The sequence below is a fragment of the Rhodnius prolixus genome, unplaced genomic scaffold (assembly GCF_049639745.1).
Source record: "Rhodnius prolixus isolate KJV_2025 unplaced genomic scaffold, Rpr scaffold_15, whole genome shotgun sequence".
NCBI classification, from domain to species: Eukaryota; Metazoa; Arthropoda; class Insecta; order Hemiptera; family Reduviidae; genus Rhodnius; species Rhodnius prolixus.
The window spans coordinates 632,231-1,742,664 of NW_027411605.1; the positions used below are offsets into that span (position 1 = coordinate 632,231).

At 35.2% G+C, this 1,110,434-nt stretch overlaps 13 protein-coding genes, 8 long non-coding RNA genes and 1 other non-coding gene across 39 annotated transcripts; 13 read left to right on the plus strand and 9 right to left on the minus strand.

Moving 5' to 3' along the window:
• Positions 1–10,550: 10,550 nt before the first annotated feature.
• LOC141454890 (uncharacterized) lies at positions 10,551–14,765 on the plus strand. Of its 3 annotated transcripts, none has more exons than XR_012459020.1 (4): positions 10,551–10,678; positions 11,928–12,490; positions 12,727–12,846; positions 13,298–13,471. It is a non-coding gene; the product is annotated as an uncharacterized lncRNA (long non-coding RNA). The 3 variants fall into 3 exon arrangements; XR_012459022.1 differs by lacking the exon at positions 10,551–10,678 and adding an exon at positions 14,193–14,765 and having other exon boundaries at positions 11,974–12,490; positions 13,298–13,420; XR_012459021.1 differs by lacking the exon at positions 10,551–10,678 and having other exon boundaries at positions 11,974–12,113.
• Positions 13,268–24,210, minus strand: LOC141454888 (uncharacterized). The gene is made up of 11 exons (XR_012459018.1): positions 23,891–24,210; positions 23,025–23,141; positions 22,375–22,667; positions 21,170–21,321; positions 20,403–20,603; positions 19,450–19,614; positions 18,557–18,673; positions 16,111–18,203; positions 15,610–15,752; positions 14,759–15,056; positions 13,268–13,404 (listed from the first exon to the last, which is right to left on the minus strand). It is a non-coding gene; the product is annotated as an uncharacterized lncRNA (long non-coding RNA).
• Positions 24,211–24,897: 687 nt separating this feature from the next.
• Positions 24,898–26,250, minus strand: LOC141454992 (uncharacterized). Its single transcript, XR_012459083.1, has 3 exons — positions 26,108–26,250; positions 25,607–25,726; positions 24,898–25,040 (listed from the first exon to the last, which is right to left on the minus strand). It is a non-coding gene; the product is annotated as an uncharacterized lncRNA (long non-coding RNA).
• Positions 26,251–27,820: 1,570 nt separating this feature from the next.
• Positions 27,821–32,960, minus strand: LOC141454925 (uncharacterized). 2 transcript variants are annotated; one of them, XR_012459044.1, is made up of 6 exons: positions 31,704–32,960; positions 31,361–31,561; positions 30,407–30,571; positions 29,367–29,659; positions 28,866–28,985; positions 27,830–28,299 (listed from the first exon to the last, which is right to left on the minus strand). It is a non-coding gene; the product is annotated as an uncharacterized lncRNA (long non-coding RNA). The 2 variants fall into 2 exon arrangements; XR_012459043.1 differs by lacking the exons at positions 31,361–31,561; positions 31,704–32,960 and having other exon boundaries at positions 27,821–28,299; positions 30,407–30,708.
• A 40,650-nt stretch (positions 32,961–73,610) lies between these two features.
• On the plus strand, positions 73,611–74,770 carry LOC141454938 (uncharacterized). The gene has a single exon (XM_074129648.1). It carries the CDS (start codon positions 73,853–73,855, stop codon positions 74,573–74,575), a length of 723 nt encoding a protein of 240 aa, XP_073985749.1. The 5' UTR covers positions 73,611–73,852; the 3' UTR covers positions 74,576–74,770.
• A 32,602-nt stretch (positions 74,771–107,372) lies between these two features.
• LOC141454939 (uncharacterized) lies at positions 107,373–138,529 on the plus strand. The gene is made up of 5 exons (XM_074129649.1): positions 107,373–107,437; positions 130,879–131,024; positions 136,479–136,655; positions 136,734–136,821; positions 138,275–138,529. Exons 2-5 carry the CDS (start codon positions 130,880–130,882, stop codon positions 138,369–138,371), a joined length of 507 nt encoding a protein of 168 aa, XP_073985750.1. The 5' UTR covers positions 107,373–107,437; position 130,879; the 3' UTR covers positions 138,372–138,529.
• Positions 138,530–149,328: 10,799 nt separating this feature from the next.
• LOC141454940 (uncharacterized) lies at positions 149,329–450,247 on the plus strand. 6 transcript variants are annotated; one of them, XR_012459057.1, is made up of 10 exons: positions 149,329–149,446; positions 149,568–149,670; positions 190,784–190,816; positions 207,583–207,606; positions 290,244–290,276; positions 332,650–332,743; positions 359,010–359,088; positions 367,026–367,082; positions 441,332–441,438; positions 447,658–450,247. It is a non-coding gene; the product is annotated as an uncharacterized lncRNA (long non-coding RNA). The 6 variants fall into 6 exon arrangements; XR_012459054.1 differs by lacking the exon at positions 332,650–332,743; XR_012459058.1 differs by lacking the exons at positions 149,329–149,446; positions 149,568–149,670; positions 190,784–190,816; positions 207,583–207,606 and adding an exon at positions 224,430–224,479.
• On the minus strand, positions 169,739–224,423 carry LOC141454936 (uncharacterized). The gene is made up of 4 exons (XM_074129643.1): positions 224,004–224,423; positions 188,460–188,531; positions 187,915–188,360; positions 169,739–174,350 (listed from the first exon to the last, which is right to left on the minus strand). The coding sequence occupies exons 3-4, from the start codon at positions 188,316–188,318 to the stop codon at positions 172,550–172,552; spliced, it is 2,205 nt and encodes a 734-aa protein (XP_073985744.1). The 5' UTR covers positions 188,319–188,360; positions 188,460–188,531; positions 224,004–224,423; the 3' UTR covers positions 169,739–172,549.
• LOC141454937 (uncharacterized) lies at positions 297,677–849,892 on the minus strand. Of its 6 annotated transcripts, none has more exons than XR_012459052.1 (9): positions 849,828–849,892; positions 848,560–848,673; positions 848,359–848,474; positions 848,159–848,264; positions 742,166–742,204; positions 583,328–583,362; positions 502,908–502,967; positions 299,645–304,721; positions 297,677–299,510 (listed from the first exon to the last, which is right to left on the minus strand). XR_012459052.1 is itself a non-coding variant. In XM_074129644.1 (8 exons), exon 8 carries the CDS (start codon positions 304,695–304,697, stop codon positions 302,919–302,921), a length of 1,779 nt encoding a protein of 592 aa, XP_073985745.1. In that variant the 5' UTR covers positions 304,698–304,721; positions 502,908–502,967; positions 583,328–583,362; positions 742,166–742,204; positions 848,159–848,264; positions 848,359–848,474; positions 848,560–848,673; positions 849,828–849,892; the 3' UTR covers positions 297,677–302,918. The 6 variants fall into 6 exon arrangements, 4 of the variants coding, with proteins under 4 accessions (XP_073985745.1, XP_073985746.1, XP_073985747.1 ...); XR_012459051.1 differs by having other exon boundaries at positions 299,615–304,721; XM_074129644.1 differs by having other exon boundaries at positions 297,677–304,721.
• LOC141454942 (uncharacterized) lies at positions 847,132–857,561 on the plus strand. The gene is made up of 7 exons (XR_012459059.1): positions 847,132–847,267; positions 849,004–849,165; positions 849,842–849,909; positions 850,129–851,853; positions 853,438–853,686; positions 856,577–856,788; positions 856,869–857,561. It is a non-coding gene; the product is annotated as an uncharacterized lncRNA (long non-coding RNA).
• A 33,522-nt stretch (positions 857,562–891,083) lies between these two features.
• LOC141455006 (uncharacterized) lies at positions 891,084–893,663 on the minus strand. Its single transcript, XM_074129802.1, has 2 exons — positions 892,435–893,663; positions 891,084–891,263 (listed from the first exon to the last, which is right to left on the minus strand). Exons 1-2 carry the CDS (start codon positions 893,503–893,505, stop codon positions 891,216–891,218), a joined length of 1,119 nt encoding a protein of 372 aa, XP_073985903.1. The 5' UTR covers positions 893,506–893,663; the 3' UTR covers positions 891,084–891,215.
• A 38,200-nt stretch (positions 893,664–931,863) lies between these two features.
• On the plus strand, positions 931,864–932,970 carry LOC141454956 (uncharacterized). Its single transcript, XM_074129679.1, has one exon. It carries the CDS (start codon positions 932,128–932,130, stop codon positions 932,968–932,970), a length of 843 nt encoding a protein of 280 aa, XP_073985780.1. The 5' UTR covers positions 931,864–932,127.
• Positions 932,971–941,777: 8,807 nt separating this feature from the next.
• LOC141455015 (uncharacterized) lies at positions 941,778–951,801 on the plus strand. 3 transcript variants are annotated; one of them, XR_012459088.1, is made up of 7 exons: positions 941,778–942,017; positions 947,273–947,442; positions 948,201–948,312; positions 948,671–948,954; positions 949,347–949,466; positions 950,028–950,398; positions 951,755–951,801. It is a non-coding gene; the product is annotated as an uncharacterized lncRNA (long non-coding RNA). The 3 variants fall into 3 exon arrangements; XR_012459089.1 differs by lacking the exon at positions 941,778–942,017 and having other exon boundaries at positions 947,300–947,442; positions 948,201–948,316; XR_012459090.1 differs by lacking the exon at positions 941,778–942,017 and having other exon boundaries at positions 947,300–947,442; positions 949,324–949,466.
• LOC141455008 (BOS complex subunit NOMO3) lies at positions 951,169–971,911 on the minus strand. Of its 2 annotated transcripts, XM_074129804.1 has the most exons (21): positions 971,655–971,911; positions 970,382–970,481; positions 969,481–969,609; positions 969,224–969,399; positions 968,435–968,600; positions 968,094–968,348; positions 967,711–967,879; positions 966,831–967,092; positions 966,437–966,612; positions 966,169–966,350; positions 965,303–965,577; positions 965,023–965,228; positions 963,935–964,079; positions 963,483–963,606; positions 963,206–963,399; positions 962,259–962,427; positions 961,519–961,602; positions 961,068–961,409; positions 954,632–954,687; positions 952,306–952,425; positions 951,169–951,861 (listed from the first exon to the last, which is right to left on the minus strand). In XM_074129804.1, the coding sequence occupies exons 1-20, from the start codon at positions 971,795–971,797 to the stop codon at positions 952,353–952,355; spliced, it is 3,426 nt and encodes a 1,141-aa protein (XP_073985905.1). In that variant the 5' UTR covers positions 971,798–971,911; the 3' UTR covers positions 951,169–951,861; positions 952,306–952,352. The 2 variants fall into 2 exon arrangements, with proteins under 2 accessions (XP_073985905.1, XP_073985904.1); XM_074129803.1 differs by lacking the exons at positions 951,169–951,861; positions 952,306–952,425; positions 954,632–954,687 and adding an exon at positions 955,591–960,051.
• Positions 971,912–972,194: 283 nt separating this feature from the next.
• On the plus strand, positions 972,195–979,312 carry Snx17 (sorting nexin 17). The gene is made up of 10 exons (XM_074129805.1): positions 972,195–972,509; positions 972,611–972,806; positions 972,895–973,070; positions 973,318–973,408; positions 973,491–973,575; positions 973,657–973,819; positions 976,456–976,662; positions 976,766–976,960; positions 977,598–977,705; positions 977,794–979,312. The coding sequence occupies exons 1-10, from the start codon at positions 972,450–972,452 to the stop codon at positions 977,947–977,949; spliced, it is 1,437 nt and encodes a 478-aa protein (XP_073985906.1). The 5' UTR covers positions 972,195–972,449; the 3' UTR covers positions 977,950–979,312.
• Positions 979,313–981,051: 1,739 nt separating this feature from the next.
• LOC141455013 (cytochrome b-c1 complex subunit 7-like) lies at positions 981,052–986,864 on the minus strand. Its single transcript, XM_074129809.1, has 5 exons — positions 986,724–986,864; positions 986,440–986,586; positions 986,302–986,349; positions 985,972–986,138; positions 981,052–981,311 (listed from the first exon to the last, which is right to left on the minus strand). Exons 2-5 carry the CDS (start codon positions 986,480–986,482, stop codon positions 981,231–981,233), a joined length of 339 nt encoding a protein of 112 aa, XP_073985910.1. The 5' UTR covers positions 986,483–986,586; positions 986,724–986,864; the 3' UTR covers positions 981,052–981,230.
• Positions 986,865–987,299: 435 nt separating this feature from the next.
• On the plus strand, positions 987,300–987,681 carry LOC141455014 (uncharacterized). The gene has a single exon (XM_074129811.1). It carries the CDS (start codon positions 987,300–987,302, stop codon positions 987,438–987,440), a length of 141 nt encoding a protein of 46 aa, XP_073985912.1. The 3' UTR covers positions 987,441–987,681.
• On the plus strand, positions 987,611–989,945 carry Lipt1 (Lipoyltransferase 1). 2 transcript variants are annotated; one of them, XM_074129808.1, is made up of 5 exons: positions 987,611–988,150; positions 988,797–988,904; positions 988,990–989,206; positions 989,284–989,388; positions 989,544–989,945. In XM_074129808.1, the coding sequence occupies exons 1-5, from the start codon at positions 987,611–987,613 to the stop codon at positions 989,546–989,548; spliced, it is 975 nt and encodes a 324-aa protein (XP_073985909.1). In that variant the 3' UTR covers positions 989,549–989,945. The 2 variants fall into 2 exon arrangements, with proteins under 2 accessions (XP_073985909.1, XP_073985908.1); XM_074129807.1 differs by having other exon boundaries at positions 989,284–989,945.
• A 2,897-nt stretch (positions 989,946–992,842) lies between these two features.
• Positions 992,843–996,952, plus strand: LOC141455011 (lipoyl amidotransferase LIPT1, mitochondrial-like). The gene is made up of 5 exons (XM_074129806.1): positions 992,843–992,925; positions 993,192–994,164; positions 994,817–994,921; positions 994,994–995,210; positions 995,319–996,952. Exons 2-5 carry the CDS (start codon positions 993,619–993,621, stop codon positions 995,657–995,659), a joined length of 1,209 nt encoding a protein of 402 aa, XP_073985907.1. The 5' UTR covers positions 992,843–992,925; positions 993,192–993,618; the 3' UTR covers positions 995,660–996,952.
• Positions 996,953–1,002,798: 5,846 nt separating this feature from the next.
• On the plus strand, positions 1,002,799–1,058,764 carry LOC141454857 (uncharacterized). Its single transcript, XR_012458990.1, has 3 exons — positions 1,002,799–1,003,361; positions 1,057,742–1,057,924; positions 1,058,061–1,058,764. It is a non-coding gene; the product is annotated as an uncharacterized lncRNA (long non-coding RNA).
• On the minus strand, positions 1,046,230–1,047,225 carry LOC141454918 (soluble NSF attachment protein 29-like). The gene has a single exon (XM_074129620.1). The coding sequence runs from the start codon at positions 1,047,034–1,047,036 to the stop codon at positions 1,046,320–1,046,322; it is 717 nt and encodes a 238-aa protein (XP_073985721.1). The 5' UTR covers positions 1,047,037–1,047,225; the 3' UTR covers positions 1,046,230–1,046,319.
• Positions 1,058,765–1,083,045: 24,281 nt separating the features above from the next.
• LOC141455043 (U4 spliceosomal RNA) lies at positions 1,083,046–1,083,180 on the plus strand. Its single transcript, XR_012459114.1, has one exon. It is a non-coding gene; the product is annotated as a U4 spliceosomal RNA (small nuclear RNA).
• The last annotated feature ends 27,254 nt before the right edge of the window (positions 1,083,181–1,110,434 follow it).

The following is a 1,110,434-nucleotide window of genomic DNA, read 5'->3' on the forward strand; positions in this document are numbered from 1 at the left end:
AAGAATTATCAGATCAATTCAATCTTTGACATCGAAAATTTTTTTTATAAAAGATCAGCTTAAAACACTTAAATAATCCAGATAGAAATCAATCAACAAAGTAAATCCATTCTCCTTAATTTAGTGACAAAATTCCAGACATTGAAGAATCTTTGGATTACTCTAAATTAAATATAATCCACTCTAGTTCTGTAATTTAAGAAAAAGATCATGATCCCCCTATAAAAATTACATTAAATAAATGAAAATAAATTTATTATCCAGGAACTTATTGTCCCCTTAGAATAAAAACATGTACAATGGAGGCCCTATTGGTTTGGCTTGTATTTCAGATATTTATATACAAAAAAATAGGTAAGTATTTACTGTGATATGTCCACGTTATTTAGGAGAAAGGAAACGAATGTTTGACGACATATACAGGTATTTAGATGCACCATTTCGCTACGAAGACATAATATTCTCCACCAACATTTATGTGCTTAAATCTGTAGCAGAGCTAGCTAAGAAATATGAATGTATTTAAAAGTTATAGCCGATTAGAATGAATGGAAGAAAATGATTAGAGAAGGATTACGGTGATTTTAATTTCGGTTAAGCTATAAGGATGGCAGGAATATAGAGTACTGATCCATCCATTAGTTGTAAGTTTGTATGTAAATAGTTGTATATAGTAGAGGGATGAATGTGTGAAGCGAATATATTTATAAGTAAGAATGGAGAGTGAGTGATATTCTAGTGATAAGCACCTAGACGATGCTGGCTGTATGGCGAAAGCCAATGCCAAAAAAAGGCAAAAAAAAAAAAGTATTTACTGAATTAAATGCATTTATTTTGGAGGAAGCCTGAGTAGAAAGGAGGATTAATTGAACAGAAGGGATTTAAAGATGGTAAGGGTAGGAGCATGGAGGCCGGATGATGTTAAGAAGTTCCAGAGAGAGGTAGCGCAAATTAGGAAGGATTTGACAAAAGTATACGGTGTGAGGGAATATAGAGATCGGAGGGGCCAGATCTAGTATTACGAGAATGGATTGAGGATTTGGAACTTGAAGAGTTGGAAAATCTAAGAAGTTCTTTGAGATTGGATGACTTGGGAAAGGAATGAAGTACGGCGTGAGGGAATATAGAGATCAGAGAAACAATATCTAGTATTATGGGAATGGATCGAGGATTTGGAACTTGAAGAGTTGGAGAATATAAGGATGGTCTTTGTGAATCCATAACGACCAGTTTTTTCTAAAGTTTACCCAAAAAATTATCAATGTTTCATTCTGGGTGCCATCCTTGTTAAAAAGGGCTTAAGCATTCAATTTCCCATTGTGTGAAAATTTGGTAGATAGACGTAAACTTTGTTTGGAAATACATACATAGTACATAATTTACATAAATGAAGAAGTTCCAATGTTACGAACATTACAACCTTCTTAATTGTTTAAAGACCTGTTTAGGGCTAGAAGATTATTTATGGGGGAAAAAGGAGAGAAAAACCTGCAGCTAGAGGGGGAAAAAGTTAGAGAAGGGGATGTAACGTGTGGCTTTAGGGGTTAGAAGGGTTTTAGGTGGGTATTTCGCTGCAGAGTGGGCGAGGATGACGATCTACAGTGGAAAGGAGTTTCAGCAGATGGTTTTTAGATAAGGGGATAATGAAAAGCTATCTCCAGGAATGGAAATGTTATGCAATCGCCGATAGAAAGTAAAAGTAAATGGGAATAAACCAGTTTGCGCTGTTTAATAAATAAATAAAAAAAAACACTTTCAAGTATTATCTATTCCATAGTTAATAGAATAAAGATAATTTATAAATTAAAGGGAGAGATAAAGGAAGAGAGGTATAAATAAAGGAGCGCCGAGAAAGGAGAAGTTATAGGCCGGCGAGGGACACTCAGTCTGCTCCAGCGAGTCCGCAGTAGTTAACACCCTGACCTTTAACAAGTTCTACTGACCTTGATGCAGGACTTCGACCTATACCTCATTTCTTTTGCTTTTTTTTTATTTTACACCCGCTCGTTTGTACGGACAGTATTCACCTTTTCTTTTTGGTGTACATTTTTTTATTTATTTATTTATTGTTACGACATTTCTATGAATTTCTTCATCATTATTTAGCCAGAGCAGCGTTTTAACTCTATTAGATCGTTAAAAGTTAGAATTAAAAAAGGATTCCAAGGAAGAGCAGTTATGGTATCAATTACGCTTTGCATAGGTTGTTCAGCTACAGCCTGCCACTCCCTGTTAAGAGGAGGTATGGCAATCATGACAATTTTTTTTTTTTTTTTGTAAATGAGTATTTAAACGGTAGTTCATGATTAGTAAAAGTTTTCAACTAACGCCGCGGTAGCCGAGCGGTTAAGAGGCTAGACCCGCAAAGCTAATATGTATTGCTGGTTTAGTGGGTTCGATTCCCCGGTCTTAGGCCTTCGATTTTATTTAATGTTTAATATGAGAACATTGTTGTAAAGTATGTTTGCTAGTCGCCTCCGTCCACGGCACATATTCTGCTAGTTGAATGTAAAGCATAGGCATTACTTTACTTACATGATTTGTGGTCCACGAAATTCTAAGAAAGTGGAAAAAGTAAGCCTAAAATGGTTCTTATTTAAGGGGAGATAAAGGGTGAATGAAAAGGTTTCTGATAGCCTTCCAGAGGATCCATTTTAAGGAAATCAAATCGAAAATTTAATATCTCCGCGAGACATTGAACCACACCTTCGGTCCTACAATTAATTTCTTTACGGATCTGGTGTTATTCAATAATGACCTTAAATCTCTTGGTCCTCCCTTACGTCCTCCCGATATTTTTGAACATAGGGTTGGAACGTAAGAAAAAGAAAGTTATTTTGTTTGTAATGTGTCTTAATTTCTTAAGTTGTTATGCATTTGGTGAGTTGAATAAAGTTACGTTGATACAGCTGGCTTGATTTAATGCAGCATTTAAAAATATATTTGTATTAAATACCGTCCAATCGATTAAATATCTGACTTTTTCAACCCTAAAGAGTATTCTACTGCAATTCAATTCAATACTATTCCTTTTGTCGTTTCCAAAACGTTATACTAAAATATTATAATGTTCTTCTAATGTGTCTGCTACATTAACACACCGTCAACATATATTTTTATTACCTTTAATGGGATCGAATATATTCGAACAAGTCTTTGGAAATATTTCTAGGGCTATACGCAACTCAAAAGAAAGGATGAGATTAAAAACAATATAATTAATTTGAAAATATTTCTGCCCCTCCCAACACGGAAAAAATTATTAAACAATGTTAATTATTATTTAAAAAGTTTTTCTTAGATCATCTAAATTGTTTAAAAAAAAAAATAGTTATAATAATATTAACCTTATTGATTACATGGATTTTCGATTTTTTTTAATAATTGTCAGTACATGGGTATTTCACTTATTGCTAGATTTGCTGTGTACATATAATTGTGGCAGATTGTAAACAGAAGTTACTTGGTAACCTAAAGAAAACCTCGTGTTTTGTACTGGTTATCAGTTTTGGAATTAGCCTTTAGTCAAGCTGGGTGTACTTTTCGTTTGTGCCAGTGGCGAAGTAGTTTTGTTCACTTATTTCTAGAATTATTGAAACTCAAACCTTTTTCTCGTAACAATGAACGGAATAATGTAAAACAAATCATGCTTTAATTAGGTTATGGAAGCAAGTTGATGTAACCAATTTCGTTTTTTTTTTAAATTACAATATGTTATTAATGCAATGAGTTCAACTTTAGATAGGGGTGTACTATAAGTGATTCGTGTTGTATTTGGAACAAAATCCAGTGGTTTGAAACATAAACATGAAGTCCACACAGGCTTTGGGATAGAACTGACATCTAAGCAAAGATTTAGTAATTCCTAAAGTAAGTATAAAATCTTCTTCAATCTAACAGCAACCTCCTCTAAAACAAGTTATTTACAACGTAATCGCATCCCAACAAGTTACCATCCAGAGATGAGCACACTCTGATCAATTTGCTCTTGAATTGGAGATCACAATGTATAAAAATTGGCACTTTATTAGCCAACAATCGCTTTGTATTTCTCTTAACTTCTGCAAAAAACTTGTCAGTCGTTCTGATTGCTCTTTCCTTACCTGATACCACTAGCCGGTAACACAGCGAAGTGGCATTTTGTAAATTCAAATCATAATCAGAGAAATTAGATTCTTTCTTTTTTTTAGTTTATAATGAAAATTCGATTCAAAGTTTCGTGCTGTTATTTTGATTTTTGTTCATTACTTTTTACAGGTAATGTTAGATTTCATTATAAAAAGTATTATACCTATTCATTTATTTGTTTAATTTGTATTAAATTTAATATGCATAAGCATCATTACGGTAAAGACTAGTTTTCTATTTTATTTGATTGATTACCCTTTCTCACAGCTTGTAAATATCTTGGAGGGTTATCAGTGGATAACTGCTCCACTCTTGTGCTCATCTTCTACCCTTATCATATTTACTAGATGCAAGTTTATGCAGTTGTCAATTTTTTATTAGATAATTTTTTTAAAAAAACTTGATTAACTAGGAAAAGGAGGTGTTTGTAAAGGTTCAAAATATGTTATAAAAATATTTCATAAATACGATTTATTCTTTTCTTATCTTTCGAAAATCTATTGTTTTCTCAAAAATTAAGAAAGAAATATTTACTATTTCCAGTTGTGGGTTTCATTTTTTGCAAATACTTTACGTAAAAGGTAATAATCTAACAAATATCATTGTAATCTGTAACCTGTATCAAGTTTCATTGTTTTTGGTAAATGATTTATTAATGTTAAAAACTATATAGTTAGCACGCGGGATCAATCTCTAGGAAGGATCAATAATTCAAATATTTATCAAAAATCAAAGAAATTAACGTTTATTATAGATTTATATACATAAAAATTACCCTCTAATCATTTCAAAAGCTATAAATAAATTGAATTGAAATTGAAAACGTGGCATCGTCCAAGAAAAGCGAACAGCATTTCATCTATTGTCTCATTTTCACTTAGAGTATAATTTTTCTGACAGCTACTAAATATTCCCTCAAACTTCTAATTTGCACTCAGTTTGTCAGCAGAATGATAATGTCATCACCAGGGTCGGATTCCCCTATAGGCTAACTAAGCTTCAGCCTAGGGCCTCAAGATCAAGAGGGGCCTACATTCAAATTGTTAGCTAAATGAAAATTACACCATTCTAAAACCAGTACCAATGACAACATGTTTCATTTAACATATTGATATATATCACAGTAGGAATGTATTTTATTATCTCTCATGTAATTTATTGTACAAACCTAAATGGAGGGTGGTGAAAGGGCCTCCATAAGTGGAATAGCCATCTAAATCCGGCCCTGGTCATCACACCTCAGAGTTCTTGATAGAAACCTATTCATTCCTATAGTTAGCCTTCCACAATCATTGGCATCCTACAGCTTAGATGTCTAAAATTAAGGCGATTCTCCTTATTCACACCCAGCTAAGTAGAGAATCCCAATAAATGCTTTCACTTCCACCAAATCAGTGAACTAGGCAACCCTCTATCTCTCGTGTAATTACTTTTTCTTTTAGTGTATATGTGTAAAAACATCGTTCAATATGACATCGTCAATTAAGCAAATCCAGGAATTGTAAATTCCTTTTAAATTTTTGGCCTTTCTCTTGACTTCTGGTAGATGTAGTAAAATGTTTAGAGATGTTCTTTTTTCTGGTTGCAGGTAGAGGTGTTTTTGCCCGTAATAACATATGTGAAGCCTGGACTTTAGATACGAGAAGAGTGAGGAGTATATTGAGAATAACAGTTAGAGCAATGGAGAGGATGTGCATAACTAAGAGGCATTGGAAAAGGAACATTTGGGTAAGAAGAATAACAGGAATGACGGACATAATAGAAAGAGAGAGAGGCCAGAAATCAGTGGAAATGGGCGGCACACATTATGAGTGAAGAGATGGGCGAAGATGTTGATAGAGTGGACTCCTAGGCTGTGGAAAAGAGGAAGAGGACGTCCATCTACGGTCTGGGATCAGGAAATGAAAAAGATTTGCGACCTTACCTAGGTTAGGTAGAGACAGAACGGAGTGGAAACGAGTGACGAATGTGTTTTGTTAAGTATGAGCAAATCATTTCCATAGATTACATTCAAATTAGAAGCCTTATTATTTGATTCTTTTAGTTTTCATTGTATGTACTGTTTGTTTATTGTTCTTGAGGCGCACAAAACTCTTGAGTAGCAACTCAATAAAACCTCAGTTAAGGCTGATTTTGTGTAAATAAATAAAATAATAATTTAAAAAAGATTAATGTTAAATTTTGGATGAAGAACAAGTATGTATAATTTTCTTTTACACAAATACAGGTTTATTTATCATAGAGTTTGTGTATCTTCTGTCCTGTCTTCTTATGAACTCTAACTGGCTACTATTTCCGTTATCAGTGCTTAACATCTTCGTTTTCACCTATATTATACAGGGCACATTTATAAATATATAATTCTGAAAGGCTGAAAGTTTAAGGAATCCCAACGAAAATTTGGATGATGGCAGTTCCAAGGTGAATATCTCTACTTCCAAAGTTTCTTTTAAAAGATACATCCCTCTAGATAAGCCTAGGACAGGGGTCGGCAACCCGCGGCTCGCGAGCCGCATGCGGCTCTTTTATCCGAATTGTGTGGCTCTTCAGCCTGTCCAAAATATACTGTATATTTCAATTTTATTGAAACGAATGAAAATTCCGTTTATTAAGGGTATTTTTTCAAAAATAATTTTAAATGCGATAGGTTCGAAATTGAATACAATTATACAATATCAAAATATTGTAAGACTGCCGCCTTTTCATTCCTTAAGTTATTATTTATTTATTTTGTAATAAGTGAAAATAAATATATAAAACATTTAAATGTTATTGAATATCATAAAGTAATAATTTGCGAATACAAACGATCTACAGAATTTTTTCTTGCGGCTCTTGGTAAGATTTATTAAAATTATTTAACGAAAAATGGCTCTCTACTTGAAATAGGTTGCCGACCCCAGGCCTAGGACTATCCAGTCTTCTAGGAAATCCACGCAAGAGCGGTATCCCAGCTATTAGGTATAACAACTGCCTTGTGCCAATCACAAACCATCCTTCGCATCTCTACAGAAGATACAACTCTTTCCAACACCTTGTAACAACCTAGTTTTCTAGAATTGTCTAATTTTTTAAATTCTTTTACAATCATTTTTATGGTAATAAAGGGCTGCAGCAGAGTCGTAAGATATTTTGCCTTTCCCATTCTGTTAATGGCGAATAAAACTGAAGGAATATTGGAGCTGGTGCGTAGAATTAGTTACAAACCATAATGAATGTAACCGACTTTGAAATAAGCTGTCTAATGAACGATAGAAGAAAGGTATCCTCCACTTCTGAGGTACCTTGTGTGTACTCGAAGACTGCCAGGAGGTAGAAGTGAACAGTGACTCAGTGAGAAATGGAAAAGCTAGAAAGAAATACTAGAGCGTGACTAGTAAAAAAGATGGAAGCCATAGTTTTTTAATAAATTACTACTTTAGATAAATTTGTGGCGAAGTTGAAGATTGAAGCCTTGGAAGAAAAGACATTCGATTGGAAATGCAACGATCAGTGGTTTAGCTACGGAGCCTAAAAATCTTACCCTAAACTCTGCAAGAATGGTGCATCTTCCAAGTAAGTGTAAAACATCTTCGTTTTCATCCATATTACATAGAGCACATGTAAAAATATAATTCCATCTTCATGGCTATAAGTTTAAATTTAAACAGGTTCTGAAGATAGTTCTTAGTTTATTTAGATTATTTTCATCGTTAGTGTAATATTTACCAGAAATATGATCAAGTTGGGCTTTCCCCACTTTAAAACTTAGAGCAATGAGATTCAATTAATAAGCCTAACAACACAGATTGTTTTTAATTTTATCTTTTTAGGAGAGCAACATTATTTTTTAAAACAGGTAAATCAATATTATTTTCAGCTACATATTTCGTACACGGTTTAGCCCAATATTTTTGCTTATAGTTTCATTGTAATAACTCGAGTGTTCCTATTTGGCTGTAGAGTCTTAATAATAAAGGAAACATGTAAAGAGAAGAATGTTAAGAAATAATTCGGGCATTACCCATTTACGTAGTAAACGACATGATTTTAAACCTGTGATTTATGCTTTAAAACTAATAATTTCTTAAGTTATTTGTTTTCTTACTTCACATAAACTTTTCTTTTCTTTTTTCGGAAGCAACTGTAAGAAAGAGAGTTTGGTTTTGAAAATCTTTTTTTCTAATGTTGATTAGTATATACTCAAGATGGAGTGATTGCATTTATTGCCATGTATCGTTTTGTTTCTTACTTTTTCAATAGAGTGACCTCTAAAGCCGGGGAGCCACAATAGATCCATAGCGGTGGCGTAGGCCTTGAGACCGCCTAACTTAATCTAATCTAATCTACTTTTTCAATATTTATTTTAAATTGTGTCAACATCTGAATTCTCAATGCATTACCGGCCTCAGAACAGTATTCTCTCGTTACAGATAGTGCTGTCTAGCACCAGGTAGTTATTGGTTTTATATTTCTTTATGATACTTTATTATTATTTTTAACATTTCGTTACCGAGGATAAAGGGCAGTTAAATGTTTAATTTTTACCATTTCTAATAGATAATAATTAGTAATAAACAAAAAAGCTTTTGCTAAAAAGAACATGCCTGCGCTATCTAGCGGCATTTTTTGGAAACAGTCGCCAGACAGCAGGTGAATGTACCTTTTCACAGAAATTTAAATTGAGAATTAGCTTTTGTTTGGCACCAATAATATAAAAAAGATCTTAAAAATAAAATAATTAATAATAATAATAGCATTTTGAGAGAATGTTGTCTCTAATAAATAATTCTTACCAATTTGAAAACAATATCCAAAAAGTTAGGCACAGATTAAAAATATGCTCATTTTTGTTCAACTGATCAAGACATTATTCTTAGATCATATTTATAAAGTATATTTGATTTAAATTATTTACAACAATAGTTTTATAGAATTGTTGAGAAACTGCTTTGTTTCTATTTTGTTTATAAATCATTTGAGAATTTTTCACAGATCAATCTACAATATTTCAAATTTGTTTAAGGGGAAAATAGCCATACAAGAACTGAATATGTGCAGTAGATAAATACATCCAAATATCGGAAACATGAAAATCAACATATCTTCGTGTTCCGAGGGCAGCTTATTCTTAAGTCAAGATAATAAGGACAAGTACTCAAAATATTCTTTAAACATCGTTTTAGATCTGTAGGTATAATTGGGGGGGGGGGTAAATAATTAGATTAGCTTACCCTAAATATCAAACATCTACCTCTATATTTTCACACCTCAAATTTACTCAATATCAAGTAAAGGCAAACAGAATTTGGGTTTACAACTCTTACTCAACATCTACAGATAAAATATAAACACAAAGTCGTAGTAATTTATTCTTTTATTTCTTTTAAATAATAGTTAAAATAGAAATAGATAAATTTCTATGACATTCTACTCCTAGCAGAATTCGAACTGAGGTTCTCTCCACTTTCAAAGCCACGTTCATAATCACTAGACCAACACCCTCCCAATAACACTGAACGATTTGTTTTTAATTTTCTTTCTTTGTACGTTCAAATCGTTTTCTTCCAACCATATTTGCCAACTCTAAGACACAGTCCAAAATAGTTGGCCACAGATTGAAACTTTGCTCAATTTTGTTCTAATCATGTTCGGTTTGATCAGGTAACGTAAACCATATGGTTTACGTTTACGTTATACATATATATATATATATGTATAATATACATAAACTGTTTGAGAGATTTTATGAAATACTATAGTAAATTTGCATTTTGTTGCAGGAACAAGTGTTTAACTTGGAATGAATGCAGATAAATTTGGGGGTATCATGTCAACGTGCATATTCATATATCTTCGGTGTTTCTCAGCATGACATTCTAGCAACGATAAGTACACTAGCACCCGTAACATTCATATTAAACATCACTTTAGACCTGTTGATGGGTACAACTTATAAGGCTTAGCGAATCACAGTTAAACTTTAGCCTACTTTCTCAGTATACCCACTTCAGTTTATTTTCAGGCAACAACGGGTTTATTAAATATCTTCAAGTAAAAATGCAGACAGAAATCCAGAGGAATTCGTCTAGGTTGACTATAAGAGTCAACTCCTTGCTTTATGTCTACATCTTCTCGTAAATTATTTTACTTTACGCATTATTTGTTGAATGATTAGTAACACTTATTATTAAAATTTTATTTAAAGATAATTATATCTCAGTTGCATGTGAAACAAATGTAGTCTGTTTTTTCTGATTAATTTGCTCGTCCCCCCACCCGTATAAAATTCAACTTCAACTTAAGAATTATAAAATATTACATATACACTTATAAACTTACACAAGCCTTAAAAAATTACTAGGTTATCTTTAAATTTAATTCATAATTTTTACAAAATCTTTTACGATTCATTAAGCATTGTATGCCATGGTAACATACCATGTAACCTCCCTAACTGAGTCAGCAAGTGTATTCAGTTGTGTGAGTTGTGAAACGCAGACATTGGAGAAGTTTAAATCTTTTTATCGTTCATTCGTAAAAAAGTAGTTTGATGAAGCCTTATATAATTGTAAGTATTATAAATATTTCTATTTTTATTTACTTCATTGTTAGATAGACAAAGTTAATACGTACTATAGTGATTTCTTAAGAATATTGCTTTCTGGTTTTACTAAAAGTGTAAAAGTAATGTCTTATTTTAATTTTAAACAACTTGCATAGATTATTCTAAAAAATCTTGTTTATGCCAATAACCTTAATGCAAAATAAAATTACTTTTTAAAAAAAGTTAACGCCACTCAAACAACCTAGATGTAGATAATCTTTGATAGTTGCTGGTAGTATTCTTATAAGGCCTGTAAAAATAGTGTTAAAAAGGCAGTAATAGCCTTATCACACGTTTCATTAGGGCTCTTCTATTTTGTTGAGAAATGCTACATTAGAATAAGTCGTGGCCTTATTCTGCAGCCGACTTTTTGTATTTTTAGTAAGAAATGATATTCTATATGAATACCTCTTAGCATATTAGCCCATTGAACTTGTACTTTGATGATTTAAGACAGCATTTTCTAATTTGTTGTATTTTCTACATCATTGCTAGTTTATTGTTAAATTTATATCTCTTTAAACTCAGATAGATGGTTCTAATCTATTCTATTCTATGAAATCTACCTACCAATTGGCCTGTGGAAATATTCTTCTGGTAATCTTATCTATTATTTAATACGTTCAAATTACATCATGAAGTTAAATTTGTTTTATGATGATTAACTTTCTTTTTGTATCGAAATAAGTAGTGTTGCCTTTTTTCGTAGTAGAATGGTTATAATAAAGTGTATTTTATTGATTTAAACTTTATATTTTTCGCATCTATGGTCTGCGTACTGCTGGCTGCTGAATGTACTGTTGAATTTCGCAGTAATACTTCTGCAACAATATCTCTTATATTGTGATAAGAGTTGTAATAATGGTAGAGCCATTGCTTGAACTGTCATTTTATTATAATTTTTTTTATTGCTTGCAGTTGATTGTTAATCAGTGCAACGTCCTGTTAAAGCATTCTCATTTAGTTTACTTCTTAAACTTCTATTTTTCATTTAAAAATTAGCTGCAAAGTGGTATTAACTTGGTAGGAAGTATTAAAATAAAAATAAGCAATTTTGTAAATGCGTAGGTCTTTATTTATTCTTATAAATTACATTTATATACAATATTTTTACATAAAACATTACTTTTAGGCAAAATGTGGACAACAGTTTAGAACATTCGTTTAGATAACAACAAAAAATGCATGACAAATATTTAACTTTATAATACAGTTTGACAGATACCTTGCCAGCTTACAGACCAGCTTTCATCTTTTGGCCCCTTCTTGACATCCAACAGCGCATATAAATTAAGTCTGCTCATAAGTCAAGGTGATTCAAATCCGTAATACATTTTGGTCAATAGATAAACAAAGAAATCTACCTTTCTAGATCGCTACTTGGTGAACTGTTCTTCAGGTACTATTACCTTGTATTTATTGCATCTAATAGAAAATAAACCTTTTCCATTATGAATTATCTTTCCCTTTGAATTTGAACTTAGTATAATTCTTGGTAATATTCTTTCAAATTATATAAAGCGCCCCTCATGAAAATTCAATTCTAAAAATTACCTAGTAACAAAAATGCACAATATTTAAATACATACTAGGTTTCATCAATTTAATTTCACTGTTTTTCAAAAAATATTTTACAGCTCATTAACACGCATGTGATATTTTGTAACCAGTGTGTAACCTCCCTCACTCAGTCAGCAAGTGTACTATGTTCGGAAATATAGTTCACGTTTCATCAAACGTGCATGTTAATTCTGTATCATTTCCAATTACATAAAGGTATATTTAGTCCAGCTGATGATTTTTTAAATTCATTTTCATTGAATAAACAGGTTTAAGTTCTTAAATAAATTATTTTAATCTATATTTATATCAATGTTTTAATACAATTACAATCACAATTATTTAATTTTTATGAATAATACTTTACCAGTTGTTATAGTTGTTTTTCTCTAACATCTAATTCAAGATAAAACTTAGTAATTTTAATTACATTAAATAATGTTGATTTTGAGGTTAAACACCGCTGATACTAGAGTACAGGCTGCAAAACTGTTTATCAATGGAAGCCAAGTGAAAAAGACGTAAAACATCTATCCATAATACATTTTGTCAGGAATCAATGAATAAAACAAGTAAGTAGATATTATATGTAATATGCATGTTCATTTGTAGCTAATGCATGCAAACTGCTCGAGAGCAACGACTAAATTAGCCGTTAGTAAAATTTGTTAGTGTTCATTATTGGCCTTAGTCGTGATTAGCTTATAATTTTTTAATTAATTTTCATAGAAATAATTCCATAATAATAATGTTCGTAGATTATGTGTGTTATTTTATTTTTCCAATCAAATTAATTTTATTCTAAAGGAATAAGTGTGTTTTATGGAAATTTATTTCATTACATTGAATGAAAAGATTTAGGTTTTTTAAAAAAAAGTCAATTCTTTAGGTTAATTACAGTCTTTATTTTATTTATATAATGTACATCAACTTGTTACAGATGTTTTTCTCTAGCTGTTTAATGCTAGGTAAAACTCACTAAACATTTTAATTGTTTAAATTACAATAAATAATGCTTTTCAGAATCAATGCTGGTGATACCCAGAGTACTGGCTGCAAGACTGTTCATCAATGGAAGCCCAAGTGAAAAAGACGTGAAACATCAATCTCAACATACATTGGTTAGGAATCTATAAAAAAAAAAAAGTAAGTGGTTATTGTACGTAATATGCATGTTTTTATCAAAATTAAAAAATTGCATGCTAAAAAAAAAGTGTAATTTGGTTGCTAAAAAAGTCTTAAAAATTATTTAATTTATTTTTCTGTTTAATGCATTATTTAATATGAAAAAGTAAAAATAAAACTTAAAAAATTAATAATATTTTATTAATATTTCAAATTGATAAAGAAAATGCGAAAAAATAAAAAAGATAACCTAACAGGAAGGTTACAGGGTCTAGAGAGTGGTAGAAGTAAAAAAGAAAACCTTGAGGGAAGGTTAAGAATGGCCGGCAGAGTCGTGAGAGTGTGCAAGAGCAACTGATCAGCTGGGCGATCTGGTGGGCACTGGCGATCAGGTGAGTTGACTGCCGCCATCTTGCTGTGGGAGGCTATATAACTAAGTTCGTTGGAAGGGCGGGGCAGGGTGGGGAGAACCGTTGAAGCGACAACATCTCCCGACCCATCATGATTCTTTGGGAGAGAGGTGATGAATGTTAGACTAGACTAGATAAGATATGTTTGGAGTGGCGAGCGATATACCCCCCTTCATCACTCAAGTCGTACTGAATGAAAATGGCTCTTGCACCTGTATTTATAGTGTTACCAGGCGGCCATTTTTAAAACAGCTGTTCTATATAAAGTCCAGTAAGTGCTGCTACCTAGTGGCTACTTCTGGAACTATTCTCTCAACTGCCTGATAAGTGGCGCCCTCTGACGGATGTTTTTAGAACTAATTTTTATTTTTTTCCTTAATAAGATTTGTTTGCGAGCGACAGAGCGACCTCCCCCCCTGCAACACTCAAGTCGTACTGACGAAAATTTCCTCTGTTGCCGTATATATAGAGGAAGGTTACAGCACTGTTACCTACTTTCTAACAAACAGCTGATAGGTGGCGCCCTCTGACGGATTTTTTTGGAACTAATATCTTTTTTTCACTTTTAACCTTTTTTAGCACTTCTTTTTGCATTTTATTAATTGAAATATATATTTTTTTCTTATAATTATATATGTAAAAGAATAGAGATGCAAATAAATATTTTTTTTTAAAAAAAAATCAAAGGTTTTTTTCATTCTCCTACTAGATAATTTTTTTCTTTATATAAAAGAAAACAATTCAAATAAACTTTAAGATTGCAACATAAACATGCATATTACGTATTATAAACTAAAAAATAATAATAACTTTTTGTTGGCTTTCATTCAGTTTTACAAAAATTAAAACGTTATTTATTCTGACTCAAAGCAAAAGATAATTTATCAAGAAAATACGATTAGTTTATGTTGCAATACTTAGAACGTATAAAATAAATAGATAAGACTACCTGAAAAACAATCCCACACAGGCAGAGAGGTAAGTAGAGATTTCCTTCACTTCTTCACTCTCCAGAATAGGTTTAATGAGAATCTCCTAATATTTTCGGTTGCTGCATGTGAAACTGGGTCCATAGAGATAATCATTTCCAGATGAAAGCTGAGCATTACTAGGCTGCTACTTGGTGAGGTAGGGTGTGGAGAATAGTTGCTTTCCGACCGCGAAAGCAACATCTCTCTAACCAATGACTTTCTGGGAGAGAGGTGATGAATGTACTCGTATATATAGGGAGACTACATCACTGCTATCTGGTGGCAAATATTTACGTTTCCTTTTGTATTTCATCAATTTATATATACATTTCTTTAATAGTAAATTATAAAAACTATGTCTATGTAAATTATAGGACGTAAATAAATATACATATTTTAACTTAAAGGTTTTTGTTAATGGAAAAACCTAATCCTCTAAATAATAATCATTAAGACAAGAAAGAAAAATCTCGAGTGAAAGTGGTATTAATTACTCTATTGTCGAATCTTTCACAATTTAACAGTCATTTAATGAAAACATAAATAAAATAGTTACTAATTGGTTAGGTCACTTTGTTGAACAAAAAGGTTAATTTAACTTACTGAATAAGTAAGTCATGAAGACGCAAAATAGAGATGAAACAGACACTTTTATAACAAGATACGTTCAAATGTATTGAAATAGTTTATTTTCAAAGATTTAATAAATAACATATTTGCAGTTATTTACGACGAATATAACAATGAATTCTAATAATATAAACACACTACTAAGGTTTTAGTAAGGGTATTTACTACCCAACAATATAACAATGGAATGTTCACTCACCTAGAAATATAGGCCATCATTTTGTTTGATGTTTGTTGTAAATGTAGACCTTCCTAATGTAGAAGACGTCAGTGGTAACATGGAATTGAAGATTGAACCCCAGAACGGATTTTCCGCAAGCGAAAATTAACCAATCTAAATTGCTTGAAAAAGTAGAAAAGAATACATATTTGAAATACAACAGTGAATAGATATCATGGTCACAAGCGATTTGAAAAGATAGATATAATATAAATATAAAAACTGACATGCCCACACCATCTAGCGGCAGAATTAGAAACTATATAACTATTTATAGTTCACAATTATTCCGCTAGAGAGTGATCTAGGTATTTTCATTTTTAGCATTTTAACTAAGAATATGCTCTTGTCATAGATAAAAGTTTTTTCTGTTAAAAAGAATTTAACTTATATTATCACGTTTGTTGGCAATCATAGAAAGGAGTAGACCTTTAGTAATAATAAGTCTTAAGAACTAATGAGAAATAAATATTTTCTTACTTAATTCTCCAAAAGCCTGTCACCTCCGTCATTTCTATTCGAGGTAAGTAGAGATTTCCTTGACTTCTTCATTCTCCAGAATAGGTTTAAAGAATATCACCTAATATTTTCGGTTTGCTGGATGTGAAGAAGGGTCCATGGATTGCCAGATGAAAGCTGAGCATTACTAGGCTGCTACTTGGTGGAGTAGGGTGAGGAGAATAGTTGCTTTCCGACCGTCGAAGCGACATCTATCTAACCATTACACTACATTACTCCTTTGATCCTAACAATTTTTTTTTCCATCATATTACTCCTGAAGATCTCCTAACCTCAGTTCTGAAATCCCGTACAAATGACTATGGCCCTGACAACATTCCTGTTAAATTAATTAAAGCCTGCCTCCCAGCGATATTGCCAGTCCTTTACCATATTTATAATTTCTCCCTTCAGAATTCTATTTTCCCATCCTGCTGGAAAACAGCCCTAGTCCGTCCTCTAAATAAAATCTCAAATCCCACCTCTCCTATTGATTTTCGTCCCATCTCTATTTTATCAAATTTCTCCAAACCCTTTGAACGTTTAGTGCAATCCCAGCTTTCTAATTACCTCGAACAAAACAATCTCCTTAATCCACTCCAATCTGGCTTTCGTCCTTCTTATTCCACTCATTCTGCACTCTTGAAAATTACCCATGACTTGCAGACGGCTATTGACGACCAAAAACTTACCATCCTTATACTCCTAGACTTCTCCAAAGCCTTTGATACCGTTGACCATCATATCCTGCTATCTAAACTACAATCCCTCTCTTTTTCCAATAGCACCCTCCGTTGGTTCCAATCCTTCCTGTCTAATCGTTCCCAATTCGTTGTCACTCCCGATAGTAATCCTTCTTCACTTCTTCCTTTGTCACGCGGTGTACCTCAAGGTTCTTCCCTATCTCCCACCCTCTTCTCAATTTACATCAATGACCTTCCTCTTTCCATCTCTCATTCCCAGTATCACCTCTATGCTGATGATTTTCAGATTTACATATCCTTTTCCCCGTCGGATTTGTTTGAAGCTGTATTTAAACTTCAAGAAGACCTCAATAACATCTCAGCATGGGCCACGAACAATAAGCTTACCCTGAATGTAGAAAAGACCAAAGCTATAGTTATTGGCTCCAACCCACTCCTTAAATCATTGGCTCCTCTTCCTAATCTTTTCCTTTACAATACCCCAATAAAATATTGTTCCTCTGTGAAAAACCTTGGTATCACTTTCGATCAAAACCTATCCTGGAAAAACCATGTTTCCCAAATCTCTCGCCGTTCCATCCATATCCTTAAGCAGTTTAATAGTTCCCGTCACCTTTTTCCAATTAAGACCCGGCAACTCCTAGTTTCCTCTCTTATATTCCCCCATTTCGACTATGGTTGTTTAGTGTATGGCGGTCTATCTGGTGATATTGAAGCTAAGCTTAAGCGCCTCATGAACTGCTTCATAAGATTTATTTTCAGCATTTCCAGAGACTCTCGCATTTCGCACTGCTACGATGAGTTGAAGTGGCTTTTTCCTGTCTATCGCCGCCAATATTTTTTGGCTTCTTTCCTTTTTCAAGTCATCCAGTCTCAAAGGCCTTCCTATATTTTTCAACTCCTTAAGTTTAAATCCTCCATCCATTCCCGTAACACTAGATCTCGCTCATCTGATCTTTATATTCCCTCTCACCGTACCTCATCCTTTGACAAGTCCTTCCTCATACGTGCTACCTCTCTATGGAACTCCTTGCCTTCATCTGTCCGCCATGCTCCTACCCTATCCATCTTTAAATCCCGTCTATTCAGTTATCTCCTTTCTATTCAGCTTCCTCCGAAATTCTAATTGTTTTAATTCATTTCCTTAATTTCTGCTGTTTTATTATTTTATTTTTACTTTCATTTTCACTTTTGTAAATATTTATTTATTTATTTAATTTCTGTATAATCACAGGCCAAACTATTAAGGCCTCTATTTGTACCTGTATTTATTCTTAGGGGACAATTGTCCCAGAATAATAAATTTCTTTTCTATTCTATTCTATTCTATTCTACATCATGATTTTATGGGAGAGTATTGGCTTTTTCTATCTGAAAATCGTTATTCTTCAATGAAATAAAGCGTTCATAAGAGTTAATCTTGAATTGAAAAGAGTTCAATTCATTGATACTACAAATTTAAAGTGAACCATTTTTAAATATGCATTTTTATATAGTTTTAGAGCGCAAAATACTAAGAGTGTAACAAAAATAAGTATGAAATAGATTTTTTTTTAAAACTAAACGTTTTTCTTTATTCTCCTGCTAAGTAATACTTCTTTCATTAAGTCAAAAGATCATGTAATAAACAATGTTTGTGATAGAAACATGCAGATTACAAATACCTAAACAATACAGTTCAGTTTTTTAGAAATTTATTCAAAACAAAAGTTGCTTGTAGATACTCACTCATCGAAGATGATCTCTTCACTGGATCGAAGTTTCTCAACGTCTTCTTAATTTTAAGTTCTCCATTTGATCAGGTTTGATGAACAGAAAATACTCCCTAGTATTGGCTCAATCTAAAAATTATCATTATTCAATGAAATGAAGTGTTTATAAGAGTTAATCTTGAATTACAAGTGTTCAATACTACGCATTAAACCTCAACCGTTTTTAAATTAAAGATACAGTTCTAACTCAAAGGAATGAAAGAAGTATTATATTTTCGAAAAATTCACAATTATTTATCATTAATTAAACTCTAATATCATTTTTCAATTATTTTTATGAAAATAGATAAAAAAATATTTAGTTTTATTTGATGATTTAAGATACAGACTTGAAATGTAAATGAAATCAATACTTAAATGTTTTAAACAGGTCAGTCTTTTAGAACGAGCTAAATTATATGTATAATCTTATAACTAATAATAATTTTTAAAAACCTAAACCTGGTTAATTAATGAAAATGAAATACTTCCAAAAAACACACACATGATTTATGATTAAGATTGATTTGATTGAAAAATCCATCACGTTTATCATCTTTTAATAAAATTTCTAGTTCTATAATCTACTGTTTTTTTGGTTTCATCTAAATGAAAGAAAAAATGTTAAGCACGACTAATATAGTTCAATTTCAATGCACAAATATTCATAATTCACATGCACTTTGACGTTTAATTTTATCAATCAAATTAATAACTACTTTCAACAAAAATTAAAACTATAAACATTATTTATTCAGTTTAAAAGGGAAAGATTAATTGTCAGAAAAGGTTTTAGTTCATAAGTACTAGGAATACTAGAAAGTTTAGGTAATACTTAGAATGTATGAAATAATAGATAAGATTACCTGAAAAACCAATGCCAAAAAAAGCAGAGAGGTATGTAGATGTTCTTGATATTTTCATTCCCCAGAATAGACTTGATGAGAATCATATATTATTATCGGCGGGCTGTTGGATGTAAAGAAGGGTCCATAGATGTGTAATCACTTACAGTTGAAAGCTGTGCATTACTAAACACCATCATGTCAAAGTGTTAAAAAGCACTAAATACATAGAAAGCTCCTGACCGTGGTTTCTCTCACGTATTGCAGCAGGATATTAACAAAATATAATCACACTTATAGTTCTTTAAGACACTTTCAAATAAAAACTATAGTTTAAACCTATTAAACGGACTAGTCTTTTAGAATGTACTCGTAGCATTGTAAAACATGGTGACAGTAAATTACTGTATTCGAACTTCAATTACTCCTAAGTGCAACATTACTTTTTATGAAACTTGTTCTGGTCAAGTTACACTGATTGCCATTAATTTAAATCATTGGTTTATTTAGTTTGTTACTACCAAAATAAACTAAATTTCACTTAATTTTCATGAAAAAAGTACGATTTTGTTAAATTAATTTTATTTACAAAAGCTATAGAAATACGAATAACATCTCTAACTATTGATAAGATATTATTCATAAAAAATAAATAAATGTGACTGAAATCAATCTAAAGCACAGATATGTAAATTAAAATAATTTTTGAAATTCTATATACGTACATATATTTCGAAAAGATACACATATCAAATATCATTAAGATTAATTTGAATAAAAAAATCATCACTTTTATAATCTTCTAATATCTAATATCGTCTAATTTTTTCATGAAAATGAATTAAAAAACAATGCGTAGATGGACTACAAATAGTTCAATTTAATTGAAAAATATTCAGAATTCACATGCACGTTTGACGTTCAATTTTTCCATGAAAATTAAAACCTACTTTCAACAAAAATTAACACTTTACCTGAACAACAGTTCCGCAAACTGAAGTAGATTTCCTTGACGTCTTTATAATACAGAATAGAGTTGATAAGATGTAAAGAAAGACAGAGGTAATCATTCTCAGATGAAAGTTGAGCATTTCTAGGCTGCAATTTCGCAAAATATTGGATACAGATAGAAAGCTCCTGACTGCAGTTTCTACCACTAAGCTCATTCCAGCAAGCTATTAAACAACAATATAATCAAACTTATAGTTCTTACTTTGTAGTACTTTAAACTAAATGTACTGTAATACTTTGAGTAATAAGACAAGATATTTTGATGAATATATATTGGTTAGTGTGTTCGACAAATACGTTTCCACACAACACTTGCTTAGTAATGAAGGGAGGTTACATACCGGTTACAAGATATCACCTGTTAATGTATTTAAAATGTTAATGAGCTGTAAAATATTTTTTGGAAAATATTGAAATAAAATTAATGCAAACTGATAAACACAAATAAAATAGTTACTAATTGGTTAGGTCACTTTGTTGGAAAAAAAAGTTAATTTTCCTTACTGAATAAGTAAGTCATGAAGACGCAAAATAGAGATGAAACTGACACTTTTATAACAAGATACGTTCAAATGTATAGAAATAGTTTATTTTCAAAGATTTAATAAATAACATATTTGCAGTTATTTACGACGAATATAACAATGAATTCTAATAATATAAACACACTACTAAGGTTTTAGTAAGGGTATTTACAAACCAACAATATAACAATGGAATGTTCACTCACCTAGAAATATAGGCCATCATTTTGTTTGATGTTTGTTGTAAATGTAGACCTTCGTAATGTAGAAGACGTCAGTGGTAACATGGAATTGAAGATTGAACCCCAGAACGGATTTTCCGCAAGCGAAAATTAACCAATCTAAATTGCTTGAAAAACTAGAAAAGAATACATATTTGAAATACAACAGTGAATAGATATCATGGTCACAAGCGATTTGAGAAGATAGATATAATGAAAATATAGAAATTGACATGCCCACACCATCTAGCGGCAGAATTAGAAACTATATAACTATTTACAGTTCACAATTATTCCGCTAGATAGTGATCAAGGTACCACGCTTTTCATTCTAAGCGAAAGCTCTTGTCAGAGAAAAACGTTTGATGTTTGTTGAAATTGTAGACCTTCGTAATGTAGAAGATGTTAGTGGTAACATGGAATTGAAGATTGAACCGCAGTATGGATTTTTTACTAGCTAAAATTAACCAATCTAAATTGCTTGAAAAACTAGAAAAGAATACATATTTGAAATACAACAGTGAATAGATACCATGGTCACAAGCGATTTGAAAAGATAGATATAATATAAATATAGAAATTGACATGCCCACACCATCTAGCGGCAGAATTAGAAACTATATAACTATTTACAGTTCACAATTATTCCGCTAGATAGTGATCAAGGTACCACGCTTTTCATTCTAAGCGAAAGCTCTTGTCAGAGAAAAACGTTTGATGTTTGTTGAAATTGTAGACCATCGTAATGTAGAAGATGTTAGTGGTAACATGGAATTGAAGATTCAACCGCAGTATGGATTTTTTACTAGCTAAAATTAACCAATCTAAATTGTTTGAAAAACTAGAAAAGAATACATATTTGAAATACAACAGTGAATAGATATCATGGTCACAAGCGATTTGAAAAGATAGATATAATGAAAATATAGAAATTGACATGCCCACACCATCTAGCGGCAGAATTAGAAACTATATAATTATTTATAGTTCACAATTATTCCGCTAGAAAGTGATCTAGGTATTTTCATTTTTAACATTTTAACTAAGAATATGCTCTTGTCATAGATAAAAGTTTTTTCTGTTAACAAGAATTTAACTTCTATTATCACGTTTGTTGGCGATCATAGAAAGGAGTAGAGCTTTAGTAATAATAAGTCTTAAGAACTAATGAGAAATAAATATTTTCTTACTTAATTCTCCAAAAGCCTGTCACCTCCGTCATTTCTATTCGAGGTAAGTAGAGATTTCCTTGACTTCTTCATTCTCCAGAATAGGTTTAATGAGAATCTCCTAACATTTTCGGTTGCTGGATGAGAAGTAGGGTCCATAGAGATAATCATTTCCAGATGAAAGCTGAGCATTACTAGGCTGCAACTTGGTGGAGTAGGGTGAGGAGAATAATTGCTTTCCGACCGCCGAAGCGACATCCCCCTAACCATTACACTACATCATGATTTTTTGGGAGAGTATTGGCTTTTTCTATCTGAAAATCGTTATTATTCAATGAAATAAGCGTTCATAAGAGTTAATCTTGAATTGAAAAGAGTTAAATTCATTGACACTACATATATTTAAAGTGAACCATTTTTAAATATGCATATTATATATTTTTAGAGCGTAAAATAGTAAGACTGTGTAACAAAAATAAATATGAAATAGATTTTTTTTTATTAAACTAAACGTTTTTCTTTATTCTCCTGCTAAGTAATACTTCTTTCATTAAGTCAAAAGATCATGTAATAAACAATGTTTGTGATAGAAACATGCAGATTACAAATACCTAAACAATACAGTTTAGTTTATTAGAAATTTATTCAAAACAAAAGTTGCTTGTAGATACTCACTCATCGAAGATGATCTCTTCACTGTATCGAAGTTTCTCAACGTCTTCTTAATTTTAAGTTCTCTATTTAATCAGGTTTGATGAACAGAAAATACTCCCTAGTATTGGCTCAATCTGAAAATTATCATTATTCAATGAAATGAAGTGTTTATAAGAGTTAATCTTGAATTACAAGTGTTCAATACTACGCAATAAACTTCAACCGTTTTTAAAGATACAGTTCTAACTCAAAGGAATGAAAGGAGTATTAGATATTTGCGAAAAATTCACAGTGATTTATCATTAATTAAACTCTAATATCATTTTTCAATTATTTTTATGAAAATAGATAAAAAAATATTTAGTTTTATTTGATGATTTAAGATACAGACTTGAAAAGAAAATTTAAATAAATGCTTAAATGTTTTAAACAGGTCATTCTTTTAGAATCTTATAACTAATAATAATTTTTAAAAACCTAAACCTGGTAATTTAATGAAAATGAAATACTTCCAAAAAACACATGATTTATGATTAAGATTGATTTGATTGAAAAATCCATCACGGTTATCATCTTTTAATAAAATTTCTAGTTCTATAATCTACTGTTTTTTTGGTTTCATCTAAATGAAAGAAAAAATGTTAAGCACGACTAATATAGTTCAATTTCAATGGACAAATATTCATAATTCACATGCAGTTTGACGTTTAATTTTATCAATCAAATTAATAACTACTTTCAACAAAAATTAAAACCATAAACATTATTTATTCGGTTTAAAATGGAAACACTAGTTGTCAGAAAAGGTTTTAGTTCATAAGTACTAGGAATACTAGAAAGTTTAGGTAATACTTAGAATGTATGAAATAATAGATAAGATTACCTGAAAAACCAATGCCAAAAAAAGCAGATAGGTAAGTAGATGTTCTTGATATTTTCATTCTCCAGAATAGACTTGATGAGAATCATCTAATATTATCGGCGGGCTGTTGGATGTAAAGAAGGGTCCATAGATGTGTAATCACTTACAGTTTAAAGCTGAGCATTACTAGACACCATCATGTCAAAGTGTTAAAAAGCACTAAATAGAAAGCTCCTGACCGTGGTTTCTCTCACGTATTGCAGCAGGATATTAAGAAAATATAATCACACTTATAGTTCTTTAAGACACTTTCAAATAAAAACTATAGTTTAAACCTTTTAAACGGACTAGTCTTTTAGAATGTACTCGTAGCATTGTAAAACATGGTGACAGTAAATTACTCTATTTGAACTTAAATTACTCCTAAGTGCAACATTACTTTTTATGAAACTTGTTCTGGTCAAGTTACACTAATTGCCATTAATTTAAATCATTGGTTTATTTAGTTTGTTACTACCAAAATAAACTAAATTTCACTTACTTTTCATAAAAAAAGTACGATTTTGTTAAATTAATTTTATTTACAAAAGCTATAGAAATACGAATAACATCTCTAACTATTGATAAAATATTATTCATAAAAAATAAATAAATGTGACTGAAATCAAACTAAAGCACTGATATGTAAATTAAAATAATTTTTTAAATTCTATATATGTACATATATTTCGAAAAGATACACATATCAAATATCATTAAGATTAATTTGAATAAAAAAATCATCACTTTTATAATCTTCTAATATCTAATATCGTCTAATTTTTTCATGAAAATGAATTAAAAAACAATGCGTTGATGGACTACAAATAGTTCAATTTAAATGAAAAATATTCAGAATTCACATGCACGTTTGACGTTCAATTTTTCCATGAAAATTAAAACCTACTTTCAACAAAAATTAACACTTTACCTGAACAACAGTTCCGCAAACTGAAGTAGATTTCCTTGACGTCTTTATAATACAGAATAGAGTTGATAAGATGTAAAGAAAGACCGAGGTAATCATTTCCAGATGAAAGCTGAGCATTACTAGGCTGCAATTTCGCAAAATATTGGATACAGATAGAAAGCTCCTGACTGCAGTTTCTACCACTAAGCTCATTTCAGCAAGCTATTAAACAACAATATAATCAAACTTATAGTTCTTACTTTGTAGTACTTTAAAGTAAATGTACTTTAATACTTTGAGTAATAAGACAAGATATTTTGATGAATATATATTGGTTAGTGTGTTCGACAAATACGTTTCCACACAACACTTGCTTACTGATGAAGGGAGGTTACATACTGGTTACAAGATATCACCAGTTAATGTATTTAAAATGTTAATGAGCTGTAAAATATTTTTTGGAAAATATTGAAATAAAATTAATGCAAACTGATAAACACAAATAAAATAGTTACTAATTGGTTAGGTCACTTTGTTGGAAAAAAAAGTTAATTTTCCTTACTGAATAAGTAAGTCATGAAGACGCAAAATAGAGATGAAACTGACACTTTTATAACAAGATACGTTCAAATGTATAGAAATAGTTTATTTTCAAAGATTTAATAAATAACATATTTGCAGTTATTTACGACGAATATAACAATGAATTCTAATAATATAAACACACTACTAAGGTTTTAGTAAGGGTATTTACAAACCAACAATATAACAATGGAATGTTCACTCACCTAGAAATATAGGCCATCATTTTGTTTGATGTTTGTTGTAAATGTAGACCTTCGTAATGTAGAAGACGTCAGTGGTAACATGGGATCGAAGATTGAACCGCAGTATGGATTTTTCACTAGCTAAAATTAACCAATCTAAATTACTTGAAAAAGTAGAAAAGAATACATATTTGAAATACAACAGTGAATAGATATCATGGTCACAAGCGATTTGAGAAGATAGATATAATGAAAATATAGAAATTGACATGCCCACACCATCTAGCGGCAGAATTAGAAACTATATAACTATTTACAGTTCACAATTATTCCGCTAGATAGTGATCTAGGTATTTTCATTTTTAGTATTTTAACTAAGAATATGCTCTTGTCATAGATAAATGTTTTTTCTGTTAAAAAGAATTTAACTTCTATTATCACGTTTGTTGGCAATCATAGAAAGGAGTAGAGCTTCAGTAATAATAAGTCTTAAGAACTAATGAGAAATAAATATTTTCTTACTTAATTCTCCAAAAGCCTGTCACCTCCGTCATTTCTATTCGAGGTAAGTAGAGATTTCCTTGACTTCTTCATTCTCCAGAATAGGTTTAATGAGAATCTCCTAACATTTTCGGTTGCTGGATGAGAAGTAGGGTCCATAGAGATAATCATTTCCAGATGAAAGCTGAGCATTACTAGGCTGCTGCTTGGTGGAGTAGGGTGAGGATAATAGTTGCTTTCCGACCGCCGAAGCGACATCCCCCTAACCATTACACTACATCATGATTTTTTGGGAGAGTATTGGCTTTTTCTATCTGAAAATCGTTATTATTCAATGAAATGAAGTGTTTATAAGAGTTAATCTTGAATTACAAGTGTTCAATACTACGCAATAAACTTCAACCGTTTTTAAAGATACAGTTCTAACTCAAAGGAATGAAAGGAGTATTAGATATTTGCGAAAAATTCACAGTGATTTATCATTAATTAAACTCTAATATCATTTTTCAATTATTTTTATGAAAATAGATAAAAAAATATTTAGTTTTATTTGATGATTTAAGATACAGACTTGAAAAGAAAATTTAAATAAATGCTTAAATGTTTTAAACAGGTCATTCTTTTAGAATCTTATAACTAATAATAATTTTTAAAAACCTAAACCTGGTAATTTAATGAAAATGAAATACTTCCAAAAAACACATGATTTATGATTAAGATTGATTTGATTGAAAAATCCATCACGGTTATCATCTTTTAATAAAATTTCTAGTTCTATAATCTACTGTTTTTTTGGTTTCATCTAAATGAAAGAAAAAATGTTAAGCACGACTAATATAGTTCAATTTCAATGGACAAATATTCATAATTCACATGCAGTTTGACGTTTAATTTTATCAATCAAATTAATAACTACTTTCAACAAAAATTAAAACCATAAACATTATTTATTCGGTTTAAAATGGAAACACTAGTTGTCAGAAAAGGTTTTAGTTCATAAGTACTAGGAATACTAGAAAGTTTAGGTAATACTTAGAATGTATGAAATAATAGATAAGATTACCTGAAAAACCAATGCCAAAAAAAGCAGATAGGTAAGTAGATGTTCTTGATATTTTCATTCTCCAGAATAGACTTGATGAGAATCATCTAATATTATCGGCGGGCTGTTGGATGTAAAGAAGGGTCCATAGATGTGTAATCACTTACAGTTTAAAGCTGAGCATTACTAGACACCATCATGTCAAAGTGTTAAAAAGCACTAAATAGAAAGCTCCTGACCGTGGTTTCTCTCACGTATTGCAGCAGGATATTAAGAAAATATAATCACACTTATAGTTCTTTAAGACACTTTCAAATAAAAACTATAGTTTAAACCTTTTAAACGGACTAGTCTTTTAGAATGTACTCGTAGCATTGTAAAACATGGTGACAGTAAATTACTCTATTTGAACTTAAATTACTCCTAAGTGCAACATTACTTTTTATGAAACTTGTTCTGGTCAAGTTACACTAATTGCCATTAATTTAAATCATTGGTTTATTTAGTTTGTTACTACCAAAATAAACTAAATTTCACTTACTTTTCATAAAAAAAGTACGATTTTGTTAAATTAATTTTATTTACAAAAGCTATAGAAATACGAATAACATCTCTAACTATTGATAAAATATTATTCATAAAAAATAAATAAATGTGACTGAAATCAAACTAAAGCACTGATATGTAAATTAAAATAATTTTTTAAATTCTATATATGTACATATATTTCGAAAAGATACACATATCAAATATCATTAAGATTAATTTGAATAAAAAAATCATCACTTTTATAATCTTCTAATATCTAATATCGTCTAATTTTTTCATGAAAATGAATTAAAAAACAATGCGTTGATGGACTACAAATAGTTCAATTTAAATGAAAAATATTCAGAATTCACATGCACGTTTGACGTTCAATTTTTCCATGAAAATTAAAACCTACTTTCAACAAAAATTAACACTTTACCTGAACAACAGTTCCGCAAACTGAAGTAGATTTCCTTGACGTCTTTATAATACAGAATAGAGTTGATAAGATGTAAAGAAAGACCGAGGTAATCATTTCCAGATGAAAGCTGAGCATTACTAGGCTGCAATTTCGCAAAATATTGGATACAGATAGAAAGCTCCTGACTGCAGTTTCTACCACTAAGCTCATTTCAGCAAGCTATTAAACAACAATATAATCAAACTTATAGTTCTTACTTTGTAGTACTTTAAAGTAAATGTACTTTAATACTTTGAGTAATAAGACAAGATATTTTGATGAATATATATTGGTTAGTGTGTTCGACAAATACGTTTCCACACAACACTTGCTTACTGATGAAGGGAGGTTACATACTGGTTACAAGATATCACCAGTTAATGTATTTAAAATGTTAATGAGCTGTAAAATATTTTTTGGAAAATATTGAAATAAAATTAATGCAAACTGATAAACACAAATAAAATAGTTACTAATTGGTTAGGTCACTTTGTTGGAAAAAAAAGTTAATTTTCCTTACTGAATAAGTAAGTCATGAAGACGCAAAATAGAGATGAAACTGACACTTTTATAACAAGATACGTTCAAATGTATAGAAATAGTTTATTTTCAAAGATTTAATAAATAACATATTTGCAGTTATTTACGACGAATATAACAATGAATTCTAATAATATAAACACACTACTAAGGTTTTAGTAAGGGTATTTACAAACCAACAATATAACAATGGAATGTTCACTCACCTAGAAATATAGGCCATCATTTTGTTTGATGTTTGTTGTAAATGTAGACCTTCGTAATGTAGAAGACGTCAGTGGTAACATGGGATCGAAGATTGAACCGCAGTATGGATTTTTCACTAGCTAAAATTAACCAATCTAAATTACTTGAAAAAGTAGAAAAGAATACATATTTGAAATACAACAGTGAATAGATATCATGGTCACAAGCGATTTGAGAAGATAGATATAATGAAAATATAGAAATTGACATGCCCACACCATCTAGCGGCAGAATTAGAAACTATATAACTATTTACAGTTCACAATTATTCCGCTAGATAGTGATCTAGGTATTTTCATTTTTAGTATTTTAACTAAGAATATGCTCTTGTCATAGATAAATGTTTTTTCTGTTAAAAAGAATTTAACTTCTATTATCACGTTTGTTGGCAATCATAGAAAGGAGTAGAGCTTCAGTAATAATAAGTCTTAAGAACTAATGAGAAATAAATATTTTCTTACTTAATTCTCCAAAAGCCTGTCACCTCCGTCATTTCTATTCGAGGTAAGTAGAGATTTCCTTGACTTCTTCATTCTCCAGAATAGGTTTAATGAGAATCTCCTAACATTTTCGGTTGCTGGATGAGAAGTAGGGTCCATAGAGATAATCATTTCCAGATGAAAGCTGAGCATTACTAGGCTGCTGCTTGGTGGAGTAGGGTGAGGATAATAGTTGCTTTCCGACCGCCGAAGCGACATCCCCCTAACCATTACACTACATCATGATTTTTTGGGAGAGTATTGGCTTTTTCTATCTGAAAATCGTTATTATTCAATGAAATGAAGTGTTTATAAGAGTTAATCTTGAATTACAAGTGTTCAATACTACGCAATAAACCTCAACCGTTTTTAAAGATACAGTTCTAACTCAAAGGAATGAAAGGAGTATTATATTTTCGAAAAATTCACAGTGATTTATCATTAATTAAACTCTAATATCATTTTTCAATTATTTTTATGAAAATAGATAAAAAAATATTTAGTTTTATTTGATGATTTAAGATACAGACTTGAAAAGAAAATTTAAATAAATGCTTAAATGTTTTAAACAGGTCATTCTTTTAGAATCTTATAACTAATAATAATTTTTGAAAAACCTAAACCTGGTTATTTAATGAAAATGAAATACTTCCAAAAAACACATGATTTATGATTAAGATTGATTTGATTGAAAAATCCATCACGTTTATCATCTTTTAATAAAATTTCTAGTTCTATAATCTACTGTTATTTTGGTTTCATCTAAATGAAAGAAAAAATGTTAAGCACGACTAATATAGTTCAATTTCAATGGACAAATATTCATAATTCACATGCACTTTGACGTTTAATTTTATCAATCAAATTAATAACTACTTTCAACAAAAATAAAACCATAAACATTATTTATTCGGTTTAAAAGGGAAACACTAGTTGTCAGAAAAGGTTTTAGTTCATAAGTACTAGGAATACTAGAAAGTTTAGGTAATACTTAGAATGTATGAAATAATAGATAAGATTACCTGAAATACCAATGCCAAAAAAAGCAGAGAGGTATGTAGATGTTCTTGATATTTTCATTCTCCAGAATAGACTTGATGAGAATCATCTAATATTATCGGCGGGCTGCTGGATGTAAAGAAGGGTCCATAGATGTGTAATCACTTACAGTTGAAAGCTGAGCATTACTAGACACCATCATGTCAAAGTGTTAAAAAGCACTAAATACATAGAAAGCTCCTGACCGTGGTTTCTCTCACGTATTGCAGCAGGATATTAACAAAATATAATCACACTTATAGTTCTTTAAGACATTTTCAAATAAAAACTATAGTTTAAACCTTTTAAACGGACTAGTCTTATAGAATGTACTCGTAGCATTGTAAAACATGGTGACAGTAAATTTCTGTATTTGAACTTCAATTACTCCTAAGTGCAACATTACTTTTTATGAAACTTGTTCTGGTCAAGTTACACTAATTGCCATTAATTTAAATCATTGGTTTATTTAGTTTGTTACTACCAAAATAAACTAAATTTCACTTAATTTTCATGAAAAAAGTACGATTTTGTTAAATTAATTTTATTTACAAAAGCTATAGAAATACGAATAACATCTCTAACTATTGATAAAATATTATTCATAAAAAATAAATAAATGTGACTGAAATCAATCTAAAGCATTGATATGTAATTTAAAATAATTTTTTAAATTCTATATATGTACATATATTTCGAAAAGATACACATATCAAATATCATTAAGATTAATTTGAATAAAAAAAATCATCACTTTTATAATCTTCTAATATCTAATATCGTCTAATTTTTTCATGAAAATGAATTAAAAAACAATGCGTAGATGGACTACAAATAGTTCAATTTAAATGAAAAATATTCAGAATTCACATGCACGTTTGACGTTCAATTTTTCCATGAAAATTAAAACTTACTTTCAACAAAAATTAACACTTTACCTGAACAACAGTTCCGCAAACTGAAGTAGATTTCCTTGACGTCTTTATAATACAGAATAGAGTTGATAAGATGTAAAGAAAGACAGAGGTAATTATTTCCAGATAAAAGCTGAGCATTACTAGGCTGCAATTTCGCAAAATATTGGATACAGATAGAAAGCTCCTGACCGCAGTTTCTACCACTAAGCTCATTCCAGCAAGCTATTAAACAACAATATAATCAAACTTATAGTTCTTACTTTGTAGTAGATAGATAGATAGATAAAGTCCTTTATTTAAATATGTACATAAATTTCAAAATTAACAGTTCAACTTATTCAATAATTATCAATAAAGGACATACGCTTTAAACAGTACTTTAAACTAAATGTACTGTAATACTTTGAGTAATAAGACAAGATATTTTGATGAAAATATATATTGGTTAGTGTGTTCGACAAATACGTTTCCACACTACACTTGCTTACTGATGAAGGGAGGTTACATACTGGTTACAACATATCACCTGTTAATGAATTTAAAATGTTAATGAGTTATAAAATATTTTTTGGAAAATATTGAAATAAAATTAATGCAATCTGATATGAATTTAAGCCTTGTGAATTTTTGTTGTATAGATAATGTTTTAAAATTTTATTTTCATGAGGGGCGTATTGTATTTTATGTAAGCAGATAACACTGAATTGTAAGTTTAATTGCACTAGGAATTGTTTTAATAAATTACAAGAAATTATTATAAATATTAATAAACAAGTAACATTATTGGTAAATCTTAAGAATAGCTCCCCGGAGTTGTGGCCTAATTCGAAGTTATTCTGATTCACTGTTACTATAGAACCCGCCATATTCAAATATAAATATAAAACTATTTCTTTATTTTATATTTACACTTAAATCTAGCGGGTTATATGGTAACAGCGAATCAGAATCACTTCGACTTATTTATTTAAGATTGATATTTCTATTTAAACACCCCCTGATTTATTTATTTCTTAATGGGGGGCTTGGCCCCCCATAACCCCCTCGTAACCTACCTAATCACCCTCAATTTTTTAATTTGTGTCACAAGATTCATTACAATAATTACACAGAACAACACAAAAGAAACTTACCTTATTCTGTGGAGTCCTTTTCCTGAGGAGGGTATACTTGTCGAACTCCCTCCAGAAAATCGAACAAAATTCTATAACATTCATTACTCCATCCTCACTCACACTACAATCATGCTTTAATTTTTAAAAAAACTGCAAATTTAAAACGCTCATACTCATAAAGTTACAAAAAAAAAGCCACCTCAAGTCACAAACAGGGCACTCGCGGGAACTATTAATACATTAAACAGGAAGCAGTTACTATGCAGTAAGTGTACTGCGCTTGCCCGCGAAACATAAGAGTTACGAAATTCGCACAATCCGAAACAGTTCATTGGCGGGAAGTAGTTTAAAATCTCACCGGTAGGTGCGCTGTACTTCCCACCCCCTAAAAATAAACAGGCCACACCTCCGGGGAGCTATTCTTTAGATTAATAATGTATTAAATAACTAATGTGTAAACATTATAATATGAAATCTTTTAAAAATAAAGATTACTATTCACGATTTTTATTTTTTAGAAAAGATGTTACAATTAACGTTTATCTATTTCTACACACTTAATGCCTAAATCAAAGGAAATATAAGAAAATGTGAGCTATTTTGGGCAGAAAACGTTTTTCTTCCAGGGTTGGAGAATCACGATACAAGCCAGGAATAGATTTTGGAAATGTGGTAGAAAATACTTCTCTACTGATTCAATGCGAAGAATAAGTAGGGGAAATATTAGGGTTGAAAATCATTTTTTTCCAGGCCTAGAATAAAGATTGAGGCCAGCAATGATTTTATAAATAAGATCGGTCTTTTTTTTAACCATTCAATGCGAAAAACAAGGGAAATAAAAGAAAATATGAGAGAAATAGCACAAGAATAAGGTGCTTTCCGTTAGAACAACTATGCAGGTCAGAAGAACATGTTGGAAATAAGGTGGTTCTTTTTCTATTCACTCAATGGGAAAAACAAATAAAATAAAGGGAAATGTGCGCAGATAAATTGTGTTTTCCAGAAAGAACTTTAACTTTAAGTATTTGGATGCAACCCTTACTTCAAAAAACGAGGTAAAGGAGGACATAACCAGAATGGACCAAGGTAGAGCACCTCGCATCGCCTATGAAGGGCATCCCGGAGGCAGAAGGCCTAGAGGGATGGTTGAACAAGGTGGAGGAGGACCTCTCCAAGTTAAATGCGGGAGGATGGAGAAGGAAAGCGAGTGATAGAACGGCTTGGAGTGAATTGTTGAAGGAGGCCAAGGCCCTACAAGGGCTGTAGAGCCATGGAGTAAGTAAGTAAGAAAGATGTGCAATGATACTGGCCAGCCCAAGATGTTAGGAATAAGGTGGATATATTTTTATTCATTCAATGCCAAAAATTGAAGGAAATTCAAGGAAATCTGAGCTAAGGGGGTTTCCCAATAAGAAGAACAATCATGCAGGCTAGTACTAGTTGTTACATTTGTGATGGAAATGGTGCCAAAAGGAAATGTGAACTAGTTAGGCCAGATAAATGATGTTTTCCGGTAAGAAGAACCAATGTATAGGGCCATGCTAGATATTAGAAATGATTTAGATAATTTTTTACACGCTCAATGCGACAAACGATGAAGATACAAAGGAAATTGGCGCTAGTTTGGCGGGAGTTTCCGGTAAGGAGAGGAAACTGTATAGGCCAGTATTACAACTATTACAAAAACTGCGATTGACATTATTCATTTAAAACATTAAGGGAAAAAGTGAAAAATTAGAAACTAGCATCTGATTGGAGCTGAAAAGGAGGGTTGTTCGGTAACGATAACAGCTGTTTTGATCTAAATTCAATTTTGCTAATGGGGTGGGACCTCTACTTTCTTTCTTTAATTATGAAAATTAAAGAAAATTATATTTGTTAATTTGTTTGACCAAAATATAGGTGTTTAAAACCAAAGGTTAAAACCAGAAAAAAAGTTTAAAGCTAGCTTTAACTACTACAACCAAAGAAGGCACTTTTCATTTCACACATTCCGGAAATTGTAAGGAATGGAGGAATTATCAGGAAGTATAAAGAGATAAAGACAACCTTTATGAAGACCAGTAGTATATTTTAGAACAGTTGAAGACCTAGTTCAGTTCACCAATTACGACTAGTAAATATTAGGGACTATCAGCTAGTTTTAACAGGGAATAGTGTGCTTTGTGGCAGAAACAACACCTATTTAGACCAGCACTAAATACTACAACATGGGTTGTCCTTTCTCGTTTCGTTCATTGCGAAAAATGAAGAAATAATTAAAAACTATCAGCTAGCTTGGACAGGAAATTAGTATTATCGTATCCAAAGGTTACAAAGATACCTTAGAAAAATTGAAAAGATTTAGGAACTGGCTCTGTTAGCCTGCTCAGAGGAGCAGTTACCCGGGGGGCACCACGTGGAGGTAGAGCTCAGAATTTGGCCCCCCAAAATAATACCATTCTTGCCTATATAAAACCGCATTCCAGCCAGTTTTGACCCCCTTATAAAGCAGGCTTATTAGCAAATGTCAATATTATATTGGCATCCATCGCCTACGAAGGCAAAGGGGTGAAAACCAGTGATTTTGGAATACGGTTAGCCGCGAAAAAAATTTGGCACGAATGGCGGAAAATAGATTATTCGCGTTTTGGGGGAAACAAAAGAAAATAGAACAACAAAAACCAACAATACAACCAACAACAACAACTGAAAATCGAAAAACGAGAGGAATGAAACAACAAAACCACTGAAACAAAACCAATCAACAAAAATAAAATACAATATAAAAACCTGAAAATACATAGTAAAAATACATAATTTATATAAATACATAATATATAAATAATATAAATAAGAACAAATATTTGAAATAATCATGTAGAGAAAGAAAGCATGCTTAGTAACTTAAGAAGTGACTGACCATTGCTGCTCTACTTGTACTTGAAGTTCCGAAGAAGGATATTAGTAGTGGCCATATAAATGAATAATTATGATTCTATTTATTTATAAAATGACTAGTGTCATTTTGTCATGCACTAAATATATATCATGCACTAAAGAGTGGCTGGCTGGTTGATGTGCAGCTGAAAACCCTAACTAAAAAGCAAACTATAAACTTTAATTATGACATTACTTTAATTATCCAACTAATATATTGTATTGGTCCACCTGAAAACCCTAACTAAAAAGCAAATTCTAAACTTTAATTTTGAAATTACTTTAACTAACTAATATGTTGTTCCTTTCCTTCCTCCAGGAATCCCTATCATGCCCTAATAAATGGAACCATAATTTTAAATAAATCCGAAGTATTTATCGTTGACGGATGGTTCGCAAATAAAATTTGGCCAAATATAAAAATGAATAAATTTGGATAAGGAAATTTTAGAGTGTCACTCGCTGTAGGCGAGCCTAGAGCGAGTGACACGCTACTAATCGTGCCCGAACGTCATCGATATAACCACTATAATTCCTTAGCCTACCTGGTCTGCTGTAGGTTGGGATATGTAACAATATCTTGCAGTTACATATCCATCGATGTTGCTTCTTCTTCTTCTGCACCGCATCAGAGTAACGCAAAAAATGATAGCGCATTACGTTGCGGAATTTAGAAAAATATAAATAAATAAATATAAAAGAAATGAATATAAAAGAAGTTGAAAGCAATCTCCGATAAAAACACTCCCGGAATTTTAACACTCCCGGAACTTTAACACTCCCGAGCTGAAACAGAGAAAACAAAAAAAAAACAGCCTCCCTTTGGAGATGGCAAGTGGTTTTTGTTACGTCTGCATGTGTTTATTGCTTCTGTTTTAAAGAGTGCATGGTATTTTGAGCTGGGGTAACCGTGGGGTCGCTACTCCCCAGGTAGCTGCATGCATCAGCTACCCCTTGCGGCGTTTATTGGCAATGTAGAAAAACACAAGATACAAACAATGAAATTCCTAACAAGTTAAATATCAATGAAATAATAATAGAATATTTTTGTTTTTTTTAATCTGGAAGGTAATTAAAATTACTAATGTAATATTTTGTTTATAACACCTTCTAAATTATACATTTACTTTTAATTGCAAATCTAGGATACCGGCCGAACAATAATGGGTTTAACTGCTAGATATTTAATCTTAGTTAGAAATGCGAAAAAGTTTGAAAGTCTAAAAGCCGGTTGATATCAAAACATCAAGTCCTTAAAAAATGAAATAAAATAGTAGTAACTGTTTCAGGAAATCTGTTACAAAAAGTGTAAAAGAATTGGATAGAATTCAGCTTCGTCTAGAGTTAAGATCAAAAGAAGAAAAGAGGCATCAATTCAAAAATAAATAGAGGTCCCATTTTTGCACTACTCCAAACAAAACAAAACTCTGAACGATTATTACTATCCAATCTAATCCAGTTCCTTTATCCAATCAAATCCAGTGCATATATCCCGTGAAATCCAGTTCATATATCCCATCTAATCCAGCTTCTCTGTACCATCTAATCAAGTACATCTATCTCCTCTAATCCAATACGTTGATCCCATCGAGTTCATCTATCCCATCTAACCCAGTTCATATATCCCATTTAATCCTTCATCTATTCTACAAATCCGGTACATCTATCCTATCTAACCCAATGCTTCTATCCCATCTATCCCCCCTAATCCAATACATCTATCCCATCTAATCCAGTTTATCTATACCTAAATAATCTCTAATCCTCGTATACTTCAAAATAAAATTTACCAGTCGCGACAAATGATTACTCCAAATTACTTGCATCTAGAATGTAATATTTAGCCTATTAGGATGCAAATCTTCGGCCTTAAATGTGTGCACTAATCAAGCTTTCTTTGTAAAAGGCAAGCATGATTAGGTTAAGCACAATTAGGCCTTGCTTTTCAAAAATAATGAAGGTAAAATTAAATGAACTCAAATTCCAAACTAGAATGCATTTTCGTAAATTATGTCAGAAAACCAAAAATAGTAAAAATAGTAATAGTATATTTAGTTATAGCATATTTATAGTTATAGTATATTTCCGAAACAGTTTGTCTGTGTTAGAGAGTTTTCTGTTTGAATGTGTGAAAATTAATAACGACTGAATTTGTAGGACAATTTTTGCATAAATATTGGACCTGATCTTTTGTTTCATATTTAAACCAGAAATTTTGATCGCTGTCAGACTGAAACTTGTATTTATTCTTTTAAATAAAAAACTTTATAGAATTCTCCTAATATGCCGTCTTATTAAGCTGGGTCTAAATGAGCAAGAACTAACGCGATTAATTCAGTTCGGAACGGAAGATCGCAGAACGTCGTATAACGGTAGCATGCTACCTAGAAGAATTGCGAAACCAATAAAGCGGCTAGATACGTGAAAATCGACCGGTCCCTCTTCACGAGCGACGCGCTTTTCTCAGACGAGCTAAAAGCCGACGCGATTCAAATTCGTCGTTGTTTTAAAAGTATCGCCACGCGCATCAAATCACAAAGTACGCGCCGTATCTCGTCGAACGATAGACCCAGCTTTAAGTTTACAGAGATTTCTCAATTTCATTATCTTTGACTTTGATCTCAGAAAATAAGATTCTCAGAGTCTTATTAGAACTTACAGAACGGTTAAATCAGATCATATGTGAAGTTTTAAGACATAGTTTTTCTAATAGTTATTATTACTGTTCTTGCTTAGTGATTTCTATCCCAACTTTGTGAAAACTTTGGATGTATTATTGCGTAGTCTTAAGATCATTCAAAATTATAGATTTATCGGAAGTGAAATTGCGTGCCCAAAAGGTTATTTTAAATCACAAATTTTGTGTTTGGATATTCTATTTTTAAATGTTGTTACATCTTACCAAAGTATACTGTGAACGATTATAGAACCTTTTATTCAACAATCCTGATCATCTCAATCGTACTGCTTTGATTTCATGTTACTAAGGTCAAATATAATACATATTCCTTATTTCTAAACTCCAAACATCAACACAATCTGTCTTTTAGCTAACAATATCTATAATTCACTTTCTTGTTTTTAACAAAACATCTTGAGCACCTCGTATCTGAGATGACTCAGGGCTGGCTGCAGTCCAACTTCTGCAGTTACCTCGATACAGGTCTTTTGTTTTGTTAGTAGATGAAGAAAGTGATATTAGATTTTTATAGCGTAGACTATAATTTGTGATGCTTGCTGTTTAAGTTAAGTTAAAGAAATTTCTCATTAAGTAACATGAAATAAAGAAGTCCAATCGTGTGAGGAAGTTGACATTCTTTATCCTGATTGTTCTTAAATATACAAAGGTCACAAATAATATCTATTTAAAATCAAAAAATTTAGTCACGAAATTTGACTTAAAAATAAATAAATAAACCTTCTGTGAAAGCCACAACTTACTTTCCCTAAAATCACTACCTTAATGAACTCAAAACTAAGATATACGTAACAAAGCAATGGTGAACAATAACCAAACAGAAACACTTACAAAACAAGACAAAGACAATCATCTCAGCAAAATGTTTTAATAGACTATTTCCCATTTAAATAATACGAAACATAAATCCACACATTTACAGATATATAATCTCTCGTTGCTTGCACATTCCTTTATCAAAAACCCGAGATACACCATTATTAATTTTGCTCGAGTAAAGATTAAGCAAAAATCTTTACCTCAAACACAGTTCTTCTCTTTAAAATATAATTTTAATTTAGTATTTATAGTTTTTACCCAATTTAAATGAACTCTTTTTTTTTCAGTTTCATTTTATTATAATTTATTTATGTTGTTGAGTCATTTACTTTAATATAATTTTGTAATTCATCTATTTTATCTCAAAACATTTTTACAGTTATATTATCTTAATTTCTCGCAGCATATTTTTCTTTCATGCTAAATATATTAATTTATTGAAGTAAATTAAATATCTACTTGACATAAATATAAGATTATCTAATTTTAATCTACTGCAAAGCCAGAAGAACTGATAATCTGAAGTTAGAAGCTATAGCTGTGTAGTTCATAGCAATAATCTCAAGTAATAAACTTTAATGTTAAAAAAAGTTATTTATAAGTTTACAAAGTTGACAAAAATTATTTTAATTTCAAAATAAATTATTCAAAATATTTATTGTTGCCTCAGAATTCGCAGTACCGCCGAATAAAGTACTAAATAATGTACGAAGTAATTTATTGGAATTAGTGAACTTAATCAAAGGCAATCTAAATTAACCAAGTATAGGATAGAAATCGAATAACGATAGTAATACTGCAGTGTATCAGCTGGAAACTATGCAATATTTTACAATCAGTCTTGTTTGAATATTTCTGGCAACCTAAACTATGGAAACCAAATTCTAATCATTTGGACAATTGGAATTGAAAGTGCCGCTTTTTATTCCAGAAATACCATTTTGTATCAATAAAACTAGTGAATACAAAGCTGTTTGTTACGTTTAGAAGCAAACTAACTGCAAAGCTCTAAATGTGAAATGTTGAAAGACGAAATTATTCATCTCACTTCACAGGACTGGTTTCAAAATTGTTGGACCTCTGATAGGGCCTCTAGGTCATAGAAATGGGTTTACGAATTGAGAAACTCGATTATACACTTTAAATACCGTAGAAATAGAAACAACTAAACTAAGATCAGTAATAAATTAAATCTTTAACTCTGGATGAAAAACAAAGAGATAAACCCCCACAAATAATCTGATTTACCGTTCTGTTAATTCATTTAAGTCTATGAACTAACTACGATTATAAGTATAATGAAATTAAGATTTCTTCCTCCAACTTAAGATGACAAATAGAAATTCTGTAATGTTTATTATTTACAAATGAAGTTTCAGTCTGTAAACGATTTTAAAGTTTGGTTTATTGCTGAAAAAGATCACATACTAAATATGCAATAAGGCCTACTCTATATCTTAGAAAATTTAACACATAAAAACAGAACATCTCATGCAAAACAAGACCAGCTGATGTAGACAGCAGTAACGGAACTCTGTCAAGTTGAACCGATTGTTTTTTATAATAAATTTTTAGTTTGTAAGAACATAAGTGCAAGGTTTGAAATTTGAGTCAGTATATGTTCAACTTTTTTTTTATTCCTGTGTAGCCATTAAGTTATTTATTATGTAAGTTTGTTAAAAGTTCTGTTCAGAGGAAATAATATTGTTCAGATCAGAGAATGAAGGTTGCATTCCTAATTGGTCAAATATAAATTTAAAACTTACCCCACTTTTGGAATAATCCTTTAAAATTTACCAATTTGCCACACGTACTAAAGAAAACTTCACTTGAAACTTGTTGATTCGGGGGTCCAAAAATGGCATTGAAATTGATTGAAGAAGTTGCCTTAAGAAAAAATGGATCTTCTACGGACGTTGTTAATGACAGAGGCATGTTGTAGTACAACCATTTGGATCCTGCTTTCTTGATCACTTCAAAATTGGTAAGTAAGATTATGGCCTCGAAATTAATCCTCCCTAATTGAAGAAATATGCTTGATGATGGTTGGATCGTGCACTGATGTTATTATTGAACTGAGAAAGGTTGTAGTACAGTCAATTGAGTCTTGCTTTCTTGAATTCTTCAAAAGTGGTAAGAAAGAATACTGCTAAAAAATGAATGTTCTCTGAGAGAGGAAATAACCTTTAGAAAAGATGAATCTTGACGGGATGACCTTAATTTGTTGAGTGGGATTGGGATAAACAATAGAATAAAATAGCAAGAAAAAAGGGTCTATCAGAAATCTAATACAAAAAGTGTCGAACAATTTGAAAGAATTCAGTCCCGATAAGAGCTGAGCTCAGAAGAAGACAAATATATCAACTTGAAATGGAATAAAACTAGCTTTCTTGTACTACGTCGAACAAACGATAGTCTAACGATTATTACCCATCTAATCCAGTACATCTATCCCATCTAATTCAAAACACCTATCCCATCAATCCAGTATAACTATCCCCGTCTTATCCAGTTCATCTACTCCATCTTTCCAATTCATCTATCCCATCAATCCAGTATAACTATCCCCGTCTTATCCAATCCATCTACTCCATCTTTCCAATTCATCTATCCCATCAGTTCGTCTAACCCATCAACTCCTGTTCATCTATCCCATCAATCCAGTATAACTATCCCCGTCTTATCCAATCCATCTATCCCATCAACTCCAGTTCATCTATCCCATCAATCCAGTATAACTATCCCCGTCTTATCCAATTCATCTATCCCATCAACTCCAGTTCATCTATCCCATCAATCCAGTATAACTATCCCCGTCTTATCCAATCCATCTACTCCATCTTTCCAATTCATCTATCCCATCAGTTCGTCTAACCCATCAACTCCAGTTCATCTATCCCATCAATCCAGTATAACTATCCCCGTCTTATCCAATTCATCTATCCCATCAACTCCAGTTCATCTATCCCATCAATCCAGTATAACTATCCCCGTCTTATCCAATCCATCTACTCCATCTTTCCAATTCATCTATCCCATCAGTTCGTCTAACCCATCAACTCCAGTTCATCTATCCCATCAATCCAGTATAACTATCCCCGTCTTATCCAATTCATCTATCCCATCAACTCCAGTTCATCTGGCCCATCAATCCAGTATAACTATCCCCGTCCAATCCAATTCATCTACTCCATCTTTCCAATTCATCTATCCCACCTTATCCAAGTCAGCTATCCCATCCTGTCCAATTCATCTATCCTTTCTTCATCAGTTCGTCTAACCCATCAACTCCAGTTCATCTATCCCATCAATCCAGTATAACTATCCCCGTCCAATCCAAATCATCTACCCCATCTTTCCAATTCATCTATCCCACCTTATCCAAGTCAGCTATCTCATCTTGTCCAATTCATCTATCCCATCAGTTCGTCTAACCCATCAACTCCAGTTCATCTAGCCCATCAATCCAGTATAACTATCCCCGTCTTATCCAATCCATCTACTCCATTTTTCCAATTCATCTATCCCATCAGTTCGTCTAACCCATCAACTCCAGTTCATCTAGCCCATCAATCCAGTATAACTATCCCCGTCTTATCCAATTCATCTATCCCATCAACTCCAGTTCATCTGGCCCATCAATCCAGTATAACTATCCCCGTCCAATCCAATTCATCTACTCCATCTTTCCAATTCATCTATCCCACCTTATCCAAGTCAGCTATCCCATCCTGTCCAATTCATCTATCCTTTCTTCATCAGTTCGTCTAACCCATCAACTCCAGTTCATCTATCCCATCAATCCAGTATAACTATCCCCGTCCAATCCAAATCATCTACCCCATCTTTCCAATTCATCTATCCCACCTTATCCAAGTCAGCTATCTCATCTTGTCCAATTCATCTATCCCATCAGTTCGTCTAACCCATCAACTCCAGTTCATCTAGCCCATCAATCCAGTATAACTATCCCCGTCTTATCCAATCCATCTACTCCATTTTTCCAATTCATCTATCCCATCAGTTCGTCTAACCCATCAACTCCAGTTCATCTAGCCCATCAATCCAGTATAACTATCCCCGTCTTATCCAATTCATCTATCCCATCAACTCCAGTTCATCTAGCCCATCAATCCAGTATAACTATCCCCATCTTATCCAATTCATCTACTCCATCTTTCCAATTCATCTATCCCATCTTATCCAAGTCAGCTATCCAATCTTGTCCAATTCATCTATCCCATCAGTTCGTCTAACCCATCAACTCCAGTTCATCTAGCCCATCAATCCAGTATAACTATCTCCGTCTCATCCAATTCATTTATCTCTTGTACTCTTGTTCAGCCATCTTATCCTGTTCATTTATCCCATCCTAATCCAATTCATCTAATCCACCTTATCCAATTTATCCGTCTCAAGTAATCCTGTTCATCAAGCCCACTGACCCAACATCTAACCATTAGATACTACAATAGAGGATTCACCATTTAAATAAGATACAATTATCCTTAACTACTTGCAGTTAGATGTAATTTTTAGCCTTCTAGGATGCAAATCTTTAGCCTTGAAAGTATACATTAACAAAGCTCCTTTGCACAAGACAAAGCATGAACTTTAACAACTGATTCTTGCTGCATAAAAATAATAGGGACAGAACTCAATGAACTCAAATTCCAAACCAAATATTCTTAACTAACAAAACATACTCCAATGCAACAGGTAGTCCGTGAATTACTGTTCGAATGTCTAAAATTGTCTACTGACTGAAAATGTAGGGCAATTTTTACATAAATACTAGTGGTGATCTTGTTGTTTATACCAAAATTTATGATTGCTCTCAGACAGAAACATGTATCTAGTTCTCTTAAATAAAAACTTTACAGAAGTTTTCCTATATGTCTCTTTGTTAGGCCAGGTCTATAAGAACATGAACTAACGCGATCAATTCAGTACGGAACGGAAGATCGCAGAACGGCGTATAACGGTAGCATGCTACCCTAGAAGGATTACGAAACCGATACAGCGACTAATACCGTGTAAATCGACCGGCCCCTCTTCACGAGCGACGCGCTTTTCTCCGACGAGCTAAAAGCCGACGCGATTTAAATTCGTCGTTGTTTTAAAAGTATCGCCGCGCGCAACAAATCTCAAAGTACGGCGCGTCTCGCGTATCTCGTCGAACGATAGACCCAGCTTTTTAAGTTTACAGAGAGATTTCTCAATTTCATTATCTTTAAATTCAGTCTCAGAAAACAAGATTCTCAAAGTCTTATGAGAACTTTTAGAACGGTTAAATCAGATCATATGTGAAGCTTAAAGTCTTTATTTTTCTTAAGTTATTACTGTTCATGATTTAGTGATGTCCAACCCTCCTTTAAGAGAAACCTAGCTGAATAAAACGTTTCTCAAGTCAAAATATTTTCATAGTAACACAGCTTTAGAACATGATTGAAAGCACAACTTCATCTCTTACCGATTTTCCCATTTAGAGCTTTAAAAAAATTATCTATTCATCATTTCTCACAACCTAAAGTGAAAAACAGCTCGTGAGTAAATGTAAATCTGTTTCTAGAGAAAACTGAATTGATTTCCCGGAAAGAAAATCCTTTTGGACAAATTTACTTATTTTCTACCAATTTCAGGACTATAATTAACAGTTCAAAGATAAAAATACTGAACAAATGATAGATTAGTTTTCCCTAAATCAAAATATTTGTACCAACTTTCATAACTTTGCAAACTATATTAGTGCAGACTTCTAATAGCCTTTGAAAGACTATACGAAGACTAACAATTCTTGCAGACTGACATTAAGGCTACAATGAAGTGATCTTGTATAGTTGAGTAAATTCTGCTGAAAGTGACTTATTTAGTTTTTGTTAAGTATTTACTATTTTGGTAAAATGTTTACCATTGTTCTGTTGTACAATCTTGAGTTCATCCGAATTGTAGATTTATCTCGGAAGTGAAATTGCGTGCCCAAAAAGTTATTTTAAATCTCAAATTTTGTGTTTGAATATTCTAATTTTTAAATGTTATTACATCTTACCAACGTATACTGTGAATAATAATCAGAACATTTTTTCAACAATCATTCTCAGCTCATTGGGACTGCTTTGATTTCATGTTACTAAAGACCAAAGTAATACACCTTTCTTTCTTCAAACTCCTAACAAACATGATCATAATCTGTCTTTTAGCTAACAATATACATAATCCTCTTTCTTATTGTTTAACAAAACATCTTGTCACCTCGTATCTGAGATGACTCAGGGCTGGCTGCAGTCCAGCTTCTGCAGTTACCTCGATACAGGTCTTTTGTTTTGTTAGCAGATGAAAAAAGTGATATTAGATTTTTATAGCGTAGACTATGATTGTGATGCTTGTTGTTTTGGTTAAGTTGAAGAAATTTACCAGGTAACATGAAATAAAAAAAGTCCCAATTGAGTGAGTAAGTTAAGATTGTATGTCCTGATTGTTCTTCTAAAATATACAGCGGTTACATATAGTGTGCATTTTTTAAAAAAAGTATATATTCACAAAATTTGAAGTTAAAATAAATTAACCTTTTGTGAAAACCACAATTTTACTTTTCCGAAGTAATGAACTCAAAACTACAGAGGTTGTGCAGAACAATGGTGAACAATAACCAAACAGAAACACAAGACAAAACAAAGACACTTGAACGTCTCAGCTGATTTTTTCTTCAACAATTTCACATTTAAATAATACAAAACATACATCCAAACATATAAATTAATATAATCTCTTGTTACTTGCACATTCCTTTTTCAAATACCCAAAATATCCTTTTTAGTTCTGCTCTTGTAAAGATTAAACCAATACCTTTACCTCAAACACAGTTCTCCTCTCTAAAATGTAATCTGTTATTTAAATATTGTACTTACAGTTTTTACTTAAGAAAATAAACTACTTTATTCTACTAAAATTTATTTTTGTTGTTGCGGCCTTCAGTTTACTGCTTATAGTTTAATGTAATTTTGTAATTTAACTACATTATTTTATCTATTAGTATTTTTATATATTATCTTAATTTCTTGCACCATATTTTCCTCTCATGCTAAATATATTAATTTATTGAATTTAAACAAAATATCTACTTTACTTAAATATATGATCACTTAAATTTTTTCTAATGCCAAGTCAAAAGAATTGACAATCTGTATTTAGAAGTCTATAGCTGAACAGTGCACTGCAATTATTATTATGTAGAAACTAGCAATAATTCAATCAAATCTTCTAAAAACAGATGTTAAATTACCCGCGAGCAGTTTCTTACGTTTAGAAGTGATTAGAGTAAAGCTCTAAATGTGCAATGTTGAGAGATGAAATTGGTCATCTGACAGTGTGTAGAAGTGGGTTTCTGAATTGAAAAAACTCACTATATAAACTTTAGTTTCTCCCAAACACCGCGCTGTTGGAAACGATTAAACCAAGAACAGTAATAAATTTAAACCTTGTCTCCTTAAAAAACGAAGAATTAAACTTCACATATTTATACGGTTTACCGTTCTGTCAGTTCACGTAAATCTATGAACCTTTCTACGATTAAAAATATAATGAAATTAAGATTTCTTCCTGCAACTTAAGATGACAAATAGAAATTCTGTAATGTTTATTATTTACAACTGAAGTTTAAGTCTGTAAACAATTTTAAAATGTGGTATACTGCTGAAAAAGATCACATACTATTTATGCAATAAGGCTTACTCAGAACTTAGAACTTTAAACAAATTCAAGAAGAACATCCAATGGAAAACAAGACCAGCTGAATTAGGCATAGAAATGGAATATACGTACTAGTTGACTCCTTGTTATTCCTATATAGTCATTTTGTCATTTAAGTAAGTTCGTTAAATATTTAGTCTTTTTTGCAGAGAAAACAATATTACACAAATCCCAGGGTGAAGGTTGTCTTCCTTTCTACAAACACGAAGCTTACTACGATGTTTCAGAATACCCGATTAAAAATTAACAATTTGCCACTACCACACGTAGAACAAGGAAACTTGACTTGGAACTTGTTGGAGGGTTCAATATATTGAATTGAAATTGATTGAAGAACAGACTTGAAAATGATTGGATCTGGTAAGACTGTTGAATGAGTTGAAGCTGTAGGGATCGATCATTTGAATCTGGCTTTCTTGATCTCTTCAATATTTGCATCTAAGTTGAAATGAATCGTCTCCGATTGAAGAAGTAGGCTTGAAAATAGTTGGATCTTGTACGGATGTTGTTTAGGAGCTGAGGCAAATAGTGGCATTCTTGATCTCCTCAATATTTGCGTCGAAGTTGAAATGAATCCTCTCTGATTGAAGAAGTAGGCTTGAGAAAAGTTGGATCTGGTACGGATGTTGTTTATGAGTTAAGGCTGTAGGAGAAGGATCATTTGAATCTGGCTTTCTTAATCTCTTCAATATTTGCATCTAAGTTGAAATGAATCGTTTAGATTGAAGAAGTAGGCTTGAAAATAGTTGGAACTTGTACGGATGTTGTCTAGGAGCTGAGGCAAATTGTGGCTTTCTTGATCTCCTCAATATTTGCGTCGAAGTTGAAATGAATCGTCTCAGATTGAAGAAGTAGGCTTGAAAATAGTTGGAACTTGTACGGATGTTGTTTAGGAGCTGAGGCAAATTGTGGCTTTCTTGATCTCCTCAATATTTGCGTCGAAGTTGAAATGAACCGTCTCAGATTGAAGAAGTAGGCTTGAAAATAGTTGGATCTTGTACGGATGCTGTTTAGGAGCTGAGGCAAGTTGTGGAGCAGTTTGAATCTTGCTTCCTTGATCTCCTCAATATTTGCGTCGAAGTTGGAATGAATCCTCTTTGATTGAAGAAGTAGGCTTGAGAAAAGTTGGATCTTGTACGACTGTTGTATGAGTTGAGGCAGTAGGAGAACGGTCATTTGAATCTTGCTTTCTTGATCTCTTCAATATTTGCATCGAAGTTGAAATGAATCGTTTAGATTGAAGAAGTAGGCTTGAAATAGTTGGATCTTGTACGGATGTTGTTTAGGAGCTGAGGTAAATTGTGGCTTTCTTGATCTCCTCAATATTTGCGTCGAAGTTGAAATGAACCGTCTCAGATTGAAGAAGTAGGCTTGAAAATAGTTGGATCTTGTACGGATGCTGTTTAGGAGCTGAGGCAAGTTGTGGAGCAGTTTGAATCTTGCTTCCTTGATCTCCTCAATATTTGCGTCGAAGTTGGAATGAATCCTCTTTGATTGAAGAAGTAGGCTTGTGAAAAGTTGGATCTTGTACGACTGTTGTATGAGTTGAGGCAGTAGGAGAACGGTCATTTGAATCTTGCTTTCTTGATCTCTTCAATATTTGCATCGAAGTTGAAATGAATCGTTTCAGATTGAAAAAGTAGGCTTGAAAATAGTAGGATCTTGTACGGATGTTGTTTATGAGTTGAGGCAAGTTCTTTCTTGATCGCTTCAAAGTTTGAATCGAAGATTGCCGAGTAGAAATGAATTATTTTTGATTGATGAAGTAGTCTTGAAAATAGTTGGATGATAGAGGCAAGTTGTAGAGCAGTCATTTGGATCTTGCTTTCTTGATCTCTTCGTAATTGGTAATGAAGATTATCGCGTCGAAATTAATCTTCACTGATTGAAGATGTAGACTTGAGAATGTTGGATGTGGTACGGATGACCTTAATTTGTTGAGTGTGGTAGAGGATAATTTTTGCGGCATGATATTTGATTAAAACAAGGCTTTGCAAAAAAGAAGTATAAGAATTCTTTGGAAACGATGGGAATTACTGTCATACTACTTCTTGATGAAGCGTTATGGACGAACTAACTGGAGTTTATGAAGAAGCAGGAAAACCACAGTTGCCTTACAATGTATGCCTTGTTTTGGATTTTTACAGCTGGAAACGCACTAAAATCCTTGGATCGCAATAAATAACTAATCTACACCTTCCCAAAGATTAAAGAGAAACACTAGTTTAAAATATTAATTTATCGCAACTTTACATTGGCATGATTTATTATTATCGAAGTTTTTAGACCAATATTCGAACGATGAAAAACAACAAAAATATGGGACCAACAAACAACAAAATGCTGTGAAGAAGTATTAGAAGTTCATCCCCAAACTAAGCTGATCAGTACATAAAATGAATCATTGAACGTGGACTCAGTTCTTCTGAATACAAAGGTCCTGTGTTTGCTTTCAAAAATTGTGGATAACATCTTGCTAAGGTAAGGTTTCATTGAAAATGACATCCCATCGGATAAGGAACTTGCAAAGAAATTTTTTCTACCACTGAAAATATTTTGTCAGAAACCAACTTTGCAATAATTTTAAAAAAAAAGTCGCATTATCACAAAGAAGCTGTTATAATCGTGAAAACTAATTTTATCAAGAATCGCCAAAAACACTAAATTATTCAGTGATCTCCGTCCAATACACGTGACATGCTGCCAGAAGACACCACTTACATTCTTTTAACTTGGCACTTAATACTATTTCGTATAATCCTAACACACCACGGAAAATACCACCACGTTAATCAGTGAGTTTTATAACAGCCACGCGAAAAAAGAAAGAGTTACAACTAAAAATCAAATTAAATCTAAAATGAATTCATATTGGAATGCAGTGTTGTTTTGTGTAATGTTGTTACACTGTGTGATTGTTGATTTGGTGTCAGTGTATGGGTGTTGTTTGTGTAAAAAAAAACTAGAGCCTGGGAACCTGAAAACCCTAACTAAAAAACAAATTCTAAACTTTAATTTTGTAATGAGTTTAATTATCTAACTAATATGTTGTATAGGTCCACCTGAAAACCCTAACTAAAAAACAAATTCTAAACTTTAATTTTGTAATGAGTTTAATTATCTAACTAATATGTTGTATAGGTCCACCTGAAAACCCTAACTAAAAAACAAATTCTAAACTTTAATTTTGTAATGAGTTTAATTATCTAACTAATATGTTGTATAGGTCCACCTGAAAACCCTAACTAAAAAACAAATTCTAAACTTTAATTTTGTAATGAGTTTAATTATCTAACTAATATGTTGTATAGGTCCACCTGAAAACCCTAACTAAAAAACAAATTCTAAACTTTAATTTTGTAATGAGTTTAATTATCTAACTAATATGTTGTATTTATCCACCTGAAAACCCTAACTAAAAAGTAACTTCTAAACTTCAATTTTGAAATGACTTTAAAAAATCTAACTATCTAATAATATTTTCTGCTGTAAATAGAAAAATAATCATGCAAAGAAAGCGAAGATGCTTAGTAACATGCAGAATTGACTCACCCCTCTGCTCTACTTGGACTTGAAGTTCCGAAGAAGGATATTAGTAGTGGCCATATAAATGAATAATTATGATTCTATTTATTTATAAAATGAAACTAGTGTCATTTTGTCATGCACTAAATATATATCATGCACTAAAGAGTGGCTGGTTCAGTGTAGCTGAAAACCCTAACTGAAAAGCAAAATCTAAACTTTAATTTTGAAATTACTTTAACTATCTAATATGTTGTATTGTCCACCTGAAAACCTTAACTAAAAAGCAAATTCTAAACTTTAATTTTGAAATCACTTTAACTATCTAATATGTTGTGTCATCTTTCTTCTTGAAGTTCCTAACATGCCCTAATAAATGGAATCATAATTATGGATAAACTCGAAGTATTTATCGTTGACGGAAAAGATGGTTCGCAAATAAAATTTGGCCAAGTATACAAAAATTAATTTTGATAAAGAGAGTTTAGAGTGGCACTCGCTGCAGGCGAGCCTAGAGCGAGCGACACGCTACTAATCGCGCCCGAACGTCATCGATATAACCACTATAATTCCCCAGTCTACCTTTTATTGCTGTAGGTTGGGATATGTAACAATATCTTGCAGTTACATATCCATCGATGTAGTCCTTTGCGTCTTCGTCTTGGTGGAGGGGGAAGAGCAGTAGTCCTCGTCAATCGTCAATTGGCACTGGACACTAGTTAAAAATATATCGCACACAAATACTTCGCAGGCTTTACTTTAGCGGAATTCGGAAAAAACCGAAGCAATTAGTTTTAAATACGCACAGGTTAAAATGTCAATGATAATAGTTAATAAAAGGTAAAAAAAAGTTCCGAAGCAATCACTCCCGGGGATTTTAACACGAACTCGGTTCCTGTAACAATAGGGAAGAAAGATAAGTATACATATAACTAAAATCAACACATTTTTTTGAACTAAATTTTGACCAAAATATTCCAAAAATTAAACTCATTCTAGTTCGTAAATTCATAAAATACTTTTCAAACAATTTATAGGCATTTGAATTAATTTGTTCCTTCAGCTAAAAGGATCAATATGCCCATAATTAATTCAGAAAAGTTTAATTCAAACCTCATCAAAACTTTCATACTAGTTGACATAAAACTATATTTATATTCCAGTCATTTAGTAAAAGAATTTAAAACTTATCTGTACAGCTTAATTTTTCACCAAAGTCAAGAAAATTGGACTTAGTCTGAATTCATTTTCACTAATTGTAGTGGTGTAAATCAATAAAAAATCAACATTATTTAAATTAATTAATGCTAAAAATTTAGAAAAAGTACTTTTCAGTTAATGCCTAGCACAAATTCATTACCGAAATTAAATACCTAATAGTTCACCTACTATTTACTTAAAATTCTTTAAAAAAAGTTGTATTACAAATTTACTCAACCTTATTGAAGTAAATCAACTTTCACCAAGCATTCAATTGAAAGTGAGTTCAGACATGTCAGTACTGGCCTATTCTATTTCTTCTTAATATCTTTAAATTAAATTATGAAAACCATAAATATTTATGTATTCTTATTTCTTTCTAATACTCGAGTAATAAATATAAAAAGTTGATTGAATACTAATTTAAATTAGAAAAATGTACTTACTGCGAAGAAGTGATGTTACCTCCACCAGAACACGAGTTGAACTGATCACATGACCGAAAAGGTTATAATGGCCGTCACAAATGCGAAATAGTTACATATGGTACCTTTTTTTTTTTTATTGAAAATAATTTAATAAATGTATATTTTTATTAAACAAAAATTCTAGGATAATGTTTACTCAAAAATCAGTTTTCTAGGGTTGAATTATTTTTTAAATAATATTAATATACAGGGTGACCAAGAGTTATATGCTCCACCCACTTTTTTTTAAACGGCGGGAAATTTCGAAAAAATAAAAATCACGTATTTAATCATTTCTAGTCTAGTTTATTTTCAGTGATTGACCCATTTTTTTAAACCTCTGTATCTCGAGATACAGCATCCAAATTCGTTATTTCAAATGGAAAGTTATATTTTTTTTTTTGTAATTTACCTATATAGATTTATTTATAAAGATTTCATAATATTTGAGCTCCTAAAAACAAAAAACAAAATTTTGAAATCGATTGGGTTTTTCAAAAGTTATAGTAATTTAAAATATGAAAAACAAATTTCAGTTTATTGTCAAAATTACGTTATTTTTTTTAAAGAATCTGTTCAAAGTGACCTACCACTTTCTAATAGCCGACCTAATATGTACAATGTACGCCTGAATTTGAAATAGAATGTTAGAGACAGAAAATAAGGAAATTCAAGCTAAACTACTGGAGATTTCCTATTTTCATTTCATTTTTGAACTTCTATATCCAAAACAAGCCGACCTAATGTGTACAATGTACGCCTGGCTTTGAAATAGAATGTTAGAGACGGAAAATAAGGAAATTCAAGCTAAACTACTGGAGATTTCCTATTTTCATTTCATTTTTGAACTTCTATATCCAAAACAAGCCGACCTAATGTGTACGATGTACGCCTGGCTTTGAAATAGAATGTTAGAGACGGAAAATAAGGAAATTCAAGCTAAACTATTGGAGATTTCTTATTTTAGTTTTATTTCTGAACCTCTACATCCAAAACAAGCCGACCTAATGAGTACAATGTATGCCTGTCTTTAAAATACAATGTTAGAAGCAGGTAAATAGGAAATTCAAGCCAAACTATTGCAGATTTCCTATTTTCATTTTATTTCTGTACCTCTACATCCAAAACAAGCCGACCTAATGTGTACAATATAACCCTGGCTTTGAAATAGAATGTTAGAGAAAGAAAATAAGGAAATTCAAGCTAAACTACTGGAGATTTCCTATTTTCATTTTATTTCTGAACGTCTACATCCCAAACAAGCCGACCTGATGTGTACAATGTATACCTTCCTTTGAAATAGAATGTTAGAGACAGATAAAGGGGAAATTCCAGGAAGAAGTACAGAGAGTTTATATTTTACCTTATTTCCAGAACCTCTACATAAAAACCACTCGTCTTTACGTGTACAGTCTATGCCTGCATTTGAAATAGAATGTTGGTAATAGAAATCAAGGACTTTCCAGTGAATGTAATTTAGTTTTTTCGATATTTCTCTTATTTTTGATGCTCAAGACCCATAAATAGCTGTCCTAGTGTGTGCAATGTACGCCTGGCTTTGAAATATATTAATATCGTAGTTAGAATGATAGATAAACTACTTTTATTGAATCTATAAATAATTTAGAAATAATATAAGGGTGCTGATATTTATTTTCTTCGGGGTTATTCAGTTGCCCTTTTGAACACAAGTACATCTTGAGCATTATGTGTCGGTCTTGAACAACCCAGGACACCGATGAAATCAACATCTCCTTTCTTTTCTTTACTACTATTTGTAACTCATCTGAGCTTTTCATTTTTGTATGAGCAATTTCTTCTCTTAAACTCCAGAAATTCTATTATTTTTTTTTTTTAAGTCATGCAATATTTACTTTTACATCAGAATGTAGACGATCCTGTTTTATCACTGTCTCCGTTTCTTCTATTTTAATGGCTTAATCTTTATTTAAACATTTGTGTTGAGCATAATTCGAATAAGACTATAATACAAATATATATGGTTATTATTAAGATTAGTTTACATGTAGCTCACTAGATAGCACTTGATTGCCCTTTCCAGTAACTCTTTTTTTACCAAAAGACATACAATGTTCATTATTAGTTCTTAAATAAGCCACTAGATAGCATAGAATTGTCTATTCACCTTGTAGTCTTTGTCACTTATTAATAATCTTATTTATGTTTCTAAAACATAAGCTTTTAGAGGGTAATAAATATGTAGAATATAGTATATAATAAATATTTATCTACTTCCTTTTTAAGCTACTAAAACGTTCGACTACCTAAATTCAAGTTGACATTTACATTTTTAGATCATATTTCAACATTACTTCTGTTTTATATATTTTCTATCTAGAAATTTGTGATATTGTTAGTTTATTTCATAAATGAAAGTTACTAAAGAAAGATCGTATTTCTAAATAGAAAGGCTAAAAGCAGAGCACAAAATGTACTTTTGAATTACATTAAAAAAAATATATAAATATAATTTCATACTTATTTCTATGCAGCTAGGCGCTACCCTTTTAATTGATAAAATACAATAATACAATGTTAGAAACCAAAAAATTAAAAAATTCCAGCAAAACTACTGGAGATTTCCTATTTTCATTTTATTTCTGAACCTATACATCCCAAACAAGCCGGCCTAATATGTACAAAGCAACCTTGGCTTTGAAATAGAATGTTAGTAACAAGTAGAAAGCAAATTCAAGCCAAACTTTTGAAGATTTCCCATTTTCATTTTATTTCTGAACCTATACATCTCAAACAAGCCGACCTAATATGTACAAAGCAATCTTGGCTTCGAAATAGAACGTTAGTAACAGAAAATAAGGAAATCCAAGCTAAACTATGGAAGAATTCCAATTTCAGTTTTATTTCTGAACCTATACATCCCAAACAAGCCGACCTAATATGTACAAAGCAATCTTGGCTTTGAAATAGAACGTTGGTAACAGAAAATAAGGAAATCCAAGCTAAACTATTGAAGATTTCCAATTTTAGTTTTATTTCTGAACCTATACATCCCAAACAAGACGACCTAATATGTACAAAGCAATCTTGGCTTCGAAATAGAACGTTAGTAACAGAAAATAAGGAAATCCAAGCTAAACTATGGAAGAATTCCAATTTCAGTTTTATTTCTGAACCTATACATCCCAAACAAGCCGACCTAATATGTACAAAGCAATCTTGGCTTCGAAATAGAACGTTAGTAACAGAAAATAAGGAAATCCAAGCTAAACTATGGAAGAATTCCAATTTCAGTTTTATTTCTGAACCTATACATCCCAAACAAGCCGACCTAATATGTACAAAGCAATCTTGGCTTTGAAATAGAACGTTGGTAACAGAAAATAAGGAAATCCAAGCTAAACTATTGAAGATTTCCAATTTTAGTTTTATTTCTGAACCTATACATCCCAAACAAGACGACCTAATATGTATAAAGCAACCCTGGCTTTGAAATAGAACGTTAGTAACAGAAAATAAGGAAATCCAAGTTAAACTATTGAAGATTTCCAATTTAACTTTTATTTAAGAAACTCTACATCCTAAAAAAGCCGACCTAATATGTACAAAGCAACCCTGGCTTTGAAATAGAACGTTAGTAACAGAAAATAAGGAAATCAAAGCTAAACTATTGAAGATCTCCAATTTTAGTTTTATTTCTGAACCTATACATCCCAAACAAGCCGACCTAATAAGTATAAAGCAACCCTGGCTTTGAAATAGAACGTTAGTAACAGAAAATAAGGAAATCCAAGTTAAACTATTGAAGATTTCCAATTTTACTTTTATTTAAGAACCTATACATCCCAAACAAGCCGACCTAATAAGTATAAAGCAACCCTGGCTTTGAAATAGAACGTTAGTAACAGAAAATAAGGAAATCAAAGCTAAACTATTGAAGATCTCCAATTTTAGTTTTATTTCTGAACCTATACATCCCAAACAAGCCGACCTAATAAGTATAAAGCAACCCTGGCTTTGAAATAGAACGTTAGTAACAGAAAATAAGGAAATCCAAGTTAAACTATTGAAGATTTCCAATTTTACTTTTATTTAAGAACCTATACATCCCAAACAAGCCGACCTAATAAGTATAAAGCAACCCTGGCTTTGAAATAGAACGTTAGTAACAGAAAATAAGGAAATCAAAGCTAAACTATTGAAGATCTCCAATTTTAGTTTTATTTCTGAACCTATACATCCCAAACAAGCCGACCTAATAAGTATAAAGCAACCCTGGCTTTGAAATAGAACGTTAGTAACAGAAAATAAGGAAATCCAAGTTAAACTATTGAAGATTTCCAATTTTACTTTTATTTAAGAACCTATACATCCTAAAAAAGCCGACCTAATATGTACAAAGCAATCGTGGCTTTGAAATAGAACGTTAGTAACAGAAAATAAGGAAATCCAAGTTAAACTATTGAAGATTTCCAATTTTACTTTTATTTCTGAACCTCTACATCCAAAACAAGCCGACCTAATGAGTACAATGTATGCCTGTCTTTAAAATAGAACGTTAGTAACAGGTAGAAAGGAAATTCAAGCCAAACTTTTGAAGATTTCCTATTTTCATTTTATTTCTGAAACTCAACATCCAAAACAAGCCGACCTAATATGTACAATGTACGCCTGGCTTTTAAATAGAATGTTAATAACTAAAAATAAGGAAATCCAAGCTAAACTATGGAAGATTTCCTATTTTCATTTTATTTCTGAACCTCTACATCCTAAACCACCCGACCTAATATGTATATTGCAATCATGGCTTTGAAATAGAATGGTAGTAACAGAAAATAGGGAAATTTATGCTAAACTATTGATAATTTTCAAATTGGCTGATGAAGATTGGCTTGAAGTTCCTTATTTCCTGTTACTAACATTCTATTTCAAAGCCAGGCGTACATTGTACACATTAGGTCGGCTTGTTTTGGATGTAGAGTTTCAGAAATAAAATGAAAATAGGAAATCTCCAGTAGTTTAGCTTGAATTTCCTTATTTTCTGCCTCTAACATTCTATTTCAAAGCCAGGCGTACATTGTACACATTAGGTCGGCTTGTTTTGGATGTAGAGTTTCAGAAATAAAATGAAAATAGGAAATCTCCAGTAGTTTAGCTTGAACTTCCTTATTTTCTGCCTCTAACATTCTATTTCAAAGCCAGGCGTACATTGTACACATTAGGTCGGCTTGTTTTGGAAGTAGAGTTTCAGAAATAAAATGAAAATAGGAAATCTCCAGTAGTTTAGCTTGAATTTCCTTATTTTCTGCCTCTAACATTCTATTTCAAAGCCAGGCGTACATTGTACACATTAGGTCGGCTTGTTTTGGATGTAGAGTTTCAGAAATAAAATGAAAATAGGAAATCTCCAGTAGTTTAGCTTGAATTTCCTTATTTTTTGTTACTAACATTCTATTTCAAAGCCAGGCGTACATTGTACACATTAGGTCGGCTTGTTTTTGATGTAGAGTTTCAGAAATAAAATGAAAATAGGAAATCTCCAGTAGTTTAGCTTGAACTTCCTTTTTTTCTGCCTCTAACATTCTATTTCAAAGCCAGGCGTACATTGTACACATTAGGTCGGCTTGTTTTGGATGTAGAGTTTCAGAAATAAAATGAAAATAGGAAATCTCCAGTAGTTTAGCTTGAATTTCCTTATTTTCTGCCTCTAACATTCTATTTCAAAGCCAGGCGTACATTGTACACATTAGGTCGGCTTGTTTTGGATGTAGAGTTTCAGAAATAAAATGAAAATAGGAAATCTCCAGTAGTTTAGCTTGAATTTCCTTATTTTTTGTTACTAACATTCTATTTCAAAGCCAGGCGTACATTGTACATATTAGGTCGGCTTGTTTTGGATGTAGAGTTTCAGAAATAAAATGAAAATAGGAAATCTCCTGTAGTTTAGCTTGAATTTCCTTATTTTTTGTTACTAACATTCTATTTCAAAGCCAGGCGTACATTGTACACATTAGGTCGGCTTGTTTTGGATGTAGAGTTTCAGAAATAAAATGAAAATAGGAAATCTCCAGTAGTTTAGCTTGAATTTCCTTATTTTTTGTTACTAACATTCTATTTCAAAGCCAGGCGTACATTGTACATATTAGGTCGGCTTGTTTTGGATGTAGAGTTTCAGAAAATATGGAAAAATGGGAAATCTCCAGTAGTTTAGCTTGAATTTCCTTATTTTTTGTTACTAACATTCTATTTCAAAGCCAGGCGTACATTGTACACATTAGGTCGGCTTGTTTTGGATGTAGAGTTTCAGAAATAAAATGAAAATAGGAAATCTCCAGTAGTTTAGCTTGAATTTCCTTATTTTTTGTTACTAACATTCTATTTCAAAGCCAGGCGTACATTGTACATATTAGGTCGGCTTGTTTTGGATGTAGAGTTTCAGAAATAAAATGAAAATAGGAAATCTCCTGTAGTTTAGCTTGAATTTCCTTATTTTTTGTTACTAACATTCTATTTCAAAGCCAGGCGTACATTGTACACGTTAGATTGGCTTGTTTTGGATGTAAAGTTTCAGAAAATATGGAAAAATGGGAAATCTCCAGTAGTTTAGCTTGAATTTCCTTATTTTTTGTTACTAACATTCTATTTCAAAGCCAGGCGTACATTGTACACATTAGGTCGGCTTGTTTTGGATGTAGAGTTTCAGAAATAAAATGAAAATGGGAAATCTCCTGTAGTTTAGCTTGAATTTCCTTATTTCCTGTTACTAATAATGTCTTTCAAAGCCAGGCGTACATTGTACATATTAGGTCGGCTTGTTTTGGATGTAGAGTTTCAGAAATAAAATGAAAATAGGAAATCTCTAGTAGTTTAGCTTGAATTTCCTTATTTTCTGTCTCTATCATTCTATTTCAAAGCCAGGCGTACATTGTACACATTAGGTCGGCTTGTTTTAAATGTAGAGTTTCAGAAATAAAATGAAAATAGGAAATCTCCAGTAGTTTAGCTTGAATTTCCTTATTTTTTGTTACTAACATTCTATTTCAAAGCCAGGCGCACACTGTACACATTAGGTCGGCTTGTTTTGGATGTAGAGTTTCAGAAATAAAATGAAAATAGGAAATCTCCAGTAGTTTAGCTTGAATTTCCTTATATTCTGCCTCTAACATTCTATTTCAAAGCCAGGCGTACATTGTACACATTAGGTCGGCTTGTTTTGGATGTAGAGTTTCAGAAATAAAATGAAAATAGGAAATCTCCAGTAGTTTAGCTTGAATTTCCTTATTTTTTGTTACTAACATTCTATTTCAAAGCCAGGCGTACATTGTACATATTAGGTCGGCTTGTTTTGGATGTAGAGTTTCAGAAATAAAATGAAAATACGAAATCTCCAGTAGTTTAGCTTGAATTTCCTTATTTTCTGCCTCTAACATTCTATTTCAAAGCCAGGCGTACATTGTACACATTAGGTCGGCTTGTTTTGGATGTAGAGTTTCAGAAATAAAATGAAAATAGGAAATCTCCAGTAGTTTAGCTTGAATTTCCTTTTTTTTTGTTACTAACATTCTATTTCAAAGCCAGGCGTACATTGTACATATTAGGTCGGCTTGTTTTGGATGTAGAGTTTCAGAAATAAAATGAAAATAGGAAATCTCCAGTAGTTTAGCTTGAATTTCCTTATTTTTTGTTACTAACATTCTATTTCAAAGCCAGGCGTACATTGTACATATTAGGTCGGCTTGTTTTCGATGTAGAGTTTCAGAAATAAAATGAAAATAGGAAATCTCCAGTAGTTTAGCTTGAATTCCCTTATTTTCTGTCTCTATCATTCTATTTCAAAGCCAGGCGTACATTGTACACATTAGGTCGGCTTGTTTTGGATGTAGAGTTTCGGAAATAAAATGAAATGGGAAATCTCCAGTAGTTTAGCTTGAATTTCCTTATTTTCTGCCTCTAACATTCTATTTCAAAGCCAGGAGTACATTGTACATATTAGGTCGGCTTGTTTTCGATGTAGAGTTTCAGAAATAAAATGAAAATAGGAAATCTCCAGTAGTTTAGCTTGAATTCCCTTATTTTCTGTCTCTATCATTCTATTTCAAAGCCAGGCGTACATTGTACACATTAGGTCGGCTTATTTTGGATGTAGAGTTTCGGAAATAAAATGAAATAGGAAATCTCCAGTAGTTTAGCTTGAATTTCCTTATTTTCTGCCTCTAACATTCTATTTCAAAGCCAGGAGTACATTGTACACATTAGGTCGGCTTGTTTTGGATGTAGAGTTTCGGAAATAAAATGAAAATAGGAAATCTCCTGTAGTTTAGCTTGAATTTCCTTATTTTTTGTTACTAACATTCTATTTCAAAGCCAGACGTACATTGTACACGTTAGATTGGCTTGTTTTGGATGTAAAGTTTCAGAAAATATGGAAAAATGGGAAATCTCCAGTAGTTTAGCTTGAATTTCCTTATTTTTTGTTACTAACATTCTATTTCAAAGCCAGGCGTACATTGTACACATTAGGTCGGCTTGTTTTGGATGTAGAGTTTCAGAAATAAAATGAAAATAGGAAATCTCCTGTAGTTTAGCTTGAATTTCCTTATTTTTTGTTACTAACATTCTATTTCAAAGCCAGACGTACATTGTACACGTTAGATTGGCTTGTTTTGGATGTAAAGTTTCAGAAAATATGGAAAAATGGGAAATCTCCAGTAGTTTAGCTTGAATTTCCTTATTTTTTGTTACTAACATTCTATTTCAAAGCCAGGCGTACATTGTACACATTAGGTCGGCTTGTTTTGGATGTAGAGTTTCAGAAATAAAATGAAAATAGGAAATCTCCAGTAGTTTAGCTTGAATTTCCTTATTTTTTGTTACTAACATTCTATTTCAAAGCCAGGCGTACATTGTACATATTAGGTCGGCTTGTTTTGGATGTAGAGTTTCAGAAATAAAATGAAAATAGGAAATCTCCTGTAGTTTAGCTTGAATTTCCTTATTTTTTGTTACTAACATTCTATTTCAAAGCCAGGCGTACATTGTACACGTTAGATTGGCTTGTTTTGGATGTAAAGTTTCAGAAAATATGGAAAAATGGGAAATCTCCAGTAGTTTAGCTTGAATTTCCTTATTTTTTGTTACTAACATTCTATTTCAAAGCCAGGCGTACATTGTACACATTAGGTCGGCTTGTTTTGGATGTAGAGTTTCAGAAATAAAATGAAAATGGGAAATCTCCTGTAGTTTAGCTTGAATTTCCTTATTTCCTGTTACTAATAATGTCTTTCAAAGCCAGGCGTACATTGTACACGTTAGATTGGCTTGTTTTGGATGTAAAGTTTCAGAAAATATGGAAAAATGGGAAATCTCCAGTAGTTTAGCTTGAATTTTTTTATTTTTTGTTACTAACATTCTATTTCAAAGCCAGGCGTACATTGTACACATTAGGTCGGCTTGTTTTGGATGTAGAGTTTCAGAAATAAAATGAAAATAGGAAATCTCCAGTAGTTTAGCTTCAATTTCCTTATTTTTTGTTACTAACATTCTATTTCAAAGCCAGGCGTACATTGTACACGTTAGATTGGCTTGTTTTGGATGTAAAGTTTCAGAAAATATGGAAAAATGGGAAATCTCCAGTAGTTTAGCTTGAATTTCCTTATTTTTTGTTACTAACATTCTATTTCAAAGCCAGGCGTACATTGTACACATTAGGTCGGCTTGTTTTGGATGTAGAGTTTCAGAAATAAAATGAAAATAGGAAATCTCCTGTAGTTTAGCTTGAATTTCCTTATTTTTTGTTACTAACATTCTATTTCAAAGCCAGACGTACATTGTACACGTTAGATTGGCTTGTTTTGGATGTAAAGTTTCAGAAAATATGGAAAAATGGGAAATCTCCAGTAGTTTAGCTTGAATTTCCTTATTTTTTGTTACTAACATTCTATTTCAAAGCCAGGCGTACATTGTACACATTAGGTCGGCTTGTTTTGGATGTAGAGTTTCAGAAATAAAATGAAAATAGGAAATCTCCAGTAGTTTAGCTTGAATTTCCTTATTTTTTGTTACTAACATTCTATTTCAAAGCCAGGCGTACATTGTACATATTAGGTCGGCTTGTTTTGGATGTAGAGTTTCAGAAATAAAATGAAAATAGGAAATCTCCTGTAGTTTAGCTTGAATTTCCTTATTTTTTGTTACTAACATTCTATTTCAAAGCCAGGCGTACATTGTACACGTTAGATTGGCTTGTTTTGGATGTAAAGTTTCAGAAAATATGGAAAAATGGGAAATCTCCAGTAGTTTAGCTTGAATTTCCTTATTTTTTGTTACTAACATTCTATTTCAAAGCCAGGCGTACATTGTACACATTAGGTCGGCTTGTTTTGGATGTAGAGTTTCAGAAATAAAATGAAAATGGGAAATCTCCTGTAGTTTAGCTTGAATTTCCTTATTTCCTGTTACTAATAATGTCTTTCAAAGCCAGGCGTACATTGTACACGTTAGATTGGCTTGTTTTGGATGTAAAGTTTCAGAAAATATGGAAAAATGGGAAATCTCCAGTAGTTTAGCTTGAATTTTTTTATTTTTTGTTACTAACATTCTATTTCAAAGCCAGGCGTACATTGTACACATTAGGTCGGCTTGTTTTGGATGTAGAGTTTCAGAAATAAAATGAAAATAGGAAATCTCCAGTAGTTTAGCTTCAATTTCCTTATTTTTTGTTACTAACATTCTATTTCAAAGCCAGGCGTACATTGTACATATTAGGTCGGCTTGTTTTGGATGTAGAGTTTCAGAAATAAAATGAAAATAGGAAATCTCTAGTAGTTTAGCTTGAATTTCCTTATTTTCTGTCTCTATCATTCTATTTCAAAGCCAGGCGTACATTGTACACATTAGGTCGGCTTGTTTTAAATGTAGAGTTTCAGAAATAAAATGAAAATAGGAAATCTCCAGTAGTTTAGCTTGAATTTCCTTATTTTTTGTTACTAACATTCTATTTCAAAGCCAGGCGCACACTGTACACATTAGGTCGGCTTGTTTTGGATGTAGAGTTTCAGAAATAAAATGAAAATAGGAAATCTCCAGTAGTTTAGCTTGAATTTCCTTATATTCTGCCTCTAACATTCTATTTCAAAGCCAGGCGTACATTGTACACATTAGGTCGGCTTGTTTTGGATGTAGAGTTTCAGAAATAAAATGAAAATAGGAAATCTCCAGTAGTTTAGCTTGAATTTCCTTATTTTTTGTTACTAACATTCTATTTCAAAGCCAGGCGTACATTGTACATATTAGGTCGGCTTGTTTTGGATGTAGAGTTTCAGAAATAAAATGAAAATACGAAATCTCCAGTAGTTTAGCTTGAATTTCCTTATTTTCTGCCTCTAACATTCTATTTCAAAGCCAGGCGTACATTGTACACATTAGGTCGGCTTGTTTTGGATGTAGAGTTTCAGAAATAAAATGAAAATAGGAAATCTCCAGTAGTTTAGCTTGAATTTCCTTTTTTTTTGTTACTAACATTCTATTTCAAAGCCAGGCGTACATTGTACATATTAGGTCGGCTTGTTTTGGATGTAGAGTTTCAGAAATAAAATGAAAATAGGAAATCTCCAGTAGTTTAGCTTGAATTTCCTTATTTTTTGTTACTAACATTCTATTTCAAAGCCAGGCGTACATTGTACATATTAGGTCGGCTTGTTTTCGATGTAGAGTTTCAGAAATAAAATGAAAATAGGAAATCTCCAGTAGTTTAGCTTGAATTCCCTTATTTTCTGTCTCTATCATTCTATTTCAAAGCCAGGCGTACATTGTACACATTAGGTCGGCTTGTTTTGGATGTAGAGTTTCGGAAATAAAATGAAATGGGAAATCTCCAGTAGTTTAGCTTGAATTTCCTTATTTTCTGCCTCTAACATTCTATTTCAAAGCCAGGAGTACATTGTACACATTAGGTCGGCTTGTTTTGGATGTAGAGTTTCAGAAATAAAATGAAAATAGGAAATCTCCTGTAGTTTAGCTTGAATTTCCTTATTTTTTGTTACTAACATTCTATTTCAAAGCCAGACGTACATTGTACACGTTAGATTGGCTTGTTTTGGATGTAAAGTTTCAGAAAATATGGAAAAATGGGAAATCTCCAGTAGTTTAGCTTGAATTTCCTTATTTTTTGTTACTAACATTCTATTTCAAAGCCAGGCGTACATTGTACACATTAGGTCGGCTTGTTTTGGATGTAGAGTTTCAGAAATAAAATGAAAATAGGAAATCTCCAGTAGTTTAGCTTGAATTTCCTTATTTTTTGTTACTAACATTCTATTTCAAAGCCAGGCGTACATTGTACATATTAGGTCGGCTTGTTTTGGATGTAGAGTTTCAGAAATAAAATGAAAATAGGAAATCTCCTGTAGTTTAGCTTGAATTTCCTTATTTTTTGTTACTAACATTCTATTTCAAAGCCAGGCGTACATTGTACACGTTAGATTGGCTTGTTTTGGATGTAAAGTTTCAGAAAATATGGAAAAATGGGAAATCTCCAGTAGTTTAGCTTGAATTTCCTTATTTTTTGTTACTAACATTCTATTTCAAAGCCAGGCGTACATTGTACACATTAGGTCGGCTTGTTTTGGATGTAGAGTTTCAGAAATAAAATGAAAATGGGAAATCTCCTGTAGTTTAGCTTGAATTTCCTTATTTCCTGTTACTAATAATGTCTTTCAAAGCCAGGCGTACATTGTACACGTTAGATTGGCTTGTTTTGGATGTAAAGTTTCAGAAAATATGGAAAAATGGGAAATCTCCAGTAGTTTAGCTTGAATTTTTTTATTTTTTGTTACTAACATTCTATTTCAAAGCCAGGCGTACATTGTACACATTAGGTCGGCTTGTTTTGGATGTAGAGTTTCAGAAATAAAATGAAAATAGGAAATCTCCAGTAGTTTAGCTTCAATTTCCTTATTTTTTGTTACTAACATTCTATTTCAAAGCCAGGCGTACATTGTACACGTTAGATTGGCTTGTTTTGGATGTAAAGTTTCAGAAAATATGGAAAAATGGGAAATCTCCAGTAGTTTAGCTTGAATTTCCTTATTTTTTGTTACTAACATTCTATTTCAAAGCCAGGCGTACATTGTACACATTAGGTCGGCTTGTTTTGGATGTAGAGTTTCAGAAATAAAATGAAAATAGGAAATCTCCTGTAGTTTAGCTTGAATTTCCTTATTTTTTGTTACTAACATTCTATTTCAAAGCCAGACGTACATTGTACACGTTAGATTGGCTTGTTTTGGATGTAAAGTTTCAGAAAATATGGAAAAATGGGAAATCTCCAGTAGTTTAGCTTGAATTTCCTTATTTTTTGTTACTAACATTCTATTTCAAAGCCAGGCGTACATTGTACACATTAGGTCGGCTTGTTTTGGATGTAGAGTTTCAGAAATAAAATGAAAATAGGAAATCTCCAGTAGTTTAGCTTGAATTTCCTTATTTTTTGTTACTAACATTCTATTTCAAAGCCAGGCGTACATTGTACATATTAGGTCGGCTTGTTTTGGATGTAGAGTTTCAGAAATAAAATGAAAATAGGAAATCTCCTGTAGTTTAGCTTGAATTTCCTTATTTTTTGTTACTAACATTCTATTTCAAAGCCAGGCGTACATTGTACACGTTAGATTGGCTTGTTTTGGATGTAAAGTTTCAGAAAATATGGAAAAATGGGAAATCTCCAGTAGTTTAGCTTGAATTTCCTTATTTTTTGTTACTAACATTCTATTTCAAAGCCAGGCGTACATTGTACACATTAGGTCGGCTTGTTTTGGATGTAGAGTTTCAGAAATAAAATGAAAATGGGAAATCTCCTGTAGTTTAGCTTGAATTTCCTTATTTCCTGTTACTAATAATGTCTTTCAAAGCCAGGCGTACATTGTACACGTTAGATTGGCTTGTTTTGGATGTAAAGTTTCAGAAAATATGGAAAAATGGGAAATCTCCAGTAGTTTAGCTTGAATTTTTTTATTTTTTGTTACTAACATTCTATTTCAAAGCCAGGCGTACATTGTACACATTAGGTCGGCTTGTTTTGGATGTAGAGTTTCAGAAATAAAATGAAAATAGGAAATCTCCAGTAGTTTAGCTTCAATTTCCTTATTTTTTGTTACTAACATTCTATTTCAAAGCCAGGCGTACATTGTACATATTAGGTCGGCTTGTTTTGGATGTAGAGTTTCAGAAATAAAATGAAAATAGGAAATCTCTAGTAGTTTAGCTTGAATTTCCTTATTTTCTGTCTCTATCATTCTATTTCAAAGCCAGGCGTACATTGTACACATTAGGTCGGCTTGTTTTAAATGTAGAGTTTCAGAAATAAAATGAAAATAGGAAATCTCCAGTAGTTTAGCTTGAATTTCCTTATTTTTTGTTACTAACATTCTATTTCAAAGCCAGGCGCACACTGTACACATTAGGTCGGCTTGTTTTGGATGTAGAGTTTCAGAAATAAAATGAAAATAGGAAATCTCCAGTAGTTTAGCTTGAATTTCCTTATATTCTGCCTCTAACATTCTATTTCAAAGCCAGGCGTACATTGTACACATTAGGTCGGCTTGTTTTGGATGTAGAGTTTCAGAAATAAAATGAAAATAGGAAATCTCCAGTAGTTTAGCTTGAATTTCCTTATTTTTTGTTACTAACATTCTATTTCAAAGCCAGGCGTACATTGTACATATTAGGTCGGCTTGTTTTGGATGTAGAGTTTCAGAAATAAAATGAAAATACGAAATCTCCAGTAGTTTAGCTTGAATTTCCTTATTTTCTGCCTCTAACATTCTATTTCAAAGCCAGGCGTACATTGTACACATTAGGTCGGCTTGTTTTGGATGTAGAGTTTCAGAAATAAAATGAAAATAGGAAATCTCCAGTAGTTTAGCTTGAATTTCCTTTTTTTTTGTTACTAACATTCTATTTCAAAGCCAGGCGTACATTGTACATATTAGGTCGGCTTGTTTTGGATGTAGAGTTTCAGAAATAAAATGAAAATAGGAAATCTCCAGTAGTTTAGCTTGAATTTCCTTATTTTTTGTTACTAACATTCTATTTCAAAGCCAGGCGTACATTGTACATATTAGGTCGGCTTGTTTTCGATGTAGAGTTTCAGAAATAAAATGAAAATAGGAAATCTCCAGTAGTTTAGCTTGAATTCCCTTATTTTCTGTCTCTATCATTCTATTTCAAAGCCAGGCGTACATTGTACACATTAGGTCGGCTTGTTTTGGATGTAGAGTTTCGGAAATAAAATGAAATGGGAAATCTCCAGTAGTTTAGCTTGAATTTCCTTATTTTCTGCCTCTAACATTCTATTTCAAAGCCAGGAGTACATTGTACATATTAGGTCGGCTTGTTTTCGATGTAGAGTTTCAGAAATAAAATGAAAATAGGAAATCTCCAGTAGTTTAGCTTGAATTCCCTTATTTTCTGTCTCTATCATTCTATTTCAAAGCCAGGCGTACATTGTACACATTAGGTCGGCTTATTTTGGATGTAGAGTTTCGGAAATAAAATGAAATAGGAAATCTCCAGTAGTTTAGCTTGAATTTCCTTATTTTCTGCCTCTAACATTCTATTTCAAAGCCAGGAGTACATTGTACACATTAGGTCGGCTTGTTTTGGATGTAGAGTTTCGGAAATAAAATGAAATGGGAAATCTCCAGTAGTTTAGCTTGAATTTCCTTATTTTCTGCCTCTAACATTCTATTTCAAAGCCAGGCGTACATTGTACACATTAGGTCGGCTTGTTTTGGATGTAGAGTTTCAGAAATAAAATGAAAATGGGAAATCTCCTGTAGTTTAGCTTGAATTTCCTTATTTCCTGCCTCTAACATTCTATTTCAAAGCCAGGAGTACATTGTACACATTAGGTCGGCTTGTTTTGGATGTAGAGTTTCGGAAATAAAATGAAATGGGAAATCTCCAGTAGTTTAGCTTGAATTTCCTTATTTTCTGCCTCTAACATTCTATTTCAAAGCCAGGAGTACATTGTACACATTAGGTCGGCTTGTTTTGGATGTAGAGTTTCAGAAATAAAATGAAATAGGAAATCTCCAGTAGTTTAGCTTGAATTTCCTTATTTTCTGCCTCTAACATTCTATTTCAAAGCCAGGCGTACATTGTACACATTAGGTCGGCTTGTTTTGGATGTAGAGTTTCAGAAATAAAATGAAAATGGGAAATCTCCTGTAGTTTAGCTTGAATTTCCTTATTTCCTGTTACTAATATTGTCTTTCAAAGCCAGACGTACATTGTACACGTTAGATTGGCTTGTTTTGGATGTAAAGTTTCAGAAAATATGGAAAAATGGGAAATCTCCAGTAGTTTAGCTTGAATTTCCTTATTTTTTGTTACTAACATTCTATTTCAAAGCCAGGCGTACATTGTACATATTAGGTCGGCTTGTTTTCGATGTAGAGTTTCAGAAATAAAATGAAAATGGGAAATCTCCAGTAGTTTAGCTTGAATTTCCTTATTTTTTGTTACTAACATTCTATTTCAAAGCCAGGCGTACATTGTACATATTAGGTCGGCTTGTTTTCGATGTAGAGTTTCAGAAATAAAATGAAAATAGGAAATCTCCAGTAGTTTAGCTTGAATTCCCTTATTTTCTGTCTCTATCATTCTATTTCAAAGCCAGGCGTACATTGTACACATTAGGTCGGCTTGTTTTGGATGTAGAGTTTCGGAAATAAAATGAAATGGGAAATCTCCAGTAGTTTAGCTTGAATTTCCTTATTTTCTGCCTCTAACATTCTATTTCAAAGCCAGGAGTACATTGTACATATTAGGTCGGCTTGTTTTCGATGTAGAGTTTCAGAAATAAAATGAAAATAGGAAATCTCCAGTAGTTTAGCTTGAATTCCCTTATTTTCTGTCTCTATCATTCTATTTCAAAGCCAGGCGTACATTGTACACATTAGGTCGGCTTATTTTGGATGTAGAGTTTCGGAAATAAAATGAAATAGGAAATCTCCAGTAGTTTAGCTTGAATTTCCTTATTTTCTGCCTCTAACATTCTATTTCAAAGCCAGGAGTACATTGTACACATTAGGTCGGCTTGTTTTGGATGTAGAGTTTCGGAAATAAAATGAAATGGGAAATCTCCAGTAGTTTAGCTTGAATTTCCTTATTTTCTGCCTCTAACATTCTATTTCAAAGCCAGGCGTACATTGTACACATTATGTCGGCTTGTTTTGGATGTAGAGTTTCAGAAATAAAATGAAAATGGGAAATCTCCTGTAGTTTAGCTTGAATTTCCTTATTTCCTGCCTCTAACATTCTATTTCAAAGCCAGGAGTACATTGTACACATTAGGTCGGCTTGTTTTGGATGTAGAGTTTCGGAAATAAAATGAAATGGGAAATCTCCAGTAGTTTAGCTTGAATTTCCTTATTTTCTGCCTCTAACATTCTATTTCAAAGCCAGGCGTACATTGTACACATTAGGTCGGCTTGTTTTGGATGTAGAGTTTCAGAAATAAAATGAAAATGGGAAATCTCCTGTAGTTTAGCTTGAATTTCCTTATTTCCTGTTACTAATATTGTCTTTCAAAGCCAGACGTACATTGTACACGTTAGATTGGCTTGTTTTGGATGTAAAGTTTCAGAAAATATGGAAAAATGGGAAATCTCCAGTAGTTTAGCTTGAATTTCCTTATTTTCTGCCTCTAACATTCTATTTCAAAGCCAGGAGTACATTGTACACATTAGGTCGGCTTGTTTTGGATGTAGAGTTTCAGAAATAAAATGAAATAGGAAATCTCCAGTAGTTTAGCTTGAATTTCCTTATTTTCTGCCTCTAACATTCTATTTCAAAGCCAGGCGTACATTGTACACATTAGGTCGGCTTGTTTTGGATGTAGAGTTTCAGAAATAAAATGAAAATGGGAAATCTCCTGTAGTTTAGCTTGAATTTCCTTATTTCCTGTTACTAATATTGTCTTTCAAAGCCAGACGTACATTGTACACGTTAGATTGGCTTGTTTTGGATGTAAAGTTTCAGAAAATATGGAAAAATGGGAAATCTCCAGTAGTTTAGCTTGAATTTCCTTATTTTTTGTTACTAACATTCTATTTCAAAGCCAGGCGTACATTGTACATATTAGGTCGGCTTGTTTTCGATGTAGAGTTTCAGAAATAAAATGAAAATGGGAAATCTCCAGTAGTTTAGCTTGAATTTCCTTATTTTTTGTTACTAACATTCTATTTCAAAGCCAGGCGTACATTGTACATATTAGGTCGGCTTGTTTTCGATGTAGAGTTTCAGAAATAAAATGAAAATGGGAAATCTCCTGTAGTTTAGCTTGAATTTCCTTATTTCCTGTAACTAATTTTGTCTTTCAAAGCCAGACGTACATTGTACACGTTAGATTGGCTTGTTTTGGATGTAAAGTTTCAGAAAATATGGAAAAATGGGAAATCTCCAGTAGTTTAGCTTGAATTTCCTTATTTCCTGTTTCTAATATTCTATTTCAATGCCGGACGTACGATGTACACATTAGGTCGGCATGTTTTGGATGTTTAGGATAGGTACTCTCCATCAGATTAGCTTGAAATTCATTATTTTCTGTCCCTAACATTTTACTATAACTATATCAGGTGTACCCAGTACTAATAGGAGATCGGCTAGATTTTGTTGTTGGTTTTCAGAAAATAAGGAAAACTTTGTGTAGTTTTACTTGAAATTCCTGTAGTTCATGTTATAACATGTTACATATTGTAACGAAGTTGACCTGGGCGGAGAAGAAAGGCCTGGATTGTTCTAGAGGTTGAACGACCAAAGTCAGTAACAGGCCGCCACTGCATAAACAATAGGGGCGGTATCTACTTGTGGCAGAAAAGAAAGGCCTAGATTGTTCTAGGGGTTAAGCGACTAAAGCCGGTAACAGGCCACCACTGTGTAGACAAAAGGGCCGGTCTTTATTGAACTAGAAAGGAAAGGGCTAGATTGTTCAAGGAGTTAGTGACCTGTGTAAAAGCCAGCTAAGAGAAAGGCCTCAGTTGGGGTGGTGGCATATGTGTTTCCCAGCCAGTGATTGACAGGTGAGAGTGAGACAGACGGAGTTGGAGAGAGACGGAGAATGGGAGGAGGCGGCTCACAGCTGAGGTGGTGGCAGTATGTTTTCTCCAGCCAATGAACGTCAGGAGGGCGTGGAAACTTATGCTCAGAGAGTTGGTGGAGGGCAGTCCCAGTTGGAGGGAGGCACGCAGTTAAAAGGAGGCAGACACAGCTGGAGAAGTCAGTTTTCAAGTCAGTGTTAATCGAGTTTCAAGCAAGTTTTTAGAGTTCTTAACGAGTTATTAGAGTTTAGAGTTATTAGCCAAGTTTATGAGTTAGTTTTGAGAGAGTCAGTGTTACGGAGTGCTTCAAAGTTAGCTAGTCAGGCGGTTAGTCAGTTAGTGAGTAGAGCTTTGTTTGTGTAGCAGAGACTAGTGCAATTCGGTGCAGTGCGGACCAGTGGTCAGTCGGGGAACAGTTTTGTGGCGTTACGTAGTGAGTAACAGAAAACTGTTGTGACTGTTGTAAATGGTAACTGTAATGAATAGCGTTAGTTGCTAGTAAATGTTAATGTGAGTAAAGGTAATGTGTTAATAAATCAGGTTATTACTTACAACTTTAGCGAGTTTTATTATTTATCAAACCCACATATTATTAAAATAACTAGTGGCAGGCACTAGTTGTGTAAGTAAAGTTTTTTTTTGGGGAAAAACCTTTACAATATCAATGGTAGAAGTTCATTATAGACATTAGGATGGCAGTTCAGAAAGAAGAGAATTTTAATTAGTTGAGCTTTCTTAATTAACGGAAATTACTTGATTTTCGCTTCTTAAATTCTCTGTTTTAATGCCAGGTACACATTAAGTCGGCTAGTTAGTAATAAACTAATAAAAAAGATTACCATAATGCTATTGTACGTGACTACGTTGTTGCTGCAATAGAACCTTAAGATTAAGATCTGACGCGGTTTGATTTGGCGTTTACTCGGCTAATCCACGGTTTGAGATGTGTCGGCCAATCTGCGTCTTGTCAGATAAGCTAATTGAACTCCAGCTGCTACTTTTTAAAGAGTTTAACCTTCTTTTGTACTGGAAGTTTTGATATGTGATGCACTGATATTTATTAATTACCATTGATTCCTTCATTCTTCTACGTGATATGACCAATCAAATTGTTTGTATTCTCAATGGATGCAAAGTGGGGATGTTTTGTATGATTTAAAGCTATTATCCAACCACCTCGTCTTGGGTGATGCAGGTACTCAGATAAGGAAATAGAATAAAAACCGTGTGCCCAGTAAAGGTAGTTCTAATATTCTAGAATAGAAACTAGTGGTAGAAATGGTAAAAAATAAATAAATAAATATAAAATAAAGCAAAAAAATAAATACTAGGAAAGTTTTACATAAAATAATCAAAACATATCTTTATTTTATTGTAGTACAGTGTGCGTATGCATTAATGCATTTATTTAATTACATCTGTTTAACCATAAATAGATTCAGAGAGAGTTGACCAAAAATAAAAATATATTCAAAAAGAAAACCAATGGTTTCACATAGAAATCAAATTAGAAAATGATAACAGTAAAATAAACCTTTAAAAAATAATAAAAATTGAAAATAATACTAACTTATTAAATCAATATTAATACAATAATATTAGAGTGCCACGGTAGCCGAGCGGTTAAGAGGCGAGACCAGTAAAGCTTAGATGTATTGTTGGTTAGTGGGTTCGATCCCCGGTCTCTAGACCTTGCATTTTATTTCATGGTTAATAAAAGAAATTTACAGTAAAGTATGTTTGCTAGTCGTCTCTCGTCCACAACACCTAATTGGTAGTTGGACGTTAAGCCCCGCCTGAAAAAATAGGCAATTACTATCAATCAGGACATGGAAAATACGAAGGCCCCAGCAATATTGATATTTGGTTGCCTTAGATTTGGCTTAGAGCTTTCTAAGAGTCTTGGGCAGAGCCTAAAATAAAACTTAAATTTAATGTAATTCACAATAAGCTGGAGTAAATAAGATTTCTAGTGCTAAATTTAAATAAATGATTTCTCCATCTTCCCAAAACCTCAGTTCTCTTCAATAAGATTGTTACATTTGAGGTACAGATCGGTGCAATCTTCTAAGTTTTCCCGTCCTATTTCCACTTTCCACACGCTGTCCCTGTAAAAGAAAAATCAAAAGAACACATTAAATGTTAAATAACAAAGTTTCAAAAATGTAAGTTGCAGATAATGCAAACATGTAAATTAGTTGTAACATTCAAAAATCGAGTAAAGTACATCATTGAAAAATTTGTGTAAAGTGGGTATAGCTTCCAAAAATGGTCAAAATCGTCTTAAGCGAAATACTTAATTTATACTTGCTGTGATTTTTTACTTGGAGGGGGTTCACACCAATCACTAAAAATCCTTTTTTTTATAAGTCAGTATACCTCAAAACGGATCTTTTTGGTAAAATAAAGGATCAAATCCAAAACTTTCACGATTCTTTTCTTTTTAGCAGAGCAAGAAAGAGTAAAAATGGGACAATTGCAATAATTACTTTCACAAAGGGAAGGTACAGATAATAACATTTAAAGTTGACTAATTTTCAAAGAAATTAGAAGCATTTTTATGCTTATCATAAGAATACTAAAATTTAATTTAATATTCCCTAGTGGAACTAAATAAGCGTAGAAATAAATAAACTAAGATTACATAATGAACTTGAAGGCCGAATCCAACAGTGGACTTTGTGCAGCTTCTTTATCCAATAGACAGACTAGTGCTGTTTTACAAGTCTCTGTGTCCACTTCCATTAATGTGAATATCGTCTTCACAATATCTAATCTGTGGAAAAGTTAAAATTAAGTATTAGTTTGTTGATTAAAAATTAGATTGATGACGTTAACAGTGGTGGGAAATAGATTCGACTGAGTGAGTGAGCAAGTGCCAAGTGGCTCGCTCTACCAGTAACGGAATAGCGCGCGTTTAGGAAGGTTACGGTATAACCAAGATGATGTGCTCCAAGTGTTGTTTATTATATGTTGTTTTAATGTTATCCACAATCGGTTTAACATCATGCAGATCGCCACAAGAATTCCAACTACTAACAAATCATATTTACACAGAAGAGATGTATAATCGTAGTTCATTAGCCGATCTAATCACTGACATTGCTTTGAAAGAGATCAGTAAATATTTAGTCGAACAGAATGATACAAAACTTGTGCTACCAGATATCGAAGAATCCTTAACTGGTGTGGAATTGAAGGCTAACAACGGCTGGTTTACCAATCCAGCTACCATAGTTCGTCGTGGTGAAAGTCATATCGATCATAAAGGATCCACGATGACCGTCTCCTTTGATGTGGGCTTCTCTTTAATGGACATTTATTACAAACGATATACGGCAACATTTCTAGGCTTTATCCAAGAGTCTGGCAGTATTGAGATTAATGTGGGCAAAAATTCACTATTTCTAGAGGTGATTATCAGGTATTTACCACATTGTACGGTTAGTTTGAACAAAGTAATGATGAAAGATTTCAGCGATGTGACTGTAAATTTGACTGGGTTAAGTGTAATGGATAGTTTAGCTGATCAGATTGTTGCTTGGGTTTTAGAATCTTATAGTGAATCATTTTCAGCGCTTATTGAATCTGTAGTACAACGAAAATTAGAAGAGGAAATGTCTAAAACCAGTTTCTGCAAGTACAAAAGAGTCAAACATTCCTAAACTCCATCTTTATTACATTCTAATATAAAAAAAAGTGTGATCTCCGTTTTCTCTAATTCTTGTCTTTTTGTATAGCTTTTTAAAGAACCCAATTCGACCACCGAAAAAGACAATGTAATTAGTATAACCAATGTAAATTTTTGATATTAAATACAACATTGTGTGATAAAATAAAATTATTTTTTAAATACTAAATGGCCTCTATTTTAAACAAATTCTTTTCCTTAAATGAAAACGTCGATTACCAATTAACACTATGATTTTCACGTTAATTACTGTAGTCGAAAATCTCTTTTTTAAGAGAATGCTTCCAGAGAGATTCTTGCAAAGAATGGTTACGAGAAATCCATGACCAAGTATAATTTCTTTAAATCTTATTTTCCTTTCACGGAATTTAAAAAATGTCGCCTAAATTCTAATACAAATTAAACATTTTCTAAAATTATTCCCGTAAATATATTTTAATCGCGCGGGACTCGAGGCAGTAGACCTCTTGCCCATCTAGGGTTTAGGAGCTGATTGTTCCGTCAATTTTAATGTAATGGTTCCTGTTGATGTGCTGGGATGACAAAACGCCCGGCGGGAGGAGTTGTTAGGCCCCAGATTCCCTGAAGGGATCAATCAACGTAAACAGAACACAACCTACACACGCACAAATTCTGTCCCATTTTAAATTATAATGATCCTATGTAGAATAATGTTAAAAAAATAAAAAATAGAAATAGATACAAAAGGTTAAAAGTTCACAATAAGAAGATAAATTCACAGCTGATAGACGTCAATGCAGTTATCAATTCAATGTAAACAAATCTGTGATTACATGAAATGATATCCTGTAGATTATAACTCACATGAAAATCATGTATGTTAGAGATATATTTCATTGTTACCAACACTATGCAGTTCGTAAAACCATGAACTGCGTTTAAAGAAATATAGTATTTCCGGTTGAAAGGAGAAAATGGTAAGAAATATGCACGATTACAGTATCCTCTTACTAGAGTAAGAGAAAGTGACAAATAAAGAAGATAATAGGGGAAATGTTTACAAAGTGATTTACCGTATAATATTCTCTTTATCAGCAAAATGATAAACAATAGATATGGGGAAAGTACGTTTTGTTCTCTGTTATCTATTGCAAATGAAATCATTTATGATGATTCATAATAATTTATGTACAATCAGGCAAAAAAAATTATCTTATTGTACAGTCCACATAATAAATACTTCACCAATAATAAGTTCCATTTATGGGTCGATATTTACTCACAATTTACTTATTTTTTTTTTCCAAGGTCGTGGAGTAAAGTGCTTTTTAAAACATTGAAATGTAACCTCTACATGGGCACGAAGTGAAAGTGTGATAGGGACATGTGCTGATAGTGACTAAAGTTTGCCTGTGGGTACCCATAGGGACACCAAAAAGTGGCCACTCTGTTTAAAAAATAAAATTGACGAAAACTTAGGGTATCTACAAAGATTTTAATGGCTGTATAATTAAATCGTTTGGTAAAGAAAGAAAAAGTCTAAAAATAAATGAATATGTAAATATACTTAAGTAACTATTTACCGAGACAATGATTACCTTGGCTGTACAATAGCTCTGTAATAGTTGGCATTATATGGTGGGGGAAATGTATGGTTGTAGTAATATGGTAACCTGGTCGAACCGAACACTAGACCCAATCCGAACAGTTTGATCAGTAGACCTCCAGTGATCAGCGTTGCCAGTACCACCACAATGGCCGTGATCTTGATCAACACCAGACCTAGGAATCCACCCAGAGCCACTGTAACAGAATGTTGTACAGATGTTCTTATTGCTGGCAAAATCTCATTGATTATTATTCACTCTCGCTGCTTGTGAAAAAAATAAATAATTTAATTGTATATAGGCATTTTTTGTTCAATCGAAAAATATTTAAATTTTTATATAACCTATTTAGGTCCACCTAATATAACTCCTCAGTTAAGTTCAGTCTTGGTACAGCATGGTATCGCTCAAAAATAAATAAAATATACAGTGGTCAAAAAAAGTGTTCATGCGTACACTAAGTTTTCTTACTTTATCTACTGAACTTTTGTTTCTGGGATGACTATTTCTTCAGCACTGAAATCGAAGATGGTAACAATGAATTTAATGCTCTCATTTTCTTTTATAAACATAAAGAATTGATTAAAAAGCAGAAAAATAATTTATTGTCTGCAAAATAAGTATTCATACACTCAGTCTGAATGTTATAATTAACGCAAAACTAAGGACCTAATATTTTGTAAGCAATCCCTTTGCATGTATTATTGCTTGAAGCCTCCTTGGCATAGATTCCTGATTGTCTGTGGCGTAACAAGGGTCCCTGAAGTTGACGCGAGACTTTCTGAGAGTTGGTGTGCTCATCGGAAAAGCGCATACATCTTTCAACAGGATAACGATCCCAAAAATACTAAGGAATGGCTGCTTTATACAACTTGTCACCCCCTACACAGTCTCCGTATATAAAACCTATTGAAAATTTATGGTCTTATTTGGAGAGGAAAATTCGGAAAAATTGAAATATTCTTCCAGAAAAGAGCTCATAACCAATTTAAAGAAATCATGGACAGAAATCACATCTCAAGAGACACTAAACCTGGTGGAATCTACGCCAAGGAGGCTTCAGGCAATAACAAATGCAAAGGGATTGCTTACAAAAATTAGGTCTTTAGTTTTGCGTTAATTATAACATTCAGACTGAGTGTATGAATACTTATTTTACATACAATTATTTTTCTGCTTTTTAATCAATTCTTTATGTTTATAAAAGAAAATGAGAGCATTAAATTCATTGTTACTATCTTCGATTTCAGTGCTGAAGAAATAGTCATCCTAGAAACAAAATATCAGTAGATAAAGTAAGAAAACTTAGTGTAGAATACTTTTTTTGACCACTGTATATATTTTTTTTTTTTTAATTTTGTTTTGCTTAGGCTTTGGGCTTTATTAAAATACATTATATTGTATTAATACCTAATACAATCACATGTGAAACTGCATTCTAAATTTGAAGAAAACCAAGTGACTAAAAGTCCTACTTTACAAAATAAATTATTCATCACTTGAAGTATCTCACAAACGGCTCCTACAACTAAAGCTTGTACATTATGTAGTTCTTTTAAGTTGAAAATGTTTAACAAGAAAAATTCTATTTAAAAAATCACTTTTGGGACAAGGAGTATGTTTGGATACCCCAATCTAAATGTATGGACTTATCAAGCATCAATAATTCTCTGATAGATTAAAGGTACCCACAATTTTAAATTGGAACAAACAGACTGAAGAATTTAAATTTCAACAAATTAATGTACAAATTAATAAAAGACAATACTCTCTGATGTAAGACACCATCAGAAGGGTTGTATCAAGAACAATAAAACGAGATATAGAAAAACAAATAAATGAATAGAAATAAAAAGAGTTCTTGCACTAATAGAAATACACTATAAAAGCAGTATAAATGCACTACAGTATTGAATACACTCTATGAAAACAGTATAAAATTAAAAATTAAGTGATATCTGTAGAACCAAGCTAATTTACAATACTGAATTAATAAAAAAAAATTAGCACCATTTAAGTACTTAATTAAATTTGAAAGGCTGGTTTGTTTCAACAAAATTTAATTTAATTTCTATGGATTACATTAATTCAAAACGACTACTTGAATTTTAATTTCTGAAAAATTTTAAAAGAAATGAAATAACAGTGAATGGGATGGAAGTTCATCCCAATCGCCAATTACTATCATTAACATATTATTATCATTATATTGTAGTTTAAAATTTTTTTGTATTTATTTTTAAACAACTTTATTTTCTCTGAATGAAAATTAAAATAACATTAAAAATGTACAATACACTGGACTGCATTAAATAGAAATTATTCAATATAGTTCATGTTAACGCTAACAGATGGCATCGCTATGTTGATTTTCAGTGAAGTAGTCATGATGTTCAACACTTTAAAAAAAAATTGCTGAAGGAAATTAATTGTTAGAATATTGAGGAATGCATGTGTGTGTGTTACATCTGTATCAATTTAATAATAAAATTGTAATTAATAGTAAATATTGATTAATATTAATAAATTATTAGTTTTAACAAAGAAAATGAATTACATGTTTTAGTTATTAGATTACTGTTCATTATTTTTGGTGACTGAATCATAGTTTCAATAGGATGCCAGTTTCAGTCATGATGAACTTTATTCAGCCGAGTTTTCGACCCCTAGGTCATCTTCAGGGCTAATTTACAATATACCACTTTACATCATTAGAGGGTTGGTGTGTCTTCCTGTCTTTTCTTGAATCCATGAAGAACAGACAAGACAGGAAGACACACCAACCTTCTAATGATGTAAAACATATTTTTCTGCAACCATGTAGGAATGTTCTCATTGCTCAAATCAGCTGTGTAATGCCCAACTTTACCTCACTAGTGGGGAAAATTCCCGTTAGTGTCACTTTCCTCACTAGTGAGAGAAAAAACTTTATTGTGCTTCCTTGATATAAGAAGTTTAGTTATTAAATATTTTCTGTAAAACTTTAATAAGCTTATTTAACGTAACTAAATAATTAAAAAACGAATATTAAAAAATAAAATAAAAATTGAAAGGAATATATAAATAAAAATAATATTTTAATAAATAATTAGATATTTTTAATTATAACAGTTAAAAAGGTTATAGTGTTACCTTATAGAAATTTAAAATGGATTCTAGTGATTCCTGTTTAGTTTTTTTTTAGTTAATAACCCTAATGGTTGCAGAAAAAATATAATATTTAACTCGAGTGTAAAGTATTTTCCTCACACTCGGCAATTTGCACTTGCACTCACCTCGCTTCGCTCGCTCGTGCGTGCAAACCCTGCCTCGTGCGAGGAAAAGTACTACTTTCCACACTTGTTAAATAAATAATTATTTATGTTTCTTTTTTCCTCTAAAACTTGGCGAAAATATTTTTACTGATCATGAATTATTACTTTTCTTTGAAACATTTTATCGCGGAAAATACGATTGAAGTTATTTTTGGAAAATGGAAGTGAATGAATTCCTTATTAAGTGTAAATTCTGTGAAATCTACGATCTCCTATCTGTTGTCTAATCGAGGTTTTGACGAAAGCCGTCCTCAGGTAGGGATTATTAAGGTAGGATTTCTTTTAAGGTGGCATGAATATTAATGTTGTTAACAATTTAATGCAACTCAAATTTTCGTAATTTTGATGAAAATATGTAAGATTTACTGTGAGAGAAAATCGATTGTTTTTTCCCCAATATTCCAAAACTTTGTAGAACTTTATTTTTACCCTCTGCAAACCTGAAATTCTGTAATCTGACCGTTACATAAGCAAGAAGAGACTTGGGAAATGGACAGAAATAATTCAGTGAGGTTGCCGAAAGGATTCAGTGAAATAAAGTTGAAAAAAAGAAACTGAATTATGTAACATCCTAAGTTTGGTGACGTGTAGAAGTTGTTTTTCCTGTTCTTTGAATGAAATTCCACAAGATCTCACTTTAGAAACTAAATACGATACATTAAAACCTTGTGAGGTGTTAGTTACCCGCCAGTTATATACCCAAGAGAGGTGTTATTAAGTCTTCAAAAGTAGATGTGTCTAAAAGACATGACACTGAAGATAATGCTATTATGGTGTTAAGTGAATTAGGTTTAAAAAGAAAGTTAAGTTGGTATAATTGATGAAGATCTCCCATCATCTCCACCAAGTACACGACACAAAGAGGGACATAACGTCTGTATAGAGTATGACTCAAGTTGCAACTTTTTACCCCGACAGTTCCCCCAGGGTGTAGTGAATGCCTGGAGATGCTGGCACACTCAGAATTCTTCTCACTTTTGCTGCTAAGTTTTGGCTGAGAAGTTGTCTTAGCTGTGGTTCCAACAAAATTTTAACACGTACACCACCACTTCGCCAAGAAGTCTTGCCAACCTAATCCCTCACACATAATAAATATTAATACTTCCGTTTTGTTTTAACCCACAAAAATCTTAACAGAGAATGCGCTGCCTTTAACGCCATTTTCTCATATGGCAATTTATTGTATATAATAAAACTTTCTTCAGACTTGGAACTTATACTCGTATTTTTATTTTAAGTGCGCTAAAGAAAATGATCTCTGTATTATGGAGTGTGTAAACCGTTCTTAAACTAAAAAAAAAACTAAACTGTGACTGTGTCATGGACACGGCCGTGTGTTGTACGTGAATACGCTACTGGCTCTTCAGGGAAAGTATTTATTAAGCAGCGGTAAGTGTTTTTCTTTTGTTAGCTTCAATGAGCGCAGAAACCATCATAGACGATCACACACATCACACATTTATGTCCGAATGGATTGTTGACAAACGTCGTAGTGAAAACGGCACTAGCTGCTGCCCAATGTGTCTTCATAATCGACGATCGAACACAACCTATACAGTCCGTTGTCGAATGTAGAAGCGATTTCATCATCCACTTGCATAATTTCAACCGCCCCAGCTGCAGATGTACTGGACACTGTCGTTGATCCGCTCGGCCGTATTCATTCTTTTACGTTCCCGGCACAGCTTGACTCGGTCATATGGTGTTTTATTATTAACATTCGATTGTTCTTGAGAAGCCCTTTCCAACCGTATACGATCTCTGTATTTGGTTTTGGCTTTTCGACGCGTTTTGACCGACATTATATATTGTTTTTATTCTAACACCTTATTATATTCACTGTCACTATTTTACACTAATGTTTTATATGCAATCGATAGATTGTGTGACGACAGCTGACGATTAAAACTTAAACGATCATCGTACTTTCTCCGAGTCAAAAGTTATACTCATTGCAAATCTCGATACGCAGCAAAATGATCTCAAAATGGCGGCGCTTCCCCCTCCACCGCGCGCGATGCGTCACAGTCCTCGCTTATCGTAATGAATTCTTTGATCCTTTAGCTATCCAGTGGTCTAATTTAATTTTGGATGTAGACGATAGATTCAAAACTATAATGCCAAATACTGTATCCCCCGATTTTATTATCAATAGGTTTTTTGGATTGCCTCCATATGATAGCAAACTTAAAGACGTATCAGACTAGAGGATATGGATCACTTAGTAAATTATGTTTACCCACGTTTCATTGCGGCTTCTACGAAAACTTAATTACAATTTTTTAATCTACCTAATTCTAGGTCAAGCTTAGATGTAGAGTAAAGTTGTACTATATCAAGAAGGCTAGATACTTTAGTTTAGTTGAGAAACACGTTGGAAGATAGTGAAGATAGGACAGAGTAGGGGGGGTTGATAGCCTGAGTGGAGAACAGAGTCACGGACTGGCAGTTAATCAACCACCTTAGGATATTAGATACTGACATTGTTAGCGGCCGGATGGTTAGTTGGACGTGTAAAAGGTTCTATTTAGGAATTGCAGGACCTGGAATTCTCTCAGGACTTGGTATAATCCTTACCTTTTTTTGTGGGGGGGAGGTCATCCCCTCAGCCCCTCAAAAACAAAAAAAAAACTTGGGGAAAAAAAGGAATGATTAATTCCAATATGAACATCTTAAAAAGAAGCTTCTATAATATTTCGTAACAAAAGAAAAGAAAAACTAAGTTGAGGGTTGAACTATAATCATTTTAGAACTACCTATACCTGGCTTTTAAGTAACGGTGAATCAAGGTAGTTAAGCAAAAAAAAAAGAAAAAGTTACTAAGCACAGAAGACTGTGAAGCTGTGCCGGTTGACTGATGACAGTTAACTTCTAATTCTGAACTTAACGAGGCAGCAAATCCTAAACAAACTATAAAAGCTTCCCTTAGACAACCTCCAGGGTGATTTATCATCCACTTACGGGAGTTATGAAAGGCAAAATTCTCCTGAGAAAAGGGGCTAATTGATGTGGGAGAAAATGAAAATAAAAGAAAACATCAAAGGAGTTTGAAAAAACTAACGCTGCTTTTTCTTACTGCAGTTCCCAAGATTTTATGCCAAGCTGTAGGATATTTTTATTTTCTTCATAGAAATAATCGCCCTAAAATAAGAGTATTTGTAATAAAAATGCAGTTTAGTATACAGTTAGTACTTTTTATTGCGCTTGAGTAAGCTTTATCAAGAGGTAATGCAACTACGGGTGCAGTTTTTTAAGTACTTGCTCCAAAGCCAGGCTCATGGACTGGAACTCGAGAGAGAACTTATATCAAGCAGTCGTTATACCATCTATTCTATACGGAGCCCAGATTTGGTGGGGACTTGCTCATATAGAGGCTTTAGAAAAAAGGTCACCTAAACTATTATAAAAGCCTTCTGCGACTGCACACAAATACCTCGAACTATACGATACCTATACTATACTCGTATTGTTCGTCTCGAGACCGGCTCAGTCCACATTAGTTGGTACGTGCTAAAATATAGTTTACTTTGGTACCTCAAATTACTCAATACTAGTAGGGATAGATACCCTAGAGCAGGGGTCGGCAACCCACTCTTTTATCCAAATTTTGTGGCTCTTCAGCCTGTACAAAATGAATTGTATATTTCAATTTTATTGAAACAAATGAAAATTTCATTTATTAAAGTAAAGATATTTTTTCCAAAATAATTTTAAATGTGATAAGTTTGAAATTGAATAGAATTATATTAAAATACAGTACGTAATTATATACGACTGCCGCCTTTTCATCCTAGCACTGGTTTAATTATTATTTATTCGTTTATTTACTTTGCAATATGTGAAAATGAATATATGTAAAACATTTAAATGATATTGAATATCACAAATAATACTTTGTGTATGCAAATATCTACAGTGACTTTTACACTATCATCCTTGCGGCTCTTGTTTAAGATTTACTAAAATTATTTAAGGAGAAATGGCTCTCTACTTAAAATAGGTTGCCGACCCCTGCCTAGATAAAATGTCCTGTAAGCAGGGAATGTGTGGTCCCGAAAGTCTGCTAAGTACAATTGGGTTGTACGATTGAAGGCTTTATTAGATCAGTTTGATGAGTCTAGCCTGTTAGGAATATCTGAAGTTGTTTCAGCAATGATTTGGATAGATTACATTGCTCCACTTGTAGTATTCTTTACCCTCAGTTATACAACAATAGCTCGATCCCACAACAATATCTCCTTACTCAATTACCCCCATACCATACACACGTTTATTTGCTTAACTTAGGACTATTAATAAATGTAAGTTTTCATTAAAATTCAAAAATAACACGTACAGAATAGATTTAAACAGTAACTGCCTTTTATGTGGCAATGTTCTAAAAGAGGATTTGTACCATATACAGGGTGTCCCAAGCTATATGGATAACGACTTTTTCTCGGAAACTAAGATAGCTAGAAAAAAACTAAAAAATACGTGTTCCCTTAGTTTTTTGTTAGAAATCCAAATTTAATTTGTAAATTTTTTCTGTGCTTCCAGAAGCGAAATCATCAGGCATGTAAAGAGATATCCCGATAGGCAATTTGATGGGCGTGTTATATCGACACCTATGGACTATTTCCTTTGGGGATACCTGAAAAACAAGGTGATTATTCATAACTTTTTTCTTTCTTTCCTTATTTCTGCTTATCTATGCATCTCTAATGGTGGAGGCCATTTCGAGCATGATCTGTAATATTAATGAGGAGTAAAATTTATAATAAAATAGTACTTTTCTTCTTATTCAATCAAAATACCGTTAAAATATTATTATTTTGACGTTTATTATAAGAATCATGTTTTCATTCATAACTTCTAAAATATCGCTCACAGAAAAAAAACGTTCAAGTAAATTTTTCTTAAAAGAAAATAGAGGAATCTATTTCTGAAATAAAATCCACACCTTCCCATTTGAAAAAATGAAGTTGGTGCCTTTATCTCGCTTCTGGAAGCACCCAAAAAAATTTACTAATTAAATTTGGATTCCTAACAAAAAACTAAGGGAACACGTATTTTTTAGTTTTTTTCTAGCTATCTTAGTTTCCGAGAAAAAGTCGTTATCCATATAGCTTGGGACACCCTGTATTCATGGTTTGTCCTGCGTATTTTGGCATCCGAGAATAGTATAAGAACAGGGCTTCTTTCAGTTTACCTTTTGTGTTAACTCAGTGCGGTAGAGCTACAATGAAAACTGTATTCTGTGATCTGTGCGAATGTTTCACTTTAAGAGAGGAGTTAATAAGTTAAAAAATGTATTTATGTTTTGCATTTTATTTCTTTTTTAATTATTTCGGCTTTATCTATCTTTTTACTTATTTTCAAAAACTTAAAAATACTAAGAACTATTCCTTTGAGCTTATTTCAATGACACAATTCAAAGTGTTTCTCTCAGTTATTTGTGCTTATGCTTGGATATATTTGTATTAATTTATGCTGTACCCAACTGTATTTGAGACAGGACGTGAGTCCTATAAATCAAATAAATAAATTATTATTATTATTATTATAGTACTTTTTAGTAGAAAATATTTTTATTTGAAACTAACTGACCATTCTGTAATTTCCAGAAACGCTTAAATTTTGAAATTTTATGCAGCAAATCATCTGGCATATTTCTGAGTACTCATTTAATACTATCTTCTTCTTCTGTTTTATATGTAACATGCCGATTGATTTAGACGGGCGGGACGGGACCTATACCCCACGGCACCGCAGCCACAAGAGGCTTATTGTGCCTTCCCTCTAAATCTAGTAGGTGAAACCTCCACTTCTAAGAAGGTTGAGGGCTTTCCCTCCAGTTCCTTCTGCGCTATAATCAATCTCCTTTGGTCTCAAAGTCCCAAAAATGTCGTAGCGCAGTCTCTCGATTGCAACGCAATCGAATAACAGGTGAGAGGCCGTTTCCTCCTCTTCCTGGCACAATCTGCACAATAGTTCCGAGCTAATAAGCCGTAATTTGTGCAGGTGCATTTCTGAACCTACCGTGCCCTGTGAATAGGCCCGTAATCAGAGTGATCTGATTCCTGCCCAAGCCCAAAGTCTTTTTGGTTCTATGTTTGCACAGCAAGGGCCATAACACTCTTGCTGTGTTTGACCCCAGGAAGCATCACCCAGTTCTTTTCGTGTTCTCTCCAGATCCAATCTCTGAGAGCCTCACGAACTGCACCCGTGGTGATCCCCAGGACAGGCTCTGGGCCAATGAAAGGAGTATTGGCTCCATTCCTGGCCAGTAGATCAGCTGTCTCATTCCCCTTAATCCCCACATGACCCGGCACCCATTCTAACCGAACTTTATTGTGCCGAGCCAGTAGTTCTAGGGCCTATTACTATCTTATTCTTTACGATTTTCCAATTGACGTCCAAAAATACTTCACTTAACACGGCAGATAAACTGTCTAGAAACATGAGTAATATTGTTTCAAAAACTCGTATAAGTTTGATTTGATCAGTTTGATTTAACATTTAATATTCACATCGCTTAACTGCATGTAAAATGTAAATATTACGTTGTTTGTTCAATGATTCAATTCAATTTCAATTAAATTGTTCAAATATTTAAACAATTTAATTTGTTTTTAAATTTGTGAGTGACACGATTTGTTTTCTGAACGATTTACTGGTTCGAAAAGTATTATTATTTTTTTTATTATTATGAAAAGTCTATTAACCCGTAATAGAACCTCCTGCAACAGTTGATACAAGACTAGAGGAAAATTGTGTCTAAGAATCCCTCTTGAATGAATTACTTGGAAAATGTTACTAATGTAAGAACTTTTTCTGAAGAACACCACTTTTTCTTTTTGTATATCTAACTTTAATGACCCTGTTTCTTGCAGTAAGAAATTTACAGTTAGGTACGAACCTTGTTTTTTATTTTATAAGACGTAGATAAATGTTCGTGTTGTTAGACGGGGATACCAAGTGCGACGTAGTGATAGTCTACGAAGGATTCTTGTTTTACGTAGTAAATATAAACAAGTTATACGCCATATTCGACAAAAATTATTCACCAATCTTAAAATGCAATTCACACGAATAATTACTCACAAGTATGATGATAATGGTAACCATAAAGGTAACCTGCTCTGGGTGCAGATTGTTGTAATTCTTGTAGTTCACTGCTGCCATCCACAGAGGACACTAATAGTATTATAATTTGCCATAGCTGAAGTAATGTTACTTGCTGGCAAAACATTACTTACTGAGTTCACAACTAACTTGTAACACAGTTTCATATAGTTTACATATTTATTTTTTTCCGCAAATAATCAAGGTGGGAAATAATTTAGATTGGAACTAGGGGAAGGACCTAGTTCTGTCAAACTTTGTGAAATTTGTCTTGAACTGTTTGTTGCTTAACAGCCCATATCGGTTACGTACGTCCGGTTTCTGTTTTAGTATACGTTTTGCCGTACAGAGAAACGTAAAAACTGGCTTAACAATTTGAATGGACAGACATACAATTGGAAAAGCTGAATGTCATTTAACCAAAAACATATACGCTGGTTTCTACCACAACTAGTAACCATGGTTGTTTCACCGTGACGCCATAAAACATGTGTCTGTTCGTATATAAAAAGTGTGTTTAGATTTAACAACTCAAATGGAACTGACAAGAAAGAGTTTTAATTTTCATTCTGCCTTTCCGTTTTTTTACATTTACATAAACATAATTTTCTGTTTGTTTGTATTTTCACAAGAAAATTTCACCATTTAATTTTTACCAGATACAATATGGCCGCTGGTACTCATTTAAAACTTTTGATTATAGGTTAGAGCAGGGGTTGGCAACCCGCGGCTCTTTTATCCAAATTGTATGGCTCTTCAGCCTGTATAAAATCCTCGCAGTACGCTCACTACAGTCCCACCTTCACTCAATAGAACCTTGGTTAGAAAACTGGCGTATAAAAATTAACCCAACTAAGTCTAAATACATAGTCTTCACACTCAAACGTCAAACTTCGCCACCTGTCTTCTAACATCATACACCTATCCCACCAGCCGACCTTGTGCGGTACCTTGGAATGTACCTAGACAAGAGACTTACCTGGAATCCCCATACCTTGACTTAAACGTACCGAACTAAACAAACGATACAAACCTCTAGCCAGACTACTTGACAAACGCTCAAAACTCTCACTACAGAACAAACGAAGACTCTATACAGCTCTTCTCTCTCCAATATGGACTTACGGACTCGCAACTTTACGGAACAGCTAAAAAATCAAACATCAATAGACTGCAAACACTCCAATCCCAAAATACTCCGCCGCATACTCGTAGTAGTCGCTCCATTCTATGTTAGCAACCTCACAATCTATACAGATCTCTCAAAATTCCACTCATCTCCGAACTTGCCAAAATTCGATATAAAAATTTTCACCAAAAACTCTCATTTCATCCCCCAACCCTTTAGCTGCAAACTTGTCTTCAACTACGGCTACCCTCCGTCGTAGTTCCAATCCTCGAAGACGGCTGAGGCGCCGTTGGCCCCGTGACCAACTGGGTGACTATTGGCGGCCATCACTGGGTGACCGTCATTCACGTCTGCCACGCTATTTATTTATACATTCATCCCATTTACTTATTGTGCCCTGCAGGTACAGGTGGAAATTTCATTAAAAGGATAAATAAGTAAATAAATTGATAGGTTAGTAATTTGAATAGAATTATATTAAAATAAAGTGCATAATTATATAAGACTGCCGGCATTTTCATTCAAACACAGGTTTATTTATTATTTATTTGTTTATTTACTTTGCAATATGTGAAAATGAATATATAAAACGTTTAAATATTATTGAATATCATAAAATAATAATTTGTGAATACATATGATCTTCAGAGTTGTTTACACTATCATCCTTGCGGCTCTTGGTAAGATTTATTAAAATTATTTAAGGAGAAATGGCTCTACTTAAAATAGGTTGCCGACCCCTGGTTTAGTACAACAGGTTAGCGGAACAAGAGTAACCATAATTGGTAACCTGCTACATCGCACCATTTTGGAGGGAAGCATTATTGTAAGCAGGTTTGTGGAAACTTCTAAATGGTGGAAATCAAAGAGGGAAATCTTCCTAGAAAAATCACAGGACAAATTCCACTTTCTTTTAATTATAATATTCGCTAATAATGCATTTTCCATTAATGGTATTATTAATTTGTGTTACGTTTCTTACAAAGAGGAAGAAAAAGCCTTTAAAGGAGGAGGGAGGGAAATAACTTGTTTGGTGGAATGGAGGATTTCCTTTCTGGCTGAGTCTCTATTGGAAGCTGGAAAGACGGTTAGAGGATCCAGGATTAGCAGGAAGTCCACAGTCTGTGATAGGGGTAAGCCATCCTCTGAGGTCGTTCTTACAAAAAGAAGAAGAAGAAGGAAAAAAGGGCAAACCAAAAGGGCTACTAGACTTACATAAAGAGGAGGTACACCCTTATACAGTCGAACCCTTTGAACAGTCTTTATGCCCTACTGCCTGCCGTTCCCAATCCTTCTAAATTCTCTTCATCTTTATAACAAACCAGAGAAATAAACCCCGATGTGGTCTCTCCACTAATTGGAACATAGGCTATTACTATTTTCCTCTCCAAAACTCTTCTTCCCCTACCCATGAACTCTTGGAGCTCATTCTACTGCCCGAGGTTCTCCTAATCCTCATCCTTACCAACCCTTTCTTCCCTCTTTGACCATTACACAATTTCTTCAAAGTTGTCCAACAGAAATTGAAATTTATTGATTATTTTCTAAAGTATCTGTGCAGCAACCGGATAACACTATTTTGACAATTGAGGGAAAAATATTTTAAGCGATCTCTCGTAAACAGCTCCTCAAGGATTTCATTAATACTTACTTTTTGAACAAAATCAACACAATGATAATCTACATTTTTCTGGAAAGCGAATTTTCTTTAAAATTTTTTTCAAATTGTGACTTTTTTTGAAGAAAATTTTACAGATGGCAAGACACATTTACACAGAAAAATAATACGTGTCCGCCAGGCACGTCTCTTTCCTGCGCAGCCGCCCTCCAGATACGGAATCCAAGCATTGCCACACAATTCTGCCATCGCGTTCTTGGTCTGTCTAGCTTCCTGGGACCTTGTTCGCTGCACTCCATAATTTTATTTTGGGTATTTCTTCATCGCCCCAACTTGTCACGTGCCCTGCCCATCGCAGATATTCCGAGTATTATAATTTTAACGATATCCGGTTCCTTGAACAAAGCATATACCTCCCGATTTTTCCTGATTCTCCAACTCTGTCCATCACGTAGTGGGCCATAAATTCTACGGAGAACCTTCCGCTCGAATACCGCCAAGAACCGCTCATCTACATGGTCCATGCTTCGGAGCCGTATATAAGCACTGGCCGGATCAACGTACTTGTACATTTGAATTTTCGTGCTGCGGGAGATAAGCTTGCTTTTGATGTACTTTACTAGGCCAAAATAGCACCTATTTGCGGCCATAATTCTTCTTTTAATTTCTAGGCCCTCTTTATTCTCACCACTAACTAGAGGAAAAAGTACCAAAGAAAACTTACGAGACCTAAATTTTCATAAATCAGTACTCTAAATTTAAAAACGGAAAAATCTTTTTTTTTTTGAGAAAATTGATTTAGCGAAATGGTAGTTCCGGTTTGACTGATATTGACCAAAAACCTCTTTACTTGGCATCCTCTATCGGCATCTAAGCGAAATACCAAACCAGTACTTCTTGCGACTTATCTTACTGGTGAGTTACGATGGACTGACGCACACACCTAGAGAGAGAGAGAGGGAAACCATTTTGAAAAATACCACTTTTCCTCTCTCTCAGTAAACCTCAAAACGGATATTTACGATGATTTACGAATGAAAACGATTACAATATGCCGTCTCTTACAAATGGTGGGTAGCGTTAGAAAAAGTTAAAAATCACTGAAGTTTCCGATTTTATTATAGTTCTATCTTCGAGTATTAGACCCGAGAATTTTATCTTTGAGATAAAACCTAGCAAACCGGAAATGCTACTCTATTTATTCGCTTTTTCACTTTATTATTAGATTTTCTTAAAAGCAGCCCTACAATTTTCAAATTCGATTAAGGACACTTCAGGTTTTGGTTTTGTTTTAAATAATATAAACAACTGAGTTGAAATTATTTAAAAGTTTTTAGTTAAATCCATATTGTTTAGAATTAACTTTGCAAAGAGCTAAACCATTAACAAAAACATCGTTAAAAAACGACATTCTCCTTTTAAACACAGTTTTAGACCAAAACAAAAGTCAAAGAACAAACAAAAGTCTGAAATAATAATTTTTAATTAAAGGAAAATAGAAAACTTGTGGGAAAACAAAAACATTAAAATGCCCCCCGCAATATTCATCGTCCGATTTCCATCTACAATTAGATTATTACTGTCAGTTTTCTTAGAGAAATTGCTAACACAGAAATATATATACATAACTTTTAATCTCGGCTCTTTTTTGGGCTCCCTCGAAAAGCTAGCAAGAATTTCCATACTTAATTGTGCCATTAAGTTTTTGTTTATATTTTCCATGGTTTTTCTTTTGATTTAGAAAGTTAAAATACTTTCCCAGTTTTAATGGTTACTACTTAGAACTGGATAAATAGGGAGGGGAAATGGAAAATGATTCCCTTCTGGAGACAGGGGATTTTTTAAAAAAAGTAAGTTTAGGAAAATTGTAAAAATATCCTAGATTTTCTTTTAAGGGAAAATTCTGGCGTAAACAATGTACGGCTTTCTCCAATTAAACAAAAAGAAGACTTCATAATTTTAAATGTTTTGTTGGGCTTCGAACTTTTGTAAACATATTTACTTCTTACTAACAGTATAATGTTGGTAAAATTTATAAGTAAAAAAGTAAAAATAATTGGCCATCTATCCCTACTGTTTGATGGTCATCTGTCCCGAATGCTAGAGAGAGATGGCCAACATGATAAACATAACTCAACGCGTACTTTTTGACAGTTTTAGAAGTTATGATTCATTAATGTGTACTGCACTTTCCTAATATGTAAAAAACAACACTAAGATTTCGACACATACGAGGTGTGTTCAAAAAGTAACGGGAATTTTCGTTTTTTGAAAAAAATATTTATTTATTCATCTACATTAATATTGTCGCCTTCAAAGTAGTCCCCTTCGCATACAATACACTTGTGCCAGCGCTTTTTCCAATCCTCGAAACACTTCTGAAACTCGATCTTTGTGATAGCTTTCAGCTCTTTCAGCGATTCGCTTTTAATGTCATCTATGCTTGTAAAACGACGGCCTTTTAATGTTCTCTTTATGTTTGGAAATAGAAAAAAGTCACATGGAGCCATGTCTGGCGAATATGGAGGCTGGGGCATCGTTAAAGTTTTGTTTTTGGCCAAAAATTCACGAACAAGCAATGAAGTGTGAGCAGGTGCATTATCGTGGTGCAAAATCCATGAATTGTTTTGCCACAAATCCGGGCGTTTTTTTCGGATTGCTTCACGCAAACGGCGTTGAACTTGTAGGTAGTACTCCTTATTGATTGTTTGACCTTGTGGCAAGAATTCATGATGCACTATGCCATTAAAATCGAAGAACACAGTGAGCATAACCTTCACATTCGACCGCACTTGTCGAGCCTTTTTCGGTCTTGGCGATCCAGAATGCCTCCACTGGGACGATTAAAACTTAGTTTCGACATCATATCCGTAAACCCATGTTTCGTCACCTGTTATAACACGTTTCAGTAGATCCGCATCGTTGTCGACTTCATTGAGTGACTCTTGAGCAACTTCCATTCTCCGCTGTTTTTGTTCGAAATTCAACAATTTTGGAACAAATTTTACTGCCACACGTTTCATACCCAAAACATCAGAAAAAATTTCATGGCATGAGCCAATTGATATGGCAACATCATCAGCGACTTCTCTGATTGTGATTCGGCGATCGTTCATAACCATTTCTTTCACTTTTTTCACGTTTTCATCGGTTGTTGATGTGCTTGGACGTTCGTCATCTTCAACGTTTTCGCGGCCATCTTGGAAACGCTTATACCACCCGTAAATCCTTGTTTTACTCATAGCTGACTCACCATATGCCTTTATTAACATTTCACGCACTTTATTACACTTTATTTCATTTTTTACGCAAAATTTAATAAAAATTCTTTGATCCATTTTTTTTAACAAACAAAAATCTCCAAGCTCGAAAAACACGTCTAACCTTAACGGCTGCCACTTAAGAAGTAAACAATGAATATTACTGAAAATTTTATCGTACTTCAGGGGCATGCGTACCAACATAATAAAAAAAAAAATTTTACAATCAGACTCTCCAAACCCGCGAAATTTAAAAATTCCCGTTACTTTTTGAACACACCTCGTACATTCGCTGCAGCACGCAATATGCATCTATCATAAAATTTTTTGTTGAGGCGATAATGTTTTTATTCTCTGAGTTAATTAATAACGCTTTGACGCTGACCAAAATGAACTCACTGTTGTCAGATATGAACGTTCATCACTTGAGAGGTCAGCGCCGTCGGACGACATTTCGGTTAAATTTCGGCTGTTGGCCATCTCCCGCGATTGGCCATCTCACCCGACTTTACCCTATACTTAAAATGACGCTTTAGAGCAGGGGGTGGCGGCCCCTAGGTAATTTCCTGTGTGTCCCACGATGTACTGAAATAAAATGAAAATAGAAAATGTTTTTTCGAAGAAAATAGCGCTTACGGGAGATCGAGGCAAAATATCGTACACACCAAGCACTTGTTAAACGTTTAACTACTGAGGCTTCTATAAACGCGCTGACTACTTCCGGTGACGTTTGGAAGCAATGTATCTCTGCCACTCTCAGTGGAATTCCAGAATCATTTGGTTCTTAAAAGACAAAGTAAGAATTATCAAAATATACTCTTATTTAGGTAGAAATATCCAAAATAATATTTGCTGTACAAATTTTGTGATATTTTTAGAGTATGTCTTTGTGTGAGCAACTATTTCCCGTCTATGAAATTAAATAAAACGGCAAACAGATGAAAGATTGACTGAATAAACATCTATCTGCCTTAATGAAGATTGTCTGTTCTCAGTCTCTGTTAATCCAGATATTGGGAAACTAGGGAAAAATTTGTAAATACGAGACATGTCCAGAAAGTAAGTGTACTGAGGCTCTCACGGGCGGAGGGATTTTTTTTTTCGACATTTTGATTCCTTCCCTCCGCAACGAGACCGATTCGAGGTCAGTACGTTGAGAACTGTCGACGCGACAATAGGTTTCCGTGAAAAATGTCAATCCAATCTCCCGGCAAGTGCGAAATACGCAAGAGTTTTTGCGACGTATGTTGTGGGCCCGCGTGAATCTTGCCTGTGGCACCAGGTTTGACACGCTTGCTTTAGAGGAATGCTTAACTCCAGCATCCTTTAACCTCTTAAAGGATTTCCCATTGTGCTCTGATTATAAGCCATCTAATTCAATGATTTTTTTTGGGGGGGGGGCTACCTCATGGAGCTTTCTAATTTGCATATGTCTAGTTCTTAGAAAGAGTAAACTTTAAGACAGTAATCTCTTTCCAGAATCCTGTCTAAGCAAACGGATAGAACTCAACCATGCGAGATAAACATCGTTGGAACGGTTTTAGAGTAAAATCTGTCAACTGTGACTTTACGTCATACAGCAAGACAAACTGACAGACAGCGAGACGGAAAGAGAGGAAAAGGGGAAGAGAGAGAGAGAGAGAGAGAGAAGACACATATGCATTTTTTTTTCATTAAATGCACCCCAAAGACGCGTAATATTTTAAGCTAACAGCAAACATAAATTTTATCAAAGAAACTTATAACAGATTACTAAGCCGTTTAAACTAACGCTTAAACTTATGGTAAAGTGGGAACTTAAACGAACATTGCACATAAAAAAAAAACTATCCTACAATTGCATAATAATATATGCATTCACTAATGGTGCAATCTGTTGTCTAGGATAGACGGGAAAATAGATAACAAAACACTGTTCCAGATGAATAAATCCCGGCAGTTAATGCTTTTTATGATGCTGGAATTGATGCTGGGACCATCCATCAACCGTTGATGATGGCTGTTTTAGCAAAAAAGAAATATTTTATGAACATCAATTTTTTTGTTAACAAAATTTTATATTCTGTTAGATAAATCTAGAGCCGTTGGAGCCATCTTAAGCTCTGGTTTCCTTTAAAATAAAAGTGATGGGCTGTAAAATGAAGAATTCCCCTCCACCCCAAACAACATCCAATCAGAATACTTGATTTGAACTACTTACATTCTGTTTTTAGGTTAGTGAAGTATATGACCGGAACTATGTGTATTTGAGGGGCTGTGAGTTCAAAAAAAAAAAAGAAGTTGTTTTCAAAAATCGACTTTTCTGAGATACCTATCTCAGAAAATTGAAAGATCACAGGAAATTGCAACGTAATATTTGCATTAGACCCTGACAGGAGACCCCTGGCGGCAAATTAGCGATTCACAACCGGAAGTGCCAATAATTTAATTTGAATTTTCCACCTTTTTTTTTAAAGATTTTCTCAATAAACAGTGCAAACGATTTCCTTTTTCACTTTCCATTCTCGTTGCCCTAGTGTGGGGCTACAAGTTTTTTTGTGTGATAAGCTTTTCCAGGGCGATCCCATTTAAGGGACTCTTGCAGGAGGGGTATGTTGACTTTTCTTCCCTCTAAAGCACGGGGCCACCAAACTTTTTTTGATCATGGACCCCCCCCTATATAATTTTTCGAAATCTCCCAAACGACCCCCGTCATAAAAGTAATTTTCAGTTAATTAAAAATAAAACTATCTATTATGTACTGTGTTTGTATACTTATTTTATGATTTTAAACATTTTGTTAAAGTAATTTTACATTGTGTAACAAATAGTTTTATGAAAAATATCTTAATGTTGAAATTTAAATACATTTAATATTTATTAAATAATAAGTAAAGCAAAGTACAGTATTGCTTCTTAATTAATGAGGTGGGTGTGCCTGGTGTTTCTTTGCGAGGTTCCGCTATATTGGGTTTGAAATTGTTTTTCCTTCGACCATCCTGGCTCAGATCGACCCCCTACTTTTGTTAAATAGACCCCTGGGAGGGGGGGTCTATTTTAGACCACTTTGGCGACCTCATGACGGAATGGAGCATGCTGGATATTTATCATTTCTAATCCTGTTATCAATATTCCCTTTTCTCATCGTTTTAATAGCTTTAGCGTCAACATTTGCAAATTTCTTAGACCAATATAACATCGGCTGGGCATTTATAATTGATCACATGCCACAGGACATTTTATCATCCTTAATGCCGCGTATTAGGGAGATAATATCTGGTCCACCACAGAGTTTATTAACTTTGGCAATTGAGAACCAATCATGCCACGTACCTTTGCTGCTTATATTGTAAAGTTGTGTATAGTACTCACTTTGCGTAGCTTCGAAAAATGCGCTTAGATATAACAAAGGCGATGATAATAACTTTCTTTCGATAAGGAGTAATGTTATGAGAGTCAAAATCCAAATAACTTGTGTCTTGAACTGAAAAAACCAACTGGTTTCCTTTATTCTCAGCGCTACGATTCAGCTACTTTTAAATGCAAATAGCCTAAACTGTAAACGTTAAGAACTTTACTGAGCGGAAAAAAAGGCTCTGCTCTAAAGTATCATTTCAATATATCGTACGACTCAACTTTGTATTTTTATAATATAAAAGGATGGTTAAATGTTTTAATTAAATTTTCACTTTCGTAGAAAATCCTACAATTACCGGAAATAGTACCGGAAGTACCGCTATAATCAATGGATTTTTCTACTTTTTGAGATATTTTGATTTTTTGTATTGAGTTAAAATGTACCTATAAGTTACAACAAGTAGACAATTTTGGCAAAGGAAAAGTCTTGTGAGTTTGCCCACCCCCCAAAAAAATGATAACCCATGAATCTCAAAACATATATCTCCGTCGGAAAACTCAATTTTCCTATACCTCTCTGCTGGACTGATCATAAAGAAAAGTATAAAGTCAAATAAAATATGATGATACAGTTTGGCGAAAGAGAATTCATCTATCATTCGTCATAAGGTTATATAACGGAAAACTCGTCCTCCCGCCTCCTCCTCCTCCGCGGCCCCTTTCTAACTGACTAGCACCGCCTCCAAAGTGGCGGCAAGACAGACAAGATGACAGATGAGTTGAATATTACAAGTTTTACAAGAGGAGATGTTTCCGGTGCCTTATTTTCGTCACAAGTAGCTGCAAAAGTTACTGCCCCCCCAAACTTACAACATCTTCCCCCCCCCCTACTTTTAACAAACTTTCTCAAGACAACTACTGTCCTATGCTTACGTCATTGAAAAATCCACTTCACCTATTTTCTTTACTGGGAAATCTTTTTCTTTTTTGTTTTAAATTATTTTAATTTTTAAAGAAATTTTCTCATTCATCTATGGAAATTTCCCTAAATGAAAACTGCTTTCCAAAACCGAGAATCCGGTTTAGATGACCTCTTTAAAAGACCCCCTCATACAGTTTCAGAAAGCAGCGCCATCTCTGAGTACATCCAAGAATTTTTCACATTGTAAAAAGAAATAAACGTTTTACACTAAACCAGCGTTTCCCAACCTGTGGTAGGCGAGTTGCTGGTTGGTGGTGCACGAAAAATAATCAATAATGGCGGACATAAAAAAAAATTAAAGCATAAAAATATCATTGTAACTTTTTTTTCCTTATAATACATAAAAATTATTGTAATTAATATGTATTGTACAGTAAAGTTGTTAATATGTACAGTAATAAGGTTGGTCTGTCTCAAGATAAATGAGAAAATATAATAGCACATTTATCAAGAATTAAAATTGTCTTTCATGGAGTATTTTCCCAGAACCCGAAAACACAAATGATAAAATTGGAATTCAAACCTCCTTCTATAAAGAAAATTTAGGAAAAGCTACATCATTATCAATTAAAGATTAAGAAAATTTAATAGAATTATCACGTGACAGAACTTAAATGATAACTACGTAAAAAATCTGCTTAAAGAGACTGGATTGTAATGAGTAAGCTCTATCCAAGCAACATTAAATTTAATTGGTACTTACAGGTAGTTGAATGCTTAAAAGAAACTAATTTAGAAGATTTTGGGCACAAATATAATAACTCTAAAGAAGAACTTTGTAAATTAATTAATAATTTGGAAGAGAAAAATATGTAGGCAATTTTTAAATATTTAAAAAAAGTGTTAAAACTAAGATCTTTAGGCTTTGTAGACTACTTGGACAACGCTCTAAATTGCCCTTAGAACTCAAACGTTTTATATACAGTACTATTCTCAAACCTATGTGGACTTACAGACTAGAGCTGTGGGGTTCAGCCAAACCTACAAACATACGGACTGTACAAACATTTCAGTCAAAACTCCTCCGACAGATAGCTGACGCTCCTTTCTACGGTGACTAACCTCACTCTACACACCGACCTCAACATTCCCTTCATAGACCAACTCGCCAAGACTAAATATAAAAAAATTCCATACTACTCTCTCTACTAGCTCTAATCCTCTTGTACAGTCTCTCGCCTCCTCTGACATCCCTAATACTCCTCGCCGACTGAATCGCCAGTGGCCCTGCGACTTTCTTACAGTCTGAAGAACTAAATCTCTCCTCTCTCCCACTCACATTCTCCTCTTACATTCCGCTATCTCATATAGAGAGTGGTACCGCTGGGTAGGTTCTCTCCTCCTGCTCTTCCCGCTCCAGTTCATCTCTTTCACCTCCTATTTACTTATTGTACATATTTATACAGATTGTAAATTAAAAAATAAATTTAAAAAAAAAAAAAGAAGATCTTTCACTTTACAAAGTTTATAAAGTGAACATGAACTTGAACTCCTTTGTAACAGATTCATTGTATCTCTATACAAATAAAGATAATAAAATAATACACTCAGAATAACAAATTTCAAGAAATACAATCATTTTTACGAAGTGGTACAATTTAGCATGATGCACTACCAAGTGGTACGCAAGTAAAAAAAAAGGTTGAGAAACGCTGCTCTAAACAGTAATAAAGAAATTGGTTGGTTTTACAATGAGATGTGCGGTAATCTAGTTTTGTAAATGAGAAGTATAAATTTCCTAGGACTTGTTTGGTAAAAGGGCGGCTTTTTTTTTGTATTCAAACAGAAAGGTTCAAATAACAAATAGGGCATATAGAGATTACCCATCATTTTGTGTAGTAACCCACAGCGGTATCCTCCCTTTATTTATTTTCTTTAAACCACAAACAGGTTATCTTGCTCTTTCCTACTATCCAGAGTAAAAGACTTTTAGGTTTATAAATGATGTAGGTAAAGGTGGGAGGGTTAAGTAGGGAACTGCCAAAGGCGAGCGCATGTGTGAGAATGCATGTTCAAGGGTATTGGAAAAAGCAAACAGTGTAATGAGCTACACTGAAGCAAAAAAAAAAAAAAAAAGCTGTGACCGATAAGGTGGTTGGTTGTAAGGGGTAGTCAGAAAACGTATGTGTATGGATAGTTGAAAAAAGGGGCGCCAGGATGTGAAGTAAAAGAAGACGAAGTACCCTAGAGTTGATGAGGGAAACCGTGGGTTTAGTTGTGAAGCTAGCCCCCCTACACGAAGAGATAGAAAGGAATGACCATGTGGGTACTTAGCCCAATTGGTCCACATGCATACAGATTCCCAGAATCTGAATTCCCTGAAAGTCTTCTACATCTTCTACGGCCAATTCCTCTTCTTCTTCTTTTTTTTTTGTTACATCCAGATCATCGATCTATTCTTCCTTCTTCCTCTAGATCAGCCAAAGTAATGATTACTACAATCAGTATTCTTGGTGAACAGGAATTTATTACAGAACTTTACGGCTAAAACCCCTTTTGGTGAAGGATAAATGCAATAAAAGGGAAATGTTATTCTACTACTTTTGTTATTCCACGGGTTATATTTTTGCTGAATTTTGTCTTGCAGATTTCTATGTGTTTTTATATGCGACTGTAATAGGCGATTTAATAGGACCAGCGCCATATTTTGTTGTTGACTCTTTTCTTTTTTTTTAAGGCGCCCAGAGCAGTGCCAGACTCAGTACAGTGTTCTCTGGTTGCAGACAACCACTGTCCATCACAGTGGACAGTGAGCTGTAAGAAGCTCCTAGAAAGTAAAAAATGAATCTATGGGGCCAACAGCTGGATTCAAACCAGCCATCTGCGCGCGTTGAACTTACCACCCAGCAAATTCTAGATTTACAATTCTAAAATATTTCAAATTGCATGAATAAAGTAAAAGTAAAGTAAAGTAATTGCCTTTTTTTTTAAGGCGGGGCTTAACGTCCAACTACCAAATTAGGTGTCGTAGACGGAGGCGACTAGCAAACATACCTTTACTGCAAATTTCTTATATTAACCATTAAATAAAATCCAAGGCATAAGACCGGGAATTGAACCCACTAAACCAGCAATACATCTTAGCATTGCGGGTCTTGTCTCTTAACCGCCTAACATACTTTACTGCAAATTTCTTATATTAACCATTAAATAAAATCCAAGGCATAAGACCGGGAATTGAACCCACTAAACCAGCAATACATCTTAGCATTGCGGGTCTTGTCTCTTAACCGCCTAACATACTTTACTGTAAATTTCTTATATTAACCATTAAATAAAATCCAAGGCATAAGACCGGGAATTGAACCCACTAAACCAACAATACATCTTAGCTTTGCGGGTCTAGCCTATAACCGCCAAACATACATTACTATTAAATTTCTCATATTAACCATTGGGAATATAGACTAGTACCACAATACATCTTAGCTTTGCGGGTCCTGCCTATAACCGCCTAACATACTTTACTGTAAAATTCCTTTTATTAACCGTTACATAAAATCCAAGGCCTAAGATCGGGGAATCGAACCCACTAAACCAACAATACATCTTAGCTTTGCGGGTCTAGTCTATAACCGCCTAACATACTTTACTGCAAATTTCTCATATTAACCATTGGGAATATAGACTAGTACCGCAATACATCTTAGCTTTGCGGGTCTAGCCTATAAACGCCTAACATACTTTACTGTAAAATTCCTTTTATTAACCATTAAACAAAAAGTCCAAGGCATAAGACCGGGAATTGAACCCACTAAACCAACAATACATCTTAGCTTTGCGGGTCTAGCCTATAACCGCCAAACATACATTACTATTAAATTTCTCATATTAACCATTGGGAATATAGACTAGTACCACAATACATCTTAGCTTTGCGGGTCCTGCCTATAACCGCCTAACATACTTTACTGTAAAATTCCTTTTATTAACCGTTACATAAAATCCAAGGCCTAAGATCGGGGAATCGAACCCACTAAACCAACAATACATCTTAGCTTTGCGGGTCTAGTCTATAACCGCCTAACATACTTTACTGCAAATTTCTCATATTAACCATTGGGAATATAGACTAGTACCACAATACATCTTAGCTTTGCGGGTCTAGCCTATAAACGCCTAACATACTTTACTGTAAAATTCCTTTTATTAACCATTAAACAAAAAGTCCAAGGCCTAAGATCGGGGAATCGAACCCACTAAACCAACAATACATCTTAGCTTCACAGGTCTCACCAGTATCATTGAATTTATCCTAGTATTTGTTACAAAAATGTTTTATTGTCCGATAATGTTTCATAAAATAACACACATAAAACACCAAAGCAATCTCCCTCACTCAGTTAGAACATAAAATTCTCTGATTAATCAAATCCCCTGATGATGACTGCAAATAAAAAATAAACATACGCGCTACAACGGATAATATCAGTGATAAAGAGTTTCATTTAAGAGAATCCACGTAGTAATACAAGGCTCCTCTTTGGTTAGGTTTCGTTCCTTATTTCTAATCGTATTTTTAAATAGCTGAGAATGATATGGGAGAAAGAAAAATAGCCGATGAAGGCCAACATGGCGCACAGTGGAACATACCAGCGGCAGGTGATTGCGACCTGTTGTATAGCAGGCGAGATTCCAAGGTGAACTCACGAGCATAGGGCCGGGAATTTTGGGACAAACGGGTTACAAAAAAAAAACACATATCTACCATGTGGATTCCGTTAGAGCACACACCCACATCACCTGCTCTACCTTTATCGTCTTCTGTAACCCCCATCTAACGTTTCTCTATTTTTTTTTCTATCTTCGTCTTCTTCATCTTATCATACACTTTTTTTTTTTACGCCTCTCCTGGAGAAAGAACTACGATCATGGAAACTTTTTATGAAAAGCTATCTGGGACACGTTTTTTTTTTCTGGAGTTCTCTGATTATTGAAAAGTAGTTTTTACAAATTTAAACTATCTTGTTTGTTTGTCTATGTGTAAAATCGGTTCCATAACTCAAAAACGATAAGTTGAGAAAATTTTGTGAATTTCGGTGCCTTTTTTGGGGACTTGATTACAAAGTTTTTTGGACAAAACCAGCAAAACGGAAGTGACATTTTGGATATACTCAGAAATGTCGCAAACCATTATTCTATAAATATTTTTTATAGATTATTATTAAGGAACGGATTTTTATGTATTTAAAAATGCCAAATATTTAATTAAAATATGCATTTATTTTCGTCAATTATGTGGAAAATATGTGATTTTCTTAAAATAATTTCTGGAATATTTAAGTAAAATGGACATTTTCTTTATGAAAATGAATTTTTTTTGGGGGGGGCAAGTTATAATTATTTATACAAGAAAAGAACATTTTTACAATTTATAAAAAGATGTGTTAAATTTTCAATTTTGAAAACTTCACTCTTCGAAATTGTTTGCAACCAAATGAAAGTTCAAATGTTGGAACGTAAAGTGACGACGATCTGGGCGTAAGATGGACTTGTAACGACTAAAAGATCGTTCAACATCTACAGATGTTATAGGTGCCTTGCTGAAAGAAGTTATCTCGTTGGTTGTAAAGGGTACACGATGTTCTGAGGTGACTTCTGTTCCACTGATAATATCAGAAATCTGGCAGATGGTCTCCCACCCTTTGTTCTTGCTCAGTACTTCTACCAGTTTTGATCTGATCAGATCTCCCTTACTCCCAGGTATTCCTTCCACCTTTTCGATGACTGTTTTAACGTTGGACACGTTTTCTGTCAGTCGAACATTTTGGGACTCAAGTTGGGTAATGGCTTGTGCAAGAAATACGCAATTGTCAGAAATGAATGCAAGGTCGTTCCTTAAATTAGGTTTCTCGAATAAAGACTTGGCTGTATTTATCGCTACTGCTTCGTCTTCGAGATGTGAAAGGACATTCTTGATTTTATTGTAGTTTTCATAATAATACTGAGCTGTTTACTGTTAATACTGTAATGCTGAGCAACCAGTTGTTTGTTTGAGGCCGATGTTCGTGGCATTTCACCCAAAAAAGAATACACTAAGTGACCGAACGAAATGAATTGGACACTTCAACGAACGAGCTGAAAGAACAGACAACGTCAGACAACTTCAAAGAACTAACAAGTGCCCGTCACTGTTTAGCAGCATTCTGTGTAAATTACAATAACCATTGCACCCACTGTGATTCACAGCCCTACAGTCTGTGGTTCACAGTTCCTGTCAACCACCTCCCAATTATGAAAATATGCCCAAAATGAAAAATATGAAAAAATATGTACATATTTTGATTAAATATGTAGAAATATTTATTTATTTTAATCAAATATGTATAAATATGCGATAACATCCAAATATGCGGAAATATGTTAAATAAAAGTAGACTCAAACGGCTTAAAAAGTGTCAGTATGAATACTTCTAGTTGAAAAACGTCTGTGAATTGCCTAGAAAAAAATATGTAAATACATATGAATCCGTTCCCTAATTATTATACACATAGTACGAGACCTGCAAAGCTAATATGCATTGGGTTCGATTCCCGGTCTTGGCCTCGGATTTTATTTAATGGTTAAATGAGAAATAGTAAAGTACGTTTGCTAGTCGCCTCCGTCCTCGACACCTAATTGGTAGTTGGACGTTAAGCCCCGCCTGAAAAAATAGGCGATTACTTACTTACTCATAGTGTTTAAGTGGTGTACAATGTTTACTAGAGACTTTTTTTTATCCACGAAAATAGTTTCAAAAAACACCTAATTAATAAATTAGAATCCACTAACAATGTTTATACACACTAGTACAGGTTAAACTATGGTTATTTTGTAGTTTTTAAAACCAGTAAGGTTATGAAAGTAAACTGTAATTTTTCCTCCTTCTTTTTAGAATTAATTTTCTTTTTTATTTTCCCCTCCCCCTCGATTAGATTTTCCACCAAAGTGTAAGTTAACTAGAGTTTGCCAGTTGTCGTGCGCCAAGTACTTAGGCCTTTATTTTCCACTATAGCCCGATCGGCAGCCAGTCACAATAGTGTGTGGGCAACTTTACGGGCAATTATTATATCGCGTAGCGTGATCTAAACAACTCTTAAATCTTTTTTATTCGCCATGATAATCGTGTTACATGATGAGAAAAAGGAAAAAAAGAAAAATCTATTTAGAGCAGCCGTATGCTAGGTTTTTTTGTACGTGCCTTATTCTCTTTTTCTTCTTGAAAGGAAAATAATAATAGGAAAATAAAATTTGTTGTGAAAATTTATTGGACCTTTTTATTTTTAGAGAAAAACCTACTTCTCCCCGGAAGTGCTCTTAACTGAATTTTCCCGGAGAAAATTTTCCAAATAGAAGTTGTTGACCATCATGAGCACAATGTATGTACCCAGTTTAAAGAAAATCGGTTTAAGGAAAACCCATTTTTCGAGAAATTGATACTTCCGGAAGAGAGAGAGAGAGATTTTGAGCCCGCTATATTTTTCGTCAAAATTTTTAAGTTTCTAAAAAAGAAAAGTACGTAAACTGCGGTAGAAGTCTTTTGAGTGATTTCACCAGACCGGAAATTGAATAGTCACGTCAAATTCTTAACCTCTCTTACTTTTATCGTTAATTACTTTTGATACTTCTTTAATTTTTTTTTTTCTTTCTTTTTTCGTAATTTGGCAGACAGAAATCGTAGAGGCAGAAAAACAGTCTCTGTATTAAAAGGTCACAAAAGTAAATTAAATTAATGAGAAGATACTAATTAGCTATCAGATGGTGAAACGGAAAGAGGAAGAGAAGCAGCGGTAGGGGGGAAAGGAAGCGAGAAAAAGCAGACGTAGCAATATTTTGATTGGCTTGTTTTATAATAGATATCCTGAACCGTTTTTCCATTTTCATTGCTGACGTCTTCTATTTGATGGAGGCTGCTTCTTTGATGTTTACCTTAAAACCACTCCCCCCCCTTACAGGAACATCTTCATTGAATTTCAATGTGAATTAATTTTCAAATTAATAATTTTCAAATATTCCTTTTTCTTATCATTAATGGGGAACTTATTGCTTTCGGGTAGATATTTGATCTTGATTTATTAAACCGGAAATGACCAATTGAGATCTTCGAGTACGTAAAAGTCATTAGTACATATTGTGTGTGTGTAGTCGAGGTCCAATTCTATGATTTGCCTGTACAAAATGTCTCCAGAGAGCATGTCCTATGTGGAGGTGCTATGTGGACTTGACTTGCAGCCAGAAATGAAGGTAATCTTCATTCATGTACATCTCTTCATCTTGCTGAAAGATAAGGCACAGGAAGTGAAGTAACCCTTTCTTTTCTTAGCACTATCCTATAGCCCACTGCACGGAGGAAGAATGGATAGATGGCAAAGCGGTGACAGTGTCAACTAGCCTATCCTGACTAGAGCTGGCTTGGAGCACACAGTAGTGGAGGATTACCACCCTTTTCTTGCAGCGGGGAAGAGTGTGTTTATGCTTTAGAGCAGGGGGTCGCCAAAACGTTTTTTTTAATCATGGACCCCCCCTATATAATTTTTCGAAATCTCCATCGACCCCCCCCATAAAAGTAATTTTCAGTTAATTAAAAATAAAACTATCTGTTAGGTAAATGATATGTCCACGTTATGTGGTAGAAAGGAAACGAATATTTGACGACATATACAGGTATTTAGATGCACCATTTCGCTAAGAAGACATAATATTCTCCACCAACATCTCTATGTGCTTAAGTCTATAGCAGAGCTAGCAATGAAATATGAATGTATTTAAAAGTTATAGAATAAATGGTAGAAAATGATTAGAGAAGGATTACGGTGATATTAATTTCGGTTAAGCTATAAGGATGGCAGGAATATAGAGTACTGATCCATCCATTAGTTGTAAGTTTGTATGTAAATAGTTGTACATAGTAGAGGGATGAATGTGTGAAGCGAATGTATTTATAAGTAAGAATGGAGAGTGAGAGATATTCTAGTGATAAGCACCTAGACGATGCTGGCTGTATGGCGAAAGACAATGGCAACAAAAGAAAACAAAAAAATCTATTAGTACTGTGTTTGTACATTTATTTTATGATTTTAAACATTTATTAAAGTAATTTTACATTGTGTAACAAATAGTTTTATGAAAGATATCTTATTGTTGAAATTTAAATACCTAAATATTTATTAAATAATAAGTAAAGTAACGTCAGTATTGCTTCTTAATTAATGAGATGGGTGTGCCTGGTGTTTCTTTGCAAGGTTCCGCTATATTGGGTTCGAAATTGTTTTTCCCTTCGACCTCCTGGCTCAGATCGACCCCCCTACTTTTGTAAAATAGACCCCTGGGGGGGGGGTCTATTATAGACCACTTTGGCGACCTCTGCTCTAAAGTAGCATTTCAATATATCGTACTACACCTCTTTTGTATTTTTATGTCATAGGTTAAAAGGATGGTCAAATGTTTTAATTAAATTTTCACTTTCGTAGAAAATCCTAAAATTACCGTAAATCCGAAGTACCGCCTTACTCAATGGATTTTTCCACTTTTTGAGATATTTTGATTTTAATAATATTTATTGTGTTAAAATGTACCTATAAGTTCCAAAACAAGTTGACAATTTTGGCAAAGGAAAAGTCGGGTCTATATAGACCACTTTGGCGACCTCTGTTTTAGAGGGTAGTTATCCAAATCTACCAGCTCCCTGTAGCGTGGGATTGCTACAGAGCCTGGATGGATAAAATTATTGTAACAAAAAAGTCAACTACGAGATTTCTTACTGATACCCCACCCAGCTAATTTTTTTTTTAAATTCCAATAATTGCAGATGAAAATTGAATGCATTTTATTGTAGATTTCTGTTTTGTAAATTGTAGCAAATGCACAAAATAGAAATTGCTTTAAAATAAACTGTTTCATTGCAGAATGGAGATAGATAAAGGTCCCTGTACTAGACAGGGCTTTCATGTATCTTTGTGTGGGTGAATGTGTGGGCAAGGTCCGCCAGCCCAGGTAGATGTGTGTCAGACTGCGCCCTCCACACAGTGAATGTTTATCTGCGGTATGTCTAGCCGCCAGGAATGCAGGACAACCCCCCCCCCAAACCAGGTTCGGCCCTGCCATAGCCCACTCTCAACATAACCCTATTTCACCCCTCCGTGTTACACACCCTCCTTTTTAATAGCCCAGACTAGGCTAGATTCTAAGATTCCTGACACACCACGCCTCTGCAATAACTACAACCTAAGTAATTCACCCAAAACTAAAGGGTAAACTATTTTATCCCTCCCTTTTGCAGTAGTCCGGAGAATTTCAAGGCCCTTTTTTTGGCCCTTTTTTTTAAAGCAAAAAAAAAACTATGCCTTGATAGGTTTAGATAAATCTAATGGATGAGAAGAGTGGGGTAAAACTACCCAGGTAGTTGCCCATCCCTCTCTACCCAATGAAGGCCCTTTTTGATATAAAAAGGGATGGTATTAACCCTTAAAAGGTTTAGTCTATTTCAGATTCTATTCACTTTAGGACCAAGGTACTCGTAGTAAATTTTCCCCAAATAGCCAGGTCAGTTTTTACATTTTTTTAAAATATTTTTTTATTATTTATTCTTACCAAAATTATAGCTGATTTATGACCAGTTTCGCATTTCCTTCCATCATCAGAGATTAATTAATCAGAGTGAAGAGAAATTCCATTTTTAACTATATTCCCGTCTCACACTACTGATGAATTCAAATGAGCATGCGTACTACGACAGGTAAATACAGCAATTTTTACATTTTTGTCGCGGGCCTAACAATATTATTAAAATTAATGATACGTTTTGATTTTCGATTGTTCTTAATCGATGATTTTAGGGAATATTGAAGGTGCCGGTCCATAAATTCATGCGCAAATTTTGTTTCTTCATACCAACGTTTCGGTAAATATATTACCTTCTTCAGGGTATGTACAATAAAGGTTATATTACGCTAATATAGATACAAAAACTGAGTAAAATAAAAAATAGAAAGGAGTATGAAGAAGGTAATATATATTTACCGAAACGTTGGTATTAAGAAACAAAAGTTTATGAATTTATGGACCGGCACCTCCAATATTCCCCCCAAAATCATTATTAAAATTAGTCGAAGTAAAATAAATAAATAAATGATACGATCTATCGACAACAAAATTACTTCAAGTCCCTTGAACGATGAGAGAGAGAGGAAAATATCGTTTCTGGCAGAAAGATTTTTTTTGAAATTGACCAACCAAAAATCTAACCTTACGGAAAAGTCATTTTTCAGTTTAAATTCACACCTAAATTTAGGTGTAACAATTTTATGTTGGCCAAATTTTCTGGGTAGGGGGGAGTTTTAGTTCACTGATGATGCGACTACGCAGCATCCTTTTTAGTATAAAGTCCAAGTTTCAAGTAAATTGATTTATATAATTGTACTAAGAAAATTCCAAGGGAATGTCCACGCTAGATATACAGGGTGATCCATTTAAAACGCACCATTCGCTAATAACTTTTTAGGAAAGCGGAATTTCGAAAAAAACCCACGAAGTAAACTATATGTTTTTTTTTTTTAGTTACGGCCAAAAACCCGATTGGGGTTTTATAATGACCACTGGTTTTGACAATGATTATAAAAACTACATAACACACTGGAAAATGACGTTGAACCCGTTTCGATATCCCTAATATTTGTAGAGTTATTTAAGATCAAAGTTACAATTTTATCTATTCGTGAACGGTTTTCAATATTAATTTTCCACCAGAAATACACCGTTTTGGGGAGGTCCTCTGGCTGCAAAAAAATGTTATTTGTGACGTAAAGAACAAAAATAATAATAATTGTAGATTTTAAAACATGTAATGTAATGGTTGTGGGTGAATCAGGATAAATTGGTTTTATCATCAAATAAAAGCAATCATCACATCATTTTAATGCACCCCGTATGCAAGACTTCTTGACCTATGATTACGGGTAAGAATATCTTGCCAGGGTGTTGGTTTAGTGGTCAAGAGCGTGGTTTTGTGAGTGGGAGATCCCCAGTTCGAATCCCGCGTATGCAGTCATTCTTATTACTTAAAAAAATCATAATACTTTTTTTAATATAGTCATACCCGGGATTCGAACTGGGAATCTCCTACTTACAAAACCCACGCTCTTGACCACTAGACCAACAGTTTGCTAAGATATTCTTATCGTAATCATAGGTCAAGAAGTCTTGCATACTGGGTGCATTAAAGTGATGTGATGATTGCTTTTATTTGATGATAAAACAAATTCATCCTGATTCACCCACAACCTTTATACATTACACTACATGTTTTAAAATATTCTATTATTATTATTTTTTTACTTTGCGTCACCAATAAAATTTTTTGCAGTCAAAGGCCTCCCAAAACGTGTATTTTTGGTGAAAAATTAATATCGAAAACCATTCCCGAATAGAAAAAATTGATCTTAAATATCTCAACTAATATTAGGGATATCGAAACGGGGTTAACGTCATTTTTCACAGTGTCTTATGTAGTTTTCATAATCATTGTCAAAACCAGTGGTCCTTATGAAACCTCAATCAGGTTTTTAGCCGTAACTCCGCCAAAAATGAAGCTACAGCATCGGGGGTTGAAAATTTTAAAACTAGACCAAGAGAAACATATAGTTTACTTCGTGGGTTTTTTCGAAATTCCGCTGTCCTAAAAAGTTATTAGCGATTGGTGCGTTTTAAATGAATCATCCTGTATATACTTTTTGTTTTTGTTTTTCAAGTGATGAATGGGTCTTAATTGAGCAGTGACGAAAGTCCTCTTTCTTGAGATGTGCAATGGACACATCAGCGCGAAGATCATGGTACCGGAAGGGGCTAGGAGAAACCAAATGTTCCGCAATCTCCGAGTATAAAGTTATTTTTCTGGAAAGTTGATAACGATCAGAATCGTCTTAACATTGTTCGTTGAAATAATAAGTATTCACGATTAACGATTTGGAAAAACATGAATTATCGTAATCATAAATTGAAAATTTACTGTCTAGATTAAAAGAGTTAAAGCAATAAACCTTTAATACAATATATATCTACATGTAAGAAAGGGGAGTTTTTCCATTTTCCAGGGGCAACTACTTTTACTCCTTTAATTCAGTAAAATGGGTTTTCCTTCATGTTGATCGGGGGGACGGCAAGGAGGAAGAAGTGCAGCAGCGACATAAAGGAGAATGTATCATGCTGAACATTACCTAACATTAACCACAGAATTTATTACCATGGAAACCATTAAACGGGATGGCGCTTAAAATGGCTAGCAAAGGTGAAGAAGGGAGATGAGGGATGAGGGAACAGGAGACACTTTTAGCTTGGAGGAGATTGGAGGCGGCAGAGGCGGAGGTGGTGGACAGCGAGGGAAATTGGCGGGTGTTAAAATACGATAGGTCTGTTGGGCGAGGGGTGGAGGAAAGCCGCTACTAAATTACTAATGCACAAAAATATGGCGCCTATTTGGGAATCGTACGTATATACGTAGTAGAGGAGTTTAAGAGTGAGTATAGTCCAGTCTGTTTGCGTGCATGACACATGGACGACCTGAAATATGACTGGAGGGTGGGTTTAAAGTGGCTGCTGTTGGGGATATTCCAGTGTGGAGCATCCTGAGGGAGGAGGTCTGCAAGAGATGACACCCATTTATCGTCATCCGTCACTTAGTAACCCAGCTTCCGATAGGCCTGTACATTTGATAAAAGAAACGGAGTTATTTATTTCCGGTTAAATAACATTACATTGCCCCATCCCCCAACCTCCAAATCCAATTTTCTAAAATGAAAAGTCTCCTCATTAATTTTTTAATCGGGGGCTCTAATTGCTTGAAACAGGAAATAACGCGTCGAATTTCCATAATTAGTGTGGTTTCCCCGGAAATAGTAACTTTCTTCTTCTTCTTAACTGGCGCTACAACTCATGCAGAGTCTTGGCCTCCTCAAGACATGCCCGCCAGGCGTCTCTTTGATGCGCAGCCGCCCTCCAGTTTCGGAATCCTAACATACATGCAGCATCCTTTGCCAAACTATACTCCCAGCGCAGCTTTGGCCTGCCTACCCTCCTGGATCGCTTTGCGTGTTTCCTTCCAGCACTTTCTTAGGAATCTCATCTTCACTCATCCTAGTTATGTGTCCTGGCCCATCGCAGCAGTCTACCAAGCTTTATCACTTTTACCATATCAGGATCCGTGAAGAGAGTGTACAATTCCTGATTTTTCCTATTTCTCCAATTTAGGACCATAGATTCTGCGGAGTACCTTCTGTTCAAAAAGCTAAAGGGCCAGTTCATCTGCCTTGGTCAACGCCCACGCTTCGGAACCATAACTCGGCACTGGTCGGATGAGGGTTTTGTAGAGAAGGGCTTTTGTGTTCCGAGAGATGAATCTACTTATTTACATGCCTTACTAGGCCAAAGTAACATTTCTTAGCGGCCATGATCCTCTTTTTTATATCTGAACCAACTTGGTTCTCACTGTTTACCAGGGACCCAAGATAAGTAAACTCATCGACCTTCTCAAATTTATAATGTGCGATGCTCAAGTGCTGCACTTGAGGGCGGTGGAGCCACATCCCGTGCGCATATACTTGGTCTTCGCTTCATTAATTACCAGTCCTAGTCAGCTGGCTGCTGCTTCTAGGGACAGAAACGCTTCCTTCATGGCATTCATTGATCTTGCCATAATGTCAACGTCATTAGCGTATGCAAGAATCTGGACCGTCTTATTTATTAAAGTGCCACTGGTACTGTATACCAGAGTCCCTCACTGCTTTCTCCAGAGCCAAGTTAAATAGGAGGCATGCTAAGGCGTCTCCTTGCCGCAGCCCTTTATTTGGTGTAAACTCTTTTGATAGTGAAATAGTAACTTTGAATATGGAAAATTTTGATAACGTAAACTGCTTTTTCGTAAAAACAAAAAAGAAACAAATTTTTGCCGCCTCGCTCCACCTCTAGAAGCTCACATATGCAGAAAAGTTAATATACTACAGAAGTTACCAAGCAAACTAACCTTAGTTATAGACTGTTAGGAACTTGGTAACTAGCTCACTAGGTGCTGGTTACTGATTGTACGAGAGTATGCCAGTTACTGTGCGCTACTAGCCTTGCTAAGTAATTTAGTTAAGTCAGTGTTATTAGTTAGTATAACTGGGAGCTAGGCGGGCAAGACTCCCACGCCATTGCTACTACCTCTTCAATCTTGTTACCTAATTCTGAATTCTGTGGCAATTTGTAAGTCTGCCACCGTTATTTGCAAAGGCAATATACTCATCTCTGGCACGGTATCCTCCCTTCTCCGCCGTCTCCGCCACCGCCAACAACCCCTCAGAATCCTCGCTTAGCTGCTGGCTGCTTTATAGCACATTTCATCCATCTAACTGGCAAAAGATACCCAACTAGTGAAGCGCACGAAATTAAATTATAAATTTCAATTGTTTCCCATTGAAGTGATAAATAATGTTTCTACTTCCTTTTACTCCCAATTGTTTGAGATATTATTTTAATTGGGCCAGTTTTTGGATTTTGAGTAACAAAAGGGGAAAAAAAGGTATTGTATTGTATACTGTTGTAGTCAAAGCTGCAGGCATATTGTGAGGGCTTCGTATAATCCACAATATATAGTTCAGATTCCTTTAGATTAGAACTAAAGAATTGAAGGAATCACCAGGAGATTCCGGAAAAGTATGAAGGCTTCCCGAATGTTTAATTTCTATTCAAACGTATTATTTATTTTATTTCCTTTGAACATATTACGGGGTGAAAATAAATAAGACTAAAGCCGGAACTAAGGAATTACAGATACTAGTACGAAATAGAACACAGGAAATTCCGTTTTTCTTTTTCTTGGCAAGATACCAAATGTTTTCCGCTTTTTCTTGGGCTTAATGGCTTATTTCACAGTGCTGGAATTTGTCTTCGATTTTGGACATTTTTTTTTTGCCATAACTAAGTCAGAAAAAAAAAAATCTTTATTTTTTTGGGGGGCGTTCAGATTGTAAATCGTTTTTTTTACCAATAAGGTCCCAGATCCAACAGTGAACAACGTCATGTTGTTAGGTTACCTTTTTTTTTAACCAAAATCACGCCCCCACACATAAAAAAATTTCAGTTTTGGAACCCCCAAGGCTAAAAAGAACAGAACTAAACAGACGCTATCGACTACTTAAAAGACTTTTAGACGAAAGATCAAAACACTTTTTGGACAAGAAAAGACTAATTTATACTACTATTTTGAACCCATCTGGGCGTAGGGAATATTTTGTTTTGGGGTTTTGTAAGGTGCGCAACAACAAAGGTCCTTTGCACCTAAACTATACTGTAGAATAGACACTTTACTACACAGCCTAACCTACACCTAGTCAATCTGATCGATACAAACCTAACACGTAGGGAATAGAGCTATGGGGTTCAACCAAACGCTCCAGTCTCCAAAGGATTCAATCTCTACAATCTGAAATACTTCGAACTATAAGTAAACGCTCCATTTTATGTCTCCCAACCTGGACTATACACACTGGACCTTAACATTCCTGAAAACACGACACAGAAAACTCCACTTCAGCCTGCAATCTCATATAAATCCTCTACCTCAAAATCTTTCTTCAAGAACTCTTCCTGATAACCCGGACAAGACGCCTTAAGAGACAGTGTGGCCTCGTGACCTCCTCTCCTAGTGAAGAGAGCGACTAATAGCCTAATGTTTTGGAGTGTTACCACTGGGTAACTTCTCTACACGTATACTTCTGTTATTTATTGTTACTCTGTTATCATTATCACTGTTACCTATAACAGCCAACGCACTGATTGTAGCAAAAATAAATGCCAAAAAAAATTAAGTTTTTATAAAAAAATCTACTCCAGCCTTCTCACCCATACTGGTATCCGCAATAACATCTACAAATCTTCCCTGGGAAATTTTAGGCGTCGCCTGTACCAAGAAGTGTGGTCTAAAGGGACCTTCTCTTTCAAATAATGCAAATTTCTAGGCCCTCAAAAAGGGGGACACATGTTTTGTTTGTATCTGTGTTTATCCAAGTTATTCGTTGCATGAAGTAAGATTAATATTCTAATAGGGCGGCCCTTAAGGCCTACGCCACCGCGGACCCAATGGATCTATTATCATAACCACAGTTTTCTCTGTTTGCGAACATTTAAAAAAAAGAGAAGAAAAGTTGAAGGAAAAGTGGCAGAGTGAAAATTAGAAGGTTTGAACTTGGAAGAAAACTTTTTTTCCCAACACTAAGTTTCCCTTTTTTTTTACCCAGCTTCTTGCCTCCCACGCATTATAGGGTGTTTCTCCCTATTTCATATCCACACTGCCAGCACTGTTGGGGGTGAAGTAATTGAACTGCTTGTTTGTCATATATATCGATATATCGACTTTAGATTTGTGGTAATAAAAGTTTTCCCCCACCTAATCGCGTAATATTAGTGGCACTTATACTGTTCGCGTTACTTTAGAACTCTCTCTCAGAATCACAGCAAGTTTAAAGTCTGGAGCACTTTAAGCTCTTTACCAAACTCTTCCTTTTTTTGTTCACTTCTTGCTTTCATCTCTCTCGCTCTCTAACTACAAGGAAAAAAAAGGGAAGTCATCTTCGTCTATCCCTCCATCAAATAAAAAAGTTTTATAAACACTGCGCTATTATCCTTACAACCGGATACTCTCATTGTAAAGGTTTAAGCTGGTTTTATGCCCACCCTATCCTTTTCTATTACCCATTCCCCTATCCAGGAACAGTGTTATCCTTTAGGTCTGTTCCAGATTTCTCCTTTCACCTTCTGAAGTGAAAAAAAAAATCCTTTTCTTCATCCACAAAGTATGCAACTACTTTGTGGGGTTAAAGAGAAGAGAAAATAAGTTAACCTGAATTAGCTGGAGTTAAGTAAAACGGGACACCGGTTACTTAACTGAAACAAGATAGCCCCTCCAGTGCTGAAACTCTTTATTGGGAGGGTGGCCGCGCTAAATCATTCTATCCTTCTCTCTCTCTATATCGCTCTTTTCTCAAATTTAAATTAAAATTAAATTCTCCTTAGCTAGAAGTGCATAAATTACTTCTTCAAGAATCTTAAGAGTCCCAACCTTCACAACACGAACAATAATGAACAATCATTCATTAAGTACAGAGATACTAGCTGAATGCAACTAGTGATTTGAGAGTTTAGCGTACTCTCAAATCAGTTCAGCTCACAATGGCTGAAAGACGGGAGAGAGTCAGAAGGATCTGTGTTGCTAAAAAAGGGGCCCTCTGGAGTAGATAAATGGATTAAACCAGGACGGCCTCAAGGCCTACGCCACTGCGACCCCTTTGGATCTATTGTGGCTCCCCTCACTCTAAAGCTCACCCTCCAGACCTGTCTTTTTGATCAGACTCTCAATTCTGGAAAGCGATTCCCTGGGTAAAGCTCTCAAGGCCTTGGTTTTTTCCTCCCCCGAGAAGTAACATCCTTAGCCACACGATCCCCTTTTGTTGTTTTAAAGCTGTTTTAATGGCACCCTACAACCCCCAGGACTATAATATAACAGTGGAGGCGGGATCTCTCTTTTGGCCTCAGCCTGACAGATGTTTTGTTAATTGTATCACCCGCACCTCCATATTCTAATCGATATTTCAATCGAATTTATGCAGATCATTTGACAAAAAATAACTGTAGATAGATAGATAGATTAAACTAGGGCGGCCTCAAGGCGACCCCTTTGGATCTATTGCGGCTCCTCCAACTCTAAAGCTCCCCTTCCAGACCCGTCCTTTTAATCAGACTCCTAATTCTGGAGAACGGCTCCCTGGGTAAAGCTCTCAGGGCCTTGGTTTTTCCTCCCCCGAGAAGTGACATCCTTAGCCACACGAGCCCCTCTCACTGACACAACACATTGCAGTGCCGTTTTCTCCTTCTCTTCCTGACAGAACCTACAAAGGCTATCATCTGCCAGGCCCCGTGCGATGCATGTGTTCCCTGAGCCTGCAGTGGCCCAGTTAATAGGCCTACAATCATCCTTATAGCCCCACGCGGCCTTGACGGATTAATTCTGCAGTCAGCCTTCCTGGAGTAACTAGTATAGCAGGTGCTGAAGAATTATTATATGGTCTTCCTGGGCGGCCCCAAAAGAATAGTTATTCCTAATTTATTACTTCTGGTGTCCACAGAATTTTTCCTGGAGAGCCTGGGTGGTTAACAGGATCTTCCGAACTTCTTAAATTGGGATATCATCTTCAGAATTGTCTAGTGAGGAAATTGCGATAGTTACCAGGAAGTGTCCATGTCAGATTGCCCAAGATCTTTCCTCCAAGAGAGTAAAGGTTTAGTTAATTCGAGGAGGGGGGAATTACCCTTCAATGTATCTTGACGAGCGTTAGTCGGACCAGGTTTGGATTAGGAGGAAAAGGATAAGGAGGCTAGCTAAGTTAGTGGTGTGCTACTCTAGAATTTGAATGGATAGCAAAGTATATCGATGAAAGGTTCTTTTAATGACCATCCAATCACTCTAGGAGAAGTACGGAACATTTCTATAAATCTAGCCCACTAAACATTTAATAAAGACTAAAATTATAGACCATTAATCAAAGCTATGAATATGTTCTACATTTACTGTGAAGTAGATGGAATGGATAAGGAGAAAACAGTACTCCATGTGGATGATTGGTGATTAGCCAAGGTGTTGATAGTAACATGGAATATTATGTATAATACACATATATACACCTGGTATATGGCATAATCATGTACTATGATTATATAAACCTCCATCACTTGACTAATGAGTCAAATGGAGTGATCTGGCCTCTGTTTGACCCAATGGGATTGCAACAATCAGCACTTGTACTATCACATATCCGTTATACATACGCACCGTTCTACATGCATTATGCACGCTTATATCCTTATAACCATTTGTGCATAATGCATGTAGTTTATAATAAGCGTTAATTTATGTTAGTTAGTGAGAAATTGTTAAATGCACACCTTAATTTTTAGTTGTTCTAATAGTTTCTCTTTAAAAAGATAAACAGAAAACTGGTTATTAAGACCAAGCCAAACTTACGGTTCCAACTTTTCACCGGAAATACCCATTTTGAGTCTCCTGTGCCCCCCCCCCAAAAAGTGATTTTTACATAAAATTGTCTTTGTGTGATGTATTTTATGTCTGAGTTTGAGAAAAAAATATCTTAAAATTAAAAAAAAAAAAAGAAAAAAAATCGCCGGAAGCTGAAACTAAAATGGGGTGGGGGTCCCATCAGCAATCCTGCAAATTAGCAATCAGAACCCTAAAACCGGAAATACCGGTTTTACTAAATCGATTTTTTATCTATCCCTTATCCTTATCCTTATCTATCCCATCTACATCTCAGAAAAATGTAGAACATACTCATAGCTTTCATTAATGATCTATAATTTTTTGGTCTTTGTTAAATTTTTAGTGGGCTAGATTTATAGAAATGTACCCTTACTTTTTCTTGAGCGATTGGATGGTCATTAAAAGAACCTTTCATCGATATACTTCGCTATTAGGCGCCACGGTAGCCGAGCGGTTTAGAGGTGAGACCCGCAAAGCTGAGATGTATTGTTGGTTTAGTAGGTTCGATTCTTTAGGCCTTGGATTTTATTTAATGGTTAATAAAAGAAATTTATAGTAAAGTATGTTAGGCGGTTATAGGCTAGACCCGCAAAGCTGAGATGTATTGTTGGTTTAGTGGGTTCGATTCCACGGTCTTAGGCATTGGATTTTATTTAATGGTTAATATGAGAAATTTATAGTAAAGTACGTTAGGCGGTTATAGACTAGACCCGCAAAGCTGAGATGTATTGTTGGTTTAGTGGGTTCGATTCCACGGTCTTAGGCATTGGATTTTATTTAATGGTTAATATGAGAAATTTATAGTACAGAATGTTAGGCGGTTAATAGAGTAGACCCGCAAATCTAAGATGTATTGTTGGTTTAGTGGGTTCGATTCCCGGTCTTGGGCCTTGGATTTTATTTAATGGTTAATAAAAGAAATTTATAGTAAAGTATGTTAGTCGGTTATAGGCTAGACCCGCAAAGCTATAGATGTATTGCGGTACTAGTCTATATTCCCAATGGTTAATATGAGGAATTTATAGTAAAGTATGTTAGGCGTTTATAGGCTAGACCCGCAAAGCTAAGATGTATTGTTGGTTAGTGGGTTCGATTCCCGGTCTTGGGCCTTGGATTTTATTTAATGGTTAATAAAAGAAATTTATAGTAAAGTATGTTAGTCGGTTATAGGCTAGACCCGCAAAGCTATAGATGTATTGCGGTACTAGTCTATATTCCCAATGGTTAATATGAGGAATTTATAGTAAAGTATGTTAGGCGGTTATAGGCTAGACCCGCAAAGCTATAGATGTATTGCGGTACTAGTCTATATTCCCAATGGTTAATAAAAGAAATTTACAGTAAAGTGTGTTTGCTAGTCGCCTCCGCCCACGACACCTAATTGGTAGTTAAACGTTAAGCCCCGCCTGAAAAAATAGGCAATTACTTTACTTTTTACTTTGCTATCCATTCATATCCTAGATCGGCACACCACTAACTTAGCTAGCCTCCTTAGAGGATTTCCTCCTCAAAGACGGAATATTAAAAGGAAATGTGCTGCTGAAATTCTTGGTTTCAAGGAAAATACCGCAGCCAAAAGTAGCAATTACTGAATAGATTATTCATTTTTTAAAAATTTGGGGACAATTCCTTTTAGAGAATTTAATGTTTAAGTTAAAATGTTCCTTTACGTTAACAACTAGAGCATTGTTGTGAGCAAAAAAAAATCATGTTATTGTTCAGAATCAATACTTTTTTCCATCGTTGTGAGAAGAATCGTTTAGCCACAATCATCAACCAAACATTTTTTTTGCCTCCGCTCCCGGACTAAAGTTAGAATAACAAGTAAGTCCCAAAAACTGGCCAAAAGAAAAGAGTTTAGAACTTCTGAAGATAGATTGAAAGTAAGAATTAGAAAACAAAGCAAAAGAAATAGAAGCTGTCTAATGATCTGCTAGCGCTGCGGCAATTTTGAAATAGACAAATCGTCCTAGATAACATATATATATATACCGCCACTATATATTTCTTTTGTTGCGAATGATCCAAAAAAGAAAATGGCAATTCATCTTCTTTAATTGTGTAATGGATCTCTCTCTCTCTCTGTAGCCCCAGTTCTATAGGGAAATCTGCCAACAATCCACAGACTATTAATTTGAAAGCTTTAACAGAGAAAAGCGTGGCGACGGCGGCGGGGGAAAATTTTTTTTTGGGTGCAACTACTCACACTCACAAGAATGATGGGAATGTAAATTTAAATTTTTTCTTTGTTTGCAATTTTATTTCCCCCCCCAAAAAAATTGGGAGGAACCCCAAACAATTGGGGACTGTAACGATTTTATAAAGATTTTTGGTGTGCTAGCTTTGGTGAGATACGTATCTCCCATTAAGAAAAGAATCAAACAGTTATCTAGTTTTTAAAGAAAATTGCAAATGTAATTTTCCTGGATAATAACCAAAAAAATTCTCAACAAAGTACAGATTTCGCTTTAAGTGCTAATAAAGGGTGCCTCAATAAGGTTTTAGTCAAAATCGATCTAACGGAAGTAACTCTTTACTATGTGCTTAGTCAGTTTTTGTTGTAATTTTCACGAAAAGCATTGTAAAGATTTTCTTTGTACCAATTGCTGCTATATACAGGGTGAACCAGTAAGTATTGTCCATAGGCCTACTGTGTGTAGTACATCTAAAGTGGAGTTCAATGACGTATTGGCCAACTTCATATTTTCCACTGTTCTTAGGTGACGTCACTTTAAATTTTTTTTTCCAAAATCATTACTTTTTTCCAATAAAAATGTTATTACTCGGAAAGTTTTAGTCCGAATTCGATTTTGTTTTTTTTTTCTTTAAGTGCAATTTGTAACCTTTGACCTCCTTATTTTAAGACAGAATAATTTAAAAATTGACTTTTCAAGAGTTTTCAATGAATTAAACAACTTGATAATCTAACACTGATGTGGGCTCGAGAACACGTTTTCTTGTAAAACAAACGTAATTTCACATACGAAGATAAAAGGAATCCTGGAAAACGATATACCGTTTGAAAGCCCATTAAACAAGGAAACTTTTATAAAATGTGCCCAGCACCTAGGTCTGATAATGATCACGTAAGAGCCTAATGAGTTTTCTTAAAAATTTCGATTACTTTTATTTTTCCAGCATTCGGAGGAAGATTGAGGCTGTTTGGAGAATAACTTATGCTTCAAAATGGTGTCAATTTTTAGGAAATTTATCTGTCTTTCTAACCGTATCATCAGAATCGAATTCGGACTAAAACTTTCTGAGTAATAACATTTTTATTGAAAAAAAGTAATGATTTTAGGCAAAAAATTTAAAGTGACGTCACTCAAGAACAGTGTAAAATATGAAGTTGGCCAATACGTCATTGAACTCTAGATGTACTACACACAGTAGGCCTATGAACAATACTTACAGGTTCACCCTTCTATAGATCTACAATTTTAATCTGAAACCATTTTTCCCTGGAAATTTCGATTCTGGAGAAACTTCTGGGAGCGAGAGATGGGGGTAGCTTTTCACATAAATTTCCTATTTATTACTCCAGGCTTATTGCCTAGAAATTGTAAACTCTAATGAGAATAAGATTCAAATGTGTAAATAAATTTCTAAATTTAAAGCATATCGATCAACCGGAAATGATAATGAATAAATATTTCTGGATTTTTTTTTTTCTTCAAAAACAACTACAGTACAACCTCGATTAACCGGGATTCGTGATTAACCGGGATCATGTTGATCTCGTCATAAGAACACCTGGATCGGCGCCGAAACAAAAGTTAATTTTCGGTGGTGACAGGAAAATTTTTTGTCTTCCGATGTAACATAATTGTAGGCGTGGCAGGAACTCTCTTATACCTGATTTTCTTGAAGGGTAATTATGTATGTATGTACAATAAAAACCCAAAATATGGTGCAATTAGTACTGAATTTCTTGGGATTTACCACAAAAGATCTTACAAAAGACCATGGGATTTACGTGTCGTAAATGGTAGATTTTCAACTTCACGGTTATATGAAATATTTTTAGTGGATAATTACCGGCATTATTTTAATCTTCCCAGAGAGCAGCCTCAATCGCAAGCTAGTCTTCAGTGATAATCAGCTCCGTCCTACAAAAATAACATCTTTCGTTTGCCCCCTTTCGGTCGAATTTTTATTTCACTTACGCAATGGTTTTCCGTTAAGAAAACTTGGTGCTAAACGTACAAATGTACTATGTAATACTGTGTAATCGGTTTAACCAGGATTCCGAGTTTTCCGGGGTCGGGTATAGCCGGAGATCAGCCCGGTTAATCGAGGTGGTATTTGTACAGTGAAAAATCCATTCAGTGCAGCAGCTCGTCCTAGTGGATGGACTTAGGCCTAAACGTTATTTCAAGGCACTCTGGTGGCCTTTTTTTGAAAAAACAAAAAACCAGGAAACATCAGCCATTTTTGAAATTCAAATAGTTTTTAGAAACGTGCTAACGTCTATTTCCGGTTGAAAACCAAAGTAATACGAAATAAAGCAACAAAATTGCAGGATATCCTCTTGAAACGGAAGTGAAATTAAATTAAGAACAAAAAGAAAGAAAGAAGTGGAACAATTCTTGTGACTAACAACTTTAGGCTAGAACAATATTTCTTCATTTAATAACAAAGTACTAATAATATGTGTAATTACATTTAATTACATGGCTCTTGTTAAGTATATATATCATATGGGTGCAGCGGGGAAGGGTGGGGGTTATTTCCTAATGTGCAATAAAGCCTTTAGCAATTAAGGGAACGTTCTTAAGTAATTAAAGTGAGAAACCACCCCCGACCCGCACCTCCCACCATAGATAGTATTGTGCGAATTTGTGGGCTTGTAGAGGTACAGAAGGTTGTAGGAGGTAGGGGTTGAGCGCGCGTGCGAGAGCACAAAGAGATGTTTGAAAGGAATCCAACAGATAGATGTGCTAAGCTCGGAGGCGGTAGAAAGAAGAACTCCAATGATGGGGGTCTGGCGGAGAGAGAGAGACAGAGAAGTCAGAAAGGAACCAACCTCGTACAACTTCTACCTGTCGAGGTTCTCTTAGTTTTCCCTACCTCTTGAATACAGCGCTGGAAGAGGGAGGAAGAGAGAGGAAACAGGAAACCGTGGGATCGCTAACCGACACAGGTACTGCTGGATGAGTACATTTAATCGTGGTGAAAATGGAAAACGGTCCTCTACTTTTCTAGTAAAAGAGTAGGGACAGGATAACCAAGGACCTTGGAGGTGGCGGTGATGAACTGGAGGCGGCCCGAAACTGCCGCCTTTGTGCCGCACACTGAGTGAAGTAAAAAAATCCAGCTTTTCTTGATCTAGTAAATGGAATTTAATCAATATTTTAATCGCAAAACTCAAGCTCACCAATGAATAGAGTTTTCCGAACAAAATGTTTCTTGGTGGAAAAATCTGGTTTTGAATACAGACCCGATTTTCTCAAATTTTTGATTCTCTAGATTCAAACTCAAAATATTCTTCTAAAACCAAAAATTTGAATATTGAATTTCTTTCCGCCCTACAATGATCAAATACTAATTTTTCTCCTATAAGAATTAGAAAAATGAAAAGTTATTAATCTAAGCGTATTTAGTACAACAATAGTTCAGGAAAATCATAGGAGTTATTTTGGAAAATAGTCCAAGAAAAGTGCCAAGTGATAGACTACCAAGATCTTGGTTCTCTAAGCTTCTTCAATTGGATAAATCAAAAGAAAATATTGTATTGTACAATTGGGACTCTCATTCGATAAAAGTATTATTATAGAGCAGGGGTCGGCCAAATTTTTTTGATCATGGACCCCCCCTATATAATTTTTCGAAATCTCCATCGACCCCCCTTAAAAGTAATTTTCAATTAATCAAAAATAAAACTATCTATTAGGTACTGTGTTTGTACATTTATTTTATGATTTTAAACATTTTGTTAAAGTAATTTTACATTGTGTAGCAATAGTTTTATGAAATATATATATATATATTAACCTTTTATTGTAATCTACTACTGCAACAGTTGTTGCAACAAGCAAATATGGTGAAAGAGAAAAGAAATAGAAGAAAATCATGAGTGGAGAAGGCAACCAGTGGTGTCAATCCAGTAACGTGCTTTGCTCTCACGATAAGTGAAGATCACGAGGCCATCTTCTCTTTAATCTCCTTAGAGGATTACCTAGTAATGTGGAGGAAGATAGGTGTTCTATGAGAGGGTTAAGATGAGCTGCTGTAGAGGAATGAAATTTGAAGAAACGAGTGTTAGGAAGATCTGTAATGAAAGGGATTTTGAAGGATCATTATGGATGGTGAGGTTAGAAATATAGAACGGAGCGTTAAGAAGTTTTCGTAGTATTTTTGACTGTAATGCCTGGAGGCGTAGTGAGTTGGAACGCTTAGTCGAGCCCCAAACTTCGATGCCGTATGACCAAATAGGTTGCAGTAACAGAAGATATAAGAGTCTTTTGTTATGTAGGTTAAGTTTTGAACGTTTGTCAAGTAGTCTAAATAATAAGTAAAGTAACTACAGTACTGCTTCTTAATTAATGAAATGGGTGTGCCTGGTGTTCCTTTGCAAGGTCCGCTAAATTGGGTTCGAAATGGCTTTTTCCTTCGACCCACCCTGGCTCAGATTGACCCCCTACTTTTCTTAAATAGACCCCTGGGTGTCTGTATATACCACTTTTTGCGACCTCTGTTATAGAGTATTAATATTGATTAAGTATCACGATTTAGACTATGATTGATTTTTGGAGGATGCCAGCCAAGTAGATAGATTTAAAAATCAATTTTTTTGATTGATTTTTCTAAACTAGTGGTTCGCAACGTTTATTTTTACGCCCCGCACCTCTAAAGAAATTTCCATCGAACCTCACACTCCCTGAAATTTATATTTTGCTCAAGGATAAAATATAACAAAAAGAAAATCAAGCATATGGAGTATATAACAAAGAAAGTATACTTACAAAAAAATTATAATAATGTCACAAAACAGTAGGATGAAAAAATAAATGTCAGTTTCAGTCATGATATATTTTTTTATTATGCCAAGCTTTCGACCAAGGGACACTCAGTCCATGAACAGACAAGACAGAAGACACACGAACCCTGTAATGTTGTAAAATATTACTTTGTAAACTAGCCCTGAAGGTGGACCTAGTCCCTAGGTCGAAAGCTTGGCACAATAAATGAATATCAATGACTGAAACTGGCAGTTATCTTTTCATCCTATTGTAAACTATGAATCAGTCACCAAAAAATAATGAACAGTAGTCACAAAAAAGGTTCAACAGTGTGAAGCTGCAATTTCTTTAATATTTTAGAATCACAATTATGTGGCAGTCGGTAGATTAAAATTAACATTCAACTCAAGAATAAATTCCAAGTCCAAAAATGTGGATTACAGATAACGAACCAAAGACATCTGATTTTGGGAAAAGTAAACAGAAACTATATCGCAGGTTATTCTACTTAACAAGTAGTATGTGATCTGCTCACATCCCAAGATGTGAAATATACTCATAAAACGATTTCTAACTAGTTCAATGGATATCTTATTCATCAGAAATAAAAATATGAAAAATATTATTTGAATAATAATAATATCCTATTATTTACCTGGACTTTTCTTGCAACCCCCTGGAATATCGTCTCGCGCATTCCCCAGGTTGGGGAAACCCCTGATTTAAAAGATAACAACCAAAAATAATTCATCTATACTAAGTTACTTTCTACAAACTTCTGTTCCTCATGATTTTTACTGATCATGTGGATGAACTTTATATTACAAGGCAAGAAGTTCAGTTTATTTCTAAGGCACGAAAGTGGCTAAAAGTTGAGCGACTCCAAAAAAAAGCAATTTCGATTTCGGCACTGGTCTAATCGCCCTCGTTCTATATTCCTAGCCTCCGAATTGCAGCGGCATAGAACATTCTAATTAGATTAACTAATTTAAAGGCTTCAAGTTGAGCATATATCGTATCACTTTATGAACTCCGTTGGACATAGATTCATCTCTGGAATTGAAATAAACGAATTACGAGTTTGATGCTGCTTGTGGTTGCAAGTCATGATTAATTTTCCATTTATTTAGGCGAAATAATAGATTAAGGCTTTGAAAACCGTTCAGAACAATCTTCCTACGCCCTAAGGGGCCCCTAGACCCTAGATAAATGGATACTTGTACAGGTATTTTCTATAGTCTATTGGTCTCACAGACCTTTATTGGACCGGAATATTATAGTTGGTGGCTTTTTAGTGGGTATGAGCGTGGCAGACCGCTAATTGATTGGCTAGGGACAAAAACCAATTGATATAACCTTCTCAGTCCTGCGCAGAGGAAACAGGGGCAGAGGGAGTTTTTTGGGAGACCACAGGCACCCACTATATTGGGGGTACCTACTTTATGTCCTAACCTCTTCAACGACCGTAAATCTATTTCCAATGCTTTCGGCTGCGCTTTGAAAGTAATTCACAGACTCTGCAGACAAAACACACAAATGCTCATTCAATTATCTCCTTCCAAACTCGAATCCACTTCCTATTCACAAAACATTTTCAACTTCCTCTTTGCCTCTTTCTGAACCCCTTCCGTCGCCCAAGTTGAATACTCCCCCAACTCTTTACCGAAAGCCGGTAAACTGTTGAAAGAGCATCTCTCTCCCAATCTCTCTTCCATTCTCTCTGCTTCATTTATTTATCCATTCTCTCACTTCCTTCCGCTATCAAAATCTGCCCTCTTATTCCAGCAACACGGCGCCCCCAATTTACCATTCGCTCACATTAAGTAAATCCTGGATCTTTTTACCGATAATTTGGTCCAATGCCAATAAGGAAAACTTTTAAATACCAATAAATTTTCAAAGTGATTTACGTCCCCAATCGTTATTACTAGAATTGGGTGCTCTTTTGGTGGGAGGGGGTGGTGGAGGGGGCAGCCCTCCTCTCTTTATCCTAATAATTGTCCAAAATGGTTGTTAAGAAGAGTGCACAGTTCTGAACTTTATTTTTTTATTCATGTCCAATCATGCAGAACTCACAAGAGGGGTGCATGTTTTTTAACGTAGTACTGCAAACTGTAATCATGTGCATGTGTATATGATCTAACCAGGATAGCTCAAAAACCCTTAAAGTTCCTGAAGCTCACTATCAAGTTAATGTATTTTGTTACTGTTTGTCCGACCATCACAAGGTTTTGGCCATAATAGCTCAACTGGAAATGCAACCTTAATACGTATTCGTAAATGAGGCGCCATGGTAGCCGAGCGGTTAAGAGGTGAGACCTGCGAAGCTAATATGTATTGTGGTACTGGGTTCGATTCCCGGTCTAGACACCTTGGATTTTTTTTTCAATGGTTAATAAAAATAAATTTACATTAAAGTATGTTTGCTAGTCGCCTCCGTCCACCATACCTAAGTATTGAAATATTTTTCAAGTTTTTCTCAAACATTTCAGTGAGATCAGAACTAAATGTTTAAAAGGCAATTTGTCACCTTTGACCACCTTATTTTAAGACAGCCTACTTTAAAATTGACTACTGGCCCATCTAAAAGAGTTTTCAATGAATTAAACAACTTGATAATCTAACACTGTTGAGTGCTCGTGAACACGTTTTCTTGCAAAACAAACGTAATTTCTCATACGAAGATAAAAGGAATCCTGGAAAATGATATACCGTTCGAAAGCCCATTAAACAAGGAGACTTTTAAAAAAGTGCCCAGCACCTAGGTCTGATAATGATCACGTAAGGGCCTAATGAATTTTTTCTTAAACATTTTCGATTACTTTTATTTTTCCAGCATTCGGAGGAAGATTGAGGCTGTTTGGAGAATACCATATGCTTCAAAATGGTGTCGATTTTTAGAAAATTTATCTGTATTTCTAACCGTGTCAACAGAAACGAATTCGGACTAAAACTTTCTGAGAAATAACATTTTTATTGGAAAAAAAGTAATGATTTTAGAAAAAAAAAGTTAGAGTGACGTCACTCGAAAGTATGAAGTTAGCCAATACGTCTTTGAAGTTCGCTTCAGATGTTCTATCGTACACACAGTAGGCCTATGGACAATACTTACTGGTTCACCCTGTATACAGGGTGACCAGAGTTATATGCTCCACCCACTTTTTTTTTTTAACGGCGGGAAATTTCGAAAAAATAAAAAACACGTATTTAATCATTTTTAGTCTAGTTTATTTTCAGTGATTGACCCATTTTTTTTAAACCCCTGTATCTCGAGATACAGCATCCAACTTTTGTTTTTCAAATGGAACGTTATATTTCTTGTTGCATATTTTAATAGTTTTTGAGCTCCTGAAAAAAACAAAAAATTTGAAATCGGTTAGGTTTTTCAAAAGTTATGGTAATTTAAAATATGGAAAAAAAAAATCAGTTTATTGTCAAAATTAAGTTATTTTTCTTAAAGAATCTGTTGAAACTGGGCACAATCAACGGATAGGCAAGCCAAAACTCTGGACTCCCACGCTTTGCTTGTAGCAGCACTTATGGTGGCGAAGTCAAGATCTAGGCAGGCTAGAAGTATTCGACGTTCAGGTTGTTTTTTCTACAAACGTTTGGTGTAGAGTTATAGGAAATCAACTAATCGGCCCATACTTCTACAGAGAGAACTTAACTGGTGCAAGGTATCTAACTTTTTTTTAAAAGACACACTGCCAGTTCTGCTTGAAGATGTTCATCTACAACGTCGGCTAAATATGTATTTTGAACAAAATCGTTGCCCGGCACATAATGCGAGAGAGGTTCGAGGTTACCTGGACAGAAATTTCCATGAAAAGTGCTTAGGGACTCATTGTCCCATCCAATGGCCACCTCCATCTCTGGACTTAACCCCAATGGACTATTTTTTGTGGGATGTCTAAAAAAAAAAAAAATGTACAGTAACCTTAATCACGTGGCTTCAGTCGAAGATCTGAAACGTGGAATAACTCTAGCCTGCCTAGATCTTGACTTCGCCACCATAAGTGCTGCTACAAGCAAAGCGTGGGAGTCCAGAGTTTTGGCTTGCCTATCCGTTGATTGTGCCCAGTTTCAACAGATTCTTTAAGAAAAATAACGTAATTTTGACAGTAAACTGAAATTTGATTTCCATATTTTAAATTACCATAACTTTTGAAAAACCTAACCGATTTCAAAACTTTTTTGTTTTGTTTTTTTTAGGAGCTCAAATACTATAAAAATATGCAAAAAAAAAATATAACGTTCCATTTGAAAAACAAAAGTTGGATGCTGTATCTCGAGATACAAGATGGGTCAATCACTGAAAATAAACTAGACTAAAAATGATTGAATACGTGTTTTTTATTTTTTCGAAATTTCCCGCCGTTAAAAAAAAAAGTGGGTGGAGCATATAACTCTGGTCACCCTGTATATCGCGCTAAAATGGCACCCGCCAACGATGAGATTTGACTGGAGGTTGGACTTTAAACCCTGACTGAAAAGCGAGGAGGTGAATATAATATATTGAAACGTCACAATAAAGGAAAAAAATGACTCCAGCCATTCCTGAAAGTGTCATTTAAATTTATCGAAAAGTCTATGCATACACCAAAACAAGTGCCTTGACCAATGATTACTAAAAATTATTGGTACCAATAATTTTGACCGATTCCTCGCAAATTTTCCATCCTAAGTTTAACAATTTGCGGTCACGAAAACTATATATTCATTGGTACCAATTTTCGAAAAAATAATGAAAATAGTGGAGGAAAATAACATGCAATTTAAAGGGGGGCGGACTTCCGGTTGAGAGATTTTTCTATCAAAGTCCCTCTAGCGGGGGAAAACTAAAAAATCAAAATATAAATTTTTTAACTTCCTGGGGTGGTATTTTTAAGGTTTTTAATATATAGTATATATAGTTGTTTACAAACATACATACCAAAGACCATTTACCCCCCCCCCCCCAAAAAAAAACACTTTTTGCCTCAAGGGATTTTAAACGAATATTCACGATGAGAAAACACGATGTAAAAAATTGGGCAAAATCCAAAAATAATGTTTGGAGGTTAAAATAATAAAAAAATAATAAATAATAAATAAAATAAAATAAAAAATCAGAATATAAGAAAATTAAAAATTTAATGAACTTTTTGTAATGATTGGGGGGGGGGTTGAAAAGAAATGAGGAGAAGGAGGAGAAGAAGAAGAAGGAAGGAAGAGAAGGATGGATGATAAATCCAAAAAACAACACTTTTAGGGCAAAAATCTAAAGTAAAGGATCAGGAACACAGAATACAATAGGAGCTCTTCAACCTCTAAACATTTAGCATGTTTCTTGTAAATAAATTTTCTTCTTTAGGGATTTTCCGAATTTTTACAAATGAAAATTCATTCATCCTATTTTCCTTCCACTTCTAGCTCGTAAAAAAAAAAAAAATCAATTTGATTTTTGTTCCGCCCACCCCCCCTGCCCAAAAAGTTTAAAACTTTTTTTGCCCCAATTTTGAATTAAAGTACCTCTTTAGGGAGAGGTTAGGCGGAAGTAAGTACCCCTTTTATTGTGGTATTTTAATAGAATGGTAAATTTTAAAATTGCCGATAGGTTGAGCTGGCGGAAGTGCCAGTTTATACTTTAAAGACGTTTGATGTTTTTAGCATTTTTATTTTTTATTTTTATGATTTAAGGCGCCCGGAGCTTTTTTCAGTGCACTGCCGGCCTCCGGACAGTGTTCTCTCGTTAAGAAGCTCCTAGGAAGAGAAAATCTAAGGGTCAGCAGCTGGATTCGAACCCGGGACCTCCGCGTGGGAGAGCATTTTTATTTTTTTCGAAATAAGTTTGAACGATTTTCTTGAAACTTTTTGTCGTACAAAGGGGCCCTCCTTTAAGTGTAGGGCTTTTAATACTTATTCTGTAACGGCCAAACAAAGGGATTTCATTTGAAGGTGAACAAACCGGAAGTTAAGGGCTGTGCGTCTGTTTGTTAGAAACTTTTAGGGCGCATTCTATTTTTTTTTTTTTCTTCTAATTTTATTGAGGAAATATTGTTAGACCCACCCGGATGTCCAAAAAATATAGAGTCTATTTTTCTTTTCTTTTTTTTTTTCTGTGACCACGCAGCTTCACTAACTTCGTTAAAAAATCTCATACGAAATCAATTAACAAGAATAATGGCGTTTTGTCTCTGCTACTGCTTTATAGCTTTGGACAGATTTTGTGGCAGCACTCACACATTTACAACAGCAGACAAGAGAAAATCTATTTCCCTTGCAAATCTGTAGTTGATGATCGCTGGGGCCCCCACCCGGGTAGAGTAGAACTACATGTGTATTGGGGGGGATATATGTGTGTGGGTTTTGTGAACCTGTGGGACACTAACCTATCCTGTCCACCATGGGTCTATCCTGTGATGATGATGATGATGGTATGGGTTCCATGTGGGCCATGGCCATCTAAAGCAGTATATGTCGCCAGCATGCATACCACGTTTTCATCTACACTCTCTACTTGTCTCTAAACCCATTTAATAAACTATACGTGCACAATTCCCAACTAAACACACCAATCTGGGAGACCGGTTGATAAACCAGTAATGAGAAAACTTTGTTATTTCGTTTCCGGTTGAATCCCGCAAATTTAATTACTTCCGGTTTATGGCTTCCCTCTGTGTAAGCCTAGCTAGGTGTGAAATACGTTATTGTTGGATATTAACATCCTTCTGTTTCTATTGGTTCTTAATTAAATATTTTTTTTTTAATTTAAGACGCGTTTAAAGATTTCGTCTTGCACTAATGATGGTTGAAAGTCCAAAACCGGAAATGGATACAATAAGCATGCGTGCTACAGACGGATAAAAAAACAAAACAAAGATATCCAGCACTACCAACCTAACCACACATTTTCATTTAATTTTTACATTTAATAATTTTTTTTTTTTTTAATTTTCCAGAATGAACACCAGATGGTTGTATCTGTTAGTGATTGCTATCGCTGTGGGCGCATGCGCTGCTAAATCAGAAGACACCCACCAAGAAGATACGGAGGAGTCTGACAATGTGGATAGAAATACATTGGCTCAAACAACTTCGCAATCAAGTTAGCAATTTAAATTAATTGCATATATATATATATTTGTTTTTTCAAATAATTTGCAACCAGAAGTATTTAAAAAAATTTTGAAATTGAACCACACGATTTGCAAGTTGCAACTTGAAACTATTTTAAAAAAAATTTATTTAGTTATTTACAATCTGGATAAATGGTTGCGTGAAAGGCAGGAAGAGAGAAACTACCCAGCGGTAGCACTCTCTATAGGAGAAGGATGATGTTTAGTTCTTCAGACTGCGAGGAAGTCGCGGAGCCAATGGCGATTCAGTCGGCGCGTATTGTTAGGGATGTCAGAGGAATCGAGAGACAGTACAAGAGGATTAGAGCTAGTCGAGAGAGCATTATGGAATTTTTGGTATTTAGTCTTGGCGAGTTGATCTATGAAGGGAATGTTGAGATAGTTGTGAAGAGTGAGGTTAGTCCACGTAGAAAGGAGCGTCAGCTATCTGTCGGCAGTAGTTTTGATTGAAATTTTTGTACTGTCCGTATGTTTGTAGGTTTTGCTGAACCCTGCTCTAGTCCGTAAGTCCACATAGATTTGAGGATAGTATTGTATAGTATTCGTTTGAGTTCTATGGGTAATTTGGAGCGTCGTCCCAAGTAGTCTGTAAAGCAGTTTCGCACGTTTCGTCATTGCTTGTCTTTTAAGTCTAGTATGTGGGTTCCAACTTGAAGTCGAATTTGAAACTTAGAATTAGATTTAAGAACATTATTTACTTCAATACAACACATATTTACTGCATGTTGTAGCTGTAGCTGAAGTTAATGTTGTTCTATGAAAAGAATATTTAACTCGCTTTTAGTTTATTATATTAAATTAATTTATTCCCAGGATTAAGAGATTTAGGGAAAACGGAAAAAGCTTTCGGTAACGTAGCACATCCGGTGTACTGATATTCTTTCAACTCGAAACTTTGGTTAGGCATTTTTTAGTCAAAGGTGTTAGAAATCGAAACCGAAATGGACCAAATAGGTGTACTTACAGTAGAGTCCAGCTTGTTTACATCATTCCTTCCAAGTGATATTTGAACTTCAGGCAGACAAAAGTTGGACCAAAACCTTATTGGTAGATAGTATGCGTGGCAATCGAGTGATTGCGCTACGATATCTTTGGAACTTTGAGGCCAAAGGAGATTGTAGCGAAGAAGGTAGGGAAAGTCCTCAACCTTTTTAGAAGGGGAGGTTTCATCTACTAGATCCAGAAGGGGGAAGGCACAATAAGCCTCTTGTGGCTGTGGTGCCGTGGGGTGTAGGTCCTGCCCCGCTATTTTAATCCTTATTCCTTAGATAGTATACGGAATCTGTAGACTAAACTTTCTTTAGGTTATTGTTTTTTTTTTTAATATTCTCTAATCTCTAACTCCCAAACGAAAAACGGAAACACAAGCACCTAAATGCGTTTTACTCTCTCCAGTAAGAGATTGGAAAAAAAAGTGTCTTTAAAAGAGGAGAAAGAGAAGAAAAGCTGACAAGTATTACAATAAAAAAAAAAGGAAACTTTCAACTAGGTGATTACAAGAACCAAGCTATTCTTCCAGGATGCTGGAAAAAACCTCAAGGGATAAAACATTTGGATATGGCTTTAGAAGACTCTATATGGTCCTCTCCTCTTTTTTTAAAGGATGGTTTAATCATGAGCGGAAACTGGGAGTAATCTGGACCGCGCGTGGCTTCTTCACAGATGAAAGCGTTGCCGTCCACCTCCACACTGCCTCCAGCCAAATACAAATAAGTATTCCGCCGCGCCCCCAAGACCCACTAAAGTACCTCTAAATACTCCCGTATTTGTTGGGTTATTGCACTCATCATCCCAATTCCCACTTTTCTCTCTCGTCTCCCTTTTTTTAGTACTTTATGTTCACTCAGACACCCGCTGCTGGTTAGTACTATCTTTGGTATGGTTTTTAATGTGGCTTTGCCATGTGGAGGAGGAACCCAGTATGGCTGAGACTTATCTTCCTTATTCCCTGTTCATCCTCTACCTCCTTCACCACTAACCAGCTCTTTGGAAAACTGTTTTGCTTTGATCCATGCATTAATGATACCCCCGCCAGTGAAATGGGATGTTCCTTTAATCAAGCCCAGTATATGATAATTACTCTTTCTCGCAATTATACTAATCTTGGAACTTTATATACAAAAAACTCATTAAATACTGACGCCACGTAGATTAGATTTAGACTTACGATGCTATTTTTTACTAAACTTCATTAAGTCCTCTATTAGAAGATTTTCAACATTACAAAGAATAACTGTTTTTTTTTTAGTTCACTTTGACATATCTTGGAACACTTCTAAATTTAAATTACTCTGAGCAAAGACTCACTAAATATAATGGATACACCCAGGAAATTATGGGTTGGTTAGCTGAGATTAATAAAATCTCCTGGGACATACATACGAATGAATTTCCTGTTAGTACAGGGTGGGGCAAAAGGTATGAACCGGTTTTAAAGGGATGTAAAACAAAAACAATTCAACTTACAGAAATGGAACCAGATGTCTTCAGCAGTGACAAGGCCCACTTCCACCTGTGTAGAGCTGTTAATAATCAGAATTTTCGCTATTGGGCTAATGAAAAACCCAAGGGAAATTCACCAGAGGCCACTTCACTCCCCCAAAAGTGACTGTATGGTGTGCAGTATCCCAATTTGGGATTATTGGTCCTTACTTTTTCGAGGATAATGGGCGAACCGTCACTGTCACCGCTGAGCGCTATGTGACAATGTTGGAAGAATGTTTTTTGAACCTGAGCTGGAAGAATTGAGTGAAGCAACTAATCTGGGAGCCATCTGGTTCCAACAGATAGCTGACGCTGCTTTCTACGGTGACTAACCTCACCCTTCACAACGATCTCAACATTTCCTTCATAGACCAACTCGCTAAGACTAAATACCAAAAATTCCATACTGCTCTCTCTACTAGCTCTAATCCTCTTGTACTGTCTCTCGCCTCCTCTGAGATCCCTAATATTATTCGCCGACTGAATCGCCAGTGGCTCCGCGACTTCCTTGTAATCTGAAGACCTAAATTATTACTCTCCTCTCTCCTCCTCGTATCTCCTCCTCACACTCTCCTCCTCACATTCTCCTCTCTCATACAGAGAGTGCTACCGCTGGGTAGTTTCTCTCCTCCTGCTCTCCTCCCGCACCAGTTCACCATATTCAGTCTTCATATTTACTTATTGTATACTGTATATAGATTGTAAATAACAAAATAAATTAAAAAAAAAAATAACTTAAAAGTAAATATTTGTTTGTATTATTGTAACATATGTTTGCTAATCTACGACACCTAATTTGGTAATTGGATATTAAAGCCAGCCAGTAATAAACGTCTTTACATTGTACTGAAATCAATATTTAGGAAGATAGATTTTATTCTATAACGTGCAGTAGGAGATTTTGAAAAACAAAAAATTAGGAGAGCAGCAATATTTCTTTTGAACTATCAACTATCAAAAAGAAAAAATAATCTGTAATATTAGAACTTAATCTGTAAATTAGTAGGAGTTGCGCTGTAATTGGCTATTACAGTTAAGTAATTAATGAACGGACTTACCCTGAGGTATAGAGATGTCAAGGCCAGTAGAACAATACGATTCTCAGGTGTAGACATGTGTAAAGGTTATGTCGACACAGTTGGTAATGCCAATTAGCAGTAGACAACTCCACCTAGAGGACAGTAGAAAGTTTGTTACACAAACAAGTATATTCCACCCAGCTGGGTCACAGGCCGTCAAGGCAACTACACAGTTAATTGTGTTCTCTCGTCAGAGAATTATCAAGAAACTGGAGATAACAATATAAAGTTACACAATAAACTTGTTATCTATAAACTGACAATAATACACTGAATAAAGTTATTTATTTTTGTATTTAAGTTATGTATTAAGTATGTATTAACAGGATCAACAAAAGGTCCTCTCTCCCCACTTTGCGTAGATTGCAATGAGGAGGAGGAGGATTTCAAACATGTAATAATGATATGTCCACGTTATGTGGTAGAAAGGAAACGAATGTTTGACGACATATACAGGTATTTAGATGCACCATTTCGCTACGAAGACATAATATTCTCCACCAACATCTATGTGCTTAAATCTGTAGCAGAGCTAGCAATGAAATATGAATGTATTTAAAAGTTATAGCTGGTTAGATTGATTGGAAGAAAATGATTAGAGAAGGATTACGGTGATTTTAATTTCGGTTAAGCTATAAGGATGGCAGGAATATAGAGTACTGATCCATCCATTAGCTGTAAGTTTGTATTTAAATAGTTGTTTATAGTAGAGGGATGAATGTGTGAAGCGAATGTATTTATAAGTAAGAATGGAGAGTGAGTGATATACTAGTGATGAGCACCTAGGCGATGCTGGCTGTATGGCGGAAGCCAATGCCCCCCAAAAATATATTAAGTTATTTAATTAATTATTTGGAATTATTTTAATGTGAATTTTTGGTATTTGTCTAAATTTTGTTTTCATCGGTAAAACTTCGGATGATCTTTTTGTCGAGGAGAAAAACGTTTGATCAAATTTTTGGACCCATTGATCTCCTCAAAAGTTGTAAAAAAATTCTTTATCTAAAAGCTAACATCGCTGAACATAGGATGAAAAAAATAATTGCCATTTCAGTCGTCATAAATTTATTATGCCGAGCTTTCGACCTAGGGACTAGGGCATCTTCAGGGCTGTAGAACATATTTACAGATTGTTAACAATGATTCTATTAAAATGAATATGTATAAATATAACGAAATTTACAAAAAAATTAGAAATGATATACATATCTAAGACAGAAAACAGTTTAAATTTTCAAAACAGCCACGAACAATTAAAACAACACATACGCAAACCTACTGCAAAATACTTGACAATTGGCAAACACTGACTTCCATACAACCTAACACATATCACACACAGACCGATCACACTCAGTCCATGAACAGACAAGACAGAAGACACACCAACTCCAGTAATGTAGAAATATTACTTTCTAATCTAGGTAAATAATTTTTGTAAATTTCGTTATATTATACATATTCATTTTAATAGAATCATTGCTAACAATCTGTAAATATGTTCCACAGCCCTGAAGATGACCTAGTCACCCTAGGTCGAAAGTTCGGCAGAATAAATGTATCACGACTGAAATGGCAATTATTTTTTCATCCTATTGAAACTATGAATCAGTCACCAAAAAGAATGAACAACAATCGCTGAACAACTTCCCAGTAAAGGAGAGTAACAATGTGGTAAGAGATAAAACATGGTAATGTCCCACTCTAGACCTTCTTTATATTGCCAAGTAACAGAAAAGTTAAAAGAGGCGATTTTTTTTGTTTTTATTTCGGACCCCCAAATAAGAAATTAAATTTTTGAATAAAATAATCCTATAAATAAACACATCATTGTGAAGAGGTGATGGTTTGCTAACTCAGGAGTGAACGTAGGTGACATATCACTTCCTGGAGGACTGGTACAACTGTTGGCCAATGGAGGCGCTGTAGCCGCTGGGATACTACTTGTAGCAGCTGTTGCATTGATGGTTATGCCAGCATTTGGACTGAGAATGTGCTCAATTTTTGGCGGATGTGACGTACCAACAACATATCAAGGTGATTGACTGACTTTTTGTTTCATCCTGGTTGCTATTATTAGTTTTATTCAACTTCGTTCCAACTTATGATTTCCAGCTTATTCAGCTTCTCCAAACAGTGTTTACAATGATTACCCAGGATATTCTCAAGGAGGCACCTACAATAATCCTGTTTATCAAAGGAGGTAAGCTTTCATTTTATTACTAGTGGATGCTTGTCCTGAAGGAGTCTCCTTCATTAGAATAGTTCAGATTCCTCAGAACGTGATTATTGCACTAAGAGTACGCAGTCTGAATATCACAGCACGCCTCTGGACCGAAGTATGGGTAGCCAATGGTACCTATAATATCCTTAAAAGTGATTGCAATGATTATTGATAGACGTTGGGAAAAAGGAAACGTGTAAATTATTGATTGCTTAAGGTACTGTAACAGAGAGGATCGTACGTTATTTCAAGATCTTCCACGCAATCCAATACTGTATTATGAGTATTTTAATATGAATTGTGGTTCTGGGTTCGATTACCGGTATTGGCCTTGGATTTTATTTAATGGTTAAATGAGAAATAGTAAAGTACGTTTGCTAGTCGCCTCCGTCCACGACACCTAGTAAATGGTAGTTGGACGTTAAGCCCCGCCTGAAAAAATAGGCGATTACTTTACTTTAAACTGTATTATGAGTATTTCGAAACGAACTAGTCACGGATTCCCGCAAAGTCATTGATTGAAGCGGGTATCTCAAAGAAACCCAAATTTTCTCGTCGAACTTACTATCATATCTTACCAACACTTGCTTCGAGCACAGTACTTTTTTTTAAAATTTTCATTTCACAAAAAACTATAGAATCTAAGAAACAGACCAAAAAAAAAACAGTGGGAAAGCACGGGGAAACTAGACCTTCTGTGCTATTTCCTCTCACTAGTGCCAGGTGTGACTGTGCTGTGATGAAACAGGTACTCACATCCGAGAAGAAGTCGGCAGGATGATAACTACCTGGACCCAACTCACCTCTCCACCCTTGGATATAAAATATTCTGAAAACCGTTCACACAATAGGATTTGAAATACGTAGGTTACATGCCCCTCAGCATGTGGATGTATCCCGCCCATGCCTCGCCTTCAACCCTTATCGGATGTTCCAAGTTTGGTTCCACCAGATCAAGCTCACTAAGAAACTACCAGGAAATAAGGGCAGCCGTTCAGAAGAGCTGTTCAGGCTCACTGGCATAGCGTAGCAAAGCTTTACCAGTTCCCAAAAGTAACACCAAATAAGGAGGGTACAAACCAAACTGCTCACCTCTCTAAGGTACCAACATAAAGAGAGGTAGACCGGCAGGGGTGACCGACCACTTCCTTGGAAAGCTTGATTTCCCCCAAGAGATATCCTCCGATACTGGATATACTGCTTTCTTCAAGAAAGCGCCCAGTGATACTGAAGATTCAAAAATCTAACCCTCTTCAAACCTATCATGTAGGCTTTTACCATTGCAGATCCTAGCAACGAGGATTCACCGCTTTTCATCATTTTTCTCTGCAAATCATTATTTAATCTTCACAGCCACTCTGCCCTACCGGGGAGACTTTTCTCCAACTATTTTACGTAGCAATAATTTAACCCTTTTTTTCTTTGTTTACAGATCAATAGAATACATTGGACCAATATTAAAAGCATTAGGAAATGCTTACGAGAAATACAACCGTGTAGCAACACAATCTACGATTAAGAAAGCTTAATGCAACATCTGTTTTTTTGCAGCTGAAATAGGGAGGGATAATAGACTGACAAAAAAACAGCTGATATAAATATCAGTTAATTAATTAAATTACAGATCCAAATACTATATTATAATTATGTATATTTATAAATAAATTACAAGAACAAAAAAGTGGTATTTGTTCTCTTTTTTCCCCCCTCTCCAATTTAGACAATTGAACAAAACAGTGTGTTCCAAGCGGTTGTCCAGTATTACGATAGAAATTCACCAGCAAAAGCGATGTGACACGAAACGGCCTAATACGGCAAGACCGGCAACTAATGTGAAGTAGTTATTGATACAGGAGAGTTTTCAAAAAATTCTTTGAAGTTAGAAAGATTTTCCTAAGTTATGGTAAAAGAAATGTGCTCCCGAGCAGAATCTACTGTGCTGTAAAAGATCTACTGAGTTAGACCTGTATACAACATTTAAAACGCACCAATCGCTGATAACTTTTTAGGAAAGCGAAATTCCGAAAAAAACCCACGAAGTAAACTATATGGTTTTTTTTTTGTCTAGTTTTCAAATTTTCCATCCCCGATGCTGTATCTTGAGATACGGCCAAAAACCTGATCGGGTTTTCATAAGGACCACTGGTTTTGACAATGATTATGAAAACTATATAAAAAAACTGTGAAAAATGACGTTGACCGCGTTTCGTATCCCTAATATTGGTGGAAATATTTAAGATCAAAGTTACAATTTTATCTATTCGTGAACGGTTTTCGATATTAATTTTCCACCAGAAATACACGTTTTGGGAGGTCCTCTGGCTGCAAAAAATGTTATTTGTGACGCAAAGTAAAATAATAATAATAATTGAAATGTAATGGTTGTGGGTGAATCAGGATAAATTTGTTTTATCATTAAATAAAAGCAATCATCACATCACTTTAATGTACCCCGTAAGCAAGACTTCTTGACCTGTGAGTACGGTAAGAATATCTTGCCAAGGAGGGGCGGGTTCCATTTAAGGGAGGATCTTAAATATCTCGACTAATATCAGGGATATCGAAACGGGGTGAACGTCATTTTTCACAGTTTTTTATGTAGTACTCATAATCATTGTCAAAACCAGTGGTCCTTATGAAAACCCGATCAGGTTTTTGGCCGTAACTCCGCCAAAAATGAAGATACAGCATTGGGGGTGGGAAATTTTAAAACTAGACCCAAAAAAACATATAGTTTACTTCATGGGTTTTTTCGAAATTCCGTTTTCCTAAAAGGTTATTAGCGGTTGGTGCGTTTTAAATGGATCACCCTGTATAACTATGGAAAATCAAAACGACTTTAAAAAATAATAAAAATTAAATAATAAAGTTCACATTTTTAATTAATTTGCATAAAATGTACTTTTTAAAATAATCATTCAGCCGGCAAAATAAAACGCTGATATTGAAAGGTTTATTTTTTTATACAACTGTAAAAATAAATCCTCATATGATACAATAATATGATAAAAAAAATTTCATAAATATAATAAAGCATCTATTAGATGTTTTTAAAACATTTATGACGGCAATCATTATGAATTAATGTAACATAATACATGATAAATAACGGTGAGTTATTTTTGATTGGGTGCCCTAAAGGTGATGATGATGTCGTTTGAGAAGGGGTACAGGCCGTGGCAGATGATCGAAAGCTTGATGTAGATAAAAAATCTGGCCGTAAAATCATCAGTTATAAAGTAGGGCCTAGCTTAAGCTTAGTAAGCATTTCGCCCTTCAACCTTTTTTTCTACCAATCAAATTTCCTTCATGAAGTTGCCTGAACTTGCCCAATCCATCGGAAGGTTAACCATCTTAAGGTTGGCTGATACCAAAGTCATACTTATTGCAGTTAAAGCAGAGGTTCCCAAACTTATTTCATGAGAAGCAATCACTTTTCTAGCTAAATTTCTTAACTTTACCACATCTTAAAAATCACAGTCGCAATCGTTACTTTAATTTAAAATTATAGCCTACCATATGAGCCTTATCATATGTTTCTGAGTTCAAACTGACATTCAGGGCCGGATTTTCCTATAGGCAAACTAGGCTTCAGCCTAGGGCCTCAAGATCAAGATGGGCCTACATTCAAATTGTTAGCAACATTAAAATTACGCTATTTTAAAAACAGTACCAATAACAACATGTTTCATTTAACATATTGATATATATCAGAGTAGTGATGTATTTTATTATCTCTCATGTAATTTACAAACTTAAAAATGGGAGGTGAAAGGGCCTCATAAGTGGAATAGCCTAGCGCCTCTTTTCGTCTAAATCCGGCCCTGCTTACATTTTAAGTGAAAGCAAAAAAAGCCAACTTAATAAATAATATTTAGAAAAAACTTTTATTCAAATTAAAACCAACATATCTATTTAAATTTTAAAACTAATCTAATGTAAAGGACGAATCTGATGATTTCTAACAAGTTTGGTTAATATCAGGCTCAAAAATTTACTCAAAAACTGCGTTCGATAAGCTGCAAACGATTTCTCTCTCTAGTTAGTAGCGTTGCCACGGCACTGAATCCAGGTTCACGCGAATACGGCTATGGGAATGCTATGAAAAATCGTCCACAATCCAGAATAAAATTGCGGGATCACCTTTTATCAGCCAAAACGGAAATAATTCACAAAAACTGATAGCTTCACATTTTTTAGAATTTATTTTTAAAGTAGACTTATAAGGGGGGGGGTCAAATCTCGACTAAATATTTTCAAGTAATTAAGCAGTGAAGTAATCAAGGGACACAAGTACAAAATCAATTTTGGGTTCACAATTTTTTTGTTTATTTATTAATTTCCAAGAGCAGGATGAAATCCTTTAGTAGGGAGCTGTCCTTACAATTATAATTTTAAAAAACGAAGCAAGCAGAGTAATTTGAAAGCATATGAATATAAACGAAATGAACATTAACCATGTACTATGGCAATCAAAGTTAACCACAAATAAACCAGATTGTGTATAGAAAGTAAAGAACTAGGTAATATAATGAAAATATGAACGCTCTCATTTTGAAAGTCTCAGTGACGACTTTATAAATTGGAATTTATATCATTAATATATGTGATGCTGCACAACAACTCCAAAATAAATGGCTCCAAAGCGTTAAAATTCAACTAAAAAAAAAGAATATTTGGAGCAAGACTATAGCAACCTAAACACACCATTACTAAAATCAAATCAATAAGAAGTGGAGTAATATGCATTTCATTCAACTGCATAAAAGAAAAAATGCTAAGACTATGGTTATACACTGTTATTATTTAATTTATTCAAATCCAATGAAATTTTAATTAGAATAAACTTTAACCAATCAAAGCCTAAAGGGACCATATGGTCACAGTTGAATTTTGCCACATTTAATAGAATGCTGTTCATTCTAGATAATCAATTTAAATTTTCTCTTTACTATTGAATACGCTAGTGTATGCTATTCGTGATAAGGGACGGAAAATCATAATAACTAGTGTTTTCAGTTAGTTACGCCTTTTTTGAAAAAAACCTGTTTCAATCAGCTTGGACACTAGTTTATTGTTAGCAATTTTTTAGTTTATCAAATATGTCACAATTTTTGTTTTTTGTATGAAACACAATAACCAATAGTTGTTATAAATTATGTACCAATAACAAAGTTCAAGACTTAAAATTATACTTACGAAGGTCGTTTGAAAAGTCCGTGCAAAGTCAGAGAGATATCACCACTGGCGCGTATCGAGGTTATGTTTAGTTAGTAGCATCTCTTGGAAGAACACACACCAAGTTTCAGCCAGATCGGTCTATTTCTTTGTGTTTGGCATTGTCTTTGCGCTTGACCAAAAACGAAATCGTGTGAAGTGTTGCAAGGACGGTTTGCAGCTGTTCCAGAAGAATCCGCAGGACTTTAAGCGTCGTTTCGTCACTGTGGATGAAACATGGATACATCACTACACTCCTGAGACCAAAGAACAATCTAAACAATGGGTTACCAAGGGGGAATCTGCGCCAAAAAAAGGCGAAGACCGTTCCTTCGGCTGGAAAGATTATGGCGATTGTCTTTTGGGATTCGTAAGGAATAATCCTCATCGACTATCTGGAAAAGGGTAAAACTATTACAGGTGCATATTATTCATCGTTATTGGTCCGTTTGAAAACCGAGCTGCAAGAAAAACGCCCACGATTGGCCCACAAAAAAGTCCTTTTCCATTACGACAACGCACCAGCTCACACCTCAGCAGTTGTGGTCGCAAAATTAATGGAAATAGGGTTCCAACTCGTTTCACATCCCCCCTATTCTCCAGACTTGGCTCCCTCGGACTACTATTTGTTTCCCAATATGAAGAAATGGCTGGCGGGAAAAAGATTTTATTCAAACGAGGAGGTGATTGCAGAAACGAATGGCTATTTTTCAGACTTGGATAAATCCTATTATTCGGAAGGGATCAACAAACTAGAGCAGCGTTGGACGAAGTGTATAAGCCTAAAAGGAGACTATGTTGAAAAATAAAAAAGGTTTACCCCAAAAAATTAAGTTTTTATTTTTGCACGGACTTTTCAAACGACCCTCGTATAAAATCACATTCAAAAGCTGTGTTACCATTTGATCACATCAGGTCATTGGTGTATTATTTCATTTCCCCCCCCCCCCCAATAATGCACATTTCAAAGTCAAAGATGGGCTGATATTCGAGGAGGCCCTAAACTTACTACAATAACAACGAATCCGTTGATGAATTTGTTGGAGAGCCGGAATTTTTTTATTGTGTTGAGTTACCTAACAAATCATAAAACGGCTTCAAAAAAAAACAGGCCATCCTTCAATATACACATTAGATGAAGATCTGAGATATGATCTGATGTTCTGGGACACTTTGTGATTCTGGTGCCAAACAATAATAAAAGAAGAAGATGTATAATTGAAGGATGTTCATCTGTGGGTAGATGCACATTGCAGTAAAAAACGATCTAGGTTGGTGAATACCTTGTTTTGAAACACTCCATTCGAAACAATTAGGTGTAATTTTTATGTTAAACATTCTTTTAAAATAAGGAAAGTTTTTTTCAGTATTTATAAGCAAGTAAATAAGGCAGTTTTGTTGAAAAAAGATGGCGTTGTGTACTAGTACCGTATTGACCTGATGTGACCATACCATATGGTCACAGGGCATTAACACAGAGATCGGCGAATAAAAACTAAATTAATTTATGTTTTCTATATTATTAGTGACCTATTTGATAGATAAAATAATAACGTTTTGGAAAATTAAAAAAAAAACTCCGGCTTTGAAGGGTTAAAATGAAGAAAACACTTTCCGTTTCTTGCTTTCACTAAATGAAGTAAACGCAACATATTTTTGTCTTCGTGGCTTGGGGGAAACTGATGGCTGCTAAGACACGATAAGCATTCTAAGAACTTTAAACAATGATATTAGCAATATTTAAAAAAAATAATTTGTTTAAAATGTGAAAAAAAAAGAACTTATATGTTAGTAATTTGTCAAAGGAGAAAGGTTTAATAATTTTATTGGTAATGTCGCTTTGAGTTATTTTTGTCTCCCTTTGTCTCTCTTACTTCACTCTTTCGCCGACCCTCCAAGCCCATTTGGGTCCAGTGTAAAATTAGGGACAACGGAAAAGGGAGTAAAATATTTAATTATTATCTTTGTAGGAGAAAACTGGGTACAGCCAGTGAGCGATAAAGGTAGAGTGGGGCAAATGAAAAGCATCAATTATATGAGGATAATAGTTATGAAACTGGAGATATAGAAGGTGTTGTTAGCTTTGAAGAGGATCCTTGGCCCAGCCGGCGGGTATAGAGCGCAGCATCCCTCACATCTCCCAGCCGGTTTGTCTGTCTCTCTCTCTCTCTCTCTCAACTGAACACTGAGTCCACAGTTTACTCCCTGGCTGGCTCTAAAACAGCTTCTGCTTTACTTCGTAGTCTTCCGCCAGCTTCAAGCTTCCCATTCTAACCGAACTGTCTATCTCATTACCATAGTCAGTCCTGGTTTCCTTACAGCCTCCAATTTGCTTTGCGTTGATTATGCACAGAGTAAGAGCGCGGAACCTCTTGCTCTCTTCCTTTACCTCTCTGAATATACATTAGTCAATTTAATGTTTCTACAAATCAATAATGAGTAACTCAATTCCATCAACATCGGTGCTGACACCGTTGCACATCAGCATGCAATACCCCCGACTTCATCTTGCTGCATACGCTATACTGCAAAGTATACAGCATAAATATTAGCAGAGCAGAATTGGAAATTGGGATCATGGCAATCCAATAAACCTAGTTCAACAATCCCTAAGTAAATTGAGTAATCTACCTTCTTTGTATCATCGTCAAAATCATTGCCGATAAAAAGAACACTTTAAAAAAAAAGACACACCAACATTATTTGATTTTATTCTCCATGATATCCCTCAAGCTAGATCACAAACTCTGTCACTCTTCTTCGCAGATAGATACTTCAGTGTTGTCTCACCATGGAAACGCAATCGAAGCCCGAAATATATATACCTACTTCAAAATTATCTCAACAACCTCATTGAATACTTGTGAAAAATTACTAACAACTAATTAGTCGAAGCAGTAAGGTATCTATAATATCTATTTAGATAGTAGATTAACCTGGAGCTTCCATTTAAGTAAGAAGTGAAATAAGTTTACTTAAATTTTACCAATTGATTAGAACAAAGGATAGATTGTTCTATAATACTGAATAAAAATATTCTAGGGCGTGATTCTGATTTACATATGGGTGTAACATGGAGAAAGCCTCAGAAAAATTAGGATTCCAGAAAACTAGCAACTGAATAATCTGATAACATTGATCAAGCAGTTAAAAAAAACCTTGTGTTTTTCAGTAGAATTAAATAAAAAATCAAATAACAACAGTTCATAACAGAGTCTTGTCCCAGTAATGGGGCAAGGATCGATTGAATGGAATAGCTATTAAAAATATAAATTGATTCGTTAAAATCAAAGATTTTCTTTTGTCTTGTTCTGATCAGAGAAACTGTCGAAGATCGACCTTATAGAATGGCATTAGAATCGATTGAATGTATACTCCTGTCATCATTCCTAACCTAAAGTAAATAAATCTACGAAAATTTGCTTTTCATAAGAAAAAGCTGAACGATACTAGCATAAACAATAGTTGTTTAAGTTTCAGTTACTACTCTACTGGGTAACCGGAATAAACGGACCATAAAGAAACTGCAGAGTGAATAAACCGAACAAAGAACAGTGAAAACGTTCAAGTACAAAGCTCATAAACTTTTACATTTTTTCCTTTTGCCCCAACCAGATATCTTCTGATAAGCCAGATATTGGTATAAAATTGATTACAAGTTTCCTTCTCATCTTTGTGTGAATACCACATGCACGAATTGTGTGTATGAACATTAAGCTAACTTATTTCCAGCTAAGGATGTGTACAATGAAGATTGCACAAAATTATCCTGAAAGATAACTCGAATTTAAAATTAGAATTAAGAATTATTTAGAGGATGCTGCAGAAGTAAGTTCTAGGTCAACAAATTGTCATGGTTGAAAAATGTGATTGCAGCAAGTGCAAAGGTATCCAAAGAAAAGTGGTTATAATGTACTCTATTTTTACAAAAATAAATAACTCAAAGTTGATAGTATTTATAAGTTTCAGGAATTAAGTCAAGTTTAAGAATCAAAGATTATAAATTTACTATTGCTTTTATGGTAGATACTTCTTTTCATTAACTACGATATTTTATATAGTTTGACCTAATAACGAGTCTCCTTTGACTCGCATCTAAACGTAGCAGCGAAAGCTTGGCATACAAATAAATAAAACACTAAAATTGGGCAGTCATTTCTCTTCACTCAAATTAATATTTCCCTGACATTAAATCCAGGAGAAATTAAAAAAGGAAGTTACATTGTTATTCACAGGAAAAAAATTTAATTATAGAAGTATACGTTGTTAACTTCCTATATACGAGTTTGACACAATTGCATTCTCATTTCAATTTAAGATATAATGCATTTATAACATAACAGTTTTGCTGAATAAAGGCTTGAATAACAATGAAGGTTCTTTTAAATTCTATAAAATTTCTATTCATGGTCCACAATTGTAGCTACAAAACTAATTCTGGAAATAATTTTTAAAAAGATTTCTATTCTAAAAGAACTTCAAGCATTTAAGACCATTACCTAAATCGACTGTTTTCTTTTACTGAAAAATTACTTACTGTCTTTCAAGTCACAAAGTATGTTCTATTCATCAATAGTAATATTAGAAAAAAAAAAAAAAAACAACAATCTACACTTAAAGACTTGCAAAGTTCAATGAATTGTTCCAAATAATTCCTGTACATTTGTAGGGATAAAAAGGCAAAAAAGAAGTAGTTCAAGGACTAGTATGAAACATCAAGCCTTTTTCCAATTCTAATTTAGATCAATCAATAAACTTTATAAGCTAACAATTGACTGTACAGCAATTATATTTTACTCAGAAATATCTGAACAAAAGAAACTTCAAAACCTTATTTGGCACAGCTTTAAGAATGCTATATGTTTTATATATCATCAAATTTAAATAACAAAATGTAAATTCAAGAAATGAAAAAATAAAATTACAATTTAAGAACTTATCTGAACCAATCAATCAGAAGAAAACCTAACAATATTCATTTTACAACACAATTACTCTCATTTTAAATGAATTCATTAAAAACATTTGTAAAAAAATCAATTCAACATGATTCATGGCATCTTAAATTATATGAAAATAATTAGAATAACATATCAATAATGAGACTTGATTGATAGATCTTCAACAAAATCTTATATTGATGATCAAATGCATGCAAATTGAAATATGAATATAATATGAAGTTCTACATACCATTAATGATAAGTAATACGTAAAATTAAGTACACCAGTACACACTTAAAGAACTACGGAAACTATTTTGAACATTTTAAATTCACAGTTACTAGATATTTTTCCACAATAAAATTATTACTATTCAGAATTTTTAATCACTTATTGAGTAGCATAACAGAATTCAATGGTTGAGATGAAACAATATGGCTGCCGCAAAATGAGCCCCATCAGAAACCCAAGTAACAATGAACTAATAATAATCATTTTAGTTGTATTAAACAAAAAAATGAATTAAAAAAAAAAGTGATTTATAATAAAATACATTTTTATTGTACCCCTAAGATTTTTTTTAAAATAGTGGTCATTACTAAAAAAAAAAAAAGATATGATTTTGTATTTTCTTAAAGACGGAATTACATGGGCTAATTATTATAAAAATAAATTTCAATTTAACATCAATTAATTTTAAATTCTAATCAAAATTTTTAAACATATTCAGACTTTCTTCTAAGTTCCTTGGAGTGACGTCATAAATGCCCATAGTTCAGTTCGAGGGGCCATGTAGAAAATTGGAATCACGTAAGTTCATTTTATTTTTTTAATTATCAAGTGTTAAATTTAAGAGATCTGAAACAAAATACATTACAATTAATTAAGTGAATCAAAATCTTTAAAAAGATATAAATTTTGTTATATTCATTGAAAGATTTCTATGAAAAAACTTCATTTAAAATTACGATGTTAGATTTTTCAAATTCAAAATGGCCAGAAAGCTCTTTGGCTGAATTTCTGACATAGTTTCTACTAATAATCAGGCAATTCTAACTTTAAATTGTATGGTATTCTACTATTATTATTATTATTCATTGATTGCTTCGTTTTTAATGTATTTTGTAAAGATACAGGATATTAATTCGATATACTTCGATTGCACAACATATGGAACATTAACTTATTCGAGTTTGATGACGTAGAATCCTTTAACTATTCATAGCTTAGGCTATGATTTGATAATAGAAAATTCGCAATGAAAAATGTTAATAAAAAGTTGAACAATTTACTAATTTATTAACATTGATTTGTGTTCATAACTCTATTTAACAAAAAAAGTGAATTCAATATTACCCAACATTCTTCAGAAACTTAGAAGTAGGTGGTTTTGTTAGAATAGTCTGCTTTTATGACTTGCCATCTTTCTATTAATTATAAAGGAATGGAAAGATTGCTACATCTTGAACTATTCTAAAGCCGATTCTACTTCTCTTCTCTTCTTAAGCTGATTTTTTTAAGCAAAATTACCTCATTGTTTTCTAATTCTTAAGCTTAAAATATTAAGAAGAGATTAATCTCAGCTTGTTTTTTTTAATACTTCAACTTTTTCTAATTTTTGGACTTATTCAAGACACTTTCAGCTAATATTTAAGAAATTTCCCTTTTGTCACCCATTTTAGTAAAAGCAACTTTATCCGAACTCATTTTTAGAGGAAAAAAAGTCTTAAAAAAAACTTAAGTTTGATTTCATTTACACTCATTTTAGTAAAGGTATTTAGAAATTAAAGCACTTTTCTGATTTTATCTAAAGTTACTTAATAGATAAACCCTCCACAATATTTTATTATCTAACAGAGGCAATTTTGTTCACAATAGAAAGTAACGCCTCCGTATGCTAATATTTATTGGTAATTAATTAATGAAAATGGTAAATACGGTCTATTTACCAAAAATCAGATTTTGTAGTTATAATTTTCAGTCCTTCTTAAGCGCAGACAGCTTTTAAGACCAATCTCTGAGACTGCTTTAAAGCTTAATTACTTACACCTCTAAAAACTCACAAACCACGATCCTTAAATACATCTTTACTCGAACTAACAATCTTTCCCCACATTCCAAAAAACCTTGATGGACTCCTTCCCTGATAGGAATCCGACAATGGACAGAATTACAAAAACTAGCATGCTAAGACGACCATGAGCATAAAAAAAATCATGCATACCCTCAAGTTAAACTGAAAATATGGTCATCAATACACTACATAATACCTTTTACTTGGTATTTCTATTCAATACAAATAAACTAATACATTGTATTCTTATTTCAGGTCCGGGGTTTTGGCAAGTGCATTGTGTTATTGTGCAGTGTTCTTTAGTGCTAGTTTAGTTTTTAGCATTAGTGTTTTCTAATGTTTAAATGAAGAATGCATTTGTGAAATAAGGTATGTACAATTTGCATTTTTCTTCTTAAGAAATTAATTTCTTTGATGCAAATTTTGTCATAGAAATTTACAAATTAATAATTATTAACCTATTTAATAAGAAATGTATTTTTTATTGCAGGTGTATAACAGTGAAGTGAGTGATGTGGTAAGTGCAGTGTTCCTTTTCTATTTGTGCAAGTGTAATAAACGAACGGATGCAAGCTGCAGTCTTGAAGAATAAGGTAAAGAATGCATGCATTTTATTTAAATAAATTAATACCTTAATACCAATACTGAATAATCCTTAAAATTGTCTTGCACTGCCCTTTATTTTACTTGATTTCTTTATTTAAAACTTTCTTTTATTTGTTAACTATACGGAGATTCATCTAATGCACTTTTCGAGGGAGCAGTATGTTGTTTTGTAAAAGATGAAATACATTTTCCACTTTTCGTTGATGTCTTAAATCGAGCTGTTCCATATTCTTGATCTCACTATTTTTGAAGAGTCCACAGTTCTATTTGTCGAGAGAACGAGTAGTTTTTAGCTTTTAAAGTCATCTTCAACTAGTTTTTTTAATTTTGCTTTTGGTTATAGTGTGAATTAAATCTTCAGTATCATTTATGATGCAATTTAAACAACATTAGTGAAGGAGACATTTCTTTATGAGATAACCTGACTTTGCTCTAGATTGACTGACATTTCTTTGGAAACATATGACCATTTTTAAATGAAATGCACATTTTTTCTGCTCAAATTAGGTGGCAATCGACTGGCCTAATTCTTCAGTTTCACTTAGCCAAGTAACGCGAACAATTCTGTTAGCCCCAAAACAACGTGCAAGTTAAGCGAGTATAACTACTAAACTAATTGAGTTTACCGTACTCATAGACCAACACTAATCCTCACTTGTATACATTCGCACTTAACGACAGGCTTTTCTGGACTTAAATAGATTTTGGAAGGTAATAGAGTACTGATTGTACACTATGTGGAGATCTGGACAATATGGCGGACAGTAGCACCCTTCCCATCCGTCACTTGCCTTCAACGTAACGATAACAGTGTTGTATTGTTTCTATTATCCGATTACTTACTCATCGATAAATCACACGCTGTGCTTTTTACAATGCTTTTTTTTTCATTTATTATTAGTAAAAATAAGTTACACGATTTAGATCGTTTCTCAAAAATGGTTCCTAGGATTTTCTTTAATATTTCGAATACTTTGCTTTCACTGAGAGATCTACATTTATTTGCGAAATTACCTCAGAAAATAGTCTTTTGGAAGGGGGGGTAAGCTTTTTTCTGTAGCGCCATTTGATTGTGAAGTATGAAACTGTCGTTTGGAAACCATAATAGGAATTTAAAATCTTGAATTCTATGAAATTCCTCAGCAGGAAATTCATCTAATAATGTTTAGAGAAAGTCGTGTTCACACAAAAATTTTGTTTCCAATTCTAGTGCGGATGTTGGTGTATTGGCTATGAAGCATGGATTTGTATCTTCCCAGTTCGAATCCCGGGTGTGTCATTTTTTATTTGTTAGAAAAAATGTTGATAGTAAAGTTTGTTCTTCTGCCCTCAGGGCAGATTGGTTATCTCAATTCAGCACAATTCTTCAGCCCATTGTTACCAATGGGTAAGAAGGATAAGTTATTTATCTCAGATGAATTTTCCAGCCTCCCAGAGAACCGATTCCGAATAATTAAACAATTCAAAAGGAACAATGAAGCTAAAATAATGATTTACAAAATATTTATTGAGTCACAGTTTAGAAATGGTGTTATAGAGAAAAGCTAGGGTTATTCTCGTTTCTACTGGCTGCCTATTGTTGACGCACTTGTTTGGGCATTCAAAGCCTTAATGGTGCATAATAAGGCAAATATATGCATGACTCCCCCCCAACCTAATAGGAAACTTAACAATAAGTATATTCCAATTAGTCTACCTGGAAAGGCTATAGCCTTGAATAGATTTCTGAAACAAGTTACTTGTTACTAGGGTAATGTTAACAAAGTTTATCGTGTGTTGAACATATTGAAGTCGGTTTGCTTCCAATATATATAAAGCACAGCTTAAAATTAATTAAATTTTGCCACAATTGAATTTTAAATTTTTCTCCTATGTTGTTGCATAAAAAATTTTTAAAAAAAATCAGTCTCATTACTTAATTTACAGACCTCGTATTTGTTAAGCTTAAAATTTGTGGGCATGAACGTACGTACTTTAAAACATTGTAGAATTCTTTAAGCAAGAGAGAACAAGGTCAAACGAACCGGAAACACAATATAGCGGACTTCATAACTCATGTGCGACTGTAGAGGTAGTGAGTTAGACGCAGTGCTAGATTGTGTGTATGTACGGGTGTGGGTGTGTGAGAATACCGGAAACAAGACTTGCCTGTGGATGGAGACTAAGGCACCGAAGACGGTGCACAGTCGCCTAGGCGGTCTGGCACCCTGGTTCTCAGTACCCTGCAGCTCTTCTCCCAGACTGTGTGACTATCCCTATCTGTACCATTGCTGTATCCCACTTGGCACAGAACTCAGATCTGCAATGCCTATCATCTCTCATGGTCACTGTGGAAATCACTCCCTCTCGCTCTTTCCCTTCTTCGTACGCCTCTCAATTTCCATGCTGTTCTTCGTAGTGTTGTAGCCGCCCCCTTACTTGGACACGCTAGGCGTCTTCTTTTTATTTATTTTATATTTTGTTCTTATCTCCTGGAAACTGATATCTGTTATGTTTGTGTAAATGTGCGTAGAACTAAATCTGGTGTGATTCAGTCATTCGACTTTCCCTTACTTTATTTTAAGTACAGTATTCGCCAGGTTTCAGCCGATATTCATAGTTTTTAAAAACATAAATATTTCTTACGCTAATAAAGAGGAAGTATTGCAATCTTGTTAACCATTTTTTTTTAGCGCATCGTCTGTGCGCTTGTCCTCAAACCTGAAGAGGAACTTTACTTATGCCAATTCTAACACTGCTTCCTATAACTCTCTTAACTCTTTGAGGCGCACGATTTTACAGAAAATAAAAGCCCTAGTTGCACAGAATTTCTTTTATTATAAAAAAAATGGAAATAAACATCCATTTCCATTATCTTACATATGTAATCATCCCTCTCAAATAATCATCACTCTCGAAATACAGAAAAAAAGAAAAGAAAAAATTAATACCATTTCAATAGTCCTTTTTTAGTGCGGGCCACTGGTATTGTATAATACCACTGTGCAACTAATGCTTTATATGGTGTTCATCCAAACACAACTTTTTACCAAAACAAAGCGGAACTTTGCAGACAGTACAGCACTGTCCTTCAGCGCACTGTTCCTTGAAATGTTTAAGTTCCATGTTTTTGACCCAATTGTTTATAAACAATATATGAATTAACAACAGCTGCATCCAAATAATAGAACAGTATGCGGTGCCACCATTTTTTACTATCGGTCAAGTTTATAATAAATATAAAAATTATTCAACTTATTTTCGCATTTACCATTGGTGCATAGCACTGCCAACTGAATGAAAAACTTTAAATAACATATTAAGCTGTACGAGGGTCGTTTGAAAAGTCCGTGCAAAGTCAGAGAGATAGCACCACTGGCGCGTATCGAGGTTATGTTTAGTTAGTAGCATCTCTTGGAAGAACACACACCAAGTTTCAGCCAGATCGGTCTATTTCTTTGTGTTTGGCATTCGTTTGAATCGAGGAAGTCGAGTGATTTTCAAAAAATGGACGAAAAAGAATTTCGTGTGTTGATTAAACACTACTTTATGAAAGGCAAAACGCCTCAGGAGACTAAAGAGAAGCTTGATAAACATTATGGTGACTCTGCACCTTCGATTAGAACAGTTTATAAGTGGTTTCAAAATTTTCACAGTGGCCATATGGGCAAAAGTGACGCTGAACGTTCTGCACCGCCCTGTTGAGGTTACTACTCCAGAAATCATTGATAAAATCCATGATATGGTGATGGATGACAGAAGAGTGAAGGTGCGTGAGATTGCTAGTGCTGTGGGCATCTCGAATGAACGGGTACATAATATTTTGCATCAACATTTGGACATGACAAAGCTATCCGCAAGATGGGTGCCGCGATTGCTCACGCTTGACCAAAAACGAAATCGTGTGAAGTGTTGCAAGGACGGTTTGCAGTTGTTCCAGAAGAATCCGCAGGACTTTAAGCGTCGTTTCGTCACTGTGGATGAAACATGGATACATCACTACACTCCTGAGACCAAAGAACAATCTAAACAATGGGTTACCAAGGGGGGAATCTGCGCCAAAAAAGGCGAAGACCGTTCCTTCGGCCGGGAAGATTATGGCGACTGTCTTTTGGGATTCGCAAGGAATAATCCTCATCGACTATCTGGAAAAGGGTAAAACTATTACAGGTGCATATTATTCATCGTTATTGGACCGTTTGAAAACCGAGCTGCAAGAAAAACGCCCACGATTGGCCCACAAAAAAGTCCTTTTCCATCACGACAACGCACCAGCTCACACCTCAGCAGTTGTGGTCGCAAAATTAATGGAAATAGGGTTCCAACTCATTTCACATCCCCCCTATTCTCCAGACTTGGCTCCCTCGGACTACTATTTGTTCCCCAATATGAAGAAATGGCTGGCGGGAAAAAGATTTTATTTAAACGAGGAGGTGATTGCAGAAACGAATGGCTATTTTTCAGACTTGGACAAATCCTATTATTCGGAAGGGATCAACAAACTAGAGCAGCGTTGGACGAAGTGTATAAGCCTAAAAGGAGACTTTGTTGAAAAATAAAAAAGGTTTACCCCAAAAAATTAAGTAGTTTTTATTTTTGCACGGACTTTTCAAACGACCCTCGTATGTATGAATAACTTCAACTTTTCGAGGTGGGTTAAAATATATCCCACCATGCAGCAAAGAATTAAAGGATTAATAAAAATAAACTGTACATCAATAGCCTCAATCTATTATTAAATAATCAGTAATTTAACGCCAAAAATGCAAATGGAAGACTAATTAGCAATTATCGATACAATCGGAGTCACAAACGAACAATTATTTACAAAAAAAAATGTTTGAAATATTTTCTATGGTAATTCTCTAGTATCTTTGGTACACTAGCCAGCTGTTTATCGCCTCTCCATAGAGAACTTTCAAGCTAGCTGAACAATTTCATGGCCCTGTAAATACACAATAACCCTTAAAATTTACCAGAAAACAGATTATATTGGAGTGGAACAATCGATTTAGAGTTCAAAATAAACCTCACTAAATAATTGGCTAGCGACAAAACATTTGGGTACATACAAAATCTATCTACTTATAGAGGAGTCCTGTATTGAGAATAATTAGCATTCTAAATCGTAGCAAATAAATATATCTCTGGATTTATTTTCATGAGGAGGGAAAAAGTTTTTCCTCAATTTCTTTCATAGATATAAATAAACTGCTTCTAGTATTCTTATTTTTATTTTTAAATACTGTTTCTAAATTTACTTCTTTTTTGATTTGATTCTGTCAAAGAATTAGGACCAAAAAAACAATCAGTCTCCAATATACAGGGTGACCATGGTTACAGGCTCCACCCACTTTTTTTTTAAACGGCGGGAAATTTCGAAAAAATAAAAAACACGTATTTAATCATTTTTAGTCTAGTTTACTTTTAGTGATTGACCCATTTTTTTAAACCCCTGTATCTCGAGATACAGCATCCAACTTTTGTTTTTCAAATGGAACGTTATATTTTTTTTTTACATATTTTTATAGTATTTGAGCTCCTAAAAACAACAACAAAAAAAAATTTTTGAAATCGGTTAGGTTTTTCAAAAGTTATGGTAATTTAAAATATGAAAAACAAATTTCAGTTTACTGTCAAAATTACGTTATTTTTTTGAAAGAAAACTGGGCACAATCAACGGATAGGCAAGGCAAAACTCTGGACTCCCACGCTTTGCTTGTAGCAGCACCTATGGTGGCGAAGTCAAGATCTAGGCAGGCTAGAAGTATTCCACGTTTCAGATCATCGACTGAAGCCACGGGATTAAGGATACTGTACACTTTATTTTTTTTAGATATTCCCACAAAAATTAGTCCATTGGGGTCAAGTCCGGGGATCAAGGTGGGCCATTGGATCGGACAATGAGTTCCTATGCTCTTTTCACGGAAATTTCTGTCCAGGTAACGTCGAACAATTCTCGCATTATGTGCCGGGCAACCATCTTGTTGAAAATACATATCTAGCCGACGTTGTAGAGGAACATATTCAAGCAGAACTGGCTAAATGTCTCTTTAAAAAAAGTTGGATACCTTGCACCAGTTAAGTTCTCTCTGTAGAAGTATGGGCCGATTAGTTGATTTCCTATAACTCCACACCAAACGTTTGTAGAAAAAACAACCTGAACGTCGAATAACTCTAGCCTGCCTAGATCTTGACTTCGCCACCATAAGTGCTGCTTCAAGCAAAGCGTGGGAGTCCAGCGTTTTGGCTTGCCTATCCGTTGATTGTGCCCAGTTTCAACAGATTCTTTAAGAAAAATAACGTAATTTTGACAGTAAACTGAAATTTGATTTCCATATTTTAAATTACCATAACTTTTGAAAAACCTAACCGATTTCAAATTTTTTTTTTTAGGAGCTCAAATACTATAAAAATATGCAACAAGAAATATAACGTTCCATTTGAAAAACAAAAGTTAGATGCTGTATCTCGAGATACAAGGGTTTAAAAAAATGGGTCAATCACTGAAAATAAACTAGACTAGAAATGATTAAATACGTGTTTTTTATTTTTTCGAAATTTCCCGCAGTTTAAAAAAAAAAGTGGGTGGAGCATATAACTCTGGTCACCCTGTATTTCATTTCTTACTGTTAATTATGGAAAAGAGGACGTTTCAAATGATAGCTTTCTTCAGACCTTGTTAGTCGCAACATAATTTATAATAACATATCTTGTCAAAAAAATTATTCATTAATAGAAAATTTAATTCGTCTCAAAGTTGAGAAAATTATTTCTTATCTAAATTTGAATTCTTAAAATCTTTTCTTTGAATAGATCACGAGGTAGATGTATAGTATTGTACGAGGGTCGTTTGAAAAGTCCGTGCAAAAATAAAAACTACTTAATTTTTGGGGGTAAACCTTTTTTATTTTTCAACATAGTCTCCTTTTAGGCTTATACACTTCGTCCAACGCTGCTCTAGTTTGTTGATCCCTTCCGAATAATAGGATTTGTCCAAGTCTCAAGAATAGCCATTCGTTTCTGCAATCACCTCCTCGTTTGAATAAAATCTTTTTCCCGCCAGCCATTTCTTCATATTGGGGAACAAATAGTAGTCCGAGGGAGCCAAGTCTGGAGAATAGGGGGGATGTGAAACGAGTTGGAATCCTATTTCCATTAATTTTGCGACCACAACTGCTGAGGTGTGAGCTGGTGCGTTGTCGTGATGGAAAAGGACTTTTTTGTGGGCCAATCGTGGGCGTTTTTCTTGCAGCTCGGTTTTCAAACGGTCCAATAACGATGAATAATATGCACCTGTAATAGTTTTACCCTTTTCCAGATAGTCGATGAGGATTATTCCTTGCGAATCCCAAAAGACAGTCGCCATAATCTTCCCGGCCGAAGGAACGGTCTTCGCCTTTTTTGGCGCAGATTCCCCCCTTGGTAACCCATTGTTTAGATTGTTCTTTGGTCTCAGGAGTGTAGTGATGTATCCATGTTTCATCCACAGTGACGAAACGACGCTTAAAGTCCTGCGGATTCTTCTGGAACAACTGCAAACCGTCCTTGCAACACTTCACACGATTTCGTTTTTGGTCAAGCGTGAGCAATCGCGGCACCCATCTTGCGGATAGCTTTGTCATGTCCAAATGTTGATGCAAAATATTATGTACCCGTTCATTCGAGATGCCCACAGCACTAGCAATCTCACGCACCTTCACTCTTCTGTCATCCATCACCATATCATGGATTTTATCAATGATTTCTGGAGTAGTAACCTCAACAGGGCGGTGCAGAACGTTCAGCGTCACTTGTGCCCATATGGCCACTCCGAAAATTTTGAAACCACTTATAAACTGTTCTAATCGAAGGTGCAGAGTCACCATAATGTTTATCAAGCTTCTCTTTAGTCTCCTGAGGCGTTTTGCCTTTCATAAAGTAGTGTTTAATCAACACACGAAATTCTTTTTCGTCCATTTTTTGAAAATCACTCGACTTCCTCGATTCAAACGAATGCCAAACACAAAGAAATAGACCGATCTGGCTGAAACTTGGTGTGTGTTCTTCCAAGAGATGCTACTAACTAAACATAACCTCGATACGCGCCAGTGGTGCTATCTCTCTGACTTTGCACGGACTTTTCAAACGACCCTCGTAACTATAGATTACATTTATTTAACAATCTCCAAATTCATACTCAATTTAAGTGATAGATTGATAGATAAATTTCTGTATTTGATGTAAATTTACATATTACAGGGGTTCTGAAGTGAACAATAATTTTAAATTAACACTACTATATTGTAAATATTAACATTAAATATAATAAAATAAATTAAACTAAATTAAACATTTTTGTGTTAACAAAAAAATAATAACGGTTCTTTAAGTCCCTAAAATATCTAAATAATACATTCAAATCTGTCGCAAGTATGAATACTCTACAACAAAACCTACCTTGCAGAAACCAGTGTTCCTAACTTCGCCATCACAGTTGGCCGCAGTGGTGAAGTTAGGAACCCGAGCACAATTTATTAATATCACCAAATACCTATCAAAAATTAAATTATTGATAACACTACCGTAAAGTACATAAAATATACTTTAAAAATACAAATCACACTATTAAAATATATTGCAGATTGCACAAAATAAAACGGATACTTTCCGAGGCAATAGTTATAACACAAACCACGTTCCACAACAATATGGCTAATTGTCTCCTTAAAAGCTATGCTAGCGTCACTCTCGATTGTTATATACAGAGTTTTGAGGTAGCAGACACCCAGTACCTGCTGTCATCTTCCGGACAAATCTTTTATCTTGTTTAAAAATGCAGGTGGCGAACTTAGGGCAATATCTTAATAATCATACTGATGTAAATTAAACATTTTAGCTACAATAAATTCTATTTCTTTATTCATTTCTAACAAATGATTTTAGTTTTAAAGATTCTATAACATAATGGTAGATCTTATTTAGGCGATCATATGTATATAGGACCACCTTACAATTACATTTAACCATGTTTACCACTCACTAGACTTATATAGGACCACCTTACACTCACATTTAACTATGTTTACCACTCACTAGACTTATATACGGTCTTCCGGAAAGTTCTGTCCGTTTTTGGAATAAAACAAAATAGTTTTAAAGATTCTATAACATAATAGTAGTTCTTATTTAGGCGATCATATGTATATAGGACCACTTTTAGAATATTTATTAATTGGGGCTCTTTTTGAAGACGCTCTTCCAGGTAATGTCTTCTCAGCGGAGAATACCGCGGACAGACAAAGAGAAAGTGCACCCAGGGTTTCACTTCTATTTAGATTGCACATTGTGCAGATTGAGTTGGTGCCCATGTGTTGTAATATCCATTTCTAGACCTGATTCTCAGTGTCTTATCACTAGATACTCGAATCTGGCTGACCACCCCTGGGTTTGTCTAAAGCGCAATTAATAATAACTATATTCCTCATTAAGACCCAATAAACTGATATCTCTATACAAGCGACTATAGCTAGAATGCTATATTTAACTGAATATTACACTAATTTAAAATAAATGTAATCTATAGATTGCTATAGACCTCTACCTCGTTATTTATTCACATTTATTAATTACTGATTTTAACAATTACAATTAAATGAGACATAGTTTTGGCCATAGCTTTGAGGTGAAAACCACTTTTCTAATTAATGGATAATTTGCCAAATTTTGACAAGATATTTATGTATAATTAAATTGTGATATAAATGGTCTGAAGAGGATTGGCCATCAGCCCAGACTTTACCTTTCTTGCATCAATTTACAATATATTTGAGACTGCGACTGGTTTTTTTTTTGTCTATTTCTTACAGTTATTTATTTTTTAAAAAATATTTGCTCCTAAAATTTATCAAATAGCAATTTTAGGAGCAGCAGAGCAATTTGTTCTAGAATACAATTAAATCCTCCAATAACTACTAATTATTATCCCTTTCCCCCCTACAGCTCAACTCTAACTAGCCAATAGATCTAGCCCTAGCCGTGACAACATAATCAATATACTCGTTCGAGCACTTATTTATTTGTTCATCCTCTGACAACATGTCAGAACAGTTCGCTGTGCTGATTTCTCAGTAATTTTGAGCAGAATTTCAAATTCCAAAATTAATATAGCAATTGATATATATATTGTATTAACATATTACAGGTCGCGAGATGATTGATGGACTAATTTCAATATTATGATATTAATTAATTAGATATAATTGATCAATAATAGTTTTAATACAATAAGTTACAATTGATTTAGTGAACATATTACTAAGTGGTACATACTATTAATAGTTTAAAATAAAATGAATAAATAAATAGTTACCCTTGAATTTGGGGAAAAACCCAAAATTATTTCATAATTTATTTAATTTTGAAACTTATTTCAATTTCTATAAATAATTCGGAATCTACCCAAACATGCAAACGTCATTAAACACAAAATGGAAAACATACATGAATTTACCGAAGTTACGCAAGGTCCAAAAACTCTTCCTTTCGTAGTCTACAACTAATCGTAACTTAAAATGCAACAACGATGACTTACAGTGGTAAAGGACCGATGAAACATAAAAAAATCTTGGCTTAGAAACTCGGCGCTGAGACTAACCTGTCTCGGATGCAGACACCTCTTTCCTTTAATCCAGTGAAATCTCATTAATATAGATAGACCAGTGACGGCGAATCTATGATCCGCGGGTCAGACACTGACCCATAATTGCTAGACAACCGTTTGTTTTGTTTACGCGGGTTGATTTAGATTTTCTAATTATGTGGATAATTTATATTCTATCTGTATTTTTTTCAATCACGCATTGACACAAAAGCAAATTTAAATGCTATCTATAACCTTTAGTTTGATCATTACAGTTCTAAAATGCAAATGACGACAAATGCTTTTTTAGTACCTATTTGAAATAAAGCAAAAGTGTTTATAAAATATCAAATAAAATGTATAATTTTACTCATATTTTGTTTAAAAAATTGACAACCCAAAGCAAATAACCATATTTAGATTTTTCTTCAGATAAAACACACTTTTGTAAGGTTTTGTTCAGTTATGTTTGTAAAAAGAGACTTCTATAGCCACTTGTTTCGTCCCGTTTTACCCGTTAAGCCAACTGAATTTTAAAGATGTTTAGTTTTGAAAATATTCAGTTTAAAATATTTAAACTTAACTCTTGTTGAAATGGGCATTAGTGACCCCAAGAGATAGTACTAACAAAAAAAAAATGAGCAAAATTTGACCCACGTCTCAAAAAGGTTCGCCATTCCTGATATAGATCCTTTAGTGCACAATTTAACTTTGACCTTTACTGACGAGTCCTTGTTCCGTATCGCTGAGAGTTAGTAAGAGTGCAAATTGTCCAAAATTAAGTACTGTAAATCGCTTTGGGAGCATCATAGTTCAGTGGCACCTTGCATGTATATGAAAAAATCAAATTTGACACGATTGCATAACTTCTTAATGGAATTACGTGGAAATAGATTGTGTTACCGTGTCTGTATAAATTTAGATAAGAAATGAATGTCTGCATTCAATATTATAGAGAATGGGTGATAACAACGTGGTAGAAGTTGGTCCGTTAGAAAATGCAACGAATTGTAACCTTCTCGTTCACAACGGCATCACAGTTCCCTAATTAGCACCAACATTACCGCACCCTAGCCGCTTGTAAGAGTACTTTGGAGCCTACTGTAGCATACTCTACTGTACAATACTACAAACTAACAAGGGGCTGCCCTAAGGTATCCTTGTTAAAAACAATAGGGGCTTATGTATATATAATATTTACATGCTCTCTCTTTACAATAAACTTGACAAACTCCTTGTCTTTTCTTTACAATTATAAAAGTTTATTGTTTAAAATTAGGTTAAAAAAAAAACTCTAGACATTATCATACTGTAATTCTCTTGGTTCTAACTTGTGATTTATTATTCAACCGTCCGCATTTAACCGTCTAATTTAAAAACTGCTCCGTTAGAACAGTTCTGCATAAAAATCCATTTACAACATTTTTTTTCTATTTTCCTATAAGAGAGAAAATTCCCAAATTTTCTTTAAAACTAAGGGCATATCCTCGTTTATAAGTGTTTATTATTTTTTTTGTTTTGCTACAAAGTGGATTTAAATTGATTTCGATAAAAACTATACCCATAAAAATGGGCCAAGATAGTATTTTCAGTAATTGTTTTTCTAAACACGTTAATCGATTTTTTTTTTTATGAATGAGGTGTCATTTGATTCGAAATTTTGTGGGGATACGCCTTAATGGATGTTTAGGCGCTTTACATGGAAGAGGAGTTAGCCCCCCTTATATGTGATCCCCATACACCAAGTTTGAAGTTTTTTTTTGTTTTCTTTTTTTGGCATTGGCTTTCGCCATACAGCCAGCATCGTCTAGGTACTAATCACTAGAATATCACTCACTCTCCATTCTAACTTATAAATACATTCGCTTCACTCCTTCATCCCTCTACTATATACAACTATTTGCATACAAACTTACAACTAATGGATGGATCAGTACTCTATATTCCTGCCATCCTTATAGCTTAACCGAAATTAAACTCACGTAATCCTTCTCTGATCATTTCCTTCCATTCATTCTATAACTTTTAAATTAACTTTTAAATTTCATTGCTAGCTGTGCTATAGATTTAAGCATATAGATGTTGGTGGAGAATTCTATGGCTTCTTAGCGAAATGGTGCATCTAAATACCTGTATAAGTCCTCAAAACATTCGTTTCCTTTCTACCACATAAAGTGGACATATCATTATTATATGTTTGAAATCCTCCTCCTCATTGCAATCTACGCAAAGAGGAGAGAGGACCTTTTGTTGATCCTGTGTAGATACGATCCGCACACCGCGTGGTTCGCTCTCAGCCTGTTTATTGTCGTAACAACCCATTTATTAGTTCCCTTAAACCATGGTTGTCTAGGTAACTGATCTGCCATAGTTTTATAGAATCTTCCTTTATTACCATTAAGTTTAAAGTTAATCGTTGTCAACATTTTCAAAAAAAATTAAAGTGAAAAAATATTTTCAGTATTAAAGTACTAACTTCCGATTATAAAATATTCTTTACACTTGAAATTGTAAGCAACACATTTTAACCTTTGTTAAACTTTTAACCAAAGATAGGACCGTATAATTTTATAAAATAAGACTCCCTTTAGAGAGACTCTATTCAACCCTTCCCTCAGAAGTACCCTTAACGGTATTTCCGGTTGACTGATGTTGACCAAAACCTTATTGCAGTATCCTGTGGTGATACGTAAGCGGAAATTCAAATGGATGCCCACTTTTTGGCAACCAAAACGGATATTTCCGGAGCGAACGTAAAGACGAAAATCTGCGAGTTTACAATATCCTTGCTAATAGATTATGAAAAATTAATAAGGACTTTTATTATGTCTTTAAATCGATTTTAGATTAAAATAATTTATTATAAATAAATACATTTTAAAATTAAAATAATAAATTTTGAAATAGATTATAGAAAACAAAAGAAATAAAGTTGTGAGACCTAATTTGAAATTAATGACTCCTCACTCTGAGATGGATTTAAATATTTAATGAGTGATGAATGAATGATATGGATCTACGTCCATGGGTTGACGGGAGGGGGTGTGTTGGAGGCGGCAGAGGAGATTGAAGAGAGGAAAACTCTTCAAATGAAGTTGTGTTTCTGTTATAATAGTATATAGTTGGCAAGTGAAAAGCGGCAGCAACAGCAGCGGGAAACTCCAGGGTTTTGTGGAAAACCATTTTCAATTCAAAGGGAAGTCTGTCTGTGGGTCTGTGGGTGTTAGAGAGAGAGGGAGGATAGAAGTAGAAGAGCCCCAGAGAAATTCGAACTTCTCCAGGATAGATGATCTTGCTAATACCTGAGGTCCCCCAGCATCGCATTGTATAATAAACGGCAACAATATGATGTTTGTCTACCACCCTCCGTACACCGGTTGTTGCCACTTTCCACTACCCATCCGGAACTACGTCATTATTACGGTGCCAACCCAATCATACCCTACCAACTACTTCCCCAATAACTTGCTTGGTTCCAATTTTGCCTCATCCTTTATAATTAAACTACAGCGTTTCCCCCCAACCTAATCTAATTAGTTGTTGATTTATTCAGGTAATGCTACTTGCATTGGGCTTACTTGATGATTAGGAGACGGATGCTGTTGTTGTTGTTATTGTTGTCAGCTAATTACTTTGTAGTAAATACTGCCCATCAATCTTCTTTTAATTTCTCTTAGCGCTCTTGAGAAGAAATTATGCCCATGCTAGGCAAGTGGTTAGAGAGAGACGAGGCCCGCAAAGCTAAGATGTACTGTCGTACTGGGTTCACTAGGCCTTGGATTTTATTTGATGGTCAATAAGAACTTTGTTTCCCACGATATATCCTGAGGTAGTTAGAAACCACCTGATTCTTGATTACTTTACTTCTTATTTGCTTTATCTTTTTCTCCCAATGGATTAGATCATCCTGTTCCTAATGGTAATTACTCAATAACTTCCCAAAAGTGTGGTCCAATCTGACGTTAGTAGATCTTAGAACTATTCTGTTCCTTGAAATGGCTTTACTCTCGGAAAAACCAATGGCGAAGAAGCCCATTCAAGGCCGAGAGATGGCTTGTTTTTCTTCTTCTTCTTCTAGTTAGTCTAGTTGTCCTTTGTGATTTTTTGATAGCGTTTAATTGAGCATGTTGTATTACTGTTAAATCCTGTTATCCTAATACTGTATCCTGTTATCCTAATACTATATCCTGTTATCCTAATACTATATCCTGTGTGAGGCTTCTTTTTTTTTAACCTCTCAGCTTTTGATACCAATTTATAAGATAAAGATTTGAAACTGAAGGGTGGCTTATTTTAGCCTACTAGATAAAAATTAATTTAATGCGCAACATCTAAGGTCATGGACGCCATTTTAGGTTTATATACCTACCTAATATCGATGGTCTGATTTTCAAGAAATTTTCATTTTATGGAAAAGCTAATTTTCAATATCCTGTCTTTTCCAAATAACTAATGGAATTAAAAGCTTTTCTTTTCGGTTTTCTCACATTCTTATGTTGTCTTGTTAGTATAGAGAATTATTTCTGGTAGTAAGTAGTAAGGTAGAGAAAGGAAAATTTCCCAAGATTGGAAAAGTGAGAAAAAATCCCTTTTATTTATTGGGATTGGTGTTTGGGATTTAGTTTCTCATGTTCGCACCAGTCAGTTGAACAAGCCAAGTGACGGCGACACTGTCCCAATGCCCCTCTCGCTCACTCACTCTGTGTGTGTGTGTGTGTGTGTGTGTGTGTGTCTGTGTGTTTGTTTGTGTGTGTGTGCAGATCCTTATTCTAAAGTTCCTGTTTTTCTAGCATCCCATTCTTTTAACAATTTCATTTTCACCACTGAATTTATTTATTTATTGACGCGAATACGTCTTTAAATTTGCTATCATATGGAGGCAATCCAAAAAAAAAAAACCTAATGATAACAAAATCGGGGGATACAGTTTGGCATTATAGTTTCGAATCTATCGTCTACATCCAAAATTAAGTTAGACCATTGGATAACTAAAGGATCAAAGAAATCATTACGATAAGCGAGGACTGGGACGGTGGAGGGGGAAGCACCGCCTTTATGAGATCACTTTGCTGCGTATCAAGATTTGCAACTTGACTCGGAGAAGCTACGATGTTCCTTTAAGTCTTAAAAGTCAGCTGTCGTCTCAATCTATCGATTGTGTATAAAACATTAGTGTAAAATAGTGATAGTGAATATAAGGTATAGTATAAAAAAAATATCAGAAATATATAATATCGGCCTATACGCGTCGAAAAGCCAAAACCAAATACAGAGATCGTATACGGTTGGAAAGGGCTTCTCAATAACAATCGAATGGTAATAATAAAACACCATATGACCGAGTCAAGCTGTGTCGTAAAACGTAAAAGAATGAATGCGGCCGAGCGGATCAACGACGGTGTCCAGTACATCTGCAGCTGGGGCTGTTGAAATTATGCAAGTGGATGATGAAATCACTTCTTACATCGACAACGGACTGTATAGGCATAGATTGTGTTCGATCGTCGATTTGTTTCCTTGATTTCATCCTAAATACATAAATAAAAATATTTTGTATGAAAAATATAACCCGTTACGTAAACGTATTCACGTACAACACACGGCCGGGTCCATGACACAGCCATAGTTTTGTTTATTGTTTTTTTTAAAATTGTCATTAAAAATTAGTGTTGCATCATTATTAAGGTCAAAGAGGGAAGGGTCGTGTTCCACAAGGCTCCGCAGCTATTGAGGCTGTAGCTTCTCTTATTGCAATATTTGTAAATAAGAAAAAGTTTGAAAAAAAATCTTAATATAAATTTGGGGTAGATTAAGGAAGTAAGAGATTTGAGGCATTCACAGATTTACTTGACTTATTCAAGGCATCTAAAACCATGCATTTCCGCTTATTACGCGGAAGTATCTACTTGGAGAATGAGAGGCAATGAGAGAAGGTGCTTAGAGAAGGGGTGTGGAAGAGGCAAGAGAGAGAGATCTTATAACGAGAATTGTTTTTAATAAATAATCTCAATGATTACATTCAATCTACGACAGGGAAACGGGAATCGAGGAAGAAATAAATAATTAGTAAATTACCTCTAGACAACAGCAGTGGGAGTGTTTGGAATCAGAGGGGGCGGCGGGTATCTGAACTAAATTTGTGGCAGCATATCTTCTAAGTTAACGACTTGAAAAGCCGCCTTACTTTGTGTTAACATTATCATGAAATGAAACAGCCCAGCAGCAACCATCGTAGATAGGCCGTATTAATATGAATTATATAGTTTTAGGGTTAGTGGAGAGGGATAAATGAAAATGTCGGACCGGGAGATGGGATGAGCGGTGGGATGGATTGTGAGAGCGATGGGATAGATATGGAGAGAGAGTTGCAAGTTAAGGTTTTGAAATGGGTAGATTCCTTCAAGGATAACTGAATCCCAGAGAGAGAGAGAGAGTGGAAAAGAGAGGGCACGGGAGAAGCTTGCGTTCAGGGACGCCAAAGATGAAGCAAGGTAGAGGAATAGATATAATATTTCAAGCATTGCTCCAGAGTAATTGAGCAACCTACTCCTCCTACAGCCCTTTACCTCCCAACTCCAACGCTTTCACTTAAACCCAGTGCCAGTTTTCTTGGTGTATACTTGAGATTAAATATTAAAACCCTTTAGAGGAAGGTCCTGGGACGAAGCTGGAAACTAGCAACTTCGCTTGAATGTCTCGTCGTTTATGTGTTTGAACGGATCATAAACATCATCAGCCAGTGATGCTGGGATCCCTTTACATGGTATTTAGACCCATACTCTGCTGCCAAAACGTAAACACATAATTCAGAAACCTCTTATTCAGGATGCTATTGTCTTTTAGGGAGCTCCTGAATTTCCTACTCTACCATAAAGGTGCCCTTTATGTGCTCAAATATACAATATAACTCCTATGTACTATTTGCAAGTCAAATAAGCCTACAGGTGTTTGGGTAAGATTTGATGCTTATTCTTGTCGAGAGATCTGTATGCTGGACCATTTATCACTTCTCCTCCATAATTCTCCCCTCCAAATAAAGTCTATAGATCAGGGGCCGCCAAACTTTTTTGGTCATCGCGACCACTAAAAATCTGCTAATTCCTTTATCGACTTCTTCTATATAAAAAAAATGTTAAAAAAACTAATGTGTTCCTTCATTAATTCTTATATTTTGACAAAATCATATTTTTACACAAAATCAATGAAAAGGATTTACTCAATGGCGCTTAGACATGATTAGCAATGTTTGGTTTCGAAATTTGGTTAGTCGCCTCAGAGTTTCACATTTAAAGAGACAGGATTCAACCATATAAGAGCTTGGGATTGCAATTAAAAGGAGAGGCAAAATATCGTATTACAAAGTTTGGGATATTTTTGCGTAATATTTGTAGCATTGGTATTCATCGAAACCCCTCCTCCTAGATCGGATAGACTCTTAATTATAGTATATCGACCATTTTTGATGATCCCTTTCAATGTACGTATTACAAACGTATACAGGGTGATCCATTTAAAACGCACCAATCGCAAATAAGGAAAGCAGAATTTCGAAAAAAACCCATGAAGTAAACTATATGTTTTTTTTTGTCTAGTTTACAAATTTTCCACCCCCGATGCTGTATCTTTATTTTTGGCGGAGTTACGGCCAAAAACCCGTTTGGGGTTTCATAAGGACCACTGGTTTTGACAATGATTATGAAAACTACATAAAACACTGACGTTAACCCCGTTTCGATATCTCTAATATTAGTCGAGATATTTAAGATCAAAGTTACAATTTTATCAATTCGTGAACGGTTTTCGATATTAATTTTCCACCAGAAATACACGTTTTGGGAGGTCCTGCAAAAAAAAATGTTATTAGCGACGCAAAGAACACAAATAATAATAATTGAAGATTTTAAAATGTAATGAAATGGTTGTGTGTGAATCAGGATAAATTAGTTTTATCATCAAATAAAAGCAATCATCACACCATTTTAATGTACTCCATATGCAAGACTTCTTGAACTGTAATTACGGTAAGAGTTTTTTTCGAAATTCCGCTTTCCTAAAAAGTTATATGCGATTGGTGCGTTTTTAATGGATCACCCTGTATTTTGATGAAACAAACGTTCACTAACATGATACTCCTGGTTGAGGAATTCTTCAAACGCGTAATTTGGTTAATTGTAAGAAATGCTAAGACCGTACATTATACTATATTATGCACAACAACTTCTTTTTTTCGGTCCAAATAAAATTGGTAAAATTACATCAAAATAAATCTGGATCTAGTTAAAAAATCCATAATTTATAATATTCTATTCATTGTAATTATAGAAACTATGGTATAAATTTCAACCACTTGAAATTCTCAATGTTACATTAACTTTTAGACAATTATAAATTTATTACAGCTAATTTTAATAATGAACAATTCCCAACTACAATAATTAAAGTTTGTAATTAATTAAAATTTTAATTAATTTACAAATGATGATCTTCTAATTAATTTCTTCTATTAATTAATGAAGTTGCACATTTATTATTTTTGGTTTAGTAATTTTCATTTTTAACTTAACTGAAACATTATTAGTTCAACTCTCGTAATTACATTTAAAAAAATAAATAAATGAAATAAAATAATAAGTTTCCATTTAAATATAAAAATCTACTCAGGCTAGAAGATTCTATTGTATTTAATAAATTAATTACTTGAACATGATTAATTGAGTTAATCGGTATGAATTAAAAAAAAAAAGATGTGCGCAGACCTGTGTGACCTATTCTAACTTACGATCACACCTCGTGTTAAGTACAGAAGTAAAGTAATAGGTGTCACGGACGGAGGCGACTAAAAAACATACTTAACTATAATAAATTCTCTCATATAAATCGTTGGGAATATAGACTAGTATCGCAATACATCTTAGCATTGCGGGTCTAGCCTATAACCGACTAACATACTTTACTATAAATTCCTCATATAAACCATTGGGAATATAGACTAGTACCGCAATACATCTTAGCTTTGCGGGTCTAGCCTATAACCGCCCAACATACTTTACTATAAATTTCTCATATTAACCATTGGGAATATAGACTAGTACCGCAATACATCTTAGCTTTGCGGGTCTAGCCTATAACCGCCTAACATACTTTACAATTAATTTCTCATATTAACCATTGGGAATGTAGACTAGTACCGCTACACATCTTAGCTTTGCGGATCTATTCTATAACCGCCTAACATACTTTAATGTATATTTCTCATATTAACCATTGGAAATATAGACTAGTACTGCTACACATCTTAGCTTTGCGGATCTATTCTATAACCGCCTAACATACTTTAATGTATATTTCTCATATTAACCATTGGAAATATAGACTAGTACCGCTACACATCTTAGCTTTGCGGGTCTAGCCTATAACCGCTCGACTTTGTCCCCCCTTTCTACCCCGAAAATAAGACCAAAATTAATGAAAACAAGCGTGCTGATTCGGATTATTTTAAACTTAATACAGAATTTTAAGCTTAAAGAAGAATCCTTACCTTTTCACCCCATGGTTTCTTCAACTCCAAAGGCGTATCTCTCTTTACTTAAATGTACCTCGTTTTCTTTTTCTCTTTTTTTATGACGATAAAGACGATTTACTTCATGTCGAGGCTTCACATCATAAAGCAAAGATGCTTAACATAACGAGCATAAGTAACAAGAATAAATCATCAACTTTATTGCCTAATAACAATAGTATTAATAATAAAAAAACCATCAACTTAAGTTATCTGCATTATTTTCCACTTGAATTTTGATCACTAATAATTTTTCGTCATAAAAAATAAGAAGTTTGATGAAAATAATATTCAAAACAACATTTATTTAAAAAATGGCAATAAAAGATAAACATTAAAATTGTTAGTGAATGTAATAAAAATATAAATAAAATAAAATCAAAACATAGAACAGTAAAAAAATAAATAATAATAAAAAATGAGGTGATAAAATGATCTTTATTGAGTGTTACTGATTATGATGGCGGAGGCGAATGGTCACTGTATATCGTCATACGTATTTCCTTTATTCTGCCGCTCGTAATACATTTTATAATATTATATAATACATGCAAGCTAGCGGAATTTTGTGAAAAATAAAAAACTGGGTGGGGTGCTGGCTCTATGGTGGGGAAAATTGTAGGGGAAAGAAGTAGCGATACACACACACGTATGTTACCAAAAAAATAAAAAAACATCCGGTGACTAGACGAAACATCCGGAGGCAGTGCCGAAACGTATAAAACGAGAAGATGGTGGAAAGAGAGAGAGAGAGAGAAGCATGATGGTGATGTCATCGTATGACGATACTTCCCACTTTAACTTCATCCTGCGGGAAAGGGAGACTGAGTTCCTTCCCCCCAGGCAAACCCTTCAGGATGGATTTTCTTAAAGAAAAACGCCCAAAACTCCTAGGATACCGTTCGGCACTCACAAAAGTAGTTGAGTGCCAATGTAACGGACCTTGTACAACGCACTTACTGTTGGACGATATCTCACACCGGAACTTGATTCACGCTTTTCATACAGAAGACTTGTTTATATTTTCCTTGCAATCCTACTGAGTTTTCCTCTGTGCACTTCTCCTTCTCCCCCCTTCACCAAGGTGGAAAATTTCCAGCAATTTCTCTCCTTTTCCTTCTCCACCCATATCTACTATATTACACTTCTCTTTTATGGCCTTACATTCGTAGTTTTCTTTCCTCGCGAATTATATCTTTTCATTTTCTTTTATTTATCTTCTTTGCTATTTTCTCTCTCTCTCTCTCACTGTGACCATAAATTTATGCGCCTGCTATTACTATGCAGTTCTCGGATGCCGCCAGGGATGTGCGTTTTAATGTTTTTGTGGTTGTGGTTATTAAAGTTAAGTATGTGTGTGGGGGGGGGAAAACATAAATTTTGTTTAAATTTTTATAGTTTGGCATTAAAAAAAAATTTAAATTTACATAATTCAGCTTTAAAAGAAAAGTTAAATTTAAACATTTGCTTTTTCTTGCATCTTTGATGTGGCCCCCTTTCTTTAAATAATTAATTAAGTCACGTAGCAAAGCACGAGCGGTATTAGTTTTATAAAATTTTTAAGTTTAAAATGAATAATAGAGAGGAATTTAGGATTAAAAAGTTCAGTACTTCATAAATAAAGCTAAGTTTAATGTTAGGAAGCTGAAGTTCATTGGCGCCCTGAGCTTTTTTTTCTTTAAAGTGCTCTTTCGCGACAGACAAAACTGTCTATCACCGGACATTAGGCTGTAAGAAGCTCCTAGGAGCAGCCTTAAATTATTACTGCAGATTTTCTTTGCAATGATTTGCTGTAAGAATAAGTTTTCCTGCAGATTTTAAGATTATTCTCTGCTGATTGATTCGATAATGGTAATCGATTAATTGGAATGGACACACGAATACGGCGCTACCCTAAAACCGACATTTTTTTAACTCTTTGGGGCTAGGTGGGTTAAAAACTGTGCTTAGCTTTTGCTGCTTGGTGGGATATATTTTAACCCACCTCGAAAAGTTGAAGTTATTCATACATACAGCTTAATATGTTATTTAAAGTAGTTCATTCAGTTGGCAGTGCTATGCACCAATGGTAAATGCGAAAATAAGTTGAATAATTTTTATATTTATTATAAACTTGACCGATAGTAAAAAATGGTGGCACCGCATACTGTTGCTATTATTTGGATACAGCTGTTGTTAATTCATATATTGTTTATAAAACATTGGGTCAAAACATGGAACTTAAACATTTCAAGGAACATTGCGCTGAAGGACTGTACTGTCTGCAAAGTTCCGCTTTGTTTTGGTAAAAAGTTGTGTTTGAGTGAACATCATATAAAGCATTAGTTGCATAGTGGTATTATACAATACCAATGTCCCACACTAAAAAAGGACTATTGAAATGGTATTAATTTTTTCTTTTCTTTTTGTCGTATTTCGAGAGTGATGATTATTTGAGAGGGATGATTACATATGTAAGATAATGGAAATGAATGTTTATTTCCATTTCTTTATAATAAAAGAAACTCTGTGCAACTAGGGCTTTTATTTTCTGTAAAATCGTGTGCCTCAAAGAGTTAAATCCAAAATACACAGTCAATTTGCGCACTTTTTTTCCAGACTAGCACCAATTTGTTGATCTATGGGGGGGGGGGGGGGGGGGGTGTCTTCCGGTGTGACCTTTTGTTGAACAGCTAATGGTTTAACGCTCCAAAAAAAGAACGAACGCTTAATAAGACGTTTTTTGCAATTGTTTTACCGTACTTTTCACTAACATTGTTGCCACAGTGATTAACATCAAAGATAAAATTAGCGCACTACTCCAAGCCCAAGTTGGGGTACTTCCTAAGGTTTTCTGTTGGGTTAACGCTTCCGCTGTGGCTTTCGCACCGATAAATTTAGCCGGCAAGAGCCTCCGACTAGAATCACAATTCGATTCGCTTACATAACTTGACCAAGTACGATTCAGCTGTTTTGTGTAATGTTTCTGTTTGTGCGCTTTTACTGGCGTTTTCTTCGTATCATATTCACAAGACAGTGTACTGGACTGCTTCATCCTCTTTCTAGTTGAACCCACCAGAAATGATGGGTCACGTTTTACTGTGTAAGCCCATTCCCACATGTCGGCAATATTGCACCCGCATTGCCATGGGTTATCGTCCAATTTTAGCCATTTCAAATTTACATTCTTTTGAAACATAAACGGTGCAATCCATTTCAGGTGATTCTTACTCATATCCAGTTTCTCCAGTAATGGTAGGTTTTCCAGAAAATGCAGGGAATTTTCATCTTCTGAGGATAATTGATTTCCATGGAGATTTAGATAGGTTATGTTGCCGAATGATTGCAAAGCGTTTGGCGGAATGTGCGTAACATTACTGCCGCTCAGATCTAGAGTTTTCAAATGGTTTAGTTGTAGTGGTAAAAATAACCCTTTTTTTGGTATTATCAAAGGATTTCCCGCCAAGTATAACTCTTCCAAGACAGAATACGTAAATTTCTCCTGAAATACACTTTCCTTCAAACCGGTCAGGCCACAATGTTCCAGTTTTAAGATCTTTAAAGAAATTAAATTTTGAAAAAGGCCTGTTTCTAATCTCTTTAAAGGATTTCCAGATAGGACTAGCGTTTTTAATGATGCCATTTTTGAGAATGTAGCTCTTGGGATGTACTCTAAATTATTAGAGCTCATATCTAAATATTCCAGATTTTCTAAAGGAATCAAGTGATCTATGAAACCATCATTTAGTAGGTTCATGGATAAGTCCAGCTCTTGTAGGTTCGTAAGTCTGTTGAATAGGTTCTGTGGTAGTCGAGTTAATAAACAATTTTTTAGTGATAGTTGCCGCAGATTTGTTAACGGTGTTAAGGCGGCTGTTAAGGCTTCCGCTGAGATTGTATTTCCTGTAAGATTTAGTTTTCTTAGATTTGTAACGTTTGTAAAACTGTTTGCGGAAATACCATTAATGTTACACATAGAAAGATCTAATAAATCAAGATTTTTTAGATTATTCCCAAATAATTTGGCTAAATCTACATAGCCGAGCTCGTTCTCAGCCAGAACAAGGCTTTTTAAACGCAAATTCTTGTCAAAAAGTCCATCAGGTAGTAGGCGGCTTGAAATTCTCGAACCTCTAACTACAAGTGTTTCTAATCTCGTTAGCGGCGTTAAAATTGCTGTCCAATCCAGTGGTCCTTTCAAATAATTATCAGATATTTCCAAAGTTTTCAAATCTTCCAATGAATTAAAAATATCGCTTGAAATAGTACTCAATTTACATCGATTCAATTTTAAGGTTTGCAAAAAAGTGATTCGCTGGAAAATGCCTGGTTTAATTTCTTCAATTGGATTACCAGATAAATCGATACTGTTCAAGGCTGGAATTTCTGTAAAAAAATATGGATTCAAGTAACTGATTTGACAATCACTTATGTCCAGATGTAGTAAGGATTTTGAGATCAAAAATGGTCCTTCAGTCTTTTCCAGTTGATTGTTTCGAAGTGTGACAGTGATTAGGCCAGGACTTTCACTGGAATCAGAAAAATGAGACAAAAAAAACAATTAGTAACAATTTCAAATTAAGGGATATAATTGGGGTTATAAAATTTCATGTTTTTTAAAACAATTTAAAATTTTCCCAAGGTTAGTTTAGGCTCAGGGTTCCGCTTTTCACGGGAAGGAAAATCCTTGCCTTCATTTTCTTTTAGACGTGAATACGTCTTTAAATTTGCTATCATATGGAGGCAATCCAAAAAACCTAATGATAACAAAATCGGGGGATACAGATTGGCATTATAGTTTCGAATCTATCGTCTACATCCAAAATTAAATTAGACCACTGGATAGCTAAAGGATCAAAGAATTCATTACGATAAGCGAGGACTGAGACGGTGGAGGGGGAAGCACCGCCATTTTGAGATCATTTTGCTGAGTATCGAGATTTGCAATTAGTATAACTTTTGACTCGGAGTAGCTACGATGTTCGTTTAAGTTTTAATCGTCAGCTGTCGTCACAATCTATCGATTGTATACAAAACATTAGTGTAAAATAGTGACAGTGAATATAATAAGGTGTTAGGATAAAAAAATATTATCAAAAATATATAATGTCGGCCCATACTTGTCGAAAAGCCAAAACCAAATACTAAGAGATCGTATACGGTTGGAAAGGGCTTCTCAAGAACAATCGTATGGTAATAATAAAACACCATATGACCGAGTCAAGCTGTGCCGTAAAACGTAAAAGAATGAATGCGGCCGAGCGGATCAACGACGGTGTCAATACATTTGCAGCTGGGGCGGTTGAAATTATGCAAGTGTATGATGAAATCGCTTCTACATCGACAACGGACTGTATAGGCATAGATTGTGTTCGATCGTCGATTATGATGACACATTGTTTCATCCTAAATACATAAATAAAAATATTTTATATAAAAAAATATAACCCGTTACGTATACGTATTCACATACAACACACGGCCGTGTCCATGACACAGACAGTTTTTTTTTTTTTCTTAAGAGTCTCTCCTCCAGGCTCCTAGTTTTGGAACCTTATCCACGGTTTTGCGATCTGTATCATTTTCTTTTTCCTGCTCCCGGACAGTATTCTCCCTCATTACCCAACATCGAACTGTAAGGTGCTCCTACCTGGAGAAGATGTTAACTACACATCTAATCTCTTCCTTAATTTATTGTCTAACGTTAGTGTCCCAGTAATACCGAATTTAAAGGGAATTTCCACACCAGGACTTTTGAGGGAATCATGGTAAGGGGCTGAGATGCCAGAATTCACATGAGCTTTTCCCAATAGATGACCGCGTCACCTTTTCTTCTAAAATAGAACACCTATTACTCTTTTCATACATTCCTATCTAATCTAAAAAACAAACTAAATCCAACTTATCTAACCCATATGCAGAAATTTCCCTTTCTTTCCACCATTTAATGGAAAAGCTAAAAGGAAACGGGTCCGTTTGGTAAAATGTGAAAGACAAGCTATTCCAACTCCAGTAGTTTTCCCGAATTGGGTGCCTGGAACTGGGATGGTGGACCTAGATAAGATAACTAGTTTTCTATTACTGCCACTGCTTCAGACTATTCCTCTAAAAAGGTGACAATCTATAGAATGTAGATAATTGAAAAGGTGGAACAAGTTTTACCTCTTTTCTGGACAAAATCTATTTTAGAAGTATTTTCTGTTCAAGTTTAAATAGTTTTTCCCAAATTTTCGATTTATCTAATTAGAATAAAAAATTCAAACAGTAATTATTTTTGTAAATCAATCAATCAGGAAAAATTCCGAGCTAAATCAATAATTTTCTTTTTGAGATTAGTTAACCTTAAAGATTTTATCTGCAATGACTAATTCTGTTTCAAATATCTTGATGAATACGGTTAAGGGGATAACTATTCTCAAATGTCCTGTGCACCCTAATAACCAGGATATTCCAAAGCATCCCTAATTTTAGAACACAGATGGGATACATCCCTCCAACACCTGGCTACCTCCACTCATTCTTCCTAGAAAAAAACTGTGGCTGTGTCATGGACCCGGCCGTGTGTTGTACGTGAATACGTTTACGCGTAACGGGTTATATTTTTATATAAAATATTTTTATTCATGTATTTAGGATGAAATCAAGGAAACAAATCGACGATCGAACACAATCATGCCTACACAGTCCGTTGTCGATGTAGAAGCGATTTCATCATCCACTTGCCGCCCCAGCTGCAGATGTACTGACACCGTCGTTGATCCGCTCGGCCGCATTCATTCTTTTACGTTTACGGGCACAGCTTGACTCGGTCATATGGTGTTTTATTATTACCATTCGATTGTTCTTGAGAAGCCCTTTCCAACCGTATACGATCTCTGTATTTGGTTTTGGCTTTTCGACGCGTATTGGCAGACATTATATATTTTTGATAATATTTTTTTTATTCTAACACCTTATTATATTCACTGTCACTATTTTACACTAATGTTTTATGTACAATCGATAGATTGTGTGACGAAAGCTGACGATTAAAACTTAAACGAACATCGTAGCTTCTCCGAGTCAAAAGTTATACTAATTGCAAATCTCGATATGCAGCAAAATGATCTCAAAATGGCGGCGCTTCCCCCTCCACCGTCACAGTCCTCGTTTATCGTAATGAATTCTTTGATCCTTTAGCCATCCAGTGGTCTAATTTAATTTTGGATGTAGACGATAGATTCGAAACTATAATGCCAAACTGTATCCCCTGATTTTGTTATCATTAGGTTTTTTTTGGATTGCCTCCTTATGATAGCAAATTTAAAGACGTATTCACGTCAAAAAGCCCCCCGAAAATTTGGGAGCCTGTAGCCCACTGATGCCTAAACATCCTTACCCTCCCTTGGAGAGCTTATATCATCTCTTCCCGGAAAGCAAGCCCTTTCTGGGAATAAATCTCAAAAGACCTATTAAGTCTAGTTATTGAGCAATGCCTACCTACACGTGAGAAAGCCTTGAGTTAAATTCTTTTTCACAAAGCTTTCTAAATGAGAAATGTTAACACCTAAAGGGATTGAGAGGTAAAATTTGTTTGCTTTTGCGAGTTTGCTTTGCTCTCTGATCTCAGCGAGAGCTCTATTACTGATGAAGCTAATTAGTATTCATAATTGTTAACTCCACATTCCGTAATTGGTTTATTAAATCATGTTATATATGTATATATACAAGAAAATTTAATAATTTAATGAAAGAAAAGAGAATTTTCTTTCTTTCCATTTTTCCTTGAAGAGAGAAAACGAGATTTAAAAAAAATGAAAAACTAGTGCTCCTTTTTATTGATAGAGCCACCTAGAAGAAATATAACCTTCCTAACAGTGGACTGTAGGGTGGAAAAACCTCAGCAGTTTTCCTTTACAACTTTCCCTCTTTCCCTCTTCCTTTAGGGTGGTATCAATTAAGAGAGTTTGAACGTTGCTCAATATCTCATTAGGATTTTACATCCGCCAACTTCCGTTATTATAAACCTTCTCCGCCTCCAAGTAATGGTTCTTACCACCACCAGGTCGGTCGTCTTCCGACACTCATCACCCAAGCTTTTCCAGACTCTACCTAATATTTCCTTAACCCCTAGATCAGCTTATCTTCTTTTTCACTATTTCTTTTTATTTTTTTAAATATTCTTTTAACATTCCGACAAACTAACATTTATCCGATAAAGAATTAAATATTACTCAAAGAAGAAAAAGAAAGAATCATTAGTTTAGTACTTTTTCTTTAAATTTTCTTCTCCTTTTCCTTTTGGAAAATCTAGAACAAATAAAAAAAAGGGAAAAAACACATTTAATATCTTTTCATTGATCTTTTTTTTTTTTGGAAATTGTTTTCCTTTTAAAAGTTCTGTCCTTAATTAATTAACTTAATTAAAAACACATTATTACTTAATTTTGACCTTGCTTTTATAAAAGTTGTAAATGCCCTTTTTTAAGCAGATTTAGGCACGCGCACAACACTGTGAGAGTGTCATCACACGCCATTTTTAAGAAAACACCTTTTTTCTATTGAATTAATCTGTTAAAAGTGGTCAAGAGCGTGGCTTTGTAAGTGGGGAGGTCCCCAGTTCGAATTGCGCCTATAACTACTTTATTTTTTATTTGTTAGAAAAAAAAAAACTGTTTACAGTAAAGTTTGAGCTTCCGCCCTGAGCCCGTCCACGGCACCTGATTGGTAGTTGGACGTTAAGCCCCGCCCTGAAAAAAAATAGGCAATTACTTCACTTTACTTCTATTAATCTCAAAAATGCGTATTTCCGGTAAAAAGTCTGTTGCGGAAGATACGGCAACAAGGATTCATAGAAATCTGCCTACAATTGATTAGTGCAGAGTGCAATTAAAATTTGACCTCTTGACCGGTTAACGGGAGTTTTGCTTTAATTTGCCCTGTTACCACTTCACCCCCCCTAGGAGGTACATAGTTTAAAGAGGACAGTCGTTATATTTATTCAGGTCAAGTGGTACAAACTGTTCTGTGGCTGTATAGTAGAGAGGTGGTAGGCTAGCTAGCTGCAAGATTGCCATCCACCCATGTAAATCTATTCGCCACCCCCAACGAGAGAAGTAATAGATGGCTTTCTGTATGTAGAGCGAATCATTCTCCTAATTCAATCTTTAGAAACCTCTCGTCTCCCCCAAGTTATGCTTAGAGATTTCTATAAATATCTTCTGGTAGTTTATCCTAAATTGCCACTGTAAACTTTGTGGTTATCACCAGAAAACTATTAACTGTGCTCAATTAGAGTGCGGTCAGATTGTATAACCGGAAATCTAGCCCTAATTTTCCCTAGCTTATTAAAAGTGAGGAAAAAATGAATGGCGAAATGAATTTACATCTTTCTCTCAAAAAAGGTGTGGACCAAAAATTAGGTTTTCCTCTCAGTGTCGCAACCTCATCTACAACGCGATGAAGAGGTTTGACATAAAGTAGGCTAACTGTCTCCTCCTCAATGTGGTACACGTTCGGCTCCAGAACAGTGGAAGGGGTGGGAGCGGGAGTGTACGGGGTAAAGCCGAAATGTGGGTTTTCGGTTTGCCTAGGAAAACTAGCTACAGTTTTTCAGACTGAGTTCTGTGCTGCTGAGATTGTTGGACGAGGAATAACTAATTCTAAGGTCGTGTTTTTTCTCGGACAGCCAGGCGGCTGTGCGAGCTGTCGGTTCACACCAGGTCAATGAAGCTGGGCGGCACTTCGTTGAGGTGTGTCCAGTTTATTCTAAAACTAGATTTCTCGTCTTTGGGAAGGTTAAATGTTTTCCTACCGGAGATAGTGGTATCTAGTAATCTTTACCAGAACTTTCTAGGTTTATTCAGTGCATAGAGGCGATTAAGTCGCCATGCTTCCTAGTGTCCTGTACCTGACACTACTTTATCAGTTTATTGTATTGGCATCAGGCAACCTTTAGCCGGATTTGTTGTGTTAAAGCCCCGGTATCTCTCATGAGATGAGGGGTGGGCGGGGAACAATGGGCATTTTGGATTGCCTGCGTTACTTCCCCTTTTTGGTGGAACCGCCCTTTTAATAAGGCTGGTAAAGGGACTGTCTGGGTGTCCTGAAGGAAATTCGTGACCAAAATAAGGTCTTTCTAGTGTGGGTGCCTGGTCATTCAGGACATAAGGGAAACAAAGCGGCACATTTATTGGCCAGGGAAGGCTCTGCGGGACTGCTTCGTTGGCCCGCAGCCCTATTTTGGGGTCTCCAAGTGCCTTAAGATAGCAACCATTGAACTATTGGTGCAGAGGAGGTCTCAGCAGTAGTGGTGGCTGGCCCTCCACTGGGCAGAGATAGGCGAAAGAGTTCATTACGGGCTACTCGCCAAAGCTGACTGCAGATTTAATCAGTTAAGGCCGTGTGGTTTTTAGGATAATTGTAGATGCCTATTAACAGGCCACTTGCAGGCTCAGGAATCCTACATGCATCTCATGGGCTTGGAAGATGATAGCTTTTTGTAGGTTCTGTCAGGAAGAGGAGGAAACGGCACTGCAGCGTGTTGTGTCAGTGTGAGGGACTTGTCTGGTTAAGGATGTTACCCCCCTCGGGGGAAGGAAAAACCAAGGCCCTGAGAGCTTTTCCCAGGAGCCGCTCTCCAGAATTCAGAGTCTGAATTTAAAGGACGGGTCTGGAGGGTGAGCTTTAGAGTTGTGGGAGCCCACAATAGATCCAAAGGGGTCGCAGTGGCGTAGGCCTTAAGGCCGCCCTATTAGAATCTTAATCTTAGTCTGTCTCCTCTATCCGGCACAAATTTTTTTGGGGTCTTGCCATCCTTCTTTTCCCCATTTGGTTCCTCTTCTTCTAAAGTTACCCCCCCCCCAAGTGGTCTTTTTTTCAAATGATTGTACTACTTTTTTTTTATCGTTTACGCTACAATCAGCGTTTTAGCGCTTTAAATAAGGTTGATAAAAGTGAACAGCTGATACAAACGTGTGAAGTTACCTCTTCAAAATAGTGAACTATTAGTACAATCTCTTCACCACTAGAGAGGAAATCACTGTGGCATTTCTCATGAGTTAGAGCTTTGAGAGAAATAGTGAGCAAAAGTCGTGTGAGTGTGCGCACTAGAGTTTATTTTTATTTTTTTAAATTTTTAATAATTTGTAGTTAGAGTGTGTTGGTTTAGAAGTTAATTGTAAGCTAATTACTGTAATCATTTTATGCGGGCTTATATATATGTATATAATATGAAAGGTAATGAAAATCTGCGCATATATATAATTGAGCAGCAGCCGTAACGTGTGGTAACATTCTGCCACAACACCATTTACTAATCTTGGAACCCATTGTCTGTGTACGGGGCCTCTGTGTTAGTAAGTTGGTGCGTTGGTTATATATATATAGAGAGAGAGAGGGTTTGAGAAGAGCACGCGCGCTGTAGAGAGAGAGAGAGAGCCTTGCGGAAGAGGAAGAGGAAGATATGGAAGGCTGTTGTATTGCTTCTGGAGACAAAGCATAGGGCTAGGAGGATACGATTTAATTTGGCGTATCGTTTTGGCGAGCCTTGTCTCAGCAGATGGCGCGCCACTAATACACGCGCGCGCGCACACACGTACTGTGAACACACAAGCAAGTCTGCTGCTGCTGCTGTTCCGGGTTGCCGCTTCTATAGTTCTCCAAAACCCTGGCCTTGGCTTGGAAGCCAAGAGGTTCTGCTGGTCGACCTCACCAATTCTACGCACACACATGTACCAGGTAATATACGGGGAAAGGTTAATTAAAGAGGAGCACTACAGGTTATTCTACCGCATTATATATATATATATCGAACCATGGTCCCTCCCCCTTTTTCCGCTTATTCCAAAAACCATCCCACCGGAACTGTGAGGAAGCCTTTCCCCCCTCTCCTCTTCTTACCTACCTGTTCCAACAGCTTTAACCTGCTCTTCACCCCCGCTACTTCAGCCACTTCTTCTACTTCATACTTCTTCTTCTTGGTTCGAAAGTGTCGAGCGGTCCCATGTACGCTTGCTTAACTCCAGGATTCATATCAACAAAAATATATATACGCACCTAGAGCGCCAGATGAGGTTTTATATGGTGTGGATAACGGTTTTTTTTCAACTTAACACCACCGGATGAAGGTTCCTTTTTGCTCACATATTTTCTGCCCAGCTTTAGCAGTATGATCACATTCAATTCTGATTCTTATTTTCTTAGTTTGCCAAGTAACCAACAACACATAATCATATCTGTTGTAAAAAAGCAAGAAACGTGCTTGCATTTCCCATTTCCAAATTCATTTGGTTTAGTTCGAAACCACTGACTGATTCATCCTGCTACCAAAGGTCAAATTTTGTTGCTTATCTTAAAATGGAATATACAAGTGCGCGTATCTGTTGGAGGCTGATATTCCCAACGTAACGATAGGGAATTACCACCTAGTTAGCCAATAGAAAAATCCGGCCCTGTTTGCGGTTATAGCCTACAACCGTTCGGCTATTATGGCGACTAACAAACATACTTTACTATTATTTTTCTTTAAAAAAATCATGAAATAAAATCCAAGGTCTAGGCCGGTAATCGACGTACCTCAATGCATCTTAGTTTTGCGGGCATTGCTTCAAACCATTCGCTATTGTTGCACCTCCTATTAATTGCATTATTTATATTCAAAGATACAAATCAAGGAACATATTTTTTTTTTTAAATCATTTCTGCCTTATTTTAAAACTGGTTTTATTTTTTACTTGTAGTTCTTTCAGAACTTTTAATCCCTCATTTATACAAAATTATCACCCCATGTTTGCGCGCGCATGTATGGGGAAGTGACTATAATAAGTAGTATGGTTGGTGGGAGGAGTACACTGGGAATATGGGTAGATTTTATATTAGGCCTTCCTCTCTTGTATGCCTACTTATGAGGTCCTCCCTAGGAGGAGCTTTTATAAAATGTGGTACCGACTTTAAAGAGTGCCTGGAAAAGGGGTACGCCAAGTCTGAGAATGAAATGCGGAATACCGGCTAAGGTCCTAGTGTAGAGTTTTCCTGGTTATGGTCGGTCTGTGTGTATGTGTGTGAAAACCCCCCTACTCTTGGAAAAAGTTGCTTTTCTACACCCAGTCAAGAGCATTCCCAGCTAGCCGGGTCTTTCCCAACAACAACACATCACAACCTTTACTCTACTTTACTACTCTTCCAGCTAGCTACACTATGCGAATGTTATTATATAAACGATCTCTCACCATCTCACACTGTATAGAAAACAGTCACCAACAGGGTTAACCCTAAAGCTAACCCAACTCAAATCCAATCCAGCGCAAAACCCATGACCCTAGACCGAATGAACACTCCCTTCCACCACCACAATAAAAGCCCCCGGAGGCAGCTAGGTTTTACTCTAGGCTAACATACGTCACTAACATGCACATGTTCTCCTACCGCACCCTTCGTCTTCTTCTTCTTCTTCTTCTCCATATTCTGGCTTACCTAATGTCATGCTGTAATTAGCTATCCCATCCCCCTCCATTAACATATACCACATTACACACACAAAGACATTAATTCACAACTCTGTTCACAACTCCACTCCAAGCGTCGCCTCTTCTAAACATTTAACACGCTCTCAGACACAACTAAATGTTTAGTTTTCTCTCAAAAAATTTCCCATGAAATGGTTTTCTCTTTAATAAAATGAAAAAAGAAAAAAAAACCTGAGAAAATAAATTAAATACATATTGTTTCCATCATCACAAAAAACATCTATTTTGAACAATCTCACGACTTACTGCAATCCCGGAAGCTCTAACCAGTACATTCCCTAAACAGGAAGTCTATCACCGCTTCAGTCCCCCGGAAAATTCCACACAACTGATTCGCTTACAGAATATTTTTTCAAATTTCAAGAGAAACCAACGTTACGAAGTCAAAGTTTATAGTATTTACTCTCAGACGGAAAATCCTACCTCCTATCATCTTGAACCAAACTCCTGCACCAACTGTGGACAAAGTACGCTATCTTGGACTGTACCTAGTAGCAAACGGTTAACATGGAATCGTCCCCATACTAGACTGAAAAGACAAGAAACTAACCAAAGCTACAAAACTTCTCGCCAGACTACTTGACAAACGTTCTAAACTCAACTCTTATACCTGTTGTTATTGCGACCTATTTGGTCATACTGCATCTAAGTATGGGGATCGACTAAGTGTTCCAACTCACTAAGCCTCCAGACATTACAGTCCAAAAATACTTCGCAAAACTTCGAAAACGCTCCGTTCTATGTATCAAACCTCACCCATCCATAATGACCTCAAAATTCCTTTCATTACAGATCTTGCTAACACTCGTTTCTTCAAATTTCATTCCACTCTACAGCAGCTCATCCTAACCCTCTCATACGAACATCTCTATCTTCCTCCACATTACCAGAGTAATCCTCTAAGGAGATTGAAGAGAAGATGGCCTCGTGATCTTCTCTTATCGTGAGAGCAAAGCACGTTACTGGAGTGGCACCACTGGGTGCCTTCTCCACTCATGATTTTCTTCTATTTCTTTTTTCTTTTACCAAATTTGCTTGTTGCATCAACTGTTGCAGTGGTAAATTGCAATAAAATAAATTACTTTTTAGGACGGAAAACATGATGTCGATCTATTCACGACTGACGGAAATTAATATTGAAAATTGCGATACGTTTTTTTTAACACTTCCAGTTATTAGAATAAAGGGAAAATAAAAAAAAAAATTGAGAAAAGAAATGGTTTTCCTTTAAACATTTATTCTAAATGTTATGATTATATTTGGTAATAAAATATGGAGTAAATATCTTTAGAAATAGTGGACTGGCAATCATTTTCTGGTAATGCAGGGTGAAGGAAGTTTAGGTTTTCTATGGTTAGTAGGAGGGGGCCATTTTGATTTCACTTTGTTGCAACGATTCTTGTTGGGGGCGATATTCCTCCAGTGCGTCTGTCTGTGTATATCGTGAAAGACATCAGATTTATAGTCGATATTTCCTTAACAGCTCTTAGCGTTATGAAGTGTTCTTCAACACTTAAGACTATCTCCCCATTGTGCTCTATCAAACAGTTCTACATAATCTATAATCTACAATTTATAGCTCATAGATATTGAAGTTGTAGTACACAAATTCTCAGTTAGCATATATCTATAAAATACTAGATTTTAATAATATTTTGTGAAAGGCCATAGAAGATAAATAGACAAAGGGGAGGCTAATAAATGTTTTATAAAAGCTAGGAAAATGTTCACGAGGAAAACCGTTTGCAAATGTATTCTTTAAGTTTTCAATTAGACTGTGACCACTCACACGACTTTTCCTAGCTTTTACTTCTTCTTCTTCACTGCACTAAAATGCATCCCTTGAGGATGCATTCTACACCAAACCCCACCCGGAATGGGGAAAACTAATTTTTCCAGAATAATGATTTAAGGGAATCACTATATGTAGTACTTCCATTTTAGGAATTTTCTCAAAACTATTTGTTTAAGCCACTTTAACATGTGGAAAAAAAGAAATGATGAGCTCATACAATTCACTGAAAATAGATATTTAAAAAGAAATTTATTCGTGATCTCTACCGGAAGTTCCCCTTAGTTAATTTTACGCGAGAAAAAATTTAAAATGAAATCTATAGTTTTATAATGTTGCATTTATATCATTGCGCAAGTTTTGCATGAAATCGTAGGATACGTTTAGGATCAAAGCTTAACGTTCTGGAAAATTCTGTTCGTTTAAACTGATACTTCCGGTTTTGAAGAAAACCTTATTGTGGCGTATTCTGTTGACAGCTAAGCTAAATAACAAATTTGAAGTGATTTGCGATTTTTTTTTTAGTTATCGTTGGTTTAAAGCGCACATGCGCAGACCAACTTGTAAAAAGCACGATTTCGTACTCACAGGAACTTCAAAACAAAATTTACAACTTCACTTCCTCTTGGTATAGTAGTGTGAGAAGAAAGTAAAAAAAATGGATTCTCTATTTTTTTTTTTGAGAACTGAATCAGTTATTTTGGGATTGAGTTTTGTGTGATTTGGTGAATTCCCGAGAATTTGGTCCTGTGATCCTTTGTAAATGTCACTTTGTGATAATTGGCCGGGAGGTTGAGTACGAGAAAGTGGACCCACCACTCTTTCTGTCATCCGGCTTCCTCCAATATTGGGCTGGCTGCTCAGAATTTAACCCAGTAGACCCTCAGTGTTTGTATGTTACCCGGTGGTTATATGGTTGGCATAGATATTCCACCCACGAAAGGTGTTGCGCATGCTCAGGTATACGTTCATCAGAACTAACACTAAGTACACCAATTACTTGTCACAATGAATCCTCTACACGTAGTTCTCTCGCTAGCCCCACTGTTCTCCATACTTCCGTTACAATAGCAATTTCATTCCAATATTAAACGGTCTCACTCTAACCCATCCCCAATATTACCGCTCTTCCTCTCCCGCCCACTTTATATTTCTTCCGCCAAAAATTAAACAGCTGTTTCATTAAATTTTGAAAAATACAGTTTCAAATATTTTCCTGTGGGATTCAACGAAACGCTCCAATCTTCAACGAATTCAATCTCTTCACAGTCTAAAATTCTCCGCACTATCGTTAAACGGTTCCATTTTACGTTTCAAATCTAACCATCCACACAACAGACCTGGAAATTCCGTTTGTAGGTCCAGGTTGCAAGAACTCGCTACAAAAAGTTTTCATCAGAACTTGCACTCATTCTACAATCCTCTTGTCCGCCATTTATCATCTCCTTCACCTTCCAGATCATCTTCCTAGACGATTGAAACGTCAGTTAGGCCTCGCGATTTTCTCTCTCTTCTGAAGAGAGTAGCTAATCCTGGAGTCGACTTAGGGCGTGTTACTCCTTTTCAGGTGTGTATTAAACCGAGGACTGAATGGAGGGTGAACTGGACGGACCAGTCCCGGAAGGGAGGCATTTGGTTTACCGATGGCTCCAAGATGGACTGTGTGACTGGGCCTGGAGTGTATCGGGTTAAACCCGAGGTACTCATTGAGAGATCTCTTGGGAGATACGCCACTATTGAAATTTGTTCTGAGGAAAACCTGCGGATGGAACCTAGAAATAGGGAGATTCGTATCTTTTCGGACAGCCAGGCTGCACTGAAGGCTCTTGTATCCTTCAGAATGACCTCTTCCCTGGTTTGGGAATGCAGGAAGGCCCTAGAACTACTGGCGCGGCGCAACCAATTTCGGGTGGAATGGGTGCCGGGTCTTGTGGGGATTGAAGGGAATGAGATAGCTGATCATCTCATCAGGCCAGGAATGGAGCTAACACTCTTTTCATCGGTCCGGAGCCTGTCCTGGGGATCACCAGGGGTTCGGTTCGTGCGGCTCTCTGGATCTGTAGGGAGCACGAAAAGAACTGGGTGATGTGTCCTGGGGTCCTTATATATTTTTCAAGTACATAAGTATAACTAACCGCTTTCACGTCACAGTTGCTTATTTGGATACAGGCGCCTGATCCCGCCAAGTTGTCGTGTAGTATTGTGGTATTGGTTCCATTCTTCTTGCATTAAAACTGCCCGGTAGGGATTCAAATTGGCGAGGAATCGTTCCAAATAAAAAAACAACGTTTCGACAAATATATAGCCTTCTTCAGGGCATGGCTATGAGGGTTAGTTTCTGAGTTACTGAAAACAGTTTTCTGATAAGTCACAGAACTCTCTTCGGACAAAAGGGACAAACGTACAAACCTGTTGCTCTTTCTCCATGAAACAAAATAATCACTGTCACGAGTCTATCTTACGTCTCCTACATTGGAGCTAAGGGGGTGGAATTTTCTTCAAAGTGGGAATTTTTAGCAACACATTCAACACTCCTTTGTAATATGCAGGACCTAGTAATCAAATATTCCTTTAGAGGAAGTCCTGCAGACCCTCCTCTGCCTGTATTGTCCTTAATCCAATTATTCTGGGAATATGTTTCAAATAAAAGTTGGGGACCACCATCAGTACAATGTGATGCTGTCCCCGCAGTGTTTCGAGCTCGGGGGAGTGAGTACCTCTTTATTTCCGGTGGAAAAATTGAGATCAAATCTGCCATGAAATAAAAGGAAGTAAAATAGATTAACTAATACTTACACTAAAGCATCTGGTTCAATGTAGACAATTTGATTATTTGATAAATCCAAATCCAATAGATAATCAAGTCCATAGAAAGATGTCCTAGTTATAGTAGTCAGCTGATTATTGGCCAATAATAAACTTCTCAACTTTATACCTTCCGGAAAGGCTATCGTTTCCGTTATATTGTTTTCATTCAAATTCAATTTGTAAACATTTGGCGATAGTCCTTGTTCATATGAAGGCACGTTGGTTAAGGCTCTGTTTGAACAATCTGTCGCCCAATTGATACGATGGTAATAGCAGTAGCATGGTTCTGGACATGGTTGTTCAGGTAAGTGAGCCTGACAGTGCCATATTGTGCCAACTAGCAGGATCAATGCCATAGAGTGTTGCCAATAACATGGCAATATTGACGCCATTGTGTTGTACGAGCAACTAGCGGTTCTTCACCAATTCATTATCTGAAACAATTACATTTTTATTCTCTTTTTTTTTGTTTTATTGATAATAAACTTAATTTAATAAAGAAAAGAGATAATACAACTTTTTCTTTCTCTTACCGCCATTAAGAGGGAGCATTGCGATTGTGCCGTAATCAATTTCGCTTCTGACATCCGGAATTCGATCCAGATCTGTAAACAGAAAGGGCTTTTTATTGAACATCTTATCCAATTTTATCGAAAATGACCCCAATCAATTTGTTTAATTTTTACTAATCAGTAACAAGAACTATTTACGCAATACGTCCTTTAAGATCACTGATGCTGTAGGCTAGCACCCACTCCAGTCCAAGGTAGCTAAGAAATCATGAGAACCGAGAGGTTTCTAGAGAGCGTGTAACATCGCTAGTGTCAAAACCTTTCTTGAATAATGACATTGCAGTTAGTTAGTTAGTCACTGGAGCTCCTTCAAAGTCCTGCTGAGTTGACAGCTCCTAACAAGAAGTCCAGAGAAATCCAGAGCGTAACTCAACTCCACTCTCTCTCACCCTCTCTCTTCAGTTCCTACTGTAGAAAACTGTCCGCCTAACTCGCAGAACCCCAAAGCAGAGCATCTTCATCGTCTACCTCACTTCCACGCCAACACGTCACACAATTTTCCTCTGCCCAGATCGTTGTGATTGTCAAGGACATTCCCTAAACTATGATAGGATAACCCTGGAATTCAGCACTTTATTGGCAATCTATCTATCAGACAGGTTGTGAATCTTCTCATTCTCTGACAGTTCTTCCCCCTCACAATAAATCTAGCCCCAGTACCCTTAGGAGGTTCTCAATGTATCCGTATTATAATGTTCCAGCAGCATTTTTCTTTTATCAGAGTGGTTTACAAGTATCATTCAGCGCTCCATCCTCCCTGTTTGTCCTCACGGATCATTTTGTCTTTGGGGGTGTTCCAAATATTTTATATAAATTTTTTGAGGAAAAACTTTGAATATCCTATTAATGTGCTCAATAAAAACAATTTATATGGTCACATAATTTTGGGACAAGAAAAAGCAATTAGGGATTCTGGAAAATCTTCAACTTTGAGTTCCATCATTTATTTAATATTGTTCACGGTTTTTGGTGACCGATTCCTTCTGAATCCAGAAGGAAGAAAGGATAATGCCAACCTCAGTATTCTTGGCATTGCCAAGCTTTGGACCTCTAGTCCCTAGTCCAGGGATGACGAACCTTTTTGAGACGTAGGTCAAATTTTGTTAATTTTTTTTTTTAGCACTAGCTCTTGGGTCACTAATGCCCATTTCAACAAGAGTTAAGTTTAAAAATTTTAAACTGAATATTTTCAAAACTAAACATCTTTATAATTCAGTTGGCTTAACGGGTAAAACGGGACGAAACAAGTGGCTATGGAAGTCTCTTTTTGCAAACATAACTGAACAAAACCTTACAAAAGTGTGTTTTATTTGAAGAAAAATCTAAATATGGTTATTTGCTTTGGGTTGTCGATTTTTTTTAACAAACAAAATATGAGTAAAATTATACATTTTATTTGATATTTTGTAAACACTTTTGCTTTATTTCTAATGCTACAAAAGCATTTGTCGGTCATTTGCGCTTTTAGAACTGTAATGATCAATCTAAAGGTTATAGATAGCATTTAAATTTGCTTTTGTGTCAATGCGTGATTGGAAAAAACTACAGATAGAATATAAATTATCCACAACAATTAGAAAATCTAAATCATCCCGCGTAAACAAACAAATGGTTGCCTGGCAATTGTGGGTCATAGGTTCGCTATCACAGTCGAAGAGATTGACATTATTCTTCCTTACTTCCTTTTATTTATTAAGATCCTAGTGTTTACTTATTTCTATCAACTAATAACTTTTCCCTCCACTTTACTGTTATTGCCCTTTTTCCTTTTTATCCGACCCCAGTCCCTCCTCCTCCTCCTCCTATCTATCACACCGCTTTTCCTCCTCAACACCACCTATTCTCGATCATACAGGACTACCATTTTTCCATTTTCCGCCCTTGACTCTTAAAGGAGGTAATATGTGGTTACCCTCGTTGAATTGCTCATGTTGGGGGGAAAAAAACACCTTTGCTTTCATCTAAAACTTTATAGATTCCGGAGTGAACTCCTTCACTGCCACCATCCAGGTTCCGTTTTGTACAATTTCTGCAATGTTCGAGTGTCCGAAACTACATTCCTTACTTAACGTTAACATTATACAATACGGGGATAGGTTAGGACCCTCCAATGAGATAGTGTTCATAATTTCTGTTAGTAAACTAATACTACGATTTGATTAGATTTGAAAAATTACTCTGCTACAAACAGTAATACTATTATGTCGTACAAAGTTTGCTTTATTAATAATTTGCAATATTAATATACTTCTTACAAATACAATAATTTTTCTTTTCTGTTTCAGTAAATTGCTGTGGGCGCCCCTCATGTAAGCAAGGTAGGTTTCTTTATCCACTTCTTTAAAATAAATTTTATGATACATTTTTTAGAACCGCTTACAGTTTTTCTCGCCAATGTACAAAAGTTTTACAAGAGGCTAGCTAAATATTTTTTATTACTGTTCATTATTCTTGGTGACTGGATTCACCATTGTTAGAATGGGTACATTGTTGCAATTGGATGGAAAAAATTACTGCCAATTTTAGTCATATATTCAATTTTTTTTTAAGTTATTATTTTGTATGAATCCGTTTATTTATTAAGATCCTAGTGTTTACTTATTTCTATCAACTAATAACTTTTCAAAAAAAAAGCTGATAAAAGTCGTGTGAGTGTTCAAAGCAGATTTCCATTAAAAGAAAAAACTTGATGAAAAGCTCTAAGCTTATTCAAGTGGAAAATAGGTTAGGGTTACCTATTTTTTAATCAAGTTTTTTCTTTGTTTTTCCCGAAGGAAAGGTATTAGCTGTTTTAATTTTTAATTAAAACAGAAAAATACCAAGTTTGCGATGATTGGAGCGTTCAAAGGATGTATTGGGCCTGCCCTATTTCCCTTCGTCCCCACACAGTAGTCTATCTACTTCCGTCAGCGCTGTTGCTCCTTGATTGTTATTAAAAGTTAACACGTTGGAAATGAGAAGTTTCTCTTTTCTTTTCTTTTTTCTCAAGGCGTTCTTTTTTTTCCTTCTACTTTTTATTTTCTCACACTTAAACCGATAAAATGGGACAGTTTTCTTTTTTCTTTTTAATTAACTGCTTGAGCTTTTCTCAAATTTTTTCCTTTTTTTCATTAAAGTACTTAGTAGGGAAACCATTCGTGTTTGAATAAAGGCTTGTCTTTTATAGCTTTTCTTTGCCTTTTTTCTTTTTGTATCCATGTTGTAGTAATCAAAGTATAAAAGGAAATTTATATACATTAAAGAAAACTTCGCAAATATTGTAGGGAAAACAGTGGCTTCACAAATGATAAAGATACACTTAGGGTGAGATATATAGAGAGTTCTTGCAGCCTATTAAAGACATAAAAGTTAATTTTTCCCATCAAGATAAGAATGATGTATTTGGTGGAAATTTTAGTTATTCAACAAAAAGAAAAACTATAAAAAGAAAATTCGTAGAGAAACACTTGACCAATTTTTCCCTGTTTTTATTTCTACTTAAATGAGAATGCAAATGCATGTTGCTGGCTGTTGAACCTTTCCCTTATATGGTGCATGTTTCCTGACTTTTCTGACAAACATAGCCTATGCCCGTCTTCATGAAGCACACACATTTCAATATGGTACATAATACATGATTGAAGGATTAGGGATGGGATATGGAGAAAGACAATGGAAGGAAGTGCATTTGTTAGTGCACAGGATTAGGGGTAGGATATGGAGAAAGACAAGGGAAGAAAGTGCATTAGTTAGTGTACTGTATGCTCACGTACAATTTAAATCGTAGAATCCTCTGGACAACAAAAGACTGATTTATACTTCCATTTTGATGGACGTATGGAATAGAGGTGTGGGGTTTAACCAAACCCTCTAATCTCCAAAGGATTCAATCGCTACAATCTAAAATACTTCGAACTATTAGTAAACGCTCCATTTTATGTCTCCAACCTGGACAATACACACTGGACCTTAACATTCCTTTTGTCACACAAGTCGCTGAAAACACGATACAGAAAACTCCACTTCAGCCTGTAATCTCATATAAATCCTCTAGCTAAAAAATCTTTCTTTTAGAACTCTTCCTGATAACCCGGGGATAAGACTTCTTAAAAGACAGTGGCTTCATGATCTCCTCTCCAGTGAAGAGAGTGGACTAACCATCCAATATTTGGGAGTGTTACCACTGGGTAACTTCCTCCACTCGTTACCTTATCATTTGTTACTCGGTTATCACTGTTACTTGTACCGCTAACGCGCTGATTGTAGCATAAAATAGACACACACAAAAAATCGTAGAATCATATTTTTTCACTGACGTATTTCCTATCTTCAGAAGTGCCGTTAATCTAATTTTATCTGGGAAACATATATCTAAAAAAAAATTGTTGACCTAAAATGAGTTCTATGAGAGTAATCGTGAAATGGAAATCAGAGCCAGGGAGGGGATTAAGATTCTGGATTCCCATACGAACATTCCGGGTTCGAATCCAGCTGCTGAACCTTTAAATTTTCTCTTTCAGCTCACGAGTCCGGTGATAGAAAGTGTTCGACTGTAACCGAAATGAAACACTGGCCAGCAGCAGAGCACTGAAAAATAATCTCCGGGAGCCAATGATTTTAGTTGATTGCGCGCCTTATATTAAAAAATAATAATAAAAAGTTGTTAAATTAAATTGAACGATGCCTGTTATTAAGTGATTGCAGAAAATAAGATTGTTTTTTTTTGTTTAGATATCACAGAATCCTTAATAATATTGTAGAACTATCGGTATAGATCCAGGTACCGAGTGATAGGAAAATTGCTTGCGGGAAAATGGGCAAGGTGTTCCCTAAGGGCATGTTAGGGAGGACTATATCCTGTTTTAGGTTTAGATAATGAAGTAATTTAACTATAAAAGGTGGGGGGGGAAGATTGTGGTTTTGGAGCAACGAATTAGATTTCTCAGATTGAACTCGGCCGTTTTATCGCCTTTGTCTCCTCCCTTCATGGTCAGGGTTTTGCTTACATTCTGCTTCTATGGTCACCATTTTCGTGACCCTTGTTTTTGTTCACATTTGTAGACAGTGCTTTCCTCTTTATTGTTCTCTCCATTATCCATAGGGAAGAATATGCAGCCCTTTGTGAACTTTTACTAGGAACTCCCCGTTTTTTGGAAAAGTTAATTAAGTAATGTTGAAAAGGGTGCATTTTCTGTGAATGCAAGGCAAGCAGTGTATGCCTTTGAATTCTTTTTCTTATAATCATTTATTACTTTTAGACAAAATTTAGCTAGCATTGATCTTCCTGAAAGAATTCAATTCATAACGTTCAAAAGTTGAAAGTATTACCAGATCCTTGTAACTACTGTTCATTATGCCGAGCTTTCGACCTAGGGACTAGGTCATCTTCAGGGCTGTGGAACATATTTACAGTGTGATACCAATTAATTTTATTACAATGAATATACAATGAATAGAAATGATATACATATCTAAGACAGAAAACAGTCTAACAGAACTCGACAAATACAATAATCACTACAAAAAAACACCAATAACTCAAAAAGACAATTTTTTTCGAATCTAAAAGACTGGACTGAAAAAGACAAACAATCAAATCTTATATACAAAATTGAATGCAGACTGTCACAAAAAATATATAGGCGAAACATCACAGTACTTAAAAAAAAAGAAGACTGTACCAACACTCGTACGACACAAAACTGAAAAAGAACACCAACAGCACTTTCCTTACATAGCACAGAAAATCATCACACTTTCGATTTCCCCAAACACAAAGATACTTAAATCAGGAACCAACACACCAAAAAAAGGGAAGTGCTAGAAATGATATACATAACTAAGACAGAAAACAGTCTAAATTTCAAAACTGACACCAACAATTTAAATAACATATACGGCCAACTTACTACAAAAATACTTGTGACAATTGGCAACACTGACTTCCTTACAACCAAACACAATCACACACAGACCGATCACATTCAGTCAATGAATAGACAATACAGAAGACACACCAACCCTCTAATGATGTAAAAACAGTATATTGTAAATTAGGTAAATATTTTTGTAAATTTTCGTTACATTACACATATTCATTGTAATATAATTAATTGGTAATATAATTATGGTTAACACACTATAAATATGTACCACAGCCCTGAAGATGGCCTAGTCCCTAGGGGTCGAAAGCTCGGCATAATAAAGTTTTATAATGACTGAAACTGGCATTAATTTGTTCATCCTATTACCAGATCCTTTCGATTAAAAGTAGGCCAATGAATAGAACCACAGTGTACACAGTGTAGTGTTGAATTTAAAAAATGGTTAGACGTCATCTACTGACCGGAAGGTAATGGCGCAGGGAAATGGTATGCAATTTCATAACCAGTTTCGAGTCTGAAGATCTAAAGATCCTAGTACTTCCTAGTATCATCCAGGAGCCAAAAGCTCTTCAGGTTAGTTCTGGAAAGAAAAGAAAAGGGGAGCCGCTAATCATAGTTTTTCCCCGTACATTCATCCCCAGATAGAAATCCTACACATTTGGGGAGCACCAGATTGGGATTAATAATCCCACAAAAATATAACACCTCTTCATTGAGGGAGAGGCTAAATTTTCTTTCAGTCCCCCCCCCCTCCCTATCGCACAAGATTAGGCTACAAGAAGTCCTGCGTAGAAGAACTCTCAGGAATATCTTGCTCCTTTCCCTTATTTCCAAACATCTTCCCTTTGCACACCCTTTAAAACAAGATGCAATGTGAGATTGAGATTTACCGTCATACCGACTCTTTTAGCCTGTATCCTTGTACAGTTGCTCATGTTCTCGAGGGAGTCCCATGTGAAGAGATCGGATTTTGTCTATCATCTAGTACGAATTTACATAAATTTTGTAACTTCTCAACTTTAAAAATATATTGTTTAATTATCAATAATGAGAAAAATATTAGGAAACCTTTTTTAGTCAAAGCTTTTACATTTATTTTTTCATAAATATTTTAACCAATTACCATTGTTGACTTTTTTTTAAGTGAAATTCATTTTTCTTTAATAACATTTTATTTTCAGTTTAATTAATCCAGAGGAAAAGTGATTATGTATACTGAAATACTATATTACTTGGGAAAGTAATGTAATACTTGTGCGTAGAGCTTTTAAAGCTTTTCACAAAATAATGGATTTAATTTTCAGTCTTGAATTATCTTTTAAATGTATTCCCTTTCATTTTGCTATAAAATTACATTTTAGCAATGAAAACAAAAGTTTGAGAAAGTACCGGTTCTTTATTTACAGATCATTTTTCCGTCTAAAGGGGAAAATATATAGAGATAGTGAAAAATTTAGGAAATTAACTTTTTTAATATTGGAGATATATGCTTCTAAGATTTTCTGGTAATGAAAATAATGTGTCTAACGAATGACCGTATTTATGTATGTTTGTCTGTACGATGGAATTTTAATCTAAGTAAACTTATTGAGAAAATTATTTAGAGACTTCATATTTATGATTAAACTAGCGAAGATTCGATCAACTCTGATTTTACGCCAACGTTTCATCAAAATTTATTGTCTTTCTCAGGGGGGGTTATTATATGAGTAACGAATGGTGTAGACCAGCGTTTCCCAACATTTTTTGGCTCGCTTACCACTTCATAGATTGGTAGTACATCATGCTAAATTGTACCACTTCGTAAAAATGATTATATTTCGTGAAATTTGTTATTCCGAGTGTGTTATTTTATTATTATTATCTTTATTTTGTATAGAGATACAATGTATTTGTTACAAAGGAGTTCAAGTTCATGTTCACTTTATAAACTTTGTAAAGTGTAAGATCTTAGTTTTAAAACTTTTATTAAATTAAATTTAATGTTGCTTGGATAGAGCTTACTCATTACAATCCAGTCTCTTTAAGCAGATCTTTGCATAGTTATCATTTAAGTTCTGTCACATGATAATTCTATTAAATTTTCTTTATTTTTTACTGATAATGATGTAGCTTTTCCTAAATTTTCTTTATCGATGGGGGTTTGAAATCCATTTATCATTTGTGTTTTCGGGTTTTGGGAAAATACTCCATGAAAGACAATTTTAATCCTTGATAAATGTGCTATTATATTTTCTCGTATATCTTGAGACAGACCAACCTTATTACTGTACATATTAACAACTTTACTGTATAATATTATTAATTAAAATAATTTTTATGAATTATAGGAAAAAAACGTTTCTATGATATTTTTATGATTTAATTTTTTATGTCCGCCATTATTGATTATTTTTCGCGTACCACCAACCAGCAACTCATCGGTTGGGAAACGCTGTTGTAGGCTATTATCAGAACAATATGTTGAAGAAAATCATTGGTCCATTTTCAAGAAAATCTAAAGCAAAATAAAAAAGGAAAACTTAGAAGAGTGGTACTTTTTTTAAATTAATGATTTAAGGCGCGTCAACATCTTTCGCCCGGGGAGCTTTTTTTCAGTGCACTGCCGGCCTCCGGACAGTATTCTCTCGATACAGACAACACTGTCCATCACCGGACATTGAGCTGAAAGAAGCTCCTAGGAAGAGAAAATCTAGGGATCATCAGCAGCTGGATTCGAACTCGAGACCTCCGCGTGGTGTCCAGTACGCTAACCACATAGCTAATCCCTTCCCTGAGAGTGGTACTTCCGGTAGATTTTGAATACCAAATTACAGTGATAAGGGACTTTTCATTTCTGATAAAGCAAGATGAGCCTTTTTCAAATAACTCTTAAATCACCTAAATTTCTTATTGCAAAGTTCAAATTCATTAAATAATCTGTTCAATCATAATTTGAAAGATTTTTTTTTTTAAAGAATAAAGCTTTAAGCTATAGCATTCACCTATTTGGTTAATTAACAGAGTTCAGAGGTCAATAAAGTTAATAAGCTTTTGGAAAAGCGACTAGTACTTATTAAGTTAAGAGATCACGTGATTTCATTAGATCTGTGATTTGATTTTTTTTTAATTGAACACGTGATTCAATTTGTGCGGGAGAACAGTTTCGTCTGGCTGGCAGGGAGCGAGAGAGAGGAGAGAGGGGTTCAACCTGTAGGCCGCATTTATGGCGCGGTTAACCGAACAGCTGTTTGACACACTAACACATACACACACATATTGAATACTATTCCGAATTCGACCACAAAAACCTCTTATTTAGACTGGAATGAGCAGAACGTAATCATATTGTAACTTTTATAATTAGCAACTAATGAGTAAAACTGTGTAATGTCTATTAACGTGGTATTGTGTCATTAATTTGGAGCAATTAGTGGTGTGAACATTCACATTCACATTCACGGTGCGGATCTAGCTGGTCTAGTGGTCAAGAGCTTGGCTTTGTGTGTGGGAGGTTGCTAGTTCGAATCCCGCGTATGACTACTTTTTATTTGTTAGAAACAAAAAATTGTTTATAGTAAAGTATGAGCTTCTACTGCCCTGTCCAGGACACCTAATTGGTAGTTGGACGTTGAGCCCTGCCTGAAGAAATAGGCGATTACTTTAATTCACTGCCTGACAGTGAGCTTTAAGAAGCTCCTTGGTGCAGAAAATCTAAGATCCTAGCAACTGGATTCGGACCTCCAAAATATCCTGGTGGGAATCCATAAGACGCTAATCCCTCCCCTTAAGTTATGAATAGAATATTCTATGAATAACTAAATTATAATATTTTGGAATTATTCCAAATGAACCATGTAGTTTCTAATATGTGTGTGACGTCATGGAGGATTTAGTTATGTACCCATGTTTGTTTGTGGTGTTACGATATTGGATTCTGTTTGTTGATTGGTTGTAATTGGATCGCTTATTGGTTAATGAGAATTAACAACAAACACGTACACAAATGTTTGTTTTCAGTTCCAGACGTCTGTGGTATCTCATTCCGGGGGATATAACATTGCTAGGTATAACGTCATATCTTGATAATATATAGAAGCTCTGTTGTATGTATGTGTTTGTAAAGCTGCGTTCAAAATACAAAGTAGATTGTTGTTTCGTTAGAATGCGAAACACACATACATACAAACGATGTTATGAAACAACTTCTCATCTCTTCTACCACCCACGCAATCCTATATCCACTTAAAATTAATTATCACACCTGAAGGCGAATCACGCAGCACTGTACCCACCAATAAACTTGCCTCTCAATCTCTTGAACTTTAGTGCGCATGTCTTCAACAGAGCCTAGAGCTGTATAGTAAGGATCCTGAACTAAGCTTAGAAGGTTTTAGGGATGTAAGGATGTAATTAGAAAGGGGTATTACGGGGGTGTGGGGGTCAGAGCGGAAACGCTAGCTGTCTATCTTGTCTACTAGGAGCGCTTCTGAGTTTGATATATGATTAAATAGTTAATATAGAAATAGGTTTTTATGCACTCACACCCAGATAGCCACAAACTGACGCCTGTTATATACTGGAATGAAACCCACAGGAGTCTGCGCCATAGAACCCACTAGAATATCACTTTAGTAAAACCCAGATCATCTACAACAAGATCACGTACACTCATCTACGCTCTTATGTTCTCCACGCACTTAATGCATTGCATGAATATTCGTACATACATGCGTACACGCTTAAGTTCAAACTAATTAAATGTCCATAATTAGGTAGGCATTGTTATTGGGATATTTTTTGTTGAATCAGCTGATTTGGGCAAAGAGTATCCACTTTCTCTTGTAATAATCGTCATTTCTCTTACTACTGTAAGTATTTGCAGCGTAAATGCTAAGTTTTCAAAAGAATTATTGAGATTATCTCAAAATTTAGAATTTGGGGTTTCTTAAAGAAAAATAATGATCTGGGTACTCGTTTATGTGAGGGAAGTTGTTGGTGTAATGACATTTGAAGCCATGGTAAGTGGGAGATCCCAAGTTCGAATTCTGCGTGTAGCTATTTTTTTTTATTTATTAGGGAAAAAAATTCTTTTTACTAAAAATATTGCCAAGGCAGTAAAGCTAATATTTTTCTTAATATCGGGAAATAAGTCTTTTTCCGAAAGAATTTTTCTAAGAAAATTCAAATGTTAAGAGCTTTAGATGTTCTCAAGCATACTAAAAATTAATTTTACATCTGTTACAAACAAGAAGGTTTAATAATTATTTGGTAATTTTGGGAGAGTTACGTTTAATTACCAAAAACATTGGAAACCTCCTGCCACATATTTAAGTGATCAATATCTTTCATGTAAAGGATCAAACTTATTCCTTAATTTATCAAATAATGCACTTTACTCAACTTGTGAAGCATGTACTGTGCCTTCCTTGCAAGCCAGGTTAGCCAGGAGGTTATCAACTGCTCTCTGTATCTGAGGAGGCACCTTTGAAGGCACAGTACAAGTTGAGTAAAGTGCATTATGCGAACCCTCATTTTTGGTTGCACGTCAGCCGCGTATGCGGGCAGGAATCTAAAATCAAGTCACATATTCTGAAACTAGAGGTGACGGGCAACAAATTTTTCCTCTACCATTTTTTTGCTCAGATTAACCGTTCAAGCGAGAAATGCATTTGAGCCGTCTTAAAATGAACACTCTGTATATACAAAAACATTTAAAAGACTAAGTTCTTATCTACAGTACTGTCCTGAAACCTTTATGATTATACTGCATAGAAGTTAAGGGCTCTACCACAGACTACGAACACTCCAATCAAAAACGCTTCGCAGAATCACTAAGGCTCAATTTTTAGACCATCCACAAGGATCTCAATATTCCTTTTGTAAGCTCTCTTATTACATCCTAGTATCAAACAAATTTCATAACTCTCTCCCCCCTACAATCCATTAATCCAGGAACTCTCCGCTCAGTTCAATCCTGGGAATCCCAATAGAAGACTTGAGTCCACCGTTGGCTAATAGTTCTACCTGATGGGGGAAAAAAGGTGGTCCATAAATTTTTGAAAATAAGTAAAATATCTCTCTCATCTCCAGGTCAAATCTAAACGTTATTCTTCTACTAATTACACTCATCTCCATCAACTCTACTCGTAAATACCTTCATCTCGGCAACTATCTGTAGGATGCATATTTCTCTTTTCACACTGCTTGTAAATATCTCAGAGGGTGTCCACTGGACATGATGCACTTATCTTTTACTCTCATCATCTTTACTAGATCCAGTTTTAGCAGTCGTAATTTTTTTAATAAATTCATTTTAAAAGATTTTTAGAAAAGTATAATGAAAAACAAAATAAACTAAAATAGGGAGATAATAGCAGAGACAAAAGAGAAAGTATCAAAACATAAACAACTCACAAAAGAGGTGTTTACGACAAGATACCAGTAAATAAGATAAAATCTAAAAGGGAAAACTGTTGGGAAAATCAATATTTGGAAAAAACAATATGTTACGCTTAGTTAATTTTCCAGAACAGAAAACCTTTTGAGCAATTATGGAAATCCTTCGTTCATCCAATCAGAATGGTCTCAAAACAACCCTATTTTTTATTTATTTATTAAGATAAATATTTTCTTTTTATTGATTGAGGATTAAATATTGTATTATTTAGCTTTCCCGTAACAAAGAGACAGAATTTTTTTTTTTTTTTGGTAAAGCCAGGGAGTAGATGCTATAAATCTATTGGCTCGCCTTGCGGGCATCTTAAGCTATTTCCTTTTACTCTATGTTATAAAGAAGGATATGCCCTTTATTTTAGAGAAAATTTGGAAATTTTAACTTTTATAGAAAAAGAGGAAAAAATTGTCAAATTTGGGTGTTTTTTGACGTCTCGCTTTTTGACGATCAACCCTTATACAATTGTCCTGCGGCACAGTTTTAATTCCAGTAAGAGAAGCTCTAATAATCTTACAGTTTATCGATTGTTAGTTTATCCCGGAAATATCTGTATTAAAGTCCCCTAGGACTTTAACCAACGTAGAGATCTCCACAAAGAACGCTATTTCCTGTGGTTACCTATCAAAGCATAAAAACTAGCCTAGTATTTCCGAGTTAACTAGATCATAGATATATCTTTTTCTAGTAAAACTTCACTGTTCGTCCACTTGCTCCATGACTTAAGTCGACCTCTCGTAGTTCACTCCTTTTCCTTCCTTCTTAAAAAAAAAAGTAAAGGAATCCTGTACGGGAAATTGGATCAACGTATTTGCTAGGAAAATTAGATCATGTACTGATAAAACTATTTACTCTTATTCGTTGATTTTGTTTTTTGTTCACTATCCTTTGACTTTACCCAGGCCCTGATCTAGTTTCCTTCTCTTTTCATAACCTCTGCAAAGTGAATTTATCCTACTACATTTTTAATTTTACTCAACTACATTTTATTTTATTTTTTTACTTCTGTAATTCAAGAAAGAAATAGAAATCCTTCCTTAAAATATAGAATTAACAGACAGCTAGTTTCGAACTGGCATTACCGTGGAGGTCTCGTTTTCAATAAACGAATTAATCATTAAATGTCGCCCAAGAGAATACTAGCTAAAACCTTACCAAACGTACAATGCGACTGCACTTCCTAAACGACGCGATAGGTTCGAGTTAAGAGGCTTAAAGGCAAGCCTCAAAAAGCTAAGATGCCGGATCTAGATTCCCAGTGGCCTTGGATTTTACTTAACGCCTAATAAGGGAAATTTATAAAGTAAAGCACGTTTGCTAGTTACCTCCTTATACGACACAGAATTTAGTAGTTTGACAAATAGCCCGCCTCATGCAAACTTTAACATCATTTAACTCCTCTACTTTCTTACCAAAAACATTGAAATTTCTCTCAATTATAGGGTTTGATATTCTCTAAAACATGACCAAAATTTCATTGATTTCTCTGCGTTTATAGCCGAGATATTGAGGTTTAAATTTGGGGTAATGTAAACTCATGCAAACTTCAACATCGTTTAAACTCCTCTACTATCTTGCCTAAAACATTGGAATTTCTCTCAATAATAGGGTTTGATATTCTTTACAAATCACCAAAATTTCATTGATTTCTCTGCGTTTATTACCGAGATATTGAGGTTTGAAATTTGGGGTAATGTAAACTCATGCAAACTTCAACATCGTTTAAACTCCTCTACTATCTTGCCTAAAACATTGAAATTTCTCTCAATAATAGGGTTTGATATTCTTTACAAATCACCAAAATTTCATTGATTTCTCTGCGTTTATTACCGAGATATTGAGGTTTGAAATTTGGGGTAATGTAAACTCATGCAAACTTCAACATCGTTTAAACTCCTCTACTATCTTGCCTAAAACATTGGAATTTCTCTCAATAATAGGGTTTGATATTCTTTACAAATCACCAAAATTTCATTGATTTCTCTGCGTTTATTACCGAGATATTGAGGTTTGAAATTTGGGGTAATGTAAACTCATGCAAATTTCAACATCATTTAACTCCTCTACTATCTTACCAAAAACATTGAAATTTCTCTCAATTATAGGGTTTGATATTCTTTACAAATCACCAAAATTTCATTGATTTCTCTGCGTTTATTACCGAGATATTGAGGTTTGAAATTTGGGGTAATGTAAACTCATGCAAACTTCAACATCGTTTAAACTCCTCTACTATCTTGCCTAAAACATTGAAATTTCTCTCAATAATAGGGTTTGATATTGTCTACAATTTTTTTTTTAAAATAACAATGTACCTACATTACTTCATCTTATTTCTCCATTTTATAGATTTGGTTTTTGTTTTTTTGGAGTTAATCGAGTTTTGCCGTGAACGGTTGTATATGTAGCTGTAATTGGCTAACGTGTTATGTAATGGAAGCGCTGCATGTGGTGAACTATTTAACTAGCCACAGCTGTTTAATTTTGACATCATTAAAAAAAAAATCTGGTACCTAATGTTTAAATTAAATAAACGTAATCTGTAATTTGATAAAAGTAATTTAATTAAACAAGAGCAATTGAAAACTGATGCTGCTCTTGCCAATTGGATCGATTTCAACTAATTAATGATTATTATTATAAAATGGTGTTTTTGCTCCAATTTTTTAATCAGTTTTATCAATCTAAAGGTGGTAATTAGTAATCAAAGATCAATGCTCTTTATTGGGGAAGTTGTGGCTGTTTTATTTCCTCTCCCTCTTTGTTTGTCTTTTCGTTTGTCCTCATCTACTTCTTGTTCTTCTTCAAAGAAATTAATTTCAGAAGGAGAGAGAGTGAGAGAATCTATAGGGATAAAGAGATAAGGAAAATGCTGTACAAATCGATTGGCTAACTGTTACAGCTGGCAAAAGTCATTACATTGAATCGTTTGTGTCTGTTGTCCAGCCCTTTTTTAATTCGTCCAATATTACATTCCACTTAGAATTGTATTGTCTTCATTCTACTACCAAACGTTTTTTTGGATTAAGTAAGTAAAAGTAAAGTAATCGCCTATTTTTTCAGGCGGGGCTTAACGTCCAAGTACCAATTAGGTGTCGTGGACGGAGGCCACTAGCAAACATACTTTACTGTAACTTTCTTTTATTAACCATTGGGAATATAGACTAGTACCGCAATACATCTTAGCTTTGCGGGTCTAGTCTATAACCGCCTAACATACTTTACTGTAACTTTCTTTTATTAACCATTGGGAATATAGACTAGTACCGCAATACATCTTAGCTTTGCGGGTCTAGTCTATAACCGCCTAACATACTTTACTGTAACTTTCTTTTATTAACCATTGGGAATATAGACTAGTACCGCAATACATCTTAGCTTTGCGGGTCTAGTCTATAACCGCCTAACATACTTTACTGTAACTTTCTTTTATTAACCATTGGGAATATAGACTAGTACCGCAATACATCTTAGCTTTGCGGGTCTAGCCTATAACCGCCTAACATACTTTACTGTAACTTTCTTTTATTAACCATTGGGAATATAGACTAGTACCGCAATACATCTTAGCTTTGCGGGTCTAGTCTATAACCGTCTAACATACTTTACTATAAAGTTCTCATATTAACCATTGGGAATATAGACTAGTACCGCAATACATCTTAGCTTTGCGGGTCTAGTCTATAACCGCCTAACATACTTTACTGTAACTTTCTTTTATTAACCATTGGGAATATAGACTAGTACCGCAATACATCTTAGCTTTGCGGGTCTAGTCTATAACCGCCTAACATACTTTACTGTAACTTTCTTTTATTAACCATTGGGAATATAGACTAGTACCGCAATACATCTTAGCTTTGCGGGTCTAGCCTATAACCGCCTAACATACTTTACTGTAACTTTCTTTTATTAACCATTGGGAATATAGACTAGTACCGCAATACATCTTAGCTTTGCGGGTCTAGTCTATAACCGCCTAACATACTTTACTAATAAATTTCTTATATTAACCATTAAATAAAATCCAAGGCCTAAGACCGGGAATCGAACCCACTAACCAACAATACATATTCGTTTTTTGGATTAAATAAACTGAATTTATACGTAACATATGATTTTCTTTTGCAGAAAACAATGATTATTTTTAATTGATCACCAGAGGAGTTATTACATCAATTCGAAAAACTGATATGTAAAGTAATGCCTGTTTTGACAGGCTCGCTTTACGTCCAACTGCCAAATTCGTGGACGGACGTGATTAAGCTAAAAATATTTTACTATAAATTCCTATTTTTAGCCATTAAATACAATTTGACAATATAATTCAGTAAAAGGAAGTAAAAACTTCTTTTGGTTAGTCCAGTTTGTCCAAAAGGTTATAGAAACCGGGAATTCAAATTTAAACTATTGCGATTTTTTCCATTTTTAAGTTATGCTATAGACAAAAAAAAAAAAAAGGAAGAAGTTTTCCGTATTCAGGGGATCTCAAAAATCGTATTTCCGGTTAGAAAAATTCGCAATTAGTCTGAGTACTTCCTTTTTATGAGTTGTAAAGGAAAGTCCTTATTATTACATCGATTTTGTTTTGATGAGTTGAATATTTAAACTAAAAATTAAATAAAAGACAATATTCGAATTTATTCAACAAATATAAAGTGCAACAAAAAGTTCACCCACAAATTTGCATTTACCTGCATAAATGCACTAAAACTAGTTTACAAGAGAAATGCTGCTTTAAAATACGACATACTATGCACATACATCGAGGTGGGTCTCCTATAGCATATTTTATGGTCCATTAGCCACTATGGGCCCAATATCACATCTGGGCCGGCTGACCAAAAGAGCCTTCCCCCCACCCCCGTGAAGAGAATGCACTAGGTAATCTAGTAAACCGTTAACTGCAACTGACTAACCAATCACTGGGCATGTTTATGCCATTTTAGAATTTAGTAGCGGGAGGCCTATCTACCTTGCTGTCCCAGTAACCGTATATTGTTGCAGATTTTGATTTCACCAGTTACCACTATTTTAGAGAGATGGTTTTGGACATCCGGGTCACCAGTTTAACACTACTTTATTGGCCTTTATTAGTCGGCCAGCTAGCAATAAATATTTACTCAGAACTCATTGGCGCATATTTTACTCTGAATTGGAAACTAAATTAGTAAAAAGTAAAGTAATTGCCAAATTTTTTCAGGCGGGCTTTACGTCCAACTATCACAAATTAGATGTAGTGGACGGAGGCAACTAGCAAATATACTTCACTGTAAATACCATTAAATAAAATCTAAGGTTTAGAGACCAGGAATCGAACCCACTCTACCAACAATACAGCTTAGCGTTGCGGGTCTAGCCTATATTCGCCTAACATACTTACTTTACTATAAATTTCTTTTATTAACCATTGGGAATATAGACTAGTACCGCAATACTTCTTAGCTTTGCGGGTCTAGCCTATAACCGCCTAACATACTTTACTATAAATTTCTCATATTAATCATTGGGAATATAGACTAGTGCCGCAATACATCTTAGCTTTGCGGGTCTAGCCTATAACCGACTAACATACTTTACTGTAAATTTCTCATATTAATCATTGGGAATATAGACTAGTGCCGCAATACATCTTAGCTTTGCGGGTCTAGCCTATAACCGCCTAACATACTTTACTATAAATTTCTCATATTAATCATTGGGAATATAGACTAGTGCCGCAATACATCTTAGCTTTGCGGGTCTAGCCTATAACCGCCTAACATACTTTACTATAAATTTCTCATATTAATCATTGGGAATATAGACTAGTGCCGCAATACATCTTAGCTTTGCGGGTCTAGCCTATAACCGACTAACATACTTTACTGTAAATTTCTCATATTAATCATTGGGAATATAGACTAGTGCCGCAATACATCTTAGCTTTGCGGGTCTAGCCTATAACCGCCTAACATACTTTACTATAAATTTCTCATATTAATCATTGGGAATATAGACTAGTGCCGCAATACATCTTAGCTTTGCGGGTCTAGCCTATAACCGCCTAACATACTTTACTATAAATTTCTCATATTAATCATTGGGAATATAGACTAGTGCCGCAATACATCTTAGCTTTGCGGGTCTAGCCTATAACCGACTAACATACTTTACTGTAAATTTCCCGTATTAACCATTGAGAATATAAACTAGTACCGCAATACATCTTAGCTTTGCGGGTCTAGTCTATAACCGTCTAACATACTTTACTGTAAATTTCCCGTATTAACCATTGAGAATATAAACTAGTACCGCAATACATCTTAGCTTTGCGGGTCTAGTCTATAACCGTCTAACATACTTTACTGTAAATTTCTCATATTAAACATTGGGAATATAGACTAGTACCGCAACACATCTTAGCTTTGCGGGTCTAGCTTACAACCGCTCGGCTACCGTGGCGCCTAGTATGTTAAACATACTTTACTGTAACTTTCTTTTATTAACCATTAAATAAAATCCAATACCTAGACCGGGGGAATCGAACCCAGGTCCACAATACATATTAGCTTTACAGAGGTCTCGCCTCTAACCGCTCGGCTAACGTGGCGCCTACCAAATTAGTATTAAATAGTGGCTTCCTGAGAATTAGAGGGCTTTAATTCTCTTAGAAGGATCCATTGTCATTTTGCTTATTTAACTGTGTCTTGGAGGACTTGCAATAATTATTATTTCAAGGCGCCCCTTTCAAAATAAATAAATAAAATTAAAATAAAATAATAATAAATAAATATTTCTGTTTCAGGTCACAAGAGCGTCTGCAATGAAGGTAACTGATACTTTTAAATATTTTAACACTATCTTTCTTATCCATGCTGAAAACTGTATGTACATCATATTAAATTGAATCTAAATTAAAGCCTATGGCTTGACCCAAGATTCCTTGTTAAACTCCAGAACATCGCACATCCTACATATTTTCTAATTCACCAGTCCTTCTGGATCGTTCTGGACACTTTTTTTTACCACTCTCTTCAGCTTCCCAGTTCGTGCAGGCGTTTCCCGAAGGGAAGGAGTGTCCTTGGACCTGTACTCTGCTATCTCTAGCAATACACATACTTTTAATTTGCGCCCATGATGCAGCATCCTTTTCCCCTCTCTTAGAGACCCAGTTCTTGCGTGTAAACGCTCCCTTTTAGTTGTTGGCTTGTAGATGAGGTTGATGTTGAATGAGTTCAGCCACGTAAGGAAGATTTAAGTAGCTATTAATTGATGGGGTACTAGAGGAATTAGTGATTTGATGAGGGAGGATGAAGGACTGAATAGAATAAAAGATTAAATTACTTACCAAGAGATCAACTGGCTTGCATTACCACTACCTTAGGAACGAAGCTTAACCAGTTAAGCGCGTTTGACGTGTATACACGTTAAAACTAAATCTCTATTACGGCGCGTTCGACGGGTATACTCGTTGTGAAAAATATAAAATTGCCATTAACTATAAAAACTCGAAATTTTAATAAAATACAATAAGAATATTATTTGGTGGAATGTTTCCTTTTCTTAGATTTAATCTTACTGCTGAGTATTTTATACTGAGGGAGGTGGAGGAAGTTAGCCAAATGATAAGTGGTTGGTACATGTTTGGTCTCCGAATTAGAGATTGGGGAATTACCTCACACAAATAGAAGCTCTCAACCCTTGTGCAATGCCATTTTTTTACCTTAGATAGAGGTTCAGACCTCACAGTACGAGCATGATTTCATTTTGTACAGAATTCAAAGCTCTTTTCTTGCGTCACTGGTTATCTAGAGCAATGCTTACGTAAAGCGATGCAAGATTTTGAAAGAGCACAAAATGCTCTGTAATCTCAAGCCCCCCCAGAGATTGCAGAAAAAGTCGCTTGCAGTGACTATTACGACGTTGTAAACTTTTGGTTCTTTTGTCCTGCGTTCGTTGTCTGATTTTAATTCCGCCCACTGTGGGGGGGGGGAATTTTTAAAAACTAAATTCCACGCTTAAGTGGTTAAATTACAATAACTAGCTAGGATAAACTAAATATAAACTATTTCTAAAAGAAGTGACTGTACAGATGAGAAAATGACTACGGAATCGATGACATCGACGACGAAAAAAAAAGTCAATGGTTTAAAAAATGAAATAAATTGTTTACATTTCTACAAAAATTTAATAATTGTTGAAAGAAATAGAAGCATTTTCTTTATGAGGAGATTAAATTTAAGAAGAGTCTTTCTTTTTCTTTTTTTCCGTTTTACTGTCGCACAGCCATGGCTCCAATAAATATGGCGTTAAAGAGATAGTGGCTACTGCAGTACTCCAACTCCACACTGTGCCAGGGAGATATCTTGCACACCATTAGCCTTAATTGGGAGCCAACCCAGCTGCTTCAAACTGGGTCATCACATATAACTGTAATAAACGATCAACTACTCCATGTTTAAACTAATCTAATAATTTGTTCCGTTACTATCCGATCGAAATCAACTAAGAACAAACACTAACTACTACCACTATCTAAAAACAACACTACTTTAAACATTAGCTATAAATTTTGCAACTTTCTAAATAATTTTTTTTTAATTTAAATTGAAAGTTTAATAGTTTTAAGTTTTAATTTTTCTTACCGGAAATGACGTTTTGTGGTATCTTGAACGCACCCACACAGACAGACACAAAAATGTGATTTCAAGAAATCTTTAGCTGTTCATTATTTTTGGTGACTTACACAGCACAGAAAATCATCACACTTTCGATTTCCCAAACACAAAGATACTTAAATCAGAAACCAACACACTAAAAAAAGGATAGTGCTAGAAATGATATACTCGTATTATACATATGTAAGACAGAAAATAGTTTAAATTTCAAAACAGACACGAACAATTTAAACAACATACGAGGTGTGTTCAAAAAGTAACGGGAATTTTTAAATTTCGCGGGTTTGGAGAGTCTGAATGTAAAATTTTTTTTTTATTATGTTGGTACACATGCCCCTGAAGTACGATAAAATTTTCAGTAATATTCATTGTTTACTTCTTAAGTGGCAGCCGTTAAGGTTAGACGTGTTTTTCGAGCTTGGCGATTTTTGTTTGTTAAAAAAAATGGATCAAAGAATTTGTATTAAATTTTGCGTAAAAAATGAAATAAAGTGTAATAAAGTGTGTGAAATGTTAATAAAGGCATATGGTGAGTCTGCTATGAGTAAAACAAGGATTTACGAGTAGTATAAGCGTTTCCAAGATGGCCGCGAAAACGTTGAAGATGACGAACGACCTGGACGTCCAAGCACATCAACAACCGATGAAAACGTGAAAAAAGTGAAAGAAATGGTTATGAACGATCGCCGAATCACAGTCAGAGAAGTCGCTGATGATGTTGCCATATCAATTGGCTCATGCCATGAAATTTTTTCGGATGTTTTGGGTATGAAACGTGTGGCAGCAAAATTTGTTCCAAAATTGTTGAATTTCGAACAAAAACAGCGGAGAATGGAAGTTGCTCAAGAGTCACTCAATGAAGTCGACAACGATGCGGATCTACTGAAACGTGTTATAACAGGTGACGAAACATGGGTTCACGGATATGATGTCGAAACTAAGGCTCAATCGTCCCAGTAGAGGCATTCTGGATCGCCAAGACCGAAAAAGGCTGGACAAGTGCGGTCGAATGTGAAGGTTATGCTCACTGTGTTCTTCGATTTTAATGGCATAGTGCATCATGAATTCTTGCCACAAGGTCAAACAATCAATAAGGAGTACTACCTACAAGTTCAACGCCGTTTGCATGAAGCAATCCGAAAAAAACGCCCGGATTTGTGGCAAAACAATTCATGGATTTTGCACCACGATAATGCACCTGCTCACACTTCATTGCTTGTTCGTGAATTTTTGGCCAAAAACAAAACTAACGATGCCCCAGCCTCCATATTCGCCAGACATGGCTCCATGTGACTTTTTTCTATTTCCAAACATAAAGAGAACATTAAAAGGCCGTCGTTTTACAAGCATAGATGACATTAAAAGCGAATCGCTGAAAGCTATCACAAAGATCGAGTTTCAGAAGTGTTTCGAGGATTGGAAAAAGCGCTGGCACAAGTGTATTGTATGCGAAGGGGACTACTTTGAAGGCGACAATATTAATGTAGATGAATAAATAAATATTTTTTTCAAAAAACGAAAATTCCCGTTACTTTTTGAACACACCTCGTATACGCAAACTTACTACAAAATACTTGACAATTGGCAACACTGACTTCCACTCAACCTACAACACATATCACACACAGACCGATCACACTCAGTCCAGGGTCATTCCACGTCAAATCAACACGGGGTCTGAACCTCACCATCTCGGATTTTCTTGAAATTTGGCACATGTCTACTATTGGTATAGACTTGGAAAAATATGAAATTTTACTGTGATATGTCTACTGGTTTATGAGTTACAGGGCTGTAAAGTTGCCAAAAATGGGCTGAAAAACAGGGAACCCCGTGTTTTTGAATTACTGTAGAAGCTTTCCTAATTGAGCTACAGACTTGAGATTGGTGTCATTTTATAGCAGATATAATGCCCTTTCCTGTGATATGCGACACCATATGGGTTAGGATAAATAAAGTTTGTTAAATTTAAATTTAAAATTTAAATTTTAAATTTTTTAAAAAGTACATATTTTAAAATTTTAAAATTAATTCCATGAATAGCTAGTAGTGTTACGAATCACTGGGCAAAATATTAATTTGGGACGACAATGGCTTCATTGTTAAAAAAATTTAAGACTAAAGCTCCAATCCGATTAATTCAACTCTGAATTCATGTTAATACAATAATGCTAATAATAATTCCACTAATAAGTGCAAAGTAAAACATACTGTTAAGTAATAGGATCTCTTTATTATTTTAAGCTTGAAAAGGCTTCATTTGTTTGACATGCATCACTTTCTAGTAGGACATATTTAAGTTCTTCCAGTCAGAGTCACAGGATCAATTTTTATCAAAACATCCACTGCTGAGACCCAAATAATATCGGCATTTCTTGGATGCGATATAATTTAGAGGGTCCAGCTGGATGAAGAAAAGTTACTTTTTTTACTTCATCAAGTTCTTCATTTTTCTCTAAAACATATCCAACCCACCAGTTTCTTTATAGACTACACTGATATAACCTGATTTGTCGGCTAATTTTAGTTTATCAGGGAATTTTGAAACTTCCATTTCGCAAGCTTCTGAGTTCATAGAAAAGTTTTTAACCAATATTTTGGATTTACTTCAGGGAATGAAAGCATGGTATTGCTGTGTTCCTTTACTAGCCAATGCTTGAGCAAACCGATTTTTTAAAAAACACTCAGATTCAACAGTCTTCCTGGGTTGAATATGCAAAGTCTATGTTGGTGATGTTTTCTACTGCCTACTCAAAAAGTTGTAGTGAAGTTTGGATTTGATTTTCATAGGGTCGTTGCAAACTGGCACGAGCTGCCAGTCTCGTTACCGAACCCCATACGCCATCACAAGGCCCTTTGCCGACTTAAACCAACTTAAAGAGGCTGTTATCTCAGTCAAAGAAGACTGTTCTTGAACAAAGATATTGAATTGAATTATTTTTGTATAATTTGATTAACTGCATAATTTCATTAAAATAATATAATTAATATGATTAATTACTGTAATCATAATTATTAATTCTAAAAATGATTTCAAAATCAATATTTTAAATCCTTATAATTATTAATTATGATTCATTGATTCATTATTACTATTTTCAATTTATTTATTACTTTAATTTTATTAAAATATATTTTCCATGAAAAGGAGCTTTAGTCTTAAATTTTTTTAACAATGAAGCCATTGTCGTCCCAAATTAATATTTTTCCCAGTGATTCATAACACTACTAGCTATTCATGGAATTAATTTTAAAATTTTAAAATATGTACTTTTTAAAAAATTTAAAATTTAAATTTTAAATATAAATTTAACAAACTTTATTTGTCCTAACGCATATGGTGTCGCATATCACAGGAAAGGGCATTATATCTGCTATAAAATGACACCAATCCCAAGTCTGTGGCTCAATTAGGAAAGCTTCTACAGTAATTCAAAAACACAGGGTTCCCTGTTTTTCAGCCCATTTTTGGCAACTTTACAGCCCTGTAACTCATAAACCAGTTGACATATCACAGTAAAATTTCATATTTTTCCAAGTCTATACCAATAGTACACATATGCCAAATTTCAAGAAAATCCGAGATGGTGAGGTCAAAAATGGTCTTTTTTTGTGTTGATTTGACATGGAATGACCCTCCATGAACAGACAAGACAGAAGACACACCAACCCTGTAATGTAGTAAAATATTACTTTGTAAACTAGCCCTGAAGATGACCTAGTCCCTAGGTGGAAAGCTCGGCATAATAAATGTATCACGACTGAAAACTGGCATTTATTTTTCACCCTATTGAAGAAATCATTATATAATAAATTTGCGTGCCTGCAATTGGTATTACGACGACGCTAGATGCCAGGAAAATTAGCAAAATTAGTAGCATTAGTGATTTGATTAGGAAGGCTGAAGGGCTGAATAGAATAAAAGACAAAATTACTGACCAAGAGATCAACTAGCTTAGGAACGAGCTTAACCCAGTTAAGTGCGTTTGACGTGTATACCCGTCAAAACCAAATCTCTATTTCAGTGCGTTCGACTTTTATACTCTAGCGTGATTTTCGGTTCTGGATTTTTAAAAAGGCCAACGATATTATCCGGTACTGCAGACGCTAACCACATTTATAATGAAATGATTGGTTTAGAATGAAGCCCATTCTGCTCTTTCTCTCTCTCTCTCTAAAAGCTATTAATTCGAATTTCCTTGGAATACTCAAATAAAAATTAAAAGAGCACCAGCAATGACTACACTAACTTATAAGAAAAAACCGGTGAAGCCATTATCGGGAAAATCTCATAAAAAAACAAAAAAAAAAGTGGAAAATTGTCTTAGTAAAATGTTATTTCCGGTATAGGGCTTTTGATTGCTAAATTACATTCGATACCTCTGATTGTGAATTAATCGATATAAAAACTTTCAGCACCCTGTGAATTTCCTTCATTTAAAGATATTTCATTCAAACGCCCCAGGGTCATTTCCTGAAAATTTCCTTTTTCAGACTCAGAGGGGTGTTCATAACCTGAGTATAATCGCAATATATGCCTAATATAGTAGTATAAAGTAATAAAATACCTACCAAAACAAAAAAAATGCGTTAATAAGGAATTTAGGAAATATATTACGTCATCTATATTCTGGAAAATTCATATTCACTTTAAAGAAAAATGAAATGGGTCACCCCCCACCTTCCCGCACGGGTAGAGCGTTATAAAGACGCTGGTAGCTTTGAAACAATGGCTAGAGGTTTCCTTGGAAATGAAGGCGTTGAAAGAGGTGTAGTTCAGCAAAATGTATATACTAGAACTTAGTATATGGGTATAAGCAGGGCAGTATCTTCTGCTGCTTCTGCATGCTCATATTTGGTCTTCATAAGCGTATATACTTTCTTTTTCTACAGCGGAAACATGACAGCCTACCGTCAACCGTCGTAACCCCTGGAAGGTTGTGTGCGCTCGTATTTGCATACTCTGTCTAAGGATATAATATGCAAGAGAAGATGAGATCATATTCCCCCTCTTCATTGCCTTTAAGATCCCTCTCCCTTCTGCGTCAGCGCTGCAATGAATGTTCCGGCTTTACATACACATGAAAGTTCACTATATGTTCATTCACGTGCAAGCTGTTTATCTGTTGGAGTTCTTAAACAACTATTTTAATTAATGAGGCACTAGTTTTGTGTGTGGACGCGCGCGAAATGGGTGCGGGGGTTGTCCTAGTCATGAGGGAATTGAGAATAGGAAGTTAAATTGAGGGTGAAGTTGAGTGAAGGGCCACTAGAATTCCCACTAAAGAGGGCTAGCAAAAAGCCTAGAGACTGGAAAAGATGTCCTCTTGGTTTAACACAACTATTTCTGGAATCTCTTAATGTCATTTTGCGCCTCCTGCTGGATCTGTGGAGCCACAGAGAGAGTGAGAGTGTGTAAGAAGAAGCAAAGGAAGAGAGGAGAATAGGAAAATAGGAAGGCTCTATCCAAAATAGGAAAACTCCAGCGGCTAGTTATTTCTTAAGATCATGTTTTAGACACTGGAAATTCATTAAAGTGAAAATAGTTTGGCCTAGAGTTTGATTAATTTGCATAGTTTTTTTCCCCCCATAAACTTAACTAGTTTCTAGGAGTAACTATTGCGAAAAGGATTCTTGTAAAATGAAACAGGAAACATTCGTTTTGTGTATGTGAGTCTGTCAAAATTTCAACTTAGGCTGGAAGATGTGTATATTTTTCTCAATTTATTACATTCGTAACAATTTTCTGGTTCCGGAAGGTCCCGGGTTCGAATCCAGCTGCTGACCCTTAGATTTTCTCTTCCTAGGAGCTTCTTACAGCTCACTGTCCGGTGATGGAGAGTGTTGTTTGTAACGAGAGAACACTGTCCGGAGGCCGGCAGTGTATTGAAAAAAGCTCCGGGCGCCAATAACCTTAGATGTTGACGCGCCTTGAATAAAAAAATAATAATAATGACTAGTACCGCAATATATCTTAGCTTTGCGGGTCTAGACTATAAGCGCCTAACATACTTTACTGTAAATTTCTCATATTAACCATTAAATAAAATCCAAGGCCTAAGCCTAATACCGGGGAATCGAACCCACTATACCAGCAATACGTCTTCGCTTTGCGGGTCTAGTCTATATCCGCCTAACATACTTTGATATAAATTTCTCATATTAACCATCGGGAATATAGACTAGTACCGCAATACATCTATAGCTTTGCGGGTCTAGTCTATATCCGCCTAACATACTTTGATATAAATTTCTCATATTAACCATTGGGAATATAGACTAGTACCGCAATACATCTATAGCTTTGCGGGTCTAGCCTATAACCTCCTATCCTAACATACTTTACTGTAAAGTTCTCATATTAAACATTGGGAATATAGACTAGTACCACAATACATCTTAGCTTTGCGGGTCTAGTCTATATCCGCCTAACATACTTTGATATAAATTTCTCATATTAACCATTGGGAATATAGACTAGTACCGCAATACATCTATAGCTTTGCGGGTCTAGCCTATAACCTCCTATCCTAACATACTTTACTGTAAAGTTCTCATATTAACCATTGGGAATTTAGACTAGTACCACAATACATCTTAGCTTTGCGGGTCTAGTCTATATCCGCCTAACATACTTTGATATAAATTTCTCATATTAACCATTGGGAATATAGACTAGTACCGCAATACATCTATAGCTTTGCGGGTCTAGCCTATAACCTCCTATCCTAACATTCTTTACTGTAAAGTTCTCATATTAACCATTGGGAATATAGACTAGTACCACAATACATCTTAGCTTTGCGGGTCTAGTCTATATCCGCCTAACATACTTTGATATAAATTTCTCATATTAACCATTGGGAATATAGACTAGTACCGCAATACATCTATAGCTTTGCGGGTCTAGCCTATAACCTCCTATCCTAACATCCTTTACTGTAAAGTTCTCATATTAACCATTGGGAATATAGACTAGTACCACAATACATCATAGCTTTGCGGGTCTAGTCTATATCCGCCTAACATACTTTGATATAAATTTCTCATATTAACCATTGGGAATATAGACTAGTACCGCAATACATCTATAGCTTTGCGGGTCTAGCCTATAACCTCCTATCCTAACATACTTTACTGTAAAGTTCTCATATTAACCATTGGGAATATAGACTAGTACCACAATACATCTTAGCTTTGCGGGTCTAGTCTATATCCGCCTAACATACTTTGATATAAATTTCTCATATTAACCATTGAGAATATAGACTAGTACCGCAATACATCTATAGCTTTGCGGGTCTAGCCTATAACCTCCTATCCTAACATCCTTTACTGTAAAGTTCTCATATTAACCATTGGGAATATAGACTAGTACCACAATACATCTTAGCTTTGCGGGTCTAGTCTATATCCGCCTAACATACTTTGATATAAATTTCTCATATTAACCATTGGGAATATAGACTAGTACCGCAATACATCTATAGCTTTGCGGGTCTAGCCTATAACCTCCTATCCTAACATCCTTTACTGTAAAGTTCTCATATTAACCATTGGGAATATAGACTAGTACCACAATACATCATAGCTTTGCGGGTCTAGTCTATATCCGCCTAACATACTTTGATATAAATTTCTCATATTAACCGTTGGGAATATAGACTAGTACCGCAATACATCTGTAGCTTTGCGGGTCTAGCCTATAACCTCCTATCCTAACATACTTTACTGTAAAGTTCTCATATTAACCATTGGGAATATCGACTAGTACCGCAATACATCTTAGCTTTGCGGGTCTAGTCTATATCCGCCTAACATACTTTGATATAAATTTCTCATATTAACCATTGGGAATATAGACTAGTACCGCAATACATCTATAGCTTTGCGGGTCTAGCCTATAACCTCCTATCCTAACATACTTTACTGTAAAGTTCTCATATTAACCATTGGGAATATAGACTAGTACCACAATACATCTTAGCTTTGCGGGTCTAGTCTATATCCGCCTAACATACTTTGATATAAATTTCTCATATTAACCATTGGGAATATAGACTAGTACCGCAATACATCTATAGCTTTGCGGGTCTAGCCTATAACCTCCTATCCTAACATACTTTACTGTAAAGTTCTCATATTAACCATTGGGAATATAGACTAGTACCACAATACATCTTAGCTTTGCGGGTCTAGTCTATATCCGCCTAACATACTTTGATATAAATTTCTCATATTAACCATTGGGAATATAGACTAGTACCGCAATACATCTGTAGCTTTGCGGGTCTAGCCTATAACCTCCTATCCTAACATCCTTTACTGTAAAGTTCTCATATTAACCATTGGGAATATAGACTAGTACCACAATACATCTTAGCTTTGCGGGTCTAGTCTATATCCGCCTAACATACTTTGATATAAATTTCTCATATTAACCATTGGGAATATAGACTAGTACCGCAATACATCTATAGCTTTGCGGGTCTAGCCTATAACCTCCTATCCTAACATCCTTTACTGTAAAGTTCTCATATTAACCATTGGGAATATAGACTAGTACCACAATACATCATAGCTTTGCGGGTCTAGTCTTTATCCGCCTAACATACTTTGATATAAATTTCTCATATTAACCATTGGGAATATAGACTAGTACCGCAATACATCTGTAGCTTTGCGGGTCTAGCCTATAACCTCCTATCCTAACATACTTTACTGTAAAGTTCTCATATTAACCATTGGGAATATAGACTAGTACCACAATACATCTTAGCTTTGCGGGTCTAGTCTATATCCGCCTAACATACTTTGATATAAATTTCTCATATTAACCATTGGGAATATAGACTAGTACTGCAATACATCTTAGCTTTACAGGTCTAGTCTTTAACCACTCGGCTACCGTGGCACCTTAAAGCTGACCTAACCACATTTTTTTGAAGAAAATCGTTCAAACCAGTTGCTGACAAAAACGTAAATAACCTAAATAGTACTTCTCAGTGATCACCATTAGTTTTTTAGTTTCCCCAAATTTTCCGACAGGCTGCTAAAAACCTTTTTCTGACCATTTTATCGCCTTCTCAATTTTTTTTCCAAATTTCCCAACTGGAAAATAGCGAGCGACAATAATCAATTTCATTTTTTAATTTTTGAATATTTAATGTGGACAATCGGTAGCCAATAAAATTGCTTTATTGTAATACATAATATATAACTGGAAATTGAAATAAACAAATTAAATGTAAAAATAATTATTTGTTGGTTTAATATTTCATCTTAGTGAGCTGTATTTAGCCAATACCAACAATTAGTTGGATTTTTTTATTCGTTGTTTTAATATTTAAATTGAATCATTCTTTCATAATACAGGTTCTGGAATTATTGCTCTGTTTATTATGCTCTCTGTTTTTACATATGTTTCGCCCACAACTAATTCACATTACATGTTTGTTTAATGGCAGTCGTCGGTGAGTTTTTTTCCTGTTTAAACAATTCAATTATTTCCATTCAACGTTTAATTAAAAATAAAACATTTATCGAGATATAAAAAAAAAGTGAAGCTTTTTGATTATTTACATTTTTATGCTATTGGTGACGTCAGATGCAAACAATTTTTACTTCCTTTTATAATCGTTTCAAATTTTTCGTAATGGATTTTTTTTTACCGGAAATATAATTTTTGAGGAATCCACAATGACCGGAAAAGCACAGATCTTTCTAGTAAAAGTAAAATAAGCATGATGCATGATTGCAATTCCACCTCTTACTATAGTAAGTATCAGATATGCGGACGAGTAAGTCATGATAGCCGATAGCGCTAAAAGGTTTACAGCGGATGATTGATTAACTGAACAACATTAGCAACAAATATGGACTTAAATAGATAAATAGCAAGCCAAGACCAAAGTCCATGATAGTTAGCAGGCTGCAAGTACCTTATACAAACACCCCTAAATTGCGTCTCACCGTTACAAGTATTTAGGTAGTTGGCTGTACGAAGAATGGAAATGACGACAGAGAAATTAGGTGGAGAACAGAAATGGCTAGCAATTACTTTTTTCAAATTTAAGAAAATATTAACTAGCAAAGACATACGTTTAAATATCTAAGATTGTGATACGCTAAGCGTGGAAACGTGGACGCTAAAAGCATCATCCATAAATATGTTAGAAATCTTCAAAATGTGGACAGCACCGAAGAAAGGACCGACACAGTAGATTAGATTAGGGCGGCCTCAAGGCCTACGTCATAGCAGCCCCTTTGGATCTATAGTGGCCCCCCCAACTTTAGAGCTCACCCTCCAGACTCGTCCGTTTAATCAGACTCTTAATTCTGGCCCAACAGAGTAACAAACAGAGGCAATCTTAAGATGAATTTGAAAAAAACAGAAATGTTACTTAGCATAAAGAAAAGAAAATCCGCTTATTTTGGAAACTTTAATGAGAAATCCAAAATACCAACTGCTGCAACTAATAGTCGAGGGGCTAGATTGAGGGAAAAAAGCGTATGTCTTGGGCTAAGAGACCTTAAGAGAATGGACCAGGTTTAAGAAGTATCGGAGACCTGGAACATACAGCGGTAGACCCTAAAATATATGGAAATGTGATCGCCAACATCCCATAGTGTGGATATGGAGATGAAGAAGAAGACTATATAGCAAGAGAAAGTAGTAATGTGATCGCCAACATCCCATAGTGTGGATATGGAGATGAAGAAGAAGACTATATAGCAAGAGAAAGTGGAAATGTGATCGCCAACATCCAATAGTGTGGATATAGAGATGAAGAAGAAGACTATATAGCAAGAGAAAGTGGAAATGTGATCGCCAACATCCAATAGTGTGGATATAGAGATGAAGAAGAAGACTATATAGCAAGAGAAAGTGGAAATGTGATATTTAAATTTTATAATTACAATTTCTTTTTTCCTGTTAACTTTTTCATGGAAAACTTATGTCCTAGATGACTCTGTAAGGTTTTATTGTTTTTCTTTGTATTGTACGTAGAAAAAAGCGGCTGTATGAGAAATAGCGGCGGGAAAGAAACAAAAAAAAAAATACTAGATGTTGCAAACTATTTTTCATTTTTTAAGTTTTTCTTTATGAAGGAAAATATGGGGCTTTTGCTGGGGAAAGTCAAAGAAAAAACATGGTGAGCAGTTTTTTTTTTCTTCTGCAAACTTGCTAGAGCATAGTTATAGTACTTCACTTTAGTAAATTAAGTAGAGCTTGCAGGCGTCTTTTGCTCTTAGGAGGTGTAGTGCAGCGTTTTTCCATTTTTCTCGCTTTCTTTTTGCTTAAAAGATGAACGAACGGGGAGAAAAAAAAAAAAACTATGCTCAATTATTTAGTCTGGACTGGACATAAAGAGGAGGGCGTAGCAATGCTTTGAAGTGGGCTGGAGGCGGCGATGAAGGAATAAAACTCTTAGCCGTAAAAAAAGAAAACCCTCTTTTGCCAATGTAGGTGGGGGCAGGCGGAGCGCTCCCGCCCCCGCAGTTTGGCGGCCAATTCCATTAGTTACAGGAAATAGCAACATTGTCCATACTGGTGCCTACGTCTGTTTTCATGACGGAGATACTGGCGACCGTGAGATTCTCTTACTCCATTCCTCTCTCTCTCTCTCTCTCTCTGTTGCAGCCTCTCTCCCCCGATTATCACACTAACCACACTACACTATCAGAGAATAAAATAAATTTACACTCTGTACATCCACAAAAACTATCTCCCTAAGCAATTCTCATCTCTCTCTCTCTCTCTCTTTCAGCTAACTTGAAATACGAGCGACTAAAATGGCGGACGAGTAGTTTTCTCATAAGAAAGTTTATACTTACAATCTTCTCTTTCTCTCTCATTAATTTCATTCACACATTCTCTTTTAAAAGGAGCTTTCTCTTGACTGCGGAAAAACCGGAAGGATAACACTTTACTTTCCAGTAGATAAGGGAAAGTTTAATGTGACATCCATTTGCTCGTTATAGTGGAAATGGCGACATTTCTCTCAAAAATACAAAAGAAAAAATACATTTCATACTTTTCTCCAGCAAGAGAGAGAGAAAAAAAAACAATTTTATCATGGACAAATTATTTAATGTTATGGAAGAAGGATAAATCTGCCCTGGATTTACTTCACTTCCGCTTATGGGTGCTTACGTAAATAAATTTTCTTCGAAATTAGAATTAAATAAATAAATAAGCTTGTAAACACGTTCACTGCATACAATAAACTAGTAATACAATGCAATGGGCAAAAATGTTTATTCAGAATGAAAATTAAATAACAAAAAAAATCTAACAATAAATAAAAGCAAACATAATTATTAAAATTAAATGAGATCCGGTAACTTCACACAGAAACCTTCAAACTCATCTCTTTTCTCTTGAGGAATGGTTCAAGAAAATGGAAAATCAAGTTAAATGAAATAAAAATCTCAAAATATTACCGAGCTTTCGACCTAGGAACTAGGTCATCTTCAGGGCTAGTTTAGTAAGTAATACTTTTACATTTCAGGGTTGGTGTGTCTTCTGTCTTGTCTGTTCATGGACAAATGTAAAAGTATTACTTACTAAACTAGCCCTGAAGATGACCTAGTCACCCTAGGTCGAACGCCCGGCAGAATAAATTTTACTCGACTGAAATGGCATTTATTTTTTCATCCCATTGAAATTATGGATCAGTTACCAAAAACAATGAACAACAATCAAAATATTACTTTTATTCTCCGCCGCATCACTCTTCCTCCGGATTTTCTATGAATTCAATTCCTGTTGTCCTCCTGCCAATGTTGTCCCGTTATCTTGGGCTGTATTTAGACAAAAGACTAGACTTGGAACCCCCGCACACACACGACTTAAACGAACTGAAGTTAACAGGCGTTATCGACTACTTAAAAGACTATATCAGTCCAACGTTCAAAACTTTCACTTAATAACAAACGATCGTTTAAACTGTGGGGTTTAACGAAACGCTCCAATCTTCAACGAATTCAATCTCTCCAGTTTAAAATTCTCCTCACTATCGTTAAACGGCTCCATTTTATGTTTCAAATCTAACTATCCACTGCAGACCTGGAAATTTGTAGGTCCAGTTTGCCTCGAACTCGCTACAAAAAGTTTTCATCAGAACTTGCACTCTCATTCCAATCCTCTTGTCCGCCATTTATCATCTCATCACCATCCAGATCATCCTCCCAGACGACTAAAACGTCAGTGGCCTCGCGATTTTCTCTCTCTTCTGAAGAGAGTAGCTAATCCTAGAGACGACTTAGAGAGTGTTATCACTGCGGTAACTTCTCCCCTCAATTAGTGAGTTTGTAGTGGAGTCAAGTTATTGTCATTGTTACTTATAGCGTGTCTAGCGCTGGTGTAATTTTATAAATAAATTAAAAAAAATTAAATGATATGCAAACTCTCATAGAATCATCTCTTTCCGGAATAAGTTTCGAACGAAAATAACGAAAAGGGCTAAAAAAAAAAAAAACCCGCTTTATATTTAGTAAAATTTGGCACTTCCGCTCGACTTATCTCCCTAAAATTTTAGAAACTGAATCATGTCAAAATATAGGTAGGATAAAAATATCGAATCCAGCAACTCCGGGCGCTGATGGCCTCAGATGTTGAAGCGCCTTAAATGGAAAACAAAAAGATTGATTGACTGGAGAAAAACAGCTGTAGATCGAAAAGAAACTTACGATAAAAGCTTGAAAGATAGAAGAATGGCTAAAGAAATCCTAGACTGTGAAGCTGAAGAATGAAGAAGAAGGGGCAGACCGAAGGAAAAGTGGATAGATAGGGTCCGAGAAAGCCTCCCCGGTTTACGGACTGAGAGAAGAGGATATCCTGGAGAGACCTAGTTGGAAGGTGTAACTAAAAGAAAAGTATTTGGTTGAGGTAAACCTTAACAGTATTGAGGAACTCCCGGAAAAAAAATAAAATCATTCGGTTGACGGAAGCGTTACGTCACACAACCTCAACGGAACAAAACTAATCAACATAATCACAGAAGATTCGTAAAAACAACCTGAACAGAAGCACATCTGTGATTGGTATTCTTCTAAGCCGGAAGAATTTCGGTTTTATCTTAAACCTGCTAGGAAATAAAAGTAATAGGCCTATATTTAGAAACATCCATTTTGTGGTCAATAAATTAAAGAAATTATTTGTCCCAATTTTCGGGAAAAATATTAGCAAAACTGGAAATAATCGATCCAATAAAATGGCTACATTTTTCCAAAAACTATTTCCCGGGTGGAAATATAATGGAAAATTTTCACTTTTCAGCGATTTTTCTCATTCATGAGTAAACAATTTAATTAAACAATCGCAACCCACATTTGTAAAACATCACTTTTTTTCGGACAAATCACACAAGTGATTTCACCGCTGAAGGGAAAATACAAAATCAATAATGTGCACGATCAAGTAGTATCTTATCTTTTTGAGCGTGAAATAATAATAATAAAAAATACAAACAAATTAACAAGTATTTTGAGTAAATTGCAGTATTGCATTAAAATAAAAAGATATTATGCAATTCCAACTCACCTTGGGTGGGAGGACAGAAAAAATAACACAGAACTTGATTATTCCATTGCGGTCAATTGAAATGTACGATGAACAATACAGTATTTTTAACGCACACCTTTAGTAGAATAGTGTTGCACTCACAAATGCACTTTTAATTAAATTTTCAGTAAATAAAAATCCTACAAACGCACTGACGTAAAAGTGCGTAAAACAAAATCAGCCACAGCTGATTGACAACAACACAAAGAGCGGCACGCACTAGATCCAGTAGTTTTTAGATTAAATGGAGCTCCAAGCTCTAGCTCTGTTGCTAAAGCAAAAAATAATGGCACACTGTTTTATAATAATAATCTTTTTAGATGTAAGGCGAATAGAGGTGGGGAGAAATCTCCTCTCTATTCTAAAGAGCAGTCAAAATAATGATCAAATGAACGGGAATGAGCCACTCAGTCAGTGTGAATGGTGATGATGTTTAGAGGAAGGTCCCACTCAAGGTTGGTACAAACAGACCAACGTACAAATCATGCACTCATTACGCTTTCATGCAATAACAAAATGTTGCATTACTATATCTTGTTTCTATATTAATCTAGTATTTTTTCCCCAAATGAATAGAACCTTTCGAGAATTTATTATTTAATTATTTATTTTTAATACAGTAATACTTAACGGAAATAACCATTTGAAGTTACGCGAGAATAGAAAAGTATTTTTCTAAGAAATGGTCTGTGTGTCTCTAGATCTATGCATCTATCTGCCCGTATCTACCGTAATTCAAAATCATAGTCTATTTAAAATTTTGATATTTTGGTTAAATGCTAAACAGTGGACGCTGCAGTTTCAGTTTAATGTACAGCTTAAAAATTCCTAGTTTTCAAAAAATATTTATGAGCTTGAATGTTCGGTCGAACCAATTTTTTTGGTACTTCAAATTATTTATATCTTTTGATGATATTTGTTTGATTTTTTTATAAAGAAGATAATAAATATTCTAGTAAGAATTCATTTTATCAATAGGCAAGGTCATTATAATATTTTTCTACATCGTCTGATCACGTGATCTTTTCTAATCTCTAGCTCTAGGTCTATTGTTGCATTGTTCATAGAATTTAGCCATGTGGGTTTTTTTTTTTTTAATGTTATCTATTTTGATTGGATAATTTTTCATGGTAGAAGTATGTATCTCCATTAAAAGTTATACTCTAGGTCAGTAAATGTACGCATTAAATCAAGTTTAAATAATAATCTTTGAAGACGTTCAAAGAAAGAGAAAAAGCAGTTCAGTTAAGTGTGGTACAGTTTTCTCTCTTGGAATTCAGCATTTCAGCAGATTGTACATTCTACTGAATTGCATATTCAAAGCCAAACAACCACCTTCTCTTCCAAAAGTGCCATTCTGTCTTAAAACGGAAGTTGCACAATACGAGGGTCGTTTGAAAAGTCCGTGCAAAAATAAAAACTACTTAATTTTTTGGGGTAAACCTTTTTTATTTTTCAACATAGTCTCCTTTTAGGCTTATACACTTCGTCCAACGCTGCTCTAGTTTGTTGATCCCTTCCGAATAATAGGATTTGTCCAAGTCTGAAAAATAGCCATTCGTTTCTGCAATCACCTCCTCGTTTGAATAAAATCTTTTTCCCGCCAGCCATTTCTTCATATTGGGGAACAAATAGTAGTCCGAGGGAGCCAAGTCTGGAGAATAGGGGGGATGTGAAACGAGTTGGAACCCTATTTCCATTGATTTTGCGACCACAACTGCTGAGGTGTGAACTGGTGCGTTGTCGTGATGGAAAAGGACTTTTTTGTGGGCCAATCGTGGGCGTTTTTCTTGCAGCTCGGTTTTCAAACGGTCCAATAACGATAAATAATATGCACCTGTAATAGTTTTACCCTTTTCCAGATAGTCGATGAGGATTATTCCTTGCGAATCCCAAAAGACAGTCGCCATAATCTTTCCGGCCGAAGGAACGGTCTTCGCTTTTTTTGGCGCAGATTCCCCCTTGGTAACCCATTGTTTAGATTGTTCTTTGGTCTCAGGAATGTAGTGATGTATCCATGTTTCATCCACAGTGACGAAACGACGCTTAAAGTCCTGCGGATTCTTCTGGAACAGCTGCAAACCGTCCTTGCAACACTTCACACGATTTCGTTTTTGGTCAAGCGTGAGCAATCGCGGCACCCATCTTGCGGATAGCTTTGTCATGTCCAAATGTTGATGCAAAATATTATGTACCCGTTCATTCGAGATGCCCACAGCACTAGCAATCTCACGCACCTTCACTCTTCTGTCATCCATCACCATATCATGGATTTTATCAATGATTTCTGGAGTAGTAACCTCAACATGGCGTCCAGAACGTTCAGCGTCACTTGTGCCCATATGGCCACTCCGAAAATTTTGAAACCACTTATAAACTGTTCTAATCGAAGGTGCAGAGTCACCATAATGTTTATCAAGCTTCTCTTTAGTCTCCTGAGGCGTTTTGCCTTTCATAAAGTAGTGTTTAATCAACACACGAAATTCTTTTTCGTCCATTTTTTGAAAATCACTCGACTTCCTCGATTCAAACGAATGCCAAACACAAAGAAATAGACCGATCTGGCTGAAACTTGGTGTGTGTTCTTCCAAGAGATGCTACTAACTAAACATAACCTCGATACGCGCCAGTGGTGCTATCTCTCTCACTTTGCACGGACTTTTCAAACGACCCTCGTAAGTACGTACATACCGAGGCATGTCCAGAAAGTAGGTGTACTGAATTTTTGCAGGTTATTCGACCAAAAACAATATCTGGTTACATTAGTAGATATGTAAGCTATTTTTCGACATAACCATTCCTCTCAATGCAGTGGTGGTGAACCGGGGTATTAATTTTTTGATGCTTTCCTCGAAGTAGTTTCCCGCCGACCCCTTTGCCCACTTCTCCACCTCCTCGTCGGTTGAAATCCTTTTTCCACCACATGTGCAGCTTCAGGGAGGTAAAGAGATATTAGTAATCTGAAGGTGCTAGGTCAGGGGGAATGCGCGGAGGGATGGTTCAGGACAGCCCCATTTAAACCTGTGCGAGCAGTTCCTCCAGTGGCATTGGCCGTGTTTGGTCTGGCATTGTCGTGCAGCAGTGCAGACTCCCTGTGTCAGCATCTGAATCTCTTCTCTTGTACTGAATCACCCTCCGCAATTTTTTTTTTTTTTTTTTTTTTTTTTTAGGGTATCACAATGTCTTGCAGAGTTGATGGTCTCCCCCTTGAGGCGTATATTCAATTAAAAATTATGCCTGGGACAGTCCTAAAACACGGATGCCATGATTTTCTTGGTTGAAATTGTGGTTTTGAACTTTTTGAAGCGAATATCTTACTTTAAAGAAAATCTTTGTAACGATTTTTGATTTTTTTTAAAATTTATTTTAGAAAAATAGTAACTTCCAGTTTGTCCACTGCTGGATGGGGGTGGGGGTAAAATCGTAGTTTAAAGTTTCAGCTTCCTGGGATTTTTCGTAAATTTAAATAATTTTCTGAAACTCACAGCCTCACAGAACATCATGCTAGTAATCAATTCTTGAGTAGGCTTACTCTCATCAATTGTTCCCTTTTCATTCATGTTTGACCTGATGCCCCCCCTACAGTTACGGATTCCTCCCGCCACGCCCCCCTCCTTAAAGCATCTGGCATCCACTTTTCCTGACGAATATAATTGTCTTTAAAAATAAAAATTTTCAAAAACAAAATTTGGGAATGATCCCACAATTCAATAAGAGAAATAGCAGCATCTTTTGGGATAGCAGACTTGCATGACGATGATGCTAGCCGTTAATCATGAACTACCCTAAATAGCATGGAAAGCTGAAGGCGGGATGTCCCTAAGGCAGACCAACTTCTTACCAAACATAGGTCCTATTTTAAGAACGCTGCTTAAATGTAGATCCCCTAGCCCAAAAAATAAATAAATAAATAAAAGTGATAGTTACAATTTAGGTTTAGGTTATCTTTATTGCTATAACCCTTCTTTTTTTTTGTTTTTATTAGTAAAAATTCCTTCCTCCAATAACATTTAATGACTTAACAGCGATTAGAGAAAGTCACTTGAGTCAAAGACACCAGAATACTTGATTTGAGTAAATGGCCTTGGATTGTTATGGTTAAATATTTTGATAGAACCCAGCTGATCAGAAATAAGGACAAGGTTAAACTCGGTTGACTAATAAACAGCTGATATTATTAGGTTTTATTTTTTATTAAAATGATTATTTATTTTATTTTTTTTTATTTATTTATTTTTTTTTTAATCTTTTATTGTAATTTACCACGGCAACAGTTGTTGCAGCAAGCAAATATGGTAAAAGAAAAAAGAAATAACGGGAAATCATGATTGGAGGAGGCACCCAGTGGTGCCACTCCAGTAACGTGCTTTGCTCTCACGATAAGAGAAGATCACGAGGCCATCTTCTCTTCAATCTCCTTAGAGGATTACTCTGGTAAAGTGGAGGAAGATAGAGATGTTCTATGAGAGGGTTAGGATGAGCTGCTGTAGAGTGGAATGAAATTTGAGAAAACGAGTGTTAGCAAGATCTGTAATGAAAGGGATTTTGAGATCATTATGGATGGGTAAGGTTAGACACATAGAACGGAGCGTTTTCGAAGTTTTCGAAGTATTTTTGGACTGTAATGCCTGGAGGCGTAGTGAGTTGGAACGCTTAGTCGATCCCCATACTTCGATGCCGTTTGACCAAATAGATTGCAGTAACGTCAGGCATAAGAGTATTTTGTTGTGTAGCTTAAGTTTCGATCGTTTGTCAAGTAATCTGGCAAGAAGTTTGTAGCGTTGGTTAGTTAGTTGTCTTTTCCAGTCTAGTATGGGGATGATTCCATGTCAACCGTTTTGTCTAGGTACAGTCCAAGGAAGCGTACTTTGTCCACAGTTGGTACAGGAGTTTGGTTCAAGATGATAGGAGGTAGGATTTTCCGTCTGAGAGTAAATACTATAAACTTTGACTTCGTAACGTTGGTTTTGATTCTCCATTTGAAAAGCCAGTCCTGTAAGTGGTTTATGTGTGTTTGTAGAGTTCGTGTAGCGATGAGAGGATCGGAATGAGGAGATAAGGAGATAAGGAGGAGGAGATAAGATTATTTGCATAAAATTAAGTTGGTATCTTTTTTATTGGACGAGCGTTGCTTAGTGATTGGCGATTAGTGATAATAATTTTTGTTTTCTCCTTGCTTTTTCCTAGAGCGGAAAACTGCTTTTCCCTTTCTCTTTCTCTATTCCATAGTAAGGGCGCCACGGTAGCCGAGCGGTTAGAGGCGAGACCTGCGAAGCTAATATGTATTGTGGTAATGGGTTCAATTCCCCGGTCTTAGGGCCTTGGATTTTATTTATTGGTTAATGCAAGAAATTTACAGTAAAATATGTAACGCTAGTCGCCTCCGTCCACGACACCTAATTGGTAGTTGGATGTTAAGCTCTGCCTGAAAAAAAAAAATAGACGATTACTTTACTTATTTTTTACTTTAGTAAGAGAAAAGGTATTTTTAATCACGCTGATTTTAGATTCTGAAATTTCACCAGAAATATCCCCCCATTAAGGTCCCCTGTGGCCCGGGTAAAAAAAGCGGTTTTCACATAGTTTGTGTGTCAGTATATCTAACTTATTGCAAAAAAGAAGTCCGCAAGACATTTAAAATTCAAGTACTACCCAAAATTTCCGTTTGACGAAGCAAACATACGGTTACCTGTACAAACATTACTTTGCACTTTAACTATACCTTCACTCGTATTTATTATATTATATATACGGGTTTTCCCTGAAGATTTTTATCTAAAGTTAGTAGCAAAAGAAAAAAAAGTTTAACATTTTGGTTATCTGGTATTTCAGACAGCCATCAAAGCGAACAAAATCATGATATCGCAGTCGGACATAGAGCCGAAGCAGATTTTGATTATAAAAATAAATAAAACTAAGTAAATACGAGCGATTTTAAATAGATGGATGACATCCAATATTTAGACAACTCTATTTTATGTTCAGGACCAAAATAAATATTTAAATATAACATTTTTTTAATCAAGTTAGTTGTTGACCATCAAAATTGTATTGTGTTGGAATTGCACTGAACAACCAATCTTCTTATTATGGGTCCATCTTCACGACTTAAGGATGAATGTCTTCTATCCTGATTGTTTTAGGAAGTTGTTCAGAAATTATTCACAATAAATAGGAACATCAAACTTTCGATTTTTCCAAACACACAAAGATACTCAAAATCAGAAACCAACACACCAAAAAAAGGGAAAGTGCTAGAAAATGATATCAAAGACAGAAAACAGTATAAATTTCAAAAACTGACACGTACAATTTGAACACATACTCGTATACGCCAACTTACTGCAAAATACGATAGTTGACAATTGGCAACACTGACTTCCTCACAATCAAACACAAATCACACACAGAACCGATCACACTCAGACCCCCAAGACAGAAGACACACCAACCCTTTAATGATGTTAAGTGTATTACATTAGGTAAATTAGGTAAATAATTTTTGTAAATTACGTTACATTATACGTATTCATTGTAATATTGTTAACACACTGTAAAATATGTTCCATAGCCCTGAAGATGACCCTAGTCCCTAAGTCGATTGCTCGGCATAATAAAGTTTATCATGACTGAAACTGGCAGCTATTTTTTCATTCTATTATAAATAGGAAACTATAAAAATGGACTAGAACGAATTTTATTGGGAAAAAACGGGAAACTGTCGATCAGGGACTTCTTATCATCAGTTGTTCAACTAAATTCAACAAGTGTAATGCGAAATGGAAACATAAGTGAAGTCGAAATCTCTATGTCAAACTGATTAACGCTAATCATGCCTGGCTACGTAAGATAAAATCGAAAGATAATCCATCACTGCGGATCTAACCAAATTTTTCCAACCATTTCCATAAATCACCATCAACCCAAACAAATCCTCTTATTGGTGGGCAGCTAAACTCTGTTCACATCCTGCACTTTAAGCTGAAGCGCCAGTGGCCTCGAGATCTCCCCTATTGACAGCCGTCAAACTGAAGGAGATGGTCATCTTTGGATGGCTACTCCTTCATGTTGTACCAGAGATATCATCAAATTTACTAATATTATACAAGTTTAAACTTCAAAATAAAATATAAAAACCAAAAATTCCATTACGTCACCGCCTGATTACCTCCATTTTTATTCTCTAATAAAACTTATTAAATAAATATTTTGATAATAAAATGAATATAAATGCCTAATAGATGGTATAAACCATTTAAATGTAAGTATAATATAAAAACACACAAAATTGTTACCATTTATCATTCAATATGATATAAAATCACATCATAAATATTGTACGATTAGTTATATTAGGGTTGTAATATTGTAACATCACAATATTAGGCCTTCTACCTGTAAGTAATTTAAAAAAGAAAGAATAAGATATTCCTTGATAATCTCCATATTGCGTGACTTACCATGCTTTTATAGGCTTAAGCCTCAATTCAAAGATATTTTAACAATTCATAGACATATTAAGGGGCAGTGGAAATATAAAATCCGAAAGCTACGGCTTCATTATTTATATTTTATTGTAACTTTCTTTTATTTTATTCTTAACGTTGACTACGTAATTAAAAGCGTCACGATAGCCGAGCGGTTAGAGGCAAGGCCCGCAAAGCTAAGATGTATTGTTGGTTAGTAGGTTCGATTCCCCTGGTCCTAGGTGTTGGATTTTATTTAATGTTAATATGAGAAATTTACAGTAAAGTATGTTAGTCAGATATAGGCTAGACCCGCAAAGCTAAGATGTATTGTTGGTTTAGTGGGTTCGATTCCTGGTCTCTAGGCCTTAGATTTTATTTAATGGTTAATATGAGAAATTTACAGTAAAGTGTGTTAGTCAGATATAGGCTAGACCCGCAAAGCTAAGATGTATTGTTGGTTTAGTGGGTTCGATTCCTGGTCTGTAGGCCTTGGATTTTATTTAATGGTTAATATGAGAAATTAATAGTAGTGTGTTTGTCAGATATAGGCTAGACCCGCAAAGCTAAGTTGTATTGTAGGTTAGTGGGTTCGATTCCCCTGGTCTAGGTCTTGGATTTTATTTAATGGTCAATAAAAGAAATTTATAGTAAAGTATGTTTGCTAGTCCACGACCTAATTTGATTAGTAGTATATAAAGCCTGTCTGAACTAATAGCAGTTCTTATTTGGTAATTCTTGGCCGATTCCAGGAACTACAAACCTAAGTTCTCACTCAGAACATTAAAAAATCACACAATAGATTCCTTTAATGTTAATAGCTGTTTCGCTACTGCCCCAGTGCAGACTGGTTTAGCAAGAGAAGTCAACGGCCTCATATATCCGGTTTGCAATCATTACGTTGCAGAATAAGATGTTGGCCTACTTCCGGCGCTAATGTTTAGCTAGTAAACACAACCTGCTCTTGCCCAACAGCTAACCACTTGGCGGCATTTCAACTTCTCCGATCGTCCTCCTCTCTTTCGAACAGAATGGATGAACTAAATAGTTGATTTATTAAAGGAATTAACATTTTAATTATTAAAAAAAAACGAAAAACTTACGGAAATATTGTAAATTAAAAAGAAATTCATGTTTTAACGACCAGATTTGTACGACTAGTGTAAATTATAATGATCATGGCTGACCTGTAAACTTCCGTTGCAATGCTAGAAATATTTTTTTCTTTTTCTTTTTTTCGGTTGGTAGTAGTCATTAAAAATGAACACCAGTTTCGGGTATTTAAGGGAGAAACGCCCACAAATATAATTCACAAATACTGTGCAATTCATTACAAATGTACAAGCAATGTTGTTCTTGCCAAGTAATTTTGGATTGAAGCCAATATTCCAAAATATTTCTCAATTACTGGATTAAATAATATATTTACTATTATGGCGACAATTACAATAAAGGTTATTAAAATTGTAATTGATTTACTTTTTTTTTATTATTATTATTACTACAAATAAAAAAGTAAAGTAAAGTAATCGCCTATTTTTTTCAGGCGAGGCTTAACGTCCAACTACCAATTAGGTGTCGTGGACAGAGGCGACTAGCAAACATACTTTACTGTAAATTTCTCTTTATTAACCATTAAATAAAATCCAAGGCCTAAAGACCGGGAATCGAACCCAGTACCACAATACGTATTAGCTTCGCAGGTCTCGCCTCTAACCGCTCGGCTACCGTGGCGCCTTATTACTACAAATATTTATTATGAATTACGCTTTTACGATTTATAGTCATTAGTTTTTACCATTAACTGCCGTATTGTTTGTTAATTCGAGAGAATATTTCTGATGGTTGGCCCTTTGTGGAACTAAGAGTCGGATCACAGAATGCTGTTCTTTAAAAGTACTTTCTTCAAGCGGACACGCCATCTTAACTAAGACCTTAAAGGTTATGTTTTACGTAAAAAACCTTTCGAACAGCTGACTGAAACTCTTCACAAGGTTGCCAACCAACACTTATGCATTGAGCGTCGTCTTCACAAAATATGTTTGTCTGTATAATTATTGAATTGACCCCCATATTAATGTGTACCTTCCCCTATCCCCTTATAAGAGAAGGTATATCGATGGTGCAGAGTTTCGATTCACATGTTCTCGCCGGAAGTGCGATATTTGAGCTGCTTTGAGTTCGAAAAAGTGTTTTTTTTTTTTTTTTAAATTGGTGTATTGTATGTGCACAAACATTATTATAACTCGAAAAGCGGAAATTCGCAGTTTGGCAGTTTCGAATGAAACGATTGAATCGATTGTATTTCCAGTTGAAATTATAATTTAAACAAAAAAGTCGTGTGAGGTGTACCAGACTTTATCTAGTTCTATAGACCGCCTGGTGAGGGAGCGCGAGAGAAAGAGAGAGAGGGGGCGAGAGAGAGAAACACTGCCACATAAATAATAGCCGAATCCTAAGGTTAAATGAGAGAAGATGAGACCAGTTGGAACAGGCTAAAGGAGAAAACATGTACACACAGGCACGAGCGTCATGATGTAGCTTACACCTTACACATCACATACACACACACACACACACATAGACCTCGGTTCAGGTTGGTCAGAGTTGTTCCTGTGTAAATCCAACAGGATCTCACCAATATATCTTTCAGATAAAGCTCCTGGTTCACCTCCGGCGTAAAGCTCTCTCTGAAGTCTCCTGTTTCCTTTAATCTGGATTAGTGTTCCATTGGACAGCTATATATATATATATATACATCCATTCACCACATACACACGCACCAATAACTTTTATTAATAACAAAAGCGAGATTAATTTTCAAATCGATCAATGAATCAAAATCACTTCTTTTTTTAACATCATCATCGAGCTGAAATCTCCTACCGATCTATCATCCCGTTTAGTGCGCGGGAAGTAGGAGTATATTCCATAGAGGGAAACTATGTTATCACCATTTATAAAGATATTTATTACTCTATTTGTCTGCATTATCTCCATTGAAACTGCTGACAAATTGCAATCAAAAGAAAGAGAAAACGATATGGATTGTGTGAGAAAGAGAAAGAGAGAGAGAGAAATTGTTGGTACCAAAACTCAAAACCGTCGTAGAACTCAATAAAGAGAATTTCTAAGATTAACCAGTTACTTCCAAACTAACTTCCGAATATACGAAATTGAATTTTCAAAATCAATACGCGTTTGGGGAGGGTCTGATTTGCAGGAAACGGGGTTCAAATTGTTGCAATTTTTCAAAAAAGTTTCTCCTCATAAATTTTCTACGCGAAATGGTGTTTGAAAAAGAATTTAATTACACGGTAATAGTGTAAACTGTAATTACGCTAAAATGAAATCACAGTTTAAAAAGCTTACCTTCATTCGTTCTCAGCTTCACGAAGTTTTCTTTGATTACGAAAATCTGCAGCAACCACTCACAAGACATTCTTAAGCTACTTAGAACTCACAAGTTCTAAGTCACCAAATCGTCTTCGAACTCTTTTTTAAGTTTTGACTCAGTCATATCCTCACCCCCCTCGTTTAGAAGTAATTTTAATAGAATTTCCGGTAAAAAATGATTCGAGTAAAAGTTGTTTTTGTAATCACTACAGGAGGATTAAATAAAAATCGAAAGATCGAAAACTTGAAGTAGAATATTCGGTAAAGTGGTAAAATTTCGGTCAGCCCATTTTCAGTCTAATTTATAAATTCTGTCCTAAATTTTATTCTTATTAAGGTTATACAGGTGATAAGTCAGTACAATATACACTTTATACAGCACATTAGAGGCAAACATGTACCAACCACTTATCATTTGGCTGGCTCCCACCTCCGTATAAAATACTTGGCAGTTCTATTGGGTAAGATAAAGGAAACATCCCACCAAATAATATTCTTATTGTAATTTTATTAAAATTTAGTGTTTTTATAGTTAATGGCAAAATTTTATATTTTTCACAACGAGTATACACACGTCGAACGCACCGCAATAGAGATTTGGTTTTTGAGAGAAATTTTGGTACACGTCAAACACGCTTAACTGGTTAAAATCCAGAAGAAAAACCCTCAAAAGGCTTTCACAGGGAATCTTACAAGGAAAGAAAAGTCTCATACGAATTTTCCTTAAAAAATTGTTTAAATAACTATTATAGATCCCTAATTATCGTAGCGTGGACCAAAATTTTGTAAAAAGCCATTTTAGAGATTATCTCAAATATATTGGCAAAATTCCTTTTTTAAAAAGTGGTACTTCCGGTGGAGGGATTTTGATACCCATATTACATTTGGGTTTCCTGTTGGGACCCAATCGAAATCGAAGAATATTTACAGCTTTCCAAGATTACCCCCACTCCTGTACAAACTGTAAAAACTTTCAGACTTAAGGCTTCTCACAACCGGGTATTTCCGGTGGAAAATGGATAATAAAACTCGAACACGATCGAAGTACTCTCATTAAGTAACAGTTAGAGAATGTAAAACTGTAATTAGATAATGAAGGAACGGAAGAAGTTTAAAAGGAAATATTCCTGGAGAATATTTGAGAACTTCTTGGTATAGAGAAACTGAAGGGCACCTTTTATGGAATACACGACACTGGGACACAGTCCATTCCTTCAGGCTGTGATAAGAAATACTTAGGACTTGGTGTGAGTTCATAGCTGATGAAACTCCTGCGCAGACCTATAGCCTGCCGGTCAGGACACCCGCCGCCTCCTACATATCCAGTTACCTAGTTATCTAAACTCTCTTAGTAACTTAATTAAACCACCCTGTTGTGAATGGGTCAGATGGGTTGAGCTACTCGACTATGGTCCTTAGCTCTAGATCATCTAAATGATCTGGATTCCCTTGTAAGTTTGAAGTTTCATTAAGTAATTCGAGTAAATATTATTAATAAAAGCTCATTTAATTAATAATCAAAATTATAACTAGACGTTTTACTCGTACATTCATTAAAATAGGTTAACGCGTTTAGGCGTTACGTCGTTAACGAGTACAAACAGGAAGGAAAGAAATTAGTTCACTGTCCGGTGATGCTGGAACACGGTACCTTGTTAAATGTTGATCCCATTTATTGACAGAAGGTAATTAATCTTAGTAAATGAATAATAAAATTGTTCCCTCCAGTAATCTAATAATGGTGTCCATAAATTTAGTAGTTTAAATTCAAACTGTAAATCATATTCATTTGAGTAAAATATTTATTTATATCTAGATTTATAATTAAAGTTTATTTAAATAAATAAGTTTATTATCTCTTAATCCTTTAATAAGTATAAATTCATCAGATCAGAGAGTAGATTACATCGTGAGATGTATTATATATTTAATCTGTCAGTTAGAAGGGATTAATATATTCTCACTTAGTAAATCCCGAGTAATTGATGCATAATGTTAGCTTAATATATTTACTTGAGATCTTTTTAAATTGAAAGTAGTTTTTTTTTACAAATTGGTTGCCGGCGTGAAAGAGGTTTTAACAACCATAACTCGATAAAACGGAAACCCTACAATCAAAAGAAACTTACAGTAACTTACTTTATAGGAAATATCAGCTAACCTAGTCTGTAAATTAAGTAATAAGACAGATTTTTTTAAATTTTTTTATTCAAAAAGAATTACAATTCTATATTGTCACCTTCAAAATAACTTCCTTCTTAAGCCACACAGCGCTGGAGACGTTTCTTCCACTCCTCATAGCAGTGCTTGAACTCCGATACTGGAATAGCCTTCAGCTGGTCGGTTACAGCCGTTTGAATGTTTTCCGACTGTCCACAAAATGAGTTCCCTTAAGGTGATTTTTCAACTTCGGGAAGAGATAAAAGTCACGTGGACTCAAGTCAGGCGAATAAGGAGGCTGAGGAGCCACAGGAATGTTTTTACTGGCCAAAAACTCGTTTATTGAAATTGAAAAAAAGCAAGGATGGCGAAGTCGAAGATCAAATGCATGCTAATTTATTTTTTTCGATATCCACGGAATCGTTCACAAAGAGTTTCTACCTCCAAGGTCAAACGGGTCAATCAACACTTTTACCGAGAGGTTCTTGAAAAACTTCCAAAAAGGGTCATTGGTGTGAGACCAAACATCAAGAACAAGTGGGTGTTACGTACATCACTCGATAATGCTCCTTGTCATACAGCAATTTCAATAAACGAGTTTTTGGCCCTGTAAAAACATTTCTGTGGCTCCTCAGCATCCTTATTCGCCTGACTTGAGTCCTTGTCACTTTTTTCTCTTCCCGAAGTTGAAAAATCACCTCAAGGGAACTAATTTTGGGACAGTCGAAAACATTCAAAAGGCTGCAACCGACCAGCTGAAGGCTATTCCAGTATCGTAGTTCGAGCACTGCTGTGAGGAGTGGAAGAAACGTCCCCAGCGCTGCGTGGCTTCAGAAGGAAGTTATTTTGAAGGTGACAATATAGAATTGTAATTCTTTTGGAATAAAATTTTTTTAAAAAATCAGTCTCATTACTTAATTTACAGTAGTATGTTTATTTATTTATTGAAATTTACAATTGCAACAATTGTTGCGTCAAGTAGATGTGGTACGTAATAAAAACAATGTCAGGATTGTTTGATTGGAGAAGATACCCAGTGGTGACTTCACTCCATAAACGTGAACTGTTCTCATAATTAGAATAGATAACTGAGACCGTCTTCTCTTCTCAATATCCTTGGAGAATTACGGTAAAAGATAGGTGTCTCTTTTAAAGGAGCTGCATGTAGAGGAATTAGTAAACCCCCCCCCCCAAAAAACGGAGCATCAAGAATCTTTTCCAAGCTAGTTTTGACTGCTATGAGTGAACACGTAAAGTGTTTGGAATGTTTAGTCCGATCCTGGTACCATTCGATGCCAGGAACTGTAGGTATAAGAATCTTTTAGGGAGCGTGATTAGTTTAATGGGATTCCAACGAGGAGATACCAGGTTCGGCATCCAGCTACTATCCTTTAGATTTTTCTCTTCCTGTGGTGGGAGGGGGAGTTTCTTACATAGCTTAATGCCCGATGATTGGCAGAAAGAATACTGTCCACTGAGGCCGGCAGAGCACTGGCAAAAAAGCTCTGGGCGCCAATGAGATGTTGACGCGCACTTAGTTTTCGGTTATTTTGGGTTGAATTTTAATCGTTTGTCCAGTAGTCTGGCGAGAAGTTTTATAGCGTTGGTTAGTTTCTTGTCTTTTCCATGTCAACTGTTTGTCAGAGGTTACGGTCCAAGATAGCATACTTTGCCCACTGTTGGTTTAGATAGATTAAACTAGGGCGGCCTCAAGGCCTACGCCAATGCGACCCCTTTAGATCTATTGTGGCTCCCCTCACTCTAAAGCTCACCTGTCCAGACCTGTCCTTTTAATCAGACTCCTAATTCTGGAGAGCGACTCCCTGGGTAAAGCTCTCAGGGCCTTGGTTTTTTTCCTCCCCCGAGGAGTAAAATCCTTAGCCAGACAAACCCTCCGCACTGACACAACACGTGCAGTGCCGTTTCCTCCTCTTCCTGACCAGAACCTACAGAGGCTATCATCTGCCAGACTCATGCGATGCATGTGTTTCCTGAGCCTGCAGTGGCTGGTATAGGAGTTTGGTTGATGAAGATTCTGAGGTAGGAAGTTGTAAGTGCTACTATATATATTGATTTGGAAACGTCAGTTTTGATTCGCCATTTGATAAGCCAGACCTGTAAGTAATTTATTTGAAGAGCCCTTGTAGACGATAAGAGGATTGAAATGAGGAACTAGGGGTACAGGAAAATCCGTAAAGCCTATTTTTTTTAACGATGTAAAATCACAAAGATGTCAATTTTCTCTTCTTTTTTTGTTAAAGAAAAGCCCTAATTTTAAAGTTTTTCCTTTGAAAAATTTCTCATATGTTAACTCTGTTTACTTTTTCTCTATTTATTGTTAACTCTATTTATTGTTTCTCTATTTATTGTTAACTGTATTTATTGTTTTAGGTAAGTGGAGTCCTTTGTTACTTCCAAAAATGTTACAACAATTACAGGTATGTTGACTTAATACAGTTACAATCTAGAACAGACTGTTGTCAGTGTTTTATCTAATATAATTCGAGATTGAAATAAGAGAGTGGTACTATTTCCAAAATAATTACCACTCTAAGAACCTGAGGAGAAACCTCGAAGTATGAAATCAATGAAGTATGAAGTACTTTGAGCTTTGAATGTAAAACAGAAAGCATTTGTGAAGTTTTTTAATTTTGAGGTCCTCGAAGTTCGAGCGGAAATGGTTTTCACAAATTCGTCTGTTTGTGCATATTTCGGTCTGTCTGTCTGTTAATGTTCGAGATAAAAAAAAAACCGCCCTTAACCTCATAAAGTAATTGAAGCTAAGCCCTTCGTTATTGCTTTAGGTCATTTTGTGTGTGTGTGTGTGTGTGTGTGTGTGTGTGTGTGTGTGTGTGTGTGTGTGATACCACGCCTTAAGCAGTTATAGTTTCCAAATAGACGTTTAAAAACACTATAGTCTTACTAGAAATAGCTGCAATGTAAGCTTAAATTGCACGTATGCTTTTTATTTGCATTTTAACTGCTGCTTATCCAGACTGAAAATACTCAAGTCAAGGCAATAATAGTAAATATCTTTAAAGACATTGTCCGAGAGGGGCTTTAATTTGATGCTGTACAAGTGAGTGATATGTAGGGTGTGATCCCCATTTATGAGCCCACATGTGGGAATTTGATACGACTTTAATAATATAACACAGGATAGGGAAATTGGTTGCAGGATTCCCCATATTAATATTGAAGCTAAGAAACTCCACCAACAAGCTGCTGATGACGCCATTGGTCATCCCTTTGGTCTATAATATTCAGACCATTTAGCCAGGGAGGGGGGCCAACAGCGTCTTTCCTCCTCAACTCCTTGTTCGGTTTTGGACTTATTTTCCTATGACTTTTCCAAACGAATTATCTGCCCCCCCAAAAAATAAGCTTTTTCTGTGAGTTATCTATTTAATAATAGCTCAAGGAACTGGAAGTATAATGTTATTACAAATAAGTTGGGGCGGGCGTTGGTTTAGTGGTCAAGAGCGTGGCTTTCTAAGTGGGAGATCCCCCCAGTTCGAATACCGTGTATGTCTACTTTTTATTTTGTTAGAAAAAAATTTGTTCATAGTAAAGTATGAACTTCCGCCACCCCCCCGTCCGCGACACCTAATTGGTAGTTGGACGTTAAGCCCCGCTCTGAAAAAATAGGCGATTACTTTTACATACGAGGTGTGGCTATTAAATAACGAGACTATTGCTGTAAAACATTTTATTTTAAATTTATACATATTTAGTTATTATCACCTTCAATATGCACCCCTCTCCTATGCCTTCAACGCTCCACAGCGAATTTACCATTGTTCGAAACAGTGATGGAAGTCTTTTTCTGTGAGCTCCTGCAAGACGCGTGCCGCTTTTTCTTTTACAGCTTCAACGGACTGAAATCGTGTTCCTTTTAATGCAGACTTTGACTTTGGGGAACAGATCTAAAGTCACATGGAGCTAGGTCAGGCGAATAAGGCGGATCGCCAAAAACTGGGATGTTGTAGTTGGCTAGAAACGACGTCTTGACAGACAATGCAGTGTGAGCCGGCGCCGGTTGTCTTGACGGAGAACCCCGTGACTTGTTCTTCCACAAATCGGGTCGTTTTTTTTCCTTACTCTTTCACGGAGTTGAGCAAGCACCTCACGGCAGTAACGTTGATTAATTATAATCGATATTTTCATCCGTGTTGGATGTGGATGGGCGATCCAAGCGGGGTCATCATCTCCGACGTCTTCTCGGCCATCTTGGGAACGCTTGAACCACTCAAAAACTCGCGCACATGATTAATATTCATCGCCATAAACTTCTTTTAATAAAAGATAAGTTTCAGTAGCGGTTTTACCCAGTTTTGATGTGAAATTTCACGACAATTCGTTGCTCTACTACATGTGTTTAGTATCGTGTTTTCGGCAAAACGAAACTAACACCTCTAGTACACAAACGACGGTTTCGGTCAGACAGATTTCTCTGACAAACACGTGAGACGCTGCAATCTGAAACAGAAGGCTTTACGCTGTGCACAGCTGTCGGTCGTTAGGATTTGGCGCATGCATAGTTCTTCTGTAGCAGCATCAGTCTTGTTATTTAATAGCCACACCTCGTATAAGTTTGAAAATAAGAATTCCATAAAACTGTGAAATTGAAATTAGAGCTGTAATTTCTATTTTAATTGATTAGAAACTTGATAGTTTCGAACCATCACAGGTTGGTTAATCAGTTTGCTGTAGAGATTTTGATTTCACTCAAGTATCCGTCTCGCGATAAACTAGCAGACTCAGATCTCTATGATAGACTCAATCATATTATCCAGCACTGCAGACGTAATCACATTTTCAAAAATGACGTAAGTTAGAACTGTAATTATTGTAGCAAGTGTAAGTCGTGCGGGTATTTGTTTACATTAGATTTTTTTTCAATTATAACTTTAAAATTCTAAAGAGAAAAGAGAGAGAGTTTAGAACTCTGTATCCTTTAAATTCTACATCTGAAAAGCTTTGATTTAATCACAGAACGTATAAACATGGCTCTAATAGAAAGTAGCCAAGCCCATTTTGAAAACAGTAAACCACTTTTAATCAGTAATTAAACTAGTTTCAATTAAAATTAAATTCAATTATGAAAATACAAAAGTAATGTTTAGAGAAGAAGTTCTGTTGAGAAAGAGCGGAAGTGGATGGCCGAAGAGAGGGAGAAGAGGAAGTGAACAGTTTCTAGTTGGGGAGCTTCAGCTGTCGTCTGGGTTATAAAACTTTCTTTACACTTTGTCCGTTAAGTGGGTGGAAGTTTCTTTTAAAGGTTGCTTTGGCTGTGTATTTGTTTTTCACTTCCTGGATGTTCCAGAGTTTCTGTATAGTGTGTGTGGGGAGGGGGTTTAGTATCTAGTTGGCTGTGGCAGAGGAACAGTGAAATAGACGATTTAGTTTTGTGTGGAAATAGCTGTACAGTTTCGAAGTGTGTGTGTGTGAGACAGGAAGAAGTGATTGTCCTTTCACTCCTTTCCGAGTCCCCTATCTAGGCCAGCCCAAGCTGGCTCTATAGAACTAGGATGGAAAATTGTAACTGACGGAACAGCCAGTTCCAGACCCATTAAGGGGAACTGTGTCCAGTAGACGATATCCCCACTGCTAGACACGCACTATGTATCCCGTAGCAGTGTGTAGTGCTAAAACAGAAATACTTCGCCATCCGGAATAACCAAGAATCTGATTAGAACACTTGCTAGAACCTTTTCCATTATAGTAAAGTAAGAAGTAAAGTAATCGCCTATTCTTTCAGGCGGGGCTTAATGTCCAACTACCAATTAGGTGTCGTGAACTGACAAACATACTTCACTATAAATTCTCTCATATTAACCATTGGGAATATAGACTAGTACCGCAATACATCTTAGCTTTGCGGGTCTAATATCTTTACCGTTCGGCTACCGTGGCGCCTACTTTTGCACTATTACAAAAATCACTTTTCCGAACTCAAAGGTCCGCAGGCTTTTCTTCTGGATGAAAACTTAAAATGGAATAGTATGTGTTGGATTGCAATGTTCCTCTGACGTCACCTAAATAATGACGAAGTATCTTTTTAATTCCGTCTAGTAAGTTTTTGAATCAGCATTTCCCTTAAACATCCTCTTCTAAGGTTGAACTGAACTAAGATTTCCCACCTGAATCCTTCTTCCCTATTCCAGGGTTTCTCTTCTACCTTCGAAATCCCCGTCCTCCTACGTGATGCTACCACCTGTTAGAAGAGCGTCAGAAGGCCATCAGATCAGATAAATCGTCGGCATGTACTTGCCATCTTGCGAATGACTTTTCCCCTCCTTGGGGCGTAAGGTCCCGTCCCATCTATTATCTTATCTTATCTTTCCCCTCCTTTATCCCCAAAAAAATCTTTTCTTATTAATTGTTATTGACAAAGTCTCAGAATCATTAATGTCCTATGGTTTTTTTTTTGCAGTAATTCTTGGATAGGATCTATTTCCGGTCACCAGGCTCGTCCTCACGTTATTAACCCCAATCATAACCCCTTTTAAACATGATTAAGCTAAACATTTTTAAAACTATTAATAAGAATTTTTTTAAACAATATTTAATACTTTTTCTTGGTGCGTAATAATTTTTAGTTTTTCTTTTTTTTCCGTCATATAATGAGAAAACAGTTAGAAAGCAAAGACTGGATGGAAAAAGATTTCTCTGTCTCCCTTTCTCCAGCAGAGCGCGCGTGATAGTTGACGGATTACATGCCCTCTGGTAGCGAGAAATTGTAACATTGCAAGATAGAAACAGAAAAAGGAATGACTTTGGAAGTGATGGTAACATTAAAAAAAAAAAAAGGAAAGAGATAGTGAACAAGAGCATGTTGTGTGTGCATGTATCTGTGTGTCTGTGAAGGGTATTTCCTTCCCAGTAAACGTTGGCTCGAAGAATGACAGCATAGCAGAGAGACTGGATAGCCAACATCCTGCCTTGGCAGTATGAGAAAGCTACGAATTAGACTTGGAAGAGTAACTACCAGTCCACAACGAAGGGTGATGGATTGTGGTAAAGGAAAAACAAGACAACCATGGTGAGCTAGCCCTCACAAAATGCACAGGAACACTGCCGGAGGGTTGGCAGAACTGTACGTCGGAAAAAGAGAAAAAAAGCAATGACTGGCACTGGTTCCCGTGTAGGCATGAAAGGAAAAAGAAAAAGTTTTTCATTTACTTGACATTTATACTAAACATCAAAGTAAATATCTACAGAAATAACATTTATTTACATAGAAATTATTTTTGTACATAAAAAAAATATATATAAATATAATCAGATAAAAGAAACTGGTGAAAAACCTCGTATTTGGTTCTAAACGGGAATTTTCACTCAAAGAAAATTTGTTTCATATTTAAACATTTAAGAAAGTCATATTTCATACTGTTACATTCCGTTTCCAACAACTTAAACAGTATAAAGTCGATTTATTTAAATGTTATTAGTAAAATATGTGCTTCCGCCTCCGCGTAAAACACATAATTGAAATTAAGTTCCGCCTGAAAAATACGTGATTACTTTTTACTTTAATAAATAGTACTTACAATTTTTTTTTATTTTTTAAAAACACCTTTTACCATCATCAGCACATATTTTTGTGCACCGTATTTCCGGACGATTTGTTATGGGTCAGATTCCACGATAGACTTAAACCCTAGACATCTTCGTTTACCGCTGCATAAGTTATCAATGAAATCGAACATTTCTGGAACGAACGTTGCGTAATGCTTCCTCTTCATAGTAGTTCTTCATATTACTTCATAGTACAGAGTGGGGCAAAAGGTATGAACCGGTTTTAAAGGGATGTAAAACAAAAACAATTCAACTTACAGAAATTATGTTTATATTGTTTAATTCAGTACAGAATCTAGTTTTTTTACATTAAGTTTCGAAAGATGATATCATGTAGGTGGCGGCCGTCAGCCGCGATGCACTCTTGTTGGCGAATTCTGAAGTTTTCAACCGCTCTTCTGCACATTTCGATGGATATTGCCGTAACTTCCTCTCTGATTCTGTTCTTAAGTTCTTCCTGGGTATGTGGACGATGTTTAAAAACTTTTTCCTTTATGTACCCCCAAAGGAAAAAAAAACACAAATGCTCAAATCTGGGTAATACCCATCGAAATGTGCAGAAGAGCGGTTGAAAACTTCAGAATTCGCCTTCAAGAGTGCATCGCGGCTGACGGCCGCCACCTACGTGATATCATCTTTCAAACCTAATGTAAAAAACTAGATTCTGTACTGAATTAAACAATATAAACATAATTTCTGTAAGTTGAATTGTTTTTGTTTTACATCCCTTTAAAACCGGTTCATACCTTTTGCCCCACTCTGTAGTTCTTCATATTACTTCATAGAAGTTCTTCATATTACTTCATAGTAGTTCTTCATATACCTTCATAGTAGTTCTTCATATTACTTCATAGTAGTTCTTCATATTACTTCATAGTAGTTCTTCATATTACTTCATAGTAGTTCTTCATATACCTTCATAGTAGTTCTTCATATTACTTCATAGTAGTTCTTCATATTACTTCATAGTAGTTCTTCACATACCTTCATAGTAGTTCTTCATATTACTTCATAGAAGTTCTTCATATTACTTCATAGTAGTTCTTCATATTACTTCATAGTAGTTCTTCATATACCTTCATAGTAGTTCTAAAGTAGTAGGGATATAATAAAATTTGAGTAAAAAAAAAAAAATGGAACACCCATTAAATTTAATTCATAAAATAAAAACTGCCTTAAGATAGCCTAAGGCCCACCCCAGCCACCATCACACGGTAGTAAATATTCCATTCAGAAAAACATTTTCAAAAGTAAACATGTCCAAACCTGCAAAATATTTTTTCCAACAAAACGTTTGAAATCTTTTAAAGATAAATAAATTATGTACGGAAGTAGACAAATACATAACTGATAATTAAATAGAAAACGCAAATTTTCCTAATTAAAAAAAAATTAAAATAGAATAAATTTTCAAAAAGAAAATAAATACGTAATTACTTGGTTTAATATTTAATCGATTTTTATGTATTTATGTACGTATTTATGTCCTTTCTACCTCATACCTTAATTTCATTTAATTTCCAAATTCATTATTATAAATTATGTACATATTCTAATTGCTTGGAGTACATAATAACTTTCACATTACCATATATTAATAAATTTCCCAGTGACAACTAATTTTGTGTGATGGAAACTTCGCATCGTCACTTCCCTATGTAATTATATACATATGTATTAGAATATTAGTTTGTATATAATACGAGACATAGAATAGACATAGAATTCGTACATAGAATAATTTTACATAAATGTGAATAGATAGATATGTGTTGTATATCGTATATAGCTTAGTTTTGCTTTTTTCAATTATAATATGTATTTAGTCAGAACTGTGGATATATCTTACTTATAATTATTAATCTTATTGTCATTCGGGGTGTGTTCGAAACCTCACAGTACTTACAACCGGAAGGCCATTCTCTAGATGTCTGAACTAGGTCCAGAATCTTCCCCACTAGTTTTCGTTGCGAAATGATCTCTTCCGGCCACAATGGGCCAATTATCCTTGTATAGCACCTGAACGGGTGACAACTTCCCTTCAAAGCGGATGATAAAAAAAAAAAACGTTCCGTCCATTTGGCGAAGTCTGCACAGAGGTTCTTCAGATTAAATAGCCTGTGTGCCCTGTAAGAAGGTAGTCTCTGAATTGGCTCCTATCTGGTTTTTCTCAGTTCTGATTGTACAAAGATTGGTTTCAGATTTCGGGGCATTATTTATTTCTGAAATATCCTTATTATCTGCATGTCAGCCTTTTGTCATTCCTACCCATTCACGGGCTACCTTAAAGCGCTGGGAAAGCCATCTCACCCAAGGGGATAATCTAGTTTTACTAATACTTGGAATATTTTTACGTAAATATAATATATAATTATCTGAACTATATGTTTTTTTGTGCAAGTAGTATATAACTTAGAATAGTTTTTGTTAATTTTACAAGAGTACATAAAATGTGCATTTGCACAAAATGTAGATACATTATTAATTAATTTAGATAATTTAGGGATTTTCTGTTTGGTTAACCAGTTAAGCGTAGAATTTAATTTTTTAAAAACCCCCTACAGTGTGCGGAATTAAAATCAGACAATGACATCGTATACACGTCGAACACAGGGCAAAACAACCAAAAGTTTACAACGTCAGTAATAGTCACTGCAAGCACTTTGAGATTACCAGAGCATTCTGTACTCATTTAAAAAAAATCTTACACCGCTTCACGTATGCATTGCTCTAGTTAACTAGAGACACAAGTTGCTTTTACAAGGAAGAAAAGAGCTTTGAATTCTCGTGCAAAATGAAATCATGCTCGTACAGTGAGGACTGAATCTCTATCTAAGGTAAAAAAACGGGCATTGCACAAGGGTTGAGAGCTTCTATTTGTTTGCGTAATTCCCCAATCTCTAATGCGGAGACTAAACATGTACCAACCACTTATCATTTGGCTGGCTCCCTCCACCTCCCTCCGTATATAATACTTGGCAGTTCTAATGGGTAAGATAAAGGGAAACATCCCACCAAATAATATTCTTATTGTATTTTATTAAAATTTCGAGTTTTTATAGTTAATGGCAATTTTATATTGTATACCCGTCGAACGCATCGTATTAGAGATTTGGTTTGACGTTTATACAAACACGCTTAACTGGTTAAAACCAGAAGAAAAACCCTCAAAGGGCTTTCACAGGGAAACTTACCCACCTCTCTCCCCCCTCCACAAGAAACGTCTCATACGAATTTCCCGTGAAAAATTGTTTAAATAATTATTATAGATCCCTAATTATCGTAGTGTAGACCAAAATTTTGTAAAAATCATTTCAGAGATTATTTAAAAAATTGTGGCAAAATTCTTTTTTTAAAGTGGTACTTCCGGTGGAGGGATTTCGATACCCTGTTTCATTCGGGTTTCCTGTTGGGACCCAATCGAAATCGAAGACTATTTACAGCTTTCCAAGATTACCCCCCACTCCTGTACAAACTGTAGAAACTTTCAAACTTAATTATATATTTTCACAACGAGTGTACAAGTCGAACGCCCTTAACAGGTTAATTTTTCCAAAACAAGTTCCCCCAGGATTTGGGTCAAATCACTTGGGAAAAATCCCATGGGGAAACTCTCATCTTCCTGCCTCTCTTTTATGTTCAGTACAATGGAATCCAATCTTTCCAGTCTTTCTGGAAATTAATCCAGATAAAATGGTTCCCTTAACTGAATTAACCTTCAACCTCAGTAACCTCAGTTTTCTGTTGACTATTTTGTAGCAATGGATATGTTTTTTTTGGAGTTTGCGTCTAAGGTGGTTAGGTTTGCAGTGATGGATAGTATCATTGATTTTACGCGTGTTTATCGTAATTTTGACCGGATTCGGATTTTGTTGCCGATAAGTCAACTTCACTTACGATTTACGTTTCACACTATACATGCTGACTGAGTGAAGGAGTGTTTCCTGCTTAACTTCGCATATAAAGTACAACTCCAACTTTACGAAATTCGTAAACAGCTGTTTTCGAGAACAAAAACAAAAATACAAAATCTATTTATTAAAGTGGCTCTTTCACTAACTTCCGGCTATCTAATGACGTACTAACTTCCGGCTATCTGATGACGTACTAACTTCCGGCTATCTGATGACGTACTAACTTTAAGTCTCTTTTATGTTATAAAAACCTCGGTGGATTTTATTTTCTATTGTTTAAATTAAAAGCCCCCCCCTTCAGGGGATACTAACTAGGTGCAGCAGAAAAGTTTTTCTCTTTGAGAAAAAAGAAAAAGTTCTATAAAGTTGAAAAATCAATTTTATTATTAACTTTACTTTAAAGTTCAAAAAAAAAAACTTTATAATTTGCCAGCTGTAATTCAATTATTAAAACAAAGTATCTGTTAAAGTCACATATGAATATAATTATTAAACTCTCTGCAGTTTCCATTTTAATTTACGCTAATTTTTGCAATATGTAAATTCTTACTCAAAAGTCATTATCCTAGCGTATTTAAGACCACTTAAAACTGAAATGGGGTGTTTTTTAGGTACGAATTTGTTAATACAGAAAATTACTTTTAATTACTTTTATTAAGTTTTGTAATAAAGTTTTATTAACTTTTATTTCATTATAACTTCCTAACTACATAACTTAATATAATAACATCAATGACAATTAAGTAGTAATTTTTCCACATATGTTCACTTCCGGAAAAGTTCCAGGAAAACTCCCCACCCATTTTCTAAATGTAATTTTCTCATCCATTTTATTAACATCTTAACTTCTCTTTAGATATAGCGTGTGATATATAGAAGTTCTTGCATATTACATTACTTTAAAATACTTTTGAAAATCATTATCGTCTTAAAATTGGGTCAATTCTTTCTTGTGTTATAATGAATCAGTCACCAAATACAGTACCGAATCTTTCTTTAAATAGCTAAATGACGAATTCATGTGAACGTCATTTCCGGAACACCATTCCTTGTAAAGGAAATTCCTTTAACCAGTTAAGCGAGTTTCAGTAATAATACACGTCAAACCAAATCTCTATTGCGGTGCGTTCGACGTGTATATACCTACTCGTTGTGAAAAATATAAAATTGCCATTAACTATAAAAACTCGAAATTTTGATAAAATATAATAAGGATATTATTTGGTGGGATGTTTTCTTTATCTTACCCAATAGAACTGCCAAGTATTTTATGCGGAGAGGGTTGGTGGAAGTCAGCCAAATGATAGGCGGTTGGTACATGTTTGGTCTCCTCATTAGAAATTGGGAATTTCCTTACACAAATAGAAGCTCTTAACCCTTGTGCAATGCCCGTTTTTAACTTTTAGATAGAGGATCAGACCTCAGTACGAGCTTGATTTCATTTTGCACAGAATTCAAAGCTCTTGTGCGTCCTTAGTTAACTAGGAGCAATGCATACGTGAAGCGGTGCAAGATTTTTTTGAATGAGCACAGAATGCTCTGTAATCTCAAGACCCAGAGGGATTGCAGAAAAAGTCGCTTGCAGTGACTATTATGACGTTGTAAATTTTCGGTTGTTTTGCCCTGCGTTCGACATGTATACAAGTCATTTGTCTGATTTTAATTCCGCACACTGTGGGAGGGTTTTTTAGAAACTAAATTCCGCGCTTAACTGGTTTTAATGCTAAGTAAAGTTAGGCTTAGCCATTCACTCAATGTCCATGTTTCTTGTTATTCTATTAAATAAAAGCTAAGGCCAAGACGGGGAATCAAACTTACAGTAACTGAATCTTAGCTTCGGGGGGGGGCACGCGCTATTTTCCATCGCTATTTCTGGGTCCAGCGTCCATAGAGACTTGTTCCAGGTACTGGTAGTACCCAGTACTCAGGTTGTGGTACTGGGTTCAATTCCCGGTCTTAGGCCTTGGATTTTATTTAATGGTTAATAAAAGAAATTTACAGCAAAGTATATCAGGCGGTTACAGGCTAGACCCGCAAAGCTAAGATGTATTGTTGGTTTAGTAGGTTCCATTTCCCTGTTATAGGTCTTGGATTTTATTTAATGGTTAATATGAGAAATTTATATCAAAGTATGTTAGGCGGTTATAGGCTAGACCCGCAAAGCTTAGATGTAGTATTGTTGGTTTAGAGGGTTCGGTTCTCCCGGTCTAGGCCTTGGATTTTATTTAATGGTTAATCAAAGGAATTTACAGTATTTTTGCTAGTCGCCTCAGTCCACGACACCTAATTTGGTAGTTCGTTAAGCCCCGCCTGAAAAAATAGGCGATTACATTAGTTTACTTTACCTTTGGGTTTCGATCCTTTTATTTATTTTTAGTACTGGGCTTATTGGGCAGGCTGTGATCTCAATACCTCCTTCGACAGTTTCTTTTTAATTTAGTGAACTTGTAAAAACATTGAAATCAACTAAATTTTTAGGAAAAGTTCTGTAATTTAAAAAAAATTTAATGTTGCAATGGTTAAAAGCCACGCCAGTTCTTTACTCCAAACTTTGTTCTTTACTTTATTTGAAGTATCAGCTAAAATTGTCATGTGAAAAGTGTCATAATATTTAGCAACTTCAACATAAAATAACTCTTGCAACTTTTTTGTCTTAAACTTTACCCAGAACTTATAATAATTCTTCTTCTAATAAAAGATTGAAAAATTAAAGATATTAAAAATTTATCAAGTTTTATTCTTGGGAGATGATGGAGAAAATAATTTGCGGTTGTTGCGGTACTTCATACTTAGGATGGGTGAGAAGGAGACAAAAGAAAAACTTTGCACATACTTTACTTTAAGTTCTCTATTTAAAGAAAAAAAAAAACGAAGTTTTAAAACATTTAAGTTTTCCTTGTTTTTCGTCTGTCTTAAGAGGATTTAAAAGTTTCCCGTAGACTCTTTGTACGGGAAATTTTTCTCACTTCATTAAATAATATTAATATAAATGTGAGATGCAGAATTTGAGATAGCGCAATGATTTCTAACTTTTATACTTCCGTCAAACAGAGCGCTCTGATCTAAGGACCATTTCACTCTGCTCATCTTGATAGTCATGTAACAAATAGAAATCGCTTATCAGCAAATATAAATAGAAATATATAAATGTATCAAATACAATGAGCGATTTCTAAAAAGTCCATGCGAATCAGATTCAACGTATTGTAACGAAGTGACCTTGGCGCCGACTCTTGGAAGGGGATGGTTCGTGGAGCGGCCACCTGGGAGGTGATAACAAAAAAGTCGGAAGTCTAGACTTGACCGGGGCCAGACAAAGAAAGGCCTAGATTGTATCAGTAAGTTTCTGGCGAACTCTAGAACGTTTCACTACAGTATAAAAAACCAAGTGAGCGGCCCCAGTCAGGGAGTTTTTCGGAGTTATTCGGATAGTGAGTTTGTTAGCCACTTCGCGGTTAGAGGTTGGTCAGTTAGTGAGTTGAGTTAGCAGTAAGCGGGTTAGTCGGTTAGTGAGTTGAGTAAGCAGTTGACTTGAGTTGAGTTTGCTAGTGCAGTCGAGTCTAGTGCAATTCACTGCAGTGCGGACCAGTAGTCAGTCGTTGAACAGTTTTTGTTGTGTATTTATGTTACAGTAAGTGTGTAACAGTAAACTGTTGTGACTGTTGGGAATAGTAAATGTTATAGTTGCTAGTAAATGTTAATAATGTTAGTAATGTTACTGTGCTGTGTAATAAATCAGGTTTATTATAAGTTTAGCGAGTTTTATTATTTACGAACCTATTTATTAACTAGTGGCAGTCACTAGTTGTAGTTAAAGTTTTTTAAACTTTAAACTTTAACAGTATATTCATGGAGTCGTCATCATGGATAGGGAACGACGTCATAATTATTTCTTGCCCTAACTTAATGAGAATTAAGGTTATTAAGGTTATTTTAGGGAATCGTTAAGAGATGAGGTATGGAGAGGTTTCGGAAGCGGAATAAGAGCATAGGAGAGGAACTAATTTGTAATAAGATTATGTATATAAGGCTATAATAGTTGCATGACCTAGGCTAAAACAAGGTTATAAAGAGGAAGTGGTAGGCTGTAGGATTCTATGGGAAGGGAATGATAGCGCTTGTTGGATTAACGGCTTGGCGCGGTGGCTAGGGTTTTGGGCATCTAGATACGCTTATATATCATGCTGGGTCCTAACCTAGCCTACAGCTCCTGCCCCCCACCTCTAACTGTATTATACACCTCTCAGATACTCAGTATAGCGTAGATGGACTATGTTAATAGCGCGTAGAAGTCTTACTACTCCTCCACTAACCTAACCACACTTCAAGACCATAGTCCTCCTCAAAACACCACAACCAATACATTGTAGACCTCCTTTTGACAGTAGATCTTCTGCGGAAGCTGTATTTATGCTTAAGGGAAGGTTTATCCGTCCCACTTTGGTTGTGTTTATGTGTGCATGAGTTATGACAGTTTACAGAAAATCCACCAAAACTAGAATGGATAGTCTAATTTCTAGGGGGCGGGTGTTGGTCTCTAGTGGCCTAGAGCGTGGCTTTGTAAGTGGGTTGATCCCCAGTTCGAAACTTTTTGACTACTTTTTATTTGATAGAAAACGTTGTTCATAGTAAAGTATGTGCTTCCGCCTCCGTCCACGACACCTAATTGGTAATTGGACGTTAAGTTACGCCTGAAAAAGTAGCCAATTACTTTATTTTCTCTAATTTATAAAAAAAAGTGGGACAAGTTGCCCTTTCAGCTTCAACGGACTGAAATCGTGTTTCTTTTAATGCAGACTTTGACTTTGGGGAACAGATCTAAAGTCATATGGGAGTCAGTTCAGGCGAATAAGGCGGATGGCCTAAAACTGGGATGTTGTACTTGGCTAGAAACGTCTTGACAGACAATGCAGTGTGGCGCCGGCGCGTTGTCTTGATGGAGAACCCGTGACTTGTTCTTCCACAAATCGGGTAGTTTTTTTTTCCTTACTCTTCCACGGAGTTGAGCTAGCAACTCACCGGTAGTAATGTTGATTAATTATAATCGATATTTTAATCCGTGTTGGATGTGGATGGGCGATCCAAGCGGGGTCATCATCTCCGACGTCTTCTCAGCCATCTTGGAAACGCTTGAACCACTCAAAAACTCGCGCACGTGATTAATATTCATCACCTTAAACTTCTTTTAATAAAAGATAAGTTTCAGTAGCGATTTTATCAAGTTTTGATGTGAAATTTCACGACAATTCGTTGCTCTACTACAACACTTAACATGTTTTCGGCAAAACGAAACTAACAGCTCTTACACAAACAACGGTTCCGGTCAGACAGATTTCTCTGACAAACACGTGAGACGCTGCAATCGGTAGAGAAGGCTTTACGGCTGCACAGCTGTCGGTCGTTAGGATTTGGCGCATGCATAGTTCTTCTGTAGCAGCATCAGTCAATGTTATTTAATAGCCGGAAGTGTGATTTCGTCATTTGGAGGGGGGGAATTTCTTGAAAATGTTTTTCTTGAAAATAGGCATTACTTTACGTTACTGCTGACATAATTATAATTTATTTCTATTTCTATCGTTTAATTTATTATTTATTATCTTACACTTATTAACAAAATTATAATTTTTTCTATGTAAATTATTAAATTTAGCTTAGGTATACATTTTAATTAGTTTGTACAATGTAAAAGTATATTTTTGTATTCATGTAATTAAATAGAAGATTATTAAAAAAGCAAAAATAGATACATATAAATAAATTAAATAATAAACGGATAAAAATATGCTGGAGCGGAGGTTAATTATTTAAAATGTATATTTTAATAATAATAAATAAAAATACAAAAAGGGATATTTCAATTAATTTGCGCTGACCACAATCAGTGGCTAGGTTATTATCAGTGAGGAGCCGCGCCATAATTCCTTAATGACTTCATCAATCAACTCACTTATCTCTGGATCTAAATGTCACTCCCTCCCTCTCACTCACTCACTTCACTCTCTCTCTCTCTCTACCATCGTTGGGACAATATAATTAATATCTTTTTTTATCTCTTATCAAAAAAAAAAAAATCCATCGTATTATACGAGAAACTGCTGGAACATTTAGGGAGAAAATTCTCTGCGCTCTAATTGAGGCTATATGATGTTCTCAATAAATTAATAGCTCACAATTATATTATAAATGATCATTTCTTGTTATTGATACCTGTAAAGCAAATAGTTTACTGGATTAGTAACGAGTAATACTTTTAACTTGCAAAGTGTTACCAGCTTACAGAAAACACCAATAAATGTGGAATAAAACATATCCTCTTTATCCGCGATGAGTATAACCAAGTCGGGCCAAATAGTTGAAAAAGAAGGTTACATTAAAGTAACAATAGTATTCGGCTACTTTTATGAATGACAAATCAATCCAAGATTAGTTAAATGTAGCATCAAGTGAGATTTACTGTAATGTGTATGCATAAGTCTGAAACAATTACAATTCAACAGAGCAATATAGCCAAGGCGTAGGATCTTTCTAGTCCTGGAATGTCCAATTACTTCACTAACGTGGAGATGTGTAGTAGACAGATTGACAAAAAAGAAGACTAATGCATATAAATAAATTGGTTCACATGTGATGCGTTAAATATGAATGTAAAGTAGACCTGTATAAGTCTAGTGAGTAGCAAACATGGTTAAATGTGAGTGTAAGGTGGACCAACATAAGTCAAGTAAGTCGCCAACATATGAGTGTAAGATAGTCCTATATAAGTCTAGTGAGTCGTCAAAATGGTTAAATCTGAGTGTAAGATAGTCTATGTAAGTGTTGTGAATTGCCAACATGGTTAAGTGTGAATGTAAGTTAGTCCTATATAGGTCTAGTGTGGCGTAGACATGGGTAAATGTGAGAGTAAGGAGGTCCTATATAAGTCTTGTGAGTTGCCAAAATGGTTAAATATAAGTGTGAGGTGAACCTATATAGGTCTAGTGAGTAGTAAACATGGTTAAATTTCAGTGTAAGATAGTCCTATGTAAGTGTTGTGAATTGCCAACATGGTTAAGTGTGAATGTAAGTTAGTCCTATATAGGTCTAGTGTGGCGTAGACATGGGTAAATGTGAGAGTAAGGAGGTCCTATATAAGTCTTGTGAGTTGCCAAAATGGTTAAATATAAGTGTGAGGTGAACCTATATAGGTCTAGTGAGTAGTAAACATGATTAAATTTCAGTGTAAGATAGTCCTATGTAAGTGTCGTGAGTCGCCAACATGGTTAAGTGTGAATGTAAGATAGTCCTATATAGGTCTAGTGTGGCTTAGACATGGGTAAATGTGAGAGTAAGGAGGTCCTATATAAGTCTTGTGAGTTACCAAAATGGTTAAATGTGAGTGTAAGATAGTCCTATACAATGTCTTGTGAGTCGCCAACATGGTTAAATGTGAATGTAAGATAGTCCTATTTAGGTCAAGTGAGTCGTCAGCATGGTTAAATGTGTGTGACAGTCCTATACAAGTCTTGTGAATCGCAACATGGTTAGATGTGAATGTAAGATAGTCCTATTTAGGTTTAGTGAGTCAAAATGGTTAAATGTGAGTGTAGGATAGTCCTATTTAGGTCTAGTGAGTTATCAACATGGTTAAATGTGAGTGTAAGACAGTCCTATACAAGTCTTGTGAATCGCCAACATGGTTAAATGTGTATGTAAGATAGTCCTATTTAGGTCTAGTGAGTCGTCAGCATGGTTAAATGTGAGTGTAGGATAGTCCTATTTAGGTTTATTGAGTCGTCAACATAGTTAAATGTAAGTGTAAGACAGTACTATACAAGTCTAGTGAGTCATCAAAATGGTTAAATGTTAAATGTGAGTGTAAGATAGTGTGACACTCTAGATCTAGAGAGTCGTCGACATGGTTAAATGTAAATGTAAGATAGTCCTATAAAGGTCTAGTGAGTGGCCAAAATGGTTAAATATGAGTGTAAGTTAATCCAATATAAATCTAGTGAATCGTCAACATGGTTAAATGTGAATGTAGAAACTGCATTTAAGTTTACAGAAATTGCCGCTAGAGTTCTCCACCGGATGGAGTGTAAAGTAAGCTTACAGCCTATTTAATGGCGGCTTACCAGGCTACATTATGCCCATTTCTCTTAGGTCTATTTCACGATGAAACAATACAAATTCTCAACTTTTTTGTTTCTATAAACGATAATAGGGTAAAACATGAGGTATCGTGCCAAAAGAAACATTATTTATAATAATTTTAATGAGAAATTTTTTTTATTGTTTTAATCGATAGTTTATGAAATACCTATGGGAGAAATGTTGAGAAAAAATGTTTAAATTAATTATTTCATTGAAAATAAAGCACTAGCCAATCACAATGCAGTACGGTGGCTGACTGTGGGCGGGTCATGCCCACCTCTAGCATCATCACTCCCACCAATAGTGTAGCCACGCCCCGTCCAATGGAAACCAGCTATGGGCTGGTCACAGCATACTAACAATGGTGCTGCAATACCTTTCGCTTATTTTTCTTAATCTTTTACTATTTTCTCATATTTTATTAACTTTTTTTTCTTATTTTAGTAATAATATTAATCTTACATAGATATTGAGAAATAATACTAACAAATTATACGTAAAAAAATCAACTCAATTTTCAAGTAATTTTTTATTAAGTTAAGATAGTTTTTGAATAGTTTTCGCCAATATTCGACAGTTTCACTTTACTTTCTCATGAAAAGAATCTCGTATGGTCACTCACACGACTTTTTCTTACCATAATTTACGAATTGAATTCAATTTTATTGTAACTTAGAATTGCAAAATAAAAAGAAAAAAGAGATCAAATTAATAATAATGCTGATAGAATGCGACACATTCCCTCTGAACCAAACTATTAATTGAGAAATAATCACAAGACAAACTGACATTTAAGGCTTAAGTACGCCATTAGATCAGCTTCAAATGAATCCGTTTGGTAAATTATAGTAAATTACAGTAAACGTGTTAAAGTCTTTCTTTAAAATTGCACTTCCGGGGCATTGATTTGCTTTCTTCTTGGAAGTTTGGTTAGAAAATTAATAATCAAATACTTAGAGCTGGTAAAACCTTAAAAAATCTAAAATAGAAGTTTAGAAAATCTTATTTAACCCATTCTAAATAAATAATGTTGTTTGGAAAAAACGGTTGATACAAATGTAGTATTCCTACATGAATGTTAAACTTTGGTAAACAAAGTTTAAAAAAAATAAATCGATTTTCGAAATAATCGTTTACTTACTGCAGAATTATTCCATAATGTGATCGGCTGATTCTCTTCACATTTTGAACATCAGTTAACTTTTAGTAGGTAGTGATTGCCTATTTTTTCAGGCGGGCTTTACGTCGAACTACCAATTAGGTGTCATGGACGAACAGTTAATTTTTAAATCGTTTCAATATTTCATAGATGTTATGACCGTATTGGTTTAATGAATCCATATGCTTGTGAAATCCAAGTCTGGGGAAAATTAATCGAAAAGTTTTGGTTGGAGATACATAGAAAGGTGGCCTCGCCAAAACGTGGTCCGAACCATTGTTGAAAGTCATATTAAGTGATTAAATCAATTTGATTATGGATTGAAATTAAATTAATTCGGTAATTAAAAGTAATGTTCAATTAAAGTCTTATATTTAATCATTTTTTTTTTGTTTAAATCTATAAATTGAAATTTGCGACTGCAACGGTTGTTGCAACAAGCAAATGTGGTGTAATATAATGTCGTGAATGAAGATTGGAGAAGGCACCCAGTGGCGACACTCCATTAACGTGAATAGATGCACTATACTGCTCTTATGAGGAGAGTAGATCGCGGGGCCAGCTTCCCTTCAATCTCCTTGGAGGATTGCCTGGTAATGTGGAAGAAGATAAGTGTTCAATTAAAGGATTAGGTTGAGCTGCTGTAAAGGAATGAAATGTTAAGAAACGAGTTTTAGTAAGGTCGTTAATGAAAGGGATTTTGAGATCATTATGGATGGTGAGATGGTGAGTATTTTTAATTGTAAAGTCTGGATGCGTAAAGAATTGGAACGCTTAGTCGATCCCCATACTTCCGATGCCGTATGACCAAATAGGTCGCAATAACAACAGGTATAAGAGTCTTTTGTTTTGTAGGTTAAGTTTACGATCGTTTGTCAAGTAGTCTGGCGAGAAGTTTTGTAGCATTGGTTAGTTTCTTGTCTTTTCAGTCTAGTATTCCATGTCAACCGTTTGGTCTAGGTACAGTCCAAGGTAGCGTACTTTGTCCACAGTTGGTGCAGGAGTTTGGTTCAAGATGATGGGAGCATTACCAATTAAATTTAAAATTTAATTAACTAAGTAAACAGTCTGTCATATGATTAAAAGTACGATTGATTTTGACGATTAAATTCTGATTAAAAAAAAAAATTAATTGATTTTATTATTAAATTTTATTTTTAATTATCAGTGACCATCTCTGGAAAAAAATGCACTAGAACGAGAATCCGAACCCACTAAACCAACAACACATCTTAGCTTTGCGGGTCTAGCCTATAACCGCCTAACATATTTTACTGTAAATTTCTTTCATATTAACCATTGAGAATATAGACTAGTACCACAATACATCTTAGCTTTGCGGGTCTAGCCTAAAACCGCCTAACATATTTTACTGTAAATTTCTCATATTAACCATTGGGAATATAGACTAGTACCGCAATACATCTTAGCTTTGCGGGTCTAGCCTATAACCGCTCGGCTATTGTAACGCCTTGTATACAGTAGTTTTCCTTTACAATGAACAAAATTGGCCTAAATATAAACACTTAAATTCCCTAATTATAGACCTTAAAAGTAAAGCCAAACGATTCCTTCCACCCCAAACAAATAGAACTAAAATTCTAGACCTCACCTAGACGAGGAATTGTCTATTGTAAATTTTTTTTTTTTTTTTAAATTCGTTTTAACTTAAACCACCACCAATTAAACCGTCAGAGAATTTTTCTCCAGTTTTCTTCTTTTTTTTTTTGGAAAATTATAAACGAAGAAAAACTGCAAATTAATTCCATGACTGGAAATTCTTTGAACTGGTTTTCATAACTTTAATTACTAACTGACTGGATAAAGTTATCGTTTTACTTTTTCCTCCGTTTTTCCATGTATATATTTTTCATTTTGCATGTTATTATTTTCCATTTCTTTTATCTATACTGGTTTAGCCAATTTCCTTTTTTTTTCCTATTTCAATTTTCAATGGGAAACTCGTGCATGTAGAAACTCATGTAGGGGAAAAACTCATACGCTTTTTTTTCGTAAATTAAATACATTTTTTTTTTTAGACTTTTCACTCTCGTATTTTCATTTTTCTCTTTTTTAATTCAATTTTTTTTTGTTTTTTTTTTTAGAAAAATTAACTTTTTTATTCATTCTTGGTTATCATCTATTATATATTTTTTAAAAAGATTTATCAACTCCATCTCTCTCGATAGATCGTGCAGATCAATTCAATTTTGAGATTTCAAAGAAAATATACGTTTTATAGTTTCCTATGACCCCCAAAAAGTTTTCTTTTTTTGTGCTTAAACCAAGATTTTTTTGTTAAATAATAGCAATCGCTACTTCCCTTGAATTAAAGCAGTATTGCCCGGGTGTCTTCCTTGACATATCTCAGGCATTCGACAGGGTATGGCACACGGGACTACTTTATAAACTCAAATGCCCACTCTCTTCTACCTTTTACCTCATTCTTGTCTTATCTCTCCGACCGTTTCTTCCAAGCCAAAAACAAGGTTCTTCTTCTTCTCATATCCTTCCAATACTCGCTGGAGTTCCTCAAGGAAGCATTCTAGCCCCCTTACTTTATATTCTCCATACTGCCGACTTACCAACTCACCCGACTACAATTACTTTCACATTCGCCGACTACACTGCAATTCTTTCTCTTCATCTAGATCCTGTAATAGTAAGCCGTACACTCCAATCACACCTAAATCTTCTCGAGCCTTGGCTGCAAAAGTGGGAGAATCAAAGTGAATGAATTGAAATCTAAATACATAGTATTCACTCTAAACAAGAAAACTCTCCCTCCTCTCTCTTTCCACAATACTTCTATACCAATTACTAACCAAGTACGATATCTCGGACTACATCTTGACAAACGACTAACTTGGAAACCCCACACGAGACTCAAACGAACTGACCTCAATCTGAGGTATAAAATGTTGAAAAGACTACTCGACAAAAGTTCAAAACTGATACTGACGAACAAACGAGCACTATATTCGCCTTCCTATATTTTTCAACTCCTTAAGTTTAAATCCTCCATCCATTCCCGTAATACTAGATCTCGCTCATCCGATCTCTAAATTCCCTCTCACCGTACCTCATCCTTTGACTAGTCCTTCCTAATACGTGGAACTCCTTGCCTTCATCTGTCCGCCATGCTCCTACCCTATCCATCTTTAAATCCCGTCTATTCAGTTATCTCCTTTCTATTCAGCTTCCTCCGAAATTCTAATTGTTTTAATTTATTTCCTTAATTTCTGCTGTTATTTTTATTTTCACTTTTTGTAAATACTTATTTATTTATTTATTTTCTGTTTAATCACAGGCCAAACTGTTAAGGCCTCTATTTGATCCTGTATTTATTCTTAGGGGCTAATTGTCCCAGAATAATAAATTTCTATTTCTATTTCTATTTCTATATACCGCTCTACTTGCTCCAATATGGACGTGCGGAATACGGAAGCGCTAAAAAATCGTACATCAACCGACTTCAGACCTTACAATCAAAAATTCTAAGAACAATAGTTAACGCTCCCTTTTACGTCTCCAATCATACTATACAATCTGATCTAAATATTCCTCTCGTTTCTGGAAATAGCCCCAATCTCGGATTGCCCAAAAACTCCACTCAAATCTAGACACAGTCATTAAAACCCTCTGATCCACAACATGTCTACCAAGAACACTTCCTTCAAATCCACATCGCAGACTAAAGCGGAGGTGGCCACGCGATCATCTCAACATATAACGCCCGATCTTCTAGGATGGTTGCTGCGTAAGCTTGCCAATCTGGCGAACTAACGGCTGCTTCCATCACTGGATGGTCGTCGTTCACTCCACTCACGCCTCTTAGCGCACATGCATATGCGCGTATATGGTTGGATATACATATACTCGTATGTGCGTGCATGTATATTTGCGCTATCCTTATCATTCATCTCTTTTGCTTATTGTACTGCAAACAGTTGCAAAATAGATAAACAAATAAATAAAAAAAAAATAATAGCAGTCAATAATAATTCTTTGAACACATGTAAAACAAGAAAAACAAAATGGAAATTTTCTCAAGGAAAATTAAAAGAATTGATTTTTTCATTCTAACTTATCTGCAAATGGGAAACTTTCTCCTCCTCCCACCCTAAAAAAAACCCCGAAAATGTAATCTTTATGTATAATATAAGATTTCGCTGACGCATAATATAGTAACTAATTTAATGCCGGTTCATAAATTACCACAAAAAAAGGTAAACATTATTTTTCTTCTACAAAAAAACAAAGTGAGTCAAGTTGTGTATAATATATAATATATATTTTGCCACGGCCTGTATTATTATACAAATTAATACATTAATCATCTGTTATCTCGCGATCAGAAATGGTCTCTTTTCTTGACAGTTTTAAAAAGTTTTCCTTTTATAACACGAAACTGTAAGGCTAACCAAGTTCGCTAGTGTAAATTCATTTGATCATTACGTCAAGGATACATTACTAAGGAAGTTAATAAGTGCAAACTCCTGGCTGTTTGACAATAAGCTACGTATTTTGCAATGGTCATTACTGTTAGTAAAGGGCCATTGTAGCTGTGCGCGGAAGCTAGCTTACCATTATACAGGGTGAACCAGTAAGTATTGTCCATAGGCCTACTCTGTGTAGTACATCTAAAGTGGAGTTCAATGACGTATTGGCCAACTTCATATTTCCCTCTGTTCTTGAGTGACGTCACTTTAAATTTTTTTTTCCTACAATCATTACTTTTTTGCAATAAAAATGTTATTACTCAGAAAGGTTAGAAAGACAGATAAATTTTCTAAAAATTGATACCATTTTGAAGCATAAGTTATTCTCCAAACAGCTCTTCTGGAAACCTCCTGGGTACTGGAAAAATAAAAGTAATCGAAAATTTTTAAGAAAAAAACTCATTAGGCCCTAATGTGATCATTATCAGACCTAGGTGCTGGCATTTTTCTAAAAGTGCCTTGTTTAAAAAGTTTCCTCGCCTAATGCGCTTTCAAACGGTATATCATTTTCCAGGATTCCTTTTTATCTTCGTATGAGAAATTACGTTTGTTTTGGCAAGAAAACGCAACAGTGTTAGTTTATCAAGTTGTTTCATTCAATGAAAACTCTTTTTAGATGGGCCAGTAGTCAATTTTAAAAGTAGATTGTCTTAAAATAAGGAAGTCAAACGTTAAAAATTGCCCTTTAAACATTTACTTCTGATCTCACAGAAATATTTGAGAAAATATTAGGAAATATTTTAAAGAAGTACTTAAACAAAAATTCATACAGTTTGTATTTATACCAAACTACAATTTTACACATAACTGGACTGTTGAAAAAGATAAGAATGTGAATAAGCCTTAACAACCCTTCGAACCCACTAAAAGATAATCCTTATCTTCCTTATAATCCTTATCCTTAAAAAAACGTCACTCAGAACAGTGGAAAATATGAAGTTAGCCAATACGTCATTGAACTCCACTTTAGATGTACTCGTATTACACTCAGTAGGCCTATGGACATTACTTACTGGTTCATCCTGTATAGCCTCCAATATTATTAATTAAGTTATGACCGGTGAATTAAAAACTTTACAAGAAGTGAGGCATCTAGTTTCATGATCGTTTTGATCTGTATGGCCATGGTATAGATAATTCTGATATTTGGAGGAGTTCGTTGGGACAAAATTTTTACTGGTGCAACAAAAATTTAAAGATTTACTAGCTACAGCTACAGCCACTTCAAATAAAATAACCACGCTACTTTACTTGCTTGCATATGAATACTATTATTAAATATTGCATATTTAATATGAAATTGCCTTATTTAATATAGTTTTGTTTAATATTTTATCAAAGCTGTGGCAGTTGAAGATAATGCAATAGTAGTGAAGAGATGAAATTAGTTGCTGAAATTAGGTGCTGAAATTAGGTGTGTAGTAGTGCGAATTTTCCGGAGGCTTTTTTTTCTTTTTCTTGAAAAACCATTTCAGCTGGGTTCTTTTAATTTAGTAGATTAAGTTCTCAAACTTAGGACAGTTTTATAAGGGTTGATCGTCAAAAACTACACCAGAAAAGGCGTAACGTTGAAAAACACCCAACTTTGACAATTTTTTTTCCCCATTTTCTATAAAAGATAAAATTCCAAATTTCCTTTAAAATTTAGTGGAAACTCTCCTTTGTAACTGTAATTTTGTTGCAACAACATAGATCTTATACATTTCGAGGGAAAAAGTTGCTGAAAATGAGCAAATACAGCATTTTCAAAAATTGGTCTTGTTCTTGTTACCTTTTTTTGTAAACCAACGTAGCGCCTAAACGCGTGAACCGATTTTCATGAACTTAACAAAAACTTACAGTTTAAAATGTTAAGTATAAGGGTTGATTAAACGCCAAAAGGTACACAAATCAGCAAGTACCCAACATTTCGTTAATACTTCATTAATATTTAAGTAATTCTACTGCATTAATTTTCATTAATAAGTTATTTTTTAGAATTTATTAGATATCACAGACCCTTATGCTGGCCATTTTCGTCTACAAAATATATGTTCAAGTAGCACTGTAGATTGACTGTAATATCTAATTATTTATAATAATCAAACTATTAATTACAGGTTAAAAAGAAAAACGTTATAAAAAATAAAATAAAAGTATGAGGCTAAAAAATTCAAAACCTTGTTTAAAAAAATGCTTACACCAACTTACATCAATGATTTTGTTTATTTTATTTATTTATTTTTATTTCTTAAATAAAAATCGTCGGTTTAAGTTCATTCTTCGATTAAAGTAATTGTTATTGTATGAAGTAGTCAAACGTTTATAATAATAGGTAATAATTATCTGGCTTTATCGCAAATAACATAGTTTTCTTCAATTACATTCTCCATCTAGGTGTTCTTCCCACAATGTTGTATATATGTAATATAAAGTAAATAAGATATGCATATATTTAGGACAGCTAATTATTCCAGTATTTTACTATAAGTAAAATTAGGGGTACTAAATTAAATTACAATAGAGAAATGAATAATTATTGTTTAATAATCTACTTGTTATTAACTGTGTGTTAATTGTGCTCACGAATATTTCGGTAAGACGAATTCAAGACAGTAGCCTACTCTAACTTTATCTTTACTTTAACATGCGTACGTATATATGATTTATCATAATTATAACAAAAAAAATAATATAAATGAAGTGGCCAGCATAAGGGTCTGTGATATCTAATAAATTCTAAAAAATAACTTATTAATGAAAATTAATGCAGTAGAATTACTTAAATATTAATGAAGTATTAACGAAATGTTGGGTACTTGCTGATTTGTGTACCTTTTGGCGTTTAATCAACCCTTATACTTAACATTTTAAACTGTAAGTTTTTGTTAAGGAGATTTTTGTACCTTTTGGATAGATTTTCCTTTTTGTCTATTTTACAAAGTTACATATCTGCTTTACAGATTTTTTTAAAATTTGGAATAAGCAATTCTATAATTATAACCTGATAAGGTGTTAAGTCGGAACCGTAACTACCACTGGAGAGATCTTTTTAAAGAATGATTATAGTTGCGGTCCCCCAAACCATCCCCAATAACAATGTTTTTGAAAAAGCGTTTTGAATAACATAGGAAGGTATTTGTACGTAAATAGCAAAATTAAACTGCGATTTCAGTACTTCCTTTTAAGAGGAGTAAGAAAAATAAACTACGATTGCAGTACTTCTCCCTAAAAGGCAAAGAGGCAAAGATTTTTTAATTGAACGACAATTCATTGATTTAAATCGGTTCAATCATTGATAATTTAAACGATTGCAGTACTTCCTCTTAGTAGGTGCAAGAGCATCAGCAACGTAGAGGAGCTTTAACCACTTATTCGAGCTGAATTTTATCAAAATCGTACTAAGCGTTATAGAAATATTGGTAATAATAGTTTTAGAAAGGGCCTTATTTGGGTGGGGCGAACTCCCCTCCTTATGAGGCACGGCGTCGAGACTTTTAAAGTGCAAATCTGTACAAAATTTCGATTCGAATGACACTTCGGTCGGTTCACGTGTCGATAATTTGAAACGATTGCTATACTTCCCCTTAACAAGTGTAAGAGCTGATCGCCGCTTTAATGTTACGTAGGGGAGCCCTAACCCTATCATCCTACCAAATTTTATCAAAATCGGGCCAAGGTTTACAGAGTAATTAGTAATAATAATTTTGGAGGGGGCCTTGCATAAAGGGGGCTAACTCCTCTCCCATTCCATGTATAGGATCGAGACCCCCAAAAGGCACATCTACATAAAATTCCGAATCGAATGACACCTCATTCATGAAAATCGGTTCACGCGTTTAGGCGCTACGTTGTTTACAAAAAAGGTAACAAGAACAAGAAGAACAAGAAGAACAAGAAGAACAAGAACAAGAACATTTTTTGAAAAAGCCGTTTTTGCTCATTTTCGGCAACTTTTTTCTCGAAACCTATTAGATCTGGGTGGTTGCAAAAAAATTACAGTTATAAAGGAGGGTTTGGAGTAAGATTTAAAGAAAATTTGGGAATTTTATCTTTTATAGAAAAAGAGAAAAAAATTGTCAAAGTTGGGTGTTTTTCAACGTTACGCTTTTTCGTGCAGTTTTTGACGATCAACCCTTATACAACTGTCCTACCGGACAGTTTTAAAGAGAAAAAAATTGTCAAAGTTGGGTGTTTTTCAACGTTACGCTTTTTCGTGCAGTTTTTGATGGTCAACCCTTATACAACTGTCCTACCGGACAGTTTTAATGAGGTGTCATTCGATTCGAAATTTTATGTAGATGTGCCTTTTGGGGGTCTCAACGATGTACATTGAATGGGAGAGGAGTCAGCCCCCTTTATGTAAGGCTCCCTCCAAAATTATTAATTATTAAATAACTCTGTAAAGCTCAGCCCGATTTGGATAAAATTTGGCAGGTTGTTAAGGGTTAGGGCTCCGCTACATAACATTAAAGCGACGTTCTGCTCTTACACCTATGGTGTAAGTATGGCAATCGATTCAAATTTTTGACACGTGAACTGATTTTCATGAATGGAAGTATCATTCGAATCGAAATTTTTGTGCCTCTTAAAGACGGGAGAGTTCATGAGAATCTGTGTGTGTGTGTGTGTGTGTGTGGGGAGGGGATATCCGTTGAAATGGATGAGTTATCAGTTATATTTCCGGTAAATCACTGGACAGGAAGTAAGAACCTCTTCAGTTTAAATTACGAAGAAAAGCTGAAGAACTACAGTTACGAATAAAAAAGGAAATCGGGCAGAATATTTACATTTTAGGGTTTTCAGCATTTCTATGAATCTAATTACTGAATTTCCAAGCAATATAGTTCAGGGTCCCGAACAAAAATCGGGAAGTAGAAGCATTTAGGTGTGAATGGTTCTTGCTCGAATTACCATTGGTTTAAACCTAAAAGACTAGTTAGCAATTTTCCTTTCAGTTCTTTGGACCAAACCCATGCATAATGTATTATCATAATTGAATTCGCTGGAAAAACAAATGTAGAAACGGCAATTATAATGGCTATAAAATTTTGAACATTAATTTCCCTATATTTTACGTATAAATTAACCAGAGTTTAAGGCTAATCTTACAGTATAATTAAAATACGTCATAATTGCGTCCAATTAAAATAGCCCAGCAAAAAAAACAAACTGTTGATTGGTTTTATTATTCTGCAGATAATGAATTTATTCCCCCCACCAGATTATGATTTTAAATTAAGGCTGAATGAAAATTATGTGTTTTTATTTATTCTGAATTTGTAATTAAAAATAAAAAGTCCAAAATTACGTTTTTTTTTTGTTTTTTTTAAATTTATTTCGTTATTTACAATCTGTATAATATAATATACAATAAGTAAATAGGGAGAATGAAGGATAAATGGATGCGTGAAAGGCAGGAGGAAAGAAACTGCCCAGGGGTAGCACTTTCTACAGGATATGGTGTTTAGGGCTTCAGACTGCAAGGGCGTCGCGGGGCCACTGGCGATTCAGTTGGCGTGTATTGTTAGGGATGTCAGAGGAGGCGAGAGACTGTACTAGAGGATTGGAGCTAGTAGAGAGAGCAGTATAGTACTGGCGATTCAGTAGGCGAGAAGGATTGTTAGGGATGTCAGAGGAGGCGAGAGACAGTACGAGAGGATTAGAGCAAGTAGAGAGAGCAGTATAGTACTGGCGATTCAGTAGGCGAGAAGGATTGTTAGGGATGTCAGAGAAGGCGAGAGACAGTACGAGAGGATTAGAGCAAGTAGAGAGAGCAGTATAGTACTGGCGATTCAGTAGGCGAGAAGGATTGTTAGGGATGTCAGAGGAGGCGAGAGACAGTACTAGAGGATTAGAGCAAGTAGAGAGAGCAGAATAGTACTGGCGATTCAGTTGGCGAGTATTGTCAGAGGAGGCGAGAGACTGTACTAGAGGATTGGAGCTAGTAGAGAGAGCAGTATAGTACTGGCGATTCAGTAGGCGAGTAGGATTGTTAGGGATGTCAGAGAAGGCTGAGAGACAGTACGAGAGGATTAGAGCTAGTAGAGAGAGCAGTATAGTACTGGCGATTCAGTAGGCGAGAAGGATTGTTAGGGATGTCAGAGGAGGCGAGAGACAGTACGAGAGGATTAGAGCAAGTAGAGAGAGCAGTATAGTACTGGCGATTCATTCGGCGAGGAGGATAGTTAGGAATGTCAGAGGAGGCTGAGAGACAGTACGAGAGGATTAGAGCAAGTAGAGAGAGAAGTATAGTACTGGTGATTCAGTCGGCGAGTAGGATTGTTAGGGATGTCAGAGAAGGCGAGAGACTGTACTAGAGGATTAGAGCAAGTAGAGAGAGCAGTATAGTACTGGCGATTCAGTAGGCGAGAAGGATTGTTAGGGATGTCAGACGAGGCGAGAGACAGTACAAGAGGATTGGAGCTAGTAGAGAGAGCAGTATGGAATTTCTGATATTTGGTCTTGGCGAGTTGGTCTATGAAGGGAATGTTAAGGTCGTTGTGAAGGGTAAGGTTAGTCACCGTAGAAAGGAGCGTCAGTTATCTGTCGGCAGTAGTTTTGACTGAAATGTCCTGTACAGTCCGTATATTTGTAGGTTTCGCTGAACCTCACAGCTCTAGTCCGTAGGTCCACATAGATATTTAAATCGCTTACTAGTTTACCTTTTCTTTGTCTTTCTCTACGTTTTGAACACTGGTTTGTTGGATGTTAAAAACTCTCCTCTTAATGGACATACTTTGCTGCATTGGGGTAAACGAAGTATACAGCATGCGAGTTAGATGGGATAAACTTATGGGGAATTTCAAAAACACTAATTACAATTGCGTTCCTAAGTTTTTGCCCATAAATTCCACACCCTTATTCCGTTTTTTTTTAAAATTCTTTTTTTTTCTAATCATTTATTCAGTTACAATCAACGCATTGCGTTATAAGCAACAGGGGTAACAATAAGCAACATATCACACCATCAGAGTGGAGAAGTTACCTCAGCGGTAACACTCCAAAAACATTCTACATTCTACTGACTCTCTTCATCATCAGAGAGGAGATCGCTGAGGCCACACTGCCTTTTAAGACTGTCCTAGAAATGTTGTCTGGAAATGTTCTGGAAGATAGATAGATGTACAAGTGGATTGAGATGTGATTGCAGGTAAAGATGGAATTTCCTGTAACTAGTTTTCAGCAACTTGTGTTGCACGAAAGGAATGTTCAAAGTCTGTGTGAATGGTTTGATTGGTGACACGTGGAAAGGAGCGAAGAATTTTAGACTGCAAGGACACTGGATCCTTTGCAGATTTCAGCGTTTGGTTGAACCCCAATAGTTCGATGCCATAAGCCCCAGACTGGCTTTAATATGCTTACATATATATGTAAGTCTTTTGTTGTCCAGAGTGAGTTTTGATCTGTTGTCGAGTAGTCTTTTCAGTTGTCGGAAGCGTCTGTTGAGTTCTGTTCTCTTAAGTCAGAGTATGAGGATTCCATGTAAGTCTTCTGGGTGAAGGTAAAGCCCAAGGTAGCGGTCTACGGTGTCTACTGGTAAAGGAATTAAATTGTAAAAGACAGGAGGAAGAGTGATGCGTCGAAGAGTGAAATTAATGTTTTCAGATTTTGTTTCGTTCAGTTTGATAGCCCATTTTTTTAAAAAAATTAATAACAGTTAATTAAATTTTAAAAAAGTAAAAATAAAAATACGGTTTTTGGACATCGAAATGTTTCCAGTGATACCCAAAATGGAAACCCTTAACGGTCGCAGAAACTTCTTTTTTTCCCCTTCCTAGGAATAAGATCTAGTTAAAAAAGAAATCATTGCATCTCTTGCTCTCTCTCAGGGACTCTTAAGGGAGAGGTATTGTGCGTTGAGACTTGCGTGTGATCGTTTTTTTTCTTGTGACGCGGCTCCAGGATGATGGTGAAGTCAACATGAGGCTATGTTACAATAATCTCTAAACGAGAGGATAATCTTTAGCTTGGGGTACACCGCTCGGTGTGGTTGTGTCCCTGCTGTATACAAATATTTGGCTCAGCAGATTGGTTGAGACTTCCAATAACACGTTCTTTCCTTGGCATCCCCTTCTCCCCTCCATCAAGCACATATCTGATGCTGTACTATGCTTCAAGTTGCTGCTAGAAGGCAAAACGACGCCTCTTTAACCTCGCCAGAGTGGCAGCACTTCTAACTCTTCCTCACCACGTTGACTGACAAGTCGCCCTAGGGCACATGTCTGTTCACCAAGGTGTACAAACACGTACAATATCATACTGTACACGTGTACACAAACGAAAACTCAATACTAGATACTCTACCACTTTTCCGCTGCTGGAAAAACTCTTTCTATCTAAGCCTCACTTCTTCGCTTCAATTTCCTCTTGTAAGTAAGGAAAGTGTAGCATCTTTTGGAAAGCTTGATGGGAAAAATAGATGTTCTTTACTTACTATGTAGCATCTTTACTTTCCCTTGTTAATGTAAGCGATATAACTAGATGGTTTCATGAGGGACCGGACTTAGGATGGTACTGGGTCCTGGTCCAGACTGACGCACGTCTTTCTCTAGTATTGACAATATTTTGTGGATCTGCTGCATCCAAATAGGTGGTGGTATTAAGCGTAGATTCACAAAAAATGGAACATTAAAAGAAAACCCAGCAAAAAAAACAAAAAAATATTCCGGAAATTCACCATCAAAACAACAAAACCTTTTGAGTAAATCAGAAATCTTCTAATTGAATATTTCCAGGAAACAAGATTTCCGGTTACGTCACATAACCAAGCCTAGACCCAGAATTTCAGTAACCCACTTAATCCTCGTTAATAGGTATTATATAAACATAGTGAAAGGGTTATTACACTAAAAAGCACTTTACAGGGCAAGCCCTTACTTACTCTGCAGAGCTGCCCTTATTGATTTTTACTTTTTTAATGTTTCAATCGAATATTGTTTACCTTCGTGCGTACAAATGGGCATTTAGTTTGTTTGAAAACAATCGTTGCGAGATATTTCCCAAGAAAATCCCAAAAATTTGAAAAATCCAATTTATTCAGTTTCCTCCACTGAACTAGACCTAAGTTTTCCGACTTAACGTTAACAAGCCCTTTTGTCTCCTTCACATTTTTTCTTTCCATTCTTAGCCACACCATTCTAGCCTTCAGATTCACCCCCCTTCTGGCTTATTTCTTCTTCTGCGAAATTCTCCCTGAACTTTTTTGTTTATTCACAAGATCACAAGATCACGATCTTATCCTTAAAAAAAAAAATGGAGCAATAATATTTGGGGAATCACACTCCTCACGCGTACAATCCTTTGTATGGAGGTCACCATTTCATTTGAAGATTCCAATTTTTCTATGCATGAGTCACCAAGAATGATTTAAGTATATAGTTTAATAAATTCATAGGAAATTAAACAATACCCAAAGCCGGTACCCAATATCACTCTGTAACCTTCAATATCTCGTAAAATATTATGTCTAGACAATAGCTATTTATACCAAATGTACAGGGAACTTTTTTCTACAATTTGGTAAAGAAATCATTGAATTCTAATGAAAACGAAAAGAGATATAAACATTTGAAATTTGAACGAATTCGAAAAAGATTTGAAAACGTCCAAAATTTAATCTTGAATATCTCAAAAACTCTGATCACTAAAACATTGCCATTGGTGCTACTTATACAGCTAACTTTTCTCTACATTTCGGTAAAGAAACCATAGAAATCTGATGAATACAAAAAGAGATATAAACGTTTGAAATTTGACCGATTCTGAAAAATTCCAAAATTTAACATTTCATATCTCGTAAACTATTTTGTCTATAAAACAGCAATTTATACCACATGTACAGCTATCATATCTCTACAATTTGGTAAAGAAATAATTCAATTCTGATGGATACTAAAAGAGATATAAACGTTTGAAATTTGAACGATTCTGAAAACCTCCAAAATTTAACCTTAATTATCTCGTAAACTATTATGTCTATAAAACAGCAATTTATACCACATGTACAGCTATCATATCTCTACAATTTGGTAAAGAAATCATTGAATTCTGATGAATACGAAAAGAGATATAAACGTTTGAAATATGATCGAATTCGAAACAGATTTGAAAACGTCCAAAATTTAACCTTGAATATCTCACAAACTCTGATCACTAAAACATTGCCATTGGTGCTACTTATACAGCTAACTTTTCTCTACATTTCGGTAAAGAAACCATAGAAATCTGATGAATACAAAAAGAGATTATAAAAGTTTGAAATTTGAACGATTCTGAAAACCTCCAAAATTTAACCTTTAATATCTCGTAAACTATTTTGTCTATAAAACAGTGATTTATACCACATGTACAGCTCTCTTATCTCTACAATTCGGTAAAGAAATCATTGAATTCTGATGAATACGAAAAGAGATATAAACGTTTGAAATTTAAACGATTCTGAAAACCTCCAAAATTTAACCTTAATTATCTCGTAAACTATTATGTCTATAAAACAGCAATTTATACCACATGTACAGCTATCTTATCTCTACAATTCGGTAAAGAAATCATTGAATTCTGATGAATACGAAAAGAGATATAAACGTTTGAAATATAAACGAATTCGAAACAGATTTGAAAACGTCTAAAATTTAATCTTGAATATTTCACAAACTCTGACCACTAAAACATTGACATCGGTGCTACTTATACAGCTAACTTTTCTCTACATTTCGGTAAAGAAACCATAGAAATCTGATGAATACGAAAAGAGATATAAACGTTTGAAATTTGAACGATTCTGAAAAATTCCAAGATTTAACATATCTCGTAAACTATTTTTTTTATAAAACAGCAATTTATACCACATGTACAGCTATCTTACCTCTACAATTTGGTAAAGAAATCATTGAATTCTGATGAATACGAAAAGAGATATAAACGTTTGAAATTTGAACGATTCTGAAAAATTCCAAGATTTAACATATCTCGTAAACTATTATGTCTATAAAACAGCAATTTATACCACATGTACAGCTACCATATCTCTACAATTTGGTACAGAAATCATTGAATTCTGATGAATACGAACAGAGATATAAACGTTTGAAATATAAACGAATTCGAAACAGATTTGAAAACGTCTAAAATTTAATCTTGAATATCTCGTAAACTATTTTGTCTATAAAACAGTGATTTATACCACATGTACAGCTCTCTTATCTCTACAATTCGGTAAAAAAATCATTGAATTCTGATGAATACGAAAAGAGATATAAACGTTTGAAATTTAAACGATTCTGAAAACCTCCAAAATTTAACCTTAATTATCTCGTAAACTATTATGTCTATAAAACAGCAATTTATACAACATGTACAGCTACCATATCTCTACAATTTGGTAAAGAAATCATTGAATTCTGATGAATACGAAAAGAGATATAAACGTTTGAAATATGATCGAATTCGAAACAGATTTGAAAACGTCCAAAATTTAACCTTGAATATCTCACAAACTCTGATCACTAAAACATTGCCATTGGTGCTACTTATACAGCTAACTTTTCTCTACATTTCGGTAAAGAAACCATAGAAATCTGATGAATACAAAAAGAGATTATAAAAGTTTGAAATTTGAACGATTCTGAAAACCTCCAAAATTTAACCTTTAATATCTCGTAAACTATTTTGTCTATAAAACAGTGATTTATACCACATGTACAGCTCTCTTATCTCTACAATTCGGTAAAGAAATCATTGAATTCTGATGAATACGAAAAGAGATATAAACGTTTGAAATATGATCGAATTCGAAACAGATTTGAAAACGTCCAAAATTTAACCTTGAATATCTCACAAACTCTGATCACTAAAACATTGCCATTGGTGCTACTTATACAGCTAACTTTTCTCTACATTTCGGTAAAGAAACCATAGAAATCTGATGAATACAAAAAGAGATTATAAAAGTTTAAAATTTGAACGATTCTGAAAACCTCCAAAATTTAACCTTTAATATCTCGTAAACTATTTTGTCTATAAAACAGTGATTTATACCACATGTACAGCTCTCTTATCTCTACAATTCGGTAAAGAAATCATTGAATTCTGATGAATACGAAAAGAGATATAAACGTTTGAAATTTAAACGATTCTGAAAACCTCCAAAATTTAACCTTTAATATCTCGTAAACTATTATGTCTATAAAACAGCAATTTATACCACATGTACAGCTATCTTATCTCTACAATTTGGTAAAGAAATCATTGAATTCTGATGAATACGAAAAGAGATATAAACGTTTGAAATATAAACGAATTCGAAACAGATTTGAAAACGTCTAAAATTTAATCTTGAATATTTCACAAACTCTGATCACTAAAACATTGACATCGGTGCTACTTATACAGCTAACTTTTCTCTACATTTCGGTAAAGAAACCATAGAAATCTGATGAATACGAAAAGAGATATAAACGTTTGAAATTTGAACGATTCTGAAAAATTCCAAGATTTAACATATCTCGTAAACTATTTTTTTTATAAAACAGCAATTTATACCACATGTACAGCTATCTTACCTCTACAATTTGGTAAAGAAATCATTGAATTCTGATGAATACGAAAAGAGATATGAATGTTTGAAATTGGAACGATTTTGAAAACCAATATTTAATAATACTTAACAAGACGGAACCATACACTATACAGTACTGGTGAACTGGTACTGTATAAAATTACTGTTTCGAAGTACGAAGTTTCTGCTTTCGGCGATATTTCTGTTTTTAAATAATTTATTCAGTCATATGAACACCGTGTGCTTCCGGTGAAAACTTGTTAGAGGCGGTAAAAGCTAAGGAGTGTTGTGGGTTCGATTCCCGGTGTTAGATTGGATTTTTTTTTTTAAATGGTAATTTTGTAAACTTAATATTTGAATTATTGTCTACTAGTCGGCTACGCCCAGAACAACTAATTTGGTTGTTGGACGTAAAGATCGTCTGCAAAAAGAAGCATCTTTTTTTTTTTTTTAACTTCCGCCCACGGGGAAAATAATAAATAAATCCATTTACCTGTTGTTGTAAGCGTAGTAAGAGCAATTGGCAACTCAAGAGAATTTTTATAAATGAGATATAAAAATTTTGTTGCATCATTCTACGCGATTGCTGGTAGGGAAGTGATGGAAGGAGTGAGTGGTGGAGGAATAGTTTGGCGTCTCCCGGGGCATTGCTTATCCGACAGGACAACCAATAAACGGTGGTAAAGAGAATTGTGAGATAAGAAAAACGCAAGTCACGTTCGCGTAACACGGAAGAATAGGATCTGGGTTTTTGGTGAGCGGGAGAGGGATAAAGGAGGAAGAAGAAGAAGAGGAAGGTTTTTCCCTGAGGGAGATGGCCAGAATGGCTGGTTATGAAGGAGTGTAAAACCCAGTTCCAATTTACCTCGTGTTTTCCTTTGCAACTTCATCCAACAACGATATAATCATCTCTGTAGGTCCAAAGGTCCTCTCCATATTTCTCTCTTCGACTTCCTCTTCTAGCGCCTTGTTCTAGCCTCTCGTTCCACTAGGATACTTCTCTAAAAACCCACACCTCGTCTAAGGTAACTCTTAAGAGTAAGGTTAATTTAATCCAAGTTATATCTGTTCATTGTCTTTTGTTTCATTTATTTATTTTTTCCTTTTTCCACTTTCACTTGAGAAGGGCTAAACATATTGCTTAGTTGGCTAAAAGAAAAGTGGATATTGAAAAGCAGGGAGTGTCGTTACAAGAAAAAAGAAAACCATTTTGTCCGTCTATCTACTGAGAAAGAATCAAAGTGAAAAATATAAAGGGAACAATCTCTCCACAGAATTTTTACTTAAAGGATAGTTATTAGGAACACTAGTTGGGTTTCTGGATCATAAGGACTAACAGCGACAACCGTTCCAGGAGCAGGCCAATAAAGACGATTTGTGGAGTTGCCCAATAGCTGATTTTAGAGATAATCCTTAAAGAAGAGGTGGGCAAAGGGAGTAGTCCTGGCAAAGATGGGTGAGAGAAGCGAACGAGAAATCCTGCTTCCCTCTCTTTCCAGGACTCAATCCAAGGCTCATGGGATGGTGCGAAAGGATAGGTGGCCCAGAACTGACAGAGTGCCTCCAGAGATACCGGGATAGCACCGCGGATTAAATTAGTCTTTCCCAGTTAATGCTTAGGAGCTATATACAGGGTATGTGCTCGTAAATTTCGGTAGGTGAAAGAGGGAAGAAGTGTCTTAGACCTTTTTTAGGAAGTGGTCATCTCAATATGGTGGTCCTTCTTTTTGAAAGTACTGCAGAGTGGTCACTAGGTATGTCATTCTTGAGTATTTATGGGGCCGTGTACTAGCTCCAGGGAGTGTTTATTCCGTTGGCTATCTTCCCGAATCTAGGATTTTATCTAGCGTGTACTCTTCTTTTTTTAAAAAAAACCCTATCTGCACCAACTTGCTGCTGACGATCTTCAAAATATGATGGAAACAATTTTAATGAGCTGTCAGAGAAATCCAGAACTGTAAGCCAGTTTTCCCTAAGTCAAAAGCCAACGCGGACTTCATCAGGAACCTTCATCAATGCAGTGTGCCCTCTGAAAACTTGGAAATAACCGGATTGGAAAGGATCGTTTAAGGCATTTCTGGAAAGCTGAAATAAAGAGATTAAACGGGTGGAAATTCACTTTTTAAAAATCTCTTTATAATGTGTTGAGAGTGCTACAAAATTTGAATTCCCTGGTAATTCGCAATATATCCGCTTAACCAGAAGCTCTAGAAGTAAAAGGTGCGTTTGTCTGGCCGAAGGCCTTGAGATGTGTAGGATATTAACTTGATGAAATGTTACTACGCAGTAAACTTGACGTGGAGAAATTAAGCTCTCGGAGAGAGTGCTAAAAACTTCGCCCTCGCTATGTGAATAGCAGCGCGTTTGTTATACGTTCTTGTTGTTGTTAACAAATGAATCCTTAAGACTCCAGCTGATAAGAGACGCTGTGCTGAGTGGGTACTAGTTATTGTTCAAGATGTTGTTTTTGTTTTTGTTGTTGTTGTTAAATTAGAGAGGGTTGGAAGTAGTAAGGAGAAGTAAGAGAGGTTTGTTTTAAAAGGAAGTGCTATGGAAAACTGGAAATAGTGGAAAAACACACGTACGCTTTCTTAAAAAGGCCAACAGGAGCATGGGCGGAGATTGTGTACATGTGTTTGATGGAGAACAGCGAGCAGGTAATACGTCATGGTGGATTTCCTGTACAAATTTTCCTCATCAGGAGTCCTTTACACCAATCTTGCTTCTGGGTTTTCCGTTATTTTTTCTTTTGTTACTTGCACCCTTTTTCTTTTACAATATAACACACGGAAAATATGTACATAATTTTCCTTTTGTTTTATTTATTTCCACCTTCTCCGTCTAAAAAAATAAATAAATATAGACTGTGGTGAAAACCTAAACAATGTCCCCTCAAGAATCTATGGACTTCTCAATCTTTACACTGACTGTAGTCAACTGGCTGCCAAATTACCTTCATATAGTCCAAGCGTGTGTAACCTCCTCCGCTCAGTCACTAGGTAAAGCGAGAGGGAAACATAAGTGAAGACGAATTGATAATGGATGAAAGGTTTAAATCAGTTCGAGATACAATAAACGACGTAGGCGCCACGGTAGCCGAGCGGTTAGAGGCTAGACCCACAAAGCTAAGATGTACTGCGGTACTAGGCTATATTCCCAATGGTTAATAAATATAAGAACTTTATAGAAAAGTATGTTAGGCGGTTATAGGCTAGACCCGCAAAGCTAAGATGTATTTTGGTATTAGTCTATATTCCCAATGGTTAATATGAGAAATTTATGGTAAAGTATGTCAGGCGGTTATGGGCTAGACCCGCAAAGCTAAGATGTATTTTGGTATTAGTCTGTATTCCCAATGGTTAATATGAGAAATTTATAGTAAAGTATGTCAGGCGGTTATAGGCTAGACCCGCAAAGCTAAGATGTATTGTTGGTTTAGTAGGTTCGATTCCCCCCGGTCTAGGCCTTGGATTTTATTTAATGTTTAATATGAGAAATTTATAGTAAAGTAAGTTAGGCGGATATAGGCTAGACCCGCAAAGCTAAGATGTATTGTTGGTTTAGTGGGTTCGATCCCCTGGTCTAGGCCTTGGATTTTATTTAATGTTTAATATGAGAAATTTATAGTAAAGTAAGTTAGGCGGTTATAGGCTAGACCCGCAATGCTAAGATGTATTGTTGGTTTAATGGGTACGATTCCCCTGGTCTAGACCTTGGATTTTATTTAATGGCTAATAAAAGAAATTTACAGTAAAGGTATGTTTGCTAGTCGCCTCCGTCCATGACACCTAATTTGGTAGTTGGACGTTAAGCCCCGCCTGAAAAAATAGGCGATTACTTTACTTTTTTACTTTTAAACTACGAAGAAAACCCAGTTTTAATAATCTCCAGGGAAACCCTAGACTAAATTTTCTTTATGCATCAATTTTCAACCATTAAAAATTTTTAAAAATAAGTCAGTAAATTAAGGGAAATTATCTTTTGATTTTATGCCTTGTAGCGCGGGTGTTTATTGCATCCTTGACCGGTTTCAGGATTTTAGCCATCATCAGAGATTGGTTTAGAGATTTCAACTTCAATTCTTGTTTCTGTCTCGCAAATATTTACAAACAATATTATCACAGAGCATTTTGTAACAAGATTTTCAAGAGACAATTTCTGATAGGAACGGAAATAAAATTTTAACTATTTCAAACCATTAAGCAAGTATTCTGCGCGCCAAAAAAAAATTCTTTTCTCTTTTCCCCCGCTCTGCAAAAATTATTTGTCACTCAAAAAACTACTCACCGAATACGACCTTTACCCCCTACCTAGTCGTGCTTATCTTTGAAAAAGTAGATAAGACACTTTTGGTAGTGTTTAAGAAGCATGAGGTAGCTTCTTTTGTAGATAGCGAGTGTTGTGGGGGTGAAACTACAGCCAGCAGTGTATACGGGGCAGGACCAGGAGATCAGGTTGTAAAAGTGTTACACAAACAAACTGGGAAGGAGGTTCAACTAAGATAACTCCTTCCCGGGGTTATTATCCCATTCCTGTAATCTTTTTTTTTTTCTTTTTTTTATTATTATTATTTAAGGATAAAATTCTGCCTCAGCAAGTACTCACCCTTCCCATTCTAATATCTCTGGGTAGTTATGTCTGTTTGTGGAGATTATTATTTTGTCCACGAACTAACAACTTGGGGAATGAACGGGAAAAATACAAAAGGGAAAAAACAAGTTCTCCTTGGATACTGAATGTATATAAAAATAACTTGTACTCTTTTTTGCTCTCTGCTCTTTTTTTACATTCTTTTCTCTGGGTTCATTACAATTCTGTCGAGCGGAAATTCCCTGGAATGTTTACAACCATATCTGGGCGTACAATAAGATCCAGATCGCCGCTACAGATATCACAAACTTTTTTTTATTTACTGAATACCGGAAATAAAGGAGTATAAAACAACAACAAATAAAACAGTGTGGCCACCCTTACAGAACTTCCTCTTATCACAAGACAGGGAAATTATTATTTTTTATTTAAGGCGCTTCAACACCCCAAGTAATTGATGCTCCCAGCTGTTTTTCGGTGCACTGCTGGTCTTATAGTTAAAGATTTAAAGTAAAAATTATAGTAGAGATAATAATTGAAAACCAAAGTGATAGATTTGGTTTCCACACGTTTTGCCAAATGGAATTCCTTTAGCAGCTGCCCAGTAAAAGGCTAACAACAGCTATCTTGAAAAAATCGCACTTCCGTTGTACTGATATTCCTTCTACTGAATATTTCGGGATGGGAAATTATACAGGGTGCGGCAGCATAACTTCCTTTTTCAAAACTTAATAAAACCCATTGTATGAATCAGAACATTTTTATTTGTTTATTTATAATGCATGCCTAAAGTTTTATTTTACATAGTTTTGAAGATAAAATCAGGTAGGTGACGTCCCCCATTCTCCTCCATAGACTGAGTAAACCGATTTCTGGCGTTTGTCATGACTCTTGGACAGCATAGCAGGCGTTATGTTGGCAATTTCTCCCTGGGTGTTGGTCTTTAAATCTTGTAGGGTTCTTGGACGGTTCACATAAACACGGGATTTCAAAAAACTCCATAGAAAAAAAATCACAAGGGGCCAAATCGGGAGAGCGGGCCGGCCACTCCCTCAAAACAGCCAAATCGATGCTCTTGAAATGTGTGCCGTTGCACCGTCTTGTTGGAACCAAATGTCCCCTAAGTCCACCTCATCTAGCCGTGGGGGGGAAAAAAAATTCCTGTAACATGTTTACATACCGGTCCGAATTCACTGTCACTGCGACTTCATTTTCCTCAAAGAACCAGGGGACCAATAATTCCAGCTGAGGAAATTGCACACCACACTGTGACTTTAGGTGAATGCAAAGGCCTTTGATTTTAATTCAACATCCAGGAAGAAATTGCCAACATAACTGCTGCTATGCTGGCCAAGAGTCATGACAAACGCCAGAAATCGGTTTACTCAGTCTATGGAGGAGAATGGGGGACGTCACCTACCTGATTTTATCTTCAAAACTACGTAAAACAAAACTTTAGGCATGCATTATAAATAAACAAATAAAAATGTTCTGATTCATACAATGGGTTTGATTAAGTTTTGAAAAAGGAAGTTATGCTGTCGCACCCTGCATAATTTCCCATCCAGAAATATTCAGTAGAAGGAATATCAGTACAACGGAAGTGCGTTTTTTTCAAGATAGCTGTTGTTAGCCTTTTACTGGGCAGCTGCTAAAGGAATTCCATTTGGCAAAACGTGTGGAAACCAAATCTATCACTTTGGTTTTCAATTATTATCTCTACTATAATTTTTACTTTAAATTCAATCTTTCAAAAAAAAAAATAATTGAATTACTTAAATTTTACTCTAAGACCAGCAGTGCGCCGGAAAACAGCTGGGAGCATCAATTACTTGGGGTGTTGAAGCGCCTTAAATAAAAAATAATAATTTCCCTGTCTTGTGATAAGAGGAAGTTCTGTAAGGGTGGCCACACTGTTTTATTTGTTGTTGTTTTATACTCCTTTATTTCCGGTAATCAGTAAATAAAAAAAAAAAAGTCCGTGATATCTGTAGCGGCGATCTGGATCTTATTGTACGCCCAGATATGGTTGTAAACATTCCAGGGATTATACAGGCACCCTGTATAATCGAATATTAATTAGTGCTAGAATCGTACAATATCTTTAGAAAATAAACTTTTTTTTGCTTGGCGTTCTGGATTTCCCCGGTTCAAATCCAGCTGCTAGAGAGAGCTTTCTTATAAGCTCTCTGTCCGGACAGATGGACACTGAGCCTCCAGATGTTGATGCGTCAGAAAAAGAAAAAGTCAAGAATTCTAGCAAGAAGAAGTAATGTGCACGTTCATCCCGGTTTTTCCTTGGAAAATATACATATGTAGTTGATACAGAGGATGGGCAACTCCTAGAGGATAAAAGTAGTGTATGTTAAAAAAAGGGAATGTAATAAAGAACACAATGGGCGAAAAAAGATAGACTAAGGAACAAACAGGAAAAGGGAGCCACTGAAGGGAGAAGAAGCGCCAGTAATTTGGTTTGCTTTGTGCTGATGGGATGGACTGAGGAAAAAAAAAAAGGGAATGTATATTTTATATGTGAAAGGGCTAGAAAGGGATAAATCAATACGTGGCATGATTCTACTATTTGTTGTATTCAGCGGAGAGGGGGCTCAGACTGAATTCTGGCCCGTAGAACAATGTTTGGAAGCTGCCAGCCTTCTTGATAGATGTTCGCTTGCTGTTCCAGAATTCTACGGTTATGCTAATAAGAAATATTTCCACAAAGAATAATGGAATCAAGATATCTTTTAATTTAAGCAATGTTTTATTCCAGCCAATGTCCTGTTACGCAATTTCCCTTCGTTTGATGGGACAATGATACTAATCTTGGAGCATCCGTCTTTATACATATATTTCTTTGAACAGAAATAGATTCTTCCTGGGGAGGAAAATATAATCTCCTGATAAATCTGGAGATTCTCCCTTTAATCCAAACAAATGAAAAACTGACATTTATAGAGCTCTGCGTCTGATCTAATCTGTTCCTGGGCCCCCTCAGTACACCCATCAAATAAGGCGCCAAGGTAGCCGAGCCGGTCTAGGCCTAGGATTCTATCTAATGGTTAATATTAGGAATTTATAGTAAAAGTATACAGCCAGCTCCGTCCACGACGCCTGAATTTGGTTGTTGGACGTTTGGCTCGCCTGAATAAATATAAGCATTACGAATTAATATTGGTTTTAGTGACCGTAAAAATATTATATAAAGGATTCAAAATTGGCAAGGAATCGGTCCAAATAAAAAACAACAACTCGTCTTTTTGCCAACGTTTCGTCAAATATATTGCCTTCTAGGCACCAAGGTAGTCGAGCGGTTAAAGCTAATATATTAGACCTGTAAAGCTAATATGTATTGTGGTACTGCGTTCGATTCCCGGTCTTTGGCCTTGCATTTTATTCAATGGTTAATAATAATAGAAATTTGCAGTAAAGTATGTTTGCTAGTCGCCTCCGTCCACACGACACCTAATTGGTAGTTGGACGTTAAGCCCCGCCTGAAAAAAAAATAGGCAATTACTTTACTTTTTTTTATATTGCCTTGTCCAGGGCGTGGCTATGCGGGTTAGTTGAGTTACAGAAAACAGTTTTCTGAAGAAGGCAATATATTTGTTGAAACGTTAGTAAAAAGATGAATTGTTTTTATTTCGACCGATTGCTCGCTAATTTGAATCCTTATTTATAAGCATTGCTTCATTGTTTTACCCATGATATTAAGATATCTGGGATATATCAGAATCTGGGACGGTTAAAAATAAATATGTATCCCAAGCTGCCCGATTTTCTGTCTCTAAATGATAGCATCGCAATCTAATTAGTCAACATCTGAGATCTTTGTAATGAGGAGATTTTTATAGTGCACTTCCGGCTTAAAAAGAGAAAATCTATGGGCCTATAGCAGAAATTTTGAACCTGGGATCCCCCGCGTGGGAATCCAATACTGTGCTAATTTTCTCCTTGCGTGTGATATGTGTGGTTTTAAAATTTTTTTTATAATCTTAGAGAAACGTTGTCGTCTATTTTTTGCGTCTATTTATTAACATCCAACTACCAATTAGGTATAGTGAATAGAGACGGAAGCACTTATCAACATTTTTTTTCCAACAAATTAAAAGTAACTACAAACTGGATTCGAACTTGGGAACTTCCGCTTACAAAACCTCTTTTCGTAACCACTGCACCAATACTCGCAACCTTAATCTGAGAAAAAAATCAAACATTTTTAAAAAACTCAAATCAACTTCCTGCAACGAACAAAATAAATGAATAATTCACAACAATGGCAACGAACGTCGGTGTTCTTAATAACTTTCGAGTACAAAATAAATTAAAAGTTTTTAATCGAAGATGGTGTTGGCTATTTCAAAATTGTGATTGTTGGATTGGAATCGCTGCGTCAAAATGGTGATTAGGTACTAAAAATTGATAAAATAAAAATAGACCCTAAAGGAAATGCCTAGCGAGGATATATGCAATAGCAAAGGGCAATAAATTTGTATGAAAATTCAATGGAAAGCATTATATAGCAACTTCTAGTCACTCATCATCTATTCGTCAATATCTAGGTTAATTTGAATAATATTGAATAATTTTGGAATAAATTTCGTTTGTATACATTGAGGCTCATGAATCAATATTGAAGGTATATTTCAAATTTAATTATTGCGTCACTAGCACAATCTCACCTCCGCTCCCCACCACACACGCACACACAACTTACTGGATCAATCAACACCAAATGAAGTCAATATTTCAAGACCGACTACCCATCATTACGTCATGATTTCAGCTATCATAGAAAAAAATACCAGTCAGTGGAAAAATGAAGAAAAATTTGCAGTCATTGCCTGACGGACAGGTTTTTTGTGTTTTTCTTTGCAAGACCCCCCCCCCCCTCCATATATGCGTACAGAATTAAGAGGAAAATTTTCTCTAATTTCAGTTTTTGAAGAAAAAAAATGTGGAAAATGGAAAATCTGGTTACAAATATTTGAGTCTTAGTTTTTTTTAGCCTTTTTATTGGCATTGTCTTCCGTCATACAGCCAGCATCCCTATCAACACAGGTGCTATCAACACTAGAATATCACTCACTCTCCATTCTTACTTATAAATACATTCGCTTCACACATTCATCCCTCTACTATATTCAACTATTTACATACAGACTTACAACTAATGGATGGATCAGTACTCTATATTCCTGCCATCCTTATAGCTTGACCGAAATTAAAATCACCGTAATCCTTCTCTAATCATTTTCTTCCATTCATTCTAATCGGCTATAACTTTTAAATACATTCATACTTCTTAGCTAGCTCTGCTACAGATTTTTAAGCACATATATGTTGGTGAAGAATATTATGTCTTCGAAGCGAATTGGCGCATCTAAATACCTGTATAAGTCGTCAAACATTCGTTTCCTTTCTACTACATAATGTGGACATATCCATTATTATATTGTCCTGAAATCCTCCTCCTCATTGCAATCTACGCAAAGAGGAGAAAGGACCTTTTGTTGATCCTGTGAAGATACAATCCGCATACCGCATGGTTCGCTCTCAACCTGCTTATTGTCGTAACAACCCATCTATTAGTGACAGTTCCCTTAAACCATGGTTGTCTAGGTAACTGATCTACACATAGTTTTATAGAATCTTCCTTCGATACCATTAACTGTAATCTGTCTGCCATTTTTTGTAGTGCTGCTTTTGCAATTATACACTTGATATCGGTGTGTGGTGATTTATAATTAGCCATTTCCCCCACTATTGGTGGCTTCCTTTGCAAGTTTAGTGTAAATATTATTTAGTCCCTACCTATCATTGTTAACAATATAGTAAGCAGTGGTGCATCTAAATACCTGTATATGTCGTCAAATGTTCGTTTCCTTTTTTTGCTGCTAACAAGCCTTAACTGTACACAAAAATAATCTTAAAACAGCAATGTTAAGAAAATGCCCCTCGACGCCAGAATAACTACTGACTTGAAAACCAAAATAATTCTTTTCAGATATATTTTTAAATTATTATTTTATAATTTATTAGTCAACTGACAAGTTTTTACAGGAAATACTAAATCGCAAATATACATTGGAAATGGCTTTAGTCTGCGTTGAGGATTAGAAGGAAGTGTTGTGGTAGACATGTTGTGGATCAGAGGGTTGTAGTGATCGTGTAGATTTGAATGGAGTTTTGTGTATCGAGTTTGGGCTATTTTCAGAAACGAGAGGAATATTGAGATCAGAGTGTATAGTATGATTGGAGACGTAGAAGGGAGGGTTAACTATGGTTCTTAGAATTTTTGATTGTAAGGTCTGAAGTCGGTTGATGTTCGATTTTTTGGCACTTCCGTAAAGTTGTATTCCGTACGTCCATATTGGGGCAAGTAGAGCGGTATATAGTGATCGTTTGTTTGTCAGGGTCAGTTTTGATCGTTTGTCGAGTAGTCTTTTCAACATTTTATACCTCAGATTGAGGTCAGTTCGTTTGAGTCTCGTGTGAGGGTTCCATTTTAGTCGTTTGTCAAAGTTTATTAATTAAAAAAATAAATTGAAATTATAAGTTTTAGGGAATTTTAGGGAATAATTATCATTTTATTTTTTAAATTGTATTCATTCCATGTAGAACATAGAAGTTTATTTACGTTAAGCCAACTCATTGCAGAAAGTTGTAAACTTATAAACAATAAAGTTATTTATTTATTTATAGTTGTAATTTTCTGTTATCATTTTTATTTTTCTGAGATTTGTGAGGTACCTAAAGAGTAAATGTCTTTGTTGCTCTTAAGGGATCTCGTTCTCAGAGCATAATAAACGTTTCTAAAGTTTTTTTTTCTCGTTTTGTGAGTATGTAAGGGGTGTATCCATACAACACTATTCACATACAAACAGACATACATATTTTAGTGTTATTTTTTTTTTTTTTTATGGATCCACAGTAACTCAATAAACTAATGCAGAAACTTCTAATTTGAAATCGCCATTATTGGGTAAAATCGGTGAACCAACTGTGTTTTTTTTAATTTAACTCTTTTTTTTCTCTTTTTTTAAAAAGCTTTTATTGGAATTCACACGAGGGCCATCTTCTCTTCAATCTCCATGGAGGATTACCTGGTAATGTGGAGGAAGATAGGTGTTACAATGAGAGGGTTAGGATGAGCTGCTATAGAGTGGAATGAAATTTGAGAAAACGAGTGCTAGCAAGATCTGTAATGAAAGGGATTTTGAGGTCATTATGGATGGATGAGGTTAGACACATAGAACGGAGCGTGAAGAAGTTTTGCGAATTATTTTTTGACTGTAAAGTCTGGATGCGTAATGAGTTGTGGAACGCTTAGTCGATCCCCATACTTCGATGCCGTATGACCAAATAGGTCGCAGTAACAACAGGTATAAGAGTCTTTTGTTTTGTAGGTTGAGTTTAGATCGTTTGTCAAGTAGTCTGGCGAGAAGTTTTGTAGCGTTGGTTAGTTTCTTGTCTTTTCAGTCTAGTATGGGGATGATTCCATGTCAACCGTTTGCTACTAGGTGCAGTCCAAGGTAACGTACTTTGTCCCCAGTTGGTGCAGGAGTTTGGTTCAAGATGACAGGAGGTAGGATTTTCCGTCTGAGAGTAAATACTATAAATTTTGATTTCGTAACGTTAGTTTTGATTCTCCATTTGAAAAGCCAGTCCTGTAAATGGTTGATGTGCGTTTGTAGAGCTCGTCTAGCGAGCGTTAAGAGGATCGGAATGAGGAGATAAGGAGATAAAGATAAGGTGATAAGGAGGAGGAGATAAGATTTTAAATTCGTAAACTTGACCCAATTTCAATTTCAGAGAGAGAGAGAGACAGTAAAATGATAAGTGCGATATTGGCTGCAACACTGTGGCTGAATTGTTTAAATTTATGTGAAGAAAGGCTTCCTTAAAAACAGCAAACTGAAACGTGAAATTCCGGAAATCGTTAAATGCCATCCTGTTTATACTGTAAATATTTTAGCAGTTTATTTAAAACTCGCCTAATTAAAGTGCATAGTTTAAGAACTTTATTAAAATAAAAAAGAGAAAAAAGAAAACACCTAAATTTCATTTTAGCTAAACGTATGCTCGGCCATTTTTTAGTTAATTAACAGTTTTCCTTCCTTAAAATCCCCGTCCATTAAGAATGAACAGTTTTCTTACAAATTTTTCCATACTCAGGATCGCCTGAGTTAGGAAAAACCAGCCCCTAGCAATCTACCCAAGGATATGTTTCTCTTTTTTCCCCTGCAAAAATCAATGAGCGTCAAGTTGCGATGTGGAGGAGGAGGATTTCAGGACAATATAATAATGATATGTCCACGTTATTTAGTAGAAAGGAAACGAATGTTTGACGACTTATACAGGTATTTAGATGCACCATTTCGCTACGAAGACATTATATTCTCCACCAACATCTATGTGCTTAAATCTATAGCAGAGCTAGCAATGAAATATGAATGTATTTAAAAGTTATAGCCGATTAGAATGAATGCAAGAAAATGATTAGAGAAGGATTACGGTGATTTTAATTTCGGTTAAGCTATAAGGATGGCAGGAATATAGGAGTACTGATCCATCCATTAGTTGTAAGTTTGTATGTAAATAGTTGTATATAGTAGAGGGATGAATGTGTGAAGCGAATGTATTTATAAGTAAGAATGGAGAGTGAGTGATTTTCTATTGATAAGCACCTAGACCAGGAGTCGGCAACCTACGGCTCGCGAGCCACATGCGGCTCTTTGGATGTGAAGCTGCGGCTCTTTAGTTCCATACACAAATATTATTTATTTTATATAAAAAAAAAACATTTAAAAATCGTCCTGAATCGATTAACGAGGATTAGGCACCGATTCTATCTCTCAGCCACTTGTACTCGCTTATCACCGCACCCCTCCACTGTGACACGCGTCGTTACTGTAGTCAGTCCGTCGGAAGCTCTCAATTGGCGCCGTCGTCGGATGTTTCTATGTACGTTTTAATTCGCTTTCGACGCAATACAATTTGGCGTCTTCGCCAGTGTTTTGGCTGTGACGTATAGTTTGTTGTTTCAAGTAAAAGAGTTAGAAGCGACTTATCTTCTCAAAGTTATGTATGTACATACACATACGAGTATATAGGACTGGCGCCATTTTCATTCAAACACAGGTTTAGTTATTATTTATTTGTTTATTTACTTTGCAATATGTGAAAATAAATATATAAAACGTTTAAATGGTATTGAATATCATAAAATAATAATTTGTGAGTACAAATGGTCTACAGAGTTGTTTACATTATCATCCTTGCGGCTCTTGGTAAGATTTATTAAAATTATTTTAGGAGAAACGGCTCTCTTCCTAAAATAGGTTGCCGACCCCTGACCTAGACGATGCTGGCTGTATGGCGAAAGCCAATGCCAAGAAAAAAAAAATAGTACCATAATTTCAAGTTTTAAGAAAATGTAAATTACGTAAATTTTGGTAAGAGCAAGGCGTAGTTTAAATCGGAAATGATTTGGTTTTGCGCGTTTATTTAATTCCGGTATTGGAATGTTACCAAAAAGAAATATATATATTTTATCGCAATGGAACTATTATCACGTATTGGGCTGTAAATTGGGAGTAACATTTGGTGAATTTCCATGTGTTCCATAAATCAACTGGAGTGTTCCTTAAATAAGGACTGGGAAAAGTCCTCCTTGGGTAATTGGATTCCCAGAATGAAGATGCTTGTTATCCGAATAGTACAGGGGTGGAATGCTGGTTGTAAGAAGAAGGGGAATGTCCAGTTTTATTGTAATTGGTTTCTAGTGTTAATCCCATGTAGGGAAGATATTAAGGCAGAGCCTGGAGTAGGGCGGGAGAAAAGAGGACCCAGTTTTCACACGGGTTTGATGGGGACGCGCTCGCCTTGGAAAACCGGCCATCCACCTAAACTAGACTATAAATCTAAGTGAGAACGACCCAAAACTGGGAGGGAGTCTCTCATCCGGACTACTGCCGATTACAGCAGATATTGAAGGCAGTGAATGGAGATGGAAGCTGCTGGCTGTGTGTGTGTTAAGCACCTGGACACCCATCAATGGTTATCAGCAAAACCTGGGTTTGGTAGAAAAGGGGGGAGTGATTGCAGGAGTGTTTGTTGCCAGGGCGCGGGGAGGCTGCAAAAATGCAATCGTCTGCGTCAGCCAAGGGATCTTTTGTTCGGGTTAGCTTGCCCTCCAGGAGTGCAACTCCTGAGGAGCCGGGACCCTCCACTTTACTGTAATTGCCCTTTTTCCTTTTTATCCAGCCCCTAGTTTAGGGAAAGGTACCTCGCTCCTTTCTATCACACCGCTTTTCCTCCTCAACACAACCTATTCTCGATCATACAGGACTACCATTTTTCCATTTTCCGCCCTTGACTCTTAAAGGAGGTAATATGTGGTTACCCTCGTTGAATTGCTCATGTTGGGGGAAAAAAAAACACCTTTGCTTTCATCTAAAACTTTATAGATTCCGGAGTGAACTTCACTTCCACCATCCAGGTTCCGTTTTGTACAATTTCTGCAATGTTCGAGTGTCCGAAACTACATTTCTTACTTAACGTTAACATTATACAATACGGGGATAGGTTAGGACCCTCCAATGAGATAGTGTTCATAATTTCTGTCATCGCAATAATAGTATTGTTAGTAAACTAATACTACGATTTGATTAGATTTGAAAAATTACTCTGCTACAAACATTAGTACAAAGTTTGCTTTATTAATAATTTGCAATATTAATATACTTCTTACAAATACAATAATTTTTCTTTTCTGTTTCAGTAAATTGCTGTGGGCGCCCCTCATGTAAGCAAGGTAGGTTTCTTTATCCACTTCTTTAAAATAAATTTTATGATACATTTTTTAGAACCGCTTACAGTTTTTCTCGCCAATGTACAAAAGTTTTACAAGAGGCTAGCTAAATATTTTTTATTACTGTTCATTATTCTTGGTGACTGGATTTACCATTGTTAGAATGGGTACATTGTTGCAATTGGATGAAAATAATTACTGCCAATTTTAGTTATATTTTCAATTTTTTTTAAATTATTATTTTAGATCTGAATATATATATTTCGTGACCGTAAATTGTTAAACTAAGGATTGAAGACTGGCGAGGAATCGGTCAAATTAAAACAACTCGTCTTTTTGCCAACGTTTCGACAAATATATTGTCCTCTTCCAGGGCCTGGATATTACAAATACAAAACAATTTACAGAGTCAGTAACATAGAAAATCAGTAAAAATCAGTAATACAAAAATAAACAGTAAAATTAAATAAATTCTTTGTAATTATTGAAAACTTACGTGGCTATGCGGGCTGGTTGAGTTACAGAAACTAAGAGCCAGAACTGGAGAACAGGTTCAATGTTCAATATTGACATTGTAATTACTCTATTGTATCTGTCCCATTGTAATTACCAAAAATTCCCGTGTTAGTCCCGTTATATCTGTATATATGTACGAGAATGTGTGTGTATATATATTCTCCAGACTTGGCTCCCTCGGACTACTATTTGTTCCCCAATATGAACTGGCGGAAAAAAGATTTTATTCAAACGAGGAGGTGATTGCAGAAACGAATGGCTATTTTTCAGACTTGGACAAATCCTATTATTCGGAAGAGATCAACAAACTAGAGCAGCGTTGGACGAAGTGTATAAGCCTAAAAGGAGACTATGTTGAAAAATAAAAAAGGTTTACCCCAAAAAATTAAGTAGTTTTTATTTTTGCACGGACTTTTCAAACGACCCTCGTATATACCTGCTTCTCCATTTCTGGCCCTTAGTTTCTGTAACTCAACCAACCCGCATAGCCACGTAAGTTTCAATAATTATAAAGAATTTATTGTATTTTACTGTTTATTTTTGTATTACTGATTTTCTATGTTACTGACTCTGTAAATGTTTTGTATTTGTAATATCCAGGCCCTGAAGAAGACAATAGATTTGTCGAAACGTTGGCAAAAAGACGAGTTGTTATTTTTATTTGACCGATTCCTCGCCAATCTTGAATCCATAGTTTATTATTTTATATTATTATTATTATTATTATTATTATTATGGACACATTCAGTCCATGAGCAGACAAGACACAAGACACACCAATCCTTTAATGATGTAAAAATATTACATTTGTAAATTACGTTACATTTTAAATATTCACTTTAATAGAATTATTGTTAACACACTGTAAAATATGTTCTTCAGCCCTGAAGATGACCTAGTCACCCTAGGTCGAGAAAGTACGGCATAATAATAATATATAAAGACTGAAATTGACAGTAATTTTTCATCCCGTAATAAATATTTTTAACAGCACATATTTACTCTTCTTTAATACAGCTTCATCTGATTTTCAATATCCAGATTTTTTGTTTTTAATTAAAATATCCGTTTTGTGAGGTAATTAAGATTCCAAAACAGCGGGTTTTCTTTTCGACAGTATACTGATAGCTCCTTCTTTCGAAAGATAATCAAGATTTTTTTATTATCCAGAATCTGTAAGTAAGGTTAGATTATCGGGGTGGGACCTGTGCCCCAAGGCACCGCAGCCACAAGAGGCTTATTCTGCCCTTCCCCTTTGAAACCTTCCCTACTAAAGAGGTTGAGGACTTTCCTTACTAGTTCTTTTTGCGCTACTATCTCCTTTTGTCTCAAAGATCCATTAGGTTTCGTAGCGCAATCACTCGATTACAACGCAATCGAACAACAACAAGTAAGAGGCCGTTTCCTCCTCATCCTGACACAATCTGCATAAAGGTTCCGAGCTAATAAGCCCCCCCCCCACACACACCTTGCCCTACAGATGACTATGCCCTAAGTTTACTGTGTAAATGTACGTATATTGAGGTGTTAAACAGTATTATGTTGCTCATGTTCATGTTGTTAGGCTGGGGCGCCAAGTACCCTGAAGAAATCCCTACGGGGATTTATAAGTAAAGTAATTGCCTATTTTTTTTTCAGGCGGGGTTAACGTCCAACTACCAATAAGGTGTCGTGGACGGAGGCGGAAGCTCATACTTTACTGTAAAACAATTTTTTTTCTAACAAATAAAAAATATGTAGTCATAGACGGGATTCGAACTGGGGATCTCCCAAATTACAAAGCCACGCTCTTGAACAACTAGACCAACACCGAGCCCCTCCAGAATTTGTAAATTAATTAAGAGATAAGATGTTAATAAGCCAGGGCCAGACTTATCAGAGTATTTCTTCCATGCAACAACCTTCGTCTGTAATAGGTCTGCTACCAAAGCTAAATTGTAATCTTACAATTTTGTTGAAACAATTCATCAGTTTTATTTAGTGAAACTGAGGTTTTTAACGTACAGCGGAAGTGCTGGTAGATCGGTTGAGTGAGAGAGAGAGAACGTGGTTAACGAAGACCTATTCAGTCCGTCAAGAACAGATACTATCTGCTATCTGCGGAGAGAGGACGTAGTTCTATCCTCCTCCTATACAAGGCCAGCTCATTCTAATCAATCACCTGGTTAGTTAAAGTTCACTTTGCCAACTTATACACCGGAAATTTACCGGGGGGGGGGGACTATCTCCACTTTTTGGCGAATAAATTGAAGTCCTATCTAAGAGGCTTTTGGATGCTCTGATAATAACTTAAGCTTGGATAGAAATGATATACATATCTAAGACGGAAAAAAGTTTAAATTTCAAAACATACACCAACAATTTAAACAACATATACGCAACAAACTTACTACAAAATACTTGACAATTGGCAACACTGACTTCCACACAACCTAACACATATCACACATAGACCGTTCACACTCAGTCCATTAGCAAGACAAGACAGAAGACACACCAACCCTTTAATGATGTAAAATATTACTTTGTAAACTAGGTACATAATTTTTTGTAAATTTCGTTACATTATACATATTCATTTTAATAGAATTATTGTTAACACACTGTAAAATATGTACCACAGCCCCGAAGATGACCTAGTCCCTAGGGGGTCGAAAGCTTGACAGAATAAATGTATCACGACTGAAAACTGGCATTTATTTTTTTCATCCTATTTAAGCTTGGAAATTGAATCACAAAATGACTATTTACAAGACACTGTTAAGACCGATATGGACATACGGAGCTGAAGTGTGGGGGGCTCAACCAAACCCCTGTTAACTTCAAACGCCTGCCTGCAGACACTACAGTCTAAAATTCTACGGTAAATCCTGATTGCTCCATACTACATTACCTAACCTTACCATACACACTGGACCTTCACATCCTCTTTGTCTCTGATCTAATAAAGTCTCGCTGTCGCCAATTTCACAGCCTCCTAAGCTCTCCATTCTAATTCCTCTTGTGCAACAACTCTCCTCTCCACACCTTCCAGACAATCCTCCCTCGTCGCTTGAAGCGGAAGTGGCCTAGGGACCTATTGATGTGAATAATGGTTGATTACTCTTATCATGACGTTCATGTGAATTTAACCTTTACAATCAAATTTACTTGATGCAACATTTGTTGCAGTTGTAAATATGGCTAAAAAAAGTGAAAAGCTTGGAAAAAAAAGAACATGCTTGCACCATATATTAATTTTCCATTAAGCATTTTTAAGCACAGGAAAATTAAGAACAAACAACGAATTGCGCTATCAAAGTCCGTATTCTTCTCGAGTACTTTTAGTACACATTTAAAAGATTCAGAAAGAAACATAGAGAGCAGCGTTTGATCTAAGAGTCTTTTTGCGTTAAAGAACAATAGGTGAGCGAGTGTTCTACACTCTGTAGAAGACACGAGCTTACTGGCAGAGCTTTACTAGGCTAAACATCTCTTTATAGAAGGGAAAATAAAGCCAAAAAACTTGAAACTACAAAAGTTCGCACTTTTTGTGCTTATCCTCCCTATACTTTGGGTCTTCCTGCATGGACCGGATCAATAGCTCTTCTTAGCTTTAGTTTTGAGTCTAGTATTAAACGAAGTAATCTTTAGTGAACGTTTACACGATTTACAGTTCCCAGTGATTCTTAAGTTTCAACATTAGTTTATCAAAAGTTTAGCATAGAAATCGTTGTGAAGCCTTCACCAAAAAATCTCCCCCCCTTGCAAAAAAAAAAAAATGATTCTGCAATATGTCACTTCCGGTTAATCGATTTTGACTAAAACAAATTTGTCGTATATTTCTGTGGGTGGTAAAATATCAATTTAAAATTTTTTGAGATATTTCAATTTTGTGTTATGATGAATACGCACGATGAAGACGACTGTTTTTCATACTCCCCAAACTTTTTACACAGGGGGCCACCAGTTCACTGTCCCTCAGACCGTTGGAGGGCCGGACTATAAAACAAACTATTTCAAAGTAAAAAAAAAACAAAAAACAAAACGGGAACAAATAGAATATTTAAAATAAAGAACTAGTAAATTTAAATCAACAAACTGCCTCAGTATTTCGGTGGGAATTATGGACCTGCTTTTGGCTAATGAGATGGCCAATGTCCGGTTTAGTTATAGTGCTTAGCCTTTCTTCCTACTTCTGGCTGTTATTTTACACTGTTTTCGGAGCCGTGACGCGTGCTTCCCGCGCGTCATCGGAAGTAGTACTGTATATGAGCGACGCATATAGTGCTCCTCCTCTCACTGACCACCAATGAAAGAGATAACCCCTTCCGGAAGTGAGGTCTCGAGGGCCGGATAAATATCCTCCTCAGGGGGCCGCATGTGGGGGGACCTCTGCTCTAAAGCTGATAATATTTCACGATTTTCTAAACACGAAAATGAAGACACTCCTCTTCCATTAAGAAAGAGAAAAAGGCGTAAAATTTACCATCCGGTCTATTTAGATCGGAAGAGTTAACTTTGCCCGAGCAAAGCAGAAGGCTTCGAACACGAGCCCCAGCTAGTACAGGGCGTGCCCCCACCCACCCACCCACCCACCAACCAGTAATTAGTAATTAAATTAATGTGCGAGGCTGTAGTGGAAAACTTTTCACATAAAGTCAGGGAGTTTTGTTCACTGTCTCTGTCACCTATCTCTCTCTGTCTCTCTCGCATACACACGCGCGCGCACCTAGGGGTGGGGCTCGTTGGCAAGATGACTCTCCTTTCCAATTTATTTAATTAAATTAGGTAATATCCAACAAAAAAGGAAATTAACTAAAACAAAATTGGCGGAAGTATTAGATAATGCAAAGGAAAACTGATACGAATTTTCCTTAAAATAAATATGGAAAAGTGATCAATATTTCTTCAAACCTCTAGCTCTCTGGTACGAGCATCAAATGGATTGTTAAAATGCCGAGTTTCAGGAAAAATGTTCTGCGAAATCCTCTCCCCTTGACATCCAAAATTCATTAAGGTTTTTTCTCCATTTTCCTGGAATTACTGGTTGATGGGGAGGCACGCCCTATACTAGCTGGGGCTCGTGTTCGAAGCCTTCTGCTTAGCTCGGGCACAGTAAACTCTTCCGATCTAAATAGACCGGATGGTAAATTTTACGTCTTTTTCTCTCTCTTAATGGAGGAGGAGTGTCTTCATTTTCGTGTTTAGAAAATTTTCGAGAAAAAAACAAAAATTCATTTGAGGGAATCTTAGGAAAAGGGAGGGAGTAGATTTTCCCCCATGAAATGTCATTTCATCGAATCGCTGGGTTATAAATTTAAAGAAAAATTCACTTGACAGGAAATGTGACTCTCTTAAGCCTATCGCTTTTGTTTGAAAATACTTACCGTGAAAATTAATTTTCATGAAAATCAAGGGTTTATACTCTGGGTGGGGGGAGGTTAAGCTTCCCTCTAAAAAACCAACTCTAAGATCCAACAAAACTTTCTGTGGATTGTAGAGCAAGAAAGGGAGAGGCTATTTTCCTTGCCGGAAGGTTTCACCTCTGCAAACAGGAAGTCGAACAGAAAATCTTCGATTCCCCCCCCGTCACTAAAAATAGTAGTTTTGGGGGCGCCAAAAAAAAAAAAAGCTTTCGTAACAAAACACAAAAAATTGTTAACCCTTTTTTATATGCTCAATGAGTTTGGAAGCTAAAAGTTTCTCAACTGTCTCCAGAATATTGGTAATTTTTCCAGCTGGTTCCATGTGTTTTATTGTTTTTTTGGTTTAGTACCATATGGTACAAAAGTGTCATAGAATTTGTGCCACTTTCTACCACTCATTCACAATTTATCAACAGTTAATTGGATTTATGTTTATGTCTGGAACATTATTGTGTAAGCTAAACAACACGGTTAATGTCTGAAAGTTTGGTACAACCTGCCACAATTGCAGTCAGTTCATTGGAGTCCAGATAAGACTTCTTATCTCAAAATGTGGGGGAAAAAAAAAACAAGATACTTTTAGTGCTCTGACCATTTTACTTGGTTGCTATTAATTTTCAAATTACTAACCGCGTGAATTCTAAAAGAAAATACAAAATTTTGGCTTCTATTTTTTTTGATGTTAATATCTAGTATCCAATTTGTCAAATCATTCAGTTAGTTTGTCTAATGATGTCTGCTTGTTATCTATTGCAGTCTATTTGCTTGTTTAAACATGTTCAAACATGTTTGTATTGTTATCTATTGAATCGTAAAGTCTATATATAAGGTTGGAAATACATTGCTGTTGGATCTGTCGTTTAATGTGTAGGTGGGGATCATGAGAAAGATAACAGTTGAACAGCTGAGGAACTCATAACCTCAGTTGCTCTCCTAGCTTGTAGAAATGAAGTTAAAGCTCGAAGATAAAGCTCAATAGAATCCAGCTTACCTAAAAAAGTCCCTCCATTCCATGATAGGTCAACCTTTTTTTTGATCCTGTGAAGATACAATCCGCATACCGCATGGTTCGCTCTCAGCCTGCTTATTGTCGTAAACAACCCATTTATTAGTGACAGTTCCCTTAAACCATGGTTGTCTAGGTAACTGATCTACACATAGTTTTAATAGAATCCTCCCTTTATTACCATTAACTGTAATCTGTCTGGCCAATTACTGTTGGTGGCTTCTTTTGCAAGTTTAGTGTAAATATTGTTTAGTGCCTCGATATCATTGTTAACAATATATTGTAAGCAGTGGCCTTTCTAATTGTGTTGAATCGTATTTTTCATTTTCCATCTACCACGTTAAGTTCTGTGCGCAGTCGTATGACTTACCACTAAAATTCTTTCCAGAACTTACGTAATTTTATCGTCACTCTGTCTCCTGGGAAAAAAAATGCTAAATAAAGGGGACCACAAATAAATTTAGTACAACCAATTTAAGAATTATTTTTATTTCTTATTCAAAATTAGGTGGTTTAAAATTACAATTTGGTTTTTCCATTCTTCTTCTCTTTCTTTTGTTTTTTTTTTAAATTTTCTTCCATTCCTTAATTATTTATTGAAAGAAGGGAATTCATAAAATAGTTTTTTTGATTTTATTGTTCATTATTCAATTTATTATATTTTGCAATGGGAAAAAAAATAAAATGATTATTGAATATAAATTGGGTTAAAGAAATTAAAATATAATATATATATATTTCATATGCACACTATACACAATATATACATACTTAATAGATAGGTAAATAAATTTATTTATTTATTTATTCAATATATCATATTTATTTATAAAAAATGTAATTTTTTTCTTTAAATATATATATTTATATGTAATTAATATGTGGTATAAACAATACACATGTTAAAAAATGGCAATTTTTTCGAGTTTCTTTTGTTTTTCCAAAAAATAGCACAAACAGAATTGATTACAAAAAGAAGAACATCAATGGTTCTGGAAAATGCTGGAAAGGTGTTGTTTTTTTCCCCCCCCAGTGAGTTCGTGTCTTGCATAAGATGGATTTTCTTTTTCTTTTTTTTTTTTTTTAATTTTCCTATTTGATTTCTCGAACCGGAAGTTCGAGAAAGGAAAAAGATACTACGGAAACGCACAAAACTCTGGAAACTCTTTTTTTTTGTTCTTCTTCTTTATATAAGTATATATATTTATAAATGTAATATGTAATAAAAATTTTGTTACAAAATATATGAATTTTTATATTTTATATACTTATATAAATCTTTATAATAATTATATTTATACGATTTAGATTATTTTATTGGCAATGGATGTAAAAAATAATAGCAATAATAGCCAATAATTTAATTTTTTTAAAAACCAATATTTAAGTATTAATGACAATTAATTTTTATAGCGTCGAATTATGCACGCTACAGTTCATATATTATTAAAGATTTCCCTCGTTATCAATTTTTCTTTTCACTATTTGACTAATATTTGGTTGGAAGAATTTGCCCCTGGCTTTAAAATTCAGTATACTAGACTGCGCACAGTACTGGTGTAATCCAGGTTATGCAGCCTTCAACGCCGTGCCCTGTTACTATTGGTTTTGTACGTTTCGCTATTTTGTCGTTGATTTTAATCCATCCTATGGTATGCGCATGTTTAAACTTATTCCAGAAAGGTTTCGAACTATCATACATCATCAGTGGTTAGTGTACAGGGTGTCCCAAGCTATATGGATAACGACTTTTTCTGGGAAACTAAGATAGCTAGAAAAAAAACTAAAAAATACGTGTTCCCTTAGTTTTTTGTTGGAAATCCAAATTTACTTTGCAAATTTTTATCGGTGCTTCCAGAAGCTAGATAAAGGCACCAACTTCATTTTTTCAAATGGGGAGGTGCGGTTTTTATTTCAGCAATAGATTCTTCTATTTTTTTTAAAGAAAAATTTACTTGAACGGTTTTTTTCTGTGAGCGATATTTTACAAGTTATGAATGAAAACATGATTCTTATAATAAACGTCAAAATGATAATATTTTAACGGTTTTTTGATTAAAAAAGAAGAAAAGTACTATTTTATTATAAATTTTACTCCTCATTAATATTACAGATCATGCTCGAAATGGCCTCCACCATTGGAGTTGCATAGACATGCTCTTTCCTGCCAATTGTCCCTTACTGCCAAAGAAATAGATTCGGCTTTAACCGAGTTATAAGCATTCCCTGCTTTACTACAGCTACGGATGCAATTCCGACTCATGAATTTTGGAAGAGTTGTGTTTAATTACCAAAAACATTGGAAACCTCCTGCCACATATTTGATAAATTAAGGAATAAGATTGATCCTTTACATGAAAGATATTGATCACTTAAATATGTGGCAGGAGGTTTCCAATTTTTTTGGCAACTCTCCCAAAATTACCAAATAATTATTAAACCTTCTTGTTTGTAACAGATGTAAAATTCATTTTTAGCCATTTTGTGGATGTTTGAGAACATCTAAAGCTCGTAACATTTGATTTTTCTTAAAAAAATCACTCGGAAAACTACATATTTCCCGATATTAAGAAAAATACTAGCTTTACTGCCTTGGCCATATTTTCAGTAGAAAGGGGATGAAAAAATACATAAAAATGACCTATCGCGTGCTCTTCTTTCTCTTTGATAACAAGTTAAAAAAATTGAAATATGATTAAAAATACCAGATTTTTGAAATGGCCTAGCACCTTTAATTTTGAAGATATCGAATTGCGGTTTCCGGTTTCTTTCATTACTTTTTATACTCTTTAAAACTGTGTATATGAAAATGGGGGTCAACTGCAAACCCTCACTTTTGGTCGCGCGTCAACCGCGTATGCGGGCTGGAATCTAAAATCAAGTCACATATTCTGAAACTATAGGTGACGGGCAACAAATTTTTCCTCTACCATTTTTTGCTCAGATTAACTGTTTAAGCATGAAATGCATTTGAGCCGTCTTAAAATGAACACCCTGTATATGTGTATATACAGGGTGTTCAGCATAAGACTACGGTAACTTCGGGAGGCGATTCTGGGCATCATTTGCAACAAAAAATTCCATATAAACTATGGCTCGATTCGGCTCCGTTTTATAGATATTTTTAATTTTATGTTTTTTCAAGGTGTTACTACTTTTTAGCAAAAAGTTGTCTATATTTCTCAAACTATTAAAGCTACAGCTATTTTAATAAGCTCATTAGAAAGAAGGTTAAATTTCCTTTTAAATAAGCTAATTTGTGTTCCAAAATAATAATATTAAGTATTTTACTTTGTGGCCCAAACATAAGAAATAGCAAGTTTCTAATTTTTTCCAAAAACATTGACTTCATTTTTCTCAAAAACGTTTTATATGAAAAAACCGTGCCCTATTCAGGAAAAACATCTACATAGGATCACCTTTCGAAAGGTATACAATAATTGGGGTTATGTTAAAAATTGATGCAGAAATCTGTGATTAATTGCAAAAAAGTAGGCCTCAAAACAGTGTCGGCATTATGAAAGGAACTTACTTATCGCTCTAATCTCCAAGTTAAAAACTGATATGTTTTATCCTAATACGGCTTATAAAAACAAATAAATACAAGAAGAAGAAAAGATAGTTTGAAGTCTACATTTTCATTAGATATTTAGTTGTCATTTTGCTATCATTATGCCAGCGTATTCGAATATTGAATATCACGATATGTTATACATCTACGGTTTCGTAGATGGGAATAGTGGAGAACCTAGGCGGGAGTATTCTAGATGTTTTCCTGATAGGGTGTTCCGAACGCTAAGACGATCGTGGAGGTGTACTGGCGGTTCGGTGAAGTATTCCATCCACTATTATTTAATTTGGGGATCAGAGCGAGTAATATGTTTTTGGCTTATTCATTAGCTCTTCAACCTGTTAATTCCAAAAGTTTATTAAGTAGTTCAAAATGCTGATTTATTCACATTATTTGGCATATTTCTTTAATTAACTAAAGAATAACACACAGATCTAAACTCGTTAAACGAAAATCCTTCCTTTCGAAATTGGTACCTAACACTCATTCAACATCATATTCGTTTTTCTTCTTTTTATTTTATTATTTTTAATGTAAATTTTATATTTTTGAATATAGTTCTTAAATAAATTAATTATTAAATTACACGTTTGCAAAAAATCGTACTGGATTTGATGATTCTGATCAGTTATATTCTTATGGTAGGTGAATTCCTTTCATAATGCCGACGCTGTTTTGAGGCCTACTTTTTTGCAATTAATCACAGATTTCTGCATCAATTTCTAACATAACCCCAATGCATTGTATACCTTTCGAAAGGTGATCGTATGTAGATGTTTTTCCAGAATAGTGCACGGTTTTTTCATATAAAATGTTTTTGAGAAAAATGAAGTCAAAGTTTTTGGAAAAAAATTAGAAATTTGCTATTTCTTATGTTTGGGCTACAAAGTAAAATACTTAATATTATTATTTTGGAACACAAATTAGCTTATTTAAATGGAAATTTAACCTTCTTTCTAATGAGCTTATTAAAATAGCTGTAGCTTTAATAGTTTGAGAAATATAGACAACTTTTTGCTAAAAAGTAGTAACACCTTGGAAAAAACATAAAATTAAAAATATCTATAAAACGGGGCCGAATCGAGCCATAGTTTATATGGAATTTTTTGTTGCAAATGATGCTCAGAATCGCCTCCCGAAGTTACCGTAGTCTTATGCTGAACACCCTATATATATATATATATTCAGTTTCGCACTAGAAAGCATATTGCGTGTCGGAAACATCCAAACTCTGTAATTGAACTCATCTCTTCAACTGCAGCATGCATAAATCAGCAATAAACTCTTTACAAAACAACCTTTAGTTGTTTTTACTCTGTTTTAATTAATCAAAACATACTTTTAGTCTATTCTTCCTAGTTTCGGTGACAGAAAATATTTACAATAAAAAAAAAAATTAAAGATACAAAATCCCTAATGGAAACAAAAAAGTACTTCTATATACTAATGGGTTAAAGTTTCTTAAATTTAATTTTTTAATATAAGTGAGGCCGTAAAAATTTACAATATTTTTGCTTATTTAACTGAAAACAAAACATTAAATTTAACTTAATGAAAATAAAATAATTGAATTCAAATTTTTAAAAATGCAAAATTAAAAATTTGAATATTGCACTATATATGCCTAATTAATAAATTTAAATTTTTATATAATTCTATAAAGTTTCTTAGTATTTATTATTTTAAGTATGCACAATGAATTTTAATAATAACAGACAGATCATTAAACCATTACCTCAGTCTTCTCAAAAAATATATTATTTTTTTATTTATAATTTTAAATCGATCTTTTTTTATTACATCGATTTTTTGTATTTATTATATTTATATATATATATATTCTTTAAATACTTGTAAATATTTTAGATTATTAGAAAATTATGAGGTTTTGTTTTTCTTTCTTACAAAAAATTTTCTTTAAATAAATTAAGCTCTTTAAAAATGTACTTTAATGAAGGGTTAAAAGTAATTCAACAAAAAATAAAATAAAATAAAGATGGTAGAATTGGTTTAATAATAAAAATTTGCTCAATCTAGCTCATGTATCTAATCGATTAGCAACATCGATTATGAAAATTAAAAATGGCTTGCTTTAATAACAGCTGTTTAAGCGCCATCGTTGGGGATTAATTGTTTTGCATTTTTTAGACATAGACTATGTGCGGTTTGTTTGGCGGCGCGGAATCAACTGTATACTCGTTTTCCCGATTTTCACCACCATTCAACCACGGTTCCACCAATTTCATATCCGTTTCCGACTTCATGTAGCTAGTGAGTATCGCTTCACGATAATGCTTGTCCGGCATGAGCATCAAAATGGGCGGTGGACCCGAGGTGGCATGCAGTCCGGCCGCTAATCGCCTTGTATCGACCACCTCGTTAGCCTGTTTATCCTTGCGTTTACACCAACACTGTTTGCGACTTTCACTGCCGAACAGTATCAACGCCACGCACGTGGCGCCGAACAATGCCAAGACAAGTGCCGTGATTATGGCCACCGTCAGCCAAGTAGTCTCACAGCGTACGGTTGATTCATCAATATTTGTGACTAATTGGTTTTTCAAACTCTCCGGCGATGCGCACATCAGATTTCTAACGGTTATGCGTAGATGTGGTTTGGTCTCGTCATTGCCGAGTGAATTCGTGTCGTTGGACGGCGGCAGTGTGGACGGTTCCACGCCCAGCTTGGTCTCCAGTTGGGCGAGTGTCCACAGCCAATGCAGTGAACAGTTACAGTGTAACGGATTGCCGGACAGATCTAGAAATCTAAGACGATCTAATGGGAAATGTGATACATCTAAAGTTACTAAAGAATTTCCCCTTAAAGATACATAACTTAAATGTGGATTTCCATGGAAAATCCTGGTCGGTATTCTGGTTATCTCTGGATTGTCCTCTATATATACACTTTCTAACCGTATATTATCAACGAACGCCCTGGAATCTACCCAGTTCATGCGTGGCATTTTTGATAATCTTAAGGTTTTCAGTTGGAATAAACTTTGAAAAGCGACCGGCTTGACAACCGTGAATGTGTTACCACTCAAATCGAGTTCACTGATCAGATTCAATTTCGATAATTGTTGTGTAGGTATGAAAGTAAGATTATTGTTCGATAAATCCAACCTGATCAGATTGTGCAAAGTATTAAAGGCAGATTTTTCAATATCTTTGATAACATTATAACCAAGCGTTAGCACTTTGAGCGAATGTAGACACGGCGCCGGAAACGATTTATCTTCGATAATTTCAATTAAATTATCACTCAAGGTTAATGTCTCTAGCACACACGGCGGTGGTAAGTGTCTGAGTAAGGCGCTTGGTATATCGATTATTTGATTACCATGTAGATTTAGGACTTTTAACGAGGATATCGTTTTGAATATTGTTGGGTCTTCAAATGATGTTATATTATTATGCGATAGATCGATTATCTGTAGGTCTGTGGTATCTTTAAATGAATTATGTTCAATTAATTCGATATTATTATGACTTAAATCTAATATGCGTAATGATTTCAATCCTTTAAATACATCTTTGCCTAATACATTTATAGTATTATAGCTGACATTTAAAAATTCCAAATTTGATTGTAATTCAAATTTTTTTGAACCTAATGATTGAATTTTATTTATTGAAAAATCTAAATGCCTTAAATTAGTATATAAAGTTAGTTCGTATTCAACTTTAACAATTTTATTATTCGATAAATCGATAAATTCAACGGCCGGATTTAACTGAATGGGCACAATCTCCAATCCTTTGCGTACACAAGTGCTGACTAGTGTTTCATCGCTGCAGGTGCACATCGAAGGACACATGGCAGCAATGGAGGCTGTAGATCGGCTGCTCATCAGCAATAGCGGCCACAATAACAGCAACAGCCATAACAGGGTGGTGTGTAGCCACTGTCCATCACCCATCCCAGACCGTCGCGAACATCAGACCTGTACCAACAAAAAAAAAAAAAAATCCCTTTTATTTTTAATCAATAATATTTTAACAAAATTCATCATGCATTACAAGTGAAAATTCAATAAAACAGTGCTACCACTTCTAAATTGCTAAGAAATATTATTTTATTTGTGGGGTCAATTCAATAATTAAACAGACAAACATTGTTAGTGAAGGCAAACGCTTAATGCGGGGAAATTTAACTTTTCTAAGTGTCAGTTGGCAACCTTGTGAAGAGTGTCAGTCAGCAGTTCGATTAATATTTACGTAAATATAACCTTTAAGGTCTTAGTAACGATGGCGCGTCAGATTTTTTGTTTTACTTCGGGAAAATGTAAAACCATTAGAAATCATTCATGAAAATCGGTTCGCGCGTTTAGGCGCTACGTTGTTTACAAAAAAAGGTAACAAGAAGAAGAAGAACAACAACAACAAGAAGAAGAACAAGAACAAGAACATTTTCTGAAAATGCCGTTTTTCCTCATTTTCAGCAACGTATTTCTCGAAATCTATTAGATCTAGGTTGTTGGAAGAAAATTAAAGTTAAAAAAGGAGGATTTGCCCTAAATTTTAAAGAAAATTTGGGAATTTTAGCTTTTATAGAAAAAGAGGAAAAAATTGTCAAAGTTGGGTGTTTTTCAACGTTACGCTTTTTTGTGCACTTTTTGACGATCAACCCTTATACAACTGTCCTATCGGACAGTTTTAATGTGCTCTCGGATGGACAAACAAAATGGCAGCAGTTGGATGAAATGGTTTTTTACGCGTCAATGGAATGGTTAGCGACGGAAACTGCACCGGGAGTGGCCCAAGTCCTATTTATTTATTTATTTATTCCGGGAGGAGCTAGGCTTTTCTCAATAGCCTGTACTACTCGGCGCTGATGAGAAAATATCCAGGATAGCCGAGGAAAGGCGCACTTCTTCTTCAAGAAAAAGCTCGACCTCATACGGCACAATTGTTGCTGAAAACTATTGGCAAAGTACAGTGATGGCGAAACTATGACCCGCGGGTCAGACACTGACCCGCGCAAGCTTTTTTACTGACCCACACAATTGCTAGGCAACCATTTGTTTGTTTATGCGGGTTGATTTAGATTTTCTAATTGTTGTGGATAATTTATATTCTATCTGTATTTTTTTCAATCACTCATTGACACAAAAGCAATTTAAATGCTATCTATAACCTTTAGTTTGATCATTACAGTTCTAAAACGCAAATGACGACAAATAATGCTTTTATAGTATTTGAAATAAAGCAAAAGTTTTTACAAGATATCAAATAAAATGAATAATTTTACTCATATTTTGTTTATTAAAAAAAAAGTCGACAACCCAAAGCAAATAACCATATTTAGATTTTTCTTCAGATAAAACACACTTTTGTTCAGGTTTTGTTCAGTTATGTTTGTAAAAAAGAGACTTCCATAGCACTTGTTTCGTCCCGTTTTACCCCGTTAAGCCAACTGAATTTTAAAGATGTTTAGTTTTGAAAATATTCAGTTTAAAATTTTTAAACTTAACTCTTGTGCAAAATTGGCAATAGTGACCTAACAGCTAGTACTAAAAAAAAGAAAAATGAACAAAATTTGACCCACGTCTCAAAAAGGTTCGCCATCCCTGGGCAAAGTGGGTTTGGGATCTCCTTTCTCATTCCCCGTACAGCCCCTCCATTCTTAGTTGGTAGAAATTAAATGATATTTTTACAAAATATTGTCATTTATAGTTTGTCAGAAAATTTGAAAGTATTTTTTAAACAAATATGTAAAATCATCTTCTTGGGATGATTCTAACTTTTTAATTGTAAAATAAAAGAATAAAAATAAAAATGGGAGAGAAACACACAAAACTAAGACACATAAAACATAATAATAATTTCCTAAATACTCATAAGGGTTTGAATAAACACAAATTAACCTAAATATAGTTTATTCACATAATTCATAAGACATAACATTCATAAGGCATAACTTCCATAAAAAAGTGACCAAACTCAACTCAACTCAACTAAGGAATGTCTCCAACTACCTGCTACCCTCTAGCTACCCTTAACGGTCAGCCCTTCTCTTACACCCTCAACAGGGTTGCCAAATATCCAACATTCCAATACAAATTTACTACAACTCGGCCAATCCTGACCCGTGATCGCCCTCGATCACACGAGTGATAAATTACAATTTAATAAAAAGTTTCAACTAATCCTACGAATAAACATAACTGAACATAAAACAAGCTAATACATAAACAGAATTAATCTAAATAAATCATAATTAAAACAACCTAAAACTATCATAACAATATTACAAAAATGATTAATAAAACAATAGAAAACAATATCATAAACTAACAAATATAACTCCCCTTCTTTCTTTCCTAATATTAGATTGTACACAATACATTTACCGCAGTTAGCTATATAATCTTTAATTTTGCCTTGTAATTTTGGGAACACATAAGACCTTAAAATTAATTCGGCACCTTTATTAACACCTAAATGGCCAACATAATCATGACACTTACTAACAATTTGGCTCTCTATTTTTTCGGGAACTACAAATAAAATTTTCCCCTTTTTCTTTCTATACACCAACCCATTACATAATTCAAATCTTTTATGCACTTTATTCTCTAAATATTCACTAATTTCACAATTTCTCTTATCACTGTCCTGAGATTCCCTAATCACTTGAGGCTCTACAGCGGGTTTACGAGGTTTCTCGGTCTGTACATATTCATTAATAATCTTAGGGACAGATTTTACGTAATTAACATTAAGCTCTGGGTTTACAATCGGAAAAGGTTTTTGTTCTACTGCACTGTGGTCAATTAATATTACCTCAGAACCATCATTAAGTGCTACCTCACGTAATATATCGCTTTCACTCACACGATCTTCCATTATCAAAGATATTGCTGAACCGGGCAAGGCTTCTACTTCTCCACTAGTAGTAGCGCCTTCTATGACAATGTCGGCTGTGGATGGAGGTACAGCGGAATTCTCAACTACCAGCGAAACTAAAGATGGTGTGCTCTGCTTCTGACGTTGGCAATCCCTTTGAAGGTGTCCCCTTTTGCCGCACTCAAAACAGCTTCCCTTCTCACGTCTGGGTTTCGGACAGTCAGCCACTAAATGCCCCTCTTCATAACAATTAAAACATTTCCTGGTTTCTACTTTCAAATCCGAATCAGTTTTAATTAATCGTAAAGGCTTTTCCTTAACCCTGCCTTCGTAATCACACTTGGGACGCACTCGTTCATAAATCATTAATTTCCTCTTCAACTCTTTCAAATCTTGGGCCTCATAAAGATGTAACTTGTTTGGAAGCGGATCAGGAATGCCATCAATAATATATTGAATCAGCGATTCTACGTCTATGTCGCCTCTAGCAGCTAATTCCTTCATGATTAGTACATATTGATGAAGAGACTCACCTTTCTGCATGGTGCGCTTGCTTAACGCTCTATGAAGCTCAGCACTGTTTGTTTTCCTAGAAAATTCCTCCACAAGTGCTTCCTTCAATGCGCTGTAGCTGGTTAAACCTCGTTCACCACTAACAAAAAGTTTTGCCAGTCCCTTCAAAGACTTCTTTGCAAAGACCAATTTTTCCAGCTCTTGCCACCTCATCACTTGTGCCAATTCTTCAAAATCAGTTAACCACAAGTTAATGGTGTAGTTATCTTCGCCGGTAAATGGCCTCAGACTTTCCTCAATGTCCTTAGAAGAAAACTGAAAAGGTCGACTTTCCTGGCCCTGCCTTGAACTTGAAGAATTTTCACTTCCTTCTTCAAATTGTTCATCTTCTTCTTCGTCTGTTGCTTCAAATAATAAGCTAATATCATTTAGGAACTTACACAACTCAGACGCCACATCCTGTCTACAGCTTGACTGAATACCTAATAGGTTTGCAACACTTTTCAATTCCCACAACGAAAATGTGTCATTCAATTCTTCCACTTTATTACATAAGTCCACATCATTTAATTTGAAGCCTTCAAATTCCCTTAATTTTTTTCTACTTAGACGCCCTTCATTCAGTCCAAAAATAACTTCATAAAATCTTTTAGCTTCCTTTACCGGTGCACACAAAATTGCGGATTCAATCCTCTTAATGTTGCCCAGTTTCATTTTTTCACGCAAATTGACTATTCTTTAACTGTTCTTTCACAATTATTCACCGCACTTTACCAGTTCTTTACCTATTCTTAACCAGTTCTTGACCTCACACTTTAACAGTTCTTGACCCCACATTAACTGTTCTTTACCCCACACCTGAAGTTGTAAAATAAAAGAATAAAAATAAAAATGGGAGAGAAACACACAAAACTAAGACACATAAAACATAATAATAATTTCCTAAATACTCATAAGGGTTTGAATAAACACAAATTAACCTAAATATAGTTTATTCACATAATTCATAAGACATAACATTCATAAGGCATAACTTCCATAAAAAAGTGACCAAACTCAACTCAACTCAACTAAGGAATGTCTCCAACTACCTGCTACCCTCTAGCTACCCTTAACGGTCAGACCTTCTCTTACACCCTCAACAGGGTTGCCAAATATCCAACATTCCAATACAAATTTACTACATAATTAAAATTAACATTTTAAATTAGAGAAACTTCCTTCTGCATTATTTTTTTTAAATTAAATTGGGCGACCATAGAAACAGTTTAAATTAATAGGAACCACCAAACAGGAAAAGGGAAATAATAAAATCCTCGTCTAATAAGAAAAACATAAGAAACGGAAGTAACACCATTAGTTATGGTATAAAGAACAATAATAAGGAATTACAAAGTCCTGGGTTGACTGGTTGTTGTTCCTCGACCTCTTCGCCCCCGCACGATCTGGCACCCTACAAAGAATTAGGGAATGCTGGCATAAAAAGGGGAGTAGTTTAAAGAGTTGATGAATAATTGCAATGAGTTAATTTGATGGAGGTACCTAAGGGTGTTCTATAAAAGTCTGTAGGTATATTTGTTCAAGGAAATAACATTATGGTATTCTCCTTTTTCTTTCTGCCCAACTCCCACTATACTGTTTAATGTTTAAGTAACATTACAGCAATCATCATGCCTTTAAACAATCATCATTTTAGATTTTAATTAATTAGCTATGGATGGATGATTATTTGAATGATGAACTTTTGCGTTATTTTTCTGCCCTTTTTTTTTTTTAGCAATGTTCATATTTTATCCTGTTGAAACATGCATGTTTATCGTATCCCTAACCGTTTTCGGGGCTTTAATCCATCGTCAGGGGTAGATCAAATAGTTTGGTGTAGAGATTTCGGCTTCAATCATGATTCCGACTTACTGAATCTTTAAACTCTCCTAAGTGAGCAAGTTAGTCAAAGTCAGAAAGCGAATATAAGTTCATCATTCAAAAGAATCAATCATACTCGTAAATCACAGTTAATCAATTGAAATCTAGGATGATAGTCACAAAAGCATGATGATTACGTTTCGTTACTATTACGTTAATACAAAAAAAAAAAAATACAATGTCAAGCCAGAGATAGCGTAGCGGCGAGCCATAGGGTACATACTGGTCGGCCATATTATCTGCACTGTTCAACTCGATAGACAGACAGACAGACACATGTCTACTTGCAAGAAGTATCAAATTGTGCCTCTGATGGTGACAGAAACAATTTTTTTTTTTGGCATTTCCTTTAAAACGGCTTGTATACAGACAGACAGACAGACATATAACTTCATTTAGAACAGTTTTCCACGAAATTAATACTTTTGAGTCCGGAAAATTAGTTTTTTCTTTTAGAAAATGGTCCGAACGTGTATGTGCGTGTGTAAACAAAAAAAAATATATTCAAAAACTAAAAAGCCACAGGAAGTTGATACGTATTAAGAAGGAACTCTATCTCTAAAATTCCTGACCGGAAATAGCATTTTACTTTGCGGATTTTTTTTTTAATTTTAAAGTTTTTCCAAAAATGGTAAAAACTATTTTCTGGCAGAGAAAAACATTTTCTCTCGGAAAATTGGATCAAAGATACTTCCGGAGTTGGTTATATATATTGAGTACTAAGAGGTATAACTCAAAACGTTTAAAGTTTGAAAAAGAATAAAATGACATTTTTTATCATTCTGCGTAGAATTGAATTTTATATACAATATATATATAAACTGCGTATATATATATATATATATATATATATAATATACAGTATTTTAGTATGAGAATTACACTATATTTACGGCGTAAACTACGAGTAGATAGATAGAAAGACGAAATTTGCATAAGCAAACAAATTGGTATTGCGTCTAAAGTAGGCTAGTGTATGTAGCCCGTACTATCTTATAGTCTAGATCCGCACAGTGTATATAGATCATGGTTTCCTTTTGGGGAGAGGGGGTAGGAAGGGGAGCAATAAAATTGTCGCTAGATTTAATAGAATTTATGTAGGTTATTTGACTCATTTTGAAATAGTCTTTTATCTGATCCCTTCCTTCCCCCTACTTCCGTACTATTATATTTTCTTCTCCTATCCTTAAAAAAGAGAAGTGGCTGAAAGGTCATGGTGTGGGCAATAGAAGGATATACACAAATATTGCGATGTTTATACAAAAACTGATGTAGAAGGAGGAGGATCAAGGAGAGGGATATCGTATATATTTATGAAGGTGGTATGTGCGAGAAGTCGGGAGATATTGGGACAGCTAATAGAATAGAGGAGACAGTGGAAGCTCTGCAAAATGGACATCCTCGATTGGGAGCTGAAGTCAAGAAAAAAAATAAGAAAAAAAAAACTGGTTCTATATACACCCATTCTGGCGCAAAGAAAAGAAGTGGTGGCGAGAAGTAAAAGATGATAAGTAAACAGACAGTGGGTGGGTGGAAATATCCCAAGAACCGAGAGAGAGATCAGGACCTAGGAGAAGTTAGATTTCCATTTTCAACCCCTCTAAGCTTTACTTCTATTATACTCTTCTCCTTTTGGCTGGAAGGGAGAGAATCTCGTGTGAAATATTGAAACTATCTGTAACGAAAGGGCAAAGAATCCCTGGAGCGTCTTCAGTAATCTGAGTCTTATTTTGGGATTATTTATACATCTGGATTTGTTCGCTTGGTCTTTTGGTATTGTTTCCTTCAGAAGAGAGGCTTTACAGTTGATCATAATAAATAAGGCTTGGCTTTTGATGAGCACTCTGGGATTAGAGAGAATTCATCGCAGCGAAATATTAAGTCCATTACTTTTCTCTCCCCACCTCCCTAATTTAGGCTTTCTCCTACTAGGTAAGGAAAGTATTGTGATCATGTCGAATTTCCGCATTTCAAGACTTCACCGGAAAAAGTGTTTGTTTGTGTGTGTGTTTTCTTTTAAAATGAAGTGTGTGTGTGTGAAAAAAATGGTCTCGAACACAAGAAGCCACAGGAAGTTGAACCTGATTGCAAAATCTGAAATTCCAACACCGGAACTACCAATTTTTACTGCGCGTATTTTTTCGACATTTTTTGATATTTTCTCAAAAATGGCTCCAACAACTTTTTCCTTTAACTATGTGTACACATTTTACTCAAGGTGATCTTCAACTTTTATTTGAAAGATTTCCCCCTGCAGGAAAATCCGATTAATGGTATTTTTTGTGTGCTTTTTTTTAAAGGTGCTCACCATCTAAGGTCCTTCGCACCTGATAATGTTGCTGAATGACACTACACTAGCTCATTCTAAACTAACCCAATCATTCTACTAAAGAAACACTCATGCGTAGAAATACATTCATCCAAATAAATACAATCACACACATTAAATCTAGCTAAAATACATTTTCTCGCTTTTCTAAACGCAATTTGTGGTGGAATACTTGATATTCCTCGCTTCACATTAATAACCTAATCTAAAATAGAAACTTATTTACATACTTACATAATTATTTACAGAACATTCACACTTATGTCGGGAAGTTGTCTTCTTGTCTCGCAGGAAGTCTTGTCTGCACTTTCTCGGGAGCCACCGCTTTCTAGGACGGGTGGGTCTGTTGGTCGGGATTGGCACCCTGGCACGCGCGTGAATGGGTTGCATGAATGTAAATAGGTTTAGGATTGTAATTGAGTGAGAGGAATATAGAGTACTCCACTCAATGTATATATCTATTAGGAGGAATGTAAATATTAGGGATGTATGTATTTATTGGGGTGAATGTACTTATTAGGATGATTGTATGAGTGTATATATAAATTTTATGTAAATAGGTGATTTTAAAATTTAGGTTAGATCTCTATGGGGTGCGAGGAATATCGAGTACTCCACCCCAACATTAGTTAGTTAGGTTAGAAGGAAATACGAGTTAGGTCAACCACTAGGTTAGTTTCGATTAGATTGACTAGGTGTAGATTAGCCGGTGTAGTAAAGTGTCTATTCTCCAGTCTAGGTGCAAAGGACCCTTGATGTTGCGCACCTTACAAAAGCAAAAAAAAACTTACGTCGGGGAGCCAATCCCGACACAGACCCACTCTCCAGAATACAGTGGCTCCTGAAATAAGCGGAGAAGACTCTCTCCGAAGACCGGAAGTCTGCTTCCCTCTGCACCCACTTCATTCACATCACAATCACACATCCTGTCTGCTACCTTATCACCAAACAAATCATAACTATTCACAAAGACGGCTCAGAGACAAGACCAGCAGTAGTGTCATATTAGATTATATAAATTTAAATCTTTAAGGTCGCATTGCAAAGCTTTCCTTTTGTGGTATTAAGAGGGAATTGTAAGGGTCTTCTTCTTGAGGACAATTTGAATATAATGTACAGTGTACGGTTTTTGGTCCTACATTTTGTAAAGAAAGGGTAAATTTGTTGTTACTCAAAAATCCCAGTTTGATGAAAATCCCACAGGCGGAAGTACCACTGAATGAAATTACTTCCTTCTTGGAGATTTTCCTTTGGAAATAGCTTTTTTCCATTTCCTTTAAACATTCCATTCTCGTTACTTGTGTTGGTCTACAATATTTTTTTGGGGAGGGGATAAATTTTCCAAGAACAAAGCAAAAGGGCGGGGGGTGCCTATACTTCTCTCTAAAGAACCATTTCAGTATAATGTACGACCCTACGTGTTTTGGAGTATAAAGGGTGGGTAAAAGTTTTGATTCTGAGATCAGAGAAAGTTCCAATATTCTACCGGAAAATTAGCAATACTCGTAGGATTTTTAAAGTTTCTTAGATTTAGATCTCATAAATCTATTTTTAGCATTTTTAGGCTCACAAAGTCTTTGTGAGCGTTCACCCCAGATTTTTATAATTGGATCCTGCTAAAGACAAATATTGCATAATTTTTCATTCCTGAGGGAAAGCTGGGATTGAGTAAGGGCTTGATTACCTTCTTTTTTGGAGGGGATGGGGAGGTTTGGTTCCAGGCCCCCCCGCCCGGCTAGGCTTATTCGTGTACTTAATAAAAGTTGAAGCATAGCTGCTGCTGCTGCAGATGGATGCTGTGTGCTCCAGGATCTTGTTGAAGAGTTCCATGATACCAGCTCTCTCTGCGGCGGCAACAGCATTCATTCCGTTAATTATGGACAAAGTTCTACTTGCTGTGCAAATATTGACTAAATATAAAGGAAACAGAAGTGTATCCTTGCTACTCTTTCCGCTGAAGCCAGCAGTGGATACGCCAAACTAACACAGCCGCAGCATCCCCCCCCCCATGTCAGCCACTAAGAACAAGTAAACCAGCCATCCGTGAAAAGTAAAGAATAAAAGAAAAATATGAAAGAAAAGCTTAAAATAAAAATACACATTAACAAAACAAAAAGTAAAATATGGAGAAAGGGAGCAAAAAAACGATTCTCGGGAGAAAATTAAAAATAAATTTAAAGTTGAAGAGATTATAAAGAGGCTGGTCCCGATATTAATTCCAAAAACCCGTTCTAAAGTTGAATTACAGTCTGCAGACTTATGGGTAGGTACCCTGTATTCAAAGCTTTTGGTACCAGAACAAAAAAAAGCGATGTGATACCCAACTGCTTCCACTTTTTTAAAGTTTACGAAATTAAATTGCCTTAAAAATTTGTTTTAAAAGGGGGAGGGGTTGGTGTCGTGGTTACGAAGCGTGGCTTTATAAGTGGGAGATCGCCAGTTCGAATCGCGCGTGTAGCTTACTTGCTATTGGTTACCAAAAATATTAATAGTTAAGTGTGTTCTTCTGTACCCATCCAAGACAGCTAATTGGTAGTTGGATGACTTAAAGCTCCGCCACAAAAAAAAAAAAAAAAAAATAGGCGTGCAAGCTTCATACTTCCAGTTACTGGACGATAAGTACGAAATTATTCTGCCCTCAGACTTAGATCAAAGATTATGTCCCAGTGGATAAGAGACTGGGAATCATTTCCTCTAACAAAACAAATTGAGGATATATAAGGGTCAACACCAATGGAGTGGTTAACTTTATGTCCGAAACACTTGCCGTGTGGAGGTTGTGTTAGCCAGGTTAAGGATTGATTGAACACGCTATTAACCCACGGTTCACATCTTCAGAAGAGAAGAACCACCTATTTGCTCTCTGGGTGTAACAACGTCCCTTTAACTGTACGCCATATCCTGGTTGAATGTTCCAAGTATTCCAGAGCTGGGCAAAAGTGAATATTTATCAGGATGTATGTATTTATTAGGATGAGTGTACGAGTGGGTATATAAATTTTATGTAAATAGGTCATTTTAAAAGTTAGGCTAGATCTCTATGGGGTGCGAGGAATATCGAGTACTCCACCCCAACATTAGTTAGTTAGGTTAGAAGGAAATACCAGTTAGGGCAACCAATAGGTTAGTTTCGATTAGATTAGATGTTAAAGTAAAACAAGCAAAATACATAGTAAAGTATCTATTCTCCAATACAGTTCAGGTGCAAATAGGGTTGCCAACTGCCCTTTTTTGGAAAGGGCAGTCCTTTTTTCAGATATTGTTCACACAAATCTAATTTATTTTATTGTATTTTTGATTTAAGTTCTGATTTCTGAGACTTCTTCATTTGGCGTGTTGTTTTTCTGTTCTAACTGAACTGAATAGGTCAACAGGTTATTGATGTATCGATGAACTTTTCATGAATAATTATGTAAGATATAAATGTACCCAGGCCAGATTACAGACAGGGAGAGAGGGGACTTTTCCCCGAGGCCGGAGCCTCTGCATGTACACCTAAAAAAAAGAAAAGGAAAACGAATGATATATATTCCTGGGCCCAAAATCCTGTCGACGGCCTTGAATATCCCTAATTTTTTTTAGAATGTCCTTTTTTGGAACTTTATAGAGTTGGCAACCCTAGGTGCAAAGGACCTTCGATGTTGCGCACCTTTCAAAACAGAAAAAAAAACCACTTTCTGACACGTGATTTCCTTCAAACTCGAATTTATTAGCTACTTATTTGATTCTCATTAATATTAGGTTGGTCGTAATATTGTACCATTTAGTGACTTGGAACGTTAGAGAGTCTCACAAGTAAGGAGAGTGTCTCCTACTGGCCAAGAGTATAAAGGTGGCTTTCCCCCCACTAACAGCTGACTTCCACTTTGTTGTTTCCGCTTCTCTACGTCTACTTCCTTTTTCTTAGACATTTGATCAGGGGTCCCCAAACTACGGCACGCGGGTCACATGCGGCCCCCTGAGGACATTTATCCGGCCCTCGCCGCACTTCCGGAAGGGGCATCTATTTCATTGGTGGTCAGTAAGAGGAGCACTAATGTGGCGGTAGTACTACTCATGTACAGTACTACTTCCGATGACGCGCGGGAAGCACGCGTCACGGCTCCAAAAACAGTGTAAAATAACAGCCAGAAGTAGGAAGAAAGGCTAAGCACTATAACTAAACCGGACATTGACCATCTCATTAGCCAAAAGCAGGTCCATAATTCCCACAGAAATACTGGGCAGTTTGTTGATTTAAATTTACTTGTTCTTTATTTGAAATATTGTATTTGTTCCCGTTTTGTTTTTCTTTTACTTTAAAATAGTTTGTTTTATAGTACGGCCCTCCAACGGTCTGAGGGACAGTGAACTGGTGGCCCCCTGTGTAAAAAGTTTGGGGACCCCTGCTTTACATCTTCTCGCTGTTCAAGTTTTTCACGTGTTACGTTGTTATTTCTAGTTTTTAGATGTAAGGAAACTTTTATTTGATCTTTCATATCAGCAATTATAAATCTCATTTACAATTATTGTGAGTGGTAATGAAAAACAAAGAATAATCGAGTTGTTTTTAAGTAATTATGTTAATAATGAATTTTAATTTATTCAGGAAAATAGGGGAGGAAATTTAGTTTAAGAAAGAGGAGGGGTGGGAAATTGAGTTTAAGATTGTATGAATATGTTTATATGGAAAAGATGGAATATTACAAAGTTTAGGGATATGCTTACTAATAATGTAACCCAAAAGGGTTTTACCTAATTAGGAAGTTTGGTGGGAGAGAGAGGGGTTATATTGACTAGAAGCTGGCAGCTTCCCTGAGCCCCTCTATCTGGAGACTTTCTCCCCTCCCACAGCGTCACAGTTTTAGTAGAATAACCTAGTGTGTGAGTGAAGATGTTTTCAGAAGCTGCTGCAATGTGGTAAATCGCTTTCACAGCTTCTGTATCCGTATCTTGTGCATATATGTATATTGTAAAACAAATTTTTGTGAAAAAAAAGGGCATAAACATAAAATTCAGACAAAACAGCTTCAGGGTTAAGTTGTCCTTATGTATGTTAGTTCGTGATGCCAAGCGTATGATTTGATGAAATTTCATTAAGTTCTTTATTCTTAAACCAAAAACCTCTTGATACACTTACTTGTACCCAGCACTTAATTCACGTACCTACTTACTAATAACAAAAACCACTCTTCTTTCTACGTAATAATAACCAAGAGAACTTTGTGAAGAGTCTTCATGAAAACAAAGTTCAAGGTTTTCAAATGAAACTTAAGGGAAGTGGAGCATCTTTTGTTTTGATTTGGTTATTTAATCTGTGTGTTTACAGTATATTAAGGCTCTTATTAACTTTATAAGTCCTTCCAGCTATATCGTATCTTTTGTTCTAAGTAGTTGTGGTTAATAAAGTGGTTAATGTCTATATTATATAGATATAAAAAAAGTTATGAGTATTTATTACAACTCTTAAATGGTTGATTAAATGAATTTCAGAGGGAAAAGCTCCCGTAGGAAAATCAAAGGAACTTAAAGCGTTTAAGATTACTTTTCATTTTCTTTGTCTAGCACAGCCTAAGTCTATGTGAGTATATTTATTGGTAGGTTATTTATTCAGTTCGGTAATTTATATATTTCCATATTAATTCTCAAAATTTCTAATAATTATTCATCACTTTTTCATTCTAAAGAAGCTCCCGCAGTAATAAATAGAATATACGAGGTGTGGCTATTTAATAACGAGACTGATGCTGCTACAGAAGAACTATGCATGCTCCAAATCCTAACGACCGACAGCTGTGCAGAAGCGTAAAGCCTTCTCTTTCGATTGCAGCGTTTCACGTGTTTTGTAGAGAAATCTGTCTGACCGGAACCCTTCGTTTGTGTAAGAGGTGTTAGTTTCGTTTTGCCGAAAACATCGATACTAACACATGTAGTAGAGCTACGAATTGTTGTGAAATTTCACATGAAACTTGGTAAAAGCGGCTACTGAAACTTATCTTTTATTAAAAGAAGTTTATGGCGATGAATTATTAATCACGTGCGGCGAGTTTTTTGAGTGGTTCAAGCGTTTCCAAGATGGCCGAGAAGACGTCGGAGATGATGACCCCGCCCGGGTCGCCCTTCAACGTCCAAAACGGGTGAAAATATCGATTATAATTAATCAACATTACTACCGTGAGGTACTGGCCTAACTCCGTGAAAGAGTAAGGAAAAAAAAAAACGACCCGATTTGTGGAAGAACAAGTCACGGGGTTCTCCGTGACAAGACAACGCGCCAGTTCACACTGCGTTGTCTGTCGCGAGACGACGTTTCTAGCCAAGTACAACATCCCAGTTTTAGGCCATCCGCCTTATTCGCCTGACCTGGCCCCATGTGACTGTTCCCCAAAGTGAAATCTGCATTAAGAGGAACACGATTTCAGTCCAGTTGAAGCTGTGTAAGAAAAAGCGGCACGCGTCATGCAGGAGCTGACAGAAAAAGACTACCAGCACTGTTTCGTACAATGGTAAATTCGCATGGAGCGTTGTAGGGATATGGGGGGGTGGTGTATATTGAAGGTGATAATAACTAAATATGTATAAATTTAAAATAAAATGTACAGCAATAGTCTCGATATTTAATAGTAGAAATACACCTCGTAGACAGGCAGAATATAGAAATGGGAATTTCCTTTTTACGAGTATTGTACCAATTAAGTTAGGCTATACAAGAAATTTCAAGGAGTATAATCCCTAAGGAAAATTAAAGGAAACCAGCAAGCATATAAAACTAATTTGTAGCATAGAAAGGGCTTTTGGGCTGATGACTTAATTTTAAAGGGCACCAAATTGGTAATGGGGAAAGGGGTTAAATACCTGCTTTCAACAGACTCGCTCAATTTAATGGCCCCCCGACACTCCTTTTCCACACACACAGAGAGAGAGAGAGAGAAATAGCTAAGAGCTCTATTTATGCTAAAGAGGTCCAAAGCCCAATGATGACAGAGGTAAACCTTGTAAAGTAGATATCTTTGAACCGAGGGGAAAACTCGTCATTGAAAGTTGGAAAAGTAAAAACAAAAAAGGCTTTTTATTCAGTTCGGTAATTTATATATTTCCATATTAATTCTCAAAATTTCTAATAATTATTCATCACTTTTTCATTCTAAAGAAGCTCCCGCAGTAATAAATAGAATATACGAGGTGTGGCTATTTAATAACGAGACTGATGCTGCTACAGAAGAACTATGCATGCTCCAAATCCTAACGACCGACAGCTGTGCAGAAGCGTAAAGCCTTCTCTTTCGATTGCAGCGTCTCACGTGTTTTGTAGAGAAATCTGTCTGACCGGAACCCTTCGTTTGTGTAAGAGGTGTTAGTTTCGTTTTGCCGAAAACATCGATACTAACACATGTAGTAGAGCTACGAATTGTTGTGAAATTTCACATGAAACTTGGTAAAAGCGGCTACTGAAACTTATCTTTTATTAAAAGAAGTTTATGGCGATGAATTATTAATCACGTGCGGCGAGTTTTTTGAGTGGTTCAAGCGTTTCCAAGATGGCCGAGAAGACGTCGGAGATGATGACCCCGCCCGGGTCGCCCTTCAACGTCCAAAACGGGTGAAAATATCGATTATAATTAATCAACATTACTACCGTGAGGTACTGGCCTAACTCCGTGAAAGAGTAAGGAAAAAAAAAAACGACCCGATTTGTGGAAGAACAAGTCACGGGGTTCTCCGTGACAAGACAACGCGCCAGTTCACACTGCGTTGTCTGTCGCGAGACGACGTTTCTAGCCAAGTACAACATCCCAGTTTTAGGCCATCCGCCTTATTCGCCTGACCTGGCCCCATGTGACTGTTCCCCAAAGTGAAATCTGCATTAAGAGGAACACGATTTCAGTCCAGTTGAAGCTGTGTAAGAAAAAGCGGCACGCGTCATGCAGGAGCTGACAGAAAAAGACTACCAGCACTGTTTCGTACAATGGTAAATTCGCATGGAGCGTTGTAGGGATATGGGGGGGTGGTGTATATTGAAGGTGATAATAACTAAATATGTATAAATTTAAAATAAAATGTACAGCAATAGTCTCGATATTTAATAGTAGAAATACACCTCGTAGACAGGCAGAATATAGAAATGGGAATTTCCTTTTTACGAGTATTGTACCAATTAAGTTAGGCTATACAAGAAATTTCAAGGAGTATAATCCCTAAGGAAAATTAAAGGAAACCAGCAAGCATATAAAACTAATTTGTAGCATAGAAAGGGCTTTTGGGCTGATGACTTAATTTTAAAGGGCACCAAATTGGTAATGGGGAAAGGGGTTAAATACCTGCTTTCAACAGACTCGCTCAATTTAATGGCCCCCCGACACTCCTTTTCCACACACAGAGAGAGAATGAGAGAGAGAAATAGCTAAGAGCTCTATTTATGCTAAAGAGGTCCAAAGCCCAATGATGACAGAGGTAAACCTTGTAAAGTAGATATCTTTGAACCGAGGGGAAAACTCGTCATTGAAAGTTGGAAAAGTAAAAACAAAAAAGGCTTTTTATTCAGTTCGGTAATTTATATATTTCCATATTAATTCTCAAAATTTCTAATAATTATTCATCACTTTTTCATTCTAAAGAAGCTCCCGCAGTAATAAATAGAATATACGAGGTGTGGCTATTTAATAACGAGACTGATGCTGCTACAGAAGAACTATGCATGCTCCAAATCCTAACGACCGACAGCTGTGCAGAAGCGTAAAGCCTTCTCTTTCGATTGCAGCGTCTCACGTGTTTTGTAGAGAAATCTGTCTGACCGGAACCCTTCGTTTGTGTAAGAGGTGTTAGTTTCGTTTTGCCGAAAACATCGATACTAACACATGTAGTAGAGCTACGAATTGTTGTGAAATTTCACATGAAACTTGGTAAAAGCGGCTACTGAAACTTATCTTTTATTAAAAGAAGTTTATGGCGATGAATTATTAATCACGTGCGGCGAGTTTTTTGAGTGGTTCAAGCGTTTCCAAGATGGCCGAGAAGACGTCGGAGATGATGACCCCGCCCGGGTCGCCCTTCAACGTCCAAAACGGGTGAAAATATCGATTATAATTAATCAACATTACTACCGTGAGGTACTGGCCTAACTCCGTGAAAGAGTAAGGAAAAAAAAAAAACGACCCGATTTGTGGAAGAACAAGTCATGGGGTTCTCCGTGACAAGACAACGCGCCAGTTCACACTGCGTTGTCTGTCGCGAGACGACGTTTCTAGCCAAGTACAACATCCCAGTTTTAGGCCATCCGCCTTATTCGCCTGACCTGGCTCCATGTGACTGTTCCCCAAAGTGAAATCTGCATTAAGAGGAACACGATTTCAGTCCAGTTGTAGCTGTGTAAGAAAAAGCGGCACGCGTCATGCAGGAGCTGACAGAAAAAGACTACCAGCACTGTTTCGAACAATGGTAAATTCGCTGTGGAGCGTTGTTAGGGATAGGGGTGTGGTGTATATTGAAGGTGATAATAACTAAATATGTATAAATTTAAAATAAAATGTACAGCAATAGTCTCGATATTTAATAGTAGAAATACACCTCGTAGACAGACAGAATATAGAAATGGGAATTTCCTTTTTACGAGTATTGTACCAATTAAGTTAGGCTATACAAGAAATTTCAAGGAGTATAATCCCTAAGGAAAATTAAAGGAAACCAGCAAGCATATAAAACTAATTTGTAGCATAGAAAGGGCTTTTGGGCTGATGACTTAATTTTAAAGGGCACCAAATTTGTAATGGGGAAAGGGGTTAAATACCTGCTTTCAACAGACTCGCTCAATTTAATGGCCCCCCGACACTCCTTTTCCACACACAGAGAGAGAGAGAGAGAGAGAGAGAAATAGCTAAGAGCTCTATTTATGCTAAAGAGGTCCAAAGCCCAATGATGACAGAGGTAAACCTTGTAAAGTAGATATCTTTGAACCGAGGGGAAAACTCGTCATTGAAAGTTGGAAAAGTAAAAACAAAAAAGGTGTTTTAGTTTTTCCTGTAAGTAGCGGGGTGGGAAAAAAGGGATGACTTTTCCTAAACAATTTGATTTTCTCGTATTTTAAGAAAAACACTCCGATTGAGCTTTAGTCCTCAGTTTCCGCTTGTCTTCGTTTGTGTGCAGGAAGTCTGAGAAGAATCAATAACAGAAAAAGGGAAATACTCTAATCTGATTATGTTAATACTAATTAATATTCACTACTTCATCCTCTAGACATTTTGGTTTCTCGCCGGCTCTCAGAAGGTGGTGGTCCTTCTGTGTAAGGGACAGCAGTTTATTTACTTACTTTCACGGCAAAAAGATTTACTTTCTTTTTAAAAGAAACAACCGTTAACTTTCAAATGTAAAAGCCACACTTTAATATAGTTACCACTCTTGAGAAAAGTCTGCTATTTAGACTCACAAGATTTACTCGTACTGCTATTTCTATGTAAACTTATATGTTTGTAATCACTTTACAAACTTTAGATAAAATCGTAGCAGCCATTTGCGAGAAAAATACCTCAAAATACTGTTTGTTTTTCCTCCCTGTAAAGGAGCCATTTTCAGTCAGCTGTGAACGGTATTGGCACTTTAGAAGTACCTCAACCACCCGCTCAAGGGAAGTGCCCTTAACCAGTTAAGCGTGGAATTTAATTTTTTTTAAAAAACCCCCCACAGTATGCGCGGAATTAAAATCAGACAATGACGTGTATACTCGTCGAAAGCAGGGCAAACCAAAAGTTTACAACATCGCTGCAAGCGACTTTTTCTGCAATCTCTCTCAGGCTTACAGATTACAGAGCATTCAAAATCTTGCACCGCTTCACGTATGCATTGCTCTAGTTAACTAGGGACGCAAGAGCTTTTTTACAAGGTAGAAAAGAGCTTTGAATTCTGTGCAAAATGAAATCATACTCGTACTGAGGTCTGAATCATTATCTAAAAGGTAAAAACGGGCATTGCACACAAGGGTTGAGAGCTTCTATTTGTGTGCGTAATTCCCCAATCTCTAGACTAAACATGTACCAACCACTTATCGTTTGGCTGACTCCCTCCACCCCCTCCGTATAAAATACTTGGCAGTTCTATTGGTAAGATGAAAGGAAACATCCCACCAAATAATATTCTTATTGTATTTTATTAAAATATCGAGTTTTTATCATTAATGGCAATTTTATATTTTTCTCGACATGTATACACGTCGAACGCACCGTAATAGAGATTTGGTTTGACGTGTATGGTATGTATACACGTCGAACTCACTTAACAGGTGTTAAACTATGTTGAAGAAAAAATTCTAAAAGTGAAAAATCCATTGATTAAAGCATTTTCGGTTCACCAAGAATCATGTAGAGGCGTCTTTTGTTGGCACCTATGTGAAGAATTAAAGTTCAATTTTTTTGCGCTTTTTCGAATTTGAGTTAAGATGGAACTTAAAACCACTTTTTTTTTCCGAAACTGATAGGTTCCCAAAACAGACATTTTCGGACTAAACATCAAAATAGATAAATCTTAACAATTAGGTTACCTTCCTTTTCTGTTAGTAGTGTGAATGAGAGCGTAAAAATTTGCTATAATTATTAGTCAGTATAAGTCCTGCAGTGCACTTGTTCTTAGGCCGGAAGCACGACAAAGAAAATGACAGAAACTGGCAACAAAATTTCTCTTCCGTTTTGATGAAAAAATGTTCGCAGCCAGAAAAAGATGAGCAGTAAAATTCAGAGAATTCCCATAATCTGTATTGGGATTTAAAGAAATGTATTTGGTATGTATCCCAACTTACTGCCAATGGGAGTTAACAAGCTATAGAGGATGACGTAGTGGCTCACTCACAGCACTGAGTAACTTGAAACGAAATTAAGTTAGACTTTTTTCTTCAGAATGTTTTTCTTATATTTTTTGTGGAAGCCTAATTTCTTTTCCTTTCTTTTTAATTTGCTCTTTTTGTTTTTCTTTTAAGTTTTCCAACTTTTATCTTTCATTGTCTTATAATTTTATTATGTCCTTGCGGTTCCTTTTGCCCCTTGTTCCTTCAATCTGGTGTGTTCATATTCTTTTTCTTTTTTAAAAAAAGCTTTTACATCACTAGGTTTAAATTTAGTCTTTTATTACATTATAGCCTTTGATTAAAATCTTCTTTCAACTTATTACAAACTTCTATTTTACTTCTAATTATTAACAGAGGCAAGCTAACGGCTACTTAATTTCGAATTTGGTACAACCCAGTACACAACCAACTTATACCAAAAACTTTTATTTGTATTGTATAAAGGAAAGAATATAACAAATCACACATTATGCAGTTCTATTATTTTAATGCTATTACAAATTTTTGTTAATTAATCTATGAAATAATTAATGTTCGTTTCATAATTAAGGGACAATCCGCGGGATTCAATGAAGGGTTTTGTTCAAAGGAGATCTTAGGTGCGTTCCCACTAAGCGTTCACAACGATCACTCTCACGACCGCGCTTTTTGCCCGTACCACTTGCTTGTGAACGTTACAATTGAAAACTCAAAAACTAAGTCAAAAGCTTGAAGAGGTTGTTTTTTTTAATTTTAACCCCGTTTATATGCAGTTATAATAAACTTTATTAATTATTGGTAAAGTTTACTTATATATACCTATAATTCAATTTTTTTTATTACATTTTAGTGGAGTATTTATAAAATTTACGTTTAAATAAAATTAAAATGTCTTTTGTGGCAACAGTAGGATATTTATTAATGCAACGTAATAATGCTTTAGAAAGTTCTTCATCTAGTTCCGATGAAAAGTGGAATGCAATTTTACAAAATCGCAATGGTGAAAAGCGAAAACTTAGGCCACGTATTATTAGCTATCAAAGTGTAATTGGTCGTTATTCAGTGATTTATTAAGTAAAGGGAGAAGTAATTTTTCTTTTTAGACTTTCGAGAAACACATACAATTATTTACATGAGATAATACTTTCATTTACCTGATATAATTTCTTCGGTCGCCAACTTTGCTTTTAAAAATTGCGCCAAATTTCTGAACGCCCACTTCGACCCAGCTCTTAAGGTGGGGGGCGTTGTGAGCTTCGCGTGAGCGAAAATAATGACGTCATTAGTGACGTTTTCGCCACGACCACTACGACCGCGGTCGTCAAGTGGAACGGCTGAAGATACATTTTGATCGTTGTGAGCGCTTAGTGGAACGCACCTCTTGTCGGTAATATTTCAGTAAGTTCACCAGTCGTAAAAGAGCATAACCTGTTGACAGCCACCGTAGGGTAGCCCACAAGAATGATGAGTTTTGATTTGCCACCTTCCAAATATTTCATTTTTGTTTCAAATTTTTAATCTTAGGGTTTGCTAGAATACTTTTTTTCTTCAGCGCACTGCTGGAGATCTTTTTTTTTTATTCCATCTTGGTTATATCTAATTTTAACCTAACTGAGTTAGTTCTTCAAATATATAATCTTTACTGGATTCAGATTGTTGTTTGCTCTTACTGAAAAGTCGAACTTTAAAGGAAGGTGAATATAAGAAACAAAGCAGATATAAAAATTTTCTTCCGTTCGGAAAAATATTTTCTTTTGTACTGCTAAATGAAATTTCTTTTACTAAAATGTAAACCTATTTATTGTGAAAACAAAAAAGAGACTACAAATGTAATATTTATCTTCCAAATCATCTCTCCATGTGTTTTGTTCAACAGATAGATATTTTAAGCAACCGGAAATAGTATTGGAAGAAATAAAGAAAGATATTAGGTTTTGTTTTATATTTTATGCAGAATATAGGAAGAAAATGTAGCAGTAGTCGGGAAATTCAAGGAAAAGTATATGTGTAAAGATGTTTGTGAACATGGTATTCACTTGGATATACAGTAGGGGGAAATTGAGTGAGTAAGGAAGGAATGCACAGAGGCCTATGTTCTAACTGGAGTGGGGAGAAGTAGAACGGGAGATAGGGGGATAAAACTATGAGGATGCAGGAGGAGGAGGAGGAGAGTAAGATCTTGGGCGCTTTCACTGATATGTGACAGGGCCACGCTACTTTTTTCGGAAGATACCAGCTTCATCTCGCATGTTCTACCATGTGAGCGGATGTCAGCTCTGTCTTCAATATACTTCCTTCTCTATTTTCTCTCTTGTACTACTTGCTTTTGAATAAGTCAGCGTGCAGAATAAAGCTAGCTACACAGCGATATATGCAGCAGCAAGTCCGCCGGCAATATCTTGGGCGCTCTAATGTATACTTCTCTAGGCGTTTTACTTTGCTACGTGTACCTGTTTTAAGAGATGATTTCCGTCTTTCTCTAGGTTCCCTTCTTTTTCAGATATCTTATTGGTAATATTTTTTTTTTCTGTTGATGAAAACCAAGTTTATACATATAATTTCACCGGAATTTCTTTTGGGATGATTTAAAGACGGAATAGAACTAATCTAAGATAAGATTAAGATTCTAATGGGGTGGCCTTGAAAGGCCTACGCCACTGGGACCCCTTTAGATCTATTGTGGTTCCCCTCACTCTAGAGCTCACTCTCCCAGACCCGTCCTTATGATCAGACTCCTAGTTCTGGAGAGCGACTCCTGGGTAAAGCTCTCAGGGTCTTGGTTTTTTCTCCTCCTAGAAGTAACATCCTTAGCCCCAGACAAGCCCCTCACACTGACATAACACATTGCAGTGGCGTTTTCTCCTCTTCCTGGCAAACCTACAAAGGCTACCATCTGCCAGGCCCAAATAAAAAGTAAGAGATTCTAAAAAGGCGGCCAATAGGACCTACGTCACTGCGACCTCTTTGGATCTATTATGGGCTCCCCCCGCACTCTAGAGCTCACTATTCCAGACCCGTCCGTTTAATCAGACTCTTAATTCTGGAGAGCGATTCCCTGGGTAAAGCTCTCAGGGCCTTGGTTTTTCCTCCCCCCGAGAAGTAACATCCTTAGCCAGACAAGTCCCTCACACTGACACAACACATTGAAGTGCCGTTTCCTCCTCTTCCTCCTGACAGAACCTGCAGAGGCTATAATCTGCCAGGCCCATGCGATTCATCTGTTTTCTGAGCCTGCAGTGGCTAGAACTAATCTAATTTGCGGCTTAATCCGTGATGATGTTGATGATGATGATGATGATGATATCCTTTTACCGAAGAACGTAGATGAAAAAAGTGTGGAGACAATATCCAACATAGTGAGGCAATATCGGCAAACATTAACTTTCCAGAATGTAGGATATTAAAGAGTATCCTTTATTAGAAAAGACAGAGAACCAATCTGATCTGAACGGTAAATGATGATTTTCCGAGGGGAAGGAGGCACAATATCTGAGCCGCTATCATTCACACAATACCGATCTCCGACTGTACAGCCGCACAACTGATTGGAACTTACTTTTTCGATGGTATAAGTTGGTGGTACCAGGGGAAGGAAACAGAAGAGGCCAGTGTAAGTGAGAACGCGCAGTATTTTCTTAATGAGCAGAGAAACTAGCCCAGCACCAACTTTTTCTCTTCCGCTTTCTCAGATTCAGTATATCTCTCCACACTCTGTTTCTCTTTCCAATAGATTCTCTTCAAAAGAGTTTCTCTTACTTGTGTACAGATTCTAGCTTTGTCTGTCAGTGAGTATCTCGCTGTAAACAGACCCAAAAGTAAGAAGAACTCATTTCTAACAACTCTCACAAAAGTATTTACGAGTTCACAATCATCTTGGAACTCCATCTTCCGCTATTCTCTCTCTCACTCTCCACTAACTTCCCCGTCCATGTAGTCCACACCTCGGCCTTGGTTTGGTTCTTGAAATTTTGCAACATTCCAATCAACTAACCAATCAGTTTAGAAAAAAAAGAATCTGGTTCAGTTACTCTCATGACTTCCTCTTACTATGAATCCTATAGTTTCTCATTTCACATTCGTTCAACAAACATATTAGAGGGAATCTCCCCCCCCCTTCCATCATTAGAATTTTTCAAGGTGCCACGGTAGCCGAGCGGTAAAAGCCGAAACCTGTAAAGCTAATAAGTATTGTGGCACTAGGTTCGATTCCCGGTCTTAGGCCTTGAATTTTATTTAATGGTTAATAAAAGAAATTTATAGTACAGAATGTTAGGCGGTTATAGAATAGACCCGCAAAGCTAAGATGTATTGCGGTAATAGTCTATATTCCCAATGGTTAATATGAGAAATTTATAGTAAAGTATGTTAGACGGTTATAGGCTAGACCTGCAAAGCTAAGATGTATTGCGGTAATAGTCTATATTCCCAATGGTTAATATGAGAAATTTACAATAAAGTACGTTTGCTAGTCGTCTCCGTCCACGACACCTAATTGATAGTTGGATTGCAATACCTCCTCTTTTAAAAAAGTTAGAGATAGGGAAATTAATTTTACAGTTGTAATATTCATACAAAGTTTAGAAAAAATTAGGGATCTAAAAAAGTGAGAAAAATCCATTCAATGATATTAACTTCCTGTTTAGAAATCCTAGTTTTTCTCGAATTCTATCCCTGAGTAAGTAAGTAAAGTAATTAGCAATTGCCTATTTTTTCAGGCGGGCTTTACATCCTACTACCAATTAGGTGTCATGGACGGAGGCGACTAGCTAACATACTTTACTGTAAATATCTTTTATTACCCATTAAATAAAATCCAAGGCCTAAGACCGAGAATCGAACCCACTAAACCAACAATACATCTTAACATTGCGGGTATAGCCTATAACCGCCTAACATACATTTCTCATATTAACCATTTGGAATATAGACTAGTACCGCAATACACCTTAGCTTTGCGGGTCTAGCCTCTAACTGCCTAACATACTTTACTACAAAGTTCTCATATTAACCATTGGGAATATAGACTAGTACCGCAATACATCTTAGCTTTGCGGGTCTAGCCTATAACCGCCTAACATACTTTACTATAAATTTCTCATATTAACCATTGGGAATATAGACTAGTACCGCAATACACCTTAGCTTTGCGGGTCTAGCCTATAACCGCCTAACATACTTTACTATAAATTCCTCATATTAACCATTGGGAATATAGACTAGTACCGCAATACATCTTAGCTTTGCGGGTCTAGCCTATAACCGCCTAACATACTTTACTATAAATTCCTCATATTAACCATTGGGAATATAGACTAGTACCGCAATACATCTTAGCTTTGCGGGTCTAGCCTATAACCGCCTAACATACTTTACTATAAATTCCTCATATTAACCATTGGGAATATAGACTAGTACCGCAATACATCTTAGATTTGCGGGTCTAGCCTATAACCGCCTAACATACTTTACTATAAATTTCTCATATTAACCATTGGGAATATAGACTAGTACCGCAATACATCTTAGCTTTGCGGGTCTAGCCTATAACCGCCTAACATACTTTACTATAAATTTCTCATATTAAATATTGGGAATATAGACTAGTACCGCAATACATCTTATCTTTGCAGGTCTCGCCCATAACCGCCTAACATACTTTACTATAAATTCCTCATATTAACCATTGGGAATATAGACTAGTACCGCAATACATCTCAGCTTTGCGGGTCTAGCCTATAACCGCCTAACATACTTTACTATAAATTCCTCATATTAACCATTGGGAATATAGACTAGTACCGCAATACATCTTAGCTTTGCGGGTCTAGCCTATAACCGCCTAACATACTTTACTATAAATTTCTCATATTAACCATTGGGAATATAGACTAGTACCGCAATACATCTTAGCTTTGCGGGTCTAGCCTATAACCGCCTAACATACTTTACTATAAATTTCTCATATTAACCATTGGGAATATAGACTAGTACCGCAATACATCTTAGCTTTGCGGATCTAGCCTATAACCGCCTAACATACTTTACTATAAATTCCTCATATTAACCATTGGGAATATAGACTAGTACCGCAATACATCTTAGCTTTGCGGGTCTAGCCTATAACCGCCTAATATACTTTACTATAAATTTCTCATATTAACCATTGGGAAAATAGACTAGTACCGCAATACATCTTAGCTTTGCGGGTCTAGCCTATAACCGCTCGGCTACCGTGGCGCCTTATTCCTGAATAAATTTCCTTAAATGTTTCAGCCTTTTATGCGAGTAGTGACTCCATTAAATTATTAGCTGAAATGAATGAGAGTATCGCATTGAAATATTAAAAAAAAAAAAAAAAAAAAACTTCAGAAAACTGAGGCACTTTCGGGTAATTTAAATTTTCCAAAAATTCAGCATTTTAATAATTCAATTAATTCTCATTGATACTATAACAGCGGTGATAGATTTTTTTTGTTAAGATAAATTTAAAACCAGAATTTGAATTAGAAAACTTTGTAGTCAGCATAAAAGTATTCATATATATTCATATTCATATATATATATATATATATATATATATATATATATATATATTAAAAGGAAAGAGCTAATTTTGGTGTGTTTAAAGCTAACGAGCCGAGATTAGGCAACAGAAGTTCCTTGTTGAATTGTGGCTGAAATTTCACAAATATATGAAACGCGAGAGGATAGGTGGTTGGGGGGTTTAGAAGGAAGGTAGGTAAAGAGATTAAATAAAGTGCTTTGCTTTCACTGACAGACCGACACTGGGCTGAACAGACATATGGATAGACAGACATCCGTTTTGTGTGTGGGCGTGTGTGTGTGTGTGTGTGTGTGAGAGAGAGAGAGTGTGAGAGAGAGATGTGACGTAAGAAGTTGGAGTGGTATTTTTGTTTGCCAAATGTTAAATTACAAGATTGTTTGTGGAAGAATGATGGGAGGCGAGTAGTCCAATTTGCCAATGTAAACACCCTGGTTTTACTCCTTAATGTAGTTGTTGTAATGCTATTGAGCGAGCTCTACAGCCAGTGAGGAAGGGGCAGACCCTTTGTGTATTCTCTCTTTCTCCTACTTCTTTTCTCGCCACTTCTCATGAGAAATTCCAACTTTCTCCTTCACTCACCGATTTCTCCTTTCGCCTTTTTTATTTTATTTTATTTGTTTTTTTCAACTCCCTTAACAAAACTGACTTAAAGCTGATTTAACTTCATTGTTGTCTCATTCTTATTAAACATAATTACGCTGTAGAGTAGGTTACCGTTCCACTACAGCAGGTTACTTTGAGGCTGTATCTCTCTCTCTGTCTCTGTCCAATATAAACATAATGCAGTTAAACGTCAGTCGTTTGGAAGGAGATGATGGAGTTAAGTAATGCCGTGGTGGTTTTTTCCTTTTTAGCTTGGATGGTTCCAATGTCTGGGATTAGATCAACGGAAGATCTGTATCTTTTGATCATTGGCAATTACAGAATAATTTCTCTATTAAAATGAAATACCACAGCAAACTATATTCACGATTTGTAGTGGGTTAAGAAGGGTCGATTAGTAAGTGGGAGATCGCAAGTTCGTATCTAGTGTGTAGCTCTTTTTTCTTTTTTTAAAGACGCGTCAACATCTAAGATCATCGGGCGCTCAGAGCTTCTTCAAATGAACTGTTCCGATCTTCAGAAATAGTGTTACAACAAACAAGCGGACAGTGAGCTGTAAGAAACTTCTAGAAAGAACAAAAAATTCTAAGGGCCAGAGCAGCTGGCATTTTTTATGTATTAGGTAAAATTTTTATTAGTAAAGTATGTGTTTCCGGCACTGTCCATGTCACCTAATTAGTACTCTAATATGTATTGTGGCACTGGGGTCTTAGGCCTTGGATTTTTTTTAATGGTTAATAAAAGAAATTTACAGTAATATTACAGAATTTCATTAATACAGTAGACGGTTATAGGCTATACCCGCAAAGCTAAGATGTATTGCGGTACTAGTCTATATTCCCAATGGTTAATAAAAGAAATTTACAGTAAAGTATGTTAGGCGGCTATAGGCTAGACCCGCAAAGCTAAGATGTATTGCGGTACTAGTCTATATTCCCAATGGTTAATATGAGAAATTTATAGTAGAGTGTGTTAGGCAGTTATAGACTAGACCCGCAATGATAAGATGTATTGTGGGTTTAGTGGGTTCGATTCCCGGTCTATAGGCCTTGAATTTTATTTAATGGTTAACAAAAGAAATTTACAGTAACGTATGTTTACTATTCGCCTCCGTCTACGACACCTAACCTGGTAGTTGGACGTAAAGCCCACCTGAAAAAATAGGCAATTACTAATACTAGGACGTCCTGCCTAAGAAAAAAAGGATGAGATTACCACTTTCAAACCATATTTGGATCTTACGGATTCGTATCCGTATATCGTCATTACCAGATGATTTCATCTAACATAGTCTGTTTGTTGCAGAACGGCTGAAATATCTGAAATTATCCAGCATCCAGCAGATCTAGCCATGGATTCAAAGCGATAAACTTGTTACCCTCAACTCAAGAATTAAAAAGTATGCAACAATGATTTTATTGATTTTTGATTGATGAAAACTCGTATTTAGCATCTGTAAAGAGAATCTTGGTTGGTCCCAATTTACCCTACATGATTTTATGTATGCCCTTTAGGGGAATAATCTTGCCCAAAATACTATGTCAAAAAATCTATTTCCCTGGAAGAATATTTTCAAATAGGGTCGATTCAAAGCGTTTTGTTCGCAACTTTCTGTTGTTTCTACACAATAAAATTGTTCTAACATTTCGCACACTTTCATAGCAGTTAAGTGGGTAAAACTAGAATACATTTTTACAAACTTTCTAATTTTAAAATTTAAATTTCCAAGTAAAAGAACAACAGCAACAAACGAACAAAAAAATTGTCAGAACAATATTGTTTGTTCGGTTTGTCTAGGCTTATTTTTTTTTTTTTTGTCTGTCTATGCAATGTATAAACTGCATTAAGCTGATTCCAGTACCACAGAGTAGGCCTTACGCTAACGAACCACTAACAAGACCAGAGACTACCATGTAGTAACGAACAAACAGACGGGAAAAACAAAATTAAACCAATCCTAGCATTTATATTTACTAATAAACTAGTTGTACAAATAGTGTGTACCAATCTAGAATGTTGGCCAATCGTATGCTTTGTTTTTTTTAATAAAACAAAAAAGGAAATCCGTTGTGACTAGTCACGCTCGCATGACTTTCACTTGACTAAAGTTTAAATTTTTTTGATTGAAACTTACCAATTTGTTATCAAGAAAACTGTGAACTAAACTTCCGAGCAGTCAATCTTCTTCAAGATATTATCAGGTCCGCAGTGTTCGATAATATCTTTGATTTTATATTATGTCGGTAGCAAGCTTGTTTATTGCATCTCGGATTGGTTTCGAACTTTCGAGCCCATCATCCGGAAAAAGATGAATTTATTTGGTGTAGAGATTTTGACTAGTGATCAATCTCTGATGATGACTGAAAGCTTGAAACCGTGTTCAGAAATAAAATAATCGGGCGTACTAAGGCGGATAAGATTTTTTTTTTTATTATTATTATTATTTATCCTTTTAATGAAATTTACACCTGTACCCACAATAGGGTACAATAGGTAAATGCGATAAATGTATAAATAATTAACATGTCAGACGTGAATGACGGTCATCCAGTGATGGCCGCCATTAGTCACCCAGTTGGTCACGGGGCCAACGGCGCCTCAGCCGTCTTCGAGGATTGGAGGGTAGTCGTAGTTGAAGACAAGTTTGCAGCTAAAGGGTTGGGATGAAATGAGAGATTTTGATGAAAATTTTTATATCGAATTTTGGCAAGTTCGGAGATGAGTGGAATTTGGAGATCTGTATGTAATGTGTGTGGTTGCTAACATAGAATGGAGCGTCTACTATGCGGCGGAGTATTTTGGATTGGAGTGTTTGCACAGTCTATTGATTTTTTAGCTGTTCCGTAAAGTTCGAGTCCGTAAGTCCATATTGGTGTGAGAAGAGCTGTATAGAGTCGTCGTTTGTTCTGTAGTGAAAGTTTTGAGCGCTTGTCGAGTAGTCTGGCTAGAAGTTTGTATCGTTTGTTTAGTTCGGTATACTTTTAAGTCTCGTATGGGGGTTCCAGGTAAGTCTCTTGTCTACGTACATTCCAAGGATAAGATTTAGATTTAGAAACAAGACGGTGCCTCTACAAGTCACGGCACCGCAGCCAAAAGTGGCTTATTGCGCCTTCCCCTTTTTGGATCTCGTATAAGAACCCTCCCCAACGAAAGGGGTTGAGCACTTTTCCTACCAGTTCCTTCTGCGCTACAATCTCCTTTGGCCTCAAAGTTCCAAAGGTTTCTTAGCGCAACCGCTCGATTGCAACTCAAACCAAACAACAGGTGAGAGGCTGTCTTCTCCTGTTCCTGACACAATCTGCTCAACGGTTCCAAGCTAATCAGCTCCGACCTTGTGCAGATACTTCCTGAACCTACCAGGTCCCGTGAATAGAGACAGAGAGTAATCTGATTTCTGCCAAAGCCCAAAGGCTCTTTGAGCTCTTTGCTTACATCAGCCAAGGTATTATAGTCTTTCTGTGTTTAACCCCAGGACACATCCACCCAGTTCTTCTCATGCTCGCTCTAGATCTAATCTCTGAGAACCGCACAAACCGAGCTCTTGGTGATCCCCAGGACAGGCTCCGGGCCGATGAAAAGGAGTGTTAGGATCAATTCCTATAAAAATCAAAGACTCATTTAAAATCAATATCGGAATTATCATTTTTTTTATGAATAGGGTTTTCTATTTTGTTTTAAATGGTTTTCACAAAAATTAGTTCGACTATTTTTCTTGAAATTTTGTTAACTTTAATAGTTAACAGATTTACCTATCAGGTGAAAATTTAATTTAGAAAGTGAATGTACATCAGACATTGATTATTTTTTTAAAAAAATAAATCTTTTGATCCAGAGATCGCGTGGAGTTGGTAAACTGGGAAAGAATAGACAGAATCATGGGAATGGTGATAAAAGAAATATCAGTAATCCAGTCGCACCGCCTCCGGGGGTGGTTTTTTTCTTTTTTTAAGCCGATCATTGTTAGCGTTGAAACTGAGTCCATTGACTCGGAACTAATGAATATTGATGAATGCAATCAATGATAGCAGCAGAGGCCCCAGACTAGCCAGTGAGTTTAGGAGGCTGTGGTATAGATTTGTGAGAGTACATGCAATCTCTGTTCCTTGGATTCAAAAATTAATATAATCAGCTGGGATAAGAGAACATTGATCGTTCCTCTAGGGAACTTACATTTATTACATTTCATTGGTTATTTCCTGTTTTGAAATAAGTATTTCCGAGGGTTCCCAGATTTCGGGGGGGAAAACCCCTTCAATGAGGGTGCTTTTCTCTTAATCAGGTGTTTAATTAAAGCAATCGCCCCTTTTTTATCTCTTTCTCTCGTCGATCTGGATTAAAACTATCACAGCCTTCTTGACACTGGCAAAAACTACGGGGTTTTAGATAATAACAAACTTACCAGCAGGTCCCAAGATAAGTTTAACCTGGAAGTAAAGGGATATGGGCCTTAAAATGGAGAGGAGTTGATAGTGCGAGATTGAGGTAGGGATATACCAGAGAGGGAAAAAAAACTGAACTAAAAGGAGTCGCCCTGCGTTTTCCCCTACACGCGGTATCTATATAAGGCAGAAAATAGTAAAGTCCGTTTGGATGTAACTTGTAACTGGAAGGTACTTTAAGTAAGATAAACTACCGACGACACTCTACGGGGGGTCTTTACCCCTCTTGGCTGCCTCCCTTTGCTCGCCCTTCTTAGCAATGTATCACTTCGCAACAAGCTACTCCAGCCTCCTTTTCCTCATCTTCCACACCTTTATCTTCATATATATATACACATTGTTTTCGGTAGCATCGACTACCGAGATCATTAGTACCCCAAATCATTTTCATATATAATTAAATTTTATAAAATGCTTAAATAAGATCTCCCATATTGTGTTGTGCCTATAATAGTTCTCTTTGTGTGTGATTTTTGTTTTTTGTTCTTCCCTTTTTTTGGCATTGGCTTCCGCCATACAGCCAGCATCATCATCTAGGTGCTTACTAACCTTATTCGAACACATACTCTCAATAAATTACATCCAGACCCTAATAACTGAAACTAGAAGCTATGTACAGCTACACAAGCACGACATTTACAGTATCTATACACATGGGTAGGCCATTATCACTAGAATATCACTCACACTCCATTCTTACTTACAAATACATTCGCTTCGCACATTCATCCCTATACTATATACAACTATTTACATACAAACTTGCAACTAATGGATGGATCAGTACTCTATATTTCTGCCATCCTTAACCTAAATTAAAATCACTCTAATCATTTTCTTCCATTCATTCTAATCGGCTATAACTTTTAAAAACACACATATTTCAGTGCTAGCTCTGCTACAGATTTAAGCACATAGATGTTGGTGAAGAATATTATGTCTTCGTAGCGAAATGGTGCATCTAAATACTTGTATAAGTCGACAAACATTCGTTTCCTTTCTACTGCATAACGTGGACATATTATTATTATATGGTCCTGAAATCCTCCTCTTCATCGCAATCCATGCAAAGAGGATAGGATCCCTTAATGATCCTGTGAAGATACAAACCGCACACAGCGTAGTTCCCTCTTAGCCTGCTTATTGTCGTAACAATTCTATTTATTAGTGACAGTTCCCTTAAACCATGGTTGTTGTCTAGGTAAAACTGATCTACACATAGTTTTATAGAATCCTCTCCCTTTATTACCATTAACTGTAATCTGTCTGCCATTGTGTGTGATCAATTAATAGTTAACCACAAATTTAGTTAATTGTTTCGTCGTCGCATTCTTTTTATATTGAAATCTCTGAAGATGCTACTTTAAAGAAGTCTTTAAAGTTTATGAGACAATTCCTTGTACCAGGGTGTAGTCAGAATTGTTTCCATTTTTTAGAATACTACCAATACGTCTATGAAAAATATAATTCTTTTATGTTATATTAAAAAAAAGGTATTTTCACAAATGAAAATTGCTATAAAAGAAAACATGTTACCGAGATTTCACATCACATTTGCTACTTTCTTGTTTTTCTTTTTCCACATCGACAGAATATTTCTGAATATTTTACGCGAATCTAATTTTCCTCTTCAAATAACAAGGAAAAATTGGATTATTTTTTCCCATCTTGGACTAGCTAGTGCACATTTATATTTCATACATATAACGAGACAATTCTTAAAGAAAATATATACTAAATAAAAACCTGTAAACTCACTTCATATTTACTGACGAGTATATAATTGAAGGTTGCGTATAAGCTAAGAGATTGGATAAAATAAGCACAAGTTTATATGTCAATCCTGCTTAGATATGTGATTGACTTTAATACAGCCGGGGTGACATTCTATCAAGAATTTAGTTGAGTAGGGTGAGCGAATATAAGGGATAGAGCCCAGGATAAAAGGGGAGGGGATGTGAATATCTTTCCGTAAGAGAGAGATAGAAGTAGTCGAAGATTGTCGAAAAGTCAGTTTCCACCAAATACGTGCCCAGGAGTCACCACTTTTCCCCCCTCGTAAGGTCACTCACACTCACACTATAGATTGAATTTTTAGTTCAAAACTACTACCACAAGTTTAGGAATCTTATTATCTCTTTCCAAGCAAAAGGAATTGATAGTAGTCAGTGGGAGGTAATAGTGTAAGGGTTTTTTTTTTGGTGAGTCAGTTCGTCTCAAGATGAGAAAGAGAAGAATATAAGAGGAATGACGTTAACAGCGAAGGGAATGAGTTAGGGTTAAAGTTAAGCCGGGTAGAAAATTGAAGACAGAGCCACAAGTTAGGCATGTGGGGTTATGTATGGTGGGGATGATGGTATATTGTGGTTAGAAGGATTTACGTAATGCTAAGATGGGACGAAAAGGAGAATCAGAGTTTGGGAAAGGCTTGGAGAAAAGATTGGGGGAAAAAGAAACGAGATAAGTGGAAGTTAGGAGAAAGAGCAGTGAAGGTAGAGGACGCACTTAAAGGGAAAAAAGATTCGCGAAGATCTACCATATTAAAGTAGAAAATACTTTGATAAAAAAGGAATGGACGAAGTATTTACTGATAAAATGATCTGTTCAAATAACATCAAGGTATATTTTTAAAAAAACAAAATTGTTATGGACGAATTTGTTTAACCTTACATAACAGTATTTAACCCTTACGGGGGAAAGTAGATTAGCCACTTCTTCAGGGTACTTGGCGTACCTGCGGGAATCCTGGCCTAACAACATGAACATGAGCAACATACGAGGGTCGTTTGAAAAGTCCGTGCAAAGTCAGAGAGATAGCACCACTGGCGTGTATCGAGGTTATGTTTAGTTAGTAGCATCACTTGGAAGAACACACACCAAGTTTCAGCCAGATCGATCTATTTCTTTGTGTTTGGCATTCGTTTGAATCGAGGAAGTCGAGTGATTTTCAAAAAATGGACGAAAAAGAATTTCGTGTGTTGATTAAACACTACTTTATGAAAGGCAAAACGCCTCAGGAGACTAAAGAGAAGCTTGATAAACATTATGGTGACTCTGCAGTTTATAAGCAGAACAGTTTATAAGTTGTTTCAAAATTTTCGGAGCGGCCATATGGGCACAAGTGACGCTGAACGTTCTGTACGCCCTGTTGAGGTTACTACTCCAGAAATCATTGATAAAATCCATGATATGGTGATGGATGACAGAAGAGTGAAGGTGCGTGAGATTGCTAGTGCTGTGGGCATCTCGAATGAACGGGTACATAATATTTTGCATCAACATTTGGACATGACAAAGCTATCCGCAAGATGGGTGCCGCGATTGCTCACGCTTGACCAAAAACGAAATCGTGTGAAGTGTTGCAAGGACGGTTTGCAGCTGTTCCAGAAGAATCCGCAGGATTTTAAGCGTCGTTTCGTCACTGTGGATGAAACATGGATACATCACTACACTCCTGAGGCCAAAGAACAATCTAAACAATGGGTTACCAAGGGAGAATCTGCGCCAAAAAAAGGCGAAGACCGTTCCTTCGGCCGGAAAGATTATGGCGACTGTCTTTTGGGATTCGCTTTGGAATAATCCTCATCGACTATCTGGAAAAGGGTAAAACTATTACATGTGCATATTATTCATCGTTATTAGACCGTTTGAAAACCGAGCTGCAAGTCCTTTTCCATCACGACAACGCACCAACTCACACCTCAGCAGTTGTGGACGCAAAATTAATGGAAATAGGGTTCCAACTCGTTTCACATCCCCCCTATTCTCCAGACTTGGCTTCCTCGGACTACTATTTGTTTCCCAATATGAAGAAATGGCTGGCGGGAAAAAGATTTTATTCAAACGAGGAGGTGATTGCAGAAACGAATGACTATTTTTCAGACTTGGACAAATCCTATTATTCGGAAGGGATCAACAAACTAGAGCAGCGTTGGACGAAGTGTATAAGCCTAAAAGGAGACTACGTTAAAAAATAAAAGAGGTTTACCCCCAAAAATTAAGTAGTTTTTATTTTTGCACGGACTTTTCAAACGACCCTCGTATAGTTACACCCTAATATAGAGCATAGTCATCTGTACAAGGTGGGGGCTTATTAGCAAGGGAACCGTTGTGCAGATTGTGTCAGGATGAGGAGGAAACGGCCACTCACTGCCAATCGAGTGGTTGTGCTATGAAACCTTTGGCTGTTTGAGACCAAAGGAGGATAGTAGGACAAAAAGAACTAGTAGGGAAAGTCCTCAACCTCCTTAGTAGCGGGAGGTTTCGTCTGCTAGATCCAAAAAGGGAAAGGCACAATAAGCCTCTTTTGGCTGCGGTGCCATGGGGCATGGGTCCCACTCCGACAATCTAGTAAAGTAATTGCCTATTTTTCCACGCGGGCTTTAGTCAAACTACCAATTAGGAGGCGACTAGCAAACATACTTTACTGTAAATTTTTTTTATTAATCATTAAATAAAATCCAAGGCCTAAGACCGGGAATCGAACCCAGTACCACAATACATACTAAGTCTCGCCTCACTCCGACAATCTAATCTAATCTAATAGTATTTAAGTAGTAGGATTATACTTTACACTCAAAGAGCATATCATACATACAGAGTGCAGAGAATCGTATTATTGAACCTTTTTATTTTGTTTTCTACAACTTTCAAGTCTTCTTAACAGATCTATATCAATAAACAGTTGGTACTTTACATACCTATTTATATTTTTTGAATTTAAAATTTTTGTGTCAAATGTTAATATCTGCCCCACTGGTGGAGGTACCTAGAAAGAACACTACGATTAAACAGAACAAGGTCATACAAGTTCCATCATTTCAAGTATTGCGATGATGTGATTCAGGAATTAAGATTTCACCGAACTATAAGTTCTTAATTGAAAATCCTAGACCTAGCGTGGAATATAGTCTATCTAGACAGCAATGCACCTTAGCTTTGCTAGTTTAGAACTTTGGAAATGGTCTTGTGAGTTGTACACACCCTAGTCTGGATGATCTAGGATAGTCTACAATTGATCCGTCTTCAGCCTTACCTAAATGGACAATTGGAGAATTCGAGGAAGGTGGCTGTTCTTGCTCAAAGACAGGAAGTCACTCACCAATTGTCCTTATAGGGTAACTTAAAAATTAACAAATTAATCGATCTAACAGAACATCAAGTAAGACAAACATGATATATGGCTAAAGATAGTCCTGGTTGTTCTTCAAGGTAAAACGATCATTATCCCGAGTTGTCGGTCCAGATATGCGTACAGGTTTATATGATAATCTGTTTGATTATATTCACAAACAGGATGGTGCAAACATCGCTGATTTGCACACTACGTATATCATTGCAACTACTATAACTATGCAGAACAACCTGTATAGACATCGATCCTTATACAACTACATCATCACGAGAATAGTGTTATATTGTCTGGACCAAACCTCTGTAGTAGGCAGTCTCAACTCTGTATGCATAATACACAGACACCCAAATATACATATATATAATAACGCTTTACAAACCTTTACCTACTACCAACTAACACAATAACATAATGCACTAATAGTGGATAAAGTTATTTGAATACGTGAGAGAAACAGACAAGAGATTGGCGGAAATACCTGTACACACGGCTGTAAACATTATTCCCATTGGTTTAATTAATTGCAGGTCGAGATCTGTCTAATACAGGCCTTCACATATACGAATAACAGCACACAGCCTCCTTCCTCTGAAGTATCGTCCTCGTCCAGCTAGTACCATTAATTTGGACTATTATTATATATCAATTACCATATCCACATATTCTAACCCACCGCATATATAATATCCTCTTGTGTGTATGCAATATAGTTATGCAATTTATGCAACTCTCAAACACACTTCCGGTCAAGATGTCCATTAATTTCTACTTGTTTTTAGATGCAGTTTATTTCATAGTTTTCAGTAATGTACTATGTCTAAAAGTATTTATTTGATCTTGAACGTAACTCCCTAACTTAGGCCTATCGTCTACCTTAAATTTTCATCTCCGGAAATATTAAGTTTTCAATGGTGTTCTGGAGAAGCTGTGACGACACATTTTCGTCCAATTGTTATTATAATGAACATTTATAATTGTTCATAATATTTAAATAAAGGGAAACTTTAAGTAGCGGAGAGGGGGCACCTTTGAACAGTTTTCAATTTCTCGCCAAATATTTAAAACATTGGTAATTTTCTCCATTTGTTGTTGGTAGACCTGTTGTATAATTGACAGAGTTTCCCTTCGTTTTCATTGTTTGGTAAAGTCAGAATTGAGGAATGTTATATATTTTGTAAGGTGGAAGTAAAAATTTTTGTTGCAGCTTTGGAAGTGTATTGTGAAGATTGTAGTGGGGACAAGGTGTAAGTATTGTTAGTCCCCATATTAACATTTGGAATTCGTATTTTTAAATCTAGTATTTACAAAAAGTCTATTTGCTTGCAAAAAAGTTTTAGATGTTATAATAGGATGAAAAATTAATGCCAGTTTCAGTCATGATAAACTTTATTATGCTGGGCTTTCGACCTAGGGACTAGATCATCTTCAGGGCTAATTTACAATGTAATATTTTATCATCATTAGAGGGTTGGTGTGTCTGCAGTCTTGTCTGTTCATGGACTGAGTGTACAGAACAGACAAGACAGAAGACCCAGCCAACCCTTTAATGATATAAAATAGTATATTGTAAGTTAGCCCTGAAGATGACCTAGTCACCCTAGGTCGAAAGCTCGGCATAATGAAGTTTATAATGACTGAAACTGGCATTAATTGTTTCATTCTATTGAAACTATGATTCAGTCACCAAAAATAATGAACAGTTGGATATTATATTTTCTTTTATGGATGAAGAGGGGGCACACATTTCTACATCACCAGTTAAAATGTGCCGCCCTACCGACCTCTGCAAGTTTGTGACTTTTTTTTTTGTTTAATCGCAGAGAAGGGGAAAGTGGGTCCGAACCTACCATTAAGAAGCACAACAAACAGAATATTTTGTTCAAACTTCCCTAAACCAATCACCACTTCGGGTACAACATCCCGAACTGAGTCATTCTCAGAACCTTTGAACTAGATTTCAGTGGTTTAAAAGAGAAAGTAATGTAGTAGTGGCAGAGAAATAACTGATAGAAGGTAGATTCAGAGTAAAGTAATATCATTTCTTTCTATTTTATATTGTGTTCAAAGGTGACCCCCACCAATGGGGCAGATATTAATATTTGACACAAAAATTTTAAATTAAAAAAATATAGATATGTATGTAAAGTACCAACTGCTTATTGATATAGATCTGTTGAGAAGACTTGAAAGTTGTAGAAAACAAAATAAAAAGGTTCAATAATACGATTCTGTGCGCACTCTGTAAACAGAAAATGTAAATTCTGTTCAAATGTCAAAAAGTCTAACGAGTATTGTGCACTAGTTTTTACAAACACCAAATCACTGCCAACTAAATGATAAATAAAATATTGCAAACAAAGATAATACACAGCACACCTTTAGCCGGAAATTAGATCACTCACCTAAAAATTAGAAGAAAATTATTTAATGATTTGAATACTTTTCATGTTTAAACTTGTATGGTTTGGGAAGTGAAATACTCAAAATTCTCAGCTGTTAAATCAAAAAATTGTAAGTATACTATCAAATGAAACTAAAATCTCTGTATTATAGTTAGTATAATGGTGAGAATGGTATGACGCGGTAACAGGGTAGATGGCGGAAGCACTAAGAGACGTTTGATTTATAGTGGAGTATCAGCGGTGTTTGGCATGATGGAGAGTGGCTAGTTCTAGGTAGGCTATTGGCTCACGTGGTGGTTTAACATAACGATAGTACGAACCTCCGCCGCTGCCCGTCTACACCGGGAAATTTCAACATCCTTTTCTTGCAACAAAGTACGCGCACACAAAACAGCCCAATTTATTTGCGTTTTGTTAGCCAGGAAATTCTATATTTCTCAGTTTTCCCAACTTGGAGAGAGGATGTCCGGTGGTTAGTTTTAGGAGTTCGTATAGCCGGAAAACTCCGGGAGGATTGCCACTACAACACTCAACCCCTTTTACTCCTAGTTTTAGAACATGACTGATTCTCCTATTTATTTTCTCATGTTCTATTTCCCCTCTTGAAAAACTACTTTTCTGTGTCACCAACTGCCTTGCTCACAGCATCTCCCACCCTTCAGCGTCTACTCTTCTCTCCTTTTCCTAACAACTACTAGCCCCTACACAAACCACTCATTTCTATTTTATTGTCATAATTGGTTTAATGGTCCAAAACAACTAGTAAGTTAGTCACTCTTATGAATATAACCATTGTTTTTTATAACTTTGACGTTCCCTTTGTTCTGGTTCACATCCGCTTTATTCTGTTCCTATTTGTTTTTCGGCCGCCGAGTATTGCCGCACTTCCTGTCATTCTTCAAACTTTGTACTTTCTAATTTATTTGACCGATTCCTCGCAAATCTTCCATCCTAAGTTTAACAATTTACGGTCACGAAACCAATATACGAGAAGGGTAAATCAAATATAAACGGTAATTTTGCTATTATTCTTAGAGTGCAGGTCCTACCTAGATAATGTTGTGTGGAGTAGATGTTTGGTTTATGAGGAGTGGGAGAACCGGTCTAGTTAGCGTTCAACGTCGCCATTGACGTCAGTATAGCCATGACCGAGCAAGAGGTCCCTTCGTCTGTTGCGCAGCGGATTATCAAAAAGTTTTTAATCAATGAAGGCGTTAAACCGTCGGAAATTTTAACTCGCTCGCGGGCACACTTTGGGGACAGTACACTGTCTCAGAATCGTGTGTTTGCGTGGGCGAGAGAATTTACGGGCGGACGAGAACGGGTTGAAAACGAAAGTCACGATCGACGCCCAAGGACAAGCCTTACAGATGACAATATTCGTGCCGTTCGAGAGCTTATTGAACGTGATCGCCGGTTAACCGTGGAAGAAATTTCATCAGAAGTGCGTTTCAGCTATGGAAGTGTTCAATCCATAATCACTGATCGACTCGGATTCAGAAAAATTGGTGCTCGATGGGTTTCGAGGTTGTTGACTGAAAACCAAAAACAGGTCAGGTCGTCCACGCAAATACACGATTCTGACACATTCTGACAGTGTACTGTCCTCAAACTGTGCCCGCAAACGAGTTAAAATTTCCGACGGTTTAACGCCTTCATTGATTAAAAACTTTATGATAATCCGCTGCGCAACAGACGAAGGGACCTCTTGCTCGGTCATGGCTGTACTGACGTCAATGGCGACGTTGAACGCTAACTAGACCGGTTCCCCCACTCCTCATAAACCAAACATCTACTCCACACAACATTATCTAGGTAGGACCTGCACTCTAAGAAGAATAGCAAAATTACCGTTTATATTTTATTTACCGTAGTATTCGTACTTTCTAATGTTCTGCAGATAAGAGGATAAGGGAATACTCTCTGGGAATTGGGAACTGTAGACAAAGCGGGGGGCAGCCGACATTTAGGAATTGACCACCACTCTCTGATGATCGTACCAGATATTTCCAATACCACCTCACATGTTCTGGGAATGGCTTTCCAGAATTGAGGGAATCAAGCAGGTTCTACTCTGAGTCAGAGATACTTACCTTAACACCTGAAGAAGACACATCCGTTTCTAGAAACTGAAGGTTCCTGGACAAGGAGTATACCCTGACACCTAGAAACTACTCTGCAGAGAATCCCCTGAAAGCGCCGCGGAACCCCAGGAAAAAATCAAAAATTTCTACACTGCCAGATCTCTTAATCAGATTAAAATATTCATAGATAAACTTCTCTACTTAATAACCCTTTATTGGCAATTCTCTCCACTTCAAGATGATTGATTTTAATGAGATGGAAATATACAGAGGAAGCGGAAGAAGAAAAAAAGAAAGAAGAGAAATAGCTGGTGCTTGGAGTGTTTGAGAAAATAACGCTGTGATTGCAGAATACCCGCAGCACAAGTGGGTGCTTAGCATGAACTTAGGTCGACTTTGTGTGTTAGTGGGAAGGGAGAATTGGTAAGGTTCTGTACTTAGTGGATCCAACCTTACTTGGGCTGTACTTCAGTGAGCCTTACCTCATTATCAAAGGTTAGGTTGTTACTAAAGCCAATCTCTACAGTCTCTGTTCTACCATTCTCACTCCTTTAGCGGAATACCTTGTCCTAGACCATTCCAAGATTTGATTCTATCTCCTAACACTCGGCCGCTACTGTTAGTAGAACAAATGGCAGATATAGTTCTAGATATTGCCATCGAATACATATAGTAAGGCTGAATTCTCTCTCTCTTTGTACAGTACGAAACTATCGGCTAGAGAACTATTATAGTGACACTATAATCACACCATGTTTCTACAACTATCTCTTTCTCTCTATCTACTTTACTAGCTCCTGTGTTTGCACAATCTATATAACCTTAACACTATCTTAACACTTCTATAACCTCCACTGGAATCTATAGTCTTGTAATGTGCCGCCATCTAGTATATACTACATACTAATGTCCTGTTTATAACAAACAACGTCGCTGAAACACATCCAAAATTGCTGCTACGTGCATCTTGTCTCTATGCTTAATACTAAAAACGTTTATCATTCACATATATCTCTTAGCTTAGACTAGATTAGAACGTGATGGGGAGTTGTGTGTTTGCTTCCAGGTATACTGCAGCTTGAAGACAATTGCTGTGCCGTCTCCTTAAAAAGTCTAGTGGTAGAATCTTCTTCTCTTCTTTTACAAGTTCCAGGATTTCCTGATGGTCGTTTTTTACCTGTCGTCTTCTCAAGTCTCCAAATACCAAAAAGGTCTCATGAAGAGAGAAGTGAGAGAAAAAATATTAATATTAAGTCATTTCCTGCTTACTCATTGCTAGATTAAGTCGGCATAGGCAGTCGAAACTTTTTTGGAAGAAAAATTTGTCTCCAAGGAATAGAATGTTGGACATCCAAATCGTATGCTCTTCTGCTGGAAAGCGTCAAATTTTGCTTCCGAACTGAGTCAAAGTTACAGGAATCACTGAACCATTGACCAAGAGCTCCTCTTCAAAATGGAGTTCTCAGATTTTTCCCAGTTGGTAGTGAACTACAGCATAGTTTCTTCTTGTGAAGAGTTCTAACATCAGAACATGTGCTCAATGTAATTCGATTTGCTCGCATTCAACACAAATTCGTGCTTACAGCGTATTTCCGTTTTGTGAGTTATGCTATCAACAGAAAGACATTCAGACTGACGCACAAAACGAATTTCTAAATTTTTTTTTTTAATTTATTTTGTTATTTACAATCTATATACAGTATACAATAAGTAAATATGAAGACTATGATGAACTGGTGCGGGAGGAGAGCAGGAGGAGAGAAACTCCCAGCGGTAGCACTCTCTATAGAAGAGAGGAGAATGTGTGGAGAGAGGAGAGTAATTGCGTTTAGCTCTTCAGACAGTAAGGAAGTCGCGGAGCCACTGGCGATTCAGTCGGCGAGGAGTATTAGGGATGTCAGAAGAAGTTAGAGACAATACAAGAGGATTAGAGCTGGTCGAGAGAGTAGTGTGGAATTTTTGGTATTTAGTCTTAGAGAGTTGGTCTATGAAGGGAATGTTGAGGTCGTTGTGAGGAGTGAGGTTAGTCACCGTAGAAAGGAGCGTCAGCTATCTGTCGGCAGTAGTTTTGACTGAAATGTTTGTACTGTCCGTATGTTTGTTGATTTGACTGAACCCCACAGCTCTAGTCCTTAAGTCCCACATAGATTTGAGGATAGTGTTGTATGTTAAACGTTTGAGTTTTAAGGGCAATTTGGAGCGTCGTCCAAGTAATCTGTAAAGAAGTTTCGAACGTTTTGTCATTGCGAGGGTGGGTTCCACGTGAGTCGTATTGTCTATGTAAAGCCCAAGGTCTGTACAAGGAAGAGGATTGCTGTTGAAGAGGGCAGGTGGACAGGAGCCCCGTCGGAGAGTAAACGTGGCATGCTATGGCATTTCAGTGAGTTCATTTTAATCCGCCACTTCTTGGCCCAGGATTCTAAAATCTATTTTTTTTTTCGGGAGGGGATCTCCAAAAAAAAATAGGCATTTCCACAGGAAATCCGCTTGAAAGCAATACTTCCACGTGGAGCTACAATACTGGCGTTACTTTCTAGGAGAAAATAATAATTCTAAGTTGTAAGAAAAGTTCTTCAACTACAGCAATAATAACTGCAGAAAGTCTTATGAGAATGTTCTAGTATTTTTCTTTTTCTTTTTTGTAGATCTTTTACTTAATTAACTTGAAACAAGTGGCTTGCAATATTAATTTTGATGTTTACTAAAAATGAAGCAACTTTTTTTGTGTTTCCACTTCTTAACTTCTCTGAAAAATATAATAAAATTTGTCTCCACTTTTTCACGACCTGGTTTAAAGGGGAAGAAAAGATAACTATGTTTTGCTCCAAGTTAACTAAGTTATTGTTATGTCTGCCAGATAAAAAGTGAAAAAAAAACAAAAAACAAAAAACGAGAGAATTTAAAAGCAACGAACACGTTGGTTTAACACGTTTAGATTCATTAACAATAATATTAATAACCAGTGCTTTGTTGGTGGTTTTCGCGAAGCTTCTTCTTTTATTGTAACTACGTTAACTTGTCATTAACTAGCCATAGTTGGGGCGCTTAGTTCGTAATCAAGAGAAATCTGGTATAAAAAAACCCAAACGACAGATCTCTTAGCGCAGTTTTCTAGCTTCTAACTCGCACATTTCCTTTGAATATCGATCATAATGGCACAATAATCAACACCTTACAATAGTTTGTAAAACCGTATATAATACTGTGAGATACGAGTATAACCCACATCGGGAAAGCCGCCCGCCAATTAAATTTTTCCCCAAGAGCTAAAACGATTTTTTCTAGAAAAAAAAGAAAAAAAAAAAAGGCAATTACTTTACTTATTTCTTTTACATAACACAAACTAAAATACTTAAAAAATACCTAATGAGTTAAATTATTTTGAAATTAAAATAAATGACGTATTTGAGGGAAGGGATTAGCTATGCGGTTAGCGTACCCACGCGGAGGTCCCGGGTTTGAATCCAGCTGCTGTGACCCTTAGATTTTCTCTTCCCTAGGAGCTTCTTACAGCTCAATGTTTCCGGTGATGGAAGGTGCACTGAAAAAAAAGCTCCGGGCGCCAAATAACCTTAGATGTTGACGCGCCTTAAATCATTAAAAAAAAAAATGACGTATTTGTTATGGCTCCGAAAATTACTAACCAGTCCGAGGTTTTGGTTTATTGATTGTAAGTAATGTTTACGTAAACTAGGAAATAGTGGTAGAAATGCAAAATAGAACCAATAATAGTGGTCCAACATTTTTCTTTATTTCCGCATCAACCAATCCAAATAATTTATCTAAAATATTATTTGAGAAATAGATCACATGTTTATTTTCTATGATTTAATTTAGGGAAGTTAATTTTAGATATTGATCAAAATTTGTCGTTGAATCATATTCTATCAATATAATTCTTATATTTCAATCAATAAACCGTAATTTAAAATAAAATATTGTGAAACAGACAAAATACAACCATCAGAATGTCAACCACGGACAGCGACGATTCCTCGGTAAGTGAAGAACAATACAAAAGTGAAACAACAATTAAACGAAGAAAGAACAAGACGAATAATGGCCGAAGAAAGATTTCTCGCGTAGACTGTGAACCATTAAACCAACCAGAAGAATGTCCCATGTGTGTAGCTGAAATTAACTCAGCAATATTGGCCAGTATACTGGAAGTACAATCCGATTTGGCGGCTAACAGTACTACTACAATTTGATTGGTGCTTTCCTTGTGTAATAAAATAAGTTCATTTTTTTTAATTTTCTGGCTTATTTGTAATCATTATTTTGTAGATAAACTTTGCAGTTTTACAGAAAACATGCAATTCCGTTTTCAAAGTAATGGAAGTTATCTAGTTTGGTTGAATCATTTTCTGGTTGTTATTTTGCCTTAAATCTCGCAAGAGCATTTGCGATTTCTGTGATTCCCTCCACTTTGAGAGAACGGACCAGAAGCTGTATGAATAGATGTCAAATCACTTCTACCACTTTTAATTAAAATATTTCCCCTTCCATCATTTTTGGGAGATTGCCATTCACTTCTGCTATATTCTAGCCCCCAAACCTATTCCAGTCATGCCATCGAGAGGTTGTCCTAGTCGATAGTGCTGCGATATCGATTCTAGCCTCAAGTTATCCCTTCCAAATTCACTCTCAGCACTAATCTCGTCCTTTCCCTAGCCTAACGCTAATAAACCCTTTCATAACCTTAACTAAAAGCCTAAATAAACCCTTACTAACTCCACAACTAATACTCTTTACGTACAATGCTAGCTGGTAGAACGCCGGAAGACCTCCTTCTAATCCTATTACGTGGCTTCAATAAATTATCTATTCACATAACTCACAAGCCAATAAATAAAATTCACTATGCCACTCCATACTTTTTTCAATCAAGGTATTTGCTTTACATATTTATTAATTTTAATGATATTTTTTTTATTTAATTTAGTCCCAAAAAAAATTGCAAAGATATAAATCTACGATAACTAATTAATGTATTTTATTACGAAAACAATTACAGTCATAAAGGAGGATTTGCCCTATAATTTAAAGAAAATTTGGGAATTTTATCTTTAATAGGAAAAGAGAAAAAAATTGTCAAAGTCGGGTGTTTTTCAACGTTACGCTTTTTCGTGCAGTTTTTGACGATCAACCCTTACACAACTGTCCTACCGGACAGCTTTAATAACTTTATTTGCAACAGGATGAAAAAATAATTGCCATTTCAGTCGTGATACATTTATTCTGCCGAGCTTTCGACCCGTAGGGACTAGGGATCATCTTCAGGGCTAGTTTAAAAAAGTAATATTTTACATTACAGGGTTGGTGTGTCTTCTGTCTTGTCTGTTCATGGACTGAAGTTGACCTAGTCCCTAGGGGTCGAAAGCTCGGCAGAATAAATGTATCACGACTGAAATGGCAATTACTTTTTCATCATATTGAAACTATGAATCAGTCACCAAAAAGAATGAACAACAATTTATTTGCAACATCTTTTTATTGCATGAGAGTTCGTTTTACGAGGGTCGTTTGAAAAGTTTTATTTGAAAAAATAAAAACTACTTAATTTTTTGGGGTAAACCTTTTTTATTTTTCAACATAGTCTCCTTTTAGGCTTATACACTTCGTCCAACGCTGCTCTAGTTTGTTGATCCCTTCCGAATAATAGGATTTGTCCAAGTCTGAAAAATAGCCATTCGTTTCTGCAATCACCTCCTCGTTTGAATAAAATCTTTTTCCCGCCAGCCATTTCTTCATATTGGGGAACAAATAGTAGTCCGAGGGAGCCAAGTCTGGAGAATAGGGGGGATGTGAAACGAGTTGGAACCCTATTTCCATTAATTTTGCGACCACAACTGCTGAGGTGTGAGCTGGTGCGTTGTCGTGATGGAAAAGGACTTTTTTGTGGACCAATCGTGGGCGTTTTTCTTGCAGCTCGGTTTTCAAACGGTCCAATAACGATGAATAATATGCACCTGTAATAGTTTTACCCTTTTCCAGATAGTCGATGAGGATTATTCCTTGCGAATCCCAAAAGACAGTCTCCATAATCTTTCCGGCCGAAGGAACGGTCTTCGCCTTTTTTGGCGCAGATTCCCCCTTGGTAATCCATTGTTTAGATTGTTCTTTGGTCTCAGGAGTGTAGTGATGTATCCATGTTTCATCCACAGTGACGAAACGACGCTTAAAGTCCTGCGGATTCTTCTGGAACAGCTGCAAACCGTCCTTGCAACACTTCACACGATTTCGTTTTTGGTCAAGCGTGAGCAATCGCGGCACCCATCTTGCGGATAGCTTTGTCATGTCCAAATGTTGATGCAAAATATTATGTACCCGTTCATTCGAGATGCCCACAGCACTAGCAATCTCACGCACCTTCACTCTTCTGTCATCCATCACCACATCATGGATTTTATCAATGATTTCTGGAGTAGTAACCTGAACAGGGCGTCCAGAACGTTCAGCGTCACTTGTGCCCATATGGCCACTCCGAAAATTTTGAAACCACTTATAAACTGTTCTAATCGAAGGTGCAGAGTCACCATAATGTTTATCAAGCTTCTCTTTAGTCTCCTGAGGGGTTTTGCCTTTCATAAAGTAGTGTTTAATCAACACACGAAATTCTTTTTCGTCCATTTTTTGAAAATCACTCGACTTCCTCGATTCAAACGAATGCCAAACACAAAGAAATAGACCGATCTGGCTGAAACTTGGTGTGTGTTCTTCCAAGAGATGCTACTAACTAAACATAACCTCGATACGCGCCAGTGGTGCTATCTCTCTGACTTTGCACGGACTTTTCAAACGACCCTCGTAGCCCACTTCTTTGGCGGTGTATACCTCAAATGTGCCTTTTTTTTAGTGTAATTTACAATTCTACCATTTAAAAAAGGCGTGCTAAAATTTCAAATTGACTGAGAATCTGTAGAGATTATGGGAATTGCTCTCAGAGAAAGTTGTGAGGCTGTTTAGTCTTGGTGTTTATTCTGTTTCTTTTTTTAACAATCTTTCATGAATAATAATGATTTTGTAATAAATAATTATACGAGAATATCATTAACTTTTTAATTATTAACAACTTTTTTTTACTTTATTCTAAAAATAAAATAATCTAATATAAAATAAAGAAAACAAAATGCTCTTATAATACATTTATTACATTCTCTGTTTTATATATAAATAATCTTGATTCTATTTCTCAATTTTGTGGGTCAAGGGGGAGGGCAGAATTTTAATTTGTCGTTGAGTACCAGCCGTCTCATTTCGTTGATGGTGCTTAAGTAATAAACAGTACAAGAAAGAAAAACTTTTTATTATAATATTATTAATAAAAAGTGTTTTCATTACATATTTATTACATATCTACAGTTATTTAAAATTACACTTTTCTGTAAAGAAGGCAATAAAAAAAATTTTTATTTTATTATTCGCAATGTAATAAAGATACCATAATTAAATTTAATCTTGATCTTGATGTAAGAAATTTGGATCTCTCTTTATGCTCTAGATTATAAACAAAAGAAGGTTTACTTAGCAGCCAGTAATTTTTTATTCTTCACATTTTATTTGCATAAAGTTATAGAATAATTTACAGAAAAAAGATTCTGTCTTATAAATTGTAAAAGTACCAGAAATACTCAGTAGCATTTGTTTCGTCTAAGTATGAAGTCAGAAGGTAGATAATAGCCGACAGTCGATCTAAACCTAGTTACGAGCCTACTATACAACTAATTGCTACACACAGAGTTTGGTCTTAAATGCAATGTTTGTACAAAGGTACATTTAAAGCAAAGATATTTAGTAGAAGCATAAATTAAAGCCCATATTTTCTAGCGAAGTATATTAAAGAAATTATAATATTTTTTAAGAAGTTTCCCTCACAAATAAAAAGGTGAAGTATTCCTCTATTCTTTGACGTGTATACACGGTCAAACCAAATCTCTATTACGGTGCGTTCGACGTGTATACTCGTGAAAAATATAAAATTACCATTAACTATAAAAACTCGAAATTTTAATAAAATGTAATAAGAATATTATTTGGTGGATTGTTTCCTTTATCTTACCCAATAGAACTCCGGTGGGAGTCAGCCAAATGTTAAGTGGTTGGTACATGTTTGGTCTCCGCATTAGAGATTGGGGAATTCAGCACACAAATAGAAGCTCTCAACCACCTTGTGCAATGCCCTTATTTACCTTAGAGATTCAGGATCTCACAGTACGAGCATGATTTCATTTTGTACAGAATTCAAAGCTCTTTTCTTCTTTTTAAAAAAGCTCTTGCGACCCTAGTTAACTAGAGCAATGCATACGTGAAGCGGTGCAAGATTTTTGAATGAGCACTGAATGCTGTATAATCTCAAGACCCTAGAGATTGCAGAAAAAGTCGCTTGCAGTGACTATTACGAAGTTGTAATACTTTTGGTTGTTTTGCCCAGCGTTCGACGTCATTATACACGTCATTGTCTGATTTTAATTCCGCACACTGTGGGGGATTTTTTTAAAAACTAAATTCCGCGCTTAACTGGTTAAGAGATTTTTCTATAGACATCTAACCAAATTTTCCAATGAGGTTTCTTGAGATTTGTAACCCATAATTGTAGAGAGGTAAAATAATTAAAAAGGCAGAATTTGTTTTAGTACGAATTTAATTCTTACATTTAGACAGAACGTGTTGTATTATTAAGAAGTTACTCGTATTACAACTAAAATATTCCGAGTTGGAAGTATATTAATGAGTTATAACTTTGAGATTAGTAGCAAGAGATAGTCGTGTGAGTGGTCACTCCTGATTTTATTAAAGTTATTATACATGAGTCCTTAGAACGTTTGATCGCTCTTATGTTAGGATGGGGTAAAGAGAAAGCAAAAACCAATGACTTTTTAACACTCCATTAAATTATTACATCCAGTAGCTCTGTCACTACATGTTAGCCCATTAAATTGTTGATGCTTAAGTGATTTCAATGTCTCATAAATGATTCACAGTAAACTAGAATAGAGAAGAGCTGTTCCGATTTGCTAAGTAGATGGACTTACTTGCCATCATGGAGAAGGACCAAACGTGTGTGTGTATGAGAGAGACAGAGAACTTTAAAGCTTTTCCATTGTTTCCATCTTCTAGAGCACCCTCTAGTTCTGTGGCAGACGATAGTGTGTTTACAAAGAAAATGTGGAAAGCTCAGGAAATGGGCTAGCTAGTGGCTGGCTCACCCCTAATGTATTATGTATCGTAGCCAGGTCCTGCGGTCCGATATTTACCTCCGCAGACTCTCGCAACTTAAAACCAACCAGTACTTATTGCAGGGCTTTAAAGGATCAAGCTCTCTTTCTAAAGCTTCTTGTCATACTAATACAGCCTAATCTTATCCTCTACTATTCAGGATCTCGTAAGGATCGTATAGATATCTTAAAAAGCACTCCCATTAAAGAGCTGGGCTTTATGTATACGAAGCTTTATTCTTATTTTTAAATCTCATATGGATCTTCAAAATAATATCTTTGAATATAAATAATCTGAATTATCTATAACTGCACCAATAACTTTATTATAAGATGTATTCTGCTGAAAAGTTTGGATCTAAAAATTCAATAAATTTCTATTATATAAAGTAAAAGTAAAGTAATTGCCTATTTTTTTCAGGCGGGGCTTTACGTCCAACTACCAATTAGGTGTCGTGGATGGAGGCGACTAACAAACGTACTTTACTGTAAATCTCTTTTATTAAACATTAAATAAAATACAAGGCCTAAAGACCGGGAATCGAACCCTCTAAACCAACAATACATCTTAGCTTTGCGGATCTAGCCTATTACCGCTCGGCTACCGAGGCACCTACTATTCTATATTATTTTATCTATTAAAAAAAACCATATTCTTTGAATGAAACACTCAAAATCCGTATTTCCGGATTTTTTCCGAATAAGTCGAGTTGTTTCTCAAGATTTTTTCTTGCTTACTATTCATAGATAAAGTGGATAAGAACTGGAAAATCAATCAATCAATTTTCCCTGGAAAACACGCGCAATAAAAGTGAGAACTATTTGGAGTCAGCAAATAGTAATATATTTAAATCAAATCGCTGGAACTATTTTCAAGCAAAATCATGAAAAATCTTATCAGCAAATGAACTCTCTCTCTGCAAAAATGCGTGCTGATATTTCGTTCGATTATACATTTGCAAAGAAATTGCTTTACTCGTTTTTGCGAGAAAAAAAAAAAAAAATGGTATTACAAAATGACGTCATTCCTGTCTCTTTTTTAATGGGCCTAGAAAACTATATTACGATACCACTAAACTAAATTCGAACCCGACAAACCAGAAACTGCATTAAAAGTTACATAATAAACAGTTTGTGATCTAGAAAAGTTTATTTTTCAATAAAAGCATAGGAAAACTATTAATAGCAAAATATAGTGGAAATAAATTTTAGCGGGAAAACAGTTTGACGATAGTTTGAGCGGGATTGGAATATATTGGACAGTTACTGCTGGGGTATTATCGAGATAGAAGTACTGTCCCAGGATATCAGGAGCTGATCGGGGCTGCTTAGAACTTACTCTAACGGGGGGATAACCACATAACTGTGGCCAAGCTGCTCTCCCCCTCCTCTTTATCTGTCTGTCGGGGTCCTGTGTCCCTGCTGAATAGGGTGAACGCACATTGGGGACATTTCTAATTATAGCAGTTTCCCTATTAGCACCAACTTCAAGGACATTAAAACCCTCTTCTCCTTTCACGTACTCTAAACCGTTGACTAAGAACTATTCAGTCCCCGTATTCTCTCCTTCGGACAGGGCTGGTAAACCAATTTCTTTTTTAAAAAAAGGTGAGAACAGGTGAATAAAAGCCATCGTTAACGATATAGAAGGAAGTGCGCGGGTGTGGATGGGTGTGAGACTGTAGGTAATTGAATGCTTTTCATGGGTAACTGATGAAGGTAATCAAGTTTTCCCTTGTAAAGAAAAATCGCCATCATCAAGACTCTAAAAATGGGTAAATTCTTATTAACCTGAATTGAAGATAAAAAGGAAATAGCTCTGCTATAGGTTAGAGTCTCAAATCTCTTTTTCCATTTATAAGTAAATCCTGGCTAATGGAAAAGATTTTTGATAACCCATAAGTTGCTTAGTTATTTGCACAAGTTATACGCGTTTCATCCAATCTAAAGATAAAAAGTAAAGTAAAGTAATTGCCTATTTTTTCCAGGCGGGGCTTAACGTCCAACTACCAAATTAGGTGTCGTGGACGGAGGCGACTAGCAAACATACTTTACTGTAAATTTCTTTTATTAACCATTAAATAAAATCCAAGGCCTAAGACCGGGGGAATCGAACCCACTAAACCAACAATACATGTAGCATTGCGGGTCTCGCCTCTAAACCGCTCGGCTACCTTGGCACCTAATGTAAAGATATTTTATAAAATTCAACAAAGTATCCCAAAAAATGCCAATTGCTCTTAAAAATTACAAATAAAGCGGGTTATTATTTAGAATTTCTAGGCTTCTAAATAAACACTGCATCTTCGGAGTCCCTGCTAGAAAAAAAAAGATGAACTGTCGACGATCCTAAGATGTTGAAGCAAAAAACAAAAATTGGATAAATTAGTTAAATTAATAACTCATTATTAACTTATTTTATTTGTTACTTTGAACATATAAAAAGTTTCGAGCTTCGTTTACGATGGAGAACGTCCGGACGTGACGTAACTTCCGGAATTTTGACTTTTACATTCTTGTAAAATATGAGATTCGAGGGTAGTTTGAAAAGTCCGTGCAAAGTCAGAGAGATAGCACCACTGGCGCGTATCGAGGATATGTTTAGTTAGTAGCATCTCTTGGAAGAACACACACCAAGTTTCAGCCAGATCGGTCTATTTCTTTGTGTTTGGCATTCGTTTGAATCGAGGAAGTCGAGTGATTTTCAAAAAATGGACAAAAAGAATTTCGTATGTTGATTAAACACTACTTTATGAAAGGCAAAACGCCTCAGGAGACTAAAGAGAAGCTTGATAAACATTATGGTGACTCTGCACCTTCGATTAGAACAGTTTATAAGTGGTTTCAAAATTTTCGGAGTGGCCATATGGGGGCACAAGTGACGCTGAACGTTCTGGACGCCCTGTTCAGGTTACTACTCCAGAAATCATTGATAAAATCCATGATATGGTGATGGATGACAGAAGAGTGAAGGTGCGTGAGATTGCTAGTGCTGTGGGCATCTCGAATGAACGGGTACATAATATTTTGCATCAACATTTGGACATGACAAAGCTATCCGCAAGATGGGTGCCGCGATTGCTCACGCTTGACCAAAAACGAAATCGTGCGAAGTGTTGCAAGGACAGTTTGCAGCTGTTCCAGAAGAATCCGCAGGACTTTAAGCGTCGTTTCGTCACTGTGGATGAAAGATGGATAAATCACTACACTCCTGAGACCAAAGAACAATCTAAACAATGGGTTACCAAGGGGGAATCTGCGCCAAAAAAGGCGAAGACCGTTCCTTCGGCCGGAAAGATTATGGAGACTGTCTTTTGGGATTCGCAAGGAATAATCCTCATCGACTATCTGGAAAAGGGTAAAACTATTACAGGTGCATATTATTCATCGTTATTGGACCGTTTGAAAACCGAGCTGCAAGAAGAACGCCCACGATTGGCCCACAAAAAAGTCCTTTTCCATCACGACAACGCACCAGCTCACACCTCAGCAGTTGTGGTCGCAAAATTAATGGAAATAGGGTTCCAACTCGTTTCACATCCCCTCTATTCTCCAGACTTGGCTCCCTCGGACTACTATTTGTTCCCCAATATGAAGAAATGGCTGGCGGGAAAAAGATTTTATTCAAACGAGGAGGTGATTGCAGAAACGAATGGCTATTTTTCAGACTTGGACAAATCCTATTATTCGGAAGGGATCAACAAACTAGAGCAGCGTTGGACGAAGTGTATAAGCCTAAAAGGAGACTATGTTGAAAAATAAAAAAGGTTCACCCCAAAAAATTAAGTAGTTTTTTTTTTTGCTCGGACTTTTCAAACGACCCTCGTAGATTAATTAAGAAAGAGATCGAATTTGAATTCAATAGATTATTCTATTTATTAAGCTTAGTATTTAGATCAAAGCTGATTAAACTTAACTTGATAAGTTGAACTGAATTGTTAAATTACAGTTATCCGTGCCACAATTAAGTACAATAAATAACTTATTATAACTACTAATAGAATAATGAAATGTTAACTATTGGTCGAATGAGCATTAACTGGTTATTTACATAAAAACATTTTCGAAAAAAATCTCCAACAAAAACACAACAGATGATTCGAAAAATTCACTCGTTAAATTAGTACTTCCAGTTAATCAAGATTACTAATTAATTAGTTCTTTATTCAAATTTAATGTTTTTTTCGAGTTAAGTTAGACATGTACACACTAACAGCTGTTCTTGCTACAGCTGATAAAGATGGCGGACTGTGACCACGAGGTTACAGCCGCTTTTTTTGATCAACAGTTATAACAATGTTATAACGCGTGTTATTAGTAGTTTATCATATAGATCTAAGTGCAGAACTTGATTGAAGCCACTTACACTTTCATCATTTTGTGAACAGGGCCTTGAAGACGAGGACTCGGAATCTAGTAAGTGCCCTACAGGCAGGATCTGATGAAGGAACACCTAACTATCCCGCAGTAAGTTTTTTTTAAATTGCATTTTTGAAAGCATGCTACATAGTATTGTTAAGTTTTGGGATAAAAGAGGGGTTGATTTAGCTGAAAAGAGACGAAGGTTCTGCGGAAGCAGATTAGCCCGTTTAAATTAATAATTAAAATTAAGATAGGATTATCGATTAGTATAGTTTTGTTGTAATCCGTTACTAAGAAGGATTTAGGCTAGTTGTTTGCTAAGGTTAAGCCCGAGGAGAAAATCTCGGATGCATTAACTAGTTCCTCTCCTAGTTCTTCACTATTGACTACAATATATCGTGGGAAGCAACATTCTTGCTTTCCCTTTTAATTCGAAAGCGGTTCCGGGAGAATGACCCCTTTCTTTTACTGCTATTGCTAAAAATTCTATTCATCTTCTTCAAACTCACCAACTCAGAACATGATCCAACTTTTAATCAGATTGTAAAAAAAATCTTTCATACGTACGATGTCTATCACTTTTTGTGACCTCCCGGAAAAGTCCAAAAACAAATTTTCAAATCGTAAATTGTAGTTCTAAATAAATGAATCTAAAGTTTTATAGAAAATAGATTTTTTTTTGCCTTTGTTTTTGGCATTGGCTTCCGCCATACAGCCAGCATCGTCTAGGTACTTATCACTAGAATATCACTCTCTCTCCATTCTTACTTATAAATACATTCGCTTCACACATTCATCCTTCTACTATATACAACTATTTACATACAAACTTACAACTAATAGATGGATCAGTACTCTATATTCCTGCCATCCTTATAGCTTAACCGAAATTAAAACCACCGTAATCCTTCTCTAATCATTTTCTTCCATTCATTCTATAACTTTTAAATACATTCATATTTCATTGCTAGCTCTGCTATAGATTTAAGCACATTTGGTGGAGAATATTATGTCTTCGTAGCGAAATGGTGCATCTAAATACCTGTATATGTCGTCAAACATTCGTTTCCTTTCTACCACATAACGTGGACATATCATTATTATATGTTTGAAATCCTCCTCCTCATTGCAATCTACGCAAAGGGGAGAGGACCTTTTGTTGATCCTGTGAAGATTCGATCCGCACACCGCGTAGTTCGCTCTCAGCCTACTTATTGTCGCAACAACCCATTTATTAGTGACAGTTCTCTTAAACCATGGTTGTCTAGGTACAATGAACATTACCATCTACGTGCTCTGAGTATATTCTCCCAAACACTTTGCCCTAAATAGTTACGCACGTTCGTTCAAGTTTCATCTTATGTATACATAGTTTTATAGAATCTCCCTTTATTACCATTAACTGTAATCTGTCTGCCATTTTTGTAGTGCTGCTTTTGCAATTATACACTTGATATCGGTGTGTGGTAATTTATAATTAGCCATTACCCCATAGAAAATAGATGAAATGATTTTTCGAAAAATTGTATACTCCATTACTTCTCTTGAGTAGATGTACTTCTACTCAACTATTGGTCGAATGAGCATTAACTGGTTATTTACATAAAAACATTTTCGAAAAAAATCTCCAACAAAAACACAACAGATGATTCGAAAAATTCACTCGTTAAATTAGTACTTCCAGTTAATCAAGATTACTAATTAGTTCTTTATTCAAATTTAATGTTTTTTTCGAGTTAAGTTAGACATGTACACACTAACAGCTGTTCTTGCTACAGCTGATAAAGATGGCGATCAGCGTTATTACCATTAACTGTAATCTGTCTGCCATTTTTGTAGTGCTGCTTTTGCAATTATACACTTGATATCGGTGTGTGGTAATTTATAATTAGCCATTACCCCATAGAAAATAGATGAAATGATTTTTCGAAAAATTGTATACTCCATTACTTCTCTTGAGTAGATGTACTTCGCTTCAGGGATTATTTTTTTAAACTCGTAAATTTTAGCTACTCCTTCTATCCTCCCTAACAGTATGAGACCAGCAATTCTATTGATCATAATTTATCTTAAGAAATTCTTAGCACACAAGCCTGCCTAACCTCCATACCCCCACCCAGAATTTAATCATTATTCGAATTTTCTTTGGAAAATGAAAGTAATAAATTTGTACAAAGAAATTTACTTAGTTCAAAGAAAAAAAAACGTTGAAGCTATTTTCCAGAAAATCTTAAGAAAACAATTAAGAAATTGGGTACTTCCGGTTGTGATAGATTTTGATCACTGTTCTATGTTATTTCCGGTGTAAAAGAAAAGAAAACTTTCTGTTTACAGGAACTTTAAAACTTAATCTTCGGTGATAACTGTGAATTTTAAATACTCATTCTTTTAGTTCAGAGTTTTCGTAACAGTATAAAAACCGTTAAGCTTAAAATTGTCTTCGCTATAAAATGCAAAAGCTCAAGATGCAGCTTTAAATGTTTAGAATAGTAAATCTTGAATGGATACTACTGGGTAGTTGTTCGGTTTAAAAGTTTAGAATAGTAAAATCTTAAATGGATATTACTGCGTAGTTGTTGTTGGGTTTACAGTTTGCTGTGAAGTTGTGCATGTAGAAGAATATTATGTTTAGTTAGTGGTTACAACTATTTGAAGAAGTTTTGTTAGTGCGTAGAAAAGAACGTTCCACACAAACTGTTACATAAGATGAAACTTGAACGAACGTGCGTAACTATTTAGGGCAAAGTGTTTGGGAGAATATACTCAGAGCACGTAGATGGTAGTGTTCATTGTTCGGCAGTTGTGTTCTCTCTCTCTCTCTCTCTCTCTCTCCCACACACATACATATACACACACACAAAGTGTTTGCCGCCCCCGGAGGCTGTAAGTAGTAAGTTCGTCTATCTCTAGCTTGATGCCGCTGTTTTCCCGTCACAAAATAAACTTGTACTTCGTTCTTCAGCTAATATATTCTTCTCCCAGACTGATTACTGCCTACACTAGTTTACTATTTTGATCCTAAAGCTTTTTTTTCTACACCACACACTCATCTCCTACCTGTAGTAGATAATGTGCAAACTCGGGTTTAGCTTAAAGCTCTTTGGAAGATATTAACTACACCACATTACATTCAAGAACAAACTGATTTTCTGACGTTGTTTAGAAGCAAGCAAATTAGTAGTGAAGACAAGTGTTTCGAATCTCAGATGACCCGAAGGACTGGAAAGAGGAACAAAAGGCAAGGAAGAGATTGCCCCTCCCCCGTAGCGTCCCTAAAAAAAAACCTGGATGAACAATGTGGTCTAGGAGTTATTGTCGGTATTTTATAACTTGACACTTTTATAAAGGCGAAAGGAAATTCTCTTTAAGAATTTTTGAGGAAGCAAAATAAGACAAAATCAATGCCCAATTAGTTTTTACTGTACATACTTCCTGAATACCCCAAATTTGGCATTATTTGTATGAGTATTTAATTAAAAATTGAATTCACAAGAGATATATCAAATAATTCCATGTTAGAACACTTTAATTCATCCCGGACCATTTAGGGATGCTAAACAGAAAAATGTAGGGGGGCAATCTCTCCCTTGCCTTTGGTTCCTCTTTCTAGTCCTTCGGGTCATTTATCTGAGATTCGAGACACTTGTCTTCACTTCAATACATTTTAATACATTATTTTGTTATTTATCTGTAATTATTGCTTTCTTCTTTTCTCTGTATCCACTTCGATTTTTTTTTAGTATAAAGAAACTTTAAGGAGGGGTTGGTATCTGAAGAAAGAAAATATGGGCTTTACCCAGATGACTTTCCTATTCGCTCGTTCGTCTCGCTAACTTCCTTTCATGAATCAAAAAAGATCAAACGATTTAGGCTGAACCTCTTCATGCTGCATATTTACATGGCCACGTGCCTGCAGCCAATCCCCCCCCCCCCACTCTCCTTCACCAGTACTTCCAGATCAATCAGGCGGGTTAGAGAGCTCCTGTTCCCGAAAATTCCTTACTTTTATTCCTTCATTCTTTTCATCTTTGATTTCTTGTTACGTTTAAATAAAAAAAAGAAAGATAAAAGGGAAAAATCAAACAAACACAAGAAAAGCTATATTTTCTTTTGAATTCGTTCTTAAATATTTAATTTTTGACGTAAAACGAGTCATTTTTTTCAAGCTTTTCCGAGCCAACAAATGTATACACATTGTCAGAAAGGGGTTCATTGTTGTGCACACTAAAAAAGGTTTTCATTTAGGGACCTTATCATTAAGAAAAGTTATTAAAGGAGTCCTGAGGTTGTTATTCTAAGCAGTTGTTAGCTCATGACGGCTTCTCTCAATTTCTAGAAATCACGAGTGAATCTGTGCAACATTTAAATCCAATTTCCAATCTTGAGGAAAACTGTTCAGTGTTTGACATCGTCACTGCCACCTATTGAAGACGAAGATCTTAGTGTCCACATGGCAACAATCGTTTGCCAATTTTAGGAGAGAGAAAAACAAAAATTTTATTGCATTGAACTAGATTCGAACCTATAACCTCCAAGTTCCATGTGCAGTCCCCTGTTTCTCGTTAAATGCTTCTATCCAAGTTGCAGGATCTATTGCTAAATTCTACCCCAAAACCAATAACCTACCTACCTGTCATCTTCTTGATACTGTTATCTGTCCACTCAACTTCTTTCCAGTGAAGTTACTACCTTCGTAAGATTTGGACAGATTACTTTCAGTCGGATCTTCATGACGGTACCCTAAACCGTTAGGGTATTATATTATATTATAAAGTTCCAGTTTCATTTGTGTTTTCTTGTTTATTATTATTATTATTTTTTTTTTTTTTTGGCGCATCAACAGCTGAGGTTATGAGCGCACGGAGCTTTTTCCAGTGCACTGCCGGCCTCCGGACAGTGTTCTCTCGTTACAGACAACACTGTCCATCACCGGACAGTGAGCTGTAAGAAGCTCCTAGGAAGAGAAAATCTAAGGATCAGCTGCTGGATTCGAACCCGGGACCTCCGCGTAGGAGTCCAGTATGCTAACCTCATAGCTAATCCCTTCTAAAATAAAATAAAGTAATATATAAAGTAAAAACGAAATAAAATAATAAATAAATAAGTAAATAAAATAAAATCACAGGAAGGGCTTGACTGAGGGCCAACCAACTATGACCATTTTAAGTCGGTTAAAGTAGAATACCTATTGGATGGAATTCGAAGGATGGCCTTGTTTATCTTAGCAACCAGGTGATCTCTAGGCCACCGGCGCTTCAGTCTGCGAGGAGGATTTGACGGGAGGTTAGTGCAGGACAGGGTGCTGATTAAGGGGATTATGATGTTGGTAAAGTTTGGAGTGGAATTTGATCCCAGCGGGACTGGGAAAGGTCAGAAACAAATGGGATATGCAGGTCGGTGTGGATGGTATGGTTGCTCACGGTGATGGTTCGAAGGAAATGTCAAGTTATTATTATTATTATTATTATTATTATTATTATTATTATTTTTTTTTTTTTTTTTTTTTTTTTTTTTTTTTGGCGCATCAACAGCTGAGGTCATTAGCGCCCGGAGCTTTTTCCAGTGCACTGCCGGCCTCCGGACAGTGTTCTCTCGTTTATTATTATTATTATTATTATTATTATTATTATTATTATTATTATTACTATTATTATTATTATTATTATTTGTTTAATACATTTTATTTTTTGAACTTAGGGGTTTAGGGGTGCTCAAAATGGATATTTCAGGTGGAATTATTGTTGGGTCTATGCGCAGGGATATTAGAATTTGAAATTATCCCAATATTTCCTCATTTTTCATTTTCCTCAATTAATAAAAATAAGTTAAATACAATGAATAAAAATAATCTAAATGCATTTTAAAATTAGAAATTTTAAAGTTTCCTTAAGGGAGGGGTGTCTACAAAAACTGGAGACGAATGAAGTAATAACAATAACAGGAAATAGTGGGATGAGAGGGCGCAATTGGAAATAATTTCAACCAGTACAGATTTCCTCCAGAACAATGGTAGAACTGAAGGAAGTTAGGAATACGGTTTCCCTGCACTTCCGGGCAAGTGTGGGGCAAATAAAAGAGTAAAAATGGAGGTGGAAGAGAGAGAAAAACAATCTTCTGACTGGAAACCAAATCGTCTTCTATGAAAATTGTTTTCCATTTCCTAACTAATCCAATATCTATGTATTAGGGATGATTGGAAAATCCTTCTTCTTTTTTTTTGGATATGGTAGGGAGAGGCAGCGGAAGAACTGGGAGGTGTACATCTGGTGACTTTCAAAGAGGGAGATTCTACGAGCATATTGGTTCCCGGGGAGGGCAGAGGGTTGAGGGATAGATTCAGACACTTTGGATGACGTAGTTGGAGGTAGTAACTATCTCTTATTGTGAAATTGGCTCCTGCAGCCTTAGGTTCTAGGCGAGCTGGCTCGCTTAGGCTATCGTCTTTATAGTCTACTCAGCTACATTTGCATATCAACTGACCATTTCCTTTCTAGCCCTTCCCCCTCAAAATCACTCACACACAAATATTGATTTTCTTTGTTGGAACTTTACAAACAAAATAAACTTTTCCAGCTTTTCTGGAACTTAAAAAACGAAAATACTGGAAAACCCTTAAACCAAAAAATAAGAATATCTATAAAAAGAAGTTAATAAGCTCTAATTTTTCTTCTTTCTTTTTCAACCAGACCACACTTTCCCTTTTTTTACAAAAGAAACTTCCTTCCCCCTCCACTCCCTCTCACAGACTTCAAATTTTCCTTAACTTGGTTTTCTCTTTCTCTTTCTTCTTTGCAAACCTTTATCTTACTAGTTTCCTTCTTTTTCACTTTTTCTCCACAAAAAAGTTTCTCTTGAGTTCACTTTATCATATAAAAGGAATAAGTATTGAATACAACGGAAAAGCTGGAAAAATATAATACAATTTTCTTCTTTATTTTTACTTTCTCTATAGTTTTCTTATCTGAGTTCGGGAAATTCGCATGACTTTATCTTATTGAATTTCTTGAATTTACAGTCGATATGTTTTAAATCCTACTTTGACATCCTCTAGAGTCTTCATCAATCGTTGGAGGCGTAGATTATGTAGACCAAGATCTAAGTATAATAACGTGGTAGTTTAGAGTGTTCTAGTAAACGGATAACTAGTCCCTTTAAAATGGGGTTTATCGGAATTCGCATTGATTTACATGATTATATCTTACAGATAACTGTTATCCAAGGATTAGCTCTCTCTAGAGTTGATTTTGGACTTGCTAGGATCTCATCAAGTTAAAAATAGATTGCCTTATCACAGTAAAGGAAATCATATAGCCAGTTATCATCCATCATATTCTGCTTCAAACGATTTTACTGTGTGTTACAACGTATATATTCGGGCATAACGTTGGCCAGCAAAGCTTAGATGTATTGTTGGTTTAGTGGGTTCGATTCCCAGTCTCTACGCCTTGGATTTTATTTAATGGGTTAATATGAGAAATTTGTAGTAAAGTATGTTAGGCGGTTATAGGCTAGACCCGCAAAGCTAAGATGTATTGTTGGTTAGTGGTTTCGATTCCCCTAGTCTAGGCCTTTAGATTTTATTTAGTGGTTAATATGAGAAATTTGTAGTAAAGTATGTTAGTCGGTTATAGACTAGACCCGCAAAGCTAAGATGTATTGCGGTACTAGTCTATATTCCCAATGGTTAATATGAGAAATTTGTAGTAAAGTATGTTTGTTAGTCGCCTCCTTCCTCGACACCTAAATAGCCTTTGGTTAGCCTGATTCAAAAGGAATTCGCAAGAGAAAAAAATCCGCAACTTTAGACTACTGCTCCCCATTTCAGAATCTACGAGTACTTAAAATTCTTAATTCCATAGAAGCGGACCTCAAAATTCAGGAATCTTAAGTCTGGTTTTGCCGTAAATCAGGGAGGAAGGCAATGCCTTACTGGTTTTTAAAGATTATCAGCGCGAATAAGCCATTTCAATACTCCTAGCCAGTCAATAAAGTCAAGTTCTTCGATAGAAATATATGACAGGCTTTTTTTGGTTTGTTTTCAGAGATGTCGCCGTTTTACAAGCGAACGAAAAAAACTGTATATAACTGGACCAAATGAAGTAAGTGCTTTTTTGTTTTATTTATATTTTATTATTTTCTGGCATTTTATTATTCACGTTCAAGTATACTTTGCGTACCATTTAGGAGTGAGTGAGCTTAAAAAAAAGACTTTGGCGTTAAATTCAATCTTCTTCTTTTGAACTTGAAAAAACAAATCACTAACTCTTTATTTGAGAAATGGTCCAATTTTAATCAAACCTTCTGGCCACGGGGAAATTTCATTTCCCTGCAGTGTTATATTTGCATACATAAACTTCTCGGTACATATAATCAAATGAAGAGAAAAATTAATAATAATAATAATATTAGTAATAATAATAATTACATTAATATTAATAATAAAATAAAAAATGTTAACATCTTTAGTTTGCATAAAATAATATATTTGAAAAATAGGTAATGCTTTTCTTTTTGACCTTAGTTTCATTCTTTTAAATATTGACTCCTCTCCCGCCGAAGGTGATGTATGAATTTTGTTTTTCTTTATTTAAGAATTGTACCGCTAGTATGCCGGAATTGTAGTATTAGTATGAAAAAAGATGAAATGCACACCACCCTTCCTAGAGTAAGTGCATTGGCTTGGTGCCAACTGACTAGAGGGAATTCTGACTCTCTCTGGATGTCCTATGGTCAAACATTCAGGTGGTCGCGTGGTCAGCGGTACCTCAAACGTCTAGGAGGATTCGTGGGAAGTGTCGGAGGTTAAGAGGGCTTAGAGAGATAAGTGGATTTGAATGGGAGGATAGTTTGAAATTGAATTTTTGGCTTTAGAGGAAACGAAGGGAATTTTCAGGTCGGTATGGATGGGTGAGGTTTGAGATGTAAAAGAGGGAGAGCACTGACTATGGTTGATAGGATTTTGGATTGTAAGGATTGAATGCGACTGACGTTTGTGCGTTTCGACACAATCCGCGTATAGTTCCAAGTCCATAAGTCCGAAATCATAGTTCAAGATGTCTTGCATTAAAATGATGTGATGATTGCTTTTATTTGATGATAAAACAAATTTATCCCTGATTCACCCAAAACCATTACATTACACTACATGTTTTAAAATCTACAATTATTATTATTATTTCACTTTGCGTCACAAATAACATTTTTTGCTGTCAGAGGACCTCCCCAAAACGTGTATTTCTGGTGGAAAATTAATATCGAAAACTGTTCACGAAAAGATAAAATTGTAACTTTGATCTTAAATATCTCAACTAATATTAGAGATATCAAAACGGGATTAACGTCATTTTTCACAATTTTTTATGTAGTTTTCATAATCATTGTCAAAACTAGTGGTCTTTATGAAACCCCAAACAGGTTTTTAGCCGTAACTCCGCCAAAAACGAACATGAAGCATCGGGGGTGAAAAAATTGAAAACTACACCGAAAAAAACATTCAGTTTACTTCGTGGGTTTTTCGAAATTCCGCTTTCTTAAAAAGTTATTAGCGATTGGTGCGTTTTAAATGGATCACCCTGTATATTAACAGTTTACATTGAGTATCACATAGATACCAATAATCTTAGATAATACACATTCCCACAGATCTTACTTATTGTTACATATTTACATTGATAGCTTTGCGATAGATATCGTATCTTCAAGAAAAAGGTACATTCTCTTTTATTTTCGGCGAAAGGCAGGGTGACATCGTAACTGTTCCTTGTCAATCCTCAAGGTGGTGTCCAAGATAACGGACTTGAGTAACTACTGGGAGGGAGGTAAATTGGGTAGGATTTTTACGGTTTAAGGTGAAGAGAATGCGCTTGGGTTTTTATTGTTTAACCTTTACTCATTAGTATCTAAATTTAAGTTCCTTTCTTTAAGTCTGGACGCTTAAAACTTCTCGATTAACGTAAATGAAAACAACATTTATTTATTTTTTAAACTTTATCCTTTCCCAATTCTCCCCTCTAAGTCAGATTGTTTATTTTTGTCCAGGAACTCTTTGCCAAACCTCAAACATCACTGCCTCCACAGTGTGAAGTGTTCAGATACGACTCCCCCTTGCCTATATACATAATATACGAGTATATATTTTAAACTGTTACCCTTACTGAAAACTGAGATCATGGCCTGAATCTAAAACAGTTTTTGTTTTCCTTCGGCATTTGGGGAGAAGGACGCATGTGAGAAATATCACCCATTGGGGAAGAGATCTACCAAATAAAAAGAAAACTGGGAAGCTGCATACCATGTTAATAAACAAGGCCCTCTCTCAATCCCACCTTAACCAGTGGCACACCGTAAAGTGGGGGACAGAACTTGCATCATAAACCAATCCCCCCTTCTCCGTCTGGACAATATTAATTTCTAGCCTACACCCCTCTATTTACTTTTGATAATATTTTTCATCAATTTTCCTGCTTTATCTGTTACTGTTTTTTGTTTATTTTTTCCATCTAATACTTTATATTTATGTACTTGTGATTGCTTTCATCGGAGCAGTGAAACTTGCTTAGCTTTAAAGGAAGTATTAATCAGTTTTTTTGCTTCTACCCATTTTCAGCCCTCCCGAATCCAAACAAAGCTGGTCTCTAGTGGATTCTCTGGGCCTACATTTCTTCCTCCATCATCTGATAACAACCCCTGGCTCTTAAATCTCATCTGATTCCTTTGTACATTGGCTGTGTCCTCTTTTCGGTCTCCCACTTTTTATGGACTCTATATTTTTTGAACATTTAGATGAAAACTGGGAAGGAAGTGTTAAAGGAAGACAAAGCTTTACTTTATAGTCACACTTCCGGTGTACCCATTTTCTTACCACCTGGAAATTTAGTTAGACATTTCATAATCGAAACATTATTCAGATATAAAATTAGCTTTTTTGGGGGGGGGTCTCGTAGTTCTCTCAGTTTTTCTTTCTTTCTGACTGCGGCTTCTACATAAAGATGATTGATTAATTTCCTGAGGTATCTAGAGCATAATTAAATCTAACTTCGTACGATCTGAAGATCTATGTAAAGGGATTATAAATTGTTTACTAGATTCCATAAATGTTTTAACATCGGGGAGAAAGGTAACAGTAAGGATAGAATTAGTAGATGCAGTTATTCACGTGAGATCTGGAACCATCTATCTTGGTAGCGGTAATCCAGCCTCTTAAGTGCTCCATGTGATGCTGGACTTCAATCCTGATGATGCTGCTTTAAACTGAGGGTGAACATGATGGTTAATGGCTTTGTGAGGGGTGAGGGAGAATATATATATATGTATATGTAATATATCTCACTTTATCACTTCCACATTCAAGTAGATCTGGGTCATAAATACTACCTTATACTTGATCAACTTCTCTTCCTGTCTCTCTGTGTATACAATATATAATCCTTACAACCGAATCCCTACTCTTTGGCCCAAAACAATCCCTACTCATACTATCAATTAGGACTTCCCTGGAAATTGAAATGTACTGCCAACAATATGAGTTAGTACAAACCATACAGAAACATCCCTGTCAAATGTAATAAATACAGTACAATAAATGAAAATACATTTTTGACGATCTACTTTGATGGATTCAAACTGAGTTAGTATGAAAAATTGATCATTATCAACGGCCTTCAAGTCTCCATAGCTCTGTCCAAAAGATATTGATTACAAAATCCACAGCTGCTTCTTAGCTTCAAGAGACGATGATGACCTAGACTAAATGATACAAGGATATCCTAAATCGTAGTGAATATTTTTACTAGCGTTAGCAAAATGATCATTGAAATAAATTAAAACTATGCTACCTTAGATGAAAAGATTATTAGCTCTTTAACTAGGGAATTATGCGAGCCGGGAGATTATTTACTAAGTAAAAGCTAAAATGATGAAAAGAAAAACAGAAAGAGGTATCTTAAATAATTTTGCAACTTAAACAGATGGGATTATGTTTGTTGAAAAGATTTATTTAATGGTTTTCAAGATGATGATGATGGTAGGGGTGGAAAACTTCTAGTACCAGAGTTGGGTGGCTAAGAGGGGTGTTGAGTAATGATGCTAAAGATTTACATGTTAACGAGTCCTGCTGCTATCTATAGTTTACCTCCTTAAGACCGAGCCAACAACTACACGGAGGGGTTTCTATCAACACCACGTGATCTGTCTCCATCCCTCCTTAACACCCTCCCACCTCCTTTGGCCACGAGAGGTCACTATCAACGTCATTCCTCTTTTGTCCTACCTTCCCTTACCGCACTAACTAATATCCAGCTATATGTCTACTTCATCCGCTTTTCCTTTGCTGACTATATTGCAGAAACTCCAGCCTATCTCACGCTACGCATTTACCATTCCCTGGAGGGTGGTGAACCTAAATTCACTTGTCGCCTTCCATATCAACCTTTTAACTCTTTCCCAAGGTAAACTGGACTTCTACTCTATTTTTCATTCTTGAATAAACGTTTCCACATCAATTACTTCTTTAGACTCTCAACATTTCTATCTATTATGCCCATCATTGTTTTTCTGTACTTTGAGTTTATTTTCCTGAATTGTCCAATTCTACAGTTCTTATCTTCTTTATAAGGCCTACTTTTTTCAGCCAGCCTTTACGTCCAACTACCTAGTTGACAGAAGTGATTAGTAAACATACTTAACAATGAATTTCTCATATTAACTATTAAATAAAATCTAAGGCGTACAGACCGGGAATCTAACCAACTAAACCAACAATACTTCTTAGCTTTGCGGGTCAAGCCTATAAACGCCTAACATACTTTACTATAAATTTCTCATATTAACCATTGGGAATATAGACTAGTACCGCAATATATCTTTGCTTTGCGGGTCTAGCCTATAACCGCTCGGCTAACGTGGGGCCTTTCACATATTATTCTACATTATACGACTTAATACGTTTTTAATTTTTATTTTCTCTTTTCAATTTAGGCTTTTTTTACTAATGCAAATTAGCCGTTTTAATTTAATTTAAGGCACGTTAACATCCTTTACAGACGCGATCTAGTATTTCTTCTTTAACGTTCCCTCACCAACATTGGTGAGCACTCTGGACTTCTGTACGGCTTTCAAAGAGGTTTGGCTCACTTAATCAATTCAGTTTAACATTGAATTTTGTTAAAGTTCACATAATAAAAGTTCTCAGAACAGTTTATACTGTCGCTCTTTCAATTTATATTGACAAATAAATATTCAATAAATCTTTACCCCTCCCAAACCTTTATAGAATAATATTATTTAATGGAAATTCAGTATTTATATTAAATATTTATTATTTATTTAATTTGTTATTCAAATAATAGCCAACTTTTAGGGAAGGGATTAGCTATGAGGTTAGCATACTGGACTCCCACGCGGAGGTCCCGGGTTCGAATCCAGCAGCTGACCCTTAGATTTTCTCTTCCTAGGAGCTTCTTACAGCTCACTGTCCGGTGATGGACAGTGTTGTCTGTAACGAGAGAACACTGTCCGGAGGCCGGCAGTGCACTGGAAAAGCTCCGGGCGCTAATGACCTCAGCTGTTGATGCGCAAAAAAAAAAAAAAAAAAAAAAAAATAGCCAACTTTTATTTATTTCTCTCTACCTGGTTTTTTTTTATATAAATAATAAATTATTAAATAAATAAGCAATTGAAATTACTGTCAATGAGTTTGAATTGGGAAAAGAATATATAAAATATAATATTTGTTAAAATTTAATTTAAAACGAGTCAACATCTAAGGCAGAGGTTCGTAACCGGTGTTCCGCGGATATGTCCAAGTGTTCCGCGAAATTTCAATTTTAAATGTATTGAAATTTAGAAACTTAGGAAAGATACGAAAACAAAAAATTGTTCCTTTTTTTTTAATTTGAATTTAATTTTAAGTTCTTGCTAAATACCGAATTTCAAATTATTTAATGTTAGTGTTCCGCGAGAAAAATATATACATATAATTGTGGTCCTCGTCTATGAAAAGGTTAAGAACCACTGATATAAAGGGTTGAAAATTTTTTGGGTCATGAAATTCTGTAAAATTATGGCCGTTCTATATCTCCCACTGTAAACCACGTATTCGTATGAAATTTTGTTCTCTTATACACTTTGTTTTTCACAATTATAAACTATAGTTATTTTGTGCACAGATCTATAAATGTAGAAGATATAAAGGGTTGAAAATTTTTTGGGTCATGAAATTCTGTAAATTATGGCCGTTCTATATCTCCCACTGTAAACCACGTATTCGTATGAAATTTTGTTCTCTTATACACTTTGTTTTTCACAATTATAAACTATAGTTATTTTGTGCACAGATCTATAAATGTAGATGATATAAAGGGTTGAAATATTTTTGGGTCATGAAATTCTATAAAATTATGGCCGTTCTATATCTCCCACCGTGAACCACGTATTCGTATGAAATTTTGTTCTCTTGTACACTTTGTTTTTCTCAATTAAAAACTATAGTTATATTGTGCACAGATCTATAAATGTAGAAGATATAAAGGGTTGAAAATTTTTTGGGTCATGAAATTCTGTAAAATTATGGCCGTTCTATATCTCCCACTGTAAACCACGTATTCGTATGAAAATCTGTTCTCTTGTACACTTTGTTTTTCTCAATTATAAACTATAGTTATTTTGTGCACAGATCTATAAATGTAGAAGATAAAAAGGGTTGAAAATTTTTTGGGTCATGAAATTCTGTAAAATTATGGCCGCTCTATATCTCCCACTGTGAACCACGTATTCATCGGAATTTTTTTCTCTTATACGCTGTGTTTCCTCAATTATAGACTATAGTTATTTTGTGCACAGATCTATAAATGTAGAAGATATAAAGGGTTGAAAATTTTTTGGGTCATGAAATTCTGTAAAATTATGGCCGTTCTATATCTCCCACTGTGAACCACGTATTCGTATGAAATTTTGTTCTCTTGTACACTTAGTTTTTCTCAATTATAAACTATAGTTATTTTGTGCACAGATCTATAAATGTAGAAGATATAAAGGGTTGAAAATTTTTTGGGTCATGAAATTCTGTAAAATTATGGCCGTTCTATATCTCCCACAGTGAACCACGTATTCGTATGAAATTTTGTTTTCCTGTACACTTTGTTTTTCTCAATTATAAACTATAGTTTTTTTGTGCACAGATCTATAAATGTAGAAGATATAAAGGGTTGAAAATTTTTTGGGTCATGAAATTCTGTAAAATTATTGCCGTTCTATATCTCCAACAGTGAACCACGTATTCTTATGAAATTTTGTTTTCCTGTACACTTTGTTTTCCTCAATTATAAACTATAGTTTTTTTGTGCACAGATCTATAAATGTAGAAGATATAAAGTGTTGAAAATTTTTTGGGTCATGAAATTCTGTAAAATTATGGCCGTTCTATATCTCCCACCGTGAACCACGTATTCGAATGAAATTTTGTTTTCCTGTACACTTTGTTTTCCTCAATTATAAACTATAGTTATTTTGTGCACAGATCTATAAATGTAGAAGATAAAAAGGGTTGAAAATTTTTTGGGTCATGAAATTCTATAAAATTATGGCCGTTCTATATCTCCCACCGTGAACCACGTATTCGAATGAAATTTTGTTCTCTTGTACACTTTGTTTTTCTCAATTAAAAACTATAGTTATTTTGTGCACAGATCTATAAATGTAGAAGATATAAAGGGTAGAAAATTTTTTGGGTCATGAAATTCTGTAAAATTATGGCCGTTCTATATCTCCCACTGTAAACCACGTATTCGTATGAAAATCTGTTCTCTTGTACACTTTGTTTTTCTCAATTATAAACTATAGTTATTTTGTGCACAGATCTATAAATGTAGAAGATAAAAAGGGTTGAAAATTTTTTGGGTCATGAAATTCTGTAAAACTATTGCCGTTCTATATCTCCCACCGTGAACCACGTATTCGTATGAAATTTTGTTCTCTTGTACACTTTGTTTTTCTAAATTAAAAACTATAGTTATATTGTGCACAGATCTATAAATGTAGAAGATATAAAGGGTTGAAAATTTTTTGGGTCATGAAATTCTGTAAAATTATGGCCGTTCTATATCTCCCACTGTAAACCACGTATTCGTATGAAAATCTGTTCTCTTGTACACTTTGTTTTTCTCAATTATAAACTATAGTTATTTTGTGCACAGATCTATAAATGTAGAAGATAAAAAGGGTTGAAAATTTTTTGGGTCATGAAATTCTGTAAAACTATTGCCGTTCTATATCTCCCACAGTGAACCACGTATTCCTATGAAATTTTGTTTTCCTATACACTTTGTTTTTCTCAATTATAAACTATAGTTATTTTGTGCACAGATCTATAAATGTAGAAGATATAAAGGGTAAAAAATTTTTTGGGTCATGAAATTCTGTAAAATTATGGCCGTTCTATATCTCCCACTGTAAACCACGTATTCGTATGAAAATCTGTTCTCTTGTACACGTTGTTTTTCTCAATTATAAACTATAGTTATTTTGTGCACAGATCTATAAATGTAGAAGATAAAAAGGGTTGAAAATTTTTTGGGTCATGAAATTCTGTAAAATTATGGCCGTTCTATATCTCCCACAGTGAACCATGTATTCGTATGAAATTTTGTTTTCCTGTACACTTTGTTTTTCTCAATTATAAACTATAAATTTTTTCTGCACGGATCTATAAATGTAGAAGATAAAAAGGGTTGAAAATTTTTTGGGTCATGAAATTCTGTAAAATTATTGCCGTTCTATATCTCCCACAGTGAACCACGTATTCGTATGAAAATCTGTTCTCTTGTACACTTTGTTTTTCTCAATTATAAACTATAGTTAGTTTGTGCACAGATCTATAAATGTAGAAGATATAAAGGGTTGAAAATTTTTTGGGTCATGAAATTCTGTAAAATTATTGCCGTTCTATATCTCCAGCTGTAAACCACGTATTCGTATGAAATTTTGTTTTCCTGTACACTTTGTTTTTCTCAATTATAAACTATAGTTATTTTCTGCACAGATCTATAAATGTAGATGATATAAAGGGTTGAAAATTTTTTGGGTCATGAAATTCTGTAAAATTATGGCCGTTCTATATCTCCCACTCTCAACCACGTATTCGTATGAAATTTTGTTTTCCTATACACTTTGTTTTTCTCAATTATAAACTATAGTTATTTTGTGCACAGATCTATAAATGTAGAAGATAAAAAGGGTTGAAAATTTTTTGGGTCATGAAATTCTGTAAAACTATTGCCGTTCTATATCTCCCACAGTGAACCACGTATTCCTATGAAATTTTGTTTTCCTATACACTTTGTTTTTCTCAATTATAAACTATAGTTATTTTGTGCACAGATCTATAAATGTAGAAGATATAAAGGGTAAAAAATTTTTTGGGTCATGAAACTCTGTAAAATTATGGCCGTTCTATATCTCCCACTGTAAACCACGTATTCGTATGAAAATCTGTTCTCTTGTACACGTTGTTTTTCTCAATTATAAACTATAGTTATTTTGTGCACAGATCTATAAATGTAGAAGATAAAAAGGGTTGAAAATTTTTTGGGTCATGAAATTCTGTAAAATTATGGCCGTTCTATATCTCCCACAGTGAACCATGTATTCGTATGAAATTTTGTTTTCCTGTACACTTTGTTTTTCTCAATTATAAACTATAAATTTTTTCTGCACGGATCTATAAATGTAGAAGATAAAAAGGGTTGAAAATTTTTTGGGTCATGAAATTCTGTAAAATTATTGCCGTTCTATATCTCCCACAGTGAACCACGTATTCGTATGAAAATCTGTTCTCTTGTACACTTTGTTTTTCTCAATTATAAACTATAGTTAGTTTGTGCACAGATCTATAAATGTAGAAGATATAAAGGGTTGAAAATTTTTTGGGTCATGAAATTCTGTAAAATTATTGCCGTTCTATATCTCCAGCTGTAAACCACGTATTCGTATGAAATTTTGTTTTCCTGTACACTTTGTTTTTCTCAATTATAAACTATAGTTATTTTCTGCACAGATCTATAAATGTAGATGATATAAAGGGTTGAAAATTTTTTGGGTCATGAAATTCTGTAAAATTATGGCCGTTCTATATCTCCCACTCTCAACCACGTATTCGTATGAAATTTTGTTTTCCTATACACTTTGTTTTTCTCAATTATAAACTATAGTTTTTTTGTGCACAGATCTATAAATGTAGAAGATATAAAGGGTTGAAAATTTTTTGGGTCATGAAATTCTGTAAAATAATTGCCGTTCTATATCTCCCACAGTGAACCACGTATTCGTATGAAATTTTGTTTTCCTGTACACTTTGTTTTTCTCAATTATAAACTATAGTTTTTTTATGCACAGATCTATAAATGTAGAAGATATAAAGGGTTGAAAATTTTTTGGGTCATGAAATTCTGTAAAATTATGGCCGTTCTATATCTCCCACTGTAAACCACGTATTCGTATGAAAATCTGTTCTCTTGTACACGTTGTTTTTCTCAATTATAAACTATAGTTATTTTGTGCACAGATCTATAAATGTAGAAGATAAAAAGGGTTGAAAATTTTTTGGGTCATGAAATTCTGTAAAATTATGGCCGTTCTATATCTCCCACAGTGAACCATGTATTCGTATGAAATTTTGTTTTCCTGTACACTTTGTTTTTCTCAATTATAAACTATAAATTTTTTCTGCACGGATCTATAAATGTAGAAGATAAAAAGGGTTGAAAATTTTTTGGGTCATGAAATTCTGTAAAATTATTGCCGTTCTATATCTCCCACAGTGAACCACGTATTCGTATGAAAATCTGTTCTCTTGTACACTTTGTTTTTCTCAATTATAAACTATAGTTAGTTTGTGCACAGATCTATAAATGTAGAAGATATAAAGGGTTGAAAATTTTTTGGGTCATGAAATTCTGTAAAATTATTGCCGTTCTATATCTCCAGCTGTAAACCACGTATTCGTATGAAATTTTGTTTTCCTGTACACTTTGTTTTTCTCAATTATAAACTATAGTTATTTTCTGCACAGATCTATAAATGTAGATGATATAAAGGGTTGAAAATTTTTTGGGTCATGAAATTCTGTAAAATTATGGCCGTTCTATATCTCCCACTCTCAACCACGTATTCGTATGAAATTTTGTTTTCCTATACACTTTGTTTTTCTCAATTATAAACTATAGTTTTTTTGTGCACAGATCTATAAATGTAGAAGATATAAAGGGTTGAAAATTTTTTGGGTCATGAAATTCTGTAAAATAATTGCCGTTCTATATCTCCCACAGTGAACCACGTATTCGTATGAAATTTTGTTTTCCTGTACACTTTGTTTTTCTCAATTATAAACTATAGTTTTTTTATGCACAGATCTATAAATGTAGAAGATATAAAGGGTTGAAAATTTTTTGGGTCATGAAATTCTGTAAAATTATGGCCGTTCTATATCTCCCACTGTGAACCACGTATTCATACGGAATTTTTTTCTCTTATACGCTGTGTTTTCCTCAATTATAAACTATAGTTATTTTGTGCACAGATCTATAAATGTAGAAGATATAAAAGGTTGAAAATTTTTTGGGTCATGAAATTCTGTAAAATTATGGCCGTTCTATATCTCCCACAGTGAACCACGTATTCGTATGAAATTTTGTTTTCCTGTACACTTTGTTTTTCTCAATTATAAACTATAAATTTTTTCTGCACGGATCTATAAATGTAGAAGATAAAAAGGGTTGAAAATTTTTTGGGTCATGAAATTCTGTAAAATTATTGCCGTTCTATATCTCCCACAGTGAACCACGTATTCGTATGAAATTTTGTTTTCCTGTACACTTTGTTTTTCTCAATTATAAACTATAGTTTTTTTGTGCACAGATCTATAAATGTAGAAGATATAAAGGGTTGAAAATTTTTTGGGTCATGAAATTCTGTAAAATTATTGCCGTTCTATATCTCCCACAGTGAACCACGTATTCTTATGAAATTTTGTTTTCCTGTACACTTTGTTTTTCTCAATTATAAACTATAGTTAGTTTGTGCACAGATCTATAAATGTAGAAGATATAAAGGGTTGAAAATTTTTTGGGTCATGAAATTCTGTAAAATTATTGCCGTTCTATATCTCCAGCTGTAAACCACGTATTCGTATGAAATTTTGTTTTCCTGTACACTTTGTTTTTCTCAATTATAAACTATAGTTTTTTTCTACACGGATCTATAAATGTAGAAGATAAAAAGGGTTGAAAATTTTTTGGGTCATGAAATTCTGTAAAATTATTGCCGTTCTATATCTCCCACAGTGAACCACGTATTCGTATGAAATTTTGTTCTCTTGTACACTTTGTTTTTCTCAATTAAAAACTATAGTTATATTGTGCACAGATCTATAAATGTAGAAGATATAAAGGGTTGAAAATTTTTTGGGTCATGAAATTCTGTAAAATTATGGCCGTTCTATATCTCCCACTGTAAACCACGTATTCGTATGAAAATCTGTTCTCTTGTACACTTTGTTTTTCTCAATTATAAACTATAGTTATTTTGTGCACAGATCTATAAATGTAGAAGATAAAAAGGGTTGAAAATTTTTTGGGTCATGAAATTCTGTAAAATTATGGCCGCTCTATATCTCCCACTGTGAACCACGTATTCATCGGAATTTTTTTCTCTTATACGCTGTGTTTCCTCAATTATAGACTATAGTTATTTTGTGCACAGATCTATAAATGTAGAAGATATAAAGGGTTGAAAATTTTTTGGGTCATGAAATTCTGTAAAATTATGGCCGTTCTATATCTCCCACTGTGAACCACGTATTCGTATGAAATTTTGTTCTCTTGTACACTTAGTTTTTCTCAATTATAAACTATAGTTATTTTGTGCACAGATCTATAAATGTAGAAGATATAAAGGGTTGAAAATTTTTTGGGTCATGAAATTCTGTAAAATTATGGCCGTTCTATATCTCCCACAGTGAACCACGTATTCGTATGAAATTTTGTTTTCCTGTACACTTTGTTTTTCTCAATTATAAACTATAGTTTTTTTGTGCACAGATCTATAAATGTAGAAGATATAAAGGGTTGAAAATTTTTTGGGTCATGAAATTCTGTAAAATTATTGCCGTTCTATATCTCCAACAGTGAACCACGTATTCTTATGAAATTTTGTTTTCCTGTACACTTTGTTTTCCTCAATTATAAACTATAGTTTTTTTGTGCACAGATCTATAAATGTAGAAGATATAAAGTGTTGAAAATTTTTTGGGTCATGAAATTCTGTAAAATTATGGCCGTTCTATATCTCCCACCGTGAACCACGTATTCGAATGAAATTTTGTTTTCCTGTACACTTTGTTTTCCTCAATTATAAACTATAGTTATTTTGTGCACAGATCTATAAATGTAGAAGATAAAAAGGGTTGAAAATTTTTTGGGTCATGAAATTCTATAAAATTATGGCCGTTCTATATCTCCCACCGTGAACCACGTATTCGAATGAAATTTTGTTCTCTTGTACACTTTGTTTTTCTCAATTAAAAACTATAGTTATTTTGTGCACAGATCTATAAATGTAGAAGATATAAAGGGTAGAAAATTTTTTGGGTCATGAAATTCTGTAAAATTATGGCCGTTCTATATCTCCCACTGTAAACCACGTATTCGTATGAAAATCTGTTCTCTTGTACACTTTGTTTTTCTCAATTATAAACTATAGTTATTTTGTGCACAGATCTATAAATGTAGAAGATAAAAAGGGTTGAAAATTTTTTGGGTCATGAAATTCTGTAAAACTATTGCCGTTCTATATCTCCCACCGTGAACCACGTATTCGTATGAAATTTTGTTCTCTTGTACACTTTGTTTTTCTAAATTAAAAACTATAGTTATATTGTGCACAGATCTATAAATGTAGAAGATATAAAGGGTTGAAAATTTTTTGGGTCATGAAATTCTGTAAAATTATGGCCGTTCTATATCTCCCACTGTAAACCACGTATTCGTATGAAAATCTGTTCTCTTGTACACTTTGTTTTTCTCAATTATAAACTATAGTTATTTTGTGCACAGATCTATAAATGTAGAAGATAAAAAGGGTTGAAAATTTTTTGGGTCATGAAATTCTGTAAAACTATTGCCGTTCTATATCTCCCACAGTGAACCACGTATTCCTATGAAATTTTGTTTTCCTATACACTTTGTTTTTCTCAATTATAAACTATAGTTATTTTGTGCACAGATCTATAAATGTAGAAGATATAAAGGGTAAAAAATTTTTTGGGTCATGAAATTCTGTAAAATTATGGCCGTTCTATATCTCCCACTGTAAACCACGTATTCGTATGAAAATCTGTTCTCTTGTACACGTTGTTTTTCTCAATTATAAACTATAGTTATTTTGTGCACAGATCTATAAATGTAGAAGATAAAAAGGGTTGAAAATTTTTTGGGTCATGAAATTCTGTAAAATTATGGCCGTTCTATATCTCCCACAGTGAACCATGTATTCGTATGAAATTTTGTTTTCCTGTACACTTTGTTTTTCTCAATTATAAACTATAAATTTTTTCTGCACGGATCTATAAATGTAGAAGATAAAAAGGGTTGAAAATTTTTTGGGTCATGAAATTCTGTAAAATTATTGCCGTTCTATATCTCCCACAGTGAACCACGTATTCGTATGAAAATCTGTTCTCTTGTACACTTTGTTTTTCTCAATTATAAACTATAGTTAGTTTGTGCACAGATCTATAAATGTAGAAGATATAAAGGGTTGAAAATTTTTTGGGTCATGAAATTCTGTAAAATTATTGCCGTTCTATATCTCCAGCTGTAAACCACGTATTCGTATGAAATTTTGTTTTCCTGTACACTTTGTTTTTCTCAATTATAAACTATAGTTATTTTCTGCACAGATCTATAAATGTAGATGATATAAAGGGTTGAAAATTTTTTGGGTCATGAAATTCTGTAAAATTATGGCCGTTCTATATCTCCCACTCTCAACCACGTATTCGTATGAAATTTTGTTTTCCTATACACTTTGTTTTTCTCAATTATAAACTATAGTTATTTTGTGCACAGATCTATAAATGTAGAAGATAAAAAGGGTTGAAAATTTTTTGGGTCATGAAATTCTGTAAAACTATTGCCGTTCTATATCTCCCACAGTGAACCACGTATTCCTATGAAATTTTGTTTTCCTATACACTTTGTTTTTCTCAATTATAAACTATAGTTATTTTGTGCACAGATCTATAAATGTAGCAGATATAAAGGGTAAAAAATTTTTTGGGTCATGAAACTCTGTAAAATTATGGCCGTTCTATATCTCCCACTGTAAACCACGTATTCGTATGAAAATCTGTTCTCTTGTACACGTTGTTTTTCTCAATTATAAACTATAGTTATTTTGTGCACAGATCTATAAATGTAGAAGATAAAAAGGGTTGAAAATTTTTTGGGTCATGAAATTCTGTAAAATTATGGCCGTTCTATATCTCCCACAGTGAACCATGTATTCGTATGAAATTTTGTTTTCCTGTACACTTTGTTTTTCTCAATTATAAACTATAAATTTTTTCTGCACGGATCTATAAATGTAGAAGATAAAAAGGGTTGAAAATTTTTTGGGTCATGAAATTCTGTAAAATTATTGCCGTTCTATATCTCCCACAGTGAACCACGTATTCGTATGAAAATCTGTTCTCTTGTACACTTTGTTTTTCTCAATTATAAACTATAGTTAGTTTGTGCACAGATCTATAAATGTAGAAGATATAAAGGGTTGAAAATTTTTTGGGTCATGAAATTCTGTAAAATTATTGCCGTTCTATATCTCCAGCTGTAAACCACGTATTCGTATGAAATTTTGTTTTCCTGTACACTTTGTTTTTCTCAATTATAAACTATAGTTATTTTCTGCACAGATCTATAAATGTAGATGATATAAAGGGTTGAAAATTTTTTGGGTCATGAAATTCTGTAAAATTATGGCCGTTCTATATCTCCCACTCTCAACCACGTATTCGTATGAAATTTTGTTTTCCTATACACTTTGTTTTTCTCAATTATAAACTATAGTTTTTTTGTGCACAGATCTATAAATGTAGAAGATATAAAGGGTTGAAAATTTTTTGGGTCATGAAATTCTGTAAAATAATTGCCGTTCTATATCTCCCACAGTGAACCACGTATTCGTATGAAATTTTGTTTTCCTGTACACTTTGTTTTTCTCAATTATAAACTATAGTTTTTTTATGCACAGATCTATAAATGTAGAAGATATAAAGGGTTGAAAATTTTTTGGGTCATGAAATTCTGTAAAATTATGGCCGTTCTATATCTCCCACTGTAAACCACGTATTCGTATGAAAATCTGTTCTCTTGTACACGTTGTTTTTCTCAATTATAAACTATAGTTATTTTGTGCACAGATCTATAAATGTAGAAGATAAAAAGGGTTGAAAATTTTTTGGTCATGAAATTCTGTAAAATTATGGCCGTTCTATATCTCCCACAGTGAACCATGTATTCGTATGAAATTTTGTTTTCCTGTACACTTTGTTTTTCTCAATTATAAACTATAAATTTTTTCTGCACGGATCTATAAATGTAGAAGATAAAAAGGGTTGAAAATTTTTTGGGTCATGAAATTCTGTAAAATTATTGCCGTTCTATATCTCCCACAGTGAACCACGTATTCGTATGAAAATCTGTTCTCTTGTACACTTTGTTTTTCTCAATTATAAACTATAGTTAGTTTGTGCACAGATCTATAAATGTAGAAGATATAAAGGGTTGAAAATTTTTTGGGTCATGAAATTCTGTAAAATTATTGCCGTTCTATATCTCCAGCTGTAAACCACGTATTCGTATGAAATTTTGTTTTCCTGTACACTTTGTTTTTCTCAATTATAAACTATAGTTATTTTCTGCACAGATCTATAAATGTAGATGATATAAAGGGTTGAAAATTTTTTGGGTCATGAAATTCTGTAAAATTATGGCCGTTCTATATCTCCCACTCTCAACCACGTATTCGTATGAAATTTTGTTTTCCTATACACTTTGTTTTTCTCAATTATAAACTATAGTTTTTTTGTGCACAGATCTATAAATGTAGAAGATATAAAGGGTTGAAAATTTTTTGGGTCATGAAATTCTGTAAAATAATTGCCGTTCTATATCTCCCACAGTGAACCACGTATTCGTATGAAATTTTGTTTTCCTGTACACTTTGTTTTTCTCAATTATAAACTATAGTTTTTTTATGCACAGATCTATAAATGTAGAAGATATAAAGGGTTGAAAATTTTTTGGGTCATGAAATTCTGTAAAATTATGGCCGTTCTATATCTCCCACTGTGAACCACGTATTCATACGGAATTTTTTTCTCTTATACGCTGTGTTTTCCTCAATTATAAACTATAGTTATTTTGTGCACAGATCTATAAATGTAGAAGATATAAAAGGTTGAAAATTTTTTGGGTCATGAAATTCTGTAAAATTATGGCCGTTCTATATCTCCCACAGTGAACCACGTATTCGTATGAAATTTTGTTTTCCTGTACACTTTGTTTTTCTCAATTATAAACTATAAATTTTTTCTGCACGGATCTATAAATGTAGAAGATAAAAAGGGTTGAAAATTTTTTGGGTCATGAAATTCTGTAAAATTATTGCCGTTCTATATCTCCCACAGTGAACCACGTATTCGTATGAAATTTTGTTTTCCTGTACACTTTGTTTTTCTCAATTATAAACTATAGTTTTTTTGTGCACAGATCTATAAATGTAGAAGATATAAAGGGTTGAAAATTTTTTGGGTCATGAAATTCTGTAAAATTATTGCCGTTCTATATCTCCCACAGTGAACCACGTATTCTTATGAAATTTTGTTTTCCTGTACACTTTGTTTTTCTCAATTATAAACTATAGTTAGTTTGTGCACAGATCTATAAATGTAGAAGATATAAAGGGTTGAAAATTTTTTGGGTCATGAAATTCTGTAAAATTATTGCCGTTCTATATCTCCAGCTGTAAACCACGTATTCGTATGAAATTTTGTTTTCCTGTACACTTTGTTTTTCTCAATTATAAACTATAGTTTTTTTCTACACGGATCTATAAATGTAGAAGATAAAAAGGGTTGAAAATTTTTTGGGTCATGAAATTCTGTAAAATTATTGCCGTTCTATATCTCCCACAGTGAACCACGTATTCGTATGAAATTTTGTTTTCCTGTACACTTTGTTTTTCTCAATTATAAACTATAGTTTTTTTGTGCGCAGATCTATAAATGTAGAAGATATAAAGGGTTGAAAATTTTTTGGGTCATGAAATTCTGTAAAATTATTGCCGTTCTATATCTCCCACAGTGAACCACGTATTCTTTTGAAATTTTGTTTTCCTGTACACTTTGTTTTCCTCAATTATAAACTATAGTTTTTTTGTGCACAGATCTATAAATGTAGAAGATATAAAGTGTTGAAAATTTTTTTGGGTCATGAAATTCTGTAAAATTATGGTCGTTCTATATCTCCCACCGTGAACCACGTATTCGAATGAAATTTTGTTTTCCTGTACACTTTGTTTTTCTCAATTATAAACTATAGTTATTTTCTGCACAGATCTATAAATGTAGATGATATAAAGGGTTGAAAATTTTTTGGGTCATGAAATTCTGTAAAATTATGGCCGTTCTATATCTCCCACCGTGAACCACGTATTCGTATGAAATTTTGTTCTCTTTTACACTTTGTTTTTCTCAATTAAAAACTATAGTTATTTTGTGCACAGATCTATAAATGTAGAAGATATAAAGGGTTGAAAATTTTTTGGGGCATCAAATTCTGTAAAATTATGGCCGTTCTATATTTCCCACCGTGAACCACGTATTCGAATGAAATTTTGTTCTCTTGTACACTTTGTTTTTCTCAATTAAAAACTATAGTTATTTTGTGCACAGATCTATAAATGTAGAAGATATAAAGGGTTGAAAATTTTTTGGGTCATGAAATTCTGTAAAATTATGGCCGTTCTATATCTCCCACTGTAAACCACGTATTCGTATGAAAATCTGTTCTCTTGTACACTTTGTTTTTCTCAATTATAAACTATAGTTATTTTGTGCACAGATCTATAAATGTAGAAGATAAAAAGGGTTGAAAATTTTTTGGGTCATGAAATTCTGTAAAACTATTGCCGTTCTATATCTCCCACAGTGAACCACGTATTCCTATGAAATTTTGTTTTCCTATACACTTTGTTTTTCTCAATTATAAACTATAGTTATTTTGTGCACAGATCTATAAATGTAGAAGATATAAAGGGTAAAAAATTTTTTGGGTCATGAAATTCTGTAAAATTATGGCCGTTCTATATCTCCCACTGTAAACCACGTATTCGTATGAAAATCTGTTCTCTTGTACACTTTGTTTTTCTCAATTATAAACTATAGTTATTTTGTGCACAGATCTATAAATGTAGAAGATAAAAAGAGTTGAAAATTTTTTGGGTCATGAAATTCTGTAAAATTATGGCCGTTCTATATCTCCCACAGTAAACCACGTTTTCTTATGAAAATCTGTTTTCTTGTACACTTTGTTTTTCTTAATTATAAACTATAGTTATTTTGTGCACAGATCTATAAATGTAGAAGATAAAAAGGGTTGAAAATTTTTTGGGTCATGAAATTCTATAAAATTATGGCCGTTCTATATCTCCCACCGTGAACCACGTATTCGTATGAAATTTTGTTCTCTTGTACACTTTGTTTTTCTCAATTAAAAACTATAGTTATATTGTGCACAGATCTATAAATGTAGAAGATATAAAGGGTTGAAAAATTTTTGGGTCATGAAATTCTGTAAAATTATGGCCGTTCTATATCTCCCACTGTAAACCACGTATTCGTATGAAAATCTGTTCTCTTGTACACTTTGTTTTTCTCAATTATAAACTATAGTTATTTTGTGCACAGATCTATAAATGTAGAAGATAAAAAGGGTTGAAAATTTTTTGGGTCATGAAATTCTGTAAAATTATGGCCGCTCTATATCTCCCACTGTGAACCACGTATTCGAATGAAATTTTGTTTTCCTGTACACTTTGTTTTCCTCAATTATAAACTATAGTTATTTTGTGCACAGATCTATAAATGTACAAGATATAAAGGGTTGCAAATTTTTTGGGTCATGAAATTCTATAAAATTATGGCCGTTCTATATCTCCCACCGTGAACCACGTATTCGAATGAAATTTTGTTCTCTTGTACACTTTGTTTTTCTCAATTAAAAACTATAGTTATTTTGTGCACAGATCTATAAATGTAGAAGATATAAAGGGTAGAAAATTTTTTGGGTCATGAAATTCTGTAAAATTATGGCCGTTCTATATCTCCCACTGTAAACCACGTATTCGTATGAAAATCTGTTCTCTTGTACACTTTGTTTTTCTCAATTATAAACTATAGTTATTTTGTGCACAGATCTATAAATGTAGAAGATAAAAAGGGTTGAAAATTTTTTGGGTCATGAAATTCTGTAAAACTATTGCCGTTCTATATCTCCCACAGTGAACCACGTATTCCTATGAAATTTTGTTTTCCTATACACTTTGTTTTTCTCAATTATAAACTGTAGTTTTTTTGTGCACAGATCTATAAATGTAGAAGATATAAAGGGTTGAAAATTTTTTGGGTCATGAAATTCTGTAAAATTATGGCCGTTCTATATCTCCCACTGTGAACCATGTATTCATACGGAATTTTTTTCTCTTATACGCTGTGTTTTCCTCAATTATAAACTATAGTTATTTTGTGCACAGATCTATAAATGTAGAAGATATAAAAGGTTGAAAATTTGTTGGGTCATGAAATTCTGTAAAATTATGGCCGTTCTATATCTCCCACTCTCAACCACGTATTCGAATGAAATTTTGTTTTCCTGTACACTTTGTTTTCCTCAATTATAAACTATAGTTATTTTGTGCACAGATCTATAAATGTACAAGATATAAAGGGTTGAAAATTTTTTGGGTCATGAAATTCTGTAAATTATGGCCGTTCTATATCTCCCACTCTCAACCACGTATTCGTATGAAATTTTGTTTTCCTATACACTTTGTTTTTCTTAATTATAAACTATAGTTAGTTTGTGTACAGATCTATAAATGTAGAAGAAAGAAAGGGTTGAAAATTTTATGGGTCATGAAATTCTGTAAAATTATTGCCGTTCTATATCTCCCACTCTCAACCACGTATTCGTATGAAATTTTGTTTTCCTATACACTTTGTTTTTCTCAATTATAAACTATAGTTAGTTTGTGTACAGATCGATAAATGTAGAAGATATAAAGGGTTGAAAATTTTTTGGGCCATGAAATTCTGTAAAATTATTGCCGTTCTATATCTCCCACAGTGAACCACGTATTCGTATGAAATTTTGTTTTCCTATACACTTTGTTTTTCTCAATTATAAACTATAGTTAGTTTGTGCACAGATCTATAAATGTAGAAGATATAAAGGGTTGAAAATTTTTTGGGTCATGAAATTCTGTAAAATTATTGCCGTTCTATATCTCCAGCTGTAAACCACGTACTCGTATGAAATTTTGTTTTCCTGTACACTTTGTTTTTCTCAATTATAAACTATAGTTATTTTCTGCACAGATCTATAAATGTAGATGATATAAAGGGTTGAAAATTTTTTGGGTCATGAAATTCTGTAAAATTATGGCCGTTCTATATCTCCCACTCTCAACCACGTATTCGTATGAAATTTTGTTTTCCTATACACTTTGTTTTTCTCAATTATAAACTATAGTTTTTTTGTGCACAGATCTATAAATGTAGAAGATATAAAGGGTTGAAAATTTTTTGGGTCATGAAATTCTGTAAAATAATTGCCGTTCTATATCTCCCACAGTGAACCACGTATTCGTATGAAATTTTGTTTTCCTGTACACTTTGTTTTTCTCAATTATAAACTATAGTTTTTTTATGCACAGATCTATAAATGTAGAAGATATAAAGGGTTGAAAATTTTTTGGGTCATGAAATTCTGTAAAATTATGGCCGTTCTATATCTCCCACAGTGAACCACGTATTCCTATGAAATTTTGTTTTCCTATACACTTTGTTTTTCTCAATTATAAACTATAGTTATTTTGTGCACAGATCTATAAATGTAGAAGATATAAAGGGTAAAAAATTTTTTGGGTCATGAAATTCTGTAAAATTATGGCCGTTCTATATCTCCCACTGTAAACCACGTATTCGTATGAAAATCTGTTCTCTTGTACACTTTGTTTTTCTCAATTATAAACTATAGTTATTTTGTGCACAGATCTATAAATGTAGAAGATAAAAAGGGTTGAAAATTTTTTGGGTCATGAAATTCTGTAAAATTATGGCCGTTCTATATCTCCCACAGTAAACCACGTTTTCTTATGAAAATCTGTTTTCTTGTACACTTTGTTTTTCTTAATTATAAACTATAGTTATTTTGTGCACAGATCTATAAATGTAGAAGATAAAAAGGGTTGAAAATTTTTTGGGTCATGAAATTCTATAAAATTATGGCCGTTCTATATCTCCCACCGTGAACCACGTATTCGTATGAAATTTTGTTCTCTTGTACACTTTGTTTTTCTCAATTAAAAACTATAGTTATATTGTGCACAGATCTATAAATGTAGAAAATATAAAGGGTTGAAAAATTTTTGGGTCATGAAATTCTGTAAAATTATGGCCGTTCTATATCTCCCACTGTAAACCACGTATTCGTATGAAAATCTGTTCTCTTGTACACTTTGTTTTTCTCAATTATAAACTATAGTTATTTTGTGCACAGATCTATAAATGTAGAAGATAAAAAGGGTTGAAAATTTTTTGGGTCATGAAATTCTGTAAAATTATGGCCGTTCTATATCTCCCACAGTAAACCACGTTTTCTTATGAAAATCTGTTTTCTTGTACACTTTGTTTTTCTTAATTATAAACTATAGTTATTTTGTGCACAGATCTATAAATGTAGAAGATAAAAAGGGTTGAAAATTTTTTGGGTCATGAAATTCTATAAAATTATGGCCGTTCTATATCTCCCACCGTGAACCACGTATTCGTATGAAATTTTGTTCTCTTGTACACTTTGTTTTTCTCAATTAAAAACTATAGTTATATTGTGCACAGATCTATAAATGTAGAAGATATAAAGGGTTGAAAAATTTTTGGGTCATGAAATTCTGTAAAATTATGGCCGTTCTATATCTCCCACTGTAAACCACGTATTCGTATGAAAATCTGTTCTCTTGTACACTTTGTTTTTCTCAATTATAAACTATAGTTATTTTATGCACAGATCTATAAATGTAGAAGATATAAAGGGTTGAAAATTTTTTGGGTCATGAAATTCTGTAAAATTATGGCCGTTCTATATCTCCCACTGTGAACCATGTATTCATACGGAATTTTTTTCTCTTATACGCTGTGTTTTCCTCAATTATAAACTATAGTTATTTTGTGCACAGATCTATAAATGTAGAAGATAAAAAGGGTTGAAAATTTTTTGGGTCATGAAATTCTATAAAATTATGGCCGTTCTATATCTCCCACCGTGAACCACGTATTCGTATGAAATTTTGTTCTCTTGTACACTTTGTTTTTCTCAATTAAAAACTATAGTTATATTGTGCACAGATCTATAAATGTAGAAGATATAAAGGGTTGAAAAATTTTTGGGTCATGAAATTCTGTAAAATTATGGCCGTTCTATATCTCCCACTGTAAACCACGTATTCGTATGAAAATCTGTTCTCTTGTACACTTTGTTTTTCTCAATTATAAACTATAGTTATTTTGTGCACAGATCTATAAATGTAGAAGATATAAAGGGTTGAAAATTTTTTGGGTCATGAAATTCTGTAAAATTATGGCCGTTCTATATCTCCCACTGTGAACCATGTATTCATACGGAATTTTTTTCTCTTATACGCTGTGTTTTCCTCAATTATAAACTATAGTTATTTTGTGCACAGATCTATAAATGTAGAAGATAAAAAGGGTTGAAAATTTTTTGGGTCATGAAATTCTGTAAAATTATGGCCGTTCTATATCTCCCACTGTAAACCACGTATTCGTATGAAAATCTGTTCTCTTGTACACGTTGTTTTTCTCAATTATAAACTATAGTTATTTTGTGCACAGATCTATAAATGTAGAAGATAAAAAGGGTTGAAAATTTTTTGGGTCATGAAATTCTGTAAAATTATGGCCGTTCTATATCTCCCACAGTGAACCATGTATTCGTATGAAATTTTGTTTTCCTGTACACTTTGTTTTTCTCAATTATAAACTATAAATTTTTTCTGCACGGATCTATAAATGTAGAAGATAAAAAGGGTTGAAAATTTTTTGGGTCATGAAATTCTGTAAAATTATTGCCGTTCTATATCTCCCACAGTGAACCACGTATTCGTATGAAAATCTGTTCTCTTGTACACTTTGTTTTTCTCAATTATAAACTATAGTTAGTTTGTGCACAGATCTATAAATGTAGAAGATATAAAGGGTTGAAAATTTTTTGGGTCATGAAATTCTGTAAAATTATTGCCGTTCTATATCTCCAGCTGTAAACCACGTATTCGTATGAAATTTTGTTTTCCTGTACACTTTGTTTTTCTCAATTATAAACTATAGTTATTTTCTGCACAGATCTATAAATGTAGATGATATAAAGGGTTGAAAATTTTTTGGGTCATGAAATTCTGTAAAATTATGGCCGTTCTATATCTCCCACTCTCAACCACGTATTCGTATGAAATTTTGTTTTCCTATACACTTTGTTTTTCTCAATTATAAACTATAGTTTTTTTGTGCACAGATCTATAAATGTAGAAGATATAAAGGGTTGAAAATTTTTTGGGTCATGAAATTCTGTAAAATAATTGCCGTTCTATATCTCCCACAGTGAACCACGTATTCGTATGAAATTTTGTTTTCCTGTACACTTTGTTTTTCTCAATTATAAACTATAGTTTTTTTATGCACAGATCTATAAATGTAGAAGATATAAAGGGTTGAAAATTTTTTGGGTCATGAAATTCTGTAAAATTATGGCCGTTCTATATCTCCCACTGTGAACCACGTATTCATACGGAATTTTTTTCTCTTATACGCTGTGTTTTCCTCAATTATAAACTATAGTTATTTTGTGCACAGATCTATAAATGTAGAAGATATAAAAGGTTGAAAATTTTTTGGGTCATGAAATTCTGTAAAATTATGGCCGTTCTATATCTCCCACAGTGAACCACGTATTCGTATGAAATTTTGTTTTCCTGTACACTTTGTTTTTCTCAATTATAAACTATAAATTTTTTCTGCACGGATCTATAAATGTAGAAGATAAAAAGGGTTGAAAATTTTTTGGGTCATGAAATTCTGTAAAATTATTGCCGTTCTATATCTCCCACAGTGAACCACGTATTCGTATGAAATTTTGTTTTCCTGTACACTTTGTTTTTCTCAATTATAAACTATAGTTTTTTTGTGCACAGATCTATAAATGTAGAAGATATAAAGGGTTGAAAATTTTTTGGGTCATGAAATTCTGTAAAATTATTGCCGTTCTATATCTCCCACAGTGAACCACGTATTCTTATGAAATTTTGTTTTCCTGTACACTTTGTTTTTCTCAATTATAAACTATAGTTAGTTTGTGCACAGATCTATAAATGTAGAAGATATAAAGGGTTGAAAATTTTTTGGGTCATGAAATTCTGTAAAATTATTGCCGTTCTATATCTCCAGCTGTAAACCACATATTCGTATGAAATTTTGTTTTCCTGTACACTTTGTTTTTCTCAATTATAAACTATAGTTTTTTTCTACACGGATCTATAAATGTAGAAGATAAAAAGGGTTGAAAATTTTTTGGGTCATGAAATTCTGTAAAATTATTGCCGTTCTATATCTCCCACAGTGAACCACGTATTCGTATGAAATTTTGTTTTCCTGTACACTTTGTTTTCCTCAATTATTAACTATAGTTTTTTTGTGCACAGATCTATAAATGTAGAAGATATAAAGTGTTGAAAATTTTTTTGGGTCATGAAATTCTGTAAAATTATGGTCGTTCTATATCTCCCACCGTGAACCACGTATTCGAATGAAATTTTGTTTTCCTGTACACTTTGTTTTTCTCAATTATAAACTATAGTTATTTTCTGCACAGATCTATAAATGTAGATGATATAAAGGGTTGAAAATTTTTTGGGTCATGAAATTCTGTAAAATTATGGCCGTTCTATATCTCCCACCGTGAACCACGTATTCGTATGAAATTTTGTTCTCTTTTACACTTTGTTTTTCTCAATTAAAAACTATAGTTATTTTGTGCACAGATCTATAAATGTAGAAGATATAAAGGGTTGAAAATTTTTTGGGGCATGAAATTCTGTAAAATTATGGCCGTTCTATATTTCCCACCGTGAACCACGTATTCGAATGAAATTTTGTTCTCTTGTACACTTTGTTTTTCTCAATTAAAAACTATAGTTATTTTGTGCACAGATCTATAAATGTAGAAGATATAAAGGGTTGAAAATTTTTTGGGTCATGAAATTCTGTAAAATTATGGCCGTTCTATATCTCCCACTGTAAACCACGTATTCGTATGAAAATCTGTTCTCTTGTACACTTTGTTTTTCTCAATTATAAACTATAGTTATTTTGTGCACAGATCTATAAATGTAGAAGATAAAAAGGGTTGAAAATTTTTTGGGTCATGAAATTCTGTAAAACTATTGCCGTTCTATATCTCCCACAGTGAACCACGTATTCCTATGAAATTTTGTTTTCCTATACACTTTGTTTTTCTCAATTATAAACTATAGTTATTTTGTGCACAGATCTATAAATGTAGAAGATATAAAGGGTAAAAAATTTTTTGGGTCATGAAATTCTGTAAAATTATGGCCGTTCTATATCTCCCACTGTAAACCACGTATTCGTATGAAAATCTGTTCTCTTGTACACTTTGTTTTTCTCAATTATAAACTATAGTTATTTTGTGCACAGATCTATAAATGTAGAAGATAAAAAGAGTTGAAAATTTTTTGGGTAATGAAATTCTGTAAAATTATGGCCGTTCTATATCTCCCACAGTAAACCACGTTTTCTTATGAAAATCTGTTTTCTTGTACACTTTGTTTTTCTCAATTATAAACTATAGTTATTTTGTGCACAGATCTATAAATGTAGAAGATAAAAAGGGTTGAAAATTTTTTGGGTCATGAAATTCTATAAAATTATGGCCGTTCTATATCTCCCACCGTGAACCACGTATTCGTATGAAATTTTGTTCTCTTGTACACTTTGTTTTTCTCAATTAAAAACTATAGTTATATTGTGCACAGATCTATAAATGTAGAAGATATAAAGGGTTGAAAAATTTTTGGGTCATGAAATTCTGTAAAATTATGGCCGTTCTATATCTCCCACTGTAAACCACGTATTCGTATGAAAATCTGTTCTCTTGTACACTTTGTTTTTCTCAATTATAAACTATAGTTATTTTGTGCACAGATCTATAAATGTAGAAGATAAAAAGGGTTGAAAATTTTTTGGGTCATGAAATTCTGTAAAATTATGGCCGCTCTATATCTCCCACTGTGAACCACGTATTCGAATGAAATTTTGTTTTCCTGTACACTTTGTTTTCCTCAATTATAAACTATAGTTATTTTGTGCACAGATCTATAAATGTACAAGATATAAAGGGTTGCAAATTTTTTGGGTCATGAAATTCTATAAAATTATGGCCGTTCTATATCTCCCACCGTGAACCACGTATTCGAATGAAATTTTGTTCTCTTGTACACTTTGTTTTTCTCAATTAAAAACTATAGTTATTTTGTGCACAGATCTATAAATGTAGAAGATATAAAGGGTAGAAAATTTTTTGGGTCATGAAATTCTGTAAAATTATGGCCGTTCTATATCTCCCACTGTAAACCACGTATTCGTATGAAAATCTGTTCTCTTGTACACTTTGTTTTTCTCAATTATAAACTATAGTTATTTTGTGCACAGATCTATAAATGTAGAAGATAAAAAGGGTTGAAAATTTTTTGGGTCATGAAATTCTGTAAAACTATTGCCGTTCTATATCTCCCACAGTGAACCACGTATTCCTATGAAATTTTGTTTTCCTATACACTTTGTTTTTCTCAATTATAAACTGTAGTTTTTTTGTGCACAGATCTATAAATGTAGAAGATATAAAGGGTTGAAAATTTTTTGGGTCATGAAATTCTGTAAAATTATGGCCGTTCTATATCTCCCACTGTGAACCATGTATTCATACGGAATTTTTTTCTCTTATACGCTGTGTTTTCCTCAATTATAAACTATAGTTATTTTGTGCACAGATCTATAAATGTAGAAGATATAAAAGGTTGAAAATTTGTTGGGTCATGAAATTCTGTAAAATTATGGCCGTTCTATATCTCCCACTCTCAACCACGTATTCGAATGAAATTTTGTTTTCCTGTACACTTTGTTTTCCTCAATTATAAACTATAGTTATTTTGTGCACAGATCTATAAATGTACAAGATATAAAGGGTTGAAAATTTTTTGGGTCATGAAATTCTGTAAATTATGGCCGTTCTATATCTCCCACTCTCAACCACGTATTCGTATGAAATTTTGTTTTCCTATACACTTTGTTTTTCTTAATTATAAACTATAGTTAGTTTGTGTACAGATCTATAAATGTAGAAGAAAGAAAGGGTTGAAAATTTTATGGGTCATGAAATTCTGTAAAATTATTGCCGTTCTATATCTCCCACTCTCAACCACGTATTCGTATGAAATTTTGTTTTCCTATACACTTTGTTTTTCTCAATTATAAACTATAGTTAGTTTGTGTACAGATCGATAAATGTAGAAGATATAAAGGGTTGAAAATTTTTTGGGCCATGAAATTCTGTAAAATTATTGCCGTTCTATATCTCCCACAGTGAACCACGTATTCGTATGAAATTTTGTTTTCCTATACACTTTGTTTTTCTCAATTATAAACTATAGTTAGTTTGTGCACAGATCTATAAATGTAGAAGATATAAAGGGTTGAAAATTTTTTGGGTCATGAAATTCTGTAAAATTATTGCCGTTCTATATCTCCAGCTGTAAACCACGTACTCGTATGAAATTTTGTTTTCCTGTACACTTTGTTTTTCTCAATTATAAACTATAGTTATTTTCTGCACAGATCTATAAATGTAGATGATATAAAGGGTTGAAAATTTTTTGGGTCATGAAATTCTGTAAAATTATGGCCGTTCTATATCTCCCACTCTCAACCACGTATTCGTATGAAATTTTGTTTTCCTATACACTTTGTTTTTCTCAATTATAAACTATAGTTTTTTTGTGCACAGATCTATAAATGTAGAAGATATAAAGGGTTGAAAATTTTTTGGGTCATGAAATTCTGTAAAATAATTGCCGTTCTATATCTCCCACAGTGAACCACGTATTCGTATGAAATTTTGTTTTCCTGTACACTTTGTTTTTCTCAATTATAAACTATAGTTTTTTTATGCACAGATCTATAAATGTAGAAGATATAAAGGGTTGAAAATTTTTTGGGTCATGAAATTCTGTAAAATTATGGCCGTTCTATATCTCCCACAGTGAACCACGTATTCCTATGAAATTTTGTTTTCCTATACACTTTGTTTTTCTCAATTATAAACTATAGTTATTTTGTGCACAGATCTATAAATGTAGAAGATATAAAGGGTAAAAAATTTTTTGGGTCATGAAATTCTGTAAAATTATGGCCGTTCTATATCTCCCACTGTAAACCACGTATTCGTATGAAAATCTGTTCTCTTGTACACTTTGTTTTTCTCAATTATAAACTATAGTTATTTTGTGCACAGATCTATAAATGTAGAAGATAAAAAGGGTTGAAAATTTTTTGGGTCATGAAATTCTGTAAAATTATGGCCGTTCTATATCTCCCACAGTAAACCACGTTTTCTTATGAAAATCTGTTTTCTTGTACACTTTGTTTTTCTTAATTATAAACTATAGTTATTTTGTGCACAGATCTATAAATGTAGAAGATAAAAAGGGTTGAAAATTTTTTGGGTCATGAAATTCTATAAAATTATGGCCGTTCTATATCTCCCACCGTGAACCACGTATTCGTATGAAATTTTGTTCTCTTGTACACTTTGTTTTTCTCAATTAAAAACTATAGTTATATTGTGCACAGATCTATAAATGTAGAAAATATAAAGGGTTGAAAAATTTTTGGGTCATGAAATTCTGTAAAATTATGGCCGTTCTATATCTCCCACTGTAAACCACGTATTCGTATGAAAATCTGTTCTCTTGTACACTTTGTTTTTCTCAATTATAAACTATAGTTATTTTGTGCACAGATCTATAAATGTAGAAGATAAAAAGGGTTGAAAATTTTTTGGGTCATGAAATTCTGTAAAATTATGGCCGTTCTATATCTCCCACAGTAAACCACGTTTTCTTATGAAAATCTGTTTTCTTGTACACTTTGTTTTTCTTAATTATAAACTATAGTTATTTTGTGCACAGATCTATAAATGTAGAAGATAAAAAGGGTTGAAAATTTTTTGGGTCATGAAATTCTATAAAATTATGGCCGTTCTATATCTCCCACCGTGAACCACGTATTCGTATGAAATTTTGTTCTCTTGTACACTTTGTTTTTCTCAATTAAAAACTATAGTTATATTGTGCACAGATCTATAAATGTAGAAGATATAAAGGGTTGAAAAATTTTTGGGTCATGAAATTCTGTAAAATTATGGCCGTTCTATATCTCCCACTGTAAACCACGTATTCGTATGAAAATCTGTTCTCTTGTACACTTTGTTTTTCTCAATTATAAACTATAGTTATTTTGTGCACAGATCTATAAATGTAGAAGATATAAAGGGTTGAAAATTTTTTGGGTCATGAAATTCTGTAAAATTATGGCCGTTCTATATCTCCCACTGTGAACCATGTATTCATACGGAATTTTTTTCTCTTATACGCTGTGTTTTCCTCAATTATAAACTATAGTTATTTTGTGCACAGATCTATAAATGTAGAAGATAAAAAGGGTTGAAAATTTTTTGGGTCATGAAATTCTATAAAATTATGGCCGTTCTATATCTCCCACCGTGAACCACGTATTCGTATGAAATTTTGTTCTCTTGTACACTTTGTTTTTCTCAATTAAAAACTATAGTTATATTGTGCACAGATCTATAAATGTAGAAGATATAAAGGGTTGAAAAATTTTTGGGTCATGAAATTCTGTAAAATTATGGCCGTTCTATATCTCCCACTGTAAACCACGTATTCGTATGAAAATCTGTTCTCTTGTACACTTTGTTTTTCTCAATTATAAACTATAGTTATTTTGTGCACAGATCTATAAATGTAGAAGATATAAAGGGTTGAAAATTTTTTGGGTCATGAAATTCTGTAAAATTATGGCCGTTCTATATCTCCCACTGTGAACCATGTATTCATACGGAATTTTTTTCTCTTATACGCTGTGTTTTCCTCAATTATAAACTATAGTTATTTTGTGCACAGATCTATAAATGTAGAAGATAAAAAGGGTTGAAAATTTTTTGGGTCATGAAATTCTGTAAAATTATGGCCGTTCTATATCTCCCACTGTAAACCACGTATTCGTATGAAAATCTGTTCTCTTGTACACGTTGTTTTTCTCAATTATAAACTATAGTTATTTTGTGCACAGATCTATAAATGTAGAAGATAAAAAGGGTTGAAAATTTTTTGGGTCATGAAATTCTGTAAAATTATGGCCGTTCTATATCTCCCACAGTGAACCATGTATTCGTATGAAATTTTGTTTTCCTGTACACTTTGTTTTTCTCAATTATAAACTATAAATTTTTTCTGCACGGATCTATAAATGTAGAAGATAAAAAGGGTTGAAAATTTTTTGGGTCATGAAATTCTGTAAAATTATTGCCGTTCTATATCTCCCACAGTGAACCACGTATTCGTATGAAAATCTGTTCTCTTGTACACTTTGTTTTTCTCAATTATAAACTATAGTTAGTTTGTGCACAGATCTATAAATGTAGAAGATATAAAGGGTTGAAAATTTTTTGGGTCATGAAATTCTGTAAAATTATTGCCGTTCTATATCTCCAGCTGTAAACCACGTATTCGTATGAAATTTTGTTTTCCTGTACACTTTGTTTTTCTCAATTATAAACTATAGTTATTTTCTGCACAGATCTATAAATGTAGATGATATAAAGGGTTGAAAATTTTTTGGGTCATGAAATTCTGTAAAATTATGGCCGTTCTATATCTCCCACTCTCAACCACGTATTCGTATGAAATTTTGTTTTCCTATACACTTTGTTTTTCTCAATTATAAACTATAGTTTTTTTGTGCACAGATCTATAAATGTAGAAGATATAAAGGGTTGAAAATTTTTTGGGTCATGAAATTCTGTAAAATAATTGCCGTTCTATATCTCCCACAGTGAACCACGTATTCGTATGAAATTTTGTTTTCCTGTACACTTTGTTTTTCTCAATTATAAACTATAGTTTTTTTATGCACAGATCTATAAATGTAGAAGATATAAAGGGTTGAAAATTTTTTGGGTCATGAAATTCTGTAAAATTATGGCCGTTCTATATCTCCCACTGTGAACCACGTATTCATACGGAATTTTTTTCTCTTATACGCTGTGTTTTCCTCAATTATAAACTATAGTTATTTTGTGCACAGATCTATAAATGTAGAAGATATAAAAGGTTGAAAATTTTTTGGGTCATGAAATTCTGTAAAATTATGGCCGTTCTATATCTCCCACAGTGAACCACGTATTCGTATGAAATTTTGTTTTCCTGTACACTTTGTTTTTCTCAATTATAAACTATAAATTTTTTCTGCACGGATCTATAAATGTAGAAGATAAAAAGGGTTGAAAATTTTTTGGGTCATGAAATTCTGTAAAATTATTGCCGTTCTATATCTCCCACAGTGAACCACGTATTCGTATGAAATTTTGTTTTCCTGTACACTTTGTTTTTCTCAATTATAAACTATAGTTTTTTTGTGCACAGATCTATAAATGTAGAAGATATAAAGGGTTGAAAATTTTTTGGGTCATGAAATTCTGTAAAATTATTGCCGTTCTATATCTCCCACAGTGAACCACGTATTCTTATGAAATTTTGTTTTCCTGTACACTTTGTTTTTCTCAATTATAAACTATAGTTAGTTTGTGCACAGATCTATAAATGTAGAAGATATAAAGGGTTGAAAATTTTTTGGGTCATGAAATTCTGTAAAATTATTGCCGTTCTATATCTCCAGCTGTAAACCACATATTCGTATGAAATTTTGTTTTCCTGTACACTTTGTTTTTCTCAATTATAAACTATAGTTTTTTTCTACACGGATCTATAAATGTAGAAGATAAAAAGGGTTGAAAATTTTTTGGGTCATGAAATTCTGTAAAATTATTGCCGTTCTATATCTCCCACAGTGAACCACGTATTCGTATGAAATTTTGTTTTCCTGTACACTTTGTTTTCCTCAATTATTAACTATAGTTTTTTTGTGCACAGATCTATAAATGTAGAAGATATAAAGTGTTGAAAATTTTTTTGGGTCATGAAATTCTGTAAAATTATGGTCGTTCTATATCTCCCACCGTGAACCACGTATTCGAATGAAATTTTGTTTTCCTGTACACTTTGTTTTTCTCAATTATAAACTATAGTTATTTTCTGCACAGATCTATAAATGTAGATGATATAAAGGGTTGAAAATTTTTTGGGTCATGAAATTCTGTAAAATTATGGCCGTTCTATATCTCCCACCGTGAACCACGTATTCGTATGAAATTTTGTTCTCTTTTACACTTTGTTTTTCTCAATTAAAAACTATAGTTATTTTGTGCACAGATCTATAAATGTAGAAGATATAAAGGGTTGAAAATTTTTTGGGGCATGAAATTCTGTAAAATTATGGCCGTTCTATATTTCCCACCGTGAACCACGTATTCGAATGAAATTTTGTTCTCTTGTACACTTTGTTTTTCTCAATTAAAAACTATAGTTATTTTGTGCACAGATCTATAAATGTAGAAGATATAAAGGGTTGAAAATTTTTTGGGTCATGAAATTCTGTAAAATTATGGCCGTTCTATATCTCCCACTGTAAACCACGTATTCGTATGAAAATCTGTTCTCTTGTACACTTTGTTTTTCTCAATTATAAACTATAGTTATTTTGTGCACAGATCTATAAATGTAGAAGATAAAAAGGGTTGAAAATTTTTTGGGTCATGAAATTCTGTAAAACTATTGCCGTTCTATATCTCCCACAGTGAACCACGTATTCCTATGAAATTTTGTTTTCCTATACACTTTGTTTTTCTCAATTATAAACTATAGTTATTTTGTGCACAGATCTATAAATGTAGAAGATATAAAGGGTAAAAAATTTTTTGGGTCATGAAATTCTGTAAAATTATGGCCGTTCTATATCTCCCACTGTAAACCACGTATTCGTATGAAAATCTGTTCTCTTGTACACTTTGTTTTTCTCAATTATAAACTATAGTTATTTTGTGCACAGATCTATAAATGTAGAAGATAAAAAGAGTTGAAAATTTTTTGGGTAATGAAATTCTGTAAAATTATGGCCGTTCTATATCTGCCACAGTAAACCACGTTTTCTTATGAAAATCTGTTTTCTTGTACACTTTGTTTTTCTCAATTATAAACTATAGTTATTTTGTGCACAGATCTATAAATGTAGAAGATAAAAAGGGTTGAAAATTTTTTGGGTCATGAAATTCTATAAAATTATGGCCGTTCTATATCTCCCACCGTGAACCACGTATTCGTATGAAATTTTGTTCTCTTGTACACTTTGTTTTTCTCAATTAAAAACTATAGTTATATTGTGCACAGATCTATAAATGTAGAAGATATAAAGGGTTGAAAAATTTTTGGGTCATGAAATTCTGTAAAATTATGGCCGTTCTATATCTCCCACTGTAAACCACGTATTCGTATGAAAATCTGTTCTCTTGTACACTTTGTTTTTCTCAATTATAAACTATAGTTATTTTGTGCACAGATCTATAAATGTAGAAGATAAAAAGGGTTGAAAATTTTTTGGGTCATGAAATTCTGTAAAATTATGGCCGCTCTATATCTCCCACTGTGAACCACGTATTCGAATGAAATTTTGTTTTCCTGTACACTTTGTTTTCCTCAATTATAAACTATAGTTATTTTGTGCACAGATCTATAAATGTACAAGATATAAAGGGTTGCAAATTTTTTGGGTCATGAAATTCTATAAAATTATGGCCGTTCTATATCTCCCACCGTGAACCACGTATTCGAATGAAATTTTGTTCTCTTGTACACTTTGTTTTTCTCAATTAAAAACTATAGTTATTTTGTGCACAGATCTATAAATGTAGAAGATATAAAGGGTAGAAAATTTTTTGGGTCATGAAATTCTGTAAAATTATGGCCGTTCTATATCTCCCACTGTAAACCACGTATTCGTATGAAAATCTGTTCTCTTGTACACTTTGTTTTTCTCAATTATAAACTATAGTTATTTTGTGCACAGATCTATAAATGTAGAAGATAAAAAGGGTTGAAAATTTTTTGGGTCATGAAATTCTGTAAAACTATTGCCGTTCTATATCTCCCACAGTGAACCACGTATTCCTATGAAATTTTGTTTTCCTATACACTTTGTTTTTCTCAATTATAAACTGTAGTTTTTTTGTGCACAGATCTATAAATGTAGAAGATATAAAGGGTTGAAAATTTTTTGGGTCATGAAATTCTGTAAAATTATGGCCGTTCTATATCTCCCACTGTGAACCATGTATTCATACGGAATTTTTTTCTCTTATACGCTGTGTTTTCCTCAATTATAAACTATAGTTATTTTGTGCACAGATCTATAAATGTAGAAGATATAAAAGGTTGAAAATTTGTTGGGTCATGAAATTCTGTAAAATTATGGCCGTTCTATATCTCCCACTCTCAACCACGTATTCGAATGAAATTTTGTTTTCCTGTACACTTTGTTTTCCTCAATTATAAACTATAGTTATTTTGTGCACAGATCTATAAATGTACAAGATATAAAGGGTTGAAAATTTTTTGGGTCATGAAATTCTGTAAATTATGGCCGTTCTATATCTCCCACTCTCAACCACGTATTCGTATGAAATTTTGTTTTCCTATACACTTTGTTTTTCTTAATTATAAACTATAGTTAGTTTGTGTACAGATCTATAAATGTAGAAGAAATAAAGGGTTGAAAATTTTATGGGTCATGAAATTCTGTAAAATTATTGCCGTTCTATATCTCCCACTCTCAACCACGTATTCGTATGAAATTTTGTTTTCCTATACACTTTGTTTTTCTCAATTATAAACTATAGTTAGTTTGTGTACAGATCGATAAATGTAGAAGATATAAAGGGTTGAAAATTTTTTGGGCCATGAAATTCTGTAAAATTATTGCCGTTCTATATCTCCCACAGTGAACCACGTATTCGTATGAAATTTTGTTTTCCTATACACTTTGTTTTTCTCAATTATAAACTATAGTTAGTTTGTGCACAGATCTATAAATGTAGAAGATATAAAGGGTTGAAAATTTTTTGGGTCATGAAATTCTGTAAAATTATGGCCGTTCTATATCTCCAGCTGTAAACCACGTACTCGTATGAAATTTTGTTTTCCTGTACACTTTGTTTTTCTCAATTATAAACTATAGTTATTTTCTGCACAGATCTATAAATGTAGATGATATAAAGGGTTGAAAATTTTTTGGGTCATGAAATTCTGTAAAATTATGGCCGTTCTATATCTCCCACTCTCAACCACGTATTCGTATGAAATTTTGTTTTCCTATACACTTTGTTTTTCTCAATTATAAACTATAGTTTTTTTGTGCACAGATCTATAAATGTAGAAGATATAAAGGGTTGAAAATTTTTTGGGTCATGAAATTCTGTAAAATAATTGCCGTTCTATATCTCCCACAGTGAACCACGTATTCGTATGAAATTTTGTTTTCCTGTACACTTTGTTTTTCTCAATTATAAACTATAGTTTTTTTATGCACAGATCTATAAATGTAGAAGATATAAAGGGTTGAAAATTTTTTGGGTCATGAAATTCTGTAAAATTATGGCCGTTCTATATCTCCCACAGTGAACCACGTATTCCTATGAAATTTTGTTTTCCTATACACTTTGTTTTTCTCAATTATAAACTATAGTTATTTTGTGCACAGATCTATAAATGTAGAAGATATAAAGGGTAAAAAATTTTTTGGGTCATGAAATTCTGTAAAATTATGACCGTTCTATATCTCCCACTGTAAACCACGTATTCGTATGAAAATCTGTTCTCTTGTACACTTTGTTTTTCTCAATTATAAACTATAGTTATTTTGTGCACAGATCTATAAATGTAGAAGATAAAAAGGGTTGAAAATTTTTTGGGTCATGAAATTCTGTAAAATTATGGCCGTTCTATATCTCCCACAGTAAACCACGTTTTCTTATGAAAATCTGTTTTCTTGTACACTTTGTTTTTCTTAATTATAAACTATAGTTATTTTGTGCACAGATCTATAAATGTAGAAGATAAAAAGGGTTGAAAATTTTTTGGGTCATGAAATTCTATAAAATTATGGCCGTTCTATATCTCCCACCGTGAACCACGTATTCGTATGAAATTTTGTTCTCTTGTACACTTTGTTTTTCTCAATTAAAAACTATAGTTATATTGTGCACAGATCTATAAATGTAGAAAATATAAAGGGTTGAAAAATTTTTGGGTCATGAAATTCTGTAAAATTATGGCCGTTCTATATCTCCCACTGTAAACCACGTATTCGTATGAAAATCTGTTCTCTTGTACACTTTGTTTTTCTCAATTATAAACTATAGTTATTTTGTGCACAGATCTATAAATGTAGAAGATAAAAAGGGTTGAAAATTTTTTGGGTCATGAAATTCTGTAAAATTATGGCCGCTCTATATCTCCCACTGTGAACCACGTATTCGAATGAAATTTAGTTTTCCTGTACACTTTGTTTTCCTCAATTATAAACTATAGTTATTTTGTGCACAGATCTATAAATGTACAAGATATAAAGGGTTGCAAATTTTTTGGGTCATGAAATTCTATAAAATTATGGCCGTTCTATATCTCCCACCGTGAACCACGTATTCGAATGAAATTTTGTTCTCTTGTACACTTTGTTTTTCTCAATTAAAAACTATAGTTATTTTGTGCACAGATCTATAAATGTAGAAGATATAAAGGGTAGAAAATTTTTTGGGTCATGAAATTCTGTAAAATTATGGCCGTTCTATATCTCCCACTGTAAACCACGTATTCGTATGAAAATCTGTTCTCTTGTACACTTTGTTTTTCTCAATTATAAACTATAGTTATTTTGTGCACAGATCTATAAATGTAGAAGATAAAAAGGGTTGAAAATTTTTTGGGTCATGAAATTCTGTAAAACTATTGCCGTTCTATATCTCCCACAGTGAACCACGTATTCCTATGAAATTTTGTTTTCCTATACACTTTGTTTTTCTCAATTATAAACTGTAGTTTTTTTGTGCACAGATCTATAAATGTAGAAGATATAAAGGGTTGAAAATTTTTTGGGTCATGAAATTCTGTAAAATTATGGCCGTTCTATATCTCCCACTGTGAACCATGTATTCATACGGAATTTTTTTCTCTTATACGCTGTGTTTTCCTCAATTATAAACTATAGTTATTTTGTGCACAGATCTATAAATGTAGAAGATATAAAAGGTTGAAAATTTGTTGGGTCATGAAATTCTGTAAAATTATGGCCGTTCTATATCTCCCACTCTCAACCACGTATTCGAATGAAATTTTGTTTTCCTGTACACTTTGTTTTCCTCAATTATAAACTATAGTTATTTTGTGCACAGATCTATAAATGTACAAGATATAAAGGGTTGAAAATTTTTTGGGTCATGAAATTCTGTAAATTATGGCCGTTCTATATCTCCCACTCTCAACCACGTATTCGTATGAAATTTTGTTTTCCTATACACTTTGTTTTTCTTAATTATAAACTATAGTTAGTTTGTGTACAGATCTATAAATGTAGAAGAAATAAAGGGTTGAAAATTTTATGGGTCATGAAATTCTGTAAAATTATTGCCGTTCTATATCTCCCACTCTCAACCACGTATTCGTATGAAATTTTGTTTTCCTATACACTTTGTTTTTCTCAATTATAAACTATAGTTAGTTTGTGTACAGATCGATAAATGTAGAAGATATAAAGGGTTGAAAATTTTTTGGGCCATGAAATTCTGTAAAATTATTGCCGTTCTATATCTCCCACAGTGAACCACGTATTCGTATGAAATTTTGTTTTCCTATACACTTTGTTTTTCTCAATTATAAACTATAGTTAGTTTGTGCACAGATCTATAAATGTAGAAGATATAAAGGGTTGAAAATTTTTTGGGTCATGAAATTCTGTAAAATTATTGCCGTTCTATATCTCCAGCTGTAAACCACGTACTCGTATGAAATTTTGTTTTCCTGTACACTTTGTTTTTCTCAATTATAAACTATAGTTATTTTCTGCACAGATCTATAAATGTAGATGATATAAAGGGTTGAAAATTTTTTGGGTCATGAAATTCTGTAAAATTATGGCCGTTCTATATCTCCCACTCTCAACCACGTATTCGTATGAAATTTTGTTTTCCTATACACTTTGTTTTTCTCAATTATAAACTATAGTTTTTTTGTGCACAGATCTATAAATGTAGAAGATATAAAGGGTTGAAAATTTTTTGGGTCATGAAATTCTGTAAAATAATTGCCGTTCTATATCTCCCACAGTGAACCACGTATTCGTATGAAATTTTGTTTTCCTGTACACTTTGTTTTTCTCAATTATAAACTATAGTTTTTTTATGCACAGATCTATAAATGTAGAAGATATAAAGGGTTGAAAATTTTTTGGGTCATGAAATTCTGTAAAATTATGGCCGTTCTATATCTCCTACTGTGAACCACGTATTCATACGGAATTTTTTTCTCTTATACGCTGTGTTTTCCTCAATTATAAACTATAGTTATTTTGTGCACAGATCTATAAATGTAGAAGATATAAAAGGTTGAAAATTTTTTGGGTCATGAAATTCTGTAAAATTATGGCCGTTCTATATCTCCCACAGTGAACCATGTATTCGTATGAAATTTTGTTTTCCTGTACACTTTGTTTTTCTCAATTATAAACCATAAATTTTTTCTGCACGGATCTATAAATGTAGAAGATAAAAAGGGTTGAAAATTTTTTGGGTCATGAAATTCTGTAAAATTATTGCCGTTCTATATCTCCCACAGTGAACCACGTATTCGTATGAAAATCTGTTCTCTTGTACACTTTGTTTTTCTCAATTATAAACTATAGTTAGTTTGTGCACAGATCTATAAATGTAGAAGATATAAAGGGTTGAAAATTTTTTGGGTCATGAAATTCTGTAAAATTATTGCCGTTCTATATCTCCAGCTGTAAACCACGTATTCGTATGAAATTTTGTTTTCCTGTACACTTTGTTTTTCTCAATTATAAACTATAGTTATTTTCTGCACAGATCTATAAATGTAGATGATATAAAGGGTTGAAAATTTTTTGGGTCATGAAATTCTGTAAAATTATGGCCGTTCTATATCTCCCACTCTCAACCACGTATTCGTATGAAATTTTGTTTTCCTATACACTTTGTTTTTCTCAATTATAAACTATAGTTTTTTTGTGCACAGATCTATAAATGTAGAAGATATAAAGGGTTGAAAATTTTTTGGGTCATGAAATTCTGTAAAATAATTGCCGTTCTATATCTCCCACAGTGAACCACGTATTCGTATGAAATTTTGTTTTCCTGTACACTTTGTTTTTCTCAATTATAAACTATAGTTTTTTTATGCACAGATCTATAAATGTAGAAGATATAAAGGGTTGAAAATTTTTTGGGTCATGAAATTCTGTAAAATTATGGCCGTTCTATATCTCCCACTGTGAACCACGTATTCATACGGAATTTTTTTCTCTTATACGCTGTGTTTTCCTCAATTATAAACTATAGTTATTTTGTGCACAGATCTATAAATGTAGAAGATATAAAAGGTTGAAAATTTTTTGGGTCATGAAATTCTGTAAAATTATGGCCGTTCTATATCTCCCACAGTGAACCACGTATTCGTATGAAATTTTGTTTTCCTGTACACTTTGTTTTTCTCAATTATAAACTATAAATTTTTTCTGCACGGATCTATAAATGTAGAAGATAAAAAGGGTTGAAAATTTTTTGGGTCATGAAATTCTGTAAAATTATTGCCGTTCTATATCTCCCACAGTGAACCACGTATTCGTATGAAATTTTGTTTTCCTGTACACTTTGTTTTTCTCAATTAAAAACTATAGTTTTTTTGTGCACAGATTTATAAATGTAGAAGATATAAAGGGTTGAAAATTTTTTGGGTCATGAAATTCTGTAAAATTATTGCCGTTCTATATCTCCCACAGTGAACCACGTATTCTTATGAAATTTTGTTTTCCTGTACACTTTGTTTTCCTCAATTATAAACTATAGTTTTTTTGTGCACAGATCTATAAATGTAGAGGATATAAAGTGTTGAAAATTTTTTGGGTCATGAAATTCTGTAAAATTATGGCCGTTCTATATCTCCCACCGTGAACCACGTATTCGAATGAAATTTTGTTTTCCTGTACACTTTGTTTTTCTCAATTATAAACTATAGTTAGTTTGTGCACAGATCTATAAATGTAGAAGATATAAAGGGTTGAAAATTTTTTGGGTCATGAAATTCTGTAAAATTATTGCCGTTCTATATCTCCAGCTGTAAACCACGTATTCGTATGAAATTTTGTTTTCCTGTACACTTTGTTTTTCTCAATTATAAACTATAGTTTTTTTCTGCACGGATCTATAAATGTAGAAGATAAAAAGGGTTGAAAATTTTTTGGGTCATGAAATTCTGTAAAATTATTGCCGTTCTATATCTCCCACAGTGAACCACGTATTCGTATGAAATTTTGTTTTCCTGTACACTTTGTTTTTCTCAATTATAAACTATAGTTTTTTTGTGCGCAGATCTATAAATGTAGAAGATATAAAGGGTTGAAAATTTTTTGGGTCATGAAATTCTGTAAAATTATTGCCGTTCTATATCTCCCACAGTGAACCACGTATTCTTTTGAAATTTTGTTTTCCTGTACACTTTGTTTTCCTCAATTATAAACTATAGTTTTTTTGTGCACAGATCTATAAATGTAGAAGATATAAAGTGTTGAAAATTTTTTTGGGTCATGAAATTCTGTAAAATTATGGTCGTTCTATATCTCCCACCGTGAACCACGTATTCGAATGAAATTTTGTTTTCCTGTACACTTTGTTTTTCTCAATTATAAACTATAGTTATTTTCTGCACAGATCTATAAATGTAGATGATATAAAGGGTTGAAAATTTTTTGGGTCGTGAAATTCTGTAAAATTATGGCCGTTCTATATCTCCCACCGTGAACCACGTATTCGAATGAAATTTTGTTTTCCTGTACACTTTGTTTTTCTCAATTATAAACTATAGTTAGTTTGTGCACAGATCTATAAATGTAGAAGATATAAAGGGTTGAAAATTTTTTGGGTCATGAAATTCTGTAAAATTATTGCCGTTCTATATCTCCAGCTGTAAACCACGTACTCGTATGAAATTTTGTTTTCCTGTACACTTTGTTTTTCTCAATTATAAACTATAGTTATTTTCTGCACAGATCTATAAATGTAGATGATATAAAGGGTTGAAAATTTTTTGGGTCATGAAATTCTGTAAAATTATGGCCGTTCTATATCTCCCACTCTCAACCACGTATTCGTATGAAATTTTGTTTTCCTATACACTTTGTTTTTCTCAATTATAAACTATAGTTTTTTTGTGCACAGATCTATAAATGTAGAAGATATAAAGGGTTGAAAATTTTTTGGGTCATGAAATTCTGTAAAATAATTGCCGTTCTATATCTCCCACAGTGAACCACGTATTCGTATGAAATTTTGTTTTCCTGTACACTTTGTTTTTCTCAATTATAAACTATAGTTTTTTTATGCACAGATCTATAAATGTAGAAGATATAAAGGGTTGAAAATTTTTTGGGTCATGAAATTCTGTAAAATTATGGCCGTTCTATATCTCCCACAGTGAACCACGTATTCCTATGAAATTTTGTTTTCCTATACACTTTGTTTTTCTCAATTATAAACTATAGTTATTTTGTGCACAGATCTATAAATGTAGAAGATATAAAGGGTAAAAAATTTTTTGGGTCATGAAATTCTGTAAAATTATGGCCGTTCTATATCTCCCACTGTAAACCACGTATTCGTATGAAAATCTGTTCTCTTGTACACTTTGTTTTTCTCAATTATAAACTATAGTTATTTTGTGCACAGATCTATAAATGTAGAAGATAAAAAGGGTTGAAAATTTTTTGGGTCATGAAATTCTGTAAAATTATGGCCGTTCTATATCTCCCACAGTAAACCACGTTTTCTTATGAAAATCTGTTTTCTTGTACACTTTGTTTTTCTTAATTATAAACTATAGTTATTTTGTGCACAGATCTATAAATGTAGAAGATAAAAAGGGTTGAAAACTTTTTGGGTCATGAAATTCTATAAAATTATGGCCGTTCTATATCTCCCACCGTGAACCACGTATTCGTATGAAATTTTGTTCTCTTGTACACTTTGTTTTTCTCAATTAAAAACTATAGTTATATTGTGCACAGATCTATAAATGTAGAAAATATAAAGGGTTGAAAAATTTTTGGGTCATGAAATTCTGTAAAATTATGGCCGTTCTATATCTCCCACTGTAAACCACGTATTCGTATGAAAATCTGTTCTCTTGTACACTTTGTTTTTCTCAATTATAAACTATAGTTATTTTGTGCACAGATCTATAAATGTAGAAGATAAAAAGGGTTGAAAATTTTTTGGGTCATGAAATTCTGTAAAATTATGGCCGCTCTATATCTCCCACTGTGAACCACGTATTCGAATGAAATTTAGTTTTCCTGTACACTTTGTTTTCCTCAATTATAAACTATAGTTATTTTGTGCACAGATCTATAAATGTACAAGATATAAAGGGTTGCAAATTTTTTGGGTCATGAAATTCTATAAAATTATGGCCGTTCTATATCTCCCACCGTGAACCACGTATTCGAATGAAATTTTGTTCTCTTGTACACTTTGTTTTTCTCAATTAAAAACTATAGTTATTTTGTGCACAGATCTATAAATGTAGAAGATATAAAGGGTAGAAAATTTTTTGGGTCATGAAATTCTGTAAAATTATGGCCGTTCTATATCTCCCACTGTAAACCACGTATTCGTATGAAAATCTGTTCTCTTGTACACTTTGTTTTTCTCAATTATAAACTATAGTTATTTTGTGCACAGATCTATAAATGTAGAAGATAAAAAGGGTTGAAAATTTTTTGGGTCATGAAATTCTGTAAAACTATTGCCGTTCTATATCTCCCACAGTGAACCACGTATTCCTATGAAATTTTGTTTTCCTATACACTTTGTTTTTCTCAATTATAAACTGTAGTTTTTTTGTGCACAGATCTATAAATGTAGAAGATATAAAGGGTTGAAAATTTGTTGGGTCATGAAATTCTGTAAAATTATGGCCGTTCTATATCTCCCACTGTGAACCATGTATTCATACGGAATTTTTTTCTCTTATACGCTGTGTTTTCCTCAATTATAAACTATAGTTATTTTGTGCACAGATCTATAAATGTAGAAGATATAAAAGGTTGAAAATTTGTTGGGTCATGAAATTCTGTAAAATTATGGCCGTTCTATATCTCCCACTCTCAACCACGTATTCGAATGAAATTTTGTTTTCCTGTACACTTTGTTTTCCTCAATTATAAACTATAGTTATTTTGTGCACAGATCTATAAATGTACAAGATATAAAGGGTTGAAAATTTTTTGGGTCATGAAATTCTGTAAATTATGGCCGTTCTATATCTCCCACTCTCAACCACGTATTCGTATGAAATTTTGTTTTCCTATACACTTTGTTTTTCTTAATTATAAACTATAGTTAGTTTGTGTACAGATCTATAAATGTAGAAGAAATAAAGGGTTGAAAATTTTATGGGTCATGAAATTCTGTAAAATTATTGCCGTTCTATATCTCCCACTCTCAACCACGTATTCGTATGAAATTTTGTTTTCCTATACACTTTGTTTTTCTCAATTATAAACTATAGTTAGTTTGTGTACAGATCGATAAATGTAGAAGATATAAAGGGTTGAAAATTTTTTGGGCCATGAAATTCTGTAAAATTATTGCCGTTCTATATCTCCCACAGTGAACCACGTATTCGTATGAAATTTTGTTTTCCTATACACTTTGTTTTTCTCAATTATAAACTATAGTTAGTTTGTGCACAGATCTATAAATGTAGAAGATATAAAGGGTTGAAAATTTTTTGGGTCATGAAATTCTGTAAAATTATTGCCGTTCTATATCTCCAGCTGTAAACCACGTACTCGTATGAAATTTTGTTTTCCTGTACACTTTGTTTTTCTCAATTATAAACTATAGTTATTTTCTGCACAGATCTATAAATGTAGATGATATAAAGGGTTGAAAATTTTTTGGGTCATGAAATTCTGTAAAATTATGGCCGTTCTATATCTCCCACTCTCAACCACGTATTCGTATGAAATTTTGTTTTCCTATACACTTTGTTTTTCTCAATTATAAACTATAGTTTTTTTGTGCACAGATCTATAAATGTAGAAGATATAAAGGGTTGAAAATTTTTTGGGTCATGAAATTCTGTAAAATAATTGCCGTTCTATATCTCCCACAGTGAACCACGTATTCGTATGAAATTTTGTTTTCCTGTACACTTTGTTTTTCTCAATTATAAACTATAGTTTTTTTATGCACAGATCTATAAATGTAGAAGATATAAAGGGTTGAAAATTTTTTGGGTCATGAAATTCTGTAAAATTATGGCCGTTCTATATCTCCTACTGTGAACCACGTATTCATACGGAATTTTTTTCTCTTATACGCTGTGTTTTCCTCAATTATAAACTATAGTTATTTTGTGCACAGATCTATAAATGTAGAAGATATAAAAGGTTGAAAATTTTTTGGGTCATGAAATTCTGTAAAATTATGGCCGTTCTATATCTCCCACAGTGAACCATGTATTCGTATGAAATTTTGTTTTCCTGTACACTTTGTTTTTCTCAATTATAAACTATAAATTTTTTCTGCACGGATCTATAAATGTAGAAGATAAAAAGGGTTGAAAATTTTTTGGGTCATGAAATTCTGTAAAATTATTGCCGTTCTATATCTCCCACAGTGAACCACGTATTCGTATGAAAATCTGTTCTCTTGTACACTTTGTTTTTCTCAATTATAAACTATAGTTAGTTTGTGCACAGATCTATAAATGTAGAAGATATAAAGGGTTGAAAATTTTTTGGGTCATGAAATTCTGTAAAATTATTGCCGTTCTATATCTCCAGCTGTAAACCACGTATTCGTATGAAATTTTGTTTTCCTGTACACTTTGTTTTTCTCAATTATAAACTATAGTTATTTTCTGCACAGATCTATAAATGTAGAAGATATAAAGGGTTGAAAATTTTTTGGGTCATGAAATTCTGTAAAATAATTGCCGTTCTATATCTCCCACAGTGAACCACGTATTCGTATGAAATTTTGTTTTCCTGTACACTTTGTTTTTCTCAATTATAAACTATAGTTTTTTTATGCACAGATCTATAAATGTAGAAGATATAAAGGGTTGAAAATTTTTTGGGTCATGAAATTCTGTAAAATTATGGCCGTTCTATATCTCCCACTGTGAACCACGTATTCATACGGAATTTTTTTCTCTTATACGCTGTGTTTTCCTCAATTATAAACTATAGTTATTTTGTGCACAGATCTATAAATGTAGAAGATATAAAAGGTTGAAAATTTTTTGGGTCATGAAATTCTGTAAAATTATGGCCGTTCTATATCTCCCACAGTGAACCACGTATTCGTATGAAATTTTGTTTTCCTGTACACTTTGTTTTTCTCAATTATAAACTATAAATTTTTTCTGCACGGATCTATAAATGTAGAAGATAAAAAGGGTTGAAAATTTTTTGGGTCATGAAATTCTGTAAAATTATTGCCGTTCTATATCTCCCACAGTGAACCACGTATTCGTATGAAATTTTGTTTTCCTGTACACTTTGTTTTTCTCAATTAAAAACTATAGTTTTTTTGTGCACAGATTTATAAATGTAGAAGATATAAAGGGTTGAAAATTTTTTGGGTCATGAAATTCTGTAAAATTATTGCCGTTCTATATCTCCCACAGTGAACCACGTATTCTTATGAAATTTTGTTTTCCTGTACACTTTGTTTTTCTCAATTATAAACTATAGTTTTTTTGTGCACAGATCTATAAATGTAGAGGATATAAAGTGTTGAAAATTTTTTGGGTCATGAAATTCTGTAAAATTATGGCCGTTCTATATCTCCCACCGTGAACCACGTATTCGAATGAAATTTTGTTTTCCTGTACACTTTGTTTTTCTCAATTATAAACTATAGTTAGTTTGTGCACAGATCTATAAATGTAGAAGATATAAAGGGTTGAAAATTTTTTGGGTCATGAAATTCTGTAAAATTTTTGCCGTTCTATATCTCCAGCTGTAAACCACGTATTCGTATGAAATTTTGTTTTCCTGTACACTTTGTTTTTCTCAATTATAAACTATAGTTTTTTTCTGCACGGATCTATAAATGTAGAAGATAAAAAGGGTTGAAAATTTTTTGGGTCATGAAATTCTGTAAAATTATTGCCGTTCTATATCTCCCACAGTGAACCACGTATTCGTATGAAATTTTGTTTTCCTGTACACTTTGTTTTTCTCAATTATAAACTATAGTTTTTTTGTGCGCAGATCTATAAATGTAGAAGATATAAAGGGTTGAAAATTTTTTGGGTCATGAAATTCTGTAAAATTATTGCCGTTCTATATCTCCCACAGTGAACCACGTATTCTTTTGAAATTTTGTTTTCCTGTACACTTTGTTTTCCTCAATTATAAACTATAGTTTTTTTGTGCACAGATCTATAAATGTAGAAGATATAAAGTGTTGAAAATTTTTTTGGGTCATGAAATTCTGTAAAATTATGGTCGTTCTATATCTCCCACCGTGAACCACGTATTCGAATGAAATTTTGTTTTCCTGTACACTTTGTTTTTCTCAATTATAAACTATAGTTATTTTCTGCACAGATCTATAAATGTAGATGATATAAAGGGTTGAAAATTTTTTGGGTCATGAAATTCTGTAAAATTATGGCCGTTCTATATCTCCCACCGTGAACCACGTATTCGTATGAAATTTTGTTCTCTTGTACACTTTGTTTTTCTCAATTAAAAACTATAGTTATTTTGTGCACAGATCTATAAATGTAGAAGATATAAAGGGTTGAAAATTTTTTGGGGCATGAAATTCTGTAAAATTATGGCCGTTCTATATTTCCCACCGTGAACCACGTATTCGAATGAAATTTTGTTCTCTTGTACACTTTGTTTTTCTCAATTAAAAACTATAGTTATTTTGTGCACAGATCTGTAAATGTAGAAGATATAAAGGGTTGAAAATTTTTTGGGTCATGAAATTCTGTAAAATTATGGCCGTTCTATATCTCCCACTCTCAACCACGTATTCGTATGAAATTTTGTTTTCCTATACACTTTGTTTTTCTCAATTATAAACTATAGTTTTTTTGTGCACAGATCTATAAATGTAGAAGATATAAAGGGTTGAAAATTTTTTGGGTCATGAAATTCTGTAAAATTATTGCCGTTCTATATCTCCCACAGTGAACCACGTATTCGTATGAAATTTTGTTTTCCTGTACACTTTGTTTTTCTCAATTATAAACTATAGTTTTTTTGTGCACAGATCTATAAATGTAGAAGATATAAAGGGTTGAAAATTTTTTGGGTCATGAAATTCTGTAAAATTATTGCCGTTCTATATCTCCCACAGTGAACCACGTATTCTTATGAAATTTTGTTTTCCTGTACACTTTGTTTTCCTCAATTATAAACTATAGTTTTTTTGTGCACTGATCTATAAATGTAGAAGATATAAAGTGTTGAAAATTTTTTGGGTCATGAAATTCTGTAAAATTATGGCCGTTCTATATCTCCCACCGTGAACCACGTATTCGAATGAAATTTTGTTTTCCTGTACACTTTGTTTTCCTCAATTATAAACTATAGTTATTTTGTGCACAGATCTATAGTTTTAGATGATATAAAGCAGTGTTTCTTAACCGGTGTTGCGCGAATATGTTCCAAGTGTTCCGCGAAATTTCAATTTTAAATGTATTGAAATTTAGAAACTTAGGAAAGATACGAAAACAAAGAATTGTTCCCCTTTTTTTTTAATTTGAATTTAATTTTAAGCTCTTGATAAATACCGAATTTCAAATTATTTAATGTTAGTGTTCCGCGAGAAAAATATATACATATAATTGTGTTCCGCGTCTATGAAAAGGTTAAGAACCACTGATCTAAGGTCATGGCATCTGGAGCCGTATTTAATGCAATGACGGCCTCTGGACTGTGTTCTCTCGTAATACAGCATACGGTCTATCACCAGACAAAGAATGTAAGAAGATGCAATAAAAAGAAAACCTGAGGCTGAATTCGAATCCTAAATTCCCGCGTGAGAATTACTTTGACATAGGAGGAGCACTTGTATCCGTAGAGACCCCTGGCATTGGATAGCCTATAAGAGTTATGTCATGAAGAACGGCATTGTGGTGAAAGGCTTCTGTAGCTCTCCGGCGGAGAAATACTCTCAGGAACATCCGAATATTGAGATGCCGAATAACGGATCCTTAGGATTGGTCTAGGCTTTGTGGCTAATGGTTATGGAATATTTAAGTACTCGTATGTTAGGAAGATGCTGGATTCTTAGATTAGCTTCTTATGTGTGGTTTTGATTCTACAGCATGATAGTAAGACTTACTTTGACAAGTAGTTAGCCGTCATGCTTAGTTTGCCTACCTAGTTTCATATGTAAGGTGGCGACAACTATGGAAATGGAATATGTGAGAGAATAAGCGCAAGGAAGAAACTCTCCGTTACAAAAAAGAATGAGAATGGAGAGTGAAATCACGAAGTGAATATACTCCGAGAGGTATGTCTACGCAAAGATCTAGCAACAATGCAAGAACAAAAAAGGAAGTTCAAAGAGAAAGAGAGGAAAAAATAACGTTTTCGCTGTTCGTAGGTAGGTCGGCTTCTTGCTCACATCCTGTGGCACATACCCATATACCCACAGCCACCTGCCTCGTGACGTCACCATCTACCCACTAAAGAAACATCAGCTACCATTGTCCTAACCGTCTCCTGTCTCTACCATATCCTCTTTTTCAGCTGCATCTCATCTCATTTTATTTTCACCATTTCCTTCTTCAGGTATTTCTTTTTCTATTCATCCACAATCTGGATTTTTCTTTTTTATACAGCCATTCTGGTAGATTTTCTCAGGTTTTTTTTTTTCTCATTCTTTATCTCCTTAACACAATATCCATTCGCTCAAAAATGTCCTGGGTCCTTCCAGGACAAGTGAGGGGGTAAGTCAGCTTTAATATTTTTTGGAATACTGTTGTCTGAAATCGAGTTTTGAAATATAGAAATACACAGGAAACACTCATTTTGATGTCCCTTTAGTCCGAAATTTGTTTACCCAAATTGAGGCTTAGATTACATTGCCATTCCAGTGCAATGCCTACGTCTAATGTATTTTAACAGGATGGGGTTCAAGGTTTTGTTCAACTCCTGAGTTTGAACAAATATTCCTTAATCAGAAATACCAAATTAAAGAAAAGAATTTTCACTTTTTAACTTTTTTTGAGTTTAGGGAACCCACAGGATAAACTCTAGCTTACCTCCTTAATAAACTTTAGAGATACCCACAACCAGTGAACGAATCCCGACAGTTCAGGGAATTAAAGTAAAAGTAAAGTAATCGCCTATTTTTTCAGGCGAGGCTTAACGTCCAACTACCAATTAGGTGTCGTGGACGGAGGCAACTAGCAAACATACTTTACTGTAAATTTCTTTTATTAACCATTAAATAAAATCCAAGGCCCCATGACCGGGGGAATCGAACCCTGTACCACAATACATATTAGCTTCGCAGGTCTCGCCTCTATCCGCTCGGCTAACCGTGGCGCCCTGACAGTTCAGGGAATCACATAATAGATTCTTGTATAACCATTCCCAAATCTAATCTTTAATACTAGTTTCAGCCCTAAATGTGCATCAACATTATATCCCTGATCTATCTATTCCCATAAAGACAATAATATTAGGAAGGGAAATTAAGGGATTGTCTAGGCATAATGTAAGGGAATGTTACACATGTGGCAGGACCATCAAGTAATCATTGAACAGTGATCAATATTGCTCAGGACGCCCAATTACATGGGGGGAGTTCTGGGAGAACAGTTAGGGAGCCCCCCTACGATTGGAATTGTGAAATGTTCAACATGATTGGCGCTATATCACAGTATCTTCATATATCATTTCCATAATCAATAGCTCAACTGTGCGCTAATTGTAAACTAATTAATAGTGAGGGGGGGTTCTGAGTCTGTCTCCCACTCTGCCCCGAATACGTGAATGTTTTGAGTCACTTAGTAATTACATGTTACTCAATACAGAATGTAGTCATTTTTCTAGCTGTGATCTATCATTACTTTGATTACTAAATATTTAGTAGCCCTGAAGATGACCTAGTCCCTAGGTCGAAAGCTCGGCAGAATATATCTATTAAATGGCAATTATTTTTTCATCCTATTTATATAATAATAATATTAATAAAAATCAAAATAATAATAATCAAAACTACTCCCGAGACATGGGTTGGTAATAATGTTGAATAATTGAAATTTGCTACTAGAAACATTCTATATGCCATAGATTCTTTAATATAGGCAATTAATGGCAGCCAATTAGAGCCAGACAACAGCAGAATCATTTCACTTTCCTTTAAGGTCACCTTGTCAAAGAATTTCTTTCTTATAAAACCCAATATTTTACAGTGACCAAGAAAGTGAAATACATCTTCATTGACGCCCATATTGCACTTACTGCACCTTGTAGTTTCTTCCTTGAATATATGGCTTATAGTTTAGGTCAAGTAGCTCTCCTTCTAATCTTCATAATTAGACCTACGCTGTAGGCATCCAAACCAATATAAGTGGAATTTACTTTGTAAGACAACTTATTAAGAGCTTTAGAAATGTTAAAAGTTAATATAGTATTGATTCAAAGCATTAATAATCTTGTTAATTTCAGCACCAAACCTGTCAGGAGACCGGAAATCTAAACTAACCTCACAATCCAACTCTTGAAGCCAATTGGCCAAATCTTTTTAGATCACAAAATTTGTTTTCTAATTATTTCCAACTGCCAATTGTTTAATTAAACGATTATCATCTAAATCCAAAATCTTTTTAATGTAATCTGTAACAATTTAGATTTGGAATGCCCTACTAATAGTATTTGGTTTTATTTTTAATTGTTAGAACTATATCTTAGCAAACATACTTAGTGAGTCAAATTTTGGCAATACTTCTCTAGTACTTTCATTATATTAATAAACTTACAGATCGCTTGGTAGGAGGCCAGCCTGGGTGGTATATACTCACCTGTAACACAATGAAAATGCACAAGTCACAAACTAAAATAAACAATAATTAATTATTATTACCAAAAAACACTACTAATTATCTAATATTAATTAACAACTGACTCGTTAATTAATTATAACATCTTTATTAATGGCCAGCGATTATTATTATTCCATAATATTATTAGTTATGCCAAGTCCTCGTTAGCATCATTTTTAGGAGTTACTATAGTTCTTAAGGATATTTTTATTTTAGCCTACATATGTCGGACGTCTCTTCTCTTAATCAATCTTAATTAAATTATAAAAAGTGTGTACAACTATTTAAGTGAGGGCGGAAGACGTGCTAACAGAGATCATTAAAGTGGCGAGTTTAGGTGTCCAAAATGTTTAGTCAATCTAATTCGCCTCATTATTTTCCAAGTCCCATGACCTCTTTGGCCAAGCATCGTGACTCCAAGATAGCGTGAGGTTTTCTACCTTTTTCCGCTGTAGCATTTTAGAGCGGCTTTATCTGGAGACGACAATGCCTCGTTGGGAAACTCGTCAGCTTTGAGCAGCCTACTTTTTAACTCATTCTAAGGCTAGCCTAAAAATCTGTACTGGTTATAATTTTACCCAAGTACGAGGGGCACTACTTATATTTTGAGCCTTGGCAACACTAAGTGTTGTCAGGTGCTATCTGACGTTTCCACTTGAAAGTTTAGACATTTTTGACCATAACCTTCTTCAGAACGTTTTGTTATTTGAGCGCGATTTGTGTTGTTTACACAGTCACTTGAAAATTGTGTCAGTCAGCGAAAAAATGGAATTAACTCGTGAAAATTTTCATGCAATGATTTTTTTTACGACTTTCGACGTGGATTATCAAGTCAGGAGTGCATCGATCAACTTACTTCCACTTTTGGCGACAAAGCCCCCATCCTTTGCCACTGTGAAACGCTGGTATAACGAATTCAATCGTGGTCGTCGTTCGCTCATCGACGAAAGTCGTGAAGGTCCTCCAAAATCAGTTGTTGTGCCAGAAAACATTGATGCTAATAATACAAGATCGTCATGTGACATACTGTGAGATTCGAGGCAACCTTAGGCATTAGTTCCACCAGCATATATAAAATATTGCATGATCATTTAGCCGTAAAAAAGGTTTGGATGCCACATAATCTGACAAAATCACAATAAAGATGCTCGTGTCGATTGGTGCAAACAAATACTTAAGAAATACAATGGCGGTGCTTCAAAAGACGAATCATTGATATACGTATGCGTATGAGCCGGTGCCCCTCGAAGATCTTCGCCTAGCCTCAGTTCTGGCAGTTCTCTACACAGCTGGCTACCTCCAACTTCTTGAACTACTTCTCGAGTACACTGTTGTGTGAATCTCACCTGTAGGATTCGCGTTCCATAAAAAGGGATACAGCAACCTAGATTTGGATTGTTCAACCAGGAACTGTTTTTAGCCAAATGCTTGGAATAGGTTGCAGACTGCTTCCAACAATGGGTCAACCTAACCCCAAAAAAAAAAAAAAAAATTACCTAGCGGAAAAATGATCAACAATTTCCGTTCTACAAACTGTAAGCTGCCTAATTAAGTTTTTCCCCCGTGGTAATAAGAAAAAATTACTCCTTCCTGTAAAAAATATAATTTAGCTTTATCATTTAATAGCTAGAACCGTTTTCTACTCCCATTTTTACTGAAAACAGAGTTATCAGCGTTAACGCACGTACTTGTAATAAAATATAAAATTTATATAAAAGTAGGTAGTTACGCTGTGCTGTTATCAGCTGTGCGTATACGTAAACATAAAACAATAAATAAAAATAGTGTGCGCGTCTGTCTGTCTAACAACATGGACACATATAACAGCCACTCTGCTGTTATACTCCGATGTTATATTATACTTGACACTTTTTCTTACTACGACTTGCTTTTTCTCCTTTTTTTTGGTGCTCGTGTTTTAAAGGTTCTGCTGGCAATATAAATCACCTCTTCCTGAGGAAACGGGAGTATAGCGGTGCACAGACCATGTCCTCGAAAAGAGTACCAAGTATTCCCTGAGTATTTTATCATTCCTAAGAAAATTGATAAATTGTAAGCATAAAAATTAAAGTGTAAGGGGTGCTTCATAAGCAGATTTATTTTCTTCTTCAATTTCTTCGCACTCCGAATTCTGGAGAATATGAGGGTTTTTGAAGTTTTATACTTACATAGGATCAATAGCACTGTTTTTCTCCTTCTATTTCTTGCAGTTTTCCTTAAAGACGTAATCAGCTTTCTCTAATAAGTTTTATTGTTAAATTTCTTTTGCTCTTTCAATACAAAACAGATGTTACAGATGCTGCTGAGGGTGGCCAAAGCTTAGAAGCAGCGGTTATATTATGGTAAAAAAAAAAATAAAAAATAAAATAAACGACTGGCCATTCTTGCCTCCTTCTTCTTGTTAAACTCCAACCAAGAAGCTGGAAATTGAAGAGAAGTGGAAGGAACTTTTTTCTTTTCTTTCGCTCCAGCCCAGTGCTGGAGTAACCCTAGTCCTTTACTATACATCTTCGGCCAAGCTTTTCATTTTTAGTACGCTCCAGAATGGGGGGGAGAGGGAGATGTCGGAGGCTGCCGTTCTTCAACTACTTCAACAAATCCCCCCATCACTTTATATTAGTATTTCTCAAGCCACACTGGCGCTCCCACAGGGGTCAGAGGCAGTCTTTAAACATTATTCCAGCCTTTTGAGAACGTCTTATTGGATCAGGTGTGTTTTACACCTTTTCAACTTCACTATAATTTTCTTTTGCCTTCATCTCTCTCTCTCTCTCTCTCTTTCATTTACCTCTTTATTTGCCTTTTCTTACAGGATTGTGTTTTTTTTCTTGTAGCCAACTTTAATCAGATTCTTTTCTGTTTTCGCCTCATTTATTATCTGATTTCTTTTTTTTTTTTGGTGTGCTTAAGCTGAATATTTCTCCAGTTAACTTTAAATTTACTTAACCTTCCCCTTCTTCATGCTTGGCAGAGTAGCATTTCAAAACTAATGGGGAGAAGTTGTCTGACATCACATCAAATAGGCAAGATCTAAGTTCTAATGATGCTCATGGATTTTAATAATCACAGCACTTAAGTTCATAGATAAGCATGAGACAGTATCTTTCTGGTCCACTGTCTGGGTGCCCTGAAGAAAATTAGTGACCAGAATAAGGTCTTTCTAGTTTGGGTACCTGGTCATTCAGGACACAAGAGAAACGAAGTGGCAGATTTATTGGCCCGGGAAGGCTCTGTGGGACACTTCGTTGGCCCCACAGCCCTGCTTTGGGGTTCCGAAATGTGTTAAGTCTGCGGCCATTAACTTATGGGTGCAGAGTAGGGCTCAGAAGTGGTGTCTTGCCACCACTGGGCAGAGACAGGCGGAGGAGTTCATCAGAGGCTATTTATTCGCCGAGGCTGACCGCAGAATTAATCCGTCAAGGCCGCGTGGGGCTATAAGGATAATTATAGGCCTATTAACTGGCCACTGCAGGCTCAGAAAGCACATGCATCGCATGGGCCTGGCAGATGATAGCCTCTGTAGGTTCTGTCAGGAAGAAGAGGAAACGGCACTGCACGTGTTGAGTCAGTGTGAGCGGCTTGTATGGCTAAGGATGTTACTTCTCGGGGAGGAAAAACCAAGGCCCGGAGAGCTTTACCCAGGAGCCACTCTCCAGAATTAAGAGTCTGATTAAGCGGACGGGTCTGGAGGGTGAGCTCTAAAGTCGAGCAGCCACAATATAGATCCATAGGGGTCGCGGTGGCGTAGGCCTTGAGGCCGCCCTAATTAAATCTATTCTATTCTATCTTTCTCGTCCAGAACTCCATATTCTTCAGCCTCAAATTTTCACCATTCTAAGTAGTGCGTTTAGAGGGGGGGAATACAATTTTATCTCCACCACAATGAAGTGCTCCTAGGCTATTGCAGCTAAGGAGCAAGTCTTAAAAAGACAATTGCCCACCACAGTATTTGCTCCACAGACGGAATTCGGGACATCCTCAAGTTATACTGTTCCTCTTCCTTTGGTAGAAAGGTGGTGGCGGTGGTGTGCAAAGGGAGGGATTCTCAAAATATCTGGGGCAGATGTTGGAAGTGTGGATTTTTGCCAGCCGGTGCAGACTCCCTGTTCTTCTCTATAGAACTGTTTAGGGGTGAAAAATACCCCTTCTTGGAGCATTAAGATTCTCTAAGAGCCATCCATGAAACTTTGGATGAGGAATTTTGGTTATTCCTAACGGTCTGCTCCTTTGATTTCCTAAAACGTTCTGGATGGTTACCTGGTAATGGCGCGAAATATACCCTACTGAAGCATCTTAGAACTATCTGAGTCATTTATTGGCAGAAATCCCTCACTGACGACTCGCTAATCTTGAAACTTTCTCAAAGAGAGCCTGTTTAGCCACCAATATGTGGAGGACGATGTAACTCCCTATAGAGGAGGCGCTGGAGAAAAGAGTTTATTGAGTAGATAACCCAGATTGACCTGCATTTTGCCTAGAATGTTCTACTGCTTCATGGAAAGAGATTTCATCTAGTAGAATTGGATCTAAATGGTTGATCCTCGAGTTCGAAAGTACAGAAAGAAGACTAACGGAATTCGGGACAGAAATACACTCGTATCTGATGTATTTTCTCTTTCTTTGCCTTTCTAGAGGACCTGACAAAACCCAATTGTAGAATTTAGCCAAAAACTTGTCCCCTTTTGTTAAAACGTATTTACTAGATTATTTTTCAGAACATCTGTGAAGTAGCCGCGGCGCTGGATGCTGATGCCAAATTCTTTTTGGCATCTTTATCTGTTGCCAGTTAGTTGTGTTTATAAAGGCGGGCGTTAGTTTTTCCTTTTCAAACCGGAAATAAAAGGCAAACAAATCGTTTTTCCAAGTTTAATCCAAAGAAGAGTGGCTATCGTTTTGTGGGTTCTTTGTGACGGCGGCAATTGTAAGCTTATTGGCTACAGAATTGATTTAAGGGTCTGCCAGAGCTGTACACAAGGTAACCACAAAAAAGAAGCATGCTTCCACGTACAGTTTTTCCCTTATTGTCATCCGCTGGAACTTTCTCTTTTCACATTGTTAGCCGCCATCTTGAGAAACTCACGTTCACGCGCTAAAACTATCCCCACCGACCCACAGACGATCAGCGGAGTATGGAATATCTGCGGTATTTTTCACTTTTTTTCCCCCTCTCAGTTTTCACGCTTTTCCCACAAAATTAAGACTTTATTTTACTGAGAAAAATTCAAACCTAATTAACTTTATTAGAAAAAGGATTAAATCATGGGTTGACCAATGATAAGAATGAGTTTGAACCATCTGAGTTCGAGTCCAACCTTTTTACCCTTAGGGTTCCTCTATCCAGTAACCTCGCACTGCAATCTCTGCATCGGGTGGCTCCCGAAAAGACAGCGCGCTCATTTTTCGGGTCTGAATTTTTTTTTATTTCTTATTGTTTGTTAAAATTGCCATAGACTGAGGAAGTTGAAAAACTAAAAGAAGAATAAACGAAAAAGTTACAAGAACAAATCTCCCCTGTATTGATGTGGCAGTATTTGAATAATATCATATTTAAAATGCTAAATAAGCCGTCATGTAAGCAGAGAGAGAGAGAGAGACAGATATATATACCGGTATAAATTGTTAGCCGGAGGCTAAACACACTCAACAGTTCTCCCAACCCAACCCAACCAACCAAATATGCAGCAGTAATCCATCCAGGCATGCCAACCGTAACCATCAGCAACGATAAAAATACCGATACATCGTTTCCAGTTCTCTTTTCCCTTATTTCCCCCCCTCCAAACACTACGATTATGATAAAACACCAAGTTTTCTAAAACTGGGCACTATAGCTTACTCTAAGATTTTTTCAAAAATCAGCTTCTACAATTTGCAGTAAACTGGACCTTAATTCATATATCCTTTCTGAATTCATAAAATTCAATATTTGAATTAGTAAAAACATATTGTCAAAGGTAAAAGATTCAACATATTTCTATAGTTAATTGTTGAGCTTTGCTGGTTTGAGTAGTCCTTGAAAAATAGAAATAGAAATAGAAAAGAAATTTATTATTCTGGGACAATTGTCCCCTAAGAATAAACACAGGTACAAATAGAGGCCTTAACAGTTTGGCCTGTGATCATACAGAAATTAAATAAATAAATAAGTATTTACAAAAAGTGAAAATAAAAATAACACCAGAAATTAAGGAAATAAATTGAAACAATTAGAATTTCGGAGGAAGCTGAATAGAAAGGAGATAACTGAATAGAAGGGATTTAAAGATAGATAGGGTAGGAGCATGGCGGACAGATGATGGCAAGGAGTTCCAGAGAGAGGTAGCACGTATTAGGAAGGACTTGTCAAAGGATGAGGTACGGTGAGAGGGAATGTAGAGATCGGATGAGCGAGATCTGGTATTGCGAGAATGGATCGAGGATTTGGAACTTGAAGAGTTGGCAAATATAGGAAGGCCTTTGAGACTGGATGACTTGAAAAAGGAAAGAAGCCAAAAAATATTGGCGGCGATAGACAGGAAAAAGCCACTTCAACTCATCGTAGCAGTGCGAAATGCGAGAGTCTCTGGAAATGCTGAAAATAAATCTTATGAAGCAGTTCATGAGGCGCTTGAGCTTAGCTTCAATATCACCAGAAAGACCGCCATACACTAAGCAACCATAGTCGAAATGGGGGAATATAAGAGAGGAAACTAGGAGTTGCCGGGTCTTAATTGGAAAAAAGGTGACGGGAACTATTAAACTGCTTAAGGATATGGATGGAACGACGAGAGATTTGGGAAACATGGTTTTTCCAAGATAGGTTTTGATCAAAAGTGATACCAAGGTTTTTCATAGAGGAACGTTTATTTTATTGGGATATTATAAAGGAAAAGATTAGGAAGAGAAGCCAGTGATTTAAGGAGAGGGTTGGAGCCAACAACACTAGCTTTGGTCTTAGTGCCAAAGTTTCGGTATGGATGTGTGTGCCTTCATCAGTGGTTGATACTATTGCGTGATTTGTGCAATGTGTAGTACGATAGGAGGTGTGGCATTTAAAAGAGTGACGAATTTTGACAACTCATATCCAAAAAAAAACATATATCGTATAATAAGATAATGTCATGGAAAGATAAGTTTCGGAGAATAAACAGAGATGTAGTTTTCCGACAATGTTGAGGTGAACAGTGTGTGTGTTTGACAGAGAGAGAAAGAGATGTGAGAGATTGGGTAAATCGTGGTGAATAGTTGGCCGCAATAATCTGATGCAAGGTGTCATCGGAATGTCTGTGAATACCTGGTTGCACTAAGGTATCCCATCAATTAGCAGAGCTCTGCATTCTAGGCCGGCCATATCGTATTGCTCAATTGGTGAACAAATCGGCAGTGTTCACCAATCAAAACTATCCGATCAGCCGAACAGTTCAGACTCAGTCCTCGGGCACAGATTTTCCACTATTTATTTACTCTTCATTGGTTTAGTCTCATCCCTGGTCCAACATTTTATGCTAAATTAATTTTTTTTTTTTTTTAGGAATATCGATAATCTGCTCAAATACAATCCTGTCACTAGTAGAGTAATAGAAAAGTAAGAACTATTTCACCTAACTATTGTTACAAAATTATACAGCCTGTGGAGGAGGTCCATAATTCGAGATTGTGCACCGCATCTATTTGATTATTAATTAGTGAGAAGCAGTGGCCGATATTACCACCCTAACGGGCAATGTATGTAAATTAAGCGACGACAATTTGCATGAACTGGGCCGACTATTTGTATAAACAAAGTGGCGGATGTGTTAGTAAAGTCACAGTCCTCTACTATCCTCTATTTAACCAGACTTAGATCTTCTATCGTCCTTACTCCTTGGTAAAAGGTCTTGCCCGTGGGCGATATTCTGCAAGGCATATATGTGTCCGTGTTAGAAGCACATAGAGGGATCTTTCAAGCCTGCTTCATTGGGTAATCAAGTTCCTGATTAACTGGGTCTATACTAGTAACTAAATGTTGAAGTATCATGCAAACTACTTATTATCTACTCCCTTCATGTGCTAAACCCACCATCCCAGGGCGTTCTTACCACATGCTACCTGTAAGTTAATTGATGTTTATAGGTGTGTAAAGTTCACGTTACAAACAACATCTACAATTGCCCTATTTTACTAACATCTCTATGCTGCAAACTACTAATTCCATTTTCTATGTCGTAATAATTGGGTTGGATGTTCGTAGCAGCACTGGATATCTGCCACAAGCATGCATCTTATCCTGAATTCTGACTATATTTGTCTCTAGATTTTAGTTAAGAATAAAAATGCCTTCTTCACATTTCAGCTACCAATTGTCTTCGCTGAAGCTGTTTTCTTTTCCTTGATTTTTGGTCCATCTTCAGTTACTTGGTTGGTCATTTGCTCCGCGAAAGAATGGTCATCTGCTCTGTAAAATTCCCCTCAGAATGGTGATATGAACTATTCTTAAATAGTTATAAATAGCACGCCAAGAAATAGTTCTCCATCATTGTTGGCTTCCCGCTCTTCTGCGTATATGCCTAGGGATCCAGTATAATTACTAGGTATTCAAAGGAGATGTTATTACCCTAGAACCAACTCAAATTTCTCTTGAATTGTAGGAGCTAATTGCCAGCTCTCTTCCTAGAACTGCCCCATGGTTCTTTTAACTCAGGAGAGTAAACCTAAAAACATCGAGGAACGATGCTAGAGGGGATGGTATTGACATCAGAAAGTGGCTATTACCCTGATTGCTTGCTCCGCGCTCTCTCATACTATTCTGAACATTTCCAACTGGGATATTTCAAGTCAAAATTTCGAGTGTTTTGAGTAATTGTTAAATTTCAACCTCTTATATTTTCGTTTCTATTGCACATTCAGTGGTTATTTTTCGCTCAATTCTAGAGTTATAATAAGGTCTTCAATCAAGCGAAATTTCATACTATTCTGAACATTTCCAACTGGGATATTTCGAGTGTTTTGAGTAATTGTTAAATTTCAACCTCTTATATTTTCGTTTCTATTGCACATTCAGTGGTTATTTTTCGCTCAATTCTAGAGTTATAATAAGGTCTTCAATCAAGCGAAATTTCATACTATTCTGAACATTTCCAACTGGGATATTTCGAGTGTTTTGAGTAATTGTTAAATTTCAACCTCTTATATTTTCGTTTCTATTGCACATTCAGTGGTTATTTTTCGCTCAATTCTAGAGTTATAATAAGGTCTTCAATCAAGCGAAATTTCATACTATTCTGAACATTTCCAACTGGGATATTTCGAGTGTTTTGAGTAATTGTTAAATTTCAACCTCTTATATTTTCGTTTCTATTGCACATTCAGTGGTTATTTTTCGCTCAATTCTAGAGTTATAATAAGGTCTTCAATCAAGCGAAATTTCATACTATTCTGAACATTTCCAACTGGGATATTTCGAGTGTTTTGAGTAATTGTTAAATTTCAACCTCTTATATTTTCGTTTCTATTGCACATTCAGTGGTTATTTTTCGCTCAATTCTAGAGTTATAATAAGGTCTTCAATCAAGCGAAATTTCATACTATTCTGAACATTTCCAACTGGGATATTTCGAGTGTTTTGAGTAATTGTTAAATTTCAACCTCTTATATTTTCGTTTCTATTGCACATTCAGTGGTTATTTTTCGCTCAATTCTAGAGTTATAATAAGGTCTTCAATCAAGCGAAATTTCATACTATTCTGAACATTTCCAACTGGGATATTTCGAGTGTTTTGAGTAATTGTTAAATTTCAACCTCTTATATTTTCGTTTCTATTGCACATTCAGTGGTTATTTTTCGCTCAATTCTAGAGTTATAATAAGGTCTTCAATCAAGCGAAATTTCATACTATTCTGAACATTTCCAACTGGGATATTTCGAGTGTTTTGAGTAATTGTTAAATTTCAACCTCTTATATTTTCGTTTCTATTGCACATTCAGTGGTTATTTTTCGCTCAATTCTAGAGTTATAATAAGGTCTTCAATCAAGCGAAATTTCATACTATTCTGAACATTTCCAACTGAGATATTTCGAGTGTTTTGAGTAATTGTTAAATTTCAACCTCTTATATTTTCGTTTCTATTGCACATTCAGTGGTTATTTTTCGCTCAATTCTAGAGTTATAATAAGGTCTTCAATCAAGCGAAATTTCATACTATTCTGAACATTTCCAACTGGGATATTTCAAGTCAAAATTTCGAGTGTTTTGAGTAATTGTTAAATTTCAACCTCTTATATTTTCGTTTCTATTGCACATTCAGTGTTATTTTTCGCTCAATTCTAGAGTTATAATAAGGTCTTCAATCAAGCGAAATTTCATACTATTCTGAACATTTCCAACTGGGATATTTCGAGTGTTTTGAGTAATTGTTAAATTTCAACCTCTTATATTTTCGTTTCTATTGCACATTCAGTGGTTATTTTTCGCTCAATTCTAGAGTTATAATAAGGTCTTCAATCAAGCGAAATTTCATACTATTCTGAACATTTCCAACTGGGATATTTCAAGTCAAAATTTCGAGTGTTTTGAGTAATTGTTAAATTTCAACCTCTTATATTTTCGTTTCTATTGCACATTCAGTGGTTATTTTTCGCTCAATTCTAGAGTTATAATAAGGTCTTCAATCAAGCGAAATTTCATACTATTCTGAACATTTCCAACTGGGATATTTCGAGTGTTTTGAGTAATTGTTAAATTTCAACCTCTTATATTTTCGTTTCTATTGCACATTCAGTGGTTATTTTTCGCTCAATTCTAGAGTATCATAAGGTCTTCAATCAAGCAAAATTTCATACTATTCTGAACATTTCCAACTGGGATATTTCAAGTCAAAATTTCGAGTGTTTTGTTATTATATTGCATTGGATATACTCAAATTTTAATTAATTGGGTGAGTTAAATATCATCTAAATAATTGGAATGTGAACTTTGTGATTGCAAGAAACATATATATATATATATATATATGTGTGTGTGTGTGTGTGTGTGTGTGTGTGTGTGTGTGTGTGTGTGTGTGTGTGTGTGTATGTGTATGTGTGTATGGGTTCCCAGATGTTATTGTGTTTATATTGTCATGGGATATTTGGTTAGAGACCTAGGATGTTGGCGTAATGTATTGTATTTTACAAACTCTACAATCTTTGTAAGAACTAAGCGTGTTTCGTAATTTCTGAACTTAATGAATATCTGAAAGTTATTTTAAGTTATAATTTTGCAGTGAAAAGCGTTAAGCTGTTGTGTAAAAAAAATAAAAATAAATAAATAAATAAAATAAAATCTCATTACCATATAAACAAGCTCCAACATATTATTTGCCGGCTTCTATCTCGTGTAATTTCATGTAACAAACCATATATTAAACAATGAAAACCATGTACATAGCCTGATGTAATGTTCAATGAAGACATTCTTTCATGAAATTATATATTCAAAATTACTGCAGTAAAATATGTTACCCCTTCATTTATCTATTCTCTCCCGCCCCCGCCCCAAAGCAGACATGTGCGGTAGCTATTTTTATGTAAATTAAGATTAGAAAAAAACGACATGACAAATATATGATTTGCATACATTTTGCAGAATGAAATTTTGAAACAGAGAGAAAAAAAACTGATGTTTGTTAGAACAGAAAATATTGTTGAATTATGCAGTTTCATTTGCTGTTATTGTTGCATATTGGGTTCAGCGGGGTTCCTGAGTAATTTCTCCATATTGTTAATTCTTAAACTTGTCTCTCATTTGGAGCACGCAGTAGAGGGAATTAGGCTAGCCACTTCTTCGGGGATCCGATGGGAAGACCCAACACTGACCCGTCTCTAGCATTTTACACGAAATACCCAGAAGTGGAGGATACTTGAAACCAGGATCGAAGGGCACTTAGAGAGTCTAAGGTTCACCAAAGAAATCACAAGAGTCTACTGTGGGTTGATGGGTCGATGGGTGGTCATTCGTTAGTTTTTGCTCGATTTTGAGAAACGGATCCCCTACTACACCGTTTCTTTTACTAAGGACAGAACTGGAAGGGACTAGACTCCCTTAGCAGGCTTTTAGATCCGCTTATGAGCATTAAGAGCTAGCGTATGTGCTCTGAGCCACCACTGATGTGGATGTTGCACCAGATTGCTATTCAGTTCCAAAACATTGTACACTAACACAGACGCCCAGACTATGTAAACAAACTCAAGTCTTAATAACCTTTTAGATCATTGTGCTTTTTACGTCATTCCTCAAAGTAACACCATGTAACCTCCTTCACCGTACGATTCCAGGTCAGTAGTACAGTTATTACTGCAACAAACCTGCAAGGCATCGTACGGAAATATTCGACAAAAGATCACAACCAGAAACATCACCAGTTTATTAATTATAGAAAATAAATATACAGGATGAACCAGTAAGTCAATGTCCATAGGCCTACTTTATGTAGTACATCCAAAGTGGAGTTCAATGACGTATTGGCCAACTTCATATTTTCCTCTGTTCTTGAGTGACGTCACTTAATTTTAACATTACTTTTTTATAATAAAAATGCTTATTACTCAGAAAGTTTTTAGTCCGAATTCGATTCTTGTTGACACGGTTAGAAAGGCAGATAAATTTTTTCTAAAAACTGACGCCATTTCGAAGCATAAGTTATTCTCCAAACAGCCTCAATCTTCCTCCTGGATACTGAGAAAAATAAAAGTAATCGAAGATTTTTTAAGAAAACTCATTAGGCCCTTATGTGATCATTATCAGACCTAGGTGCTGGGCACATTTTTTATATAAATTTCCTTGTCTAATGGGCTTTCAAACGCGGTGTATCATTTTCCAGGATTCCTTTTATCTTCGTATGAGAAATTACGTTTGTTTTTCTAGAAAACGGGTTCATGAGCACACCACAGTGTTAGTTCATCAAGTTGTTTAATTCATTGACCATACGATGCTAACCCTATACGATGCTATATCTTTAGAAGTGAGCAGCAACCCATATGTGGAACCTGCAATGTAATACTATCCGTCCATCATATTTTCGTAGAATGTGCCAGATATACATGGGCTAGGCGGAAGTTAAACATGGGTTTAAACTTGGCATTGAAAGAGATACTGGACGATAATGAAGACAATGCAAGGAAAGCCTTGCAATACCTTAAAGACATAGATTTATATAGTCTCATATGACACTATGCTAGTCTCTAATTATGAAAGTATGTAAATAAGTTTCTATCTTAGATTAGGTTATTAATGTGATGCGAGGAATATCAAGTACTCCATCACAAATCGCGATTAGATTTAATGTGTGTGATTGTATTTATTTGGTTGGAATGTATTTCTACGCATGAGAGTTTCTTTAGTAGAATGATTGTTGTAGTATATAATGAACTAGTGTAGTGTCATTCAGAAGTATTGTCAGATGCGAAGGACCTTAGATGGTGAGCACCTTTAAAAAGAACACAATAACAATAATAATTCATTGAAAACATTTTTAGATGGACCAGTAGTCAATTTTTAAAGTAGGCTGTCTTAAAATAAGGAAGTCAAAGGTTACAAATTGCACTTTAAACATTTACTTCTGATCTCTCTGAAATATTTGAGAAAATGTTAGGAAATATTTTATTTTAGTAAAAGAAAGCCGCGTGTTTTTAAAGCAATTTTTTTGACTATTAGATGTGACGCATTATTTCTTGCATAGCATTTTATTTGTTTAATGACTTTTAATTGTATAGTGCCTTTTTTTCTTGAGAGTATTAACGATCACGAGTTCAACATGTATAATATAGAATGTATAATTAATATGGAAGTCAACTACTATTTAATACAAATCGTGAGTTTCAAGAAGATTTCATAAAGTTAGAGAAAATCGAGCCAACACATTTTTACGATGAGTAATTTTTTTGCCCCAACAAAGTTATTTGAATTGTAGTTATCGCCGGCGGATATCAATCTGAGGGACATCAATATTGCAAAAGGCCGCCGGTTATGACAAGATGAAGCGGAAGAACATGAGGTTCAATAGTGGCCGCATATTCATAGTCCAACAGAATGGACAAAAGAAGAAGAGTAGACATCCCCTGTTAAATGTAGCATACTTTAGGGTGCTGCTGCAGCCATTGGTGGAAGAGGGGTGGAGTAGTGCAGGGGGAACGCTGTTCAGCTGAAGGGGGGAAAAAAAGAGAAGGTTTTTGCCTGGTGAGCACCCTTTTCATCTCGTGTCAAGGGCCGTTTGTCCTTACACACGTTTCTATGTGTGGGTGTAAACCCGTGTGTATTTATATGACTCAAGGTATAGGAAAAGGGTTCACCCTATGAACAGAGCTTTTGGAGAGTGGCTGGGCTAGAAAGAGAGATAGATTGAACCTACCTACGCAAAGGTGTAGGACAGAATAGCCAGCAGTTCTGGGCTCGCAGCATTCTTCTATGTGGTTACGGTATGTGACTTCTTTTCAGTGTAAGTAAAAGACCGAGGGATGCTTGAGATATCTGGGCCAATCAGGGATGTATTGCCGTAGCTTCGGTGACAAGGATATTGTTGGTTACCACTTTTGTAGACAAGCTATATAACTGGGCAGACAAAGAAGGTGTGTTGTATGAAGGGTGAAGTGCAGGAACATGACAGTTTGGTCCCTGTGAGAGCAAAAAAAAAAAAGAAAAAAAAAAGGAGGATGATAAAAAGTAGAGCCTGCCTCCAATATCTGTCGGATTAGGGATCCAAAGAATTAGCCGCCTCCAAACCTAAACCATTTCATTTTTTAGGACTCCGCTAACAAGTTAGGAGGCATACACTCATACAATCCTGCTTTTCTGCTTCCCGTTCTCCTCTCCCTTGAGAGCTCTCAGGAATGTCCGTGTGCATATTCCCTCCTACGCTTCCAAATCCTCACACAACCATGACTGTTGGTCTCTTCTATTACACGCCACACCTCTCAACAAACCAAAACAAACTTCTCTATCTTAAAACCTGGAATACACACAAAAATAAATCTGGACTTGATCCTAATGGATTCAGTACTGGATTTCAGGACAATTTAACTTATTATGGCATACTTTAATTAATTAGTTATTCAGTTGTAATAATTTATTTATTATTACCAAATTACGAGTAATTTGTGCTCATAGTAGATTGTAAATGGTCAATTATTGGTTACATAGCAGGTATTAGTTGAAAAACATGTCTAATCTACATTAGTATTTACACTATTGTTGAATGAAAAACAAAAACCTGGCATTAATCAATCTATACTTTAAACCAGTGGTTCCCAATCTTTTTTCTCTCGGCCTGTACCCCTAAAGAAATTTCCACTTGAACCTCACACCCCCTGAAATTTATATTAACTCAAGAATAAATTCTAAGTCCAATAACAAGGATTACAGATAACGAACCAAAGACATCTGATTTTGTAAAAGTAAACAGAGAGGTAACTATATCACAGGTTATTCCACTTAATAACTCACGTAGTATGCGATCTGCTCACAACTGATTTCTAACTAGTTCAATGGATATCTTATTCATCAGAAATAAAAATATGAAAAATATTATTTGAATAATAATAACAATATCCTATTATTTACCTGGACTTTTCTTGCAACCCCCTGGATTATCGTCCAGCACCCCCCAGGTTGGGGAAACCCCTGCTTTAAACAATCTTAAAATGAATGATAGTCCACGGTCAATTAACGATTTAAGTTACCTGTAACTTAATTGAACTTAGATCGTGTTATTTCTCCTAATAGGTCCTCGTCATCATACAATTTTGAAGGTTCAGGATACTCTCGAGGGGAAGGCGCCTTCGTTGAGGAAGTATTTATATCGTATAATCATGTGGATGGTGGAAGTTTGAAGCATATTTCCACTATTAGATCCTGTATAAAAATCCTCAGATATCATTCATAGTGGGATCACCAGGTCTGATAGACTCTGAAAATTGGTGGTTAGATACTCGCGTAATCTTACTTGATTACGTTAGTTTTCTTAGTTTTTATTCTGACAATATTCTAGCTGGTGCACAGAGCATATTTAGTGACCACAGTTCACATTATGAATGCTTAGAGTCACATAGCTGTCTTTTTATACGAAAATTTGGTTTGTAAAACTAGTCATAAATCTCCAAAAAAATCACATAGCAGATATTGTGGGTTAGACGACGACGATTTTTTTTTTGCATTTATTTATGCTACAATCAGCGCGTTAGCGCTATAGGTAACAGTGATAACAGAGTAACATTGAATAACAGAAGTATACGAGTGGAGAAGTTACCCAGTGGTAACACTCCCAAATATTAGATGGTTAGTCGCTCTCTTCACTTGAGAGGAGATCACGAGGCCACTGTCTCTTAAGGCGTCTTGTCGGGTTGTCAGGAAGAGTTCTAGAAGAAAGATTTTTAGCTAGAGGATTTATATGAGACTGCAGGTTGAAGTGGAGTTTTCTGTATCTTGTTTTAGCAACTTGTGTGACAAAAGGAGTGTTACGGTCACAGTGTGTATAATCCAGGTTGGAGACATAAAATGGACCGTTTACAATAGTTCGAAGTATTTTAGATTGAAGGGACTGAATCCTTTCGCAGATTGGTGCGTTTGGTTAAACCACACAGCTCTATTCCATACGCCCAAAATAGATGTATAAATTAGCTGTCGTCTAAGAGTCTTTTAAGTAGCCGATAGCGTCTGTTCAATTCTGTTCTTTTAAGTCTAGTGTGGGGGCTCTAAGAAAGTCTTCGGTCTAAGTAAAGCCCAAGGTAGCGGGCAATGTTCACTACTGGTAAAGAAGTAAGGTTATAGATGACTGGAGAAAGAGTAATGCGACGAAGAGTGAAGGTGATAACACAACGACGATAAAGTGAAGTTCCTTATGATTGCAACAAATCATCTTTACAGCAAGAGAAAGTAATTAAGCAAAAGAAATGCAAAGAGATTTGAGGAGGCGGTAATTAGCAATGTCTGCGCACTTCACATGGGTTTTGAAGATTTGGTGTTAGCAGTTTTACCAGTGGAGGTTTCTGAGACATTAATGGCACAGCCAACTAAATCATGCTGTGTTATTAAGCGCCAAATAGCCGGACAGGTGTGTTTTGTCTTAAAATACAAAATACATCTGATTTATCACCCATCAAGGTCAGCTTTTTTTTCAGGGTCCACCCCCCTGAAATAAACTCACACAGACACAAAAAAAAGGAAGCCCTGTGTACTTTTTAACAGTAATATATAACAAAAGCTGAAGCCCTCGCATTCATAAGCTGTTAAAACGAGAACCACCCTTATGCTGACACGCACCCTTCTTATCAACCCTTTTAAAGCATAACATTCTGACACCCTTGCAGGTTTGTGTTTTTTTTTTAATTTTAATGAATGGAATATAAGTGCGAGAGAGAAGCTTGTATTTATTTATTTATTTATTTTGTGCTTTTCGCCAACAGAATCAATTTACAAAAGCGGAAATTCAGTCAATTTTCATTGGATGATCAAAGGAAGTGAATACAAAAAAAGAAAAAGAAATAGGGAACAAATTAAATTCTTAAGCTTCGAACTATGGGGACACTAAATTAGGAAGTACGCAAACCAATACTGAATACACTAATCCTGTATGTGGAAAAACAAATACACACGTGGACTTTATGAATACGTAACTATACTTCCGGTTTAGCTTTAGGTCAATGAACTTTATCGTGTCCATTATTCCACCAGAAAAAAAAAAAAAAAAGTTTTTAAAACTAACAACGAACCACTCCCCGACTCTCTGTATTCGTTTTTGTAAATACTCCAGTACGATGGCAATTACTTTACGATGGAGCGTGCTGATAGGATAGGATAAAAAAAAGGAAAATTGAGGTATATATATATATATATATATATAATACACAAAAGGGCAATTAACACATTGCTTTTTCACTCAATTTGATGGCTAACTAGTGTTACTTGGATGTCTTTTCCCTCTCTCCCCCGGAAATAGTGTGATCGAGTCAGATCTGCGAAATTAAGACACCTTCCTGTTTAGACGACCTCTGGATATGAAAAAGGAAATTAACTTTCTCAACCCTCTCTATCTTACTTTAGTAATTTTTTTTTCGTTTCTCGTTTTATTGGTGCTGCAATCATCAGTAACAGTAGTAACAACTATAACGATCAGGAAGTTCAAGATCAATTGGTACGTGAAGAACAGGAGGAGAGAAACTACCCAGTGGGTAGCACTCTCTACGGGATATTAATGATCATTAAGTCTTCAGACCTCAAGGAAGTCGCGGGGCCACTGTTCGCGATTCAGTCGACGAGTAGTATTGTTAGGAGGATTGTCAGAGAAGGCGAAAGACAGTAAGTACAAGAGGATTGGAGCAAGTGGAGAGAGTAGTACGGAATTTTTCGATATTTAATCTTGGCGAGTTGTTTGTACGAATGGGGATGTTGAGGTCGTTGTGAAGAGTGAGGTTAGTCCACGTAGAAAGGAGCGTCAACTATCTGTCGGCAGTAGTTTTGATTGAATTGTCCTGTACTGTCCGTATGTTTTTTAGTTTGGCTGAACCCCAGACAGCTCTAGTCCGTAATTAAAAATTATATAAAATTCATTTTAGTGTCTGGAGAAGGTATTACATGCGTGGAGGGTTACTGTAACGACTTCAAAATGCCATAATATTTAAAAGTCCAATAAAATAGTGACAAAAGATTTTTGAATTTTCTGAAAAATATTTTGGGTATGGGAAAAATTTATTTGTGGCGTACTTTAAAAAAAAAAAAAAGAGGAAGAAGTTTGTTGAACGAGAGTAGAAGTCGAGTCAATCTCGAGGCTATTATACGAGCTTAAGACTGCTACAAGGTAGAAGACCATAAGTGCTTTTTCAAGAAGAGAGAGACGATTAATGTGTAGATCAGCTGTTGTGGAATTTCCTGTAGGAGATTGAGGGTTAACGTCGGGACAGGCAAGGAATATTGAGGTCACATTATGAATAAATGGTTAGGGTTGGATACATCATAGAAAGGGGCATAGACGATTGCGGGAAATATTTTAAATTGAAAGGTTTGAATATTTTAGGATGTTGAACAGCTAGGCACAAATCCTTATATTCGATTTCGCAGATCCGTATTGGTTTGAGCAAACCGATTTATAAGAGATGTTTGGACAATTGTAACAGCTGTCCTTTTGAGCAAACTCGTTTTTGCTCGAGAAAAAGTTAAATAGTTAAAGAAGGACCTTTACCAGAAATGCTCAGAGAAGGGTGATTAGGGAATGAGTTAATTCATGAAGGGAATAAATAACACCCTTAAACTTCTAAGGCAGCCCAGAAGTGTGCGGAAGCTACGGCATTGCTGAATGGTGGAACCGTTGATCCAAAACTGATGCATTGGCATTTCCAAGACTCCAAGACTGCAGGAAGTATTAGTTACAAAAAAAAAACTTATTCTAGGATTTTATCTTTAGAAATAGCAGATTTTTGGAGGCGATTTTTCTGTTTCTTAAAATTTGGGGATCATACGGAAAATGGAGAAATTCTTTTGAATTTGAAAGTGAGTGGTGCGAAGGACAGGAGTTATAAAATTTCTCTAAAGAATATTACAGAAGATAGCGAAGAGTATTGGGTGTAAATAATTCGAAACCAGGAGCTTTCTTTCAGAGAAGATTTTAGATTACAAACTGTACATCAGGAGAGTAGTACACAAAATATTGTGATTTAAGCGACTGAAGCGAAACAAAATTTTCAAAATAGAAAAGTAGAAGATGTCCAGAATTTATAAAATCGGATATTAAGTATTATTGAAGTATTAGTTTATAAGTTTATAACTCACTAAATCTGAGTAACTGTTCCTCTGATTATTTTTTGGAGGCGATTCAATTGATTTAGAGAGACGCACTAAGAAAAAGGGATGATTAGATAAGTGGAATAAAGGGTTTCTCCTACTTTACTAAGGATTTAAAGAGGATGAGACTAAAAGAGGTTAGAGTTTTCCTGTCTATTGTCAGAAGAAGGGACCAGGAGTGATCTCATTCTGATCGAAGGAAGAGTTTTCCACCAAAGATTGGTCGAGGTAAAGGAAGTTTGTGTCCCTTTTTCTTTTTTCTTTTTTTTTTTTTGTTGATAGGGTATCAGGAAAACTAGCGCTTGGGAGTTTTGTTTGAGACAGGCCTGAGTTAAGTAGAGAAAGAAGGGAATCGGGGAGTGGAGCTCTAGTGAAAGAAAATGGAAAGGCCAAGAGAAGACAAGAAGCGACAGAGATGGAAGCAGCTGTTAAAGTGCGCCTAAACCTTACTACCTAGCTCAATGTCTTCAGCGTACTCTTTGTCTACGTTTTACAACAAAATCGAGACGCCTACACTTGGAGGAATAATCTCTTTGGTTGTAAAAAAACACATACGTCATTCTCTCTCATCCCCTCCTTTTTTTGCAAAGTTGCGTCATCAATTAAATCATTCATTGGAGCTCTGAGGCTATTTCAGTGAGCAGTGCTAGTCTCCTGATAGTCTTCTCTCATTGCATAAAGAGGAACTAATAAAGGAGTTCAAAACAAGCTCCTAGGAAGAGAAAATCTACTTGCTCGGGCAGAAAATATTCGAATATTTTGTGTACCTAAATACGACAAAATTCTTCAATCAAATCAAAATTGGGCACATGATAATTGAAATAAAACATATTCTGCAATCATTCATAAACCGTAATTGTAAGTGAAACGTAAAACAAATCTTTAAAATAATTTAATTTTCTTTTTGCATAATTTCATTCTTTATTAAATACCTATGGGGGGGGGGGGAATAGTGAAAAAATTCTAGAGTACATTTTTGATATGAATTTTTGGCCTAAAAAGTCTTAATGGCGGAACGTAGAAGTGGTATGTGGGCGTGTAATTGAGCGTGCTTTAGCCCCACCTACCTACAGTTCTATTGGCCAGTACACACGCCCACTAGGCTCTTGCTCGATCCGCCATTACGATTTTTAATGCTAAATTTTTCTTTTAAAACAATAGTTTAGAATTTTTTTACTATTTTTCCCTCCGTAGGTATTTCATAAAGAATCAACATATGCAATAAAAATTTTTACTACAAAAATCAATGTAATTTTAAACTTGACTGTTTTATGCCGACAAAATTCTTCAATCAAATCAAAATTGGGCACAAGATAATTATTGTACGTAGTCATTCATAAACCGTAGTTGTTCTAAGATCTGAGATGCTGTTTCAGGCGGATATATAATTAAGCCTCTGAAAGCTATTTATATGGCAGTCAGTTAAGTGCAAATGAACTTCAATAAAATTTTATGTTATTTAAATTCTGTTAATAACATAATTGCCTATTTAAAAGCCATATTTGTGATTCACAATAATTTGTTTTGTTTTGATTTTCAGGGCAGATGTGATTGCAGTGTAACCTCCACTTTGAAATGAGAACAACATCGCCAGCATCTCTCTTTTACTAGAAGAATAAGTAATAATCAAAGGAGAAGAAAATATTTGTAAGCATATTGTATATGTAGTATAGTGCATAATATAAGATTGCAATAGTTGCCCATTGTGTATGAGGGTGTGTGGAGAGAGGAGATTGAGGGATGGGGGAAAGAGAGAGCTCATCTTATCTCTAGAGAGATGCTGTCAGTATCAGCTCTCTCTTCTTCTTTTTTTGCATCTTTTTCAACATCAAGAGTAACTACTCACGTACATAGAACATTATTGATTTCTGTTCATCAAAGGCGCGGCTCACCTTAGCTGTAACTCAGCTAGTAATAATTATTTTGTAGACATCAACAATTTACAATTTTCTACCTTTTACGAATATCGTTCAAGGTTTTGAAATTTTCGTACGTTACACAATTAATCCGGTGATAGGTGTCCATAAAATTCACTTCTTAAATGGTTTTTTCTTAAATGCGTGTTCGCTTCCAATCAGCTTTGCCCAGTAGTAGTGCCCGTAATTGACTTTTCCTCCAGGAAGTAAGTTTCTATTAAGATTTGTAGGGCTACCTGTAGGAGGCATTAAGTAAACAAACTTTTTGACAAAAATGTAAAAACCGTTTTTTTTTCGAGAAATTCAATAAATCAATAAATAACAATTGATTGAGCAAAGATTTATTTCCGGTTGGTTGATGATGACCATACTAGCGTGCTTCGAGTTTCATTCTTCAATCTGTTTAATTTCAGTCCGCGATTTGAAGCATGTGATTGTATATTGTCTTTAAGATTTGTAGAAAAACAGCATCTTTATGTAGTTGTTTCATCCTTCATCATTGCACGAAGCAACACGATTTATACTTCTCTCCAATTCTTTTCATTTCAAAAACCATCATTGCAATTAAATCAGTCTTGATTGAAGGCGATATTTTTTTTTTCAAATGAATTCATTCCCCTGGTCATCAACATGTTGCCAAATGACTCATGTTTGACTTCCTTCAACCATTTTAAGATTTTTTTTTTACTTTTTTTGATGCCTTTAAAAAACAATTTTAACCAAAATTTTGAACTATTTATTGTTTTTAATTATTTCCGGTTTTTTCACGGTAGGATCTAGTCGAAAAATAATGTTTAATCTTCCAGTGATTTTTCAATCTTCAAGAAATTAGTTTTCATACAAACACATGGCCATTTTAAAGAGTTCTTTTATTTTTATTAGTGTATGTGTGTGTGTGTGTGTGTGTGTGTGTGTGTGTATTCGAGAGAGAGAGAGAGAGTGAGAGTTTTTTTTAAGTGCAATTTTTAACCTTTGACTTTCTTATTTTAAGACAATCTACATTAAAATTGACTGTTGGTCCATCTAAAAGAGTTTTCAATGAATTAAACAACTTGATAAACTAACACTCTTGAGTGCTCGTGAACACGTTTTCTTGTAAAACAAACGTAATTTCTCATACGAAGATAAAAGGAATCCTTGAAAATGATATACCGTTTGAAAGCCCATTGAACAAGGAAACTTTTATAAAAAGTGCCCAGCACCTAGGTCTGATAATGATCACGTAAGAGCCTAATGAGTTTTCTTCAAAAATTTCGATTACTTTTATTTTTCCAGTATCCAGGAGGAAGATTGAGGCTGTTTGGAGAATAACTTATGCTTCAAAATGGTATCAATTTTTAGAAAATTTATCTGTCTTTCTAACCGTGTCATCGGAATCGAATTCGGACTAAAACTTTCTGGGTAATAACATTTTTATTGCAAAAAAGTAATGTTAAAATTAAGTGACGTCACTCAAGAACAGAGGAAAATATGAAGTTGGTCAATACGTCATTGAACTCCACTTTAGATGAACTATACACAGTAGGCCTATGGACAGTACTTACTGGTTCACCCTGTATACATGAACTAGATTAAATCGTAGTTACATATGTTATATATTATTATATAAGTCATTACAAACCTGTTTATTAATAGTTAAAGCAAAACCCAAAGTACTTTTAATTGCTTGAATTTTGGAAAAACGTCAGCTTATGAAAATAAGGGATGGTACCATCGGCGAAACCGCATTCCCCCTCGTCGACTAGACCGATGGTGTAAGAGGGGGAGCGCGGTCTGCTTCCGTTAGCCTAGGCTCCACCCTGCCTTGCTGAGCAAGATATGTGTGTGGCAGCCCTCGATAGGCCAATAGGGTACCATCCCAGCTCTAGTGGCCTTTCTATGAGAAAATAGAAAATGTGTGGTAGGCGCTAATGGCCACAGACGTCGATGCGCCGGAAAACAAAACAAAAAATTGAAACAGTTTTGCCAACTTTCAGATTGAACTCAGTACCGGAACTTGATCAATTTAGAACTTTAATTACTACTGTCAGAGTACCTCATGCGAGTGTACACACTTTAGAACTTGATTAGAGTTAAAAAGCTATAATAAATTCTTGAACAATCAGTTGTGTTGCTACGTAATTCATCACAGCTGAAACAAACAGTTGGTCCGGGGTTGGTGGTCGTAAATTTTTGATGAGAATCACGAGTGTGTTGGTGGAGAAAGGGTCAAACTACCCCCCCCCCCCACAGGTAGGGCTTACAAGATCCCCGGCTACCCCCTACCCCCAAAAACTTCAACCCTTCATCCCTCGTACACATTCTCTTGGAACACATCATCCACTTTTGGAGCTTGTTTCGGTATAACACTCGTATCATTCAACAGCACAAAAACACACTCGTGGTAAAAGTGAAAAATGGCTCCCTATATTAAACAGTATTTTCTGCCAAAAGATTTTTGTCTCTATTTTCATTTTTACTTTCTCTCTGAAAACTCTTTTTGTGTATGGAAAAGAAAAATAAATAAACTCTATTTATCACTTCTTTTATTAAATATATCGTCAGCAATCATCATGGCGTGAAAACGGTAGCATACTTACAATAAGTGGATGAAGAATGTGCCAAAAGCAAAAAAGAAAAGGAGAATTGCTAGTAAAGATGAACTAAGCGAAAGAAATACTTCAACTTAAAAGGAAAAAGCTTGAAAATAAGAAGGGAAAACTGCAAGAAAAATCATTACCTACTTGTGAAAATTGTAGCACTTCATAATATGAAATATATTCTATAAAAACTGATATAAACGTAGACAACATGAACAACAACTTTGAGGAATCAACTTTTATTAAGGAGTAGCTGAAAAACGTCTTTAACGTCTTGTTATATTGCTTTCGTGTCTTTGCAGCGCAAAAGAAAAAAAAATGTTAAAGAGAAAGAAGAGAATATTAGAATGGGAAAAGAATGAAAGAGATGAATACTTCCTGCAGAGATGGTTGTGCATTTATACTCACTCTGGTGTATGTCCCTGAAGTGTGAATCCAGAGCCAATTTATAAGCGGCTGGAAAACAGGGTTCATTACTCCAAAACACCACATTAACAAACTAGGTCGGCGTAAAATCCATGCATTAAACTAGAACCCTATCCACACAGGAGCAGCAGATTCTGCTGCTTGCAATTCCATTATTGTGTATCTCTATACTACAAATTTTTTTTTAAGCATAACATTGAGTGTAAAACCACATCTAAAAAAAAATAAACCCGTAATAGTTAAAATGGGAACACATTTTTAAGTCTAGATTAGTATACAGTTAGTTTTAGGCTGGAAACATAGTGGAGTGGCGAGCAAAGCGGCGAAGATAGCGAAGAGCAAAGCGGCGTGGATAGCGAAGAGCAAAGCGGCGAAAACAAACACTCTCTATAGATAGCGTTGCTCTATCTTCGCTTTGCTCTCCACTATGCGCGGTCTCATATGTTAACTTGTGTTTGATTTCGCCGCTTTGCTCTTCGCTATCATCGCCGCTTTGCTCGCCGTTCCACTATGTTTCCAGCCTTAGACAGATCCCTTACTCCTTCAACAAAATCACGACCTCCTTAGCTTGAAAAAGAGGCTATGATGTCAATGTAACTTTCTCCCACATCCAGCTAGTCGGTACTAGACTAAATCCTAAACACGGAAGGATCCTATACTACGAGGGTCGTTTGAAAAGTCCGTGCAAAAATAAAAACTACTTAATTTTTTGGGGTAAACCTTTTTTATTTTTCAACATAGTCTCCTTTTAGGCTTATACACTTCGTCCAACGCTGCTCTAGTTTGTTGATCCCTTCCGAATAATAGGATTTGTCCAAGTCTGAAAAATAGCCATTCGTTTCTGCAATCACCTCCTCGTTTGAATAAAGTCTTTTTCCCGCCAGCCATTTCTTCATATTGGGGAACAAATAGTAGTCCGAGGGAGCCAAGTCTGGAGAATAGGGGGGATGTGAAACGAGTTGGAACTCTATTTCCATTAATTCTGCGACCACAACTGCTGAGGTGTGAGCTGGTGCGTTGTCGTGATGGAAAAGGACTTTTTTGTGGGCCAATCGTGGGCGTTTTTCTTGTAGCTCGGTTTTCAAACGGTCCAATAACGATGAATAATATGCACCTGTAATAGTTTTACCCTTTTCCAGATAGTCGATGAGGATTATTCCTTGCGAAACCCAAAAGACAGTCGCCATAAACTTTCCGGCCGAAGGAACGGTCTTCGCCTTTTTTGGCGTAGATTCCCCCTTGGTAACCCATTGTTTAGATTGTTCTTTGGTCTCAGGAGTGTAGTGATGTATCCATGTTTCATTCACAGTGACGAAACGACGCGTAAAGTCCTGTGGATTCTTCTGGAACAGCTGCAAACCGTCCTTGCAACACTTCACACGATTTCGTTTTTGGTCAAGCGTGAGCAATCGCGGCACCTATCTTGCGGATAGCTTTGTCATGTCCAAATGTTGATGCAAAATATTATGTACCCGTTCATTCGAGATGCCCACAGCACTAGCAATCTCACGCACCTTCACTCTTCTGTCATCCATCACCATATCATGGATTTTATCAATGATTTCTGGAGTAGTAACCTCAACAGGGCGTCCAGAACGTTCAGCGTCACTTGTGCCCATATGGCCACTCCGAAAATTTTGAAACCACTTATAAACTGTTCTAATCGAAGGTGCAGAGTCACCATAATGTTTATCAAGCTTCTCTTTAGTCTCCTGAGGCGTTTTGCCTTTCATAAAGTAGTGTTTAATCAACACACGAAATTCTTTTTCGTCCATTATTTGAAAATCACTCGACTTCCTCGATTCAAACGAATGCCAAACACAAAGAAATAGACCGATCTGGCTGAAACTTGGTGTGTGTTCTTCCAAGAGATGCTACTAACTAAACATAACCTCGATACGCGCCAGTAGTGCTATCTCTCTGACTTTGCACGGACTTTTCAAACGACCCTCGTATAATGGGATGTTCAACGACGATTCTCCCTAGTAAAAAAAATCAAAGAAAATTTTAATTTTTCCTTTGTACTCTAAAGCCTGTTAGAGACGGTTTAAACACTTACCTCCACACCTTTAATACTCGTACAACTTAAAATCATTCAGGTCGAGATTAGGATCAAAAAAAATAAAATAATGTAGAACTCAAAAGATAAGATAGGCCCCAAAAAAAATTTATTGAGGCGTTTATTAATAACTGAGAACATTTGTGAATTATAACAAATTTTTATAAAGTAATGTAAACATAAGTACACAATATGAGCAAGATAAATGCATAAAATGTTCAAAATAATGAATACTACCTAACATGAAAATTGTTAAAATTAAGAAAATGCTTTTTTCTTTTAATATCTATTAAACATGAAAAATACTGAAGGTAAAAACCATAGAAACTAGAAAAATTACCTAATTTGCAAAAATTCCTGTCTAAAAACGAGGTAAAATGTGATATTTGTACCAGTAGAACATAATAGTAAAGGAGCTCACAGCAGAAATTTAATCTGATGCGCATGATCAAGGTGGGCAAAACATCAGCCAATCACAGTTCAATACGACATAACCTCCACTGCGCACACTCGAGATACAGCCAATGAACTATGGGGAAGTGCCCTACTGCTGTTTTATTGGCTATATTCTCTTTTTTCGGGCACACCAATCAAAAATAGTTGTATACTGGCTGCGAGCTCCTACCGTATTATGTTACCCAGATACAAAAGTTACATTTTTTGACACTTTTTACAGGAATTTTTATATTTTCACTTTATTTTCAATTTTTTTTAAATGAATTGTTATTACTAATGTATGATAAAACATTCAATATAAAATAAAAAAAAAATTACAGTATTAGAACATGGTATTTTTATTTTAGACACATAGTTGACATGTGAAATAGAAGGATTAACGATTAGCACTATTATTCTTTCATTATTAATTACTATTGAACTGTTTCAGAGGGCCAATAATAAATCTCCCCATTAATTTGAGAAATGACATCAGAGAAGTTCTACGCCTGAAATTGAAAAAGAAAACTATAGTGAACCAGTTTATTGGGAATAACATTAGTAAATTATAATAAAAATTATGTTAACGTTTTGTATAAACAAATAAACGATTTGTGTAACAATGTATAAGAAATGTTTAAAATAATGAATACTACGAATCACGAAAATTCTTAAAATTAAGAAAATGCTTTTTTCTTTTAATATCTATTAAAAATGAAAACTTTTAAGCATAAAAACTAGTTAAAAACCATAGAAACTGGAAAAATTACCTAATTTGCAAAAATTCCTGTCTAAAAACGAGGTAAAATGTGATATTTGTACCAGTAGAACATAATAGTAAAAGAGCTCACAGCAGAAACTTAGTCTGATGCGCATGATCAAGGAGGGGGAAACATTAGCCAATCACAATTCAATACGACGTAAGTATGAACTATGGGGAAGTGCCATACTGGTGTTTTATTGGCTACATTCTCTCATTTGGGCACACCAGTCAAAAATAGTTGTATACTGGCTGTGAGCTCCTACGGTATAATGTTGCCCAGATACAAAAGTTACATTTTTTGACACTTTTTACAAGAATTTTTATATTTTAACTTTATTTTCTATTTTTTTCACCTTTTTATAAAGTGAATTATTGTTACTAATGTATCTTAAAACATTCAATATAAAATAAAACAATTTTACAGTATTAGAACATGGTATTTTTATTTAAAACCAATTTTTGACAATGTGTGAAATAAATGTAAGGATTAACGTCTAGCTCTGTTATTCTTTCATTATTAATTATTAGTGAACTGTTTCTAAGAGACAATAAATCTCCCCAATAACTTGAGAGATGACATCAGATAAGTTTTATGCCTGAAATTAAGAAAGAAATCTATAGTGAACCAATTTAATGTGGATAGCAATTGAAAATTATATTAAAAACTATTTTAAGTTTTTGTATAAAGATATAAACAATTGGAGTTAGAAAAATTGATAAGAAATGTTGAAAATATAATTCATTCTATCACGAAAATTGTTAAAATAAAAAGAATGCTTTTTTCCTTTTAATGTTTATTAAAAATTAAAAATGCTGAAGGTAAAAACTAGTTAAAAGCCATAGAAACTGGAAAAATTACCTAATTTACAAAAATTCCCATCTAAAAACGAGGCAAAATGTGATATTTGTACCAGTAGAACATAATAGTAAAGGAGCTCACAGCAGAAATTTAGTCTGATGCGCATGATCAAGGAGGTGAAAACCTCAGCCAATCACAATTCAATACGACATAACCTCCACTGCGCACACTCGTGACACAACCAATGAAAGTTACGTATCAAGTATGAACTATGGGGAAGTGCCATACTGGTGTTTTATTGGCTACATTCTCTCTTTTGGGAACACCAGTCAAAAATAGTTGTATACTGGCTGTGAGCTCCTACGGTATAATGTTGCCCAGATACAAAAGTTACATTTTTTTACTCTTTTTACAAGAATTTTTATATTTTAACTTTATTTTCTATTTTTTTCACCTTTTTATAAAGTGAATTATTGTTACTAATGTATCTTAAAACATTCAATATAAAATAAAACAATTTCACAGCATTAGAAAATGGTACTTTTATTTAAAACCAATTTTTGACATTGTGTGAAATAAATGTAAGGATTAACGTTTAGCACTATTATTCTTTCATTATTAATTATTAGTGAACTGTTTCTGAGAGCCAATAAATCTCCCCAATAACTTGAGAGATGACATCAGAGAAGTTTTATGCCTGAAATTAAGAAAGAAATCTATAGTGAACCAATTTAATGTGGATAGCAATTGAAAATTATATTAAAAACTATTTTAAGTTTTTGTATAAAGTAATAAACGATTGGAGTTAGAAAAATTGATAAGAAATGTTGAAAATATAATTCATTCTATCACGAAAATTGTTAAAATAAAAAGAATGCTTTTTTCCTTTTAATGTTTATTAAAAATTAAAAATGCTGAAGGTAAAAACTAGTTAAAAGCCATAGAAACTGGAAAAATTACCTAATTTACAAAAATTCCCATCTAAAAACGAGGCAAAATGTGATATTTGTACCAGTAGAACATAATAGTAAAGGAGCTCACAGCAGAAATTTAGTCTGATGCGCATGATCAAGGAGGTGAAAACATCAGCCAATCACAGTTCAATACGACATAACCTCCACTGCGCACACTCGTGATACAGCCAATGAACTGTGGGGAAGTGCCATACTGGTGTTTTATTGGCTGTATTCTTTCTTACGGGCACACCAATCAAAAATAGTTGTATACTGGCTGTGAGCTCCTACCGTATTATGTTACCCAGATACAAAAGTTACATTTTTCGACACTTTTTACAGGAATTTTTATATTTTCACTTTATTTTCTATTTTTTCCAACTTTTTTAAGATGAATTGTTCTTACTAATGTATGAAAAAACTGTCAATATAAAAAAAAAAGATTTTACACTATTAGAACATGGTATTTTTATTTTAGACCAATATTTGACATTGTGTGAAATAAATATAAGGATGTACGGTTAGCACTATTACCCTTTCATTATTAATTATTATTTAAACTGTTTTTGAGGGCCAATAAATCTCCCCAATAACTTGATATGACATCAGAGAAGATTTACGCCTGAAATTAAAAAAAGAAATCTATAGTGAACAATAGCATTTGTAAATTGTAATTATCATTTTAAAATGTAAACATCAGTCAACGATTTGAGTAAGATGAATGCATAAAAATTTGTAAACATTTAAACGCTTAAAGTTTTGGTGAAACTTGGTGCTAATATCAATTTAGAGACTTCAATATTAATAATAATACGTCGAAATCTTGGTATGCGTAATGCCAAAGTCAGGGAATGTATCTTTAATAAGTTTTGCATCAATTCTATCTCAAATATTTGACAAAAAATCTTAATGCTACCTGATGAAGTGATCACAGAAATATGAATGCATGTAAATATACTCGTATATTATACTTAAGAGCAGAATACATTCATGGATAAGAAAACAATGAATAAATGAATGCTCAAAGTGAATGATGTCATCATAAACAATATGACGTTTTCACTCAGTTTATCATTATCATCATCATCATAACCTAGTAATCCTCCATTTCTGTAGAAGGCATATCATATACCAAAGAATAAACCTCCAAAAAAAAAAAAAATCTCCTGATATGTATATTATGCTAATCTTGGCTTGCTGCTGCACCCTAATGAGCCCTCCCTTCCATACTACCCACAGAGTTTCCAAGTTTATGATTTTCATCGCCCCCTGCTCCATCACCCTGAGGGTGGAAAGTTTATTACTCATTTTTCATGGATAAGCCTTCCATGTTCTCATGAAATATGGGAGATGGGATTGTTCCCACGTAAACATTAACCTCCAGCTGGTTGCTGATATTAATATATAGATATTACTTCAAAATCATTTCCAAATCAAGAAAATATATCTTAAAGTAGATACGTATATTACATTACGCATAGAATTAGTTGTAAACGATAACTTAAAAAAAATAAAGTTGACCTGTAACTAAGAAATAAATTAGTAAACAAAATATCGATCTGATAAGTTTAGAATAGGTTAGCCTTAAGGCAAAAATAGGCTTATTATGCTGCGACCCATTAACAGAAAGAAACCTCTCTCTGTTCCAAGGATGAGAAAATTTAATGTGTCAAAAACAACGTCAAGTGTTTACAAGGTAAAGAGGCCTTGATGCACAGCCGGTTGGAAATAACGACGCGTACTGACTATAAGTAATAACCCCTCTAATTACCGGAAATTGGCCGAGATATCCCCATAGGAATACTCCTGGGATCGTTCAATTTGTTGGAGCCGGATGCCCAAAATGCCTGGCCAAACTAGAGAAGCCTACATCCTAGAATAACAAAATTAACCACTACAAATTAATTCAAAGCTACCATCTTAGTTTCATTATCATCGCCTTGGGAATAAAGAGAATTAAAAAAAATGGGCAAGGAAAGAGATAGGTACATCTCACCCAGATATAGACAAAACCACCTGGTGGTCCATGTAGGTATCCCAGTTTAGCAACTATGTTCGTTTTAGGAAATCCGAGAAGGTAATCAAATCATTGCTTCCAAAAGACTGAGAGCTGTGTGACTGAATAATTGAGAGTTGGTTGTTACTAGGAGAATTCAGAGCTATCTCTTAACTTCTTAACAAAAACTTACAGTTTAAAATGTTAAGTATAAGTGTTGATTAAACGCCAAAAGGTACTAGTAATAATAATTTTGGAGGGGGCCTTACATAAAGTGGGCTAACTCCTCTCCCATTTGATGTACAGCGTCGAGACCTCCATAAAATTCCGAATCGAATGACACCTCATTCATGAAAATCGGTTCGCGCGTTTAGGCGCTACGTTGTTTACAAAAAAGGTAACATTAATAAGAAGAAGAAGAAGAAGAAGAACAAGAACATTTTTTGAAAAAGCGGTTTTTGCTCATTTTCGGCAACTTTTTTCTCGAAACCTATTAGATCTGGGTTGTTGCGAAAAAATTACAGTTATAAAGGAGGATTTGCCCTTTATTTTAAAGAAAATTTGGGAATTTTATCTTGTATAGAAAAAGAGAAAAAAATTGTCAAAGTTTTTCGTGCAGTTTTTGACGGTCAACCCTTATACAACTGTCCTACCGGACCGTTTTAATGTACCGAATGTCAGTGTCAGGAAATCCCTGCTAACGGGAATAAGGGATATGAAATTTGCTAGCTAGTTTGAATGACAGGTGTATAATTACAGCTATTTGAGCTTAATGGTATCCAAAAGCAAACTTCAAACTTACAATCTTTGGCTTAGCCACACACACTTATATTTAGGACACTACTTTTCTTTGTAAGCACATTTTCTTGCAACAAAATAGTAATACTTGCGAAAGTCATATGATCTAAGGAAGAACTTATCTAACTCAATATTACAAACTCACAAATTAACTTCTAAATACTTAAAAAAATAATGGTTAGAATAAAACTGACTCTTATTTAGAGAATGAGTGGTGATGCAGAAAGTTCTTGGCTAACGAAATGTACTTAAAGACCATAAAAAACTTATACTTCTGGAAGAAACTTAAAATTAAAAATCTGCAGCTAGCAATACTTACTTTTAGTAGGGGGTATCTGAGAAAGTAGAAACTTAATCACGTTTCTTTTTAATGCTGAAATAACGTTTGAAAAAAAAGCCCTTCCATTAAGCAAGTTTATATAGATATAAATATCAATTAGGTATAAAATTAGAGATAGAAAAGTTTTTCACCCTAGCGGTTATCTAATAAGGACATTTCTAAGTTTTGTAATAAACCATTGCGGGACAAATTTTTCGTTTGAGTTAATAAGGAAAAACTGGAAGATATCCTAACATCTTATTTAGGAAGATGTTGGGAGCGAACCAGAGGAATGGGGTTGGGTTCACCATTAAGGACGCAAGGTGGACTGTATTCTGGAATCTAGTTCCAGGTTCTGTTTCTGCAGCTTCTAGGGTGAGATGAACTCTGCTACTAACACCTCCGTTCCAGTGCAGTAACCTGTTTATCGGTTTAAAAGAATGGAAAGAAAGAAACGCCAACCTACATCTTTGTTTTATCTGTTCTTCTCCAAAATCCAAAAACCTCCAGTATCTATAGTTGGTAAAACTGACGAATTTCTTTGCAATAATAATTGCAATAAGCTAATAAGCTTACAGTAATGGTAATAAAGGGAGATTCTATAAAACTATGTGTAGATCAGTTACCTAGACAACCATGGTTTAAGGGGAACTGTCACTAATAAATGGGTTGTTACGACAATAAGCAGGCTGAGAAGATAAGATTGCTGTGTAGATTGCAATGAGAATGAGTGTAGGCGCGCGAACACGCCTACACCCAGATGCTAAGGTGCCCAAGTGGGCGCTGTAAGAAGTAATAGTAAACAAAAAAATAGAGAAAATAAAGAGTAATAGAAGTAAAAAGGGGAAGGTACTTACCCTTTGGTGCAAGGAGCGATGTGCGTGAAGTATGTTGACAAGATGCCTGAGAAGCGATGAGAGGAAAGGAAGCTGTGGCGCGGAAGCGTGTATATATGTTTGTGTAAGTGTGTGTGTGTGTTGAGCTCTGAGAAAGGTAGGCAATATTTGGGCTCAGGCTCAGAGAAGCGTATCGGAAGTGGAAATGAGGTAAGCGGAAGAGTAAAGGGGAATAGTGCAATAAGTGCAATAGATGCGGTGGAATATGCGTGCTGCTAATTGTCAGCGGAAGTGATGCGTAGCAGGCTGAGATGCGTTGAAGGTTGCTAAAGAGTGATTAGCAGAGAAGCGTCTGAAGGAAAGCCTAGCAGAGAACTGTACAGACTCGAAGAGTGACCACATGGTCCAAAAGGAAGTAGTGGGGCAAAGGGTCTAGAATATAGACACACAAATAAAGGAAATAGAAGTTATAGGTAGTGACGCACTTGGCATAAGAAAAGGAAACAAGTTGAGATAGATGGAAAGTTTAAGAAAATAAAAAAGGTATAAAATAATAACTTAGTAATAAGCGATAAGAAATATGTAGAAAGAAGGAAATTAAGGCGGATGCGTACATTAGTACGCGCGCGGGCGTAAGGCTGACCCGGGGGAGTCGGAAGCTAGCCAAACTGGCCGGAGGTCCTCGGTCACAACCGAACAATGAGGATTTCAAGACAATATAATAATATGTCCACGTTATGTAGTAGAAAGGAAACGAATGTATGACGACATTTACAGGTATTTAGACGCACCATTTCGCTACGAAGACATGTGCTTAAATCTGTAGCAGAGCTAGCACTGAAATTTGAGTGTACTTAAAAGTTATAGCCGATTAGAATGAATGGAAGAAAATGATTAGAGAAGGATTACGGTGATTTTAATTTCGGTTAAGCTATAAGGATGGCAGGAGCACAGAGTGCTGCTCCATCCATTAGCAGTAGTTTATGTAAATAGTTTGTATATAGTAGAGGTGTGTGAAGCGAATGTAATTATAAGTAAGAATGGAGAGTGAGTGATATTCTAGTGATAGGCACCTAGACGATGCTGGCTGTATGGCGGAAGACAATGGCAACAAAAAAACCCAAAAGATTATTAGCTTCTTGTAATACACTATTTTTGTCGTTTTTTTGCCTTTTCGCTTTTTCTTGCACTTTTTGACGATGAACCCTTATACAATGCCTTACCGGACAGAATTAATATCTGGTGGAATGTGGTAAAAAGAACAGAAAAAGGAGCAGGGATGACATAGACGACCATTTTATGAGCAAAAGAGCAGTAAAGTCCTTCCAGCATTGGCCCAATTTCAACTGGAATAATTGGTGCTAGAAGCGGGAAGATGCATAGTAGGTCTTACGATTGGGGCGCCCTAACAACAACCAGCACTATTTTTATTCACTTCCTGCTACTAGGGGTGTCTGAGACTAAAAAAATGGTTCCTAAGAAACTAATTAATACTGTCAGCAAGTTGCAGCGTCCAAGATAAATGGATATCAACCTCCCTTAACGTCTTAAAACTCGTCCCCTCCAAGAAAACATATTTCTTAAGCCTTCAACAAGCCAACAATGAATATCTTTTGTTATTGGACAAAGCATTTTCCTTGTCGTCACACTTGGATTCTCTCTCTTCTCCCTTTTTTCTCTATGTCTTTCTTTCTTTCTCTCTCTCTCTCTGTCTACGCTCCTCTCTTATCTTGTAATAGGATGTGTCTTTCACATTTTATCCACCAACTCTACCCTAAACTTTTAAAAAAGAGAATGAACTACAAACAAACTCATTTAAGAACAAGCGATAAAGAATAATGCACAGACAATATAGAAGAGTTAATTGTGTCACATTTAAATTAAATTAGCCGTAAAATATCTAATGCCTTAATCACTTCCTAAAAAAGAGGGATGCCTCTTTTTTTCCCCCCTTCCAGATATCCTTTACGTCAAATTATCAATCAGGTGTCTTACACGGAGGCGGATTACATAGGCCACCAGCTATAAATTTCTTAAAAACCAATATCAAGACCGGAAATAGAACTTAGTTTAACAAAACATTAGGTTTTGAGTTTCCGGTTATCGCTTGGATACCGCGGCGTAACCAGGACATCATGGACCGAACCCTATCCAAGAATTATCTTTTATTATTTAAGTGATCAATATCTTTCATTCAAAGGATCAAACTTATTCCTTAATTTATCAAATCATGCACTTTACTGTGAAGCATGTACTGTGTCTTCAAAGGTGCCTCCTCAGATACAGAGAGCAGTTGATAACCTCCTTAGCTGACCTGGCTTGCAAGCCAGAGGAGGCTTGATCCTTTACATGAAAGATATTGATCACTTAAATATTTCCAATTTTTTTGTTAATTAAACGCAACTCTCCCAAAATTACCAAATAATTATTAAACCTTCTTGTTTATAACAGATGTAAAATTAATTTTTAGCCATTTTGTGTATGCTTGAGAACATCTAAAGCTCTTAACATTTGATTTTTCTTAGAAAAATCATTCGGAAAACTACATATTTCCCGATATTAAGAAAAATACTAGCTTTACTGCCTTGGCAATATTTTCAGTAGAAAGGGGATGAAAAAATACATAAAAATGACCTATCGCGTGCTCTTCTTTCTCTTTGATAACAAGTTAAAAAAATTGAAATATGATTAATAAATACCAGATTTTGAAATGGCCTAGCATCTTTAATTTTGAAGATATCGAATTGCGGTTTCCGGTTTCTTTCATAACTATGTATACTCTTTAAAACTGTGTATATGAAAATGGGGGTCAACTGCGAACCCTTACTTTTGGTTGCGCGACATCCGCGTATGCAGGTAGGAATCTAAAATCAAGTCACATATTCTGAAACTAGAGGTGCCGGGCAACAAATTTTTCCTTTACCATTTTTTGGCTCAGATGAACCGTTTAAGAATGAAATGCATTTGAGCCGACTTAAAATGAACACCTTGTATATTAATTCCTTGTAAAGTAGGAAATACGTATTAAAGTTAAAAAATATATTTAGATAGCAATGTCTAAAATTGTGCTAACAAAAGTAACAACGAAGTAGACTTTCATGGGGTGGAAAAAGAGGAGTGGAAAAAAAAAATGTGTCCTACGCTAAGGATACGAAGGAAGTTAAATTGCCATGAACAGCGGCCTAACGTCCAGCCGGAAGTGATATATAGAGTTTAATATAAGTGCAATAATTCTTGTAATATTTCTTCTCCTGTGTGTATAAACAATTTTTTTATACCCTGGAAATGTGACAAAGTGGATCCCGTATCACCCTTCTCACTGGTGGGTATACAACTGCCAGGAGATTGGAAAACTCGTGGGTGGATCGCCCAAAAAAGGGGGAAAAAGAGAGAAGGTATCAAAAAAAAAAGGTAGCAAAACAAAATTTCCGTGTAGCAAGATATTCAGGGGTCCACTCACACAAATACATCGAGAATTCTGGAACGTTACAGTTGACTCTGGAGGATATTATGTCCACCAATATGTTGGTTAGGGTGGAAGATCAGGGAATAGAAATGAGGAAACAAAAAAAAGGGAGAGTCGGGACGGAAGATCGGACACAACAGATGGCCGCCAGAAGTTAGAACAGAACACACCTGGGTGCATCATGGGCTCAAAATAATTGAAATCTTGGGGGCAACCAACCCCGAGATTCTTTCAACTTCCTGAACTAGTCAGGAGGTAGCAGCACCTACTACGATCCTACTAAGTTTCCAAAATTTGTTTTGAAGTTTTCGCCTAAAATATTCATTTTTGAGGTCCTTTGAGTCCTGAAAAGTGGTTTCCCCCCCCCCCCAGAATCTGGTCTATTTTGTGAAAGAAAGAGAAAGAGAGAGGACCAATTCATGGAAATCACTTTTTTTCCAGGTTTAGGCGCTCTCAAAACCGGATATTTCTTGTTAAAGTTCAAGATCGAAAATCTTGAAAACAAAACAATACTCGTACCTTCCCTTACTTATTACAGATTAATGGATAACGTGAAAAAGAAACAAGTTTTGAAGGGACCAGGCCCTTATAGGGTTTACCCTATACAACCCCCCCGGAGATTTGAGAGTCGTGACGTGTTTCACATTTTCTGAAAAATGTTGAAAAACAAATTTCAACGTTGAATATTAAAGAAAAAACTGGCTATCGTTTACACAGTTGCCACTTAACAAAGAGTATTCATTGTTTTTATTAATATTGATCAAAGTTTAATGTGATTACGTGGCCATTGATCAGCTAAAAAGGAATTATTTGTCATTTAATATTGAAGGTTATTTGTAGATCTTGAAGAGGAACTATAGCAGTATCCAGAAGAAACTTTGCGCATTGCAACTCTTCTGAGATTTGCGTGGAACAATTTTAACGACCTCAGCAAAGAGAAGTATGTTAGGAAGGGCTAATTTAAGGGAAGCAATAAACGATCAAGAAATCTTGAAGTACCAATAATGATCCAGATAAGGAAATGCAAAAAGAGACATTAACAGATTTAATAAATGTTGTATATAATAATAATAGTGTATTTATTAAGATAAAGTTTACAGAAAGATAAACATAAAGCAGTAACTCTTATCATCATGGATAGAATCTGTCTGCCGAGTTGCTAATCTACGTATAATTACAGAAGAAATTTTTACTTTCATAATTAATAAAAAATTAACAAAGGAAAAAAAACAAATTTATACCTTTAGGAGGTGAACACGGAAGTTAATTATATAAACTCTACCAACAACAGTTCCCTATAATGTAGGACATCTTTTAGATATTTACAGTGTTACGCTAAACTTCCGCTACCCCGGCGTAGCTTCAGTGGAGACGGGGTGGGCCGAGGTGTAGGCACCAGAGATAAATAAATAAAAGAAAATAAAATAAAGTGTATAAAAATTGGAAATATATATATATATTTCCTGCGTTATATTTGGGCGCCACGCCGTTTTAACATGAACTTCCGTAGTAAACGGCGAAACCTACGGGGGAAGGGGGAGCAGGAAGAAAATCAAAGAAAAGGCAAGTAGGAGTATATACTGCGTATATTAAAAACTATTAAGCACAAAGAAACAGAAATAATAGCAAATGCAACCTAGTTTACTTGTTCAAGTTTGAACGTTACGCTAATTACCTTAATTACGGAAGCTTCCTTACACAGAAAAAAACTAGAACTTATATAAAAGCTGAATGTTAACACAAAAATACTAGAAATACTTTTCAAAATGAAACCCTTAATACCACAAAGACAAATTAATTACATGCAACAAAAGAAAGAATCGAAATAGTAAAACTAGTAACTACTAAAAGAAAAGGTAAAGTTCTTTGATTATCCAAACAGAGCCTGTCAGCAGACGCTTCTCCGGGAAACAGTTTGAATCAAAACGGGACTTACCCCAGGCCTGGTTGTTGTTCTTTTTCAGTTAGTAATTCGTAGAGTGATATTTACAGAGGTGACCGCTGTCTTCTTTCTTCGGGATCCCCACGATGCTGTTCCAGAGCTCTTTCCAGCGCAGTCCTACTCGCACTTTCTTCTTCCCTTTTCACCCTTTTTATTTTGTAGCGTACAATCCCTGCTCAGGGGTATCTTACCATGGCACTACTACTACCACTGGTAACTCACCCGCTACACAATTTTTCCTAATTTCCTAATAAGGAAACATTAGGAATACTAATCCGGCCTAGCCGTAGAAAACAGGAAAATCCGGTCCTTCACACCGCACGCTAGCTCTCACACTCTCACACTGTCCCTCACTCCTCTCAACTATATGCCGCTCTGCTTTTTTTTTCCCTTCGTCAGCAGTCCGAAGTACACCTTCACTCTATTCTATTGTTTTCTGCATAAAAACTACGTATTGCTTATGCTAGGCTTGCATTTGCTTTATAGATTAAATTATTTAAAATTAAAATTATAACTAACTTTTGTTACCCGAATTTTAGTCGGTAACAACAGAGCAAAGACCAGTCCTTGCCATAAAGATATTTGCAAATTTCATCTACTGAGAAAACATATTTTCCTAAATATTGCCGCCTATAACGGGCTAGTATCGGGCATATTTCGACTAAGTGCAAAGTACACAATTGACAAGCATCTGGAGTGTGAGGTTTATAATTTAGGTAAAATGATTCTGACCTGGCCTGCATAATAAGTTTTTGAATCAGAGTAAGATCTATTATGAATATAATCTACATTGTATTTCCGTCTGGGATAAATCCTATGTAACTGCTCCTCCCTCGCTCTTGATTCTAAGTGTGCTCTTTCTACTTAGCTGCAATTCCCAAATAGTTTAAATTACATTTTCCGCTAACTAAGTAAGTAAATGCTGCATTAAGGATTCAATTTAGCGAGGAATCGGTCCAGAACCCAAAAAAAAAAAAAAAACAACTCCGTCTTTTTTGTCCTAAGTTTTTGTCTTATTTGTAATATCCAGGCCCTGAAGATGGCAATAAATTTGTCGAAACGTTGGCCAAAAAGACAGACAGAGAGAGTGAGTCATGCGACGTTTCACTTTTCTCCCCTCCCCCCTCCTCTCTACTCAGGCAACATTTCATTCCTTTTTAGGGAAAACCTTGTAACTGGTGAAAACTTTCAATGAAACTTACATTAAAAATAGAATGTTCCCTAAAACCGAGAGTGTTAGAGAGAGAGGAGAATAAAGGATGGTTTGCTCCCTCAAATAAGTTTACAAGCCAGACTTTTTCATTGCTTTTTTTTTTACATTGATACGTGAGTTCGTTAGATATAAGCTAATGATCTTGAGGGCGGTGATAATGATGGTGGCAACAATCATGATGAGAAAGTTTCTCAGGATCGGTGTTTGTTAAAAAAATTTTTGGGACTTCCTCGTCAAAATTATTGCGAAGTTTTTCTGCCTGGAAAAAGAGGAGAGAAACAATAGGAAGAATTAAAAAAGAAGTGATAAATGATTTTTCACTGTATTTACGCTAAATAATAAAAAAAAAACTGAATGTAGAAGGTATTTGGAGGCAGCAACTGTTTGTGGTCTTCTACCTTCCCTTTAGCTGTAACCGAGGTGTGGCCAGGTTAAAGAGAGAGTTACCTCAATAAAAAGAAAAGAACCCAAGTTGGAGAAAAGGATGAGTTAGCCTGTAGCCGTTCTTTCTCTCCCCAGGATGTGAGAGGCCGTCCAAGTACTCCGCTTTTGCCCTGTGGTGGAAATGGTGCGAGGCTTACGACATAGTGATTTGAAAAATGGTCAGTTTTAACGAGACTTTGTGTAGTAGCAGAGGCGGAGAAGGGTCAAGCAATGTAGTTTTTAAGGGCCCACAGACATCCTCCTCCTCGTAGGTAAAAAAAAAAAAAAAAAAAAGTGAGGGCAGATTTCTATAGGGCAGCCCTTAGGGGATGGGAAAATAGCGCATACAGACACACTCGCTCAATCTCCTGACACTACAGAATATTGCACGTCAATGTTCCCTACCTCCTCCTCCTCCTCCTCCAGAATATCCCTTCCTTCCATTGTAAACCACATCTTTTGGGTCTTCTCCCTTTCAATACCATTCTTCTTTGACAATTTTTTAAACTAACATCACAACCAGGAAATCTATGAAATGGAACGTTCTTACTCCAAAAAATAAAAATAAGAACTGTGTGTAGTACGTGAATACGTTTACGCGTAACGGGTTATATTTTTTATATAAAATATTTTTATTTATGTATTTAAGATGAAATCAAGGAAACAAATCGACGATCGAACACAATCTATGCCTATACAGTCCGTTGTCGATGTAGAAGCGATTTCATCATATCCACTTGCATAATTTCAACCGCCCCAGCTGCAGATGTACTGGACACCGTCGTTGATCCGCTCGGCCGCATTCATTCTTTTACTTTCCCGGCACAGCTTGACTCGGTCATATGGTGTTTTATTATTACCATTCGATTGTTCTTGAGAAGCCCTTTCCAACCGTATTCAATCTCTGTATTTAGTTTTGGCTTTCCGACCGAGTATAGGGCGACATTATATATTTTTGATAATATTTCTTTATTCTAACACCTTATTATATTCACTGTCACTATTTTACACTAATGTTTTATATACAATCGATAGATTGTGACGACAGCTGACGATTAAAACTTGAACGAACATCGTGGCTTCTCCGAGTCAAAAGTTATACTAGTTGCAAATCTCGATACGCAGCAAAATGATCTCAAAATGGCGGCGCTTCTCCCTCCACCGCGCGCGATGCGTCACAGTCCTCGCTTATCGTAATGAATTCATTGATCCTTTAACTATCCAGTGGTCTAATTTAATTTTGGATGTAGAGGATAGATTCGAAACTATAATGCCAAACTGTATCCCCCGATTTTGTTCTCATTAGGTTTTTTGGATTGCCTCCATATGACATCAAATTTAAAGACGTATTCGCGTCAAAAAGGCATGGCAAGCACATCGCTAATTTAGCTAAAGAATTGATTTTATTCTAATAATCTGAAAATAGTTACCTAATACTAATAATTATAACAGTACATTGATAACCACACGAATATTTGAACAAATAAACGAAAAATAAGAAAAAATAAACTTATTTTCTTATCAATCCTCCTTAGCAACGGCTTGTTTTTGAACTGCTAACACAAATAACCTTCCACTGATACCAAGGAACCTTCCAATAATTAATATCTTTCTGGAACTGCTGCCCTAAGGCTTCTAAATAACGAAATTGAAAGAATCACCACTAAAAACGGCTCATATTCCTTATAACACCCTTTTATTGCTGGACTATCTAATTACTGGTCCCTTCATCCTATATTAAAGATTCAGTTTAGAGAGTAAATCGATCCAAAATCAAAAACAATGATCAATGATCAAGGAATCTTGAAGTACCAATAATGGTTAGATAAGGAAATGCAGAAAGAGACGTTAACAGATTTAATAAGTGCCGTATTAAGGATTCAATTTACCGAGGAATCGTTCGAGAACAAAGAAAAACAACTCCGTCTTTTTGCCAACGTTTTGGCAAATTTATCACCATCTTCAGGACCTGGATATTACAAATAAGACAAAAACTTGAGACAAAAAGACAGAGTTGTTTTTTTTTGTTCTCGATCGATTTCTCGCTAAATTTAATCCTTAATACGGTATTTACTTACTTAGTTAGCGGGAAATGTAATTTAAACAACTTTATTAAGGAATTGCAATTAAGAGAAAGAGCACACTTAGAATCAAGAGCGAGGGAGAGGCAGTTCCATAGGATATATCCCAGACTGAAATACAATGTAGATTATATTCATAATATTGTAGATCTTACTCTGATTCCGAACTTATTATCCAGGCCCGATCAGAATCATTTTATCTAAACGACAAACCTCACACTCCAAATGCTTGTCAATTGTGTACCAATTTTATCTATTGAGAGTACATTTTTTCCTAAATATTGCCGCCTGTAAGCGGGTTTAGTATCGGCCATATTCCGACAAAGTGCAAAATACGGATTTTCGGTTTCTTTCAAAATTGCAAATATCTCGATAAATAGTGTCTAAGTAAGCAGTATTAATCAATTAGTAGAAGTTACCATGGACAAAAATGTGGTCTGAACTATTTTGCGGCGCAGTAAACGTCAGATCTCTTCCTGGAAAGTTCTAAGATGAAGAAGGGAGATCTGTAAGCTAAGAAGTGGGGATTAACTTCTCAGTAATAAGGCAATCAGGGTAATTACAACTAAAAGAGGTCTGAAATCAAAAATAGACTCCAAATGTAGCGAGTTTTCTTTAAAATGATTTAAAGCGCACATAAAGATTCTGAGCATAAACTGTGATGTAATACACCCACTGATGGTTGTGGATAGATGCAGCAAACTGCAATCGACACCTATCGACTGCTACGTGCCCATTTAAAGAAGATTTAGAAGTTAAGTTTTGGTGGATAACAACACTCTTCTATAGAACCGTCGTCCGAGATTCTAAGATTTTTCAGATATCTTAATTTTGAAGAGAGGTTGCTGTAAAGAAGCCATTTCTTAAGAAAAGTCTTAGTGCTATGCATTTCAGGGAAGAATCAAATGAAGAAGTTATATCAGCTGAAGTTATGGTACAATGTTGTAAGACTGCCTAGTTATAAGATTAACCATTTTCGACACCAAGCAAGACTAGTCGCTAAAAGTTATATCGAGCGCCTCGCTGCTTTTTCAACACGTAGTACAAGGAGTTTATGAATCCATGTAAAGTTACTAAGTAATCATTACAAAACATCGTATAAGGTATGGAATAATTATGTATTCTGGTTGAATTGTAGGGAGGCTTCTGGAAACAATGCGAACTCCCTACCCGCAAACTACCGAGCACATTTTGAAAATAACTCCCAATAAGTTCATTATTGCAGCTGCTACGAGAATATTCTGATTGGTTTTAAGTTTCAATGGAGGGGGAGATTAACACAAGTAGTTCTTTATTTGCTCAACTATAAATCTAAAGTTGATGTATTTTCCCTCCCCCCCCCCAAAAAAAAATCATTGTTGTTATAGCAATCGTTTTTTATCCAAGATAAATGATATCAAGCGTTCGAACATTCAGTTAAGATTGATTGTAGCATTCCATTTACCAATAACTTCCTCTTTAGTAGTACGTACATCAATGTTTGTGTAACAGAGTGTAAGAACAACTGTCAATAGAAACAGTAAACTGAAACGGCAAAGCAATAAAAGTAATAAATAATTGTAGAAGATTAATAAACAGTTATATTGTTAAATAAGAATCATTAATTTTCTTATTCAATCGATGTTCAATTTTGAAGTTATCAAACCTGTATGTGGGTCGACTTTTTGGTGCAACAATTACGTTATATACTACGCATTTCATTGATGTAAGTAATAAGTCAAAAATGAACGTTTTGATGATAGGAAACATTTACTTTTTGTTTTAGAAGCAAAGAGAATCTGTATTGAACGATTCCACAATTAACTCTTTCAGTTCCTAATTCAAATATTTCTCATATTAAACAAATAAAATCCAAGGCGTAGATATCGAGAATAGAACCCAATAAACCAACAATACATCTTTGCATTGCGGGTCTAGTCTATAACGCCTAACATACTTTACTTTAAATTTCTCAAATTAACCATTGGGAATATAGACTAGCACCGCAATACATCTTAGCTTTGCGGGTCTAGCCTATAACCGCCTAACATACTTTACTATAAATTTCTCAAATTAACCATTGGGAATATAGACTAGTACCTCAATACATCTTAGCTTTGCGGGTCTAGCCTATAACCGCCTAGATTAGATTAGAGATACTACCTATACTGGGACTAATTTTTGCTATCTATTCATAGAATGGATTCATGGAATATTTCGAGGATATTGCCTGAGATTTGATCAATTAGCTGCTGCATCTTTCAGCTAGCCAATAATGTTAAGCAGCAATGTTTGTCGTTTTTTAATTGACACACTGTTCACTGCTGAAATAGGCGTATATATTCAAAATAATAATCACTTGCTCTTTAATGTCGAATTTGTGGGCAACAAATAGAAAGCCGGCTTTCACTAAAAAAAAATACAGAGATAATACAAATAAAGAGCCAGTGAATTTAAAATGAAATAAGCCTTTGAAAAGTCATTATTTTCAAATTAAACTTAAAATTTGAAAAGACTTAAAATTCCATTTTAAACAATTTCCCTTCAAAATTAATAGGAAAACTTAATTAAAGACAAAGTATTTTACAATCTACTTTTTTTTAGACAATTTAAAAGTCATGAAGACGGTATATAAGTGTGGAAGGAGGAGGAGGGAAGTGCCAGTGAAATGAACAACTAGAAAAGCAGTGTTGTTTTAATGAAATACTTTACATTAAGAAAGGAATTTAAAGATTGTGGACGGGTTTGGGTACCCAACAGCTGGTGGCTCCATTTCCTTCTTCAAACTGGACACTGCTACCAACTCAACTTTTTTTTGGGGTGGAAGGGGAGGCTATAAGTTTCTAACTTCATCTTACCACTACTTAAGGAAAAGTTCTATTTTGATTTTCCACCGTTAATTCATTTTTGAGGTTCTCAGAGTACGAATATATAATTTTTTTTTTTTTCTTACAAATTAATCTGAGTTCTTTAAAGTTGGAATTAAGTTAGAATGTTATAACTTGTGTTGAAACTTTTTTCCGGAAACAGTGATTTTTAATTAGGTTCCGGAGGAAGGGAAACTTACTTACATTATGGGGGGACTTCATTCTAAAGTGAAGATTCAGTGAAATGTACGTTTCTTTTGTTTTTTTTAAATCTTAATACTAATGAGATCGTCTCAATGTGTTGCAGAAAAATTCAGTGTTAGAAAGTAATCGCTTCGCTTGCCGGAAGAACAAACGTAAATTTTAGTGCACCAACTAGCCACGTAAAGACTGCGTTTAAAGACTATGTTCTAAACTAAAATATAAGTGCATATCATTTCTAATCCCAAGGCTAAGTGATAAGCGCATCCGATTTTTAGGCTGAACAGAGTTCAGAGTAAGGATAACTCGTCCTTGAGAAATAAACTTGAGGAATGAACCACTCGTTCAAAGATCCACCACTACTAGAAAGAAAAACCGCCAAGACTTTTTTTTTTGTTACAGACCATTAAAGTAGACTCGATAAAGGTAAGGGAATATTGTAGCAAAGTGAGATCTACAGAAGATACAGCGCCATATTTCGGCCAACTACTATAGTTAGTTCTTCAAAGGGGCGGCGAATGGATGAAGAATTTAATAGGACTGTGAAAGAAGAAAGAATTCTGATGAGGGGAATAAGTTTCCAGGAAATGTTGAGAAAAATCAATCAAAGCGTCGCATTCAGGAGGTGTGCAAAATCAAGACTTAGGATCAACAAAATGATTGTTGATAACGGATGAGGATGTGACAGATCTAGGTTCATGAATGGAAGAAGATTCCCCAACAAGAGAGAGAGGGAGAGAGAGAGAGGAACAAACTCGTTTTAAATGTCCAACAGAGATCAGAGAAAGAGCAGCTTCATCTGCAGAGTCTTCTCATGGGAACCCAGATAAAAGGAGAGCATGCTCTTGCGGTGAATGAGAAGGTGGCGCAACTATTCCCGAAGGCTAAACGACCACCCTCCCCCCACACCATAGACCAAGGGGAGGACTCTACCATCGTCCCAGCTTTACCACAACCACCACGAAACCTTTCCTCAACTCGTAAACCTGGAGACAGAACTCCAGCGGGCTGATTCACGATTCCGTTGTTCCATTTCATGGAGACTCTGTCTCCTATTTTAAGGCCTAGATTGGTTACTGGCCCAGTTCTTGACTTACGGTGTTTCTCAACACCCTCCTGGTGTCAGCCCAAGGCTTACTACACCATTCCAGGTGAGACGGTTTTCCGTACATGTCCCCCTATTAGTCGCCTCTTACGAAACAGGCAGGGTATACCGTGGTATTATTCTCGCCCGGTCCCACGCGGAGAGATAAAAGGAGAGCAGCCATACGGGAGAAAATTACCTCCAGTGTGGCTACCAGAGCAAGATGATGAAAGATGGTTTAAGGTTAGGGGGCACAAAAGGGTGAAGGTCGCCACTAAACAGGGTCAGGTCAGGCACGTTCTTTCCGATTGTAATGTCATAATAATTTCGGTGAAGTTCAAAAAGTAAGTAAATTAAATTAGAATAAAACAAATAAAAGAGAAAATATAGAAATTTAATTATATAAAAAGAATGTTCCCTTAATTATTAAAATCTTTCTACTTTAATCAAACAGAAATAATTATTCTAATGGAAAAATTTAATTATATTGTCAAGAACAGAAAATTTTAAAGTAATAAAAGTAATTTCACTTTAGTAAATGTAAATAAAAATGATGGTATGGGGCTTGGAAAAGAAATCAACTTAAACCCGAATTGAACTCGACACTTGAAGTTTGAAATTCTATAAGTATTTTAAGATGAGCGACATTCTGGATCGAAATCTACCTGTATCTGATCTGATTGGACTGTGCAACGAACAGAACCCAGAACGGAAGCGGTTCACAGTGATTCAACCACCTCCCTGCTCCCACGCAATCTGCGCAGAGTTTCTATCTATCAGATAAAAGAAGGTGGCAGGCAACTCTCTCTCTCTACAGGATAACTCTGGATATTTCATAGGAGAGAGTTTTTTTTATATAGGTACCTACTCTAAAGCAGGCATGTGCAACCTTTAAAGGACTATGGGACCGGATTGGAAAGTAGAAAGATTTTGCAGGCCGGTGTACTTCAGGATATAATACAGGTCTAGCAAAAAAAAAAAAATTTTTTTAAATCGATAAATCAATGTACTTACTAATCGCACTACTATTGGAGAGTAGTTTCCGGTGGGCGTGGCAAGGGGTGGAGCTTTTAATTAAATTTAAATAAATAAAAACGATAAAACCAAATTTTTTTAACTTGTTCGTATAATTGAAGAGCTTGGTGCAAAAAGGAGTTATCTAAGTTTTTTTTAAATTTTTAGTAGGGACAAGAAAACTAAATATGCTTTAAGATGTATTCCTTATGTTGTGTCTGCTGTAACGATTAGTTAATGGGGTCATTTGGGGCTCAATTTGAACTTTCTAGGACCTTTTTTTAAGCTTGCTATAAGCAAAAGTTATTTTTTGTTTATTATTAAAGATTAAGGCGCGTCAACATCTAAGGTTATTAGCGCCCGGAGCTTTTTCCAGTGCACTGCCGGCCTCCGGGCAGTGTTCTCTCGTTACAGACAACACTGTCCATCACCGGACAGTGAGCTGTAAGAAGCTCGTAGGAAGAAAAAATCTAAGGTTCAGCTGCTGGATTCGAACCCGGGACCTCCGCGTGGGAGTCCAGTATGCTAACCTCATAGCTAATCCCTTCCCTAAAAGTTATTTTGCAGCTAAAACTCTTTTTTGCACCAAAATCATAATTTTCAGCAAAACTTGAGTACTTTATTAAGTACTTAAGTCAACAGATTTCTTGTTTTTGAGCTTTTAAGTGGCATTTTGTGTCTTGTCGAAGCGAATGTTAGATATATTATTACGCCTGTCAAAAAAAAAAAATATTGTGTTCTTTTTAAAGGTGCTCACCATCTAAGGTCCTTCGCACCTGATAATGTTGCTGAATGACACTACACTAGTTCATTCCTAACTGAAACAAATCATTCTAATAAAAAACACTCATGCATATAAATACATTCACCCAAATAAATACAATCACACACATTAAATCTAATCGCGATTTGTGATGGAGTACTTGATATTCCTCGCATCACATTAATAACCTAATCTAAGATAAAAACATATTTACATACTTTCATAATTAGAGACTAGCATAGTGTCATATGAGACTATATAAATCTATATCTTTAAGGTATTGCAAGGCTTTCCTTGCATTGTCTTCATTATCGTCCAGTATCTCTTTCATGCTATTACCCATGTTTAACTTCCGCCTTGCCGATGTATATTTGGTACATTCCACCAACATATGATGGACGGATAGTATTACATTGCAGGTTCCACTATGGGTTGCTGCTCACCTCTAAAGATATAGGGTTAACATCGTACGGCCTATTCTTGCAAGTATGACTTCTTCGTGGCGGGACTGTCTACTTGAAGTCATCCATTTCAATGGTGTGGATTTAATATTTCTCAGCTTATTCATTAATGGAAGTGTTTTCCATTCCCGTTTCCATCGCAAAAGAAAAATAATAATATCTACCTAATATAAACATTAAATAAACCTAATAAATTTTTTTTTTTTTTTTCAAGCAATGGTAAAGAATGTAAGGAATGTAAAAGTAAGTTATCTGCAGTAGAAAACTCATTTTTGCTCCAAATCTAACCTAGGTTAGAGAATAAGTAATAATAAACGCGTCTTTATGCAGACTCGTTTATGCACCAAAAGATGTAGAATTGAACATACCATAGGGGGGCGCCACTAAACACATTTTCTGAAAAAAATGTAGATAACTCCTTTTTGCACCAATCTCTTCAATTGGACTATATATGTATCTATTTCTCTATTAAAATTATCTTTACCGGACAATATCTTAAGGTTAGCGGGCCAGATTCCATGATGTTTGGAAAAGACATCGCGGGCCGTATGAAATCATTAGAAGGCTGCTAATGGCTGCTTTTAAAGCCAAAGTACAGGTTACTGAAAGTGGTTGAGGATGGGACAAATGGTATCGGAAAGTAGGGAAGTCTGTTTCCTGTAGACTAGACGACTTGAATGCCAGCTTAATACTGAAACATTGTGTTTACATAAAACCCCTAACAACGCTTAAGAATCAAAATGTCGTCCATATTTATTTGACGGAAATAAGTTTGGAAAGAACTTTTTCATTTTGTAAGAGAAATAATTAAAGTAAGAGAAAGTCGTGTGAGTATGCTCACAAATTAATTTTTTTTGGGGTCCTGCGTTATGGTAATTTTGGATGGTTTGCAGCACTTTCTATAGCAGTAGTGGGAATTGTAGAAGGTACGTAAATCACTGTGAGTGGTTGGTAGAAGGATAATTTGCAAACGGCTCTTATATAGCCAGTGCGGTGCCGTCAGTTGTACAGCCACAGTTAGTTCACCTCTAAACGTAAAATATTACCTCCTACACAATCACACTTGACTGTGTTGATGTGTAGGCCCTCGCCTATAATACATGTCCAGGGGTTATATCCTGGCTTGAATGGGCAGAGAGCTGCTGCGACCTCTACTAGCCGGAAACAAGTTATAAATCCGTCCAGGAAGAGTACATGTCGGGACAAGCTAGCATCGCGTTGATTTTACACACTACTCCTAAACTGAACCTTCCACTTTTTAACCTCCTACCAACTGTTATAGTATATTAACCTCAACTTTGATTGTGTAAGGTGTTATTTATTTTCAAATAGATCAACAATTCTGAAGCACACGACGGCTTTCTTACGTATTTTGCTCTGTTGTTGTTTTTTTGTTAATATCAGCTGATCTCTCAAGGCGGAATTGCTCCCTTAATTTCCGAGGCGATTGGAAATTAGGAGCACGGACCATCATAGAGTTAGGTTCCCAACCACATCAAGCCCTTAAATTGGCTCAAATTAGATCGACATTACTAAGTCCCTTATCCTGATTGAAACTTCTTCTAAGGCAATATTGTTTATTTGTGAAATTCTGTAGAGGTACCGTCGTGACATCACGCATCGATCAACAGAAACATTTAGTGAACACTAAAATAAGGAACCAACCATGTCTTTTTTTTAGGAAACATGCCGAAGAATATTTTTAAGGAAATTACCCTGTTAAGAACCATGATTCTGAAGACATTCCAAGACTTCCAGGATGTCCTCCACCGATTATTAAAGTAATCCCACTGTACCGTTTTATATTCTTGAATATAAAGTATAAATTCCATAAAGAAATATTCTTTTATAAATTTTTTCCAACACTCAAGTAAAAGTAGTGTTCCACCTACTTGACTAAAACTTAGTGATGCTCCAAGATGAATAAGCGATTAAGTTCTCTTTGTTTAACTTCTTAATCCTGACTTAGGACCTAGATTTCTCATCCTAGATAAATTTAAATCACGTGGCATAAAAGCTAGGAATCATAGAAACTTAATAATTTTTTGTTCTCTTCTTAAATTACAAAGACTCTTGTTCCATCATCATGCTAGTCCTTTATTGGCCCTTCAGAGAGGCAGAAACCTGGGTACCTCCCCTTCTTTCCCCCTCTTCCGTACAGGATGCCAAGCATCTACAGCGACTTAAAGGGATTTTCCACATATATCGTTTCATGACATTTGTTCAGCCAAGCATTGAAAAACCTTTCTAGAATTAGGACGTTCCCTACCATTGACTGATGAAAATATTTTATTAAAACTATTACAGATGTAAACTGATCCAGAAAACTTATACGCACTCCACTAATTTTCACGAAGTATGGCCCTTACGATTATTTAGGAAATAATGAGTGCCCATGGATGGAGAACAGTTGCTCTCAGCTCCGAAAACTAGCACCACAGATCCTCACGTGAACGCGATTTGCACAAGACGAAGAATGCTATATAGAAGACAATAAACAGAAGCAGTACACAGTTAACCATCGCTGAAAGATTCATCATTATTACGACATTGGCTCTACAATTCAGTTAAGTTATCTCAGTTAAGTTAACTCAGCACTCAGTTAAGTGATCAAAGTCTTTCTACATAATGTATTAACCTTTCAGTACTTAGTTCATTCAAATAGATAAGACAAAAACAGGAATTACAATAGGATGAAAAAATAATTGCCAGTTTTCAGTCGTGATACATTTATTCTGTCGAGCTTTCGACCTAGGGACTAGGTCATCTTCAGGGCTAGTTTACAAAGTAATATTTTACAACATTACAGGGTTGGTATGTCTTTCTGTCTTGTCTGTTCATGGACTGGCAAGACCATGAACAGACAAGACAGCAGACACACCAACCCTCTAATGTAAAAATAATACTTTGTAAACTAGCACTGAAGATGACCTAGTCCCTAGGTCGAAAGCTCGACAGAATAAATGTATCTCGACTGAAATGGCAATTATTTTTTCATCCTATTGAAACTATGAATCAGTCACCAAAAAAAATGAACATTTATTTTGTTGTTTTTTTTTTTACTTTATTTATATTGACAACTGCAGTATATTTCTGCAATAAGTGAAGCTGATACAACATGATACATAGAATAAAATACATGAATACATGAGGAGAGTTCACCCATTGGTGAAACTCCCAAAGTGGTACAGTTCACTGTTGTACATTGGAACTTACGTCATTTAGAAGATCGCGCATGGCCACCTGCGCTTCAACCGTCTTGGGAGTATTTCCAGGTAATGCAGTAAATTTGGATATTAGAGGTTTGGGAAGTGAAGTAATTGAACTACGGAATTTAATGTAACGGGATCTTGCAGCTACAGAAACATAGAGGAACAAGGAATACTCGGTGCATGGTAAAGTTTGACCCAAAGTAAGGGAGCATTAGCGATTCTACGGAGTTTTTTTGACTGGAAGGAATGGATTCTGTAGATATTGGAATCTTTGGCTGAGCCCCAAAGTTCCATTCCAAGAAGTCTAGGCAGGTTTCAGCATCATAGTGTAGATAAGTCGTTTATTCTGTAGTGAAAGTTTAGGATCGTTTGTCGAGAAGTCTAGAGAGAAGTTTGAATCGTCTGTTTCAGTTCTTTCCGTGTTTAAATCTAGTATTTGGATTCTCCAGATTACCCGTTTAGAAATTACATTTAAACGCATCTTTCTGTTGGCTATTTTTTTCCAATAGCTTATTGTTAGGTTAGCTAGCGAAATATCAAGTTTAAACTGGGATTTCTCGATGCTGGAGTTAAGCTGATCACCACAGTCAGGTCGACAGACACAAACACTTTCTGGGACTCCGAAGATCTCAATCTTTTCTTTCCATAGAAAACGCGAAATTTCCAAACTTTGATCACGGCCCCCCTCCCACCCAATACTTCCCTTTTTACATGTATTGCACAAAATGGGATAAAATAAATAAATAAAATATTTAAATATTTCCTTTTATATGCAAGAGATGAGTAGGTGTTGTTTCAATTGTTTTGCCCGCATAGAAGAAACACTAGTCGTAGACAAGGCTGGGTAGTATCTAGCCAAGGACTGGAATATAGATGCGGCCCCGCTATAACATGACTGCAAACATTGTTTTCCTCTCGTAACAACAGTTTTCAGTCCCATTTCTATGCTTACAAAACAATACCCATCATTTTAGCACTACTCTCTCTATCTCTCTGTACATAAAACTGAGTTTTCACACTCAAACACAAATGCAAAATATATGCAAACATAAGTAGGTTTTCTCTGCAACTTCATTTCTACAGTATTGACCTTATACATGTTTTTATGTATACCTACAAGAAGATACCCGTAAATGCGCTGTAATTTTAATATACTTTACTGTATTATTTTATTTAAATATTGTTCAATTTAAACTGTTCTTTCATATAATTGCAACAGTTAAGTTACTGTTCATAATGTGCACTATAATTAAGTTGCCTTAAACGCCTACTGGGGAACGCAAGATTGTCAGATTTTGTACAATGTATAGATCAAAGGGTTTGGTGGTGATGAGCTAGGGAGTCATCTTTTTAAAAAAATCTGTTAGGATTTATACATCCATAGCTGACTCTAAGTTCCATCCAGGGATTTCTGGAAGGAAGTAGCGGAATATTTCCCAAGTACCACACACTCTTAGGGCAGCCCGCTTCAGGATAGTTAGCAAGGGCAACTACTCCTTCACAGAGTACCACCGTTCAAAGTGATTTCCTATCAAAATTGTACATTCTCAATAATTTAACGATTCTTTTTCCGCACGCATTTCTATTTTTTTATGACATCTTGTCGCGTTTGTCCCTTTCGATTAAACCGACTTAAGGAAAGTTAGTACTTTTAGACTGTAATTACATAAACGAGGTTAGAGAAACTAATATTCACAAATACCTTTGTTTTATTGTACGATACGTAGGACTGAAATGTAAAAACGCATAAATGTACAAAGGGCTGAAATATAAGTAAAGTAAAATAATTGCCTATTTTTTCAGGCGGGGCTTAACGTCCAGCTACCTATTAGGTGTCGTTGACGAAGGCGACTAGCAAACATACTTTTCTTTAACATTTCTCATATAAACCATTAAATAAAATCCAAGGCCTAGACCAGGGGAATCGAACCCACTAAACCAACAATACATCTTAGCTTTGCGGGTCTAGCCTATAACCGCTCGGCTACCGTGGCGCTTGGCTGAAATGTAACAACGTATAATCTATTTAGGACTGGTCTTGGCTGCACTATTGTCCTTTAGAAAGGAACTAGCTTTAGGTTCTGCTCATGAGTCGTTCTTTCAAGGGAGAGTAACATCCCATTTTTTGACTAATTTAATGTGCTTTTCAGATCTATTGTGTGTTATCTCGTACAAGAAAAGAGAAGATTTATGGTTTTCTGGGGGCTGCTGCAGGATGACATTTCTAGCTTAAGGTACAACTTATTGTGAGGACAAGACTTGTCCATTTAGAGCACCTGCAGCTTTTCACCACACTGTTTAAAATTGATACAGGTAGAGTAATGGAAAAGGGGGAGCGGTTTAAATTACAGTTAATTAATGTTAGGCCTAATGCTTGCATTTGGACGAGAGGAATTTCCAGCATGAAGAAGGAAAGCAGGGGTAATACTAATATGGGCTACATTAGCCGTTGCTTGCATAATTGTTCCACTAATTCACCATATATATATGTAATGTTTTCAAACAATGCACAGAATAGAGAGGGGAGAGCTTGACTAGGTTCTGGAGGGCAAAATTCTCTGACAGAACAACTTGGCCATACTGGGAGTTGCTAGTTAGCGTGTATCTTCTTGTCTTGCCGCTAATAGTTTGCATTAGGTAACAAAGTGAGATAGAATATGCAACTGTTTATTATCACTGTCGGGTAGAATTTAGAGCCGCGGGAATTAGGGTCGGAGCATTATGCTTCAGCCTTGGCGGATGTAAAGCATTATGTAAACTTAAATCCCTCCCGCCTCTCGCTTCCCAGGGGAAAAGGGAAGTAAAAGCCTATGTAAAGCTGGGATCCCACAGCTGGTGAATGAAACAACGTAGCTCCTTCTCTGGGCGATTAAAGGGGCCCCGAAAAGCTAAACGGGGGAGGCGGCGGAATCTACTCAAAAGACTTTGGTAGTGAAAGGTCTTAGTTGGGAATCTCAGCGGATGTAGTGATTAATAATAGAATAATGAGGGTTAATCGGGTACTTCCGTCTTTGCACATTTCCAGCCCTTTACCATTTTATTTTATAATATCCGCATCTCTCTGCCCTTTACCTCCCCAACACACCCCCCCCGCCAAAAAAAAAATCAGGTGAATAGAACGCCTTCTTACAAACACACCAACCAAACTACAGAGCCTGTGACTGTGTGAGTACAGCAACTGATATCGTTAATCTTGCGTCAAAATTTCCTATCTCCTCTACACTCTCACTGGTCTAGTAGAGGCTTGTCGCTTGCCACTCTCCTAATGTCGCCCGCACGGCCCAAAACTCAGCCAGCCACCCAATAATGCCCGTTTCCATCTTGACTCAACCCCAACCCAACCCCTTCCGCCTAGCTCTATTCACCTAGCCTGGGGTTTCTCCACTAGGCTTGGTGATTAATCTGTTCACGGTAATGGTTCTGTCCTTTACTACTACATCAACAACATCACTACCAAACCAGGTTACCATGACTACCCTGGTGCAGATTCCTTTACTCTAATGGTTCTCATCCTGGTGTCTGCATCATCACATCATCATCACTAAGCATCACACACACACAGAGAAAGAGACAGAGACAGAGAGAGAGAGAGAGAGAGAGAGAGAGAGAGAGTATTTCCTACACTATAAGGTTGTCGAAATATATTTTAATCAAGCGATTAATGGCCTAACGCTGTGTCTTAATTCCCCATTAAATATGTCAGGAAACTATTTCACATCACCCAGGATCGGCTAGAAAAAATTATTAAACGAAATTTTCAAAAATTGAATTGAAAATTGAATTGAAAATGTGAAAGAAGATCTAATAGAAAACCATTTTTTCTCACAATAATCCATAAAGTTTGAAACTCTTACCAACTTTGAGACTTTTTCAAGTATTATATTTACTTCTAACATTTTACAGTTTTCGAAACAAGAAAATAGGAACTTAGAGGGGGAAGTGTTACCCCAGAATTGCCCTGAAAATAAATTTTCTTGTTCTCCCTCTCCTTTATTAATTCGCAACTGTGTAATACATAGACACAACAAGTAAATGTGACAAACGTAAAATAGAGCATAAATGTGAAATCAAACAATAGATAAGTAAGTAAATAAAATAAATCATAGGAAGGGCTTGAATGAGGGCCATCCAACGATGACCATCATAAGTCGGTTGATATGAAATACCGGAATGGATTGAATACGAAGGATGCCTTGTTTATCATCTCTCGACCAGGTGATCATGAGGCCATCAGCGCCTCAGTCTGCGCGAGGAGGATTTGACGGGAGAGGTTAGTGCAGGACAGGTTGCTGATCAAGGGATTGTGGTGTAGGTAAAGTTTTGGAGTGAAATTTGATGTAGCGGGAACTGGGCAAGGTCAGAAACAACATGGGATTCGCAGGTCTGTGTGGATGGTTCTTAATGTAATGATTAAAATATGAGTTATAAGACTTTTGTGTGGGTGTAATCTATACAATATATAGAGGCAATCGTTAGAGCTATTTTATGAGAAGATCTAAATAAACCCGGTTGAACTTTTTTGAGCTCCTCCCTTGAAGGCTAGATATAAATGGAAAATCTAGAACATACTCACACACAAATATCTGTGAAAATGATTTCCTTTTTTTTGGATTAGAAAACTTTAAGACGTAATTTCCGGTGTAAATACGGTAGCAGAAAATTTAACATATCATTATACTTCCTCCAAACTTAAGAAAAAGGAAAACATGTAAAAAAAAAAGAAAACCGTGACAAAAGGAGGGGCGGAAACAAGTTTTTCATGTTAACAGCTCAATCTATAAAAACCTAATAACAACCTTCCACGTTCATCTGTCTGTGTACAGGTTATCGTTGTACAAATAGGATTTTTTTTTTACTATTTAATTTCCTAACAAAGTGAAAACTGTTATTTTTCTTCTTTTCTGGTGACTACAATGCGTAAAAGCAATTTCCACCCTCCAGTATTTAGAGACAACGAACGGCTTTTTTGTATTTTATTGGTTTGTGGTTAGAGGGGCAAAAAGAGGGGGAGAATTGCGGGTGAGACAGAGAGGGGAAGATTTGGAGAGAGAGAGAGTATGATGGAGTATTCGGGTAGCTATTTGCAGTTAACTAACCGCACATTAAAACTTCGGGGATTTGGTGTTTGCGTGGTTGGGGGTATTTCTGTGGTGGGCATCCGGTCGGGTGGGAATGACGTGGCGCACTCTGGGATGTTAATACGATTGGTTCGCTATATTCACACTAATTATTTATTAAAACTTAAGCCATAATCATCTTAGCTATTAATTATTATTAATATTTGTACCAAAGCAAATTCGTGCTTTTTAAAAATTGGAGAAATCGCTAGAGCTCAAATTTGTTACGAGTAAATCGCTCATGAGCCATCCATAAGTTTGGGGAAAATTCAGTCAAGCGGAAGTGCTATTATTTCAGTAAATAGATTTTTTCAGTTTTTTAAAGATTTCCCTTAAAAATGGCACCTACGATTTTCCTTCATCTTTTTGAGTAGTATATTATTTAAAAACATTTTTCCTAGGGCGTTTCCCGGAGAGAAAGATAACTAGACTTTTCTTTAAAGTACCTATTTCTGAATATTTTCCAGTCTTACCACCTGTATATTACAGTACAACCTCGATTAACCGGGCTGAACTCCGGCTATATCCACCCCGGAAAACTGAAATCCCGGTTAAACCGAATACACATAGAACATAGAATTACATAGTACAGTGATGGCGAACCTATGACCCGCTAGTCAGACACTGACCCCCGCAAGCTGTTTTACTGACCCACAATTGCTAGGCAACCATTTGTTTGTTTACGCGGGTTGATTTAGATTTTCTAATTGTGTGGATAAATTATATTCTATCTGTATTTTTTTTTCAATCACGCATTGACACAAAAGCAATTTAAATGCTATCTACAAAACCTTTAGTTTGATCATTACAGTTCTAAAACGCAAATGACGACAAATGCTTTTATTTGAAATAAAGTAAAAGTGTCGACAACCCAAAGCAAATAACCATATTTAGATTTTATAAAAACTAGATAAAACACACTTTTGTAAGGTTTTGTTCAGTTCAGTTTGTAAAAAGAGACTTCCATAGCACTTGTTTCGTCTCCGATTTACCCAGTTAAGCCAAACTGAATTTTAAAGATGTTTAGTTATGAAAATATTCAGTTTAAAAATTTTAAACTTAACTCTTGTACAAATGGGCATTAGTGACCCAAGAGCTAGTACTAAAAAAAAAACAAAAAACAAAATTTGATCCACTTCTCAAAAAGGTTCGCCATCCCCGACATAGTACATTTGTACGTTTAGCATCAGTTTTCTTAACGGATTCCATTGCGTAAGTGAAATAAAATTTCGACCGAAAGGGCAAACGAAAGATGTTTTCTGTAGGACGGAACTGATTAACACTGAAGACTAGCTCTTGAGATTAGGCTGCTCTCTGGGAAGGTAATTATCCATAAAAATATTACATACAACGGTGAAGTTGAAAATCAACCATTTACGACACGTAAATCCCATGGTCTTTTGTAAAAGTAAAGTAAAGTAATTGCCTATTTTCGTCAGGTGGGCTTTACGTCCAACTACCAAATTAGGTGTCGTGGACGGAGACGACTAGCAAACATAATCAATAAATATCCCATATTAACCATTAAATTAAATCCAAGGCCTAAGACCGGAGAATCGAACCCAGTACCACAATGCATATTAGCTTCGCAGGTCTCGCCTCTAACCGCTCGGCTAGCATGGCGCCTTGGTCTTTTGTAAGACCGTGGTAAATCCCAAGAAATTCAGTACTAATTGCACCATATTTTGGGTTTTTACATACATACGTTGCTGCCACGCCTACAATTATGTTACATCGGAAGACAAACAAATTTTCCTGTCGCCACCGAAAATTAACTTTTGTTACGGCGCCGATTTTATGATGACTCAACATGACCCCGGTTAATCGAGGTTGCACTGTATAAATAAGACTACATTTTCTACAAAGGTAGAGAAGAAGCGTAAAAGTACCACTTTCTTATAACTATAAAATCTTAGTAAGAATTACATACAACTCAAATATCCTGGAGTCTGGAGAAAATTTATGAATTAGAAGATTGAGTATAGAAAGAGAGGGAGAATCTAGTGGGCGTTTGCATTTAGATTTTACTTGTTCCTGTCTCAGACTGCCATTACCAAACTGATAACATAATCTGCATACATTCCTCCAGCCTCCATTGATTAATCGTAGATCTATCAAAGTGACACTCTCTATTTTCTGCAGAAAGCCTTTTAAGGAATTATGAGTAATCTGGACGTTTCAGGTGAACATGTTCCTCAGCATGCTGTTTTATCTCTCTCTACCTTGCTATTTTTTTTTTAAATGGGAAATGGGGGGGGCTAAGCCTGAGGAAGGGAAATACGAACGTGTGAGAAACGTCCAAATGACACAGACACCCTATTACAGCCGTCAGATCTTTCTCAGTTAGTATTAAGCCTTGCCCTGTTTAGACACGTGTGTAATTGGTAAAGCCAGTTTTTACTGGCCCCCGCCCCGCTGTACCGCCCCCAAAACCCAAGCTTCACTTCACCACCCCCTAGCCAACATCTCCGGGGAGACAGTTGTTGGGTCTCCTGTCCACTGTGTGCTGTCCAGTCTGCGGCCAGTATTGGCTAACATGTTCCCCTTATTATTAAGGAAGGACGGGTGGAAGACTCAATCTCACCTGCTTCCCCTTCAACTTGCCACCCCCTCCTCAAACCATTTTGATAGGGTAAAGCATGAAGGTAAACAGGGCCGAGTATAGCTCCCCCTGTAGGGAAGAAGGCCCTTCCACTGGAAAGGAGGTAGCTGAACTGAAACTTAGCCAGCTCTAACTGCAAAGTGCGTGATGGCCAAACATTAGTGAGTAAGTTTGATGTTATTTCACATCAGCATACATGCACACAAATACAATTTCTCATATTATATATATATATATATATATACACCTCTTTTACCTTGTGGCTTTGTCCCCTCACGTGTTGCCCACGTGCCTAATGAATATATGTACCACCTTTTCAGCAGGAGGTTGACCTCTAGTAACCAATAACAGCCGAGCCCTGGCTAGAAGCTATAGTTATTACTCTTTCTGCCCACCTTATACTTCTATATATATATATGTTAATCATCAATGTGTGTAATTGCAATAAGCCAAGAATAAAGTCATTACAGTGGACTCCCACTTCTGAACGGGAGTTTTTAATTAAGTTCACTTCCAAGATAAACGTGACTATTTTCTTTTTCTTTTAACTAGAATCCGGAAGTATTTCACTTCCGGCACTAGTGGAATTTCGGCAATAAACTGACTCATTTAGTCTTCGAAGCTTTTCAAAGGTTTCTCCACCTCCAGGAAGTCTTAAGCGCTAATTCTGTTTAAAAATATAATAATTCTGTTTCCGGATATGCCCTCAATGACTGTGCTTCTACTGACCCCAGCTCAAACTTCCATGGCTGTCCATGGCCACTCTTCTACCTCTCTTTACCACCACAATTGACCCACAAATATAAATCAACAAACCATACACAATGCCACCGGATTCACTCGGTCGAACTGATCTTTTTTTGCCAAAGCTTCCACACTATACAGACAGATTTCCCTCTCACAAATCTTTCATCTTGAGTAGATCTGTACAGAACTAGGATGTAAGCTAATGGTATAGTCAACATCAATAAGATTCTCTCTTCTTGATAGTAACTTCCTGTAGTTTGCAAGTAGTCAGTTTTAGGGCAAGGATGGCCGTCCATATGAGAAACTATTTCCATTTCATCTTATTTCACAGTCCCTATCTCACAAAAATCTCAATTGCATTAAAAGTATTGCATTAGGTAATGGAAACCTTTGGCTTACACTGAGTTGCAAGTTGATAGAGGATGTATCCTCTTTCTAGAAGCAGTCATATACCAACATTCCTTAAGATTTCAATTAGTAAAATTATCTTCAAATTAACTAGTTTTTACTAAATTTTAAGAGAATCCACTGTTTTCGACAGCATCAGCAATTTCATCTGACACAATACTGATAAAAATAACCTGAATTTAGTATCTGAATTGGAGTATATTTTATCAAAGCTAAAATTAAGACAGCATTTTAAAAGGGTTACTCTGTTTCCCAAACATTCCTATCAAAATCAATTTTCAAACAAATAACACGCATGCTTATTGTATCCCGGACCGGTTTCGGACTTACATCCACCATCAGAGTAAAGATTTCGACGTCACTTATGTTTTCGTTCACAATTGACGTCGAAATCTCTACACCAAACTGATTCAGTCCGAAACCGATCCAATAAACGACGGATAAAATCAAAAAGATATTATCCAGGACTGCGTTACAAAAAATTAGGTAAAACTCATTTACCCCCACCTAATAAGTATTGCACCCCCTTTCACCGTACTGAAGCAAATTACTTTCAAAGAACTGCCGACCAGTCTCCACTCTTCCACGAACCAAAATAAATTTAAGGAATCATCCAGAGATAAGTTTAAGTTCAGGACAAAAAAAAAAAATCCAAAGATCAGTAAATACAAAACTAGGAAACACAAATGATCAAAAATTACGACCTCTAGAAAAAGATTAAGTCGAAAACGGAAAACAATAAAGATAGACAAACAAAAAATAATTACCTTATCACAGGAACGATTTGGATCGTGTTCGACTTACCTGAAAAAAATATATATATATATATTAGGGTAACAAAACAGTGATAATTTATAAACTAGTCGACTAACTGTTTTATATAATTAACAATTAATTGTTAATTTATTTATAAATAAAACTGTTTTTTATTATATTAGGGCGTATATATAGAAAATATGATCCTTAAAATAGAGGATAAAAGAAGTATATATAACTATATTGTATTATACAATATATTAAAAAATTAGAAATATAATGCACTAAGTTTAAAGCAGTAAATTTCGAAGTGCGTTCCACAGAAAACACGTGATATTCCTGCAAATTCACTTATTGAGTTCCGGAAAAAAAGATGGAAATGTTCCGTGAAAAAATGCTGTTGATAATAATTTGCGGAGGTCCCGGGTTCGAATCCCGCAGGTCCTTAGATTATTTTTTTTACGAGGAGCTTCTTACAGACAACACTGTCCAGATGATGGACAGTATTGTCTGAAACGAGAGGCTGGCAGTGCACTGAAAAAAAAGCTCCGGGCATTAATAACCTCAGATGTTGACGCGCCTTAAATCATTAAAAAATAAATAATAATAATAATAATAAATATACGATGGACAAAATTAGCGCACCACTCAGTTTTTGTTTAGTTAAAATTAAATAAATTATTTTCCGCTTTTGTTTTGGACGTACATCACTTGTCTAAAGCGATTTATGTCATTCAAGAAGAGATGTACAGCAGAGAGAGAGAGACGATAGGTACATCCGGCACCTGGCTCTGCGAAACAGGAGTATAACGAGAAATGAGATAAAAAGTCTCATAAGGCAAGTCCGAAATGTTTCCACCTCCAGCAGGACTGTTAGAAGAAGACTTAATGAAGGTAACCTTAGAGCCAGACATCCTGTTCGTGGCCCTCTCCTTACCACAGTTCACAAAATGACAGGCTTCAGTTTGCACGTGGACATGTGAGTTGGACTTAAGACAACTGGAGGAGAGTTCTCTTTACAGAGAAGGTGAGAATAGGCCTAAATTCTTCAGATGGCCGTAGTTACAAATGGCTTATTTTTTCAGCCAACAATATTTTGAAAGTCCAAAATTTGCACAAATTGGAAATAATAAAAAAAATAAGGGTGGTGCGTTAATTTTGTCCATCAGTGTAGTTCAAATGTATTAGTAAAATTATGGTGGTATTTAAAGACAGACATCAAAATCGCTCTTCTGACTTTATGAACCAAATATAGCGTTTGAAATATCGCTTATCAGCAACATAACGATTATTCTTACCAAGTTCCCTTGGTACAAATCATGTTTCTTAGCATGACAGAAGTATGAAAAAATAAGGTAACGAGCGGAGAAGTTACCCAGCTGTAACACTCCCAAACATTAGATGGTTAGTCACTCTCGTCACTGGAGAGGAGATCACGAGGCCTCACTGTCTATTAAGACGTTCTGTTGGGTTGTCAGGAAGAGTTCTAGAAGAAATAATTTGAGCAAGAGGATTTATATGAGATTGCAGGTTGAAGTGGAGTTTTCTGTATCGTGTTTTCAGCGACTTGTGCGATAAAAGGAATGTTAAGGTCCAGTGTAAACATAAAATGGAGCGTGTACAATAGTTTGAAGTATTTTAGATTGAATCCTTTAAACATTGAGAGCGTTTGGTTGCACCCCACAGCTCTATTCCATACGCCCAGATGGGATTCAAAATAGATGTATAAATCAGTCTTTTGTTGTCCAGGGAGAGAGTTTTGATCTATCGTCTAAAAGTCTTTCAAGTAGTCGATAGCGTCTGTTTAGTCCTGTTCTTATAAGTCTAGTGTGGGGTCGTTGGCCATTTAAGTTGGCAAATGACTTTATAGAACATGCTTTTTCTTTTTTTTTTTCTTTCTCATAAACGTTTCTATCTGCAGAAGATTTTTGGAACCAAGGACTATCGCCCAATATAGGATGCATAATGCTTTCTCCTGCTAAATGGCGTGCCACATCAGCCCAGATTTAAGTAAATACACAACCAAGAAGACTAATGTGAACCTAGCACAAGATTCTTGACCCTGTTTACTATTTGGCAACTAGCACACCAAGATCCTGGATGATGAAGAGAGAAGAAACCTTAAAATTCTGTCCAAAATACAGGATAACGCGAGATTATTCGAGATGACCTCTTGAGGACATTAAAAGAAATACTATTCATCAAAAAAGTTGAAAACTATGGTACCCGCCCCTGCTTTGGAAAGGTGCCCTTCCAGCCGAGTGACATCCTTTTTACCTCTTTCTTAACCCCTAGAACTCCCCAAAATTGACTTCCCATTTGTTTGGGGCAACTCTTTTGTAATATTTCTAGAACTTGCATGTTTTGGAAGCCTGTCAGCTCCAATTTTCTTCAGAAGTAAAAGAAAGAGAAAACGAGCCAGTTTCTCCTACTTAGTTGCTTTGTTGTGTAGTTACGGCGGACAACCTTCTCAATTCACATCATTTAATACTACAAAGAGAACAAGAAGAATACCCCCTCCTCCTTCTCCTCCACCCCCCAAAAAAGGGCCACATACCTATTATCTGGTTTCAAGGGTACCCAACGTCAGTACTTCAATACCCACCTCCCTCTCAGATTATATATTTCTCTTCTAGTTTTTTTCTTTTCCATTATTTCAACTTCACTTTTTTCTTAACAAAACGTCCATTTTCCATAGCTTTTCATTTGTTATATTTTCTGACAGTTAATCCCCTTTTCTCTCTTTTCCGCTTTCCTTCTCCATCTTTATTTGGTCGTCTCCATGTTAGTTCTATGATTTACTTCTTCTTCTGCTGTTAGCGAGTAGATTCAAAGCGATTGACGAAATATTTCCTCTTAATAATGAGTATTGGGAATTTCCGCTTCCTTCTTCATTTTGGTCTTATCGTTTTTTTACTCTGATGCCATCTTCTTATCGTACTTTGTGCTTTCATTTAATTTCCTCTCTAAATTGTCATTAAAATAAAGTAAGTCTTAATTAGTATAAATTGTGATTGAACTATTTCGGCTTCGTTCTCTAATTAAATTGCGCTATTAGAGAAAAAAATAAAATTAATTGCTCTCTAATTTTTATTAGTAGTTTATATATTTCTTAAAGGCGCCACGGTAGCCGAGCGGGTTAAGTGGCGAGACCTGCAAAGCTAATATGCATTGTGGTACTGGGTTCGATTCCCGGTCTTGGCCTTGGATTTTATTTAATGGTTAAATGAGAAATAGCAATGTACGTTTGCTATTCGCCTCCGTCCGCGACAATGGTAGTTGGACGTTAAGCCACGCCTGAAAAAATAGGTGATTACTTTACTTTTTACTATTTCTTAATTTCAGCAAATTTTATTCTGGTAGCGGAAATGATGCTCTGAAGGAAAGCTTACCCCCACCACTCAACTCTCTGATATACCTCGTAACGGATCTAATCGTTGGAGCTACTAAACACAGAAAGAAAATCATTCTATAAAGTCGACACTTCCGGTCCTGGGATTATTTTTTGAGCACCTCATTTAACCTTAAGATACAGCACCACCGTATATGGTACTTCAAAGAAATGATTAAAGGCTACCTCAAATAAGGTTAACTTCTGATGGAAGGTTTAAAAAAACTGCCCTGTATAACTACGTCAGAGGTTGGAGCTTGTCCCTTTATCTGTTGGCTGTCTACGTCCACCTTAAGGAGGTGGTAAGTTGTCATCTGGGTAACCTCTCTGTTCTGACTAGCGTAAATCCATAATTCCAGACAGACATCATCATTAAACCGTCTACCATTAATTTCTTTGATATTTCCCGCATTTAAGTAGTTCCTCTTCAGTTACGTGTGCGATTTTGGGACCAGGATCTGGTTCAGGATTGAATTTGTCAAACTGTTTCAGCAATATTCTCATATTCAGCAATAATTCTGCTCCTACTTTGATGAATCTTAACAGCTTTCTCATTTCCTCCAGTTGCGATCATGGCATTTTTCTCCAGGGCCCTAGACGAAGCACTTAGAACTGCAATAACCGCCTCCTAAACTCGTGCTGAAACGTTTATTTCACCTTTTTCGAGGAGGAAAATTCACCGCCTAACTCTCGCATACATCTCCTCAGAAGCTTTTGATCTTAGTCTTCTTTGATGGTGAATTTTCAGAAACCTATTCTTCTGCATCTGCTAGGAAAGATCCAATATAAAGGTACCTTCATCGCTGCAGCTGGTATAGTGTGAGGATTACTAGAAAGCCATCTGGATACACTGGGATAGAAGCAATCTTAATAATAATTGTTATTAAAATAGAATTATGGTGATGCGAGAATTTGTTGGCGTTTGAAATAATGTTGTGGATTTTGGCAGCTGTGGGGCCGACAATCTGGATAGAGACGGTTCCAGGACCTGTTTTAAAGTGATAGAAAATGAAGAGAGAGATATAGGAAGGAGCGAGTGAAATGGAAAAGCGTTCACCAAAGATTTGTATGGTAGAGAGAGAGACAGGCTTAACGCCTTTGGGAGTACGTCAGTGTTGACACAGGCGTCTACTGTTTAGCATAATCCAAAGTGAGTTTTGGCGCGCCTACACCACGAGGACGAGAGGAATGAAGTAGAGGTGTCTGCTAATACCCGAATGAAGGAAATACTGGGAGTCAGATTTGGACTTGGTTTGGGGTAGAATGGTGAGTGGATTGTGGAGAGGATGAGATGTTAAAGGCATTTCTCATTTCTCTTTCATTTGCTCGCTTTATACTCCACTCTCACAGACTCTGCCCCCTACCCTTAATCTCGATCCCTACTCGGTTAAGCCCCCCCCGGTTAGCAGCGGTTTAGATCTATGGGGCCTTAGCCGGCTTGCATTCATCGTGAGAATCGCTCAATTTCCTACTCTTCAGCCACAGTGAGAAAGGAGAAAGAGAATATTCCATTGTCATCGTGAGTCCCTTTTCCGCCATTCTAAACGCTAAAGTGTTGGCCCGAGCAGTAATTTGGTCACACACAAAAGAGTAACAGACCCTCCCCCTACCGCGGGACTATTCTCCCACAGCCGCCTTCTGGGGGGTGGGGGTGGCGCTTCAGGTCCTAAAACCAAGCTGTGCTTGTCATCCAAAACCACACTTTTCACCGTCACCCTCCAAACCCTTTACTCCAGACAAATAATTCCCTACAAATAACATTCACACACAACGGTTAGTTTTCCATTTTCATCAGCGCGCTGCCTCTCTTCCAGAAAAAAAAACCTTCTGTGTGTCCACTGATTAATTTGGAAATTAAATCTCTTTGAATACAGTGCGAGAGAAAGAGGTGTAACCCACAGTACTGACCCTTTATCCAGTTAAAGGAAGGCTTAAAACACCGTCAGCCCACGACAACAAAAACAACCCCACCCTATTCTTATAAGGCCCCTCATTTGCAGTCCCTTTTTTGTACAAAAAAAATCACCACCTTTATCCCCTTACTTTCTGGATTAATTGAAACAAAACCTTTTTTTTGAAACAAAGAACAGAATGGAAGATGAAGGACTTATAAGCAATTTCATCCACAAGTTTTTAAAAGCTACGGGATCAAAAGTTAGCTTATCATCCTGACTTAGAAATATTAAAGTATTTCTACAACTGCGTGTAGAGTTATGACTTAAGCCACGGAAGTCATGAAAGCATTATTACATAAGTTCCTTCTTAAATCCCTTCTAATAACCCTAATTACATCCAAGTAAATCAGGTTTAAATTATTCATGATTAACGAAAAAACAGAAAAATATCAATTCCAAAAATTGGCTTTTCCGCTAAACAGAGTTTGGCCAAATTCTTGTGGTTCCGGTAGCTGTGATGCTCTCTAAAGTATTGAATTGCTGGGCCTCGTTGTAAGTAAGCCCATACATCAATTCTCTCCGGCCCAATCAATCCGGCGACAAGGATGAATGACCTACTAGACGTGATTGGGTCAAAATGAAGCCTGAAGGGACACCTAGCGCTGTACTTTGCTTTCCTAGTAACTTTCAAGTTCGAAAAGGGCATTTGACCTCAATAAAAAAAAAAGTCTCCCCTAAATGTAGGCTGTGGGTGGGTGAGTGGAGTTAAGGGTTTTGGGGAATGAATGAATTTAGCCTTTCCTTCTCTGCCTGGGTGGGTTTCCCCACAGAACTTAGGAAGAAATTTGTCTTATACTCCTTTATTTTTGGGGCTAACGGTAGGGCAACTTTAGGCTGTTTCCCTTAGACTGTGTGGTATTTAGATAGCTCAGGCATGGGAACTGGATTCATCGCCTGGATTTGTTCAGACTAAGCAAATACAACTTGAATAATGTCGTAAGACAAGAAATTTAAAAGATAAAGGTTCTTTCTATCATTCATAGTTAGCTTTAATAAATGAATAGGAGCCTGGAGGACAATAAATAATAATAATAAAACTAATTAGGGAAGGGATTAACGATGCGGTTAGCGTATTGGATTCCCACGCGGAGGTCCCGGGTTCGAATCCAGCTGCTGATCCTTAGATCTTCTCTTCCTAGTAGCTTCTTATAGCTCAATTTCTGGTGATGGACAGTGTTGTCTGTAACGAGAGAACACTGTCCGGAGGCCGGCCTCGAGATGTTGACGCGCCTTAAATCATTAAAAAAAATAAACAAATAAATAAAACTAATTTTATAGTTTTATAGAGTAAAAAAGATAAGCCGAACCAATCAAATATTCACTAAGCGCTTGTAATATTGTACGAGTGTAATGAACTAATTCCACCTGTTGAACTCAAATCGATTTGCTAACCAAGTGGCCGATGTAAACCAAGATGGGAGAACTCTGCGAGAAAGTAGTAGTGCGTACTCATGGGAGACATAAAGAGCGAGGGAAAAAAAGGCTCAAAGCAAGGTAAATAATTGAATAGGAAAACGCTCTAACCGGAAGATCGATACGTGTGGCGGAAGGAATGGCTGTGGAGAACGGAGGAAGTTGTTACAAATTATCATGGATGTAAAATAATTTTTAACATCGCATGAACAAAAAAAAAAAAAAAGGAAGAATTAAAATGTCTATCCTGGAACAGAATTACCTCTATACCAGGACATAAAGCTGAATGAAGGCGCTGTTCGCAAAACAGGCAAGACACACCTTGGGAAAAAGGTAATTTACTAAAGAAAAAGGAGACAATCCAGTAGCTGATGGTGGTTGGGAAAAGGTAGAGAGCATTTCAGTACGTGCTTCACATACCCAGCTACATCTCTTCATCATGACTCTTCAGCGCTGCTCCCCAGCTATCCCGGCCAGCTAACTATAGCTACAGATCAATTTCCTTTCCAATATAGAGCTCCGGTTAAATTGGAAGAAACCATTTCATTTTTATTCTCACCCGCTCGGTCAAACTAAAGGAACAATTGATCTATTTACCTCTTTATCCGTTATCGCTGTGGCACATAAAATTCTATTTCATACCTTGAATCGCCGCTTCAAGTGAGCTAGCAATTTCTTAAACGAACCTGTCCCTGCAGGTGTCTGACCCCTAGACACCGCTAACACCCACATAATCCACAACAAACTAGCTAAAAGATAAATAGTTAGTCTGCAAGCCGGAAACCAAACTTCTTCCCAGAATCTAAGATGATAGAATTATTGTAAGATTGAATCTTTACTAGAAACGTCTGCGAACTATACAAAAACGTCGTAGTACCTACCTAGCGGCTATTTCCACGATTTAAACATATAACAATTGTTCTAGACCAGCGTTTCCCAATCTGTGGTACGCGTGTTGATGGTTGGTGGTACGCAAAAAATAATCAATAATGGCGTACATAAAAAATTAAATCATATATTAAATATAAACGTTTTTTCCTATAAATATTATTTTAATAATTAATATGTATTGTACAGTAAAGTTGTTAATATGTAGAGTAATAAGGTTAGTCTGTCTCAAGATATAAGAGAAAATATAAATAGCACATTTAACAGGATTAAAATTGTCTTTCATGGAGTATTTTCCAAAACCCGAAAACACAAATGATAATTGGATTTCAAACCTCCTTCTATAAAGAAAATTTAGGAAAAGCTACATCATTGCCGATAACAGATAAAGAAAATTTAATAGAATTATCATGTGTCAGAACTTGAATGATGCTAAATGGCGTGCCACATCATCCCAGATTTAAGTAAATACACAACCAAGAAGACTAATGTGAACCTAGCACAAGATTCTTGACCCTGTTTACTATTTGGCAACTAGCACACCAAGATCCTGGATGATGAAGAGAGAAGAAACCTTAAAATTCTGTCCAAAATACAGGATAACGCGAGATTATTCGAGATGACCTCTTGAGGACATTAAAAGAAATACTATTCATCAAAAAAGTTGAAAACTATGGTACCCGCCCCTGCTTTGGAAAGGTGCCCTTCCAGCCGAGTGACATCCTTTTTACCTCTTTCTTAACCCCTAGAACTCCCCAAAATTGACTTCCCATTTGTTTGGGGCAACTCTTTTGTAATATTTCTAGAACTTGCATGTTTTGAAAGCCTGTCAGCTCCAATTTTCTTCAGAAGTTAAAGAAAGAGAAAACGAGCCAGTTTCTCCTACTTAGTTGCTTTGTTGTGTAGTTACGGCGGACAACCTTCTCAATTCACATCATTTAATACTACAAAGAGAACAAGAAGAATACCCCTCCTCCTTCTCGATATAACACCATCAGGCATGTAAAGAGATATCTCGATAGGCTATTTGATGGGCGTGTTATATCAACTCGGGGGGCGATTCAGTGGCTACCTCGTTCACCGGATTTGACACCTATGGACTATTTCCTTTGGTGATACCTGAAAAACAAGGTGATTATTCATAACTTTTTTCTTTCTTTCCTTATTTCCGCTTACCTAGAAGCATTTCTAAATCTAGGTGCATCAGAATCAAGCCGGGTTGGCATCTGTAGATGAACTAAAGCAGAAAATAATAGATGCCCGTAACTCAGTTAAAGCCGAATCTATTTCTTTGGCAGTAAGGGAAAATTGGCAGGAAAGAGCATGTCTATGCATCTCTAATGGTGGAGGCCATTTCGAGCATGATCTGTAATATTAATGAGGAGTAAAATTTATAATAAAATAGTACTTTTCTTCTTATTTAATCAAAAAACCGTTAAAATATTATCATTTTGACATTTCTTATAAGAATCATGTTTTCATTCATAACTTCTAAAATATCGCTCACAGAAAAAAACCGTTCAAGTAAATTTTTCTTTAAAAAAAAATAGAGGAATCTATTTCTGAAATAAAAACCACACCTCCCCATTTGAAAAAATGAAGTTGGTGCCTGTATCTCGCTTCTGGAAGCACCGAAAAAAATTTACAAAGTAAATTTGGATTTCTATCAAAAAACTAAGGGAAGACGTATTTTTTAGTTTTTTTCTAGCTATCTTAGTTTCCGAGAAAAAGTCGTTATCCATATAGCTTGGGACACCCTGTATATTGCATCTCTATACAACTAAAGATCATAAAATAACACACGCGGAATAACAAATTTCACGAAAGACAATCATTTTTAAGAAGTGGTACAATTTAGTATGTTGTACTACCAAGTGGTACGTGTGCCACAAAAAGGTTAGGAAACGCTGTTCTAGAGCTATTAAACCATTTAGAGCAAAGTAAAGTAAAAAGCAAAATTGGAAATGTGACCTTTTTTGCTATAGAACACAATCAACTACAATTATGTATCAAATATTTTTGTAAGCATTTATTTCTGAATGAAAAGATTATTGGAGAACATTGTAACTTTAATTGATGAACATCATCAATTTTTATAGAATATAGATCATCATTTTTTGGTGATTGATTCATTGATCAAATTGGAAGACCAACATTAATTCATACATGTATACGTTCAAGAACTTTAAAAGTTAAATTGAAATTTAAAATTAAATTCATGCTAGATAAAGTCTTACCTTGTTTAAAGAACATAAAATATCATCCTTAGTATCCCAAGATAGATCTCCATCCCAAAGGTAGAACACTTAACTTCTTACGTTATTTTTAATATTAAATCACACTAGATTGCACTAAACCTGAACGCTACGCACTAAGAATAACTTAAATATCATTTATATGGCAAAACTTCTCAAAAAAAATTGAGTTATATTACCCGAAAATCACTTTAATAAAAAGAGATAACTACCGTGTAAAAGATGGCCGCCGGTAACTGTCCAGATCAAGTAGGTAAATAAAGGTTATCTAAACAGTGTGACCAACTTAACTTAAAATAATTTCATAGTTTTCTTAATTTAAGTCATTTTTTTTACTTTTTTATTATATGTATTATTTTTTTTTTTTTTTTTTTTTTTTTTTTTTTTTTTTTTTTTTTTTTTTTTGGCGCATCAACAGCTGAGGTCATTAGCGCCCGGAGCTTTTTCCAGTGCACTGCCGGCCTCCGGACAGTGTTCTCTCGTTACAGACAACACTGTCCATCACCGGACAGTGAGCTGTAAGAAGCTCCTAGGAAGAGAAAATCTAAGGGTCAGCTGCTGGATTCGAACCCGGGACCTCCGCGTGGGAGTCCAGTATGCTAACCTCATAGCTAATCCCTTCCCTCTATATGTATTATTATTATTATTTTTATTAAAATTATTATTAATGCCAAGCTTTCGACCTAGGTTAAGTTATTAATAAAATAACACACTCGGAATAACAAATTTCACGAAATACAATCATTTTTACGAAGTGGTACAATTTAGCATGATGTACTACCAAGTGGTAGGCGAGCCACAAAAAGATTGGGAAACGCTGTCCTAATCTAAGGCATAAAAAAAAACAAAAAAAAACGGAAACGTTTAGTTCATAAAAAGAGAGGTCTGTGAACTCGGTGGAAGACTCTTCTTTTAGGTTTTGCGAAGAGTAAAATGTGCAGATTTGCGAGAAATATAATTTTTTTTTGTAGCTCGTTAAAAGTATGAGTTCGCCCCCGAGTAAAAAGGAAATGACCTAGTTTTCTTTTTTTAACTTTCACATTTTATTTAATTTTAAAGTGGTTTTTAAATAAGGAAATAGCAAAGTGAATGCGAGCCGGAAGTGTGGTGATGATAGGACGGAAAATGAAATAAAATCTACTGTTTAAATATTCGAAGAGTTTTAGTTGAGTTAAGGAAGAGAACTGTGAAGATGACAAGAGTTTACTTCTATGTTAATGAGAGTGAGAGAGACAGAGTGATGGAGGGAAGGCCCCCGGGGGCGGCCGCTGGGGGCCCGCTCTTCAGCAATCGTGACGAGGAGAGAAGTATATGTACCACCGCCATAGCCTACTGCTCCATTTACCAAACTTCCAAGACGACAAAATTACACTTAAAGCCAACTTTAAAGTTCTTCAGAGAGAGACAGACAGAGAGAGAGAGAGATCGGCACAGAGAAGAGTATGTGCCAACGGAGAATCATTCGCACGCACACAGGGGACCTTTAGTTGGGCTTGGGTTTGGGTTTCTGGTCGGCTGGTAAAGCTTTTCCTCCCTCGTTTAGTGCCCTACCCCGCCTTTTCCTAGAGCGCTTTTCTACCAGTTTCCTCCATCAGTACGACTACGCACTCCAGGGAATATTTCTAACGTTTTGTATCAGTTCATTTTACCGATGCTTAAAAAGGCCCTCGTGCTTTTACTCGCTATACTTCCTCTTTAGTGCTGTTTCCGTTATTTTTTTTTTTTTACAAAAAAAGACATTTTTTAATAAGTTTTTTAAGATATTTTAAAATATAAGGAATTTCAAAATAATAAGCACTTTTTAGGGAAGGGATTCGCCATGCGGTTAGCGTGTATTGCATTCCCACACGGAGGTCCCGGGATCGAATCCAGCTGCTGACCATTAGATTTTCTCTTCCTAGGAGCTTCTTAAAACTCACTGTCCAGAGTAACAAGAGAACACTGTCCGGAGGCCGGCACTGCACTGAAAAAAGCTCCGGGCGCCAACAACCTTAGATGTTGACGCGCCTTAAATCATTGAAAAAATAAAAAATAAGCACTTCTTATATTACAATAATTCAGTTCGTAAAACTACACATTATACTAACATGACGATGTTACTAGTAGGGGGAGGAGCTAACTTTATCACCCGACAAACCAAGAATTTTCTTCAACACGTAAATTTAAAGATCTTACCTGAATAAAATGTATTCTAAGAAAATTTACTATAAATCTTAGAAGTCAATTTTCCAAAAAGTTGCAGTATCGTTAACGATCCTTTAATTGGAATGGTACTTTCGGTTATAACAGCCCCGGGGCTGCGTTATTGGTATCCCTGACCATTTCCGGACTTTCAACCATACATGTAGATTAATCAGTTTAATTTTGATTTAGATTTCACTTCGTTGACGTCTCGCACTAACTTGATGGATCGTATGAGACGGAAGTTTAAGTGAAGTCCAAATCTCTAAATAAACATGCGCAATATGACGGGTAAAATCAAAGATATTATCCAGCACTACCAACCTAACTACATTTTCAATGATTATAATAAAAGGGGTGCGGCGCCAAAATCCGAACAAAATACAATTTGTGTTCCCCGCCTTTCTATACCACTGGTAGATGTCCTTGATTAGCGTTCATTCTCGTATAGTTTGACGCATCTACTAAACCAGGGATCCCTAAACTACAGCCCGCGGGCCACATGCGGCCCCCTGAGGCCATTTATTCGGCCCCCGCCGCACTTCCTGAAGGGACACCTCTTTCATTGGTGCAGTGTAAAATAACAGCCAGAAGTAGTAAGAAAGGCAAAGCACTATAACTAAATCGGACATTGACCATCTCATTGGCCAAAAGCAGGCCAATAGTTCCCACAGAAATACTGGGCAGTTTGTTGATTTAAATTTACTTGTTCTTTATTTTAAATATTCTATTTGTTCCCGTTTTGTTATTTTACTTTAAAATAAGATATGTGCAGTATGCATAGGGATTAGTTCATAGTTTTTTTTTTTAATTTAAGGCACGTCAACATCAAAAGCATTACCGAAAAAGAGTACTCCCCTTAAAGACATTGACCATCACCGTGACCTGTAATAAACTCCTCCTAGAAAGAAGATTAAAAGGTGTGGTCCAGAATAACTGAAACCCAGAATCTTCGGTTACTACTATTAGCTGAGCTGCTAATCATTTTATCTAGCTTTGTTTAAGTATTTTGGAGAATGCTGGAGTATTAGCAAGGGGTAAGTTTTTGCGCTCATTTGTGCAGTATTTCCTACTGTTCAGTGTTATCATTATAGCACCTGCACGCTGAGTAGCACAAACAAACAGGAGAAGAAAAAAACAAAAAGTAACTTGAATTAAATACTTGGAACTAGAAAAAGTAAAAATTCCGTGTTTAAAAATAACAGAAAACTAAATTTCGAAACACAGTCACGTTCTTCACAATTAAGACCCGCCCCCACTTTGATAGCAAACACCTTGAGAGAAAATAAAACAAAATTCAAATTAGCGCATCACACAAAGTATTCTCATCAGTTTGAACGGGAACCCTATAGGTAGCGCTGAAGTTTATAATGAATACGCGCAGTATTGGATTATTGACAAAGGCTTATCGTACAGTGGTGGGGGTGGATGCTGCTGAGAGACCGTCTCATGGAGCAAAAGCATGTAGCTCCTCTAATCAGTAGAGCTTATCGTTAAAGGGGAGACAGGCGAGGTAGTACATTCCAGCTGTCTGTAGTCTGTAGTATCTCTCCCCCTGCAGGCTGATCCCGTATCTCTTCCCTTGCTATATAACTCTTACTTAATATTCATAACTGGGATGGTACTGACGAGCGGTGGGGGGAAGCTAGCAAGATTTTAACAACAATGGAAACTTGGGGCCGTGTTTATAAAATAGCAGCATCAGTATGCAATATATTAGACACACTGTAACGAAGTTCACAACCTTACTTTCAGCGTTGCACTAAACAACCTTTGACAAAAATTGGTTCACTTTATGCCCAACAGAGTTCCCGTTTCAGTTATCATCACCCGAGTGTACGATTCCCATGAATAGGAGAGTGCGAGGGCATGAAAACAATATTACTTGAAAATTACCCTCTTTTTTTTCTTACTCTCGAGTTCCCACAGGACATCCGTTTTGAGTGTCCATGATCATAACTGTCAATCTGTCTGTCTGTCTGTGGTCAGCATAACTCAGGAACGGAAGTTCCATCTAAGCAACAGCCAAGCGGAAATGCCACTTAACTGAGCTTATTGACCTGAGTTTTATTTTTTGCGTTTATTTTGTGCTACAATCAGCGCGTTGGGGCTATAAGTAACAGTGATAACCGAGTAACAAATGAAGCAAACAAGTGGAGCAAGTTACCCAGTGGTAACACTCCAAAACATTAGATTGTTAGTTACTCTCTTCACTTGAGAAGAGATCACGAGGCCACTGACACCTGTCGGGTTGTCAGGAAGAGTTCTTGAAGAAAGATTTTGGAGCAAAAGGATTTATATGAGAATGCAGTTGAAGTGGAGTTTTCAGCAACTTGTGTGACAAAAGGAATGTTAAGGTCAGTGTGTATAGTCCAGGTTGGAGACATAAAATGGAGCGTTTACAAATAGTTCGAAGTATTTTAGATTGAAGGGACTGGAATTTGTGCGTTTGGTTGAACCCCACACGCCCAGATGGATTTCAAAATAGAAGTATAAAATAGTCTTTTGTTGTCTAGAGAGAGTTTTGATCTTTCGTCTTTTAAATAGTCGATAGCGTCTGTTTAGTTCTGTTCTTTTTAGCCTAGTCTGGGGGGTTCCAAGAAAGTCTTCGGCCTAGGTAAAGCCCAAATAGCGGGCAACGCTATTACTACTGGTAGAGGTGTTAGGTTATAGAAGACTGGAGGAAGAGTAATGCGACAAAAAGTGAAGGTGATGTTTTGAGACTTGGTTTCATTAAGCTTAATAGCCCATCTCTTGAACCACAACTGAGCTTTATTGGATTGTTTCAATTTTAAATTCAAATCAATACTTCGAACTATTTGTAAACGCTCCATTTAATGTTTTCCAACCTGGACTATACACACTGCACCTTAACATTCCTTTTGTCACACAAGTCGCTGAAAACATGATACAGAAAACTCCACTTCAACCTGCAATCTCATATAAATCCTCTAGCTCAAAAATCTTTCTTCAAGAACACTACCTAATAATTCAGTGACAAGACGTCTTAACAGACAGTGTGGCTTCGTGATCTCCTCTCAAGTGAAGAGAGTGAACTAACATTCTAATGTTTTGGTGTGTTACTATTGGGTTACTTCTCCACTCGTTACCTTATTTTTGCATACTTCTGTCATGCTAAGAAACATGATTTGTTCTCTGTTATTCTTACCAAGGGAACTTTCCTACAGTTTATTACAAAGACATAAATGTACGACCGTTTTTGTTTGGAAGAGAAAGTTTCCCTGAAATCTCTATTAAGGGTTCTGGAGGAAAAGGGGATGGGTAGATTCCCACTGAGTTGTAATATGCACTCTTGTGTGAATCTATTAATAATCGTACGAAATTAGGAAAAATATTTTATACAAACTCGATGGAAAAATCACGAAAAAGAAAATGAGAAAATTCACTTAGTAAACTGGAATCGAAAATTTGACATGGTCACGTTAATTTTCTTAGCTAGTAAGAAAAAGTAAAGAACCTCTTAATTGAGCATTTCTCAAAATTAGACCCCAAAAAAAATAGAGAAAGAAAAAGGGAAATATTAGCGGTAGTGATGCTGTGCTGGAACAGGAGATAACAAACGAGTTTTTGGTTTGATTGAGGTTTGTGTATATAATAAAAAGAGATGGAAACACCATTCGCCTCTGTGGCCTCAACTTTCAACAGCACTACTATGATGTCACCGCACTGAAAAAAAAAAAAAAACATACTGTACAGTCCTGCCAACTGACTCACATAAATACAAAAAACACTACGGCGCAAGTTCGGGCTACTGTTACTGGTGTTGGAGGGGGCATCTGTGAATGAATGAATGTCTATCTGTCTGTGTCAAAAGCTTCGAAGATAACCTCAGTTTGGCTCCCTATTGACAATGACGGGCCACTTTTACTCCCGATAGAACTCCCCTTCCTCCAATAACTAATAGCTTTCCCAAGCTATCAGAACTACAGAAATATTTCTAGCCAACAACCAACTTGTAGACTGAGAAAAGGAGGTTAGCCACTTTTTCTACTGTAGGTATTCCCCACCCATCTTGGTAGTACACTAGGTGATCTCCTGCCAGCTTGCTCCAATCGCAAAGCCCCAGGTAGTCAATGGAATTCCAATCTCTTTTATCCTTCTATTTTCCTTTTCCACATCGCCATACTCCTTGAAGAGAACGAGGAAAATGAGGGCTTTTCCAACATCAATTCGCATATTTCTCTCAAGCAGATTAAGGCCCTAGGATTTATTATTTTATTTTTCAATTTACGTCATACTGGTTGGAGCTTTTGTTTGAATTATAAAAGATATGAGAATAGATAACCAAGCGATTACCACAAGGTTTCGAAACTAGACTATAAATCTGAAGTGTCTTAACTGCACTATTGTCAATCAACCCAGATCATTTTTTTCAAAATCTTCCGCAACACCAGAAAGTGGACAAAGAAATCTAATCATACAGTTATTAAAAATTCATTTGCTTAAATAGAACATTTAAGACAATAAACTTTAGAATTCGAAATCTCTAAACCAAACTGATTATCTCTGACGATGGGAAACCAGTCAAGGACACAATAAATATGCTCAACATTTCCTGTTTAACACAAAAACGGAAATTCGTTAAAACTAAAAACAGCTGAATATTAACAAAATGGAATGTGTAAATGAATCTTCGTTTCGTAAACTTCATTGGTAAAGATTTGACGATAAAGTTATTACAAAAGAAAAACTAACTTGCATTTTCATTTGTTAAAATTAATCAGCATGCTTTCCTTCGCTAAAAAAATCACTATAGTTTGAAAAAAGAGATCGTAATAACTAGATACAGTTAATTTGCATAGATCTTCATTTGATCACGCAAATCTTCAATTATATAGCCTGACAGTGCAATAATTATTATTCTATTAAATTTTTATAGCATTTTTATTGCGTCCCTGACTGCCACAAATATTGCTATTATTAACTCCAGTAGCTCTTTTATTACTCTATTTAAAGAGATTATAATAGAGCACAAATTGTACGTGCTTCCCAAATCATATTCTACTGTCGAATCTTGTTTCTAACTTAAGAAATTAACACTATTTATTTTTGGCGTGTGTGTAAATGTGTAAAGTGGCACTTTATATTGTTAGAGCGTACACGTACATTGTAGTAACGGTACTATTCAGATGTCTGACGTCACCACTTTACCTAAATAATAAAAAATACGCAAATATAACCGTATTACGAGGAAATAATCATGTAATGAGCTTTCAATCAGGTTATAATGGCGGCTAGTTAAAGCTGCCGTCTAGATTAATATTTGATTACTTAGTTTCATATTATAGTTTAGATTATTTGTATCTGTTCTACAATTAATTGAGTTAAGAACTTTGACTATGCGATCTAGTTCACGCTGGGACCATCTGTAGGAGAAGAACTGTTTGTCCCTTCGGAGTAAGTAGCTTTTCTTGGCTAACGTGGGCTTGGAAAATGCTTTTTAGGAGAAAAAATGTACCCTCTCTTGGCAGGGGAGAGGACACTTTCCCTGAAATTGACAGAATAACCCCAACTTTTTGAGTCACAACTTTGGGAAAAAAAATGGGAAGGACTTAAATGGAACATTAGTGAGATTATGCCCGAATGAATTGGTACGCCTCTCTTCCTAGAAATCTCTTGGTGAGATTGGTTCCCCTTTTTTTTGCACTGAGGAAGTCATCTTTAGAACTTCTGGAAAGCGTTGGAGGCCATGCTTAGGTAGACAGCCGCAACGCTTCCCGACAGCCTTGGCAGATACCGGGTATTAGAGAGGAATTCAATCTCTCTAGAATCCACTTCAGGAAGTGGGGGAAGGAGGAGTTGCTTTAGGGAGTTATCTCTTACTTGTCCTCCTCAAACTTCCCAAGAGATGTGGGTGTCCTGTAGAGTCTCTTTTGTCGCTGCTGGGAGTTTAAAAAACGGCACCTAATTCCTAAGTTTCCTAAGTTCTGTATTCGTATCAAATATAACTTGGTTTTTGGTAGAAGACGCAGAAATGTTCAGCTAATTCTAGTCCCACTATTCCCTCGCAATCCCCTCTGTCCCACCTCTAAACAAAGCCGACTTTGATTGGCAGACCCACTATGATTTTTAGTTCCTGGCCGTGACGTTAATAACACCTCTTATTTAAGGTTACCCACCAAAACATAACTGATCATCTGTCGTGTGCTAGGCCATTTTAAAATGCAGCTCCGATTTCATTAAATAGTACTAATTATTTTGTTTTTCAAATAATACCACTTTAACGAAGACGCTTGTAAATAGATAATAATAATTACAGGTTTAAGCCTGAAAGTGTGAGGATAGAGTAGAGATTATTACAGCTACAAAGGCTGAAAGGGGAAGGAATTGTTAGTGGAATAAAGTAGAAGATGAGAGTCATCAAGATAGGGATGCAGTTAGCGGAGTAGCATGAACCCTACCAACATAACAAGGATATCATCAACAAGGGGGCCAAGGGTGTGATACTGAGTCCTGGACTGACAACAAGGGATAATTATAATTCTAGCTGGGGTCGTCCACGTGATCTGTAATGATAAACAAGAATATATTGAGGGTTGGTTTAGTTTAAGAGGACAAGTCAACTTAATGCACCAGGCACACGACTCACTCACTGGGGAGGAATGGTTAGTGAAAATAAGGAGACGGCAAAGCCGTAGTTGGTTACGAGGACTTGGTGAAGATATTCGGTGAGGGAGCGACAGCAGTCGGCGGGGACTCCCTCAGGTTTACACGAGAGGACAACAGGAGACGTCATTACACGATTTATCCAACTAAACCCATGCCATACCATTGAGAACCGACCTAATAATGGGATATGGTCTTTGTATTTCCCTTAACTTCCAGGCGCCGGCCAGGGTAACCACTACAACTACAACTAAATGAAAATGGAGGCAGACAGACATGCTGCATCACATTCCCCTCTTATCGTTTCCCTTTTTTCGTCAAAAATTTCTCCTTTTTTTTGCTCCTCATTCATCCCTTTTCTCACAATACCCCAAACAAGGAATACCAAAAATGAGGAAAAGGTTCACTTCAAGATAGGGTACTGTGCATAGTAAACAGTCAAGATTACGAACACATCTGGTATTAATTCTTTTAATTCTACTCTCCAGGTGTTGAATAACAGAAACATTTTAACTAACACCTAAAAATGCCCTGAGTCATTTTCATAGCTAGCTTCATATCCGGTTCGCCCAACATGCTTCTACTGGTAGAGACCAATCCGCTGTCCGTCCCTTTACGTTTTCCAGTCATGTATACCACTTTCTTGATTGACTTATTAGGCATAATTGTGATTTTTAATGATATTTTTGAATTTCCAAAAAACGCTTTGTAATTGTTGCTAGTGTTACCACAGAACCGTGTGTAAAAAAGACTGTCTAAACAAAATTATAATTCAAATAAAATTTTTTGAACTACCTTGTATAAAAAGTTTTTCTGGAAATTCAGGAAGTATTTTTGGAGAAAAAATCTCAGCGTAGCGGAAAATTCATGCAGAAATGTGGGGGTACTTTGTATATTATATATTATTTACTCTAAAATAAATAATAGCCCCATTTCCAAAGTATCAAGTAAAAAAACAAAATTTGGAAAAATCAGTAAGAGTACTACGTTTGAGTTTTCCAACTGAGAACTATAGTTAGTAGAAAAGAACCAAAGTTGGTTAGATATCGTAATATTATTGGACGGCAAATCTGATAAAAATTTTCCTCTTCCAGACCTTAGAAAATGTAATAAGGAACTCGGACAATTTCCAATTCAATTACCAAAATAATTGAAGGTAAAAGTTGTTATCAATAATATGGAATCCAGAAATTCTCGCTGATTCTCGGGGAAAATAGTTAGATTTTTTCCTTTTTGGTGGTTTACGTGCGATTACTTGAACAAAGAAACTAATTGAGTTGGAACTTAGATTGAATAAAACGGATTCAGGAGTCTAAACTACCATTGGCATTGTTGCTGCTTCCGGTTTAAAGTTATCGATTTTAATCATCGATTTGTAAAATTAGATTCAGATGATAATTATTAGCCTCAAAAATTGGCGTCTTTAGTCCCCTAAAGTCTGCTCAAAGGATGCTTAGATCTTAATGAACTCGTATCTGCTGCACTGACCAGTCCAAATCTTCGGAAGCAGTTTTCGTACCATTATATCAGTTAAATCTTAATGCGCATAAGAATAAGTGGGCATAAAGACGTCTCTCCTAGACTGGAGAAAGCTTTAGAGCTGGAGTATTTATAGCCTTAGGAGGATCATATTTGGAATAGCCTAGACAATATCACGGAGATCGAGAGGCAGAGGAAAAAGAAAACTAGGACAACATCTCCAACTGTTCTGTGCCTAATAATAGGATCCTCCATTAGGTTCACTTCCTGTGTAGGACATTTTGTTTCCAGTCGTACAACCATTAGTGGCAGGAAGTAACGAGAGACGGTCTCCTTATATCCTGTTTTTTTGCATTGTAATACCTAGTTTTTTTGAAAAAAGGACTATTGACAACGGCACATTAAAGGAAATGGTACGCAAAAACCTCTGCAGGGAACAGAGCCCACCCTCATAATCTAACCTAATGTACCCAGACTGGTGCTGGACTGGGGATAATTCGGACCTCCTTACTTTGGCGGCAGAGAGGGGGAGATTTTCTTCCCTTTTCGTTGTACTCGTGACATCAGTTGCTTACTTTATCTGAGTATTTTCTTCCGTTACACAAAGTCTTTAGAAGAAATCTTTGAACGACCTCAACATTTTCTTTCTAGTACATTCTTTAAGTACATCACATGCACCCAAAGAGATAGTTACAAAGTTGAGTCCACTTACCGAAATCTCTATGTATGAACGAACTCCTCCTTCAAAGCACCTATCTTCCATCAAATGTATCTGCAACAAAGAGGAGATATATATTTAGAAATCAAGATGATCAGATCTTAGGTATCCGCATTGCTATCTCCCAATCTCTCTTCCACACAAACTCTTTTCTCTCTCATTCCTCGACTTAATACGTCGCATCGCACAAGTTTTTCCTATTTCTTAATCTCAAGTAGGAGCAAATGCGAATTAGATTCTGTTTTCTTTCATAGTGGCAACATTTATTTATTCAGGTAGGCTTTACGTCCAACTACTAAACTCGGTGTCGTAGATAATAAAATCCAGGCCTTAGCCGAGAATCGGAACCAGCTACCCAATACTTTTGCGAATCTCGCGTCTAAACGTTCGCCTACCGTAGCACCTAGAGCAAGGAGATAAATATATATGTGTGTGTGTTTGTGTTTTGTGAACATTTATTGGTGAGAGAGAGAGAGATAGAAAGCAAGACAGCCGCTCAATTAGCATCAACAAAGAGCATTATAGTTGGAAGTGAATATGACATTGTGATAAGACATTGAGGTAGATGGTAAATATTTAGATGATGATTAATGCGAAAGATAACAAAAGATAATCTAAGTGCACAAGAAGAAGTGTTTCCGAAGCGTCTTCCAACTGGAAGACAGAAGCATACAAGTTCACCAAGGAAAAGGCTGGTTGTTTTATCAAGTGTGCGCCCCAAAGTGTGTTTAATTTTCAAGAAACTAATGAAAGCGAAGACTATGAAGGAAGCGAGAGAGAATGGTTGCCAGGGGAAACCAGCTCACATTGTTTTAACCGTACCTTCCTCCACCTTCAGAGAGTGATGTGGAAAATAAGGCCAAAAAACTATATGTTGCCTAGCAGCAAAGAATGACTCCTAAACGAGAGAAATTTCTTTATTTTCAAACTATCGATTCTATTCTCATCAAAAGCCAAAATTCTATGAAAGCTCGCACGATTTATTCCAGCTTACCCCGCAAACTAAGCCCAAGTAAAAAAAAAAAAAGTAATCGCCTAACTATACTTTATAACATACTTTACTATAAATTACTCATATTAACCGTTGGGAATATAGACTAGTACCTCAATACATCTTAGCTTTGCAGGTCGCTCCTCTAAACCGCTCGGCTACCGTGGCTATTTTTTCAAGCAGGGCTTTACGTCCAACCACCAAATTAGGTGTTCGAGGACGGAGGCGACTAGTAAACATAATTTACTGTAAATTTCTCTCACATCAACTATTGGGAATGTAGACTAGTACCGCAATACTTCTTAGCTTTGCGGGTCTAGCCTATAATCGCCTAACATACTTTACTATAAATTTCTCATATTAACCATTGGGAATATAGACTAGTACCGCAATACATCTTAGCTTTGCGGGTCTAGACTATAACCGCCTAACATACTTTGATATAAATTCCTCATATTAACCATTGGGAATATAGACTAGTACCGCAATACATCTTAGCTTTGCGGGTCTAGCCTCTAACCGCCTAACATACTTTACTATAAATTTCTCATATTAACCATTGGGAATATAGACTAGTACCGCAACACAACTTAGCTTTGCGGGTCTACTCTCTAACCGCCTAACTATACTTTATAACATACTTTACTATAAATTACTCATATTAACCGTTGGGAATATAGACTAGTACCTCAATACATCTTAGCTTTGCAGGTCGCTCCTCTAAACCGCTCGGCTACCGTGGCGCCTCAACTAACAAACTTTACTTACCTATAATAAAAGAATTGTAGCTTGAATTAAAAACCAATGAATTGGCACCTTCCAGAGCACAAGTATCGACGAGTTGAACAAAGCAAAGCGAATTTCTTACTTCTGATACTAAAATATCTTTCAATCGCCATTAATATCTAAAAATCGGCCTTCCAATTTGGGAGGCAAAAGCTTCCTTTTAGTGCTGAACCATGTTCATATACTAAATCTATCATTTTCGTTTCAAAAGTTGTTCTCGTGTATATTAAGGGAACTCTGGTAGGTACTCCCTAAGGTTTAGCTTTTATCCAGCAAAATGTAGTCCCAGTTTAGTTGACTCCCTAGTTAACAATTCAAGGTGACAGAATAATAATAATAGTTGTAAATTAAGGGCTCCAGTTTTGAAAAGAGATTTTGAAATTCTTAAGTTTCCACAAATGTCACTTGTTTTCAAAACGTTTATATGAACATGGTTCAGCACTTAAGGGAAAGGAAGTTGGTCCTGCTGGCGATGTCGTCACCTTCTCTGCCTCCTTGACAGTTATTAATTGCTTGACCCTTTTCTTAATGTCGGTCCACTTGTTTCCTGGTAATGCCTGATGATCCTTTCGTAACGGGATACAAGTAGTTCATCCCCTTCTTTGCCTATTATTTATTTTTTCATTTTTTTACTGTTATCGTAGTAAATACTGTTATACGAGGGTCGTTTGAAAAGTCCGTGCAAAAATAAAAACTACTTAATTTTTTGGGGTAAACCTTTTTTATTTTTCAACATAGTCTCCTTTTAGGCTTATACACTTCGTCCAACGCTGCTCTAGTTTGTTGATCCCTTCCGAATAATAAGATTTGTCCAAGTCTGAAAAATAGCCATTCGTTTCTGCAATCACCTCCTCGTTTGAATAAAATCTTTTTCCCGCCAGCCATTTCTTCATATTGGGGAACAAATAATAGTCCGAGGGAGCCAAGTCTGGAGAATAGGGGGGATGTGAAACGAGTTGGAACTCTATTTCCATTAATTCTGCGACCACAACTGCTGAGGTGTGAGCTGGTGCGTTGTCGTGATGGAAAAGGACTTTTTTGTGGGCCAATCGTGGGCGTTTTTCTTGTAGCTCGGTTTTCAAACGGTCCAATAACGATGAATAATATGCACCTGTAATAGTTTTACCCTTTTCCAGATAGTCGATGAGGATTATTCCTTGCGAAACCCAAAAGACAGTCGCCATAAACTTTCCGGCCGAAGGAACGGTCTTCGCCTTTTTTGGCGTAGATTCCCCCTTGGTAACCCATTGTTTAGATTGTTCTTTGGTCTCAGGAGTGTAGTGATGTATCCATGTTTCATTCACAGTGACGAAACGACGCGTAAAGTCCTGTGGATTCTTCTGGAACAGCTGCAAACCGTCCTTGCAACACTTCACACGATTTCGTTTTTGGTCAAGCGTGAGCAATCGCGGCACCTATCTTGCGGATAGCTTTGTCATGTCCAAATGTTGATGCAAAATATTATGTACCCGTTCATTCGAGATGCCCACAGCACTAGCAATCTCACGCACCTTCACTCTTCTGTCATCCATCACCATATCATGGATTTTATCAATGATTTCTGGAGTAGTAACCTCAACAGGGCGTCCAGAACGTTCAGCGTCACTTGTGCCCATATGGCCACTCCGAAAATTTTGAAACCACTTATAAACTGTTCTAATCGAAGGTGCAGAGTCACCATAATGTTTATCAAGCTTCTCTTTAGTCTCCTGAGGCGTTTTGTCTTTCATAAAGTAGTGTTTAATCAACACACGAAATTCTTTTTCGTCCATTTTTTGAAAATCACTCGACTTCCTCGATTCAAACGAATGCCAAACACAAAGAAATAGACCGATCTGGCTGAAACTTGGTGTGTGTTCTTCCAAGAGATGCTACTAACTAAACATAACCTCGATACACGCCAGTAGTGCTATCTCTCTGACTTTGCATGGACTTTTCAAACGACCCTCGTAGCTTAAGTTCACCCTCCAATAACTTACGGCCATTTAAGTGATGGTAAGAAACAAATTAATTCTAGCAGAAAGAGATCAACTGTTCTGACATTTTCTTTTCTTTTTTCTTCTGTTTTGTTACTATGAATAATTTCATTAAATAATTCTACTGTCAAGAAAACATATTACAAAAAGTCACCTGTAATCTGCCTTACGTGATAAACCGGAGAAAGAGCACCCTTTCAAGGGCGCTTCCCAGGATAACGGAGGAAAAAAAAGAGCCCAAAGCTCACTGTCACCCGCCTGGAATGGAATTCAGTCCACGCAACTCTTAAATGCACGCAATCGATTACGTGCGTCGATGACTGAGCACGCAACAAATAGTACCTTTCCTCCCTCTTTGTTCTGTTGGTAAGTGGTATTTTCTACCTTCTCTTGTCCCTTCTTAAGAGGAAGTATTGTATTCAATTATGAGAACTCACCGGAAATGTAGAAGGCCTCTCTCCTTGAACACGAACACATCCGACGGACATACCTTGCTCATATTTTCACATCATAATAATAAGAAAACAACATATTTTCTAATGTTACAGAAAATATTAAAAACTATAAAATAGTTTGGTGGAAGAATCTCTTTTAAAACCAGTTTCATAAATCCAGATTAAGTCAGCGCCCTTAAAATAGATGAATCATCCATCCATAGATCGTCCACAAACTAAATGAGGGCTGAATAATTAAAGTAAACCTTTAGGGAGATACAGGACAAGTGTATCTTCTATGTAGACTGGAACAGAAAGAGGCCTTGGCACTTAACAGGGACATGTCAGGGGCTGCGGGGACAGCCGAGTGCGCTGGCTAGGACAGGAATCATGTATCAATCAAGGAAGAGATGATAGACCTACTAAGATCAGCAAGCTGATCCCAGTTATTTTCTTGAAAAATGCATTAATTGTTTGGGAACAGTTATTACAAACTATGTATTTTCAATGTTTTGTTTCACTTTTGAATAAATTTAATTTTATTGTTAAATAATTTAGATAATATTGGGTTGTCCAGGAAATAATGCAGGATTTTATGTTTTCTTTAAAAACCCATCCAAATAGTAAACTGTTTATGTTTATTTGACTTTTGATTTGTATAAATGTGAACACTTATTAATCCTCTTTCAAACAAAAATGTTTGTTTACCTCTGTAACATTTTGCTACTTGGAAATAATTCAGTCTTTACTAAGATGTCAAAGCGTGATTTTGTTTTACGAGTTCAAACTACGTTCGGAACGGGGGCCCAAACGGCCAAAAATATCAACGATGTCTGGGGGGGGGGGCGAAAGCAGTATAAGTGAGTACACTGTTCAACGGTGGTTTCAGAGATTTCGCGAGAGTGACTTGAGCCTTGAAGACCGTTGGAAGAAGTTCTGCCCTTGATGACGATTTTCTCCGAGCTTTGGTGGAAGAAAATCCCAGAACAGTTGGGAAACTCGAAGTCAGCAAATCAATCGTCGATGAATATCTTAAGGTGATTGGGAAGGTGAAAATTGGCTTGAAAGTTGGGTTCTTCACACATTAAACGACCACCAAAAAGTTATAAATTCTAAGGATTCCAAATTCTATACAGACGGTATGGGGAAAAGTTACCCACACGTTGGCAGAAATGTATAGAAAGTAATGGAGACTATTTTGTTTAACAAAAATAGTTATAAATAATTAATTTTTATTTTTTTCTTGTAGAAACCATAATCCTGCATCCCAAACAACCAACACTATCTAAGGATGCGTTCCCAAAGAAAGGACAAGAAAAGAGAACAAATAGCTTTACAAGATGCTGTGGATAGTTTGAATGGTTTGAGCGGCTAATTGAAGCTTAGCGTAAATATCAAAACGGAAGCTAATTTATCCGTTTGTTGTACGACGAACAGACCACATATAAACGTAACGTGACTGCTGCAGTCATGTGCAGTGAGTAGGAAACGCCCTATTTCCATATATTCTCTTTACAGACTTGTTTCAATTTTCCTTTAAAGTGCATTGCGTTAGATAACCACAGCCTCTCTCATTAACCCTTTAAAAGTGACATCGCTCGTCGGCCACTATCTCTCTCTTCTTAATTACAACAGCTTCTCGTTTATCTGACACCAATCTTCGTTCACCAGGTATCACTTTAATATAATCAATACAACCCTTAGCACGCATCATTAGTCCTACCTGTCTGATATTTGTTATCTCATTAATGTCTTTCCCTCTGGAATAAATAGATTGCATTCACGGTCATAACTAGAACTGCCCAGTACAAATATTCTCGATAATAAGTGGAATTTTTCAAATCGCTTAACAAATAGATTTTGAAGGTGAAAAGCTACTAAAAACAGGCCAAAAAAGTTGAGAATTTTGAGAATTTTTTTTTGTGGTTACCTTTTTTCTAAAACAACCTATCGCCAAAACGCATGAACGAAATATTAATACTTAAATTTTGGCATTGTTTTAAATAATAAATTAAAACTATAGCTTTTATTAACTTCTATGCTAATGTACCGTTTTTGTTTTAATTTTACTCGTATATAGGGACTGATATTGTCGGTAAGTGTTTTATGTTTTCGTAATGATATGATGAACCGTATTGGTTTAAATGTTTTGTTTGAAAATTAAAGTAAAGTAAAGTAATCGCCTATTTTTTCAGGCGGGGCTTAACGTCCACCAATTAGGTGTCGTGGACGGAGGCGACTAGCAAACATACTTTACTGAAAATTTCTCATATTAACCATTGGGAATATAGACTAGTACCGCAATACATCTTAGCTCTGCGGGTCTAGCCTATAACCGCCTAACATACTTTACTATAAATTTCTCATATTAACCATTGGGAATATAGACTAGTACCGCAATACATCTTAGCTCTGCGGGTCTAGCCTATAACCGCCTAACTTACTTTACTATAAATTTCTCATATTAACCATTGGGAATATAGACTAGTACCGCAATACATCTTAGCTCTGCGGGTCTAGCCTATAACCTCCTAACTTACTTTACTATAAATTTCTCATATTAACCATTGGGAATATAGACTAGTACCGCAATACATCTTAGCTTTGCGGGTCTAGCCTCTAACCGCCTAACATACTTTACTATAAATTTCTCATATTAACCATTGGGAATATAGACTAGTACCGCAATACATCTTAGCTTTGCGGGTCTAGCCTCTAACCGTTCGGTTAGACCCGCAGAGCTAAGATGTATTGCGGTACTAGTCTATATTCCCAATGGTTAATATGAGAAATTTTCAGTAAAGAATGTTTGCTAGTCGCCTCCATCCACGACACCTAATTGGTGGACGTTAAGCCCCGCCTGAATAAATTAACTAACACACGTCAATAGCGCATATGGATCTTCTTTTTTTTTATCTATTTCTTTTAATTAAAAAAAAAAGTTAATTAGTAATAAGATAAAAAAAGCAACAACAAATCTCTCCAATTTAGACCAATCATTTCAATGTCACTTTACAAGGCAAAATTATTAAGTCTTATCTATAATAAATTAAGAAATCGCGTTTAAAACGAACAACATGCAAAAATGACGTGCAAGAAAACGGCCGTAATCAAGAAAACCTAGAGGAAATTTGCATGAGTATTATGCATGCATTTTAATGGTAAGTATATTCATTTAGAGTTACCATGGTAATAATAACGCTCAATTTCAGGCCAGTAAGGTTTTTTTTCTTTTGTTCCAGTACTGAATGGGATGTACTTACTGGACAAGACAGAGAAATTACAGGCCAAGGGAATGAAATGCAAACAGGACATTTCGGTAAAACCAGTTCAGCATGGAAAGAAAAATGCAGGAAAACTTCAAGAAAAATTTTCCAGCTAAAGTTTTTTTGTGGGCCACGCATTCCGAGTGTACAGTACCGGAAACTACTGGACTTGCATGTGAACTAAAGACTGTGAAACCGCTTGTAATAGGACTTAATTAAAATCTCCACAAATGTTCCCGATATTTTTTGTTTTTGTTTTGGCATTGGCTTCCGCCATACTACCAGCATCGTCTGGTCGATAGATTTTTACTACATTTTACACAATTATAGACAATAGTAGTCTCCATATACAGATAAAATATAAACAAAATCTATCGAGTAGTATTCGAGATATTTGAAGTTAAATTTTTCACTTTGTAGAACGGAAACAAACTTTAACCCTATATATCTCGTTTTCTGGTCGATAGATTTTTACTACATTTTACACAATTATAGACAATAGTAGTCTCCATATACAGAGACCCCCAAATGGCACATTTTTATAAAATTCCGATTCGAATGACACCTCATTCATGAAAATCTGTTCACGCGTTTAGGCGCTACGTTGTTTACAAAAAAGGTAACAACAACAACAACGACAATTTTTGAAAAAGCCGTTTTTGCTCATTTTCATCATCTTTTTTCTCAAAATCTATCAGATCTAGGTGGTTGCAGAAAAATTACAGTTGTAAAGAAGGATTTTCCCTATTATATAAAGAAAATTTGGGAATTTTATCTTTTTTAGAAAAAGAGAAAAAAATTGTCAAAGTTGGGTTTTTTTCAACGTTACGGTTTTTCGTGCAGTTTTTGACGATCTACCCTTATACAACTGTCCTACCGGATAGTTTTAATACAACTATTTACATACAAACTTACAACTAATGGATGGATCAGTACTCTATATCCCTTGCCATCCTTATAGCTTAACCGAAATTAAAATCACGTAATCTTTCTCTAATCATTTTCTTCCATTCGTTCTAATCGGCTATAACTTTTACATATATTCATATTTCTTTGCTAGCTCTGCTACAGATTTTTAAGCACATACATGTTAGTGGAGAATATGATGTCTTCGTAGCGAAATGGTGCATCTAAATACCTGTATTCCCTATATTAAGCAATTCCTATAAGCACTTGTGTCAACACGGCTATAGAAATTTTGGAACATGTAATTGATGACAGTATAATGATAAAGGATGAAACATTATGCAACAATTAATTTGACAAGTGGTCAAACGATTGGTCGCTCAAAAAACAAAGTGTTTGGGCCTTATTTTTGTAAAACTTTATTTCAAAATTTAAAAACTATAGATACCTACTTTAAGGACTATGCTGTAAACAGACAGTGAACAACACGTTACACGCGCATAGTCAGAAGGAAAAATACCCATCTATAAACTGACAAACATAAAATTTTCTAAAAATCAGTGATCCGCGGAGGTCCTTAAAACGGATACATATGGTAAAAAACTCAAGGACTTTGACTCAATCCATTAATATACTTTCCTATACCTAAAAGTAAGAGAAAATTTAAAAAAAAGTGATAATATTTTCAGTGAAAACAATAAAAACGCGCCCTAAGTAAAAAAAACCACATATTTGCAGCACCCTAAAACCTAATAATAAAAAAATGATATTTTGTTTATAAACATAATAGGTGGGCTGCACCCTTGTACGTATATATGTTGCTGCACCAATGCACTTCAACTTCCGCTCCAGCCAAGCGTGCAGCAAACAAAAACAAGCATCAATAATCTTTGAGGGGGTGGATATATTATATACGTGTATATATATAATACAAAAAATAACAATATATCAAAAAAGAAAGTTTCTCACAATATGAGAAAGCAGAGAAATAAATAAATGAAAAATACTTCAACGCTTTTATAGTTAAACTGGCTGACCCAAGTATAATATTGGCCGGAACCTGTTTGAACCAAAGCAATACAACGTTAAGACCGGAATCTGAGAAGGAAAAGTCGGATTAGAAGCTTCACACGACTGTAAAATCACTCCTCTTCCTCAATTGAACGCTCCTTCTACTACAAATTACTCTAGTTTTATACAAAATTAAATTCTCAACTCAACTGTGGCACTACGGCCCGTGTAGGACCCTGGTCTCCGCCAATACCTGACCCCAAGCCCCTCTATCCAAAGCCTTCCTTCTCAACCTGTCTTACATTTAGTTCCCGTTGAGACCCTCTTCCACATCACACAACCAACGCAGCCTAGGTACTCCCTCTCGGTCTACTGCCTCCAGGGTGACTGCCTCCAGCGCTCTTCGTGGTGCTCTTTCACTCTCCATCCTCTGCACATGTCCCACCCAACGCACAACCTTCCCTGCTTGACGACGGACACTAAATCCTCTTCCCCATACAACTCTCTTAGTAACTCCGCGTTTTTTCGGCACCTCCAGACTTGTATCTTGGCATACTGGTCCATAGACCGCCCTTAATAACTTTTTTCCCAGCGGTTCAATTTCGATTCGTCTGCATGCCTCAACGTCCACGATTCCGAGCCGTACGTTACAACGGGTCTAAGGACTGACTTGTAGATCGTCAATTTGGACTTTCTTGAAAGGGATCTATTATAGAATGTCCGCCTTAGCGCTCCCAGACACCTATTTCCGGCTACTATTCTACTTTCTATATCTTGGCTTACCACATTTTTGTTAAGTGAAAACAACACCTAGATATTTAAATTCACTAACGCCCTCAAACCGGTGCTGATCCGCGATCAATTCTCTGAAACATCTTCTCGCCGAGTTGTGACCATGTACTTATTGTCTTCTCCTCGTTAATCTTCAGATTAAATTCTACTGAATATAATTAAGGATCTAGACTACGTCAAACTAAGGTGTGACGTAAATTAGCCTAGCAAGTGAGTTAACTACAAATTACATTTTCTAATCGCTGCTTAACCGTCAAATTCAAGGTAAGTAAAGCTTGAAGTTCTTTCACTCTTTAATAAAGAGAATGATTCCAAAATATTTCATGAATAAATATTTTCAAAGCATTAAAAAAAAAATTAGCAAAAACAATGTGAGAAACCAATTCAACAAAGTCTTATTTCCGCCAATTAACCTCAAAATATAACTTCTTAAGCAATGCTTTTTGATGTTACTTGATCGTATTGCCTACGGACACCTCCTAATCTATACTTTGCTTTGGAAGTGACCACTTTCAGAGGAGTAGGTAATTGAAGTTGTTGCCATTTTGTAAGATATTTCATACTTAACAAAATATTATTTTAGAAGCGTTACTTAAGAGGAGTTACACTGATTTGAATAAGTAATGTACGGATTTTTTTGGTCAGGATGAATAGTTTCGATTGCTAATGCGTGTAAGATAACGTGTAACTGTGGTGCGTAGGAGTTGCGATTGGAGGGATTGGAAGCGGTTAAGATTGTAGCGCTTAGCTAAAAAGTGCGTATAGGGTAAAGTCGGGAGAGATGGCCAACAGCCGAAATTTAACCGAAATGTCGTCCGACGGCGCTGCGTGACTTCTCCAATGATGAACGTTCATGTCTGACTGCAGTGAGTTCATTTTGGTCTGCGTCAAAGCGTTATTAATTAACTCAGAGAATAAAAACATTATCGCCTCAACAAAAAATTTTATGATAGTTGCATATTGCGTGCTGCAGCGAATGCATGTGTCGAAATCTTAGTGTTGTTTTCTACATATTAGGAAAGTGCAGTATACATTAATGAATCCTAACTTCTAAAACTGTCAAAAAGTACGCGTTGAGTTATGTTTATCATAGTGGCCATCTCTCTCTAGCATTCGGGACAGATGGCCATCAAACAGTAGGGATAGATGGCCAATTATTTTTACTTTTTTTTTATATATAGTTTGGCTCAGTTTCCAATTTCTCTGCAGAAAAATGCCAGTTACGCATAAAAGACAGAACACTAACCGCGGAAATTATACTGAAGAAAATTTGAGATCTTATTAACCCCACACCCAAACTGTCATCTCTGCAAGAAAACGAGCCAAGTCTGTTTGCCACTTTATTAACTTCACCCGAGCACATTGCTGTTGTGAAAAAAAAACAGAGTAGCAAAGATATCCAAACCAAAGAGAAATACCATCCCCAAAGAGACAATTCTGTCTCTTTCCTATCCAGATTTAGGCTGGTTGTAGGGCTGTTCAGGAGTCAGTTACGATGGTTTACACGAGTAGTCGTGGTAAAGTGGGTTAAGTTCATGTTATTTGTATCAAGGGTTCCCCACGTAAGGCGTCTGTCAAGGTGGTGTTCAAGTTATCGAACTTGGTATTGCTGGACGCAATATGGTCCCAGATAGATTGGCGGAAGTACTTTGTGTAATTTGGGTAAAGGTTATGTAGTATGATTTAATGCCGTGCACCACTGGAGAAACCAGAGTTCGAGAATATGAAGTTGAGGCTAAATGTAGAACGGAAGTTACCGTTAAAAATTCAATATTCAAATTGCATAAAAGAGAAGTTATATCTTATTAGAGGGGGGGGAATGTTCATAAAAAATTCATTTCCGTCATAATACGTGAAAAAATAAATCACCGGAAACTGATTCCTAAAATACAAACCAGCAGTTTGTCACTAATTGACAGTTGATTAACTTAATAAGTATTAAAAGAAAAGTTCAAAAATAAATATTTCCCCCTCAGAATGTCTAACAATGAATTAGTTGACAAGTGAATATATTTTCGTGTCACTAAAATCTCGAAATATATGGATGGCACATTATTTTTAAATAATAATAAAAATTACACAAATCTAGTTTCTAGTTTTGTTATAGGACAATTAACTAGTCGAAAGATGGTGACGTTCTGACAAGTTCACTAGACTATGCTCGTACGTTTTAGTTGTTTATTTTTATAACCTTCATTCTATTCTCTAAGAGTTATTTATTGTCTGGCATCTTGTCTGGTTTCAGTTATTTGTCTAGGGCTAGACTTGGTTAATTTGTTCACAAATAGATTAGCTAGAAACTACGCATATCATGCAATACATACATGTGTTACTTACTTGCCTAACTTTATTTGTTGTGTTTCGAATCCTGGATTTGTTGAGGGCCTGTCTTGTTAATTCGTCCACTCACCAAATTTGCCAAACGTTTCAGTACGGCTACGTGAAACCATGAGGAGGTTATATTGGGTAGAACTTACAATCAATCAGGTGACTGAAATGGAGGCTGTTGCCAGTGCCTTCTTAATTGAGCTTTAATCATTAAGTTATTTCTAACTGTTCTAATCTTCTTTTTTTTTCTTCTTAAAATTCTGAGATTGTTGTGTTGTCTTCGTGTTATTCCAATTCTTTCCTATGAATGTTGCAAATATCCCCCAGTCAAACGTTTACATTGGCACCTCTAATGCTCATGCAATTCTCTTAAGGCAGCCAACTTTGAACAGTTTTAATTTCCCCTCCAAATATTTAAAAAAACATTTATGATAGGTAATTTTCTCCATTTGTTGTTGGTAGACCTGTTGTATAATTAGACAGAGTTTCCCTTCGTTTTCATTGTTCGGTAAAGCCCAGAATTGAGAAATGTTATTATATTCTGTAAGGTGGAAGTAAAAATTTTTTGTTGCAGCTTTGGGAAGTGTATTGTGGAAGATTGTAGTGGACAAGGTGTAAGTATTGTTAGTCCCCATATTAACATTTGGAATTCGTATTTTTAAATCTAGTATTTACAAAAAGTCTATTTGCTTGCAAAAAAGTTTTAGATATTATAATAGGATGATAAATTAATGCCAGTTTCAGTCATGATAAACTTTATTATGCTGGGCTTTCGACCTAGGGACTAGATCATCTTCAGGGCTAATTTACAATGTAATATTTTATCATCATTAGAGGGTTGGTGTGTCTGCTGTCTTGTCTGTTCATGGACTGAGTGTACAGAACAGACAAGACAGAAGACACAGCCAACCCTTTAATGATATAAAATAGTATATTGTAAATTAGCCCTGAAGATGACCTAGTCACCCTAGGTCGAAAGCTCGGCATAATAAAGATTATAATGACTGAAACTGGCATTAATTGTTTCATTCTATTGAAACTATGATTCAGTCACCAAAAATAATGAAAAGTTGGATATTATATTTTCTTTTAAAATCACAGTTAAAATGTGCCGCCCTATCGACCTGCAAGTTTGTGACTTTTTTTTTTTTTTGTTTAATCGCAGAGAAGGGGAAAGTGGGTCCGAAACTACATTAAGAAGCGCAACAAACCGAATATTTTGTTCAAACTTCCTAAACCCATCACACTTCGGATACAACATTACGAACTGAGTCATTCTCGATTTTTGAACTAGATTTCAGTGGTTTAAAAGAGAAAGTAATGTAGTGGTGAGAGAAATAACTGATAGAAGGTAGATTCAGAGTAAAGTAATATCATTTCTTTCTATTTTATATTGTGATTAAAGGTGACCCCCACCAGTGGGGCAGATATTAACATTTGACACAAAAATTTTAAATTAAAAAAATATAGATATGTAGGTGAAGTACCAACTGTTTATTGATACAGATCTGTTGAGAAGACTTGAAAGTTGTAGAAAACTAAATAAAAAGGTTCAATAACACGATTCTGTGCGCACTCTGTAACAGAGTGATGTAAATTCTGTTCAAATGTGCTCCCCTCTCCGCTACATATTGGGAAACTGCGAATGCAATGATTTGCAGGCTCTAAACTGGCCTCTAAACAATTGATTTCTTGTAATAACATGAAAACTGAATTGCTCCAGTGGTGTATGCTGAATTGAGAAATTGGGCAATTGACGATTCGTCTTCTAGTTTCTGTGTATTTAATTTCTGACAACCTAAATCCATCAAGTTGTTGTTCTATTCTTCAGTAGATCCTCTATATTCCCAAGGTTTTTACATGGCATGAATTCCAGTAAATAAATCAAGCATCAAACTAGTGAAATATTGCTGATTTTCTTTGTCATAGCTTGCAAGTTTATTTGTTTATTCCTGATCGCTTTCTGATCTTCATCCATCATCAGAGATTAATTAACCAGTTTGGTTGATCGATAATTTGACTTCAACTGTGTTTCTCTTTTATATCTTTAATAGTGCAACATTAGACAAGAAGTCAGATTATGTAGTGAGGGTTTTTTTGTCGTGAGGATTTCCCACAGAAACGCAGCCGAGAAAAGCTGGGATGTAAAAGGAAATCAAGGCCAACGCAGAAAAAAAAAAGATCGTCTTACATTTTATCTTTTTTTTCTTGCTGAAGTTACAACTAGAGGAGCATGTTTTGTAAAGTCACCTAGTCACGTTAGAGAGGGTCTTAACTGAGACTACAGTGAACTGTGTGTGAACAAGCATTACACAGGTATGGTTTTACATTGTTACTGGTGCCATACACCAGGCTAAATGGGGAAGAACTCTCTCTCTCTCTCTGCAAGCTCACATGTATGTACACACTTGGAAATCCCAGTAGTTTGGTTGAGCTTAACTCAGTTTCATGCAAATGAGATAACTGAGCCTCCCAAACCTTTCTTCTTCACATCTTACAACTAAAATACAAGCCGCTTACAACCTGCACGCAGGATTCCAGATTCCAATCTCTGACTCCAGGCTGCAAACTTCTGTTTTAGAGTCCCGCCCTCCGTTTTATGTAACAAGCGGCTTCTTCTAACACAACTCTAAACTAAACTAAATCTTAGTGCGGCATGACTCATTCACAAAGTTGTAACTCACCAAATTTTCTTTTCAAACTCCAAACCATTTTCAACCATACTTAATTTCCATCACTCAAGTAGGGATCTGTCTATCCCAGCCTCCACAGAAAAACTTTTTAATTGAATTTTCCCAGAACATTTATATGTTCTAAAGTTACTTAATCAAGTTTGAATGAAGTATGGTAAATCATAACTGTTGTTCATTTTTTTTTGGTGACTGATTCATAGTTTCAATAGGATGAAAAAATAATTGCTATTTCAGTCGTGATACATTTCTTCTGTCGAGCTTTCGACCTAGGGGACTAGGGGTCATCTTCAGGGCTAGTTTACAAAGTAATATTTTTACATTACAGGATTGGTGTGTTTTCTGTCTTGTCTGTTCATGGACTCAACAGAAGATGACCTAGTCCCTAGGTCGAAAGCTCGGCAGAATAAAAATGTATCACGACTGAAATGGCAATTATTTTTTCATCCTATTGTAAATCATAACCTTTGGCGCAATAGTGCTTAAAGGACCCTGGCCTCGTCCACAAGCTTCTGCCAAACAATCTTGTCTTTGGCCTTCATTTCCCACCGCCTAATACACCCAGGTAACACATCTCAAAGAGTACTGAATAATCTCTTCAGTGGGACTTCCGATTAGCTGAGGCACTTTTACCCAAAAATGGCACTTTTAGAGTATAACCTTACAATCACTCTCCTCTTCCAAAAATGCTTATTATCAAATTATCCTGGAAAAAAAATGGTTGAAATAAAATTTACAGGACTGTCAGTATAAGCGATTATTTCAATTATCGACAGAGAGACCATGAACAGACAAAACAGAAGACACACCAACCCTGTATTGTAAAAATATTACTTTGTAAACTATCCCTGAAGATGAACTAGTCCCTAGGTCGAAAGCTCGGCAGAGTAAATGTACACGACTGAAATGGCAATTATTTTTTCATCCTATAAAAAAAAATAAGTAACTACAGGTATTGCTTCTTAATTAATGAGATGGGTGTGCAATGGTGTTTCTTTGCAAGGTTCCGCTAAATTGGGTTCGAAATTGTTTTTCCTTCGACCCCACCTGGATCAGATCGGACCCCTACTTTTGTTAAATAGACCTCTGGGGGTCTATATAGAGCCAGGGGTGGCCAACTTTTCTGTATATATAAGATCTACTTTTTATCTTAAAAGTGTGTCGCGATCGACTTGTTGTCATAGACGTAGTCTAAAGGGGTTGAGAAGGGGGTGTGAAATGCATACTATGTTTATACACTGTGTTTCAGTACAAGGTGCATTCCAGCGAGGTATGGGATAGATAAGTAAAATATATTATTTTTTTTAGATCACTTATTAACTTTTCGAGATATAGGCACATGAAGAAGAAAATAAATTTCCAGACCCAACTTTTGATAGCAGCATTCCCCGTACATGCGGTTCCTAAAAGATTCTATTTTCCGACACTTTTTCGAGATAGATTTTTGTCTAACTTAAAATGCAATTTAATTTCTTTATCAACTGCAATGTATAAGTTGTTGTACTGTTTGTTCATAAATATGAAAACGTTTTTATAAAAATGCACAGTGTGGCTGATAATTTGATTTCAATATTTCACTTTCGCGGTTTTTTTGGGGCTAGGAAAATTTATCATGAAAGAATAATATGAGTTACTTTTTGCTAATCTATCAATAGCTCGCTTAGTACACCTCGTACTGAAATATAGATATACGGCTTATCTACCTACGTAAAAAACAACAACAATAATTTAAAGGGTCAAAAAACTCACATCCAGGGCAATTAAAAGAACATGGATAATTATTAACAATATTTTTTATTAATTCAAAATAGCTAAAATCGCTTCAAAGTCCATGGTACACGGAATTCCACCCCAGACATTGCGAGCGATCGACGATAGACCAAAACTGGCGATCGACTTCTTGGCCACCCTTGGGGTCTATATAGACCACTTTGGTCACCACTGGTCTATATGATAACATTTGAAAAATTGATTTTCGTTAAAAACTAGTCTTTTCCTAGCGAATTGAATGCATCCTAGTGTGGATCCTAGATTCTCTCAGTTCTGTTTAAAGCAAGGAAGGGGCCCGTTGTTTGCATAATTTGTGCTTTAACCGGAAATGCAAATTTTAGTCTTTATGTCTGTCTGTCGTGGTCAGAGTAGTTTTGAAAACAGAATAACTTTATTTACATTTATTTTTTTAAATTTGCCCGAAAAAGGATTCAGTGATTTCCATGAAACTGCCTTGTTTACGCCTAATCTCGATTTAGGGTAATTAATCTTTCCACTTTAATTATAGTAATGAGGATTATGGGATTAAAATTCCGCCTTCAAAGGGAATGGTACGCTCGGGAATGGTGTCTCCCTTTTTTATTATGTGGAATATTCCTAGAATTGTCTTTTGGAACGTACGGCCCTTAACTTCATATCACAGGATGGCTAATTTTTTTGTTACAGGAAAATTCATTTTAGGATACTCCTGAAGGACAGGATGCTCCATTCCTCTCTAGAGTGTAATTTCACTGTTTCTATGGTAACGTAAATGAAAATTAAATTTTGTTACTAAAACGGAAGGAGTTTGAATGAAGGCTTTTGTGAATTGACAAAAATTACTTTTTCCAAATATTTTGTTTTCATTAATACGAACAAAACAAAACAAGATGGAACGTCAAATGGAAGGGTCTTAATTGGTTGTTTTTAATTTTAAACTTCATTAAGAAAGGATTAAATATTAATTATTTCTTGTTCATCATCGGAGGATTTTTATTTATTTTTTTATATTTAGATTATATTTTCAAGATATTCTGTAGAGTAAATCTAAATTGGCTACTTCACGATAGCGCCGTCATTTTCATAATCAAAACGTCATTCTAGTAAACAGGAAGTAATATGAGCAGTGACAAATTTTCGAAATCTGTTTGACGGAAATAAAACCAAGTTTGGAGTTCCACTGAATTCGAAAAAAAAAATACGCGTGTTCAACTTTCTCTCTCTCTCTCACACACACTCTCTTTCTCTCTCTCACACACACTCTCTCTCTCTCTCTCTCCCACTTCACACAAACACACACACACAGACAGAAAGACACACACATTGTACACCTTCTCCATTAAGAAGAACAATGTGAGCACATTAGTAATACAATAGAAGATCACATCTCCCCCATAACCTTCTTATGTGAACTCGAAGATCCAACATTACAAGAACTAAGCCTGTTAACGTCTTCACGATTCTTTAAACACCTATCTTTTTTTTTATATGGTCTACGTTAAAATTTAACATCGATTACTTATCGACTTCAACAGAGGTAATCTTGTACGTTATTTTGTACCACTAAAATGCTCTTTCCGTTCTCTTTTCTTTTCCTTCCTTTATGAGCTCATTCATTATTGTATATCTTTAATTTTTCTTGAACCCTTCTCAAGAACGTCATCTTTGGCTTAGCGTGTTACGTTTATTCTTAACTATAATAATCCAGGATACATAGTTACAACCATAGTTACAGCCATATTTTTGGTACAAATCTTGCTTTTAGTTCCACAAACCACTAAAACTAACCACTTCTTTACGAAATGATTGTCGCTTCGAAGTTACTCAACTAGCTCTGCCTAGAATCTGCTAGAACTAGCACTAGAAACCAAGCAACTCCAAGAAGACTTTCCTCAGACTCGTGTCCTAGACACGAATTACTGAAATCAACTACCTCCATTCTGGTGAAGGTCGCCGCTATGCTCACGAGCACAACGGGTGAAGTCAGAAACAATAAGAAGACTTCATGGAAATGGACGACGATTTTATAGTCCGGATCTACCAAAGAGCTTTAACTTGGTATGGTCACTTGAAGAGGATAGATGGCCCGGGAAATGTTTTGAGGTGGCAACAGCGGTTATAGGCTGGACCCGCAAAGCTGAGATGTATTGCTGTACTAGTCTATATTCCCAATGGTTTATATGAGGAATTTATAGTAAAGTATGTTAGGCGGTTATAGACTAGACCCGCAAAGCTAAGATGTATTGCGGTACTAGTCTATATTCCCAACGGTTAATATGAGGAATTTATAGTAAAGTATATTAGGCGGTTATAGACTAGACCCGCAAAGCTAAGATGTATTGCGGTACTAGTCTATATTCCCAACGGTTAATATGAGTAATTTATACTAAAGTATGTTAGGCGGTTATAGGCTAGACCGCAAAGCTAAGATGTATTGTTGGTTTAGTGGGCTCCATTCTCCTGGTCCTAGGTCTTGGATTTTATTTAATAGTTAATAAAAGAAATTTACAGTATAAAGTATGTTTGCTAGTCGCCTCCGTCTACGACACCTAATTAGTAGTTGGACATTTCCTGAGAAAATAGGGAATACTTTACTCGCCCTTTAATAGAACCAGAGGTCGACCGAGGCGAGACTGGCAGCAGTGCATCCTGGAGGTTATGGCCGGCTGGGGACTGTGGGACAATGATTGCCAGGATAGATTGGTTTTAATAGACAAGATCGTGCAGGCAACCTTCGGGAGACGCCTGAGTAAAGAGTAAGGAGTAACTACCTCCACGATAACTCTTCCAGAAACCCAACTATGATAATTACTCCCATCAAAATTTGTTAACTGAATCTCCTCTGTACTCTTAGAAGGTCATCCTAAACCTCAATTGCAGTTCAGGGTTTGTGCGTCAGTCGGTGTTGTTTAGGGTTGGACGTCCAGATCCCAGAAAAAAATGGCTAATCTACTAACCCGTCCCCCCTACTTCAAAACAAAATCTTCTTGTTTTCACACACATACTCATAAAAAACACAATTTCCCATTCTTGTGTGAAAATTTTTCAACGAAAGTGACGATCTGTGTACATCCTGTCACAAATTTATGCTGAATTAATATTTCATACATTAAATTATAAATTTATGATCTTAATAAACAAGATGTCTGCTTGTAAGACGAGTAGAGTGATGCTGGGATTTAATGTTGATGAAAAATTTGAAATTTTAATAATGATTAAATCTGCTATTAAATTTAAAATGAAGTAAATTTAGGCTGCCGTGTCAGTAGCGCGTTGATTGTTGTGTATTTTGAATGAGACAAATCCCAGACAAAACCGCCTCACACGTAGGGCTTACCGGGGTCCTGAATATATGAGAAGTCAGCGCTGAGATAAGGGAACTTTGGTTGAAGGAACGGCCGTAGTCTAGACAAGATTTTTGGGTGGGGAGGGATTTAATACTGTGCGCATGCTCAATAGCATACCACTTCACTCGCTCTAAGAAGCATTATTTTATTAATTCATAATTGCGTAAATTTTAGCATCTTGTTATTCTACTGGGAAAATTAACTTAAGGAAGCTTTTTTAATAGAGCTTAACTTAGTGAAAACTAATTCAATATAAGTTCAATTTATTAAGCGTTATTAAAAGAATTGATTTTTAAAATATTCAATAAAAATGAGATTGAGTCTACATACAGTTGATTTGTCCTTCATCAAACGCACTTTTTTTCTTATTTATGGTAGTTTTCGCACTTTCATGCATCATCAGAGATTGATTCTTCCGTTTAGTAGAAAGAATCATCTCCTCTCACCAAGAAGCGAACCTTGTCTATTACTCCCTTCAATCCCGAGCAGAATCCCTAGAGCCTTGGCTAAAGAAATGGAGAAATAACTAAATGAAAACGAATGTATTCATTCGAAATTGCATTCCTCCTAAGGCGAGAACCATTCTTCTTCCCGTTTACCTATCCCCATCAAACAAACGCCCATCCTGGAATCTATATACTAGACATAAACGGAAAAAACTTGAACAGACGATTCATAACTTCCCTCTCAGACTTCTCGACAAACGATCTAAACTTTCATTAAATAACAAACGACTTATCTACACAATGATGCTCAAACCGGTCCTGGACTTACAAAATGCGACCTGCCAAAAGCTTCCAATATCTACAATAAAATACAATCTTTTCCAATGAAAAATGCTCCATCGAATCGCTAATGCAACTTATACGATATTGTTTCTGAAGCTACCTAACACTAAGATCTATCTTTCTTTGCAATGTTTCTGAAACTAGGAGACCCCACTTTGCCAAGTTCCATGCATCCATTTCCCCTCACATTCTAATCCTCTAGTTTCCCCCAACTTACAGCACTGTCAAATCTTTCAGTAAGAAGGTTGTGTCACAAATTACACTTGTTCATCTGAAGCTATTATTGATTGATTATTATTGATAAGATTTTTCAGGTTTTAGCAATATGGGGGGAGAATGGTTTTCCTCAACTTTACACAAACACTACATAAACTTAGATCTATTACATCAATTTAAAACTTTTTTCCGGAAAAACTATTTTAATAGTGGTTTTAGAAGAGGGGTAAAGTAAACTTTTCTCTGTTGTGTATCGCTTTCACGATATTGTTTGGTTTAAAAACAGGTGTAAAATCACGAGAAAAGCGTATTTTGGTTAACATATATAGCCATACAAGGTGTGGCTATTAAATAACGAGACTGATGCTGCTACAGAAGAACTATGCATGTGCCAAATCTTAACGACTGACAACTGCGTAGCGTAAAGCCTTCTCTTTCGATTGCAGCGTCTCATGTGTTTGTCAGAGAAATCTGTCTGACCGGAACCGTTGTTTGTGTAAGAGGTGTTAGTTTCGTTTTGCCGAAAACATGAAGACTCTACACATGTAGTAGAGCAAGGAATTGTCGTGAAATTTCACATCAAAACTTGATAAAACCCCTACTGAAACTTATCTTTTATAACCAGGAGTTTATGGCGATGAATGTTAATCACGTGCGCGAGTTTTTGAGTGGTACAAGTGTTTCCAAGACGGCCGAGAAGACGTCGGAGATGATGACCGCCCCGGGTCGCCCTTCCACGTCCAAAACGGATGAAAATATCGATTATAATTAATCAACATTACTACCGTGAGGTACTTGCTTAACTCCGTGAAAGAGTAAGGAAAAAAACGACCCGATTTGTGGAAGAACAAGTCACAGGGTTCTCCATCAAGATAACGCGCCGCGGCTCACACTGCATTGTCAGTCAAGACGTTTCTAGCCAAGTACAACATCCCAGTTTTAGGCCATCCGTCTTATTCTCCTGACCAGGCCCCATGTGACTTTAGATCTGTTCCCCAAAGTCAAATCTGCATTAAAAGGAACACGATTTCAGTCCAGATGAAGCTGTGAAAGAAAAAGCGGCACGCGTCATGCAGGAGCTCATAGAAAAAGACTTCCAGTACTGTTTCAAACAATGGTAAATCCGCATGGAGCATTGTAGGAGGGGGGTGTATATTGAAGGTGATAATAACTAAATATGTATAAATTGAAAATAAAATGTTTTATAGCCATAGTCTCCTTATTTAATAGCCAGACCTCGTATACGTGCTTACTTACCCTTACTGTAACGATAGAGGAAACTTCGGCTACTTAAGCTACCAAAACAAAAATTAAGCTCCCGATGGAAAGTACGGTTGCGGATGTACTTTTTTCAGACTTGGAACTACCTTCCAAGCATGCTACAGGCAACTCCGTATTATAGACTAAGCTGTCGAATACTCGATATCGAAAATTTGCCACAATTGCAACAAATATGCATCTAATCGACACTCTCAGTTTAATCGAAACCATACATTGTAACAGGAAGAGAGAGAGAGAGAGAGATGAAAAACTTATAGTTGGTAACTGGTCGACTATTAAGTGTTACAGTTAATATAACACTTGAGTATATAACACAAACTCGATACGAAACCAATCGATATGATTTATTTCAAGCTGATTAGATATAAAGTTCAGGGCCTTGGAAGTTAACAATTTCTCCTCCAACGAGTTCTAACAACAGCATTCAGCTGTGTCCACAGCACCAATAGTATAGTTAGTTCTACTGAACAATACATTATCAAATCTACCTGTCTATCTAGTGTTTATTACAACAACGCATTGTCTACTGCCACTTAATATTAAAACCTTTTACCTTGAATCTACGGGTGGTGCCATCCAATTCGATGGCTTTACTTCATTTATAAGCGACATTTCTCGTAAATCGTACTAATTTTATGATTTTCTAAGAAGAAATTTGAATTTCAAATTTCAAACAGGGTGAAGGTTACATAATTTAGAATCTGTCAAAAGCAAATATTTTGAAGTTCTATAGAACTGGGAGAAATTTCGTTAGAATTCTGTTACGTTATACAATAAACTTGTAAATTCCTAATAAACAGTTATATATCATTTTCCCGGTACCAAAACAAATGAAAACTGTTTAAGGATTAACAATTGGGAAAGCATTAAGGTTGAATAAAAATCGATGGTATTGATGAAAACGTGGTTAAATTGGCAGTACTGGGATAATGTCTTTGATTTTATCCGTCGCAGCGTACATTTTTTGTGGTATCCCTGACCGGTCTTCCGCCTTCATCATGATCGGAAGTAGATTAATCAGTTTGGTGAAGAGATTTCAACTTCACTTGTGATTAAACTTAACTTGCTCCTTTTTATTTATTTATTTTATTTAAGGCGAGTTAACATCTGAGGGTCATTGGCGCCATGAGCTTTTACTTCACTGCTTAGTGGCAGTGTTCTCTCGTTACAGGCAACCCTGTCCACCACAGGACGGTGGACTGTAAAAGGAAATATAGGGTCTAGCACAATATGCTGATTATTTAGTGATTTCAGATTTTTTTTTTGTACATACAGGGTGTTTATTTTAAGACGGCTCAAATGCATTTCATGCTTAAACGGTTAAACTGAGCAAAAAATGGTAGAGGAAAAATTTGTTGCCCGTCGTCTCTAGTTTCAGAATAATAATATTATTTATTTATTATTATTTATTTATAATGCTTTATAGAAATTACATTCTGTAGCAAAGAGCAAGAGAGTTGGCCTCTGCTAAACAAAAAAGGTACATTGGAAACAAAAATAAAATAAAATACAAAAAATAATGAAATTTACATAAGAAACAAAAATATAAATATTACAAGAGCAAAAAACAAAAATTCAAATGACAATATTAATTAGTGTTGGTGCTAATCCCTTCATATAATTAAGTGGTTACTGAAAATTCAAATTTATTTCTAGAAAGAGATATCCTTATAGCTACCAAAAATACAGTTAACAAATTTTAATCTCTCATCCAACGCGCCTGCCAAATAATAAAAAATACTTTTCAATTTTAAATTGTCAACAATATCAAATAGTGAGAGGAAGGGATCAGAACTGGCAATTAAATACTTGTGAAGCCATTTCTCCCTTAACTTTCCATAATAAGAACAGCTTAGGACAAAATGTGAAACATCATCTTTTTGATTACTAAAACAAGTAAAACAGGTTCTATTAGGATAGAAATGGTGTTTCACACCATTGTACAGAACGGTTGGATACTTATTGCTAATTACTATAAACTGAACAATTACTCTGGTCATAACAAAATTACAATTAAGATTAATAAGCGCATTATTCTGCTCTAGAGCACATAATAATCGGTAATTTGGATTGTATGTTGAGTTGATTACCACATCGATATCCCTACTGAAACTATTATTAGAAAATTTTAAATTAAGGTCTATTAGATGACAACTATCCGCGTATTGCATCTGCCATACGTCCTGAGCTCCAATGGAGAACAGTAGGTCCCTCAGGGAACCAGCCCAATTAAAGGGAACATCAGAGTTAGGCAAAAGTTCCACAAGTCTGGAATAACACTTTCTCAGCAATGAATCGTTATCCGCGGATAACAATTTAACCCAGAATTTCAAAACTCTACTAAAGATTCTGACCTTAATGTGGAGACACTCAGATTCGAGGCGGACATAACTATCAGGTGTGTGAAGTGGAAGATTCAGGAGCAACTTCAAAAATTTTAACTGAACGCGTTCAACTTGAGCAAAATAATTTAGCGCCCAGATTTCTGAGGAGTATAAGAGCACGGAAGAGATCATACTGTTATAAAGAAGCATTTTAGATTTCCAACTGTCAGATTTGTAATATGATAGAACGTTTAAAACTCTCGGTATCGCAACAGAGCTCTTGGAAACAAAAAACTCGCATGCTAATCTGAATTTGCCAGAGGAAGCAAGAGGTACACCTAGGTATGTGAAGTTACTTCTAACTTTTATTGGGATACCATTATATGTAAAAGAGGAGTGCTTCCTGATGCGGCCAGCTCTGTTAAATGGTACTATAACTGTTTTTGAGGTATTCACTACAAGCTCATTTCTTTCGCAGTACTTAGCCAGTAACGAAAGTTTAAATTGAGCATCATGCCACGAATATGCAAAGATAGCCAGATCATCGGCGTACAGCAACATCAGCAGGTCTGACTCGTTATTGATGCTAATACCAGTAGCCCCATTAGAACGGAAAAAGTCCACAATGTCACTAATAAAGAGTGAGAATAGCAGAGGACTCAGCTTTTCCCCCTGAAGAACCCCTCTATCGACCTTTATTTTCCTAGATTGAGTGGCTTGTTGATCAATGAAAACAACAGCATTATCATAAATTTTTTTAATCAATCTTATACATTTCGAACTAATTCCTAGATCAAATAGCTTAAGCCAAAGAAGGTCATGGGACACAGAGTCAAAGGCTTTCATAAAATCTACAAAGATGACCCAGACTTGACTGTTTTTCAACCTTAACTGAATATTGATGCAATTTTTGTTCTGAACTCCGCTATTAATATTCAATATTCAATAATAATAATAATAAGTGTTTATTTAATTTCAATTATATACATAAATTACAGTACAGAAATAAAAATAATAATAACACTCAAGTGCATGGAGCGTACTCCGTCCGCAGAGTTGAGTTTCGTTTATATACAATACAACATAAATACAACACATTTTGGAAAAAAAATAAAATAATCCACTATTGAGTAAAAAATTAACTAAATAAAACATTTTAATCACAATTAAATTCATTAATTATTAATCTTCTATAATGTAAGGCCTCTTTTAAGTAATTGCATAAATTATTCCAATTCCAACCGTTTAATATTGCATACAAATCATTTTCAGTAAGGTGTTTTTTTTTTTTTTTTTTTTTTTTTTTTCAGAATATGTGACTTGATTTTTTGATTCCTGCCCCATATTTAAGTGATCAATAGCTTCCATTTATAGGATCAAACTTATTCCTTAATTTATCAAATAATGCACTTTACTCAACTTGTGAAGCATGTACTGAGCCTTCAAAGGTGCCTCTTCTGGCTGGCAAGCCAGGTTAGCCTGGAGATCATCAACTGTTCTTTGTATTTGAGGAGGCACCTTTGGAGGTACAGTTCATGCTTCACAAGTTGAGTAAAGTGCATTATTTTGATAAATTAAGGAATAAGATTGATCCTTTACACAAAGATATTGATCACTTAAATATGTGGCAGGAGGTTTCCTATTTTTTTTTTTTTTTGGTAATTAAACGCAACTCTCCCAAAATTACTAAATAATTATTAAACCTTCTTGTTTGTAACAGATGTAAAATTAAGTATTTTAACAGATGTATTTTTCTTAGAAAAATCACTCGGAAAACGACTTATTTCCCGATATTAAGAAAAATACTAGCTTTACTGCCTTGGCAATATTTTCAGTAGAAAGGGGATGAAAAAAATACATAAAAATGACCTATCGCGTGCTCTTGTTTCTCTTTGATAACAAGTTAAAAAATTGAAATATGATTAATAAATATTCAGATTTTGAAATGGCCTAGCACCTTTAATTTTGAAGATATCGAATTGCGGTTTCCGGTTTCTTTCATAACTTTTTATACTCTTTAAAACTGTGTATATGAAAATGGGGGGTCAACTGCAAACTCTCACTTTTTGGTCGCGCGTCAGCCGCGCATGCGGGCAGGAATCTAAAGTCAAATCACATATTCTGAAAGTAGAGGTGACGGGCAACAAATTTTTCCTCTACTATTTTTTGGCTCAGATCAACCGTTTAAGCATGAAATGCATTTGAGCCGTCTTAAAATGAATACCCTGTATATAAAAGATTCCGTTCATTTAAATTAATTAAAAATACTAAATTTGAAGAACGAAATTTATTTAATTAATTTGAGAATCATAAAGTTGCGTGAGTATTTCACATCAGTTTATTTTTATATAAAATTAAAACTCCTGCATAACATTAGTGTTACATACGGAATAGCAATCACACAGTCTACAATCATTGGTAGCTCACTATATTATTTATACAAGCGAGAAAGAGAGAGTTGGAGGAAGGTAAGTGAAAGGAGAGACGGAAAAACAGAGGAAACTCTCAACCAACTCAATGAAGAAGTGGAAAACTCCAATCAGAAAATTGTATCAAAGCGCCCTCTAGAGAGAGATACCTGAAGTCTGCAGTTACTTGATCTAATAGATGGGTAGGTAAGGTCTTCACTGCTAGTGAAAATAGCTTTTTGATCTAGTTTTTGTTTTGTTGTCCAGACGAACATGTTTTTTCTTTTCTATTAGCACATATAAAAAAAAAATCTATCAATTTAGAAAAGTAGATAATGTATTTCAAAATGAAGTAATTCAATTTGCGAGAAATATACGAGCATTTACATTAAATAAAAGCCCGATTGCCCTTCAAAGGGTGGAAGAAGCAAAAGGTGCTGCTGGACAAAGATGGAGCACTGATTAAAAATACAATTTTATCAGAACTTTAATCATAAGACCATTAATTGGCGAACTAAACTTGTTACCATAAAGTAAACTATTAAGGCTATTCGTTTTACAGATATCAATGTTAAAAAATCCTATAGATCATGGATCCCCCCACAAAAACTATGGTTCCAGCAATACAATACGTCAATAGAGACATCATCAGCACTTATTCCAAAATACTGGATTGTGATTAATCTTCAACCACTCTCCTCAACGATATATTAAGAAGTAGGAGAAAAGGGAGAATCCCCCCCCCCCAAATTCAAAATTTTTGGGTGAGGGTCTTTGGGAATAATAGAAAGGGAAAGGGTGTGGCTATTAAATAACCAGACTGATGCTGCTACAGAAGAACTATGCCAGAGCCAAATCTTAACGACTGCCAGCTGTGCAGCAGCGTAAAGCCTTCTCTCTTTCGATTGCAGCGTCTCACGTGTTTGTCAGAGAAATCTTTCTGACCGGAACAGTCGTTTGTGTAAGAGGTGTTAGTTTCGTTTTGCCGAAAACATGGATACTACACATGTAGTAGAGCAACGAATTGTCGTGAAAATTTCACATGTAACTTGGTTGAAACCGCTACTGAAACTTATCTTTTATTAAAAGAAGTTTATGGCGATAAATGTTGAATCACGTGGTTCAAGCGTTTCCAAGATAGCCGAGAAGACGTCGGAGATGATGACCGGATGAAAATATCGATTATATTACATTACACCGTGTGGTGCTTGCTTAACTTCGTGAAAGAGTAAGGAAAAAAACGACCCGATTTGTGGAAGAAACAAGTCACGGGGTTCTCCATCAAGATAACGCGCCGCGGCTCACACTGCATTGTGTCTGTCAAGACGTTTCTAGCCAAGTGCAACATCCTAGTTTTAGGCCATCCGCCTTATTCGCCTGACCTGGCCCCATGTGACTTTAAATCTGTTCCCCAAAGTCAAAGTCTGCATTAAAAGAAACACGATTTCAGTCCAGTTGAAGCTGTGAAAGAAAAAGCGGCACGCGTCATGCAGGAGCTCATAGAAAAAGACTTCCAGCACTGTTTCAAACAATGGTAAATCCGCTGTGGAGCGTTGCAGGGATAGGGGTAGGGTGTATATTGAAGGTGATAATAACTAAATATGTATAAATTTAAAATAAAATGTTTTATAGCAATAGTCTCATTATTTAATAGCCACACCTCGTAGTTAGAGAGAAGATATTGCAAAAAAAAATTCCCTAATTCTCCAAGCGCTTGCTACAATTGTTGTTGGCACTCGTATTGGGTAGTTATAAAGGTGCTAATATTGATATAGATGAGACACCAGGCTGGTAGAATGAAGGTGCATTGACCCAATCCTGGTTCAACCATTAGCAAAGTTGTGGTTACAAAAATTTAATTATTTAAATTTTCGATTAACTTAAAAACATTTATTGCTACAAGCGATTAAAATTAAATTTGAAATTTAATTCAATCAATTTGAATCATGAGTAAATTAAATTTTGTTTTAATTCAATTGGAATTCAATTGATTGAATTTTTGCCCATCTCTGCTGCTGGACAAGTTTTAAAACCCTTAATCGAATAATTCACGTAAAACTGTTGGTAATTCAGAGGATCGCTCTTAGTGAATATAAAAACCAATTAAGATAATTTATTGTTAGCAGTAAATTAATAAAATTTAAAGTCAATAATAAAACATAACATTAAATATCTATTAGAGTTAATCAATTGTAATTACAAAAGCAAATACTCGTATAATCGATCTGTTCGATAATTGAACAGTCTAATTTGCACTCTTCCAATATAATTAGTAATTAGCAACACAATCTGATTTAGTATTCAATTCTGAGTTTTATGCAATTTAGGCTTCACTGTCATTTGCATTCGACAGGTAATATCTAGGCAAGTTGATGATGACAACAATTGGAAATCCATCAAAGGTGTAATTTACTTCAAACAGACAGGAATCTGCATGCAAATCATCTGCATAAATGGATCATCAACCATAGATAACTTAGTTGATCTTGGTCTGTTTTTCATCCTCAATAACTAGCAATTAAATTAACTATAAAAATTAATTGCTAAAAAGAGAAAAAATTGAGTTTTTATTTTAATTTTCATTATATAAGTATTGTCACAAATAAGAAGGAGCTTTTGAAAAAATTATACCTCTGTACGACTGTTCAAAGTTTGAAGGAAGTATAATACCTAATAGCTACCGGCTTTTCCAGCCTTCTACACATGCGCAGATACTACTTCAGAAAACTGTTGTCTCTTCAATCGGAAAATTCTTCACACAATACCAGGACATGTCTAGCCGTGTTGTTTAAAATGAAAACTTTAACCTTTACACTAGGGTGTTAAAGTTTAACCTAAATGTTTCAAGATTTTTGGTTTATAATCAGGTCAAAAGTGGAAATTTATTCCAATTGAATGGACGTCATTACTAATTGGTCTTCCTTCCGTCACTTTACTGTGGCGCAATAATACAGGAAATAAGCAAGGTGTAATCTTGCTTTTTTTGGAGGAAAACTTGACGTCATTTACGAAAATTAATGAACCATGCACATTTCTGCCCAAAATTACAATGCTGTTATTTTCATAACGCTTAATTGATATTACATTAAACGAAAGCTGTACTACTTTGGTCAAGTTAAGAACTGAAAAATTAATGGATTAATAAAAATGTGGAAAAACCGCTAAACTCAAAATGACGTCTGTTTTACTCACTGCTAGATGGTCCCTGCTGCATATAATTATTTTTCTATTCTAATGCAAATTATGTTTATGTGGCATTATAAATCGCATCAGGTTTATGTACCGGAAATAGTTGCCTTTATCATATCGTAACTTCTGCGGTAAGTGCGTGCAACTTTTTTTCTCAATAGAAGATTGGCAACACTTTAGTTCTCAATATCCAGTTCGTAACATCCGGGACTAAACTGGAATATTTCTCATCAATTAACTACCCCCCCCCCCGCAAAATGTAAGTACGACGCGATTTTATTAATTTTTTTAATTAATTGAAAAACACGCAGTTCTCACTTTGTGACAGTAAACGCAATTATCTGCGGTGTAAAGACTGGATACGGTCCTCGCATTTAACCAGGATATCGGTTAAGCACTGCAGGAGTAGGGTAAGCCGTTCCCTTAAGGGCAATAAGTAAAATGGGAGTCGTGTGGGGTTTTCACAAACAGATAACTTTTTTTCTTTTGTTTTATAAATTTAAATAAGTATGTGACGTAAAACTGGGATTAAGGCAAAGAGCGCCCTGCAATCAAAGGAATACACATTTTACCTAAACCTAAATCATATAATGTATTTTTTCTTTTAATTTACGAGATGGTACCATCTTTGATGCGTAAATAATGCTAAAACATAAGGGTGCCCGCTTGATGTAGGAATTGTACCTTTTAATTTTTATATAATAGCGTTATTTGTGCTTCTTATAAATATCTTTGAGGCTAAGGAAAGAGGTAATTTGAAGACTCATGACCTAGATGGAAATGTAAACAATGGAAACTATCGTGCAACAATTGATTTTCACTTAAGACTTCAAACAGGGATTAGATTACGTGTCAGAATCAAAATGTTTGCTTTGTATCTAAGGCAATTTAAGATTTCTAAAATAAAAATTGTATTGTAGGGAATATACCCTTGGGTATGGATGGAAAATTGGTATAAACAAATTTGTCAAAGTGGCTGTGGTTAACAGGGAATGTCCGCGACTGTGTCTGTGTAGGGTCGGCATAATTAGAATCAGGAAGCACGCAGCAAGTTCCGCAAAAGTACTACCATCAGACCTAACACGGCTTAAGGTAAAAATTTCGGCACCGGAAGTGGTATAGAGTTTCCGATTCCTTTTTTCTTTTCTCTCCAGATTTTCTTGAAGATGATTCTAGGTGATTGTCTTTAAAGTTGAAGAATCAAAGTTTGTACAACAGGCTGGCTACTCAAGAATTACAACTTTAGAATTATATACAGAGTGATCCACTTAAAATGCACCAATCGCTAATAACTTTTTAGGAAAACGGAAATCCAGAAAAAAAAACACCATTAACCAGTTAAGGAATTTAGTTTTAAAAAAATCATCCCACAGTGAGCGGAACTAAAATCAGACAATGACGTGTATACACGTCGAACGCAGGGGGCAAACAACCAAAAGTTTACAACGTCGTAATACGTCACTGCAAGCGACTTTTTCTGCAATCTCTGGGGGCTTGAGATTACCAGAGCATTCTGTGCTCATTCAAAATATTGCACCGCTTCACGTATGCATTGCTCTAGTTAACTAGGGACGCAAGAGCTTTTACAGGGAAGAAAAGAGCTTTGAATTCTGTGCAAAATGAAATCATGCTCGTACTGAGGTCTGAATCATTATCTAAAAGGTAAAAACGGCATTGCACAAGGGGTTGAGAGCTTCTATTTGTGTGAGGTAATTCCCCAATCTCTAATGCGGAGACCAAACATGTACCAACAACTTATCATTTTGCTGACTCCCTCTCCGTATAAAATACTTGGCAGTTCTATTGGGTAAGATAAAGGAAACATCCCACCAAATAATATTCTTATTGTATTTTATTAAAATTTCGAATTTTTATAGGTAATGGCAATTTTATATTTTTCACGAGTGTACACGTCGAACGTACCGTAATAGAGATTTAGTTTGACGTGTATACACACTTAACTGGTTAAATAAACCACCTCCCCTGGTTCTGCAACATCATCTTCAAAATAAGGACCCCTGGTTTTGACAAATGATAACGAAAACTACATTAAAAACTGTGAAAAATGACGTTGACGCCGTTTCGATATTCCTAATATTTTTCGAGATATTTTTGAGATCAAAGTTACAATTTTATCTATTCGTGATCGGATTTCAATATTGATTTTCTTAATTAATGTTCGCAGTAGATATTCAGCCTAAGATGTTGTGGCGAATAATAACGTGTTGGAAGCTGTAAAATATTGTTTGTCCTGGAAACCAAAACCACTGCAAATGACTAATACCCAGTTCGTTGATTGCTTCATATCTGTAATTGCTTTTATGAAATCGTATAGTTGTAATTAACAGCATCCACAGATTGAGAGAGAGATAGATAGAGTAGGGGTGGCAGGAAGCAGAGTACAATATTGAAGCATTAAACTTAAATACGACCTTACGACCTTTAAACACCATGGCTTGTAAGGGTCGACATAAATTCTGCCCTGCTAAATTGGACCTAACACAACATAGAAAATGAATTGCAACTGATATTTAAAGTGTGAATAGTTTTTGTTTTCCTTAAAAGTAGGTAATTTCAGCCCTAACAGAGGTGAGAGAGAGTTTTCATCTATGAAAATTTAAGGAAGAAGAAATTTCCGCACCTTTTACTACTCCGACACTTAAAGTAGTTGAGATTCCAAGATGGATGGGTCAGATAGGCAAGATGGTCTTCGCGTTTCAAATGGTTCATTGTTAAAAATATTCTTGAATATATAAATGACAGAATCCAGGAGAAAAAGTATAAAGCAGAAATTAAAATCTTCACTGAAGAGCATATCTCTAACAAATGCCTCGACCAAAGGATGTTCGACTGGCTGACGACGTCGTTGTCTATGCTTCGTCCTGGAGATGAGACACGATAGTCAACAGGCTTGCTAGGGCCATGTCATGTATGGACCGATTTTTCACTTCGTGAAAAATAAAAATTAACCCCTTATTAACAGAGGCTATCCTTTTTACAAAGCGCAGGCCGATCTTGTATCGACATGTCCACTTCGGGGGCGGATTGTGCCGTGGGCTGCCACTATCAAGTATCCTGGAGTTTTACCGGATCGTGGACTGACCTTTACCCCCCACGTAAAGGACAGAGTAAATAAAGGGTAAGGCAGCTATTCGATTGCTATTCCCGCTGTTCTGCAGGGATCTCCAGAGAATAAACTCCTCCTGTACAAGGTAGTGGTTAGGCCCATGCTGCTTTATGCTTGTCCCTCCTGGAGTCTGACATGTCGATCCAACATCGCCTCGCTGCAAATCATCCAAAATAAATTCCTCAGGCATAGTGGACAACTTCCGCCAGCCACACGCGTATTATAGACTTACACTCTAACACCAACATGGACTATGTAAACGCTACATCAAGGGCCTCGCTACTGGTTTTTTCAGCGTGAATCAAGTCACAACCACCTCTGCAGACGAATAGGTGACTATAATGTGGACACGGTGCACAGGCACACAGGAGAGTTAGGGACTCCCTGAATTGAAATCTCTCTTATAAGCTAGGGGTTTTTCATTGTTTTTCCCCTTAATACATAATTTAATTTATTTTCATTTGTTTGTACAGAAACTATGTCTGGAGGTTATAGTACTTAACTGGCACTCCATATATGTATGTATTTTATATGTGAAATAAAAATCTATCTCTAACAAGACCTCCGGAGCCGTCTCCTTATCTTCCTGACAAAACTAGGTCCTTACGACCATCCGAATTGTCGATCATTACAAAGAAACTTCAAATCTTAAGTGGTTTTATTACCGCCAAAACTGGAATTGAATCCTTGATCTCCCTATCGTTTAGTGCCTCATAACTACACACACACATTTGGCGCCTTTACTAACATTTACCGGGAAAATTCATTTCATAGATTAATACGGGAAACGGTTGATGACATAAATGTTTTCTTAAATATTACTTTATAATCATGCAGTTAAGGAGATGATTTTGGAGCTTCAATGCCTTATAAAAATCCAATTATAAAATTTAATGAATGATTCAGCTAAGGCACCTTAATTATAACAAAAACATTCTTGCCTCTCAGATCTACACACACACACAAAGAAAAAGAGGAAGAAGAAAAACACCTGAAAAAAAAAAGGCAGAACACTTTAGAAAAACAAACCCCATGAATATAAATGACTGGCAGTGCCACCTGGAGAGAACAATGGCCAAAACAATTTTGGAAGTATCATCTTCCTACTACCACCCAGCAGGAGTGATGGGATGCTGCTGCTAACTTTCTACGCCACTCATGGAGCTCCGTACAAAGAACCACTCTTATCCAATGATGACTAAGCTTTCAAAATACACAATACAACCCTTGGTAAACTATAGCATAGTGTGCACTAACATATGTGTGCACGTCAGTGACTGTACAACGTCATTATAGTGACGATCAAAATTACATGCGCTCATTATTGGTCAATATTTCATTGAGACTACTTTTTATGTTTTGAAGTGGATCAAAAAAATAGAGGCAGTGGCCTCTTGATGATCATTGAAGGTTAATGGAGGTGTTAATAGTATTTTGGAATGCTACAATACCGGTGGAGTCTGTGCCTCCAGATACTCAAGATTACCATGTACTTATTTACTATCCTCGTTTATCAAAAGCTTCTATTAAATATTCCTTTTAATTTCATTTCGTGTTCGTAATAACCAATAAAAAGATCAAGGCGTTTTTAAATATTCGAGCAATAAAAAAAAATTAAAAACTAATATACAAAAAAAGTTTTAAACTTTTTTCGAGTATATCTCCAAGAATAATGGTAATAATCAAATTTAGCAAAAATGTCACTTCCGGTTAATGAGTTTCCTTTTCGAGTTACTGTCAAGACTCGAACTAAAGATTAAGTCTGAGTTAGCAGGGAGTATTGGTTTCTTGGTTGGGTAGTTCACTTACAGAGGCATTTAATATTCGAACTAATTGAAATTACTGAGTTCGTACTTTTGTCTAATTTCCGTTTTTGACGAGTACAGATATCGAACAAAACAAAATAAATAATTAAAATTAACTATTACATGACTAATTAATAACTAATGTTGTAAGAATACTTACGAAACATGAAACTAAAGTTTTGATAGATTCTCATTTACCTGAAACAAGAGATAATTTAATTAGGTTTATATTATAATACATAATTTTCAGTCATTGACTGAATGAGTCAATGACTCATTACCATTAATTTATTAATAAACATTTACAATAAGCAATTTACAAGCTAGGCGCTAATAAGGTTATAGCATGTTAAAGAATTGTAAAGAATGTTAGGCGTTTGGAGGCTAGACCCGCCAAGATAAGGTGTATTGCGGTACTAGTCTATATTCCCAATGGTTAATTTGAGGAATTTATAGTAAAGTATGTTTGTTGGTCACCTCAGGCATGACCCTTAGTACATTAGATAGACTACACTGCTATCAAAAAGTAAAATAATGCCTATTTTTTCAGAGGAGCTTTACGACCGACCAACTTCTTATTTGGTGTCGTGGACAGAGGCGACTAGCAAACATAATTTACTATATAATTTCTCATATTAACTATTAAATAAAATCCAAGGCCTAGACCAGTGGAATCAAACCCACTAAACCAACAATACATCTTAACATTGCGGGTCTAGCCTATAACCGCCTAACATACTTAACTACAAAATTTCTCATATTAACCATTAAATAAAATCTAAGGCCCAAGACCAGGGAAATCAAACCCACTAAAACAACAATACATCTTAGCTTTGTGGGACTCCTCTTATAACCGCTCGGTGGCACTTACTCGTTGGTTGATTTTGTCTAAAAGTTTTTAGCGTCAGTTTCGATTCTGGCACCTAAATCTTATATCAAATTTGATCTTTGTGCAAGTTTTCATTCTTAAAAATTATGTTGGCCAAATATCTGAACAGACAGATCACACAAACAAATCACAATTTGCAGAAGTCGCAAGAGATCTCAAAAATAATTATTTCCTGTTAAAAAAAAACCTCTCAAAATTGAAAAAAAATCTATAATCTGACTCGTTCACAATACTCTCTAGTGAGAGATTTGTTTCTGAGCAATGCAGCTAACCCTCTGTATTAAGGTGGGGTTTAATTTGGACTAAGGTTTATATTTCTGGTGTTTGTGAAATAGAAAATGGAATTAGGTCAGCAATGGCTTAATTGGCGGCCCGTTCTCAGAACTTAAATATCGAAATATTAGCAAAATGTTGTTGAGACGGGGGCTGGAGAAGATGAAGTTTTAGCTGAACTGGAGAGGTCGAGCTGCTCTAGTGAATATTCCAAATGATTTACTAGCTTTCCGTTTATAATTCACGACCTAACAACTAAATCCAGATTCTGCAAACTCCAGTATTTCCTCCAGCAATCCGTACTAATTTACTGAACACTGATATTCAACTAATTACAGTAAATATTAAATAAGCAATGGTTTATTTTAGAGCTGCAGTTGGCGAGGTGACGTAGTCGTTTTAATGATCTTCTTAAGATATAAGTTAATGGAATTGAATGTGTGTAATGTGCAGAAAATTAATTCTAAATAAACTCGTATTTCCTGTATTGCACAAAAGTAGAATTTTCTTTTAAGAAGAAGTAAGAGAAGAAAAACAAAAAGAATTCTTAAACCTCTACTGGTTATAGACGAGGCTCGCAAAACTACGATGATTGTAGAGTTGGATTCGATTACCGATCTAGGCTTGGGGATAGTAGTTGAGAGGGGGACATATTAGAACAGTTTTAATTTCTCGCCAAATATTTAAAACATTTATGATTGGTAATTGTCTCCATATATGTTGTGGTAGACCTGTTGTATAATTGACAGAGTTTCCCTTCGTTTTCATTATTTTTAAAGTCAGAGTAATATATTAGTGAGTGAAATAGCTGATAGAAGGTAGATTCAGAGTAAAGTAATATCATTTCTTTCTATTTTATATTGTGATCAAAGGTATACCCCTCCAGTGGGGCAGATATTAACATTGGACACAACATTTTTAAATTAAAAAAAAATATAGATAAGTATGTAAAGTACCAACTGTTTATTGATATAGATCTGTTAAGAAGACTTGAAAGTTGTAGAAAACAAAATAAAAAGGTTCAATAATACGATTCTGTACGCACTCCGTAAACAGAAAATGTAAATTCTGTTCAAATGTGCCCCCCTCTCCACTACTTAATTGTTAATATAAAATGCTCGCCAGACGCCTTCATCCACGACATAAAGACGTAAAATCTGCCTACAAAAATAGCCACTTTATTCGTAGACAAAAATGAAGGAGTGGAATATCTACCATTCTTTAATTCCTATGGAAATGAAAACATTCATTTCTCTTGCACGAATGCAGGAAAAGAAAAAGGGAAATACGGAAGGAAAAGACACGACAGACAAAAAAAGGAAAAAGACTTGGAGAAATATTCAAGATTCTCGTTCTTGAAGAGAAAAAAAAAGGAAGTAAAAATATTTCTGCACCCGATAAGCGCTCCATGTAAGGTTGCCTGCCATCCAGATGTTGGAGGAAAAATATACTCGCAAGTCCTGGGATAGAAGAATGCATGCCAAGATGTCGTCGACTTCTATACTGTGCAGGGAATGTGAGGTACGCGTGCTAAGAGGGCAGAGAGAGATGGTAACAGTTGAAATAAGGGTTTCCGGTTTCTATTCAGGATGTGTATGTGCATGAAGTGTAGGTATTGTACGTTTTTAGGGCGCGGATAGTAGGGTTATGTGACATGGTTTAAATGGGGAGGGAGCGAGGTAAGCATACTGGAAATAAGGGTAGGGAAGTGAAGTCTGGGTTCTTCTTGGCTGGAGAGCAGCTATGTGAAGGGCAGATGTAACATTTCTCATGGTCTAGCCCTCGGACGACAGCCAGCCAAATGCATATTCTAAGTAACTCCACAGAAATACATGAGATCGGACAGAGGAGATGCTGTGTTCGGATCTAACAAGGAAGGAGAGTCTACGTGATATACACGTAACTGGGTTACATGCGACACAGGTTTGCCAGTTAGTAGTTGCGCACTTTCTCCTAACCAGGACCAGGACCAGGACGAAGGGAGAAACTAATCACCTATCCAGCTGGATAACTAACAAAACCCAATTTCATGGCACTAGCTACTGGCTGTGTACTTAGTGTCGTAACATCGCCACCAGGGAAATAGCGCTAAATGTTACCCGGTTGTACTCGGCTAGTTTAGGGCACGGGACACAGTGCTAAACACAGTTGTACGCACCTGTCACCAGAATTAACTATTTACCAAAAACTAACACACGCTCGTGCATAACACACGTCTACAAAGACAATGTTGCTGTTACAGGTAGGCTGACATAATAGCTATAACTGAATGACTATGAAGGGCTTAAAATACCAGCTATTCACAACATTACAGCCCTATAAAATAAGGCTAAAAAAGATGGTTAATTTCCGGAATGTACGTACTTAGCACTTGCCCTCTCTCTTTTTTGGTGCAAACGTTTTTGCAAAAGTTTAAAAATTTGTGTGTACAGCGTAACTGAAAAATGGAATAAAAATCTTATAGATAATTCAAACTATGACTCTTTACTAAAAATTTCTTTAATATAGTTTCAATACAATAAAAAGATTTGTGAAGGAAGTTTTTCGTCATTAAAATCTCTCCTAAGTAACAATTTTTATAGGAAAAATTTTAAAAAAATTGTTCAACAGATTCTACGCTTCCGGTGTAAGTTAGATGAACAGCTAGAAGCGAGATCTGTAAAGCTGAAATGCATTGCAATACTGGGTTCCACGTAATGGTTAATGCAAGAAATCTATAGTAAGGTACCAGTGCTAATTGCATTCGCCAATCTAATATGGTAGTTGGATTCCCAATGAAACATATTTTTTTTGCAAATACGAAATTTTAGGCAGTAAATTCTCCCGATTCCTTATCAGTGTTTAATTGGACCGTATTTCTTAGCGGTCCTGAATTGACAATGATGCAAAAAAAAGTCCACTTTGCTCATTGCCAGGATGTTGCCGAGGGCCCAGACAACTATATTGCCGAGCAAATATTCCGTTCAATGGCTCACCGTTTTGGCTGAGGTACTAATTCTAATGTAATTAGCAGATTTCAAATCTACGCGAATCTTACTCGCCTCTGCAGCCAGATAACTCTATCCTGAAATTCATAGTCTTTGCTAGAAGACAAAGATACACAAGTTCTCTTAAGCCAATTTTACGCTAATCTGACCAATGCTTTGTACGGCATCGTGATCATCTCACACATACACCCACACACGAAGTAGTAACTTCACAACAATCAGACAGTCGCCTCGTCAGATCCTTCACTTCATCTACACCATCCACCAGTCAAGTAAAGTAAAGTAATCGCCTATTTTCCAGACGGGGCTTAACGTTCAACTACCAATTAGGTATCGTGGACGGAGCAAAAATATTTTGCGTTAAATTTTTTTTATTAACCATTAAATAAAATCCAAGGCCTAAGTCCGGGAATCGAACCCCCTAACCAACAATACATCTTAGCGTTGCGGGTCTAGCCTATAACCGCATAAACATACTTTACTATAAATTTCTCTTATTAACCATTGGGAATATAGACTAGAACCTCAATACATCTTAGCGTTGCGGGTCTAACCTATAACCGCCTAAACATACTTTACTATAAATTCCTCTTATTAACCATTGGGAATATAGACTAGTACCGCAATACATCTTAGCTTTGCGGGTCTAGCCTCTAACCGCCTAACACTTTACTATAAATTCCTCTTATTAACCATTGGGAATATAGACTAGAACCACAATACATCTTAGCGTTGCGGGTCTAACCTATAACCGCCTAAACATACTTTACTATAAATTCCTCTTATTAACCATTGGGAATATAGACTAGTACCGCAATACATCTTAGCTTTGCGGGTCTAGCCTATAACCGACTAGCAAACATACTTTACTATAAATTTCCTTTTATTAACCATTAAATAAAATCCAAGGCCTAAGACCGGGGAATCGAACCCAGTACAACAATGCATATTAGCTTCGTAGGTCTTGCCTCTAACCGCTCGGCTACCGTGGTGCCAATTGACGTCCAATTTTAAGTCTAATTTAACTTGGCGAGGGTTTCGTCCAAGAGAACTCGCTAAAAGACTATATCCCCAAGCTACAGTGCGTTTGGTGAAGAAAAGGAAAAGTAACTGTGCTGATAGCCCTCTTGGAGGAGTGCTTGTTACCGTGCCGACTAGATCTAAGAACGTATGAGTTTACTTATCTCCCACTTCCAACAAACAACTCAATGGGAACTCATAGAGTTGGGGGTGGGCCACACAGAAGAAAAAAACTAATTTCTTCCAGCAGTATCCAGCATTCACTCCAGACTCCATTCTAATTAAACCAGCCAAGTCCTGGAGTGGTTGCTCTAATTGTGGGTGTAACAGTAGACCCGTGGGAATGGCTGTAAGGGTAGATTGGGTCAGCCACTGAATCTAATCTAATTTAATGTTTAAAGCATTCTTTAAAGTTTACTCCATTCTTACTCCATTCAATTCTAAGCCATTTGCATAAAGCGCGCAGCCAATCGTTAGAGCCAATTTAAATATTTAACAATCCCTTAATAAAGTCACAAAATCAATATCAGTAATTAGCAGAGAGGAGATTATAAAAGTGGGGGAATTCCTAAGCCAAACACTCGGGAATTTCCACGAGGAATAAAACCCTAGCAGATCAAACAATTGACAAGGACTCCCACAGGAATAGCCAAGTCAGAGAATAAGGTAAAAACAAAAAATGGGACAAAAAAAAAAGAGCAGAAGATAAATCGGGGTCGAACATTGGGGAAAGAACGGATAACAAGCTGTCCAATTTTCCCTTTCTTTAGACGTTGGTCGTGGAAACTTAAGTTTATATTTTCAACAAGTCCACTTTCTTTATTAACTGGATCGGGAAAATCGTGTTCTGAGATTATGAAAAACAAAACAAAAAATTGAGTGTTTTATCTCAAAAAAACAAAATGGAACTAATGGGTTAGGGATCGAGTGAACTGATAAGAAAGAAAACAGCGTTTTCTGCATTTAAACCCCCTCTGTTCAGGGTAGGGTTTTATTAAAAACCCAAAAAAATCCATATGATCTTGAAGCTCAATAAATGCGCAACTTTTTCTGAAATTATGTGACTCCTTGGATTCATTAATCGCTGAAAAAATGCAGTTGAAAATTTTAACAAAAAATCGTGGAGAAAGAATTTTTTATAATTAAAGTAAAAATGTAATTGTTATAAGCAACGTTTTGAGGCTCTGTATTGTGCAAATTTATAGGAAATTTAATGCTCTTTCGTATGGAATAAGCAGATTTGTTGTAGGTATAAAGAATAGAAAAGTTACGGCCCGTTTTTATGGTGAAAAAAACGCGAATATTGACGGAAAAGTTTAAAAATGCAAATATCTTGGACACTATTGAGGAATCGGGCCAAAGTGAAGAGAATATTTTTTGTTTCATTTAAGCTGCTGAATCACCTCCCCGAAGTTTCGACCACACCTCCGCATAGGACCCTGTATATGTAGTATAAAGAAGGGACATTGTACCCGGAGAATTCAATAGGTCAAGCTCCTGCAATGATTCATTGTGATTTCACCAAGATAACAAATTTCAATAGGTTTAAACTTTTAAACTTGAACACCCCGTAATAAGACAATGCATCATTGCACACTTTATGCAATGATTCTAAGCAAAACAATGATTTATCGTTCACCATCTCATTCAATCCAATTTAGCGGCGTAAAAAAAGGGATTAGCTAGGAATGATTCTGGGTTCGAATCCAGCCAACATAACTGCCTAAAAGTTTGCTGGCTGGAGGCTGACAGTTTAATAAAGAAAAACATTCCAGATGGCGGTGATCTCAGCCATTAAAGCGAGCTAACTTAAAATAAATAAGTATAAGCACACAGATTAGCTTATCGCTTAAAAAGCGAACAGAGATTATAAAATAGATACAAATTATACAGTTTGTTTAATTTTAAGACCTAAAATATTGATGCCCTTTTTTAAAATAATAACATCATGTTCCGGAAAACCCAATTTGTAATAAAACGGGGTAATTAAATTTGTTCCAAAAAAAAAGAAAAGTCATGAATGGAAAAAAAAATTCTAGGACGTTGCAAGAAAATTTAAGAGGAAAAGTCTTTTTCTTTTCTAATATTTTAAGTTAAAAAAAAAATTGATTTTGGAAAATTCTCTGTTTTCCTTCTTCTTTATTTTCAAGATTGAAAGAGTTTTCTTTATTCATTTACCATTTTGATGTACATTGTACAGCTCGGAGCGGATTTTCCTTTGTATATTATGTATCGATTTTGTAAATAATTTGCTGAATAAATTATAAAAGAATTATCTTTTTCTTTTTGTGTAATGAATATATTATTATGTACCACCATTAAATAATAAATTATTAAAAAATATTCCCCTGGAAATAATCGACCTTATTTTTCTGGCTGAAAATGTATTTTTATGTTTTTCTTCTTACAATTACAATAAAAAGCCTAAAGTTGTAATTAATAGGCTTAGAGGGCAATTAATTAAGAAGAAGACGGGCAATTATATTGTACATAATTATAGCTGCTTGAGAGTAATTAAATAGAACCAAATAATCTTTAAGATTTTAGCTTTTTTTGACTGTCCATTGGTTTGGGATCGAGAATACTGACAATAAACTACGAAGCTAAAAAAAATCCATCCTCCGGAAGTAGCGCTTAACAGGGATTTTCCGCATTTATTTCAATTCAAAAATATGCAGAAATGCATTTCTGCAGACGATTAAAAGTGGCAATTAAATAATGAGACTAATGCTGCTACAGAAAGAGCTATGCATGCGCCAAATCTTAACGACTGACAGCTGTGCACAGCGTAAAGCCTTCTCTCTTTCGATTGCAGCGTCTTACGTGTTTGTGAGAGAAATCTGGTCTGACCGGAACCGTCGTTTGTGTAAGAGGTGTTTTAGTTTCGTTTTGCCGAAAACATGATAATACACATGTAGTAGAGCAAGGAATTGTCGTGAAATTTCACAACAAAACTTGGTAAAACCGCTACTGAAACTTATCTTTTATTAAAAGAAGTTTATGGCGATGAATGTTGTATCACGTGCGCGAGTTTTTTTGAGTGGTTCAAGCGTTTCCAAGAGAAGACGTCGGAGATGATAACTGCCCGGGTCGCCGTGCCACGTCCAAAATGGATGAAAATATCGATTATAATTAATCAACTACCTTGAGGTGTTTGCTTAATTCCTTGAAAGAGTAAGGAAAAAAACGACCCGATTTGTGGAAGAACAAGTTTCCATCAAGACAAGGCGCCGGTTCGCACTGCATTGTCTAAGAACAACCACCCAGTTTTATGACATCCGCCTTATTCGCCTGACCTGGCCCCATGTGACTTTAGAACTCTGTTCCCCAAAGTCATATCTGCATTAAAAGGAACACGATTTCAGTCCAGTTGAAGCTGTGAAAGAAAAAGCGCGTCATGTAGGAGCTCACAGAAAAAGACTACCAGCACTGTTTCGAACAATGGTAAATTCGCATGGAGCGTTGTAGGGGTAGAGGAATAGGTGTATATTGAAGGAGATTATAACTAAATATGTTTAAATTTAAAATAAAATGTTTTACAGCAATAGTCTCGTTATTTAATAGCCACACTTCGTAGTTACAGAATTAGGCAATCGATTATTGCCGTACAATCGAAAGAAAGAGTTGGAAATACAACTACTCTGCAGTAAACCGTTTTTCCCAAAGCTTGATCTGAACGCTAATTAACTAGCTTGAGAAAATGAAAAGCATTTTTCACTAAAGCCTTAATGGGGAATTTGCCGGCTTTCACTTTGAATCAAAAACAAGGCAACAATCAAATCTAACCTCCGCTCGTCAAGACCAAATCAAAGTTGGAAAAAGTTTTTTTACGTTTTGATAATCTCAATTTTTTTTCCTCTTTTGCACGATTCTCTGCAAAACTCCTTCACAGCTGATTTCTTTTAACCAGTGTTTTAAGAATGCCTTATGTTGGCAAGTTTCAAAACCTTTATTAGGTTGATTTTTATTAAATTACTACTAATAGACGGGAATTATTAATATGAGTAATTCAAGTAATTAATCGGTTTAAGTGATATATTGGTTAAAATCAATCGGTTTGCCTTCATTTTGGGTTTTATTGGAAAAACCTGTAATTATTAGTACAACCGGCTGATCACTTCAAAACCATGACGTAATTAATAATAACTATGAATAAATTTAGTACTTAATCTTGTACCAAGTTATTTCCAAATTGTCTTTAAGCACGTCAACCTTTAAAGATGCTCTAAATGCTTTTATCAAAAAGTACTGTCTCTTCCAGAACCTTCTACGGTACCATAACTAAACTGTATTTAGGTGTAAAAAATAAAAAGTAAAAATGCACCAATGAGAATCCAGACAGGATCAATAGATTGTTGGATTGTGGTACCCAAGCAAATTGTTGAAGCTGTACAATCCTAGGGAGCTAACCAGACTGATCCAAGCAGACCAGACTAAACATAATACGGGATTATCTAAATCCCAGATTTGTTTTTGTTTGGTTTCAGGCTGTTGTCGTCTGCAGTTGCACCACGTTTTGCATTAATGCACAATTATTAATTAGGTTATTAATTAAACTAAATATATCTTTGGTCTCTCTCTCTCTCTCTCTCGCACATATACAAGCTTGCACAAACATGCACTGTCTGTCCCACTCTTTGTGCAAGCTAAACAAAAACATTTGATATCAAGAGGACAAGGTTGGTCATTTAAACCCGCCGGGTGTTGATGTTAAACATTTTGATAACTATTATCAATCAAGCATCCAATTTCGGGGTATTATCTGCGCTACGTACTTTATGGAACAATTATGGACCGAGGGATGAATCCCTTTTCCATTTGGGGCCCTTTGAGCTTTTATACTCTTCAGGTAAATTACCTAGGTTGGTCATACAACAAGTTCATTCTATTAGCCCCAGAATGTCAAGGCTGACGGCACACCTTCTATTGACCCCACTGGTACATGGTCGCAAGTCTTCACTAAGATTATGCCGAGTGGCCAAACCACTTAATAAATGGGTGGTTCAGTCCCAGTGGATACTAAAGACCGGAGAGGAAAGATGGACCGCAACCTTAGTATGCGAACCTTCTAGCACAAGTGAAGGTAATACACAATAACAAGAGGCGAGAATTACTTGACCTTGTGTACAAAGGCGAAGTTTATGGTACCGGAAGTGAGTAGATAACAATAAGCCACTTAACTTCAAAGAGTAGACTGATTTACCGGGTCAGGTATATAGAGAATTTGGCCTTCATAACGGCCACCTTTGCTGTGCTGTGGTATGAGATCTCAGGCATGTTCATAGCAGAGCAGATCATCATAGGAGGTAGTACCAAGAACCTGCATAGAGGAATGGCTATATGGAACAGACTTTCCAACAGGATACTTCTATGGGACTGTGGAGTTTAACATACAGGACCTCGTAAGAAAGAAGGTATAATGATAGTAAGCACTGAAATCCCCTACTTTTGTCCTGGATGAGACTCTTACTGTAAGGGTTAAACCAAATAGGGTGTCAGTTCCAATACTCTGGCGTCTAAATACACTTTAAATGGTGGCATCACAGGAAATCTTGCCACAGAAAACACCCTCAGCTTTCATCTTCCCTACAGGATTTCTTTAAACACCCACCGCGTTGACAATGCTTCCGTGAGGAAACCACACGTACGAGCAGCCTATATTCAGACTTGCAAAAGACTTCCAGTTATTTCAGGGTTAAAATCTGTCAGTTTCCTCCTCTTTCCTGGAGAAATTTTCCACGCTTATCGCACCGAAAGCCTCGTAGAAGAGCGATGACGCACTTCCTTGCCAGAGAGTGCTAAAAATTAACCTATTTAAAAAAAAAAATTATCTAACGAGAAATTAATAAATCAATTTACCCAAACCTGTTAATAAATATTTTAATAAATAAAAAAAAAGAGGGGTTTTTGGATGAAGCCAAAGGCAAGAAATCGATCCAATAACGGCATAACTCTGAAATAAATATTCTTTAAAAAAAAGATGCTGGGAAGATGAAGATGGGTTGCCTTAAAAAGGAGCTCTACTTAGAGTCCTTGAATTTAATAAGCGACCATTTTTCTTCCCCTAGGCCCAGTTTCTAATAAAATTCAAAATAAAAAAATGAATGTATAAAACAAAGGGAGCAGCCAGGGAAGGGATAATTTTAATAGCAATTGGGCCTCCTCCCCCCCCACCCTAGGGCCCTTTCACTTCTAAACTCGACACCTTTATCGCACGGAGACGATGCGTTTCCACTTGATCTCGCCTCGACTTGGGTTTGTGTCAATAATCGATATTAATATCGAGACTGTTGACATTCCTTACTTACCATCCCCATAAAGTGCTTGGCTACTACCCGTGCACCCACAGTAATCCCTCCTCCCTCGCACTGACATAACCTTCCATTCAATACCCACCACTTTTACTCTATAGGGAAACAAAGCCTGTAAGGAGGAGACTGGGGATAAATATGCATCAAGACACTTTACCCTCCCAAGTAGGTCGCCTAATGGGTACAATATATATTCACACCGTTCTATTTATTTGTTACTGGAGAAAGGAAGGAAGTGCTAGGATAAACGTAGCTTGGTGACTGCCGACTGAGTGACGTAAGCCAGATGACGCAATGTATAAAAACAATTTTCATCGGAAAACGTTTCGAATAAATTAGGAAGGTATTTGTACGTGAATAAATAAATTAAACAGTGATTTCAGTACTTCTTATTTAAAGGAATAAGAACAATTAAACTGCGATTTCAAGACTTTTTATTAAAGAGCAAAGATAAGAAAAACATCAAATACGTAGGCTTACCATAATTACGAAGAGCCAAACCGGGACGCAGAAGGGGAAGAGGCTCATTTTCGTTTTGCATTTCGCTTAATTTGTGTTTTTCATATTTGAAATGCAATCAAAATGATTAATAACTGAAAACATATTAATAAATGGGCACGGAGAACGATCGGCCGGGGTGTCGGTGTTGTTCAAGTTTGACCGGGACGCCGGGACAGGGATCTCAAACCGGGACCATCCCGGTCAAACCGGAACGTATGGTAAGCCTACAAATACGTAACACTGCAGAACTTCCCATTATAAGCAGTAAGAGTAAAATGGCAATTTAATGAAACCCAGTAAAGCTTGAACCACTTCTTTCAGCCAAATTTAACCAAACTTAATCAAAATAGTACGAAGATTATTGACAATATTAAAACAGAGACCCTTTCATAAGTGAGGCAAACTCCCTTTCTAATGTGGTAAATCTAAATAACTACTACCATTAAAACAATACTACTTATATCAGTTATAGAGCTAAATTATCTCTACAATTTGGTAAAGAAATCATTAAAATCGGAATAATACGAAGAGAGATATAAAGGTTTGAAATTTGAACCATTTGTAAAACCTCCAAACTTTAACCTTCTATATCTCGATAACAATTATCAGTAAAACATTGCTAGCCGTACCAGTTATAGAGTTAACCTTTCTCTACAATTTGGTAAATAAATCATTAAAATCGGAACAATACGAAGAGAGATATAAAGGTTTGAAATTTGAACCATTTGTAAAACCTTTAAAATTTAACCTTCTATATTTCATTAACTATTTCCTTATTAAAGCTTACAGTTTGAAAAGTTAAGTATGTATAAGGTTTGATTAACCCTTACTCCCTTAACTGGTGAGCTCTTTTTAAGGAATAACTATATTTGCGGTTCCTAAAGAATCCTCAGAAACAATTTTCTTGAAAAAAAGCTTCGAATAAAATAGGAAGGTATTTGTAGGCAAATAGTAAAACTAAATCTACGAATACAGCTCTTTCTCGAATATTGCACTACTTTTCTTTTGTAGGTCTAAGAGGATTATTGCACTATAGAGTCATGAAGGGAAACTTTAATTATTTCTTGGTGCTATATTTTATCAAAATTGGACTGTGCGTTACTGAAATATTAGTAATAATACGAGTAGTTTTAGAGGGGGCCTTATTTGCTTGGCTAGGACCGTTCGAAAGTATCACTCTTCTGACGCTGCTGCGTACGTTTTTCCTGTTTCTTATCGCTCGGTAAAGGAAACTATTGCGTTCACACAGATTTTCAATTTAGTTTTTCATTCGGCTATATCTCCTGTATTTATTCGGCTATCTTTGCAAAGAAAAATTGACCTGTTTGTATTTATGAATAAGCTTTAAGTTCAAATTGACAATTTTTTTTTTTTTTAGGTGCCATCAGGGGGACGTATGTATCAATAACCCAACAATCGATTGAATTGCACCTTCCGGTTTGTACAAAAATCAGTCAACCGGAAATATGCGACTTTACTCAATCGATTTTTACGAGTTTAATTTAATTTAGGTTCTGTGAGCCAACCGTTTACGTATTTATGTTCAGATCCCGTTCGTGAAGCTGGCCTGATATTTTGTTGAAATCAGTGCAATCTGAACTCTGGAGGCAATGATGCTGATAAGGAATCTAAAATGGCTAATAAGAACCACTATTCTGGACAGGCATATCGTATTTCTTTTAATGAAAACAATTCTAAATAGATTTATTGGTACTTGATGGTAAAGCTGTGCCATTAATATTTAGTTTTATGATTATTATTCTAATAATATTCAAAGTAACTTTAAGTAAGATTAATCCGAGATGGTAATAAAATGAAGTAACTAAATATTTATAAGATGGAGGGAGTGTTATCTGTGGTTAGTCTAGTACAGACTCCATTTAAGATGTAATATTTATTGTAGTTGGAGATTACGTCCAAATGCTAAATAGGTGCAGCTAAGATAATAGCATGGTTGCAGCTTACCTACTTCCAAGCACTACCGCGCGTTCCATACTCTACTCAGTTGCTAGCATAGACAGGAAGAAGAGAACACGGTTTTGACTACAAAGGAAGAGGTCTCCTAGGTTCTTGGTCTTGCTGTACTGCCAAGAAAAGCAGTGTTTTCACTTAACTTTATTTTCTTTAAAAAAAAAGAGTGAGAATTTTCCAAGACCTAAGGATATTAGATAAACTAGTATAACCTAGATAATCTCCCCGCCTATTTTATTCCATTATATTTTAAGCTTACAGGATACACTCTGCTTTCTATGATCCTTGTTTCCTTAATACACTGCAGCACAACGGCTTATATAAGCTTGAATAAGCACTCTGCTACAAGGAATTTACTCTCAGCGCTAATTTGCATACGAGAATACATCATCAACATCCTTTATAATGTTTAGTCTTGTTTAAAATACGTTCAACATTGCACTAAGCTGCTGCATAGCTTTAGTAAAACTGAGCGAAGGAAATTAGGTTTTAAGTCTTTCTATTTAATAAGTATTTATAGATACTTTTATAGATTTTTTTTATCCGTCAAAGCAATCATTTATTTCAGGCGCCACGATAGCCGAGCGGTTATAGGCTAGACCCGCAATGCTAAGATGTATTGCGGTACTAGTCTATATTCCCAATGGTTAATATGAGAAATTTATAGTAAAGTATGTTTGCTAGTCGCCTCCGTCCACGACACCTAATTGGTAGTTGGACGTAAAGCCCGCCAGAAAAACTAGGCATTGTACTTTACTAAAATCATTTATTTCCCCCCATTCCTAAACGGATTCGGATTTTTAGTGAAGTACGCAAAGTAAAGTAATCGCCTATTTTTTTTAGGCGGTGCTTAACGTCCAACTACCAATTAGGTGTCGTGAACGGGTGGCGGAAGCTCATACTTTACTACAAAACAAAAAAATTTTCTAACAAATAAAAAGTAAGATATCTCCCACTTACAAAGCCACGCTCTTGACCATTAGACCAACACCAGGATGGATTTTATATCCATCATCAGATCGGAAGTGCTAATTGAGCTGAACTTTTTTTTTTTTTAAGTTTTCTACAATTTTCTCAAAATTTCCTTTAGGTGATTTCTTTAAAACTTTAATATAAATTTAGAGATTTATAGAGTCTTGACGGGGAAGTCAGAATTTCAAGAACGATCTTTTTAATAAACTCTAAAATAAAATAAATATTTATCACTTTTTGAATGAAAATTGATTTAAGGGTAAGTGTCCCTCAAAAGTTTTCCATTACGTATACTTTAATGGTAAATACAACTGCGGAAAATTTCTGTAACATACTTCTATCTCCTAGTTTAGTAAGCATAGTGCTTGTCTATCATTAGATTGTCAGTTGAATTGCTACATTATAGTTGTTACATCAAGACATATGGTAAACAAGATAACTCTGTCAAGAGAGATATATGCAAAACACAATAGATCATCAATTGCTGTCAGAAATCATCAAGTATCCTTCAAAGGTTAAGTACCATTCCAATATATAGGTCATGTTGTGATGATAGATGTTAAAACTAGAGGGGGTATTATATGAATGTGATATAATAACAGAATACGGGAGCTGAATTGTGGGTTTTATTGCAATGCACGAGTTGACTTGTGGATAACTGTTGCTAAGCAACGCTTTTAAAAATATTTATCTAATAGAAAACAACTTAAATGCTTATTTAAGTTGTTTTCTATTGGATAAATGTTTTCTTACACCGTCAAAATTTTTATTTAATCCTCAACCGGAAACAAAAAAAAAGCCTCGAAAGACATCGATTGTGGAAATTGTCTCTGCACGAAGACTGGCATTGCACTGAGAATGGCGGCATCTAAATAAACCAAAAAAGGCTGTTTATTACACTGTTTTTAAAAGCACAAGCCACGCTCTCCGGCGGTAAGCGCAAAAAACACTCACACTTAGAGTTGGGAGAGATAATCAAATAACTTTGTGCTTTAGAAGTTTTTAGCAGAAGAAGATAAACTTGAAAGCCTAATGAACTTGAAGTAGTATTTTCATGTTTATGCATGTCAGTGCAGGTGCCATGTTGTTTGTTACGCATTAAGGTAGGATGGAAGAAAGAAAGACTCGTAAGGGAGTGGAGGGTTTAATTAAGGCTAAGATATAAATTAGTGTTGGAAGTGAGCAAGTTAATAAGGCGTGCAAGAGTGTGACTTGTGGTATATAAAGGCAGCCGCCCTTGCCAGGTGCAAAACCCACACAGACAGGAAGTCACCGTCCCCGAGTGAGGATGACAGTGGAAAGACCTCCGGCAGAAGCGTCACCGACTGCTCGTGTTCTGCGGTCTGGCCTGGCTTCCTCTCTTCCCATTTCCAAAGTATTTAGGGAGTGAATTTCCTTTCCCACCCCATCAACCCCTGCCACTCTAACTGGTAAAAACTGCTGCACATAAGACAAAAGCCTCCTCTCTTCCTTCTTTCGCCCATCCCAAGCCAAAAGCGTATCCCTTTTTCAAGCCCAAAACACATTAAAGCCCATCAAGAGATCGTAAAAGAAATATATCTCTCGGGTGTTCCCCCGGCTAAACCATACTTTTCCCACCAGGACACGTGGCTGAAACTGGTTCCTACTCCCTGCTTCATATCCCAACCCATCATTTCCCCCAAAAGTCTTTCTTCTTTGCCCCCCCCCCCCAACTATTGTACAAAAACTATAAAAATTCAGCTGGCATATCTTCTACAAAACTGTAGGAAAATTCTTAACGTTATTTTACCACACCCTCGTAACCGGATGGTTATGCATGATTTCCACACAGAAAAGGAAATAGCACATTATAAAACACCTCTTATGCATTTTCACGAACATTTTTCTTTCCACCTGTCGCCCTGAACGTTTACCAAATACAATAAATGCTGATCTTTTCAGGAAAACTCGGAGGCGATACTCACACAACATTTCTTCACAAATAATACTCTCAATTTCTCCCAGTCCTGACAAGAGGCACCTTCCACTACCTCCTCCTCCCATTGTAAACTGTATTTGAATAAACTTTTACCAGTGTGGCTTGCTTTAAGCACTTCCTTCTAGGCTTTAAGAAAGCACTATCCTATTTGCAATGTCCATGTTGAATTTCCTTAGAATCCCCAAACAAGTACAGGAAAGGACCCGAAAAAGCTGTACAAATATACAGGGTGAACCAGTAAGCAATGTCCATAGGCCTACTGTGTGTTTAGTACATCTAAAATGGAGTTCAATGACGTATTGGCCAACTTCATATTTTCCACTATTCTTAAGTGACGTCACTTAATTTTTTGTTTTCTAAAAACATTACTTTTTTGCAATAAAAATGTTATTACTCAGAAAGTTTTAGTCCGAATTCGATTCTTGTTGACACGGTTAGAAAGACAGATAAATTTTCTAAAAATTGATACCATTTCGAAGCATAAGTTATTCTCCAAACAGCCTCAATCTTCCTCCTGGAAAATAAAAGTAGTATTCGAAAATTTTTGAAGAAAACTCATTAGGCCCTTATGTTTATTATCAGACCTAGGTGCTGGGCACTTTTCTATAAAAATTTCCTTGTTTAATGGCCTTTCAAAACGGTACATCATTTTCCAGGATTCCTTTATATCTTCTTATGAGAAATTACGTTTGTTTTACAAGAAAACGTGTTCACGAGCACTCAACAGTGTTAGTTTATCAAGTTGTTTAATTCATTGAAAACACTTTTAGATGGACCAATAGTAAATTTATTAAAGTAGATTGCCTTAAAATAAAGAAATATTTTAAACAATTACTTAAACAAAAATTCATATAGTTTGTATTTATACCAAATTACAATTTCACACATAACTGCACTGTTGAAAAAAATAAGATTGCGAATAAGCCTTAACAACCCTTTGAACCCACTAACAGATAATCCTTATATCGGAATTAGGTATTAACCAATGCAACTAAGTATCTTATAAACTTCCCTGATCTGTTAGACTTGTGTGCAATTTGTAACCTTTGACTTCCTTATTTTAAGAAAGCCTACTTTAAAAAGTGACTACTGGTCCATCTAAAAGATATGTGGCGTTTCTCTTTTGACTCTTCAAAATTAAATTTTTAAAAGAAAAAGTTTCAAAACCAAATATAAAGTTTTAAGCTTGCTGTGAATTTAACTTTTTTTACATATTTTTTCACCTTAAATTGAATCTAATTTAGACGCCACGGTAGCCGAGCGGTTAGAGGCGAGACCTGCAAAGCTAATATGCAGTGTGGTACTGGGTTCGATTCCTCGGTCTTTAGGCTTTAGATTTTATTTAATGGTTAATAAAAGCAATTTACAGTAAAGTACGTTTGCTAGTCGCCTCCGTCCACGGCACCTAATTGGCAGTTGGACGTTAAGCCCCGCCTGAAAAGATGGACGATTACTTTGCTTTAAAAAAATTGAATCTAATTTTAAATTCATTATATCCGAAATACAGTGACCAATAATTTCAAAAATAAATTGAAATTTCAATCTATTATTTGGCAATTAATTGAAATGTCCAACTTTAAATAGGATTCTAATAAATTAATCAAACAAAGCAATAGAAGCAATTAAATTGATTGGAATTTGAAGTTGGTTAATTAATTTGTTTAATTAAAATAACAATTTAATTGTTTGTTAAATACATTATGTATTTTATATGTGTGTGTAGGTATGTATGTAAACATAGTTGATTATTTTAAAACTGTTTAGTTGTTAATTTAAACGGGTGAAAAAAGCCATTTATTATTCAAGTTGCAAATCGACAATGAGAGGGAAAGAAATGAAAAAATAAAGAATCGATTCAACGTTTTTAAATAGACCTTTTTTTTTATTTTAAATTGAGTCGGCTACGTTTTCAGTGTTTATAGTACAGAAATAAAGGTTTATTGCGCCTCTCTACTGGACCCAGTTAAGAATAAGTAGAATAAATATTTATTATAATAAATATATACATAAAATAAATATAGAAGTATAAATGTATAATACATTTTAACCTTCTTAACTAAGTGAAGTAAGAGAAAAGTTAGGTGAGGAGAATTGGAATGCAGGGAAAAAAGGAGAGGAAAAACCTGCAGCTAGGACCCAGTTGAGTCCTCTCACCCTGCATGAGGGATATCAAAATCAGGGAAGACTCCAAGGGGCAAAATTTAAACTTGCTAACTACCCAGATATACATATAAATCTTCCTTGAACTGTGGCGTCCAGTTCCTCAGGAAGTGTATTGGAGGGGACTACTTCTCCCTAAAAGTATATACAGGTACTACAGCTTCTTCTAAGTTGATTAAGCCGCTTCAGCATGCGAAACTTAGTTTTACCCAGAGCAATGTACACTTCAGAACACTTCCGGATATCACTGCCAAGATATAAATCATTTTTCTCGAATCCCCTAGCCTTCTTGCTGACAGTTGACAGCTAGTGGGCGCTATGATAGGGTTCAGAACTATATATCCCATTGGCTAGTGTGAAAAAACTGTGTTTAGCAATAAGTACAGAAACTTTTCTTACGCTGGTTAGTTATTGTGTAAATTCTGCCGCTACACCTGCCTGCTATCCCCTATGTTTGAGCCCGATGTAAGGGATGCCCAAGCAATTGTTTTCTCCCCATTAACACCCCCCTCAATCAATCATGCAACCTAAAATCATTTGTTAATTGATGCAAAATGGAAGAGTCGATTTACAATTTCCGTTCATAGTCTATTCGCAAGAAATCGCCAATATCCGAGGAATAAGTGTCTAGCACTTTGCTAAACAAGATGTTCTTCTAAATTCCAATCTGAGGCCCTTATCCAACTTTCAGAGATACTCTCATCACTGATGCCACAACGGCGCTTGTCTGGATTAATTAAGAAAAGAGAAGACTCTGGTTTAAACCACTTTAAAAAGATGAAAACCACTAAAAAGGAAATTCTTTTCTATCGTAATTTCTCTATAACTATATAGTGGTTAAAATTAAAACTTTAGAGACATAAAACCGGATAATACGAGGGTCGTTTGAAAAGTCCGTGCAAAAATAAAAACTACTTAATTTTTTGGGGTAAACCTTTTTTATTTTTCAACATAGTCTTCTTTTAGGCTTATACACTTCGTCCAACGCTGCTCTAGTTTGTTGATCCCTTCCGAATAATAGGATTTGTCCAAGTCTGAAAAATAGCCATTCGTTTCTGCAATCACCTCCTCGTTTGAATAAAATCTTTTTCCCGCCAGCCATTTCTTCATATTGGGGAACAAATAGTAGTCCGAGGGAGCCAAGTCTGGAGAATAGGGGGGATGTGAAACGAGTTGGAACCCTATTTCCATTAATTTTGCGACCACAACTGCTGAGGTGTGAGCTGGTGCGTTGTCGTGATGGAAAAGGACTTTTTTGTGGGCCAATCGTGGGCGTTTTTCTTGCAGCTCGGTTTTCAAACGGTCCAATAACGATGAATAATATGCACCTGTAATAGTTTTACCCTTTACCAGATAGTCGATGAGGAATATTCCTTGCGAATCCCAAAAGACAGTCGCCATAATCTTTCCGGCCGAAGGAACGGTCTTCGCCTTTTTTGGCGCAGATTCCCCCTTGGTAACCCATTGTTTAGATTGTTCTTTGGTCTCAGGAGTGTAGTGATGTATCCATGTTTCATCCACAATGACGAAACGACGCTTAAAGTCCTGCGGATTCTTCTGGAACAGCTGCAAACCGTCCTTGCAACACTTCACACGATTTCGTTTTTGGTCAAGCGTGAGCAATCGCGGCACCAATCTTGCGGATAGCTTTGTCATGTCCAAATGTTGATGCAAAATATTATGTACCCGTTCATTCGAGATGCCCACAGCACTAGCAATCTCACGCACCTTCACTCTTCTGTCATCCATCACCATATCATGGATTTTATCAATGATTTCTGGAGTAGTAACCTCAACAGGGCGTCCAGAACGTTCAGCGTCACTTGTGCCCATATGGCCACTCCGAAAATTTTGAAACCACTTATAAACTGTTCTAATCGAAGGTGCAGAGTCACCATAATGTTTATCAAGCTTCTCTTTAGTCTCCTGAGGCGTTTTGCCTTTCATAAAGTAGTGTTTAATCAACACACGAAATTCTTTTTCGTCCATTTTTTGAAAATCACTCGACTTCCTCGATTCAAACGAATGCCAAACACAAAGAAATAGACCGATCTGGCTGAAACTTGGTGTGTGTTCTTCCAAGAGATGCTACTAACTAAACATAACCTCGATACGCGCCAGTGGTGCTATCTCTCTGACTTTGCACGGACTTTTCAAACGACCCTCGTAAGTAATAAAGCAGTCCAAGTTTATTACAAATAACGAAAAGCTATGTTCATTAATTTTTCTTTTTCTTCGCCAAAAAAGAAAAAAAAAAAGAAAATTATACTTACTAATTCTATTAAAAGATAAACATTATATTTGACAGTTTTCTTTTAAAAGCATTGTCCCATGTATTCATAGTTTCTGAACTAATTATGATATATAAAACGAAGTAAAAGTGTTCATCCAATAATCTAACTCCATAAACTAAAAAAGTTGCCCAAAGTTCAAAGTAGATAATTAAGCTTAGGAGCCACACTAAGATTTCGTTCAAATTTGCCTAACCGGAAGTCTCAAGAAGTGTGAGATCCCCAGTTCGAATCCCGCGTTTGACTACACTTTATTAAAAAAGTATTACGATTATTTAAGAATTAAGAAAGACTGCACCCGCGGGATTCGAACTGGGGATCTCCCACTTACAAAGCCACGCTCTTGACCGCTAGAACAACACCCGCCCCACCCTGGCTAAATATTCTTACCGTAATCATAGGTCAAGAAGTCTTGCAAACGGGGTGCATTAAAATGATATGATGATTGCTTTTATTTGATTATAAAACAAATTTATCCCTGATTCACCCACAACCATTACATTACACTACATGTTTTAAAATCTTAATTTATTATTATTATTATTTCACTTTGCGTCACCATTAATATTTTATGCAGTCAGAGGATCTCCCAAAACGTCTATTTCTGGTGGAAAATTAATATCGAAAACCGTTCACGAATAGAAAAAAATGTAACTTTGATCTTAAATATCTCAACTAATGTTTGGGATATCAAAAAGGGATTAACGTCATTTTTCACAGTTTTTTATGTAGTTTTCATAATCATTGTCAAAGCCAGTGGTCCTTATGAAACCCCAATCGGGGTTTTGGCCGTAACTCCGTCAAAAATGGAGTTACAGCATCGGGGGTAAAAAATTTAAAAACTAGACCAAAAAAAAACATATAGTTTACTTCGTGGGTCTTTTCGAAATTCCGCTTTCCTAAAAAGTTATTGGCGATTGGTGTGTTTTAAATGGATCACCCTGTATATCGACTAGGAACGTAAGGAGCCTTTATAGAGCAGGAGCCAGCCGAAAACTGGAAGAAGAACTTAAAAAGTACAAATCCGACATTACAGCTTTACACGAGATACGATGGAAACCCATTTACTCACCAAAACTAAGTCAAATTAAATATTTAAATGGTGATAAACTTGCTAAACTAATTCACATTGATGAATCGAATCAATCACTTCTGCTTAATAAAATAATCAATCATTAAAATCATAATTATTCACACTGAACTGAAATTTAGAAAAAAACAAAAAACCTATTAATTTGCACATAATTCAAAAATGTTATTTTTTTATCTATAACTTTTATGGAATCTGATAATGGCTACTATACATGCCAACTGATAAGTTGTGAACAGTGCAAATTATCACGCCAAGCTAAAATCTAAAGTACCAAGCTAAAAAACTGGGCACTCTCAAAGTTTAAGCGATAATTGTTCATATTTCATTACTAAAATAATTTCTTTCATTTGTTTTTTTAACTAACGAATCAATACTTTTAAAAGGAAGTTAATTGTTAAAGGAAGTTTAATGTTCTCAGCGATCAAACACTAAATTTCAGAACTTCAATCTGGACGTTTAGCAATCACAAATAGCTCTGCTCTATGATTATAGGGTCATTCCATGTCAAATCAACACAAAAAAAGACCATTTTTGACCTCACCATCTCGGATTTTCTTGAAATTTGGCACATGTGTACTATTGGTATAGACTTGGAAAAATATGAAATTTTACTGTGATATGTCAACTGGTTTATGAGTTACAGGGCTGTAAAGTTGCCAAAAATGGGTTGAAAAACAGGGAACCCCGTGTTTTTGAATTACTGTAGAAGCTTTCCTAATTGAGCTACAGACTTGGGATTGGTGTCATTTTATAGCATATGTGATGCCCTTTCCTGTGATATGCGACACCATATGGGTTAGGATAAATAAAGTTTGTTAAATTTAAATTTAAAATTTAAATTTTAAATTTTTTAAAAAGTACATATTTTAAAATTTTAAAATTAATTCTATGAATAGCTAGTAGTGTTATGAATCACTGGACAAAATATTAATTTGGGACGACAATGGCTTCATTGTTAAAAAAATTTAAGACTGAAGCTCCTTTTCATGGAAAATATATTTTAATAAAATTAAAGTGATAAATAAATTGAAAATAGTAATAATGAATCAATGAATCATAATTAATAATTATTAAGATTTAAAATATTGATTTTGAAATCATTTTTAGAATTAATAATTATGATTACAGTAATTAATCATATTAATTATATTATTTTAATGAAATTATGCAGTTAATCAAATTGTACAAAAATAATTCAATTCAATATCTTTGTTCAAGAACAGTCTTCTTTGGCTGAGATAATAGCCTCTTTAAGTTGGTTTAAGTCGGCAAAGGGCCCTGTAATGGCGCAGGGGGTTCGGTAAAGAGTCTGGCAGCTCGTGCCAGTTTGCAACGACCCTATGAAAATCAAATTCAAACTTCACTACAACTTTTTGAGTGGGCAGTAGAAAACATCACCAACATAGACTTTGCATATTTAACCCAGGAAGACTATGTTGAATCTGAGTGTTTTTTAAAAAATCGGTTTGCTCAAGCATTGGCTATTAAAGGAACACAGCAATATCATGCTTTCATTCCCAGAAGTAAATCCAAAATATTGGTTAAAAACTTTTCTATGAACTCAGAAGCTTGCGAAATGGAAGTTTCAAAATTCCCTGATAAACTAAAATTAGCCGACATATCAGGTTATATCAGTGTAGTCTATAAAGAAACTGGTGGCTTGGATATTTTTTTAGAGAAAAATGAAGAACTTGATGAAGTAAAAGTAACTTTTCTTCATCCAGCTGGTCCCTCTAGATCATCTCGCATCCAAGAAATGCCGATATTCTTAGGGTCTCAGTAGTGGATGTTTTGATAAAAATTGATCCTGTGACTCTGACTGGAAGAACTTACATATGTCCTACTAGAAAGTGACGCATGTCAAACAAATGAAGCGTTTTCAAGCTTAAAATAATAAAGAGATCCTATTACTTAACAGTATGTTTTACTTTGGACTTATTAGTGGAATTATTATTAGCATTATTGTATTAACATGAATTCAGAGTTGAATTAATCGGATTGGAGCTTTAGTCTTAATTTTTTTTAACAATGAAGCCATTGTCGTCCCAAATTAATATTTTGGCCAGTGATTCATAACACTACTAGCTATTCATAGAATTAATTTTAAAATTTTAAAATATGTACTTTTTAAAAAATTTAAAATTTAAATTTAACAAACTTTTTTTATCCTAACCCATACGATGTCGCATATCACAGGAAAGGGCATCATATATGCTATAAAATGACACCAATCCCAAGTCTGTAGCTCAATTAGGAAAGCTTCTACAGTAATTCAAAAACACGGGGTTCCCTGTTTTTCAACCCATTTTTGGCAACTTTACAGCCCTGTAACTCATAAACCAGTTGACATATCACAGTAAAATTTCATATTTTTCCAAGTCTATACCAATAGTACACATGTGCCAAATTTCAAGAAAATCCGAGATGGTGAGGTTCAGACCCCGTGTTGATTTGACATGGAATGACCCTATATGAAAAATTAAATGTGCGACGAACACACTGGACTTTTACTTCAGTTCTTAAGGTTTCATTATTACACCAGCATTTACGCCTATGAGGATAAGCTACCCAAAGCGGTTACACTCCCAATTATTCTCGTCACTCGTTGAGGGAGAAAATCGCGTCTCGATGAGGAAACTGATGTTTCAATTAGCCTGATAACCCTATATGAGGAGGGGATAGTGCACGATGAGTGGTGCCGTAGACCAAAGGATTATGGTTTGACAGGGATTGGTGGTATATTTCCTCCTTGCGCCAAAACGGTATTGGGGCTACTAGAATGAGGAAATTAATTCCTAGGACTCTACCACTAAATAAGTTCAATAAAGGCTCTAAAATTATAAATTTTTTTGCAAACTGCAAATATTTAAATTTAACTCATTTTGATTAACATCTTTCATTGGCCCGGAACCCAGTCCTGGGGTGCAGTTCGTGAGCCTCAGAAATTGGATCTGGAGAGAGAACATGAAAAGAACTGGGTGATGCTTCCCGGGGTTTCAATCACGGCAAGAGTGCCCATGCCCTTACTGTTTAAACAAAGAACAAAAGTGACTCTGGGCTTGGGGCAGAAGTCAGATTACTCTGATTACAGGGCCTATTCACGGGGCACGGCAGGTTCAGAAAGCATCTGCACAAGGGGGGGGCTTATTAGCTCCTCGAAACTGTTGTGCAAATTGTGCGAGGAAGAGGAGGAGACGGCCTCTCACCTGTTGTGTTGCAATCGAGCGGCTGCGCTGCAGATATCTTTGGAATTTTGAGGCCAAAGGAGATTGTAGCGCAGAAGGAACTGGTAGGGAAAGTCTTCAACCTTCTTAGAAGGGGAGGTTTCATCTACTAGATCCAAAGGGGAAGACACAATAAGCCTTTTGTGTCTGCGGTGCCGTGGGACATGGGTCCATTCCCGCTTTATCTAATCTAAATCTAATCTTGATTAACATCCCCAATTTATAATCAGGTAAATTATTAAACAGAAATTGCAACATATATCCCATCTCAGAATGCCCTAAAATGAATTTTACCAGCAATATTGATTCCAATAGATATTATAGATCTAAGAGTTATGTGATTCATACAAAAATTTGGACAAATTTGAAGAAGAAATTTTCGAAAAAAGGCTCAGAAAAGGCTTTAAAAAAATCGAGCGAACTAACAATTTGGAAACCAATTCTCTCCATCTCTCCTCAGGGTCACACAATCTCTTCAATTTTTGATAGGCTATTAGCCTGAATCATAGATTGAATCAACCAATTATTTTATTAAGGAATACCTACAATACAAACACAATGTTAGTAATTTGTAGCTCGCTGTGGGCGGTTTTTAATCTTAACGTATCTAAGGCATCAAAAGCCACCACATCTGAGGAAAAAAAACAAATTAAATACGCGAAGGAACATACAGGCGAGCCCCTCCAGCGTGTTTAATGAACCACACCCCCCAGCAGAAAAAACTTATCTACCCCCCAGGGCTTCCAACCCGGCAATAAACCCAATGGATTGAAAACATTGATGAAACTTTGACCTTCACAGTGCATTACTAATGAACCCACATAATGCAAGGCGACGTCAAAAAAAAAAAGAAAAAATAAGTTACACCCCCTTAATTATGTCAAAAGGTGCGATTGGGGGAGGGGGTAACAAGAATTGAGACGCCGTAGTTAACCATATTCTCCATGGTTATTACCAGCAATAACTTTATCAACTTGTGCTGACGGTCTGGTTAAAGCGCTGATTTACGACCCTGTCCTGCAATCAGTCTTATGATCACTACTTTTTATTATGGTCTCTGAACGCCGTCTAATGGTTTAATCAACAAACTACTTGTTTCCCCTTTAATAGGCAGGATTTTTATAGGGATTCTGTGCAAATATTTACGACTACCATTAAGAGAAAGATTTTTGTGCTTTTTCTTCTACATTCTGACCCATTTCGGAGTTACACTTCATTTTCAGAGGACATGCAAAGATGTTGGTGAGACAAAGCTGGAATTTTAACCTAACTATTTTCAAATCTGCTCGTGCAGTTCAGTTCCTACTAACTAATGACGAGCGAATGTTTTATAAAATGGTCATAAAACAGGAAATCCTACAGAAAATGGCGGAAGTTCTTTGTTATCTATCGCTTTTAATGTGTGTGTGTTTATGAGAATGTAGACTAAATGCTGATATATCTTGATTAAGTAGTAAAGTAAAGTAATCGCCTAATTTTTCAGGCGGGGCTTAACGTCCAACTACCTAATTAGGTGTTGTGGACGGAGGCGACTAGCAAACATACTTTACTGTAAATTTCTCATATTAATCATTGGGAATATAGACTAGTACCGCAATACATTATAGCTTTGCGGGTCTTGCCTATAACCGCCTAACATACTTTACTGTAAATTTCTCATATTAACCATTGGGAATATAGACTAGTACCGCAATACACCTTAGCTGTACGGGTCTAGCCTATAACCGCCTAACATACTTTACTGTAAATTTCTCATATTAACCATTGGGAATATAGATTAGTACCGCAATACATCTTAGCATTGCGGGTCTAGCCTATAACCGCCTAACACACTTTACTGTAAATTTCTCTCACATTAACCATTAAATAAAATCCAAGGCCTAAGACCAGGAATCGATCCCAGTACCACAATACATATTAGCTTCGCAGGTCTAATCGCTCGGCTAACGTGGCGCCTATATCTTGATTAGAATTAGGCGCGAGAACAGATTTCTTGAAAAAAGCGACAAAGAATTCCGAGCTTTATGAGAAATCTAAAGGCAGTTTTGAGATTAGTTGTGAAATGGCGTGTTAACTTGGTATAGGGCAGAAAGAAGAAGAACAACAATCAAGCATGAGTTGCAAGGAAGTAAAATATAAAAACGGTACTGAGTATATAACGACATCACATGGTAAATATAAAAGATATATTGATTTAATATTATGTAGCATGACAAACTGCCAGCTGATTAATACCTAATGATAGTCAACGCCACGACGACACGCCATCACGCCGAAACGTTCTGCCCCCCCCCCAACTCGTACTGTAGCGTAATCATGAATACGTACTCCACTTCGTGGTTGATTTATTGATAGTGTTTGGAGACTTGGTTTATTCATTACTTGGGATTGGGTATATTACTCACTGCTTAAAATATTCTCCCACTCCTCGAGATAGTACAGTATTTTCATAACGGAAATACATGCCTTAAGAACCATTGATACGAAAAATTTTTTTGTTTTACTTCAAAAACGGAAATTTTGACTAGAATACTTAAGATTACGGTTTTTATCAAATTCCCTAAAAATGGAAGTTCCACTTTTTCTAAAAAATTTCTTTATTTTTTTAATTGATCGCTCCAATTTTGGGTTCTGGAGTTTTGATTCTGAACTTAAAACACTCTTGAACAGTACATGATTTTGATGTTATACGAGTAAATAAAAGGAAAAATTATCTGGGTTGCAAGTAATGACAATGCAATTTAAATGATGTAGTAAACTGCAGCTGAAAGGTTCTTTATTATAAAATGCAATTAAGGTAGCTGTGAGAAGGCTATCCAATCAAATAAACCCCTTTTTACTGTCAAACTCCCCACTCACACAAGCACAAATTATTACGTATTACCTAGCGAAAAGCAAATAGATAATGCTTTAACAATTAAATGTTCATTTGTAATTATTAATAATCCATTAGCGATTTTCGACGTTTGTCGCTAACTGCAAATAATAAAGGCTGCATCTAATCGTGGATGAGAGGGGGGTAGGATATTTTGTATGTACGTAGGTTTGCATAACAATCCACCGTCTAACTTTAATTATCGATATTAATTAAATATCAATTAATATCGATAATTAATAACGATCGGTTAATATTATTGTTAACAATGTGCAATTTAAGTGTTAAATAATGTTTCATGTTAAATTATGCTAATATTTCTAGCAATTGTATAATCAAATGAACAATTTATATTTGTTAGCTAATTTTATATTAGTTGTGTTTAAATTTACAGATTATGAGCCAAATCTATGAGGTTTCTTAATAATGTAATTACTAGTGTCTGTGCACAAAATTTGGACATCTGTAGAGTGTTCAATGTGTAAAATTGGGAGATCGTGTTTCTGAGAGGAACAACCTTGAGCTGGATCTGTGCTTCCAAAAAACCGAAATAGTTACCCAAACTACCATTTCCGGTTCTACGTGTACTGAATCTGACTGTTTTGGGTATCAGAGAGTAAGTAATTGTTCGTGTTGTTAGACTGGGATACCCGCAGGGACGTGGCCAGACCACTTCCCCACTACAGGGATTGTTAAAATTTTGTACTTATCGATGTAAACTTCAGAAATCGCACTATCGATAGATAAGCTTCAGAAATTCTGTAAAGAATCACATTCCAATTTAATTTTTAGTTGTCAAATTGTTTAATTCATTGAAAACTCTTTTAAATGGACCACTAGTCAATTTTAAAGTAAATCGTCTTAAAATAAAGAAGATTAAAATATTACCTAACATTTTCTCAAATATTTCAGAGAGATCAGAAATAAATTTTTCAAATCACAATTTGTAACCTTTGACTTCCTTATTTTAAGACAATCTACTTTAAAAATTGACTACTGGTCCATCTAAAAGAGTTTTCAATGAATTAAACAACTTGATAAACTAACACTTGCGTTTTCTTGTAAAACAAACGTAATTTCTCGTACGAAGATAGAAAGGAATCCTGGAAAATGATATACCGTTTGAAAGCGCATTAGGCTAGGAAACTTTTTAAACAAGGCACTTTTAGAAAAGTGCCAGCACCTAGGTCTGGTAATGATCACATAAGGGCCTAATGAGTTTTCTTCAAAAATTTTCGATTACTTTTATTTTTCCCAGTATCCAGGAGGAAGATTAAGGCTGTTTGGAGAATGACTGATGCTTCAAAATGGTATCAATTTTTAGAAAATCTATCTGTCTTTCTAACCGTGTCATCAGGATCGAATTTGGGCGAAAACTTTCTGAGTAATAACATTTTTACTGCAAAAAAGTAATGATTGTAGAAAAAAAAATTAAAGTGACGTCACAGTAGGCCTATGGACATTACTTATATAGAAAAGGAAGTTATTAGATTTTTTGTATCTCGGAAGTCTCTGTTGATCAAAGCAAACGGCACCCATAGAACGTTGTTCGTAAACCTTGTTCCGGACAAGGACGGATGTCTACGTCGACTTAATCTGGTCTTATGCATTCTTAAATCCATGAAAAGTCAGATAAAAGAAAATCTCTACATAATGGTCTACCGTAGATAGAAGAAATGCCCCTTAAAACCTGCCAGATTGCTCAGCAATTTATGCTTTGAGCCTCAGACTTCTGGGCTCATGGTGGGTAACCTTGGGAGCTTGTGGAAGGGTGAATTTTTTTTTTTTTTACTAGAACTCTAAAATGGTGACATAATAAGCTTCTTTCTTCCAAAAGCGATGGCCATAAAAACCACTTTGGCTGTAACTCCTCAAGAAATTGGGGATCCACTGTTTCTTTGACTCTATCTTAGAATATGCGAAATAAATTTGTTTAAATTAAAAATTGGTTTAAAGTAAAATTTATATGAAATCTCTCATGTCGGATTGTGAAGGGCCATTATTGAACTTGGTCAAAGGGCGCAATAGAGCCCTAGGATATGAGTGGGCGTCCCTCCTCCAGGCTAATGAGTAGATTAAAGTCAGACCTATGACATATTTATAGCTGAAACATTAAAACACAGTAAAAATAAAAACTACAATCCATTAAACTACCAACATATAAAAACGCCATTTCCGGTTTTTATTATTATCGCTACATGATCACCAGAAATATGGAAAAAACATAAACATGATAATAAAAATAAAAGATCAATAAATGGCTACAACACATTTGACGCAGGGACACAGCGAACAAGAGAAGGGTGGATGAGGAAAGATGTGACGCACTTAATCGCCCAGATAGATAGTGGTAATGTCCAGTGATTTCGTCGTCGTATCTAAAGAGAAGAAAATGTACGTCCTGTTATTTAGGTCACAGGAAAAAGAAAACAGTTTTAACCTTCCAATAACGACCTAACCTGGTACAGAGAGTAGTCTGGTGCAGTACAGCAGTTGGTGGATACCCCCTACACCCACCGTCAAACAGCGGGCGGTAAAGAGGAGGTAATAATAAGGTTTTTATCTGGAGAAAATGGGGGGGAAAAACCATGGTACAGAAGTACGTGAGAATTACACGTCACAGGAAACTGTTCGACTGGAATGAGAGAACAGCTAGAGCTGTCTCTTATCTACCGTTCTCTTACGCGCTGATAGTGCAGCACTGTATTTTGTGCAAAGTATGCGCCGTAACGATAGCTGAAGAGATTGGTGATTCAGGTGCCTTCAATTCATGCTGTACTTTACATTGGCGGTGAGGGCGCCATTTCAACGCTAACTAACTTCCTATTTACAGGTTTTTCCTTTTCCTTTTAAGAGTTCTTTAACAGCATCCTTCAATTTGTAATCACTGGCTGTTAGGACATTTTTGGCAGTTATCCTGGGGTGTAGCAGCAGCCCTTGCAGCAACTTGTTTAACTGAACATGCTGAAAAACTTTCAACACCTGAAATCAGCCGCCTAAACCTTAATCATCTCGCAGCATCTCTGAATCGCGACAAGGTATCTGAACTAAATAATCAATAAACAAGCAAATTACCCTAACAGAATCTGTGTGGATTTGCCATTTCTTCCAATTAAAGATTTTAACGTCCATAAGAATTCTTCCAATTAAACACGCAATGAACATAGGATCTGGTGAGATGTTGATGAATCTATTTTCACAAATCCACTATAATTATTACTTGCACACTTTTTTTACAGACTCCATGAACGCTGTCTTACCCAAGTGTTTTTTTTTAAATGATTTAAGGCGCGTCAACATCTAAGGTTATTGGCGCCCAGAGTTTTTTTCAGTGCACTGCCGGCCTCCGGACAGTGTCCTCTCGTTACAGATAACCGGACAGTGAGCCGAAGAAGCTCCTAGGAAGAGAAAATCTAAGGGTCAGCAGCTAGATTCGAAGAACCCGGGACCTCCGCGTAGGAATCCAATACGCTAACCACATAGCTAATCCCTTCCCTTTTTCCCCAGGTGTTTGTAAGTCACTTTGGATTGGTCAATGTTGCTCTTTTTTTTAACCAAACTAATGGAAGTATGGCAATGAAAAATGAAATGTGATCTCATGCATTGACCGTGGCGCAACCGGAGAAGATCCATGGTTCTCCCTACAGTGGGTGCTTTTCCAGAAGCAATAAGGAACCGAATCAAGTATATAGCGAGATGTCGTTAGAATGGTGATTCACACTGCCGGCAATACTAGACGTAACCACAGTGTACAGCGATAACTATTAACGTTTTATGAAAATCGGGCTACCAAATGTTTGCACCTGCTAGTTCAACCAAGTAAAAATGATGAATCATTTTTAGGTCCACCTAAAAAAAACGTAAATTGAAAGAATCCTTCAATAAACAGGCCGTAAGGAAATAATCGGGAGAAGTTTCTTACAGAGGAACAACAGTCCCCTCGAAGACAGGTTTCCAAAAAATCAAAAGACTACCACAAGCACCTGAAATTGAGAATATAAAGCTATCGCGTCTCCGGATCATCCGCATGAAATTTTGCTTTACCCAACAACCATTGGCTGTAAAACAAAATGAGGCCCTCATTCAAGTGAGGATCAACACATCAAGAAGAAAGCCCCACCTCAATCGTGCAGATGGCCACTATAGTATTTCCTCAAACAGTATTTAGGACTTTCAAATGTTTCAGTATAAAAAATTATCCTCTACTACCTCTACCAATGGCAACATCTTCCTTCGCTCCGACACTTTTACACCGTTTAATAATTTACTTAAAATTTAGGCTTTTTTTTTTTAATGTCCAATTACCAACTAAACAAACGATACAAACTTCTAGCCAGACTACTTGACAAACGCTCAAAACTCTCACTACAGAACAAACGACGACTCTATACAGCTCTTCTCACACCAACTTACGGACTCGCAACTTTACGGAACAGCTAAAAAAATCAAACATCAATAGACTGTGCAAACACTCCAATCCAAAATACTCCGCCGCCGCATAGTAGACGCTCCATTCTATGTTAGCAACCACACAATACGATACAGATCTCTCCCAATTCCACTTATCTCCGAACTTGCCAAAATTCGATATAAAAATTTTCACCAAAAACTCTCATTTCATCCCCCAACCCTTTAGCTGCAAACTTGTCTTCAACTAAGGCTACCCTCCAATCCTCGAAGACGGCTGAGGCGCCGTTGGCCCCGTCACCAACTGGGTGACTATTGGCGGCCATCACTGGATGACCATCATTCACGTCTGCCACGCTATTTATTTATACACTCATCTCATTTACCTATTGCACCCTGTAGGCACAGGTGTAAATTACATTAAAAGGATAAATAAAATTTAAAAAAAGTCACATTTTAACTTCAAATTTTAAATAGTTAATGACATTCTTAAAATGTGACGACATAACACGTTACTGTGTTATTTGAACTGTTTAACAACAACCGTTAAAGTTTTCTACTTAATTGAAGAATTTCTTTAATTAACGTTAATATTACAAAGCAGCGTTATCTAGTTTGTAAGTTTGCCGTTAAAGGAAATAGTTTACCAAAAGTTTCTAGAACATTGTATATGGCAAGTGACGAGGCCAGCTGACAACGATGACGTAGCGACGTCAAGAGAAACAATTAGTGCTCACTATTCACTATTAGTTAATTAAACCATGTTAACCTGCTAGACAATCTGCTATTTATTGTTGCCATCAAACTGGCAAAGTTTAAGGGAGGAGTCATATTGCAGCATGGTGCGATGGCGGCGCTATGTGATCATCACGTCAAGCCGACGGCGAAATTGAACACTTCCACCTCTACCATCTCCAGTTTAATTTAACAACAACTACCGCCCCCGGCAACAATAACAACATTCTGTACACGTAACCAGAATACAGTATCCTTTCAGTAGTGGAAGTAGCTTGTAGTTAAAGTTAAGAGTTTCGAGTTTCCATGGGTTTTTAAGTCGCAAACACAATCGCACTGAACTCTCTTTAAGGTAAAGAGTGAGAGGGAGGAAAAAAAAAAAAGTTTTTACTGCTTTGCCACGTAAGTCCCATATTAATCACTTAGTACTTGATCTATGGGCAACTTCACGGACTTTCTTCTATCGCCGCTGACTTTCTTTAACACTAAGTTTATCGGAATGCTTTTCATTAGTAGTGGAGAAGGAGTGAAAGAGATGATATGAGCGCGGGGGGAGGTGAAAAAGAAGTGATTTGTTGGTAATGATGAAGGAATAAACCGGAAACTACATGAATGATAGACAGGACGTGATTGTCCCTAGCAATGATGAAACTAGTCGGAAAATGATGGTCAGGCCATGTTGCTTTGGTGAATCCTCAATGATTACTGGAAATTCTCGCTGGATGAGAGCTTTTCTTCCATGAAGGTGACGGCCAACAATGGCCCCCTCCCCAATTCTAGACTGTGCACTTGGTCCTACAGAGTGGTAAGAGCTGTTCTCTGCACACATTGTGTCCGGGTTTTTTTTTTGTTTTTTTTACAAATTATACGGAACAAACTGTGAGGAGCTGTGTGACGTTTGAAGAGTTAAATAGAAACGTACAAACAGACAAAACACTGCTCTTGTTTTTTGGCATTGGCTTCCGCCATACAGCCAGCATCGTCTAGTTGCTTATCACTAGAATATCACTCACTCTCCATTCTTACTTATAGATACATTCGCTTCACACATTCATCCCTCTACTATATACAACTATTTAATTTTTGATCGAAATTAGGGGACACCTCAAACCTATTTCTTTTGGTTTTCCTCTTATAAGAGATGGTAGACGCGAATGGCCTATTATCGTTACCTACGAGTTTATTTAGTAAGGGGAATTCTTTTAGACTATCTAAAGTGGGGCCTTGTTTTTCCGCTAAGGCGGCAAACGAGTTACTGGATAGCAATCTTCTTGCGTCCAGGTATGAGATATTCTTCTCGCCCATTAATTGCTTTAGAGTTTTCTCTTTCTTATATTGGGGACACATATTCACGTTAGTTGCCAAATGGCTAGCACTGCCGCAATTCACACACTTAGGTGTGTTATCTTTACATTGAGATGCTTCATGATGCTTCGTCTACATCCCTAATTACTCCCCTTCTCTGCAATAAATATCTGGGTATGTATACTCGGAACCCCTTTTCCTTTAGAATTGCGGAACTCACTAATCTGTTGGCCGCTACCCCATTGTTCATCTCAACTCTCATTCTATTTACGCCGAGCTTTTTAATTCCGTCGATACTTTTGGCAATGTCTATGTGTTTTTCGTATAATAGTTTCCCAACTGACATTGGGTGCACCCTCGAAAGCCCCTTTTTGTCCTTGTTAGTGCTTTCCACTATAACATAAAAGGGTCCTAAATCCGTACTTTGATACGCCATATTTGTGTATGCATTTGTACTTTTGTTCGCCTTGGTGTAAATTTGTTCATCACTTAACTTGTTTGCTCCTTGGTTGGTGCTTACCTCAGTCAGTTCCATAGCTACCTTCACATCCGGTTGGCACAACATGCTTCTAGTGGTAGGGACCGATCCACTCTCCGTCCCTTTACGTTTTCCAGCCACGTTCACCACCTTCTTGACTGACTTAGTAGGCATATTTGAGATTTTTATTAATATTTTTGAATTTTCAAAAACGCTTTGTTATTTTTGCTATTGTTTCCACAGTAACTCTTGACATACAAACTTACAACTAATGGATGGATCAGTACTCTATATTCCTGCCATCCTTATAGCTTAACCTAAATTAAAATCACCGTAATCCTTCTCTAATCATTTTCTTCCAATCATTCTAATCGGCTATAACTTTTAAATACATTCATATTTCTTAGCTACCTCCGCTACAGATTTTTAAGCACATAGATGTTGGTGGAGAATATTATGTCTTCGTAGCGAAATGGTGCATCTAAATACCTGTATAAGTCCTCAAAACATTCGTTTCCTTTCTACTACATAACGTGGACATATCCATTATTATATGTTTGAAATCCTCCTCCTCATTGCAATCTACGCAGCGAGGAGAGGAGGACCTTTTTTGTTGATCCTGTGAAAACACTGCTCTTTTTTCGTTTTCAACTTGGATGCGCACGCATTTACAGACAAACAAGTAAATATGGAAAAACTGCTTAAATTTTTGTATTTATTTTATTTGTAAGTATACGAATATATTTTCTTTGAGCACGTAATTATGGAAATCCTATTAAAATAAATTCAGCGAAAAATTTCAATAAGCTTTAAGAAAATGAGGCATTTTTCAAAAAAAAAAAGAAGGAATATTTGAATAGGCTTAATTTCAGGAAGTGGGTCGTAAAGAAAAATGACGACTGAACAGAAAGCGAGATGCTCTACTTTACTTCCGGAAAGAGCAAAGTTTCAATTCATTAAAACAGAAATCATTCTAAACAAAACCCTCACAAAAAGAGAGATAAGAGTTTCTATTGTTTTCATCATGTGAAGATCTATTTGGAGTAAAGTTAAGAGTAAAGAGAAAGCTCTCTTTTTGGGTAAACACTCTTAGCCTGCCGGGGAGATATTCCTCTCTTCCCGTAAACATACTTACATACGTAAGTAACTTGGGCGGAAGAGAGAGAGAGGCAGAGTAGTATTTAATTTGATGCAAAGGTAAACACATAGAGTTTCGTTTCCGGCGCCCCCCCATTTCACACACACACACACGCCCAGCTACATTCTTAATTTCCCTAGAACCCCCCTTACATGGGAAATATATTTGGTTGGCAGCGGTAAGAACCTGTGTTTACATTAACTTTTTCTCCAGTCTGTGTTCAGCCATCATACCCGCTCCTTTCGCTACCAAGACAACCCTAATTTCTTCATCCTTGAAATCTAACAAATGAAATCCGGTCTTCATATGTTCTGGATCAATATTATTTCAGTTACAAATTATTTTTTATCCAAAGGTAGCTTATTTAACTTTCTTTTTTGACGTGAATACGTCTTTAAATTTGATGTCATATGCAGGCAATCCAAAAAATCTAATGATAATAAAATCGAGGGATACAGTTTGGCATTATAGTTTCGAATCTATCGTCTACATCCAAAATTAAATTAGACCACTATAGCTAAAGGATCAAAGAATTCATTACGATAAGCGAGGACTGTGACGCATCGCGCGCGGTGGAGGGGAAAGCGCCGCCATTTTGAGATCATTTTGCTGCGTATCGAGATTTGCAATTAGTACTTATAACTTTTGACTCGGAGAAGCTACGATGTTCGTTTAAGTTTTAATCGTCAGCTGTCCTCACAATTTATCGATTGTACATAAAACATTAGTGTAAAATAGTGACAGTGAATATAATAAGGTGTTAGAATAAAAAAATATTACCAAAAATATATACGCGTCGAAAAGCCAAAACTAAATACGGAGATCATATACGGTTGGAAAGGGCTTCTCAAGAACAATCGAATGGTAATAATAAAACCCCATATGACCGAGTCAAACTGTGCCGGGAACGTAAAAGAATGAATGCGGCCGAGCGGATCAACGACGATGTCAGTACATTTGCAGCTGGGGCGGTTGAAATTATGCAAGTGGATGATGAAATCGCTTCTACATTGACAACGGACTGTATAGGCATAGATTGTGTTCGATCGTCGATTATGAACATACATTGGGCAGCAGCTAGTGCACGTTTTCACTACGACGTTTGTCAACAATCCATTCGGACATAAGTGTAATGTATCTGATCGTCTGTGGTTGGTTTCTGCGCTCATTGAAGTTAACAAAAGAAAAACACTTACCGCTGCTTAATAATTCTATCCCTGAAGAGCCAGTAGCGTATTCACGTACAACACACGGCCGTGTCCATGATACAGCCAGTTTTTTGTTTTTTTTGTTTTTTTGTAAAAATCAAAATCTAATTCTGTGGCTTGGTGTAAGAAGTGCCAATGTAAGTTTTTGCTAAAATTGAGTAAAAAAATCCGTTTTGATATATTAACCATCAGAATTTTTCTTGCAAGAAGTGCCAAAGTCAAGTTCCAAGTAGTAACTGAGTTACTAAAACTTACTAGTGCCAATGTCAAAATTTAGCATCAATATTTCCCCCCTCTAGGTAAACCAAAGAGGACGTACACTCGTAATCCTTTTTTTTTACCTTGGCACTTTTTGCACCAAGCCACAGAATTAAGGAACATATTTCCGTTATAGTAAATTTTCCATTAAATTAACAGGAAAACAGACGGTAATAAAGTACATATACTATATTACCGCGTTAAAATGAGAAAAAAATTTTTTTGGTGGGTCACCGATGATACTCATTTACTATGTTTTCAAAATTATATTTTTAAAATTTTAAATTTCACGGCTAATACCAACTGTAGACAATGTACGCTACCTTGGACTGCACCTTGACAAACGGTTGACATGGAATCCCCCCATACTAGACTGAAAAGACAAGAAACAAACCAATGCTACAAAACTTCTCGCCAGACTAATTGACAAACGTTCGAATCTTAACCTACATAACCAAAGACTCTTATATCTACTGTTACTGCGACCTATTTGGGGTCATACAGCATCGAAGTATGGGGGAATCGACTAAGCGTTCCAACTCACTACGCCTCCAGACATTACCGTCCAAAAATACTTCGCAAAACTTCGAAAACGCTCCGTTCTATGTATCTAACCTCACACTATCCATAATGATCTCAAAATCCCTTTCATTACAGGTTCTTGCTAACACTCGTTTCTTCAAATTTCATTCCACTCTACAGCCGAGCTCATCCTAACCCTCTCATACGAACGCCTATCTTCCTCCACATTACCAGAGTAATCCTCTAAGGAGATTGAAGAGAAGATGGACTTGTGATCTTCTCTTATCGAGAGAGCAAAGCACGTTGTTACTGGAGTGGCCTTCTCCACTCATGATTTTCTTTTATTTCTTTCTTTTTTTACCATCTTTGCTTGTTGCAACAACTGTTGCAGTGGTAAATTCCAATAAATGATTTTTAAAAAAATTCACGCCATATTTAATTATTACTAGCACTAAAAAATTTGTAAACACGTGAATTTCACTTGACTAGCTATCCTTAGGGAGGTCAATCGAAAAACTTTTCTTCAAAGATGGTGCCACTGTATCTAAATTAACTGTATATTATGATGTTCATGTCCAATATATCACAATTTATCGATGATGAGTATCGATGGAAATTAGGTTGAGAGATTCTAGTAAAAGAGCGGACGCGTTGTCCTCTTTGGAGTACTAAGAATGAAGCACAGTTTCCTCTATCTGCAATAGGGAACGCTTCAAAGGTATCGATGAAAGCACAGAAAGTTATGGCCATGAGTTTTCTCTTAAGTCAGCTTGTAAGCGAGAAATTGCAAGATTTTTCAGGGAAGAACTCCATTTTTTTTTTTTACCTCTTGGTCCCCAAGGCCAATGGGAATGAACGCCTTCTGGCATCCCTTTACTGGATAGAGCCCAAAAAAATGTACCTCTATGTAAGAGCAGAAGACGTACACAAGAAGTCTTATACTTTAAATCTAATTGCTAATCTAATTCCAAATATGAGAGGGGGAGGAACCAAAAGTCAGCAAACATATTGTGGCTGGCAGAATTCACAACACAGTCTCATATTTCTCTCTCAAAAAAACTTAACTTCCGCTCCCCTCATGGCTGGGATGCATAAATATATTCTTTGTCGACAACAGTCCCTGGAGTGTGTGGGGAGACAGCCTGTTAATATTATGTATATTCAAATGTAGAAATGTATTTTTCATAACAATGTTTGCATATTTATAAAAACAGAATAATATTGTGCAGGGACTGGAGAAGGACTCGAGATAATACCACTGGTGTTTGCGAAAGTGGCAACAGACAGGAAGCTTCAGCAGCGGGAGCTTTAGGCATTTCCCGACTTTTCAAGTTCAGTCCATTAAAATAGAATAAAAATAAAAGGGAAGTTGGGGTACAGTTTTCTAGTTCTCCACAACAAAGTGTTGTCGTGCTAATGTTGTTTTGTAGGTAGACAGATTTTCCTCATGTATATGTAGATACTTGGAAAACTTGAAATGAGACGTTTTTACATACATACATGTATCTATAACATGTGTACTCCCATTACGTCACCCTACTATTAATGCTGGGCTACACAACTTAGTATGCACTAAAATTTTAACATAAAGAACAAAATGAACATGCATAACCTTTTAGGAAAAGCTAGAAAAACCAACACCTGACTTAAGGGGGGAAAACTCACAAAGTGAAAATATGGAGGATAATTTAAATAATGCTTGCCGCAAGTTAAAACATATGCTCATTTGTTTGCGTACAGAAATTTACATTATAAAAACTTTACCTCGTTTCACTAACTTCGAGGTTTCTAAAGTTGAATTTTGAAACACATTTAATTATTAACTTTATCTAGATTAAAAAAGAGCACAGAAAGAAGGGATTAATTAGTTCAATGGTCAGCGTATACTGGGATTCCAATGCGGAGATCCTGGATACCAATACAGCTGCTGGACCAAAGATTTTCTCTTTGCAGGTGGGCTTTACGTCAAACTATCAAATTAGATGTCATGGACGGAGGCGACTAACAAACATACTTTACTGTAAATTTTTTTTATTAACCATTAAATAAAATCCAAGGCCTAGACCGGGGGAATCGAACCCAGTAAACCAACAATACATCTTAGGAACTGTAACTCAACCGATCCGCATAGCCACGCCCTGAAGAGGACAATATATTTGTCGCAACGTTGGAAAAAAGACGAGTTGTTGTTTTTATTTGGACCGATTCCTCGCCAATCTTGAATCCTTAGTTTAATAATTTACGGTCACGAAGCCTATATATTCATAAAATAGATATGCATATTTTTAGTTGGTTATAAAACTTCTTTACAACAAGCACTCAATTAAAGGGCTACATTAAATTAAAGTTTGAAAATAAATGATTTATAATTACAAATATTATTTATTTATCATTAACTAAGTAATTTGTGCTCACTTAAGACGAATTCAAGACTGAAATTTCATTTTGACTCCGTAATTCAAATTAAAACAGTAAAAGATGCAACTCTAACTTTCCCTTTTTCTATTTAATATGCGAGTGAATGTGATGATTATTCAGAATAAAGATAAATCACAAGAATAATTTGGAACAGGGTTAAAATGATGTACCTTTTTAATACTAACTACGAATGATGATGAGATACATCTTTTATTATTCTATATTTATGGGTGATAAAAGGCCAGCGCAAGGGTCTGTGACATCTGATACATTCTAAAAAGTATGATACACTACTAGAAGTACGAATGAAATGTTGGGTACTTGCTGATTTGTGTACCTTTTGGCGTTTAATCAACCCTACTTAACTTTTAAAACTGTAAGTTTTGGTTAAGGAAATTGATTATTAGTAGTAAAGTAAGTTAGCTGGACACCTTTATCCGCGATACCAAATTTGAATCGTAAAATCCACCCTGAAAAATAGCCATTACTTTACTGTTACAAGAAAGTAGTAGTCTGTTCCGGAAATGTAGTACGACGTACTTCCTTTCGTCAATTTTTATTACGATTACATAAAATTAAAGACTACAAACTTTAGTAATAATTCAATGGTAAAAAAAAAAGAATGTAAATAAAGAACTTATATCGTAGAACTGAAGTAAAAGAAAGCGCATGACAGTTTGGACTTGTGCATGCTTGTTGGCTACAGAAGAACATTAAGAGACGATCAGCTATTTCCGCTAGATGGAAGCACTTAATAGTTTTGACAATTCGAACACATTCATTAGTCAGTTAAGTGGAATATGTTGTACAATGGAGCCACGCGGCGTCTTCAATTCCGCTGCCAGAATCACTTTGCCGTGAAGCCACACTGAAGAATGGCGTAACAATGCCACGTTACCCCCCCGCCACCACACCATGTTGTTGTGCGTTGGCTTAGCGCCAAATGACAGTTGTACTTCTCATACTAAAAATATCTCTTTCTCATTTCATTTAGTTTATCTCTATGTAATTTGTTCTGTGTAAAGATTAGCTAGATTTAACGTTTTATTCGTTTGTTTATCTGTTCTTTTAATCGAATAAACTAAATGTCGTGGCTCCGATAGTTTTCATATTTTTTCACTTTCCTGACAAAAACATGGTTAGTTACTGTATGACAAGTAAATTTTCCCATTCAAGCTTTAAAGAAAGAAGATTTTGCAGAAATTCGCCCACATCATATGGAGTTAGAACTTTTTGACAACATGGACAAAAAAGCATTTACAGAATAAGAACTTATTTTACTTATTTGATCTTGGAAATAATCAATTACTGAAAAATGCAAGGTGCATATAAATTACAGATAAAGGAATAAATCGATTAGATTAGACCGATTACGAAAATGCGAACGATATTCTTTAGTTGGAATTCAATATGGCGAAGCCATAGGACAGTTATAGTATGGAAATAAAACTACTAATCCCACAGATACATTATCATCTCTTATTGTGCTGAACTAAGCGCAACTATACGGTTAACTTTGTTAGTTAACACTTAATCCAAATGTTGGGTAACATTGAAAAATATTAAGTGTTCTTCGCAACAAACTAGGAATTTATTTAGCAGTTCATTTTCTTTCTCAATTAGATTATTGAACACAATAAATGACACACTGAGTGTGCGCTAAGAAAAAGTACATGATTTCACAATAAATTCGATCGTTTCAATGTGTTTTCAAGGTTTTTCCTTCCAGTTTTCCAATGCCCGTCAACTGTGGCCCTCAACTATTAAAAAAACGTTAATAATGAGTTGAATTAATGGCTTCGACGGTGGACAAGATAAATTATAATGGGATTGTTTTTGTCCAGAACATCGTACATGTTGCCTGACATTGAAAAATTAAATTTTCACTACTCGAGAAAATGGAACAGAGGGACTGAAAATATGAATTGGTTCTGTACTTTCAAAGATCTATTATACGAGTACGTATTAATTTACTTAACATGCCATGTTTTAATAATATGCAAAAGAAATATCGCAGAGGTATACTTTTTTCATGAATGAATGCAAAGAATTTACTGCGCATGCCTTTCTACATTCTTTTTTATAATTTATTAATTTTAAACGAAATTAGAAAGCGTTCATTGTCGTGACAAAATTCAATTCGTAACTTTCACAATTTGAAAATTCTCTACATGTTTAGACCTGAATAATTAATAGTTTAGATAATCTAGAGTCCCCACAGTTAAGCATCACGGTATACTCAATAGTTGTGGTGACGTCCATCGACGTCAGCCGGATGAACGAAGCACGAATTTTTCGGGAACATTTTTATGCTTAATTCTGAGATATACGAAGTTCCATGTAGGTCTCTTATTAAATTGAATTTCAACTACATAGACAAGTGACTCCCGTGGAACCCACATACTAGACTTAAAAGACAAGCAATGACCAAACGTGCGAAACTACTTTACAGACTTCTTGGGACGACGCTACAAATTACCCATTGAACTCAAACGCTTAATATACAGTACTATCCTCAAACCTATGTGGGACTTATGGACTAGAGCTGTGGGGGTTCAGTCAAACCTACAAACATACGGACAGTGCAGGACATTTCAGTCAAAACTACTGCCGACAGATAGTTGACGCTCCTTTCTACGGTGACTAACCTCACTCTTCACACCGACCTCAACATTCCCTTCATAGACCAACTCGCCAAGACTAAATATAAAAAATTCCGTACTACTCTCTCGGCTAGCTCTAATCCTTTTGTACAGTCTCTCGCCTCCTCTGACATCCCTAATACTCCTCGCCGACTGAATCGCCAGTGGCCCCGCGACTTCCTTACTGTCTGAAGAACTAAATCACATTCCCCTATTTCATATAGAGAGTGCTACCGCTGGGTAGCTTCTCTCCTCCTGCTCTTCCCGCTCCAGTTCATCTCATTCACCTCCTATTTACTTATTGTATATATTTATACAGATTGTAAATTAAAAAAAAAAAAAATTCAACTAAAAACTCAAATCTTTTTTTTGGGGAGGGGGAAAACACCCTTGAGAATTCTAGCACCTGATTTCCGGTCCCCCCCCAGACAAACATCCAATAGTTGACGCAGTTACTACGAAATATTGGGACTGAAAAAAAAGAAAGAAAATAAACACCACAAAGCAACACCCCATTGGTTATAGCATGTACGCGCTCCAATGAACTGTTGCGATTCACTAACACCAGAACCGCTGGAAAAAAAAAAACAAACCTAGCGAATCGTGTATCCATAATTCGGATGTTACACGCACCTACGCACCAACAAACCCTTCACAAGATATTCACAAACATTGTCACAAAGAAAATAGAAATCAGATATTGTTCACTGGACTTTATCAATGTTTTATTTATACGATTACAAAGTAGCAGCTTGAGGCACCAGTATCTCACTGAGGTAACGAATTTTATCTTGCGTAAAGTTGATTGATAACCAGATAAGAGAAAACACCAATTTATTGTGTTTATCGTATGTTGGTATGTATGTCCGTAACATTGATTGGTACATTACGTGAACAGGCAACTCTATAATTGGATTCCATTATTATATTACTTCCTCTTACAGAACAGGAAGTGGTGCCAAGACGCAAATCCTTATTTTCCATTGCTTTCCTACTAATATTTACATATGACAATTTCTTATGGTCATTTTTCGTATTATTATACCGTTACAGCTTTGGTTGTGTTTCCAAATATGCTACCTGCAAGGTAAAGAAGACGTCCCCAAAATCAAAATAACGGGGGGAGAATACAAGAGAAATCGCGTGAAGAAGTTTTTACAAAAAGACTCTAATGACCTGACTTCTGTGAACGGAAGTGAACTTCATTGTATTGCACTTCAGTCGTTATCAAAATTGAAATTCCAGATAACCTGAAGACTGGCGAGAATAAAAAAATTGGTTTATGACAAGAAAAATGAAGCAGCTGTCATGGAAAGATATATTTGATTAAAAAAATATTTTTTATAAGAAAAAAAAACCTACCTGGCCAAGTCGAAGAGTTTCCTTGACAGGGACACCTGAAAAGTGAGAAAATTTATTAGAATTCCATAAATATTAAGTCTGTGGGTGCACCATAAAGGAAATAAATTATTGAAAATCTGGATAAGTCCATATTGCTGGGTAATATCTTTGTTCTGAGACTAGTACTGACCCAGGCAAGGGTAGTGTTAGACGCGATAAGGGCTAGTCGGAATGAAGTCGAAATCTCTACAATCAACTGATTTATCTACTTCTGATGGTGAATGAAACTTCGAAACCGGTCAGAAATGCAACAAACAAGTGTATTACGACGGATAAAATCAAAGAATTAATTATTATTATTGTTGTAGAATGAAATATCAGATTATAAAAAGGCCAATTCTACAGAAACGTAAAACGTAAAGGGATTGCCAATTATTAGGCCGAGATTTTTTTTTTTTTCTTCTTTTTTTAAGGATGTAACATCAAGGAGTAATGGACTGCTCGAATCCTGAATTTTAAGGAAATGGTGTGACCGGAAATTCAAATTTCCTGTTTTTTTTTTATTTATACGCTCAATGTACAATGTAGATTTACGACTTGTATTTGGAACATTCAAGTGCATTTTTGAGCAAAATAATTGCAGTAATTAAAAATGCAAGTAAATTTTGAAGTATATCTCTTGGGCGGAAGTTCAATTTTACTGAATTGTGTAATTCTTAGCGATGTCTCACGCAATAACTTTAAAGAAAACATGAACTGCTTGAATTTAATAAAAGGAAGGAAGTCGTGTATTGTACGCCCAGAATTTTTGCTTTAATATGTATTTATTTTTTTAAAAAAATCAGACGAACATACACAAAAAACGGAAACAATTCACAATCAGTGTTTTGTCGATCATCAATCATGCTTTGCTGGAGATGATGTAATGGACGTACTGCGAACAATTATTAAACAAACATGGGTATCGTGGTTCATACTTAATTTTCTTGATGGATTTTGTGACGGACGGGTTTGTTTGATGATACCAGATTAAAATGGGGTATTGTGAATGACGAGTAGAATGATAGGATTGGTTTTTTGGTCCTGCAGAGACCACTTTGGCTCTCTAATAATTGTTTAGAGTGTGTATTGTCATTACCCAATATTATAGGCTCCTCCCTACATACACAGAGAGGCCTAGCGTAATGTGCTTTCTAAAAGGGAGGGGGACCTCAGTATGTATCCTGTATCCTGTAGGGCTGATTTGCCCCCCCAGGGCACAGAACTAATGTACTACACAATAACTCAACTGTATTACGTGGAACAACAATGATCTAGATTTGCATCAGTTGTGCATACAATCCTCTGTGCAGCACAGGTCTTTACTGTGCTCACTCAGCTTGACAACCACACGAATAAACTACGACACACAAATATGAACGAATATCTGGTTTGTTGAGTTGATGATACAATGGTATATATGCCTTCTGCCAGCCAACAACCACTTGGTTAACCCTTTTAGTCCAATCATAATCCTTACGCTATCCAGCTAGATACGTGAAATTTCACTAAACCCAGGTCACTGTCTGGGTTTTACACTACGTACAAGCAATTGTCATCATCAAATCAGGAGATGATACCATATTCTAAGCTAGTAAGTTTAGTTAAGATTATTGTGGTTTGGACATGTTCTTCGCATGAGCGCCTCCCCCCCCCAAAAAAAAGGTCTCTCTGCTGGAGAAAGCGACGCTGAGCCTCGGGAAAGATGGATACAGATAGTCCTCGGGTTACGACGGTCTCGAGTTACGACGTTTCGTGGTTACGACTTCCATTTATAGTACAGTACAGTATGTACTATGAAAAAACCCGCGAGCTACTGTACGTGTTTTGGTGTGCAGTACTGTACAGTAGTGTGAAATCTTTATTACAGTACACTACTGTTTTTTATTACTGTTTCATTTCATTATTAAATGTACTGTGTTTTTTTGATAATTATGTAGGGTACTGTGTTAGGATAGGCTAAGTGCTTACAGTACTGTACTGTTATTATGGTAATACAGTACTGTACTGTATTTAGTACAGTTTACGTATGTTCTGACTTACGTCGAAAAAAAGGTTTTCGACGCCGCGTAGGAACGGATCTACGTCGTAACTCGAGGACTACCTGTACTTTAATATAGGTGCAAGGAACCCTGATTAGGGAAATACCCAAAGGAAGAAGAAGAAGAAGAAGTTTAATGGAAAGTCTAACTACCCTTTCGCTCCAAATGCCTTTGATATCATTTTTTCCATAAAAATGTTCAAATTAAAGTTTTAGAATCACAGATTACCAAGTTTAAAGATCTTCTAAAGAGGCATTTATGAGGGGGGGGGGGCAAAAAAGAAAAATTCAAAAATCATTTTAACGATTTCGGTTGGCTAATTTTAACGGAAGCACCTAAACCATACCATTTGAATATCCCGCAAGTTTTCTTTTTTGCGCGCCTCACAACACACTCCGCTGACGTACAACCATTTTGGACTCGGGGAACACAAAACGGGTTTTTCTGGTGTACATTCAGAATGGGAAATATGTCCCAAAACCCTCATAAAACGAGAGGACAAAAATAAAAATTATCCCAGTTCTTTCCAATTTACGTAAGTTAAATGAGTTATTTTTGAGATAAATAATTGGGCTTTCATAAGCCTAAAGTCAAGAAGCTTTTCTCTTTTAAAGTTGAGGGTAAGAAATGGGAAAGAGGAGGAGAAGAAGAAGAAGAAGAAGAACAGGTGTAGAGCACCAGTAAGCTATCCTTCAGAACATGGCCAAAAAAAAGGAGAAAAAAAAAATCCTAGCGAAATAGATGTAATGGAGATATAGTACACTGGAATCTGCTGGAATAAATAGACTAAGCAATGTAGAAGAATTTCTCCAGAGAAACAAAACAAAAAAATGGAGTGACAAATGGCTTACCTGGCGAAGAAGGTAGAAAACAAGGAGAGAGCTATAAAGTCTAAACCCCCCTGTCGCAGTGGGATAAAGATTGATGTCCCAAAGGGTGGTCGTCTCTGTCTCATGCATACCCGTAGGTGTGCAGTCCAGGTAGAAGAAACTAAATTTGGGCACCAGGAATTCGGCCGGGAATAACCAGCATTTTAATATTGCTGTTGTTATCCACAATGCAATTTTCTTTTAAATGAAGTAAATTTGAGAACTACAGCTCGTTAAGGGCGATTCTAGATGCTTTGGGACTTGATTGGACTTTAATTTTGTACTTAGTAACGCAGTATTGTTTCATCTTAAGTCGCCATTTTGAATTTTTTTGTTTTTAATAATTATTACGAATGTGATATAAGAATTATTATTTTATTTTTATATATACAGGGTGAACCAGTAAGTATTGTCCACAGGCCTACTGTGTGTAGTACATCTAAAGTGGAGTTCAATGACGTATTGGCCAACTTCATATTTTCCACTGTTCTAGAGTGACGTCATTTTAATTTTTTTTTCTATAATCATTACTTTTTTCCAATAAAAATGTGTGTTACTCAGAAAGTTTTAGTCCGAATTCGATTCTGATGACACGGTTAGAAAGACAGATAAATTTTCTAAAAACTGATACCATTTCGAAGCATAAGTTATTCTCCAAACAGCCTCAATCTTCCTCCTGGATACTGGAAAAATAAAAGTAATCGAAAATTTTAAGAAAACTCATTTGGTCCTTACGTGATCATTATCAGACCTAGGTGCTGGGCATTTTTCTATAAAAGTTTCCTTGTCTAATGGGCTTTCTAACGGTATATCATTTTCCAGGATTCCTTTTATCTTCGTATGAGAAATTACGTTTGTTTTTGCAAGAAAACGTGTTCACGAGTACTCATCGGTGTTAGTTATCAAGTTGTTTAATTCATTGAAAACTCTTTTAGATGGACCAGTAGTCAATTTTTAAAGTAGATTGTCTTAAAATAAGGAAGTCAAAGGTTACAAATTGCACTTTTCAACAGTGTAGTCGTGTGTGAAATTGTAATTTGGAGTAAGTACATATGAATTTTTGTTTATAAAAATAGTACTTGTTTTTAAATATTTGCTAACATTTCTCGAATATTTTAGAGATCAGATTTTTTTTTTTTTTTAATTGCAATTTGTAACCTTTGGCTTCCTTATTTTAAGACAGCCTACTTTAAAATTGACTACTTGGTCCATCTAAAAGAGTTTTCAATGAATTAAACAACTTGATAAACTAACACAGTTGAGTGCTCGTCAACACGTTTTCTTGCAAAACAAACGTAATTTCTCATACGAAGATAAAAGGAATCCTGGAAAATGATATACCGTTTGAAAGCCCATTAAACAAGGAAACTTTTATAGAAAAGTGCCCAGCGCCTAGGTCTGATAATGATCACGTAAGGGCCTAAAGAGTTAAAAAAATTCGATTACTTTTATTTTTCCAGCATCCGGAGGAAGATTGAGGCTGTTTGGAAAATAACTTATGCTTCAAAATGGTATCAATTTTTAGAAAATTTATCAATCTTTCTAACTGTGTCATCAGAATCGAATTCGGACTAAAACTTTCTGAGTAATAACATTTTTATTGGAAAAAAAAGTAATGATTTTAGAAAAAAAAAATTAAAGTGACGTCACTCAAGAACAGTGGAAAATATGAAGTTGGCCAATACGTCATTGAACTCCACTTTAGTTGTACTACACACAGTAGGCCTGTGGACATTAATTATTGGTTCACCCTGTATCAATCATGCATAATACTTTGTGTATGCAGCATGCTGAATTCTCTCTTCTTCTCTAGGGTTACTTTAGAGCGAGAGGGAGAAAGAGTGAAAGAGAGCAAAAGAACAGGCCATAACTTTTGTACGAGGGGAAATCGAAAACGGATATTGCAAGTGAAAACAGAAAATTTTAAAAAATCTTATTTGAACGGTTTACGTAATTAAATTTCCTTCAAAATTATAATTTACAATAAAATGATAGCTTTAGTATTTATATATGTTCACTTCAAAGGTACCACTGTCGTACTTCCGGGGAAGGAAATTCTTTTCAAATTTGTAATTATGGGTACACAATCACTTTATACCATAGACTGTTCAGACAGACTGTCATGGCAACACGCAAACAGACAGACAAAACCCCTTTACTGATCTCAGAAGATTTTAAAAACAGATACTTCCTGTCATAGCTCTAGATACACGATTGCAAGACTTCCTCTTACGTAGTAAGAAAACAGTATTAGACCTGATGAAAGTTGTACTTTTACAAAAAAAAATGCACTTTAAACCCCTAATTTATGAATTATCCTTTAGTTGTTTTAGTTAATAACAGCTGAAGTGGAGTAATGAGAGAGTAAACAAAAGAGCTGCAATTAGTGGAAAAACTGGGAAAAATGCTGGAGCAATTGCTGTGCACTTCAATCAAGTGGAAGGAAAGCTAAATCTATCATGAAGGCAGTTTTAAATCCAAGGGGTTTCGCTGGATAGGATGGGATAGGGCGAGCATCTTTCCACCAACTTTACTACAAAATGAATTTACAGCCTTAATAAAGCAGGACTTATTTAATAAGTCAGTATTTATCGCTGGAAAACCATAAAACAAGGCGAAGCGGACTTGGGTGTGGAAAGTAAGTTGCAGAGAAAAGCAAGCCTCCCCTGCCCCTAAATCGATCTCCTTTGTAAAGTCTTCTGGTTTGCCATTCCTTTTCAACATCAGTTTTGTACAACTTTAGAAAAGAGTTTGGGGAAGGGGCACAAAGCCCCTGGAAGAGAAGGCGAGTGTCTATTATCCATCACTGGAGACCTCTTCAACCAAGAACACAAGATTAGACAGGACTGTCCCTTTATATGGAGACGAGGAAGTAAAATACCAAATTACGTCTATTCAAGTAAGCGGAGGAAAGTGGTAAGAATCCTCCTGTCTTCCCCCGCGTAGGGAAAAGGATTGTAAACCCTCCACTTTGCTTCCTAATTCTCTTTAGACCAATTCGTGTTGCATGATGGGGGGACAAAGATCTATGTTCGTTTCAAAGCCAAGTTCACTTTGCATAAACAAGTCCATTTCAAATTGAACAAAAATTAGTCGGCATCTATCCGTTGACGTATTTTCAGCATAATCAAGAACCAAACATCTTAGTGTTGAATCATTTCCTGTTACTCTGCTTACACTATGGGTGCGTTCCACTATGCGCTCACAACGATCAAAATGTATCTTCAGCCGTTCCACTTGACGACCGCGGTCGTAGTGGTCGTGGCGAAAACGTCACTAATGACGTCATTATTTTCGCTCACGCGAAGCTCACAACGCCCCCCACCTTAAGAGCTGGGTCGAAGTGGGCGTTCAGAAATTTGGCGCAATTTTTAAAAGCAAAGTTGGCGACCGAAGAAATTATATCAGGTAAATGAAAGTATTATCTCATGTAAATAATTGTATGTGTTTCTCGAAAGTCTAATAAAATGAAAAATTACTTATCCCTTTACTTAATAAATCACTGAATAACGACCAATTACACTTTAATAGTTAATAATACGTGGCCTAAGTTTTCGCTTTTCACTATTGCGATTTTGTAAAATTGCATTCCACTCTTCATCGGAACCAGATGTAGAACTTTCTAAAGCATTATTACGTTGCATTAATAAATATCCTACTGTTGCCACAAAAGACATTTTAATTTTATTAAAACGTAAAATTTATAAATATTCCACTAAAATGTAATATAAAAAATTGAATTATATATTTATATATTTTTTATACAAGTCAACGTGACCAATAATAAATAATGTTTATTATAACTGCTTATAAACGGGGTTAAAATTAAAAAACAACCTCTTCAAGCTTCTGACTTATTTTGGAGATCGCCTTTGTAATGTTTACATGAACGGTTAAAACGCCCCATTGTCCATTCCACTTGGGTTTTCGATTGTAACGTTCGCAAGCAAGTGGAATGGGTAAAACCGGGGTCGTGAGCGTGATCGTTGTGAACGCTTAGTGGAACGCACCCTATTAGAAAGGGTATTGCTTTCGTGCTGATTTCCAACTTTTGAGATTTCACTGGAGATATCAATTTTTTGAGGACCCTGGGATCAGAAAAATGTTACCCTCCAAATACTCAAAAACAATAAGCATTAAGTTGAAAGTACGATATTTCGCTTAGGTCCTTACAGAGGGTGCCACAATAGGGTTTTGGTCTCAACCGGTCCTTGAGTACTGCAGTAAGAGAAAGTCGTGTGAGTGTTCCAGTAAACCGGAAGTGCACTTTACAGGTTTTGCTAATGTTTTTTTCTAATCAAATTCAAGTATTTTTATTTTAGAATAAGCAGACTCAAATTAATTTTGGGATTAATTAAAGCTAATTTGGGCCAAATTAGGGGTGCTCAATTGAATATTTTCCACTTTCCCATGTCACTACCACCCATCCTTCCTTCCTGTAGAAGAGATTGCCCATATCCTCCATAGCACCACGCATTCTATACCTGTCAAATGGTGTTTGAACTGTCGGGCTGTGGTTTGCAGGTTAGAAATTTGCTCCCTTTACTTTCCCCAGTAACAATCCCTATACCCTCCAGAATAGCATTTGTAAACTTGCAAGCACAGTTTATATAAACCATACAACCTGTTCTTAGATGTCTTTTGCACTATCTACACACCTACACTCGTGTGTGTGTATATATGAGTAGTAATTTTGGGGGAAACTTGGCGCAATAACACACCCTAAGGTAAATTTGTACAACTATCAAACAGGGGCATAACATACCCTGTCCTAACTGCCTAAAACTAGACTGGAATTTAATTCCTTTACCACAGATTCAACCCAACTAATATTTAAACTATGTCTTAAATGGAAATTGTACGAGATTCCAGACTTTTAAAGCCACAAATTTTAGTGGCTGACTATTTCCTGCACAGGAGAACCACTACAGATCTTCCATGTAAATGTCCCATAAACAATTTGAGAAATCTTTAATTTTATCCGACGTTGCAAGCATGTTAACTGGATCCCTGGACCGGTTACAGTCTTCCATCCATTATCACAGGTAGATTAGTCTGCTGGGTGGGTGTAGGGATTTCGACTTCATTTGCTGACTTGATTTTGAAAAGTGCTTTCTGGAACGAAACTGATGTCTCCTTTTTCTGTGGTTATTTCCGACAAACCAATGGACTTATATGGAAACCACTCTTCCCACGTGGAGGTCCTGGATTCGAATCCAGCTGCTGACCCTTAGATTTTCTCTTTCTAGAAGCTTCTTACAGCTCACTGATAGACAGTGTCTGTCACGAGAGAACACTATCCGGCAGGAAAAAACTCCGGGCGCCAATAACCTTAGATGTTGACGCGCCTTAAATCATTAAAAAAATATATATATGAAAACACTTTTGAGTAATACCTGAAAATAGACTATTCAGAAGCTCACCTACTAAATGGGGGCGGGGCGACTAAGTTAAGCTTGGAGGAAGGACAGCTTTAAAGTCGCATTGTAAAAAGCTGCTTGGGAACTTTGTTGAGTCTTAAATATGATTCGCTACATAATTTGGATTTTACTACTTTTATATCTTAATAAGTTCCAGAGAACGGAGGCAGTATAGGGTTACAGCTTCATGAAAGAATAGTGATTTCTAAGTTGGACTTCCAAAAATCATTGTACCTGGGATGTGTTGTCGGAAGAGGATCATGATACTATCATAGGTTAGAACCCGGAGACGTGTCAGTGAACAAAGTTGCTGATCTCCAGCTAATATAGAAGAATTAATCCGGTTTTACCCTTCTGGAGCTTCTTATTCTGCCAATCACCGGATTAAACCCATCCAGCTCTTCCTCAATCTCCGCATCCCTATAAGTGTCCCTATTTTAGGGGCAACCACTGCCTGACCCGCTTTGGCCATTTATTTGTAGCCATAGATGTTCGTATCACATTCCTCTGTCAATTTTTTTTTTTTTTCTAAGTACACTTTCTGCAGAAATTTATTCCTTACCTCTTTCATTCTTAAATAGAACTTCTTCGATTGAGGTTTCAGCTTCGAAAAATCAAGATCCACTCAAAAGTGAAGTAGAAAATTCTTGTTTATTTTCTTTTTTGAAAGACTTCACAACTCCAGCTCGTATTCACCATTCGCCTACACGAATTTGACGAGCCGAGATACTTGCTTACTAATTGAGCCATTCACTTTAAGAATCCCGTTTTACATCCCGTTATTCCAGTTAAACAAAATAAACAATTAGAATAATAAATGAGCACGATTGTTGCAAAAGGAGCTGAATGGTCCGTCGCCTTATAAGTCGCCTAAAGGAAGGGATAGCCCCAGGAAAAAAAAGGATAGCTGACGTCACAGTGAACGACGGATTGAGCCACTTCCAAGGAGACACCATTGTTTTCCGTCAAGAAAAGAAGCACTGAAGTCTTCCACGCCCAAGAACCATTTTGAAGATTATTTTAAATTTATTACGTTTCCCAATAAAAGAAGATATGATTAAAGATATATCAGACTTAATTAGCCAAACATTTTATAATAAAGTAGATGTATGTAATTAAAATCAGCATAAAAATTTGAATTTCAAAATTTCTATTCATTTTATTCTCCCCTTTTAGATCGAAATCCCGGCTATTGTAATGCACAGTGGTAACGGAAGAGAAATATAGCCCTCCAGGGATGTTGTACATAAGACAATTAGTTGTTTGTATGCTGGAAAGAATGAGCCCGTTGCAAAACCCCCAATTCACCTCCTTGTAACAATCCCATGTTGTTGCATATCCCACAATCCAGATGTACAGAAAGAAACAGCCCCCCAAATGATAAAATCCCTTTCCATATTCCCGACCATATTTCATTAATATCAAAAAAGGATGCTTAGTAGGATGGGTGGGAGGTGCGGGGTTAACATTTTCAGTAGAATACTATTAAAGCAATGTGGAAAGGGGAGAGGAGGAATATGCGGGCCCAGAGATGTAAAGTCTGTACTCATTTAGATAAAACAATTGGTTGTAGTCATTTAGCCGAGAGTGTTCCCTTTGGATGGAAAGGACTTGCAAGATACGACCCGCTAAAGAAGCAAGTAAATGATGGTTGTATTTAGTACTAAGGAGTACTATGCCGGGACGTCAGTAAAAAGCATCTCCCTCGGCAAGGGGCAAGCACTCAAAGATAGGGAAGAACAGCCTGCGCGTGTTTGGTCTCCACTTAAAAACTGAATTTCATTTCCTTTCTTTCGTACAACAGGCGGAAGTAAGAAGGGGATTTTTGCTACCCCTTTAATTATCGTACAGGGATAAACAATCCCATTCTTACGGGGGACTCTTAGCCCATGATTATGCTCAAAGTTATCCCTATCTACAGTTACCATCTTTATTAAATTCCCCTAATATTACACAGAAAATTTATTAAAAAAAAAAAACATTCTATTCAATTAATTCTGTAAAAATCTGTGTGTAACAACGCCAAGAACTGATACAAGATCTTTCTCAATACACCTTGCGCCATCAGTCAAATCCGACAAGGATATGGACATGGATCGCCTAGAAGAAGAGGTCCTCCGGGTCTCTAAGGGGACTAGCTACTAATTCAGGATCTTAGCATCTCTATAGCCACCCTAGAATCACAACAAGGAAAACCGCTTCCAGATAATGCCAAAATATCCAAAACCATAGATGTCCACTGGACTTAGAACAGTCTTGTGCCGTAGTACAGCATCTAACAAAGAGAGAAAAAAAAAACAGAATTACACCGGCCATTGTTCTGATTAGTGTATTTAACCAGTTAAGCAGTGGAATTTAGTTTTAAACCCTTCCCCTCAGTGTGCGCAGAATTAAAATCAGACAATGACGTGCATACACGACGAACGCAGGGCAAAACAACCAAAACAGTTTACAACGTCATAATAGTCACTGCAAGCGACTTTTTCTGCAATCTCTCTGGGGCTTGAGATTACCAAAGCATTCTGTGCTCTTTCAAAAAATCTTGCACCGTCTTCACGTATGCACATTGTTCTAGTTAACTAGGGACGCAATAGCTTTTATAAGGAAGAAAAGAGCTTTGAATTCTGAATGAAATCATGCTCGTACTGTGACGTCTGAATCTCTATCTAAGGTAAAAAAAACGGGCATTGCACAAGGGTTGAGAGCTTCTATTTGTGTGCGTAATTCCCCAATCTCTAATGCGGAGACCAACCACTTATCATTTGGCTGACTACCTCTCCGTATAAAATTCTTGGCAGTTCTATTGGGTAAGATAAAGGAAACATCCCACCAAATAATATTCTTATTGTATTTTATTAAAATTTCAAGTTTTTATAGTTAGTGGCAATACTATATTGTTCACAACGAGTACACACACGTCGAACGCACCGAGATTTTAGTTTGACGTGTATACACATCAAATGCGCTTAACTGGTTAAGTGGATTTTGACAAATCTGAAGAATGGCAGGAGTTCGAAAAAGGAAGCAAAAACAATACAGATGTTTTTCCGATGAATTTAAACCATTTTTTTTCTATTTTTTTAATGACAAGAAAAATTATTATAGCACGCTACATTCAAAGAAAAATGGCTTTTCACTATTTCCTAATTCTGAATATTGTTTTCTTTAAATATCTGAAATTCTACAAATTATAAAAACAGAAAAAAATTTATTTTTTGTCCCCATTTAAAATAAACTCTTTGAAGAGAATTCAACTTATCTATTCAGTGAAATATCGATTTAATCTATCAATCATAAATACAGTTAGTATAAATATACTGGTGAGTAGAATTAGGGAAGGAAGTGCCATACCCCTGATGGCATGACTAGACCTGTCCAACTTAAGCAGTCACAGTTCTGGGGGGGGGTCATCCAATATTTATCACTAAAATTAAGTTAAAATATTCAACATTATAACTACGATAAATACCTAATATCCAAAATGGCGGTCAGTAAATGATGCAAGAGTAATGAGGAAGTTAGAGTTTTGTTGTTGTTGTTGTTGTTGTTGTGGTTGTTTTTGTTGTACATATATCAGAGTCGGATTTTGTAAATAGAGTTTTTTATTTATCTAAAAATATTACTCAAAAATGTTGAGCTCACGAAATTATCAGCTTTCCGAGTAAAGTTTTTAAACTTTATTTGAGTAGGCTTAAAATATCTGCTCAATTTTATTTCAGCAGCATCTTCCAGGTAAAAAAAAAAAAGCAGTAATCTTTCTGAGCAGACTGGTAGTTTTAGTTCAAGTTAGGCTCCTAGATCCGCAGCAAATATATATATATTTATTTATTTATTTTCCAACTCTTGACCTTTTAACCTTTTAGCTCATGACAAATAAATATGTCAGCATGGATTTTTTCCATGTGCGAAACCAATCGTGCTTGCTTCCTCTCTAACATCCGGTGAGATCAAACCAGTGAGTTCCTCCTATCCAGCAAATTGGGCACAAGTACTCGATATTGCAGCTAGTTTAATTGAAGAGCTTGGTGCAAAAAGGAGTTATCCACATTTTTTTCAGAAAATGCGTTTAGTGGCGCCCCCTTTTGTATGTTCAATTCTACATCTTTTGGTGCATAGACGAGTCTTTATGAAGACTCGTTTATTATTACTTATTCTCTAACCTAGGTTAGATTTGGAGCAAAAATGAGTTTTCTACTGCAGATAACTTCCTTTTGCTCCAAACAGAAAAGATGACGCCATCAATCAAACAAAAATTTTTTATTAGGTTTATTTAATGTTGATGTAAGGGACGGAATCGTGGGTTTGGTGAATTGTAATTATATTTTCTTTTAGAATTAAATTGTTATACATAGAGGACGTAACACGATACCTATAATGTAGTCTTAGAATGCATAGTCAGGAAGTTACTAGGAGCCTTGTTCGCGCTGCCGACGGAATGGTGGGGGCCTAGAGAGTGGTGTGTGTGCGTGTGGGGTGTGTCTATGTGGGTCTGTGTGAGAGGTAGTTTGACAGAAAAGAAGAAAAGGAAAACAGAACAGTGAGTGTGACCGAAAGGAGTGGCTGGAGCTGAGTGCGAAAAACCCTGACGAAGACGAGAAGATTTTTGGCGAGGAATGGGCAAGCTGCAGGTGTTGGCGGCGGGTAAGCCAAATCTGTCAATGGTCTTTGGGGTGCCACTCTCTGGTCCCGGTTGGCAGGGCGACGGGCGGTAAGGGGGAACTCCTGTCTTAGTGGTTGTTTTTATCCTTTTTAGTTAATTTACATATTTACAATTTACGTGTATTATTATTAAGTTACATATTTACAATTTACGTTAATTAGTTAATTATTAGTCAAGGGTTTTTATGTAAGATAATAAAGTTTTAAAGTGTCGACCAGGTGTTCTTTTTTTTTTAAATTGAAACCCCTAAAGTCTGGGAGGAGGGTTGAAGCGTTACATTTATATTAGGTAGATATTATTATTTTTCTTTTTGACAAGCATAATAATATATCTAACATTCGCTTCGATAAGACACAAAATGCCACTTAAAAGCACAAAAACAAGAAATCTGTTGACTAAAGTACTTAATATGTACTCAAGTTTGGCTGTAAATTATGATTTTGGTGCAAAAAAGAGTTTTAGCTGCAAAATAACTTTTGCTTATAGCAAGCTTAAAAAATGCCCTAGAAAGTTCAAATTGAGCCCCAAATGACCCCATCACAATATATTAACTAATCCTTACAGCAGACACAACATAAGGAATACATCTTAAAGCATATTTAGTTTTTTTGTCCCTACTAAAAATTTTCAAAAACTAGATAACTCCTTTTTGCTCTAAGCTCTTCAATTACTAATTACTTAAAAAGTTACGAATTTAAGTCTGAACTTTATTCATTCCTCATTCAGACGATAATTACATTCACACCAATCGCAGACTCCTTCTCTGTATCCCCTTCCCAATACAGTACTTATCTCACATCTCAATCAGACAATAAAATTACTTCCACCCAGAAGCTGAGCTTTGACTCATAAGCTGGACAAACGCAGAGTAAATCTTTGCACAGTGGGATGGGTCCAATTTCTATGCAAGTTGGGACAGGAAAAAGAAGAACCTCTGCCTCTACGATATAACCCTTTCTAATGGCGATTTAAGGGCTAGTTCCTGTTTGTATTTATTTATTTTTTTTATTCGCGAACGATAAAACTGAAATAGAGCGAATGTCTTTTATAGTTTTAATTTTTTTTATATATATAAATATTTGACTGATACAACGGAAATACACTCTTGAGAATAAAAACAGAAATAAGATCAAAACAATGGCCACGACTCAGGAAGGAAGGAAGAAGTATTGATTGGGGAAGATGGATCACCTCTTTTATTGACTCGTATATTACAAGGGAAGTCGCAATGTCAGCCACACTTGGTTCTCTTCTTAGGCCGTCTATTCATACAGGACCACCAACCTTTTCTATTCTAACACTCTATATATATATCGTATGTATCCAGAAGAAAAGAAATATATTCAATTACATTTCCTAGACTGTAGCCAAGTATTTCCGGCCCTAAGAGAGGAAAGCTAAATAGAGAAAACTGCTCTGAAAACTTGATAACTTGTCTGTAACTGATTAAAGAAAATTGTTGCAACTTTTCCGATGAAATCATGAAAATATGAGAAAAAAAATAAAATAACATTCATATCGCCAGTTGCACTTCTGGAAAGACCAATTTGAAGGTGAAGCTTTAATGTCGGAAACGCGACAAGGTTATCAAAACCAAGATTCTGTTTCCTGTAATTTACATAAAAGGGCGGGTGTTGATCTAGGACAATGATGGGGCAAACAAGGGCCGCCCGCGGGCCAACTACCGCCCAGTGAAAGGTTCAATTTCGTCCGTCTCATATTTTATAATAATAATTACGCTTGCAATGTATACATACAAAGTTTTTTAATACGAGTTGAAAAATTGGGGGTAATATTGTGAATTTTAAGAATAACTACGTCCCAATTTGGATCAAATTACAATACAATAAATCATCAATTACAAGCGATTTCAATAAATCAGAGTTTTTGGCCAGTAAAAACATTCCTGTGGCTCTTCAGCCTCCTTATTCGCCTGACTTGAGTCCTTGTGACTTTTTTTTCTCTTCCCGAAGTTGAAAAATCACCTCAAGGGAACTCATTTTGGGACAGTCGGAAAACATTCAAACGGCTGTAACCGAGACCAGCTGAAGGCTATTCCAGTAGCGGAGTTCGAGCACTGCTATGAGGAGTGGAAGATACGTCTCCAGCGCTGTGTGGCTTCAGAAGGTTATTTTGAAGGTGACAATATAGAATTGTAATTTTTTTTTTAATAAAAAAAATCATTAATCAGTCTCATTACTTAATTTACAGACCTCGTATGACGAACTATTATCAAAAACACTCGCAGCTTCATACATCGCATTAGTTTAATTTTGATATTATAAACAATTCTAACTCAATAACTGTAATTTATTTTTAAATACAAAGATTATTATGGCCCGTCAAAATTTTGTCCTTTTAGTTTCTGGGTCGCTCCTAAAAAAAAGTTTGCCCATCACTGAAAAATAGTGGTTTTTAATAGTGGCTTTGCCTCCCCCCCACAATTCGAATCTCCGGTTCGAATCCCACGTATAGCTAGCTACTTTTTATTTATTTAGAAAAAATGTTAATTGTAAAGTATGAGCTTCTGCCCATACCCCACGAAACTTAATGGTTTGTTGGACGTTAAGCCCCACCAAAAAATAGTAGGCGATTACTTTACTTTTCTATAATTTTTAAAAGACTAAACAATCAAAGTCAAGTTTATTTAATTACAATTATCTACCAAATTAATTGTGGTCTTACGACTCCATTTACAACCATAAATATGCAATTATATTGGTAACTCTCTCTTTTCAACCATCTAGCCTCAATTTGACCCCTCAAATCGCTCAACTAACGCTTCTAAACCGCCTCACTCTTCTAACAAACAAACATCTGACCCCATAATCTCCGACGAACCCTTTTTTTGAGTAGTTCTGTCACCACACAAAATAAAGACGACATCCTTTCGATTTTGAGGTTTGAGGACAGTCACATTTTGTGTCCTTTTCAGGTTACTACTTATAAGTTTAGCGAGTTTTATTATCTACGAACCCACTAATTAATAACTAGTGGCAGTCACTAGTTGTAGTAAAGTAATTGAGAAAGAAAAACTTTACAATAGTTTAGAAGTAAAGCTACCATCCGAAAGTTAAGCTTGATTGTAGAGCACTGGATTTATCAAGAAAACTTTCTGTCTCTTATAAAAGCAGAGCGAAATAGTGGAAAATAGATTCTTGAGTAGAAATCTTAGGTCACCCAAGTAATTCATTCCTAAGGACATTGAAAATAGAAAAGATAAAAATAATTTACAAGAAAGAGGATGACAGCAGGAGGTGCGAGGTTGCGTGACAGCTTCTCGGAGGAGGAAGGAACGAAAAGAGAGATGCTGGACCCTCTCGTATGGCAAACCCACCAATATCATATCCAGCCGCCTGAGTGTGCAAAGAGAACACCGCTAACCCTACATTATCCAGCACCGAGACTTCAGCTTCCACGTATTACCCTTGTGTTTCCATCCCAAACAGTAGCTCCCGGGCTGATTTATATGCAGACACACACACACCCACTAACACAGAGATATACTCTCAGCAGTGTGGTGAGAGATTTTTTGCAGATGCAGAAAAGAAAGAAAATGGGATAAGTCGAACAATAACTTGGTGGGTTATAAATTATAGTGAGGATAAGCAATGGAGATGTGCTCCTTGTAATGTAGACTTTATCCCTAAACCCGGGCACTACTTCACAAGTAGCATCCATCCAACCGTAACCCTGGAACAATACAGGACCCTATTGGGGGGGGGGAATAAAAGATCAACTGAAAAACTTGAACCGAGAAAAAACAAGAAAAACCCGTTCGACTGTAATGTATATTTCAGTGCTCTATATTGCGTACTATATCCGCCCCTCGCAGTCAAAAGCGTCTGAACAATATTCAAGCAATATAAATATAGCCGTGACAACAATGAATATCGAGGGGAGATGCTTTGAAAACTGCAGCAAATAAATTCATAAGGTTATTGTCTTGTCGTGTCTCCGACATCACTAATTCATACAGCTGATATAAAAGGAAGTAATGGTAAAAGTAATGCTTACTCTTTTCAGGCGAGGTGCGTAAAAACCACCTTGTATTACAAATAATTACTCTTTCGGAAACAGGAAGTTTCAAAATGTTTACTTTCTGCACAAACTCACCTAAAACTTCCACACAAAACGGAAATTAAAAAGAACAAAAAAAGTTCGCTGCGTGTTCAGCAAAAAAAAAAATGATAATAACCAAAGTATAATTAAAAACAAATATCTCCTGGAATGATTCATCAATAAAAAGTGTGAAAATAATCAATGTAAAGGAGCATCAACAAAAGAATCAAATGATTGCTTTGAACTTTGTATTTCTTGACACTTCCCCCACCACCCCCAAATACCTCTCCTCGTTTATTATGTGATAAAAATGAAGTGTTAAGAATATTTGTTTTTGAAAGAATAATAGAATGATTACACTGTCATTTACCGGTCCCCCTTTATTCCACCATTCAAAAGGCCGCTTTTGTTCATTAAAAAAAAAAAAAAACAATTACGCTCGCGAGAGGAATAGAAGGTGGGAGGAGTTTTTTTTTTTGTAGAGGGGGTGAATAAACCAATCAAGGGATGTGTTAATCATGGCCTTTACAAAGAGCTTTATAACATAGGTTCTTATTGGCCCTAATATATCATTGATGAGGAAAAAAACCCCCATTCAGGTTTTGCAGTAAATGCTTTAAATTTCTTATTTTGAAACAATTTAATTTTTGTTTATTTTGAAATTTATTACTAAATTCTACGTGCGAAGCTAATATGTATTGTTGGTTAATGGGTTCGATTCCCCGGTCTTAAGTCTTGGATTTTATTTAATGGTTAATAAAAGGAAATTTACAGTAAACTATATCAGGCGGTTATAGACTAGACCCGCAAAGCTAAGATGTATTGCGGTACTAGTCTATATTCCCAACGGTTAATATGAGAAATTTATTAGTAAACTATATTAGGCGGTTATAGGCTAGACCCGCAAAGCTAAGATGAATTGCGGTACTAGTCTATATTCCCAATGGTTAATATGAGAAATTTACAGTAAAGTATGTTAGGCGGATATAGGCTAGACCCGCAAAGCTAAGATGTATTGCGGTACTAGTCTATATTCCCAATGGTTAATATGAGAAATTTAATAGTAATGTATGTTTGCTAGTCGGCTCCGTCCACGACACCTAATTAGTAGTTGGACGTTAAGCCCCGCCTGAAAAAATAGGCGATTACTTTACTTTTTTATTACTAAATTCTAAGTGTTACAGAGAAAATGCATTACTGCATTTACATTTAACCTGCCATATTTAATTTTTAGGATTTTCTTTTCTTAACCTCACTCGCACATTTTATAAAAGTCACTTTTTCTGACAAATGAGACCTTCCGAAACCTTTATACTTCCGGTAAAAAAAATAAACGATATCCAGATTTGACATGATCGCAGTACCTCCCCTTCTGGGGATAAGAGAATGTAAAGAAAGTATATTGGAGGAGGCCAGAAACTGGGTACAGGAGGATGTATAACAACCCCTCTGGCCATTCAGCAGAAGGACAAGGGATTTAGCTACAAGGGAATGTCAGGTACAGAATCAAACAAGATCCCGTCCATCCCTACCCTTTCAGTGTTAATGCTCCAAGACTCCACCTTTCTCTTGCACACTCAGTGACGACTTCATCCCTACCTGGGGGATCTTACTACCTACCAGGCACACGTGGCACCACAATTTTCCCCCCGTCCATTTTGGCTAAGCCAGGGGGCCCAGAAGTAGTCAAGGGTGAAATTTCTCTTGACACAACAACAGAGCTACCCAATTCAATGTTATACCATCAGCAACAAAATTAAACACTTCCAAACAACTAGCCGACCAAAATCACAAGGAACAAATGTTTATAGTTCAAACAGTGCGCACGCCTCGTTTGTTATCCAGCAAGATCCTGTTTATCCCCTTCTAAATATTCACAAAATTTACATAGAATTCCCTTTCATTTGTAAATGAGGACATTTCATTGGTATTAATGAGACAATGAGCCAGCAAACCATGTATTTATTTGTTATATCGGCAAAGGTTATCTTGCAAGATGCAAGTAATTAGTTTATTATTTTATCCTATTTTGGGACAGGAGTTTGAGTTCCTCTACCTCCTGTAAAAATTTAATTTACTACCAAAATCTCCAATATGCAGATAATTAGCTGGCCAGAATATTTACTGAAATATTCCGAAAATGGTCCTTTCAAAGTGAATTTATATCATATAACAATGAAGTCATCTACTTTTAAAGTTTAATGACATTTAAATGTAAGAGAAAGAATTATTTTTATTTATTTTGATTTTTTAATCATTTATCAATCAATATTAGTTACAATCAACGTTATAAGCAACAAGGGTAACAATAAGCAACATTCACACATAACAGAGTGAAGAAGTTACCCAGCGGTAATACTCCAAATACATTCTACATTCTACTGACTCTCTTCATCATCAGAGAGGAGATCGCCGAGGCCACACTGTCTTTTAAGACTGTCCTAGAAGTGTTTTCTTGGAAATGTTCTGGAAGATAAGATGTTGTACAAGTGGATTGTGATGTGATTGAAGGTTAAGATGGAATTTTCTGTAACTAGTTTTCAGCAACTTGTGTTACACGAAAGGAATGTTCAAAGTCTGTGTGAATGGTTTGATTGGTGACACGTGGAAAGGAGCGAAGAATTTTAGACTGCAAGGACACTGGATCCTTTGCAGATTTGAGCGTTTGGTTGAACCCCACAGTTCGATGCCATAAACCCAGACTGGCTTAAAGATACTTATATATTATATAAGTCTAAGAGAAAGTCTTCTGGTTTTTGCAAAGAAAAGTGAAAATGAAAATAGTAAGAAAAGAAAAATAGAAGAAAATAAAGAGGAGTAAGAAATAACGAATAGAGTAACAATAGTTCAGCAGTAGTAAAAGGCTAGAAAGACGGGCTGTAGGGGGATGTATCTCTATCCCAGAAGTGCCATGAGAAACTAGGGAATGAAAGAGAAATCTAGGGAGAGAAGGAGACCAAGCGAGTGTAAAAAGAAGAACCCCTCCCCCCTAAAAACTAGAAGGATCCCCCAGCTTAAAGAAGACTGGATGACTCCTTGTTTAAGTGGTCGTCGCAAAGGCTGAGTTGCCGAACCTTGCGAGGAGCTTAAAGCAATGTTTAGGGGATACTACAGTATGTTGACATTGCCCGGGGTATCTTAAGGAGACCAGCTTCCACATAGACGTTGCTTGTTCCGCGTTCTCCGAGGTACACCTGCTGCCTTTCCTTTTCTGAAGATATTATATCGCTTTCTTTTTTACCAGTTCTACCACACGTATTTTGGACACTTACACAGTTACAAAAAATAATACTACACCCCAGCTGCCCTCGGTCGAACTGGCGGCTCTGTCTCTCTATACACCCTTATACAGGTCTTAAGATCACCCCTCTTCCAACCAACCAACCAACCAACCATGTCTCGTGTTCCTATTGTTTACTTTACGGCAATTATGTCTCAACTTAGCTCCATCCTCTTAGCTCTCCATCTACAGACACACACTAACAAACACTCCCCCCCTCACATAACATTCTATTGTTCTACAGCTTTTCTGGAACTTTAGTAAGAATAAATAACATTTGTTAGCTCAACGAATAATATCTAAAGCTATGTTATTTCTACAATCCCCTTTTTCAACTCATAAACACTAGTAGCCTAAAGAAAAATGGCTTTTCTTTTAGGAAAGAAAAGAAAAAGAAAAATAACTACTAATGGCTTAAAAAGGAAAATATAAGAAATCACGTAGAATCAATCGAATGACCTTAATGGTGTATAGATGTGGAAAAACCATTTAAACATAAAAAGAAAACATTCTACTTTCTTCTACGATGAAAACTATTATTTGTTACAGATAAATTCTTTCAAACTACGAACATCTAGCTTTAACGGAGAACAGGAAACGACAAAATGGAAACTAAATCAAGATTAACGATTGCAGCCTGTAAATTATGCAGAAGAAGAATATCTTAGAGAAATGTTTAAGGTAACATATAGCTGAGAATTTAAATATGTAATTTTACAGATGGACGAAATTGGTTCCTAAAGCTATGTCCACACTTGAATACAAAGTCGAGCGATTGTCTATAGACATGTATGGGGGACTGTCTATAGACATGTATCCAGATTATATACATAGACAGTATAGAGACTTTGTCGCGTGTACACACTTGAATGCTTTGTTCTTCATTAGTTGCTAAATATGACTGCCCTTGTTGGGATCGCTGCTTGCGCAGTTATAAATTTTGGATATTGAAGAAAAGCGGAAGAGGAGACGTTGGTGGAGGCGTGAAATTTTTGCGGAGGGACCTCCTTTCGGTTACAATTTACTTTCAACCCTAAAAATAGAAGACAGCATGGGTTTCCGAAACTTTACCCATTTTATTGACCCCAAGTGATTTCGAAGAATTACTCCAGCATTTAGGCAGAACGATTGAGAAAAGAGAATGCAGATGTAGAGAAACCATTCCACCATCTCTGAGGTTAGCAGTGGCGCTACGTTTTCTGGCAAGTGGAAAATCGTTCACCAGCCTCATGTACACTTTCTTTTACCTTCCTTTCTTTACTACGATTTTTATAATCGGGGTTAGTTAATTCCCACAAACAAGCAGCCGAGTGGAAATCTTTTATTAACAATAATACTTTATCTGTAGGCCACATCTTGATAACTAAAAAACAAAACTAAAACAAAATGGAAAGTTCTCTACGGCTCACAGAGAACTTTTCCATAACTGGAAAAGTGGAGACGGTGTCTCGCAAAACGTCCACATTACCAAATATTGCGCAACATTGAAATGGGAGACAAATGTTCTGCGATTTCGTTCCAAAAACAAGTCTTTAGACATGAATTTGTCTCTCGATTGTATCTACACAATCGCTCGATTGTATCTAGACATTGCCTATACACAGAAATCGCTCGACTTTGTATCCAACTGTGGACAAGGCATAACATCTAAGAGAAATAAAGGAAGTGACGTCATGTTCCAGCACGTACTGTTTCTTTCTATTCAACGAACAATAAAACATAAACGTAAGAACCTACATTCACAAATTTCTAAACGTGACACAAATTTAAAAAAAATAAAATAAAATGGGTAACAATAAAAACTCAACGTCATGAAATTGTGACGTTGAGGTTTCCTATTTCAAAAACTTCACATATCACTTCATTAAAAAGAAAAAAAAAAGAAACAAAACAAAAAATACGAATGTCAAAACAAGAGAATGGTTAAACAAGAGAGGAAGAGAGAGGGAAAAAACATTGTGACATTCATGTGTTCAACACACAGATGGAAAATATAAAATATAATAAAATGAAGTTAAGAAAATACAAGCACATGTCACTCTGAGAGTTATTCTCACTCGCATTTACTCCTGTTCTCTCACTGTCTCTTACTCACAGATAGAGAGAGCTAGAGACTGTTCCCACTCTAGTTCTGGCTAAAATATATAAACCGATTATTATTATTTGTAACGATAATCGTGCGATTTTTTCAATAATTTTGCGTTTTTTGCTTTTTGTAATTAACTAAACCTTGTATAATTATATGGACCACGTTTTTCCACGCTAGTCCTGTCAGGGATTCACAATAATCCTCTTTTTGACTGAAGTGCCTGGGGAAAACAAAATATGCCCCATTTTCTAATCCTATCTTGTTGCCAATGTTAACAGAGCAACGTTTTGTACTGTCAACACTGCCAAATATAAACAGGTAATAAGCGAATTAGCTCAGGCATCAACAGAAGACGATTTAGCAGTAGAGATCGCTACTGATGATCTCGGAAGAAACTTAAAAGCGGAAGCTTGAGCCCGACATACGAGGGTCGTTTGAAAAGTCCGTGCAAAGTCAGAGAGATAGCACCACTGGCGCGTATCGTGGTTATGTTTAGTTAGTAGCATCTCTTGGAAGAACACACACCAAGTTTCAGCCAGATCGGTCTATTTCTTTGTGTTTGGCATTCGTTTGAATCGAGGAAGTCGAGTGATTTTCAAAAAATGGACGAAAAAGAATTTCGTGTGTTGATTAAACACTACTTTATGAAAGGCAAAACGCCTCAGGAGACTAAAGAGAAGCTTGATAAACATTATGGTGACTCTGCACCTTCGATTAGAACAGTTTCTAAGCTCACGCTTGACCAAAAACGAAATCGTGTGAAGTGTTGCAAGGACGGTTTGCAGCTGTTCCAGAAGAATCCGCAGGACTTTAAGCGTCGTTTCGTCACTGTGGATGAAACATGGATACATCACTACACTCCTGAGACCAAAGAACAATCTAAACAATGGGTTACCAAGGGGGTATCTTCGCCAAAAAAGGCGAAGACCGTTCCTTCGGCCGGAAAGATTATGGCGACTGTCTTTTGGGATTCGCAAGGAATAATCCTCATCGACTATTTGGAAAAGGGTAAAACTATTACAGGTGCATATTATTCATCGTTATTGGACCATTTGAAAACGGAGCTGCAAGAAAAACGCCCACGATTGGCCCACAAAAAAGTCCTTTTCCATCATGACAACGCACCAGCTCACACCTCAGCAGTTGTGGTCGCAAAATTAATGGAAATAGGGTTCCAACTCGTTTCACATCCCCCCTATTCTCCAGACTTGGCTCCCTCGGACTACTATTTGTTCCCCAATATGACGAAATGGCTGGCGGGAAAAAGATTTTATTCAAACGAACAGGTGATTGCAGAAACGAATGGCTATTTTTCACACTTGGACTAATCCTATTATTCGGAAGGGATCAACAAACTAGAGCAGCGTTGGACGAAGTGTATAAGCCTAAAAGGAGACTATGTTGAAAAATAAAAAAGGTTTACCCCAAAAAATTAAGTAGTTTTTACTTTTGCACGGACTTTTCAAACGACCCTCGTAATTATCGTGTGACTTATTAGAAATGGGGAAAGCTTTCTGGATAGAAATGGAGCTCTGGTGCTGATCTCTGAAGCCAACAATTGAATTGTCGAACCCAACCTCTCGCGCTTATCTTTTCAACTAGAAGATTTATACTTCCAAAGAATTTATCTCCAGCACTAATCTAGGACAATTTATTCGCTCAGATAAATAAAATAGAATCTGCTGTTCATCAGCTGCTAGCTATCAGAAGGCAAACGGATTACATCCGTAATTTTTTTGCCGAACAAAAATAAAATAATTCAACTTCTTCCAAAAGATAAGAAAATGAATTCTGTTCCACGTTACTAGGTATGTAATTCATTTTTACTTACAAAACTTTTTACAAAATTGTGTATGACTAAAACATAAGTGAAGTCTAAATCCTACACCATCACTGGTTAATCTACCTCTGATGATAGATGAAAATTCGAAACCCCTCCCCCCAATAAAAGAAACGCTAAGACGGATAAAATCAGATTTTGTAAAGATATTATATTGATGCAATTTTAATCTTCTTAAAATTAAAGCTTTTTAAGTAAAACTTTAATAAACCTACTTTCTTCAACTAAATCTTAGTTTAGTAGATTAACTATAAAAAGGTATTAGATGCTTAGTATAAGGTTTGGAAAAAGATGGAACAACAAAAGAGGAAAATGCAAGAGGTAAAACAGTTATTTTCTTCATCGCCACAAACTTTTCAAGAAAATGCAAAATTATTAAAACATACACGTATAAAAACTTGAAAAAAAGATTTATTTATTTTGCAACTGTAATAGATACAACAAGCAAAAGAGATGAGTGATAAGGGATGGCGCAAATACACATGCACACATATCCATACATATACGCACACATGCATGTGCGCCAAGGGCTTGAGTGGAGTGAACGACGACCATCCAGTGATGGAAGCCTTTAGTTCGCCAGATTGGCAAGCTTACGCAGCAACCATCCTAGGAGGTCGGCGTTAAATGATGAGATGATCGCATGGCCACCGCCGCTTTAGTCAGCGCAGTGGATTTGAAGGAAGTGTTGTGGTAGACATGTTGTGGATCAGAGGATTGTATGTGACTGTGCGCTAAATCTACTTTATTTATAATTAATTTTGCATAATCATTATTATTATTAACAAAATTTCAATTAGTCTAAAAATACATAAAAAATTTGTTTTAATAATTATTTGTAGATAATGGATCTGATGATTAAGTTTTCAAGTTCAGACAGAACTGGCTGGGGCTTAAGTTCAAGGACAAATCAGCTTAAAAACAAAACCAAATAAGAAATCTACTACAATTGAATCCGAGAATAAGCTTAGAGAGAAAATAAGCCAACCGGAAAAGTCACTGTGATAAATCAGTTTTTCCTGTGAGTTTTCTTATAAAACAGCTCCAAGTATTTTTCCGTAAACTATATATGATTCGAGTATACTCTTATTTAAGCATGAATAGTTTTATACAAATAAATGCAATTTTTCCTGGCAAATTCTATTAGTAAAAGCATTTTCTGGCCGAAAAAGAAAATTAGGCTTTTCCACTAAAAGTCTCTCATTTGAGTGTTAATTTATAATAAAACTGGTAACAGAAACTAGTTGGTAAGTATTGAAGGATTTCTCTATTAGACCACGGGTGGCCAATAAGTCGATCGCGATCGACCGGTCGATCATAAGTCATATTATTCTTTCATGATAAATATTCCTAGCCCCCCAAAAAATGCGAAAGTGAAATATTGAAATCAAATTATCAACCACACTGTGCATTTTTATAACAACTTTTCCATATTTACGAACAAATAGTACAACAACTTATACATTGCAGTTGATAAAAAAAATTAAATTGCATTTTAAGTTAGACAAAAATCTATCTCGGAAAAAGTGTCGGAAAATAGAATTTTTTAGGAACCGCATGTAACAGGGAATGCTGCTATCAAAAGTTGGGTCTGGAAATTTATTTTCTTCATGAGCCTATATCTCGAAAACTTAATAAGTGATTTAAAAAATAGTATATTTTACTTATTTACTGACACCTACAATAGAATAACTATTTATTACAATAAATTTATACATAAAATAAATACAGAAGTGTAAATGTATTGAATTATACATTTTAACCTTCTTATCTAGTGAAGAAAGAGAAAAGTTAGGTGAGGAAGATTGGAATGCAGGGAAAAAAGGAGAGGAAAAACCTGTAGCTAGTGTAGAAAGTTAGAGTAGGATATGTTTTAGTCTTCTGTGTCTGTATGTTGTAGAAGGATCTGTAGGAGGCTATGTCACGGCAGAGTGGATTGGGATGGCAGTCTAGGATGGAAATGAGTTTGAGCAGACGATTTTGGATAAAGGAGTGTACGGGGGATAATGGACGCAGTATCGTGGAGTGAGTCTATTCTACACATACCTCGCTGGAATGCACCTTATACTGAAACACCGTGTAATAAACATAGTATGCATTTCACACCCCCTTCTCAACCCCTTAGACTACGCCTATGACAACAAGTCGATCGCGACACACTTTTAAGATAAAAAGTAGATCTTATATACAGAAAAGTTGGCCACCCCTGGTACTAGACTACCTAAGAGATGGTTTAAATAAACCAACCTCCTTTGCTATGGTGCTCTTTGGGGGAACAGAACTGGCTTTTTTACTAGTGAGTAAAAGACTCCTAGACCTAGGTAAGAATGGGGAATATTAATGGAAGCTACATTTTTGTGAAAGATTAATAACAAAGTTTGAAGAAATTCCAAGGAAAGGGAGAGGGGAAAAACTGGAAAATCCATTAATTAAAAATAAAGGACTTCCGGTAAGGGATCTATCCAGAGTTACCCCAATAAACACTGAGCGCTTCCTGTTATTTTTCGTTGATAAAACTGGTGTTTATCTCACAAGAATCAATCATAAGTACAAATCTCACAGCTTCTTTTATTACTGTATACTATGTACTTCACTGTCTCGAACAAGTAACTTACTTTGCTTCCAACTAAGCAAGTTAAGTATGAACAATTACTAACCACAGTTTCATTCCCGTAATGTATATTACAACATTCAATCACCACCTCCTAATACCATTAACAAACTAAGGGATATGATTACAATAACGTAGAAAACAATATTCCCCTCCAGAAAAAAAGTGAAGGGATAATTTCAGTTTTATATATACATATATATAAAAACGGAAGTTACTTCAGGTGTTATTTTTCTCTTACTCGAATTACAGTAACATTTTCGCTCTCTCTCAGATCGACTTGATCACTTCCAAACGTTGAACATCACGCAAACCCTACTTGACATCAAATGATACACGAACTATAATCAAAGTACTGTAAACAAATGAAGGCACCCTCCTATTTTTTACGAATCACCAGTTATTAATATTATTTATTCTTAATCACAGTTTTATTCTAATAATCTAATAATTGTATAATATATAACTTTTAAATATGGCTAATAACTGCAATTAAAATTAATTTGGTTATTCTTTTATATAGCAATATATTTTTCAAAAAAATCTTATCCAAAAATTATAAAATATTAAAAGATAAAAGATAATGCATTTCTAAGGAAAGTAGTAATGGTATCTATTTTCGTGGGTGCACTCTAGGGACATTTTAGAATATGAACCTCTGTTCCAGAAATAATATAAATATAAACCTGATATTTCATATTTAAAAAAAAAATATATTCTACCAAAGACTATCCACGTAATTTAGAAATATCCAACTTTAACACAATATTTAATAGCCTAACACACTCCTATAACTATTTAGAGGTTTATGAATGAAGTGTTATTATCTAATACAGGGTGTTCATTTTAAGACTGCTGGCTCAAATGCATTTCATGCTTAAACGGTTGATCTGAGCCAAAAAATGGTAGAGGAAAAATTTGTTGCCCGTCACCTCTATTTTCAGAATATGTGATTTGACTTTAGATTCCTGCCCGCATACGCGGCTGACGCGCGACCAATTGTGAGGGTTCCTCAGTTGACTTCCATTTTCATTTTACACAGTTTTAAAGAATATAAAAAGTCATGAAAGAAACCGGAAACCGCAATTCGATATCTTCAAAATTAAAGGTGCTAGACCATTTCAAAATCTGGATATTTATTAATCATATTTCAATTTTTTAGCTTGTTATCAAAGAGAAAGAAGAGCACGGGAGAGGTCATTTTTATGTATTTTTTCATCCCCTTTCTACTAAAAATATTGCCAAGGCAGTAAACCTAGTATTTCTCTTAATATCGGGAAATAAGTAGTTTTCCCAGTGATTTTTCTAAGAAGTACCTTTGAAGGCGCAGTACATGCTTCACAAGTTGAGTAAAGTGCATTATTTGATAAATTAAGGAATAAGTTTGATCCTATACATGAAAGATATTGATCACTTAAACATGTGGCAGGAGGTTTCCAATTTTTTTCGTAATTAAACGCAACTCTCCCAAAATTACTAAATAATTATTAAACCTTCTTGTTTGTAACAGATGTAAAAATTAATTTTTAGCCATTTTGTGTATGCTTGAGAACATCCTAAAGCTCTTAACATTAGATTTTTCTTAGAAAAATCACTCGGAAAACGACTTATTACCCCGATATTAAGAAAAATACTAGCTTTACGGCCTTGGCAATATTTTTAGTAGAAAGGGGATGAAAAAATACATAGAAATGACCTATTGCGTGCTCTTCTTTCTCTTTGATAGCAAGTTAAAAAATTGAAATATTGGTTAATAAATATCCAGATTTTGAAATGGCCTAGCACCTTTAATTTTGAAGATATCGAATTGCGGTTTCCTGTTTCTTTCATAACTTTGTATACTATTTAAAACTGCGAGCCCTCACTTTTAATCGCGCGTCAGCCGCGTACGCGGGCAGGAATCTAAAATCAAGTCACATATTCTGAAACTAGAGGCGACAGGCAACACATTTTTCTCTACTATTTTTTGGCTCATTAAGCATGAAATGCATTTGAGCCGTCTTAAAATAGGACACCCTGTATATTATAAAACCAAATTTTTTAATTAAAACTGTAGGGTAAGGGCAGTTGTATATGGAGGGTTGATGGTCAAAAAAATACCCAACTTGGAGAATTTTTTTTTCTTTTACTATAAAAGTTTAAATTCCCAAATTTTTGTTTAAAATTAAAGAGCAAATCCTCGTTTAAAAGAGCAATTTTTTATGGCCATAATTCGAATCAAAAATAGAATTCAAGAAAAACTTTACCAAAAACAGGGACCTAACAACCACAGCCAGAGACTAGCTAGTAAAAACCACTGGTTTTTTCAGACTAAGGAGCCTTTATAGACTGATATTTTTGTTCAAAAATTACAATCTAAAATTGGTCTGATACGTTCTTATAATAAAGTAATAGAGAGAAAAAAAACTGAGTTAGCGGCGGGGCCCCATGTCAGCTATTCAAACGAAAATGTAAATTCGAGTTGATTTCAACTTTTTACCACATCTAGCCGTTAATATTTCCAGTCTTACTAGAAAGTACTAACAGACTTGCTCCTAACACTTCAATATCCGTCAGCACCAGAGGTTATCTCTGATGCTGTATTTTGGCAATTAATTAATGACATTAAAACTTTTTCTTTTTAACAAAATAATTGAACAATTTAAATGCTAAGTTCTTTAAAAAAACAATTTTATCGAATTAAATACTATTAAATTACCATGAATTAGCATTTATTTAATTTTAATTACGAAAGACAATAGAGAATTTTAATTACGAAGCAGTGACAACTGCTGTATAATTTAGTGAAGAGCCACCCAGTACTTGGCGGGAATAGTCGGCAAGTTTGACGGAAACGGAAAGAATAAAGAGACAGCATGGATCAGAATAAACTACGTACAACTACAAGAGAAAGAAAACTCATTGTTACTCACTGCAAATACAGGATGGCAGTTAGCTAAAAAACGAGAATTCCACTTATGGATTACAAACTATGCGTTGATATCTGAATAAATCGAACAATCCGGTAGATAATAATTGAATTGAAAATCAACGGGTTTTTATTCGCCCAATAATTTAGTATTTATCAAGAAGACATTGCAATTATAAGGACAAATCTTAATCAGAAAGAGTTTAAAAAAAATATGCATATTACAAAACAGAATATAAGATTTATAGACAGATAATATGAAACAGGCTGGTGTTTCTACAGGAAAGATCACATTACCTTCAACTTAACACAATCAAAGATCTAATTACTCAAAATAGAAGAATCGCTAGATTTCTATCTTTGAAAAGAGTTTAAAAAAGAGAAATAAAGAAGACAACATGAAGCGCTGCAGTCGGTGATCAAATGAAACACAAGCGATGGTTGATAACAAGTTACACTTTTTAACAATTTCAGGAAACAAATGTAATCAATCGAATAGAAAAGATTTGATTAAAGAATGCATTTATCAGAAATTAAAGCACTTATGAAACTTGAAAATACTAAACAACTTATCTCTGAACTAAACTACTTCGGACCAACATTAAGGTATATCATTGATATAAGTTCAAGAACTTTAAAAGTTAAATTGAAATTTAAAATTAAATTCATGCTGGATAAAGTCTTACCTTGTTTAAAGAACATAAAATATCATCCTTAGTATTCCAAGATAGATCTCCATCCCAAAGGTAGAAAGACACTTAACTTCTTACGTTATTTTTAATAACAAATCACAACACTAGATTGTACTAATACTGAACGCTACGCACTCAGAATAACTTAAATATCATTTATATGGCAAAACTTCTCAAAAAAAATTGAGTTATATTACCCAAAATTCACTTTAATAAAAAGAGATAACTACCGTGTAAAAGATGGCCGCCGGCAACTGGCCAGATCAGTGGGTAAATAAAGGTTATCTAAACAGTGTGACCAACTTAAATAATTTCATAGTTTTCTTAATTTAAGTCATTATTTTCCCTTTAAATATATATATTTATATATTATTTTTATTATTATTATTATTATTATTATTATTACTATTATTATTATTATTGTTGTCAAGCTATCGACCTAGGGATTGGTTATCTTAAGGATTTGGAACATATTTACAGAAATATTACGATTTACAATTAATTTGGTGATACAAAAAATACATATACAGGGTGGTCCATTTAAAACGCACCAATCGCTAATAACTTTTTAGGTAAGCGGAATTACGAAAACACCCACGAAGTAAACTATGTTTTTTTTTGGTATAGTTTTCAAATTTTCCACCCCCAATGATGTATCTTCATTTTTTTGCGGAGTTAAGGCCAAAAACCCGATTGGAGTTTCATAAGGACCACTGGTTTTGACAATGATTATGAAAACTACATAAAAAAAACTGTGAAAAATGACGTTAACCTCGTTTCGACATCCCCTAATATTAGTCGAGATATTTAAGATCAAAGTTACAATTTTATCTATTCGTGAACAGTTTTCAATATTAATTTTCCACCAGAAATACACGTTTTGGGAGGTCCTCTGACTGCGAAAAATGTTATTGGTGACGCAAACAACAACAATAATAATAATTTAAGATTTTAAAACATGTAATGTAATGTAATGGTTGTGGGTGAGTCAGGATAAATTTGTTTTATCATCAAATAAAAGCAATCATCACATCATTTTAATGTACCCATGTACATATATAATGAATAACTGCATACGCGGGATTCGAACTGGTGATCTTTCATTTACAAAGTCACGCTCTTGATCATTAGACCAACACCCTGGAGAGATATTCTTACCTTAAACATAGGTCAAGAAGTCTTGCATACGGGGTGCATTAAAGTGATGTGATGATTGCTTTTATTTGATGATAAAACCAATTTATCCTGATTAACCCACAACCATTACATTACACTTCATATTTTACAATCTTAAATTATTATTATTATTTTACTTTGCGTCACCAATATCAATTTTTTGCAGTCAGAGGACCTCCCAAAACGTGTATTTCTGGTGGAAAATTAATATTGAAAACCGTTCACGAATAGATCAAATTGTAAACTTTGATCTTAAATATCTGTTTTGAGATTTGAAAACTGTTCTTTGTTCTTTCTGTCTTTGTTGTTATTTCATTTCTAGTACTTTTCTTCTTAGCGTGTTTGTCTCTCTCTCTCTCTCTCTCACACACTCTCTCTCTCTGAGACGTAAAATGTGATAACGGAAACACGTACGAGTGTACACACCGGATCTTTTAGTATTATTTGTTTACACCACAAACGGAAATAAAAATGTCGCATGCTCTAGTACTTCACGTTTCCTTGAATGACATTAAATTAAAGCCAACTAACTGGGAGTAAAAAATATCTAACTTTAAAAAAAAAAAAATAAAAAAAGAAAATTATTTAAAAAAAACTGGTTATTGCAAGAGAAATTCATGAATGACCTAGTTTTTCTTTATTTTCTATTTTCCAACTGGACATTCACATTTAGTTTTAATTTAATTTGATTTTTTATTGTTTTTTTTTTTTTGGAAACTGAGTTGAAATCCTTCATAGTTTGCGAAAGGATTAGAGAACACAGAATGGGCTTGAAACGCAAAGCGTGGTCGTAGAAATCCATCTAGGGCTTGAAATTACCATTTTGATAGCTTTTAACTTATATTTTATCCAGATTTTTCTATTCCCCTTCCTCAGGCTCCTTCAGTAGTAGATTACTTAGTTTTAAAACCATTTATACAAAAAAAAAATGTTTTTATATTAAACGAAACGGGCAGTTTAAGGAAAACGCTATCATGGAAAAAATTATAACGCACATAAAACGTTCTCCCATGGTGGGGGGGGGGGGGTTTGACGCTCAAGTTGAATAATTATCATAAGCCCTATTTTACTGCGGGAAAACTAACTACACTGAAGGGCCCTATCTCTGGACCTGCTGCCCTGTTTATCCACTTCTGTCAGGTCTGGAAAACTTTTTCAACTGGGATAACTCTGCTACCAATAAATCAGTGAGTGGATAGCTCCAACTCCGGCTGAAGGTTAGTTTTAATAATTCTCTGAGAGGTCCTACAGTTTGGGCGGGGAATTGATTAAATTTTCATAAATAATGGGGCAATTTTTGTTCTTTTTTTCACCCCCCTCCATTATTTGTGAAAATATTTTGCCTCTATTATATAGAGTACAATACTTTTTGGGAACAATATAATTTTTCATTTTCCATCTAATTGAATAGGAGAAAATGAAAACCACGATAAGCACACGACTTTCCCCTTACCGCAATTCTGAAGGTCCTAATATTTCCCCCTTTTTTTAGGCACAAAATTTTTGACTGATACTTCATCGTTAAAAGGCGCCCCAGTATTGGAGTACTAGGCTATATTCCAGGTCTAGGCATTGGATTTTATTTAATAGTTTATATGGGAAATTAATAGTAAAGTATGTTAGGCGGTTATAGGCTAGACCTGCAAAGCTAAGATGTATTGCGGTACTAGTCTATATTCCCAATGGTTAATATGAGAAATTTATAGTAAAGTATGTTAGGCGATTATAGGCTAGACCCGCAAAGCTAAGATGCATTGCGATACTAGTCTATATTCCCAATGGTTAATATGAGAAATTTACAGTAAAGTATGTTATGCTGTTAGAGACTAGACCCGCATAGCTAAGGTGTATTGTTGGTTAGTGGGTTCGATTCCCGGTCTTAGGTCATGGATTTTCCTTAATGTTTAGAATGAGAAATTTATAGTAAAGTATGTTTGTTAGTCACCTCCGCCTATGACACCTAATTGGGTAGTTCGACGTACAGTCAGCCAATAAGCATTACTTTACTTTTTACATAATCACTAACACTGTACACTTCATTAATTCTATTCCTTTTTTTCTTCTGTATTACGTAACGATAGCTTCATCCTTTACGTGAGAACGGCCCTCTGAAGAGGAGGCTATTCACCCTTCTACAACCGGAACTGTCCTTCATTGAAATTTGAGTGTAAAATTTTTCAAATCAAACTTATAGAAAAAAAAATAGAGCCCATTTTCCAGGAATTTCCAATGAAGTTAAAGAAAAGAGTTTTTTTGAATTATTATCGATCAATTTTGACAATAATCTCGATAAGGGACTGTACGTAGCATCAGAAGAAATATTAAATTTAAATTATAACGGAATTTCCGCAATTTAAAGTTGTAGAAGACAAAACAGACCGTCAGGCGACAGAAACACCCAGACCTATTTTTATGGTTAATCAAGTGATAAACCTAAGCATGTATTTCCGGTAAAAAATTCAAAATAGAGAACTTCCGCTTAGGAGAGGTAAAAGAAATTTTTTAAAAAATGCGACGTAAGTTTCCAGTTTCGAACTTTCCTCTTCCTAGTAAGAGAAAGTAAAAACAGTCCCCCACTTTCTTCTATTCGCTCGAAGTTCAGGAAAAAAAAGAATGAAATGTTTCTAATTAGGAAATAACGAGTTTCAAAACTGGTAAGCTGTAATTTCCAATCCAAGAGTCCCAAGTTCGTTTAAACTCTTCCTCACTGATTCAAAATGTAAGGAGCTACTTTTACGCTAATCCCGTGCATTTTAAGGGTATATCAAATGGCTGGAACTATATTATACAACGAGACTATATTTACAATTTAGGACTTTAAATTTTAAGCCATTATTCCATAAACATATTCACGTATAAATCCAACTTAACGGGGACGGAGGAAATCGAATCTATAATGTTTAAAAATGTTAATACTCTATTGTTTCTGCAATAATCGCTAAGCTTCCCATACACGAATAAATGGGATAACATGGATTTGGAACGAAATCTCCGGGGAAAAGTTTAAATCCATTAGGTTGGCAGCCATGTTTTTTTTCAAACAAAAAAAAACAATAATTCCTCTTTAATATTAACTAAAACATTCTCCTTTATATATATAGTATATAAATATACTCGTATAGTATATAAAAGAGCACCCAAAATCCCGCCCTAAAGTAATCATTTATGATTAAATAGAATGTTTTTATTTATAAAAAGGTAATTAGGTTTTAATTGGCTATATGTTAGAGGGGGGTGCACAGAGAGAGAGATGTGTATGTTAATAATGCTTACGTAATTCTGGGGGGGCCTCCCCAATAATTTAGATTTATGGGAAACATTTTTTGTTTTTTGTTTTTTAATAGGGCACCATGTGGTTAAAGTTGGTAATAAAAGAAATAATGTGTAATTTCCGGCGTTTTATTGATATTTTTAATTTTGGTTTGGTTAGCAGCAATAATATTACAGTTGATATTAATGGTAACTGCATTATATATCCGGTATGGGTTTTTCATCTATCACCAGTTGCAGGGAATTTGATAAATCATTAAAAAAGAAAAACCTGCGGGCTACGATGGACCCAATAATTATATTCTGAATATTTATAATATTGGAATGAACTATTTTCTTTTTTTTTTATTATTACAAAATACGAGAAAATTCAATTATCTAATCTGCGGTAAAAACAAAAAGTCATAAGAGTGTTCACACCATTTTTGTTGTGCTTTTTGAGCTTATTACTGAGCTTAAGTTATTAAAAAGGAAATGCTGGATAAAATTATCGTTTAGAGCAGCGTATCCCAACCTGTGGTACGCGAGTTGCTGGTTGGTGGTACACGAAAAATAATCAATAATGGCGACCATAAAAAATAAAATTAAAATCCTAAAAATATCATAGAAACGATTTTTGTTTCCTATAATTCATAAAAATTAATTAATAATGTTATACAGTAAAGTTGTTAATATGTACAGTAATAAGGTTAGTCTGCATCAAGATATACGAGAAAATATAATAGCCCATTTAACAGGATTAAAATTGTCTTTCATGGAGTATTTCAAACCTCTTCTATAATGAAAATCTAGGAAAAGCTACATCATTATCGATAACAGATAAAGAAAATTTAATAGAATTATCATGTGACAGAACTTATATGTTAACTATGTAAAGATCTGCTTAAAGAGACTGGATTGTAATGAGTAAACTCCTGTCTACCTGCCTTCTTCAACAGCAATCCTCTTCCTTGGTACAGATCTGGTGCGCTACCTTGGGCTCTACATAGACAAAACGACTCACGTGGAACCCACACACTAGACTTAAAAGACAAAGAAATGACGCAAATCGTGCGAAACTACTTTACAGACTATTTGGGACGACGCTCCAAATTACCCATTGAACTCAAACGATTACTATACAGTACTATCCACAAACCTATGTGGACTTACAAGACTAGAGCTGTGGGGGTTCAGCCAAACCTACAAACATACGGAAAGTGCAGGATATTTCAATCAAAACTACTGCCGACAGATAGCTGACGCTCCTTTCTACGTGGACTAACCTCACTCTTCACAACGGCCTCAACATTCCCTTCATAGAACAACTCGCCAAGACTAAGTATCAAAAATTCCACACTGCTCTCTCTACTAGCTCTAATCCTCTTGTACAGTCTCCCGCCTCCTCTGACACCCCTAACAATACTCCTCGCCGACTGAATCGCCAGTGGCCCCGCGACTTCCTTGAGGTCTGAAGAACTAAATCTCTCCTCTCTCCCACTCATATTCTCTTCTTCACATTCTCCTCTCTCATACAGAGAGTGCTACCGCGGGGTAGCTTCTCTCCTCCAGCTCTTCCCGCACCAGTTCATCTTATTTACTTCCTATTTACTTATTGCATTCATTTATACAGATTGTAAATTACAAAATAAATAAATAAATAATAATAATAATAATAAAGGTTTGTTTTACAATCGTTTATTTAGTTACAATCAACGCATTTATTACGTAATCAGAAGTTAATCCATTGTAAAAAAGTAATTGCCTATTTTTCCAGGCAGGCTTTACGTCCAACTACCAATTAGGTGTCGTGGACGGAGGCGACTAGTAAACATACTTTACTGTAAATTTCTCATATTAACCATTGGGAATATAGACTAGTACCGCAATACATCTTAGCTTCTACCTGTAAGGAGGGTCTAGCCTATAACCGCCTAACATACTTTACTATAAATTTCTCATATAAACCATTGGGAATATAGACTAGTACCGCAATACATGTTAGTTTTGCGGGTCTAGTCTATAACCGCTCAGCTACCGTGGCGACTAACAAACATACTTTACTGTAAATTTCTCATATTAACCATTAAACAAATGAAAAGGCCTAGACTGAGAATCGCACTCAGTACCACAATACATAGTAGCTTTACAGGTCTCGCCTTTAACCGCTCGGCTACCGTGGTCCCTCGGAATAATAGCAGAAAAATGGTGCTATCGTATCGCATTAAAAAAAAAAAAGCAAACAGCAATGACACCGGAATTTCCCTCTCTCTCCTATAGCAAAAACCTTAACTACCAGGAGATTCTACCTGTAAGGAGATTCTACCTGTAAGGAGATTCTACCTGTAAGGAGATTCTACCTGTAAGGAGATTCTACCTGCAAGGAGATTCTACCTGTAAACGAATGACATTCAAAAAATAATATAAATTCTTTTTCCCTTCACAAAATTATTTACCAGTTACAACCAAATATTAACAAAACCCATTTTTACATCAGACTGTGTGGAACGCTTTTTGGAATATATTCGAAAAGGAATGGAGCTTTCCAAATGGTAAACTTCATTAAAACGGCTAGCAGATTTATTGCAAACTTTCAAGTATGGCATTTCGGGCCGGTAGGTATGCCAGTTTGGGAAATAGTTTGGGTATTTAAAACTGTTGGAATGTTCGTGTATGTGAAGGCTGTGCCGTGTACAAATCTACCATATTTCCAGGTTACATGCTTCAACTTGAGTTTGCCCACTAACTTTATTTTTAACAACTTACCAATAATTTTGAAAAAAAAGGTTTTCAGGAAACTGCAACTCGAAGTATCCGCCCTTTAGAATACAAATTTTCCCCAGTATGGTATATGCCAGAATAAACCAGATTTAAAAATCAAAAATCCTTTATTGCATTTCTAAAAAAAAAATATTGCACCAGAGATCAGCAGCAGCATCAGGTACCAAGAAAGATGAACAAATACTCTGCAATTAAGATTGCAACTTTACTGCATTTCTTTTAAGCTATTTCTGTGGAGGCTAGTGGGGCACCCTCTACCTGGGCAACACATTTAGTAAAAATTTCTCTGTGAGTATTTCGTACCAGTTTCTGAAGTCACGGATTCTGGAGAGAAAAGATTTTTTTAAATTTAATAGCCAACTTTAAAAAAAAAAAAAAAACTAAAGTGCATTATTTCAGTATATACTTGCATACAAATGGATACTTTCATTAAAAGAAATATTTTTGCAAATAATAAAAATATAAAACCCAAATAAAGAGAAGCAGGCCAGTTAAGTAAACAAGCGCCCGGCGTAGCCTCTGTTTCTGACGGTAGAGAAGAACTTATTGTACTAGCTGTGACCTGAATACAAAATAAGGGAATTAAAATGCTCGGATTTCCCTTCCTTATATCCTGTTCCAGATTTTCTTCTCTTTCTTTTTTTTATTCAGCCACCTTTATTCCAGAAACTAACCTAATCACACCCTACTAAAGATTACATCTACATTACAGCTGCTTTTATTGCAGGTAATCTCTCTAACAACCTCCATCTTTTTTTAAAAAAAGCCAGTAAAGGACCACTTGCAAATTTTCTGAAATAGTTAACGGGCCCCTCCTTTAGACAGAAAATAAGGGGAACATATTTACAAGGAAACTAAAAGTTAATTTTGCTGGAAAGTTTTTCGCAGACAAATTAATTTTTCCTTTTTTCACTACCCAGTCAACAACCTTATCTGTCGCTTCATTCTAGAGCAGTGGTTCCCAACCTGTGGTCCGCGAAGCACTTAAAATTTTTAAAATAATACGGGTAATATATTTATTTGACATGCAGCGCGGTGAATGGGGACGTCGAGCGAGCATAGAGCGCCTAAAAACAAGTCCAGAAGTCGGACTAAAAGCAAATGATGATATATATGTATATGCGTGTCGCTTTTGAGCATCACATAAAACTCAGGATTACCCATCTTGTTCAGAAAATGCAAGCTCAAAAAGCACATTAATATTACTGAAAACATAATCACAATGCTAATTGTAGTTTAATTTTAAAATCTAAAAGTAGTTTATTGTGATATTGAACCATGGTTTAAGGGAACTGTCACTAATAAATGGGCATGTTACGACAATAAGCAGGCTGAGAGCGAACCACGCGGTGTGCGGATCGTATCTACACAGGATAAACAAAAAGGTCCTCTCTCCTCTTCGCGTAGATTGCAATGAGGAGAAGGATTTCAGGACAATATAATAATGATATGTCCACGTTATGTGGTGGAAAGGAAACGAATGTTTGACAACTTATACAGGTATTTAGATGCACCATTTCGCTACGAAGACATAATATTCTCCAGCAACATTTGCTTAAGTCTATAGCAGAGCTAGCTAAGAAATATGAATGTATTTAAAAGTTATAGAATGAATGGAAGAAAATGATTAGAGAAGGATTACGTGATTTTAATTTCGGTTAAGCTATAAGGATGGCAGGAATATAGAGTACTGATCCATCCATTAGTTGTAAGTTTATATGTAAATAGTTGTATATAGTAGAGGGATGAATGTGTGAAGCGAATGTATTTATAAGTAAGAATGGAGAGTGAGTGATATTCTAGTGATAAGCACCTAGACGATGCTGGCTGTATGGCGAAAGCCAATGCCAAAAAAAGGCAAAAAAAAATAACCTTGTGGTCTCTGCTAACAACAAAAATATTAAAATGGTCCCTGGTCATAAAAAGGTTGGGAACCACTGGTCTAGAGAGAAAAAATGTTCTCGATTAAACAGTTGTGACGTAGTTTTCTATCGATTGTAAGAAAAAGAGTCTGCTATTTTTTTTTTTTATCTAAAGAAAAAAAAGATTTCTTGTTGCTCCCTAATTTGGGAATCCCTATACTCTGGATGAAACTTCTTTTGTAAATTATTGGTGTAGGGGGTATTTCCGATTGAGGAATTTTGATTGGCAGTTTCAGTTCTTCTGAAAGGAAAAAAAAATCGAAATTTAACTTTCTTAATTGCAAGGAAAACTATGCATCATCTTCATAGAGAGAGGACGGGGTAAAGGGAAAATCAAAGGGCAGCCAGCTGTACTCGACCCTACGATTTAAGCTTCCAGAAATCTGTACACTAAAATTGAACTACACCCTTCCAAGATATAACTACTTCTAAATGTGCTAATGAATTACCTTGATTTTGGCAAAAAGAGATTTTTGGAAAAGTTTTGCAGTGAAAAGGTGAACAGGAAGTTCCTGTTTTCCTGGCTGGTTTCCTCTCCACATTCACATACACACTCATATAAGTAATTTCCTCTTTTAAGCAGCCGAACAAAATGAAAAGCTGAATAGAAGCTCCTCAATCTGATTAAAATTTAATTCAGTATAAATTCCCCTTTAACGGCACAAAGAGAGGAAGTGACGTCAATAAGAGACCGACTGAAGTCAATAAAAGAAAGTCAATAATAGTCAATATATCAAAGGAGTTGGTTGAAATTTAATGAGGGTTTCACTACCTCCAAGAAAATATCTTTCATCTATCTGGGAGAACTTTTCAATCCACCCTGGAGCTATTATTCCAAATAATGACGAATTTTAACGGGAAATTCTCTTAAAACCCAATATTAAAGTGAAAATCCAACAAGTTAATTCAGCTTTTGGATTGAAAATATCTTTTAATTTTCCGGACAAATACACGTATTTCCAGTGGTTTCCTTAAATATATAAAAAAAAGGAAAACTAAATATCAATTTGCAGGACAAATTTTTCCTCCAGTACATCCTGTTGTTTTACATCTTTCTCTTTCTTCAATTACTTTAGAAAAATACAATCTAGAGTCAATGTTACACGGAGGAATTGTCAGTACTTTGAGGGATTTTACAATGGAGGTGATTAGAAAAGGTGATTAGAAACGGATTAGAAAAGGAACTTGTAATAAGTAAAGTAAGTAATGCCTATTTTTTCAGGCAGGCTTTACGTCCAACTACCAAATTAGGTGTCGAGGACGGAGTCGACTAGACTAACAAATATACTGTACTGTAAATTCCTCATATTAACCACTGGGAATATATGTAGACTAGTACCGCAATACATCATAGCTTTGCGGGTCTAGTCCATAACCGCCTAACATACTATACTATAAATTTCTCATATTAAACATTGGGATTATAGACTAGTACCGCAATACATCTTAGCTCTGCGGGTCTAGCCTTTAACCACCTAACATACTTTACTACAAATTCCTCATATTAATCATTGGGAATGGAGATTAGTACCGCAATACATCATAGCTTTGCGGGTCTAGTCCATAACCGCCTAACATACTTTACTATAAATTTCTCATATTAAACATTGGGATTATAGACTAGTACCGCAATACATCTTAGCTCTGCGGGTCTAGCCTTTAACCACCTAACATACTTTACTACAAATTCCTCATATTAATCATTGGGAATATAGACTAGTACCGCAATACATCATAGCTTTGCAGGTCTAGTTTATAACCACCTAACTTACTTTACTATAAATTTCTCATATTAACCATTGGGAATATAGACTAGTACCGCAATACATCTTAGCTTTGCGGGTCTAGTCTATAACCACCTAACTTACTTTACTATAAAGTTCTCATATTAACCATTGGGAATATAGACTAGTACCGCAATACATCATAGCTTTGCGGGTCTAGTCTATAAACCACCTAACTTACTTTACTATAAATTTCTCATATTAACCATTGGGATTATAGATTAGTACCGCAATACATCTTAGCTTTGTGGGTCTAGCCTCCAACCGCTCGGCTACCGTGGCGCCTAAGAGAAACTTATAACAAGAACTGACAGTTTTACAAGTGCGAGAACTGACTGTGACTTTTAGGGTTTTCTAGTGAGTAGGTTGGAGACCCATTCGTGACCTAGCTCCTAGCCTGGAAGTGAATGTAAATATGGTTTCTCCTATAATATATTTGCACGAACATAAGTAATTTGTAGCAGCAATTAACTAGCTAATATAATGGACCTGAGAAAACCCTGACCTAAAGAAAGAATACGAGGGTAGGCTATGAAAAGGAGGCGGTGGTCATCATCGATCTACCATTATAATCGGACCAACGAAAGCATAATGAATGGTCGCCCATTGTATTAATTAGAAAACTCTAAAGACGGTACACGTAAGATTTCCATGCCCAATGGTGCTATCCCATAACTGTGGAGCTTGCTAACTAGCTGAGGCTATTTTCATCCCAATACTTCTCTTGGAACAACAGTGATGCTACTACTAAAGTACGTAAGGTCATAAATCAGAAATTTATTGCTGGATCCTAAATCATTGACTACAACCTGTACGTACCCGCTCCTCTGTACGTAGTGTTGGTTATTTGAACATTGCTACCGTGATCTTCATTACAAAATCATGGTGAGTGTGTGAATGTGGCCCAGACTGACTGTAGCAGAGTAGTGCGGGGCCATGAATTTGTAAATATCTCTGACCCAGCATTGTCATGCTAGCCCGACTTCGATCAGCCTCTAACTCTGTGCACACAACTGTCACATACCTACCTCTTGATCATGCATTTTCACATGTTTTCCTTGGAAGTTTGATTTTCCAACAAAATATCGATTTCCTTCACTCTGGTTAAGTTGTTTAGGTACGTTAATGGTTCTAATGACTAAATAGAAAAGTACTTTCAAATTGCATTCTCGCTGAAAGGAATTTCCGTAATTCTAAATTTTTCGGTAGGTGCTTCAAGCTAATAAAAACCAAGTTGTAAGAACCGAACAATATACAATGGAGTCTCGGTTATCCGTCATTACCGGGACCGGACACGTGCCGGATAGTCGAATAGACGGATAATGGAAAAAACAGGAAAATTTCCAGATTCTTTTGTTTAACGTGCATAAAACTTTGTATTAACTGATTTTTTTTTTAAGACAAAAGGACTCTTTTTTTAAGGCTAAAGGACTCTTTAAAATTTCTGAACACTTAAAATAAATTTTTAAAAAGTTTTCTTTTTTAAAATAATTTTTTGGGTTCTTTTTTAATTTTTAAATACTGAGGACAGTGATGGTTAATTGGAATAGACGGATAAAAGGGTGACGGATAACCGGGACTCCACTGCACTAAAATAGGACTTTTTTTTTTTTTTGAAGTTAGGAGAAGCAGAAGAAAGAATCCCCCCCGTTTATTCTAAGGGTTGTGGAGGCTGCCAGATTTCCGATCTATGGGCTGAATAGGATAATGCTGGAAGAGATTAGACTGTTTGAGGAAACAGCTTAATTTCAAGAGGTTGAAATTAACGATCTATTTCAAACTGCCATGGATTTGACGTAGCTCAATTCTGTTCTCGACTGATTAAAAGTTGATGCTGTTTTCTTTAGGGTAGTATTTATGGGCTCACAGTTTCTCCATCGATTAGCCAGCAACATTAAGCTACACAAAACTTGAAAAAGCTTATCGATCCATGGATTCCAGGATAATAACATGGAATTTGCCTTCATTCTCTTCAAACTATCAATTTTAAACTGTTTCCATCAAAAATTCAATATCAAGATCAAATTAAATTGATAAAGGATAAAAGGAACGAGACTCCACCCCACTGCCACCCTCTCCTCCCAAAAACAGAAAAAAAAAACACCGTCATTTGATTGGCAAATAGAATCGACAATTGGATCAAAGGTTAGTACTTGTAAAATTTGTTCATCTCAGTTCAAACTTGGTTTTATTCCAACCAATAAAATCTTTGATGGGCACCATTGTATTACTTCTATACAAATGTCTTCATTATTTATTTATTTTTTTTTTCTGTTTATCTTCTAAAAGATTTTAAAAGATAAAGAAGTGTAAATCAATTACAATCTGACGGTTAGCAGGCCACTATAAACATTGTCGCAATTTTTTAGATTTTTTTTACTGAAATTATGACGACTCAAAATTTATTTTTCCGGTGAAAAGTGGGGAAATAATAGAAACACGATCACCAATACCTTCTTTACAATCAGCAAGAGAAAGCAACAGGAAATTGCAATTATGTTAATCAAATGTATATCTTATTTGTTTCTAACAATAAAAAAATATAGTACACAGTATAAAAATCAATGGTACAGAAGCTTTGTAGGAAATAAGAAAGCTTCTTTGTACGACCAAAAATACGTAAAGAAAATTGAGTCAGTTACATTGTAGGTTGCAGTTGTTGTTATGTCACACTGAAAATTGAGTCTAGAGAAAAGCCATTGTTATCTACAGAGGAATGTGTAGCGTGAATAGAATGAAGCGCCGTGCTTATTCATAAGATGCTGCCACTCGTTTCTCTGCTACTGGGCGGGAAAAATAAAATAAAAACAACTCGTGAAAAATAACCATATTTTTCCGTCCGGGTGTGTTCAATTATGTAAACAATCACTTGTGCCGTCTCGCCGGAAAATGGTTCCCCCCACCCTTCTTTACCACTATAATAATCACTTCGTGAATTGTACAGATTTTCCAATTTTCGTGCGTGCATTGCTTACAACACAACCGGAACTAGCTTAAACCTGGTTCTGGTGTTCAGCGTATACAGGGTGAATCAGTAAGTATTGTCCATAGGCCTACTGTCTGTAGTACATGTAAAGTGGAGTTCAATGACGTATTGGCCAACTTCATATTTTCCTCTGTTCTTAAGTGACGTCACTTTCATTTTTTTCATTACTTTTTTCAAATAAAAATGTTATTACTCAGAAAGTTTTAGTGCGAATTCGGTTCTGATAACACGGTTAGAAAGACAGATAAATTTTCTAAAAACTGATACCATTTCGAAGCATAAGTTATTCTCCAAACAGCCTCAATCTTCCTCCTGGATACTGCAAAAATAAAAGTAATCGAAAATTTTAAAAAAACTCATTAGACCCTTATGTGATCATTATCCGACCTAGGTGCTGGAAACTTTTTATAAAAGTTTCCTTGTCTAATGGGCTGTCAAATGGTATATCATTTTCCAGGATTCCTTTCTATCTTAGTACGAGAAATTACGTTTGTTTTACCAGAAAACGTGTTCACGAGCACACAACAGTGTTAGTTTATCAAGTTTTTTAATTCATTGAAAACTCTTTTAGATAGACCAATAGTCAATTTTAAAGTAGGCTGTCTTAAAATAAGGAAGTCAAATCAGAAATTGCATTAAAAAGAGTCGGACTTATTTAACCACGAACAACTGTGTAGACTGTCAAGAACTGTAGGAAACCGCTTCTCACATTCGTTTAGACTATGTTGCTATTGCGCGCGATTGCGATATAAGATATTTGGCACTTTGCTGATAGAAAAGATCTGTCACAAGAAAAACTGCTTAAGATCCCTTGTAAGAAGGGAAGGATTTACCTACTCCTAGATTACCTAGGAGTTTATTCGATAAGCTCCTTGGTTGCGGTACCTTGAGAGGCTCTCCCCTCCAAAAAAATCCCAATCTTATTAATCTCCTGCAACTCAAAAAGGGAGGAAACGCAAAAACAATGAAATTTTGATAATTTGTTTAAGTGCCACCAGAGAAGATGCCATAATCACGTTTTGGTCAAAATAAATCCACCAGAAATACCGACAAACTTAAATAGATTTTTCTCCCCTCCAGTATTTTAAGATTTTTCCCACAAACGGCTCCTAGATTTAAACTTCCTGTAGTGATTTACAAACACGTAAATCTACAACTTTTACTGGAAACGGTTTTTACCGGAGATAAGAAGGATATTTTCTGTGATTGGAAGCTAGTAGATTCTTTCTAAAGTGATAAGAATTAATAATGACGCAAATGTTCGATGTTTAAGAGAAAATTTGTGAGCTGGAACTCTGAGAAAAGCAGTAACAGGAAGTCGTGTGAGTGTTCACATCCAAGATTTTTTTTAATTTTTATCAGATTTTCATTAAAAAGTTTTCGAATCAATAGTTGAACAAGAAAACCAATCTTCAAACCAACGACTTGTACAATAATCATACAAAAATTACAAGTACAAGATGTCAAAAAATTGTGAGATTTCCAAAGTTGAAGAGATGGTGAAAATGGCTTTTCCTAACTAGCGTTTAGCCTTGATATTAGCTGTGGAAATTTTTCTTGGAAGGATAAAATGATGGAAAGGCCAACTAAGTTTGAAATTTGAAATTTTCCAACAGTTAGTGAAATCTTACTGGCATAACTGACGAAAAGTTTATTTAACTTAAAACTTTAAAATACACAAGTATTTATTTAAGTTAGAAGACGTTTTTACTAAAATCTTTTTTTTTTTTTTTTTTTTTTTAATCATTTATTTAGTTACAATCAACGCATTTTGCGTTATAAGCAACAATGATAACAATAAATAACAGAATAAAAGAGTGGAGAAGTTACCCAGCGGTAACACTCCAAAAACATTTTACTTTCTACTGACTCTCTTCATCAGAGAGGAGATCGCGAGGCCACTGTCTTTTAAGACGTCTAGAAGTGTTGTCTGGAAATGTTCTTGAAGATAGATGTTGTACAAGTGGATTGTGATGTGTTTGAATGTTAAGATGGAAATTTCTGTAACGTGTTTTTGCAACTTGTGTGACGAAAGGAATGTTCAAGTCTGTGTGAATGGTTTGATTGGTGACGTAGAAAGGAGCGTTTACTATGGAGCGAAGAATTTTAGATTGCAAGGACTGGATCCTTTGCAGATTTGAGCGTTTGGTTGAACCCCACAGTTCGATGCCGTAAGCCCAGACTGGCTTTAGTATACTTACATATATTAGTCTTTTGTTGTCCAGAGTGAGTTTTGATCTGTTGTCGAGTAGTCTTTTCAGTTGTCGGAAGCGTCTGTTAAGTTCTGTTCTCTTAAGTCGAGTATGAGGGTTCCATGTGAGTCTTCTGTCAAGGTAAAGCCCAAGGTAGCGGACTACGTTGACAGCAGGTAAAGGAATAAGATTGTAAAAGACAGGAGGAAGAGTGATGCGTCGAAGAGTGAAGGTGATATTTTGAGATTTAGTTTCGTTCAGTTTGATAGCCCATTTTTTTAACCAATTCTCTAAGGAGGTGAGGTGAGTCTGAAGGTTTCTATGAGCTATTATTGGGTCTTTGTCAGTAGATAAGATGGCAGTATCGTCAGCATAGGTGAGAAGAGTAGTTTGAGGATGAGTAGGTATGTCTGAGGAGTAGATTGTGTAACTAAAATCTAAACTTGAAAATCTGTCTTGAAATTCTAAAATAAATATAAAAACATAAAACGTCCCAACATCCATCAATCTTAGCATTATGTTTAAAGAGTAGTTCAGCAAAATCATATTTGTTTTTTTTTTCTTAAACATTACAAAGTGGTGCAACCCCAAGATATCGATGACATGTATAAGCAGTACAGGCCAAAAGTAGCAGGGAAATTATACTCAGGAAAAGATTAATTTAGATGAGGTAGCTAATTGTCCTATTCCTCCTACAGAAGAGGAGTAAGAAGATTTTTTTAACCTTTAGTCTTTTTTCATTTTAGCTGCAGAACCTCGCTCCCAAACCGGACAGGGATAAAATTTTCAAAGATTATAGATTTCATCCTAGAAATCTATTTGATCTGAATTGTTGCGATAGATTCCACATATAAACAAAAGATAAGCCCTTCATTTTCAAGAAAATTTGGGAATTTGATCTTTTACAGAAAAAAATTGTCGAAAGTTGGGTGTTTTTCAACGTTACCCTTTTTCGGGCCCTTTTTCACGATCAACTTACAGACCTACCGAACAGTTCTAAATACGAGTATCTCACCTTCAGACTCACAAAGCACATTTAAAGCTGAGATTGTTACAAAAAAAAAAAAATCCATGTTTTATTGTACAGACACCCTCATGTCTAGGAGGCTATAACTACATGCTAAGTTTACGAACAACTTGCCTGCTGTATTATACAAACACAAATTAGATAAGCCCGCATATTATATTTTCTAAACAATAGTAAATGGAAAGTTTTCTGAAAAGTTCAAAGGATGAGAGAACTTACGCACAAACTTCACAACCTCTCTGTCACACAAACACGCACGTATACACGTAATCACACAGTGACAAACTATGACGTTGCCTTTTCTACATAAGCCATCAACTGGAAATCGTAAACTACTACTAATTCACATTCATCTAACACATACAAGAGATATATACTTATAAAGGGTGACCAGAGTTATATGCTCCACCCACTTTTTTTTTTAACGGCGGGAAATTTCGAAAAAATAAAAAACACGTATTTAATCATTTTTAGTCTAGTTTATTTTCAGTGATTGGCCCATTTTTTTAAACCTCTGTATCTCGAGATACAGCATCCAACTTTTGTTTTTCAAATGGAACGTTATATTTTTTGTTGCATATTTTTATAGTATTTGAGCTTCTAAAAAAAACAAAAAAACATTTTTTGAAATCGGTTAGGTTTTTCAAAAGTTATGGTAATTTAAAATATGAAAATCAAATTTCAGTTTATTGTCAAAATTACGTTATTTTTTTTTAAAGAATCTATTCAAACTGGGCACAACCAACGGATAGGCAAGCCAAAACTCTGGACTCCCACGCTTTGCTTGTAGCAGCACTTATGGTGGCGAAGTCAAGATCTAGGCAGGCTAGAGTTATTCGACGTTCAGGTTGTTTTTTCTACAAACGTTTAGTGTGGAGTTATAGGAAATCAACTAATCGGCCCATACTTATACAGAGAGAACTTAACTGGTGCAAGGTGTCCAACTTTTTTTTCAGAGACATTTTGCCAGTTCTGCTTGAAGATGTTCATCTACAACGTCGGCAAGATATGTACTTTCAACAAGATGGTTGCCCGGCACATAATGCGAGAGTAGTTCGAGGTTACCTGGACAGAAATTTCCATGAAAAGTGCTTAGGGACTCATTGGCCCATCCAATGGCCACCTCGATCTCTGGACTTTAACCCCAATGGACTATTTTTTGTGGGGATATCTAAAAAATAAAGTGTACAGTAACCTTAATAATCCCATGGCTTCAGTCAATGATCTGAAACGTCGAATAACTCTAGCCTGCCTAGATCTTGACTTTGCCACCATAAGTGCTGCTACAAGCAAAGCATGGGAGTCCAGAGTTTAGGCTTGCCTATCCGTTGATTATGCCCAGTTGGTACAGGTTCTTTGAAAAAAATAGCGTAATTTTGACAATAAACTGAAATTTGTTTTTCATATTTTAAATTACCATAACTTTTGAAAAATCTAACCGATTTCAAAAACATTTTTTTTGTTTTTTTTTAGGAGCTCAAGTACTATAGAAATATGCAACAAAAAATATAACGTTCCATTTGAAAAACAAAAGTTGGATGCTGTATCTCGAGATACAGGGGTTTAAAAAAATGGGTCAATCACTAAAAATAAACTAGACTAGAAATGATTAAATACGTGTTTTTTATTTTTTCGAAATTTCCCGCCGTTTAAAAAAAAAGTGGGTGGAGTATATAACTTTGGTCACCCTGTATACATATATATATTGAACAATATATAAATAATCGTATTCTTGATTTTACGTATTCTAACTTTAAATTAACAGCAAAACAATCTGAATATAATGTGTCTTGTAAAGAACATATACATACGATATGTTCCTATTAAAAAAATAATTTATGAATAGGTAAACATTTCAAACCAATAACTATTGCAGGGGTTTTATTATAATAATTTTGTAATTAAGTTGTAGGAATCATTTATTATATAATTTTTTTCTCATTAATAATATATCTGTATAATTTTTATATCTTCCGCCATAATTACTTTTTTTTTGCGTACCCCTAAACAATCTTTCCCGTATCCTAGCTAACACATACAAGAGATATACACTTTATGAACTAAACTAAAGAATTGCCCTAAAAAGGGTCTCGACACTCACAGGACTTCCTCTTGCTATTAATCACTAAGTACCGTTTTCTAGAAATCTAGCCCTTTTTTTTAACTACATCTTTACGCCTCAATTTCTACGAGTATATCAAAATTATTAATTTACCTCTGATGGCGGATGAATATCCAAAACCGTTTATTATTATTCTGTTGTAAGAAATTGTCAGGTTAAGATTTTTTTAAAGTTACATTTAATGTTTTTCAACGTTACGCTTTTTCGTGCAGTTTTTGATGGTCAACCCTTATACAACTGTCCTACCGGACAGCTTTAATGTAAGCCTGTAAGCTAGCTTTCTACGTCCTCCTCTGCAGATAAACCCAGATGTTAATTCCATTATTATTATGTATCTATATTAGTTTAACTCAGTACCCTCGCTCAGTACAGTGGGAACCTTTGAAATATATGAATTTACTTTGAATACAGAAATTCACCTAAGAGAAAGTCTACAGGAAGGAAGTGAGTTTCTATCCTAACCTAACCTAAAATATAACAGCAAGTGAGTGTATACGTAAAGCACTCAAAAGAGCTACTTTAGATTAAGCCGTGACGTGTTATTTTCACCGCACTAGATAGATTAGATAAACTTGCATTTACATCAATTAAAATAGGCAACTGGATAATCACGCCCACAGACACATATACTATATGTTCTTGTATTTGTGCAGTAGGTGGGCCTCTTTGTGGGCAATATATAGAACACGGTAAAATCTAAGGGAACATCTAGTTCTCGAGCTTAAACTGATAGACAAGATACCCTGGTAGTGACAAAGTTGAAACCTCCAAGTTGTATATAGTATTCTCCTTTAAGTTAAAGCGCAAACTTTATACCTACGGATGTAAAGTAAAGGGAAATTCACCTTAATCCAAAGGTGTGTATGTGTATGTGTGTGAACTGAGTTAAGGAGAGAGTCAAGTGAGAAACGGGATGCCAAAGAGGAAGCCTACAAGATGGGAGGATGAGTCGGGCAATGGGGATGTACCAGAATCTACTGATGTGCAAGAAGAGACGAGAGAACTCACGCACGAACTTCACAACCTCTCTCTCTCTCTCTCTAACGCACACACGTGTGCACGCAATCACACAGTGACAAACTATGACGTTGCCATTTCTACATACGTCGTCAACTGGAAATCGTAAACTACTACTAATTCACATTCATCTAACACATACAAGAGATATACATATACACTTTAAAGTAAGTTTAGGTTAAAGTAACGGAAGTAAAAGTCGGGAAGTGAAGGAAGGGTATGTCTTAAAAACTTTGCCTCATAAATCTAATCTTAATTATTAATGGAGGTTTTCACCAAATAAGTGGTTTAAACAAATTTGGTTTTTTGTTATTTTGGTGGATGGTTAAACAAAGTGAGACTTTTTTTATTTAGAGGGTTGATGGGAGTGGCTGAATCTGAGCTCTGATATCTCCTGCGAATGTCCCATCTGCTGGAACTGAGGTAATCCTCAATTCTTTACCCCTTCATCTTGTGGATGAGAGATGGACCAATTGGAGCCAATCTCATATTATCAGAAGAAGACTTTGAAGGAATTGAAGGTTAATTATCTTTGATTTTGTCCATCGTAACCTTTACCGGTTTCAAGCTTTCATTCAACCATTCAGAAGATAGAGTTGGTGGTAGAGACTTTACTAATTAAGACTAAGCCTCTACCACCAAACTGATGAATCATCCTTTGATGACGAAATGAAAGCTTGAAACCTGTCAGGTACATCAATAAGCATGATAACTTGTTGCTACATGAATGAAACATCAAGAAACATGATGTTACTGTAGATAAAATCGAACTTAGTAAGCCAGTTCCGAGGGGTTAACCAATGTTTTAACCGTAAATCTATTCAAAAAGATTATAAATAAAATAAATAAATATTTACATCTACCTATCCAGCATCCAAGGAATAAAATTTAACTATTAGACGTCCGGTGATGTTTCATCTCTTTCGGAAGCCAGACGGTTTAGAGAAAAAAAAACACCTATTTTTGGCATCAAGAAGATCTTCCCCCAAAACTAAATAACACAATTTTTTTTTCTTTTTGTAAAACTTGGCCTTGGAAGTCAATTCTGAGCATTTAAGAATAAATAACTAATTCCACCATGTTACTCTAAAGTCAGAGAATCTAATAAAAAACATTGCGATATTTGTATTTTTATTCGCATTTATTTTTTATAACTAAGAACAAGTACTCGTAAATAAATACGAGTATTTACATTTATTATCTAAAAGTAAAGTAAAATAATTGCCTATTTTATCAGGCAGGCTTTACGTCCAACTACCAATTAGGTGTCGTGGACGGAGGCGACTAGCAAACGTACTTTACTGTAAATTTCTTTTATTAACCATGTAACCGAAAAATAGTCATAGATGGCAGGAGCTGCTGCATAATATAAATTTGACCTATGAACTGCAAGACCGATGTGCTATTTACAGCTAACATTAAAAAAAGAAAATAGATACATTCTCTACCGTACGCTCGGCCTGGCCAATGCCTGCATATGTTATCGTCTGTGAGTTCTATATTTTCCTTATTACTATTTTGTATTTAGTGTAATTTTCCTTTCTGTATCAATCTTTTCTTAAGTAAAGGTATTCTGTTGTTTGTTCAGTAAGCACCAGAGAGAATAATTATTTTGCTCCCTGTTACCCCGGGTGATTGTCTTCAGGACCCTCCCTCCTCTCACCAGTGAGCTATCCCGCCAGAGGCACCCTTAAGGGAATTTTTCTGTTTGAGGCTGGTTAGGGATATCGTCTCTGATAGCTCCGGCTATCTGGCGCCCGCAAGGATACCGTCCCTTCAGAAAGAGGGATCTCTCTCTCTCTCTCTCTCTCTCTCTCTCTCTAACAGCTGAATGATTTAACAGCTGAATTGAACATAAAATCACAAAGGTCAATAAATTCCTGTGTTCGTTTTATTCTAAATGTAAGAAGAGATGAGCATATTACTCCTCATTTTATTTTTCTTAATTGGCTGTATGTCAAGTATAGAAGGAAGTACTTATTGGGAAGGTTTCTGTTTATGCTTCTAAAAAATAAACGTCCTGAATATTTATTTAATCTGTTTATCAGGAAGGCCCAATTAGATTTAAAAAATACCAGAACTGTTAATTCCAAATTTTATATTTCTCCATATCGAACAGTTACCTATAAAAATTCATTTCTTGTGCAATCTTCTCTTTTCTGGAATTCTTTACCTCTTACATTAATTCATAAAAGTACAATAGCTTCATTTAAAAATGCATTGCATGATTTCTTAATGCGGTCCTTCATAGAAGACGCTTCTCATTAGAGAATTTATTATTCAGTTTTATATCTATAAATTAAGTGCATTTCAATGTAATTTTTGTTATAATAATTTTACTTTTATATTGCTTTTACTTATAGAGAACTTATTGTAATTAATTTTGTAATTTAAATTTTGTTTGTTGTCCTTAAGGGATATTGTCCCAGGACAAAATAAAAGTTTCTTTCTTTCTTTCTTTCTTTCTCTCCCCTAGCCGGTCACAACCATTAAATAAAATCAAAGGCCTAGGAGACCGGGAATTGAACCCAGTACCACAATACATATTAGCTTTAAAGATCTCGCCTCTAACCGCTCGACTACCGTGACGCCTCATTTATTATGTTATAATACAATATTAGAAGGTAGAGAAGGAGGCAGGCGGACGCTATCAAACCCTTAATACATTAATTTGGTTTTTAGAATTTAAAATTTAGTTTTTACATTTAAATCTATATATTTACGTTAAAAAACATATTCTATTATATTAAAAAATGTAATTGAATAGCAAGTCAAATACTTCTGCTTACAAAGAGTGAACTCAGATTGAATAAAGATTCATTAGAGATTATTCAAACGCTATTTAAAAAAAAAAAAAAAAAAAAGCGACAGCTAAATAAATATAAATAAAGGAAATAACAATTACTTTTGTATCTAAAAAGTAAAAATAAAATAAATTCTAAATATTTGTCAGGGAGAATAATAACATATTGTATCTAAATCTATAGTTAGCATACCTTGGTTTGGGAGGAAACTGAGAGAGCGCTAAGGGGGATGGGACTTGATTGTGAGTCATAGGAACTTGGTCTGCTGGTGGTACGAGTACACAGCAAGTTCAGAGCTGCCCTACGATTGTCTGTCTGTGCGTATATGGTTTGGATGCATGCGTTTGTCACGTATCACATTGTGATGAAAACCAGTTTTAGAATTAGCTACGAGAGCCGCAGGTTCTGGGAGTATAACCCCGGGGAGCTAGACGGAAGAGGAATGGAGTAGACTATATAGTGTATCCACCAATCTCGATTTATCTCTGACAGTAGGCAAAAACCTACGGGGCCACCAGCCAAACATAGTGGAACATACAACATTGCAAAATATCTGGCACCGTAATGTCTGGGGTTACTGGCGCATGTTGATGAGTGTATGTAGACTGACAGACATATGCTGAACACACACACACCACACAGATATACACAGACAAATCCAGAACCTCCCCCCCGTTCGTCGCACACTAACCACGGGGGTTCCATCACACAACCTGTTAAGTCGTCCGAAACGTTTTAATTCCCCAGGATACGCCTGTGAAAATGCTCAATCTCCTGTGTGGTATAGACACAACAAAAAAAAAAAGCAACAACAACAACTGGCGCGTATTAGGCGGAGAAAGCGGAAGTGATGGCTGAGAGAACCAGAGTGTTGCTACACATTCACTACCAACACACTAACACTCGAAAAAACTTGTTACTTGTTACACACAATGTCCTGCTGCACATTACTGTCTGTCGGTCAAGAAATTTCAATTGTTGCAAAAATTAATTAGTTACGACAGAAATAAGAATCACGCTAAATCTTTGGTGAAAATCGTGGAAAACTAAAAAGGAAAGCCGTATACTTCGGGGCATCCATTTTTCTGCAAACTTGAGATATTTGGCATCAAACATATTTCTCGGAACAAGGGAAATAATGCGATCTTGAAAATTCTTTATTTTGTGTGAGTTATTTATTTATTTATTTTTGTTTTTAATCAGGAACATCCGTTTTTTTTTTAGGATCTCCGGAAGGAAAAAGTGAATTTTACGTGTGTGTGTTGGAGGGGGGTTGACATAAATTTAAACCAGCAAATCACTGAAAATTCAAATACAAATTACTCCGTCAAGTATCACGACAATTAAAGACATTTATTGTATCTTTTATTTTATATATTTTTCAAATGTAATAGATTACAACAAGCAAAAGAGATGAGGGTAAGGAAATGGCGCAAAGACACGTGCACGTATATACGTATATACTCGTATGTATATGCACTTACAAACACGTGCACATCCATGAGAGTGGAGAGGCGTGAGTGGAGTGAACGACGTCCATCCACGTTGGCATGTTTACACAGCAACTATCCTAGGAAATCGGGCGTTATATGTTGAGATGGTCGCCATCAGCCGCTTTAGTTTGCGATGTGGATTTGGAAGGAAGTGTTGTAGTGGACATGTTGTGGATCAGAGTAATGACTGTATAGATTTGAGTGGAGTTTTTGGCCAATCCGAGATTGGGCTATTTCCAGAGACGAGAGGAATATTTAGATCAGAGTGTATAGTATGGACTGGAGACATAGAAGGAAGTGTTAACTATTATTCTCTCTGGATTTTAGACTGTAAAGTTTGAAGTCGGTTGATGTTCCGATTTTTTTGGCACTTCCGTAGAGTTATATTCCGTACGTCCATATTGGGGCAAGTAGGGCGGTTGCTTATCACTAGAATATCACTCACTCTCCATTCTTACTTACAAATACATTCGCTTCACACATTCATCTCTCTACTATATACAACTATTTACATACAAACTTACCAACTAATGGATGGATCAGTACTCTATATTCCTGCCATCCTTATAGCTTAACCTGAATTAAAATCACCGTAATCCTTCTCCAATCATTTTCTTCCATTCATTCTAATCGGCTATAACTTTTAAATACATCCATATTTCATTGCTAGCTCTGCTATAGATTTAAGCACATAGATGTTGGTGGAGAATATTATGTCTTCGTAGCGAAATGGTGCATCTAAATACACCTGTATATGTCGTCAAACATTCGTTTAACATCCAAGTTAGTCGTTTGTCAAGATGTAGCCTGAGATGCCGGTACTTGGTTAGTAATTGGTATTCAATGTATCTAGTAGTAAAATTTAGAAGAAAATCCGGAAATGCCGTTTTTATCGTCACGTTTTCTTAGTTTTTAGCGGTTTCCCCCCTCCCGAAATTACCTCTAATGGTTTTCTAGAAACATTGTGTACATACATACAAACAAAACTTAGATCTATTATGTTTTTTCAACAAGTTTGCTTTTATGTAAATGTTTTTTTTTTTAGACGACGACCACCAGAGAGAATTTATTTCAACTTACACATTTTTTCTGTACAAATTAAATTCAGTAGAGTTGCACAACTACAAGCGTTATGTATCAGGACGTAATATATCCTGTAAAAAAAAACCCATGGATCTATATGCGCTGATAATGAACGTAAAACCAGTAAAGAGTAAAATCGCCCCCTCCAAATAGAAACATGAATTTGTAATTCAGGGAAAAGTGCAGTTAATGCGAGCAAATACATCATCATCAATTCAAATACACGCCAATAGGAATAAATATCACAACAAAAACCATTTGTTCCTCCATTCTCCACTGGTTATTTTAATTCCTTTTTATTCCCCAACTTCAAAAACATTCTACTTTTCTTTTCAAAACGGTGCATTATTTTCAGTCTGGTATAAATCCACCACCCCCACCCCCCTTTAAAAATGCAGCAATCCCCACAAACACAATGCCAAAATTCATCAAAACAAATATGGTAAATACCGGGGGATTATCCAGTACCTACAACAATAATCACTAGAAGAATTGGAAGTTAAATTCAAAATGGATTTCAGGAATTGAAAATTCCCACAGAACTTTATTCAATTATTTATTATTTATGTACTTTATTTAAATAAAAAATCTATTTAATACTGATTTTTGTAAGTTAGGTTTAGATAACCACTTACAGGACTGGCTTGTCAAATGGAGAATCAAAACTAACGTTACGAAATCAAAATTTATAGTATTTACTCTCAGACGGAAAATCCTACCGCCTATCATCTTGAACCAAACTCCTGCACCAACTGTGGACAAAGTACGTTACCTTGGACTGCACCTAGTAGCAAACGGTTGACATGGAATCATCCCCATACTAGACTGAAAAGACAAGAAACTAACCAACACTACAAAACTTCTCGCCAGAATACTGGACAAACGATCGTAAACTTAACCTACAAAACAAAAGACTCTTATATCTACTGTTACTGCGACCTATTTGGTCATACGGCATCGAAGTATGGGGATTGTCTAAGCGTTCCAGTTCACTACGCCTTCAGACATTAACGCTTAACGCTCCGTTCTATGTATCTAACCTCACTATCCATAATGATCCTTCAAAATCCCTTTCATTACAGATCTTGCTAACACTCGTTTTCTCAAATTTCATTCCTCTACAGCAGCTCATCCTAACCCTCTCATAGAACACCTATCTTCCTCCATATTACCAGGTAACCTTCTAAGGAGATTGAAGAGAAGATGGCCTCGTGATCTACTCTTATCGTGAGAGCAAAGCACGTTACTGGAGTGACACCACTGGGTGCCTTCTCTACTCAAGATTTTCACGTATTTTTTTTATCAGGTACCATATTTGCTTGTTGCAACAATCGTTGCAGTGGTAAATTCCAATAAAAGATTAAAATAAAAAAAAAAAATTTAGATACTGGATTACACGTCTTTCCCTGTTTGCCGGACGTTCCGGCACGTCATGGATGCCCAAACATGAATTTGAGGTTCCTTTAAGAGAGTAGGGAGGTTATACGCTGTGGTGGTTACAAAAAAAAAAGAAAACTGCAATGGCGATTGCTAAAAGCATTTTCTGATTTAAAGTATGTATTTGATTTAAGTTATTTGAGTTTTGTTATTTGTTTGTTATTTGAGTAGCAGAATCTTAGGCTATCTATGCTTGTACTTCAATCACTTCACATCCTAATCGTCTAGTCACTCAACTTACTACTCTACCAGAAAATCTCTCCAAGACGGCTGAAGCGCAGGTGGCCACGAGATCATTTTAAATGAAGTAAGTGCCTCTGTACAACAGTGAACTGTTCCTCTTTGGGAGTCCAACCAATGGGTGAATTCTCCCCTCTTGTTACTCATGTATTTATTCTAATATCACATTGTATCAGCTTCACTTATTGCAGAAATACTCGTATACTGTAGTTGTGAACATAAATAAAGTAAAAATAATAAGATTGGCTTATGATGTGTAATTATTAAAGTTTATAGCAAAAACCTTTTAATTAAAACTGTCCGGTAGGACAGTTTTATAAGGGTTACTTAACTTTTTAAACTGTAAGTTTTTGTTAAGGAGATAATAATAATAATTAATATTATAAAAAAGTAATACAAAATTTATAATAATAAGAAATTGCATGGCTTATAGCCGTCTGCAGGAGTTAGCGTTTAGTAAAGTAAGGAAAAAAACAAATAAATATCGTAAAATCAAAATAAAGAAAGAACAAGAATCAGAAAAAGATGGAGGTTGAAGTATAATAGAGAGCCAAAGAAGAGCAGTAAATCAAATTGTGAAGCTATGACAAAAGAACAAAATAAATCATTAAACTTCCTGAAAATAAAATATAATTAAATTTTAGGCTCTCCATTTAAAATTTTGTATCTTAAATTCCAGGCACTCCTGGCAAAAGTAATAAGTGGAAGATAATCTGAGGTGGACAGCAAATTAACAATATGATGGCCAGAAAGACTAGGAACTACCCATGATCCGGAGTCGGAGTTCACCTAGAATCGGAGCTAGGAAATGATACCCCTAAGGAGCACAGAGAGCACATGCCATCATCACCTTGCCGCTCCAACCATGGGACACTATTTAACCTTAGTAGCTCGGCTCGAATTTATATAGTCCCAAGAAATATTATTTGGCAAGCATTGGCTGAAAAAGGGATAAGCACAGGACTACAGAAGGCCATTAAAAGTATCTATAAAGAAACCAGGAATTATGTTAGAACCTTTAACCAAGAATCGGAAGAATTTGTCACAACGCAAGGTGTCAAGCAAGGATGTATCCTAAGCCCATCACTTTTTATTTTGATAATGGATGGAATCATTAAGAACTGTGAGAAAAGATTGAAAAAGCTGCATATTGGATACAGGAACCTCCAGCGGATAGGGTTCAGCATCCTGGCATACGCCGACGATATTTTGTTGGCAGCAGACTCGGATAAGAATCTCCAGTTTAACATGAAAGTCCTGACAGAGGAGTTGGCAAAAAAGAAAATGAAAATAAATGTAGAGAAATCTAAAACTATGGTAATTGGTGGAAAAGGAAAGAGACTACAGATAAAAGTTAAAGGAACTGTGCTGGAGCAGGTGAAAAATTTCAAGTATCTGGGCGCCCACCTAAATGAAGAAGGAAGAATGGAAGATGAAATAAAAGAAAGAATAGGTGCGGCAGGAAGATTTTTTCACGCAATCAGAAACAGCTTCATAGGGAAGAAGGAAGTCTCTATGCGGGCCAAGGTCACTGTTTACAAAACGGTATTTTTGCCAATCATATCCTACTCAAGTGAATCGTGGACCCTATCAAAAAAGTTAGAGAGCAAAATCCAAGCGATGGAAATGCGTTATTTAAGGAAGATTTTGGGTAAGACGAGAAGAGATAGGATAAGAAATATAACAGTGAGGAAAGATATAGATGTAGAATCTTCTATAGACATAATAAAAAGAAACCAACTCCGCTGGTACGGACATCTTATGAGAATGGAGGACAATAGAGTTGCCAAATTAGTATACGAGGCAAGAACAGAAGGGAAAAGACGTCGAGGTAGCCCTAGAAGAACTTGGGAAGAAGAAATACGGGAAAGCCTACAGGAAAAAGGAATAGAATGGCGAAAAGGAAAGGAACTCGCCAGGAACAGGGACGAATGGAAAAGTATATGCAAGACCTCTACACTGTCTAGGCGGTAGAAGAGGACGGATTATGAATGAAGCTCGGCTCGAATTTTATCGAAGAGCCAGCGAAGGTCTCTGAAATTTAAAACCTTTTAATTATTTTCATTCCAAAAAAAATAATAAAATCGATTTGAAATATTTATTCCATGCGATTGACCTTCCTTGCTTCGAACTCACGACCCTCAATATGTTCAGGGAATTTTTTTAATTAAGGATATAGTTCGCCATACTTGAGGTAGGAAAAATGGATAAACTTATGCCCATAGCAAAATGTAACTAGAGTTATTGAAAAACCAATAAAAAATTGTTAATTACCTTACACTTAATTAGCGCCAATGAAAGATTTGGACTTACCTGAAAAAAAAAAACAGAATTATTAAGGAAATTGTCCAAATAAAATTTAACAAAGCCCTAAAACATGAATACAAACAAAAAGAAAAAGAAGTAAAAGAGAAATGTAATAAAGTATGCATGGATATTTTCAAAACTGTGACCATGTTCAAGTTTGAACTCTGTTATTAGTTCGCATACCTAATTAAATACTAAACGGGTGATTTAATGCTGGGTGATGACGTACACAACTGGGTCGCTTACATAAATTATCGCTTACATAAATTATTCTACAAACGATTTCGTTTGATTCCTATAGCTAGTAAAATTTTCACTGTTTAAATTTATTAACATGGAACGTGGAAAGCCAAAAAAAAAATTGGGTGAGAAAACTCTCATGGTTTTTACTTAAAAGTTACATTTGAGCCAAATTTAACTCGAAACATCACAACGTACAGTTTCTAAAATCCGTACATTATGTTGAAATGTAACCTTACCCTTGGGAAACCAACGCTAATCTTTTCTCCAGAACTAGTCTTAAATGAATTTACCTGTGAGTAAGTAAAGTAATTGCCTATTTTTTTTCCAGGGCGGGGCTTAATGTCTAACTACCAATCAGATGTCGTGGACAGGTAGGGCCGGAAGCTCATACTTTACTATAAAACAAGTTTTTTTCTAACAAATTAAAAGTAGGTACGAGAGTCGTTTGAAAAGTCCGAGCAAAAATAAAAACTACTTAATTTTTTGGGGTAAACCTTTTTTATTTTTCAACATAGTCTCCTTTTAGGCTTATACACTTCGTCCAACGCTGCTCTAGTTTGTTGATCCCTTCCGAATAATAGGATTTGTCCAAGTCTGAAAAATAGCCATTCGTTTCTGCAATCACCTCCTCGTTTGAATAAAATTTTTTTCCCGCCAGTCATTTCTTCATATTGGGGAACAAATAGTAGTCCGAGGGAGCCAAGTCTGGAGAAAAGGGGGGATGTGAAACGAGTTGGAACCCTATTTCCATTAATTTTGCGACCACAACTGCTGAGGTGTGAGCTGGTGCGTTGTCGTGATGGAAAAGGACTTTTTGTGGGCCAATCGTGGGCGTTTTTCTTGCAGCTTGGTTTTCAAACGGTCCAATAACGATGAATAATATGCACCTGTAATAGTTTTACCCTTTTCCAGATAGTCGATGAGGATTATTCCTTGCGAATCCCAAAAGACAGTCGCCATAATCTTTCCGGCCGAAGGAACGGTCTTCGCCTTTTTTGGCGCAGATTCCCTCTTGGTAACCCATTGTTTAGATTGTTCTTTGGTCTCAGGAGTGTAGTGATGTATCCATGTTTCATCCACAGTGACGAAACGACGCTTAAAGTCCTGCGGATTCTTCTGGAACAGCTGCAAACCGTCCTTGCAACACTTCACACGATTTCGTTTTTGGTCAAGCGTGAGCAATCGCGGCACCCATCTTGCGGATAGCTTTGTCATGTCCAAATGTTGATGCAAAATATTATGTACCCGTTCATTCGAGATGCCCACAGCACTAGCAATCTCACGCACCTTCACTCTTCTGTCATCCATCACCATATCATAGATTTTATCAATGATTTCTGGAGTAGTAACCTCAACAGGGCGTCCAGAACGTTCAGCGTCACTTGTGCCCATATGGCCACTCCGAAAATTTTAAAAACCTCTTATAAACTGTTCTAATCGAAGGTGCAGAGTCACCACAATGTTTATCAAGCTTCTCTATAGTCTCCTGAGGCGTTTTGCCTTTCATAAAGTAGTGTTTAATCAACACACGAAATTCTTTTTCGTCCATTTTTTGAAAATCACTCGACTTCCTCGATTCAAACGAATGCCAAACACAAAGAAATAGACCGATCTGGCTGAAACTTGGTGTGTGTTCTTCCAAGAGATGCTACTAACTAAACATAACCTCGATACGCGCCAGTGGTGCTATCTCTCTGACTTTGCACGGACTTTTCAAACGACCCTCGTATGTTGAAATGTAACCTTACCCTTGGGAAACCAACGCTAATCTTTTCACCAGAACTAGCCTTAAATGAATTTTCCTGTGAGTAAGTAAATAATTGCCTATTTTTTTTCCAGGGCGGGGCTTAATGTCCAACTACCAATCAGGTGCCGTGGACAGGTAGGGCCGGAAGCTCATACTTTACTATAAAACAAGTTTTTTCCTAACAAATAAAAAGTAGGTATAGAGTGGTGGAAGTCTTTTTCTTCTGTGAGCTCCTGCATGACGCGTGCCGCTTTTTCTTTCACAGCTTCAACTGGACTCAAAATCGTGTTTCTTTTAATGCTGACTTTGACTTTGGGAACAGATCTAAAGTCACATCCAGGTCAGGCGAATAACGCGGATGGCCTTATAAACTGAGAAGTTGTACATGGCTAGAAACGCCGGTCGACGGAAGGGCGAGATATAATGTTGATAATAAATTAAATACGAAGGAGTTTGGTTTTTCTGAGTTAGGCAAAAAATTTTGTGAGTTAGAATAGTGAAAAGAAAATGGAAAATGGAGTTCAAACCAATCCACAATTTAGACTTGCGATAAAAACCTGAGGAGGTGGATTAGACTGACAAATCGATGGAGCATACAAACATCATTGCTAAGTTATCTTAGTTTGAGAAAATAGTTCTTTAGACGATAAATATATCGACACGTTTTTTTTACGTATAATATATATATATATATCGGATATACACCACTACTGTTGGAGAAACATTCCAGAATGTAGAGGGCATAGATGAACGGCACCAACACTTTCAAAGCTCTGCACACATATACAGAGGAAGTAGAAGGATAGTTCCAAACTGTTTCCCTCTTAAAACAGAGGCGACTCTGAGAGGAACCTAGTCGGAACACTCTGGAATTTCTATCAAAGATACAAAGTTGTGCGACGTCATTATTTGGTCATGATGTAAGCGACGTAAGTAGTTTGAGGCTAAGTTTCTCTCTATCGCACACTTCATCATTATCTCTCTCTCTCTCTCTCTCTCTCTTTACATTCACTGGCTAGCAGAACTTCCGGTCTATATTCAACCCGGACTTCTCAACTTCTTAACAGATCTTCCGCTTTGTGTAAAGTTTTTAAAACTAGGTAATCTATGCTGGCCGCAAATATCTGTTGTAAAAGTTGCATTAGTGATAAAGCTTTTTTTATTCTTACATAATGTCTTCACCGTGTTTCAGGCGCCGGGGTAGCCGAGCGGTTAAGAGACTAGAACCGTATTAGTCTATATTCCCAATGGTTAATATGAGAAATTTATAGTAAAGTATGTTAGACGGTTATAGGCTAGACCCGCAAAGCTAAGATGTATTGCTGGTTTAGTGGGTTCGATTCCCCTGGTCTAGGCCTTGAATCTTATTTAATGGATTTAATATGTTTTGCTATCTAGAGACAGTTTAGATCTATCGTCTATGAGTCTTTTAAGTGGTCAAGAGCATCTGTTAAGTTCTGTTCTTCTAAGTCTAGTGTGAGGATACCAAGAAAGTTATAATTTAAATAATTTTTCTAGCTTTAAAACAGCACTTCGAAGCTAAGAGTTGTGTAAGTCATACACCAGATTTTTTCCCAATGGTAGGGGAACATATTTTCGAATTTTCCGTGATTAATCATGATTGCCTGATACTGAGAAACAAGTTAGCTGGCTGACAGACGAGTTTTATACATAAATCTTTAGAACAATTTTAAAATTTAATTTGGTAAACGAAGCATGGGCTAAAAAAAAACGAACTGAAGTTATGAAAAGGGAAAAAACAAATTTTTAATAAATGTAGAAATATATATTAAAATAAATAAAGCATGTACAAGAACAGAAGTTAGAATTCTAACTAAAAAGTTATGGTTGCCAAAAAATGGATATGTGTATAAGAAGGAAATTCTACGCAGAGTTATGACATCATGCTAAATTTTATTTATTTATTTCATTTTATTTATTTTTTTACATAAGTTATTTGATATAAAACAAATTCAGAACACCGCAACCTCCCCCTCTTCATCGCCACCCACGGCCTCGGATTGTTCGCTGGCCTTCCAATCATATTCAAACTAGAAAGTTCTGTCAGTGGAAATTCACAGTACACGGCTAGCTACAATAGGAAAATAAATAAATAAACTTTTCCTAATTGAAAAAGTTTAACCAGAAAAAACCACTGGATAATTTTTTTTTCTCCTGTTTTCTTTTTCTGGTTTATGTATAAAGAACTGGAAGAGAAAGTGGACAAATTATGGACCAAGTTTTTCTCCTTTTGTGGGTGTTTTTTTTTTTATTTTTTCACAACTTTTTAATATTTTTAACATTTTACTTGTCTTGGAGAGTTGGAAATATAACACGAACTTCTTAAAGGTCATTTTTCGTCAGTAAATGAATTTTCTTTTTCGAATTTTAGGACACCTTTTGGTATGACCCTTTAGAGCCTTAATTCACAACCTGAGCCCACGAACTAATTTTAGGGGCCCACAAACCGATTTCTTATATCCAGAAAATATATATAAACATGTTTAAGGTTATCTTCTAGGTTGTGTTTAGAGTGAGCCAAAAAATGGATAATGTTTCGTAATTATTCATTTTAAATTTAAATAATCCATAATTATGGATAAAAATGTATGGAAAGGTAACTAGCAATGAATAACTCTTGAACTTTAACCTTACCCTAAGTCAGTTATTATTAAGTACAGTACTACCTCGATTAACCGGCCCTCGGTTAACCGGGATTCGGATTAACCGGGATCAAGTTGAGTCGTCATAAGAACACCTGGATCGGCGCCGAAATAAAAGTTAATTTTCGGTGGTGGCGACAGGAAAATCTTTTGTCTTCCGATGTAACATAATTGGTAGGCGTGGCAGCAACTCTTTTATACCTGATTTTCTTGAAGGGTCATTATGTATGCATATATGTATGTATGTATGTATGTAATAAATAAAAAAAAAAGGATAGCCGTCTAAGATAGGAGTTGATCTCCGGGACGAAACGGCTTTTTAATTTACATATTTTCACATAGGCATCTTACTGATGAGTCTACCTATGCACCCGTATAATAAATTCATAGATCCAAATGTACTATGTAATACTGGGTATTCAGTTTAACCGGGATTTCAGTTTTCCGGGGTGGGTATAGCCGGAGGTCAGCCCGGTTAATTGAGGTTGTACTGTAGTTTCAACACAAATTTCCCTTTTAACTTTTAGTTTTTTCACTGTCAGGTACTTAGGAATGTATCTAGACAAAGGACAGACCTGGAATCCCCATACTAGACTAGGACAACAATAAATCCAACTGGGGATACAAAGTTCTGTGGCTACAAACTATCGAACGAACCAATCAAACTATCAATGCATAACAAATGAAAAACAAGACAAGGATCTGGAGAACCAGAGTTTGTTCTGAGAAGTTCAATAAAGCGCTCCAATTCCTCCCTCCCCCCCAAAATCCAAAAATCCAGTGCCTCTAAACCAAAATTCTCCGAAAAATCGTCCAAGCAAATTTAACTCTCCCACACTAACCTGAATATTCCTTACATCAAAGATCTAGGTCCTTTTCTCGTAGTGAAAATTTCTTAGAATCCTTTACTGCCTCATACAAAAATCCTCTTTTATCGTGTTACTCCATTTCACATAATAGGAAATGCTAGGTCAGCGGTTCCCAATCTGTGGTATACGTACCACTGGTGGTACGCGAGTTGTTGGTTGGTGGTACGCGCAGAAATAATCAATAATGGCGGACATAAAAAATTAAATCATTAAAATATAGAAACGTTTTTTCCTATAATACATAAAAAATTATTTTAATTAATAATATTATACAGTAAAGTTGTTAATATGTACAGTAATAAGGTAAGTCTGCATTCAAGATATATGAGAAAATATAATAGCAAATTTAACAGGATTAAAATTGTCTTTCATGGAGTATTTTCCAAAATCCGAAAACACAAATGATAATTGGATTTCAAACCCTTTCTATAAAGAAAATTTAGGAAAAGCTACATAATTATCAACAAAAGATAAAGAAAATTTAATAGAATTATCACATGACAGAACTTAAATGATAACTATGTAAAGATCTGCTTAAAGAGACTGGATTGTAATAAGTAAGCTCTATCCAAGCAACATTAAATTTAATTGGTACTTACAGGTAGTTGAAAGAAATTGCTTAAAAGAAATTAATTTAGAAGATTTGGGCACAACTATAATAGTTCTAAAGAAGAACTTTGTAAATTAGTTAATAATTTTGAAGAGAAAAATTTGTACGCAACTTTTAATTATTTAAAAAAAAAAGTTTTAAAACTAAGATCTTACACTTAGCAAAGTTTATAAAGTGAACATGAACTTGAACTCCTTTGTAAACAGATACATTGGTATCTCTATACAAATTTCACGAAATACAATCATTTTTACGAAGTAGTATAATTTAGCATGATGTACTACCAAGTGGTTTGTGAGCCAAAAAAGGTTGGGAAACGCTGCGCTAGGGCATTAGCTGAAATGCCAATAGCTACCTCAATTGATAGGGAAAAAAGGGACACAAAACGCAGGAGAATTTGGTAGGGATTCCCACTGGGGAACCAATGAATATCCCCGTTCATTATCAGAACTAGTAATTTTGCGCAGCCCTTGTACCACTCTAAATTACAGTAAAAATTTTATAAAATCTATTATTAGAAAAAGATAAAAAATATCAAACAGATTTTTTGCGGAAAGTAAAGTTATATAAAGGGAGAGAGAAAATGCATAGAATTTTCCATTTTCCATCAACTGTGTTTTTCTCCTCCCCTCAGTGGGGGCAAAAAATAAATAAATCCGAATTAACATATTGCTAGGGCCAGATTTATTATTTTTGCTCCAAAAGAAATAACATAAACTCAATCGGACTAAAATGAAGAGAATTTCAGCATACCATTAAATAAATAAATAAAAATCGATGCGGATTCGCTTTATGCCCTTAAAATATAAAAAAATCATTTTCCTCGACACTCCCTACCTTTCTATATCTCCCCCTCTATCACCATATTCACGACAAGTTAATAAAAATCGTTACTTTGTTAGTAAAATCTATCTTTGATATACTTCTAAGTGCATTAAATATGTATGAAGCAGATGGTATTTATAAGTAGTGGGTGGAGAGGGGGTAAACTCGGGAGAAAGAGAATAATTTAGGGTGGATCATATTGAGAAAAGCGTCAAATGAGAAAATTTTGCTCGAGAAAAATTTCAAAGTTTTTTTTCTTTGCCACTTAATAGAATCATTAACCACACGGATTTATAAACACGGTCTCCTGGTACTTCTTATAACAAATACAAAATTTAACGTATTGCTCATTGTTTTCGGGTGTATGATTCATTAATCTAGTTGTAAGAAAAGAATAACACTAATTTTAGTCATGATTTTTCCTTTAACGTTAATCACCCTTGATGTAAGTCAGAAATTTTATATAGGATAGATTGACCAGCACCACTAAGAAGTAATGCATGCTTAGCATAAGCAGCTCCTTTAATATTGGCATATTGATTACATCAATATTTTAAGTAGAGGCTTATCACCTTAAATATTTGCCTCAAAAAAAAAAAAAAAACACCTGTCGAATTGTTTGAAATATTCATACTTCCGGGACCTAGATAATTTGACCGACTTTTCTATATAATTTTCCGTTCACGAATTAAATATGAAAGGAAAGGCTTGTATTTTTTTTTCTTTTATTGTAGTCAAAGATGGCATTGTAATCGAGCTGTCATTCTAACTTGAAGTTCTCACCACCGGAAATAACCGTTGTTTTATGCTAAGAAAAAGTAACTGTTTTTTTGTAACTTGAACTCACTCTAATCTCAGTGTATATCAGTATATGTAGGTTATCCAATGACACTAAAAAACCAGAAACTCTCAGAAAGGCCGAATTTGATATTTAGCTCTTACCGGAATAAGGTTTGGGACCAAATCGGCGCACCGGAAGTGCCAATGCTTTCCAGTAAAATGCCATTAATGTTTACTGAGGTCACAACCTGTAATACGAGGTGTGGCTATTAAATAACGAGACTGATGCTGCTACAGAAGAACTATGCATGCGCCAAATCTTAACGACCGACTGCTGTGCAGCGTAAAGCCTTCTCTTTCGATTGCAGCGTCTCATGTGTTTGTAGAGAAATCTGGTCTGACCGGAACCGTCGTTTGTGTACTAGAGGTGTTAGTTTCGTTTTGCCGAAAACATGTGATACTACACATGTAGTAGAGCAACGAATTGTCGTGAAATTTCACATCATAAAACTGCTACTGAACTTGATAAAACTGCTACTGAAACTTATCTTTTATTAAAAGAAGTTTATGGCGATGAATGTTAATCACGTGCGCTAGTTTTTGAGTGGTTCAAGCGTTTCCAAAGATGGCCGAGAAGACGTCGGAGATGATGACCGCCCGGGACGCCCTTCCACGTCCAAAACGGATGTAAATATCGATTATAATTAATCAACATTACTACCGTGAGGTGTTTGCTTAACTCCGTGAAAGAGTAAGCAAAAAACACGACCCGATTGGTGGAAGAATAAGTCACGAGGTTCTCCAATCAAGACAACGCGCCGGCTCACACTGCATTGTGTCTGTCAAGACGTTTCTAGCCAAGTACAACATCCCAGTTTTAGGCTATCCGTCTTATTCGCCTGACCTACCGGCCCCATGTGACTTTAAATCTGTTCCCCAAAGTCAAATCTACATTAAAAGGAACACGATTTCAGTCCAGTTGAAGCTGTTTGAAAGAAAAAGCGGCACGCGTCATGCAGGAGCTCAGACAGAAAAAGACTTCCAGCACTGTTTCTGAACAATGGTAAATTCGCTGTGGAGCGTTGTAGGGATAGGGAAGGGGTGTATATTGAAGGTGATAATAACTAAATATGTATTAATTTAAAATAAAATTAGCAATAGTCTCGTTATTTAACAGCCCCACCTCGTATTAATAATCATAAAATGTGGGGCAGAATTTTTAAATCGGGCTGCGTCAAGGGCCAATTAGTCGTAACAGTAATTTGTTTCGTCGGTTAAGTTCAAGTCTTTTCAGTCTAAAAGATTTAATTTGAATTTAATCTTTATGTATGTTAGCCTCTTACTTCCGCTTGAAACACATTCTATAAGGAAATATTGATTTCAATGGTGGGATGTTACGTCACGCTTCTTTCAACACATCAGTTTACTAATAACGCAAGAAGTAACAATATTGAACTAAAATATCTGTTTAGTGTAACGACTACGTTTAATGAAAATTTAAATACGTGAATTAAGATAAGTAAAAATCATGTACGTGTACACAGTAGGTTCTTCTGTTCGTTTGTATGATTTTTATTTTTTGGAACAACCCTTTTGATGGAAACCTATCCTGGAAAAACCATGTTTCCCAAATCTCTCGTCGTTCAATCCATATACTTAAGCAGTTTAATAGTTCCCGACACCTTTTTCCAATTAAGACCCGGCAACTCCTAGTTTCCTCTCATATATTCCCCCATTTTGACTATGGTTGCTCAGTGTATAGCGCGGTCTTTCTGGTGATATTGAAGCTAAGCTCAAGCGCCTCTCATGAACTGCTTCATAAGATTTATTTTCAGCATTTCCAGAGACTCTCGCATTTCGCACTGCTACGATGAGTTGAAGTGACTTTTTCGTGTCTATAGCCGCCCAATATCTTTTGGCTTCCTTCCTTTTTCAAGTTATCCAGTCTCAAAGGCCTTCCTATATTTTTCAACTCCTTAAGTTTAAATCCTCGATACATTCCCATAATACCAGATCTCGCTCATCCGATCTCTATATTCCCTCTCACCGTACCTCATCCTTTGACAAGTCCTTCCTAATACGTGCTACCTCTCTCTGGAACTCCTTGCCAACATCTGTCCGCCATGCTCCTTCCCTTTCTATCTTTAAATCCCGTCTATTCAGTTATCTCCTTTCTATTCAGCTTCCTCCGAAATTCTAATTGTTTTAATTTATTTCCTTAATTTCTGCTGCTATTTTTATTTTCACTTTTTGTAAATACTTATTTATTTATTTATTTTCTTTTAAACACAGGCCAAACTGTTAAGGCCTTTATTTGTTCCTGTATTTATTCTTAGGGGACAATTGTCCCAGAATAATAAATTTCTTTTCTATTTCTATTCTATTCTAAAAACAACTTCGGTAACCCTCCTTTCAGTTTGTTCTAGCGTCAAGTAGTATTTTATTTTCATTTTTCTTTCTCTCAATAAAACAAGAAATGAAAAAATTTTTCACACTGCAAAAGAGGGATTCTGAGAAAAAAAAGAAAGAAACAAAGTACCGGAAATAGAATGGACACAAACCTAACTAAAGATGAGCGAAGAGAGATGGGTGTGCATTGGTAGCCTGAGAAAACAGAAGAAGGGAAATGCGACAGTTGGCAGCATTGAATTATGAAATTGCCCCCACCGTGTGTTTTTTTTTTTGTGCAAGAAAGTAAGGAAGAAGAGGTCCTGTCCCGTTGCGGTGGAGGGTTTGTTCCCAAGTAGATTGTGATTCAATGTTTGTCCTGTAGAAACAGCCCTCCCTTCTTCGCAGCTATCTCCTACTCTCGGTGCGAGTTACCCATCTCTTTTTTTTATCCTCCCCTTACTACTATTCCCTAACCCTGGGACACGCCTAACGTCCTATCATACTTTCCTTTACAAAAATCTTGTAGGTTAAGGCGGAAGGAGTTGAAATGGAAGAAGAAGAAGAAGAAGAAGAAGATTGTATCCCTAGGATATTGTTTGAACATCGCCTCTAATCTCGAACTACAGATCAAATTCTCGTCTCTTACACCAATCTTATATCTTCCCTTTTCTGCCCTACCCTTACAGTACCCAAACACTCTCTGTACGCCCAGTACACAAATCGAAATTGTACAGCTTTCCCTTTAAGCATAACAAGGAACAAAAGAAAAGTGTAAACAAATCATAAAGGAGAGAGAGGAAAAAGGAGATAAACTCTGAGAGAAAAGAAAGAATAAAGGACAAAAAACAATTTCCCAGAGTTACTTCTTTGGGTTTTTCATTTGGATCGTTACATTAAGTAAAATCGATTTTCTTTCTGCCTATTATCACTAGGAAAACCAAATTTTGAGATCCCCCACAGGTAGGAAAAGTGCTATTTAATTAATTAAATCTGTCTGTCTGTCCAGTCGGTCACTTGTTTTACAAAATTAATGAAAAGCAGAAAATTTGACATTGTCATCAAAATTTTGAAATTAGTTATTTGTTTAAGTGCAATCGTGGGAACTGTCCAATCAGCTTTTTGCCAAAAGCATCCAACCTGATGTGCCATTTGGCTGAAAGAAATGAATAGATTTTTTCGAGATAATTTTTGGAAATGACCTTTATATGGCCATACTCATATTATGCTTGTATAACTCTGCTTTGTAATATTTCCCGAGAGCACTTTTGGTGGCAGAATTTAATGTTACAATACAGTGTAATGTACAACTTTTTAACTGTTTAACACAAATGGAAATTAGACGCCACGGTAGCGGAGGCTAACCCGTAATGCTAAGATGTATTGTTGGCTTAGTGGGTTTGATCCTCCTGATCCTAGGCCTTCGATTTTATTTAATGGTTAATATGAGAAATTTAATAGTAAAGTATGTTAGGCGGTTATAGGCTAGACCCGCAAAGCTAAAAAGTATTGTTGGTTTAGTGGGTTTGATTCCTCTGGTCTATGCCTTGGATTTTATTTAATGGTTATGAGAAATTTAATAGTAAAGTATGTTAGGCGGTTATAGGCTAGACCCGCAAAGCTAAAAAGTATTGTTGGTTTAGTGGGTTTGATTCCTCTGGTCTATGCCTTGGATTTTATTTAATGGTTAATATGAGAAATTTAATAGTAAAGTATGTTAGGCGGTTATAGACTAGACCCGCAAAGCTAAGATGTATTGTTGGTTTAGTGGGTTTGATTCCTCTGGTCTATGCCTTGGATTTTATTTAATGGTTAATATGAGAAATTTAATAGTAAAGTATGTTAGGCGGCTATAGACTAGACCCGCAAAGCTAAGATGTATTGTTGGTTTAGTGGGTTTGATTCCCCTGGTCTATGCCTTGGATTTTATCTAATGGTTAATATGAGAAATTTAATAGTAAAGTATGTTAGGCGGTTATAGACTAGACCCGCAAAGCTAAGATGTATTGTTGGTTTAGTGGGTTTGATTCCCCTGGTCTACGCCTTGGATTTTATTTAATGGTTAATATGACAAATTTAATAGTAAAGTATGTTAGGCGGTTATAGGCTAGACCCGCAAAGCTAAAATGTATTGTTGGTTTAGTGGGTTCTATTCCCCTGGTCTAGGCCTTGGATTTTATTTAATGGTTTATATGAGAAATTCATAGTAAAGTAAGTTAGGCGGTTATAGGCTAGACCTGCAAAGCTAAGATGTATTGCGGTACTAGTCTATATTCCCAATGGTTTATATGAGAAATTTATAGTTAAGTAAGTTAGGCGGTTATAGACTAGACCCTCAAAGCTAAGATGTATTGTAGGTTTAGTGGGTTCGATTCCCGGTCTTAGGCCTTGAATTTTATTTAATAGAGAAATATGCAGTAAATTATGTTTGCTAATCGCCTACATCCACGAAAGTAGTTGAACGTTAAGCCCGCCTGAATAATTAAAGCATTACTACTACTACCCTAATGGAAATTAAATAATGTAAAAAGTTAGGACACTTTATAGTTGCAGGCCTATCACTAATTTTATTGAAACAAATGAAAATTTCATTTATTAAAGTAAAGATATTATTTCAAAAAGAATTTTAAGTGAGATAGGTTTGAAATTGAATAGAATTATATTAAAATGCAGTTCGTAATGTATAGGACTGCCGCCATTTTCATTCAAACAAAGGTTTAGTTATTATTTATTTGTTTATTTACTTTGCAATATGTGAAAATAAATATATGTAAAACATTTAAATGTTATTGAATATCATAAAATAATAATTTGTGAATACAAATGATCTACAGAGTTTCTTTACACACTATCCTTGCAGCTCTTGGTAAGATTTATTAAAATTATTTAAGGAAAAATGGCTCTCTACTTGAAATAGGTTGCCGTCCCCTGGTCTATCCAAAAAGATGTTACATTTCTTCAGGGCAAATTCTTTCAACAGAATTAACAACAGATATTGAAACAATGACGCAGTCGTCTGGCCACTGTACTAGACAGTAAGGGCAACTGGGTCAATAAACAGTGGCTACGGCTAAGTTATCGTAGGTCAAGGGAGATTATTACGCAACACTCAGGGGTTGTGACCCACAACTAGGAAATAACAAGATGGATTATCGAATGGACCACCAATTGGATAACAATAATAAAAAAATTACTTTACATTTTACCAAACCGTGCCCTTTACCACTTATTTACACTTTCTGTAATGATAACATGGAAATTTAGTCTTGTTCTAAAATTAAAAAATCTCAAAAATTATAAAATCCATTTTTTTTTTTTAAATATTTTGTAAAAGTTAAAAGAAAAAGTCTTACCAGTTTTCTGGAAAGGAAGTTGGAAAAATCATAATAAATCTCTTTACTTGAAACAAAAGACAGAAATAACGTCAATTTTTGGTGCTGACATTTAACAGATTTATAAATATTTTATTTTATTAAAGCCACAATATTGGCTGTAGACACATTTTTGGCATTATAAAAGCCCAAATCAATAGAAAACTATCGACCCAATCACCCAAACTAAAAAAAATTTTAAAAAAGTTATTAAAAAAATAATTTCAAGCAAAAAAATAAAGGAACACTAGAAGATATCGTTTGAAATTTTACATTTGTTCGATTGCTTTTTTCCAATCTTGGAATTTATGCAAGTGTGAGTGAGTTAGGGTTTTCTATTAGGAAGGTTAGGGGCCTACGTCATTTGTCTTAGAGCACGGATGGCGAACCTTTCTGAGACGTAGGTCAAATTTTGTTCATTTTTTTTTTTTTTAGTACTAGCTCTTGGGTCACTAATGCCCATTTCAACAAGAGTTAAGTTTAAATATTTTAAACTGATTATTTTCAAAACTAAACATCTTTAAAATTCAGATGGCTTAACGGGTAAAACGGGGATGAAACAAGTGCTATGGAACCACTATATAGGTTTAGTGGGTTCGATTCCCCTGGTCTAGGCCTTGGATTTTATTTAATGGTTTATATGAGAAATTCATAGTAAAGTAAGTTAGGCGGTTATAGCTTTTTACAAACATAACTGAACAAAAGTGTGTTTTATCTGAAGAAAAATCTAAATATGGTTATTTACTTTAGGTTGTCGACTTTTTTTTTAATAAACAAAATATGAGTAAAATTATACATTTTTATTTGATATTTTGTAAACACTTTTACTTTATTTCAAATACTAAAAAAGCATTTGTCAACTTTTGCGTTTTAGAACTGTAATTATCCAAACTAAAGGTTATAAATAGCATTTAAATTGCTTTTGTGTCAATGGGTGATTGAAAAAAATACAGATAGAATATAAATTATCCACAACAATTAGAAAATCTAAATCAACCCGCGTAAACAAACAAATGGTTGCCTGGCAATTGTGGGTCAGTGAAAAAGCTTGCGGGGGTCAGTGTCTGACCCGCGGGTCATAGGTTCGCCATCACTGTCTTAGAGCATCCTTCTCGAATAATAATAATAATAATTAATAACAACAATAATAATTAATAATAATAACAATAATAATAATATGCACATACTGGACTCCCACGCGGAGGTCCCGGGTTCGAATCCAGCAGCTGACCCTTAGATTTTCTCTTCCTAGGAGCTTCTTACAGCTCACTGTCCGGTGATGGACAGTGTTGTCTGTAACGAGAGAACACTGTCCGGAGGCCGGCAGTGCACTGAAAAAAGCTCCGGGCGCCTAACTTAGATGTTGACGCGCCTTAAATCATATATTTAAAAAAAAAAAAATAATATGCAACTTTAATTGATAGGCATAAAGTGAGAGCTAAAATTAATAGCGAGAATTGTATGAATTTAATACAAATAAATTATAATTAATTCGCTGAATTGAATGATACATAAGGCGCATGTTTTACAGCAGCACCAAAGTACTATTACACTAACAGTTAGTGACTAACTGTACCAAATTAAAATCAATAAATGAATAAAAATGATGAAGTTGTTTTTGAGAAAATCTCGAAAAGCAGAAAGAATCTTCGAGAAATATACACTTCCGGTAATAGTAGTATTATCGTAAAATTTGGAATTATATCTACAAATTTAATTTTCCTGCATTTTACCAAAGTGAAAGAACTAATTATTACCAAAATTGTACTTATAGTGAAGCCTGACTCTTATTAACTGATTTTCCGGTGGAGGGGGGGAAATAATCGTTGATGACGTTTCAGAGAAATTGAAGAAAAATTGGGAAAAAAGAAAGCCGATCACTTGAAGCAGATTTTCCTACATATACAGAGTGAACCAGTAATTATTGTCCATAGGCCTACTGTGTGTAGTACATCTAAACAGGAGTTTAATGACGTATTGGCCAACTTCATATTTTCCCCTGTTCTTAAATGACGTCACTTTCATTTTTTTCATTACTTTTTTCCAATAAAAATGTTATTACTCAGAAAGTTTTAGTCCGAATTCGGTTCTGATGACACGGTTAGAAAGACAGATAAATTTTCTAAAAAACTGATACCATTTCGAAGCATAAGTTATTCTCCCAAACAGCCACAACTTTCCTCCTGGATACTGGAAAAATAAAAAGTAATCGAAAATTTTTGAAGAAAACTCCATTAGGCCCTTACGTGATCATTATCAGACCTAGGTGCTGGGCACTTTTCTTTAAAAGTTTCCTTGTTTAATGTGGGCTTTCTAACGGTATATCATTTTCCAGCATTCCTTTTTATGAGAAATTACGTTTGCTTTTACAAGAAAACGTGTTCACGAGCACTCAACAGTGTTAGTTTATCAAGTTGTTTAATTCATTGAAAACTCTTTTAGGTGGACCAATAGTCAATTTTAAAGTAGGCTGTCTTAAAATAAGGAAGTCAAAGGTTACAAATTGCACTAAAAAAAGTTTGACTAATCTGTACAAGTATTTTTTCGTGTTCAGAGGTAATTCCGGTGGAAATCCTTGCAATGCAACATCTACTTCTTTTGAGAAATAAGAGAATGCTAATAAACAAAAGCCTAATTTTACTATTTTCTTGATTTTACATTTTTCTCCTTTTTTAACTCGCTAAGTTGTTCACTAAACTGGAGAAAATCAAATAAACCCTGGAGAAAAGAGTTTCAGCAAAGAGAAATCCAAGGAAGAAGGCGCTGAGGGGTTAAAGGAAGTGAAGAGGGACAGGCCAGCTCCCTTGATTAACTATCCTAATTGCCAGCTATAGGTTTAATTAAGAATCCAGTTACCCACTACTAGAAGGGCTAGGGAACACCGGTGGTGGCAGCGCATATTCACAGTAAACTATGGTGCAGTCTGTCTGTTTTCGGTCATCGCCATATACCCCGCCAACGCCTCCTCGGGGGTGGTGGAGGCGAACTTGTTGGAAAGGGAATACGAGTCGGCTGGGAGGAACACAGTAGAGGGGGCGTTAAATTGAAAAACTCACCAAGCAGCACACACAGTAAGTACAAACTTGAGAAATGAACTGAACTTGAAGCTTAATTAAAGCTCCATTCCCTTTCCAGCTAGCTATCTTGGCCAAAGTCTCATCACTCTGTGCACACTTCCTCCTTAAAGCTTTTCTCACTTCCATTTCTACCTACTTCTTCTCCTTTTTGCAAGTATGTTTCGATGAAGAGCGGGCAATGGAATGAAGGAGATTCTTCCTACTTTCTAAACGCTTCTCACATCTAATGGAGGCGGCGCTGCGGCTGTACTGGATCTGCACCAACTTCCAACAAAGGAATTGCCCGAGCCAACATTATTGCTGGCCGTATTTTACTGTCAAGCACCCAGGATACCCACCTTAGTAGAAACTGTGAGCGCAGCTTAAGAATTAACTATAATTAATACCATAGGTAGGGTCTCTGGTTTTATTACAAGGGCTCCATCCTTGGCAGGAGGCTTATATAGAAATTGGAGGAAGTCAAGGATCACGGCAGTGGCTTAAAGTTAAAAAAAGGGCCCAATTTTAATTCTAAATAAAGTGAATTTGGTTTTGGTGTTGTTTTTTGGGGACCAATTACCTATTCATTTAATTATAATAAAAATTGAGTACCATTTTTGGACCTTTTTTTTTATTTATTATTGCATTTTTATGTTTCGACGATCAGAGCATCGTCAGATATATCTTTAGGTGCTCAGTCCATTCGGCTTCTGGCAGCCCAATATAATTTGGTCATAATGGCTTTATTGTCATGGATATTTATATTTGTGCTGTCGTTCGCGACGACATCTATCAAGGCGTGGCAGACCGGTAAGTGCTGACTATCCATTTCCTCCTCTTGCAGGCACAGGGGACACATAGGGCTGTCCACCACCCCAATCCTGTGCAGATGTTTTTGGAGGTAGTCATGCCCTGTAGTCATACGAAAGCATGCCACAGCCTCCTTTCTTGCAGCTGTTACCGAAACAGGATTCTCAAGTAGCGTCCGCCACCGCTTTCCTTCTGCTTGATGCTGTTGGGTCCTTTTTATTTCTTCATTATAAGAAGACTTAACTACTTTTTTAACAGCGGAGAAGGCGAGCGGTGTGTCGGGTTGCTGTATTTCGGCTCCTCTGCGGGCTAGCTCATCTGCTTGCTCGTTACCCGTTAGGCCGCAATGACTCGGCACCCATTGGAGCACGACACGAGTTCCCCGCTCGATCAGAACAGCTATGCTATCCCCACCTCCGAGTGGTCAGTGTAGTGTCTACTAGAGATTGCCAGTATTGCAGCCTGGGAATCAATAATGAGCACTATTTGGGGGTTATCGTTTTTGTCTTCTATTAATTTAGCCAGAGCCATGGAGATAGCTTTGACCTCCCCATCAAAATTAGTGCACATCCTACCCACTGGCTCAGCCAGCGTGAACTCTCTTTAGAAATACTAAACTGTATTAGAGAAAATTTTATGGAACAACTTTTCCTTAATATAAGGTAACTGAAGTTGCGTCTAATTTGATGCATTTTAATATCCCAACTCTTCTTCAAGAGTTGTTGAAAATCGTAAGGCTCTTCTAGCAACACTAGTTAGCATATCGGTATTACTAGAGAGCCTCATTGTTACTTTATTGAAGGAGTCTGGGGTTGTGTTAGGGATGGCTGGGATTATTAGCTGAATAAAGGGGATACAGGACTTATACAATGAGAACACCACTCCTCTTTGGACAGTTAAGCAGCATTACAATAGGCATAAGCCAGTAAAAAGGTACATTATATCATTTCGCCTGAAGCATTAACATTTTAACTGCACTCAGATATCTTTCTTACTAGGGTAGGAAATAGAGAAACTAAATAGCTGTTCTTATCTCCTTTTACGTAATTTAGGTAGGGGAAAAGACGAAGCCTAGAATTTGCATAAGTAACAGACTAATTTCAGGTATACAGGGTGAACCAGTGAAGTAATATCCATAGGCCTACTGTGTGTAGTACATCTAAAGTGGAGTTCAATGACGTATCGGCCAACTTCATATTTTCCACTATTCTTGAATAACTTCAATTTAATTTTTTTTTATATATATATATAAAACATTACTTTTTTCCAATAAAAATGTTATTACTCAGAAAGTTTTAGTCCGAATTCAATTCTGATGACACGGTTAGAAAGACAGATAAATTTTCTAATAATTGACACCTTTTCGAAGCATAAGCTATTCTCCAAACAGCCTTAATCTTCCTCCTGGATACTGGAAAAAAATGAAAGTAATCGAAAATTTTTGAAGAAAACTCATTAGGCTCTTATGTGATCATTATCAGACCTAGAATATTTCATAGAGATCAGAAGTAAGGTGCAATTTGTAACCTTTGACTTCCTTATTTTAAGACAGCCTACTTTAAAATTTGACTACTGGGTCCATCTAAAAGAGTTTTCAATGTATTAAACAACTTGATAAATTAACCTCTGTTGAGTGCTCGTGAACATGTTTTCTTGCAAAACAAACGTAATTTCTCGTACGAAGATACGAGGGTCATTCGTAAAGTAAGGTTCCCATGATTTTTAAAAATAGAAAACATGATTTATTTCCTTAGCATTATACATCATTTTAAAGCTTAAAACTTCGCTATTTTTCTACATAATCGCCCTTTCTGCCCAGGCACTTTTGCAGACGATGCTCCAGCTTTTGTATACCAATGTCATAAAATTTTGCCGCCAATCCCTTGAGGAATCGAATAACCTCTTCTTTGACTTCTTCATCGGTAGTGAAGCGTAAGCCACCCAAGTATTCCTTTAATTTTGGGAACAGGTGGTAATCATTTGGGGCTAGGTCCGGACTGTAGGGGGGGGGCATAACTGTCCAGCCAAAATCTCTCAACAGTTCCTGAGTTTGACGAGAGGCATGAGGTCGAGCGTTGTCGTGAAGAAGCCTCACACCAGTGGACAATCTTCCTCTACGGCGGTTCTGAATTGCACGTCTCAGTTTTTTTAGTGTGTCGCAATACCTTTCAGAGTTAATCGTCGTTCCACGAGGCATAAAATCGATCAACAGTAGGCCTTTCCTGACCCAAAAGACGGTTGCCATGACTTTCCCTGCAGACGGCGTTTGTTTGAACTTCTTTGGCTTCGGCGAAGTTGAGTGACGCCATTCACGTGATTGCTGCTTGGTTTCGGGAGTAAAGTGAAATGCCCATGTTTCGTCGCCTGTAACAATGGAATCCAGGAATTCTTCTTTGTTCTCTTCACATTGTTGAAGAAATTGTTGGGCACACTCGACACGTTTCTGCTTATGGTTTTCTGTCAGCATTCGCGGCACCCACCGCGCACACATCTTATGATTTTTCGGTTAAAATCTTGTGGACTGTGGTGTTCGAAATGTCAGGAATATGAAGAGCAAGTTCGTTAATTGTGATCTTTCGTACTTCAAGCAGTATGCTCTGGACCTTTTGAACAATTTCATCTGAAACTGATGGCCTTCCGCTCCGGTCTTCATCGTGAATTTCAATGCGACCTTCACTAAATTCTCTACACCATTTGCGCACATGTTGAACTGATATGCACTTTTTACCATACACTTCGATCAACTGACGATGAATTTCAGTAGGTAAAATCCTTTTTGCGTTTAAAAAACGTATTACTGCGCGAATTTCGCATCTGGCGGCAACGGCGATAGGGAGCTCCATCTTCAATGGCTGCCAAGCCGGCGGTGATCGGCGTAGCGACACGGGAATGGTGGGGATAGAGCGCGCGAGAGTTGCTGAATGTGCCAGTGTAGCCAGATTTCACCCAGCACTTCGCGTTGTTCCGATACAGCATAGGGAACCTTACTTTATGAATGACCCTCGTAAAAAGGAATCCTGGAAAATGATATACCGTTTGATAAGCCTATTAAACAAGGAAACTTTTAAAGAAAAGTGCCCAGCACCTAGGTCTGATAATGATCACTTAAGAGCCTAATGAGTTTTCTTCAAAAATTTTCGATTACTTTTATTTACCCAGTTTCCAGTGGAAGATTAAGGCTGTTTGGAGAATAATTTATGCTTCGAAATGGTGTCAGTTTTTAGAAAAAAATTTCTATCTTTCTAGCCGTGTCATCAGAATCGAATTCGGACTAAAACTTTCTGAGTAATAACATGTTTATTGCAAAAAAGTATTGTTTTTAGAAATAAAAAAATTAAGTGACGTCACTCAAGAACAGTGGAAAATATGAAGTTGGCCAATACGTCATTGAACTCCACTTTAGATGTAGTACTACACTCACAATAGGCCTATGGACATTACTTACTGGTTCATCCTGAATAGACTAGTCTCGCTTTACGCTGTTCACACAAGAAGTAGGACTTAAAAAAAATATGAAGAAAACAGCGACCAGCGCTAACCAATCAAACAGCGCTAACAATATAACAGTCACAAGTCCCAATGCTAGTCAAATTAACGATCTGTTTTCATTATTGTGTCAAACACAAACAAAATTGTGTTCTGTCTCAAAATACCATCAACTGATAATGGTACCAGGATTGATGGATGATTGGATCTATGACAGTTCTGAAAAGGGTCGATAGTCAGGTAGGATGTCAGGGTGACATAACTGTCCCCTGATAATGTTACCCAAATGATTTCCGCTGAAAAGTGACAAGAAAAAAGAACAGTTTTGGGGGATTCCCACCAATAATTTTTGTTTTTAATTTGCTGTTTAATTTCGCATGTAATGTAATAAAATTACACGTTAAAATGCTAATAACTTTAGATCTAGGATTCGATTAAAAACATATATATATACGTTTTTTTGAAATTCTAAGTGGGGGGGGTAGTTGTGGCTAGTAGCGTGCATCTCACTACGGGCAAAAAAGCATTTTTACTGCATTCAGCATTAATTAAAGAGCTGTGAATTCTTCACGTTCTAATTTTACAACATCCCGATTAAAATAATTTTTTCCCAGAGGCACACTGAATGTACGTATACTGAACGTACGTATGTACTGAACGTATACAAGGGAATTTTATTATATGTTTTGATGCCAGAACCTGGGGAATTTCCTGTGGGATGTGGGAAATAATAATAAATAAATAAATGGTTGACATCAGAGTGACCCCGCCTAAATTTCAAACTTAATCACAGTGGCAACCAAAAATCCTACCTAGAGAAATTTGTCAATTAAAAATACCTGTGGAAATAACAACGAAGAATGTCAGAGATATCTGGAGACAAGACCATGTCACAAAAGAGTTAGGGTTAGAACCGGGCGAAACTGCAAAATCCCTTCCCCTCTTCAAGCAGTGTAGTAATTAAGATTGACACACGTAGAGTAGTGACTGTAAAAATCCTGCAGCTCCTAGCTACAGCAATCAGTGGATTAGTTAGGAAAAAAAGTTTTACTGATTGTCAAGATGAATATTTACTAACATTCTGTCTTTACATAATAGTACATCTCCCCTGGGAAAGAAAGGGCAGACAAGAAGAGCTTCCCCTTAGGATCCCTACTGCGGCGGCATCATCAAATCCAGCCTCCTCAAAAAGAGCATCATCATTGGCGTCAGTGTGTATGTGTTTACGTTACACTTACACCGAATCTACTATGGTACAATTGTAGAGCAGCTCAATATAGTAACAAAGAGACTCTGTTATGCCCTTGTAAGTGGTAGGGGAAGGGCTAGTGTAGGGAGAAACAGCAGAATGACTGTGTCTGTCCCTTCTAGGGTTATCGCATACAATTAAATGTACCATGCTTTCACATTCAAGCCACCCCCTAACTGGAGAGATACAGTTCCGCCCCGTTTCTAGGTTGTCACTCTTTAGCACAGGTCACCAAGTGACGGACATCCGAGTGATTGGGTTAGCCAGAATTTGTGGGGGGAAGTGGCGGGAGAGGGGGTCTTCCGGGACCACGGCGTTGAGTGAGTTACCCATACCCATCCGCCACTGCTGCAAATCTCTTGGTACTACCACCCAGTTTGCGTTAGCTTCCCGTCAAACCCTTTTTTGACCGGTCAAATCAAATTAACCAACCCCTGTTCGTTTCGGCTCATTCATTCTCATGACGTACTCCTTGCCTAAACAATTTGTTGTTCTTTTTTTCTTGTAAACATATTTCACTAGTCCACCCTATCAGTCAATATTAGAGGATATTTGTGGTTTCCATCATGATATCCTCCTCCTTCTCTCACTACTCCCCCTCTAAAACGGCGTATAATCTGCTAAATGTCAAATTTGAAGACAATCCTACCACCGGAAGTAACCATTTACTATTTGACGATTTTTTGTGAACTTTAATTTGATTATTATTAATTTTATGTTTAATTAACTTTAGAGCATTCTGAGGATGGTCGAACAAAGTGTTTTAAAATTGGAAGTTTTTTAAACTTTATAACTTGGAATACGTAAATTTTGGCTGGAGAGAGAAAAGTGCGATGGTTTAATAAAGTATAAAGTAAATAATTTCCATAATATATTTAATACTGAATGTATATAGAATTATAATGGTTGTGATTTAATTTTATAGCCAAAGTTGCCTATGTATATAGAAGATGTGCCATATATCCGTGTAAAGCCACATTGTGCGGTTTAGGCGAGAGGACGGCGGGAAGCTAATCCCTAGTGAATGATTATCTGTAGCATCAGTAGAGATTGAGCAGAAAGGCTGTGAGATATGTGAAATGTAAATGCCGGTTATGATGCTACTCTCTTCTTGCCGCCCCACAAGTTTCATTTATACCTCCTCCGCCGTCGCCGGAGGCTCTAACTCAACCCTCGCTAATGGATTATCTTTCTTAGATGCTAAATCATTCATAATAATAAATTACAGAATTATTCCCATTATTAAATATAAAATATAACCAAGTTGAATGGGTTCATACATTTCGTATTGTACGAGTGTATCTCTCTTTCTCAAACTGAATACATTAATAATCAGTTCTCTGCCCTTTTACTAGAAAGAGGAGATTGGGCCTCTCCGGTGAGATGGTACTGGCGAACTGGAAATTTCCATGCCAAATGTCCGCAAAATTCTTAGGGTTGACAATGGACAAAGTACTTAATTGGAAAAAACACATCGAAACCGTGGAACTAAAAATAGAAAAGTACTTCAACACAGTACGAGCCTTTTCCCATAGGAAGTGGGGGGCGGACCCGGAGGTGTCCCTAATGTTCTACAGGGCCACAATAAGAGCGGTACTGGATTACGGGTGTTTTCTGTACGGTCAGGCCTGCAAGTATGTGATGCGACCCCTTCATGTATTACAAAATAAATGTATCAGATTGTGTCTCGGATTCTTGAACAGCACACCTGTGGACGTAATGTACGCAGAGGCTGGCGAATTACCGCTCGCTTATAGAATAGAAGTACTGTCCGATCGATATGTCTTAAAAAAATTAGCCACGAACCGAATAATTTATAACAAAATAAGCCAATTAAATACCGAAGTCCTCAATCACAAATATTGGACAAAAAAGAAAGGCCCCATTTACACAGAAAGTTTTATTAGAATCTCTACCTTTAGAGATAAGGTATATTCGAATAATAAGTTAGATGTGTACAACTTAAAATACGAACATTTATTGAGCGAATTAAGTGTTAACACTTCCTTCGACTTGATAAAGGTACCGGAAAAGATGAGAACTGCGGCCTTCGAAGATTACATTTCTTCCCATTATCCGGGCTCATATTGTTTATTTACAGATGGGTCCAAAATCAATAATAAAGTCGGAAGTGCTGTGTATGATCCGGTTCGGAACTATTTTACGATAATTAAATTAGAAGACCAGGAGTCCATCTATACAGCGGAGCTAATTGCTATTTTAACGGCTTTAAAATATATTTATTCGTTGTCGGAGAAAAAATATACCATTATTAGTGACAGCCAGAGTGCGTTGTGTAAATTATCACATCTACACAACCAGTCTGCAGGAATGAATCACATTATCGCAGAGATTGTAGAAACTATTGCCATTTTTAAAGAGAAGGGAGTCTGCATTAATTTTTTGTGGGTAAGAGGTCATTGTGGTATAAAAGAGAATGAAATTGTTGATACACTTGCAAAGGAAGCCACCAATAGTGGGGAAATGGCTAATTATAAATTACCACACACCGATATCAAGCGTATAATTGCAAAAGCAGCACTACAAAAATGGCAGACAGATTACAATAATGGTGATAAAGGTAGATTCTATAAAACTATGGCAGATCAGTTACCTAGACAACCATGGTTTAAGGGAACTGTCACTAATAAATGGGTTGTTACGACAATAAGCAGGCTGAGAGCGAACCACGCGGTGTGCGGATCGTATCTACACAGGATCAACAAAAGGTCCTCTCCTCTTTGCGTAGATTGCAATGAGGAGGAAGATTTCAAACATGTAATAATGATATGTCCACGTTATGTGGTAGAAAGGAAACGAATGTTTGACGATATATACAGGTATTTAGATGCACCATTTCGCTACGAAGACATTATATTCTCCACCAACAGTTATGTGCTTAAGTCGATAGCAGAGCTAGCAATGAAATATGAATGTATTTAGAAGCTATAGCCGAATTAGAATGAATGGAACAAAATGCTTAGAGAAGGATTACGTGATTTTAATTTTGGTTAAGCGAGAAGGATGGCAGGAGCACAGAGTGCTGCTCCATCCATTAGCAGTAGTTTATGTAAATAGCGGTATATAGTAGAATGATGAATGTGTGAAGCGAATGTATTTGTAGGTAAGAATGGAGAGTGAGTGATATTCTAGTGATAAGCACCTAGACGATGCTGGCTGTATGGCGGAAGCCAATGCCAAAAAAAGAAAACAAAAAAAAAAAAATACATTAATAAATTTAATTTGGGTAAATTCTATTTGATAGAATATAAAATTAAATACATAATTTAATTTTGGAAAACTAAATATTGCCCTTAAAATCGGAAAGACGTTGCGCAATAATTCGATCGAGTTTGGCGTCCGAGCTCAAAACTATTTCCTTCCTCAGGTCTTAACCTTCTAACCGATCAAGATTAAGATTCTAGCAGGGCAGCCTTGAAGGCCTACGCCACTGCGATCCCTTTGGATCTATTGTGGCTCCCACAACTCTAGAGCTCACTCTCCCAGAGCTGTCCTTTTGATCAGACTCTTAATTCTGGAGAGCGGCTCCCTGGGTAAAGCTCTCAGGGCCTTGGTTTTTCCTCCCCCCGAGAAGTAACATCCTTAGGCTGGAAACATAGTGGAGCGGCGAGCAAAGCGGCGATGACAGCTGCTTCAAATCAAAGAGAGCGACGAGCAGCGAGCAAAGAGTCGCATGCACGTTTAACGCCTTAAAAGACAAGAACTAGAAAAAAAAAAAAAAAAAAAAAAAAAAAAAAAACCACTACATCCAACTGGCTAGACTCTTTGACGCTAAATAACACAAGTAGTTAAAAATAACGCGCTGCTGAGGGCGATTTTGGACTTACAGGCACTTACTTTGAGGTGTTCAGCTAAGCATTTCACCATCAACGTACAGTCTCTGAACACTACAGTCAAATAATTCTACCCCGTTTCATACTCTGCCTTTAACAGCATCATTCACTCCGATCTAAAAGTACCTAATCTCCGCTCGTTTCAAGAAATTTCATTATCGTCTTTCAGCATATCCCAAAGCAGTAAATTAAATATATAAACCTACCTAAGTCTTTGTGTTTGCTCCAAGCGACGACGAGGATTGTCTGGGAGGCGTTGGAGAACTAGAAGGTTGCGTAACTTTAGGAAATGGATTGTAATGCTTTCAAGCATTTAAAATCGGAACATTCTTTTGAGCTAAAAACTTCTATGCCGTACATTCATATCAGTCTTAACAGTGCTTTCTAGATAGTAAGTTTATGAGAGTCAAGTCATGGTATGATTTGAGGTCACGTAGTACAGAGTTTCCGTTTTTAATTTATAGGGATATGTAACTACATAATGAAGTACGCTTCCCGACAGACAATTTGGGGAATCAGAGTATCTTAAAAACACATATATCTGCTGAAAACTCAATACAAAAAATTTGACACGTCTGCAATACATCCTCTTTCAAAAAAAAACAAAAAAAACGGAAAATGTAAAAAAAATCTCTGCAATAATTTAAATACAATGTTTATTGGCTAAGAAATGTTGATTCTGTGATCTGATCTGTTTTAATAGCTCACATAAATAAAACTGCATTCCTCAGGAAGAATAACTGCAACAAATGCAATTTGCGGAAGTTATATTTTACTCGTAAAACTAGATAACACTAGTTTTACTACTTCCTGTTCTTTTCCAGGATAAGAATCTTGATTGTGCTAGAATTTTCTTCATGCAATACATTTCCTACAACGGAATTGCGAATCGATTCAACGCTAATAATAGATAAAAATCAGTGTTTTTCAAAAGCAATAGTTTGTCGTATGTCTTGAAAGAAAACTCTGATTCTACCAACAATAATCTTGGACTAGAAATCTTCCCTACTCCAATAAACTGTCTTAAACGCCAGAAGGGTGGAAAGATCAATTTACGTATTAAGATCCAATACCAATTCAGATCCTCTAGGATGATATTTATTAAGAAAATTATTCAAGGAATACACATGTGCAGCATTATTTCACTCAGCATCCCTCCTTTTGTTCAACAACTTCGGCGCCACCCTTTCTGGATTTTAGACGGGGGTATGGTACAGCTTCCAGACATAAAGATAAGGGATCATAGTAAGAGAGGTTTATAGTATATGGGTATACTGCATGTTACACCAAGCATAGGGTCGGCCATATTGTCATGTTCTGGAGCCCTAATAAAAGGATTTATTGTTATGGTGTGCATCAAGCAAATCCAGAGCGAGAGAGAGAGACAGCAACGTGTTTGTATGGATACTCTCAATTCCAGTAGGGTGCACTTTCTATCCGTACAGGAAACGATGTTTCACTTCCTGTCCTGTGGCAGCCAGGCAAGCAGGCATGCATCTAGTGTGTGCACTGAAAAACCCGTTTCAGGAGTCATGGAAAACATAACAGCCACCGAAGACGAGCGAAATAGAAGAGGAAAGGATACACGTTTTGTAAAAGGATTCCACCCTAGTCCATGCTCAAACTTCGTGCATATGTGTGTGTGTGTGTGTGTGTGTGTATGAGCTCGTTGAAAAGATCCAAGTTTTTAGGGATACCAGGCAACGTGGAAATGCTGATGATATATGAGGAGTACGAAGTATATTGGGGTAGGGATAAAGGAAACGGGAAATACCAAAAGAAATACTCCCAAGAGGGTAAGACTTGATCTTCTGTTAACCAAATAAACTAGGACGAATATGATGTATTGCAGCGTAATGTAATTTATTTATTTTTCTTTCACTTTCTCATAAGATTGAGATCTTGTCCAATTTCCGGTATTAAGTCTTCACCGAGCCTATTTTAGGGCCTCCCGCGTCCGAGAAAGTGTTTTCCACAAAGCTTTTAAAGGAAAAATTGCATTAAAAAGGTTTGGGGGGTAAAGCACAACAGATAATGGCCCAAAATACCACAACAGGAACTAAAATTTCATCGAAATGATTTTCACTTTTCAACTGGCAAACAAATCGACTGCTCGAAGCATACACTGGGGACTTGTTTCCACCTGCTACACGCTTCCGGTAAATGAATAAGTCTCCAGAAATGTCACCGTTTATACGACAGCTCCAAGCATACACTGCACTTGTTTCCACCTGCTACACGCTTCCGGTAAATGAATAAGTCTCCAGAAATGTCACCGTTTATACGACTGCTCCTAGCATACACTGGACTTGTTTCCACCTGCCACACGCATCCGGTACATGAATAAGTCTCCAGAAATGTCACCGTTTATACGACTGCTCCAAGCATACACTGGACTTGTTTCCACCTGCTACACGCTTCCGGTAAATGAATAAGTCTCCAGAAATGTCACCGTTTATACGACAGCTCCAAGCATACACTGCACTTGTTTCCACCTGCTACACGCTTCCGTAAATGAATAAGTCTCCAGAAATGTCACCGTTTATACGACTGCTCCTAGCATACACTGGACTTGTTTCCACCTGCTACACGCTTCCGGTAAATGAATAAGTCTCCAGAAATGTCACCGTTTATACGACAGCTCCAAGCATACACTGCACTTGTTTCCACCTGCTACACGCTTCCAATAAATGAATAAAGTCTCCTTTGATTTCCTTTAAATACAAACTCATAAGCCTTCCCTGTACTGCGCTTTCGTTTCCCCTTAATTAGATATTACAGCGCTTCTTTCATCATGGTCCACCAGTTACTCGTCTTTCCTTGACGATGGATACCAACAGAATTATACTGCATGATCTTCTTAGCGGTAGCAGTGTCCTACATTTCTAATTAAATGGCCAGCCTATCTTAATCTATTAATTTTGATCCCACCATTAAATAACAAACCGCAGAGTTCCCAACGGATTTTCCAAGTATCTCCTTCCTTGATCGGCCCGAAAATCCTTCTCAGTTTTTTTCCTTTTGAAATATAAGTAATTTCTTTTCATCTTTTTTAGTACTGATCACCCAGCATTCGGATCCGTATGTTAGGACTGGTTTAACCAACATTTTATGCAGCTCATCTTTTTACTTTTATCGATTACTTTCGATTTGAAATGTCTTAGAAATAATAATCAATGTCTTTAGCGCCCCAATTTTGTTTCACACGATAAAAAAACTTTGCTTGTACCAGTGGGCTTTTTTAACCACTTTACATTTTAAATTAAGAGTACATGCCTCTACTACTAAACGAAGTCTGAAAATTTCAAGAATTATAACAATGGGTTCAGCGGCCTCCAGTTCTTGGGAAGCTCTTGATGTCTAGTCGTGATTATTGCTTTAATAGCAGTGAGGATCCGAAGGCTAGTCTTTCGAGTATCTTAAGGAATATTTCTTAGTGAGATCAGGCGCGCTTTAATCAAAACTTTGAACTGAATAACTTCATCAAATCTTCTGCCAATATCCAGACAAGAAAAACTCTTTCTTTAATTCCAGACCACCAACATATCACTGATTCTCGCATAAACAAGAAAGAAGACAAAGAAAATACTTCAAATTTTTTTTTAAAAAACCTGTACTTCCAAAGTAATAGAAATTTCGTAAACTTTACACACGACTTCCCCCTTAGCATATTAGAAAGAGGAAGCAGGTAAAAGGAACAGGAAGTGAAAATAGACTGTAACCAAAACAATCTACTTCACGCTAAGAGTAGCAACAACCAGGAACCCTAACTAAATTGCGACAAACTAGTGAACTTAACCTCCTTGTAACCATAATGGTCCATTTTAATGATCATTTATTCTCGCACTTTACTACAACTAAATATTTTATATGTATATATATATATATATATACATAAACCTCTTAGCTCTTTAAAGCCCCAAAATTACCTAGATCTATAGTAATTATTTCACCTGTAACCACTAAGTTACTCTTGAAGCAATTAAAATTACTGAGCATCAACCAACAAAATTTGTTTAATGAACGTTTGAATTATAAATTATATTCTTTTAAAGCCCAAAAAAATGTCCAAGGAAAACAAGATTAACATAGAAAGTAGATTTTTGGCGTGAAATGTTTACATCAAGCCCCCAAAGTTAAAGTAATAAAATTTTCTTTGTAAATTAAATTGCTGAATTATTGCTTTAAAAAATAATAATAATAAATTGCACTTAAGCTCCAAAGATTTTCCTTTAAATTCAGAATTTTACTTAAATATCTATTAGGCGCCACGGTAGCTAAGCGGTTATAGGCTAGACCCGCAAAGCTAAGATGTATTGCGGTACTAGTCCACAGGGTGTATACGGAGGAGTGGTCGAAACTTGGGGAGGTGATTCTACAGCTGAAATGCAACAAAAAATATTCTCTTCACTTTGGCCCGATTCTCAATAGTGTCCAAGATATTTGCATTTTTAACTTTTCCGTCGATATTCAAGTTTTTCACCATTAAAACGGCCGTAACTTTTCTATCCTTTAGCCTACATCAAATCTGCTTATTCCAAACGAAAGAGCATTAAATTTCCTATAAATTTGCTCTACACAGAGCCTCAAAACGTTTCTTATAACAATGAAATTTTTACTTTAATGTCTAAAAAATTCGTTCTCGATGATTTCTGTTAAAATTTTCAACTGCATTTTTTCAGTGGTTAATGAATCAAGGAATCACATAATTTCAGAAAAAGTTGCGCATTTATTAAGCTTTAAGATCATATGGATTTTTTTGGTTTTTAATAAAACCCTACCCCGAACAGTGGGGTGTAAATGCAGAAAACTGGGATTTTTCGAACTGACTTTTCATTACTAATTTACTCAAATATCAATGTTTACCATTTTAGTAACCATTTTGGTTTTTAACAATTATTATTTTATAAAATGGAAGTAAAAAATAAAGTAGCAATAAAACAGAGAAGTGAAAAAGTACAATAGGCAGGTGCCTAGTTAAAATTGCTACAAAAATCGTTCGAACTATTCAAACAAGGAAGTGGGAAAGAATTGTGGCAAATTTTTAGTTTCTTGACTACAATTGTTTGTGCAACATATTTTAACTACATAATGGAGGTTTTTTTTCATCAAAGTTAATTAATAATAATTCAAAACTTAATCAATTTTTGGAGAAGGAACAAAAAGAAAATAACCATTTTATTTTTGAATTATTATTAATTAACTTTGATCAAAAAAAACCTCCATTATGTCATTAAAATAAGTAACACCAACAATTGTAGTCAACTACTGCGTTTTATTGCTACTTTATTTTTTACTTCCGTAGTATTAAATAATAATTGTGAAAAACTAAAATGGTTACTTTTCTTTTTGTTCCTTCTCCAAAAATTGACATTTGAGTAAATTAGTAGTGAAAAGTCGGTTACGCAAAATCCCAGTTTTCTGCATTTACACCCCTCTGTTCGGGGTAGGGTTTTGTTAAAAACCAAAAAAATCCATATAATCTTGAAGCTCAATAAATGCGCAACTTTTTCTGAAATATGTGATTCCTTGATTCATTAACCACTGAAAAAATGCAGTTGAAAATTTTAACAAAAATCATCGAGAACGAAATGTTTAGACATTAAAGTAAAAATTTCATTGTTATAAAAAACGTTTTGAGGCTCGGCACTGAGCAGATTTATAGAAAATTTAATGCTCTTTCGTTTGGAATAAGCAGATTTGTTGTAGGATAAAGGATAGAAAAGTTACGGCCATTTTTATGGCGAAAAACGCGAATATCGACGGAAAAGTTAAAAATGTAAATACGATATCTTGGACACTATTGAGAATCGGGCCAAAGTGAAGAGAATATTTTTTGTTGCATTTGAGCTGTAGAATCACCTCCCCAAGTTTCGACCACTCCTCCGTATACACCCTGTATATTCACAATGGTTAATATGAGAAATTTACAGTAAAGTATGTTTGCTAGCCGCCTCCGTCCACTGTCACCCAATTGGTAGTTAGACGTTAAGTCCTGCCTGAAAAAATAGGCGATTACTTTACTTTTTATATCTATTTCCGGTCTAAAAGGCTGTCTTTTACACATAAGTGAAACTTTAAAGGGAAGCTTAAGTTCATAGTTCACCCTTAGAAAACTCCCTTAAGAAATCATTTCTAGGGAAAACTTTTTTAAATAAAAGTTAGATATCTATAACTAGGACTATAAGAAGTGCAAAGAAAATCTTAGCCAGAAAAGTCGTTTAAAAAAAAGTATCGATACCATAAAACGTCACATCCGGTTGATTGTTTTTGAAACCATTTTTTTTTAATGTTCAGTGTCAGAACCCCACAAATCGTACAATGCTTAAAATATTGGTAATGGATGGTTTGGCCATATTAATATAGATTTAAGTAAGTCGACAAAAAAATTACAAACCTGCCCGGAAGTGCCTGTTTATCAGAGATAGTTTTGTGGTTAAGTGAACAATTTTTTTTTTTTTTTGGCGTTTGTGCAACAATCAGAGCGTTGGCGCTTTAAGTAATAGTGATAACAGTAATAATCAATAACAGAAATATACGTGTAGAGACACTCCAAAACTTAGGCTATTAGTCCACTCTCTTCACTAGGAGAGGAGATCACGAGGCCACACTGTCTTTTAAGGCGTCTGGACCGGGTTTTCAGGTAGTGTTCTTGAAGAAAGATTGAAGGAGCTAGAGGATTTATATGAGATTGCAGGCTGAAATGGAGTTTTCTGAATCGTGTTTTCAGCGACTTCGGTGATAAAAGGAATGTTAAGGTCCAGTGTGTATAGCCCAGGTTGGGAGACATAAAATGGAGCGTTTACAAATAGTTCGAAGTATTTTAGTATTGAAGAGATTGACTCCTTTCGGAGATTTGATGCGTTTGGTTGAACCCAACAGCTCTATTCCATACGCCCAGATGGTTTTTTTCAAAATAGTAGTATAAATCAGTCTTTTGTTGTCCAGAGAGAGTTTTGATCTATCGTCTTTAAAAGTCTTTTAAGTAGTCGATAGCATCTGTTTAGTTCTGTTCTTTTTAGCCTAGTCTGGGGGTATGAACAGGTATAATATTGAATTGAACTATTTTTTTAAGTACAAGATCTAAGTACAAGTTCTAAGTACAAACTTAGATCAAAAAACAAAAAAAAGGATATTGAATTTGGTAAAATGCAGATTTCCGGTTATAGAAATGCAATTTAAAAAATTTTTACACGATCAGAAAGGATGTGACGTAATGATTGTCCCGAAAAAAGAATAAAAAAATGGGCAGATCAGTGTAACTGAATAATATTCCCATGATTTGTGCAGGTAATCAATACATTTATACAGATTACATTCCTCATAATTACAGTCACCACCTCGTGTACGAAATTCTAACAAATTGTTTTGTTAATTAAAACTCACCATATTCATAAATTGGCAAACTATGTATTCAGATTTTACACTCCCAATATTTACATAGATAATCCATAGTGAATAGCCTAGTATTATTCAATTTGTATAATAGATGTTGAACCTGTATTTCAACTATAATTTTGGGTTATATACTATCAGTACCATGCATCTCCATAAAATACATAACTCAGTATTAGAGTGGCGGCCATCTTGGATGATTTACAAATTAAATTCATGAATATTCGTTTCAGTATTAACCAATTCCTATTCGAGATACCAGACAATCTATTTGAAAATTTAATTACCTCATAGCATTTGAGTAAATAGGCCATTGAATACTGAAAGAACTCACATTATACTGCGCCACATTACTAATACTGTGTGAGTGTCAATTGAACTAGAAATTGGGAGAAAAAAATTCCCAATCCTCTAGTCCGCCATTTATCATCTCATCACCATCCAGATCATCCTCCCAGACGATTGAAACGTCAGTGGCCTCGCGATTTTCTCTCTTCTGAAGAGAGTAGCTAATCCTGGGAGACGACTTAGAGAGTGTTTTCACTGGGTAACTTCTCCCCCAATCAATTAGTGAGTTTGTAGTGGTGTCAGCTATTGTCATTGTTACTGATAGTGTATCTAGCGCTGGCGTAACTTAACTAGTAAATTAAAAAAAAAAAAAATCCTCTCGTTTAAATGCAACAGGCAGTAAACACGTAAGTGTAAATATTTACCTCCTCGTGCAAACTATGATCGCTTAGTTTTATGATTTTGAGTCACCACCTCAAAATCAGGTAGAATGTTCAATGCCCTTAAGAAAGGATTTATTACTAAAAGAGAAGTAACGAAGGGGGGCACGAAAATAACGGTTTTTAAAAATACCTATCCCCCAATATTAACCTACGGCAGCGAATCGTGGGCTCTAACTTCCAAACACAGCAGTCAGGTACACTTGGCTGTACGTATTAACAACTTTACTGTATAATTTTATTAATTAAAATAATATTTATATATTAGAAGAAAAAACGTTTCTATGTTATTTTTATGATTAGATAAAACGTGGCTGGTAAAATATGTTATCTTACTTGTCCGACAGATACTTCCGAGTGCAAATAGGATCTTCTTTCTCCCCACTTGAACATATCGACGCTGGAGTTCCACAGGGCAGCATTCTGGGTCCTATTCTTCAATCCATTTACACTTCAGACAGACCAACAGATCCTAACACTACACTTCTCACATACTCAGACGACACCACCTTACTGTCCACTAATCATGATCCTGTTCTTGCTCACAGAAATCTACAGGCCCATCTCTGCTCATTAGAACAGTGGTTCAAGAGATGGGCTATTAAACTTAATGAAAGCAAGTCTCAAAATATCACCTTCACTCTTCGGCGCATTACTCTTCCTCCAGTCATCTATAACCTAACACCTCTACCAGTAGTGAACGTTGCCCGCTACCTTGGGCTTTACTTAGACCGAACACTTTCTTGGAACCCCCACACTAGACTTAAAAGAACAGAACTGATCAGTCGCTATCGACTACTTAAAAGACTCTTAGACGTCAGATCAAAACTCTCTCTGGACAACAAAAGACTAATTTTATACTTCTATTTTGAAACCCATCTGGGCATATGGAATAGAGCTGTAGAGTTCAACCAAACGCTCCAATCTCCAAAGGATTCAATCTCTACAATCTAAAATACTTCGAACTATTGTACACGCTCCTTTTTATGTCTCCAACCTGGACTATACACACTGGACCTTAACATTCCTTTTGTCACACAAGTCGCTGGAAACACGATACAGAAAACTCTACTTCAACCTGTAATCTCATATAAATCCTCTAGCTCAAAATCTTTCTTCTAGAACTCTTCCTGACAACCCGACAAGACGCCTTAAAAGACAGTGGACTCGTGATCTCTTCTCCAGTGAAGAGAGTGGCTAACCATCTAATATTTGGGAGTGTTACCACTGGGTAACTTCTCCACTCGTATACTTCTGCTATTCAATGTTACTCTGTTATCACTGTTTCTTATAGCGCTAACCCTTCACTTTGAGCATAGGTCCAAGAGAACATTGGTTTTGAATCATAGCTTTGAGAAAGGGGATCTGTGACATAACGCTTCTTTCAATGGTATCACTTTCTCTTACCCCCTACAACAGCTTACTTTTAGCACCTGCTCTTAAAAGGAGGTATTGGCAATCGGAAGAGGAAACGAAACAGGTTGACTTCCTGTTAAAGGCAGACGGCCATTTTTGACCAAAAAGAAAAATTATTGGTATCGCTTTTCCAGCAAGCAGTTTAGTACAAATTAATATAAAAATGGGAAAAACAATCTGGTCCACTTTTAGCAGACGGTTGGCCTTAAAAGGAAAGAAGTTAGGTTACCCTGTACAGACCGGTGATGAGGAGCACGATAGAGGCGAAAGTTAAAGAAGTACAAAACTTCCACCCACCTCTCGCCATAATCTCAAGCAAATGCAGTTTTAATAAAGTTGGTGTACTACTTCTTCTTCTTCTTCTTCTTCAAGAGCAGTGGCGAAGCTACTGAACGATATCCACAGAGGGAGCTCTGTCGTGGCGGACGGGGGGTATTGGGGAAAACTCTCGGGCAATAGTACTTGTAGTAGTGTTAGAGGGACTTCTCTTTGGACTTCTTAACTTCTGGATTGCTTCTGGGAAATAAATATGCATGAAGCTGTGCCCAGCTAAGTGGGAAGTGGCCCCGAAGAGGGCAAGAAGGCTGTGGCTGAGGGAAGCTGGTTGCCAAGGAAGTGGGGGGGGGGCTATTGAAAAGAGTTTGGGAGCTCCCTTCCTAGGCCAACAGTGTGAACTTCTTGGTACCTCCACCTAGAAGACCAGAGTTAGGAATTAAGTTGATCCGTTTGCAAATCGCTCTCTCTCTCTCTTTCTGCCAGGACCATTCGCCTATTTTTGTCTTCCTGCTACACCCTTTCCTCTAGGAAGAAATATAGAGGTAATAGCCTGGCGGCTATTCCATTATTCACATCTAAATCAGTGTTGATCTGTCTTCTGCTCCAATTTCCCCCCAGCGAACCCTTCATGGGCTCAGTATCCAATAAGTTAAACTTTGATTTAATAATTCCCATAATCTAGACCAGCGTTTCCCAACCAGTGGTACGCGAAAAGTAATCAATAATGGCGGACATAAAAAATTAAATCATAAAAATATCATAGAAACGTTTTTTTTCCCCCTATAATACATAAAAATTATTTTAATTAATAATATTATACAGTAAAGTTGTTAATATTTACAGAAATAAGGTTAGTCTGTCTCAAGGTATACGAGAAAATATAATACCTTTAACAGGATTAAAATTGTCTTTCATGGAGTATTTTCCAAAACCCGAAAACACAAATGATAATTGGATTTCAAATCCCCTTCTATAAAGAAAATTTAGGAAAAGCTACATCATTGCCGATAAAAGATATAAGAAAATTTAACAGAATTATCATGTGACAGAACCTTAAATGATAACTATGTAAAGATTTGCTTAAAGAGACTGATCGTATTAAGTAAGCTCCTATCCAAGTAACATTAAATTTAATTGGTACTTACAGATAGTTGTTGAATGCTTAAAAGAAATTAATTTAGAAGATTTGGGCAAAAATATAATAATCCTTAAAAAGTATTTTGTAAATTAATTAATAATTTTGAAAAGAAAAATACGTACACAATTTTGAACATTTTAAAACTAAGATCTTACACTTTACAAAGTTTATGAAGTGAACATGAACTTGAACTCACTCGGAATAAAGATACACACTCGGAATAACAAATTTCACGAAATACAATCATTTTTAAGAAGTGATACAATTTAGAATGATGTACTCTACCAAGTGGGTACGGAAGCCAAAAAAAAGGTTGGGAAACGCTGATCTAGACTAATATCTGAAAGGGATAATCTTAACTCAACGGCTTCCTTGAAAACCCAGAATCTATAAAACTTGTTTACTACCTAATCGCTTTGTGGAACCGTACACTACACTGAAAAATTCACACTTCAGAAGAATTAATAAGAGAATTTCCAGATTTATTTTTTAAAAACTCTACCACCTGTCTTCTTACATCAAACACCTATCCCACCAGCCGACCATGTGCGGTACCTAGACAAGAGACTTACCTGGAACCCCCATAAGAGACTTAAACGTACAGAACTAAACAAACGATACAAACTTCTAGCCAGACTACTTGACAGACGCTCAAAACTCTCACTACAGAACAAACGGCGACTCTATACAGCTCTTCTCACACCAACTTACGGACTCGAACTTTACGGAACAGCTAAGAAATCCAACATCAATAGACTGTGCATACACTCCAATCGAAAATACTACGCCGCATAGTAGACGCTCCATTCTATGGTAGCAACCACACAATACGATACAGATCTCTCCCAATTCCACTCATCTCCGAACTTGCCAAAATTCGATATAAAAATTTTCACCAAAAACTCTCACTTCATCCCAACCCTTTAGCTGCAAACTTATCTTCAACTACGGCTTCCCTCCAATCCTCGAAGACGGCTGAGGCGCCGTTGGACCCGTGACCAACTGGGTGACTAATGGCGGCCATCACTGGATGACCGTCATTCACGTCTGCCACGCTATTTATTTATACACTTATCTCCATTACTTATTGTACCCTGTAGGTACAGGTGTAAATCTCATTAAAAGGATAAATATAAAAAAATAAATAAATAAAAAATAAAAATAAATAAACAAAATTATTTATTTGCTAAATAAATTAAATCTAGCGAAAAATAAATGGCGAGCAAGGATGCAAATTAGTTTCACTAAACTAACACAATTTACCAACAAATCTGAGCAAACTAATAAATTAAAATTTTAATCAAACCAAGTGTGAAACTGTAAATGGACAAATCCAACTCAATATGCTATAAAATATGCCATGTTTTGTGTATATACATCCTGTATCAGAATTAATGATAATATCCAATCCTGCAAAAAGGGATAGGGAGGAATATAAACTTCCCCTATACAGAAGCACGTGATGCATGCATACATAATGCAGAGAACAACATAGATGGTTATATTAGGGGAAAAGACAGGTTCCTGATGGTTTTGGACTAGGGAACATTCGGGTGTGTGAGAGAGATAGAAAGAGACTTGTTTACATTAAGTAAATGCATATTTGGAAATACCTCAACAACAAACACTAGACAATGATGATGAGAAGCGATGCGAATGGGAAGGGAGGTTTTCCCAAAAAGGAAGATGAGCATTCGGATAGGAGAGAGTAGGGAGAGGTCGTGAAACAGAGACAGCAAGAAGTAGGATAGACCACAATGTTTGTTGATGATGTTGTTGTTGTTGTTAGCGTAGAGGTTTGGTTTGGTGGTTTTGTTGATAAGCAAAACGAGAAAAGACCAAGTAGAAATGTTAGGGTGCTGTGGCAAGGACCGCACAGCACTTACTAACTAGAGTGAAAGAGTACAACTGGATAAGAGTGCCAAGGCAGCCCTGGCGAGGTGAAGTGGGCGGTGTAGCAGGAGTTTGAAGGGAATTTTGAGAAGTGGAGAATGTTGAGAGAAGGGAAGGAAAAGGAAGAACCAAAAAGGGTCCGCCTTGGTTTGTAGTAGTGCTGCATTTCATTCCGTGCCAAACCGTGTGGAAAAACATCTCCTCCAAAAGGGCTGCTGAGGTTCGTTTAACCTCCAGAAACTGAAATAGGTCTGCGACTAGAACTGAAAAAGAGGGAGTGAGAGAGTCTGGCGGCGGGGGAGGGGTTGGCAATACAAGCTACTGCGGACAAGGACCGAAAACATGGAGTGTGTTCCTCAAGAGTGATAAAGACAGAGGACAGGGTGTACCAGTTTAGTATAGTATCCTGTTTGGTAGAGTGGATAAGGGAAAGCATAATCCCAAAGTCAGTCAGGTACCGTATTATAGAAGGGGGGTGGGTGGGATGGCTATAGGGTTTCCAGGGTTTTCCCCACTCTTCCTGCCACATCTGGCCATCGTACACCCCTCCTCAGGAATAAGAGGCCCAACAGCAACATGGCTACTTTTCTTGCCAGGATGGCCAGAAAGGAAAACTCCCCGTTGTAGAGAGTAAAGGTTATGTCCAGGAAAACAAGGAATATCCTTTCCTTTCGCATTATTCCACAAGGAATACCTAACTCCTTTATCCCTTTAGTACACAAATACACCATTCTATGGTAATATCCTTTAATATGTTCTCCCCTTAAATCATTTTTTTCGTGTTTTTCTTCATCTTTTTTTTTACCTTTATCAAATAGCATTAAAAATGTATTCAATATTGTTTTATAATCTTTGGCTAAGACTCTCGACTTTTTTTAAATAAAATATCCAGATTCTCTCTTTCATTTCTTCCTCTTGGGGTGGGAAGGCCTTCAAGAATTATATATTAATATAAAGTTTGCATACCGTTCACAAGAGCTACTGGAATCTGACCACAATTAAAGTTCCTTTCTAGCATTCGCTGACCACATTGACAAACAACGACCTTATTTACTATTTCTGTAGCCAATAAAAAGTCAATCGTATAACCAACACGAGTCAAACGAAAATAATGAGGTTTATTGAAATGTGGACAATTATTAGAAGAAGAGAGAGCGAATAACAAGACAGAAGTAAAGCCAGCTTCACGAACATGGAGCAGACAAGAGGTCAGAAAAAAAAAACTTCATCAGAGAAGTGTCCACTAAAAACAAACTGATGGTACATAGGTGTCTTCATACTCTCATCGAAGTTCTGGAGTTTAAATAAGAAGCATAAAAAAAATTCAGTAACAGTTTACTGAGCTGAGATATTTGAGAAAAGTTAAAGGACTAGAATAGGGTAGGTTTGTTACAATACGGGCCAAATCTGGGAGGAACTAAGGGTAGAAGTTAGTTGAAATCTTACCCTGCCTTGCACCAGTTCCGGGAGAGGATGCTAAGGTAAAGTAATCGCCTATTTTTTCAGGTGGGGCCGAACGTCCAACTACCAAATTAGGTGTCGTAGACGGAGGCGACTAGCAAACATACTTTACTGTAAATTACTTTTATTAAACATTAAATAAAATCCAAGAGCTAGACCATGGGAACCGCATCCACTAAACCAACAATACATCTTAGCTTTGCGGGTCTAGCCTATAACAGCCTAACGTACTTTACTATAAATTTCTCATATCCATTGGGAATATAGACTAGTACCGCAATACACCTTAGCTTTGCGGGTCTAGCCTATAACCGCCTGACATACTTTACTATAAATTCCTCATATTATCCATTGGAAATATAGACTAGTACCGCAATACATCTTAGCTTTGCGGGTCTAGCCTATAACCGCCTAACATACTTTACTGTAAATCTCTTTTATTAACCATTAAATAAAATCCAAGGTGTCTATACCGGGGAATCGAACCCAGTACCACAATACATATTAGCATTACTGGTCTCGCTTCTAACTGATCGGCTACCGTGGCGCCTTGAGAGGATGCTAAGAGTTGAAGCAATGAAACTCTGGTTGAGGGTAGAGAGAAGGAAGTGGCAGAACTGATTTCCCCAATAACTTGCTTAAAGGGGCTATTTAACGATATTTTTTTATTTATTTATGATATAAGGCGCGTCAACATCTGAGGTTGTTGGCGCTCGGAGCTTTTTTTTCAGTGCAGTGCCAGCTTCCATCAGACAGTACAGTCGCATCACCAGGCATTGAGCTGTAAGAAGCTCCTAGGAAACAGCTGGATTCAAACCCAGGACCTCTAATCCAATACGCTAACCGCATAGCTAGTCCCCTTCCTTATTGTTAATTGTTAAATAAAAAAACAAATACTTTATGACCTAGTTATAGAAAATAATGGATATTCCTATTTTTCCTCACATGTTATATAATATAATATAATATAAAAATATAACTTTGCCCATTTTTTGTTTAATTCAATGGCCAATAAAGCATGATTGCAGACAAATTTATATACAATATGTACTCGTATGTATATTAAAATCAGATTGTAAAAGTAATAAATTTAAAGAACAATAAAAACAAATTTAAATAACAAAGAAGAACGCAAACACCCGAAATTTTTAATATTCTTAATGTTATTAATATTGCGATAGTAAATCTCAGCAATTTAAGAAGGAAGCAAGCAAAAGGAAAGAACTGGATAACCTGCAAGTAGGGCAAACACACCAAAAAAGAAAAGAAAAATTGGTGAGATTAAATTGCTGAACCGGAAATAGCTAAAGACGTAAAATTAAAAAAAGGATGTGGGGTTCAGAAAAAAAAGTTTGGTAGGCTGTGTGATAAATAGACGATTTAAGGGAGGATGATGGGAGGTGGAATGGAGATGAGAGTTGCTTGGGAGTCCAGTTCTGCCTCCAGGGGCGAGAGCTCTCTTAATCCACGATTATTAGCACCGCGTACTCCACAAGCTCAAGGAATTTCCCAAATCTCTTTCGTTGCCCAACAAACTACTGCTGTTCAACATCCTCTCTTTCTCTTTCTCCCAAATACTCACGAGGAAACACGGACAGTTTCAGGTGACTTCATTTCGTATTGCGCCACTCTATTCCCAAATAACTTTTTCCTCACTCTCTCTTCCTCATTTCTCCTTCATTCTCTCTTAAACTTCTCATTTCATCTGCTACTACTTCCAAGTATTCTTCTTCATTCCGTCTTATATAATGAACTGTCCTTGGTTTCAAACTTAATTGAATATTCTATTACAAAACTTCAACTCGAAGAAGGAGAATTCTCCTTAACCCGTTTTATATATCACCAATTTTATATTTATTTTATTTTCTTATTACATTTTTTATTTTTCTCTCTTACATCATCTCTGGTTCTTAACTGAACTTAAATTTTGTTCGGAAAATTCGGTTAAAGGCAATTCTAAAAGCCTTGCTTCTAAAGGCCCGTTACAGTTCATTGTACCGTCTTACTTTCTGTACATTATTTTAGGCACTACGTTGTTCACAAAAAAGGTAACAACAAGAACAAGAAGAACAAGAACAAAAACATTTTCTAAAAATGCCGTTTTTTCCCTATTTTCGGCAACATTTTTCTCAAAATTTATCAGATCTGTACAAAATTTCGATTTTAATGACACTTCATTCATGAAAATCGGTTCACGTGTCGATAATTTGAAACGATTGCTATACTTTCCCTTAATAAGTGTAAGAACAGATCGCCGCTTTAATGTTACGTAGAGGGGAGCCCTAACCCTATCATCCTACCAAATTTTATCAAAATCGGGGCCAAGATTTACAGAATAATTAGTGATAATAATTTTGGAGGGGGCTTTACATAAAGAGGGCTAACTCCTCTCCCATTTGATGTACAGCGTCGAGACCCCCCCAAAAGGCACATCTACATAAAATTCCGAATCGAATGACACCTCATTCATGAAAATCGGTTCACGCGTTTAGGCGCTACGTTGTCTACAAAAAAGGTAAGAAGAATAACAACAACAAGAACAAGAACATTTTTTGAAACCCATTTTCAGCAACTTTTTTCTCGAAATCTATTTTATCTATGTTGTTGCAACAAAATTACAGTTATAAAGGAGGATTTTCCCTATATTTTAAAGAAAATTTGGGAATTTTATCTTTTACAGAAAAAGAGAAAAAAATTGTCAAAGTTGGGTGTTTTTCAACAGTTACGCTTTTTCGTGCATTTTTTGACGATCAACCCTCATACAACTGTCCTACCGAACAAGTTTTAATAATCAAATTGAAAACTGTATTTTCTAATTTGAAGAAAATATGGCCCACTTTGCTGAAAAGAGTTTTCACCATTTTTTAAATTTCCTCGAGAACAGAGGATGTATGAGAAGGGATGACCATTTTGGGTTAGTAAGAGTTGCAGGTAGCAAGTGATACTCCTTATGTATGTTATGTTGCTTTATGTTTTGTGTTATGGCCTTATGCATTAAGTGAATAAACTAAAAATTATATTAGATTGATGTTTATTTCAACCCTTAAGTAGTCAACGTAAAAGTTTGGTTTGTTGTTTTAGTTTTTTTCTCTAATTTCTACTCTAATAATTCTAAAAAATAATAAATAAATTATTCTAATTCAGTGCCTTGGAATCTAACACATGTTGCTGTACACAGAGTTGTTCAAGAGGCGGAAGTTGTCAAGTTAAAGTAGAAGCTAGTAATTTCCCTTTGAAGTACAAAACAGCGGCGGTGTACCCACACTTCGGATTACGAGTACTTTCATTAACGACAGCCAGTAGACGACAGTAAATACTGAGTTGCCAGGTAGTTAACTCGAAAAAGGACACAAGATACCAGAAGACATGTAATCTACTATTCCAAAACCTTTAAAAGGTTAGTTTTTAATTAGGAAAAAAAAAGGTAGGAAACGGAAATATAAAAGTAATAATAAAAAAAAAGTAAAGTAAAAGTTATTACTTGTCGCTTTTAATTCTTAAAGTCGCAGTTACTGTATGAAGACCACGTGTCTTTAAATATGCTCACAAGAGACTGAAATTGCCAGAGCTAGCGCTAAAGTGGTCCGTAGATTAAATAGAACGTAACTGGGTCGTCGCATTTGGCATTAAATCGACTACAAACTAACAAAGATAGAGACAACTTTTAACCGAGAGAAATGGAAGGCAAAAAATAAAATAAACAAATACGGATTTAGAAAAAAAAAAAACAGGGAATCTTGTGCCAATATATTTTGTGACCAAAAATTTAATAATAATAAGACCAGCTGTTGGTTAGTATTTATTTCTTACTTTCTCTAGAAATGATCGCGATCGTGTAGGCACAGGAACTAACTGTTTTATTGCCTTCTCGAGTCCGAAAAAAGTTGTTTTTTTTACACATTGGTCAGTATCTCTTCCGTTCCCTAGTTTACCAGCCTTAACTTCAAATGGTAAACAAATGTTTTCCAAAATTAAGAAAAGCTGGAAAATTTAAGCTTCGTAAGAGAAAAAAAACCCACAGGCTTACGGAAAGTTCTTGTACACTCATACTTACAAAAAAAAAAAGTAATCGCCTATTTATTTAGGTGGGGCTTAACGTCCAAACTACCAATAGGTGTCGTGGACGGAGGCGATTAGCAAACATACTTTACTATAAATTTCTCATATTAACCATTGGGAATATAGACTAGTACCGCAATACATCTTAGCTTTGCTGGTCTAGCCTATAACCACCTAACATAATTTACTATAAAGTTCTCATATTAACCATTAAATAAAATCCAAGGTCTAAGACCGGGAATCGAACCCAGTACCACAATACATCTTAGCCCCATTCTCACATAGTTAACCATCTACATATCGTGAAATTTACTGCAGAACATTGTTTTCCAAAACACTCTATCCTTATTTAGGTTATAATCCGAAAGGTGCCAGGAAATGTAAAAAAAAAGCATGTTTAAAGGAAGGGGTATGTCTTGATCTTGAACTTAAAATCACTTACAGGAAATGTGAATCTCTAGCAACTGTAGTAAATATTTTTAACTGGTTAAATATAATAAAAAAATTATATTTATTATCGTGGACGGAGGCGACTAGCAAACATACTTTACTGTAAATTCTATTTATTAACCATAAAATAAAATCCAAGGCCTAGGACCGGGAAATCGAACCTACTAACCAACAATACATATTAGCTTTACAGGTCTCGCTTCTAACCGCTCGGCTACGGTGGCGCTCCAAAATAAAAACTAGATTAAATTCTAATAGGGCGGCCCTTAAGGACTACGCCACTGCGACCTCTTTGGCTCTATTGTGACTCCCCAACTTTAGAGCTCGCCCTCCAGACCCGTCCTTTTGATCAGACTCTTAATTCTGGAGAGCGGCTCCCTGGGTAAAGCTCTCAAGGTCTTGGTTTTTTTCCTCCCCCGAGGAGTAACATCCTTAGCCCAGACAAGTCCCTCATACTGACACAACACGTGCAGTGCAGTTTCCTCTTCTTCCTGACAGAACCTACAAAGGCTATCACCTGCCAGGCCCATACGATGCATGTAGGCTTCTTGAGCCTGCAGTGGCCGGTTAATAGGCCTACAATTATCCTTATAGCACCACGGCCTTGACGGATTAATTCTGCGGTCAGCCTTGGCGAACAGCAGCCTCTAATAAACTCCTTCGCCTATCTCTGCCCTGTGGTAGCCAGCCACCACTCCTGAGACCTAGTCTGCACCCATAGTTTAATGGCCGCAGTTTAAGACACTTGCAGATACCAAAATAGGCCTGCGGGCCAACGAAATGTTCCGCAGAGCCATCCCTGGCCAATAAATCTGCCGCTTCGTTTTCCTTGTGTCCTGAATGACCAGACACCCACACTAGAAAGACCTTATTTTCGGCACTAATTTCCTTCAGGGCACCGAAGCGTAACCGCATAATTTGAGTAATTTTTAGCCAACTTTAAATTTAAAAAAAAATCTTTGCCCAGTTTACGTACTTAAATTTTCTTTTTAGCCTCAATTTGAATTGAAAATTAGCTACCTTTTTACCATTTTCAACAAAAGTCGCTAAAAACTAGAATAATCTTTAGGCTAAACAGTATTTCCGGACAGCCGTTTCGGACTTTCACACTTCAGAGGAAATCTTCTTGAAAGGTCTTTAATCAAGGCTGTAGCAATAAAAATACCACTTTAAAAGAAAATGCTAAGAGCCATTTTCGTAATTTCAAACTTGCAATAACATGAAAAGAACACAAAAAGAGAAGCTTGAAATTCCCCCACACCCCCCTCCAAAAAAACAAACAAACATAATCAATGGACAAACAAACATTCTATCGGTTACTACCATTCATTGTGCCAACACGCTATTACAAAAGCAAATAAAAATCTGCAAATACAAAAAAAAAAGAAAAAAGAATATACCCAATTTAAAATGACCGTTTCTAACAATTCTGCATGTTTAAACATGAACGCAAATAGAAATTTAATTTTATTCTTTGTATTTAATCATTTTTATAGTTTTATAAACCGATATGATGGAGGGTAATGTTTACAATGAACCGTGTTCAAAGTATTCAACCTGTATACGAGTACATATATATTATTAATAATAATAATAATAATAATAATAATAATAATTGGTTTATTCTGGCGCCATGGTAGCTTCAACTAAATGTTCTTTTGTATTCAGTTTTCTCTGCTAAAATGCAGCAAAAAAATGACCCCTCACATGACTAATTAATAACTAATGTTGTAAGAGTACTTACGAAACATGAAACTAAAGTTTTGATAGATTCTCATTTACCTGAAACAAGAGATTATTTAATTAGGTTTATATAATAATATATAAATTTCAGTCATTACCATTAATTTAGTAATAAAAATTTACAATAAGTAATTTACAAGTTGGGCGCTAATAAGGTTATAGGCGAGACCCGCAAAGCTAAGGTGTATTGCGGTACTAGTCTACATTCCTAATGTTTAATATGAGAAATTTATAGTGAAGTATATTAGGCGGTTATAGGCTAGACCCGCACAGCTAAGATGCATTGCGGTACTAGTCTATATTCCTAATGTTTAATATGAGAAATTTATAGTGGAGTTATATTTTAGGCGGTTATAGGCTAGACCCGCAGAAGTATGTTAGATGTATTGTTGGTTTAGTAGGTTTCTATTCCCTCGTCTAAACTATAGTATACTACTCAGTAAAACAGAGTGTGTAAGAGAACAAAATTTCATACAAATAATCTGTTGTTTACTGTGGGAATTATAAGTGCCCGATTTCTCAGCGAAACCATGACCTATAAAAATTTCAACTCTCAATATCTTCTCAACTAATGGATCTGTACTCAAGAAAACTATAGCATACTACTTAGTAAAACAGAGTGTGTAAGAGCACAAAAGTTCATACAAATAATCTGTTGTTTACTGTGGGAATTATAAGGGCCCCATTTCACAGCAAAACCATGACCCAAAAAAATTTCAACTCTCAATACCTTCTCAACTAATGGATCTGAACTCAAGAAAACTATAGCATACTACTCAGTAAAACAGAGTGTGTAAGAGCACAAAAGTTCATACAAATAATCTGTTGTTTACTGTGGGAGTTATAAGGGCCCCATTTCACAGCAAAACCATGACCCAAAAAAATTACTACTCTCAATATCTTCTCAACTAATGGATCTGTACTCAAGAAAACTATAGCATACTACTTAGTAAAACAGAGTGTGTAATAGCACAAAAGTTCATACAAATAATCTGTTGTTTACTGTGGGAATTATAAGGGCCCCATTTCACAGCAAAACCATGACCCAAAAAAATTTCAACGCTCAATATCTTCTCAACTAATGGATCTGTACTCAAGAAAGCTATAGCATACTTCTTAGTAAAACAGAGTGTGTAAAAGCACAAAAGTTCATACAAATAATCTGTTGTTTACTGTGGGAATTATAAGGGCCCCATTTCACAGCAAAACCATGACCCAAAAAAATTTCAACTCTCAATATCTTCTCAACTAATGGATCTGAACTCAAGAAAACTATAGCAAACTACTCAGTGAAACAGAGTGTGTAAGAGTACAAAAGTTCATACAAATAATCTGTTGTTTACTGTGGGAGTTATAAGGGCCCCATTTCACAGCAAAACCATGACCCAAAAAAATTACAACTCTCAATATCTTCTCAACTAATGGATCTGTACTCAAGAAAACTATAGCATACTTCTTAGTAAAACAGAGTGTGTAAGAGCACAAAAGTTCATACAAATAATCTGTTGTTTACTGTGGGAATTATAAGGGCCCCATTTCACAGCAAAACCATGACCCAAAAAAATTTCAACGCTCAATATCTTCTCAACTAATGGATCTGTACTCAAGAAAGCTATAGCATACTTCTTAGTAAAACAGAGTGTGTAAAAGCACAAAAGTTCATACAAATAATCTGTTGTTTACTGTGGGAATTATAAGGGCCCCATTTCACAGCAAAACCATGACCCAAAAAAATTTCAACTCTCAATATCTTCTCAACTAATGGATCTGAACTCAAGAAAACTATAGCAAACTACTCAGTGAAACAGAGTGTGTAAGAGTACAAAAGTTCATACAAATAATCTGTTGTTTACTGTGGGAGTTATAAGGGCCCCATTTCACAGCAAAACCATGACCCAAAAAAATTACAACTCTCAATATCTTCTCAACTAATGGATCTGTACTCAAGAAAACTATAGCATACTTCTTAGTAAAACAGAGTGTGTAAGAGCACAAAAGTTCATACAAATAATCTGTTGTTTACTGTGGGAATTATAAGGGCCCCATTTCACAGCAAAACCATGACCCAAAAAAATTTCAACGCTCAATATCTTTTCAAATAATGAATCTGTACTCAAGATAACTATAGCATACTTCTCAGTAAAACAGAGTGTGTAAGAGCACAAAAGTTCATACAAATAATCTGTTGTTTACTGTGGGAATTATAAGGACCTCATTTCATAGCAAAACCATGACCCAAAAAAATTTCAACTCTCAATATCTTCTCAACTAATGGATCTGTACTCAAGAAAACTATAGCATACTACTTAGTAAAACAGAGTGTGTAATAGCACAAAAGTTCATACAAATAATCTGTTGTTTACTGTGGGAATTATAAGGGCCCCATTTCACAGCAAAACGATGACCCAAAAAAATTTCAACGCTCAATATCTTCTCAACTAATGGATCTGTACTCAAGAAAGCTATAGCATACTTCTTAGTAAAACAGAGTGTGTAAGAGCATAAAAGTTCATACAAATAATCTGTTGTTTACTGTGGGAATTATAAGGGCCCCATTTTACAGCAAAACCATGACCCAAAAAAATTTCAACTCTCAATATCTTCTCAACTTATTGATCTGAACTCAAGAAAACTATAGCATACTACTCAGTAAAACAGAGTGTGTAAGAGTACAAAAGTTCATACAAATAATCTGTTGTTTACTGTGGGAGTTATAAGGGCCCCATTTCACAGCAAAACCATGACCCAAAAAAATTACAACTCTCAATATCTTCTCAACTAATGGATCTGTACTCAAGAAAACTATAGCATACTTCTTAGTAAAACAGAGTGTGTAAGAGCACAAAAGTTCATACAAATAATCTGTTGTTTACTGTGGGAATTATAAGGGCCCCATTTCACAGCAAAACCATGACCCAAAAAAATTTCAACGCTCAATATCTTTTCAAATAATGAATCTGTGCTCAAGAAAACTATAGTATTCTACTCAGTAAAACAGAGTGTGTAAGAGCACAAAAGTTCATACAAATAATCTGTTGTTTACTGTGGGAATTATAAGGGCCCCATTTCACAGCAAAACCATGACCCAAAAAAATTTCAACTCTCAATATCTTCTCAACTAATGGATCTGTACTCAAGAAAGCTATAGCATACTACTCATTAAAACAGAGTGTGTAAGAGCACAAATGTTCATACAAATAATCTGTTGTTTACTGTGGGAATTATAAGGGCCCCATTTCACCGCAAAACCATGACCCAAAAAAATTTCAACTCTCAATATCTTCTCAACTAATGAATCTGTACTAAAGAAAACTATAGCATACTACTTAGTAAAACAGAGTGTGTAAGAGCATAAAAGTTCATACAAATAATCTGTTGTTTACTGTGGGAATTATAAGGGCCCCATTTCACAGCAAAACCATGACCCAAAAAAATTTCAACTCTCAATATCTTCTCAACTTATTGATCTGTACCCAAGGAAACTACAGCCTATATTTTATAACTCAGTAAAGTGTAGTACATAAGTGAACAAAATTTCATGTCAATAATGTGTTGTTAACTGCCGGAGGTAGTTGTAGGTCAAGGAACATCAATTAGTAAAGCTGCTAAAAAGCACCCTGTCGCTCGAGTTACCCTACTGTACAAAGTGAAAGGTTAAATCTACAGTCAGCAGACGAATGGAGCCATGTACAGTACTCTCCTCTGCGAAAGAGGTTTTTTTAGTTTTGTGGATCACGTCCGTTGCCAGAGCTGTGTTTCCCATTACTAAAAGCCTTCTACTGATGAGTGTGTGGCAACTTATAAAAAAACTAGATATACCGAACTCTTTCAATAATAACCTACCAGGTAAATTGTTATTAATTATGAATGACTGATTTTTTTGTTAAAAATCTAAGTGGAACAGTGATTTAGGTATTTTGAATTCTTTAGGTCGTTTCAGGAATATACTTGTTGTCTATCACTGGTCCCACCCCATGTCAAACACTGGTACCACCGAAAATTCGGTATGTCAATCACCGGGTCATTGAAATACTTTAAAAAAAAAGTAATAATTTTTGGTTGACATAAAAATCGAATTTACTGAATACATAATACAATCTAAAGGAGCGGCACAATTGTACCAACCAACACCTGGAGCCAAAATAACGGCAGATATTCTAAACGAAACTCGAATTTTTTCTTAAGCTCTAAATTACCGGTCCCTTCACCCTGTTTGTTTTGTGTGAGTGCTTTTTTAAACTCATTTTTCGAAAAAAAATAAGCATACGCTTAAAAAAACCCTTTAGTCTGTTGTTTATTTTAAACTTCTCTGTCATAAACCTATTTATTTCAAACATTATTCTGAACAAAATTATTATTTAACAGATCTGAGATCTGAGTATATCTATACCGATTTAAATCTTTAGATCTTTTAAAACGATTCCTCTTTTTTTTGTGATGGTGCAGATTTCAGCCTCGTCAAATTCGATGATAGGGGTAGAATGATGCTGATGGGTATGGCTTACATCTTCGGTGAACTCGATGATTACCCGGTCAGATTTGGAGGTGTTTGGATCTGGCACAGTTTAGGTGCGCCAGAACCCCCATTTCCCTACTACTAGCGCCATTTTACTGAATAAACATAATTTTCAATAATCTTTTTTGAAAATGTAATATTTAAGTCTACAAATTATAGGTTTCATGAAAATTTAATTATGTAATTTAAAAAAAGAGATAAATTCGATGAAACATCTTTCTACGTAATAAAGACATTACGAGCGCCAATAACGTTGAATGAATATAATGCAACAAAAGTTATCCAGTTGTAAGGGTATGCCATCCTAGCAGAACATTCCTAGCCAACAGTGATAATAAAGAAATAACTTGAGAACATTGGCTGGTGAAGCGTTGAATATTTTGAACAAGGGAAAGCACTATATGATGTAACCATATAGTGAGGGAGAGAAAGATATGTTGTCAATGGAGGAGGAAGAAATAAAGTGGGAAAAAATGGAAGGTGGAGGATCAAAAAAGAAAATAAGGAGAGAACTAAGGCAACACGATAAAAATGATTTACTATCTAAATAAAATAGACACGCAAAGAAGTCATCCTAAAGGGTGGAACAGAAGTACAAAGACCACACACACTGAAGGGCTGTGTGAAAAAAAAATAATATATATATATATATATAATAGAAAAATCTGAATAGTAAATGCTTAAAGAAATAGGGGGGAATATAGAAAGGAAGTGGAAGCCCAAGTTTTTAAGCCCGACTAAACTGACACGTAAGTCTTAGCACACAATAAAAGTGATAAGCTGTAAAGAAATGGAAATAAGCCGACCCAGAGACCACAACAGAAGTAAAACTAGAGCTTTGTCTGACATAAAAAGTAGTTGCTACTACTTAACCCACAGGAAGCGACTATAAAATGATAAACTACAGCTAATTCAAAGGAAGCGGTCATCTTCTACGATTTTATAAACGTAGATCTAATAACTTTTATATGGAACATTTTCCAAGGATATTTAAGGCTATTCGGGAGAAAACGGTGGTTCAGATTACCTCTAATGTGCCATTACTATTTTAATGTACTGGATTACCATCTACATACTGTTATTAAGTATCAAATGTGAGATTTGAATGTCCTAAATTCAGAGAAAATTGGGTGGCCGGAAGTGCCAGTTAACTTGAAATGGGTGGTAGGGTGAGATTTGCCCCTAAAGTGCCGGTTTTTGTATATTGTACTGACTTATCACCTGTATAACCTTAATAAGGATAAAATTTAGGACAGAATTTATAAATTAGACTGAAAATTGGCTGACCGAAATTTTACTACTTTACCGAATAGACTCCTTCAAGTTTTCGATCTTTCGATTTTTCAGTTAAACTTCCTGTAGTGATTAGAAACACAACTTTTACTTGAAACCTTTTTTTACCGGAAATTCCATTTTTTAAGGAATGTTGTTTATGAGAAAGTGGATGGGTACCCAATTTTATGGAAATCTGCCCAGTTTTCTTCTAAAATGGAAAAAGAATTAATAAAAAAATTATTCTTTAAAACTTGTGAAATTTTCACGAGAAAAATTATTTTACTACCTAAATAAAACTGGCCGGAAGTGCCAGTTAACTTGAAATGGGTGGCAGGATGAGATTTGCTCCTAAAGTGCCGTTTTTGTATACAAGCAAAGAAGTCATCCTAAAGGGTGGAACAGAAGTACAAAGAAAACACACACACACACACACACACACACACACCGAAAGGCTGAAAATTTGTCTTTGTTTTGATTTTCATCAATTTAAGCAGGGAGAAAAACTCTTGTTAGGTCACAATACTTAAAAAAGCAAAGAACAAAGAACAAAGAAGCCCTAATTCCACAGATACCTGTCTCAATAAAGAGCAAAAGATCCTGTTCTGTGGAAATCTTAAAGAACAAAGAAATTCCATTTTAATCAAATTTTGAACATCAGAAATTTTTGTATTTAAAATCAGATTCTTCGTTCAATTTAATTAATTACAAATATTCGACAGCAAAAATGGGAGTTTTTTTTTCGATCAGTTTTCGAAAGTTTATAAATTTTAGGAAGGTCGACATTAATTTTCTCCCCGGTAATTTCGAAGAAAAATGGTGCTTTTAGAAATTTCGATGGAGAAAAACATTTCCTTCAACGCCTACAGGTTCCTGATTATACTGAAGAGCAATATTTTATTATGTATTTGGCCAAAATATTCCTTATTTTATTTATTTATTTTTAAATAGCAAATATTTTCTTAATTTTTTTAATTTTTTTGTAATTTCCAATCTGTATAAATATATACAATAAGTAAATAGGAGGAGAATGAGATGAACTGGTGCGGGAGGAGAGCAGGAGGAGAGAAGCTACCCAGCGGTAGCACTCTCTAGATGAGATAGGGGAATGTGAGGAGGAGAGAGGAAAGATAGGAGAATAATGGTGTTTAGGCCTTCAGACTGTAAGGAAGTCGCGGGGCCACTGGCGATTCAGTCGGCGAGTAGGATTGTTAGGGATGTCAGAGGAGGCGAGAGACTGTACAAGAGGATTTGAGCAAGTAGAGAGAGCAGTATGGAATTTTTGATACTTAGTCTTGGCGAGTTGGTCAATGAAGGGAATGTTGAGGTCGTTGTGAAGAGTGAGGTTAGTCCACGTAGAAAGGAGCGTCAGCTATCCGTCGGCAGTAGTTTAGACTGAAATATCCTGCACTGTCCCTATGTTTGTAGGTTTGGCTGAACCCCCACAGCTCTAGTCTTGTAAGTCCACATAGGCTTGTGAATAGTACTGTATAGTAATCGTTTGAGTTCAATGGGTAATTTGGAGCGTCGTCCCAAGTAGTCTGTAAAGTAGTTTCGCACGTTTTGCGTCATTGCTTTGTCTTCTAAGTCTAGTGTGTGGGTTCTACGTGAGTCGTTTTGTCTTATGTAGAGCCCCAAGGTAGCGCCACCAGATCTGTGTACAAGGAAGAGGATTGCTGTTGAAGAGGACAGGTGGAGAGTAAAACGTGGCATGCTGTAGCATTTCTGTGGGTTCATTTTAAACCGCCACTTCTTTGCCCAGGATTCTATTTTATGTTAAGTGTGTCTGTAATTTGTTTGAAGATGATGTAGGATTTTCTTAATCTAGTAAAGTATTCCTGTTCCATGAAGTAAAAATAATTTAAAATATTTTAAAGACTGCCTGAGGAACTCCAAAATAATCCATAAACAGGGAACGATGGGTAGAAATAGTTTAGGGATCATTGATCCTAGAGTGGTGTTTCAAAAACTGGATAAGTATTACTTTACTCACTCATCAATTACGTAAAAATTTTTTTTTACTTCCGCATAAACAGGAAATATCAATCTCCTGATCAATATCTACACAAACATTTCTTCTGCTTTTTTTTTTAACCGTATGTACAATAAGAATGATAACGCTTCTAAATTCACAGTGGGGTTCCTCCCCACAAGGAATGTACTTCTGGAAAAAACTCCAACCAGAAAAAAATACTAACACGAATAAAATAAATTTCCTCTTTAAAAAGTTAAAAGAAAAAGAAAAAAGAAAAATTAAAACAACAGACTTAACTACACACGCAACATAACAAGTAAACGATACATTCAAGATATAACATGTTTAACCTTGTGTAATGGAAAACAATTTTTCGTGAGATAAATAACCACAAAAAAAAATACAACATAATTTAAAACAAGTTGTCGTGTTAATTATAATATGGAAAAGTCTAACAGTGCCAGCTGCTACACATCTGGTAGGGGAAACAAATAAAGGAGAGGGGGGAAATTCCCCCACCACCGTCCACCAGTTTCTTTAAAACATGATGAAAGATTAAAGGAGCTGAACAGAAAAGGTCAAAACAAATGTGTGTTCCGTTTTTGCTTCCGCACAAATCATTCTTCCGCTAAAACGTTCCGACTTAAAAATTCCACAATACGAGAAAATTCAGCAATCGCCGTGGATAATTTTAAAAGAATTTTCCATTTCTGTTTAGGGGGGAAAAAATGAAAATCTTGATAAATAAAAAAAAAAAAAAAGCTAAAGCACGTAAGGGATTGTACTGATAAAGTGAGCCCGGAGGAAAAATATTAAATAAATTCCAAAGAAAAATTATGTAGAAATTTTCCACGAAAGAAAAACTATATTTGTTTGGTTTTATCAGAAAAATATGCTCATTATATTATAGGGGTAAATTTCAGATAAAAGAAAAAAATAATTACTGGTACAGTTTAGCCTAAGTTTTAGTGACCCAAGAATTTAACTCATTTTTAAGGATACGCCCATATTTATGGGGGGGTTTTATAGTTGACAGAATCTGATTGGATAAATAAGTCAGCCCAAGAAAACGTATTGCTGTAATTCTGCTCATTAAACACCCATGTTCACAAAACGTTTCTTGTACAAGGCAGAAATTTGCCTTGGCCTAAAACGCAATGAAATTGAAAAATTTGTTCCAGTACAGGAAGTCGCACTTCTGGTTGATTATAGGTAGGAACTGTAGTATCCGGGTTAGTCAATTGTTTTTCTTTTTGTTTTTTTTATGATGTAATCGCCTATTTTTTCAGGCGGGGCTTAACGTCCAACTACCATTTACTAGGCGTCGTGGACGGAGGCGACTAGCAAACTTACTTTACTATTTCTCATTTAACAATAAAATCCAAGGCCAAGACCGGGAATCGAACCCAGTACCACCATGCATACGAGGGTCGTTTGAAAAGTCCGTACAAAAATAAAAACTACTTAATTTTTTGGGGTAAACCTTTTTTATTTTTCAACATAGTCTCCTTTGAGGCTTATACACTTCGTCCACCGCTGCTCTAGTTTGTTGATCCCTTCCGAATAATAGGATTTGTCCAAGTCTGAAAAATAGCCATTCGTTTCTGCAATCACCTCCTCGTTTGAATAAAATCTTTTTCCCGCCAGCCATTTCTTCATATTTCCATTAATTTTGCGACCACAACTGCTGAGGTGTGAGCTGGTGCGTTGTCGTGATGGAAAAGGACTTTTTTGTGGGCCAATCGTGGGCGTTTTTCTTGCAGCTCGGTTTTCAAACGGTCCAATAACGATGAATAATATGCACCTGTAATAGTTTTACCCTTTTCCAGATAGTCGATGAGGATTATTCCTTGCGAATCCCAAAAGACAGTCGCCATAATCTTTCCGGCCGAAGGAACGGTCTTCGCCTTTTTTGGCGCAGATTCCCCCTTGGTAACCCATTGTTTAGATTGTTCTTTGGTCTCAGGAGTGTAGTGATGTATCCATGTTTCATCCACAGTGACGAAACCACGCTTAAAGTCCTGCGGATTCTTCTGGAACAGCTGCAAACCGTCCTTGCAACACTTCACACGATTTCGTTTTTGGTCAAGCGTGAGCAATCGCGGCACCCATCTTGCGGATAGCTTTGTCATGTCCAAATGTTGATGCAAAATATTATGTACCCGTTCATTCGAGATGCCCACAGCACTAGCAATCTCACGCACCTTCACTCTTCTGTCATCCATCACCATATCATGGATTTTATCAATGATTTCTGGAGTAATAACCTCAACAGGGCGTCCAGAACGTTCAGCGTCACTTGTGCCCATATGGCCGCTCCGAAAATTTTGAAACCACTTATAAACTGTTCTAATCGAAGGTGCAGAGTCACCATAATGTTTATCAAGCTTCTCTTTAGTCTCCTGAGGCGTTTTGCCTTTCATAAAGTAGTGTTTAATCAATACACGAAATTCTTTTTCGTCCATTTTTTTGAAAATCACTCGACTTCCTCGATTCAAACGAATGCCAAACACAAAGAAATGGACCGATCTGGCTGAAACTTGGTGTGTGTTCTTCGAAGAGATGCTACTAACTAAACATAACCTCGATACGCGCCAGTGGTGCTATCTCTCTGACTTTGCACTGACTTTTCAAACGATCCTCGTATTAGCTTTGCAGGTCTCGCCTCTTAACCGTTCGGCTACCGCGGCGTCTTTTTTATGATGTATTTCCGGTGAATAAGTCAAGTTCTGGGAGAACACTATTTGATTCCCTCATAATGCTTCTTAATAGGTCCGGATCTGACCCCTGGTCTGATCATGAATTCTTTCCAGCTGTAAGGGGTGACAAGATGTTAAGAGGCCCTTGATATTTCTTATCCAAGCACAAAAGGGTGAATAAACTACGAAAACAAATCCCTTCTATTGTATCACCTTTGTAAATTTTGTCATGTATGTCCATATTTTTTAGTGTCATGCTACAAGTATTGGGGGCCAGAATTCAGCCAGTTCGACGTAGAAAGAAACATCTTCAGGGAGAAACTGTTGTCTTGCCTTGCCGGCTGTCATTTGTCACGCCGAAGGAGTTTTGTCCATTCTTCTTGGAAGCCTGCTTTTATGCAGAAGTATCAACATGAAAGGAATACTGATTCTCTAAGGTGACAGTGTGATGCCCTCACTAAGAATGTGGAGGATATGGTAGGGTGTATGTGTGTGTCCATAATCCAGTTGGAGAGAGACGTCCACAATGTGGTCTCACTGTCTCCTTCCAGATCTCACTATATAACCCTTACTAAGATAGCCCAGGAATAAAAGGTGGAAGTCCAGAGTTTTCAACAGAGATGTATCCCATAAAAAGACCGAGAACTACATCCACAGCAAGGCTACTCAGATAAAGATGAGACAGACTTATGACAAATGTAATGCAGACTCACTTCGCCCATTGATCTTTTCCAGCATCCTTATCAAAACCCAGCCCCACCCTTAGCTCTATCTATCCCATCTTTTTCTCTTTTCAGCTTTTCCCGTAGTCCATCAACTCAACTTCCTCGTCCATCATTTTGTCACGTTTTGTCATTTCTGGAGCCTACTTTAACCCCCTCACTCATTCTGACAACAATAACACACCAAGCACGTCTTCTTCACTTTTCCTTTTTAGTCAATTTCCTGTGCATTGTGCAAGTTTTTCTTCTTTTCTTTTTATGTCCATCTGACTGGCAATCTTACATACTTTTACGGATGCACACGTACTGACTACATATTTCTGTTACCTAGAAAAACGAAACAAAAATAGTATTAAACTATTACTATTGAAAAAAAGAGTAAAATTCAGTAAAAAGAGAAAGAGAATCTGTTGTAACGCTCTCACGTATTTCTCTTACATCAATTCTTGTCATTTGTAAGAGATAAATTATTAGAAAATTGTAAGAGAAATTTCAAAAACGGAAATATCTATTTTTAAAAAATTGTAGTTCCTGTTAAGTGACTTTGATCGTTACATCCACATCCGGCTACAGCTAAGTTACATCTAAAACAGAGAGAGTTTACGATTTCAGTCAACCTCTTGAATTAAGGACCATCTTACTTGCACTATTGTTCCAAAGGAAGCCATTCTGTCTAATATGACAAAGTCTATGCATAAAAGGTCAAAGTTACACTTGGCCTCCCAAAATTTGATAGGGAAATCCCTTGAAGATGTAAATCAAACACAATCTGAATCAACTGTTTCCCAACCGTTTAAGTTGCGTCAACTTTCAATGCATCACCAGGATGTAGGGGAAAAAAACAAAAAAGAGAATTCGTTGACAGGTTAAAAAAATAGATATTTATCTATTTATAGCTCAGGCGCCACGGTAGCCGAGCGGGTTAAGAGGCGAGACCTGCAAAGCTAATATGCATTGTGGTACTGGGTTCGATTCCCTGGTCTTTAGGCATTGGAGTTTATTTAATGGTTAAATGAGAAATAGTAAAATACGTTTGCTATTCGCCTGCGTCCACGACACCTAGTAAATAGTAGTTGGACGTTAAGCCTTGCCTGAAAAAATAGGCTATTACTTACTACTACTATTTATAACTCACCGAGTCCAGATTTTTCCCACACTAACATGGCGAGTTTGAAATGAAAACTTAAAAGAAACAATAATTTTCCACAATCGTTTCAATAATCTTGCAGATAAAAGTCTAAACTTAGGTTAACCCCTGAAAGTTAAGTAGCTTACTAAGTTTAGAATATAAAATTAACTTGAGTTTTAGAAGACTTAAAAAAAAATAAAATAATATTAATTTCTAACTTACTTTAACTTAAATTTCACTGATCATAAATTACTTTTTCAACTTTATATTACTATTAAAGTCCTTAAAATTAGTTCAATAACTAGCAATGATCGGTATAACTATGATTAGTTGCCACCATTTATATATAAAAAGTATTTTTTTAAAACTATCTTTTAGTTTTATGTAACTTATTTTAAATTTTAAGAGGAGAATTTGCAGAAAAATATTCAATAAAACCACGTGAAATCAGTCACTACATCATGATGTTTGAAGTACTTGAGCTTAAATGTCAGTTTAGCTTATAGTTTTATCTCAATTAATAGTTTGGTTCAGAGGGAATGTGTCGCATTCTATCAGCATTATTATTAATTTGATCTCTTTTTTCTTTTTATTATGCAATTCTAAGTTACAAGAAAATTCAATTATATTCGTAAATTTTGGTAAGAAAAAGTCATGTGAGTGTTCATACGAGATTCTTTTCATGAGAAAGTGAAGTGAAACTGTCGAATATTGGAGAAAACTATTCGAAAACGATCTTAACTTAATAAAAAATTACTTGAAAATTGAGTTGATTTTTTTTACGTATAATTTGTTAGCATTATTTCTGAATATCTACGTAAAATTAATATTATTACTAAAATAAGAAAGAAAAGTTAATAAAATATGAGAAAATAATAAAAGTTTAAGAAAAATAAGTGAAAGGTATTGCAGCACCATTGCTAGTATGCTGTGACCAGCCCATAACTGGTTTCCATTGGACGGGGCGTGGCTACACTAGAAGTGGGAGTGATGACGCTAGAGTTGGGCAGGGCCCGCCCACAGTCAGCCACCGTACTGCATTGTGATTGGCTAGTGCTTAAATTTCAATGAAATAATTAATTTAAACATTTTTTTCCAACATTTCTCCCATAGGTATTTCATAAACTTTCGATTAAAGCAATAAAAAAAATTTCTCATTAAAATTATTATAAATAATATTTCTTTTGGCACGACACCTCATGTTTTACCCTATTATCGTTAACAGAAACAAAAAAGTTGAGAATTAGTATAGTTTAATCGTGAAACAGGTAAAAGAGAAATAGGCCTACTGTAGACTTGTAAGCCGCCATTAAGCTATCTTTACACTCCATCCGGTGGAGAACTCTAGCGGCAATTTCTGTAAACATTAATGGAATTTTCTACACTTACATTTAACCATGTTGACGATTCACTAGATTTATATTGGATTAACTTATACTCACATTTAACCATTTTGGTCACTCACTAGACTTATATAGCACTAACATACTCTCACATTTAACCATGTTGACTACTCACGAGACCTAGATATATAGCACTAACATACACTCACATTTAACCATGTTGACTACTCACTAAACCTAGATATATAGCACTAACATACACTCACATTTAACCATGTTGACTACTCACTAAACCTAGATATATAGCACTAACATATACACTTACATTCAACTAAATGACACTCACTAGACCTAGATATATAGCACTAACAAACACTCACATTTAACCATATTGACCACTCACTAGACCAATATAGAACCAACATACACACATATTTAACCATGTTGACTACTTACTAGACATGTAGCACTAACATACACTCACATTTAACCATGTGATTACTCACTAGACCTATATAGCACTAACATACACTCACATTTAACCATGTTGACTACTCACTAAACCTAGATATATAGCACTAACATACACTCACATTCAACTAAATGACACTCACTAGACCTAGATATATAGCACTAACAAACACTCACATTTAACCATATTGACCACTCACTAGACCAATATAGAACCAACATACACACATATTTAACCATATTGACTACTTACTAGACATGTAGCACTAACATACACTCACATTTAACCATGTTGACCACTCACTATACCTATATAGCACTAACATTCAACTAAATGACACTCACTAGACCTAGATATATAGCACTAACATACACTCACATTTAACCATGTTGACTACTCACTAGACCTATATATAGTACTAACATACACTCACATTTAACCATGTTGACTACTCACTAGACATATAGCACTAACACACACTCACATTTAACCATGTTGACCACTCACTAGACCAATATAACACTAAAATAAACTCACATTTAACCATGATGACTACTCACTAGACCTACATATATAGCACCAACATACACACATATTTAACCATGTTGACTACTCACTAGACATATAGCACTAACATACACCTACATTTAACCATGTTGACCACTCACTAGACCTATATAACACTAAAATACACTCACATTTAACCATGTTGACCACTCACTAGACCATTATAGAACCAACATACACATATTTAACCATGTTGACCACTCACTAGACCTATATAGCACAAACACACTCACATTTAACCATGTTACATGTAACTGTACATTTTTTCAAGTGATTTAAATTCGAACTTCTTTCACTAAATTCAGTATATCAATGAACCATTGATTTAGTGATTACAGAAGAAAACATTTTTACTTTGCGAAATCAGTGTTGACCTTGAACATGTTTAAAAAACAAGAATGGAATGTGTATCTTTTGTTCTAAAACATCAATTATGTACAGAATTATTTTGATTAACCTCCTGCCTCTTGCTCTTCTCTGAGGAAGTAAGCAGGTTAAATTTGAATACCAGGGCATTAGGGTGGAAGGGTAGAGGAAAAGCTTTAACAAAGCATGAATTCAAAAAGATAATATATATAATTTAGTTAGAAAGGCAGTGCACTAGCAAACTAAAGGAAGAGGGAAAACTAAATAAGCAGCATACTTGTAGATTCAGATCATAGGAATAGACTTGGAACATAGAGAAAGAAGCGCTTATACGTAGGTGGAATAGGGAGTATGTTTGAAAGTAGAATAGCAAAGCACAAAGGAAGAAGTCTGGGTAGTAGACAGACCTGGTTTCCTCTCTCTAGCCAGTAGCTTTATCCTAGCTACCAGCATTCTACATTTGCTCTCTTTTTAGCTAATAGTTCCTAGTGAAATGTTACGATAGTAAGCCCCGGCTTCGAATAAACATCCATGATGTCTCTCTCTCTCTCTCACTCTCTCTCTCTCTCTCTCTCTCTCTCTCTCTCTCTCTCTCTCTCTCTATGTGTATACGTAGGTCATGGAATCGCCATCCAACCTAGTGTTGCAATTCCCAATGCACTGTTTGTACAGTTGAAAGGTTCAATTCGACCAACTCTTGGGAATATATAAACAGGACGCCAACCTCAAAGGATTCTGTCCTAGAGGAACACTCACTGACAAAGCAAGTATTTTGTACACAGGGTGCGGAAATACACGCAACACACAACTATACACAAAAACAGTACCTATTTGGAGTAGTGAGCACTGTACATATGTATTTACGGGGGATGCTAAACATTTATAATCGCTAACATCACACTCAGACATATATACGATACTCGTATATACACTGATATTCTTGATTCTATTGATTGTATTTGCTCTTCAGCATCCATGTTAGCAAAATCTTTGAACAAAAAGGGAATGCCTAATCAACCATGAACTGGTAGTAACTTGTCTAAAAGCTCTCTTCAATCCAACTTAATTCGCTTCCGCTCTACTCACGGCCTCCCTTAACGATTTTAATTCTATTCATTCTCTATGTATATATATATATATCTTTTAAATAATACTTCTAGATTCTATCAAACAAACAATAAAGATGTTACCTATAAAGATCAGAAATGGTATCTTGTGTGCCTTAACAGTTTTAAGCCCAAAATTTGTAAAAACTCAAGTACTTCGATAGAGACTAGGAGGTATGTAATCTCCATCCAAGGCAAAATGATTCCCAAATGTAACCAACAAGAACCGGAGTGTCTATCCATCATATGGTAGCATTCTCCCCATTTTCTGGCTCATCTGGCTTGCCACAATGATGAGATAAAAACAAAAAAAGGGTACTGCTAGGGAAAAAAATGTCTGGAAATGTGAGGGAAGCTGCGATGGGAATGTTGAACAATCATTACGAACGGGGACGTTAAAGTTAACTAGAATCAGATTTCTTTTGGGTATACGAGTTGTATAAGAATGTTGGTTAGTTGTCCAGTAACATGGTGTGTGATAGCATGGTAACCCGTTTTTGATGGATGAAGATAAGAAGTAGGATTTTTTTTTTTATCTCAAAATCTCAATATACATTCTCCACACATAATCCACAATCTCAAAATAAATGAGAAGAAAAAGTAATCTTAAATGTTACACATGCTGCAAGTTTACTGCACTTTAAGTTTAATTTATTCTAGCATTTTAATTAAGTTATATCAAGGTTTTATTCAATTCTAAATTCATAAGAACCTAGTATATGTATAATTAGTATAAATATTGTTAATAATTAACCGCCTATGTACGAGGCTAATTCTGAGAATCACGGAGAAATAATATTCACGGTAAAAAGTCATGGTGAAATAAAGTCATAGGACCAAAAAGTCATGATAAAATAAAGTCATAGGACCAAAAAATCATGGTAAAATGAAGTCATAGGGCCAAAAAGCCATGGTAAAATAAAGTCATAGGACTAAAAATTCAGAAAAAAAATAAATAGGACCATTTTAGCCCTATTTTCGCGTCCAATATTGATTAAATACCATTACTTATAATAACATTATTATTTACCATGTAAATTTAGAGGTTTATTGTGATTTTTCCGTTTAAATTTTCAAGGAAATTGTGGAAGAAAATTATTGTAAGGGATCGAATTTTCCACAAACCGCCAACACCATTCCCATCCGAAGGACTTTTCCTGCCACTTTTTTTCCCCCCAAGACGTGACTTTAATACTGATTAATTATTTCTAAAACTCATCAAGCACAAAGTATCCATAACGCAATACTTTCTAGTTTCCTGTGGAGGGAGGGAGGGAGGGAGAGAGAGAGAGAGAGTGAGCGTGAGGGAGAGGGAGGGAATTTATTAATTATTAGCTCTTCATTAACAATTTGCTGGCGCCCCTCTACTTGGTTGTTCAAAATAAAAAAGAAGCACTACTTTTGAAATCAGCAATCAATTCAAGAGTGCGCTAGTGTAGTGTGAAAGCCCAGGATGCTCTGATGTTAAGTAAATAAATAAATAAATAATAAAGTGTTACAAATTTATAGAACTGACATCTAAAAAAGAGTAGCTCCTTTCCTCTTCACTTCTAAAGAGAAGGAAGGTAAGTTTAAAGAGGTACTGATGACTCTGGAATCCCACCGGGAGCCACCCTCCCCGCCAGAATAAGTTATAAATAATTCTATATTCAAGTGCTGTTACTACTAAGTGCGTTTCGAATAGTGACTCTAAGTTAATTTCACTCTGCGACCTTTTTTTCTTTCTGTTAAATGTAGACGCATTAAATGTCACTCAGATGGGACCAAAGAAGGAAGTAGGGAATTGACAAGAATCCCATGTGGGGGGGAAGCAAACATAACCTTATTGTGTTTTAGTAACATGAAACCTCCCTAAGGAGTTTCTACAGAAAGGAAAGAGGTTTGCTTCCATCTCTTGATTTGCTAGACTTCCGCCTTTATAGCAGAAATTAACTTTTCATTTTAATTTTAATTACTCTTAGTAGTTGATAAGACGAAATTTTGGAATTTTCGTAATTGTATACGAGTCAATAAACCGGAAATAACATACAAGTCCAACATCCGGTCAGGGTTACAAAATATGCACGCTACGACGGACAAAATCAAAGATATTACCCAACACTGTCGATCTAAACCAACATTTTTTAAAGTTACTGTTTTCACTGTTACAATTTCATGGTAATATAAGAAAAGAATCCATTCCAATGGCTACTACAGTACTATTGCGCTAGTTGAAAATAGAAGATAATTTTAATACTACGAAATATCTTTTCAAAATCCTAGCAAATAACTTTAATCTAATTACAGTACGTTACAAAATGTAATAAAATAACTTTTAAAAGCAATTAATCCTCACCTAGAGAATCATTAGATATGTTAACCAGATTAAAACCGATCCTTCAGCTCTTTATGATCAATAGAAATAGTATTAGCTACATATTTCGCTCTATTAATTACATTTAATTATAAAAAAATAACTAGATTAATAGGTAAATTTAAACATCAAAGATCTAGTTGTTTATATTAGCTAGTTATTGTCCTTGACCTGTGAGCTATTTACGCTCATAACTTATTTTTGTACTTTTTTTATTTGATTCTTTACTCTTAACCAGTTAAGCGTGGAATTTAGTTTAAAAAAAGCCCACAGTGTGCGGAATTAAAATCAGACAATGACGTGTATACACGACGTCGAACGCAGGGCAAAACCAAGCAAAAAAGTTTACAACGTCGTAATAGTCGCACTGCAAGCGACTTTTTCTGCAATCTCTCTGGGGCTTACAGATTACAGAGCATTCTGTGCTCATTCAAAAAATCTTGCACCGCTTCACGTATGCATTGCACACAGTTAACTAGGGACGCAAGAGCTTTTACAAGGAAGAGAAGAGCTTTGAATTCTGTGCAAAATGAAATCATGCTCGTACTGTGAGGTCTGAATCTCTATCTAAAAGGTAAAAACGGGCATTGCACAAAGGTTAAGAGCTTCTATTTGTGTGCGTAATTCCCCAATCTCTAATGCGGAGACCAAACATGTACCAACCACTTATCATTTGGCTGGCTCCCACCATCCCCCTCCGTACAAAATACTTGGCAGTTCTATTGGGTAAGATGAAAAGAAACATCCCACCAAATAATATTCTTATTGTATTTTATTAAAATTTCTAGTTAATGGCAATTTTATATTTTTCACAACGAGTATACACGTCGAACGCACCGTAACAGAGATTTGGTTTGACGTGAATACACGTCAATCACAGCTTAACTGGTTAAATACCATTTTAATTTAGTTTTGATTAAAAATTATCATATAGAGATCATTTATGTTCGTTATTTCTGAGACAGACAAACAGATTTGTTCCATTTCTAAGTAAGAAAAAAGGAAATGCAATCGTGTTTTGAGATGTACGAGTAAACGGAAATATTAGTTTTTTGGTTATCTGAATCTTCGAAAAAATGTATTTTACTAATTAAAGAAAATGTATGGCCGATAATATTTTTTTTGTCTACACAAAGGAATTATGGGAAATCGTAGTTAGTTACTTTGCTCACTTCCAGATCGCACATCAGTAATTGAATACATTTAATTTTAAAAACGATTGACAAAATTAGTGGACTTCCAAGAAACATGTTTTTTTTTATCTTAAAAGAAAAGAAGAAGACGAAGAAGTCCCACTGCCAAACACCAGAGTACTTCTCACCTTGCCCTTAGAGGGTCGATCTATATTTGATGAACTAGGCCCAGAGTACCAGCCGCTTTCTAGGGGAGAGACAGAGAGAGAAAGAGAATGGTAATTCCAGCACCGGAAGTTGCACTTTGAATAAATATTGCAACAGCACTAAAACTCCTTCCGGCATTTACTATTTATCTAAAGCAATATATGTACAAGGGCAGTTTGAACAAAGGGATAACTTATTCAATAAAATTGTAAAGGAGGCTAACATGTTAAATGTAAAAATAATATACTTTACTCTATCTAATAGAGTAAGTTTTAAGTTTAATTTAATTTAAGGTGTCGTGGACGAAGGCGACTAGCAAACATACTTTACTATAAATTTCTCATATTAAACATTAAATAAAATCCAAGGCCTAAGACCTGAAATAAAAGGAAGAGTAACTGCAGCGAACAGGTGTTTGTATGCGTTACAAAAAGGTTTTGCGGTTGAAGAATTTGTCACGTCCGGCGAAAATTATTATTTATAAAACAATAATAAGGCCGTTAGTGATGTACGGTAGCAAGACTTGGGCAATGACACAAGAATGTACGAATATGCTGAGGATTTGGGAGCGAAAAGTATTGCGAAAAATCTACGGCCCCCGGTGTACATTGACGGGGTGAATGGAGGCTCCGAAAGAACGAAAAACTCAAGAAACTATACGGAGAGCACGGTGCATAGTTTGTTGTATCAAAAAAGGCTCGGCCATGTTAAACGGATGCCCCATCACCGAGTTCCTAAAAAAGTACTATATGGATACACGGGGGGGGGCGCAAGACGTAGAGGTCGTCCCAGGATAAGATGGTTGGATGGCGTAGAAGGAGATCTGCGAAAGGTGGGTGTTAGAAGGTGGCGCCTAAAAGCCGAGGATAGGGAAGAGTGGTACTCTCTCTTAAATGAGGTCCAGGTTCTATTATAGGACTGTAGCACCATGGGAAGAAGAAGACCGGGAATCGAACCTGCTAAGCAACAACACATCTTAGCTTTGCGGTTCTAGCCTATAACCGCCTAACATACTTTACTGTAAATCTCTCAAATTAACCATTGGGAATATAGACTAGTACCGCAATACATCTTAGCTTTGCGGGTCTAGCCTATAACCGCCTAACATACTTTACTGTAAATCTCTCATATTAACCATTGGGAATATAGACTAGTACCGCAATACATCTTAGCTTTGCGGGTCTAGCCTATAACCGCCTAACATACTTTACTATAAATTTCTCATATTAACCATTGGGAATCGCAATACATCGCAAAGTACCGCAATACATCGCAAAGTACCGCAATACATCTTAGCTTTGCGGGTCTAGCCTATAACCGCCTTAACATACTTTACTATAAATCTCTCACATTAACCACATTAAATAAAATCCAAGGGCTAGACTAGTACCGCAATACATCTTAGCTTTGCGGGTCTAGCCTATAACTGCCTAACATACTTTACTATAAATCTCTCACATTAACCACATTAAATAAAATCCATATTAACCAACAACACATCTTAGCTTGCGGGTCTAGCCTATAACCGCTCGGCTACGTTGGCGCCTTTTTATGTTTTTGATATGTTTACATAAAGGGCAGAGGTTAATTATAGCTGGTTTGTCATTTACTATGCCGACCTGATAAGGGACTAGAGTCACTTCAGAACTTATACTGATTAAAAATTATTTATTTTTCTACAATTTGTGTGTATTGCTGCTGAAATGCAGAGTTTACAGAAAATTTCAAACCGGATATACCTTTATTCTGAAATTATTTTATTTTTTCCTGAAAAAAAACAACATAATTTGGGATTTTTCCGTTTGAAGTAATGAAACAAATAATGAAAATTCCGTTCCAGAAATATTCAACAATTTCACGATTCCAGTGGTATGTAATATATACAATTAAGTTCCAGACGGTTGGCGTACACGAACGATGCATTCCAGTTTAATGAAGTAATCCCTAGTAATGTATTTAAATTAAGTACAAGCAATTAAATACCGTAGAAATAAATCATCTCATAGACTTCTCTCTCTCTCTCTCTCTCCGAGATTATGCGCAACGTAATCATTTGCAGCATGCGTTCGTTGTGAAGGTGTGCTAATGTCTTCCAGCCATGTTTTAGCCCTAGAATAGTTTGGATTTTCATGAATAACAACATGACACCCTGTCCACAGTGGATAAAGTAATCATTTATTGTAGCTAACATTATTCCAAAATGAATATTTGGATTTTCTTAGCTAAATTCGTGTTTAATGCCTGTACAGAAAAGATATTAAGAAACTGAACTTTCACTGGAAGTAAATTAACAATATTAGATAATTAAATAGTCCAACTACTATATTATTGTAAATTAATCAATGACGTAGCTTGGCCTTCAGACTTTAAGGGAAAATATTTTTTGGGAAAAGAAAACTCGGCTGGCTACAGCCTACTTAAATAAAATAACTACTCTACGGTAATTTAAATAATATTTAAATTAAAAAAAAAATGAAAAGAAAAAAAAGTTTTTCATGCTACAGTAAAACAGCGTATTTCTGTCGCTGTTAAACCGGAAACAGCCAGGGGGAGGGAAAAGGATATCCCAGGTGAAATATGAATGGCAGTGGCAGTTTTTAATTTAATTAAAACAACAGTAACAGTGATTACTAAATAACTTGTTTCAGATACACCAAAACAGAAACCTACCGGAAGGTTTTATTTCCAGCTTCCTGGTTTTTTTTTGTTTTTTTTTAAATATTATTAAAAAGGAAAATCTGTAGTGAAAATTATACAGTCCAGAACTCAAACTTCAATTTTCCTAATTTCAGTTGAAAAGTAATTATTCCCTAATGTTTAAATTGATCAACAATGAAATTGATCTTAAATACAATTTGATATAATCGATTAGTAGGGTAATTTAATGAGAAAGGACATCCTACATATATTGCCAATTATATTATTAGTACTGCATTAAAAATGACACAGACTGTGAATTTCCACGATTGTGATATTTGAAGAGTGACGTCGTCATTGATGGGGTTGGGGGTAAGCAAAGATGAACCGGATAAACGTAGAAATTATTTCAATCAGTTGTATGGCGTTTCCGTTCCCATTCTGTAGACATTTATGAGTGGTAAGCGCAACTAAAAATACGTTAACAATCTCAAAACGAAGTCTGAAGTTAATTTAAAGATTTTCCGCTTTTCTTTTTTGCAAGTTCAAAACGGATATACATGTTACACTCTACTGGGCTTGCGTCAACCAGATAAGTTGTGCCCGTGAAAGTTGCATATCTATTGTTAGACAGTTTCCAACTGGCTAGTCCTGGAATTTATATTTAAGATCCTCCTTACAAAGTTTCAGTCAGTCTTTAAGTGTAGAATGAAAAAGAAGTTGTTTAAATAGACTCAGAAGAGTCCTTCAAAAGACATCCAATAGCCAAGTATTCGAAAACCAGCTGACCACTCTCTACAGGGCTTTAATCAAAGATCTTCCTCACCCATTAAAGTAGAGCTTCTTAGCTAACTTAAGACGACCGTTTATTGGACAAGAGAGTATACAATTTAAAATTTTCCTCAGCAAATATGCTAAAGCCAAATGGCTGCAGTTATCCAAGTAACGTGGCCAGTTACCCATCCCTAGTGAAATGCAGTGCAGTGTTAACTGATGTGACAGCAATTGAATTGAGTTTGCCTTCCATTAGTGCACAAGAGTCATTAAATTACTGAAATAAACGCCTCCTGAGAATGGAAGAGAATTCAATTTATTTTTACTCTAAACGCAACATTGATGTAAACTAAATCTCGTAAAACACTTGCTAAGTAATAGTTATTTATTTAACAAGTGTGGAAAGTAGTACTTTTCCTCACGCGAGGCAGGGTTTGAGTTAAATATTATATTTTTTCTGCAACCATTAGATTTATTAACTAAAAAAATTAAAAATTTCATTTTTACAGTCTACAAAAAGTAATTTATTTATTATAAACATTTATTGTTATATTACAATTATTTACATTACTTACGTATTTACATTACTTATTACATTTTCTACTGTTTCTTTTATTGATGGAGTGTTTTCTAAACAGGAATCACTAGAATCCATTTTAAATTTCTATAAGGTAACACTATAACCTTTTTAACTGTTATAATTAAAAATATCTAATTATTTATTAAAATATTATTTTTATTTCTATATTCCTTTCAATTTTTATATAATTTTTTAATATTCGTTTTTTAATTATTTAGTTACGTTAAATAAGCTTATTAAAGTTTTACAGAAAATATTTAATAACAAAACTTCTTATATCAAGGAAGCACAATAAAGTTTTTCCACTCACTAGTGAGGAAAGTGACACTAATGGGAATTTTTCCCCACTAGTGTGGGAAGTTGGGCATTACACAGCTGATTTTAATTGAGTAATGAGAACATTCCTACATGGTTGCAGAAAAAATTTATTTACTTTTGACTTGAAGTATTGCGGGAGGGTATCTTATTTGCGGAATTTGAGAGTTGAGTAAAAGTCTTGAGGGGTGCCTAGAATATGGGTTTAGATGTTGTACAATGCTTTAGGAGAGAAGTTAGCGATAGAGGTTCCTATAAAAATGTTATTAATAATCAAAGCTAAGGGATTAGCTCCATGGTTAGTGTATACGGGATGATCCCGGGCTCGAATCCAGCTGCTGGCTTTTTCTCTTCCTAGAAACTTCTTATAGCTCACCATCCGGAGACGGGCAGTGCACTGAAATAAAGCTTCGAGCACATCTATCATCTCAGATGTTGAAGCGTAATAAGTCTGTAGGTACATCTTAGCCTCACATTAACCGCTGAAATCCTCTGTCTTGGACTCGAAACCACCAAGGTTTGCAGTAAGATTCAAAGAAAGTGGGTCATAAATCTCCGCTATTTTTTTCTTTTTTAATAAAAGCTAACTTGAAAACCAACATAAATCGTTCCCAATGAAACCTGGTGGAAAATAAAGGAAACTTTTCTTTTTTAACGGAAGTTTTTCTTTTAAGATTTATATGGTAATTTAGATTACCATATTATTCAGCAGACATCATATGGTTTGGTGGTATGGAGATGAAAACGTGTATAATATGTTGGTGGGGGACCGCGAGAAATTCTAACTTAAAACTCCGAGATAAAAAAAAGCACCACGCTTTTCCCAATATATGACGTGTTTTATAATTTAAGAAGTCCATCTCTTTGTAAACGAAGAATAATTATTTTATTAAGACGGTTAAGTTTTTAAGTGAACAAGCCGATAGGTTATATCCTGTTCCGCCACACACATATCGTACAACAAACTCGCGCTCTGAAATAAATGCACACAAGGTATATGGGTAAAGATATACGGGCGTACACCCAATCCCTCTTGGTTTCCCGAGGGAGATTATGTTGCCCTAAATAACAACTTCCTTCTAAAACATACTTGATGTTTAAAAACTAGTAATATATGTCTAATATAGAAGACTGTAAATTTTTAGTTGTCTTAATTTAGCTAGCGTTGTTTATTTCGTCTTAAAGTTGTTTTGTTCATGTAATACGACAAAATAAGATGTAAGTTAGGTTTATAAATTCCTTTCTTATTTTAGCTATTTCTGTTTTTATAACGTCAGCGCTCTCTACGGAAATTCATTTCTAAATATAAAGAATAAAATAATTATTAACATTTGAATAAACAATTTCAAAGAAAATCAGTTATGTTTGAGTTGACAACGTTTTTTCCAGGAGTTCCCAATACTGCTAAGGTTTTCCTCAACCAAATATTTCTTTTAGTTTCAACTTCCAACTGGATCTATCCTGGATATCCTCTTCTCTCAGTCCGTAAACCAGGGAGGCTTTCTCGAACCCTATCTATCCTCTTCTTCCTCCTTCAGCTTTTCAGCCTAGGATCTCTGTAGCAATTCTTCTATCTTCCATTCTTTTTATACGGTCTTACCATCTAAGTTTCTTTTCCTCCAACTTCTTCAGCACATTTTTTGGAAACGTTCCACTTATTTCTTCGTTTCATAGTCTTTCAAGCACTGATATTCGTGCTGCCCTTTTCCAGTAATCCATCTTGGTGGTTGAAAGCTTTTTTTTCCCCCTTAAAGCTTAATTTAATTTCTAAATTTCAGCGGTAAATCAGTATACTTTGCACCAACCAAGCTATCTTATAATATAGCCATTTGGTGTTCACTATGGCAATCGCTCTTTTTATGCTTCAATTTCTTTGCAATTCATCATCTTTACTTCAGACATAGGCGTGTAAATAAATGTTTTAAACCTAAACTTAAAAGTTATAGTATTTACTCTCAGACGGAAAATCCTAACTCCCATCATCTTGAACCAAACTTTTATACCAATTGTGGACAAAGTACGCTACCTTGGACTGTACCTAGAAGCAAACGGTTGACATGGCCCCCTTACTAGACTGAAAAGACAAGAAACTAACCAACGCTACAAAACTTCTCGCCAGACTACTTGACAAACGTTCGAAACTTAACCTACATAACAAAAGACTCTTATACCTATTGTTATTGCGACCTATTTGGTCATACAGCATCTAAGTATGGGGATCGACTAAGCGTTCCAACTCACTAAGCCTCCAGACATTACAGTCCAAAAATACTTCGCAAAACTTCGAAAACGCTCCGTTCTATGTATCTAACCTCACCCTATCCATAATGATATCAAAATTCCTTTCATTACAGATCTTACTAACACTCGTTTTCTCAAATTTCATTCCACTCTATAGTAGCTCATCCTAACCCTCTCATGGTACACCTATCTTCCTCCACATTACCAGAGTAATCCTCTAAGGAGATTGAAGAGAAGATGGCCTCGTGATCTTCTCTTATCGTGAGAGCAAAGCACGTTACTGGAGTGGCACCACTGGGTGCCTTCTCCACTCATGATTTTCTTCTATTTCTTTTTTCTTTTACCATATTGGCTTGTTGCAACAACTGTTGCAGTATATAATAAATTGAAAAAAAAAAAAAAAAAAATGCTATCCAGTGAAGGGTAGGTTAGATTATGGAAATTTAAATTGACTCTCAAAAACAAAAACAAAAAGTAAAAATTAAGAAACAAATTACCAAATTAAAATTAAATTTTTGCTTTTTCTTATTTATTTTATAAAAAGTATTTATTTTAATCGCGCACAATTTCGAATTGAACTCTTCACTAAGAAATCCGTTTTGAAGTCTCCTAAATACGAAAAAAAAGTGAGTTTTTACCAAAATAGTTTTGTGCGTATGTATGTAATTATTACACAGTAAATCTGGTTATATTTGCAAATACGGGAACAGTGTTGTACGTGCGTGTGTGCAAGTGTACATTGTACACTAAATATCGATTCAGTGAACTTCCGGTTGGGTAATTTAGAACAAAAGCTTATTATCGTGTCCCCCTCTGGAGGCACTTTAGTGGAAATATCAAATTTGAACATGGGAATTTTTATTATTCAGGCCACATAAATACACGTCAATGAGTAAAAGCACTTTTTCTCAAACGTATTTCCGTGTGACGACTCTCTAAAATCTGTCTCTAAGAGGAAGTGAAAAGAGAGAGAGAGAGAGAGAGAGAGAGAGAGAGGGAAAACACTGGACTTTCTTTTTAGAGTCTTAAACAAAATCTATCAATAGATCTAAATATAGATCACTTTATATTTTAAATAAACATGGCATAGATTTATTGATTATTTACAACTCGTGACCTTTGCAAAGATTCTCGTCAAATAAATTAGTACATAACCACCGGATATGCAATAATTATGGCATTATTGACCACTATCTCTTATAAAGATAATTGCAAAATATGTTTGGTTTTCAAATTTTCACATCAAATATCCCTTTTGATATTTAATCCATGAGTCCAAAAAATGAAACGGAAATGGAAAAAACAAAATCGCAGAATGACGTAACCTTCAATGGACTCGGGCACCAAATTTCTGATCTGTGAGAGCTACTTCCTGGCAATCAAAATCCCTTAACAGAATCACTAGACGGATTGCTTTACTTAATTGAGAGCTTTTTTTTTCGACAACGAATCCCTGGGTTTTCTTTAAAGCATCTATACACATAGTAGTCATGTAAGCTTTTTGAAAGGATGGTATAGTTCTGGTTAAAGACTTAAAAGAAGGAGCCTTTACTATGGATCGAAGTATTTTGGATTGTAGAAGTCGAATTATTTCGGGGATTTTGGTGACGTACATGATATAATCATAAAAAGAGAGAAAAAAAAAAACCTTACCACATTTTGTTAACAGTTAACAGGAAAAGAGATTCATGGTTTGACTTTACCTGAAACAAAAGAAAGAAAAATAATCAATTCTAAATTGGGAAACAGATTATTTAATAAATTATATAAACACATATAAATAAATATATAAATACATCTATGAAGGCGCCACAGTAGCCGAGCGGTTAAGAGGCGAGACCTGCAAAGCTAAGATGTATTGCTGGTTTAGTAGGTTCGATTACCGGTCTTAGGTCTTGGATTTTATTTAATGGTTAATATGAGAAAACAGTAAAGTATGTTAGGCAGTTATAGGCTAGACCCGCAAAGCTAAGATGTATTGCGGGTTTAGTAGGTTCGATTCCCCGGTCATAGGCCTTGGATTTTATTTAATGGTTAATATGAGAAAACAGTAAAGTATGTTAGGCAGTTATAGGCTAGACCCGCAAAGCTAAGATGTATTGCGGGTTTAGTAGGTTCGATTCCCCGGTCATAGGCCTTGGATTTTATTTAAAGATTAATACGAAAGAAATTTACAGTAAAGTATGTTTGCTAGTCGCCTCCGTTCACGACACCTGATTTGGTAGTTGGAAGTAAAGCCCACCTGAAAAAATAGGCAATTACTTTACCTTACATCTATGAGAGCAAATTTTATATTAATGATAATAATGGATAGAAGTGAACACTCCAAATTTGAAAAAATAGGCACATAATAAATCACTTCGCTTCCGCTAAAAATTTGAAAAAGGAAGTATTGCGATCGTAACAAAATTGTGACATTTCAGCGGAAATCCAAATTCTGAGATTTCCTGATAACGAAATAAAGGTTTTAAAATAAATGGCTACCAGAAAATATCTCCCCCTCCACCGAAAAAATTTAACACAGGAATAGGATGAAAAAAATAATTGCCATTTCAGTCGTGATACATTTTTATTCTGCCGAGCTTTCGACCTAGGGACTAGGTCATCTTCTGGCTAGTTCACAAAGTAATATTTTACAACATTACAGGGTTGGGCGTGACTTCTGTCTTTTCTGTTCATGGACTGGAGAAACGACAGAAGACACACCAACCCTGTAATGTAAAAATATTACTTTGTAAACTAGCCCTGAAAATAACCTAGTCCCTAGGTCGAAAGCTCGGCAGAATAAATGTATCACGACTGAAATGGCAATTATTTTTTCATCTGTATCACATTTTTTCGGTGGAGGGGGAGATATTTTCTGGTAGCCATTTTTTTGTAACCCTTATTTCGTTATCAGGAAATCTCAGAAGTTGTATTTCCGCTGAAATGTCACAAGTTCCTCTTTAATTAGGACCTGGACCTTCTCAACAAGTATTTCCCCATTCGTCGCGGTCTACCGGGTCTTCATCCACATCATCCAGCCATCTAAGTGGAGGGCACCCTCGAATATCAGTAACAGCCTTCAACTAAAAAAAAAAACGCTTTACTCAGTTGACTGTTACTGTGACAGTTATTTGAACTAAAGTGACATTACAATGGGATTTCTGGATTTATCACCTATTAAATACTGATTAGGATTAAATATGTAACCAAAATTTAAAATCTTAAGAAAATGGGCTCACCGGAAAAACGAAGTTGCAGCTTTAAAAACTGAACGTGTTAAATTTTGAAGCTAGTTATCTTTTCAGTACGTCATAAGTTGTTCTTTTTTTTTTAATTTTTGGAACCACCACTAGAGGGAAAAACTCTTCCTTATATCTTGAAAAGAAAATAAGTTTACTTTCCGTTTGTTTCAGATAAAAGGTGACATGGTTAAAAATGTCGCCTTTAATAAATGTTAAGTAAATGTTAAGGTTTAAGCAATGTGACAATAAGGACATAAACAGTAATGGGCGGGGGCTGCTTCCTTCCGCTGTCTGCTGTAACGCCGTGAGTAGTGTCCAATTTCAGTTCATTATTCATTCAAGAGGAATCTCCCGACCACACTTCCGCCGCCCCACAAACTCGAAAGGGCAACACTTACCTTACCTACAGTTCGTTCGCCGACTCTACCGAAGAAGATCTTAGTCCCCGCTATACAGCCAATGAGCCTTCTTGCCTTCTATGCCCCGAACCCCTCGCACCATTCAACACACACACACAGACACAAACACACAGACACGGAATCCTGTAACTTTTCCACCTCTCCTGTTGTAATACTTCAGTCGCTCCCAGGCTGACTTTCTCTTTAGATGACTCTCTTTATTTTCCAGCGTCGTCCTGTGGCCGTGGAGGTTGATAAAGAAAGGAGACCACTACAAGACGTAAGAGAAGAAAGTATGCTACTGAGTACCCCAACCCTCTTCACTATAAAAAATTTCCCAACGTTTAAAAAAGTAGAGGTATCGTCGCAGAGGATGAAGAACCGAGATCGAGAGTGGTTTTCCCTTAAAATATTCATATACTAATATTTTCTAAGAAAATTTATCCACTCATAATTTTCACTTTCCCCAGCAAAGTCACTTTTACTTTTCCTCATAGCGATATGACACAGAAAACCACTTTATTTTAATTTAACCAAACACAAACTTCGGGTTTGTTTCAGCAAAACTTATATTAGTAAGTTGAATGGTTCTGATTATCAAACGATTAAGGAAATTTTTTGGAAAAAAGTGATAAAATAAAAATACCGTCAAAAGATTTTCATTTCTTAGTAAGAAAAACGGATTGCGGACTAAATTTTCCGAGAATTAGTTTTAGCAAGTATTACTTATTTTGAAATCCTCCGATTTCGAAAGACGTTTTATCGAATTATATATATTTTTTTATTTGCAACTGTACAAAATATACATTCAGCAAAAGTGTTATACAAAGAAACATTTGATTGTGCCACAGAGCTGGCTCAGTGCCACAACCAGGATGACGGGATGAGAGAAGCCAGCCAGCGCTGGAACTCTCTAGGAACTTATTGGGGTTTAGGAAGCAATGAGGTCACGTGGCCAACGCCGTTTTAAGACGACGTGGAGGATTGTCAGGATGGGACGATGTGGATAGTGATTGAGCCAGAGAGTTTGCTGTGGAAATTTCAGGAATCGGGTGTGGATTAAACTCATTTACATACAGAATATTGAGATCGTGATGGAGGGTGCGGTTGGAGACACATAGAATGGTGTGTTAACGATTCGGCGGAGGACTTTAGACTGGAAAGATTGGATAGCTTGGATGTTGGATGGTTTGGCGGAGCCCCACAATTCTGCTCTTCATACGTCCCATATTGGTCCGTAATAGTGTCTTGTAAAGTGCAAGGTAAAGTAATGCCTATTTTTTTCAGGAAGGCTTTTCGTCCAATAACCAAATTAGGTGTCGAGGACGGAGACGACTAGCAAACATAATTTACTATAAATTTCTCCTATTAAACATTAAAATAAAAGCCTTAAGACCGGGAATCGAACCCACTAAACCAACAATACATCTTAGCTTTGCGGGTCTAGCCTATAAACGCCTAACATACTTTACTATAAATTTCTCATATTAACCATTGGGAATATAAACTATAGTACCGCAATACATCTTAGCTTTGCGGGTCTAGCCTATAACCGCCTAACATACTTTACTATCAATTTCTCATATTAACCATTGGGAATATAGAATAGTACCGCAATACATCTTAGCTTTGAATGTCTGTTCAGTTCTTGTCTTTTAAGTCTAGTGTGAGGGTTCCAGGTTAGACGACCGTCTAGAGCTAATTATATATGAATCTACCTAGGTCTGTAGGTCTGTTACTGTATTCTCTGTAAACTCTTTGGGTACATAAATGTCACTGGTTGCAACCATATAGGGCAGGGCACTTATACTTTGCCATGTTAAAATAACTTTCAACATATACAATGTTTAATTAATTTATCCCTAAATTAATTAAAAACGGGAAAATCACAAGTGTTCCTAATGTTCTTATAAATAACCAGTAATTAATAAATTAATATGGAGTGCAAAAGAAGAAAAGGGGCCGTTTGTATCGTAAGTGTTTAATTATTTTCTAAATGAAGAATGATTACAGAGTTACCCCTCTCCAAAAAAACTTGTAGCTGGTGGGGGAAGAAATCCTAGAATAATTACTGATCACTAAGTACCAGCTGGAAGGCTGGAGGCAAAGCACCGGCGAAGTACTCGGGATATATTATTGGTACTACAATCAAAGACCCTTTTCTCTTCACATTTACTCAGGATATAATTAAAAAGGCAATTTCAAGTATTGGGAGGGATTGTTGAAAAGCATGTTTTGGTGTGTGTGTGTATAGGATTGTTTGAGTGGGAAATGGTTAACTGAAGAGGAAGCGGATGAAGTAAAGGCTGTGTTCAATCTAGTTTGGCGGGAAAGAAAGCAGTTGTTGAAGCCGATAGAAATTTTAGGGACTGTAAACGAGGTTGAAGGGTGGTAGTTCGAGAAGGTACTTGAGAGAGTATTTCTGTTGTGTACGGTAGGGAATGAGTATGTGTGTATGTGTAGCTGAGTAAAAGGGCTAGTATGTATTGGTATCCTCGTAGTTAGCGGAAAAGCAGTTAGAAGTTGTTAGTTCTCGACGCCCAATATTGGACCAAAACTAAAACTGCTGTAGCATGTATTGAAGTCTACAGAGAGCAGGGTGGCTGGATTCAGAGGGCTGATAGATCTACCAAACCCTTTACCAAACTGTGGGAAACACTTTTTGACTCTCACAAAAGCAGCAAGCTTTCTATGCGCGGCCGTTCTCACACATCACACTAACCCTGCTGTTACTCTTCGACTCTAATCAACAATACATATTAATATGTGAAACGGATATCTCCAAGGCGGAGACTGTGGTGGGTGGGGGGAGTAAGCAATCTGTTTCGGGAAGTTCATATCCACCCTCAACAAGGACCCGGGGCTAACGCCGTTTGTTTTAAAACAATAATAACTTGAATATTAACACCCCTGAGTGAAGAGAGATTTTGGGAGAGAGGAGAGCGAATAACAATGATTGCTAATAACTACCGGATACTCGCTTCAAATATATGAGTTCGCCTGCATCAAATCTCGATTCTATATTTTACATTTAAATGCATTAATTTCAACTATAAAAATTAATTTTTTGGGGGGGTAAAAATTGGGTAAAAACGTCACCCATTGCCAAAGCAAGCGGGCATCTCCTTTGTACTCCATCCCTCCATTCTCTCTCTCTCTCTCTCTCACTCTTTCAAAATTAGCCAGATTGTAAAACCGTAAATTATCACGCTATGATAACACTTAAGAGACAAGAATACCCGCGTCCTTTACTACGCTAGAATGGGTGACTGGTCATTCAGGGCACAAGGGAAACGAAGCGGCAGATTTATTGACCAGGGAACACTCTGCGGGACACTTCGTTGGCCCGGAGCCCTATTTTGGGGTCTCCAAGTGTCTTAAGATTGCGGCCATTAAACTATGGGTGCAGACTAGATCTCAAGAGTGGTGGCTTGCCACCATAGGGCAGAGACAGGCGAAGGAGTTCATAACGGGCTATTCGCCAAGGTTACTGCGACTTAATATTCAAGTTTAGGGTTAATTTCTCAGTAACAATAAATAAAATTAATAATTTAAAAACTACTATAAAAACACCAAGAGTTTTTCTAAATTATTATTAATTATAAAGTTTTTAGAATTACAAGAAAAATTTCGCGTCATCACTCACAAAACTTTTTCTGGCGAAAATTCTTGAGGGTTTGACTTACACAATTTTCTAAAACGGAACTCGGACTAACTGCCCATTTCCTGGACGATACCATAATCTAATTTTTCAATAGCATTTTTCAAGAAAACCTCAAAAAAAGAAAAAAAGGTCCATTTATGTAAACCCTTACTTCCGGCGGGGAATTCTGTTCCTCCAATCACAGTAAAGTCCCTCTGGTGATACTGAATTGAAATTATCAGAGTTACTTCAGACTCACGAGGACCTTAAAGGGAATACTTCTAAATGGACTATTCGATTTCGCAACTCTTTGCTTAACCACGAAACAGGAAGTAATAAAATAGACTTTGATCTTTTTCTGTGTAAACGGATTAAAAAGAAAATCAATATTTTAATGTTAAAAATTCATTAATTTGATGGAATATCCTAAGCAGGTTTCTAAATCGTAGTATTTACAGACGTAGGCACTGTGATTTTGCATCTACCAATATGTTTATTAAAGAACGTTTTCATGTTGTTGTTTTTTTTAACCACAAAACCTCAAACGACGACAATGTGAAATATTTAATATCTAAGCAGATTGATTGAATTTTATATTATCTATTGATTTTAAAATCCCCACCTTAAAAAAAAACCAACAAAAATATTATGAAATCAATTGATTGGTTTTCTTAATAAATCCATAAATTATCCAAAATTTTATTATTAAATAATTTAACAGAAAGCTGTCTCCCATTGGATAATTTAATTATTAAATAATTTAACAGAAAGCTGTCTCCCATTGGATAATTTAATTATTCAAAATTTTATTTATATTTTACCTTTAAAATTCACAAGATTTCCTTCCGAAATATATCCATAAAATTAGGGAATATTAAAAAATACGAGGAAAAAATTATATTATAATATTCGAACTGGGAATCTACCACTTACAAAGCTACGCTCTTGACAACTAGACCAACACCCGCCCCACAGTAAAACATATACAGTCGAACCTCCCATAAAGCACACTCTCACTAGCGACCACCACCATTTACGGACACAGTTTTTGGAATTCCCCATTTTACCCCTATACCACTTTCTATTTAAAAGAACCTCCGCCGTCTAACGGACACTCTACATAGCGACCGCGCGGACATTGTTTTTGGGGGGAACTAGATTATATGTTTCACCTCCAACCAATGACCACCTTTTTATTAAAAGTTCCTTTGAGGGGGTGATAAAAAAGAATTATCCCCTCTCAAGTTTTTTTTTTTTTTTTTCTGGGTTTTCCATAAAGTTTCCTATATAAGCTCCATACATCTTGTACCATTTTTCAATATTACTTTGTGGACGAACAATATTATTTTTTTTCGAAATATGTCTCTCAAACGAGATGTGGTTAACTCTAGAAGAGAAAATAAATGTGTTGGAAGATTTTGCAAAACCCTAAATCGAGCCATCGTCAACTTGCCGAAAGGTTTGTTCTCTATTTTTCTAATAATAGATGATAGTATGATGATAATTTTACCATAAATGTGATGATTATTATAAAAATTATAAATTAAGTCAATAATATGTAGTTTTTTGATAAATTTTTTGGATAATTAAGAAAAATTTTATGCATATCATATAGTTAAATAATTATGCAATTATGTACGTTTTTAAATCTATTAATAATAAACAATTTTTAAATAGATGTTTGGGGAAAAAAAAAACATATTTCTTCATTCTGAAACTTGCCTACCTCCTTCTAACGGCCACCTCCAAATAGCGGCCACTTTGCTTTCCCCCGCCAGTGTCCGTTATTGAGAGGTTCGACTGTATATTTAAAATTTGTTTTAGAATATTTTATTGGTACTTTTCCTTACAAAAAAATAAGAAAACATTAAAAAATATCAGATAGAGTAAAAATGCTATAATTTAAAAATGAAAACTATCAGGATAATTAAGTAATAAACCTTTGATATATAGATATGCGAGTGTGTGTGTGTAAGAGAGAGAGAGAGAGTGATGAGTGAGGGGGGGAGAGAGAGAGAGTGAACAAAAGCGAGAACCCATTAGATATATCCATTGTATTAGGGCGGGGTCCAACTATATAGAAGAGTTATACAATAGGCCCAGCTGGACTTGGTTACGTGAACCCATTAACTCATGTGACGCTTGGTAATTGAGTCATCAGAGGGGGGGTGTGGACCAAAAGTGATGTACGGCCTCTATCCCTAAATTAATACGAGTTTTATAGAGGCCCCCTCCCCAATCACTCAGTGGCGGCTGCCCCGTACGTCGACGCCATCCAAATCTATTTTTAACCTAGGCACCAATCTTGGGCAGCACTCATCTAAAGGAAAGACTGGTTTAAGTGATCATCCAATAGATAATAACAGATGCTAACCTATTAGTTGGATAATCCAGGAAACTGGCTAGTTTAATTAATCAAGAACAATTTCCAGATCAAATGCTTGAACAACTTCTGCAATTACTGAAAACTGAAACAGTTTTTCTGAACTTAGCAGACGAGGAAGTAATGATTAAGTTAAGTCTGTCTACATCTAAACTTCTCCGTTCATTTCTTTCTGACAGTTGTGGTAACTGAAGGCGGTACCGGACTTTCAAGTCTATGCCTGCTTAAGAAAACGTATGTACCACTTGCTTATAGGAACTTAGTTTGAAACACAATGGAATGCAATACTTACACCCTACAGCTTCGAGGGTAGAATTTATGCAACGTCTTAAAATTTAAGCTTAAACTATGCCTAAAATTACTTTAAAATCAACGACTAGAAGAACGAATCGTTGACTGAGAAGAGGACATTTTACTCGAATTAATGTTAACTGTAATTATCTTGACGCCGGCAGGGTTGAAAACAGTTAAAAACCAGAAATCATAGACCAAAGAGTGTATTAGAGGTAGCTGTGAATTAATTTCTGAAACTCGGCGCTTTGGATGGCGATCTCTATCCAGGTTATGGTTAGGAGTGCAGCCATTATGAATCAGCTACTTTCTGACAACAAGGCAGAATGGTAGATGAGCGGTTATAGGCGAGACCTGCAAAGCTAATATGCATTGTGGTGCTGGGTTTAATTCCCTGGTCTTTAGGCCTTGGATTTTAGATTAGATTAGTCTAGGGCGGCCTCAAGGCCTTCGCCACTGCGACCCCCTTTGGATCTATTGTGGCTCCCCTCACTCTAAAGCTCACCCTACAGACCTGTCCTTTTAATCTGACTCTTGATGCTTTTTTCCTTTCCCGTGGAGTAACTTCCTAAGCCACACGAGCCCCTCACACTGACACAACACGTGCAGTGCCGTTTCTTCCTCTTCCTGACAGAACCTACAGAGGCTATCATCTGCCAGGCCCATGCTGGATTTTATTTAATAGTTAATAAAAGAAATACAGTAAAGTATGCTAGTCGCCTCTGTCCACGTCACCTAATTGGTAGTTGGACGTTAAGCCCCGCCTGAAAAAAATAAGCGATTACTTTACTTTACTTTCTGTCAAGACTTAGATTAGATGCACGCAACTACTGCGCAACTAAAGATGGTAAGAAATTTATCTATAGATTCCAAAGTTCTCTGCTCTAGCCTGTTAATCCTCAAGGTTTAACGTCTCATTCTCGAAACAAATAATCGCACGTGTTTGATTCTTTGTTCTTTGCTGTAGTCCAGTGATTCCCAAAGTGTGCACCGCGGCTCCCCGGAGCGCCGCGGTGCCGTCATAAGGGCGCCGCGAAATATTCGTGTTAAATTTATTTTTGAACTAACCTAAACACATGGTGGTTGTCTTGTCTCGATATGGATATTACCGATACAGTTGAAATTAGATATTTTAAACTCGTATTATCCTAAGGAAAATAGTAAGTATCTGTTTTTAATTTCTCTCTGTTAAATGGGTAATCAATCGCTTTTGAAAAGGAGTTTTCCAATTTTTCAAGAAAGTCAAAAATTTAGAAAAAAAATCTTATGTATTAAGGGCGCCGCGGAAAAAATTGCGATTATTTAGGGAACCGCAAACCAAAAAAGATTGGGAACCTCTGCATCTAGCCTATTAATCCTCAAGGATTAACGTCTTGCTCTCGAATAAAATAATCGCATGTGTTTGATGCCAGCGAGACTGCATTGGTAGTTCCACACTTTCGTTGTACACAAACTTGGAGAAACATTTTTAACGAAGCGATATTTTTTGATCACCCCCAACTTTGGAGAAAGTAGCTAGACCACAGAGATAACTGTGCCCTGGTACCAATGCCCCTACATTTCCAGCATCCTTTGATGATAGGTTTCCCTTAAATAGCCTGAAGTGTTCTCTATCCCCATCTATCATCCACTATCCTTACATCCTCCAAAACCCAATTGATCAATAAGGAAATATCCAGTTTGAGAGAGAAACATAAATTGTGAAATGTTGGAACATCCATTGTATTACGTGCTCTTTAAATATGTGAATCATCCTAAAATATTTAAGGGAACTCCTATCCCCTCTTCTCTCTTCAGTCCGAAAAAAAACAAGGACTCACCCTTGGAATATATTGGGATGCATTTACCAAGCGGATAACTACTAGTATGTGGAGCTGTAAGTTTGGTACATGACCAGGATAAGTAACGATGCTGGGAGAAATGTTGATGTTTATTTTGCTTTGACTAGGAGAGTGTTTTTTTTTGGAGGGGTGTGGGTGGGGGAAACATGAAATTACTTTCTTCTCCCCTCTCTCAAACCACTTTTGCCCCCACCACTTCCTCGTGCAATGAAGAAAGTAAACCCTCATCCCTGAACTTACCCAAAGAAGATAAATAGCGACATATCCATCACTGCCGCGTCATCAATACAACTATATTTATTCCTGAAACGTTATCATGGACTCCCCACTACCCTGTGAGCTTCTCCTTTAGAAGTATTGCGTCCATCCTTTTTTTTTACCCAGGAAACCCTCTTTACTAAATAGAGAATAAAATAAATAGACTCCTCAAATAGACTGATTACTTTCGCTACGTGATTATTTGATGCAGTACTATTTCCTTGTAGAAGTACATTCCAGTCGAGACAGCCACTATAAATGGCTGTACATCCGTTTGTTCGATTAGTTTCTCTTATCACTTTCTCTCTTATTATTTCTTTGAGAAAGTGATGTCAGAAAGAAAAAAAAATTTTGAATTCAATTTACACCGGAAATGTACGATTTTCAGTTGCTAAAGTTCGATAGTTTTTTGCAAAAGTGTTATAGAAAGAAACAAATGATTGTGCCATAGAGCTAGCTCAGTGCCATAACCAGGATGACGGGATGAGAGAAACCAGCCAGAAATCTGGAACTCTCTAGGAACTTATTGGGGTTTTAGGAAGTTATGAGGTCACGTAGCCAACGCCGTTTTAAGCGACTTGGAAATTGTCAGGATGGGACGATGTGATTGAGCCATAGGATTTGGGTGATCAGCAGTGTTGTCCATAGGAATGTTATTCCCATGGGATGGGATGGGACAGCACACATTTATATTTCCCATGGAAGTCGATACATGGTAGTCGATAGAATGATACTGAATTGTCATACTTAGATTATACTTTTGAGTGTTAAAGTTAATAAAGTTAATAAATTTAGTCGTTTTGCATGTCTCTTTGTACATGTAGTCCTATTTAGTAGACACTAAACGTAAACTTTCATAAATTTAATAATTTTATTTGAACTGTATTCCATATTAATATTATAATGGGAATCCCGTGGGATGGGATGGGACAGGCATAAATTGCCATGGGATGGGATGGGACAGAAAAATATGTCCCATGGACAAGCCTGGTGATCACAGAGTTTGCTGTGGAAATTTCACGAATCGGGTTTGTATTAACTTCATTTACATACAGAATATTGAGATCATGATGAGGAGGGTGCGGTTGGAGACTCACAGAATGGTGTGTTAAGGATTCGGCGGAGGACTTTAGACTGGAAAGATTGGATAGCTTGGATGTTGGATGGTTTGGCGGAGCCCCCACAATTCTGCTCTCCATATGTCCCCCATATTGGTCCGTAATAGTGTTTTGTAAAGTGTAAGTTTGTTTTGTACGTTCATGGAGGATTTCGGTCCTTAAGTTGTCCGTAACGTCTGTTCAGTTCTTGTTTTTTTCAAGTCTTGTATAAGGGTTCCAGGTTAGTCGGCTGTCTAGCTAGAGCCCTAGATAACGAACCTGTGTTGATTTGTCTAAATAGAGTCTAAAATTCAAGGCTACCTGTTTCTGAGAGGAAAGTTAAATGACGTAGCAAGAAAGGGCAGATATCCACCTCTTCATCTCCTTGGAGAGTAAACAGAAGTTCGCCGTTCCGTTGATCGGAAAATGAACCAAAGTGAGATATAGAAGTATAGAAAGAAAATTAAGCTAACTTTCTTCATCCGGTCTAATTACGGAAAAGATTACAAGATCAGCTGTTTTTTATTAATTAAACTAAAAATATTTTTCCGATCTCCCCCGGCTTCAAGTTTTACAACCTAGTAAAGTTTATAAATGCTTTTCAATTACAACTTTATTAAAAAAATTAAAAACAAATCTTTGCTAGTTGAATAATGACAGCGTAAATACAAACTTCAATCACTAGTAAAACCATTATTGGTTGCTGTTGGAAATTCCCTTGAGAAGAAAGCAAACAGTACCCGACTTCCTGTTCCAACACTGAGGCTAACAGAGAGAAAGATAGCGAGGAGCTATCCAGCTGGAGTGCAATTACGAAAAATCAATAAAATAAAATAAAAATACTTCCTGTAAAAGGTTTTAAATTTCATTGCTGGTTAAAGAGGAAGTAGGCAAACGAGTAAAAATTTGCAAGTTCCGGTGTTTTAACCGGAAATAACCGTTTTTAAAATCTCTTGGGTCTTAAAAAGAAAAGCGGTTTGTTACAAATTCGTTTTTTGAGCGTTCGTGAGGTAAATAAATAATAAATACTACACATTTTGAATTGGATTTCTGGTTCAGATGCCATCATCAGACCCGATAAGATAAATAAGCTTCTAGATCAGGGATGGCGAACCTTTTTTTTGAGACGAGGGTCAAATTTTGCTCATTTTTTTTTGTTAGTACCAGCTTTTGGGTCACTGATGCCCATTTCAACAAGAGTTAAGTCAAAACTAAACATCTTTAAAAATTCAGTTGGCTTAACTGGGTAAAACGGGCAAGAAACAAGTGGCTATGGAAGTCTCTTTTTACAAAACATAAACTGAACAAAACCTGAACAAAAGTGTGTTTTATCTGAAGAAAAATCTAAATTTGTGGTTATTTGCTTTGGGTTGTCGATTTTCTTTATAACCAACAAAATATGAGTAAAATTATACATTTTATTTGATATTTTGTAAACACTTTTGCTTTATTTCAAATACTACAAAAAGCATTTTTTGTCGTCATTTGCGTTTTAGAACTGTAATGATCAAACTAAAGGTTATAATAGATAGTATTTAAATTGCTTTTGTGTCAATGCATGATTGAAAAAACTACAGATAGAATATAAATTATCCATACTAAATCTAAATCAACCCGCGTAAACAAACAAATGGTTGCCTGGCAATTGTGGGTCAGTGAAAAAAGCTTGCGCAGGTCATAGATTCGCCATCACTGTTCTAGATAAAATCGTCAAACCTACTGTGCTAATTTAGGGATCAGCTAAATACCGGAAGTGCCAACTCCGTGAACACATTTCTTTTAAGATATCACGAAAACAGCATATCTACCGGCTTCCTTTAATTTTACTACTACTAATTGAACCCACTTAAGATACTATGAGATTTTATTTGGCGCAACGTTAAAATGTTTCCATCCAATCTGTAGAAGAATTTTGGCTATTGCAAAAGAACGTTTAAAAAATAAAAGTTAATGATTGAGGTGACGATCTCACCGAAAGGTGGTAAGACTCAAATCTTAAAAGCTTTAATAGCGTCAACTGAAATCCACAGAGATCTCTTTTTTTTTTGGCACAGACTCAAAAGATAATAGATCCAATAGTATATGTATACTTAAGAAATAGTTTCAACAAATTGCGTTTGAGTAATTTTTACGCCGAAACTCAAAACGGAAACATCGCAGTAAATTTGATTATTTCTCTTACCAGGTCATCAAAGAAATTGGTCCTAATCGGACCTAACCGGAAGCTACATAAGATAAGATAAGACAATAGATGGGACCTGCGCCCCACGGCACCGCAGCCACAGAAGACTTATTGTGCCAGCCCCCTTCTTAGTTCTAGTAGGCGAATCCTCCCCTACTAAAGAGGTTGAGGAACTTTCCCTTTTAGTTCTTTTTGCGTTACTGTCTCCTTTGGCCTCAACGTTCCAAAGGATTCATAGCGCAAACGCTCGATTGCAACAGCAGGTGAGAGGCCGTTTCCTCCTCTTCCTGACATAGTCTGCACAATGGTTACAAGCTAATAAGTTCCACCTTGTGCAGGTGGCTTCCTGAACCTACCATGTCCCGTGAATAGGCCTGCAATCAGAGTAATCTGATTTCTACCTAAGCATAGGGTCTCTTTGGTTCTTTGCTTTCACAGCCAAGGCATTATATAGAATAGAATAGAATAGAATAGTTTATTTACAGAAACAAAGGCCTTAATTGATACATTTAATCATATTGCCTAAACTACGTACGGCATTGGTTAAATAAACCGTCTGCCGGAAGTTGACTGATATGGATAATATGAAATAAATAAACAGGAAAATAAAAGCAAACAAAATAATAATAATAATAATAAAAAATAAAAATAACAAAATAAAAAGTCTTTTAAAAATTACAAAGCTAAACTAAAAGAAAAGTAATTTAATAACAGAAAATACATAACTTCGATATTCAACTTATTAAAAGAATATATTATATAAGAATCCTACATAGTAATAATATAATTAAGAAATATAAAATTAGGGATAATTACCACAATAAAGTATACCTTAACCTGGAAGATAAGATCAGTAATAAATAATTGATATTGACTGTTTAATAATAATAATAATAACAATAATAAACTAATTACAAATAAAATATTAATCAGGTATGCCGAGCAAACTAGAAATTAAACTCAGCAACCATCTCGCCCCTGAACCTCCACGCCATCTTGGCATAACGAACGAGCCCGGGCCAGTCCCCGCCATTCAACAAATTCACGAAGGCCTCACTCGGAAGAATCCCTAGACCAAATACGGAGACCCGAAACTCTTTCAAAACCGGAAATACACATACAAAATGAATGGTGTTCTCTCTGGACCGCAAGTTGCAAAGGGAACATTCCTCACTGCCTTCCGAATTATAGGGCCTAAAATTCAAAGAAAGTAGCTCACCTCTAAGCTTCATAATCCACCGTGAGATACTGATATCCATGGTAGTGCCAGTGAGGAGACTCCCGCTACGTACTCCATAATCCAGCTCCCAAGGCAAGCAATAGTCTTGCTATGTTTTCCAGCTAGACACATCACCCAGTTCTTTTAGTGCTCCCTTCCAGATCCCAATTTCTGAGAGTCGCACGAACCGAACCCCTGGTGATCCCCAGGACTGGCTCCGGACACCGGATGAAAGGAGTGTTAGATCCATTCCTGGCCAGATGATCAGCTTTCTCATTCCCTTCAATCCCTACAAGATCCGGCACCCATTCCAACCGAACTTTGTTGTTCCGCGCCAGTAGTTCTAGGGCCAACCGGAAGCTACATAGTTTTTTTTTAAGATTATCTCAAATACTGCCTTATCGATAATTATCGATAGGATAATTTTCCCCTTTTCTAGGGGTAGAGAGAGTATTTTAGGATACTTCTAGGTCAGCATAGGGTTGGTTCTCTTCCCATTAAACTGTAGTATGGGAATGAACATTACTACTTCATTGTACGTAATATTCGATTTTAAAAATAAAGTAGAAATCTGTACTGCAAACTGAATTATCTACCTACGATAGATAGAATCTAAGATATCGATTAATATCTTCTTCTTTTTTTTTCAACTGAATGTATCATTTACAAATTTGTCTTTCATTCATCATTATTTTTGTTCGTATGATGGGGGGTGGAGGAGAGAGCGAACTAAATTGAATAAGAAGGGGAAATCGGTGGGCGTAAAGTGCTTTTGTTTTAAAATTATCTTTGGCAATGGTCACTTACTTTATTTACGTATAATTTGGTTCATCTCTTTTGAAATACAAAATATTCGGTATAAGGATCTTAAAATCTGGTTATTGGGAATGATGCCAGATATAAATAAATAAATTCTATTTATGCACATTTAGAGAATTGCATGGCCCCCCCCCCCCAAAAAAAAGCCATTTTGAAGTTGAACTTTGATAAATCTAGATAAATATGTAGGTTTTTGAAATAACTCCAAATTTTGTTTAAGGCGTAAAATTTATTTAGTAAATTTTTTGATACGTAACTACCGGATATTTTATGGTTTCATTATTCAGCTAAATTTGGGAATAATTTGGACATTTAATTGTTTTTATTTTCCCTTTTTTCTAGGGTAGAGAGAGTATTTTAGGATACTTCTAGGTCAGGATTGGGGTTCTCTTCCCATTAAACTGAAGTATTATTACTTCATTGTACAGTAAAAGCTCTTTTATCCGGCATTCCAACATCCGGAACGTTCTATTAACCGGCAAATTTTCAACTAGCTACGTACTCATAAAAAAAATGTGTTGAAATGGCTTTTGTTATACAGTAATTGTTATTACACGATTTGATTGTTTGGAAATAGAGAAATGTAGACTATTTTATTGATTGTTTTTGAATTGACTTTGTTATTAAGTAGGCTATCTAATATTTGTTTGTTTACATCACCCGGCACGTAGAAGATGTAGACACCCAATAGAAGAGATGGTTAGCTGCATTAAAAATCTTCCAACTTCAAATCATTTAAGGGATGTTTCTCAAAACGATATTGAAGAGTGGGTACATGCGTGTGAAAACACAGACGTATTACACAATGTAACTGATGAAGATTTAATAAGGGCAATCACAGAAGAAAAAACAGCTGACAGTGAATCATCAGATGAAGAAATAGTTCAAGAAAAATTAAACGTTTCATGGAGTAGTACTGCAGATGCTTTTACAACGCTGCTAACGTTTGTTGAAGGTGAGAAATGTTACTCGGCTCAGGAAGTTTTGCACTACTTATGCTTCATTCCAAATTTGTTGAAAAACGATCATCGCGTATCAAACAGTCAGATATCCGCGATTATTTTAAAAGTCATTAGAACATAACTCTTAATGTACTATTATATTTAATTAATTTATATTAATTTCTTGTACACTCAATTTTAATGTAGTACTGTATCTAACAATATGGTAGGGCCTACTTTATTAGAACATAAAAGCCATGTACAGTTCTGTATTTCACTGAGAAATGTTAAAGAATCATATTTTACATCTAATTTACGTGCGCCGAAATTAGCGTTCTATTATCCGGAGATTTTCGATATCCGGCAACATGTCGACCCCGAGGGTGCCGGATATTAGAGCTTTTACTGTAATACAGTCGAGCCTCCCATAAAGGACACTCTCACTAGCGACCACCTCCATTTTACGGACAGTTTTTGGATTTCCCCTTTTTACCCTTATACACTTTCTATGTTAAAGAATCTTCCGACTAACGGTCACTCTACATAGCGACCGCGCGGACATTGATTTTGGGGAACGGATTATATGTTTCACCATCTTATTATTAAAAGTTCGTTTGACGCGGTGATCAAAGTAATTATCCCCTCTCAAGGTTTTTTTTTTTTCCTGGTTTTTCCTAAAGTTTCCTATATAAGCTTGTACCATTTTAATCATTTTTCAATATTACTTTGTGGACGAACAATATCATTTTTTCCGATATGTCTCTCAAACGAAAGTGGTTAACTCTTGAAGAGAAAATAAATGTGTTGGAAGATTTTGCAAAACCCTAAATCGAGCCATCGTCAACTTGCCGAAATGTTTGTTCTCTATTTTTCTAATAATAGATGATAGAATGATGATAATTTTACCACAAATTATTATTGTTATGAATAAATGTTGGAGATGTTGGAGACATAAAATGGTGAATTCGTAATCTGACGGAGTATTTTGGATTGGAAGGACTGGATCTTTTGTGAATTAGAATGTTTGGTTGAACCCCACAGCTCAAGTCCGTAAGTCCAGATCGGTTTAAGTACACTGTTGTATATTAGTCTTTTATGTTCCAGTGGTAGTTTGGATTGTCTGCCAATTAGTCGTAACAGTAATTTGTTTCGTCGGTTGAGTTCAAATCTTTTCAGTTTAGTGTGCGGATTCCACGTTAATCTTTTGTCGATGTACATCCCAAGGTAGCGAACTAAATTAGCAGAAGGAAGAGGAATTGAGTTAAAACTTACGTATAGAGGGACAAGAATTACGGCGCAGAGTAAAAGTTATCTGTTGGCACTTTTGAGTATTGAATTTGACTCTCCACTTCTTGGCCCAGGGTTCTAGTTTGTGTAGATGAGACTGTAGATGAGAGGAAACTGCAGTGGCGTCTGAGTTAGAAGAGAGAATAGCAGTATCATCAGTGTAAGTGCAGAGCAGTGTGTTCGAGTCAGTTGGTAGGTCAAATTGTACACAGTATAGAGAAGCGGTCCGAGAATACTACCTTGAGGTACACCAGCCCGTGCCAGTGAGTAGTTGGAAGAGGCAGATCCACAACTTATCTTAAAGAAGCGGTCGGTAAGAAATGATAGTATAATTAAGTAATAAATGTACGTTTTTAAATCTATTAATAATAAACAATTTTTATGGAAAAAAGCCCATATTTTTTCATTATGAAACTTGCCCACCTCCTTCTAACGATCACCTCCAAATAGCGGCCACTTTGCTTTCCCCCGCCAGTGTCCGTTATTGAGAGGTTTCACTGTATACGATTTTACAAACTATGATGTAAATGCGAGTTAAATTTGTTTCAGGATTTTACAAGTTGACACAAAAAAAAAGTGTAGGCTAGAAGTTTTGGGACTTGCAGGAAGAGGAATTCGAGGAAGAGTCCTCACCAGATGTACTAAGGACAAAAAAAGGATAAATTTTTAAAATATCGATAGTAGCAACCCCCCCTAGAACATAGAACAGCTTCATACCATGGACAGTCCAAGATCCTAACTTTTCTAACTAATTTTTCCAAATATGTATTTAAATTCCCTAAAATTACGGAGTAATTGAAGGATAAAAGAAAACTGCTGCTAAAATAGGAGCAAGTCAAAAAAAGGGAACGAACAATAATTATTTCGGTAATTACCCTAATTTTATAAAAATCCTTTTTTTCTCTTTTTGTAATTAACATCCCTAAATAAGATTATAATTTGATCTTCTTGAAATTCTGTTCAAAGTATAATTTATTATTATCCGAGTATAATTAAAAGTTCCCAAAGTTTGGCAGCAAAAAGGGACTTTTGACTTATTTGAAAATTCTAATTGCTTAAACTCAAGTATTTTCTTTAAATATCGTTATTTTTTTAACAAAAAAAAAACGCAACTTTCTGATACTTCCGGTAAGAGAGAAGGTAATCGAACTGTTTACGATTTTTGAGTTTACACCCGTAATATCCGTTTTGAGGTCTACTAAGTAACTAAACAAGGTAATTATATTTACAAATTGGTCTGCCCACCCCCTTTCTTTCCCTCAGATAGTTACTCACTTCGGGTGAGTAATTACTCATTTGAATGTACGTATCTATAAGTAAAGTAAAGTAAAGTAATCGCCTATTTTTCCGAGGGAGCCAAGTCTGGAGAATAGGGGGGATGTGAAACGAGTTGGAACCCTGTTTCCATTAATTTTGCGACCACAACTGCTGAGGTGTGAGCTGGTGCGTTGTCGTGATGGAAAAGGACTTTTTTGTGGGCCAAGCGTAGTCGATGAGGATTATTCCTTGCGAATCCCAAAAGACAGTCGCCATAATCTTTCCGGCCGAAGGAACGGTCTTCGCCTTTTTTGGCGCAGATTCCCCCTTGGTAACCCATTGTTTAGATTGTTCTTTGGTCTCAGGAGTGTAGTGATGTATCCATGTTTCATCCACAGTGACGAAACCACGCTTAAAGTCCTGCGGATTCTTCTGGAACAGCTGCAAACCGTCCTTGCAGCACTTCACACGATTTCGTTTTTGGTCAAGCGTGAGCAATCGCGGCACCCATCTTGCGGATAGCTTTGTCATGTCCAAATGTTGATGCAAAATATTATGTACCCGTTCATTCGAGATGCCCACAGCACTAGCAATCTCACGCACCTTCACTCTTCTGTCATCCATCACCATATCATGGATTTTATCAATGATTTCTGGAGTAGTAACCTCAACAGGGCGTCCAGAACGTTCAGCGTCACTTGGGCCCATATGGCCACTCCGAAAATTTTGAAACCACTTATAAACTGTTCTAATCGAAGGTGCAGAGTCACCATAATGTTTATCAAGCTTCTCTTTAGTCTCCTCAGGCGTTTTGCCTTTCATAAAGTAGTGTTTAATCAACACACGAAATTCTTTTTCGTCCATTTTTTGAAAATCACTCGACTTCCTCGATTAAAACGAATGCCAAACACAAAGAAATAGACCGATCTGGCTGAAACTTGGTGTGTGTTCTTCCAAGAGATACTACTAACTAAACATAACCTCGATACGCGCCAGTGGTGCTATCTCTCTGACTTTGCACGGACTTTCCAAACGACCCTCGTAGATAGGTAAGCGTATCCTGTGCCGATGTTGTCTATATATATAGTTTCTATCGCCAACTAATTATTTTGTTTGTATCAATTATTACGCACAATTTTGGACTTTAAGTAAACAATTAATATAAAAAAATTGTACGTAAAATGTGAATATGAGAAAACAAACATGTTATATATGTATTATTATGGTACATGTGAAAAATAGATTTTCTTTAATTGGGGTACTATTGAGAAAACTCCCCCTTACTCTTTCTCATCTCTGATGTCGGACTGTCATAACTCAAAAATGAACAGTCGATCTACCGGAAATATCCATATATTTAATCGATTTTTATTTTTCTAAGATTTCTCACTTCCGGCGATTTATTAACAAGTTTTTGTACAGGAATTACGAACATGTAAATCTACCAACTTTTATTTAATATAATTTTTGCTTTGAAAATCACAATGTTTGCAAAGTACGGCAACAGTTTCTTTATGAGAGCAGTACAGCGAACCGTAGTGTACAAGGCAAGAATAATGAAATCTCCTTAATGGTATTTTAAAAAAAAAATAGTAGAAAGTCTAAGTTATAAATTACCATACACCGATATCAAGTGTATAATTGCAAAAGCAGCACTACAAAAATGGCCAGACAGATTACATTTAGTGGTAATGAAGGGAGATTCTATAAAACTATGTGTAGATCAGTTTTACCTAGACAACCATGGTTTAAGGGAATTATCACTAATAAATGGGTTGTAACAATAAGCAGGCTGAGAGCAAACCACGCGGTGTGCGGATCGTATCTTCACAGGATCAACAAAAGGTCCTCCTCTCCTCTTTGCGTGGATTGCAATGAGGAGGAGGATTTCAGGACAATATAATAATGATATGTCCACGTTATGTAGTAGAAAGAAAACAAATGTTTGACGACATATACAGGTATTTAGAAGCGCCAATTCGCTTCGAAGACATAATATTCTCCACCAACATCTATGTGCTTAAAACTGTAGCAGAGCTAGCACTGAAATATGAGTGTATTTAAAAGTTATAGCCGATTAGAATGAATGGAAGAAAATGAGTAGAGAAGGTGATTTTAATTTAGGTTAAGCAATAAGGATGGCAGGAATATAGAGTACTGATCTATCTATTAGTTGTAAGTTTGTATGTAAATAGTTGTGTTATAGTAGAGGGATGAATGTGTGAAGCGAAGGTATTTATAAGTAAGAATGGAGAGTGAGTGATATTCTAGTGATAAGCACCTAGACGGTGCTGGCTGTATGGCGAAAGACAATGCCAAAAAAAAAAAAAAAAAAAAAAAAAAAGGCTAAGTTCTCGGGCAGCAACCATTTTGTAAAGCCCGTGGATACTGCATAACAATCAGATGGCATTCGCGTCTCAGTCAGCCCAAATAAACTAATCACGCATTATTACTGTTTTCAATACTACTTCCGTTTATAAAAAAAATAAGCAAGCGATGTGCTAACTGTATAGTGAACGAAGCCCCAATATTGTTTAATAACTTGAAAGTTGGAATTTCATAGTTGCCCCACTTTAAGATTAAAAACCATACACATATATATAATATATTTCTAGGGTATACACATAGTTTGCTTTTGCGCGTACGTATGGTGTCAACACAATATATCAAAAAGTTTACTTTTAGTTGGAGTTAACAGGATGATGACGACACAACAGCAGCAGCAGCAACAACTACTAAAACACGATGGGCCGGAAGTGGCGTGCGGCGCTCACTCTAAAGTAAACTTGTGCCGTACTAAACTTTATGAAACACCAATATTACAAAACTTGTCTGTCGTCCCACAAAACACAACACAACACATGTACGATGGCACTCGTAAAACCAACCTATATTAAAATATAGTGCATAATACATACCTACTATAATCTTCATGCACGGGCTTAAGCTTGTGAGCTTGAAAAACCAATTCCCCCGCAAGAGGTGAACAAAAAAAAAAGTCTTGGGATCAACTTGTTTGTTCAAAAACTTTGTTCTTAAAATTTACGAAAAGGAATTTATTGAATGAATCTCCTAGAATAGGTACCAAAAGAGTAGTTGACTTAGACATCGATGATAATTTCATTAACTAAAAATAGTACTGGTACAGGAAGAAGCATGATGTCAAGAGTATGGTGGTCCTGGATTCGATTCCCCCTGGTCTAGGCCTTGCATTTTAACCAGTTAAGCGTGTTTGACGTGTATACACGTCAAAGCAAATCTCTATTACGGTGCGTTCGACGTCTATACTCGTGAAAAATATAAAATTGCCATTAACTATAAAAACTAGAAATTTTAATAGAATACCATAAGAATATTATTTGGTGGGATGTTTCCCTTTATCTTACCCAATAGAACTGCCGAGTATTTTATACGGAGGGGGTGGAGGGAGCCAGCCAAATGATCAGTGGTTGGAACATGTTTGGTCTCCGCAATTAGAGATTGGGGAATTACCTCACACAAATAGAAGCTCTCAACTCTTGTGCAATGCCCGTTTTTACCTCTTAGATAGAGATTCAGACCTCACAGTACGAGCATGATTTCATTTTGCCCAGAATTCAATGCTCTTGCGCCCCTAGTTAACTAGAGCAATGTGCATACGTGAAGCGGTGCAAGATTTTTTGAATGAGCTCAGAATACTCTGTGCAATCTCAAGCCCCAGAGAGATTGCAATGACTATTATGACGTTGTAAACTTTTGGTTGTTTTGCCCTGCGTTCGACTTGTATACAAGTCATTGTCTGATTTTAATTCCGCACACTGTGGGTTTTTTTTTTAAAAAAAAAACTAAATTCCACGCTTAACTGGTTAACTAATGTTTAATATAAGGACTTCGCAGCAAAGTACGTTTGCTTTCTCCGCCCACGACCTCTACTCTACTTAGGAGTTAATAAGGACGTTAGGCATTCCACAACAAATAGGCTTAAACACTTTACTTTGTTGACGTAAATTGGAGTAAAAGGAAATAGTGTAAAGGTTCGCACAAAATTATTATGGAATACATTATTATCGATATAATTATTGGTCATTGTTTTTGGTGACTGATTCATTGATCCAATAGGATGAAAAAGATAATGCCAATTTCAGTCATGATTTTTTTTTATTAGTATTAGGACGAGCTTTCGACCTTAGGGACTGGGTCATCTTCAGGGCTTATTGACATAGTTTACATACTATAAGGTACTCGTAACTACTGTCCTATTTGCTTAATATGTTTTTTTCCTATAGGGTTCTCCACAACTCGTGATTCCCTTTAGCCATCGCTAGTAAATGCTTTCTTCCAAGTGACACGGTCCTCTCTACCTGTTCCTCTGTCAGACCATATCCTGCCATCATCTCCTTTACCTGGTCCCTCCACCCACTTCTGGGGTCTTCCTCTCTTCCTCCGGCCAACCACCTCGCTGGCCATCACCACCTTAGCAGGCAATCTTTCTAGACCCATCCTCCTTACATGTCCATACCAAGTGAGTGCCTTAGCCTCTCTAATCTCCAGGACGTTTCTCTCCACTCCCATCCTTTTTCCTGATATCCACATTCCTCACTTTGTCACGCCTCGAACTTCCTGCAGATCTTCTCCAAAAATCCATTTCTACTGCTAGTTGTCTCTCGCGCTGTCTTCTGTTCAAGACCCACGTTTCTGTTTAATATGTACTCAATATAAATGCAGATAAGAAGATATACCAACCTTATAGTTAGTAAAATATTACATTGTCAAGTAGCCCTGTAGATGGACCTAGTCCCTAGGGGTCGAAAGCTCGGCATAATAAAAATATATTAAGGACTGAAATTGGCAGTTACTTTTTTCCTCCTATTCTTGGATGTAGTTATCATTATTTTTTATCTTCTATTTTTAAAAAGCACATGTAAAACAAAATAAAACAAGCAGAAATAAAAATAATAAGAGAGAGAAAAAAATTTAGCATTCCCTACCTTTATTTGCATAGTCCTTAGTTCCTGCGATGTAGCATCCTGGAAAAGAAAGAGAAAAGTTAATAAAGAAAATTAAAATTCCAGAATTTTTATTATAATTACTAATTATATAGTAATAATTAACTCAAATCTGAAATTTAGGTCCATTTAGAAAATCTTTATCTGGAACAATATGGGGGTCAAGTGTACAGGTAGTCCTCGGGTTCCGACGGTCTCGAGTTACGACGTTTCGTGGTTACGACTCCCATTTACAGTACAGTACAGTATGTACTATGAAAAGCACGGGAACTACTGTACGTGTTTTGGTGTGCAGTACTGTATAGTAGTTTGCAATTTTTATTACATTTCACTACTGTTTTTTATTACTGTTTCATTTCTTTATTAAACGAACTGTACTGTTATTATGGTAATACAGTACTGTATATGGTACAGTTTACGTATGTTCCGACTTACGTCGAAAAAACGGTTTACAACGCCGCGTAGGAACGGATCAACGTCGTAAGTCGAGGACTTATAAGGTACGTGTGAACATATCATCCTTCGGATCTTATCCTTATCTCTTCTCTCCCACTGCACACAGTTCTATGCAGCGTACACTCACACGACTTCCTCATATCGCTGTGAGAAAAGATTTCCTTATTGAGGCGACTTTGTTCGAAAGAAAAAGTAGTTCAAAACCAAAAAATTGTTCAAGCAAAATCGTAAATACGCTCAATCTTTTTTTTTTTTGAGTTTAATATTCATAAGATTCGTATTAATAAAATGCAGGAAATAGCTGGTACATAACAGGAAGTATAACCCCCCTGCCCCCCCAGAACTGCTTAAAGAAATATTTCCCTGGGGGTGGAAACGTTTTTCAAATTATAGTTCTAAATTTGCTTAGTTCAATTAGCATAGATTAAAGATTTAAAATTGGAGCCATTTTTTTTTTTGAAGAAATTAAAAAGAAAAAATCGACTCAGCAAAGTGGTATTTCCGGTTTGATCGATTTTGACCGGTTCTCCTACCTTGTTAGTACCTATGCGAAATATCAATTGTGAACTGACTGACTGAGTTACTGTGGATGCATACAAACAGATAGACCGACTAATTGGTAAAATATTCATTTTCAGTACACCTCAAAATATTTCCTGGGTAAAAACAGAAAATCGATAACGAGCACGATTTTCTGAGAGCAGCAAACGATGGAAGGAGAAAGTAGAACGATTATTTGCTTTAAACGATCGTGAAAGAAATCGTAACAAGTGTGGCGGCTAGAATTCTGCCTTAGAAAATATTATATAAATATATCTGTACGTTTATTTAGAACAGGACGTTGAGAAGTATTCCCTGTGGTGATTTAGGATTGTCGTCGTCAAATGGTTGGCTGTTCCAGGAAAGTTTAAATTAAATATCTGAATTAGAAACCACATGTTTTATTTTTATAAAGATGTATTAAACTTTATTACAAAATTTAAAAAAACAAAAATCATCAGATTAATTAATAATTGTGTCATGTAAATATTTAGGTTATGAAAAAACTAGTTTTCACAAAAATAAAATTAAAAAAATATCGATAAAATTTTCCATAAATAGAAAATAGAAAAGAAAAAAAATCATGAACCAGAAGCGCAACAATCATAACCGAAGATACCAACAGCAGCAACAGCGAGTTACAAAAAGAGCATACTCTTCAAAAGATGACATAGTTGGCCAGCTGAGGAGATCTGCAGATGATGATGATAATATGATCGGTGATAAAGATGTTTTTATAAAAGAAGAGATGGATATACAAAGCTGTGGTGGTGAGTACAATGAGGAAGATAATACTATAAGAGTTTGTGCATTCTGTTCGCACATGTCTAGGGGTGATAGTAATACTAGCAGCCAGGTGAAATTAACAAACAGGAGACTGGTGAAAAGGCAGAAGCCGGCAAAGCCGCCCGACGATAGAAAGAGGAAACGATTGAAGGATACGATGATGAATGTAGGAGGAGATGATGATCGTGGTGGTTTGATGCGTACCCAAGTAATGGGTACCACCGATGTTGGACGCATCCCATCAATGTCCACCAACAATAATCCATCACAACAGAGAACCCATCATCAGATCGCACATTCCAGTCCAACAAGAACTAGACCATCGAACGAGATTAGGGCCCGAATGATCAGCACTGTGGCGCCGTCACGAAGTCGTATTATTACTAGATCCATGACTAGGAATATGAAAGCTAGAAGATAGATTCCTGTCTGGTTCCCAAGTTTTATGGCAAAAATATATGGTGAGAGAAGAAAAAAAAAGCTGAGTTTTCAAAAATGTCTTTATTCTTAAACTTTGTACTTTGTGCGTTATCTAGGCGACGTTTCTAATTATTTGGCACAATAAATTGTTTTGTTCTATCCAAGACTTGTATAAATTTTAAATGGGGAAAATAGAAAACCTCTATTAATTAGGTAAGATTTTGTTATACAAAACTTATAATTCAAGAGGAACTAGTTGCTTCCCCGTAGCGCTGCACTCTTCTGTGTGTCTTCTTTTACTTCTGGGCTGGTATTAGAAATGTTTCAGCAGACTAGAAGTGCTGGCTGCTATTGGAAGACGGGTCTTATGGGTAACAAAGAGGTGGACAAGCCGGCATATCCTGCTTGCAAGTCGTTTGGCCAAGTTCCTAACTTGTTTAGACCGGCCAGGGAAGCGCCGTACATTCTTTTGCATGATTTCTGTTAAGATGTCTTATGTCCAAAATATTCGAGTCAAAAGCCCATCCACTGAATTCTTGCCGTTGAATTCTTTCAAAGTACTTTCCTCCATGAACATTGTAAGTTTAAAGAGGAACCTCCATGCTTGATCCATTTTGTCGAGTGTTAAGGACCAGAACCTGACAATAATCCAGCTTCTATCACTAGCCGAGACTTAAAGGGGGCATGGTCTAACCCAATCATAGCCACTCGCTGACTAGCTGTGGTGGTGTTAGCTAACAAGATGGCTGGAGTAAGACAATTTTAAGCAAATTCCTGCTCTTTCGAAGGCCCATCATCACCTTTGCTCTATTCCCTACCACCATCCTACATTACCACCATTCATTTCAATCAACATTCATCACAAAGTTTTGTTCGTTATTTTCATTTAGTATAAACTTGAAACTAGTTTCATAAATCTTTCTACAGTTTAAATTAATATAGTTTTATCTTCTATTTATCACCTATTCTCTATGTTTTTGTTTCTATTTCTGGCCAGTTTCAGGTTTTTTTTTTTAGGCGGGGCTTGACGTCCAACTACCCAATTAGGTGTCGTGGACGGAGGCGATTAGCAAACATACTTTGCTATAAATTTATCATATTAACCATATTAGCCATTAACAGGAATATAGACTAGTACCGCAATACATATTAGCTTTGCGGGTTTAGCCTATAACCGCCTAACATACTTTACTATAAATTTCTCATATTAACCATTGGGAATATAGACTAGTACCGCAATACATATTAGCTTTGCGGGTCTAGCCTATAACCGCTCAGCTACCGTGGCGCCTAAGTTTCAGGTTTTCGTCCATCATTAGAGTTTTAATGAAACTACTCTTAAGACTAAACTGATGAAAATCCGAAATATCTCAGAAATTTAAAAAAAAACAGCGAGTTATGACGATAAAATCAACAATAATAATATCAATAGGATGAAAAAAAATTGCCATTTCAGTCTAAATAGATTTATTCTGCCGAGCTTTCGACCCTTAGGGACTAGGTCATATTCAGGGCTAGTTTACAAAGTAATATTTTTACATTACAGGGTTGGTGTGTCTTCTGTCTTGTCTGTTCATGGACTGGAGACACGGCAGAAGACACACCAACCCTGTAATGTAAAATATTACATAAATCAGTCACCAAAAAGAATGAACAACAATAATAATATCTTCAAATCGTGTTAATCTTTTTTGTTCGCCCGTAAAAGCCACTCACAGACCAGAAAACATTTGTATTTCCTGTTTCACGATCGCCACACTTCCTCTTAACCAGGAGAAAGGGAAAAATAAAGAAAGAATTAAAATAAATGATTTTATTTACACAGAAAAGCCAAAAGAGAGTATCATCCCATTAACTAACTGAGGTTTTGTATATTTATCGGAATCTAATATCGATTCTTTTTTTTTTTCTTTTAATTCAACATTGATTTATATCGAACAACGACTAGTTTTAATTTAGATTTGTTTGTTCATGCGCGTGTGTGTGGTCCTGATTAGAGTTGATATATTACCAATGTCAAAAAATGTTATGGTTTTAATTAAGAACCTGCTGTTAGTAGAGAGAGATGAAAAAAGAGAAGTATATAACGAGGTATTCTTTTAGTTTGTCAGGAACAGGTAATACAATTTAAATCCTAAATGATCTTCATTCAAACTATTCAATAATTCATGGCGACTCCCACTTGTTCCATTTAAAGAGGAACTAAATACACTTTAGATACTACTGAGTGAAAAACCAATACAAATAGTTAAAATAAAAGTTTTCTTGTTAAATGTAAATTGCCCTTACAAGGTGAGGAGACAGGAAGTGATAATTGAAATTGGATAAGATTTAATAGTTTTGTGTAAACAAAATTTAAATAAAATAAATATCAAATCTGAGTAAATGTCTCTAATCAACTTCAACTTCCTGTAATTCTTAAGTTTCTTAAAATTTCAATCTTCCTAACTCAAACCTTCCGAGTTCGGAGAATATTAATGAGTTAGAAATTTGAGAATAGTAGTTAAAGTCGTGCGAGTGTTCACAGCGGATTTATCCAAATTCCTAACTCAACCAAATCGGAAACTAAAATCCACGGAAACGCCACAATTGAATAAATGCTAAGCATATGTTTTTGTTTTTTTCCCCAATTTTTATTTGATTGAAATGTGAAATTTCTGATAATTTATTTCATTTCATCTTATTGGTTTTGCCATAATTGCAATGCCAAGTACAAAACAAAACAGAAATGAGCCAAAAAAATACAATGAATTGAAATCCACAGATAAATCTACAGGGCTGAAGAATAGCAAAAACAACAACAAGTTCGTACAACTGACCTCATCAGTGATCAATAATTATGTGAACGAAGACGACAACAACGATGATGATGAAGAAGAAGAAGATATAGTTTCTTATGAAGCAAATGGAAATGATAGTGTAAATGAGGATCATGAAAGTAGTAGTAGTGGTGATGATGATGTCGAGAAGAATAACAACCGACGTGAGTATGTCCAGACATTAAAGGCAGCCGGCGAAAGAACCTACAATAGTGGTAAAAAAAAGATCAGTGTTACCACTAAGAAGAGGCAAAAGAACACAAATAAGATGTTAACAATGAATGGTAACGCTAATGGTTGTATGGACAAAGATGTTCGTAGTCCAAGAAGAATGGATATGGGCTACAGTAAGAGTAAAGTTCCGGCTGAATTCATCAACATGTCCATGATGATTGTCGCCAATTTGCGTAAAATATTAGACGATAAATATTTGACCAAGTTATTGTTAAGAGAACAGAGAAATGTAAGGAATTTTTTTATTGTTAAAAATAAATTCGACGATTACAAGACTCGAAACCGGAAAAAGTAATGGAACAATGACAAACAAAAAACACGCAGATAGATTTTTCGCTGAGTAGAACTATAATAATTCTGATTTTGTAAATGATTTTCTTTTGCAATTAAATAAAAAATATATATTTGTTCTCTTAAAAGATATATTTCTTTTTTTTAATCTTTTATTGAAATTCGCGACTGCAACAGTTGTTGCAACAAGCAAATGCGATGTAATATAGTGTCTTGATTGAAGATTGGAGAAGGCACCCAGTGGCCACACTAACGTGAACAGATGCACTATACTGCTCTTATGAGGAGAGTAGGTCGCGGGGCCATCTTCTCTTCAATCTCCTTGGAGGATTACCTGGTAATGTGGAAGAAGATACGAGGGTCGTTTGAAAAGTCCGTGCAAAGTCAGAGAGATAGCACTACTGGCGCGTATCGAGGTTATGTTTAGTTAGTAGCATCTCTAGGAAGAACACACACCAAGTTTCAGCCAGATCGGTCTATTTCTTTGTGTTTGGCATTCGTTTGAATCGAGGAAGTCGAGTGATTTTCAAAAAATGGACGAAGAAGAATTTCGTGTGTTGATTAAACACTACTTTATGAAAGGCAAAACGCCTCAGGAGACTAAAGAGAAGCTGGATAAACATTATGGTGACTCTGCACCTTCGATTAGAACAGTTTATAAGTGGTTTCAAAATTTTCGGAGTGGCCATATGGGCACAAGTGACGCTGAACGTTCTGGACGCCCTGTTGAGGTTACTACACCAGAAATCATTGATAAAATCCATGATATGGTGATGGATGACAGAAGAGTGAAGGTGCGTGAGATTGCTAGTGCTGTGGGCATCTCGAATGAACGGGTACATAATATTTTGCATCAACAAACTAGAGCAGCGTTGGACGAGGTGTGTAAGCCTAAAAGGAGACTATGTTGAAAAATAAAAAAGGTTTACCCCCAAAAATTAAGTAGTTTTTATTTTTGCACGGGCTTTTCAAACGACCCTCGTATAGTGTTCAATTAAAGGATTAGAATGAGCTGTTGTAAAGGAATGAAATTTTAAGAAACGAGTTTTAGTAAGGTCCGTTAATGAAAGGGATTTTGAGGTCACTATGGATGGGTGAGGTTAGATACATAGAACGGAGCGTTAAGAAGTTTTGCGAAGTATTTTTTGACTGCAATATCTGGAGGCGTAGTGACTTGGAACGCTTAGTCGATCCCCATACTTCGATGGGCCGTATGACCAAACAGGTCGCAGTAACAGTAGGTATATGTTAATAGTTTTTTGTTACTTAGGTACAAGTTTCGATCGTTTATCAAGTAGTCTGGCGAGAAGTTTTGTAGCGTTGGTTAGTTTCTTGTCTTTTCAGAACTAGAGATAATTATTGAAAAAATATTAGTTTTGTATTTAAGCGCATGTGCAAAAATGTAAAAGGTAATATGCGGGGTGCAGGGTAATAAGAACAAAAAATTAGGGTACGAATAGAAATGATGAAATGGAATGCGATGGTTACTGGAGGCCGGTAGTAAATGGTAGTTGGACGTTAAGCGCCGCCTGAAAAAATAGGCGATTACTTTACTTTTTACTTTACTATAATAAATTCTAACTTCCTGCTTCCTGTGTCTTTAATTTTTTACAAAATGTACCAGCGATCAAAGAAAATAAAGGGGTATCTTTATTTTTTAAAAATTCTTTGAAAAAAAATAGCAGCGTTGGGTATGGATGGCTTATCGACGGTCGGGAAACTGGTAAAGACAGAGAAATTCTGGTCTCTAGGTTATTGGTATGGCACTTTGGCAATTTACTGTTAGAACTAGCAATATCCAAAGGATAATCCCGCTTAACATGAAACATCGTGCGCGCGCGTGTGTAAGAGAGAGAGAGATATATAGAGAGAGTGTAAGGACGCGAAATTTAAAAGCTCCCTTTTAGACATTTCTACAGCTTTATTATTTGTACAATTATGGCCAGCTTAGCAAGGTAGAGAAGGGAGGAGGTTGTCCCTATAACGGTTCTCTGGACCGTCCTAAGGCAAATATTGCCTATAGGGTTTAATCTCACACACTAACACACAAGCAATCAAACTTATTACTATACACACCACCACATACTCCACACTCTTCCCCTTTCTTTAAACATAAATTTTATCCCACTAAAACCTGTGTATTTCCGGGTGTACTGTATTTAATTAATTAAATGAAATTTATTTTCCCGCAAGGTTTTTGTTTTAAACAGTTCACCATTCCTGTTTTTCCCAAAACTAATTACATTTCCTAAATAGAGCTTTCATTAAATGGTGCTTACAGATGAAGCTAATTTAGGTATTTATAAAATAAGTCCAATTTTAGACAGCTAAGCACTACAACTACTTGAGGAAAATTAAAAAAAGAAAAAGGACTGGGAAATCTCCTTAATCCTGTTAACAGACAGACGGTTTGAGTAAAACTACACCCTCATTAGGCCAGTACCAATTTTGGAACATCCCGGAAGAGATTTGTTGGCAAATGTGTGTGTGTATGGAACACCAGAGAGAGGAGATTTTATCTGACTGGGTCCCTCATCTTCATAGAAAACGTTCTAGGAACAGACACCCTTAAATTTGGGAATCATTAGGAATCGTTGTGTGTGAGTGGAGAGGCCTTTTAAGTTCCCTGGAAATCCTGGGTAGTTTATAAAAAGGAAACGTACACCCAACCTTGAATTTCTTGGGAAGAGTTTTATTTAGGTGAATTGGATCTAGGAAGTAGTTATCCATAACTTCAAGCACCAACTATTCCTGTTCGGATTTTTCTCGAAGTACTTAAGCGAATAGGCTCATAATGGGGATGCTGTAACGTGTATAGACTTTATCTGGCGCCAGTCTTATGGGTGCAGAATAGGTCTCAGGAGTGGTGGCTTGCCACTGCAGGCTCAGAAAACACATGCATCGCATGGGCCTGGCGGATGATAGCCTTTGTAGGTTCTGTCAGGAAGAGGAGGAGGAGGAAACGGCCACTGCACGTGTTGTGTCAGTGCGAAGGGCTCGTGTGGCTAAGGATGTTACTTCTCCGGGGGGAGTAAAAACCAAGGCCTTGAGAGCTTTACCCAGGGAGTCGCTCTCCAGTATTAGGAGTCTGATTAAACGGACAGGTCTGGAGGGTGAGCTTTAGAGTGAGGGGAGCCACAATAGATCCAAAGGGGTCGCAGTGGCGTAGGCCTTGAGGCCGCCCTAGTTTAATCTAATCTGGCGCCAGTGGGAGGCCCAATCAGCTTAGTTCTACATAATACTTGAAATCATATGTCAAATAATTTTTAATTTTTTTTTTTTTTTTTTTAAATCTTTTATTGCAATTTACCACTGCAACAAGCAAATACGGTGAAAGGGTAAAGAAATAACGGGAAATCATGATTGGAGAAGGCACCCAGTGGTGCCACTCCAGTAACGTGCTTAAGATAAGAGAAGATCACGAGGCCATCTTCTCTTCAATCTCCTTAGAGGATTACCTGGTAATATGGATGGAAGATAGGTGATCTATGAGAGGGTTAGGATGAGCTGCTGTAGAGGAATGAAATTTGAAGAAACGAGTGTTAGCAAGATCTGTAATGAAAGGAATTTTGAGGTCATTATGGATAGTGAGGTTAGATACAATAGAACGGAGCGTTAAGAAGTTTTCGAAGTATTTTTGACTGTAATGTCTGGAGGCGTAGTGAGTTGGAACGCTTAGTCGATCCCCATACTTCGATGCCGTATGCCCAAATGGGTCGCAGTAACATTAGATATAAGAGTCTTTTGTTATGTAGGTTAAGTTTCGAACGTTTGTCAAGTAGTCTGGTGAGAAGTTTTGTAGCTTTTGTTAGTTTCTTGGTCTTTTCAGTCTAGTATGGGGATGATTCCATGTCAACCGTTTGTCTAGGTGCAGTCCAAGGTAGCGTACTTTGTCCACAGTTGGTATAGGAGTTTGGTTCAAGATGATAGGAGATAGGATTTTCCGTCTGAGAGTAAATACTATAAACTTAGACTTCGTAACGTTGGTTTTGATTCTCCATTTGAAAAGCCAGTCCTGTAAGTGGTTGATGTGTGTTTGTAGAGTTCGTGTAGCGATAAGAGAACACTAACCGTTACAGGAAATGTCAAGAAATTCACAATAAACTGATAAAACTGGTTCAATAAAATTGCTCTTCCGGTGGTCTATTTTATAGCCCAGGACCAGAGCGAAAATAGTATTGAAACGGAGTCCAGCTCTACTATATCGATTTTTGCTGCCTAGAAGTCTCCTTACAGCTCAATGTACAGTCGGTAACTAGTGTAGGGCCATGATAGATCTAATTTAAAGTCACCGAGAAGAATACCCCGTCAGAATGGAAAATAAAGGTTTAGGTAGGAGAAATGATGGAAATGTCCAGGGATTTCAGCTAAAAATATTTATATTTTCCTTGAAAATCTAAATTCCGTAAATTATTCTTCTCTTCTTGAATTGGGAAGAGAGAAAGAAGGAGAAACCTAATTACCCAATTAAGGGAGAAAAAAAATCTTTCCTTCTTTTAAAGTCAAAGAAGGGAAGAATACAGGGAACATGGAAAAAAAAAAATTAAGGGACATTGGAAATTACAAGCGGGATACGTTCATTAGCATAAATAATAGGAAATAGATTCAGTCGTAAATGAGGTTGAAGGAGTGGGGAGCGGAACAAGGCTGGCTTATTGGTAAAGGGAAACATCGGTGTGGAAAGAGAGGAAAAAAAAGGGAAAAATTTAATGGGCCATTAAATTGATCTAATAAATATTCATAGCAATTGATCAACTGAGTCATCCGGGAGGTACAAGCTGAAAGGGGGTAGGAGTGTGGTAAATTATACAGAGGAATGGTGGAATGTCGTCACAAGAGGAGATTGGGTGGGAGTGAAAGGGTGGGACAGTTCGAGGGGTGGAATTGTACAGTAGGGGAAGGAGACCAAGTGAGAAGTGGAAGAATGTTGTTCAAAGGGCAACCTAGAGAACTGGCAGTGTGTATTAAGGCATAGTAGTACACCAGATCTGCTTTGTAACTAGCTGGCTCTTGTGTGTTAAGATGGTAAGGGTGGCTGTGCGCCCTTATGTATGTTTCAAATCCCTGAAGGGAGCAACACTAAAGGTAGCCACGTGTAAATCAAAAAGGAGTGTGTGAGAGGACGATGTAAGGAAACTGAACATTGACTAAGGAGGGATGGTGGGGATTGTCTTGAAGTAGTAGTTAGAAAGAGAGAACAACTGCGGGAGAAGTGAGACAGATTGAGATGCTGGAAGCTGGCGACCAGACAAGAATGCCAAGTTCGCCTTCGTCGCCGCCGTCTGTGTTAGACTACCCCCTTTATTCCCGAATCGCCAACTACCACTAGGGCTAGATTAGAGTGAGCGGCGGGGTTCTGGACGGCATGTTCCTAATGAGACACGTGTCCTCGCTCTCTTACTATTAAAAGGTCTTACGAGATCACGTGCATGATACTTAACCTCTCTTCAACTTTCAACAGGAGTGTTGCTTGACTAATTCATTATAGCGCTACCAAATAAATGAAAACTATACACAGACACAAAGAAAAAAAAATAAACACTTCATTCTCAGCATCTTCATCTCTCAAATTTTTTTCAGAAATAAAAACCATCAATGACTTTTTCTTATTACAATCTCTTTGTTTCTCATTACAATGAAAAATACTTCTTCAAGGTTATTTGAAAATTGTGAGAACTGTAAAATAATTTGTTTTCATCGCAATAGTTATTTATTTAACAAGTGTGGAAAGTAGCACTATTCCTCACACGAGGCAGGGTTTGCTTCGCTCGCTCGTGCAAGTGCAAATTGCCGAGTGTGAGGAAAATACTTAACACTCGAGTTAAATATTATATTTTTTCTGCAACCATTATGGTTATTAACTAAAAAAAAAATAAACTAAACAGGAATCACTAGAATCCATTTTAAATTTCAATAAGGTAACACTATAACCTTTTTAACTGTTATAATTAAAAATATCTAATTATTTATTAAAGTATTATTTTTATTTCTTTATTCCTTTCAATTTTTATTTTATTTTTTAATATTCGTTTTTTAATTATTTAGTTACGTTAAATAAGCTTATTAAAGTTTTACAGAAAATATTTAATAACAAAACTTCTTATATCAAGGAAGCACAATAAAGTTTTTTCACTCACTTGTGAGGAAAGTGACACTAATGGGAATTTTTCCACGCTAGTGAGGTAAAGTTGGGCATTACACAGCTGATTTTAATTGAGTAATGAGAACATTCCTACATGGTTGCAGAAAAAATGAATTTAGCTTCCCTAATTTCAACCCAAAATTAATCAATTACTCCCAGGATTTAAGCATACTTCTGTAGCATTTTCGTGGTGAATAAGCCAAGTTAGTTCCATGGTTTGGATAGCGGACACCAGCCAAAAGCCCCCCAAATAAAGCTGCTAATCCGCCCTCTGAACGGATAAAAGAAGAATTTCAACTTAAAATTCATGAAAACCGAAGAATCAATTAAACATTATGGGGATTAAGTTCATCCGTACAGGAGAATCAATAATAAGCGACGAAGTTATCCTTTGATAATAAATGGTATATTTTAGAAACGTAATAATTGTTAAAATGTCGCCTTATTGTGTCGGTTTTAAGGGACAGTAATTATGGAAAAGAGAAAAATGGAAATTATTCACTAAAAGTGGGGATGGATGAAGGGGGATGGGGTGTGAGTCAGAAAACAGTTATGAGCAATTGTAATCAATCCTGGGCACAATGAATGCGGGTGATGTTCATGTTGAGGGTAAAGGGTGCTCAGGGATACACAGGAGATTGTTGGAGCGTTAAGATATTGAAGTTCTCGAACTATTACATGCGATATTTAACAATAGGGTTTGTCCTTCACCTTCTACTACACTAGGGCAAAAACCACAGCCCAAGCCATTAGATATATGAATTAACAACTTGTAAATATACCAAGGGGTGATGGTGAATGGCGGCTCCATGAACAGTTTCGACCCTTACCGACCTCTCCCAAGTGACTCTGCATCTTCTGGTGTTTTTTTTTTTTTCCAGTCACGCTCCTGTTTCTGCCGCCGGGACAATCACACACACACACTCATATACATTTATATTCAGGAACTTCTCTCCCAGCAACCCTCATTTTCTGTAGCTGCAGGGTGGGGAGAATTGGTATGATACTCGCATGACTGATGGTCTGATCCCTAAGATGGGGATTTTAGTGGATCAATAGTATAATCCTGACGGGCGGATAAAGAGCCACGCATGTGGAAATTGAGGAAACGCTAAACCTTGTGATGGCCCATTCCCTTTTGTCTTCTTCCTTCCCATTGAATAAACTGAGGCCAGATTAGAGAGATCCTGATGGGCAACAGGAGAGAGAAAAAAAAAGAGGAGATTTTTTTTGAACTAACAGAAAGGGGAACAGCAAAAAGCAATGATCTTCCTCCTAACTGTCGCACCCTCATAGGACAGCCACGCCCTTCGTGCGTGAAGTTTTTTTTTTGCGCGCGACAGGCATCTCTCATTCTCTGGAGTAAGTAATCCTTTGTACTTCGTCCCAACTGGGCCACATTTCCAATGCCCTCCAGAGCCATTAAACGGGAAGTCCAAACACACTCCTTTTTTATTTGGAGCTCCCCAATCCCACGGCACTCAATCAAAGAACATCACACCCAACTTCCACTGTTAACAACGGGACTTGTGCCATTCTCACCCACTTTGCGGGCTTCTAAGGATTGGGAATCCAAGCTTATCCCTCTTCCCTACAAATCAAAGTAAAAAACAAAAACAAAAAAAATTAACGTGTGGCTGTGTCATGGACATGGCCGTTGTACGTGAATACGTTTACGCGTAACGGGTTTTATTTTTTATATAAAATATTTTTATTCATGTATTGAGGATGAAATCAAGGAAACAAATCGACGATCGAACACAATCTATGCCTATACAGTCCATTGACGATGTAGAAGCGATTTCATCATCCACTTGCATAATTTCAACTGCCCCAGCTGCAGATGTACTGAGACATCGTCGTTGATCCGCTCGGCCGCATTCATTCTTTTACGTTCCCGGCACAGCTTGACTCGGTCATATGGTGTTTTATTATTACCATTCGATTGTACTTGAGAAGCCCTTTCCAACCGTATACGATCTCTGTATTTGGTTTTGGCTTTTCGACGCGTATAGGCCGACATTATATATTTTTGATATTTTTTTTATTCTAACACCTTATTATATTCACTGTCACTATTTTACACTAATGTTTTATATACAATCGATAGATTGTGACGACATCTGACGATTAAAACTTAAACGAACATCGTAGCTTCTCCGAGTCAAAAGTTATACTAATTGCAAATCTTGATACGCAGCAAAATGATCTCAAAATGGCGGCGCTTCCCCCTCCACCGCGCGCGATGCGTCACAGTCCTCGCTTATCGTAATGAATTCTTTGATCCTTTAGCTATCCAGTGGTCTAATATAATTTTGGATGTAGATTGGAAACTATAATGCCAAACTGTCTGATAGTTGGGAAGTGAAGATCAGGTTGTTTGAATCTGTGGTAGCAGCTACAGCTCTTTACTCTTCGGAACTTTGGGCCCTTGGTTATTTGGAATCATTGGAAAGGTTGCAAATGTGTTTTTTCAAACAACTGTATCATTTACCATTTAATACACCGAACCATTTCATTCGTACTGAAACAGGGTGTAAAGATATACGGGTTACAGTATTAGAGAGAACATTGAATCTATGGATACAAGTTCTTTGTATGTCTCCAAATGAACCTTTAAAAAAATGCTTTGATGTTATGGTAAAGTATCTAACAACCATCAACCTGCTATCGCACTCAAAAAACCATTGGTTCCTGCATCTCAACAACACACTTGGGACAATAGGGCTCCCGGCTATATATAATTTCAATAGTGTCGAGGTTTTGCTTCATTTCAAGGCAGACATTATTGAAAGGTGGATAAATCATCTGAGAAGTCAAGATGTTAATCGTATACTGAACTCCAAATACAATCCGTTTTTTAGACAATTAACAGCGTTTGGAGAAGGTGAACGTTACATCACGGAAAGAATGCCGATTAAACAGCAAAGAGTCTTATGCCAGTTGAGATTGTCCAATATTAATCTAATAAGGATATTTCTAAATGGAGAAAGGGTTTCCATCAATGCAAGCACAATATGTGATCTCTGCAATACAAAAGAGCCTTTAACATCGGTACATTTTTTGCTGAAATGTCCAATCTACAGGTCATACAGGAAGGAATTCCTTGCTCAGTATATAGATCGCAGCGGCAATGAAGAGGACTCACTCGCGAGATTACTAAATATAATCGATGGGAATCAGTTGAAGAATGTGTTTAAATTTGTTGAGTGTGCTATTAAAATGAGAAATTTTATTTTGGACTTGTATGAGACTTGATTGATGGTTTTGAGTGCTAATTGTGTTTGTTTTTGTTTTTTGTTTACTTTGAAATGTTGGGCCAGACCCCCTGTATCATGTAGCTTACATAAAATACAGTATGTTTCTATTCTATTCTATAATGCCAAACTGTATCCCCCGATTTTGACAGTTTTAATAGCAAATTTAAAGACGTATTCATGTCCAAAAAGCCCAAACAATAAAGATGAACTTATAAAATGCAATCACAATACGAATATAAAAAAGGCTATTTGGTGGAGTTTAGAGAGGACGAGGAGGAGGGCTATTTATGAAGAATGTGTCCGAGATGGCATGAATGTGTTTTTGGCTAGCTTTTTGGCACCACTGTATACTAGGAATTCAAATTAAGAGCAATTTTGGCAATGTATCAAGTGAATGTAGATGGTGGAGTTCACAATATAAATAAAATTAAAAAAAAAATCTACATTTAAAGGGAAGGGAGTGAGGATGTAGTATTTGTGATGTGGGGGGAGCCCTGAACAGAAAAATAATTCATTTAATCTCTCTTAAAATTTCATTGGTTTCTAACAGTGCTATTATATAGTAATAAATAGAATGGTAGTAGTAAATATTTTCATTGGCTATTTCCCAAAGCAATATAACACGACAACAACATGTCGTCCAGTTTTTCTATCAATCATAGCCTATTACAATCCAACGGAAATACTATTTCGCCGTTCTTTCGCTAATTGTTTTTATTTTTAATCGCTCAAACTGACATGCCTACGTATTTTAAAATAGAAGTTTCCGCCTTGTTTTTTAAATATTCTGCTCGGTGATGAAAGAAAAATGCATGGATAGATTAAATTACGGCGGCCTTGAAGGCCTACGCCACCGCGACCTCTTTGGATCTATTGTGGCTCCCACCGCACTCTAGAGCTCACCCTCCAGACCTGTCAGATTCTTAATTCTGGAGAGCGGCTCCCTGGGTAAAGCTCTTAGGGCCTTGATTAAGTAACATCCTTAGCCCAGACAAGCCCCTCACACTGACACAACACATTGCAGTGGCCGTTTCCTCCTCTTCCTGACCAGAACCTACAAAGGCTAGCCATCTGCTAGGTGCCCATGCGATGCATGTACTTTTTGAGCCCGCAGTGGCCGGGTTAATAGGCCTACAATTATCCTTATAGCCCCACCACGGCCTTGACGGATTAATTTTTGCGGTAAGCCTCGGCGAATAGCCTATGAGAAAAATGCATTGCCCGAATTCTGAAATTATTACGAGAACCTGGATTCAATAAATCTTCTGTTATCATAATAACGTTTAGTTTTGAATAGAAATCGAATAAATTGTACTCCATGTCGCGAAAAAGCCTCCGAGCTTCCAGGTATCGTCTCCATGTATGTAGGCTTTTCTCAATAACGCAGACTTAGGCGTGAACATTGACTTGAAAGCCTGTTGAAATTTGCCAGGTTTTGAACGAGAATATAGTCTCCCTTAAAAGGAGAAGATTGCTTAGGCATCAGGGAGCGGTTATTCCAAATATGTCGGCTCCGCTAATCTTCTTTATGCTTTTCTAGAGAGCCTGGCCAGATGTATCAGTGAGTGGTTTATACCCAATAGGTACCATGATTACCATAGTTAAAGAATTGTGTACCCATGCTGGAACAATCTAATTCTTAATATAGAGTACCATTTTTCAGAATATCTGGAAGGCCGTTCCGGATAAAGTGATGCACAGACATCTAGGCGTGATAATAACCTACTATCAGCTCCTCTCTCTTTTTTAGAGATAGCCTGAAAAGCTTTGGAGAGTTATCTCCTATGTCCAACGCCAGAAATACAACTTGGAGTGGTAATCCCCTAACTGCCAACTCTCCCCTCCCTCGACCTGAGACTTTTCTACAAAGCCTGGGTAGTTACTAGATTTTTGAGGGGGAATATATTCAGCCTGCGAAGGCGCCACGGTAGCCAAGCGGTTAGAGGAGAGACCTGCGAAGCTAATATGTATTGTGGTACTGGGTTCGATTACCGGTCTTAGGCCTTGGATTTTATTTAATGGTTAATAAAAGAAATTTACAGTAAAGTATGTTTGCTAATCGTCTCCGTCCACGACACCTAATTTGTGGTAGTTGGACGTAAAGCCCGCCTGAAAAAATAGGCATTACTTTACTTCACTTTATTCAGCCTGCGACAATACTCTTGGGTGTGAACACCCTAAGAATAAGTTAGGAGGGTACTTGGAAGGAGTGAGTTGATGCTTCATGGATTGAAGAGATATAGATCGATAATTCGTGAAAAAATCTAATCAGTGGTAATCGATTAAGTGAAAGGCTTGCTGAAGCATTTCCTTTACTCACAGAATTTGAACCGCCCATTTGTTTTCCTTTTAATAGAATATAACCGTCCATAATCCCAAAATGCCCTTCTTTAAAGGGAGGCGTCACCACTCCCTATCACGGAAGTCCCTATAAGAGCGAACATGTTTCTAATAAAAGTTCTAGAGGTACAATAGTTCGATTAGCACAGTAGGAACAGTTTTTAAGACAAAAAAAAAATTGGAAAATCTATTTATTAAATTGTTATTTCCGGTAAACCGATTTTAACCAAAATTTTATTGTCGCTTCCTCTATAAATTGTACCTGAGCGAAATATCAAATTTGAACTTACCCATCTCGAAAAAAAATATTAGTTCGGACACGGGGGACCCCAAAATTTTCGCTTCCGGTAAAAATATGATATAGAAAATTTGACAATAGTTCCGTCCGTATTAATACTTCCAAAAAAAGAGGAAGTACGCACTACTAAATTCACCATTACGTCATAGTAAATTTTTAGAAATTTTAGTAGATTCCAAGGAATTTATTTAACTGGCAAGAAAAATTTCAAATATATTTTTAGTAAACTGTATCATCTTTAAATTATCATACATTTGATTCACTGTTTTCAAGATATTTATTTGCGTAAAGTCTTTAAAAATGACTCGAAGATATTTAAGAAATTGAAATAAGACATTGCAGGACCTTAAATTATATATTATATGGAGGTGTTTAAAAGAAAAATGAAGAAAGAGATGAATAGATCATTCTAACTGCTCTTTTGTATTTTAAATTAAATTCCACCGGATGACTAACTGGGGACCGACTTCCGTTCTATGAAAATGTAAAATATATTTAGAGCCATTACTAATCATAATATAACATCTACAGCATTTTATGTCTCCACTACGGAATTCATATTAGATGTCCTACTTCTTCTTTTATTATTGGTGAAAAAGGGAATAGCGATCTGTTAAAATTATTTGGAGGAAAATTATATAAAACTCAAATATGGATGCCGTGGCTGTAAAATTATAGAAAATTTTCTTTAAATATTCTAAAAAAATATATATATACTGCTGTAGAGAAATGTAATTCTCATACAAGTCTAGAAGGAAAAGCATTTTCTCGTTTAGATCCAGTATTCTCTGGCTCTCAAAGCCTATACTCGACAATGCTCATTCGCAGCACAATTTTCTCTTGAATTACTTCAGATTCTCGGACGATGGTAGGCCCTTCATCCAGCCGAAAGAGCTACATTATGATCTAGCTGGAAAATCATGGGTTTCTGTAAGGTGCCAGCGTTTTCAGGCTCTCAGGGATAGGTCCTTCTTCATCCAGCCGAAAGAGCCCCATTCTGATCTAAGCTGGAAAATCATCAGTTTCCAAAAGGTTCCAGCGTTTTCAAACTCTCAGGGATAGGTCCTACTTCATCCAGCCGAAAGAGCCCCATTCTGATCTAAGCTGGAAAATCATGGGTTTCTACAAGGTCCCAGCGTTTTCAGTCTCTCAGGGATTGGTTCTACTTCATCCAGCCGAAAGAGCCCCATTCTGATCTAAGCTGGAAAATCATCAGTTTCCAAAAGGTTCCAGCGTTTTCAAACTCTCAGGGATAGGTCCTACTTCATCCAGCCGAAAGAGCCCCATTCTGATCTAAGCTGGAAAATCATGGGTTTCTACAAGGTCCCAGCGTTTTCAGTCTCTCAGGGATTGGTTCTACTTCATCCAGCCGAAAGAGCCCCATTCTGATCTAAGCTGGAAAATCATCAGTTTCCAAAAGGTTCCAGCGTTTTCAAACTCTCAGGGATAGGTCCTACTTCATCCAGCCGAAAGAGCCCCATTCTGATCTAAGCTGGAAAATCATGGGTTTCTACAAGGTCCCAGCGTTTTCAGTCTCTCAGGGATTGGTTCTACTTCATCCAGCCGAAAGAGCCCCATTCTGATCTAAGCTGGAAAATCATCAGTTTCCAAAAGGTTCCAGCGTTTTCAAACTCTCAGGGATAGGTCCTACTTCATCCAGCCGAAAGAGCCCCATTCTGATCTAAGCTGGAAAATCATGGGTTTCTACAAGGTCCCAGCGTTTTCAGTCTCTCAGGGATTGGTTCTACTTCATCCAGCCGAAAGAGCCCCATTCTGATCTAAGCTGGAAAATCATGGGTTTCCACAACGCAACAAGTTTTCCCAATCTCCTAAGAAAAATTTTTAAAATACCTTACTCTCGATTTTTCGTTCTTAAGTTTCGCTGGCTTTGAAGAAGTTTGACAGACAGATTGGACGGACACAATGTTTTCGAACTAACGTGAACTTCAAAAAGGTTATTATAACTCAATATTGAAAACCTACACGGTTGGAATATGGGTGGGGGTAGAGGTAAGAGATAGTATGACGTTGGTTCTCCACGAACTACATCTTTAACAAGTTTCAAGAAATGCCACCAAAAATATCTTTTATACGCTAGTTTCTATATCTTTTTCCCCATTGACGTGATCATTAGCGAAATGTAGTAGATTAGAAGATTATTCTTGAATAAGCCGCTTTATCCTGTCTCTAGGAGGATCTCCACAATTGATTAGTTCAACTAATGGGTTAAAGTGATAGGTAATCACGTTATTGTTTTTGTAGATCAATGGAATTCGAGGAGAAATGCGAGATTTCACTAAGATCCAGCAGCTGGGATTTTCAGCGACTCTACGAACAGAATTAGTCTGGATATATTCCATGAAGAGCATTCTTGTAAGGGATTATTTGATTGGAAGAACGGTAAAGAATAGGATTTGCTGGGAATTTAGAGCTTCTATTTACACCTCATACAGTTTTAGTTAGGGAATCCAGATGGAGCTAATGGATAGCAAACAGGATATACTTTTATTTGTCTCTCTTCTTTACTTCAAATGTGGTAAACGCAAGAGGACTCACCGGAAATAGACGGCACACTCGAAAATACAATATCTGGGCATGTAATTATATACGAGTTGTGACTATTAAATAACAAGACTATTGCTGTAAAACATTTTATTCTAAATTTAAATATATGTAGTTATTATCACCTTCAATATACACCCCTACCCTATCCCTACAACGCTCCATGCGTATTTACCATTGTTCGAAACAGAGCTGGAAGTCTTTTTTCTGCGAACTCCTGCATGACGCGTGCCGCTTTTTCTTTCACAGCTTCAACTGGACTGAAATCGTGTCCTTTTTACTGAAGATTTGACTTTGGGGAACTGATCTAAAGTCATACGGGGGCCAGGTCAGGCGAATAAGGCGGATGGCCTAAAACTGGGATGTTGTACTTGGCTAGAAACGTCGTCTTGACAGACACAATGCAGTGTGAGCCGGCGCGTTGTCTTGTCACGGAGAACCCCGTGACTTGTTCTTCCACAAATCGAGTCGTTTTTTTTCCTTACTCTTTTACGGAGTTGAGTAAGCACCTCACGGTAGTAATGTTGATTAATTATAATCGATATTTTCATCCGTTTTGGACGTGGAAGGGCGACCCGGGCGGGGTCATCATCTCCGACGTCTTTTCGGCCATCTTGGAAACGCTTGAACCACTCAAAAACTTGCGCACGTGATAAACATTCATCGCCATAAACTTCTTTTAAGTTTCAGTAGCGGTTTTACCCAGTTTCATGTGAAATTTCCACGACAATTCGTTGCTCTACTACATGTGTAGTATCATGTTTTTCGGCAAAACGAAACTAACAGTTCTTGCCCAATCGACGGTTCCGGTCAGACAGATTTCTCTACAAAATATGAGAGACGCTGCAATCGAAAGAGAAGGCTTTACGCTGCACAGTTGTCGGTCAGGTTAGGATTTGGCGCGTGCATAGTTCTTCTGTAGCTGCATCAGTCTCGTTATTTAATAGCCACACTTCGTATGTAGCAGGTCTTTCTCAAATTTATAACTAAGAAGCTATCCGTAATTATATATGTTCTCTATTATCCGAAACTATAAGTTCAAAAGATATACGGAGACCTAGCACACAAAGAAACGACAAGTCGTCATAATATCTTGTAGAAGTACATGTTGGTTAAACATACGTACAGAAGGGCATTCTCTAAAATGGTACAGCTGTAGACCGCAACCCAAAATACTATGTGAGATCCTCAATCTTCCATACCAAAGCATCTCCTATTGACCATTTGGCATCCAATGAAATGCCAGAATGCCTATTTTTTTGCGAATAAGGGCACACTTAGAAACCATAAAAAAAAAGTTATGCTAAACCCTATTTCAGCAGCCTTCAGCCACGTCATAGATAAACAGCCAGCAGTTGACGTTAGATAAAAAAAAATATATTTATATTTTAAAAAAGTAAAACTATTTAGCACAGGGAACAGCGTCATAATTGTATGTTCAACTCACGGGATGTACATTTGGTTTTATTTTCTCGTGAGTACCACCTGTTTTGTATATTAATGGTGGGAAGCCGATAAGTCCACTTGTCACTTGTGGGCCCTTCGAATTCTAGTTTAACATGAAAATGATGGGAATCTAAAAGACTCACATTGATTTAATATTCAATACCAAACATTTCCTGTGGTAAAGGAACAAGACAGACAGACAAAAAGACAAAACTTGGAACACGTTAACATTCAATTTCTCTTCGTGACTCCAAAGGAAGAGGATCTTATGTAAATGTATTCATTGTTCTCTTGAGATTAACTTAGTAAATAGTTAACAAATAAAATAAAGAATCAAACATAAGAAAAAAGGTTATGTTTTTTACTAGTTATTATCACTCCATCAATAATGGTCATTTATTTTACTGACAAGCATGACAACATCCATCATTAATAGTTTTGGTAATATACATAAAAAATAATTATTCTTATAATATTACTCATAATTCTAAATAAAGACAATATTATTCTATGATAACGATCTTATATTTCAATGTAGAATCTCTTAAATGACACCCATTTATCATACAGCTCTAAATGCGTGATAAACAAAAATTATTTATTTCCGCTTCGTACTCATCACTGTCTTCTGTGAGACAACATGGGAAAAAAAAACCTACTTCCTGTTCGAGCATGTGGTGCTCACAAAAAACCTAAATTCACCAAATTATTTCCGTATTAAAAATGATTACTCAATTTATTAATTTCTTTTATTCTATTAAATACGAAAGAGATCATTTCACCCGTGCGGATTTTCTGATACCGTGTTATTTCCGGTTGAATGATTTTGATAGCGCAAAATCCTTGGAGTTAGCTCTACGTACGATTTTTTTTCGCGCCCCCCATTTTTTGAGATAGTGATCAATTTTCAATAGCGCATCTCTTTTTTTTTATGGACTCAGGGGACCATTAAATTGGAGATATCCGGCGGAAACAGAGAATCAAAATTACAGCACGACCAAAATTCAATCTTCTAAAAACGACAAAATTGTTTTGTTGGCATGGTAACCATACAGCCCACCCATTAGATTAGATTAGATAGTAGATGGGACGGGACCTACGCTCCACGGCACCGCAGCCACAAAAGACTTACTGTGCCAACCCATTCTTAGTTCTAGTAAGCCTCCCTCCTAAAGAGGTTGAGGACTTTCCTTACTAGTTCTTTTTGCGCTACTACTTCCTTCGGCCTCAGCGTTCCAAAGGTTTCATAGCGCAAACGCTCGATTGCAACGCAATCGAACAACAGGTGAGAGGCCGTGGAGCTGATAAGCCCCACCTTGCGCAGATGCTTCTTGAAACTACCGTACCCCGTGAATAGGCCTGTAATCAGAGTAATCTGATTTCTACCCAAGCACAGGGTCTCTTTAGCTCTTTGCTTACACAGCCAAGGCATCATGTTCTTGCTGTGTTTTACCCCAGGACACATCACCCAGTTCTTTTCGTGCTCCCTCCAGATCCTAGATCTCTGGAGAGCCGCACGAACCGAACCTTTGGTGATCCCCAGGACAGGCTCAGGACCGATGAAAGGAGTGTTAGCTCCATTCCTGGCCAGATGATCAGCCCACCCATAAAGGGCGGAAAATTGTGTTCAACTAGTAAATAAATAAGATGCAATAAATGTATGTCTCGGCAGGGGTAGACTAATGATAGGCCCAAATTACCACTGAAAGCACTGGATTAACAGGAACTACTTTCCTTGTTCCGGTAACCCTACAATCCACTTCCACAAATATTGATCGCCACCAATAAATAACCCCACTGGACTTCCTGTCTTACGACTTGCGCATTTCCATTTTTAAGAAGCAATAAAGGAAGAAGAAGATAAATCAAACTTATAATTACCTTAACTGATTTCATTAATAACTCCTCACTCACCTGCAAAAATAAATAAATACATATTAGTTGAAAAAGTACCACTCAAAATCTCTTATCAATAACACGCAATAACAAAGAAAATGCCCAAATGAAAAAAAAAAAAATTATTCAAAAGAAAATTTGATCAAAATACAATGTTTTGGAGAAAAAATGTCCGTAAAAATTCTGAGAAAAGTGAAAAGAAGAAACTTTTAGAATTTTCGACGAACTAGTAATTATGTCAAGAAATTTTTTAAATATTCTTTATAATACACAGAGACATTATATTATACAGAAATCATATATAATGAATCCAGAAAAAGATGGTTAATCCATATAAATTACCATAATTACTGATATCAAGTGTACAATTTGCAAAAACTAGCACTACAAAAAAGTTAGACAGACAGATTACAGTTAATGGTAATAAAGGGAGGATTCTATAAAACTGTTTAGATCAGTTACCTAGACAACCATGGTTTAAGGGAACTATCACTAATAAATGGGTTGTTTACGACAATGAGCAGGCTGAGAGCGAACCACGCGGTGTGTGGATCCGTATCTTCACAGGATCAACAAAATGTCTTCTCCTCTTTGCGTGGATTGCGATAATGAGGAGGATTTCAGGACAATATAATAATGATATGTCCACGTTATGTAGTAGAAAGGAAACGAATGTTTGACGACTTATACAGGTATTTAGATGCACCATTTTGCTATGAAGATATAATATTCTCCACCAACATCTATGTGCTTAAATCTTTAGCAGAGCTAGCAAAGAAATATGAATGTATTTAAAATGTATTTAGCCGATTGGAGTGAATGCAAGAAAATTATTAGAGAAGGATTACGGTGATTTTAATTTCGGTTAAGCTATAAGGATGGCAGGAATATAGAGTACTGATACATCCATTAGTTGTAAGATTGTATGTAAATAGTTGTATATAGTAGAGGGATGAATGTGTGAAGCGAATGTATTTATAAGTAAGAATGGAGAGTGAGTGATATTCTAATGATAAGCACCTAGACGATGCTGGCTGTATGGCGGAAGCCAATGACAAAAAAGTATGAATGTTGTAGATGTAGACCAACCCTAGTGCAATGAGCATACTAAGAAGTTTAAAGAAAATCAATGAAGCTATTTTTACGAAAAGTTGCCCAAAAAAATTAATACGCCATTCAGAAAAGCGGAACTTCCGGAAATTTCCATCAATCTCGGAACTTTATCAACCCATTTAAATCCTTCTCAATTGAGAAATAGCAATCGTTAGTTTAGGACTAAAAGAACATCAACATACACAGGTATTTGGACAATGCAAGTTCACAGAGCTTACTAACAACAGGAATACTTTCACTGAAAAATCCGTTTCACGAAAAACACAGGTGAAGGGTTTGGAGGGGAAGAGAGAGAGAGAGAGAATAAAGCCTAATTCCTGCCCTAATCCACCGGCACCTTATTTAAGGGACCCTATTATAATACGAAGAATATTTTGGGAAAAGTAATTCTTGAAAAAGCTGTACATGTTATTAACAATTCTGCGCAATTTTCTTGCCCGCTACAACTTCCGCCAACTCAAGGGAAAACGAAATATGGTTTTGGAGAACCAAAACTGGTTCAAAGGATATTTGGTACCGTTCAATAGGATAGTTTGAAGGTTTTAGGACTTTAATCTCACTTAATTGCATAATCATGTCTTTACTACGTGGATGGTTCCTCTCCCTCCGGATGGGGGTACTATTCAGTAAAGGGGGTTGACAGGGTACAAAAAAGGGGGTTATGGGGTTACCAACTTCCTCTATAACCCCACTAAGAAAAACAGCCTCTGCAGTGCCCAATCTCCTCGCGCGCAAAAAAAAAAAAAACTAAATTGATATTTTCGTTTTGGGAAAACTGTATGAATCAAAACTGGAAAAGTTAACCCCCCCCCAAAAAATGAATAAATCTGAATAAATGAATTTTCTCTCTCTTAGGCTACATTTTCCAATTAACTTCTTTAATGAAGTAATAGACATAAAGAAAAGCTTTTTGTCTTTCAAAATTTATTTTTATTATTATTTTTCTTCAATTTTCCTTTTTCTTTTTTTTTAAAGAATTATCCGTTGGTAAATGGAAAATAAATAATAACCACAACCTCATTATCACTGAGTCAATGGTTGAATAAAAAGAAAATACAGATGGAAACCGAGAAGAAAACTTGAAATAGCATTAGTAGGAAGAAAGGAAAATTGAAACATGAAATGAAATGTTTTAAAAAGGGAAAATTCTTCGTTCTCTCTAGAGATTGGGAAATCACGCTTTTTCCGTAGCTTTTTCTTTTTTTTAAAAAATATTTGAAAGCTCTGGCATTTATTTACTTTATTAATGAAAAACAAAACAAAAATATATATCTATACTCCTTCAGGATTGACGATGTCCATAGCAAAGTTATTTTAACTAGTGGCCTCTTCCCTCAACCACTGAATTAGTTAAGTCAGAAAATTGTAAAACTTTAAAAGAAATAAATCTGAGCATTATGAAAAAAAATAATAATAATAATAAAAAAAAGCACTGAGTCGAACTTATCGGGAAGAAATCAAATTGCAATTTAATATTTTGAGAGGGACCTATATAATAAATTGCAAGTCCATTATTGTTTCCACGATAGGATGAATTCTGGCACCATTTAGTTTAGAAGGGAAGCCAAGACAGTAGATAATCATTTACAGAGTGAAGAGATTTTCGGTTGGACTTATTATTCGCACTGTTCTGAAACTTGTTGATTACAGTAAGGCTGGAAACATAGTGGGAGCGGCGAGCAAAGCGGCGATGATAGTTGCTTCAGGTCAAAGAGACCGATGAGCAGAGCGAGCAAAGAGTCGCAAGCACATAGTGACGAGTTTAGTCGCGTTTCTCCTTTCGTCGAGACACGATGGAGGAATTATTTTTATACGAAAATTCTTCCTGGAAAACATTTGGTATTTACAGCAGCTTAGTAGCAGGAGGCTGCAGTGGTCCTCGGTATAATCGAGACTAGACATGAACATGGTGAATTCTATCACTTTGAACCAACAACTTCGGCAGCATCCTGGCAAGTTTCATTCGTATTTTCAAATGTCTATTTCAATACTGACATACTAGCCAGTGTTGAAGGCATGTTAATGGAGAACAGGACGAATTTCAATAACCCCATTAATCCTGTCCCATTCCTTATCCAACACAAATCGGATATGATGTAGTGGATCCTTTTGGTCCCACAGAGGTTCCTTTAAAAAAAAACTACACCAATAAATGCAGCAATATCCATTTTAGCCTAGAAAATTGAGCGCGATGAGAGCGAAGAAATCAAACATGTCATAACGCTTTGCTCCAATCTCTATAGATAGAGTTGCTCTACGAGTATCTTCGCTTTGCTCTCCACTATGCGCGGTCCCATATGTTTACTTGTATTTGATTTCGCCGTTTTGCTCTTCGCTATCATCGCCGCTCCACTATGTTTCCAGCCTAAGAGAAACTCGTGAGAGAAAACCCTTTATACCCTCGACTAGTCAAAGGATAATTAAAAGTTAATAGTCGTTTTTCTCTTTTAAAAGAGGGGCGAATAGAGGGGTGGGGTGGAAAGTCATTATATTTTAAAAGTACTTAAAACTTACATATGTCACTTTGTATAACAGCCTCATCTTAAAAGGTTTTTATGTACAGATCAAAACAAGAAATATGTCTATGGTGTGTGGTGATGTAAGAGGTATTGTGGTGAGGGGAGTGCAACAGGAACAGAAGATGAAACAGAAATAGGACACAAGAAGGAGCCATAGAAATGAATGCCTATATATAACGGTTTAAGTGACATAAAGGCGGAACGTCATTTATCTGAAACTTTCAGGACATCTTCCTCTCTTTCTACTGGGGGGAGACGAGCTCTCCTCTACTGGCAGCCTGTGTTCCAGCTCTACTGGAGAGCAATCCAACTGTGGCTTTTTTCTTTATCTATTATTGTAGGCAAAATGAGATTGGTTTTACTTTATCAAGAGTGTCACCTTACTGAACAGAATTAGGTCATTTCTACTCGTATGCTCTTTTAAGAAGATCCACAAAGGAAGTATTATTCTTTGATTGTACGGGAAGTATAGATTTGAGGGCCAATATGATGTGCGGTTTCCATTTATTGTCAGTAAATATGATCCAAATAATGGGAGTTTAAAAAATGATTATTAATTTTTTAATTTTATTTTATTATTTTTTTGTATTTTAAGGGGCGTTATTGGGCCCCCGGAACTTATAGCAGTACTCTAGTCCAGCAGTTCCCAACCTGGGGTACGCAAAAAAAAAGTTATTTTGGCGGAAAATGTAAAAATTGCGAAAAAATGTTGCTTTAGTTTAGACTAATATTACACATGGCCCGCATATAATTTACTTCTCCTTTATTAACGCTTTGCTCTTTCAATTTACGACTCCTGCAATAGTTATTGGTTTGAAATGTTCTTTACAAGACACATTATACTCAGATTGTTTTGCTGTTAATTTAAAGTTACAATATGTAAAATCAAGAATACGATTATTTATTTTATATATATATATATATGTTAGGGGTACTCACTAAGGAAACAGTCAGGTAAAGAGGTACACTAATGAAAAAAAAATTGGGAACCGCTGCTCTAGTCACAGACAAAACTGTCCATCACCAAAAAGAAACATGGTAAGAAGCTCCTATGAAGAGCCTGCAGCTGGATTCGAAACAGGGTATTCCACGATGGTAACCAGTACTTTGCTAACCTTAGAACCTTGAGAGGATTAACGCAATAAACTGTTTTTTTTAAGATTAAGTTTTTTTTTTTTTTAAATCTTTTATAGGAATTTACTACAGCAACAAGCAAATATGGTACCTGATAAAAAAAAAATAACACGTGAAAATCACGAGTGGAAAAGGCACCCAGTGGTGTCACTCCAGTAACGGGGCTTTGCTATACTGTTCTCACGATAAGAGAAGATCACGAGGCCATCCACTCTTCAATCTCCTTAGAGGATTACCTGGTGAAATGTGGAGGAAGATAGGTGTTCTATGAGAGGGTTAGGATGAGCTGCTGTAGATTGGAATGAAATTTGCAGGCTTGTCCATGGGACATATTTTTCTGTCCCATCCCATCCCATGGCAATTTATGCCTGTCCCATCCCATCCCACGGGATTCCCATTATAATATTAATATGGAATACAGTTCAAATAAAATTATTAAATTTATGAAACTTTACGTTTAGTGTCTACTAAATAGGACTACATGTACAAAGAGACATGCAAAACGACAAAATTTATTAACTTTATTAACTTTAACACTCAAAAGTATAATCTAAGTATGACAATTCAGTCTCATTCTATCGACTACCATGTATCGACTACCATGGGAAATATAAATGTGTGCTGTCCCATCCCATCCCATGGCAATTTATGCCTGTCCCATCCCATCCCACGGGATTCCCATTATAATATTAATATGGAATACAGTTCAAATAAAATTATTAAATTTATGAAAGTTTACGTTTAGTGTTTACTAAATAGGACTACATGTACTAAGGGACATGCAAAACGACAAAATTTATTAACTTTATTAACTTTAACACTCAAAAGTATAATCTAAGTATGACAATTCAGTCTCATTCTATCAAGTACCAAGTATCGGCTACCATGGGAAACAAAAATGTGTGCTGTCCCATCCCATGGGACGTTTCCCATGGGATTCCCATGGGAATAACATTCCTATGGACAACACTGGAAATTTGAGAAAACGAGTGTTAGTTAGCAAGATCTGTAATGAAAGGGATTTTGAGGTCATTATGGATAGTGAGGATTATGGATACATAGAACTTTAAACTTAATATCTGAATGCGGTTAAGAGGGAATTAGCCACAATAAATTTTATTGTATGATGAACAATTGTTTTAGAAATGCAATATATTAGGGAAGAATATTTTACAAGGAATAGAGAAGTTGCTGGATATAGTGGGGGGGGGGGGGGGGGGGTTGGTAGGTTAGCCAGTGGGATATCCAATTATTTGAAATATTTATGAGGACTATGTAAATGAGAAATGAAGTGAAAAGAGCCAGTGTGAGAAAGGAATGAGAAACCAGGACGGAGAAAGGAGAAGGAGGAGTAGCTCTGTAGTTGTTAAAAAGGGAACCCTAAGATAGGCAGGCAGGCACACCATCGATATTTATGGGCTTACTGGAAGGGTAAGGTCACGTGAGGGTGGTGGAAATAGGAATGGACTTGCTGACTGGAGGACTGGGTTAGTTCGTGCGGACGGGGGGAAGGGGGAGCAAACTAAGACACTGTGATGGATGGGCCCTGTGCAAGAAGTAGTGTAGGTGGTGGTGGTTAGGAAGTAGTTCCAACCACTTCTTCCGCTGTCTACTTCAAACTACTACAGAAAAGCTGACGCGGCTAGTTTTCTATTTAAGGATTTTAGTAACCACAAAAACTAAATACAGGGAAGAACTTCCTTCTTTTTCCTGGTCACCACCACCTCTCCTGCAACCAAAGTACTACTATTTGAAACTCGTCAACGAGCTTAATGGACCATCTGTTTAGTACATGATAACAACACTTAATTATGCTCATTAGGACTTAAGAGAAGGACAGAAATAGGACTTAACTGAAAAGCAACATCTGTAAAGTTTTACTCTGCTCTTCCTTAACAAAACTATTACAAGAGATGCGAACGCGCTTCTTCTACAAACTACAAAAAGGAAATAATTTTTTTCTGTCCTCAACTGACGTCAAATCTTCGTTATAACGTCACACTATCCAATTAATTTTAATCGCCTTCTTGACGATGATAACATATGGTGAAGCGCTGCACACTCTCCTCCACATCTCCTACCACACCCCCCCCTAAAAGGGGCACATGTGCGTACTTTAACAAAGTACATCTTATTAATTATACATGAAATAGTCCCAGAATAAATAATGGACCAACCCTGTACTGCCTTCCCCCTATAACAATCCCAGTCTACCCTTCTTTTTTTTAGAAAAAGATTTATTTCTATTTAAAACACTCTAGGTTTTGCTGATTTATTGGATTATTTTTCTTTTAAGGGTGAGGTCAATGGAAGGTTATCTTCATTAATCATAGGCCCTTAAAAAAGGGAAAAACTACATCAAAGGAAAGGTATTCAATTTAAATTGACTTAATTATAAATAAGTTGAAGGTAAAAAGATCTGATATTAACAAGGTTCTCTATAAGATTCTTAACTTCAAAATATTGTTTTTACAGATTTAATAAATATTATCAATAACCTCAAATAAATAAAAGAAAATCTCAAATTTGTAACTTAAAAATTTTCTTTCAAACTGCTGAAAATGTGGTTGGGGGACGTCCATAAATGACGTAACGCTAAAAATCTCCTTTTTTGACCCCCTGCCCCCCTTTGTCACACTAAGTCACAATTTTTTTCCTCCCCCCATAAAAATTACGTCACATCTTGGTTTCCCTCTTAGATCTACAATGCTAGATAATATCTTTGATCTTATCCGTCGTTTAACGTATCCCTGACCGGTTTACAGAAAATCAAAGTTGAAGGTAAAAGTTGAAATCAAAGATAATATCAAAGTTTGAAATCAAAGTTGAAATCAAAGATAATATCTTTGATCTTATCCGTCGTTTAACGTATCCCTGACCGGTTTCGGACTTACATGCATTATCAGAGGTTGATTATTCAGTTTGGTGTAGAAATTTCGACTTAACCTACGTCCGTCACGTTGTACTTTAATTTAAGCAGAAAAATACAGAATTATACTTATTCCATTTGTAATTGGAAATTAAAAAAATATTCATCAATGTTACCAACTAATTTTTATAATTCGCCACGAGATTAGACCCGCAATGCTAAGATGTATTGTTGGTTTAGTGGGTACGATTCCCCTGGTGTAGGTCTTGGATTTTATTTAATGGTTAATATGAGAAATTTATAGTATAGAGGTGTGGCTATTAAATAACGAGACTGATGCTGCTACACAAGAACTATGCTTGCGCCAAATCTTAACAACCGACAGAGCTGTGCAGCGTAAAGCCTTCTCTTTCGATTTAACAGCGTCTCACGTGTTTGTAGAGAAATCTGTTTGACCGGAACCGTCGTTTGTGTAAGTCGTGTTTTAGTTTCGTTTTGCCGAAAACATGATACTATACATATAGTAGAGCAACGAAATTTCACATCAAAACTTGATAAAACCTCTACTGAAACTTACCTTTTATAAAAAGAAGTTTATGGCGATGAATGTTTATCTCGTGCGAAAGTTTTGAATGGTTCAACCGTTTCCAAGATGGCCGAGAAGACCGAGGAGATGATGACCGCCCAGGTCGCCCTGCCACGTCCAAAACGGATGAAAATATCAATTATAATTAATCAACATTACTACCGTGAGGTGCTTGCTTAACTCCGTGAAAAGATTAAGCAAAAAAAAAGACCCGATTTGTGGAAGAACCAGTCATGGGTTCTCCATCAAGACAACCGGCGCCGGCTCACACTGCATTGTGTCTGTCAAGACGTTTCTAGCCAAGTACAACATCCCAGTTTATAAAGCCTTATTCGCCTGACCTAGGCCCCATGTGACTTTAGATCTGTTCCCCAAAGTCAAATCTGCCTTAAAAGGAACACGATTTCAGTCCGTTGATGGCTGTGAAAGAAAAAGCGGCACGCGTCATGCAGGAGCTGACAGAAGAAAAAGAATTCCAGCACAGTTTCGAACAATGGTAAATCCGCTGTGGAGCGTTGTAGAGACAGGGGAGGGGTGTATATTGAAGGTGGTAATAACTAAATATGTATAAATTTAAAATAATTTTTTTTATAGCAATAGTCTCGTTATTTAATAGCCACACCTCGTAAAGTATGTTTACTAGGTGCCACGGTAGCCGAGCGGTTATAGACTAGACCCGCAAAGCTAAAATGTATTGCGGTACTAGTCTATATTCCCAATGGTTAATTTGAGAAATTTTTAGTAAAGAATGTTAGGCGGTTATAGGCTAGACCCGCAAAGCTAAGATGTATTGCGGTACTAGTCTATATTCCCAATGGTTAATATGAGAAATTTTTAGTAAAGAATGTTAGGGGGTTATAGGCTAGACCCGCAAAGCTAAGATGTATTGCGGTACTAGTCTTTATTCCCAATGGTTTAATATGAGAAATATACAGTAATGTATAGTTTGCTAGTCGCCTCTGTACACGATATCTAATTTAGTAGCTGGACTTAAAGCTAGCCTGACGAAAATAGGCTTTACTTCTATTCACTTTTTTTTAGATAATTTATGGTGCCTAATTATTTGGTTAAAATTAAAGATACAGTTCGAAAAATTTTAATTAGCTATGAAGAGAATCCGTCAAACTGAAAGCAATTCTTCAAAATCTGTGTTTAAAGTAAATCATGCTTCCCCACATCAATATTGAGGCCTAATTCTCCTAGAAAAGCATGGAAATTTTTTCCAAATGTACTCAGAAAAACTATAGTATATATTCTCTTTAAAAAAAGCGAATAAGGAAAATTTATAAAGCAATTTTCTATTCAGAACAAATCTCTGTTAAAAATGAAAAATATGCTGTAACAGATTATCAAATTAAACTTTCGAGTAAAAAAGAAAGTTGAGTAGAAAAAAGTAAGAAGTTAAGTGACATTTGGGTTTCTTTAATAAGAGCAGCTGTTTTCTTAAAGAGGGTTTGAACCCTAACAAGCTACTTTACAAAACTGTGGTAAAGTTCACTAAAAGAGAAACAAAAAGTTCTTTGGGCTTTTTTGTTTCCTTTCCACACTGAATAACAAAGTTCTCTATGCGCACAAAGTCCCAGGGAGGAGAGAGAGAGCCTTCAAGGTTTTGTAACTGTTGGGACCAGATTTTCCCAAACAGCTGTTATTTCGTTTCTCTACATTTTCTTTTTTTCCTTTTTCTATTACAGGAACGGTAATCTAGAGGAATTTAAATTCATAGAATTTCTTTCTGTGAGTGTCTCTCTCACTTCCTCTCACACACACTTCCCTAAAAAAGAGGAAGTATTATGATTGTCAAATTTTCCAAAATTGTTTTCCATCGAAAATAAATTCCATGTTTTGGTATTCAAAAAAAAAAAAAAGCTACAGAAATAAGTTTATGAACTTAAGGTTTCCTTCAAGAGGAACAGCTTCCCTCTTAAGGGGGGCCAGAAAAGTTGGCACCTGATTAAATGTAGCAGATTTAGGATAACCAGAAGATACCAAAAACCTTTGAAAAATAGCCCTGTTTAGCCCATTTCCATATTTTACAGGAAGTGCATAATCTGTTGGCACTGCTGGCTGTATAGGTTAGTTATATGCCTTTTTTTGGCATTTTGTTTAACCGCTTGAACGCTTTATGCTCTTGATTTTATTAAGCCTTGTAAAGCTGGTTAAAGTCTAACTTTAATTAAACAGGATCCTCCTTTTCCTTAATTTAATTTTACCCCATATTATTCCTTCAGGAGGATAGCTAAGAGTGAAGCAAGACGAATCTTAATTTCTACCAAATATGTCGTACTTTACATACATACTTTGTATGTATTTACTTTACATACATACTTGTCGTACATACTTAACTACAAATTTCTCATATTAACCATTGGGAATATAGACTAGTACCGCAATACATCTTAGCATTGCGGGTCTAGCCTATAACCGCCTAACATACTTTACTATAAATTTCTCATATTAACCATTGGGAATACAGACTAGTACCGCAATACATCTTAGCTTTGCGGGTCTAGCCTATAACCGCCTAACTTACTTTACTGTAAATTTCTCACATTAACCATTGGGAATATCCTTAACAAAAACTTACAGTTTAAAAAGTTAAGTATAAGGGTTGATTAAACGCCAAAAGGTACACAAATCAGCAAGTACCCAACATTTCATTAATACTTCATTGATATTATTTAAGTAATTTTACCGCATTAATTTTCATTAATATTTTTTAAGAATTTATTAGATGTCACATACCCTTATGCTGGCCATTTTCATCTACAAAATATTTGTTCAAGTAGCACACCATTTAACTTAGATTGACTGTAATATCTATTTATCTATAATAATCAAACTATTAATCACTGGTGAAAAAGAAAACGTTATAAAAAATAAAAAAATATGAGGCTAAAAAATTCATAAACTTTTTTAAAAATTGCTTACACCAACATACATCAATGATTTTATTTATTTTTATTTTTAAATAAAAATCGTCGGTTTAAGTTCATTCTCCGATTAAAGTAATTGTTATTGTATGAAGTAGTCAAACGTTTATAATAATAGGTAATAATTATCTGGCTTTATCGCAAATAATATAGTTTTCTTCAATTACATTCTCCATCTAGATGTTCTTCCCACAATGTTGTGTATATGTAATATAAAATAAATAAGATATGCATATTTTTAGGACAGCTAATTATTCCAGTATTTTACCATAAGTAAAATTAGGGGAACTAAATTAAATTACAATTGAGAAATGAATAAATAATGTTGAATAATCTACTTGTTATTAACTGTGTGTTATTTGTCCTCACGAATATTTCGGTAAGACGAATTCAAGACTGAAATATTGCTTTAAATCCTCCGTGATTCAAATTTAAACAGTGGCCGACTCTAAATTTGTCTTTTTCTAATTTAACATGCATGTATATGTGACAACTTCAGAATCAGAAGAATAATTTGGAATAGAGTTAAAATAAAGTACCTATTTATAGGAAGATATAATATACATTTTATCACAATTATAACTATTATGAATGAACTGGCCAGCATAAGGGTATGTGACATCTAATAAATTCTTAAAAAATATTAATGAAAATTAATGCGGTAAAATTACTTAAATAATATCAATGAAGTATTAATGAAATGTTGGGTACTTGCTGATTTGTGTACCTTTTGGCGTTTAATCAACCCTTATACTTAACTTTTTAAACTGTAAGTTTTTGTTAAGGAGATTTTTGTACCTTTTGGACAGATTTTCCTTTTTGTCTATTAGCAAAGTTACATATCTGCTTTACAGATTGGATTTTTTTAAAATTTGGAATAAGCTATTCTATCATTATAACCTGATAAGGTGTTAAATCGGAACCGTAACTACCACTGGAGAGATCTTTTTAAAGAATGGTTATAGTTGCGGTCCCCAAACCATCCTCAATAACAATTTTTTTGAGAAAGCCTTTTTATATAAAATAGGAAGGTATTTGTACGTAAATAGCAAAATTAAACTGCGATTTCAGTACTTCCTTTTAAGAGGAGCAAGAAAAATAAACTGCGATTACAGTACTTCTTTCTAAAAGGCAAAGATTTTGAATCGAACGACAATTCATTGATGTAAATCGGTTCACTCATTGATAATTTTAACGATTGCAGTACTTCCTCTTAGTAGGTGTAAGAGCATGATGGCACTTCACAGCCACGTAGAGGAGCTTTAATCACTTCTTCGTGCTAAATTTTATCAAAATCGGGTTAAGCTTTGTAGAAATATTGGTAATAATAGTTTTAGAAAGGGCCTTATTTGGGTGGGGCAAACTCCCCTCCTTATGAGGCATAGCGTCGAGACTTTTAAAGTACAAATCTGTACAAAATTTCGATTCGATTGACACTCCATTCATGAAAATCGGTTCACGTGTCGATAATTTGAAACGATTGCTATACTTCCCCTTAACAAGTGTAAGAGCAGATCGTCGCTTTATTGTTAGGTAGGGGAGCCCTAACCCTATCATCCTACCAAATTTTATCAAAATAGGGCCAAGATTTACAGAGTAATTAGTAATAATAATTTTGGAGGGGGCCTTACATAAAGGGGGCTAACTCCTCTCCCATTCCATGTACAGCGTCGAGACCCCCAAAAGGCACATCTACATAAAGTTCCGAATCGAATGACACCTCATTCATGAAAATCGGTTCACGCGTTTAGGCGCTACGTTGTTTACAAAAAAGGTAACAACAAGAACAAGAACAAGAAGAAGAACAAGAACATTTTTTGAAAAAGCCGTTTTTGCTCATTTTCGGCAACTTTTTTCTCGAAACCTATTAGATCTGGGTGGTTGCAAAAAAATTATAGTTATAAAGGAGAATTTGGAGTAAGATTTAAAGAAAATTTGGGAATTTTATCTTTTATAGAAAAATAGAAAAAAATTGTCAAAGTTGGGTGTTTTTCAACGTTACACTTTTTCGTGCAGTTTTTGATGGTCAACCCTTATACAACTGTCCTACCGGACAGTTTTAATCTACATTTAAGCATAGACTAGTACCGCAATACATCTTAGCTTTGTGGCTCTAGCCTAGAACCGCCTAAAACATTGAACCCGTGCAATGTTTGGAGGGGAGGAAGAATAAAGTCTTGATCAATACCGACTTTTTGATTTGTTCCATCGTCCTAATTTTACCAAAACATACTTCTTGCGTATTTGAACACTAACTTCCTCCCAACCAACAAACCAACCTACAGAGGAAGCTATCTTGAAGAAGTCATTGGATTTAGCATATCCTTAGAAGCTAAATGCAAAGTTAGTGATCTGGAGACAATGTAAGACCCTAGAGACCCTAGATTGCAATGAATTTGATGATGATTCAGCCATTCCCCTTTATATACCCATCGCATTTTAGACAGCCACAAAATTATATTGGTCTCTTAAGCTCATAGAATAAATAATAACCGTTTATATATATTAACTAACACATGCTTACTTTCCATGAAGTATATAAATTATTATCTATGACTGTGCTTAGTTAAACTGTTATAATAAGCATGCACTGACTCATCTCTGTTGAACGCTTCCAACCGTATGTATTTACCACGTTATGGGATAAAATTACTAAATAAAATATTTACTTTACATTAACTTCATACACAACTTTACGTACTTATGGATAAATAAACACGTTGCGAGAATGAGCGAGAATAAATGACAGAAAATTCGTCTGTTTTCACCGTGTATTTTAACGTCAAACTAAATTAACTGAGCACCAATGAGACTTGTTCATCTATGTTTATTTAAGAACATTGTTTCCTAGCATTATTAATGAAAGACCGTAACCTCAAGTGTTTTCTGTTGCATAAATCAGAATCGCGCAACCGGTAGGAGTACATCTCTTGAAACGCTGAGATTTTTGTAAATTGGGTTAATTTATTAAATTATAGATATAAAATTCATTTCCAAGGTAGGAAAATAGCAGACTTAGGCATGCCCCTTCATCTTCTTCAAAACTGAATACCGAACTTTATAACTGATTGAGGAGGAGGATATCCTCTCCGGGGTGTGGTTATTCCCAACTGTACCCTTCCCGAGGGCTTCCTGGATTTAAATAAGCTTCCATAAAGTTTCATTTAATTTGGGGATGTGTTCTTGTTGGCCACAGCCAGTGGTAGCCCCTTGACTTCCTTCTTCCATTACATCTCTGGTGTTTCCATCATCCTCAAACGATCTGGATAAGTTGTAGGAATGGAAAGTTAACCATTTAGGAGGAGGTTATCCCTAACTAAGGGATTATTGCTAAAGTTTCCTTGGATATTCTGGATGATTACCAGAATTTGGAAAGGACAACCGGGAGTGAGACACATTTCAGACATCAATTTTTTTTTTTTGGTGACTTCGATATTTTTTTTAATTAATTTGATTTATAAACTCATCAATCACTTTATTCATAATTTGCGAACTTACTTTCCTAATTAATTTTCATATTAACCATTAAATAGAATCCAAGACCTAGATCAGGGGAATTGAACCCACTAAACCAACAATACATCTTAGCTTTGCGGGTCTAGCCTATAACCACATAACACACTTTACTATAATAAATTTCTCCTATTAACAATTAAATAAAATCCAAGACCTAGACCGAGGGAATTGAACCCACTATACCGCAATACACCTTAGCTTTGCGGGTCTAGCCTATAACCCGCTCGGCTATCGAGGCGCCTTACGAGTGACTATATAAATGAGTAATATGAGTGTTTTTATCTAAACTGAAATTTCAATGTAACAGAATTTTATGTTTCTCTTGAATTAAAATTACAATAAATTACTTAAAATTAGAATATTTATAAATTTTATGTAACAAAAAATCACCAGACTGTATCGATTCCCTTAATAGCGAACATCTGTTCACATTATGTATTAAACATTAAGAACATTTCAACTTTCAATATTAGTACAAACAGAAATTTTTTTATCAGTAAATACAAATAAATAACTTAGGGTCCCTAATGTTTGTTATTTAACTGACGCTATCAGTTCCGTGCACTTGTTAAACACTCAGAAGAGAGTGTGTTAGAAAAATTATGAGGGTAAAAAAATCATCATCATCATGCAGAGGGGAGAGGGAAATGCAACGAAAAGGGATCGCAGTGAAAGAGAAAAAGGAAACTCGATAAAGATGGCTCCACACTTTTCTATTTCCGGTCTTAAAGTATATTGTAGTTAATGTGAGTTACATGTTTGGGAATGGGGAAATTGGAGTATTTTTACATTAAGGAGTGTGGAAGGGAAAATCTACTTGCCGTACTGGAAAAACCCCTGTGGCAAAGGTTTGTTTTTCTCCCACGAAAATTTATTTACCTTTATTTTTATTTTTTTTGGAAAAAGAATAATGTGTTTAGGAAACTCAAAAAAATAACCAAACAAAAACAAACGGAAAATTCATATTGATAAAACCAATTCACGAATCGATTCAATTCAATTGATTAATTTATTTAAATGAGATTCAAAATTCAAATCGATATTTAGTTTAGGCGCCTAAACAGAGAATGCCACAATAAGGTTTTAGTCAAAAGCGTTCAACCGGAAATACCCCTTTACTTGAATCAATTTTTCAGATGGGATTTCCTAGAAAATGGCTCCAACGATTTCCTTTAACCTTGGTAGCCTGATTGAGCTCCACGATAGATGAATGATTTTTTCACTTGGAACATTTTCCTAGGAAAAAGTCAGTAATTGTAGTGCTTAAGTTCCTGGAACATGTGTGAACCATATGGTAAGTCATTAATCTCTATTATGAAACACTCCAAAAGTCCTCAATTCCCAAACAGGACACCCACCACTGGGCTCAAAATACGCTTCCAACACAAAACCACAAACACCAAAGCGATAATCTTTAACTAAATTAAGTGTCATCTTACTCTACATTCAGCAAATGATCAGGTGAAGAATATTAAAGAACTGAATGATAATTGAAGAAAAGTGAGCTTCATTGCAGTCATAGGATCAGCTGCTGAGAAATGAGAGACTGGTCCGTACAACAACTGAAATGATCACAGGATCAGCTGAGAACTGGTCCGTACAACAATCGACAGTTAGTTTTATCAACCCACAGCTAAACTCTATCTAAGGAAACACGTAAGCACACACGGTATGCTTTAAAGACTATCAGATTCAATGTACAAACACTATCATCCCTAAATGTATCTTCTTCTCAGATCTGAAAACGATTATTTCCGGCCGAAACTTAATACAAAAACCATGACTCCATCGCAATGTTTCCGGTTATTATGGAGTAAGAGAAAGGTAAATAATTTAAAGACGTAATATTCTAGTTAGCAGTTATAATTCCCTACAAACTATAATCTTTTTTTTTTGTAGTTATACTAACTAAACGTTATTTCCACAAGTTTAAATAAAAAACTTCTAAAACAATATCTTCACCTACTTCAGTGCCTTCTCGATATAAAATGTCCGAGGGAAGGTGAGAAGAGTAGCGGAAAGTAACACGCAATCATGCAAACACGGAAATCTTTTTGTAACTTTGTATTTTTATTTACATTTTTAGAGAAAAAAAAAGGAAATATTTTAAAATGCCATAATATTTTACGATTCTATCACTTCAAGTAAGATATCTGGGACTCCTATTAGAACAAGAACAGCTCCTTCTTTAGCACCTACTGCCTCCCTCAAACCCTTAAATCCCCAACTCTTTGACCAGCCCACTTCAACCTCGAAGCATCACGAAACCAATTCCTAGCTGCAGCAATCTAGAAGATCATGAAAAAGGCACCATCCTTGATGTCAATCAACATTTTTTCTTCGGCATATTTTCGCTACTCGTCTTAGTTGTAAAGATCACCACTTAAGTTGATAGAAATCCCTGAGACGACTATTCTGGTAGCCATTGCGAATAAGATCGAACAAATTATATTTACACTGTGACGATAAACGACTCGGATATCCAATCAAGTCCGTGTGATTTATTGGTATACATCAGAGATTAGTACATAATTTTTTTTTTTTTTTTAATCTTTTATTGTAATTTACCACTGCAACAGTTGTTGCAACAAGCAAATATGGTGAAAGAAAAAAGAAATAGAAGAAAATCATGAGTGGAGAAGGCACCCAGTGGTGTCACTCCAGTAACGTGCTTTGCTCTCACGATAAGAGAAGATCACGAGGCCATCTTTCTCTTCAATCTCCTTAGAGGATAACCTGGTAATGTGGAGGAAGATAGGTGTTCTATGAGAGGGTTAGGGATGAGCTGCTGTAGAGTGGAATGAAATTTGAAGAAACGAGTGTTAGCAAGATCTGTAATGAAAGGAATTTTGAGGTCATTATGGATAGTAAGGTTAGATACATAGAACGGAGCGTTAAGAAGTTTTCGAAGCATTTTTGGACTGTAATGCCTGGAAGCATGTAGTGAGCTGGAACGCTTAGTCGATTCCCTTACTTCGATGCCGTATGACCAAATGGGTCGCAGTAACAGTAGATATAAGAGTCTTTTGTTATGAAGGTTAAGTTTCGAACGTTTGTCAAGTAGCCTGGTCATCGTAAAATTTATTAAAAATTATATGTATTTAACATATTACCTACTCTATTTGTTCATCTAATAATTTCACTTTAATGATAATATTCAAAACTACAACAAAAAAAACTGCAAAAAAGACGAATCCAAGCTTTTAGCAGGTGCTGAGATGGACAGACAAGAAGACAGACAGAGCATCCGGTTCTCTACTAAGTCCCAAATAAAGAAAATCAGTTTTAACAAAGACGTTGCCAATGACAACTATTTACAAGCTAATTCTCCTCTCGCCTAAATCTTCTCTGTTTGAAATTAATTATTGATAATAAACTAAAAAGTTTTTCTATAATTAATAATTAAAAATGAAAATTCTTTAAGTAAGTTAACAATGAAAGAAAATGGTGGGGAGGAAAAAGGAAAGAAAGAAGTGCTGAAAAGAAAGTTTCAGCGATGATCAGGGGGCGAGCCAATGGCGAGTTAGAGCTGAGTCCTGTTAGGTTAGAGAAAGAAAGTATAAGGAGAAGTAACTCTCAGTTTAATTGAGACAATTGGTAGCAGGGAATACAGTAATCGCTTGCTCCCTGAATCCTTTAATACTTAATATAATTAAACAGGAAGTTACCACTTCAAATAAAAAATTAAATAAAAATTGAATACTCCATAAACCATTTCTACATCCTGAAGCGTTTCATTTTAAATGAACTTCCGCTTTGGTATACTTTCCGCCACAATTCTTTTATTAAGAAACAATTTTCCGATATCAAGTTTTCACCCGAATGCTCATTTTAAAGTTCCTTGTGGTCAAAATATGGGCTCCGTGCGTGAAAAACTGTAGGAAAACTAAATCATTACATTCTGATTGGATCTTGCCCACAGGAACCCGCGTCTACCACAGTTGGTTGTAGTAAAAAAAAAAGAAGAAGTATATCGCATTTTCGGCAAAAACAGTAAGAAAATAGGAAATAGTTATTTATTTAACAAGTGTGGAAAGTAGTACTTTTCTCGCTTAGCTCGCTCGTGCATACCCTGCCTACGTACATACGTGTGAGGAAAATACTTTACACTCGAGTTAAATATTATATTTTTTCTGCAACCATTAGGGTTATTAACTAAAAAAAAAAACTAAACAGGCATCACTAGAATCCATTTTAAATATCTATAAGGTAACACTATAAACTTTTTAACTGTTATAATTAAAAATATCTAATTATTTATTAAAATATTATTTTTATTTCTATATTCCTTTCAATTTTTATTTTATTTTTTAAATATTCGTTTTTTAATTATTCAGATAAAATAAATTTAAATAAGCTTATTAAAGTTTTACAGAAAATATTTAATAACAAAACTTCTTATATCAAGGAAGCACAATAAAGTTTTTTCACTCACTAGTGAGGAAAATGACACTAATGGGAATTTTTTCCCACAAGTGAGGTAAAGTTGGGCATTACACAGCTGATTTTAATTGAGTAATGAGAACATTCCTACATGGTTGCAGAAAAAAGCATGTTTCCTACAAACGACAGTAAATTTTGTCGATAATCTTTAAAGGCCCAAAATTAATATCACAGCCTCGAAGTGTGAGAAGAAAGGAACAGACTAGTGCGTTTGAGGGCGAAGGTTCGAAACATCCAAATTCTATCTTTATGGTGGTTTCGTAGTGGTAATAAAACAAAAATGGTTTACGCGCACTTAGAAACGGAAATTGTACTTACCGATACGAGTACACGAACTTGCATACAAAAACACACGTGCGTACAGATGGTGGTGTGGCCAGCGCGATGCCAACGTGTACAATCTGCCACATCATCAGAAAACCATCAGAAGCTCATCACCACCTCTTGTTTCCATCTCCTTTCTATACTTCTTACACACATAACAATAAGAAGGTGAGCAGCAAGCAAAGGGTACTGTTCGCTTTTCTTTGACTTGGGAGAAATACCATCGTTCCTCCATTCTTACATACACGCCTGAAGATACTGTACGCCAGAAAGTGAGAAAGATAAAGGATCTTCTGTATACCTCTTTGTCCTCAACCGTGGAACCCCAATAATTGTCTTCCAATTACGGGACTTATATCTTTCGTTATCATCACTTTTCTTTTGGAGCTTCTACGTTATTTCTTTACTTCAAGATAACAGCCAATGCAACAATCTTTAAGACTTTACTGAGAAAATAACTTTTTAACTCATTACAACACTAAGGGAGGAGATTAGTTAATGACGTCTCCAGAGAACTGCTAGATTATCATTTCTTGTGGTTCTACGGGGGGGGGGGCGATGATCAAATGACTGATAAAAGTAATAAAGAAAGAATCGCTCCAGACAAAATGTTCGAGAGAAGGTAATTTTGTTAACACCTTAATGTTGAAGCGTTTTCAAGGCAATAACAAAAACCAAAATGAGTGAAATGCACCCTAGGATGAGCGGGTAAACCATTGGCCATGGTTCAAACTGATTTTCTTTATTTGGGACTTAATAGAGAATCGGATGCTCTGTCTGTCTTCATGTCTGTCCATCTCAGCACCTGCTAAAAGCTTGGATTGGTCTTTTTTTTCTTTGAGAAGTTGAATTTCTCAGCTTCAATACGGGTCAACAAGAGAAGATGGGATCTCAGGTTCAATACGGGTCAACGAGAGGAGAGAAGATAGTGTCTCACCTTCCATAGAGGTCAACAAAGAAATATAAAGTCAATTTTCCATTTTTAAAACCAAAGTTTTCACATTCTCCCACAGAAAATCATTTGATAAAAACCACATTTTTCCAGACACAGGCTACCTCCTAATAACCGGGATATTTCTGGTGTAAAATTCGGTTTAGACAATTTGACACGATTGCATTTTGTACTTGATTGCACATTTGATCAGCGATTGGAGATAAAACCCACTTGACATTATTTGGGTTTAATTTTAAACTAAGCTTAACATTTCAGAGTTACCGGTAGCTGTCTAAAACTTCTTTTACATTTTTCTTAATTTTAATAAATATATGATATTTGAAGTGAATGGAATTTTCCGTAATTTTCTTTTAAATATTGAATAAATATCTAATTTGCATTATTAAAAATTAGTTTAAAAAAAATAATAATAATTAGTCCATGTTCGTATATTCTTAAAAACAGAATTAAATTAAATAAAATCATTCGATAGATTCTCAATTTAAACATTAAATAGAATCAAAATTTAAATATTTATTAAAAGCAAAGAAAATAAGATGCTTTAAATAAAATAAAGATTCTTGCAAGATTTACAATTGTGCAGATAATTTTTCTTCGGCAACTGTCCAACATTTGTGGACTATTTATAGTAGTAGTAGGTTCTGCATTTAGGTTATAACAGGTCAAATTAAACCCAGGTAAAGTTTTTTTTTTATTTATTAAATATTTATTTATTTATAACAGTTGGCAAACATGTCAATCGCGGAGAAAATTAGTGTAATTGAAGTTTTTATTTCCTGTATCACACATAAGCTTACCATGATTACAGTAAGCCGGCACTCATTAAAAGAGAGTAGAGGAGTTTTCACAATTTCCATTGATTTTAATAAAGCAGTTTTCGGAGAATAATTTCATCCATTATCTCTAAATATCACTTCCTACCACATCGATTTCCTGTTGTTTGTATCAGAGGGAAATAGGAAGTACTACGACTAGTGATTGAAATCGCGTTCATTTGAAAACCACTTTTACACGTTCTATAACAATGGGTATCCTTAGCAACATAAAGATAAAATTCCCTTTGGATATCCCCAGCCAAACTTAACAACACTGAATATTGACACACCTCCAACACGAAATATATTATTAGCTCTTTATGGCTGCAGAGGTGGTAGCTGGATGTATGCAATCAACCCAAACTTAGGTTTACCTATCCACCCAAAGTTAAACTCTAGTTCATCATCATACCCACACCCATTTATTGCACATTTATACACAGACGTGAATTATGAATTACAAACTTTGGCACTTTAAGAGAGTCACAATAGATCTTTTTAATGTTAAATCGATTTGGCTACATTAACCATTACTACTAATGGAAGATACAGACTAAAGATACGGGCTCTTAAGATACAGCCTTTAAAGATACAGACTCTAAAGATAGAGACTCTATAGATACAAGACTCTAAAGATAGAGACTCTAAAGATCCAAACTCTTAAGATACAGACTCTAAAGATACAGAAATCTTGCATGAAAAATTCCCTGGAAAAAATCAGTTTACTTGGAAATTGAACATATGGAGTCTGTCTTCTTCCTTTTTTTTTTTTTATCTCGGGATAGTCTGGAGTTTTAGTTGGTGTGGTTGATTGTTAAGGAATGACAGGAAAGGTAATAGACGGAACTGAAAGGATTAAAGCGGAGTGAGAGAGAGAGAGAGAGAGAGAGTCGAATGGAATAGTAAGAATGATATCTTGGGCGATTTCGTTTTACGTAAGGAATGGGGAGTAAAGATCGAGAGTTAGAAAGAAACAGAAGAACTACCGATACGAAATAACTTCCGACTGGAATGGGTCTGTATGGTTCATATAGACTATAGACTAGGTTTGATAATTGTACTGTGTAACAAGACTCTTCTTGATTCCTTTCAAAATGTTCTGAAGAAGTCGATAAAGATATTAATCACGATTAATCATTGCTTGTCTGGTCTGTAGGCACCAAGTAAAAAACAAACCCTTGTCTATGAAAAGTTCAAGTTATACACCAAAGTGTGCACCAGCTAGACGACTCGTATTATTGAAGAAGACTGGAGAACATAAGCCTTGCCTGGAAAGTAGGCAATTCCTTGTATTTATTTTGATTCGCCAGTTGTCTGCACAAGATTCTATGTAATCACAGTGTTTTTTTTTTAATTTGTGGATTCCGTTTGTAGGTCAGGTAGCACGAACTCGCTATAAAAGTTTTTCATCAGAACTTACACTCTCATTCCAATCCCCTTGTCCGCCATTTATCATCTCATCACCATCCAGATCATCCTCCCAGACGATTAAAATCAGCCAGTGGCCTGATGGTACTTCTGAAGAGAGTAACTAATCCTGGAGTCGACTTAGGGCGTGTTAACACTGGGTAACTTCTCCCCTCAATTAGTGAGTTTGTAGTGGTGTCAGTTATTGTCAATGTTACTAATGGTGTATCTAGCGATGGTGTAACTTAACAAAAAAATTTTTAAAAAAATTTGGGAAGCTGATAGTAGATCTGCATTTGTCGCCAGGGTAGCTAAGCATGTGTACAAAAGAAATATATATAAAATAAAAAGGTGAACAGTAGAGGCCCTGCATATATAACTCAGAGGAGTTGAATATTCTGTTATGATTTATTTTATGAGATCTGTTTTCTCCAAGATCATCCACCCGATCGGGAAAATACTCTACTTTCTCTATCCGACAAGACACGAACAAAACCCTCTTTCTCCGTAAAATAATAATAACCGGGTGTAAATAATACTGTCATCGAACCTCCTTGTCTTCCACCCCTTTTACTAAACAAGATTTTTCCTCCTCACCTATTGTGAAGGCACAGAAAGAATTTTCACAAGTCATTGACGAAGAATATTGACTACGACGGGACACAACAAGCACTCCCAAGAGATTCTGTGTGTCACATAAATATGCGCCTATCTTATACCTATTTTATCCACCTCACTTCCGTTTTTATTTAAAGATAAATAAACAAAAAATTAGTAGAAGAGTTCTTCCGTTTCCTCTCGTCTCCCAACCAAAAATAGTCTCCGAGCTTATAATTTTTAAAAGACGATACAGGAAGTTATCATTTCTTACCGATATGACAAAAGTATATTTTTTTAAAAAAATCTTTTATTGAAATTTGCGACTGCAACATGGTTGCAACAAGCAAATGTGATGTAATGTAACGTCTTGAATGAAGATTGGAGAAGGCACCCAGTGGCGACACTAACTTGAACAGATGCACTATTGTACTGTTATGAGGAGAGTAGATCGCGGGGCCATCTTCTCTTTAATCTCCTTAGAGGATTACCTAGTAATGTGGAAGAAGATAAATGTTCAATTAAAGGATTAGGATGAGCTGCAGTAAAGAAATGAAATTTTAAGAAACGAGTTTTAGTAAGGTCGTTAATGAAAGGGATGTTGAGGTCATTATGAATGGTAAGGTTGGAAATACAGAATGGAGCGTTAAGAGAAGTTTTCGTACTATTTTTGGACTGTAATGTCTGGAGGCGTGGAGAGTTGGAACGCTTAGTCGATCCCCATACATCGATGCCGCATTACCAAATAGGTCGCAGTAACAACAGGTATAAGAGTCTTTTGTTATGTAGGTACAAGTTTAGATCGTTTGTCAAGTAGTCTGGCGAGAAGTTTTGTAACTTTGGTTAGTTTCTTGTCTTTTCCAGTCTAGAATTAGGGATTCCACGTTATTTTTCAGATTCAATTGGATCTGCAACAATACATATTTTGAGTTCCATTGAATATTGTTTTATTGACTATATCATTTAAACAACGTTTCATTTAACAATCATTTAAACAGCAACAGCTGCTACATATACTCGTATTTATCTAAATTCAAACGCTATTCAATTAGATTGTGTTTAAACAACACAATTGTGTAAACAACACAATAACCTATCTGTTTATTGAATTTTTCTGTTAATAAAAAAGTTACCCTATCAAAGGTATAACTGGTAATTGGAATGTTAAACATCCAACCCAGTATCCGTTTACCAGCAGCAATATATTAAAGTGTACTAGGTAATTGTTTCATTGTTAAAATTTTTAATTTGATTATAGTACAATAAAACCTGTAATGAAACCTCTAGTTACACACTACTACAGACTTTAATTAATCAAAATCATTACCTTACTTTAACAAAAATAAATACAAATTTGATACGACTGAACACTTAATACGACTATCTATTACCACAGTTTACGTCATTATTATACATATATTTCTTTTTTATTTATCAGGAAATAAAAAGTAGATGAACTTAATTATAATGCGTATCCGAAATAAAAAACAAACTATTTTACTACTGTACTATTTTCGAGGTAAATCACTAAAAAGTGCGGTAAAACCTGCCAGCTGTTTTAAAACTTGGAATTTTAAAACCAGTTGAGCGTGGAATTTAGTTTTTAAAAAAACCCACAGTGTGCCGAATTAAAATCAGACAATGACGTGTATACGAGGGTCGTTTGAAAAGTCCGTGCAAAGTCAGAGAGATAGCACCACTGGCGCGTATCCAGGTTATGTTTAGTTAGTAGCATCTCTTGGAAGAACACACACCAAGTTTCAGCAAGATCGGTCTATTTCTTTGTGTTTGGCATTCGTTTGAATCGAGGAAGTCGAGTGATTTTCAAAAAATGGACGAAAAAGAATTTCGTGTGTTGATTAAACACTACTTTATGAAAGGCAAAACGCCTCAGGAGACTAAAGAGAAGCTTGATAAACATTATGGTGACTCTGCACCTTCGATTAGAACAATTTATAAGTGGTTTCAAAATTTAGGGAGTGGCCATATGGGCACAAGTGACGCTGAACGTTCTGGACGCCCTGTTGAGGTTACTACTCCAGAAATCATTGATAAAATCCATGATATGTTGATGGATGACAGAAGAGTAAAGGTGCGTGAGATTGCTAGTGCTGTGGGCATCTCGAATGAACGGGTACATAATATTTTGCATCAACATTTGGACATGACAAAGCTATCCGCAAGATGGGTGCCGCGATTGCTCACGCTTGACCAAAAACGAAATCGTGTGAAGTGATGCAAGGACGGTTTGCAGCTGTTCCAGAAGAATCCGCAGGACTTTAAGCGTCGTTTCGTCACTGTGGATGAAACATGGATACATCACTACACTCCTGAGACCAAAGAACAATCTAAACAATGGGTTACCAAGGGGGAATCTGCGCCAAAAAAGGCGAAGACCGTTCCTTCGGCCGGAAAGATTATGGCGACTGTCTTTTGGAATTCGCAAGGAATAATCCTCATCGACTATCTGGAAAAGGGTAAAACTATTACAGGTGCATATTATTCATCGTTATTGGACCGTTTGAAAACCGAGCTGCAAGAAAAACGCCCACGATTGGCCCACAAAAAAGTCCTTTTCCATCACGACAACGCACCCAGCTTACACCTCAGCAGTTGTGGTCACAAAATTAATGGAAATAGGATTCCAACTCGTTTCACATCCCCCCTATTCTCCAGACTTGGCTCCCTCGGACTACTATTTGTTCCCCAATATGAAGAAATGGCTGGCGGGAAAAAGATTTTATTCAAACGAGGAGGTGATTGCAGAAACGAATGGCTATTTTTCAGACTTGGACAAATCCTATTATTCGGAAGGGATCAACAAACTAGAGCAGCGTTGGACGAAGTGTATAAGCCTAAGGAGACTATGTTGAAAAATAAAAAAGGTTTACCCCAAAAAATTAAGTAGTTTTTATTTTTGCACGGACTTTTCAAACGACCCTCGTACACGACGTCGAACGCAGGGGGCCAAACCAACCAAAAGTTTACAACGTCAGTAATACGTCACTGCAAGCGACTTTTTCTGCAATCTCTCTTTGGGGCTTACAGATTACAGAGCATTCTGTGCTCATTCAAAAAATCTTTTACCGCTTTACGTATGCATTGCGCCTAGTTAAATAGGGACGCAAGTTGCTTTTACAAGAAAGAAAAGAGCTTTGAATTCTGTGCTGAATGAAATCATGCTCGTACTGTGAGGTCTGAACCTCTATCTAAGGTAAAAAAAACGTCATTGCACAAGGGTTGAGAGCTTCTATTTGTGTGCGTAACTCCCCAATTTCTAATGCGGAGACCAAACATGTACCAACCACTTATCATTTGGTTGACTCCCACCAACCCCCTCCGTATAAGATACTTGGCAGTTCTATTGGGTAAGATAAAGGAAACATCCCACCAAATAATATTCTTATTGTATTTTACTAAAATTTCTAGTTTTTATAGTTAATGGCAATTTTATATTTTTCACGAGTATACACGTCGAACGCACCGTAATAGAGATTTGTGGTTTGACGTGTATACACGTCAAACGCGCTTAACTGGTTAATGGTTAATTACATTTTCTATTCTTAGTATTATGTTCATTCATTACCCGTAAAGGCACCTTTAAAAGGAAAACTCCTAACCACCCTACTTGCTCAAAACGGAAATTAATCGAATTTTACTAGGAAAATTTTTCAAATACAAGTTACAGGAAATCACCAACTATTGATTAAAGTAGTAACATCCGGTTAGCTGATTTGGACCCGAAAATGTGACACGTTACATTAAATTAAATTAAATGTGATGTTACATTAAATTACGTTAAATGTGATACGTGTCCGTTAGTAACATATGAACCGGATATTAAAAAAAATTGAAATTTCGGCAATTTTATTATTTTTGAAGTTATAATGGATAAACATTTTCTTTTCTTCTTTTTTTGGCGGGGGAGGCCCAGAAAATCTCAAAATATTTCCCAGCGGAAACGACACAAACACATTACTTCCTGTTCTAATACAAGTTACACTAAGAGAAAATAAAAAAATTAAAATTTAGAAACTGTTAATTAGTTTGATAAAGAATCTAAGTAATAAGTTGGGCATATAAAAGGAAAAATATGGCTCCCTTTTGGCCATTATTATTCGCCACCGCTGACTTATGACCATGAAGAGAAAAAAGATTAGGTCCTCCACCCACCCCCCGTCATGCTTATTAACTAGCGAGTCTCCCCCTCCACACAATGTGATATACTTAATTAATAATTATGGTACTTATGGGAAAGTTATGAAGAGAGAAATGGATAATAACTTGAGAGATAATAGTAATATATATATATCATTTTCATTGCTTTCATTACGTTTTTCTCCTTTTATTAATTTTATTATTATTTAACTTAAGAAATACGAGTTTTTCATTTCATTTTCATTTACTGGAGTAGGGAAATTATTGTGATCGAATTTTGAGTTTTAGCCGGAAATGACATAGGAAAATTTAAACTTTATAGTTCGATTTGGTGTTTTTTGAATAACAGGTGAGAGGCCGTTTCTTCCTCTTCCTGGCACAATCTGCAAAATGATTCCAAGCTAATAAGCCCCCACCTTGTTCAGATGCTTCCTGAACCTGCCATGCCCTGTGAATAGGCCTGTAACCAGAGTAATCTGATTTCTGCCCAAGCCCAGGAGTCTCTTTGGTTCTTTGTTTACACAACAAGGGCATGACATTCTTACCGTATTTGACCCCAGGAAGCATCACCCAGTACTTTTCGTGTTCTCTCCAGATCCAGTCTCTGAGAGCCTCACGAACTGCTCCTGTGGTGATCCCCAGGACAGGCTCCGGGCCAATGAAAGGAGTACTAGCTCCATTCCTCGCCAGTAGATCAGCTACCTCATTCCCCTTAATCCCCACATGACCCGGGCACCCATTCTAGCCGAACTTTATTGTGCCGAGCCAGTAGTTCCAGGGCCTTTCTGCATTCCCAGACCAGGGAAGAGGTAATTCTGAAGGAGACAATGGCCCTAGGTGCAGGATAAGAGGATTTTCTTTTTTTTTTGGTGGGGATACTAGAAGACCCGGAAGTGGGCTTTCCGAAGCCATCAACGAAGTGATCACTTTTGGGGGGAGATTTCTTCCTCTAAAACGGTTCTAATGATTTTTCTTTAAACTTTGAGAACATGTTGTATTGAAGGAAGAAAAAAAATCATAATGTTGAAACGTTTTTCCACAGGAAAAATTCCTGTAAACTGGAAGGAAGAGGCCTCTAAATACTATCTTAGTACAATTTACAGCCTTATGCCTTCACTTATATTGTGGAAGAAGCAATAAACGGACAGTAACAATTAGCAACTTGTAGACAATTCCAAAAGAAAAATGCTGAGGAAAATATATATGGACCCGTATATGAGGGAGGTGAACGGAGAATAAGAAAAAATATTGAGCTATATGAGCTTTTATGGAGAGTGTGATATTGTGAAGTTTATTAAAGCTAGAAGAATAGAAAGGTTAGGCCATACAATAAGAATGCCGGACTATAGTTAGAATGCTGAAGAAAATCTTTTTATCCGCCATGCAAGGCAAAAGAGGAAGAGGACGTCCAAGAAGACGTTGGGCTCAGGATGTGGAAAACGATCTGAATTTTATTAGGTGTTACAAATTGGAAAAGGAAAGCCGAGTGCTGAGAGAGCAATGGCTTAATGTTTTCAAGAAAGCCAAAGGCCCACCGCGGTGCTGTGTAGTAAGTAAGACAATTCCAAAACCGGGAAATACCAATAGATTTTTCACTTTTTTTAAGATTTTCCACAAATTGGCTCCGCTTTTTCTTTTGGGTGGGGAGGAGGGATCAATCTCCTATAATCTTTTTGAGATTAACTATTCACAAATCTTGTAGCTTTTATTTCTTTAATAGAAAACTATTTTTAAGATATTTATGAGGCGGAAGGGGATCGGAGGAAAATTAGCTTTCCTCTAATGTGTCATACTTCAAACATCTGTTGATTTAAGGCAAAACTGATGAAAATTAGGGATGCTGAAGTTGGGCGTGATTTAAAAAAAAACCTATGAAAGTGTCAATTTAAGTTGAAGGACGCTAACACAATTTTCTGCTACAAAAATCCTGTAAATGATCATCAATATCGATCAAGCGACGGCTTTGAAAATGTGAGAAATCCGAAAAAGTCTAATATTTCTCTCTCTCTCCCTTTTTCCGCTAAGAAGAGAAAAATTAATAAAATTCTACAGGATGAGAAATAATATGGGCTTTTTCAAAAATTAAATGTTTCTCTACAAAAATATTTGTCATCGGTTTTTTTCTCTCTTACGCACAAACCAACACTTTTCTAGGAAAAAATCTTTAAATAGTAGATTTTCCAACAAAGTAGAGGATTTACTGGATTTTTCCCACAGTTAGGGGAAAAAAGATTATGGGTTAGAAAATCAGCTTAACTCAAACCGTTGGACAAAAATTTTCTTTTTTTTTCCACCCTCTCTAGCTGTGGGAAATATTTATAGCTTTGTACGCTTTTCTCTCTCTAAAAGGATATGTTCAGAGATTTTTCTTCTTTTTTTTTTAGAAGAGGAAAAAGAGGAAAATGGGTTTTATCCAGAAATTTTTATTTTACAGGCTTCAATTTTTTTTTTTTAATATTTTTACTCTTTTTTATATGAATTAGAGTTATTGGTCACTATAAAACTTCAAAAAACCAAATGCTAATCTTTTAGAAGATTTTTCGCGAAATGAATAGGATGATTTTTTGTTTTTTCTTTGCTCAGAACCAGCTTTCTTTCAGCTATCACAGGTTATTCCAATTATATTTTGGTGATCTGGAAAATTTCTTGTAAAGAGAGAGACAGAGGGAGATATTTATGGTTTGTGTTTTTATATTTAATCTGAAGAAACTAATTCGTAAATGAAGAATGAACTTCAACTACATAAGATAAGGTGGATTTCTAACAGAAAGGACCGGATGTTACGTCGCTAAAATGTAAGCATTTCAGTGCAACTAAGTTTTTGACGATCTGTCTAATATTGAGCAGATTACATACCACTTCCTTTTTTGAAACAGATGCATTAAAAATTAAAGAACGCTCTAAAAATGGCTCCTATTTACTAAAATTTTTATTAATTAGGCCTGTAACCCCCCCCCCCCGCAAATAAACGGTCCAATTTTAAGAGAATCCAATCTCTTCAGTCCTAAAATATCGCCAAAGCATAACCTGGTATCAAATCTAACCAACCCTGAATTGATCTGAATATTCCCTAACATCTAAGACCTAGTATCCCCACCAAAAAAAAAAAAGAAGAAAATCCTCTTATCCTGCACCTAAGGCCATTGTCTCCTTCAGAATTACCTCTTCCTTGGTCTGGGAATGTAGAAAGGCCCTCAGAACTACTGACTCGGCACAATAAAGTTCGGTTAGAATGGGTGGCCGGGTCATGTGGGGGATTAAGGGGAATGAGGTAGCTGATCTACTCTGGCCAGGAATGGAGCCAACACTCCTTTCATTGGCCCGGAGCCTGTCCTGGGGATCACCACAAGAGCAGTTCGTGAGGCTCTCAGAGACTGGATCTGGAGAGAGAGCATGAAAAGTACTGGGTGATGCTTCCTGGGGTCAAATACGGTAAGAATGTTATGGCCCTTGCTGTGCAAACATAGTACCAAAGAGACTTTGGGCTTGGGCAGAAATCAGATTACACTGGTTACAGGCATATTCATAGGACACGACAGGTTCAGGAAGCATCTGCACAAATTAGGGCTTATTAGCTCGAAACCGTTGTGCAAATTGTACCAGGAAGAGGAAGAAACGGCCTCTCACCTGTTATTCGATTGCAATCGAGAGACTGCGCTACGACATCTTTGGTACTTTGAGACCAAAGGAGATTATAGCGCAGAAGGAACTGGTAGGGAAAGCCCTCAAACTTCCTTAGAAGGGGAGGTTTCACCTACTAGACTTAGAGAGAAGGCACAATAAGCCTCTTGTGGCTGCGGTGCCGAGGGGTATAGGTCCCGTCCCGCCCGTTAAATCTATCCTGCACCTAAATTCCCATCAAATCTCATGGAATCTCAGCTAGTGACCTTGACATCTCCTCAATTTGACCAGTTTCCATTATAGAGCGGGAACTAATCACTGTAACTATTAGATCTGGATTGTTGCAAAAAAAAAAAAATATAGTTACAAAAGAAGATTTGCTCCATATTTTAAAGAAAATTCGGGAATTTTATCTTTTATAGAAAAAGAGAAAAAAAATTATCAAAGTTTGGTGTTTTTCAACGTTACGCTTTTTCGTGCAGTTTTTGACGATCAACCCTTATACAACTGTCCTGCCGGACAGTTTTAATGTACAACTCCTTCAATGTTGTAGCTGACAGTGATACAGTAACATCAAATTTACTAATTGTATACATGATTAAAACTGCCCGGTAGGACAGTTGTATAAGGGTTGATCGTCAAAAAAATGCTCGAAAAAGCGTAACGCTGAAAAACACCAAACTTTGACAAAAATTTTTTTCTCTTTTTCTAAATAAGATAAAATTCCCAAATTTTCTTTTAAATATCAGGCAAATCCATCCTCCTTTATAACTGTAATTTTTTGCAACAACATAGATTAAATAGATTTTGAAAAATACGTTGCTGAAAATGAGTAAAAACGGCTTTTTCAGAAAATGTTCTTGTTGTTGTTACCTTTTTTTTGTAAACAACGTAGCGCCTAAACGCGTGAACCGATTTTCATGAATGAGGTGTCATTCGATTCGGAATTTTATGTACATGTGCCTTTTGGGGGTCTTGACGCTGTACATCGAGTGGGAGAGGAGTTAGCCCTCTATATGTAAGGCCCCCTCCAAAATTATTATTACTAATAAATTACTTAGTAAATCTTGGCCCGATTTTGACAAAAATTTGGCAGAGTGAAAGGGTTTGGGCTCCTGAACGTACCATTAAAGCGACGTTTTGCTCTTACACCTACTAAGGGGAAGTTTTGCAATCATTTCAAGGTTATCATTTCGTGAATATAGATGTAAATTTAAAAATAAAGATAGAAGTTTTTATATTATTCTTTATATTGTGCTGTTTTTTTGGGAGGGGAGGCGGCGGAAGATAGATTTTTTTCGTTTTCTCTCCGTTGTGTTCTCTTCTTCTTTGATCGATTATGGCCGATATCGTACTGTGACCACAGGAGCCACTTTTAACACTTTTTTCCCCCACAAATCTTAAAGCAGATATTCCCGGTGAAAACTGAAAATCGATTATCAGCGATCGATCTTCTTTTCAGAGGGGGTGAGGGAAATTTGAAATTTATTTAAGCTTTAAGTAGATGTCATAGAAGTTGTTTAAGTTTATAGAATTGTTTCAACTAAGATTGATGACAGAAATGGTCGCTTACATAAAAGTTTTATCTATTTTTTTTGCTTTAAATAGAAACCCTCAGTAATGTTCTATTTTAAAACCTAATATCGTAAAAATATGCGTAGAGGTTAAGAAGTTGTCCTGACTAACAGTTGAACCTTACAATATATATGTAGGAACTAAAGATACGATAAAAGGTGTACTGGGACGTTGGAAGTTGAAGTAAGAAATAAAGTAGAAAGAGTATACGAGGTGTTTTGGTGATGGTGCTGGTTATAGAAGAGACATCTACCAACAGGAGCGGGCAGGATAATTCAAGGAGGAGATGCCCCTAATGGATACGAGAAGACACCCCTCTCGGGCCGGGCTGTCGTGACTTTAATAGAAGCGGCTCACAGCCACAACGTGAACACCACCCACACTTGCGATGACGGATCACCCCTTTGAGACATACGTACTCCTCAAGCTAGCAGCCTAGTTACCTTACCCGTTCCTGTTCCGCGAACCTTAAGGGCTCCCAGTAATAGTTAATATAAGGGCCACACCATCTCCTGCTACTAACATTTTCCTCTCTCATTTTCCAACTAAAATTGCGCCACACTACATAGTCTCAGCCAAACAGACACATATGCGCACACTAAAGCAATGAATGTGTACATACACACACATACGGTGGTTATGGTTTTGGTGTTGGTTATTTGCCCCAAAGCCTAATTTGCTTTCAGACTTTCTAATTACCATAACAACGCCATAATTAAAGCATTTTGCCTTAAACAGAACTAATGACCATTCTTCCGCTTCCGTTTCCATCTTCTTCCAGCTCTTCCCGTAGTTATCCACATAAATTCAAATCCCTTTTTTTTTTGGCTACTTAATATTAGTAAAAAAGTTTTGACTTCACTTTTTATACCCACTACTTTTCCGAGGAGAAAAATACATGTGATTATTTCCAAAATCTGTTCGAAACGGGAAATCCGGTATGAAACACACACCGCGTCTTTATCTAACTACAATCTTTCACGAATCAAAACATTTATTTATCTCCTTAACAAAAACTTACAGTTTAAAAAGTTAAGTATAAGGGTAGATTAAACGCTAAAAGGTACACATTTTATCAAAATCGGGCTAAGATTTACAGAGTAAATAGTGATAATAATTTTGGAGGGGGCCTTACATAAGGGGGGCTAACTCCTCTCCCACTCGATGTACAGCGTCGAGACCCCCAAAAAGCACATCTACATAAAATTCCGAATCGAATGACGCCTCATTCATGAAAATCGGTTTGCGCGTTTAGGCGCTACGTTGTTTACAAAAAAAGGTAACAACAACAACAAACAACAAGAACAATTTTTGAAAAAGCCGTTTTTACTCATTTTCAGCATCTTTTTCCTCAAAATCTATCAGATCTAGAGTGTTGCCAAAAAATTACAGTTATAAAAGGAGGATTTGCCCTATATTATAAAGAATATTTGGGAATTTTATCTTTTATAGAAAAAGAGAAAAAAATTGTCAAAGTTGGGTGTTTTTCAACGTTACGCTTTTTCGTGCAGTTTTTGACGATCAACCCTTATACAATTCTTTTACCGGACAGTTTTAATTAATATTATGACCCTTGCTATTTGAATTTACACAAAAATTAAAAAGGGCCATTATCTAAATTTACTAAATTTAAATTGCTTCTAAATTTATCGTTCAATTTAATTGGACCTGCCACTTAATATTCAAACTGTAACAAGATCCCTAACTAGAAGAGCTAGGCCGCGCAAATTAATTATTCACTGACTTAAGCCGTTTCCTTCAAGATGTTTCATACATAGTTTATAGTTTTGAATAATACAGTAACTACTATCAAAATAGATCAGTCCAATATCTTCTTTAATAATTCCAATTATTTCAATTAATACAAATAAATGGAATCTAAAATTGAACTCATTATTTTGGGCTAAATTTAATCAACCAATCAATTAAACCACTCAAAAAATAAAAATGACAGAGATAAGTAATTTTCTCAACACGTTCACATCAGAAAATTAGGCAAAATTCAGAGCCCCCTTCCCTCAGGATATTAGCCAAGCACGTGTTTGACAATTTAACTAGTATAAATTGGTATTGTGTTAAAGGCTAAAATTTAAAAAGTGGAAATGGTTATTGATTAACCGAATCCTAGAAAAAGGGTGAAAATTAAGGCTGAAATCAATGTGAATTCAAGAAAAGTGGGTAAAGACCTCCCTTACTCACTCTCTCACCTCAAAAGAGAAAGAACAAAATTACACCAAAACCGGTAACCTTGCAGGGTAGCCAATCCTAAATCTCTCCCCACAGATCTTAGTAAAAAGATTTTTTTTTTGTTTTTTTGTTTCCTAGAAAAATAAATTTAAGTTTTAAAAATCTGTGTGTGTGTGTGTGTGTAAAGAAAATTTACGGGAAAGCCTAGGAGCCCCATTAACGAGAAAATGGAAAATCTATTGACTAAAGGGTTACTTCCCGGTTAAGCAATTTTCACCTAGAATATATTTAAACCCATTTAGAGCTCATAAGAGATGGAGGACTCTATTTAAAAGTAAAAAAAAGATAAGGTGCAGATCTGCTTGCTGAAATCCTAAGTACCATTTTCGTGAAAATTTCAAAATACTATGTTAAAAAAAAAAACCCTTCCGGCCAATCGATTTTTATCGATTTAAAAAAAAAATTTAGTTCCTAATTTGAAACCTTACCAAACAGTTTGTCTAGCCAATACAATAAACACTAATGGCACTTAAGAGAAATGCCAATCAGGGGTGGGAGGGGGTACTTCAAAACGCTATGTTTCCGGTGAAATCATCGTTTCGAAAATTTGAAAATCGGCAGGCACGATTACAATACCTTCCCTTACCCTAGTAGTAGTGTAAGAGAATTTAATACGTATATGAAGAAAAATAATATATATAACTTTCCTTCTAATGTACAGAGAGCAGTTGATAACCTCCTGGCTAACCTGGCTTGCGAGCCAGAGGAGGCACCTTTGAAGGCTCAGTACATGCTTCACAAGTTGAGAAAAGTGCATTATTTGATAAATTAAGCAATAAGTTTGATCCTATACTTAAGATATTGATCACTTAAATATGTGGCAGGTGGTTTCCAATTTTTTTGGTAATTAAACGCAACTCTCCCAAAATTACTAAATAATTATTAAACCTTGTTTGTAACAGATGTAAAATTAATTTTTAGCCATTTTGTGTATGCTTGAGAACATCTAAAGCTCTTAACATTTGATTTTTCTTACAAAAATCACTCGGAAAACTACTTATTTCCCGATATTAAGAAAAATACTAGCTTTACTGCCTTGGCAATATTTTTAGTAGGAAGGGAATGAAAAAGTACATAAAAATGACCTATCGCGTGCTCTTCTTTCTCTTTGATAACAAGTTAAAAAATTGAAACATGATTAATAAATATCCAGATTTTGAAATGGTCTAGCACCTTTAATTTTAAAGATATCGAATTGCAGTTTCCGGATTCTTTCATAACTTTTTATACTCTTTAGAACTGTGTATATGAAAATGGGGGTCAACTGCAAACCCTCACTTTTGGTCGCGCGTCAGCCGCGTATGCGGGCAGGAATCTAAAATCTAGTCCCATATTCTGAAACTAGAGGTGACAGGCAACAAATTTTTCCTCTACCATTTTTTTGCTCAGATTAACCGTTTAAGCATGAAATGCATTTGAGCCGTCTTAAAATGAACACTGTATAATAACTTCCTTCAAGGAAATCATCACAACCTGTGGAAAGCTTGAGATACTTTATGCGGGTAATTACTATGATTGGGGAGACTTTGGAGATGATTAGATTTCAAGACAATGAACAACAAGTATTGCACGATAAGCAATATTACAGGCACAATGTCCATAAATGCAGCCAGAGTTATAGTTGGGCCATAAAGTCATTTGGTTTTATGACTGAGTGAGGCAATAGACACTTCCTGTGCACTATTAAAAAAAGAAAAATAATAAATATGAAAACAAAAAAATAGTCAAAAGAATGTATTTTCCAATAACTAAAAAATATTGGTCAGTAAATAAACTGTATCAAACTCTCATACCCCCTCCTGCTCCCTCCCACCGATAGGTTCGAGCGTTTAGTTTATTGGGAGCTTAGGTACATAACTAACAGACTACCAATAAAAATGGTAGGAATCGTTAGCCAGACATACCAAAAACTAATCAATCAGAGGAATGTTCGGGACTAGCACATATTTCGCTTTTTCTCCTCTCTTTCTAATGTACGTATCTACTACTTCACCGTTGATCGGGGGAGCCGACATTCCAGGATAAAGCACTCCCTAAGCTGGACAAAAACTATACGTCCTAATGATCTCCAAAGGTATTCTGAACTGTAAGAATAGGGTAGGTAAAGTGTTTAAAAATTAAAATAATTGATATGTTTTCAATGGTGGGCTTTACGTCCATCTAACAAAGTAGGTGCCATGGACGGAGGCGACTAGCAAACATACTTTACTGTAAATTTCTTTTATTAACCATTGGGAATATAGACTAGTACCGCAATACATCTTAGCTTTGCGGGTCTAGCCTATAACCGACTAACATACTTTACTGTAAATTTCTCATATTAACCATTAGGAATATAGACTAGTACCGCAATACATCTTAGCTTTGCGGGTCTAGCCTATAACTGCCTAACATACTTTACTGTAAATTTCCCATATTAACCATTAGGAATGTAGACTAGTACCGCAATACATCTTAGCTTTGCGGGTCTAGCCTATAACCGCCTAACATACTTTACTGTAAATTTCCCATATTAACCATTAGGAATATAGACTAGTACCGCAATACATCTTAGCTTTGCGGGTCTAGCCTATAACTGCCTAACATACTTTACTGTAAATTTCTCATATTAAACATTGGGAATATAGACTAGTATCGCAATACATCTTAGCTTTGCGGGTCTAGCCTATAACCGCCTAACATACTTTACTGTAAATTTCTCATATTAACCATTGGGAATATAGACTAGCACCGCAATACATCTTAGCTTTGCGGGTCTAGCCTATAACCGCTCGGCTACCGTAGCGCCTAAAAAGATAGAGGAAGTAAGCTGATAACTACCAAGAACACCCTACGGAGTTGACAGTCACGGGGGGGGGGGCAAAACCATAAAATTTATTGCAAAGTGGCATTTCCGCTTTAACGCCTCTATTTCAAATTTAGAATTCTACTTTCATATTAAATTTCCTATAATTATTAAACTGGAAATGAGGACGTTCTCGACACTTTGATACGAGACACTTTGAAGGGAAATTAAATCCAACCACCTCTGCCCCCTACCAGAAATGCATTAAGAAATGTTTTTCACTGGGGAAACGTTTTAGATCTTAAGGAGTGCAAGGAGCAAAAGAAGTTTAAAGGTGGAAATCGTTGGAGTCGTTTCCAAAAAAAAAAAATCTAAAAACCGAAAATCTATTTGCAATACGGAACTTCCGGTGAAAAGTGGACATCCAAAACCTCCTCTACGAGAGTAAGATTACAAAAAATAAATAAATAAAAAATGTAAAATTAACCAATCTGGACTTTATTACTATAAATTACGTAATCAATATCCCCTTGTACCAAATTTGTTCTCCGCTTCAGTAAACTAATCGCAGCAATAAAAGAGAGAACATAAAATATTCCGTTTGAAATATGACAACTAGCTGATAATAATGGCCAGATAAATACACTGGTAACATGAAAATGGCTAAAGAAAAATATACAACATAAATCTGGTTCTAAAGAATTGCACGTAACTTACTTAGAATTATTCTAATTTTCTTTTTGGAGTGAAAAACTTCGGTCGGATGCTTAATTTTCTTTAACTAAGTTAGACAAAGTCGCATTCGTCTTACGCTAGATACTAAGTTTATCTAGTAGCAGATATAGATCGTTATGACCACACCTCGGAGGTTGTCGTCTAGAAATAGTTGGTGGGAGTTCCGATCCCTAAATTGTTCCGATACCCCTAAGGCACCCGATCTAATTATAGATTATGCTTCAGCAATGTACAGAAAAGCTGAAGAGAAAGACTGAAGAATCATGTCTTGAAACCAATCATGACAGGAAACACAGGACCAAAAGAAGATATCCCCAAATTAATAAAATAAAAAAAACAAATGATTTTAGAAAGGAAATACTCCTCCCGGGGTTCAGGTACTTCAGGGAAGACCCAGGGATAGCTAGTACTTAGGAGATAACCCACTGCTTAGCGCAACTAACCCAACACTCCATCAGATGTTCTGATGATGGTTTACCGAAATTAAAGTAAATGTAATTGCCTATTTTTTTTTGTCCGGCGGGCTTTACGTTCAACTACCAAATTAGGTGTCGTGGACGGAGGCGACTAGCAAACATACTTTACTATAAAGTTCTCATATTAACCTTTAAATAAAATCCAAGACCCTAAGACCGGGACAGTACCACAATATATGCTTTGCAGGTCTCGCCTCTAACCGCTCGGCTACCGTGGGCGCCTGGCTAACCGAAATTAAAGGAACTAGGTTCTTTAGACCAGTTTTAGGAAGAAATGGGAGATGGTAGAATAGAGGGATAACTTCTATCTGGAAATACACCTTTCCCCCCCCCTGAGAAAATGCAAGGACCAACCATGCCTGGTGATCACTTAGGCTAACGGGAGAGAGTTTTCAGTGGCACAACTATTCCTTTCAAAAAAAACACTTAAGGACTCCCAAGAACGATATATGTATATCCCAAACATGCTGTTGGGACAACAACTCACTCAATTGGTTGACCAAAAAAAAAAAAAATGTTTCAAGGCCAACAAGGATGTTTTAGCCGCCTGGCACACGGTTTCCTTGAAGTTGCCTTTCAAGGTTTTGGACAAGAGGGTTTGGATGAAGGGATGAAGGGACTTTGCAATGTGTTCTATCCAGGATTTTGCTACCGAGATTATTATTTACCTACTATTACTTATATAAGGCATTTAATAAAAGGAGTAGAATTGTACATACGAGTATTCCTCAAACTCAGCCAAAATCAGTGGCTTTATAAAGTAACTAGCCACTAAATAAACTTCCACGAGTATACGTCTGAGTAGAGTACGTAGATGCGATAGAATAGTGCTCAAATCATGTACTTTCGGCCAAAACGTAATTCAGAAAATTTAATGATCCAAATACTTGTTTTTAAAATAAAATCAGGTGAAAGTAAAAACCTACAAATAATTAATTTAAATCAAGAACCATTTACGTATCATCTGGATCATAGAAGGCGTAATAAATTAAGACACAACACACACTACCACAAATATACGTAGTTATGTACAAAATACTGACGGTATGTGTGTATATGTACTTGTGAACATATGTTTTCTAATATATTAACACTATTTTTCTATAACATGGCATTTTTGCATGCAATTGAGAAGCTGGTTTAATGAATTAATCGAGCTGTGTTTTTCTGTTTCTTTTAAATGTTATTTTTGACCAGAAATTTCTTAATACGAATGATATTTTTTGCCAAGTTGATGTACGTACATTAATTTGCATCAATCATAAAAACCTAGTTCAAGCTGAAACACGACGAAGGTGGAAAAACCGTTAATAATTATGTCACCTATGTGTGTATTTATTAAGTCTTTATATATGTAGAAATACATATTTATTTATTTTAATATATAATAAACTATACGCTGGAGCTAATCCAAAAAATATTTTGTGCCGTCCATAATTTGTGCGTATCACGTGGTTGCTGTGTATTTTGCAAAGCATTTTAAAATATACAATTTTCTAGGTCATCTTAAAATTATTAAGAGCCAGTTTAAGCCTCATTCATTACTAGCTCAGGTGAGATTCTTTTATCTGAATAACGTTTTTAGCAATATGATCTATACATGCAAACATTGTTCAACAGCCATTCAGGCAGTTTAAGCAACAATAAAGTTAAGGTGCCAGACATGCGAGATTCACGTCGAAGGAATGGGGATGAAGTAAATGAATCAACAGAATGAAATGTAGGCAACATCGTAATTTGATTTATCCTGTTTATTTGTGGGGTTTTTTCCTACATTTTCTTCTGTAAGAATTCAGGGGATCTACAGAAGGAATCAACCGACCCTCTTTGCCGAGTATATCCCTCAATTGAATTAATACCTTTAACTTCATAAAACGGATGTTCAACTCTAAACAAGAAAAGTAGAAGTTATTTTAAACCCCCTCCGATTCAGGAAAATGGTTCTTCCGGTTTGTAACGGATTTTAAGCAAATTAAGTAGCATCCTCTTGTTATTAATTAAGCTAAATAACAAATTTGAATACGATTTTTTGTTTTTACTACAGTAAATACACACACACAATTTGAAAAAAAAATCACCTTTCCTTCCCAGAGATTCTTAAAGCTAATATTTTCGATGAGAAACCACCAAGTCGCAAGTCTGCACGATGACAATAATTAAAGAAGAGCTTGGTGCAAAAAGGAGTTATCCACATTTTTTTCAGAAAATGTGTTTAGTGGCGCCCCCCTATTGTACGGTTCAATTCTACATCTTTTGGTGCATAAACGAGTCTGCATAAAGACTCGTTTATTATTACTTATTCTCTAACCTAGGTTAGATTTGGAGCAAAAATGAGTTTTCTACTGCAGATAACTTTCTTTTGCTCCAAACAGAAAAGAGGACGCCATCAATCAAACAAAATTTTTTTATTAGGTTTATTAAATGTTTATATTAGGTAGATATTATAATTTTACTTTTTGACAGGCATAGTAATATATATCTAACGTTCGCTTCGTCAAAATGCCACTTAAAAGCTCAAAAACAAGAAATCTGTTGACTAAAGTACTTAATAAAGTACTCAAGTTTTGCTGAAAATTATGATTTTGGTGCAAAAAAAAGAGTTAGCTGCAGAATAACTTTTGCTTATAGCAAGCTTAAAAAATTGCCCTAGAAAGTTCAAATTGAGCCCCAAATGACCATATAAATAACTATACCTTACAGCAGACACAACATAAGGAATAAATCTTAAAGCATCTTTAGTTTTTTGTCCCTACTAAAAATTAAAAAAAAAAACTGTAGATAACTCCTTTTTGCACCAAGCTCTTCATCAATTGCCACGATAGCGGAGCGGTTAGAGGCTAGACCCGCAAAGCTAAGATGTATTGCGGTACTAGTCTATATTCCCAATGGTTTAATATGAGAAATTTATAGTAAAGTATGTTAGGCGGCTATAGGCTAGACCCGCAACGCTAAGATGTATTGCGGTAGTAGACTACATTCCCAACGGTTAATATGAGAAATTTATAGTAAAGTATGCTTGTTAGGCTGGAAACATAGTGGAGCGGCGAGCAAAGCGGCGCTGATAGCGAAGAGCGAAGCGGCAAAAACAAAAACTAGAAATAGATAGAGTTGCTCTATCTTCGCTTTGCTCGCCACTATGCGCGGTCCCATATGTTAACTTGTGTTTGATTTCGCCGCTTCGCTCTTCGCTATCAGCGCCGCTTTGCTCGCCGCTCCACTATGTTTCCAGCCTTAGTCGCCTCCATTCACGACACCTAATTGGTAGTTGGATGTTAAGCCCCGCAAAGCTAAGATGTATTGCGGTACTAGTCTATATTCCTAATGGTTAATATGAGAACTTACTGTGGTAAGAGAAAGTAGAAAAAGTTGAAATGGAAATTATAATAATGGAAATGACATTAAAAAAGAGGAGGAGGCTGCGTAGCATTTTGCAGTGGCTACGTTATATATACACATATACAGATTTTGATTTTTTGTATGGTACTCAGTTGTGCGCAACTAGAAGATAGAAGTATTGCTGGCAGATAATTATCAAAATTAGCAAACATTGCTGATAATAAACTGGCATAAATTACTTCCTTTTGTCGTATAGTATCCCCCCACCACCACCGATAGAGGCATTTATATAGAACCGTACAGACATACAAAGAGAGTTTATTTCCGAGTAAATGCTGCTGGGGCATATAAAAAGTTTTGTGTGTGTGAGTAAATAAAGAGAGCTGCGAGAGAGATTGCGTTATCATGGTTTTGGCATGAATTGGAAATGGGCCTCCTCACATTCTCTCACCCGCTCTCTCTCTCTCTCTCTCTCTCTTTTGGTGTATATCTATACATACAGAGTGTTTAAACAGTGTCAACTGAGTCGTCAGGGCAAACCCCCCCAATCTCCCACTGCCAGGATAGTAGTTATTTCGTTCCGCGTATAGAACCCCCCAGCTGTGTTCAGGAGTGGCAGCGAGTTTACAGCGATGTGGTATGAGAATGGGGACCTTTTCTTTATATATATATATATATATATATACATATCTATCGCAGTTTGGTCAACCTCTCGCGAAAAAACCCCTTTAACCCCCGCACGGGAAAACCATTACATAACTCAATTCTCTATTAAAATGTTTTCCTCACAAAGTTAATATTAAATGGTCCTAATAAAAAAAAAATGAAAAATAAATATTCACTAAATATCTATCGTAGATTTTCTTTTTTTAACAATCATTAGCACTATTTGTGTTAATTTTCTTCAAATGGAATTACAAGAGTCACTTAAATAAATAAAACAGACATATTTAGTGAAGGCAACGCTTAATGCATGGGAAATGAAACTTACTCGTAGTGTAAGTGAAAGGTAAGGCCAGCTGTTCCATTAATATTTAAACTTAATCTTTTAGGGCCTTAGTCACGAATACTTTAGAACGGCGTTTCCCAACCTGTGGTACGCGAATTGCTGGTTGGTGGTACGCGTAAAATAATCTATAAAAGTTAAATCATAAAAATACCAGAGAAACGATTTTTCCGTTAATACATAAACATTATTTTAATTAATAATATTAGAACAGTAAAGTTGTTAATATGTACATTAATAAGGTTGGTCTGCCTCAAGATATAAGAGAAAATATATAATAGCACATTTAACAGGATTAAAATTATCTTTCATGGAGTATTTTCCAAAATCCAAAGCACAAATGATAACTGGATTTCAAACCCCTTCTATAAAGAAAATTTAGGAAAAGCTACATCATTATCAAATAAAAGATAAAGAAAATTTAATAGAATTATCATGTGACAGAACTTAAATGATAACTATGCAAAGATCTGCTTAAAGAGGCTGGATTGTAATGAGTAAGCTCTATCCAAGTAACATTAAATTTAATTGGTACTTACAGGTAGTTAAATGCTTAAAAGAAATTAATTTAGAAGATTTTGGGCACAAATATAATAACTCTAAAGAAGAACTTTGTAAATTAATTAAGAATCTTGAAGGGAAAAATATGTACGCAATTTTTAATTAGGTATTTAAAAAAAGTGTTAAAACTAAGATCTTACACTTTACAAAGTTTATGAAGTGAACATGAACTTGAACATTTGTATCTGTTTACAAATAAGGTCTGTGCAGACGATACCGCAATATTATCCTCAAATCCCAATCCATCTAAAGCCTCCACATATATCCAAGAACACCTTGATCTCATTTCCTCTTGGTGCAAAAAATGGAAAATTAGACTAAACGAAGACAAATGCTAACAAATAACATTCACCTTACGTAGACAAACTTGCCCCCCACTATTCATACACAACAGAGAAATATCTACCTCCACACAAGTACGCTACTTAGGACTGTATTTAGACAGTCGACTTACATGGAACCCGCACACTAGACTGAAAGGACAAGAACTCAATAGACGATACGGACAACTACGAAGACTGCTAGGGCGGAGATCAGCTATGAACGTACAGAACAAACTGACTCTATACAAGACACTACTAAAACCCATCTGGACCTACGGAGCTGAGCTGTGGGGCTCTGCGAAACCTTCCAATATCTAAAGAATCCAATCCTTTCAATCTAAAGTCCTCCGGCATATCGTCAACGCTCCTTATTATGTATCCAATTTAACCCTCCACACAGACCTCAATATCCCTTTTGTCAATGACCTAATCCATTCTCGCTTCCTTAAATTCCATAATAGCCTAACCATACAGCCTAATCCCACCGCACAAGCCTTATCCACAGCAACCCATCCCGACAGTCCTCCACGACGCCTGAAACGACGTTGCCCCCGTGACCTTTTACCTATTTCCTAAACTTCCTTCCAACCCCTAGAGAGTTCCAGCATCGGCTGGCCCCTCTCAGCATGCCTTCCCGATTGTGGCGCTGGGTCCTCGGATGCAGCCTACAATCTGTGCCTAACAAAATTATGATCTCATTTACTGGATGTATATGTATACAGGTTGTAAATAAATAAATATATACAATAATAATAATAAAAAAAAAAAAACAAATAAGGATAACACACTCTGAATAACAAATTTCACGAAATACAATCATTTTTACGAAGTGGTAAAATTTAGTATGATGTACTATTAAGTGGTAGTAGCGAGCCAAAAGAAAAGGTTGGGAAACGCTGCTTTAGAAGAACAGCGTTCCGTAGATCCGACTTTTGTTTTTCTACTATTTTCAGAAAGTTTACAATCTTCAGATCTTCAAAAATATTCTCTGTGATGAACAAACTATTGTATATGGCAATAGATGCATGAACCGCCAGCGAGAATGGAAAAGTTTAAGAAGTGGCCGCAAAAGCGTCCGCGGCGAACACTACTCCAGAAGTGGCTGTGGTTAGATTTTCTATGATTTATTTTTTTGAGGGGAGGAGCAAAGCTCTTATCAATCAACAGCCTATGATTGAGGACAAAGTCAAGACCTCGTTGGTCAGGAAATGCCCGGGAGGAAGGCATAGGAAGAGCGAGCGGGCTTCTTCTTATTCTTCTTCCGCTATCGGGAAAGTTGGTTACGAGCTTTCCTTCCTCATCCTCCTAACAAGCCTCGGAACTTGCTCCTTCGGATTTTCATTAAAAGATGCTTTGCGAGAAGCATCAATACCAACGGCAACTAAGTGGTAAACAAAACTGGCTTTGAGATCAAGACAAAGTACTCTTCGCTGAAGACTGGTAAAAGAAGATTGGACAGGCGTTTAGAAGTTAGTGGAGATTACAAAGGAAAATAAACCAATGATTGTATTGATTTAATGAACCATTTTTGACGAACACCTGTTTGTCTAGTTAAATTATTGAATGAACCTCGCAGTGTTTCATAATTTAGCATATAACTTGAAGAATCAATAACAAAATGAAGAGCAACATTAGAAAATATGTTCCCAAACTTTTATGCTGATAATTTTTTCCAGTAATTTAAAGAATATTAAACCGGCATCCCCAAGGGAAATGCAGGAATATTAAAAATGCATGAAACTAAAAATTATTTAGAACCCAGATGATTTCAAATAATAAGAAGGATTCACTTTCTCCTTTTAAACTCTAATAAATGAGAACTAGCAAGAGAAAGAAAATAATAATAATCTTCCTAAATTCTCGCATAACTTATTTTTTCTTTTAATAATAATTATTTTTAAATGTTTATAGTAATGGATATGAAAGTGTTTTTCATTTGCAGTTTTCCCCCCCATCAAGGGGAAAATGAGTTTGCAAAAAGAAAAGTTATTGTGGTGGTGTGCTTTTTCCCTTTTTGAACTTCTCTCCTCCTCACCCCCCGAACCCTATTACAAAACCTATCTTCTGTCTTTTACTCTCTCCCCCTCCTCAATCCTTACCGAAACTTTGGATATTCTTGAACTTTGGTAAACTTTAAAATACTTTAAAAACTTTTTGAATGAAACTTTAGAGGTTTTGGGATTTTATAAAAGAGTTCACTTTTCTTATCTTTTTAAGTTCATTTCAGAAAGATGTATTGAATTTTCTTTAAGTACTTTATTTCGAGATTTAGTTTTGAACAGTCATATATTTTTTTTTTTTTTCCTTTTTTCTAAATTAGAACGCAACTTGAAACGACAAAGTAGCCTAGAGATAAGGGCTCATTTCATGTGTTCTCACGATAAATTATATATCCCTGGAAAATAATGTGCATTAAGTACGATTATTCCCGGGATTAAGAAGTAGTTCCAGAGATGTTACCAGAAAATGTTCAGGAAGAGAAACCAGATCAATTTGCAGCACATAAAACTGGAATTCCCATCTAGTCTTCCTGGATCTTGGTTGGATCTTTTAAATCGTTGATCTTCTTGATTTCTTGTCGGACGACATACACTTTCCAAAATCCACTTCATTTTCGACTTCTGATTTTACGAAGTCGAATGAAAAACAGTGCCGATGTAAACAATAGAAAAAAGAAAGCCTTTTACGAGAGAAGAATCTTCCCCAGTCCTAAGTAATCAACAATTTTGCCGAAATAAGATCCTATACCTCCAGGCACCCAACTTGCACACCTGAAATTATTGCACCTTACACATCAACTCAAGATCAACTCCCAAAATATTTTAGAGGACCTAATGTCCATTTTAAAACTATTTTTACTAGGAAAATTCCAGTTAGAGCAAATCTGGGAGATAGGATAGGGGATTGTCAGGCTTCTTCTACGGGGCTATTTTTTTGAAAATTCAGTCCATTTTTGGGGCATATTTATCACGAAAGATACATACTCAATTTGTTGGGCCGGATATTGGATGCAGTGGTTCATGAAGTGTGGCTTTGTAAGTGTGGGAGATCGATCCCCAGTTCGAACTACTTTTTATTTGTTAGAAAAAAAGAAATATTAATAGTTAAGTAGGTGTTTTCGCTTTCGTCCACGATACCTAATTGATCGACGTTAAGCTCTGCCCAGACAAAATAGGCGATTACTTCACTTTATAGGGCCATTTCAGTTTAATCTACGGTTTTAGAAACGGTATGTTAATAAGAATTAAGTAGGGGGGCTTAACAAATTTGGAATGCAAAACAGGAAATTAGGTTTCAAAGCCTCAGAGAATGACTGTTCACTTTTTAAAAGTATTTTTGTTAAACATGGAATAGAAATTGTATTTAATGTAAATCTGTGTATCGTACATTGTATACAATAAGTAAATATGGAGAGAGTGATGAACTGGTACGGGAGGAGAGCAGGAGGAGAGAAGCTACCCAGCGGTAGCACTCTCTATATGAGATAGGGGAATTTGAAGAGGAGAATGTGAGTAGGAATCGAGATTTAGTTCTTCAGACAGTAAGGAAGTCGCGGGGCCACTGGCGATTCAGTCGGCGAGGAGTATTAGGGACGTCATTCAAGAGGATTTGAGCAATTAGAGAGAGCAGTATGAAATTTTTGGTATTTAGTCTTGGCGAGTTGGTCTATAAAGGGAATGTTGAGGTCGTTGTGAAGAGTGAGGTTAGTCACCTTAGAAAGGAGCGTCAGCTATCTGTCGGCCGTAGTTTTGACTGAAATGTTTGTACAGTCCGTATGTTTGTAGGTTTGGCTGAACCCCACAGCTCTAGTCCGTAAGTCCACTTAGGTTTGAGGACAGTGTTGTACTATATTAAACGTTTGAGTTCAATGGGTAATTTAGAGCGTCGTCCAAGTAGTCTGTAAAGCAGTTTCGCACGTTTCGTCATTGCTTGTCTTTTAAGTCTAGTGTGTGGGTTCCACGTGAGTCTTTTGTCTATGTAGAGCCCAAGGTAGCGCACCAGATCTGTTCAAGGAAGAGGATTGCTGTTGAAGAGGACAGGTGGACAGGAGCCCCCGCCGGAGAGTAAACGTGGCATGCAGACATTTCTGTGGGTTCATTTTAATCCGCCACTTCTTGGCCCAGGATTCTATTTTATGTAAGTGTGTCTGTAACTTGTATGAAGCTGATGAAGGATGTGTACTTGTGGTTAGTATGGCTGTGTCGTCTGCATATGTACAGAGTAGTGTAGAGGGTTGTACAGGTATGTCTGATGTGTATACTGTGTAGAGAACGGGGCCAAGTGTACTCCCCTGCGGGGTACTCCCGCCCAAACTGTGGAGAAAGAAGAGATTGCGGAGCCAGTACTATCATGAAAGAACCTATCTGAGAGATAGGAGCGCAGAATGAGGTAGTATGTTGAGGGAAGATGCTTTTATAATTACTTTTAAGTAAATAATATATTCCCTTATTTGGGCATTTTTAAAATAAGTTCTAAAGGAATCAGCGAGTCTTAAATTTGAATCAATTTTGAGCAAAATTAAGTCATGGCTAAGTCTTAATTCTAAACACTAATTTAATGTCACAATTAATTATGCCCAACACGCACTTAATTATATTAAGATTACAAGTGCGCCAATATTAGGAGCTATCCGGGAGTTACTTAGTTAATAATACAAGGTAGAATCATATCCTGATTTTATAAAATACCTAACGCTTTACATCAACTTCCAGGATGTGTCATGTTAAGCAGTTGTGTTACCACAGATTTGTATAATGCTTAGCCAATGTTGACACATACTAGGGGGGGCCAAATGTTTACACAAGCTAAGAGAGTATGTGGGGCATAAGTGTTTTGAGGGGAGGGGCTGACCATATTTCTTCCCCCCCTTTTAAAGGTTCTTTTTTTTTGGTAAAGGGAAATCTGGTATGCACACCCACAAGACTTTCTCTAACTACAATACTCAAGGTTCTAACTTTCAACATATTTCTCTTACTGCAATGCTCAAGGCTCTAACTTACAACATATTCCTCTTACTACAACACTCAAGGTTCTAACTTACAACATATTTCTCTTACTACAACACTCAAGGTTCTAACTTACAACATATTTCTCTTGCTACAGTACTCTTTTTTTTGCTTTTATTGCGCTACAATCAGCGCGTTAGCGCTATAAGTAACAATGATAACAGTGAACAGTAGAAGTAAATGAGTGGAGAAGTTACCCAGTGGTAATACTCCAAAACAGACTGTTTAGTCGCTCTCTTCACTTGAGAGGAGATCACGAGGCCACTGTCGTTTAAGACGTCTTGTCGGGTTGTCAGGAAGAGTTCTAGAAGAAAGATTTTTGAGCTAGAGGATTTATATAAGATTGCTGGCTGAATTGGAGTTTTCTGTATCGTGTTTCAGTAACTTGGGTGACAAAAGGAATGTTAAGGTCAGTGTGTATAGTCAGTTTGGAGACATAAAATGGAGCGTTTACGATAGTTGGAAGTATTTTAGATTGTAGCGATTGAATCCTTTGGAGATTGGAGCGTTTGGTTGAACCCCACAGACTATAGTACTCAAGGTTCTAACTTACTACATATTCCTCTTACTGCAATGCTCAAGGCTCTAACTTACAACATATTTCTCTTCACTCTTAAAATAACTGCACTGGCATTTTCAAAGGAAGCTGTATCAACTAAGCTCTCACAAAGTTAACTTCCCAAAGGATGAGCTTTTTCTTTTTGGAAAAAATTTTGGAAACTGTTGAATGCAATTAAATGAAATATTCGGTTTGCAATGGCTGAGATTTTCTATTTACGGGTTATCTTGATCAAGACACCGGACTTTTTTTTGTAAGAATCACTTTTATCGTGCTCAGGGTAACTAAGAATCTTCCATATCAGCTTCTGAACAAAAGAAAGTCAGTACGATTGCCAAATTTGCTCTCAAGAGGTAAATTTTTTTTCTAAAGAAATAAGGATCTTCAATAAGAAATATACAAGAAAGAGGTAAGAAAGCAAACTGAGGCGGCTTAGCCCCTGTGGCTGTTACTTATTTATAAAGGTATATAACTGGAGAGCCAGGCAAAGTAGTTCCAGCCGAGGCGGTAGTTCGTGCAAATAGCCAAGACTTAGCAAGCGAGACTTAGATGGCCACACAAAATGTGGAATAGCCTTTAGGGACCGTTTATCGGTAAGGAATCGAACTCCACAGTCCAGTCTATAAAACAACAATATCCTAAAAGGAAAAACCCCTTTTTGGGGGATTACTACTAAAGCCAGGGAAAAGAAGAAGAGCGAAACATTTACTGCGCAAAATAACGTTTTTCACAAAAAAAAAACACGAACGACTTTTCAGAAAACCAAATCTTGAACGAAACTATTTCCCACAAATGTAATTCTTTAAAGTAGGAATTTTTATAATCTGTATACAAAGAGTGGCTTTGTAAGTTGCAGACTCCCAGATCAAATCCCGCGTATGACTACATTTTATTTGTTAGAAAAAAAAATGTTTACAGTAAAGTACGCACTTCCGCCCCCGTCCACGACACCTAATTGGTAGTTAGATATTAAGCTCCGCCTAAAAAAAATAGGTGATTACTTTAATTTACTTAGTTTAAGGACTCAGAACCTCAGAAAACAACGGTCGACTCCTAGAGCTGGGACCAGGAATCGAACAATATCCGCCAATTCAACCACACCGAAATAGCAAATCTCCTCTATCAGTCCAAACAATTCTTCATTTGCCTATAAAATAATAATAATATCCAAGAACGTCAACCCTCTCAGCGGCAATTGAAACGAAATATCAACTTGAAGATATTATTCATCATAAAATATTTTTGTACGGTTTTGGTTCTTCTTCCATCATCAGAGAATAATAAAGACCCTCGTGGGAGTGAGGGAGGGACGACATGGTATGTAAAAAAAAAGTAAAGTAAAGTAATTGTCTATTTTTTCAGGCGCGCTTTACGTGCAACTACCAAATTAGTTGTCGTTGATGGAGGCAACTAGCTAAAGTACTTAACTATAAATTTCTCATATTAACCATTTAATAAAATCCAAGACCTAGACCAGGGGAATCGAACCCACTAACCAACAATACATCTTAGTTTTGCGGGTCTAGCCTATAACCGCCTAACATATTTTACTATAAATTCCTCATTTTAACCATTGGGAATGTAGACTAGTACCGCAATATATCTTAGCTTTGCGGGTCTAGTCTATAACCGCCTAACATACATTTCTCATATTAACCATTGGGAATATAGACTAGTACCGCAATACATCTTAGCATTGCGGGTCTAGTCTAATACCGCTCGGCTATCGTGGCGCCTACATGGTATGCACGTGTTTATAAGTTTAATATTATTAAGTTTAAAACTATTATGCATTTAAGTTTTTTTCGTAAAAAAAGTAATGATTGGTAATCATAAAGTTTGAGTTGAAATTCACACACGCAATTTAATTATATACGTGAGATTCTTATTTTTTGATAATGGGTAAATAAATACGATCACAAAACGAACTAAATAAATGCTACACGCTCAAAAATAATGCAAAAAAAATTGGTATTCAATTATTTATTAACTAAAAAGCCATACAGACAAAATCTAAACTCGAGTGCCTAAAACCCTAATTAAATTCAAAAGTATATGAATAGAGAGAAAAAAACCAATGAAATGAGTTTCGTGAGTTCGAAAACTTGTAAAGGAATATAAATGCCTTGAGTTATATTGTTAGGAAGTTTCATGCAATTTATTCTTTCATAAATTGTTGAAAAATTTAAATTGTAAACATTTAAATTCTCTCCCCCCTCCAAAAAAAATTTGAATTAATTTTCCTGAGAAGATGCCTTCTTGATTTTTCTGGTAAAATTAACTTTACGACATTTTACGTTGAGTTGAAAATGTTGGTAGAAGTCCAGAACTTAAGAGAAAAACTTAATACTCGTCCATATTGAATTTTATTTCCCCCCACCCACCTGGTTTATATCATACCTGATTAACTTTCAGACATAATTAATCATAAAATAGTTAATTATTTTCCTCTAATTGAAGCCAATTTGCTGCTGCATAATAAATATTAATTAAAATTCAATATTCCATTTTATAATTCATGTTTAATTAAATACTGACTGTCAGTGATTAATTTATTCTTGCAATTATATCACTTGTGATCAGCTGTATGATTTTCACGTATCCACTGTATTCATATTTCAATATTGAATATTTTACTAACAATTAATCGTTTTGAGGTCTCTCAAAATCCTTGGAATCTTAAAGAGTATATAGAACTAACAACAAATTGAAAAACAGGTGCACATATCGGAAGTAACAACCCTAATAACAATACCGGAAATTACAAGGAAATTGCTATAGGATGTGATAGTACGTATATTGGTCAAAGCGGGAGAAAAAAAAATCAAAGATACAAATACAATGAAACAGACTCAAAACAATGACGCAACCGTACAGGAAGGAAGGGAAGACTCAATGGTCATCTTAGAAAGGATAGAAATATACAAAACATAAAGCCATTCACAAAATTAATGAATCGAACAAATTATGGAATCAATTTAGCGAGGAATCGGTCTAGAACAAAGAAAAACAACTCCCGTCTTTTTTGGCCAACGTTTCGACAAATTTATTACCTTCTTCAGGGCCTGGATATTCCCCCCCCCAAAAAAACTATTCAAGAATATTGAACCACAGGACAACAAATACACCATATTAATACATCGTATTAAAACTGGTATAAGAAATGATATATATTTTTTTGTTTTGTTTTAATGATTTAAGGCGCGTCAACATCTAAGGTTATTGGGCGCCCGGGGTGCTTTTTTCAAAGCCCTGCCGGCCTCCGGACAGTGTTCTCTCGTTACAGACAGCACTGTCCATCACCGGACCAGTGAGCTGTAAGAAGAGCTCCTAGGAAGAGAAAAAATCTAAGGGTCAGCAGCTGGATTCGAACCCGGGACCTCCGTGTGGGAATCCAGTATACGCTAACCGCATAGCTAATTCCTTTCCTGATATAAATTATTATAATCATAAGAACTTAGGTGGCTATGCGGGTTAGTTGAGTTACAGAAAACTAGGAGCCAAAAATAGAGTACAGGACTATATATAGTATAACAGGAATTACATGGTCAATTTTGGTAATGACTATACAGTGTTGAGACGATAACAATAATTACAATGGAGGGAAGGGATTAGCTATGCGGTTAGCGTACTGGACTCCCACGCGGAGGTCCCGGGTTCGAATCCAGCTGCTGACCCTTAGATTTTCTCTTCCTAGGAGCTCCTTACAGACATCACTGTCCGATGATGGACAGTGTTGTCTGTAACGAGAGAACACTGTCCGGAGGCCGGCAGTGCACTGAAAAAAGCACCCCGGGCGCCCAATAACCTTAGATGTTGACGCGTCTCAAAAAAAAAAAATTAAATAAAAAAATAATTACAATGTTTCGTTTAAAAAAAGAGTAGACTAGATATTGTCGAACCCTAACCTTCAGCAGGTAGCATTTATACCCAAGCTTAAGAATTTGTATCTTTTAAATTACTGTAACTATTGCAGGGAACAATATTAATATTGAACAATTTAAGGGTTCACTCTCACTGGTTTCAGTTAGGTAAAATCGAATTTTCCCTTACTTGTATATACTTAGATATTTCCCGTTTAGGGCACCCCCAAAACTTCTGTACTTCTGTTAAGGTTTCGTGATTCGAGAATCTAGACGATTGCTTCTCTAGTTCCCTTTTTAGAAAGATAAAATGATGAATTAATAAATGGTAAATAAACCATGTAAAAGAGCCCTATATACAGGAAGTTAAGTAAATGTAAGTATTTAAAGCTCAAGTTGTTTTTAAGAGAAAAATTAAAAAGAGGGAGAGACCGTATCCCCTTTATTGAACTTCCATTACTTTAGTTGGGGGGGGGTGGGGGGAAATGTGTCTTCTTTACTTCCTTTAATGAATTTCAAATTAAATATGAATTAAAACGGGACGAGTCTTCTCTGTGAAGAAGGGAAATTAATACAGAGGGACTATTTTAGGAGAAGTATAAATAAGTGATAAAGGGGAAAGTGAATTTTCATAGAACTCCTCCTAGGGTTCCATTTATGGAGGGTTAAAGTTATCAGGTTTTTTTTTAAAGACAAGATCAAATTGTTAACTGATAAGTAAAAGAAAAAAAAAAATTAAAAATCAGATGAAAGTTACGATCCTGTTTGTTGAGGACACCACCACCGGAAGATGGAAAGCAAAGAGAAGATTGTACAAGTGTGTGTGTGTGTGTGACATAAGAGGATATTTACCCTCGTAAGTAAATATAGAGGAGAATGTTTTAGTGTTGGACCGACTTATAAAGAGGGCGCTCTACTTACTTCCGCTCTCTCTCTCCTGTCGCTCATTCCTTTAGTAGCTCATCTCTAACATTAAGGGATGGAATTAATTTTATTCCCTTAAGTCACTAACTACTCCCTTTCAACTCACAAAACACCAGAGTTTTCTTCCCGAATGTAGCTCTCGCTAATTGCACAGAACTACCCCCAGGGTGTGCTATATGTGTAATTTCCTAGCAGCATACGTAATAATTACCAAGTAATAAGTCAATTAACTATTTTATTATAAAACAAAAAAGAACTGTCATAAAATTTTACGATTACTTCCTCTTATTTTCAACGAATTTCCTTTTATCACTGAATTCAAGTTTATAACCTTAGAATGTGGCTATTAAATAACGAGACTGATGCTACTACACAAGAACTATGCATGCGCCAAATCCTAACCTGACCGACAGCTGTGCAGCGTAAAGCCTTCTCTCTTTCGATTGCAGCGTCTCACGTGTTTGTAGAGAAATCAGTCTGACCGGAACCGTCATTTGTGTCAAGAGTTGTTAGTTTCGTTTTGCCGAAAAACATGATACTACACATGTAGTAGAGCAACGAATTGTCGTGAAAATTTCACATCAAAACTTGGGTAAAACCGCTACCGAAACTTATATTTTATTAAAAGAAGTTTATGGCGATGAATTATTAATCACGTGCGCGAGTTTTTGAGAGGTTCAAGCGTTTCCAAGATGGCGGAGAAGTCCGAGGAGATGATGACCACCCGGGTCGCCCACTTCCACGTCCAAAACGGATGAAAATATCGATTACAATTAATCAACATTACTACCGTGAGGTGCTTGCTCAACTTCGTGAAAAGAGTAAGCAAAAAAAAAACGACCCGATTTGTGGAAGAACAAGTAACGGGGTTCTCCGTGACAAGACAACGCGCCGGCTCACACTGCATGGTCTGTCGCAAGACGTTTCTAGCCAAGTACAACATCCCAGTTTATAAGGCCATCCGCCTTATTCGCCTGACCTGACCCCCATGTGACTTTAGACTCTGTTCCCCTAAGTCAAAGTCTGCATTAAAAGGAACACGATTTCAGTCCAGTTGAAGCTGTGAAAGAAAAAGCGGCACGCGTCATGCAGGAGCTCACAGAAAAAGACTTCCAGCACTGTTTCGAACAATGGTAAATTCGCATGGAGCGTTGTAGGGATAGGGGAGGGGTGTATATTGAAGGTGATAATAACTAAATATGTATAAATTGAAAATAAAATGTTTTATAGCAATAGTCTCGTTATTTAATAGCCACACCTCGTAGAACCGTAAAATGAAATATACCCTTAAAGGGTATCCTACAAAGACCCTACCCTGAAAACTGCCCTTAAAAAGAATTATAAAAGAAGTAATGGGTAAGGTATGTATGTATGTAGTATTCAGGGGAAAAAAAACGGAAGATCTTTTCAAAAACACGAACCATAACTCACTAAAGACGTACTTCCGGTTAAGGATTTTTTTTTTTTACCAAAAATGAATTTTGGCAACACATTTATTTAACAAAAGTTAATACCTAGCATCACCGGAAATGGCAATGTAGACAGGAACTATAGAATATTTTTTCTTAGTATTACTTGTTTCTTAGAACATCCAAGTTAAGCGGAAGAAGTAGATAAAAATCGCAGGTCAAGGGAAATTGTAAGAACCGTTTTTGAGAAATAAATAGACAAAATCTATTCATTAAGTGGTATTTCCGGCCTGTTAATAAATTTTATTCAAATTTTGAAATTCAGACCTATGTTTGATACTTATACAATTGCAAGTCAGTCAATTGGTAATGACACACTAAGGATGGAAAACTAACCACTACTCTTTCCCCCCCCCCAGAAAAGTCTGGTTAATCGAATTTCCCCCGAGGAAAATCTATACACTCACACGACCTTCTGTTACTGGAAAATTCCAAAAGTTCTAAGCCTACCAAATTTTGCTTCAAACTCTAAAGTAATTTTGGATAACAGGAAAATATTTTTTAATTTTTTTATCAAATCATGTGACCACAAAACATGTCAACCACATCCGGGTTTATTTTTTTAGGGAAATTTAGAATCCGGAAAGAAGATTTTTCATTGATCTTTGTGCTAAGTAAATCAAGAAGGGGAAATAGTGAAAGTCCAGGCCCTTTTTCCATTCCTGATTGTATTTTTCTCCCTTTAATTAAAAACTACGAAACAAAATATTTAGGTCAAACTAAGTCTTCCCCCAACTTTTTTTCTTGTTGCTAAATTTCCAACACTATTTTGGCTTGAACTAAGCTGCAGTAAAGGGAAGCCTAGGAAACAAAACTATATAATAGAAGGGACTAGTTTTCTGGCAAAGTACCAAACAACCTTCCTCTTAGGTTTTATCTAGTACAGGGAGTCCAGATAAAACGGCTAGTAACCGTCTAGCCTACCCTCATGACTATATATGGCCCACTTCTTACTCTTACTCCCCCACAATCCTGCAGATGGAAGAAAACTAACTGCAGCCTCTCTAGTTCTTAAACAATGTAAAGGCAAGACTACATGTCTCGACTAACATACCAGAAGCTCTGGGGAAAAACAAGAAAAGCGTCACACTTTTTCCCACATTGATTTTTCTTTATTACGCAAAACCAAATACCAATGATTGTCTCCCGCCCACTTTTTCGCCTGAGAAAGAAACAATCTAAGAAAGATTAAGGAGACTTGAATTCCTTCTTTAAAACAAATAGTAACTAGGTACCTTAAAAACGCATTGCTTCACTGAAAAGAGAATATCTTTGATTTTATCCCTGACCGGTTTCGGATTGAAATAGATAGAAGTCCGAAACCTGTCAAGGACATATATTCTTGCGTGCTTCGGAGGAGAGAATCAAAGTACTGCAGACCTAATCACACATTCAATAGAGAATATTTTCTTTTAAAAAGAAAAATCAACTAAATTTTATTTTCAGACAGTTTTCCCCCTCGACTTAACCAAAAAATATTTTCCGAGCGAAATCCCACTTAGCTACAAGAATGGCCAATTTAAGTCACTTTTAAACCCCCTAAAAAGCCAACTTAAGTAAAGAATGTAAAGATAACAATTATAATCATAATTACCTTAACATCACTAATAAAAACCTGGACTCACCTGTAAAATAAGAAAACAAATGTATTAGGGTTAAAGTGCAATTGAAAAATCATTAAACAGTAAAAATATTTAATTATTCCTCAGCCCAATTTTTCTCTCGATGAAATGCATCCAACATATCGTGTTATGGTTAAGGTTAGGTTCGATTAAAAGGGCACTTGTGCACATACGGGAGGGTCTTTTTGTTGACCTTTTCAGGGTAAAGCACGAACTTATCACGTAAGAAATACAAATTAGGCCGACCGGAAGTGCGAGAGAATGACTGTAAATCCTACCTTTAAAGTGAACCTTACAATTTTGAAATCAACTACTTTTAGTATACTTTGTAAGTTTCTAAGAAAATGTAATTATGTAAACCGCAGTAAGAGAAAGGTCCTGTGACTTTCCATTATTACTTTTCCGAATAGAATATCCATTTTCCTTGAACTCGTATTTATATTAATATTTAAACAATATTCCCCCAGTTGTTTATAGAGGCAAGAAAAAGAATTATGCTTTTCGTAGCAATGGTAATAGATTACCCACTGTTACTCCTAGAATACTCATCCTTTATTTCCACATCCTAAAACTATTACGGGTGGCTAGTATCATAAATTTGTTCCTTTCTCCCCCCAAAACAATTGGAGGGGAAAAAATAGAAAAAAGAAAATAGAAAGGAAAAAAAACCTACACTACGTCTATTAGAAACAAGAAATGTGATAATAACAGCGGCAGGAGGACATAGGGGGGGATCTGAGATGTTGTCAATGGGTAGCACGTGTTTCCCACTCTAGGGTGCACTGCTACAGCCTAGCGGTGGTGGGCCGCCCTAAACTCACGGCAAACAGGGACTTCTAAACTTCGGCAAAGTTTGAATTATTTATGCACACAATGAAATAACTCCCAACATCCCTTACTACTACTAACCCAAGTCTTGAACTAGAAATGGTGGTGGTTATATCTGCGGAGGAGGAGATAGTTTTAGGAGTGGGGGTTAACAGTAACCGGCGGACAACTCATTCTAGTAACTATAGTTGCCGCCTCCAAAGTACCAACTTAAACAGAATCTTGGAAGCAGTGTAGGGAAGTCACACTAGAATACTAAAACCCCCCTTATTTGGATAGGAATCAACTACAAATCTTAGGAATTAGCATTCCCATTCTTTATTTTTGTAATCTTGCAGCTTTGCAATTTTATGTGGTTTCACCAGAAATATTCATTTTAGGGACTCCAGAGTTCCGGTTTTTTCAGGAGTATTCGGTCCGGTTTTTTTGACAATGAAACTGGATAGTTGGAGAATTCGAAAGAACTGTGAGCTCTATGAGTTGGTAAAAAGACGTCTGCGTAACGCACTTTTTTAAGAGTCCGACGAATGGAGGAGTGACTGGGTAACGTGGAAAGAATGGCTGGAAACAGAATGCCGCGCAGATTACTGTTTGGAAACACTGTTTGGCCAAAAAAGAAAAAGAGTGGGAAGACCTTATGGTCTTTATAGCATTGGCTCCAGGAGATTGAGGAAGACCTCTAGATTGTTGGAATAGATGACTGGAGAGGAAAAGCAAGAAAAAGGAATATCTGGTGTGATATTATTAGAGAAGCCAAGGCCTATATCAGGCTGTAGAGCTACAAGAAGAAGAAGAAGGAGAAAGGGGACTCTAAAGTACCAAAAAGGTATAAGAAGAAGAAGAAGAAGAAGGAGAAGGGGGACTCCAAAGTACCAAAAGGTATAAGAAGAAGAAGAAGGAGAAAGGGGACTCCAAAGTACCAAAAAGGTATAAGAAGAAGAAGAAGAAGGAGAAAGGGGACTCCAAAGTACCAAAAAGGTATAAGAAGAAGAAGAAGAAGGAGAAAGGGGACTCCAAAGTACCAAAAAGGTATAAGAAGAAGAAGAAGGAGAAAGGGGACTCCAAAGTACCAAAAAGGTATAAGAAGAAGGAGAAGGGGGACTCCAAAGTACCAAAAAGGTATAAGAAGAAGAAGAAGGAGAAAGGGGACTCCAAAGTACCAAAAAGGTATAAGAAGAAGGAGAAGGGGGACTCCAAAGTACCAAAAAGGTATAAGAAGAAGAAGAAAAGGGACTCCACAATACCAAAAAGGTATTTTTTAAAAGATTAGTGTTACTATCCACTGCAATTAAAAAAAATAAAAAAATGCCAAAGTTCAAATTTTGCGTCAACTGGAATTTTACGTCATTTCCTGTTATTTTTTAAGAATCAGGTATCCTATCCCAGAAGATGTTGTGGTATACCACCTTCCTCCACAACCTGGGTTAACTAAGCTGGCTTACTGGTACGCCCGCCCAAGCGTGTGTTGATCAGAATAACCAGACAGGTCTCATTCTCAAACTCACGACATCCTAGTGCTATTAAACAAACTTACGGGCACGGGATAACCTTATACCTTGGGTTAGGGCTTAAGAAGTTTTCAGGATGAAAAGAGGGAGAAGCCTATTCAGGAAAATCCGACTCCGGAAATAATTTTATTCTCCCGGACTTTCCCCTAGATGTTCTAATACTTCCTACGCCTGCGTCTCAAGCAGCGGGGCACCCCTGGTTGTAATCTGCCCGATTTACTTTCTACTTTCGATGAGTAAGAAAGAGAATAAAAAGAATTGGGTGGGTGGGGAACACCCACAACAATTTCGATTTCATCAATTCTTTATTTTACTGACCCCTGCACTTAAATAATTTTTTTGCGCAGTATATTTCCCCCCCCCCACACACACACTGTGAGGGAATGTTTTTTATGGAAAAATCAATAAAATTTTCATCAAGAAAAGATGATGGAGAAAACATGATGAGAAACAAAGTTTTCTACTCCCTCCATTCGCTTTACTTATGTTTCTAGAAATTGAAATCGATAAAATCACTTTGTTCAATTAGGTTTTTTTTTTCCTTGATTCGGTTTTTGCGTCAAACCAAAATGATACATCGTGAAGGAAGACTTAGTGCTCTCTACCGCCTATCCCAGAATCCCTCAGAAATTAATTTTCTCAGAAAAAAACATTTCAAATGATTGAATAGATAGAGAGCGTCAGTGACGTTTTCTTTTATAAAATACGTTACCCAATTTCGATTAAACCCTCATGTATTGGCACCTAACAGTAATTATCGATATTGAACATCTCTGGGATTTTTTTTTTTAATTACTGTGAATACAGGAGCTACACACTCACAGACAAAAACTTAAAAACCACTTTGATCGGACCCAGGGGACCACAAAATGGGTACTTCCGGTTAAAAATCAAAATAGAAAATCTACACACACACAGACAAAAACGTAAAAACCACTTTGATCGGACCCAGGGGACTATAAAATGGGCACTTCCGGTTACAAATCAAAATAGAAAATCCGTAAGATTATACGTAATAACTTCTTCTACTTAATTAAGTAACTGAACATTTGTTCTTCTTACGCACGTACGTATTTTGTTGTTAAGTCGCGCTTCTCTTTGACAGAGTTGTTTTGAAGTTAATTTTTTTTAAGGGGGCGGGGGCTTTAAATCAACTTAATTGATTTAGAAAAGGCGGTGGAACTTATGCTGAAGAGGTACTTTAGAGAGGAACTTTAAGTTGCTTTCAATGAAAGCCCCTTTTGAAATACCTATACATTTCCTTATTGAAATAAGTTTAATAAAAGTAATAGTCATTTAGACAGGTAAATAATATGAATCTTTGATTTTAACCTGTCGAAACATGCATGTTCATTGTATCCCTAACCGGTTTCGAACTTTCAGCCATCATCAGAGATTGATTAATAAGTTTGGTGCAGAGATTTCGACTTCACCTACGAGTTTCCACTAAACCCTATGTGGAAATATAAGTGTCGTCAAAATCTCTACACGAAACTGAATGAATGAAAGTTCGCAGAAACACATTTACAAATAGCACAAAATCTGAATGAAATCACCGATGACATTTCCAAAGGAAATCGCTGGCCATAAAAAAAACCTTAGTAACCGGAAGCAAGCGATAATAGTAGCGATAACCAAACCAATGGAATCAACTTTTAAGCTTTATAAGAATTTTTAAAATGGGTTGTTTACGACAATAAGCAGGCTGAGAGTAAACCACACGGTGTGCGGATCGTATCTTCACAGAATCCGCAAAAAAGGTCCTCTCCCTCTTTGCGTAGATTGCAATGAGGAGGAGGATTTCAAGACAATATAATAATGATATGTCCACGTTATGTTAATAGAGAAGCGAAACGAATGTTTGACGACATATACAGGTATTTAGATGCACCATTTTGCTACGAAGACATAATATTCTCCACCAACATCTATGTGCTTAAAAATCTGTAGCAGAGCTAGCCAAGAAATATGAATGTATTTAAAACTTGTAGCCGATTAGAATGAATGCAGGAAAATGATTAGAGAAGGATTACGGTGATTTTAATTTAGGTTAAGCTATAAGGATGGCAAGGAATATAGAGTACTGATCCATCCATTAGCTGTAAGTTTGTATGTAAATAGTTGTATATAGTAGAGGGATGAATGAGTGAAGCGAATGTAAATTTATAAGTAAGAATGGAGAGTGAGTGATATTCTAGTGATGAGCACCTGGACGATGCTGGCTGTATGGCGGAAGCCAATGGCAAAAAAAAAGCTGTTCACAGAAATATACAAAATGAAAACTTGCAGTTCTCGTGAAAACTAGGAAAAATTTTTGACACTAAAATTTTCTTATTGCAGTAAGAGACAGAATACGATTTGATCACCATATTTATATTTCCTTCATATGGAAATCAATAATTTATTATTATCATTTGTTTTTATATTGTAAATATGGGCTTATTAGGGGAAAATTTTCGTATCGGAAAACTTGTATCCTTTTTCTCGAGGGTTTATAAATTTCGCTAGCGGAAGGGTTTATTTTACGAGACAAGGCCGGAAGGTAAATAAAGATGAAGAGAAAAAAAAGGAGAAGAGTAAATTGTAGAAGAGAAAATGAAATGAGATGGCCAATAAAACAGTTTGAGTGTTGCGGAGCTTAGACGCGACTGCGAGCGTTTGTATGAAATGTCTGTGCCCCTGTTTGGTTTGGACATTGGTCCCCAAGGGTGCCCGGGAATGCTGAAGGTATCCCCTCTCAGTGCTGTACTGCAAAGCACCAACATCCCGAACAAGAGATAGATATGTCGTGTGTAATTCCAAACAAAACTACAGCGGGTACCCTGGCCCGCCCCTCTCAGAAAAAGCAATAAACTTTTTCTATCAGTCTCCTTCTTCTTCCATCTCACTCACTCTCTCATCCTATCTCACTCCCACCAACTCACCAGGCTGTTCACTACTCTATCTTACTCCAGGCAATAGCAACAACAAAACTCATTCCATCTTTGTCGCACACACACACACACACACACAAAATACCATGGTCCAGTTTTCACACTCGGCTGTCACACTCTAATATTTTTCCTTTTACTCAATCACTGACTCGAGAGTTTTCCATTAGCGAGTGGTTTACAACAATGTACAATATGAAGCTCAATGTCACCGCTTTTCTTACTAATCTTGTTCGGCAAATGAGAGAAATTTGAGGTGTTCTTATTTAAAATATACTTCTTGGTGGTTTCACCAATGGGTGAATTCTCCTCTCATGTTACTCATGTATTTATACTATGTATCATGTTGTATCAGCTTCACTTATTGAAGAAATATACTGTAGTTGTGAATTAATAATGTTATATGTTTTAGGCGAATTCGCCTTTCCCCAAAAAATTAACTTCATTCTTCGGTTACTTCTACACGTTTCAATTGGACTGAGGAAGCGCTAGTCAGCAAGTACAAGTACAAGTAATTGCCTATTTTTTCAGGCGGGCTTTACGTCCAACTACCGAATTAGGTGTCGTGAATAGAGGCGACTAAGAAGCATACTTTACTATAAATTTCTCATATTAACCATTGGGAATATAGACTAGTACCGCAATACATCTTATCTTTGCGGGTCTAGCCTATAACCGCCTACTTTACTATAAATTTCTCATATTAACCATTGGGAATATAGACTAGTACCGCAATAAATCTTAGCTTTGCGGGTCTAGCCTATAACCGCCTACTTTACTATAAATTTCTCATATTAACCATTGAGAATATAGACTAGTACCGCAATACATCTTATCTTTGCGGGTCTAGCCTATAACCGCCTACTTTACTATAAATTTCACATATTAACCATTGGGAATATAGACTAGTACCGCAATAAATCTTAGCTTTGCGGGTCTAGCCTATAACCGCCTAACATACTTTACTATAAATTTCTCATATTAACCATTGAGAATATAGACTAGTACCGCAATACATCTTATCTTTGCGGGTCTAGCCTATAACCGCCTAACATACTTTACTATAAATTTCTCATATTAACCATTGGGAATATAGACTAGTACCGCAATACATCTTATCTTTGCGGGTCTAGCCTATAACCACCTAACATACTTTACTATAAATTTTTCATATTAACCATTGGGAATATAGACTAGTACCGCAATACATCTTAGCTTTGCGGGTCTAGCCTATAACCGCCTAACATACTTTACTATAAATTTCTCATATTAACCATTGGGAATATAGACTAGTACCGCAATACATCTTAGCTTTGCGGGTCTAGCCTATCATCGCCTAACATACTTTCACTGTTTGGTCATATTAACCATTGGGATGTAGACTAAACCAGCAATACATCTTAACTTTGCGGGCTACCGTGGCGCCATAGTCAGCGAGTTATAGTAGGAGAAGGTAACATAAACGAAAACGAATTCCGCATCACACTAATTAACCTCTGATGATAATTGAAGGACCAAACGGATGCAATAAACATGCGTGCTACCACGAATAAAAACCAAAGATATAAATATACATATCACGAAATCTCTTTATCTATTTTGTAGTTACAAAAAAAAAAAAATACGTTTACAAACAAGGGTATTACTCCTTACATTTTTAAAGAAAATTTGGGAATTTTATTCCATTTTTTCGGGCACTTTTTGACCATCAACTTACAAACCTTCCGGGCAGTTCTAATATCTCAACTACAGATTGACAAAGCACATTTAAAGCTGAGATTGTTTCAAAGAAACACCTTTTATTTTGCAGACACCCTCATGTCTAGGAGGCTGTAACTACATGCAAAGTAACACATACAAAGTTTACGAACTACTTGCTTGCTGTATTATACAAACACAATTAGATAAGCCCGCATATTATATTTTCTAAACAATAGTAAGTAGAAAGTTTTCTGAAAAGTTTTCAAAAAGTTTTGTAGAAAAACTAAAGAACTGCCATAAAAAGGGTGTCGACACTCATACGACTTTCTCTTGCTATTATTCACAAGTACAGTTTTCTAGACATTTTGCCCTTTTTAACAAAAAAAAGAGAATTTTGCCTTCAATATCAATTACGTCATAATAAGTGAGTCGTTAGAAAGAAATAGGACGTCACAGAATCACCAAGAACCTAACTAAAAATCAATATTACCTAAAAAAAAAAGGCATCCAACACTCGTTATACCCAAATTCTGAAAAAGAAAACTCGAAAAGTTTTTCACAACTATAATATTTTTTCTGCGAATACCCCCGTGGAATCTGATAGTAACTTAGAAGCCCACATTCTACTACCGGAAGTCCTATTTTCCTGGAGAGATATTTTGGGGGGGATTTTGGAAAAGGTTACAGCGATTTTCTACAAATTAAGTACCCTTAAAGTACTCATTAAGTTCTGCAACTTGCACTGGAACATTTTCACAGGGGAAATTCGATTAAATGCACTTATAGGAGAGAAAGATAGATTTCCTATTGACACGCTTTAATCACTATTTTGAGGCTATCTCAAAATTGGACCAATCAATTCCCTAAAATTCCTGCATAAAGTAAAGTAATTGACTATTTTTTCAGGCGGTGCTTCGTTAAGCACTTCGTTGGACGTTTCCAACTACCAATTAGGTGTCGTGGACGGAAGCGACTAGCAAACATACTTTACTGTAAATTTCTCATATAAACCATTGGGAATATAGACTAGTACCGCAATACATCTTAGCTTTGCGGGTCTAGTCTATATCCGCCTAACATACTTTACTATAAATTACTCATATTAACCATTGGGAATATAGACTAGTACCGCAATACATCTTAGCTTTGCGGGTCTAGTCTATAACCGCCTAACATACTATACTATAAATTACTCATATTAACCATTAAATAAAATAAGTCGGCCCAGAGACCGAGAATCGAACCCAGTACCACAATACGTATTAGGTTTACAGGTCCCGCGGCTTCCGTGGCACCTAAACTTCCTGTATAGATAACACACACACACACACACACACACACACTCACACAGATATATATGCATATTCAACTTTTTAACTCAAAAATGTCTGGGGAACAGATTTTTTAAGGGGCAATTCTAGAAGAAAGACCAGCAAAATAATTCGACTGTTGAGAACATTAACTGTAGAACACGTGTTTTGGATGTATCTCTAACTGGTTTCGGATTTACATCCATTATCAGAGGTAATCAGTTTTGGTGAAGGAAATTTGACCCTCACTGAACCTTATTGAACTGTTACTAAGATGTAAATATGTTTTAAAGGTTTAAGAAAATTTTTGGATTACAAACTTGAATATTATAGTGAGAGAGAGAAAATCGAGGCGAATGACCGAATATCGTAATAAAAATTTATGTGCTTACCGGAAATAGGGCTTAAACGTTATAACTTCTGATGGTAGATTAGTGGGGTGTTTCTACGATATTTTTTGTTTTTGTTTTAACAAGCGAAAAGTTTAAATAAAACTAAGCTTAGCGCTTAAGCTTTAGATCTGACAAGCTTTTACTTATTAAAATTTAATAAAGAATTCCTGATAAATTCCATTTATCTGTCCAATATTTGTCATATTTTCCATTTTAACAGTAAAAGGGGGCTTTCCCATAATTTGAATAAAACATAATCCACAAAAACGTTTAAATACTTAAACACAATCCTACAGGACACTTTATTCTGTTTTAGAGGGAGCAAAAAGGATGCAAATATTTTTGAATAATATATTGGGTTATATTCAAAACAAGTTCGATGAAAGAATTAATCTGAATTCCATCTATGAACTTAAATTTTTTTTATTTATTTATACTTTTTTAATTTAAAGCAAGTTAAAGTTCGAGGTCATTGCCGGCCAGAGCTTTTTTCAGTGCACTGACGGCTTCCGGACCGCTATTCTCTCGCGTTACAGGAGCTTTCAGGAAGAGAATGTCTAAGAGCCAGCAGCATCTCTGCGTTGGAAGCTAACCACAGGAACTGAATCCCCTATCTATTTAAATATTCACAGGCATTCATCTAATTGTCAGCCAGCAAGTAAAGTCGAAATATCTACTCCAGGGGTGTCAAACTGGTGGCCCCCGAGGCAATTTCTTGGTGGCCCCACTATGTATAATGAAATAAAATGAAAATAGAAAAAGTTTTTATGAAGGAAATAGCACTTAGGGGGGGGGATCGAGGCAAAATATCGTACACACAATTTCCCAGTTTCCGTTAACTACTGAAGACCGAGTATACACGTGGCCCCAGGGCCTTTCCTTTGGGGGGGGGGGCTGTGGGCTTGTATAAACACGGTGACTTAGTTCCAGCGACTTTTGGAAGCAATATATCTCTGCCACTCTCTGTGGAATTCCAGAATCATTTGGTTCTTAAAAGACGAAGTAGGAATTCCCAAAATATACGATTCTTATTTAGGTGAGAAATAACACAAAATAATGTTTGCTGTTTTTGGGAGTACGACCTTGTGTGAGCAACTATTTCCCGTCTATGAAATTAAATAAAATGGCATACAGATCAAGATTGACTGGTTAAACATCTATCTACCTTAATGAGGAATTGTCTGTTCTCAGTCTCTGAGAATCCAGATATTGGAAAACTAAGGAAAAATTTGTAAATACAGTGGAGTCTCGGTTATGCGTCATGACCGGGACCGGACACGTGACGGATAGTCGAATAGACGGATAATGGAAAAAAACAGGAAAATTTCCAGATTCTTTTGTTTACCGTGTACAAAACTTTGAATTAACTGGTATACATATTTTATACGTTTATACGCTTAAGCCTTACAGGTCAGGTATCTTTCATTATTCAATTCATTCTATTGTGTATTAAAATTAATGAATACAAAATAATTTTTTTTTTTTTTTTAAATTTTTAAATACTGTGATGGTTAATTGGAATAGATGGATAAAAGGGTGACGGATAACCGAGACTCCACTGTATGTTGTGAGCCGCGTGAATCTTGCCTGTGGCACCAAGTGACCCGTGGTTTAATCGAGATTGACACCTCTGCTCTACACCTAACTGATTAATCTACCGCTGATGCTGGACGAAAGTACGATTAGGGATACAATAATCATACTTAGAGAAAGGTTTAACTAAGCGGTTAGCGTATAGGCTTCCCGGGTTCGAATCCAGCTGCTGACCCTTAGATTTTCTCTTCCTTACGAGCTTCTTACAGCTCACTGTGTCCGGTGATGGACAGTGTTGTCTTTAACGAGGGAACGCTGTCCGGAGGCCACCTCCGGAGAACCTCAGATGTTGACGCGCCTTAAATCATTTTAAAAAATAAATAAATATCTAACTACGGGAAAAAATCAAAGATATAATCAAGCACTACGGATTTTAAAACATTTTCCGCAGTTGTTTAGATCTGGAAAGAGCAATAATAGTACTATTGGAAATATGAAGTTCTATCACTTTTCGCTTTTAGAGTTTTGTTCAAGCATATGGGTATATACAGCCGGGAGGCTGTAGTTGGAGAGTCTGTGTAACAAGGGGATCAAAACTAAAAGAATTTCAAAGCATATTACTCAATTTCAATTTGTGTTCACCGTTTCATGATAGTTCTTCCTATTCTGAATAGTAAGAGATAGTTACAGACAGTTCAGGGAACCTCCCTGGTCCAGATATTTTGACCCTAAAAAATTTTCTGCCACCAGATTAGGAAGTTTTCAATATTTTGCAAAACTCCAGCTGATATGCGAACAGACATATCAAGTTTGAACTTTTACCTCAGTTTTGTTGTTTTTTCACGGTTTTTCAGTTTTGAGTTATCATCTGTTCGCCAACAAATCCACAAACTGACGTGGAGGGGGGGAACCAAAACTTTTCCGCGGATAGAAACTAACTTTGTTTTAGATTCAGTAATATTGATAATTGATTCATCCCTTTTTTTTCAGGGATATTTTATTTCCGGCGTTCTCCGGAAATAGCCGGGGGAAATAGCCTCCCCCTCCCCAAATTTAAAACAAAACTTTGGTGTGAACACTCGTAAGACTTTTTTTTTTACTAAATTTTACGAATTACATCACTATCTTACATTTTTAGTTTGTTTTGAAACCAAATTTGAAATTTTGTAGCATTTACAATATCGAATTCTCTAAAAGGCACATCTACAGGGTGAACCAGTAAGTATTGTCCATAGGCCTACTGTGTGTAGTACATGTAAAGTGGAGTTCAATGACGTATCGGCCAACTTCATATTTTCCACTGTACTAGATTGACGTCACTACACTTTTTTAAGGATAAGGATTATAAGCAAGATAAGGATTATCTTTTAGTGGGTTCAAAGGCTTATTCACATTCTTACTTTTTCATCAGCGCAGTTATGTGTGAAATTATAGTTTGGAGTAAATACAAACTATATGCAAATTATTTTTTTTTTAGTGCAATTTGTAACCTTTGACTTCCTTATTTTAAGACAGTCCACTTTAAAATTGACTACTGGTCCATCTAAAAGAGTTTTCAATGAATTAAACAACTTGATAATCTAACACTGTTGACTACTCGTGAACACGTTTTCTGGTAAAACAAACGTAATTTCTAATACGAAGATAAAAGGAATCCTGGGAAAATGATATACCGTTTGAAAGTCCATTGAACAAGGAAACTTTTACAGAAAAGTGCCCAGCACCTAGGTCTGATAATGATCACATAATGGCCGAATGAGTTTTCTTCAAAAATTTCGATTTCTTTAATTTTTCCAGTATCCAGGAGGAAGATTGAGGCTGTTTGGAGAATAACTTATGCTTCGAAATGGTATCAATTTTTAGAAAATTTATCTGTCTTTCTAACCGTGTCATCAGAATCGAATTTGGACTAAAACTTTCTGAGTAATAACATTTTTATTGGAAAAAAGTAATGATTTTAGAAAAAAAATTTAAAGTGACGTCTCTCAAGAACAGTGGAAAATATGAAGTTGTCCAATACGTAATTCAACTCCACTTTAGATGTACTAAACACAGTAGGCCTATGGACAATACTTACTGGTTCACCCTGTATATGAAACTTTGAATCGAATGACACCTCATTCATGAAATTAGGTTAACGCGTTTAGGCGTTACTTTTTTTCTTTTAAATAAGAAAAATTTCTGAAAATGCCCATTTTTGGAAACTTTTTTCTCAAAATCTATTTGGCTTGCTCAGTTCAAAAAAGAAAAAGCAGTTATAAAGGAGGATTTGCTCTGTATTATACAGAAAATTAGTGAAATTTATCTTTTATAGATAAAGAGAAAACAAAAAATTGTCAAAGTTGGGTGTTTTTCAACGTTACGCTTTTTCGTGCACTTTTTGACGATCAACCCTTATACAACTGTCCTACCATTTTTGGATATACACATAAGAAAACATTACTACCGCCTCCTCGTCCATAAGTACTCATAATCGCATCTTCCCCTAGGAAATGTTTCAGAATCAAGTTATAGAACCATTTTTTTGGACGAAACCCGGAAACGAAATCTTAGGAAATAATAAAAGCCTTAAACTTCCAAAAACTGGGCAACTATTTAATATGAAGATACATCCAGTTGAACGATTTTGCGCCAAAAGCGTATTGTGGTCGGTGGTTGATAGTGTGGTTTTCTAAATTAAATATCAAATTGGAAGTTTCCGCGATTTTTCTTCTTTTTTTTTGAAGTTTGCTCAACTTGAAACTTCACAAAGAAAGACTCATTTTATTTGGTCAATTTTTAAAGGCAACTTTTTATGACTTACGGAAAACTTGCCTCCGTACTTACTTCAACGTATTTACCTAACTCAGTGTATCCCAACCTTTTTTGGCTCGCGTACCACTTGATAGTACATCATGCTAAATCGTACCACTTCGTAAAAATGATTTTATTTCGTGAAATTTGTTATTCCGAGTGTGTTATTTTATTATTATAATTATTATCTTTATTTGTATAGAGATACAATGTATCTGTTACAAAGGAGTTCCAACTTCATGTTCACTTTATAAACTTTGTAAAGTGTAAGATCTTAGCTTTAAAACTTTTTTTAAATTAAATTTAATGTTGCTTGGATAGAGCTTACTCATTACAATCCAGTCTCTTTAAGCAGATCTTTGCATAGTTATCATTTAAGTTCTGTCACATGAAAATTCTATTAAATTTTCTTTATCGTTTATTGATAATGACGTAGCTTTTCCTAAATTTTCTTTATAGGAGTTTTAAAATCCAATTATCATTTGTGTTTTCGGGTTTTGGGAAAATACTCCATGAAAGACAATTTTAATCTTGTTAAATGGGCTATTATATTTTCTCGTATATCTTGAGATAGACCTAACCTTATTACTGTACATATTGACAACTTTACTGTATAATATTATTAATTAAAATAATTTTCATGAATTATAGGAAAAAAATCTATGATATTTTTATGATTTAATTTTTTAAGTCCGCCATTATTGATTATTTTTCGCGTACCACCAGTAGTACGCGTACCACAGGTTGGGAAACGCTGACCTAATACATTAAGCGGAAGTAAAAACTAATATAAGGAATACGAAAATGTAAATTTTAAAAATAATTCAGATCTCCTAATTGCATTTCAAAATTAGCTCCTTTAAGCAACTGGAAGAAGAGGCGCCGTGACTATACTTTGCAGACGAAACAAACAAAGCTGAGGTGAAAAACTTATAGATTAATTGTTACAGCTATAATTTAAAACACGCATCCACTTCCGCTTAGGAAAAAATAAATAGTGCCAATCTGAGTACCAGTATCCACGTCATTAATGGACTAAATTGAAGTTCCAAACAAAATTAAGCAACTTAACTCGTGTACGGCGGATATTACGTACTAACAGTTGTAAACCGGAACCTAGCGCTAACTCAACATGAAAAGTTTACGAAATCTCCCAATGTAATTTTGTATTCATCCTATCTTTTACCATTTACAATGAGTTTTAATTAATCCAACCCAATTTGGGTAGATATATAACTATTTATGTGGAAATTAACTTAATTTTTTTTTAAACATATGCGGGCTTTAATTCCATTCTATTAAATATTTAATTAATGAATTCATCCCTGAATTAAGTTGTGGTTTAGTTTTTATGGTTTAAGATTAATTAAGTTTTTTAGTTATAGTGCTACATAAAGATCTTTTATGAAATATTAATTATAATTTTTTTTAATCAAAAAAACTTTTTAATTATCGTCATAAAAGGAAATGGTGAGCCTACTCACACGACTTTTACTACTATTATGAATTTTTTAAACATCGAAATTCTGAGTCATGAATAATTCTTATCGATTAGAAGAAGGAATCTATCCACCAGCACAAAAAATTTTTTAATCGATTTGTTTTATTCGAATTAAAATTGTATCATCGATGTGTTTGTGTGATCAGTATACAAAAGTTTTTAAATGTTAATCGTAGCAGCCGTTTGTGGAGAAAACCGTGTAATTCTGAAATGTCTGATGAAAGTGGCACTTCCGGTCTGCTTTGATTTTCATCAATAATTTTGGGGAAATTCAGTCTTAAATTTGATTATAATTAATATTATGTGGTGGTAGGACTGTATTATCAACAGTAAACGCTCTTTAGAGGAAAGTATAAAGCACTCCTCCCTCTCAAAAGTGCCCGTAATCGATTTTTTTCTGGGTAAATGATTTAATTAACAGTTATAGATCGACATACACACATTTAGCATAAATAAATTTAAGGAAAAACATTGCATCTTTTTTTGGGGGAAAATTTAAAAAAAAAGAAGTGAAAAATGTATTCGATAAAGTGTTACTTCCGGTAAATCGATTTCAACCAAAACTTTACGGTGGCATTTCCTGTTGGCATCTAACCTAAATGATCAAATTTGAGGCTTCCTGTAATTTTTTAGACTTTGGAGTTACTAGTGGCTAGATACTCGCCTAATTTGTGAAAATCACTTTTTCGCGGACTCGGGGGGGCCCTCAAAATATTTCATTTCCAGTGAATAAATAAATTATATTAGTCACAAATCTTGTACCAAAAAGATTTCTTAAATTTTAAATGATTAGTTTTAAGTTTAATTCCTCTTATCGCTACACGAACTCTACAAACACACATCAACCACTTACAGGACTGGCTTATCAAAACGGCGAATCAAAACCAACGTTACGAAGTCAAAGTTTATAGTATTTTACTCTCAGACGGAAAATCCTACCTCCTATCATCTTGAACCAAACTCCTGTACCAACTGTGAACAGTAGGCTACCTTGGACTGCACTTAGACAAACGGTTGACATGGAATCATCCCCATACTAGACTGAAAAGACCAAGAAACTAACAAAAGCTACAAAACATCTCGCCAGACCAATTGACAAACGATCTAAACTCAACCTACATAACAAAAGACTCTTATATCTACTGTTACTGCGACCTATTTGGTCATACGGCATCGAAATATGGGGATCGACTCACTACGCCTCCAGACACTGTAGCCAAAAATACTTCGAAAACTTCTTAACGCTCCGTTCTGTGTATCTAAACTCACTATCCATAATGAAACTTCAAAATCCCTTTCATTACAGATCTTGCTAACTAACCCTCGTTTTCTCAAATTTCATTCTTCTACAGCAGCTCATGCTAACCCTCTCATAGAACACCTATCTTCCTCCACATTACGCCAGGTAATCCTCTAAGGAGATTGAAGAGAAGATGGTCTCGTGATCTTCTCTTATCGTGAGAGTTGTATAGCAAAGCACGTTACTGGAGTGACACCCTTCTCCACTCATGATTTTCTTTTATTTCTTTTTTTTTATCAGGTACCATGTTTGCTTGTTGCAACAACTGTTGTAGTCGTAAATTCCAATAAAAGATTTTTAAAAAAAAGTTTAATTTCAGGTAAATCGTTTAGTTTATAAGAAATGTAACTCAATGCGCTGTTATAGCGATAGCGATGAATGAATATAAATCACCATTGAAATAGACTTGATCAGGATTTCAGGATGGAAAGTGACATAAATATAGCCACTTTCGGCGATTATACAAAATATCTTCTATGAAGACGTCTAACAGGATGATAAACGTAAGGGGGGGGGGGAAACACTGAAAAGAGCTCATAAACAAATACTTTAAGAATGGGTGGTAGAAAATAAAGACGTAAGTGAAAGTTACCTTTTGAGGGCGAAAACAAGATGAAAATGGATTTTGTCAAATTCTCAAGGTCGTGCCCGCACTGATGGAGGTCAAGCGATATATCAACTTTGACCTTTGCTGCAATTTGTCCGATTAGACAGACACGACAGACAAGGACCAATACATATATATATATATATATATATATATATATATATATTTTTTTTTTTTTTTTTTTTTTTTTTTTTTTTTAAACCCACTTCGTACTCTTGGAATCCTCGTTAACGTTTCTAATATACAAATAATAGCTTCAAAAACAAAAAAGCCTCTCTGAACAGTACCGATTTAATAGAAGGCCAAAAAAAAACAAAAAACAGGAAATCTATTCAAACAAAATATTCCTACTTCCTACGCGAACTGATATACGTACAAACAAAACCAAGCGAGCCATAAAATTCATCAGTTCTGGCACTAAGAAACTATGCTCGTTTGTTATAAATATATTTGAATTTTAAAGTGGGATCAAAAGAACCATTTTCATAAATAATCGAATTGAGTTCTGAGTTCTCGACTGAAGCCTCAATATTGGAAGCGACAATAATTAACAATTCGAAAATCTGTAACAATGGAAATGAAAGAAAACTAAAGACGTTCATTTTAAAGACAAATCGTAAGGAAATTGTATTAATATTAAACACAGGCTGACAGTTCGAAATGGAAAACTTACTAAATTGTTCGACAAACATCCTTCGGCCGGAAAGATTATGGCGACTGTCTTTTGGGATTCGCAAGGAATAATCCTCATCGACTATCTGGAAAAGGTTCATATTATTCATCGTTATTGGACCGTTTGAAAACCGAGCTGCAAGAAAAACGCCCACGATTGGCCCACAAAAAAGTCTTTTTCCATCACGACAACGCACCAGCTCACACACTCAGCAGTTGTGGTCGCAAAATTAATGGAAATAGGGTTCCAACTCGTTTCACATCCCCCCCCTATTCTCCAGACTTGGCTCCCTCGGACTACTATTTGTTCCCCAATATGAAGAAATGGCTGGCGGGAAAAAGATTTTATTCAAACGAGGAGGTGATTGCAGAAACGAATGGCTATTTTTCAGACTTGGACAAATCCTATTATTCGGAAGGGATGAACAAACTAGAGCAGCGTTGGACGAAGTGTATAAGCCTAAAAGGAGACTATGTTGAAAAATAAAAAAGGTTTACCCCAAAAAATTAAGTAGTTTTTATTTTTGCACGGACTTTTCAAACGACCCTCGTATATATCGTACCATCAAACGAATCAGAAAACAGATTCAGACTTTTTATTTTTGATCACAGAAGACTTGAATTTCCGGTGACATCACAATCATGACGAAATGAAAATTTAAAAAAGGAAAACCAACAAAAAGATTGAAAATTTCACACAATTAACATTACGTATTTTTCATTTAATATAAAGCATGCAAAGAAAATTACGAATAATTTAAAAATAATAATTAATTAATTACTAAATAAAATCAAACAATTAAATCATAAAAATAATTTATGATTTGTTTGATTTTAATTTCCAAAGCAGCAAGTTTTAAAAATAAAAAGAATCATGGTTGTGTAAATATTATGCAAGTAAAAAAAATCCAACTATAAATATGCAGAAAAGATTTTGCAATAAAATTTATTATAAATTCAAAAATAAATAAATAAAATTAGCCGTGAACAAATTTAAAGTACCAATAATGATAGCGATACAAAATAATTGCAGCAGATATACTAATTAAAAATTAGTAAAAAAAAATAAAGACATCACTTATCAAACTGCACATTTTTTAAAAAAATTTAAATGTCAATAAATAAGGAAATAAATTTTTTAAAGTACCTTGTGTTTTTTTAAAGACTTTTATTTTATTTAAATAATAAATTTTTGCTGTCAGACGAGTTGATTTATATCTCCAAAAAAAAAGAATAATAATAAAAGTAATAATAAAGTTACGTGAAACAAAACTAACTCACGATATATACGAAATTTATTGATAAAACAAAAAAATAAATAATTGTTCTTGTAAATGCAACAAAAAAAAAAAAAATGATTTATTTACTTTTCAGAAAATAGTTGCGGAACTTAAATGAAGTACTTAGGGTACTTTTTAAAGAGAAAACTATATCTTTCGGTTGTTCAGCGCCGACCCAACGTACAGGACTGGCAAATAGTGACTGAGAGGTTTATCAACAAAGCAGCACCAGGTTAGTTTCACCACAGTGGCGCTACTATCGGCCATAGAGGCTAAACACTATGAACATAACCCCTAAAGTTATTCCCGCCACCAAAACCTGGTGGGGGTAAAAACAAAACAAAAAAAGAAGAAGGGATGATTTGGTTCGCGCCAAGTAGGGGGAAAACAAAAGTGGCGCTTCTGTATCCAACCAATCTCTAATGAATTACACCGCCGGAATAATAAATATGCTCATTTTCTCCCGCCTTGTAGTCTGCGCGGGAAGATGAAAGCAAATAGAATAATAATAATAAAATTAAAATTAAAATTATTTACAACAAATAAATAATTAACTTTATATAAAATTCTTAATATATATGTAGCTAAAAATAATTGTAAACATCTGGCGTGAAACAACCACACGAACTTTAAAATTGCCATTAACTATGAAAACTCGAAATTTTAATAAAATACAATAAGAATATTATTTGGTGGGATGTTTCCCTTTATCTTACCCAATAGAACTGCCAAGTATTTTATACGGAGGGGTAGTCAGCCAAATGATAAGTGGTTGGTACATGTTTGGTCTCCGCATTAGAGATTGGGGAATTAGGCACACAAATAGAAGCTCTCAACCCTTGTGCAATGCCCGTTTTTACCTTAGATAGAGGTTCAGACCTCAGTATGATTTCATTTTACACAGAATTCAGAGCTCTTACTTGTAAAAAAGCTGTTGTGCCCCTAGTTAACTAGAGCAATGCATACGTGAAGCGGTGCAAGATTTTTGAATGAGCACAGAATGCTCTGTAATCTGTATGCCCCCAGAGAGATTGCAGAAAAAGTCGCTTGCAGTGGCTATTAAAGACGTTGTAAACTTTTGGTTGTTTTGCCCTGCGTTCGACACGTGTATCCACGTCATTGTTTGATTTTAATTCCGCACACTGTGGGATTTTTCTTTTTTAAAACTAAATTCCACGCTTAACTGGTTAAAGGTTCCCATTTAAAAAGATATGGAATATAAATTTATCTTCACAGGATCAACAAAAAGTCCTCTCTCCTCTTTGCGTAGATTGCAATGAGGAGGAGAATTTCAAGACAATATAATAATGATATGTCCACGTTATGTGGTAGAAAGGAAACACAAATGTTTTATTATACAGGTAATTAGATGCACCATTTCGCTACGAAGACATAATAATCTCCACCAACATCTATGTGCTTAAATCTTTATCAGAGCTAGCAATGAAATATGAATGTATTTAAAAGTTATAGCCGATTAGAATGAATGGAAGAAAATGATTAGAGAAGGATTACGGTGATTTTAATTTCGGTTAAGCTATAAGGATGGCAGGAATATAGGAGTACTGATCCATTCATTAGTTGTAAGTTTGTATGTAAATAGTTGTATATAGTAGAGGGATGAATGAGTGAAGCGAATGTATTTATAAGTAAGAATGGAGAGTGAGTGATATTCTAGTGATAAGCACCTAGTCGATGCTGGCTGCATGGCGGAAGCCAATGCCAAAAAAATGCAAAAAAAAAGATAAAAATTTTAGGCAATTTTCTAATTTTTGAATTTGAGGCTGTACTCAATCACATACTGGCTAATTTTTTTTTTTTTTTGAGACCCATGAAGCCCTAAAATGGAGAGCTAAAAAAAACACATGATCTGCAGGATCAATAAAATCCTCTCTTACAATAATAAGAAAGAGAAATTAAAGAAATATTTCTTGGAAAACAGGAAGTACATGGAAGAATGCCTTCATAATATTGATGAAGTAGCTTCGAGACCAGAGTTCCGGTTAATGAGTTGATGGTAAAGAAAATAAAAACTGACCCCAAAACGTTTCTTGACATGTGTCACGCAATTTTATTTTACTTTAAGTAAAGAAAGCTAAGGAGAGGGGGGAGGTGCAATCGCCACGCAACATTCGATTCTTTTACCTAATTTATGTAAACATTAGTTTTTTTAAACAACTATTAAAATTTAATCGATTGTTAAGATATAAATGGTACAGGTTTTGGGCAATTATAATTTTTAACTTACAACTTTCTAACACCGGAAATACATCGGTACAGGGACTAGATCTTCTTCAGGGATGTGGAACAATTAATATTCGTAATATTGCCAACATTAAAAGCCAACCGGCTATTATTAAAGTTGGATTTCGAAATAAGTGGGAGGTTTCTATATTGCTGGAGGGGTGTAGAAAAGGAGAGAGAATGGGCGTGAAGAGAGAGAGGAGAATAAAAGCATATTAACACAATGTATAGTGCTATTGTAAACGTTACAATCTAAGGTTTGGTTCCCAAAGTAATCGGCTATTTTGCTGTTCGCATAGAGCCTTAATAGGAAATTATGTTACACAGGTATGGGTTGGTAAATATCTACCGGAACTTACCCCAGTACATAGCCTTGATTTTCTCTTAAAAGTGTGTGAGTGTGTGTTGGTTTGGTGTACGTGTTAGTAGCAATCATACGGAACACAAAGCTAGCGGTTACGATCTCCTTATTATCATACTTTAATATGTAGTACTATATTGAATAAAGAAAATACTATAATAACCAAGAAAATGAGGTAACAGTTATATTCAATATTCTACCAAAAGGAGGAAATATTACTCTGTCCAATGGGAAAACCTGCGTTTTTGGTAAAACCACTTCGCAAACAACTGGGTTATTAGAACAAATTATATTGTGTTTTCAAAATGGGCAATGAAAAATTTTTTTTAGAGAGAGAGAATACTCGCAAAAATCACAGTTTATACATTTAATTTTCTTTTTGTTTCAATTGTGATTACCTTTAGACCGTCACAAGTTTTTCAGATGTTGCCTGAATCTAGATGAAATCGCAACAGTAAAGATACAATTTAACGATAAGTTCCGTTAAAATCGCAAGATATACAGGGTGAACCAGTAAGTATTGTCCATAGGCCTGCTGTGTGAAGTACATCTAAAGTGGAGTTCAATGACGTATTGGACAATACATTCATATTTTCCACTATTCTTGAGTGACGTCACTTTAGATTTTTTTTTTAAATCATTACCTTTTTTTGCAATAAAAATGTTATTACTCAGAAAGCTTTAGTCCGAATTCTAAAAATTGATACCATTTTGAAGCATAAGTTATATAAGGATTATCTGCTAGTGAGTTCAAAGGGTTGTTAAGGTTTATTCACATTCTTTACTTGTTCAACAGTGTAGTTGTGTGAGAAATTGTAATTTGGAGTAAATACAAACTGTATGAATTTTTGTTTATAAAAATAGAACTTGTTTAAAATATTTCATAACATTTTCTCAAATATTTTAGTGAGATCAGAAGTAACTTCTTTTTTTTTATAAAGTGCTATTTGTAACCTTTGACTTCCTTATTTTGAGACATTCTGCTTTAAAAATTGACTACTGGTCCATCTAAAAGAATTTTCAATGAATTAAACAACTTGATAAACTAACACTGCTCGAGAACACGTTTTCTTGTAAAACAAACGTAATTTCTCATACGAAGATAAAAGGAATCCTGGAAAATGATATACCGTTTCAAAGCCCATTAAACAAGGAAACTTTTATAAAAAGTGCCAGCACCTAGGTCTGATAATGATCACATAAGGGCCTAATGAGTTTTCTTAAAAATTTCGATTACTTTTATTTTCCCAGTATCCAGAAGGAAGATTGAGGCTGTTTGGAGAATAGCTTATGCTTCGAAATGGTATCAATTTTTAGAAAATTTATCTGTCTTTCTAACCGTGTCATCAGAATCGAATTCGGACTAAAAACGTTCTGAGTAATAACATTTTTATTGGAAAAAAGTAGGTAATTACTTTAGAAAAAAAAATTAAAGCGACGTCTCTCAAGAACAGTGGAAAATATGAAGTCGGCCAATACGTCATTGAACTCCACTTTAGATGTACTACACACAGTAGGCCTATGGACATTACTTACTGGTTTACCCTGTATATGTATGGCAACCAATCATGCGGATTAGCTGCCCCCAACACTAGCCAGAATCCTCGTATATCGTTGACCCGTGCTAAACAAAGGATTGTCACCGCCACTAGCAAGGAATGTTTTCTTAAAAGGAAATTGAGAAGACAATGCGAGCGAAAGGGTCGGGCTGTTTTTTCTTGACCCAAAGAAAACAACTATCAATTGAACCTGCCTCATCCTGAGGACATTACTTGCTCCAAGATCATCTCCTTGGAAGTTCCCGTAACGATATGGAGGATGACAGAACTTTTATTTAAAAAAAATGTTCCTCTATGAACATCTATAGGCTATTAGACTGCTTGCCTTCAGAGTTACTGGAGAAAAATTATTATTTTATTTTCTTGTAATATAGAATTCGAACTAAAGAAGATGGCAGATGTCAATACTATGCAAGATAACTACAAATAAAAGGAAAACTGTTGCAGGAACCCTGAAGTCACAGCTTCTCCAGGACTACACACAAATCAATATACCTTGACAAAAAGAGACGATAAACCAAACTTAGGATATGTACGTCCAAATTCAAATGAAAACCTAAACATTTCTTAAGTTTTGCCACTGATGCTCTCCAATATACTATTGCTAACTAGCAAGAAATTATAAAAGTACAATTTCTCAAAGACTCATTGAAGGTATTTTGTCGCAAATTTCTTTCAAGCATAGATCAGGGAAGGGATTAGCTATGCGGTTAGCCTATCAGATTCTCTCGCGCAGGTCCCGGGTTCCAAAACCAGCTGCTGGCCTCATAGATTTTCTGTTTTCCTAGAAGCATCTTACAGCTCACTGTCCGGTGATCTCTGTAACGAGAGTACACTGTCTGGAGGCCGACAGTGCACTGAAAAAAGCTCCGGGTGCCAATAACCTTAGATGTTGACGCGCCTTAAATCATTAAAAACAATAATAAATAGCGAATGATGTCATAAATGAGGAGAACCAAAAACGGAATAAAATTGACACCAATATAATTTGGTACAATTAGAGCTAAATCTTTTTGTTTTTTTCCCCCAAACGAACACTAAAGCAGCAAACAATAAAGACAAATTTGGTTAAGAGCAAATTGGACGAACAATAGTTGGAATAATCCGGCATTCTAATGAGCAACATGTATATAAATAAGTAAATAATTTTGACATTTACATTTTATTATGTAATAAAGAGCCCTACGATTGCTCTTAAATGGAAGCAAAACAAAATAGGACAAGAGAATTCTAAAATAAAACATGATGCTTAAATTATAAGTTTACAACGGAAACATGATGGAATATTTCCAGCCACATTTTGTTTGGATTTTAAAAGAACTATTAAAGAATGTTTGAGAAACGGAAGTGCAACCAGACGTAATAGGATTCTAATAAGTAATGGCGAAAAGATGTTATTATATTTACTCAGAAATTAGGAGACTTAAGATTGGTGGGGAGAATCTTTAATAACCATACTCGCAACATACTTTCATGATACTTGGTGTTAGGTGGATGGCATCCTGTTTGTGAAACACAGTTTTTGGTGGCAAGAGTGCAATAATTGCGGTTTAATTGTGTTAATAATTTTAGATGGTTTACACGGATTAACTTTTTTAAAGGTAAATAGAAAGATTTGTAGCGTTAACATTCTAAAAATGTCAGGCTAAATATTGATTGGAGAGGGGAAATCAGGTGTGAACCAACCATTACACGAATTTCTCATGACGTAGTTTACACGGATCTAAAGTTAACATTTATATTTAAAAAAAATTGACGTCACATTCAAAAAAATTCAGTTTGGCTTACCGTAAGCCTTATTCCTCAATTAAACTTGGGCTTGCTGCTCTCAGCAAGAGGAAGTCCTGGAAGATCGTGTTCATATCCCATAAAATCAAACTTCGTAGGAAACACAATATTGTCATTCCGTTTTGAAAGCATTATCGGTTCTAGTACCTAAGTTTTTGACTCTAAATGTGACTTTAATGTTAACGATTTTGCATTTTCCTGGCTCCTATTTCTTATAACTTAAAATTTATCACGATTATACCTATCACGTTTATTTTAAACTTTTCCTCGTAGAAAACTGTCTCCTTGGGGAGAATTCAACATTATACTCCCCCCTCTGAAATGCCCAATATCTTACATTTTACTAATTTCCCCCCAGCTCATAACATATCTTACAAAAAAGCAATCCAAGTCTAAAGAAAATAGAGCGTGCGGAATGCAATTTTACTGCACAAATGTAAAAACTTTGTTTCCACAATGTCTTATTAATATTTAGCATATTTTGACTGAAAAAAAGCGAATTCAGAACCCTGAAGCATCAGCAAAAACTTTTAAGAATCTACGATGCTTGGTAAAATTACCATTTGTTGTAATAACTGTAGTGATTAAAAAGCCGTGTATGTGTTCACATAGATTTTGGTGATAATTACAAATAATTTAAATAATGATGTATTTTAAATGTGAAAATAATAATTTTGCATGCAAATAGATACTATAAAACTTACCTTAGATTGGGTTGATGAGTTTCCCAGCTGGAACATTATTCAGTCACTAGACACTCACTGAATTTAAAAAATTACACTATTACAAAACACTGCACTATTTTTTCACCTGAAATCAAAATAATAAGTTTTTTAAGTATTCTATTTTACTTAGAATAACTTAAAATATTCATGTAAGATGTAATAATGAGTATTTTCCATACCTCACATAAACTAGATTGTTATCTGTGCAAGTAAAATTTACACAAACGCCACACACAAAACACCAAACTTAAATTATACCACAAACAATACATAAACTGCACTGCACATTATACACCTGTAAATGAAAAATCATCTTTAGTGAATAATATTAAAGGATATTATTGCAGATATTTTAGTAATACAGTTTTTTTTCTCCTCACCTTGTATTTTTATTTAATGGAGACATCGTTATCAATAAATTGCACTGAACTCAAAAACAGAAATAACACTAGAAACTGCAACACTTAAAACTGCACAAATCACCAGCACTGCACCTGGAATCAGATATATTTTATTTTTAATTTTTTTGGTATCTTATAATTGTAATTTTGTAGCATTAAACTGTAATGATGTTGTGAAAGGGTACTTGTAGCAAAAAGCTTATATTGTAAGTTGTACCTAACCTATAAAAGAAATTCCATAAAAACTTCTTTAGTATTCTAGAAAATTCTATCAATGTTAAGATATTTTAGGTTAATTACAAATGAACTGTCTTAATTTTATGATATCACTTGTGTTTTAAACAAAGATCTTTGAATATATTTTTTTTAATTTACTAAACTTGCATAATGAATTCAATGTAGATTTTAACTTCTTTTTTGCAGATTACTTCAAATAAATGGGGCAAAAAAACCCTTGTTATCTGGATTAATTACTATTTTTCAACACTAGAACATTGTAATAAGACAAAAGAATGTTGAAGATAATAACTAAAAACAAGTTTGTTTTGTATTAGAAGTTGCGAGATTTCAAAACTTAATTTACAGGTAACTAATTCAATCCAAAAGTTAGGTTAGTTAACTTCTTAAACTAAAAATACCGATTAACTATATTCATTTTATTGTTTTAAAATTATAAAAAGAAGTAAATTCATTTCTCGTCATCTTACCGTATAACCAAAGCACTGAAACAACCTAATTATGGTATTTTAGCATACAACATTGAAACCGAACTAGTGAAAAGATAAATTTTTGCTTAAAATAATGTTAAGATTAATAAGAATTAGTAGGATATACAATTAAAAAATTATTGAAAAGAAGATCTGGGTAATGGATCACAATTTTCAGACCGCCATGATGATTTTTCAGTTCGATCCACTTTAATCTTGATTGATTATTTGGATATTTTTTGTATGTAATCAGTCATCAATTGTATGTAAGTCGATTTGGTTTTTTTTTTTATGTAGAATTTTAACGAAAAGATACTTTGAGAAACGTGTATTACCAAGGAATATATAGTAAATTCTCTAAAATAAAGTTGAAATTTAAGATCCGCCATCTTTTAGTTCAAAGATGAACAGAGGGTCTTCTTTTTTTGTGTTTTACTTTAGTAATCCAACATAAAACTTATTAAATCTTATAAAACTTTTAATTCTATATTTAATTTAACACAATTTTACTAAAAATTACAACTTTAACTTATTACTTACTAATTACAAAATAGGTGAAATGCAGATATGACGTAATCCTTGACACGGTTGGGCTAAGAAACTGGCAAATCTTAGAGTGGGGGTAAGAATTACTGCCAATATGATTTACAAATCGAAATTATAATTGAATATTTATTTCTTTACATTGATGTAAATCATTTATTCTAATAATAAAAGTTAAGTACATTTTTTAATATTAAGAAACGTAGAATTTATTGTTTTGGATAAAATTTATTTCTTATAATATTCTTAATAATTTTTAATTTGTATATTTATTAATATTTTATATATTTTGTTCCAGGTCCCCCAAACTATTTCAAAAGGAGGTTGCAGACCCATATTATTTTTTTTAAGCATTCTTTTGAATTATCTGCATTCTTGAGAAATAATAATACTGAAATTAATTTAAAAATTAAAAATTCCGTTTATCTGATACTTTTATTTATAACTATATTCATATTTTTTATTTAATCATAGTCTTGTTTGCGATTTGTTTATTCAATTAATTGTTTTATTCTGATTTTTTGGGGGGGATATTTATACAATTTCATTTGTTTAACGTTTAAAAAGTGTTGTAATTAATTTTTAGAATTCAATAATTGCTCAATGCAGATAATTTTGGAAGTTGATAGCAAATAGAGCAAAGATGTTAGTTGTAGCTTTCAGTGAGAGATCTGCTGGGATTTGCTCTTATTTTGGAATATCGTTCTGTTTCCAGTCTTCGTGTTTAAGCTCGTATTTTGCACTCCCCATCTCGTAATCATGTATCTAATGTATTTTGTAAATTGTATTACTTTGTGCTTTAGGTTTTTTGTTTTAACTTCAAATGAAAACCCCCCGCACGATGAGGATAATGGTGTGCTCTTAGAATTTAAACCAATCTGCTTAGACAATTAGATAAAGGATTGGATTAGTAATTATAATAATCAGAAAACTGATTGTTGATCTAGCTTTTAAGCTTTAAAGCTGATTAATGTCCTTTGTATTGCGAACTAATTTGTGATAAGAATTAGTAGATTAATTAATCTTCGAGTTAAGAAGTTTTAAAGTTAAACATTGTTTAAATTAAAGTAAAGTATTATTGTTATTTATTTAAGCAGATTACTGACTCGAATGAATGATTTATGCCATTGGATGTTGAATGATTGACCTGAGTGTTGAAAGTTTTAAAGCATTTCTCTCTATCTCTCTCTCCCACTTTCTTTACTTGCTTTCTCTTTCTCACTCATTGATATTTCAGTGAATTGGGGGAGGGGAGAGGAATATTGCTTCTTTAAGAAGTACTCTTGTTTCTAGATTTCTAAGCCTTATCTAATGGATGTCACTGGGGGGTCCATCAGAAGCTAAATTAGAGCATCTGTTGGCGATGTCTACTTTCTAGATCCCTAATTTTCAGGAACTTCTTGAGAATTTTCAATTTAAATAGTCTGAAGACTATATCCAGTTGTTTATATTCGTAAACTGTAGCCATTCTGGCGATAGCTTCTTTGCTTCTTTGGTTGCTTATCATTCAAAATCAAATTTCGGTCCTAAAAATAGGGAATGCAACAAATTGTCTTCACATATTCTTCTTATTACTTTGATAAATTAGGGGATCGAAAGCACATACTTTTTAAGCACATAACTTAAGCAAATTCTTTTTCTGCTTTTTAACCAATTCTTTAAGTTTATAAAAGAAAATGAGAGCATTAAATTCATTGTTACTATCTTCGATTTCAGTGCTGAACAAATAGTCATCCTAGAAACAAAAGTTCAGTAGATAAAGTAAGAAAACTTAGTGTATGAACACTTTTTTTGACCCACTGTATATGGTGTAAACGACCTTCATAGATTGTTCTCATGGTAATCTACCAAGTTGTATTTGAAACATATTCCCACTTGTTATAGGTATTCTCCTGAAGGACAATTTGAGTGTAATGTAGGGTTTTGTGCCCTACAAAGGAGAGATAATTATGTTTTTGGCTATTTGAAGGCAGTTAGAAGTTTCTTATAAGTTGGCAGATTGAAAATTATTTTAAAAGATTATGTAAGTGTTCACAACTTTAAGCTGAAATAAAATTACGACAAAATAAGCTTTTTACCTTGTTTTCACGATTTAAAAAAAATTACTCAGTGAAATGTAGGCGCGCGTATGTGCGCGCAAAACCCATTAATTACGGGGAGGCCAACAATAATGGAACGCCTAGAGGTATGTTCGTGCCTATTCCAGGTTACTCTGGTTGGCCCACCAATCATACTTATAAACAAGCTATGCATGCATGCGCTGACTCCCAAAACCCCCCCTTGGGTCTTGTATAGCCACTTCCCAAAACCGATATGCCCTAAACTATTATTACTTGATGGAACTACCCATAGTAACATGGGTGTACAGAATTCACACTCGCTAGTTTGTGGTTGCAATAGACTCACATTTGAGTAAGCCTCTAAGTGTGGATGTTCCTAGAAATCCATGGTCAATAGTTCCTAGGCTATCTCTAAATTTAACACCGTCTCTACCTCTCTATTCTCCAGTCTTTGTTCTAGGACTGGAGAGCTCCTTCAACCCTTCCATTTTATATAGATTATATACCCAAACAATATATATATATAAAATATATATATATATAGGCACGCTCCTATGTTTGCTATATATTCCTCCATAGGTTTGTACCCAGTGTCGAACCCATGGTCTCCTATACAATGTCACGTACATATCGACACGTGCTAACATCGTAAATCTTATTCCAGCTCAATATCATGCATCTGAGCACTGCCGGTCGCTTTGTAGCCCTATGTGTCGCTCATATCCTTCATCATCTTTCTCCATCAGACCTCCCCCACCTTCAGAAGAGCACCACACTATCAAACTAATCTGAACCCAATGAAAGTATAACAACAAAATGTGAACATCATACAATGCTTACAATCTAGTTGTACAAAATAACAAAAACATTTATAAAGAAGACGAAGGAATGCTAAAAAACACCTTTTACAGTCGTTCTATTTTATTTTGAAAGACTTTTCGACTCGGAACTATTTTCAGAAGAGAAATCTTTGTTCTTATTTTTTAAACTGTGGGCGTCTAGAAACCCTCCTAGACCCGCCTTTTTATATGGCCACTTGCGTTGAGATTACCAATTGTGGTGTGGTGTTCGCCAGATCTGTCTGAATTCTGCGTTTATTATTATTACTATGATAAAGGCAAGTGGTGCTCTTTCACCTAAGCTTTTACTTTAGAGCCGTTCGTACGATGGCTACAGGTAAATTTCAAGGGCAATTTCTGGGCCAATGTGAACTGAGTAGATGCACCTTTTTCTGGTCAGCTAAGTAACGGATATACCTCTTCTACACCCTTTAAGTACTTTTATCTTATCATGCCGGTAAAGCTGACACAGGCTTATACTGTATTGGCAAACAAGGGGATAAGGTTGTTTTGCAACAACCAAGTTGTTAGAAATGGTTTCCATTAAATATTTTTGAACCCGCTTCAGCGAATGAGGAAGGACCTCACATTTTAGTCTTTGTTTGGATCTCTAAGAAATTCGTGAAGCTCAATAGACATTGGAAACAAAGAAAAACTCATTAAAGTTTGCCTATAACAGAATAAGGTTGTTTTTTTTTTTTCTTTCAGAAGGAAAAGAGTAGGTTACATATTCATAAGAAATAATAAATTCCTCAGCAAGAATTTTACATCCTCAAACAAGCAGAAGTTCTGGAAAATCTAGACCCATAATTGCTAATGAAAAACAAAAGATTCCATCTGGAAAAAAGCACACAGGTGGAAGTAGTGAAATGATTGTGGGTTTTGTAAATAAAGCCAAAGGGAAAGGCTGTAAGAAAAATTCTTTTACAGGGAAAGCGCCTCATTTCTATTTTCTTGGTAAGGCTCTTGTTATTTTGTAGTAGTAGTCGACACAATTCAAGGTATGCGGTGCATTGCACCTAACTGAGTACTCCTTAAAAGAAAAGTCCATTTTTCTGGGAAGAAGTGGTCAAGATCTTTGTTGTATCCACATTACACGAAGTTTAAAAAAAAAAAAAAATGTCGGAGGTACCAAAATGAAATTAATTTAAAAAAAAATTAATTCCTCATCTCAAAGCAAGTATTTCTGATTAGAATTCAATTTAGGAAATTTGTAACCTTATCATAAAAGTTCATCTTTTAAAAAGTGAGAGATAACTAAAACTGTTACAAAGATCTAGATGTTAGTAATTAAAATCAACATTAACGATTAGCTCTCCAATAAATGACAAAAAGTAATCAAAAATAAGTTAATTAAAAAAGTTGAATGTAATAATAACTAATAGTAATATTCTCTGTACGTTTTTACGTTCCCTTTTGTTATACTGGAAATGCAGTTAACAGTATGTAATTTAATAGAGCTGAAAGCATGTCTAGACGACATAGTTTAAACAAATATTGCCTTAATTTATGTACAATTAACAGTAGCAAATAATTGTCTTCAAATTAATTTAATTATACTTCTCTAACAAATAGTAGTGGCAATTTCAAGTATAAATTGACAAATATTAGGATAATAAATTTCATTTATTTTATTTATTTATTTATTTTTTGAATCATTTATTTAGTTAAAATCAACGCGTTTTGCGTTATAAGCAACAAGGGTAACAATAAATAACATTCACACATATCAGAGTGGAGAAGTTACCCAGCGGTAACACTCCAATAACATTCTACTGGCTCTCTCCATCAGAGAGGAGATCGCGAGGCCACACTGTCTTTTAAGACTGTCCTAGAAGTGTTGTCTGGAAATGTTCTTGAAGATAAGATGTTGTACAAGTGGGATTGTGATGTGTTTGGAATGCTAAGATGGAATTTTTTCTGTATCGTGTTTTCAGCAACTTGTGTTACACGAAAGGAATGTTCAAAGTCTGTGCGAATGGTTTGATTGGTGACTCGTATAAAGGAGCGAAGAATTTTAGACTGCAAGGACACTGGATCCTTTGCAGATTTGAACTTTTGGTTGAACCCCACAGTTCGATGAAATTTCATTTATTAAATCAAAATTTGGGTGTAACTGTAAATTGTATGAACTATGATCATAAGTTGGGTGTCCGAATCCCTTATTCTTTTATATGGCCTTAAAAAAAATTATCTGGCTAATGAGGCGCCCGAGTAACCGAGCGGTTAGAGGCCGAGACCTGTGATGCTAAGATGTATTGTTGGTACTGGGTTCGATTCCCCGGTCATAGGCCTTGGATTTTATTTAATGGTTAATAAAAAGAAATTTACGCAGTAAAGTATAGTTAGCTAATCGCCTCCGTCCACGACACCTAATTAGGTAGTTGGACGTAAAGCCTGCCTGAAAAAATAGGCACTTACTTTATCTGGGTAATGAGGTAGATCCTTGAGGATGATAAAAGTGATTTCCATCCAGTTTTTCTTATTCGCCTCTGGTTTTTCAAGTAAAGGTTACCATTTTTTATTAAATCTTACAATGAGTAGTTAAAATCTTTTCATGAACCGTTTTAGATGACTTAATGGTCTTTTAGGACATAAATTAAGGATAACCAGAAATGAATACAGGGAAAGTTTAATATGAAAACTAATGTTGTTTTTCAGTTAATTATAATTTATATCCTAAACCACTTTATATAATATATATAAACATGGATTTATGGTTGTGAGACTGAATCCCTGAATTGGATGCCTATGGTATTGTATAAGGTGTTGTGTCTGTATAGTTAAAATGAGGTTTGCAAAAGGTATTGTTGTTGATTAGAGAGGGATATATATATATAGGGTCCAGTTTCCAGGCTCGTGGCGTTCACCCATTCCTGGGGCCACCCTTTGATATGCATATTAATGGTAAGTGAGTAAGAGATATGCTAATATCGGGGCGGCCCCATTACAGACGCTAATGGTCGGACTGCCCATATCTTCATCACCCCAGCCGGCCCGTACTCGTGTCGCTTGCATATACACTTTCCAGGTGATGTATATTACGGCGCAAACGACCACAACGCTAAAGACAAATTGTTATTTGTCCAGGTGATTAGCTTTATTTAAACCGTATAACCAATCAACATTTGTGTTATATTTAGGTGTTCTAACGTGCTTATTTATTTTACAGTATTAATTAAAGGATTCTCAATAGTTATGAAAATATTTACACCACTTACTGTAACCACATTTTTCAAGGCTGTTTTTCACACCTTTTTCAACTCTTGTATAGAAAACCATAATCAACAAAAAAACAATTTATATTAAAATTAGGGATAAAGTAAAGTAATCGCCTATTTTTTCAGGCGGGGCTTAACGTCCAACTACCAATAAGGTGTCGTGGACGGAGGCGTCTAACCAAACATACTTTACTGTAAATTTCTTTTATTAACCATTAAATAAAATCCAAGGCCCAAGACCGGGAATCGAACCCAGTACCACAATGCATATTAGCTTTGCAGGTCTCGTCTCTAACCGCTCGGCTATCGTGGCGCCAAAAATTAACAGATAATATCGTTTTTAAAACTTGGTCAGTATGTATTAGTGTGGAGAGAGATGGTATAACCCACCATAATCCAAAACTACAGAAACTTCAAATTTGGATATTTACTTTAAGCGCTGCAGAAGATCACACAATTTGGTTTTGGCCAAAATCGGGCGATCAGCTGTGCCAACTTACTGTATAGATTTTCTCGCTAACAGCTGTTACAGTTTTATTTAAACTTTGTACAGTGACGCACACAATATTGTCCCCAAAAGTCGATTAAGAGTAGTAGTAGTAGTAACAGTCTTTATTGAATTATAGGGTAAAGTCGGGTGAGATGGCCAATCGGGAGAGATGGCCAACAGCCGAAATTGTCGTCCGACGTGACCTCTCAAGTGATGAACCTTCATGTCTGACTACAATGAGCTTATTTTGGTCTGCGTCAAAGCGTTATTAATTAACTCAGAGAATAAAAACATTATCGTCTCAACAAAAACTTTTATGATAGTTGCATATTGCGTGCTGCAGCGAATGTATGTATCGAAATTTTAGTGTTGTTTTCTACATATGTTGATAGATGGCCAATAATTTTTACTCTTTTTTTCTGTTATAGTTTGGCTCAGTTTCCAATTCACTGCAGAAAAATGCCAACCCAGCATAAAAGATAGAACACTAACCGCGGAAATTATACTGAAGAAAATTTGAGATCGTATTAACCCCACACCCAAACTGTCGTCTCTGCAAGAAAACGAGCGAAGTCTGTTGCCACTGTATTAACTTCTCTCGAGCATATTGCTATTGTGAAAAACAGAGTTGCATGCAAAATTTACAAAACAGAAGATCATGCTTTATCATTTCTCCAGGAATGGCCAATCATTGTGGGCTTATCCAGTAATTTTTTTTGTTTATATATATATCTTATTGGTGGTCTTTAAAGGAAGAGGCCAAAAGAAAGAGTGGCTGATGATGGAGGAAGGTGTAAAAGAAGACTTCATTCCCTGAAAATTAACTTCTTTTTTCTTCAACCAAGTTTCTTTAAATTGACATCTTGTCATAAAAAAAAAAAAAAATAATACTGAAGAGCGCTCTATCTGCATCCGCACAAAGTCAACCACATTTTATGACCTGCTGCTTAACTCGTATCATCATTTTTGTTTGTACTTTTTTATTATTTTTGTTTTGTGAGCTCTGTTACCCACAGATGTAACATTTTGTAGGACAACGAAGGGACGAGAAACCTACGTGTTTTTCTGGGTGTGGGTATTTCTACTCTCGTTTGCGAGGAAAAAAACATCTATAAATCTCATCTTTCCCATTCACACTGCTTAACATAAGCTAGAGAAATGCTCGTAAAAGAGTAAGAGAAATTCAAGTGAGAGAAATGCGAGTAAATAAAAGAAATAAATTCAAAAAAAAGCTCATTTCCTCCGCCCACAATTTCTCTTTTAAATAAAGTCATTTCACTTCTTTTAACGAGTTTTCCGTCCTCTTAACACTGTTTATTACTTTATGCCATGTTTACTAGCTGTATTACAAACTACAGACAACCAAAAACTACGTGAATTTTGCGCAGGTATATGAGTAAGTAGTACAAAGGTAGTGATTTATAGAGCTTTATATTTACCATTTCTGAAGTGTTCAAAAAAATAAAATAAAAATCTCATTTTATGTGTGTTTGTTCTCCAAAAATTAACAGAACTTTCATTTCAATCTACGATTCATATTTTTACATCCTCTTTCTCCAAATTGAAGGAAATATTACAATCATACAGTCAGGGCCGGATTTTCCGATAGGCTAACTAGGCTTCAGCCTAGGGCCTCAAGAAGGGCCTATATTCAAATTGTTAGCAAAATTAAAATTACACCTTTCTAAAAACAGTACCAATAACAACATGTTTCATTTAACATATTGATATATATCAGAGTAGTGATGTATTTTATTATCTCTCATGTAATTTACAAACTTAAAAATGGGAGGTGAAAGGGCCTCATAAGTGGAATAGCCTAGGGCCTCTTTTCATCTAAATCCGGCCCTGGGTACAGTTCTTTAGAGAGCTACCTAAACCCTATCCTAACCACCCAGAACTGCTCTGAAACTAATATTCCTAGATTATTTATTAAAATGAAACTAGTGCCATAAATAATGTATGTTGGAGATAATGAGAAAATCATACGATGCTTTTTAAAAAGTAAATGACCAAGGGATTGAGTTAAAAATGAATTTTAATGGAAAAACTATTGAAGTAAAAGTCCGTTGCTCTTTAAATGTGTAAGTTATTACAGTACAACCTCGATTAATCGGCCCTCGGTTAACCGGGATCATGTTGAGTCATCATAAGAACACCTCAGATCGGCGCCGAAACAAAAGTTAATTTTCGGTGACGACAGGAAAATCTTTAGTCTTCCGATGTAACATAATCGCAGGCGTGGCAGCAACTCTTTTATACCTGATTTTCTTGAAGGGCCATTATGTATGTAAAACCCCAAAATATAGTGCAATTAGTACTGAATTTCTTGGGATTTACCACGGTCTTACAAAAGACCATGCGATTTACGTGTCGTAAATGGTTGATTTTCAACTTCACGGTTACATGTAATATTTTTATGGAAAAATTACCGGCATTATTTTAATATTCCCAGAGAGCAGCCTCAATCTCAAGCTAGTCTTCAGAGTGTTAATCAGTTCCGTCCAACAGAAAACATCTTTCGTTTGCCCCTTTCGATCGAATTTTCATTTTCACTTACACAATGGAATCCGTTAAGAAAACTTGGTGCTAAACGTACAAATGTACTCTGTAATACTGTGTATTCGGTTTAACCGGGATTTCAGTATTCCGGGGTCGTGTATAGCCGGAGGTCAGCCCGGTAAATCGAGGTTGTACTGTATTTTAAAGTTGTTACCAACAATGCAGGGAGCGTTGATGTAACCTTACAAGAATAAATAAATTGATCAGTAGTTCAATTAGTAGTGTGGCAGCAGGGCCGGATTTTCCTATAGGCTAACTAGGCTTCAGCCTAGGGCCTCAAGATCAAGAGGGGCCTACATTCAAATTGTTAGCAAAATCAAAATTACACTATTCTAAAAACAGTCAACACTAAAACACTGTTTTAGTGATGTACCACAGTAGTGTTGTATTTGATAATCTCTCAAGTAATTTACAAACTTAAAAATGGGAGATGAAAGGGCCTAATAAGTGGAATAGCCTAGGGCCTCTTTTCATCTAAATCCGTCCCTGTGTGGCAGTTCAATTAAATCGATTTTGACCCAAAACCTAAGCCTTTTAAGATCTTGCCTTAAACTACCTTCTTTTTTTTGTAGACAATTTGAACGATTGCAATACTTTATCTTATATGAGAGAATAGAAAAAGAAGTAAAGTAGGTAAAATGGCCATACATATGCATTTAGATAAATATTAAGTTATCCGTAAAGTGGTGAAGTGTGAATTCGGCGTGAGTAACAGTAAGTAAGGAATTGGGATCCTTTCACATCCCTCCGCCGAACTCCAGTAATGGTAGGATGAAATCTCACCCTTGACGTGAATTGAGCACTTAAAAGTCCTTGCGAATGATTTGAATAAGTGTGAGTGAGACGGGGTGACTGAGGCAGTCTTGTTCTTGAACTTTTCAAGTCTAGTTCGCTTTTTTCTTTTTTTAATGTTCCCTCACTTTTCTGGCTTTATTCATTTTCCTTTTTAATTGTACTTCACCAATTTTAAGGGATTAAGCTCCTGTCGATCAGCAAAGCTATGCATTTTTGAAGGCAGTAAAGATAATATGCAACAAAGACTAGTGGGAAAATCCTGAAACTCGTAAAAATAAAGGAAAAGTTGCCCCAATTGATCCTAAAAGACCTGGACACTATTAAGCCACTTTTGACTCAGATTCCGTCCCCTGTGTTCTCAGAAAATGACAATTGTATGGAAAAGATTTTTAAAAAATTCTCCATAAATAAAACTGAGATCAAAACGGAATGGTTTTTGTAAAGAACGTAACGATTTCTTTTCAATGAACTTTGTAAACAATTATTAGCTAACAAAGAAAACATATTTCATCTCTAAGTCATCCTAAAACCAGATTATCGTTAGTTGTAGCTTTCAAAAGGTTTAAAATAACCAAAATTATATCGTAGAATTCTAAAACCTTATCTCAAATGTCGTATAAAAGAAATATTGGTTAATAAAGTGTAATCATTTCTTATTTTCGATAAAAGCTGGAAAAATAAAACACAAATTTTAAGGCACTCAGTTCAGTAATGAATTGCATGATTATGGTTCTTAAATTACTGAAAACAAATGAAATACTCTTAAAAAAAAAGTTCTGTGCTGCAGCAATCGTAACAGTTCCTTGGCTCGATTTAATAACTGGTGTAGGGTCAAAATATGTCATATGGTCGTTGAGGTTATCATTCCCTTGTTAGTTCTTAACTAGCATAAACAGGTGTATTGTCCTCTAGCCAAATGTAAGATATTTTTATTGTTACCACTAATTTGTTTGATATATGTATACTCTAATGATTTTCGTTTTAGTTAAAACTTAAGTTAAAGTGAGATGAGAGGGTTCTTATCGGCAGTAGGCCTGAGATAATCTCATCGAAATTTAAGGCCTGACAATTCACTAACCTAAACAAGGTACGTTTTAAGGCTATACTAATTGATAAAAATCTAGTTTTTATTTTTAATTTATTAAAAAGATTTTTTCTCAATCGTTCATTAGATCATATTACATATACGATTTAAAAAAGTTATAACGAAACAGATTATGTGAATTGTGAATACCAGTTTTTCAATTATCATTATTCCCCTAATATTTTAACTTAAAAAAAACTATAAAATATTTTACCTGTTAATTTATAAAGTACAATTTTCTTTACCTCATTTACTAGGAAGCTTGTCCAGAAGAAAATCTCTCGAGTATTATTCACTTTGGGCCCCAAATTTACAGATTTTCCTGCACCTATAATTGGAAAACTTGTTAATAATAAGAAACGAGGACATCATTCTTTAGCCATGTGGATAAACTATTTGGAAATTTAGAGGCAAGTAAATTTTAAATTTATAATTGAACGTTAATGTTGATCTTACTTCTTTTTTTCAGGTATGAAACACCTTTCATAAGATTTTCGAATGTCACCACACTTGCCTTTCAGATTATATTTATATCAGACAAAAAGAAAATTAAAGGCAGTTAAAATTGAGAAAAAAATTAGTCCTGTGAGTGTTTAATGTTTTCTATTATTCATAAACTAGGGTTTAATTATTTGTATTTTGAGAGGTCAAGGTCTAAATTGTTCACTGAGTAAATATAGTCTAGTTTTGTCTAGACTATATGCATAAATTGTAAACCTCAACAATGGTATCTAATTAGGTAAATACTCCCAATTTAACAATATTATAACTAGATAATGAAAATTAATAATGACTTTTATGGGTTTTGTTTCGAATCCCTACATCTCTCAAAATTGTGAAATACATTTTCTCTTATCATGTTTAAAGTCTAAATAAGTTTTATTTCTTACTATATTTTACATTTTATATTAAAATAAAAGAATTGGGAGACTTGATCTTGAGATTTTACTTGAGTGTTTTTTTAAGACTTTTTATAATAAACTATTTCTGTCATAACCAAACCATTTTCAGTTTTATTTAAAATAGGCTTATTGTTCATAATCATACAATTTGCTAAAGAGAAAAGTTTAATAGAAAATTTACTTACAGTGTATTACGGATTGAATTCGTTTCAAGTTCTTGGCAGGATGAGACTCAAATGACATCATTTCAATGAAGCCAAGCAGGACAAAATTCAAGTATTGAATTAATTGAAAAAATATATGTTTGTAATTATAGAACAATAATTAATATATTTTAATTTAAACGTCTCTTTTATTTAATTTATTTTTAGTAATGTTTATTGATAATTAATTTTTTTTTTATTTCCAGTTAAAGTTTATAAAATTAATTATTAAATGAATTATTTTTTGGCACTATTTTATTAATTTTTTTTATATTAATTAATTATAAGTATTTATATATTTTTGCTCATTTATTTCTGTTGCAGTGCAGTCGTACGACCAAATTTAGAGAAGCCATGTTGGATTGACCTAGTTCTCTTTTGGCCAACTATTTCTTGCTTTATAATCGGTTTGATGTTCTTGTCTCTTCATTTTAAAATGAGAATTAAATTGGTGTTGATTTTTAAACGCTTTTTTTAAAAAAAATAAATTTCTGTGTTGTAAATTCAGTGGATTCAGTATTAAATATGTAGGATCAGATACTGAATATGATGTTGGACGTTGTACATAAGGTATGTAGAGATATCTGATGTTCATTTAATAAAAGATTATTTAAAAGAACGAAATTTGAATAATTAAAAACTAATTTAATAAAAAATGATTAAATAATTGAATAAGTAAAACTATTTATTCTTGACTGAACGATTGTTTTCAGTCTAGAGCCAAGAAGTTGATATCTTCATTCTTGATCAAACTTTTCTTTCAGTCTGTAACTAATAGTCAGTGCGCATTTTCCAAGTATATTATTGTATTAACTAAAAGTACGTCTTAGTCTATCTTATCTTAATATCTTGAAACCATGCCTAAGTACAGTCAGATTAACTATTAAATTAACTAGTTTTTGAGATGTACTTGACAATTTTTACTTTTAAGAATGTGTTTCAAGAATGTAAAGTGAATTCCCGTTGGAGATAAAACGTTTATTTTATCCATCAAAACAATGTTTTCATGTTTTCTACAGTTCATTCAAACCTTGAGCTATATGTCGTCTGTTTTCATTGCACTAAATTTGTGTAGTAAAGTATCGTGTCTTTCAGGTTTTGAAGACACACCGTTTTTAGACAAACTTCTTTGCACATAGCTTCTTGATGATCGATTAATAGGAACTGTTTGCTATTGATCTAATTCTTATACTGAGTTGTGCTTACTTAACGAAGTTTACACTCCTGTAGAATAGGCCCTTAATAGATATTTCCTACCACCTTTGGTACCTACTAATTAATTTCTTTTGGATATGGTTTTTTAGGATTTCAATGTGGCAATTTTTACATCTAAACTTGATGTCTTAGCCAAAATTATGTTTTGTTTAATGTTTTAACCATTGTAAAAGGGCTTAAAGAGTACAGATGTCTCTTAAAGTTAACAGAATTAAGTGGCCCATAAATTGCTTGTAAGTTATATTTTAGTGTTCTTATTTATTTCACAAACTTTAATCAGAATTGTAATAGTAATATGTTCAGTCGTTCAATCGCTGATCGTTTTAAGCTTTGATAAGCTAAAGTGCAATTTTTAAATATTCGATTCAGTTTTGATTCAAGCAAATTGATGATTCTGAAATCATCTTTGATGCAGGCTGAATCGATTTAATACGTTGGCAACTTTAAGATGGCAATGTATTGCAGTGGAATAAGCGAATCTGTCCAATAACTTTAGAAGATAGATTTTGAATATATGAACGGATAAAGTAATTTTTTTTTTTTTCTGATTTTCAAGATGAAATTTTCAACCGTCCACAAGCCGACCTTATAGTTTACTTTTTGGTATAACATTTATAAAGAGCTATTGAATCAATAATATTAAGCCATACTTCAACTTTTTTATCCTTTCTCTTGCTGCTGGTTAAGAATGTTTGGTGATTTTTGTCTAATTTTCGATATCGTGGTGTTTCAATGCCAGTTTCAAAATTAATGGCGTTCTTATAATTTATTTCTTAGCTTTTGTGGCTTTTTCTGTGTAGGATTTAGTAATACGGAGAGACGGTGGCTAATATACCGCAACCGAGGGTTGTCTATTGTGGCTGGCACATACTGGCGGAGTGTTTGAACAGCTTGTGTAATCAAGTTGGCTGTCTTGAGACTGGTTGTGAATCGCTGATGCGGCCGATCTAGAGGATGGTAATTAGGAAACCAAATTGGGAAATACAGATCCATCATATGTAAAGTGCTTAAATAATTTAACGGTTGTTTTCAAATTAGACTTTTATCTTCCACCTGTGCTTTTTTGAGGTGATGTTCTTCACTATGACTTTTATTAAATCTATTTCTTGTTATCAATACTAGAGAAGAAGAATTTTGAGGAACCCTCTCAACTAGGTGTTACAAGGGATCTGGCCCTCTACTGAGTAGAAGTGGCAATCGATAATAAGGTTTAACTACCTCCTAGAGACAACATATCGCTTCCCACATTGCATTTCGAGCACTAAGACGGTATTCGAGTTTACTTAAAGGAACTTTTCCTAGATTTTGTCTAAAAAATAAGACTGTTAGGTTTTTCCATAAACTTTATGTGTACACATAGATCTATAAATTTATTTAAATAATTTTCTTACAAATCCTGTGAAAACAGGAGTGCCCCAGAGGAGTGTCCTTTGGCCCTAATCTTTTCACCATGTACCTAAGATATCCACACCAAACACATTCTTATTTTTCTTTCTCTGACGATACCGATATCTTTACATGCCACCAATATACTATCATCGCAACTCGATTGTTACTGCTCAACATCCAAGCTTTCTTGACGAATTGTTTAGACAACATAGGATTAAAATAAACACAGAGAAAGCAAATTACGTTATCTTCAATTTTCGGAGAGCCATTTGTTCTCCAGTGCATCTAAATGGTAGATGCCTTTCTTCGGGAGAAAAAGTTTACTACTTGGTACCTCTATCTGGGCAAAAGACTTAACTTGGAATCTATATAATCAACTCAAGAGACAGGAACTAAACCAATGATATAAACTACTTTCAAGATTACTCGACAAACGTTCTTATCTTACTCTTGGGCTACAATACTATCCTTGAAACCTTCTTGGACTTTAGGGAATAGCATAGTGGGGCTCCATGTATCGCCTTCTTAGAAATAGAATAGAAAAGAAATTTATTATTCTGGGACAATTGTCCCCTAAGAATAAATACAGGTACAAGTAGAGGCCTTAATAGTTTGGCCTGTGATTGAAAGAGAATAAATAAATAAATAACTATTTACAAAAAGTGAAAATAAAAATAACAGCAGAAATTAAGGAAATAAATTAAAACAATTAGAATTTCGGAGGAAGCTGAATAGAAAGGAGATAACTGAATAGACGGGATTTAAAGATAGATAGGGTAGGAGCATGGCGGACAGATGTTGGCAAGGAGTTCCAGAGAGAGGTAGCACGTATCAGGAAGGATTTTTCAAAGGATGAGGTGCGGTGAGAGGGAATATAGAGATCAGATGAGCGAGATCTAGTGTTACGGGAATGGATGGAGGATTTAAACTTAAGGAGTTGAAAAATATAGGAAGGCCTTTGAGACTGGATGACTTGAAAAAGGAAAGAAGCCAAAAAATATTGGCGGCGATAGACAGGAAAAAGCCACTTCAACTCATCGTAGTAGTGCGAAATGCGAGAGTCTCTGGAAATGCTGAAAATAAATCTTATGAAGCAGTTCATGAGGCGCTTGAGCTTAGCTTCAATATCACCAGAAAGACCGCCATACACTAAACAACCATAGTCAAATAAGGGAGGAAACTAGGAGTTGCCGGGTCTTAATTGGAAAAAGGTGACGGGAACTATTAAACTAAGAATATGGATGGAACGACGAGAGATTTGGGAAACATGGTTTTTCCAGGATAGGTTTTGATCAAAAGTGATACCAAGGTTTCTTACATCTCATTTCTCAATCTTGGTAGATAAATATTGCGGTGGTTGTCAGTGGACGTCTGCTTGCACTCTTATGCTGATATTTTACACTTACACTGATATTTACAGAAAAAAAAGACTTAGAAGAAGAAGAAGATAGGTTTGACTTTTCTCCCAAGAGAGAGAGGAGTACAGCGTCTCCTTTCCACTCTCTCTCTCTCTCCTCCCTATGAAGAACCATAGAGAAGATCGGATTACTTGGGACCTATCATATTTACCAGTCGTTAAATATCAATATTTTTATTTTTTTTAAAGAAAATTAGTAGCATAGTTCTGTGATTAGAGTTGAAGTAGGCTTCCTTGATACATTTCAGTGTAATGTCTGGTTTTACAAACTTTATAATTTGATAAGCATTAAATATGATTCAAGCCTAAGGAGTTCAAAGAAAATTAGGTTAGTATGTTGAGATTAGCTAGAGAAGGGCATACCAGTTTTTGCTTTCTCTTTCTTTCTAATGGAAAAAGTGTTTTCATGTTCATAACCAAGAATATGAAGTTCCTGTTAACAAGTTATAGTCCTTGATATCCAGCCGATCTGCCCCTCTTTACCCTGCTCACCAAAACTTCCCCTAGTGTAATGGTACAATTGGGCATGTTTCTCCTTGTGGAAAATTGTTCTTCGAATTGTGTTACTATCAGGATCCGGTTTGGTTGCAGAAGTAAAAGTACAAGAAGTTGAACCAGCAACAACAAGAAAGAACAAGAAACAGAAAAAAAAGACTTAGAAGAAGAAGAAGATAGGTTTGACTTTTCTCCCAAGAGAGAGAGGAGTACAGCGTCTCCTTTCCACTCTCTCTCTCTCCTCCCTATGAAGAACCATAGAGAAGATCGGATTACTTGGGACTTGCACCGAAGTATTGAGAGAAGTACTGGCAGAAGAAAGAAAAGAGTTTCCTCAAACTTTTCTCAACTTGTTTTTGGTAAGAAGAAGAAGAAGAAAGAGTGGTCTGGTAGCCAGCAGAAGGGTGCTGGTAGGCCCTAAAGTAGTGGTGGTTGAGTGGGTAGAGGTAGTACATGGGTTTCTTTTTTTGGGGGGGTTTGGAACTCACATAGCTGGGGAGTATGGCTTACTTTCAGTTTGTCCCACTAGACAGTGTTGATGACTATTTTGTCAAGATCTGCCCCTTATTCTTTTTGTTTACTTTTTTATTCTACTTTTCTTACGATGAAGGTAAATATCATCGTACATTTCTGTGGGTATAGACGTGTGGGATTTTTGACTTTCGAGTTTTTCAAAGGAAGACGTTGTTTTAAAGTCGCTAGTGCGATTAAAACTTGATCTCAGTTTTGAAATTAAATACCCACCACAATTAAAAAATTAGAAGAAAATCACGTGACCTTTTAATTATAGTATGTATTTATATAGTTATATATAAGATATAGGCGCCTCAGTAGCCGAGCGGTAGAGGCGAGACTAGTAAAGCTAATATGTATTGTTGGTTTAGTGGGTTCGATTTGCCGGTCTTAGGCCTTGGATTTTATTTAATGGTTAATATGAGAAATTTACAGTAAAGTATGTTTGCTAGTCGCCTCCGTCTACGACACCTAATTTGGTAGTTAAGCCCCGCTTGGAAAAATAGGCGAATACTTTACTTTTATATAATATACGAGTATTTTTTATTTTTATATATTTGTTTTTGTATCTTTTTTTATTTAATATTGTGATCCAATAATAGTGTTTACTCCATAGTCTACATACTTCTAGGTCTATCACCTATATTTAAAACGTTTTCTAGGAGGTTTCTTATACTCGGGATTCTGGGCTATGTAAAGTTAAGCCCTCAAGTATAGTTCCCTTAAAGTACGTTGAATGTTTCTACCATTTTATCTACAACTTCAACTCCTGCCATAGGCAAATTATATGAACATGGAGATAACGAGTGTTAAGCCTTTGATTGGCAAACATTTGCACAGGAAGTATTGATTTTTTGTGACGTCAAGGTTCCAATGAATGTATCAATGAATCATTAACGGACTGTGAGAGATACGTGTCCTGAAAACTTAAATTTTCCAGCGTATTCTCGAAAGACGGAAATCTGAGACGGTAGCAGTACAATCTCTTCCGAGAAAATCAAATAAGTAAGAAGTAAACGAAGAAGCATTTCTGGACAATTTTAATGAAAAAGAAATTGATAAGGGATAAAAAATCACTAATCCTTGGTGATAAGGAATAAAAGGAAGATTTAATCTTGTCCTTAAATGAACATAAATGGATCTGTAGATAGTGATTGATAGAGCATTGATTAGGCTAGAAACTGATTTAGAAGAAGAAGAAGAAGAAGAGTAGGAGTGTTTAAGTTGAATAATTATTGGAAAGGAGGTTCTGTATTGTCAATTTAGGTAGTAATAGGGAGCTGATTTAGCCGGCCAGGAAAGGTGGCTAATCAGTCGGAGAAGGTGGTGGCTTCGTGTAAATAATGATCTGAAAGGTAGGGTAGTAGATAGATTGTTTAATAAATGTAGTTTTGGTTGTAAGAGAATGGAGGAAGAAAATTGAGTGAATAGGTTATGCACACCCAGGAGGTCTTAGATGGCTAACTCTGCAGAGGGTGAGAGTTTGGAGATAGGATTCAATCGGTGGGTTTTAACTGGGGGCGGCTGGGTACAAGATACAAACTCTCCTACTCCTTCTGCATGGGTTTGGGTTTCCATAGACTTCTCTCTCTATTTAACATCTAACTACTTGCCACTCTCCAAACTATCCAGAATGAGCACCACAGATCATCTGCGATAAGCCTTCCAACCAGGAGAGAAGCTTCATTAATATCCTCTTAAAACGGAAACTACTTGCTGTGATCCTTCGCCCCCTCCGAGGGGGGGCGAGAGAGATTTCAAACCAATCATCTTTGGAACTTTCATCGCCAAACTGATGGTGACGACATTAAGGCTGTATTCATTTGTCACGCTTAGTACAGATGATTCCCGTAGTAATCAAATGACCCAGGTCTACTTACCCACACTACCCAAGCTTGTTGATCTTTTGTTTTGCATTATCATCCTGTGAAAACCTTCAATAGGGCTTATTTGTCTTAGTTTTAGTGGAGTATTCTCTGCGGCTTAAGTAAGCACCGGAATGAAGCAGCGAGTTAATTTTTGTTTAAATTATTTTCTTTTGACTTCAGGTTTTTTTTAAATGCACAACTACAATGACGACTACAAGGGTAAAGCAGCTGTCCAAGAGATGTAAGAAGGCGATTGGTAGACCTCAACGCTTCCATGCCGTAAGTTTATCCTTTAAAAATGTTAATCGGACAAAAATAAGACGATTTTTTATTTATTGCTTTTCAGTTGGATTTCATTCGCCATTTGTTAGATGATTAACGATTTAAATGAGACCCTCCCTGATTCAATCCACTTTAATATTACTCCAGTATTTTGTTAGTTTTTCCATTACATTCGCTGATAATGGGAGAAAGGTTACTATTAATGTGAGCGATTCAATGTCTGCGAATTTTAATTTTGCAAGAATCTGAAGAAATTTGTAGCTAAAATCATTTAAAAAATTGTGTGAGTGAACCGAGAAATCTCAGATTTGAAATTTAAGCCAGTTCAAAATTTATATTTTGGAAATGCCTATTTTTATTTAAGTAGTTCTTAGTGTTTCGAACACCCATCAGCGCTCAAAATTGGGCTCAAATTTTTTTGGATGCAATAATGCGGTTACAGACAAAGATGATCTGTAAAATTCAACATTTTGAATTGTAATTCAACTTTTTGCTAACTTATTCGACACCAGATTTATTTTTTAGTTGAAAACAGATTACCACAAATCCTAAGATGGTCAAATTGCTCTTAAAGCAGGGAACAAAAAACCAAATTAGTGATTGGGACGAATGGGCTATTTGATAGATATAATCAATCTAATCAAGACAGACGGGAACTTTAACTCTGTGTGTAATTAGTGCAAGATGTAAACAGCTAGTGGTGGAGGGGGGATTCACTCACGAATGAGGGTATTCAAGCCTTGCCAGGAAAGATAGGAGAATTATGGCTTCCTATCGCCGCCGCCAAGAAGATAGCAGCAAAGGAGTCCGAGAGAGAGAGTCGGATTTCCAAGTTTAGTTCAGCGAATCGAGGGAGCAATACTAGGGCATTAGTATGGCAGGCAGTGGGAACGACCCCGCGCGCGCGCGCGTGCTCTCAGCTAACAGGGAGGGACTGATAACAAGTATCAAACTATCATCCGATAGCTATTTAGTTCTGTAATGGGGGTAGCCGGGGGTGTAGAGAGTCTGCAAAACTAGTTTATGCACTAAATTTCACTATTTCTGTTTGTTCGATCCCTTTGTAATCACTTTTGTAGAAATAGTTTACGCAATATCCCATCTCCCAATATGGGCCGTTTCCCATCTAAGTTTACCTTATCAAGAAGTGGAAAATGCTTTTCGTAATCTCATTTGATTTCACTCTGTAAAAGGTAATTGTAGTAATTGAGTTTTGTCAGGAAATGGATTTTTTCTTTCTCTTTCGGAGTTAGAGGAAGTATTGCAATCACGTATAATCACGTTAATCGCCGAAAACTGCACTAAAAAGTGTAGTGTTGAAAAACACCCAACTTTGACAATTTTTTGTTTTTCTCTTTTTCTACAAAAAGTAAAATTTTCCCAGTTATTTTAAATGATAATATAACAGTTCAAGGGGTCTAGTATTTGGACCTTTCTTTATTGTGTCATTTCGCTACGATGTATTCTACGTCTTGATTATGTACCACCAAGATGATTTTTCTCAGAGAATTTTATGGAGAAGAGACATTTAATTATTATCTTACAATAGGATGAAAAATTATTGCCAGTTTCAGTATACCTCATAAACCTTTTTTTTTTTACTTTGTATATTTACAACTGCAACAATTGTTGCATCAAGTAAATTTGATCTTACTGGTTCAGTTCACTTGTACTAATGTCATGGTTAGAGCAATCACCCACTGGTGAAACTCTTTCACAATGATTTAATCACAGCAGATCTCTAGGCCACTTCCACGACGAGGAGGATTGTGTGGAAGGTGTGGAGAGGAGAGTTGTTGGACAAGAGGATTAGGATGGAGAGAGCTATAAGGCTGTGAAAGTTGCGGTAGCGAGACTTTATTAGATCAGAGACAAAAGGGATGTGAAGGTCCAGTTAAGGTTAGGTAATGTAGTATGGAGCATTCAGGATTTTCCTGTAGGATTTTCGACTGTAGTGTTTGGAGTTACGAGCTGCTACGTACGTTTGTCCATATGGATCTTAATAGTGTCTTGTAAATTGTCAGTTTGTGATTCAAGTCGAGTTTAGATCTGCGGTCAACTAAGTAGCATCTGTTCACGTCTTGTCGTTTCAGTCGAGTATGTGGGTTCCACGCGTGAGTCTATGTACAGTCCTAAGTATCGTACTACGTCAGCTGGAGAAATCGTTATACCGTTCAGTTGAACTGGTGGACTCGCAGATTTTCGTAAAGCCTTTATAAACTTTATATGCCGGAGCTTTCGACCTAGGGTGACTAGGTCATCTTCAGGGCTAATTTACAATAAACTGTTTTACATCATTTGAGGGTTGGTGTGTCTTCTGTCTTGTCTGTTCATGGACCTACTGTTCATCCTATTGAAACTATGATTCAGTCACCAAAAATAATGAACAGTAATTATTATTTTACTCTAATTATTTCGGTATTTATTTATTTTTTAATAATTACAAAAAAAAAGAAAAGCTATTGTATGAACTAGTATTTAATCTGCTTTTACTTTCAATCCTAGCACCCCATGATAGTATGAGAAAATGTCAACAGAGATCGCTTACCTCCCTTCTCAGTAGAAACAAGTACCCAGCTGGGTAATGAATAATAACCCAAGAACCCATGGCCTGGCCAGTAATAGAGGGGTAAGGTTTTGGAGGATGTAAAAAAATCTTCTTTTTTTTTTTGATAAATAATTCAAATGAGTAATTATAGAGTGCTCTCAAAGTGGGTGTATACTTATGGTGGAGGAGGTTCTTTAGTTATTAGGCTTGACAACAGAGTGTGGTGCTATCGCTAGCTTTCAGCTTGTTGAAAGAATAAAAGGAGCTTTTTTTTAACACCGATCGTCTCTTCTGTGTGCGCTCTTCCCTGAACTATGAGTCATCGCTCTCTGTTAACATCACCTACGTCACCCCCACCACGACGTCATTCATTGTTGGCTTCTTTGTTATTCAAGTACTTCTTCACTTTACCCCTAGTGTCTCTGGAAATTAATTCTGCATTTTTTTTTTATTTTTTTTTTTAATAGGAAGAGGTTGCTTTAAAATAATTTATAAAGTGTTGGCATATATTGGCTGGCGTTTGTCTCTTTATTTGAAAAAGGATTACAAAAAAAAAAAATACTAATTTTATTATATAATCAATTATATATTTTTAATATTTTGCAGGATTTTTATTCTAGGATATTAGTTATTTATTATTTGTTTAAATATTTATTTACGCAAAAGGAAATTCAACAGTTTTCTTCTTATTTCTTGGTCTTATGTTCCTTGCAAATTAGCCATCATGCAGAGGTTTGTGTTTATGTAGTGGGGTGGTTTGTCTGTTAGTATTTATGTATACAAGGTGAACCAGTAAGTATTGTCCATAGGCCTACTGTGTGTTTAGTACATCTAAAGTGGAGTTCAATGACGTATTGGCCAACTTCATATTTTCCACTGTTCTTGAGTGACGTCACTTTAATTTTTTTTTTCTAAAATCATTACTTTTTCCAATAAAAATGTTATTACTCAGAAAGTTTTTGTCCGAATTCGATTCTGATGACACGGTTAGAAAGACAGATAAATTTCCTAAAAATTGATACCATTTCGAAGTATAAGTTATTCTCCAAACAGCCTCAATCTTCCTCCTGGGTACTGGAAAAATAAAAGTAATCGAAATTTTTTAAGAAAACTCATTAGGCCCTTATGTGATCATTATCAGACCTAGGTGCTGGGCACTTTTCTATAAAAGTTTCCTTGTTTAAATGGGCTTTCAAAACGGTATATCATTTTCCAGGATTCCTTTTTATCTTCGTATGAGAAATTACGTTTGTTTTGGCAAGAAAACGCAACAGTGTTAGTTTATCAAGTTGTTTAATTCATTGAAAACTCTTTTAGATGGACCACTAGTCAATTTTAAAGTAGGATGTCTTAAAATAAGGAAGTCAAAGGTTACAAATTGCACTAGAGTTTTCAATAATAATAATAATACCTTAATATTTATTAAATAATAAGTAAAGCAACTACAGTATTATTGCTTCTTAATTAATGAGATGGGCGTGTCTGGTGTTTCTTTGCAAGGTTCCGCTATATTGGGTTCGAAATTGTTTTTCCCTTCGACCCCCATGGCTCAGATCGACCCCTACTTTTGTTAAATAGACCCCTGGGGGTCTATATGGACCACTTTGGCGACCTCTGTCTTGAGAAATATTTAATTATATTAATATTATAATATTACTATATAATATTTTACTAAATCGTGATAGAATGTTAGTAAACTGAACCTTGTTTATAGTTTAGTTTAACTACTTACTTCTGAAGTAGTCTCTTCCATAAAAATAAAATACGAGGCTCTCCTTATATGTAACTAACTAAAGATATTGTCACATCATATATAAGGCTACTACAATTTCAGAATATTTCATCCAGTGTTTATAACACTTTATTCTGTCTCTTTCAACATCGATTAACCATATCGAAGTCGCCACGCATTTCCTTCCAAAGAATTAGGAGGGGGGCTCTGCCTCCTCATTGTTTAAACAACCCCACGCTTATCTTCTAGCCAGTTTTCCCTCGCAACACTGTTTACAGTAAATTCTTTTCTTTTGTTTTTTTTTGCCCCCCCTCCCGAAGACTTTTATAGTTGCGCATAACATAACTTTGTAAGCGCTTAGAGTATGCTTTCTTCTCAGTGGTATTCTCCCATACAATACACAATAAATTTATTATCAACTTGGGCTTTTATAGCTGTTTTATTACTTTTTGGAGGGTTGTAAAACTGTCAACAGTTTTCATCTTCTCGTATCTTATTATAATCTTCCCTCCTCCTAAACCAGTAGACAAATATTTAGGGAAGATATCCACTTTAACTCCACTCTGCAGTCTCAGTTATAACATAATGTCTAATCAAGTTAGACGGATGTAAACAATTTGTCCTCGATTGGTTCTTTTCTGTCCTTTATTTCCTTTATCATTCCTCTTACAAAGAATTTCAGAGGAAGTAACATTTTAGAGTCCCATTTTAGAATTTGATATTTTAGCGGAAATACATGTATTGAGAAAAAACGTTTTTTTAAAAAATGGATCTAACAGGATGTCCAACTTAATGAATGAATAAATATTTCTATAAATACAGGGTGCGACAGCATAACTTCCTTTTTTCAAAACTTAATGAAACCCACTGTATGAATCAGAACATTTTTATTTGCTTTTTTATAATGTAGGTGCATGCCTAAAGTTTTGTTTTAGGTAGTTTTGAAGATAAAATCAGATAGTTGACGTCCCCCATTCTCCTTCATAGACTGAGTAAACCGATTTCTGGCGTTTGTCATGACTCTTGCCAGCATAGCAGGCGATATGTTGGTAATTTCTTCCTGGGTGTTGAATTGCATCACGGGCCTTTGCATTCACCTATTCATACATATATATTGTAACCAAGTGTGGAGTGGGAGGGGGCGTAACCACGCTCGCCTCAGTACGAAAAAGTGATGGAGGGGGAAGAACACTCCGCTACTGGCTCTGATGTAGTACGTTTGTATATAGAAGTGCATGTGGGAAAAATTTATATCTCATACTATACCTAATTATCTAATCTGTTACAATGATTTCTTGCTTACATCCTTTCTCTCTGTTTGTTGTAAATATATAATTTAAAAGTAAAAAGTGAATTATCGCATGAACTCAGCCCTTCTCACCCTAGCATAGCTGAGGATATTAATCTACTTATAAGGACTGGTGAGTTATCTTTAACTATCTTTAATAGACGAATTTGGAAAAATTCAGCACACCCACCAATAGGGCTTATAATATATATATATACGTATGTATATACATGATATAAATACAGAAGTACAATGTATAATACATTTTAAACTTCTTAACAAGTGAGGAACGAGAAAGGTTAAGTGAGGAGGATTGGGGAATGCAGGGAAAAAACTGCAGCTAGTGTAGAGAGTTAGAGGAGTATCTGTTTTATTCTTTTGTGTGTCTGTATGGGGATAGAAGGATCTGTAGGAGGCTATGTCACCGCAGAGTGGATTAGGATGGCAGTCTAGGATGAGTTTGAGCAGGCGATTTTCGATATAGGAGTGTACACAGGGGATAGTGGAGACAGTCAGTGTGGAGAGTGAGTCAGTTTTAGTACGTCTTGGTGAGTCTTTTGTGAGTCTCCAGAAATTTGTTCTGTGTTGTCCTGGAGTTTCTTGATGTTGCTACCTACAAGTCCAGGCTCCAGGCGGAGCCTGGCGTAGAGCAACATCGGGGCCTAATGACTACTTTGTTAGAGGAGGAGGTTTGTTTGGTCACAGTCATTTCTGGAGTCACGTGAGAATGTCCATCTTGAAATGGCCAAACAAACGTAGAGAATTCATTTTTGATGATTCATTTCCGTTTTTCTCAAAATCCATCCAACCGGAACCACTTTATTGAATATTTTTGATTTTTTATTTTCTCTTGTACCTCCAAAAAAAAAAGTAAGTATTGCAATCGTATCGTGGAGTACTAAATCAAATTTTCACTGGAAAGTGTGTTTTTCTTTGTAAAGAAAATTATGTAGATGGATGCCGGTCATCTCCTCCCACATCCTTCAGCCAGCTGCCCCATTCATTCTTCCTTTAGGATGGAACAATATCACAGTTCGCACAGTCTGTAACTTCATATTTTGAGAGGAAATCATTTGGGGTTGTGAATGTAGATAAAGCTGGCATTTGTCCTCCCTAGGGGAGATTGGGTTCAAATTCAACTCGAAAATATATAAAATAAAAGTAATAAAAGTTTTTTTAAAACTATTTTTGAAAAACTGTAATTTTAATGCATTATTTATGATATTGTAGAAACAAGAATCTTAAGAGTAATCTGCAATCTAAACATAATCCTCTAATCAAAAAATTAGGATTTAATCAAAAACTTTTTGATTAAATTAGAGTCCTTGGGGGAATGGCCAGTCAGGTTATACCATCCCTGGTGATCCCTGCTGTGGCATCCACTAGTTCTATTTCAGTAGGTAAAGAGTCTGTAGAACGACCTCTGGGTACGCGTGAAGGCATAAGTTTTGTGGCTACTCCAAAATGCTTTTACTCTCATCAAATCAAAATATGGGTGATGCTGATTCTAATCCATACTACCTTCAATCAACTTCATAGGACTTGCTGGCCAGAAGAGCCTGTTGGAGTTTTTGAAACTCAGGACCATTTGTATTTTATCCTTCACCAGCAGTGGAATTGGCAGTTTTTTCTGTGTCCAGTTTTCTGGAATTAGAACCGAACATTCAACTTTCCTGTTTTGCTTACCTTGTTCCCTCTGACTTGCATCTTCTTTGCGGGTGCGCCCTCCCTGCTATTCACTACATGCACACTAAGATCTTGTACATCCCCACACCCCCAGGTGAAAATTTGCTCCCATTGCAATACTTAGTTTAATGGAAAAATCCAAATTTACAACTTGTACATCAGTTAATCTATTTTATCAAAAATAATTTTTCTAACCTAAGGCATTTAATGAAATGTAAGAATTAAGAACATGAAATTGTTCACCGCTCCAATATCTCACAGAGCTGTACAGTTAATTTACACTCGTTGTTGCTCAGAGTTGCAGTTCCGTAGTGTTCGCATTATACTGGAGAGGGGAGAGAAAAGAAGCCTTGCGGTCGGAGGAGGGGGTTTAAGGGGAAAAACCCGCGCCTGAAATTAACTCTTTCAACAGCTGTTACCCGCCGAAATAATTACAGGGGTTTGGAGTGTGGAATTGAGCAGAGTATCGTTGCGCGCTACATTAAGAAATAGGCTGGTTAATTTTCCAGCGGGCAGTTTTCATTTGCACAGTCTCTGGGAAAATCTGGTGCTTAGTTTACCCCCACCCACACCCTGTTGGTTGTAGAAAGGGAGGTTCCTAATTCACATTTTCCGTTCCTTCATGATCGTCCTGAGTGTATAGGACTAACTACAAAGTCAGTGGAGAAATTAAGGACTCAATTTACTTCGCTTACATTACAATTCTGTTACTAATTTGTGAAATTCTTTCTGTATACCACGTGATTTAGCCACCACCCCACTTCCTGCAGAGTCCCATTCATACAATCTGCTGACTAAGCAATCCCCCCACTCTAGCCCACATTCGCTCTTAATTCGGCACGTTAAGATTTATTTGCCGGTTTTAACTGGTCTGAACTTGTTTTCTTTTTTCTTATAGTTTTCATCAATGATAATTATAATCTTTAATCTCTCCTCTCTCTCCCAAAATCATGGTTTTCATAGAATGAAAGCTTTTAAGAAAGTTCAGTTAAAAAATAAAGCTTACTTACTCACTTACTCTTTTAAGAAAAAATATTTATACCGAAGGGGCCTCAAGATAGAGGTCTGCGTTACCACGTCATTGAAGTGACGTAAAATAAATTAAACAAATAAATATTTTTACAAAGTATTATCATTTTTTTGCCAATGAATAATTTGAATCGTTATTTTAGGAGGTAACGTTTCATGGAACAATACATAGTAGCTGAAGATTAGGCTGTCGGTCAGTTTGAAGAGAGTATCGTTTTTCACAGCCTCCCTTAAGGTGGAAACATAGTGGAGCGGCGATGATAGTTGCTTCAGATCAAAGAGACCGATTAGCAGAGCGAGCAAAGAGTCGCATGCACATAGTGACGAGTTTAGTCGCGTTTCTCCTTTCCACCGAGACAGGATGGAGGAATTATTTCTATATGAAAATTCTTCCTTTAAAATTTATTATTTACAGCAGCTTAGTAGCAGCAGGAGCTGTAGTGTTCATGATATATACAGGACTAGACATGAACATGGTGAATTCCATCACTTGTACCAACAATTTCGGGTGTATCCTAGCAAAGTTCATGCGTATTTTCAAATGTCTATTTCAACATTTAATTACACACTTGCCAGTGTTGAAGGCATGTTCTCAAGAAAAGGACCAATTTCAATGTTATCCTGTCCCATTCCTTATCCAACACAAATCGGTTGTGATGTAGAAGATCCTTTCTCTCAAGAGGTTCCTTTAAAAAAAAAACTACACCAATAAATGCTGCAATATCCCATTTTAACCTTGAAAATTGTGCGCGATGAGAGCGAAGAAATTAAACATGTCATAACGCTTTGCTCTACTCTCTCTCTCTTGGTAGCGTTGCTCTATCTTCGCTTTGCTCCCCACTATGCGTGGTCCCGTATGTTAACTTGTGTTTGATTTCGCCGTTTTGCTCGCCGCTCCACTATGTTTCCAGCCCTAAGCTCACTTAGAAGCTTCACTATTTCACGAAGGTGGAAATATGATCTCATTTCGGGCAGCTCAGCTTCCATTACTCGTAAGTAACTTGCGACTATTCTCGAGTAGGATATACTCTACGATTTCTTCATTTTTGATCGCTCTCTCTCTTGAGAAACTATATTTACTTCCGTTTGATCGAGTTTTTTTTTTTTCAAGACCCTTGATATCGCGTCATCCTTGATGGTACCTAAGAAAAATAATGTATAATCAGGCATTTCCGGCGATTTTTCGTTTCTGAGTTACCAACCAGTAGCATTTCCTCCTCTACTGTAAGAGAAAGTATAAAAGAAAATTGGATGAACGCCCTTGAATCGTGGGGGGGGGGACCTTAAATATCAAAAAAAGGCTTTTCTAATAAGAGCATGACATTCAAGATTTCCCCCCGGCGGGAAAACGGGCTGAGTGCAGTGTGGGAAGGGCTATGAACAAAGAAATATCCCCATACCTCTGGACATGCACCTAACTGCATTATTTATGGCACGTCTTGAATGCACATTACCTTTGTATAGTTCAACTCTTTGGCTGCCATTGACGTCTTGGAATATATTTTTTTATCATGTTTATTCCTGTTAAGTAATTACGAAAATTTATAAAAGGGGGAGATGTATTGAAGGAGGGATATATTAAGAAGAAAAGGTGGTAAATGTCAAGATTGTTGGCGCCTTTTCTTTCCCGCCATTGTACTATTCAAACATTCTCTATTGTAAATATAAATATGTGTAACAACAAACTATCAACTGGTGACCTGTTTTTTGTACGTACCATTTCTAATTATGGATAATAATAACAATTAAAAGGTCATATTAACGCTTCTATAAACATTTATGGGATATGTAAACAATAAATGCTTGTAATAGCTGGGCTTTCGATGGCCATGGTCTGTGTTACATCATCGGCGAAGCGTTCAAGTGAAATGTGCGTTCTATGAAAGTAATAATTGACGTAGGAGTTATTATTATTATTTTTTGTAAAATAATAATAATTTTGTTAGTTATTATGCGACCATGGTTCGCACGTTTTTATAATAATAAATAATATAATTATAGATAAATAGAAACAATAAAAATATACGTGTTATGGTGGCTAAAATCAACGATATTATCCGAGACCACACAATTTTATGCATGTTCATAGCAATAAAATACGAGGTGTGGCTATTAAATAATGAGACTATTGCTGTAAAACATTTTATTTTAAATTTATACATATTTAGTTAATATCACCTTCAATATACACCCCCCTATCCCTACAACGCTCCATGCGAATTTACCATTGTTCCCAAACAGTGCTGGAAGGCTATTTTCTGTGAGCTCTTGCATGACGCGTGCCGCTTTTTCTTTCACAGCTTCAACTGGACTGAAATCGTGTTCCTTTTAATGCAGACTTTGACTTTGGGGAACAGATCTAAAGTCACATGGGGCCAGGTCAGGCGAATAACGGCGGATGTCCTAAAACTGGGATGTTGTACTTGGCTAGAAACGTCTTGACAGATACAATGCAATGTGAGCCGGCGCGTTGTCTTGTCACGGAGAACCCCGTGACTTGTTCTTCCACAAATCGGGTCGTTTATTTTGCTTACACTTTCACGGAGTTGAGCAAGCACTTCATGGTAGTAATGTTTGATTAATTATAATCGATATTTTCATCCGTTTTGGTCGACCCGGGCGGCGGTCATCATCTCCGACGTCTTCTCGGACATCTTGGAAACGCTTGAACCACTCAAAAAATCGCGCACATGATTACCATTCATCGCCATAAACTTCTTTTAATAAAATATAAGTTTCAGTAGCGGTTTTACCCAGTTTCATGTGAAATTTCAAACGACAATTCGTTGCTACTACATGTGTAGTATCATGTTTTTCGGCAAAACATCTCTAACACAAACGACGGTTCCGGTCAGACAGATTTCTCTACAAACACGTGAGACGCTGCACAATCGATAGAGAAGGCTTTACGCTGCACAGCTGTTAGGTCGTTAGGATTTGGCGCATGCATAGTTCTTCTGTAGCAGCATCAGTCTCGTTATTTAATAGCCATACCTCGTATTACTATTCATGGAAAGGATGATGCCACAGCTTCTCCAGAATCATTTTATTTATTTATTTTTTAAAGAAAATTTCAAATCTAAGAGATAGATTAGGTCCATGACATAAATGCCAGAAAATCCATTAATGGGTTTAAATCAGAAATAATGTGACACTTTCGGTTGAGGAATCTTAAGGGGTTAGGTTTAGTTGAGTTAACATTAAGGGAATCATATGGAAACAGGAGCTCAGGTTCCTAGCTTCCTGCGCTTTTTTTCTCCAGATATCCTGAAAACCACTTTTTCCTGCTCAAGGAACTTCCGGTGAAAAATCAATCATGAAATTTTAAAATGATCTTAAATAGTGCTTAAATAGAAAAAAGGAAGAAAAAATGGAAATTTGAAAAAACACATGGTTTAGCAAAAAAAAAAACCTGAAATAGGAGTGTACATTTAGGAGCTCAAGAACCCACGGAGCTCACAATGAGGGGAGCAGCAATGCAGGAGTACTCTCAGCGTGTTCTAGCTCACTCACACACACACACGCCCATTGATATAAACACATACAGAACCACAGTAGCTGTTTCTGCTTTAAGATCTTTTATTCATGTCTTGGGTCTGCCCAATCCTGTTTTACATACCCTCCGTCTCTCCTGCTAGAATACTTTTAATTTATATCGCTCCCCGTTCTCCACCAGCTCCATGACTCCTCATGGAACAGTTTTACGCAGCTCCTAAACACCAAGGCTCCCCGCCCTGGCCAGTCACTTACTATGATCCTCTTCTACAGAAATTTATTATCAACGGCTAGGGGCGCTCACTCTCTGGCTGTGCCTCCAGTTACTATTCCACCAAACCCCCTCGGCTATTCCATTTTGCTTGCTGTACTGGAGAACATGAGGAGGAGTGTACTGGCCTTTAAAAAATAAATTACTGGCGCCTACGCCAGCCTGCACCCCACCCTCCCTATAGAATCTCCTTCGTGTTTTATTTATTTATTATTTTCCCAGAACGTCTGCGCTGACACCATGAGAGTGGCCTATTCAGTGTGCAAGCCAAATTACTCCATCGCTCCTTGACAAAAAGAAATGTTTTACAATCTCTTTGTCTTGGAGCCACCCCCTCTCCAAAAAAAAAACCGTAAGATAAAAGATAATTTTTTCCAACCAGAATTTATTTTTAGTTAAAGTCATGGTGTTTGCCTGGTTTTATTTTTCATAAAAATAATTTGCAGCGCACACTCACACGACTTCGCTTCCCGCTCTCCTGAAGGTTCGAACTCACCAAATTTTCTTCAATCGCGAAAATATTTGAGCCTTATTTAATTCTTACCCAAGATTATATTTCATTCAATTGTTCAGTTGTACTCAGCTTTCTTTTGGCGGTTCTTTTATCTTCCCCGCCAGCGCGCTACTCATCTTCCCGCGCTTTTACCTTGTATCTTTTCCTGCCACGCATCTTTCCGCGCTTTTACCTTGTATCTTTTCTCGCCACGCATCTTCCTGCGTTTTTATCTTTCCCGCCAGTGCGCTACTCATCTTCCCGCGCTTTTACCTTGTATCTTTTCTCGCCACGCATCTTCCCGCGTTTTTATCTTCTCCTCTTGTTCCCGCCAAACTTTTTGTTAGCCTCGTATTTATTACCTTCACTGTTATCTTCTTTCGCTTACAGGCTATCAAACAGTGTATCTTGTTTGCGGCTATGGTGAGAAAAAGGTGATAACAACCGCCTTCCTGTACAGGGCCGGATTTTCCTATACGCTAACTAGGCTTCAACCTAAGGCCTCAAGATCAAGAGGGGCCTATATTCAAATTGTTAGCAAAATTAAAATTACGCTATTCTAAAAACAGTACCAATAACAACATGTTTCATTTAACATATTGATATACGAGGGTCGTTTGAAAAGTCCGGGCAAAGTCAGAGAGATAGCACTACTGGCGCTTATCGAGGTTATGTTTAGTTAGTAGCATCTCTTGGAAGAACACACACCAAGTTTCAGCCAGATCGGTCTATTTCTTTGTGTTTGGCATTCGTTTGAATCGAGGAAGTGGAGTGATTTTCAAAAAATGGACGAAAAAGAATTTCGTGTGTTGATTAAACACTACTTTATGAAAGGCAAAACGCCTCAGGAGACTAAAGAGAAGCTTGATAAACATTATGGTGACTCTGCACCTTCGATTAGAACAGTTTATAAGTGGTTTAAAAATTTTCGGAGTGGCTATATGGGCACAAGTGACGCTGAACGTTCTGGACGCCATTTGAGGTTACTACTCCAGAAATCATTGATAAAATCCATGATATGGTGATGGATGACAGAAGAGTGAAGGTGCGTGAGATTGCTAGTGCTGTGGGCATCTCGATGAACGGGTACATAATATTTTGCATCATTTGGACATGACAAAGCTATCCGCAAGATGGGTGCCGCGATTGCTCACGCTTGACCAAAAACGAAATCGTGTGAAGTGTTTGCAGCTGTTCCAGAAGAATCCGCAGGACTTAAAGCGTCGTTTCGTCACTGTGGATGAAACATGGATACATCACTACACTCCTGAGACCAAAGAACAATCTAAACAATGGGTTACCAAGGGGGAATCTGCGCCAAAAAAGGCGAAGACCGTTCCTTCGGCCGGAAAGATTATGGCGACTGTCTTTTGGGATTCGCAAGGAATAATCCTCATCGACTATCTGGAAAAGGGTAAAACTATTACAGGTGCACATTATTCATCGTTATTGGACCGTTTGAAAACCGAGCTGCATGAAAAACGCCCACGATTGGCCCACAAAAAAGTCCTTTTCCATCACGACAACGCACCAGCTCACACCTCAGCAGTTGTGGTCGCAAAAATAATGAAAATAGGGTTCCAACTCGTTTCACATCCCCCCTATTCTCCAGGCTTGGCTCCCTCGGACTACTATTTGTTCCCCAATATGAAGAAATGGCTGGCGGGAAAAAGATTTTATTCAAACGAGGAGGTGATTGCAGAAATGAATGGCTATTTTTCAGACTTGGACAAATCCTATTATTCGGAAGGGATCAACAAACTAGAGCAGCGTTGGACGAAGTGTATAAGCCTAAAAGGAGACTATGTTGAAAAATAAAAAAGGTTTACCCCAAAAAATTAAGTAGTTTTTATTTTTGCACGGACTTTTTAAACGACCCTCGTATATCACAGTAGGGATGTATTTTATTATCTCTCATGTAATTTACAAACTTAAAAATGGGAGGTGAAAGGGCCTCATAAGTGGAATAGCCTAGGGCCTCTTTTCATTCAAATCCAGCCCTGTCTGTAAATATTAAATATTTATCATCAGTGTTTTTCTTCATCTGCCTTCTGGTTTTTGTCATTTTGGTGTTCTTATGTTTGCCCTCTTCATGGCCTTGGCCCTTCCGTCCTTGACCCCTCTTGTGTCCAACCTTGACGAACTAAGGACACTAGGAAACTCTCTCTAAAACATTTTCTCGCAATTCTGCAGCTGTCGTCTCCTTTGTGACTCCACGTATTTCGTCGCATTGCGCGTTAAAGTCTCACAAAATTCTGGGTCAAAGTTATTCCCTATTCCCTGCATGTGTGTGTAAGTGCCTACGTGCGTTCATCAAGAATACAAAAAAAAAAAAACGGAAAATTGCAAGTACCAGTTCCGTTTCTAAAGTTTATTGCAATGTGGGTGGCGCTAGTGAATTATCAATCAGTTGGTAAGGGGTTAATAATGTGCTAGAGAAGTGGTTTTTGTTTCAGCATTTTATTGGCAATGATCTAAGCCAATAGCCTGTTTTGTGAGGAAAATATAAGTAAAATAGTTAAATTGACAAGTTGTTATAGTAAAATATAAAAAAACTGTTCCAGTATCCATTTCGCCACACCTTCCGGGCCTCCATACCGAACTATGAGAGCTTTAGGGGCTGCAACATCCAATCGTGCTCACCCCCCACCCAATGGCAGAAATTTATGCATAGACTTTGTGATAAGATAGCTGGAGGCTACCACTTCAAAACTGAAGATTATTACAAGCGAACGCCTCAGTGCCGGGCCCCCCCCGCTATAAATTTACCACTGTTACCATTTTCTTGGATCTTCTTTCCGCTTCTTTATTCTCTTGAGTGCAAGGCTGTGCACAGACAAATTTTCGTGGCCGTAACTTGCTCAAAATGGAAAAAAAAAATACCAATCATCTCTTTCTGGTTAGTTATACTTCCTCTTACCAAGTACTTGTAGTTACTTTACTAAAGTACTTATAGCGATCGTGTGGAGTTTAGGACTTGGAGTTTTACCTGGCAATATCATTTTAGGCTTAGAATAAAGGGCAACGAGGCCAAATTACACTACGTAGTCTAAGTCCTTCCTTAATTGTAAAGTACTCCCTCCAATCTATCTGAACCAGACTTCTATTCCTCCGGCAGATAAAGAGCGATATCTCGGTAACTTAGGCTGATCAATAGACTCTCGACAAACGATCCAAATCGACTCTTACGAACAAAAAGTGACACTAAGCCCCAATCCCAAGACTTGGACTTGAACTGTACAGCTAAGCGCCCCCAATCTTAACCTCTTCCAAACCCTGCAGTAAATACCATCATCATCATCATCAGCGAATTCCGTGGTCTACCCACGTTAAATACTTAGGCCTAAATTTAGACAACAAACTGACTTTCACTACGCACGTTCAGGACAAAGTAAATGCAGGCAAACTGGACTATAAGACTATTATTTCCTCTTCTCTTACGTGACTCCAAAATGACTGATACCAACAAACTCCTCCTCTACAAAGTAGTCATTAGGCCGATGTTGCTCTACGCCTGCTCTGCCTGGAGCCCTGACTTGTAGTAGCAACATCAAGAAACTTCAGATAACGCAAAACAAATTTCTCAGACTCTCAACACGACGCACTAGAATTGACTCACTCCACGAGACTGCGTCCATTATCCCCCCATACATTCCTATATCCAAAATCGCCTGCTGAAACTCCTTTCTATCCTAGACTGCTATCCTAATCCACTCTGCCGCGACATAGCCTCCTACAGATCCTTCTATCCCTCTTCCGACACACAACAGACAGACTAAAACACATTCTTCTCTAACTTTCTACTCCAGCTGCAGGTTTTTCCTCTTTTTCCCTGCATTCTTATCCTGCTTCTTAACCTTTCTTGTTATGAATATATAGGTTTCGTGACCGTAAATTATTCAATTAAGAATTCAAAATTGGCGAGGAATCGGTCAAATAAAAACAAAAACTCGATCTTTTTGTCAACGTTTCGACAAAAAATATATTGTCTTCTTCAGGGCGTGGCTATGCGGGTTGGTTGAGTTATAGAAACTCTATTTCTGAAACAGTTTCTGTAACTCAACTAACTCAACTCTATTTCTGAAACAGTTTCTGTAACTCAACCAACTCAACTCTGTTTCTGAAACAGTTTCTGTTACTCAACCAACCCGCATAGCCAGGCCCTGAAGAAGGCAATATATTTGTCAAAACGTTGGCAAAAAGACGAGTTGTTTTTATTTAACCGATTCCTCGCCAATTTTGAATCCTTACTTTCCTATTATCCTCACTTGTTATGAAGGTTACAATGTTTTGTACATTGATACTTCGAATATTCATTTTTTGTACTTATTTATTGTTATAAAGATTTATTCCATTCTATTCTATTCATCATCACCATCGTTAACAATCTGAACATTCACACTGAGCAAGAAATCCCTTCCGTTTACATCCCAGCCAAATCCCTTTACACCAAATTTCATTCCAAACTTAACCCAACACTTTGAATCCGTTCTTTCACAAACTTGTCCCAAACTGATCTATTCCCGAAAATGTACGAACCTCTTCGTAACCTCTACGAAGATTGAAGCGTCAATGGCCTCGAGATCACCTGATCCCTCAATTTATTTATTTATGATTAATTATTAATTCCAAGTTTTGACAAAATTTAACTTTTATTAAAAAATTAAATTACGTAAACAGAAGGTCGTGTGAATAAATATTCGCGTTCAAACTTTTTTATATAAAGCAAATTATATTTTTTAAGAAACTCTTTACAAATAAATTAATGCTATATGAAATATGATAAGAAAAAAAATGTAAAAAAAAGATAATGGTCATAAGATGTTAATAAGCACACGCTAAGCAGAGAGTGATTAGTGTTCAGCTAAGTTAAGGGTCGTGGTTATCGCCTGGGGGTAAGAAAAACAGTTACGTCACTAGAGTTGAGAGGAGAAAAGCTGTCAGAATGTCAACTACACCATTTTACCTGTGAAAAATGTCTTTTTCATTAAAAAAAAAAAAAAAAATTAAGGTAACGATAGAGGCACAAGAAGTGGGAGGCGTGGTGGTTGTTTATCTTAACTTTAAGATCTTAGCGTAGTTTAAGAAAGGGTTCGGGCAATCGAGGGGAACGTTGGAACTCCCCACCATACTCTGTGCTTCCAGTTCTAACACCTTATTTTTTAGTTAGCTTCTCCTGGCTGTGTTCTCAAAAGAAAAGAAAATATTTGGATCTAGAGTTCTTGGTTTTTTAAGATTTCGTCAGAAGTATCTTTGCTGAGGGGCTCTCAGTATGGAAAGGTGGTTTTTATAGAAAAAAAAAAATTTGGGTTTGGCAAAAATCGATCCACCGGAAGTACTGTATTGAACCTGTGTTCTCTAAGGTTTTCTCAAAATCAGCTCCTTCGATTTTCTTTGAGCTTCACAAAAAGTAATGTCAATTTTCTCAGGCGTGCTTTACGTCCAACTACCTAAATTAGGTGTCATGGACGGAGGCGACTAGCAAACATACTTTACTATAAAATTTCTCATATTAACCATTGGGAATATAGACTAGTACCGCAATACATCTTAGCTTTGCGGGTCTAGCCTATAACCGCCTAACATACTTTACTGTAAATTTCTCATATTAACCATTGGGAATATAGCCTAGTACTGCAATACATCTTAGCTTTGCGGGTCTAGCCTCTAACCGCTCGGCTATTGTCGCGGCTAACAAACATACTTTACCTTAAATTCGACACAATATAAACTAATTACTGTTATGGAACAGTAATGAAACTAACAACCTTTTTTGAAGTACCATTTTTGCAAATTAATTTTATCAATTAAATATGGATTAAATTTCCAAATTTTGAGAAAAATTCGGCTGACACTGAATAGATTTTCATTATTTTATAGGGAGGCCATTTGTACTATTACTATATTAATTAAGTTTTTTATGGCAGTGGTATAAAATAGGTGGATTATAAATTATTTTCTGTAAAAGAAAAAACGAATCTTTTTATGCCACGTTCTTGCCAATTATTGGTTAATTCTATTGTTTAGAAAACGATCCATTTTTTCGTAATGAAGAAGTCCACTTTTAATCCATACCCTTGGCTTTTGAATAAATGCCAAAAGTTAGAAACCTATGACGGACGAATTTTGGGATTTTGTGCCCATCATGAATTCTAGTCAAAACTGCTGATTTCAAAAGTCGTTGTTCCGGTTTCTATTTTCTGTATTTCCTTTTGTGATGTGGTGCTTAGCACTGTGCAGCATCACTTTTCTTAGGCTCCTCGAGTAAATGTAGTAGGAAGCACTTCTGGCTCCACTGTGGCGGTAACTCACCTACAACGGGACAGTCTGTGCAAGCGATGATTTCTGTCTTAATGTTTCTTTTAAGAAAGATTACTTCGGTACAGGCCTTCGGCCTGGTTTGAGACCCGCAGCCAAATGGAATTGTTTTAAGAGTTTTGGCCATCTGAAAAGGGGATAGCGTTCTGGGATTGTGACCAGCAAAGCCGCGGGAGGAGAGAGCCCTAACTTACCTCTCAAGGGTCAAGGGCCACAGTTTTTGAAGGGTGTCTGAATAGACGTCAGGCCTAACTTTTAAGTACTAGTCCACCCTCCTCCTGCTCCTCCTCACCGTTATTTCTTCATGTAACCGCCAAAGTGACGCGGAAATAAAAAGGGAAAAACCCTGTACACTTCTTCTCGCAACATATTCTTAAGGATGGGATATACCATCGTGTGTGCTGTTAGCCCTTTCGCAGCAGTTAGTTAAAGGGAGTAGTATGTTGTGTGTAAGGGGAAGAAGGGCTGATCAATCAGCTGTGACGGGACTTCCGTTTCCCTTAGTTCCGTTCTTGCCCTTGTATCGTCGCATTCTGTTTTCTCACTTTTTCTTGTTTTTCTTTTTTCATTTAGAAGTAGCCACCACATTGCGTTCCATGGAAACGACCATGGCCCCCACGATAATAACCAAATTCTTATCTCTAGTTAATTAGTTCTTATCTGTGGCAAGGTTTAATGGCAGCCCTACTTGAAATCCGTCCAAGTAGCGTTCCGCCCCTATTTTTTGGGGGGAAACTCCTCACCACCTCTTGCCTTACTCTCTTCCCCTACCTACCTTCTTCCTCGCTCTCCCTAGCTCCTGCATTTTCTTTCTTTCTCGTTTCTCACTCTCCTTCCTCTGTTTTTTCCACTTTGCTCCGAGTTTTTGTCCAAAATAAAAGAATGGCCCTCCACCGTTGATTATTATACTTATTTAGAATGCCATTATTTATCGTAATAACCTTTAGTATTTGATTCGATTTTCCTGGCGGTGTTTGGAGACAATAGCTAGATCTTTAAAAAAACATGATCCCATGCAGTTTGTTTAAATTAGCTTTGCTGGACCATATAATGCTCCGAACAGACAGACTGATTACAACGACGCGCTCATGTTGACCATTATAAAACAAAAAAGAAAAAGACCAAAGTCTACTACAACATGAAGGGAAAACATTGTGTGAAAAGAGGACAGCGATTCGGGAGACTGTGGAAGCGGCAAATCAAGTGTGGTAATGAGTAAATTCCCCAGGGAAGTTCTCGGGTGACAAGCTAATAGTAGAGGGACCTTTTCTAACCAGAGCGATCGTATCATCCACTCACACGCACCAGGAACCAGAGGAAAACCTTACCGAAGAGGAATTGTGGTTGGACAGAGAAAGGGATGGTTTGGATACGAAAGGAATATCTCCAGGGAGTTGAGGGTTACAGTGGGGTAAGAGAATTTAAAACCCAATACCCTAATGTGTACCCACATACACACACACGCACACTTCCTACAGTTCCACTTCTTGAGTACCATAGCACAAAACATTGTTACTGACACTATGGGTATCCTTTAGTTTGAATATTGTAACCCAACAATTAACATATATGTCTCTTCCACTTAACCCATTCTATTGCTGAAATAACCCACAGAACCCACAATCTCACTTCGTCTCTGCTCATCTTTCTACAGCCGGCTCTCTGCATAAGGAGTCTCCGCATGTATATATATATATATATATATATACCACTACAATTAATGATCTCTAGGGTTCTATGCTTCCCAAAGCTTTGAATTAATTGATAATAGATATCCTCAGGGGATATAGTGCAGAAAGGGATACATTCAAATGCACCCTCCCCTTCATATCGTATGGTTTGGTCAAAGATTTAAGTGGATTACGTTGCTGCTTTCTAAGCCTTTGTCGAACGTGATGTCATTTGAAAATCTAATACAATACTGTAATTAATATTTTTTTAAAACAAATTTATTATTATTAATTATAGTTAGGGAAGGAGGATCCTCGACACTGGCCAGGAAATGACAAAGCTGGTTTTGAATCCTCACCCTGTACTTGGTCTGAACACTAAATACTGTTCTCAATGTACTAATTCATTAATATTCTTCAAATTACGAAATATTTGAGGTAATTTAATGGTTTTAATTAAAGGTTAGATTGTAATGTAACCTCATAAATCAGAAAACCTTTCTGATCAAGATTTGAGTGAAGGAGACTTTGACATGATTGATCAAAATTGATTCCCAACCTGTGGTAGTACGCGAGTTGCTGGTTGGTGGTACGCGAAAAATAATCAATAATGGCGGAAATAAAAAAAATTAAATCATAAAAATATCATAGAAACGTTTTTTTCTATAATACATAAAAATTAATTTATAATATTATACAGTAAAGTAGTTAATATATACAGTAATAAGGTTGGTCTGTCTCCCAGATATACGAGAAAATATAATAGCACATTTAACAGGATTAAAATTGTCTTTCAAAACCCGAAAACACAAATGATAATTGCATTTCAAACCCCTTCTAAAAAAGAAAATTTAGGAAAAGCTACATCATTATCCAATAAAAGATAAAGAAAATTTAATAGAATTATCATGGGACAGAACTTAAATGATAACTATATAAAGATCTGCTTATTAAAGAAACTGGATTGTAATGAGTAAGCTCTGTCCAAGCAACATTAAATTTAATTGGTACTTACAGGTAGTTGAATGCTTAAAAGAAATTAATTTAGAAGATTTGGGCACAAATATAATAATCCTAAAGAAGAACTTTGTAAATTAATTAATAATTTTGAAGAGAAAAATATGTACGCAATTTTAAAAGTTTTAAAGCTAAGATCTTACACTTGACACAGTTTATAAGGTGAACATGAACTTGAACTCCTTTGTAACAGATACATTGGTATCTCTATACAAATAAAGATAACACACTCTGAATAACAAAGTTCACGAAATACATTCATTTTTACGATATACTACCAAGTGGTACGCGAGCCACAAAAAGGTTGGGAAACGCTAATCTAAACAATAGGAAACGGAAGTTCAGAAAAAAAAAGAAAAATTGAGCCAAAATTCATTACAATTTGTTTATTAAAGACGGATTTACAAACGGATTTTTGGCTGATGTTGTTGGTGCTCAAGTACTAAATCCGGAAACTTGGGCTCAGCATCCGCTTATCGTGAGCTCTCGATCTGAGTTGAACTCTATTCCTCTTCCTTTTTGTCCTTCGAGACTTCTGATTGTTTTGTCGCCTGTGAAGAGAAATATCTATTGTGAATATTCCGCAAGAGATCTTATTTTAGTACTCCAATTTCCTCCCCCTTCTCTATCCTTTGAAAGTTCTTAACGGTATTTGTGGGGGGGGGAGGGGCCTATGTACGATTTCCTTTTTAACTAAAAACCTGTCCAACAGATCACACTTTAAAAAAAACTAGGTCTACTAATAATTTTTGCTTGAATCGGATTTCCTTTAAAATTAATTTTAGAAGGGAATGGAATTAGGATCAGTGGTTAGCGAATACTAGAAATCTCAGCAGAGATTCTGGGATTGAATTCAAGCTGTTGGCCCTTAAGATTTTTCTCTTCTAAGGGGGAACTTCTTACAGTTCCATTGTCTGGCGATGTGCAGTGACGTCAAATATTGACGTGCCTTTTAAAATTCAAACAAAAACTAGTATTGAAAATTCCTTGATTCATCCCCTCTGCAGCGTTATTTTTCCATTTTCTTTTTCCTCCCCTTCCCTTTTTCAGGTTTTTCTAACCACACATGTGTTGCTATTGGTAAAATTTCAAGTTTGCGGTGAAAAACTAAAAAAAAAAAAAATTCTCACAACTACCTGCGGGAAATTGTTATATCAGAAAGTTGTAGAGGTTTTTCATTTCATGTTTTATAATTATGGTGCATTTTGAAAAATAGGGTTTCTTCCCATTTTTGTGGGGGGCCACATCTATGTCTACAGCCATTAGATCCTACTACTAATTTTTCCTTTTCTTACAATCTTAGAATCGAAAATCTGAACGATGACCAGCCTATTTTTTTTTCTAGCAGTAGAGTAAGAAAATGTTAAAAGTAGAAGAATATATTATCCTAGTAAAAAATATCAAATGCATTTCTTTGGTATTTAAATTTTATTAAAAATTTTAAGACATTATTGAAAAATTTAAAACTATTGACAAATAAAAAGAAGCAGTATAATAATTTAATTAATTTTCCACATTCCAAGAACCATGATTTACCCAATAACATGGACACCTTTTATGATTATCGATTAATCGATCACCAATCTTTGTATTCAGATAATCTTTTAAAGAGATCAATAATGTTCGTTGATTTTGGCTAAAATTTCTCTTGTTTATCAATGTTTTACGATTATTGGGTTTTAATATTTTATTTTTAATATTATTACGTTTATATTTACTTACTCTGAACTTTGGTTGATTTTTAGTTGCGTTTCTAGAATTATCTAAAATGTCTTCACTTAGATTACTATAATATTCATTATTTGATTCTAGATTATTGTTTTCAGTAACAGCATCAGCCACATCATAACATACACAATAATCGTCATCATCGTCGTCATCATGATCATCATCCAAGGAACTTCTTCGTTCATTCAATCGTTTCTGTCTAGCCTTATTCTGCTGTGGTTTCCGTTTTTGTTTACTATCAGTCAAATTAGGCACATTTTTATGCAGAATTTCTTGATAATAATCTTTACATTTACACCATTTTATTACTTTGGATGTTGTTGTTGAATTTCTTGGCGTCAGTTCGCTATAGCTTGACGTGTTGTTTGGTCTCCGACGGTTTGGCGAGTTTTGCTTATATCCTATTGTAGGTTTCACAGCGGTTTGAATACTTGGCAAAGTTGATGGACAGTTACAGGTGAAGATACTTTTTGGACTTGAACTATTTCCACTTTTCATTGTGGCCGTACATGCACAAGTAAAACTATCGGACGGTTTTTTACGTCTACTTTTATATTGGAAAGGTATCCTTTTGTTATTATTATCCCTGTGATTTTTGTAATACTTTTTTAAAGTAAATTTATTTCTGTTCAAAGTGTTACTCACAACCACTTCCACTATCTTCAGTACATCGTCCTTGCCTAATTCCGTTTTATTCTGTTTCTGGCGAGTTCGTCTAGTTTTAGTCGCCATATTGTTGTTATTCTTTCTATCATTTTTCTCTTTCAAACGTTCACTTCTTCTAATTTTTGTTTCAGACAGTTTTTTACGTAATTTTCTTTTATAACCTTCATTTCTATTTTTTACTGGCGTTGGTGATCTACTTTTGTAATCATCTTCCTCATTATGTATCTTGCGTTTTTTATTATTGTTGCCATCCTTACTGTTATTCATATCATCGTCGTCATCGTCATCACCTCCTTGCGTTTCATTCCGTGTTAGTCTAGAGTACAGAGCGCCCATAGTTATATGATTCTCTGCATCCTCTACATTTTTGGAATTTTCCGCATCAAGGCTGGGTTTCATATTTTCTTGTAAATTTTATTAATTTTTTTTTTGTTCCAAATAGAGTTTTCTTTTTCACGTAAAATTAAAAATTTTAAAATTTAACTATTAAAAAATTTAAAAAAAGTAAATTACAAATTTAAAAATTATGTTCACATGTTTATTAATGGAAAGAAAATACTACAAATGATTCTGCAAGTTTAAATTATTATTTTAAAAAAAATAATGATAAGTTTTCCCCAGCAACAATTTGGAAAAAAAAAACGCGATATCTGAAATTAAAAAAAAAAAAAATAACTGCGGCTGTGTCATGGTCACGGCCGTGTGTTGTACGTGAATACGTTTACGTAAGGGTTATATTTTCTATATAAAATATTTTTATTTATGTATTTAGGATGAAATCAAGGAAACAAATCGACGATCGAACACAATCTATGTCTATACAGTTCGTTGTCGATGTAGAAGCGATTTCATCATCCACTTGCATAATTTCAACCGCCCCAGCTGCAGATGTACTGGACACCGTCGTTGATCCGCTCGGCCGCATTCATTCTTTTACGTTTTACGGCACAGATTGACTCGGTCATATGGTGTTTTATTATTACCATTCGATTGTTCTTGAGAAGCCCTTTCCAACCGTATACGATCTCTGTATTTGGCCGACATTATATATTTTTGATAATATTTTTTTATTCTAACAACTTATTATAATTTACTGCCACTATTTTACACTAATGTTTTATATACAATCGATAGATTATGACGACAGCTGACGATTAAAACTTAAACGAACATCGTAGCTTCTCCGAGTCAAAAAGTTATACTAATTGCAAATCTCGATACGCAGCAAAATGATCTCAAAATGGCGGCGCTTCCCCCCGCCACCGCGCGCGATGCTTCACAGTCCTCGCTTATCGTAATGATATTCTTTGATCCTTTAGCTATCCAGTGGTCTAATTTAATTTTGGAAGTAGACGATAGATTGGAAACTATAATGCCGAAACTGTATCCCCCGATTTTTGTTATCATTAGGTTTTTTGGATTGCCTCCATATGATAGAAAATTTAAAGACGTATTCACGTCAAAAAAAAAATTTTTGAAAATTGTTTACTTAATAAAGTTCCGCCCAAACGTTTTTATTAAAAAGAAAAGAAAAATAAGATTACAATTTTACTTAAATAATAGTCAGACCTCTCGTTACATGTAACTGAAATTTTAGAGGGAAACTATATCCATTTCTCCTTCCAGAACAGCCTTAATGCAGAGTATTTTCTTGAAAATTGAAACTATCAAGTTTAAAAGGAAGTCATTGGAGTGATTTTCGTAAAAAAAAACGAAAAAAAAGAAAACTCGTAAAGCTTACGTAGTGTACTTTGGTCTCACAAGATGGCAGCGAGTTAAAATATCGGAATCCTAAAACTTCGTGTGATTTTTCCTCCACCCTCTCGAGTTTCCCTGCTCACAAATACAGTCACCATTTTTGTAAAAGTTTCTTTTTTGTTTCCGGTTCAATGGACCTTAAAACAGTTATTTCCGGTAAAAAACAAAAAAAACTGAAAAATTGAAAATCTGCATGATTTCTTTTACCATCTTTGGTGGAATTTAGCAAGAAAATATGAAGAGCACCAAAAAAATAAAAAATTATATTAATCTTGTTAAACATCTGTTTTTGATAACTTAATAACAAAAAAAAAATTTATAAATAAACTCAATTGGTTTGTTTGGGAACCCATGATGTGTAGAATTCCCAATTTCTTGTGAACCCAGGCTAATAGTGGGTTCTCGTGGTGTGGGTGAAGGGAGTGAATGATGGATTAGTTAATGTATCCACCGATTTACCCATATTGTAATAAATTTCTAGCGAGAAAGAAGTGCTTATCACTCTATCTCTTTCTCGCCTCGATATCGCAAGAGTAATACCTACTGCACATGCGCTGGTTTATTTGTGGTGGGGGGGCGCGCGAGGTTTTACCCACTTTTACAATTTTTTTTTTTTTTTTGGTGAAGGGGGTCCAGTAGCCACCAGAGGAGAAGGTATATTTTCAACTTATAATTAATGGATAAAACTTACAGTCATCATTCATACAAGCCATTAATATATGTTGTTGCTGCTGGGGTGAGGTTGGGTAAGCGACTGCCACCTCTTCCGGAGTTCTTCACGGGCAAGCCCTGCCATCCACAATACTCTAGCCTCTCACCTAGCCGCTTACTTCGCTTATGTTAGACGTACTTTTTGTTCGAGAAGCTGGGCCATTTGAAACTAGTATTTACAAAAAAAAAAAAGAACAAATCTTCGAAACTACAAAATGCTGTCTGCCGGAGGGAGCAAACACTACGTCAAAATAATTTATAATTATTGATACTCTGTAACTTTTATTTTCTTCTTTGGGAAACTCTCTCTCTCGTATAACCTTTTTTCCACAGTTTAAAAGCATGAAAAATTTTCAAATGATAAATTTTCTGTCATAATGAAAAGTTTTTTAAAATTATTTATTAAGGATGAAAACTGGGAGCAAAGGATAATTTATCTTTTCCTACTTGTTCCTTTTTTAGGGAATATATAAAACATAGATTAATTTGGGGAATAAATATTTTTGGTAAAAGTTAATAATAAGTAGTGGAGAGGGGGCACCTTTGAACAGTTTTAATTTCCCCTCCAAATATTTAAAACATTTATGATAGGTAATTTTCTCCATTTGTTGTTGGTAGACCTGTTGTATAATTGACAGAGTTTCCCTTCGTTTTCATTGTTTGTAGAAGTCCAGAATTGAGGAATGTTTATATTTTGTAAGGTGGAAGTAAAAAAATTTTTGTTGCAGCTTTGGGAAGTGTATTGTGAAGATTGTAGTGGACAAGGTGTAAGTATTGTTAGTCCCCATATTAACATTTGGAATTCGTATTTTTAAATCTAGTATTTACAAAAAGTCTATTTGCTTGCAAAAAAGTTTTAGATGTTATAATAGGATGAAAAATTAATGCCAGTTTCAGTCATGATAAACTTTATTATGCTGGGCTTTCGACCTAGGAACTACGTCATCTTCAGGGCTAATTGACAATGTAATATTTTACATCATTTGAGGGTTGGTGTCTCTTCTGTCTTGGTCTGCTCATGGACTGAGTGTACAGAACAGACAAGACAGAAGACCCAGCCAACCCTTTAATGATGTAAAACAGTATATTGTAAATTAGCCCTGAAGATGACCTAGTCACCCTAGGTCGATTGCTCGGCAGAATAAAGTTTATCATGACTGAAACTGGCATTAATTGTTTCATCCTATTGAAACTATGATTCAGTCACCAAAAATAATGAAAAGTTGGATATTATATTTTCTTTTATGGATGGAGAGGGGGCACATTTCATCATCACCAGTTAAGACCTGCAAGTTTGTGACTTTCTGGGGGGTTTAATCGCAGAGAAGGAGAAAGTGGGCCGAAGCTACTTTAAGAAGCGCAACAAACCGAATATTTTGTTCCTAAACTTCCTAAACCCATCACACTTCGGGTACAACATCCCGAACTGAGTCATTCTTGATTTTTGAACTAGATTTTAGTGGTTTACAAGAGAGAGTAATGTAGTAGTGCGAGAGAAATAACTGATAGAAGATAGATTCAGAGTAAAGTAATATCATTTCTTTCTATTATATATTGTGTTCAAAGGTATACCCCTCCAGTGGGGCAGATATTAACATTGGACACAGCATTTTCAAATTAAAAAAATATAGATAGGGTGAAGGGACCAGTAATTGACTGCTTAAGAAAAAATTCGAGTTTAAGATAGAATAACTTCCGTTATTTTGGCTCCAGGTGTAGGTTGTAAAATTGTACCGCACCAGTAGGATGTATTTTATTTTATTAATATTTTAAAAGCAGTAAGATCTTTATGTCAACCAAAAATGATTTTTTTTGGAAGTATGTCAATGACCCAGTAATTGACATACCGAATTTTCGGTGGAACCAGTGTTTGACATGGGGTGGGACCAGTAATTGACATACAAATATATTCATGAATCGACATAAGGTATGCATTCAAAATCACTTTTAAATCTAAATAAATCACCTAAATCACTTTTTAAATTGGATTTATAACAAAAATCAGTCTTATTCATAATTAATTACAATCAGTTTTTAAATAGGCAAACCTAAATAATCTAATATTTTTTCAACTTTACCTTTTTTTATGCAGTTTTTGACGACCAACCCTTACACAACTGTCCTACCGGACAGTTTTAATTAAGTCCAAACCCAGACAGGTAATTTGAAGAACAGCCCTTACTTTCAATAGTACCAAGGAGATATTAGATCGTACACAATGTCTGTCGGCTCGCTTTTATCTCTTTCTCTCAACTCTTCCGCTCTCTTATCCTTTCAAGTTTCCGCTAAATATTTTGTTACTTAAACCTTTTTTTGGTTCTCACATTACCAAACTACCCTCTCTACTTCCGATTAGACTATGTGGTCACATCCTTGTTTCATTCATTCCGCCTATAACGCTGCTACCGATGGCATCTACGCGTCTTTGGGTTCGATTTGTTGGTGCTTTCTAGTGAACCAAATTTCTCCTACGCTTCCCTTCTTTTGGAGCGCTTCGCTAATATTTTCCACAATCTGTGCTGCCAGTGTCATTTGCTTCGAAACCAAACTATCTGAATGTAATTCATTCTTACTTTCTGCATCTATTCAGTATTTTATTGTTTATTATTACTGAGTTACCTCTTGGGCACATGTATATATACATTGTGTGCACGTATATCGCGCCCCTCCACAGGTTGTAAGCATTCGCACTTATAACAGTAATAAATAAATGAAACGTCAATGAAAAAAAAAACTAGATTAAAAAATATATATCTGTTATTGACTCTTTAACTTGGAAAGTATAGGTATTAATATACACATACCTACAAATAAACCACTGATATTCACATAACTAGGTAACCAATTGACAAAAATATGTGTTATTAAAATAGGCACACCATAAAAGAAAAAATGAATGAAAAACAAAATATTCTTTCGGAATATTTCGGGTAGGAAATGAACATCATAATATATCTTATGTAATTGATAATTAGCCACTTGAAATCACAAGCCATTTGAAAACCTCACAAATCAACGGTTTTATTAAATTGGTATCGTTCTCCATAAAGTAGTATAGGGCGATCCAACCTTCACGTCTTTGGGAATTAAAAATGGTTTTCATACCGATTTCATTTTTTTTAAATACAGTTTAGCCTATTTAGCCTATGGGATGCTATATATTCGTCTTCGGTCAACATGTCTGTCAATTGGTAAATACAATAGATCTTACAATCTTTTTTATGTTATTAAGGTGTAACATCACAAAGTCACCAACTCTCCACTTATGTTTGATTTCGCACCTGGTACTTCTCTTGAGGGAGCTTCATTTTTCCCCTGGCCGTTTTATTTGATGGAATTCTATGGTTCAGCCATTTCCTCCCTTTCTTCTTTGGCATGTGGCTAGGACCCAAAACTGAGGGAGAATGAGAGATTTTCCAACTCCGATAAGTGGGCGTCGTTTTTATCAATCACGTAGGCCTCAGAAGCTGTTCGGCGATCACGATTATTCCAGTATGTTGTTCATACCATTGTTGATCTCTACAGAATAATCATTCTGCATGCCCTCTTGAAACAAGCCGTACATTTGCTAATTCATTAATTTAAACATATTTTGTTGGAAGTTTTACTATTTATTTTATGTTGCCGATTTTTATCAATGATTTTATTTTACAATGTATTGAATTTTTAATTATAATAAAATTTATCAACCTATCTTATCATTTTCCCAGGAAGTCAATCACTGGTTTCAAAAAAAAAGCTGTAGGACTAGTAATTGACATACATGTCAATTACTGGGCAGATTGCCGTTTCAAGGACCAGTGATTGACAGCCCCATTTTAATCCTCAATGCTTCTTATAATTAAAAAAAAAACTACATAAATTAAAGCTACAAGTAATACTAATTATAACAGAACATTGATAACCACACGAATATATGAACAAATAAACGAAAAATAAGAAAAAAGAAAAATTATTTTCTTATCAATCCACCTTAGCAACGGCTTGTTTTTACCTTGATTTTGAACTTTTAACACAAATAACCTTCCACTGATACCAAGGAACCTTCCAATAATTAATATTTTTCTGGAACTCCTGCCCAAAGGCTTCTCAATAACGAAATTGAAAGAATCACCACTAAAAACGGCTCATATCCCTTATAATACCAGTTTATTTCTGGTATGTCAATTACTGGTGCCCAGTCAATTACTGGTCCCTTCACCCTATGTATCTAAAGTACCAACTGTTTATTGATATAGATCTGTTCAGAAGACTTGAAAGTTGTAGAAAACAAGATAAAAAGGTCCAATAATACGATTCTGTGCACTCTGTAACAGCAAATGTAAATTCTGTTCAAATGTGCCCCCCTCTACCTTATAGTATTTGTAATAACATATTTGAGGTTTCTTAGAAATTGCACTGTTCTTACCAAAAAGACAGACACCATTTACTAGAAAACATTTGAACCAATGCATTTAATATGCATTTAAACCATATTACACGTTAACGTTATTTAGACTGTATTTAGAAGGCCATGAGACAGAAGTAGGGCTATAGGGAGAACCATTATCCCCCTTTTTTTAGTTGTTTTTCCTCTCAGAGGACCCAGGAGAATGACTTCTGCTTCTACAACACGCGCACCTGATACCTAAAGAGCCCAATTTAATCCGATTCCCAAGTCATTTATCGATCACGAGCATCCATCGATATATTGGGGTAAAAGTTTTGTAGATTCCCAAAAACACTGCCTTCCCTAAGGAGAAATAGATATCCAATTACAAACTTTTTTTTTTTTTTTTTAATTTAAATTAAATACAATATTTGTAATTTTACACAATCTCTTTTATAAAACTAAGAATTTTTTACTTCTTCTTAATGTTTGTGTGTAGTTTTCACGTAGATTTTCAAAAATTCAGTCTTCATCGATTAATAGCTTGTTTTGAGGGCCTCCTAGCCCCTCCCCAAATTGTTAGAATATAGGGCGCCACGGTAGCCGAGCGGTTAGAGGCGAGACCTTGAAAGCTAATATGTATTGTGGTACTGGGTTCGATTCCCGGTCTCTAGGCCTTGGATTTTATTTAATGGTTGTGACCGGCTAGAGAAGAGAGGGATCCCTCTCTCTTAAGGGACGGTATCCTTGCGGGCGCCAGATTGCCGATGCTATCAGATACGAGATCCCTAACCAGCCTCAATTAGAAAAATACCCTTAAGGGTGCCTCTGGCGGGATAGCTCACTGGTGAGAGGAGGGAGGGTCCTGGAGACAATCACCCGGGGCGATAGGGAGTAAAATAAAATTTTCTCTTGTGCTTAATGAACCAAACAACAAAATACCTTTAATTAAGGAAAAATTCATACAAAAAGGAAAACTTATACTAGATACGAAATACTAATAAAAATATAGAACTCACAGACGATAGATAACATAAGCAGGCACTGGCCAGGCCGAACGTACGGTAGAGAATGATTTTTTTAATTTTTATTTTGGAATCTTGGCTGTAAACAGCACCTGGTCTTGCAGTCCAAAGTGCAAATTTATATTATGCAGCAGCTTCTGCTATCTACGACTATTTTTCGGTTACAGTATGTTTGTTAGTCGCCTCCGTTCACACTTAGTAAATGGTAATTGGACGTTAAGCCCCGCCTGGAAAAATAGGCGATTACTTTACTTTACTTTACTTTTTGTTAGAATATATGATAGGGTTCGCAGTGCTGCACTAATATCCATCATACGAGTAGCATGCTTGTTCTAGAACATTCTGGCCAATTAAGGATTTGTATCTTCAGAGATAACGTAGCTTATCTATTGCAAATATTTATACTGTAAAAATTCAGTTATATACCCAATAATTAGTGAATATCTGGTTAGAATCACAGTTCTGGATAATCTCATTGATTTCTTTTTATTGTATCTCGAACTTTCATCCATAATCAGAGGTGGATTAATCAATATGGAGCGGAGATTTCGACTTGACTTACGTTACCGACTCGTTGTTGTTCTGGTAGATGAAGAAGTTGACGTGTATCAAATTTCCTAATAAGCACACAGCTTTAAAATTTAGTGAATTAGAGTAAGAATTATCGCAGCTAATTTTCTTATTAAAATTTCAAAGTTTTGGAGGAATGTATGTGTTAACGAGGCTTTCCCGTAGTAACGGAAAGTCGGACGAGTTTTCATTCGCAGGTTTTTACGTATTTCATAATTGCAATAACTCATGGGGGGGGGGGGCTGGCTACATTCCACTCAAAGAATTGAACAGGAAATCAGAATAATCACTACCGTGTATTATTTACAGATGAATGGTTTGGACCAGCTGTGGAAGAGGAAGAAGTTGAAGTAGAACTCTGTGGAGGACATCCTCTAGTAAATGGTGCCAGAGGTGAGTTAAGATTTCTTTTACCTTTTCGTAAATCATTTGGTGACTGAGCATGAATTTAAGTAGATGCATTGATTAGTTATGGTAACACCTTCCTTCAACTCTGGCACTAAGTACTTCTGCAACTACCTCCCCTCCACCGGGTGACCCACACAACTCCATGAGATTATGGCAGACGGCCGGACAGAATCGTTTATCAATCTTCCGTATCATTTAGATGATGAAGAGAAGTTCCACATTTCTAATGCTTTTCTAGACCTCCACGCGAGTACCCTGGATACCATATTGTTAATCGGCTGTCAGCATCATCAATTTGTCCCTTTATTTAGGTAATGGTGAGAGAGTTAAGTACTGTGTACTGCCCTTATCATATTTGAAAACTCAATCTTGCTCTCCAGCATCAATATCTTTGTGTAGGTATTCATTGAGTTTGAATGATAAATCTTTCATTTTTTTTTCCCTACTTCCGGAATTCCATTTAACAGGAGGAAATAAGCCTAGAAGATTCTTCATCCTGTCATTTGTGGCCAGAGATGTCATTAACATAGTTCATGATTGGTCCCCCACTTAAGCCCATTTCTGACACCTTCAATCTACTACACCTTCTTTATCACTACACTACAAAAATTTGTGAAGTTGAAATTCCGTAATCTCCTCGGCCCCCCCATATTCAATCTCCACTGATGTAAGTGTGTAGATGGTCCACGGAAACTAGGGAAAAAATATTCCAAAATTTTGCCACTTATTTTTGGAAAATTAAGGAAATTTAAGTGAGTTATTCATTGTAGGAAATAGAAGGAAACGCCATCTTGCAAATATTTTCTATGTTAAGTTTTCGAATATCCGTTTTGATCTGAAAACAATAATTTTCACAAATTGAGCGTTGTGTGCGTCACGGGAAAGCTGAAAAGTTGATATTACCAATCAATATCCCTAGAATAAGTTTATATATATATGTATATAAAAAAAATTATTTAAAAAAACGTTCTCATTAGATACTACAGGGATGCGTATAAATATAGATATTGCCTCGTTTCTAAATTTAATTATTGACATTTTTCTGATTTTGATTTGTGCCTGGCAGGTTGCATAATTCATGACGTAGTGGCTTAATTATATTGTTTTCATTTTTATTATATTATACAGGGAGTTTTCCATTTTAAGACGGCTCAAATGCATTTTCTTTGCTTAAACAGTCTCGATCTGAGCGAAAAAATGGCAGAGGAAAAATTTGTAGCCCGGTCATCTCTAGTTTTCAGAATATGTGACTTGATTTTTTTGATTCCTGCCCGCATTACGCGGCTGACGCGCGTCCCAAAAGTGAGGGTTCCGCAGTTGACCCCCCTTTTTCCATATACGCAGTTTCTAAAGAGTATAAAAAGTTATGAAAGAAACGGGAAAACCGCAGTTTGATATCTTTAAAATTAAAGGTGCTAGGCCATTTCAAAATCTGGATATTTATTAATCATATTTCAATTTTTTAACTTGTTATCAAAGAGAAAGAAGAGCACGTGAAAGGTCATTTTTATGTATGTTTTCATCCCCTGTCTACTAAAAATATTGCCAAGGCCGTAAAGCTAGTATTTTTCTTAATATCGGGAAATAAGTAGTTTTCCGAGTGATTTAATAAGAAAAATGAAATGTTAAGAGCTTTAGATGTTCTCAAGCATACACAAAATGGCTAAAAATTAATTTTACATCTGTTACAAACAAGAAGGTTTAATAATTATTTAGTAATTTTGGGAGAGTTGCGTTTAATTACCAAAAAAATTGGAAACCTCCTGTCACATATTTAATTGATCAATATCTTTCATTCAAAGGATCAAACTTATTCCTTAATTTATCAAATAATGCACTTTACGCAGCTTGTGCAGCATGTACTGTGCTTTCAAAGGTGCCTCCTTAGATACAGGGAGCAGCAGTTGATAAACTCCTGGCTAACCTGGCTTAAGAGCTAGAGGAGGCACCTTTGAAGGCACACAACACTTTACTGAATAGATTTCCTCAGCAACAACTTCCGTCCGACAATTATCTTTAAACTCAGCATAGTGAGAAGCATGACGTAGGCAACTGTCACAGTTATAGGATATGATAGAATGCAAAATCTATTTGGATAAAAGATAGGTTAAGCTTCCCTCTACAGTTCCATTCAAGAGTAATGAACGTCCGTCCCTTCATAAACCTGTTCAATAACTTTAAAAATTAAGTATGTCATTAAAATTCCAAATACGGGAAAAGTCAGCTAAGCGGAAATAGAAAACAGCTGAATATATATTGTGGGTTTCCGGTGTATTTTTTTTTTCACACAATAAAGTTGCAAAGGAAAAAGGAAAGCAGGCTGAGAGCGAACCACGCGGTGTACGGATCGAATCTACACAGAATCAACAAAAGGACCTCTCTCCTCTTTGCGTAGATTGCAATTAGGTGGAGGATTTCAAACATGTAATAATGATATGTCCACGTTATGTGGTAGAAAGGAAACGAATGTTTGACGATATATACAGGTATTTAGATGCGCCAATTCGCTTCGAAGACATAATATTCTCCACCAACATCTATGTGCTTAAAACTGTAGCAGAGCTAGCAATGAAATACGAGGGTCGTTTGAAAAGTCCGTGCAAAGTCAGAGAGATAGCACCACTGACGCGTATCGAGGTTATGTTTAGTTAGTAGCATCTCTTGGAAGAACACACACCAAGTTTCAGCCAGATCGATCTATTTCTTTGTGTTTGGCATTAGTTTGAATCGAGGAAGTCGAGTGATTTTCAAAAAATGGACGAAAAAGAATTTCGTGTGTTGATTAAACACTAATTTATGGAAGGCAAAACGCCTCAGGAGACTAAAGAGAAGCTTGATAAACATTATGGTGACTCTGCACCTTCGATTAGAACAGTTTATAAGTGGTTTCAAAATTTTCGGAGTGGCCATATGGGCACAAGTGACGCTGAACGTTCTGGACGCCCTGTTGAGGTTACTACTCCAGAAATCATTGATAAAATCCATGATATGGTGATGGATGACAGAAGAGTGAAGGTGCGTGAGATTGCTAGTGCTGTGGGCATCTCGAATGAACGGGTACATAATATTTTGCATCAACATTTGGACATGACAAAGCTATCCACAAGATGGGTGCCGCGATTGCTCACGCTTGACCAAAAACGAAATCGTGTGTAGTGTTGCAAGGACGGTTTGCAGCTGTTCCAAAAGAATCCGCAGGACTTTAAGCGTCGTTTCGTCACTTTGGATGAATCCTGGATACATCACTACACTCCTGAGACCAAAGAACAATCTAAACAATGGGTTATCAATGGGGGAATCTGCGCCAAAAAAGGCGAAGACCGTTCCTTCGGCCGGAAAGATTATGGCGACTGCCTTTTGGGATTCGCAAGGAATAATCCTCGTCGACTATCTGGAAAAGGGTAAAACTATTACAGGTGCATATTATTCATCGTTATTGGACCGTTTGAAAACCGAGCTGCAAGAAAAACGCCCACGATTGGCCCACAAAAAAGTCCTTTTCCATCACGACAACGCACCAGCTCACACCTCAGCAGTTGTGGTCGCAAAATTAATGGAAATAAGGTTCCAACTCGTTTCACATCCCCCCTATTCTCCAGACTTGGCTCCCTCGGACTACTATTTGTTCCCCAATATGAAGAAATGGCTGGCGGGAAAAAGATTTTATTTAAACGAGGAGGTGATTGCAGAAACGAATGGCTATTTTTCAGACTTGGACAAATCCTATTATTCGGAAGGGATCAACAAACTAGAGCAGCGTTGGACGAAGTGTATAAGCCTAAAAGGAGACTAAGTTGAAAAATAAAAAAGGTTTACCCCAAAAAATTAAGTAGTTTTTATTTTTGCACGGACTTTTCAAACGACCCTCGTATGAATGTATTTAAAAGTTATAGCCGATTAGAATGAATGGAAGAAAATGATTAGAGAAGGATTACGGTGATTTTAATTTCGGTTAAGCTATAAGGATGGCAGGAATATAGGAGTACTGATCCATCCATTAGCTGTAAGTTTGTATGTAAATAGTTGTATATAGTAGAGGGATGAATGTGTGAAGCGAATATATTTATAAGTAAGAATGGAGAGTGAGTGATATTCTAGTGATAAGCACCTAGACGATGCTGGCTGGATGGCGGAAGCCAATGCCAAGAAAAAGGCAACAAAAGAAAAGAAAGAACACTTTTATTGCGGTAATTGCGGTTAAAATTACCTTTTTTTTCAATAAAAGAAACACTTATAAATGTACGTAATTTTAAGAAAGAATTGACATTTCGGTTTTGGTGGTATTGATGCCTAGATAATGGGCATTTCCAATTTTCTCCTATCTTCGGATAGCTCTTCTTCAGGCCTAAATCCATCTGACAAACATCGCATTTAAATAATAATGGAGACTCAGAGAGTGAGAGAGAGCGAGAATCGATGACGTAACTGATCAACAAATTTGTTCACAGGAGAAGACCCATCTATCTATATTGTAAAAGGTAGGAAAGGTGTACGTCCAAACACTTTTCAGGAAATAGATGATGAATGTGTAGGACGGATGTAAGGTGATGAGGTATATCCGGGCTGAGGTTGGTAAAGGAAGACCTGAACCTCTCTCACTTACACTAATGCATCTCCGCTTCGCACTCGTTTCTTCATATTTGCCCTTCTGCCCCACCCAGCAGCACACAGAGGTTGAATTTCCTCAGGTAGTTTTTCTTTTTTTTTTCACCTTCTCTCCGGAAGTATATGCCGATCACTAGCAGGCGGTGAATTGGAAGACGGGCCCGTGAGTAACAGAGGAGAGGACGGTGTGTCCCTCTCACATATGTCCGGGAGTTCTTGTGAATGGTATCACACACACAAACTGAAAGGGTACTTGGGGAGGGTGATGATAAAGGCGTGTAGTGATGGAAAGAGATATGAAGGAGGATTTGGTGCGTCTGGTTAGGGAAGACATGGAAAGTGTTAGAAGTGGAGTCGGCGCCCAAATTCATCCAGTAAAGAGACCCGTCATATTGTAAGGGTAGAGTACCCATACTTTGCTGCTTGCTGGCCTTGGCCCTATACCTTTCTATTCCTTCTATGGATATCCACTTCTTCTACACCGTGTGTTCGCATCAATGCTCTTCCTTCCTAAATCTTTTATTTCCCTGTTCACCTTACTTCTTCCTTCTCACTCGAAGTATATGCCACACTTTTACGCAACCAGTCTCACTTCCAATACCACTTCCCCCCCTCTCTTAACACCAGATAATTTTTCACAGAAATAGAGGGCCTTGCTGGAGAAGGTACCTAATAAATACTTTTCCAGATTGCCTACGACGGATTGATCCCGCTTCCAATTATACCTTAGATTTGATCGTAGAGTTTCTGGTATGGGACAGTCTTTTTCCACCTCCCCACTTCAAACTCTGCAGTCCGCCGCATACCTCTTTCTGTTTGGTGGTTCCTGTTCATCCATTGCGATAATACTCAAGAACTTTCCATTCTGAGGGTGTGCAATGGGCTAGGGGGCCTTCCTGGGTTAATTTGTCCCGTGTGCAAAAAATCTGGTTTGGTTTTTTTCGTCTCTCTCTCGCTTGAGCTTTCCATCTTCTTGTCGCTCCCTTTCTTCAGCACCAAAACCATTTCCCAAGAAGAGAAGACTCTCAAGGGGTAGACCGCGCTTAACCATCTGGATTGCTCACAGATCGCAATGAAGAAGGTTGAAATTATTGCCGGTAATGTTTAAAGTGAAAATGGGGAAATCGTACTGAACTGGAAAATTACTTAAGAGAAAGGTTGGTAAGGGTGGCGTCTCCACTTCCGCTACCAAAAATTGGGGCGGAAAGAAAAAGGCTTTTCACCATTATGTATTTATGTTTACTTACTCCTTCATTTAAGTTAGTTTTCTTAAACAAGGTCAAGGGTACAGGTAAAACTATTTTTCTCTTTTGCACGTTTAGTTTTGTTTTTTTTCACTTCCTCTTAGCCAGCATTTCAATTCGAGTGTTTTCACCGGAAGTATCCGCTTTGAAGTCCCCAAAGTTGGAATCATTTGATTTCATGGTCATGTATCCGGTGCTGAAGAATAGATAATGGATCCTGGGTATCTGTGTTGAAAGCGGAGCCTCTCAGTTACCGGGTGCCGCGTTCCCTCGTTCACATCCGGGAATTCCTTTTTATTTAGGTTGCCCTTCTATAAATATATCTGGATAGTACGTTGAAGCGTTTAAGACCATATATATAACTTCTATTTCGCAAAAAAAAAAAAAACCTTCTACGTATGATCAAATTTAATCCATGTTACTAAGTAATAAGCGGAAAATGGATAAACGTGCTTTGGGTCCACAGTGCTGGATAAGATCTTTGATTTTATCTCGCGTGTGTTTATTGTATCCCTAACATTTCGGACTTTGATCCATCATCAGTTTCTTGTAGCGATTTCGTCTTCACTTCCGTTAGTCAGCAAGTGTAGAGCAAGACGGTAAAGCCCGAAACCGGTCAACGATACAATATGAAGACTACACGGAAAAAAGAAGGTGTTAAGTCCAATTTTGACGAAAATGAGTTTTTAGCATCATTATGTTGTTCAACACACAAACTCTTTCAGATGGGTCAACTTAGTTGAATGTAATGGCTTTAGTCTCGAGAGTTATAGCCAGTTGAATATATGGTATACACTGAGAAAAATGGGTGAAGTCCCATCCAAAACACGGATAGAAAGAGTGAAGTACTGCAGGTGTGCACTTCTAAGCTGTATTAATTTCTTTGTCTGCTTTTATGAAAGGTATTTATGAAAGGTATATATCGTAAGCAGATTGTCGCTTTAATGTTACGTAGGGGAGCCCTAACCCTTTCTTCCTGCCAAATTTCATCATAATCGGACTAAGATTTCCAGAGTTATCATTAAAAATAATTTTGAAGGGGGCCTTACATACATGGGGCTAACTCCTCTCCCATTCGATGTACAACGTCGACACCCCCAAAAGGCACATCTACATAAAATTCCGAATCGAATGACACCTCATTCATGAAAATCGGTTCGCGCGTTTAGGCGCTACGTTGTTTACAAAAAAGGTAACAACAAGAACAAGAACATTTTCTGAAAGTGCCGTTTTTGATCATTTTCAGCAACTTTTTTCTCGAAACCTATAAGATCTGGGTTGTTGCAAAAAAATTACAGTTATAAAGGAGGGTTTGCTCTATATTTTAAAGAAAATTTGGGAATTTTATCTTTTATAGAAAAAGAGAAAAAAATTGTCAAAGTTGGGTGTTTTTCAACGTTACGCATTTTCGTGTAGTTTTTGGCGATCAACCCTTATACAACTGTCCTACCGAAAACAGTTTTAATTATAATTTACATAAAGTTCAGTCAAAATAAAAGCCCGAAAATTTGTAAACAATATTATTATTTTCTGAAACTCAATTTGTCATGAACATCCTGTATGATAGACGGACTAGACTCACAGATGAATAGAATTTTGTCGTGGGAGCTGCATGGAGTTTATAAAGTGAAATATGATCTCTATATTACATTATAATCTTATTTTCACAATCTGATTCGAGGGTTATACTAAGAAACTGGAACATAGACATACAGACACAGAGGCTCCCAATTTTTAAAAATATTGGTTTCGATTCTTTTAAGGAATACTAAAGAATGGTCCATTCCAATGCACTGTATAAATTCTAAAAGCATATTTCAATAAACACTCAAAACTGTAACGTTTCAAACTTTAAAGTTGCTCTCCTGAAAAATCTGTAAAATTTCTTCCCCGTGTAATCTTCTTATGCTTGCCCCACGATGCGTATAAAATCGAATATACTAAAAATTATATAAAGTTGAAAATTTAGTTAAAAACAAAAAAGAGTCACAAATCGATATTTATATTGTTACCAACACTTATATTAATTTTTATATTAATAATACGCTAAGGAAGTTTTTTAAAAAAAAGAGTATATTAAGGCAATTTATATTAAAATGAATTTCACTTAAAATATGGAAGCAGGAGAGATTAGGAAGCAGGAAAAAAATAAAGTTTTCCACCAAGTGTGCATCTTTATTACTGAGTGCACGCACTTTATTCATAATTTTCACAAGTCAGCGTTGTAGTAGCCGCGTTCTAGCTTACAATTAAATTTTCTTCAACCCCCACAATCTTTGGCTTTTCCTTTTTCTTTATTCTCACCCCCACTATGCACTAGTAACAGGAAGTATTGAAACCCAGGGTATATACATATATATTGTTTTAAATTATTACCGGAAATTGCAAGTTTTGGGCTAGGAAATGGAAAATTCTGTTTCCATTTCTTATCTTTAAATGCTTTTCTTGCGCAAACTTCTCTTTCACTAAGACTCGGATTTTCTTTAACTCGATTTAAGCTGTACATATTTAAACAGTGCACAAAAGTGACCGGAACGTATTACAGTCTAACCTCTCATTAACGGACACAGGCGAGGGAAAGCAAAGTGGCCGCTATTTGGAGGTGGTCGTTAGAAGGAGGTAGGCAAGTTTCATAATGAAAAAATATGGGTTTTTTTCCCAAACATCTATTTATTGTTTATTATTAATAGATTTAAAAACGTGCATAATTGCATAATTATTGCAGCTACATGATATGCATCAAATATTTCTTAAATATCCAAAAAAAAATTATCCAAGAAACTAGATATTGACTTAATTAATAATTTTTATAATAATCATCACATTTATTCATAACAATAATAATTTATGGTAAAATTATCATCATACTATCATCTATTATTAGAAAAATAGAAGAAACCTTTCGGCAAGTTGACGATGCTCGATTTGGTTTTTGCAAAATCTTCCAACACATTGATTTTCTCCTTCTAGAGTTAACCACACTTTCGTTTGAGAGACATATCGGAAAAAATAATATTGTTCGTCCAAAGTAATATTGAAAAATGATTAAAATGGTACAAGTTGTATGGAGTTTATATAGGAAACTTTAGGAAAAACCAGGAAAAAACAAAAACAAAAACTTGAGAGGGGATAATTCTTTTTATCACGGTGTGAAACGAACTTTTAATAATAAGGTGGTCGTTGGTGGGAGGTGAAACATATAATCCGTTCCCCAAAAACAATGTCCGCTGTTGCTAAGTAGAGTGACTGTTAGACGGAGGTTCTTTTTTATAGAAAGTGGTATAGGGGTAATCCAAAAACTGGTCCGTAAATGGAGGTGGTCGCTAGTGAGAGGGTCCTTTTATGGGAAGCTCGACTGTATATCTACAATCTACCTTCACACCACTCGCTGAAGTACTTCTAATCACAATTTTGCGGAAAATATGATCCAAATAAATGTTATATTTCTACATTATATGCTATTATTCATATTTCAGTTTATATTTATCAATGAGAAAAGTTGGTAGCTTTTCATGGAAACTGTCTTAACGGTCTCTGATTTATTAACTGGTTAGAATATAATTACCTATTTTTTAAAAAAGAAAAACGAAAAAACAGTCCCAGTTAACGTGCCAACGTTAACTAACAGACCTGGACGGTAATTGTAACTTTAAATAAACAACTCCTACCTCCCCCTCACCCTTACACAGGATTTCCGGCAGAATTATGACATTAATCTAAGAGCGAAGGGATTTTTGAATGAGTAGGCGTTACCTAAAGCCGGCCATTATCAGCAAGCACATCTCAGGCTACCATCTTGGTGCAGGAGTTATGATCAGAACGCGTGCTTACTAGTGTTAGATTGTTGCTACGCGTTTTGCGCGGGATATACCCGGGTGTGGGTGGGTTGGTTAGAAAAGTAAAACGCATTTTCCGCACTTAATTATAGAGGGTGAAAAAGTTTCCCCCCCCACACAGTTGGTTGGTTGCACCCTCCAGAGTCAGTCAATGGCCTCCAACTGCTCAGAAAAAGAAAAAGAAAACATCTTCTTTATGACGCCTTCCCTCACCCCCTGCCGATGCATTGGTGGCTGTTGAAAACTTGCAAGGAATTACTAAGCATAATAAACACGTTCTCGACTTGTCTGGTCTCTACTTTGATTAACTTCTCTCCCACTTTTATCTGCCTCATAAAGCCCTGATATTTATGTCTGTCTGGTGTGGTTCATTTCTTTTGCTACATATTCATCTCACTTTCAAACACTAGGAGAGCCCACAAAAGATATAATTGTGAGGAAATAACCCACATTAACCAGTTACTGCTGTTATTTCCAATCCAAACGTAATTGTTTTGGATAATATTGTAAGTTTTTTCTTCCTTCATTTAAGTTTTTACCACTCATCTCAGCTTACAAATTTCAAACTCTTTTCTTTGTAAACGTCTACATCTCTCTTCATTTTGTTCCGATTTTATTGATTTCTTTACTGAATTGTAGAGAAAAGTTAACTCTATAACTGATATAAATAGCAATGTTTTAGTGATATTAGTTATCGAGATACCGAAGGTTACATTTTGGAGGTTTTGCAAATGGTTCAAATTTTAAACCTCTATATCTCTCTTCGTATTGTCCCGATTTTAATCATTTCTTTACCAAATTGTAGAGAAAACTGGCAGTGATACTTTGATAAATGGAAGTATCAAATTGTTACAATAGAAATGCGAAATGTCGTAAATGATGGTCTGTAATTTGTACTTAATTAGACTGTTGAAGAAATTGCCTGGGAAAAAGATATCCTCCATATTCTGGTAGGTGATACAAAAGTTAATATTATTTGAAAAATTTAAAAATACAAAATACTGCGTAAATAGAATAAAAGGAAAAATGATACCGTGACAAAGAAAAAGTGAGGAAAAGTAATACGTGATCTTCCAGCGATTTTGTGGAAAATGGAAGCCATGTACCGCGGTACAGCTCCAGATCTTATTAACACTCTGGACTGGTAAAAACACATGTACACCCGTTATATCTATTATAAAGAAATAAGAGATTGGTAGTGTGTAGTATGCTAGAGCGCGAGAACAAGATGGATGTGGCTACGTAGCTGATCCTTGGCCAATATATAGAGCTGGCTCGCTGGGCCACAAGAAGAAGAAGGCCTCAGGTCGACTGAGACAGAGTGCTTGTAATAAAAACTTGCAATGGATCAAGTGATGGTTTTGCCGCCACCGAGTTGCACCCTCTGCCACCACCACATGTGCCGCCATCATGCCGCAAGCATCGATCCTGTGAACTTCTTTGCCAGTGATTTCCTAGCGATATTAGCCACTACTGATAAAGAGTGGTCTATTTCTTGTTTTTATTTTACTTCCAACTCCAGCTGTAATCGTTAATGAACGTTGTATCCTTTAAAATGATTACCTTAAGCCATCTCTCGTCAGAAGATGTATTGCGGATTAGGCAGACTTTTTCCGCACCAGTACTCCAGAGAGGGTTTTCGGAAGTAATCTCTCTCTCTCTCTGTATTTGTGAGAGTACGCTTCCGCACTGCAGTTTAGCGATATATCTTCCATAATTTAATTCCATTTCCACGGAGGTTGAAGGATTTCCAGAATGGAATGAACTATTTATAAAATAATATTAGTGTAATACTCCTTTTGTACAGACCCTGAAGAAGGTAGTAATAATTACCGAAACGTTGGTATAAAGCAAAAAAGTTGTTTTTATTTAAGACCGCACCTCGATATTCACCTCAATATTATTATACGTTGTTTACAAAAAAGGTAACAAGAAGAACAACAAGAAGAACAAGAACATTTTTTGAAAAAGCGGTTTTTGCTCATTTTCGGCAACTTTTTTCTTGAAACCTATTAGATCTGGGTTGTTGCAACAAAATTACAGTTATAAAGGACGGTTTGCCCTTTATTTTAAAGAAAATTTGGGAATTTTATCTTTTGTAGAAAAAGAGAAAAAAATTGTCAAAGTTGGGTGTTTTTCAACGTAACGCTTTTTCGTGCACTTTTTGACGATCAACCCTTATACAACTGTCCTACCGGACAGTTTTAATTAGTATTAGTTACATTTTTTAAAAAATATACTTTAATCATTTGTTTGTATTTATAGTATAGTATTATTCTTTAATCTTCTCATTTTCCGTATAAAAGTATTCTCTTTTTCAATTATGAAGTTCAAATCTTTTCAGGTTTTTACTAATTAAAACTGTCCGGTAGGACAGAGTTGTATAAGGGTTGATCGTCAAAAAGTGCACGAAAAAGCAGAACGTTGAAAAACACCCAACATTTTCTTTATAATATAGGGGAAATCCTCCTTTATAACTGTAATTTTTTTTTCAACAACCCAGATCTAATAGATTTCGAGAAATACGTTGCTGAAAATGGGCAAAAACGGCAATTTCAGAAAATTGTTCTTGTTCTTGTTGTTACCCTTTTTTTTTGTAAACAACGTAGCGTCTAAACGCGTGAACCGATTTCCTTGAATGAGGTGTCATTCGATTCGGAATTTAATGTAGATGTGCCTTTCCTTTTGGGGAGTCACGACGCTGTACATCTTTGTAGTATTTATAGAAGATTTTATTGTGAAGGAATTTTTTTTTTTAATCCTAGAATAAAATGTTTCTCCTTTCTTTCTGTTTAAGGGCCTGACTATATGGAATGGAGGGCAGCACTTGTTCAGCATATTCAAAAAAAAGCGGCAGTTCTCAGAAGATTTTTGAAACGAACGCACTGCTTTCTGACGGCCAAATAACAGCAGGACTATTCCAGGAGTATCTCCGGGTGGAAAGATGAAGTGGCAAACATAGATAGGAGGAGTGATCTCCCGCCAGGAGCTTTGTAGATCTGTCTTGGCCAATAATAACCAGAATAGAACTTAGATGGATTGAAATAGATGGGGCACGATTGGTCAATTGGTTGATTGGTCTTTAATAACCCCCCCATCCAAAGTGCCTTCACTTTTTTTTTTCTCCAGAAATTAAAATAATAACTTCGGGCTTTAGTTTTGATTTAATTAATTCCAAATTATTACGTAATTCCAAGAACAAGTTTTTTTTTTTTACTTATCTGATGTGATTAAGGAAAAAATTAATAAACAATGGCTATACTGAGGTAAAAACTCCTATTTTAGTAAGCAAGGAGTTGTGGGAAAAATCAGGGCATTTTATTTTAAAGCAAAAATAGCGAATCTTTTATAAATTGCTTTAATGAAAATTTCAGATAATAAATAATTTAAAAATATATATCGTAAAATGAACGAAAATGTATTATTTTTTAGTGAAAAAAAAAAGATATATATTTATGCTAATTTAGATAAAATTACCTCTCTCTTTCATTCACTTCTATAAAATTTCTTTGCTCTTTATTTATGGCTGCCTAGAGGCATTAAAAATGCTGATCATAAAAATCGAGTTTACATTTTGTTATCTATCTCGTTTCTCTCATAAAATGATATAATGATGAGTATGGGGGGGCCAGGAAAACAAAAAAATTTCTTTCCCTTAAAACAAAAAATTTTAAACAGTTTATTAAAGTGACGCCCCCCTCTCTATGAGCGCAAAATGTTCGAGGATAAAATGGTAAATTGCAAGATAATAATATTTCTTGTCATACTCCTCCCTTCGCTGTAGATGATGAATAACTGATGAAAAAAAAAGGGGAGCTTTTTAAAAAATAAACTAGGGTGAAGAGAATGAGAAAAAAGAAGCAAACAAATTAATAAAGTGGAAAAAAATAAATGGTGGAAGGAAAAGCGGAGAAAGGGGATTGCCAAGAAAATCGCCTACCTTTTTCCGGCTTTGGTTTATTGTCACAGAAAATGAAGGAAGGAGAAAGAAAAATAAGTTGTCCTGGTGAGTGGAGACTTTCCCTCTTCTCATTTCAATCCAATAAAACACAATTGTCTTAATGTAGAAGGTTACAAAGTAAACGATTATGCAGCGAGGGTTATACTAATACAGGTTACATTCAGCTGGGCGGTGTATTCTGTTCACGTTAAACAATAGAATTAGAATTGTTAACAAAAAAAAATGTAAAGGTTTATGTATTGAAGCAGAAGAAACGGTTTTTACGTCAAAGGTTTTCCTTTTTCTTTTTTTGATTAGGTGTCCCTCAAGGTTCAAGAAAACAACAGAACACTAACGAAGAACTGGCTGTCAAGTAAAAGGAGATTAAACAGACTTTTGATCAATTTGCATTATAAGACTTACTGAGCAATAACAGCAGCGTGGTAGAAAGGTGATGTTTAGTTAGTTCACAATTTTGTCTTACAAGAGGGTGGTGATGGTGCTTTCGGTCTTCCACTTTAAGCTCAATCCTCTCCCATGGCTCCACCCTTGTTTTTTTTTGTTTTCTTTTATTATTTTCGCTTTTCTTTTAATTAACATCTGTTTATTTTTCTTTCCATTGTTTCGTAGATCTCATTTCCCTGGTGTAAACTCCTCTATTGAGGAAAAGTTGGCTAATATTGAAGGTGATTCACGCTCTAGGACTAACTTTTGTCTTGTCGTAAAAACAATAAAAAAGATTATTCATGTACTGTAACAGAAAACAATATTTAAAGGCTATAAAACTTGAGACAAGAAGTGGACGATCTTAAGGGATGGTACTGTTAAGTCAGTGTACTTTATATCAACTCCATAATGGTTATCCCCTTTACTCCACCAAAAAGGGAGGTGGTCAACATCGATAGCCGTTAACCATCGATGTGCCTTAGTCAGTATTCACGGGTTCTTCTGTGGGGGGCTAGACAGCATCATTTGCTAGAGCTCTCTGCATCACTCCCCCCAATGATTGCGTCGAAGAATCTCAAGTTGGGTTTGACGAGTCTTCTTCCACTTCTGAATCGATACTGTGGGTGGTCCGGATCGTCCTGTGCTGGCTCTTCGCCGGGCTGAATTCTGCCCGGGGTCGTCACTGTCACTCGCTAACAGAAAAGCGGATTTCACTCGATCCCAAGAAAAACGGTCACTTCTTTGCCAATCATCTTAATGTCGCAGGTCTTTTCATTCCTCTTAACTACCTCGACGTAAGGAGGTTGTAGTGTTTTTTTTTACCTTGTCCTCGCGTAGAAATATATGCGTACATGTTCCCAGAGCTAGCGGTTGAAACACTCAAACATAAAGAATATATGAAATGATTAGATTCGAAAACCATAAACTAATGCCTTGACTAATTGGTACATCCGTGCTTAAAATGCGAATAATGCACTACTGCCCAATTTATCATTATAACAAACTAATTATCTTAAAATTAAATTATTAACACAAATTACTGTAAACTGAAAATAAAAAGCTAATTGGCATTAAACCCGTCGGGGTCACCACTTTCAAGTTATCCGCGATCTGTGTACTCTGCATCAACTCCACACAGGGTTATCCCCTTTCACTACCAAAAAAGGAGGAGGTCAACATCGATAGTCGTTAACCATCGATGTGCCTTAGTCACTGTTCACGGGTTCTTCTGTGGGGGGCTAGACAGCATCATTGCTAGCGCCCTCTTCAGTACAATAAGTTTCTTTCGTTGCAACGCTTTGGAAAAAGTAACAAAAGCTTTGGCGAATCACCGCTCGCTTATAGAATAGAAGTACTGTCCGATCGATATGTCTTAAAAAAATTAGCCACGAACCGGATAATTTATAATAAAATAAGCCAATTAAATACCGTAGTCCTCACTCACAAATATTGGACAAAAAAGAAAGGCCCCATTTACACAGAAAGTTTTATTAGAATCTCTACCTTTAGAGATAAGGTATATTCTAATAATAAGTTAGATGTGTACAACTTAAAATACGAACATTTATTGAGCGAATTAAGTGTTAACACTTCCTTCGACTTGATAAAGGTACCGGAAAAGATGAGAACCGCGGCCTTCGAAGATTACATTTCTTCCCATTATCCGGGCTCATATCGTTTATTTACAGATGGGTCCAAAATCAATAATAAAGCCGGAAGTGCTGTGTATGATCCGGTTCGGAACTACTTTACGATAATTAAATTAGAAGATGAGGCGTCCATCTATACAGCGGAGCTAATTGCTATTTTAACGGCTTTAAAATATATTTATTCGTTGTCGGAGAAAAAATATACCATTATTAGTGACAGCCAGAGTGCGTTGTGTAAATTATCACATATACACAACCAGTCTGCAGGAATGAATCACATTATCGCAGAGATTGTAGAAACTATTGCCATCTTTAAAGAGAAGGGAGTCTGCATTAATTTTTTGTGGGTAAGAGGTCATTGTGGTATAGAAGAGAATGAAATTGTTGATACACTTGCAAAGGAAGCCACCAATAGTGGGGAAATGGCTAATTATAAATTACCACACACCGATATCAAGGGTATAATTGCAAAAGCAGCACTACAAAAATGGCAGACAGATTACAATAATGGTGATAAAGGTAGATTCTATAAAACTATGGCAGATCAGTTACCTAGACAACCATGGTTTAAGGGAACTGTCACTAATAAATGGGTTGTTACGACAATAAGCAGGCTGAGAGCGAACCACGCGGTGTGCGGATCGTATCTACACAGGATCAACAGAAGGTCCTCTCCTCTTTGCGTAGATTGCAATGAGGAGGAAGATTTCAAACATGTAATAATGATATGTCCACGTTATGTGGTAGAAAGGAAACGAATGTTTGACGATATATACAGGTATTTAGATGCACCATTTCGCTACGAAGACATTATATTCTCCACCAACATTTATGTGCTTAAGTCGATAGCAGAGCTAGCAATGAAATATGAATGTATTTAGAAGCTATAGCCGAATCAGAATGAATGGAACAAAATGCTTAGAGAAGGATTACGTGATTTTAATTTTGGTTAAGCGAGAAGGATGGCAGGAGCACTCCAGTAGTAATGGGGCGAATGAAATTATTGGATGAGCCAGGGAGGATCGGGTTTTAGACATCACTACGTCATTGATATCCATCAACCTTACAGACTCCAGTAAACTGGGAAGAAGAACTGTAGGACTGAGGTGCTTACGTGTTGTCCAACACTACAAAGTACTAAGGACGCAACTATACTTTTGACGCAGCAATCTTAGAATTATGCCCAAGAAAAAAAAAAAAATTATTAGATGATGCAAATTCTCTTAACACAATTACTTAATAAGAATAGTAACAACATTGAAACTAAATACTTATGCATAATATAACAGGGATTCCCAAACCCAATCAAGATGGCACCGGTAACTGGCTGTCACCTGATTATAACCACAACAGAGTTTATCCTCTGGCACCGTAGTGGTCTTTCTTGACTAACTTGGCCACTAAAGAAGGTTTTCATCTGTTTTTGTCGTTTAGAAATGTTTCAGGTTCTACAACGAACAAGACACGAGCACCTGATTATTAAAAATAAAAATAAAACTTAGAATTTTATAAGGCATGGCCAAGGGGACATGAACCAGAACAGATTTCTTTTTAGGTCCGAGAGGATTCTTTGGTTTTGTTTGGTCCGTTGTTGATTTTCTCACGGGGACCACATATCAGGAGGTAGGTATCCAGCAGGAGCCCAGTGTGACAATTGGACTTGAAAAACTGAACTCTTAAATTACTGTTTTCCAGGTAAGGAAAGTCCATTAGTGTGTAATTTGTAAAAAAAAACAAAATGTGTGCTTTTTCGATTCAACATTTAAGCTAGAAAAGAAAATTATGTCTTACAAATAAGTTATTGGATTGATTACTGGACTACGTCAGAGATTTTGCCTTTAATTGGCTAGATTTTAACAGAATTCCTATCAATCTTCCACTTATATAAATTGTGCCCCAAGGGAATGTGAAAGTTGAAAATAAAACTTAATTTTTCTCTTAAAGGAAGTTTTGATGGGCAATTCTACACAGGACAGGATCGGTTAAAAAATGGCAAAATAGCCTTGGTTAAGAAGTTTAGATATCTTCTTAGCCTTGGTTAAGAAGTTATTACTGGTGGAATTTCTTGATTGAGGTCTTTTATTTTTCACGTTTTTTTTGAGGCGATATTTTATTAGCATACTATATTCTTACTCGTCCGAAACCACTTGCCCAGACCATTATTTGTTCATGAAAATTAGATAGCATCACTTAAAGCACAATGTGAATAATTTGGTAAATAAATGTGAAAGTTTCAAAGATAGTTTTTTTTTTTTTTTAAGAAATTAGAAAAAAATTAAGTTTTTAGAAATTATTGAGAAGGAAATAGCTGATGTGCTTTACTTGCATTACTTTTTCCCCCTAAATTTAACAAATTAGTGATTAAGACGCAGCATTAATTAACAGTGCAGAGGGCTGCTGTGTTGAAAGGGTGATTAGGTGCAGAGGTTTAGGACCTCAGTGCAGTCTTTAAAGCAAAAAACGTTTTAACAGGCGACTGGCACATTACGTACACCATATGAAATCCCTTTTAGGCAGGCAGGTAGGTGATCATTTAGGCTACGTTATTTTAGACCCTTTTTCTACTTTATTTTGCCCTTTTTTTTTTTTAACCTTATTAATTTTTTTTTTTCTTGAAAACAAATATTCCATAATTATGATTTATATCAATCGCCAAGAACAATTAACTTAGGTTTTTTCTTGACTTTTGCACATTGTAAAAAGGAGGTAAGATGCAATATATTGCAGTACTCTAGGAAATAGTAACTTTGTAGAAAGAGCTAAGATAGTTCGCCACTTCTGACAGAAAGCTATATCATGGCAGGAAGCTATCTGTAGGCCAGAAGCTGAGCAATGTCCCTCCCCTTCGATCACTTATAGTCTGCCCGAGCCGAATTTGCAGCAGTACAGTCAATAAGTCAGAAATGAAACCGATCTGACAGTTTTTCCTCGACTGACAGAAACTGACCCTTGAAGATGAACAGATTTTAAGCTGAGCTTTAGAGCTAACAATATTCATCCTTCATGAGCTTTATTTGCCTGGTTTGAAACACACTCTACAGTTGTGAATTTCTAGCAATTTTCATCAATTAAAAGGGTAGCGCCTTGCTGCAAAGAAATAAGTATGAAAATATATTTATACATTTCTTTTAATGAATTTCAAAAGTACATTTTGTACTCTGCTTTCAGCCATTCCATTTAGAAATACGATCTTTCTTCAGTAATTTATGTAAATAAACAAAAAATATCACAAATTTCTAGATAGAAAATATGTAAAACAGAAGTAACTTAGAAATATGATCTGAAAATGTAAAAGTCTGCTTGAATTTGGGTGGGCGAACGTTTTAGTTACCTGAAAAGGAAGAAGATAAATATTTACTATATACTATAATCTACATATTTATTACCCTCTAAAAGCTTATGTTTGGAAAACATAAATAAAAATATTAATGGCAAGCACTACAAGGGGAAAAGACAAACCTATGCTATCTAGTGAATAATATAAGAACTAATAATGAACAATGTCCGTACATTGGTTCAAATAGAGTCACTGGAAAGTGCAATCAAGTGCTACCTAGTGAGCTAGATGTAAACTAATCAATCAAAATCTTTTTTTTTTCTTTACAGTTTTATTCCAATTATAATCAACACAAATGTTAAAATAGAGGTTAAGCCACTAAAATATAAGACAATGATAAAACAGGATCCTCTACATTCTGAATTGAAAGATCATAAATGAAAAAGTAGACATTTCGTAACTTAAGTAAAATAAAAAAACATTGAATTTTTGGAGCGAAGTAGAGGGTTTCAGAAAAGATGATGCTTATACAAGGTTGAAAAGTACAGAGGAGTAAAGAAAAATGAGGAGATGTTACAGATCGACCCATAATTCACAAGATGTTCATATGCTGATGCAAAAAAGCTACTAAATAACGCCGAAGTAAACGAAATAACAGCACACTTTTATTCTACCTAAATTATTTATAAATTCAATAAAAGTAGTTTATCTATCATTCTATCTACGATATCAATATATTTCAAGCCAGGTGTAACATTATACACTTCAAGTTGGCTACTAGAGGTTCAGATAAAAATGAAATATGGAATATCTGCGGTAGTTTAACTAGAATTATCTGTTTCACTGTTACTAACATTCTATTTCAAAGCCAGGCGTACATTACACACATTAGGACGACTATTTATGAATCTTGAGGATCAAAAATAAGAGTAATATCGAAAAAAATTTAATTACTTTCACTAAAAAGTCCGTAATTTCTATTTCTAACATTCTATTTCAAATGCAGGCACAGATTGAACACGTAAGGTCGACTGGTTTTTATGTAGAGGTTCTGGAAATAAGGTAAAGTATTAACTCATTGAACTTCTTACTGGAATTTCTTTTTACCTGTCTCTAACTTTCTATTTCAAACCCAGGATTGCATTGTACACATTAGGTCGGCTGGTTTTGGATGTTGAGTTTCAGAAATAAAATAAAAATAGGAAATCTACAATGGTTTATCTTGATTTTTCCTTATTTTATGTCTCTAACATTCTATTTAATAGCCAGGCATGGATTTTACACATCAGGTCGGCTTCTTTTGGATGTTTAGTTTCAGAAATAAAACTAAAACAGGAAATCTCCAATAGTTTAGCTTCAATTTCCACCTTTTTTCCTTCTAACATTCTACTTCAAAGCCAGGCATATCTTGTACATACTAGGTCAGATTCTTATGGAAATAGAGGTTAAGAAATAAAACTAAAATAGGAAATCTTCAATAGTTTACCTTGAATTTCATTATTTTCTGTTTCTGACATTCTATTTCAAAGCCAGGGTTATATTATACATATTAGGTCGACTAGTTTTGGATGTACAGGTTCAGAAATATAATGAAAATAAGAAATCTCCAGTAGTTTAGCTTGAATTTCCTTATTTTTGGCTTCTAACATTCTATTTCAATGCCAGGGTTATATTGTACATATTAGGTCGACTAGTTTTGGATGAACAGGTTGGGAAATATAATGAAAATAGGAAATCTCCAGTAGTTTAGCTTGAATTTCCTTATTTTCGGGCTCGAACATTCTATTTCAAAGCGAGGCGTACATTGTACACATTAGGTCGGCTTGTTTTGGATGTAGAGGTTCAAAAATGAAATGATAATAGGAAATCTCCACTAGTTTAGCATGAATTTCCTTATTTTTGGCTTCTGACATTCTATTTCAAAGCCAGGCGTACATTGTACACATTAGGTCGGCTTGTTTTGGATGTAGAGGTTCAGAAGTAAAATGAAAATAGGAAATCTCCACTAGTTTAGCTTGAATTTCCTTATTTTCTGTCTCTATCATTCTATTTCAAAGCCAGGCGTACATTGTACACATTAGGTCGGCTTATTTTGGATGTAGAGGTTCAGAAATAAAATGAAAATAGGAAATCTCCAGTAGTTTAGCTTGAATTTCCTTATTTTCTGTCTCTAACATTCTATTTCAAAGCCAGGCGTACATTGTACACATTAGGTCGGCTTATTTTGGATGTAGAGGTTCAAAAATGAAATGAAAATAGGAAATCTCCAGTAGTTTAGCTTGAATTTCCTTATTTTCTGTCTCTAACATTCTACTTCAAAGCCAGGCGTACATTGTACACATTAGGTCGGCTTATTTTGGATGTAGAGTTTCAGAAATAAAATGAAAATACGAAATCTCCAGTAGTTTAGCTTGAATTTCCTTATTTTTTGTTACTAACATTCTATTTCAAAGCCAGGCGTACATTGTACACATTAGGTCGGCTTGTTTTGGATGTAGAGGTTCAGAAATAAAATGAAAATAGGAAATCTCCAGTAGTTTAGCTTGAATTTCCTTATTTTCTGTCTCTAACATTCTATTTCAAAGCCAGGCGTACATTGTACACATTAGGTCGGTTATTTTGGATGTAGAGGTTCAAAAATGAAATGAAAATAGGAAATCTCCAGTAGTTTAGCTTGAATTTCCTTATTTTCTGTCTCTAACATTCTATTTCAAAGCCAGGCGTACATTGTACACATTAGGTCGGCTTGTTTTGGATGTAGAGTTTCAGAAATAAAATGAAAATACGAAATCTCCAGTAGTTTAGCTTGAATTTCCTTAATTTTTGTTACTAACATTCTATTTCAAAGCCAGGCGTACATTGTACACATTAGGTCGGCTTGTTTTGGATGTAGAGGTTCAGAAATAAAATGAAAATAGGAAATCTCCAGTAGTTTAGCTTGAATTTCCTTATTTTCTGTCTCTAACATTCTATTTCAAAGCCAGGCGTACATTGTACACATTAGGTCGGCTTGTTTTGGATGTAGAGGTTCAGAAATAAAATGAAAATAGGAAATCTCCAGTAGTTTAGCTTGAATTTCCTTATTTTCTGTCTCTAACATTCTATTTCAAAGCCAGGCGTACATTGTACACATTAGGTCGGCTTGTTTTGGATGTAGAGGTTCAGAAATAAAATGAAAATAGGAAATCTCCAGTAGTTTAGCTTGAATTTCCTTATTTTCTGTCTCTAACATTCTATTTCAAAGCCAGGCGTACATTGTACACATTAGGTCGGCTTGTTTTGGATGTAGAGTTTCAGAAATAAAATGAAAATACGAAATCTCCAGTAGTTTAGCTTGAATTTCCTTATTTTTTGTTACTAACATTCTATTTCAAAGCCAGGCGTACATTGTACACATTAGGTCGGCTTGTTTTGGATGTAGAGGTTCAGAAATAAAATGAAAATAGGAAATCTCCAGTAGTTTAGCTTGAATTTCCTTATTTTCTGTCTCTAACATTCTATTTCAAAGCCAGGCGTACATTGTACACATTAGGTCGGCTTATTTTGGATGTAGAGGTTCAAAAATGAAATGAAAATAGGAAATCTCCAGTAGTTTAGCTTGAATTTCCTTATTTTCTGTCTCTAACATTCTATTTCAAAGCCAGGCGTACATTGTACACATTAGGTCGGCTTGTTTTGGATGTAGAGTTTCAGAAATAAAATGAAAATACGAAATCTCCAGTAGTTTAGCTTGAATTTCTTTATTTTTTGTTACTAACATTCTATTTCAAAGCCAGGCGTACATTGTACACATTAGGTCGGCTTGTTTTGGATGTAGAGGTTCAGAAATAAAATGAAAATAGGAAATCTCCAGTAGTTTAGCTTGAATTTCCTTATTTTCTGTCTCTAACATTCTATTTCAAAGCCAGGCGTAGATTGTACACATTAGGACGGCTTGTTTTGGATGTGGAGGTTCAAAAATGAAATGAAAATAGGAAATCTCCAGTAGTTTAGCTTGAATTTCCTTATTATCTATTACTAACATTCTATTTCAAAGCCAGGCGTACATTGTACATATTAGGTCGGCTTGTTTTGGATGTAGAGTTTCAGAAATAAAATGAAAATAGGAAATCTCCAGTAGTTTAGCTTGAATTTCCTTATTTTTTGTTACTAACATTCTATTTCAAAGCCAGGTGTACATTGTACATATTAGGTCCGCTTGTTTTGGATATAGAAGTTCAAAAATGAAATGACAATAGGAGATCTCCAGTAGTTTAGCTTGAATTTCCTTATTTTTTGTTACTAACATTCTATTTCAAAGCCAGGCGTACATTGTACATATTAGGTCGACTAGTTTTGGATATAGAAGTACAAAAATGAAATGAAAATAGAATATCTCCAGTAGTTTAGCTTGAATTTCCTTATTTTCTGTCTCTAACATTCTATTTCAAACCCAGGGTTATATTGTACATATTAGGGCGACTAGTTTTGGATGTAGAGGTTCAATAATGAAATGAAAATAGCATATCTCCAGTAGTTTAGCTTGAATTTCCTTATTTTCTGTCTCTAACATTCTATTTCAAAGCCAGGCGTACATTGTACATATTAGGTCGGCTTTTTTGGATGTAGAGGTTCAAAAATGAAATGAAAATAGGAAATCTCCAGTAGTTTAGCTTGAATTTCCTTATTTTCGGTCTCTAACATTCTATTTCAAAGCGAGGCGTACATTGTACACATTAGGTCGGCTTGTTTTGGATGTAGAGGTTCAAAAATGAAATGAAAATAGGAAATCTCCAGTAGTTTAGCTTGAATTTCCTTATTTGTGGCTTCTAACATTCTATTTTAAAGCTAGGGTTATATTGTACACATTAGGTCGGCTTATTTTGGATGTAGAGGTTCAAAAATGAAATGAAAATAGGAAATCTCCAGTAGTTTAGCTTGAATTTCCTTATTTTTTGTTACTAACATTCTAATTCAAAGCCAGGTGTACATTGTACATATTAGGTCCGCTTGTTTTGGATATAGAAGTTCAAAAATGAAATGACAATAGGAGATCTCCAGTAGTTTAGCTTGAATTTCCTTATTTTCTGTCTCTAACATTCTATTTCAAAGCCAGGCGTACATTGTACATATTAGGTCGACTAGTTTTGGATTTAGAAGTTCAAAAATGAAATGAAAATAGAATATCTCCAGTAGTTTAACTTGAATTTCCTTATTTTCTGTCTCTAACATTCTATTTCAAACCCAGGGTTATATTGTACATATTAGGTCGACTAGTTTTGGATGTAGAGGTTCAATAATGAAATGAAAATAGCATATCTCCAGTAGTTTAGCTTGAATTTCCTTATTTTCTGTCTCTAACATTCTATTTCAAAGCCAGGCGTACATTGTACATATTAGGTCGGCTTGTTTTGGATGTAGAGGTTCAAAAATGAAATGAAAATAGGAAATCTCCAGTAGTTTAGCTTGAATTTCCTTATTTGTGGCTTCTAACATTCTATTTTAAAGCTAGGGTTATATTGTACACACTAGGTCGAATAGTTTTGGATGTAAAGGTTCAGAAATATAATGAAAATAGGAAATCTCCACTAGTTTAGCATGAATTTCCTTATTTTTGGCTTCTGACATTCTATTTCAAAGCCAGGCGTACATTGTACACATTAGGTCGGCTTATTTTGGATGTAGAGGTTCAAAAATGAAATGGAAATAGGAATTCTCCAGTAGTTTAGCTTGAATTTCCTTATTTTCTGTCTCGAACATTCTATTTCAAAGCCAGGCGTACATTGTACACATTAGGTCGGCTTATTTTGGATGTAGAGGTTCAAAAATGAAATGAAAATAGGAAATCTCCAGTAGTTTAGCTTGAATTTTCTTATTTTCTGTCTCTAACATTCTATTTCAAAGCCAGGCGTACATTGTACATATTAGGTCGACTAGTTTTGGATATAGAAGTTCAAAAATGAAATGAAAATAGAATATCTCCAGTAGTTTAGCTTGAATTTCCTTATTTTCTGTCTCTAACATTCTATTTCAAACCCAGGGTTATATTGTACATATTAGGGCGACTAGTTTTGGATGTAGAGGTTCAATAATGAAATGAAAATAGCATATCTCCAGTAGTTTAGCTTGAATTTCCTTATTTTCTGTCTCTAACATTCTATTTCAAAGCCAGGGTTATATTGTACATATTAGGTCGACTAGTTTTGGATGTAGAGGTTCAATAATGAAATGAAAATAGCATATCTCCAGTAGTTTAGCTTGAATTTCCTTATTTTCTGTCTCTAACATTCTATTTCAAAGCCAGGCGTACATTGTACATATTAGGTCGGCTTGTTTTGGATGTAGAGGTTCAAAAATGAAATGAAAATAGGAAATCTCCAGTAGTTTAGCTTGAATTTCCTTATTTGTGGCTTCTAACATTCTATTTTAAAGCTAGGGTTATATTGTACACACTAGGTCGAATAGTTTTGGATGTAAAGGTTCAGAAATATAATGAAAATAGGAAATCTCCACTAGTTTAGCATGAATTTCCTTATTTTTGGCTTCTGACATTCTATTTCAAAGCCAGGCGTACATTGTACTCATTAGGTCGGCTTATTTTGGATGTAGAGGTTCAAAAATGAAATGGAAATAGGAATTCTCCAGTAGTTTAGCTTGAATTTCCTTATTTTCTGTCTCGAACATTCTATTTCAAAGCCAGGCGTACATTGTACACATTAGGTCGGCTTATTTTGGATATAGAAGTTCAAAAATGAAATGAAAATAGGAAATCTCCAGTTGTTTAGCTTGAATTTCCTTATTTTTTGTCTCTAACATTCTATTTCAAAGCCAGGCGTACATTGTACACATTAGGTCGGCTTATTTTGAATGTAGTGGTTCAAAAATGAAATGAAAATAGGAAATCTCCAGTAGTTTAGCTTGAATTTCCTTATTTTCTGTCTCTAACATTCTATTTCAAAGCCAGGCGTACATTGTACACATTAGGTCGGCTTGTTTTGGATGTAGAGTTTCAGAAATAAAATGAAAATACGAAATCTCCAGTAGTTTAGCTTGAATTTCTTTATTTTTTGTTACTAACATTCTATTTCAAAGCCAGGCGTACATTGTACACATTAGGTCGGCTTATTTTGGATGTAGAGGTTCAAAAATGAAATGAAAATAGGAATTCTCCAGTAGTTTAGCTTGAATTTCCTTATTTTCTGTCTCTAACATTCTATTTCAAAGCCAGGCGTACATTGTACACATTAGGTCGGCTTATTTTGGATATAGAAGTTCAAAAATGAAATGAAAATAGGAAATCTCCAGTTGTTTAGCTTGAATTTCCTTATTTTTTGTCTCTAACATTCTATTTCAAAGCCAGGCGTACATTGTACACATTAGGTCGGCTTATTTTGAATGTAGAGGTTCAAAAATGAAATGAAAATAGGAAATCTCCAGTAGTTTAGCTTGAATTTCCTTATTTTCTGTCTCTAACATTCTATTTCAAAGCCAGGCGTACATTGTACACATTAGGTCGGCTTGTTTTGGATGTAGAGTTTCAGAAATAAAATGAAAATACGAAATCTCCAGTAGTTTAGCTTGAATTTCTTTATTTTTTGTTACTAACATTCTATTTCAAAGCCAGGCGTACATTGTACACATTAGGTCGGCTTGTTTTGGATGTAGAGGTTCAGAAATAAAATGAAAATAGGAAATCTCCAGTAGTTTAGCTTGAATTTCCTTATTTTCTGTCTCTAACATTCTATTTCAAAGCCAGGCGTAGATTGTACACATTAGGACGGCTTGTTTTGGATGTAGAGGTTCAAAAATGAAATGAAAATAGGAAATCTCCAGTAGTTTAGCTTGAATTTCCTTATTATCTATTACTAACATTCTATTTCAAAGCCAGGCGTACATTGTACATATTAGGTCGGCTTGTTTTGGATGTAGAGTTTCAGAAATAAAATGAAAATAGGAAATCTCCAGTAGTTTAGCTTGAATTTCCTTATTTTTTGTTACTAACATTCTATTTCAAAGCCAGGTGTACATTGTACATATTAGGTCCACTTGTTTTGGATATAGAAGTTCAAAAATGAAATGACAATAGGAGATCTCCAGTAGTTTAGCTTGAATTTCCTTATTTTCTGTCTCTAACATTCTATTTCAAACCCAGGGTTATATTGTACATATTAGGGCGACTAGTTTTGGATGTAGAGGTTCAATAATGAAATGAAAATAGCATATCTCCAGTAGTTTAGCATGAATTTCCTTATTTTTGGTTTCTGACATTCTATTTCAAAGCCAGGCGTACATTGTACACATTAGGTCGGCTTATTTTGGATGTAGAGGTTCAAAAATGAAATGGAAATAGGAATTCTCCAGTAGTTTAGCTTGAATTTCCTTATTTTCTGTCTCGAACATTCTATTTCAAAGCCAGGCGTACATTGTACACATTAGGTCGGCTTGTTTTGGATGTAGATGTTCAGAAGTAAAATGAAAATAGGAAATCTCCACTAGTTTAGCATGAATTTCCTTATTTTCTGTCTCTGTCATTCTATTTCAAAGCCAGGCGTACATTGTACACATTAGGTCGGCTTATTTTGGATGTAGAGGTTCAAAAATGAAATGAAAATAGGAATTCTCCAGTAGTTTAGCTTGAATTTCCTTATTTTCTGTCTCTAACATTCTATTTCAAAGCCAGGCGTACATTGTACACATTAGGTCGGCTTATTTTGGATATAGAAGTTCAAAAATGAAATGAAAATAGGAAATCTCCAGTTGTTTAGCTTGAATTTCCTTATTTTCTGTCTCTAACATTCTATTTCAAAGCCAGGCGTACATTGTACACATTAGGTCGGCTTATTTTGGATGTAGAGGTTCAAAAATGAAATGAAAATAGGAATTCTCCAGTAGTTTAGCTTGAATTTCCTTATTTTCTGTCTCTAACATTCTATTTCAAAGCCAGGCGTACATTGTACACATTAGGTCGGCTTATTTTGGATGTAGAGGTTCAAAAATGAAATGAAAATAGGAAATCTCCAGTAGTTTAGCTTGAATTTCCTTATTTTCTGTCTCTAACATTCTATTTCAAAGCCAGGCGTACATTGTACACATTAGGTCGGCTTATTTTGGATATAGAAGTTCAAAAATGAAATGAAAATAGGAAATCTCCAGTTGTTTAGCTTGAATTTCCTTATTTTCTGTCTCTAACATTCTATTTCAAAGCCAGGCGTACATTGTACACATTAGGTCGGCTTATTTTGGATGTAGAGGTTCAAAAATGAAATGAAAATAGGAATTCTCCAGTAGTTTAGCTTGAATTTCCTTATTTTCTGTCTCTAACATTCTATTTCAAAGCCAGGCGTACATTGTACACATTAGGTCGGCTTATTTTGGATGTAGAGGTTCAAAAATGAAATGGAAATAGGAATTCTCCAGTAGTTTAGCTTGAATTTCCTTATTTTCTGTCTCGAACATTCTATTTCAAAGCCAGGCGTACATTGTACACATTAGGTCGGCTTATTTTGGATGTAGAGGTTCAAAAATGAAATGAAAATAGGAAATCTCCAGTAGTTTAGCTTGAATTTTCTTATTTTCTGTCTCTAACATTCTATTTCAAAGCCAGGCGTACATTGTACACATTAGGTCGGCTTGTTTTGGATGTAGATGTTCAGAAGTAAAATGAAAATAGGAAATCTCCACTAGTTTAGCATGAATTTCCTTATTTTCTGTCTCTGTCATTCTATTTCAAAGCCAGGCGTACATTGTACACATTAGGTCGGCTTATTTTGGATGTAGAGGTTCAAAAATGAAATGAAAATAGGAATTCTCCAGTAGTTTAGCTTGAATTTCCTTATTTTCTGTCTCTAACATTCTATTTCAAAGCCAGGCGTACATTGTACACATTAGGTCGGCTTATTTTGGATATAGAAGTTCAAAAATGAAATGAAAATAGGAAATCTCCAGTTGTTTAGCTTGAATTTCCTTATTTTCTGTCTCTAACATTCTATTTCAAAGCCAGGCGTACATTGTACACATTAGGTCGGCTTATTTTGGATGTAGAGGTTCAAAAATGAAATGAAAATAGGAATTCTCCAGTAGTTTAGCTTGAATTTCCTTATTTTCTGTCTCTAACATTCTATTTCAAAGCCAGGCGTACATTGTACACATTAGGTCGGCTTATTTTGGATGTAGAGGTTCAAAAATGAAATGAAAATAGGAAATCTCCAGTAGTTTAGCTTGAATTTTCTTATTTTCTGTCTCTAACATTCTATTTCAAAGCCAGGCGTACATTGTACACATTAGGTCGGCTTATTTTGGATATAGAAGTTCAAAAATGAAATGAAAATAGGAAATCTCCAGTTGTTTAGCTTGAATTTCCTTATTTTCTGTCTCTAACATTCTATTTCAAAGCCAGGCGTACATTGTACACATTAGGTCGGCTTATTTTGGATGTAGAGGTTCAAAAATGAAATGAAAATAGGAATTCTCCAGTAGTTTAGCTTGAATTTCCTTATTTTCTGTCTCTAACATTCTATTTCAAAGCCAGGCGTACATTGTACACATTAGGTCGGCTTATTTTGGATATAGAAGTTCAAAAATGAAATGAAAATAGGAAATCTCCAGTTGTTTAGCTTGAATTTCCTTATTTTCTGTCTCTAACATTCTATTTCAAAGCCAGGCGTACATTGTACACATTAGGTCGGCTTATTTTGGATGTAGAGGTTCAAAAATGAAATGAAAATAGGAATTCTCCACTAGTTTAGCTTGAATTTCCTTATTTTCCGTCTCTAACATTCTATTTCAAAGCCAGGCGTACATTGTACACATTAGGACGGCTTGTTTTGGATGTAGAGGTTCAAAAATGAAATGAAAATAGGAATTCTCCAGTAGTTTAGCTTGAATTTCCTTATTTTCTGTCTCTATCATTCTATTTCAAAGCCAGGCGTACATTTGTAGTGACAAATGATCGATATGTAATGACGGGTCGATATGGATATAGCAACGTGCAAAAAAAAAGGTTATAGAGTAACCTAGCTGGGGTGAGCAATATAAGTTTTATTTGTATTATTATTACAAAAATATAGTGTTCTATCGAGCTGTGTGTTATTTCCTTGTTTGTTTCATCACATTACAAAATTGGTAACCTCCGACGTGATTGAAATTAAGTTACTATTTTAATATTTGAGCGGGTGGGTAACTAAATAAAATTAATTAATCAATCATGAGCGAGGAAGAAAAAGTGACAAGTGAAAAAGTTAGTGCGGCTATACCAGCTGCAGAAGAAGCCGTTACGGTAGCTGCCTATACTACAAACAAGATACCCCCATTCTGGAAGCCTGACCCGGAACTGTGGTTTAGTTCATTAGAGACATTATTTGCTCGAAATAAAATTACTAACAGTGCTACTAAATTCCAAATAGTAGTTACAAATTTGGAATTTGATGTAATGCAACAAGCGGCTGATATAGTGAAACATCCTCCAGATAATCCTTATGAAAGTTTGAAAGGGAGACTTATCAGTACATATTCTGAATCAGAAAATAAACGGATTACACAGCTGTTGGAAGGTAAACACTTAGGGGAAGAAAAACCATCCCAGTTATTAAGGCAAGTGCAACAATTGGCAGGTGACACGGTGGCCAAAGATATGGTCAAAATGCTGTGGATAAGGTCATTACCGGTAAATATGCAAGCTATATTACAATCTACCGGCTTTACAGACCCTGCTAGATTAGCTGATATTGCAGATAAAATTCATGAGGTTGTCCCCATTGAAATTTCTTCAGTTTCTAGTCTTAGTCAGACAGCCTCCACATCTAATACAAGTACAGAGCTTATTACAGAAGTGCGACGATTGGCTAATGAAGTTGCAGAGTTAAAGCTTCAGACGCAGCGCGATAAACCTCAAGTAAGAAGAAACAGAAGTCGATCAAGACCAAGGAAGAAAACTCCATCTGACCCCAACTGGCTCTGCTATTACCATTACCGCTTTAGGCATCACGCAAAAAAATGTGAAGCCCCATGCGCGTGGAATCAAACTCAAAAACCAGAACAGGGAAACTGAAGGAGGTATCAGAGATGGCGTTATCGGATACCTCCAGGGGCCAACGCCGCCTGTTTGTTTCAGATAAGGTAAGTGGACGCTCTTTTCTTGTAGACACAGGGGCAGCAGTTTCCGTCCTACCTCCAGGCAAGAATATAAAAAAATCGCCCAAAGATTTTTGCTTATTTGCCGCAAATGGAGCGCGAATCAACGTATATGGCGAAAAGACTTTATCACTAGACCTGGGATTGCGCCGCCTCTTTAATTGGACGTTCGTAATCGCAGATATACCAAAGGCAATCATTGGTGCCGATTTTATGTACCATTTCAATTTATTAGTTGATCTTAACAGTAAAAAGCTAATAGATAAAAAAACAGGGCTTACAACTTGCGGAAAAATTGGCAATTTTAAAACACAGTGCGTAATTTCTCCAATTTCAGGTACTGGTCGATATGAAACAATTTTAAAAGAATTCCCTAGTATAACTCGCCCATCGCCAATAAAAACTCCTATCAGTCATCGGGTTTATCATTACATTGAGACTGTTGGACGCCCTGTGTGTGCAAAAGCACGAAGACTACCACCGGGTAAATATGAAAAGGTTAAAGAGGAGTTTCGTCAAATGATAGAAGAGGGAATATGTAGGCCTTCAAAGAGTCAATGGTCTAGTCCATTACACGTAGTAGACAAAAAAGACGGTAAGCTTCGCCCTTGCGGGGATTACCGGATGTTAAATGCGCAGACTGTTCCAGATCGCTATAGCGTTCCAAACTTAGCAAACTTCAGCATCGGACTCCATGGTAAAAAATTGTTTTCTAAGATTGATCTAATCCGGGCCTACTATCAAATTCCGGTGGCGGAAGAGGATATCCCAAAAACGGCTATTATTACGCCTTTTGGGTTGTTTGAATTTGTCAGGATGTGCTTCGGGTTGAGAAACGCTGCTCAAACCTTCCAGAGGTTTATGGACGCAATTTTTAGAGACGTTCCATTTTGCTTTGTGTATTTGGACGACATCCTGGTTGCATCCACTGATAGTGAAGAACACGAGCGACATCTCCGTGAAGTTTTTCAGAGGTTAGAGACAAATGGGATAGTCATAAACCCTAGTAAAAGCATATTCGGCCAACAGGAGATTGAATTTTTAGGTTACCATGTCACACCAGAAGGCATTTCGCCAATTGCCAGCAAGATTTCGGCCATAAAGGATTTCCCCCTCCCGAAAGATGTCAAGGAGTTACGACGATTCTTGGGGATGCTTAATTTTTATCGTAAATGCATACCGCATGCGGCTGCTCTTCAAGCCCCATTAAACCGTTTTCTGTGTGGTACTAAGAAAAATGATAGGACCGCCATTCAGTGGAATCCAGAGGCAGAAGAAGCTTTTGCAGCCTGTAAAGAGGGCATCTGTAAGGCAACAAGGCTTGGTCATCCAAAATCTGATGCAGCGATATCTTTAGTATGTGATGCGTCGGACACTTGCGTAGGAGCTGTTCTACAGCAGTGGAACAACGACAAGTGGGTACCACTTGGGTTTTTCTCGAAGGCACTTGCTAGTTCGCAACGTAGCTATTGCGCATATGATAAAGAGTTACTAGCAGTATATCTTGCAGTCCGACATTTCCGACCTCTCGTGGAAGGACGTGAATTTAGTATACTTACTGACCATAGGCCTTTGACTCATGCATTTAAACAAAAGCCTGATTCAACGACTCCCATGCGGATACGCCAGTTGAATTATATCAGCCAGTTCAGTACCGACATCAAATATGTAAGGGGAGAAGAAAATAGCGTCGCAGACGCCCTATCCAGAGTAGAAGAGATAAGTCTTCAAGACGATTACAAGCCACTAGCAGAAGCTCAAGCGGTAGACTCTGAGGTTTCAGCGATGTTACAGCAACCTAATCTCCAGTTTAAGTACTTCGCAGTTCCTGGTACGGATGAACGCCTCCTGTGTGAAACCAGTACAGAGCAAGCTCGACCATATTTACCCCCTAGTTTCCTCGAAGCTGCCTTCCGACTTATCCATGGGCTTAGCCATCCTGGTGTCAAGGCTACCAAACGTTTAATGTCACAAAAGTATTTTTGGCCAGGCATGCAGAAAGATGTTGGATTGTGGGCTAAATGTTGTATCCCATGCCAGAAATCTAAAGTCCATAGACACACCGTAACGGCGCCAGGCGCGTTTCCCCTAGCTGATCGCTTCGAACATGTCCATATGGACATAGTCGGTCCTCTACCACCATCAAAGGGTAAAAGGTACATAGTTACTATGATTGACCGTTTCAGTAGATGGCCTGAAGCAGTACCAATAGAAGAGGCAACCGCCGAAGTAGTTAGCAGGACTCTATATGAATGTTGGATCTCTCGTTTTGGGGTACCAGCGAATGTGACGACAGATAAAGGACGTCAATTTGAGTCCGATCTATTCCGCGGACTGACTAAGATCTTAGGAATTCACCGCATAAGGACTACGCCTTACCACCCGCAGGCAAATGGATGCGTAGAAAGATGGCATCGTTCACTGAAGAGTGCCATTATTGCTCACATGGATACTGCTGGATGGGTTGACATACTGCCTACCGTGCTCTTCGGATTAAGATCAACTATAAGAGAAGAGTCTGGTTTTAGTGCAGCAGAGGCTGTTTACGGACGAGCATTAAAGTTGCCAGGTGAATTCATTGAACCCTCCACCAAGCAGGAGAATCCGATAGAATTCCTACGTAATTTGCAAACATCTTTAAGAAACTTAAGCCCAGCACGATTCCGAGTAAGCAATAGGCCTATCTTCAAGCCTGGGGGTCTGGGTACCTGTACACACGCTTTCTTAAGGGACGACACAGTGAGAAGACCCCTAGTTCCGCCGTATACAGGTCCTTATCCTGTATTGAACAGGGACCAGAAAACATGCCGGCTTTGACTGGAAGGTCGAGAGATCGTTGTTTCCTTGGACCGAGTGAAACCAGCCTATATGCTGGCAGATGACGACGAGCAGGCGACCAGTCCAACAAAGACTGGTGTGAGCCACGAAGAGCAGCAGATACCTGCGCATGCTGCATCCCAAGTAGTGGAGGATCAAGATGTACATTCTAGCAAAGATAGAGAGGCACCCCATTATCGCACCCGTTCAGGACGTGTAGTGCGGCCAAATGTTCGTTTCCTCGACGCCGTCATTAGGGGGGAGTGTTGTAGTGACAAATGATCGATATGTAATGACGGGTCGATATGGATATAGCAACGTGCAAAAAAAAAGGTTATAGAGTAACCTAGCTGGGGTGAGCAATATAAGTTTTATTTGTATTATTATTACAAAAATATAGTGTTCTATCGAGCTGTGTGTTATTTCCTTGTTTGTTTCATCACATTACAAAACATTGTACACATTAGGTCGGCTTATTTTGGATGTAGAGGTTCAAAAATGAAATGAAAATAGGAAATCTCCAGTAGTTTAGCTTGAATTTCCTTATTTTCTGTCTCTAACATTCTCTTTCAAAGCCAGGCGTACATTGTACACATTAGGTCGGCTTATTTTGGATGTAGAGGTTCAAAAATGAAATGAAAATAGGAAATCTCCAGTAGTTTAGGTTGAATTTCCTTATTTTCTGTCTCTAACATTCTATTTCAAAGCCAGGCGTACATTGTATACATTAGGTCGGCTTATTTTGGATGTACAGGTTCAGAAATATAATGAAAATAGGAAATCTCCAGTAGTTTAGCTTGAATTATCTTATTTTCTGTCTCTAACATTCTATTTTAAAGCTAGGGTTATTTTGTACATATTAGGTCGACTAGTTTTGGATGTAGAGGTTCAGAAATATAATGAAAATAAGAAATCTCCAGTAGTTTAGCTTGAATTTCCTTATTTTCGGTCTCTATCATTCTATTTCAAAGCCAGGCGTACATTGTACACATTAGGTCGGCTTATTTTGGATATAGAAGTTCAAAAATGAAATGAAAATAGGAAATCTCCAGTAGTTTAGCTTGAATTTCCTTATTTTCTGTCTCTATCATTCTATTTCAAAGCCAGGCGTACATTGTACACATTAGGTCGGCTTATTTTGGATGTAGAGGTTCAAAAATGAAATGAAAATAGGAATTCTCCAGTAGTTTAGCTTGAATTTCCTTATTTTCTGTCTCTAACATTCTATTTCAAAGCCAGGCGTACATTGTACACATTAGGTCGGCTTGTTTTGGATGTAGAGGTTCAGAAGTAAAATGAAAATAGGAAATCTCCACTAGTTTAGCATGAATTTTCTTATTTTCTGTCTCTATCATTCTATTTCAAAGCCAGGCGTACATTGTACACATTAGGTCGGCTTATTTTGGATGTAGAGGTTCAAAAATAAAATGAAAATAGGAATTCTCCAGTAGTATAGCTTGAATTTCCTTATTTTCTGTCTCTATCATTCTATTTCAAAGCCAGGGTTATATTGTACATATTAGGTCGATTAGTTTTGGATGTACAGGTTCAAAAATGAAATGAAAATAGGAAATCTCCAGTAGTTTAGCTTGAATTTCTTTATTTTCGGTCTCTAACATTCTATTTCAAAGCCAGGCGTACATTGTACACATTAGGTCGGCTTGTTTTGGATGTAGAGGTTCAAAAATGAAATGAAAATAGGAATTCTCTAGTAGTTTACCTTGAATTTCCTTATTTTCTGTCTCTATCATTCTATTTCAAAGCCAGGGTTATATTGTACACACTAGGTCGACTAGTTTTGGATGTACAGGTTCAGAAATATAATGAAAATAAGAAATCTCCAGTAGTTTAGCTTGAATTTCCTTATTTTCTGTCTCTACCATTCCATTTCAAAGCCAGGCGTACATAGTACACATTAGGTCGACTAGTTTTGGATGTAGAGGTTCAGAAGTAAAATGAAAATAGGAAATCTCCACTAGTTTAGCATGAATTTCCTTATTTTTGGTTTCTATCATTCTATTTCAAAGCCAGGGTTATATTGTACCCATTAGGTCGGCTTGTTTTGGAAGTAGAGTTTCAGTAAATAAACCTACAATAAGAAATCTCCAGTATTTTAGCTTCAATTTCCATATTTCCTGTTTCTAACATTGTATTTTAAAGCCAGGCTTACATTGTACACATTAGGTCAGCTTGTTTTGGATGTAGAGGTTCAAAAATGAAATGAAAATAGGAAATCTCCAGTATTTTAGCTTCAATTTCCTTATTTCCTGTTTCTAACATTGTATTTTAAAGCCATGCTTACATTGTACACATTAGGTCGGCTTGTTTTGGATGTAGAGGTTCAAAAATGAAATGAAAATAGGAAATCTCCAATAGTTTAGCTTGAATTTCCTTATTTTCTGTCTCTAACATTCTATTTCAAAACCAGGCGTACATTGTACACATTAGGTCGGCTTGTTTTGGATATAGAAGTTCAAAAATGAAATGAAAATAGGAAATCTCCAGTAGTTTAGCTTGAATTTCCTTATTTTCTGTCTCTAACATTCTATTTCAAAGCCAGGCGTACATTGTACACAATAGGTCGGCATGTTTTGGATATAGAGGTTCAAAAATGAAATGAAAATAGGAAATCTCCAGTAGTTTATCTTGAATTTCCTTATTTTCTGTCTCTACCATTCCATTTCAAAGCCAGGCGTACATAGTACACATTAGGTCGACTAGTTTTGGATGTAGAGGTTCAGAAGTAAAATGAAAATAGGAAATCTCCTCTAGTTTAGCTTGAATTTCCTTATTTTTGGTTTCTATCATTCTATTTTAAAGTCAGGGTTATATTGTACACATTAGGTCGGCTTGTTTTGGAAGTAGAGTTTCAGTAAATAAACCTACAATATGAAATCTCCAGTATTTTAGCTTCAATTTCCTTTTTACCTGTTTCTATGATTCTAATTTGAAGCCAGGCATAGGTTGTACACAATAGGTCGGCTTCTTGTCGATGTAGAGTCTTAGAAATAAAAGTAAAATTGGAAATCTCCAATAGTTTTACTTGAATTTCTTGTTTACCTGTTTCTAAGTTTCTAATTTAAAGCCAGGCATATATTGTACATATTAGGCCGCCTAGTTTTTGATATAGAGGATCAGAAATAAAACTAAAATTGGAAATGTCCTGTAGTTTATCTTTAATTTTTTTTATTTTCTGTCTTTAACATTCTTTTTCTAGGCCAGTCTTACATTGTACACATTTGGTCGACTAGATTTGGTAGTTGTGGTTCAGAAAAAAGGCAATAATTGGATATCTTGATTGGGTTAGGTTGGCTTCAAATTCTTTTTTTCTGTTTCTAATACTCTATTTTAAGGCGGAGCATGCATTATAATCGTAATTGCAGCTTGTTTTTTCTGTATAGGTTCTGAAAAAAGGGAGAAATGCAAAATATTTATAGGTTTTGTTGGAATATCCTTATTCTATGTTTTCATCTTGGTACTTGTAAGCCAGGCGTACATTATACACAGTAGATCGTCTATTTTTGGTAATCGAAGTACAGTAAAAAAATGAAAATTGGGAAATCTTCATTAGTTTAGCTTGACATTCCCTATTTAATTTTCTAATACTCTATTGCAATTAAATTATAAATTAAACGTCAACTAATTTTCTTCTACTATAACTACTTCAAGACAGTCTAGTATTATTTCTTTAAGAATAAGTTCCTTGAAAATTGTCCGTACTGTGCAACCTTTCTTTCTACTTCAACATTCTTTGTAACGCTTCTTGTTACTTCCACTTATAATCAGTAATAGTTAAGGTCAGTTATAAATGTTATCTTATATTAGGGAGTTTATGTACGCTTTTCATCGATCTTGTGAGTAACACTATTTAGTTACTTTTTAGTGTTCTTTCAGCCTTATAATCTTTATAAAAATGATATTCTTACCAACTTGATAATACAAACTTGATTATTAGACATAGATTTAAACTTTGCCTATTTTTGTTTTTATCAAGATTATTTTAATCAAGATTGGTAACCTAGAATAATCTTAGGACACTTTATGAAGTCCTTTTGATTAATATGACTTCTGCGATTTGTAGTTATTGTTAGGAATGACCTTTTTTTTTTTATAATTTAATGAATTATTTTTGAGATTTTTGTGAAATGCCCTACAGTACTTTCATTTTGTTGCAGGATAACATTTCCAGCTGGAAATTCTGAGGCAGCAAGTTTCGTGCGTGACAGTAACGCGAATGAAGCTGAAATCTCTACATCAAACTAATTATTAATTAATCTACCTCAGATTAATGAAATTCCCTGCTACCTACCGGCGGCTGTTGAAACTAAATCTATCTTATTAGTTCTTGCAGTCTCCGTTAGGTAGCTCGAGCATTCATTTTTGGAACCCCTTTATTAATTTTAAATTAAAAACATGTAGGTAGGTTTTAATTCTAAGAAGTTACAAGGTTATGATCAGATAATCTTTTTTGAAAGTATTGTTTAAAATTATTAACACTAATCTCTTTTTACATTAAATATAAACTCAGTTAGACCTGGTTTATTTTTTGTTTTGTTTGAGATGTTCTTGTGAGTGTCAAGTTTCCTATTTATTCCAGGATGAGAAAACAGTTTCTATTATGTTCAGAGATGCTTACGAAAATTGCCAGATGTTGTTTTTAACAAGCTAGTTGATTTCTTTAAAAACTGTGTATTCTTTCTATTCGGTCATGATAAGATATTTAAATCTATTTAGCACTTGATCTTTGATAATTTATTAAATCATAATTTTTAAAAATAGTGTTTCACGGATTAATTGAATCTGTAGAATGTTTTAACACACATAAGTTATCCATAATTTTATCGTGGAGTTTAATTTCTTAGAAAGAAAACCATATAAGAAGTTCTTAGAACCAGACAAATTTTCTTTAAAAAATCCATTCTTTCAAAACATTTTTTGATCAATTATGGTTTGTTTGTTTGTCCTGTTGCACGTTAATTAGAAATCTTTTAGTAGTCGTGAAGCCTTTGAAAAGCTTTTTTCTAATTGAATCATGGTTATCAGTGACAATGTAATACTTTTCTACCCAGGACATTGACAATTTAAAATGCCATAGAAGGCTGATTGGGTGAGTAAATTTTGTTTTTGGAAATAAGTGTTTGCAAGACTCCTTTAAGGTAAAGTACCTCTTAAAACAAAAATATTTTTCTGCTTAATTTAGTGAGAATTTAGAAAATAAATAAAGTTATAATTTGGACACGTTATTGAAAGTCATTTTGTACCAAACAACAGACAACTGAACAAAGTTTACCAAAAAACAAGAAATAAAATAAAAATCGTGAATAGTATTCTTTATTGTTAAAGGATTTCCATATTATAATATTTACACATTAGTTATTAAATAATGCTACTTGTTTATTAATATTTATAATCATTTCTTTTAATTTATTAAAACAATTCCTAGCGGAATTGAACTTATAATTCAGTGTTATCTGCTTACATAAAATACAGTACCCCCTCATATAAAATACAATTTTTAAACATTATCTCTACAACAAAAATTCACAAGGCTTAAATTCATATCAGATTGCATTAATTTTATTTCAATATTTTCCAAAAAATATTTTATAACTCATTAACATTTTAAATACATTAACAGGTGATATCTTGTAACCAGTATGTAACCTCCTTTCATCAGTAAGCAAGTGTAGTGTGGAAACGTATTTGTCGAACACACTAACCAATATATATTCATCAAAATATCTTGTCTTATTACTCAAAGTATTACAGTACATTTAGTTGAAAGTACTACAAAGTAAGAACTGTAAGTTTGATTATATTGTAACAGCTTGTTGAAATAAGCTCAGTGGCAGAAACTGCAGTCAGGAGCTTTCTATCTGTATCCAATACCTAGTAATGCTCAGCTTTCACCTGCAAATGATTACCTTTACCTTTCTTTACTGAAAGATTTAAATTACTGGCAATTAGTGTAACTTGACCAGAACAAGTTTCATAAAAAGTAATGTTGCACTTAGGAGTAATTCAAGTTCAAATAATTTACTGTCACCATGTTTTACAATGCTACAAGTACATTCTATCTCATCATCTCTATTCTGTATTATAAAGACGTCAAGGAAATCTACCTCAGCTTGTGGAACTGTTGTTCAGGTACTTTAATAAGTTTTAATTTTTGTTGAAGGTAGGTTTTAATTTGATTGAAAAATTGAACGTGCATGTGAATTCTGAATATTTTTTCAATTGGACTATTTTTAGTTGATCTACGCATTTTTTTAAAAATTCATTTTCATGAAAGAATTAGACGATATTAGATATTAGAAGATTATAAAAGTGAAGTTTTTTTTTCATTCAAATTAATCTTAATGATATTTGATATGTGTGTCTTTTCGAAATATATGTATATAATGCGACCGTTTTATAATGCGTGTTGAATTATAACTAGACTGAGTTTCTCTGAAAAAGAAAAGAGAAACGACACTCAAAGCCGATAATTCACTTCACTCTTTTCAATCCTAACCTGTCCTTTTTTTCCTACCCACTCGTCACTCGAAGCTACGAGCATGCGCAGAAAGACGGGGGTGGAAATTACAATTAAATATCTTACATCTCCCCCCCCTTAACGAAGAATCATAATTTCCAAGTTTATCTTTTTTTCTCTCTCTCTCTGGAAAGAATCATGGTTCGTGAAGAAGTTCTGGAAGTGGAACGAGTTTTGTAATGTGGAAAAGGTTTGACTCTGGTTTCTTATGTCCCGTATCTATCCTGTATATGGAGTTGGAAATTTTTTCTAAGATCTTATATGGCCCAATTCTTAATTCATCTAATTTTTTCCTGTTTAACTTATTTCCGTTTTCAACATATACTAAGTCTCCTGCGTTTAATTTAAATGTTCTTCTGTTTCTATCAAAATGTTGTTTATTGTAATTGTGGGATTTTATTGAATTTTCTAAGGCCAGTTTTCTGTCGCGAACCAAGTCGTTATGGAGTGATTGTTGTTTTAATTCCTCTGGCAAAATATTAATATTTTTTCCTTCAAGTAAATATTTAGGGGAAAATCCTGTTACCGTATGCTCTGTTTCATTATATCTTTTGACGCACTTATGTGCTACGGTCGTCCAGGCTAGTTTTTTCTTTTTTTCATTTATCTTACATCTAATTTTATTGACTAGTGTTTGATTAAGTCTTTCGTTTAAGCCATTTGAGAATGGTGCATTAACTGCAGTGAAGATAATGGGTATACCTTCTCTATCTAAAAACCTTTTAAATTCTTTTGAATTTATACCAGGATATTGATCTGATAGAATCATGCCAATTTTATTCTCTTGCGAAACTTTTTGAACTAGTTTAATAAAATCACTTGAACTTTGAGTTTTTGAAGTTAAAATGTAGGCGTACCTCGTAAAGTGATCCACAAGCAGATGTAAATATGTCTTTGTAGAACGTGAGCCTCCAAATCCGCCCAAGGTATCGATGGATATTATTTCAAACGGGTAAGTAGCAGGTCCTAAGTGAGACATTAATCCAAAGTTATATTTTCCTCTTGATTTGTTTTTTATGCAAGTTTCACAGTTCTCACAGATAATTTGTATATTATTTGTCAAGTTTTTTGCTGTATAGAATGGATTAATTTTGTTTTTTATTTGTTTTATTCCTATATGGCAATAAAGATCATGAACATTTTTTATTAGAGATTTACTAAACTCCTCTGAAAGTACAATCTTTTCCTTCTTTCCCATCTTTTTATAATATATTTCATTCTGTAATTTTAATTTATTTTTGTTTTTTTGTACATCGCCGTTTTTCCGTTGATCATGTTTGATGTCTTCTAGTTTTATTAAATTAACTATTTTTAAACTTTCCTCTTGACTTTCATGTGGCTCTAATACGGGGTTTCTGCTCAAACAGTCAGCTTCTAGATTGTATTTTCCCGGTGAATATATTATTTCAAAATTAAATTGAGACAGATAGTATGCTAGATCTCCTAGTTCTTCATCCGTTCTAGCCTTTATATTCATTGTTTCAAGGGGCTTGTGATCAGAGAATACTTTAAATTTTTTTCCTATCAGCCAGTGCTGCCAGTATTTTATAGACTCTTTTATTGCTAGACATTCCAAATAGATGGCCTTTTTTTTTTTCTGAGTATCATTTAATTTTCTTGAAAAGTATGCGCATGGTTTTTCTTCTCCATTTGGTTGTGGTTGTTTCAATACTGCTCCTATGCCTTGAATACTTGCATCCGTATAAATATATATTGGTAAATCAGGATTAAAGATTGTTAAAATAGGTTTTAAACAAAGTAATGTTTTTATTTTGTTAAAGGATTCCTGACATTTTTCTGACCAAATAAATTTTTGCCCTTTTCTTAATAAATTATGCAAAGGATCTAATGTAAGTGATATATTTGGCACATATTTCCCATAAAAATTTATCTTTCCTAAAAATTGTCGGACATTCTTTTGTGTTGTTGGAACGGGAAAATTTTTAATGGCAATTAAATTATCCTTCAGTGGAGTAATTGTATTATTTTTAATTATATGGCCTAAGTATTTTACGGAATCTTGTGCAAAGTTACACTTAGAAAATTTCAATCTAAAGCCTTCTTTCGAAATTGCTTCCAGTAATAATGATAAGTGTGTTATATGTTGTGAAAATGTTTTAGAAAAAACCAGAATATCATCTATGTAATTTACAGTAAAGTCTGATAGTTTATTTTTCCTTATGATGCTACTTAAAATTCTCTGAAAAATTGCCGGTGAGGTTTTTAATCCAAAAGGTAAACAGGTCCACTGAAAATGCCCTTCTTGAGTAACAAATGCGGTTTTTTGTTTGTCTTCAATTTTCAAGGGGATTGACCAGAATGCTGAGTTTATATCCAATGTAGAAAAGAATTTACAATCTCCTGTTTTTATCAGTAAATCCTCGATTAGTGGGAAAGGTTGTGGCTGAGGAACTACTATTTTATTTAAATCGCGGAAGTCTATGCATAATCTAGTTCTTTTTCCGTCTTCCTTCTTATAGGCCAATGTTACCGGGGCAGCAAAAGGACTGTATGACTCTTCTATTAAATTTTTCTGTAATAATTTCGCTATTTGTTGTTCTATTTCCTTTTTATCCTCAAGAGTGCACCTGTATGGTCTTTTACAGCAGTATTTATCTATTAATAGATCGATATGAGCTTCATAACCTTTTACAGTGCCTACATCATATTTATCTTTGGCAAAAAGTGATTTATATTTGAATATTAATTTATCTATGTCAAGCTGTTGCTGGAGATCTAGATGGTTTACTGAAATATCAAAGTTTGTTACTTTTATATGCTCATTGAAGTTAATTTGATATTCATTATTTATCTTTATTTTAGTTTTGTCGAAAGTATCTTTGGTGATGTTTTGTTTTTGCTTAAAGGTTTGTCTTGAAAAACCAGGAGTCTTGTCTTTATTTTTAGGCCTTATTTCTCTATTGTCTTCCTCTATGGAGTTTTTAGCTTGGGTAATTTCTAATCGTTCATTTTGAATTAGATGGAATTTTTCTATACAATCTAGTCCAATTAAAAAGTCATACTCAAAGTGTTTATCGTTTATCACAAAAACATGTACATTTTTTTCAATATCAAAAATTTTTATTTTAAGTGTCACTCTTCCTAAAGAATTTTTCATGCCATTAATCGTTTTTAGATTTATATTGTATTTTCTTGTAACTGGTTTATTTTTGAAGCATAATAATTTGGAATTTATTAAAGAGACGTTTGATCCTGAATCGTAAATACCAAAAGTTTCTATTGCATCATTTAGTAATAATTTTACTCTGATTAATGGCGGAACTACCAGTTTTTTGGAATCATTTCATTTAATTCTACATCTAGTTCAGCATTGTTAACCTTTTTCTTTTGATCTCCTTGTAACCACTACTTATTTTTGTTTTTAAACCAACATTGGGATTCAGGATGGTAACGAATGCCTTTGTTTTCTTTTTCACAAATTCTGCATGGATTGTGTCTTTCCTTTATTTCAAAATTTGTTTGAATTTTATTTCTGGAACCTGTAACTACCTTGTTTTTTGGATTCTTTATATTTATTAAATGTTCTAAACCTCTGATGTTATTGAATAAATCACTAGTTTCCTTTAAGACATCTCTATCTATTTTATCAGATATAAAATTTGGTAGCCCCGTAGCAATAAGATCAATTAAGGTAGGTTTATCTATTGATTTATTTATTTCTAATAAAAGTCTCTCTTTTTTTAAAGCATATTCTAATAAAGAGCCCTGTATATATTTGAATGAAAGTGCATACCTGATGGGTGCCCATCCTTTGTCTGCATAGGTTTTGTAAAAATTATCTCTCCATATTGACCACTCTGAGTTTATTGTATGTTTCTTTTATTTCTTCTGACACCGAAATCCATACCTGTCTTTTATCGTGTCTTTTTTGTAAGGTATTTTTTATTTTTTGGAAAGTATTAGTTTTTATAATTGCTTGATGCAATTTTGATGGTTGCAAGTGCTCAGGAATTATGAAAATCTGTTCACCAATTGTAGAAATAGTGGTGATACAGATAATGTTTGTTTTTGGGTCCTCTACAGATTTGACCACAAACTCAAATTTTAATTTATCCATTCTTGGTTCGTAGAAGTGTCGTTTTATAATGCGACCGTTTTATAATGCGTGTTGAATTACAACTAGACTGAGTTTCTCTGAAAAAGAAAAGAGAAACGACACTCAAAGCCGATAATTCACTTCACTCTTTTCAATCCTAACCTGTCCTTTTTTTCCTACCCACTCGTCACTCGAAGCTACGAGCATGCGCAGAAAGACGGGGGTGGAAATTACAATTAAATATCTTACATGTATATAGTTCGTGTTTATTGAATAATCGGGTTTAGGTTTCTTAAAAAAAAAAAATTTAATTTACATATCAGTGCTTTAGTTTGATTTCAGTCACATTTATTTATTTTTTACGAATAATATTTTATCAATAGTTAGAGATGTTATTCGTATTTCTATAGCTTTTGTAAATAAATTTAACAAAATCGTACTTTTTTCATGAAATGAAAATGAAATTTAGTTTATTTTGGTAGTAACAAACTAAATGAACAAATGATTTAAATTTATGGCAATTAGTGTAACTTGACCAGAACAAGTTTCATAAAAAGTAATGTTGCACCTAGGAGTAATTCAAGTTCAAATAATTTACCGTCACCATGTTTTACAATGCTACAAGTACATTCTAAAAGACTGGTCCGTTTAAAAGATTTAAACTATAGTTTTTATTTGAAAGTAGTTTATTTGAAACTATAAGTGTGATTATATTTTGTTAATATCCTGCTGCAATACGTGAGAGAAACTATGGTCAGGAGCTTTCTATGTATTTAGTGCTTTTTAACACTTTGACATGATGGTGTCTAGTAATGCTCAGCTTTCAACTGTAAGTGATTACACATCTATGGACCCTTCTTTACATCCAACAGCCCGCCGATAATATTACATGATTCTCATCAAGTTTCATCTATTCTGGAGAATGAAAATATCAAGAAAATCTACTTACCTCTCTGCTTTTTTTGGCATTGGTTTTTCAGGTAATCTTATCTATTATTTCATACATTCTAAGTATTACCTAAACTTTCTAGTATTCCTAGTACTTATGAACTAAAACCTTTTCTGACAACTAGTGTTTCCCTTTTAAACCGAATAAATAATGTTTATGGTTTTAATTTTTGTTGAAAGTAGTTATTAATTTGATTGATAAAATTAAACGTCAAAGTGCATGTGAATTATGAATATTTGTCCATTGAAATTGAACTATATTAGTCGTGCTTAACATTTTTTCTTTCATTTAGATGAAAAAAAAAAAAAAATAGGTTATAGAACTAGAAATTTTATTAAAAGATGATAACCGTGATGGATTTTTCAAATAAATTAATCTTAATCATAAATCATGTGTTTTTTGGAAGTATTTCATTTTCATTAAATAACCAGGTTTAGGTTTTTCAAAATTTATTATTAGTTATAAGATTCTAAAAGAATGACCTGTTTAAAACATTTAAGCATTTATTTAAATTTTCTTCTTAAGTCTGTATCTTAAATCATCAAATAAAACTAAATATTTTTTTTATCTATTTTCATAAAAATAATTGAAAAGTGATATTAGAGTTTAATTAATGATAAATCACTGTGAATTCTTCGGAAATATATACTCCTTTTATTCCTTTGAGTTAGAACTGTATCTTTAAAAACGGTTGAGGTTTAATGCGTAGTATTGAACACTTGTAATTCAAGATTAAAGAGTTTTATAAGAGTATAAACACTCATTTCATTGAATAATGATAATTTTCAGATTGAGCCAATACTAGGAGTATTTTCTGTTCATCAAACCTGATCAAATGGAGAACTTAAAATTAAGAAGACGTTGAGAAACTTCGATCCAGTGAAGAGATCATCTTCGATGAGTGAGTATCTACAAGCAACTTTTATTTTGAATAAATTTCTAAAAAACTAAACTGTATTGTTTAGGTATTTGTAATCTGCATGTTTCTATCACAAACATTGTTTATTATATGATCTTTTGACTTAATGAAAGAAGTATTACTTAGCAGGAGAATAAAGAAAAACGTTTAGTTTTAAAAAAAAAATCTATTTCATACTTATTTTTGTTACAGTCTTAGTATTTTGCGCTCTAAAACTATATAAAAATGCATATTTAAAAATGGTTCACTTTAAATTTGTAGTATCAATGAATTGAACTCTTTTCAATTCAAGATTAACTCTTATGAACGCTTTATTTCATTGAATAATAACGATTTTCAGATAGAAAAAGCCAATACTGTCCCAAAAAATCATGATGTAGTGTAATGGTTAGAGAGATGTCGCTTCGGCGGTCGGAAAGCAACTATTCTCCTCACCCTACTCCACCAAGTTGCAGCCTAATAATGCTCAGCTTTCATCTGGCAATCCATGGACCCTTCTTCACATCCAGCAAACCGAAAATATTAGGTGATATTCTTTAAACCTATTCTGGAGATTGAATGTCAAGGAAATCTCTACTTACCTCGAATAGAAATGACGGAGGTGACAGGCTTTTGGAGAATTAAGTAAGAAAATATTTATTTCTCATTAGTTCTTAAGACTTATTATTACTGAAGCTCTACTCCTTTCTATGATTGCCAACAAACGTGATAATATAAGTTAAATTCTTTTTAACAGAAAAAACTTTTATCTATGACAAGAGCATAATATTATTCTTAGTTAAAAAGCTAAAAATGACAAAATAATACCTAGATCACTATCTAGCGGAATAATTGTGAACTGTAAATTGTTATATAGTTTCTAACTCTGCCGCTAGATGGTGTGGGCATGTCAATTTCTATATTTTCATTATATCTATCTTTTCAAATCGCTTGTGTCTATGATATCTATTCACTGTTGTATTTCAAATATGTATTCTTTTCTATTTTTTCAAGTAATTTAGATTGGTTAATTTTAGCTTGTGAAAAATCCGTTCTGGGGTTCAATCTTCCTTTCCATGTTACCACTGACGTCTTCTACATTACGAAGGTCTACATTTTCAACAAACATCAAACAAAATGATGGCATATATTTCTAGGTGAGTGAACATTGCATTGTTATATTGTTGGGTAGTAAATACCCTTACTAAAACCTTTTATTGTGTTTATATTATTAGAATTCATTTTTATATACGACGTAAATAACTGCAAATATGTTAATTGCCATTTTATTTGTTAAATCTTTGAAAATAAACTATTTCAATAGATTTGAAGTATCTTGTTAGAAAAGTGTCAGTTTCATCTCTATTTTGCGTCTTCATGACTTACTTATTCAGTACGTAAAATTAACTTTTCTTTCAACAAAGTGACCTAACCAATTAGTAACTATTTTATTTGTGTTTTCATTAAATGACTGTTAAATTGTGAAAGATTCGACAATAGAGTAATTAATACCACTTTCACTCGAGATTTTTCTATCTGGTCTTAATGATTATTATTTAGAGGATTAGGTTTTATCATTAACAAAAACCTTTAAGTTAAAATATATATATTTATTTACGTCTTATTTTTACACAGACATAGTTTTTATAATGTATTATTAAAGAAATGTATATATAAATTAATGAAATACAAAAGGAAACTTAAATATTTGCCACCAGATAGCAGTGATGTAGTCTCCCTATATATACGCCAACACGAGCAAATTTTCTTCAGTACGACTTGAGTAGATCGCTCGTCACTCCAACATATCTTGCCATCTAGTCTAACATTCATCACCTCTCTCCCAGAAAGTCATTGGTTAGAGAGATGTCGCTTTCACGGTCGGAAAGCAACTATTCTCCCCACCCTACCTCACCAAGTAGCAGCCTAGTAATACTCAGCTTTCATTTGGAAATGATTATCTCTATGGACCCTACTTCTCATCCAGCACCCGAAAACATTAGGAGATTCTCATTAAACCTATTCTGGAGAATGAAGAAGTCAAGGAAATCTCTACTTACCTCTCTGTCTGTGTGGGATTGTTTTTCAGGTAGTCTTATCTATTATTTTATACGTTCTAAGTATTGCAACATAAACTAATCGTATTTTCTTGATAAATTCTCTTTTCCTTTGAGTTAGAATAAATAACGTTTTAATTTTTGTAAAACTGAATGAAAGCCAACAAAAAGTTATTATTTAGTTATATGTAATATGCATGTTTATGTTGCAATCTTAAAATTTATTTGAATTTTTTACTTTTATATAAAGAAAAAAATGATCTAGTAGGAGAATGAAAAAAACCTTTGATTTTTTAAAAAAAATATTTATTTGCATCTCTATTCTTTTACATATTCAATTATATGACAAAAAAATACATATTTCAATTAATAAAATGCAAAAAGAAGTGCTAAAAAAGGTTAAAAGTGACAAAAAAAAAGAGAAATAAAGAATTATTTATTTATATTTATTTGCTACCTTTTTTTTTTTACATAGACTTCATATTTTACATTCTATTATACGAAAAATATACATATAGACAATAAAATACAAACATAATTCCTAAAAAACGTTTAAAACTAACAGAGAAACTTAAAAAGTAAAAGAAATTAAGGAAAAAAACAAAAATTAGTTCTAAAAACATCCGTCAGAGGGCGCCACTTATCAGGCAGTTGGGAGAATAGTTCCAGAAGTAGCCACTAGGTAGCAGCACTTACTGGACTTTATACAGAACAGCTGTTTTAAAAATGGCCGCCTGGTAACACTATAAATACAGGTGCAAGAGCCATTTTCATTCAGTACGACTTGAGTGATGAAGGGGGGTATATCGCTCGTCGCTCCAAACATATCTTTATCTAGTCTAGTCTAACATTCATCACCTCTCTCTTCAAAGTAATCATGATCTTGAGTGATACAGACGTAGTGGGGAGATGTTGTCGCTTCGACGGTTCTCCCCACCCTGCCCCACCCTTCCAACGAACTTAGTTATATAGCCTCCCAGAGCAAGATGGCGGCAGTCAACTCACCTGATCGCCAGTGCCCACCACATCGTCCAGCTGATCAGTTGCTCTTGCACACTCTCACGACTCTGCCAGCCATTTTTAACCTTCTCTCAAGGTTTTCTTTTTTACTTCTACCACTCTCTAGACCCTGTAACCTTCCTGTTAGGTTATCATTTTTATTTTTTCGCATTTTCTTCATCAGATTTGAAATATTAATAAAATATTATTAATTTTTTACGTTTTATTTTTACTTTTTCATATTAATTAATTATAAAAATATAAAAATAAATTAAATAATTTTTTAAGACTTTTTATCAACAAAATTACACTTTTTTTTAACATGCAATTTTTTAATTTTGATAAAAACATGCATATTACGTACAATAACCACTTATTTTTTTTTATAGATTCCCAACCAATGAATGTTGAGATTGATGTTTCACGTCTTTTTCACTTGGGCTTCCATTAATAAACAGTCTTGCAGCCAGTACTCTGGGTATCACCAGCATTGATTCTGAAAAGCATTATTTATTGTAATTTAAACAATTAAAATGTTTAGTGAGTTTTACCAGCTAGAGAAAAACATCTGTAACAAGTTGATGTAGATTATATAAGTTAAATAAAGAAGACTGTAATTAACCTAAAGAATTGACTTTTTTTTAAAAAACCTAAATCTTTTCATTCAATGATAATGAAATAAATTTCCATAAAACACACTTATTCCTTTAGAATAAAATTAATTTGATTGGAAAAATAAAATAACACACATAATCTACGAACATTATTATTATGGAATTATTTCTATGAAAATGAATTAAAAAATTATAAGCTAATCACGACTAAGGCCAATGATGAACACTAAACAGTTTTACTAACGGCTAAATTAGTCGTTGCTCTCGAGCAGTTTGCATGCATTAGCTACAAATGAACATGCATATTACATATAATATCTACTTACTTGTTTTATTCATTGATTCCTGACAAAATGTTTCATGGATAGATGTTTTACGTCTTCTTCACTTGGCTTCCATTGATAAATAGTTTTGCAGCCTGTACTCTAGTATCAGCAGTGTTTAATCTGAAAATCAATGATAATGAATTCAAAAATAGCTTTATGTAATTGGAAAATGATACAGAATTAACATGCACGTTAGATGTTAAATATTTAATCCAAATTGAAATAAAAAAATTCAACAATAATCAACAAAAATATTAAACTTTTCTTTTGCAGATACAAAGGAAAAGATTCAAATATTTAAAAAAAAAAATTAGTTTTATGATTCATTACTTTAATCGTATTAAATAATCGATAAAATTACCCAAAGAACATGGTTTATTATTCGAAATAGAATGAATGCGAATTAGTTATAACCAATCAATTATTTTTCAGTTAAACTAAATCACTTAGCAGTTCCAATCCGCAACAATCAAAATAAACCACTCTATATATTCACTTTTCTTGACAAAAATTATATATTTTTTTAGAATATTATGGTATTTTTTAGAACAAGTTTTACCTTAATGTAAAATGTATTGCTTATTTTGTCCATCCTAGTACTGTTTGTTGAGTCCCTTACAGGGTTAAACATAATATTGTTGGAATACTACGAACTGTTTCCGAATACAGTACAATTGCTAACTGAGTGAGGGAGGTTACACACTGGTTACGAGATATCACATGTGTTTTAACGATTTTCATGCTAGCTACTTTTAACAGGCCTGGCAGGTGGCATGAATATTACCAAGAATTATACTAAGTTCAAATTCAAAGGGGAAGATTTAATTCATATTGGAAAAGGTTTATTTTCCATTAGATGCAATAAATAAAAGGTAATAGTACCTGAAGAACAGTTTCACCAAGTAGCGATCTAGAAAGGTAGATTTCTTTGTTTATCTATTGACCAAAATGTATTACGGATTTGAATCACCTTAACTTATGAGCTGTTGGATGTCAAGAAGGGACCAAAAGATGAAAGTTGTGCGTTACGGTCTGTAAGCTGGCAAGGTATCTGTCAAACTGTATTATAAAGTTAAATATTTGTCATGCATTTTTTGTTGTTATCTAAACGAATGTTCTAAACTGTTGTGCATATTTTGCCTAAAAGTAATGTTTTATGTAAAAATATATAAATGTAATATATAAGAGTAAATAAAGACCTATGCATTTAAAAATAGCTTCTTTCAATACTTTCTACCAAGTTAATACCACTTTGCAGCTAATTTCTAAATGAAAAATAGAAGTTTAAGAAGTAAACTAAATGAGAATGCTTTAACAGGACGTTGCACTGATTAACAATCAACTGCAAGCAATAAAAAAAAATATAATAAAACGACAGTTCAAGCAATGGCTCTACCATTATTACAAGTGTTACCACAATATAAGATATATTGTTGTAGAAATAGCAGACTGTATTGCTGATGAATTTCGTGAAATTAATAGTAAATGTTTTCTAGCATGAATAAGACTGCACTATGCAGACCGTAAATGCGAAAAATATAAAGATTTAAATCAATTCAAATTCAATAAAATACACATTATTTCAACAATTTTACTACGAAAGAGGCAACACTACATATTCCGATACAAAAAGGAAGATTAATCATCATAAAACAAATTTAAGTTTATGATGTAATGCTTTGAACTAAATAATGGATAAGATTACCAGAAGAATATTTCCGCAGGCCAATTAGAAGGCAGATTTCACAGAATAGAATGGATTCGAACCATCCATCTGAGTTTAAAGAGATATAAATTTAACGATAAACTGTTTCCAGACAAGGATGTAGAAAACACAAAAAATTAGAAAATGCTGTGTTAAATTCTAAGTCGGTAGGCTAATATGCTAAAAGGTTAGTGAGAAACTTCTGAACTGTGCATATAGGAAATTCCTTCCTACTAAAAGTTCTTCCTAATAAAAGAGTAAGTTTGGTTGTAGAATAAGGCCACGACTTATTCTAATGTAGCATTTCTCAACAAAATAGAAGAGCCCTAATGAAAAGTGTGATGAGGCCATTACTGCCTTTTTAACACTATTTTTACAGGCCTTATAAGAATACTACCAGCAATTATCAAAGATTATGTCTACATCTAGGTTGTTTGAGAGGCGTTAACTTTTTTTAATGTTACTTTATTTTTTATCACTTATATTGAGTTTATTGGGGGTAAAAAAGGTAAAAAGAATTTTAGAATAATCCATGCAAATTGTTTAAAATTCAAATAAAACAGTACTTCTACAATTTTAGTAAAACCAAAAAGCAATATTCTTAAGAAATAATATATTTACCTTAAGAACAATTCCACAGGCCAATTAGTAGGTAATTTCCTTGACTTCTTCATTCTCTAGAATAGAATCAATGAGAACCATCTAATATTTATAAACGTAGTGCTGGATGTAAAGAAGGGACCGTTAAGGTAATCATTTCACATGAAAGCTGAGCATTACAGGGCCGCATGAATTGAATTCTGTTTACTCTACAAATAAACCGAAGGAAAATAAATAATAATTTAAATTTGCTGCTCCATATACTATGTATATTATTGTGCTCAACATCTTCCATATCATATTTAGTTTCGATTATGTCATGACTTTTGCTTAAACGTGCTGATCAATGATACTTATTTTACATTTTAACACGTTACCTCAATACCATTCGAAATTCGTAGCTTACTATAAAATATTAACAGTTCAAAACATATCCTTAAAAAAAAAAAATCAGTGATGTATCATAACTATGTGGAGATAACAGATCATTACGAGATTAGTGTTTACAAACTTTTTAAAATTCTATGTTAGTTTTACTGATAGTGGCAGACCCTAGAGTTGTTAAAAAAAGGTAAATCTGTAACGTAGGAAAAAATGAATGATCTAGGAACAGTTATTTAGAAATAATTTATGAAGAATCTATGGCCAGTTATGACAAGGCATCCTAATCCCATTAATAAATACTAACGTCTCAACACGTCCTCAAACCAAGTTTTTTGTTCATTTATTTCCAGAATACATTTTTTAGTTTACAGCTTATGTTCTTTTTACACCGCTACGTTACAGGTACTGTAATTAGGCGAAAAATTTACAAATAGAATTGAGGTGGAAGAGAAAATTAAAAGATTTTGTGAATATAGATAGCCCCAAATTTACTAAAGCTTCAGAATTGGTCAATATACTTGCGAACTATTTTATTCCTTGTAAAAACCAAGCATTTGATTAAAATTTTAGTTTCTACGATACTGGCCGAAGGTAGCTTAACAAGTTAAAATGGGAGAAACCTACCTAAAATGATCACCCAAGTTAGATTATCTAATAATTCAATAAATAATTCGTAAGCCATTAGATCAGCAAATGTGTGACAAACGAGATACAAGTTTAATATTTAACTTGACTATTTTGATCATAAAAATGTGAGGGACACAATTCTTGTTGAATTCTCCTGAAGTAATATCACCTCTCTTTACCAGCAGGGAAATATTTTAATCACTGAACTATAGTATACAATTCCGACAAACGTAAGACACAATTGTCGATAACCTCTCTAGTGGTTATCCATCACATTCCACAGTGCTCTTAATCTTATTACTAATGTTAAGTAATTTTATTACTTAAGTTTAGTAATTTTATTTATTATTACTACTCCACTTAATTTTAATACAAAAAAAAATAAAAATAAAACCTACTCTATTCAGGGGTGATTTAAACCTGACTTACCCCCCCCCCAAATAAAATTATTAGTTGTTTTTTAAATTGACGCTCTCTCTTCACCCAAACTAGGTATGATTTTTTTTACCCCCTTAACGTGAGCTAATAATCCCTTTTCTGAGAATTTATTGCATTTATAATTCGAGCTTTAATATTTTTTTTTTTTTGTATTGTGCTTTATATTACGATCACTATTTTCAGAAGGCGAGCCTCAGCTCCATTGTAATAGACTCAATATCAAAATTGCATTAACAATATTTCAAAATAAAATTAGATATACATATATTTATCATTAAACATTCCATGGTTTCTATATAGTACTTTTATTTTATAAAAATGCCTTCGTTTTTGGGCCTTTTCTGCCCATCAACAGCTTGCAATTAACCCGCGATGGTCCTTCTTTTTATCCAGCAGATTAATACAGATTAAGTTAAGGTGATATGCATTCACATCTACATTCCAGACAATAAAAAAATAAGAAAATTATTTGTAGTATTTTTATAGAAACCAAACCTTTCATTAGATAAATTAAATCTTTCACTTTGAATCTGAGTAAAAAAAATTTTGATTTGATCAAAAATACGTCAATCATACATGTGAATGCTGTGGCGTTTCTCAATCAAATAATTCTATTTTTTAGTAGAACTAAGCTCTTTTTTTTAACTAAATTGAATTTTTAAGGTTGAAACTGAACACTTTTTAAATTGAATTTCATGGTCAAATTATTCAATATAATTAAAAAATGCATACAACTTAAAACGATAGTCAATAAAGTCATGTATTTTGGGAAGTTTGCCGTGACTAAAAAATTTTAAGCTCTTTAAAAATTACATGTGTGTAACAAGCTTTTTTTCAGTCATGTTTATTTAATTTGATTGAAAAGTTATCTTACATGTAATTGCTTTTTAATAATAATTTGTTTTAAACTAAATTAAATCATAATCCGATAAAATGCAAAGTGGTTTAATTTAGTTGTACCGCCAAGTGTTATAAAAATGTTTTAGTTTAACAGAAAAATGTATTGATTACAACAATCTTACAATAGGTATGAATTAAATTCTAATTATCTGAGGTTTTAATGTACAATTGTTCGTTCTTTTTGTCCAGGGCTTTTATCCATTGCTAGGGACTGTCAGCCCTTAGGTGGCTCGTATCCAGTAAGGCTCAGCTTTCATCTGAAATGATTATTTTGAAGGTTCTTCTTTATATTCAGCAGCCCGTCGTTGAAGATGATTGGTACCCATATTTACATAAATAAGAAAGTATTAACTGTAATGTCTGTGGTTTTTAGGTAGTTTTAAAATTTCTTTCCTAAATTCTTATTTACGTTCGAAGTTTATAATATTAATTTACAAATTTTATCAGTTAAACTGAATCTTTGAATTTGAAAAATTAAGTTTTAGTTTTACGATTGGAATATGAATGTTAATACAGTGGCACAATAGTACATGTAATTACTAAAAAAAAAATACATAAATCACAACTTCCAATTAAACATGTAAACATTCTTAAATTAACCAGATATTTAAATTGCTACAGGAATTAAATTTTATAATTCTTTAATATATTTCCTTTTAATTTATAGTAATCTCTTTTTATGTAATGTAATTATTACCATTTTTCAATTAAATTGATCAATTCAATCAAATAAAATAAATTCTATATTATTTAAAAGTTATATATTTCATTTTCCTTCCATCACTAAACATTTGCTTTTGTTTTTTACAAAATTTCTACCTTTAACTCTTTAATTTTTGAATAACAAATATTGTATCTAAATTTACGTGTAAAACTGTCACAATGAAGTGTTCATTCTAGAATAAATTTATTTAATAAATAATTTATAACTTAAAAAATTAACATTAATTTTTTTTGACTAGAGTCAAATGATAATCATCATGTTTTTCATTAACTTTTATTAATTCGATGTCACACTCAAAAATATGGGGGAAAAATGGGTAAAAATAAACATTTTGTTCTAAAGAGTAGTATGTACCATGGTTTACACTCGAGGTCGATACAATTTTTTTTTTTTTAATTATTTATTATTATTATACTTTTCGCGCATCGCCGTCTATGGTCATTAGCGCCGAGATCTATATAATTATTCGATTTTTTGTTTCGTTCTAGTCAAAATTAAAAAAAGAAACAACGTTTATCACTTCAAATTTCCCATCACCCCAACAAATATCTTTACAACAATAAATATATGAGGCGTGATCTAAGTACTAAAAATTAAAATAAACAAATCTTTTTACACTGAAGTATTTATGTCCCACAAATTGAATGCACACAGATTTAGCTCTCCAAAAACGAGTTTCATTTAGTTCAATGGGGTTCAACAAATTGGAACTTCTCCATGTCCACGCTCGCGTATTCCCGCTAAGTGATCTAAGTCACTTAGCTTATTCATTACTCAGGCTTCGTTACACCGTTTGGTTGGTTGTAATTGGCGCGCTCCGCTCTTCTTTTTATAAAAGAAAATGAATGAATCTGCTTTCAAACCAAGTAAAAGCTCGAAGAAAAAAACGTAAAAGGGAGATGGAAAGTGAAAAAAGATTAAAAGGAGAAGCGCACGAAACTAGAAAAACGGTAAAAAAGAAATCTGAAAAAAATACCAATTGCAAACTGGGAAACGTGCAATCTCTAGATCTTAAAAGAAAGGACAAGAATTGAACGGTAGCCCAGCAGCTAAGGGTGAAGTTGAATTACACCATCGAAAGGTCGATGCTGTGGCTAAAGTGATTAGAGCTGACGCTGCAAAAGGTATGTTACCCGGAAATGATACATGTACCATTGATACTATGAATCTGCAGGAAGTCTTTTCACTGCCCAGACTCACCCATAGTAGCATGTACCACAGTAGTCAGCTGTCATGCTGCAACTTTAGGATTCATGTGTGTGTGTAGCACGCGGAACAATCAGGTCGAAGAGGAAACCAAATTGCATCGTGTTTAATGCAAGCTATTAATTCAGCACACATAAATTCAATAAAACACAACTTAATAGTTGTGAGCCACAATAGATCCAAAGGGGTCGCAGTGGCGTAGGCCTTAAGGGCCGCCCCATTAGAATCTTAATAGTTTGGAGTGGTAACTTAAAAACAGAATGCTTCTTTTACTCTACATTTTTCTTGTTGCCAATGGCACCTATGTGAAAAAAAACATTCTTGGATTTTTACGCTGCCTCATCTAAATTTTTGGATACATTTAAGGTTGCTTCATTCAAAGTAACAAAAGACAGCCCAGGAATCGTCTATTGCAAGAAAAATTTCAGTGTACTAACGTTTGAAACTTGCCGAGTTATCAAACTGACTAAGGACATAATTTCCGCGCAAATTACAAGTCTTCCTGGGGTGATACCGCTTAAAGAGTCAAGGGGTACCATCGTTGCAGTAATTGAGTGAAGTGAAGAAAACAAGTTGTACTTCGTAAAAATTATCAATGCCTAAACAGTTAGACTTATATCATTATATACAAGGTTTGTAGTTAACAAGATGTTTACATAGGATCGTTTCTGTATATTTTTATTTTTTTATTAATTACTTTTCATGTTTTCTATTCAAAAAAAAAATGATAATGTTTAATTTCAAGCTTCTTGACATGTAATCAATTTATAAATACAAATTTACTGTTTTCTTGAAAATAGGATATTTTTTTTTAATTTCCCTACAAAAAAGAATTTAGCACTCAGATCAATTGGTCCCTCCACGCCTCATATATACTTTCATAAAACATAAAATAAACTAGTTAAGTTTTCCTAGATTTGTATTTTTTCTTCGGATGTTCACTCAGAAATGATTCTGTAGTAGAATCATGAGCAGCTAGATGTGCTGTAGCCTGTTGCGATGCCTTTGCTTGATCTATGGCCAAAGTTAGCATTGCAATCAAACTTTCTTTATAATACATGGCTAATCCCAGAGCAATCAACACTGGTAATACTAGATAGGATGATTGGGACAGATCAGGATCTCGTGATCTCAATCTTGGAGAAAATGGCATCCTTATAACCTAAAAGAAAGGCATTTCGAAAAAAAAATGTCAAAAATAATAATTTAGAAAGTAACAGAACTTCATAATTAAATTACCCGATAAATTTTTTCTAAACTTTTCAAAAATTTCAAATCTGAATCAGTCTTTAAAGGCCCATTTAGCTACCTTAGTTCGTAAGAGCAAGAAAATGTACTTTTACTGGGCTTAAGTTTTCCTGAGAGTGCCCTAAACCAAAATAGTTTACCTCATCAATACTACCTGATCAAATCCATGAATGTGATGTTCGATGTTCATGAGATTGATTTCGATGAGTACAGCCACTAATAGGAGATTTAATTAGCAATTAATAAATAGGCACGAGCGATAATAGTGGATTTTACTAGAAAGACTCTTCAGTCTAGTAATGTCCCTTCGGCTACATTGAATAAAAGATAATATTACTGACTAGGAGTTTAATGGCTAGCATTAACACTAACTTAGGAACGAGCGTAAATTAGAATTACTAACTAGAGTAATCTAAAATAAAATAATATAAACTATTTCTAAAAGAATTGCTAAACTGAATGACGAGTAGAGTAACGAAGAATTCTGAATGTTTTATGAAAAATGAGATTTCAAGTTTGGTATTTTTTTTTTTTTATTTTTTTGGCGCATCAACAGCTGAGGTTATTAGCGCACGGAGCTTTTTCCAGTGCACTGCCGGCCTCCGGACAGTGTTCTCTCGTTACAGATAACACTGTCCATCACCGGACAGTGAGCTGTAAGAAGCTCCTAGGAAGAGAAAATCTAAGGGTCAGCTGCTGGATTCGAACCCGGGACCTCCGCGTGGGAGTCCAGTATGCTAACCTCATAGCTAATCCCTTCCCTTAAGTTTGGTATTGTTCGTGTATTCTGTCTGGAATAGTCCCTGAAGTAGTTTACTCATTTTGTCTTATAGGGTTAGGACAGTCAGGTTACCAGAGAAAACGGCAATTAACAATTTTAGTAGCAATCAAGAGAAAGGATAAAAAACAAATAAATAAAATAATCTTTACCTTTGAAGAGCCAGACGCCTTAAAATGAATTGGTCTCAATGTATACTCATGTGTTGCTTGTGAAAGTGATGATTCCATTTGTAGAATATATGTCCTTCCGTCTGCAGGAAGCGGTGGTAACAATACAGGCACTGAAGACAGCATATATCCATCAGGACTCGGCTTATAGTCGGACAATTTTATCAATCCAACTAAAGCTTCTGGTGCTTCTTCTCGGCTTAACCGTAAACGTAGAGTTTTCAGATCTTCCGGCCTATCTGGTAGAACATAAACTAGTACATCTGTTCGACTAGTTGGACGCATTGCAAATAGGCGAATACCGCTTATATCTGATGATGGTACCTGTGTGGAAGAGGAAAAAGTATATTTGGAAGCAACTAGTTCTCCTATTAAAAAAAAAGAATGCACATTACAAGAATCAAACCAAAATACAAAATAAAAGATTACTCACTGTTATAGTTACATTGTCAGTAGATGACGTCTGAATGTGTTTATTAATGTCAGCTCCTTGTTTTACATGGACATTATATGAACACTGTAAAATGAACAAAAAATTGTATAAAACGATCTCAGAATTTTTTATTTCAACCAAGTAAAATGAAGGTGTGAGATCAGATCATCCTTTCACCAGAAATATCAACATTTCATCTCCATAAAAAATAAAATACAAAAATCCTACGTGAAATCACGGCACTACTACGTTTAGTTGTCTTAAAATAAACAAATAGAACGGTTTTATAGAAGAAAAAACATTCGTACCATTTCTTACACTTGGGATTTAAGATGTGTACGTCTTTTAATTGACTTCCAAAATGTAATGATCAAAACGACAGAGTAGAATACATTAAAACTGTCCGGTAGGACAGTTGTAAAATGGCTGATCGTCGAAAACTGCACGAAAAAGGATAACGTTGAAAAATATATACTTAATCTCACTCCCCCTTGTATTCCACTAAACCGAACATGTCAATTGGTCATAATAAATTAATGGAAAATAAACCGGGGATCTCCAAAAACATTAAGATCGAAAAGAACAATGAAAACAAGAACTTGAAATCGAATTGTCTAATTTATATTTACCCAGAATAAATATCTTAAGAAAATACTTGCAGTCAAAAAATGAAACATTATTATCTATTTATATTTTAAACCAAATTCTCAGCACTATATGTGAGCAACATGCGTACTTACCATTGGTTTCAAACCACGAATTCTAAAATGTCCTTTCTCATTTGATGTAGCTTCTTCTTGTAATAAATGACACTGATCTAATCCAATAGCTTCAACCACTACGCCTGATTCTCCTTCGCCACTGAGTGATACAACTTCTCCAATACCGCTAAAAGCAACTCGTTCACCACTGCTCACAAAAATATAATGAAACAAATTTAAACCATTATCTATCAAGAAACTGTACATAAAATAGCTCTTAGAGGCGCCACGGTAGCCGAGCAGGTTAAGAGGCAAGACCTGCAAAGCTAATATGCATTGTGGTACTGGGTTCGATTCCCGGTCTTGGCCTTGGATTTTATTTAATGGTTAAATGAGAAATAGTAAAGTATGTTTGCTGGCCGCCTCCGACCACGACACCTAATTGGTAGTTGGACGTTAAGCCCCGCCTGAAAAAATAGGCGATTACTTTACTTTACTTTACATAACAAATTAAAATTTAATTAAAAAAAAAAAAAGTATAAACCTACAGAAATTCAAGAAAAATGTAACGCAAATTTAGAACTTTTATAGTAGTGATAGGCATCCCTTTAGAGTGAAAAAAATAAAGTAATGCCTATTTTAACAGGCGGGTATTACGTCCAACTACCAAATTAGGTGCTGTGAACGGAGCTTCTTTAAAGTATTAGTGCAAATTAGTAATATTTTTTAGTGAGAACTTAAGTCGTTAAAATTTGAAGCAAAATCACTTCACCGAAAGTGTAAGTCTCTTATACGATTCCTTTTTAGGTTTTTTAACACCGATTCATTAAATAAAAAAAAAGGAATGATTTTAAGAAAGAGGTTTCTGTCGAAAAAACAAAATCAATTAACCTACCTACCCAAAATATACATGATAAGTCCTCTTAATAATAACCTATTTTTAATAGCCCTAAGTTCTTAATTAATTATTATTTTTTAATACTTACGCGAGTATAATATGTTCTGTCGCTCCTTCATTCACTTTAATTATCTTGTTTTGTGGACGAAAACGATATTCTTTCATCATAGGTCTTAGAAAATATTCACCCGGACTTAGCGACAAAAATGACATGCTACCATCTGCGTTGGTTTGTGCGTTACGTCTGTAACTTTTTCCACCGGACAATGATAGAAGTACACCCTAAGGGATTAATTAAAAATAGAGTAAAACAGAAAATGATTAGAAAATTTTTGAATTGTTTGAACAAAAAACTAAACACTAACCTGTAAAGGTTTTGTATCCTTAATATCACGTACAACAACAATAATTTCAGCTAGTTTATGAGCACTAAAATCACCTTGTCTAGCAAGTGCTGTTAAAATAAATCCTTCTTTTTCAGCCACCACTCTAAGCACATAAAAACAGTTTTATTTCTGTTATTTTTGAGGGAAAGGATTAGCTATGCGGTTAGCGTACTGGACTCCCACGCGGAGGTCCCGGGATCGAATCCAGCTGCTGACCCTTAGATTTTTTCTTCCTAGGAGCTTCTTACAGCTCACTGTCCGGTGATGGACAGTGTTGTCTGTAACGAGAGAACACTGTCCGGAGGCCGGCAGTGCACTGAAAAAAGCTCCGGGCGCCAATAACCTTAGATGTTGACGCGACTTAAATCATTTAAAAATAAATTTCTGCTATTTAGAAAAGGATGTTACATAAAAAAAAATCGGTCGCATACTTGTAATTTGGTCCAGATTTTATAGGTGGAGAAGTATAAGTACCATCTGGTGCGGTCAGATGATGAAAAATTACAGTGTCATCTTCATCCTTAATTGTGACCAACACATCACCCAAACCAACGTTTGCGCCTGTTACTACTCTACCTGAAAATATTTTAACAAATGAAAAATTAAAAATGACCATTACAGTTTCTATTATTTGATAGAATCAAAAAAATTACTTTTCTCAAAAAAAGATGAAAGCATCAATTAAGAAGTTAAGTTTCAGATTAAATTTTAGATTTATCATTAAAAATATTTTTTACTACCAGATATGAGACATGGAATTAACAATGTTACTTATACAATAACCTTTTTCTAACTGCCGAACACTTTAATTCTAAATTTTGTATTAATTATTATTCAATATAATGTTTAAATACTGTTTGCTTAGTTTGCAGTTCTTTTATTACAATGTACAACAAAATAAAAGTTTCTATTGAATTATTGTACAACACAACGACTTCTACTGATGTGTCAATAAATATATGTTACATCTATAGATTTAATTTACCCACTCGTTCACAGATAAGTCACAATAAGTTACATATCTCCAGGGATAACGTATTGCAAACAGGAAGAACGAATATATCGGATTCCGGGGATATCTAACTCAGAGAACAAGATAATCAATATCTGTGCCTCAATTACAGTCTTAAGTTGGTATAATAACTAAATATGATTAAAAATTTACTTTTTTTTCCCTAAAAAAATAATTTTTAATGGTTCTGGGCAAAGAGGTTTTTTGAACTCCACAATAAGGATATAGTTCTTTACTTTTTTTTCAACCTGAAAAAATTTAGCAAGAATTAAAATGTGTAGCTAAAATTTGGAGTTTGAAGATAATGTAATAGTTCATACTTTGAGAACTGAAAAAGAGGTAAGTATTTAAGCTGATTTTCTAAGCAAGAAATGTAACTGTAAGTGTAATATCTGCCGAGCTATTTCAATTCTTATGAAATAATAATGAATAAGTACTTAAAAAATAAGTAGTCCCTGTTACAATGAACTCATTCAATATCCGAGAAATATTATTATTTTTACTCACCAGAGATAACATGACCTTTTTCCGCTTTGAACAATGGTTCCGTAACATTGATACAATCATTGTGACCTCGAACATCAATCGTTTGTGGGCTAAATAAAAATGTGGGAGCACTAGGGATCAGGGACAAAATTTCTCCTTCTTTCAAATCAATATTCATGTCGTATCTTACATTATCTGTCACTTGTGCGGCTAGTTTGGGTATTATTCTAGAAAAAAATAAAAAAAATTACGAACCACAGACTACAATTATTAAGGACCAAAGAAATATTTTTAAAATTACTTAGTTGGATGTGAAGATGCAGAATCCATTGATGTTACAGCGACTGATAGATCAGATATTGGATGTGTAGACAATAGAGAATATGAATTCAAATGTGTAAGTGCTATTAAGGAAACTGTACCAGTCACCCATCTGATCTTCTTTTCTGGATAACCATGGCATCCAAATGGTTCGAAAATGTATGGGGTTGGTTTTGGTACGCAGATATGTGTACTGCCAGGTGTTACCGACAGATCGTATTTATCATTTATATCAGTTTCACTGTAATAAATAACCTAGAAGAAAAAATAAAATTTTGTTTAGAATAATAGCCACAATTTAAAAATTATAACAATAATAAAAACCAGAACGTCTTGCAAATCGGAGAGAAAAACAAAAAATTCTATTCGACACAGATAGTGCAAGATAGCTGCAGATTTAATTAAGAAATCAGGGTGGGCATTCTAACCAACTCGCATAATGTATCCATCTAGGCACAAAAAAATGTAACGCTAATGGTCTTAGCAGTAACTAATGTATTTATATTATTTCTTTAAAATAAATAGTTTAGAGGAAGATATAATAATTACAAAAGTAAACTAATCGCCTAAAACAATCTATTAGATAAACGGAGCGGAAGCGGAGCACATTATTTACTATTAACATTTTTCTATCCAATAAAAGTTAGCTTATATGCTGGATTCGAATTGGGAATCTCCTACTAACAAAACCACGCTTCTACTACCACACCAATATCTGCTCCAATATACATATCTTACAGAAACAGTACGTACGACTCCGAAGAATTATACAAAGAACTATGGATCACTTGTAACCTTATGACCACAAAACGGAAGCATATCCTACAACCAAAACTTCACACTTACCTTTGTATCGTGCGATGAAACTATAGTAACAGTAAACCCAGACTGTGTAAACGTTGGTACATGAGTTACTTCATTAATTATAGCCAGCGGTTGGGTTTCTTTGTCCCAACACCATCCTAATCCTGGTTCAATATATACATCATAGTCTCCAGGCATTACATCCTTAAATTCGTACGTACCTCCTGTAATATTTCAATTTTCACGTAAGTGATTAGATTAATTACATTTCATAATACTGTTGCCTTTAAATTAAATACATTCCAGTTACCTTTTGCTATTGTTTGGAAGAGCCCACCTTGTCCTTTTGGCTTAAGGTTAACCGTTATCAATGGGCAAACTGACATACAAACTATTTTCCCTTTGACTGTTGATCTTAACTGTGAAAAGTTAATATTATCCAAAGGACTGTCGATTATTTCAACAACTCGTGTCATTGGTGAAAATCTGCAAAATTAGATAAGAATGTAAAATTTAAAGAGTACTAATTTCTGCTTCGTCATTTTAGCTTTTTGATTTGAAAACCTCTGGAGTAACAAGGAGGTATCAAAATATTTGGTAGACGCCTTTGGGGAAGTGCTTGCATTCCAAGCTATTAATGATTGTACAAGAGGCCAGAAGGGTTTACAATAGCCTAGGCTTAACAATAAATCATAATTACTCACAAAAGTCCATTGTTCTTCTGCATACGATTCAAGTATGGTGAAAAGATATATTTTCCAGGCGAAAGGTATTTACAATAATTTCCTTTTGAATCTGTTTCCACTTCAATTAAGGAGTCCTCATTTTCAGATTTTATATCAATTCTGTACGGGCCAGTACTGGATACTGAATGCATTTTCCCACAAACTCTGTATTTATTTGGAAAAAGATCTGGTAAAGTTGTTGAACTCATCTTAATTTCTGATTCTTCAAATTCAACCAAAGCTGCAAATATTTATAAAAATTATACAGTATTATTTAAACAGTCTCTTCGTTAATGTTTTAACTCATAGTTGATTTGGTTTTCTAATGCTGTAAAATACTGTACACTTCTCTTATATTGTATGAAAAGCTGGTTCGCTCAGATAGACTTTCAGAATGACAGACCCAGAAGAAAAATACCTATAAAGCAAAAGTGATCATACCAGAAGGGTTGTGTCGTTAGAAAGGAAAGATTCAAATAAATGTCAAACATGTCAAAAAGGGCCGCTGAAACATTCAAATGGTATGGTTCGAAATTGTGGATTGGATGGAAGATATTCTTATAAACAAGCCCTACTAGAAGAAGACCCTCAGTGGATGGTCAAAATATTGGTCATACAAAAGGTATCCGGTTGGATTTAATGAAGGCGCTGATAAGATGCAGCCGGCTTGCTTGGGATTCCTCTTCGCTGCAGAGGAAAAGATGATGAAGTCTTCTCTCGAAATTGAAAATAATTAATCCTATTAATTACTTTATTTGTCGCCAGTAGAATAAATAGAATATATAATGTCCATTTTATCGCTCAGATAGACTTTCTCAATGACAGACCCAGCTGCCCAATTCAGCCACAAAGAACTTACATTTTTCAACTTTAATCTTGTAAGTTCCAGCGCGCATACTTTCCAGATTGTAAACCCCATCAATTCCAGTTTTGGTAACTTCTTTTCCATTAAGATAAATAGATGCATCGCTCATTGGTTTTCCATTTTCGGACCACAACACTTTGCCACTGACAGTGAATCCTTTAACCTAAGAGTATAAAAGAATAGATTAGTTTTTAGTAAATTAATTTGAAATAAACATTTTAACATTCATAATTTATTTATTTATTTTTCATCTTTCTGGCAAAGAGGATCATACTACCTACGAGCTGTTTAAGTAAATCACCCAACATCTTACTAACAAATAAATATTAGATTCGAAACTAAAATTAAAAACCAAATTGTAATCAAACAATAATAACCTCAAATGAAGTAGTAAGCTGTAGACTGTCGTGGGTCACTGTGAAGGGCAGGGTCCTCGGATGGACATCAAACTTTGTACTTTTAGCACCCTTGTAATGTGGCACCAATAGATACTGTCCCGGCTGAAGTTGCGGGAAAATAAATATACCATTCGCATTGGACGCCACATGACAAATAGGAGCCCAGTTTTCCAAATTTAATCCATGACTATTAAATCCAGGAAGTGTGCTAGTTGCACAGCCAGATACGTATACCTAAAAAATGAAATATGAATTAGAAAAATTAATAAAGTACAATATAAAAGATGGAAAAATGGTATTTCATTTATTAACATACTTACACTTTTAATCTTTGAAAACAATACGAAACTCACTCCATTTATTGGCTGACTATCACTAGTTACTGTTCCAGAGACATCATAGCCTCCTATGATTAGTTTTCCAGGTGGAATGTTTCCGTTACCGTTCTTCACTTCTACAAATGCTTCGTTTAATCTTATAGTCCACCTTTAAAGTAACATAAACATAAAATTAAAACTTTGCAGGTCACAATACATGATAATCATAACTGAATTCATGTACTAGGTTTAAAATGTTCAGTGACTAATACTAAACTAACAAAATAATAAATAAAAATAAAGCTAATACTCGTAAAATGTTCAGAGACGGATATCAGCAAACCTGCAAACTCATGCATCAATATGGTTCGAAGTAATGATTCTAAATCATAACTATTAACTACAAAACAATAATCGTATGTTGAAAAACATTAATCCTTTCAAAAATCACAGGCTGTGTCATAGTAAAGGCCAGAGGATTGTAATGATAAACAAACTAATTAGACATTAGAGACAAGAATAGTTCTAAAATAATAACAATCAAAATTAGAAATTACACCACTTTAGAAATTAGGACATATTATGAGGGCGGAGGTGCTTTGTCAGCTGCCGAGAATTTTGAACAAAACATCCAATCTAAACAGTCTGGTTCTTGTACAATATTTCTTGTTCAATTTGCTGCATTGAACTTGTTTATTCAGTCATAATTTCGCGAACAAAAGCTACGATTGAATCTGAAAATATAAGCCTAGCTTTTAGATACTCTACTACTTAATACAAATACATATTTACCTTGGGTGAGATATTCTGACCAAATATTTACCAGGAACTACTGGACTAAAGATAAAATTGCCATTTTCAGTAGAGGTTGTTGTGGAAATAACATCCTTGTCAGAGATATTTTTAACATCTCTAATAAGGTCAACTATCACACCTTTTGGTCCAATCTTTTCTCCTAAACTCACTACCTAAATTTCATTAAAATTAAGACAGTTTTGAATTAGAAAAAAATAAGATTTATAGGCAATAAATCGAATACTAAAATATACCGTTCCGGAGATGGCAAATCCTTTAAAAATGAAATTAATATCTTTTCCAGTACTGCAAGGATCTGTGGCTCCATCAATCAATACTGAAACCTGTTCAGGCTCAAATTTCCATCCTTCTGGTGGAGAAACCTGTAAATCCAAAACAAATGTATAAGAATATAAAAGTTCCCTTCCGAAGGAATCTATTAGACTCTCCTGAGGAATATTGGTATGGCTGAAAATAATAGAATTTAAAAGACAAATAAGAGGTAATTATACTATATCTTCGAAAATCCTCGGGAGATGTTAATAATATTAATTATTATCCGGAATACTTTACAACAGTGTGTTTCCCAAACCCATATCACTTCATATAAAGATGCTGAATACTCTCAATTTGACTCAATTATTTATTAAATCAACTCAATTATAAGCTTTATTTTCCTCTATGAACACTTTCCACATGACCCAAATTTCTTGGTAATCTTTTCAATGACCCAGCAACCAAGTTAACAATGGAAGAAGAACAACACATTGATCTTTTTGTCAAACCACTTAATGAAGAAAATGTTTCTTTCTACAGCACAACTCAAATTTTGGAGCTCCTTGAAGAATGAATAACGATAGTTGGTAAGAAGTTAATGAGTATTCTGCTTCCTTTTGAAACTTAATTTTCTGCAATGAGGATAGTCAAATCCAAAAATAAACCAACAATGAATCCCCGAACATTGTGCCAAGATAAATATGAACTACCGCGTAAAAGAAAAAGAAAAAATTCAAAGATATATACATGACTTGAAGGAACTGAGATTAAAAGATAATTATGTTTGTGTTTCCAGCCCTCAAAAAATCGTTTTGATTAATCCTAAAAGAAAACCACGTCCTAAATAAAGACATCTTTTTTTATACAAATTCTACATACCTTTAATACATATTCCCCTTTATCGTAGACTGGTAAGAAGTAATAACCATTATTGGGAGCACAATCCGTGTGATCTTTGACACTACCTTGTTTGGTTAATCTGAAATTTTAAAATTAAATATTTGAAAAATATAAATTCCACTGTTATTTTTCCAGCAGCTTATTTCTACATTACAAAATAATAATAAAATAAAAATATACATTTTTGAGCAATTAATTTTGTTTTCATTCTAGGGATTTTTTGCCTGACCAGTCGAAAAGTAATAATACCCTGGTCCTGGAGTTATTTTCCAGAAATCAATAAGCTATGTGTCAACGAATTCTTTGATTTAAGCTATGACCTTCTTATTCCGTAAGTTGCTACCAAGGTTTATCTTGTGTAGAATTCTAACCCAGATATTTGGATATATGAGGAAGTTTTGCTCCCATTGAGTGGTACTTTAAAACAGTTCAAAAGCAGGGCTTGGACGTGAAAGATCTAACGACTCTTGAGAAATAGAGGAAACTATAATAAATCTCCCAACGAATTGCGATACCATTACTTAAAGAAATATTCGGAAGCTTGGTAGTTACTAGGAGCTGAAGGATTTACTTCCAGATTCTGTGATTTTTCAATGTCTCATTTAACAGTTGATGGAGAGCTGAAAACGCCTACATCAGGCACAATTCGCCTACCCTATGACATAAAAAATGTTTTCGTAATTTGCAAATAAAAAGCATCTAAAGAGTTGTTGTAGGTGTAGATTATAAATATGAACATTGGTGCTATAAACTCTCAAGAATCAACAAAATACAAATCACAGGACAAATTTAAAATAGTAAGATTTACCGATACAGATTCTCTTCTAATAAAAACGAAATATACGAACTGAATCTGTAGCAGACTGGATGATTAAAATAAGTTTCACGGATTTATCAAACTAGATCTTATTCAGGTTATAAGTTTAAGAAAAACAATATTTACAAAGAGAGACAAAGGCCTACTTGAAAAATCATGTGTAAGGTGTCAAAGTTTTATACAACATAAAGAATTCCTTAGGAATTAAACCTTTTTCACAAGTAAGATGAATAGTACCTCCTTTGAATTACATAACAAAAAAATAAGTATAAGGAAAACACAATTTAAAACTTTCTTATCGTATTATACTACTCAAAATCAGAGAATCTATATTAAATAATCATAATAACAAAATTTAATGTTCATTAGTAATCAAGGAAAACAGAACTAGTTCTTTAGAGATATCAAAAATCTATTTTAACCTAAGCTACTTACAATTTAACTTCTACATCAGAATAATTGATGGGAATATCACTCTTTATAAATCCGTTACATCCTAAAATATCATCCCCAGCACTTATTCTAAATAAAAATGAACATATAAATACTATAAATTTCTTATAATCAACAGAATTCATTCTGAGAGAGACTACTCCTTTTTTTTTATTAATTCTAATTCAACAATTCATTTCAAAACATGTAAATGTACATGTACACTGATACTGTCCTCTTTGAGAGCATGAGAACAGGTTACGTATCGGAGGGGATTTTTTTAAAGGTTATGATTAAAATTAAAATATTTTGAATTTATACCGTTTTCATATTTAAGTAGTGAGTTTAACGCCGAAATAAGAGAATACACCAGGAATTTTATATTAAGTTTAACGGTAAAAATTACAACTAAAACTGAATTATGTTTGAATAAGTATTTAAACAGCATACATTTCTTTATTTTTTCATCCTATTTACCAAATGAATTATTTCAGATATCAAAACTAAAAAATATTTACATTAAAGTTTAAAAATAAACTGCTATATAAGTTCAGTAAACATTGCAGCCCAAACTGTACAAACAATCTGCCGTTGTCTTCTGATAAGAATGTACATGTACATATATGAACAGCTGTCAGTGCTCGCGTAGGATGGTTGAGGGACGGATTAAGTTTTGACTTTTGATTTCTTAATTACTTTCTTCTGTTTTAGTTATGTATAAGTTCCTGACAGATATCTATTTGTTGAACACTTAGCTTTTTTATATACTTTTATTGGTTTATTTGTTTTATTAAAACAATGCACTTTTCTATTCCCGATACTCAGGAGTGTACTGATCATAATGGTTCAAATTATACAGTTAGTAACGTTGTGTACATTAGAAACAGATATTATCTTCGAATTGTGAAATACTTGAAAATGATGTTGATTTTTTCTTCTTTTTTTTTTTTTTGTAATAGGGCTTTAATATTCACATAAATGGAGAATACCACTGTACCGTTAGATATAAACAATTATTTAATTTACATGAACAACTTAAGAAATTCAATGGTAATGAGCTTAATTTTCCACCTTTTCCGCCAAAAAAATATTTACCTCTTACACCGAATCAACTGGAAGATAGACGATCACTACTGGAAAAATATATTCAAGCAGGTACGTTCAAAAAAAATGTTTTTTTTAATTTTGAAGTATAATGCAACAGAGGGATCCTTTGGTATTTAATTTCCATTTATTGTTTTAGTGGGACAAAGCACCTCTTTAATTAATTTAGATTTGTTTTATGCTTTTCTTTTAACTGCCCAACAAGAATCTACTGGAGAAAGAGTTAGAGAAGTTGAAATTGATGTTTTCCTAATGAACGGCTACAAAATAACTGTATCTGCCAGCTCAAATGAACGTTCATATTCTATTTTAGAGGTACTAGTAAAATAAAGTGATATATTTGGATTTTTTTTTTTTTAATTCGTTGATAAGATTTATTTTTTTCCATTATTACTTTCTCTTCCATCTATACAGGAGATACACAATCAAGATTTCTTCCAGTTTCTTTAAATTTGAGGGAGCCTCCTTTAAAATACCCTATGAGGATTTTGCAGACTAGCTTGTTTCAAAGAATATTTTTATTTTAGAAAAAGTTCAGTTATTTATGTTATTTATTTTTCAGAAAGCGTGCAGTCAGATTAATTTACCAAATCCATACGTATATTATTTTTCATTATTTTTAATTTTGCGAGAAGAAAATGGAGAACTCACAAGTCGGTATTTCAGTTATATTAATTATAAGTTTAACATCAGATCGCTGTTGATCTATTACGAAAATAATTAATTACTTTTCAGTTATTAGGAAACTTCAAGATTTTGAATCCCCTTACATATCTCAAAAAAATATAGCAGGAAATCTAAAGATAATGCTCAGAAAAAGGTAATTCGTCGGTTTTTGTATATTGTTTTAACATTTCCTTTTTTTTTTTTTTAAATTCCTCGAAAATATTTTTATTTTTAGTTATTGGGATCCAGAATATGATTTAGAGCTAATGCATGATCGGGTATCTTTGAACCTCTTGTATGTGCAAACAGTTTCTGATATTGAAAAGAGATGGATACTCTGCGGTAAGAACACCCGAGAACAACTGGCAATTCTACAGGCAAGAGGTGCTAAAAAAGAGGTAAAAAATAACATTTTCATTTATTTTGATTAATTTATTACAAAATGCATAAATGAGTTTAAATAACACCAAGTAATCGGATTTGATATTAGTCCACTGGACTTTTCTCATATTTTTCACTTTCTCTTAAATACAGCTCACCTTTTAAGGCCAGCAAGTTCTTTTTTTTATAGTAAATGCATATTTTGACGTCAAAAAGGGTGTGTTTGTGTGATCCGCAGGGAAAAAGAATCGGAAAATTAGTTTTTAGAAGTCCAGATTTGACTTCGCGACATACGGTATGTTCAAAATCGATCTACCCTAAACAACATTTTATTAAAAATTTTTACTGTTTTTATTTTTGCATTTAGTTTTTGCAATTTTCTCAAAAATGATTTTCATTAAACTTCTTATATATTACACGCTTGTATGTCTATCATTTTTATTTGGACCCTTTTTTTTAGTTATGAGTACATTTTTTGTGGTTTAGGCTCCCAACTAAATGCTCCATACGAGTAAATTACGATTTTGAACCTATACACTTGAGTAGCGAATGTATTTCCAAAATAGTTTTACTGTGGCTGGCTGTCCTGAATGACTTCTTTCTTTCTGGATATATTTGTGGAATTCAGGAGAACCGAAGAGTTACGTTTCTCATAGAGGATGTCTAGTAACAAGTTCTAAATAAGGGAGAGATATGTAAAGGCACTGTCTAAAGTCATAAAACTGTTTTTAGTTTTAACTAATATCCTCACCGTCACCACTATTTTTCATAAGTCGTGTTATAAAGTTAAGTTTTAGAAAATTTGTTAATTAGAATTGTGTAGTATTAACTATACATGGAGCAAGTCTTGTAAGTGTAAATATATTTTTTAGTCTTCTATTTTATTGAAAATGGGTCCATACATATTCTTTTAATTTCCGATAACACATTATATATAACTGTTGTAAGGGAAATTTCTTTAAAATGCATATTATTATTTAATCTAATATGATTTTCTATTTTGTAAATGAACTGTGCACATGTTTCTGAACTGTACGTGATTTAATTCACTTAAATTTATCTGCGGTCATATAGTTGACCCGTACTTATCTGTTATTACTTTTTTTTTAATCTCCATGTTTTTATGCTTCATGATTTATATCCCTTTGAAGGTATAAAGTGCTTAAAATTTAATAATTATACAGTAATAACTATACTGCTATTTATAATGTTTAAAAAAACATAACTCAGTGACAAAAAAAGCAGGTCATACGCAATATAGTTTGAATCAACAAATTGGACAAAGCTATCTATTGGTCCATATAAATATAGTTCCTTATCCTTAATTGACCATTTTAAAATCTTTCGAGTTTATAAAGAAAGATTTTTTTTTTTTAATTTAGTTTCGTTTATTTTATTTTTGTTTAAACTTAATGACATATTTTTTAATTTGTTTTTAATTTTTTTTTTTTTTTACTATTGAAATTGTGTTTGAACGTAATATGCAATCGTGCGTATTTTCTGTTTTGATTTTCACTGAAAATTCAAGTTCTGAGATTTCCGGAACATTAAAAAAATTGTTTTTAACTTTGTGTGTGTGTATGTATGTGTGTATGTATTTGGAGTAGTATAGGAAGATAGTGGTGATTAGGCTTACCATTTTAATGTATTATTGTAGTATATGCTCCTTTCACTTTTAAAATATTTGGAAAAGTTAAATGCCTTGCGAGAATCAAAGTTTGAAAAAAACAATATGCCCATAAATACGTATTTCTTGAAAGGCCTCAGTTTTCCTCTAATTTCTCAAAAAAATGGACCTAAAAATTATCTCTTTTAACTCATTATAACGACTTCTCTTACCCTTATCTTAAGAACCTATCATTTTGCTTTCATGAAAATTGATGTTAAGAAGATTTAATGGAAGAAATACTAGGGTTTCTCTCTAACATAGAAATTCTAGATGATCTACGTTTCTTTTTTTATCAATATAATTTTTCTGAGAAATAGATATGTTGCTAAAATTTTTAATTTCCAGATATTCGTAGACCAGTTTTTCACTCATAACTGTAAGACGATAAGTGTTTTGAGATTAGGTTTCATAAATTTCAAATATATATAAATTATTTTTACAATTTGATCTACTAATATTTATTGCTGCAGGAAAATTGTAATTTTAATACTTTCTAAACAAAGTTCTAGCGATAAATTCATAACTTGATTCATATGGTAAGGTCAACAAGTAATTGGCGCATAACGAAACGCAGTTCCGCTTAAAAATATTACCGTTACATTTCTCTCTGGATAGTATGTTTTATTATTATTAAACTTCCCTTACATTAAAAACATTAAATTAATTTAGCCCGACAATTACATTACAATTTACGCAATTAATCATTGTGTAAATCTGTTTCGATTATTTATTTATTTAATACAATAATGTCAACGTTCGTCTTTTTAAAAAAATAAAATAAAATAAACCTTCTAACATAAACATAAATACTTGTAAAACTCGTGGTTTACAGCTCAAGGATGAATTAAGACATTTTCAGTTGAAAAGATTTAGCAAAATAGATCCCTAAATGCTTTCTAACTAAAATCAAGCCATTAAGTAGTTTATTGAAATCAATCATTAATAAATATTGATGGTTAAAAAAAATAAAAAACTTTGTTTCAGTATCTAGACGTAGCCAGAAATCTAAGATATTATGGTTATGTCCAGTTTAAAGAGTGTATATGTGATTATCCTACTCCGGATTCAAAGGTTGTGGTAAGCGCCGGACAAAGAGAGCTTAATTTAAGGATAGAAGTACCAGGAGGGGAAATCAAAGATAGATCTTTTAAAGTTACTCGGATGAGATGTTGGAGAATAACTACGCATAATGTAATTGTATAGATTTTTTACTTTAATACAAAAAAAATTCTAGTACATTTAAGAAAGTAAATTCTCTATTATACTATTTTGCCATTTTTTTTTTAATGAATAGGATATCATTGAAACTGATGTTCAAACTGTACTACAAAAAGATCCCCAACTGGATTTATCCTTTGAATATTTGATGTCTAAAGATAACCTACAATGGATAACAATAACAAGCGAACAAGCAATATTAATGGCTGTTTGTCTGCAGTCAATTGTGGACGAATTATTATTAAAAAAGTCTGGTGCCAAATTTAAACAGGTGAATTTAACTCCAATAATGTTTTCAGTTGATTTGGTAATTATCTAATAGGTGTAAATAGATTTTTGCTCCCGGGAAGTGCAGGCTCAGGAGGATGTATGTGAAGATTGGGTAAATGCGAGTTTCCTGTTATTGGGACGAAGAATAGCCTGCGGTAATAAGCTATTTTAAAGGCACATTGCAAGTTGCTCTGACACCCATGAATGTTTACTTACAATTATGCACTGGAACGTTGGTTAACATCATTATTCGCTAGAGTCACTAAAGTCACTTCTATTCTTGCCTCGGTTTTTCTCGAAATCTAATAATTCTAGGTGAGACATTGCAGGATTTATTAGAACGGAAGCCAAGACTATAAGAATAAGCTCTAGCATTCCACAGTTCTTGATATTTGTGGGTGTTCCTCTTTTAGTATCTAGCAAAGATCTAAAAGCTGCTCTCTGAATGACGTTGTTAGACTTTCGTAACAGAAAGCCGCAAATTAATTATTTTTTGTTTAATGTTAAATTTAAAAGGCGACTGGCGAGGATAACATTTTTCCTGTAAACCGCCTTTTATATGGCTTAATCATCAGATGTTAGTCCAATTAGGTTATCTTGAAACAATTAAAAAATAACTTAAAAACTTATTTTTTCAGCCAAGAGACTTCAGAAATGGAAGTTTTAGTTATATGAAAAGAGATGGAAGTAGTCAGGTTATCAATTTGAGTCAATCAAGTTCTGAAGATACTTTATCAAGTTCACCTGTGAGTATTCATTCAATCTAATAGCCTGTTAGAGTCTAGAAAATTTTTGATATTTTATATTAGACTATACAAATTTTACTTCTTTCAGAACGGTACAATGCGTTTAGGTAGAAGTGAGCCAACTATGTCTATGAAAAAACTTTCAGAAAAATTAAGCAATCTAACGAATCGTAACAGCAGCAATACTAGACAACCACTGGTGGAAAATGATGCATTTGAAGGAATTGGTGATGAAGATTTGTAGGGAATAATGTTTTATTAGCCTTCTCAAGCTAAACATTCACAAAATACAAGAAATTTAACAAAATGGTGCTAAAAAATAAATATGTAATTATTTATTTCCATTTAGACTTAGCTTAAATGAAGCAATAAACCAACTAGCAAAAAGAAGACTCTGGCTTTACTGTTCAAAAAATTCGTATTTTATGAAAGTTTGACAGTGACGTCATGACGTATGTATCCCCCTTTTCCTTCTTTTTTTGAAAAAAACAAAACAAAGAATGATGATTATTATATATTTTTAAACTTTTTTAAAGCCAGACAAAAATATAACTATTAACAATTTAAATTCACAGTATTAAATATTTTCGAAACATGACAAAATGTTAGGTTATAATCGAAATGTCCAATAAAAAAAAAAATACGTATAGTACCTGTCAAAATAATTTAAAAAAATTGTAATTCCTTTGCGTGTTTATTTTTTTAGAAATTAGACCGAAAGATTACGACGGACTGCTAACGGGCGAATTAAGCCAAGGGAAATGCATCAGAATTGTAATTAAGGGAGCTTGAATGTTTCACAACAAGCATCAAGATGTACAGATCCAGAAACCCAATCTAGATTAAGTAGAATTCACTTTTTTCTTTAGTCTTACAGCATGGATTTGTAGCAGGCACTCTAATTCTTCTATTTTTTTTTATGATTTAAGGCCCGTCAATATCTAGGGTTATTGCCGCCCGGAGCTTTTTTTCAGTGCACTACCGGCCTCCGGACAGTGTTCTCTCATTACAGACAACAATGTCTATCACCGGACAGTGAGCTGTAAGAAGCTCCTAGGAAGAGAAAATCTAAGGGTCAGCAGCTGGATTCGAACCCTGGACCTCCGCGTGGGAGTTCAGTACGCTAACCGCATAGCTAATCCCTTCCCTTCATTCTTCTGTTACCATTAATTTTTTATCTCCGATATCAGACATCAATCTTTAACAATTCACATTCTCAGTAACCATAGCCGACTTCTAGGTCTTCTATCGTCTGAATGGCATTCATAGAGCACTCTCTTGTCCATTTTGCGCAGATGAACCATTCAACGCACCTATTGTAGTTTTAAGGCAGCCACAAGCATGATAAAACTAAAAACTATCCTGAAAGGCTGTTACAATTCAGAAGTTATTCCTAAATCCATGTACTTCATTCTAGGTTACAAGACCATGAATGCATTTTATATTTTTTTTTTTTTTCTGAAGCAGGAATTCTTAGCTCATGGGAGTTAACAACCATGTTCGGAGCTACATATCGGGTTTAAACTAGTATGAAACACAATTCTTATGCCCCACTCTTAGGCAATTTGCAGTCCGTCGAAATCGTGGCCTTACAAAATGTGATTTATTTTCTGTGTCAAAAATGTCCAATTGTTATTATTATTTTGTAATTTAATTTAAAATGTAGAACAATCAAAATTTTACATCTTTCTTAACTGTGTGCCAATTTTTTGTACAAAAAATGAAAAACTACTAATAAATTGTTAAATAAATTAAATAATTGTGGAATAGACCGTTTTTTAAAAGATATTTCATAAAATTTGAAAATTTAAAATAAAAAAGTAATAGCTTCAGTTTTCGATTGTCTCAAATATATTATTTGAAGGTGTTGTATTTAATGTGATATTGTTATAAAAAACTTTGATTATATTTTTAAAATAAAAAAATTAAGTTAAAATTCATTGCTTCTATATTTAGATTTTTTTTTAATTTCAAATTAATAAATTATTGTTATTAAAGAAATGTTTTTTCTTCTAATTTGTTTTAAGTTGGAAAAAATATTAGAATATAAAAAATATCATTAAATATTATTAAAAATAAATAAAATGAATGTATATTTATATATGTATATTATATATTATTATAATTACAAATAAGGAGCCATTCCAACTACCAATACGAATTTCGATCATGTTGACTTTTTAGTCATGTCCATTTTTTATGAAATTTATAAATATTTTAAAGAAGATTCAACAAAATTATACAATTTACAATAACTTTGGACTTTTTTTTAAATTTAGTCACCTATCACTTTCTCTCACTATTCCAGAACAGAAAAAAAAGTATTCAATCGATTAGATTTTTGATTTTATGTTTTCTCAAGTAATAACCGTTTATAGTCCCCTGACTACTAAAAAAAAGGTGCTTTTAACAAATCGGTCTGAGTATGCCCACCATCATAATTCAAAATAATAGAAAATTCAAAAATGACTTTTGATATGTACCACCAAAGAATCACCTAAAGTAACACTTCACTGAACCAACACTTGATCAGTTTTTTCAGTGATTCCAGAGAGTACTGTGTGAGACATAAAGAAACATAGCAGTTGAATTCTCTACACTAAACTGATGAAAATCGTAATAGGCCATTTAAAAAAAAAACGCGTGATATTACGGATAAATTAACGATATTATCCACCAATGAGTATCTAACCATATTTTCAATTCTATATAAATGCGACAAGATCAGGTTCATCCTACTTTTTCAGGTTAAAGATGAATATAGCATGGGTTCGAATCGTATCTAATTCATATGAGATGTAAGAAACAAAGGAATAAACATTATTTGAGACTATATCCTTTTTCTAACAATCAAGATATAGAAGCTTTTACCAACCCTCAAATTTGTAAAACTACATTTCCAGAATTATCTTTCACCTTGTCTAAATATCTAAGAATTTTATCAAGAAAGGGAAAACTTGATAAAGTTGGATTTAGAAAGAAAGAATCCTTGTTAACCGGATTGGTGAGCCCCAATCAATATCAATAATGATACTCCACTTCAAACAAGATTCCCTCAGCATCCTTGCATGCAATACGATAAACATACAATAAATAATAGAGATGTTTATACATTCTTTTAGATTGTTGATTTTCACTTTCGAAAATTTAAAGAAAGCCAGTTTCAAATGCTAAAACTTTCTAAAATATTTATTAGTACTAAATATTTATAGAGTTTCATTAAAAAATTATTATTCACACAGAAATGAAAGTAGCAAAATGCTGAAGTGATTGCAGCTTAGAAATATAAATTTAGGGAGGTCATGAACAGTGCTTTCATTAACTTAAGAGATTTAACTCAAATTAGTAGTAGTTTACTTAATTCTTTATTGAACCGATTTTTAAAACATTACAAGTCCATTTATAAAGTAAACGAGACAAAGTGAAACAATAAATTACAATTTATTTATTGAACAATTACTAATTTATTTACAAAATACAATTTCTAGTCAGTGAAAAGCTTTCTAGGCAAACATCAGTATTTTTTTAATGATTTTTCTCCCACTCCTGTTTCTCTGCAATTTCTTTTCTGACTTCCTCCAAATAAGGTTCAAGATATCTTACATCCTACAAGAAAAAGGTCAAATCTTAATTCATACTCATTAGTTTTAAGTATTATTGCATATTTTGTTAGTCAGCAATAAAACGTTCATACTTTAAAAATACATCTCAAACCTGTCTATTAGTTTGTTTTTTTTTCTTCTGGCGCATCGACGTCTGTGGCCATTAGCGCCACCTGTCTATTAGTATCTTTACTTACTTTAATTCTGTGGCTTGGTACAAGAAGTGCCTGAGTCAATTTTTTCAATTTTTGTTTTTTTGTCTTAAGTGAATTAAAAAAAGCCCGTGCTTCATTTCAAGAAGTGTCCAAATAAATTCTACGTTTAGAAACACGATTCTATGAAATGAAAAGTAATTAAGTCACTTCTCAATTTTATCCAACTTTTCTGCAAGATCTGCCTATCTAAGACATAGTTAAATGTGGTTTACAAAATTTTGTGCAAGATTTGTATATGTGCACTTGAGCGTTTTTGTTATTTATTTTCAGTGTCAGAAATGCTTAAGTCATGACATAGGTATTTCTTGCACAAATATATTTATTTTTCATTACACGTGGCAGCAAGGCTGTTTGACTTAAGTCACACTGTAGGTCGCACTTTGATGCGGTTTTTGGCGGCAAATAATAGCAAACCAACCATTTTCCTTGTTACTTTTTACGCTGTATTAACACCGTGATAAATCTTACGCTCTATCATTTAAGTGATATAAAATGTATTCACACTTTTCACGCGGAAAAACTATGGTTAAGTTGTGTTCTGATGCGACGGATAAAGGTAAGTGTGAAATATTTAAGTTAAAGTACATTATGCATTAAGTTTTATATAAAATAAAATATTCTAGAAGAGATATGATTATGATTTTCATTTCAAGTTAAAAAGTGGGATGTACGATATCATTTAGAATTGGTTTTTTATTGCAATATTCTGATTTTTTATTATGTACAGATACTAATTTTGGAAATTTGTGAATAGTGTTTTTTTTTTTCAGTCAATTCAATTCACCGCGTTTTACCAGACGATACAATTGTGTTGGCTACACCATCAATCGCTGATGGGTCGTCTCATCATTCGGCGACTTCAGGGCCGTTAGCAAATATTCAGAATGTCAGTCTTTCAGAAGATCTTTTCATATCTGATGATAGTTCAGATGTTTATAATCCTTCGCATAGTGAGGAGTCATCTTCTGGTTATGAAGAAATAGAAAATGCTCAAGACATTCGAGAAGTTGAAGACTTGATTGCTGTAAACAACTCAGAATCAAGAATCCTGAATAAAAAAGGAAGAGGAAGAAATAAATTGGCCGAAAAAGACAAAACTAGAAAGAGGAAAAGAAATCCTAGTGGCTGGGAGAGAAATAGGCGTCATGAGGCAAGAAGCAAAGGTGACCCTTATTTCTCGACTTCAAAGAAGTATGTTCCGGGAAAAGCTCTAAAAGATGCTTGTACATGTAAAAGAAAGTGCAGAGAAAAACTTAGCGAAGAGATGAGATTACAAATTTTTCAAGACTTTTATGCATTGGATTCTAACTCTCAGAATCAGTTTCTTGCACAGAGCTTTGAAGAAATCGAAAAGAAAGTGGAACGGCTTCGTCAGAATCAAAAACCAAGTAAGCGACGATTTACTCTGTTATATTTTTTGTATAATTGCGAGGGGTATAAAATTCAAGTATGCCGCTCTATGTTTCTAAATACGTTAGATATCAAGCCGGGGAAAATTAAAGTTATAGCAAAAAAGAAAAGAGATTCTACAAGTGGTTTCATTTGCCCAGCCGATGAAAGGGGGAAACATGGTCACCAGCAGAGAATATGTGTTGATTCAGTTACAAAAATTGAAGAACATATAAAAAGTTTCCCTTCGTACATAAGTCATTATTCAAGATCACACACTGAAAAAAAGTACTTGCTCCAAGATTTGAACATTTCCAAAATGTATAAATTATACAAAGAACATTGTTCACATCAAAACATTGTACCAGAACTTGAATCATTTTATAGAAAAGTATTTGTCGAAAAATTCAATTTATCATTTCATCATCCTTCTAATGACACCTGCGCAAAATGCGACAAATATAAGATCCAGATTAATGCCTGTACAGATTTACAAGAAAAGGCAGTACTAGAAGAATCTTACACCCAACACCTTGCCTTGGCTGACCAGGCTTATAACGTAAAAAAAGAAGATAAAAGCCAAAGCTTCGATAATGGAGATGTAGCATTTTTAAGCTTTGATTTACAGAAATGTCTCCCAACTCCTATGCTTCAAAACAATATTTCTTTTTATAAAAGATGTTTGTGGACATTTAACTTAACTGTTTACAGTTGTGTTAGCAAGAAGAAACAAGCTTTATGTTACATCTGGGATGAATCTATTGGAGGCAGAGGAGGTCAAGAAATCGCATCCTGTTTAAGGCAGTACATCTTAACTTTACCAACAAATGTTTCTGAAATTAATATATTTAGTGATTGCTGTACGGGACAAACGAGAAATATTTATTTAACAGCCATGTTCTCACTTATAATAGAAAATTGCAGCAAAAATGGAAGAAAGCTTGTGATTAATCATAAATTTCTAGAACCCGGTCACACGCATCTAGAAGCGGATACTATACACGCGGCTATTGAAAAAGTAAAAAAAAATACAACTGCTAAAATAGAAATACCAAGAGACTGGGCAAACCTCATTAGATTAGTACCAAGGAAACCTCCGATAGAAGTGATAGAAATGAAACAAACAGATTTATTAAATTTCGAAAATCTTTTAAAAAGCCATTACGTACATCGAAAACTGAATTCAGAAAAAGAACGCATTAACTGGTTCCAGATAAAATGGTTACAATATTCAACCTTAACTCCTACAAAAGTTTCGTTTAAAAATTCATTTAGTTCTTCTGAACCGTTTAAAATATTGGACTTGGCCAGAAAGAACATTAGTAATGAAACATATTCCACCCGTTCAAGTACATTAACAAGAGTTAAAATGATAGAAACACCAACGCTAATCCCGATTAACAAAAACCGAATCCCTTTACCGGAAAAGAAAATGAAGGACTTAAAAGATTTGATGCCATTTTTGAGTGAAAGTAGCCGCTCCTTTTATGAGCCACTTATTTTAGGACCAACAGTGCCCCTTGAGGATGAATATTTACCAGATGAACGAGAAGATTAATCAACAGTTCATTTTAATATGGGGAACTTTCCTAATGTAATATTTTTAATTGTATAATTTAAAATAAAACAATGAATTAATTATTTAAATGTGTTTATCGCCTAAGTCAGTCTTTCATTCGGAGATTTATATCAAGAAGTTACTATGTCTGATAAAAATGTAAAGGTAAGCATAATTTTATTTTTTTTTACTGTAAAATTATTAATTCAGTGTTAACCTAACCATAAAACACAACTTTTTTTAAAAAATATCATAATATAAAAGATTTACATAAACATAAAAAAATCTTATGTGATAAATTGCCTTTCTTGAAAAATGATAAAATTTGACTTAGGCACTTCTTTTACCAAGCCACAGAATTAAACTGTTTTTTTTTTTGTAAAAACTTGACAACGTACCTCAAAGTTTCCACTTTCAAAGGAATCCATAAAAAATGCAAAAATTACCATAAATAATTCTCGTATACCAGCAATAAAGAGGAAAACTAGACATTCTTGGCCTTACAGACGTTAATAAAAGAGTACTCAACTTCACGAAACACAACTAAGAAATAAAGTTAGAACCTAACTTCAACAGATTCTAAATAATAGTATTGAAACTAACCCACAAAAAGTATAAGTATGAAAGAGAGTGGAGGGCTGACGTACAATGGTGGTCCTCTCGACCAAGCCCGGACCCTAGATAAATTTCAAGACTCTTCCAAGGAAAATAAAAGTTACAACAAGTCGACAGAACTACTGAGCGTACATAAAACTTGAAGATAGTAAAAATAGTAATTCAACTCTGATGGCAACGATTCTATTAATAACGAAAATACCTATAAATAACAATAATAGTGACACTAACAATTACAATAGTTATAAAGCAGGTAAATATAAGTAAAAAGATGAAGCTCTCTATTTTCTATCTATTAAGGATAAAGTGGAATATGTAAGCAATGTTTATAGGAAGAGTCTTTAAAAAAGAATTTTCTAGAGAACGGAAAGCCAGACAAACATGTTTTGACTTTAGCTAGTGAGCATCTTTCGATACGTCACCACGCATATTGCCAGATTTGTTGTAGTGCCTAACGCACCAAAAAAAAAAAAAAAAAAAAATCACTGTTTTAACTCCGATTTGGTATGCAAGCTCTCAACGTTGCGCTCGCAACGTAGAACTTGTGACAGTAATAAAACAGAAAGAGTACACTGTCACTGGAACCACCTAGATTCAGAAGCAGTTCTTCCTACATACAGAGAATAAAATAACATGACTTTGGTTAAAACAATGCGCAGGTGGCACTTACAAAGACTTTATATTACTTATTTCAGTACAGAATCTGAAGCATTACATACAGTTGAGAAAGTTCAACATGGAATGTTTATAAGCGTTAATATTATTTGATATACTCTCGTAAAACTAAAAAGAATTAATGAGCCTTACTTTGAAATGTTTGATAAGCTTTTTCCTAATGAAGGAAAAATAGATAAAACTAAGATATACTATAAATAATGCATACATACATCTTCAAATTTAGTCCATTGTTCCTTAGGAAGAACATCATGCTGTATTTCCAATTGCATTGCACGGATAATTCTGAAATTTCTAGCATGTAAAACGTCAGGAGGTAACCTCCTTATTGCTTCTTTTACATCATCGTATTCATACAAGCAGTCATCATGAAGTAAACCTAAATAAGAATGGACAATTTACTTGAAAAATGGCAAAATATGCCAGAGTTACGAAGTAGTTAATGTTAAAAAAATAAAAATAAAGAGGTTATTTTGAGAAACTTTTTGGGAAAGTGTACTCGGAAAACAGATTTTCTTAAACTTAAGGAAAGTCATATTTACCATATCTATTGAAGCCAGAAGCGTTATAAGCCCATTTTTTCAGTGGCTCTGCAAAGTTTTACGAGAAATAAAATAGGAGGAATTTTGCTTCAAAATAAAATGAAAAATCAAATATGGAAAAATCTTTCATACACATACCTAACCATGAAGGTACTTTTGAGGCAACAGCCCTTGAAGCCATCTGATGAATGTTTAAATTTAATAAATATGCAGACTAACTTCAACAAATAGTTTCCAATGCTCGATTTGCTAACGGAGTAATGAAGAAACTGAGGCCATTATCATCTGAACATATGATTTGATTTAAAGTAGTGGGAAATTCAAATTGTAATACAAATTTTATTTATGTTTAACAAGTATGTTTCATTTTTTAATAATTTAATTTTTAACAACATAGTAAATATTGTTGCAATTGAACTTACCCAACGTACCTAACCTAACTTACATGAAATACTAATTTCCTAGTTGTTAAGTAATATAAAATGTTATACAATTCAAGGACTAATTTAGCATTCGACCAGCTGGTGATTTGCAAAAGTGGCCTAGTTGAAAAAAAAGTGGACTCCTGTTACATACATATTACATTCAGCGTTAACAGTAATTTCAAAGTAAGTTGACTTTAGTTACAGAAATTGGTAAATGCGTAAGTACCTTTAGAGTATTTAGTATTTAGAGTATTTGAATTATAATATAAAAATTTGAATATATTTTATCTTTAGAAATAGGATTACTCCCCACCACTACGATTTTATCTTGTTATCCCTGAGCCTGAATAAATTCCAATGAAATATTCTTTCCAGATTTAGTAAGGTCAGATATACAGATTACTGAATTGGTACAGTTTTGTGTGATTTAAAAGTATACTTTTGTGTTTTCCAGTTTGGTTATAGCAAGAGGAATTCTACATATTCAGCGTAATTTCTGCATGAATTGAGAAAAAAAAAGAGTTACTAGTCGTATGTAAATAACACAATTTCATCCTGGAGGGTGCTCAGGGTATGCGATTAGATTGTAGGGATTGCTTAGCATTGAGATCCCGTACTTGTATACTTCATCAAACTTGGAAGTGGTTGCACCAAACAATTGCAGTACACAACTATATGATTTCTCTTGCTTCTATTGCTAATTTATATTTTTAAAAGAACCCAATAAGACTTAGAAGTGTAACAGTTAATTTTATTACTATTCTTTTACAAATTAAATTTATTGAATGTGACAGGTTACGCCATTAGCAGGCACACGAGGTTTTAAAAAAGTCTTTTTTACTTCCAATTCAATTTAAAACTTGGAAATTTTTCTTTAAAAAAAAATGGCACTTTTATTTACGCAAGCTTCTATGACAAAATGCATTAAAATAACTTCTGTTGTTTGCCAAAAGAATAGTGCACTTTCAACTGCAAGTTCTAGGAAATTTTCTTCAACAAAAATCATGCATACTATCAACAATAAGGAAATCACAAAATCTGTATTTATTTCTCAATCACATGATATATTTACGAATTTAGCTTTGGAAGATTGGTTGTACAAAAATGTTGATTTTACCAATCACCACATAATGTTGTTGTGGAGAAATGATCCCTGTGTAGTAATTGGACGTCATCAGAACCCATGGCTTGAAGCAAACTTGGAACTGCTTGATAAAAGTGGCATAGAACTTGCTAGAAGAAATAGCGGAGGTGGTACTGTATACCACGATAGAGGTAATTTAAATATTACTTTTTTTGCACCAAAAGACAGATACAATAGAAAGAAGAATCTAGAACTTATTTCTAAAACGCTTGAAAAAGAATGGAATCTAAATCCCGAGATAAACAAAAAGGAAGATATCGTACTGGACAATGATCACAAAGTATCCTTTACATTCCAGTTTTTTTGTTGGGTATCCCAGTAAAATGTGTACATCATTGTTCCATAGGCTCACAACTCGTATGGTCCTGCAGGTAGCAATTGATCACGGTAAACTGTACCATGAAAAATACTATTTTATCTTCACGGGCACTACTGAACCTAGATTGAACGTAGAAATTTAAAAGCCTCATTTTAGAATCTTTTAGTTAATCGAGAATTCGTCATTATGACTATTTAGTTATATTGTACATATATTGTTGATTTTATCTTCATGATCAGTGGTTGATTTTTGAGTTAAGAGAAGGGAACTTGTTAATGTTTCTGCCACACACTACATTTACTGAGTTTGTCGAAAAGATTATGAATGTATGACTAGTTCCATTGTGGCACTTATTTGATACGTCAATTTTTTACTCGAAGATTTTCCATTTTTGAGTTCTAATGATTAAATTGTTCAAGCCCAATTTATGAAACCTTGTCATACTCAAAGAACTTAAAAAACATTTGTTTACGGTGGAAACTAATAACCAGAAATGTGCACGATTTCAATCCATTCTCTTCTGAAGAATTAGAGAAGGTAAAAATCTTTAGGTGCCCTAAATTTATATTATATTATTATTAAGATTTTTCTTTAACTTAGAACACAGATTTCTGGTACTGCTTCGAAGTTAGGAAGACCTAATTCATACCACCATTGCACAATTTTAGTGAATGTGGATAGAGAAAAGCTGTCTAATTCATTAAAAAAAGATGAGGTAAAAAAATGTTCTATTATCATCAATATTTTCTTCATCGATAACGTTCTGTAGCTTTATTTACCATAGACATATATATTTGTAGAAATACAGCATAACGACAAATGCTACGAAATCAGTGCCAGCAAAAATTGTAAATCTGAGCAACTTAATTAATAACATTACAGTTGATAATCTAGCAAAAGCAGTCGGTTGGGCATATCTTCGTACATCCGCTGTAACCCACAAAGATGAAGGATGGAGTTTTGTAGAAAAACAGCGAGGATTTCAGATGATCAATCCAACAGATGATTGGTTTCCTGGTAAGTATTTTTGATAGGTTTTTGCTTTTAATTGTCCCCCCAAAAAAATCATTTCATTAAATTAATATTTTTTACAGGTTTGAACAAAATACTTGAAGGATTCAAAAGCTGGGATTGGAAATTCGCCAAGACTCCAAATTTTACTATTTACAAAAACGTTGGATTTCCGGAACTAAAAGATGGTACGATGCGAATTGGTATATTAGTTGAAAAAAGTGTAGTCGCGCAGGTTTTACTTGATATACCGGAAGGTGTTTCGTGGAGTGGATTTACTGGTACTGTACCAATTGTAACCTCACTCGTTGGCCAAAAGTTCACGCCAGCTTTATTTGTACAGGTTGAAGATGCAATCCGATCACAGCCGATCAAATTAGCTGGCGAACCTGAGAAAAAGTTTGAATTAACTGCTAGGATCTGACAAGAAGAATCATTTTCATAATATTACGCTATTCATTTAGGTTTTTCTCGCGTTAATAGTTGAAATGGTGCCGGTAATATTTAAAGAACTTTTTTGTTTTTTACTACCAAGTTTTGCTATAATTTATAAAATATTTTCAATCAAAATTGGAAAGAGACTTTTTTGCCTTAGTATCTGCAAGTGGTGTGACATGTTATTTTGAAAAAATATATGATTAAATCTAGGAAGAGAACTCGTTTTCTCATTTGACATTTTTAAAAACAAAACAAATCACTGCCTTTTCATGTGCAATAATTTGAAACCAATTGTGTAACAAAAATACTCAACAAATTAGTTTTAGAAATTCATGTATATTTTAAATATATAAGTTAATCTTTGTTTTACATAATTATATTGAAACTAACATTTGCTTTAATATCTAGAAAAGTATTTTTGAAAATGAAAAATGTTGCTTTAATAGAGTATCTAATTTTAACTAAAACATTAATGATATAAATTTAATATAAGCAAATATATAATATAAAATTTATTATTTTAAATAGTCTTAGTTATATTATTAATAATAGCACAAAGTATTATTTTTAATCCGAATTCTTTATCTGCAAATAATAATTGTAGAATTAAAAAAAATCAATCTCGTTTCTAAATGAAACTCATAAATATGATAGCCTGCCTAATCATCTTCATTTATGGAGCAATAACCCCACTCCTCTTCCTCCACTTACTAACAAGGCTAATGACGGCTGATAACAAATGTATTGAGGTAGCAATGCGATCGTTTAAATACATAATGGAAAATATATTTAAATTGCATTCATACATTGCAATTAATACTTGGTTCGACAAAATTGGGCCAGTTTATCATAAATCGTAACTAGATCGTGCTTTATTTCGCCAAAACTAGGTATATGAGCGTAGGAGAAGTATTATCACAGTTAGCGTTTGAGAAATTGGAGCTACCATAAGACATTATGGGGAGATTGGTTCACCTAAGGGATGAGGGCTTTTAGGATATTTTGTTACCGTATGGGATGTGTAAGAGCTGCATTAGGCTCAGCAACCAAGCCCTTGTTTATGATGCTCCTACAATAATGATTTCCCGAAGGTCTTCACAAAATTATTTTGAACAAACAGATTAAAAAATTGTCAAAGTTGGGTGTTTTTCAACGTTACGCTTTTTCGTGCAGTTTTTGATGATCAACCCTTATACAACTGTCCTACCGGACAGTTTTAATAGAAAAAATTAAAATTATACCGATGTGAGTTTTTGTTAATTTGTTTGCACAAATGTACTGCATTAAACTTTTGGAAGAGGAAATGAAAACAGAGATTAAAATTTCTGAGTGGGTTTTACTGTATTTCCCCCCAAAAAAATTAAATTGATCAAAAACGGTCTCAAACTTACTGATTTTCGACATACTTCACATCACAACTAAGGATTTCGTGGATCTATTAATAAACTTTAACTTAAGATCATAAAAATTTAAAATTAAATTTAAATTTCAGTTGGAAGACGCTAAATAAAGATTTTACAGGTCTTTACTGAAAATGTATTTAAATAATTTTTAAAAATATATCTTATCTCTATAATTATTTAGTATGATACACGAGTGCATAAGCGAGATAATTCAGCGATTAATGATGAAGCAATTATATTCAAAATTTCAGAATATTATTAACATTCTTATGTAATACAGTTACATTGTTGAAAACAAATTCATTTAGGTAATGGTTCACTTTTTGTAACCATGCAGGTCACATCAAATATGTCGAACCGATTTTTTTCACCCTAAATTTCATGAATTGATAAAGGTAAAATTATTGCTATATATTGAGGCGGATGTGTATTTATCTGGGATATCATTTTCTTAATTTATTGCCAATTTTCTGACGGGAAAATATGGTTTTGACATTAAAGATTAAATTGTACTCTTTGACGAAAGCTTGGTTGGAGGTCAGCTAGTTTAACTCGCAATGATGGTAGGAGCAATGTCCTAGTGGTGTTTGCAAAAACTAAACAATAGGGCCCTTAAGAAGAATCTTATCAATACTTGAGGATTTTATATACACGCCCTACAATTCCTGAAAACTGAAAGTGATATGTGGAAGAAATAGAGGAGATATATACTGCAGAAGAAATAGATACTGCTGAATATTGTAGGCCGGCGACTGAAGCAAGTGAGTTCATTTAAATATTTGGGCGCTTACTTAGAGGAAGAAAGCACAATAGATTCAGAGATAAGGGAAAGGACTAGGAAGTGTTTGAAGGATATGAAGACGGGATTCCTTAAAAAGAAAAGAGCCTCACAACACCAAAACGGTAACGTATAGATTATACATTTATATTTATCCTCACCCATTCTAGCGAACCTGAACGTTGGAAAGAAAGTGAGATGAGTTCCTGAGAAAAATAGAAAGAAAAACAAAACGGGACAGGAACAAAACTGGAGGATGGTGTTTCAGGCCTGGATAAATAAAAAGGTTCAAGAGATTTCCTAAATAACTTAATTGTTGGTGGATAAAACCTACTACATTCTGAGATTCCAAGGCTTAATTAGGAGAAGGAATTGTAGAATGACTGGTCACATCTGCCAAAGTTAGAGACCCAATATACCTACGCTTAGTCGCAGGGCTCTCTACTTCGTTTAAAGAAAATATCGGAGAGGTGTACCATCTGAAAATGTTGAACTTCATTAAAGAAGAAGTTACCTCGTGAGCGGAATTCTTTCCCAAAAACTAAGGAAATATTTGTCAACTTTAATAAACGAAATAAAGACACGAATAAATTAGGTAATTCGTAAAACTGGGTAACCTTAAATTTGAACAAATGGAACAGTTCAAGCAGCTAGTAGCGTTAAGAAGAAAACACCGTTAATATCTGAAATTTGCTGAATGGCTAACGTAGATTGAGAATACCAAATAACAACCATTGTAAAGAAGTTTCTTCAAACCAAGCCTTAACATTCTCTCCACGGCTTGTTCGGATGTTTGACAGTTAATTTAAGCGGGAAATTCAAATTATTACCAATATTTGACGTATAAAACATATTTATAATGTAAGGAATACTGCCTAAAATTATTTCATATGTATTTTGAGGTAATGAAATTAGTTCATAGATTTTAATAAATGTAATCTAATTCTATGGTGAATGCAGCATCAGCTACTACCAGCTGGTGAGTTGCCTAAAATAGTCTAGTATGTAAATGTGAATCATACAAGTAGTTGCGTTCTAGATAGGATTTCTTTCACTTTGAGAGTAGAAAGTGCACTTAAAGTATTTTCATTGTTGCTGGTTATAAGGTAAGTTTTTTTAAGTATGTATATGTAACTAGTATTTTTTTAAATTAAAAATTAAGCCTTGAAATTTTATCTGTAGAACTATATTTGTTAAAAAGAGAATAGTTCACACCCCACCACATTGAATTTTATTATCTCGCTAACTCAGAGCATGTATAAATACTGATGAAAAATATTCCTTCTCATTTAACTCAGTTGTATTGTTATGTTTATGAACTGACTCAGTTTAAGTGTTGAATTAATTTACTGTATTATTTTGTGTTTTCCAGTTTTGGATTTTTATAATCAAAGGAACATCTCTTTTATTCAGTGAGGTTTCGGTTATAAACATTTGAGAAGTTTTAGACTTAAGTGTGTGTGTAACTAACTTAATTTCATCCTGGAGGGTTCTCGGGGTATGCGAATAGATTGTCGTGATTGCTTAGCATTGAGGTTTCGTACATGTACATTGCATCAAACTTGGAAGTGGTTGCATCAAACAATTGATCTGCACAATCATATGATCTCCCTCGCCTCGATTTGCCAATTTAAAAATTTAAACTAACAGCACAGAATAATTTTTTTTTTTTTTAATTGCTGTAGTTCCTACGAGAAATTTCATTTTTTGAATGTGACAGGTTGCGCCATTAGCAGGCATACAAGGTTTTTAAAAAGTCTTTTTTCATTGGTATCAGTATAAATTAATCTAAAAAAAAAATGGCATTTTTATTTCTACAAACGTCTGCAACAAAATGCAACAGAATTTCCCCTGTTCTTTTCCGCAAGAACAATTTACTTTTCCCAGCAAGTTTGATGAAATCAACTTCCATGAAAGCCTCAACGAAGACCACGGTAGCCGAAAATAAAGAAATCGCAAAATCTGTTTTTATTTCACAATCTCGTGATATTTATACGAATTTGGCTTTGGAAGATTGGTTATACAAAAATTTTGATTTTACCAATCATCATGTAATGCTTTTATGGAGAAACAATCCCTGTGTGGTAATTGGACTACATCAGAATCCATGGCTCGAAGTAGATTTGGAAAAACTTGACAAAGCTGGTGCGGATTTTGCGAGAAGAAATAGCGGAGCAGGCAGCATATGTATGGATAAAGGAAATTTGAATATTACTTTTTTCTCATCAGTGGACAGATATAACAGGAAGCAGAATCTCGAACTTCTTTCTAGGACACTGGAAAGAGAATGGAGTCTGCATCCTGAGTTGAATAAGGAGGAGATTGTCTTGGAAAACGATAACAAAGTATCCTTTGCATTCCTGACAAGCTTTTAAAGAAGTAATACTCATTATTTTATTTACTTAATACAATGGAGAGTTCTTTTCTTTTTTTATTTTCTCAAGGAAAAAGTAATATTACCGTAATTGTGCCTCAGACTCCCTGAATACGAGATATATATATTTGCACAGGATTTGAATCTAATTGGCGTGAATCTCTGGGTGTAAATAAAAACGTTTGTGAACCCAATCTTGATTTATTTGAAACTTTTCCCAAGAACATGTGATTTAATTCTGGACTTTTAAGGGAATCGTTGAAGTTTTGCTTTCCAGTAACGGGCTACTACAAAACAATGTGGTATAAAACTATTGTTTTATATATATTATTGTATGAGCATTTTTTTTTGTAGGGTTCTGGGTTATATCGTGAAAATTCTGTTAAGTTTAATGTCAAGTTGATAAAGGCTAAGTTGAAAGAAGACTGGTCTCTATCTTACAGATTCCCAATAATAATCTCAGTTAGAAACTTGTAAATATAATCCCATCTTCTATATTGCTTAGCGTACACATTTTAGCTTAGTTTTGGGAATTGAAGATGGAAACAACTGGAATAAGAGGAAGTTGTAATTTGCATCCAGTTTCCTCCCCCTCGAATACTTTCCTTAATTCAAAATTATAGATTCCTGGGACTGATAAAGTAGGAAGGCAAAATTCCTATCATCAGTGTACACTTGCAGTGGATGAGGATAAAGAACAACTGAACAAATCGTTGAAAAAGGATGAGGTAAAAAAATTGCTTTACTTCTGTGACTGCCTTATTTCCTGCGTGCTATTTAATGTCTTCTTTTCCTTCTAGATGTTCAGCATCACAACGAATGCAACTCAATCTGTGCCTCCATCAAAGTTTAGTCTAAATGACTTCAATAATACTATTGCAGTGGATGATTTGATATCAGCAGTCGGATGGTCGTATCTTCGTACATCCGCTGTCACCCACAAAGATGAAGGATGGAGTTTTGTAGAAAAACAGCGTGGTTTTCAAATGATCAATCCAACAGACGATTGGTTTCCTGGTACGTATTTTGTTTGATCAATTTTGCTTTTCGGTCAAAATCATGCAGACTTGGAAGTAATAGTAATTTTATTGTATTTATATATATTTTTCTTTACAATAAAATTAGGTTTAGAGAAGACACGTGCAGAATACAGTAGCTGGGATTGGAAATTTGGTAAGACACCAAAATTTACCATCTTCAAGAAGTATGAGCTTTCTGAGACAACACACGGAGTGATGCGAATTGGTATGCTGGTGGAAAAAGGTGTGGTCGAAGAAGTTTTATTATATTTACCGGACGGTGTAACTTGGGGTGGACTTACCGGGACCGTACCGCTGATAAGCACTGTAACTGGACAGAAATTTGCTCCAACTATATTTGCACAGATTGAAGAAGCTATCCGCTTACAGCCGATCAAATTTGTTGAAGAGCCTACGAAAAGGGTTGAAATTGCTGCTAGAGTATGATGATTTCGTGCTATAATAATCTTTTTTTTTATTTTAATCACTATATTTTATGTTATTATTTTGTAAGCTTTTAAAAATATGGTGTTTGAAATATTTTACCAGATCATGGGGATTTCATATTTGTTTTAAGCCATGTAGTCAAATTGTTGCAAATGGGCGAATCGTATAACCTATGCGTATCTCTTGCCAATCCGGTGAAGGGGCTTTTCTTAATTCGTCTCTATGACTCTTACAATTCAGGACGATTTGAGCACAACGCACATCCCTACTTTTCTTCGTTTATTAGTCCTTGACATATAATTACGTGGAATCAAAATTGTTCGCAACTAAACTCTCGAATCTGTCAGTGGAATGAATAACTTACTTACAAGAATCCCGTAGTGATTTTGAATCTTTATAGTAAGTTGCCGCGAGCCCCAATATATTTATATTTTTTTACATTTCATGTAAGCCCACCTATTTTTTCTTGATTCACTCCAATGAGAGTTAGGACAGAGTCTTTTATTGACCCGACCAGTCTCTTTGCGCCGCAACGTATTTTGGTATTGAACGAAGCAGCCAAGCCTTAGGTAAATCCACCGATGATACGTGCATTTGCAACAAATGGACTCAAGATTTTTTTATAATGTATTGGAATTAATAGTTTAATGTATAAAAGTAGAAGAGATATTAAATATATTTTTTCATTATTTTATATAATTTACTATATCTAAATCACTTATCAGTAGTTCTTGTTTTGAGTTTCATTATTATTTCAGTTTTGTTCTTAGGTTAGCTAGGAACATGATAATGTAATAACAAAACAACAACATTCTATGATAACACTGGAAAGAGACTTTTTTCCTGCCTTAGTATCTCTGCCATTGTGGTGTAACACGTACTTTTGATAAACGTTATCAAAATTACAGGTCTGTGAGAAATGAAAATTTTTCAACTTCCTCAATTGGGATTTTTTTTAAAATTTAAAGACCAATCACTGCCTATTTATGTGTTATTACAATGTATAGAATACTCGGACATTATGGTGAATATAAATTTTTTATTCAATTTTTGTTTTTTAAAAACTTAAGATTTATATATATATTTTTTTAATATACAGGGCTAGAATAACTTGTATTTGTTAGGTAATCATAGATATGAATTTTATTCAAACTAGAATTTTATTTTCCTTATTTATTAACTTGACATATGTAATTATTACTCAATGATGGTTCTAATTTCTGTCTTTAACTGTTATTTTATTTTATTCTGTAAAGATTTTTATGATTTAAATATAAACCATTACTAATAAAATCAGTGTTTTATTTCTTTAAACAAGCCTTTGTTTACTAGACAGGAAAATACAAATAGACCAATTAAATGAGAGTCAAGTAAACATGTTTTTCGCAGTCACCTTCATCTAAAGTGGGCAACGAACTCCCCCAGATGCTATCACGTGATAAGTAGCTGTTGTTCACGTGGTTTTTATCTAGTTATCACGCTGTTCTATACTTAGATCTTGATTCGACGAAATTATGTTGCATTTAAATTAAAATACTTTCATAGTAATGCGTAAAACAAGTAATTTGAAGGTTATAAAAATGAGAAAATTTACAAAATAAATTTTGATCTCTAACATTTCGGAAGTTAGTGGGAATAAAAAGAAGAACTTTCTTGTTTCCTGAATTCATGATAATATAGAAAATGGTAAGTGAAATTATTTCATGAGACAGAGCCCGCAAAAACTTTTAAGAAATTAAGAGAAATTCTCTCCGGAAGTGCATGCTTGAGGTTGTAAAAAAATGTTTTTAGCAAAAGAAAAATCTACTTATCTTAAGTTTCAAACAGAACTCGCAAATTTTTTTTAAAAAAAAAAATCCTAAGATCGAACTTTATGGTCTTCAATTTAAGGCGCGCCAACATTTATGATCATTGGCGCCCAGAGCCTTTTCTCTGCAGCTTTTTCTCAATATCGACCTCGGACATTGAGATGAAAGAGGCTCCACTTTCAGACGAGCAAAATCTGGACATGAACATGGCATCTCCGATCGGAAGTCCAGGGCAATAATCACTGAGCTTTTTCTTATTAAAAAGAGTAAAGTAATTGCTATTTTTTTTAAGGAGGTCCAATTACCGTATTGGATATCGTAGGCGGAGGTCACTAGCAAACGTACATAACTATAAATTTCTTATTAACTATTAAATTACAACCAAAGCTTAGACCAGAAATCGAACCCAGAACCACAATTTATGTTAGCTTAGCAGACCGCGCTTCTGATCGCTCTTGGCTGTCGTGGCGCCTTCTTCTTGTCATTTTGGCTTGTTAAAAGTTCTATTTTGGAAAAGTACGAGATCCTGTCGGGTACTTTACTCTACTTTAAACCTTTTCTGTTTTCCAGCCACTCATATTTATTGTTGTTAGCGCCGATTAAACCTTTATAACAAATGCGAAAGATTAAGTCGTATGAGGGAATAACTTTATATTTTCTGTTTTATTCCAAAAACTTCAACAATAGATTATTCGAAACTATTGCAATACGTCCTGTCTCATAGCAGCATGTGGTAAACAGGAGGGCATTCAAGGTAACCATAAACAAAATGTGCAAATTTGCCCTTAAATTTGGTTCTACAAAAGATGCTATTAAAGTACGTATGGCTCAAGGTACCGGAAGAGCCCTGAAACTGTAGTAGATAAAATAAGGCTAAATAAATATATATTCTTCGGCAATGATAATAAGACAATATTAGCACAAACCTACAATAATTTTGCCATTTGTGCAATGAGGTTATCGCATAGAAATGCTATCTGAACAAAGAAACAAATATTTGTGCCTTGTCAAAGTGCCACTTAAAAAAATTTATTACAATGAATCTATAAAAGAACCCAGCCAACAAAAATTACAGTCAAAATAATGAAAATGGCTAAATGAAACTTCTTGTGTGAACACACACGGTTTTCTCTTACCATTATTCGAAAGGTCTTACCTAACCCATAAATTTTTCTTTAAATTTCAAATTTATGAAATAAATTTATTTTACTAATTTTACACATTTTATAAAGTCGTTCATTCGCCTTTTTTGGATCTAAAATATCCTTTCAAAACTCCATTAACAAAATTTGACACGATTGCAATACATTCTCTTAAACAGAAAAAAGTAAAAAAATATACGTAACTACAAAGTTAGGGAATTTGGAGAACAAATTCTTAGAAATATTTCATACCAGATTACCCTCCTTTCTGAGGAATGTTGCAATTTGAATAAATTTGTTCTAAATTTTAAAATAAGAGCATTTTTGAGTCAAATTTTTTTTAAAGGTTTCTGAGAATTCATAGAACGTGACCAAAATTAAGTGTTAGTATTACTGCAACACATGATGCAATTTTAAGTATGTTCCCATCATATTGTCCTATTTAAGCTCCTTAAGTCCTTAATCAGGTTTGACCACTCTCACGACTCTCTCTTACTGCAATTATAATTCAAAAGGGAAGGGATTAGCTATGAGGTTACCACACTGGACTCCCACGCGGAGGTCCCGGGTTCGAATCCAGCAGCTGACCCTTAGATTTTCTCTTCCTAGGAGCTTCTTACAGCTCACTGTCCGGTGATGGACAGTGTTGTCTGTAACGAGAGAACACTGTCCGGAGGCCGGCAGTGCACTGAAAAAAGCTCCGGGCGCTAATAACCTTAGATGTTGACGCGCCTTAAATAAATAAAAACAAAAAATTCAAAACGGGCAAAATTTCTAAAAATACTAAATTTCATTAAATTTAATAGGAAATTGAGAATAATCCTAGGTCTGGTCGTTTTTTTCAATAAAAAAATGTTTAAATTTTTCTGTGAAGTTTCCTTTAAATCAATGCCTTTGTTTTTGAACTGCCATCGATTTTTCATTTTCACTTAGATTGTTCTCATTCATATACAACACAGAAGAAGTAAGATGTACATACATATGTAACAAGAGGAAGTAAAAATTAGATAAATTTAAAGGAATTTTGAACCCTCCAAGACGGAAAAGAACTGTATGCTTTATAATCATTGAAATTAATTCGACGTAACAATAGGTATCAATCTGCTTAAAAAAAATCATGTTTTAAGTAAAATTTAACAGTTATTGATGGCAGTAATGATCAAGCACGACACACATTGACTCATAACTTCACGGTTGTAAACAATAGTTTCACAGTTATTCTTCTTCGAAAAGTGCACGATGGAAATGCCAGCCAACAGCAAACGTAACAAGCTCGTGACCAGCCATTCTGCAGTGATAGTAACCATCCCTTACCTCGCTTCTAAATCCAATTAGCAATGTCAACAGAAACATCTGCTGGTCACCATTCTCTGTATTCATGGGAAGAAAGTTACGTAATTCTGCATGATGTCAACATTATGGTTTCTGTTAATGTTCATAAATATGTTGGCATTATTAAGAACATTATTAGGTAAAAAAAGTACATTTTAATGTAGTTTTATTTGTTTTTTAATAAAAATTTTGTGTGAACACGTAAATTTCAGATATTTAAAGCTTAGCTGGCCTTGGGCTGCAATAATAACGCAGCTTTAAGTCTGGAATGATCTATATTTTTCAGAAATAACCCAAGATAGAAAATCTGCACCCTCGAAATACCTGCTATTAAGATGATTAAAGTAATTAACAATTGATTGATGTTGGAAAAAAGTTTTTTTTATACTCCCCACTGAAAAACGTTGAATTTACTAGAAAATTATTGCCAGTGTTAGCTGTGGGAGGTTTCAGGTGTGTTTGGTTTCAAGGTTTTTATTGAAAGAATAAGGCTCTTTCAACAAACATACGAAACTCTGCTACTAATACCAATTTACTAACATACCATGAAGCAATAGAACAAAGCGGCAACGCAATGTATGATTATTCACTTGACGTACTAACACAAACTCTAACCAGCTGCGAGAAGGTTACATCACTGACTCCAATATCTCCAAACAACGAATTACATTTACGACGAATAACTACATTTACATTCATTATAGTTAAACTTATACAAACACTTGGCGATTTTCATAAAAATACCACAGTTTAGGTAAATAATGTTTGAGGATTAAATAACACCTTGAAAAAGCAAACATATTTTTGGGGGTGCACCCAGCATTATTTTAGGAGAGAATTTGGATTGAATTATAAAAGCATTAATTTTGAATTCTAAAATTCTTCTTTCATTTATGAAAAAAACTAATTTTTCTAAATGAGATTGTTTTTGTGAATAAGTTTACACAAGAATTATGGCAATATTTTCTCTTTAAGCTATAAAGTTAACAATAATAATTGACCTTCAATAATTAAGTCTTACAGCTCACTGTCCGGTGATGGACAGTATTATCTTTAACGAGAGAACACTGTATTGTTCTCAACAGATGTGGACACGCCTTAAATTAAAAAAAGATCTTTTTTTACAATAAAATGACACTTTAGAATGATGCCCAACATTCCTAGCCAGAATTTCTTTGGGACACTGTTTCAAATTATAGAACGCCTAGTGTGCAATGGATGCACCAAGTTTAATGAGCAAATAAAGGAGCTATTTCTGGAGGAAGTCACCTAAAATCTGGGAAATCCATTTAGTAAAACCGATGTAGACGAAACGTTTTCTGAATTGTCCTCTGGTGGTAGCAAAGCGAAATATCATATTACTACATACTGATCAATTTGGGAAAACAGTTTTTCCTACTCAGCGGTTAAAAATCTGCTTGACTAAGACGAGCTGTAAGAAGAAAGTAAAAACAAAAAATTAATTCTACCGACAAACTGCGGTGGCAGATACGGTATTTATGTAAGTATACTACTCGCACAAACTCATGTAACATATCTTGGAACTTTTATTACAAATAATATGAAATGACATGTTTAAATAATGCGGGTGGGTTGTTCGACATGACGGAAGCTAGAACTACTAATATTACAGGAAGTGAAATCTTCTGTAAATAAAAACCTATAGTTCTATGTATATGTTGATTTCTGTTTGTATTATACTGTGTGAAACGAACAGAATAGAGGTCAGTAGTCAATAAAAAGGCTGGTTTTTATATATACTTGGAATTACATCAGAGAATACTTCCACATTCATACAATGTGTGAAAATAAACAAATTGACATTGTAAAGAGAGAGTTCTTTAGCTAGCTTAGCCGGGTCATCTGTACTGTTTACTCGCAGCTATTATCAGCTACATTCCCACTGTTCTAAGGTTGTTTTTGGTAAAAGTTTCATCAAGAAACATCATTTCTATCAAGTAAATCGGTTCGCACGTTTAAGCGCTATGTTACAAAAAAAGCTGACAACAATTTCTGAAAATCCATTTTTTGCTCATTTTCGATTATACATACTCGTACATATTCCAAATCTTGCGATGTTGCAAAAAAATTACAGTTATAAAGGAGGATTTGTCCTATATTTTAAAAATTTGGAAATTCTGTCTTTTATAGAAAAAGAGAAAAAAATGGTCAAAGTTGGGTGTTTTTCAACGTTACGCTTTTTCGTGCACTTTTTGACGATCAACCCTTATACAACTGTCCTACCGCATTGTTTTAATTAATGTGCTTTTCTAATAATAATAATAAAAAAAATTATTATTTTTTAATGAGGTAAATAAAATAATACGGTCATGTTTCATACTCAGAGTTAAGGACCTCCCTAAAATCAGACAAATGCTTTTTTAGACAATTTGCGAATGTTTACAAAATATCTTTTTTAAAGAAAGTGGAAATTCGCAAGAACCTAATATTTCCATTTGGTTTAACCAGTACGTCTGAACTGTTGTTTCCTCGAGATAAATGGAATTACCATTTTTCTGCGTGAATCTTTCGTAATTTTTAAGATTTTCTCGAAAACAGCTCTACCGTTTAATGAGGCATTTTCTTTGTTAGTTTATTAGCAGGAAAATTCTGCTGAGGGCACTTCTAGAAGAGGAAAGTGGATAGGTTTTAGATGTTACTAAGAAGGGTTAAGGCTGCATTTAAAGAACGAAGTCAATCTCTCCACCGAAAGTACCTAATGCTTAGTATACTATGTGAATTTGTTTTTTTAGGTCTTCTTAGTATAAATTCAGGCGCCACGGTTAGAGACAAGGCCTGCAAAGTTGAGATATATTGTTGTTCGAATCCCGGGTTAGGCCTTGGGTTTTAATTTAATGGTTAATAAAAGAAATTGGCAGTAAAGTATGTTTGCTTTTCGTCTCCGTCCACGACACCTAATTAGGTGACTGGACGTTAAGTCTGGCTGAAAAAATAGGCAATTACTTAAGGAAAATCATTACTCGTATCCGATAATTTAAGTAAAAAAGGATTTTACTGGCATAAATTTCTTTGGATTTGTAAACAGATGGAATCCAGAGAGTCCCAAATCCTGTAAAAGTTAAATTTTTTTAACATTCTTAATCATACCCACAGCTTATCTGGGAATAACAAGATTTAATGCAAGAAGTTAATTTAAATTGTGTGGGAAAAAATAATCAGAAAATTATTTACATATTTACACGTTTAGTAATCACACTACACTTTACTAATCCCATCCATTTTCAAAGTAAGAATAATGTATTCCTACAAGTGAGAAGGGTCATGATGTGTTCAATTAATCTGCAACAAGAGACCGTAGAATGGTCAAGTGGTAATGTCACATGAAAGTTAACCTACAAAGAAGGTAGCATCCTTCAACTTTAGGATTGCACATGCAAAGGTTATCTTGTTATTTTTGTGGTGAGTAGGTTTTCTTTCTGTTGTTTTTATTTATTAGATAAATAAGGTTTAAGAAAAAGTGTTTCGGCCTCCGTACCAGAAGTTTGCTAGCCTAACTGAAAAAGTTCACATTATTTCATTGATAATCCCCTACTAAAAGTAAGTTCATGTTCGAAACTAACAGCAGCAACTTATCTCTAGCCGACAAACTACTCAAACTGAAATCTGTACAATTATTAGGTTTAAAAATGTGTATAATTATTGATCAATATTTACGAAAAGTGGGCAAAAACCTCTTTTATAAATATACACAGTACATGCCAAATGTAAGTAAAATTTTATCTCGTATTTTCCCTCGTTAGTTATTTTTGTAAAAGTAAATGAGTTTAACTTGGACATGAGTGTAACTGTAAATGTAAATTTATAATAATGTCGGCTTGTTTATCTATCAGTCTCCAGGAATTAAAATGAGTTATTTGTTTGACAATGTATATAGTGACTCGTCAAAATACAATGTGTTGAATACTGTATTCTTTTCTGTTGCTATAAAACTACTTGCATAATAATGTTAAAGTTAACTTTAAAAGTAAAGTAAACTGTTACTTTCAGAAGGTTATAGTACAATAGATTTAAAAACAAATCGGTAATATGACCATAATTTAGCTCAATAATTCTGGGGATTAACATTCAGATATGTATTTGTAGTCATAAAAAGTAAATTTAAATAGTCGTAATTAGTTAAATTTTTCTTACTTTAAGTACAAGTCGTAGTTTTTAGATATGGTAGCTGAGAGGTTAGTTGCGAGGTCCACAAAGCTAAGATGTATTGCGGTTCTGGGTTCGATTTCCGGTCTAGACATTGGTTAATGGTTAATAAAAGGACATTTGTAGTAAAATATGACAACGCTCAACTTCTTACGGCACAATAGGCGCTCAACAATTGGCAAAATCAGCGCTGGCCTTGCTCTTTCGGATTTTCATCTGTTTGATCCGATGAAAGGAGCTTTGCGTGGCACTAATTTCAACGTCAACAAAGTGGTAAACAAAACTGGCTTGAAGATCAAGGTAAAGAACTCTTCGCTGAAGGGATAAGAAGATTGGACAAGTGCATAGAAGTTGGTGGGGATTATGTGGAAAATAAACCAAAAAGTGTATTGATTTAACTAACAATTTTTGATTTAAGGTATCTGTTTAAGTATTAACTGACCCTCGTAAATGATGACATGGCCTCGACTGGGTTTCGACTAGCTCCTATTAGCACACAGTGCAACACAATAAACTTAATAACAGTTCTAAACTTTCTGCGTTGTTTGAGTTATGCAGATTTGATTAAAGATTTATACGTATGCTAAACGACCTTAGTTTCTGAATGCTGGAGAATTTATTTAAAACTGTCCTTAAAAACGACCATTTTGGCCCTCTCTTATGCCATTATGTTTTAAACTATATTTCACAAATATCTTTTGCAAAACCTTTATTGACCATGTACTAAATTTGTTCTTCTCATTTCCTCAAATCTAATTAAATATTAGGCTTTTTTTTTTTAATTTCAGGAAATAAGAATTTAACATTGAACCAGTAACCCTGAAAATGAATGACTTCATGTGAAGGTTACAAAAGAATGAATAAGTGGAGGTTACAACCTTGCAACAGATGCAACTTACAATAAAATCTGCGTGTAAATTTTATCGATTAGTATTTTTTTTTTAAATAAAATAATTATAATGAGAAATTATAGAATCATGTAAAATTTTCGATTTGTTCTCTGAGGTATACATACACTTCGAATTGCTGTGACCACGCTAAATGTGCACACACTTAAATATGTAAATACAATGTAAAATGAGTCAGTTGTTGTGTGTAGGAGAAATTAAACTTGAATTCGATTTAAATTCAATGCATAGAAAGTAACAAAAAACCTGTCAATGAAAATGGGATTTACCCATTCTTTTTTGCTCTTTCTTGAAGGAAACCCAACTAGGTTTTTCAAATTTAGACGTTAATTTTCAAAAATGTAATTTAGGGGAAAGAGATTGGAGGGATAAGTTGAGGATAGAGATCAACAAATTAGGGATGAAGTCGTAGGACATAGGCTGCTAATTTGCAGTGCTTTACAAAGAGTGTATTATACTATCCTCAAAGCTATGTGGACCTACGGACTAGAGCTGTGGGGTTCAGCCAAACCTACAAACATACGGACTGTACAAGACATTTCAGTCAAAACTCCTCCGACAGATAGTTGACGCTTTTTTCTACGTGACTAACCTCACTCTTCACAACGACCTCAACATTCCATTTCTAAAACAACTTGCCAAGACTAAATATCACAACCCAGTGACCCCAAGACTTCCTAGAGACCTGAAGAGCATCGACATCCTGTAGCGAGTGCTACATCTTTAATCTTTATAACATTTAATATGTAATAAATACCAACATCTTAAAAGTACGTTTAAAATAAACTCAATCTCTCCGCTCATCAGGAATTGCTCCTAATTTTCTGGGTAAAAATGTTTCAAATAATACAAATTATGCGCAGTAAGTGTAACCAGTTCCCTGGACCGGTTTCAGACTTTTATTCATTATCAGAGGTTGTCGTAGGGATTTTGCCATCACTTATGTTCTAGTCTCACACTGTACTTGTTCTGTCAGTGTGATTTAGTTGAAGTCGAGAGATATCCAACCCTGAGAACTTAACCGTACTTTCAATTTGAAATTGAAATTTTTCATTTAAAGTGGTATCTAAAAATGCCTCGCTAAAAATAATTTTTATTTAAAATAGAATTTAGTTTATAAAATTAAGAATTGAAGAGCGTTATTTTCTTTTCTTATCGATAATTATTAATTAAACAAAATAAACAAAAAAATTATAAAAAGTGACCTATACACTGGATTACATGGCGATAAGATAAGAAGAGAGAGAACGTGGTATATCGCTGAACTGTTGCACATTTCCTTACAAGTCACCCGTCATTTCCCCTTATTATTGAATCATTCTGTTATTTACGAACCACTTTAACTTGCTAATACTACAGCCGAAATTACTTTAACACCTGTAAACAGAGATCGCTCACGGATCACCTTGAGTGGGTGAAGAACCAAAGAACTAACCAGCTTTACTTTCTCTTGCTCTACTTAAAGGGAAGATTGTAATCGTGAGTTTCTTTTATTTGGAGGGGAGGCCATAGATTTGTAAGATATACAGCTAATGGCATCATCCTCTGGCTCTTTAACTACAGGGATCACTCACTCTTTACAAGGATGGACTATTCGCAAATGAAGAATACAGAACAAATAGTAATGTTTTTCGACCTAAGGATGGAAGAAAATGCGAAATAAATATTAAAGGAAGTTTATTCTACTATTTCCGGTCTGCAATAGTTGGTTTAAAACAATATAGTGGACTATATGAACCTGGAAAGCTAGAGTGAAGTATGTCCTTTCTCTATTCACAGCTCTTCTGTTGGCTAGGTTCAAATTCCAGGACCAAGACTTCAGGACTGTACCGGGTTAAAAAAAATAAACCATTCCATTAACCCATCTTACCAAATCCGCCCAATTAAGATCACAACTGAACTCTCCGCTTTGAAAAACACAAGATACAAACAATGAAATTCCTAACAAGTTAAATATCAATGAAATAATAGTAGAATATTTTTGTTTTTTTTTAATCTGAAAGGTAATTAAAATTACTAATGTAATATTTTGTTTATAACACCTTCTAAATTATACGTTTACTTTTAATTGCAAATTTAGGATACCGGCCGAACAATAATGGGTTTAACTATTAGATGTTTAATCTTAGTTTGAAATGCGAAAAGTCTAAAAGCCGTTTGATACCAAAGCATCAAGTCCTTAAAAAATGAAATAAAATAGTAGTAAAAAAGTGTAAAAGAATTGGATAGAATTCAGCTTCGTCTAGAGTTACGTTCAAAAGAAGAAAAGAGGCATCAATTCAAAAATAAATAGAGGAACCATTTTTGTACTACTCCAAACAAAACGATACTCTGAACGATTATTACTATCCAATCTAATTCAGTTCCTTTATCCCATCAAATCCACAACAACTCACACAAAACCTACAATTTACCTTACTAAATGAGATGGACTATTCGAGATACGTCACACCCCAAGATGCCTGTACCTAAAATTCTACATACAATATGTACTGACCTTCATATAAACATATAACCCACAAACCCACTAACTTCTTACTTCGATGGCTCTACAACTCGTGGTGAGTCCTGGCCTCCCCTTAATCAAACCAAACCCACTAATCCAACAAAAACGTGCCCAATCTGCTACATTCATACTCAGCAAATCGTTGTTCCTAATGAATTCAACCAGAAGAGTCTACAGCAATTTGGATGTAAAATATCTTCTACCGGAAAAGGATGTTCAGTTTTTATACAAAAATATCCGTTTTGAGGAGTCCTACTTACAAATATCATACTAGCGAACCGCAATAGTACTAAAGTCAATCTAAAATTCAACCAAACTGGCCGGAAATATGATACAGCTATTCAAAACTTTCTTTCTGGGACAAATAACCGCGTTACCTTATTCCAGTTTTTCTAATTAATCTACTTCTTTAATTATCACTGAATAAAGACACCAACTTTGGTCTCATTTCGCCTGGGCTCTCTTTCAGAGACTTTGCTCCCACAATTTTATCTCTTACTGCGCGCTCTGACATTAATATCAGCCAGAACTGTTTCTTGCGGTTTTTACTGGATTTATTTATTTAACCGGAAATGATAAAAATGAATTTCACATTTCATTTTTTTCGATAAAAGCGGTACAATTAACCTGTAAAACGAGACCTTTACTAAAATCAAAACAACTTTTTATTTCTTCGTTCTTTTAAAAATCAATATTATGCAAGCTACATTAGAATAATATTGAATGCTTTAATAGCAATTTTTAGTTTCACTCATTCTACTAAATTATGAGAAGGTACAGCAATTTGGGCAGATTTTTTATTTTGAAATTTTGACAAGGAATGTCAATTTCCTGGTTTCCTGAGTACAAATAAAAAAAGTTGTTATAGATCATTCGCTTTCAATGGTACTACTCAGTCTAAAAATAGAACCGTCAAACCACTTTTGGGGGGGGAGGGGGAAATTGAGAGAGAATTTCGGGGGCCAGAAGAATTAAATTCCGATTCACCTCTTTGGAGATTACCAGCTTTTAGCCATTTTATTCACTTGCAATTTCATGGCAAGCTCCAATCAATGGCCCCAAACCTGGGGTCTTGAGTTCTTGCTTACCAATAGCGGTCACAAACAAAAAAGCACCCCATCCAAAAATACCATAATTAATTCTTTGAGGCTTAATGTATCCCTTTGAGATTGTAGATTGTATTAAAAAGGCGGTTCCACCAAAAAAGGGAAGGAACGCAGGCAATCCAAAATGGTTCCCATTGTTCCCCGCCCACCCCTCAGCTCATGAGTGATACCGGGGCTTTAAAACAACAAATCCGGCTAAAAGTTGCCAGATGCCAAGACAATAAACTAATAAAGTAGTAACAGGACACTAGGGAGCATGGCGACTCAATCGCCCAGTGCACTGAATAAAACTAGAAAGTTCTGGTAAAGATTACCAGATACCACAATCTCCGGGAAGGGAAACACTTAACCTCCCCGAAGATGAGAAATCTAGTTTTAGAATAAACGGGGCACACCTCTACAAAGTGCCGCACAGTCTCATTGGACTCACCACAGCCAGCACAAATTGGCGACTGTGAGGCCGTATTTGAAAAGATGGTACCCTAAATTCGCCTGTCCACTCTACACCTGAACCAACTGGCGGATCCGGGACCTGCTAAAACCAACTATAGCCGGTTTTTGACAGGCCCAAGAATTTCTTTAGCCTGACGGCAGTCAGCTCGGGGGAGATTTCCACTGTTTCCGATGTTCCTTCAAAAATCCACCGCGCCACCTCGGTTCTACATCGTCGATAGGATACAGGGATAATGGGCTGAGGAGTTGATTGTTATCAACGCAGCTCCTTCCTTTGCTGTTTCATCAGCAAGTTCGTTACCCGGAATGACCCAGGGGACCAAGCAACCGAAACAGTATTCAAAGCTTTGAGGCCTAAATGACATCTAATTGCAAATTGCAGTCTCCAATTCGAAGCCCTCTCTCTAAAATTAGGTTAGAATTTACAATAAGAGATTGTAGCGGTAGTTTTTTGAGAATAACAACCTTTACTCGCTCAACATTGATCACAATTTGGCAATAGCCACGCCCACTAGAGCGGATCTCTAACTTTAAATTTATAATTTATGATTATGTTTTGTTTTTCTTATCGTTTAAAAGAGAGGCTCGACCGCAATTTCGAAATATTGCCACGAATAAGAAAAAAGTATTGATTAGCGTGTCAAAGTACTATATATACTGTAAGGATCATTACATAGATATGTTGAGGTTATAGTAGGACGTCAATAGTGTTGGCGTCACTGCAGTGAAAAAGCTCCTTAATTAGTTTTTTTTTTTATTCTTTATTTAACAAAGATAACAAATTCTTTTTCACAGAAATAATTAAAATAAATATAAATCATTTGTTGTTAGGAAAATGTATTTTTGTATCAGTTATTTACAAAAAAAAAATCTAAACATAGAAATTATTGCCAGCTGTAACAACAAATTATTATCTAAGTCACGTCCACTGCTACAGCTAGATCTTTGGCAGAATTATTTTACTCTATTTACTCTTACGGATGGCAAGTTTCCCATGCAGCATCATTCTCTGTGTTCCATTTAGAGTAGTGTGTAACAGTTGGTCTGTAGACGTCCTCTTCTAAATCATCCTCCATTAACCTAGGTCAGTGTGGAGGGGAGAGAAAAAAAAAGATGATTGAAAAAAAAGTTGCCTTAACCCCTTAATGCACAGTTTTTTTTGAAAAACCGCTATATTTTATATTTGAATAAGTAAGTGTTATAGCTTACAATCCCATGTAAATGATAAATATCTATAAAACGATTGCTTTTCTTTGCTTTCACATTATTTTCAATTCTCGATTATATTCGAGAGTGAAAAATTATAGTAGCATAAAGTGCAACGCCGCTCGAATTATCTCGAGTGTGAACAGTTTGGCCAGTTTAGCGCGCTCGAGTTAACTCGAGCGTGCACGTTAAGGGGTTAATGTATCATCTCTATAAAAAATATCTTGTGTGACACTCACACGACTGTAATTCTTATTAGAGGTCCTAACTTTTACCACAGAATTGGTCTAAAATAGATTTGCCCAGAAAAAGTATTTGAATAACATAATTATCTACAAAATGAACATAATTACAAAACAGCCAAATTAGGTAGTAGGCATTTTCGAAAAAAATATCGTAAAAGTGAAAAATTAAATTTAAGTTTTACTGTCGTAGGAGGTATTTTTCGAAGAAATGGTAAAAAAGTGAAAAACCATCTTCGTAAAGGCTGAGTGATTTAGATCGCCACGTTTCATTGGCTTAGCTACAAGAGATTCAAAGTCTGAGCTTTCTCCGCTCAGCTGGAGTGTCCAATCCACACAGAGCATGTGATAAAAACATTCTTTTGATGAATTCCGGGAGGGAACTCAAAAACATGCACTAGTAAAATAAAAATTTCGAAAAATTTGGTCACGATCTTCTTCCTTGCTGGAAGTAAGAGAAAGAAGGAGTTGAATGGTTTTATTGGAGGATGAATAACCTCGATATCAATTTAAATTGTGACTTTAGCTTTTTTTAAAGAGAAAATTGAAAATTCCAGGATCGTTTGTCCGAGAATCTAAGGGAATCTTGGCTTATTCCCCTTGATTGTAGCTACAGTGTTGCTAGCGTACCTTACACTTTATAAATAGTAAATAGATAGTAAATTTCATATTTTTTTTGTAAGGATATTCACGAATCTTTCACACATAAAAAAAAGGGACACATGCTTCAAGCCAACTAACAACTTCTTGCCGTTTCAAAGTCATTAAGTCCATGTTTAAGTTTTGTTGCGCTTATCAAATGGTTAAAAGCTAAAGAAGGTTTATAAGTACTACTCACAGATTGTCGATAATTTCTTTATCTGATGAAACTCCCAGATAGAAAAGGAAAAAACAAACGACAAAAATTGCAGCCCACATTTCTTTGCAAACTTCTAAACTGTAAACAAACGAAGTTTGGTTATAAAATAAAGAAATTAAAAGTTTAAATCATATGATTACTTATTAATATTTAGTTGATTTAATTTAATTTTAAAAATACCATCTACGGAGGAAGTGCACAAGAATTTCCTTTTTAAACAAATATTTTTAACTGCATTACCTTTACAAGATCGAAAACTAATAAAGAAATCGATAAAGTACTATATTATATATGTGAAAATGGAACGAATTTACATCGTATGGAAATAATTAATTGTTACAGAAAATGCCGCAATTGTGACCAAATATATACACATAGATACAATGTCTTCTATTAAAAATTATTATTTCTGAAAGTGTTTCTATTAAATTATTAATAATTGCGCAATTTAATATTGTATTTAAATTAGTTTGTTATAATAATAATAAAAAACAAGTTTTACTTTCTCTAACTTTTGTATTACTTACGTTCCTATCAAGTTTTCGAAATTGAGTTCTTCCAAGAAATTTTGAGGTTCCCTGAATATGAGATTGAAAAAAACCTCATATTTTCCCAAACATAAATGCAAACATAAAACAGAAAGTTTAAAAATAGGTTTTAAAAAGCAATAAATTTGATAAACTTGACACGTAACTACGCTAATAAAAGTTTGTAAATGCTCTGACGCACAAACGTGGCGGCAGGCATCACAAAAATAATAAATAAATCAATTGATTGATTAAAAATGAAAAATACTATTACCTTTATTTTATAGGTATTTAAATTTATTTCATTTTTTCAACGTTAGCTGTTTGGTTAGAGTCTACTTACGGTGGTCACATTTTTTGGGGTAAAATAAAGGACATATCGAAGAAAATAAAAATATACAATATATAATTCATAAGTTTATAACATTGATTGCGAAAATAGTGCAATACAACAATGCATATATTAAAATTTTAAACAGTCTTAATTATTAAACATCACATGCACATTGTAAACGTTTAAATAATATTAATTTTGATACTTTTTAGTAGAATTAATTTGTTTTAATAGAGCCAGTTCACGCTTTATAAAACGACATAAAATTCCCATATATAGTTTATTTGAAAGTTGTATTTGACGGAAATACAATGCTTCTAATGTGCTTACCTTTAATGGGGTTTTTCATTCGTGCACATATTTATTATTTGCCAATGAAAATTTGTTTTAGGCTTTGCATCGACTTTACAAAATAAAAAGGAAAAAAAGGCTTATTTTAGAAAATAAATAGAGAGTTGTCCTCTTAAATAAAGGATGTATAGTCACCATGGGTTCTAACGCGAAGATCTCAGGTTCGCATTCAGGTTCTGGTTCTTACGAGTTTATCTTCTTAGAAGAGTCTTACAGCTCACTATCCAACACTGGAGGCCGGGCAGAGTACTGGAAAAATCTCCGAGCGCCAAAAACCTAAGATGTAGGCATGCCTTTAATAAAAAAATAAATAAAATAATATAATCAAGGAACCAATCTAACCTACGTGTAATGTAGACAGTTGCAAAAAAAGAGAAGCAAAATCTCACCAATGAAATATTTCTTTTCTAAGAGTTGTGGAAAAATTGTAATTCTTTTGTTACAGAAAGAGAGAAATTAAAAAAAAAACGAATGAAAAACTAGATAATTTAGCGTAAGAATTGCAACAGTTAAAATTGAAACAAAATAATTAAATAGTTAATACCAAGTAACAATGTTGCGCAGTTAGGTTATAATAGACGCAATAAGCTATGCAATTACTAATGCTTTATTAGTAATAATATATATAAACGAGTAAGATAAAAAAAAATGCACAGTTCTGCAGGTTCTAGTAGACTGCATTTATCAATATTTCTATTTGAAATATTGGATAGTGAGACAATGGCGGAAAAAGAAATAAAACATTTAAACACAAATACCTTATCTCTCTGGAGTGTGTCTGAGTAAAGTCTGGCAATATTTACCCTCTTCAAAAAAAATAAACATTTCATCCATAATAACAGAAACGAGGATTATTTTATAAATAGTGCCGAAATGAAGAATATCAACATTGTAAAAGTGCGTTTGTTTTGTTGGTTATTATGTTGTCTGGTGTTTTAACAGTCACATTACTTTTCTTAATCCAATAAAATAAATAAATGGCTATATTTTTTTTATAATCACAAAATTTAAATACACAAAGTGGCACTTCCGCTAATCCGACATTTCTCTACCCTTGGAAATTCTACTAAGAGCACCTCTTAGGGTAGGAGATGATTAGGCTATCCTCTAAACTTTAGAGGTTAAAATTTTGTCTTTATACTTTATTGTGTTGGTTTGCCACCTGTATAATAACCTTAAAAAGTTAAGTATAATGGTTGATTAAACGCTAAAAGGTTAACAAATCAGCTTGGATAGCTTGGACAGGAAATTAGAGTAAGACGGCGGAATTTAAATCAAACACGTTTCACATATATTTAACATCTAAGCATTTAATAATTGAATCATTGAATCTTTTACCGTTAGAATAAGCACAACACGTCTTAAATATACTCTATGCTTAAGTTGTTTTCATTCAGACACCCAGATTTCTTGGTGTAATACAATTTTTGTCGATTTTAAACATACGCCAAAGAAAAGCCCAGCGGATGAAAATCTTAAGGTAAGTTTGCTGCTTTTCGCGATATATCTTTGATCTTACTTGAAGTAACATTTTTTGGGGGGAAATTTCGAAGGAAGGGGGATACAATCTGGCTACATTCAGTCGAATCATAGTCGAAGGAGAAGATCTGCTCTTGTTTAATAAGTTGACGGCATGATCTCCCTAACGGCTTTACAAACCTTTGGACTATTATCGTATTCAAAGGCTATAAAGATACCTTAGAAATATTATATTGGCATTCATCGCCTACGAAGGCAACGGGGTGAAAACTAGTGTTTTTGGAATTTAGGAACTGGCTCTGTTAGCCTGCTCAGAGGAGCAGTTACCCGGGGGGCACCACGTGGAGGTAGAGCTCAGAATTTGGCCCCCCAAAATAATACCATTCTTGCCTATATATAAAACCGCATTCCAGCCAGTTTTGACCCCCTTATAAAGCAGGCTTATTAGCAAATGTCAATATTATATTGGCATTCATCGCCTACGAAGGCAACGGGGTGAAAACTAGTGTTTTTGGAATACGGTTAGCCGCGAAAAAAATTTGGCATGAATGGCGGAAAATAGATTATTCGCGTTTTGGGGGAAACAAAAGAAAATAGAACAAGAAAAACCAACAATACAACCAACAACAACAACAACTGAAAATCGAAAAACGAGAGGAATGAAACAATGGAATGAATCAACAAAACAACAACTGAAAAAAAACCAACAACAAAATACAACATAAAAACCTGAAAATACAATATAAAACCTGAAAATACATAATATATAAAAAAACGCAATGTACATAAATACATAATATATAAATATGAATAAATATTTGAAATAATCATGCAAAGAAAGAAAGCATGCTTAGTAATATAAGAATTGACTGAACTTTGCTGCTCTACTTGGACTTGAAGTTCCGAAGAAGGATATTAGTAGTGGCCATATAAATGAATAATTATGATTCAATTTATTTATAAAATGACTAGTGTCATTTTGTCATGCACTAAATATATATCATGCACTAAAGAGTGGCTGGTTGATGTATAGCTGAAAACCCTAACTAAAAAGCAAAATCTAAACTTTAATTTAGAAATATCTTTAACTATCTAATATGTTGTATTGGTCCACCTGAAAACCCTAACTAAAAAGCAAAATCTAAACTTTAATTTTGAAATTACTTTAACTATCTAATATGTTGTATCATCCTTCTTCTTGAAGTTCCTAACATGCCCTAATAAATGGAATCATAATTATGGATAAACTCGAAGTATTTATTGTTGACGGAAAAGATAGTTTGCAAAGAAGAGTAATGTAATTAATTACTAAGTAAAATTTGGCCGTCTAAAAAGATAAATTTTGATAAGGAGATTTTAAAGTGTCACTCGCTGCAGGCGAGCCTAGAGCGAGTGGCACGCTACTAATCGCGCCCGAACGTCATCGATATAACCACTATAATTCCCCAGTCTACCTGGTCTGCTGTAGGTTGGGATATGTAACAATATCTTGCAGTTACATATCCATCGATGTTGCTTCTTCTTCTTCTGCACCGCATCAGAGTAACGCAAAAAATAATAGCGCATTACATTGCGAAATTTAGAAAAATATAAATAAATAAATATAAAAGAAATGAAAATGAAAAAGTTGAAAGCAATCTCCGATAAAAACACTCCCGGAATTTTAACACTCCCGAGCTGAAACAGAGAAAACAAAAAAAAACAGCCTCCCTTTGGAGATGGCAAGTGGTTTTTGTTACGTCTGCATGTGTTTATTGCTTCTGTTATAAAGAGTGCATGGTATTTTGAGCTGGGGTAACCGTGGGGTCGCTACTCCCCATGCTGCATGCATCAGCTACCCCTTGCGGCGTTTATTGGCAATGTTACCGGAACCACTAAAAAACTGCCGGAAAGTAGTAATAGTCAATCGTAATTTCTGGATAAAAGAAAAACTAGTCGCAAATGAAGGATACATGTTTTTCTTATCCACTATTTTACCGAAGAACAAATAGTTATGTTTTTCGACCTAAGGATAGAAGAAAATGCGAAATTAATACTAAAGGAAGTCTATTTTCCGGTCTGCAATAGTTGGTTTAAAACAGTATAGTGGACAATATGAACCTGGAAAGCTGAAGTAAAGTATGTCCTTTCTCTATTCACAGCTCTTCTGTTGGCAGTCCAGGTTCAAATTCCAGGACCAGGACTTCAGGACTGTACCGGGTTAAAAAAATATAAAACATTCCATTAACCCATCTTACCAAATCCACCTAATTCAGAGCAAAACTGAACTCTCCGCTCACAAGATACAAACAATGAAATTCCTAACAAGTTAAATGTCAATGAATCAATAATAGAATATTTTTGTTTTTTTAATTTGTAAGGTAATTAAAATTACTAATGTAATATTTTGTTTGTAACACCTTCTAAGTTTTACATTTACTTTTAATTGCAAATTTAGGATACCGGCCGAACAATAATGGGTTTAACTATTAGATGTTTAATCTTAGTTTGAAATGCGAAAAGTCTAAAAGCCGTTTGATACCAAAGCATCAAGTCCTTAAAAAATGAAATAAAATAGTAGTAAAAAAGTGTTTCAGGAAATCTGTTACAAAAAGTGTAAAAGAATTGGATAGAATTCAGCTTCGTCTAGAGTTAAGTTCAAAAGAAGAAAAGAGGCATCAATTCAAAAATAAATAGAGGTACCATTTTTGTACTACTCCAAACAAAACGATACTCTGAACGATTATTACTATCCAATCTAATTCATTTATCCCATCAAATCCAGTTCATATATCCCATCAAATCCAGTTTGTATATCCCATCTAATCCAGCTCATCTATCCCATCTAATTAACTTCATCTATCCCATCTAATCCAGCTTCTCTATTCCATCTAATCAAGTACATCTATTCTCTCTAATCCAGTACATCTATACCATCTAATCCAGCTCATCTTTCCCATCTAATCCAGTACATCTATCCCAACTAATCCATCCCATCTAATCTAGTACATCTATCCCCTCTAATCCAATACGTCGATCCCATCCAGTTCATCAATCCCATCTAACCCAGTTCATATATATCCCATTTAATCCTTCATCTATCCTACAAATCCGGTACATCTATTCAATCTAACTCAATAATTCTATCCCATCTAATTAAGTACACCTATCCTACCTTATCCAATACATCTATTCCATCTAAACCAGTTTATCTATACCTAAATAATCTATAATCTCTAATCATCATTTACTTCAAAATAAGATTTACCAGACGTGACAAATGATTATTCCAAATTACTTGCATCTTGAATTTAATATTTAGCCTATTAGGATGCAAATTTTCAGCCTTATATGTGTGCACTATTCAAGCTTTCTTTGTAAAAGGCAAGCATGATTAGGTTAAGCACAATGAACTTAAATTCCAAACTAGAATGCATTTTCGTAAATTATCAGAAAACCAAAAATAGTATAGTTAGTTGTAGCATTTTTATAGTTATATATCTATAGTTATAGTATATTTCCAGAACAGTTAGTCTGTAGACATGTTAGAGAGTTTTCTGTTTGAATGTGTAATAATTAATAACGACTGAATTTGTAGGACAATTTTTGCATAAATATTGGACCTGATCTTTTGTTTCATATTTAAACCAGAAATTTTGATCGCTGTCAGACTGAAACTTGTATTTATTCTTTTAAATAAAAAACTTTATAGAATTCTCCTAATATGCCGTCTTATTAAGCTGGGTCTAAATGAGCAAGAACTAACGCGATTAATTCAGTTCGGAACGGAAGATCGCAGAACGTCGTATAACGGTAGCATGCTACCTAGAAGAATTGCGAAACCAATAAAGCGGCTAGATACGTGAAAATCGACCGGTCCCTCTTCACGAGCGACGCGCTTTTCTCAGACGAGCTAAAAGCCGACGCGATTCAAATTCGTCGTTGTTTTAAAAGTATCGCCACGCGCATCAAATCACAAAGTACGCGCCGTATCTCGTCGAACGATAGACCCAGCTTTATGTTTACAGAGATTTCTCAATTTCATTATCTTTGAATTCGATCTCAGAAAATAAGATTCTCAGAGTCTTATTAGAACTTACAGAACGGTTATATCAGATTATATGTGAAGTTTTAAGACATAGTTTTTCTAATAGTTATTATTACTGTTCTTGCTTAGTGATTTCCATCCCACCTTTGGGGAAAACATAAGGTGTATAAAAGGTTCATCAATTCAGAACCACATTTTTAAAGGAACACAGCTTATGAACGAGATTATAGAAAGCACAATTTTATCTTTTAACGATTTTCCTATTTAGAGCTTTAAAAAATTATCCATTTATTTTTACTCGCAACAGGAGTAACAAACAGCTCGCGAGTAAATCTGTTTCAGCAGATTTTCCGAATAGAAAAACCTTTTTGAGCGAACTTTCAGCCCAAGAAGTAAAGCTGATTGAAAATTACCATAGATACGGTTGCTACACTACTATAGTTAATAACTATTATTCTCTAAATTATTCTCTTTATCTATTATCCTCTTTAACTATTATCCTATATTCGATTCTAGATACGAATAAGATTAAATTCACCAAGATTCTAATTACGATTCTCGTTCATTAATTTGCACCTTTTCTACTAAGTGCAATACTTCATGCATTAAGTATAGTACTTAATGGTGGTTGTCCTTAGATGGAAAAACTTCTCGTCGAATTCAACAAAATATTTGTTTCCGTAATCAGGACAAAAATAAACAGTTCAAAGATCAAAATACTGAGCAAATGATAAATTATTTTATAAAATATTATTTTGAAATAGTTTCTCTTAAAGTAAATTATTTGAATCAATTTTATTGACTTAAACCACTATAGTTTTTTTTTATTTAAACTTGAAAGTTTATTTTTCGTAGTTATATTGCATACTACACTAGTGCCGACTTCTAATGGCTTATCGAAGAATGGCAATTCTTGTAGACTGACTTTAAGATTACAATAAAGTGATATTGATTTTATTGAAAAGTAGAATAATAATCAATAAAAATGAATAAGAAAAATGAAGAATTTGCTTATAAGCAAATAAAGATAATAAAATATACCATTTTGAGATAAAAATTCAACTTAAATTCAGTTCATGACAAATAAAACAGAAAAGTAAATGACTATAATTAATATTCAATGAATTTTAATAAAATAAATTGAACTCATTTCATTGACATAAAACTTAAAATACAATATTGAATCAATAATTGCATTCTATCAAGACGAGCTTTGTTTGAAGTAAGTGATTATAGCTTAATCTCGAATGAGCAAATAATGGATGGATTTTATAAAAAGAGGAAGGTACAAGCATGAGCGATCTTATTCCGGTAAAATGTTAAATGATTGACTCTTTGTTGTGTATTATTTTAGATCAAGTCGAGTAAATTCCACTGAATATGTCCCAATGACTTGTTTAGTTTGTTTTGTTAAGAAGTTACTATTTGGATAATTGTTTACCACAGTTTTATTGCGTGGTCTTGAGTTCATTCAGAATTATACATTTTTCGGAAGTGAAATTGCGTGCCCAAAAGGTTATTTTAAATCACCAATTTTGTGTTAGAATATTCTAATTTTTAAATGTTAAATCTTACCAACGTATACTGTGAACAATTATCAGAACCTTTTATTCAACAATCCTGATCAACTCAATCGTACTGCTTTGATTCCATGTTACTAAAGTCAAATATAATACATATTGCTTATTTCTAAACTCCTAACAACAAACATCACCACAATCTGTCTTTTAGCTAACAATATCTATAATTCACTTTTCTTTTATTTAACAAAACATCTTGAGCACCTCGTATCTGAGATGACTCAGGGCTGGCTGCAGTCCAGATTCTGCAGTTACCTCGATACAGGTCTTTTGTTTTGTTAGCAGATGAAAAAAGTGATATTAGATTTTTATAGCGTAGACTTGATTTGTGATGCTTGCTGTTTAAGTTAAGTTAAAGAAACTTCTCATTAAGTAACATGAAATAAAGAAGTCCAATCGTGTGAGGAAGTTGACATTCTATATCCTGATTGTTCTTAAATATACAAAGGTCACAAATAATATCTGTTTATAAATAGAATATGTAGCCACAAAATTTGACTTAAAAATAACTAAATAAACCTTCTGTGAAAGCCACAACTTACTTTCCCTAAAATCACTACCTTAATGAACTCAAAACTAGGATATATGTAACAATAACCAAACAGAAACACTTACAAAACAAGACAAAGACAATCATCTCATCAGAATGTTTTAATAGACTATTTCCCATTTGAATAATACAAATAAATCCACCCATTTACAGATAACAAATAATCTCTCGTTGCTTGCACATACCTTTATCAAAAACCCGAAATACACCATTATTAATTTTGCTCGAGTAAAGATTAAGCAAATATCTTTACCTAAAACACAGTTCTCTTTAAAATGTAATTTTAATTTAGTATTTATAGTTTTTGCCCAATTTAAATGAACTCTTTTTTTTTCAATTTTATTTTATTATAATTTATTTATGTTGTTGCATCATTTACTTTAATGTAATTTTGTAATTCAACTATTTTATCTCAAAACCTTTTTATAGATATATTATCTCAATTTCTCGCAGCATATTTTTCTTTCATGCTAAATATATTAATTTATTGAATGTAAATAAAATATCTACTTGACATAAATATTAGACCATCTAATTTATTTTAATCTACTGCCAAGCCAGAAGAACTGACAGTCTGTAGTTAGAAGTCTAAAGCTGTGTAGTTCATAGCAATAATCTCAAGTAATGAACTTTTATGTTTAAAAATCATTTGGGCAAAAATAGGAATTCAAAGTGCCGCTTTCTATTCAATAAATACTATTTTGTATCAATAAAACTAGTGAATATAAAGCAGTTTGTTACGTTTAGAAGCAAACTAAATGCAAAGCTCTAAATGTGAAATGTTGAGAGACGAAATTATTCATCTCACTTCACTAGGCTGGTTTCAAAATTGTTGGACCTCTGATAGGGCCTCTATGTTATAGAAATGGGTTTATGAATTGAGGAAATCGATTATACACTTTAAATACCGCAGAAATAGAAACCACTAAACAGTAATAAATTAAATCTTTAAGTCTGGATGAAAAACAAAGAGATAAACCCCAAAAAATAATCTGATTTACCGTTCTCTTAGTTCTCGTAAGTCTATGAACCTTTCTACAATTAAAAATATAGTGAAATTAAGATTTCTTCCTGCAACTTAAGATGACAAATAGAAATTCTGTAATGTTTATTATTTACAACTGAAGTTTAAGTCTGTAAACGATTTTAAAGTTTGGTTTATTGCTGAAAAAGATCACATACTAAATATGCAATAAGGCCTACTCTATATCTTAGAAAATTTAACACATAAAAATAGAACATCTCATGCAAAACAAGACCAGCTGATGTAGACAGCAGTAACGGAACTCTGACAAGTTGAACCGATTGTTTTTTATAATAAATTTTTACTCAGTTTGTAAGAACATAAGCAGGTTTGAAATTTAGTCAGTATATGTTCAACTTTTTTTGATTCCTGTGTAGCCATTTAGTTATTTATTATGTAAGTTTGTTAAAAGTTCTGTTCAAAGGAAATAATATTGTTCAAATCAGAGAATGAAGGTTGCATTCCTAATTGGTTAAATATAAATTTAAAACTTACCCCAGTTTTGGAAAAATCCTTTAAAATTTACCAATTTACCACATGTTCTAAAGAAAACTTCACTTGAAACTTGTTGATTCGGGGGTCCAAAAATGGCATTGAAATTGATTGAAGAAGTTGGCTTAAGAAAAATTGGATCTTCTACGGATGTTGTTAATGAGCTGAGGCGAGTTGTGGTACAGCCATTTCAATCTTGCTTTCTTGATCACTTCAAAATTGGTAAGTAGGATTATGGCCTCGAAATTAATCCTCCCTGATTGAAAAAATGTGCTTAAAGATAGTTGGATCGTGTACGGATATTACTAGATGTTATTAATGAACTGAGAAAGGTTGTAGTACAGTCATTTGGATCTTGCTTTCTTGATCACATCAAAATTGATAAGAAAGATTACTGCTAAAAAATGAATGTTCTCTGAGAGAGGAAATAAGCTTCAGAAAAGATGAATCTTGACGGGATGACCTTAATTTGTTGAGTAGGATTTGGATAAATAATAGAACAGAATAGCAAGAAAAAAAGTGTTTCTCAAAAATCTAGTACAAAAAGTGTCGAACAATTTGAAAGAATTCAGTCCCGATAAGAGCTGAGCTCAAAAGAAGGCAAAAATATCAACTTGAAATGGAATAAAACTAGCTTTCTTGTACTACGTCGAACAAACGATAGTCTAACGATTATTACCCATCTAATCCAGTACATCTATCCCATCTAATCCAGTTTATCTTTTCCGTCTTATCCAATTCATCTATCCCCACCTTATCCAAGTCAGCTATCCCATCTTCTCCAATTCATCTATCCTTTCTTCATCAGCTCGTCTAACCCATCTATTCCAGTTCATCTATTCCATTTAATCCAGTTCATCTAGCCCATCAATCCAGTATAACTATCCCCGTCTTATCCAATTCATCTATCCCTTGTACTCCTGTTCGTCTATCCCATCTTATCCTGTTCGTCTATCCCATCTTATCCTGTTCGTCTATCCCATCTTATCCTAGTCAGCTATCCCATCTTATCCTGTTCGTCTATCCCATCTTATCCTAGTCAGCTATCCCATCTTCTCCAATTCATCTATCCTTCCTACATCAGTTCGTCTAACCCATCTATTCCAGTTCATCTATCCCATCAATCCAGTATAACTATCCCCCTCTTATCCAATTCATCTATCCCTTGTACTCCTGTTCGTCTATCCCATCTTATCCTGTTCGTCTATCCCATCTTATCCTAGTCAGCTATCCCGTCTTCTCCAATTCATCTATCCTTCCTACATCAGTTCGTCTAACCCATCTATTCCAGTTCATCTATCCCATCAATCCAGTATAACTATCCCCGTCTTATCCAATTCATCTATCCCTTGTACTCCTGTTCGTCTATCCCATCTTATCCTAGTCAGCTATCCCATCTTCTCCAATTCATTTATCCTTCCTACATCAGTTCGTCTAACCCATCTATTCCAGTTCATCTATTCCAGTTCATCTATCCCATCAATCCAGTATAACTATCCCCGTCTTATCCAATTCATCTATCCCTTGTACTCCTGTTCGTCTATCCCATCTTATCCTAGTCAGCTATCCCATCTTCTCCAATTCATCTATCCTTCCTACATCAGTTCGTCTAACCCATCTACTCCAGTTCATCTATCCCATCAATCCAGTATAACTATCCCCGCCTTATCCAATTCATCTATCCCTTGTACTCTTGTTCGTCTATCCCATCTTATCCTGTTCGCCTATCCCTTCTTATCCTAGTCAGCTATCCCATCTTCTCCAATTCATCTATCCTTCCTACATCAGTTCGTCTAACCCATCTACTCCAGTTCATCTATCCCATCAATCCAGTATAACTATCCCGGTCTTATCCAATTCATCTATCCCTTGTACTCCTGTTCGTCTATCCCGCCTTATTCTGTTCATCTATCCCATCAATCCAGTATAACTATCCCCGTCTTATCCAATTCATCTATCCCTTGTACTCCTGTTCGTCTAACCCATCTTATCCTGTTCGTCTATCCCATCTTATCCAGTTCGTCTATCCCATCTTATCCTAGTCAGCTATCTCATCTTGTCCAATTCATCTATCTTCCTACATCAGTTCGTCTAACCCATCTACTCCAGTTCACCTATCCCATCAATCCAGTATAACTATCCCCGTCTTATCCAATTCATCTATCCCTTGTACTCCTGTTCGTCTAACCCATCTTATCCTGTTCGTCTATCCCATCTTATCCTAGTCAGCTATCCCATCTTCTCCAATTCATCTATCCTTCCTACATCAGTTCGTCTAACCCATCTACTCCAGTTCATCTATCCCATCAATCCAGTTTTACTATCCCGTCTTATCCAATTCATCAATCCTTTGTACTCCTGTTAGTCTATCCCGCTTTATTCTGTTCATCTATCCCATCCTAATCCAGTTCATCTAACCCATCTTATCCAATTCATCCGTCTCAAGTAATCCTGCTCAACAATGCCAACCGACCTAACATCTAATCATTATATACTCCAATAGAGGATTCACCATTTAAATAAGTGATAATTATCCCCAACTACTTGCAGTTAGATGTAATTTTTAGCCTTCTAGGATGCAAATCTTTAGCTCCTTTGTACAAGACAAAGAATGAACTTTAACAACTGATTCTTGCTGCATAAAAATAATAACAATGAACTCAAATTCCAAACCAGATATTCTTAAATCATGTGAAGTTCAGGTAAACAAAAATACTATTCCAATAGGTAGTCTTGGGTGTTTGTGGAATTTCTGCTCCAACGTCTAAAATTGTCTACTGACTGAAAATGTAGGGCAATTTTTGCATAAATACTAGTGGTGATCTTGTTGTTTATACCAAAGTTTATGATTGCTCTCAGACAGAAACATGTATCTAGTTCTCTTAAATAAAAACTTATAGAATTTTTCCTATATGTCTCTTTGTTAGGCCAGGTCTATAAGAACACGAACTAACGCGATCAATTCAGTACGGAACGGAAGATCGCAGAACGGCGTATAACGGTAGCATGCTACCCTAGAAGAATTACGAAACCGATACAGCGACTAATACCGTGTAAATCGACCGCCGAAGAGCGAAAAGGCGTCGCGGATTATTTTCGTCGTTTTAAAGCTATCGCCGCGCGCGGCAAATTACAAAATACGCGCCGTATCTCGTCGAACGATAGACCCAGCTTTAAGTTTACAGAGAGATCTCTCAATTTCATTATCTTTAAATCCAGTCTCAGAAAACAAGATTCTGAAAGTCTTATGAGAACTTTTAGATCGGCTAAATCAGATCATATGTGAAGCTTAAAGTCTTTATTTTTCTTAAGTTATTACTGTTCATGATTTAGTGATGTCCAACCCTCCTTTAAGAGAAACCTAGCTGAATAAAACTTTTCTCAATTCAAAATATTTTCAAAGTAACACAGCTTTAAAACATGATTGAAAGCACAACTTTATCTCTCACCGATTTTTCCATTTAGAGCTTAAAAAAATTATCTATTAATCATTTCTCACAACCTAAAGTGAAAAACAGCTCGTGAGTAAATGTAAATCTGTTTCTAGAGAAAACTGAATTGATTTCCCGGGAGGAAAACCCTTTTGAACAAATTTACTTATTTTTTACCATCTTCAGGATGACATTAAGGCTACAATGAAGTGATCTTGTATTTATTTAAAAGTAGTATTCTATTCAATAAAATTTAATAAGAGAAATGAAATTTAGCATCAATGAAAGAAGAATTTGCTGATGAAACAAATAAAGATAATATAATAATATTTTGAGATAAAAATTAAACTAAAATTAATAAAGTTTATCGACAGAAAACAGAAAACTATAAGGCAGACGTTAGTAGAACCAGCATTAACTTAAATAAATTTTAATAAAATAAACTGAGCTCATTTCTTCGGCATAAAACTTAAAATACAATATTACATCAATAATTGCATTTCATCAAGGCAAGCTTAGTTTGAAGTTAAGTGATTTTAGGTTAATCTTTAATGATGAATTAAAGAACGGATTTTAGTTAGAAAAAGTGAAAGATGCAAGCATTGAGCGATCTTCTGCTGGTAAATTTAAATGTTTGGCTCTCTGTTGTGTATTATTTTTTTTAAGTTAATTAAATTCTGTTCAAATTTTCAAGTGACTAGTTTTTGTTAAGTGTTTACTATTTGGGTAAAATGTTTACCATTGTTCTATTGTATAATCTTGAGTTCATTCTAAATTGTAGATTTATCTCGGAAGTGAAATTGCGTGCCCAATAAGTTAATTTAAATCTCAAATTTTGTGTTTGAATACACTAATTTTTAAATGTTATAACATCTTACCAACGAACACTGTGAATAATAATCAGAACATTTTTTTAACAATCATTCTCAGCTCAGTGGCACTGTTTAGATTTCATGTTACTAAAGACCAAAGTAATACAAATTTCTTTCTTCAAACTCTTAACAAACATCACCACAATCTGTCTTTTAGCTAACAATATACATAATCCACTTTCTTATTGTTTAACAAAACATCTTGAATGCCTCGTATCTGAGATGACTCAGGGCTGGCTGCAGTCCAGCTTCTGCAGTTACCTCGATACAGGTCTTCTGTTTTGTTAGCAGATAAATAATTATATTAGATTTTTGTTGCATAGACTATGATTGTGATGTTTGTTGTTTTGGTTTAGTTGAAGAAATTTAACAGGTAACATGAAATAAAAAAGTCCCAATTGAGTGAGTAAGTTAAGATTGTATGTCCTGATTGTTCTTCTAAAATATACAGCGGTTACATATAGTGTGCATTTTTTAAAAAAAGTATATAGTCACAAAATTTGAAGTTAAAATAAATTAACTTTTTGTGAAAACCACATTTTACTTTTCCCAAGTAATGAACTCAAAACTACAGAGGTTGTGCAGAACAATGGTGAACAATAACCAAACAGAAACACAAGACAAAACAAAGACACTTGAACGTCTCAGCTGATTTTTTCTTCAACAATTTCACATTTAAATAATACAAAACATACATCCACATATAAATTTATATAATCTCTTGTTACTTGCACATTCCTTTTTCAAATACCCAAAATATCCATTTTTAATACTGCTCTTGTAAAGATTAAACCAATACCTTTACCTCAAACACAGTTCTCCTCTCTAAACTGTAATCTGTTATTTAAATATTGTACTTACAGTTTTTACATAAGAAAATAAACTACTTTATTCTACTAAAATTTATTTTTGTTGTTGCGGCCTTCAGTTTACTGCTTATAGTTTAATGTAATTTTGTAATCTAACTACATTATTTTATCTTAAAGTGTTTTTATATATTATCTTAATTTCTTGCACCATATTTTCCTCTCATGCTAAATATATTAATTTATTGAATTTAAATAAATATCTACTTTACTTAAATATAAGATCACTTAAATTTTTTCTAATGCCAATTCAAAAGAATTGACAATCTGTATTTAGAAGTCTATAGCTGAACAGTGCACTGCAATTATTATTATGTAGAAACTAGCAATAATTCAATCAAATCTTCTAAAAACAGATGTTAAATTACCCGCGAGCTGTTTCTTACGTTTAGAAGTGATTAGAGTAAAGCTCTAAATATGCAATATTGAGAGATGAAATTGGTCATCTGACTGTGTCATAGAAGTGGGTTTTTGAATTGAAAAACTCACTATATAAACTTTAGTTTCTCCCAAACACCGCGCTGTTGGAAACGATTAAACCAAGAACAGTAATAAATTTAAACCTTGTCTCGATAAAAAACGAAGAATTAAACTTCACATATTTATACGGTTTACCGTTCTGTCAGTTCACGTAAATCTATGAACCTTTCTACGATTAAAAATATAATGAAATTAAGATTTCTTCCTGCAACTTAAGATGACAAATAGAAATTCTGTAATGTTTATTATTTACAACTGAAGTTTAAGTCTGTAAACAATTTTAAAATGTGGTATACTGCTGAAAAAGATCACATACTATTTATGCAATAAGGCTTAATCAGAACTTAGAGATCTAAACTAATTCAAAAAGAACATCCAATGGAAAACAAGACCAGCTGAATTAGGCATAGAAATGGAATATACGTACTAGTTGACTCTTTGTTATTCCTATATAGTCATTTTGTCATTTAAGTAAGTTCGTTAAATGTTTAGTCTTTTTTGCAGAGAAAACAATATTACTCAAATCCCAGGGTGAAGGTTGTCTTCCTTTCTACGAACACGAAGCTTACTTCAAAGTTTCAGAATACTCGATTAAAAATTAACAATTTGCCACTACCACACATGGAACAAGGAAACTTGACTTGGAACTTGTTGGAGGGTTCAATATATTGAATTGAAATTGATTGAAGAACAGACTTGAAAATGATTGGATCTGGTAAGACTGTTGAATGCGCTGAGGCTGTAGGAGATCGGTCGTTTGAATCTGGCTTTCTTGATCTCTTCAATATTTGCATCGAAGTTGAAATGAATGGTCTCAGATTGAAGAAGTGGACTTGAAAATAGTTGGATCTTGTACGGATGTTGTTTAGGAGCTGAGGCAAGTTGTGGAGCAGTCATTTGAATCTTGCTTTCTTGATCTCCTCAATATTTGGACGAAGTTGAAATGAATCCTCTCTGATTGAAGAGGCTTGAGAAAAGTTGGATCTGGTACGGATGTTGTTTATAAGTTGAGGCTGTAGGAGAACGGCCATTTGAATCTGGCTTTCTTGATCTCTTCAATATTTGCATCGAAGTTGAAATGAATGGTCTCAGATTGAAGAAGTGGACTTGAGAAAAGTTGGATCTGGTACGGATGTTGTTTATGAGTTGAGGCTGTAGGAGAACGGTCATTTGAAACTGTCTTTCTTGATCTCTTCAATATTTGCATCGAAATTAAAATGAATCGTCTAAGATTGAAGAAGTAGACTTGAAAATAGTTGGATCTTGTACGGATGTTGTTTAGGAGCTGAGGCAAGTTGTGGAGCAGTCATTTGAATCTTGCTTTCTTGATCTCCTCAATATTTGGACGAAGTTGAAATGAATCCTCTCTGATTGAAGAGGCTTGAGAAAAGTTGGATCTGGTACGGATGTTGTTTATAAGTTGAGGCTGTAGGAGAACGGCCATTTGAATCTGGCTTTCTTGATCTCTTCAATATTTGCATCGAAGTTGAAATGAATGGTCTCAGATTGAAGAAGTGGACTTGAGAAAAGTTGGATCTGGTACGGATGTTGTTTATGAGTTGAGGCTGTAGGAGAACGGTCGTTTGAATCTGGCTTTCTTGATCTCTTCAATATTTGCATCGAAGTTGAAATGAATGGTCTCAGATTGAAGAAGTGGACTTGAAAATAGTTGGATCTTGTACGGATGTTGTTTAGGAGCTGAGGCAAGTTGTGGAGCAGTCATTTGAATCTTGCTTTCTTGATCTCCTCAATATTTGGACGAAGTTGAAATGAATCCTCTCTGATTGAAGAGGCTTGAGAAAAGTTGGATCTGGTACGGATGTTGTTTATAAGTTGAGGCTGTAGGAGAACGGCCATTTGAATCTGGCTTTCTTGATCTCTTCAATATTTGCATCGAAGTTGAAATGAATGGTCTCAGATTGAAGAAGTGGACTTGAGAAAAGTTGGATCTGGTACGGATGTTGTTTATGAGTTGAGGCTGTAGGAGAACGGTCATTTGAAACTGTCTTTCTTGATCTCTTCAATATTTGCATCGAAATTAAAATGAATCGTCTAAGATTGAAGAAGTAGACTTGAAAATAGTTGGATCTTGTACGGATGTTGTTTAGGAGCTGAGGCAAGTTGTGGAGCAGTCATTTGAATCTTGCTTTCTTGATCTCCTCAAAATTTGGACGAAGTTGAAATGAATCCTCCCTGATTGAAGAAATAGGTTTGAGAAAAGTTGGATCTGGTACGGATGTTGTTTAGGAGCTGAGGCAAGTTGTGGTGCGGTCATTTGAATCTGGCTTTCTTGATCTTCTCAATATCTGCATTGAAGTTGAAATGAATCGTCTCAGATTGAAGAAGTAGGCTTGAAAATAGTTGGATCTTGTACGGATGTTGTTTAGGAGCTGAGGCAAGTTGTGGTGCGGTCATTTGAATCTTGCTTTCTTGATCTCTCCAATATTAGCATCGAAGTTGAAATGAATTGTCTCAGATTGAAGAAGCAGGCTTGAAAATGTTTGGATCTTGTATGAGTTGTGGCAGTAGGAGAACGGTCATTTGAATCTGGCTTTCTTGATCTCGAAGTTGAATGAATCGTCTCAGATTGAAGAAGTAGGGTTGAAAATAGTTGGATCTTGAATGGATGTTGATTAGGAGCTGAAGTAAGTTGTGGAGCGATCATTTGGATCTTGCTTTTTTGATCTCTTCATAATTGGTAATGAAGATTATCGCGTCGAAATTAATCTTCACTGATTGAAGATGTAGACTTGAGAATGTTGGATCTGGTACGGATGACCTTAATTTGTTGAGTGTGGTAGAGGATAATTTTTGCGACATGATATTTGATTAAAACAAGGCTTTGCAAAAAAGAAGCATAGGAATACTTTGAAAATGATGGAAATCACTGACATACTACTTCTTGATGAAGCGTTATGGACGAACTAACTGGAGTTTATGAAGAAGCAGGAAAACCACAGTTGCCTTACAATGTATGCCTTGTTTTGGATTTTTACAGCTGGAAACGCACTAAAATCCTTGGATCGCAATAAATAACTAATCTACACCTTCCCAAAGATTAAAGAGAAACACTAGTTTAAAATATTAATTTATCGCAACTTTACATTGGCAAGATTTATTATTATCGAAGTTTTTAGACCAATATTCGGACTATGAAAAACAACAAAAATATGGGACCAACAAACAACAAAATGCTGTGAAGAAGTATTAGTAGTTCATCCCCAAACTAAGCTGATCAGTACATAAAATGAAACTTTGAACGTGGACTCTGTTCTTCTGAAAACAAAGGTCCTGTGTTTGCTTTCAAAAATTGTGGATAACATCTTGCTAAGGTAAGGTTTCATCGAAAATGACATCCCATCGGATAAGGGACTGGGAAAGAACTTTTCTCTCCCTATGAAAATATTTTGTCAGAAACCAACTTTGCAATAGTTTAGAAAAAAAAGTCGCATTATCACAAAGAAGCTGTTATAATCGTGAAAACTAATTTTATCAAGAATCGCCAAAAACACTAAATTATTCAGTGATCTCCGTCCAATACACGTGACATGCTGCCAGAAGACACCACTTACATTCTTTTAACTTGGCACTTAATACTATTTCGTATAATCCTAACACACCACGGAAAATACCACCACGTTAAACAGTGAGTTTAATAACAGCCAAGCGAAAAAAGAAAGAGTTACAACTAAAAATCAAATTATATCTAAAATGAATTCATATTGGAATGCAGTGTTGTTTTGTGTAATGTTGTTACACTGTGTGATTGTTGATTTGGTGTCAGTGTATGAGTGTTGTTTGTGTAAAAAAAAACTAGAGCCTGGGAACCTGAAAACCCTAACTAAAAAACAAATTCTAAACTTTAATTTTGTAATAACTTTAATTATCTAACTAATATGTTGTATAGGTCCACCTGAAAACCCTAACTAAAAAGCAAATCCTAAACTTTAATTTTGAAATTACTTTAAATATCTAACTAAAATATTGACCATTTCCAAAGTAGCGGCTTGATGTGTACCTGAAAACCCTAACTAAAAAGCAAACTCTGAACTTTAATTTTGAAATTACTTTAACTGTCTAACTAATATATTGTATTTGTCCACCTGAAAACCCTAACTAAAAAGCAAATTCTAAACTTCAATTTTGATATGAGTTTAAAAATCTATCTAAAAATATTTTCTGCTGTAAATAGAAAAATAATCATGCAAAGAAAGCGAAGATGCTTAGTAACATGCAGAATTGACTTACCCCTCTGCTCTACTTGGACTTGAAGTTCCGAAGAAGGATATTAGTAGTGGCCATATAAATGAATAATTATGATTCTATTTATTTATAAAATGACTAGTGTCATTTTGTCATGCACTAAATATATATCATGCACTAAAGAGTGGCTGGTTGATGTATAGCTGAAAACCCTAACTAAAAAGCAAAATCTAAACTTTAATTTTGAAATTACTTTAACTATCTAATATGTTGTTCCTTTCCAAAGTAGCTGATTGATGTGTAGCTGAAAACCCTAACTAAAAAGCAAAATCTAAACTTTATTTTGAAATTACTTTAACTATCTAATATGTTGTTCCTTTCCAAAGTAGCTGATTGATGTGTAGCTGAAAACCCTAACTAAAAAGCAAAATCTAAACTTTAATTTTGAAATTACTTTAACTATCTAATATGTTGTATTGTCCACCTGAAAACCCTAATTAAAAAGCAAATTCTAAACTTTAATTTTGAAATTACTTTAACTATCTAATGTGTTGTATCATCCTTCTTCTTGAAGTTCCTAACATGCCCTAATAAATGGAATCATAATTATGGATAAACTCGAAGTATTTATCGTTGACGGAAAAGATGGTTCGCAAATAAAATTTGGCCAAGTATACAAAAAATAATTTTGATAAAGAGAGTTTAGAGTGCCACTCGCTTTAGGCGAGCCTAGAGCGAGTGACACGCTACTAATCGCGCCCGAACGTCATCGATATAACCACTATAATTCCCCAGTCTACCTTTTTTTTGCTGTAGGTTGGGATATGTAACAATATCTTGCAGTTACATATCCATCGATGTAGTCCTTTGCGTCTTCGTCTTGGTGAAGGGGGAAGAGCAGTAGTCCTCGTCAATCGTCAATTGGCACTGGACACTTGACACTAGTTAGAAATACTATCGCACACAAATACTTCGCAGGCTTTACTTTAGCGGAATTCGGAAAAATCCGAAGCAATTACTTTTAAATACGCACAGGTTAAAATGTCAATGATAATAGTTAATAAAAGGTAAAAAAAGTTCCGAAGCAATCACTCCCGGGGATTTTAACACGAACTCGGTTCCTGTAACAATAAGAAAAAAAGATAAGTACACATATAACTAAAATGAACACATTTTTTTAAACTGAATTTTGACCAAAATATTCAAATAATAAAACTCATTCTAGTTCATAAATTCATAAAATACTTTTCAAACAATTTATAGGCATTTGAATTAATTTGTTTCTTCAGCTAAAAGGACCAATAGGCCCAAAATTAATTCAGAAAAGTTTAATTCAAACCTCATCAAAACGTTCATACTAAACATTAGTAACATGTTTAATACATAATACATGATTGTTGAATACATAAAAATGTATTTATATTCCAGTCATTTAGTAAAAGAATTTAAAACTTATCTGTACAGCTTAATTTTTCACCTAAGTCCAAAAAATTGGACTTTGAATTCATTTTCACTAATTGTAGTGGTGCAAATCAATAAAAAATCAACATTATTTAAATTAATTAATGCTAAAAATTTAGAAAAAGTAATTTTCAATTAATACCTAGCACAAATTCATTACCGAAATTAAATACCTAATAGTTCACCTACTATTTACTTGAATTTTTTTTAATAAAGTTGTACTACAAATTTACTCAACCTTATTGAAGATAGTTTTATTCAACAAAATCTACTTTTACCATGCATTCAACTGAATGTGAGTTCAGACATGTCTGAACATGTCAGAACTGACCTATTCTATTTCTTCTTAATTTCTTTGAATTAAATCATGAAAACCATAAATATTTATGTATTCTTATTTCTTTCTAATACTCTATTAATAAAAATAAAAATGTACTTACTGCGTAGAAGTGATGTTACCTCCACCAGAAAACGAGTTGAACTGATCACATGACCGAAAAGGTTATAATGGCCGTCACAAATGCGAAATAGTTACATATGGTACCTTTTTTTTTAATTATTGAAAATAATATAATAAATGTAGATTTAAAAAAAATAAAAATTCTGGTATAATGTTGACTTAAATATCGGTATTCAAAGGTTGAATTATTTTTTAAATAATATTAATATATAATCTAGTAGGGAATACTTTTATGACGTCACACGCAGATGGTTACCATGGTAATTAGAAAATAAAATGTAATTAAAATAAAATTCTAGTTGTTTTTTCTAGTTTAAATACATAAAGTAATCCAAATTTTTAAGACGAAGTTAAACAGCTGATTCTTAAAACCTTCTTTTAATATTTTGTTAAAACCAGCTGGAAAGATTTTCTAAAATTATGGAATTGTTTAATTAATATTAAATAATAATATTTTACCAGTAGTTTAACCGTAATTTAAGTTTAAGGGCCTAGAGATAATAATTCACTTTTGAATGCAGCTATTTCTGCATTTCATAGTTAATATTAAGGGCAATGATAGATTGTACATCTTAGATCGATCTATTTTAAAAAACAAACAGTAAAAACAATTTGAAAAGATGGAAATAGTCTCCTGATTACTCTCGAATGCTGCTGATTCTGCATTTGATAGTTTATATTAGGGGCAATGCTAGATCGAACATCTTAAATCGATCTATTTTAAAAAATAATCAGTAAAAACAATTTGAAAAGATGGAAATAGTTTCCTGATTACTCTCGAATGCTGCTGATTCTGCATTTGATAGTTTATAATAGGGCCAATGCTAGATCGAACATCTTAAATCGATCTATTATAAAAAACGAACAGTAAAAACAATTTGAAAAGATGGAAATAGTCTCCTGATTACTCTCGAATGCTGCTGATTTTGCATTTGATAGTTTATATTAGGGGCAATGCTAGATCGAACATCTTAAATCGATCTATTTTAAAAAATAATCAGTAAAAACAATTTGAAAAGATGGAAATAGTCTCCTGATTACTCTCGAATGCTGCTGATTCTGCATTTGATAGTTTATAATAGGGCCAATGCTAGATCGAACATCTTAAATCGATCTATTATAAAAAACGAACAGTAAAAACAATTTGAAAAGATGGAAATAGTCTCCTGATTACTCTCGAATGCTGCTGATTTTGCATTTGATAGTTTATATTAGGGGCAATGCTAGATCGAACATCTTAAATCGATCTATTTTAAAAAATAATCAGTAAAAACAATTTGAAAAGATGGAAATAGTCTCCTGATTACTCTCGAATGCTGCTGATTCTGCATTTGATAGTTTATAATAGGGCCAATGCTAGATCGAACATCTTAAATCGATCTATTATAAAAAACGAACAGTAAAAACAATTTGAAAAGATGGAAATAGTCTCCTGATTACTCTCGAATGCTGCTGATTCTGCATTTGATAGTTTATATTAGGGGCAATGCTAGATCGAACATCTTAAATCGATCTATTATAAAAAACAAACAATAAAAACAATTTGAAAAGATGGAAATAGTCTCCTGATTACTCTCGAATGCTGCTGATTTTGCATTTGATAGTTTATATTAGGGGCAATGCTAGATCGAACATCTTAAATCGATCTATTTTAAAAAATAATCAGTAAAAACAATTTGAAAAGATGGAAATAGTCTCCTGATTACTCTCGAATGCTGCTGATTCTGCATTTGATAGATTATATTAGGGGCAATGCTAGATCGAACATCTTAAATCGATCTATTATAAAAAACAAACTGTAAAAACAATTTGAAAAGATGGAAATAGTCTCCTGATTACTCTCGAATGCTGCTGATTCTGCATTTGATAGTTTGTATTAGGGGCAATGATAGATTGAACATCTTAAATCGATCTATTATAAAAAACAAACTGTAAAAACAATTTGAAAAGGTGGAAACAGTCTCCTAAGTACTCTAGAATGCTGCTGATTCTGCATTTGATAGTTTATAATAGGGCCAATGCTAGATCGAACATCTTAAATCGATCTATTATAAAAAACAAACAGTAAAAACAATTTGAAAAGATGGAAATAGTCTCCTGTTACTCTCGAATGCTGCTGTTTCTGATTTTGATAGTTAATATTAAGAACAATGAACTGGTCTGAATAAGGGTCTGTGACATCTAATAAATTCTAAAAAATATTAATGAAAATTAATGTAGTAAAATTACTTAAATGAAGTATTAATGAAATATTGGGTACTCGCTGATTTGTGTACCTTTTGGCGTTCAATCAACCCTTATACTTAACATTTTAAACTGTAAGTTTTTGTTAAGGAGATTTTTGTACCTATTGAATCGATTTTCCTTTTTGTCTATTTGGCAAAGTTACATATCTTCTTTACAGATGTTCTTAAAATTTGGAATAAGCAATACTTTCATTATAACCTGATAAGGTGTTAAGTCGGAACCATAACAACCACTGGAGAGGTGTTTTAAAAGAATGCTTAGAGTTGCGGTCCCCAAAGAATCTACAAAGATAATTTTCTTGAGAAAACGTATCGATTAAAATTGGAAGGTATTTCTAGTTAAATTGCAAAATTAAACTGCGATTACACTTCTTCTCCCTAAAAAGCAAAGAGGCAAAGATTTCGAATCGAATGACAATAATTCATTGACGTAAATAGGTTCCACGCATCGATAATTTGAACGATTGCAGTACTTCCTTTTAGTAGGTACAGGAGCATGATAGCACTTTACAGTCTCGTAGGGAAGCTTTATTAACCACTTCTTCGAAGCTAAATTTTAAAGGAGGGTTTGCCCTTTATTTTAAAGAAAATTTGGGAATTTCATCTTTTATAGAAAAAGAGAAAAAAAATTGTCAAAGTTGGGTGTTTTTCAACGTTACACTATTTTCCTGCAGTTTTTGACGATCAACCCTTATACAGCTGTCCTACCGGAAACAGTTTTAATTCAATAATAAGTATCAAAAATGTAGACTGAATTTCAAAATCTTATGAAATTTTCTTGTCTTTTCATTGTTAATTAAAATTTAGACGAGTTAAACATCAAACGACCTTGTATTAGTTTACACAGTTCATGTTTAGTCTGGGTCTGTGTTTATTTATATGTCAGATGGTTTAGATTATTTACGAACACAATTCTCGATAACATTTAGCATGCATCTTTCGCTCGAAAAGGAAAAGAATTGTTGATTTAAAACAATAATTTTATTATAGTAAATAAATAAGATTAAAATTTAAATTTTGTGAACCTTGTTTACACGTCGATTCTTTAAATTTTCTTGCTCGCTTTAACCAGTTAAGCGTGGAATTTAATTTTTAAACCCCCCCCCCCCCACACACACAGTGTGCGCGGAATTAAAATCAGACAATGACGTGCATACACGACGTCAAACGCAGGGCAAAACAACCAAAAGTTTACAACGTCGTAATAGACAATGCAAGCGACTTTTTCTGCAATCTCTCTGGGGGCTTACAGATTACAGAGCATTCTGTGCTCTTTCAAAATCTTGCACCGGTTTACGTACGCATTGCTTTAGTTAACTAAGGACGCAAGAGCTTTTTTACAAGGAAGAAAAGAGCTTTGAATTCTGTGCAAAATGAAATCTTGCTCTTACTGTGAGGTCTGAATCTCTATCTAAAAGGTAAAAAAGGGCATTGCCAAGGGTTGAGAGCTTCTATTTGTGTGCGTAATTCCCCAATCTCTAATGCCGAGACCAAACATGTACCAACCATTTATCATTTGGCTGGACTCCCACCAACCCCTCCGTATAAAGTACTTAGCAGTTCTATTGGGTAAGATAAAGGAAACATCCCACCAAATAATATTCTTTTTATTAAAATGAAAAATCGTAGAAAGTTTAGTAGTGGTCCAAATCAGTTATTTGGAAACGCCCACCACACCAAGTAAATTTCTCCTACACTAAGAGAAAATAGAAAATTACTCTTACTGTTGTAAGAGAAAGTATTGTAATCGTGCAGATTTTTCATTGATCTGTTACCAGACTCCAAAAAAAGTAATCTTTGTATCCGTCTGTCTATGAGTAAAAGAATCTATGAAGTGTTTAAAAAGTTAAAAACCAGGTTAGCTCAGTACAACAGCAGTTGTCCAAGCATTACAAGTATTTCAGGACGCCAGACCACTGGTTCTGCCTCATTCACTAGTCACACTGTATTTACTCCTTAACAAAAACTTACAGTTTAAAAAGTTAAGTATAAGGGTTGATTAAACGCCAAAAGGTACACAAATCAGCAAGTACCCAACATTTCATTAATACTTCATTGATATTATTTAAGTAATTTTACCGCATTAATTTTCATTAATATTTTTTAAGAATTTATTAGCGATCAGCTGTTGAACCTTTGTGTAAACAACTTGCTAGAAATTTTGGTGTGTGTTTAAAGAACAATTTTATTAGTTTATAAAGACTTTTAATGACCAACTTTGTCATTAAATAATAATTTGAAAGTGGTTTTTTAATTATTAAATAAATTCACCCTTTCCCATCTTAATTTAAGGAAAGAAGTTACAAAACAAATTACAACTGTAAGTGATATAACCTAATTATTTATTTATTACTAACAAAAACAAAGAGAAAAGGAAAAATACAAATATTAACCTCCTCGGCGGCTTAGACATGGATCTAAGCGAGACCGACATTGGAGGATCCATCTCTGGTAGCGAATCTACTACTTCATCATTAAACCGATCCAAAAGAACTTCAAACACTCTTAACCTTTCTCCAGATAAAAAGAAAAAGAAAAAAAGAAATAAAATCCCTCAGGTCACTTCACCTCCTTTAACACGACAAGCAAATTCTGGACTTTCTCAGATTCCGCAACAAAACCAAACAACTTTTATGCATAACTTACCGGAAACAACCTCATCAGCACCTCCACAACAGGTGCAGTTTGTATCAGATTTTGCGACGCACAATAAATTTAATATACTGCCAGAAGTCAATGACCAACCCGAGCACAAACCGCCTCCTATCTATTTGTACAAAGTCTCCAACTATATAACGCTCAACAACGAACTCAGACAACTCCTTGGAGCAGAGAATTACTCTTGTAAAGCACGCAGTGACAATATTCTGGTTTCAGCCAACACCATTGCAACATACAGGGCAACAATTCGGTACCTGCACGAAAAAAATATTGAATACCACACATACCAACTAAAAAAAGACAAAGCCTTTAGAGTCGTTCTGCGCCATTTACATCACTCCATACCGCCTGAAGAGATCAAAGCGGAAATACAGTCTAAAGGGTTCAGAGTACGAAATGTTAGCAACGTCAGGCGCCCGATCGAGAAGACTCCTCTTCCTCTATTCTTCATAGATCTAGAACCTGACAACAACAACAAAAACATTTTTAACCTCACCAAGATACTCAACACAATTGTCCGGGTGGAGGAGCCCTATAAAACAAAGGAAATTGCCCAGTGCAAGAGGTGCCAACAATACGGGCACACCCGCACATACTGTCATGTCTCTCCAAGATGCGTCAAATGCGCAGGGCCCCATTTCGGGGAAAACTGCAACAAAAACACAGAAACTCCGCCTACCTGTGCACTCTGCCATAAACAGCACTTTGCCAGCTACCGTGGATGCGAAGTTCACAAGGAATTGCAAAGGATCCGTCGAGAACGAATGCAACTTCGAGGCCAAGGAGCAGCTGTTAGGACGCAACCTCCTCAAGTCTCTTCTCGAAGAGACTTTCCAGTTTTTCCATCAACTCCGCAACAGCAACAACCTCCGCAGCAGCAACCACAACAACCTTACTACAATGGAACTTCCACTGCTAGGCTCTCTTATTCAGAAATCGCGAGGTCACATCCTTCATATCATTCTCATCAACCATCTGCACATCATTCTCCTCAATCATCTACACATCCTGCACATCATTCTTCTCAATCTTCTGCACATCCTCCACATCATCCTCAATCACCTGCACCTGCACAACCGGATATAACCTCAGTACTGAACTCCTTTTTCCAAAGATTTGAAACCCTCCTCACTCCTCTCATCAGTCTCTTAAACACTCTTATTACTCACCTCCTTCCAGGCATAAAACCATGATCTCTCCAACACAACATTCTTTAACCATCCTTCTCTGGAATGCGAACGGGTTGAACTCCCACAGAGACGAACTTAATACTTTGCTACATAACAAACGTATTGACGTGGCCCTACTGACGGAAACACACTTTACAAGTAGATCACACTTTTACATTTCAGACTATCAGACATACAGGACTGATCATCCTGATGATACTGCTCACGGTGGCGCGGCAATATTGGTCAGAAACTCCTTACTTCATAATGCTCTCCCTTCATCTGCTACAGACTATCTTCAATCCTCTGCAATCTCCTTATTCGCTCATCCACATAAAATTAATCTTGCTGCAGTGTACTGTCCACCGAATAAATCTGTTTCTGAGCTACAATTTATCTCCTACTTTAATTCTCTCGGAACTAAATTTCTTGCAGGAGGAGACTATAACGCGAAAAACCAACAATGGGGATGTCGCACGACTAACCCTCGCGGGCGTACACTCATGAATGTCCTTATTTCAAAAAACTACAACATTGTTTCACCTAACCAGCCTACCTACTGGCCCACATCCTTATCCAAACTCCCTGACATTCTTGACTTCTTCATACTTTCTCAGGTAACTCACTACTTTGAAGTTTCGACCTTGACAGAACTTTCTTCAGACCATAGCCCTGTTTTAATTACTCTCAACACTTGTCCCGTCCACAGACCTTCCAAACCATCTCTCATCACTGGCCCCGTAGATTGGGAAAAATTCCAATTTGAAATAGAAAGTAACATAGACTTACGTATTCCTCTTAAATCAAAAGAAGATATTGACAATGCGGTAGAACAATTTACTAAAACTATACAAGAATCTATGAGACAATCAACTTTACACCACACTAACCAACAACGAACTCGCACATCCAATATCCCTTTGTTTATACGGACTCTTATTATGGATAAACGACGTGCAAGAGCTAAGTGGCAACGAACTCGCTACCCATCTGATAGACGACTCTACAATAGGCTAACGCACCAACTTAAAACTGAACTTAAACAGTTGAAGGATGAACGTTTCCAAGACTACACACTAACACTAACTACGGAAGACAACTCGCTTTGGACTGCTACTAAGAAAATCTTGTCTTACAAAACCATTCCAACACCTCTCCGTCGTGTTGACGGCTCTTGGGCTGCATCTGACGAAGACAAAGCTTCCTTGTTTGCCTCTCATTTTTCCTCAGTTTTTACCCCTCATCAAGATATGATCAATACTTCATTTCACGAATCCTTACGATCAGATCTTGACCTACCTCTTCCTCTCTCCTTACCACCAAAACATTTCACTCCTTCTGACATTCTATTTATTATTAAACATCTCTCTCTTAAGAAAGCTCCGGGCCCTGATCTCATAACTGCTAAAATTCTTCGACATCTTCCCAAAAAAGCAATAGTCCTCTTAACTACTATCTACAATTCAGTACTAAGAACAACTTACTTCCCGATTCTATGGAAATCCTCCTTAATTTACCCTATTCCTAAACCTAACCAGCCACTTCATCTTTCTTCTTCTTACCGACCAATTAGTCTACTGCCAATTCTTGGCAAAATTCTTGAGAAACTTCTTTTAAAACAAATTCTTCCCATACTCGAATCCTCTAATATAATTCCAGACCATCAGTTTGGATTTAGACAACAACACTCTACTGTACAACAGTGCCATCGAGTGGTAGACACGATTTCATCCTCCCTTGAGAAGAAAGAGTGTTGCTCGGGTGTCTTTCTCGATGTGAAGCAAGCCTTCGATCGAGTATGGCACCCGGGCTTGCTCTGGAAACTCAAGGGCATTCTTCCGTTCACTCACTTCCTCATCTTGAAGTCCTATTTGTCTGATCGTCATTTTCAAATCCAAATCGGGACATCGTTTTCAGCTAAACATCGTATTGAAGCGGGTGTTCCTCAAGGAAGCATCTTAGGACCTATCCTATATGTTATATACACTGCAGACATACCAATCCATCCTGAAACTGTCCTTCTAACTTATGCAGATGATACCGCGATACTTTCTCCTCACATTGATCCGGTAACTTCACACAGAAACCTTCAAACTCATCTCTTTTCTCTTGAGGAATGGTTTAAAAAATGGAAAATCAAGTTAAATGAAACCAAATCTCAAAATATTACTTTTACTCTCCGCCGCATCACTCTTCCTCCGATCTTCTATGACTCAATTCCAATTCCTCCTGCCAATGTTGTCCGTTATCTTGGGCTTTATTTAGACAAAAGACTGACTTGGAACCCGCATACACGACTTAAACGAACTGAAGTTAACAGGCGTTATCGACTACTTAAAAGACTACTAGACCAACGTTCAAAACTTTCACTTAACAACAAACGACTGATTTACAATTCCATACTAAAACCCGCCTGGACGTACGGTATTGAACTGTGGGGTTCAACGAAACGCTCCAATATTCAACGAATTCAATCTCTCCAGTCTAAAATTCTCCGCACTATCGTTAACGCTCCATTTTATGTTTCAAATCTAACCATCCACACAGACCTGGAAATTCCGTTTGTTGGTCAGGTTGCACGAACTCGCTATAAAAACTTTCATCAGAACTTGCACTCTCATTCCAATCCTCTTGTCCGCCACTTATCATCACATCACCATCCAGATCATCCTCCCAGACGACTGAAACGCCAGTGGCCTCGCGATTTCCTCTCTTCTGAGGAGAGTAGCTAATCCTAGAGATGACTTAGGGAGTGTTATCGCTGGGTAACTTCTCCCCTCAATTAGTTAGTTCGATGTCAGTTATTGTCATTGTTACTTATAGCGTGTCTAGCGCTGGTGTAACTTTACAAATAAATAAAAAAAAAAAAAAAAAAAAAGAATTTATTAGATGTCACATACCCTTATGCTGGCCATTTTCATCTACAAAATATTTGTTCAAGTAGCACACCATTTAACTTAGATTGACTGTAATATCTATTTATCTATAATAATCAAACTATTAATCACTGGTGAAAAAGAAATTTATGACGTCACTCTACTCGTTATCCGGTTTGGTCAATTCTTTTAGTAATAGTTTATATTTTAGTTCACTGAAATTTAAGCTCGTTCTTAAGTTGCTACACGATTAAGTCTCACGTCTGTAATTTCATCTTTTATTCTATTTAGCACTTTCAAATCAATTCTAATTTTACGTTCTTGCATCTAAATCACCTTTTCGTGGTTGTACTCATCTACAGCTAGCAACACACTTAGGTGCCAAGAATTAGATCTATATATTTTTTATTTAGAAAATTTTCTCACACGATTGCTTTTTTAGGCAATGCTGGTGAGCTTCCCTCTCTAAAGTGCCTTTAAGTGAAGTGGTTAACTTCTACAGGGTGAACCAGTAAGTGATGTCCATAGACCTACTGTGTGTAGTACATCTAAAATGGAGTTCAATGACGTATTGGCCAACTTCATATTTTCCACTTTTCTTGAGTGACGTCACTTTAAATTTGTTTTCTAAAATCATTACTTTTTTCCAATAAAAATGTTATTCCTTAGAAAGTTTTAGGCCAAATTCGATTCTTGAATAACTTGGTTAGAAAGACAGATAGATTTTCTAGAAAATTGACACCATTTTGTTGAAAATATTTCCAAACATTTTCTCAAATATTTCAGTGAGATCAGAAGTAAATGTTTAAAGTGCAATTTGCAACCTTTGACTTCCTTATTTTAAGAATTAAACAACTTGATAAACTAACACTGTTGTATGTTCGTGAATACGTTTTCTTGCAAAAGACTTAATTTCTCATACGAAGATAAAAGGAATCCTGGAAAATGATAAACCGTTTTGAAAGCCCATTAGACAAGGAAACTTTTACTAAAAAGTGCCCAGCACCTAGGTCTGATAATGATCACATAAGGGCCTAAAGAGTTTTCTTCAAAAATTTGCGATTACTTTTATTTTTCCAGTATCCAGGAGGAAGATTGAGGCTGTTTGGAGAATAACTTATACTTCGAAATGGTATCAATTTTTAGGAAATTTATCTGTCTTTCTAACCGTGTCATCAGAATCGAATTCGGACTAAAACTTTCTGAGTAATAACATTTTTATTGGAAAAAAGTAATGATTTTAGAAAAAAATAATTAAAATGACGTCACTCTAGAACAGAGGAAAATATGAAGTTGGCCAATACGTCATTGAACTCCACTTTAGTTGTACTACACACAGTAGGCCTGTGGACATCACTTACTGGTTCACCCTGTGTATATCGCCATATATTTCATCAGGTCTGAAAGAACAATCTGTCATCGTTCAAAATAGATTTTCCACTTGAGTTTTGAGATTTCATGATTTCATGATTTCGGAAAAATACAGAAGTTTTTCAAAATTTCACCTCTTCAAGATGCAGGAAATAAAAATAAATGCCAGTTTTGATTCTATCTTGAAAAGAAAAAAAATAAGAAAAGGCAAGATAACTTTTAGATTCAACCAACCATAACTACGAACGAATTGTAAAACTGTCTCAACTAGAAATCACTTCACCCATTCTAATCTTTCATGGAAAGGGTGCCGCTCTATACAAGAGATCCACTTCGTGAGATTCTCCTACACACGATTGTGGAACAAAGTCTTGCAAGTACTCCTCGCTTGACACCCATACACACCGATGTAACGTTCTTCTCGTGACCCCGTAATGACCTTCCACCAACAACCCAGTTAAACGTCTCGTTTCAAAACCGCCTTTCATTTCTATCAACTCCACAATAGCGTCACTTGCAACGTCTAATTGATTTCTTTTTGAATTTAAATGAAAACAGTAAGACTTCCTTCTTCTTTTTGTTTTATTAAATTTAACGAATGATTGAAACCTTCCTAAGGTTTCGAACTAATTGATTAAAATGAACATTAATGAGTTTTGCAACAGAATATATTCTATATCGATTGAAGTTTTTTTTTTTTGTATAATGACAGCGTTTTTTCGATGAATACAGCAGAATGTGCAAGCGTGGCATTTTAATCTAATGCCTCTTTACTTCGCATAATGCATTACTGATTTAGGCAGGTTATGCAACTTGTACAATTCTAATCTTTCTGTAAGATGTTTATTGCTAAAAACAATACGTTAATAGCGTAATAAATTGTATATATTGATTACAAATTTTACTTTTTTCAAAGAACAATGTTAATTACAACATAATACACTAATAGAACGTAAAAACTATAAAGAAAAATTAAACTAACTTAAGGTGTGAGTGCATAATACTTGTAAGAACCAACGATTCTGTAAATAACAGTCAATTTTATGTTGATTAATTTAACTTATTTATCTGGCTCGTGTGGCTAAGGAAGTTACTCCTCGGGGGAGGAAAAACCAAGACCCTGAGAGCTTTACCCAGGGAGGCGCTCTCCAGAATTAAGAGTCTGATTAACAGGACGGGTCTGAAGAGTGAGCTCTAGAGTAGTGGGAGCCCACAATAGATCAAAAGGGGTCGCAGTGGCGTAGGCCTTGAGGCCCGCCCTAGTCTAATCTAATCTACCTTATTTAACGCTCTAGACTAGCTAACGCAGATGTAAGAGAGCTGTACCAGGAGCAGGATTTAGTAGGTTGGATTAAGAGGGGAAGATTGAGATGGCTAGGGCATTTAGTGAGGATGGAAGATTCTCGATTTCCCAGGAAGATAATGAATGGGCACCCAGTGGTGGGAGCTAGGAAAAGAGCAAGACCGATGATAAGGTGGCTGGATAATGTGGAAGAAGATAGGATGAAAAAATAATTGCCATTTCAGTCGTAATACATTTATTCTGCCGAGCTTTCGACCTAGGGACTAGGTCATCTTCAGGGCTAGTTTACAAAGTAATATTTTACAACATTACAGGGTTGGTGGGTCTTCTGTCTTGCCTATTCATGGACTCCAGTCTGAACAGAATGAACAACAGTGGAAGAAGATATTAGAAATCTGGGAGTAAGGACATGGAGGAGGATTGCCTTGGTGAGAGAGGTGTGTGGGGAAAGGTGATAGAGGGCAAAGGGTACTTCGAGGACCGTACAGCCAGAGGAGAGAGAGAGAGAGACTAGCTAACTCAGTTCAAAATACTTCTGAGACCGATCTGGATCTCTGGAGCCGAATTTTGTGGCTCCGCGAAGATCTCCAACATTCAGAAGAATCGAATCCTTGATCGTATTGACGATTGAAGACTTTTTTTTTTTTGTTTGCTAGGCCTATATCCTTGACCAATTACTTCTTCAGCGCGCTTGACTTGTTATCCGATCTTTCACTAAGTTCCCAAAGTCTTGAGCTAGCTGTTGCAGTTACCATGCTCTGCACAGTTCTTCTTCTCAAGGCGACTGTCTATTCCTCTCCATTCTGATATTTGTACTCCAGTCCTCCCTCCAGCTAACTTGGTCTGGTGTTGCTAATGCAACTAAACATCTATTAAACTTTCTGCAGTAAAGTAAGATGCAATTCTGCAACCACACTAATATTTTATATTTATTACCAAGAAACTTTTGCGCGCAGTTAAAGGAAAAGCAAACAATTAAAATAATATTTACGATCACTAATAAAATGCAATAAATTCAATTCTTTAAATGACGCAAACATATGGCGGCTCGGTTATAACCTTAAAAAGAAATTCACAGAAGAAAAATTAACATTTAAAATTTATTAATGCAAATCTTTTTCTTTTACAAAATATTTTTAATAAAAGCAAACAAATAAGAAGTATCAATTAATTATTTCAATAACTTAAGTATATCTTTGTTCTGTTTAGTCAGACTAAGATCAGCGTGCTCTGCTTTGCCCATCACCCCTTCCAGTAGGTCATTTTGTGTGTCGATTTCCTCACCAAGTCCTGTAGCGATTACTTTCAATTTCTTAACAGATTCTAAAACTTGTTGCATATTTTCATTGATCACCTTAGCATTAATGGCGTTTCCATCAGTTTTCCTTTCAGTGGTTTTCTCCGCAGCAAATACCAAATGTGGATACCCGTTCAAATGTTGATGATGGTTTAACTCCATCATTGAGTGCAACTTACTGGATGGTGCCGACAATGGTGGAATAGGATAGACATGTTTTTTAGTTGATTTCCCGATGAAGAAATTCTTCAAACCATAGAACACACTTTTCATGCCTTGGATATGAGTCTGGCTAGATCTCAATGAACTATTTATATCGTCTAGATTATTGCTAGTTCTTTCCAATTGTTCTCTTTGTTTCAACAGTTCCTCACCAGTTCCAATACCGTATATTTCAGCGTTTCTAAGATTTTCTAAAGATCTTTCCGTTGATTTTAATGTCTCAACACCTCTTGACTCTAATGGATCATTTTTTAAGTCTATAAATTCTTTATTTAAATTACCTGATGATTTACTACGTAGAAAATGTTCATCATCTACATCATCAAAATCCAAATAACGGTGTCCTTCTTGGAATGAGTATTTTGCCATATTGTTTATTTTTTTCGAAGAGTAATTTTAATTTAACACTTAATTTTAAATTAAAAATTAACACCAAACTTACTGTAAGTTTGTGCACAAGAAATAACTTAGTTTAAATTTATTTAAATATTATAGAAACAATTTTTATAATTATCTGAACAAACCACTTTGTAACCTTCCTTTTACATATACACCCATGTAACTAGACACATGGTGCTCATATTGAATTGTAATAGTTCAATATTGAATTAATTGTTATTATTTTTTACAAAATATAATTTTGATTGGATGCCTTAAAATTTAAATTGAAGAGTTTGTAAAATCTTCCCAAAAAATTAAACTTAATCTCATTTGAAGAAGAATTCGCAATGGCGCATTTTTTAATTTCAAGAGCTTTTTTTTTTAAATTTCATTCTTTTCACTGGAAATAAACACGAGAAAAACTTGTTTTACAAATTGCCGCCAGGAAACCTTAGATTTGGGTTCAAATCGCGTAACCGGAAGCGCCATCTTCGCTCTCTAAGGCTGAACAGTCCTTAAAAGGACCAAGGCCTCCACCACACTAGCCTCTGCCATTCCTCTCTCACTTGGGCTCTAGTCCTCCACCTTCCTACGCCCATCGCCCGCAGATACTCCTCCACCTGGTCAATCCATCTATTTGGTGGGCAGCACCTGAGCCTCCTGCACCCAGGCTCGTTTTCCAGTGCCATTCCGCGCGAGTGCCATCCATTCTCATTAGATGGCCAGCCCATCTTAATCTCGCTTGCTTCACTCTTGTCACCAGGACAAGCTTTCCCGAAAAGGGAGCGAATACACCACTGGCCGTTCTCACACACACTGGACCGTAGCTCCTGCGTAGGAGTCTCCTCTCCCAGACACCCAACAAATGTTGGTCGGCACTCGTTAGAGAAATATCATCGATTTGCCGCTGCCATTCTAGCACTCGGCTCCGACGTTATTGTCCTCAGTCAGCACCGCACCCAGATACTTAAAAGGCCTCCCACACGTTCATAGACCTTGTCCTCTACTTGGAAGCGCCATCTTACTGAACCAATTTTTAATCTACAGACCCACACATGTAGATCACATGTTAAATTTACCCAGAAAAATTAATTTAAGGTTAGTTTTAGGAGAAAGAAATATGGCGTCGCTCTAACATGCCAATTTAGTACAATGTACAGACCTATCACTGGTAAAATATTAATTAGGTTTTAAATGATTTTGTAAAAAATTCCAAGTTTTTATTTTCGAAAATAGGACCCCCCTAAATTTCGTATTACTTATTACGTGACCGGATAACCCGGAGTGAGTGGATACTTCGAGAGTCCTTATCAAGGACTCGATATCAAGGGGTCTGTAACGGGACATCCTTGAAAACTGGGATGTCCAAGTAGATTAAGTATACATAAATATAAAGTGATAAATATAATTGATATTTTTTATATTACAAGGTCGTTGGCAAAAATGTGAGCCAAAAAAAAAGATCAATTATTTATTTAAAATTTAGGTAATCAATAATTATCAATAAAAATCAATGACACTGGAAAGTTTACTAGAGCAGCAATGTAAGGCTATTAAACTATAGCGTAACACTTAATTACTATTATTATTTAATTTAGTTTTTGTAATTAGCGTCGAGGCCATTGTTACCTGACTTACTTATTATTAATTTTTAAGAAAAATGTGAGAATTATAGTCGGAAAAATTTAGGCGCCACGGTAGCCGAGCGGTTAAGAGGCTAGACCCGCAAAGCTTAGATGTATTGTTGGTTAGTGGGTTCGATTCCCGGTCTGTAGGCCTTGGATTTTATTTAATGGTTAATAAAAGAAAATTACAGTAAAGTTTCCCACCGGATTCTAAGAGTGTAGGAAGTTCAGGCGGCGGAAATATGAAAATTCGTTCCTATCGATTATTTTATAATTTTTACACGATTGAGTAATATTTCTTTAATTTTTTTAATTCAATACAAAAATTTATTAGCTAATTCAACAGAATTTTTTGAAATATACTACACAATATATATTTTAATTGCTCCGTTCGTAATAAGAGGAAATAGCTGTGAGAAGAAATGTTTTGTCGACGATCCAGGTGGCTGTGGATAGAGACTCAAGGTTGGGAAGTTTGTTATAGTTACATTATGTATCGTAAACTCCATGTAACCTTGGAATGTTTCTTTATTTTTTACCCGGGAACAGAATAAATTAAAATGTGGTTTGTTTACAAACATTTCTTGTAATATTATTATTCTTCAGCACATGATTCCACCATATTGTGGATTCTTTTTTTAATTTTTTTATTCGCAAAGCCAAATTTTGCCTACAAAACAAAGATGTAACTGTGGTACTGGGTTCGATACCCAGTCTAGGACTTGGATTTTATTTAATGGGTAATATGAGAAATCTATAGTAAAGTATGTTAGGCGGTTATAGGTTAGACCCGAAAAGCTAAGATGTATTGCGGTACTAGTCTATATTCCCAATGGTTAATATAAGAAATTTATAATAAAGTATTTTAGACGGTTATAGGCTAGACCCGCAAAGCTAAGATGTATTGCGGTACTAGTCTATATTCCCAATGGTTAATATGAGAAATTTATAGTAAAGTATGTTAGGCGGTTATAGGCTAGACCCGCAAAGCTAAGATGTATTGCGGTACTAGTCTATATTCCCAATGGTTAATATGAGGAATTTATAGTAAAGTATGTTAGGCGGTTAGAGGCTAGACCCGCAAAGCTAAGATGTATTGCGGTACTAGTCTATATTCCCAATGGTTAATATGAGGAATTTATAGTAAAGTATGTTAGGAGGTTAGAGGCTAGACCCGCAAAGCTAAGATGTATTGCGGTACTAGTCTATATTCCCAATGGTTTATAAGAGAGATTTAGTTTGTTTATTAATTTTAGTTTGGATCTGTGAGAAAAGAATTGTTTGGAAGTGCAACAATCCTGAGAAAGAAATGGTTGAATCCATTTCATTCTTAAGATGAAGCTTTTGAGACTTGGTGTTCTTTTTTTCGACTGCCATCTTTGTGGCCTCTAACTGGTACCAGTCGAAAATATTCCCTTCCAGTCCACCGGTTGTCGAAGAAATTCCACGATCTGAGAGGGTTGCCAGTGAGAGAGTGTATTCTCAGAATCATGATAGAATCGTCCTTGATTCCTTAACGTTCCAGTTAGTTAGAAGGTGTATTGGAATTTCTTCTGTCTCCAGCCCCCCAAAAAATCTGGAAGTCTGAATCTGGACATCACGATCTATACCCAGCTAATTCAGATGCTCTCTGAGTCAACAAAATATTCCGCGAGAAAAACTTTATTAGGCCGGCAAAAAAGCCTCAGATCTGTTACAGGTAGAAATCTTCGCTTGTCCAAACCAGGAAGTCTAGCTCTGCAGATCTCTTCCTTCCTCTTCATCTACTCGCGAAGAAAACCATCGCTTAACCCACAAAAGGATTGAGGCACTACAAATCGGGTTAAGGGACCTTGCATTGCCCCGGGACGTCGGCTGTCTTATCCCCTTGTCGACATGTGCCAACACTTTTACTAGAGTAACTTTAATCTTTTCCTACTTCATTTAGTTTGCTGTGGCATTCCTATTGACTAACTTTGAACTTACAACATGGATTTAGCGCCCTGGCTAACAGAGAGAATGATAAAATCTTCCGATCCTACAGCCTCTTTGGAGATTAAACCAAAACGCATCGCCCAATTACTTGTATTTCCGCCCAGAAGATGCATCTAAACTTTCCTAATGGATTCTAAATGCTTGGCCCAAAAACCTCTCCGGTATTCTCAATCTATTAGTTTATATTTATTGTAAATAATTTTTTGCGAACAGCTGTTTGGATTTTATTTTATACTTATTATTTTAACCGAGAGTTTTTTTGTGTTTATTATGTAAATTTTATTTATTTTTGTTGCCCTTAAGGGACCTGAGTCCCAGGGCATAATAAACGTATCTTTCTCTCTTTCTTTCTATCTGTACCCCAGACTGGCAGTAGAAACGTCTGATTCTGATTGATTCAAGAACAAATGGTATTCAATATGTGTTTTCATGAACTGTTTCAGTCTTAAACAAGAGTTTTCCAAGTGGTTTTTCGATCTCTACGACGAAGAGCTCTAAAGGAAGGAACTAGTTTTGAGGCTCGAGAGCATCACAAATCCAGTGATGTTCCTGGGGAAGATTTCACAATAAATCCTTAACATTTGAAATGATTGTGATTTATGTTCGTTCAATTCTCATTTCTCCAAATATTTTCTCAGCAAAATTAAGACGATTTGAAAGAATATCTATCACTAATCGTTCTCCGAGAACCCGTTTAACTGTAAACAACAATGTTTACTACAAACACAAGCACTTTTCTTCTGTTTTTTTGAAAGTTTTGTTTTTTCTTTTTTTAAAAAAATAACCTTCGCCCTTTAACTATGAATATCATTTTTACTTTATCAAATTTATTACTTTCATAACGACCATTTGAATAACAACACATTTATCAATTTAACACACAATTTATTTACTGATATAAAGTAATTAGATATTTAAACAAAATTCTAAATAAATGCCCTTGGTCCGTGTGTTGACAAAGATCTCATATCTAGCGTTTATGTACTTTTTTTTAAATTTTATTAAATAAATTTCCAAGGCAAGTTATATTTATTTATTTTTATTAGTTTATAACAAGTTATATAACCTGCTTAGATTTAACCTTCTCTAAGAAAGGCTGGCCGTTTTCATTGATACGTTTTCTCACAGAATATTGATTTCATTGGGGTTTTTTGGGGGGGTTGCTGAGATTTTGCAACACTTTCAGTAGTTTTGTGTTTAATTTTTCCTACTTAGTTAGAAAAGTATTAGTATTCGTTCAGTGGCAATGGATGGATCTTAGTCATGAGCTGGTAAAAGATGGTGATGGTGATTAGAGTTTAGGAAAGGAAAAATTGTAAGCAAAATATTTTGGTCCTAAACTGGGTGATAGATTTAAGAAACCTCACTCTTCACACCGACCTCAACATTCTCTTTATAGACCAACTCGTCAAGACTGAATACCAAAAACTCCATACTTGCTCTCTCTACTAGCTCTAATCCTCTAGTACTGTCTCTCGCTTCCTCTTACATCCCTAATACTCCTCGTCGACTGAATCACCAGTGGCCCCGCGACTTCCTTGAGGTCTGAAGGCCTAAACGCCATTATTCTCCTATCTCTCCTCTCTCCTCCTCGTATTCTCCTCCTCAGATTCTCCTCTCTACTATAGAGGTATTATGCGAAATTACTGAGTTTATAAGTCAAAAGTTTATATTTGGATAATTTTTGTCGGGAGAATTCGTTTTGGCCAATTTGAGAATGTAAGTTAAAGTTATCCTGTAAGTCAACAATTTGGCAAATTGGGATTTCTCTTACCACTGTAAGAGAGTGGTGCGTCTGTTTCAAACCCGATTTTTGTATCTATTTGTTGCATCAATTGGATTGGTATTTTAACATATTATTTGTAATAATTAAAACAAAGTATGTTTTATTTCAAAAGCACGTGAGATAAATAATTTTAAATAATAATAAAATGTTGAACAGATAATTTTCATAACGTTGGAAAACCTCGTAAACTGTGACCCCAGTCAATGAAATCAATTTCACACGCACTTAATAAATATTAATTAGTCAATAATTTATTAATTTTTTAATTCAAACATAATTAGGTAATATATTTTTTTACTTTCTCTTGTCTTTCATAAGTGCAAAGAAGTGATAAATTTTTGAAATTGAGTTTTTTCACAAGTGGTGACGAATGCTCACGAGCGGCCACGAATGCTCACGAGTGGCTACGAATGTATCATCCACCAAATCCCCATTAGAGGCCCCCCCCACCCATAGAATTATCAAAGGGCCGTTCGGTTGGCGACTCACTGAACTGTTTGCAGCAATGCACGACACGATGACAACACTGGTCATGATGACGTAAATGAAACTAACTTATTTTATGTATTATTAAATTTATTTTGTATTTCAATTTCGCGTCGACTTCAGAAAATAAAGAACAAAAGGCCTATTTTAGAAAATAAATACATGTTAGAGGACAGAGCTGTGAAATTTAAGGACTGTCCTCTTAAATAAAGGACGTACGGTCACAATCTATGGGCAATGTCTGCCTTCGATCATTCCTAAGCGGGAGCTGTCCTTATTTGCACAATCAAGATCTATAATCGATACCTGGCTAGACCTATCTCGCTTCCTAATATCCAAGCAAACCAACTCAAAACCCTCATGTTCACGAGCTCGATTCACATATTCTCATCCAAGCGATCCTTCATTTTATTTAAAACTTCGCTAGCAAGACAACTTTTTTAAAAAACCTAGTCCTTGATCGCCATCCAGAGAGTAGCTCCTCTCAACATCAATGTGCGCCAGGAAGCTGTACGCATCCCTCGACACGCATTAACATTAACATTTAACCCGTTATGCGTGTTTGACGTGTATACACGTCAAACCAAATCTCTATTATGGTGCGTTCGACGTGTATACTCGTTGTGAAAAAAATATGATTGCCATTAACTATAAAAACTCCAAATTTTAATAAAATAAAATAAGAATATTATTTGGTGTGATGTTTCCAAGTATTTTATACGGAGGGAGGTGCAGGGAGCTAGCCAAATGATAAGTGGTTGGTAATAATAAATGATAATAATAAAATGTTTTTATTGTCCAAATAATACAATAGTTTTTACTTTATATAAACATTGGAGTACCAGAACCAGTTCTTTTCCTCTGACAAAAATAAGTTAAACTTCTTCATACTTAAAAAAATTTTTCTTTTTATATTTTGGGAAAAAGGACAAAAAACCCAATACAAAAAAATCAAAATAATATAAAATCAAAAATACTTAAAACCAAAAATAATTATAGTCTAATAAATAAATTAAAGAATACTTTTGAATACAGTTTACAGCAAAATGTTTTTAATCCTTTTATGTTTATACACAGTCTGCGTGTCGTACTGACCAATAGTATTTATGAGGCGGTTTTCATGCCCCTCAACTTCATCAATAAATTTTTGAGTTTGGCCGCGCAACACATCGCTAATATACATTAGATCTGTGCGCTCATGTAATATTCTCAATGGCGTATACCTCGGAGCATTTAAGGCAAACCTCAAAAATTTATTTTGCACCCTCTGCAGTTTTAGTATGTTTGTTTTACAAATAAAACTCCAAGATGGAGAAGTGGTTGGTACATGTTTGGTCTCCGCATTAGAGATTGGGGAATTACCTCACACAAATAGAAGCTCTCAACCCTTGTGCAATGCCCGTTTTTACCTTTTAGATAGAGATTCAGACCTCAGTACGAGCATGATTTCATTTTGCACAGAGAATTCAAAGCTCTTTTCTTCCTAGTAAAAAAGCTCTTGCGTCCCTAGTTAACTAGAGCAATGTTTAACTGGTTAAGTTCTACAGATTAATGCAGGTTGTAAGTAAATTAAGTTGGAAGAACATAAAAAAAATCAATTAAATTTATAGATCATGAGATAGGATCCTTAGTTATTTGAAAAGAGGTGAATCACAAATCCAGTTAACCTGTAGATCAGATACCAGGCCCAGTTTGTGGGAAACTCTAGATAGGATACTGTCTCTCTTACAAAACAAAGATACTGCTCACGAACTGTACACGACTAATCAGCAGAAGAAGAACAAGAAGATGGGTAAAAAAAGTCTTTCAATACGCGACATAGAATGATTGCCCTGTCACCACCTATTGCTACACAAAGACTATATAAGCCAATATCCTTTCCCTTTATACATAATCTAATGAGTTTCAACAGATCTGGAAGACTAGATCTTCATGTTTCAATGCTGGAGTTTATAGTGTACAAGTTTTGAGTTCTTGTTAGTAATTTTTATTTTAGAAAATCTAGTCTCCTTAATAAAAGACTTCCCTACAAAAACCATATCTTTTCACAAGAATTTTCCTAACATTCTATAAAAACTTATCTGACATTTTGTCACGAAAAAACATGTATTATACTTTGAACTGAGATCGTCGTTCACTTAAACAAACTGCATCTACTGCAGTGTATGAGAATTGTTGCCAAGATATTTGTGCAGACTTTAAAAGAGGAGAAAACCGGTTTTGAAACAACCGGTTCCCCTTCTTTCTATCACTGCAAACTCTTAAAATTCTTTTTTTCAAGTTTAAATAAATAATTTTCTTTAAAAACTTAGGCAGAAATTTAGTTCCTCTTAAGAAATGGAATTGGAATGGAAAGAAATGGAATGAAATAATAACAATGATCGTTTGTAGCTAAAATAATAATAAATTAACATATAAGAAGAGAAATTAATAGCTCATTGGTTAGCGTACGCGACTTACAAGCTGAAATCCCTAGGTTCGAATCCAGCTGCCTACCATCAAATTTTCTCTTCCTTAGAGTTTATTAAAACTCACTGTCCGATGAAGGAGTTTGTTGTCTGAGACAAATCCAGTAGAGGAGACCGGCCTTGCACTGAAAAAAGATCTGGGCACCAATGACCTCTCAGCTGTTGACGCGCCTTAAATTAAACAACAATCTGGTGCTACTCACATGACTGCTGCTTTTACTAAAATTCTTAAGGATTTTATAAATTTTGTAATTTGTATTAAAATGTAAGTGATACTTAATTTTAATAAAGATTCACGGCAAAAAGAAGAATAAGAAATTTTGAAAGAAGTATGACGTCAAAGAACCCCTTCCTAAAATCAATTTCCTTAAAAACAAATTTCAGACAAAAACGAAGTGAAGGATGTAAACAAGATTTATAGAAATTCTCACTCTCGGTCAATCGATTTACTCAAAAACTGAGCATTTTAGCAACTCATTCGATTCTCGTTAATGTTCTATAAATTATAAGACCCACACATTGATTTAAAATGACCCTTTTGGTCGAAATCTAACTCTAAAAAATTGAAATTTGGTAAGATCCACAATGCTGGATCTTGTAGCTGATTTTATCCGTTGTGAGATGCATGTTTTTTGTTCCTATTTCTGATTAGTTTCTAAATCCATCATCAGCGCATGATTAGACTTTAACTAAGTTTCAAATCTGCGATATAAAGTAAAGTAATGCCTATTTTTTCAGGCGAACTCTACGTCCAATACCTAATAAAGATTTCGTGGACAGAAATTACTGGTAAAGGTACTTTACTATTAACTATTAAATTAAATCTAAGGCCTAGACCGGGAATCGAACCCAGTACTACAATTAAGCTTTTAGGGCCTCGCCTTTAACCGCTCGACTACCGTGGCGCATGCAAAATCAGTGATATAAACATCTGATATTCGTTTTAATGGAAAAATAATTAAGATTATAATTTATTCTTCAAAAAACCCGGAAATCCACAAATACAAAGTGAGAAGGTCTTCGATTATTATTATAATTATTATTTTTTGAAATCGAATGAAAAACTTAATTACAGATTTTCCTTACATTGTGCATTTTCCTTACATTGTGCATTTTCCTTACATTGTGCATTTTCCTTACATTGTGCATTTTCCTTACATTGTGCATTTTCCTTACATTGTGCATTTTCCTTACATTGTGCATTTTCCTTACATTGTGCATTTTCCTTACATTGTGCATTTTCCTTACATTGTGCATTTTCCTTACATTGTGCATTTTCCTTACATTGTGCATTTTCCTTACATTGTGCATTTTCCTTACATTGTGCATTTTCCTTACATTGTGCATTTTCCTTACATTGTGCATTTTCCTTACATTGTGCATTTTCCTTACATTGTGCATTTTCCTTACATTGTGCATTTTCCTTACATTGTGCATTTTCCTTACATTGTGCATTTTCCTTACATTGTGCATTTTCCTTACATTGTGCATTTTCCTTACATTGTGCATTTTCCTTACATTGTGCATTTTCCTTACATTGTGCATTTTCCTTACATTGTGCATTTTCCTTACATTGTGCATTTTCCTTACATTGTGCATTTTCCTTGTACTATTTGCAAATCTGCGAGTACCGGTCATAACCCTGCGGAAAACTATAACTTTCATTTGCATTCATTCGCCTTGATCTCATTGCCTTTCATAATTTACCATAAATTATGCACTTTAAAAGTTGCATATATCGAGTGTAAGAACATGTGTTTCTATTGCTATCTATTTTTAGAGTAAATAAACAAATAGAATGGTCTGTAGTTAGGGTTGCAGTCGGCATTATTTGAGACAATTTTAAAGTAAAGTAAGTAAAGTAATTGCCTATTTTTCCAGGCGGGCTTTACGTCCAACTTCCCAATTAGATGTCGTGGACGGAGGCGACTAGTAAACATTCTTTACTGTAAATTTCTTTTATTAACCATTAAATAAAATCCAAGGCCTAAGACCGGGAATCGAACCCAGTACTACAATACTTATTAGCTTTACAGGTCTCGCCTCTAACCGCTCGGCTACCGTGACGCCTTTGAGACAATTTGTTTCGAGAACAATTTCTTCCGGTTTTTCTTTTTCCTTATTGAATATATTACAAGTTAAAAGCCTTGTCCACATATGGGATGTCCACATATATTATAAGATGCACTATGTCCACATATGGGATGAACATCCAACTGGCGACGTGCTTGCCATATTTAATGAATTTGCATGTTTTAATTTTTTTTTCTTTTTTTTTAAACCATGCTTGCAAATAAAGTAGTGAAATAGTTAGAAAGTGCTTGGTGATTGGTGGGTTCGTTTCATTGTTTTAGGTTACATGTGTTTGTTTTAATAAGAGGAAGAGGACGTCCAAAAAGACGTTGGGCTCAGGATACCGAAAGCGACCTGAATATATTGGGCGTTACAAATTGGAAAATGAAAGCCGAGTGCAGAGAGAGCAATGGCTTAATGTTGTTAAGGAAGTCAAGGCCCACCCCGGGCTGTAGAGCTGTGCAGTGAGTAAGTGTTTTGTTTTAATAGTGCTGTGTAGATTATAGTTCACCGATTTATGTGTGGCTCTGCGATTATTGAACACTAAAGACTATTTGGGTGTTCCGCCGAATCAATCAATCAGTCTATCTTTTGCTGCAGAACCTGATCTGTCACCTACAATTTCTCGGAACATGTGATATCTGTTTGGGTACTTAACGGATATACCTCGATCATTTTTTTTTTTTTTTTACGATCGCCTTCAAATCTGAAGACTCAAGACAGAAATAATAAACAAGATAAAATGGCAAGGTATGAAACATCATAAGGAGACGGCCTGGCTCGCATTCTCAAATTCTAACATTCATTCGGTAAAAAGTACTTGGGATATCGAGCAGCTTGAATAACCCAACATAGCTCGCACATCATTCCTTCAGAGCAACTATGTTTAATAGTTCTAATTATATAAAATGTAGTTAGCTCTTATGGCATTAGACAAAAAGTAATGGATTATTTACTTTCTATCACATGTGACAAGAAGTATAACTTCAGTTAATACTTTTTAATTGTCACGCCAATACATGGCTCTAGCTACTTCTGCAGTCAATACATAAATTAAACGTATTTAAAAAAAACAAAAAAAAAACACTATTTGTTAAAAGGGAAACTGTGTTTAAAATTTTTTCATTTTTTTTTATAAATTATATAAAAAAAGTGAACACACAAAGTGATAAGTTTTTGTCGTCAAAATTATGAGTTCATACTCATAAATCATAATAAATTTAGAAAACATTCCCTTATGGAAATTCCAAACATGTTTTCCTTATTTTATTTTTCAAAATAACAGTTTTTCCTGTTCATCCGAGTCCAAACTAGGAATTGTAGTACAAATTTTGCTTACTTCATGCTAAGGGGTTTAAACCCGTTTTACTGGAAAATGTTCGTGAAAATTAGCTTTAAGTAAGGGATTTTACCGAATGGTAGGATATTTTGTGCTCCTCTAAGTACCCATCTCTGCTGGGATATCCGCAGAATATTATCTCTCTTATAACTGTAAGAGACTGAGTAAGAGAGGAAAAACTCGTTTGAGGGCTTAACAGCTGATTTCTCCGGATTCTGAGACGCACAAAACGTACATTCCCGTGAAAAGTCCAAGTTCAAATAGCAGCAGTTTCTCTTACAATATTGTAAATGAAAGTTAAAAAATGATTGATAAAAAGAAAAGTATAAATAATTACTTTTAAATAAACAAAGATTTCTACTGAAAGTTAATAAATTTTTAAGCTCTACCGTGATCTGTGCTCAAATATTGAAAGCTTAGCCAAGGTTAAACATGACTGGTTCTCTAAGCCTCTACCAGAGTGTGTCATATGTGTTATAATAACTGTGGGTATAACCAATCAACAAATCAGATAATTGCTACCTATAATTACTTTTACCAAATAAACTTTAATTATTCTCTGTTACCCATCATTAGAAATGATTTAGTTTTCAGCAAAAATAACTTTTTTGGGCTCCTATATTGAGGACAAAAAAAAAAATTAACTTTGGTCTTCAAAATGATTTCGGATTTGATCAACACTAGTCAAAAATAAAAAAAAAAATCCCTGGAAGTACCCAAAAAGGTGATACCTAAATTACTCACTGAGATTTGTGTCTTGACAATTTTCAGTTAAGACATAATATTTGTCGCTACAGTCTCACGAATGGGTACCGATTGTCGGTAGGTTAAAGTTCACTGATGGACGACCAATGTAAACATTTGTAGCTATTTTACGATATCGCTTTAATTAGATGACGTAATAACACTACAAATTACAACAAATTCCTTACAGTTTTCTCAGTAGTAAGTGACAATACTTCTTCGAATTTTATTAATAGGCGGTAATATTTAATCGTAATTCTGAAGAATACTTTTAGAAGGATAATTTCTCATATGAGCTGTTAGTAAGTATAACTAAACAGTACGATGTACTCGCCACGATAGCCGAGCGGTTAAGAGACTTACACACGAAAAACTCAAGATGTATTGTTGGTTTAGTGGGTTCGATTCCCTCCGGTCTAGGTCTTGGATTTTATTTAATGGTTAATAAAAGAAATTTATAGTGAAGTATGAGAGGCGGTTATAGGCTAGACCCGCAAAGCTAAGATGTATTGCGGTACTAGTCTATATTCCCAATGGTTAATATGAGAACTTTATAGTAAAGTATGTTAGGCGTTTATAGGCTAGACCCGCTAAGCTAAGATGTATTGCGGTACTAGTCTATATTCCCAATGGTTAATAAAAGAAATTTACAGTAAAGTATGTTAGGCGTTTATAGGCTAGACCCGCAATGCTAAGATGTATTGCGGTACTAGTCTATATTCCCCGGTCTTAGGCCTTGGATTTTGTTTAATGGTTAATAAAAGAAATTAATAGTGAAGTACGTTAGCAAGCCGCCTCCATTCACGACATCAGATCTGAAGTTAGACGTTAAAGTTTGCGTGAAAAAAAAAAAAAACAATGTAGGTATCACATTCATATTTATTGTTTTTATTACATTTGTCTGGCGAAAATTCCGAGTCGATATACATGAAGGCGACTGAACATAGCATGGCTTTTATCTGTTGTTTTCTAACATAGATGGTCGCCATAGAGTCAGATTTGTTCTTGGATAAAACTGTACCTGGGTCCATCTATCACTTGAGATTAATTTTTCTTTTTCGCCTTAAAAAAAAAGTCAATTTTTTGGCAATTCTAAGAAAACTGTTTTTCTTCAAAAGTGCCATTTTATTTTACTGAATAAGAAAAAAAAATAATATAACCTACTATATTTTTAGTACCAATACCGTGTTTCAAGAAATTTTATTAACTTAAATTGCGATTTTGTGACCACAATCTGATTTCTCTTGTTTTGATATGATTTAAAAAAAAGATGAGTAAATATTGTCAAACTCAGTTGATTAAAATTTAAAGCATAATACCCAAAATTAAATGAGGTCGATTTTGAGACTTGGAAATAATCGTTTTCAGATCGACTGAGTACGCTTCTTCTTCGTCTTTCTTTTAATTGTCTTTCACTCATTCCTTTAGTACGAGGAGCAGTTCCAATCTAGTTGTAAGAGAACGCTGAGTGTTTGTCCTGACATTTTTTAATGTCTCTGTCAGCAAGTTGATATTTACGGTTAGATATTAGTTATTCATAGCCAAAGTGCATACCATAATATTTAAATGCTAATATTTGCGGTAAAAGAGTAAATGACAATAATTTAAACACATGTGCGACTCTTATCTTTATTATCATTTATTAATAAATGTGCAAATGATGAAAATTTAAAAAAAGAGATAAAACTAAAACAAATAAAATGGGAAAAACACTTTCTCTTGCTGTAATTTATTATAAATAAATTTAATTTCTTTATTTTATATCTTGGAATTTATACTAAAAAAAAAAAAAAAAAAAAACATTTTAGCAACATATCATTCGTATTCTAGCAAGAAAATGATCCGTTGAAGGAAGCTTGTGACCTCACCGCTTCTCCAGAATCCGATTCAATTTATATTTCTGGAGAAACAGTTTGTAATAAAGTGAAAGATCGGTTCGCCATAGGGATAGATTGTCCCCTAGGGTCTTTTAATTGCAATAAACTGTTGGTGCTTAAAGAAAATCGAGTTTGCAGAAAATGTATAGATTCGAACTTAGTTTATTGCAGTGGAAGGAAGTCGAGGGAGTGTTTTTTTGCATTTATTTTGTGGCACAATCAGCGCGTTGGCGCTGATAAGTAACAGTGATAACCAAGTAGCAAATGATAAGTAACGAGTGGAGAAGTTACCCCAGTGGTGAGCACTCCAAAATATTAGTCTGTTAGTCCACTCTCTTCACTTGAGAGCAGATCACGAGGCCACTGTCTTTTAAGACGTCTTGTCCGGGTTATCAGAAAGAGTTCTAGATTAAAGATTTTGTGCCAGAGGATTTATATGAGATTGCAGGCTGAAGTGGAGTTTTCTGTATCGTGTTTCAGCGACTTGGTTACAAAAGGAAGGGAGTGGTTAACAACGGATTTTTGTATTGTATATACATATTTTTCTTTTTTTTGATAATAGTTTAATTAACTTTAAAAGAAGAACAAGAACAATTTTTATAAATGCCGTTTTTCTCCAGTTTTGGTATAATTTTTCTCAAAATCTAATTAATCTACGTAGTTGCAAAAAAAATATACTTATAAAAGAGGATTTGTCCTTATTTTTTGTAGACAATTTGGGAATTTTTTTAACTTTTATAGGAGAAGATGAAAAAATGGTCAAAATTTGGGTGTTTTTTCAACATTATGCTTTTTCATGCAGTTTTTGACGATCAACCCTTATACAACTGTCCTCTACCTGTCATGTTTTAATACACACCAAATATATTACGTTCAGTAAAAGGAATTTATAATAAAGTATGTTTGTCAGTGGCTAATGTATGTACTAGATGTATTTGTATATATAATGTTTAATAAATGGCTATTACTACTACTATTTGTTTATACACCACACGCAATCAAATCTATTATTACTATTATTATTATTATTATTATTATTATTATTCCATTTTTTTAATGATTTAAGGCACGTCAACATCTAAGGTTATTGGCGCCCGGAGCTTTTTTCAGTGCACTGCCGGACACTGTTCTCTCGTTACAGACAACACTACCCATCACCGGACAGTGAACTGTAAGAAGCTCCTAGAAAAGAGAAAATCTAAGGGCCAGCAGTTGGATTCGAACCCGGGACCTCCGCGTGGGAGTCCAGTATGCTAACCGCATAGCTAATCCCTTCCCTACTATTACTATTATTGTTGTTAGCTTTCTCTTGAGGCCATTATCAGAAGATTTTTTTTAACTTTTATTTGAAACTTTATTCGAGGTTTTCAGGGAGTGGTGAACTTAAACTTAAGTTCTCCTCTGAGTGACATTTCTGTGTACTGTACACTTCTGGTGGCAAGAATATGTTTTACAATTTAGAGAAAGTGTAAAGAAATATCGACAACTAGAATAAGAGAACATCAAATGAGTGGTGACGTCAGATCTTCGCTTATTAGGTAAAGAATTAAAACATTATCTCTAAAAGAACTTAAACTGCATAAAACAGTGTAATAACTTATTAAGTGATTAAGTTGAAAGTCCTTAATTATAAGCAACCCTAAGTAGAATCCTGTAACCTTGTACCTTATGAACCCAGTAGTAGTTTATCTTGCGGACTGCTTCCTCAATTTCAGAGGGACCTTTATAAGTGAACATATTTTACAACATATTGGCAACGTGATTTCGAAAACCATTTGATTCCCCACCCAGCTTGAACTGTACATCTTGTTTTTTTTTTTTTATTAACATGTGAATGTTACTTGGCCAGCGGGAGTATGATCGACGAAGCTATTAGACGGGTGTTGCCCACATTATTGCAACCTTTCTGGCGAAGTGAGAGAGGTCAGCTAGCAGTTCAGGGATGACTGGTCCATTCAGGGCCATCTCACAGGATTCCTACATTGATGTTTTATTCTCACTTGTTAATTTCTTCTTTTTCTGTCTGTCTGTCTGTCTGTCTCTCTCTCTCTCTCTCTCTCTCTCTCTCTCTCTCTCTCTCTCTCTCCTTATTTACATTTGTATTTATCTCCCAGTTTTTAGACGATCTTTTAACAAGATTAACCTTGGAACTAGAGTAGTGTTGTGAACTACAGAACCTCGTAACGGTTTCGGCGCTTTTAACTTTACGTATAAACAGTATTAGACCAGTGGTTTCCGCAATTTCTGTAACGTTGCCCCCACCCTCATGTTCAATATAAATTTTCACCCCTACTTTTTTTTTTAAAAGTTAAATTTTGTAAAAACCATTATTTTATTATTACTTTAAACAAAATAGCTGAATAAGAAGCATCAATTTTGTTAAGAGAGGATGGAATGGTTCATCGGAAGCTACTTGCCTTTATTTCCTGTACTTTCATAGGACCTTTACGGTCTATTAAGGCAGTCTTCATTTCTTGAGGAAATGAGAAGGCAATATGAGGACTGGAAACGCTGAGGCCGAAGGAGATAGTAGCGCAAAAAGAACTAGAAGGGAAAGTCCTCAACCTCTTTAGGAGGGGAGGGTTCGCTTACTAGAACTAAGAAGGGGTTGGCACAATAAGTCTTTGGTGGCTGCGGTGCCGTGGGGCTAGGTCCCGTCCCATCTATTAGCTAATCTATCTAATCTAATAAGGACTAGGATAGAGGCTGTGCTTCTGGACCCAAAGAAACGCAATTGGAACCTGCCGCCCAAAAGCAGTAGCGGCACCAGTGCTGTAGATTGAACACTAGCTAAGCCTTTCTCCAGCATCATCTCCATAGGAACTTCCCTTTGTGCGAAGTGTAGGGTACGGAACAAGCTCCACGTAGCGATGTATATTCAACCAGGCGACAGCCATTCAAGTATAGCTGAACATTATTAAGCTCTAGGCTTTAATGATAACGTGGCATCTCTTTTAATCTACTTCCGTAAATATTTAATAAAAAATCAAATTATGCAATGAAACTTAAGTGAACTTAAGTAAAAAAAAAAATGTAAAGTAAAGTAATCGCCTATTTTTTCAGGCGGGGCTTAACGTCCAACTACCAATTGAGGTGTCGCGGACGGAGGCGATTAGCAAACATACTTTACTGTAAATTTCTTATAATAACCATTAAATAAAATCCAAGGCCTGAGACCGGGAATCGAACCCAGTACCACAATACATATTAGCTTTTCAGGAGTGAACTTAAGCAGTTAGATTGCTATTTATAGACAAATCAAAGAAAGAATAAAGTACCAAGGAAAGCGGTCACTATAGAAACGAGTAAAAGAATCATACTGTAGCCAACTCTAGCTCATCAACACATACACACAATCATACTTATACAATGTATTAATTTCCAGAGTACTATTTATGACGATGAAATATTTCTTTTAAATCGCAGAAGGAATTGTTTTAATTCTGATCCAACTACACTTTGGACCTGAGATGCCAATTTTTTATTTTCTATCAAAACAGAATGAAATGAAAAAAATAATAAATGTGAAGTTAGTAAATGAAATCGTCAATATCACTTGCTAACGAGCTGTAACATTGAATTATATAGACATATAATTGGTGCACGTCATCAGTTATTAGTTACCTCCATCAATTGTAAAAAAATATGTAGAATTGTATTAGGAGTAAGGAAATGTACTGGAGCTAAATTATTGTTGGCCTTTTTCCAGTAAGAGTTGCAGTCTGGTGGCCAGATTGTGTACTAATATTTTGACATGTCCAGTAGTATTTTTTTTTTTATTTGATTTGTACTTGAACTGCATTAAAATCACGAATTTCCCTTATTTCATATCAAAAAGTTTTTTTTAGGACTAAGTAATAACTAATTATGTTAAACAAGTTACTAATTTCAATGAATAGATATTATTATTTTGATGGTAAACATTTTTCGTTGCATAAATTAATTCATTATTAAATACCTACAGGAGAAAAAATTCTACAATAAGCTTTTCCTAGAAATAATTAGCCATTAATATTCAGCCAATGATAATGGAGGGACGAAGCTGTTAAATGTGGGCGTTTTTGGGCTAGCCAATTAAAAGGGTAGGATTGTCGTGGTTGACCACACCCCTATTAGTTGCCACCATTATTAAAAAAAAAAGGAATAAATATTTATTTTGCGATTCAACAAATCTTAAAATTATATTTTAAAAAACTGGGATTTATGTTTATGTATTATATATGTTGAATTATGGTGGACATTATCACACACTACACACAGGCAAACCAGATAATTGGTAAAAACAAATCTTATCGTACACAGGTGGGTGTCAAAAACGGATATTTTCAATGAAAACTCAAATACGACTTTTCCTAGTCTTTTCAAGACTTTTGAAGTCTTGAAGAACATGTCTAAGTTAGAATTTTATTAAATTGAGCTGCAAGATTAGTCAGTAAAATAGGACGTTTTCAAATTCAAGTTAATCAAAGAAAAATGATTTAAAAAGATTTTCTTTAATATTTTCACCATTACTTTTGAAATTGCGTTATATTAGAAAATAAATTATGCAATATTAAATGCAAGAGAAATTTATTTAAATCAATAATGACTAACATTTATTTAGATAACCAGTTATCCCGAAAGACATGTTATATCTATAGTTATTCATACCAGTAACCAAGATGACGGCCTAATTTGTTTATTGTTGACCAGTCCATTAATCAAAGATCCGTCTGTTATCTATCTGGCTGTTCCAATTTTAGATTAATGCAGTAAAACGTAAAAAATAAATTATCTATGTCTGATATTGAATACTCACATGACATCCTCCTAATCCAATTTATATAATAAAATTTCTTTAAACTATACGAACAAAAAATAATAAGTATCTAAAGAACACAAAATTTAATCAGTAAAACTGACTTCCGGTCCAACCGATTTTCTTAAAATAGGGAATTTTATTTATACATTTAATTCTTATTAATATACAGATAATGAGGCTACTCATTGAATGTCACTTTGAAGGAAAACTTAATCCAACACTTTCCCGGATTTAGTCGCAGGATTAAGGTTGTTTTTCTCCTTTAATTCTAGGATAGTTTTTCCTGTACTGTTATTCTTGAATTTATTGTTAAACATACAGATTTACAACAGGGAAGTTCCTCTACTTAATTACGATAGATCAATAGCCACAGTTTCCTTCTAGGGAAAATTTTCTATCACGAATGACTTTAGAGCGAAAGAAGGATATCATATTATCGATATAGGGATGATCAAGGATTGGGATATCGATATGGATCGATATAGGGATGATCAAGGATTGGGATATCGATATGGATCGATATATTGGATGATCAAGGATTGGGATATCGATATGGATCGATATAGGGATGATCAAGGATTGGATGAAACAAACCCAAGGGCTGTAACGTACAATTAGTGTACTAAATTAGGACTCACCTAAAGGCTGAATACACAGGAAAGGGTACTCACCTGTAACACAAAAAACACAATTATGAACTAAGTTGTAGTTGCAGTGTAATTACGTTCTCATCAGACAAAAACAAAAATTTAAATATCTAAATTAATTGCAGGAAAAATTGTTGTAATCAAACTGCTAAATTAGTTAAAATACATCGAAGACTGTAAGTGTAAATTTGGAATCCAAAAATAATCAATTTTAAGTATCGATAATCGATTACAGTACAGGAAGTTATTTACATGTATAAACAGGCATGCATAAAAATTTATTACAAAGAGTGTAAAAAGTTACTTATTAAAAAGTCAATAAAAAAAAAATTTATGATGACTTCAAAAAAAAAAGTCAGACGAAGACAACGTGAGACCCTGGATTTCTATTCTAGTCACCTTGTGCTAACACGTGAGCCGCATTTGACCCGTCAACTCTGGAGGAGATTTCAATGGAATGACTCAGGCAAATTTTCTTAATAACCTTGAATATTTAAAAAATATGCGTATTTCTACAAGATGAATGGAATGTGTTCACTCTAAGTGGATTAGAGTAAATATTTTCTAGGATATATTTTGCATACCGTGAGAATAATTCGTCACCATATCTATAGGGCTTAATCCATTTCATTTATATAGTTTTTATTACATACATACAATACATACGTATTTATTATTGGCTGGTTGGTATGCCATGTTCTTCCGTTACAGACACTGTTCGATCCTCGAAATGATATGCGGCCCCCCTGCCTAGAATTAGTCTGTTGGTGCTAACAGCGCATCATTTCTCAGCTGGCAGAACTGGAGAAAAGGAAAGAGAGGGGGCTCCAGATGAGCCAATTGCCCTTTGGGCTTCTCAACAGCTAAGAAGTCTGTGTAACCTTGTTTGTCAGTTGCCGCCAAGTAAAGCCATGTCAAGATGTCGTTCAGCCCTACACCGGCGTGTAGGTCCCCTGTCATGTGTCTCCTTAAAGACTGTAATATAATTATTTAATGACCCATTAATGTCGCGAAGTCTTTTGTCAAGGTTAATAATTGTTGTAATAGCAAGGGATAACATTAATTGTAATAAGAAGCCAAGCACGTACTAATTGTATGTCTCGTAAGGTACCAAATTGTAAGTCTTTTTAATATATATTTTGTACGGTCTAAACCACATTATGTGTGTTTTTGTACAGCTGAATCATTTAAAAATTTATGATAATTTTCTATCCAATCTCTGTTAGTATTCTGAGTGTTGGTGGCTTCCCCCACCCTTCCCAACTTTATTATTAATTTCCCAATTTCTTTCCTTTTAATATCTTTTTATTTCCCTAATTGGTCCTAACCTCCTTCAACTATTTTTGCAGACACTATCCACGGCCGGATAATGAGCTTCCAAGGAAGGAAAATCTAAAGGCTAGAAACTGGATAACCGGAAACTCCGTGTTTGGAATCCATTCAGCTAATCCATTTCCCTGAACACTAGATATCTAATATTTAAATTCTCATTGACTGGCCTTTAAAATTGTAATATACAGACTATTTATTGAGGATGCCTCCCATAAGATTTGTACGCCTATTAATTATTGAAAAAATAATATATATTAAGGATGCAATTTCTTTTCTTTATTTTTTATTTTTTTGCCAGTAGATGGCAGGGCAGTTTGTTTTCTCGATTTCATAACCCCATGATTAAAGGCGTAATCTCGTTCTGCAAATTTAGACTGCATTCTTTTTTTTTTTTGGTCGGTCAGTATGCATAGCAGCCTTTATGTGCAGGGGGAGACAGAGAGGAGATCATGTTGGTAACATTGTATTAAAAGTAGACACACTTATATTACCACCGGTTACAAAACTACTAACGCCGTCTATCTTCTGAAAACCAGAACTAACTATAAATTAGATTCTACTTGATCAAAATGACGTATAAATATGTAAGCGTAGACGTAATAGTGAGGCGGATGTAATAGATAAATACCAGTAAAATTGGTTATTGCATCTACAAAAAAAATGCATTAAAAAATAAATAATGCCTGTAAGCATAAGAATTAGTAGCACTACAGTTTGGAGCGTATTTAATTATAACATAATCTCTCAGAGGGGGGCTCCACATTTCTTACATCTATTTCATTTTTCAATCCTAAAAAAACCAGCTTTTTTTTTTATTTATATGCACAAGCATTTGTCATATTATTTATCTATAATGATAAATCAGTAGAAATTCCTCTGAAATAAAAATGCATATAGCGATTAATTTATTTGTTTTTTACTAGTAGCAAAAAAATTAAATAAATAATTTGCGAGGGAAGCGAATAGCTCGGTGGTTAGATCGCGGAGATCCTAGGTTCGATTCCAGCTGCTGGCCCGTAGATTTTCTCTTCCTAGGAGCTTTTCTTACAGCTCTCGGTCCGGTGTTGTCTGTTGCAAGAGATCTCTGGCCGAAAACCGACTGAGAACTGAAAAAAAGCTCCGGGCGCCAATGGCCACCGATGTTGACGTGCATTAAAATTAAAAAATAAAAATAAATCCTCACTCCCCCACACTAGACCAAAAGGAACAGAACTAAACGGAAGCTATCGACTACTTAAAAGACTCTTAGACGAAAGATCAAAACTCTCTCTCTGGACAACAAAAGACTGATTTATACTTCTATTTTGAAACCCATCTGGGTGTATGGAATAGAGCTGTGGGATTCAACCAAACGCTCCAATCTCCGAAAGGATTCAATCTCTTCAATCTAAAATACTTCGAACTATTGTACACGCTCCTTTTTATGTCTCCCAATCTGGACTATACACACTGCACCTTAACATTCATTTTATCGCACAAGTCGCTGAAAACACGATACAGAAAACTCCAATTCAGCCTGCAATCTCATATACGTAAATCCTCTAGCTCAAAAATCTTTCTTCAAGAACTCTTTCTGATAAAACCCGGACAAGACGCCTTAAGAGACAATGTGTGGCCTCGTGATCTCCTCTCAAGTGAAGAGAGTGACTAATAGCCTCTGGGTAACTTCTCTACTCGTATACTTCTGTTATTTATTGTTACTGTTATTACGGTTACTTATAGCGCCAACGCGCTGATTGGAGCACAAAATAAATGCCCCCCCCCCAAAAAAATCCTCACTAATTAATAATAAATATCAATGGAAATTAATTAAAAATAACTTTTCTACTGTTTGACTTTCCTGCAAATAGGTGGCAGCGCTGTTGCTAATGTCTGGATACTATAAGGTATTGTTACTCAGAGTTACCTGGGCGTAAAGGTTCTGCGGTCTTATTGATGGCCGGCCTTGGATATTGAGATTAGAGCAACCAGGAGTATTAAATCAGAGAATAGACAAAATATATTTTTAAAAAAAAATCCATTGATCAAGCAGACAGGATGTCACTCGCCAAACAAGAGCGGAACTGGAGGAATCTCGAGAGAAGCAGCAACTGAGAAAAAGAAAATGTTGTAGAATGGAGAAACAATTGCCAATAACTAAAAACTGGATCTCTCAGTAAAACTATTCAGCTTAAAATAGTTCAAAAATGAAAACTACTTGAATAGTTGCTAGGGTCAAGAAAAATTAGTAACATTTCCTCTAGGAAATCTCTACATTGTTCAGGGAAATCCTGTAAATCTAGCGGTAATTTATACTTAAATTCCTAGGTAATTTATGGTAATGTATAGGTCAGGGGCCACGGTAGCCGACGGTTAAGAGGCTAGACCTGCAAAGCTAATGTGCCTTGTGGTGGTACTGGGTTCGATTCCCGGTCTTTGGCCTTGGATTTTATTTAAAGGTCAACAAAAGAAATTTACTGCAAAGTATGTTTGCTAGTCGCTTCCGTCCACGACACCTAATTTGGTAGTTGGACGTTTCAGGCCCGCCTGAAAAAATAGGCAATTACTTTGCTTCCTTTTGGTGGTAATGTATAGGTTATTTTTATGATTAGTTCGCAATAATTATCAGTAGAATTTCTTTGAAAAATAATTATTATATTTCTGGTTTTAACCATACAGTAAATTTTTAATATAATTTTTTTTTTACAAAATAATTAATTAAGATTAGATATTTGCATACTACTATAACTTCCAACTTAAATAATGATCACGTAAACAGGGAGATTATGTACCCATAAAAGAAAGAATGATATTTTTATTCATTTTTTTGTAATTGGTTGAATAACTTTCTATGGACTTTAACAGCTGATTAAATACAGCTGTGTTTTTTAAAGAAATTTTTAATGCTCTCTTGATTGATTACGTCACAGTTTTAAGTTTGTTTTTTTTTGTATTGGTGATTTAATTAAGTAAATTTTTTGTTTTTAGATATTGTAACTTTTTTTTTTAATTAGTTTGGATTAATTTAAACTCAGGGTGCGTCGAGTTATCCAAGCGCTGCAGATTGAACAGGTCCTGGAGGAGACAGCTTAGAGAGAAGTCTCCTCCAGCAAACACTAGACTTGTTAGCTTTGAGGGGCCTCGCCTCTAACCGCTCGGCTACCGAGGTGCCTTAAATTTTACACGATTGCAATACTTCTAATTCCTAAGGGATGAGCGAAAGTAAAAACGTATCGACATTTGCACATTACTTGTAGCCAGGATATCGCTGCCAATAACATGCTAATAAATTATTAATTGAAATGTTGTATATTTTTCTCTAAATGGCTTAAAAAAATCTACTTAAACAACTTTAATTTGTAGTTAAAATAAAAATTAACGTGTGGCTGTGTCCATGGACACGGCCGTGTGTTGTACGTGAATACGTTTACGTAACTGGTTATATTTTTTATATAAAATATTTTTATTTATGTATTTAGGATGAAACAATGTGTCTTCATAATCGACGACCGAACACAATCTATGCCTATACAGTCCGTTGTCAATGTAGAAGCGATTTCATCATCCACTTGCATAATTTCAACCGCCCCAGCTGCAGATGTACTGAGACACCGTCGTTGATCCGCTCGGCCGAATTCATTCTTTTACGTTCCCGGCACAGCTTGACTCGGTCATATGGTGTTTTATTATTACCATTCGATTGTTCTTGAGAAGCCCTTTCCAACCGTGTACGATCTCTTGGTATTTGGTTTACAGCTATTCGACGCGTATAGGCCGACATTATATATTTTTGATAATATTTTTTTATTCTAACACTTTATTATATTCACTGTAAAAATATTTTACGCTAATGTTTTATATACTATCGATAGATTGTGACGACAGCTGACGATTAAAACTTAAACGAACATCGTAGCTTCTCCAAATCAAAAGTTATACTAATTGCAAATCTCGAAACGCAGCAAAATGATCTCAAAATGGCGGCGCTTCCCTCTCCACCGCGCGCGATACGTCACAGTCCTCCAGTGGTCTAATTTAATTTTGGATGTAGACGATAGATTCGAAACTATAATGCTAAACTGTATCCCCCGATTTTGTTATCATTAGGTTTTTTGGATTGCCTCCATATGATAGCAAATTTAATGACGTATTCACGTCAAAAAGTTAAATACATCACATATATTTTTCTATTTACGTCTAAATTGGTTAGCACTTCATTTATAACGTTGGATAAAAGAATTTACTCCATAACTGGAAAGGTAACTTGCCGTTTTCCTCACAAAATTCAATCTAGTTTTATGTATCTTCATACGATGTAGGTAGCACTGTTTGAGTGGCGCTGGCGGGAATATAACTTGGAGGGAAATAATTTTTGTATACATAATTGATTACAGGAATCATTTCATCCGCCACCCCCCCCCGCCCACCCAGCTAATTAAAAAGATGTTCATAATACTTCCGCCAGTTTTGAGAACAAAAGTGAACACATGATTCAGTGTGTGTGAAATTGTCTTCATTGTTTAATTAATTTTGTTAAAGAATTAACTTTTTTCGGAAGTTATTAAAAGCATAAAATTAATGTTAACTTTTTTTTTGGTTAAATTATTTTTAATATTTTTTGTTTTACAACGATTATATAAGGGAATTTTTGCGGGAAAAGATTCCCTACGGCGCCCTGTAGATACGCCCCCCAAGTTTAGAAATAAATGTTGCTTTTAAGAAACATACTTATTTAAATTTGTTCTACTTTAAAGATTCAATTCTTTTATTAGATTTACTTTTTACCTATTGAAATCATAAAGAAATTATCTAATACAAATAAATAAATTGATGAAGTTAAATTTTTTATCGATTTTGGAATCATTCGGTTGGAACCGAACGGGAATTATGTGAACGAATCAATTGTTGACGTTCTAAGTCAACACTGTGGAAGAAAACCCTTTTTGAAGAAATCAAGTTCCATCAAAAAAAATAAAAAGTAAATGCTATGATTCCAAATTTTATAAATTGAGTCACCAAATTTCCGAATCTCATGAACATTAATTTTTACTGAAATTGCCATTTTACTGAATGTTTTTTTTGTTTTTTTGTATTTATGGGTGGGCCGCAACACTGAGGCTACTGGCGCCCGGAGATTTTTGCAGTTTACTGTCAGCCTTCTGGACAATCATCTCTTGTTACAGACTACACTGTCCATCACTGGAAACTGAGTCCTTAAGAAGCTCCTAGGGAAGAGAGAAAATCTAAGGGCCAACAGCTGGATTCAAACTCGGGATCATTAAAACTGTCCGGTAGGACAGTTGTATAAGGGTTGATCGTCAAAAACTGCACGAAAAAGCGTAACGTTGAAAAACACCCAACTTTGACAATTTTTTTCTCTTTTTCTATAAAAGATAAAATTCCCAAATTTTCTTTATAATATAGGGCAAACCCTCCTTTATAACTGTAATTTTTTCGTAATAACATAGATTAATTAGTTTTCGAGAAAAACGATGCGAAAAATGCACAAAAACTACATTTTCAAAAATTGTTGTTGTTCTTCTTCTTCTTCTTCTTCTTCTTCTTGTTGTTACCTTTTTTGTAAACTGCGTAGCGCCTAAACGCAACGCACGAACCGATTTTCATGAATGAGGTGTCATTCGATTCAGAATTTTATGTAGATGTGCCTTTTGGGGGTCTCGACGCTGTACATCGAATAGGAGAGGAGTTAGCCCCCTTAATGTAAGGCCCCCTCCAAAATTATCATTACTAATTACTCTGTAAATCTTAGCCCGATTTTGAAATAATTTGGTAGGATGACAGGGTTATGGCTCCTCTACGTAACATTAAAGCGGCGATCAGCTCTTACACTTGTTAAGGGAAAGTATAGCAATCGTTTCAAATTATCGACACGAGAACCGATTGTCATGAATGAAGTGTCATTCGAATCGAAATTTTGTACAGATTTGCACTTTAAAAGTCTGAACGCTGTGCCTCATAAGGAGGGGAGTTTGCCCCACCCAAGTAAGGCCCTTTCTAAAACTATTATTACCAATATTTCTATAACGCTTAGTCCGATTTTGATAAAATTCAGCTCGAATAAGTTGTTAAAGCTCCTCTATTTGGCTGTGAAGGGTCATCAAGCTCTTGCACCTACTAAGAGGAAGTACTGCAATCGTTAAAATTATCAATGGGTGAACCTATTTACATTAATGAATGGTCGTTCGATTCAAAATCTTTGCCTTTTAGGGAGAAGTACTGTAATCGCAGTTTATTTTTCTTACTCCTCTTAAGTGGAAGTACTGAAATCGCAGTTTAAATTTGCTTTTTACGTACAAATACCTTCCTATTTTATTCAAAACGCTTTCTCAAAAAAATTGTTATTGAGGATGGCAACTATAATCATTCTTTAAAAAGATCTCTCCAATGGTAGTTATGGTTCCGTCTTAACACCTTATCAGGTTATAATGATAGAATTGCTTATTCTAAATTTTAAAAAAATCTGTGAAGCAGATAAGTAACTTTGTAAAATTGACAAAAATGAAAATCTATCCAAAAGGTACAAAAATCTCTTTAACAAAAACTTACAGTTTAAAATGTTAAGTATAAGGGTTGATTAAACGCCAAAAGGTACACAAATCAGCTAGTACCCAACATTTCATTCATGCTTAGCTGATATAATTTAAGTAATTTTGCTGCATTAACTTTTTCTTCCCTTTTTTTTTTAGAAATTATTAGATGTCACAGACCCTTATGCTGGCCAGATCATTCATAATATTATTTTGTTATAATTATGATAAAATGTATATTATATCTTCGTTTTTAAATAGGTACTTTATTTTAACTCCATTTCAAATTATTCTTTGGATTTCTCTTTAATATGCCCTTTATTCTTAGTAGTCACATATACATTCATGTTAAAGTAGAGAAAAACAAAGTTAGAGTGAGCTACTGTTTAAATTTGAATCACGGATTTAACAGAATATTTCAGTCTTGAATTCGTCTTACCGAAATATTCGTGAGCACAAATAACTCACAGTTAATAACAAGTAGATTATTCAACAATTATTCATTTCTCAATAAATTGTAATTTAATTTAGTCTCCCTAATTTTACTTATAGTAAAATACTGGAATAATTAGCTGTCCTAAAAATATGCATATCTTATTTATTATATATTACATATATACAACATTGTGAGAAGAACAGCTACATTGAGAGTGTAATTGAAGAAAACTATATTATTTGCGATAAAGCCAGATTATTTATTACTTATTATTACAAACGTTTGACTACTTCATAAAATAACAATTACTTTAACCGAAGAATGAACTTAAACCGACGATTTTTATTTAAAAATAATAAATAAATAAAATAAACTAAATCATTGATGTATGTTGATATAAGCATTTTTTAAAAAAAGGTTTTGAATTTTTTAGCCTCATATTTTATTTTTTATAACGTTTTCTTTCTAACCTGTAATTAATAGTTTGATTATTATAAATAACTAGATATTATAGTCAATCTACAGTGCTACTTGAACAGATATTTTGTAGACGAAAATGGCCAGCATAAGGGTCTGTGACATCTAATAATTTCTAAAAAAAAAGGGAAGAAAAAGTTAATGCAGCAAAATTACTTAAATTATATCAGCTAAGCATGAATGAAATGTTGGGTACTAGCTGATTTGTGTACCTTTTGGCGTTTAATCAACCCTTATACTTAACATTTTAAACTGTAAGTTTTTGTTAAAGAGATCGCATTATAAACCACTCAGCTAATCCTTTCGCAATTTTTATTATATTTTCTCGAAAATGGCCCTAATTTTTTGAACGCACTGTTTACAAACATATAAATCTATAATCCACATTTATTTGGACCTTTTTTTTTTTTTCAAGGTAAATTCAATTAAGGACTTCTGGAAGAGGAGGGTTAGGTCCTGAAAGTGCCAATTTGTAGGCAATGTACTGTCAATCTCTCGCGCACTGTTAACATCCAGTTTTTTTGCTAGATTATTATTTTATCTTTAATTGAAAGCGAAAAAAATTAATAAATATTTTAATAGAATCTTCATTTCTAAATTAAATTTTTTAAAATTTCGAGTTTTAAATTAATTTAGTTTTTTTTTAATTCGAGTTCGAATTTCGCGTTTTAAAGAAAATAATTCAAGTGAAAGTTTTTCTTATAATCAATAGCTTTTTTTAAAAATATTTTCTCAAAATATAGCTCCCAGACTGTTCGGGAAATTCGTCGATACACTGCATACACATTAATTTATTTATCTCTTGTAGAAAAACAATTAATTTAAGGTCATTTCACAGGAAGGACTTGAGATAGGAAAAGGATCCTTCAGAAAGAGTCCTACAGACTATTCAGATGAAATAACCATGCTACTGTTAATGATTAATATTATGAAAATAATGATCTAGTGCTTTGAAATGTTAATATGTACTATTTTTGGACTAAAAATTCTTACTGTTTTGTGGGAATACGTTGCTCCTTGTGAAGGATTTCTTAATTAGAAAGAAAGTTGGCTATATTTTCAGAAAGGATGAGAACAACTTTCCTAGGTAAATAGTAAATTATCATAAATTCCCTTTCTTTTAGTGAAATGTAAAGTAAAAAACAATTGACAATGAAAGGGAATAATAGGTAGAAAAATTGAAATCAATTACACACTTATCTGGTTAAAAGAGACTCGAAACTATTCTCTCCTTGAATTTTTGAAGTTTTTTTTTGTTTTTCTAAACTCGAAATTCGAACAAGATTTACATAAGTTTAGGATCTTGGCAAAATTATAGTAGAAATGTGCATCCAATAAATTTTTAGGAGGTTTAAAGAAAGTTTCGTATAAAATTGGTCTTATTTTTAAATGTATTGCAGAAAAAAATGAAAGCAAACTCGAAAACTAACCTAAAATACAATACACAAAGAAAACACAAAACACCGCGCTCATTGAATAGTAACTTTAATGAACAAGTTCCCGCGCGCGGGGCCTCTTGTTCCTTCTCAAAATATATTGGCGCAATATTTCATAATTTTTGTTTGTCTCATTGTTATGCAAATGTATTTTTTTTTTTTTTGAGTTTCACATTTAAGTACGAATAAATTTTCATAACAAAATTTACTATTCCTTTGAAATAAGCCTTTGATATATCACCCACTACGAATTAATAATAGTTTAAAATGACACGATCAGTTTAATCAAAGGGGTTATTATTTTTCAACTAATCGACATTATTATTCATTTAAATAAAGTATCGATTTTTTTTTTAAATACATTTAATTCATGATTATATAATAGAAATTTCTTCTCTTTTTTTTTGGGCAGAGGGGGGTCGGCTAAATTTAAATTAGTTGGTAAATTTGTATTGTATAAATTTTATTTGCAAATTAGTTATAGTAAAAGGCAAAATTCGATTTCTTAATGCAATGACTTATTTTTATTTAATCTTAAACTTTGTGAGGCAGAAAAAAAGGAAAGACTGTTTTGAGTTTGAGTGGGGATACTCCGAGGAACACATTTCTCGTATTGAGCTCTAAAGCTGAGTAGATAACATTGTTTTTGTTAGTTATTTTCTCTAAGGATGTCTACCCTCTCCCAGAATTTTTCTTAATTCAATTTCCCAGGGGAAAAGAAATGTTTGAAATGAAATTTTTGAGAATAACTTGGGTGAAACTCTTTTTCAAAAAATATTTAAAAAAAGAGTAAAGTCCCTTCATAAAGTAACACGATTAAAGTTTGCAAATATTATATTGCGTCTCGGACACACCACAACGTGATCCATTTTAGAAAAATGGTCATTTAGATGTACCTGCTATTCAAAGTTGTCTGTTAGAAGAAAGCTGATTCTAAATCAAATCTATCATCACGGCCACATAAAATAACCACGCTACAATACGCATTGTTTACTTATATGTACTGAAACTAAAGATACGTTAGCAAAAACTACAAAGTTTAATTATCAAATTTAAATTTTGAAATTTCAGTAAGGGAAAGCATTTTGAAATCTGACTTTGTTAGTTACGGAGGCAATTTTAATAAATTGGTCAGTAAATTTATATTGTAAAATTTCTTGGCTAATTCTAATATGGAAATGATAACTACAACCATACCATGTGAGCCATCCACTCACTCACATGGTATGGACATATAAGGAGGATGGGTCCAGAGAGATTGCCTAAGATGGTGACGGACAGCGAGGTGGATGACTGGAGAAAGAGAGGTTGTTGAAGAGACGTTGTGCTTTTCTGATAATAGATAATTATCTGAGGTGAGAAACTACCCAGTGGTAGTAGTCCCTACAGGATATCGATGATGATGATGATGAACTTCAAAAAGTGGGTGTAGGGACCAGGTGAAGGAGATTATGGAGGGATATGGTCTGACGGAGGAACAGGCAGAGAGGATCGTGTCGCTTGGTAGAAGGCAACTACAACACTTGTATTAAATTTATTACACCGTTCACTTCCGGTTCAGTTAAATTCATGATATCTTACTGCAATTTTTTTTCTTTTTGTAAATTCACTATTTTCTCATTATATGTAAATGTAATTTTTTAAATGCGAATTGTTTTAATGTTACAATGATAATGAAAATTTATAAACTAACCCAGTTGTTAGTTCATGCAATGAAATAGTTGTTATAAAAAATAAATAAATAAGTACAAAGAAACCGCAATGAATATGAGTCAATATTAAAAATCAGGGCAATGCTTTAAATCATTGAACTGTGGAAACCTATCGTGAAACAGTGCAAAAACTATTGGGTTAATCTCCGTGGATGGATTGGGAATATATTTTTTTTTGAAGCCCCAAAAAAGCACCTAAAATAAAAACTTTAATTTCACGAAGGTAAGAATTACAGAGGAGAGATAACATAATTTGTAAAATTTTCTAATTACAGTCAACATCAGTTATGGATAAGTATTTCGCGGCGCAATTTTTCGGAGTGCTGTATGACCATCGGGTGCACCCAAAGGTTGTGCTTTTCTGATGAATAGATAATTATCAGAGTTGAGAAACTACCCAGTGGTAGTAGTCCCTACAGGATATCGATGATTATGATGATCTTCAGACCTCTAGAAAGTCTCGAAGTTACAGCAAGGTTCAGTCGGCGAGGAGGATTGTTAGGGATGTTAGAGGAGGCGAGAGACAGTATGAGAGGATTAGAGCTAGTAGAGAGAGCAGTAGAGAGAACTTTTGGTATTTCGTCTAGACGAGTTGGTCTATAAAGGGAATGTTGAGGTCGGTGTGAAGGATGAGGTTGGTTACCGTAGAAAGGAGCGTCAACTGACTGTCGAAGTACGTTTGACTGAAATGTCTGTACAGTCTGTATGTTTGTAGGTTTGACTGAACCCCACAGCTCTAGTCCGTTAGTGCACATAGGAAGACAGTACTACATAGATCAATCGTTTCGAGTTCTACAGCCAGTTTGGAGCGTCTTCCAAAGAAGAAGTTTCGCACGTTTTATCATTGCTTGTCATCCGGTAGGTATAATGTCTAATAAAAATTAGACGAAAACTAATTATAAAAAGAAAAAATATTATTAATAATAGTATTTGAATCAAGACTTGCAGATCAATAAAAGAGGGTATGACTCCTAGTGCATTTCTTGGATGATTTCGATAAATGCAGGAGCAGATGCCATGTTTACACAAATTAAGGAGGTTTTGGAATTTTTTACATTGAAACTGTACAGAATTATTAGATTATTATGTCTTCAGATATACGTCATCAGTTTTTAATTAGTAAATTAATTGTGATAAACCAATATAATAAAACGATTTATCACTTCAATGAACAAAACAAACGTAAATTGCATTTGTGACGAAAAAAAAGGTCTTAAAAAAATAATCATTAAATGTACATTAATCAGACATAATTGTTTCATTGTTATAGCACTTAATATTTCATTGAAATATAAATCAGTACATATTTAATTAATTAATGGAACAATAAATCTATTTTCTCCAACAATCATTTTGTTAGGATAATGTGATTTATTGGTATTAAATTAAATAATAATGATTTATTGAAAATCAGCTGATCCATTTGGCCAGCTGATCCGAGGTTATAAAATTAAAAGAAGTCACGAAGTAATGACTAGAAATGAACAAAAGTGTGACTTTACAATTTTGTTTTTGCTTGCAGTTAGTTGGTAGTATCGTGAGTTTGAAGAAAATTTAAACTACCGGAAATGGATTGATTTTACTCAATAAATTTTTCACTTTTCTGATATTTTTTCGAAAATAGTTAATACGATTGTATCTTGGTATATACTATGGCCACCCTGATTGGTCAAAAACACAAGGAATTGGCTTTTCGGATGGAAAAAACCACTTTAAAATGCTGTTTGTTTTAAAAAGAGATAGTTTGAAGGGGAAAATAAGATTTTTTGAGGTTAATTACTTAATTAAAAAAAAAAGAAATCTATAAATGAACTGATAATGAGATAAACTATAAAATAATACAAGGTGATAATAAAGTAATTAAAAGTTTTCAAACAATACTATAATAAACCAATCAATAATAAAGTTCGATATAATTAATATTACACATCGATACGCATTCAATGCTAAACAGATCGGATTGATGCAAATCGACTGTTGTCAAGCCTGTTGACTGTGTTAATTTGGATTTCTATATTATTAATGTTTTTTTCTTTTATGTAGGTGCGTAGTTGGTTAGTATAATTGTCACGGTGCTTCACAATCGAATATGTTCTACATTCGATTAGATAATTTTGAAGGCGCCGCCCCTTTATGTCTCCTTTTTATTTTATTTTATTTGTTTTTATTAATCTAAACACATTTTAGGTTAAATATTAGCTTGACATCAAAGATGTTATGAGACATCTGACGTCATTGTTAAGCCCCACCTATTGGCAAAATCTTCCCGAAGATAAATGAATCAGTTTACGCTGTTTATTTTTTCACTTTTTAGAAATATTAACGTTTCTTCTAAAATTTTCTAAATATTTTTTACCATAAACACATCTTTTGAGATCCACCGGCGAATGGTTTATTAGAATGAATAGCCGGAAGCTGAAATATTGTAGTAAAGTAAAGTAAATGCCTATTTTTTCAGGCGGGCTTTACGTCCTACTACCTAAGTTAGGTGTCGTGGACGGAGGCGTCTAGCAAACATACTTTACTATAAATTTCTCATATTAACCATTGGGAATATAGACTAGTACCGCAATACGTCTTAGCTTTGCGGGTCTAGCCTATAACCGCCTAACATACTTTACTGTAAATTTCTCATATAAACCATTAGGAATATAGACTAGTATCGCAATACGTCTTAGCTTTGCGGGTCTAGCCTATAACCGCCTAACATACTTTACTGTAAATTTCTCATATAAACCATTAGGAATATAGACTAGTATCGCAATACGTCTTAGCTTTGCGGGTTTAGCCTATAACCGCCTAACATACTTTACTGTAAATTTCTCATATTAACCATTAGGAATATAGACTAGTACCGCAATACGTCCTAGCTTTGCGGGTCTAACCTATAACCGCCTCACATACTTTACTGTAAATTTCTCATATAAACCATTAGGAATATAGACTAGTATCGCAATACGTCTTAGCTTTGCGGGTCTAGCCTATAACCGCCTAACATACTTTACTGTAAATTTCTCATATTAACCATTAGGAATATAGACTAGTACCGCAATACGTCTTAGCTTTGCGGGTCTAGCCTATAACCGCCTCACATACTTTACTGTAAATTTCTCATATAAACCATTAGGAATATAGACTAGTACCGCAATACGTCTTAGCTTTGCGGGTCTAGCCTATAACCGCCTAACATACTTTACTGTAAATTTCTCAAATTAACCATTAGGAATATAGACTAGTACCGCAATACGTCTTAGCTTTGCGGGTCTAGCCTATAACCGCCTAACATACTTTACTGTAAATTTCTCATATTAACCATTAGGAATATAGACTAGTATCGCAATACGTCTTAGCTTTGCGGGTCTAGCCTATAACCGCCTAACATACTTTACTGTAAATTTCTCATATTAACCATTAGGAATATAGACTAGTATCGCAATACGTCTTAGCTTTGCGGGTCTAGCCTATAACCGCCTAACATACTTTACTGTAAATTTCTCATATTAACCATTAGGAATATAGACTAGTACCGCAATACGTCTTAGCTTTGCGGGTCTAGCCTATAACCGCCTAACATACTTTACTGTAAATTTCTCATATTAACCATTAGGAATATAGACTAGTACCGCAATACGTCTTAGCTTTGCGGGTCTAGCCTATAACCGCCTAACATACTTTACTGTAAATTTCTCATATTAACCATTAGGAATATAGACTAGTATCGCAATACGTCTTAGCTTTGCGGGTCTAGCCTATAACCGCCTAACATACTTTACTGTAAATTTCTCATATTAACCATTAGGAATATAGACTAGTACCGCAATACGTCTTAGCTTTGCGGGTCTAGCCTATAACCGCCTCACATACTTTACTGTAAATTTCTCATATTAACCATTAGGAATATAGACTAGTACCGCAATACGTCTTAGCTTTGCGGGTCTAGCCTATAACCGCCTCACATACTTTACTGTAAATTTCTCATATAAACCATTAGGAATATAGACTAGTACCGCAATACGTCTTAGCTTTGCGGGTCTAGCCTATTACCGCCTAACATACTTTACTATAAAGTTCTCATATTAACCATTGGGAATGTAGACTGTACCGCAATACATCTTAGCTTTGCGGGTCTAGCCTATAAGCTTCTAACATACTTTACTATAAAGTTCTCATATTAACCATTGGGAATATAGACTGGGTATATAGACGCTCGGCCACGGTGGTACCTTTGAGACAATTTGTTCCGATAACAATTTCTTCCGAATTGCGCAGTGGCAATATCGTAACCAATGAAGAAGGCCTCTCAGGTGCGATTATTGCTAGTTGAAAGCTGAACTATAATATTTCATTTGGATACGACTTTGGGACCAAAACTTTTATTCAAAGTTCAAAATTCATAAACCTTCCAAAAGTAGGCTCTAATGAAAATTGCCCAGGGAAAATAATAGTTATGCAAACTGTTCGTTGCAACAAATTTTCCAAGTCTACAGAAAATTTTAAGAGAGAAAAAAAAGAGTGAAAAACCGATTTAAAAACCTTGGTACTTTCATTTGGTTGATGCTGTGTAAGAAGGATGTTTCCGCTAGATTTTTTCGTTGTCAGGAAAAAAAAAAAAAAGAATTCCGGGCTGAAACGGATATTTAGGGTGAAAACTGAAAATTGAAAATCTACTTATCTTGAAACTTCATTAGAGAAAGTAAAAAAAGCGAAGAAAAGCGTGATTTCATTTCCGTTATCCGGTAGTGCAACTTTACAGGATAGGTTAGAGTTTATTTGTCCATAACTCTTAAATGGCTCCATTGAAAGAAAAAGGAAGTTAATCAACACAGTGCCTATTTTAATCTATTTTTTTTTAGATTGTCTTTCAACTTCATATTGACGAATAAGAAGTGAATATGTTTAAAAATTTGTAGTTTTTGGTTTTTCGAACTTTATGAATTGTATTACAGGAGGGATAGACGAGTGCATATCACCTGTTTTGTAGGCCACAATAACAAAAGTGCATACAACCAACAAAAAAAAAAGGTGGGGTAAATTATTAAATAATCCCACCTGCATCAATAAATATTAACAAAAGAATGGAAATGTGCATTAAATAGTGCATTATTATGTCATATAGAATAAATTAAAAGGTGCATTCATGTATGATTCAATTTTTCTATCTGCCAAGGTCAACAACACCTCTAAAAATTATTGTAAAGCTACGAGATCTATGATCTATTATGAAACTTAATTAAATTGTTCTTTTCGCGTATTGGATAATTTATACTGTTTAAATTAAAATTTTCACAAAGTTATTGTTGGAATTCGATGAGGCTACGCCCCTTTAGGTTGTCGCCTACCATTTGTCATCTTGTTCTCCATTATCATGCAACCTACCCAGTTGTTCTGATATATTTATTTAGTTTTGCATAATAAATATGACAGAGTCGTAATTTTTTTTTTTTTTTTCAGGATTTGCAAAATGTTAATATTTTTATTATTAGAAGTCAATGGACTCGAAACCTTCGTGTTTTCTGTTGTTGTCGTTTTTTCGAACAAAAAAATAATTAAGATGCGTTTAACTCGTTCAAGTATTTCTTCACAAGCCCGTCCTTCTTTAATTCTAATTTACAAAGTTTAATTTCTGTAATAATGAAAGCAAAGACATTAAATGGAAGAGCTATGTATTCAACTGCAATATACTTCCTGTGCTGACCTATGGATGCCAAACTTGGTCGACCACAAAAGCAATAGGGAAGAGAATAGAAATTTGGCAAAGAAGCGTTGAAAGGAGCATGCTAAGCATAAAGAGAAGAGACAGGATTAGAAGCCAAATTATAAGGGAAAGAACTTCAGTGAGAGATGCCGCTCGGTGCTGTAAGAAGTTAAAGTGGGAGTTGGCTGGACATTTGGCCAGAACGGATACCCACAGATGGTTACTGAGTGGTTACCTTTAGAGGGAAAAAGGAAAAAAGGTAGAGAGCGCAAAAGATGGTCCAGACGAGATGAAAAAAGGAGAGGGAGTCAGCTGGATGAGGAAAGCGGAAGACAGAGCCTACTGGAACAAGAAATGTGAGCAGATGGAGAAATCGGGGAACTCTTATTCTTAGATACGACTAGTCACCGACGAAGGACCAAAACTCCCCTATGGGAAGGCCTACATATTTACAGCAGAATGGTTCAGTGAACAATGATTTAATCAGTGTAGTTTTATTTTGTCTTATTTAAACTGAGCGATGGATATTTATTTGTCTTATTATTCTCTTTTTCTGTAAAATATGTAAATAAAGGCTTATTATTATTATTTTCTGTAAACCCCTCTCTTACTCATTCTCTCTCACTCCCTCTCTCTACAGGCAATAGCATTCTTACAGTTTATTGGTCCGTCTGTCCAATCCGAAGCTACCAATAATAAAATGGAAAAACAAGGTAAACGATCAAATTTAGTGCCTATTTTGAATTAGGAGCCATCTTGGGCGACAAGCTAGAGAAAGCTATTTTTTGGGTATACACTGCCGGTCAAAAGTTTAGGACCACCTCAATTTTTTGAGAATATTCGATATATTTTGGAATAAATAACACAAACTAACATTGTTTTTCTACAATGAAACTTTAATATATGTTAACAGAAGTAAACAGTTCAATATACAAGGGGCAATATTTATATTTTGAGCCTAATAATAAAAAAACAGTAATTTGTCATTGAAAATGACTTTATTCACTTCTGCATGCGTTCCAACCACTTGTCAAAGCATTTTTTCCATTCCGCTTGAGACACCGCCAAAACATGGTTTTGAATGCATCAACGGCTTCTTCTGCCGACGAAAATCGTTCTGTCCACGTAATTTATTCTTGACGTTCGGAAAATAAAAGAAGTCATTTGGTGCCAAATCAGGACTGTACGGCGGATGACCCATTAATTCGATTTTTTGAGTGCTCAAATAGTCGGTTGTTAGACGAGATGTGTGACAGCTGGCACTGTCTTGATGAAGAATGATCCGACGGCGCTTGTTTGTTTTCCTTATTTCATCGAAGACTTCCGGCAAACAAATGGTTGTGTACCATTCAGAATTGACCGTTCTACGTTCCTCTAAAGCAGTGGTTCTCAACCTTTCTAATGCCGTGACCCCGCAATACAGTTCCTTATGTTGCGGAGACCCCAAACCAAAAAATAATTTTGGTGGCTACTTCATAATTGTAATTTTGCTACAGTTATGATTCGGAATGTAAATACCTGATATGCATTATGTATTTTCAATGCTACAAATCAAACATAATTTAAATATAGTGATTAATCACAAAAACAATATTTAATTATGTATTGAGAAATATTTATTACTAATAAATAAATAACATTAACGGCCATAACGGCGCGCGTTCCAGCTGAATAGCGCTGCTGCAGACGGTAGCGCGGCTTCTCAGCGGCTAAAGCCATCGGAAATATGTATTTTCCGATGGCTTTAGACGACCCCTGTGTTTTGATCGTTCGACTCCCGCCGGGGTCGCGACCGACAGGTTGAGAACCGCTGCTCTAAAGGCACTGTTGCCACATGACCAGTTTTTCCGAAAAAAACAGGCGACCTTTTGTTTCGAAGTGCTTCGAGCGCGAACAACTTTTGTTGGATTTGGTTCATCTTGAAACACCCATACTGCTGTCTAGTTTCCGGCTCATACGCATATATCCATGATTTGTCGTCACCTGTTACAATCTTATACATGTCTTTTGAAGCACCGCCATTGTACGTACGCCTACCGTAAGTGTAATTAGGGTTTTGAGTGATTAAAACTTATTAATTAATATAAATAACAGGTGGTCTTAAACTTTTGAGCGGCAGTGTACGTCTGTGTGAGCTAAATATCTCGAAAATTGATCCTTATCACCGGAAACTGCAGCTTTACATTTCTATTTGATCACTACCCGAGGAGCAGATGGCATAGGCTTCCTTGTGAGGTAGCTTTTAACTTTAATGTACGATCACAAACTGGTTTAATACTAGTGAGAAATAAATATGTCTCAAATTTACGAAGTTCTAAAAAGAATTCTGAATTAGCACTCCCTTTTGGAATAATCGTAAGAGTATTTCTGATCGAAATTATAGATTTTATAAAATTAAGAATACAACAAACGCATTTTAAGTATTTGTAATACTGTCTAAAGTCAAATTCATTTCTATTGAACAATTCAATCACGATTACATAATGTTTCGTCTCAGTTTTAACTCCTTTCTGTCCCCCCAATGTATGCTAATCGCATCGCACGCATCGACCTCGGCAGTTGTCGTGCTTACGACAACCTCCGACGGCTCATTGCTCCGTTTCAACCGTAGTTCAAGTTTGTCGTCCGAATCGCTCTCCGCCGCCTGTCGTAACGTTTCTTCCGCTGGCACTCGTACTGAAGTGCTTTCCGTTTTCCGCTATTCTCGCTACACCGCATGTTCACCGCTATAAAGTGTACGAGTGTTCAGTTACTACTCTTCTCGTTACACCGCAATTTCTAGTGTTAACCCGTGTACACTTCTATTCGTTACACCGCATGTTCACGGGTACGCAGTTTTCCGCTATAACTCGTTACACCGCAATTTCTAGTGTTAACCCGTGTTCACTTCTATTCGTTACACCGCATGTTCACGGGTACGCAGTTTTCCGCTATAACTCGTTACACCACAATTTCTAGTGTTAACCCGTGTTCACTTCTATTCGTTACACCGCATGTTCACGGGTACGCAGTTTTCCGCTATAACTCGTTACACCGCAATTTCTAGTGTTAACCCGTGTACACTTCTATTCGTTACACCGCATGTTCACGGGTACGCAGTTTTCCGCTATAACTCGTTACACCGCAATTTCTAGTGTTAACCCGTGTTCACTTCTATTCGTTACACCGCATGTTCACGGGTACGCAGTTTTCCGCTATAACTCGTTACACCGCAATTTCTAGTGTTAACTCGTGTACACTTCTATTCGTTACACCGCATGTTCACGGGTACGCAGTTTTCCGCTATAACTCGTTACACCGCAATTTCTAGTGTTAACCCGTGTTCACTTCTATTCGTTACACCGCATGTTCACGGGTACGCAGTTTTCCGCTATAACTCGTTACACCGCAATTTCTAGTGTTAACCCGTGTTCACTTCTATTCGTTACACCGCATGTTCACGGGTACGCAGTTTTCCGCTATAACTCGTTACACCGCAATTTCTAGTGTTAACCCGTGTACACTTCTATTCGTTACACCGCATGTTCACGGGTACGCAGTTTTCCGCTATAACTCGTTACACCGCAATTTCTAGTGTTAACCCGTGTACACTTCTATTCGTTACACCGCATGTTCACGGGTACGCAGTTTTCCGCTATAACTCGTTACACCGCAATTTCTAGTGTTAACCCGTGTACACTTCTATTCGTTACACCGCATGTTCACGGGTACGCAGTTTTCCGCTATAACTCGTTACACCGCAATTTCTAGTGTTAACCCGTGTACACTTCTATTCGTTACACCGCATGTTCACGGGTACGCAGTTTTCCGCTATAACTCGTTACACCGCAATTTCTAGTGTTAACCCGTGTTCACTTCTATTCGTTACACCGCATGTTCACGGGTACGCAGTTTTCCGCTATAACTCGTTACACCACAATTTCTAGTGTTAACCCGTGTTCACTTCTATTCGTTACACCGCATGTTCACGGGTACGCAGTTTTCCGCTATAACTCGTTACACCGCAATTTCTAGTGTTAACCCGTGTACACTTCTATTCGTTACACCGCATGTTCACGGGTACGCAGTTTTCCGCTATAACTCGTTACACCGCAATTTCTAGTGTTAACCCGTGTTCACTTCTATTCGTTACACCGCATGTTCACGGGTACGCAGTTTTCCGCTATAACTCGTTACACCACAATTTCTAGTGTTAACCCGTGTTCACTTCTATTCGTTACACCGCATGTTCACGGGTACGCAGTTTTCCGCTATAACTCGTTACACCGCAATTTCTAGTGTTAACCCGTGTTCACTTCTATTCGTTACACCGCATGTTCACGGGTACGCAGTTTTCCGCTATAACTCGTTACACCGCAATTTCTAGTGTTAACCCGTGTTCACTTCTATTCGTTACACCGCATGTTCACGGGTACGCAGTTTTCCGCTATAACTCGTTACACCGCAATTTCTAGTGTTAACCCGTGTTCACTTCTATTCGTTACACCGCATGTTCACGGGTACGCAGTTTTCCGCTACAACTCGTTACACCGCAATTTCTAGTGTTAACCCGTGTTCACTTCTATTCGTTACACCGCATGTTCACGGGTACGCAGTTTTCCGCTATAACTCGTTACACCGCAATTTCTAGTGTTAACCCGTGTTCACTTCTATTCGTTACACCGCATGTTCACGGGTACGCAGTTTTCCGCTATAACTCGTTACACCGCAATTTCTAGTGTTAACCCGTGTTCACTTCTATTCGTTACACCGCATGTTCACGGGTACGCAGTTTTCCGCTATAACTCGTTACACCGCAATTTCTAGTGTTAACCCGTGTTCACTTCTATTCGTTACACCGCATGTTCACGGGTACGCAGTTTTCCGCTATAACTCGCTACACCGCAATTTCTAGTGTTAACCCGTGTTCACTTCTATTCGTTACACCGCATGTTCACGGGTACGCAGTTTTCCGCTATAACTCGTTACACCGCAATTTCTAGTGTTAACCCGTGTTCACTTCTATTCGTTACACCGCATGTTCACGGGTACGCAGTTTTCCGCTATAACTCGTTACACCGCAATTTCTAGTGTTAACCCGTGTTCACTTCTATTCGTTACACCGCACGTTCACGGGTACGCAGTTTTCCGCTATAACTCGTTACACCGCAATTTCTAGTGTTAACCCGTGTTCACTTCTATTCGTTACACCGCACGTTCACGGGTACGCAGTTTTCCGCTATAACTCGTTACACCGCAATTTCTAGTGTTAACCCGTGTTCACTTCTATTCGTTACACCGCATGTTCACGGGTACGCAGTTTTCCGCTATAACTCGTTACACCGCAATTTCTAGTGTTAACCCGTGTTCACTTCTATTCGTTACACCGCATGTTCACGGGTACGCAGTTTTCCGCTATAACTCGTTACACCGCAATTTCTAGTGTTAACCCGTGTTCACTTCTATTCGTTACACCGCATGTTCACGGGTACGCAGTTTTCCGCTATAACTCGTTACACCGCAATTTCTAGTGTTAACCCGTGTTCACTTCTATTCGTTACACCGCATGTTCACGGGTACGCAGTTTTCCGCTATAACTCGTTACACCGCAATTTCTAGTGTTAACCCGTGTTCACTTCTATTCGTTACACCGCATGTTCACGGGTACGCAGTTTTCCGCTATAACTCGCTACACCGCATGTTCACCGCTATAAAAGAATATTTACACCTATTTGGCCTTCAATCAGCTCGCCTTTAGTCAAGAGGACACAATCTACGCTCATAAAGGTATTTGGGGCCATGGAAGGGGGGGGAGTCGACTCTCTTTTCCCTTTGGGGTTTCCATTTCCTTAGAGCTTTGTCACGCCAGTGTCCACATCTTGAAGGTAAGCTTTATTATTTCATTTTATTTGTATAATTTCATTTCAGTCCACTTACCGCTTTTGTTTGCAAAGATCAAACACAAAACATGATATCACTCTATCCATCAAGCTTATTCAATATAAATAACCAATTTAGATAACCATCAATCTAACAAGAAAAAAAAATTAATATCCGGCCAAAAAAAGAAGAAGACGTAACGAAGAAATTAATTTCAATTAAACTACCCGCCATCTTTTTAAAAATAAAAGACTGTCTTCACAGGCTACATTTAGTAAGCACTGGTAAAAAACAATTGTAAAAAACAGAGAGAATTATGGGTTATAATCGTGCAGGTTACCTCATTAGTGGTTATCCAGCCAGAGCTGAAGTAATAGGTTATAGTTTTTGCCGCGAAATTACTGTACATCTAGTAATTAGTAATTTACCTTAATTGTTCATGGAAATGTTTTTTCTAATTACGTGTAATTAATTCTTAAAAAGTGTTTCTTTTTTTAAAATTATTTTTATTATTCTATACGATTTTAATAGTACTTTTTGTGTTTTTGTTTTTTTAAGCAAAATTGCACTTTCTTTAGCTGCTTTTATTGAACACTTTGAAAGTACTTAAGGTGATTTGTAAGTATTTTTATTGTTCCTAAATGATTTATTACTGCATTTACTTGAATGTTTATTCCCAAATATTTTAGTGAGATTTTTTCTTTTTGCAAAATGGTCAGTTGTCTTCTTTTTTTTTTTTTTAATTTTCCAAATGAAATAAAATATTTCCGTTCCTATAAGAGCTTCTTACAGCTCACTTCCCGGTGTTGGAAAGTGTCAGTAACGAACAGGGCCGGATTTTCTTATAGGCTAACTAGGCTTAAGGCTAGGGCCCGAAGATCAAGAGGGGCCTACATTCAAATAGTTAGCAAAATTAAAATTACACTATTCTAAAAACAGTGAACACTAAAACACTGTTTTAGTGATGTATCTCTGTAGTGTGATGTATTTTATTATCTCTCATGTAATTTACAAACTTAAAAATGGGAGTTGAAAGGGCCTCATAAGTGGGAATAGCCTAGGGCCTCTTTTCATCTAAATCCGGCTCTGGCAACGAGAGAAAACTACACGGAGAACGGCAAATCCCTGAAAAAATAACCCCAGGCGCCCATAACCTCAGATGTTGACGCACCCTAAAGTGAAATTCAAGTACGTATTTGAAAAGATCGATTAGAAAGGTGGAAACTATAACAGTGTTACCAACAAATAACGAATAACCGAAAAATCTTAGTTTGACATTAAAACAAACAAATAGTTGCGGATTGTTTTTTTAAGCAAAGAGGCCCCGCTCTATAAGCATCACGTTTTTTTTTGTTTTTTTTGCCTCGCACGAGGATGAGGAAGACACGTGAAGTTTATAAAAAAAAAAGAAGTTGTGATTGGTAATAACTTGCAACACTGCCATGAACTTTAACTGTTTCTCCGCTAAGTCCCCGGGTTATATCTTGAAGTTTGTTTTTCTATCTGGATTGTCAACGTCGTTAGAGATTTTTTTATTTATTTATTACCACTTTATTTTATGAGGATGCCTGAATAAGTTCTTCTGAAATCATCAACACTTTATCTGAGATCGCCTACAAGTTAAGATTGTGTAGAAATTTTGTTTACTTCAAGTCAGAGTGAAGTATAAAAATTCAGTAATTCTATCAATATTAATTTATGTTATATAAGTGTGCAATATATAGTACAGTTATAACACAAAATGGCGCCCACAAGTTGTCCAAAAGTTATTGTATACAAAATAATATTGCCGAACATAACTGGTCGACTCCCTATCTAGAACTGCCAGCACTCGGCGCTTCCCTTTGTATTTTCAAAAACTACGCTAATCAAGTTCACACCACCACTGCTCCACTCAAAATTCTCGTCAACCACTGTAGTCAAGTTAATATAAGTGTTACCCTTTTTCAAATTTTTCAACAGTCTTTACCGTTAAATCAGGTTCTTCACTAAAATTACAGTTATTTTAAAGATTTTTCCTACAAGTATAATGTATTCTTCACATTTACGATTAGATATTACAGCCAATTAATAAAAATTAGAGAAGAAATTTTGCCACCTACTAGTGTGAGAATTGTCGGTGTACGTGTTTTTAGTGAAATTACGTCATCTAATTAAAGCGATATCGTAAAATAGCATCAAATGTTTACATTTGTCGTCCATCTTTGAACTTTAACCTACTGACAATGGGTATAACCGATTCGTGACTCTTATTAATAGGTCGTCTTCACATTCACCTAATAGAGGCATGCCAGTATAGAAGTGATGGTGCGTATGGACTGCAGAAGGTGGCCATAGAAAGGTCAAGGATCGTTTCCATTTTGGACTGTTTTTATCGCGCGGAATACAACGGTAGATTGTCTGACTGAGATAGCTATTGAGATTCAATAACGGGACAATAGAATGTAGGAATTACTCATTTCCCAGGAGGGGAATCAATAGGGGAAATTCTTAATTCTCTATTTCTTCGTTTACAATCGCAAATTAATCATCTACTTCCGGCTTTTCTACTTTTTTTAAAAAGAAAGTAATTGTTGACTACTATTTTGCCAGGATAAGGAAGAATGCACTTCTTCTTTTTTTTCTATTTCTTCTTTAGATCTTCCATCATCAGAGTGTGATTAATCACTTGGAAGTACAGCTTTGATGTTTCCGATTCAGCTGATTGATCTACTTCCGATCTTGGATGCAAATCTGTGACCAGTCAGCCATTTACTAACTTTCATTAAGACTGAATATAATTCAGCCACAAATCTATCAATTAACCCACGTGAATTGTAGTAAACAAAGGAATTATTTTTTTTGGTGACTGATTCATACTTTCTATAGGATGAAATAAATAACTACCAATTTCAGTCATGATAAACTTTATTATGCCGAGCTTACGAACCCTAGAGACTAGATCATCTTCAGGGCTAATTGACAATGTAATATTTTACATCATTAAAGGGTTGGGTGTGTCTTCCGTCTTGGTCTGCTCATGGACTGAGTATAATCGATTGTGAGCAGGGCCGGATTTTCCTATAGGCTAACTAGGCTTCAGCCTAGGGCCTCAAGATCAAGAGGGGCCTACATTCAAATTGTTAGCAAAATTAAAATTACACCATTCTAAAAAAACAGTGAACAATAAAACACTTTTTTAGTGATGTATCAATGTAGTAATATATTTTATTATCTCTCATGTAATTTACAAACTTAAAAATGGGAGGTGAAAGGGCCTCCATAAGTGGAATAGCCTAGGGCCTCTTTTCATCTAAATCCGGCCCTGATTGTGAGGAAGTCAGTGTTGCCAATTGTCACAAGTATTTTGTAGTAGATTGGCGTACATGTTGTTTAATACTGTTCGTGACAGTTTTGGTGTAACCTTTAATGATGTAAAACATTAAATTGTCAATTAGGTAAATAATTTTTGTAAATTACGTTACATTATACATATTCATTTTAATATAATTATTGTTACCACACTGTAAAATATGTTCCACAGTCCTGAAGATGACCTAGTCACCCTAGGGGTCGAAAGCTCGGCTTAATAAAAAAAATACAAAATATGACTAAAATTGGCAGTAGTTTTTTTTCATCCTATCATTATTTTTCTGCAAATTTTTGGAATTTAATGTAGCCATCCAAATATGATGCCCTTTCTGTTCAAAACTCAATTTTTGAAACTTTGACACAAATGTACTTCCGGTTTCTTATGGACCGGTAGAAGAAAATGAATATAATAATCTGACCTGTGAAGCTAATATGTATTTTGGTACTGGGTTCGATTCCCCGGTCTTAGGCTTTGGATTTTATTTAATGGTTAATATGAGAAATTTTACAGTAAAGTATGTTAGGCGGTTATAGGCTAGACCCGCAAAGCTAAGATGTATTGCGGTACTATTCTATATTCCCAATGGTTAACATGAGTTTATAGTAAATTATGTTAGGCGGTTAGAGGCTAGACCCGCAATGCTAAGGTGTATTGCGGGAATAGTCTATATTCCCAATGGTTAATATGAGAAATTTATAGTAAAGAATGTTTGGCGGTTAGAGACTAGACCCGCAAAGCTAAGATGAATTGCGGTACTAGTCTATATTCCCAATGGTTTATATGAGAAATTTACAGTAAAGTATGTTAGGCGGTAGTAGGCTAGACCCGCAAAGCTAAGATGTATTGCGGTACTAGTCTATGTTCCCAATGGTTAATAAAAGAAATTTACAGTAAAGTATGTTAGGCGGTTATAGGCTAGACCCGCAAAGCTAAGATGTATTGCGGTACTAGTCTATATTCCCAATGGTTAATAAAAGAAATTTACAGTAAAGTATGTTAGTCGGTTATTGGCTAGACCCGCAATGCTAAGATGTATTGCGGTACTAGTCTATATTCCCAATGGTTTATATGAGAAATTTACAGTAAAGTATGTTAGGCGGTAGTAGGCTAGACCCGCAAAGCTAAGATGTATTGCGGTACTAGTCTATATTCCCAATGGTTAATAAAAGAAATTTACAGTAAAGTATGTTAGGCGGTTATAGGCTAGACCCGCAAAGCTAAGATGAATTGCGGTACTAGTCTATATTCCCAATGGTTTATATGAGAAATTTACAGTAAAGTATGTTAGGCGGTAGTAGGCTAGACCCGCAAAGCTAAGATGTATTGCGGTACTAGTCTATATTCCCAATGGTTAATAAAAGAAATTTACAGTAAAGTATGTTAGGCGGTTATAGGCTAGACCCGCAAAGCTAAGATGTATTGCGGTACTAGTCTATATTCCCAATGGTTAATAAAAGAAATTTACAGTAAAGTATGTTAGGCGGTTATAGGCTAGACCCGCAAAGCTAAGATGTATTGCGGTACTAGTCTATATTCCCAATGGTTAATAAAAGAAATTTACAGTAAAGTATGTTAGGCGGTTATAGGCTAGACCCGCAAAGCTAAGATGTATTGCGGTACTAGTCTATATTCCCAATGGTTAATAAAAGAAATTTACAGTAAAGTATGTTAGTCGGTTATTGGCTAGACCCGCAATGCTAAGATGTATTGCGGTACTAGTCTATATTCCCAATGGTTAATAAAAGAAATTTACAGTAAAGTATGTTAGTCGGTTATTGGCTAGACCCGCAATGCTAAGATGTATTGCGGTACTAGTCTATATTCCCAATGGTTAATAAAAGAAATTTACAGTAAAGTATGTTAGGCGGTTATAGGCTAGACCCGCAAAGCTAAGATGTATTGCGGTACTAGTCTATATTCCCAATGGTTAATAAAAGAAATTTACAGTAAAGTATGTTAGTCGGTTATTGGCTAGACCCGCAATGCTAAGATGTATTGCGGTACTAGTCTATATTCCCGATGGTTAATAAAAGAAATTTACAGTAAAGTATGTTAGTCGGTTATTGGCTAGACCCGCAATGCTAAGATGTATTGCGGTACTAGTCTATATTCCCAATGGTTAATAAAAGAAATTTACAGTAAAGTATGTTAGGCGGTTATTGGCTAGACCCGCAATGCTAAGATGTATTGCGGTACTAGTCTATATTCCCAATGGTTAATAAAAGAAATTTACAGTAAAGTATGTTAGTCGGTTATTGGCTAGACCCGCAATGCTAAGATGTATTGCGGTACTAGTCTATATTCCCAATGGTTAATAAAAGAAATTTACAGTAAAGTATGTTAGTCGGTTATTGGCTAGACCCGCAATGCTAAGATGTATTGCGGTACTAGTCTATATTCCCAATGGTTAATAAAAGAAATTTACAGTAAAGTATGTTAGTCGGTTATTGGCTAGACCCGCAATGCTAAGATGTATTGCGGTACTAGTCTATATTCCCAATGGTTAATAAAAGAAATTTACAGTAAAGTATGTTAGTCGGTTATTGGCTAGACCCGCAATGCTAAGATGTATTGCGGTACTAGTCTATATTCCCAATGGTTAATAAAAGAAATTTACAGTAAAGTATGTTAGTCGGTTATTGGCTAGACCCGCAATGCTAAGATGTATTGCGGTACTAGTCTATATTCCCAATGGTTAATAAAAGAAATTTACAGTAAAGTATGTTAGGCGGTTATAGGCTAGACCCGCAAAGCTAAGATGTATTGCGGTACTAGTCTATATTCCCAATGGTTAATAAAAGAAATTTACAGTAAAGTATGTTAGTCGGTTATTGGCTAGACCCGCAATGCTAAGATGTATTGCGGTACTAGTCTATATTCCCAATGGTTAATAAAAGAAATCTACAGTTAAGTATGTTAGGCGTTTATAGGCTAGACCCGCAATGCTAAGATGTATTGCGGTACTAGTCTATATTCCCAATGGTTAATAAAAGAAATTTACAGTAAAGTATGTTAGTCGGTTATTGGCTAGACCCGCAATGCTAAGATGTATTGCGGTACTAGTCTATATTCCCAATGGTTAATAAAAGAAATCTACAGTTAAGTATGTTAGGCGTTTATAGGCTAGACCCGCAATGCTAAGATGTATTGCGGTACTAGTCTATATTCCCAATGGTTAATAAAAGAAATTTACAGTAAAGTATGTTAGGCAGTTATAGGCTAGACCCGCAAAGCTAAGATGTATTGCGGTACTAGTCTATATTCCCAATGGTTAATAAAAGAAATCTACAGTAAAGTATGTTTGCTAGTCGCCTCCATCCACGACACCTAATTTGGTAGTTGGACGTAATCCCGCCTGAAAAAATAGGCGATTACTTTACTTATAATGATCGACAAAAATGTCATGTTTCGGTCATTAAAGCAAGATGCTGGAGTTTATGAATAAGTACGAATTGGGGGAAGTGATTAGTTCAGTGGTTCGAGGCAGAGATCCTGGGTTCGAATCCAGTTGCTCGGCTCTTAGATTTTCTCTTCACCTAGGAGCTTCTTACAGCTCACTGTCCCAAAGAGAGAAAGCTACGAGCACCAATGATCTCAGACATTGACACTCCTTGAAATGATGATCTAACTTGTTAATGAACTGTTTAACCGACACTGGCTGAAGTTTCTGTTATGTTCCACCGACATTTCACGCTCCTTTCCCAACAAGTGGGAGGTGGATACACACGATCTATTTATCTAACCTACGTTTATGTAGCTCATTCTAGGATTGCCCTTTCATCTGCACCCTCAACATTGGCCATCCACTCTTTCAAATAGCCGCGCATATCTTTCACACCCACACAGACGATCTTACGCGTGCTACAATCATACCAATGACATATCAGGTATTGTGTACATCCTTGTCCAAGTTCTGACTTGTGCAACGATTCACTAAGGTTATTATCTCAAGTGTACTCCTTTAGACACGTTCTCTATTTTTTTTTAGCCTTTTTTGTTTCTAATCTTTGTCATCATGAATGACACGAGCTGGTGAATGAGAAATGGATTCACGTGAAGTTATTCATATTGCGAAATTATTCGTGATCGGCTATCTATTTGTAGGTAGATTGTTATTATTTCTGAACAATAATTTATGTTTTTTCTTTAAATGTCAACGAAATATTTTAATTTTACAGATTTATGTTCCAGAGCAGAGGTTTATTTAAAAAGCCTCGTTATGTGGACACAAGCAAGGGTACTAAGTTGGAAATTTAATTTCTTAACAGGTGTCCCCCAGGGCGCGTGATTTCAGCCTAAAAGTTGGAGTTAATATGGAGCCTCTCTTGAGGATCTGGTGTACATCTTCTGCGCCCTTGTATTGGCGAATCATAAACCGGTAGGTGTGGGTATTCTGAAGCCCAGTTATGGCATCTACTATCCCCTGAATTTTAGGCGCCACGATAGCCATGGGGAGAGCTGTAAAGCCAATACGTATTGTGGTACTGGGTTCTATTCCCCGGTCTTAAACCTTGGATTTTATTTAATGGCTAATATGAGTAATTTATAGTAAAGTATGTTCGCTAGTCGCCGCGGTAGCTGAGTGGTTATAGACTAGACCCGCAAAGCTAAGATGTATTGCGGTACTAGTCTATATTCCCAATGGTTAATAAGAGAAATTTATAGTAAAGTATGCTAGGCGGTTATAGGCTAGACCCGCAAAGCTAAGATTTATTGCGGTACTAGTCTATATTCCCAATGGTTAATATGAGAAATTTATAGTAAAGTATGTTAGGCGGTTATAGGCTAGACCCGCAAAGCTAAGATTTATTGCGGTACTAGTCTATATTCCCAATGGTTAATATGAGAAATTTATAGTAAAGTATGCTAGGCGGTTATAGGCTAGACCCGCAAAGCTAAGATTTATTGCGGTACTAGTCTATATTCTCAGTAGTTAATATGAGAAATTTATAGCAAAGTATGTTTGCTAGTCGCCTCCGTCCACGACACCTACTCGTAATTTAATAGTTGGACGTAAAGCACACCTGAAAAAATAGGCAATTACTTTTCTTATTCACTGATACCATATTACATTTAGTTACATGCCATTTCCCCTTGTATTATAAATGAATACACTTAGATTATTATTAATAATAACAAACAAAAAATCTATTGTCACCACCCACACGACTTCCTCTTACTACAATTTACGTCATTAATTTTTTTTTGAAACTTAGAATTTGATCAAATTTGAAACCAAATTGATCACTAGGTCAAGCGCAATTTGTCCACAATCTAATGAATCCATTGGGCAAATCGCCTAGGACTTATAGAACCCCCCCTTCCGCCAGAAAAATAACCTTTCTGTGAAGACACACTTCCGGTATATTGATATCCTATCTACTCGGAATTTATGTGGTTTAACGTTTCACATTAAACGAAAAATTCCATCTCAAAAATTTATTGATACGATCACAGCATCCCCCCCCTTAACTACAAAAGAAAGGTAATAGTTCTGTTTCTTGAGTGAGATCAATTTCAATGACGTCAAATCAATCCGAAACAGAAAGGACATTTAGGGCGGGGAAGATACGTGAGGAATTAATCGAGTATTTTAGTATTCCCGATGAGATTAGAAAGGAAAAGGTAACACTGACATACTAATTAAAGCTTGTGATTATGCTTAAATGCATGTAATTTATGCATAATATTTAATTATACGATTTATAACTGCGTGCATACTAAATTCAAGATGATTTAAAAAAGTATTAATAAAAATCAATTATTGAATAATGTATATAAATTGGGAGAAATTCGGCGTACACCGGAAATGTAATTTTACGGAATCAGTTCACCTACTTTTGGAATTTGCGCAAAAACGGTTCCAAATATTTATTTTTATTATTTTTTTTAAATATTGGTACTGATTGCACAGGGCCACATTTATTCACATCATTTTTTCCAGTAAAGTTCAATTAAGGGCTCTTCTAGAGCGTGCAAGGGAGGTAGGTGAAGTTCTCTCTAAAGGGCATTACAGTGTAATGTATTGTCATATTTCACAAAAATTTTATCAAGGAATTTTAAATAGGTTTCCTAAAATTTTTGAGTCTGATTTTTTGCGGAAGTGGTTTTTTGTGTGCCTTTTTTTTGGCATTGGCTTTCGCCATACAGCCAGCATCGTCTACGTGCTTATCACTAGAATATCACTCACTCTCCATTCTTACTTATAGATACATTCGCTTCACACATTCATCCCTCTACTATATACAACTATTTACATACAAACTTACAACTAATGGATGGATCAGTACTCTATATTCCTTGCCATCCTTATAGCTTAACCGAAATTAAAATCACCGTAATCCTTCTCTAATCATTTTCTTCCATTCATTCTAATTCGGCTATAACTTTTAAATACATTCATATTTCTTTGCTAGCTCTGCTATAGGTTTAAGCACATTTGGTGGAGAATATTATGTCTTCGAAGCGAATTGGCGCATCTAAATACCTGTATATGTCGTCAAACATTCGTTTCCTTTCTACCACATAACGTGGACATATCATTATTATATTGTCCTGAAATCCTCCTCCTCATTGCAATGTACGCAAAGAGGGAGAGGACCTTTTGTTGATCCTGTGAAGATACGATCTACACACCGCGTGGTTCACTCTCAGCCTGCTTATTGTAGTAACAACCCATTTATTAGTGACAGTGACCCTTAAACCATGGTTGTCTAGGTAACTGATCAGCCGTAGTTTTATAGAATCTCCCTTCGTTACCATTACTGTAATCTGTCTGCCATTTTTTGTAGTGCTGCTTTTGTTATTATACACTTGATATCTGTGTGTGGTAATTTATAATTAGCCATTTCCCCCACTCTTGGTGGCTTCCTTTGCAAGTTTATCAACAATTTCATTCTCTTTTATACCACAAGTGGTTCCTAGGATTCATTTATTGTAAACTAAGTTTTTACATATATAATAATTTTACAAAATTATAACTTTCATTGTAATATTCTTCTATGTTGACTTTCAGGATTGGTTGACCGGAAAGGGATAATTTTCAAGTTGTTGTTTTATAAATTGAATTGTGTTAAAAAGGATGAAATAGGATTTAAATATTACGAGTCTAGAGAAAAACGGAAGTTAGTTACATTAGAATGATAGTAACAGAAAAATCATATGAGTATTCAAACTAGATCTAACAGTAACTTCCGGTGTTCGAAAATTTTTAGCCAATCGCAACACTTCCGTTTGCGTGGAATAAAACAGAATGTAATTAAAAAAAATCTATAATTGAGTTGTCCCACCTAACGCAGTAGCTATATTGGCGAATCCATTCATAAAACTTACTGAATCAAGGCGGGGCCTTAAGTTGAATCGAGTGAAATCATCCATTAATCAATTCATAACTGTTTCACACATACGTATAGCTTATTTGAAACTCAGTCGATCGATTAGTTCGATATATATTTTTTAATTACTATAATAACTATACGTTGAAAGGAAGATCGTGCGATATTAAAGCATCGAAACAAACTATATTTGAGGGCGTGGCTGTGTATCTGTTGAGGGTGGATAATGAATAATTTATTGATTCTTAAAAACTTTACTGTATTGCTGTAAAATTAAACTTGATTTCAGAGCTCCCATAAATTTAGTAAAACACCTGATTATATTTTTCAAAACTCTTTTTGCAAAGAAGTGGCGTTATAATTACCATTTCTTTGAAATGTAATGCTATTTTTTTTTTGGTTTAACTGTTTCAAAATAAACGAGATTTTGACTGGAACGTGGTTAGGTCTAGACTGCTGGATAATATCGCTAATTTTATCCGTTGTAGCGAGCTTTTTTTAAATTTTTGTTATTGCTAAACGTTTTTGGAGTTCTCCAAACTGAATTGTGATGAAAGGATGAAATAGGGTCTAGTGAAAAGCGGAAGTTAGATACGTTAGAATGATAGTGAGAGAAAACGCATGTAAGTACTATATCTTCTCTTTGCATCATCAGGGATGATTTAATCAGTTTTATGTAGAGAATTTTATTTCAACTAAGTTTCCGTTTCATACTGCAGTTGATACGTAACTCAATCCAATCTTCCGCATCCAATCCTTCCAATCAAAAGCCCGCCGCCGTTAATGCTCCCTATTATGTCACTAATCTCATCCTTCACAAAGACCTAAATATTCCCATTTTTGTCATCGAATCAATCCATTCACGGATTCCTCAATTTCTTCACAGAAGCCTCTATCCTGCCATCACCAATTACTGGAACACCTTCGGAAACTCTTTCCTCATTAGCCCATCCTGATAATCCACCACGACGTCTAAAACGACCTTGGCCTCGTGATCTCGTATCCTAGACAAGTCCAACCAATAAAATTCCCGAGAGTGTACAGCACTAGCTGATTTCTCTCTTTCTCATGAGGGTTGCGTCATGTATCGGCTTAACCGGGACGATTTTTTGCTTCACGCAATTGTAATTATCCCCTAGGTACACTTTTCCTAATGTATTATCCAGCTAGCAATAAATAAATAATAGGGGGAAGAAATCCCTAATAAAAGTAATATATTTTCAACTAGCCGGAAAGTTTAAAAATATTTTTATTATTATTTCGTTATTTATAATCTGAATACACATACGAGGGTCGTTTGAAAAGTCCGTGCAAAGTCAGAGAGATAGCACTACTGGCGCGTATCGAGGTTATGTTTAGTTAGTAGCATCTCTTGGAAGAACACACACCAAGTTTCAGCCAGATCGGTCTATTTCTTTGTGTTTGGCATTCGTTTGAATCGAGGAAGTCGAGTGATTTTCAAAAAATGGACGAAAAAGAATTTCGTGTGTTGATTAAACACTACTTTATGAAAGGCAAAACGCCTCAGGAGACTAAAGAGAAGCTTGATAAACATTATGGTGACTCTGCACCTTCGATTAGAACAGTTTATAAGTGGTTTCAAAATTTTCGGAGTGGCCATATGGGCACAAGTGACGCTGAACGTTCTGGACGCCCTGTTGAGGTTACTACTCCAGAAATCATTGATAAAATCCATGATATGTTGATGGATGACAGAAGAGTAAAGGTGCGTGAGATTGCTAATGCTGTGGGCATCTCGAATGAACGGGTACATAATATTTTGCATCAACATTTGGACATGACAAAGCTATCCGCAAGATGGGTGCCGCGATTGCTCACGCTTGACCAAAAACGAAATCGTGTGAAGTGTTGCAAGGACGGTTTGCAGCTGTTCCAGAAGAATCCGCAGGACTTTAAGCGTCGTTTCGTCACTGTGGATGAAACATGGCTACATCACTACACTCCTGAGACCAAAGAACAATCTAAACAATGGGTTACCAAGGGGGAATCTGCGCCAAAAAAGGCGAAGACCGTTCCTTCGGCCGGAAAGATTATGGCGACTGTCTTTTGGGATTCGCAAGGAATAATCCTCATCGACTATCTGGAAAAGGGTAAAACTATTACAGGTGCATATTATTCATCGTTATTGGACCGTTTGAATACCGAGCTGCAAGAAAAACGCCCAAGATTGGCCCACAAAAAAGTCCTTTTCCATCACGACAACGCACCAGCTCACACCTCAGCAGTTGTGATCGCAAAATTAATGGAAATAGGGTTCCAACTCGTTTCACATCCCCCCTATTCTCCAGACTTGGCTCCCTCGGACTACTATTTGTTCCCCAATATGAAGAAATGGCTGGCGGGAAAAAGATTTTATTCAAACGAGGAGGTGATTGCAGAAACGAATGGCTATTTTTAAGACTTGGACAAATCCAAATTATTCGGAAGGGATCAACAAACTAGAGCAGCGTTGGACGAAGTGTATAAGTCTAAAAGGAGACTATGTTGAAAAATAAAAAAGGTTTATCCCAAATAATTAAGTAGTTTTTATTTTTGCACGGACTTTTCAAACGACCCTCGTATATACAATAAGAAAATAGGAAGAATGAAAGATAAATGGATGCGTGAAAGGCAGGAGGAGAGAAACCACCCAGCGGTAGCACTTTCTACAGGATGTTAATAATGTTTATGGTCTTCAGACTGCAAGGAAGTCTCGGGGCCATTGACGATTCAGTCGACGAGATGGATTGTTAGGAATGACTGTAGAGGCAAAAAAAAAAAAAAGTAAAGTAAGTAATCGCCTATTTTTTCAGGCGGGCTTAACGTCCAACTACCACAAATTAGGTGTCGTGGACGGAGGCGCCTAGCAAACATACTTTACTGTAAATTTTACATATTAACCATTGGGAATATAGACTAGTACCGCAATACATCTTAGCATTGCGGGTCTAGCCTATAACCACCTAAGATACTTTACTGTAAATTTCTCATATTAACCATTGGGAATATAGACTAGTACCGCAATACATCTTAGCATTGCGGGTATAGCCTATAACCACCTAACATACTTTACTGTAAATTTCTCATATTAACCATTGGGAATATAGACTAGTACCGCAATACATCTTAGCTTTGCGGGTCTAGCCTATAACCACCTAACATACTTTACTGTAAATTTCTCATATTAACCATTGGGAATATAGACTAGTACCGCAATACATCTTAGCTTTGTGGGTCTAGCCTCTAACCGCCTGACATACTTTACTATAAATTCTCTCATATTAACCATTGGGAATATAGACTAGTACCGCAACACATCTTAGCTTTGCGGGTCTAGTCTATAACCGCCTAACATACTTTACTATAAATTTCTCATATTAACCATTGGGAATATAGACTAGTACCGCAATACATCTTAGCTTTGCGGGTCTAGTCTATAACCGCCTAACATACTTTACTATAAATTCTCTCATATTAACCATTGGGAATATAGACTAGTACCGCAATACATCTTAGCTTTGCGGGTCTAGCCTCTTAACCCGCTCGGCTACCGTGGCGCCTATTGTAGAGGCAAGAGACTGTACAAGAGGATTGGAGCAAGTAGAGAGAGCAGTATGGAACTTTTGGTATTTCGTCTTGGCGAGTTTAAAATTTTAAATAAAAACTTTTTCAAGGCAAGAAGTGATTCTAACAAAATTAAGGTGCGGCTAAAATGGGCCCCTCCACAAAAAAGAAAAAAGATAAATTTCGAAATATTATTTCTATATTTGTTGCAAAGATTAACGTTGGATATAATAATGTCCATTTTTTATTATATTTAAACGTGGATAATTGATTAATAACGATTATGGTAATAATCTTTTTTATGTACAGTGGGAGGAGGGGACTGTTCAAAATGAAATAGGAAAGAATACATTATGAACAACCTTTTGCCGACCTTTTATCCCTTTAAAACTGGGTCTAGGGAACTCTAGATCACTTTCACAAGTCTAAAGAAGGAGACTGTATGGTGAAGAAGGATAGCCTCTGTGTATGTGTGTGTGTGTGACAGAGAAAGAGAGAGAGTGGGTGCGAGAGAGAAGAAGCTGAATGGTATTCACCATTTTGACGCAATCCCCCCCAGAACAAGGCGTGCAACAGTTGACCTTTGACTGGTTGATCTTCTCTTAAAAAAAAACTGCAGCTTCTCGTTAATCTAATCAACTACCAGCATCATTCAACTTTACCACCTAAATATACTTGTATATATATAAAAGTAAATAAATTTGTCGTGGACGTTTACAACAATTTTGCTAAGATTGTTTCATCATACGTCATTGATATTTTTATCCGTCCATAGCACACACTGTAGTCCAGTGGTTCCCAAACTTTTTTGACCCATGGACACCTTTTTATAGTCAAAACTTGCCCACGGACCCCCAAGTGAAAAAGCTACATAAATGCATAGTATAAAAATAACAAATTTAAAAAAACATTTTGTGATGAGGTTCATAACGGCTCTGAATCCAGGTTCTACCAAACAGGAAGACGGGAAAGCAGTCAACAACTTCCATACAATAACCCATAATGCAGGATATAAAATTGGGATCTGTTTTTGTAACTAGAATTTGTGGTATCCTTGTTCAAACATTGGTTTAAGTTCCTCATTTGTGGATATTTCAATAAGCTGCTCCTGTATTAGTATGGATTCATCTGAGTTTGGGATTTGAGTTTGTCCACGCGCAAAAGGGTTCAACACCCAATCGGGAATATTCAAGTGAAGAATACTCGTATCTTCAAATCTTTGTTTCAGGTCTGTCGTTAAGTGTTCCGACAGTGAGCAAGCAAATCTTCATCTCTACTTTGCGATTTCGAAAGATTTGGAAACTGAGAACGTTCTCCTCTTCCCAAGTTTTGTATTTACAGAAAATGTTTTGCAACAAACACAGATATTACGCTTTTAGTTTTGATTAAATTTAATTGGTCACCTTCTGTACAACTGTTAGTTTCTAATTTCCATAACAATAAAAATGGATCACAGTTTTATTATTTTATATTGAACCTCGCGCGGACCCCCTGAATGATACCGGGGACCCCTGGGGGTCTGTACGGACCACTTTGGGAACCACTGCTGTAGTCTATTACAGCACTGATAGGACTTGCATCCACCATCAGCGGTAGATTTATTACTTTGGTGTACCAAATTTCGGTTTTACTTGCGCTTACGTCACGCAATACACTTGTTGACAGAGTGAAGGAGGTTACACGTTACTTATTTATACAACTACATCCAACAACCAAATTAGGTGTCCGTGGACGGAGGCGACTAACAAACATACTTTACTGTAAATTCCTCATATTAACCATTAAATAAAATCTAAGGGCTAGACCGGAAATCAAACCCAATACTTCCTAACGTAGGATCTATTTCGCCCTCAAGGGACCATTGGAACGTGCGTTTCCAATATAAAAAAAACCGAATTCAAAAATCCGCTCGATTGCAATTAAATTCCCCTCGAAGGGGGAAGTCGGAAGATGTAAAAAGAAAAAGAAATCCCTTTATTTTTTTATATTGCACAACCTGACATTATTCCAAAATATATACACAGATATAACCCGTTTAATGACTCAATTCCATTCATAATACGGCCCCATTACGTAGGCGTTACTGATGCTATTGTTGTAAAAAACTACTTCATCTATAAATAATGCAATCAGAGATCGGCACTTGTTTTCGTTTTTTGAATAACTGTTTTAGAAAAAATATTTTTTGAAATACGTCATCATTTAATGACGTAGAACATTTGATTTCAATGAGTTCATACTGAATTTATTTTGTTCTTAGCATCTGGTGCTGGTAGATTTAAGAATGGTGTGAAAACGTATTGACGATTTTCTTTTCTTCTTCTTAACTGGCGCTACAACTCATGAAGAGTCTTGGCCTCCTCAAGACGTGCTCGACAGGCGTCTCTTTCCTGCGCAGTCGCCCTCCAGATTCGGAATCCTAACATAGATGCAGCATCCCTCGCCACACCATCCTCGGTCTGCTTACCCTCCTGGATCCTTGCATGTTCCCTTCCAGCACTTTCTTAGGAATCTCATCTTCACTCATCCTAGCTATGTGTCCTGCCCATCGCAGTGTACCAAGCTTTATTACTTTTATTATATCAGGATCCGTGAAGAGAGTGTACAATTCCTGATTTTCTGATTTTTCCTACTTCTGCAGTCGATTTTCTACTTTAATCAAACTAAATATTTAGAGGATTTCTTCTCAAAGGTAAGATGTGAGGAGATTGTGGCATGATACTAAGCATAGCGAGGATCTACGCCAGCTTCAGCAACATAGGGAACAAAAGAAGATCTCAGTGCAAGTCAGAGGTTAAAAACATTAGCGATTTCCACGAAGCAGTTTAAATTATCATTGGGTTTTGCAGATATTGGAAGCATACTGAGATTAAAAAAAGTGTGCAACAACTTCGACAGACGGCAACCTCAAACTCAGGGCTAGAAGAGATTAAACCAAGAGAAAGCTCCATCAATAAATAAAATTGATGGATCACATTATGGTAAAATGTATTCCAAAATAATACGGCTCTTGGCTGCATAATAATGCTCCCAATAATTGCATTATAATAATATTCTATGACACAGTTTTGCATAATTGGGACTCTTTTTTTGTGCCTCCTTCAAAATTATATAATACTAACTTTAACCACGTTTTGGCTAAGCTGTGCATACAGAAGGGGGTAGGAGGGAACATGAGCAGACTCGTCGCTTGTCTTTGATTTTATATAAATAACTTAAGGCGTGTTAATATCTCAGGATAGTGGGCGTTCGAAGCTTTCCTTTCGAAACAATAAACACCGTGGTAAGCTGTAAGAAGCTCCCAGTAAAAGAAAATCTAAGAGTCAAGAGCTGGATTCGAATTCTCTGCGAAGGAATCCACTACACTAACTACTAAGCTGATCCCTAACATACTTACCTCTAAATAAATGCAAGTAGACTGTTGCGCTTGTTACATTTAAAACAAGTATTAAGAATATGGTAGGTAAGTAGATTACATCCGGCGAAAAATAATTATAGAAAAGTTAATACGATTATAGTACTTCCTCTTTCTTGGAGTTCGAAAGAAAGTGAACGCAGGAAATGAAATAAACAATTCAACATTGCTCAAAGGAAGCCATGAAAACAAAAGGTTTGTCATATGGTTTATGTTTTCGCCTTGCAACTATGTAGTTTCAACTCATACGTGAAGTCGAAATCTCTACACTAAACTGATTATTCTACATCTGATGATGGAAGAAAATCGATAACCTACGATCCAGAGGATAGACCATGCAGTTTCTTAAGGTGACCACAGTAAAAAAATGGACGGACAAAACATTATGCCTTACTTTGACGAATGAAAGTAACAAGCGACAGTAAATTTAAGTAATGCAAGGGCGAATTACAAGTACAACTAATTTGAATCAAGTGACGTAACGAGTGCCTATACATCTGGTACAAGAAGTTATGGATCCTCACACGAAGTAAAGTTGCTGAAAATTATATTAAAAAGACTTCAACTAACGAAATCACATGGAAGGATTACTTCAGTTTGCAGAAGTGTGCAAAAAAAACTAAGTACTACCTGCTCAAAGTGAAGAGAAAAGCTTAAAACCCACACATAGAAGCCATGATTAGATGAAAGGGTAAGAAGAACGAACAGAAGCGTGCAAAGGATGTAGTAGAGGGCTTGCCCTGGAAATAGTAGCGATAAAGAGGCAGCAGTTGGCAAAAAAGAGGTCAGTGGTTTAGGCAGCCCTGTTCAGTTGGAGGCAGTTAAGGAAAGCACAAGTGGCTTTGTCCAAACAGAAGAAATGCCACTATCTTAGGATGCACTAGAAGAAGTACATTGGACACCTGGATGGTCGGTAAAATGTTTAAAACTAAAATAATTCTGATCATTATGTATTTAAATTTAAGATGAGGATAGACACAGTGCGATGTCCGAAACTTCTCGAAGGTAATCAACAAAATAAGTTATTGGCAGAAACAGTGATTATAAACTGGTTTAGGAGGCTGAAAAGAAGGTTTTTTTTTAATACCCAAAAGGAAAACTTGAGCTGAGTTCAAGAGGGTAAGCTTGTATGGCCACAAACTTCATGAAAAGTGGAAACTAGAAGGCCAAATAAGAAATTCCTACCGGTTTCCTCCTTACAGTAGAGGGAATGGTTTCCTACTTAGTCTCCATCTGGACCAGTTGGGATCAAGGTTGCATTTTCCGGAGATAGGAAAAGATGTAGCGGGTGATAAACTGTAGATCGATGGAAAAACTTATTGTCAATTTCCTCATCAGTTTTTTTGAACTTTTCCTAATGTGTTAGAGGATGAAAATTATTTAGAAAATTAATCAATAATTTTCTTCATGAGTAAGCTGAAAAAGATCTTCACAGAATGCTTTTCTTTTCTCGCGGATTGGCCAACAAAAGTAAAGTAATCGCCTATTTCTTCAGGCGGGGCTTAACGTCCAACTACTAAATTAGGTGTCGTGGACAAAGGCGACTAGCAAACATACTTTACTGTAAATTTCTTTCATTAACCATTAAATAAAATCCAAGGCATAAGACTGGGAATCGAACCCAGTACCACAATACATATTAGCTTCGCAGGTCTCGCCTCTAACCGTTCGGCTACCGTGGCGGAATGGCCAATAATAGGCTATTGACGACTGCCATTATTTTAAGAAAGAATCTCTATCCCATGAATGAGCTAATCTCTGCGTCAGAGAGCTCTAAATGATTAGTAAGTTATACAACAGGGTGTACACGGAGGAGAAAGGTTTATAAGAAACGTTTTGTAGCTCTAGGTTAAGCAGATTTAATAGGAAATTTAATGCTCTTTCTTTTGGTATAAGCAGATTTGTTCTAGGATAAAGGATAGAAAAGCTACGGCCCGTTTTTATGGTGTAAAAACGCGAATATCGACGGAAAAGTTAAAAATGCAAATATCTTGGACACTATTGAGAATCGGGCCAAAGTGAATAGATAATTTTTTGTTACATTTGAGCTGCTGAATCACCACAAGAAGTTTCAACCACCCTGTATATGTATGTATGTTTCATTAAACATTAAATATACATTGCATACTTTGACACATTAAAAGTACAACTAAAAATGTAAACCTGTAGATAAATGCGCAATTATTATTATTTAAGATAAATTTTTAAAAATAAAAAAACTTACCTTATCTATTCTGGCAATCAGTTACAGCAAAACTCCCAGGAGAAATGAAGCACAACACCAATCAAGCACAATTCACTCAACGCGAACCTGTAACCAATAAAAAAAGCATTAAAAAAAAATAGTTAAAGCAAACAGAAGCTTTAATCCAGAATTAATGTCCAAAACCAAGTCAGCTTAACTAAAATTATGCTTACGCAATAGAC

Excerpts from the sequence above, each read along its gene's own strand:
- LOC141455011 (XM_074129806.1), top strand. The coding sequence starts at position 993,619 with ATGGCATTTTTATTTCTACAAACGTCTGCAACAAAATGCAACAGAATT. Across the intron at positions 994,165-994,816 it reads TCTTGGAAAACGATAACAAA|ATTCCTGGGACTGATAAAGT; the intron begins GTATCCTTTGCA and ends TCAAAATTATAG. Across the intron at positions 995,211-995,318 it reads AACAGACGATTGGTTTCCTG|GTTTAGAGAAGACACGTGCA; the intron begins GTACGTATTTTG and ends CAATAAAATTAG.
- LOC141455006 (XM_074129802.1), bottom strand. The coding sequence starts at position 893,505 with ATGAAACCCAGCCTTGATGCGGAAAATTCCAAAAATGTAGAGGATGCA. Across the intron at positions 891,264-892,434 it reads AAAATCAACCAAAGTTCAGA|GCGACAAAACAATCAGAAGT; the intron begins GTAAGTAAATAT and ends TTCTCTTCACAG.
- LOC141454937 (XM_074129644.1), bottom strand. The coding sequence starts at position 304,697 with ATGGGTGATGGACAGTGGCTACACACCACCCTGTTATGGCTGTTGCTG.
- LOC141455008 (XM_074129803.1), bottom strand. The coding sequence starts at position 971,797 with ATGAATTCTGTTGATTATAAGAAATTTATAGTATTTATATGTTCATTT. Across the intron at positions 965,229-965,302 it reads GCATCTTCACATCCAACTAA|AATAATACCCAAACTAGCCG; the intron begins GTAATTTTAAAA and ends ATTTTTTTCTAG. Across the intron at positions 960,052-961,067 it reads AGGCGTCTGGCTCTTCAAAG|GTTATAAGGATGCCATTTTC; the intron begins GTAAAGATTATT and ends CCTTTCTTTTAG.
- LOC141454918 (XM_074129620.1), bottom strand. The coding sequence starts at position 1,047,036 with ATGGCAAAATACTCATTCCAAGAAGGACACCGTTATTTGGATTTTGAT.
- Lipt1 (XM_074129807.1), top strand. The coding sequence starts at position 987,611 with ATGGCACTTTTATTTACGCAAGCTTCTATGACAAAATGCATTAAAATA. Across the intron at positions 988,151-988,796 it reads TACTGGACAATGATCACAAA|ATTTCTGGTACTGCTTCGAA; the intron begins GTATCCTTTACA and ends CTTAGAACACAG. Across the intron at positions 989,207-989,283 it reads AACAGATGATTGGTTTCCTG|GTTTGAACAAAATACTTGAA; the intron begins GTAAGTATTTTT and ends TATTTTTTACAG.
- LOC141454939 (XM_074129649.1), top strand. The coding sequence starts at position 130,880 with ATGAACACCAGATGGTTGTATCTGTTAGTGATTGCTATCGCTGTGGGC. Across the intron at positions 131,025-136,478 it reads TCAAACAACTTCGCAATCAA|GAGTGAACGTAGGTGACATA; the intron begins GTTAGCAATTTA and ends TTGCTAACTCAG. Across the intron at positions 136,656-136,733 it reads CGTACCAACAACATATCAAG|CTTATTCAGCTTCTCCAAAC; the intron begins GTGATTGACTGA and ends TATGATTTCCAG.
- LOC141454936 (XM_074129643.1), bottom strand. The coding sequence starts at position 188,318 with ATGGCGTCAATATTGCCATGTTATTGGCAACACTCTATGGCATTGATC. Across the intron at positions 174,351-187,914 it reads ATTGAACCAGATGCTTTAGT|TGAAAGTCCTGGCCTAATCA; the intron begins GTAAGTATTAGT and ends TTCTGATTCCAG.
- LOC141454956 (XM_074129679.1), top strand. The coding sequence starts at position 932,128 with ATGAGCGAGGAAGAAAAAGTGACAAGTGAAAAAGTTAGTGCGGCTATA.
- LOC141455014 (XM_074129811.1), top strand. The coding sequence starts at position 987,300 with ATGCGATTAGATTGTAGGGATTGCTTAGCATTGAGATCCCGTACTTGT.
- LOC141455013 (XM_074129809.1), bottom strand. The coding sequence starts at position 986,482 with ATGGCTTCAAGGGCTGTTGCCTCAAAAGTACCTTCATGGTTAG. Across the intron at positions 986,350-986,439 it reads AAAAGTACCTTCATGGTTAG|AGCCACTGAAAAAATGGGCT; the intron begins GTATGTGTATGA and ends AAAACTTTGCAG. Across the intron at positions 986,139-986,301 it reads TTCTGGCTTCAATAGATATG|GTTTACTTCATGATGACTGC; the intron begins GTAAATATGACT and ends ATTCTTATTTAG.
- LOC141454938 (XM_074129648.1), top strand. The coding sequence starts at position 73,853 with ATGATGTGCTCCAAGTGTTGTTTATTATATGTTGTTTTAATGTTATCC.
- Snx17 (XM_074129805.1), top strand. The coding sequence starts at position 972,450 with ATGCACTTTTCTATTCCCGATACTCAGGAGTGTACTGATCATAATGGT. Across the intron at positions 973,576-973,656 it reads AAGATAATGCTCAGAAAAAG|TTATTGGGATCCAGAATATG; the intron begins GTAATTCGTCGG and ends TTTTATTTTTAG. Across the intron at positions 976,663-976,765 it reads GGAGAATAACTACGCATAAT|GATATCATTGAAACTGATGT; the intron begins GTAATTGTATAG and ends TTTAATGAATAG.